The 1,153,433-nt window shown below is 39.0% G+C and overlaps 1 protein-coding gene, 3 long non-coding RNA genes and 3 pseudogenes across 5 annotated transcripts; 3 read left to right on the plus strand and 4 right to left on the minus strand.

Moving 5' to 3' along the window:
• The first annotated feature begins 11,315 nt into the window (after positions 1-11,315).
• Positions 11,316-893,010, plus strand: ADGRB3 (adhesion G protein-coupled receptor B3). Of its 2 annotated transcripts, XM_061427126.1 has the most exons (32): positions 11,316-11,850; positions 13,290-13,455; positions 14,532-15,303; positions 355,745-355,855; positions 361,659-361,820; positions 368,134-368,298; positions 387,115-387,279; positions 387,753-387,917; positions 404,490-404,591; positions 404,929-405,035; positions 434,858-435,052; positions 454,790-454,858; positions 460,063-460,171; positions 496,669-496,818; positions 497,622-497,697; positions 518,262-518,364; positions 531,092-531,135; positions 722,224-722,350; positions 723,966-724,069; positions 728,344-728,446; positions 826,943-827,093; positions 829,747-829,816; positions 832,704-832,770; positions 835,284-835,369; positions 842,754-842,852; positions 843,170-843,341; positions 856,655-856,750; positions 858,505-858,544; positions 863,616-864,259; positions 875,204-875,239; positions 885,261-885,365; positions 892,208-893,010. In XM_061427126.1, exons 3-32 carry the CDS (start codon positions 14,547-14,549, stop codon positions 892,394-892,396), a joined length of 4,569 nt encoding a protein of 1,522 aa, XP_061283110.1. In that variant the 5' UTR covers positions 11,316-11,850; positions 13,290-13,455; positions 14,532-14,546; the 3' UTR covers positions 892,397-893,010. The 2 variants fall into 2 exon arrangements, with proteins under 2 accessions (XP_061283110.1, XP_061283111.1); XM_061427127.1 differs by lacking the exon at positions 842,754-842,852 and having other exon boundaries at positions 11,538-11,850.
• LOC133253661 (uncharacterized) lies at positions 64,961-79,706 on the minus strand. The gene is made up of 3 exons (XR_009738367.1): positions 76,747-79,706; positions 66,905-76,286; positions 64,961-66,745 (listed from the first exon to the last, which is right to left on the minus strand). It is a non-coding gene; the product is annotated as an uncharacterized LOC133253661 (long non-coding RNA).
• LOC133253659 (uncharacterized) lies at positions 85,744-98,000 on the minus strand. The gene is made up of 2 exons (XR_009738365.1): positions 97,294-98,000; positions 85,744-88,254 (listed from the first exon to the last, which is right to left on the minus strand). It is a non-coding gene; the product is annotated as an uncharacterized LOC133253659 (long non-coding RNA).
• On the plus strand, positions 152,471-159,710 carry LOC133253657 (cAMP-dependent protein kinase type I-alpha regulatory subunit-like; annotated as a pseudogene).
• Positions 176,235-181,398, plus strand: LOC133253658 (large ribosomal subunit protein uL16-like; annotated as a pseudogene).
• LOC133253660 (uncharacterized) lies at positions 826,954-836,411 on the minus strand. Its single transcript, XR_009738366.1, has 3 exons — positions 836,162-836,411; positions 833,654-833,755; positions 826,954-827,039 (listed from the first exon to the last, which is right to left on the minus strand). It is a non-coding gene; the product is annotated as an uncharacterized LOC133253660 (long non-coding RNA).
• A 235,415-nt stretch (positions 893,011-1,128,425) lies between the features above and the next one.
• On the minus strand, positions 1,128,426-1,129,193 carry LOC133254405 (myosin regulatory light polypeptide 9-like; annotated as a pseudogene).
• Between the last annotated feature and the right edge of the window lie 24,240 nt (positions 1,129,194-1,153,433).

Here is a 1,153,433-nt window from a genome sequence, read left to right on the forward strand (position 1 = left end):
ACAGCTGTTAAAACAGAAAATACTCCAGTGGGCGCAGCTAATATCAACCTATGGGGTTTATCATGTTGCAAATTCCAACCAACTCATTTGCTTAATAAAGTAAGCCCCTACATATGAACAATTTTCATTCTAGGAGCATGTTTGTAAGTCCAATCTATTTTTAAGTCCAACAAAGTTAGCCTAGGTACCCAACTAACACAACTGGCTATATAGCACTGTACTGTAGTAGGTTTACAATACTTTTCCCACAAATAACACATAAAAGCAAGTAAAAAAAAATAAAGAAAACATTTTTAATTTGACAGTACAGTACCTTGAAAAGTGCAGTAGTACAGTACAACAGCTGTCATACAGGGACTGGCACCCAGTAAACAGGCAAGAAGAGATACCGACTAGAGTAGGGAGACAAGGAAGCTTTTGGAGCTGAAATATCCTCAGCACCAGAAGACGGAGAGCAAACTGCAAATTCACTCACGCCTGAGGTTGATGCACAGGTTCTGGTTCCTTGCTGGATTCAATTCTATCGACTCTCTTGGAGAAAAAAAAAAAAAGAGAGAGAGAGAGAATGATCCAGTAATGCCTGGGTTGTAGCTCCTTTTTTCTTATCATAGATAACACAGTAGGCCTGGATTGCATTCTGAATGGCTGCTGCAACCTTTCTGTATTGTTCTGTGTTCTGACCCTGTGCCTCAAAAACTAACAATACCCCATCAAATAAAGAAAACTATCTTGCCATTTCCTGCATCCTGAATCTCTTCAGTCACCTCTTCTTCCTCATGTCCCTCTTAATCCTTTCTCTGGGCCTCCAATTTCATGGGGTCTTCATCAGTAAGCACCTTGTGTGTACAGCAAGGAGTTCAATGAAGTCGTCCTCTTGCAGCTCTCACTGAGGCTGACTCTCACTTCTCGCTGAGGCTCACTGAGTTGCTGAAGACCTCTTTGGACTCCTCACCCACTTTCTCAAATCCATGAAAATCATGAATAACCTGTGGGCAAAGTTTCTTCCAAACCCCATTCACGGTGATGGCCATATCCTCACACCAAGCAATTTTTTTATGACCTTTATAGTTTTTCCAAAATTATCACAATGCTGTTCTTGATTTGTCGCTCACCTTTACTGCCTGACAAAGAGTGTGATGTGAATAGTATTTCTTGAAAGTTGCTGTAACTCCCTGGTCCATAGGTGGGATGAGTAACATAGTATTCGGTGGCAAATATACTACTTTGATTCTGGGATGAATATTGTCCATGAATGGAGGGTGGCCTGCAGCATTGTTAGGCAACAAAAGAATATTGAATGGGATGTCATTCTTCAAGAAATATTTCTCTACCTCCAGGATAAAGTGCTGGAAAAACAAGTCCTGGAAAATGGCCTGTGTAAACCTGACTTTGGGGTTACTCTTACACACAACAGGAAGAGAGCCCTTGGCTATGTTTTAAGGGCTCTTGGGTTCTCTGAATGATAAACTAAGAGAGGCTCTGGCTTCATATCACGGAAGCATTGCCACCAAGTGACAGAGTTAGCTTATCCTTTGCTGCTTCTAGCCTGGCATCAATGTTTCTTCCTTCTTGATATAACTTTGGTCTGGCATTCTCTTTCAGTATAGTCTGCCTCATCCACATTAAATGCTTGCTCATGTAAATATGTGCCTTCATTAATAATTTCAGGAAGCATTTCAGGAAATTCCTCTGCAGCTCCCGAATCTGCATTTACCACCTTGCCACTCATTAAACTAAGTGAGATTTCAGCTTCATATCACTGTAAGCATTGCCACCAAACAACAGATTTAGCCTACTCTTTGCTGCTTTATAGCCTGGCATTAACCTCTCCTCTTCCCATTTGGTCGTATCTCATCTATACTAAAAACCTGCTCAGGTAAATATCCACTTTCATCAATAATTTCTTGAAGCAGTTCAGGAAATTCTCAGGCAGCTGCCAAATCCGCACTTGATTCCTCACCCCTGACTTTTACATTGTGAAGGTTGGCTCTATGCTTGAACAGATGAAACCAGCCACAGCTGGCATTAAAAGATGAGCCCTCTGATTCTTTGCTGTGTTTCTTCTTCATGTCTTTGTAAAGTTTTCCGGCTTTCTCTTGAATTGTCATTCAGCTATGTGAGACTCAGTGCTGACGCTGATCCTGCACCTATACACAGAGAAACTTCTCCATCGCCTCCATCACTTTTCCACACTTTTTCAATATTATTGCTGACATCATCAGCACAATAGGCTTCATATGTTCCATAATCTTGTCCTTGTTTTTTAGAATCACTAAACAATTCATGTTATAAGGAGTGACAGCTACCATCTTCTTTGCCTCACCCCACTCTATTATTTTCATTTTTTATCCATTGTTATCATTTGGCAAGTTCTTAGCAGTACCAAGTACATACCACTGCTTTTACGCCTGCTTCCAGACATTCTGGGCATGAATTAAAGATGCTATACTACTGTACTTTATGTAGTACTATACAGTAAAATACACAAAATCACATGTGTATTGTCAATACATGACAATATACACCAGCCATGTGGATTCACTTATGTGATCTGACATGAGAAAGCATGCTCTTATCTTTGAAAGTTCAAAGTATCATATAGGGAATTCACTGTATCTAGCAATCACTTACTATGTGCCTTGTGCTGTGTTAGGGAAGAGTATACAATCATGGAGTTTGTAGGCTACTAAAAAATCAAAGAACAATTAAATAATTAAGAATTGCTGTTGTTGTTATTCAGTCACCCAGTGGTGTCTGACTCTTTGTGACCCCATGGACTGTAGCACACCAGGCCTCCCTGTCCCTCACCATCTCCCAGAGTTTGCCCAAGTTCATGTTCATTGCATTGGTGATACCATCCAGGCATCTCATCCTCTGACACCCTCTTCTCCTTCCTCTCAATCTTTCCCAGCATCAGGAACTTTTCCAATGAGTCATCTGTTCGCATCAGATGACAAAAATACTGAAGCTTCAGCTTCAACATCAGTCCTTCCAGTGAATATTCAGGGTTGATCTCCCTTAAGATTGACTGTTTTGATCTCCTTGATGCCCAAAGGACTTTCAGGAGTCTTCTCCAGCACCACAGTTCGAAGGCATCAATTCTTTGGCATTCTGCCTAAATTAGGAAATACTAAGAAACTGACAAATAAGTATCTTGGAAAGAATATAAAGTAAGAACCCATTGATTGGGTGGTTAAAAAAATAAAAAAAAGCTTCTCTAAAGAGATGATTTTCAGATGAAACCTGAAGGTTGAGAATAGGACAGGCTAATAACATTTTGCCATACATCAAGGGATGCGAAGTCCATTCCTTATGCGGGGAGGCTATAAGGAATGGAAAAGCTTGGTGTCTTTGAGACACTGAAAGATTAAGTAGTGTGGGCAGCATAAGTAAGCACGATGAAAGGGAAACAGGAGTCACATGATGTGAGGTCTGTAGGCTGTGATTAAGGGTTTGGACTTATTTAATATATGTACGATGGAAAGCAACTAGGGTTTAAACAAAAAGACTATTTTAAATTATGTTTTAAAAGAACACATTTTGCCTTGAGCATAATTGATTGAAAGTGGATTAATGAAGAATATTTGATACCAGGTAGAAGCTTACTACAGTCAACTGAGTAAAAACGACATGCTTTGGAAAATAAAAATGTAAGTGAAAGCAGAATTAGTTAGATTTGAGATACATGCCTTTAAAATGTTTTATGGGTTGAATATAGGCTTCCCAGATGGCACAAGGTAAAGAATCTGCCTGCCAATGGAGGAGACACAGATTCAATCCTGTATCAGGAAAATTCCCTGGAGTGGAATGGCAACTGACTCCAGTATTCTTACCTGGAAAATTCCATGGACTGTAGCCTGTCAGGCTCCTCTGCCCATGGGGTTAAACAGAATCTGACACAACTGAGTGACTGAGCATGCACACATGCATGGGTTAATTTCCCCTCAAAATTCATATGCTCTGTAAGATAAGGGAGCTCCCATCCAACCACATCTCTTTATCAATGAAGAATGCAGAAAGTTATCAGAGTTGATGTATTGAACTGAAGTTTTATGTTTTAACGATTAAGTAAAAAATGCAAAATATTCATCAGTTCAGTTCATTTCAGTCACTCAGTTGTGTCCGACTCTTTGCGACCCCATGAACCACAGCACACCAGGCCTCCCTGTCCATCACCAACTCCCGGAGTCCACCCAAACCTATGTCCACTGAGTCCGTGATGCCAGCCAACCATCTCATCCTCTGTCATCCCCTTCTCCTCCTGCCCTCAATCTTTCCCAGCAACACGGTCTTTTCAAATGAGTCAGCTCTTTGCATCAGGTAGCCAAACTATTGGAGTTTCAGCTTCAACATCAGTCCTTCCAATGAACACCTGGGACTGATTTCCTTTAGGATGGACTGGTTGGATCTCCTTGCAGTCCAAGGGACTCTCAAGAGTCTTTTCCAACACCACAGTTCAAGAGTCAATTCTTCAGTGCTCAGCTTTCTTTATAGTCCAACTCTCATATCCATACATGATCACAGGAAAAACCATAGCCTTGACTAGACGGACCTTTAATGACAAAGCAAAATATTCATATGGGGGTGTAATGGGAAAGTCAGCTTACAAGTCTTAAGTTATGATAGAGTAACAGCCCATAGGGTGAGGCCATGTGAACCCAGTGTATATACAGGGACATTAGGGTGCCCAAGGGTTTGGATTTCTTCACCAATGTTCTGCTGCATGGATGCTGGCTCAGGAAGGCAGTTTTACAGTACATTCAGCCAGGAAAATATAAGCAAGAGCTGAAGGTTTTAAATAAATTACTATAGTAATGGGTATGGAATCTATAGGGTTATGCATCAGTTATCTATTGTTACATAACAAGCTATCCCCAAACTTGAAAATGGAAGCAGCAGATACTTGGTGTCTTTTTTTTTAATAAATTAATTTATATATTTTAATTGAAGGCTAATTACTTTACAATATTGTAGTGGTTTTTGCCATACATTGACATGAATCAGCCACGGGCACACATGTGTTCCCCATCAAGAATCCCCCTTATACCTCCTTCCCCATCCCATACCTCAGGGTCATCCCAGTGCACCAGCCCTGAGCACCCTGTCTCATGCATCGAACCTAGACTGGCAATTCATTTCACATATGGTAATATACACGTTTCAACGCTACCCTCTCAAATCATCCCACCCTCGCCTTCTCCCATAGAGTCCAAAAGACTGTTATTTACATCTGTGTCTCTTTTGCTGTCTCACATATAAGATCATCATTCACATCTCTCTAAATTTCATGTATATGCGTTAGTATACTGTATTGGTGTTTTTCTTTCTGACTTTTTTCACTCTGTATAATAGGCTCCAGTTTCATCCACCTCATTAGAACTGATTCAAATACATTCTTTTTAATAGCTGCGTAATAATGCATTGTGTATATGTACCACAGTTTTCTTATCCATTCATCTGCCAATGGGCATCTAAGTTGCTTCCATGTCCTGGCTATTATAAATAGTGCTGTGATGAACATTGGGGTACCATGAGGTACCATCTCACACCAGTCAGGATGGCTGCTATCAAAAAGTCTACAAACAATAAATGCTGGAGAGGGTGTGGAGAAAAAGGAACCCTCTTACACTGTTGGTGGGACTGCAAACTAGTACAGCCACTATGGAGAACAGTGTGGAGATTCCTTCAAAACTTGGAAACAGAACTGCCATACGACCCAGCAATCCCACTGCTGGGTATACACACCGAGGAAACCAGAATTGAACAAGGTATGTGTACCCTGATGTTCATCACACCACTGTTTACAATAGCCAGGACATGGAAGAAACCTAGATGCCCATCAGCAAACAAATGGATAAGAAAGCTGTGGTACATATAGAAAACTATAAAACACTGATAAAAGAAATCAAAGATGACACAAATAGATGGAGAAATATACCATGTTCATGGATTGGAAGAATCAATATAGTGAAAATGAGTATACTACCCAAAGCACTCTATAGATTCGATGTAATCCCTATCAAGCTACCAACAGTATTTTTCACAGAACTAGAACAAATAATTTCACAGTTTGTATGGAAATACAAAAAACCTCAAATAGCCAAAGCAATCTTCAGAAAGAAGAATGGAACTCGAGGAATCAACCTGCAGGACTTCAGAGTGTTCTACAAAGCTACAGTCATCAAGACAGTATGGTACTGGCACAAAGACAGAAAAACAGATCAATGGAACAAAATAGAAAGCCCAGAGATAAATCCACACACCTATGGACACCTTATCTTTGACAAAGGAGGAAAGAATATACAATGGAGGAAAGACAATCTCTTTAACAAGTGCTGGAAAAACTGGTCAACCACTTGTAAAAGAATGAAACTAGAACACTTTCTAACACCATACACAAAAATAAACTCAAAATGGATTAAAGATCTAAATGTAACACTATAAACTCCTAGAGGAAAACAAGGGCAAAACACTCTCTGACATAAATCACAGCAGGATTCTCTATGACTCACCTCCCAGAGTAACGGAAATAAAAGCAAAAATAAACAAACCAGACCTAATTAAACTTAAAAGCTTTTGCACAATGAAGGAAACTATAAGCAAGGTGAAAAGACAGCCTTCAGAATGGGAGAAAATAATAGCAAAATAAGCAACTGACAAAGAATTAATCTCAAAAATATATAAGCAGCTCCTGCAGCTCAATTCCAGAAATATAAATGACCCAATCAAAAAATGGGCCAAAGAAATAAACAGAAATTTCTCCAAAGAAGACATACAGATGGCTAACAAACACATGAAAAGATGCTCAACATCACTCATTATCAGAGAAATGCAAATCAAAACCACAATGAGGTAGCATCTCATGCTGGTCAGAATGGCTGCCATCAAAAAGTCTACAAACAATAAACGCTGGAGAGGGTAAGGAGAAAAGGGAACCCTCTTACACTGTTGGTGGGAATGCAAACTAGTACAGCCACTATGGAGAACAGTGTGGAGATTCCTTCAAAAACTGGAAATAGAACTGCCATAGGACACAGCAATCCCACTGCTGGGCATATACATTGAAGAAACCAGAATTGAAAGAGATATGTGTACCCCAATATTCATAACAGCACTGTTTACAATAGCAAGGACATGGAAGCAACCTAGATGTCCACTGGTAGACAAACAGATAAGGAAGTTGTGGTACAGATACACGGTGGAGTATTACTCAGCTATAAAAAAGACCACATTTGAATCAGTTTTAATGAGGCAGATGAAACTGGAGCCTATTATACAGAGTGAAGTAAGCCAAAAAGAGAAACATCAAAACAGTATATTAATGTATATGTGGAATTTAGAAAGATGGCATTGATGACCCTATATGCAAGACAGCAAAAAAAAAAAAAAAACACAGATGTAAAGAACAGACTTTTGGACTCTGGGAGAAGGTGAGGGTGGGATGATATGAGAGAATAACATTGAAACATGTATATCACCATATGTAAAACAGATGACCAGTGCAAGTTCAAAGCATGAAGCAGGGCACCCAAAGCTGGTGCTCTGGGACAACCCAGAGGGATGGGATAGGGAGGAGGAGGGACGAGGCTCAGGATAGGGGACACATGTACACCCATGGCTGATTAATGATGATGTATGGCAAAAACCACCACAATATTGTAAAGTAATTAGCCTTCAATTAAAATAAATTATTTTTAAAAGGCTTTCTTAAATGAAAAATGCAAAGAAATAGAAGAAAATAATAGCATGGAAAAGACTAGAGATCTTTTCAAGAAAATTGGAAATACTAAGGGAAACTTTCATGCAAGGATGAGCACAATAAAGGATAGAAATGGTATGGTCAAAACAGAAGAGGAAGAGATTAAGAAGAGATGGCAAGAATACACCAAAGAACTATACAAAAAAGTTCTTAATGACCCAAATAACCATGATGGTGTGGTCATTCACCTGGAGTTGGACATCCTGGAGTGAAGTCAAGTGGGCTTAGAAAGCATTACTATAAACAAAGCTAGTGGAGGTGATGGAATTCCAGCTGAGCTATTTCAAATCCTACATATGATGCTGTTAATGTGCCCTACTCAATATGTCAGCAAATTTGAAGAACTCAGCAGTGGCCAAGGACGGGAAAAGGTCAGTTTTCATTTCAATCCCAAAGAACGGCAATGTCAAAGAATGTTCACACTGCTGTACAATTGCAGTCATTTCACATGCTAGCAAGATAATGCTCAAAATCCTTCAAGTTAGGCTTTAGATACCAACAATCCGGTGTTCATAGTAATTCTTCCTAAGCCCACTTGACTTCACACTCTAGAATGTCCGGGTATAGGTGAAAGGCCACATCATTGTGGTTATCTGGGTTACTTAAATGAAAATTACTTTATACATTAATCTGGCAGTTTGGAGGCAAGAGTACCATGAGTGCTTGCTCAGTCATGTCTGACTCTGTGACCCCATGCATGGACTGTAGCCCACTAGGCTCCTCTGTCCATGGAATTTTACAGGCAAGAATACTGGAGTGGGTTGCCATTTCCTTCTCCAGGGGATCTTCCCAACCCAGGGACTGAAACTGTGTCTCTTGTGAAAGGCCACAGGAAGGCTGATGATTATTCTTTGAAACGGTGAATTTAAATTGCATTAAAGTACGAAATAGTCCAGTCTCAAGAGGGAGACAGGATACAGAGTCTCAACTGCTGCGCTCCTTTTTTGGGGTGGGGGCTGGAGTCTGTGTATCAGCAGTGCCGTCGCCTGGTAGAACTCTGCAGACGGGAGCAGGGTGGTTCTCCCTCGGCTTCTCTTGGGACTGTGCTGTTGTCAGGGGCCAGAGACCAGATTTCTCCATGTACTGTTCTTTTTGTGATTCTGGATTCTGACTCCCTGAGCAAATCAGACTAGCCTAGGGTTACTGGAGCCCGCCACTTGCTTGGCATATTTATCATCCACAAATCATCTGCTATAAATATACCTCAGCAGGATGATCATCAGGCCGGCTCTGTAGCCTGCAATTTATGAAGGTTATGGGAAACGGTGTGAAGGGTGAAGTGCTTTATTAAGGGTGGCTTTCTCCCTAACCCAGCCCCGCATTGCTCTGGAATATAAATGACCCTGGGAGTGAGTGCTCCTTTCCCTTCAGGATTAAGCCTTTTTAAATTGTTCCTTTTGGCTGTTATTCTTTTGTCACTGTTGTGAGACCCACAAGATTTTGAAAGAAACGACTAAATCACTATTCAAGATAATGTGAGAAAATGTGAGAAACCTCTAGTTGCAAAGTATATTTAAACCTCACATTGGTTCCTTTTTATGTACAAATCATATGCAACATTCTCCTTTTCTCCATTTATTTTGCATGCCATTAGTCTCTTTATTTTTCGCTTCTGGCAAAATAACAGAATTGACCAAAATGTCTTGCAAGTATCATAATCACAATCTCTGTGGAAGTTGAAATAAATGAAATGTGTGCTGCTTCTTTGTATTGTTAAATGCATTTTTTTTTAATTTTAAAAAATGTGTTTGCTGAAGACACAATGTTTTGGATTATGCCCCGGACATAAACCTTATTTTCCTTTCACATTCTCTTAAATGAATAAAAAATATTGAAACGAACCCAAAACGACACAAAACCAAAACGCCACCCAAGCAGCTCTCAGCAGTGAATTTTCCTGGAACACGGTTAAAGTCGGCTGGATGGGGAATGATTAACTGTTTCCCTTACAGAGTGTTATTCTGAACATTTGTCCCAAAAGAAAAAGCCTTAAAGAGGGTCACCCTATTAATATATATTAAGCAGTAAAGGACCAGTTTTAACATTTCAGACAACTCCTGTGAACAGATCGTGGACACCTTTCTGTTTTCACTACAATCCTCTTTTAAAAAACGATGTTCCCGGCTATCCAATCGACCCAGGGGTGAGGAACAACATGAGGAAGAAAAAAAAAAAAAATGCAGAAGGACAGAAAATGATGGAAATGTGTTTTATTCAACTTCACCTGCCGCTCAAGCAACTCACCCAGAGGAAGACTCCACACGTTGTATGAATTACCCCAGCATGGTCTCTTCCCCTATATCAACGCACTATTTTATCACCTGTTTTGCAAAGCACCAACTGCGTTTACAAGTAGAGGCATACCCGGTAGGCAAATAACCTTTTGCTGCACGTACTGGAAGCTAGTTCATCAAATACTTGTCAGCCAACTGTCCAGGAGGCAAGAACACCAAGGTGGGGAGTGGCAGACATTTACCCCTCTTTCCCTGCTAAATCGAGAATCTGGTCGCTTCTCCTCCTCCAGTCCTTCCCTCCTTGTCACCCCCGTGCCCAAACTGTTACTAGGGAAACTCGAAAAAGAACTGGATGCATTACGAAAACAAAAGTTTCGACCCCATAGGCACGATCCCATCGCCATGCAGAAAGCAACGCAGACGCCCAACCTCGGTCGCCGTATCAGCCAGAACAAGTAAGATGTTAATTGCAGACTCGCAGAGGGAAAAAAAAAAAAAAACTAGTATTGTTCCTCCCGGGTACGCGCGCCGTTTGCGGGGAGCGAGACCTGCCCCCTCCGCGGTGGGAGATCCATCCCTCCGAGTCCAGGTGCGGAAAAGAAAAGCTGCGACAGGTCGGCGCTAGGGAAAAAAAAGGAGAGAGAAAAGCGACCTAGTGCGGCAGTTTCGCCCCTAGCCCCGGGGGTCGCCTTCCCGCGCTCCGCAGCCCCGGCCTGGCCTCCCTGGGGCGATCAGTCCCCGCCGGCAGCGGCGCTGGGAACTGCAGGTGCACAGACCTCCCAGGCGCAGACAGCCGCGCTCCCGTGAAGTGCGGGCTGGAAGCAGCGGTGACGTGAGGGGCACCGCGGCCCGGGGGTTGGAGCGCCGCCCGCCGTCTCCCCGCGCGCGCCCCTCCCGCCGCCCGCGCCCCACCAGGCCGAGCTCCGTGCGGGCCCCGGGCCGCCTCCGGGCGCACCGCGCTTCACGCGCGCGCCGCCGAGCACACGCGGGGGCCCGGCGCGCGCCCGGGGGGCGCGCGCTCTCTCCGTCGCCGCCGAGCACACGCGGGGCCCGGCGCGCGCCTGGGGGGCCGCGCGTTCCGGCCGCCGCGCGCCCGGGAGAGCGAGCGTCGCGCGCGCACGCCCGACACAGAGCTTTACTATCTGACTCCCCTCTCGCCTCCCTCCTCGCCCGGCATTCACACGGCTCTCCGACATCACCAGCATCCCCAGCCAAGGCTCTTTTTTTTTTTTTTTTCTTCCCCCCTCCTCTCCTCAGTACCTGCGGGCTGTGGGGCGGGAGGAGACGGAGGGGCGGGAGGAGAGCGGGGAGAGGGGAAGACAGGAGCCCCAGCCTCCCGAGGCGGCCGCGGGCGCCCGCGGAGTGAACCCGCCGCCCCGGCGCATCGGCCGCGCCGCCGCCTCTGCTCGGCGCGCTTCCTTGGCTTCCTGGCCGATTGCTTTGCTGGGGGGGCAGGTCTGGAAAAACAGCTCCAGTGGCTGTGAAGCCACTTCCTTTTTTTTTTTTTTTTTTTTTTAAATTCCTTAGCGTCTGTCTTCGGGGGCTCTCCCCGCTCCCGCCGGCGCCTCGGTGGGAGGTTGGATTCACTTGGCTACGGCGTAGGCTCCGGGTTCCTGGGGGGCTTTTATTCCCCCAGCCCTCCCCTCTTTGATTCTCTCTCCCCCCACCCCCGATCCCCGCGTTCTTTTACTTCTCTTATGTGCGCGTTAAAAAAAAAAAATCCATCCTGATTTTTTAAGCTTAGCCGGGGAAAGATGGGCTCCGGGGCTCGGGACCGAAGGGGCGTCTCTCCGTCACTGTTGCTGGGACGCGTGCCTGCGCTGCTGCCTTAGGCGCCCCGAGTGTTCCGAGAGGAAGGTAAGGACGGGGGTCCGGGGGTCACCTTCCCTCCGCCAGGGTCGCCAGCCACCAGCTTCCCCCCCCCCCCCGCCCCGGGGTGGGGGAGTTGCGGAGGAAGGATCGGGAAAGGCAAGGCTGTTGCTGGCGGATGGAGGGGCTGCGAGCAGACCTGACGGTCTCCATTGACTTAAACGCCGCAGTTGAAAAGTTAGGCAAGTCTCGTTTTCCAGAGATGTGCTCCGTCAGGAGGGATAGGCTGAGAGACCTGGAACATCTGGCGGTTGTGTGTGATCGGGGTCATTTTGTGGGGGGAAATGTTAGGTTAAAAGGAAGTTAAGATAAGGGGAGGCCGTGGGTCTTCTATTGGGGGAGAAAGAAAAAAAAAATCAGTGGAGTGATGGCGCCGTCTATGTTCGACTAAAGTGTCACCCAGAAAATCAGTTTTGAGGGGAGCTAAACTAAACGCCAGTTTGCCTCTCAGCAGGAGACAAATAAATAAATAAATGGCATCCTTGAATCCTCGGTGGCCGGGTCCCTTACACACCCGCAACCCGGTTCTTTCTTTCTTAAAGAGAAAGATATAATTGTTGGAAGTGGCCCTGCAGTCGGGGACTGGCGGGGGATGGGGGTGGTGGTGGGGGTGACAGAGTTCGGCGATCCATTTGTGATTATGTAGAATAAAAGAAGACTCCGTACACGAAGGAGTATACCAGTGATCGAAATAAAGAGCGTTATATTGAGGGGGCTTTCTTGAGCAGGCTCGAAGAGTGAAATCAGAGCCTTTTATCCACTGTTTCTCATCCTTGATGAGCACAGCAATGCAGACATGCACTGTCAAATAGATGGAAGCAAAAGTACCGGGTTTCATTAGGAAAAGAAATACGACCTCTTTTTGAGTTAGTGATTATAAAATGAAGCCCCCTTTCATGGATGGAATTCCTAATTTAGACACTCACTGTCACATTGGCTCTCAACGCCTACACTCTATCCTGAAGAACACTGCGCAGACCTGCATTGCCTGCAAAGTGCTACAGCAGGGGGAAAAAGGGGGGATTATTTCTAGAATTTCCTATAACTTTCCCTATTTTTTAACCTTTACATCCTCTTTGGCTTTATTTTCTCAAGAAGAAAATGCATTATTCATTGAGCTGTATGTTTGAATCCGAGAACACTGTTTTGATAGTCCCAGCAATTCTGATGTTATTTTAAACTGCTGCTATATGGAGATTTAGAATTGGAGTTGTTTTTGCTTATATGAAGACATAGAATTGGAATCATGATCTGGGGATTGCAGATCTGTCTTCAGGGACTTCAAAACTGGATTTTGTGTGCATGCATTGGTGTGTGTTATGCAATGGGGAGGAAGAGGATTTTATCCTTTGGTTCAGAGAGGACCCAGGCAAAGACATGAAAACTCTTAACTATCTATATGTCTGTATGTCTGTCTCTGTTTACAGAACAGTGGAAGAGACTGCAGCCTAAAGACTTTTAAAATTAACTTGGCATCACTTTTCTCAGCTCAAAGGCTAAGCAAAAAAGCAGTGTCATTTATTCTAAGAAATAACTTCTTAAAGGTTAAAGCTGAAAAATATTCAAGTTACTTTTGGATAACAACTTACAGAGGTAAATATAACCAAGAATTACCGTATTATGTAAGACCAGGTTAAAAAAATAGAGGGGGAAAGGAAAAGAGCTTTGGAGCTGTTATTGGAGAGGTAGCAACAATTCAGTAATTGAAATCTGCTAGAAGAGACAATGCTAATTAGTGTATCTACCATGTGTAAATGTTAAATTACAGTAGATAACTCTAGGTAAAATAGCCCTAATTAAAAAAAAAAAAAAAAGACTGAAACCAGTTCAGTTCCTGTGGTTCTGGGATTATTCACTAGTAACGCCTTTGGAAACAGATACTAATACAATGGTCTACTTTATGTATCCCAGGAGGCATGTCACATTGAAATGACTGCCTTAAATCGTGGTTCTCAATGATGATGTCCGAAAGCTAGTCTTCCTTCTGTATCTGCCCTTTCTCGGGTGATAGTTTACAAATTCTATTAATCTACATGAATGCCTGTAGTTTTGCATAGGAATTTCCCATCAGTTCACATAGTGGCCCCTGCAAAGACTAGTAGGAGCATTTGGGTGATGGTGTTTCAGCTGCAACAAATTATCATTTGTGCTTTTTAAATTGAGGCTATCATTTGTCATACTTGCTTTTCACATTTAAAAGAAAAGAAATAATATGACGACAGCTGTTCCTAGATTATCAGATTTTGTGTGATGTTGTTTACTGCAGGCAGAGAGCTGAGGGGGAGAAAAGGTTTGTCTAGGTTGCTTAAAAATATCTCAAATTAAAATTTAGGTTGTTATATTTAAAAAGCTGAGTTTTCCTCTTCTTTCACTAGAATCATAATGCACTTGAAGGAAATCTTGGTAGATAAGAGCATTCCTATTAGTAATCTATTGAATATTATTTTAAAATTGAATGTAGAGAATTTGGCCATTGCGAAGGGCCACGTGAGGGCGCTGTTCACACAGCAACAGATAGTTTTATGGCATAAAAAAATTACCTGCCCTTTTTAAAAAAGGCTTTTTTACTGAAATCTTGGAAACAGCTGGCTGTAATATTGGAAGGAGTTTCTTTTTATCAATGCGCATAGACTCCTACTTGCATTTTACTTTCATTGCCATTTTTACAGGCCAAATGACATAGGATGAAGGCTGTTCGTAACCTGCTGATTTATATATTTTCCACCTATCTCCTGGTTATGTTTGGATTTAATGCTGCCCAAGACTTCTGGTGTTCAACTTTGGTGAAGGGAGTCATTTATGGATCGTATTCTGTAAGTGAAATGTTTCCCAAAAACTTTACAAACTGCACTTGGACGCTGGAAAATCCAGATCCAACCAAATATAGCATTTACCTGAAATTTTCCAAAAAGGACCTTAGCTGCTCTAACTTTTCCCTCCTGGCTTATCAGTTTGATCATTTTTCCCATGAAAAAATCAAGGATCTTTTAAGAAAGAATCATTCTATAATGCAACTCTGCGAATCCAAGAATGCTTTCGTTTTTCTACAGTATGACAAAAATTTTATTCAAATACGTCGGGTCTTTCCAACCGATTTCCCAGGATTACAGAAAAAAGGGGAAGAAGATCAGAAATCTTTTTTTGAGTTTTTGGTGTTGAACAAGGTGAGCCCGAGCCAGTTTGGTTGCCATGTGTTATGCACTTGGTTGGAGAGCTGCTTAAAGTCAGAAAATGGGAGAACGGAGTCCTGCGGGATCATGTATACAAAGTGCACCTGCCCTCAGCACTTGGGAGAGTGGGGGCTCGACGACCAGGCGCTGGTTTTGTTAAATAACGTGGTGTTGCCCCTGAATGAGCAGACCGAGGGCTGCCTGACCCAAGAGCTGCAAACCACCCAGGTCTGCAATCTTACCAGGGAGGCCAAGCGACCGCCCAAAGAAGGTAAGGTCAGCCGAGAGGGGTGCCTGGGTGGGGGCGGGGGGCGACAGGGCGGAAATGTGCTGTGTCCCACGCCGGCTGGATCCTTGCCACATCCCTGGGTCACCTCTGGATTGATTTGTGGTCCTCACTGGTCTCTCAAGCTAGTTTTACTTTTCAAGGTTTTAGACGGGTGGCAGGGTGGGGTGGTGCTCAGCAACCTGCCCTTAGATGCCAGTGGGAGTGTTCAGGGGAAAATAGGTGCAAAAATGTGGAGTCAGTTTGAGATGGAGGTGGGTGGCTGGGGAGGTGATGCTTTATTGCTTTCTTAGGCTGCAGCCCCTGAGGGAGATGGAGACACTCAGAGACCTGGGAGTGGATCTGTAGGCTTCTCGCTGGGGCTTCAGCCCACTGTCTCATCTGTGGCCCCTTTCTGGGTTGGAACTTGGGGTGTAGCTGAGAGGTGACACAGATTCAATGGCATGTCGATGTGGACCAAATTACTCCCCTACATGGGATGGCAAGGGTGCCCCTCCCCCAGAGACCCATCATTGTGTAAAAGATGCTTTGCACAGTGAGTCCGACACTGGCTCTGTGGTCAACGGAAGCCCACTGGAAGTACCGACTGTAAGGTTACAAATGAACACAGGCAGGTCCTGCAAGACCTGGTACCCTGTTAGCATGACTTTTGGTTCTGTCTTCTTAGTCCCCTCTTGAGCTTGTCAGAGCCGAGCTAGATGGAAAGCCATGCAGCGGAAATGCAGAAGAAAAGGGAAAAGTACAGGAGTGATTTATAGCTTCACCCAGACTAGTGGGGAAGCTGCCCCAGGATCTGAGACTGTGGATTACGTTTAATAAGGCTGGAAAGCTGGCACATTTTGAGAAAACGGCCTTCCCCTTTGGAAGATTAGGGGATGCATTCTGTTCATTTGAGGGCACGGCTGGTATCTAGCCTCTCTTGCTCCCCAACCCTGTACCCAGAGTGCATGTTGAATTTTTATGCAGGAAATGTTTTCTGATTGCCACAAAGATCTCTGTCTGTGGAAAGGGACAGCCAAGCTCCAGTCCCTCCTTGCTCTCCTCCCCCAACAGAAGTTGTCTTTGTGGCCAACATAAAATTGACACGTTGTTGGAGAATTTTAAGAGTAGCCAAGGTTTTGTAAGGGGGTGGGGGGCAGTGGGGAAAGAGAGAGAAAACGGCTTAACCAGCAAAAAGCCTTGACTTTTCTGCTGAAAGCCTTTTGGGGGATGGGAATTATGGAAGAGGCATGGCACCCGGGGCAAAGAAGCCTTAGAAAATAAATTCAGACTAATGGCGCTGGGAGAAGGGTGAAGAAACCTTTAAGATTTCTACAGGTCAGTGTTTCCCTAACAGCTGTGACTGAAGAAAGCAAAGTGGTTTTAAATTACAGGAGTTCTTTTCTCTAGTAAAAATCCCAGAGAAGCACTTGCAACTGCAGGGATGGTATTTAACACCATTTAAAACCGATTAGTGTCCCTTAGAATAAGAAGCTATAGTACATGAGGAAAGTGTGATGTTATAAGCTGGCTAATAAGACAATTAACACCAGAATCCAGGTTTTGCTTGTCTGTTCTATTGCTGTTCTAAGAAAATGGAGAAAATTTGTATCTTCAGTGGTTAAAATTTTATCATCAAACTGACTGCTGATGACAGTGGAAAAAGAATCTTGGTATATATACAACCTTTTTGTGTGTGTGTGTGTGTGAATGGGAGCAAGTGACAAAAACAAAGTTGTTGTGTTCTCACGGAGTATGATTTTTAGAGATTTTGCTAGTCATGATCATGAGGTGTGGGTTAGGAAAGGGCTGAGATTTATAGAAGTTGGACTAGATGGCCATTCGTTTCAGTAAATGACTAAGAGTGATTTTAGACATTAGATGTTTGAATCCTGGGGGAGGCTGTACGCTTCTTTTGGCTAATTAGCTGGTGAAATGAGAAAGAAATGCCTCCATAGAGAAATCAGTGATTGTTTTAAAATTGTTAACATGTTAATAGAGCTGAAAAGGAAAAGTTTATATAATAGGGGAAGAATATGTGCTGTATCAGTAAAATTGCACAGCCTATATCCTTTGTCTTCTAAATTTGTACTCTTGAATTGCTTAGGTGTTCTGAGTCAGAAAGGTAAGGATAAGTCCTGATGACATAATTGTGGCTGATGCATTTGTAAGTAATTCCTATAAAATATGTATATAGTACTCCTTACTTCATTCAAAGAAGACCTTTCAGGCCATGTTACATTGTAGGAAAGGAATGTGAAAATCTGCAGATGCTTAATTTAGTCAAATTATGCAAAAAGTACATTAAATCTTAGTCAATACAAATGATATCTAAAATCTTACTGTTTCGAATAAACTACCACATAATGATATTCACAGGGCTTGAGGGCTATATGTAATAATTACATACGGTGGTGCTACTCATATCTAATTTAATTCCAAAATGTCTTCATTTTATTTGGTAACATGTAATCTCAACTTCTAAAATGGGGTTTTAAAAGTCCCACTTGTATATTACTTTATGATTTCTATTCTCTGTGAAAAGAGAATAAGGGGAATATTTACAAGTTCATCCTCCATGGTTTTTGCCTCCCATGTTATTTGCTGTTATCAGTACTGACTCAGAAGCCTTGAGTAGAAGTATTTTCCAGTGTACTATGTCACAGAGGTGGCACAGATTTGACAGAATGGTCTTTATGCTCAGTAGATACAGTTTCAGAATTTTTAATGTAATGCTGCTAGTGATGGTAAAGATATGCTGAATACTGAATATTTTGTATCTGTCCATTGGAGTTATCATATTTAGTCAGTATTTGAGAAAACTATGGGCTCTCAGCAATGGAATGTCAGTTTTGAGATAGGATTTCTACTAAGATATTTGTTAACAAACATTCATGTACTTAAGAATTTCATAACCAGAAAACAGTAAGAAGACTATTACTGTTTGAAATGACAACACTGACAATTACAGGTGTTATCTTGAATATATTATAAAAGGAAATTGTTAAATGATGCTTCATTAAAGTGTGAAATTTTATTATATTTAAATATTTTCTTATTTAAGATCATATTTCACATATTTGAGGGTGCCATGTGATTATAGAAACTTAGCTGTCATTTCCTAATTTTTATGTTTAATTTTGAAAGTCTAGTAAATTGGCAAAATGGACTCTCTTGATAATAATGTCATCTTATTTCAGGCAGTTATTAAATAACTTTTTATGTACAGTCTATATACCTGTTTTTAAAAGAAATCTAAAGTAACATTGCTGTTTACCTGGCTTTCAGATGTGAGTAGGGGCAAGACTGGTATTTATTCATGAGGTCTTTAATATTTTTTATAGCTTTCTTTTACCACAGATGATCCTGGACTATATAGCTAAAGTATAAAAGATCATATATGATCTTATTTCTTACTACTTCACTTAAATAATTAAAACAGTTAAGAGAGAGAAATTGCATACCAGAGTGTCTAAATCACATAATAAGCCTTAATGGAAGCTTTGTTTCCTACTTAACATCAATGGCGCTACTTATGTGCAGGGAGTTGGGATCCCTGTATAGATTCCAGGAAATCTGGACACACACACTTCCTTGTCTTTTCATTCTGCCCCTGCTAATCCTTGATAATCATCCACCCAAAGGAAGTCTCACCATGTGCCTGTATAAAGTCTAGCCTGTATGTGTGTGTGTGTTTGAACTTGTAGGCACAAATCCAGAGCAATTTGTGTGTCTCTTCATTTTCAGGTGTTTTCATTTCTTTCTACTTGTGGGGTTTTTTTGCCTCATCTCTCTTTTAGTCACTTTTCCCTTGCTTCTTTAGCCTCCTGGCTCTTACTTCCTTTGTGAATGCTGTGATCCCACACTGTATCAGGATGTACAGAGATCTCCTGAGTCAGTGGCATCTTGTCAGTTTGTCCTTCCCCTTGGTGGACCCATAGCCCTTTGCACACACTGTACTTCTGTTCCAGCATCTATCATATGGCATTGAAATTTCCATTTATTTTTCCGTCTTCCTCTGCTAGTCTTGTGAGGTCTTCAAGTGTACAGACTTGGTCTTCCAGTTGTCTAGCACAGTCTAAACAGAGCTTCAATAAAGATTGGTTGAAATGAATGTTAAATGAGCTAAACAAAATAAAAAATTTAAGGACTATACCAATAAATTGAGGTTAATACCATTTATAACATTTCCAGTACAATTAAGGTGTTATTTAGCCAGCTCCTTATCTCAAAGTACTGTTTAATAACATTTTTAAAAGCACAAGAAGAATGGAGTCATTGAGAAATAGTGTTAGTTCCATATGCATTTATTATAATAGATTAGTGATAAATATAGCTTTCTATATACAGCTGTCTACAAAAACAGTAGTAAGAAAATTTGCCAATTTTTACCTGTTTTTTTAATTTTCTTCATTTCTATCTACATTTTTTAGCAGTTCTTATCCAGAAATGACATTTTCCAAATCTTTTTTCCACAGTTTGAAGAGAAACATATGCAAAGTCTTTCCAAGAAAGAGGAATATTTGCATGTCGTTTAGAGCTTCTGTTACTTATTCCTGATTATGATCTATATGTATAGTAATAGTAGAATACTACTAAAATTTTAGGCCTGGCCAAGTAACAGGCCCTAATTTTTACTTTTGCCATTTTAGAATTTTGTCAAGCAATTTAGGGAGTGGCTCAGATATGTAGTATTAATGAAAACTCCATTATATGGCAACTGTTTTTGGAGGCAGTAAATTAAAAATATTAACAGAAAAATCTTGTGTACATATGTGTGTCATTCCGACTTCAGTGTTAGTTGCAGATAAACGTGCTACACATTAGTTTTCTTCAAAACCGAGATGGGAATTTCATTTACTTAGATTCCAACTTCATGTATTCCTATACTTCATTTCCTAATAGAAGTGATTTTCTTGTTAAACGAAATACTTTAATAAAATACAGGGTTCCTTAGAGTCAGTTTGACCTGTATTATCTACAAATACAGATCAAGTCATCTGGCCCTTGGATTTGAAATCACAGTTTCTTAAAAAATCAACATTTGTTACTTTTTCGAAATACCATCAGCTGGGTTTGAATCCACACCTTCACCTGAGAACCTGTTCTGTGTCCCCGCTTCCCTTCTTGGGTTGTTAGAAATGCTTATTCCCCAGGGTACCAGAGAACAGGATATGACATTATGTAGTTAAAAAAAAAAAATTATCCCAAAAAACTAATGAAATTAATGGCTTGGAATATTTTAGTTCGTGTCAGCTCTGTGGAAACTTTTACCAATTCAATTAACTAATACAGATCAGAGAGGTATTCAATTTTTCTAAGTGTGTCAGTTCATTGAAATGAAAGGTGTGTTTTGGTATGAGATGCCCTTGGGTCCTGAGAGTGACTCAGCCACCTCGTAGCATCCTTGACAAGGGACAGTGCTTCACTGAGCTTGATTGTACTGTAGTGAAGTGCTGAATTAGATGAGATTGCATATGGAAGACACTTGGTCTAATCCTCAAGTTTTGTTAGGCCCTCAATTCAGTTTTTGAAACCTCTATTTTATTCTTATCTTTTGGCTATAAATGATAGATGATTGATAATAACTAATGAAGTAGATTACCATATAATTATTTGAACTTGTTTAGGAATTTAGGGCATTTAACAAAGGGTCATTAGTTGACTGAATGTCTGTTTTGTATTATGTAAAGAAAAGGTCGCATCTGGATACCTTTGTGTTGATGGAGGCATGACTAATACATCAGATAGATCAAGCCAGTGAATGTGAGTCATCCCAGGGCTGGAAAGCTGTCCTCTGGATATCATTGCTGATCCTTTTTAAAGTCTGTAAAATCTAAATGTAAATCAAGGAGTTTCCAAGTGTTTTACTTTTTGCTGCATTATGCAAAGTTAAATTCATGTTTTGAGTTCTGTTTTGAAAAGGAATTATCCTGAAACAATTAAATCTATATTAAATCATTTGGAAAGAAGTAGAACATTTTTGGAATTTTTTTCACTGAATTGTGTTTAGTTGTTACAGACTAATGAACCCTCAGAGTCCTCCAAAGGCTTACATATTCAGATATTGAAAACAAATGTAAAAATTTGTTAGAACTCATTTGAAGATTCTAATGTTTTCTTAAAGTTGAATTACAGAATGCCAACTATAAGACTGCATAAAATGTTCTGTGTTCAATTAAATGCTAAATGCTCTATTTTCAATTATCTTTCAACTGTCATTCAGGAATTTTGCTCATATGCAGAGAATGACCTAGCTAATACTTATTTATTAAAGGTTAATATATTTCTTCTTATTATTAATAAGATATTCTTAATAAAGTAATATGTTTCTAGTTTGCACAGAAAGTGCCATGAGTAACAAATGCATAGTAAATACATTAGTGTGGAGCTATTTCTCTCAAAAATAATTACCTGAATAGGAATCTTTTCTGAAATTGGACATGTTTGCTGATATGCATTTTCCCCTTATGACACATCCGTTATGCTTAGAGCGTGTTATAAAATATGAAGGCAAAATGGTTACTGCTTAGTTTCTCCCATATTAAGTGAAATAATTTATCTGCTAACCTAATCTTGGATATTATATTCTCAAATTACTTCTAGACAACAAGATTCTTTAAAGACTGAGAATTATTTGGGAAAACAGAGCAAACATGTGCATGGAAAAGACATTGAAACACTGATGGAACCAGATTACAGTGTTGAGGATGCAATTTACATGCACTTAGATATAATCAAAAGCATTAAACCAATTGTGGACCTAACCAGAGTCTACCTTGGTGAATTACTTTTTAGCAATGAATGGGTTAAAAAGACAGAAATGGCACACAGAAATATTTGCTTTCCTGGGTCAATGATATAGAGTATCTATTTCATGACATTTCTACTGGTGTTCTTCCGTTTAAAAATAATTTTTAAAGTTTTGATTAAAAATTTATTAAAATTAATATCTATACCACATATATAAATAAAGATAATTGGTTCTCTAATAACTTTTTAAAGAGAAAACTTCAACTATGTATCACTTTTAAGAAAAGAAAGATGTGGAGTGTTTTGTTAAACATTTTATAAATTAAAAGAATGTAAGGAAACCCGACATTGAGAAATTGCTTTCCAGTTCACAGAGGTCTGTGGCACAGATTATTCTACTTGAGCAGTAACTGTGTGAGGCACCTATTATTTGCTCCATCAACATGGGCCGATTATACCTTAAAGACCATGGCTTTCCTTTCTCATCATTTTACTATAGACTGGTCCAAATGAAAAACTACAGAATTTTAGAGCTATGAGTTTCTTTCTGTTTCTGGAACACCTGAATCACAAATTCTCAGATTCATAAGGGCCTCTCAGCATCATCTCGTCCAAATCTTACCTGACTAAAAGAATTCCAATCTGCAGATGTATCACGGGAATATTATTTCAACTGAACATAAGTGTTCTTGGAGTTTATATTTAATGCCATTTCTATAATGTAAAAGAGACACGGTCATTTAGGATGGTTGGATAGATCTAATTATTAAAAAAAAAAATTACCTGGTATCCAGCCAGAACAATAATCAGAGTATATTGCACTACTACTGAATATAGACTCGTCTTTACAAATCAGAACTTTCATTCATTAGGTTTATTTTTTTTTCTATGTGGTATATATTATTTAAACAAATGTGATGTAAGTTTCAAAAATCTATTGATTTTCAGTCTAAGCACATTAAGTTTAAAGAGCAGTGTGTTTCAAGTGCAGAGCCTGTCTAGATTTAGAAAGATGATTTACCAAGGTCTATCTTGGATTTTCGTTTTATTATCATTCTCTAGGGCAATCTGTGTTTTAAAGAAAATAACATGTTCTATTTTTTAGTTACCCCATTGCACATTGAGAAATGCTATTACAGGGGGAAACAGACCAGAACCCACTCCTGTTTTGAAGGTCACAGCCCCTGTAGGTGGGCTTCCCTGGATTCTCTGGCAACCCCTCTCTTCTCTCACTCTTGAGGCCCATGCCCTGATTCTCACCCTAGGACTGTACTCTGTCTCCCAGATTTCTCCAAGCTTTATCCATGCCTTACTCTCTTCTCACATTACTTTACTACAAGACATCGTCTGTTTCTTATTGGGACGTTTACTGGTACAGGAGTATGTGATTTTGTTAACTCATTACATTGAGCTTGGTCTGAAATCGTTCCTTTTAATGTGCTAACAGTCTTATGTAATAATTAGCCATTTGCAGAGTTGCAGGTTGGCTAACCCTACTAATTGAAAGGATTGAGCTAGGCTTCCCTGGTGGCTCAGATGGGAAAGAATCCACCTGCAATGCAGGAGACCCGGGATTGTCACTGGTTCCAGAAGATCCCCTGCAGAGGGGAATGGCAACCCCCTCCAGTATTCTTCCCTGGAGAATTCCATGGACAGGGGAGCCTTGAAGGGCTACAATCCATGCGGTCGCAAAGAGTTGGGCATGAGTGAGCAACTTTCACTTCACTTCAAAGAGTTGAGCTAATCAAAGTAAAAACCAATTGGCCATTTTTTAAGAAGCTCAATTGACATGGTTTATTTTACACTTGATCCTAACTCAGGATCAGTATATGTTCATCTTCATAACTACATTGAGTTTAGGAACTCCTCCAATAGTCTTTCTATATGTACATGTTGACTTGTTGACTACTTAGCCTGTTTTAAAATCATGTAACGTGTACATTCATATACAATTTTTCAGTGATGATGTGACCACAGAACATTTGAACTGGCCTGGGTATTCGAGGAAAGTTTTGTGAGTTGGTAATTTCAAGGCTCACATATAAAATGTAAAAAGTCCTGGCAGGTTAATATTTAGTTTTCATTTTATATCATTATAATAGTGGAAATATAAAATGAAAAAACAATTTCGGTTGCTAATGTAAGTATCCTTTTGCCTGTTGATTTCATTATACATCTCAAGTACATGTGTCCGACTCTTGATGATTCCATAGACAACAGCCCACCAGGCTCCTCTGTCCATGGAATTTTCCAGGCAAGAATACTGTAGTGGCTTGCCATTTCCTACTCCAAGCAAAGACAAAAAAAAACAAAACAAGACTAATATAGAACTTTATTTTTTTTCTTTCATTTCATTGCAAAAAGAAACCAAGGCAGCTAAGTTTACTCTTATAATTTCATTAAGAAAATTACAGTTTTAACTCTTTCTGTGTTTAGGTTGCCTTTCACGTCACAGAAGAGTCCTGAGAAGGAAAAAGGAAAATAACTTCCAAAGAAACAAACGGACTAACCTTTATTTTTTTCTGACCTTCTGTTGATATACAGCTCTGATTTTTCTGAGTAGGTGATACATAACAAATATTTATTCTACAGTGAATGCTTTTGGAAGTATTTTTTTCTATGTTGGCTCCTCATACTAATTGTAATGTGGAAAAGAGGGCACCTTGAGAAGATAGAAATCTGTTTACTTTATATAATCTTTCCACATAAATCTGGCAAATTTTCAACGATCTGCTTCTGTATCTGGGCTGAGAGATTTCAGTTTATTTTGGCTTCCCAGAGAGGTCAGCTTCCTTTACAGAAATGTCAGCTTGTGGTCGGCTCTCTTTGGCTGGCCTTGGTTTTTGTAACTTAGAGGGCAAACTATGTATATTTTTAAAGTGGTGCCTGAGATATTAACCAAATGCAGCCTTTTCAATCGGCTTTACTTCCAACTACAATGAAGTAAATGGCCATGAAGCATGGTTGCTGGTTCCATTTGTACCACTGAGAGCATTTTAATTGCCTTCCTTAGCTTGTGATATATTAACAGTCTGTTCTCTTAAAAATGTATGGCTTCCCTTTGTCTAGTGGTTTTCCTGGAATTTTCTTATGACCATATTTTGGTGTCCAGTTGGTGATAAAGGGCATAAGTGAATTCTAGGCAGTAATAAATATTACATAAACTTGCCACTGGTCTCTGCATCCCGAGGGGAGAGAAACCACAGTGATATGGCTGACTAGAAGTTAATCCATTAAGTAACAAGAACTGATTAATGCAAAAGAAGTAAGTATGTATAGGATATGAATTAATACAGCTTTTTTCCCCCTTAGCAATGGAAATTTTTTTCCAAATAAAAAGTCAATATATGAAAAAGTTTATTAAAAATAGGACTTCTTTGGTGAACTGAGCAGGAAGCCCAGAGCTTGCCTTATCGACCTCCAGAGGTGAACCACCCCCTGTGTGTTTCACACCCCATCCCCTCCTGCCTGTCCTGTGAACACTTTCCTTGGGATCTCTCTTTCCTTGGGGTCAGTTTGTCCTGGGGCTGCATGTCGTGTTTCAGGACTAGTACCTGAATTGTCCATCTTTCTGTCTCATCATCTGGATTCTGAGCCTCTTCGCCTGAAGTTTCCGAACCTGCAAATTCGCTTATTGCAATCATACCTCTTGCTCATAGACTGGAGTTTACCCAGATAAATACGAATATTGTATTAGGATCCTTTTGGATCTTTATCTGATGAATAATTAGAAGCCCTCGTGTTAAATCGTTACAAATGTACTGTTTTTGGGTGTTACTCATTCTGATTCTCTTCCTGATTGTTTAGTTACTCCCCAAACTGTTCAGCTGCAGACTGTCAAACATCTTGAAGTAAACTAAAGTTATCAGGGCATAAAATTTTTTTGGAGGTCCTTTGTTCACCATGTTAGCATCTGTTCTATGGACATGAGTGGACACTGGAGTGTTATTAATGCTCTTCCAGTAGTGTCAGCCTTCCCTCTCTCTGGGCATGGGTCGTGACTGATTTCTGGACCAGCTGTGCCTGGATGGGATCATGTGACTGGTTCTGGCCAATGGGTGGTAAGCAGAAGTGTTACTGCTTGCTTCTGAGTTGGGTTATTTCATTGCTGGAGTAAGATCACCAGAGTGGTCTCTTTGCCTCTGGCAGGGGTACCTGTGCCAGAGAGAAGGGCCTCCCCAGGCAGCTTCTGTCCTTAAACATGTGAGCTGAGACGAGCCCCTTTCTGTGGCCTGAAGGCTGAGCCAGGAAGTTCTTTTTCTGTTTCGAGACACTGGGTATTCAGATTTGTCTTTGTTACTACAGCCTAACCTAGCATATTCTGGCTGATAACAAAATGTCCAGTTACGTAGGATTGGGGGACAGTGGCGTTAACTGATGGTTTTAAAAGGTGACGGGGCACACTGGTGACCTGTTGTGTAATTCAGGTGTGAAGATGTGGTGGCCAGACAGGTCTGTGATATTTTGTGGGGAGGATCTTGCCCATCTGAATATTGTACAGTGTACTCTGGTGTAGCTGAATTTCAATTTATTGTTAACGACACTCTGGACCTCATTTTAAGTATTAATTTATCAATATTTAATTGTCCTAGCCTAATTAAAAGTGTAAATTAATACAGGCATTGTATGTTTAGGCTTCCCTGGCGGCTCAGACGGTACAGTGTCTGCATACAATGCGGGAGACCAGGGTTCAGTCCCTGGGTCGGGAACATCTCCTGGAGAAGGAAATGGCAACCCATTGCAGTGCTCTTGCCTGGAAAATCCCATGGACGGAGGAGCCTGGTAGGCTACAGTCCATGGGGTCACAAAGAATCAGACACGACTGAGCGACTTCACTCACTGTTGTATGTTTAGATAACAAGAGACCATTCTTTTGACATACACTCAAAAGCTACTGGATTTTTATATATGTTCAAACTCACCCAGGTTAGCGAGGGTTCGTGGTCTTTTGCTGAGTCATGATTGTCAAAGAACTGAGTAGCAGACATTCCCTGTGGTCTGGTGGTTCTTACTGACAGGTGAAAACTTGGCCCGTTACCTGCCCTTCACCCTCCCTTCTTTATCTTCATTCCTCCTTCCCCCCTTCCTCTTTTTCTCCTTGGGTACTTCTTTTCCTTCCAGATACATAGGCCATGATATATATGTGTTCACCCAGATCTTGTACTGCAACAATTTGCACAGAATCTGTTATCAATATACATGTAGGTGTTTGTGGTAAACAAATATTTCTATGGGCGTTCAAGGGGAGCTTATAAACACTTAGTAAGCACTGCCTCATTAATCTTAACAATTTTCTTGTGAGGTTAATTATGTAGCGGTAATTAACCTCCCCTGTGAGTAGGTGGGCTTTTGCCATGTTGAGAAGTGTTTTTCCCTTCCAGGAGAGGTGGGAGGGAGCACTGGGCTGCTGTGAACTTTAAACGTGCCTCTGAATGCTACTTCGCAGGAGTGAATGTTGGTAGTACTCGGGAAAATCTTACTATACTGGCCTGAGCCTTGCATTATTTCCCTGACTCTCCTGTCCTCAAGTTTTCATTATAATATGCTCGTTACTTAGACACATTCCAAGACTCCGATGGGGGTATACAGAATACTAAGCAGCTGAGAAGTTTAAAAAAATTGAACACAAATATATTCTTTTTTCCATTTTATATTGTGTTCTGAAGAAAATTTAGGTATGCAGTGAATTATCAATTTTTTTCCCTTTCCCTGTATTTTATATCTGATCTTTGGGACACATACACATACATAGTCACTTATGTATGATCTGTGGCATTAAACACTCACAGGTATTATATGCAATGTGATTTGAAAAGATGAACATTTTTTCAATAGCTTGAGGATATATTCCCTGCTAAACTGTATTTACTAACTAAATATTTACTAGATATAAATCTAACTAGTCTCACTATTGAGAAGATCACAGGAATGGCAAAGAATAAAGATGCCTTTTGCAAGGTAAGCTTTAACATTTAAGTTGATATTTTGAAAATTCACTTGGAGCCTTTTTAATAAATACATTCAGATCAGTATTCTGTGGATCTTCTTAATTATCAGAAATTAATTTTTTTTTTACTTAGGATTTAAGAGTAAAAATCATTTGCCAAGCAGGTTTCTAAAAGTTGAAAACAAATGTCAATTCATAAACGTGTACACTTTTCCATTTCTGGGAAATTCACATGTATCATGTCATAACAAATTAACACTTTCAAATTCTCTTTAATCATTGATTATTTTCTTCCTTTGGAACTTGTTCCATATTAGATCCCACACATCTGATGGCCATTAATTTAGATATTTCCTTATAGAGCTTAATATAAAATGAAAATTGCTTCAAGTCAACATTTCATAGTGATTTAAGAGTCAGACTTCCTGGGTTCAAATCTCATTTTCTCAACTTCTAATGGAGAATATTACATATTTCTCTAAACCTCAGTTTCTTTGAGAGATTGAGGTAATTAACATAAAAAATTAACATGATTCCTGGACTGTTTAATAGAGGCTCAATACATACGAACTTCCATTAATTGGATGGTTTTAGAACCCTTTAGAAACCCTGCATAAGCTTTTTCTTTAGTGCAACAAATAAAACTTTGATTTGTAATAAAAAGTAATTCATTTAATTGACCTCCAAGAAACTAAAATGCCTTCTGGGTCATTCAGTCTGGAAAAACGCACTGTATCTTTAACCTTTCTTCCCTCTGAATCTTCACGTTCCTGAGAAAAGTAGTCTGAGTTAAGCTGCCATATCTCTTCTTTCTTCCTCATTTCAGAAATGAATCACTCTGTTCCCCACATCATTTTCCTCTTAAAACAGACTAGCCAGTGATATTCACAGATTGTTTGACAAATGGTTATTGCCCCCAGATGATTTTCTCTCAAAGGCCCGGGTCCACTCTAAATCAGAATCAGAAAGCGTTATGGACTGTATTTTGTCTGCCTAAGCAGCTTCAACTTCTGGGTATTTTCCTGAAAATATTTTTGTATCTTGGGTGAGTCCTTTCCTCATAACATTATGGTCTAAATGAATTCCCATTTTTTTGGTTAAGTCAAGTTAAAATCTGTATTCTGATTTCTTTCTCACGACTGGCATGCATGTTAAAAATGAAGCAAGCTGTAATTACCTCCTGGCCTGCATTGAATCCCTATTTTCTTCTGAGCAGAGTCAGATCTCCTAGAAAAATATCTTGCTTACTGCCTGCTTCTTAACATTTATTCTAAGGCTTACTGTAAGAAAATATCAATAAAATATAAATTCATACTATATTTTTCAAAAGATCATATCTTTTTACTTTCAGTTTTCTGAAACTTTTACTTTTGCCTTTATAAACAAGAGAATTAGCAATATGGCATTAGATACTAATATTTTTAACACTCTAGAATCCTTTGTATTTAGAAGAGCACTTAGAAGACTGAATAACTGCCTTTTGGATGAGATTTGCCATAACTTGAGGCAAGTCAGTCTGAGCTCCAGTTTACTCAGTTATAGAAAATAAAATTGGTTGAGTGAAACTCATAGGATTCTGTGGCAAGTAAAACTGTACCATATATGAAAGCCATTAAGAAAATGAATAGTGGCATCCAAAAATGTTATTGTTATTTATGGTATTAACTTGTAAATTTGATTAAATTCATTAGTTCATTGGCATATGTGCATATGAAATAACAGCCCTGTCCTGCAATAATAAATATCATAGATGGTTGGGTGGATTGTTGGACTTATTTGCAGATGAGACTGATTTGTCCTTGGGAAAACCCTGTTCCCTTGGCTCTTCTTTTTCTTTTCGATGTCAGTGGAAGCAGTGACAATTTGAGCTGCACGTTCAAACCTTTTAGTTTGATTCCCAGCCCTGCCTTCCGCCAGCTTGGTGACATTTGGCAATTTGCTTCATATATGTAAATCACATTTTCTGTATCTGTGAAAGAGAGATCATCTCTATGCCATTTCTTTTTAAAAAATGTATTCTGTACCAAAAAAAAAAAAAAAAAAAAAAACCCCACTGTTAAGATAAATGCATGAAAAATGCAGAAGTGGTCAGTTTCTCTTAATGCTGGTTTTTAGGTAATCAAGCTTTAAGTTTTCAGCTGTCCATTGTAAGTTTGAGTTCAATTGTGTTCAGGTCTGGCTTTCCTGTTCTGTAGATGAAGGTCAGAAGTACACTGAATCACTTCATAATAAGCTTTCCACTCCATGTTGGTCAAAGAAATAGTCTGAAAATAAACACATCCTTTCTTCCCTTTTGTGTCAAGAGTTAGCATTGGAGGAGAATGAGTAGATGAATGCTTGCCCAAAACCTTATGCCCAGTGCCAAAAATACTGTGGGAGAAATTGGAATTTTACAGAACTGCTTATTTTCTCAAGGGGAGAAGGCTATGTGTAAATAAGCAAAGATTTCTATGCCATAGAAGTAATTGAAATTAAATGTATTAATCTTTGAGGAATACAAATTAGGTAAATTTTGCATCAAGGTGGATTTTGAAACAGTAAAATATGGAAAGAAACATGCGGAGAGAGCTTCATAATTTCTTGAAGTATTTTTGTATCCGTCCTGAAAAGACGGCAGTTTGGAATCTGTTTTCTCTAGGTCACAGCTGGGAATATTTCCAAGGTCAAATGTGATCTGGTAGCCAGACATGCAATTGTTCTGATGGCATCAAATTTACTAGGTAAAATGCCGACTTACAATAATTTATCAACTTGTAAAGAGTTTGGGCAAACCTAATACTTGGTAAACAGTTTTTAAAAACATTCAGTTTTGTGCTTTTGAACAAGTATAGCAAACTGAATCAGTAAAACTATATTCAGATTTTTAAAATGAACCTTAATACAGGTTTAACAAAGTATTTATTTTGACTCAGAGTTTCCTACACCAGGCATAGCACAACCTAACCACTAAATGTAAATTTTTCAGTTAGCCTGACTTCAGTAGGGGGTGTATACTTTAGAAATCCATTAATAGAAAGGTACCGTGCATAATGGATATTTTGAAGAGAATCCAAATGGAACAAAATAGTCCACCAAGCTTATATAATTTTTAACTTTGTTTTTTGTAAATTTTTTAATCTATTTGTGTGTTTATTTTCTAATTATAGTAGTAATGAATACTGTGCGTCCAGTATAATTTTAGATCTCAACTCTTTCGAGGTTCTAAGACTCCTGTGAGATGTGTATTGTTATTACTGCCTCCAGTTTCCAGATGAGGTGTCTGGGACACAGCAGGGCTGACTGAGTGACCTGCCAGGATCACACTGAGAAGGGCAATAGCTGAAATAATCCCTCTTTTAATCCTTACAATATACCTTCACTCTGTGCAGACGAATACAATCTGACATTTTGAATAATTGCAAAGGTGCTTGACTCTTAGAATCCTTGAATTATAGGATGTTTTTAAAGAGTATAACATTTTATTTTAATTCCTCCAAAGTCCATTTCCTCCTGTGTTTGGGTAGCCTCTGATCTGCTAATGCTGCTAGCCCTCAGACTTTCCTAAGCTGTTGCCTGTGTCAGAGACTCCCTAGTAAAGGAGCTTTCTTCTCCAACCGAGTCCATTATTCACAGAACCCTTCAATCTCAACTCTCTCAGGAAACCTCAAGTGATGAAAATAGGAGTATTGATTTTGTCTTGCTCTGAGACATCCAATGCTTATGAAATCCTTTCTACTCATAAATATACAACTCTGAATGTTTATATTTGCAATCATCGACTCAGTGAACATGAGGTTGAGCGAACTCCAGGGAATAGTAAAGGCTTCCCCACAGGGAAGCCTGGTGGGCTGCAGTCCTTGGGGTTGCAGAGAGTCAGACACGATGAGGGACTGAGCAACAATAAAAATGTTCATTTAGATTTACGTATAATCTGTTTTAATAGTTTTCTATAAAATATGAATTTCTTAGGTTTCAAGTATATGGTTGGTAAAAACTACAGCTTAATTACCTTGAACTTTACTTAGTACCATATTAACACAATGAGGTGCTTAATCTTTTCTGTAATTATGATCATAGAAGATCAAAATAAAATTAGAATAACAATTATCTTTTTGTATAAGTTAATGATTTTAAGTTGGGAAAATGTCATTTATATTAGACAAAAATAGGTTATAGTTAGATTAAACGTCTCTAATACTAGAAAATACAGAATATTTATAAAAAAGAAACAAAGGTGAAAAGTTCAATTCCTTGCTCAGAGAATATTTGATCTTTGTCTTTAAATTAATTTTGATATGTTCTTTTGAAATTCTCAACTTTCATATGCTTGGGCATTGAAAATGAATACTATCCTACTGGGAAAAAGAATAAATCCTGATCCAGTCTGACTAAAATCATCCTCTGTGGAATTTTCTTAGCTGTGATAATATTCAAATACTGAAAATCAAGCTGATGCTAACTTTTCCTTCTGAATGGTAGTGATTCAGTGTCTTGGGGATTTACAAGTTTCTTGAGAGGAAGTAATCAAAATAAAATTATTTTTCTTCTTAAAAAGAACAGCTATTCCATTTATTCTAAAAAGAGGAATTCACAGAGTTTATGTAGGTAAATGTCAGTCACAAAACAAAAAGGAAAAGATAACTGCAAAATAATTCTCTGAAAAGTTCAGACACATCAGAAGATTTAAGGTTGATTTCCATTTTCTTTTCATTTACCTTTTACCATTTATATTTCCCTGAGTTTCTTTCACATTTGTATGTGCTAGGAAAACATATTCCCGCATAACTTTTTATTCTGTGTTTCTTATTGAATTTTATAATATTATAGTCTTATTACAATATTAATATATCTTAAATCCTGTCAGCTCCAATACTAATTATTTTTATACTACATTATTTCAAAAAATATATTTAAATTACTTCTGAATTCTTACATCATGCAAATTTTGTAGCAGGACTTTAGGTGCATAATTAAAAATATTCTGCTGCTGCTGCTGCTAAGTCGTTTCAGTCATGTCCAACTCTGTGCGACCCCATAGACGGCAGCCCACCAGGCTCCAACGTCCTGGGATTCTCCAGGGTAGAACACTGGAGTGGGTTGCCATTTCCTTCTCCATTGTATGAAAGTGAAAAGTGAAAGTGAAGTCGCTCAGTCATGTCTGACTCTTAGCGACGCCATGGACTGCAGCCCACCAGGCTCCTCCGTCCATGGGATTTTCCAGGCAAGGGTACTGGAGTGGGGTGCCATTGCCTTCTCTGCAGCATTTGGATAATTTAGCAGATTAAGAAAAAGAATTTAGAAAAACATTTCAGGACAATTTGCTTGTTTTGAGCATCTGGTTAACAGCTGGAGTAATGAGAGTTAACGCAGCAGTGACCGTCTTTTACACTGATCTCCCGTGCACTCACAAACACTAGGAAGTATTAAGTACTATTAATTCTTGCTTCCTTTTGCTATAGGGATTTGCTAAAAAAAAAAAAAAAAAAAAAAGGGAAAAGATCCTTGGAGTTTTCCTTCCCTAAAACAATTTTTCAAAAATAAGATTATATGTAGTTTTTATATCATAGTTCACAAATACATAATTATTGACATATATATAATATCTCAAGGTGGTCTGCTGAGTTGAATTATCTTACGTGCAAAATATCTGTTTTGAAACTTTACTTTCTAAGAAGTGTCTCTAGGTAAGGTTCCACATGTATTGATAAGGGTAAACAGGTACTTACTGCATATATCATGTTCTTGGCCTCGAAATCAGAGCCATGCAATAGAAGTAGGGAGTACACTTAGTATATCACAGATGAGAAGAGTATTTAAGATTTTGCCACTGTTGAGAAGAAGCAAACACTGTAGGAGGTCAGAAAGGAAGGAGCAACATGGCCTTTGGGGATTTTCCTGGCGATGCAGTGGTTGAGATTGTCTTTCCACTTCCGGGGGCACAGGTTCAGTCCCTGGATGGGGAGCTTGGGTCCTGCATGCTTGGAGTGGAGTGGGTTGCCATTTCCTTCTCCAGGGGATCTTCCTGACTCAGGGATCGAACCCAGGTCTCCTGCATTGCAGGCAGAGTCTTTACTGTCTGAGCCACCAGGGAAGCCCCAAGGCAAAGATGAATCAAAACCAAAAAACAAAAAAATGGTGAAGACTATATGATCAGTCTGAGAGATTTAAAATGGCATGAGGTGATACATTTTTCAAATAAAGTACCAGAGGGAAAGAAAAGGCTTGACTTTTGATGGTTGTGGCCCTGGGACAGGTTCATAATTTTCAAAGGGGACCTGGTTCAAGTTCAATCACAGTATGGTTCAAAAATGATGAGTCTGTGGTTTTGGCAGATAATTAAATTGGCCTTGTTCTGTGAAAAAGCAATTAGACTTTTATATTGTAGCTCAGTCACTTAATAGCTATGGTATTTACCACATAAATCAAGTAATCAGTTAATATAAGAAGCTTAGAATGGTTCTTTGCATGTAATTTCTGCTTAATAATTTTGGTGAAAACAGTAAATAATTGGAGAAAGTACTCTAATTTTCACAAGAATAATTTATTTCATATTATCAAAATTGGCAATAACTTAGAGAGCCAAGGTCAAGTCTAGAGTCTAGGGCAAGATCAGTGAAAGTCTTCAAGGGTGGCAAGGTGGTGAGAGGTAAAAAATGATGCTAAGGCATAGGTAAAAAGAATTTTTGGTGAGGATTTTGAAGTTGTTATCATGGGATATTCATTACAGAAATTATGTTTTTTCCCAAAGCATTTTAAAATCTAATGTTTAAAATCAAAATGGTGCTATGCAAGGCGAAAAGAACTGAGAATAGTCAAAATATATTTCTTTTGTCATTTTTTAAATTTGTTTTTTAATTGGTGGAAAATTACTTTAAAATGCTGCGTGGGTTTCTGCTGTACAACAGTTGGGCAGAAGACCTTAACAGACAGTTCTCCGAAGAAAATATTCAGATGGCCAATAAACACATGAAAAGATACTCAACATCACTAATTATTAGAGAAATGCAAATCAAAATTTCAGTATTTCTTAAACACCATGTTTTAAGGGTCACTGAATTAAGTTAAAGGTTTTATTCTTGTGACACTATATAGAAATTGCAAAAGTACTGTTCAAATAATGTTAGTATATAAAATCCATTCATTATAGAAAGTTTATCCTACAATGTGTCATATATAAAAATATCGTTTTTAGTCTTGTTAAAAGTATCTTATGCATAAACATTAATTTTATTACAAGGGAATCATGAAAATAGTGCTTGTTGCCTTTATTTATTAGCACTTTTTCATAAAGTAAAAAAATCACTATTTTAGATCTACTAGTCACTTTAAGGGGAAAAATGTAAAGAGAAAAAAGTTAACACCTGGGATTCTAAGAATTGGTGTTATTTATATCATGAAAGAAGATGTTACAAGTTTCTTCCCACATATGATATAATCCTGTTTGTCAAACAAGAAATTTTTATTTTGATCATTTTATCAGTTTTCAACAAGTTATTCAAAATAACAAAAAACTAAAATGGATAAGAAAAAATTTAAACAATTTATATTTTCTTTTAACTTACCTCTGTTATTCCAATTTTTCAGAGCTTCATAAATATGAAGTATACTACTTAGATTCTAGGAAATAATTTTAATGATGTTTTTTTATACAATATAGTTTGTATTCATTACATAATTTATACCTAGAACTCTACCATTTCCCCATCAGTTTTGTGTTTTGAAACTCTGTTGAAAGTAGTTCTTGATTTTGGAATCACAGTTTTTTTATTTTTAGAAATTAAAAACTTGATTTACCAAAAATTTGCACAGTAAATTATGCATACACGTATATCACATTTTCATATTTGAAGAAATCTTTATATTTTCGGAGTTTTCAATTTGAGGTTGGTAGAATTAAATTATCCAGCCAAACCTATGCAGCTACTCTTATGCTCCTTAAATTGCCTACGTTTGCTAAAATCTGCCATTAATATCTGTATGTGTTCTGCCTGAGAGTTATTTTTGAAAGACACATTTTGCCTTTAAAGAAGATAGGATTTAGTGTTGCCTGCTTGAAATGTTTTCCTTCTTTCTTTGGAAGTTGTTAAAGGCTTTTGAATAGAAATAATTTTAAAATAGAAATTTCCAGCTATCAATGAGTGCATTGCCTTGATTTCAACCAGAATTAAATATAAAGAGCTGAACTGAGTCCTTGGCCTTCTGCTGTGCCTTCTTCATTTAGAAACTTCAGTATTAAGTGAAAGCCAGATGATTCAAGTGTTGCATTTTAGCATAGCACAGATTGTGATCTTTAGAGTTACATTATCTATATATTACAAGTAATCCAACTAAAACATCTGCACTGTGGCAGTTTCTTTGAAATTTAATTTTCACTAAAAGCATGAGAGTCAATAGGAAAATCACCCTGTCAGCAGAATTTGAACATAGAAGTTCCATTCATGGGATAAAAGGATTATTTGTAAATGGAGCAAAATATGCTGAGTGATATTTGTCATTTTGTTAATGATCAGGGTTCTCATTTGCCCTAATTTATTTTAATTCTCTTAGTGTGTTCTACATTTGAAAAAAAGAATAATCTTAATTACATTTTTTATATTTTACAATATCATCAGTTCATAAAGCTGATGGACCATCATTCTCAAAACTGTATTTATTTGAGCAGTATGAAAATATGTAAGATGTGTTTGGTGTTCAGAATAATATATCTTGTCCTCTTAGTGTTTTCATGTTGTTGCTGCTGCTGCTGCTAAGTCGCTTCAGTCGTGTCCGACTCTGTGAGACCCCATAGACGGCAGCCAACCAGGCTCCCCCGTCCCTGGGATTCTCCAGGCAACAACACTGGAATGAGAAAGTTGAGGCCCAGGGGTTCTGTGTGATAATTAATGTCGGACTCATTGGGCAGAGCGCTGGTCTGCACCAGGGCAGTCCGTCTTCACCACTCCACACTTCACTGCCCCCAGATACTTGCTGAAAAGTTTCCTAGGAGGAGGACTAGTGATTGATTTTGGGGGTGGAGAGATTGTGGTTGCAAGCGAGTTATTGGAGCAGCATCAGAATTCACAGTCTTAGTAATTTTATTCTTAATGATTTTATTTAATCCTTAATAATTTTATTTAATTCCTTTTCAATGGTTGGTTGAGGGTCTGTCTTTCATTTTTTTGTGTTCAGATGCCTAGTGTGTGGATCAGATGAGATCATTTAAATCATTAGATCTCACACCAGGCCTCAGCTCAGCCCTCTGTCTCGGCCAGGACCCTCTAGGGAACTCTGTGTCCTGCTGGAGGGTGAGGAGTGAAGTATCACTCTGTCTCTACACTCCCCACTTCGTGGTATTTGTAGTAGGCTCTCTGTGACTGGTGTTTGGGGTTTATGATGGTTTCTTTGATGAAAATGGAGTCAGTCTTGCCCTGTATATGTGTTTCATTGTGCTCATTGGGTTTCAGGGATTGAGGAAAGGTTTGGAAAAATGCAGCTCTCCTGCAGCCTTTAACTGTAGTCCAAAATATTTTTCTCAGAAGAATTTTCCCCGAATTAAAATTATAATATCTTAGTACAACTTGTATACCTCTGGAGGGAAAAAACAAACGAAAAAACGTAACAGTAGCTATAGCCCAAAACTGCGTTGAGGCTTAGCCAAGAACCATATGCTATAATGGGTTTCCCAGGTGGCTCAGTGGTAAAGAATCTGCCTTCCAATTCAGGAGATGCAGGTTCGATCCCTGGGTCTGGAAGATCCCCTGGAGAAGGGAATGGCTACAGACTTCAGTATTCTTGCCTAGAGAATCCCATGGACAGAGAAAGCTGTTGGGCTGTAGTCCATGGGGTCACAAAGAGTCAGATGTGACCGAGCATGCACACACGTACTCTAATAAATGCACAATAATGTTTAGCTGTCACCATCATCGCCATCATTGTGATGATGGTTGGAACTTTTGGGGGCTAATATCATATGTCTGTTTTGTTTGAATTCACTTTAAATTCTGAATCAATTCAAATAAGTAACTGTAAATATTTTGAATGTAATACTTGATGAAATAATTCTAATAGTTCATCTTTAATCTTTGGCGTGGCAGTTAATGTCAATGGATAGATACATGAAGTATATTACATAAAGTGTAATTTGATATTATTATAAGCTGCAGCCATACTGATGTAAATTTATATCACAGAAGCATCAATATATTAGTGTCTAATTTCTGTATTCCCAAGTTTACTGGTTCAATATCTCTTGAAAGTTTATCTAACATTAACAGATGAATAGATGTATTCTAAGGTTTAATATCATTAATAATTATCATTTAATTATTGATAATTTATCTCACAATATATTTATAGGCTTTATTTATTCTCACCTTAAATGAGACACTTCTGTGAGTCTCATGTTCTTTGTTATTGACATGTTTCATAGATGAGTTCTAGAGTCATAGACTAACAGACCTGAATCTGCCTGGAGAAATGTTTTGATGTTTTAGCACAATGTTCAAAGCATTTTTTAGTTTAAATGCCTTCATCAGGGCATGGAGTCATGGTTCTTTTCACACTCAACAGCTTACCTACAGCTGTTTTATACATTTATGTTAGGTGTGTGACCACTGCCAAAATAGAGGTTTTGACTCCTACACCTATATTTTGGAGGTCACTTCCTACTTTAAAGATTTTGTGTATCTATGTGACTGTTCCTCTGTGGTAGAGAAGTGAACAAATAGGTCTTTATTTGTGCCCATCTGCCCTGTTTGTTACAATTTTTGGTGGATACCTGTACCTGTCACAATTCTCTTGGGAAGAAAAGCTGTTTCTCTTTTGGTCAGGGGCACCAGAAAGTGACATATTATGATTTTGTAAGTGCTCATTACCTTTCAGGCTATAAAGGTATTTCAAGGAAAAGAATGTGTTATTAATTTGCTATAAAAAAGTAACAACTGTAGATTTTATCTTAACATTATTAATTTTGCCATTAGTTATTTTCACTTTTCTTTTAATTTTTGAAGACTTGTGAATGTCAAAACTCTTTTTTGAAGTCCATAAGTATAATTACCCTAAGAAGAATGGTAAAATATCTTGATATAAAAGTCATGGAATTTTGTTAGGCTAAAGGTCAAAATAATGAGGTAATTTAAAAGGAAGTGTGGTTTATACTCTTTGGAAAAGAAGTTGTCATATGCAAATTAATGATCGATTATTTTTAGTATTCTGTAAATGTGAAGCTGACCCACTGCTGTTAGTAGTACTACCTGTAGAATTAAAGAGTGTTTATCTGGTTCTAGTGGATTATTTTATAGTCATTAATTACCTTGTAACAAATTACAGTATTCCATATAGATATGATTTTTTTTTTTTTACTTTGAGGGAAAGGTAATATAACTAAAACAGGAATATCAGACTTGGTTTTGTTAGCTGAGATCAAGTTATAGTTTGATTTATAATTCTAGAATGGCTTAAAAATTACTTAAATGGGGAATTTGCTAAGTTTTACAGTGATTATTTGCTCATTGTATGATGCAAACAAACATTTCATAGTACACATTTAAGGGGAATGTATCAAACTGCTTGGCGATTTCACACTGCTACTGAAATTGAATTTAAATGTGAAAATGCTAATTCATAGATCCTTATCTGCTCAAACAGCAGTGGTACCTCCTCTGTTTAACTCAAGGCAACAAACTCATAAAGCAAACTTTAGAAACTCTGACAATATGAATTTTGCATCTACCAACTGAGCTATGAGGGAAGCCCATGCAACCTTAGAGAATCAAACAATTCTTAGAATTAATATGTCTTCCAAATCAAATTTAAAAGAAATCAACTTGATAAAGAGTCCATTCACAATAGCAACAATAGCAAAATTTCATAACATAACTACAGACAACCTTAATAAAAGTTTATTAGGAAAATTTGAAGAAAAAGTATACCACTTTGGAGAAAATACAATATTTTAAATGTAAAACTATGCTGTTTTCTTAGGTGATATAACTAAGAATTATGAAAATGTAAATTTTTCCAAAGTCAAATTACTAATCTGGTGGATTTTAAAATGTAAACTTTGCAAATGTTATTCTAATAACATTCTTCTTATTGAAAGAGCTCTGAAGAGAATTTAATTATCAGGTAATTGTGAAGTTATAAGTAAAAAGTGTCTGTATTTACCCAACAATTTACATTTATCAGTGATATTTAATATAAAGCTCTAAAACCCTAATGTACTTAGAAATTTAACATTCAGTAAGAGAAGCACTGCCAACAAATACACATTCAATCAAAGATTCAACCTATAGTGTTGGAGGGCTAGGCTATTTGGAAAACTACAAATTTAAAATCTCCCCTCAAATCTTATGCTAATGGAAAAAAATGTATAGGTGGAGTAAATAAGTCACTGTGTTAAATGTAAAAAAATAACTTCAAACTTTGTAAGAAAATATTTATATTTAATCTCAGGATATTTAATATTAGAAAACACATAGTAAATGCAAAGAAAATTTTAATAAAATTGGCCACCAAAAACTGAAAAAAAAAGGAAAAGAAAACTAATACATATCAGAATACATTATAATCAAACTTAAAAGCCAAATTTCCAAATGGGAAAGATATTTTAAATCTATAGATTAATGTCCTTACTGCATAAGTAGCTCTCTTTTAAATCAAATTCTTGCTTTTCACTCTGCTTGGATAGCATTATTTTAAATTGATATAGACAAAAAATACTGTAATGACAGAATAAAGGATATGAATAGAAAATAAAAAACTAAATCCTAATGGGCAGTAAATATATAAGAATACTGAACATCACTAGTAATGAATATGACTGATACAGTAATTAGGATGCCATTTAGGGTACCAGTTTTATAATCTGTCAAAAAAATGTTAGAGAAGATAATACTGATAATAACAGTGAAGTCATAGGTGCCTTTTCTTAGACTACTATTAGTGGAAAATATATAAAAGGGATTTTGGCAGTATGTACCAATAGATTTAAACCAATAATTTGTCATTGTAAGAATTTAGCTGAATTTTCACAGAACTCTTTCTGTAATAGTCTTCTGTATTTTTTATACTTGTCAGTACCTGGAAAAATTCATATACCCAATAATAAATAGATGATTAATTCAGTTATATTTTATATGAATATGAATATTCAAATTCATGGTTTAGAAAATGTAATATGACCCATGATATAATGTTAAGTGAAAAAAGATAGAAAATTGTAACTATGATACCAGAGGTTGGTTTTAAATTATGGCTACATGTATAGACTATATAGAAACACACATAAATGTAATTGTCTTCTACTAGGATTATGGATCAGTTTCATTTGCTTCCATGTGTTTCGTTTTTTTTTTTTCTTATGAATACAAAGAGTATAGAAGAAAGTACTGTGTAGTAATGTTAAAATTTTCCAATCCCAGAAGACATACTTTGTTGCTGAAATACATATATATTATGATAAGAGTTGCAATAAGTTTAGTTAAATAACTAGCAATTTAAGCATAAATGGCTTGAGAAGTTTCGATGGTTACACAGCTAACCTAAGGGTACAACAGCTTTCTTCAGATGTCCCGACGGAGTTGGAGGAGGTAAGGTGACTTTCCTACATCAGCTGATTGACCGCACTTTGACTCTCCCCTGTGTGCCCTCAGTCTCTCGTAGACTGGATCGCATTTCATCACAGCATGATTCTCAAGGCCCCAAAAGAGCAATGGGGGAAGCTGAAGCCAAATGCGGCCTCTGTACCCTGCTGCTGCTGCTGCTGCTGCTAAGTCGCTTCAGTCATGTCTGACTCTGTGCGACCCTATAGACGGCAGCCCACGAAGCTACCCCGTCCCTGGGATTCTCCAGGCAAGAACACTGGAGTGGGTTGCCATTTCCTTCTCCAGTGCATGAAAGTGAAAAGTGAAAGTGAAGTCGCTCAGTCATGTCTGACTCTTAGCGACCCCATGGACTACAGCCCACCAGGTCCTCCGTCCATGGCATTTTCCAGGCAAGAGTATTGGAGTAGGGTGCCATTGCCTTCTCCTCTGTACCCTGACTCCACATTAAATCCCCAGGACACAGTTTTGGGTAATGAAGTAGAAAAGAGTAGCTTTATTGCTTTACCAGGCAAAGGGGGCCCCACGGGCTAATGCCCTAAAACTGTGGGTCCCCTCCTGGAGAGGGTATGGAGGAGTTTTATAGCAATGGTCCAAAGAGGAGGGAGTGATCAGCTTATGGACATGGTTCTGATTGGTTAGCAGTGAGGTAAGTTGGAGTCCTCATCCTCAACCTTCTGATTCCAATGGCTCGATGTCTGCATGCTTATGGGGAGCATACAGTTAGCTTCTCCCACCTGGTGGGGGCTTTAGTATCAGTGAAATTGATCAAAGACATCTTTACATGTAGCCCTTGAGGGGGAACCAGCACCCTGCCGTAGTTCAGTTCAGTCGCTCAGTGGTGTCCGACTCTTTGCGACCGCATGGACTGCAGCACGCCAGGCCTCCCTATCCATCACCAATTCCCAGAGCTTATTCAAACTCAAGTCCATTGCCTCAGTGATGCCGTCTCATCCTCTGTCGTCCCCTTCTCTTCCCACCTTCAATCTTTCCCAGCATCAGGGTCTTTTCCAGTGTGTCAGGTCTTACCATCAGGTGGCCAAAGTATTGGAGTTTCAGCTTCACCATCAGTCCTTCCATTGAATATTCAGAACTGATTTCCTTTAAGATGAACTTGTTTGGTCTTACAGTCCAAGGAACTCTCAAGGGTCTTCTCCAACATCACAGTTCAAAAGCATCAATTCTTAGGTGCTCGGCTTTCTTTATGGTCCAACTCTCACATCCATACATGACTACTGGAAAAACCATAACTTTGACTAGACTGACCTTTATTGGCAAAGTAATGTCTCTGATTTTAATATGCTGTCTAGGTTGGTCATAGCTTTTCTTCCAAGGAGCAAGCATCTTATAATTTCATGGCTGCAGTCACCATGTGCAGTGACTTTGCAGCCCATAAAAATCAAGTCTGCCACTGTTTTCTACTGTTTGCCCATCTATTTGCCATGAAGTGATGGGACCGGATGCCATGATCTTAGTTTTCTGAATGTTGAGTTTTAAGGCAACTTTTTCACTCTCCTCTTTTATTTTCATCAAGAGTCTCTTTAGTTTCTCCTCACTTTCTGCAATAAGGGTGGTGGTATCTGCATATCTGAGGTTATTGATATTTCTCCTGGCAATCTTGATTCCAGCTTGTGCTTTATCTAGCCCAGCATTTCGCATGATGTACTCTGCCTATAAGTTAAATAAGCAGGGTGACAATATACAGCCTTACGTACTCCTTTCCCAATTTGGAACCAGTCTGTTGTTTGATATCCAGTTCTATCTGCTGCTTCTTGACTTACATACAGATTTCTTAGGAGGCAGGTCAGGTAGTTTGGTATTCCCATCTCTTAATTTTGTTGTTATCCACACAGTCAAAGGCTTTGGTGTAGTCAGTAAAGCAGAAGTAGATGATTTTCTGGAACTCTCTCACTTTTTTGATGGATGTTGGCAATTTGATCTCTGGTTCTTCTGCCTTTTCTAACTCCAGCTTGAACATTTGGAATTCATGATTCATATACTGCTGAATTCTGGCTTGGAGAATTTTGAGCATTTCTTTGCTAGCTTGTGAGATGAGTGCAATTGTGCGGTAGTTTGAACATCCTTTGGCATTGTCTTTCTTTGGGATTGGAATGAAAACTGATCTTTTCCAGTCCTGTGGCCACTTCTGAGTTTTCCAAATTTGTTGGCATATTGAGTGCAGCACTTTCACAGCATCATCTGTTTGAAATAGCTCAACTGGAATTCCATCACCTCCACTAGCTTTGTTGATAGTGATGCTTCCTAAGGCCCACTTGACTTCACATTCCAGGATGTCTGACTCTAGGTGAGTGATCACACCATTATGGTTATCTGGGTCATGAAGATCTTTTTTCTATAGTTCTTCAGTTTATTCTTGTCACCTCTTCTTAATATCTTCTGCTTCTGCTAGGTCCATCCCATTTCTGTCCTTTATTTTGCCCATTTTTGCATGAAATATTCCCTTGGTATCTCTAATTTTCTTGAAGAGATCTTTAGTCTTTCCCATCCTGTTGTTTTCCTCTATTTCTTTGCATTAATCACTGAGGAAGGCTTTCTTATCTCTCCTTTCTATTCTTTGGAACTCTGCATTTAAATGAGTGTAATATTCCTTTTCTCCTTTGCCTTTCACTTGTCTTCTTTTCTCAATTATTTGTAAGGCCTCCTCTGACAACCATTTTGCCTTTTTGCGTTTCTTTTCCATGTGGATGGTCTTGATCACTGCCTCCTGTACAATGTCATGAACCTCCATTCATAGTTCATCAGCACTGTCTATCAGACCTAGTCCCTTAAATCTATTTCTCACTTCTACTGTGTAATTGTAAGGGATTTGATTTAGGTCATATCTGAATAGTCTAGTAGTTTTCCCTACTTTATTTAATTTGTCTGAATTTTGCAATAAGGAGTTCATGATCTGAGCCACAGTTAGCTCCCAGTCTTTTTTTTTTTTTTTTTTGCTGATTGTGTAGAGCTTCTTCATCATTGGCTGCAAAGAATAATGGCACCCCACTCCAGTACTCTTGCCTGGAAAATCCCATGGATGGAGGAGCCTGGTGGGCTACAGTCCATGAGGTCACTAAGAGTCGGACACGACTGAGCGACTTCACTTTCAGTCTTTGCTTTCATGCATTGGAGAAGGAAATGGCAACCCACTCCAGTGTTCTTGCCTTGAGAATCCCAGGGACAGGGAAGCCTGGATGGGCTGCTGTCTATGGGGTCTCACAGAGTCGGACACGACTGAAGCAACTTAGCAGCAGCAGCAGCAGCAATGAATATAATCAATCTGATTTCAGAATTAACCATCTGGTGATGTCCATGTGCAGAGAAGGCAATGGCACCCAACTCCAGTACTCTTGCCTGGAAAATCCCATGGACAGAGGAGCCTGGTAGGCTGCGGTCCATGGGGTCGCTAAGAGTCAGGCACGACTGAGTGACTTCACTTTCACTTTTCACTTTCATGCATTGGAGAAGGAAATGGCAACCCACTCCAGTGTTCTTGCCTGGAGAATCCCAGAGACAGAGGAGCCTGATGGGCTGCCGTCTATGGGGTCACACAGAGTCCAGCACAACTGAAGCGACTTAGCAGCAGCAGCAGCAGCAGCAGCAGCAGATGTCCATGTGTAGAGTCTTCTCTTGTGTTGTTGGAAGAGGGTGTTTGCTATGACCATTGTGTTTTCTTGGCAAAACTGTATTAGCCTTTGCCCTGCTTCATTCTGTACTCCAAGTCCAAATTTTCATGTTACATAAGGTACCTCTTGACTTCTTACTTTTGCATTCCAGTCTGCTATAATGAAAAGGACATCTTTTTTAGGTGTTAGTTCTAGAAGGTCTTGTAGGTATTCATAGAACCATTCAACTTCAGCTTCTTCAGCATTACTGGTCAGGGCATAGACTTGGATTACTGTGATATTGAATGGTTTGCCTTGGAAATGAACAGAGATCATTCTGTCGTTTCTGAGTTTGCATCCAAGGCTGCGCTATTGTTTCCTTACTGTTCCTCCTTTTGTTTGGCATCCCCTCTGTTCTGTGATTAACAAGTATCTGAGCCTGCCTCTCGGAACTCAGGGGAAGGTCAATAAGGCTGAATGAAGCATATTGCTTATAATCAATAAATTGGGAACACAGAAAGGCTTGTGTGCCCACGACATTTTTATGCCTAGGATTCCAAGAAGCATGTTATTTCTGCCATATTTTATTTGTCAGAATAAGCATCTCATCGTGGGCAGCCCAGATCCATGAGTTAGGGAAACAGATGCTAGATGGGAGAAGCTGCGAAATAGTGTTCCTGTGTTTTCATCACCTGTGCTGTGTGATTTGCTTTGGCCAGTGGGGCGTTGAAAATCCTTGTAATTAGATCTAGCCTCCTGCAAATTCGAGACCATAGGAGACAGGATCCAGCCACGCTGGTGATCCCTCCGGTATTGAGCCTTCCCGGCCATCCCCACCATGGGCTCAGGTGTGTGACCATCCAGCTTAAGCTGGAACTGCCTGAGGTTCAGAAGAATCACACAGATGATCCAAATAATTTTGAGAAATTATAAATGTTTGTGTTTTTAAGCTGATAAATACTGTAGAGCATAAGCTAACTCAAGATAATCCCTTTGGTATGAGTAAGAGAATAGGAATTTACTGAATCGGATATTGGCTCAAAACTGTGCAGCAATTGCTAAAGCCATAATATGAAGCTTGATGCTGTCTCTCAGCAACGATCATTGAGGGACAAGGGCCCTGAAAGCAGATGTTCTCATGGGCATCCTTATCGCAGAGAGCACCTCTCTTTCAAATACTGTATATAGCTGTCTAATAATGTGAAACTAAATCAAACCAAAAACTCTACACATAGAAAAGTCTGAGAAATGTAGATTTTAGTACTCCAGAATCATAGTGCAGGAATTCATATGAGGAAGGTGTGATATTATAATTTATAATAAGAAACGTTCATTTTTTCTTAGACCCAGTTCCTGACACAGAGCTCCTAGTTCAGTTCAGTCCCTCAGTCGTGTTCCAACTCTTTGTGACTCTGTGGACTGTAGCACACCAAGCTTCCCTGTCTATAACCAACTCCTGGAGCTTATTCAAAGTCCTGTCTGTCGACTTGGTGATGCCATCCAGTCATCTCATCCTCTGTCGTCCCCTTCTCCTCCCACCTTCAATCTTTCCCAGCATCAGGGTCTTTTTCAGTGAGTCAGTTCTTCATATCAGGCCAAAGTTTTGGAGTTTCAGTTTCAGCCTCAGTCCTTCCAGTGAATATTCAGGACTGATTTCCTTTAAGATGGACTGGTTGGATCTCCTTGCAGTCCAATGGACTCTCAAGAGTTTTCTCCAACACCATGGTTCAAAAGCATCAATTCTTCTGTGCTCAGCTTTCTTTATATCCCATTCATGCCTCATATCCATACATGACTACTGGAAAAACCATAGCTTTGATTAGATGGACTTTTGTCGGCAAAGTAATGTCTCTGCTTTTTAATGTGCTGTCTAGGTTGGTCATAGCTTTTCTTCCAAGGAGCAAGCATCTTATAATTTCATGGCTGCAGTCACCATGTGCAGTGATTTGGGATCCCTCCAAAATAAAGTCTGCCACTGTTTCCATTGTTTCCCCGTTGTATTTGCCATGAAATGATGGAATCGGATGCCATGATCTTAGTTTTCTGACTATTGAGTTTTAAGCCAACACTTTCACTCTCCTCTTTCACTTTTATCAAGAGGCTCTTTAGTTATTCTTCGCATTCTGCCATAAGGGTGGTATTATCTGCATATCTGAGGTTATTGATATTTCTCCCAGCAATCTTGATGTCAGCATGTGCTTCAACCAGCCTGGCATTTTACCTGATGTACTCTGCATATAAGTTAAATAAGCAGGGTGACAGTATACAGCCTTGATGTACTCCTTTCCCTATTTGGAACCAGTCTTTTGTTCCATGTCTAGTTCCCACTGTTGCTTCTTGACTTGCATACAGATTTCTCAGGAGGTAGGTCGGGTGGTCTCGTATTCCCATCTCTTTCAGAATTTTCCACAGGTTTTTGTGATCCACACAGTCAAAGGCTTTGGTGTAGTTGATAAAGCAGATGTTTTTCTCAAACTCTCTTGGTTTTGCAGTGATCCAACAGATGTTGGCAATTTGATTCTGGTTCCTCTGCCTTTGCTAAATCCACCTTGAACATCTGGAAGTTCACAGTTCACGTACTGTTGAAGCCTGGCTTGGAGAATTTTGAGCATTACTTTGCTAACATGTGAGATTATTGCAATTATGCATTAGTTTGAGCATTCTTTGGCATTGCCTTTCTTTGAGATTGGAATGAAAACTGACCTTTTTCCGGTCCTGTGGCCACTGCTGAGTTTTCCAAAATTGCTGGCATATTGAGTACAAAACTTTCACAGCATTATCTTTTAGGATTTGAAAATAACTCAAGTGGAATTTCATCACCTCCACTAGCTTTGTTTGTTGTGATGCTTCCTAAGGCCCACTGGACTTTGCGTTCCAGGATGCCTGGCTCTTTGTTAGTGATCATACCATTGTTATTATCTCGGTTGTGAAAATATTTTTTGTATAGTTCTTCTGTGTATTCTTGTCACCTCTTCTTAATATCTTCTGCTTCTGTTAAGTCCCTACCATTCCTGTCCTTTTATTGAGCCCATCTTTGCATGAAATGTTCCCTTGGTATCCCTAATTTTCTTGAAGAGATCTCTAGTCTTTCCCATTCTATTGTTTTCCTCTATTTCTTTGCACTGAGGAAGGCTTTTTTATCTCTACTTGCTATTCTTTGGAACTCTGCATTCTAGTGAGTATCTCTTTCCTTTTCTCCTTTGCCTTTAGCTTCTCTTCTTTTCTTAGCTTTTTATAGGCCTCATCTGACAACTATTTTGCCTTTTTGCATTTCTTTTTCTTGGGAATTGGTATGGCTGTGTAATCTCTTTGGTTCTCTCTCATTACAACAAAAATTTGAAGTGACGGATGTTAAAGCCCTCGGCGCGTCACAGCTCTCGGACAGTCTGTGTTATAGCTCTCGGACAGATCAGTTTTATTTAGAAAATAAAGGAAAATACATCCTAGAGGCGTGAGGGTATGCCAATCCAAAGGATATGAAGAGATGAGAGCGAGAGGGGGAGAGAGAGAGAGCACGAGCGAGCTAGCACGTGTGCTCACTGGAGAGAGATGCCCGGCCCTTTGGCTCTTCTTTTTATATGTCTTTCCCCCCTCTCTGGGCCTGCCTATGTAAATTGGGCTAGCTAGGAGTGCTGTTTGTTCTACCTGAGGTCTTCACTCAGGTCCTTGTAGTGAGGACCTCCTCACTCCTTCCTTTGTTCTATTTTTGTGGGCTTTTCCCTTCTTTGTCTGTTAGCCACTGCCATTCTGGACTCCTTTTTCCTATTCTAACTGCCCAACAGGGATGGTCTTGATCCCTGCCTCCTGTACAATGTCAGGAACCTCTATCCATAGTTCTTTAGGCGCTCTGTCTATCAGATCTATTCCCTTAAATCTATTTGTATAATCATAAGGGATTTGATTTAGGTCATACCTGAATGATCTAGTGGTTTTCCCTACTTTCTTCTATTTAAGTTGAATTTGGCAATAAGAAGTTCATGATCTGAGCCACAGTCAGCTCCCAGTCTTGTTTTTGCAGAGTTTATAGAGCTTTTCCTTGGGCGTGAAGAGATATGCAGAATACATCATGAGAAACGCTGGACTGGAAGAAACACAAGCTGGAATCAAGACTGCCGGGAGAAATATCAATAACCTCAGATATGCAGATGACACCACCCTTATGGCAGAAAGTGAAGAGGAACTAAAAAGCCTCTTGATGAAGGTGAAAGTGGAGAGTGAAAAAGTTGGCTTAAAGCTCAACATTCAGAAAACGAAGATCATGGCATCTGGTCCCATCACTTCATGGGAAATAGATGGGGAAACAATGGAAACAGTGTCAGACTTTATTTTTCTGGGCTCCAAAATCACTGCAGATGGTGACTGCAGCCATGAAATTAAAAGATGCTTACTCCTTGGAAGGAGAGTTATGACCAACCTAGATAGCATATTCAAAAGCAGAGACATTACTTTGCCAACAAAGGTCCGTCTAGTCAAGGCTATGGTTTTTCCAGTGGTCATGTATGGATGTGAGAGTTGGACTGTGAAGAAGGCTGAGCGCCGAAGGATTGATGCTTTTGAACTGTGGTGTTGGAGAAGACTCTTGAGAGTCCCTTGGACTGCAAGGAGATCCAACCAGTCCATTCTGAAGGAGATCAGCCCTGGGATTTCTTTGGAAGGGATGATGCTAAAGCTGAAACTCCAGTACTTTGGTCACCTCATGCGAAGAGTTGACTCATTGGAAAAGACTCTGATGCTGGGAGGGATTGGGGGCAGGAGGAGAAGGGGACGACAGAGGATGAGATGGCTGGATGGCATCACTGACTCGATGGACATGAGTCTGAGTGAACTCCGGGAGTTGGTGATGGACAGGGAGGCCTGGCATGCTGCGATTCATGGGGTCGCAAAGAGTCGGACATGACTGAGCGACTGATCTGATTTGATCTGATCTGATAGAGCTTTTCCACCTTTGGCTACAAAGAATATAATCAATCTGATATTGCTATTGACCAACTGGTGATGTTGCCCTGTAGAGTCTTCTGTTGTGTTGTTAGAGCTCCTAAAACCCTTAGAATTTCTGTGATTAGAGCAGGAAAAGATGTTTTTTTATGTTAATTAGATGACTCTTAGGTAACCTGAGGGGGCTGGTTGCCTGGAGAAAGTGTGATTGCAAGATTAGAAGTTTCTGTAGCCAACACCAGCCCCTTCCCCCAAACTCCCGCAGGGAAGATGAATCACTCCCTGAGGGCAAGAGATTAGTTAATCAGGACTCTGAAGCCTCTTGAGAGAGAACCCCTTGGACAGCAAGGAGATCAAACCAGTAAATGGTAAAGGATATCATTGTTTATAAATGTCCTGAATATTCATTTGAAGGACTGATGCTGAAGCTGAAACTCCAATACTTTGGCCACCTGATGCGAAGAACTGACTCATTTGCAAAGCCCCTGATGCTGGAAAAGATTGAAGGTGGGAGGAGAAGGGGATGACAGAGGATGAGATGGTTGGATGACATCACCAACTCAATGGACATGAGTTTGCGTAACCTCTGGGAGTTGGTGATGGACAGGGAGGCCTGGTGTGCTGCCGTCTATGGGGTTGCAAGGACACGACTGAGCAACTGAACTGAACTGAACTGCGGACTATAGCCCAGTAGAGAACCTCTCAGGTAGCTCTGAGGAATTGCTCCATAGAGGGGGTGGAGTTCCGGTGGAGGGGGCAGGGGTGGAAATCAGTGTTACATGTGATTTTGGTGAATAGGGTGCCTGCAGTCAACCACACATTTGGCAGAGGCTTGCTGCCAGTCACAAAGAGCCGATATCATCATTAATGATTTTAGTGCTTTTCTAGACATGAGAAGAGGCAAGAAGTTGGGCTCATAAAATATTCTGAAAATATCTAACTGTCTGAAGACCTTTTCTGCCAGTTTTTCCCAGAGCACAGAGTGCCTTACTCTGGACCTCCTCTCTCAAGTCCTTTCAGATGGTTTTGAAGGTCTGTGACTACAGTGGCCAGTGACTTCCTTCTTTAAGAATTAGATGGGGAGCAACAGTTTTTATTTGGCAGTTACAAACAGTTGGTATTGTCAGAGAAAATTTAACATTTTCTTCTGAAGCCATGATTGCAAAGCACGGGGTAGTGGGGAGTAAGATAAGCTCCATTGTCCTTTGTCTGATATGTTGACATTGCTTCATCTAAGCTTATGTCTTACTGGTAGTCAATTCAAAGAAGATGAGAAAGCAAAGGAGGTAAATAATAAATTATTGCTATGAAATTTAAATTCAGGCTTAAAGCCAGTAGCCAGAATAAAATGTAGTGAAAGAAACAGGTACACAGAAGATTTAAGATAGGCTTTCTAAAGGATCAAAAGCAAGGAAGGAAAAAAATAACTGCAACTGAGTTTAAAATCTAAAAATAGTAGTTAGAGCTGAGAAATAAAGTTGAGGGAAATAAATGTGATAATTCAAAGAAAAAATGAAACCAAACTGAAGAAGCTAAAATGTGCCTATAAGATGCAGATAGTAGAGGCCCTGGGTGATGGAGCCCCTTACCTAGCTGGGGGTCCCTCCTTCTCCCTGAAGGGAGCTTAGGAAAAGTCCTCTCTTTGTTATTTGGACCCTTTCTAATCACCCAATCCCCAGATATGTAGTAGTTGACAAACTCATTGTTTCTGAATGTCACTTCAGCTCTTTGATGATTTTCTTTAGTTTTATTTTTTTCTGGTTAGATTTATCCTCATTTAACATGTATATAAAATTATAGAAAGGTCCACTCTCTTATCCAACTCATCATTTTGTTTACCATTCACCCCCTCCCCAAAGTGCTTTACTTTCTTTGTCCCATTTTATCATTTATATATTTAAAGAAAACTTGTATTTGTTTATTCAAAATGTTTTGACCTACAGAGTACTTTCCTTTAAAATTATCTTCCAACATTTTGTTGTTTGTTTCCCAAAGGAAAGTGTGCCGTTTTTATGGATGGTATTGTCTTTCTGCAATGCTAATACAGTAGTGAAACTGTAATAAAGCTAACTCACAGCCGAAGAACTGCGCTTTAAGCACCTACCTATGTTGTGAATCTCTTTCAAGCTACATTATTAGGCACTTGTTTTATTTTCTAATATTTCTGTAGTATTCTGTTCCCACAGAACAGACTGTAGAATCTCCCAGGACAAGTTCAGTATCTTACTGCTTTTATGTTCTCCATAGCTCTTGGTATAGTGATGCGTACCATGTGCTTTTTAATGTATATTTGTTGAATTAATTATACATTTCTTCTGTGCATATAAGGAGTCAGGCAGCCAAGGATTTCCAGTCGAGTACTCCTGCGTTTAAATACAAATAGCTTTCTTAAAAGGATACTTTTTTAAAAATTCCGAGAGTCCCTAATTCAATTTGCAGAAAAAATGATGCAGTTACTCAGGACCCAACCATTTCAGAATATTGTTTGTTCTAAGTGAATTTTGCTGTTTGACTCCGGAAATATTAAATAAATCCTATTTAGTGCTCATCATTCCTTTTTTGGCAAAGAGCATACGTAAACAGGAAGTATGCCATACATTAATTTTTGGCAAGAATGTTTTCTTTATATGACAACATTCTGTCCTTACTTTTATTCAGACATTTGCATTTCTTAAGAGGTTCACAACAGATCAAAAACTGTAGATAAAACTGAAAGTCTATTTTTTATACTGCATATAGATTTCTTTTCTTAACTGGTGAAATATTTGCTGTCCTCAGTGCATTTCTACTGGCTTTTGGTTCAATACAAATCTTTGATAACGCTGAGTTTTCTGAAGAATTACTTTCTGAAGTTATTTTCTTCTTGTCACTGCAGACACTAGCTCAGAATTTTTTATGGGATGTCACTTCTTTTCCCTTTTGTGTGTTTTCCCCACCTGAATGTTTCAGTGGAACATTCAGAATTTATTGATATACATAGAGTCATAGGAATTTAAAATGTAATTTCAAGTCATAATAGAGGGGACTACACAAAAAGATGCATCCAAATTTTTTGCTCAGTTATGTGAAAAAAAAAAAAAAAGTGATGCCATCAGGTGTATAACACTGAAAAAGTTAACAGTAGTGATGTGTGTGCTCAGTAGCTCAGTCGTGTCTGACTCTTTGTGACCCCATGGACCACCAGGCTCCCCTGTTTGTGGATGATCTTTCATTAATAAAATCATCATGGAAAATGCCATCTTGTCTCTCTAGGTCATGTTGAATCAAAAGAGAGACCAAAGTATCTTTGCCCCTGAATGAGGAACAAAAGCATTGCTTTGCTTTTTCTTCAGCAATTAAAAATATACCCTCATTCATTCATAGGTAGTTAGAATCTTCAGAACACAGGTCAGGGCTGTGCTCACCATGTATTTTGGTTGCTTTGCAGTGTCTCAAAAGTTAGTTTCATGTGGAGCTCTGAATTGTTAATTTTTCTGGAAAAAAAATCAGAAGATTCAGAATCGCTAGACAGGCATTTCCACCAAGCATTGCTTGGAGCCTCATATCTGCTCCTTGTAGAAATGCCTCCCGCGTTTCATCACAGACTCACTGCTATCCTGGAAGTATAACCAGAAGTCCTGGGCAAGGCCACTACACACTGTAAGCTTTTGGATCTGTGAGCCCTGCTGTAGAACAGGTTAATAACAGGTGTATAGAATGAAAAATGGTGGTTAAAAAAACAGTTGCATTCATTTGGAATTTGGAATGTGGATGTGATCAGAAGAAAATTAGGTAGAGTGAAATGTATGACATTGGGGAGTACATCCAGGTTTGGATCATTATTTTCAGGGTTCTTCCCTATTGAGTCTAATAGCCAGTTTCTCATCTACCTTTGTTAGCATTTCTCATATGCTTGAACTTTAGTATGATTTTTTAATATTCAGGGTTGTCAGTAGGCTAACAATCTTAACACTCCATTAATTCCAGGATTCAGAAAATCAGAATATGTAAATTAAAACAATAATGCTAATAACAAATAAAACAAACATTATAATTATAATAAAAAACTTCAAAGGATGTTATTTTAAAGTCTCCAGTGACTTACCTGACAGATGTTTTAGTATTATGCGCATAAATACAAGTGAATGACTTTTATAACCTCCTTTTCTTTTAAATTTTATTCCAGTTTATTTATTGTTTAGATTTTCACCTTTTCTATGAATCATCTTGTGAATATTTATGCTGGGATTTCAGTATTCAAACTGTATAGAAGGCACTTGCATAAAATTAAATATTTGTTAGATTACTATGAATATGTTTAAGTCTAGACCAAAAAAGAGACTGATAGTATGTTAATTGGATAATGTTTACTGTTGTAATAAATTAAAAAAATAAAAAATAAATAAAAACTTTAAAAAAATAAAATGAACAAAGAAAAACAAACAAACAAACAAACAGACTCCAAAGTTTTAGTAGCTGAACACAATAAAAATTTATTTCTTATTCACAGAACAGTTCAGTGAAGGTGTTCCTGTTTTGTGGGTGGCTTCCTTAGGGCTTCCCTGATGGCTCAGAGGTTAAAGCTTCTGCCTGCAATTCGGGAGACCTGGGTTTGATCCCTGGGTTGGGAAGATCCCTTGGAGAAGGAAATGGCAACCCACTCCAGTATTCTTGCCTGGAGAATCCCATGGACAGAGGAGCCTGGTGGGCTACAGTCCACGGGGTCTCAAAGAGTCGGACACGACTGAGCGACTTCACTCACTCACTTCCTTCAGGAGGTGATATTAGGATTCAGATTCCTTTATTGTGGCTCTGCACCCCATAGGGACATGGAGATTCTTGTACCCAAGCAGAGGAAAGGGAAAGTTTGTAAGTTTGTTATAGACTAGGAGTATCACTTCTGCTTACATTTTTATTGGCAGAAATAGTTACTTCTACCTTTGACTGTTCCTGTAACCTTCTGTTTGAAATCTCATTCTATACTGATCCACAGTGGCTCTGATAAGCAAAGAGGTCAACATTATTGAGGAGAAACAAGTAAATAAAAAGCAACTTCAGGACACACTCAAAAGAAAGACATCATCAAAAGAAAAAAAAAAAACTGAATTCAGTTATTTGTCCTATAAGAAAATATTGAGAACGGTGAATGTTAACATTTAGTTTTCATAGGTGTTTTGTTGGTAGATATATTTAGGAGGAAAATATAATGCAAGAAAAGGAGAAATCTTTACATATTTGTCTATCTTTCTTTTAAAGTCTTTATTGAATTTGTTACAGTATTGTTTCCGCCTTTTTATTTTTTGTCTGTGAGACAGGTGGGGTGTTAGCTCCCTGACCAGGGATCAAACCTGCACCCACTGCATTGGAAGGTGAAATTTTTTTTTTTTAATTTTATTTTATTTTTAAACTTTACAATATTGTATTGGTTTTGCCAAATATCAAAATGCATCCACCACAGGTATACATGTGTTCCCCATCCTGAACCCTCCTCCCTCCTCCCTCCCTGGAAGGTGAAATTTTAACCACTAGACTGCCAGGGAAATTCCTTTTGATTTTCTTTTTAGAAAAGTCTATTCATGTCCAAAACCCATGGTTTTATATTGGGTTATTTATTTTTGCTTTTGAGTTGTTTGAGTTCCTTATATATTTTGCTTATTGAAACCTTATCAGACGTCTTAGTTTGCAGATATTTTCTTCTTTTCATTCTGTCAGTTTGCTTTGCGCTGCAGATTTTTAGGTTGGTGCAATCCCAGTTGCCTATTTTTGCTTTTGCTGCCTGTGTTTTTTAGTGTCATAGCTTAAAAAAAAAAAAAAAATCATTGCCCAGGCAAATGTCAAGAAGCTTTTTTCCTTGTATTTTTTTTCTGTGTTATAGTTTCAGGTCTTATATTTAAGACTATTTATGAGTTGAATTTCTATATAGTGGGAGATAAGAAGAAAATTTCATTTTTCGGCAGGTGGCTGTGCAGTTTTCCCAACACTAGTTATTGGAGAGACTATTCTTTCCCTATTTTTCGTTCTTGGCGCCTTGTCTAGGAACAGTTGACTGTAGATGTATGTTGTTATTTCTGGGCTCTATATCCTGGTCCATTGGTCTCTGTCTTTATGCCAGTACCATATTGATTGGATTACTATAGCTGTGTAATGTATTTTGTATCATGCCTCCAGCTCTGTTGTTCCTCAAGATTGCTCTGGCTATTCTGGGTCTTTTGTGGATCCACATGAAGTTGAAGATTGTTTTTTTCTGTTTCTGTAAAGACTGTCATTTAGATTTTGATAAGGATTGCATTGAACCTGTAGACCACCACGTGTAGTATGGACGTTTTAACAATACTAATTTTGTAATTCATGCAATGTTCAAACAGTTGAAAGACTAGTACACTGACAATTATAAAATACTAACGAAGGAGTTAAAGAAGACAGGGATAAATGTAAAGACATTAATTTGTTTGTTTCTTATTTAATTCCTTCAACTCTGGTTAAGTTTATTCCTAAATACTTTATGCTTATTGTTCACTACTATGAATGGAACTCGTTTTTAATTTCTTTTTAGATAGTTTGTTGGCAAGGATGTAGAGAAAAGGGAACCTTTTTGCACTGTTAGTAGGAATGTACATTAGTATAGCTATTATGGAAAACAGTATGGCAATTCTTCAGAAAATTAAAGATTAAACTTCCTATAATCCAGCATTCGCAATTCTGGATATCTATCTAAAGTAAATGAAATTAATATCTTGAAAAGATATCTGCATCATTATGTTAACTGCAGAAATATTTACAATATCCAGGATATGGAAACAGCCTAAATGTTTGTTGATAGATGAATATATAAGAAAATGTGAGATATATATATATATATATATATGTGTGTGTGTGTGTGTGTGTGTGTACTCAGTTGCTTCAGTCATGTCCGATTCTTTGTGACCCAGTGGACTGTAGCCTGCCAAGCTCCTCTGTCCATGGGATTCTACAGGCAAGAATATTGATGTGGGTTGCCATTTCCTTCTCTAGGGGATCTTCCTGACCCCCTGACCCAAGGATCAAACCTGCCTTTCCTGTGCCTCCTGTATTACAGATGAGTTCTTTACCTCTGAGCCACTGGGAAGCCCGCATATATGTATATTAGTTCAGTCGCTCAGTCGTGTCCGACTCTTAGCGACCCCATGAATTGCAGCATGCCAGGCCTCCCTGTCCATTACCAATTCCCAGAGTTCACTCAAATTCACATCCATTGAGTCGGTGATGCCATCCAGCCATCTCATCCTCTGTCATCCCCTTTTCCTCCTGCCCCCAATCCCTCCCAGCATCAGAGTCTTTTCCAATGAATCAACTCTTTGCATGAGGTGGCCAAAGTACTGGAGTTTCCGCTTTAGCATCATTCCTTCCAAAGAACACCCAGGGCTGATCTCCTTTGGAATGGATTGGTTGGATCTCCTTGCAGTCCAAGGGACTCTCAAGGGTCTTCTCCAACACCACAGTTCAAAAGCATCAATTCTTTGGTGCTTAGCTTTATTCACAGTCCAACTCTCACATCCATACATGTATATATTCAGCCTTAAAAAAGAAATAAATCTGCAATAACATGGATGGACTTGGATTTTGCTAAAGGAGATAGACCAAATAGAGACAAATATGTAAGATCTCACACATGAAATCCAAAAAAAAAAAAAAAAAAATATGGAGCATCTAAAAGCAGAGAGCAGAATGCTGGTTGCCAGATTCTAGGAGGTGGAAGTGGGGAGATTTTGGTCCCAGGGTACTATGTTTCGGTTATGTAATCTAAACATCTACTGTGCAGCATAGTAACTGCAGTTATTAATATGATTTTATTTATTTTCTGTGATTTGAAATTTTCTAAGGGGCTTGATCCTGTTTGTTCTCATCGCACACAAAGAATTTGTAACTATGTGAGGTGAAGGCTATGTTAACTATCTTGATGTGGCCATCATTTCACAAGGTATACATATGTGAAACAGTGATTCCCAAGCGGCTCAGTAGTAAAGATCTCACCTACAATGTAGGAGAGACAGGAGACACGGGTTCGATACCTGAAAGGTTTCCTGGAGGAAGAAATGGCAACTCATTCCAGTATTCTTGTTAAGAGAATCCATGAATAGAGGAGCCTGGCAGGTTGCAATCTGTGGGGTTGCAAAGAGCTGGACATGACTGAACACACATGTACACATATATGTACATACACATATATGTATCCATATATGAAAAAGGATATTCTATGCCTTGTGTGCCTGTGTGTTAGTTGCTCAGTCCTGTCTGACTCTGTGCAACCCGTGGACTGTAGCCCACCAGGCTTCTCTGTCCGTGGGATTCTCCAGGCAAGAATACTGGAGTGGGTTGCCATGCCCTCCTCCAGGGGATCTTCCCAACCCAGGGATCAAACCCAGGTCTCCTGTATTGGAGGTGGGCTCTTTAGCATCTGAGCCCATTCTATGGGAAGCCCACTCTGTGCCTTAAATATATACACTTTTTATTTTATGAATTATACCACAATAAAGCTGGAAAAATTGAACTGGGAAACAGGAAAGAGAGAACAAAGAAGGAAGGATAGAAGCAGTAAAAATAGACCTCCACAAACCAAGCAGAGAGGGGAATGAAAGGCTGACAGCGGACAGGGTATAGGAAGGGAAGTTCTGGATCGAGGGCCTGAGCACAGCCTCTGCTGTGTACCGTGGTAACAGGCTGTGGAGCATCCTGGACTGTGGAGATTCTATGTCTGAAACGCAGCCGAGTGCCTCATCTCCTTTCATCCTGAAGTCTTTAGGCCACTCTGAATGGAATCACAAGGCCACCCAACAGGGTAGAAATTAATTTCTAAGCCTGGGGATCTGGAGCCAGGAGGACTGAATGAAATCATTTAAAACTGGTCTCATAGTTAGTTTACCCTTCTCTTGAAGCATACATTCAGATACCTACTAACAGGTGAATACAAGTGAATAACATCAACAAAATATGAATATTTTATATACATATAACTTGTATATATCTTATGTGGATTTATAGAATTCATATTTATAAAAATATATATAAATAAATAAAACTTGGCAATTAAGCTAGATATTGCTAAATTTATTTTCTATTTCAAAGTTGTAGGGTTACCATCGAGAACTCAGAGCTTTTATCCCATAATTTAGATAGAATGTAAGGGATCAGTTTATCAGTAATATATGGACATAGCACACAGAGAAAGAGTGATTTCAATACAATGCTTTAAAATCAGCCAAAAAGGAAAGAGATTCTAGTTATGGAATAATGCTCCTGTTTTCTTGTTTATTACCTTTGCAACTTTTCTTGCCTACACGTGATAGTTAAATGAGTTACATAGCTGCCCTTGAAATCTCTAACCTATTCCATGAAGTAATGCTATTTCGATCTTTACTGCTTTCTTAACCTGTTATCTAAATAAAGTTAAATTCTGTTCAAATTCTGTGATGTTATTATTTTAACAGAAATTAAATATAAGTTGTCTGGGTGATAAAGTTGGAAACTTATTAGGACATTTTTAAAACTACTTTTTTGTTTTAATTTTTTCCCCTAAAACAAATTCTCTTTATGAATTGTGTCACTATTCTAAAACATAAAACTTTTCCAAAATCTTCTGAGATATAATAAGTTAGTATCTTTAATACATTAGTTAAAGTAAAATTAGTTAATAAAGTTAGGATCTTTTAATAAAGTTGAATTTCTAGCTATTCAGCCCTTTTGAAAGATACCTGGTTATTTGCATGAAGGGAAAAAAGTTTCTAATCGGGCTGAAATGATCATCATAATCGTTGCTACTAAAGATTCTTTATCAGAGGAGCTTTTAAAGCTGTTTTGATGATTGATTGATTGATTAACTTAATTTCTAAAAGTTCTAATAGTATTGGTCATCTGATTTTTCAGATTAGAGGTAATGGAAAACTGTGATGCTAATAATGTCATGTAATGTGAGACGTATTGTCTATATAGTATCTGAAATTTTCTAGTCACTCTACAGTTTAGGGCTAATGCTGTTTCCATAATTCTGAAGGGAAAATGAGCCATTCCAGAAGTAAGTGACTTCCTAAATCCCAGAGGTGGTATCTGGACTTACAACCAAGGATTGTCTGTACCCAGAATCTGAACTCTTGCAATGACACCAGTGTATTCCCTAGTCTGAGAACAATGCTCACGTTACAATACAGTTCATTAGTGCATGGGCAAAATGCTGACATGAAGTAAGAAATATCTATGGTATACTTGGTATGCATAGTTTTAAAAAGGAAAAAATGCATTTCCAAGGGACTTTTTGTAGAAAATATTTTAAGTTGAATGCAATCTGTTGGCACTTAAATGAGAAAATTCCAATTAATTGGGACATTTATACTGATAAAAAAAAAGCACATTTCATGACTACTACATGTATAAGCACACTCAAGAACTCTCTCATGGTAAAGAATCTACCTGCCTATGCCAGAGCCACAAGAGATCTGGGTTAGATCCCTGGATTGGAAAGATCCCCTGGAGGAAGAAATGGCAACCCACTCCAATATTCTTGCTGGGATAATCCCATGGGCAGAAGAGCCTGGCAGGCTACAGTCCTTAGGGCTGCAAGAGTTGGACCCAGCTGGGCAGCTGAGCCTGCATAAAAAATAATTACACATTTTATCTACTACTACTACTAATTCACTTCAGTCGTGTCCAACTCTGTGTGACCCCATAGATGGCAGCCCACCAGGCTCCCCCATCCCTGGGATTCTCTAGGCAAGAACACTGGAGTGGGTTGCCATTTCCTTCTCCAATGCATGAAAGTGAAAAATGAAAGTGAAGTCACTCATTCGTGTCCGACTCTTAGTGACCCCATGGACTGCAGCCCACCAGGTTCCTCCATCCATGGGATTTGCCAGGCAAGAGTACTGGAGTGGGGTGCCATTGCCTTCTCTGATCCATTTTATCTAAGTATTTTAAAAAAACTTTCATGTTGTTACTATTCACTCTGTGTTAGTGTGGGTTCTTCAGAGCAACAGCACCATTAGTGTTTGTTTGCTCCTTCTATTATATATACATGTATGTATAGAGAGATTTGTTCTTTTATATATTTTCATGTGTGTGTGTGTGTGCACGCGCGCATATGTATAAGGAATTGGTTCATATGGTTCAGAGGTTAAGTCCCAGGATGCATGGTCTACAAGCAGGAGAGCAGATGGTGTAAGTTCCAGTACCAGTCTGAGTCCTAGGGCAGGACAAGACTAGATAGTCAGGCAGAGTGAGATTTACTCTGCCTTTTCTTTCTATTCAGGCTTTCAGTGGATTGGGTGCAGCCCAACAACACTGAGGAGGACCATGGCTTTTTACTGAATCTGTGTATTCAAATGTTAATCTCACCCAGCTACACCCTCAGGGACACACCCAGAACAATGTTTTTTCAAATATTTGGTCACTCTGTGGTCTAGTCAAGGTTACACATAAAATTAACCATCAGAAACTTCTAGGAAAATTTGCATCAGGACTGACTTTTGAGTCATTATGGATCTAGTTATAGAACAGTATTAAACACTCAACATAGAAATATACTTAACTAGTTTTCAGAGTAAAGATGGTTACTATTCATCACGACTTTCAATTAAAAATGACTTTCTCAAGATGTGTTATTTCTCTTTTCTCCTTTTTCCCTTTTAAATGTGGTATCAGAGTATTCATTATAGAGCTGGACTAAATTCAGACTGGCCTTTAGGCAGGTTGTTTTGTTCTTGTTCAGTCACTAAGTTGTGTCCAACTCTTTGCGACCGCCATGGACTGCAGCAAGCCAGGCTTACATGTTTGCATTATCTCCTGGAGTTTGCTCAGACTCATGTCTTTTTAGTCTGTGATGCGGACTCAATAATTTCGTGATTGCAATCACTGTCCACAGTGATTTTGGAGCCCAAGAAAATAAAGTCTGTCACTGTTTCCATTTTTTTCCTCTTCTATTTGCAATGAAATGATAGGACCAGATGTCATGATCTTGGTTTTTTGAATGTTGAGCTATAAGCCAGCTTTTTCACTCTCCTCTTCACCTTCATCATGAGGCTCTTTATCCTCTTTGCTTTCTGCCATTAGGATGGTGTCATCTGCATATCTGAGATTATTGATATTTCCCCCAGCAGTCTTGACTCCAGCTTGAGATTCATCCAGCCTGGCATTTCCCATGATGTACTCTGCATATGGAGAAGGCGATGGCACCCCACTCCAGTACTCTTGCCTGAAAAGTCCCATGGACAGAGGAGCATAGTGAATGAAGCAGAAGTAGATACTTTGCTGGAATTCCCTTGCATTTTTCAATGGTTCAACAGATATTGGCAATTTGGTCTCCGATTCCTCTGCCTTTTTAAAATCAGCTTGAACATCTGAAGTTCTTGGTTCGTGTACTGTTGAAGCCTAGCTTGAAGGATTGCAGCATTACCTTGCTAGCTTGTGAAATGAGTTCAATTGTACAGTAGTTTGAGCATTCTTTAGCATTACCTGTTTTGGGATTGGAATGAAAACTGACCTTTTCCAGTCCTGTGGCCCTTGCTGAGTTTTCCAAATTTGCTGGCGTATTGAGCGCAGCACTTTAACAGCATCTTCTTTTATAATTTTAAATAACTCAGCTGGAAATCCATCACTTCCACTAGCTTTATTTGTAGTGATGATTCCTAAGGCCCACCTGACTTCACTCTCCAGAATGTCTGACTATTGATTAGTGACCACACCACTGTGGTTATCCAGGTCATTAACACTTTTTTTGTATAGTTCTTCTGTGAAATCTTGCCACCTTTGCTTAATCTCTTCTGCTTCTGTTAGGTTCTTGCTGTTTCTATCTTTATTGTGCCCATCCTTGCATGAAATGTTCCCTTGGTATCTCCAGTTTTCTTAAAGAGGTCTCTAGTCTTCCCCATTCTATTGTTTTCCTTGATTGCTTTGCATTGTTCACTTAAGAAGGCTTTCTTATCTCTCCTTGTTATTCTTTGGATCTGGACATTCAGTTGGATATATCTTTCCCTCTCTCCTTTGCCTTTTACTTCTCTTCTTTTCCCAGCTATTTCTAAGGCTTCCTCAGACAACCACTTTGCCTTCTTGCATTTCTTGTTCTTGGGGATGGTTTTGGTCATTGTCTTATGTATAGTGTTACGGACCTCCTTCCGTAGTTCTTTATGCATTCTGTCTACCGGATCTAATCCCTGAATCTATTTGCCATCTTCACTATATAATCATAAGGAATTTGATTTAGGTCATACATGACAGACCTAGTGATTCACTGTACTTTCTTCAATTTAAGCCTGAATTTTGCAATAAGTATCTCATGATCTGCCTTTGTAGAGTTTCTCCATCATCAGCTGCAAAGAATATAATCAGTCTGGTTGCGATATTGACCACTTGGTGATGTACATGTGTAGAGTCATCTCCTGTGGAGTTGGAAGATGGTGCTTGCTATGACCAGTGTGTTCTCTTGGCAAAACTCTGTTAGCCTTTGCCCTGCTTCATTTTGTACTCCAAGGCCAAACATGCCTGTTATTCAAGGTATCTCTTGATTTCCTACTGTTTCACTCCATTCGTCCATGATGAAAAGGACATCTTTTTTTTTTTTTTTTGGTGTTAATTCTAGAAGGTCTTGTAGGTCTTCATAGAACCATTCAACTTCAGCTTCTTTTTGTAGGTCTTCATAGAACCATTCAACTTCAGCTTCTTTTTGTAGGTCTTCATAGAACCATTCAACTTCAGCTTCTTTTTTAGTGTTTGGGCATAGGCTTGGATTACTGTGATGTTGAATGGTTTACCTTGGAAACAAATCGAGATCATTCTGTTGTGTTTGAGATTCCATCCAAGTACTGCATTTCAAACTCTTTTGTTGACTATGAGGGCTATGACTATCCATTTCTTCTAAGCGATTCTTGCCTACACAAGTGGATAGAATTATCATCTGAATCAAATTTACCCATTGCCATCCATCTTAGTTCACTTGTACCTAAAATGTTGATTTTCACTCTTGCCATCTCCTGCTTGACCATGTCCAATTTACCTTGATTCATAGACTCTAACAGTCCAGGTTCCTATGCAGTGTTGTTCTTTACAGCATCAGACACGCTTACACCACCAGACACATCCACAACTGAGTGTCATTTCTGCTTTGGCCCCTCCACTTCATTCTTTCTGGAGCTATTTCTCCATTCTTCCCCAGTAGCATATTGGCAGTAAGTAATAATAATTATAACAACAACCTTAGCAATCAGACTGCAGTTGGACTAGATACTAGGTTAGTGCACTGTAGAACTTTTTTCCATTTAATACAGGAGAGATTCTATAGCTATCCATTTCAGATTTAGATACTGTCAGATGTTTGCCCTAGTGTGACACGGTATTGAAGTGTTGGGTTCCAGGTAAAGAAGAAACAGGCATGAATAGTAAAGAAGGGCTTTTGGAGGCAGGCAGATCAAATACAAGCAGGTGTCTGGGAGATTTTGCTAGCCCAGCAAGGACAGTTCCTCTGTCAAGGCTTACCATGAAACCAAAGATCCAGGGATGAAACTGCTGGGCACTGTGCTTGGGGAACCAGGTATGGATGGGTGTCTTTCTATTCAGTGCATGACAGGTAAAGTTCTCTTTCCTGAACCCAGATGTGGTACATATACTGTACTGGCTTTTGACCATCTTTTACAAGAATCTCGTAACAGTGATATTTCAGACACTTGGATGATCAAAGAATACTTAAAGTGTTCAATTAATGCAGCCTGTTATACTCAACATAATCTTATTTTTTGTTTTACTCCAAATTGGGAATATCCTTAAACATAAAACCTATTACATAAATGAAGATAACAATAAGGGTAGCCTGATGATAGAAATTAAGCCTAAGAAAATAAATTCAGAATAATAAATTACTTTAATATTTTTATTTATATTGTTAACTTTCAGTTGTGCCATATACTCTAAATTTAATGTCCACAAACAAAAAGGTAGTATAGAAGCTTTCCATCATATACCAAATAAAGATTCAGAAGTATTAATAAATTTTTTCAAAAAAGAACAAATAGTTATAATTCTTCAACAAATTTATTGATTCTCTGGTTTTAGTGGCATTGGGACATTTTACCATAGAAAGCAGAGGAAGAAACCATTAACAAAATAAAATATATTTGACTCCTCAAGATAAAATATTTTCAGTTCAGTTCAGTCCAGTCACTCAGTCGTGTCCGACTCTTTGTGACCCCATGAATTCCAGCATGCCAGGCCTCCCTGTCCATCACCATCTCCCGGAGTTCACTGAAACTCACGTCTGTTGAATCGGTAATGCCATCCACCATCTCATCCTCTGTTGTCCCTCTTCCTCCTGCCCCCAATCCCTCCCAGCATCAGAGTCTTTTCCAGTGAGTCAACTCTTTGCATGAGGTGGCCAAAGTACTGGAGTTTCAGCTTCAGCATCATTCCTTCCAAAGAACACCCAGGGCTGATCTCCTTTAGAAGGGACTGGTTGGATCTCCTTGCAGTCCAAGGGACTCTCAAGAGTCTTCTCCAACACCACAGTTCAAAAGCATCAATTCTTCAGCACTCAGCTGTCTTCTCAGTCCGACTCTCACATTCATACATGACCACTGGAAAAACCATAGCCTTGACTAGACAGACTTTTGTTGGCAAAGTAATGTCTCTGCTTTTGAATATGCTATCTAGGTTGGTCATAACTTTTCTTCCAAGAAGTAAGCATCTTTTAATTTCATGGTTGCAGTCACCATCTGCAGTGATTTTGGAGCCCCCCCAAAAAAAGTCTGACACTGTTTCCACTGTTTCCCCATCTATTTCCCATGAAGTGATGAGACCGGATGCCATGATCTTTGTTTTCTGAATGTTGAGCTTTAAGCCAACTTTTTCACTTCCTTCTTTCACTTTCATCAAGAGGCTTTTGAGTTCCTCTTCACTTTCTGCCATAAGGGTGGTGTCATCTGCATATCTGAGGTTATTGATATTTCTCCCGGCAATCTTGATTCCAGCTTGTGCTTCTTCCAGCCCAGTGTTTCTCATGATGTACTCTGCATATAAGTTAAATAAACAGGGTGACAATATACAGCCTTGACGTACTCCTTTTCCTATTTGGAACCAGTCTGTTGTTCCATGTCTAGTTCTAACTGTTGCTTCCTGACCTGCATATAGGTTTCTCAAGAGGCAGGTCAGGTGGTCTGGTATTCCCATCTCTTTCAGAAATTTCCACAGTTTATTGTGATCCACACAAAGGCTTTGGCATAGTCAATAAAGCAGAAATAGATGTTTTTCTGGAACTCTCTTGCTTTTTCCATGATCCAGCGGATGTTGGCAATTTGATCTCTGGTTCCTCTGCCTTTTCTAAAACCAGCTTGAACATCTGGAAGTTCACGGTTCATGTATTGCTGAAGCCTGGCTTGGAGAATTTCGAGCATTACTTTACTAGCGTGTGAAATGAGTGCAATTGTGCGGTAGTTTGAGCATTCTTTGGCATTGCCTTTCTTTGGGATTGGAATGAAAAGTGACCTTTTCCAGTCCTGTGGCCACTGTTGAGTTTTCCAAATTTGCTGGTATAGTGAGTGCAGCACTTTCACAGCATCATCTTTCAGGATTTGAAAGAACTCTAACTGGAATCCCATCACCTCCACTAGCTTTGTTCATAGTGATGCTTTCTAAGGCCCACTTGACTTCACATTCCGTGTATACTAAATACCGTAAATAAAATAAATGACAGGTAACACATGAGTAGCTGATTCAGTGATTTTTGAAAGCCAAATAATTAAATATTTTAAAACAAAACTAATCAACGCTCGTCAGATTATGACTTAAGGTATACACGGCTAAAATTATGTAAGTTGGTTTACCTGTATAGTTTCAAACGAATTGGTTCGTTATTCTTTTTTCCATCATCTGTCTACAAAAATAATGTGAGATGCTAGTAAATATTTTTATGATGGCAATATTTATAATAAGCTGTATTAGAAACATAGTCCTCAAACCTTGGGCAATAAATTATGACACGATATGAGGTAATACAGTCATAGAAAAAAATTATTTCAAAAACTTTTACTGACATGGTAAATTCTGTTTGTATAATTGCTATTAAATTTTAGCAAGCAAGTTAACAAAAATACATGTGTATTAAAAACAAGCAGGATAGTGATTATTTTAGATTGTGAAATTATGAGTATTTTTCCTTTACACATTCTATATTTTTAACAATTTCTGCAGTGAGTGTGCATTTCTTTTTATTGAGTAAATATTCATATTAAAAATAATGACTTAATGGGACTTCTCTGGTGGTCCAGTGGTTTAGAATCCACCTTTCAATACAGAGGATGCAGGTTTGATCCCTGGTTGGAAATGGGACGAGTGTTGACTGATCTCATACTATCAAGAAGAGCTGAAAAAATCTAGATTTTTCTGTGATTTTAAAATTTTGCAATATGTGGTGACACAGATGTGGGAGAAATCTAGCTCTGGAATGTGGGTTTGCAGGCTTTGTCTTGTTCTTTTTCCTTGTGTTTTACAATAATTTGTATTCTTCCAGTAGTTCCCTGATAGCTCTCATGTCTGCCTCCAGTTTTCTCTGTCACTCTGGATTTAATGTACTTGGTTTGTCTACCAGTCTGTCTTAGTTATTAATCTGGCTTGTTCTTGAGCCTCTGCAATGACTTTTTGCTTTGCAAATCTTACTTTTAATTACACTGCATTGTTTATTTCAGTTCATTTGAAGTCAGTTAGAAAAAAAGACAAAACTCAATCTGATTTTTTAATAATAACCTTTTAGCTCAGGGAGAAAACAGGGACAAAAGATGTATATTTTAGACCTCCCAGCACTTAAAAAATGCAGAATATGGCCCTTTCTTAAGATTTAATTCTGCATTGTATAATGGGGTCATTGAAATCTGAATTGAGATGTCTGGCCTACTTTTAATGAGGGCTTACTCTTTTAATATAGCCTTTATTAAGAGGGACTTGATTCCATTGGGAGGAAAATGAGAGCAATATGGTATAAATTGCAATTATGAAAGATTGTAATATGAATAAAAGGGTAATTTTTCAGAAAAATTTTGAGGACATGTTTAAAATAGTAGACAATCACACGTAAATAGATTTTCTTTTGGAGTAGAACTGATGCTATATACCATATAATTTAATTTTATGTTAATTCTTGTCATTAAAATAATCATAAAATGTCCTTTTGGAAATAATCTTTCTTTTAAAATAGGAGCCTATACTTTTGTGTATTTTAAAAATAAACAAATATGGAACCAGGGAATGTTTGGATTTGGTCTCACAGTTATGGAGTGGGGTGGGGTAATGTGCTCTGCAAAACAGAGAATGAAAATTTGTCAACAAAGAGATGGTGCTTCAGTCTCCACAAGACTCCTGATTCTCACACTTGCACAGCCTTCTGGGAAACTGAGCAGGAACTGAACCAGCTCAGACAAAAGACCTTCACACACTTGAACATGGAGCTTCAACTCTGGTGGAAAAGCTCGAAGTGCATCTTGTGAACCCCGTTGATTGGACACAAGCTGCAGTGACAGACCACTCATTCAGTGCTTTACTCCTCAGTGAGTTAAGGGAAACCTCTAATGTTACAAATCCAAATAAAAAGGAAGGGAACACAGAAAATGAAGACTTTCAGAGAGCAAAAGAAAGCTTCAGAAAAGCTATAAATTATTATCCTGAGAGAATGGAAGAATATATTGTTTCTCTATAATAATAATTTAAAAAATTGACAAATCTGAAAGTCTCTCAGAAATTAAAGATATGAGAAGCAAAATAGAAGTTCAAATATAAGGTAGTATAAAAATAAGATAATAGAAAGTAGGAAAAGTACAAAGATGGATAGTGAGAACTGAAAGAATCAAAAAGGTATGGGGTCTATCTGTAAGAAACAATGGTTGATGGAAATTCCAAAAATAGAAAAATATCATGTGCAAAAAATACATAAATAGATAAGTATGTAATTGATTATTAGTTTTTTCAGAAATAAAGAGTACAGGACATGGTATCCAGATTTAGGCCCAATTTCCAAGGACAGTGATTTGAAGGATGTGGGTGATAAGTGCATCATTATTAACTTCCGAACATTGGGAATAAAAGCAAGATTTTAAAAGTTTCCAGGGGAAAAAAAAAGCATAACAGAGAAACAACTGGCATATAAACAGTAGAGACAATAGAAAATTCAAATGTTATTTCATTTTTAGTTAATAAACTATGGTCCACAATCCTGCTCTTCTGGCATATATCTGGAGAAATCTAAAATTCAAAAAGATACTTGCACCCCAGTGTTTATAGAAACACTGTTTACAGTAGCCAATAGACTGGAGCAACCTAGATGTCCACTGACAGATGAATGGATAAAGATGATGTGGTATTTAAATACAGTAGAATGTTACTCAGCCATGAAAAAAGGAATGAAATAATACCATTTGCAGCAACATGGGTGGACCAAAATATTATCACACTAAGCAAAATACGGTGAAAGGGGAGACTAGATAAAGCTGACTTACAACCCAACAGTCAAAAAACTCAGATCGTGGCATCTGGTCCCATCACTTCATGGCAAATAAATGGGGGAAAATGGAAATAGACTATTTTCTTGGGCAAAATCACTGCAGACAGTGACTGCAGCCATGAAATTAAAAGACTTGCTTGATCCTTGGAAGAAAATCTATGACAAACTTAGTCATCACTTTGCTGATAAAGGTGCCTATAGTCAAATCTATGGTTGTTCCAGTCATGCATGGATGTGAGAGTTGGAGCCTAAAGAAGGCTGAGTGCCGAAGATTTGATGCTTTTGAACTGTGATGTTGGAGAAGACTGTTGAGAGTCCCTTGGACTGCAAGGAGATCCAGCCAGTCAATCCTAAAGGAAGTCAACCCAGAATACTCATTGGAAGGACTGATGTTGAAGCTGAAACTCCAATACTTTGGCCACCTGATGTGAAGAACTGACTCATTGGAAAAGACCCCAGTGCTGGGAAAGATTGAGAGCAGGAAGAGAAGGGGTAGACAGAGGACAGGACGGATGGATGACGTCACTGACTCGATGGACATGAGTTTAAGTGAACTCCAGGAGATGGTGAAGGACAGGGAAAGCTGGTGTGCTGCAGTCCATGGGGTCGCAAAGACTCAGATACGACTGAGTAACTGAATAACAACAATAAAATAAGTCAGACAGAGAAAGATAAATATCACATGATGGTGCTTACATGTCGAATCTTAAAAATACAATGAATTTAGCAGAAACAAATCCAGAGACTTAGAAAACTAACTTATTGTTATCAAAGGGGATGGGTGTGTGTGTATGAGATAAATTAGGAATTTTGGATTAACAGATACACCTACTATGTACTAATAGATAACCAATAAAGATTCACTGTTTAGCACAGGTAACTCTACTTAATATTTTGTTTAAGAGAAAAGAATTTGAAAAAAATATGTATGTATAACTGAATCACTTTTCTGTACACCCTGAACTAACACAACATTGTAAATCAACTATACTTCAATAAAAATAAATTTCTAGAAAAGATTTAAAAAATACATTCAAATAAACAGACAAAGAATTCTTTGTTATCAAGTGAATAAAAGAAGAATGTCACTTCATGGAGACATTCTAAACTGTGTGTAAGATAAATTCCTTCAAAATTTTCAAGTGTAATGATTTTCCACTGAGAATTCTGTAGTCAACTAAGTGGTCAATCCCACATAATGCTTGCCTAAAGACACCCTAAGGCCAAGTATTTGAAAAAATTTGCCCTCCAGTATTCTTTCTCAGGAAGTTTCTAAGTGGTATACAGTGAAATGATATGTAAACCAAGAGAAAGGAAGATGTGGGATCCGTAAAATTGGAAATTTGTGGGGAGGTGGAGGGACTTCTGCAGAATTCAGATGTAACTAAAGATATAATTAGGATAGATGATGGTCTTCCTAGGTGGCACAGTGGTAAAGAATCTGCCTGCCAGTGTAGGAGATACAAGAGATGTGGGTTTGATCCCAGAGTTAGGAAGATCCCCTGGAGTAGGAAATGGCAACCTGCTCCAGTATTCTTGCCTGGAAAATTCTATGAACAGAGGAGCCTGGAGGGCTACAGTCCACAGAGCTGCATAGTCACACACAACTGGGCACACACACATACACACAAGCATAAAGCTGATTTTCAAATAGCTGAGAATCCTGTGTACAAGGTGGAAATCTAACATTTCTGTGCTGCAATTTGCAGAGATAAAAATTTTTTTAAAAATTTTGGATGAAATGGATTATTGTGGAAGATTGTTCTATTTCTCTTTCTGAAGGTCTTCAAATGTAACATATGTCTTCAACCATGTATGTTTGTAAAAACACATTGGATATTTATTATGTACCACTTTGGCCACCTAATGTGAAGATCTGACTCATTGGAAAAGACTCTGATGCTGGGAAAGATTGAAGGCGGGAGGAGAAGGGGATGACAGAGGATGAGATGGTTGGATGGCATCACTGACTCAATGGACATGAGTTTGAGTAAGCTCCAGGAGATGGTGAAGGACAGGGAGGCCTGGCGTGCTGCAGTCCATGGGCTTCCAAAGAGTAGGACACGATTGAGCGACTGAAGAACAACAAGGAACAACTGACTGTGTATCTTACCTTTCAGAGGAGAAGATGTTGAATACATATTAATAACTTAAACGTATATTATATAACTAGCAATTTGTTAAGTTCTGTGAGAGAGTGCTATGACTGCTAACAAATGTGCTTTAATATACTTTGATTTCACTTGTAAAATACCTGCAAATCCCCAAGCATATTTTTCCCCTAAAAACTAGCATTTGTAAAGTGACCTTCTGAGGTGCAGTATTCACCATGGCATGCTAAGTTTAGTGTGTTCTTTTAGTTTAAGAACAGTGTAATTTTTCACCATTCCTGTCAAATACATTAGAAGGAGAAAAAGATATTGTTATCTCTGTTTGGCCCTTGAGGAAGTTGAGTCAAGGGGAGATTGAGTAACTTGTCAAAGAAAATTAAGTCAGGAAAGCTGTGGCTCTTTAGATCCAGGCACCAGTCATAGGACCTTGTTGTCAGGCTTGGCTTTTGGATAGAGAAAGAACCTAAGAAATTCAACTGCAGCCCCATTATTTTGCAGATGATAACGTTTACATCAAGGAACTTGCCCGCTATCAGAAAAGTGCAGGAGCTGAATAGGTATGAAGGTGACTTGATCTTAAGGCTTTTGATCTCTTTTGTGACCTTATGCCACGATCAATAAGGTTAATTGTAGATTTCATCTAATTTTTGAAGATTTTACTTTCTCTTTAAATTAAAGTATTCCATTCTGTAAGAGAGAATGATTTTCTCTTCGTCCATCTATTGGGTGTAATTCTTGGTAGTCACCCAAGCCTGAAAAACTCAGTGGAGGTACAGCGCCTAAGATACCTACTCTGAGTCATGATGTTTATCTTTCTACTCCTGCTGGAATTTCTGTTAGAAGGAGGGCACCCACCTCACCCACTCCAGTTTGTTCTTCCCCAAATCCCAGGCTATTTCATATTCATTTAGGCTCACAGCTTAGCTTGTCCTTTGCACTGATTTTTGTTCAATCATAGGCTTCACAGTAAGATTGCAGAAATGCATCTTGTGTTTCTGTCTTGGTTTTCTTTGAGGGCCTGTCCTAAATATGTCTCTAATAACTCCCAACAAGTTATTCAAGTGGGTGTTGAATAGAGGGGTGCCCCAAATATAACATTCCGTGTTTAATTTCATGGAATTTTTTAACTTAATTTTTCTCTCCTGGGTATTATATATTCATTCTTAAATTTTTTTTTAAAATATAATCATTATTACTGATCTGAATTCTGTATTCCTTTATTAATGCACCATTGTGGATTAGACACTAATGCAAGGAAATATATACTTCCTCTTAACAAAAATACACATAATTTTTAATATTAAGAACAGGGACTTCCCTGGTGGTCCAGTGGCTAAGACTCTGAGCTCCCAATGCAGAGGGGCCTGGGTTCAATCCCTGGTCAGGAAACTAGATCCCACATGCTGTGACTAAGACCTGACACAGTCAAATAAATAAATATTAAAAAAAAATATTAAGAACAATTTAATGTAATTGGTAATCTTAGCTTTACCATGGCAGGGAGAAATAAGAAACAGAACAAAATGGGTTTTGTGGCATCTGCATCCTTAATTAATTTTGAAATCTCTTTAAAAGAAAGACTAAGAAGCTACAGATATGAATGTGAATATTTGAGACAAGGAAACAAATTCATAAGAAAATGCAAATTTGAAAACTGATAAATGCCACAAATGTCATGAAATTTAGAACAATACTTTAATCATTTCAGAAGTTAAATGACTGAGATAGATTTAACACTTTTTCCAAAATTTTTGACTGCATGCTTTTTAATCTCCTCTTCATAAGACACTGATTTTATATTTATCCCCCTGAGAAAAATAGAAACTTAATTCAATCTTCCCTCTAGCATGTATTTTATTATTGATAGCCAAGATGAATAAAACATGCAACTTTGCACAACGTCAGACGTGCTGTTTGTAGTACTGCTTCAGGTTTGTGCTCCGAAAACCCTGGGGTTATGATAAATTCTATTTCATACAATTCCCATATAAGAGAGTAAGTATGGTTGTTTATCAAGTTTATTGCTGATAGCAGAGAACTTCTGTTTTGACTAGGCATTGATGAGAACCAAATTCTCCACTTAGAGTTTTATAGGCCTGATGATTGGAATAATTTTCCACTGAAGTCATATCATGGTCTGTACAATTCCAAATCTTTTTTCTCCTCCACTACCCACGTCCTTCCATTGCTAGGCACAGTAGGAAATGCTTTTATTGTGATAAAACCTCTGTGTCACAATGCCTAGAAAGTAACCAGTAGGAGGATTCCAGGAATCCATTTCTACCTGAGGAAGGAAATGATAATATATTGATTATTCTGACTGCGTGCATAGATCCCAGAAGACCGACAGTAAATGAATCCTTTAATTACCTTCATCATAGCTGGATCTCAGATTGCCTGTGGTCATTATATTATCACACAGTATGATAGTGGCAAGACTGTCTTACCAAGAGACAGTGGTCTTAACTGATTGCCACTGAAGTATCTTATTTATGCAAATTTGACCCATTGGGATCCCATGGACTGTAGCCCTCCCGATTCCTCCATTCATGAAATTTCCCAGGCGAGAATATTGGAGTAGCTTGTCTTTTCCTACTCCAGAGATAGGCAGTAATGATTACATGTTAGTCACAAAATCCTAATTTACAATGGAGAGCTGCTGTATAGCATCAGGAACTATACTCAATGTCTTATGTTAATAATAACCTATAATGGAAAAGAATTTGAAGAAGAACTATACGTGCATAACTAATCACTGCTGCTGTATACTTGAAGCTAACACAATATTGTAAATTAACTAAACTTCAATTTAAAGATAATGGAAAAAAAAAAAAAAGAAGAAGATCCTGCAAAGAAAGGGACCCAAAAGCTGAAATTTTCTCTGACCTCTGAAAGTTTGAAATCAGATTTACAACCTACCTTTATAAATGGACTGTAGAACCTGATTGGAGTTTATTACTGAAGTCTAAGCTTTTTTCCAGTTTTCCTGGTGGCTCAGATGATAAAGAATATGCCTGCAATGTGGGAGACCTGGGTGTGATCCCTGGGTTGGGAAGATCCCCTGGAGAAAGGAATGATTACCCACTCTAGTATTCTTGCCTGGAAAATTCCATGGACAGAGGAGTCTGGTGGGCTAGAGTCCATGGGGTCACAAAGAGTCAGCCATGACTTAGCAGCTAACACAGAAACACAAGCTTTTTTCCACGATTATGTAATCCTTTTATTGATGATTTCCCATTGTCTTAATTGTTGCTTATTTTCTTCTATCACTTTGTGTGCAGACACAAAAGACACCCTCAGAGTTTTTTCCTGATGCAGTTTAAGGAAGGGAGGTATGGTCAGGGTTCAAGTTAAAGTGCCCAGTCTAGCACGGAGGGAAGTTGTCAATAACCACCCCAGGTCTGGTAGGGTCGATGACGGGAGTCCTAGCCCCAGAGCTTGGGAGGCAGAGGCCCCTAAGGGGGCAAAGGTGGATCACCTAGAACTGGAACCCGGACTTGCAGTCTCCTGTTGCTGCCCCCTGACTGGCTGCTGCAGTGGTCGGGGACCCTGTATGCTGCTGTTCACTGAGTACAAAGAGCAGAGAAGGGCAGGTAATGAAATGTTGGGGGGGACAAACCAGAATTAACCAGCATAGGTACCAAATACCCTACAATAAAGTAAGTCTCGAATAATGCACATTACTATTGGATTACCTGGGTACAAGGCTATGTGAATTTTTAATATTACCAATAACTAAGCTGTCTTTACCATAATCGAGGGGCTTCCCACGTGGCCCAGAGTTAAAAAATCAGCCTGTGTGAGTGCAGGAGTTCCATCCCTGAGTTGGGAAGATCCCCTAGTGTAGGAAATAGCAACCCAATCCCATATTCTTGCTGGAAAATTCCATGGACAGAGGAGCCATAGGGTCACACAAGAGTCCGACACAACTGAGCACACACACATGCACACCACTAACTGAAACTCCATGAAAAAGAAAGCAAACTGTTATAGTTTTTATTTGGTTTATTTTGTTGCCTATTCTTTTTTTTTTTTTTTGATGATGGGGGCTAAAAGAAAAACATATAAAAAATTCATAGGTGGTATTGTTACCCAACCAAATTGGGTCCACTTGCCAGAGTGCCCAGTAAAGCCAGTCTACTGACATGGGCTTGTGGTGAAGGAAAGGGCAGCGTTTATTATAGGGTACCTGAAAAGGAGCTTGGGGTACCTGCTGCTGCTGCTTAGTCGTTTCAGTCGTGTCCAACTCTGTGCGACCCCATAGACGGCAGCCCACCAGGCTCCCCCATCCCTGGGATTCTCCAGGCAAGAACACTGGAGTGGGTTGCCATTTCCTTCTCCAGTGCATGAAAGTGAAAAGTGAAAGTGAAGTCGCTCAGTCGTGTCCGACTCTTAGTGACCCCATGGACTGCAGCCCACCAGGCTCCTCCATCCATGGGATTTTCCAGGCAAGAGTACTGGAGTGGGGTGCTGTTGCCTTCTCCGTGGGGTACCTATTGCTCAAAAAATCCAAACTCTCTGATGGGGTTTCGCCAAAGCATGTTTACAGGCCAGTTGAAGGAGGCTGGTTGCAGGGTATGTGATCAGCTATGCACAGTTTTCTGACTGGTTGATGGTGAGGTAACAGGATGATGTCACAGGGGTTAACATCAGGCTCCAGTAAGTCTGGGGGCTACATGCTTATGGTCAAGTAGTTAACTTCTTCCACTGGGTGAGGTTTTAGCATCTATAAAACAACCAAGGAAATGTACATCATATACTGTTATCTGTGTACTTCATGGAGGAACCAAAGATCCTGTGACTGCATTTGGCTGATAGCCTGTTTGCATTGTTATTTATTCTCCTGATCTGACTGCTACTCTTGTTCACTACCTGTTCACATCCTTTCAGTCATTAAGTATGGAGGCAAGACTTTGTGACTCAGGTGGGGCCTGGGAGACTTCAGCTCTTCTGCAGGCAAGAGGACATGTGGGGAGACGCCTGTCCTGGGAAGGCCCATAGGGGCCTGCTCGGTTATAATATGAAGTCATACAATCATGCAATATTGAGGGATTTATTACTAAACATGTTTGTGAAGAATGCATATTTGTCAAAGGGCGGTGAATTATATTTTAAGCACACAATGAATCCTCGTGCAAACACAGACCCGTGACATCCTGGCCAGCCTTCGAACAGCATTTTGATGGCCTCTTCTCATGTCCTTTGACATTCCTGGTCCTTATACTTACAGCTCCTGCACCATCAGCTTTCCAGGTGGCGCAGTGGTAAAGAATCCTTTTGCCAATGCAGGAGATGCTAGAGATGCATGTTTGATCTCTGGGTGGGGAATATCCCTGGAGGAGGAAATGGCAATCCACTCCAGTATTCTTGCCTGGAAAATTCCATGGACAGAGGAACCTGGTGGGCTACAGTCCACAGCATTGCAAATGGTCGGACATGACTGAGGGTCTGACCTGTACCATCGACTTCCTAGAGATCACTCCTGAGTCCTTGTCCGGTGTGTTGATGAGGATGGGCTTTCGTGGGTGTGACAGAAACACCCTTCTCAGCCAGGGAGAGGCGGTCTTGCCTTTCCTCCCTGAGCTCCTGGATAGTGCAATCTGAGAAGTGAATAATTAGTGAGGGTGCACATCTTAGCCTTTACGTGCTACTGAGCTGCTGGGAGCAGTGTGTGGGGCTAACTGCAATTCTGGTGTGTGTGTGGGAGGTTTGTCCCCGAAAGGTTTGGAGATATTATAAATGCCCCTTTGTTTGTGTGTTTTTGAAGCATGGAAACATAGCTTAACATATATTTAGGGGCTACAAGTTTCCTCCTCTAAAAATTTAAATCTTGAAAGGACTCCTTTTTGGGTGACATAATAATAGGTTTGCTGCCATCAGAATGAATGTTTGTGCCCACTGCTATGCTTTCCATAAACAAAATAAAATTCCTTTGTGTTTTAAATATACAGAAAAACTTAGAAGAAAAGTTTGCATTTCTAACCCCTGAATAATGTTAAATCATCGGTTCACTTGGGGTTATGGATGATGTAGATCTTTGATTTAGAAAAGCTTCAATTTGATTCACTTGACTGGTTTTCGGACATTGAGTTTGACCCGCAAGCCTAAATTTAATATTATGCGCTTGGATAGGAACTCCCTTGTGTAGGAATAAATACCTTTACACAGATTAAACTATTGATAACTCTATTTGGTATGTAGCATACAATGGGCACCTCAAATATGACAGTTCCCTTCTTTAATATTTTCACCATGTTTGATTATTTTATGTCTGTTTTCCTATTCATTTCATAAAGAAGCCACTCTGTGTTATGCTTTATTTTACTTTTTTCTTTCATCCTACTTGGTTACGTGGTGATCTTTCTTGCAGAACTGATTGTATGAGATCTGCCAGCATTCAGTGGGTATTCTGTGAGAGTTGTTCCACACGTAGATGTATTTTTGAGTATTTTTGGGAGAAGATAACCTCCACGTCCTTCTGTTCCACCATCTTAATCTCCACCTCTGGGTTATACTTTTCTTAACGAAAGGAATAAATTATTCAAACAATTAAAAAGAGTAGCAATAATCCTTTCATGAAATGAAGAGAATATTTTTTTCTAGACAAGTAGGTACTTTAAAAATGCCACATTATTTTACATCTTTTAAGGTCTTGATAAATATTTGCCAAAAATTCTTTTCACTGATTTTCATTCATTTATCATTGCTGTAGACTTTAGGACAAAGTAGATTAAAATACTCATAGGTTTAGATGTAATCATGTGCCCATCTTAGTTGTAGGGGTATCTGTTGAATACTTGAATGGATCTTAAAATGTAATGTGTTGTATAGAGGACATGACTGTTTTTCTTAAATACTGCCTGAATCGTGGTAGTCGCTGTGGTGGTTTTCTCATCATGTTTGCTGTCTTCTCTCTGAAAATAGCTGCTGACTTTGCAGGCACCTAAGGCACAGCTGCAGGAACCTTCCAGAGCCTCGGAGCAAGGAACTTGAATTTGGTCAATTGATGGATGAATATTCAGTGTCTTGAGTTTTCTTCCTCTAGGGAAAATTTTAAAATTTATGTGTCTGTGACTCTCAGAAGCTTATATACACTGGTGGAAATTTCGTTACCTCCAACTATCTCAGTTAGTGGACTTCCCAGGCTGAAGACCGTATATTTAAATTTAATGTATTAAATATGCACCCACCCAAGTGTAACGGATTTGAAAAGCATCGATTCTTTGTTACTTTCATATTCAGCAGTCTTAGGTATGATGGCAGTCATTGGAAAGACATTAATATAATTTTCTTAAATTCATATTTCATGTCATTAATAAATTCATAAGTACATATTTTAAATTACAGATTATTTCAGCACATGGAGAGCTATAATAGGGTCTAATGTTAACAGGAAATAATAATAGCAAGCATTTAATAGCAAGCATTTATTAAAATGCCAATTTCTATGTCTGAGAGTGAGTACTATCCTAGGCCTTAATTAAAAGGACCAGAATTTATAAATATCTAAGTAAATTTCGCCCTCATTTAAAATACATATCTGGATTGCTTACAAATTTCAAATGCAGTATCTTTTTCTAACAGATACTAATGAATTCACTGAAAGAAGCTAGATCTTAATGCACAAATGATAGCATAAAGAGGATTGACAAAAAATTGCTATATGTACACAATTACACACCTATGTATGTACACACTCATATATACTAAATCTATCATGTATTCCAATATTTAGACCACACTATAATTATGAAAGAAAGAGGATTTTAATATTTATTCCTAGAATAATTTCAAATATATTCCCTAGGAAACTTAAAATAGGGTAAACATTTCCTAATGTTTCAAGTAACTATGCAAAATCTCTTGAAATCAGTTTTTTTTAGAGTCCATTAACTTTGATGTCATTTAAAATGCTGTTTACATATGGAATAACTACTTTGATTATTCCCTAGGATGTTAATTTTGTGTTTAGAGTAATGAAATCTGCTTTCTTCCACATTTAAAATTGCAGAGGGAAAAAAAAAACGCAAAGAAGAGTACTACTGAAAGCTTGGATATTGAAAAAATGTGATCCATGCTTCTCAAATGCTGTTTATGCTACTAAACTTCTCAAGTGCTTTTTTTTTTTTAAAGAAGTTAGGAACTACATTGAAATGTTCCAGATGTTATACCATTTCTGGTTAGAAAATACCTGAAATATGCCAGAGGTTAAAGTTGTGCTGTAGCTACCCAAAAGCCCATGAAATACACATTCATCAGCAATGATCCTTAACTAATGTTGAAATCAAACTAGCAAGGGAAACCTTAGGGATATTTTGCTATGGTTTTTTGAGACCAATATATCTCTTGGAATTTATCAGACATTTCATTGCTCTATGTGTTACTAGAATTTGAAATTGACAGAATTTTGAAACTCAATATCATTGTTTTAAAAAGTTTGCTTTTTCACTCTCATTCCTCCTTTGAGATTTTAGAAAATGATTTTCCTTACTGCAAAGGGGGCTGTAAAGCGAAATGAAAGTGGATGCTACTCGTGCAGAGAGCGTTCCCTCCCTAAAAATGTCAACAATGAAATAATGTTTTCAAAAGGGCTCTTGAGATGACATATCTAAAACCACATACAGAAAAAAAAAAAGCTGTTGGTTGGTTCTGTGACTGCTCAGCTTCATGGAATCAATTCAAGGAAATTTAGAAGCTGCAAACAGACAGCATGTTCAATTTTAAAGGTAACTGAGTTTAAGGAAGGAAATAATAGTGGGAAATTGCTGTAGATCAGATTTTTCTTAATAAAAATCTCCACTCTGTTGTGAGTTTAATGGGTGATATAGTTCATTGACCGCATTTTTCCTCATATGTCCCTATAATTTCAACTCTAGGGCTTCAGCTTATGAAAATGAATTGTGTAACAGAGAGAGTAAATGAAATGAATTACCAGGCTTGGGATTTGGCCATCTATTGAAACATACCCTGTATGTCATGAGTCTCATGAGAAGAACATTGCAGTATTTTACGGATAGTCTTCAACATTTAAGAAATTATTGAAAAGACAGTGCTAGAATCTTCCATATTTTATAATATTAATCAGTTAACTAGAACATAGCACAGTCACTCCTGATTCCTTAGGAACAGTTTTGGATTTGATTAAAATTAAGTAATTTATGATACCCTCTATTCTTTAGTGTTTTTTCCAATTATGTACATTGGTTTTTTTATTTTCATGTATATTTGTGCCTGTGAACTGCTAAAATAATTTTTTTTCCATCCTGAACTTATGATATCAGCAGGACTGGATGTTCTATACTAATCGACAAATTAGATGCACATTAATCACCAGGAACACATGGCACCTACCCCCAAATTTGGAAAGCATTCAAAAGTATCATTTGTGAATTTGGCACTGTTGACAAAATGGCCTTTTTTTTTTTTTTTGGACAAGGCATAATGCCAGGGCCCTGGTGAATTGACGTATTAAATCCTATTTGTAAGGAAGTATGAAGGGTATGAGTATCATTTCTCAACTTGGGTGGTAAGACATATAGACCCATTTGGAATCACCATCAATTAGAATGGCAGAAACCCAACTTCAGTGACTTTCTGATCCAACCCTTGCCTCTCAGCTCCCTGAGATTTATCCAAGTTTGAGGTAAATGGTGTTAAGATATTGTTATGGAAGTGGGGTGGAGGGAAGATGTGTGTGGGGGCTTATCTGTCTTGTTTTCGGTCCTCTGCCTGCGCACACAGAGGTCTGCTGAGATGACCGTCACGCCATATGGCCCTCGATTATGTTTCCCATAGATAACCTCAGGGACATGCTGTGTTTGTGTCAGATCAGCCTCTTCAGGTCTGGTGCCCTCTCCCTTTTCATAGTTGGCAGTCATTTGACTGCTCCCAAGCTACATCAAAGAAAGGAAGTACAGCCTTTGTGCTTTTCAAAATCCCGGCAATTGCCTACTTCCGCTGCATCCCTGGATCCCTGAATTGGAAACTTCTTCCTCTCCAGACCATGGTTTCTGCCTTTAGAGAATTGGATGCATGATGCTGGATGCTTGGGGCTGGTGCACTGGGACGGCCCAGAGGGATGGTATGGGGAGGGAGGAGGGAGGAGGGTTCGGGATGGGGAACACATGTATACCTGTGGCGGATTCATTTTGATATTTGGCAAAACTAATACAATTATGTAAAGTTTAAAAATAAAATAAAATTGGAAGAATAAAAAAAAAAAAAAAAGGAAAAAAAAAAAATATATAGTCTAGAGAATGCATCAGTCTTGTTAAGCTCTCTTCTCCTCAATGTTGTGGATACATCTGGGACTTCTATGTGCCCATGTGTTTAAACTTTCAAAAATTAAAATCAGGAATACTTCTTTTCTATGTTGGGTTATTTTCCATCTCCTGTTATCAGGCAGCAGGCATAGTATAGTCTGTTGTTCAGTTCAGTTCAGTCGCTCAGTCATGTCTGACTCTGCAACCTCGTGGATTGCAGGACTCCAGACCTCCCTGTCCATCACCAACTCCCAGAGTTTACCCAAACTCATGTCCCTTGAGTCGGTGATGCCATCCGACTCAACCGTCTCATCCTCTGTCATCCCCTCCTCCTCCCACCCTCAATCTTTCCCAGCATCAGGGTCTTTTCAAATGAGTCAGCTCTTCACATCAGGTGGCCAAAGTACTAGAGTTTCAGCTTCAGCATCAGTCCTTCCAAAGAACACCCAGGACTGATCTCCTTTAGGATGGACTGGTTGGATCTCCCTGCAGTCCAAGGGACTCTCAAGAGTCTTCTCCAACACCGTAGTTCAAAAGCATCAATTCTTCTGCACTCAGGTTTCTTTATAGTTCATACATGACCACTGGGAAAACCATAGCCTTGACTAGACAGACCTTTGTTGGCAAAGTAATGTCTCTGCTTTTTAATATGCCATCAAGGTTGGTCATAACTTTCCTTCCAAGGAGTAAGCGTCTTTTAATTTCATAGTCTGTCATGGTGCTGTCCATTCGATGTGCTCTGATGATCCTCTATCTGAGCCGTCCAGTATGGCAGCCCCTGGCTACGTGTGCCTGTTGGTCGCTTGAAGTGTGCCCAGTGTGACTCAGAAACTGAAGTTTTAATTCTGCTTGGTTTTAATTTACAGGTAAACTGCCACATGTGGCCAGTGTCTAGCACAGGTAACTGCTGGAATGTGGAGAAATGACAAAGCTTTTAAAGAAATGACTAGATTCCTAAATATCTTGCAGTCCTAAAATCATGTCTGGGACGTGCTATATGGTGTGTCAGATATGAATTTGACTCATTGCGGCTGAGACTGCTTTTGCAAGAAAACCTTGTCTCTGTTTCTCAGTAGATAGTCACTCCTTGTGCTCCTCTGTCACTGATGGGTGCAGGTGGCTGGGAAGGGGAGCAGATGGGAACAAACCTAAACTTTCAGGGAAAGATCTCTTCTGACTGAATGCCCCATCTTTCATGAGACTCCTTTCCTTTATTTTCCAAGAAGGTTTCAGGATGTGAAAGAAAGCCTACAGATAGGTGTCCTCGGGTTGGGAACGGGTCCCCTGGATTGCATGCAATCTCTGTGTCTCTTGGTCTCCTAGACACTGGGACTGGAGAGGTCTGGTGTCTGGGCACGGCTTACCCCCCACTGCCAAAGTCCACAGCAGCTGGGACTCCCAGTCTGTTCTTGGTGGCTCTCACTGTTGGTCACCTCTGCTAGTCTGAGGGGATCAGACTGCTGGTGTCTTGGTCGGCATCGGTGAAGATCTCTGAGAGTCCAAATAGTCTCTGCATCATTTCCCAGAGTTTTGGATCCTATAGAAGCAAAAAACAGCCTGTAGCACATTAAATGCGGTGGGAGAAGGAGCCGCTGGCTCAGGTGTTCTTGGCAGCTACACCTCTGGAATTCCTGTTGTGGCTTCTCTCAGCCCCTACGATATCTGGCTGAGGTCAAAGTGGTGGTCAGTTGATGGGGTCTGTTTATCTAAATCTCCTCTTCTCCTCTGGTGGCTTTCTCTTCATCTTCCTACCTGGGTAGAACTCTGAAATTCTGTTGTCAGTGGTTGATAGTAACCTTTCATGATCTGAATTAGCCAAGCTTGAGTCTTAATGTTGGGTTCTGCAACAATGTATGGAAAAACCTGAATGAACTTTTTGAGCAACCAATACTCAAAGGGAACTGCTAAAATTTATCATTTTCTCTTTAGGGAAAGCATGTTTTTTTTTTTTTTCTTTTTTCCACAAATTATTGTGTCACTGTGAAATAAGCTGTCTGTTTTTGAAATTAAAAGTAAATAGTTTTTCCTGCATTAGAAAAAGGACATATACAATGATATTAATAATGCAATCTCTGAATTTGCGGTTTGAAATATTTTATACTTTGCTATATTTTGAAGATTGACTTTTGTCACTTTTATATCCTAAAAAAAGAGAAAATCTAAAAGTGAAAGTTATGAAATTTTTTGCCACCTCATTTAAAAGTAAAGCACAAACCACAACTGAATTAATGAAACAGGATAAAGAAGCTCCTGGAATTTGATATCTTATTGTTGTGACAAAAAGCAGATCTGAGCTTCATTTTAAAATGTTTAAAATGTTGAGAGTCAAATGTTTCACATTACATGAAAAATTCTGAATCATAAACATGTAATTTTAGTCCTAATGATTATAAGTAATTAAGGGATAATTTCCAATCTGGCTCCAAAGAGTTGAACATTAAACAGTTTTAGAGATCATAAAGTGTATAGTCCCTTTGTTGAGAAAATTAGCCATTTATTTGTACATTATAGAAGATTCATATAAAGCACATTTAGCCAAAATGTAGTTAACTGTACTTGAGCTTTAAAGTAAGTCTAGAAAACCCCAGATTGTTTTGACTAATTAAAGGACAGCTCATTCTCCTGTAAATCGGTGCCATCATAGTATGGTGCTTCTTATTTTGGAGAATTATCACCTGTCAGCTTAGTCAGTGGGAGAATAATAAAAAGGCTTCAGATGATGTAAAGAATCCTATGAAGATACACTCTGAGGGACTGAGCATGGAATGGATCAAGCCTGAGATCAAAATGTCCAACCATGATTTTATGTTAAGAAGAATACAGCTTTCAGTACTTAAACCTAAAAATTAATACTATTATTTTTGGTGGGACATCATTTTTACATTTATGTTGACACAGGTAAATTTCATAAAATTGCTGTTTCTTTTTAATTAACCAGTTGTTTCATGGTTTATTTCAGAATGGACCTCTGAAAGTAAGGACTCTGTTATTTTTAAAGTTAAAAGATTTTACATAAAATCTGCTTTTTGTCATCTGCAATTGATATTCTTACTTATATTAATTCAGGTGTTAAATGACCAAGTTTTTCTCTTTAAGCATGCAAAATGGTGTTTAGTTACATTATTTGTGCTCTTAAAACACATGAAATGCCCTTCTATGCTGGTTTTCTTTTTTTTCTCTCATTTATCTTAATTTTAGGAGGCTCAGTCCCTCATAATAACATTCTTTGTTGTTGACCCATCTGTGGGTTTTTAAAATTATTATTGGCGCGGGGACGCCTAGCTCGCTCACAGTTCGGCAGGCGGCCTCCGGGTCCCGACCACTGCGCCCGCGGCCCTGGGCGAGAATAGAGGCTGGACTCGAGGTTCGGCGGCCGGCGCCGAATAAAAAAAAAATAAAATAAAAAAAAATAAAAAAATAAAATTATTATTATTTCTTAAGACTTTTATTTTTAGAGCAGTTTTAGATTTACAACAATTTGTAACAAATGTGCCCCTCTGGTGTGGGATATTCATAAAGGGGGTTATGCCTCTGAGAGAGAAACATGGAAATTTCCTACATTTCTACTGCCCTCAGGGGCATAACCCCCTTTATGAGTATCCCACACCAGAGGGGCACATTTGTTAAAACTGGTGAACCTACTTTGATGCATCATGTTCACCCAAAGTCCATAGTTTAGATTACAGTTCACTCATGGTGTCATACATTTTTTGCTTAGACAAATGTGTAATGACAATTATCCATTATTATTGTATCATGGCAATTATTTTTACTGCCCTAATAATCCTCTGTACTTCGTCTGTTCAAGTCTTCCCTGACCAGCCCTGGACATTGTTTTTTTTTTTTTTGGTACTGTCTTCATAGTTTTTCCCTTTCTAGGTGTCATATAATTGGGATTATAGAGCATATAGCCTTTTCTGATTAGCTTCCTTCTCTTAGTATGCATTTAAGTTTGTTTTATGTCTCATTTCTTTTTGTCATTGTTATTGTTTAGTTGCTAAGTCATGTCCGACTCTTTTGTGATCCCACTGACTATAGCCCGCCAGGAGCCTCTGTCCATGGGATTTCCCAGGCAGGAATACTGGAGTGGGTTGCCAGTTTCTTCTCAGGGGATCTTCCCGACTCAGGGATTGAATGCATGTCTCGTGCTCTGCAGGCGGATTCTTTACCGCTGAGCCACCAGTGCAACCCTCATTGCTTTTTAGCCCTGAATAATATCCCAGTGTCTGGATGGACCACACTTTGTTTATCTGTTTATCTACCGGAGGACATCTTGGGTGCTTCCAAGCTTTGGCAATTAAGAATGAATCTGCTATAAATATCTGTGTGCAGGTTTTTGGATTGGCTCAAAATTTCAGCTCCTTTGGGTAAACACCAAGGAGTAGGATTATTGGACAGTGTGGTGGGACTATATTTAGGTTTTTAAGGAGCTGCCAAAGTGCTCTTCACTGTGGCGATACCATTTGCAGTCCCACCAGTAATGAGTGAGAGTTCCTGTTGCTCCATTCCTCACTAGCATTTGGTGGCGTCACTGTTCTGCATTTTGGCCATTCTAATAAATGATACTGGTTATTTTATTAATAATTCCAATCATCCTAGTAGAATGACCTAGCTATTTGTTTAACAGACACTTTCATCATTTTCCATATTGCCCTGATTCCCAGACATGTTACTCTTCTTTGCTGTTGAATGTTTTCAAGTTCATGTAATGTGTAATCAGAGGAACTTGAGGTTGAATTGTGGCTACACCAATTAATATTCAGATAATATTGTGGATGTTGTTTGTAAAGTAAACTTGAGTCTCTTCATCTGTAAAATTGGAATAATACCTACTATTTAAGGTTATTGTAAAGGTCAAATGGGTATATAGATTCACACACACATACATATATATAGATTACTAAGTGCAAGCTGTTATAGCTATTACACTTAAATTATAGTATAATATTATAATGATGACATAATTATAATTGTGTTGTGTTTATAACTAACCAGTGGAAAACTAATTATATTTTAATTTTACTGAATTGCCTTCCAGTGTAGAACAGTTTTGAACTTAAAGCTTTTATGTGATTGGAGGTGAGAAATACTGGAGAGGTCAACAAAACAGAAAAACCTAGTCATATACAAAGTTGAAATGGGACATTAATCCTTTAAGAATGTGGTAGATTATAATACAAAGAATTGCTATTAATGAGAAAAGACCAATTATAAAAAAGTTCATTTATACCATGGTGACTTAAATTTTTCACAAGAAATAGAAAACTCTGATTCATAGATAAGATTGTCTTATTAATCATTCTATTTTGTTTAATCATCTTAGATCATTTGTTATTTTATTTTTTCAATCTTCCTGTTTATTTCAATGATATTGAACATCATAGCATGAGATAGACATAGCTCAACATTTTACCTTTCTGAGGGTTAGCGATGGCCACAGGGGCATTAAACCGGTAATATAGAGAGAATGTGGTTATTAATAATGGCATAAAAGTGTGCTGGAGAGAGAGGCTGGTAGGAAAGCAAATAGCATTGGTATTTATTCCAGTCTGTGGATTAGGGAAAGGTCCATGGAGGATACGATGATGTGATCAGCCTTCGTGACTCTGGTAAAACAAAGCAGCAAGACGGACACAGGCATAGGAGTATATCTGGGCACATATATAATTTGTGCTAAGCTTCCCAGGTGATTTTTATGCCTGTGTAGTGCAGTTCAACGTAGAAATCTCTAACTATTCTGTAGTTTTTTTCCCTCCAGAAGAACAAATGAATATTAACAATATTGTTTTAAAAGAAAAGATTTACCTATAATGAAATAATTTCCTTACACACTGTATTTTGGACCACAAATACTGAAGAATCGAGTTCCATAATATGAATGGACACAAGCTCTTCCCTATTTAATACAGCTGGGGAAACTTATTCTTTGAATTAATGCTGTACGATTTGCAGACACTTCAGGCTAATTTTAGACTGATGTATCTATTTATGTAAATTATGGCTTGGGAGGGGCTTCCCTTGTGGCTCCGCTAATCTGCCTGCAATGTGGCAGACCTGGGTTTGATCCCTGGGTTGGGAAGGTACCTTGGTGAAGGGAAAAGGCTACCCACTCCAGTTTTCTGTCCTGGAGAATGCCATGGACTGGAATTCCAGTACGGTCCATGGTGTTGCAAAGTGTCCGACATGACTGAGCGACTTTCACTTTCACTTTTCTCTCTCTTTTAACCACATCTTGGTTCTGAGTTCTTGATTGGCAACTCATTTTTTTCCTGTGCTGTAAAAGCCACTTAAATTGGCTGTTCATTATTGTTCTACCTCAAAAAAAAAAAAAAAAAAAGGGAAATCATAAGTTTCCCAGATCAAATGCCACAGACACATGACACCAGGAAAATTCACCTGTTCCACTTTCATCCGTTGTCCTAGTCACTCTTTAAAGATAGAGATGGTGTTCCTACACACTTGAGGTTTTTCGGTTCAGTTCAGTTGCTCAGTCGTGTCCGACTCTTTGCGACCCCATGAATTGCAGCACGCCAGGCCTCCCTGTCCATCACCAACTCCCAGAGTTCACCCAAACTCTTGTCCATTGAATGGGTGATGCCATCCAGCCCAGGTTTTTAGTTTGTGTTAATTTTGTTCCAAACTGGAAGAAATCAAAGAGGCTGGGGAGGATTGATTCTGGTTTGTAAGCAGCTGTAAGTTGTCTTTCAATCTGCACAGTGTACTTTATATATAAGTATTTGAGTACATTTACTTGATTCATCCAATTATTTTTAAACTCCTTAAAGAATTGCTTGTTGAGAGGCAGCCTGTTGTGGGGATACTCAGTCCTTCCACCACTGCCCCCCACAACCCAGCCTAGCACAGGAATGGGCTAGGGAGGGACCTGAGGGCCAAAAGGGAACACTGATGAGCTTCTTTAGAGTTCAGTGTTAAGAGTCCTTTAATATTTCCAACCCATTAATGTGTATGAAGCTGAGAGACTCTAGCTCATCAGCCAAGGTAAAAGTATTAATATCATAAATTTCTCATGTTAATATTTTCGTCTTTTGGAACCACTTAGAGTGGTTTCTGTTTTCCTAACAGTGTTTCTGTTTTGGAAATTGTCTGATGCACTTGGCTGAAATATAAAATATGTAAGAATTCTGGGTACATTTATGTGTAGTTAGAACTGGCATACCATTTGTGTCCTTTTGACCATTATTTCACAGAGTACTTAGAATAGATGATTTTTTAAAAATACGTAAAGTTGAACTTGTAGCAGTATTATTGAAAGTGCCTTATAGTAACACCTGGATTTTAAAAATAATTCAAAGAATTGAATAAATGTAAAAAAATCATTATTGGGGATTCCTAGGTGTTTCAGTGGTAAAGAACCCACCTGCCAATGCAGGAGATGCAGTTATAATCCCTGGGTAGGGAAGATCCCCTGGAGAAGGAAATGGCAACCCATTCCAGTATTCTTGCCTAGAAAATCCCATGGACAGAGGAGTCTGATAGGCTAGTTCCCGGGATGGCAAAGAGTCAGACACAACTAAGCATACATATACACACACAATAAACCATTATGTTTATAATTTGATATTTTCAGTTTATTTTAAAAGGCATAAAAATGATATGGTTTGGTGGGAAGATTTGGGAGAATGGCAGGTGGGAAGATTTGGGAGAATGGCATTGAAACATGTAAAATATCATGTATGAAACGAGATGCCAGTCCAGGTTCAATGCACAATACTGGATGCTTGGGGCTAGTGCACTGGGACGACCCAGAGGGATGGTATGGGGAGGGAGGAGGGAGGAGGGTTCAGGATGGGGAGCACATGTATACCTGTGATGGATTCATTTTGATATTTGGCAAAACTAATACAATTATGTAAAGTTTAAAAATAAAATAAAATTTAAAAAAATGATATGGTTTGATAGTTGTTGGGAAAGATTGATAGGGCATGATATTAATAAAACAAGTATAGTAATGGTAGAGTTAAGGTACAGCTGCAGCTGTTTACTGGAAAAATCTTTCAAATTTGCTGTATGTTTGAAAAGTTCATGATAAAATTCTAGAAAAAAGTCAAATTTTGTAGATTCCAAACAAGTTCAGTTTTGACACTCAGAATCAATGATTTATGGTTCATAATCAATATTTTGTTCTCCTGGAAGAAAAGCAAAAGTGTTAGTCACTTAGTCATGTCCAACTCTTTGCAACCCCATGGACTGTAGCCCACTAGGCTCCTCTGCTCATGGGACTCTCCAGGCAAGAATACTGGAGTGGGTCACCATTCCCTTCTCCAGGGAGTCTTCCCGACCCAGGGATTGAACCCAGGTGTCCTGCGTGGCAGGCGAATTCTGTACTAAGTCACCAGTAATGCCCCTAATTAGCTAAAAGTTAATAAGAAAAGCATGCTTAAATACAATTTAAACAGTCTTTTTTATACACTACCACTGTTTTGTAGGACTTCAAATAACTGTAACTTTGAAATTTTGGGAGCATCATCATATATTCATCAAGGCTAGATTCATAATTGAAATGTAAGAAATTAACATTATTATTCATTTCACATAATTTCTCAGAGCAGTTATGGCTATAACTGAGGACCTTTTTATCCATTCATCTACTGGTGGACACTTGGGTTGTTTCCATGTTTGACTGTTGTGAATGATGCTGCATGAACATGGAAGTACAAATATCTTTTCAATAACCTGTTTTCATCCCATTTGGTTATATACCCAGAAGTGGTATTGCTGGATCGTAAGGTAGCTTTGTTTTTTTTTTTTAAGTTTTAAAATATCAGTCTTCACTTTTCTAAATGAAATGTTTTATACTTGCTTGAATTCTTGAAATATTTTATAATATGCATGTGGTACATTTTACAATGTATTAGTTTTATAGTCAAAAAAATTAAGATATAAAAATGAAGGTGATGAGCACACACTACAGAGAGTTTAAAAATTAGAGGAAAATTGTAGTTCTGTTTAATTTTTTGAGGACTCGCCATACTGTTTTCTGTTTGTCTGCATTTAATTTACAGGTAGTCCCAATTTTTTTTTTAAATAAAATATAAGAAATATACCCCTGGAATACTGAGGTAAGTATGGCATCAAGTATCAAGGCTTATTAACCTCATGTATCATATATCTTTGTTGTTGTAAAAATTTTGCTCTGTTTTTAAATTTGGGGCATTTAGAGAATAATGTTAACCTGATTATCATTCTCAAGTGAGCTTTCAAGAGTTCATTAAAAGTTAAGATGAGAACAGCATGCTCTACGAAGCAGCTATTTTTAACAGAACCAAATTTGAATTCACCTACTTTAAAGCTTTTCACTCTTTTTAGAAAATATTTCCATCAATAATTTTTAGATTATATAAGTCTATTGAGGTCACAGTTTATAGACCCATCTCACAATGATCTGACATTTTTGCATCTTGGCTAAATTCATGAGAACCAAAATTCTTTCTCTTCAAGGGCAGTCCAAATAGAGAAGCAGAGTATATAGGTTTGCTTTAGATAACAAAGAAGCAAACAACCAAAGTCTCAGAATGTTCAGTTAATTGACAGTCCTCAACTGTATATATTTATGCTTTGATTTGGTAAAAATATTGTGCCATGTAGAAGCCTCCCTTTGTGGCAAAGGGCTCCTTTTAAAAGTGAAAGTTTTAAATTCCATTAAAAAATAAAATCCTATACTCGTAACAAGAAGTATACTTTTGTCTTGAATTTAAATGAAAAAAATAAAAACCAGTCACTGAAAGTTGTAACATCTTCTTAGTAATTTAGTGATATCACAGAATATCTTTTACATGTATTTATCAGTACTGGAAATTATTTTTGAGATCACAAATACATTTAAAAATAGTTACTGGGCTATATTTTTGAAATGTTATGGCTGGACCAGATCATGGGTCTCTGGCTCCCTTTATCTGGAATGTGCTTGCTTTGTTCTGTGGTACCAGCTTAGAGTCACTTTTTCTTGGTCTGTCTCCTTGTCCTTGAAGGAAACCGTGGCTCATTTATGTTTTTTTTTTTTTTTTCTCCCAAGTAAGCACCCTGTAGTGCTTACTACCATGTTGACTCCTGTATTTTCTGCACTAGAACCTAAGCCCGATTTGGGCAGGTATTGTTTTATGCATGGCTCATTGGTCACTGTTTCCAGCCCTCTGAACACAGTAAGTGCTCAGTGACTTGGAATGCCCTCTCGTGTTCCAGAGGGCTGACTTACCCTCTGAAGCCTCCCTCTTCTCCAGGGTCATTTTGATGTCAAGCAGCATTGCAGTGGTCTCGAAAGAGAGAAAACTAGTATCAGGGTCTTCCTCTTTCTTTCTCCATAACGTGTGTGTTTATTTGAAGAGCCATGGTGGAGTCTGGGTATATGACTCTACGTCTCTCTGAGTCTTCCAGGAAGCAGATGCATACGTGAAGTTTTCATGGAAGAAAGTTTAAGGAAGGGGTCATTTAGAGGTGGAAAGGGTTGAGTTGACCAACCTGAGATGGGAAGTGCTTACTCAGGGACTAACTAGTATTAAAAGGGAAAAAAAACTGGACAATACTTATGGCAGCAGAACCAGCTTTTATTCAGAAACTGTTGAAATAGAGGAAGAGGGTTCTCAGAACAAAGCTGGATTTAACTCTGAATGCAGCATGGACAATGGGGATTTATTGACCAGGGTGGGGTCAGTCGATGTAATATTACTAAGTGGAGGAAGGGGAATGTTTGGCTCAACTGACCCAACAAGATTTTTCCTGAAGGTGGGCTTGAGTGATCAGGTATCACCTAGGCAATCTAAGGATGAGGAACTTGGTCAGATATCGAGGTGATCAGATACTGAGGATGGGAAATTCTCCATAAAGTGACTTAGCAGAATCTTTGCTACAATGGACAACACAGACATGGACGTGGAAGTCTAAAAGTCGAGGTCTAGTTGAGGTTTTGGAGGCATCTGGCCGAAGGGAAGCTGTTACCACCTTCAGACCTGAGAGGCAGAGGGAAGGTCCTTGCAGGAAGCTGGGGCTTACAGGAGGCAACCACTGCCAGAATTCTGGCCCAGTAAGGATGGGAGATTGGGGAGTGGAGAGTAGATAACCCTAGTTGGCCAACCCAACAGGAGGCCAGGCAGCGAGGAAGCTCAGGCATAGAGGTCATTCTCTGGAGTGAAAGCCAAGGAGAGGAGGACACAGGAGACTGGAGAGGTTTGTGGTGACGGATCAGGCATACTCTGACTGGCTGATGCCTTTAGACAGATTGTTCATTGCCTTGAAAGCTATTTTCTTGTCAATAAAATGTGAACAGTAAGACCTAATTTGTAATTGCAAGGTTGAAAGAAAAAATATATAAGACACTTAGCATCAGTTCAGTTCAGTCTCTCAGTCGTGTCCGACTCTTTGCGACCCCATGGACTGCAGCACGCCAGGCCTCCCTGTCCATTACCAACTCCCGGAGTTCACTCAAACCCATGTCCATTGAGTCGGTGATGCTATCCAGCCATTTCATCCTCTGTCGTCCCTTTCTCCTCCTGCCTTCAGTCTTTACCAGCATCAGGGTCTTTTCAAATGAGTCAGCTCTTTGCATCAGGTAGCCAAAGTATTGGGGTTTCAGCTTCAACATCAGTCCTTCCAATGAACACCCAGGACTGATCTGCTTTAGGATGGACTGGTTGGATCTCCTTGCAGTCCAAGGGACTCTCAAGGGTCTTCTCCAACACCACAGTTCAAAAGCATCAATTCTCTGGTGCTCAGCTTTCTTTATAGTCCAACTCTCACTTAGCATAAGTCACTATAATTTCCTAGTTCTTGGTGTTCTGAGCATAGGCATATTTTGAATCTCTGAGCTTCTAAACTTTGAACTTTCCTCTGATTGGAGAGTTACCACATACTTCAAAAATATCAAGAATGGGCTGAAGTTAAAGATACGGCAGTGTGGTGAACGCAGAAAAACAATTTAATTTGGTGAATTTAAACTTTTGCTTTACCTAGCCCATGAGAAAGAGATGCTGATTGTGAACAAGGCAGGGGCTCTGTGTGTGTACAGAATAGATGTCTGTCTGTGTGGCTGGGGCTTTTGGATGGTGCTCTGAGCCAGGCTCGGGGTGTTCACATCCTGGATCTGCCACTTACTACCTCTGTGACCTTCAGCAAGTTACTTAACATCTCTGTGGGCTTATTTCCACATCTTTGAAAATACGGGTAACGATGTTGTTTGTCATGGAATAAGATAAGATATACAAGTTCTGAGGACAAGTCCTGGGATGTAATGAATATTTATTTGATATTATTATTATTCCACAGATATGTAATTATTTTAATGCATACATGTTGTTATAGATCCACCCATAAGTAATTCAGTTATAATTAAGCTTGTTTTGAATAAAGGATTTTGCTGACAATAACTGTAAACAAATAAAGGTCTCTTTTTGTTTCTATATAGGCTATTTGAACTGATCATCTGATGGATTATATTGACATTAGCCTTGAAACAAAGCTGAAATAGAGTTTAAATTACATCTTTTTGGATTAATTGTGCTCTGTAGATATTTTTCTTCCTAGCATTGCATCTGTATTGTATATCCAAATGCCTTAAGAAACTCCTTTGGTTAAATATTTTTCTGTTAATGTGAAGTAAAATCATTTGTGTATTTATGCATACGTGTATATGTATGTATATGTGTGTGTATGTTTATAAGGGATGATATTCAGGTATATATAATTTATTATTATAAAAAACTACACTCTGAAAATGAGTTTATATTTACCCTTATATCAGTTGTTTCTAGTTTACATGTTCAATTAATATAATCCAGTCAAATAGGCTAAAGATTAAAATATAATTTCATGTAAGTAATTATACTTATAAATTATTAAGAAATAACCTTTGTTCTTATTCAAAATAAATTTATCAAGTCATTATAATTGTATTAACTAATAAATGGGAGAATAAAGTTGGGTGAGTTGGTTTTAGGAGGAATTCTAGCAATATTACGATCTGTAAGAAATTATTCTGACCCCCACCCCAGCCCCACTTGCACCCTGGTCAGAGTGATCACACCCGGTCAGTAGAAGTTGCTAAGTGGCCAGACAAGAAATTCAGGCAAGCTTTTATTGGGACCCCCGCTGCAGCAGTGAGCGAAAGTCACTCAGTCGTGTCTGACTCTTTGCTGTCCCAAGGACTGTAGCCCCCTGGCTCCTCTGTCCATGGAATTCTCCAGGCAAGAATACTGGAGTGGGTAGCCATTCCATGTTCCAGGGTATCCTCCCAACCCAGGGATTGAACCCAGGCCTCCGGCATTGCAAGTGGATTCTTTACCATCTGAGCCACCCAGCAGAAGGGCAGTAAAAATGAGTAGCAGGTTCTCTTGCCTTCACCCCAGGGTGAGGTGAGTCGGTTCCTTATAGGGTGAGGGTAGGAGTGTTTCCAGGGGTCAGTGGTGAGTGCAGGGCCAAATGCATAGTACCCTGCTTTCGCTCCCAATACCCTGATTCTGTCCCCGCTTTTCAGAAGTGACGGATTTTTTTCTTTTTGGACTATTTTGTATCTTGTTGCCCATAATTTGCTGGGACTGCACAAGTGCACAGTTATTTTTAGTCCCTTTTAGTTTCTTTGTGTTCTGTGGACTCAGGAGACTTTGTCCAGGTAGAGCACTGCAGTATCCCCAGTCCCCGGTCCCAGCCTGCCTCAAGAGCACTAGCCTGTTGTGCACACCTAAGAGAAAAACATTCCACCAACATTTCTAAAGGGCTCCGTTCATGGACACGTACAGTCCGTAAAATTAGCAGAAGTCTGGAATATCTCCCAGTAAGTTTTTAAAATACAAAAACTAAAGATACTTCTAATGAAAGAGTTCTGCCTTTTGAAAGATCTTAACCACTGACACCTGTGCTGAATATTTTAAAAAATATTTTGAATTATTTCAAGAGTAACTAAAGAAAAGATAATGGCTGACTCTTGATAAATGTCAGATTTGAAGCTTCACTTGTTCTCATTTTTAAAATAGTTTTATCTTACAAAAAATTAAGCAAATGTTTCATAACTGGTGTGTTAACTTCTGAAAGTGAGCTTTTTTTTAAAAGATCTTGGCTCATATCAGTGCCTATTATCAATCTGTACCTAATTTTTTTACTTAATAGCAGCAAGAAAAAACTGTTCTGCCTCACTCAGGGGCACATACACTGCGGCTGGAATGAAAGGAAATGCATTTCTCAGGCACTCCTTGAGTGGGGATTTGTTTAAAATGTAGGTGGTTCTGCTTTAAAGCTCACTGCTCTGAACATTTTGAACCCTTTGCTTCATTAATCGCATTCATTCTGAAATACTTTTCAATTTAAAACAGGAGATAATTGTAATACCTTGAAGCAAATGAGATGTTATTTCAATAATTAAATCCAAAATGAGATGCCAACACATTAGCCCCGCTGCTGTGTCTGCCTGTTAATAGGGACTCGCATTCCCATTGGTCACACTGATTCCTTTCTTTTCCAGTTGAGGTAGAAGTACTGCATACTAATTGTATTCTAATGTCTTTTATAAGAGGCAAAATGTGTGTGAAGCCCTATCACACTGTTTTAAATTAATCTAACTTTGCAAAAATTATAATAATTATATGACATGTTGCTTTCATCCCATGCAAATATGCATCAGATTTAAGAAAATAATTTTACATAACAATCAGGTTACTTGAATACTAAGTGCATGCTTTCTCACTAATGAATTTGTTGGTAGAATCAGGAGGCTTTTTATTAGCTTTGTCAAGCTGCAGAAACTTTCAGTGTTTAAAATGGGTCTCAGCATTTCGGCTGAGAGTACACAGCCTATGGACTTGGAGGGTGTGTGGTTGGCTATGCCAAAAGGAGAAAGCATCTATTTTCTCAAAATAGTGTGGTATTTTGGAGAGGGTATATCATTTTCATCAGGGACACAGCTCCTATATTAAAATACTAAACTTGGATAACTTGTTTATATCAGACTACATAGGCAAACGGAAGTTTCTGTTTATAGAAGTGACCTAAATATATGATTTTTCTTAAAGAACTATTAATACTTCTGGTAAATCGGTTTTCCTTTCAGTGAAGATTATTATGCTCTTTGTTTTCTAAGAAGCTAAAAACCACTTAGTTCTTCCTGCCCCTTATTTTAATGCTTGTTTATGCCCTATTATCTCAAATCTTACCTTAATAATAATAAAAAACATAGTAAAAAATAACTGACACATTAACACTTACTGAATACTTCCTGAGTGATGGACTCTGTGCTTAATGCTTTGGAAGCTTACCGTCCCAGTCCTCACAAAAAAAAACACATAAAAGGGATATTCTTATTATCTGTATTTTCTAAGCAAAGAACCCAGGACCAGTGGTGGTGGAGTCACTTAGCTGATGTCCTGCAGCAAATGTGCACAGAGCTAGCCTGGCTCCAGGACTCCAGCTGTCAACTTCTCCATCTTCCTGAGCTGACAGGGGCGGGTGGATGCTGAGACAGCAGAATCAAAGATGGAGGTGGTGTTTTTTCAAAAGTGTTTCAAATGTAACCTTTAACCTACACTCTTGTCAGAAGAATCAGAGAACCCTCATCCCCTGCAAGCCCTTCTTCTCCCCGATTCTCTTCGTGGATTCCATTTTTTTGCCCCCTGGCTCACCGTGTCCTGCCTGTTCTGTCTGCAGCACCTTTTATCCTGAGTGCTTCTGAGTCTCTGCTCTTGTTACTCCCGTTTGTTTTGAGTGTAGCATCCTAGCGATTAGCGCCATCTGTTATTTGGGTTTATCGGGCTCTTCTCCTGGTGGTGGATGTGCTTTTCCTTTTGTTTAAAGAAGAGTGGAGCTTTTGTTTCCCACGTGTACACCACTGTTACGATGTTTCTAGTTCAAGGCAGAATCTTCTTTCTTGCTGCCACAAGAAATTTGAAGGGCTGGCCTGAGAAGAGTGCTGGTGCACCGCCCTAACCCCGAAGGTGCATCAGTAGAGATCTTCCCGGAGGCCAGCGGTGCCCATCCTTTTTGGCACCAGGGACTGGTTTCCTAGAAGGCAATTTTTCCAAGGACTGGGGGTGTGGGATGTTTTGGGGATGATTCAAGTACATTACAATATTGTGCTAATGATCTGTGTTTGCAGCCATTGCCTAGCACTAGCATCAACCCCCTCAGATCATCAGGGATTATAGTCTCATAAGGAGTGCACCACCTAGATCCCGCACATGCCTGTGTGGTTCACAGTAGGGGTTCACACTACTAGGAGAATCTAATGCCTCCGTTGATCTGACAGAAGGCGGACCTCAGGCGGTAATGCAAGAGATGGTGAGCAACTGTATGTGCAGGTGAAGCTTCTCACCCTCACACCTCCGCGGTGGCCCAGTTCCTGACAGGCCCCAGCAGGGGCTGGGGACTCCCGTTGTAGGCCATTGTTTTACAGGAGCTGCCAATGATCAGAGGGCATCCCTGGCTTCCACCTTCCTTTCAGAGCCTTAGATTAGGGGATGGCTCTGCCGGCAGGCTTCCCATCCCTCCCCTACCTTAGGTTCAGCTGGCTGCACTTTGTGGAAATTGAACTCCCAGATGTGTGCACTGATCATTTTAAATCTTCCTGAGGCCTCACCCCAGGAGAAGGCAATGACGCCTCACTCCAGTGCTCTTGCCTGGAAAATCCCATGGACGGAGGAGCCTGGTAGGCTGCAGTCCATGGGGTCGCTAAGAGTCAGACATGACTGAGCGACTTCACTTTCACTTTTCACTTTCATGCATTGGAGAAGGAAATGGCAACCCACTCCAGTGTTCTTGCCTGGAGAATCCCAGGGATGGGGGAGCCTGGTGGGCTGCTGTCCATGGGGTCACACAGAGTCGGACACGACTGAAGTGACTTAGCAGCAGCAGCAGAGGCCTCACCCCAGTCTCCTGCAGTAGTTTGCTTTCTGGGACCTCCTTGTCTTTCCTCCTTCCCTTCCATTTCTTGAAATAAACGAAAGACTTTGGTGAGAAAGTTCACTGTTGTCTTTCCTGCTCTCCATTCTGACCCCTCACACTGCTGTGAATTAACCCCAGGATTCTCCATCTGTAGCTGTATATTCTTTGTTTCCCACCCAGGCCAGGTCTCTTCATCTTTGTGAATGAAGACAGTTGATATGATCATTATCTTTCCAGATCCCAGATCCACAACTCAGGGCCTTGTTTCCTTCCTTCCACCAAGGCTGTGAACTGCTTGCATTTCTGTCTCCTTCTTTTACACCTATTCAAGCGTTTTCTTTGTCTTGGACTCCTTTCCCCTCCAGAAGATTGGTAAACTCTTTATAATTTCAAATCCCTCTTTCACCAGGCAGTTTTTTTTATAAACAACACAAGATGATTTCTATTTTACATGAGTTTTTATGGTTAGTTCATAGGAAAGCAAACAGAATTTACAAAATTAGTAAATAATGAGTATCATAGAGATGCATACCCTCTGAAGTCTTAATTCAAATTGAAATAAGAGCTAAGTGCGCTTTCTACTATTCCCCACGACTGACTTCCTGCACTGGTGCCTCTGCCAGCCTCTGGTTTTTATCTGGGGCTCAGCCAGCGTAGCAAAGCCAATGAGATTTTGGCTCCAGCAGAATGAGGCTGACCTGGCTGTTGGGTCAGCTGTTAACCCTTCCTGTCCAGAGTGCTTGTGGCCCACTGCTGCTTTCATTCTCTGCAGCCTTTCTGATTAGTTCACAACCATGGCCCTAGTCACCACCCAACTTATATCTGTGCAGTGACTCATCACATCACCCTAAGAAGCATGCTTCTTGTCCCTTATTAGCACGAATGTTCTTTTTTCGTGGTGAACTAAATGCTGGGAAAATACCTTACTTAATGAGATAGAGTTGGAAGGAGTGGCTTTTAAGGGAAATGTGATTTCTTGAGAAGGCATATTTTTTGTTTGTTTTGTTAATTTTTATTTTTCTTTATGTAAGTGTAGTTGTCTTACAATAATACATTAGTTTGGAAAGGTGTAGTTTTTTATAATTGAAATAGAATTGATTTGTACTGTTGTATTAGTTTCTGCTGTACAGCAAAGTGAGTCAGTTATACATATACATACATCCACTCTTTTTTTTACCTTCTTTTCCCATGTAGGCCATTACAGAGTATTGCATAGAGTTCCCTGTGCTATACAGGGGCTTCTTGTTTGTTATCTGTTTTATATATAGTAGTGTGTATATGTCTATCCCAGTCTTCCAATTTATTAATAACTTTAATATGACTATATCGTAAAGATTTTGTCTGTCCTTGGCATAACTATTATGCTATGGAAACAAAAAAAATAACTCCGGGGTAAATGTCCTTTAAAAGTATGAATTAGACTTTCAAAAATAATTGAGGCCAAAATATTTTTAATACATTCATTGACTTTCTAAGTGCACAAGATTTTTTATGAAATAGAAGTCGAACAGAGGCTTAATTTATATGTGGAGTATCATTATTTTGCAACTTGTCGAGTTCAGCAGAGGTTAAAAAAAAATTTTTTTTTTTAAAGGTTTTAGAGGTAGCAATTTCTGGTGACTAGTGTTACTGAATTAAACTTGGATCTGCTCATTGGCTGTGTGGCAAGGCATAACGTGGAGTTGTGGGGAAGGAAAGTACAGCATCTATTGAAGGGCACCAAGCAAGGAGAAGGACAGACACTGCTCAGTAGACCTGAACTCGCCAATGGGTTTCAGGGAAGGGTTTTTAATGGCAAGATTTGGGACAAGCGTTGCAGGTCTTAGACTTTCTTCAAAGTTATAATTTTTTAAATTGAATTATAGTTAATTCACAGTGTGTTGATTTCAGGTGTACAACAAAATGATTTAGTTATAAATACATATATATGGTATGTATACATATGATACATAAATATATATATATATAAAACCTTTTCCAGATTCTTTTCCATTATAGGTTATTATAAGATACTGAATATAGTTTCCTGTGCTCTACAGTAGATCCTTGTTGTTTACCTGTTTTATGTGTATTAATGTTACCTATTAATGCCAAACTCCTAATTTACCCCTCCCCCCACTGCTATACTCTTTGGTAATCATAAATTTGTCAGTTGGTGATGAGGTAACAGGGTGGTGTTTCTGGTTTCAAACAGTCTGGAGTCTTATCTGCTTAGTGTTAACGTGTAATCAGCAACCTCCACCTGGGCTAGGGTCTTCGTTTCTGCAAAGGGACTCAAAGATTTGTCATCGGCAAGGCCTCTTAGGGTCTTGCTCAGTTTCAAGGGCACAGCTATATTAGCAATTTTAGTCTTGATCTTCACCACAGGCATTTCAGTAGTTACTATTTAAAATTCATTTTTTAACTCGTACTTTTTTTGCATTTTAATAGCTCTACTTCTAACACTAGAATGCAAATGTGAATTTTTGCCTGGGGCGTATTCTATTTTACCAGTTCAAAATCACTAGGAATCTATATTCTTAATACTAGTACCGTGCATGACTCAGAATTTCAGGAGGAGAAGGAATATAGGGATAAAAATGAGAGGGCATGAAATAGAGTATTGTGAAAATGAGGATGGATAGAGACAAAGAGGTAGAAATATAGGAAGAAGGACTTGGGGAAAAGGAGAACTACAGAGACAAGAAGAAACAGAGAAAAACATGGAAGTTCAGTAAATTGTGATTTTGGTTGTTTAGACTAGTTGAATGGGTTTTGCTTTTTCCGATTTACATGGATAGTAATGAGTCTCAACTTTAATCACGTATTTGGAATAGTCAATAATAGTTAAAAATACCGCTTTCTTCCTTGGAAGCAGTTTGCCAGCTTTAACTTTCAGAGTTCAAAATTTTTATGTTTTTAAATTAAATGTTATTGAATACTGATGGGTTTTGCTGAAGAATGAGAAAAAAAATTTTATGAATTAGTTTTGGAACTTTATAGATTTTGGTTATTGTATGAACTTAAATACCTTTGGGTTTCAAACACTGACAGAATTTTTTTTTAAATTGTTCTTGTTTTTGGATTATTAAGGCTACCTTGTACCAAAAATAGCTGAAGGTTATATTTTGAATCAGCAGATACTTTGTACTTCTCAGCCTTTTCTTTCAAATCAAATTCAGTTTTACGGTCTAATTATAGATAACATGTGGTGTGAACAGCAATAACAAAACGACACCTTGATGGAAACAGAAAGGCTCAGAGGTAAATGGATTGGGCACTTTTCCACAGTTTTCAATTTTTGTGAACAAATCATTCAGAGAATGTTGTTCTGGGTCATAAAGCCAGATACTGTTCTACCTTCTCCCCCTGAAACACTGTGCCCTCATACCTGGGAGATTCCAGTTCCCTTTCCACTGGGTACCCTGGGAGTTCATGTTTTTTAATTATTAGGTATGTTTTATATGATAACCAGATCATTCCCAGATGGACTCCTGCATGCATTTTGTCCAGAGTGACTGCTCTGTTTCTGCCTTCCTGTCTTTCTATCTCTGCACCTTGTGTGTGTTTGTGTCTCTGTCTCTGACTATCTGTTGCTTTCTGGATCAAATAGAAACTTCTCATCTCTACTTTAGCATTTGCTTTGCCAACTTGACTTCTCCTTTCATTACCCGTTGTGAGTCTCCCATCGCCAGCCTTGTTGTTGAGAGATGGCCTGCTTTTGGCCCTTGTGCTATAAGCTACCAGCAGGCATCTACAGTTGGAACAGTCCTAGGCTAACAAAGGCAACTGCTTTCTGTCTAGGTATTCACGTATCTAACCTAAATTGAAGTTAAAGTTGGGTTTTTACATCTAGAAAGTTGAAATTCATGTCTCTAATCCCAATAAAATTTGTCTATATCCATTTAATGCATTAAAACTTTTATATTATTATTTGCAGATATATAATATATATTATACATTGAAAATATGAATAATATGTTTTCAGTGGAAGGAACATTATGGAATGATTTCTGCTCATTAGTAGGGCAGTAACTACTTGCTAAGTGATGTCTAAAAGAGTATTCTTTGGTTACATAGAGTCTAAACATTTTGTACTTTTGTTCTTATTTATATTCTGTAAGCAGTTGCTTGGGAACATCTGTAAAATACTTGAGTGCCTGTGTGGTTTTAATCTATACTTAAGGCTCTAATTTCTGATACAGTCCTTCGAATTTGAAAAAGTTATTGTTTATGGTATATTATTTTCTTTTTTTTTTTTTTTCTTCCAATTTTATTTTATTTTTAAACTTTACATAATTGTATTAGTTCTAATGAGGTGGATGAAACTGGAGCCTATTATACAGAGTGAAGTAAGCCAGAAGGAAAAACATAAATACAGTATACTAACGCATATATATGGAATTTAGAAAGATGGTAACAATAACCCAGTGTACGAGACAGCAAAAGAGACACTGATGTATAGAACAGTCTTATGGACTCTCAATGAAACATGTAAAATATCATGTAGGAAACGAGTTGCCAGTCAGGTTCGATGCATGATGCTGGCTGGGATGCCCAGAGGGATGTGTATACCTGTGGCGGATTCATTTTGATATTTGGTATATTATTTTCAAAAAAATTGAGCATTCATCAGTGCAGTCTAGGCAGCTTTTCTCTTTGATTCCAAAAGACAAGAAGATAGAAGAGAGGCTATATCCAAAACAATAAATAGAATTTCAATTATGGAAAGACCTTTTTGTCTAAAACTTATTAAACATGGTATTTTTCATTCTGTCCAAGTCATGTGGCACTGCTGTCAGTGTTTACACAAAAGTTTTATCACCAGTTGGTGGTTGTGGGATGTGATACACAGGTGTGCACTAACCACACTTAGGTTCCTTTGTTTATTTTCCCTCGTACACATTCTGGAAAGTAGCAATGAAAAATAATGATCAGATAGGAAAACCCAGCTTGATGGAATGTTCGGTGTACCACAATACAGTTGGCATGTTGAGATATTGTCTGGAGGGTGTTTCAATTTAAAATGTACATGCAATCAGGATAAAGGGGAAAATACTGAAAAGTCTGTAAAATGGCAGGCTTATGGGAGATATATTTTGTAGTTTGATGTATGGCATGTCTGAGGAATAGCAATAAGTTATTTCTAAGCCATGGGGAACTATAAAAACATTGGTTTTTTGAATTTTAAAATGCCTTCTATTATACTGTAGTCAGTGTTTGAAGATATATAGACTTGGGAGTTAGATCTGAATTCCTTTCTGTTTCTTTGACAGTTCCAGCTATGTAATCCTTGGAAAGTAAGTTCTCAGGAATTACAAAATAAGGTTAATATGTAAAATATTATCTGGTTATATTAATAAGCTTAATATGACTCATGTCACATTTGAAATTGTAAGGAATCAAATGAGTTAAAGCATACAAAGTGTATTAGCAAAGTGCACAAAATTTTTATCATTAAACTTATGCGTTAAATAAATGATATTTATTTATGAAAAAAATGCAAGACCTTGAGGCTATTTCTTTCATGGCAAAGAGCAGGTAGGAGGGCAAAGCTGTGAACTGATAAAATAATTGGATGTGCTTTAATATTAATAAACCTTACATCCTCTGCATAGAAATGCATCAGAGACTTGAATGAATTACCAGGAATTGTAAATGTCTCTATAAGCCTCTAGTTGGTAGCTCTGCAGAATTTTTTATCCCAAGTTTGCTTTTCACTGTTTTTTATTTCTGTGTGTGTTTAGTTATATATATGTGTGCAATTTCATTGATTCTTCTTTAAAAATCTTTTTTTAACCTTTCTATTATCTTTAATGGTTGTTTTCCGTTTGCAGTTATTACACAACACTGGCTATATTCTCAGTGTTGTACAGTACATCCTTGAGCCGACTGTATTTTTATCCAGCTTCTGTGCCCATCTATGTAGGGGCAGCCTTGAAGAAGTAAGTTTACTGATGTTTATCAAGCACCAACAATTTTGAAGACCTTTTCACTTGCTTTTTCTTGCTTAATTCTCACAATCATATTTTGCAGTCGATAATACTGGATTCTATTAAATAATTTAACAACTGAGGGGCTGGAGAAGGTCATGGGACTAATACGTGGTGTACCTGTGCTAGGGCCCTGCCTTTTCTCATGCATAGTCTTTCTGCCACTAATCCTTCCAGATGTATAAAGGAAGGACGGAAGTTTTTGGTAAATGTGTGGCACCTAGTATAACGTATTTTAGGCATTTCCCTCAGCACTTTACGTGTATAGTGATAAATCTCACCAGGATCCTATAAATCAGCCATTTTATTCCTATTGGTCTCTATTAGGACAGTATTGGCTACATCTGACAAAACAAATGAACTCAGGTGTTGTAAAAAAGAAGCTGTTTGACATATTAAGGCATCCAGAAGTAAAAGCAGAAATGACTAATGGTAGACAACGTGGAGATTAAGTACTCTTTCCTGGAATGTGTGTGTTGATGTGTGTGTTTTTTGGGGCTTGTTGACAGTTTAGGCATTAAACCTTTATGAGCTCTTAGTGCCAAGCATAATCCCATCAGAATTGGCATTATCTAGATTAAATACAGGAACTCATAGGTACAACTAGGTCAAATGAGTTCAGGGTTACACAAATCATGATTGATAATTAGGGCATTCCAATTTGTCTTTCTGATTTTAAAATCTGTGCTTCTTCCAGTGACTATACCACCATTCTTCTATAACAATGCCTTGGAAACACATGGAGTTAATCTAGTCATCTGCTTCCATTAAAGTGAAAAGTGAAGTTGCTCAGTTGAGTCAGACTTTTTGCAACCCCATGGACTGTAGCCTACCAGGCTCCTCTGTCCATGGAATTTTCCAGGCAAGAATACTGGAGTGGGTTGCCATTTCCTTCTCTAGGGGATTTTCCCGACCCAGGGATCAAGCCCAGGTCTCCTGCATTGCAGGCAGACGCTTTACCATCTGAGCCACCCCACCAGGGAAGCTTCATTAAGCTGTAGGGTAAATTTTCATTGTTTATTTTGTTTGAATATATAATATGTATTAATATACATGGAGAAGGAATTGGTAACCCACTCCAGTATTCTTGCCCTGAAAATCCCATGGACAGAGGATCCTGATAAGCTACAGTCCATGGGGTCACAAAAAGTTGGATATGACTTAGCAACTAAAACAAACAAACAAAAAAAAACTGAACAGTTCATACATGTACATATACACATAGGGCTTCCCTGATAGCTCAGTTGGTAAAGAATCTACCTGCCATGCAGGAGACCCTGGTTTGATTCCTGGGTCAGGAAGATCTCCTGGAGAAGGGATAGGCTACCCAGTCTAGTATTCTTAGGGTTCCCTTGTAGCTCAGCTGGTAAAGAATCCACCTGCAGTGCGGGAGATCTGGGTTTGATCCCTGGTTGGGAAGATTCCCCTAGAGAAGGGAAAGGCTACCCACTCCAGTATTCTGGCCTGGAGAATTCTATGGACTGTATAATCCATGGGGTCACAAAGAATCAGACACAACTGAGCGATTTTCACTTTCATACACACATACACGTATATGTGTGTGTGTATACATATATATATTCAAAAGTACTGTATATGTAAGTACAGTCTAGTAGATTTGAAATATTATTCTATTTGATCAACTGCTTGAGCGACTTAGTATGTTCATGCTCATGAAAGAATCCCGGAGATATTAAAAATCCCCTTCAATTGTGGACCTGTGTTTTACTGGTCTTATAATGCAGACTGCATTTTCCATATTCATTTGGACATGCTAAAATTAGTGTCACAGCTTAATCTTGGTTTCTTTTCTAGAGGTGTAGTGGAACCACTGTGTACCAGCTCACAGAGCTGGCATTTCTTCCTGACTCCACTTTCAGTGACCTCATACTGGTGGCTTGAAATCACCCACTAGGAATATTTATACCACAGAAATTGGCAGACATTGCAAATCCAAGCTTCCTACTTCCTCACTTCCCAGGAGAACCAGATGTTAAACTTTTTCAAGCTCATCCCTGCTTTTAACTCTTGCTGGGGAGTCCGCTAGACTATTTGGGATGTTTGTGAAGAGTCTGCATCTAAGCAAAACAATTTACCCTCCTGTTTCCTAGAGATAAGCTCTGACTTTTGGAAGTGATTTACTTTCTCTGAGCCTGTAAACTTAAGATTCAAATGTTTTTCTTTATTATAGGATTAATTTTCTCATGTTCTTTATTTCCATGAAGAGACCTGGTGATAGGCTTTATTCACATCTCACTTAGGTGCTTATCTCTCTATGTGGTATATTCAGCAGTTTTCAAGTTCTCCCCATGAATGTTTTGTTTGAAAGGACCTTCTTTTTTAAAAAGTGCCACTGTGTTTTAGAACATATTTATAAATGCTTCAATTTGCCTGAACAGCCTTTCAATAAAGGACCATCTTTAAGGAAAGTTCTTAATTCTGCTGTATCAACAGTTTTAAATGTTAAGTATGCATAGCTCCTAAGAAGGTCCTTATAGCAATAGATTTATACATAATTCACTGTATTTTATAATAATTTCAAATTTAGAGCCCCGGTTGCTGATGTTAGTTTCTCCAATTCAAATGAAAGCCTTTGCCTTAAAAATGGTAGATTTTAGAATGCTACACCATCATAACAAATTTTGGTCTATGAATGTCTTAAATGTTCAAAATGATTAAAATGAATTTATTTTATAGAAAGTTTTCCTGAGTGGGTAGGATAAAACGAGTTTGAATGTAGATAAGCAAGGTGATGCTTTTACGGAAAAGTGATTCTACTTGGAAGATACCAAGGTCCAAGAGAGCTTTTGTACCAAGAGACGGCCAGAAGAAGTTGTTCTTTTTTTAAAGGATTTGATGGATTTTTATTGATTAGAGAGGTCTTCACATCACTAGTTATCTTTAATGAAGCTATGGAGTTCAACTGTATTTTTCTTATGATTTTGTGAATTAATAAAAAGCATAGTGTATTTCTGCCATGTATGATAAACTCCAGTAATGTTGTGTCATGTACAATAAACTCCAAGAATGTTTTATGGAAAAATTCCGTTGGACAAATCAGTTGATCAAGAACATGTGAGTAAGGGATGCAAGTGAGAGTCATTTTAAGGAGTTATTTCAGTTCAGAAAACTGAAACCTGGAACAGGGAATAGCTAAACTATAAAAATTCATCTGTAGAGTGGAGTGATATAGTACACACAGGCTCATGCAGTGAATTGAATTGAGTTAGCTCGAGGAGAGACTTCTTGAAACTCCTTTAAACAGTGAAGAGTAAACTGACTTTCATTGAAGGGAGGATGAAGGCTGGAAACAAGCTCAATAATAATTCTAAGACTCTTCAGCTTGTTTTCAATGTTCAGCCCATGTAAAATGTTAAAATTGTTCAGCCTGTGTTAAATGATTTAGGAATTGCAGTTAAATATATTTTAACTAACCATGTATGTCAGTGGTTCTCACATGTAAAAAATGTGTCTCAGAATCAGCAGTGCTTGCTCAGAATAGAATTTTCTAAGCAGCACTACAAATCCACTAAATTGACATTTTGGGGGCTTGGGGCCACGACTATAAACTTTAATAAACAACAGAGATGATGCAGCTGAGCCATAGACCACTTAGAGAAATCCTGCTTCCTGTTGATACTAGGAAAGAACATCCTGGAATAGTCTTAGACAGCCTGATGGCCTCCTACTAGTATGTGTCCCAGTGCCTCTGTCAGCTCCAGTTACAGTGATCTGCCGCCAACTCATTGAGCAAGTCCTGTGCTGTTAAGCCTTTCTGCAAGTTGTTTCCTCCTCCTGAAATCCCCTTCTCTTCATATTTACTCACTGAGCTCATGTTCATCTTTCAAGACCATTTTGTATCTCCCCTCCTCTGGGAAATCTCCAGTTCATTCAATCAAAATTTGTCTCTCAACTCTAAGTTTCCTAAAGATACTGAACATGCAGTAGCATTTACCACAGTGTATCTTACATCTATATAGAATTGTATACCTATTATGTAAGTGCTTATCCATCAACTAGAGTCAGAGTTGGGAAAATGTGGTCTGTGGGCAATCTAGCCCATGCCTGGTTTATAAATTATATTTTATGAGAACATCAGTTGAGTTCAGTTCAGTCACTCAGTCGTGTCTGACTCTTTGTGACCCCATGAATTCCAGCATGCCAGGCCTCCCTGTCCATCACCAACTCCCGGATTTCATTCAAACTCATGTCCATCAAGTCGGTGATGCCATCCAGCCATCTCATCCTCTATTGTCCCCTTCTCCTCCTGCCCCCTATCCCTCCCAGCATCAGGGTCTTTTCCAGTGAGTCAACTCTTCGCATGAGGTGGCTAAAGTATTGGAGTTTCAGCTTCAGCATCAGTCCTTCCAATGAACACCCAGGACTGATCTCCTTTAGAATGGACTGGTTGGATCTCCTTGCAGTCCAAGGGACTCTCAAGAGTCTTCTCCAACACCACACTTCAAAAGCATCAATTCTTCGGTGCTCAGCTTTCTTCAGAGTCCAACTCTCACATCCATACATGACCACTGCAAAAACCATAGCCTTGACTAGACGTACCTTTGTTGGCAAAGTAATGTCTCTGCTTTTGAATATGCTATCTAGGTTGGTCATAACTTTCCTTCCAAGGAGTAAGCGTCTTTTAATTTCATGGCTGCAGTCACCATCTGCAGTGATTTTGGAACCCCAAAATTAAAGTCTGACACTGTTTCCACTGTTTCCCTATCTATTTGCCGTGAAGTGATGGGACCAGATGCCATGATCTTCGTTTTCTGAATGTTGAGCTTTAAGGCAATTTTTCACTCTCCTCTTTCACTTTCATCAAAAGGCTTTTTACTTCCTCTTCACTTTCTGCCAGAAGGGTAGTGTCATCTGCATATCTGAAGTTACTGATATTTCTCCCAGCAATCTTGATTCCAGCTTGTGCTTCCTCCAGCCCAGCGTTTCTCATGGTGTACTCTGCATATAAGTTAAATAAGCAATGTGACAATATACAGCCTTGACATTCTCCTTTTCCTAGTTGGAACCAGTCTGTTGTTCCATGTCCAGTTCTAACTGTTGCTTCCTGACCTGCATATAGGTTTCTCAAGAGGCAGGTCAGGTGGTCTGGTATTCCCATCTCTTTCAGAATTTTCCACAGTTTATTGTGATCCACACAGTCAACGGCTTTGGCATAGTCAATAAAGCAGAAATAGATGTTTTTCTGGAACTCTCTTGCTTTTTCCATGATCCAGCAGATGTTGGCAATTTGATCTCTGGTTCCTCTGCCTTTTCTAAAACCAGCTTGAACATCTGTAAGTTCACAGTTCACGTATTTCTGAAGCCTGGATTGGAGAATTTTAAGCATCTCTTTACTAGCGTGTGAGATGAGTGCAATTGTGCTGTAGTTTGAGCATTCTTGGGCATTGCCTTTCTTTGGGAACATAGCTGTGCCCATTTGATGGCATATCATTTAAGACAGTAGAGCTGAGTAGTATCAACAGGGGCCAGTGGTCCTCAAAGTCAGGTAGTTACTACATGGTTTCTTAGAGTTTGGCAAACCCAGAGCAAGAATATGTGCTGTATTTGTATATAATACAGAATACTAATTATGTATTAGTGTTTAAGAGAATGTTTTGTAGAAATTTGCTATCCTGTGAGCTGTATAAAGGGTTTCCCAGGTGATTTAATGGTAAAGAATCTTGCCTGCTAATGCAGGAGCCACAGGAGACGTGAGTTTGATCCCTGGGTTGCGAAGATCCCCTGGAGGAGGAAATGACAACCCACTCCAGTATTCTTATTGGGATAATCCATGGGCAGAGGAGGCTGGAGGGCTACAGTCCATGGGGAGTCAAAGAGTCAGACACGACTGAGCCACTGAGCATAGACACAGTCTGTATAAAATAATTGGTGAAAAGAATGAAGAAATAGTTGGAAAATAAATTTATTATGGCAGCAAAGATAACACAGACTTAACGCCTTTTCCCATTCCTGCCTTAGTTTGTGTCTGAGTCCCTGTCCTTGGTGTCATTCAGTGCTTCTGTCTCTCTGTGATGTTGGACAGTATTCTTTGTATGTGCTTCAAATTCATAGGCCCAAGTGGCTGTTGAGTACTTGCCATGTGATGTAACCTAATAACTGAATTTTGATTTAAGTTAATACACAGTTAATATATGATAGCTAGTTGAGTCATAGTGGACCGTGTAGGCAGAGGGAAAACATAGAGGTTTAAAAATAGTCCTGCCCAAAGACAAACTGCCTGCATAAGAGGGAGAGGGAGAGAAGAATTAACTGAAAATCGACAAGATAGCTCTTATGCCTCTGTTATGATCCCTAGATGTATTTTGGCTACGAATTCTATGATTTGGATATTAAACGAAGAAATTGATTTCAGAAGTTAGACCACCACTCTTACAGATAAAAAGTCTTTAAGTTAGCATTTTTTTTTTTCTAGGGTTCTTCAGCATTTCCAGAACTGGCATGTTTCAAAGATGAAATGTGCCAAGATAAACATGAAAGAAGGATATTAGAGACACCTAAAGATTCACACATAAACTATATGTGTGAGTTTGTGTGCTTGTGCTAAGATTGCACGCACAGTAACCATAAGGCAAAGTGAGAAGGAGGTGGAGAGGCTGGCCCAGGGCTTGTGTGCATTGTCACTGCTGGTGAAGAAAGGGGGGCTCTCACACGTGTAGTTATCGTCTCTGCACTTGTGTTCACTGAACTTGAATTAAACTTCCCTGTGCCATGAATGCATTTAATGAGAACTGTGTAGGTGTGGAAAAGTACAAATTAAAGGATTGATCAAGCATATGCACCTGTTTTAGAGCCCTGTCCAGCACATGAAGAGGAGAAGGGTGGAAGGGATGCTGTTCCTGATGTTACTTTGGAGAGTAAGCAGGGCAGTCAAACATCCACTGAATATTGTGTTTCACGGGGTTCTTAGAATTGTCATGTCAACCAGTGTAGACAAAGCTCACATTGGAAAAATGAGAATGATGTTTTCCTTTGTAGCAGTCATTTTCATGTCTTGATCATTATAATATGGCATTCAAGCTTTCTGAATGTTTTCTCTTCTTCAAATTAGGTGAGGCTTCTACCTGAATTTCCAACTCAATCTTAGTAGGTATCTACAGATGTAGATATACCTATATATAGATCTTTTACGTATTGTTGTTCAATTCCTCGGTCATATCTGACTCTTTGCCATGCCATGGACTGCAGCACACCAGGCTTCTCTGTCCTTCATTGTCTCCCAGAGTTTGCTCAGATTCGAGTTCATTGAGTTGATGATGCCATCCAACCACCTCATCCTCTGCCTCCCCTGTCTCCTCCTGCCCTTAATCTTTCCCAGCGTCAGGATCTTTTCCAATGAGTTGGCTCTTCGAATCAAAGTGTTGGAGCTTCAGCTTCAGCATCAGTCCTTCCAATAAATGTTTAGGGTTGATTTCCTTTAGGATTGTCTGGTTTGATCTCCTTGCTGTCCAAGGGACTTTCAACAGTCTTCTCCAGCACCACAATTTGAAAGTATCAAGTCTTAGGTGCTCAGCCTTCTTTATAGTTCAGCTCTCACATGTATACATGACTACTGGAAAAACCATAGCTTTGACTGAAACCTTGTAGGCAAAGTAATGCCTCTGCTTTTTAATATGCTGTCGAGGTTCATCATAGCTTTTCTTCCAAGGAGGAAGCGTTTTTTAATTTCATGGCTGCAGTCATTGTCTGAATTGTTTTTTGAACACATTTGTATTTATCTATAACTAAGATCATGGCATCTGGTCCCATCACTTCGTGGGAAATAGATGGGGAAACAGTGGCAGACTTTATTTTTGGGGGCTCCAAAATCACTGCAGATGGTGACTGCAACCATGAAATTAAAAGATGCTTGCTCCTTGGAAGAAAAGCTGTGACCAACCTAGACAGCATATTAAAAAGCAGAGATATTACTTTACCAAAAAAAGGTCCATCTAGTCAAGGCTATGGTTTTTCCAGTAGTCATGTGTGGATATGAGAGTTGGACTATAAAGAAAGCTAAGTGCTGAAGAATTGATGCTTTTGAACTGCGGTGCTGGAGAATATTCTTGAGAGTCCCTTGGACTGCAAGGAGACCCAACCAGTCCATCCTAAAGGAGATCAGTCCTTGGTGTTCATTGGAAGGACTACTGTTTAAGCTGAAACTCCAGTACTTTGGCTACCTGATGCAAAATGCTGACTCATTGGAAAAGACCCTGATTCTGGGAAAAATCGAAGGCGGGAGGAGAAGGGGACGACAGAGGATGAGATGGTTGGATGGCATCATCAACTCAATGGACATAAGTTTGGGTAAACTCCGGGAGTTGGTGATGGACAGGGAGGCCAGGCGTGCTGTGGTTCATGGGATCGCAAAGAGTAGGACACAGCTGAGTGACTGAACTGAACTGATAGGTATCTCTATCACTGGGGCTTCCCAGGTGGTAATAGTGGTAAAGAACATGACTGCCAGTGTAGGAGACATAAGAGACATGGGTTCAATCCCTGGTTTGGGAAGATTCCCTGAAGAGGGCATGGCAACCCACTCCAGTATTCTTGCCTGGATAATCCCATTAACAGAGGAGCCTGGCAGGCTACAGTCCATAGGGTCGCAGAGAGTCAGACACAACTAAAGCAACTTACCATGCAAGCATCTCTTGTCATTTAATATGTATATTTAAAATATATGTATGTATGTATGTAAAATAAAGTGCTCTGGTCTCCTCTAAGTCATCCAAGTAAATCAGAAGGGAAGGCCATACATAAATTGATCTATGAGCTCAAAGAGGTGCCATCCCCTAATATTAGGTAAATTCTCCCTTTCCACTGTGAAACTGTTTAAATCGGAAAGAGAAGGACACATTGAATAAACATTTAGAAATATAGATTAAGCATCTCTTTAACTCATCATATTTATTAATGTGACTGACTATGCAATAAAATTTTATTATAATTTCTCCACTCATATTTTATGAAATAGCAATTTTTATATGCATCTTGTGCAGAGCTGTGTGTTCGTTATCATCACCCAGGTTATTTTGTGAGTTATATAATGAGATTGACAATATGATTGCTTCCTACCAAATTATTTGAAATACAGCACTCTTTGGATCTATGTATAATTTCAGTGCAAACCACAGATATCAATTTGCATAGTGTAGGGATTTAAAAAATTGATCGTGAGATATATGTTCATAGGTACCCAGAATGTTATTACTATTCAAAGATGAAGTTACAGTGCCTTGAATAATGACTTGTGTTAAAAATTTTTCCCTTGTTTTATTTGCTTCTATCAGGTTCTTTCTGTGTTTCAAAGTCACTGCTTGACCTCATTTCAGGCTGGCGTGTGTTCCCAAACAGCTCTTTATTTTGAAAAAATAGTGATTAGAAATTGCCCCGTAATATGAGACAGTGTGTAATGTCTCAAATAGAAATCAATTCTTTCTTTCCTAAAAGACAATATAAGGAGTGACCCCACCTTGTCTATATTTAATTTTTGCATATGATGATGTTCATTCAGAAATGAGCCAAGAAAACAAGCAAGCAGTTTTAAAAAGCAAGGAAAAATATCTTAGAAGCCCCAAGAAAGAAATTACTTGCAGAAAAGGCCCGTAGGGCACCGTGCTTTTGGGGGGCAACCTGTGGTCTTTGGAGGGCTCTCTACGGTGACATTCATCTGGTAAATTTTTGCCTGTGGCCAAGGCTATACTCAAATAAGAGTGTTTGCAGATAGATATTAAGCTTTCTGTTGTATAAACAACTTCTTTTGTTCAGATTTTATGCTCAACAAGCAAATTTCTAATAATTTGCCTCCCCGTGTAGTTTACTTGTAAAACCATAATATGAAGATGTGACTGGCAGAGAGCTACACTACATGTAGTCGGTCTCTGGATTGCTCCGACCCCATGGTTACCTTCAAGATGTTTCCCCAGCTTCAGCAGCTCTCTCTTCCCTGGCATCTTCCATTGATGTTAATATATTCAGTGAAGTTACAGCCAAGGTCTGCCAGTCTTGGAGACATCTGACCCCTTTAAGATGACTTTCTATGACTTCTGTTGTATCTGCTCAGTGATGGTTTGACGGTTTAACTCTCAGAAGGCAATGTTATTTCCCAGTTGCACGAGGAGTCTGTAATCTCTGAAGAGGAATGATGGTAAGTGGTGGTCTCGCTCAGATAAAAAATTACACAGCATACAGGAAAGTGAAGTCGCTCAGTTGTGTCTGACTCTTTGCGACCCCATGGACTGTAACTACCAGGCTCCTCTGTCCAAGGGATTTTCCAGGCAATAGTACTGGAGTGGATTGCCATTTCCTTCTCCAGGGGATCTTCCCAACCCAGGGATCGAACCCAGGTCTTCCACATTGTAGACAGATGCTTTACTGTCTGAGCCACCAGGGAGGTCCTAGCGGTATACTTACACATAAGGAAGTCAAATGTTGTTGGTTTTTTAACTATTCCCAGGAGTGTGGGGCGGGGGTCGCTCACTTTTCATCAGTATATATGGACTGGATATTCCTTGAGCTAAGGTGAAGTGAAAGTGTGAGTCACTCAGTCATGTCCAACTCTTTATGACCCCATGGACTGTAGCCCACCGGGCTCTTCTGTCCATGGAATTTTCCAGTCTAGAATATTGGAGTGGGTTGCCATTCCCTTTTCCAGGGGATCTTTCCAACCCAGAGATTGATCGCAGATCTCTTGCATTGCAGGCAGATTTTTTCCCTCTGAGCCACTAGGGAGGCCATGGATACTCATTGGGGCTAAGACATATATAATTATAGGATTGCTGAGATAGAATATGACATAGTCTTAAGTGTAATTCACACTTACTAATTTATTCCAGGAACTATTTATTGAATACCTATTAAGTGCTAAATGAGGTGCTATATGGTGGATACCAAAAGAAGCCAATTTGCTCACTAGCTGAAGCAATGATTCTCAACTGGAGAGCATTTTGCCTCCTAGGAAACAATTGGCAACGTTTGGAGAAATCTTTGAGTGTCACACCTGGGAGAAGTACTGACATTTGTTGTCATCTAGTGCCACTTAAGGATGTGCTAACCATTGTACAATGCAGAGGACAGCCCTCTACATCAAAAAGATATCCAGCCCAGTAGTGCCAAGGTTGAGAAACCTTGACCTGAATGTTAAAATGTAGTTAAGCTTCTGCATGTGAAGTATTCAGGAAATAGTGTAAGTGGAAAGGTTGTTTTTATCAGGTTGATTATTTTATATTTTTCTTACTATGTTCTGGTCCAATAAACACTGAAGTCTTGAAAAATACTTTCAAGAACTGTACAGATGTCCTGGAATCACATTTAAGAAGTTCAGATTTCATATACTGATTCTTTTTAGTCAGCATGGATTCCAAATTTCTGACTAGAAACAGATTTTAACTGCAAAATTAGGACTATGAAATTAAATTAGAGGTTCAGTGGACTTTTATTGACTTTTAGGAATGGCCAAAATATCGGTCAACTGTAGGTCAGTTCTCTAAATCTCAATAGCTCATTGTCCTGGGAAAAACTGTCTAATTTAATAATTCTTGCTCATGGTGAAAACAAGCTTTTCTACTTCCTGGATACCAACACGTCTTTAAACACATACACACGCACAAAATTGTAAATAACTATAAAATTTTGATTTGAACTTTTACATGTCAAAAGAAGAGAACTGATTACTGACTTTGTGTGTCCTTTTGTTTTTTAGATTTATGATCATGGCAGATTCAGGCTAGAGCATATAACAAAGATGCACAGATTTTATTTAAAAGGTGATTTTTTTTTTAAGGTGTTTTTTTTTTAACTTGCAGTTTTAAAAACTCACAGTTCTTTATGAGTTCTTAGGAAGAGTCTTTCCAATTTATCTCTATTTTTAACTTTGGTCATTGGGAAGAAACTATCCAGGAACCATTTTCTTTAGTTTATGGAGAAGGTGCCTAGGCAGTTTGTTAGTCGAGGGAGCACACACCACAGTGAGACATGGCCTGTATGCTAGACAGAAATACAGTCATTACAAGTGCTGCCACACAGCCGTGTGCAGCTGCTATCCCAGCACTGATGGTGCTACCTTAATGTGTAATAATCTGACTTACTGTTCAGTCACTAAGCTGTATCCAGTTCTTTGCAACCCCATGGACTGCAGCATGCCAGGCTTCCCTGTCCTTCACTCTCTCCCGAGGTTTGCTCAAATTCATGTCCATTGATTCGCTGATGCCATCCAAACATCTCATATGCCGTCACTCCCTTCTCCTCTTTCCCTCAATCTTTAGTTTCCATGAATATATTTATATTTGTCAGATCTCCTGGTTGTGCTGCTGGAGTCAGAGAATCATGCCATCAATTGCTTTGGGGAGCTTAAGAAAGCTTCATAGATTAGGAAGGGGTTGGAGTATTCTAGGCAGAGGGATGTGACATTCAAGGAAAGTGTAATAGAATCATGCATCACAAATTTCAAGAAGAGTAAAGTTGTGCCCCTCTACCCACTGGAGAAGCAGGAGGAAGCAAAATGAGGGCTCAGTCTAGAATCTGAAGGATGATATAGGATGCATTATCTTTCCAGGTGGCAAAGTGATAAAGAATCTGCCTGCCAACACAGGAAATGCAAAGAGACACAGGTTCAATTCCTAGGTCCAGAAGATGCTCTGGATAGGAAATGGCAACCCACTCGAGTATTCTTGCCTGGAAAATTCCATGGACAGAGGAGCCTGGCAGGCTACAGTCCATGGGGCTGCAAAGAATTGGATGCAACTGAGCGACTGCGCACATACATAGGATGCAGTGAGAGTTTTAGGATTTACTTCATGGAGTTTAGAGTCCTAAATTTTTAAGGCAGTGGGAGTGGCATGATCAGATTTTTGTGTTAGAATGATAATTAAGGAGTTCAGTTGATGGGTTAGACAGGAGAAAAACTAGAATGATAGAAATTATTTAGGAGCTTATTGTAGCTATCCACATGCTGAAGATAAGTACAAAGTCAGGAGACAGTGCCCAGAAGGGGAGTTTTTCAACATTTTTGTCACAAATTGAAAAGAATTGGTGACCGACTAGATGTCAGAACTAAGAACAAGACAACTTGAGAATGATGCCGTAGATTTAGCTTGGGTGATGTGGAGGATGCGAACCAAAGACCTGTTTGCTAGATGGCAGGTTTTCAGTTGTTTGTGCAGCATTGTCTGTGTAGCATCCTAGAGGAGATCAGTCCTGGGTGTTCATTGGAAAGACTGATGTTGAAGCTGAAACTCCAATCCTTTGGACACCTGATGCGAAGGGCTGACTCATTTGAAATGACCCTGATGCTGGGAGAGATTGAGGGCAGGAGGAGAAGGGGATGACAGAGGATAAGATGGTTGGATGGCATCATCGACTCAATGGACATGAGTTTGGGTGAACTCCAGGAGTTGGTGATGGACAGGAAGGCCTGGCGTGCTGCGGTTCATGGGGTTGCAAGGAGTCGGACACGACTGAGCAACTGAACTGAACTGAACTGTGCAGCATTTAGGGGGCAGTTGGGAGGATCTCTTAGGAGAGAGGACAGAGTGAGGGGCTCGGATCTGAGAATCATTAGTATCTCCAGATAGCAGTGCTGATGCTGAGGAGGGGTGAGTCTGTCGCCAGCACAGGGTGAGAAGGGGAAGATTTGACAGAAGTTTAAGGGGAGGGCTGACAGAAAGGACCTGAGAGTCTGAAAGTAAATTAATTAAGGAAATAGATTCCAGGAGTATTGTCACAGACATCAAGATGGAAATAAAGGAAAACTAGAGGACGAATAGCAGTACTAAATTTTGCAGAAGTCTAAGAAAAATCAAGACTATGACAGAGGCCTATGGTTTTGGCAGCTAGAAGCTATTCATATTATTGACTATAAATATTTCCATAACATCTGTGGGTAAAAGGCAGATTGTTGAGTTAGTGTAAGTGTTAGAGGGATGCTGTCTAGATTAGATTTTCTCTAGTGAGGATCACTGGAGAGGGAAATGGCAACCCACTCCAGTGTTCTTGCCTGGAGAATCCTGTGGATGGAGGAGCCTGGTGGGCTGCTGTCCATGGGGTCGCACAGAGTCGCACACGACTGAAGCGACTTAGCATGCATGCATGCATTGGAGAAGGAAATGGCAACCCACTCCAGTGTTCTTGCCTGGAAAATCCTGTGGATGGAGGAGCCTGGTGGGCTGCCGTCTATGTGGTCGCACAGAGTCGAACACGACTGAAGCGACTTAGCAGCAACAGCAGCAATGAGGATTATTTGCTAGAAAGTTTTTTTTGTTGTTGTCATCTGTGCGAATATTTTTCACCCAAAGGTATGTACACCCACATAAAGACAAAAGAGGGATACAGAAAAAGACTTTATGGATTACCTTATCTACCTATTCAACTTAGAAGGAAATTAGAATGAAAAAGGTTAAGGGTCTTGTCCAGAATGTGCACAGTCAGTTGTAAAACCAATTCTGCAATCATCCTCTTGATTCCTGGTCTGGTATATTATCCATTACTCCGTGAACAGAAAGATAGAGGTCATTTCTATGCAGAGAAAAACAAATGAGCTGTGTCATTGCAGAAATGTTCTGCATGGTTTCCAGCCATCTGTTTTGAAGCTCAGTCTGGACTCCTAGGAATTGAGACTGCTGGGCTGAATTTAGACGGACCGTGTGGACAGGGCAAGGAAACTCTTGTACTTGAGGGGTTTGGCTATTTCAAGATACGAAATATGGAAGATACAAAATCTTTATGAGAAAATTCCTAGAGCTGTGGGATTTTTGAGGACTGCCTTTGACTTCTTGTTGTATATGATTCTGGACTTCTGTGTCTTCTCATTAGACCTGCTGTGCTTTTTATGTGTTAAAAACGGAGCAGAATGCATTGCTTTTAGCAGAAGAAACAGATCAAGCAGAGAGAGCATTGGGGTGGAATTCAGGAAAGCTGAATTCTGACCCCAGGTGTGGTACTTTGTGCCCGAGGACCCTTCACACTCTGTGGGCCTTAGTTATCTTGCTGCACTAGGTCAGCATTTGAAACTGAGATCTTTTGAAGTCCCTTGAAGACTTGTTTGGTACAACCCACATACCTGTTGGAGTTGTAATATCTTCAACCAGAAATGCTCCCCCTAGGTTACCTTAGGTCCCGTTGTCATGTATCCAGGTAACGGCCTCTGTAGGGCTTGAGCTTGTGAACCCTGATGTCCAGTCCCCTTTCAGCTTGGATTTTCCATGATTCCTTATTACAGCGTTCAGAGTCCTGGAACTGTTGTCCAGGCTTGCTATTTGTTGCCCAAAATGCCCATAATGACAGAGTTGCAAACTCCTAGCAAACTGATTTAAGACTAGAAATGAAAAATCTTGATAAAGAATATGTGCATGCATGCATACTCAGTAACTTCAGTTGTGTCTGACTCTTTGGGACCCCTTGGACTGTAGCCCTCCAGACTCTTCTGTCCATGGGATTCTCCAGGCAGGAATACTGGAATGGGTGTCCATTCCCTTCTCCAGGGGATCTTCCCGACCCAGGGCTCGAACCTGGTTCTCCTACACTGCAGATGGATTCTTTACCACTGAGCCACTGGGGAAACCCCTGAAAAAAGAACAGATACATGTATTTGAATAACTGAATCATGTTTTGGTACACCTGAAATTAACACAACATTGTAAGTCAACTATACGCCAATAAAATAAAAATTTTAAAAAATCCTTTAGGTTAAAGAAGCATATATCATTTAATGTAATTATCAAAGGTCATCAGAACGTTAAATTTGGACTTCCCTGGTTGTCCAGTGATTACGAATTGGCTTGCCAATTCAAGGGACACAGATTCATGCCCTCCTCTGGGAAGATTCCATATGCTGCTGCTGGGCAGCTAAGCCCACACTCCACAACTGCTGAAGCTACACACCCTAGATCCCTTGCTCCACAGCAAGGGGAAGCCACTAGAACAAGAAATACATGTTCTGTAGCTGCAGAGTAGTCCCTGCTCACCACAGCTAGAGAAAACCCACTCACAGCAATGAAGACCCGGTGCAGCCAAAGATAGATACATCATTTTTGAAAAAAAAAGAGCATTAAAGGTTATTAAAAAATGGTAACACAATGTAATCAGCAGGATGCTCTTTCCTAGTTGGATTGTTTTTAAAGAGACTTTCCAAATTATTTTCAATACTGTTCCATAAAATTAGGGAAAACAAACAAAAAAGAAGTACAGACAGAAATCTGTGGCGGTACATTGTAATTTAACCCTCTTTTCCCAAAACTCACTTTTTAGGCTAAGGAATGGTTTTTCATTGTAAGGAGTTACTACAATTCTGTATTTTCTATCATTGGGACTTTCTCAGTTTACTTTTGAAGGGTCATAAGATTTGTCTTACAAGGAACATTGGAGCTTTTAGTTCTCTAGACATTCCTTGGAAATAAAAAATCTAATGTGAAAAAGCTAGAAATTGATGCTAGGAATGGTTTCTGTGAATTCCCTTAAGTGTACTGCATCCAACTAGTTGACACATCTTTCTTGGTGATAAAATGGTTGTCATTTCAATCAGATGACAAAAAACAATTCTCCAAGTGAAGCTGAGCTCCTTCGCCAAGAGGACTGTTGAACTTTTAATAGTTTCTGAGAATGAAATAATCAGGCATGTATTTGTCAGAAGCTTAATATAAATTTTTTTCTTTTGATTTTATCTGGGCATTTTTATTGAATTTTACTTGATTTGATTTTTCCATCTCTTCTATGAGAATGGCTTTTTGCTTGTAAGTTTCACTCAAATTGACATTTTGATGGTTTAACACATTAATGAAATTTCTAGAAGATAGGCTGTGTTCTTTGAAAAATAAAATATTGACAGAGTACACCAAAGGGACATTTTAAAGTACATTTTGATTTCCTTTGCAGCTTGATAACATATTTGCTGCTGTCTGGTAGCTCCCAGAGCCGTACTTCCCACTCTGTGTCCAGATGATATTGGGTAATATTGTAGTACGTCTTTCTGTATCTGGATTTCTGTATGCAAATTGAGTGCTTGGCTGTCTATGAATACCACAAAGTCCTCCTCTCCCCGTCTAGCAATGTGGGACTGAAAAAAAAAAACCAAAAAAACCTTTCTGAAACCATGAAGTCATCTTTTTCGCAGCCACTGAATTTCTAGACAGTATAGAGTCTACTTTGCTTTTCAAAATATTTTGCTTTGCAAAAACACACAAATGCACAGAGATGAACACTTTCATAGCACTGTGTGCCAGGCATTCTTCTAAATTATGTATGTAATTCATGTCATTTGTTTTCGACAGCATCCCTAGGATATAGGGACTGTTGTTGCCCCATTTCTCGGGTGAGGAAACTGAAGCTCAAGTTGGCACAGTCAGCAGGAGACAGAGCAGGAGTCAACAGGATCACTCGACCCCAGGGCCCCTGAACCTAATCACTAAACAGTGCTGTGCAGCTCTGACTTAAATGAGCAAAATAGTGTGTAGCTCCCAGTGAGACAAAAGAACTATCAGAAGTTTTTACTGAAACCAGAATTCCACAGTGTACTATTTTTTTTTCTTTTTTCCGTTAATAGACGTTGATGAACCTTTCTCCTTTCCACTAGGGAGAAACATACTAAGCTAAGCCACTCTGAGGTAGGCCAAGAAGACATAGAGTAATTCAAACATTAAACTAGAAGTAAATTGAGAACATTTTTGCATTGTAATCAAGTTGTTTTTTTTTTTTTTTTTTAAAAGCATTAATGGGGATATTAGTCTCCCCACGGGAATTCTTGTCCATCCACTTGGTTGCCTTGCCCTGGCCACACCCTTGGATAGCAGAGCTGCCCTGGAAGCTCCCCTTGTTAGAAGCGTTGGTGTTGCTGATGCTCAGTCTAGAGGTCAGTCCCTGGAACCTCTTGGACGAGTCATCCAGAAAATATAATGTCTCTTTGGAAAGTGTCATCTTGAACTTAAAATCCTTTCTAAATGCTCAATTCACCCTAGGAATCAGTATCGAGGTATTGATGAATCCATGAGCTTTTGTTATTTATTGTTAGGACCCTGTTTCTCTTAGGAACCTTGGTCATTTTAAGGAAACATACACCATCGGATTTCTCAACCAAGTAATCTCCAATGCAGAGTGCCCTATCCAGTGCTCGAGATTGGGGTGGACGCTGCAGATGAAAGCTGCATGTGGGGGGGTCTGAGTGACCATCATGAAGCCGAGCCTGGAGGGATGTCTCTGACTTCTGGAGACCCAGGGGCTTCTGTGCTCTGGGGCAGGCAGTGAAGGGCCCTGAGCTAGCTTATGCAGGCATAAGAGTCCCTGAGAATCTATTTCCCACACTGTTTACAGAATCAGGGCCAAAGTTTCCATTATTGTTCAACTGTAGTTCTTGCAATTACTGTTGCTGATATGGTAGCACTTTTCAGAGCAGTTAACATCAGTGCCATGCTGAGGGAAGCATAGTCAGATAATGGCTTTTCTCCTTGCTTTATTGATTCTCCATTTACAAATACACATTTTTTTCCTCTTTATTCTTATAGTATGGATCCCACTTCTAGAAGCCAAAAATCTATTGTGCCAAGTTATGAACTGGTAAAAGCCGTCTCCTTGGCTCTGGGAATATAAAAATGAATAAGAAATTGCCTTTGCCTTAGAGAAGTTTATAGTCTGGTAGCAGAAGGATGCTTGAAGAATAAAGCAATTGGTATTTGGAAATAAGACTGTATCCTATTCTATTTGTTTACTTGTCTCCTTCTGTGATTAAACAGTAAAGTTTGGGGAAATAGGGCCATTGTCTTATTTATCTTTATAAATGACTGGCGCTTAAAATCTTTTCAAAGCTGAATCAGGTACATATCTAAATTCTTACATTCAATTAAATGTACAGTAGTAATGTTATACTTAAAAATTTTGTAGCTTTTTAACTGTAAACAATGAATCTTGATCTTGTACAAGTCATTCCCATTCCCTAAACTTCTGGAATGATCCATGATAAGAGGTTGATAACACATCAGGAAAGAGAATGAAATTAATCCCACAAGAGGAGTAGCATTTGGTTTCTATATATATGTCTGTGCTGCTGTATAGAATTTAAACACTCTAATGTCTCTTTCCTTTAGAAATTTGCATTTTAAGATGTTGGTGTTATGACACACATCTAGCACACATCCAATACAGAGGCACTGTGGAGCCAAAAGGAAGAAGGAAACATGGGCACATCATTGTTCGTCAGTGTTGAAATGCCACCTGCCACCCAGAGGAACGCTACACGCTGTTGCCTCTTGGCTGATGAAGGGCTGTGGCTATGCAGTCCTCTCTCGTTCTCCTGTTTTCTTCCTTTTGGTCCTTGTTGGGCTCTCACCTTTCTAGGAGGAGAGGTGGAAAGGAGGAGGTAATACTCAAGGGTAGATTCCATAATCTTCAACAGCTCAGTTACAAGGGGAAGTAGTAGTAGAAGATGCTAAAACTAATGGATTAAATGGGGCTTTTTAATTATATGTAGCTTTCCTTGATGCATGAGAGTCCTTGTTTTCATTAGTCATGAGGCCGAGTTAGTTTTTTCCCTATTTGTTAATCCACAGATTGAGACAGCATACTGCTTTGATGTCAATCACAGACCTGCAGGGTAATGTTCAGAAAGGAAGAAGAAAAATCTTAGTTAGTCACATAAACAAGGGGAAAACAAATCTTTAGGAAGAAATTAAGAAGGAATTAATGGTTTATCTGGATTACAGCCAAGTAAAAAGTAAGTCAGATGTGTTGTTTGAGCAAGTTTAAGAAAGTATCAGAAAGAAATACAAATGATGTAGATAGAAATCCTTCTTCCAAGTCTGCTAAAGATGAAAGAGACTTGATAATAATAGTGATGAAAGGATAGACATATAAATAAGTGAATATTTGATTAGTAATCTCATAACTAATCTTTCTTTTTTCTTAAAAGAGTGTTTTCCCATAGATATCTTAATTCTTATGGTACCGATTTACTATCAGTCAACTATTTAGTGATTAAAATCACATGGCTTCACTAGGGTTTACATTATTTCTGTTTGAGTCTTCTATAAGGATTTATGCATTATGCTTCAAGGCAATAGCATCAGCTATAACGTACTTATACTTTAATGCATAACTTAAGTTGCATTTCAAGATGTCAAGATGAGTATAGACCAGTCACACAAAAAGAACTTCTGAAAAAAACAAAAGCCTAAAATTTTAAACTATGACATTACAATGTTATCTACAGTACCAATTCTTTTATTAAGAAGCTTCAAGATCAAAACATAAATGTTTTGAAAAATGATATTCTTCAAGTAAATGTACTTTCTAATAATATGAAGTAACACTAATGATCAAACTCATGATATTTATGAACTTTTTGGCTTACTCATGTTTTAGTCAGAAGCATGTTTATCGCTTGCACTGACATATGCCTAAATTGTTTTCATTTATAGTAAAACAATGAATAATATAATTTTAGTCACTTCTACAATGTAAAATTAGATTTAATTCCAAGAATGAAAAAGAAAAGAGATATATTTGGATATTACCAACTTACAGATGTGTGGATCATATTATCACTATATGCAGATATTGATCACTGTTTATAAAAGTAATAGACTTGAATAAATTAAATAGTGTTCATTGACAACTTAAATGCATATCAATATACCTTGCCGTATGTGCATGCTGTTGCTGTTGCTGCTAAGTTGCATCAGTCATGTCTGACTCTGTGCGACCCCATAGACAGCAGCCCACCAGGCTCCCCCGTCCCTGGGATTCTCCAGGCAAGAACACGAGTGGGTTGCCATTTCCTTCTCCAGTGCATGAAAGTGAAAAGTGAAAGTGAAGTCTCTCAGTCGTGTCCAACTCTTAGTGACCCACCAGGCTCCTCCGTCCATGGGATTCTCCAGGCAAGAGTACTGGAGTGGGGTGCCATTGCCTTCACCGATATGTGCATATATACTCATATCTATTCTGTACTTTCAAGTTGTTTTCTAAGACTTTATTTTTTAATATTGTAAAAAAACATGAAGTACGAACTTCATGGTTATATTTAGCTTATCTCCTTATAGATGTATTTTGTAAATCAATTAATATGAGTATTAGGCCTTATAATAGTGAAATAATTCCTTATTACATAATTGATAATTTAAAAACAATTTACTAGTTTTAAAATTTTAATTGTTTTAAAGTATTTAAACACTGAACTATTTTTAAAGGAAGTTGTTTTGAGTTATAACAATTAAATGAAATACAGAGATGAATAAATACCATCTTATCACATGTGGTGTGGGACTGGAGAGACAATGTGTGACAAGCAGACGGAGAAGAGGTCTGCAGGTCTGGGGTCAGGGGGTCCAGGAGGATTCGCAGAGTGTGTCTCTGAGTGGACAGGGTTCAGGCTGGAGTGCAGGAGCTCTGTGGGGGACAGGGCTGAAGCAGAGGCGAGATTCCACCCTCGTATCAGAGTCTTGGGGAACCTGGGCTGCCACCATATTGGGCTTCGCATGGTCCGTGGTGAGTCCCAGGCAAAGGTCTTACTTGAAAGAGCCCGGGGGAGTTCCTTGGTGGTACAGTGGATGGAACTCTGCCTGCCAACGCAGCGGATGTGGGTTCGATCCTTGGTCCAGGAAGATTCTGCATGCAGAGCACCTAAAAGCCCTTGTGTCACAACTGCTAAGCCTGTGTGCCACAACCAGTGAGGCCCACCTGCCCTGGAGCCCTTGCTCCACAACAGAAGCCACCACAATGAGAAGCTCATGCACCGTGAGGAAGAGTAGCCTCTGCTCACTGCACCTAGAGAAAGCCTGTGGGTAGTGACGAAGACCCAGTGAAACCAAGAATAAATAAATAGCCCAGATGTTTTTAATGTGCCATCAGGGTTAAGGAAAAGAATTGATAGTTTTCCAACTTTGGAGAGCATCAAAATCAGCCGGAGTAAAAGTTACAGGACCCCACCCCAGTGTTTCTGATCGGACCTGGGACTGGACCAAATTTATGTTTCTGATATCATCTCAGAAATACATGACTTGCTGTTAGTCTGGGTCCATAGTCTGAGAACCACTACTCGCCACCCTTATGAGAATTTTGCTTTGAAGATGCGAGAGTGCTAATCAGTAAACAGAGAGGGAACTTTCTCAAATCCTTCGTGGAAGAAGTGTATGTGCGTGCACGCTCAGTTGCTAAGTCATGTTCGACTCTTTGGGACCCCTGCAGACTGCAGTCTACCAGGCTCTTCTACCAATGGGATTTTCATGGAAGAAGGGGAGATCACAAATAGATATATAAATATGAACTTGAAAATAAAACGAGGTTCATAGAAATATTTAGTACCAGAAAACTAATTAAATAAATTGTAGAGTGGGCAGAAGTTTCTCACAGGACTTGAGAAAGAAAGGACTATTAACGACAGCTTGTATCAGACGGATGTAGAATACAAATGGAGAGGACTAAAGAGGATGTCTTTAGTCCCTCTTCTTCCAGTGTGCTTCAGAGTGTTTCATTTTTAAACATTTCTTTCCCATTTTTGCTTTTTGAGCTCTGCGAACCTACAGATTATCTTCTGTCAAGTTCTTACTACCTATTCATAGCTAGGTATTCATATTGAAATTTAGCATCTTTCCCCTTTATCCTGACTGGAGTTTACTCATGCTGGGGATACCTTTGGAGAAAGTAATACTTAGCAAGGCTATAACTTATCAAGAATACCAAAGAAGTTAATGGTAATGGAGTTCTGAGGTTTTTGAAAATTCAGAGGGCAAAAGATCAAAATGCGTTGAGTGCTAGAGGTTCTGCCTGTTATCCAAAGATGTGGTTTCAGTCTTGTGAAAGGGAAATCACTCAGCCATGTCCAGCTCTTTGCGACCCTGTGGGCTGTAGCCTACCAGGCTACTCCGTCCACGGGATTCTCCAGGCAAGACTACTGGAGTGGGTTGCCATTTCCTTCTCCAGGGGATCTTCCCAACCCAGGGATCGAACCGAGGTCTTCTGCCTTGCAGGCAGATGCTTTACCCTCTGAGCCAACAGGGAAGCTTTGGGGATGTGCAAAAGGAGTAGATACAAGAAGACACTGAATTTGATATGAAATTTTGAAAGCACCATATGGATATTTAAATGCATATCAGGGTGATGGTAATGTAGAAGAAAAACGTGGATTCTATAAGAACATTCTGTAAGAACACTGAGGAGTGTCCCAGATACTGGAGGATGGTAATTAAAAATGGGAACAGGTGGATGTATACAGAGGACAAGGACATTCCGTGGAGAGGAGGCTCCTCAGCAGTCTACCCAGAGGCATGTTTATCACTGAAAGACCACCAGGGAAGACTGAGGAGGATGCTGGATTGCCCTTTTAACAAGACTTTTGGAAGAATAGTCAGCTTTTCAACTTGGAAATGTTTATAGGAATGATTTAGGAAGGAGAGTCCAGGATTTGGTTCAGATTAGGTCTGTTGATCAGGCCACATGAGAGGCCTCCTACTTCTTACCCTATTGATGGAGTTTAACCTGGGCTTCTTCTGGGACAGCTGATACTTGACTGAGTGAAATGAAGTGATAAAATACAGAACTCACACAAGGTCAATACTGCTATGAAAATGGTTAATGCTAATGCTAAAGCTCAAGAAAAATCTCAAAAACTGTGATGATTATCTCACTGCCCATGGTACTCCTAATTACTGTTCTTAGTTTCCCATTGCAGGTAAAAACTGAAAAAAAAAAAAATCTGTATATCTGCATCCTCAATCTTGTTGACTCCTCACCTCATTCACAATAATGTGCTTAAACCATCTGGGACTCATTTCAGGTACTAAAAATTCATGGAGATTTTTTCTGCCTCATGGTCTTTACTGTTCTCTTTGCTTTGGATACCGTCGACTTCACCTCTTGCCTGAGACTGATGTATCTACCTAGGGTCACTGGTTATGAGCTCCATAACCATCTCTATAACACACAACATACCTGGGAATATCTGCTCTGTTTTTTTTTTTCACTTCTAGCCTGATACTTTCAGGAAATAATCTCTTCTATCTAATTTACTGCTCTACATGTCATGTTTAGTACACACATAGCATGTGATACAAAGTTACTTAAAAGAATGAATAATCAAGTTCTAGAATTGAGGTTATTAATTAAACTATAAAATATATATAGTTAAATCTAAGATGTGTCTGACATGAAAAAAATAGGCTTACCCCAGTTTCTAAAAGCCTGCTGAGAATATCTAACACAATTTTGCTTTTCTATGACGGAGGGTACAATGACGATTTGTTAGCATCTGGGAAATTGATTAAATTGCCTTACAGTTATAGGTTGTGTAAAGGACAGGGAAGCCTGGCATGCTGCAGTGCATGGGATAGCAAAAAGTTGGATACGATTTGATGACTGAACAACAAATGTATATGATAGAGAAGAAAACAGGTAAACATAAGTTTACAAATTAAAAATAGAAATACATCTATTAATGTGGAAAGTACTGAGAAGGTTGTGATGGTTGAACAGTGTGATTTTGTCTATATTAAAATATATTGGAAAAAAATAAAGTACATTGGAAACTAAATTTTAGCTTAATTGAATTGATTATATAGAGTTTTTTCTTAGCATGTTAAGCTTTGAAATTATGTAACAAAATTGGGAAGGAAAAATTCCACCTTCAAATTTATTCTCTGGGAAGGTTTCTAGCCTGGATACTAAGGGTTATCCTATCACCATGCCTTGCTTGAAACAGCTATTCAATGGAGGCTTAAGGCATTAGACTGGATTTAATTTATGGAGAAAAAGAACTAGATATTGCATAATCCCATATTAGGGGCAAACTCTGGAAACCTGTTTTTTGTCCTTCTGTCTTAAAATAGATGAATGCTTCAGTTTTGATGAAAGCATTTAAGTGAAAAGATTTAAAAATTTTTATAATAAAATGGCTACTGAATTCTCCTTTTCCTCTAAAAATATTTTACTACAATTATTGGCATTGAAATTTTTATTATGGATGGAGAATGCTTTGACTTTAAATAGCTTATCAATGTTTTATAACAAAATGAAACTAATTATATTTGATATCATGATAATAATGATTGCAAGAGTGATTATTGTCCTTATTATCAGTAACAGGAAGTTGAAAAATAATTAATAAAATTTTATAATATAGATCACTTTGAATATCTCCATGAAAATAAAAACATATTAAACTATGTTCATTTGAAAAGTAGTCCCAGCACCCAAAATCACTTACTGCTAATAGTTGTTGTATTGTCTGTCAGTCTGTCTTTTTAAAAGTATACTTGAGTTAGTCATGTATAGCATTTTAATGTCTCATATCTTTATATAAGAATATTTCCCTCAATAAGACATAATGGGCTTTCTTCTATGTAATAGGAAATGCTACATGTGGTTATGATACTCTAGCCTGTGAATACATCATAATTTGTTTAACTTAAAAAAAAATTACTGATGTTTTCCAACATTTCTTTATAATGTAACAATGACTGTTTCTATGCCTAAATCTTTATGTAAGTCTCAAGTTATTATTGGGAGAAGGCAATGACACCCCACTCCAGTACTCTTGCCTGGAAAATCCCATGGACGGAGGAGCCTGATGGGCTGCAGTCCATGGGGTCACTAGGAGTTGGGGACGACTGAGTAACTTCACTTCCACTTTTCACTTTCATGCATTGGAGAAGGATATGGCAACCCACTCCAGTGTTCTTGCCTGGAGAATCCCAAGGACAGGAGAACCTGATGGGCTGCCGTCTATGGGGTTGCATACAGTCGGATACGACTAACGTGACTTAGCAGCAGCAGCAGCAAGTTATTATTCGGAGAAGGCAAAGGCACCCCACTCCAGTACTCTTGCCTGGAAAATCCCATGGACGGAGGAGCCTGGTAGGCTGCAGTCCATGGGATCACTAAGAGTCGGACACGACTGAGTGACTTCACTGTCTCTTTTCACTTTCATGTACTGGAGAAAGAAATGGTAACCCACTCTAGAGTTCTTGCCTGGAGAATCCCAGAGACGGGGGAGCCTGGTGGGCTGCCATCTATGTGGTCACACAGAGTCGGACACGACTGAAGCAACTTAGCAGCAGCAGCAGCAGCAGTTTATTATTGTTCATAACTGGAATTACTGTATTAGGAGTTATGAATAAAGTAGAAGAGTTGTTTCAAATAGGAACCAGCTCCCCCCATCCTTCATAGCACTGAGTATTTTGTAGCTTGTTTTTTAGTAGAAAAATACTATCAATACTATTTTTATCTATTTTATTATTAGTGATGTTGCATGTTTTCCCTATGTTTAAAAGTCAGTTGTATACTTTTTCACCAGGAAGAGAAAGTAAAAAAAAAAAAAAAGAATTAATAAACTTGTTTAAATTTGTATCCATCAAAACAAAAAGTACCTAGGAGTAAACTTAACTGAGGATTCCAGCTTGTGCTTCATCCAGCCCAGCCTTTCTCATGATGTCCTCTGCATATAAATTAAATAAGCAGGGTGATAATATACAGCTTTGACGTACTCCTTTCCCTATTTGGAACCAGTCTGTTGTTCCATGTCCAGTTCCAGCTATTGCTTCCTGACGTGCATACAGATTTATCAGGAGGCAGGTCAGGTGGTCTTGTGTTCCCATCTCTTTCAGAATTTTCCACTGGTTGTTGTGATCCACACAGTCAAAGGCTTTGCTGTAGTCAGTAAAGCAGAAATAGATGTTTTTCTGGAACTCTTTTGTTTTTTTGATGATCCAACTATTGTTGGGCAATTTGATCTCTGGTTCCTCTGCCTTATTTAAATCCATCTTGAACATCTGCAAGTTCACAGTTCAAGTACTCTTGAAGCCTGGCTTAGAGAATTTTGAGCATTACTTTGCTAGTGTGTGAGACGAGTGCAATTGTGTGGTAGTTTGAGCATTCTTTGGCATTGCCTTTCTTTGGGATTGGAATGAAAACTCACCTTTTCCAGTCCTATGGTCATTACTGAGTTTTCCAAATTTGCTGGCATACTCCATGCAGCACTTTCACAGCATCATCTTTCAGGATTTGAAATAGCTCATGTGGGGTTCCATCACCTCCACTAGCTTTCTTTGTTGTGAGGGTTCCTAAGACCCACTCAACTTCCCATTCTAGGATATTTGGCTCTAGGTGAGTGATCACACCATCGTGATTATCTGGGTCATGAAGATCTTTTTTGTACAGTTCTTCTGTGTATTCTTGCCACCTCTTCTTAGTATCTTCTGCTTCTGTTAGGCCCATACCATTTCAGTCCTTTATCGAGCCCATCTTTGCATGAAATATTTCCTTGGTATCTCTAATTTTCTTGAAGAGATCTCTAGTCTTTCCCGTTCTATTGTTTTCCTCTATTTCTTTGCACTGATCACTGAGAAAGGCTTTCTTGTGTCTCCTTGCTGTTCTTTGGATCTCTGCATTCAAATGGGTACATCTTTCCTTTTCTCCTTTGTCTTTAACTTCTCTTCTTTTCTCAGCTATTTGTAAGGCCTCCTCAGACAACCATTTTGCCTTCTTTTCTTGGGGATGGTCTTGATCACTGTGTCTTGTACAGTGTCATGAACCTCCATCCGTAGTTCTTCAGGCACTCTGTCTATCAGAGCTAATCTGGCGTAAGATGGCAGAGTAGAAGGACGTGTGCTCATCTTCTCCTGAAAGAACTCCAAACCTACAACTCACTGCTGAACAACCATCTCTGTAGAATGTTGGATCCCACCGAAAAAAGATACCCCACATCCAAGGGCAAAGGAGAAGCCCCAGCAAGATTGTAGGAGGGGCAAAATCGCATTTAGATTCAAACCCTTTACCTGCCACAGATGCTCAGAAGGCTCAAACCAACCTTGTGTGCATAAGGACCCAGAGGCCCCACAGAGACTGAGCCAGAACTGTGTCTGAGTGTCTCCTGTGGATTTACAGGTCAACAATGGCCTGCCACAGGGGCAGGGGCTCTGGGTGCAGTAGACCTGGGTATGACATAAGCCCTCTTGGCTGCCATTAACCCCACCATACAGCTGCCAGAACTTACACAGGATGGGGAAACAGACTCTTGGATGGCACAAACAAAACCTTGTGTGCACCAGGACCCAGGAGAAAGGAACAGTGACCCAACAAGAGATGGACCCAGACTTGCCTGTGCGTGTCCAGGAGTCTCTGGTGGAGGCATGGGTGGCTGGTGGCTTGCTGCAGGGTTGGGGACACCGAGTGCCCCAGTGCATGCATGAGACCTTTTCAAGGAGGTTATCTTCATTACCATTACCTTTACGAACTACCATTATCTTCCTTACCTCCACCATAGTTTGGCCTCAGGTCAAACAACAGGGAGGGAACACAGGCCCACCCATCAACAGAAAATTGGATTAAGACCCAGATTCCCCCTCAGTCTCTCCCATCAGGAAGCTTCCATAAGCCTCTTATCCTTATCCATTAGAGGCCAGAGAGAGTAAAAACCATAGTCACAGAAAACTAATGGATCTGATCACATGGACCACAGCCTTGTCTTAACTCAATGAAGCTATGATCATGCCCTTGTGTCTAGGGGCACCCAAGACAAACAGGTCATGGTGGAGAATTCTAAAAAAATGTGGTCCACTGGAGAAGGGAATGGCAAACCACTTCAGTATTCTTGCCTAGAGAACCCCATGAACAGTATAGAAATGTAAAAATATATAGCAGTGAAAGATGAGCCCCCCAGGTTGGTAGGTGCCCAATATGCTACTGGAGATCAGTGGAGAATTAACTCCAGAAAGAATGAAGAAACAGAGCCAAAGCAAAAACAACAGCCAGTTGTAGATGTAACTGATGATAGAAGTAAAGTCCAATGCTATAAAGAACAATATTGCATAGGAACCTGGAATGTGAGGTCCATGAGTCTAGGCAAATTGGAACTGGTCAAACAGGAGATGGCAAGAGTGAATGTTGGCATTTTAGGAATCAGTGAAGTAAAATGGACTGGAGTGGGTGAATTTAACTCAGATGACCATTATATCTACTACTGTGGGCAGGAATCCCTTAGAAGAAATGGAGTAGCCATCATAGTCAACAGAAGAGTCCGAATTGCAGTACTTGGATGCAATCTCAAAAACGACCGAAGGATCTCTGTTCGTTTCCAAGGCAAACCATTCAATATCCCAGTAATCCAAGCCTATGCCCCAACCAGTAATGCTGAAGAAGCTGAAGTTGAATGGTTCTATGAAGACCTACAAGGCCTTTTAGAACTAACACCCAAAAAAGATGTCCTTTTCAGTATAGGGGACTGGAATGCAAAAGTAGGAAGTCAAGAAACACCTGGTGTAACAGGCAAATCTGGCCTTGGGATACAGAATGAAGCAGGGCAAAGGCTAATAGCATTTTGCCAAGAGAATGCACTGGTCATAGCAAACACCCTCTTCCAACAACACAAGAGAAGACTCTACACATGAACATCACCAGATGGTCAATACCAAAATCAGATTGATTATATTCTTTGCAGCCAAAGATAGGGAAACTCTATACAGTCAGCAAAAACAAGACTGGGAGCTGACTGTGGCTTAGATCATGAAATCCTTATTGCCAAATTCAGACTGAAATTGAAGAAAGTAGGGAAAACCATGAGACCATTCAGGTATGACCTAAATCATATCCCTTAGGATTATACAGTAGATGTGACAGATGGTTATGAAATGGCAAGTGTAAAAACATAAAATAAGAGGATTGATGGTGATTTGAAGGGGAGTCAGCATGGCAATGGCACCCCACTCCAGTACTCTTGCCTGGAAAATTCTATGGGTGGAGGAGCCTGGTGTCTATGGGGTCGAGAAGAGTCGGACACGACTGAGCAACTTCACTTTCATTTTTCACTTTCATGCATTGGAGAAGGAAATGGCAAATCACTCCAGTGTTCTTGCCTGGAGAATCCCAGGGACGGGGGAGCCTGGTGGGCTGCCATCTATGGGGTCGCACAGAGTCGGACATGACTGAAGCAACTTAGCAGCAGCAGCAGCAGCAGCAGCAGCAGCAGCTGCATGGCGTGTATGACCTGAGTAGGGGAGGGAGTTGTCACAGGTGGAGTCTGAGTAATGAGTGGAGTCCAGGACTTGTATCATCTTGCAGGTCCCGGTAGTGGGCCACTAGAATGTGAATTCTCCAAGTATTTTGTGCAGAGAAGTGATGTAATCTGACAAACATTTTAATTGCATTGGCCCCTGAGCTAAGAACAGTTGAAGGACCACAGTGGAAGCCAAGAGACCAACTGGAAGACTATTCCCATAACCCAGGACAGAACATGGTGATGGACTGAATGAGAGCAATAACTGTGGTAATAAGACATGGTGGAGACAGTGGGACATTACGAGAGACTGACTATATTTAAAAGCAAAAGCCAGCAATTTCCTGAATGCTCAATATGGAATATAGAGGAAAGAGAGTAACCCATGAGGAAGGGCCTGAGGACTTTGGGATGAGCAGCTGTAAGAATGAAGTTGACCTTAATGAGATAAGGAAGCCCAGTCTTTGCAAGAAGATTCTATTTGGTTTGGGTCATAATAAATCTGGGAAACACATTTCACATTGTCTGTGTATAACAGAGGTCCCTGTGTACACTAGTCTGGAGTTTCACAAAGGTCCAAGTAGAGATGAAAATGTGGAAGTTGTCAGTGAATAAGTTCAGTCGCTCAGTCGTGTCCGACTCTTTGCAACCCCATGGACTACAGCACACCAGGCTTCCCTGACCATCACCAATTCCCAGAGTTTACTCAAACTCATGTCCATCGAGTCGGGAATGCCATCCAACCATCTCATCCTCTGTAATCCCCTTCTCCCACCTTCAATCTTTCCCAGCATCAGGGTCTTTTCAAATGAGTCAGTTCTTTGCATCCGGTGGCCAAAGTATTGGAGTTTCAGCTTTAGCATCAGTCCTTCCAATGAATACTCAGGACTGATTTCCTTTAGGATGCACTTGTTGGATCTCCTTGTAGTCCAAGGGACTCTCAATAGTCTTCTTCAACACCACAGTTTAAAAGCAGCAATTCTTTGGCACTCAGCTTTTTTTATAGTCCAACTCTCACATCTATACATGACTACTGGAAAAACCATAGCTTTGACTAGATGGACCTTTGTTGGCAAAGTAATGTCTCTGCTTTTTAATATGCTGTCTAGGTTGGTCATTCTTCCAAGGAGCAAGCATCTTTTAATTTCTTGGCTGCAGTCACCACCTGCAGTGATTTTGGAGCCCCAAAAATAAAGTCTCTCACTGTTTCCATTGTTTCCCCTTCTATTTGCCATGAAGTGATGGGACCAGATGCCATGATCTTAGTTTTCTGAATGTTGAGCTTTAAGCCAACTTTTTCACTGTCCTCATTCACTTTTATCAATAGGCTCTTTAGTTCCTCTTTGTTTCTGCCATAAGGGTGGTGTCATCTGCATATCTGAGGTTATTGATATTTCTCCCGGCAATCTTGATTCTAGCTTGTACTTCATCCAGCCCAGCATTTTGCACGATGTACTCTGTATATAAGTTAAGCAGGGTGACAGTATAGATGTACTCTGTATATAAGTTAAATAAGCAGGGTGACAGTGTACAGCCTTGACGTACTCCTTTTCCAATTTGGAACCAATCCATTTTTCCCTGTCCTATTCTAACGCTTACTTCTTGACCTGTATACAGGTTTCTCAGCAGGCAGGTAAGGTGGTCTGATACTCCTTCCCATCTCTTTAAGAATTTTCCACAGTTTGTTGTGATCCACACAGTCAAAGACTTTAGCATAGTCAGTGAAGCAGAAGTAGATGTTTTTCTGGAATTCTCTTGCTTTTACTGTGATTCAAGGGATGCTGGCAATTTGATCTCTGATTACTCTGCCTTTTCTAAATCCAGCTTGACTATCTGCATGTTCTCAGATCACATACTGTTGAAGCATAGCTTGGAGAATTTTGAACATTACTTTGCTAGCATGTGAGATGAGTGCAATTTTGCAGGAGTTTGAACATTCTTTGACATTACCATGGCAATGCTGTTGCCATTGTCAGTGCATAGTTAAGATTAAAATTTAAAATGTAATTGTGTGGTGTTAAGAAGAAAATGACTCTAAATAGAGAAGAGCTGTGAGAACTATGAGCTGGGTCTGTCCAACGTTAACATTTGGAGATATTGCGAGGATACAGCCAAGGAGACAGAAAGGAACTCTTCCTAAGATAGAAAACTAGGTGTGTAGTGTGCTGTACTCAATCAAGAAAGAGAAAGGAATACAATGTACACCATGATTAATATCATTAACACTGTTGTATGTTGTATGTGAAAGTTTTTAATAGAGTAAATCCTAAGAGACCACATGACAAGTAAAATATAATTTTTGTTTAATTTCATATCTTTATGAGATGATGGATGGTCACTAAACTTATTGGGATAATCATTTCATGATCTATTTAAGTCAAATCATTATGCAATACACCTTTACACAGTGTTATATATGTCAACTCTATCTCAGTAAAACCCAAAGAAAAAGTACTAAACATATTCCTTGAGCAGCATGAAGCCATTCATGGGTGCTTTAGGTTCCAAGAAAATGGTGATGAACAAGACATAAATTATTGGCAGTAAACAGGCTGTGCGCCTCCACGGGGAAAAGAAAGAGAAGACCAGGGAATGGATGTGAGGTAACATTTCACATTCTGCTGTTGGCCAGTAAAATGAGGACAGTGACCAATGACCTAGCGTTATGCTGGTCAGTGAGGACCTCACTAAGTGTTCTTCTCTACCATGCAATTTTTTTAACCAAAGTGATTATTTAATATGTAGATTTTGTAATAGATAAAGAGGAGATGTTTTAACAATTATTTGTTACTTCTTTCCTTTCAGGAAAAAATGAAATTTCTCTTTACAACCCAAGTATTACCTTACAATTAGGTGATTATCAATTCAGTTCAGTTGCTCAGTTATGGCCGACTCTTTGCAACCCCACAGACCACAGCATGCCAGGCCTCTCTGTCCATCACCAATTCCTGGAGTCTACCCAAACTCACGTCCATTGAGTCAGTGATGCCATCCAGCCATCTCATCCTCTGTCGTCCCCTTCTCCTCTTGCCCCCAATCCCTCCCAGCATCAGAGTCTTTTCCAATGAGTCAACTCTTCGCATGAGGTGGCCAAAGTACTGGAGTTTCAGCTTTAGCATCATTCCTTCCAAAGAAATCCCAGGGCTAATCTCCTTCAGAATGGACTGGTTGGATCTCCTTGCAGTCCAAGAGACTCTCAAGAGTCTTCTCCAACACCACCTTTCAAAAGCATCAGTTCTTCAGCGCTCAGCCTTCTTCACAGTCCAACTCTCACATCCATACATGACCACAGGAAAAACCATGGCCTTGACTAGATGGACCTTTGTTGGCAAAGTAATGTCTCTGCTTTTGAATATGCTGTCTGGGTTGGTCATAACTTTCCTTCCAAGGAGTAAGCATCTTTTAAATTTCACAGCTATAGTCACAATTTGCAGTGATTTTGGAGCCCTCAAAAATAAATCCAGCCACTGTTTCCCCATCTATTTGCCATGAAGTGATGGGACCAGTTGCCATGATATTAGTTTTCTGAATGTTAAGCTTTAAGCCAGCTTTTTCACTCTCCTCTTTCACTTTCATCAAGATGCTGTCTAGTTCTTCTTCACTTTCTGCCATAAGAGTGCTTATAGTATAGGTGATTATAGTAATGAAAAAAAAATTGATTCAACTTGTAAGTGAATCCCAAATATTGTTTCTCCTTTTCAAATGTTACATAGCCAGTATATGCAACAGGAAGCGCCTTTATGACGTCTGGGGTGACACCCCTGAAAATGTCCCTTTTTCCTTCTTTGTTGCATGTATTTTGAATGAGATGAATCATAGAAGGACAGAAATCTCCACTACCTGAGTGGATTAGCTTGAAGAATGAATAGGAAGAGAGTGATTGGAAGAACCAACTCCTTCTGTGCATTTTGTTGGGAAGGGACATTGAGCTAGATATTGGCAAAATATGTACCGTCATGCAGAAGTTTTGTTGTGATTTGTTTTTAAGGTGGGAGAAAGTTGAGCATGCTTTAGTATGCTGATCAGAATTTTCCTTAGAGAAGAGTTTGGTGATATAATGAGTCAAGAGGATAAAAGCTTATTTTTAAATAGATGAGAAGAGAATGTATCCTGGTGTACAACTTCTTCAGTTAGGAGCTTGCAGGAGATGAAAGAACCCGAGTCTGTAGGTATGTGTGCATGTCGATGGTAGATACACAGATAAGAGCCCTTGGACTCTTTTTTGCTTATTTATAATTTGTGATTATAAACTCAGCTGCAAGTGAGGCAGGGAGATGTTGAAGTTCTAGGGAAAAAAGACATGATATGGTTAGTTGTCTGGGGATGTGAATTGTCCTTAACTCTGACTTATTTTTAAAAAATCATAGGACTAAAATACATAACATATGTTAACATATTCAAATTGTAGGTTAATTATTAATATATCTCATGCCATACCTTGTTATTTGTTGGAGAGTTTAAAATATCAGTGGTCATTTTGTTTTGTTATATCCCCTGCTTGGTTTTAAATACAGTAATTCTCCTACATACGAAACTTCAAGTTCAGACTTTCAGAGATGAGAACATGCATTTGCATGTCTAATCATGTAAATTAGTTCACGTCTCTGGCATGCATTGTCACGTGTGTGCATCCTTTATAAGTGGCTGTGCTTTTGTGTACTTTATTGTGTGTTACTGTATAGAGTACAATAGTACAGTATCTTTATTTCAAGCCCAGGATGTATGCAAGCAAGTGTAAATGCAATGGTGATGTAGCTGGTACTGCTAAGAAGCTCTTGGAAACAAAAGTGAAAATGATTGAGAGAGTGTGAAACAAAAGATGGTAGTTGTTGTTTGTTCTTATAACATGAATCATTCAACCACTGGCAAGATTCTAAAGAACAAGGACACAATCATGGAACATGTGAAGTCTGCTGCGCCAATGATGTTCACAATAATATAAAAGAAGCTTGGAGAAGTGACGGAAGAGATGGAGAAACTTTTCAGTGCATAGATGCAGGGTCAGCATCAGTCTCTAGTCCTACTCAGCTTAATGCTGATTCAAGAGAAAGCTGAAAGCCTTCATGAAGACTTGAAGAAGAAACACGGTGAAGCATCAGAGCATCTTTTAATGCCAGCCATGGCTGGTTTCATCGGTTCAAGGCCAGAGCCAGCCTTCACAATGTAAAGGTAAATGGCAAGGCAGCGAGTGCAGATTTGGTAGCTGCCAGAGAGCGTCCTGAAACGCTTTGAGAAATTGCTGATGAAGGCACATATTTACCTGAGCAGGTTTCTAATGTGGTTAAGACAGGGCTGTACTGGAAGAAGATACCAGACCGTTTACATCAGTAAGGAGGTAAAGTTGACGCCAGGCTGAAAACAGCAAAGGGTATGCTGACTGTATAGTTTAGTGACAAGGCTTCCACAATGTGAATCTGAAGCCTTTTTTAGTTTATCATTCAGAGAATCCAGGAGCCCTGAAAACATAGCCAAGAGCTCTCTTGTTGTGGCAGAGTCACCCCAAAGCCAGGGTTACAAGAGCCATTTCCAGGATTTGTTTTTCTACCACTTTAAGGTAGAGAAGGACTGCTTGGAGAAGGACACCCTGTTCAACACCACTTTGCTGGTCAACGGTGCTCCGGGCTGTCCCCCATCCATGGATGACTCATGCAAACATCACAGCAGTGCGTCCGCCACAGGATACTATATTGCCTATCCAACCTGTGGTCCAGGGAGTTACAGTGACTTTGGAGATATATTATTCAGGTCATTCTTTTTGTCAGGCAGTAAAGGTGAGTGATGAATCAGGAGCAACTTTGCAACAGCTTTGGAAGGGCTATGGGCTTCCCTGTGGCTCAGATGGTAAAGCGTCTGCATGCAATGCAGGAGACGTGGGTTTGATCCCTGGGTCGGGAATATCCCGTGGAGAAGGCAGTGGCAACCCACTCCAGTACTCTTGTCTGGAAAATCCCATGGTCAGAGGAACCTGATGGGTTACAGTCCATGGGGTCGCAAAGAGTCAGACGTGACTAAGTGGCTTTCACTTTCACTTGGAAGGACTGTCACAACTACAAGGTGATAAAAACATTAACTTTGCTTGGCATCAGGTTATGGCCATCACCATGAATGGGGTTTGGGAGAATCTTTGTCTGCAGTTTGTGCACGATTTTTGTGGATTTGAGAAGGTGGGTGAGGAGGCCAAAGAGGTCTTGAGCAACTCATGGAGCCTCAGCGAGAAGCTGGAGCCAGAACTGCAAGAGGAAGACTTCCCTGATCTCCTTCCTGTGCACCCAAGGAGCTTACTGATGAAGACCTGATGGAATTGGAGGCCCAGAGGAAAAATGAAGGGAGACAGGAGGAAGAAAAAGTGACTGAAGAACTGAAGAGATTCAGGATGCAGGAAATGGCAGGGGGTGTTCTTTACTTGAAGAGGTGCTGTTAGTTTTTGAGGCAATGGACCTGAACACAGAACAGTACACGAAGGTCACAACAGCTGTGTCATCTCTGACAAGGACAAAAAGAGCTGCTACCCAGGCATCATTGGATCATTTTTGCCAAAGGTTAGATAGAATTGAATCCAGCAAGGAACCAGAACTTGTGCTATCAATGTCAGGCAGGAGTTGAATTGCAGCTTGCAATCGTAGTTGACAATCCTTCAGCTCTACCATCTCCCACTTCCTCTCCCTTCTTCAGTCGGTATTTCTTCCTGCCTGTTCACTCGATACCAGTCCCTGTATGCCAGCTGTTGTACTGTACTACTGTACTTTTCAAGGTGTGTACTGTAAGATTAAAAATATTTTATTTTTTTATTTATTTATTTTTTAATGTATTAATTGTGTGAAAAGTGTTACAAACCTATTACAGTACAGTACTATTTAGCTGGTTGTGCTAGTTGGATACCTAGTCTAACTTTGTTGGACATGGGAACCAATTGGGTCTAGAAATGTGCTCTCGGAATAAAACACTTTTGTATGTAGGAGACTTACTATAGTTTTCTTTACTTTTATTCAACTTTTTGGACTACTGATAGCCAAAGTTTGTAGCTTGTTAAGGGAGATGCTGATTTAACATTTTCAAGTGAACAACAATATTCATCTACACAAGTACAACCATAGGAGACCAATTCCAATATCCAGGAGTAGGAGATCCTCATGCAGCTTGCTAACATCTCCGTTTTATCAGATGTTGTACACTTGACGGGGCACGGATAATGGTTTCTGTTTCTACTGCTTTCTGCTGATCAATAAAGAATTCTTTTCAAAACAGATCTCAAGGTATATTGTAGTGAGTGGGAGTCTGTGCTACTTAAAATCATGTTGTTGTTTAGTCCCCAGGTTGTGCCTGACTGTTCACGACCCCACAGACTCTAGCACACCAGGTTTCCCTTTCCTCACCATCTCCTGGAGTTTTCCTAAGTTCGTGTCCATTGTATTGATGATGCCATCCAACCATCTTATCCTCTCTTGCCATCTTCTCCTTTTGCCTTGAATCTTCCCTAGCATCACAGTCTTCTCTAGTGAGGTGGCTGTTCGCATCATGTGGCCAAAGTATTGGAGCTTCAACATCAGTCCTTCAATGAATATTCAGGGTTATAGTTATATACAGTGTTAAATGTTTGGGCCAGCTTTTCACAGGGCTCTGGGTACACAAATCCATAAAGTGATAAACAGAAAACAAATAGCAACAACAAACAAACATAAGCATTCTTATAATAGTTAGATAATAAAGACACCTTAAAAATCAACTTGTGTATGTTAAACCCAAACTCCTAATATATACACACTACTGTAAATCAGATAACCAACAAGGACTTACTGTATAGCATAGAGAAATCTACTCAATATTTTGTAATAATCTATAATGGGAAAGAATCTGAAAAAATTTCTATATATGTATGTATAACTGAATCACTCTGCTGTACACTGAGATGGTAAAGAAACTGTCTGCGGTAAAGGAGACCCAGGTTTGATCTCTGGGTTGGGAAGAGTCCCTGGAGAAGCGAATGACTACCCACTCCAGTATTCTTGCCTGGGAAATCCCATGGACAGAGGAGCCTGGCAGGCTATAGTCTGGAGTCGCAAAAAGTCAGACACGACTGAGTGACTAACACATTATAAATCAAGTATACCTCAATAAAAACATAAACAAAAACAATCAGGAAAAAAGAGATAAACTATCTTTTGAAGAAAGATGAAGAAGATCAACTAATGATGACCTAAAATAAAATAATAAAATCTATAAAAAATCAACTTTTACCATTAACCTCAGGGAACCGTGGTCTTGTATGGACCCCAATGTTGGCATCCATTTTTACATGAGCTTTTGTTTTAAAACCATGTATGCGATAGTTGCAATGTTATCCTTTTACAAGATCATGTGTTATTAAAATGTACTAGTTACTTGTGTCTGTGTGTTTTGGAAAACTAGCTTCAGTGTATTTGTAGAAGAACAGAAGTAACTTTTTTTAATATATAAAATTTAATTTGAAACACAACCTTGTCTTCCGTTTCTCTTACACTCTTAACGAAGAGTGAGTTTGTAGAACCTGAAGCATAGTTGGAGAGGATGCTGGTTGTTTTTTAGCCTTCCCAATCCATCAGGCAGCAATGATCTGAAGTTTAGCTGAAGGAATTGGAGAGCTGAACTGAATTGTCAGCAAAAATGAACTATTTTGGTTTTCTGAGAAATACTATTTTTATCTACATGATGCAGATTATGAAACTGAGGCAGAGGAGATAAAGGCAGCTTCACAAGGTCACACAAGTCACACAGCTAGCATGGAGTGGTGCTGGCATTTGAACACAAGCAGCCTGGCCTTCCTACACAGCATGGCATGTCCCTTTTTTGAAACCAGATCAAAAGGGCTACTGCAGCAAATTGGCTTCTTGAGGGAGCATTGTGAATTCATGTTGCTAATTCCTCAGAGCCTAAATATATTTGCTTTTGTTGCTGCTGCTGCTAAGTCACTTCAGCTGTGTCTGACTCTGCGGCAGCCCATGAGGCTCCTCTGCCCCTGGGATTCTCCAGGCAAGAACACTGCAATGGGCTGCCATTTCCTTCTCCAATGCACACATGCACACCTAGTCACTTCAGTCGTGTCCGACTGTACGTGACCTGGTAGACAGCAGCCCACCAGGCTCCTCCGTCCACAGGATTCTCTTGGCAAGAATACTGGAGTGGGTTGCCATGTCCTTCTCCTTCTGATGAAATGCTCTTTAAAAATCTTTCCCATCTTCTTTCCATTCTTTTCCTTATGGTATTTTACCTAAGTGTGTAAACTCTCCCATCATCATTCATGGGTGATACTGCTTTGGTAAGCAGGGCAACATGAAAAAGTTCATAAAGATTTTAAACAGATTCCTTTGTTGAAAGTTTAGTGACAGGGCTGAATACACATATATCTTGTATGAAGAATTTCACCTAACATGTGAAGAAAATAACACAGTAACACTTTCTCTGAAATAGGAGTTAAAAGTCAGTGATTTCTTTCCCTACTGTTGGCTTGCAACAGGCTTTTGGAGAAATCCTAGAAAATAAATTACTTGGGTGTTTTTTTCCCAGTCTTAACACAGATCATTGCTAATGAGCAGCTTCTTCATGATGTAAAAGGGCTTCAGAGCCTTCCAATTGCAGGTGATAATACATGTAACAATGAATCTGATGGTTTTCCTGCCTCTTCTGGGACCTGACTCTGACAGAGGGAGAAGAGAAAAATAAAAATACTATCTGTACGCTTCCTTCTCAGAAATAGGGTTTCTTGTTTGAAAATTGAGTTGGTATAATGGAAAGAACATAGGAAGAGGGGAACTGTTGCTTACTGTTGGAATTAGCATTAAGCATAGAATTTCAGATTTGCAAGATGAAAAAGTTCTAGAGCAATTTCACAACCATGTGAATATACTTAACACTGCTGAACTGCATACTTGATAGAAGTTAAGATGGTCCATTCTGTGCTGTGTGTTTCTTAACCACATAAAAAATTGTACTCAATACTCTGTTATAACTTAAATGGGAAAAGAATTTGAAAAAGAATTGATACATATATATGTATAACTGAATCACTTTCTTGTATACCTGAAACTCACACAACATTGTGAATCAACTATACTCCAATATAAATTTTTAAAAAGATATCTTGGTTGCATCCAAGTTCTGATGATTATGAATAAAGCTGTTATAAACATCAAAAAATAGATAAAATATTTTTGTGAAGTTGAAAAAAATAAACTTTAAAAATCGGTAAGTATTTGTATCCTACAGGATTTTTGTAAATCATATACATATATATATGTCATTTTTTTTAAAATTTTTCAGCACTTTATTTATTTTTTTTTATTTGATTAATTTAACGCCTTTTATTGCCATACCTCATTTTACTGTGCTTTTGCTTTAGTGAACTTTATAGATACATGTTTTTTGTTTTTTTTTTCCTTGTTAATTTTCTGTTTAGTTGATCTATCCATAGGTGTGAGTGGGGTATTAAAGTCTCCCACTATTATTGTGTTATTGTTAATTTCTCCTTTCATACTTGTTAGCATTTGTCTTACATACTGCGGTGCTCCCATGTTGGGTGGATATATATTTATAATTGTTATATCTTCTTCTTGGATTGATCCTTTGATCATTATGTAGTGACCTTCTTTGTCTCTTTTCACAGCCTTTGTTTTAAAGTCTAATTTATCTGATACGAGTATTGTGACTCCTGCTTTCTTTTGGTCCCAATTTGCATGGAAAATCTTTTTCCAGCCCTTCACTTTCAGTCTGTATGTGTCCCCTGTTTTGAGGTGGGTCTCTTGTAGACAACATATGTAGGGGTCTTGTTTTTGTATCCATTCAGCCAGTCTTTGTCTTTTGGTTGGGGCATTCAACCCATTTACGTTTAAGGTAATTACTAATAAGTATGATCCCGTTGCCATTTACTTTATTGTTTTGGGTTCGAGTTTATACACCATTTTTGTGTTTCCTGTCTAGAGAATATCCTTTAGTATTTGTTGGAGAGCTGGTTTGGTGGTGCAGAATTCTCTCAGCTTTTGCTTGTCTGAAAAGCTTTTGATTTCTCCTTCATACTTGAATGAGATCCTTGCTGGGTACAATAATCTGGGCTGTAGGTTATTTTCTTTCATCATTTTAAGTATGTCTTGCCATTCCCTCCTGGCTTGAAGAGTTTCTATTGAAAGATCAGCTGTTATCCTTATGGGAATTCCCTTGTGTGTTATTTGTTGTTTTTCCCTTGCTGCTTTTAATATTTGTTCTTTGTGTTTGATCTTTGTTAATTTGATTAATATGTGTCTTGGGGTGTTTCTCCTTGGGTTTATCCTGTTTGGGACTCTCTGGGTTTCTTGGACTTGGGTGATTATTTCCTTCCCCATTTTAGGGAAGTTTTCAACTATTATCTCCTCAAGTATTTTCTCATGGTCTTTCTTTTTGTCTTCTTCTTCTGGAACCCCTATGATTCGAATGTTGTAGCGTTTAATATTGTCCTGGAGGTCTCTGAGATTGTCCTCATTTCTTTTAATTCGTTTTTCTTTTATCCTCTCTGATTCATTTATTTCTACCATTCTATCTTCTAATTCACTAATCCTATCTTCTGCATCTGTTATTCTACTATTTGTTGCCTCCAGAGTGTTTTTAATTTCATTTATTGCATTATTCATTATATGATGTCATTTTTATATATGTGTATAAATACTTGTACATTTATATATACACATACACACATATATGTATATATACACCTATATATCTTACATCATATACTTATATCTCTGTATATTTTGAAATGAATTTAGAAAATCCCTATATATTATGTAAATATATAATATGAATATGTATATATGCAAATATATACATGTGAATATATAAATACAAATATATACACATGTGAATATATATATATATACACAGATATATACACATGTGAATATATATATATACACAAATATATACATATACACACACATTTATCTAGTTAGTCTTTTCTTCCCAGTGAGAGTTTATTATTTCCTTGTGTTGCAGCTGGCCTTTTGCACTTGACAATATAATACAGCTCTCCTTCTATGTCTGTTTATTACAGTTTGTAAGAAAGATGATACTGATGATAGTGATGTCACAGTTACTGACAGCATAGCATTTGTCTATCATTCCTCTAGTGATGGGCATATTTATTGTAAAGTCTTATTGTAGTCAACAATTCAGTACAAATTTTCTTACTGATGCATTCCTGTAAGGTGATTCTCAATCACAGATATGTATATTTATAATTTTTTTCTTTTTTTTTTTTTTAAAAAAAAAGAAGTACTAAAAATTAACCTCCAAAAACCTGAGAATATTTGGTATAACCTTGCCAATATTGGATAATATCAATAAATGGTTAAATGAAACATAATGTAAATGTTTCCTAATGTAATTTTTAATGTATCATGATTTGTGTATTATCTGGATACCTCTTGTTCATTTCCAACTTATGCCTTTTTATTATGATTGTTCTGTTCAGTTCAGTTCAGTCGCTCAGTCCTGTCCGACCCTGTGACCCCATGGACTGCAGCACACCAGACCTCTCTGTCCAGCACCAACTCCTGGAGTTTACTCAATCTCATGTCCATTGAGTCGGTGATGCCATCCAACCATCTCATCCTCTGTCGTCCCCTTCTCCTCCCGCCTTCAATCTTTCCCAGCATCAGGGTCTTTTCCAGGGAGTCAGTTCTTCGCATCAGGTGGCCAAAGTATTGGAGTTTCAGCTTCAGCATCAGTCCTTCCAATGAACACCCAGGACTGATCTCCTTTAGGATGGACTGGTTGGGTCTCCTTGCAGTCCAAGGGACTCTCAAGGGTCTTCTCCAACACCACAGTTCAAAAGCATCAATTCTTCAGTGCTCAGCTTTCTTTATAGTCCAACTCTCATATCCATACATGACCACGGGAAAAACCGTAGCCTTGACTAGACAGAGCTTTGTTAGCAAAGTAATGTCTCTGCTTTTTAATATGCTCTCTAGGTTGGTCGTAACTTTTCTTCTAAGGAGTGTCTTTTAATTTCATGGCTTCAGTCACCATCTGTAGTGATTTTGGAGCCCCCCAAAATAGTCTCTCACTGTTTTCCATTGTTTCCCCATCTATTTCCCATGAAGTGATGGGACCAGATGCCATGATCTTAGTTTTCTGTACGTTGAGTTTTAAGCCAGCTTTTTCACTCTCCTCTTTCAGTTTCATCAAGATGCTCTTTAGTTCTTCTTTGCTTTTTGCCATAAGGGTGGTGTCATCTGAATATCTGAGGTTATTGATATTTCTCCCTGCAATCTTGATTCCAGTTTGTGCTTCATCCAGTCCAAGGGACTCTGAATTATGATTGTTACTGTCTCTTTATTAGTTTATAGGAACCCTTTATGTAAGTTTATCTAGAAATGTTTATGGAAATGCTTGTGATCTTTATATAATCAATGAAATAGGAGTTTGCTTAATGGGACATGTGATACTCAGTTGTAATTAGAATTCTATTTCTGGTATCTTAATATAGCTCACCCTACAGGGTCTTGGGACATGGATGTTTTCTCAGTGGCCCTCAGCCACTTTCTTTGCTGTGAAAATGTTCTCCTTTTTCATTCTTCTATTTCTAGTAGAGCATTTTATTATTTATCCCTGGGCTTTCTTCTATTTCCATTTGATTTCTTTAGTAATGTTTTTTTGACTTTCTCTAATCATTTTAAACACATTTTAATTTTATTTAATACCTTTGAAGATAATTTGACTTTCACATCCTCTAATATTCCACTCCATGCTGTTAGCCCAGTGGTCCAGTTGTTTTTCCCCGTGGATTACTGAGCTTGCTTTGTCATTGGGCTGTTGTGTCTATTGGCCAGAATATATGGGTCGTGAAAGCAGCAGGCTCCGAGTCATCTCACAGCTGCCATAAGTCACTGTCTTGTTACGGCAGCATGTACTAGGGTGGCTTACACAGGGCTCAGCTGGTCAGGACAGGAGGCAGGGAGGCCCATGGAAACAGGACATTAAATTACCTTCTGTGAATTAAATTATCCAGTCATATGTGATGCATGAATTTATATATTAATCTGTATTTTATATATGAAAAAATGCTTTTGGTGTAAAATAGCCTATCTAACTGAAGACTCTGGCCATGTGGACAGAAAATAGTCTTATGAGAATGTGAGCCTCTCCTTTGCTTCTCAGGGTAATGATTCATCCATACATGTGCAGTGAGCAGCAAAAGTAGTGAAGTCACTCAAAGGCAAGCATTTATATAACATGCATATTCAAGGTAGAGTTTGTGGTAATGGAGCAATTCATTAAGAATGTGTTGCTGCCTGATGACATGCTTTTTAATCAGTTATTCTTTTCATTCATTTGAACCTATGCATTTTCAAGTGACAGAAGGACTTTCCTAGAATCGACTCAGAAACTGATACACCATTTCCATATACTTTAGCATAATTCATCTAAGTACTATAAATGGAACCATTTTAGCCAATGGCATTTGCACATTTGGCAGTAGTCAGAGTAGGTAAGAATGTTAATTAAAAAAAATAAAAAACGTGTGTAATGAAAGAATCTGTGAATAGTTCATGGGAGATTGTGAAACCTAGAAATAAAATTATCTAGCTGAGCATTTTCTTGGCAATGAAATACCCACAGTATTCATATTATCATTTGGTAAAAATTGTCATTAGCAGTATTAGCATTTCGTTGGCAATACTGCATGCAAATTAGTCTAGTATTGTAATGTTGAATAAAATTGGTTGCAAATACGTGTATCATGATTAAGTTTTATGTCTGTGTGAATCTGTCCAGTAACACTGGACAGGCTGGCTGTCAGGAAAAAAAGAAATACTGCTAACATTTGCAGCAATAGTACTTGCAGAGTTGCAGAATATAAAGCATTCCAAGTCAAATTTTGTGACTACTGAAAAATAAGTCGGAATAGTCAACTTAGGGTAAAGCCTTTGATACCTGGTGTATGGTATTTCTAAACATCTGTAAGGATATTGATAAACATATATGATGGTATAGTAATATAAGCTCCTGAAGCACAATCATTTTCATAAACAATGAAACTTTATCAAAATTAAAGAATTGACTATAATAGTGTGCTCTAATTCTTGACTAATTGGTAACCCAATTAACAGACATAAAATATCTGTGGTAGCTAGAATATTTGATTGAATTTCCATTTTATGCCATGCTACTCACTGAAAAAAAATTACATTAAAATTTCAGCATATGTATTATGAAACTGGCTTTACTGAAATTCAGCAATTAACATTGCTGCCATAAACATCACTATCCACATGTTTTGTGGTAAGAGTAAAAACCATTGCTCTAAAAGGAAGTAGGGAGTTTCTGAATATTTTATATTGAAGTTCATATTAAACAAGGGTCTTTCATTAAATACAGAGGCTTGTGATCACTGAATTGCTATAAAAGGTTTTATATGTTTCTGAACTATACAATATTGAGTACACAGCTTCAGCATACGTGACTGAGGATCAGAGGAATTAGTGGAAGAAGGTCAATCAAAATAGGGCATATGTGTTATTTATTGCCACAAGAAGAATGCCTTTGCTTTCTTTGTTTTTTTTTCTTTTTGTTTTCTTTTCTTTGTTTGCTGCTGTTGTTGTTTAGCAGCTAAGTTGTGTCCCTCTCTTTTATAACCTGCCAGGCTTCTTTGTCCATGGCATTTCCCAGGCAAGAATGCTGGAGTGGGTTGCCATTTCCTTCTCCAGGGGATCTTCCCAACCCAGGGATCATACCCAAGTTTCCTGCATTGGCAGGCAGTTTCTTTACCACTGAGTCACCAGGAAAAACCCATTCCCATTGTTTACAGCCTATAAATAAATGAATGCATAGATTACATTAACCTTTATTTGTCTGTGTTATCAGATATAGTTCTTCTGTGTATTTGCACCGTAGCAGATATGTATGAACAGATACCTTGTCAATTAATTTTTAATTTTGTCTCTGCATAGAACTTTGGCCGTAGCATTTTTTTCCTCTCTGGCATTTAACAATTTTCTTTGTTCTGGGAGACTTCCATTCACCTCTGCCTTTCTTTTTATAACCTGTTTTGTTACTTTGGACCCATATTTAAAGAACCCTTGGAGTGTGTTTGCCTTGAAATATTTATAATGGATAATATAGGGATCTTGCAATCAGAATGCTGTATGGTATCTGTAAATAAATCATGAGGATGATTCATTCAGGCCTTCTTTCAGTGTATTTTCTTACCCACCATTGACAAAGGGAGAGACTGGTGGTGCAGGAGCTGACTAAAGGGAGGTATGGGTTGGTGGATGATGTGATAACATGGGCCAGAAAAATGTACAGTTTCAAAGCATGTAACTCAAGTTGTAGCCTTCAGCCTTTAATGCCCGAACAGCCACTGTCTAAATTGCAGCAGGCCTGGCTGCAGGAAGTGGGGCCTTTGCCAGGCTCCATTCCCCATGTATTTCTGGAAATTGGAGTTCTACCCTATCCCACCCATCTGCACTGGGTTACTGAGAGCTGACCCTTTCTTCTGGAAGCTTCTCGACCCTCATGTTCAGCCTCTCTCTCCCGGGTGGCTGTTTCTCTCCTGGACAGCTTTCTCACCAAGCCCATGACTCAGTGCATAGCTGAATCCAAGCTCTGCTGTCTCACGTGACTTCCAGAAAGTGCCACATGGGCAAGAATGACTCCAACTCCAGGCTACATATCGCTGCTCTCAGGCTGCGTAGGACAAGACTTGTCCCTTGCTGGGCACTCCTTGCTGAGTCTTCTTGTATTTCAGAGGCCAGTTCATCCTCTGTCGATAAGACTGTCCTTACCCAGGTTGCCCCCAGTTTGTGCACACCCCGACCCCATGCCCACCCCCTGCTGCATTGACCTTAATCTGCCAAGCCTAAGCAGAGGAAAATAAGTCCCCATCTCACTTCCCTTTTGCCCAGTCACAGCTCTGCCTCCAAGTTAAATAAAATAAAATGATAAAACGGCAGACATGTAAATTCATGGAGAAAGGAAGAAACTTATTTAAAACATATTATTATGCAAAATGCCTGTCTCCTAGGTATTATAACACATTTACATAACCAAAAGGCTTATTAAAATTTCCCCCATATCAAGGAAGCATTTTGCAGTGAAATCATTTAAAGTACAACCTGTAGAGAAGTAGGAAAAGCTGATAGTTTTAAAAAGAAAAATACATCCTATCCGTAGTCCCCCATCTGTTTGCACTATGTGTGTGCTGAGTCCTTCAGTCATGTCCAGCTGTTTGCGACTCTATAGACCGTGGTCCGCCAGGCTCCTCCCACCATTGGATTCTCCAGGCAAGAATACCAGAGTGGGTTGCCATTTCCTTCTCCTGCAGATCTTCCTGAAACAGGGATCGAACCCACCTCTCTTATGTCTCCTGCATTGGCAGGAGGATTCTTTACCACATCTGTTTGTAGCTATTGTCAAAATTGGAGCCCATTCACTGCTAGAAAAAAATCTGTTTCAAGTGCAGAGAGAATTTAAGGGAAAAGAGATATTGCAATTATTTTTTTAAGTAATATATATTCTATTATTGGGATTCCCTGGTGGCTCAGACTGTAAAGCGTCTGCCTGCAATGCGGGAGACCCGGGTTTGATCCCTGGGTTGGGAAGATCCCCTGGGGATGGAAATGGCAACCCACTCCAGTACTCTTGCCCAGAAAATTCCATGGATGGAGGAGCCTGGTGGGCTATAGTCCATGGGGTCACAGAGTTGGACATGACTGAGTGTCTTCACATTCTATTATTAAGTATTGCTAATAAGTATATAAGTATGTATTAAGTGTATATTTATTGAGTACAAACTTTGTGTATGACACCACTGTAAATCCTCTGTGTGTGTAACATAAAGGCCCTAAGGATGTGATGTAGCGACATGAATAACTGGGTGCTAATTATGTATTTCCTATAATTCTGTGTTAATTCAATTATCATTAGCTGACTATTCATCTCACATCAGCCTATGCCAGAGAGCATAGAAAATTAATATTTATAACAAAAGTTCTAGCTTTCAGGAACCTATGTAATTGGATAAAAATGTGTACATGAAAAATTAAGGTGATCTGTAGGTAATATATAAATAAATCATAAGCTATGCATTATAAGTATTATAAGAAATTAAAACTGGCATAGGGAATTAACTTAATTAGGAATTTTAAGAGTTGACTTAGCCCAAAAAGGTTTTTTTGGCTAAAAAGGTTTTTTGGAATTTTAAGAATTGACTTAGCCTAAAAAAGGCTTTTCAGTTATAGTAGATTATTCCTGATATAGGAAGGTATAGGGAGTCTCAGAATATACAGTCTAAATAAAGAGAAATATATGAAATGGGAAGATAGGTCCAGTTGTCTGGCGCTCTTGAGCCTTGCAGGTCAAGTTCAAGATGCACCTCTGATGTTTTTGCCCCAAGAGTCAAGCATATGCTATACATGTGTGATTTACTGGTCTTGACTGATTAAATTATAGTGCAATGAGTAAATCTGGTATATACCTGCAAAACCTTTTAGTGATGGGAGAAACAAGAAGCCAATTAATAAACAATATTCATGCACCATCCATGATTTATGGGGAGAACAGAATCCATACACACAAATATCAATGATGCTCACCAAGTGGAGACAGGACAAGAGAGGGTGCTCCGGTGGCCACCGCCAGGACGGAAGAGAGCCCTGGCTCCTGGTGGCACCTCTGCTGAGGAGGAGCACAGCTCCTGGGAACGTGAACTCTACGACCAGAAGCACACATCCAGGCCCTGTTCAAAGAGTCCATCATGTAGCTGTGCACTGCACGGCCCGAGAGGCCATGACATTCCTCAGGGAATACTTTGAGAGGTTGGAGAAGAAGGAGGCAAAACGGATCCAGAATCTGCAGAAAGCAAGCTCTTGTGCAGACTGAAGGAAGGATGAAGTCTCTCTCCCTCCAACCAACCCAGCGGTGAGGGGCTGGGGGCAACAAGGTGCCATCTACGCTGAGGTCTACACTAAGCAAGATGCCACATCCTATGTTAGGAAGGTTGGACCAGAAGGTTACAAGACAATGACTGCTTTAGCTAAAGCTGTTGAAAAGAATGTGCTGTTTGCACATCTTGATGATAGTGAGAGAAGGAATCATTTTGATGCCATGTTTCCAGTTTCCTTTATTGCTGGAGAGATTGTCATTCAGCAAGGTCATGAAAGGAATAACTTCTTTGTGATTGATCAAGGAGAAATGGAAGTCTGTGTCAACAGTGAATGGGCAACCAGTGTCGGGGAAGGAAGGAGTGTTGGGGAAATTGCTTCGATCATGGAGCACCTAGAGCAGCTACCTTCAAGGCCCAGACAGATGTGAAGTTGTGGGGCATCGCCCCAAGACAACTCTAGAAGGATCCTACCGGGAAGCGTGCCAAGAAAGCTGAAGATGTGTGAGGAGTCTTTTAGCAAGGGATCTATTTTAGCATTTCTGGACAAGTGGAAACATCTCAGGGTAGCTGATGCCATGGAACTGGTCCAGACTGAAGACAGCCAGAAGACTGGTGCAGGGAGAACCAGAGAAGTTCTTCTTTGTTTTAGAGGGTTCAGCTGCTATGCTGAGCCATCGGTCAGAAAATGGAGAATTTGTTGAAGTGGGAAGATTGTTTTGGCGAAATTGCTCTGCTGATGAGTTGTTCACCTGCTGCCACCCTGGATGCGCGTGGCTTGTTGAAGCGTGTCAGGCTGGACCTGCAGAGGTTGGAATGTGTTCTCAGCCTGAGTTCAGACGTGCTCAAGTGAAACCGCCAGCAGCACAGCAGTTTTGTGTCCCTGTCTGTCTGAAGTCTGCCTCCTGTGCCTCCCTGCCTGCCTCTCCCCATCCAGATTCTTAATGCAGATGGGCTCTGTCCCACTTTGCAGGGACAGGTGGCCTCTGGTATTGCAGCTTCTTGGTTTCCATTAAAGTTGGATTTACAGCACGGTTTTTATTTGGGAACATTAACTGAGTGTGCCTACAAAGTAAAATAAATAGGATGAGTTCTGTAGAGTCTTTGCTGTTCCTGCATCTCTGTGTGCAGTGTTAGTATGCACCCTGGGCCCTGCCGGTGACGCTTTCTGGTGAGATCAGACCCTGCACCACATGGGTTACCATAGACCCATGATGTAATAGTGCAGGATCTTTAAAGTGACTGAAGTTTCATATTATCCTAAGCATATTTTAGACTGTGGCCGTATATATGGCCATATTTGTACTTCTTTGTAGAATAAATGATGTCTCATTAAGCTCTGAGAATTAGGAAAAACACATGTAGAAAAATTTTAGCATAGTAGAAAGACATCTGCCTGTGTTTAATTTAAGGGCAGAAAAATGTGCAGTTTTTCTAATTATCAGATGGATATGACATGTTTGCTTTTTTTTTTAACAAGAATTTTTATTTGTCAAACTAATTTGCCTGGTTTTGTTTTTATCTTGTTCTTAATGTTTCCTCTCCAATTCTAAAAGCATTTAAGGTGTGGCTGTCTATTCCTGTCTTTTGCTTTTCACACCAGATCATAAGCTGCAAATATTGGGTTCTGATTTAACTACATATGACTCAGCTCATAAATTCTGATTACACCTGCATTTATCTAGTTAGTGCCAAATATCGATCATCAGATGCTGGACTCAGAATAAGAATTTGAGGTTTGCACTCTTGGTAGTTAACTTAGAGCTTTTGGTTAGTGTACATCCTTCAGTTGACTCTGGGATAATAATCTCATATGCTTTTTAAGCACTGATTCCAGGAGCCAGGGTTTGCTGGGGAGAAACAGACAAAATGTGATAACAGAGAAAGGGAGGTGGGATTGCTAAAGGGAAATACGACAGGTGGACAGAGATCAGTGTTGGGGACTTTGTCCCCTAAATTCACTGGGGCAGGAGATTGGGGGAGAAGTTTTTACTTTGCTTTAACCTCCCCCTATCTTTTTACATCAACTAGGATTTATGGTGGGTTGGGGGCTCAGCTGGTAAAGAATCTGCCTGCAATGCAGGAGACCTGGGTTCGATCCTTGGGTTGGGAAGATCACCTGGAGAAGTATACCGGAGTATCCACTCCAGTATTCTGGCCTGGAGAGTTCCATGGACTGTATTGTCCATGGGGTCCCAAAGAGTTGGATGTGACTGAGCGACTTTCACTTTCACTTTCAGAATATGTCTGTGTTTCAAATTGGTCTAAAAGGCCATCCTGCTGAAAAGTTCTGCTTTCTTATCTACCATTTTATTTCTCTGGAAAACTTTTTATTGGGTAAACTTGTGTTTTGAGTCTTAACTGTATTTCAGTATTTCCCAGCCTTATCAACATTACATTAGTCTTTATGCACCAATGATTTCCGTTTATTTTTATTAGTGTTATTTTTAGACGAATGTCACAGTTCCATAATTTAGGCACTTTTATTTGCATTGTGGGGGGCTGCCCAGGTGGCTCAGAGATTAAAGCATCTGCCCACAATGCAGGAGACCTGGGTTTGATCCTTGGGTCAGGAAGATCCCCTGGAGAAGGAAATGGCAACCCATTCTGGTATTCTTGCCTGGAGAATTCCAAAGAGAGAGGATACAGTCCACGGGGTCTCAAAGACTTGGACATGACTGAGCGACTGACACTAATGCTGTTGTATAATGTGTAGGGTTATATTTGGAAGTGACTGCAAGTGTTTTTTTCCATCTGTATGCAACTGACTCTGATTATTAATCTCCTCTCCTTACCCTTTCCCAGGTAACTTAAATCACAGATTTGAACAGATTTTTTTCATAGATTTGAACAATTTTTAGGTTATACTAAGTTTGGAGTTTTTTGCTCAGACACTCAGTCATGTCCAACTCTTTGCAACCCTGTGGACTGTAGCTCACCAGTCTCCTCTGTCATGGGATTTCTCAGGCAAGAATACTGGAGTGGGTTGCCATTTCCCAGGGACTGAATCTGCATTTCTTAGTCTCCTGTACTGAGCTTCCCTGATAGCTCACACAGCAAAGTGTCTGCCTGCAATGCGGGAGACCTGGGTTTGATCCCCAGATCGGGAAGATCCTCTGGAGAAGGAAATGACAACCTACTCCAGTACTCTTGCCTGGAAAATTCCATGGATGGTGGAGCTGGGTAGGCTACAGTCCATCAGATTGCAAAGAGTTGGACAGGATTGAGAAACTTCACTGACTATATTGGCAGCAAATAGTTTACTACTAGCACCACCTCAAACTACCACACAATTGCACTCATCTCACACGCTAGTAAAGTCGTGCTCAAAATTCTCCAAGCCAGGCTTCAGCAATATGTGAACCGTGAACTTCCTGATGTTCAAGCTGGTTTTAGAAAAGGCAGAGGAACCAGAGATCAAATTGCCAACATCCGCTGGATCATGGAAAAAGCAAGAGTTCCAGAAAAACATCTATTTCTGCTTTATTGACTATGCCAAAGCCTTTGACTGTGTGGATCACAATAAACTGTGGAAAATTCTGAAAGAGATGGGCATACCAGACCACCTGACCTGCCTCTTGAGAAACCTGTATGCAGGTCAGGAAGCAACAATTAGAACTGGACATGGAACAGACTGTTTCCAAATAGGAAAAGGAGTACGTCAAGGCTGTGTATGGTCACCCTGCTTATTTAACTTATATGCAGAGTACATCATGAGAAACGCTGGGCTGGAGGAAGCACAAGCTGGAATCAAGATTGCCAGGAGAAATATTAATAACCTCAGATATGCAGATAACACCACCCTTATGGCAGAAAGTGAATAGAAACTAAAGAGCCTCTTGATGAAAGTGAAAGAGGAGAGTTGAAAAGTTGGCTTAAAGCTCAATATTCAGAAAACGAAGATCATGGCATCTGGTCCCATCACTTCATGGGAAATAGATGGGGAAACAGTGCAAACAGTGTCAGACTTCATTTTTTTGGGCTCCAAAATCACGGCAGATGGTGACTGAAGCCATGAAATTAAAAGACACTTACTCCTTGGAAGGAAAGTTATGACAAACCTAGATAATAGCATATTCAAAAGCAGAGACATTACTTTGCCAACAAAGGTCCGTCTAGTCAAGGCTATGGTTTTTCCTGTGGTCATGTATGGATGTGAGAGTTGGACTGTGAAGAAAGGTGAGCGCCAAAAAATTGATGCTTTTAAACTGTGGAGTAGGAGAAGACTCTTGAGAGTCCCTTGGACTGCAAGGAGATCCAACCAGTCCATCCTAAAGGAGATCAGTCATGGGTGTTCATTGGAAGGAATGATGCTGAAGCTGAAACTCCAATACTTTGGCCACCTCATGCAAAGAGTTGACTCATTGGAAAAGACTCTGATGCTGGGAGGGATTGGAGGCAGGAGAAGGGGACGACAGAGGATGAGATGGCTGGATGGCATCACTGACTTGATGGATGTGAGTCTGAGTGAACTCCAGGAGTTGGTGATGGACAGGGAGGCCTGGCATGCTGCAATTCATGGGGTTGCAAAGAGTCGGACACAACTGAGTAACTGAACTGAACTGAGCACCACCTAGGAAGCCCAAGTTTGGAGTATAAATCTGGGGAAAATATTTTATTTACCTTTTGGTGTAGGGTAGAAAGCTACCTTATTACAAATTTTTTACTTTTCAAAATAATCTGTACTAAATGAGGATTTTGTGATCTGTGTTTTACTTTCATTACTTTTTATATTTAAAAAATTAAAAATAAAAATTATATTCTTATTAACTTAAAGTTTGATTTGATCTTTGCTTATATGGTAAAATTGTACTTAACTAAATTGTTTACAATGCCACCAACTTCCACAATTTGACATATTATGTTATCGTGATCATGATATTTAGATACATACAGTGCTGTTTAAACGAGTTTTGCTCTTAAGTTATTTGGCTTTGCCGTTTACTCCCTTGTAGTTTTAATCTAAGAAAATTTAGATATGAATTTAAAATGATCACATTTAAAGCTTTATCTTAGTGCAGTTTGAGTATGCATGAGAGATTACAATTGGCATCGTTTGTCTCAGTAGATATTTAAGGCTTTAGAAGTCATTATTTCTGGCCTGCTAAGTGAGTTTATGAGATCTACTTCTCTAGAAATTACAGTGGACAAAGGACCATTTTGTATTGTTTCCTGGCTACTCATCTGATTACACTGTGCGTGCTAATACACTCTCTTCTTTTTGTTATCGATTGTATTAACAGTAGGTCAAGTAATAAAAAAGATTAAATAAGCAGATATGTATATTTAAAATATAAATAAAGAAAAAAAATCAGTCTAAAAAATAATCTCAGTAACCAACTGAAAGTAGGAGAGTGAATGTGAAGTTGTTTTTTCCTAACTGGGTGTGTTTTTAAGGTAGTATGTCATGGACAAAAGCAAAGCTTCCTGGTGCTGATTGGAGGGGCTGGCGTATCCCTAAGGCAACATATCAAATTTGGTTGGAGGTCTTAGAAGAGTACCAAGTTGGAAATTTTGGTTAGACACTCAGAGAGGCAAGTTTTAAAAGCACAAGGTCATTTAAAAATGAGATTTAGAAATTAAATCACTTTAAATAGAAGGACTTTGGTATCCCGAGAAGGTATATTATTTGAGGTAACGGATGAAAATATGAAGTGAATATAAATCCAGAGGAGGCGTAAATTCTATAAAAGAGCAAGTCCCTGGGGGAAAGCTTAGTGTCACATTGAGGTTTGGGTCCGTGACTTAGGAAGCAAGCTTTACTTTTCTCTGAAAGTCAGAGATTAAAACCAGGGATAAAACATTACAAACTGCTTTCAGGTACAATTCATATTTGATCTTCATGTTAATCATGACTAAGGCAGAACAAACACTATTATCCCCGTGTTGGATTAGGAAATGCAGACATTTTTCATCTTTCCTGCCAGCCCTCTGCATAGCGGAAAAGAATCTTAAGGACCAAGAAGTCGGGGGTCAAGGGGCAGGGAATCTAAATTAAAGGTGATGACGGAGACCAGCTCTAACTGAGAAGGTAGGAGAAAGGGCTTGCCCTGCTGCTCCTTCTCACAGCAGGCTCTGCACAGGGCTGTACCTGCTGCTCCTTCTCACGGCAGGCTCTGCACAGGGCTGTACCTGCTGCTCCTTCTCACGGCAGGCTCTGCACAGGGCTGTACCTGCTGCTCCTTCTCACGGCAGGCTCTGCACAGGGCTGTACCATCCCCAGAGCTGCATCCATGCTTGTGCACTCACCACCCATGCTCCGTGTTTTGTCTTCTCTTCTTGGCACTTAACATAGTACTATTCAGATGGCTCACAAATTTTTATGAATATGCAGGATTTTTACCAAGTCCAAGCTCCTACTGCTTGCCACACAACAGGCCAATAAATCGAGAGAGGAGTTATTGGGCCAAGAAATAGTGACTTTATTCAGAAAGTCAGCAGACTGAGGAGACAGTGGACTAATGTCCCAAAGAACCGTCTTCCCTGGCTGTGGATGCTAGTTGTTGCTTTTGTTTTGTTTTGTTTCTAATAGAACAGAGAGGTGGGGGGTGAGGAGGCAAAGCAAAAACAAGGTGGTAAGTGGTGGCGAATGTTTCCTGATTCCTGCTGACTCCAGAGGGGAAGTGTTAATTTCTTTTCTGCAGCCATTCACAGGTGGGCCTGGTCAGAATGTTTGCTGTGAGCTAAACAAAGATATTTAGGTTAATGCTCATTGCATAGGAGGCAGGGTTCCTGGAGGTAGCCCATTATGTATGCTTTAAGCTATAGACAACCTGCCTTTAGTGATTAACTTATAGTGAAAACAACAGAACACAAAGGTTAAAATAAAAGAAACAGACCCAACATGGAGTCAGATTTGTTCTTCCTTATTACACAGTCTGCACAGGGGACCTGAGGAGTAAGAAGTGTATGAAATAGAAAATATGGGTCCTGAGCTCCAATAGCTCATAAGGAAATCTAGAGGACACCCTCATCTAGGAGGGAGTTTCCGTGTGGAATGTTATGTGCTGGGAATAGGAGGAGGGCAGTTACACAAACCAGCACTTGGGAAGTTTCATGACTGTAGACATGTAACACGTATGGGTGTTCACTGTGGGTGCAGAGCACTGATCTGTTTTCTTGATGGAAGGGCTGGGGGCCTGGATGAGAAATGAGGGCTGACCTCTCAGGCTGACATCACTAACGAGAACCTCCAGCTGCACAGATGAGGCTTTGAAGGTGTCACAGGACACGAGACAAGTCGGTGTGACAGCATCAAAGGTGCAGTCCTCAGAAGACAGGATGTGCATGCACTCAGGAGTTCATGTGTGCCGTGTGACTGCACATGCTTGTGGAACAGACCTACACGCTCCTTTGCATCTGGTACAAGGTGCAGAGCTGGCTTGTGGGCACTAATGAGAATGGATCTGAGGGCTGAGTGTCCTTAAGTGGACAAGTGAGTGGACAGCAGGTTCAAGCACATTGTGAGGATGGAGGGGGAGATTTCCTCGAGTTGTTCGCTGATATGATTATGTGTAAAGATGTACAAAATCACTGCAGATGGTGACTGCAGCCATGAAATTAAAAGACGCTTACTCCTTGGAAGGAAAGTTATGACCAACCTAGATAGCATATTGAAAAGCAGAGATACTACGTTGCCAACAAAGGTCTGTCTAGTCATGGCTGTGGTTTTTCCAGTGGTCATGTATGGATGTGAGAGCTGGACTGTGAAGAAAGCTGAGTGCTGAAGAATTGATGCTTTTGAACTGTGGTGTTGGAGAAGACTCTTGAGAATCCCTTGGACTGCAAGGAGATCCAACCAGTCCATTCTGAAGGAGATCAGTCCTGGGTGTTCATTGGAAGGGCTGATGCTGAAGTTGAAACTCCACTACTTTGGCCACCTCATGCGAAGAGTTGACTCATTGGAAAAGACTCTGATGCTGGGAGAGATTGGGGGCAGGAGGAGAAGGGGACGACAGAGGATGAGATGGCTGGATGGCATCACCAACTCGATGGACATGAGTCTGAGTGAACTCTGGGAGTTGGTGATGGACAGGGAGGCCTGGCATGCTGCAATTCACGGGGTCGCAAAGAGTCGGACACGACTGAGCGACTGAACTGAACTATGTACAAACACACTAACGGTTACAAAGGGGAAGTGAGGGGTAAATTAGGAGTTTGGGATTAACATATACACACTGTTATATATAAAATAGATAAATAATGAGGTCCTACTGATTAGAACAGGGAACCATATTCAATATCTTGTAATAACCTATAATGGAAAAGAATCTGAAAAAGAATAGATACATAGATATATATAACTGAATACCCCGGGTCTGGAAGATCCCCTGGAGGAGGAAATGGCAACCCAGTCCAGTATTCTTGCCTGGAAAATCCCGTGTGTAGAGGAGCCAGCCAGGCTACAGTCCATGGGGTCGCAAAGAGAGACTGAGAGACTGAGCACGCCTGTGCATAACCGAATCATGTTGCTGTGCACTGAAACTAGCAGGACACTGTAAATCAACTGTACTTCAATAAAATAAAATGAATTTAAAAATAATAAATAGATGCACATTATGGAAAAAAAAAAAAAAAACTGTGAAGGAAGGAGCAAGACAAATAAGACAGCGAATGTCCTGCCTTTGATGAGTTTCCCTGAAATGCGCCCTGGGGAGGGGGTTTGGCCAGTGTGTGGCAACTTGGGCCCCAGCAAACAGGAAGGATGTCTGTATTTTTTGACCTTGGAGAGAAGGGTGTGAGAAACCATAGGGTCACTGACTGAAATGGGGGGATTCTAGGAATGAGCTCATGATAGATGTGATGGTCCATCTCGGTCTCTCTTGGAGAATTAAATGGTGGGGTCCCCTGCCCTTGCCTGCCCAGGATGCACACACCTGAAAGGAGAAGGAAACGTCAGCAGGGAGCCCCGTGGGAGGTGGCCATTTGAAGATGAAAAAAGATGGCTGGAGTCTGAAGGGAACACAGAGCAGCCCAGATAAAGCTGAGCGCGCGGGAATTGAAGGAAGGAGGCAGAAACCACAAGAATAAGAGGAGATTCAAAATCTTTATGATAGAAGAGAGGAGAGCAGGGGCTGAGCGCTTTGCTTGTCTGGAAGTGGGAAGGTTGCAGCCACAGGGGAAGTGTTTTTTCTGAAGAATTAACTGAGGGCATTTGCTTTGGAACATTGCCTCTAAAGACGTCCTGTTTTCTGATAAATGGTGTTTTGTTGTTTGTGTCAACCTTCTGCTGTAGACATCGTCCCTTTATTTAAATTTCCACTAAAATAAAATGCTTTTCGTATATGAGCACATTCAAGGAAGGTAATTCTCAGGTAGGGTAAAAACCCCTCTACCTTTTCCCAGGCCCTGTTAGAAAGAGATTTTAGAAAACACTGATAGATGTGTCTTCCAAGTCTAGAGTTCTGGTTGATGGGCATGCTGGCTAACTCAGCTCTGGAAAATCTCTTCAGGTCAAATTAAGGGTAGGGGACAGAGTATTCCTGCTGAGGAGACAGCTGTATATAACTTTCATTTAAATGCCACCAATGAAAAAATTGCCCTGGTATAATTTAAAGCATTTGGTTAAGGGGAGAGTTACTTTATAATTAAATAACTCTGCTTCCTTCCTATCTACCCCATGGGTATGAGAGTTAAGAACTAAAACAATTTAATAGGATAATATTTCAAGCGCATACAGAGCACTTGCAGTCCAGGGGGAACAGTGGCCACAGAGGCAGCACCAAAAGCTGGGCTTGTGGAAGCAGGCGAATGCTCAGGTATGGACACAAAATGGGAACTCAGTGCTCAGGCTCATTGTTTAGGAAATCTGTTTGCTGGAGTGATGGTGGGTTGCATATTTACAAAACAGAAATAGACTCAGAGACATGGAAAGCAAACTTATGGTTCCTAAAAGGAAAAGGTGGGAGGGATTAATTAGGGGTTTGGGATTAATATATACACACTGCTATATATAAAATAGATAATCAACAAGGATCTGCTATATAGCATGGGAATGCCACTCAATATCTTGTAATAACCTATCACGGAAAATAATCTACAAAATAATATGTGTGTATATATATATATATATATATAGTTCAGTCTATGGATTCATTATTTTATACATATATATATATATATATATATATATATATGTATAAAATCTGGCTCAGATGGGAAAAAATATGCCTGCAGTGCAGAAGACCCAGATTCAATACTTGGGTTGGAAAGATCCCTTGGAGAAGGAAATGGCAACCCACTCCAGTATTCTTGCCTGGAGAACCCTATAGACAGAGGAACCTTGTGGGCTACAGTCTTTGAGGTTGCAAAGAGTTGGACACAACTGAGAGACTAAAACACACATACACACACACACATATATAAAGTGAAGTGAAAGTTGCTCAGTCGTGTCCGACTCGTTGTGACCCCATGGACTGTACAGTCCGTGGAATTCTCCAGGCCAGAATACTGGAGTGGGTAGCCTTTCCTTTCTCCAGGGGATCTTCCCAAACCAGGGATCAAACCCAGGTCTCCTGCATTGCAGGCAGATTCATTACTAGCTGAGCCACAAGGAAGCCTATATACACACACACACACACACACACACACATATATATATATATACACACACATATACACATATATATATTTATAAAACACATAAACTGAAATTTATTTTGCTATACACCTGAAACTAACACAACATTGTGAATCAACTATATTTCAATAAAAATAATTTAAAGTCTTTAAAAAAAAGGAAATCTGTTTGTTAGGATATCGTGAAGGTGCTTGCTTTCCGGCAGGCCATATTCAGTACCAGACAAACCTCTCCAGGTCTGCATGGGCTACCCACGCTGCCCAGAAACCAGATGGGAGCTCAGGACAGTCTTGTTTCTCACACGTTTGTATCTAATGGTGGAAGAAGTTGCTACAAGGAACACTGACTGTTTATTCCCAAACCCCAGTCTTCTAATAGTTGCACACACACTGCTTCTGCGCAGAGGACACTTTTACTTTCAGGAGTGATTATGATTGTTTGGGTACAGTGTTCCTTGCAGTGTGATAATGGACATTTAATTACAGAACATGTGCTTTCCGTTTTGAGCTCCATTTCTCACTCCTGGGGCTGTCATTCTGTCCCCAGGATGGCTGGGACACACCTCCTGGCTCTTCTCCCGTCTTCACGCCTTCTGCACACTCCCGGATCCCTGCTACCCTGTGCTTTTAGAAACAACAAAGTGTTGAGAATGCCGTCAGCGCCCCTCCAATTTGGTCAGAGATCTGTGTGTAGTCATCCTTCCCTGCCTTTCTGTTCTGTATCAGAAGGAGCACAACCTCTTCCAGAGCAGAATCTCAACCAGGACCCTGACCTGCCCAGATGTGTGAGCATCACCCGATTCCCCCATCATTGTGTTTTGTTCACCCTCTTCATCTTTGTATGGACTCTCTGTTTGTCTGTACTTTAAAAAAAAAAAAATCATTCTTGGGCACTCTCTATTTGCTAAGTGGAACCTCTAAAGTTAGTGTCTGAATCTTGATATTTCCTGATCTCCATCTATTGATCTGACTGATTCTTAATCTAAGATTCTTTATCTACCTGACCACTGATTTGAAAATAAAATACCTAGAGTTTCTAAATCCTTGGGTTTCACCAGCTTATCTACCAGTGCTTTTATTCACATGCAGTTTCATTTCTCTAATTCTGTGCCCCTTCATTTCCCTATATGCTCCTCAAGTTTCAGCCTCGCTTTTTACAGCTCTTTTTCTGCGAACTCTAAAGATGCTTGAGAATTTCCTATTATAATAAGCAAAACCAAAAAAAAAAAAAAAAAAGAAAGAACTTTCTTTTAGTCTTGCTTTCAAGTCCCTCAAAATAATACCACGTCTCCTTATCTCTTGGAACTACTTGGAATCTTACCACCATTTTAGTCACGTACAGTCTGGTTGCCATGGTTACCACTCATGGCTATGCTCTCTGGTATTACCACTGACCTCTAAAGTTACTGATTTTGTTATTCGTTTACAATATTTATGCTACTGGCTGCTTGATTTCACTTGCAGCTTTGATGAGAAACTCCTTATTATGTGTTCCTGGTAATGTGTCCCTCTCCTAGCACTAACAGAAAATATCCTGGTGAAAGATTACATATGTGGGCTGTGGAGCTTTGCAGACTCACCCTTCCATTCTGGCCTCTGATTATACATGAATGTGACCCAAGGAGAGCTATTTAATTATTCTAAGGCTCATTTGTTCACGTAGCAGAGAAAAATTGTCCTTGCAAAATTGCTATCAAGATTAGAGGTAATGGATATTAACTCTTAGCAAGTTCTTGATACACATGAAGCACTCAGTAACTAGTCAGTCCAGGCATCGCCAGCAGCAGCAGCATCCCAGCATCCCTGTCAAACCACTATCATCACCACTGGCATTTTCAGCACCTTAGTTATTGGAGCACCAGTTTTCTCTCTTTCACTCGTTATCCCTTGTTTGCTGACAGGTGTCCACTTACAGGAACACAACTGTAACAAAATCAGTACTGAGAACTAATTTCATTGTGTCACTTTTATTGTTAAAAAACTTTCAGTTGTAACTTATTTCCTCATAGTGAATGAATGATTAAGTGTTCCTTCCATTGTGTGTATTCAGAACTGTTTTGAGCTTTATGACATATATGTTAGTTTGCTTGTGGGATTATGAGTCACTTATTTGTCTGTTTGAACACCCCTCTGCTGCTGCTGCTGTGTCGCTCCAGTTGTGGCCGACTCTGTGAAACCCCATAGACGGCAGCCCACCAGACTCCCCTGTCCCTGGGATTCTCCAGGCAAGAACACTGGAGTGGGTTGCCATTTCCTTCTCCAGTGCATGAAAGTGAAAAGTGAAAGTGAAGTCGTTCAGTCGTGTCCGACTCTTCGCGAGTCCATGGACTGCAGCCTACCAGGCTCCTCCGCCCATGGGATTTTCCAGGCAAGAGTACTGGGGTGGGTTGCCATTGCCTTCTCCGGAACACCCCTCTACTAATCCTAAAAGCTGCTTAGGGTAACTACATTGATTCATTCATTTTGAGTTTCAACCAGTTTTTTTATCTCAAATGAGTGATTTCTGAGACTGACAGTTTTATATATACATACCTGCAAACATGCATAATTTCAAAGTTATTTAAATATACTAGGTACCCAGAATATGAAATCCTATGCTGTGAGCTGTTATGGCTTACAAAGCCAGAAAGATTATTCAGTTGAGAGAGGCTTCCCATGATAAAGTGTCAGCCTACCTTGACGTTTTCCTTACCAGCTGAGAAAATAACTAAATTACACACAATCTGGGTAATTTAAATATGTGTTTTTTTGATGGCTTGTGCCCTATTATTATTTAGAATTATATAGAGTACATATCTATTCAATAAAAGCATTTATTTTCCATATATCTGAGACAAAATGAAAATGTAATCAATATATTCCAAAATATTTAATTTTCTATTTATTTATGAGTAGAAAAGATTTATATTATTACTCTGAACTTTTTTAAGATATTCTATTCAGTTCTTAAAAGATAATTCACCTATTTTTGCCTAAAAAAACATGTGCTCCTCATTAACTAGCGTTCTTGGCAAATCCTTTTTCTCCATTGTCTGTATTAGTTGCAGTCTGGCCTCTTTTTACTTTTAGTGTAATGTGTGAAACATTTGGCCACTGCTTTCCTTATTCCAGATTACTTTTACATTTCACTTTTGACGTGGCCTAATGTTATGTAAGTGGTCCTTATAAAGTCTTTAAATCAAATTGATTCTTTTGTGTACAAGATATTTCCAAAATGCATATCCAGTATTTCTTAAACTCAAATACAGTTCAAACATAGATTATTGTATTAACAAAAATTTTCTCCATATGTAAAAACTTTTCTTTCCAGAAAAGTCAAAGAAATGAGGTCAATTGAGAGGTAAAAGACAAGGGTTATAGTTGAAGAAAATGAATGTTAATAGCACAAATTATTTCATTATATTACCATACATTATAAAATTTAGCCTAAGAAAATCCCATGAATGCTTGTTCATTAACTAAAGTAATGTCTTAATTTTTAAAAAAATTATTCCTTTACTACACTATGTGTACCATTGGTTTCCTTCTAGTCAATGTCTTTTTAAGTTGGAAAATTCAATTTAATTATGTAATTAGCTAGTTAGTTCCATTTTTTTTTATTAAATCTTGATTAAAAGCATAGGGCGTAAGCAGAAGCAAGCAATTCAGTATACCTGAATATCATAATTTTTGTTTTTCTCAGTGTTTCATAATGAAGTCATTCATTAGTTGTAAATGATCCTGGCTCCATATGCCATCAAAGTTGAAGGGAAAAAATTAGGTATTTTAGTTATTTCTGAGAATGACTCTCTTTCTGACTCTCTCTCTCACTCTCACACACACACACACACACACCTCAAGGACATTTTTCCCCTTGGGATGGTTGTCATATGCTTCAGTAATGGAGATTAAATTCCTAGTAGTTAGTTGGATAGATCTTTTCCTAACAGAGAAACTAAAATTCATTAAAAACTAATTAGGAATGTATAGGAGGTTAATTTTACATGTTCAGCCTTATTAGAATGAGATAAGTAATTCATAAAATATCAAAGGATTGCTTTCAAGAGAACTAAATAAAATGACACTACCAAGTATTGTTTCCTAAAAAAAAAAAACAATAGAAACTATAAAAGCAAGTCAAGGCAAACCTTCAGTCCAACTCATCTTACTTTTTGTCAGAAGGAAAACCACAAACATAACATACCCACAGCTCTATTAAATAGTGGCTTCTGGCAAAGAGTCTGTGAAGTAGCAGCTGCAGTGCAGGTGGGCTTGACTTTTTTATTGATTGCATTCCAGCGAGAGAAGACGGTGCCATTTGCTGTGATATTCCCCTCGTAAGACCTAACTGGGTATGAAATCTAACAGGATTTGGTGTCCGATTGGAGCCCGTGCGCTGACGCCGTAAGAGCAGCATATTCAGTTCCCTGAATACATTTGCCAGTTGCAGTTAGATGTATAATATAGAGGGGAAGCAAGGGAAACTATTCAAATGCTCTCATTTTTCTTTTTGCCAAACATAATTTTTAAAATATATCAGCTTTTTTTTTTCACCTTGACTTCTAGCTAAATAGCTTGGGCTATTTCCATGTTGGGAAAAAAGAAGTCAGTTCACCAGGTTTCCTTTCCAGCAACCTCCCCCAGCGTTCTGGCTCCTGCCCGGTGGTCCTGAGGTTGTTGCTCAGAGCAGCAAGTTCTGGGGAGGTTCCTGCAGCCAGCTCAGCTCCATGCCCTTCAGGGCAGGGCTCCCCTCCTCCCAGTTGGATTTGTGACTTTACACAGACACCCTAAACTTCCCTATTCGGTTCCATCTTTTGACTCAACCAGGACTTAGTTGGCACCTCCTGGGGGCAGGCTCTGTCTGCCCACAGTCTCTGGTGCTGGCTCCCTTGGGCCTGAATTGGACTCTGCATCCACTGATGTATCTTCTCCACATCTCCTGTGGTCTGGGCAGTCCTTCAGTATCCCTGGCAGCCCCTCTGAGTACCTGCAGGGGCGTTGCTTGGTTTTCTTTTCTTTTTTTTTAATTTTAGTTTTTATTTTATATTGAAGTATGGACAGAAGAGTACCTGGCAGGCTAGAGTCCAGGGGGTCGTCAAAGAGTTGGACACAACTTAGCGACTAAGTAACAACTGAGAAAGTGAAAGTCACTTAGTTGTGTCTGACTCTTAGTGACCCCCATGGACTGTAGCCCGCCAGGCTCCTCTGTCCATGGGATTCTCCAGGCCAGAATACTGGAGTGGGTAGCAAGTTCCCTTCTCCAGGGGATCTTCCCAACCCAGGATTGACCCCAGGTCTCCCACACTATCAGTGGTTTCCTTACCAGCTGAGCCACCAGGGAAGCCCAAGAATATTGGAGTGGGCAGCCTATCCCTTCTCCAGCAGATCTTCCCGACCCAGGAATTGAACCCGGGTCTCCTGCATTGCAGGCGGTTTCTTTACCAACTGAACTACCAGAGAAGCACAACAACAATAGCATAATGGGTTTACAATGTTGCCATTAGCTTCAGGGTTCAGCAAAGGGATTCAGTTATGCATATAAATATATCCATTCTTTTTCAGATTCTTTTCCCATATAGATTATTAGAGAATATTGAGTAGGTTTTTTTCAAGGCGTCCACAGCGTTACTATGCTTCTGTGATCACATTGTGTATGGTTCAGCCATACATTTTCTGTTTTAATTTTTGTATTAATTAATTAATTTTAATTGGAGGCTAATTACACTATTATACTGGTTTTTACCATACAGGGCACTCAAAGCTGGTGCACTGGGACAACCCTGAGGGATGGGATGGGGTGGGAGGTGGGAGAGTTCAGGATGGGGGACACATGTACACCCATGGCTGATTCATGTCAATGTATGGTCTGTTTTATTGTATAGACTGCAGTTGGTGTTAAGTAGCCTGTTTATTTTCTCCTTAATCTTCTTTTAGGTTCTGTTTTCTGGTGGGTGATCCAACTTGTCTTTCCTCAGATTAAGTCTTAAGTTTTTTAAATATGAAACTGCTAATCTATTTTACTGTCAGATTTTTCTCCTTATCATCATACTTGCCTGTCTTCCAAAATAGTAATGGAAAGATGGGAAATGTTTTTATGAGACCAGCTAGATAATATGTACGGAGAAGGCAATGGCACCCCACTCCAGTACTTTTGCCTAGAAAATCCCATGGATGGAGGAGCCTGGTGGGCTGCAGTCCATGGGGTCGCTAAGAGTTGGGGACGACTGAGTAACTTCACTTCCACTTTTCACTTTCATGCATTGGAGAAGGATATGGCAACCCACTACAGTGTTCTTGCCTGGAGAATCCCAAGGACAGGAGAACCTGATGGGCTGCCGTCTATGGGGTCACTAAGAGTCGGACATGACTGAGCCACTTCCTTTTCACTTTTCACTTTCATGCACTGGAGAAGGAAATGTCAACCCACTCCAGTGTTCTTGCCTGGAGAATCCCAGGGATGAGGAAGCCTGGTGGGCTGCCATCTATGGGGTCGCACAGAGTTGGACACGACTGAAGCGACTTAGCAGCAGCAGCAGCAGATAATATGTAAGTAAAGTTTGTGGTTACCTGAGAAGTACTGTATATGAACATTTTATTGCCTAATACTTTTGTATAAAAATGACCTATTTATTTCTTTGTTTTTCTGAAGTAGAGGTGATTTGCAGTTTTGTATAATTTCTACTATGCAGCAGAGTATTTGATTCAGGTATATGTACATATACACTCCTTTTCACGTTCTTTTTCATTTTGGTTTTTCACGGGATGTTGCAGATAGTTCCCTGTGCTATAGAGTAAAGCCTTGTTGTTTATCCATTCTGTATATACTAGTGTGCATCCACTAATCACAGACTCCCAATCCAGCTCACCCACTCCTCTCCCCGTGGCAACCACACGTCTGTTTTCTGTGCCTGTGAGCCTATTTCCCTTTCAAAGATGAGTTCATTTGTGTCATATTTTAGATTCCACATGTGAGTGATGTGCAATATATCAAGTGGTATTTAAAGGACAGATTTTTATTCTCATCATTCATCCAGTGATTTAAGCCATAGCACCACATTTAAAATCCACTTTAAGCTAAACTATGCAAATCTATTTAAATATCATAGAGAGATTTACCACGTCCCTTGCTGGTTAAACTGAGTGTTGTACGACTATCACTGCTCTCCAAACTACCCCCTGTTTTTGTGTGTGTGCTTAGTCGCTCCGTTGTGTCTGACTCTTTGTGACTCCATAGGCTGCATCCCACCAGGATTCTCTATCTACGGACTTTTCCAGGCAAGGATTCTGGAGGGGGTTGCCATTTCCTTCTCCAGGGGATCTTCCTGACCCAGGAAATCTGTGTGTCCCGAGTCTCCTGCACTGATGGTTGTATTTTTATCGCTGCGCCTCCTGGGAAGCCGAACCCTACATATTATTGCAGCATTTTTATCTTTGCCCTCTTTCCCATTCTCCTCTCCTTTTTCTTTTTAATAACCTTCTCTCTACTTTTTTGCCATTCTTCCTTTTCTCTGTTTTTTTTTTTAGATTTATTTTTTAAGAACTTGTAAAAGTAACCTTGAAGTTTATATGGAAGAACAAACAAGTGAGAAATACATCTATGTTTTGTTTTAAAAAAAAAGTAATAATAAGCAACTTGATCTCAGTGCTAAAACCTACTATGGCACAATGATTAAATTGGTATTATACAGATGAAGCCTAAGCTTCCGTCAAAATAAATCCACTGCATCATAAGCCCAAGTATGAGTACACATATAACAATAGACGTGGCCCCAAAATTGATGAATCAATGAATTGTTTAATAAGTAGGACTGGTAAATAACTATTTGAAAAATAAACAGAAGTAAAAAAAAGGTAAGAATGTATTTTAACCTTTCACCTAAACAAGAAAGCAATTAAATAAATTATAAACATATTTGCATATATTTAAAATGCAATATTATAAATGAAGTTAAATGATATTATCATATGATCACTGATACTTGGAATCCAAATAAAATCAAATAATTTGACTTACAGATATAAATAATAAAATAAGAATTATATTAACAATAATGATAGCACCTGTCCTTTTCTGAAACCTTATCAGAGTGTCAGAAACTCTAATAAGTGGTTTACTTGTAATATCACATTTAATCCTCTGTGACTCTCACATTACAGTCTCTGTGTTTTCCAGGAGAGGGACACAGATCTTAGATTTCAGGTAACTCACTAAATTCTGTCATAATTTAAACTTTAGCCTAACTTTTTATGTTCTATAAAACACTCCTATATGTAGCTATTTAGGTTGTTTTACTTTATTAATATTATGACACTGAGATGAACTTTTTGATACACACACACAAACACATGTTTAAGAGAGAAATCTGCATTTAACTGTTGTATTTTAATGATTCATAGAAATGAACTACTTATTTTACTCTTTTGTGTCATATTGGTAGACTTTTATATTGCTTTTTTATGTTCCTTATTACGAAGAAACATTTTCATGTACCCACCTGTTAAGGATTTCTTCCTTCTGCAAGAATTACTGGATGTTGGGGATGCACATTTTAAATGTTAATGAGATTTTATTAGCAGTGATAGCAAGTATTTATGTCATATTTTTGGTTTTAATAGAAATGCACCTGAGGATTGATTACTAAGGATCATTTCATGCTATTTACTTGTTTTGGAAAAAAAAAGTTATTTTTCCTTAGTTGTCTCTCTTCCTTTTTTAAAATAATATTTTTAGGTATGAGCAGAAATTGGGCTTTATAAAATTTATGTGTACAATTGTTCTCCCATACAATTCTTATAATCAATATTTAATGTTCTTGCAAAGGCTTGCCTGCAAAATATCTTTCAGTTTTATTGAATAAAGTTCTAGAGCAAGTAAAAGTTAAAACACGTCAGCGTTTTAGACAAAATCAAGATTCAGTTAGAAAAAAAGAAATACAAAATATGATAACTGAGCTGTAACATTGTAGGATGCCAAACAGATTAAGACCATTATTCAAAATGAAAGAAGAGTAAAGAAATATATATGACTCCTGAAAAACAAGAATCAGAAAGGAAGATGATTTTACTAAGAGCAGGCAAAGCAGCAGCACTGGAAAAGGTCGAAGTAATCGTGCATGCTTCCTCAAGGAAGATGTAAGAAGCAAGGTGCTAGAGATGGAGTCCGCTTAAAAACTTCCTTTAAAATTATGTTCCGAGACTTCCCTGGTTGTCCAGTGGTTAAGACTCTGTGCTTTCAATTCAGAAAGCACGGGTTATATCCCTGGTTGGGGAAGTAAGATGCCATATGCTGCACAGCATGGCCAAAACAATAAATAAAATTCTATTCCATTCTTTGCTTTAATAATGTTTTCCTGTATCAGAAAAAAAAAAAAAAGTTCTCTAAATAAATCCTGATGGGATTTTGATTAGAATAGAGTTCATTGATTAATTCATTTTTAAATATGTCAACATATTGCAATGCCTAATTTAATCATGTCTCCCTTTATTTTCTTAAATTTTCCTTTCCAAAATGTATCACAGTTTGGTAAACTTTATCCCATTTTATTTTACAAAATTTTACTCCTCAACATTTCTCTACTAAAATTTCTATTTGATGAATGCTGGTTTAATGGAACACTACTAAATTTCACATGCTGACCTGATATCCAGCAACTTTTGAACTTTCTTATTCATTCTAAGAGTTTTTAGATTCTCTGGGCTCATATAATGATCATCAGTTTAGTTCAGTTCAGTTGCTCAGCCGTGTCTGACTCTTTGTGACCCCATGAATCGCAGCATGCCAGGCCTCCCTGTCCATCACCAACTCCCGGAGTTCACTCAAACTCACATCCATTGAGTCAGTGATGCCATCCAGCCATCTCATCCTCTGTCGTCCCCTTGTCTTCCTGCCCCCAATCCCTCCCAGCATCAGAATCTTTTCCAATGAGTCAACTCTTCCCATGAGGTGGCCAAAGTATTGGAGTTTCAGCTTTAGCATCATTCCTTCCAAAGAACACCCAGGGCTGATCTCCTTTAGGATGGACTGGTTGGATCTCCTTGGAGTCCAAGGGACTCTCAAGAGTCTTCTCCAACACTACAGTTCAAAAGCATCAATTCTTAGGCGCTCAGCTTTCTTCACAGTCCAACTCTCACATCCTTACATGACCACTGGAAAAACCATAGTCTTGACTAGACGGACCTTTGTAGGGAAAGTAATGTCTCTGCTTTTGAATATGCTATCTAGGTTGGTCATAAATTTTCTTCCAAGGAGTAAGCGTCTTTTAAATTTCATGGTTGTAATCACCATCTGCAGTGATTTTGGAGCCCAAAAAATAAAGTCTGACACTATTTCCACTGTTTCCCATCTATTTGCCATGAAGTGATGGGACCAGATGCCATGATCTTCATTTTCTGAATGTTGCGCTTTAAGCCAACTTTTTAACTCTCCTCTTTCACTTTCATCAAGAGGCTTTTGAGTTCCTCTTCACTTTCTGCCATAAGGGTGGTATCATCTGCATATCTGAGGTTATTGATATTTTTCCTGGCAATCTTGATTCCAGCTAGTGCTTCTTTCAGCCCAGCGTTTCTCATGATGTACTCTGCGTATAAGTTAAATAAGCAGGGTGACAATATACAGCCTTGACATACTCCTTTTCCTATTTGGAACCAGTCTGTTGTTCCATGTCCAGTTCTAACTGTTGCTTCCTAACCTGCATACAGGTTTCTCAAGAGGCAGGTCAGGTGATCTGGTATTCCCATCTCTTTCAGAATTTTCTACAGTTTATTGTGATCCACACAGTCAAAGGCTTAATATATGTTTTCTGTAGAACATGTCAGTTTTGACTCTGCTCTGTGATTCTCATACCTTTTCTTTACTTTCGCCATAGTTTTGTCTTTCTGAGAAGGAGCTCTAGGACAGTGTTGAACAGCAGAAGTGATACCAGGCACTCATGCATTTATTCTTACTGAATACTAGTAAAGTTATACCAGTCAGAGATGATCTTTACTTTAGATTTGTCTTCTTGAGGAAGAGGGAGAACTATCTTTCATAGACTAAGGAAGTAACTTTCTACTCCTAGTTTTTTTTATGGTGCTTTTAGTCATGAATAGGCATTGCTGCTGCTGCTGCTGCTGCTAAGTCTCTTCAGTCGTGTCTGACTCTGTGAGACCCCATAGACGGCAGCCCATCAGGCTCTGCTGTCCCTGAGATTCTCCAGGCAAGAACACTGGCGTGGGTTACCATTTCCTTCTCCAGTGCATTAAAGTGAAAAGTGAAAGTGAAGTCACTCAGTCGTGTCCAACTGTTCGAGACCCCATGGCCTGCAGCCTACCAGGCTTCTCTGTCCATGGGATTTTCCAGGCAAGAGTACTGGAGTGGGGTGCCATTGCCTTCTCCAATGAATAGGCATTAAGGTTTATCAATTATATTTTCTTCATCTGTTTACTTTGATCATATCATTTATGTGATGAAATAACATTGGTAGATTTTCTAAATTTGGAGCATTATTGAAAAAAACTTTCTTGTCTATGATATATAAATATTTTAAATATATGACTGCAGTCGAAGGTTAGGTCAATCATGCTGCACAGTTCACAGTGTGTTATCAGTACCAACCCCTGCAAGGTTCTTGACCTTTTTAATTCATCTTTATTTATAAGTTTGACAAGCTTATAATTTTCTTTACATGAGATGCCTTATATCATCCTAAGATCAAGTTATAGTAGTTTCATACATTTTGATAATATTGGATTTTTTCTATATTATGGAACAATGTGTATAAGGATTATCTGTTGAAATTACAGAAAAATAATTTTTGCAAAATGATTCTGGATGAGACACCTATTTTTATTCTTTGGTCAATTTTGGTAATTCGTGTATTTCTAAATATTAAGAAATTTCTAGAAACATTGTTTCACTCATGTTTTCAAACATAGTGAATATTTTAATGATAACTTACATATTTTAAAATAAAAAGTTTATATAGAGACATATCTATTTTACACTTTTATATTATATGAGCTATTATGTTATTTTTGTTCAGTTTTGTTAGATATATTTTGGGTTCTACTTCAAAATACAGGAAATTATTTTTATTGACCATATCAATTGTGTATTTTTTTGTTTTGTTTTCAGGTTCTATTTCATTTAATTACTTTTTCCCTCAGTCGTTTCTCTTCCTTACATGTCTTGTATTCTTTTATATCTTATTCTATTGAATGCTCAGATTATTTATTTTCAGTTTTTTATGTTTTCTATTAAATGAGTTTTTGGCTAAACCTTTTCCTGGGGTTACTGTACTAGCTGCTTCCTATGTAGTATGAACTTTTCACAGGAGTATACACATATTGAGCACTGTTTTACAGAGTCTGCACCAGTTCATACACAGTAGCTCTACATATAGAAATGCATGGATTTTTGGTACTGCATTACTTCTAGACCTGGAATTATGGATTGGATAGACAATTTGCCACCTAATGAACAAAAATAACATTATTTTCCTTTGATGCAATTTCTAAGCCTTAGAAAAAGCTATTTTGAACATAATTGTATACTTACTTGATTTATGTTTTCTTGATTGTTTTAACGAACCATTTCCCTTAAAGACTACTGTTAACAAGTCCATGAAAGGATCCCAATCAGTAGTCATTTAAAAAATATTTTTATTATTTCTTGTCCAACTTCTCTTTAGATATTTCACTACTAGCTACAACCACTGATCCTACTTGAACAATCTCCAAAAGAGGTATATCAATAGAAAGTTGTCTATAGAAAAAAGTTATAGTTTATTCATGATGCAAATATGCAGTACTGTGAGTCATAAATACATAAATCAGCCACTGATGGAGAGATCAACTTGATGAAATCTGATTAAGGAACAATAATTCATTCATAATGCACTGGTTTATAATCCATGGTTCCCAACATAAATAGCTTCTCTAGGTTTCTCATGGACACTCTGACTACACATGGTCGTATTTTCCAATGCTGGATGAATTACATTCTCTCTAATAGTCTATATTTTCTGAAACTCTAGGCTTTCTTTAAAATAAATGCTTTATTAAAGGTTATTTATTTTTAGCTCCTTAATTGTATGTTTCTAGAAGCATAAATTATTTTACATCACTGATGTCAAAATAATCAATATGTTGGCCCATCTTTTAAGTTTTATGAATTAGAATAAATAACATTACAATACTGATTTAGCTACACTTTGGGAAGTTGCAGCTTAAAAGATTTTCAGGGGAAAAGTTGTGCATAATCTTTCCCTTTAAAATAATAGTGTAATAAAACTTTTTGTTGAAAAAATCTGCGGTTCTTTAAAAATTATTAAACTTAAAAATGTATACTATGCACCTGTATGATAAAAATCATGACTGTTACATTTTGTTTGTCAAGGTTATTTTCTAGGTTTTGACAATAAAGAAAAGGAACTGAAATTGTAAAGTGTTAGTAGATACAGCAGTTCCACTGTGAAGCTTAGGTTACGTTTTGAGGGAGGGGTGTTCCTATACCCTTCTGAGGTCTTTTGGCTAATCTAATAATCAGATTGACATAGATGGATTAAAGGGAGAAAAACGAATTGAATTTGTATCAATGTGGAGGCCCTATAGGTAAGGGAGCTAAGAAGTGAATGCATCAGGTTGTTAATGTACCTTTTTCGACGAAGAATCAAGTAGTTGTGAATATTTGATGAAACTAAGAGGTCTTCCTTGGGGTAGCAGATAAATGAAGAGGTAACACAGTTTGTTCAGACAGCTTTCGGGACCTTGAGTCCCCTCTCTCTGTCAATAAGGATGCCCTCCATCCACGGCCAAAGGTGGGGCACCTTCCCATGGGAGCTTTGTTTCCTGCTCTCATGGGGACAAAGGAGGGCCAGAGTGTTCTTTTTGTTCCAGCTGGCTCTCCTTTAATCTTGATTCAAAATAATCAATATGCCACTTTGGCACATTTGGGGGCAGCCTGTCCCGACCTGCAGCACATGTAACCTTGGACAAGAGAATCTGTATTAAAATATCATGCTTGGTGTATTTCAGAATCTCTGCCTCACACTAAAACTCCTTTTTCTAGAGATAAAGCTGAATTTATCCTATAATACAGACAAAGCCTGTTTTTATTATCTTTTAAAATAGTGTATTTTTTACATGTTGAAGAAACCTTCACAACCCCGCATTTAGCAAGTCTGTCAGCACCGGTTTTCCAATAGCATCGTCTCACTTTGCATCTTTGTTGCATATTGGTAATTCTCATATTTCCAACATTTTTATTATTGGTTATGGCGATCCGTGATCAGTGATTCTTGTTGTTACTATGGTAATTGTTTTAGGGCATAACAATCTGTACCCATGTAAGATGGTGAATTTAAATGATAAACATCATGCCTGTTGTGACTGCTCCACTGACTATTTCCTGTCTCTCTCCCTGTCCTTGGGATACAACAATATTGTATTAGGACAATTAATCACCCTACAAGTGTTTAGTTGAGAGCAAGAGTCGCATGTCTGTCACTTTAAATCAAAAGCTAGAAATGATTCAGCTTAGTGAGGAAGACATGTTGTAAGCCAAGACTGGCCAAGAGCTAGGCAGACCTCTTGTGCCAAACAGTTAGCCAAGTTTTGAATGTAAAGAAAAAGTCTTAAAGGAAATTAAAAGTGTAACCCTAATGGACACACAAAGGATAAGAAAGCAAATTACCTTATTGCCAATATGGAGAAAGGTTTAGTGGTCTGGTTAGAAGATCAAATCAGCTACAACATTCCCTTAAGCCTAATCCAGAGCAAACTCTTTTTAATTCTATGAAGTCTAAGAGAGCTGAGGAAGTTGCAAAAGAAAAGTCTGAAGGTAGCAGAGGTCAGTTCCTAAGGCTGAAGGAAGGAAGCCATCTCCATAACACAGAAGTGTAAGGTGAAACAGCAAGTCACCCAGGAGATCTAGCTAAGATCATAAATGGAGGTGGTGACCGCAAACAACAGATTTTCCATTTAGATGAAACAGTCTGATATTGGAAGGTGACACCATCTAAAACTTTCATAGCGGGAGAAGAGAAGACACTGCCTAGCTTCAAAGCTTCAAAGAATAGGCTGACTCTCTTGTCAGGAGCTAATGCAGCTGGTATTTTAAGTTGAAGCCAGTGTTCACTCACCAATTCTGAAAATTCTGGGGCCCTTGAGAACTATGCCAACTCTACTCTGCCTGAACTCTGTTAATGTAACAAGTCTTCATGACAACACATCTGTTTACAACGTGGATTACTGAATATTTTAAGGCCACTGCTGAGACCTACTGCCCAGGAAAAAGATTCCTTTCAAAATGTTGCTGCTCATTGACAATGTACCTGGTCCCCAGGAGCTCCAATGGAGATGGACGAGAGGAATGTTTTCATGCTTGGAAACACAACATCTATTCTATAGCCCATGGATCAAGGAGTCATTTTGACTTTCAGATTATGTTAAATAATGCATGTTTAAGGCTATAGCTACCTTAGACAGTGATTCCTCTAATATATTTGGGTAAAATCAATTGAAAACATTCTGGAAACGATTCACCATTCTAGGTGCCATTAAAAAACATTTGTGATTCACAGGAAGAGGTCCAAATATCAACATTAACAGGGACTTCAGATTGATTTCAATCCTCATGGATGACTCCCCTCATGGATGAGGGGTCCAAAGCTTCGTGGAGGAAGTCACTGAAGGTGTCATGGAAATGGAAAAAAAACTAGAGTTAGAAGTGGAGCCTGAGGTGTTGACTAAATTGCTGCAATTTCATGGTAAAACTTTAACATTTGAGCAGTTGCTTCTTATGGATGAGCACAGAAAATGATTCCTAGTGAAGATGCTGTAAAGATTGCTGAAATGACAGCAAAGAATTTAGAATATTGCATCAATTTAGTTGATAAAGCATTGCCAGGGTTTGAAAGGATTGACTTCAAGGAACTTCTCCTGTATGTAAAATGCTATCAAACAGCACTGCTTGCTACAGAGAAATCATTCCTGAAAGGAAAAGATGCCGCAAACTTCATCACTGTCTCAGTTTAAGGAATTGTTGCAGCCATCCCACCATTCAGCAGCCAGCCACCCTGATTGGTCAGCAGTCATCAACCTCAGGGCAAGACCCTGCACCAGCAACAAGATTGCAACTTGGTGAAGTCTCAGATGATGGTTAGCATTTTTTAGCAATAAAATACTTTAACATTTGTATGCACAAAATACTTTAACATTTGGTATGCACATTGTCTTTTAGACATAATGCACACTTAATAGACTATAGCATAATGTAAGCATAAGTTTTATATGTACTGGGAAACCAAAAATTCACTGTGATTCACATTATTGCAATATCCACCGTATTGCAGTAGTGAGGAGCCACTCCCCCAGTATCGCTGCTGCTGCTGCTGCTGCTGCTGCTAAGTCGCTTCAGTCCTGTCCGACTCTGTGCGACCCCATAGACGGCAGCCCACTAGGCTCCTCTGTCCCTGAGATTCTCCAGGCAAGAATACTGGAGTGGGGTGCCATTTCCTTCTCCAATGCATGAAAGTGAAAAGTGAAAGTGAAGTCTCTCAGTCGTGTCCGACTCTTAGGGACCCCATGGACTGCAGCCCACCAGCCTCCTCCGTTCATGGGATTTTCCAGGCAAAGAGTACTGGAGTGGGGTGCCATTGGCTAAGGTGTGCTTTTTCCCTTCCGCATGTTGCTGAAGATCTGGTGTCGCCATGGGCCGCTGCCCCGCCCGATGTTACTGGTATTGTAAGAACAAGTTATACCCAAAGTCCCGCTTCTGCCGAGGTGTCCCTGATGCTGAGATCCGCATCTTCGAATTGGGGCATAAGAAGGCCGAACTGGATGAGTTCCCACTCTGCGGCCCACGGCGTCCGATGTGCATGAGCAGCTCTCCTCTGAAGCCCTGGAGGTTGCCCATATCTGTGCCATCCGTACATGGCGAAAAGCGGTGGTAAAGACGGTTTTCACATCCAACTGTGGCTCCACCTCTTCCAGGTTATCTGCATCAACAGGATGTTGCCTTGTGCTAGAGTTGATAGACTCCAGACAGATACGCGCAGGGTCTTTGGAAAGTCCCTGGGCACAGTGGCCAGGGTCCACATTGGCCAAATGATAATGCCCGCCTGCACCAGGCTGCAGAACAAAGATCATGTGATCCAAGCCCTCCGCCAGGCCGAGTTCAAGTTCCCGGGGCGCCAGAAGATCCACATCTGAGGATTTACTCAGTTTAATACAGATTAGTTTGAAAACATGGTGACAGAAAAGCTGCTCCTCCTGGTTGGCTGTGGGGTCAGATACATCCCTAATCATGGTCCCCTGGACAGATGCCGGCCCTGCATGCAGGAGAGCATCAGCACTGTCCCCTCTGTAATCATGCTCACCAATAAATGCTGTTTTTGGACAGGAAATAGCATTTCAAACATTGTTATCAGAACTTCATTTCCTAAACACTGCAAGAAAAAAATACTGTTATGTGTTATTTGTTTTCATAAAATTTAGAACTTAATTTTGAATATTTAATACTTTCAAGAACAATAAACTGAGATTATACTAGATCAAAATTCATGTCAATATATTTCAAATGTATTGTGAACCTCCATGTTAGAGTACTTAATGTAGATTGAAATGTCTTTTATAAGTTTAATTATGCCATATATCAAGTGAATTTGTTTTGCAGCCACCCCACCCTTCAGCAGCCAACCACCCTGATTGGTCAGCAGTCATCAACCTCAGGGCAAGATCCTGCTCCAGCAATAAGATTGCAACTTGGTGAAGGCTCAGATGATGGTTAGCATTTTTTAGCAATAAAATGCTTTAACATTCATATGCACATCGTCTTTCAGACATAATGCACACTTAATAGACTACAGCATAATGTAGGGTTAGGGTTAGGGTTATATATATGTATATATATAAGGTGTGCTATATAGAAGAATGAGTAAAAATTTACCAAATAGACAAGAAAAGACAGATATTGCAAAAAGGCTGTCTTTATTATGATATTTGCTTTATTGTGGTGGTCAAGAACTGAGCCTGCACTAAATCTCTAAGGTATGCCTGTATTTCAGTTTATTTCTTAGCGACTGTGTGTAAATCTCCTTTAGGTTAGAGAAGATGAAGAAGAAAGATGTGTATTCATTGTCAAAACTTAAAAAGCATTTATTCAAATAAAATATCTACAAGCACAAATGTCAATTTTTTGTTCCTGTTCTGAATGCAACCCTTTGTTTATAAAACAAATTCACTTGATATGTGGCATAATTAAACTTATAAAAGACATTTCAATCTACATTAAGTACTCTAACATGGAGGTTCATAATATATTTGAAATATATTGATATGAATTTTGATCTAGTATAATCTCAGTTTATTGTTCTTGAAAGTATTAAATATTCAAAATTAAGTTCTAAATTTTATGAAAACAAATAACACATAACAGTATTTTTTTCTTGCTGTGTTTAGGAAATGAAGTTCTGATAACAATGTTTGAAATAGATTTTATTAAAGAAATATAAAAGTATAGCTATCCATCAGGTAAGAAGTAATTTCTGAACTCTATGTATTCTAAGTCTGGTTGCGGGAAGCCAAGAATTCACCCTTGAGAAAATGCCTAAAATTTTTAATGACTTCCTATTGAAATTAACTGAAGCTCATTCATTAAAAATATGGCATGGCATTTCTTTGTGCATTCAGTATTTTGAATTACTCTGGCTGTCTTCATTGTGAACAGACAACTACTGTCTTTATCATCCTAATAGAATGAGAAAAAGAAATCTGCATATTTTGTTTTCTGCTGTTTTATACACAAACCTCAGTAATTGGATTCTGAGACTTCATTCTCATTTTTATCCCAGGGCTCTTATTGATTCTTTGGCCAGTAAGATAGGCACTCTGGAAGGAATACATTAAGGGAACAGCAACACTCACTGTCTGATAAGTGGTTGCCAGAATCACTGATACTGTATCACTTTGGTGATGCATGTCTCTGTCTCAGGTTCTAAGGTTGGGAGTGTGTAGACCCTCCTCTAATCACTCTGTGCATTATCTTTTGCCTTTCTGCCTCTCATTAGCATCTGCAATCTAGAATGTGTGCCAGAAAAAAAAAAAAAAAAAGGAACTAAAATTTTGATAGAACAGTTGGCAAACTTTATATATATTTTTTTACTTGATTCATAACTGCTAATACCACACCCATAAGCAATCTAGATGGAATAAGTAATTGTTTTCTCAGTGAGAGAACCTGTTACTCAGATGGGCTGTTGGTAATTGACAAGGAAGATGTCATGTTTTGCTCTTCTGTTACTCAGACTTGCCCTCTTGTTTTTCAAAAAGAATTTTGTTTTGGTCATTATTCACCTTAGTTTCTCAGAATTAACATGTATTTGAAGATTATTCTAATGAAAATTCAGAAGACATTGGTTTATTTCTATGCATTGAACACATCAAATTTATATAAATAGCTCAGAATTTTTTTAAAAATGCAAAGAAATTTCTCTTCTATAAAATAAAAAAATAAATTCAAGTTTGAAAAATGCCATAATAACCTTGTGTAGACTATAATTCAAATAGTTTAAATTAGGGTTGAAGATGTTGAAGGAAACATGTAAATATGAAAGTATTAATTTTACCGTAAGAGTAAGTTAGGCAATGAAGTTGATAGGCTGAATTCTAAGAATCGAGTGACATAGACTGCCAAGCAGCTTTTTAAAAAAGGCCCTCAAAGGGAGCAGCTATTAATTCATTTCTGGTTGGTGAATATATGATATATATGGATATAATATGAGTATTTAGTTAAAATTGTTTTGAATTATAAATAGTCCTATCTTCATAAAATTATAGAACATCTTTAGAAAAAGAGTAAAATTTATTCACACCATTTTGAAACTATAATGTAACATTATTCTTTGGGTCTCATTTTATTATAACTACAAAAGTACTTACCAAATATCACCAACCTGTTAGTTGCTAATAAGAGAAAACTGAGTTCAGAGAAGTTGAGATGAGACGTGAGCCTACTGCTGGAACCTGCATACCGTGACCCCTGAGGACGGGTGTGGGGTGGGGGCCTCGGGGAGTCTTCCCTGGAGACAGAGACGCCCAGCTTCATATCCTTGACTCATTGCTTTTACACTGGGGACTTCATTCAGCAAACATTTTTGCACGACTTCCTTATTAGGCACCGAAAAGCTAAATTGCCCCTGTTGGTGGTCATCTTACCATTGCTCTGCATTTGGAGAGGTGATCGTGCGGTTCGGCTGGAACAGCACATTTCTTTCTCTTAGTCCACAGATGCCGAGTGAAAGCTCTTTTACACTGATCAAGTGAAGAACACGGCCATGAGCAGATTGTAATGAATTATCTTAAATATTTAACTTCTACTTTTGCTATGTAAACTTTTACTTTAATTATCGAACTGTTTCAGTTTCCACATGTCACATTTTGGTGACTTCAAAAACAGAATAAGCAGAGTGTGGAAAATATTTTCCCTTAAGGGATTGAAAAGTGAGCAGTCATAAAAATCAAATAACCAAGGTCTGTGTATGATTTGATTGAATTCACCATTTATTGAACATCTATAACATGCTAAGACCATGCTGAGTATTGACGGATATATAAGTAAGACATGTGCCTATGCTTATATGTAGATTACATTCTAAACATTTATTTAAATCATTGGAATTAATGATTTAAATAAATGATTCATTTAAAAAGATTTAACTCAGAAATGGTCCGTATAAAGGTCCATATAATCAAAGCTATGGTTTTTCCAGTGGTTATGTATGGATGTGAGAGTTGGACCATAAAGAAGGCTGAGTGCTGAAGAATTGACACTTTTGAACTATGGTGTTGGAGAAGACTCTTGAGAGTCCCTTGGACTGCAGGGAGATCCAATCAGTCCATTCTGAAGGAGATCAGCCCTGGGATTTCTTTGGAAGGAATGATGCTGAAGCTGAAGCTCCAATACTTTGGCTACCTGATCCAAAGTGCCAGCTCATTGGAAAAGATCCTGATGCTGGGGAAGATAGAAGGCAGGAGGAGAAAGGCATGATAGAGGATGAGATGGTTGGATGGCATTACTGATTCAACGGACATGAGTTTGAGCAAGCTTCGGGAGATGGTGAAGGACAGGGAAGCCTGGTGTGCTGCAGCCCATGAGGTTGCAAAGAGTCAGACATAACGGAGCGACTGAACAACAACTCAAAAAATACAGAGATTTGTCATATATTTAAAGAGATTTAAATCCAGCAGCTATTGTATTTTAATGCCTCTTGTGATAATAGCCATGTGCATCCATTCATCCAGAAAGTGTTGAGTGCCTACACTGGGTCTGAGTTCTGAGACTACAACAGTGAATGAAACAAAGTACAGGGACCTTACATTCTAACAAGGAGAGACAGATAAGGAGCAAGTAAACAGATTATTCATATCATGTAGTTTCCAGTGCCATGAAGAGAAATTTAATAGCAAAAGGAGATGGAGATGGTATGCTCTTGGTGTGCTTGGCTAGATAACATATGTAGGGAAGGGGTCTCCAAGCCCTTCAGCATCTGACTGGCAGGCAAAGGGAAGGTTGAAGCACAGACAAAAGTAAATGGAACTTGAAAGAGAAGAGGTTGTTTCGCAGGCACCGTGAATCAGATTGCCTGGGATCCTAAGTGCTTGGGTATGGAGTGTGGCCCTTCCAAGGGCCTGGAAAGTCTCTAACAGCTCTGCTTTTGCTCGCTTCTATTTATAAGTGGAGGGTTCCTGTGAGGAGAGCTCTACCAAGAAATGGAAAGTGTTCCATTTCACTTTGTGGGAGAAATCAGAGTTGTGAAAGCCCACTGAGGTGGATCAGTTAGGAGGGTGTAGTGGCTCCCCAGGCAGTTGAGTAGTAAGGCCGTCACGGAGAGGGCTGAAACTGAGAGTCTCGCAGCTGGATGTGTGCACAAGGGCACCGGAAGTGCGTCTGAGGTTTTGAGCCTGAACACAGGAAGGGGTTGTGAAACCATCAGGGGACTTTTGGAAAGTGGACACCGGAGCAGGTTTCTGGAAACGTGACAGATCATTTTCAGTGCAGATTTTTGAGGTAGTGATATGGCTCTTAACTTGAGGTACCCAGGAATCCCATGCAATTATGGGCTGGATTTTGTGAGAAAGTGTGGAATTCAGGATGCAAAATTGGAATGGAAGACGCTCAGCATAAAAAGAAATAGCTGGGACATGTGATTAAAAAAAAAAGGAACAAAAGGGCCAGTAATGATTTACCATACAAGCAATCAATTCTGAGAGAAGCTATTGTGTCAGTTACTCTAACGGGAAAAGTCAAGACATTTAAAATATTAGAATAAAACTAAGGCAGCTCAGGGTAGTGTAGGCAAAGATAGCCCTATATTAGTAATTGTAATTACAGGCAAGACATAAGTAGCTATTCGTAGTTTATTAAAATTTGCATAAATTGTCTCATTCTTTCCACAATAGCAAGCTGTGGGTTCAGTATGACTTCTCATTTACCCGAGAAGGAAATTGAGGTTTGAAGAAACAGACCAATTTTCCCAAAGTTTCTCAGTTCATATGTGGCGGAGTTAGGACTTGTCCTCACACAACTGATGTCATCCTAAACACTGCCAGCTTCCTGAATTAGAACATATCAGCTAAACCAATACCAACCTGTCCAGTTCACAAACCTTGATAGAAGCCAGTATTAGTGCATAGTGAGGTAGCTTATTTCATTGATGTGTTCATTCATTCAACAAGCATTTGTTGAATATCCATGCTTTGGGCAGTGTACTAACTCTAGAGGTTTGAAAGCGTGTAAGATAGAAATTAAGATAGAAAGATAGAAATTAATCCTTTCCTGGTCTGCTTGGTGTTCAGTGAAATGTTCCGAGGAGTAAACAGGCAGTTATAAGGACTGTGTGGTCAGTTCTTTCCTGGAAAGTCCATGGTGCTTGTGAGAACTCATGAATAACCTGGAGCCCAGATTCGGAGGGTCAGGGAAGATTTCTCAGGGAAGGGGATATTGTTATAGAGCCAAATTTGGGTCCACTCTCCCGTTCACAATAAAGCCAGTCTACTGACACTGGGTTGTAGTGAAGAAAGTGTGGCATTTATTGCAGGCACCCAGCAAGGAGAACAGACAGCTAGTTCTCCAAACACCTGGATTCCCAGTTGGGCTTCCAGGAAGCATTTTAAAGGCTAAGTGAGGGAAGGGGTTGTAGGATATATATGATCTGCTCATGCCCAGCTGATGGTTGGTTGATGGTGAGGTAACAGAGTGGGGTCACAGGGGTTAACATCATCAGTCCTCTGGCTCTAACAAGTAGGGGGGCTACATGCTCCTGGTCAAGAAATTAAGTTCTTCTGTTTGGTGGGGGTCTTTGCATTTGTAAAACTTCTCAGAGGTGTGCATCAGACACTTTTATCTGTTTATTTGATAGAGGAGCTAAAGCAGGAGTTATGGGGGAGGAATCTGTCCTGGGAAGGCTCTGTGGGGTCCTGCTGGGTTAGACAGTGTCTAACCAGTGTCTCGTGGGCTGCCGTCTGTGGGTTCGCACAGTCGGACGCGACTGAAGCGACTTAACAGCAGCAGCAGCAACCAGTGTCTTGGACAGCTGAGACCAGAAGTGTGATGTGACGAGTTGGGTTTATTAAAGAAGCAGCAAGACATAAAGATGGGAAGCCTAAGAGGGATTAGGAACCTAAAGGGTTGGATGGTGAGCTGTCCACATGTGAACTCAAAGAGATAAGAAGGGAAGACAAAGTGGTGCCTTGACACCTAAACTACAGGTAAGTTTATAAAACTGTATGTGATGGGTTCTCTCTAAAGAGAACTGAGTGGTGTCTAATACATTTCAGGTTTCTTTTTTTTCTTTTTTTTTTAAGTTTGTGAAGCCTATTGTTAAATTTTAACTTTTCTGGAAAATGACCTTGTATGAAATAAGGTATTCCTGAATAAGCGAGGTGTCCCTGTGATACCTTGTATTATCATCTGCTAAGTCATAGGTCATAAAAAAAGTAACCGAAGAAGGGTAGGGAACAGGACGAGAATTGGATTCAGAATTGTAATGATCTGCCTCTGTATTTTAATGCCTTTTTTCAGCAGACCAATATTGAACCTTCTGCTTTGTCACATTTCCTTTTTCTTGCGGGGTGGGGAGGCTGTAAAATCACTGAAGTTTTGATTAAACATCCTTGGTGTCAGTATTCTCAGGATCCCTTCCTGGAACAGGTGAATTTAGCTGTAACAACCTCAGATGGAATTAATTTCCCCCAATTTTGCTTTTGTAGTTATTTTGTAGCAGGTTTTCGGATGCTTTTAATTACAGGAAAAGGATTATGGAGACAGGACATGCAGTGGAATGTGGCCTTTTAACGTTGATTGCTATTTTCTTTTCCATTGATTATTCTGTTCAGAAAAAGGTCATGCTTCCAGGACACATTTGTTTCTCAGAAACGTTTCTGAAGATGTGAAATATAATAGGCATCCTGGGAATGTATCCCAATTGGCTCCCCAAATATGTTGTTTTGAAACATTTTTCACCCATGTGAAAGTTACGACAGCAACATTTTACGAACAAGTGTATTTATCATAGCAGTAAACACAATTCTAGCAGAAACCTGTTCAGGATTCAACAAATATATTCAGGCCCCTAAGCAAAATCGTGCTCTATAAATATGCCCTCCTCTTGTAAGGTTTTGGGAAGAGGAGTTCTGGAAAGGAGCATATTTTTTATTTTGTAGGCAAGAGACATTTCAGTTTTTTAAGAGAGTAATTGGGCAGGAGACAGGGAAGTCTAGGGGGTGGGAAAGAAAGGCTCATGACTAACACGGCCTTGCCTGTAAAGTAGGACTAAGAACCTTTCTTATGAGGATTAAATGAGATAAATCCCACAAACCCTTATCCATGCCTCTCACAAGCTAATTGCTCAGGGGGAAGAAAAAATGTTTTTTTTTTTTTTTTTGCCTTCCTTCATCCATTTAAGCTCCAGCCTGCATTTTCTAGTGGCTTCTGACGTGGGGTGGGGGAGGGGGGTGAGGGAAGAGCAATAGGAGCCGAAAAGAGTGGGGACCGGCGGGGCTTTCGCGCCTTTCTGCATGTGTGTGACCTAAGGGGACACTACCCCACTCCTGGGGCACAGACTGAGGCTGACCCTGCACCTCACAGGCCGTTTACGGGCCCCGGCCACCTCAGGCCCCTGGAGAGGGCCACGGGGCGTGCTGGCCGACAGTGCCTGCCTTCCAGAAGCAGCAGTGAGCGTAAGGCCGGGCCTGCGGTCCTCTGCACACAGTGGCAGGAAGCCCCTGAACCTCATCTTCATCCTCATCCTCGGGCCCGAGATTAAACGACTTACTGTGTGTAAAGTACTCAGGACAGTTGCTGCCATGATGTGGGAACCGTTTCAAATAAAATAACAGTCACTGATCAAGGCTTGTCCCTGATGTCATCCGTGATGGCAAGGATAGCAAGGCTCCTTTCTGTGCATCTCCTTGCTTTTTATCCACCCTGGTCACGGATTTCTCTCCTTAAGACACCGCTAATTATGACGTAAACTTGGGGAGCTTCCTCTTCTGTTAACCTTAGTTCATTTTGAGCTAAGGCACCCTGGCCACCAAAATATTTTTTTTTTCTTTTCTTATTTTCCTTAAAAGAAACATCTAGCTGATTTATTATAAAAATGTTTTATTTATGTAGCATTTATTTAATAATAGATTTAGGTTTTTTTTTTTTTTTTTTTTTTTTTAGTGGTGTGATAAATAAGAATTTGGAAATTAGGGTGGAATTGTAATGTCACTCCAGCATGACTGAGGCTCCCTTACATGCTTTAAGTACATGGTGAGCACAGGTTCAGTTAGGAGCCAGATGTTGGGCCAAACACAGACTCTGTTACCTTGATAGCTTATGCTTATCACACTACCTGCATTTATTGGCCATTTCACTGCTAATAGTCCCTCAATTTTAATTGGATACAAAAAATAAGGAGGTGAGGGACTAAGAAATGCCACTTTATTCCTGGCCATAAAATCTAATAAGAGCCTTAGTGCAAAAAGTCCTGGTATAAACAAAAAAATGCTTTGCAAAATTAAGTCAGTGCTGCTCTTCTTAACCCTCTACTACAAATAACTGAGAAGGGGTTAAATGTAATGATTTTTGAAAGTAGGCTATAGTTTCACCTGCCTGGAGTGGCTGACAAATAGATGACAGATGGGAACGCAAGCCATGGATGGAGTGGTTGACCTTTCTGGCTTCTTTTAAGCCCTTGATTCCAGAATTTGAATGCATAGATTCACATGCATTTATTCAGAAATATGTGCACCCAGACTACTTTCTGCTAAATGCAGACTCCCACTCTTAAACATTGGAGAGAGAATGAAGCCTGTTAACTGACATTTGCAATTTCAGGATGGCACCGTGTGGGAGAAGGAACTGCCAATCATTTCTGCCAACATCACTCTGGAGGGGAGTCTAAAGGAAGCTAGCTTGGTCCAATTAAAAGAAGCAGTTATGAGTAATGGAAAGTAAACAAATCTAAGGAGAATGATACTGCTGATTATAATGGCTCCTCACAATGAAAGGCTGGAGTCTGTTGGGTAGAACTTTTGTTTCTAAAGCTATTCATCTACTTTGATTTTATTGAAGATTTTTATAGGAAATAATCAAAAAGAAATCATTAAGCTTCATTTCATAACTAAGTAAAACTCACAGTAGTGGAAAAATTAAAAGCTCTCTACAGAGCCTTAATTAGGTCAATTTTCTACAGGGCCTTTGGGTTAGGAAAAATATATAAAATGTTACATTGTGACCCATTTAGCTACTTGATTATAGGTAATCTTTCCAAACAGCCAGCAGACCTACATTTTCCTTTGTTAAGATTGAATCTTTAGTATGTGAAATTTGCTTTTGTGATATGATGTAATTCAATTGTCGTAAATGTAGGCTTTGATAAGCTTTGTTTTAATGCCTTCTGTATGTGCAGGGCAGATTAAACCATGCACTGTAATGGTGCACAAAAGTGTGTGTTGTCTCCAAAAACATAGTGGTAGAGTACTTTTACCATTGCTCATAGAGTTTGTGTTAAATTAATTAGCTTTAGTTCACTTGTGCAATGATGCAAAGTACAAGTATCTGTAGAAATTAACATTTTGGTTGTTAATAACCTAAACAGAGAAATATGCCTGACTCAAAGTTCTGGGAGAAATATAAAAATACTTCTTTTTCCAAACAATTTCCCTCTCTAAATATCTCTACACTTGGATCCTACAAGATAAATGTATATTAGGAAACTAAAGTACAAACTTATATTACCTACCACTGATAAACAGAATAAATAAATAATCCATGATAAGAGGCATAAGATCAAGGGAAAAGTGTTTCTGGACACGTGAAAAAATGGTGGCAAATGGCTACAAAAAGGAAACACAAACTTCTTTAATACTGGAAAGCTGCTGGTGGGAACAAAAGGAATAGGGAACAATTAAATAATCTCTTCCGGAAGTAAGAAAATGACTAAAGATAAGCATGATATGTTAACACCGATCCACAGAAAAGATTTTGAACCATCTGTCACAGGGGTTTACAGCTGACTTCAAGCTAAGAGTAGATGAAGATGCAGAAGACTCATGCATAGAAATGGATAATAGTTTGCTTCAAAAATACCCAGTTGGAAGCTGAGGCTAAACATTGATTTAGCTGATGTCCATAGCATCCTGAAAAATGCTATCTTGATAAACAGGGTAATGCCAGACCACCTGGATCCAGTCAGCTTAGCATATCTTGAAGGCAACACACCCAGAGAGCCTGTCGGGTCCAGTGCCATGTTCAGTTTCTGCAGGTAGAAGCTGCAAGCGTGAGCCTGCCCATTCTTATCTGTGGAGCTGGCCCTTTAGCCCGTCATGGACATCACATCAGGCATTCTGAAGTAGATGCTATTTCATTAGCATCACTTACTGCCAGAGAGTGACACGGTCTTGGAGCAGAGCCAGGCTTCTGGCACGAGAGATGCGTTCGCTTCTGGACTGGATTCCCCAGGAATGGATGAGAACTGTCTTGTGCGGTCCTTGGTAAAGGTTGCTGTGAGAGACAAATGGAAAGGTTTCGTTCACCCATGTGGCTGGGTAAAACTAGATTTTTTTAAAGAATCCCTTTATCACCACAGAAAGATAATTCCTTGCTGCTTGCTCATACGTGTGCCGGCGTTCTAACTTAGCGCTATGCAATATGTCGTCATAACACTTTCCAAATGAAAAAGTTGAACCAGTTTGTAGCTATGAAGCAGAGGTATATTTAGGATACTAACCAAATCCAGATAGTGACTATTCTATGTTTCGTGGGTTTTGTTTTCAACTCTGTGTCATGTACCAGAAGTTTAGGTTAGTCATCAAAATATTTTTAATTCGGGGAATTCGCATGGTTTGCTTTTGTATTTTTACAGATCACTTGTGATGAGTTTGTACAAAACACCTACACTTCATTTTGTACTGAACCAACCTGTATACTTGTCAGTATTTCCCATCACAGAAAATACCAGAATTGCATACTTCTGTATCCAAAATACAACCACCACCACCATCACCCCCCCTTTTCCCTGATGCGGGACTGCCATCTGGTGGAACACAGAAGGCACTTCTGGTTTGGACTTTGTCAAAACTGTGTGATCATGATTGTTCAGTTTTCCAAAGAAAGAAAGAAAGAACCTGAAGTCACTCAGTGGTGTCTGACTCGTTGTGACCCCATGGACTGTAACCTACCAGGCTCCTCCATCCATGGGATTTTCCAGTCAAGAGTACTGGAGTGGGTTGCCATTTCCTTCTCCAGGGCATCTTCCCAACCCAGGGATCGAACCCTGGTCTCCCGCATTGTAGGCAGACGCTTTACCATCTGAACCACCAGGCAAGTCTTAAGGACTGGCATAAAAAATGGGAGCCTTCCAATGTAGATGAGCCTGCAGTGAAGAAAGGAGACAGTGGTACAGATGAGAGCAGCTGAAACTATCTCTGAGGGCCTCAGTGGCTATGGTGGGGGCATGGGGACTGGTGAGAAGAGATCACATGCTCAACTTTACTATCAAGATTTTTAAAAATTTTTCTATATTGATCCACACACAGCGCATGTGTAAATACATTATATATGTGTTTGTGTGTTCGACAAGGCAAAGGCAATCCCAGTAGAAGCAAAGCACGCTTAAAGCTAGATAGAGCAAAGTTACCTACTCCCTTTTCCCTTCCCACAAACATGCACCCCCCCCCCCCCCCCCGCCACCAAGGCCCACTCCCTGGAATCCCCACATTGGCCATGTGATGCTGCCTGAGCAACAGGGGGTCTCTGAAGCCGTGGAGGGTTCCCTTCTAGATGTGCATCCCACTGACTCTCAGGGATAATGTAGACATCGCACAAGAATTGCACTGACACATGGTGGAGGGCCAGGGGAGGGAATCCTCGACAGCACACGGCACACCCATCTTACACTAAAATCAGGATCTCTCATCAGGGCGGAGAAAGCGGAGACAGGGCCCAGGTATTTCTGAATAATAGGTCTACCTCCTACTGCCTAGTTTTCAGGAAGCAAACGGCATCTTGTGTGCCAAGCACTGTAACAAATACATCTGAGCTAATCACAGATACTAAACATAGAGTACTTGAGATAAAAACGTTCCCAGCCAGAAGGCAGCAACGATGCTGGATGTGGTGAACCCTCTGCAACTCTGTATCTGAGGAAGGGGATGAGAGGGAAACTGCTGGCTTCTCACTCTCCCTGCTTCTTGCCCAAGCTGTGCTGTGTGGGAAAGTAACATTTGGAAGGAGATAAAGCCCCAGGACGGACACTTTCATATCCTGTAGAGCAGTTTTCCCGAAGAGTATGGTTGTTTCTTTGAAAGTAATGTCTTTGAGGTTGAAGGGTTTCATTGTACAAAGAAAAGGATGCTGTAGCTTTTTCATCTGGAGGAAAGTCAGGATGGTTGTAAGAAATCACGTCACCATGTTTCCCATCGGAGCCGGACTCCAGGCATCCTTCCCAGTGACTGCGGGCATCTCTGGACCCAGGGCGGACCCTCCCTAAGAGTCTGTCCCCAAACATCCACATGGTTGAGAATGGAGCAGTGCTATTTGTCCAGATATTTTATTTTCCTAGGCTTCAAACAAATCTTCCGTATGAACCAAGAGGTAAATATCAGTGGGAAATGGTCAGAGCCTCACGTTTGACTGATAGGTTGGTGGTGTGTTTGACATTTTGAGAAGTGAGTTAGGGTATTTGGTGACAGGTTGTCCTTGGTTGTTCCTGGGGGAAGTGAGTAAACTTCAAACACAGGCGTTTAAATTACTTGAACCCCATGGCCAACTGAAGGATGGTTCATTAAAGAAGGTAGGACGTCTTCTGAATGATAAAAGACCTAAGGAGGAAAATGTGACAAAGTACCACGCTTAATGACTTGATCGTATGTGTTTGTGGAGTGATTCGAAAAATGCATAAGTAGCTTGGTTGTGTAGCAGAGTAAGAACTATATTTCTAATTTCATCCAGATAGTCCTTTTAATGCTGCAAACTTTGCACTTCAGATTTTAATGGATTTTTTCTTGTGTGATACATTCCCCTTGGCATACAAAGAAGCTTAAACACACACACACACACACAAACTTTTTATTTTGAATTAAATAGTTTTGGTTTTAAAAGAAGCTTTAAAAATAGTACAGAGTTCCAAGCTCCTTTAGTGATGACATCTTATATAATCAGAATATATTACCAAAACAAGGACAGTGACATTGGTACACTGCCATTAACTACAGACTTCATTTAGATTTCAGACTTATGCAGTTTAGAAAACATTATTTAGCATGTCTTAATGATTGTTTTTTAAATTATTTTATTGTGTTTCAGATAGCTGCTTAAACTAATATACCTTGGTTCAGAACTCAAAACTTTGCTTGAAAGCTGGACTTCCTGAGCAAATCTTTCCTATCTGCATTTATGTTTTGCCTTTGTTCTTGTGTTGTTCTCAAATAAGCAGATACTGTAACCTGACATTGCCTGAATTCTTGTGGAGTTTAATGAGATTGCTCATCTGCAAAATTAAGACTTGGAGCAAATCTCTAAGGTGGCTGTCTTCCAAATAATTCCTTGTCTTCCGCAAAACCATGGTTTTCACTGTTTCTATCAGTGTCTTCTGACTTATGAGCTCATAGGAGTTCTGCTATGCCAAACGCAGTTATCTCTTGGACTTCATCCTCCCCTTTATTCAACTGTGCAAATTATAAGCATGATGTCATTGGAAGCCATCAGTATCATTTGGAACATTGCCGCTATAGATCAGTGAAGCTAAGTTTTTCCTTTGCAACTGAAAACATCAAGAGCAAAATGTTACATTTGTGCAACGATTGATAGTTTCAGAATACTTTCATGGGCAGCCTTTTCCTGGATCCCACACAAGGACCTTGTGAAATAGGCTGAGTAAATATTTTATTATTTCCACTTAAGCTTTGTGGGCCCCTGAGACTAAATATCAGATCCATTCAGAAAAAAACAAAACAAAACAAAAAACTGGGTTCAGTTAGGAAGACATATATGTGCCACATAAATCAATAGAGGAAATTTAATATGGAGCATTTAAAATAGGATAGCTAAAATTAGATGGGAGAGCAACAAGAACACGAGGGGAAAGCGAAGCAAACAGGTTGGCAGGCACCAGAGACTGTCTGCCTTCCCTGCAGTGGCTAAAAGCCGAGATGGGGTGGCTGGTCCCAGGAAGCAGAGGTACTTTGTTAGACCATTGTCTCCCACCAGCCAAGATTGCTGCTGTGCTCAGTCGTTCCATTGTGTCTGAATCTTTGCAGATCCTATGGACCGTAGCCCACTAAGCTCCTCTGTTCATGGAATTCATGAGCAAGAATACTGGAGTAGGTTGCCATTTCCTACCCCAGGGGATCTTCCCGACCCAGGGATTGAACCCATAACTCCTGCCATTCTCAGGTGGATTCTTTCCCACTGCACCACCCGGGAAGCTCAAGCTCAGCCGAAGCCTAAAGGCTGGTGAGGAAGGGAAATGGAGTTTCACACCCACAGGAATTCTAAGTGGAAGAAAGGAAGTGTGGGGAGCTGATCTCAGAGCACATGGGCCAAATAGTATTGGGCAGGTGTACTCATTCGTAAACAGAAACACCACATGTTGGCATGTTGCTCAGCTTGAAGGTCAGCAGTGAAGTGCACGTTATCTCTGCAGGGAAGAAATGGTTCCGTTTTGTAAGGGAGGGGGCACCGTATAAACAACAACTATCCTTATTCCTGCTGCCAACTTGTATTTACTATCCAGTTGTATTTACTATCCAACTTGTATTTACTACCCACTGAGTACCACTTATGTGCCAGGAACGATAATTAACTATTGAAATGCAGTTCCTTGTTTAACCCTTTGGGTTGTACTTATTATTCCCATTTTACAGATGATAAGACTGAGGCTTCCAGAGGTCAGATGCATTACTGAGGGTCACAACACAGCATAGCCGACATTCTGACCCAAACCTTCTAAACCTAAAATCCATGCTCCTTGGCCTACGCTACATTGCCTCCCTAAGTGTGATAAAATCAACTTCTAGGATTTTGTCTATGTTCAAGGTATAGGGTAGGTGCCAAAGAATAAGTGACCAGTTTGTCCCAGGGGGCAGGGGAGACTTCATAGGAGGCAGTGCACTCAAGTTAAACTTGGAGGGTTTCTCCAGGGGGACCAAGAGGCAGGGGCAGTCAGAGGCAGGGAGGGATGTTAGCCCCTGGCCCACTTTGCTTTAGATCTCCCCTGCCTGCAGTTAGGTGGCTGTTATGACATGTTCATATAATGCGTAGTCATTGTTCTGGCACTGGGTGAATGTCAGAGGAAATCCTGGAAAGACAGACTTGAGCCTAAGTGTTAGGCTAGTCAAGTAGAAATGCCACCAGCTCCATCTGACCACTGACTGTTCATTCCTCTCAATCATTGGAAATAGATGTTCTTGATAAGGTGTTGGTGATATTTGAATAGGCTTCTGCTAAGTGCTAGGTTGTGCTCTTTATTAACTTTGTTCAAAACTGAATTATCCCTCATTATTCTGTTATAATTATGCCATGTATTTATTTAAAGAAATTAAATTTCCATATAACTCCTCCAATTTTTCTGGGTATTGATTTCCTTTTATATCCACATACACATTTATTACTTCTCAGTAATGGACTTTGTGATGGATTTAATTTTTTTCCTTTGGCAATTGTCTACATCTCAGAAATGTCACTTGTCAAGGATATCAATTTCTTCAGCAAATAGAAAGCTATTGAATACTTTTATATGAGCTTTAAACTTAGCTTCACCTGGTTTCCATTATGTTGCAAGGTGCTTTAGAGGTAGAAATGCATTTCTGGCCTGCTCACTACCACATGAGAAAAATGATTTTCCTAGCTTCTTTGATTTACTTCCTTGTAGGCACTCATTTGAGTTATACATCATCTATGTTATAATGTAGGCAGCTTCATATCAGCAAAGCAGAGAGAATTCTTAGTATTGAAATAGTGCATGTCCTTTTCTTGTTTTTTTTCCCACAGAATTTAATAGTGTCCATTTTATTTATTTGAATGTCAAAGTTCTCTAGATATTAATAGCTGCCACATATTGTGATTAAAGTTGTTTAGGTGAGCAGAGAATGGAAGTGGCTGGATTTAATTATGGTCAATAACCACAGTTCTGGGGAATGCAAGACATTCTGATTCTCTTATACCCTCATCAGCACTATTTATTTAGTGAAATAATTCAGTATTAATGAGCTTATATTGGAATTGACTTGGCTCAGATGGTAAAGAATCTGCCTGCAATGCCAAGGACCGGGGTTCAGTTTCTGGGTCTGGAAGATCTCCTACACAAGGGAATGGCTACCCCCTCCAGTATTCTTGCCTGGAGAAGTCCATGGACAGAGGAGCAACAGTCCATGGGGTTGCAAAGAGTGGGACATGTCTGAGCAGCTAAGTCTTTCACTTTCACTTTTCATGCCTGATAAAAGGGAAAAAAAGAAAAACCTTGGCTCCTTAAATGACAGCTTATATCTCTACTGTCCCAGTTTCCTTGGTAATAGCTTCATCAAATGTTCAGTAGGCTTTACTTAAAGGAAAGAGTTAAAATTGTCAGTGGTCATGATTCTAAAATGAACTTTCATTTCTGTCTTTTCCACACTGTGTTCATATGCATATATATTCACAGAGTGATTCATGACTGTGCAGGTAACAATTAGAAAGTGTTGATTTAAAAAGAGTGAAAATTCTGTGTACAAATTATAAATATATGCATATGAGTATGATGAATATTTACAATATAAAATATAAAGAAAGCTAGTTGATGCTCTGTATTCCTTTTTTCATTCCTTTGTTTGCTGCTGTTTCTATGGAAATTGCCTTAGAATTTAATTTCCTACTGGGAAAGACTGAATGCCGTATAGTATAGACAGAGCCTCTGAGTTAGAAGACGAGCTGGCTGACTTTAAATGAGGAAACTGTGCCTCATTTTCCACATAAGAGTGTAATCACATTTATGACCTAAAATGGTTTTTTGAAGGTAAATATATATATATATTTTTTTTATATTTAAAAAATGTGAGACTTTGATGAACAAAATATTCACGTTACATTTTGGATTTTTTTAATATAGTTTAAACCACGTCAATTAGAAGTCACTTAAATGTGATAATACAAGCCAAGGGTATTATAATAATGTTTGTCAGCAAATCCAAATTATGGTTTGGAAAGCCAGAAAGACAAGTTCTAGGAATGAAAATCAAGAGTCCAAAGTCTGAAAAGTCCATGCAAAAGGGCTAGAAAAGCGGTCCACTGGAGCAGGGCCAGCATAACCTGTAGCTTGGCCAGAGAAAGAACCTGTGTTAAGAAAGAATTTGGTCTCTAGGCCCATCAGGTCCCTGCAAATACTGTCGTACAGAGTGAAGTAAATCAGAAAGAGAAAAGCAAATGTCGTATATTAATGTGTATGTGTGAAATCTAGAGGAATGGTATAGGTGATCTCATTTACAAAGCAGAAATAGAGGCCATGCATATGAACACCAAAGAAGGAAGGGGGTGGCGTAAGCTGGGAGAGCAGGGCTGACACATATACACTGCTCGGTATGAAATAGAAAACTGGTAAGGACCTGCTGTAGAGCATGGGGGACTCTACTCAGTGCTCTGCGGTGACTTAGATGGGAAGAAAATCTAAAAATAGAAGGCATATATGTACACGTATAGCTGATTCTCTTTACTGTACAGTAGAAACTAACACAACCTTGGCTCAGACAGTAAAGCAACTATGCTCCAATTAAAAAAAAGAGAATTTGGTAGAAAGATGAACATTGTTTTCCTACTTTATCACCTCTAGACTTTAGAGTCTTGAGTAAAAGTGTTATATGGAGTATTCTGGAGTTTGAGTAAACATTATTTTACTAAAAAAGTTTTTTTAAGGTAAGCATATTTGTGAGAACCAGTGACTTTGTTCTACACTCTATAACACCTTGGCTATTGGTGTTTTTTTTAATTAATTTATTTTAATTGGAGGCTAATTACTTTACAATATTGTGTTGTTTTTGCCTTGCATTGACATGAATCAGCCATGGGTGTACATGTGTTCCCCATCCTGAACCCCTCTCCCACCTCCCTTCCCATCCCATCCCTCAGGGTCAGCCCAGAGCACTAGCTCTGAGCACCCTGTCTCATGCATCAAACCTGCACTGGCAATCTATTTCATATATGATAATATACATGTTTCAATGCTACTCTCTCAAATCATCCCACCCTTGCCTTCTCCCAGAGAGTCCAAAAGACTGTTCTTTACATCTGTCTTTTTAACTGTCTTGCATATTGGGTCATTGTTACCATCTTTCTAAATTCCATATATATGCGTTAGTATACTGTATTGGTGTTTTTCTTTCTGGCTTACTTCACTCTGTATAATAGGCTCCAGTTTCATCCACCTCATTAGAACTGATTCAAATGTATTCTTTTTAATGGCTGAGTAATACTCCATTGTGTATATGTACCACAGCTTTCTTATCCATTCATCTGCTGATGGACATCTAGGTTGCTTCCATGTCCTGGCTATTGTAAACAGTGCTGCAATGAATACTGGGGTATACGTGCCTCTTTCAATTCTGGTTTCCTCTGTGTGTATGCCCAGCAGTGGGATTGCTGGGTCATAAGGCAGTTCTATTTCCAGTTTTTTAAGGAATCTCCACACTGTTCTCCATAGTGTCTGTACTAGTTTGCATTCCCACCAACAGTGTAAGAGGGTTCCCTTTTCTCCGCACCCTCTCCAGCATTTATTGTTTGTAGACTTTTTGATGGCAGCCATTCTGACAGGCGTGAGATGGTACCTCATTGTGGTTTTGATTTTCATCTCTCTGATAATGAGTGATGCTGAGCTTGTTTTCATGTGCTTGTTAGCCATCTGTATGTCTTCTTGGAGAAATGTGCTAACTGGCTGTGACTCTGTCTGCCCCCTTCTCTTCCTCTCTTTCTGAGAAGAGGGTGGACTTTGGCTTTGCTCATGGTCCTTACAGTGGCCAGTGTGGCCCCTGTCCTGGGAGCTAGGGTGCCCGGGATTGCTTCGGGGCTCTCAGTGCTAAGTTACAGTAAGTGCCTAGTCTCTTGTTTAATGGTATAGAACCTGAGTAACCCTTGGTTTTCTTTCTCTGTGAGCTACACAGTGACGCTGTCCATAGTTCTGAAGCCCTCCACCCTCCCATATGAATTCTCCCATGTCTGTATCTGTGATGTCCTGGCAGCTTGGCTTCATTTGTTCTGCACAGTCAACATTTCCTCTCACTGTTTAAACCCCCTCAGCAGAAGCAGTTTACTGTAAACGTGTCTCACATTGAGCAGAAACAATGACACTTACATTCCGATGACACATTTTCTATCAACAATAAACAGCTCTTCCCTGTGCCCCTCCCCTCCCCCTGGTGATAGCTGAGATGTATCCCAGGTGGAGCATCTCTGCTCCCTGTTCAGCTATATGCCTCCTTGTTATTTAGGAGCTAAATGGGCCCCGTGAAGCTGCAAACCGGGATGAGGGAAGAAGGAGGAGATGCCATCATGTAATCCGTTGTGGGGCCCCGTTGGCCCTTACCCTGGTTGATGGCTGCAGTCCTGCTCCAGGTACACTCTCCCCTACCTTATTAAGAAGAGTACTTATCACCCAGAGTGCTCACATTCAGAGAGCTGAGCAAAGGCCTGGGCTCCCCGCTTCCTGACAAGGTCACTACCCACAGGCCGAGGAGACCCAGGAAAGAAACCCTCAGCAATGCAGTCATTTACTTCCAGGGAATGTATTTATTCCTGGTCATTTTAGGTAGTGACTGCTTTTCTTTTGTTTATTTTTCTGCCTCATTTTTCGTGATCAAGCATTTGAAATTATTTCTGGTAAATTTGTCCATGGAAAAAAAAATTGGCTTTATGATTCAATTCATTTTGGGATCCTTGTTAAACCTAAAAGAAGATCTCACGGGCACACAGCTGTGACAGAACAGAGGGAGGCAGTTGGAGCCTGCCTCGTGGGTCTTCCAGGCTCTTACTGCCCCTGCCGGCATCCCAGCCCCATAGGAGTTTAGGGTTTTGATCTTTAAAATTCGCTGTCTGTTGTTATAATCCTAGCAACCCACAGATCACACATCGTGTCTACATTCAGTGTTTTGCTAAGTAAAATTAGTCGGTATCTTTTGTATTCTGTGTGTGTGTGTGTGTGTCTATTTTTACATACTACAATTGACCCCTGAACAACATGGGTTTGGACTACATGGGTCCACTTCTAAGTGGATTTTTTTAAATAGCAAAGACGGCACTGCTACACAGGGTTGATTGAGTGCTGGGATGTGTAACCGTGGATACGGAGGAACCATGTATACAGAGGGCTGACTATATTTATATTCGGATTTTTGGCTACATGAAAGATGAGCACCACTAACCCCGGTGTTGTTCAAGGGTCAACTCTATTTACAACCATAGGTTGTTCCTTTATCTCCATAGTCCAGTGTGAATTGCTTTCTTAGCTCTATGCATGAATTTATTCTTAGGACAGTCATAATTTTCTTCAAGGTTATACTCTGTCCTTTAAAATTTAATTGGATACAAATATCACCCTTTTACCCACCAGTTTGTATTAGTTACAATCTCAGTCATCATTGAAAACAGTCTTTCATGTTTTAAATCTGGAAACTGTTTGCAGTTCGTGTGTTATTTACTACCTTTGCATTCAGGACAGAGTGAATTTTTCCACTGCTGCTTTCTCAAGATACGTGTAAACCTGTGTCATTCGGATTCTGTGTTAAAAAATCACAGTATGGGAATTGTATGTGAGAAGCAGTATTTCAGCTCAAATGTCCTGTTTTTTACTTTATCCAATATAACCAATCCAACATTGGAGGTCCTCCATGGTAAAAATCGCTTATGTATATTAGCAGATTTTATGTATCATTTAAATTTGGAAATGATTCAAAGCTCTAGCCAGAGTGAATAGGTGAATCAAAGTATAGTCCCTTAAGGGAGAGCTGTGTGATATTAACTCGTGTTTTGATACTATGTGTGTATTTATAGTAACATATAAACATAGATCAATGAAAAATAAGAATTATGAAAAGCTGTAGAGTCATTTTGAAATGCAAGCATTTATGTTTTACTCTTCTGCAGAATGAGATGCTACCTGGGAAAGAAACTGATGCTGTGGTAATAGCTCCAGCACATTGAGCTCAGAGCACATAGCAGTTTATATGCTCGTCTATTTAATGTTCACAACAACCCTGTAAAGCGAGTACTGTTCTTATTCCCACTTTACATATGAGGTAAGCCCTAAAGAAATTAAGTATTTGACCCAAGATACGGCAGTTAGCACATCCACCACCCAGTTGTCTATTTTAGTGGCTTTATTTCCGTTGTAGTTTTGAAGGCAGTGAGAGTTACAGTGAAGAACTATATGCCTGTTAGGAACGTAAGGAAGTTCAGGAAGACCCTGAATCAGGGATTGGAAGCCCTGTCCAATAGATGCTCCTCCCCAAGAGGTCTGTGTGCAGGAAGGATCACAGAGGTGTTGGAGACCCATCACTTAAATCCAGCTTGAGTGAATCCTGTATTTGAGTGTTAACTCTGCTCAGATAATTTAAACGTTTAATACCAGGCACTGTTGGAGTCCTTAGATGGCATAATATTATATATCTTCCTTCAATTTCCATATGTCAACAAGAGCATTCTCAATTGATTTTTCTGGGGAAGGTTATAAACTTTTCATAAAGTTTATGAAAAATATCATAAACTTTATTATTCTTGACCATCATTATTTTTGCCAACTTTGTAATTATGTAAAATATAGACTAAAGTCAAAAGTACCCAGGTGAAGCCAAGTGGCTAGGCCTTTCAGTAACATTTCCATGAACGTGAAAGTGAACATGTGTGTAGCATTGAGAACCTCAGTCCCTAAACCATCAGGTGAGCTCAGGGATGTTCACTGTTACCTGGGCTTCCACAGTCTTGACTTGTAACTGGTGTGGTGAGACTTACAACATCTTAAGACTTGTAACTGGTCTGTGGCATTTTGAAAAAAGAGAGATAAAAATAGAAAGTTAAAGTCTTCTTTTATAAACTAAAGGCAAATGAAATAGTCCTGAAGGAAAAAACATATGTATCTTGAGATAAAACACAGTATGTAGTATAGAAAGGCACAGAATGCTAAGGTAAATGAGATAGATTCCTTTAAAATACAGATCGATAAGACATTCTAGAAGCTAGAGGATGCTCTGAGAAACAGGAGCTGTTATATATTTCTTAAAATAATCAGCTGCAAGTGTACAGTGATAGAAATGCAAATCTTAAGGTGCTCTTAGCTAGCTAGAGGTTAAATCAATGTTTTTCTTCAAATCAAAACATCAGAATTTTTCCTCAGTCAATTTTAATTTTTAAAGGTTGAATATTTATGGGGAATCTAAAAGCTGAAATTGTCGTAAGTCCTTGGGAAAAGGTTAAGCTAAGGAATAAGTAAACAGAAGATGCTTGTGAGTGAGCTTGAAGGTGTCCAAGAACACCTTGAATTAAAATGCAAAGCGTCTGAAGAGAAAGTCTGTCTCTTTCTTTAGATTTCGAATAGAGTCCAAAAACTGTTAATAATTATTGCTTAAGAACAGTATTTTTTTCCCCTTTTTACCTGGCTGTGAACTAGACTGGCTTGAAGTCTTCATATTCAATGTGTGTTGATGATTTTATATAAAGTTGTAATCATGGGCTCCTAGAATTTCAGGTTCCATTTTTGTGAATCACTTCTGCTTTTGCTGCCAAGTGAAAATAAGCCTATGCTTAAGAATCATGCTTGTGAAAGGAGAAAAAAGCTTTTGAGCCAGGTAGATTTGTGTTCAGAACTTCCCCCTGCTACTTGGTTAGATTTCATAAGTTTTTGAATCTCATCATTCCTTACTTGTAATAATGATGATTATGTCGCCTAATAAAAACCAGAGACCATCACTTCGTTGATAAAGGTCTGTCCAGTCAAAGCTATGGTTTTTCCAGTAGTCGTGTATGGATGTAAGAGTTGGACCATAAATAAGGCTGAGCACTGAAGAACTGATAATTTCAAGTTGTGGTGTGGGAGAAGACTCTTGAGATTGGATTGCAAGGAGATCAAACCAGTCAATCCTAAAGGAAATCAACCCTGAATATTCATTGAAAGGAATGTTGCTGAAACTGAAGCTCCAATACTTTGACCACCTGATGTGGAGAGCTGACTCATTGCAAAGACCCTAATGCTGGGAAAGATTGAGAGCAAGAGGAGAAGAGGGCAGCTGAGGATGAGATGGTTGGATGGCATCACTGACTCAATAGACATGAATTTGAGCAAATTCTGGGAGACAGTGGAGGACCTAGGAGCTGGTGTGCTCCGTACAGTCCATGGAGTTGCAAAGAGTTGGACAAAACTTAGTGACTGAACATACATGTATTCCCAGGTGGCACAGTGGTAAAGAATCCATCTGCCAGTGCAGGAGATACAAGAGACACAGGTTCTATCCTTGGGTGGAGAAGATCCTCTGGAGTAGGAAATGGTATCCCACTCCAGTATTCTTGCCTGGGAAATTCCGTGGATAGAGGAACCTAACAGGCTGCAGTCCAGGGGGTTGCAAAAAGTCAGACAACGACTGAACGACTGAGCGTGCGTGCACACACACACACAAACACGTGTATTTGTTCAGTCACCAAATTGTGTCTGATTCTTCATGACCCCATGGACTGCAGCACGCCAGGCTTCCCTGTCCCTCACCATCTCCCAGAGTTTGCCCAAGTTCATGTCCATTGCATTGAAATATATATATATACACACATACACATACATATATATGCACACACACACACACATATATATGATACCATTTGGCATCCAGACAGAACTTCATTTCAGTCCAAGATATGCCATATTCCATTCTGTGTTTTACCATTTATCAGAATATTCTTTTTTTATACTCTATTGACTGGAGTCTGCAGAAATATCATTTGCCTCCAGTGTTGTTGTTGTTGAAGCACTGCATTCTTAGATTGCAAGTCTAAACCCTCTTCTGCCTGACAGCTGCTCTACTCTTTCCTCATATTCTGGGGTACAAGTGTTCCCATTTTCTTTCCTCTTCTTTCGAGGTGTCTAGATTTGTCCAGTGTCTTTAGTCATTTTGCCACCAGTCTTTCCAAGTGATTTCTGGGAATGCCCTGTTTTCTCCAAAAGCCTAGCTGAAGCACTTTCTGAATGTGGATCTTCTGGGAATATGCTTGGCCCGTCTTGGAGGTTCACTCCATCCGTCTCTGCTTTCTCGGTGACAGTCCTACTATTATGGCCCCGATTCAGAGAACCGTGAAATGAAATGTTTGCTTCTATATCTTCTGATACAGTCAGTCCAGGCAATACCTTTGCCCATTTATAACAACTTAGGCATAATTCTTTTTGGAAATAAAATAAAGTAGAATGAGTTTGCCAGACCACAGGGTGCAGTTTCTTAGATGCTTATAAACAGGTAGCCTCTGTGGAGAAAATTATTACAGGAGAACAAAACATACACATTTTATGTATGCTTGTGTCTCTGCTGTACATTCTTCTTTGTAAACTAAGAGAAAGGAATCTCACAGGTGATAAGAGCTACTTAAAAATATTTTCAGAGACACAGAGTATTTGTCTCCCTAATTTTCAAGGGTTTTTAGGGGATATATTCTATACCGAGAATGTCTGCCTGTCCTTATCTGAAGGCCTGTCTGGCAGCTGGAATGAGACATTCTTAGAAAGGAATGAGCCGTGATGATGGCCGCTTATATCTGTCATTCCTGATTCCATTCTCTCCACACACGTGGCTTGGCTGTCTAGCATCTTCAAACACTGAGATAGAAGCTTCTGGTTATGGGGAGGAGGAGACAGATGTACAAACAGGCACATTGGGGAAAACAAACCACATATAGAAGCATTCTGTCCTTCCTAGAGCTGCAAGGGGAAGCTTTCTGGGGCTGCTCTCCCTTCGAGTCTCAGAAGGTGGAGATTGGCGTCAGGATACCATTTTCAGCAGAAGGAAAAAAGGGCGTCCTGCTGCTTCCGAAACATGGAAGCCATCCATCCACTGGTGGGAGGGCACCGGGTCCAGCTGCAAAACCCCTAGGAATCACATTCCTTTTCGACAGGTGTGGGGGTAGAGGTTCTGAGTGGTGGGCTTGACTTCTGTTTGTGAAGTCACTGACCTTGAGCTCAAGACTTCCAGGTCCTGCACTCGTGATATGGTCATCTCACTGGGTGTTCCTACCACTGTGGCTTCTAGGGGCAGGTGGCCCTCCTTTGGCCAAAGATGTTCCTAACATGTGTATTTCTCTTCAGTCTTGTTCCTTTCATCTCCGTTGGACTGTAGGCCTTAAGCTGAGAGCTGAAACCATATAATAGCATTTGATTTATCAGTGAGCCACTTAAAAGCATTTCGGTTTGATGGGTTCTAACCTGTCACCAGTGGAGGTACCTCTGTGTTTTCTGTGCCCATCAGGCTTCCTTCCACCTACTCATCCTTTCTCAGTGTGACATTGCCATTGTTCCCTTTCTAGTTGTAAGCAGTTCTCTACAAGATGAACTTTTAAGATTAAAGAACATCTTTCCTGCTGCCCCTTCCTCAGCGACAGACTTGCTTTTCAAGTCAAGGCTGAACATTTTAAATAAAATTTAAAATAAACTCATTAAAATGGATGGTTTATTGAAAAACAGTGAACCTATACATGATATAAATTTTGCGGAAGTATATTTTCATTACATTTGGCAAATATGCATGCATTCACAAGCTTTCTATGCTTTGAGTCCGTTCTGTCTTCATGTAGAGGATTAAAAGATGAATAAAACATTGTCCCCACCCTCGAAGGACTCTGAGATGGGTGGGGAAACCAAATATTTAAGCTAGTGAATTGGAACCCTGAATGCAGAGTGCAGCAGTGGGAACACATTCAAAATGCAGAGAGGATGCTGATGAGACGGTGACTCAGCCTGGAGAGGAAGGAGAAGTTTCCTGGGGAAAGGAACTCAAAATTATGCTTTCAAAACTTTGAGCAAAGGAGTTTTTTTAGGAGGAGCAAATTATTCTGAATAGGATCTTCCCAGCAGAAAGACATCTTGTAAAGATGTTGATGAGTGATGACAGGAGTGGATAAAGAAGATGTGGTACCTATATACAATGGAGTATTACTCAGCCATAAAAAGGGGAAATGTGCCCCTTGCAGAAACATGGATGGACCTAGATATTATCATACTAAATGAAGTAAACCAGACAGAGAAAGACAGATACCATATGATATCACTTATATGTAGATGCTTATATGCAAACCTGTCAAAAATTAAAGAAATATATATTGAATATTTAAATTTTATAGACAATATTCTTAGGTATTGATCCAATACATAATATAAGCTTTTTTTAAAGGAGATAAATATAATAGGACTAATTAAGCAATTATCACCATGGATGGAGACAGAAAACATACTAAGTCAGAGAGGACGAGTATTATATGATATCACTTATACGTAAAATCTAAGAAATGGGGCAGCGATAGACTCACAGACACAGAAAACAAATCTACAGTTACTAAAGGGAAAAGGGATAAGAGAAAGGATAAATTAGGATATCCTAGCAGGAAGAATCCTGTGGACCGAGGAGCTTGGTGGGCTGCTGTCCATGGGGTTGCACAGAGTCGGACATGAATGAAGCGACTTAGCATGCATGCGTGCATTGGAGAAGGAAATGGCAACTCACTCCAGTGTTCTTGCCTGGAGAATCCCAGGGACGGGGGAGCCTGGTGGGCTGCCATCTATGGGGTTGCACAGAGTCGGACACGACTGAAGTGACTTAGCAGCAGCAGCAGCAGGAAATGGGATGAACAGATACAAACTACTATACATAAAACAAGTAAGTAACAAGAATTTACTGTGTGACACAGGAAATAATATTCAGTATCTTGTAATAACGTATAATGGAAAATAATCTGGAATTTTATTTGTGTGTGTAAATATATATATATGCTTCTCTGGTAGCTCAACTGGTAAAGAATCCACCTGTAATGCAGGAGACCCCAGTTCAATTCCTGGGTCAGGAAGTTCAGCTGGAGACGGGATAGACTACCCACTCCAATATTCTTGGACTTCCTTGGTGGCTCGGATGGTAAAGAATCTGCCTACAATGCAGGAAACCTGGTTTGATCCCTGGGTTGGGAAGATCCCCTGGAGAAGGGAATGGCTAGCCACTCCAGCATTCTGGCCTGGAGAAAGAAGTCCATGGACAGAGGAGCTTGGTGAGCTACTGTCTGTGGGGTTGCAAAGAGTTGGATGCAACTGAGCAGCTTTCACATGTGTGAAAGCTGCTCAGTTGCAACTATACACACACACACCCACACACCCACACATAACAATCACTTTACTATATGCCTGAAACTAACAATGCATTGTAAATATACTATACTTAAATAAAAAAAAATTACATTGATGGGTGAAATGCCATAAATTGGTCAGGAATGGTGAAGTGCATTAGCCTTAAACTCCAATTGTGGAAGGACAACAGGCAGAGGTAGGGTCCTAGCAAGGCTGAGTGAACATCTTATATACCCACCTGACTGCTTTAACCTTACCCTCTGGGCTGTGGGAAGACAGGAGGGTTTAAGGCAAGAAAGGTAATTGAACAAACTTACATAATAGGGGCTTCCCAGGTGGCGCAGTCATAAAGAATCCTCCTGCCAATGCAGGAGATGCAAGAGATGCAGGTTCGATCCCTGGGTCAGGAAGATCCCTGGAGTAGGAAATGGCAGCCCATGCCAGCATTCTTGCCTGGAAAATGCCATGGACAGAGGATCCTGGCAGGCTACAGTCCATGAGGTCTCAAAGAGTTGAACACGACTGAGTGATTAAGCACAGCACAAATGGAGGGGAAAGATGTGCCATTTTACATAAGGGAGACTAATTCAGACAGGGGTCCTCAACCCTGGGTTGTGGACCAGCAGTCGTCCTTGGTCTGTTAGGAACCAGGCCACATAGCGGGAGATAAGCCCTGGGCTAGCAAGAGAAGCTTTATCTGCTGCTCCCATTGTTGGCATTACTGTCTGAACCGCCACCCTGACCCCATCCTTGGAAAGACTGTCTTCCACAAAGCCAATCCCTGCTGCCAAAATGGGTGGGGATCACTGAGTTAGGGAATGGTTATAAAATCCCAAAGCAGATAATAAAATATAAAACTCAAATACACATAAACTTCCAGCATAGCCACCATTCCACTAAGGCAGTGCTGTGGAGAAGGGAGAAGAAAAGTATTTAGGAAGAAAAATCTCTAGAAACTAGTGGCTCTTTGGATTTGAATAGTGAGAAAGACAGAGCCCAAGATTACTTTCAGGTTTCTGGTTCTGGAGGAAGACTAGGAAGTGGTACCACTCACCAAGACAGGGGGTGCAGAGTGAAGCAGTTGTAGAGGGAATAATTACCCGTGAATAAAACAAATACATCAAGTGTTTACTAAATGCTAGCGTTGCTATGTGCTGTTCATATAAAAAAAAATAATAAAAAGGCAAATTTCCTATTCTTAGTTTACAATCTGTAGACAAAACAGGTAGTGTGCAAAAAGAGTGTATAATGTAATTCCAGGTGGTGGTTAGTGCCATAGAGAAATCTAAAGCAGGTGAGCCAATAGGAGCTGTAGGCTGGGAAGGCTGTTACAACAGTCTATGTGCAAGATGGTTAGAAAATCACTAAATACCTTCTCTCCATGGTGGTGATATTTAATTGGAGAAATGTAGGAAGCAGAAAACAGCATGAAGGTCTGGAAGAGAGCACAGTGACTCCAAGCCCTGGGGAGCAGGACTGATTTCATCAGACCGTGGAGACAGCCAGTGTGGGGAACGGGTAAGCAGGTTTCAGAGAGGAAGTGGTCTTGCTGTCGAGAACAGTTGGGATTTTATGTCATTTGAAATGAAACCCTGAAGAGTTTGGCCATCAGAGTGACAAGATCTGATTTATGTCTTCAAAATATCAAGCTGTTGAGCACAGAGAACGGATAGTCGGAAGGTAATGTAGACACAGAGAGAAAAGTTAGGAAGCGGTTTCAGCAGCTCAGGAGGATATCATGATGTCTTGGACTAGGGGGATGGTGAGCATTTGAGGAGTCTTTAGGTTCCGTATGTATTTCAGTGCATGGCTGTATGGATGGATAAGTTCCAATGTGAGGAAAAGGACCATTCGAGGAGGAATGCTAGATGGTTGAACTCAGCAGTTAAGGTGTGGGAAGAGTTTTGGCGGAATATGGAAGAGAGAAATGAGCAGTTCATTTTGGGGCCTGTGAAACCTGGGGTGCCTTTGGACATTCATGGAGAGATGTCGGGTCCATGGTTGGAACATGACACCAGGAGTGTTGAGCGAGTCCCAACTGTATGTGTGAACTTGTGAATCATCAGCCTGGATGTGAATGGAATCTTCTGGACTGGAGGACAGAGGGTGGAAGAGGGTGGGGGGAGTGAGCCTGGAAGCACACAGAAGTCAGAGAAGATGCTGGCAGTGGGGGGTGGGGAGAAACACAGAGAGGATTGAGGTGTCTTACTGTTGAATTTCAGTGATGAGAATATCACAGGAAAGAGGGTATGGATCAGTTATATCAATTGCTACTGACAGGTCAGATCATTAAATCTTGAGTTCCTGCAGAATTTTAAAAATTAGCTGAACTCTGCCTTTGAATGAGCTAGTTTAAAAATTTGTAATTATGATAGCATATATGCACTACTATATATAAACAGGTATATATCAAGACAGGGAACTATAGTCAATGTCTTGTAGTAACCTATAATAGAAAATAATCTGAAGAAGAATATGTGTGTGTGTATAAACATATATATATATATATCTCCTGACCCTGCTGTACACTTGAAACTAATATAACACTGTAAATTAACTATTACTTGATAACTTAATAATAAAATAAGAAGTCATTTGGCTCTTTGGAGAAGGCAATGGCACCCCACTCCAGTACTCTTGCCTGTAAAATTCCATGGATAGAGGAACCTGGTGGGCTGCAATCCATGGGGTCGCTAAGAGTCAGACACGAGTTCATTTTTACTTTTCACTTTCATGCATTGGAGAAGGAAATGGCAACCCACTCCAGTGTTCTTGCTTGGAGAATCCCAGGGACAGGGGAGCCTGGTGGGCTGCCGTCTATGGGGTCGCACAGAGTCGGACACGACTGAAGGGACTTAGCAGCAGTAGCAGCATTTGGCTCTTACCCAAGAATATTTGGGAGAGTATTCCCTTGCTTTCCTGTGTCCTTACCATAGCTGTTTTGTGTTTGGTTTTCATTTTTAAGTTTAGAATTTCTCTTAGAAAAAATTATCACAGAAGATGTTAAAAATGAAAAAAAAAAACCTACTTAAGAACAGTGCATGTAAAATTATTATACAAAAAGAAGAGTATCATTGCTCCAGATGTATACAAACCTCTGTGTTCGGAGCACAGGAAAGAGGGAAATGTGTCTAACAGGCAGCTGGTGGGTAAGAAGGAGCAAGCAGCCGACTTCAGAGCCCAGGGCTCCTGGGACCACGGAGACCTGCCTCCACTTCAGTAGCTGCCTGGTGCAAACACTTGATTCTGAGACAGAAGGACTCTCTGTGCTACTGAGATAATAGCCAGAGTTCCTTTTGCTTTTCTTCAGCTCCCGCATGTGCTAAGTTGGGCTTCCCAGGTGGCCCTAATGGTAAAGAACCTGCCTGCCAAATGCAGGAGACATAAATGACGTGGGTTCCATCCCTGGGTCGGGAAGATCCCCTGGAGGAGGGCATGGCAACCCACTCCAGTGTTCTTGCCTGAAGAATCCCATGAACAGAGGAGCCTGGCGGGCTGTGGTCCATATTTTACTTGCTGTTACCCATGTGCACGATGGTAAATCTCAGTCACCTTTGTCCTGTGTTATTTCTGGGCATTCAGAGAACATGAGTTCATCAGGTACTCTCTTCTTTACAGAAATGTTTCTCTCCCCTGCTTAGAGTCATGCTTTATCCCTGGAGGCTGTGTTAGCATCACTGTTCTTCAGTTTAGGACTTCAAACAGACTTCAGATTCAACAGAGTGTGTCTGTCCTGCCCTCCTCATGTTTGACCTCCCCAGTACCTCTCCGCCAAGAGCACAGTACTGGCGCCTTCCTTGTTAAGCCAAAGAAAGAGGTGCACATGGCATGGATAAATCCACTCTTCTCCAGTCCCCCTCGCCTGACAAATCTGTCCAGACATGTCTGAACTACAGCAGATAGAAAATGAAGCAGATAGGAAAAACAAACATGAATAGTATCTTCTCTTCTTAGGTAAGAAAAAGAAATAATCCAACTTATTTATCTTTCACTTGAAGAAATTGAAATCCAATAATGTTAACTGATGCATCTAAAGACACAAAGCCGAATTTTCTAGAACTCAGACATGTATCCAAGTTTCCAAACCTTGGGCTATTTCCTTTTCCAATAAAGCAAAAACACACAAATATACACAGAAATACCACAGTAATTGAATTTTGAATACGGTCTAACTGTTTCCATTGAGTAGATCGATTAATTTTACTGTACTCCTGGAAACAAGAGAACTATTTGGGAGACAAACATGGTGATAATTGGATGTATCATACTGCAGACTCAGAAAGAGAAGGACAATAATGCTTGGCTAATTTCTCTTTATGTTTCAAACTTCAAATTGTATCAACTTGTAATGGAGAAGCAATAGTTTTGAATAGATTTGCTTAGAGGATGGGAGACAATAAATATTGAAAAGGAGTATAAAATCTTGAATTTCTGAAGTTCATGAATCTTGTGTAGGGTAGCAGAGTATCACAATAATCATAGAGATGTGTATTTACAGAAACAACTGGTTAGGCGAAATATAAATCTAACTGAACTAATCATTTGGTTAAGGAATCAACTTTGTACAGATAATGTTAGAGATTTTCAAATTTATTTGTGTAAATAGCCGGGGACTAGATTTTGCTGCTAGGTGGTTATAAACTCGATCTCCACCAATCCTATCTGGGTTCCACATTCCTACTAGAGTTACCTTTTAAAAATCCTTTGTTTAACCAGTCCCTTTATGTAAAACTTTGTCCCTGTTTGCCGCAGAATGAATGTCAAACTTCTTTGTATGGCATTAAAGAAGTCAGGGTCCTCTCCGTCTAACTGGACTTACCTTTCTAATGGTGTCACTGGCCCCTGTTACTCAGGTTTTTTCCTAGCCAAATCCTTTTTTTCTTTCTTTATATTATTCTACTACCTACCTTTCATTCACAGGTATGCCTGTTAATAGCTGCCTCCAAGTTATTTCGCATGTGTACACCGCACGCTTGCCTCCCGCCTCTCTTTCTCTTTCTCTCTCCTGTTGGAATGCTCTTCTAATTCGTCTTGACCAGCTGAAAGCTTCTGACACCAAACACTCCTATCAGATGTCAACTTACCTGAGACTCCAATGACTCCTTCTGGCCCCCATTATAATTCGTCGACTCTTATTCACAGGACTTGCAGGTTATTCAGCTCTACCTTTCCCTGTCCAAGCTTGCATTCTGTTTTCATTCTCTAAAGCGGCTGTTTCACAGGTACCACCTTTTTCAGCCCTGCTGCCCTGATGGCTCGTTCAGTGGACGACTCACTGAGAAACCCGCTGTGAGACGCGAGCCCCACTAACCTGTACCTGCGCCCAGCAGGTCCACGCACGCCTTCGCGCCGGTTCCCTCCTGCACTTCGCGGTGTCCCCTTCCAGATCACTGGCCTGTGCTCCCCCCGCACCCCTTTCCTCGTCTGGGACGTGGCCCTTTACTCTCCCACACCTTTGTACCTTCTTACCATTGGCCTCTTCCTGTCAACCTGCACTATCCTGGTTTTTATTTTTGTTCATTTCAAACCACAGTGTTTCCGCCTGTTTCAGCTTCTTTCTCAAACAACTGCAGTGTTGCTTAGTATTTGCTTTTTATTTGATTACAAGTGTGTGGGAATACTAGTGGGTATCTATGAAAGTGAGAGTCACTCAGTCGTGTCCGAGTCTTTGCGACCCCACGGTCTACACAGTCCATTGAATTCTCCAGGCCAGGATACTGGAGTGGGCAGCCTTTCCCTCCTCCAGGGGATCTTCCCAACTCAGGGATCGAACCCAGGTCTCCCACACTGCAGGCAGATTCTTTACCAGCTGAGCCACAAGGGAAGCCCAAGAATCCTGGAGTGGGCATCTGTGACACCACATCAGTTCTATGTGTTCCTCCAGTCCACGCACTCGGATGTCAGTCACCCTGTACAGCTGCCATGCTTCTGAAGTCTAAACCCATGGCCTTTCTGACTTTGTTATCACTCTCTGCACATTTCGCCAACATTCTTTCATGAAATAGTACCCTCTTCCGGTTTGAAGAATATGGATTATCCACTATCCTCTCCTACTTTTCTGATTTTTTTTCCTGTTTGTTAGGAGCTGAAAATATAGTTGGACACGCCATTCCTGAACTATCAGGTCCCGATTACCTACATAATGAATATCCTGGACTTTCTTAATCTTAATACAATCTAACTTTTGCACAGCCTTTTAGAACCACACCAGAAGGCTTCCAAAATATCACACACACTCATACCTTCCGGCCTTGGATAATGCTGTTGCTCTCTGTCTAGAATGCTGTTTCACACTTTTCAACTTGAGAAAGTCATGCTTATCTTGCAAATTATCTCCCAAATGTCACTCCCACTGTACCACCTGCCTTCTCTAATTATTACGTGGAAAATTAGTAACTGCCTCTGTTGCTTTTACACTTTTTAATGTGCATTACAAAATCGATAGTAGTACATGTCTCATATTGAAAGTATTTTTAAAACTTTCTCTTTCCTATCATGCTATTTCCTCAGGTTAGGGTCTGTATTTACCTTTACATTCACAATGCTTAGCACACTGTAAGTGGTCACTAAATATTGATTTATTTAATGATAGTTTGTCTTCAATCAGAGCTCTTTGGTGAGGACAGTTTTGCCATATTCCTCCAATTACATATCTCTATAAAATAAATTGATGAAAGAGATTGGATAAAAAATAGTTTTTCTACAATTTAAGTGGTGAATTTGAAGTAATTAGGGACAAAGTGTTTGTTGTAATGACAACAACAGAATTAAATATTTTAAATTAGTATTTTAAAATATAATTTCTAAATTTTTAGTTTACAGTCCAATCATTCAAGTTCAGTTAATATTAACTGTAGCTCTTGTGTTTTGTTTTTTTTTTTCCATCTTTCATGATTTACCTCTGACTATTCTCTGGTTTGTCATGTTCTGTTAAAATGTGTAGACCATAGTTCTGAAAAATGCCAGCTTAAAATGAATTTATACTGACTGTGTACTCTACAGAACAGAATGTGAACATTTTAGAAACTCTTACTCTCTCCCAAATGTTGATCATTCACCTGATAGCTATTTCTTTTCTCAGTGTAATTTTATTGGATTTACTGAATTAAACTGTCTTGTAATGATGGGACTGAATGGTTAAGAAAGCCTAATATGGGGCAACTTCCATCTTATTTTACCTTAACCCATGAAAGGGAAACTCCCACATTCTGAAATTCTCGCCTACTGCATCCTAGAGACCAGAGATAAAAGTTCAGATTATCTGTAGCCACTGAGGAGGTGTTTGGAGCTTACCTTCACCAACCAGGTCACATCTCAACTGCAGAAACCAAGTCTTACGTGACTGCATAAGGCAGTTACGTGCCAGAGCTCAGCAGAGGGGCTGTGATTATAGATGTGAATGAATGAATGATGATCATGGTAATTATTTTACCCACTTACATTCATTACATTTCCTATGTAGTTTTAGAATGTTTGCAAAATCAGTGTTCATGATTTGCTGAAATTAAAGTATTAAAGTTAAGATGGATTATTTTTTAACTCCTGAGGATTTGTTTTTGTCTTTAAACAAAAAATGCAGACCTTGTGGCATTTCCTTTAAGCATAATATGAATAAAATGTCCTCATGATTACAGTTGTTAACTTTCATCTGAACGCTTTGACTTATGTAATCGCAGCCCATGTTCTTCTTCTTAGTCAGTAAGGACCTTACCTGTTTATCAGAGTTTCAGAATAATTAGGTTCTCAATGTCTGAACTTAAGGATAGACATTTCATATTATAGATTATGTCTGGATTTATGCATCTGAGTTCAGATTTTTTAAAAAACTATTATACTAGTAACATTTAAAATATTAAGAAAAAGCCCTTACAATTTCAGAACCTATAAATCATTGGTATTACCTTTCAATAACACTACATTGTAATCTTAGCATATATACGGATTAGTGTTCTGTGTATTAATATATTGCCAAACAGAATTGTCTGCATTGTCAGAATCTTTTATATTATTATTCTAGTGGTTACATAGTAGTAACTGCTGCTGCTGCTAAGTCGCTTCAGTTGTGTCCGACTCTGTACGACCACATAGACAGCAGCCCACTAGGCTCCTCTGTCCCTGGGATTCTCCAGGCAAGAATACTGGAGTGGGTTGCCATTTCCTTCTCCAATTTATGAAAGTGAAAAGTGAAAGTGAAGTCGCTCAGTCGTGCCCAACTCTTAGCGACCCCATGGACTGCAGCCTACCAGGCTCCTCCGTCCATGGGATTTTCCAGGCAAGAGTACTGGAGTGGGTTGCCATTGCCTTCTCCGACATAGTAGTCTAGAGATCTGATATTCTAAAATTTACATAATATTCTCATTACTGTTTACTTACAAAATATTCAGGTTTATTGTAGAATTATAAATCAGCAAGCAACCTGAATTAAGAAGAAAAAGTACTTAGAATTTCACTTCCTGCAGACAATCACAATTAATATATTAGAATATATTTTGAATATTATATTTATATATCTAGTTTATTAAATATTCATACAAACAGGCACATAAATTTATATTATCTGTGTATTTTTTAATGTGACTATATAATATATAATAAGAATATACAAGTTATAATCAGAAATCTTATTGATAGTATATTATGACCAATTTTGCACTTATAAATCACAGTTATCTGCATAGTATTTCCTTTTTGGAATATGTTATTATACACTTAGAATATACTTTGTTGCATTGCAGTGGTTAAGTATCCATATCATTATGCAGCTGTCTTATTAGTTATTTAAAATAAATTCTAATATAGTTAAAGGTATGCATATTTTAAGGGTTTACTATCTGCACCAGAAAGGATTAAGAAAAGGTTATGTGAAGTTATATTTCTGACATCAAAGATGTAACACAGCTTAGCCTTTTTGAACATTTTAAAAGAACTCTTCTAGCATGAACTGTTAAATTTGCTTACACATGTTACAAAATATCTCAAATAAAACCCAGTTTTAGTTGTATATAAGGTTAGATAATGGTTATATTGGACTTTTTCTTATCAAATTGAAATAAATATTAATTTCTCTTAACACAACAGTGATTAGTGATGTAGTCTCTGCCATTTGAGCATAAATTCCACAATAAAAATAAAGACATAGTAACCATGCCCAGGTAGTAGTATCTCAGTTATCCGTAAGCTGTAGACAGAGTTTTTCCAAATTAATTTTTAAACCTGTATTTCACTTAAGTAAGGACTCAGAAAACGTTTTAAAAAAGCAACTAGAGCTTTTTGTCTAGGACACTGTGCCACTTTATAAGTGGAACCACTTACACAGCTCGGTGAGTTAAATGTATCATTAATTAATAGTTGAAAGAATTTCCAGAACTGAGAGTGAAAAAAACATATAAGTATGTAAATTTCAGCTTGCATTTCCTTTAACACCTAGTCATGAAAACTTTGTTGTACCTTAAGAAAGCTCTAAAATATTTGTAAAATTATTTCAGTAAGAATATTTCAAGGTCAGTTGGATCTGATTTTCTTTTCATCTCTGAAAAAAATGAAGCCATTACAATTTTTTTAATTTAATAAAATTAAATCAGGCTTCCAGGGATTCCAGTATGGTAGTTTCTGACCTGACATTTAGAAGTGTCAAAAGTCCAGCCAGATCAATCAAAGGGAGCAGTGCTTGTTTTGGTGATGTCATCTGTCACCTTGTCAGCTGGACACAAAGTCGAAATTGGGCTTCTGTTTCAGATAATACCTCTGAAGCTGGTTTCAGTCCCCCAGCACTGTTATGTATATACGTCTGGCAAGAGAAAACCACCTTACTTCTCAAAACTTCTCGCTTGCTATCCCTAACTGTACATTGGCTACACTTAAGATTTTTTTAATCCATTTTCAATACTAGCAGATGGTTTCTTTCTTTTTTTTTCTTTTTCTTTCTCTGAACTGTTGCCCCAAAATACTGTATACTAGGAATGGATAAAATGGGATATATCAAGTTAGACTCCAGGTTCAATATTTGTATATTTCATAATTTCCCTCAGAATGCCTCACCATCCTTAAATACTCTACTAGGTAACTCACAAAAAGTGCATTTTGTATACATTCAATGTGGATATCACTGGAAGGAAGAGGGCAGAGGAAAGGGCAAAAAGGAGGAAAGAGAAAAGACAAGGGGAGAGAGGAATAGAATGAATGCATAATGAATAAAAGAAGGTTCTTGCATAGCAGTTGTAGAGAATCAGCTACAGCAGTTTTTTTTTTTTTTTTCCAAGTGTGGTTGGAGGACCACCTGCAACTGGGCTTGTTAGAAGCAGAGCTTCCTGAATGCTGGTCCATATCTGCAAAGTCAGCTCCCCTTGGGATGGGACTCAAGGACCTGTATTTTCCAGGAGCACCAAAGATGATCTTGTGCCCTCTAGAGTTTGAAATCTGTTGCACTAAAGTGTAAATAAAGTTAATTGAAAATTCTGACCCGTAACCTGATTTAGAAAGATGATATTGGCTTAGAAAAACTAGTCATATATTATGACTTGTTCTCAAGCATTAAGAACAGTGTAAATGCACAGAACCTGCTAAGAAAATAAATGTTCCATGGGGAATGCGTTGGAAAGCAGAAACTGATGAGCACTTATTCACCCTATATTGTTCACTCCTGTTGGAAGGCTCATCCTTGAAATGCAAGCAGGAGCATATTAGGGTAGAATGACTATTTACCTACAGAGTGTTTTTCTTTCAAGTGAACCTAAATGATAAATATAATTAATGTTTAAGTAACACAATAATTAAGGTGTAGGTATCTGAATTGCTGAAGCATACAAATTATTTGAAGAATTTGAATACCAAATGCTGTTTGCATGCCAACATGTTTACTATAAATCTATTGATGGTGAAATATAATTTGCCCAGGCAAATATTATAAATATCATCTAAATAACAGTTAGTGCTGATTGATCATTGCTAATATGGATTTTTAAATTACAATATATTTGAGGGAATATTTTAATTATAACTTCTGACAACATAAGCTTATTTCTTTATACACTTTAAAAGTTTTTTTTTTCTCATCTAAGAAAAAAATAGCATAAAAAAATGAGAAATGAATTCACAGCCCCAAAGGTCAAATGCTAATTTTGGGTTTCCTTCATTTAAAAAAAAGTATTCCCAATATCAGTGTCAAAACTATTGATTATTAGTGAAAAATCCATTTCCTATGGTGTTCTTTTTGAATTGTACATTTTAATCTCTGTTAAAAACATATTAGTCTCTGCTTCTTTTCCCTCCAATGTTTGAAGCTGAATCACAACACAAGGATATTATGCAAATCAAGACAATTCTTTCCACAGCTCTGAAAATTTAATGTCAAAAAATACATATTTTAGCATACATAATTTAGTGAAAAGTTCATTTTTATTTTTTATGCAAAAGTGCTCTAAGCTTTGGAGTAAGAGAATTTTGTGGGTTCCTGGTTTTACCACATTTTTTAGGAGTGTTTACTTCCTCATGGATGTCTAAAGATGTTAGCATCTGACATTTTTTTTTCCTGGAATTGTACCAGTTTCATTTTCATTCTGTTGTTATTGTTATTATTACCTCATGTTGGAGCATAAATGGAAAATTACTCAAAGGATCGGTGGTTGACATGCACCTAACTCCTGGCTGATAATGCAGACTGTGCTTCCTGGGAGGAGTGAGCCACGTCATGCCCTTAGGGTAGGATGGAGTAATGTTGTCTGTAACTCAGCTTGTCCCGTAAATGCTTCTGAAAACTATCACACTGTCAAAAACACCAGCCCATTTAGAATCACTGCCCTGAACACCACCAGCAATGACAAGACCTTTAGTTACTTACGGTGGACCCCTCCCGAACAAAACAGGCGCTCATCCCAAAATGACTGGGTTCTGCTTCGTGGGGCAGGTGGGGTTGTGATAGTGGGGAGACTCATTTCTGGGTCACACTGTCACTAATGTTTTGATTCTGAGAAACGGGACGGATCTTGCCAGGCCTCCGTTTCCTCATTTTAGGGAAAGTGGTTTGAGATAGGCAATTTTGAGAATTTTTCTTGGTTGCACAATACACCTGAGTTGATAAGAAAAGTGCAAAGTATGTGGTGGTAAGATAAACAATGATTAGATCATAATTAGGTTAAACGTGAATAAAAATTAAGAAAAGATAGAAAAATGTTATGAAAATCTAAATATGAAACATGTTGGGGTAGAAAGGAAAGAGATAAGAGTGAGAACAATAGGAAAATGTATCACCAGAGTGTCTTTAAAAGTATAAAATGATAGACAATGTTTGCTAGAGGGATCACGTTAAGAAAAAAGAATAGCAATGTGTTTCTCCAAGCTTGTATGCAAGTAGATAGAAGACTAATGGAATTATATTTTAAAGTGTGCTTTTCAACACATACGCTTTAGGAATTTTAACTGTGTTTTTTAAAGTTATTTAACAAAAATAGCAATGTGGATTCATTTTGTATTTTCTCACCCTTTCTTTTTTATGGAAGTTATATTCAATATTAAAAACAAATTTCCAAAATCAATTAAAAACAAACAACTCCACTTAACCTCACATGGTCAATAATTTTTTTGATGTCAGAATATTCTGCTATATCCAATCTTGATACAATTTAACATCTAATTCTACTTCCATTCTTTTGAACTACACTCATATCTGTAAGATAACAATGATAAGAAAATTTTAATTCCTAGGCACTTGCATATTCTGTGTGTTGGAAACCGTTTGAGTTTTCTACATCTGTGTGTAAACAAACCAAAGTACTAAGTTTATGTATGGCATAAATCATGTGGATCTGACTAAGGCTTGTATTTCATGTTTTTTTATTATAAAACTTATAAGTTTTTACTCTTATATCTCTCCATCATGCCAAATCAATTATTTTTTTTAGCAGTTACTTGTAAGCAGTTACTTACATCAGAATGGACCAGGTACTTTTCAAGATGTTGTGGGAGAAGTGTGATATGCTACAGATACAGAAATCGATGATGATGACAGACAGAATCACACATACACAAAGTAAAAAGAAAGGGAAAGTCACTCAGTCGTGTCCAACTCTTTGTGACCCCTGGGACTATGCAGTCCATGGAATTCTCCAGGCCAGAATCCTGGAGTGAGTAGTTGTTCCCTTCTCCAGGGGATCTTCCCAACCCAGGGAGTGAACCCAGGTCTCCCTCATTGCAGGTGGATTCTTTACCAGCTGAGCCACAAGGGGAGCCCATACACAAGACTGATCTGTTATTAAACATATAAATATTTTTGAGTGATTGAGTCAATAAATAAGAATTTAGTGAAGATGGAATCATTTTCAGTTGTAGTAAATAAAATATTTAATGGCAAAATTAGAAGTATTTGGCCAGTCAAACCTGGGATTTGAACAGGTGCCAAGAGCTGCAAAGGGAAAGGCATAATAAAAGTAGGAGTATGCAATGTGTAAAGTGGGTTGAGGGCAAGAGGGGAAATGGATGACAGAAGATGAGATGGTTAGATAGCATCACTGACTCAATGGACATGCGTTTGAGCAAACTCTGGGAGATAGTGGAGGACAGGGAAACATGGCATACTGCAGTTCATGTGGTCGCAAAGAGTCGGACACAGCAACTCAGAGTGGTTTGGGAGACACGGAGGAGATTAGCAAACGAACCTGGCTATTGCAGTGACCTCGTATGAGGGACGGTATATGTGTCTGGGACCGAGGTAGAAAAAGCCTTAAATGCCAGCTTAGTAGACTTGAAATTTATCCTGTGGGCAGAAGAAAGCCTTAGGGATAATAGAAATATTTACATTATTAAATATGATGAGGGTAGATTAGTCTGCCTGAATTCTTATTTCTGAATATCTATACAAGTCTGTGCCCTGTGTAGCACACGAAGGCTTATTCACATCACAAAGAGTCATTTGTTGGGTACTTAATGGTGAACCTTGCCTGCACCAAGGCACATACAACAATTGCTCCCCAGTGTTCTTTAAGAATTGAGCCTGCAGAATCTAAAGGTTCTTAGCGTCCTGAATACAGCACACAACATTTGTACACGCTGGGCTAAATTGTGCTATGTAGTGTCAGCTAAATATGTTAATCACAGTTATAATTAGGCTTCCAAAAATACCAGATAGTGGACCTAATATCACCTTGTAGCAGGTATATAGGCTCACATTAACCTAGCACATGAAGGAACCAGATGCTGGAAAGAATTTGACTTGCCATGAATTCAGTTCTGTTCAGTCGCTCAGTTGTGTCCGACTCTCTGTGACCCCATGGACTGCAGCATGCCAGGCCTCCCTGTCCATCACCAACTCCTGGAGTTCACTCAAACTCATTTCCTTCACGTCAGTGATGCCATCCAACCATCTCATCCTCTGTTGTCCCTTTCTCCTCCTGCCTTCAGTCTTTCCCAGCATCAGGGTCTTTTCAAATGAGTCAGCTCTTCACATCAGGTGGCCAAAGTATTGGCATTTCAGCTTCAACATCAGTCCTTCCAATGAACATTCAGGACTGATTTCCTTTAGGATGGACTGGTTGGATCTCCTTGCAGTCCAAGGGACTTTCAAGAGTCTTCTCTAGCACCACAGTTCAAAATCATCAATTCCTCTGTGCTCAGCTTTCTTTATGGTCCAACTCTCACGTCCATACACGACCACTGGAAAAACCAGGGATGCTTTGTTTTATACCCTTTAGCCAACCCTTCAGAGTGTTACTCAGATGCTTTAAGTGTTCAATACAGAATTTAAGTCAGGACTGAAATTTCGATTCTTACTTTCTGTCTTTATTGTCTTCACAAACTAGATACTGAATCTCAAAAGATGAACCTTATATAGTTTGAAGCTTTATATAAGCTAATTATAGCATTGGCATTATTAGCCAACAGGCTAAATTTGTCAGTCAACTGAAATAGTCTAATTTTTTTGAAAAAGTAAAACAGCATTCTGTCTAATTTAATTGAGTTAGGAGATGCTTCTTATCAACTTCCCAAAAGAAATATTTATTTTCTTAGTGTACTTTTTGTTAATCCACAAAAAATATTAGTGCTTTCCACTTTCAATTTTCATGATACCCACATGTAACTTATGTGAGAATATATGCGTGTGTCATCCTTGCTTAAGATAATGGTTCCTTGAACACTCTTCTTGCATTAGGAAACTCAGCCAAAGAAAATAATCACTGCCCTTAAACTTTTTTGCATATATAATTGCACAAAATAGACATATGTTAAAGATACACAGCCAAAAATCTTCCACAAAACTTTAATATTGCTTTACATATTTCCAAAAAATTGTAAGAATTTGGTTGATATATGTTATATCTGATGCTTTTTTAAAATATCATAATATTACACATAATTTATCACACTCACATTGATAGATTTATTTACCAGAGTCATAATTATTTTATGTAGTTTCTTTTAGTGCAGTATTAAGCTTTAAGCTTCAAATTATTCTCCTCAGAATAAAGAACTTCTAAAATCTTTTGCAGTTTCTCGGAAGTAGTAATGGTCCAATATGTCATAATTTTAAACTGTAAAAGTACTTTGGAACAAAATATTTTTAAAAAGAATATGATAATAAGAGGCAATTGCCTTTTGACATTACAATTTTTAAAAGTTAAGAAGCCTTTAAAATAGGATCTATTCATGGTATTTCAGCTTCCTTTCCTATTTTTTGGAGCATATGTGCTTTTGGTTTTAAACTAGTTGTGATAAAACTGTGTGTCTTGAAAGGAAACCCTCAACAGTGTAGGCAGACAGGGGGAGGTGTCTTCCAACATCTTTTCTTCTTATTTTAGCTTTGAAAGTTCCTGAAGAACAAGGATCCATCCCTGGAAGAAGGCAAAGATCAAGTAATATTAAATGCAGTGCACACAGCCTCTTCATGAAAATATAAAAATTAGTTGATACAGGAAAATAAATGCTATTAATTGATTTTAAATTAGCAAACAAAGTTAAATTGACTTGGAATAACTAATTTAAGCACTCTTGAATATACTGAGATATATTTAAATCTGAAATAAACCTAGAAATATTTAGTTTAAAATAAGTATCCAACACTTATTGGAATAAAAGTTATGATTATTTATTATTATGAAAATGATTAAGAATCTGCACTGAGTTACGACACTGTTAAATGGGGAGTTATTAGAAAACATAACAGTATTAATACCTAATTATATAAAATTGATTTGCAATTAGCTCTACAGGAGTGCAAAAGTAATTCCTGTAGTATTAATGACAACCAGATTAAAGAGGAAAGCTCTTTTTTTCTCCTAATTAGTTTGGTTTGCAAATTCTTATTGATGACACAAATACATTATTTATTTTCCTCTCAACGGGTATGGATTCCAAGCTACCTTTTCTATTGCAAGAAAGTTTCAGTTGTTTCTCCCTTGTTGGCCTTGAAGTTATTCATGAATTGCACAAAGGCTACAGTGAATGAGAAAACAAAAACAGACCCAAACCTAAATCCAGAAATGTTTGTAAGTTGGTTTTGACAGCGCTGACACTGCCTGTACCCGCTTTAGTCCTGTGTCCAATGCCCTTCCCTGTAGGCTGCCTTCCGGGGCTTGGGCATCAGCTCCAGCTCCCTGCAAGAGCACCCAGCCCACATCCCTCAGCCAGGCCTGCAGGCTTCTCACAATGCCCATGGCCCCGCCTAAACTGAAAGCTCTGTTGAATACCATCCTTCCATGTCCTTCTAGAGTTCTTGTTGGCAGCTCATTCCTCCACTGTGAATTCACCAAGTGCTATCCTCTCAAATATTATTCGAGAAATACACAGAGATGATTTCCTAACCCAAAGAGACTCGTTACGATAACTCCTGTAATTGTCACAACATACTTTTTATATCTTTTATAAAATATCCTTGTGTTCCATACATTCCTCCCTGCTAGACTAAACATTTCTGAACAGCAAAAACCTGTTTTCCTCATCTCTGTGTTCCTCGGAGGCTAACCCCACAGGAGCCCCAGGCTCTTGGCCACTGTGAACATTTTATATGTATTTGTTGAATAAATGAGTGGAAGAAAAGATTCAGTAACTATCTTGATATAAATGCCAAGGATCTGTTTATTTAATCAACCATGAGATAACAAATGGTGAAAAGGTATTTATTCTTTATACTTGCCCTTGTATGTGTAAGACCTGCGATGCTGTATTTCACCTTTGTTTCCTTTAAGGCATTACTTTTATTTTTCTAGCTAGTTTTTTCTCGCTATGCATCTCCAGCTGGTACCACTGTATAGTATAAAAAGAGTGTTGAATGTAGGCTGCTGCTGGAATGTGAAATGAAGACTGTTGAGTTAAAGCATACAAGTCTTGTGTGTAGAAAATATCTAGCAAAACACCTAGCAACACTCAAAATACCTCTGCAAAATGGGTCTTCTAATAATCCTTAAGATGGTTACAAGTTTCAGGTAAAATATTTATGCCAAGTTTCTGGGGTAGTGTCTAGCACCTGTGGGAAGCTTTCAGTGAACTAGCTGTGCACTGTACTCTAGGTCTCCTTGGTTATCCCTTTTATACACGTGCGTGCATACTCGGTCCTGCCTGCGTCTTTGCGACCCTGTGGACTGAAGCCTGCCAGCTCCTCTGTTCATGGGATTTTCCAGGCAAGGGTACTGGAGTGGTTTGCTCTTCCCTACTCCAGGAGATCTTCCCGACCCAGGGATCGAACCTGCGTCTCCTGCCTTGGTGGATTCTTTACCTACTGTGCCACCTGGGAAGCCCCATGTTATACATAGCAGTTTGTATACGTCAATTCCAATCTCCCAATTCATCCTGAATGGTTCCCACCCCACCTTGGTATCCACATGTTTGTTCTCTACATCTCTGCCTCTATTTCCACTTTGAAAATAGGTTCATCTGTACCATTTTTTAGATTCCACATATATGAATTAATATATATTTTATTTTCCCTTTCTGACTTACATCACTCTGTTTAACAGTCATTAAGTCCATCCATGTCTCTGCAAATGCAGCACAATTTGATTCCTTTTTATGGCTGCATAATAAAAGAGGGGTTATATGTATATATATATATATATATATATATAGTTGATTCACATTGTTATACAACAGGAACTAACACAACATTGTGAAGAAAAATATACTTAAATAAAAACTTTAAAAAATAAAATTGTAGCTATGATTGTATTTCAAGCCAAGTGCATTTGTGAGTAGCAGAGAGTCAATTAAAAAGAGCTTATGATAGAACTTTGAAAAAAAAAAAAAAGAATAATCTGGTTTCACCAGTTTTGTTGCCATCTATACACAGAAGAACTGTACAAAAAAGATCTTCACAACCTAGATAATCACGATGGTGTGATCACTGACCTAGAGCCAGACATCCTGGAATGTGAAGTCAAGTGGGCCTTAGAAAAAGCATCACTACAAACAAAGCTAGTGGAGGCAATGGAGTTCCAGTTGAGCTGTTTCAAATCCTGAAAGATAATGCTGTGAAAGTGCTGCACTCAATATGCCAGCAAATTTGGAAAACTCAGCAATGGCCACAGGACTGGAAAAGGTCAGTTTTCATTCCAATCCCAAAGAAAGGCAGTGCCAAAGAATGCTTAAACTACCGCACAATTGCACTCATCTCACACGCTAAAAAAGTAATGCTCAAAATTCTCCAAGCCAGGCTTCAGCAATACATGAACTGTGAACTTCCTGATGTTCAAGCTGGTTTTAGAAAAGGCAGAGGAACCAGAGATCAAATTGCCAACATCCACTGGATCATGGAAAAAGCAAGAGAGTTGCAAAAAAATATCTATTTCTGCTTTATTGACTATGCCAAAGCCTTTGAGTATGTGGATCACAATAAACTGTGGAAAATTCTGGAAGAGATGGGAATACCAGACCACCTGACCTGCCTCTTGAGAAATCTGTATGCAGGTCAGGAAGCAACAGTTAGAACTGGACATGGAACAACAGACTGGTTCCAAAGAGGAAAAGGAGTACGTCAAGTCTGTATATTATCACCCTGCTTATTTAACTTATATGCAGAGTACATCATGAGAAACGCTGGACTGGAAGAAACACAAGCTGGAATCAAGATTGCCGGGAGAAATATCAGTAACCTCAGATATGCAGATGACACCACCCTTATGGCAGAAAGTGAGGAGGAACTAAAAAGCCTCTTGATGAAAGTGGAGAGTGAAAAAGTTGGCTTAAAGCTCAACATTCAGAAAACGAAGATCATGGCATCCGGTCCCATCACTTTATGGGAAATAGATGAGGAAACAGTGGAAACAGTGTCAGACTTTATTTTTTTGGGCTGCAAAATCACTGCAGATGGTGACTGCAGCCATGAAATTAAAAGACGCTTACTCCTTGGAAGGAAAGTTATGACCAACCTAGACAGCATATTGAAAGGCAGAGACATTACTTTGCCAACAAAGGTTCGTCTAGTCAAGGCTATGGTTTTTCCAGTGGTCATGTATGGATGTCAGAGTTGGACTGTGAAAAAGGCTGAGTGCCGAAGAATTAATGCTTTTGAACTGTGGTGCTGGAGAAGACTCTTAAGAGTTCTTTGGACTGCAAGGAGATCCAACCAGTCCATTCTGAAGGAGATTAGCCCTGGGATTTCTTTGGAAGGAATGATGCTAAAGCTGAAACTCCAGTACTTTGGCCACCTCATGTGAAGAGTTGACTCATTGGAAAAGACTGTGATGCTGGGAGGGATTGGGGGCAGAAGGAAAAGGGGACGACAAAGGATGAGATGGCTGGATGGCATCACTGACTCGATGGATGGGGGTCTGGGTGAACTCTGGGAGTTGGTGATGGACAGGGAGGCCTGGTGTGCTGCAATTCATGGGGTCGAGAAGAGTCGGACGTGACTGAGCGACTGAACTGAACTGAACTGATGTGCTTATTTGGAGAAGGAAATGGCAACCTACTCCAGTGTCCTTTTGTGGAGAATCCACATGGATGGAGGAGCCTGGTGGGCTACCGTCTCTGGGGTTGCAAAAGAATTGGACACAACTGAGCGACTCAACAACAACAACAACCTGCTTATTACTGCAGAATAACTGTGGTGCTTGTCATTGAAATGTTTAGCATCATGATTTTATCTTTGGCTGGAGGTGAAAGGTGGTAGAAAAGAAAGTGAGTAACTGAGTTACTATTTTTTTGAGGAATCGAGTAGCTTTTCTACTAGCAACTGCGGCCCATTCCTCCTCCTTTGCTAAGTTTGGAGAGAAGGGCAAAGAATAGAACAAAGACTTTAGAGCGAGAAGAATGCAAATCTCAGGTCTGGTTCCCTGGGCCCTCAGCCTCTCCATCTGCACACCCTCGCTGCAGTGTGAGTGGAATTCCGCACAAACCGCTTACTGGTTCACACCTTTAATGTCACCACTGTTTTACGTAAAATCAGAAGCTGGTGCCCACCTCCCCGAATGAGAGGTGAAGGAGCGGGGGACACATAAACACCAAGACATACGCACCCAGCACCCAGCATGGCACGGGGCAGGCGCTCCAGTGTTTCTCCCTCCTCTTTCCTCTCCCTGACCCTCTGCCCAAGCTGCAGTGATCTATGAATACACTACTGGAGAAATGAAACAGCTTGCTTTGGTGGGGAAGACTAAGGAGGAGAATTTAGAATTTGTGTAACTAGCCTGAAACCTTTTTTGGGAGAAGAAAACAAGTTCAAGTCCTGGCTTTCTCCCCCTAGCTCTGTGACCTTGGACCCTCAGATTTTTTTGGACCTCATTTTCTTCCCATAAAATGTCAGTTTACTAGTTGCAACTCTCATCATCTACCATTCCAGAATAAACAAACTGCTAGTCTTTGTATCCCCAACTGATAGACCCAAAGAAATGTTACACTATTTTGCCAAAACAAAATTTTGAAAGATGGAAAATTCGAGGACGAGAAGGTCTCTCCATTCTTTATTTAATCTTCCAGACTTTCTCTCTTTCAGATTCTTAAAGAAAGCCAGCTCTGCTAGGAAAGATGTATTTCAAATAAATCAACAGTGTTTCTATAAAAGTTTGATAAGTACATGTTTCAGTATATAAAACATTTGACTTAAAAGGAACAAAGCGCGTGGCAGATGCTTCTTTATCCTGGAATTTCACAGCTGTCATCTGTTACAGTAATGATGGTTGAATGAGTAGAGTATTGTTTATTTCACTAAAGAAATTATCCAGCCTTCAGAATATAAAGACTTCTTTCATTTTTCTCACCTTGATGTCTGAAAGCAATGGGACATACCTTGCTTCATGTGTAACTAGCTGCTTATTGTCAATTACATGCGCATGTCCATGGCACTCACCCACCCCTTTAAATCTGGCTTTCACCAGCTTCACTCCATTAAAACCGATCATCCCCACTGCCACAGCCCTCTGGCTGCCTGAATGCTGCTTCTGCTTCTTCTCCTCCGTGTCTGCACTCCTGGCCTCCTTCCACTCAGCACACACAAACTTTCTCCTCTGCACACTGTGCACTTCCTCTCCACTCCTTGTCTCCGTTGTTACCCTGCCTTTCTCTTTCTTGCAATCAGATTGCATCCTCAGATGACTGCTCTCTCGATAACCTTCCTTCTTGGTATATTCACTCATGCCCATAAATTGAGTTTAGCCAGTCCCTCTAGGGCAATGTCTTCTGAATATCTACATGCAGTACTGACATCTCCCGTGTCTAAATAGCTGCTTCTGGGGATCTCTGCCAGGATGTACCACTGGACACCTCAACGCCCAAAGTCCCAATGCAAAACTCACTATATCCCCATAGAAATTGATTTCTCCTTCCTTTTTTTACTTTGGCAATAGATAACAGCTTTGAAGTTACAAAGCAAACCTTACTTTCTCGTTCCCTTTTGCTTCTTGTTTGCTTTGTGCTATGGAATTTTCCTCTTTGACTGGTTTTCAAAGTAATTACTTGTTTTTCCCCCCCTGCTATTGCCTTCCATCTTTTATTACGTTTAGCCTGAGCTGTTGTAATAAAAACCGTTATAATTGGTTCCACATCATCTCTTTTCCTATCCTGGGCCATTCTGCATCTCTGCTAGGCTAGAAGATTCAGATTGATTGTATAATTTTCCTTCAGAGTAGCTTCCATGACCTTCTGCTTTGACTAGCATTCAAGGCCCTACACAGAAAAGCTGATCTACCTTGTACCCACTACTTGCCTTCATGTTGACTTAATTTAACCCAGTTACTTTTATTGTAGCTCTATATATCTCGACTTGTATCATTTTTCTCTCTTATAAAACTTCAAATACCTTAAGAGGTTGTAGTGAATGCTCTATAAATATTAATTGAACAAATAAATAATTGACTCTTCTAGTTATTTTTTTTTACCCCATCTTATGGCATCTATGTTATAGTGCTTTCAGATCAGATCAGATCAGTTGCTCAGTCGTGTCCAACTCTTTGCGACCCCATGAATCGCAGCACGCCAGGCCTCCCTGTCCATCACCAAGTCCCAGAGTTCACTGAGACTCACGTCCAATGAGTCAGTGATGCCATCCAGCCATCTCATCCTCTGTCGTCCCCTTCTCCTCTTGCCCCCAATCCCTCCCAGCATCAGAGTCTTTTCCAATGAGTCAACTCTTCGCATGAGGTGGCCAAAGTACTGGAGTTTCAGCTTTAACATCATTCCTTCCAAAGAAATCCCAGGGCTAATCTCCTTCAGAATGGACTGGTTGGATCTCCTTGCAGTCCAAGGGACTCTCAAGAGTCTTCTCCAACACCACAGTTCAAAAGCATCGGTTCTTCGGTGCTCAGCCTTCTTCACAGTCCAACTCTCACATCCGTACATGACCACTGGAAAAACCATAGCCTTGACTAGACGAACCTTTGTTGGCAAAGGAATGTCTCTGCTTTTGAATATGCTATCTAGGTTTGTCATAACTTTCCTTCCAAGGAGTAAGAGTCTTTTAATTTCATGGCTGCAGTCACCATCTGTAGTGATTTTGGAGCCCCCCAAAATAAATTCTGACACTGTTTCCACTGTTTCCCCATCTATTTCCCATGAAGTGATGGGACCGGATGCCATGATCTTCGTTTTCTGAATGTTGAGCTTTAAGCCAACTCTTTCACTCTCCACTTTCACTTTCATCAAGAGGTTTTTTAGTTCCTCTTCACTTTCTGCCATAAGGGTGGTGTCATCTGCATATCTGAGGTTATTGATATTTCTCCCGGCAATCTTGATTCCAGCTTGTGTTTCTTCCAGTCTAGCGTTTCTCATGATGTACTCTGCGTATAAGTTAAATAAACAGGGTGACAACATACAGCCTTGACGAACTCCTTTTCCTATTTGGAACCAGTCTGTTGTTCCATGTCCAGTTCTAACTGTTGCTTCCTGACATGCATACAAATTTCTCAAGAGGCAGATCAAGTGGTCTGGTATTCCCATCTCTTCCAGAATTTTCCACAGTTTATTGTGATCCACACAGTCAAAGGCTTTATGCTGTGTTTATTTGTTTTTGTTTTTTTAAATTTTATTATTATTATTATTATTTTTACTTTACAATATTGTATTGGTTTTGCCATACATCAACATGAATCCACCATGGGTATACACGTGTTCCCCATCCTGAACCCCCCTCCTACCTCCCTCCCCATACCATCCCTCTGGGTCATCCCAGTGCACCAGCCCCAAGCTTCCTGTATCCTGCATCGAACCTGGACTGGCAATTCGTTTCTTATAAGATATTATACATGTTTTAATGCCATTCTCCCAAATCTGTGTTTATTTTTGTATTTATTTCATCCCCCCTTCAGTAGGTAAGCACCAAAAAGTCAGAGACTACATTTTACTTATTTTTCTAACCTTGCAATGGTTAGCCCAGTATAAAATGCTCTGAAATATTTATTAAATTGACTAAGCATTATTCATGCAAAACTTAGAATAAGGCTTAGAATAATAGATAAAATATTATTACTTACATAAAATATTAGTCAATACTGTTGTCATATATTGGAAGTGGCCTCATTTTGGAGCTTGATATACATTTTTGATGGCATGAGTTAATGACCTCATCTGTTTACTATTTGTCTCTATAAAAATTTATTGTGACTGTTGTTCTTCAGTCTCTCTTTGAGACTCCATGGCCTGCAGCATGCCAGGCTCCCCTTTCCTTCTCTATCTCCTGAAGTTTGCTCAGATTCATGTCCATTGAGTCAGTGATGCTATCTAACCATCTCATCCTCTGTCATCCCCTTCTCCTCCTGCTTTCAATCTTTCCCAACATCAGGATCTTTCCCAGTGAGTCACTTCTTCGCATCAGGTGAAGAAAATATTTGAGCTTCAGTATCAGCCCATCCAAAGATTATTCAGAGGTGATCTCCTTTAGGATGGACTGGTCTGAGCTCCTTGCAGTCCAAGGGACTCTCAAGAGTCTTCTCCAACACCACAGTTCAAAGGCATCAATTTTTCAGTGCTCAGCCTTCTTCATGGTCCAACTATCACATCCATACATGACTATTGGAAAATCCATAGCTTTGGCTCTGTGGATCTTTGTTAGCAAGTGATGTCTCTGCTTTTTAATACACTAAGTTTGTCATAACTTTTCTTCCAAGGAACAAGCATCTTTTAATTTCATGGTTGCAGTCACCATCAGCAGTGATTTTGGAGCCCAAGAAAATAAAGTTTGTCACTATTTCCACTTTTCCCCCTTTTTTTGCCATGAAGTGATGGGACCAGATGCCATGATCTTAGTTTTCTGAATGTTGAGCTTTAAGCCAACTTTTTCCTCTCTTCTATCACCTTCATCAACAGGCTCTTTAGTTCCTCTTGACTTGCTGCCGTTAGAGTGGTGTCATCTGCATATCTGAGGTAGTTGATTTTTCTCCCCTCAGTGTTGATTCCAGCTTGTGCTTCATCCAGCCCAGCATTCCACTGATGTACTCTGTATATAAGTTAAATAAGCAGGGTGACAGTATACAGCCTTGTCATACTTCTTTCCTGATTTTGAACCAGTCTGTTGTTCTATGTCGGTTCTAACTGTTGCTTCTTGACCTGCGTACAGGTTTCTCAGGAGACAGGTCAGGTGGTCTGGTATTCCCAGCTCTTTAAGAATTGTCTACAGTTTGTTGTGATCCACAAAGTCAAAGGCTTTGGCATAGTCAATGAAGCGGAAGTAGATGTTTTTCCTGGAATTTTCTTGCTTTCTCTGTGATCCAATGAATGTTGTCAATTTGATCTCTGGTTCCTTTGCCTTTTCTAAACCCAGCTTGTACATCTGGAAGTTCTTGGAAGCCCTTGTGTGGTTGATACGAACTATATATATATATATATATATATAATCTGCTTCTTATTTTTAAAATCTTGATAAAATCCACTATTGTATAAATTGAGAAATCTTAGGCTAAGATTGATAATTTTAGTAAACTCAATTGATGGCAAAGCTGCAGTGTTTTATCTAAACTTTTGTTGCATTCATGAAATTATTTATAAATTTGTGACATGTATGTTATTAAGAAGCAAAATAATTTAGTTCCATAATGCAATTGGGTAATTGGAAAGATATTGGTGTTACTAGTTAAAATGAAGATTGTACTCTGTATATGTGTCTTATTCTCTTAATACAAATATTAACCCATTTAATATTTTACCGCAATCCTAGATGCTTAGAACTATTATTGTTCATGTTAACAGATAGAGAACTCATAAGTACCAGGAGTTCATGTTAATTGTTCAACTTTAGAGAACTCGGGAATCTACCAAGTGTAACTTCAGATTCTGTGCTGTTAGGAAGTCGCTCACCTGGCTCTGCCTAGGGATGTATGTGCCTGTGAGATGAGGAAAAGCACCGCTGATGGCCATAAGGAAATGAAGAGATGAGAGGCTGATCTCAAGTGTGTTCCTAATATATTAGGCACAATTTAACAGACAGCTTTTTATGTAACCAATTTCATCATCCCCAAATCTATGAATAATAAAGTTAAGGAGAAGGATAAAAAGAGAAGTTAGGGGTAAAAGAAATAATTATTTATAATTTGATGTATACAATTCTAGAATTTGTCAGGACACAGTGGTCATCAGCAGCCTGGTGAGATCTTTCTGATATTAGAGGATCTGGCTCCTTTTTGAGTACTTCCTTCTTTTCTGACATTTTGTTCCATTTGAAATACCTACTGTTTGCTATATTTGAGGTGCATTGTCAAATAAGAATAGTTTAAGATCTGTCTTCAAATAGAGTTATTGTGTCCTCTGAAAAGTAATATTCCTATTGTTTAGCAGTTTTTTCTTGTTAAAATTCAAAAGCTGCCATGCAAGGTCCATTTGATCTCTATTTGAACCAGATCCCCAAGGATGTGCCAAAGGAATAGCTTGTCATAGATAAACACAATTTTAACAGGTTCTGTGTAAAGTTTCAGTTTTAGAGCCTTGGACTGTACCTTAAGAAGCTCTATAAGTGATTTTGAGAAATATAAATTGTCATCCAAGCATTTTATGAGGCATTTCATTTTAGACCCTGAATTAAATGACCTTCTGCTCACTGGAGTTAGTAATAATTCAAAGAGGCTATGTTTCCACTAAGTGAAGAGTCTTTGGAAGCATCATTTCCTTTTACATTGGACAGGAAAGCTGTATTGGTTTCCAAGCTAAAGAATAAGTCATTCCACTTCTAGGAATCTGACTGGAAGAAATAAACATTAAGCACAAAATGTTTTAGACGCCAAAATGATTGCTACTCTTAGATAATTCACGGCAACTAAAGAGGTTTCCTGAGGGGCAGAGGCAGGCAGGTTTCATTCGTCTGCTCGGTGGAATATCATGGAGCCACTAAAAAGCACTCTTAACGTTCATTGAAAGGTTTAGAGCACAAAATTCAATATGATCATGATTCTGAAAACCTGGGCATAGAGAAAAATGGAACAAGTCAAGAAGTACGGGTACTTTTCATACGTTTTTACACTTGGAAGTATTACTTTTATGCTGGAAAAGAAGATGGAAGAAGGATTTACCTCAAAAATATTACAGCAATTCTCCTGACTCTCTATTCCATGATTTATTTAAGCCGTCAGATGCTGAGGTAATATGGAAGGAAACATGTTTACCTTCTATGTTCCTGTTCTCTGTTTTTTTAAAGGCCTTCATTATGAATAATGATGGACATTTTTTTCTCTCATGGATATTATTTCCAGTTGTTTATGGGATGCTTTTTCTAAGAACTAGTCATATTTTGGTTAATAACCATGTCAGTGACTAGCAATCTTCATGTAAAACCATTCATGCTTGATGTTCTCTGTTTGATGATGTGAGGAAAAATTTGAAAAGATGTTTTCAATAAGGGGTCATGTCATAAAATAAGAAATGAATTTCTTAAACTGTTTAAGTCACCATTTCTTCTTTCTATCATTAGAAGTTCCAAATGAGTTTCTCTTACTGGTAAACTTTCTTGGGTTTTATATTTTAAAAAACTCATAATGATTCCCTCATTGTTATATGACAGTTTAGTGTGGTATTTGATTTTGTTATTTTCTCGGAAAAAAAGATTTTACTCCACTAACATTAGATTTCTGTTGTTTCTTTCTTATCTAATAGTTATTCCTTCATAGGATTTTTTTTTTACAGTTTTTTCCCTTTGTCCTATTGTGTCAAAGTTTTAGCATTGTGTGCCTAGATGTGGAATTCTTTATAATTGCCTGACTTGCTGTGGACTTGAGTCTTCCTACATTTGAGGTTTCATGTCTTTCATTGTTTATGAGACTTTCATCCATTTTCACTTTGAATATGTCCCATCTTTCTTTGTACCAACCTCTGTGAAAGTCATACTAGAGCTGGGCAGGATGTACCAGTTTTCCATGTCTCCTAACCTTTCTTTATATTTCCATTTCTTTTGGCCTCTTCGAAGAATTCTGAGTTGCATCTTTAACTTCATTTCTAATTCACTACTTTTCATATCATGATTAACCTACAGTTTAAACCGTTCTCTGCATCCATCTAGTCCATTCTAAAGGAGATCAGCCCTGGGTGTTCTTTGGAAGGAACGATGCTAAAGCTGAAACTCCAGTACTTTGGCCACCTCATGCAAAGAGTTGACCAGAGTCTGATGCTGGGAGGGATTGGAGGCAGGAGGAAAAGGGGATGACAGAGGATGAGATGGCTGGATGGCATCACTGACTCCATGGACGTGGGTTTGGGTCAACTCTGGGAGTTGGTGATGGACAGGGAGGCCTGGCGTGCTGTGATTCATGGAGTCGCAAAGAGTCGGACATGACTGAGCGACTGAACTGAACTGCATCTTTATTTCAATGGCAGTTTTTCCTTTCTATAACTTTCTTTAAAGTCACCTTTATTGAGATATAATTTATATCAAATAAACTTTACAGATTTCAAGTATACAGTTATATATATACATATATATTTATATATATATAAACATAATGGAAATCATTTTCATTGCTTATTTTTGTGTTTTTTTCTAACATTTTTCTGATGGCATCTTATTACCTTCACATATTTCATTCATTGTTTTGTGTGTTTTGCTTTTAAATGTGTTTTTTTAAGCAGTTTTTCCCCAATTAAAAATAAATTTTAAAATGTCCAGGTGATTGGTAAGTTAGTGCATATAACATATATTTAAGTTTATGTAACAGATATTTGAATAGTACTTCTGTATTAAGCCCTGGTCCAAGTATGTTACAAATATTAACTCACCCTCTTAATATTAGATGTATTTGTTTTGTGATGGACATCCAGTTGGTGCTATAGTCTGAACCTCTTGTGACCTAATTATGGTCAGATATTTATTTGGTTGTTTTTGATGAATTATCCTCATGGTGGCTTTACTGCTTGTGCACTGTGAGTATATAATTTTGCACATTTTCTCTGGTCAGTTGTCTGACATTTGCTGTGGAAGTGGTCTTTGAGGGATAGTTTACATTTTTTTTTTTCCCTAGGCACTCCACAGGTATCCAAGATCACTTTAGAGTTCACATTGTGTAATACTTCACATATCTATACAATATAGGATTTTCATATATATAATATAGGATTTTCAAATATATAAGGAAACACATACATATGTAATATATATTATAAGTAATAAAATAGAATAATGAAATTAATACATTTTTCACTCCCCATAGGTTAAGAAGCAGAATGACCACCACTTACAGTAACTTCTCAGCACTAACACTTCACACTGGTGGTGTTTCCTCCCTGTGTTTGTGCCAGCAGTTTTTCTCACACAAGGAAATCTTTCATCTGTTTACATGTTCAGCAGGTAGTTACTGAATGCCCACTGTGTTCCAGATATGATCCTATGTGTTCCAAGCTCAGAAATGAGCAAAACAGACAAAATCCTCTGTCCTTAGAGAGTTTGTATTCTAGTAGGGCCACGGCTGTACTTAGAGGGAGTAGGTAACACACAGACCTTGTCCGATGGGACAGATGTTACAGAAGAGAAAACAGCAGAATGGAGAGAGTGTTAGCCACAACAGGAATTATGCTTTGAAAACTATACTGAGAGAGGGAGGGCCTCTCTGAGAAGAGAGACTTGAAGGGAGTGAGGGACTGAGTAGGGAAGTTATGTGGGAGGACACCCGAGGCAGAGGGAACATTAGAGCAACAGCCCCAACGTGCTTTAGGACCAGGAAACAGAGAGCATGGCTGGAGGGGACTGAGCTTCAGGAGAAGGTGAGCTCAGAGCCAGGACAGGGCCAGGCTCCAGAGGCACTGGAAGGAGGTGGGCATCATCTCCTAGGGGGACGGGGAGCTTTGGGCGGGTTTTGAAAACAGAAATGGTGTCATCTGGTCTATTTTAAAGGGATTTACCTGCTTGCTAGGTCGAGATCTGCTGGAATTGAGCAAAGGCATAGTGAGAAGATCTGCTGGGGTCCTTATAGTGCCCACATGGCAGCGGTGGCTTTACTGGAGCAAGCGGTGGAGGTGGAGACGAGGGGCCAGCTTCTGGAGCTGTTTTTAAGGCACAGGGTACAGGATTGAAACTGAGCAGGCCCCGTGTTAGAAGGAAGCCCAGGAAGGCCCCGTGTTAGAAGGAAGCCCAGGAGACAGGTGTCCTGGAAGCAAGGGCAGTGGTGCATTGACAAGTGAACAAGCAGCTGAGGGTGTGGACCAGAGGGTGTGATCTGACCTTAGTGTTCGAGCTGGAGGGGTGTTCCAGGCTGATCGCTGTGAGTGCAAGAGAGGAGAAGAAAGATTCTTTTAACAGAGCAAAACATGGGACCATTAGCTAGAGAGGGAAGTGGGGGTGAAAAAGGCTATTGATTAGGTGGTGAAAATTCAGGTGGCATGTTTGTAGATGGAGAAAACTGGAGAGAGAGAAAAATCGATGGTGCAGGAGAGAGCAGACACTTCCAGGACTCTGATCAGGAGTATACAGGAAGGTGTGGATACAGCACAGCCTGAGTGGAGGAGCCTGTGCTCAGGACCCAGAGTTTACATGGATGTTTGTTCCAAGGCATTTCACGGATGGATATTTTGCTCATATAATCTATAATATTGTCAGAAACGGACATGTATTTTCACGAATGTAATGCGTCCTCTTCGGTAGTACAGCATGAAGCCCTCCGTGTACTCCAGCCTCCTTCTCTGTTGTCCAACCACAGTGACCTTTCAGTCCCTGAGAGCCTCCTACTCGCCATGAACCTTGGCATGTCAGTTACATCTGCCTGCAAGGGCACCCACTCCAAGGCTTCATTCAGATCTTCAGAGCACTTTACGCAGATATAACCTTCTATGCAGTCCTGGGCTCATTGATTAACAACAACCTTTACCATGAGGCTTTAATCCCATGAGGCTGGACCACATCTCTTAAAATGTTTAAAAAGCATAAGTGTATATTAAGTAGCAAACAGTGACATTTGTTATTTATTAGCAAGTATAGGATGAATGAAATACATTTTTGTTTTTTAAAAATGTACTTAATTTAGTCTGTTTTTTAACTTATACAAAGTACATGAGGCAGGTGCTTCCTGCTATTCAGTTTGGCTGCCTAGGAGGTATACAGATTAAGCTCATTATATTCATAATTGTACTTAGTTCTGAGCTTCCTGGATAACATATTTTAATGAGTAAAATGCAGTCTTAATAAGCCAGCAAGTTGTTTTACACTGGAAGAAGATGTTCCACCACTTTGTTCAAAGAAGAAAGAAAAGCATGCACCCTGCAAAAGTTATTTAGACATCCAAAAGTAAGCTTCAATTTAAGAACTTTTAATTGTGCTTCTGCAACTTAGAGATAGCCCTGCCTTAAATATGTAGAATATTTTCCAACTGAAATAAAGCATTCACTGGCCTGTAAAAGTACACCTTTAGTGGAGTATGTTGATTCTGAGCTTAAAGTGTGTGCTGGCCTGCGGGAGCAAGTGGTTGAAAACGTGTTTATATTTAAACAAAAATTAAATCAGTGGCTTCACATTGATTCAAATGATATACAAACAACAAAATGAGGAATAAAACAGTGTAGCTAAAAGATTTTACTGATACCCCAAAATCAGGAGAATTTCAACAATAACTAAAACCTTAAGTGTTAAGTGAAGTCGCTCAGTCGTGTCCGACTCTTTGCGACCCCATGGACTTTAGCCTGCCAGGCTCCTCCGTCCATAGGATTTTCGAGGCAAGATACTGGAGTGCTGTTTCCTTCTCCAGGGGATCTTCCCAACCCAGGAATCAAACCCAGGTCTCCTGCATTGTAGGCAGATGCTTTTACCGTCTGAGCCACCAGGGAAGTCAGGAATCAAATAATAGTGTGGGTTCCGAGGCTTGCTCCTTGTGTGGTTATCAACAGAGGGTTAGACAGTACTCTTGCCTGGAAAATCCCATGGACACAGAAGTCTGGTAGGCTGCAGTCCATGGGGTCGCTAAGGGTCGAACACAACTGAAGCGACTTCACTTTCACTTTTCACTTTCATGCATTGGAGAAGGGAATGGCAGCCCACTCCGGTGTTCTTGCCTGGAGAATCCCAGGGACGGGGGATCCTGGGGGTCTGCCGGGCTGCCGTCTCTGGGGTCGCACAGAGTTGGACACGACTGAAACGACTTAGCAGCAACAGCAGCAGACAGTCAGACCTAATTCTGCAGCTGAAGTGGGGGCTGCACTGGTCTTCTCCGTGAGCTCACTGTGTGACTGGAGTTTGAGTTTACAAGATAGAAAGGGAAATTAAAAGTATTGAGTTCCACAGAAAGAGATTGCCTACTAGCTTAGCTGTATAACTTTTTAAAAACGAAGGATACCATGAACAAAATGAAAAGGACAACCTACTGAATGGGAGAAGCTATTTGTAAATATGACTGATATTTGGGATTATGATGTAACATATATAGATAGCTCATACAACTCAACATAAAAAAGGAACTCACAGTTTATTTTAAAACGGGCAGAAGAACTGAATAGATCCTTTTCCAAGGAGGAATGTAGACGGTCAACAGGCAAATGAAAAGATTCTCAACATCACTAATCATCAGAGGAATGCAAATGAAAACCACAGTGAGCTATTAGCTCGCATCTGTCAACATGGCTGTTATCAAAAAAACCCACACGTGTTGGCTCTGTGGATCTGGAGAACATAGAACTCCTATATGCTGTTGGTGGTATTGGTGTATCTGCTATGGAAAACAGTATGGAGGTTTCTCAAAAAATGGAAAATATAATTACCATATGATCTATCAATCCCACGCCCGAGTATATATCTGAATAAAACAAATACACTAAGTTGTAAAGAATCAGACACCACAGTGTTTGTGGTAGCACTATGTACAACTGTCAAGGTATAGAAACAACCTAATTTCCATTAATAGGTGGGTGGATAAAGAAGATGCGGTATATATATGCAATAAAATACTCAGCCATAAAAGAGAATTAAACAACACAGATGAACTTGGAGGGCATTATGCCCAGTAAAATATTAATAAGTCACACAGAAAAAGGCAACTACTGTAGGATGCCATATATGTGTAGAATCAAAAAGACAGGGCAAACTAAAGTGAAAGTCATTCAGTCATGTCCAACTCTTTGGGACCTCATAGACTATACACACCATGGAACTGTCCAGGCCGGAATACTGGAGTGGGTTGCCATGTTCTCCTCCAGGAAATCTTCCCACCATGGGGATTGACCCAGGTCTCTCGCATTGCAGGCGGATTCTTTACCATCTGAGTCACCAGGGAAGCCCAGAAATGCTGGAGTGGGTAGCCAATCCCTTCTCTACTAGATCTTTTCAGCCCAGGAATCGAACCAGGGTCTCCTGCATTGCAGGCAGATTCTTTACCAGGTGAGCTACCAAGGAAGCAAAGCACTACAGAATTTAGACAGTCTTTCATTCAGTTAAAAAATGTTCCATCCCTAAATATGCAGCCCCAGGGTCCATGCTATCCCTTTCATTGATCCCTCACATAGCCTGCGTCTCAGGTAGAACAGAGAAGCTTTAATCCACGTTCCTTTTAAATAACTGCTCTAGTGTTGTTGTGGTGGTACCCAAGCAAAATTCAGTCCTGTCAGTTTCTGGCATATAAAATGAGTAGAGAAATGTATGACAAAAAGTCAAGAGAATGAAGGACTTGAGATAGGGTGAGGTGTTATATAAATTTAATACAAAATTCTATATTATTTTAGCATTAATAGAGGGAGGGGAGGAAAATTTGGTATTCTCCTTCAGTTCAGTTCAGTCGCTCAGTCATGTCCGATTCTTTGCAACCCCCTGGACTAGAGCACTATAGGCTTCCCTGTCCATCAACAACTCCGGAGTTTACTCAAACTCATGTCCATTGAGTCATTGATGCCATCCAACCATCTCATCCTCTGTCGTCCCCTTCTCCTCCTGCCTTCAATCTTTCCCAGCATTGGGGTCTTTCCAAATGAGTCAGCTCTTTGCATGAGGTGGCCAAAGTATTGGAGGTTCAGCTTCAGCATCAGTCCTTCCAATGAACACCCAGGACTGATCTCGTTTAGGATGGACTGGTTGGATCTCCTTGCAGCCCAAGGGACTCTCAAGAGTCTTCTCCAACACCACAGTTCAAAAGCATCAATTCTTTGGCACTCAGCTTTCTTTTTTTTTTTTAATTTTATTTTATTTTGAAACTTTACATAATTGTATTAGTTTTGCCAAATATCAAAATGAATCCACCACATTTATACATGTGTTCCCCATCCTGAACCCTCCTCCCTCCTCCCTCCCCATACCATCCCTCTGGGTCGTCCCAGTGCACTAGCCCCAAGCATCCAGTATCGTGTATCGAACCTGGACTGGCAACTCGTTTCTTACATGATATTTTACATGTTTCAATGTCATTCTCCCAAATCTTCCCACCCTCTCCCTCTCCCACAGAGTCCATAAGACTGATCTATACATCAGTGTCTCTTTTGCTGTCTCATAGCTTTCTTTATACTTCAACTCTCACATCCATACATGACTACTGGAAAAACTATAGCTTTGACTAGATGGACTTTATTGACAAAGTAATGTCTTTGCTTTTTAATAAGCTGTCTAGGTTGGTCATAACTTTCCTTCCAAGGAGTAAGCGTCTTTTAATTTCATGGCTACAGTCACCATCTGCAGTGATTTTGAAACCCCCCAAAATAAAGTCTGTCACTGTTTCCACTGTTTCCACATCTATTTGCCATGAAGTGATGGGACCAGTATTCTCCTTAATTTAGAACTAATTTAATATTTTAGAAAGAACATAAAAAAGACATGTCTACTTTCAAAAATGTATTAATTTTGTTCATTTGAGTGTTTTGGTGTGCCATGTGCTGGTTGCATTCTTTGACCTGTGTTGATTCAAAGTGAAGAATATCAACATGCCAAAATCATCATGCTTAGCAGTGCCTTCTTGTTAGAAGTTAATAAGTTGTGAGGAAGAGAAAATGCTAATTATTCAACGTGCATTTGTAGAACTGTATTAGTATCTAGTGTCCTGTGTTTGGGCTTCCCAGGTGGCACTAGTGGTAAATAACCTACCTGCCAATGCAGGAGACATAAGAGACAGGGCTTCAATCCCTGGGAAGATCCCCTTGAGCAGGAAATGGCAACCCCCTCCAGTATTCTTGCCTGGAGAGTCCCATGGACAGAGGAGCCTGGTGTGCTACAGTCCAAGTGTCCGAAAGAGTTGGATGTGACTGAATCAACTTAGCATGTCCTGTTTTTGATGAATATAAAACAGAAAGCATTTTTTATTGACAAATAAATACACTTAGTAACTTCAGGCACTTATTTTTTGGGGTCTGCTTTTGAATTGAAGTATAGTCAAAAGAGCTTACTTAGAAGTCAGATTTTTCAGGTTTTTATTAATTTTACCACATTCATATCTAAATGACTATCTCAAAACAGAAGTACTATTTTGCACATTGATTAGAGCAAGTTCTAAATGAAATTTGCTATTATTAGAAGATGAATTAATCTCATATGAAGTAGAACATAATGACAAGAATGAATATTTGAAATAGTTACATCTGCTCTTTAGATATACTGAGTTTACAAAATTATCCATAGTGAGTATAATTATACCTTGATTAAGAAGCACAATAAACTACTAAGATCTTACTATCACAGCAGATGTAGTAAGAGCTATCTGAACTTTCACCTTTGAACAGATTAGTGATATATGAGTCTGGTTTGAAGAAAAGTTTTGATTTCTTGTGAATCATAATTATGTCATAACCAGAGCCAGTTAACAGTCTCCGTTAACAAGTATTACTTTTGACGTTTTAAGATCTATGATGGTATCAGACCTGGAAATACCTTGCCTTTTACTTTCTAGTGGGCAATGCTAGATAAAGGGGGGAAAAGCAGAAATACTCAAAGTAAGAAAAGGTTCATATTCAGATTTGGAATTTATAATGGCAGCCAAATTTTTCTGTAACCTAGATCTTTCAATTCTATCCACAGAGGCAATGTCTGAAAGCAATCTATGTTAATAGAACTTGGACTTCCTGTTCCAGCTTTCACATCTAGATGTTACTTGCTATTAGAGACAACAGTGATGTCTTTTAGTTTGAATTAAAGCAACTGGTGTATAAAAATTTGGAAAAGCAAAGTGAATTCCATTCTTGAACTTTCTGTAATTTCATTGACAATTTTTATCCCTCAGTTCAGTTCAGTTCAGTTTTTTTTTTAATTAATTTTATTTTATTTTTAAACTTTACATAATTGTATTAGTTTTGCCAAATACCAAAATGAATCTGCCACAGGTATACATGTGTTCCCCATCCTGGTCCCTCCTCCCTCCTCCCTCCCCATACCATCCCTCTGGGTCGTCCCAGTGCACTAGCCCCAAGCATCCAGTATCGTGCATCGAACCTGGACTGGCATCTCGTTTCATACACGATATTTTACATGTTTCAATGCCATTCTCCCAAATCTTCCCACCCTCTCCCTCTCCCACAGAGTCCATAAGACTGTCCTATACATCAGTGTCTCTTTTGCTGTCTCGTACACAGGGTTATTGTTACCATCTTTCTAAATTCCATATATATGCGTTAGTATACTGTATTGGTGTTTTTTCTTCTGGCTTACTTCACTCTGTATAATAGGCTCCAGTTTCATCCACCTCATTAGAATTGATTCAAATGTATTCTTTTTAATGGCTGAGTAATACTCCATTGTGTATATGTACCATAGCTTTCTTATCCATTCATCTGCTGATGGACATCTAGGTTGCTTCCATGTCCTGGCTATTATAAACAGTGCTGCGATGAACATTGGGGTACACGTGTCTCTTTCCCTTCTGGTTTCCTCAGTGTGTATGCCCAGCAGTGGGATTGCTGGATCATAAGGCAGTTCTATTTCCAGTTTTTGAAGGAATCTCCACACTGTTCTCCATAGTGGCTGTACTAGTTTGCATTCCCACCAAGAGTGTAAGAGGATTCCCTTTTCTCCACACCCTCTCCAGCATTTATTATTTGTAGACTTTTGGATCGCAGCCATTCTGACTGGTGTGAAATGGTACCTCATAGTGGTTTTGATTTGCATTTCTCTGATAATGAGTGATGTTGAGCATCTTTTCATGTGTTTGTTAGCCATCTGTATGTCTTCTTTGGAGAAATGTCTATTTAGATCTTTGGCCCATTTTTTGATTGGGTCATTTATTTTTCTGGAGTTGAGCTGTAGGAGTTGCTTGTATATTTTTGAGATTAGTTGTTTGTCGGTTGCTTCATTTGCTATTATTTTCTCCCTTTCTGAAGGCTGTCTTTTCACCTTGCTAATAGTTTCCTTTGATGTGCAGAAGCTTTTAAGGTTAATTAGGTCCCATTTGTTTATTTTTGCTTTTATTTCCAATATTCTGGGAGGTGAGTCATAGAGGATCCTGCTGTGATGAATGTCAGAGAGTGTTTTGCCTATGTTCTCCTCTAGGAGTTTTATAGTTTCTGGTCTTACATTGAGATCTTTAATCCATTTTGAGTTTATTTTTGTGTATGGTGTTAGAAAGTGTTCTAGTTTCATTCTTTTACAAGTGGTTGACCAGATTTCCCAGCACCACTTGTTAAAGAGATTGTCTTTAATCCATTGTATATTCTTGCCTCCTTTGTCAAAGATAAGGTGTCCATATGTCCGTGGATTTATCTCTGGGTTTTCTATTTTGTTCCATTGATCAGTTCAGTTGCTCAGTCGTGTCCGACTCTTTGCGACCCCATGAGTTGCAGCATGCCAGGCCTCCCTGTCCATCACCAACTCCCGGAGTTCACTCAAACTCACGTCCATCGAGTTGGTGATGCCATCAAGCCATGTCATCCTCTGTCGTCCCCTTCTCCTCCTGCCCCCAATCCCTCCCAGCATCAGAGTCTTTTCCAGTGAGTCATCTCTTCTCGTGAGGTGGCCAAAGTACTGGAGTTTCAGCTTTAGCATCATTCCTTCCAAAGAACATCCAGGACCAATCTCCTTTAGAATGGACTGGTTGGATCTCCTTTTTGTGCCTAGGTGGCCAGTAATGATATACTTGAAAATACCATAGTCCTGAAAATGTCAGTAATGGACTGCCCAACCAAAAAAGGAGTATAGAGAAAGGACACACTTGGAAAAGTTGTAGAGACATGATAAGAACCACAGTGATGAACCAGCTGTGAGCATAGAGAGCAAAAATGGCACAGTGACCCCAAGGCTGCTTTCTCATTGAGGTGAATGATGAATGTTAAAATGGACAAGACAGAAGGAAAGCCTTGTTTCAGTGATTTTAGACGAGTTGACTTTGAAGCATTGCAAATTTGTGTGGAATATTTAGGTGAAAGGTCATTGAGCAGTTGAGAGCATGAGGGCAGAACCCAAGAGAGAAGACTGGGTTGTATTCATCAGATTACTCAAAACTATGATTTTCTGTCTATGGGACACAGCAGTCTGTCTTGTTAAGCTTTCAGAGTCCTTAAATAAGGTAATGAGTGAGATCTCCTGGAGACAGCCCATGGGGCTCTGGGGAGAAGATGGTCAAGTGTGCATCCCTGGGAAAGCTTTTAGTTGAGAAAGTCATCCAATGGTGGGAAGAGGACCAGGAGAGATGAAGTTGGTAAGTCAAGGGGGGATAGTGTTGAGAAGAGGGAAAAAGTCAAATGAAACGAAAATTTGTACTTCAAAAATTAGGAAAAAATAACCTATACTTAAACTAATTATGTTGTAAATTATGTCCCCTGCCCCAAAGGAACTAGAGAAGGCAATGGCACCCCATTCCAGTACTCTTGCCTGGAAAATCCCATGGACGGAGGAGCCTGGTAGGCTGCAGTCAATGGGGTCGCTAAAAGTCGGACACAACTGAGCAACTTCACTTTGACTTTTCACTTTCATGCATTGAAGGAGGAAATGGCAACCCACTGCAATGTTCTTGCCTGGAGAATCCCATGGACAGAAGAGCCTGGTGGGCTGCCGTCTATGGGGTCTCACAGAGTTGGACACGACTGAAGCGACTTAGCAGCAGCAGCAGCCCCAAAGGAATATTTCCAACCATCCATCATTAGAATGCCAAGGCCTCTTACAGATCACTTTTGACTGTTCCTACTGTGATCTAAGCCCAGATGGACTGGAGAGTCAGTGATGACATTGCTAACAGGATCATGGGCAGTGACTGAATATGAACTTTGTGGCTACCTTTTTCTTGTTGGTGGCCTAATATTAAGGAGTTTAAATCAGAGCCTTTCATTTTAGTAACTTGTGCATACTTTAAAGTGTATAGTCTAAATTGGACTTAGTATCCAATGCTTGCTCCTTGCAAGAAAAACTATGAAAAACCTAGGCAACATATTAAAAAGCAGAGATATCAGTTTGCCAACAAAGGTCCGTATAGGTAAAGCTTTGGTTTTTCCAGTAGTCATGTATGGATGTGACAGTTGGATCATAATGAAGGCTGAGCACCGAAGAATTGATGCTTTTCAACTGTGGTTCTGGAGAAGACTTTTGAGAGTCCCTTGGGTAGCAAGGAAGTCAAACCAGTCAGTCCTAAAGGAAATCTACCCTGAATGTTTCCCAGGTGATGCTGATGGTAAAGAACCTGCCTGCCAGTGCAGGAGACATAAGAGACCTAGGTTCAATCTCTGAGTTGGGAAGATCCCCTGGAAGACGTCATGGCAACCCACTCCAGTATTCTTGCTTGGAAAATTCTGTGGACAGAGGAGACTGGCGGGTTATGATCTATAATGTGGGAACTGGACATGGAACAACGGAAAGTTCAAAATTGGGAAAGGAGTATGTCAAGGCTGTATATTGTCACCCTGCTTATTTAACTTATATGCAGAGTACATCATGGGAAATGCTGGGCTGGAGGAAGCACAAGCTGGAATCAAGATTGCCTGGAGAAATATCAATAACCTCAGATATGCAGATGAAACCACCCTTATGGCAGAAAGTGGAGAGGAACTAAAGTAAAGAGCCTATTGATGAAGGTGAAAGAGGAGAGTGAAAAAGCGGGCTTAAAACCTAGCATTTAAAAAACAAAGATCATGGTATCTAGTCCCATCACTTCATGGCAAGTAGATGGGGAAACAGTGGAAACAGTGTCAATCTTTATTTTCTTGGGCTCCAAAATCAATGTGGATGGCGACTGCAGATGTGAAATTAAAAGATGCTGGCTCCTTGGAAGAAAAGTTAGGAACAACCTAGACAGCATATTAAAAAGAAGAGACATTACTTTGCTGACAAAGATCTGTCTAGTCAAAGTGTGGTTTTTCCAGTAGTCATGTATGGATGTGAGAATTGGGCCATAAAGAAGGTTGAGTGCCAAAGAATTGATGCTTTTGAACTGTGGTGTTGGAGAAGACTCTTGAAAGTCCCTTGGACAGCAAGGAGATCCAACCAGTCAGTACTACAGGAAACCACTCCTGAATATTCATTGGAAGGACTAATTATGAAGCTGAAACTCCAATACTTTGGCCACCTGATGCAAAGAGTTGACTCATTTAAAAAGACCCTGATGCTGGAAAGATAGAAGCCAGGAGGAGAAGGCGACGACAGAGGATGAGATAGTTGGATGGCATCACCGACTTAATGGACATGGGTTTGAGCAAACTCTGGGAGATGGTGAAGGACAGGGAGGCCTGGTGTGCTGTAGTCCATGGGGTCACAAAGAGTCAGACATGACTGAATGACTGAACAACAACAGAACCAATAGGATTGAATAGAATTAACATTAGAACCCTGAAAGTTATTTGTCCTAACAGTATTTGTAAAAAAAAAAAAAAAAGACTGAGGACATTCAGAAAGTATTTTATTTTATTTTTAAAATACTTATTTGTTTGGCTCTGCCAGGTCTTAGTTGAGGCATGTGGCATCTAGTTCCCTGACCAGGGATAGAACCCAGGCCCCCTACATTAGGAGTACAGAGTCTTAGACCACCAGGGAAGTCCCCAAAAAGCATTTTAAAATAATGGCGTTACATCTAAATCCAACTCAGTTATTAAAATAACTATTTATGATTCATGAATAAAGTATAAAAACATCAATAAAGTATAATTGATTAAGCTACCATTTATTTAAAAGTCACTATCATTACAGTGTTTAATAAATATGCATAATATTTATACTTTGTTTTGTAATCATTTAGGTATTTTACTTCTTCAGCCCATCTTTAATTTTCATGGTGAGAGGAGTCTTCTGACTCATCTCTGAGTTTCCCACATTGCTTTGCCTCCACACCCAAAGTCCAAAATTAGAGATACAGTAAAATATTTCTCAATGTATCATATCAACAAAATATCAGTACACATTAGTTACCTAATTGAATAAGATTAAGTTTTGCTCCTGAAACAGCAAATGAATTTAAAACAAAGCACAGTGAATGTTTTACAGTTTTAAAAATTAGCTTCTTCATTTTTCTTGTTACAACTTTGCCTAGTGATTCGATTGGTTAAAATGGTACTAATGCGACTAACCTAAGGTTTGAGTTCTGTGTGAAACTTTAACTCTTTGCTCAGAGACACAAATTAAGTCTTCCATGGTCATATTTGCATTATTGATTAAAAATAAAGGGGCAGTGCATGGATAGAAGTGGAGAGACTATTTACAAATCCATTTATATAGCTGGAAAATGAATTCAAAGAATGCTGTCTTTTTGGTCGGTAGCACATTTGTTCTGAGGAGCAGCACCTTATCTTTGTTCTGCCTGATATCTGGATTTCCTGTATTGACGATCCTCCAGTATTGACCTGCTAGCATCTGCTTGCCATGTACCTTCCTGGGTACGGTTTCCAGCAGAGTGCTCAAAATTCATTCAGCCCACACCTAAGGAATATAAAGATGTCTCCTTATATTCCTTAAAACTTATAAAAATGTAAGTTTTAAGACGTGACTTTAAAAAAAGCATGTTTATTTCAAAGGCTTTTAATTTTAAACCAAAATAGCCATCTCCATTATGTACAGGAAAAGGTATATAAACCAAAATAGCCATCTCCATTTTGTACAGGAAAGGGTATATGTAGGCAATATAAAAATCTAAGATACCGTAATGTTTCTTGATCCAGTTCTATGTAACATTTCATGATGAATTAGTTAAAAAAATTTCAATTATTTTATAAATGAAACAAGTTGATAGAATGCAAAACTTTTTATTAAAAATAATGTTAAGGAAGTGTACATAAACTAAAAAATTTAATGAATATGGGGACAAAAACTTGAAAATATTATAGTTATTAAGTTTATTTTATTGGTACTTTGAAGGCCTTTTACTGCCAAAGGAGTACAATATATCAAGTCATTCACAGTGTGGTTTTGATCAAGTTCAAAAGTTGAAATCTAAGCATTGGACTATTATTATATTTATATTTTCAAGTAGATAAAAGAAAAATATTCATTATTATTTTAGCTAGTTAAGCTAAATACTCCTTTTACTTAATAACTTTTAGTTATTTTACTTAATAACTTTTAGTTATTAAGTTTATTTTATTGGTACTTTGAAGGCCTTTTACTGCCAAAGGAGTACAATATATCAAGTCATTCACAGTGTGGTTTTGATCAAGTTCAAAAGTTGAAATCTAAGCATTGGACTATTATTATATTTATATTTTCAAGTAGATAAAAGAAAAATATTCATTATTATTTTAGCTAGTTAAGCATTTTTACATGAAAATGTATTTGAACTCAAAATTTTTATCATCTCTATTTTCCTGAAATCAGTATATCACTATGTAAATATTATTTAACTTACTAAAACAGACGTTTATTAATATTATTGCAAATTTATTAAAAACGAAAAAATAACTAGTTTTTTGACAATTACTCTGCTAAAAGATTCATAACTTACACATTTAATTCTGGTATAGTTGGAAGAAAAGATATAGTTATTACATCAAAAACTTAAAGCAATTTTTTTTCTGGAATTATAAATTATTTTTAAAAATGAGAAAAAATGTTAATTTATTTGGTATTATAAGCAGTCAAGAGGAAGACCTTTTCCTTTGCACCCGAGTGTAAGCTTCATGTGGGCACGATTTTTATCTTTTTTGATCTCTGCAGTACCCTCATCACCAAGGAAAGTGCTTATATACAAGCATTTAGTAAGAATCAATGAATAAATACAAACGACTCTGACAATCTGGGAACTGTCTCCTTTTTATAAATTAATATAATTGTGCCATACAAAGAAAAGTAACGGGTAAACAGAGACTAATAAATGCTATCATTCTGTGCAGCTCTGTCTAGCTCCCTTCTGTAGCATACCCAGTCACAGGCTCTCACAGCAGGCTCTGACGTCCCCGGGTTCTGCTGCCTTTCATTCATAATGTACAGGGGTCAGATTTCAACCAGGCCGAGGTGCAGATCAACACAAATAACCAACCCTGTATGAATAATCACGTGAACTTCAAAGTCTCTGGATTTGGGGCAAATAAATGGCACTGTGCTTAAGAGTTTGTGTTTGTCTATACATGAAATTTACTTTTAAAAATCAATAATACAAAGGTTTCAGGGTAGTCTGATGGTTCCATTCTGTAACTAGTGTATCTGATTTCAAAAGTTATAAAACACAGCACATTAAAAAAATAGCCACCTTGCGTGGAGGAACAGAAATCTAGAAGATTGCAGCCAAGTTGAACTCCTTCAGGAGAATACTTCAGCCAGTGTTTCTGTGGTCTTTTATTTTCTGAGTTAAGTTTGCTGAATTTATTCATGGATACTCCATCTGTTCAGTGCGGAGGGACCGTAGAAGGATATATTTATGGGTGGCCTCTTGCTTCAATCTGATGAGTCACTAAAGCAAGAAAGTACTAACATCACGTCCGGAATCAGAAGGGCTTGTGAAATACTGTTTATAAAATGAAGTTCAAGATTCTGTTTTGAAGATCTGGGTCAGACCTCAAGCCTTTAAGATTTGGAGAAATCGGGCATAAATGTTATTTTTTCCCCCAAACTAAGCATTACTGTATGGTTAGATTGAAAATATTTCAGTTGAAAAAACCAACATCTAGGCCATATAAGGTTTTAAAAATATATTTATTTATATAATTTCAACCCTCAGAATATTTAGCATACCTAAAAGAAACTTCAAAAATTTTTGTCAACACTAGTTACAGAATGATATCATCAGACTACCTTAAACCTTTTATATTTTTTATTTTTAAAAGTAAATTTTATATTTAGATATACATAAAATACTATGACCTTATACCAAGGGACTTCAAGATAAGATGCTTGCTGTTGGGTCTGCTAAAGTAAGGTGAGGTATGAGATGTTTTCCATGTACCTACGTGCTGCTTTCTGGGGACAGGGCTGGGTCTTGCCAGGCTTCACAGAGCAGGCAGAAACACTGACTTACTATCACTGTCTGACACTAATTTTCTGATTCATCTTGAATTGATATCACTGGAATCAACTTAGGATGTTGCTTGGTGATTTGAAGTGATTGATCTTCCCATGGAGCTTATTTTTAGATAAAATATATGCAAATGATGTGCAGTGCTTCTTTGTTCTCTTATTTTCATAAGAAAGAAATGTGTGTTGTGTTTCTTTTTCAATTATCATAGGAAAAAAATAACTATCCTAAATGTAAATGAAAATTGTCTAAATGAGCTATTAAGAAACCAAATTACACCCCACATAGCATGAGGTATAATCCTATTACCATTTTTTTCTTTTTACTCTGGCTCTTCCAGCTCAAATTTTGTCTCCTGTTCTTTTTTTCTTCTTTCCCATGTATTAGAGAGGTCATAAACTTCTGCGATTTCTTGGATTTCAAGGAGTCTTTTATAGTTTTTTTGTTTATTTTACAGCATAAGTTTCCTGCCATAGCTTCTTCATCTGTCTTTAGTTTTTCATGTCCTTTTCTTTGTTTTTCTTGTGGCATTTGTAAAATTTGATTTTGGTTGAGATCAATTTTCTTCTCAAATATTTCTCATCATTTGGTGGAGGTTTTTTCTTTTCTCCAGCCCAGCAATTTTGTAGTTATTGCCGTGGGGGAGGTGGGCTGGTGGGGTATTATTAGCTCCTTCCTGCCGGGGCTGCACCTCTCCAGCCGCCACTGTGCAGGGAGAGCTCTCTGCTCTTGGCTAGTGGCGCTGTGGGCAGGCTCCCAGTGAGTCATTACATATCGCCCGTCCTGGGCATCTCACCTTGCTTTTCGCTAATGCACCGAAACACAGGTGCAGAGGTGACTTTTCTCCTCCGCGTGACCAGTCGAAGGCCTTCCTTGTGTTGGAGTTGGCACAGATGAGTGTCTTCCCATCTGTGATGAGGGCTCAGGGATTTCTCTCCTATGTGCCTACCCACCTCTGTCTCCTCTCCAGATGAGGGATGCCGGGCTGGCCTGCGGGCTCTATGCTGTCTGAGAGCTGCAGGGGCAGGGACTCACTCTACCTCTTCCTTGGACCTGGACCGGTTTTTACTTCTCCAATTTGCTGCTCATCTTCCTAGATTGTGGTTCAGGACTGTGGCCATTTTCTAGCTTCACCAAGACACATTTTTCTTGCCTGTATTTGTGTTCTTGTTGGTTAGTTTCAGAAAGCAGAGCCTTACTTCTGCATCTTTAACTGGACGTTCCAGGTTACATTCACACATCGGGCCCTTGGCAATTCTTAGGAGTTATTGCTGTAGGTGCTGATAGCGGTTTAGCCTCCTGGGGAAGAATTATTTTTCTCAGTCTCTTTTAAAGAATAACAATTAACAATGCATAATCTCTTTCCTCATCTCCATAGACCTTATTTCAAGAGTAAAATGTCTGTGAAAGAGGATGTGTGGAGTGAGTGAACACACAGATTTGCTGTGTTTAATTTCAATGTTCGTTTTCATTTGATTGTGAACTCGGTGTGTTCAAAGTCCATGTGTCTTAGAAAAAGGAAGCTTCTTTGTGAGGACCCTAATGTAGAGAACTTGAAAAAGTGTTTAGCTTTCCTCTCTGCAACTCTGCACTCACCAATCTAGCCACTGACCCTGCCACCTCACCAGCTCTTTCCTGCTCAGACCTTTGGACAGGAAGGAAATGCATGACTTCCTAGAATCATACACACCAGAAAACAGGAATGAGATGATAAACAAAAAGAGCTTTGTTCTGTAACTAACTTGCTGGCTATGAAGCTTTCCTGGGGTGTGGGAATTAATTACCAGTCTTGATTCTTAGGACCACTCCTTTTGTCATGTGATGCACCATGAGATGTGTGAGCATTAAAGAATGAATAAAGATGCTAATAATTCAAACTATAATTTAAGCACCAAAGGTTGTAGAAGTCAGTAATAGTTGATATATTTTTGCCTTAAATTAACTTTTATATAATTAATCATTTTATATATAGCATGTGTATGCTATTTGTTGCAACTATTCGAATATTTTATGAAATAATATGGTAGAATTAATCTGTAATTTGTACAATGTAAGGTAGATAAGTACCAGAATTTCTTTGAAGTGCATGTCCTTTAAAGATAGAAGGGTAACAATAAAAAGTTTCATTTGCTCTTCTTGAAGACTTGAAATAGGCTAAAAACTGAGTCATATCATTCGGGGATCGCTTATGGTCCTAGCCCAGGAAATAAATATGAGCTCAAAGATAGCCTTCCACAGCGGGATTATGCTCTTTCTCATTCGAAAAATTGCTTCGGTGACCTGGAGTCTGTTGCATGGCTTCTGAAGGCCCAGCTTTGTCTGAGTGGATTTTTCATTTAGAGCCACTCTTGCACTAGGACTCCCACTCATGCTCTTTAAGGAGGATGCTGCTGTCTGAGGATTTAACCAGGTTTAATAGCTATTTGTTTGGAGAAGGAAATGGCAACCCACTCCAGTATTCTTGTCTGGAGAATCCCAGGGACAGAGGAGCCTGATGGGCTGCCGTCTATGGGGTCGCACAGGGTCGGACACACTGAAGTGACTTAACAGTAGCTATTTGTAGTAGCAACTACCAAACGGTATCTCAAGCTAACCTGTTGGATCTCCCGTCCATGTTAACCTCCAAGGCCATTCTGACAGTCATTGCTTTCATTCTGGATTTTGAATTTTCAAAACCTACATTTTCACTTTTATGTGAAAAAAAAAAATTAGAGGGAAAAAGAAGCAGTCAGAAAAAGATGCATATATACAGAGAAATGCCAGCCTGCATTATGAACTATGATAGGTAAAGGGATGCCAGGGTCTCTGCAGACTGTTACCCGTATGTCAGTCAGTCCGTCAGCCTGTCAGTCCGTAGATGCTGCAGTAAACCTGGTTTTCAAAACCTTCGTGTGTTTTCAGGCTCATTTCCCCCAGTCCCCTCAAAACAGAGAAAGTGACGCCAGCTCTGTTGTGACAATTTCTTGTCAGAACGAGCAGCCTGCTCCATTCCTGGTCCCGTCTCTCCTTGTAGCTCATCTGTTTACCACACAAGATGCAGAAATGTAGTTCTGGGGGGCATATGCAGCAATTGGAGAAGGAAATGGCAACCTACTCCAGGACCCTTGCCTAGAAAATTCCACGGACAGAGGATCCTGGTGGCTGTAGTCCATGGGGTTGCAAAGAGTCGGACACGACTGAGCGACTAACATAACACATAATGCATCAATTTGCCTCACTTTCTTTTTTGCTCTTAACAAAGTATTGAAGGAAACAAACATTAACAGCAACTTTAATTCCTGAACTCAACTGGATTTACTTCATTGTTCCCATTTCTCATTCCACCATTACCTCCTTTGGCAAATACTACCTATTCAGATTGGTTTTAACAGCAAACAACAATGTATTTATTTGATTTGGTAAACTGTTTTGTAAAGAAAATTAAAATTGTAGCATAGCCAAATGAGCTACTGAAATAGCTCATTCATTAAATAGGAATCAGGGTCCTAATTTTAGCATCCTAGATCTGTTACTTATATGCTGACTTTTATGTAATTAGTTTCACCTCTCTACATCTGTTATCTTTTTTTTATTTTATTTTTTAACTTTACAATATTGTGTTGGTTTTGCCATATATCAACATGAATCCGCCACAGGTATACACCTGTTCCCCATCCTGAACCCTCCTCCCTCTTCCCTCCCCGTACCATCCCTATGGGTCGTCCCAGTGCACCAGCCCCAAGCATCCAGTGTCCTGTGTCGAACCTGTTATCTTGATAAGCGAAGTGGAAAAGATGCTTCAACCATTTTTTTTTCTTTTTTTTTTTAATTTTATTTTATTTTTAAACTTTACATAATTGTATTAGTTTTGCCAAATATCAAAATGAATCCACCACAGGTATACATGTGTTCCCCATCCTGAACCTTCCTCCCTCCTCCCTCCCCATACCATCCCTCTGGGTCATCCCAGTGCACCAGCCCCAAGCATCCAGTATCGTGTGTCGAACCTGGACTGGCATCTCATTTCATACATGATATTTTACATGTTTCAATGCCATTCTCCCAAATCTTCCCACCCTCTCCCTCTCCCACAGAGTCCATAAGACTGTTCTATACATCAGTGTCTCTTTTGCTGTCTCGTACACCGCGTTATTGTTACCATCTTTCTAAATTCCATATATATGCGTTAGTATACTGTATTGGTGTTTTTCCTTTTGGCTTACTTCACTCTGTATAATAGGCTCCAATTTCATCCACCTCATTAGAACTGATTCAAATGTATTCTTTTTAATGGCTGAGTAATACTCCATTGTGTATATGTACCACAGCTTTCTTATCCATTCATCTGCTGATGGACATCTAGGTTGCTTCCATGTCCTGGCTATTATAAACAGTGCTGCGATGAATATTTGGGTACACGTGTCTCTTTCCCTTCTGGTTTCCTCAGTGTGTATGCCCAGCAGTGGGATTACTGGATCATAAGGCAGTTCTATTTCCAGTTTTTAAAGGAATCTCCACACTGTTCTCCATAGTGGCTGTACTAGTTTGCATTCCCACCAACAGTGTAAGAGGGTTCCCTTTTCTCCACACCCTCTCCAGCATTTATTATTTGTAGACTTTTGGATCGCAGGCATTCTGACTGGTGTGAAATGGTACCTCATAGTGGTTTTGATTTGCATTTCTCTGATAATGAGTGATGTTGAGCATCTTTTCATGTGTTTGTTAGCCATCTGTATGTCTTCTTTGGAGAAATGTCTATTTAGTTCTTTGGCCCATTTTTTGATTGGGTCAACCAATTTAAAGGGCTATTTGGTGACGATTTCACGGGTTTGTGTGTGCTTGCTTTTTTATCCATACTATATTCCGAAATCTGTTTGAAACAGCTTAGAGAGATGTATAGAATTTGAACAGATAATTGTAACATAAGTGTTAGTCACTCAGTTGTGTCCACCTCTTTGCGACCACATGGACTGTAGTCTGCCCGGTGCCTCTGTCCTTGGAATTCTCCAAACAAGAATATTGGAGTGGATTGCCATTTCCTTCTCCAGTGGATCTTCCCGACCCAGGGATTGAACCTGGTTCTCCAGCATTGCAAGCAGACTCTTTACCATCTGAGCCATGCCTACGGAACAAAAATAAGTCAAGGTAAAGACTAGCATAAAAGTGGGTCTAAACGTACTGTCGGTTCTGAGAAGTCAACAGAAAAGGAAAGGGTAAATGGACACATGATCTCAGAGTCTCTCTGTCCCTTGCTGTGACGAGTTTTGAACAGAGTGGTGCAAATTAGAAATATGATCTTTATATCCATCCTATGATAGAAATACAAGACCCTCTTATGTCATTTTCTCATATGAATTAGTCATCACCCTGCTTCTCAGGAACATCGGGTGAAGTTGTATATATTAATCTGCCATCATTCCACCTTAGTAGCACATTTGTTCCAAGTTTATCTGAAACCATGAACTTCAGAATGTACAGCTTCTTATATGGTAACTTGATTATGTAGCATGTCAGAGGCAGTGCCATCTAAAAGGTCAAATTTACCATTTATATGTGAACAGCAGTTACTGTCCTGAGGATGTTTGCTCTATCATTCTTCCCAGTACCCAGGGATATAACTTTTGATGAGCTAATTTTAGACAGATGCTTCTAGAAGAAAGTTCGAATCCTTGTAGAATAAAGTTCGAATTTCCCTGTTGGTGGTGTAGACTTTGTCTAGTTGTAGGCTTGCAATCCTGTTCCAAATTGGCCACTTTTAAAGCATGTGAAATCCAGAGGCATAACTGTAATGTAAAAGACAAGTTCAACAGGAACCAGAGGATGACATTTGCAAAAGAGAAGAAGAAAGAAGATAAGAAAAGAGGTATTAACAAAGTAAAAATTTAAGAACTTGAGTCAACTGAGAAATTAAGTCCAAAAAAGATCTCAAAATAAAATAGTTTTTAAAAATGAAAGAGCTAAAACTTGTTAACTGTATTGTAAAATTAAATGATTTTGAACAGAATTGAAAAACGTTTATACATTAAAAAGGACTAGGGCAATTAAAACATAAAACAACACAGTGATAACTATTTAAAAAAAACAACATTTTTAAAAAGCAATAAAGAGAGGTAAAAGAAAAAGCATAAATCTTCCAGGCTGGATATTCACTCCCCAGGGTCTCTTGACTTTATCTTGCTCTTTAGTAAATACTATATGAACAAAGGAATGTTATTATTCCCATTAACAGTGACAAATACTTTCATCTAAAAAAAGGATGGAAAATCCTGATTTTTACTCTTTAGAAGTACTAACTAGGAAGACAGGTAGAAAGTCAAGTTTAACTCTTAAGAGTAAAAGGTCATAGAAACAACATAATGGCTACTGTTTTGCATTAATCCAAGAAACTAGCTGCCAAAGATGCCATTTTTATTTTTAAAGGGTCTTTTCTTTCTGACTCAAAACATTTTTTCTACTATGTTTTACATAATTCTACTAAAATATGCTTGTTTTTGTGGTTTATAGACTCACAGTTTTGAAATCAACAGGGAAAAGGAAAATTCTGAGGAACAAAATAATGTTAAAATGCTTTCGTTTGTTTTGCTGAAATTTATTTCACCCTAATAGTTATTACTCTTTCCATGATCAATGCTACCAAAATTTAATAAAATATAACAATTATTACACATACAATAACATTAAAAAGCTTTTTCTGAGTGATATTAGCATCCTGTGCATTGTCTGTTGAATTTTGAACATTGATTCTTCAAAGGCTAACCCAATTCTTTATGTATTTTCCTGGTAAATAAAAAGGCCATAACCTGACTTAATCTTTTTAGATGTAAAACAGAAGATTGTTCTCTAAGGTTGATTAATTTCTTAAAATATTAATGCTCTGTCAGGCTTGTTGTGGTGAATGAAATGTTTGAGTTTTTATCAGGCAGTTTTTGAAAAGGAATGATATTTGCTTTCATGTTTTGTAGGTGAAAAATGGTTCTTGAATCATGAAAAAGGGCTTTTGGAAAACATCAGTGTCCTTAAATTAAATCTTTCCCAGTGGAGGTACTTTATGACATATTCTTGTTAATATCATTTTAGAATCTGTGTCTGGGGATTTTGCAGTAGAGTCTAAGGAATGACCAGAATACAGGCACTGGCAGCTAAATTGCACAGTTAAATTCAGACTTACAGTTTTTACAATGGTTTGATAAAATTTCAAATGATTTCTTCCTTAGAAGAGCAAATATCAAGGGATGAGTAGCTAAGCTGTAAACACATAGGGATTAAGCACCCACATTATCCAAGTCAAACCTGTCACTGATCTTCCATTAGGAGTCAGCTGCTGAAAATTAGCTGACACATTTGCTTCCAGTTTTTAAAGAAAAAAAAGTTTGTTTTTGGCCATAATTATACATGCTTAAAGAATACAACCAATACTGAAAATCAAAGATGAAAAATTAAATTCTACCACTCTAAAATAATCATTTTTAACATGAACTGACCACCAGCTCATCTTTCAATTCACCAGTTTCCTCTCTGTGCCAGAAATACAGCCAAACATCTGGGTGCATGGGTGGATGGATAGATGGATAAAAACATGGAAATATTTTTATAACATGGGAAGCCTAGTATAAATAGTTTTTTAAGTTAAAAACTCAACTTTAGTTTCATTTGAGTTTCATAGAAGAAAAATACACTGATATGATATTGAAGGAAAATTTTAGTGTTCAGTAGATGATTCTGTGAACACTAAAATTTTTCTTCAATTTCATATCAGTGTATTTTTCTTCTATGAAACTCAAATGAAACTAAAGTTGAGTTTTTAACTTAAAAAACTATTTATACTAGGCTTCCCATGTTATAAAAATATTTCCATGTTTTTATCCATCTATCCATCCACCCATGCACCCAGATTCTGTGGAGAAGGCAATGGCAACCCACTCCAGTGCTCTTGCCTGGAAAATCCCATGGACGGAGGAGCCTGGTGGGCTGTAGTTCATGGGGTCGCTAGGAGTTGGACACGACTGAGCGACTTCACTTTCACTTTTCACTTTCATGCATTGGAGAAGGCAATAGCAACCCACTCCAGTACTCTTGCCTGGAGAATCCCGGGGATGGGGGAGCCTGGTGGGCTGCTGTCTATGGGGTTGCACAGAGTCGGACACGACTGAAGCGCCTTAGCAGCAGCAGCAGCAGCAGATGATTCTGTTGCAGGAAGGGGGGACCCCCTTCCACGGCCCGAAATTGGGCTCTTGTCTAATACTTGAAATGAATTGTCTGAGGAGACACACGAGCTGACAAAGCAAAAGGCTTTATTGGGAAAGGACGCCTGGGTGGAGAGCAGGAGGGTAATCCAGGAGAATAGCTCTGCCATATGGCTTGCAGTCTTGGGTTTTATGGTGACAGGATTAGGCTCCTGGTTGTCTTTAGCCAGTCATTCTGACTCAGAGTCCTTCCTGGTGGTGCAGGCCTTGTTCAGCCAAGATGGACACCAGAGAGGAGGATTCTGGGAGGTGGTTGGACCTGTGGTGTCTCCTTTTGACCTTTCTTGAACTCTTCCGGTTGGCGGAGGCTTATTAGTTCCCTGTTCCTTACCAGGACTACCTGTCATAAAGCAACTCATGCAAATGGCTGTGGGGTCTATCCAGGGTGGGCAGTTTCAGTCAGTGTGCTTCCCTTAACAATTCTACACTACAGTGTAGTACCAGTTAAAATATGCCTGTAAGGTTAAAGAGAGGGGGCAGAGGAAGTGGAGAGGAGGTCAGGGAAGGAGGAAAAGGCAAAGGAGAAGACAGGAGAGAAGGCAAAAGGAAGTGTACCCTTTTTAAGGTAGAGTCATTGTTTCCAAACTGTTGGGTTGGCCAAAAAGTGTGTTTGGGATTTTGCGTGAGCTGTTAAGGAAAACCTGAACAAACTTTTTGGCCAATCCAATATCTACTTCCATTTTAACTTTCTCAATGCTGTATTAAAAGATCAATCTATTCCCACTTGTTTTAACAAGGCATATTAACATATATATATACATATGTTAACAAGCATATAGCAGGTCGTTTTTACCTTTTTCATCTTTCGTTCCATAACCTCAGATCCATGGAGTGATCTGTGCGTAACTGGATTCGTTTCCCTCACCAGTACTTTTCCCATAGGTTTCCAGTTCTTCGCTGTTAATTTTCATTTATCTCCTAATTGGAAAAATTAATGGTCTACCTTTTATTGTCTGTTTCTTTTTTGCTTTCTCAACAAGGGCTTCTGAGCATGGCATTATCTCAATGTTTTCCCGTTTAAGAATAGTGTCTGCCTACTGCCTATGTGATTTCCCTGGTGGCTCAGATGGTAAAGCATCTGTCTACAATGTGGGAGACCTGGGTTCGAGCCCTGGGTTGGGAAGATCTCCTGGAGAAGGAAATGGCAATCCACTCCAGTATTATTGCCTGGAAAATTCCATGGACAGAGGAGCCTGGTAGGCTACAGTCCATGGGGTCACAAAGAGTCACACAACTGAGTGACTTCACTTTCACTGCCTTTTTACATAAATAATATTGTTACTGGTTATAGAATTCTCAGGTTTCACTTTTGTTACCCTAGAACATTGTAGACATTGCTTTACTACCTCTTGCATTGAAAGTTGGAAATATTTGCTGCCAGCATGAGGTTTACTAAGAGATTATTTAAGGGTGAATACAGGACTGTAGAGTCAGTCAGTTGACTGGGCCATGCTTTGGCCTTGACTATTCTGTATTAAATTTGTTTGAAAGACAGTGTATTCTTTAATGTATAGATTCACTTCTTCATGGAGGGGACTATTTTATATTGCAGATTTGCTAAAATGCATGTTCTCTTTCATTGTGGGCATCTGGGCTTCCCTGGTGGTTCAAACGATAAAGAATCTGTCTGCAGTACAGGAGACCTAGGTTCTACCCCTGGGTTGGGAAGATCCCCTGGAGAAGGGAATGACAACCCACTATAGTATTCTTGCCTGGAGAATTCCATAGATAGAGGAGCCTGGTGGGCTACAGACCATGGGGTTGCAGAGTTGGACACCACTGAGCCATTAACACTTCCACTTTTTCACTACTGCACAAACATTATTGATCTTTATGTAAAATTCCCTTGCGAGTATAGTCTTGCTTCCGTATTTGTTTTACTTTAATCATTTTAATTCCTTGCATTAAAAAAAGTCAGCATTCGCTATATAAACCTCATTGTTTCCTAAATATCAATTATTTGATCTTTAATCAGTTTTGTTTCTACTGTTCTTAAGTTGTGTGTATTGTTATGTAGTGGTGGAATTGTGATTCTTGATTTGTATGATCAAGCTTTTTATAGACATTTAAATCTTATGTAGTCCATTCATCTCATCTTTGAGCTCATTTTTGCAGAATTCTCATTCTCAATGTTATTTTATATCATGAGATAATTATGAGGAATTTCATTTTGTTCCATGAGTTATTTTTCTTTGTTGTTACAAACTTGGTCCTTCTGTCTTTATTTGCCATATTGGGAATTCTACAGAGATGTTCTCTGCTCTGATAAAATATGTAGGACATGTTTACTCTCTTCCTGCTATATCTGACTTCAGTTAAGTTTTCTTTCAGAGCTGCAGATCAAGGGCTATACCTTTGGTTTTCTTATCCCCTTATTTTAGTTATATGTATTTTAAAATTTAAAAAATACATATTCAATTTTAAAGATTGCTTCTCATTTGCAGTTACAACAAAATATTAGGTATATTCCCCATGCTGTACAATATATCCTTAAGCTCGTCTTACACACAATAGCTTGTGACTCACACTCCCCCACTTCTGTATTGTGGTAACCACTGGTAATCCACTGATAAGCATCATTTTGTTCTCTGTGAGTCTGTCGTCTTTTGTTGTTGTTTTATTCACTAGATTACAGTATTATTCCATTGTATAAATATACAACTTCTTCCTTATGCATTCATCTGTTGATGGGTACTCAGGTTCTTTCCATACCTTCACAATTTTACGTAATGTTGCTTTGAACATAGGGGTGCATGTTTTTTGTTTTTGCTTTTTTTTTCTAATTAGTTCTTTTTTTAAGACTACATTCTCAGAAGTAAAATTGCTAAGTCATAAGGTAGTTTATTTTTAGTGTTTTGAGAAACCTACATGTTGTTTTTCACAATGGTTGTGCCAATTTACATTCCTACCAGTAATGTAGGAAATTCCCTTTTCTACTCATCCTTGCTGACATTTTTTGTGTGTGTGTGTGTTTTGTTTGTTTGTTTGATGACAGCCATTATGATAGGTGTGAGGTAATATTTCATTGTGGTTTTGATTTGCATTTCCCTGATAATTAGCATATGCCTATTGATTTCATATGCCTGGTAGCCATCTGCATTTCCGCTTTGGAAAAAATGTCTGTTCAGTTCTTCAGCCCATTTTTATTGGATTGTTTGGGTTTTTTGGATGCTGAATTATATGAGCTGTTCATATAGTTTGGATATCAACCCATTATCAGTCATATCATTTGCAAATATTTTCTCCCATTCAGTAGGTTGTCTTTCCATTGTTTCAATGCTTTCCTTTGGTGTACAAAAGCTTTCAAGTTTAATTGGTTTAATTAGTTTCAAGTTTAATTCCTGTTTTTCTTTTCTTTTTTTTGGAGTGAAAAGAATAACTTTATTTTTATTTTTTCATTAATTATTTTATTTTAATTGGATGGTAATTACTTTACATTATCATGATTTTTGCCATTCATCAACATGAATCAGCCACAGGCATACATGTGTCCCCCAGTCCTGAAGCCCACTCCCGCTTCCCTCCTCACTCTATCCCTCTGGGTTTACTTTAGGAGATGGATCCAAAAAATATTGCTGCTATTTATTGCAAAGGGTATTCTGCCTGTTTTTCTCTAGGAGTTTTATAGTCTTACATTTAGGTCTTTAATTCATTTTTAATTTATTGTTGTACATGCTGTTAGAGAGTGTTCTAATTTCATTTTTACATGTAACTCTGCAGCTTTTTCAGTACCACTTACTGAAGAAACTGTCGTTTCTTTATATGTATTCTTGCCTTCTTTAATCTATTGAAAAATAGGCTAATTTTTAAAACCTGAGGTAATGACAGAGTGAGTGGAAGTGGGAGGGTGAGATGAGGTGGCCCACAGTCTTTGTTAGATTTTCTCTCCATCTGAAATGTTGTCAGTTATTCAGTATGGACTCACTATATCTAACTATGAATGAGGGCATATATGATTTTCAAAAAGTTAATCCTTGGACTTAAATCATCCCTCCAATTATTTCATACCTTCCAGAATCTTCACTTCTACTCCACTTTTCTAACTGTTAGTCGCTCAGTTGTGTTCGACTCTGTGACCCTATGGACTGTAGCCCACCAGGCTCCTCCGACCATGGGATTCTCCAGACAAGAATACTGGAGTGGGTTGCCATTCCCTTCTCCACCGGTCTTTCCAACCCAGGGATAGAACCCTGGTCTCCTGCATGGCGGGCAGATTCTTTACCTTTTGAGCTACAGGGTAGTCCTGAAGGGATGGCAGTTCAAGTTTGCTTCTCTGCAGATTAAGCACGTTTAGATCAAGGGTGTGTGTGACTCAGTGGTGACTCAGAGGCAGAGGAAGGTACCAGTGCTGATATCAGAACCACACTCCAGAGGGCTTGTGCAGGGCTCATCTTACTCTTTCTCTCTCTCCCCACTGCCTTCTTCACCCCTTCCTTGTTTTCTTCATCTAAGCGTTCTCTCTCTCCCTGTTTTGCTTGCTAATTTTTGAAGATTATTATATTATGTTGGCCTAGTTTCTTGTCTGGGTATGTTGGTTATTTTTTTCTTTGTATGACCCTTTGTTGTTCAATATTTGGTTTTGGTGAAGGGAATTCTAAAACTGAAGTTATCTTAGTGCTCTTAACCTTGAGGTCCCTATTTAGTATTTAATGTTTTGCAATACATCGTCAAATGATTCTCCCAACACCACATGTGATTTTTAATGGTCATTATATTTCAGAGACAATTATGCTACACAGACTGTGGCATTTTAAAATACCTGCCAGCTTCTCTGGCGTCTCAGTGGTAAAGAATCCACCTGCCAATACAGGAGACATGGGTTTGAACCCTGGTCCAGGAAGATCCCACATGCCATGGAGCAGCTAAGGCTGTGTGTCCTAACTATTGATCCTGTGCTCTACAGCCAAGGAACCACGTGTCACAACTACAGAAGCCAGAGAAGTCTGCACACCGAATGAAGGGTAGCCCCTGCTCACCACAACTAGAGAAAAGCCCACACGCAGCTACAAAGACCCAGCACAGCCAAAAATAAACTAATAGATAATTTTAAATAATAAGTAAAACACCTTGCATTAAAAAAAATAGTCCTTCATTAATGACAGGTTTATCATAGCGTATGTGGGTGATCCTCAAATATATGTTTGAATTTTTTTCCTCTGATAGGCAGGTAAAATGACTTTGCAGAGTTTCAGCATAGTACATACAAGTTGTACGAAACATGACTTTCGTGGAGACAGTTTATACTCTTCTTAGTATTGTTGACTGATTCATAAAAACATAAGCTATTTATTTGCATTGTACAATGACCAAGTTTTCTTTTCTTACCTGAGCGAGGCAGAGCACATATATAAAATCTCTATTTATTATTCATTTTAACATTGATTATTATAATCTATTACAGTAGATTTTTAAGTCCTTTAGCATTAAGCCAGTGGTTACTATTCTACTTTTTAAATAAACTGATGGTTTGTATTTCTTGTTTTTTAAAAAAATGAAATTAAAAATCATATTCAAAGATCAGGGACTTACAAAAATGTTCCAATCACAAGTGTCTAGATTTATCAGCTATTTTGTTACAGCCTTAAACTCTATATTTGAAAAATCATATTTGTACTTCATGTGTATTATATTTAGTTAGTCAGGTCTCTACAGATAAAAGTACTTTGTACAGGGATCTAGGAGTCTTTTAAGTAGTTAAATTAGTATATGTTGAACACATTAAGTTAGCCTAATATAGAAAATGAGATGGCTGGATGGCATCACTGACTCGATGGACGTGAGTCTGAGTGAACTCCGGGAGTTGGTGATGGACAGGGAGGCCTGGCGTGCTGCGATTCATGGGGTCGCAAAGAGTCAGACATGACTGAGTGACTGAACTGAACTGAACTGAATATAGAAAAATAGAATTACGGTAATGGATCTCTGATTAAAATGCTCAAATTATTTTATATTATTGGTAGAAAACTCTGTCAGTGTATACCCAATAACTTGTGTGTCTTTAAAGAGTTGTTGACAAAATGAGTTGTTGATAAACATTTGAGTTGTTGACAAAAAACTCATTAAGGTCATCTGAAATTGTTTTCTTTCAGAGGTAAATAAATGCATTTTGACTTGATTGGACATGTTCATCTAAAAAAAGATCCACTTTTTAGGATTTATGTCAACATCATTAGTGGCATCTTTTTCATGGTCTCCCTCTGCAAAAAAATGCTACCGAAGCATGACCTCGTGTCTTTTAAGTGCTAATTTTTTCTTTAACTAAAGCCTTGTAGCTTTCACTGATGCACATGGTGACAATGCAGACTGTCAGAGATGGGAGAACTAATTTAGCTGGAAATGAATTAATACCATCCTCCTCTCCCGTTAATTTTGTTAAAATTGTGTCTCAAGTAGAAAATGTTGGCTCTGAGTATGGAATAATGAGTTGCTTCTTAGACTCAATTGAGTAAAATGCCAGGAATGGAAACCATGTTACCTTTGTGACTAGAATATTAAATGAGGCACTGTGTGTAATCACTCAGCAACAAAAACGTCCTCAGTGCAGATGGGATCAGTTTGACCAGGATCAGTATTTACGTTCATCCCTGAAATCATGTATCCTTTGCTTTCTCTACCTTCTAGAGCCCAGATATTTTTTTCTCCTGAAACTGTAATTCATTAGTGTATATAATTTATCTTTACCCATGGGTAAACTTTTAATCTTTGCTGCAATCATGACAAGCCAAAGTAGAACAAATTATGATATATCTTTGTACAGTAATTTCTGACAGAATCACCCAGAGTAAATAAAAAGAAAAATGCATTTGGGAAAAATGCAATTAACTTATGTTATAATTGAGTAGAGATTTCATAACCTGTATTGTTTTCAGGTTTTGAATACCAATATTTTGAATACCAATATTTAATATTGGTATTAAATTTGAAATAAATTAGGGGTTTCATTCAATTGTTGGCAAAACACTCTATAACATTTTTCATTCTGTAGTGATTTTTATCTTTGTAAGTAAAAATACAAGCTGGATTTTGTTATTGGAGAAACAAAGAAATCAAGATGTTATTACACAGAGAAACATGCGGGCAGTGGGGACACTAACTAAAATCTGAAATATTTCTGTTAATATTTTGAGTAAAGAAACGTAATTAATAGCTCTGTGAGAAGAACAGCACTGCTATATGCTATGTTTGGGAATGTGCTCAGTATTTGTGAACCTGGAATCTGTTTTATGTCTTTATTTAACACTAACTGAAGAGATTGTTCTAACTTGGATTTGCAAAATACAAGGTAAATGACGTGAGAATGACTGAAATTACACGTGGAACATAATGTGTACAGTTTATTAGAGAGTTCACTGAAACATGAATAAGAATAGCATAGATTACAGACAGTAAAGCTGTGATGTTTACTTTCAGTCTTGCTGAAATCCTTAACCACGCGTGTGCAGAGGGAATTTTCTTCAACCTCATCCTTTACAGACCTTTTATTAATCATCCTGATTCTTAATTCTGCACCATCTGCTCGTTTTTGCTGTGTTTGTTTTGTAGTGATCTATATAAGGACAGCTACTTCTTCCTATCAAGACGCATTCTAAAGGTTTTCTGTCCTGGTATGATGAAAGAGTCTATGGACACAACTCTGTCAACAGTCCCGCTATAGCACTTATTGTTTCTTTCTCTTGAGCGATCTCTGCAGACCTCTGCCCGTGGCTGCTAGTTTTCTGGAAATAGTTTTTTTCTCTATTTAGCTTTCATTTTTGCAAGTTCAAGAACTCAGTTTTTAGAGCTGGGCTGGGTGGTGCAGAGAGGATTCGCCCATCAGGAACTGTTTTCATCCTGGCAAAGGGTTTGGCTATGCAGAAAAGTAATGTACTGTCTGGGCTAGGCTTTTGCAGATTTAGAGTCTCAACTGCCACCTCTTATCTGCTGTATATTCAACTTCTTTCTCTCCAGCTTTGAAGCTGGGGCGCATTTCTCTCTCTGTTGGTTGCTTTGCCTTTCTGATCTGAGCGTGACCCAGTTTCTGCCCTCCACCATCACATTCCCACAGATGCAGACTCAGGCTCTCCCCAGCTGGATGCATTTCTCCTTCGGGGCAGGATATCCGAGGAGGGCATCCTGGCTCTTGCTGAACTTGCCCCGGGAACCACTCCCTGTACCCTCCACCTGCATATAGCTTCTCACTTCTCCTGTCTCTGCCTGGGGAGCTAGACCCAAGCAGGGCAGCTTGGGTATAGAAGTTACCTGCTTCCAAACTTATTTTGACATAAAAACTTCCCTTGAGTCCCATGTCTTTTGCTTTGTGTTTCATTATTATTTCCTTTAAGAAAGTTTAGGTCTTCTGTTTAACTCTTTAACTCCTGCCTTTTAGTAGATACAAACTCTGAACATTTTTAAATATCTATAATCAAGGTGATTGTGGACTAGGCTGTTTAAAGACAATAAGAACTCTAATTTTGAATACTTATAAGTAGCAGATATAGAATCTCTTAGGTCGCTCAGTGGTAAACAATCTGCCTTCTATGCAGGACACATGGGTTTGATCCCTGAGTTGGGAAGGTCTTCTGCAGGAGAAAATGGCAACCCACTCCAGTATTCTTACCTGGGAAATCCCATGGACAGAGGAGCCTGGTGGACTACAGTCCATGGGGTCACAAGAGTTGGACACGACTTAGAGACTAAGCCCCCACTGCCAAAGAGCAGATATAGCTTTATGTGTCTTCAAATAGCTTCATGGCTACTATATGAATGAGAGTCTGCCAGAACATAGGATGTGTGACCATAAAATTAAAATTTCAATACTTAAATATAAAAGAAAACCAAAAAATAAAAAAAAATCTGACAACTAAAAGCATTTATAATTTCTAGTTTAAAGCCTTTATATTATTAATGATTTCTTAAAATAAATATACTATGCTAAAAGTGTATTGCCTTTCTATATGAGATGATCAGACATTTTTATTCTCCAATATGCACCATTATTAAACAAAATAATTTTGTAAGAGGGTGTTACATGATGACAAAGTATTCTGCAAAGAGCAATGGAAAAATGATAACATTATAGGTTTCACTGTTTTACTAAATATTAAAAATGTACTTTATTAGTAACAAATATACAATGTTTCTTCAATATGGAGTATAGTTGATTGTTGATTAACAATGTTGTAGTTATTTCAGCTGGTCAGCAAAGGGACTCAGCCATACCTATACATGCATCTATTCTTCTCTAACCTTCCTTCCCATCCAGACTGCCTCATAACATTGAGCAGAGTTCCCTATGCAGAGCACTGTTATTTTTGAACATACCATAGCCCTGTAATTTTATTTCATTTTTTGAATGGCTAAAAAAGACTTCTTACTATAAGATAAGAGTTGGGTTCCCAGGGTATGTCTATGGCTGAGAAATAAAGCTCAGCATGTCAGTTGCTACTATTTCCTTTCCCCTGGTTTCTTTCAATGCCACCTCTTTAGATTTGGGAGTTTTACCTGATTTCTGTAGTTGGAACTTGACCTCTGGTAGCAAGGACTTAGCAAATGTAGAACCTAAGGAGCACTGATATTTCCTTCCATTGATGATAAGCCCATGGTCCATCTCTGTTGCCAGAGTTCAACACAAACCTAAATGCTGGGAGGCGGGAGCCTGTTTGTTTTGGAGAGCTCTGTCCACCAGGTGGTAAAACCTGTATGGGAATTTCAGGAAACAGAGCCTCGAATCAATCCAGTCAATGGACAGCCTCTGCCCGGAGCACAGCAAAGTGCTCCTCCACTGTGTAGCTTCACTCTGGACCAGAAATCACGGCAAGGAGCCACACCTACCCTGTGGCCCGGCCTGACTCTGCGGGTTAGGGTTCTGATTTATATCTCTGAGAAGATGTGGATTTTGGGTTTCAGAAGAAGACCAGTCCATCCTAAAGGAGATCAGCCCTGGGTGTTCATTGGAAGGACTGATGCTGAAGCTGAGACTCCAGTACTTTGGCCACCTGATGTGAAGAGCTGACTCATTTGAAAAGACCCTGACGCTGGGAGGGATTGAGGGCAGGAAGAGAAGGGGACGACAGAGGATGACATGGCTGGGTGGCATCAATGACTCAATGGACATGAGTTTGGATGGACTCTGGGAGTTGGTGATGGACAGGGAGGCCTGGCGTGCTGCACTTCTTGGGGTCACAAAGAGTTGGACATGACTGAGCGACTGAACTGAACTGAACTGAGAGCTTACTCTTCCATATCAAAAGCAAAACTCTCTGTTAATGCTCAAATATGACTTGATTTACAGGTTTGTAAGAAATTTCCACCTTTATATCAGGACAAAGTTTTACTACGGGTTTTAGAATGTTTGGCAAAAAAGTTACAGACAAACAAGCCTAATGGGAAATTATAAAATAAGAAAGACATTTAAAATGTTTCTGCTTGTCCAGTCAATGGATGCTTCCCAACATAGTTTGGAAGCTATTGTTCTATGCATTTCTCTCTTAAATCCCTATGAAGTGAAGAAGTGAAGTTGCTCAGTTGTCTCCGACTCTTTGTGACTCCATAGACTGCAGCCTACCAGGTGCCTCTGTCCATGGGATTTTTCAGGCAAGAATACTGGAGTGGGTTGCCATTTCCTTCTCCAGGAGATCTTCCCAACATAGGGATAAACCCAGGTCTCCCATGTTGTAGGCAGACGCTTTACTGTCTGAGACACCAGGGAAGTATAAATCCCCATAGGGGATGAATTTTTCCCTAGAAACCCACAGTAACCAGCCTCCTGCTAGTTACTCCCTGTGTGGCCCCCTCTTCAGTGAATCAGGACTGATTTGTGTGACCAATTAAATAAAGCAGAAATGACACTATATAATTGCCCAGGTGGTGCTAATGGTAAAGAGCCTTCCTGCCAATGCAGGAGACATAAGAGATCCGAGTTTGATCCCTGGGTCAGGAAGATTCCCTGCAGGAGGCATGGCAACTCACTCCAGTATTCTTGCCTGGAGAATCCCATGGACAGAGGAGCATGGCAGACTACAGTCCATAGGATCCCAAAGAATCAGACATAACTGAAGCCACTTAGCATACATGCTTGCATTTAGCCTGTTCAGTTCAGTTCAGTCCAGTCACTCAGTCATGTCCAACTCTTTGCGACCCCGTGAATCGGAGCACTCCAGGCCTCCTTGTCCATTGCCAACTCCCGGAGCTTACCCAAACTCATGTCCATCGAGTCGGTGATGCCATCCAGCCATCTCATCCTCTGTCGTCCCCTTCTCCTCCTGCCCCCAATCCCTTCCAGCATCAGGGTCTTTTCCAATGAGTCAACTCTTCACATGAGGTGGCCAAAGTATTGGAGTTACAGCTTCAGCATCAGTCCTTCCAAAGAACACCCAGGACTGATCTCCTTTAGGATGGACTGGTTGGATCTCCTTGCAGCCCAAGGGACTCTCAAGAGTCTTCTCCAATACCATAGTTCAAAAGAGTCAATTCTTCGGTGCTCAGCTTTCTTCACAGTCCAACTCTCAAATCCATACATGACTACTGGAAAAACCATAGCATTGACTAGACAGACCTTTGTTGGCAAAGTAATGTCTCTGTAGACACCATGAATGAAATGGGAACAGTCAGTGTTTCATCCTGGTATTCAATAATACTGTGTATTATCCTGTACCAATAATAACAACTCAGGAGAAAGCAGATGAAACTGAGCAAGACCCTGTGTATTTACTGGACAGCAAGCAGTGCTAACTCTTTAGCAACATAACCTCCTTTCATTTTTAGCATGATTCCATGAAGACAGTATTATCACAACTCACAGCAGGGGGGTGGGGGGAGTGGGACACCAATGATAGAGAGATTGAGTAACTTGCTGCACATCATGGAAAGCATCAACAGGTGCCCGTGTCTGCCCCAGCTACCTTAGCCAAGCTCACCTGGCTTCTATGTGTTAAATTTCCCTCCCCATATTTCATCTCATCAAAAGACTCTTGATGAAGGTGAAAGAGGAGAGTGAAAAAGCTGGTTTAGAACTCAATATTCAAAAAATTAAGATCACGGCATCCCATCCCATCACTTCATGGCAAATCAAAGGGAAGGGGGAAAAATAGAAGCAGTGACAGACTTCATTTTCTTGGGCTCCAAAATCACTGTGGACAGTGACTATAAACATGAAATTAAAAGACCCTTGCTCCTTGGAAGAAAAGCTATGCAAAGTAGACAGCATAATAAAAAGCAGAAGCATTACTTTGCTAACATAGGTGCATATAGTCAAAACTATGGTTTTTCCAGTAGTCATGTATGGATGTGAGAATTGGACCATTAGAAGGCTAAGTGCCGAAGAATTGATGCTTTTGAACTGTGGTATTGGAGAAGACTCTTGAGAATCCCTTGGACTACAAGGAGACCCAACAAGTCAATCTTAAAGGAAATCAACTCTGAATATTCATTGGAAGGACTGATGCTGAAACCGAAGCTCCAATAGTTTGGCCACTTGAGCTGAAGAGCTGACTCATTGGAAAAGACTTTGATCATGGGAAAGATTGAAGGCAGGAGGAGAAGGGGGCGACAGACAATGAGATTGTTGGATGGCATATTTGTCTCAGTGCACATGAGTTTGAGCAAACTCCTAGAAACAGTGGTGAACGGGGAAGCCTGGAGTACTACAGTCCATGGGGTCACAAAGAGTCAGACATGACTTGAGTGACTGAACAACAACCACTTTCCTTTATTTTTGCCTTTATTTTAAAGTGAAGTGAAAGTTTAAGTCACTCAGTCATGTCTGACTCTTTGCAACCCCATGGACTACATTTCATGGAATTCTCCAGGCCAGAATACTGGAGTGGGTAGCCTTTCCCTGCTCCGGGGATCTTCCCAACCCAAGGATCAAACCCAGGTCCCCTGAATCACAGGTGGATTCTTTACCGGCTGAGCCACAAAGGAAGTTTAAAAGACCTGTGGCAGATTCATTTTGATATATGGCAAAACCAATACAATATTGTAAAGTTAAATAAAATAAAATTTAAAAAAATTTAAAAAATAAATAAATAAAAGATAAAAAAAAGACAAACATTTAAAATAAGCTTGTTCAGACAATAAGCATCCTTCTCCCTTCCCTTACCATTAAGGCCACCACTTCTTGGATGATCCACTCAGTGTTTACCTTCAAGTCTTTGTAGGGCATATTTGCATTGCTTCCTCTTGATTTGCAGATTTAGAAATGATTTTGTAACTTTTCACTATAGAAGATTAGGATAGGTACCCTTTCCCTGCTTCGTCATGAATGTGCACCCTCCCAAAATTCTTTATAGGATGGGCCATAATTCTGGTGTAGGTTAGTGTCAAATGTATACATTATTATGAGTATGTAGAAGCTGTTTACAGTGTGATTACTTTTCCTTATATTCACTACTTTTTGCCTTCCCTGAAGTTAATAATTATATAATTTTCATTTTTATTGCAATTTTGAAATTGTAAGTTTGGTGCATATTTTCTACCATTTTAATCTCCAAGTGTCTCCCAGTTGTCTACATTTTCCCACAAGACATTCTATAACGGACGTGCAAATAAATTAGTCCTTTTCTTTTCATTAATTGACACACTGTATTTGCCACCTATTTGGATTTTCAGAGATATTTTAGATACTCATAAATCCAATTTTATCAGTTTGGATGAGAAGAAATGATCACATGTATTCACTGAAAAGAAATGCATTAATAGAAATTCTCTCTTAGGTTAATGTAAAAAGATGTTTACTATTAAAACTACCTTATATTTATAAAATAAGAATGGTCTGTAATGTTTCTCATTGCATATTGACAAGTGTAAGGTAAGTGAATATTTTAGCAATTAGAATAAGTTATAATGTCATTTTGGGGTAAAATGAATATATCTATTATAATGATTATGAATCCTAGTTACTGACATTCAATATAATTTTTAATCTTCCTTAAGTGTAATGCAATTAATTTACAATCTCAAGCATTTAAAAAAATCTCTATGTCCAAAAACATAAACATAAATGTGATGAACACATTTAAGAATGTACACAGGGACACATTAAGGTGAAATGCTCAGATGGAGAATGAACTTTTCTGAATAACTGAGTTTTTGAAATGCCTGATTATTGTTGTCTGTAAGCACAGAAATTAGCTTAACTGAGCCACTCCAAAACTGTATCATATTCAGCCCTGCCTTCTATAAAATAGCCCAGCCTTTTTTGAAAGTTCATAATGAACTTCATTAATCATTTTTCTTAATTACATTTACTTTCAGGCTACCAATGCTCATTATAATTCAGTAATTCTTCCTTTTTCATCTCCTGTTCTTTCTCACAATTGGTTGCTTCTCTTGAATTGTGGGCTTTATTCCATATCATCAAAATTATTTGGTCAGATTAAAAGCCAGTAGTATGGATATAAGGGCTCTAGTGTGAATAAAAGCTTAGTACCAGGGCTTGTAATACTTATTTGGACTGCCCAGAATTTATGGTTACTTAGTCCTTAAATACGATTTTATCTGTGTCTAGTTAACTTTGTTGTAAAAGTGGTGTATGTGTGTAGCAACTATCGGTTGCTACTTGGCCCCTAGACGCTGTCTCCTTCTACCGTAGTAGAACCTTCAGCTGAGCCCTGGCTACCAGGAAGGGACAGCCATGCACCTTAATTCTGGGCAAAGATGTGAAGGGAGAGGGTACTGTTTTCAGCCTTAAAGCAAGCTGTATGCTTTTCTGCCTCTGTCTGCCCAGCTGCTTGGAACTCACAACTCCCCCACTGACGAGGAGAGTATGAGAGTCACACCATCCCTAAGGATAGTGGAGCAGAAAGCTGACAAAGATACCCCAAACTAAGGGCAAAGTATATGTCGTCTTTTTTCTTTAAGCCACTATTAGTTGGAGTCTTTTTGTGCTTCTGTTCGTAATCCTAATTAGTGCAACTGAAGGGTTAAGTGTGTAAAGATGGCTTCTCTGCTCAAGCTACTGGCCGGTTCATCTGTTCTGAGTGAAAACGCAGGAGATTTTATTTCAGTCTCATCTGCTCAGGCCCTGAGGTTTGAAACATTAGTTTTCTGAAGATAGTTGGTTGTCATTAGCTTATTAATTCGCTAGATGATAAATAAAGCAGGCACTGCGTGAATGAAGTGCTGTTTAGAGCAAGACTATTTTTCTTAGTCTTCTTAGGCTCTGACTCCAGTTGAAAAAGTAAACCTATACCCTAAGTTCTTTTTGATATTTGGCCTGTTGAGTGATTCAAAGGACTGACAGATTGGCCTGCCTCCCATGAACCTTGGTCTGCAAAGTTACCTGTACCTCTGGTTTCAGCTGCCTCTTCAGATTTTGATTAAAAGACTAGAACACAACAGAATAGAGTAAAATAGAATGGAATAGAATAGAAGAGAGACCCAAAGTAACCTGACTCTTGCTGAAATCCCAGTTTCTAGAGACATTTAACCCAGCAGGAAATTAAAAATAAAATAAGTGGTTTTAAGTTCTTTAATCTTTTTAATTGCCCTCAGACCCTTTCCTGGCCCCTAACAACATTTTGGAGATGTTGCTAGCTTTTCCTGTGAATTTGGTAATTAAAAGCGTGGTTCAGTTCTCAAACTTAAGTTTCATTTCTTTTCTTTCCAAAGCACAAACTTGGGCCCGACTGAGGAGCCTGGAGTGTTGTGGAAGGGATGGGCCTGGCTTTTCTTAGCCCATCTCACTCTGAGAGTTCACCTGCTCCTTGATGGGAGGAAACAGTGCTGGTGTCTCGTGGGAAGGTCCTGCAGGGCCTTCCTGCAGCTCAATTCCCTGGTGAGGCAGGGCGAGAGCCTTCTGGAACGTGACCCCACACCCCTCGTGGGGCACTGTCGCCCTCCAGCCACACAGGTGCCTGCATCCAGGGGATGATGGCTCATCCTGAGCGGGCTGCCAGCCAAGGACCCCGGTCCTTGACCTTCTGCGTGTCCACACGGACCATGGGCACCTTCCTTTGCCAGATGCTGAGCGTGACAGTCCTGCGCGTCCTGCCCCCTCCACTCACCCTACCTGCTGTCTCCCTCTGGTTTTCTTTTGTCCAAAGGGTCTGAGTCAGACGAGTAAATCTGGCCAGATTTGCTGGTCAGACAACAGCTACCTCCTCTCCACCGTGACTCCTTAGCAATAGCACCAGCTTTTCACAGGACCTCCCCACAGGCACTCCACCTCCCTTCTTCCCCTCTGTTTCCAGAATTGGGACAGGCGGGGTCCTGTTATCTCCCCCAGCTCCAGGCCCTCTCTTCAGAGAGAGGAGTTCCTCCCAGGATTGGCACTGGTCGCCCTTCCCATGCTGTTGCTTCTAGGATGAGGTTCCTCTGTGGGGACCACATATCATTTTATGCAGAATATAATTTGTAAGCCAAAACCACAGAATTGGCTTCAGCAGTTATTCAGTAGCTTCACAACACACATTTAAAATACATGTTTATTTTCCCTTGCTCCCCAAATGCCTGCTTTGAAGGGAGCATAAAGTGCTGCTATGTTTAGGTTTATTTTAGAAAATCTAGTTAAGGAATTGTCATAACCTTGATAACTACTATTATCATTCTCTGAGATGTTTTGAATAAATATTATGATACACATTTGTGCAATATTTCTGTGTCGGCATATGCCAGATGTGAGATGACATGCAGCTTTGCAATCCAAAAATACAAACTCCTGGAAGGGCAGTAACCGCGAAGTGTTTTATATTCTGAATTTAACTATGGAGACAAGACTGGCAGATAGTGGGGGGTGTATGTGTGTGTGCGTGAGCACGCACGCATGCGTGCACATGCACACACATTTTAACTTCATCTCAGCATCCCATCCAGCTCTAAAACTCTTATGTTTTGGCTTTCCTGATGCCTCTCAAAGCAAAATGAATCATTTCCATAAGATTCCAATGTAATGAGTTTAACCTCAAAGATTTTATCCTTCTCAGCAGTCAACTGGAAGCTAAAGCACATCAGAGAGAAGCTAATCACAAGATGCTTGCATTTCAATTATTCTGCATTTATCATTGCAATTACTAATTCCATCTATCATTTCCTTGCTAAATATAGGAGTAGGAAAAACACCCTCACATTCATAGTCATTTCAGAAATGTGAGTAGCCTATAGTTGACATATAGAGTTCTTTATATATTTATCATTTTAACTATGATTAAAACTACAGTTAAAATTATTCAGAGAGATTTTCTGCAGTAGAAATTTTAAGGAGTACCCTTGGTTGCTTTTGAGTATGCCATATGCATACTTCAAATTTAGAGTGATAATTATATCTATAGAAGCTTAAATTTTCTAGACTGGAAACAAGGAGAGAAATCATGCAGGAAAATCAAAGATCAAATTGAGCATTTATGATGCACAGAGTAAAAGCTGATAGTAAAACCTAGTAAACAATGTTTGTATAGTCAAGTCAGCTAAATCATTCAATTTATGGATACAATATAAAAGCAAAAGTTACATTTCTAATATACAGAAAATAGGAAAAAACATCTATGTTTTCAATTTATTTAGAGTTCTGAAATCACTCTTGCATATGGAAAATCATAAAGAGCTATTTTAAAATCCAGTTTTATGTAAGAGACATATACAGAGCTTTGAAAAAAAAAAAACCAACAATATTCTTGTGCCGTATAAGGCAAGCCCATCTTCCTTGATGTAAGTACCCACAGGACTTTTACTGTATACATCCTGTGTCTGAAACCAGTGGTATCATTGCCTTGAGTTTCCCATGAGAAATAACCATTAAATATACCATCAAATGGGTATCGTAGAGGGGGTTTGGGGGACTGACTCTGTGAAAAACCAACGGGTGACTCATAGGCAGCTTTCAACAGTAGCTGTGCTTGAGGGAGGGGATACATGTATACTCATGGCTGAGTCACATTGCTGTATGGCAGAAACCAACACAACGCTGTAAAGCAGTTATCCTCCAATTAAAAATAAATTTTAAAACCTTTTAAATATTTGGGAATTTCACATAGAAATCTTGATTCTCAGCTTGTTTTGAAAAGTCAAAACCAGCATGAAAACACAATGGGCTTGTGTAGCCATCCGGTGAAGCTGAGTCCACAGCTGAGCCCTGTCGGGGGATGTGTTCCCGTCAGGTTTACACAGTCCCTGTTATCCCCCTAACCTTGCAAACAGTAAATTCCAATATTGGGTACGTGTGCAACCGTATCAGACTTATGTCATACTCAGTGGGACTCCACATTACCCTCTGGTCAGATTAGCTTTTATCACCCCGACATCTACCTGGAAGCAAGACGGAACATTTTTGTGGAGTAAATAGTACTTCGCTTGAGTTCATCTGTTTCTTCTTTTGACAAGGCCTGTGTCTTCCCGTGGAGAAGGAAATGGCAACCCACCCCAATATTCTTGCCTGGAGAATTCTTTGGACAGAGGAGCCCAGTGGGCTACATCCCATGGGGTCACAAAGAGTCAGACACAAATGAACGACTAAGCATGTGTCTTCCTAAGATCATCTCTGATGCCTAAATTTGCGCTAAGGTTTTATATAACAAATTATTTTCAATGATTATAAGTAATTTTTATAATTTTAATTACATTTGATAAATTCATTTTCTCTTCCTGTACTTTCCATATAAATAAAAGCTGTGTAAACCAAAGAGATAAATTAGGAATTTAGGATTAACATATATACACTACTATTTGTAAAACAGATTAAGAGTGACCTACTGTGTAGCACAGGGAACTGTATTCAGTCTACTACAACCTATACTGAAAAAGGATCTGAAAAGGAATTTATATATGTATATATATATAACTGAATCACTATGCTGTGTACCTGAAACTGACATGACATTGTAAATCAGCTGCAAAAAGTGGTTTAAAAAAGCTATAAATATCCTTACGTATGAGGCTCTGACACTTGGATAGTGGTTGGAAAGCTTACTATAATTCAGATAAGGCAATATGTATTGTATTTGTAGTAGTCAGTGCCTCCTGTCAGGTTGCAGGAAATGAGGGCCTCTTTGAAGCTAAGTGCGTGCCAGGCTTAGGTACCATTTGTTGCCTGTGGAAATACTGGGAGCTAACTTAGCCACCTGTTACATACTTTAAATGATGCAATAGCTAAGTTGAATTACTGACAGGAAAAAAAATGGGGAAGGTGAAAACAATTGTCAGAAAGGTACGATTTGAACAGAAGAAACAACTAGAAAAGGGATTTTTAAAAAAAAATAAGTATATGAGACGAGCAAGAAATAGAAGAGCAATCAATTCTTTGCATCAAAAGTCTGTCATAATTTTTAAGCTTCATTTTTTTTATTCACCTACATATAGCTTTCCAAGTGTCCAGATTAGGCTTTGTTAGTGTTTACTGTTTTGAATACATCAAAAGTTTTGGTCACATTGAGGATGGGTTCTTTATTAATTTGGTGGTTTAATTTTGTCATTGAATTAAGGATATACTTCTTGAAATTGAAAAAAAAAATAACTGTAGTCAAGCTGTGGTTTATGTGGCTATATTTGCTCTTAAGTGTAACCCAAAATATGACTTCCAATGGACTTTGTGATGCTTAGCTGCTCTGAACAAGAAAGACACATTGGTTCTGAACTGGTGACCCATTTGGAGACATTTTGCCAAGTTCCAGGACCACAGTTAGAATTTTAATGTATTTGATTCTTGACTGAGGAAGCTCAAATATTCTAGAATCAATTCACAACACACACAAACACAAGCACTACATATATATAATGAAAATTATATTGATATATGTATATATTCCTAAAGAAAGGGAATTAGGAGAGAAATGTATTGAGTATTTGGGTGTTTGGACTCATAAATGCACTTACCTAATGGCCACAGACTGATCCTTCTCTAGTTTCAACAAACCCACGACCACATGTTTCTCTGTGTCCTTAGCTCCTGGAAGACATGCAGGATTTTGGGAAATGGCATTGCTGGAAATCAAAAGAACTGAGTTAGCCCTTTACAAATGAAGAGTTTGCAGTGACTAAAATTATGAAAAATCCTTCAAGATGTCTTAAAATATATAGTATTAATATCTAGTATGATAAATGCATTAGCTTTGTTTAATTCTGAACCAGTCTCAGCAAAGAAAATGGATGCAAATCATTTCTGAAGAGCAGGTGAACACAGTCTGATTTAGGTTTGGCTACTCTGTGTAAGATTGTAGTTTGGATTACAGCTGTATTTCATGTATTTTTCTCCCGGAAAGCTAATGAAAATCCTGTGGATGTAATGCCATTAATCCCTGGAGAAGAAATAACTGGGGCAACATTTAGGATAACAGATGTGGGTGCTGTAAGTACCAGTGATAAGACAAGAGTCAGTTCATCAACAGGAAGGATTAAATAAGTGAAGCTGAGAAATGGGGGCAGACGGGTTCTGTCTGCCCTGAGGGCAATGTCATGATAACCCAGTGCTTTCAGTTGTTATTTTCAATAACATTGAAGTAATAATACGGAAGATTTGACCTTAAATCTTTAACTCTAAATCCCAGCAGTGAAAAGCCTAAGATCTTACAAGATCTAAGTTTTTTCACCAAAGAAGCAGCATTCATAAAATATTCACTCTTAGGAAGGGGAGTGTGAAGGAGTCATAACTTCATGATACTAGGAAATTTATTAAATATTCAAAGTGCTGTATTACATTTCTCTAAAAATTATTTTATAAAATTTAGCATGTATTCTTTCTTCATTCCAAGCTCATTAACATAACTCAGAAAATCCTAGATATTAAATGAAAGCTTAAATTATATTGGTTATTCAGCAGTATAAATATAATGATTCCAGACTGAAGATCTCTGGGTGCTAACATACCACTCATCACAGTAGGTGCAACTCTGAGGTTTCACTTTCAGAAATGCTGCCTGTGCATATGTTTTATGTCAGGTGACATTATTGTTAATGTCAGGGCTTTCTAATAGGATGGGATAATATTCTGTTTTATGTAGGTGCTTTTGACAAGAATGAAAATGTATGAATTCACATAAATATTACTACTGTAACTGTTTTCTTAAAACATAACCTTCTGGGAAATAACATGTTACAACCTTATGACATATTATTGCTCTTTCAGGTAGCACTCAAGTTTCTAAGCTTGACTCATGACTATAAATTTTTCAAATCTATGAGTTATGGATTATGGATTATTTCAATGTAGACTCTTAAATATGCTTTTTGAAATTCCTACCTCATGGAGCAGTTAGTCCGGATTACACCCAGCCTCTTAGAAAGTTAATAATAAATAAAAATTTGTCTGTGCCCTGAATTAGCTTTCTGTGCATTGGTATGTTAAGCTTCATATTTAGGCAAACTTGGAAATGTTCTTTATGTACCTAAGACAAAAACAACATGATTTTAGGAAGATTGAGAAGGCCAGTATTAATATTTTAGTCACATATATGTATACAGCCAGATCCTAGCAGAATTCCATACATGAGATTCAAATGAAGTCACAGTCCATTAATTATTAACATGATGACTATGTTATGTTACTAACATAACATTGATAAATATGTATTAAATAGCTTTTAGTGACTTTCATGGAATTTTTCCTTAAATTGTTCAATTAATCAGTCCATCCATGCAAATGTGTCATGGCTTGGTGATCATGATTCACAGAGTACATGGGCTCTTCAGAAATGTGAATTAAAGAGTCATGAATAAAGTATGTTGATGATTGAACATTATTTTTAGTGGAGCCAGGGTGTTCGCTGAGAACAGTCTTGGTCCCATGATGCCTCATGTTGCCAGTAAGAGCCTGGGTGTTAGAATGGCTGGTCCTGAGGCAGAGCAGTGCCCTGATGACAAGTATCAATGTGGATACAAATGTTTTTTCTTCTTTCTCCAAAGCAAAACTGTTACCAAAAAAAATGGGCCTTAGCTCTCTTTCTTATCAGTACTTGCCTAAATCAGGTGACACTTTTGTTAGAGTTCAATGGGAAGCTTGAAAATGAGCCATTGCTCTTAAAACAAGTGGTTTCCCCCAGCTGATGACATGTTTTAGGACCACATCTAGCATCAAGGGCACAGTCCACTTAGAACTATGAGAAAGAGCCCCAGTTTCCAGACATTCTTCTTCCTAATATATGCCTGTTATTTATTCAGATTTTATTTTGTTTCAGTCATTCTGCTGACACGACCTTCCTGTGGGTTACGGTATTATTATTGCTCTTTTAAGAATTAAGGAAATTGAGTATTTTGTTGGGATAACAGAAAAGAGGGATTTGAGTCTATGCCTTCTGGGTTTCAAAGGGTTAAAGTATTTTAGGTATTAGCTCTGTTGATACTATTTTAATCACGTTTAAGAAAAATTAGCTTATTTCAAGTAAATTATTTTGAGGTCAATAAGTGAAAATTTTTCTGAGACTATTTTATTAGGCAAGCAATTATAATTTTTAAAAGAATAAAAATAGGAAGGGGGGAAATAAGAAAGTTTGCTAATAATGTATGTCATGTTTGCCCAAGAAAAGTGCAAGCACTATTACTGTCCATATGCTGTATGTGGAAAGTAATTTATCAATGTTTTCCATTAATATTCAGTGCTAAAGCATAAGCTCAACTGAAGCTTAGTAAAAGTTATTTTGGATACAAATTTTATATTTGAAAATTATTTCCATCCATATATGATATAGTTAAAAACTTAATTATTAAATATAAACAGTATATTTATTTATCCAATCAATCAATAAATGTGTATGGAGTGTACCAGAGCTTAGAGATTGAATGAACCAAGTGGACAGTCTCTGCCTTCAAGGAGCTTCCTGTCTCACGATGGCTGTCACATTCACACAATGACTCACAGCTAAAAAGACATCCAACCGAAAGGTGACCTGCTCTTTGGTGTCTTATTCCCTTGGTGCAGTCTGCAGAGCATTCTTTATGAGTTCTGAAGCTGAACGTATTATTCTACCAGGAGATGATCAATCCTTGATAAATAAACTTGTCTTAACTGAACTCATAAGACAGAGATATAAAAGCCAAAACAATATTTTATTGATTTCTAAAGGTGACACTAAGTAATATCTTCATAGGTAGTGCCTGGGACTTGAAATTATTGGAGAAGATTTTGGTAAATAATCATAGCAAATGTTTTTGATGGTGTCAACAGTTGTATATTAATATCACCAATCTATTGCTAGAATACATTTTTGCTAGCCAAAATTTTCCAGATAATGTTAGTCCTTATGAGAAATCATGAATAAACACTGCAAAATGTTTATTTAGCTTTGTTGTTTATTTTCATGTTTGATATAATTTAATTGTAAGTTTACACAATTTATTTTTCCAGGTTTTATTGAGTTATAATTGACATATACCATTGTGTAAGAATACTGTGTTGTATTATCGTTCTTCTTGTGGGTTACCAAAAACACCATTATAAAAACATTCCATAGGTTAACAGTTAAATTTCAGTACTGTCTTTCTCTGGATGTCAGCTGGGTTTGACCTGGGCATTCGTATTCTGCAAAATGTTTTCAGAGTGTCCTCAATATTTTTGCATATGGCTAAGGTTGCTTTTTATTGGTGATTTTAACTAGTTTGCAAAAATGAATTTTTCTGACCTTTTCTGAAAATCTGAAATATCAATTTGTAACCGGCACCAGTAATGGGTCTCATTTATTTATAATGTAACCTTACATGTTTAATCAGAAAACATACTTCAAACTTTTTCATTTGTAAAATGACTTGCAAAGCATTAATTTTTAGTAGTAGTAGTAGTAGTAATACTGTTTTGGTACATATTTAAGTCATTCTTTAAAATATTTTTTTCCTTTTTTTGGTAAGGCCATTGATAAAATACTCAATTATTTAATATTTGACTTCTATATTTCTCTTCAGAAGCATTCATATAGATACATGTATGTGTAAGTTGGTACTTGGATATAATGAAGTGATTGGATTTCTGTGTATCTTAGGTAAAGAAAGATACTTTTTTGATTTCCAGACATTATTAGGCTGTGCCCAATTTTAACCTTTAGGTGGCAGCATTTGAGAACAGTTATATGTCTACATAGAAAGTTGCCACCACTGAGAAAAACATGTTGAAGCATAATACATAAATTCAAAAGAAAGGATTAGGGATTCATTTATTATTTAAATTTTATTATTACTTAAAATTTATTATTTATTTAGATTCAAGACAATCCCTAAACAAGCCATAGCATAATCTCATAATTTGGAGATAGATAAAAAAATATTTCCTGTCCACATAAGACTATTTTATCCCCATAAAAAGCCCTTCATCTTTTTTTTAACTGATATTTCTTCACTGATCATGATTTCATTGAAGGCAGCGGAGGGAAGGTGTTTCCAAATGGAGATTCCTAAGTGGCCTTTGTTCCCAGCATAGCCCCAGTTTTAATGAATTTTACCTCATTACATGTATCTGAATATTCCTTCTGAAGAATTGAAGATAAAATGATATTTCCTTCCTTGCAATTCATTGGTTGACAAGCATTTTACATTGATGTATAGTAAGAGAGGGAAGGGGAAAATATAGTTTACAACTAATTTATAACAGTTCTTGTCATAGACCATCTTAGTTGTTAACTAGAATTATCATCACAAAGATAAATTGTTTTGCAAGATTGATAACTCAGTTAATCTATCACTCTAAACTTCCTTCCTTTTTAAAAAATTTGGATCAAGTAATTTTATTTCACAATTCAAGTACCTGATCAAGATCAGAAGATCAAGATCAGAAGAAATGGCTATGATATTTAGTGGAATTTCAGTGTCTAATTCACATAGGATCATGTCAACTGTTCCACGATAGCTATAATTCTCATTGCTATAACTTCTCATTATATTAAAACTCGAATTTTCTTTTATTTTACTCCTTTTAGATTTTAATACATTCAAGAGAATTTTTTAGAGTAACTTTTTTTTTTAATTTAAATTTTTTTAACACCAAAAACATTTTGTATTGGGGTATAGCCAATTAACAGTGTTGTGGTAGTTTCAGGCAAACAGGGAAGGGACTCAACCATAGATACACATGTATCCAGTCTCCACCAAAGCCCCTTCCCACCCAGGCTGGCACATAACACTGAACAGAGTTCCATGTACTACACAGTAGGTCTTTGTTGATTATCCATTTTAAATACAGCAGTGTGGACATGACCTACCCCAAATCCCTAACTATCCTTTGCCCCCAGCACCATAAATTTATTTTGTAAGTCTGTGAGTCTTTTTCTGGATTTTAAGTAAGTTCATTTGTACTCTTTATTTTCAGATTCCACTCATAAAGCATGTCATATATTTCTCCTTCTCTGCCCGACTTACTTCACTCAGTATGACTCTCTCTAGGTTCATCCATGACACTGCAGATGCATTGTTTCATTCATTTTAATGCCTGAGTAGTATTTCACTATATGAATCTACCGTATTGTCTTTATCCATTCCTCTGTAGAGTAACTTTTTAAATAATAGTTTTATATTCTTTGATCCTTGTGCTTATTTGAAAATGTTTCAATATTTTTATCCTAATTTAAGTTCAGAGGATTTTAAGTGCCTATTCTATTATAAGAGAGAGATAAAATTTCAAGGAACTTAATTAAAACTGTGTTTATATACAGCTGCCTGGTACAGAAGATTAAATAATGTGTATCTGTTTATTTTGTCTGTCTAAAAAAATTAAGTAATTTTGCCGAGGGTGTAGTGTTTGCAGTGAATTTGATGGATTGTTGAAAATTGCAAAAAAAATAGTTACCTAGAATTATATAAAAATTTATAGACATAAGATAAACTATAGGAAGTCTTTCATGTTTTAGATTTTTTTTTTCTGTGCTATTTATATTAAAGAAACTTAGGAAGATAACTAAAGAAGCAGATGTAGGATAATGGATAATCCTTTAATTACTTTTATGAGATGTTTGTAGTCTTGATAAATCCAGGGTACAAAAGTGTATAAATGTATGTATTCTGTGACCACCTCAGTTTTAGTCAGAATTCTTTCATTTGCATGAGTTACTTAAAATGGCTTCAACAAGAGAGAGGATTTGTTTATTTACTGACTGGGGCCAGCGCTCAGAAATCGGACTCTCCCTTCTCTCTCCTCTGATTGCCATTTGATTGGCTTCATTCTTGTGAATCTCTTCCAGTTGGTGACAAAGCAGTTTTCCACCACTCTGGCTGGCATCCCTGGCAGAAAACACCCAAGCGTGCTTCTTCCCAGTGACCTCAGTGAAAGTTCCAGGGAGGGTTTCATTGTCTCAGCCTGAGATTCATTCCCATCCCTGAGCTTACCATTACCAGCAAGAAGTCTCTGATGGATGGGCCAGGATCCCAGGCCTCCATCCACTCCACAACCCGAGGAGGACAGTTAGCATCAGTGTTACCCAGACGACATGGACTAAAGCAGGAGTAAATTCGTTCCCCAGAGGAAATAGGAGAATTTTCACCTGGAGAATGGGTGTATAGGAGTATATTTTGTATATAGCAGAGAAGTAAAAAAGTAGGTGTCTACCACAGCACCTATAAAATGAAATAACAGACTCTTTTATACCATCAGAGAGACAGAGACAGAGATGAGAGAGAGCCCTTCATTATGATCACATAGCCAGTATAAAAATCAAATATTGATGACTAAAGCCAGCTCCAAAAGCAAGACAGTTAGCTGAAGTCAAGCATAATTAGAGTACAATGCATGTTTGTATATATCATGCTATATTACTATAATGCACAAATCTTAATAAAGTTCCACTATAATTACATTAAACTTATGATTAGCAGTTTGTGGCAATTTTAACTAAATTTAATTGTTTAATTAAATTTAACAATTTAATATCCATTGGCATGCTAAAAGTTATGGTTCAGAATACTATTTTAAAAAATGTATACTATGAGAATTCCATGCAAGTATTAATATAATTATTGTAAAAGGGGCATGATGGCAGAAGACCAGATCAGATCAGATCAGTCGCTCAGTCGTGTCCGACTCTTTGTAACCCCATAAATCGCAGCACGCCAGGCCTCCCTGTCCATCACCAACTCCCGGAGTTCACTCAGACTCACGTTCATCGAGTCAGTGATGCCATCCAGCCATCTCATCCTCTGTCATCCCTTTGTCTTCCTGCCCCCAATCCCTCCCAGCATCAGAGTCTTTTCCAATGAGTCAACTCTTTGCATGAGGTGGCCAAAGTACTGGAGTTTCAGCTTCAGCATCATTCCCTTCAAAGAAATCCCAGGGCTGATCTCCTTCAGAATGGACTGGTTGGATCTCCTTGCAGTCCAAGGAACTCTCAAGAGTCTTCTCCAACACCACAGTTCAAAAGCATCAATTCTTCGGCGCTCAGCCTTCTTCACAGTCCAACTCTCACATCCATACATGACCATTGGAAAAACCATAGCCTTGACTAGACGAACCTTTGTTGGCAAAGTAATGTCTCTGCTTTTGAATATGCTATCTAGGTTGGTCATAACTTTCCTTCCAAAGAATAAGTGTCTTTTAATTTCATGGCTGCAGTCACCATCTGTAGTGATTTTGGAGCCCAGAAAAATAAAGTCTGACACTGTTTCCACTGTTTCCCCATCTATTTCCCATGAAGTGGTGGGACTGGATGCCATGATCTTCGTTTTCTGAATGTTGAGCTTTAAGCCAACTTTTTCACTCTCCACCTTCACTTTCCTCAGAGGCTTTTTAGTTCCTCTTCACTTTCTGCCATAAGGGTGGTGTCATCTGCATATCTGAGGTTATTGATATTTCTCCCGGCAATGGCAGAAGATAATATCCTCTAAATTGGTGAGGCTTAAAGTACAGTATTCAAATTCACTTTCATCTCCTTTAACTGTAATTGCTATAGAGCTACATACAGTGTTTAGATTAAAACTCAGTTTCCTATTCAGCAAGATGGGATATAATAATGCAAGAATATATAGATAAAGATTAAATAAGATATGAGTTCAAAAAAACTTATACACTGAACATTTTCCTTAATGGTAGTGACAGAGTTAACAGTTTTGTGATAAAGTATATAAAAATTATTAGACTCACCTTTTAGAGTTTAAATCAGTTTAAAAAACAAAATTTTATATATGTATAATTAATATGTGTGTGTGCTAAGTCACTTCAGTTGTGTCTGACTCTGCGACCCTAATGGATTGAAGTCTACCAGGCTTCTCTGTCTATAGCATTCTCCAGGCAAGAATACTGGAGTGGATTGCCATTTCCTTCTCTAGGGGATCTTCCCAGGGATCGAACTCGTGTCTCTTATGTCTCCTGCATTGGCAGGTGGATTATTTACCACTAATGCCTAATTATACATATATAAAATTAAGGACAGTAAAATTAATACTTAATAACAGTAAAATTAAGATCCAGTATATTCTTGAAATGTAAACCTGTCAGAACCTTTTTGGACTCATCTAAATTAAACAGTTTCTTTTTTGTAGCTGACTTGTTTAAAGTCAAGATTAGAAAGCAGCAGGTAAATAGATAGCCAACGGGAATTTGCTGTGTGGCTCAGGAAACTCAAACAGGGGCTCTGTATCAACCTAGAGGGGTGGGATGGGAGGGAGAGGGGGAGGTTCAAAAGGGAGGGGATATATGTATACCTATGGCTGATTCATGTTGAGGTTTGATAGAAAATGACAGAATTTTCTGTAAAGCAATTATCCTTCAATTAAAAAATAAATAATTTTTTTTAAAAAAGAAAAGAAGAAGAGAGCAACAGGCAGAGTGGTGGAGAGAGGGGAAGAAGAGAAATTACATAGGGACACTACTGATGGGTGAACTTCTTACTCAGGGACCTCTGCATTCAGTCACTTGCTTCCTGTCATTATATTTCTGTCTCTATTTTCCAAATGTTAAAAAACCTTGTGTCAATAAGCCTTTGGTTTTCTGATGTACTTTAGAAATTTATGTGCTAAGAAATATCAGCAGGAAGATACTTCTTTCCTTAAAATGTGATCTGACTGGTAAAAATCTGTACTATACACTATGTAAATAGATAACAAGTCAATTGCAAACCAACTGAATGTGCAAATCTTAGTGCTGGTTCTGAAATCTCTTCAGACTAGTCATCATGATTTCAAAGTTTGTCTCAAAATTTGCAAGAGTCATGTGTTTATCAAAACTGACATATGAAACTCTAGTGAATGTTGAATTCTCATGCTTTAGGTATACTTCCTTTTTAGAGTTTTTGGTTCTTTACTGTTTCTAGCTTACTGTTTCATTTAAATTTCCTACATGCTAACTTTGGGTGATTGAAATAAAATTACAGTATATATAAAACAATTATTAGAAGAATAAATCAGAGAGTCAGTCTTTCAATGTGCATCTTTTCTGAATACAAACTGTGATCAGGCCTTGAAAAATTATAGCTCAGGCACCATCCGAGTCATCTTGGGATACTAGTTAATTCTTATGTTCAATAAAATTTAGGCCAATTGAGCCAAAGCAGACACTGAGGCTTTTCACACTTCCCACTGGCATGCTGACCAAGGCCAGTTGTATTCAAAGCATGTCTACATGACAGCATCACAGATTGTGAGATGCAAACTAGTTCCTATAAAATGGCCATGTACAGTTGTTGCACATTCATAACAGTAGTCAGCTATGATCAGACTGCTTGGAACTATATAAAGAGGAGAGATTTCTAAGTCATGGGATATTGTTATATAACCAAAAGGTTTAGTATGCCAGAGGTCCTGACTTTTGACCTCCAGATTTACATGGCCGCTCCCTGGGATTAAGAGGAGGATATGACTGGGTTCTGGCTGGGACATTGACTCAGAAGGATGGGCCACCCCCACTGATAACAACTCCTGCAACTGAATTGAGTCTTGGCCATAAGTTGTAGTGTTAAAGATGGCCTGCATCATCCCTTCTTGTTTCTTGTACTATTACATAATGTTATCACTTTAAAAAGAGGACATTGGAAGTCAGTTTTTTCCCTTAAATTTCTTAAAAAATTTATACAGTCAAAGCTTCCATTGCATTAAATTATCTTTGTTGCTACCCCATCCTCCAAAGCCACTCTTCCCACGCTATCTAACAACACTGTCGTTTCAGGCTTGCTAGATAGATACCCTATCATGAGGGAAACACACTCTGCTAATTCATACTAGCTACCAAATCAATGCTTTTTGAAGAGTGTGCATTGTATAAAGAAGAAATTTAAAGAAGGCACCAGAAGGGACTTTGCAATTCAGAGAGAAGGCAGGGCATTTTTTACAGTATATTTACAGGAAAATGAAAGTCAAAAGAGCCATCATCCTCTGGAAAAATCTAATATTAGTTCATGCATATATTTATTCAACAAATATTGGCTACCTGTAATATTCTAGGCATTGTTGTTGATCTTTTTATTTTTAATCATAAAAATTTAGATCTTACCTTAAAAGGTAAAAAGACAAATGACTATAAAGCTAATCAATAGTTCAATACTATCTTTGTCAAGTTTGTGAGACATTAACAAGAAGATGCATCAAAATACTAGTGGTGGTTATCTCTGAGGGGTTGATGATGAAAAGCAATTAATATTTTCTTACTTTATGCTTTTGTGTTCTTCCAGTTGTCTGCAATGAACATAGAATGTTTTGAAATTTCATTTAAATTAGAGAAAAATAAATGTAATTAATAATGAAAATAATTTTTTAAATAATGAAAAAAGACATCTTTGTTGTTTATTTTCCTAATTTTTATTGGTTAGAAAATATGAGGAGTATCTGATTTCCCATTTTCATCAGGAAGGGCACTGATAGGGCTTGTGAGCTGGCACCCTACTGCCTGGGGACTGAGTTGGGGGAAAGTTGCCCACACTACTGTGGCCTCAGCTTTTAAAAGTTCTTTAAAAGGAGTCCTAAAAAGTATGCATTGGATATTTTTACATATTCGTTGTCAAATCCACAGTTTTATGACTAAAAAATACAAATTCTACCTCCTTGCTCTCTTTTCTCTACATGGCAGGGTGATTTCTCTCAAAAACCAACCTGGTTATCATTATTAAAATTATTAGATTTACCTTCTAGTAAATATGACCTTTTAGGAAAGAATTACCTATGTTAATTGCCTAAATTACCTTCGTATTCATGAAGATGCCTTTATTTCAATGATACTACCCAATATTCATGATTTCTATTGTTTTTGTGAAGATACATCAGAAGACACATACATTTGGCTTTTAATATCGGCTCCTTGTTTGTAGAACAAGTGTGTGCTATAGTGTGTACTGCAAGGCCCGTCCTTGCAGCCTCAGCTGAGATCTTATCTCTCCACTCAAATCCTGTTCCTTTGCATTCTGTTAGTTCCACTAATACAGCATCCTATCATTTGCACTAAGCACCCCACCTTTACCTGTCAAGGTCTTTCACGTTCACCAGGGTTCAACTTGCCATGATGCCTGCCTTGAGAAACGTATCCCTGACATCCCACAGTTCATGTATCAGAGCACCTAACACATATTATTCCAATTTCTCTGTTACTTCTTGGCAACATTTAGCAGTAGCAGTTACCAAGTCCAAAATTGTTCTTTTTGCACACAACAGGCCAATAAATCTGGAGATCAGTTGTAGGGCCTAGGAATAACCAGAAGACCAAGGAGATGGTGGACTGGTGTCCCAAAGAACCAAATTACCCAGGTTAATTCACTCTTCTATTATACTACAAGGGGCTGGGAGTGGGTAGGCAGTAGCTGGTTATCGCAAACTTCTTGGTGTAGGAATCCTTTGTTCTTGCAATTGTCCCTGTTGGTCAGGCCACAATGTTCCTGTAAACAAACCTCCAAGACAAATATTATTCTCTGTTCTGAAACATTTTATCTTTATATGAATGGAAAAGTATTATACCTTGCTGGGGACCAGCCCCAGCTGATCCAGGGTATTCGAAGGAGAGACGGCCTAGGCGACTATTTATATGCTAATTAGAGATATAGAGAACAATAGAATGAGGATAGCTCAGTAGGAAAATTCAGTGGAGAAAAGAAGCTGAGTAGCTTGGTTTACGCGGGAGACCAATAAAACTTCAAGACAAGAAGTTTGCACCACTTACGTAGGCCGCAGGCGCCCTCTCGAATAGCGGAAGGTGCCTCACCCTAGACACCTTCTCGAGTGGGTCTTAGAAGCCCAGGCATAATTAGTAAGCGTGGTGGGTTCCGCGCTCCATATGGAGACTCAGCTGGAAGTTAAAGGGAAGAATGACATGGGGAGACCAAGCGCTGGTGAACAAGGCCCGTAGCTTTATTTTTAACAGGGGCTTTTATACCCTAAGTTACACACAGAGGATAATAGGGGATGCAAAGTCAGCAGTCTTTGACCCTTATCAAAAACCAGGGTTTCTTTCCTGCAAATTTATCGTATACAAACGGTTTAGGTGATTTACATCATCTTCTGGCCAGAAGGCCTACTAACATTTTATGACTCTTGACAAGGACTTATCAACAAAGACTTATTTTCTCTAAGAGTAATTATTTTAAGGTTTGGCACCATCTTCCAAAGATAAAATTGCATTCCTATAGGGCGGATGTGTAATGGGTTTACAACAAAGGAAAGAATTTGTTACCTTAAGGGTCTAAAGTTACTAACACCAAGGCCACTACTTATTTTTTTCTATATACCAACTATTAATTAATACATATTCAAGGATACAATTCAGGGGATGTGAAAACTTGGCAACAAGCATTGACTCATCAATGAAATCCTTTACTAGTTTATTCTGACAGTTTTTAACTCTCTGAGAGGCTGTAAGCTATTTGAATATCTTAAGCTTCCCGCGCCTCTGGAGGCTAGGAGACTGTAAACAATCGTATGCATAGCTGCAGGAGTCCGGGTAAACTTGTCAGGCGAGTTAGAGAGCCATCTGAGGGGTTTGGATTTAAACACTCCTAATTGCCCAGGAACTTTATTAATTGGAGCTGTAAGTTAACTCTTTGACAGAGAGAGAGAGATGGTGGTAGGGGACAGCCCCCAGTAAAGTCAGAGGTGAGAGCACAAAGCAATAAAGTAGGCAGACTCTGGTTTTTTGGGGGAAAATGCTCGAGAATATCCGGGCGGACTCCTGAGGCTCGATCCCGCCTTTGCGTATGCCGAGCCTCCTTCCTCATGACCTTTGTCATGAGCAGAATGCCTCACCGGCTCCCCACAATACCTTTAAAGGTCAGAGCCTTAAGAATGGGCTATCCTGTGTATTTCAGGCTATAGGCAACATTCTTTTACAAAAGGTGCAGCGGTCAGGCAATAGAGTGCAAGGGTTAAAGTAAAAGGAACAGATCGAATATGGAGTCAGATTTGTTCTTCCCTATAACAGCTCCTTGAGGGCAAGGACAATGTTTGTTTTGTTCAGTGATTTGCACATTTGGGCACCAAGTAAGTGGTTGGCTAGTATATGTTGAATGGTGAACAATGACTCCTTCAGGAAATACTTCCTAAGTGAGCCTGGGTCCATAAGGCTCTATTCTATGACACATTTCTTTTCTTCATGAAGTTTTCCAGTTAGTGTGCCTAAGTGTTTGGGGATAAGTCATGACATAAATCTTATTAAAAGGCAACACTGCAGTCTGAACAAAAGGCTAGAAGATTTTAGTCTCAAAGGTTAGAGGTCATGGAATCTCTTGGAGATTAGAGTTCATTGTGGAACATTCTGATTGGTTTTGGAAAGTAGCATTCTTTTTTGATAGATAGGTTTTAATTAGCAATTTTGATAAATGAATAAAACAAAGATTTGCTTCCTTTATCTTTGTGTTTCAGTTTAAAATGGTAAAAATGATTATCATCTTCATCTGCTCCATCCTGGAATAAACAAAATATTTGATGTATATTTTTAAGTGTTACTATAATTATGGTTTTTATTTCACTAGACAAGTTACATCCCGATTTTATGTATGCAGGTCTGTGATTATGATAATCCATTCATAATTGCTTGTGTGAAATCTATGAATCCTTTTCCGTACACTATTGTATCCTCTTAAGTGTTGATAAACTGGATCCATTAAAAATCTTTAATGTTCTCTTACAGGTTATTTGACTTTGACTTAGAAATGTTACATTCCCATTAATTTCATAAATATTCCTCTAATGCTGTTTCTAAACCTGGGACATAATATGGATCTTATTTCCCAGAAAATTATGGATATTATCAGTAATTGCTCCATTACCACAAGGGAAAAGTATATTTAGATTGTAGAGTCCTGAGGTGTTTCAGAAAAATCTTTTGAAGTAGTGATTCAATATAGGTAATGCATGTAGTTTGCATGCAAATAATAGTTATTATTCTTTCATGTGTAACATTTAAGCCACAGGATACTGAAGTCTCATTTCCTGTTGGGAGTTTTCCATGTAAATGCGGTGCTGTTCTTCCATCTGAACAGCTGTAGGTTTCCATTTTATTGTATAAAATGAGCAGTAGAATGCTAATGCTGTGTTGTGATTTAAAAAAAAAATAGATTATTTCCAGCCTTAAAAGAATGTTGCCCTTCTTTCACATTGCATCACCTTATTCTATTCTGTGATAATATCCTTTATGTTCTCTCTCTGAATTGAATTTTCTCTGTAGATGGGCTTACCCCCTCTTTTGAGTGATCTGTAGGCTTCTCCCTTATCCTGTGACATAAGGAACTTCAATTATGCTTTTTGTTGTTATTCAGTCACAAAGTTGTGTCTGACTCTCTGCGATCCCATGGACCTCATGGACTATGCTAGTTTGTACAAATTACATCAGATGTTTTCTGTGGCAATATAGATTTCCTCCTCTTCATTGCTTTTACTGTAAACGTGTTTAAACAACACCTAAAAAGACTTTTTGAAATAATGGAATACCAAAGAGGCCCCTAAAGTTTATTTCCTTGGAAGATTAATTTGGTAAGAAAGAATATAGTCCCATTAACTATTGCTTCTACTACTGGTTTTGTGAGTTAGGTGTGAAGAACCAGCCTTCAGAGCAGGAAAAATGTTCAGGATGGTAAATGTATCTTTCTGAGATGCTCCAAAACTGTTCATATAGAAAGGCATATGTGAGGAATCATTATCCTTAATTCTTACTTGACCATGTTATAATGTTTATCTTTCTTTCAGGCAAATGATTAAAAGAAAGATCAAAACCCTTCTTCTCCAAGTAATAAGGGATAAAGAAATTAGATACGCTATAACCTGTACTTCTGATAAGCTGTCCCCAAGCTGCTTTCTAGAAGAATCACCATAGTATACAGATGGAAATAACTGATATCCATGATATCTTTAAAGATATCTTTTAAAATGTAGACATTTCATTTTTAAAAAATTGTTTTTGATTGGAGGATAATTACTTTACAGTATTGTGCTGGTTTCTGCCATATACCAACATGACCCAGCCATTGATATATGTATGTCCCCTCTCTCTTGAATCTCTCTCCCACCCCTCTAGCTTATCACAGAGCACTGGATTTGAGTTCCCTGTGTCATACAGTAAATTTCCATTGGCTGTCTCATATTACCTATAGTAATGTGTGTTTCCGTAGCATAGACATTGCATTTATTTAATTGCATTAGAATTAATGAGGCTTGTATTCAAACAAGAAGTCAAGCAAACTGCTTCGATCGGTGTTCTGTCAATGGATATTTGTTCAGTGAGGTATTGTGAGAGTGGCAGAATTCAAAGAGGATTTGACTGGAACTCAAGTGCTGCATTTGAATCTCTTACTCAGTCTGGTTTTCATGGTCTCCAAAGTTCATCTAAGTCTAAGGCAGATGTAATTTTAGGAATCACACTAGCCTTTTCTATCCTCTGAGTACTTCCTTCCTGCCAGCGACCTTGCTGGGTGCAGGGATGAAGCAGTGGACAAGACAGACACAATTTCTGTGCTATGGGGCCCAGGATCCAGGAAGAGACACAGCACAGCATCACAGAAATGAGCCGCTGCATGGACATTGCGACCAGTGCCACAGGGATGTCCTGAGACAATAGTGGGGTGACCCGAACTTGAGTGAGAGTTGGCACTTTCTCTGACAGCATAGAAATCTGAGCAATGAGACACCGCAGAGGGTAGAGGGAAGCAGAACCAGGCTCCAGGCAGAGCGGTGAAATCGCCTAGAGATCCAGGACCTAGTCTGTGTCTAAGAAGACGAGTGTGTGGAGAGAGGACAGAGAGTATGTCATGGGATGGCTAAGGCCAGCTTAGGGCTTTCATTAAGTACAGGGGCAGCCCGAGAGGAACAGAGACGCTGGTGGTTTGCTTTGTGAAGATACGCCTTTTTGAAAAGGTGGGGTTCTCAAGGACATCCTTTCAGATGTGAAGAATGTAATCATCTGAAGATGTTTTTTCAAAGGCTTCCTTTCCCACCTGGGACTCCTCATACCCTATGTGAAGACCACTGTGCTGATCTCAGAGGGTTTGCAATCTCATTGAATAGAAAAGACTGGAACTTAGGGAATGGTAATTAATCATAACCAATTTAAAGCACAATTCAGGACAAGCATAGAGGAAGTATAATATGCAAGCCATGTACAATGCCTTAGTCAATTGAGCAGATAATGATGCCTCAGAGGCCTGCAGTGGTCAGGCATTTCTTTTGGGATCTTGAAAAACAGAATTTGAATGATATGAGTGGAGGACTTAGGACATCTCAGAGCTAATAGTAGTGGAGATTATAGAAGGGGGAATCAGAAGACGTTTTGAGATCACTGCAATTTGATGAAATAATCAGAAGTCAGGCAGTTTGACTGCAAATCATATCAAGTCATGACACAGATCACAGGACCCCTCGTGATCTGCCCCTTTGGAGCAGGAGATGCTAAAATCAAATTGGTCAAAAGGATTCAGTGAAAACCTTAACAAACGGATTGGAAGGAAGAAATTGTCATCACATTTAGAAGCCTGGAGTCAGAATCCTGGCCTGCGTCAATAAAGCTTGAAGTGATGAATATGAAAATGGAAAGTAAGGAGAATTTTTGACAGATCAAATGAAAGTAACAACACAAGATGAGACAGGACTGGATAATTGTTTGGATATGGAACTCAGGGGAAAGTGAGGAGTCCAAGAAAGCAAAAATCTGCACCTTGTAAATTTGGGGAATGGTTTTGTCACTGTTTAACCCACTGGAGTGTTGGACACAACATAGTTCAGTAAGTTAAGCAGAGCAGTGCTGTCCAATAAGATATAGAGCTTACCCATCACCTAGACACGTGGTCCAGTCCTAGCCTGCACCGCCACCCGATTGTGAGGATAGTAGGGAAGAGCCCTTGTACTGCTGCTGCTGTCAAATCCGGGTGTTCAGCCTCGCTAGTGTTAGTGGCTGGTGTCTACCTGCTTGGCGTCGTTCCCTGACAGTCTCTCTGCTTAACTAATGCTTTTCATAAACCAGAAGGACTGTGCTCATTGCTTAGTGGCTGTACTTGGTCCTCCATATGGTTTTCTTCCATTGGACATGGCTTAGGCCATGATAACCCTTAAGTGTGATAACCTTTCTCTTCCTGGAAAGTAAAATGGACCACTGGTCAGAAATATGGACTGTGTCACATATACACTGTCATTTCTCCTTTAGTAATAGCTTTCCAAAATCATAGTTGGAACTATCCACAGTTCCTTTCCAAACAATGAGTTTAACAGTTCATTGTTTAACATACTGTCTCCAACCAAAATATCTTGTTTATTTTTTAGGCAATTTTTCAAAGTGCCTTTAAATTTATTTTTTAAAAATTCATCCAGATTAAGCAAACTGAAACAGGAAAAAGAAATAGAATTGAAATCAGCTATCATCATACCATCCAGACATAACCACTGATTTGGGTTAGCTTATAGCTTCTGAATGCACATAAAATATCTTTTATTACAGAAATGTGATCATATTTTTTGTATTGAAAATGTAGTATTTGTATCTACTGTTGTGTGACCTGCTTTTCTCAAATCAAAATTAGCTGTTGAATGTCTTTTCAGTGAATAAATTGTAAGCATCATCATTCCTATAACCTGTGTTAAATTTTATTTCAGTACATTTCTAGTATGTTTTACATGGTTCTTAATATATTCTACTGTAAATGTTATCATAAAATGTTTACATACTCACATATAGAGAAAGGCACACGTATAGATACATATATATATATGTATATATATACACACAAGTGTGCATGTATTCACACACTTGTCTGATTATTTCTTTGGAGTAAATTTCTAAAGAATATGCTACTTCAAAGTTGTACAATTTTAAGTCTTATCATACATGTTTTCAAACTGTCTTACAGAAGTCATAATCCCCTGGGTAGAATATGTAAGTACTGATTTCCTCACTCTTTCAACAATAAAACCATAAGGAGTCTACTAGCTGAATAAATATATCTCAGGGTTTTAAGTTGCATTTGTAAGTTATTTGTAGGTGAGCATTATATTCTTCTGTTCATTGGTCATTAGTATTATTCCTTTTTGAACTGCCTGTTCTTATTCTTTGCCCATTTTCCACAAGAGTTAAAACCAATTTCTTAAATGTTTTTATGAGCATCAGCCAACACAACTAGCTTTAAAAGATTACTTAAATAATTAGATTTTTATTTCTATTCTTTTATTGCAAAAGAATGATTTTGTATTTTCCAGGTGTTAAGCACCTGGTATTGTTTAACATCAGTAGCTCTCATTTTCCTAAGCTCTTTATTCAATGTATGTTTTAATTAAAATGAAAAATGTGGTGATATTTCCAACATATCTTATGTAATTTATTTTACCATTCTCTTATGGGGATTGTCGTCACAAAAACACCTCAAACATATCAACAGAGATTTTTATGTAAAAGCCAAAATTTAAGTGGTAGCCCTGCACTGCCACTGAAGGTAGAACTTATATTTACCAGTATTTGAACAGCCAGCATAATGTGGAAAACTTCCAAGTTAGTTAGCGTGAGTAATCATAGAAATTGAAATCTTTGCTCCCCTACCTGGTGGGTGACAAGAACTAAGTTTTCCCTTTTCTCTCTGGCCCCCTTTCCAAGAGCTCTGCTTCCTGCAGGACAGAAGAGGGCCTTTCTGTCTCTTACACAGAACTGTAGTTTCTTAAAGAAAATGTGTCCTGGTTAAAACTGAAGCTGTAGGTGGAAATTTGGGGGTAGAGGAACAGTGTGAGATTGACAGTGGGAGATCAGAATTTGATGGTGTTCGGGAACCAGTGAGGTGCAAAAAGAGGAGACAGAATAAGGGGTAGGAAGACAATACTTTTGCAAAGCATGCATAACCACACTTCTCAAGTATGTGCAGGAGATTCGTGACAAAAGGAGGCTTGTTGTTGTTTACTCTCTCAGTTGTGTCTGACTCTTTGCGACCCCCATGGACTGCAGCATGCCAGGATTCCCTGTCCTTCACCATCTCCTAGAGTTTGTGCAAACTCATGTCCATTGAGTCGATGATGCCATCCAACCATCTCATCCTCTGTTGCCCTCTTCTCCTCCTTCTCTCAGTATTTCTTTTCTTTTTTTTTTTAGTTTCAGATTTCTTTTTTTTTTTATTTTATTTTATTTTTAAACCTTACAATATTGTATTAGTTTTGCCAGATATCGAAATGAATCCGCCACAGGTATTTCTAAGCATCAGTCTTTACCAATGAGTTAGCTCTTTGCATCATATGGACAAATTATTAGAACTTCAGCATCAGTCCTTCTAATGAATATCCAGGTTTGATTTCCTTTAGGATGGACTGGTTTGATCTTCTTGCAGTCCGAGGGACTCGAGTCTTCTCCAGCACCATAGTTTGAAAGCATCGGTTCTTCGGCGCTAAGCCTCATTTATGGTCCAGCTCTCACATCTGTACATGACCACTGGGAAAACCACAGCTTGGATTCTACAGACTTCTGTCGGCAAAGAGATGTTTCTTCTTTTTAATATGCTAAGTTTTTCATAGCTTTTCTTCTAGTTCTTTTACTTTCATGGCTGCAGTCACTGTCCACAGTGATTTTGGAGTCTAAGAAAATAAAGTCTGTCACTGTTTCCATTTTTCCTGCATCAATTTGCCATGAAGTGGTGGGACCAGATGCTATGATCTTAGCTTTTTGAGTGTTGAATTTTAAGCTAGCTTTTTCACTCTCCTCTTTCACCTTCATCAAAAAGCTCTTTACTTCCTCTTCACTTTGTGTCATTAGGGTGTTTGTCATCTGCGTATCTGAGGTTATTGATATTCCTCCTAGCACTCCTGATTTTAGCTTGTGTTTCATCCAGCCTGGCATTTCATATGATGTACTCTGAAGTGAAGTGAAAGTCTCTCAGTCATGTCCGATGCTTTGCAACCCCATAGACTATACAGTCCATGGAATTCTCCAGGCCAGAATACTGGAGTGTGTAGCCTGTCCCTTCTCCAGGGGATCTTCCAAACCCAGGGATCGAACCCAGGTCTCCTGCATTGCAGGTGGATTCCTTACCATCTGAGCCACAAGGTAAGCCCAAGAATACTGGAGTGGGTAGCCTATCCCTTCTCCAGCGGATCTTCCTGACCCAGGAATCGAACCGGGGTCTCTTGCATTACAGGTGGATTCTTTACCAACTGAGATATCAGGGATGTACTCTGAATGTAAGTTAAATAAGCAGGGTGACAATATACAGCCTTGACTTATTAATGCAGTTTAATAATTGTTTCCATGTGTTAATAAGAGATATGGTAATAGTATAAAATGATCCACTCCATAATTAACAGTTTAATCCATTCAGGAACATAGATTTCCTGATTCTGGAACAGGTAGAAATCATGTAGATTTGCACTGTCCAAAGATTAAATCATTTTGTTCTCCTTATTTATTCAGTTTGTGTTTGTCAGGTGTCAAACACACATTTTGGCTGTCAGATACATGATAAAGAATAAAGCTTCTGACCTCTACCTGCATTCTAAGTGGAAAGTCAGTAACAAGCAGACTGATAAATTGTTAAAAAAGATAATGAAGGGTGATGATAAGAGCTGTGAAGAAAAATTTACACAGTAAGGAGTTAGAGAGGAACTGAGGTTCTTAGTATTGTGTGGACGTCAGTGATGGTCACTTGGAGGAACTGGCAGTGGAGCTCGTCCTGGGAGGACTCTGCAGGTTTCTGGATTGAAGAGCATTGAAGTCTGAGTGAAGAGCACATGGGAGGTGTGGAAACAGGAGTGTGCATGTTCAGAGATTGGAAACTTTTTATTACTCCCTTAATTTCTTATCAAATTAATGTTTCACATTTAACTTGAAATCCATTAATGGGCCCAAATGAATAAACAGAAAGTAATAAACATAAAAATTATATTCAATAATGTATGTTCTTTTAGGTATATATTTTTTTTAATGTTAGAAATGACTAAAGGCAAGACTGGTAAGGTAGATATCAGGAGAAGATATGCTTAAATAGGATAGGTAAAATAGTGGGACAAAAGTAGGATTAGTGTATAAATTTTAACAAAAATGCTTTGGTGACATGACTAATGACCTGTAGTGACTAAATAAATCAACATTATTCTGCTTATCCAAATATTGAAATTGAGACTTTATTTCAACTCAGTATTTTGATTTCCATGCCTAATTTAACTTATAATAACAACAACAAAAAGTAGCATATTGGAACAATAAGTCTTATAAAGTTGTATCCACATTGGATTCCTGGATTTTGATGGACAGTTAATTGACCTGAGACTATGAGTTTATCCAGTAGTACCGAACAGAACCAGGTATATGATATCTGCCTTCGAGTCTATACTTTGGTGCTCCAGCTGTCAACAAATAAATATCCCTAGCATCTAAATGAGCAGTGCTGATGGCATTAATAGTATTTGCAAGATTAACCTAACATCATGGAGCAAACTTCCCATATTCTTTTGTATCTATCTGTCAGTCTGTCCATCTGTCTACATGTGTGTGCATGCATGCTCAGTCGTGGCGGACTCTTTGCTACCCCATGGACTCCTCTAGCTCCTCTGTCTATGGAATTTTCCAGGGAAGAATACCAGAGCAGGTTGCCATTTCCTACCAAGGGGATCTTCCTGACCCAGGGATTGAACCCGCGTCTCTGGCATCTCCTGCATTGGCAGGTGGATTCTTTACCACTAGCACCAGCTGGGAAGCTCATTTACACATGACCATCAGCTAATTATGAATTTCAAAATTGTCCAAGTGAATTCTTTGAAGGAATATGCAAATAATAAAACTTCAGTGATATTTTCTGTATGTGTTACGATGTAAATGATGAAGGTATTTGTTCTTTAAATCCTTTCTTTCAGTAAAGTCCTAAGGAAACAATAAGACACTTGGTTCATCAAGATGTCAGCATATCTTGATGCATATCAGTGCTGCTCATCTACACTATACTTGAGCAATTTTTACAAGGATGTTAGACTTTTTTGATACCTGTATAAATCAAGACAGAGTATTGCTTGAGAGCCACAATGAAATATGAATGTGGAGGTGTGTGTATATTCTACTTAATTCTGTGCAATGGGTGCTAGATGTTGCCTCAGATATGTCTACACTATTCTTGAGCTTAGAAATTATCAAACATAGTATATTAATAAACTCTGTAATGGTGAGTGAAAATTTTTAAATTCAAGAAAAGGACATTAAAATTTTACTGGAGATTAAACAGAGTAAATATCAGGTTTTTAATCTAAAGAATGAATTCAGAGAGCAAGTAGCATTTGTTATACAATGGATCTTAAAGGCGAGTTTGGATAGTCATAAGTGGAGGGGAGATGTTCAGTGGATGGAAAAGGGATTGAGTGAATGGAGTCTGAGGGTGGAATGCAGGGGACAAGTTTCTGCAACAGGAAACAAGCTGTTGAAAAGAGGTCAAAACAGTAGTAAAATTGGAAATCTAACATTATTTTCAAAGCTGTACTGGAAGAAGAGTATGTATCTTTGAGCGAGGAGTTCTTTTAATTCAAGAAGATTAATCTTCCAATGCTGATTTGTAATGAATTTTATTAGGGAAATTTTAAATTAGCCCAGGCAGCAATTAATTAGGCAATATTGGAAATGAGAAGTATGTAAGAGAAATCATGAAAGTAGATTATGTATGATTGAATGGCTGCCTGAGAAAGGGATGCAGAACACTTGCATCTGGTGACTAGGAAATTGGTAGTGCCATTAATAAAATAGATCAGGAGGAGTTATTAGTCATGGGGAAAAATATGATTATGGACATCTTTCCAAGTGGCTCAGTGGTAAAGAATCCACCTGCCAATATAGGAGACCCAGGTTCGATCCCTGGGTCAGGAAGATATCCTTTAGAAGGAAATGGCAACCCACTCCAATATTCTTGCCTAGAAGATCCCATGGACAGAGGAGCCTGCCAGACTACAGTCCACGGGGTGCCAAAGACTTGGACATGACTTAGCAACTAAACAACAACAAATGGACATCTTGAATTTACACTGCCATCATAGAAGCTCTAGGAAGCTCACAATAGGCTGTTGGAAAGCTGTGTCTGGAACAGAGAAGAGAAGAGGAAAGAGCTGATGAGGCAGGAGGCATAGGAAGGGGCATGGAAGTGGAAGAGTGGGGAAGTAGGGAGTGAGGTGGGGACTTCCAGAGGGATCTTACCACTGGCAGGTTCCATGGAAGGTGGAGAGCTGAGGATGGAGCCTGGGAAGACGTGGATGCAGTCCCCGAATGTCACTGCCTGCAGAAGGTCTTGCAGTCATGGGAGTGTTCTCCATCTGTGTTGTCCAGGTTGGTGGCCAGCATGTGACAAATGAGGACCTGAGCTTTAAATCTTAGTTTAGTTCAGTTCAGTCACTCAGTCGTGTCCAACTCTGCAACCCCATGGACTGCAGCACGCCAGGCTTCCCTGTCCATCACTAACTCCAAGGAGCTTACTCAAACACATGTCCATTGAGACGGTGATACCACCCAACCATCTCATCCTCTGTCTCCCCCTTCTCCTCCTGCCTTCAACCTTTACCAGCATCAGGGTCTTTTCCAATGAGTCAGTTCTTAGCATCAGGTGGCCAAAGTATTGGAATTTCAACTTCAGCATCAGTCCTTCCAATGAATATTCAGGACTGATTTCCTTTAGGATGGACTGGTTGGATCTCCTTGCAGTCCAAGGGACTCTCAAGAGTCTTCCCCAACACCACAGTTCAAAAGCATCAGTTCTTTGGTGCTCATCTTTCTTTATAGTCCAACTCTGACATCCATACATGACTACTGGAAAAACCATAGCTTTGATTAGACAGACCTTTGTTGGCAAAGAAGTCTCTGCTTTTTAATAAACTGTCTAGGTTGGTCATAACTTTTCTTACAAGGAGTAACTGACTTTTAATTTCATGGCTGCAGTCACCATCTGCAGTGATTTTGGAGCCCCCCAAAATAAAGTCTGACACTGTTTGCACTGTTTCCCCATCTATTTCCCATGAAGTGATGGGACTGGATCTCACGATCTTCGTTTTCTGAATGTTGAGCTTTAAGACAACTTTTTCACTCTCCTCTTTCACTTTCATCAAGAGGCTTTTTAGTTCTTCACTTTCTGCCATAAGGGTGGTGTCATCTGCATATCTGAGGTTATTGATATTTCTCCCAGCGATCTTGGTTTCAGCTTGTGCTTCATCCAGTCTGGCATTTCTCACGATATACTCTGCAGAGAAGTTAAATAAGCAGAGTGACAATATACAGCCTTGACGTACGCCTTTTCCTATTTGGAACTAGTCTGTTGTTCCATGTCCAGTTCTAACTGTTTCTTCTTGACCTGCATACAGATTTCTCAGGAGATGGGTCAGGTAGTCTGGTATTCCCATCTCTTGAAGAATTTTCCACAGTTTATTGTGATCCACAGTCAAAGGCTTTGGCATAGTCAATAAAGCAGTAGTATATGTTTTTCTGGAACTCTCTTGCTTTTTCGATGATCCAATGAATTTAGTTTCAGTTAGTTTAAACTTAACAGCCACATGTGGTTGATGGTTGCTGCATTGATAAGTATTTCTGAGGCTTCTCCCCCACTATTATCTCACTGCAATCACATTTCCACTCAGCCACCAAGTGACACTCCAAATATATAAAGTGTAATGTGTCCTTTCCCTGCTTAAAATTCCCCAAAGGCTCTTCAGTGTCTGGAGTAAGATCCAAGGTACTGCATCGTGGCTGCAAGGAGAAATCTATGATTTCGCCTTCCTCGCCAAAGCCCCAACCCCATCAGCTCTCTGGCGCAGATTGAAACTTTCCAGGCCTGGCCTGTGTTCTCATTTCTTGAATGCCTACCCCTTCCTCATCCTCCATTTCCTCCTGTCCTTTCTGGTGTCACTTCTTGGTATTTCAGGTCTCTACGTAGGTGTTACTTCCTTTATGCCACTGGTCAAAATTGGTATTCAATAATCTATATATTCTGAGAAGGCAATGGCACCCCACTCCAGTACTCTTGCCTGGAAAATCCCATGGACGAAGGAGCCTAGAAGGCTGCAGTCCATGGAGTCGCTGAGGGTCAGACACGACTGAGCGACTTCACTTTCACTTTTCACTTTGATGCATTGGAGAAGGGGATGGCAACCCACTCCAGTGTTCTTGCCTGGAGAATCCCAGGGACGGGGAGCCTGGTGGGCTGCCGTCGATGGGATCGCACAGAGTCGGACACGACTGAAGTGATTTAGCAGCAGTAGCAATCTATATATTTCCCTCACCCTCCTCACTGGACTATAAACTCTGAGGGCAGATGTTCTGTTTCTCAAACCTCTCAGAACACCTGGCACATAGTGTGTGTGCAACAAATATTGGGCCACTGTTGATCAAGTACCGACAAGGATTGCCTGACAAAGACTATGCAACTGCAAGCAAGTTTCCGTAAATAACTTCTTGTTGCTGTGGAATGAGCCCATCTCGGCAGACAAATGCTCAGAGCAACGTACACAGACAGTTTGTTAAATTGTGTACCTGTAAAGTCCATTAAAAAGAAGAAACTAAGATAATAATGTATTGAATGATACAATTTGAGTAGTACTTCATGTCGAATAAGATGGTATATTCATAAAAGCCTCAAGTCTGGAATTCCCAGCCTCTCAGTTTCTTCCTACCCCAGAGGAAGATCTTGTTTCTTAGCTACCCCTCCAATGCCTATTTCTGATCTATTCTTTAGACATCTACGATCCTTGAAAGCACTTCTACATTTTCTCAGGGTATTTTTTTTTAATTTGTCAGTAATAATGGAAGGTAGACATTGCTTTTATTACCAATTAGAAAACAAAATGAAATAAAACCTTTGGGTCCCAGATTGGCAGTTTGTTAGAGAAAGATCTGTTTTGGCTTGAAAATGCATGAGAAATAAGGACCAATTTATCGCTCAGAAAAGAGTTGTTTACCTTCATTGTATGAGTGAAATAAAGTGCTACCCTGTTGAACTGCTTCTACTACTTAAGTAACCAGAGAATGATACTGTTAATAAAATTTTATTTCACTAGGAATGAAATTGATGGTACATTTTTTCTGTTTTTAAAGGCCTTTGTCTAAGTCAAATGTAAAGAAATTATGTATATGAAAGCTAGTATTTTTCCTTAGTATTTAAAATGATGGTTCATATCTACGGATTTAAAAGAAGAAGAAATCCCCCTCCAGGGCAAGCAGCTCTTCCCTACCCCCCACCTGTTATGCTTCCTGTTTCATTGCTATGAATGTTTTAAAAATACAAAAGGAAAAGGACAGTGAAAGAAGAAGGAAATAAAGGAGAAAACAGAAGTTTAACTGAATATGCTAGTATTAACATTTTATCTCAAAAGAATATGTTTACTGAATTCTAATTTTATTTCCAAATCTAAGTTAAAAGTTAAATCCTGTGTATTTAATTTTTATGCTGATGTGTAGTGTTTATAAATAGGGAAGTCTCTGGGAAATAAAGTTGGATTTAAAAAACGCCTTCTAATTCTAACTTTGTGTGCATGCAAAGTTGATTAGGTGCTCAGTCATGTGCACCTCTTTGCGACCCTTTGAACTGTGACCTGCCAGTCTGTGTCCATGGGATTTTTCAGGCAAGAATACTGGAATGGGTTGCCATTTCCTTCTCCGGGGGATTTTCCCAACCCTGGAATGGAACCTGCGTCTCCTGTGTGTCCTGCAGTGTAGGTGGATTCCTTACTCACTGAGACATCAGAACTCTATTCAAAAACTTAAATATCTTCCTTCATCTGAAACTTAGACCCACACCCAAATAGGTAACTCCAGAAGTTTGAAAAGCATACAATTTTGTTTGAAAAGCATAAAATTTCCTTAGATTGGTATAAACAATATACCAAACTGAACTGACAGTTCAGTTCAGTCTGTCTGTTTGTGACCCCATGAACTGTAGCACGCCAGGCCTCCCTGTCCATTGCCAACTCCCAGAGTTTACCCAAACCCATGTCCATTGAATCGGTGATGCCATCCAACCATCTCATCCTCTGTCAACCCCTTCTCCTCCTGCCCACAATCTTTCTCAGCATCAGGGTCTTTTCAAATGAGTCAGTTCTTTGCATCAGGTATTGCGATGCGAAATACCAAAGTATTGGAGTTTCAGCCTCAGCATCATTCCTTCCAATGAACACCCAGGACTGGTCTCCTTTAGGATGGACTGGTTGGATCTCCTTGCAGTCCAAGGGACTCTCAAGAGTCTTTGCTAATACCACAGTTCAAAAGCATCAATTCTTTGGCACTTAGCTTTCTTCATAATCCAACTCTCACATCCATACATGACTACTGGAAAAACCATAGCTTTGACTAGATGGACCTTTGTTGGCAAAGTAATGTTTCTTTTTAATATGCTGTCTAGGTTGGTCATAAGTTTTCTTCCAAGGATCAAGTGTCTTTAAGTATAAATAAAATATGTGATTTTTAAATGACATATTTTAGTAATATAAAATTAAGCCTAAGTATAAAAAATATTCCAATAAACGTGTCCCCAAATTGAAGACAGTCTTATGAATAATATTGTAAAATAGCCTTTCATTTGAAATCTTTTTCTAATTCCTTCATTTTCCCCGTGGATTTAACATAGTTACTGCATGACCCATTACTTACCAGGTAGTGCCTATTAAATTAGATAATCATGAAACTTCCCCCCATAGGAATATGGTACGTTTTGTTAATGTCCTACATTAAAGAATGAAAGCAAAATGGGTCTCTGTTTTAGAATTCTGAATGATAACTTGGGACATAAAAATGGGACATATTTTATGAGCTTTGTAATATTTTTCTGATGTAACAGTTAACTTCTAGAATGTCTCTTCTGGGGAAGGATTCTCTGTGCTGCATGAGTTACAAATTTTGTATCATTATTTTCTTGCTACACTGTGCCTCCTTAGGTAGAGAATTTGAGTAAATAAAAGGCAGATGACTTTCAAGTGGTGAGAATTACAACATGAGCCCTCAAAAGACTCATGTGTTTCCTTTATCTTCCTCCCTTGCCCAAAGGGGCATGTCAGAAAGTAGATAATTACCTTGTGAACTCATGTTATATACACAGATGGATTGGTTAGTATGAAAAAATTGCATTAATAGCTTGTGAAATGCAGATGAGGTAATTATTTAGATCACTCCATCAAAATACTAACTCATTCTGATCTCAAAAATTTAAATGAGTCTGAGGAACATGTGGTGTACCCCAGTCATTTTGGCATAAACATTTCACTTCAAATCATAAGAGTTAAAATAGAAGCTTAATTTGTTACTTCAAATAGCAATTAATTCAACTGCTATGTGAATTAACATGCTTCTTATTTCAGTGTTTTATTGTGTAAATAATTAGACGGAAGTCCATCATCATTTGGTGAATCCTAACAGAGTTCATCTTTAGTTTATCAAAAAGGATCATTTTGGAAATAAACAACAACACTGTTGTCAAACCCTGGGTCTCATAGGTAAAGGGAGTTAGTGGGAAAAATAACTGAAGTGACATTAAACATAGTTTTTAAACACAGGAAACAAAAACTCTAGAAGATGTTCCCTTCTGAAACATACAATAATCATTAGCATAATAGTCCTTTCCCAGATGTAGCTGTACTTACATCCCCGTTTTCTTAATTCAGAAAATATTTCATTGACTTCACAAGCTGATTCTGCTGAGACTGATTTTCTTCCTAAGTTCAATATGTGCAGACTACACTTCCTGTTTAAATATTTGTAATTAGTCACACTGATTTGAAATATAATGTCTTTTGCATTTGAACTTTTCTTTGTTTTATTTTTGCAAGTTCTATGGAATGTGTATTTAGTGTCCAGGATTTTGCAAATTTTTGTGATGTTTAAGAAGGCATCTTTATTAGTCTGGGGTTCTAGAATGTACCAGAAGGATGAAATTGAACAAATCTGTCTGTGATCTACCCCATAGATCTGCCATGTGTTCTATAGGAGGGGAGGAGTGTTTGTTGCACTAGGTCATTTAAGAGGATTAAACTGAATTTCTCATATAGAAAATACTCCATTTCTCTAAACATTAATCAAGTCTTAAGATATTGGTAGAGAATGAATGTATTACACAGTATGCCAGATATTCAGATTACTGTTTCGCAGTATCTCCTGGTGAATAGAGTAACCAAGAAACTTGTTACAAACACAACATATCCAAGACCCACAGCAGGTAAGTGAGATCTGAACACATTGGGGGTGGAGTGGTAGCCAGGAATGTTGTGATGCCATTTTTTTGCTGAATGGTCATCGGTGTATATATTCTTGAAGAAACAGTTTATATTATAATAAAACTGTACTACACTAGCAGACAAAAAAAAAAAAAAGCTGTATAAAGAATCAAAATAATACCTTTAAAAACAAAATATGTCATCTGTTATTAAAGGGAATTTATGGAGTTGAGCCGGAGAAGGTGATGGCACCCCGCTCCAGGACTCTTGCCTGGAAAATCCCATGGATGGAGGAGCCTGGTAGGCTGCAGTCCATGGGGTCGCAAAGAGTTGGACACGACTGAGTGACTTCACTTTCACTTTTCACTTTCATGCATTAGAGAAGGAAATGGCAACCCACTCCCTTGTTCTTGCCTGGAGAATCCCAGGGATGGGGGAGCCTGATGGGCTGCTGTCTATGGGGTTGCACAGAGTTGGACACAACTGAAGCGACTTAGCAGCTTAGCATGGAGTTGAGCAAAATGAAAACAGCAGTAAATCTTTATATGAGCAGCAGTTTCATGGGGAACTTAAAGTTCTGGTATAAAGATACGAGTCAGAAATAAGATTAGGACAGCCTTTCTGTGGATTCAAAAGATTAATGGAACTGGAAGCTTCTTTTAAGGGGAACATAAAGTCCTAATGATGGGTAAGAGAAGGATAAGGATTCAGGTTCAAGTAACCCTTGAAAGCTATAATTCCCTTAGAAATGGTTGACCTGGCAGCTAATAATCACAAAGGGTTTTGAAAAATATATGAAAGAACTGGAGAATTTAAAATTGTTTTTTAAAGTACTTTATATCTTGATATGCACTTTATAGAAGGAAGACCAGATGAAAAATCCACATTACCCTGGGACCATGGTCAGAGATTACCATAGAATGATGTAGAAAATTCTCTTTTCAAAAATTCTTTATGTGTATGTATAAAATATTTACATATTTTATATTTTAATGGATAAAATATGCAAATTAATATAATATATAACAGTAAGCCGGTGGCATTAATAAAATAAATCCAGACAATTCATTGGCCTTTAAAGAAAAAGACTGTCCATAGAGATCAGAGAGAGAAAGAAACAAAGAAACTACTTTTTAAACAGTTGCAATTCTAAAGTTATGGAGCAAGCAGAAAATTATGACATGAATTTCCCTTTAGTCAAGAACCAATTCTTCTCTTTTTAATTGACTATAACTTCTCCCAGCTGTCATCTTGCCTTAATTAATCCTACTTGCAAAGGTAAAATCTTGTAGGTGTGAAGTTTTGCAGACACAAACCTATTTCTTGCGTGGAAAGCATAAAATATATGGGGAAAGGAGATAATCAGTAAAGGGAATGATAACGTATATGAAGATTGAATATCTGATGTTTTATTAAGAATTTTAAAGAAAAATGATGTTCTAAATTGTCACCTGATCCCATCTGATCATCAGAGATAAAAATACCTGTCTGCTGGGCTAGGCACCTTGGTTTTGTTGCTGCCCTCAACAATAAGGAAAATGGTTTCTAACACATGATTTGTGGAATCAGAGCCAATAGCTTTAAATAAACAAATGAACAAGGCAAAAAAAATGATTTAACTGAAAGTCAGTAAATCTCCTGGTCCCCTGGCCTCACCCAGCTTCTGCTACAGGTACCTCACCTAGATTCCCAGATCAACCTTTGACTTAAATTTTTCTCCCAGCTTCTTTGACATTTTAGATTTTAATCTCAGCTCTGCTTTTCCCAGGTTAGGACACATTTAGCAATAAGCCCACCAAGTGATCTCAACTGGTGTGTGTTGCTGGTGGAAGCATGGTTAAATACTGTAAAGAAAGGATTGCAGAGGAAAAGGAGTGAAGATAATGTCATTGGACACATTGGCACTTGATATTTAACATATCTACTACAAGAAATTTAGAGAAACACATTATAGCAAAGTCCCAGAGTATTTGTTTTGAGAGAAAAGTTACTTTGGGCTCTTACTTTAAAAAGAGTAACGATAACCCTGTATGAGATAGCAGAAGAAACACAGATGTACAGAACAGTCTTTTGGACTCTGTGGGAGAGGGAGAGGGTGGGATGATTTGGGAGAATGGCATTGAAACATGCATAATATCATATATGAAATGAATCGCCAGTCCAGATTCCATGCAGGATACAGGATGCTTGGGGCTGGTGCACTGGGATGACCCAGAGGGATGGTACGAGGAGGGAGGGGGGTTCAGGATGGGGAACACGTGTACACCTGTGGCGGATTCATGTTGATGTATGGCAAAACCAATACAATATTGTAAAGTAATAAAGCCTCCAATTAAAATAAATTTATTTAAAAAATAAAAATAAAAAGAGTAGAGCTAGAGTGTGACTCCCTACTCCTTAGGTGTGGATGGCACATAGTGATTTTCTTCCAGAGCACAGTATGAAAAGCAGAGGGGAATAACTTCGTGATGGAGATGAAGAACTAGTCAGCACTGCCCCAGACGGTGGCCACGGTCAGTTCCAGCAGTGACCAGGCACTTTCATGGCCTGGACCCTTGGTATGATGTTTTGAGAATGGCGCTTCACCTCCGACCTTCCTCCCCAAGTTCTGTAACTCCAGTCTAATTGTAAGAAAAATATCAGGCAAATGCTAATTGAGAAGCATTCTATAAAATACCTGACAAGAACTCTTCAGAGCTGTTAATGTCATCAACAACAAGGAAAGTCTGTGAAACTATCTTAACAACAGGACCCTTAGGAGATTTGACGTATAAAACAAATGTGGTGTCCTGGTTAGGATTTTGGGACAGATGTTAAAAAAGACGTTAAAAATCTAAGGCAATCTGAGAAACATGGACTTATTAATGATGTTATAGATAGACTAATAATGTTATAGATAATGTATTAATAACAACATCGGTTTACTAGTGGTCCCAGATGTACCATAGTAATGAAAGATTTTAATGGCAGAGCAAACTGGGTCTGTGGTGGTAAGAACCCTGTGTTCTGTCTCCCCAACTTTCCTGTAAAAATAAGACTACTCTAAAAATATTTATTTAAGAAATTAGTTGACAGTTACCTACAACTTAATATTAAAAGCCTTTTGGAAAAAAAAATTCTGTGCAGCAAAATTCCCTAGATAAATGCATCTGCCATTCTTATATCATTAGGAAGCAAACTGTAGGCCAAATGTAAAAAAAAAAAAAAGTAAAATGTAAATGTAAAAAAAATTAAATATAACAATAATAGGATCAAATATGTCTCAGAAAAATATTTTCCTAAGTTTAAATCTGTTACAAGGGCTTCCCTGGTGGCTCAGTTGGTAAAGAATGCACCTGCAATGCAAGAGCCCTGGGTTTGATCCCCTGGTTGGGAACATCCCTTGGAGAAGGGCATGGTAACCCACTCCAGTATTCTTGCCTGGAGAATCCCCATGACCAGAGGAGCCTGGCGGGCTACAGTCCAGGGGATTGCAAAGATTGGACAGGACTGAGCAACTAAGCACAGGGCAACACATGATCTTAGAAAGGAGAAGTTATAAATGATTCCCTTTTAAATGAATTGTATGTTTATATTTTATAATTATATAGTTGTAAGTATAATTTATATATTTGTAATTTAATTTTTGTGAAAAATTATATTTTTAAACCTTTGACTAAAAAATGTGAAACATTTGTAACACTATTTAAAATACACTGTTTAAAGACTCTAGTGAATTAATAATTTTAAATCAAGAGTTCAACAGATGACTAAGAAGACATGAACACTATGCTGAGGGTAAACAGCAAAAAATGAAACTTGATATTTTGTCTTGAAAGTAATAAAGGAAATTTAAAAGGTGAAACATTGAACACAGTGCCTGGCATACAATGGTTTGGTCAATTTTAAAAATGTATAATAATTACCAATAAGAAGGCAGTAAAATGAATATGCTCATGTATTGTTTGGTGGCAGTGAAAAAACTTGATGGTAGTGTGAAAATAATAACTCAAAGTCATTAGCTATTACCTTCAGCCCTGTAATCCCGTTTCTGAGGATGTTCTTAAGTGTATTTGATACTTAGTGCTATATAACCAGAAGTACAAGTCAAGTGAGATCCACAGATCATGGCTAAATTCTTGACTAGGTTATCAGGGACTTGGGAGAAATGTACCTGAAAAATTGATCACAACAACGTCTGGGGAAGAGGTACATGGATAGACCTCTCAAGATAGACGAGTCTGAAGATATGTGTTTCTCACTACAAGGCTCACTAAAGGGTGAACTCACAGGAGATGAATTTTAATGAAGAAGTGGATAGAATGGCTCATTCTGTGAACTTCAGTCTCCATCCCCAGCCATTCCTTTCCTTGCCAAAGTGCCTTATGACTAAAGTGGCCACGGTGACAAGGAAGGAGGTTGTGCGTGGGCTCAGCAACGTGGGCCTCCACACACTAACAGTGTGTGCACCTGGCTGCCAGCAGTAGAGACCAGCGCTGAGGCTACAGTGTGCCAGGATTCCTCAGAAGGATTACCAGTGGAAACACATCCATCGTGGAAGAGGCAGCACTTATTGTTCCTAGAACAGACACAAGGCTCCTGCCAACACTGTCATCTGTGGATTTATTTATTTGTTTATCCACTGTTACATGCAGAAGGAAATGACAGTATTCTAGACTGGAAAATCCCATGGACAGAGGAGTCTGGCGGGCTACAGTCCCTGATATGGCAAGAGTTGGGCTTGACTTAGCGACTAAACCACCACCACCACCATCCACTGCTATGACATTCCAAAGGACAAAACTTGGAAGGCAAGTCACAAAAGGCAATGCAATGTATTGAATTAGAATGATAGTATTATGGTTAAGTGCTTTTTTTTCTTCAAAAATATTTAACATTTTAAAAATATTTTAAGTATTTTATAAAATGAGAGAAGTGGTACCATATTGATAATGCATGCATGCTAAGTCATTTAAGTCTTGTCTGACCCTCTAAGACCCTATGGACTGCAGCCCGCCAGGCTCCTCTGTCCCCGGGGTTCCCTAGGCAAGAATACTGGAGTGGGTTGGCATGCTTTCCTCCAGGGGATCTTCCCGACCCAGGGGTTGAACCTGTGTCTCTTTGCCTCCTGCATTGGCAAGTGGGTTCTTTACCACTAGCCACCACCTGGGAAGCCCACTCTATTGATAATATTTAATATTAACTTGAAGGAAATGCCAGCCCACTCCAGTACTCTTGCCTGGAAAATACCATGGACGGAGGAGCCTGGTAGGCTACAGTCCATTGAGTTGCAAAGAGTCAAACATGACTGAGCAACTTCACTTTCCTTTATATGTCCTAAGGGTAAGAAACATATTATCCTTAATGCATGAGTTCAGCATAAGAACTGTCATAAAATGGACATGATGGAGTAAAGATGATTCTCAACACACCTTTTATCTCCCATGGTATCAGGATTTTAGTAACATTATCCTGGTGTATATAGAATCCATATTTTGTACCACATGTTTTCTATCTATATTGTGAAGCCAGTCTCCAAGTAATTAGGCGTTATTCATTTTGCCACCTCTGATTCAAAATGACAGGAAGAGCCACGTGTACTTTGGATATTTTATTTTATTCACTGAATAGTGTGTCTATTATTATACCAAAAACTGTACTGACAACAGAGAGTTTATTCCCTCAACCTCTGTAGAACACTAAATCAAACCATCTGTAGTAATTATTTTTCTGTCTAGAATATGATTGTTAACATATGGCAGTGTCAAATTATTTTAATTTATCTTTTGTTAAGCAAGAAATAAATAGCATGTCATGTCTTAAGTAGCCTGGAGACTCTTTGTTTTATTCACTGTGAAAAAGTCAAATAATTTTGCCCACTGTCCTTCTACATACTACACCAGAAAAAAATTCAGAAATGTCCCTAAACTTACATGTAGAATAAAATAAAGAAAAAGTTAGCAAATAAGATGCTGTTGATTGACTTTCAGCACCAAATTGTGATTTATATACTTGTTTGTATGATAATATTGAAAAAAAACAATGAAAAATCCTAGAATCTTGCTTAGATAAGGCATCAGATGGACTCACTATATTATTTGCTATAAATGTGAAAGAAATTCCAAATATAATTATATGCTTCTTTTCCCATATGGCTGATGAACTGAAGAAACGTTCCACCTAGTGATCTTGGTGCTGGAACTCTCAACCTCTGTGTGACTGAGTATAATGAAGGACTTAGACAACATGATTTCAGTCTCTCTGACCGCATTATTTTTTATTTCCTTGGGCTACAAAATCACTGCAGACAGTGACTGCAACCATTAAATTAAAAGACACAAACTCTTTGGAAGGAAAACTATGACGAACCTAGACAATGAATTAAAAAGCAGAGACATCACTTTGCCAACAAAGGTCCATCTAGTCAAAGCTATGGTTTTTCCAGTAGACATGTATGGATGTGAGAGTTGGACCATAAAGAAGACTGAGCACCAAATAAATGATGCTTTTGAATCGTGGTGTTGGAGAAGACTTGAGTCCTTTGGACTGCAAGGAGATCAAACCAGTCCATCCTAAAGGAAATCAATGTTGAATATTCATTGGAAGGACTGATGCTGAGGCTGAAGTTCCAATACTTTGGCCACCTGATGTGAAGAACTGACTAATTTGAAAAGACCCTGATGCTGAGAAAGATTGAGGGCAGGAGGAAAATAGGGTAAAAGAGGATGAAATGGTTGGATAGCATCACTGACAAATGGACGTGAGTTTGATCAAACTCCAGGAGATAATGAAGGACAGGGAAGCCTGGCATCCTGCAGTCCATGGGGTCACAAAGATTCAGACACGACTTAGCAACTGAACGACAACAACTGGCCTCGTGTAATATGCTTTCAGTGTACTTTTACATTGTTTAATATCAGGGAGTAGTCCTTTGCAAGATCTCTGCTGCCTGTGGAGGCTCTCTGAATATGGAACGTAGAAACAAGCATCAGTCCATATGGGGCTTCCCAGGTGGCATTAGTGGTAAAGAATCCGCCTGCCAATGCAGGAGATGTAAGAGACATGCATTTGGTCCCTGGGCTGGGAAGATCCCTGGAGGAGGGCATGGCAACCCACTGCAGTATTTTTGCCTGGAGAGTCCCATGGGCAGAGGAGCCTGGCAGGTTACAGTCCATAGGGTCTCAAAGAGTTGAACACGACTGAAGCAGCTTTTGTATAGCACATCAATCCATATGTTCTGATATGTATTTATGATTATACAGTTTTTAAATTTGGACTTCTTTATAAATTCAGGGCATATAATTTAATCTGGGATAAAGATTAAGAAAAACTAATTGGCCAATGATTTCCAATTCTGACCAGCTTCCTATAAATAGGCCCAGTGACCCAACATTAAAATGGTCTTTGTGGAAAGGAGATGAATTGTCTGGGGAAAGAACAACTTTCGAAGTAACAGTCAGTGGTAAAAGATAAAAGTCCATAACAGATCTAATATTCTGAAGTTAAACAGGTTACAATAGAATGATGATGACGTTTAAGAGTAATGTGTCTCTAAATATCTTATTATTTAAAATTGAGAAATAGCCAAGATGATCTATGTTGTAATGAACAGCTATCATAAAAGTACTGAACACATATGTCTTTTTATTAATTTTTAATTGGAGGATAATTTTATTAGAAATTTATAATATTTTCTTGGTTTATAATATTTTTATATTATTGTTTTAAAATACTTTATAATATTTTTTGGCTTTATAATATTTTGTTGGTTTTTGCCATACAACAGTGGGAACTGTCCATAAGTATACTTATATCCCGTCCCTCTTGAGCCTCCCTTCCACCCCACCCCATCCTACCCTTCTAGGTCATCACAGTGTACCAGGCTGAGCTCCTTGTGTTAGACAGCAGCTTCCTGCTAGCAATCTGTTTTACACATGGTAATGTATATATTTCAGTGCTACTCTCTCAATTTGTTCCATCCTCTCCTTCCCCTGCTGTGTCTGCAGATCCATTCTCTACATCTGCATCTCCATTCCTGCCCTGCAAGAAGTTTCATCAGTGCCATTTAAAAAGACTCCATATATATGCATTAACATACAATATTTGTTTTTCTCTATCTGACTTACTTCACTCTGCATAACAGGCTCTAGATTCATCCAGCTCAGTTCAACTGACTCAAATTCATTTCTTTTTATGGCTGAGTAATAGTCCACTGTATAAATGTACCACATCTTCTTTACCCATTTATCTGTTGATGGTTGCTTCCATGTCTTAGTAAATAGTGTTGCAATGAACATTGGGGTACATGTGCATTTTTAAATTACTGTTTTCTCAGAGTGTATGCCAAGTAGGGGGATTGCTGGGTCACATGGTAGTTTTATTCCTAGCTTTTTAAGGAATCTCCTTACTGTTTTTCATCATCAGTTCAGTTCAGTTCAGTCACTCAGTCACGTCCGACTCTTCGTGACCCCATGAATCGCAGCACGCCAGGCCTCCCTGTCCATCACCAACTCCCGGAGATCACTGAGACTCACGTCCATGGAGTCAGTGATGCCATCCAGCCATCTCATCCTCTGTCGTCCCCTTCTCCTCCTGCCCCCAATCCCTCCCAGCATCAGAGTCTTTTCCAGTGAGTCAACTCTTCGCATGAGGTGGCCAAAGTACTGGAGTTTTAGCTTCAGCATCATTCCCTCCAAAGAAATCCCAGGGCTGATCTCCTTCAGAATGGACTGGTTGGATCTCCTTGAAGTCCAAGGGACTCTCAAGAGTCTTCTCCAACACCACAGTTCAAAAGCATCAATTCTTTGGCGCTCAGCCTTCTTCACATGTCCAACTCTCACATCCATACATGACCACAGGAAAAACCATAGCCTTGACTAGACAGACCTTTGTTGGCAAAGTAATGTCTCTGCTTTTGAATATGCTATCTAGGTTGGTCATAACTTTCCTTCCAAGGAGTAAGTGTCTTTTAATTTCAAGGCTGCAGTCACCATCTGCGGTGATTTTGGAGCCCCCAAAAATACAGTCTGACACTGTTTCCACTGTTTCCCCGTCTATTTCCCATGAAGTGATGGGACCAGATGCCATGATCTTCGTTTGCTGAATGTTGAGTTTTAAGCCAATTTTTTCACTCTCCTTTTTCACTTTCATCAAGAGGCTTTTTAGTTACTCTTCACTTTATGCCATAAGGATGGTGTCATCTGCATATCTGAGGTTATTGATATTTCTCCCGGCAATCTTGATTCCAGCTTGTACTTCTTCCAGTCCACCGTTTCTCATGATGTACTCTGCATGTAAGTTAAATAAGCAGGGTGATAATCATGGTTGTATCAATTTACATTCCCACCAACAGTGCAAGAGGGTTCCCTTTTCTCCACATCCTCTCCAGCATTTATTTTTGTAGATTTTTTGATGATGGCTGTTCTGACCTGTGTAAAGTGATACCTCAATTGTAGTTTTGACTTGCATTTCTCTAATAATGAGTGATGAGCGTTTTTTCATGTTTTTGTTGGTTATCTGTATGTTTTCTTTGTATAATGAGTGGATCAGATCAGATCAGATCAGTTGCTCAGTCGTGTCCGACTCTTTGTGACCCCATGAATTGCAGCACGCCAGGCCTCCCTGTCCATCACCAACTCCCGGAGTTCACTCAGACTCACGTCCATCCAGTCAGTGATGCCATCCAGCCATCTCATCCTCTGTCATCCCCTTCTCCTCTTGCCCTCAATCCCTCCCAGCATCAGAGTCTTTTCCAATGAGTCAACTCTTCACATGAGGTGGCCAAAATACTGGAGTTTCAGCTTTAGCATCATTCCTTCCAAAGAAATCCCAGGGCTGATCTCTTCAGAATGGACTGGTTGGATCTCCTTGCAGTCCAAGGGACTCTCAAGAGTCTTCTCCAACACCACAGTTCAAAAGCATCAATTCTTTGGCGCTCAGCCTTCTTCACAGTCCAACTCCCACATCCATACATGACCACAGAAAAAACCATAGCCTTGACTAGACGGACCTTTGTTGGCAAAGTAATGTCTCTGCTTTTGAATATGTTATCTAGGTTGGTCATAACTTTCCTTCCAAGAAGTAAGTGTCTTTTAATTTCATGGCTGCAGTCACCATCTGCAGTGATTTTGGAGCCCAGAAAAACAAGAGGGCAAATTTGATCTTCATATTTAAAAACATTATAACCTATCCAACACATACTTATTTGCTTCATTACGTATTTATTATTCTAGAGATCAGACTTAATCATTATAAAAGAGCTAACCACCCAATGCCTACTAGTATTTTTTAATGGAAGTCCTACTTAATTAAGATACCTGCAAGTATAGGGCTTCTATCTGAAACCTGATAAAATGATAATACTGCCTATAATACTGATAATAATTACAATAATTATAACACCCTAGAAGCCATAACTAAATCTCACTCATTCAATCTGAAGAAATTCTAGTAATCTCCCAAGGCCCTTTTGATGAATCAAACCAAATAATTTAGTTACAGCTTTTAGCACAAGTTGGAATCAAGATTTCTGGGAGAAATATCAATAACCTCAGATATACAGATGACACCACCCTTATGGCAGAAAGTGAAGAAGAACTAAAGAGCCTCTTGATGAAAGTGAAAGAGGAGAGTGAAAAAGTTGGCTTAAAGCCATTCAGAAAACGAAGATCATGGCATCTGGTCCCATCATTTCATGGCAAATAGATGGGGAAACAGTGGAAACAGCGTTTGACTTTATTTTGGGGGGACTCCAGAATCACTGCAGATGGTGACTGCAGCCATGAAATTAAAAGACACTTACTCCTTGGAAGAGAAAGTTATGACCAACCTAGATAGCATATTAAAAAGCAGAGATATTACTTTATCAACAAACGTCTGTCTAATCAAGGCTATGGTTTTTCCAGTGGTCATGTATGGATGCGAGAGTTGGACTGTGAAGAAAGCTGAGCTCAGAAGAATGGATGCTTTTGGAGTGTGATGTTGGAGAAGACTCTTGAGAGTCCCTTGGACTGCAAGGAGATCTAACCAGTCCATCCTAAAGGAGATCAGTCCTGCGTGTTCATTGGAAGGACTGATGTTGAGGCTGAAACTCCAATACTTTGGCCACCTCGTGCGAAGAGTTGACTCATTGGAAAAGACCCTGATGCTGGGAAAGATTGAGGACAGGAGGAGAAGGGGACGACAGACGAGGAGATGGTCATATGGCATCACGGACTCAATGCACATGGTTTTGGGTGGACTCCGGGAGTTGGTGATGGACTGGGAGGCCTGGCATGCTGCAGTTCATGGAGTCGCAAAGAGTCGGACACAACTGAGCAACTGAACTGAACTGAACTACCAGGTTCAGTCTGAAAGGCAGGCATTAGGTTTGAGTTATAAAATGGAATAGCCACATCATATGTAGGTATGAGAAATTTCAAGTCTAGATGCTAACATGTTAAAAAAATAATTTTTTTATGTAAACTTGTTTTAAAATGTGTTAATTTCTGTGTATAGCAAAGTGATTCATATATTCTTATATATATATGAATTACTGACATGGGTGAGCGACTGAGTACATGCTCCTAGTAGCTACACTCATGTCCAACTCTTTGGGACTCTATGGACTAATAGCTCTCTAGGATCCTCTGTCCATGGGGATTCTCCAGGCAAGAATACTGGAATGAATTGCCCTGCCCTCCTCCAAGGGATCTTCCTGACCCAGGGGTCGAACCGCGTATCTTATGTCTCCTGCTACATTGTCAGGCGGGTTCTTTACCACTAGTGCCACATGGTGTATATATATATATATGGTTATGGTTGTTGTTTGGTCGCTAAGTCCTCTCTGATTCTTTGAGACCCCATGAACTGCCCTATGCCAGTCTTCCCTGTCCTTCGCTATCTCCCAGAATTTGCTGAAACTCGTATCCATTGAGTTAGTGACGCCATTCAACCATCTCATTCTCTATCGCCCCCTTCTCCTCTTGCCCTCAATATTTCCCAGCATCAGGGTGTTTTCCATTGAGTCAGCTCTTTGCATCAGTTAGCCAAAGGACTGGAGCTTCAGCATCAGTCCTTCCAATGAATATTCAGGGTTGATTTCCTTTAGAACTGACTGGTTTGATCTCCTTGCAGTCCAAGGACTCTCTCATCAGTTCTTCAGCTTGCAGCTTTATGGTTTAACTCTCACATCCATATGTGACTACTGGAAAAACCATAGCCTTGACTAGATGGACCTTTGTGGGCAAAGTGATGTCTCTGCTTTTTAATACACTGTCTAGGTTTTCTGTAGCTATTCTTCCAAGGAGCAAGCGTCTTTTAATTTCTTGGCTGCAGTTACTGTCCTCATTGATTTTGAGGACCACATAAATGAAATCTGACACTGTTTCCACTTTTTCCCCATCTGTTTGCCATGAAGTGATAGAACTGGATGTTGTGATCTTTGTTTCTTGAGTGTTGTGGTTTAATCCAGCTTTTTCACTTTCCTCTTTGATCTTCATCAACTTGATGAAGTTTCTGCCTCTTCACTTTCTGCCATTAAAGCTGTGTCATCTGCAAATTAGAGGTTGATATTTTTCCTGGCAATCCATTCCAGCTTGTGATTTATCTAGCCCAGTGTTTTGCACAATGTGTTCTGCATATAAGTTAAATAAGCAGAGTGACAATATACAGCCTTGACATACTCCTTTCCCAATTTTGAACCTGTCTATTATTCCATGTAAGGTTCTAACTGTTGTCCTGCATATAGGTTTCTCAGGAGGCAGGTAAGGTGATCTGGTATTCCCATCTCATTAAGAATATTCCACAGTTCTTTGTGATCCACATAGTCAAAGGCTTTAGCATGGTCAGTGAAACAGAAGCAGATGATTTTTTGAAATGCCTTTGCTTTTTCTGTGATCCAGCATATGTTGGCAATATGGTCTCTGGTTCCTCTACCTTTTCTAAATCAAGCTTATACATTTTTGAAGTTCTTGGTTCAAGTATTATTGAAGCCTAGCTTGAAGGATTTAGTGTATAATCTTGCTAGCATGTGAAATAAGTGCAGTTGTGTAGTAATTTAATATATATATAATATGTGTATATATATGCACATACATGTATTCTTTTTCATTGTGGCTTATAACAGGGTACTGAATATAGTTTCCTGTGCTATACAGTAAGACCTTGCTGTTTCCATTCTATACACTACTATGTACTACTCTGCATCTGCTAATCCCATACTCCCAATCCATCCTTCCCACAACCCCCTTCCCTTTGGCAATCACAAGTTCTAACAGGTAAAATTAATTAGTGAAACTGGTAAGAAAGAAGAAAGGCATTTAGGAACTGCTAGAGACACTAGGCTTAAAGCTCAACATTCAGAAAACTAAGATCATGGCATCTGGTCCCATCACTTCATGGGAAATAGATGTGGAAACAGTGAAAACAGTGTCAGACTTTATTTTGGGGGGCTCCAAAATCACTACACATGGTGATTGCAGCCATGAAGTTAAAAGACACTTACTCCTTGGAAGGAAAGTTATGACCAACCTAGATAGCATATTCAAAAGCAGAGACATTACTTTGCCCACAAAGGTCCGTCTAGTCAAGGCTATGGTTTTTCCAGTGGTCATGTATGGATGTGAGAGTTGGACTGTGAAGAAAGCTGAGCGCCAAAGAATTGATGCCTTTGAACTGTGGTGTTGGAGAAGACTCTTGAGGGTCCCTTGGACTGCAAGGAGATCCAACCAGTCCATTCTGAAGGAGATCAGTCCTGGGTGTTTTTGGAAGCAATGATGCTGAAGCTGAAACTCCAGTACTTTGGCCACCACATGTGAAGAGTTAACTCATTGGAAAAGACTCTGATGCTAGGAGGGATAGGGGGCAGGAGGAGAAGGGGACGACAGAGGATGAGATGGCTGGATGGCATGACCGACTCAATGGACATGAGTCTGAGTGAACTCTGGGGGTTGGTGATGGACAGGGAGGCCTGGCGTGCTGCGATTTACGGGGTCACAAAGTGTCGGACATGGCTGAGTCACTGAACTGAACTGAACTGAGAGACACTAGGGACTGGAAAAGGGTATATTTAGTCTAAAGATTTTCTTTTTTCATAGAACAAGGTTTAATTGCCAGATATCAGACGTATAGGTAGAAGTCAGAAATACAGATTTCATGTGAAATTGTTAAGGCATGTTTTAAACCAAACAAAATCATTTTGTAAACAGTGTGTGGTGCTGATAAATGATTTTCAGGAGCCAATGATTCTTTGGATGTAGAGATGGGCTGCAGAATCACCAGGCACTTGTTACAAATCCTTGTTCCTGGGGCTCCCCAACATAAATTCAATAGATTTGACTTAGGCACTGAGAGGCATTTAAAAAACTATAACAGATATTTCACTGGCAATGTAACCTTTTAAAAACATGGTGTAAGCTTATTTCTCCTAAACATTTGAAAATGAAAGGAGATAGAGCAAAATTTAAGTCGTAGGACGTTTTAGACAGATATGCTGGGAGTGTCACATTCTTCTATGTGAGCTCACGTTTCTGGTTTAGTGATTTCAGTATCACACAATCTCTGATAAAGCACATATCAGCCTAGTTTAATTAAACATTAAGAAAAGTACCCACAGGGAACTCTACTCAATATTTTATAAAAGAATCTAAAAAAGAGCGGATATATGTATATGTTTGATTCACTTTGCTGTAATTTGAAATTATCAGAATATTGTAGTCAACTGTACTCCAATAAAAATGTTTTAAAAGTGCCAAAATAGGCATGAAAATATTCATTTTGAAAATCATATTTTGCAAAGAACTGTGTGAGGATGTCCATATAAGTACACCTATGCTAGAAACAAAATAATGTGTGTAACCACGTCTGTGGAAGTGACAGAGGGCTCAGTGGAACCAGAATTTCTTTCTACTTTCACTGGAGAAATGAGTTGGTCTCACTGGAAAGAAATACCCACATCATTGGTGAAATGAGGGGAGTGATGTAGAAATGAAGAGTGAATCTGCACCATGGCCTCCTTGTCTGAGAACCTCCCTCTTCAGTTAAGTTCCCTAAAGCTCAGCTTTTAGATGTTTCCTGTATGTACCTGCAGTCCAGAGCCACCTCCAGCTTACAATTAATTGCCTGTGAGGTGCTCAATGTCCCATTCTTTTATGCAGATTTACAAAGATTAGAACCTTTCTGAGTTTTCCTGTACTTGACCTTTTTTTATGTAATCCATGGACTGTTTTTCAAAAGCTGTTCAGTGACAGTTTTTAAATGCTATTATCCTAGTGAATCATTGAATATTAGTATTTTTTTGTAAAATTTTTATTGTAACATTTATTGTAAAAACCCCAACAGTACAAGAATATATTGGTCACATACCTTGATATTTCTCCATCTGATCTCGATACAAAGAAGTCACCAATGTTAACAGTTGGTGTGATTCTTTAGAGACATTTATACATGCTCACAAGCACACACATGAGTGCACTCAGGTTTTAGTGAAGTTTTGAATAAATGGAATCAAGTGCAAATTATCTGACACTATTCACTTCACAGTGTACTTTGGAGGTCCTTCCAAGTCCATACACATGCATCTACTAAATGGTTCATGGCTTGCAGAATAGTCTGTATTTTAGCTGAATCCTAATTTCACCCTTGCTTATTGATGGACATTTAGGATGTTTTCATGGACATACTTCCAACCATGGGTGTCCAAAACCCCTCTGTTGTGATTTTCTGTTTTGTCCATTTCTCTCACAATTCTCTTTCAAATACTGAAAGTAGTCCTCAGAGTCATCTATTCTTCAAGCATACAACCTGATGAGATGTTGTGATTTCCATCGCTTCAGTGATGTTAGGACACTTAAGAACGTAGATCTTTCTTTTCTTCTAGTTTAAAGTAAGGCATGTTTATCACATTGTTGATGTTACATGAGAATTGAATTTTGCTCCATTTGTGAAGAGGGACATGACCACTGTGTGTAGCTGCCAACTTTAGCTCATACTGGTTGACATTGTAATGAAGAAGAATGTATGTTTAGGTTGTTGTTGCTGTTTCCTATATCTTAGTTATTAAAATTTGGCCAGTGTACTGCATCATTATACTTTATAATTATATCTTTAGTAATAGTCCCAAATAATAGGTCCATGCCATGTTGTGTTTTTAGAGCTCCATTCCTAAAAGTGAACAGCATATGCTTTAGGATACTAATAAGGGCCTCTCTTACTAGTCCTTGTGTGCTCAGTCGCTTCAGTTTTATCTGACTCTGTGACCCTGTGGACTGTACCTTGTGAGGCTCCTCTGTCTGTAAGATTTTCCTGGGAAGAACACTGAAGTGGGTTGCCTTGCCCTCCTCCAGGGGATCTTCCTGAACCAGCAATCGAACCTGTGTTTCCTGTGTCTCCTGCATTGCAGGCAGATTCTTTACTGCTGAACCACCAGGGAAACCCTTGTTAGTCCTTGCTGCTAAGTCACTTCAGTCATGTCTGACTCTGTGCGACCCCATAGACGGCAGCCCACCAGGCTCCCCTGTCCCTGGGATTCACCAGGCAAAAACACTGGAGTGGGTTGCCATTTCCTTCTCCAGTGCATGAAAGTGAAAAGTGAAAGTGAAGTCGCTCAGTCATTTCTGACTCTTAGCGACCCCATGGACTGCAGCCTACTAGGCTCCTCCGTCTGTGGGATTTTCCAGGCAAGAGTACTGGGGTGGATTGCCATCGCCTTCTCCGTTGTTAGTCCTTAAGCTTGTGTTATTAATGCTACTCTTACCCTTTCTGACAGCTAACCTAAACTCCACAAAGCCTCTTCCCAAGACTTTGACATTAAGAATAATGAATAAATTCATCCTGTTTCTTACTCCATGAGATCTCATAATTTACTGTCCATAAGGATTGAGCAAAAACACTTCCTTTATTATGGACTTAAGCTGTAAGGCTACTTGGGAATGGATACATTTGTAGAAAATATGCTGTGATCTCTTTTAATCACTAAGCAATGAGGCCTCCAGCAGGCTTCTTGTTCTGCTTGGCTGGTCAAGCAAATAATTACAGGTGTCCCACTTCAGAGACACCTGCTGCAGGCTGGTCCATGACCTCCATCCCCCACGTCATCACTGCTCAGCTCAGAGAGGGATGGAGAGCCTCCCCATGGCTCCTGGCTTCACAGCAGTTCTTTGATTGTCTTCAATCTGGAAATGAGTTTTATAAATTAGGTTAAAAAGTTTCCCAAATATTCAGACTCCATTCTTTCCTCTGGCTGTTGTCCCAATTTCCTCCTTTCTTTTCATGGTTATAGAAGGCACAAACTTGACCAGTCTCCATTTTCTCCCTACCTACCCTCCTTAAATACATGAATTTAGTTTTCCTCTGTATATTCTAGAGAAATTGTGCTGAAAGCAAACTTTTTTTAAATGCTCTCTTCCTGACTTTTAGAAATAACATATAATCATTGTGGATCACTTGGAAAAGACAGTTGATTATAAAGATACACAAAAATTGTTTATAATGTCACAGAGTAGATATAGGCATATTTTTGTCCTTGGGGTTTTTTGTTTAAGTTTTTTGTTTGTTTGTTTTTGTACTGTGCTTATAAATATAGCAAGATCATTTTCCTTTGCCACTAAAATTTCTTGGAAATAGTTTTTACTTGCTACATTAATTTCATTAATTACTAATTCCTTAGTTTCTAATTGCTCAGTTTTAGAAATTAACAAAAATTTGATCATAATGTTTGACAACATCTCCAATATTTTTAATCAGGTATATTCAGAAAAATGGAATTTCCCAGTCAATACACAATATTGACAGTATTACTGTTCCTGATAAAAATTGCCACATTGCTAAAGACAAAGTTGGAAATAATTTGGATTCCAATAGCATTCTTTGAGTGCTCATTTTGTGAAATGAGCTTTTAAAAGGATTGTCTAACATTTAATTTTTGCTAATCTAATACATTAAAATAACTTTTTGTTCTTACAGTTTATTGTATCTAGGTTGCTAATGGAGTCAGCATGTGTATTAGTTATTATCATTTTTTGTCTGTTAATTGTGTATTCATATAATAGCACCACAATTATGTTCACTGGTTTGTTGCCAAACCTTAGGTTATATTGATTATGTTTATGATAAACAAAATATTGTGTTCAGAAAGTCTTTTACAATAAAATCTATTATGTCCATGTATATTTGCCTTTGTAATCTCCACTTTATCTTTTTCCTCCCTTTTTCTTACCTCCATTCTCTTCATCCTTCCACTTAACTCTGAGATATTAGGCATGTCTATTCATCTTTATAAGCCTCTCAGGAATAATATACAGAGGGTAGTTGTAAGGAATAAATATGTCATATTATCATACTATGAAGCACTATGTCTAGCACACTCTATAATTCTGATTGACGTTTGTAGTTTTGTTTCAGATAGCCTCTGCATATTTATTGTTAAATTAACTACTTGTGTTATAATTTATTTTTAGTATATTTTAAAAAATATTTCTACTTTATTATTTTTATTGTAGTAAGGCTATTTATTATTTTGGATATTTTTATCACATATGCAGACATAATGAAATCTTATTAATTCTACTAGTTTTAAAATTGGTCTTTCTAGGTAAAGAATTTTGTCTGCAAATAAAGACAGGTTTTTTTTCCATTATTTTGTGGTGTATAAATGTTTTGAGTCTAGTTGTGCTGATTCTATTAATACTTCCAAACCAGTGCAAAAAAGCAGAGACGTTACTTGGCCAACAAAGGTCTGTCAAGTCAAGGCTATGGTTTTTCCTGTGGTCATGTATGGATGTGAGAGTTGGACTGTGAAGAAAGCTGAGTGCTGAAGAATTGATGCTTTTGAACTGTGGTGTTGGAGAAGACTCTTAGACCACAAGGAGATCCAACCAGTCCATCCTAAAGGAGATTAGTCCTGCGTGTTCATTGGAAGGACTGATGTTGAAGCTGGAACTCCAGCACTTTGGCCACCTGATACGAAGAGCTGACTCATTTGAAAAGACCCTGATGCTGGGAAAGATTGAGGGCAGGAGGAAAAGGGGACAACAGAGGATGAGATGGTTAGATGGCATCACCGACTCGATGGACATAGGTTTGGGTGAACTCTGGGAGTTGGTGATGGACAGGGAGGCCTGGCGTACTGCCTTTCATGGGGTCGGAAAGAGTCGGACACAACTGAGCGATTAAACTGAACTGAATGCAAAGTAGTCATTGTTATTATAAGCATCCTTGTTTTGTGCTTTTTACTTATGAGGGTGTCTCTAGAGTCTCATTTCTAAGTATGATGGAACAATTGACTTGATGTTTTTTTAGTTATTTTTCCTTATCTGAAGACTCTCAGTTTTGACTGAAGTAGCACAACAAAACAAAACCACACTATGTGAGAGCTGTGAGCTTTAGTTCTATTCAGGGACCTTACTGAGGACTATAGCCTGGGAGACAGCTGGTCAGTAACTTAGAGGAGCTGTTCTTCCAGAGCTAAGGGGAGAGACCAGTGTCTATATGATCTTGGAGAAGAGGGCACATGAAGCCAAGCATACATCACAGGGAAGGATTAGTGCTGGCCATGCTGCTGCTGCTGCTGCTGAGTTGCTTCAGTCGTGTCTGACTCTGTGAGACCCCCATAGACGGCAGCCCACCAGGCTCCCCAGTCCCTGGGATTTTCCAGGCAAGAACACTGGAGTGGGTTGCCATTTCCTTCTCCAATGCATAAAAGTGAAGAATGAAAGTGAAAAGCGAAAGTGAAGTCGCTCAGTCGTGTCTGACCCTTAGCGATCCCATGGACTGCAGCCCACCAGGCTCCTCTGTCCATGGGATTTTCCAGGCAAGAGGACTGGAGTGGGGTGCCATTGCCTTCTCCGACTGCTGGCCATGAGTAACAGGTATCTCAGTTAATAGTTTCAGTGCTCCGCTAGGTATCAGAAGATGCAAGCCTAGGGCTCACCTGATTTTTTTCCTGAGAAATACATCCTAACTATCTAGGGGTCTGTTTTTTCAAAGTACAGAGAACCTCATCTGTTTTTCATCCTGAATTCCTTTCCAGGTGGACTGTGTCACTGCCTTGGTGACATTAGCCAACTGCCTTGGCTAATGACTTGATCATTGGAGAACTGGAGGGTGGGCAACAGTCTTTGTTTTATACTAGTTTTAAAAGAATTTTAATTACAAGAAGTTGATGAATTTTAGGCTTTTCTAGATCTGTTTCAGTTATACGTTTTCTCAAATGTTTTCCAACATTGATGCATAATTAATTCTTCAAATGGACCCTACCCAGTTATGAGAGATTTTTCCACTCATGTACCATTAATTTCATCCTAGTGTTTTATTTAGGGTTTTCACATAAATTATTTTGCTTCACACTTTTTATTTTTAACCATATTTGTTATATGTTACTACCTTTGTTACCCTAACTTTATAAAACAAATTAGATAGTTTTAAATGTTTTGCAAGTTCTATAACATTTTGTCTATATTAGGAAATAATTTCGTTATAAAAATTTTAAAGCTACCTCTTCCCATTGTATATGAAGCTAGTCCTTATTGGCATATAGTCCTTTAACAACATTTTCTGTCCTCCTTGTTTATTGGACAATTAAATATTTTTCCTGCTTCTTGAATTAACATTGCTAAATTTTTCTGAAAATTATTAATTTCAATGAAATTGTAATGTTAATATTTACAAATATCATAGTCTCCTTAATATTAAAATCAATGTTAGTTATCTCTTCCCCTTTTAATTTATTCATATTTTATTTATTCACTGCATTCATTAGAATCACAAAAGAGATTGAGTTTCTATTATTGATCAGTATTCAATTCTAATATTTCTGTTTCTTATCAAGTTATTTTTCTTTTACCTTTTTTGGAAATTATTTGATTCTTAAAGATCACCAGTGATTATCTAATATTCAAATCCAGTAACCTTCTCAGCTCCCTTTCATTAATTGAAGGCTGGGCTTCCCTGGATGAAACACCCTCTTAAGTTCTGTCTCCTTTCGCTGTTTCTCATAATCTTATTTCAATGTTCCACTTTCCTCTTCCAAACCCCAATGTGGGTTCTCTCCAAAAGCAGCTTCTGGTCCTTCTTTGCTTTGTAGACCTCACCCAACCTTTATCACAGCAAAAAGTCAATAAACCTATATCCTCATATTGACTTCCTTAGTTCATCTGCTAGCATTTCCACTAAGAAGTTTCACTCTCACCTTAAGCTCAAAGTGAAGTCATAAAATTCTCAAAAGTACTTCCGTGTTGTGACTTCCTGATTGCTGACTGTACCATTTCCATTCCTTCTAAATCTTATCCTTAAACCCTGAGGTTATCCAGATCCTTATTCCCCTCCTTCAGCTGCAAAATCTAATACACTCTGCATTTGTGGTTGATGTGGTCTCACAGAAGTGTCTTCCACTGGTACTTCCTCCTCTTTATCTGAGAGCACCCAGCTGATAAGAGAGCCTGATGATTTAAGTGAATGTCCAATCAGGAGAGGTTTCAGTCACCCCTAAATTTATTAGTGACTCTCCAGAGGCCTCTTTTTCTCCTTTTGGAAAAGAAAATTGTCAATACTCTTACCTTGGGATGACTTTCAATTATAAATCTGTCTTGTGTCTGTGGGAGATATTGGAGATTTTAATTCAGTGAATGTATTCTCAACAGTGAAATCTTTGCACTGTTAATTTGCCTCTGGTACAAGTTCTCAAGAAAACCTCATAACATCTTATTACACATGCCTCTCCCCAAAAGAGCATTTAAAATTTGGAAATAATGGTGGTAAGAATTTTTTGGTGGTGGAATAGGGATAAACATAATATTTTTTCTGACATCTTTATCATGATGAACTTGAATTGCTTTTACTCAGGGGATGGATACTGTGCCCTCTGTTTTAGTTTAATACTTTAGAGAAAAAAACATAGGTTTTGAACATAGTCACACCTGATTTTGAATGACCACTCTGTATAGTGCAAGTGATACTATTACATTATCATTTGATTTCTCATCTCTACATGGGTGAGGGGGTCATAATTCTTAAATATAAAAGAGGTAACAAATTCCATCTTTCCACCAAAGGGTAGTGACATAGTAAATGCCAAAGAAATGTAGGTATCCTCATTTAAGCACCAGAGAAAGAAAACATTGACACATGTATGTGGACTCTGAAATTAATTTCATATAATCATTTTATGGTAACTGTGTTAATGTATTTATTGATATCACTTACTGGCTGGTCTTAGGGTAGGACCAAAATGCTTCTATCTACACTTTTCCAGACAATCTGCTCCAGGAAGCCTGGAGATTGCCTTTTATGGAAGCAGTAGGAGATTTTGACCTCAAAACCTGAGGTCAAGACAGTCAACCATGAAGCTACTTTAAATCTGTAAGGCAGTAAATTCACTGAGATTCTCTGGATACCAGCAAAACGTGTTCTCCATCTTCAGAGGAGGCTGCAAGAGAAGGTGGTTTATGTTCATTCAGTGAAGTTTCCAAACCTAATTCAGCAGTGTTACAAAAGTGGCATGAGAATTGATGGAGAATTTCTACTTAATCTGAGGATTTAACTTCACTAATTTCAATGGTGTTTGCAAAAAAAAAAAAAAGGGTTTATGGCTAGTAATTACTTTTTTAGCTGGTGATGTCTTTTCATTTGCAAATGTGTTTCTGGGAATGTTTGAACGTTGGCTTTTTGGAAAATGGCTTTATTTGCTGCACAAAGGTCATTCTTAAATGTCAAACATCATTTGGTAGTTGTTCATGTTTCATGTTTTTTAATGTCTGAAAGAATATTTTTTTCAGACTTGTTTTTGAGGTTAACCTAGTGTTTTGAGGTAGTGGGAAATTCTGGTTCTCTGAAACCATAGGGTATGAAAAGAACATAGAGCATTGTCACAAGTGAAAAATCAAGTTCTTGTGTGGCTCAGTCCTGACCTTTACAAGTGATTAACAGATTGCTTGTCTGGTAAAAGAGTTCAGTTCTTTCTCAGCCATTTACTAAGAAGAATTGAGTACTGTTGTGAGAATTTAATTCTTGTATTAAAAATGGAGTCAGAAAAACTTTACAGTCTGTAGAGGAACCAAAACTAAAGCCTTTCCACTCTCAGTAACTTAAAGATTGAATATATAAATTCCTCTCATTTTTTTATGTGCCTCTTCCAGAGTGAATCTAATGTGGCCTAGTACTCACACTTCTAAATTCTTCATTGAAAATATAAATGCATCTCTTTATTCATACTTAAAAAAGAAAATTTTGTTAGACACAAATTAAAATGACTAATATTGTGAAGGGTGAAAATTTTAGGAAAGGAGCAGTATGATATGTTACTTACTATTAAAATATTTCCATTATCCAAACTCATGTTAATGACACTATAAGATTACACTTTTGGGGAGGCATCTTAATATTAATTCACATAGTGAAACTGTTAATTTGACATATTTTCCTTCCCATGGTGTATCATGGAAAATCCACAAAGCAATTGGAAGGGATCTGCAGCTGAGATTATAAAAGCTCTGAGCAAACATTAGCCTGATTATGTATTCCACCGTGATTAACACCATGAAACCACATATTCCAACTTAGGAAAATAAGCCATTCAAAGTGCAAGGATATCAAATTAATTTTAAGTTAGAAAGGGTTTATATTAACTATATGGCCTTATACTTGAGAGCCTGCTGTGGTCATCGATTATATGTGACTTTTTTAATCCCAGACCCCAAACACCTTCAACTGTATAATGATGGACAAGTCAAGTAATCTCTTGAAACTTCATCATTTCAATATCTAAAAGGGAACTAGAACTTAACTCATGATAGCACTTAAATAGAGTAGCTAACTTGTTGGAAAGAATTTGAACAATATGGCAGAATGATCTGATGTGGATGGACCCCAGCCCTAATGAAAACTCATAGAAATGCTGAATAAATGTGGGATAACAAACATGAGCCATCCTGAAAAAAAAAAAAATATATATATATATATAGGTATCCATAAAATACAGCAGCAATAATAAAAAGACAAAAGTGAGGTATAGGGTCAGTTGGCGCTTTTGAGTGTTTTGGGTCATTATAAGCTCTAGATGGTTAAGAATTTATGACTTCAGTGTTGCTGCATGGAGAGGAGAGTATGCTCAGCCAGCATAGGCTCGGGGAAAAAAAAAAACAACTACGTAAAGCTGGAGGCCTCACTGAATTCCCTTTTCTATCAAAGGGAGTTTAGAGAAATTTTATTCAATAGCTGCAGGAAAGAGTGAGAAAGAAGCTTGCCTTCCTCAAGAGCCTTGGTGGGAAGAAAAAAGGTACCTCCACCCCAACAAAAGAAGCAAACACTAGCACAGGCCATGCAAGTATATGATGCACATTTATGGTTTTGTGATATATCAACCTACAGCCAAGAAATTTATGGCTGTGAAGGATATTTTTACAGTGAGGATTATATGAGTTTCATGGAGGGGGAAAGTGCTGTGCAAGATGAGCCCTCAGTAGAAATAACACAGAATCATACAAAATAAAATACAGGAGAAAGCAAAAACCATGCAGGAGAATCAGCAGATGTAATGCAAGGAGCACACTCTGAATGAGAAAACACACAAGCAAAATCTTTAAATAGGCCACAAAACAGATATGTTTAAAGTGATTTTTCTAAAAGAATAGAAATAATAAAGAAGAAATACAGAGCAACATAACAGAAAATAGATTTAGAGGGTGTCACCCAGAGCGCAGTAAGATTAAGATCATGATACTCAATAATAATAGCTTTCTCTCCTTTCTCTGTTTTTCCTCTCTCTCAACATTGCAACATACTTTGCAGTCACTTACAAGGCACATGATACAGTGATGGACAAGACAGAAAAGACTCCTAGTCTTATGAAGCTCACATTTTAGTGGATTGTTGGATACAGTTATTAAACAAAACAGAAACAAACACAATACAGATAATGATAAGTTCAGTGAAGAATTAAAATCAGGTCTTAGAGAATGACTGTATTTGTATTTGGTGATCAAGGAGAACCTCTTGGAAAATGGTGAGATTTTAACTAAGAATTACAAACTGGAAAAGGTCAGTTTTCATTCCAATCACAAACAAAGGCAGTGCCAAAGAATGTTCAAACATTCTACTATTCTGTATGACTCTACAGCACAATTGCACTCATCTCACACGCTAGCAAAGTGATGCTCAAAGTTTTCCAAGCCAGGCTTCAACAATGTGTGAACCATGAACTTCCAGATGTTAAGCTGGATTTGGAAAAGGTAGAGGAACCAGAGATCAGATTGCCAACATCAGTTGGATCATTGAAAAAGTGAGAGAATTTCAGAAAAACATCTACTACTGACTTACTGACTATGACAAAGCCTTTATTGTATGGATCATAACACACTGTGGAAAATTCTTCAAGAGACTGGAATATCAGACCACCTGACCTGCCTCCTGAGAAATCTGTATGCCAGTCAAGAAGCAACAATTAGAACTGGAGGTTAGAAAAAGAAGTTAGAACTGGACATGGAAAAACAGACTGGTTCCAAATCGGGAAAGGAGTATGTCAAGGCTGTATATTGTCACCCTGTTTATTTAACTTATATGCATAATATATCATGTGAAATGCTGGGCTGGATGAAGCACAAAATGGAATCAAGATTGCTGGAAGAAATATCAATAACCTCAGATATGCACAGGACGCCACTCTTATGGCAGAAAGCGAAGAACTAAAAAGCCTCTTAATGAAAATGAAAGAGGAGAGTGAAAAAGCTGACTTAAAAACTCAACATTCAAAAAATGAAGATCTTGACTTCCAGTCCTATCACTTCATGGTAAATAGATGGGGAAACTATGGTAACAGTGACAGACTTTGTTTTTTTTTGGTCTCCAAAATCACTGCAGATGAAATTAAGCCATGAAATTAAGAGATGCTTGCTCCTTGGAAGAAAAGCTATGATGAACCTAGACAGCATATTAAAAAGCAGAGACATTACTTTGCTGACAAAGGTCCATCTAGTTAAAGCTATGGTTTTCCAGTAGTCATGTATGGATGATGAGAATTGGACTATAAAGAAAACTGAGTGCCAAATAATTAACGCTTTTGAACTGTGGTGTTAGAGAAGACTCTTGAGAGTCCCTTGGACTGCAAGGAGATCCAACCAGTCCATTCTAAAGGAAATCAGTCCTGAATATTCATTGGAAGGACTGATGCTAAAGCTGAAACTCCAAAACTTTGGCCACCTGATGTGAAGAACTGACTCACTGAAAAAGATCCTGATGCTGGAAAAGGTTGAAGGCAGGAGGAGAAGAGGGTGACAGAGGATGAGATGGTTGAGTGGCATCATCGACTCCATGGACATGAGTTTGAACAAGCTCTCGGAGTTTGTGATGGACAGGGAAGCCTGGCATGCTGCAGTCCATGGGTTTGCAAAGAGTTGGACACGACTGAGTGACTGAACTGAACTGAAGAATGACAAGAATGAAACAACCATGAAAAGATCAGAAAAGTTTCCCAATTAAAGAAATCAGTATATGTTTTAGGCAATAAAAGGTCAATATGGCTGGAACATGGTTAATCATAGGGAGAAGAATGCGAGATGGTTTTTTGAGATGTAGGCTGGGCAGATTACACAGGCCTATTAGTAAGACCCAGAGTAAGGAGTTTAGATATTATTCTAAGAGTTGGAAAGATATGAAATGAATTTAGAGAGGAGGTTTACATTATCTGTTTTACCTTTTAAAAGGTCTGCCTTTCTGCCATGAGGAGACTGCATGGTGAGCAGAAGTGGCGGTGGAGAAGAGGCAGTTAGACAGTCATTGCAATGGTCCCAGTGCGAGAAGCTAGTCGGATGTGTACCTGTGTGGTGATGGTGGCACTCAAGAGACCTTGACAAGTTTGGAACATGGTTTGGATGGACACAGGACAGTTGAAAAATCGACAGAATACATGATGTTTCACATGTTTCAATGCCATTCTCCCAAATCTTCCCACCCTCTCCCTCTCCCACAGAGTCCATAAGACTGTTCTATACATTAGTGTCTCTTTTGCTGTCTCGTATACAGGGTTATCGTTACCATCTTTCTAAATTCCATATATATGCGTTAGTATACTGTATTGGTGTTTTTCCTTCTGGCTTACTTCACTCTGTATAAAGGCTCCAGTTTCATCCACCTCATTAGAACTGATTCAAATGTATTCTTTTTAATGGCTGAGTAATACTTCATTGTGTATATGTACCACAGCTTTCTTATCCATTCATCTGCTGATGGACATCTTGTTGCGGAATGGGGAGAATCATAGATTCTAGGAATCAGAGATACATCCCTGTGGAGAACTGACTAGTCACACCACTAGTTAAGCACCTCTGCTAGTCAACACTTTGGTACTTCATGTGGACACTCACTCCTTTTTATGGACTCTGAGTTGTCAGAAAATTCTTCCTATGGATTTGACCCTTTCCCCTGTATTCTTTCTTATTTGTTCACTTATTTTTAATCCTTCTGCACATGAATTTCCAAATATTCAAAGAAAATCACTGTTTCTTCCTGAATTTTTTCCCAAGTTAAGTATACACAGTTTTTTTTTTTTTTAATTATTATAAGAATCTATTTTTATCACATTTGGAGCCCTATAGTTCTATAGTGAAGTTAGATGGTTTCTCTTCTCTAAAGCACCTTATCCATTAGGCACTCAAAATTTATTTCCAAAATGAGACTATAATTTTTGAGAAAATTTTCACTGTTTTTTGACACTCTGAGCACTATTCTTTCCACATATTATACTTTACCAGTATTTCCCTTTTAAAAACACTAATGGCCACATCTGAATATAAAGTGGACCAAAAGTTCTGAATTCTATACTTTAAAAAATGCAACAAGAGTTTAAATTGAGATTTGGTACAGCTATTTTACAATGTTGACTCATCAGACTTTAGTCATCAAAACCCCCAGTATATTCACTTTAAAATAACTTGTTACGCCAGGTGTATGCCAGCCTAGAAGACATATCCTGATATAGACTTCTGGCAAAGGAATAATAATTTATATAATACATATATTTGAAGAGATATTATAATTAATTGGAAAACATTTAAAAACTTAAAGCTACAGCACTAAGATGACATTGTTTTTCCTTCTTAGAAGCAAAATTTTAATTACATCTCCCACTTAAGTCTTGCTGGAGCAGTTTGCAATAATTAGCTAATCAGAACTATTGTGCTCTGTGAAGGTTGGGGTCAGGGAAGAAGAAAAAGCCCAAAACCAAAGTCAGGAAGAATTTAGCACATAAGAGATGCCATCCTTAATTCCCTTTGCCAATCCTTGGCCACTTGGCCACTTAGCCACCAGTTCAGTAGAACCCAGCAATGACTAGTAAACAACTTTAGATTCCCTTCTATATCAGGGTGGTGTTTGCATTTGGTACAGAAAGTACAAAATCAGCTGAGAGACTGTGTATAATGGATATTATAGCATGAGCCATATATAAGAGCCCAATATAAGAACGTCAGGTTGTAATCCTAAAGTTACCATCAATATGTTTCCAAATTCTCCATCCTTTCAAATGTTAGCTTTAGTGTAATTTTTAAGCAAACACGTGGCTTGATCTTCTGCCTAATTTGCAGCTATAAATTTATTATACTCTCGATATCCCGAGGGATGTTTTGAGGGAGGGGTTATGTGTGTTCCTGCCTGTTCAATCTTAGATGTATTTAGGCCATTGCTTTGTATTTTGTAGGTGGGGCTGTTCTTTACTCTGCCCCTTGCCAACCTCAGTGTGAAATCAATCTTTAATTTCTGTAACACCTCTTTTTAAATATTACAAATATAAGGTATATGCTTTTAATAAAAGTTAGTTGTAGTGTAGAAGGATTTTATTTCACAGTATATACCTTTATACTTAAATATCACTGTTATTAAAATTGCTTCTGATATTATTTCCATGTGGAATCTCACAGTTTCCTCCTGCGGTCTCAGTTTTCAAGCATTTTCTGGATGGTTCTCCCCTTACTCCTTAATCCTCTTTTTAACCTCACCTCCTTCCTCTGTTTTACTCAGGAAGCCTCACCTTGTCTCCCTGGGAGCCTCAGTAAAGTTCAAATTATTACTTGTTATTATGCAAACTAATCTCTCTCTTTTATCACTGTCAGTTTTCCAGATTTCACCTTAGGGCTTATCTTTACGTAATCAAACTGGTTCATCAAGAAATTTTTGATAACTCTAAGAAAATTTTCTGCATTATTTCTAGTCAACTTTTATTTTATTTTGCTCTTTATTTATTCATGAATGATTTATCCTGAGCACCATACGTTTATTTAAAAATAAATTTGGAATGCATGTCTAGGACCAGCTCTCACCAAGGTGGTAATAAGCTTGTTTTCATATATCCTAACTGTATCACTATAACTAGGAGGCACTATAGTGTGGGTGGCCTCAAGATGTAGATCAGCCTACAGGAGTGGGAGACTGATGGTTGTTTTTCCAAAAGTGATACCAGAGTCTGTAGGAATGGGTGGAATTTCTCAAGGAGAGAATGTTGAGGGGAAGACTTAGCTTTAGAGAATGAAGATTCACTAAGGCAGTGAAGGAAACAAAGCAGTCAGGAGGAGGAATAAAATCAAATCGTCAGCTTTGCAAACCAAGGGGGATGAACATTTTAGGAAAAGTTGTGGGATGGGGCAGAGTGGGAGGGTGTCAAATGCTGGAGGAATCAAGATGAATGTGACAGTTTCTGAGGCAATTGCCTTTCCAGAAAGCGGTTTCATTCAGGGAAGGAGGCTTGAAGTCAGATTGCCTGACATTATTGGACGAGGGGAGAGTGGAGAATCAGAGGACACTCTTTTGAAAGGTTTATGTAAGTAGGAGAGAGAATTCTTCAGAGAATGACATGGAAAGTAATATGGTTTGCACTTAACTTTAATAGTCAGAAGTCAGGATTCAGTTTTCTCAGAGGATGCTCTTAAGGGATACAGAGAGGCTGGAATGCAAGCAAAGGGCAGCTTGCAGCACCTTCAAACCTCCACACCAGATATGGACAGAAACCAAGAAAAGGGGAAGTTGGCTTAAGAGAGAATTGCTGAGTATGCTCAGTTAAAGGGCTGGTCCTTGTATGGAAAGGGAACAGAGTTCCAAGTAAGCTGAGTGAGAAAGACCCATATCTAGACATGCACTGGTAAAATTTCAGAACTCCAATGATAAAAGGAAAAATCTCCAAAGAAACTTCCAGAAAGAAAAGCAGATGCTCTTGTATGTGTTACTGTCTTAGTCGTGTCCAACTCTTTGCGACCCCGTGGACTGTAGCCCACCAGGCTCCTCTGTCCATGGAATTCTCCAGGCGAGAGTACTGGAGTGGGGTGCCATTTTACCAGTAGACATCTCACAGGCGACAATGGATACCTGCATTCTGTGTACAAGTTATCGTCAGTGTTCACTGAGGAAAAGAGATACTCAACCTCAGGAATTCCTGGTGCTCCAGTGGTTAGGATTTGGTGCTTTTCACTTCCAGGGTCCGGGTTCAATCCCTGCCTCAGGAACTAAGATAAAAATCCTTGACCTTAAGTTTGTAGGTCTAGTAAAACCAGCATTCAAATGTGACAGCCAGATGGGTCAATGTTAGACCATTCTCTGTTAAAAGAGGTACTTGAACAGAATTAAGCAAATCTAAGAAAGGAGATCAACACAGAAACTGATACTGAGAGTTAGATTAAGTTGAGACTAATGAGAGTTAGATTAAGTTGAGACTAATAGTCAAGTCTAATTATTGAAGAATGATGTACAATAATTTGAAAATGAATATGGAAAATAATGATACATGAGTATCAAGACAGAGGAGCATGGATGACACATTAAAATTCTTGTCTTGGTTTGGGAAAGAGTACAAACACTAATTAACTATAGATATTGATAGATTTAAAGCTTTATTTAAGTACATGTGATAAAATTGGTGAACACCAATAATTTAAGGATATCTAAATAAAAACTATTACAGTGAAAATTGCTATCAATCCAAAAGAATTAAATAGGGGGAAAATGAAAAAACAAGAAAATATGCTAAGTAAAAAATTTAAGATATAAGAAATAAGTCCAGTATTATGATAAATATGATAAATTAAGATGATTTTATTTCCTACCAAAAGGAAGAGGATCAATGTGATTTTTAAAATACAGCTATACATGTTTTATGTAAGATATATGCTTAAAGCAAAATGATACTGAAGAGTAGAAAACATATGGAAAAAGACGTAGCAGACAAAGGTGTTAACAAAGCAGCAGTAACAGTATTAATATCAAGCAAAATTGGACAAGGAGAAGCACTACTCAGGTTGAAGAGAGATGTATGTTGAGAGATAGTAGACCAAAAAAAATCTAACATTTTCCCTCCCTGAACTATGAGTTGTGAAGTATTTTTGGGAGGGGAGGTGACATCAAAACTGTGTCTATGGCTCCTTCCTCTGAGAGCAACCCTTTGATGGCTGCATAAATGTAAATGTATGACCCCGTGAAAATAGAGAGGCATGCTATAATGAAGCTATATTTATGTCTTCTTGGGTAGTTTACAAAAATAAAAGCATTTAAGAGGTATAATATAACAACAGTGAATGGAATGAGGAAACAAGCATTTTCGCATAGTGCACATAAAGACTAGATCCATGTATAACAAAATCAATTAAAATTGAAAGGAAAGAAAGCTCTGGGATAATAGAAGAGAAGCCAATGAGACCACAGCATGATTTTGGACATGGTAACCTGGCTTTTGTGTCGAGTTTTCATCTCAGTGATCTCTTAATCATCCTCCATCAAATGATACGGATGAAATATTACTTAAATTCCCTTTATCTGCAGCAGTTTATGAATGAAACAATGATTTTAAAAGTTATGAATCTGACTAATGTATTTTTGACCACTTATAATGAAGCTGTCCAAGGACTGGCTAATAAATTTAATATTTATGTAAGACTTATAAGCCTTGTATATCATACTAGGAATAACTATAAAATTTTCTCTCACAAAAACAAATTCTTGTCTGTTCAGTTCATGTCTGTGTATCACCAGTGTCTAGAGTCCTGACTGGATTATAATAAGTGCAAATTTAATGTTTATTAAATGAATGAAATGTATTAGTGCTCAGAAGCCTTTGAAAACATATTGTCTTCTAAAGAAAAAAAAAAAAAATCCCTCTCCAATGAGGATGCTGGCTACAGCTTTCCAAACTGCATAATCTGAAGCCTCACATGCAAAGTAAACCTTGCTTTAGTGCTCAGACATTCATCCAGGGAGAAAGGAGAAGCCCCAACGAGACTGTGGGAGGGGTGAAATCAGGTATCCAGTCAAACCCCATACGCACCAGAGACACTTGGAGGGCTCAACAAAACCTTGTATGCACCAGGACCCAGGGACCCCATAAGAGACTGAGCCAGACCTGCCTTTGAGTGTCTCCTGTGGAGGCACAGGTCAGCAGTGGCCTGCCACAGGGACAGGGGCTCTGGCTGTAGCAGACCTGGGAGGTGTGGCGTGTGGCCTAAGTCCTCCTGGAGGAGGTTGCCATTAGCCCCACTTTAGAGTGACCAAGCAGATGACCCACAAACTGAAGAACAATTATACCAGAGAAGTTCTCACACTGTTGTGAAAGTTCTAGGGCCCACAACAGATTTCCCAACCTGGGGATCTGGCAAAGGGACTGAGAACCCCCAGGGAATTTGACTTTGAAGGCCAATGGGATTTGATTACAGAACTCCTACAGGACTGCTGCTGCTGCTGCTCAGTCGAGTCCGACTCTGTGCGACCCCATAGACGGCAGCCCAACAGGCTCCTCCATCCGTGGGGTTCTCCAGGCAAGAGTACTGGAGTGGGGTGCCATTGCCTTCTCCACGTGCAGGACTGGGGAAGCAGAATCTTGGAGGGCACAAACAAAACCTTGTGTGCACCAGGACCCAGGAGAAAGGAGCAGTGACCCCACAAGAGACTGAGCCAGACTTGCCTGTGAGCATCCAGGAGTCTGTGGCAGAGGTGTGGGTCAACAGTGGGATACTGTGGGGTCAGGGGTACTTAATACAACAGTCCTGGTCTAAGTCCTTTCGAAGGAGCTGCCATTACCACCATTACCTCTACCATAGTTTGGCCTGAGGCCAAACTACAGGAAGGGAACACAGCCCCACCCATCAACAGAAAATTGGATTAAAGATTTACTGAGCGTGGCCCTGCCCATCAGAGCAAGACCCAGATTCCCCCACAGCCAGTACCTCCTATCAGGAAGCTTCCACAAGTCTCTTATACTTATCCATCAAAGGGCAGATGAATGGAAACCACAGTTACAGAAAATTAACCAAACTGATCACTTGGATCACAGCCTTGTCTAACTCAATGAAACCATGAGCCTCACTGTATAAGGCCACCCAAGATGGATGGGTCATGGTGGAGAGTTCTGACAAAATGTGGTCCACTGGAGAAGGGAATGGCAAACCATTTAAGTATTCTTTCTTTAAGAACACTGTGGACAGTAGGAAAAGGCAAAAAGTTATCAAATGGAAAGATGAACTCCCCAGGACAGTAGGTGCCCAATATGCTACTGGAGAAGAGTGGAGAAATAGCTCCAGAAAGAAGGAAGGGGCTGAGTCAAAGCAAGAACAGAGCCCAGTTGTGGATGTGACTGAAGATGGAAGTAAAGTCTGATGCTGTAAAGAACAATATTGCATAGGAACCTGGAATGTTAGGTCCATGAGTCAAGGTAAGTTGGAGGTGGTCGAACAAGAGATGGCAAGAGTGAACATTGACACTTTAGGTATCAGTGAACTAAAACGGAGTGGAATGGGCGAATTTAATTCAGATGACCATTATATCTACTACTGTGGGCAAGAAGCCTTTAGAAGAAAAGGAGTAGCCATCATAGTCAGCAAAAGAGTCTGAAATGCAATACTTCGGTGCAATCTCCAAAACGACAGAATGATCTCTGTTTGATTCCAAGGCAACCATTCAGTATCACAGTAATCCAAGTCTATGCCCCAACTACTAATGCTGAAGAAACTGAAGGTGAAAGGTTCTATGAAGAACTAGAAGACCTTCTAGAACTAACACCAAAAAAGATGTCCTGTTCATCCTAGGGGACTGGAGTACAAAAGTAGGAAGTCAAGAGATACCTGGAAAAACTAGCAAGTTTGACCTTGGAGTACAGAATGAATCAGGGCAAAGGGTAACAGAGTTTTGCCAAGAGAACACACTGCACACAGCAAACACCTCTTCCAACAACACAAGAGATGACTCTACCATGGACATCATCAGATGGTCAATACCAAAATCAGGTTGATTATATCATTTGCAGCCAAAGATGGAGAAGCTGTACAGTCAGAAAAAACAAGACTGGAAGCCGACTTGGCTCAGATCATGAACTCCTTATTGCAAAATTCAGACTTAAATGAAGAAATTAGGGAAAACCACTGGACCAATTCAGGTATGACCTTAACCAAATCCCTTAATGATTATACAGTGGAAGTAGAAATAGATTCAAGGGATTAGATCTGATAAACAGAGTGTGCCTAAAGAACTATGGACAGAGGTTTGTGGCATTGTACAGGAGGCAGTGATCAAGACCATCCATAAGAAAAAGAAAGGCAAAAAAGCAAAACGGTTGTCTGAGGAGGCCTACAAATAGCTGTGAAAAGAAAAGAAGTGAAAGGCAAAGGACAAAAGGAACTATATACCCATTTGAATGCAGAGTTCCAAAAAATAGCAAGGAGAGAGAAGAGAGCCTTCCTCAGTGATCAATGCAAAGAAATAGAGGAAAACAATAGAATGGGAAAGACTAGAGATCACTTCAAGAAAATGAGAGATACCAAGGGAACATTTCATGTAAAGATGAGCACAAAAAAGTACAGAAATGGTATGGGGCTAACAGGAGCAGAAGATATTAAGAAGAGGTGCTAAGAATACACAGAAGAACTATAGAAAAAAGATCTTCACGACCCAGATAATCACGATGGTGTGATCACTCACCTAGAGCCAGACTTCTTTGCAAAGTCAAGTGGGCCTTAGGAAGCATCACTACGAACAAAGCTAGTGGACGTGATGGAATTCCAGTGGAGCTATTCCAAATCCTGAAAGATGATGCTATGAAAGTGCTGCACTCAATATGCCAGCAAATTTGGAAAATTCAACAGTGGTCACGGGACTGGAAAAGGTCAGTTTTCATTCCAATCACAAAGAAAGGCAATGCCAAAGAATGCTCAAACTACTGCACAATTGCACTCATCTCACAAGGTAGCAAAGTAATGCTCAAAATTCTCCAGGCCAGGCTTCAACAGTACATGAACCATGAACTTCCAGATGTTCAAGCTGGTTTTAGAAAAGGCAGAGGAACCAGAGACCAACAACCAGAGACCAGGAACCAAATTGCCAACATCTGCTGGATCATCGAAAAAGCAAGAGAGTTCCAAAGAAACATCTATTTCTGCTTTGTTGACTATGTCAAAGCCTTTGACTCTGTGGATCACAATAAACTGTGGAAAATTCTGAAAGAGATGGGAATACCAGACCACCTGACCTGCCTCTTGAGAAAACTGTATGCAGATCAAGAAGCAGCAGTTAGAACTGGACATGAAACAAAATACTGGTTCCAAATCAGGAAAGGAGTACATCAAGGCTATATATTGTCACCCTGCTTATTTAACTTATATACAGGGTACATCATGAGAAATGCTGGACTGGAAGAAGCACAAGCTGGAATCAAGATTGCTGGGAGAAATATCAATAACCTCGGATATGCAGATAATACCACCCTTATGGCATAAAGTGAAGAAGAACTAAACAGCCTCTTGATAAAAGTGAAAGGGGCAGGTGAAAAAGTTGGCTTAAAACTCAACATTCAGAAAACTAAGATCATGGCATCCAGTCCCATCCCCTCATGGCAAATAGATGAGAAACAATGGAAACAGTGACAGACTTTATCTTCTTGGGCTCCAAAATCACTGCAGATGGTGATTGCAGCCATGAAATTAAAAGATGCTTGCTTCTTGGAAGAAAATCTATGACCAACCTAGACAGCATATTAAAAAGCAGAGATACTACTTTGCCAACAATGGTCTGTCTAGTCAAGGCTATGGTTTTTCCAGTAGTCATGTATGGATGTGAGAGTTGGACCATAAAGAAAGCTGAGTGCCAAAGAATTGATGCTTTTGAACTGTGGTATTGGAGAAGACTCTTGAGAGTCCCTTGGACTGCAAGGAGATCCAACCAGTCCATCCTAAAGGAAATCAGTCCTGAATCTTCACTGGAAGAACTGATGCTGAAGCTGAAGCTTCAATACTTTGGTCACCTTATGCAAAGAACTGACTAATTAGAAAAGTCTTGCTTTTTCACAACGGGTTTGCTGCCAGGACACAGGTGTCATGAAAACCACCGTTAAACTTAAGCCAAAATGGGAAAGGAGAAGACCCACATCAACATCATTGTCATTGGGCACGTAGATTCAGGGAGGTCTACCACGACTGGCCATCATATCTACAAATGTGGCGGGATCGACAAGAGAACAATTGAAAAGTTCGAGAAGGAGGCTGCTGAGATGGGAAAGGGCTCCTTCAAATATGCCTGGGTCTTGGGCAAACTTAAAGCTGAACGTGAGCGTGGTATCACCATTGATATCTCCTGGTGGAAATTTGAGACCAGCAAGTACTATGTGACCATCATTGATGCCCCAGGACACAGAGACTTCATCAAAAACAGGATTACAGGCACATCCCAGGCTGACTGTGCTGTCCTGATTGTTGCTGCTGGTGTTGGTGAATTTGAAGCCGGTATCTCCAAGAACGGGCAGACCCATGAGCATGCCCTTCTGGCTTACACCCTGGGTGTGAAACAACTGATTGTTGGCGTTAACAAAATGGATTCCACTGAGCCACCCTATAGCCAGAAGAGATACGAGGAAATTGTTAAGGAAGTCAGCACCTACGTTAGGAAAATCGGCTACAACCCCGACACAGTAGCATCTGTGCCAGTTTCTGGCTGGAATGGTGACAACATGCTGGAGCCAAGTGCTAATATGCCATGGTTCAAGGGATGGAAAGTCACCCGTAAGGACTTACCTAATCTTTTAACTTTCAGTTGTAATGTTGAATGCACTAATTCTTTTCATGGAGTATCCTATTAAATTATTTCTTTCAGTAAATATGCATAGGGTGATATTTCTTTCAGTTAAACTATTCTGTGCTCTACTGTTACAGTGGGCTTCCCTGGTAGCTCAGCACTAAAGAACCCTCCCACAGTGCAGGAGACGCAGGAGACTTGGTGGTTGGATACCTCAGTTGGGAAGATCCCCTGGGGGAGGGAATGACAACCCACTCCAGTAACCTTCCCTGGAGAATCCTGTGGACAGACGAGCCTGGCAGGCTGTAGTCCATAGGGTGGCAAAGAGTCGGACACGACTGAAGCGACTGATCACACATGCACGTATATTGTCATAGTAAATGAGATTGAACTTCAGCAAGTTGATAAGTCCCAAATGGATATGAGCTTTAATTAAAAAATCATAAAAGGGAGGAGGGAGGAAGGTTCAGGATGGGAAACACATGTATACCTGTGGCAGATTCATTTTGATATATGGCAAAACCAATACAATATTGTAAAGTTAAATAAAATAAAATTTAAAAAAAAGAAAAACCATAAAAAAATCTTAAAGGAATTATTTTTCTTAAACATTTTAAACAAATACATAATATATAGATTATATAATATGTATAATATATAAGTATGTACATAAAGGTAGCATCTATCAAAAATATTATACTAAAATGTGTGACTTTTATAAACATAAACTTTTCTATAAAACACTTTTCCTGTAAGCTTTTGGAGCATTGAAATGCACTCTAATTGCCGATGATTTGGACCCCAAAGATGTACTCAGCCTGCAGTAAGCTGGGGCTGGCCAGCGTTCTGTGTGTCCTTCTGGTTCTTATCTAATGGGGGTACCCCATCTATCTGCTCCTCTACCCTTAGGAGCTGCCAGAAACCTGTCCGTCGAACCTGACCCTCTGCCCAATCACAGATGGTTGTATGTGGACAATTGCAGCCACTCTTCATAGTTTATGCTGCCTCTAATTCTTTTTCCCTACAGTCTGCTCTCCATTCTTCAGTTACCATAATCTACCTAAATGCAAATCAAACCATGATTTCTCACTCATTGCCTCTAAAATCCTACAAGAGTTTCTCATTTTATTAGATAGAGATACTTTCCAGGGTTCTTCATAAGGCCCGAAAAAGGCTTTCTGTGTGCCTGATTCCCTGTCATGTCAGAGAGGTTGGCAGAAAGCCAGTCAGCCCTGTTATTGTTAGGAAAATACAGAAATGGTTCATCCAGGGACAGCCCAGTTCACTTTCTTTTCATTCAGATTCCCTAAGATCTTATTGGGTCACATTAGCAATAAGATTCATTTTACAGTATGAGGGGTTTAGTTCCCTACAAAGGTGCTGGAACTCACAGCATAGCATCTTATTTTGCCACTGCTGTGCTAAAATGTTAAATTCTGATGCAGGTCAACAAGAAGAGATGAATACTACTAGTTTGATATTGGAAGTAGAATTGCTTTTATTATTTATGTGTTTCTATATTTATTTTAAGCCTTACTATGGCTCAGATGGTAAAGAGTCTCCCTGCAATGCGGGAGACCCGGGTTCTATCCCTGGATCGGGAAGATCCCACTGGAGAGGGAAATGGCAGTCCACTCCAGGATTCTTGCCTGGAAAACCCTGTGGATGGAGGAGCCTGGCAGGCTACAGTCAATGGAGTCACAAAGAGTCAAACAGCTGAGCAACTAACACAAACACTATATTTATTTTACTCATCTCCAACAAATAAAGTATTTTTCAAGCAAATCACTCCTGATAGTTTATAAAAATTCAACTTATCTTAGAAAGAGATGAGATCATAAAATGCAATTGGATAATATATACTAACTAAATATTAACAAATAATTCCGACATTGATGATTTCTTACATGGAATGGTGTACCCAATTTACTAACATTTCCCAGAAGTCAGAGTTAGTATAAAAATAATGATGCAAAGGTTTATACCCCAAATGTCCTGGACTCATTCTAGATAAGATGCTTTATAATATAATTTTTGAATACATGTTTGAGAAGAGATTTAAAAAATCTATTATTATATGTAATTATTTTTCAAAGCTTGTATTTGGAAATACAGTAAATTAAAATATATCATTGTTGTCTAAGAGTATCGATACTAAATATATTTGACAATTGTTTCTATAAAATAGTTTGGGTTTTGTAATTTAAAAACTTAAAACACCTGATCATTTTTAGTTTTTCTATGGACATACTAACAGCATACCCTTTGATTATACTATCTTTTGTCCAATTTAGAAGTGCTGTAAAATCACCCATTTACTTAACAGAGAAATGGCCAATGTTGAAAAGTATCATTTCTGTGGTAGTATTTTCAAAAGCAAGATTCTATTTTTATAATAAACAGCATCTTGGTTCCTATAACCAAGTATCTGATTATGGCAATGAAACCAAGAAGTAATTTGAAGGAAAGGATATCAAGTAATCTTTTAATTTTTAATAATGGATTGCTCAGATTTCTAGTGTTTCTTAATAGAAATTAATTTATTTTAGACATTAGCATTAATTTTGTGATCCTCTAAAAATGTATTTTACTTAAATATTTCCTGATATTTATTATGTAATGGTCATTCTTGAATTAATTCTTTGGAAATTGTCATTTATTCACTTAGTCTATTCCTGTTTAGTTCTTTGGGAAAATTAAAGTATTAGTATGTTTAAAATTGGGGCTTCCCTGATGACTCAGTGATGACTGAGTGATGACTCACTGACTCAGTGATGACTCCTGCAGTGTAGGAGAGGCAGGAGATATGGATTCAATCCTTGGGTCAGAAAGATCCCCTGGAGGAGGAAGTAGCAATCCACAGGAGTATTCTTACCTGAAAAATCCTATTGTCAGAGGACCCTGACGGGCTATGCAGTCCAAGGGTTGCACACAATAGGACTCGACTGAGTGACTGAACAACAACATTTATAACTAACAGTAAAAGGTTTTTCGTAACCAGTGTCCTTTAGAATTTCAACTAATGATGCCTAATCTTAAAATTCCTTGTTTCCAATGGTTCATGTAAGTTCTAGAAATGTCTTTGATGATACAGACTACAAAAGATAATAGTCTTTTCCTCAATCATCTATTTGTTTCCATAAATCACCTGTTTGTACAAGCACTCAACAAATACTTGGTGAGGGAGAGAATTCAATTTTTAAGTCTAATTACATTAAATGTTTTTAAAAAAAATCTCAGAAAAGAGAAGGATATTATAATGACTGATAATCTGGCTCCTTGTCACTACCTAGAGAACTCCAAGCAATCTTATGCACACAAAAGAATTTGCATGAAAAAGAACTGTTCCAACTCTATTTCCAATAAGTGTAAAAATAATAAATTTAATAACATGTAAGTGTAGCTAATGACTTCAATTAAGATAAGTAATTTATGTACTTGAAAGGCTCAGGCCATGTTTAGTGGCTTTTCTTGGGTGTGAAAGTATCAGAGACTATTTCTTACTTATCTTTGTAATTTTAATACTTAACATAGTAAATAATTGACAAAAATTAAGTGGTATTTTAAAACATTAAGCTTTGTTTTAGGACACTGAGATTTAAATCCTAAATAAAATAGTACTTTAATTATTTTCATAACTTGAGTATATTTATACATTAAAATATATAGTAAATGCTGTTGACAGAAGAAATGTTGACCGTCATAATCATGCATACCTAACATTTAAGTACTTTATAAGAATTTTATTTTTTACCCATTGAACTGTTCACCAAAGAATATTAGAGAAATGATTTTCAGCATCTAAAAATTTGCATTTTGAAGAAGCAATTCATAGAATAAAATTTATTTATAGAATAAATATTGAACCCTAGCTATGCAAAGCAGGAGGTGATTTTAAATCTCATAAGGTGTACTTCCTTCTCATAGAAGTTTATAATCTAGTTGGGGGAATAAGGCACCTAATCTAATAATTGAAAATCCATTATTGACATAAAACAGACAGAAGTTAAGGCATACGGAAGCTGATGCTGATTGGTTGGTTAGTTCATGGTGGTGGTGCCATTGGGGGTGGGACTTGCAGTGGCTTTGTTGCAGGCATGCCTGGAGAAAAAGATGTTTCAGGTGAGGAAATTAAGAGAAAGGGTGTATTGGCCTGACCATTTCCATGACCAAAAGTCGTGCAATGGAGCTGTAGCATAAAAGTACAGCATAACTTTGAGAGTTTCTTGAGAAGCAGTAGTGAGCTAGAATAGTTTCTGTGGAAAGGTGAGCGAAAGCTATCTGACAATGTGAAGTTAATATTTATATTGCAAGCTAGATGGCAGTAACAACTGTTATCAAATAATCCGATGTTCTACTTGTCCATACATTGAAGAATAAACACATGGTAAAATAATGAATTATGTGTGTGTGTTAACTTATTGATGATTTCACTTTATTATAACCCTTGATTTCCAGAAAAAAATTCATAACTGAAAATTGAACACCAAGAGTCAGTTTACAAGTGTATTTGTTTCTTAGTCATCTACTTATAAGTCCTGGGTGGGGGAATAAAAGACATAAAACTATATTTAAAGCAACAAATTTGTATCTAACTTCCAGAGGCTACTGCTTTTTTTTGAAGTGCAGCGAAAGAGTTTGTATGAGAAAATGTGCCTAAACATGGAAGCCATATGAGTTTTATACATGAACACAGTTGTTTATTGACCCCTTCATTGATAGTATCAGTATAAAGATATAGGAAATAACCCTGTATTTTCATAAGCCATATACCATATGTATATACACAATATTATGCTATACATGACTTCATCTGATTCCATAACTTGCTTTTCATTGCTTTCACCAAAGCAGATCATCTTTTTATTTGGCTATGCTATTTTCTCATGTAACTAATGTAGTATATGATCTTTGAATCATTTGAATATGGATCAACAATCATGAAGAACTTACTTATTCAGAAAGTATAACACTCTAAAGGTTTACCTTCTCTCATACTCACCAAGTAAGAGAATAATAGCAAACATAATAGTTTGTTATTTTTAAAGTTTGGATGATTTAATTGGCCTTTATTTTCATAAGAAGTCAAGAAGATAATATCATCTTGAAAGAGAATACCGATATTTGAAAGTATCCCATTGTGAGATATGGATGGAGCCATAACGTTTGTTGTTAAACCTCACCATTGATAATAACACTTAAACAAAGATGTTTATTTTTTTCCAAACACTTGGCACATAAACATTAGCAAGAGAAAGTCATTTAATTAGATAAGAGTTTACATATGTCACTTACAAATTGGGATTATTTTAGGTCTGAAACAGTCAGTCTAGAACATTAAAAAAAATACCACCATAGTGTTGCTTTTCCATCTGAGAAAAATAAATAAATGGCTAACATGTCATCTGTCTTATAAGGAATTTGGTTACATCAATACTTCTTAATAGTTTTAATTTTTAAAGTAATTTTAGATAAATTGTTTTGATGGCAATAATAAAAATTTCATTTAAAGTTTTGGTTGTATAAAAATTATGTAATAATGTCCATATATGATTGAAGACTTTTTTAAATACTATGACCCATGATAAGGCATCAGCACTAATATTTTATAACATTGGTGATTAATAAGTAGAAGTGACTAGATTGAAGAATATAGAAATCTAATTTGTAATATAAATATATTCAGGAGACTTCAATTACATTCCAGCTAATAATATGACATATTCACTGAAATAACTAATGCCTATTTTAAAAAAATAAGTAAACTCATGTTTAAACTTCAGAATTATTAAAAATTGAATATGATACTTTTAAAATGATCTCAGCAGTGTCAGCTTATATCCTCAGACTCCTAAATTTCAGCATCATTGTCCCTGTACAGTAAACTGTTTTTCCTTAGAAAACAAATTGCAGGCTATTATCATACTGCCACTGAGTTGAAGAATTGCCTTTTCTAAAGCAGGTAATAAAGTTACCTAGTAGTTAGGATGTTGTAGGCATGGGATAATTTCTTTCGCTGTCCTTCACTCTCCGGGTGCCCAAACTGCCTTAGTCTAGGTGTCCGAGCCTCCAGATTATTTTCGTGAGCCTGTACTCTGATTCAGATGCCCTAAGTGAAAGACACAGACACATACACAATTTAAATGATAAATTCAAGGGGACAGAAGGTAAAGCATACTGTTAATAAAAATTACGACTCCATTTCCTTTGCTATTTCAGATCCAGAGAAATTTCAGTTATATATAATATTTTAAAATATTGGGTAGTGCATGAATCTAGATATAAATTTTCAAAGTAGTCACTTTCCAAAATCATTAAATGATATGTGATTAGATGCTTCTTATTAGTAGAATGAAGCATGATTTAGGCAGAACCTACAGTGCACATAAACAAATGCACTGAAAGGTCGTTGGCAGCAATGGGAAACAGTGATGGATTTTACAAGATTAAACCAACTGACATTTTATGAAAATTTCAGTTTCCTGCCTTGGATTCTATCTAAACTGACAAAAACACACATTTAAATTTCCCAAATTTCTCATGGGATGTTCACTTGTGTAGAGTGTCTGGCAAGGATTTCTGATAAATCAATCTGTCAGGTGCCATACTTTTAATATTTATGAGGAAAGCTGCCAGGCTGGACAAAACACATGCTAATGTTTTCTCTTCACACAAAAGATCAGAGCTGTGCATACAAAAATGCACTGCTTAATTGCACAAAGTACACCGTAGTATTTTAGCAGAAGATTATTTAAAGATGGATGGGAAAAGCCAAAACAATAAGCTGGTGAAATTACCCATTCCTAAATGTTGAGATTATTAGTTCTAGCAATAGAGCTGCACAATCATTAGAACGTATTTTACCCAATCATCTGTGTCATGTAGAAAAGACCTGGTCTTAAAGGCCCAGCAATTTTCTTGTAACATTGAGCACCACTGACCTCTGGCCCTCAGCAATGCCCTCCCAACACCTGCACTCCGGTGAGCCAGAACAAAACATGCCATTCATGAGGCTTTGTTTTTATTAAAATTATTTTTAGTGGCTCAGCGGTAAAGAATCTGCCTGCCAGTGCAGGAGACGCCAGTTCAATCCCTGGGTCAGGAAGATCCCACGGTGGGGGGAAATAGCAACCCACTCCAGTATTCTTGACTGGGAATATCCCATGGACAGAGGAGCCTGGAAGGCTACAAAAATTATTTTATAGTAGCAGTGAAAAGTATGGAACTCTTACAGAGTTCTAAGCGTATAGATTAAAAATATATATTATGTGGAATCTATTCTTTTGTTCAGCTTATTTTTTTCTCTCCCCCATCTGTCTCTGAGTTATGCCCAGATTTTTCTTCCTTTCTTAGGAGGTATACATTGAAAGGATTAAATGAAAAAACCTGGAGTCATTCTCATTCTTAAACATAACATTTAAAAGTGCTTAGAAAAGAGATGAAGAATTATGTGGGGACAAGGCAGGAGAAGATGAGAATTATTTAAGCTACCATTTTCTATAAGCTTTGGAGGACACCAAGGTCAACTTCATCTTTGGAAAAACAGTTCATCAAGTGAATGTTTGCCGTAGGTGAGCTAGGTTACAGGATTACTCACTCCACAAGAAAGTGCTGAAAAAACCTGTGGGCGTGATCACTCTTCGGCAAAGCAGCAACCGCTTTGCAGTCAGGATTCTCTGAAGAACAAGTTAGCACTGTGGTTGTATTTTTTCTGATGCATTGCTTCAAAACATGATCAGACAAGAATACACTACTTCTGTTAATTAAGCTGACTTAAAACCCGGTGTTTCATTTCACTGACTGTTATTATTGTCTCTTGAAATCTTGCTCTTGTTTATAGATTTTTTTTGACTGGAGTTTAGAAATATTCCAAGCAGATGAGCCTAGAAAATTTAGAATCATGGAATGAATCAGTAACTTCTAGATCTGTGTAGGAACATATTGCATGAGACAGTGATGTGATTTGTGAGAAATGTCTACACACGAGCTTTCATATACCTTTATTCTGTCTTTAGAATTTGGAATGATGGGAGATCATACAATTAAAAGTCAGCGACCTCGATCTGTTCATGAAAAAAGGGTCCCTCAGGAACAAGCTGATGCTGCTAAATTTATGGCACAAACTGGTAATACGTTAGTTACATTTTTCTATTTATTGTTGTTAATTTAATGAAACCACTGCATGTTTTCATAATCTTTTGCTGCACATTTGTCAGTTTTTGGAGCTGATATTTTTTTTGAGCCATTTTTTTTTTTTTTGTCACCAGTTAAAGTCCATAAATGAAGTAGCTGTGAATTGAAAGTGCACAAAAATGTATAAGATTTATTTTGCTTTCAGCGTGAGACATTTAGGATTTACATATTATTACTTATGTTAATTAACTAATTAAAATGTATTATTAAACTTTTACAGAAAGTCAACAAAGTTATTTCATCAACAAATGATTATTTTGACTTTTCAGAATTAAAACTTGAAGTAGGACTTTAGATGATGAGATTTAATGTTTAATATGTTTAATATTTTTTTCAAATGTCTTGCATCATCTAACTATTAATTGATTGTTAAAATGTATAGCAATTAGAAATTTTTTTAGAATTTAATATTTTTAATTTGAAGAGTTTTCTTATATGAGCTAAATAATAAAAAGTTGACAGTCTTTATTGATAGCTGTAAAACACTCCTAGTAATTTAATATCAATAGAATAACTTTTTTGGTTTATAACATTTTAATTTTAAATAAATCAGATTATTCTTAAATACATCCCCTCCAAATATAGATACATTCCTCTTTTGGCTCATCATAATAAGTGGGCTATAGTTCCACCTCTTTGTACTGCATGTAGAATGTTCTTAGATGAAAATATGACTAAACTGTATTGTGACTATTTTCAGCCATCACTTTTATTTCAGGAAATTGCAAACTAACAGTTTTATCTATGTCTTCACAAAGTCTTATATGTCCCAATCTAGACGATGTGTTTTACTATTTTTACAGAAGTTTCAAGTACATGATCAACTTTTGACATAACATTCAGAGAAATTTTGATGAAATTCTCTTGAAAAATGAATATGTCCTTTAGTTCATATATTCTTCAGATAATATTTATTCAGAACACTGGATTTGTATCTACAGCTTAAAAACTGCAAATATTCTTAATGAATTGTGCTCTTAGTAATGAGTTAGTAGTCGTAGACTTGAATATATTAGTGGCAAATAGGTCAATGAATTCTCAGAACAGAAAGAACATTTAGAATAAATTCTACAATTAAGAACATATTTTTAGCTTTGTAAAACTACATGTTACAGCCAAATCCAGAAATGAAGAAAGCTTGCTTATCTGGATTGCTTTTTGTGCAGCTTCTTGTTTAAGAAGAGCTTATTTATGTTTTTACTGTTTGATTGTGCGAAAGCAAAAGTGCATGACTAGGTTTTGGCAAATTTTCAAATTTCTAAATGTATTTTTCTCCCTTACAGGGATCAAAAATTCAACTACTGACCAGAGATTAGGGAGTGTTTGTCTCTAAATAAAGCATAGAGCATGGGCTGACTACTCAGCCTTCTAAGATTAGAGGTGTCTTGACTTTTTGCAAAAGAAGTGGCAGACACTGGCTTACTAAAATTCCTAAAACTATGGTCACTTATTAATAAAATGAAGAACCATAGTTTTAATTTTCCAAGAATGTAGCACAAGTTTTTTATATAAACTTAATTTTTGGATTTGCCTGACACATACCAAGAGAATTCAGAGTTTTCAGCCAAAAACCTTTTTGCAAAGTCAAATCACAAGGAACATTATGTTTTCTTAGTGATTTATTACTAATTTCTGTTTTAATTTACTCATTATTTTCCAAGCATTGTTTTGTATCTACTATATAGTAACACATGATTTGGTAAAATAGATGAAATGCTTATTAAATAGATACATGAAGAGCTTTAAAACTGTTTCTCCATGCTGTGAACAATAAGTTGGACATGTCAATAAACTTCAGAATTAAACTTCTGAAAATATTGATGGAATGCTTGATTTGATAGCTAGTATATATTTCTAATTTCATTTTAATCCAAAGATAAGCAACTATAAATACAGGTATAAGACTGATTTTAAGTTTAAATTACTATAATACTGATAAAAGACTAGAAAACTGCATTATTAGTTTTTAAAATGCATAATTTGACACTCACAGTTGTAAAGCTAAATGGAGAGGGTTTTTTCCCCTTAAATATTTTTTGAGTTATACTTTCTCTAGATGTTTAGGTAGTTGGAATAAATACAGCTGAGTATCACACAATAAAATTTTATGAAAGTTAACTTTTATTTATAAAACATCTATTTCACCAAATAAAACTTTTCTATTTATAAAACAAAATAAATGAGTGTTACATATAAACAATGATAATCATTTGCTAACATTAATTTAAAAACAAAGAATAATAAAATAGATGTAAAGCTGAATAATAAAATACAATATATTTGTATATTAGTCCTGAGGGAAAACAAAGCAGCAGCTATCAGACCTTAAAATTTAAGAATTCCTTTCAAAATGAGTAACCTGGCCTCTTCAACCAGTCTGATCAGTCAACCCTTTTTATGAAATAATAATTAAGTGGCAATTTTTTTAGAAGAGTAATATTTAGTAAGGTTGTATTACTTTATCAAACTAACTCGATCATTTTAGTCAATTAGGTACTTGAGATAGGTTAGTTTGGGCATACATGTACAATGTTCGAATGAAATGAAATGCTGTGATAAGATATATAGACATCTAAATTAAATGCCAACAAAATGGCTTAAGCCATTTTAATTATACTCACTGATGCTTTTTTAACGTCATAGTTATAAAATGATGTTATAAAAATGTTTAGGAAACTAGTCTTTTATTCCAGTGGAGAAAATAGAATACATTAATACGTTGCATGTTATTTAAGACAGAAAAATAAAATTGTAAATATATTTCTAATTTCATAATTTTTACATACTAGCAACATTTTATATTAATCTTTTGTTTATAGCTTAAAATGCACTCATACATTATCTCATTTAACTCTCACAAATAGGTTTTGAGGTAGATATGTTACACATCTGACTGAGAGATTCAGAAAAATAAAGTAACTTTCTCCAGGTCTCAGAGCTAATATGCATTAGATTTCCATCAAACACAGGTCTTCTGACTCTACGTGCAGTGCTTTCTAGTTTCCTTTCATGTTTTATGTCAGAATAAAGGGCCTTAAAAGTTCCGTAGATACTGAATCCTTCTACACCATGTGTAATGTGCCTTCAGTTACAAGTTAAGGAACCAAATTATAGTAGTTTGTGCTCTCTCCAAAGACACATATATTAAAAAGAGTACACATTGTGTTATACTTTACTATTTTAATATCAGTGCATGTTTTATAAAATAATTTTGCTGGAAAGTGTTTCTCACAAAGCCCCAAGACTAGAACAGCCTTCATGCCCTTCTGGGATGAGGCCATGGGCAGAATGGAAAATGTAAGTACTGCATGGAAGTATTACTTGAAATTATAGATGGAGATATAACAAGGTCATTTTTATAGGCTGACCAATATTTTAATGGCAAGGTTTGATTAGTAATTTGAAAGCCCATATATATGTTATCCATTTATTTATTTTGGTTTCGATCAGCAAAAGGAACCATCAGTTTGAGAGAGTGAATTAGCCAATTCTGAAGAATAATTATCAGTCCCTCCAACCTAGGCATCACTGTCTAGCTTTTTCAACAACATTGTAGCTTCATACATACAGAAGCAACCTAAATTTTCAAATATTTGTACAAAAATGCACTTAAAAGTAGTTTGTGATCCTGATTCATTGCTCACTTAAATTAAAACATTTTTTCCTGCCATCATAACAATGCAATGCTTTTGTGGAAAAATAGAACTAATTGTATTCATAACTTTTATCATTTACTTATTATAGAATTCACAATGTTCAAAGTTTTCTGGCTTTTAATTAATAATATTCAACCATGATATTTCTACTTCACTTAGTCTTATCATAAACACCAGTTCAACTATCACAAGAAAAAAAAATTTCATTATATTTTCCCCAAATTTAAGTTTAAATTTTGATTACTATATACATATATATGCATGTATATATACATGTGTAGATATTTTTAACCATTGTTATATTATTTGGTTTCTAAAATAATGATTTTCAACCTTGATAGAGTATTATTTAATGTAAATGCATAAACTATTAGTCATAGCTTTAAATATTATTCAAATGTCATTCAATAACATTTTATGGACTAGAATATATAAATTGGTAGAGGCAAAAAATACTGGAATAATCAAGGGTGGTGATTAGAGTTTGACCAAGACAAACATTGATCACAACACTGAAAAGATGTCCTACTTAATATAAACTGTCATCCCAGTTACCACTGTACCCTATGACATACATCCAGTTATAAATGCATTCTATTATTTATACCTCGGGTGCATAATGCAGAGCAATATAAGAACAAATGTTTCTCCTACATACAAAGTGTGGGTGGTGGACCCATGCTTGTCTGTGACCTAATTGTCCTGGGCCTTGAGATAAGAAGCTTACAACAGAATGTAACTAGAACTACTTTATCAAATGCGCATTTTATTTCAGCTGATTCTCTTTTTCTTGGAAAAAATAACTTCTCAGTGAAGAAATCAGAACATTGAGTTACATTCTGATCCAATCTCCTTCTGTCCTAGAGTCCCCGCCTGTGGATCAGCTGCTTTGAGTTACACTGCAAATCATTTCTAAGTCATTTACTAACCTTTCCACAGAAGGTGGACACATGGATTATCACATTCTATCCTTTGAATTCTATTCCCAAGGCAAATTCTAAGTGAAACCTATAAAATATAAATTGCTCCTTGGTTTATATAATCAGTGATACAAAGCTTTCAGAAACACTTTGCCAAATGATGGAAAAGTACTGTTCAACAAAGTCTAAATTTAACTAGTATCTTCCAGTAGGTAAATGGCCTGACTTTGTATTTGGAGAAAAGCAACTACAACTTTTCCAACCAGTTTTCAAAAATCTATTCTGAACACCATGACCAGAATATAATTATCAATAGGAGCTCTTGGGATTGTCTTAGAAATTCTTGATTTTACATCTCCTTGGGACGTGACTTTGGATAATAATAGAAGGGAGACATAGTTTCAGGGTGATACCTACTCCAAGAAAATTAATGAATTCAGACATTCAATGACTTTTAAAACCCTAGTTTTTAGTAAAAACTAGTTCCAGGTTAAATTAACAGAAATCATAGAGAAATTTTCCTTTATTTCAATTAAAATTCATTTTGAGGAAAATTGTGAGCAGAACATTTTAAAACAAATTATCACAAATGAATAACTGTTATAGGATGAAAAACTAGGAATTGAACTAGGAATAAATTATAGATAAGTGTCAATGTTCAACACAATAAAAATTAGATACGCCCAAACTCCCAGGGCCCTACCTAATTCAGCATTAGAAAGGAGATTATGCAACAAAGAATTGGGGAAGGATGCATCAATATATGCCTGCTCATCAAAGCCAGAGTAAGTTTAGCGATGCATTTTGCTTTCTCTTCCAAGCAAGTACAGAGCCTTAGACTGGTTTGAAAAGAATCGCTCCAACAATCATTCATTCCTTGTTAAAAAATACTGACTGGTCCATTCATAGCATCCATGGCCCAGTGGATTTGTGAAGCAGAGTCTTGCTAACAAGGTTATAGCTAACGTGAACCTTGCATCAGTGTCATAGGATCTCTATTTACATTTCTTTTTCTCTGAAATGGTTTTGTATGGCTTTGATGTACTGTCATGTTTTTACATTGAAATTATCCTTGCATGTCATAATGTCACTGTGGTATAATGCTTACTAGATGAATATTCAAGACGGTATTTCATGTTTGTTTGTTGTCTTGCTCACAGGTGAATCTGGCGTGGAAGAGTGGTCCCAGTGGAGCACATGCTCAGTTACTTGTGGTCAGGGGTCGCAGGTGCGAACCAGAACTTGTGTATCACCTTACGGGACACACTGCAGCGGCCCATTAAGAGAATCAAGGGTTTGCAATAACACTGCCCTCTGTCCAGGTAGTGTTAGCAGCAACTACAACTGTGGATGTTATTGAATTGTGTCATGCTACGCATTTGGAACAATGTGTTATTTTCATATGAACTGGGTATAGACATTTTAATAAGAGTGAATAAGTGTAATTTGTTTTCAGCTGTGAAATTTTATTATGTATGTGCTGCTTTCTGCTTTCAGAGCAGTCAAGCAATTATATAAGTGACTCCCTACCCACTTGAAACTATAAGCTTGATATTTCTGTATCTGTTTCTCATGGTATTTAAGGTTCAAAGTCTTATTTTAAAAGGTGAAAAAGTCCAATTGAATGTTGGATGAACAGTGAAATTTGCCAGCATCCTGGAATGTGATCAGTAGGCACTGTTTAGGCAGTGGTTAATGCAGCAATACAATCTTTAAGGGAGTCAGCTATTTTCCTACCACTTATTTAACCCATCAGAAAAAAAGTGCCCCTGGCCAAAGGACTTTCTGTTAGTTTATTTCATTCAAGTGACTGCCCTCATCAAAGCCATCCTCTGCTTTGTAAACTTAAAGTCACTAATGGAAAAAGATGGTCTTCTTTATAGCATAATAGCTTACCCACTTAGGATCCGATTTTTCCATGTTGCTTAATTTTTTGGCAGGCAGTGCATATATGCATATTATGAGCATTTCTTCTTCTCAGAACTCTGACTTTCCTGTAAAATGAGTACCAACAGGATTCTTTCAAGAAGTCCATGTGAATCTCCAGGTTTATACTTATGCTCAGCCATCTGACGGATGGGTGATGCAAACTCATTATTCCCTGCAGTTGACAATGGACTTGCATTCACAGCCCATCTAGATCCTCTGGAGTGAGATGGGCACAAGGAAAGGGCTGGGCACTGCGCTGCCTTTCATCTGGTGAAGTGTGCTTAAGGCTTCTGGAGAGTTCCACTTCCAGAGAAGGCTGATTCTACAGTTGCTAAAAGCAAAAGTACAAAGTGGGTGGCCCAGGGCAGGGATAGTCCGGATTTCCCAGAAGGGGCAAGGGCAACCCATTCAAAAACAAGTTGGAGGAGGAGTTATTTAATAGGGACAGAGTTTTGATTTGCAGAATGAAAATTTTCTGGAGACTTGTTTCCCAACAATATGGATATACTTAATACTGCTGAATTGTATACTTAGAAAGGATCCGAAGATAAATTTTCCATTTGGTATATTTTTATCACAATAAAAAGAAAGACACACTGGTAAAAATAAAAAGGGAAGAAAGTGGTGAGCAGTCCTGAAGAAGGAATGCTTTGGTGAGCTGGGAGATCCCTTTGTCAGGGGCTTGGAAGGCACATAGCAGTAGAATTAAAAAATAAACAGTGGGACTTCCCTGGCGATCCAGTGGTTAAGACTCCACATTTCCATTGCAGGGGCCAGTGGATTTGATGCCTGGTCACCAAACTAAAATCCCACAGGCCCCACTATGCAGCCAAAATCAAAAAGTAAAAAATAACTAAATAAACAGAGCAGAACAACAGGAAAAAGAATAGATATATACATAACACACATATATAACTGAATCACTTTGCTGTACACCTGAAACACTGTAAATCAACTCTACTTCAATTAAAAAAAAAGATAAACAGGGCAGAAATCTATGAGGAATGGAAGGTAGAATTAGCAGGAAAAGAGCAATAAATCCACTAAAAACAAGAAAAGTCAATGAGCATCAGAGAGAATCAGACTAGATGAGAAGGAACATCAAATGAAAATTATAAAGTGAGGGAAAAATGCTTAAGGAAGTTGTGGATGGGGAAGACAAAAAAAAAAAAAAAAGACAAAAACAGGAGTCACAGAGCAAAGTGGACTCTAATACACATTAGGCAAGAGCAGAAAAGCAAATAGTAAGGAGATGGGCATTTTAGGAATTATAACATTTCTAAATTTTGTAGGTAAAAGGAGCTCATGAAAAATGCTAGTGGATTTCTGCTGAGTGTGTGTTAAGTGCACAGTGCACTGTCTGGACTAGTACTTAAATCCGGCCTCTACTTAACAGTGTTTACATTAAGGGCTCTGTACTGGACAAGGAGAGAACTGTCAAGAGAAATTTAGGTTGTACTTGACCTATACACTTACCTTGTCAGCATCCTTTTGAAGAGTCAAGATCCTTTCAATGTACAGGAATAAAATCTAATGGCTAACAGATCCCTAAGTGCAGGTCTGAGTGGGGCTGAGGAGTTCCCCACAGTTCTCTGTTCAGAGCTTACTTTCCAGATACTAGCCGTAAACACTCACCTGGTTGGCAAATGAAAACCTTCATCTTCCTACCAGACGGTGTTGATTCACCCCTCCCTGGGCATGGAGACCATCTGTTGTGGGACCAGCATGTTCTCCCTTTCACTCTGTGTCTCAGGTCCAGAAAACAATAATATTCTATGATGGTCAAGTTTGTCCTCATTTTCTTAAACCTCCTACCGTGATGCCTACTGAAGAAGTACATGCTAATTATTGGTTCCTCTTCACCTCCACATACATAGAGGTTTGTCTGTCTAAATAGTAAGGATGATAAGAAATCTGTATCTTTTAATCATCTAACCACTGTTATAGTTCTGATATTGAATCAAAGATCTTGACAAGAGTTTTGTTGATTTCCTTTTAATTTTCCAAACATGAAGAATAACTTAGCAACTTTATTATTTTTTGAATGTGCAATAATTATCCCACTACAGGAAACTGTGATACATTTCAGATGGTGATTGTGCTTGTTTGAAATATTTTGTGTTCAACATTTTGTTCACTTATTTGCCATGCTGGTAAATATGTATGTTGTTATACAACATACAATGAAAACACTAAAAAAAAAAAAAAAAGATGAATTTAAAATCTGAGATAGTACTTGGAATAGTGTAAATATTTTTTTTCTGAAATAATAGCTTATTCCCAAGAAGAAAGTTACCTCAGAAATAAATAACCTACTTGTCACACTGTGTATAAAGAAGTGCATTTGCCATTTAGTTAATGAAAATGACACAAGGAAAAATTGAATGTTAAATGTCACTTTTCACAAAATGTATGGAATGATAGAACTAGAGCTTATATTTATTTGTGCTATTAAAGGTTAATCAATAGTGTTATATATTAGTTACCATTCACCCATATTATTCACATTTAAAGAGTTTTTTAAAATTAAACTGCATAATAATATGTTATTTCTAATATGAATCCTAAAATATCCAGCCTTTTACAAAATTTTTGCCTTGACATCATAGTTTCTTAGAAACTTTTATTGCTTAGGGAAGAAAATGCTAGAGATAAACAGAAAGTAAATTGAGAAAATTAGAGAGCTGTGTGAGATTGTGTATTTACTGACCTGGTTTTGGCAACCCACTCCAATTTCTTGACTGGAAAATCCCAAGGATGGAGGAGCCTGGTCGGCTACAGTCCATGAGGTAGCAAAGAGTCAAATATGACTGGGCAACTTTCTTTCTTTTTTCTGACTTACAGTTTTATGATCTCTTCCAGGGTTTCTGAAACCTTGGTACTATCAACATTTTGATGTGGATAAATCTTTATTGTGGGGAGCTGGCCTGAAGGTGCAGGGATGTCTGGCAGCATCCCTGACGCCTACACTTCAGATGCCAGGAGACTTCCTTCTTCCCCTGAGGCTGTGACAACCAAATATGTCTCTGATGTTCCCAGATGTTCCCTGGGGAGGCAATGTTGCCGCTGGTTGAGAACTACTAATCTACTCTATATGTACTACAGTATTTTAGAATAAATGTTTATTTAGGCTAAGGAGTGGTTTTGAATTTTTTTTTAAGGTCATAGTTTTCATATCCATTTATTTTCTTAAGAAAAAAAAAGAAAACTTTCACTTAGCAGAGTTATCTTATACATCCCAATCTAAATTACAACATAATTTGTATACTTATTTCAAAATCTGGTAGTAATATAATTTGCATATTGTATATTCTTCATTTCATCTCTAGATAGAATAGAGATGAAATAGAAATATTACAGCTGGTATCTAAAGAGGAAACTATAAAAATAGATTGATTTGATTTGCATCTAGGCATATTTTTCAAATGCACTAGATCACTTTTCATACTTTTCTAAAAAGAAAAGTTTATATAATGAATTCCCATTAAAATTAAAATATTTAACCTTTATCCTAAATCTTATGAAGAGAATGTATAAAATTTATAAAAAAAATTGTGCCCTAATTTCCTAATTCAATAGTATCGTAAAAATTATTGATAATTTTATGTCCTTTTCAAATAAAAAGTATTTTTGCTTTTTAAAAATGATGTGGAGGAGTCACGGAATTTCACCATGAAACAATAAAGACTTAAAAAGTAGGAGGTAAGATTACTTTTCAGAGGATTCTAGCTTCATAATTTAACTAAGTCATCAAGATTAATTAACATTTCAGTAAGATTTTGGAGAAAAACCTGGCAGTTTAGCAGCTTTTTCTTCTGAGATTGTTCACTGCTTTTGGAACAATGCAGTTTGATAGAAGAGAAAACGAACAGAACGAGAAATAAAAATACTATATAACCTATTAACATCTTATACAGAAAATAAAGGAGAAATGGTGTTTTTTAAATGGAGAAACTTGATAACTAAACATAAATGCAAAAATTGTTTAAAGGTATGCATTTTACATAACTAAATGTTTGTATATGTTACTTTAAAATATTTTGCTATAATTAATCATATATTCCCATATGTAAATATAGGTATTTGTATATTTTTTTCCTTAGACTTTAAATATAAACTTACTATTTATTCTTATGCCAATATATACAAATTATTTTTGGTGTTCCTAAACTTAAATGGGAAAAATACATATTAATTTCTCTCACTCTCTCTTTTTCTATACAGTGTGTTTGAAATATATTTGCCAGCTAGTTTCACAGTATCTTAAAGAATATTTCATTGACTATTGCCTAAATTTGGCTAATTTTTCCAATAGTTGAACACATTTTCACAAGTTGGGGCAAATAAATAGTATAAATAGAACAGACTGCCTTATAATTAAGGGTATTGTATCTGTGTTTTTAAAATAACAACTTGGTCAGCAGATACGTGAAGAAGATTCTAGACGTACTATATTTACTTGAATAACCCTTCTGTTACTTCTACTTGCCCTGACCAATGTTGAAGAGAAAATGAGCATCTTTTTTGTTGTTGTTATTTAAGTATAAATTTCTACTCCCCCTACTCATGTCTATAGGTGTTATATCAAGCATTTGCTCATGGACTTCCAAGAGTAAGATAGAGTTTCAATATCAAGACAAGAACTTTTGACCTGAAGAGCACATTTTGCCTGGTTTATTTTGATTTGTATTATCCATGGGGTGGATATAATACATGTATTATCCATGGAGTGCTACTGCTTACTGCCCCAAATGTTAAAAACTGGGATGGAACTGGTGATTTGACAGTTCAAGAAAGGGACCTAAACTTTTAACCCTAATGGCCTTTTGGCAAAAGTTATCAATATTTATGTGAAGTGTTTATTATGGAGGAACACAAATTATGTTAGTATTTCCAGTCAAGTTTGAATTCATCATGATGGCATATTTGAAGTACTGATGTATTGATAGTTATATGAAGCATAATCTTAATTAAATCATTTGTTTTTTCAAGAACTTTTACTTAGTAGGAGAATTACCAGTGTCATTTAGTTATTGGAAGAGGAAAGGTGTCTTCTGGTTTCCTGGCTATTAGAAATAGGTCTTCATATTTGCCCCTCATGTTAAACCTAGGGAAAGAGGGGACTCTTAGCAAATAAATAGAAATTTGAAATTTACCTCTTATTCAAAAAACAGTGACTTTAAACACCCACAGATTTTAAATGGCAAAAATACATTTTATAAAATGTGAAGTCTGTTTAAAATATGTACCTTCAATGCTCTGACATCAAAAAATTTATTAATCAAATTTATTAATCCTGAAACTTTTTAAATGTTGAAAAAATTAAGTTGACCCTCTCTATTTAAACTCAGCTTTAACTCCAGAAGGTTACTCTAAGAAATTTAGTTAGTTTTACATAGATGTGAAGTAACTCATGACTGTTTTACCATGACATAGAGAGGTACATTTCCATTAAAAAAATAATAATAAACTATATGACATAAGTAATTGTTCAAATACAAAGGTACATGCAAGTTTATATTATTTTAATGATTTTTGAGTTAACTTACATCTTGTGGCAAATAAGAGTAATTCAAATGAATTTTTAAAATACCTTCATACTTGTCTATTTGATGAGTTTTTTTTTTCTTAGTTATGTATTTAAAAAAGTAATCTTTGACTTTGCGTCTCGGTTTCTGTTGTTGAAGCTTCTTTGCTTTATTGCAGTCCATGGAGTCTGGGAGGAGTGGTCTCCGTGGAGTCTGTGCTCATTCACCTGTGGTCGAGGCCAGAGAACCAGAACGCGGTCGTGCACTCCGCCCCAGTATGGGGGGAGGCCGTGCGAAGGGCCGGAGACACATCATAAGCCGTGTAATATCGCCCTCTGCCCAGGTGAGCCTGTTCTGCATTTGGTGAGCTTTGTGTTTCTGATCTTTGTATATGGTCCCCAGTATACCTAAGAGATTTTAAGAGTACAACCTTCATTTAGCCGCATTGGAAAATGAGCCTTTTCTTTATTGATTCTTGCTTAAATAAAGCCAGCTGCCTTCCTTGATTCTATTGTATGCAGTTGTATATATTAATATTTCATTAATTTTGAAGTATTAATAATTAATACTGTGTACCAGGGGATGCTTACCTTTATTGAAATTCTATAAATATGCATATTAATGATTCCCACTAAGACTTTTATCCTACACATGGATTTCTCTCCTGGAAAAATTATAAGACTTCCCAAAGACTTGAATGGACTGTTGCTTCCACATTGTAAATAGAGAGTCTGGTGTAGAGATGGTCCTTCAATAAGAGGATTATAGACATTTGCTAGAAAATCAGACTTTCTGCATTCACTGCTAGATATTCAAAATGGTTAGATCATAAGTGATATATAATCCTGATATGATTATGAGGACTGTAAAATCTGTTCTTCAAGTGTATTTACATTTTTTTCTTTTCTTTTAAAATGTTTCAATTCTGTTTTACCTTTTGATAATTTCCACCATTGCTCCAGAGAAAAGTCTTCTTAATGCTGTTATTTAGGATGCTGAAACATTCACACATAAAACAAATACCTACAAAATGAAAAAGACTGATCTCTAGCTTTAAGGGGTTTGCAATTTATGGGAGAAAATGAACACAAACAATGATAGAATCTCCCAGGAAAGCAAAGATACTTCTTAGAAGAAGACACAAGTATGAGTAGCAAATGGAAAAGCCTAACAAAAATGTGCAGACCAGTATTAATAAGCAGCATCTTCCGTTTGGGAGAGTTTCTCACTGACCCATGCACTCACATATTCTCCATGCAATAAACAGCTGGGATCCCAGTAGTGAACTCCAGACACATTACTTAACTCACATTGAGTCCCATTTGCCCTCTAAATTCCCCACATTAATATCTTATCTTATAATACAATGTTTTAAAGTTCTTCTGGAAATTTTAAGAATCTAAAATATCTGAGGACTATGAAAAACACTCAAAATGCAGAGAAGAAACAGTCATCTAACAAGCTTAATTGTACTCTTTTAATTCAGACGAAGACTAGGGTTCCTACACTTGGGAGTATACATGTAAATATGTAGCAGTTATACTGAGTAATATACTTTTTACTTTTAGAATTTTATGAATCCTATGAATTGCGAATATAACTGTATGATTCAGTATTCAGGTATTATGAATACTAAGGTGTCAAAATCATGATTCCTTATTTTCAAATCATTCCCAGAAAATCTATTTAAGTTCTTTTGTCTATCTCTATGTAAATATACAGATAGGCACACCAGACATATGCATGTATATTTATGCTCTGCCTTTTCCCCAAAGATTTAACTTATGCACATTTTAGAATTTTTTTCTAACAACTAAGCTGTGATATTTACAGGTAGTCAGAGTTCACTCATTTTTCTATGGAATGTGAAAAAAATAGACAACACTGGGAAGTAAAGAATAATAGCTAACTATGGAATATCTTTGGATATATTTGTTTTTAATTAATTCTTTACCTCAGTTGATCCCCATAAGTACAAAGATAAAATGGCACCGATCAATAAAATGTTGTCAGCCGGGTTTTTCATAGTCCATTTTCCATTAATTTATCTAGACATGAAAAGCTTAGATATGAGTACATAGAGATGCTAAGTTGTTAGAATTCAGATAAGAAAATGCATTTTTCTAAGCTGATCCAGTTATGACTTAGAGGTGTTCAGTCATAATTCCACAGATGGTAGCTTTGCCCCACTGGCTCTTCTGCAAGCACATACACCACGTATCACTCACGTAGTAACCATGTGTGTTTTCAAGCTACTAGTGTTTTACCTGTATTGTACTATCACTGAAATCACTCTAAGATCATTACAGTTGGATATCCAGACATATAAGGAGAAGTAGAACTAATTATGACTAATTTCAGGGATCTTCACTGAATATAAAGCATTATTAACTATCAACTAGATGTAAAACACTGCTGAGAATAATGTAGAATCCCTGATCTCTAGAAATTTGCAATCTCTTCTGAGAATTTAGAAACACGCATGTGAAAAATGAAAGTGAAAGTCACCCAGTCATGTCTGACTCTTTGCCACCCCACTATACAGTCCATGAAATTCTCCAGGCCAGAATACTGGAGTGGTAGCCTTTCCCTTCTCCAGGGGATCTTCCCAACCCAGGGATTGAACCAAGGTCTCCTGCATTACAGGCGGATTCTTTATCAACTGAGCCACAAGGGAAACCCAGGCATGTGAAAAATAGAATGCAATTCTGAAAAACACAAATAAATGCTCTAGTCTTAATAAAAGATAGCAATTTGAATATTAAGTGATTTCAACCTACATTTCTTATAGCCATCCTACCTGAGATTCCTAAGATATCCTCTTAAAGAAAAAAACCGTTATAAGAAATGTGACCGTGATGAAGAGTGTGGGTAAGACCCACACTTGGTTCTCCTTGGTTAGGCTGACATGGGCCACAGAGCAGAAGAAAGCAGGGGAAACATTCACAACAAAAAATTGCGTCTCTGGTCACCACTTCTGCAAGATTTGATCGTGCAAGTTCTGATCATGGGCAGTGATGTTTTAGTGTAGGGTCATGTGAGAACAGCCTCCCAGCTTTTATGAAACACATTTTGCTCTGTATATTTCTGGCCGACTGCCCCCAGCCAACACCAGTCACTGTTTAGATATAGTACACAAATCAGTTACTAATGACTCAAACTAGGAAATACCAGATCTAACTTTTCCTTCCTTCCTTCTCTCCTCGTATGGCAAGGAGGCAAGTGATTTACCTTTGCTCAAAAGGAATGGGAGAAAGTTGGACATTGACTAAGGAAAGTATCAGATAAGAATAGGATGTCATGTGTTATCAGTAGGGAATCAAGATTGCTGGGAGAAATATCAATAACCTCAGATATGCAGATGACACCACCCTATGACAGAAAGCAAAGAAGAACTAAAGAGCCTCTTGATGAAGCTGAAAGAGGAGAGTCAAAAGTTGGCTTACAACTCAACATTCAGAAAACTAAGATCATGGTACCCAGTCCCATCACTTTATGGCAAATAGATGGGGAAACAATGGAAACAGTGTCTGACTTTATTTTTGGGGCTCCAGAATCACTGTAGATGGTGACTGCAGCCATGAAATTGAAAGATGCTTGCTCTTTGGAAGAAAAATTATGACCAACCTAGACAGCATATTAAAAAGCTGAGATATTACTTTGCCAACAAAGGTCCATCTAGTCAAAGCTATGGTTTTTCTAGTAGTCATGTATGGATGTGAGAGGTGAACTATAAAGAAAGCTGAGCGCTGAAGAACTGATGCTTTTGAACTGTGGTGTTGGAGAAGACTCTTCAGAGTCCCTTGGACTGCAAGGAGACCCAACCAGTCCATCATAAAGGAAATCAATCTTGAATATTCATTGGAAAGACTGATGCTGAAGCTGAAACTCCTATACTTTGGCCACCTAATTTTGAAGAACTAACTCATTGGAAAAGACTCTGATGCTGTGAAAGATTGAAGGCAGGAGGAGAAGGGGATGACAGAGGATGAGATGATTGGATGGCATCACCGACCCTATGGACATGAGTTTGAGTAAGCTCCAGGAATTGCTGATGGCCAAGGAAGCCTGGCATACTGCAGTCCATGGGGTCACAAAGAATCAGACACGACTGAGTGACTGAACTGAACTGATCAGAATTTGCATAGATCAAACACATTTCATCATTTAGTGTGAACAACACTCTTCATTCCTACATAGCATCCACTTCATTATGGGGATGATATGTGTTTCTTCCTGGTGGAGGACACAGTAACCCACTCCAGTATTCTTGCCTGGAGAACATGGACAGAGGAGCCTGGTGGGCTACAATCCATAGGGTCGCAGAGTCAGACACAACTGAAGTGACTTAGCACAGCTAATGTGTTTCTTCGGGGCTTCCCAGGCGGTGCTAGTGGTAAAGAACCCACCTGCTAGTGCAGGAGACATAAGAAACATAGGTTTGATCCCTGGCTTGGGAAGATCCCCTGGATGAGGGCATGGCAACCCACTCCAGTTTCTGGCGTGGAGAATCCCCATAGACAGAGGAGCCTCTTTTCTCATCTACAGTACCAATCAAGTGTCATACTATGGAAGGATGTATGTATGTATCTGTGTGTCCAGTGGTCTTTGTGATCTGTTTCTATTACCTCACCATACCCAGAATTTCTGGAAGTCCAACCTGTGCTTTCTGTTTTCTCTGAATTTTCATTGCAGTCACTAATTGAGCATCAAGTTCACAATGATATTAGTTGATACATTTGACAACAAAGAAGTGCTCTTGTATTTCCTGTTTATCTCTCTGTGCAACTTTATTCCTGGTTGTATCCAATTATTAAGTGGATTCTTTCCACCTATACATATCCAAATTTCTAATGCTCATCCAGATGTTTTGTAGGGCATTTCTGTTCTTATTTAAAAATACATTAATGTGTTGTAGTGGAAAGATCTTTGGTTTTTGCAAGCGAAAACATATTTGAATTTAGATATCACATTTCACATCTGTGTTGCTCCTCTGGTCTTAGTTTCTTCAGCTGCACATTGAGGACAGAATAGTAACACCCTCTTCATGAGAAGGCCACATGAGATGCTTTAAAGGAGAGAACTTGGTAGTTAACAAACTCGCAAATGCTATTAATAAATATTAGTAGTATTATCATGTCAGTGCGCTCCAGTGAGAGTCCATCAGGATGACACTTGTCGTTGAACAAGTTGGGTTTGTCACTCTCCACAGTGAGGGGGAATTAACATAGGGAACTGCAGGGCATCTTAGTAAGAGGGTGTTGTTGTTGCAGTTTAGTCACCAAGTCCTGTCCAACCCTTTAGCGATCCCATAGACTGTAGCCCACCAGGCTCCTCTGTCCATGGGATTTCCTAGGCAAGATACTGGAGTGGGTTACCATTTCCTTCTCCAGGGGATCTTCCTGACCCAGGGATCAAACCCAAGTCTCCTGCATTGGCTGAGGGATTCTTTACCTCTGAGGTACCAGGGAAGCCCAAGAGGGTATTAGGAAAGACTTACCAATGGTTTGGGCTTGTGGTGGGTGATTTCACAGAAAGTTTATTAAAGTAGGACTTTGCTTCACATTTGATGGTGTCAGGGTGAGAGGGGCAACTCTAGGATTTAGTATCTTAGTAAATATCTAGGACAAGTGAAGACCAGCTGAGTTGGTGTGTCACTCAGCTGAGAGAGGAGAACGCAACTCCTCTCTCAGAATGTGTGTTCTGAGAATTGTGTGTTCCACTGGGACCTGTCTTTGTCCATGAAGTGGTTTTGGTTTACTTCATTTTGATCACAGTCTCCAAGTGACCTTGTCTGGTATTCATGTGCTGCGATGGTTTTAGGCCCAAAAAGAGATAACACATCATTATGACACTAGGGAGGCTGCCAATAGCACTGAAGTTTGGCTAAGTTCGTCAGGCCCCTGCCTGGGTGTCCCCTAGATGGTGACCCCTCCTCCATGGTGACTTCAGAGGTTTCTGTTGTTAGTGATTTTGATTAATATTCATCTGGAGAAAATTAACAGGCATTATGAAATGTTTGCATTTCCCAGGTAGGCCCTCCCTTAACATTATATAGATGTGTATCTGCAAAATAAAATCTACCTTATCTTTTCCAAAATTAAATTATTTGGGGAAAATAAATGTTTAAGGGTTTACTTCAAAGTCTCAAGGTTCATTATAATTTCTTTCATAGTATTTGGCTTTATATTAATAGTAATAATTATTTCCCATTGTCCAAAGTTGAAGACTGGAGGAACAAGTGATTCAAGTTTTGCCCTACTTGTTTCTGTTTTGACAATTCTCCTTCTGATATATATTTATGAAGTAGAGGACAAATAATATCGAAGATAGGCAGGGGTAAATAATATGTAAGTGACAGATGAGAGACTGAAATAAGGAATTATTGACAAGTTTTCATTTATCTATAAGAACTATGTCTGAATGAATGAATATGGTTCAGTAGTCTGGAATCCACAAGACATGGATGAAGGTTTCATCCCAGTCCTTAATTGTAAATATTTACTTTGGCAACTTCTTCCTCTTTTCTGTTCCCCACTTTCATTTGTAAAGTAGAGCCAGTATTCATTACCCTTCATATTTTAGGAATGTTCTATGAGTATAAAATAACAAAGTTGAGGGTATTTATCATGATTTAGATAGGACTGTCCATGGGGTCGCTAAGAGTCGGGAACGACTGAACGACTTCACTTTCACTTTTCACTTTCATGCATTGGAGAAGGAAATGGCAACCCACTCCAGTGTTCTTGCCTGGAGAATCCCAGGGACGGGGAAGCCTGGTGGGCTGCTGTCTCTGGGGTTGCACAGAGTCGGACACGACTGAAGCGACTTAGCAGCAGCAGCAGCATTACTTGAAAAGTGAGGGATTTGGTGAAATAAACTCAGGATATTATGATACTTTTTGAGCTTTGCTTCTTATGGACAGGCTTAACCAGATACTCAAAAGAGATTCTTTGGGCAGGATTTTTCTAAGGAGAAGTAGGTACGTAAGTGTCAGTCTATGGGACTGAGCAGTCCTGCATTTGAGAAATCCATTCCTTAGGATCCAGAACCTTTCTAGAGAGATCTGATTTGGTTGTACTTTCCAGATACATTTGCAGACTCTTATAAACTCCAAGAAGAAAGAAAGAACCACCCGATGGTAGGTCTTGAGCAACAGAGCTGGACCCAAATGTCTGTTACCATGAGCACGAGGCTTCAGTCTCCTGCGGTGCTAGTATTTTCATTCTTCAGCATCTGTGAGAGGGTGACCTCCCACTGTCCCTTTGCAGGGAGCTCCTGGGGAGACAGTGAGTGGAAAGGTGCGGAGACTTGGCCCTATCTGACTCAGGACCTGAGAGGTCCCTGATCTCCCAGCATGAGGACGTTATAATTTACAACACAAATGATACCTCATTAACCTGGTCTTTAATTAATTTGTAGTTTATAATCTTAACCTTCTGGTCTATTATGTGGTGATTGTATTCATTTTGTGTCATTTCAGATGTTTAAGCACTATTCTGGTGATGTTTCAGTGCTTAGCTTATGAAATTTTTTAAAAAAATCATTATGTCTGTGTTAATTCTGGATTGTTTTCATTTACTATTTAATATTTTTCTCATTTAAACTTTATCTTAACTTCATCTTACTTTTTTAAATCCTTACTCTTACCATGATAACTTGGTAAGACTATCCTTAATTCTATTTTTTTAAAGCATATTTCATTTTGATGTCTCCTCTCTTGTCATTTATATAAAAATGGCAGATAGGAAACATAAGTTTAAGCTCTTCAGCATATGGTTCTTCCATATTTCAGTCTTGTATTCCAAAGGAGTCTTTCCCATTTTCTGGGTAACTTTCAATTCAATAAAAATCAAGGCTCTCCCACTTTGCCATTCCTAAGTCAGATAGCCTAAAAGGCAGCTTTTGTCCCCCAACTCTTCCCTATCAGTAACTTAATCAGCCAGCAATAATCAACCCAGAACAGTTGTTGAAATGATGGTTTTCGTGTCCAAAATACTCATGACTTTAACTTGTGTTTATTGTTATCCAACCAGTTCTAGAATGTCACTAGTTATTCTCAAGATGAGAATATAGACTGAAGCATAGTATTTTCATTAACATGTATCATAGTCACTGGGAACTATATTCAATATCCTTGAATAAACCATAATGGAAAAGAATATAATAAAGTATGTATATCTGTGTATAACTGAATCACTTTGGTGTAAGAAGAAATTAGCACAACAGTTAAATCAATTGTGCTTCAATAAAATTTTAAAGTTATAAAGTAAAATAAAATATATCATAGGAACTAACTCCCTGCATATGGGAGACAAATTTTTCTTCCAAGTGAACACAACTGCAGAAGGAAGCTTATATAACAAAGTAAAACCCAGGAATCTAACAATTTAAACATGGTAATTTTAATTTTTCTGTGTCCAGAAAATGTCTCATGTGTCACATTACTGAAAAAAAAAAAACTTTGTGTCTGCAGAGTGGCTCTGTTTTATAAGGAAGTACTGCTGTGAAGGTAGGACTGGCTGATCTTAGCATCTTCCCAGATTTAAAATATGGCCTCCCATTCTCCATCCTTAGACGCCTCTGTGTGATGGTTCACAGGTGATAGGCATTTGGAGTTTTTAAATTGAAAAATGACAATGAAAAAGCCCAACTGCAAATGCTGATGATAGAAATGAAGAGAAAATGAAAAGCCCAAGAAAATGTTGGCTCTTCACAGAAGAAATTATGCCTTATAATGTGATGTCAAATGGTGTTCCATGAAAGAAAAAATAAGAAGAAAAGAGGGAGGGAGGAAATTTGGGAGAGACAACTTTAAACAAAGTTTATTCAATGCAGGATTCCCTGGGTTATGTCTATAATGGCACTGCAGGTTCAATATGTTCCAGATAAACATTTTTATTTCAGGGCTATATGCCTGCTGACCTGTTTGAAAGTTCCTCTAACCCAGTTCAGTAACAGGTCCCACCATTTACCCCTGTCTGGGCTGTAGTCTAGTCCACTAACATCTGCCACACCAATTCCTGCCCCTGTGCAACCCAGTCTGCACAAATCCACAAAATAGAAGGGCTCAAATATGAATGACGCCACGTCTCTTCACAACTATCAAGTCCTCTCGTGGCATTTCAGCTTATTGGTCCTGTACCTACTGGAACCCCCAAGATCTGTCTTCTGTTGCCCTCAGGACCCACCTCCTGCTGTGTCGCCCTCTTCATGAGCCCCAGACTCATCTCTTTCCTGAAATGCACAAAGCCTTCCTGCCCCCAAGCCCCCCTTGGGTGGAGCCCTCCACGGAGCTCAGGTCTCTGGCTCCTCCTAGTGATGGGAACTCAGCTCTTCTGTGGTCATTCTGCCTTCAGAACTCTTCCAGATGAGACTGTTGTTTCTCCTTTGTTTCCTTGTTTACCATCATCTGTCTCCACCACAGCCGCTCAGACTGTGGGTTACAGGAGGGCAGAGCATAGTGCGTCTTCATCAGCACAGTTGTCCATGAGTCTAGGAGAAGGAGGCCAGTCACAGTGTGGATTCTTTTTTTTTTTTTTTTGGTCCAGCTTTTTTTTTTTTTTTAATTTTATTTTTAAACTTTACATAATTGTATTAGTTTTGCCAAATATCGAAATGAATCCGCCACAGGTATACATGTGTTCCCCATCCTGAACCCTTCTCCCTCCTCCCTCCCCATACCATCCCTCTGGGTCGTCCCAGTGCACTAGCCCCAAGCATCCAGTATTGTGCACAGTGTGGATTCTCAGGAGGGCATCCACAGCCTGCAAGATCAGTTTTGGAATGTCTGCATGCATGCCTGCGTGCTAAGTCGCTTCAGGCATGTCTGACTCTATGCGACCCCGTGGACTGCAGTCCACCAGGCTCCTCTGTCCATAGGATTCTGCAGGCAAGAATACTAGAGTAGGTTCCCATTTCCTTCTCCAGGGGATCCGCCCCATCCAGGGATTGAACCCAGGCCACTGTGTCTCCTGCATTGGCAGGTGGATTTTGGACCATGAGTGCCACCTCGGAAGCCTGTTTTGGATTGTTTCAGTTCAGTTCAGTTGCTCAGTCGTGTCTGACTCTTTGCAACCCAATGAATCTCAGCACGCCAGGCCTTCCTGTCCATCACCAAGCCCGGAGTTCACCCAGACTCATGTGCATCGAGTTGGTGATACCATCCAGCCATCTCATCCTCTATTGTCCCCTTCTCCTCCTGCCCCCAATCCCTCCCAGCATCAGAGTCTTTTCCAATGAGTCAACTCTTCGCATGAGGTGGCCAAAGTATTGGAGTTTCAGCCTCAGCATCAGCCCTTCCAATGAACACCCAGGACTGGTCTCCTTTAGGGTGGACTGGGTGGATCTCCTTGCAGTCCAAGGGACTCGCAAGAATCTTCTCCAGCACCACAGTTCAAAAGCATCAATTCTTTGGTACTCAGCTTTCTTCACAGTCCAACTCTCACATCCATACATGACCACTGGAAAAACTATAGCCTTGACTAGACAGACCTTAGTGGGCAAAGTAATGTCTCTGCTTTTGAATATGCTATCTAGGTTGGTCATAACTTTCCTTCCAAGGAGTAAGTGTCTTTTAATTTCTTTGCTGCAATCACCATCTGCAGTGATTTTGGAGCCCCAAAAAATAAAGTCTGACTCTGTTTCCACTGTTTCCCCATCCATTTCCCATGAAGTGATGCGACCGGATGCCATGATCTTCGTTTTCTGAATGTTGAGCTTTAAGCCAACTTTTTCACTCTCCACTTTCACTTTCATCAAGAGGCTTTTTAGTTCCTCTTCACTTTCTGCCATAAGGGTGGTGTCATCTGCATATCTGAGGTTATTGATATTTCTCCCTGCAATCTTGATTCCAGCTTGTGTTTCTTCCAGCCCAGCATTTCTCATGATGTACTCTGCATATAAATTAAATAAGCAGGATGACAATATGCAGCCTTGATGTACTCCTTTTCCTGTTTGGAACCAGTCTGTTGGATTATTTACATTTCCCCAAATCATCAGGAAGACTTTTCTGACAGAACGACAAGATCCTAATTAGCTTGCAATAGGCAAGATTTTTGAGAAGGAAATGGCAACCCACTCCAGTGTTCTTGCCTGGAGAATCCTGTGGGCAGGGGAAAATGATGGGCTGCTGTCCATGGGGTCACACAGAGTCGGACATGACTGAAGCGACTTGCAGCAGCAGCAGCAAGCACAGATTTCTAGAAAGAAAGCTTTGAGGTGTTTTCACACTCATGGGTTTTCAGAGTCTGGGGTTCTCCCTGTAAGTGTGTAGGACAGTCCCACCTGAGTAGGTGGAGATGGGGTGGGGAGTGCTTTGATGGTCTCTGGTCTGAGCTCGCCCGGGTGAAGAGCAAACCTAAATGCAGCTGGGAGAGGCAGCATCAGCCCTGCTTCGGATTCTCCAGCAAGCATCAGATAAGAAGAAAAAAGTCTCTTCATGGCTTGTGTGGTACTTAGCTAAGTGGTTATGAAACAAAAACCTAAGGTGTATCATATGATAATTGGTTTTCAAGTATCTCACCATTTATCCCTGAAGTGTAATGTACAGGTCGGATTGGGAAATGCTTAAATGTCCAAAACAGAGCTCTTAATTTCCACCTCTCAGAAACCAACTTTTTTTTTTCATTTAGTGAAATAACACTACCATTTCAGAAAGACGTTTCTTTTTTTCTTCTTGGTTCAGATATTTTCATGATATTGTGATACTCTTTTCTTAAAAAAAGTTTTATTGGAGTATAGTTGATTTAGTTTACTTCAGGAGTACAGCAAGTGATTCAGTTATATGTACATATGTACCAGTGTTTTTTCAGATTCTTCCCTCTTGTCCGTTATTATTGTGATTGTTGTTTCCTCACTAAGTCATGCCCAACTCTTTTGTGACCCTGTGAACTGTAGCCTGCCAGGCTCCTCTGACCATGGGATTTCCCAGGCAAGAAAACTGAAGCAGGTTGCCATTTCCTACTCCAGGACATCTTCCTGACCCAGAGAACTAACCCACATTGTGTCTCGTGTCTCCTGCATTGGCAGACAGATTCATACCACTGAGCCACCAGGAAAGTATAGTTTCCTTTGCTATACAGTAGGAACTTCTTGCTTATCTGTTTTATATATAGCAGTTCAGTTCAGTCGCTCAGTCGTGTCTGACTCTTTGCGACCCCATGAATCCCAGCACGCCAGGCCTCCCTGTCCATCACCAACTCCCGGAGTTCACTCAGACTCACGTCCATTGAGTCAGTCATGCCATCCAGCCATCTCATCCTCTGTCGTCCCTTTCTCCTCCTGCCCCCAATCCCTCCCAGCATCAGAGTCTTTTCCAAGGAGTCAACTCTTCGCATGAGGTGGCCAAAGTAGTGGAGTTTCAGCTTTAGCATCGTTCCTTCCAAAGATATCTCAGGGCTAATCTCCTTCAGAATGGACTGGTTGGATCTCCTTGCAGTCCAAGGGACTCTCAAGAGTCTTCTCCAACACCACAGTTCAAAAGCATCAATTCTTCGGTGCTCAGCTTTCTTTACAGTCCAACTCTCACATCCATACATGACCACTGGAAAACCATAGCTTTGCCTATATGGACCTTTGTGGGCAAAGTCATGTCTCTGCTTTTTAACACACTGACTAGGTTTGCCATTGCTTTTCTTCCAAGGAGTTTGTGTCTTTAATGGCTGCAATCACCATCTGCAATGATTTTGGAGGACAAGAAAATAAATAAAGTCTGTCACTGTTTGCATTGTTTCCCCATCTATTTGCCATGAAGTGATAGGACTGGATTCCAGATTCCATGATCTTCATTTTTTGAATGCTGAGTTTTAAGCCAGCTTTTTCACTCTCTTCTTTTACCTTCATCAAGGGGTTCTTTAGTTCCTCTTCACTTTCTGCTATAAGGGTGGTGTCATCTGCATATGTGAGGTTGTTGATATTTCTCCTGCCAATCTTGATTCCAACTTGTGCTTCATCCATCCTGGCATTTTGCATGATGTACTCTACATATAAGTTAAATGAGCAGGGTGACAATATAAGCCTTGACATACTTCTTTCCCAATTTTGAACCAGTCCATTTTTCCATGTACAGTTGTAATTGTTGCTTCTTGACCTGCACACAGGAGACAGGTAAGGTGGTCTGGTATTCCTATCTCTAAGAATATTCCTCAGTTTGTTGTGATCTACACAGTCAAAGATTTTAGCATTGTGAATGAAGCAGATTTTTTTTTTTAATTCTCTAGCTTTTTCGGTGATCCAGCAGATATTTGCAATTTGATCTCTGGTTCCTCTTCCTTTTCTAAATCTAGCTTGTACATCTAGAAGTTCTCAATTCAAATACTGTTTAAGCCTAACTTGAAGGATTTTGAGCATTCCTTTGCTAGCCAGTGAAATGGGTGCAATTGTGCAGTAGTTTGAACATTCTTTGGCATTGCCCTTCTTTGGAATTGGAATGAAAAGTGACCTTTTCCGCCACCTTAGAACATAATCAATGATTTTTTTTTTTTTAATTCCAAGATGACAAAATAAATGTTCCACATTTGACACTAAAAGAAATTCTTTTGTATACAATTGGTCAATTATCTAATTCTTTAAATTAAATTCACATACCCCTCTCTTTCTAACTTCTTAATTTTCCATTTTCCCACTGGAAATGGGAATTTGACTTAACACACTATATAACACATTAAGGGAATATTGGTCTTTTCTTCTTTTTAAGAAAGTATATAATCAGTTACTTTGCCACAGCCATTCTGTCATAATGGACAGGGAATATTCACAAAAAGAGACTTCTAGTTCTCAGTGTAAAATAAAACATCGAAAAGTTACACTTGATACATTTTCATTATTATTTGTTTTCTGTAACTGACTTATAAACAAAACTTCCTGTAAAGTGTATGTTTTGCTGATGTTTATAGTGGTGTCAAAGTTCAAAATTCCCTCAAATATCTAATTTAACTCGTTCTTGAACTCCAGCCACAACATAAAATGTGTACTTTTACAGAAAGACTGAGATAATATTACAAATGTATGGATTAAAAATGTTTAAAAAAAATTTTACAATGATTATGCAGTCTTTCAAAAAAACTTCTCATGAGCAAAACACTTCGCAAATAATCTGTTTTTCTAATACGTCTAAGATGTCTTCAGCAAGATACTTTCTCTCCTCACCCATAATATAGCCCCCTGCTGAATTATCTACTCTTTGTCTATCTCACTCATTCCTAAATGTACATCTTCCTAGCTGTAGACACTTACCCTTTCTTCTTTGTAGTGAGTGTACAACTGTTACGTTCCTAAAAACTACTAAATTTTTTACTTTAAAGCAGAATTCTTAAGGATAGCAGATATTCCTTTATTCTAGTCACTTAGCACTAAACTGATTGGTATCACTTAATTCATCTTTGTTTCTGTGTTGCTTTCTGAATGTTCTCAGTAAGTTGAATACCTGTACATTTTTTGGCCAAATAGGTGGTATCTACAGTGCAGGTATGAATCTTATTTTTTAAAAACCTCTCTCCTCCGAATGCAGACTTAATAAGTGTTATCTTAGAAAAGCAAACTTCTGAAATGGAAAACACACTCATCTTCAAAGCCAACATCTAGAGGAAATGGATTCACTAGACTTCTTTTTTGTCTGGCAAATGGATTATATAGTCAATAAGACTGTGTCAGGTGCTAAAAGTGAGATGCTTAATGACATGAATGGGATGATTAAATTGGCCTTTTATGATTTTTTAAATCACACAGTACCACTAGATACATATTAAATAACTTTCTTTTAAATAGCTCCCTGCACAATCTGAAATTAGGTTGAAAGTACTCATTCCTATTCTGCCAGGGTGGGTCTTCACAGAAGCATTAGTTTATAACTTCGGATTTATGAAATAGATGAAAAGCAATGGAATTACATTGGAAAAAAGTGGACAGTAATATCCTGGTGCATTTTTAACACTTATATGCTAGTTATTGCCTTCAGGTAAATATTTTGCCTGGTTCCTTTGCTCACTTTTCATTTGTGGCCTATGGGATTATACCTTCATGAACGCTTCTCCTTTGTCTAAACCATCCAAATCTTACGATAGTAGTCTAACACAGTTACCCACTAGTAGATGTGATGAGTTTTCTGAGTGTTTTTATTGTTGTGTTAAATTGGTATTGCTTTTCATTATTTATTTACTTATTTGTGTGCATAGAGTAATTCCTTTGGTGAGTTCTAAAAGATTTTTGAGGGGTTGGAATTCAAATTCTAGTATTTCTTGTAACACCTATCAGTGTCTGGTGACTGAAAGATTCTCAGTAGTCATTTGAATTAGTGAATAAATAAATGCATCTCAATTTGAACTTCCAAAGAAAGGCTCAGCCATCTGTATTCTATCCCAGCCTGGACACCTGGGTAGTCCCCTTGGCCCCCTCTCTGCTCAGGGCCCTTCCCTTGTATCCCTCATCTCCCCAGGATGCCACCCTGGCAGGTTTCCTCCTCCAGCTCAGACCCTCCTCTGCTTTCCTGCGCCAGATACGATCCGAGTCCCGTTGAAATTCTCCAATGGCTGCTTAACGATCAGAGCAAAGAGCTAAAATCCTTAACATGGTTACAAAAAGTTTGAAATCTGGCCCCTATCTCTTCCCTGACCTCCCTGGTAGTTATTCACCTGGCTGTCTGGGTGATGCTCACAATGCCCCTTATTCAGTCCCGCCTAGCACCTCTGTATCTTCATGGAATAAGCGCTTTCTTAGGCACTTCCTATTATCCTTCAAGTGCACTTGAAAACTTGCTTTGTCAGGGAAGACTCCCAAGTCCCTGAAAACTCTTGTCTCACTCTGTCTTGAAATCATCCTTTGCAGCAATGCTATAGAATTAACTTATGTGGCATGTAACTAACTGTTCAACTTGTTCTGGGGAGTCCTTTTCTAAAATATGAGCTCTGTAATTATCATTATTTATTATATTCATTGCTACCTGTCCCCATCTCCAAAATCAAGGTCTTGTCTTTTTAAGTGGTCAATAAATATATTTGAAGAAATAAATCAATAAATGAAATAATAGACACATAAAAGTAAATAGAAATGAAGAATGAGGTAATAGTTGTTTGGAGGGTAGTAGCATCTAATTGGATTCATGTAGAGTGTCTTGGTTGGCCTTCATCTTCAAGGTTGGTTTACCCTTGTATAGGCACACCTCAGAAATATCACAGGTTCAGTTCGAGATCACCTCAATAAAGGGAATATCACAATCAAGTAAGTCATACCAATTTTTTGGTTCCCCAGTGCACATAAAAATTATGTTTACATTATACTGTATTCTCTTAAGTGTGTCATAATAACATTATGTCTTAAAAACAATGTACGTACCTTAATTTTAAAATACTTTATTGCTAAAAAATGCCAACCACCATCTGAGCCTTCAGGAAATTGTAATCTTTTTGTTGGTAGAGGGTCTTGCCCACATGTTGGTGGCTACTGACTGGTCAAGGTGGTTGTTGTTGAGGGCTCAGATGGAAGTGGATTTCTTAAAATGAGACAGAAAAGTTCCCACGTTGGCTGATTCTTCATTTCATGAAATATTTTTCTGTAGCATGTAATCCTGTTTGATAGCATTTTGCCTATAATAAAACTACGTTCAAGATTGATGTCAGTCCTCTCAAACTTTTATTCTGCTTTATCAACTTCGTTTATGTCATATTCTAAATCCTTTGTTGTCATTCAATAATCTTCACAGCATCTTCACCAGGAGTAGATTACACTTCAAGAAACTTTCTTTACTTATATATAACAACTAATTCCTCAACCCTGCAAATTTTATCATGAAATTGCAGTAATTCAGTCACATCTTGGGAGAAGGCAATAGAAACCCACTCCAGTATTCTTGCCTGGAAAATCCCATGGACAGAGGAGCCTGGTAGGCTGCAGTCCATGGGGTCGCTAAGAGTTGGACATGACTGAGCGACTTCCCTTTCACTTTTCACTTTCATGCATTGGAGAAGGAAATGGAAACCCGCTCCAGTGTTCTTGCCTGGAGAATCCCAGGGACAGGGGAGCCTAGTGGGCTGCCGTCTATGGGGTCGCACAGAGTCGGACACGGCTGAAGCAACTTAGCAGTAGCAGCAGCAGTCACATCTTAATGCTCCCCGTATAATTCCAATTCTCTTGCTGTTTCCACATCTGCAGTTACTTCCTCCACTTAAGTCTCGAACCCCTTCAAGTCAATGAAGATTGCAGTCAGTTTCCTGTAAACTTCTGTTAGTGTTTGGAGCACTTCCTGTGAATCATGAATATTCTTAATGGCATCTAGAATCGTGAATCCTTTCCAGAAGGTTTCTTCTTCACTGCCCAGATCCATCAGAGGAATCACTATATCTGGTGCCTATAGGCTTACAAAATGTGTTTCTTAAATAATAGGACTTAAAGGTCAAAATATCTCCTTGATCTCCATCCATAAGAATGGACATTATGTTAGCGGGCATGAAAAAGCAACATTAGTCTCATTGTCTCCATCAGAGTTCTTGGGTAACCAAGTGCATTGTCAATAAGCAGTAATGTTTTGAAAAAAAATCTTTTTTCTGAGCAGTAGGTCAACAGTGGGCTTAAAATATTCAGTAAACCATGTTGTAAACAGATGTCCTGTCATGCAGGCTTTGTTGTTCCATTAATAGAACACACAGAGAGAAGATTTAGCATACTTTAAGGGCCCTAGGATTTTCAGAATGGTGAATGAGAACTGGCTTCAAGTTTAAAGCTACATTAGCCCCTAACAAGAGTGTCAGCATGTCCTTTGAAGTATTGAATCTGGGCATTTACTTCTCCTCTCCAAATATGAAAGTCTTAGACAGCATCTTCTTCCAATCAAAGGCTATTTGTATACAGTGAAAATCTGTTGTTTAGGGTAGCCACCCTCATGAATTATCTGAGCCACATCTTCTGGATAACTAGCTTCAGCTTCTACATCAGCACTTGTTGCTGCACCTTGCACTTTGATGTTAGGGAGACAGCTTCTTTACTTCAACTTCATGAGCCCGTCTCTGCCGGCTTCAGACTTTTCATCTGCAGCTTCCTCACCTCTCTCAGCCCTCATAGAATGGAAGGGAGTTTGGGCTTCCCTGGTGGCTCAGAGGGTAAAGTGTCTGCCTGCAATGTGGGAGACCTGGGTTCAATCCCAGGATCGGGACGATCCCCTGGAGAAGGAAATGGCAACCCACTCCAGTACTCTCGCCTGGAAAACTCCATGGACAAAGGAGCCTGGTAGGCTGCAGTCCAAGGGGTCACAGAGAGTCAGACACGACTGGGCAACTTCACTTCAGGGCCCTGTTATGTCTGGATGAGACTTCTGCATATGGGAATGGTATGGTGGTGTGGATCTTCTCTCCAGACCGGTCAAACTTTCTCTGTATAAGCAGGAAGGCTTTGTTCATTCCAGTGTGCACAAGAGTAGCACATTTAATTTCCTTTAAGAGTTTCCTTTACATCCACAACTTGGCTGACTGTCACGAGGTCTGACTTTTGGCCTGCCTCAGCTTTCAACACACCTTCCTTACTGAGCTTATTAATTTCTGGGATTTGATTTCAAGTGAGAAATGTATGACTCTTCCTTTCACTTGAACGCTTAGAGGCCTTTGAAAGTGAAAGTGAAGTCACTCAGTCGTGTCCAAGTCTTTGCGACCCCGTGGACTGTAGCCTACCAGGCTCCTCCGTCCATGGGATCCTCCAGGCAAGAGTACTGGAGTGGGTTGCCATTTCCTTCTGCAAATTGGCCTGATTTCATTACTGTTGGGTCTCAGAGAATAGGGAGACTCAAAGAGAGGGAGAGAGATGAGGGATCAGCTGCCGGGTGGAGCAGTCAGAACACATTCAAAACACTTATCTGTTGAGTTCCCTGTCTTGTATGTGCCTGGTGCCCCAAGGCAGTGACAACATTCACATCAAAGATCACTGATCATAGACCACCATAACAAATATAATAATCATAAAAAGTTTGAATTATTGTCAGAGTTACTAAAAATGTGGCACAGGAAGCAAATGTCGTTGGAAAAAGGGCACTGATACACTTGCTGTACACAAGGTCACTAAAGAATTTAATTTGTCACAAGTGCAGCATCTGAAAAGTGCAGTAAAGACCTGTGTCTACTTTGTGTACAGCCTTGTCTCCTGGAAACCTCCTCATACCATCTCTGCTTCTGCCTTGCAGTCGATGGACAGTGGCAGGAGTGGAGCTCCTGGAGCCAGTGCTCGGCGACCTGCTCGAATGGGACCCAGCAGAGGAGCCGGCTGTGCACTGCAGCTGCACACGGGGGCTCGGAGTGCAGGGGGCCTTGGGCAGAGAGCAGAGAGTGTTACAACCCCGAGTGCACAGGTGAGGCCTGAGGATTGCATTTTAAGGATGCCTGCCATTAAGTTCTGTGACAGAGCCATGCAGGACAGTCATGGGATAAACCGATCATTATACATTTCTACTCAATGAAGCCAATTGTACCAAAACTCATTCTACTGTATGTTGTATTAAGAAGGCAACAAAATTCAGCAGCTTCTTAAATTAGATGAAATTAATTAGATTATACTAAATATTGATGTAAATCGATGAAGTCTAGAGCTGCACTTGTACTCTTTTAAAACTCAGTGTCCATTTGTCCAGATCCTGACAAACCTATAGAAGCTTCTGTTCATCACAGTGCTCTAAATTTGGCCAGAAAGTCAAATATTTGTGTATACGTTATTTGTGGTGGTAGACTAATGAAAACTGAACAATCGTGGTCCTCAGATTTTTGAATACCTAAAGCGGTTAGCACTGCACTTCTGCTGTTGACCATGGTGGTGTGTTTCTTTCAGCCAATGGGCAGTGGAATCAATGGGGTCATTGGAGTGGCTGCTCCAGGTCCTGTGACGGAGGCTGGGAGAGAAGGATGAGGACCTGCCAGGGCGCGGCCGTGACCGGGCAGCCTTGCGAAGGGACAGGCGAGGAAGTGCGAAGATGCAGTGAGCAGCGCTGTCCTGGTGAGTGCGCTCAGTGTCCCCGGGGACATACACTGGTCCCTCAAAAAAAAAAAAAAAAAAAAAGATGAAAAATATTGCCGTTGGTTAAAGATAATGTTTCCTCAGTTAAAGTATTGGTGTTGATAAATGGTGATTCCCTTCTTTCCCTAATGTATGAAGTTTCCTCTGTTTCTGTGTCATAGACTGTTTTCTGTATGTTTTTAAATTGTTTGCTGCAAAATGAGTAGGCATATTGAACAATAACATGGGTAGACATGTTTAAAATTACTAATAGTTTGGGGTATCATTTTTGTAACTATCTTTATGAAATATTGTTTACTGAGAGAACAAGTTGCCTTAGATTATTTAGTAGAAAATAGATACGTGAGAAAATACAAATATAAGACTGAAACTCAGAAACTTGTAAATTTCACTGTTAATCCATCCTGATGTGTGACCTTGGACACCTCGGTTTACCTGCCCCATTCTCACGGTGAAAGGAAATCCCTATGAGGAACTCACTTTAAAATGACAGCATCAGGTCTTAATTCATAGAGAAAACCTGGAAGTATTGCTACATTAGAGGATTTTACACATAAGCATAGCATACAGGAAAGGTCAGAAATTGACCATATTATCAATCACATATATCTGAAAGTTCATGTGGAACAGAGACTCTTTCCTATGAGTGTGTATATTTCATAAAACACTGTTAATACTCAAGACTCAATAAATAAGTGAAAATTAGGATTTTAGAATGATATCATTGGCAAAATTTTGTAAACATGACAGAAAAGCTAATAGCATGGAATTTTAAGATTTCATTGCTGTGTATAAAACTCTGAACTTAGAGATTCGAAGACCCAATTAGAGTTGATGTTGCCATTGTTAATTGTGGGCAAGCTCGCCAACTCTGGCTGTCTGGTCCTGCTGAGTGTGATGACTGCACCTGTTTGAGATTCCTTTTCAGACAACTATGGATTTCTGTCTCTTATCTAACATGACTACTTCAATTTAGAAAAAACTCAATGAATTCTAAGAGTTATCTGGGATCAAAACTTTCTTTTTCTCCATATTTAGAATTCTAAAGACTTTTCATGGTTCAGAGATAATAGCAACAGAAACTAGACTCTGAGGGCAACAATAAGTCAGTTGTGTTCTTTGTAGAGCTTTAAAAAATCTAAAATTAGTTTTGTTCATTCTTAAAGCCATATGAATCCTGAATGATAAGAAGTAACCAGCATGGAGGATTCTGTTGAGAAGGATATCTACACAAATTAGCACTGTGAAATTTCTCCTGTGCGTCATAAAAATTAAGAAGCATTAAACAAAGGCATTTATTTTGCCCTGGGAGAAATTTCACTGGAACAGTAAGCATAATTAAATAAGACCCTTTTTAATATTTGAAGTTATCTAAACTAGTCTGAGCATGCCAAGGTTCTTAACCAGTCCTTTAACACTGACTTTCATCTGCAAATACAGATAGAAGATGGTGCTGCTTGTAACCAGATTTATAAAGATTGCCACCTGCTGTTTGGAAAACATTTTACATACCTATTTACAAAAAAAGATATTACACCTTGTTTGCTAGGCTTATTTGCTGGCTTTCATGATTTCGGGGAGATTGAAAAATTATATAAAACTGTGAACACTTTTTAGATTATATAAATATATACTTTTGACATTAACCTTGATACTTTCATTTTTCTCTATTCAAAACTATGATTTAAATCATCTCCAAGTATGTAACTAACATTTTTTAATTAAAATGAATTATTGAGTTAGCTAAACAGTTCACAAATTAATGCTTGTACAGGGGTAAAAAGATAATCATATGGACCAAGCTTTTGAAAATATATCCTTATCTTTCACCTTCATACAAATCACACTGTCCATTAACATGGGACTATAATGTGACTAATTTCAACAATACTTCTGCCTCTGTATAGAAATTTTATCAAAATAAAAGTAGGTTTCTTTTATTATTTATCCTTTAACTTTTCCATGCACATCAATGTCATCTCCAGATTATTTTTTTCAAAAAGGCAGGGATAATAAATAACTTAGTTTTCCACAGTGGACTTTATTTATACGATATACTGGCTTTTCAACTCAGAGCAGTTGTTTCTGTATGGTCAGTATATATTCCTTTTATAATTAGGAGCCTAGGTTTTCTAATTTCTTCCACTAGATTGCTCCTAATTTGCACACTGGCAATATAAATTGAGAAAACTTTCAAATTATCTTAACAGTTGCTAAGTCATTTTTTCTCGTTTTGTCAAAGCTGAAGGTTTCTCTTGAAATAATTTGATTTTTCTAGTGCTATTTATAGTATTGTTCATTCTTAATTTTATTCATCTTGCTGGAAACAAATTAGTATTTATTTTTATGCTTAATTTAATTTGGATACAAAACAAATTAATCAAGTTTGCCAAGAGACCCTCTGTTGTCAAGAAAGTAAAGTATAATATATGCACATCTCTGGGTAATTAATGAAAATAACGATTAATTATCTGGATTTAATCAAAAGCTCTTATGACATCTACTAAAAATGGAAAATATGAAATATTTTCCTAACAAGATTAGGATATTTCTTTCCTGGTAAATAGATAAACAAAAAGTATTAAAAAGAGCATCATCAATGTCCCTGTCTTCATAAGAAAGAGAACGAGAAAACTATTATTATTTTAAAAACTACTGCTAGTTAAGAAATAAAAGAGCTACAGGGGAGATAATTAAGTTGCCCAAATTTTAAATTGATCAAACTCACCAAATAATGATTTTACTGATCTCAGTCTCGTTATATACCCAAGCTTTTTGGCTTAAACTAGTGGAATAATTTTGTTATATTGCTACAATGTGAAAACGTACTATTTTTAGTCTTTTGTTTGGTTGTTTTTTTCTCCCCCAATTTTCCCCTGGATTCACCTGTGTTAGCCTAGGCTTCACAAGGCCTCTCTGCTCTGTTCCAGGGAAGGGCTTGCTCTACCCAGAGCCCAGTTCTAGGATCCATGAATCTTTAGTCAGTGGTTGCTAAATTGGAACTTGGAACCTGCCATTCACAGGCAGATGTTACACTTAATTTATATATAAAATGTTCTTCTTGGAGTCACCATTGCTTTGTCTACAAATGATGAGCAAAGCTTGCAGGTGGAATGTGCTGAGAAAATCTTTGTAATAGCAACTTAAACAGAGATGGAGCAGTTATTGTGATTCTGAACTCTAGATATTCAGAGCCACTTATTTGGTTTCTGACTAACTTTCTTTTAGTAGGAAGAAAATATCACCATACTTGCATTTTTTGAGTTTTTATTTTCTCTGAGTGCCTCTCTGAATTGTCCAGAGCTGTGCTCCTCAAACTTTAGTTGACAAATGCCTTTTAAAATTGCATCAAGCATGATACAAGATGCTCGGGGCTGATGCACTGGGATGACCCAGAGGGATGGTATGGGGAGGGAGGTGGGAGGGGGGTTCAGGATGGGGAACACGTGTACACCTGTGGTGGATTCATGTCAATATATGGCAAAACCAATACAATATTGTAAAGTAATTAGACTCCAATTAAAATAAATAAATTTATATTAAAACAAAAAAAGAAAAACAGAAATTCTTAAAAAAAATTGCATCAAAAAACACTTAGTAATAAACCTGACCTAGGAGGTGAAAAAATATGCTAAGAACTATAAAATATTAATAAAGGAAATTGAAGATGATTCAAAGAAATGGAAAGATATCCCATGCTCTTAGACTGGAAGAATTAATATTGTTAAATGACCATACTACCCAAAGCAATCTATAGATTTAATGCATTCCTATCAAATTACCATGGCATTTTTTCACAGGACTAGAACAAATAATCCTAAAATGTATATGGGACTTTAAAAGACCCAGAATTGCCAAAACAATCCTGAGGAAAAATTTAAAAACAGGTGGCATAACCCTCCTAGAATTCAGATAATACTACAAGTCCACAGTAATCAAAACAACATGATATAGACACAAAAACAGACATATGGATCAATGGAACAGAATAGAGAGCCTGGAAATAAACCCATACACCTATGGACAATTAGTATTCAACAAAGGAGGCAAGGGCTTAATTTCAAAAATGTTCAAACAGCTTATACAACTCAATAACAAAAAAATACAACCCAATCAGAAAATGAGCAGAAGACTTAAATAGATGTTTCTTCAAAGAAGACATACAGATGGCCAGCAGGCATATGACAAGATGCTCAACATCACTAATTATTAAAGAAATGCAAATCAAAGCTACAGTGAGATACCACCTTACACCAAAATGGCCATAGTTAAAAATACTATTACTAAAAATAACAAATGGTGGAGAGGGTGTGAAGAAGAGAGAACCCTTCCACATTGTTGGTGGGAATGTAAATTGGTGCACCCACTGTGGAACACAGTACAGAGGTTCCTCAAAACAAATAAAAATAGAGCTACCACATGATCCAGCAATCCCACTCCTGTGCATATATCCAAACAAAGCTATAATTCAAAAAGATACATGCACCTCAAACTTTAGTGGACAGAATAATCACCCAGAGAGTTTGTTAAGATGGAGATTCATGGGCCGGTCCTGTCCCAAGGTTCTGATTCAGTAGGTCTGGTCTAGGCCTGGGAATCTGCATTTCTAACAAGCTCCCAGGTGTTGGTGGCAATGCTGCGGAGGACCCAGTAGGCTGCACTGGCCTTGAGTATAAGTAAGTAAATACAAGTGACAAAACTAGCAAAGAATGGAAAATGGTTCTCACCCTCAGCCACACTGTTGCAAGTTGCAATATCCCCTTAATAAGATTGCAGGATTTTATTGTATTCACACTTCATAAGTAAGGAGGGATTATTTCTGAAATCTGCTCATAACAAAAATACAGGTAATGCATTTCACATTCCCTTACCCAACTCTTGTTTCAACCAAAATAAAAGAGAAACATAGGGCAATTAGCCAGCTGTTGTGGACAAGGAAGAATGGTTTATGCAGAGCACATGGTTGTACAGTCCTGGTGCAGGAAGAACTGGGGTGTCACCGGAACCCGTTTGAGGTGAATTGTGTGCCTCAAGGACACATATCCTCTGTAGCAGAGGTGCTTTTTCACTGCCTGTCTCCATGCTCAGAGCTACTCTGTGCACACACATACAGCTGTGTAATATCTGGATCAGGGAAGTATCAGGAAGGAGGATGGAGTCTGGCCTCATATCGACTTACATTCTCCTCCATTCCCAGGGGGAGGACTGGGGATTAATTAATCACTATCAATACAAATATTGTGTCTTTGTTAGAGACAAGTTCAACAAGTTAAAAAGTCAGACTTCTAAGTGGTATAGGCTGAAAGAGCTGTTTGATGGACTGAGGTCTACTACCTCCTCACAGAGCGATTTCTCTCGGCCTTATTTTCCCCATGATCACAGAGACGAAATAACTGCAGCCACTTTGAAGGTTGTTATGAGAGTTAGTTGAATTAAAAATATTTAATGCACTTGGAAGACTGCCTGATTCATAGGGGTGTGTAAATATTGCTGTTGTGACGGTGTATCAGCTTGAGACTGATAATAGTCATTCTCCATATAAGGAAGGCTCTTAAGAAACATATTTGATAAATACCCCTCTTCTTCCCTCATACCTTAGCAGCACCATGAAGTCTTCATATGTGTTGGTTCCGCTGCTGAATTAGAGCAGTGTGAGCACAAAGGCAGAATCGATCTCATTTACCTCTGCACCCCCAGGATAGGGGGTTCCTGAAACATTAGAATTAGAGAGTTGGCAGCAAGTCAGATTTGAAATGTGGGGTCATGCATCATGCATATTTTTTCTTCTGTTTTCTGCATGCAGCTCTGCAGTGTAGAATCAATTTCTCTTTAATGCTGAAATTCTAGCATAAGTGGGGAAAACTAATTTTCCACATCAAATTGATTTAAGTCCTGTATAATTTTTGCTATTTTTAAGAGACAGAAAATCAGTTTGAATAGACAGATTAACAGCTAATCACTAGGTAATTGCTACCTTGTTTTAAGGGAGCATGCTAACTGTGTACTTGTGCCTTCAAGTACAGTTGTATCTTACAGATGGGTTTTTATATCTTTACACTAGTGAGAGTAAACAGTGGGATTTTTCAGCTGATAAAACGGAGTCGTGGTTCCATTTTGCTGAGGCATAAAAAAGCAAATGGTTCACATTGCTACACAATAATATGTTTTTTATTTTGAGCACAGAACCGTGGCCTGAACTAATTATATATTTCATAATTTACAAAATGCACCCAGGTAGCATTAAACAGAAAAAAAAAATAACACAAATCTCTATTTCCAGCTTTTCTTTCTCTCCTGCACTTTAGTTTAATGCACCAGCCAGCTTTTTGATGCCAGGATGTGCTTAGGTAACTCCACATCAAAACTATTTTCAGCATCTCTCCTAAGCCGCATCCTCCCTGTGTTCTGTAACTCAGGGCAGAGCACACCAGACATTCTTCCCGGAAACCCGAGTTCCATCTTTGCTCTCTCTCTCGTCCTCACCTCCCACATGAGCTGTGGAGCAGAGCCTGCCATCCTCCTAAGGGGGTTGGAATCCACCCACTTCCCTGGCCACTTCCTGTGATCCCCCAGCCCTACTTCCCTGGTTACCCCATTTCAATTGTCACAGGCCTGCCTGACTTCAGTGTCTCTCTCCCTTGACCCACTCTCCAAACTGCCTGGACGGCTTTCAAAACATGACAATATGTGTCCCTCCCCTTAAGTTCAAAGCCCTATTTTAGCTCTTCACCTCACCCTGTCCTCCTCCTGCAGTAACCCCTCTCTGACCATCCCCAGTTCTCCTTGCCATCCTGAAAGGTTTCCCAAGATTTGGATGGACCAGGCTCTTCCTTCCCCGCTGATCCTGCTGCACGGGGTTCCCAAGGCACACTTCCCCATCCTCACTGGCTGGCACTTCCTTGTCCTTCACACTTCCACTTGATCATCCTTCAGGAAGTCCTCCCCTGATGTGCTCCTAGAGCAGCCCAGACTCCCCAGTTGGTTGGTTTTGTGTGTGTGCAGTATTTATCAAGGAGACTGGGGCATGATAGAGGCTCAAATATTTATAGAATGAATGAGTTCCATACCTGCCACTGAGGCGACCCCAAAAAGATTCTCACTCCTGGGAACTTCATCAACCTAAGATGGAAGAAAATAAAATGTCATTTTACTGTCTACTCTGTTCTGCGTTAGGTATGAGCCGCAATAGAACTATTTTCTGAACTAATTTTTTTTAAAGATTTAATCTTCAAAGATGTCAAATAACTTTTGATGAAATATTTAAAACAGCTGAGGGATTCGACATTCCTTCTAAAAAGCTGAGAATCCTGGACCTATTTGCAACTTTGAATCTCTGATTCCCCTGGCATCTTCCTTTCTTATCACTTGTGTGCTGAGTAGAAACTCAGTACAAAAAGCATGATGAATGCTAAGCTTCATGAATTTGCAGGGCAGAGAACAAAGTTTGTTGACTTCTCTGGGTTTATAAAGTTACTGTGATTTTTTTTTGTTTTTGTTTTTGAATTGGCTGAAGTACCCCCTTGTGATTGTCATAGGCAAATGGGAATTAGTACTTACTTGAGTGGTGTGGTTGGAAAAATAGCTTTTTAATCAGCTTTTTCTTTAACCAGTTAGACTATATGCAGATCATATCAGAGGATTTTGAATAGGGTCCCCGGGACTCTTACCAAGTCAGGCACAGCCATACAAGATCAATTTTTGTAATTATCCAGTACCATGGAAACCCATTTTGGCTAATTTTTAGGAAAAGTGTAGTAACTAACTGCTCACTCTTATTGGTTCTAAATGAAATTTATTATTTACTACTGACCTATTTCACACACACACATACACAGAGTCCTCAGTACTTTGCAAAATCATCTGTATTCTCTGTCATCTTAGGCACTAGAGTAATGGGAAAATAGACCTTTTGAGCATATTTGGTAGCTTTGGGTTAAAAATACATGTGTGTGTAGTCGTGAAAGTGAAAGTCGATCAGTAGTTTCCAACTCTTTGTGACCCCATGGACTACAGAGTCCATGGAGTTCTCCAGGCCAGAATACTGGAGTGGGTAGCCTTTCCCTTCTCCAGGGGATCGTCCCAACCCAGGGATCGAACCCAGATCTCCCGCTTTGCAGGCAGATTGTTTACCAGCTGAGCCACAAGAGAAGCCCAAGAATACTGGAGTGGGTAGCCTATCCCTACTCCAGTGGATCTTCCAGACCCAGGAATCAAACTGGGGTCCCCTGCATTGCAGGCGGATTCTTTACCAACTGAGCTACCAGGGAGTAGTTTTCCACTATCTTTTAGCAGACCTGTAAATGCTATGTGTCCTAAGGATGAAACAAAAATCCTTTTCCTCATGGTGCTCACATTCTACCAGGAGGAGGCAAAAAATAATATATAAAGCAGAAAATCATGCAGATGTATGTGGTTAGGAGTGTCTTGGAGAACACAAGGGCAGAGGAAGGACTGGATATGTAGGGCAGGCAGGCAGGCTGTCTCTGAGAAGACAGGTTACAGAGGAGCTTGAAGGCAGTGGAGAGGAGCCAGGAGGAGGTTTAGGGAAGGAAGCTGGGCGGTGTTCTGGGCAGAAAGAAGAGGTGCACAGGCTCTAGAGTGGGGTCCTCCTGAAGCTGGAGAAGTCTCCAGGGGGCAGTGAGAGTGGAAGCGGAGGAGCTGAAGAAGGAGCAAGGCTGTAGAGCCTTGTAACTGATGCTCCTTAAATCGCTCAGCGTTGCACTTTTATGGAGAGAAGTTTCCCCCAAGTAATGTACCTTTTTAAAAAATTGAGCACTGATCCTAGCCCACCTTGATTTTGAACTTCATCAGTTCCAGGTGTGAGCTGGGTAACTGTTTCACCCTGTTGGCCCACTCTTGCCATCTAGTGGGGAAAGTGAAAGTCTTCAGGCAAGAATACTGGAGTGGGTAGCCTTTCCCTTCTCCAGGGGATCTTCCCAACCGAGGGATCGAACCCAGGTCTCCCACTTTGCAGGCAGATTCTTTACCATCTGAGCTATCGGTGGGTACTTGTAATTGCCAGATTTTCTTACTCCCAAGGTGGACTGGGGCAGGACGCTCTTGGGAATAACAATGGATGTGAGAAACTTTCAGAAACCTTACCTGGAAATGAAGAAATCAGGGTGCAGATGGCTCTATCATTGACTTATGTCAAGACTGAATCAGGAAAGAAAACTGAAAGCTATAGCAACAAGATTCATGAAATGTATTTCAAATTTCATCAATGGAACAGATGGAAATTTGGGTTTGAAAATAGTAAAAAGGTACAAGTGAAGTGAAAGATTACAAAGGAAGAGTTAATTAGGTGATGTTGAGCAGAAGCTGGGTATATAGATAAGCAAAAAGAATAGTCAAACGTCATGATAATGTTAGATTGATCACTGCTATAGCTTTCTTAAAATAGATGCATTCTGTGCATTTTAACACATAATTTTCCTTTTCATGTTCTATAGTAGTTTGGGTTGACATTTACAGAAACACAATTATCATCTGTTACTGTATTGTCCAGGAGGGTAGATATTAAAATTTTAACTTACATTAATAAAAATTAGATATATTTAAAACTCAGTTCTCAGTCTTACTTGCCAAACTCCAAGTGCTCAGTGGCCACATTGACTAGAAGCCACCATACTGGACAGTGAAATTCTCCTTTATCATTGCGGAAAGTTCTACTGTATGACATTAGTCTTATATTGTTTCCTCAGTAAAACTGATTTACTCAACAAACATATTTTGAATCTTTACTACATGCTAGACATCATAACAGTTCATTACAGCAGGTGAAAGATAAATAAAACATAATTAGTCTCCTAAAAGGCAAAATTTTGGAGTTGAGAAGGTTTACAAATGTAACCAGATGCTTTCCGTCCACTGTGAGAAGAGCTATAATACTTGCACATCCAGTGACTGAGGTACTGAGGAGGCTTCCCAGAGGATCCACAGTTTAAGATGTGTTTTAAAGATAAACAGGAATATTAACAAAAATCAAGGAGGGACGTGAGTATTTTAAGTGGAGGATATAGCTTCTGCAAAGTCAAGGAAATGTGAATTTGTATGGAGTATCTGGAGGATTACGATTCTGTGTGGCTGGCTGGTTCATGGGAGAATAAATAATGAATTGCAATTGGAGAGTGGGTTAGGGCTTGCTGGAAGGGCCTTTTCTGTCACAGCCAGAACAGTTATTTTTATCCTGTCAGATGACTGGAAAACCATGGGAAATTTCATGCAGCACGTTATGGGATTACTCTCTATTTTAGAGATAACTTTATTGATGTGGTATAAAAATTGGACTGAACATTCATGTCAATGTATGGCAAAAACTACTACAATATTATAAAGTAAATAGCCTCCAATTAAAATGAATTTAAAATAAAAGAAAAAAAATTGCATTGAAGAGGAAAGATGCTAAAGAATAGAAGCACTTTATATCCTGCATCTTACATGTAATAAATACATCTATATTTGGAATAAAAAATAAATTCACCTCTCTGAGCATGTTTTCCCATTTGATCAATGCAGCTAATAGTCTCTATCCTATAAAGTTGTTGAGGAAATTAAATGAGTCCGTTCATGTAAGACGGTTAGTAAGGGCTCAATAATGTTACTGTTATTAATAGTTTGAAATTGTCTAAGGAAAGCTTTTAACATAAGAAAAATGTAAGGGGTCGATGATTCTGCAAAAATGCAGTGAATGAGACAGGGAGAAAGAATGGTACAAATGCTTGAGAGAAAAGAGCCTTCTAAGATCTTAAAGAAAGTGTTTCCAGGTAGGAGGGAGATGTCAAAGGAACAAGTGCCATGCATAAGGTTCTGAGAGTGATGACCAAGGTAAGTGTGTTGGGTTTGGCTGTTAGGAGATCATTGGTGGGTGAGGACAGGGCATTTATGAATATGGGGCTGGTGAAGGTTGGATCAACGGCTAAACCACCCGCCAAACAAAGATTCCATGACTCAGAGACAGATGCCTGCGGGTTTTAATGAGAATCTAGATTATATATATATGTTATACACACACATATAAACTCAATATGAGGGAGATTATCAAGGTAGCAGAGAAGATGTGCATGAGTCAGAGTTCCAGAATCAGTCCTGCTGATACCTCTACCAGTCCCATCATTTAGACAAGCCTCTTCTTTGGGGACCTTGGTGCCCCAACCATAAAGAACAAGGAGATAGATTAGGTGCTCTTCAGTGTAACTCTCAGTTCTAAATGCCCACATTTAAACCACTCATCTCAGTGAATTATTATTTCAAGAAAGTATTATTTCAAGATGACAAATAAAGTGCATTCTTAATCTACTAACAACTCTAATAGGTCCTAACGATCTCCTAAACTCCGAAGTAGAATTAGTATCTAGATTCAGTTCAGTTCAGTCACTCAGTCGTGTCTGACTGTCTGCGACCCCATGAACCGCAGCATGTCAGACCTCCCTGTCCATCACCAACTCCCAGAGTCCACCCAAACCCATGTCCATCGAGTCAGTGATGCCATCCAACCGTCTTATCCTCTGTCGGCCCCTTCTCCTCCTACTCTCAATCTTTCCCAGCACCAAGGTCTTTTCAAATGAGTCAGCTGTTCACATTAGGTGGCCAAAGTATTGGAGTTTTAGCTTCAACATCAGTCCCACCAATGAACACCCAGGACTGATCTCCCTTAGGATGGACTGGTTGGATCTCCTTGCAGTCCAAGGGACTCTCAAGAGTCTTCTCCAACACCACAGTTCAAAAGCATCAATTCTTCAGTGCTGTTTTCTTTACAGTCCAACTCTCACATCTATACATGACAACTGGAAAAACCATAGCCTTGACTAGATGGACCTTTGTTACAAAGTAATGTCTCTGCTTTTTAATATGCTATCTAGGTTGGTCATAACTTTCCTTCCAGAGAGTAAGCGTCTTTTAATTTCATGGCTGCAATCACCATCTGCAGTGATTTTGGAGCCCCCAAAAATAAAGTCAGCCACTCTTTCCCCATCTATTTGCCATGAAGTGATGGGACCAGATGCCATGGATGGTCTTGGTTTCTGAATGTTGAGCTTTAAGCCAGATTTTTCACTCTCCACTTTGACTTTCATCAAGAGGCTTTTGAGTTCCTCTTCACTTTCTGCCATAAGGGTGGTGTCATCTGCATATCTGAGGTTATTGATATTTCTCCCAGCAATCTTGATTCCAGCTTGTGCTTCCTCCAGTCCAGCATTTCTCATGATGTACTCTGCATATAAGTTAAATAAGCAGGGTGATAATATACAGCCTTGACGAACTCCTTTTCCTGTTTGGAACCAGTCTGTTGTTCCATGTTCAGTTCTAACCGTTACTTCCTGACCTGCATACAGTTTTCTCAATAGTTTATTGTGAATGACTTATATAGTATATTGTCCCCAGAACAAGAAATTTCTCACAGGTATCGCACTCATATATAGGCATTCATGTATTCATTCAACATTGGACGCCATCTCTGTGCCAGACACACCTTTATGTGTAAGATAGAAAGGACGTAACATCCCAGGCAAGTTGTGAGGATAAATATATGAACATATAAATGTCAGTGCTGTGTGGGAGCAGAACAGTAGGTGTGTCTGGAAAAGTGGCAATTGCTCTTTCTAGGAGTAAGGTGTCAGGTTTAGTACAACATATGCTTTTTTTCTTTCACAGATTCTATCATTTCTAGTATGCATCTGTTATTCTTGAAATTCCCTTTATCTTTCTTGGCTTAGTAATCAAATTGAGCTTTTGAAGGAAAAGAAAATAATTCATTTATTTTTATATGATGTAGTGTGATTGCCATTATTGCTCTTATATGAAGAAAAACAAAGTTATATGTTTTGTCCTTTATGTTTATTTACTGTTGACACGTACAGTTAATAATTCTGATATGACTTTCAGTTTATTAGAAATCATTTTATTTTGTAACATCCCAGAACTTTATGAATAATGATGAGTATTGGAAAGACTATTTATACATCTGAATATGATATAATGTTCAGTTTTTAGGTGTATTGCGGATACTGTTCATGACAGTAATTGTCCCGCTGTTCACACCGTTCACTGAACTCACGGTAGGCAAGGCGCGAGCTAAGAGGCTGGAAGAAAATGCGAGGAACTGTAGGAACTGCAGACACATTTATTCTCTCCCAGCTGGAATAGCAGTCTTAGCAACAGACATAACATAATACAACATAACCGCACAGAACCCTTCCGGGCTTTTCTAGGTGAAGCATATACAGGTGAACATAAAGTAGCTCGTGACCAAGTGGTAACTCGTGATGCACATGCGCAGTGCTTTAAGCGAGCTCAGCTGTAGCCTAAACCTCCTGACGCACATGCGCACTGCTATAAAGGCGCTCAGCGGTTACAAATGCATCTCATTATTTATAAAACATGGGGCAAAAGAGCCTGACCACACCATCTTGGCTTATTTGCCCTCTCCCCACAGTCCACTTCTTCAAGCTCCCTCACCTTACATTCTACATGCAGTCCATCTGATGTGATATTCCCTTGGTGAGTGACACTGACCCTTGGATTTACCTCTTGCAGCAGCATTAGCTACAACAACAAACAGTTACATCCGCAATACATAGCAAAACCCAATGCCAGGTATCGCCTGGAACTCATGTTGCAGTCCTTGCCCTCATGGGGCTAGAAGAACCACCCACCATATGTGGAGTGCCTTTATCTTGCATGGCCAAGTCCAGTCCACCATCTGTCCTTGTGAAATTGCAGGAACGCCTCCAAAGGGGCAACTCTACCCCATGGGTTTTTTTTATTAAGGACTCAGAAAACCCCACAGGCGCCAGGCCTACCCCTTCGAGGAGGGCATTCACAGCTCACCCACAAGATTCCAAATGCTTTCACAGTGTTGTAAATCTGCAAGAGTGTCAGAGGTTAGTAGCACATCATGGACACAGCCTTTATACACTGTTGTGGGGAGAGACTTTCCAGCCTCTTAGCTCATGCCTTGCTTTCAGCAGTGTGAACAGAGAGACAGTTGGCGGCCCCAACAGGATTAGCAATAGAGCTGTTCTACTGAATCTACAGCATGGAACACACAGCCTAAATTTACATTATACACCATAGGACACAGCCCTTACGGTATGCCTCGGCACAAATCAGCCCACGTTGGCATCTGCATACCTGATGGAAGCCCTGCTAGCTCAGGCCCCCTTCAGGGTCTTCACACTTGCAAAATGGCGTCTGGCACGCCATCCCTCCACTGCTCCCAACCTAGCCACTATGGAGGTCACCTCGTAGATGGGACCCCCCACACAGGGTGCAGGAATAGCAGTCAGTGATCCAGAAGAGGTCAGCGGGCACTGTTCAAAATGGCATTTGGCACGCCATCCCTCTTCTCCCAAACTAGCCACCATAGAGTTCACCTCGTAGATGGGGCGCCCCACACAGGGTGCGGGAATAGAAGTCAGGGATCCAGAAGAGGTCAATGGGCACTGTTCAAATGGCGTCTGGAGTGCCGCCAGTAAAACGCTCATCATCTGGACCTCAGGCATCTGGGTTACATATCCACTGCCTCATGCCCAGGTTTCTCACCACTTGGGTCAACACGGCATAGTTACACCGTTTACTTCCGGTATGCTGGGGCTCTCCCACGTTCACCCACAAGGTGCAGATGGCAGTGTTAATCCATTCCATGAGGGTGTGCACTAGGTTAGGTGCCCCCTGCGTGAGCCGCGAGCCGCCTAGCATTCTGCTGTCTCGACGAGGGGTGAATGGTGATAGATGCCAGCTGTTCTGCCCCATCCCCAGAACACAGGATACTGTCCACCTGTGTCCCAACGTCTCAAGAGCCATACTGCCAAGGGTTCCCCTCGCCTTTGCCGAAATGGTGTACCAAGTCGACCAACTCCGCCTGAGTATATGGTCAGTATGTTGTGAACTCAGTCACATCTGGGGCCCCTTGAGGATGCCCACCCCGGGCCATAGGCTGCTCATGTTTCACCTTCTGCTGCACAACAGGCCTTGTTGCCAAGTGGGATCCATGGTCTCATAGCATTAATTATCACCATCACTTACCGCCTTGCTGTCAGAGATGCTGGGTTCTTCAGGGCCACCGGGTTCTTGCTCTAACGCCAATATATGTTGCTCTAGTTCTTCCAAGTGACTGCACATTGCACACTGATGCAGCCTCATGGGGAGTACTATCCATATTCACCTGCAGGGTAGTCAAGAAAATGTGTCCCACGGTGCCAGCAGCAGCCTTTGCTGCCTTGTTCACCTTTTCAGTGCTATCCGGTGAACCGTCCACTGCCTCCCAGTCTCCTACTGGAACCCATGCCGAAAGGATCGTGGCCACATGGTAGACATGCTAAGTGGGGGCCGCTGGCTCCCTCCACCCAGTGGAGTCTCCAGCTCTTCTACCTGCTGGATATCCTGCCGCCTCTTCTGTGGAGCCTCAGGCTCCTCTACCAGCTGGGTTTCCTGTTGACTACATCAATTGTATTGTTGATCCTGTTCATGTCATCATCTCACTGTTCACACTGTTCACTGAACCCATGGTAGGCAAGACGTGAGCTAAGAGGCTGGAAGAAAATGCGAGGATCCATAGGAACTGCAGACACGTTTATTCTCTCCTGACTGACACGACAGCCACAGCAGCAGACATACATAACACAGCATAACCACACACAACCCTTCTGGGCTTTTCCAGGTGAAGCATATACAGGCAAACCTCACAAAGTAGCCTGTGACTGAGCGGGTAACTCGTGACATGCATGGGCAGTGCTATAAAGGAGCTCAACTGTTACATAGTCATTATTTACAAAACGTGGAGTGAGAGAGCCTGAGCACGCCATCTTGGTTAGTTTGCTCTCTTCCCCACAATCAGATCAGATCAGATCAGATCAGTCGCTCAGTCGTGTCTGATTCTTTGCGACCCCATGAATCGCAGCACGCCAGGCCTCCCTGTCCATCACCAACTCCCGGAGTTCACTCAGACTCATGTCCATCAAGTCAGTGATCCCACCCAGCCATCTCATCCTCTGTCGTCCCCTTCTCCTCCTGCCCCCAATCCTTCCCAGCATCAGAGTCTTTTCCAATGAGTCAACTCTTTGCATGAGGTGGCCAAAGTACTGGAGTTTCAGCTTTACTATCATTCCTTCCAAAGAAATCCCAGGGCTGATCTCCTTTAGAATGGACTGGTTGGATCTCCTTGCAGTCTAAGGGACTCTCAAGAGTCTTCTCCAACACCACAGTTCAAAAGCATCAATTCTTCAGCGCTCAGCCTTCTTCACAGTCCAACTCTCACATCCATACATGACCACAGAAAAAACCATAGCCTTGACTAGTCAAATGACTTTTTTTTTTTTTTTTTAAGCCTAAGCTTTCTTTGGAAAGTGCTTTTTTCCTGTGAGGATTTTGTAGGGAATGAAATGAAGGCTAGTGGTGTTTTGTTTCTGAAGACATCTCTAACATTTCAATAAACACCACACTTAAATTAAGAGAGCTCTCTTCAGTCAGAGAGCTGCATTTCAGGATTGTTTATTGCCAGCATTTAAAAAATAAACACCATGGGTGTTAAAGTCCCTTTGTTTTAAATTGCAGCACCTTATGAAATATGCCCAGAGGATTATCTGATGTCGATGGTGTGGAAGAGGACTCCGGCAGGCGACTTTGCCTTCAATCAGTGCCCAATGAATGCCACAGGTAATATAGGATGACCCTCAAACCCAGACAATGACCACCCACCAACAGCAGCCTGCTGTGTTCTTCTGTTGTGTTTTGTCCTATATCTAAAACTAAGTCTGTCTAATAAGCAGTTAATAAAGCAATTTTAGTAAAGGATTTCCTAAGTGGAGCCTATGAAGAGATCTGGAAAATTTTGCTTATTCAATGGTTTCTCAGTGTGAGTAATATGCATTGTGAAAATAATCAAAGGGAACAATCTACTTGCATGTTTAGAGCGTGAAAATGTACAAACCCAGGTTTTCAGCCTGCCTCCAAGCCTCCCTGTCGTAAAGCTCTCTGTTTTTGTGACTCGCAGGCACCGCTAGCAGACGCTGCTCGCTCAGTCTTCACGGAGTGGCCTTCTGGGAACAGCCGAGCTTTGCAAGATGCATATCAAATGAGTACAGACACTTGCAGCATTCAGTAGGTGCAAAGCCAGCTTTAGTACTTGCTCTGTTTAATTCCTGTTAATGATCTCTGTGTGAGAGTTTAGTCTGCTGCTATATAGTCAAATTGATAAAATCTCTGAAAATAACACCTGAAGTAAAAAAGTCTGTGCTAAAAAGCTAACTTTTATAAATCAGTGCTAAACTGTTTTATTTCAAGGGTTTGGGATTTTATGGATCCTGCTTGGATCCTGCTATATTAATGAATAGATTCCTTGTCTATTGGGGAAAAAGTCCTGAATAAAATCTGTTACTTGGGTTTATCTATATGAGTTAAACTATATATCATGACTGGCACAAATCAGTTACCTAGTGCATAAGACTTATTTCAAAATACCATACATTTTAAAATTAAAATTAAATTCTTTAATATTTTAGTACTCAGGAAATAATAAAGCTGTGTCATATAGGTATCAAAAATTTCACTGCATTTTGACATTAAGACACCAAAAACAAAACAAAAAGACAGTGTTATTTTATCAGAGAAAATTAGTTGCTCACAAAAGATGACATGGGACAAATTTCCAGAAATAGCCCCTCTCCTCCCACACATCATTGAATTATTCAGAATATGCTGTATGAATATTTTGAGCACAGTTAAGTGTTGCTAGGTTTTTTACTAGTGCAAGTCATTGTCATTTTCGGAGACTGTTGTCATTCAGCCTGACAGTCGAGAAAGCTTCCTGTGTGAACACACATTACGGGGCTCAGAACCAAGTACAAGGTGGAGCCTTGGAGAACCCAACATTGGAGGGGTGCTGTGCAGTTAAGAGCCCTGAAGTTTTGTTGTGCTTATATTTTCTTTCATTTTCTTACTGTTGCTCACAAGTAAACATAATTTAAAAAAACCAAAAACTAAAGAACATTCTCATTCGTGGATGGAGAAATAGCTTGTAGAACCCTTGTTAATGAAGTGAATGTATTTGACTCATTATCAGAAAACCAAAAAAGCACATTTTTAAAATATCTGAAAACCAAATGCTGTTTAGTATGTTTACTTTCCAAATCAGTAATCAAACTGATGATTTATTTGGCTACCTAGAGCCTTATTTCTGTTGTTGTGTGTATATACATTTATGTATACACCTATTATGTATACACCTACATGGGCTTCCCTGGTGGCTTGGATGGTAAAGAATCTGCCTGCAATGTGGGAGACCTAGGTTCAGTTCCTGGGTTGGGAAGATCCCCTGGAGGAGGGCATGGCAACCCACTCCTGTATTCTTGCCTGGAGAATCCTCATGGATAGAGGAGCCAGGCGGGCTACAGTACATGGGGTTGTAAAGAGTCAAACATGACTGAGCCACTAAGCACAGCACACATATGTGTATATACCTACATGATATTATATATATACACATTAATACAATTATACACAAATACATATATTTAATAATATATACTTATGTGCATATAAGTATTTGGTGATATTCGACCTCACTGAGCTTTACTTGTGTCAAAATTAAAATGTTTCAGAATTAAGTATAACCAAGGACTTTCTTATGAATTTAATTTTTTTTAATTTTATTTTATTTTTAAACTTTATAATATTGTATTGGTTCTGCCATATATCTAAATGAATCCCCACAGGCATACATGTGTTCCCCATCCTGAGCCCTCCTCCATCCTCCCTCCCCATACCATCCCTCTGGGTCATCCCAGTGCACCAGGCCCAAGCATCCAGTATCGTGCATCGAATCTGGACTGGCGACTCGTTTCATATACGATATTATGCATATTTCAATGCCATTCTCCCAAATCATCCTACCCTCTCCCTCTCCCACAGAGTCCAAAAGACTCTTCTATACATCGGTGTCTCTTTTGCTGTCTCATGGGTTATCATTACCATCTTTTTAAATTCCATATATATATGTTAGTATACTATATTGGTGTTTTTCTTTCTGGCTTACTTCACTCTGTATAATAGGCTCCAGTTTCATCCACCTTATTAGAACTGATTCAAATGTATTCTTTTTAATGTCTGAATAATACTCCATTGTGTATATGTACCACAGCTTTCTTATCCATTCATCTGCTGATGGACATCTAGGGTGCTTCCATGTCCTGGCTATTATAAACAGTGCTGCAATGAACACTGGGGTACACGTGTCTCTTTCAATTCTGGTTTCCTCAGTGTGTATGCCCAGCAGTGGGATTGCTGGATCATAAGGCAGTTCTATTTCCAGTTTTTTAAGGAATCTCCACACTGTTCTCCATAGTGGCTGTACTAGTTTGCATTCCCACCAACAGTGTAAGAGGGTTCCCTTTTCTCCACATCCTCTCCCGCATTTATTGCTTGTAGACTTTTGGATCGCAGCCATTCTGACTGGCGTGAAATGGTACCTCATAGTGGTTTTGATTTGCATTTCTCTGATAATGAGTGATGTTGAGCATCTTTTCATGTGTTTGTTAGCCATCTGTATGTCTTCTTTGGAGAAATGTCTGTTTAGTTCTTTGGCCTATTTTTTGATTGGGTCATTTATTTTTCTGGAATTGAGCTGTAGGAGTTGCTTATATATTTTTGAGATTAGTTGTTTGTCGGTTGCTTCATTTGCTATTATTTTCTCCCATTCTGAAGGCTGTCTTTTCACCTTGCTTATAGTTTCCTTTGTTGTGCAGAAGCTTTTAAGTTTAATTAGGTCCCATTTGTTTATTTTTGCTTTTATTTCCAATATTCTGGGAGGTGGGTCATAGAGGATCCTGCTGTGATGAATGTCAGAGAGTGTTTTGCCTTTGTTCTCCTCTAGGAGTTTTATAGTTTCTGGTCTTACATTTAGATCTTCAATCCATTTTGAGTTTATTTTTGTGTATGGTGTTAGAAAGTGGTCTAGTTTCATTCTTTTACAAGCGGTTGACCAGTTTTCCCAGCACCACTTGTTAAAGAGATTGTCTTTAATCCATTGTATATTCTTGCCTCCTTTGTCAAAGATAAGGTGTCCATATGTGCATGGATTAATCTCCGGGCTTTCTATTTTGTTCCATTGATCTATATTTCTGTCTTTGTGCCAGTACCATATTGTCTTGATGACTATGGCTTTGTAGTAGAGCCTAAAGTCAGGCAGGTTGATTCCTCCAGTTCCATTCTTCTTTCTCAGGATAGCTTTGGCTATTCGAGGTTTTTTGTATTTCCATACAAATTGTGAATTTAATTTTAAATGAATTTTATTTTCTCATAATTTTAGACATGATACTTTGTCTACTTAATCTTAATATTCATGTTTAGTTCTTATTTATTCTTGGTAATAAATGAGAATAATTGTATTGATTAAGTAAATCGTAGATCAAGCCTTATAAATTTGTTAAGAATGAATAATATCACTTTGTGTAAAATGTTTGCTTTTTAAATTCATCATTTTATATAATAATACTTAAATGTACTTGCCTTCTGTGAGTGCAGGTCATCTGCTAATGGAGAGAAATAGAAACTCACTGTGAAATAGGAGAGATGGTCTCATGTTGTGAGTCACATAGAAATCATTCAGTTAGTGATTGGACAGCCCATGTGTCTGTGCCCCTGCTCACTTGCAGGCAGAAATCAAGTGCACGCTTTTGCAGGATAAGAAATAGCCTCAGGGCATTCAGCTCCCACAGACAACCAAAGCAAACTGCGCTGGGCACTTTCACAGATTAATTCCAGTCCCCACCACCGTCTGCAATATGGGCATCCCTGCCTTAGTCACATGGAAAGAAATTGAAGATCCTGGGAGCAGTCCAGCTAAGTGAGGCAAGAGTGAAAGCTGCATCCCAGGTGTAATTGTTCCAAAGCTTAACCTTCTTTCTGGAAGTCATGCTCCCTTCTGAGTCTTTGATTTGAAATCCTCTGCCCTAGAATCTGGTGCTATAGGCACCATTTTCTGATTGCATGTCCTTTGGAAAAGTCATGTGATCTCACTCAAGTCTTGGTTTGCTATGCAAGATGAAATTGATAGCATCGTCTTAGCATCTCTGGAGGTTTTGAGTAAGAGTAGATGAAATACTGTATGTGAGATGTTTGCAATGTGCTATGTAACTATGAGGTATTAATATCTACAGGTACAGAAAATGCGTTGAGTTAAAATTAAGAGTAAAATTTAGAGCTTAAGTTAACTTGAAATGTACATGTGAAAAAATTATGGACAAATACAGATGAATGGATAGATAGAAAGGCAGGCAGGTGGATAACTGAATGGATAGATAGGTGGATAGGATTGATGTCATATATATTTTTGCACATGAATTTGGTTTATATGCACATACAGAAACATACATACAGTTATACATGCATACAAACACTCATCTAGTACTTCCCTGGGGACCATGGTCTTCTCCTTTACAAATTCAGGGAAGTATAGCACTGAAGGATGCCTTAAAGAGTGTTTACCTAAAACATGGAGCTCATCATATGTACTCTCAAAGGTCAGTTGGAGATGGGAATTAAATCCTTTTCTTTGCATGCTTGTACGCTTATGGTTTCACATACTTTGAGTAGCAAAGCTAGGTAGTACTTCAATGTAGAATAGTTCTAATTCCCCAGACTTCTGAAATTGCTTTTGATGATTCTGCACCTTCTCTTCTAGTAGAGTTTGTTGGTTCACAATTTAATGTCCTATTTCTCTTGGGGTATTTAATTTCTTGCTGCTCTACATTTGTGAAACTCATTAAATGTTAATTGTCACCCACTGCAGAGACTTATTTAAAATAAGTAGACCTGTATTTTCCAACTTTTCACATATAGATCACAATATATGTACACATACATAGATTACAATATTTTATATACCCATTTTATAAAGTTATATGAAGACTAAGTTTGAAATGACATATTGTCAACAAACATTAGTTGAGTGCATTCTTTGACCTCTTATAAACCAGTTGAGGTAAAAAGGAATCATTAATTAGTTAAAAATAGGAACTTACTCATCTGTCATATTGAACGTTTATTGAATTCTTTGAGGACAGAAATCATTTCTATTAAGCTTTATTTCTCTAGTGTTCAACACAGTGCTAAATTGTTCTAGATATTCCATAAATGACTGCACCTTTTCTTATCAGAAAGGGGATGTGCCAGCTGGAGAGTTCTAAGAAGGTGATACACAAAATTTCATGTTTGTGAATTTTAACCACATGAAATTAATAGGATTATCCCTCACCTGCAATTTTCCTAGTCCAAAACCATCTAGAAATGTGGAGGGCTTTACAATTTTACTTTATGAAATAATTTGGTCATTGAAGAAGAATTTCAATAAGCTCAACTTCATGAAGTCTTTTTGGAAACTTTGTAAGATACAAAACTGAACACTGTGATCCAACTGCTGCTTATTAAAAAAGTGACAAATGAACACATTTTAAAAAGTGAGAATAAAGGAATAGAGTGTTTAATGTAGTGGGAGTTTTGTACAATTCAGGGTTTTTTTTTTCCATATTGTAATATTTAATTTCATACTCTGGGATATTTTTTGAATTTTTTGAATTTATACCCAGCAAGAAAGAAATAACTTCAGAACCTATTGAGAACTAGGTACAGGGGCCAGGGACATTAAGAATACATTAAGTTTTTTTTTAACTTATTAAATGATTTGGAGAAAATGGGTGATATTGTGGGCCAAGTGGGCCAGTTCCCCACCCCCCAAATTAAACAGATCGTTTAGTCTTTCTTACAACTGAACAATCAAGATGACTCTTTCTCTCTCTTCCTCTCTCTCTATTTCTCTCTCTCATTCTCTCCCTCTCACTCTGTTTTATTCACATTCGAGTTCATACTTACACACCTGAAACGGCAGATGACATAGAACTAGCAGCTCTAGAACAAAAGGAGTTGAATCAGACATGCCAATGCCATCTCATAAATTCATCAGGCAGAAAAGTCACTTCTTCCATGGAGAGGAGTGTGTGATGGGGGACTGAAAAAGCTCACAGATATTCTTCTATATTCACAGAAATGGAAAGAATTGGTATAAATGTTTCCTTTAAAGTCATTCTGCCTTATAACCTCTGCTTTCTATTTTTCAAGCTGTCATTTAACAGTGAATAAATACAGAGGCTGGAGCAATAATCTGTCTAGTCACGAAAAGGTTGACTTTGTGGGAAGGGATGTCAAGGAGCTTGATTTGTGGTTTAAGGACTTTGTTTATTCTGTTTTGCTCTACATTTATGACTGTTTATTAGGAGAGAGAGAATGATGGAGATGGATGGAATGGGAAGTCAGGGGAGATAGAGCACGACAGAGGCAGGGAGGCTGAGGGGGAGAATGGACTTGCTGGATCTCGAGGGCCCAGGGGAAGGAAGGTGGGAGATTCACCCAACAGTGCTGACACTCTGTTCACTAGTCCCTCAGTTTATTACACACGATAAGCACACAACACAGAGTTGTGAAAACAGAAGTTCAGTTCATTCGCTCAGTTGTGTCCAAATCTTTGTGAACCATGGACTGCGGCCTGCCAAGCTTCCCTGTGATCACCAACTCCTGGAGCTTGCACAGACTCATGTCCATTGAGTGGTTGAGGCCATCCAACCATCTCATCCTCTGTCGTTCCCTTCTCCTCCTGCCTTCAATCTTTCCCAGCATCAGGGTCTTTTCAGATGAGTCAGTTCTTCACATCAGGTGGCCAAAGTATTAGAGTTTCAGCATCGGTCCCACCAATGAACACCCAGGACTGATCTCCTTTAGGATGGACTGGTTGGATCTCCTTGCAGTCCGAGGTACTCTAAAAAGTCTTCTTCAACACCACAGTTCAAAAGCATCAATTCTTCGGCCCTCAGCTTTCCTGATAGTCCGACTCTCACATCCATACATGACTACTGGAAAAACGATAGCTTTGATTAGACAGACCTTTGTTGGCAAAGTAATGTCTCTGCTTTTTAATATGCTGTCATTTAACAGTGAGTAAATACAGGTTTGTCATAGCTTTTCTTCCAAGAAGCAAGTGTATTTTAATTTCATGGCTGCAGTCAGCATCTTCAGTGATTTTGGAGCCCAAGAAAATAAAGTCTGTCACCCTTTCCATTGTTTCCCCATCTATTTGCTATGAAGTGATGGGACCACATGCCATGATCTTCATTTTTTTTTTTTTCAATGTTCATCAAAGATCATTTATTTCATAAAGGGGTAATTTTTTAAGTACTGATCTTCATTTTTTGAATGTTGAGTTTTAAGTCAGCTTTTTCACTCTCTTCTTTCACTTTCATCAAGAGGCTCTTTACTTCCTCCTCACTTTCTGCCATAAGGGTGGTGTCATCTGCATATCTGAAATTATTTGTATTTCTCCCGGCAATCTTGATTCCAGCTTGTGCTTCATCCAGCTTGGCATTTCTCATGATGTATTCTGCATAGAAGTTAAATAAGCAGGGTGACGGTATACAGCCTTACGTACTCCTTTCCCAATTTGGAACCAGTCTGTTGTTCCATGTCTGGTTTTAACTGTTGCTTCTAGACCTGTATACATATTTCTCAGGACGGAGGTATGGTGGTCTGGTATTACCATCTCTTGAAGAATTTCCACAGTTTGTTGTGATCCACACAGTCAACAGCTTTAGCGTAGTCAGTGAAGTGGAAGTAGATGTTTTTCTGGAACTCTCTTGCTTTTTTGATGATCCAGCGGATGTTGGCAATTTGATCTCTGGTTCCTCTGCCTTTTCCAAATCTTGAACATCTGGAATTTCTCGGTTCACATACTGTTGAAGCCTGGCTTGGAGAATTTTGAGCATTACTTTGCTAGAATGTGAGACGAGTGCATTTGTGCAGGAGTTTGAACATTCTTTGGCATTGCCTTTCTTTGGGATTGGAATGAAAACTGACCTTTTCCAGTCCTGTGGCCACTGCTGAGTTTTCCAAATTTGCTGGCATATTGAGTGCAGCACCATCATCTTTTAGGATTTGAAATAGCTCACCTGGAGTTCCATCACCTCCACTGGCTTTGTTCGTAGTGATGCTTCCTAAGGCCCACTTGACTTCACGTTCCAGGATGTCTGGCTCTAGGTGAGTGATCACACCATCGTTTTTCTTGCCACTCTTCTTAATATCTTCTGCTTCTGTTAGGTCCATACCATTTCTGTCCTTTATTGAGCCCATTTCTTGAAGTGTCTTTAGTCTTTACCATTCTGTTGTTTTACTCTATTTCTTTGCATTGATCACTGAGGAAGGCTTTCTTATTTCTCCTTGCTACTCTTTGGAACTCTGCATTCAGGTGGATATATCTTTCCTTTTCTCTTTTGCCTTTAGTGTCTCCTCTTTTCTCATCTATTTGTAAGGCCTCCTCAGACAACCATTTTGCCTTTTGGCATTTCTCCTTTTGGGGATGGTTTTGGTCACTGCCTCCTGTACAATGTCACAAACTTCCGTGTCTGTCTATCAGATCTAATCCCTTGAATCTATTTGTTACTTCCACTTTATAATCGTAAGGGATTTGGTTTGGGTCATACCTGAATGGTCTCCCGGTTTACCCTATCTTCTTCAATTTAAGTCTGAATTTGGCAATAAGGAGTTCATTGTCTGGGCCATAGTCAGCTTCTGGTCTTGTTTTTGCTCATTTTTGGAGCTTCTCCATCTTCAGCTGCAAAGAATGTATTCAGTCTGATTTTGGTTTTTACCATCTGGTGATGTTCATTTTTAGAGTCTTGTGTTGTTGGGAGAGGGTGTTTGCTATGACCAGTGCATTATCTTGGCAAAACTCTGTTAGTCTTTGCCCTGCTTCATTTTGTACTTCAAGACCAAAAACTTGCCTGTTAGTCCAGAAATCTCTTGGGTTCCTGCTTTCACATCCAGTCCACTATGATGAAAAGGACATCCATTTTTTATGTTAGTTCTAGAAGGTCTTTTAGGTCTTCTTAGAACCATTCAGCTTCTTCAGCATTAGTGCTTGGGGTGTAGACTTGGATTACTGTGATATTGAATGGTTTGCCTTGGAAACAGACATCATTCTGTCGTTTTTGATAATGCACCCAAATAGTGCATTTTTGGCTGTTTTGTTGATTATGAGGGCTACTCCATTTCTTCTAAGAGATTCTTCCTCACAGTAGTAGATGTAATGGTCATCTGAATTAAATTGTGCCCATTCTGGTCCATTTTAGTCCACTAATTCCTCAAATGTGAAAATAGAAAGGGGGTAACAAATCTCTCCTGGAAAAGTCCACGAAGAAGGCAATGATCTCTGGTCTGGCACAGGTCTTGGACAGTGTGAATTGGGAGTCACTGTGAATTGGAAGTTGCCATCTGCCCAGCAGGAACATCTCTCAGGTCCTCGACGGAAGAGTGTTAATTCACATCACTCAACTTAGTGGACTCCTTTTTTTATTTTAATTTTTACCATGTTGTGTTGATTTCTGCCATACAGCTCAAAACAGCCATAATTATGCATCCATCCCCTCCCTCCAGAGCCTCCCTCCCCTCCCCTTCTTCCATCCCTTCAGCTCATCACAGAGTGCTAGTCTGGGCTCCCTGTGCTACACCGCAACTTCTCAGCAGCTATGCCTATTAAATCTGATAGTGTATGTATGTATGTGTGTTGATGCTACTCTCTCCATTCGTCCCACTCTTTCCCTCCGCACTGTGTTCAAAAGTCTGTTCTCTGCATCTGTGTCTCCATTCCTTCACTGAAAATAGGTTCATCAATACCATTTTTCTAGATTCCATATGTATGTGTTAATATATTATATTTGTTTTTAGTGGTCTCTTTTTAAGGAGTAGTGGTTACTCCAGGAAAAGGGGTCTTGCCAGTTGCTCCCTCTCTTCCAGTGAAGTACATTACGCATTAATCTTCTGATCTAAAGTAACAGTCTTTATCACTCCAAGATGATCACAGTCCTGTAGAGGATGTTTCAAAACTACTAGTGTAGAGGTTCACACTGGCCACTGATGCATTTTGAGTTTCTCATCATGTCTTTTTTGTTGTTGTTGTTATGGTTTATTTTATTAAACAATTAATCTACTGCATTTGCACAGTATTTGCATAAATTAGTAACTATTTATGATCATCTTTTGCTCCACTGAGTCTTTTTTTTTTTAATTTTATTTTATTTTTAAACTTTACAATATTGTATTGGTTTTGCCAAATATCGAAATGAATCCGCCACAGGTATACATGTGTTCCCCATCCTGAACTCTCCTCCCTCCTCCCTCCCCATACCATTCCTTGGTAGCTTGAATCCTTCCATTTCATAGAAGCTGAGTAGGAGTCATAATACAAAAGAAATCACATCATAACATTTGCTTTATATAAATATATTTTCCCTGCCTTCCAGGTGAATTTTGCTCCATTGCAACACAACTTCTTACATATCACACTTTGTTGGTTACCACCTCATTGCACAAATATCCATAACATTGCCTAAAAAAGAACAATACATTTTATGACTACAGCTTATTTACAGTAAAAGAAGAAAACAATAGGTACCATAGTTTTGTTTACATTTGCTTATTGTTTTTTTTTTTTTTTGAGTGAGTAATTTTGGGACAAATAACCTCATGCTATTATCTAGCCTGGAGAAGGCAATGGCAACCCACTCCAGTACTCTGTCCTGGAAAATTGGCTGCAGTCCATGGGGTTGTGAAGAGTCGGACATGACTGAGTGACTTCACTTTCACTTTTCAACTTCATGCATTGGAGAAGGAAATGGCAACCCACTCCAATGTTCTTGCCTGGAGAATCCCAGGGACGGGGGAGCCTGGTGGGCTGCCGTCTATGGGGTCACACAGAGTCGGACATGACTGAAGCGACTTAGCAGCAGCAGCAGCATGGTCTAGCCAACCAGGGGAACTAGCCTGATTTTAATATTTGAATATTCACTAATTAAATAAAGGTGAGTGAGCCTGAGAGAACAAGAATTTGTTCTGCCAGTGTTTTGTTTTGTTTTGTTTGCAGTATTATGTGGCTGGAACACGGCAAACAATGGGGGTAATTCTGGGGGAAGTTAGATCAATAGCTTTTTAATCCTGGCTGAACATTGCAACCATGTGGGAGTTCTTAAAAAAATACCAATGGGAAGTTCACTCAAGGCCAATAACATGGAGTTATTACCAGTCTACAGAATACACTCAGTAGCTGTATGTTATTATTATTACTAATTACATTAATTTGGCATTCATATAAATGTATTTCTATTTACATGTATAAAAAATGGATGTTCACATTATTTCTCTCCTTTTAAGTACTCAGGACATAGCATGTGACTGCCTTTCTATTTTTGATGCCAAGTTTCAAGAAGTTTCAAGTTTCTGCCAAGTTTGTCGGAGTCCTCACTTCCAGAGCTCAGATAATTATTGCATAATCCAACAATGCCAAGGAAAAGTTGAAAAACATTACTACCTTTAAAATGGACAGAAGGCTTTTAATTTTATTCAAGGCCACATGTTAAGGTTTTGTTATCTGACTTCAACTTCACAATCCCAAATTTTTAACATGAGATCTTGAATAAAATTATGAGTTTCCTGAGTGTTCATCAAATGATAATAGTTAACATTTATTGAATGGTATCTGCCCTGAGGGAGCTGACTGGGAAAAAAAAAAAAAAAATCAGAAGGAAGATGTTAATTAAATCTTGTTATTTTAAGCAATTCATATGTCAAAGTTTACAATGTATTTCAAGGACAAGATAGAGAATATTTTAGGCTTTGTATTCCATATGGTCTCTGTTCTAAATACTCAACTCTGGTTTTGTAGCATAAGAACAACCATAGACAATTAGTGAACGTGGCTAAGTTCCAGTAAAACTCTTACAAAAACAGGCAGTGTGCTGGCTTTGGCCCACAGGCTGTATGTAGTTCACTAACTCCTGGTCTGTAGTATACATTTTAAGTTTTTTTATTTTTCTTTTGTAACATTTCAATTCGATGAGAATTCTCCATCAAAGGATGGACAGATTTTATTTTTTCTTCTTTTATTCTCTATTTTTAAAAGATTTTAACCAATCATTTTACATTTCTTATTAGCAAAATCTATTATTTGAATAATCTGTGAAGGCCTTGTTTTATTTCATCAGTCATATAGTCTGTCATATCTAATCATTTTTTATTAAATCTCAGGCATTGTGTAAAACAAATGTAGGATTTGGGGACGATATTGAGGTCAACCAAAAAGCGTTCCTGTTTTCTTTGGTTATTCAAATATAATGAGGAACTGAAATTTTAATGCAGCCAAGGATTGATCTGGGTCAAGAAGTTTCTCAGTTTTCTTAAGACTATATCCCCTTAGTCTCCTTTCTCCGCTGTGTGTGTTATACACTTTAGACAGAGAGCTTATGTGTGGCCATCCCATCAGCCCTGAGAAACTGTAGAAGATTCAGCTCTACCCTTCAGAGGGTCCAAGCTTTCTGTCCAGGCAACTTCAAATGCATCAGATATCATGAGTGGAGACAACTGGTTGCTTAAAGCTGGACTCCTTCTTCAGATCTAGGGGAAAAAGGCATACTTAAGGATGGAGAAAACTACAGTCCACCTTTTAAAAGTGTTTATCCTTACTCCTCAGCTTCCTACACATTCCAAAGATACAGCAAATGTTTCATTGGGAAAAATCCCAGTTAGACTTTTTAGGGGCCCTCCAATTCCCATTATAGCGCTCCAGCCCTGAGCAACCAAAAAGCATTAGTTTCTTTTCTACCCTACAGAGCCTCTGCCTGGGCTGCACCTGCCCCTCATTTCTTGCCAAAATTTAGCAGAGATTCCAAAGCGGGGAGAAAACTGGCTGAAATTGTTTTCCTATCTCAAAAAGGATCTCTTCTTTCTGAAAAGTAACTTATCTCTTCCATAACTTTCTGAAGCTCTAAAGAAAATGATTTTTATAATCTATCAATATTTTTTTCTAGTTATAGTGGCAAATACATTGGCCGTACAGGAATATACACTCTGTATATATTCTGTACTCTACTAAAATAATAATTTGTCACTGTATTATATTAATAAAATATAAAAATATTTTAGGCACATATGATAGCGTTTCCTAGGAAATAGTAAGGGAGTGTATTAAATAGATGTATAATTAAATATATCTAAAGTTATACTTTATTTCCTCTTTTCTAAAAACTTATAACATATTACTGATCATATCTATAAATCCCAGGAGAATTTGAAGCTTCGCCCCAGTTATGAATTTAGTGGCTTGATGAAGAAATGTTAGAGTTAGTCTTTAGGGATTGAAATCTACTGACTTGAAATTTATCCACAGAATGATTTAGTAGAATAAACCTGTACAGAACAGCCTGTTTAGGCTGATGCCAAAGGAAAATATTGTAAAGGAAAGCCTACTCTATTATTTAATTGTCCATCCATCCATTCAACTACCCAATAAGTTATTCTACAAATACACATTGAACTTTATTGAGGTGCAGCACAGTGTAAGGATGCAACATGAGTGTGACACACACAACAAATACAAAATAAAGTAGACCAGAAAAGAGAGAAAATGATTCCAAACGACAAGATGTCAGGAACTGAACTTAACCAAGTGCCAACATAGGGAATAAAGTTTGGGGACTGACTGGGATAAGAAAGGCGTTATGTATCATTGAGAAAATGACATTACAACTGTGACTTGAAAGATGAGATAGATTCAGATATACTAAGAGTGCAGAGAATGAATTTTTCAGGGCATGAGCATATTCTACTGTGGAGAGTGTCCATGGAATTTTCTAGACAATACTGGAGTTCCAGTCTCCTATTCCAAGGCATCTTCCCGACCCAGGGATCGAACCTGTATCTCTTCCCTCTCCTGCATTGGCAGGTGGACTCTTTACCGTGTGCCACCTGGGCAGCCCTCTGTTGAGAATAGCACGTGGGAAAACCTTGAGGTCTTTAAGGAAGTGGAACTTGATCCAGTAGCTAGCGGTAGTGAGCAAGAAGAGAGTGCCATGAGATGAAGTTGGAGAACTAGGTAGGGAAAAAATTATTTTTTTCTATGCCTTAAAGACCTTTGCTGAGAGTATGGATTTTATTCTAAGGGCAGTGGAAGCCATTGACAGTAAGGAGGGATGTGATTCAATAATGAAAGAGGGTCGTAGGGCTCTTGAAGATAGGCTGAAGGAGCAGGACGGCAAGCTATGGAGCTCACTGCAAAATCCAGAAGAGTGAGGACGGTGCCCTTTATTAAGGCTGAGTGAGCACATGCAACTGACGCTGTGTCCTTTTCTGAAACGAGAAGGCAGGGTGATAAACCTTATGGATAGTTTGAAACAAGTAGGTTTAGGGGTTGCCACAGGTTACATGAAGAACTCAGGGTACAGCTGGCCAGAAGAGACGTGACTTTTCTCCAGCAAACTTGAGTTTCTGGGATTCAAGTGCAGTGAATGCTTGTGGTAGAACTAACATGTTTTCCCAAAACTGCAAGTAGAAGCAGCACCTGGGAGCTTGTTAGAAATACAGACTCTTAGACCCGCACTTTGTACCAGACCCGCACTTTGAAAATTTGCCTTTGTGATTCATATACACATTAAAATTTAAGATGCGCTGTAGTAGATTTTGCCTAGGGTTGCAGTTGTGGTAGATGAATTCAGAGAAGTGAGTTCTGGCTGGCTCTGTACCATCGCAAGACATGCTATGTGAAGTGATCCCTAGAAGCACATGGAAGGATCGTGCTTCTTCACTCCCTTGAAGTTAGGCATACACATGTGACTAGTTCCAGCCAACTGCTTGTATGTGGAGGTGCCTTTGTTATTCCAGGCCTGAGAATGTCCTTGCCAGTGCAAACTCCTTCATCCTCTGTCATGCCAAGCCCTGGAGTGACTAGGATAAACAGAGCCTCTCTGATGATCTGAGTTGAGTATGTAGTGTGACTGAGAAATAGATTGCTTTGCTTTTAGGCACTGAGGTTTTGGAGTTGTTGTCACAGCATAACCTGTCCCATTCTGACTCATGCAGTGTCTCTAGAACTAGGAAACTCCAGTAACAGAAACAGAATTGAAAAAGCCTCCAGGAAGGAAGATCAGTTACTGCCCTGCGTCCCACTGGGCAGGTCTCTGAAAGTCTAGGTCCCCGCCTGTGACCACTAAAGTGCTTTCAGCTCATGCACAGGCCCTAGTGCTAGCTCAGAATATAATAATCATTCTAGATTTGTTTGGTGTTAAGAAATTTCACCTACCAGTAGCCTTTGCCCAGGAATGGTGCTTCTTCATTTTCACTAGAAATTAAGACTATTAATTTTTTTTTTCACAAGTAGATAAGTTTATTGTACTCTTATTCTTACTTTGTAAATGTCCGGGTTTTATGGAGTAATAAAAGCCTCTTGATGAAAGTGAAAGAGGAGAGTGAAAAAGTTGGCTTAAAGCTCAACATCCAGAAAACGAAGATCATGGCATCTGGTCCCATCACTTCATGGGAAATAGATGGGGAAACAGTGGAAACAGTGTCAGACTGTATTTTTGGGGGCTCCAAAATCACTGCAGATGGTGATTGCAGCCATGAAATTAAAAGATGCTTACTCCTTGGAAGGAAAGTTATGACCAACCTAGATAGCATATTCAAAAGCAGAGACATTACTTTGCCCACAAAGGTCCATCTAGTCAAGGCTATGGTTTTTCCAGTGGTCATGTATGATGTGAGAGTTGGACTATGAAGAAAGCTGAGCACCGAAGAATTGATGCTTTTGAACTGTGGTGTTGGAGAAGACTCTTGAGAGTCCCTTGGACTGCAGGGAGATCTAACCAATCCATTCTAAAGGAGATCAGTCCTGGGTGTTCTTTGGAAGGAATGATGCTAAAGCTAAAACTCCAGTACTTTGGCCACCTCATGAGAAGAGTTGACTCATTGGAAAAGACTCTGATGCTGGGAGGGATTGGGGGCAGGAGAAGAAGGGGATGACAGAGGATGAGATGGCTGGATGGCATCACCGACTCTATGGACGTGAGTCTGAGTGAACTCCGGGAGTTGGTGCTGGACAGGGAGGCCTGGCTTGCTGCAATTCACGGGGTCACAAAGAGTCGGGCATGACTGAGTGACTGAACTGAACTGAACTGAGGCAGTGGATATATACCTGGCTCCGTTTTCAAGACTCAGTTTGTTCTCATAATAGTACCTTGCAATCTTCAAATTCATGGCATCTTCTCTCTCATTTCAGAAATTCCTGGGGCAAGAAATTGGGGTACTTGATGCATTGTGGTCAAATACTGTCCATCCTGAGTTCTGGGCAGTACATTTTTAATTTATGCAGGGAAATATTTAGCTAAATCTCCCCATCATGTTGTCATTAAACAATTTTCTCTTAAAATTTGAACTCCTAGGCCTAAGATGATTATGTGTTTTTGTATCAAATATAGAGCAACTTAAGAAGTATTCACATAACTAAAACAAAAGAGCTGCCCTCTTTTTTATGCAGGATGATCTCTATCTTTCCTGGAGACATCAGATAGATCTGTAAACCACTTAAGACCACCATCTAGGAAGTGATTTTTGTCTTAAAAGTGGGCAGTTATGAACTGAAGCAAAAAGTACATATTTAGACCGTTGCTTTAGGAAAAGAAGTTTCTTCTATAATTATCTTTTAATTGAAGCCACTTAGAGCTGCAAAAACCTTTAATATACCTTACAGATGGACTGTAGGAGTTGATGCTGAAAATAATATATAAATATATGATTTTAAAGTGTGTCGTTTGCACAGAGCAACTACGATAAACCTTTTTTTAGGATTCACACAATAGAGGCAACTGTGACTGCCAGAAGGAGGCATAAAGTGAAAAGAATAAGGTTATTTCAGGAACACAGCTACTCCTTAAACCATGACCCTCATCACATCTCTCTACATAAATAGCAAGGAGGCTTAATCCAGAACTATAAAAAGCTACCGTCTTTAGACTTCAGGTCTTTTGTTTGTATGTTTTCCCTTCACTGCTGCTCTTGTCAACACTATTAAATGTGAATGACACAGAAACTTTTAAGGATTGTCCTTTGGAGCAAAATTGTACACAAAGTACTGCAATGTGTGCAGATATAATCACTGATAATAGTAACTTTATAAGAAATGTTAAAATTATAACTATTTCTAAACTACTTCTGTGACTAAATGAAGAGAATTGAAAAATACAGGCCAAGGGAAATGAAGCCTTCATGTACCCATGTGGGCTCTTTCTCTCCACTTGAATAAAACTACAAACATCTTTCATGAGTTGAGTTGAGTTCGGTCACTCAGTCATGTCCGACTCTCTGCAACCCCAGGGACTTCAGCACGCCAGGCCTCCCTGTCCATCACCAACTCCCAGAGTTTATCCAAACTCATGTCTATTGATTCAGTCGGTGATGCCATCCAACCATCTCATCCTCTGTTGCCCCTTCTAATAACACCTTCAATCTTTCCCGGCATCAGTGTCTTTTCCAATGAGTCAGTTCTTCACATCAGGTGGCCAATTTATTGGAGTTTCAGCTTCAGCATCAGTCCTTCCAATGAATATTCAGGACTGATCTCCTTTAGCATGGACTGCTTGGATCTCCTTGCAGTCCAAGGGACTCTCAAGAGTCTTCTCCAACTCCACAGTTCAAGAGCATCAATTCTTCAGCGCTCAGCTTTCTTTATAGTCCAACGCTCACATCCATACATGACTACTGGAAAAACCATAGCCTTGACTAGATAGACCTTTGTTGTCAAAGCAATATCTCTACTTTTAAATATGCTGTCTAGGTTAGTCATAACTTTTCTTCCAAGGAGCAAGCATCTTTTAATTTCATGGCTGCAGTCAGCATCTGCAATGATTTTGGAGCCCCAAAAAATAAAGTCTGACATTGTTTCCATTGTTTCCCCATCTATTTGCCATGAAGTGATGGGACCAGATGCCATGATCTTAGTTTTCTGAATGTTGAGTTTTAAGCCAACTTTTTCACTCTCTACTTTCACTTTCATCAAGAGGCTCTTTAGTTCTTCACTTTCTGCCATAAGGGTGGTGTCATCTGCATATCTGAGATTATTGATATTTCTCCCAGTAACCTTGATTCCAGCTTGTGCTTCATCCAATCTGGCATTTCTCATGATGTACTGTGCATAGAAGTTAAATAAGCAGGGTGACAGTATACAGCCTTGACATACTCCTTTTCCTTTTTGGAACCAGTCTGTTCCATGTCCAGTTCTAACTGTTGCTTCTTGACCTGCATACAGATTTCTCAGGAGGCAAGTCAAGTGGTCTGGTAGTCCCATCTCTTGAAGAATTTTCTAGAGTTTTTGTGGTCCACACAGTCAAGGGCTTTGGCATAGCCAATAAAACAGAAGTTGATGTTTTTCTGGAATTCTATTGCTTGTTCGATGATCCAATGGATGTTTGCAATTTGTTCTCTGTTTCCCCTGCCGTTTCTAAATCCAGCTTGAACATCTGGAAGTTCACCATTCATGTACTGTTGAAGCCTGGCTTGGAGAATTTTGGGCATTACTTTACTAGCATGTGAGATTAGTGCAATGGTGTGGTAGTTTGAGCATTCTTTGGCATTGCCTTTCTTTGGGATTGGAATGAAAACTGACCTTTTCCAGTCCTAAGGCCACTGCTGAGTTTTCCAATTTTGCTGGCATATTGAGTGCAGCACTTTCACAGCATCATCTTTTAGGATTTGAAATAGCTCAACTGGAATTCCATCACCTCCACTAGCTTTGTTCATAGTGATGCTTCCTAAGGCCCACTTGACTTCTCATTCCTGGATGTCTGGCTCTAGGTGAGTAATCACACCAGTCACATACAATCACAATGACCCAATGATTATCTGGGTCATTAAGTTCTTTTTTGTATAGTTCTTCTGTGTATTCTTGCCACCTCTTCTTAATATCTTCTGCTTCTGGTAGGTCCATACCATTTCTGTCCTTTATTAAGCACATCTTTGCATGAAATGTTCCCGAGGTTCTCTAATTTTCTTAAAGAGATCTCTAGTCTTTCCTATTCTGTTGTTTTCCTCTACTTCTTCGCATTGATCACTGAGGAAGGCTTTGTCTCCCCTTGCTATTCTTTGGAACTCTGCATTCAAATGACTATATCTTTCCTTTTCTCCTTTGCCTTTCCTGTCTCTTCTTTTCTCAGCTGTTTGTAAGGCCTCCTCAGACAGCCACTTTGGCTTTATGAATTTCCTTTTCTTAGGGATGGTCTTAATCACTGCCTCCTGTACAATGTCACAAACCTCCGTCCATAGTTCTTCAGGCACTCTGTCTATCAGATCTAATCCCTTGAATCTATTTGCCACTTCCACTATATAATCTTAAGGGATTTGATTAAGGACATACCTGAATGGTCTAGTGGTTTTCCCTACTTTCTTCAGTTTAAGTCTGAATTTGGCAATAAGGAGTTCATGATCTGAGCCACAGTCAGCTCCCGGTCTTGTTTTTGCTGACTGTATAGAGCTTCTCCATCTTTGGCTGCAAAGAATATAATCAGTCTGATTTCAGTATTGACCATCTGGTGATGTATATGTGTAGAGTCTTCTCTTGTGTTGTTGGAAGAGGGTGTTTGCTATGACCAGTGCATTCTCTTGGCAAAACTCTCTTAGCCTTTGCCCTGCTTCATTCTGTATTCCAAGGCCAAATTTGCCTGTTACTCCAGGTATTTCTTGACTTCCTACTTTTGCATTCCAGTCCCCAATAATGAAAATGTCATCTTTTTTGGGTGTTAGTTCTAGAAGGCCTTTTAGGTTTTCGTAGGACTGTTCAAATTCAGCTTCTTCAGCATTACTTGTCGAGGCATAGACTTGCATTACTTTGATATTAAATGGTTTGCCTAGGAAAAGAACAGAGATCATTTTGTCATTTTTGAGATTGCATCCAAGTACTACCTTTCAGACTCTTGCTGACAATGATGGCTACTCCATTTCTTCTAAGGGATTCCTGCCTACAGTAGTAGATATAATGGTCATCTGAGTTAAATTCACCCATTCTAGTCCATCTTAGTTTGCTGATTCATAGAATGCCGACGTTCACTCTTGCCATCTCCTGTTTGCTGCTGCTGCTAAGTCACTTCAGTCGTGTCCGACTCTGTGCGACCCCATAGACGGCAGCCCACCAGACTCCCCCATCCCTGGGATTCTCCAGGCAAGAACACTGGAGTGGGTTGCCATTTCCTTCTCCAATGCATGAAAGTGAAAATTGAAAGTGAAGTCGCTCAGTCATGTACGACTGTTTGCGACCCCATGGACTGCAGCCTACCAGGCTCCTCTGTCCATGGGATTTTCCAGGCAAGAGTACTGGAGTGGGGTGCCATCACCTTCTCCGATCTCCTGTTTGACCACTTCCAATTTGCCTTGATTCATGGACCTAACATTCCAGGTTCCTATGCAAGATTGCTCTTTACAGCATCAGACCTTGCTTCCATCACCATTCCCAACCACAACTGGGTGTTGATTTTGCTTTGCCTCTGTCTCTTCATTCTTTCTGGAGTTGTTTCTCCACTGATCTCCAGTAGCATATTGGGCACCTACCAACCTGGGGAGTTCATCTTTCAGTGTCCTATCTCTTTGCCTTTTCATACTGTTCATGGGGTTCTCAAGGCAAGAGTACTGAAGTGGTTTGCCATTCCCTTCTCCAGTGGACCACATTTTGTCAGAACTCTCCACCATGACCTTTCAGTCTTGGGTGGCCCTACCTGGCATGGTTCACTGAGTTAGACAAGGCTGTGGTCTATGTGATCAGATTGGTTAGTTTTCTGTGATTGTGGTTTTCATTCTGTCTGCCCTCTGATGGAGAAGGATAAGAGACTTAGGGAAGCTTTTGATGGGAGGGACTGATTGAGGGGAAAATTGGGTCTTGTTCTAATGGGTGGGGCCAGGCTGAGAAAATCTTTAATCCAATTTTCTGTTAAAGGGTGGGGCTGTGTTCCCTCCCTGTTATTTGACCTAAGGCCAAACTATGGTGGAGATAATGAGGATAATGGTGACTTCATTCAGAAGGTCCCAGTCAGTGCCCCCAACCCTGCACCAGGCCACCACAGCCCATGCCTCCACTGGAGACTGCTGGATACTCACAGGCAAGTCTGGGTCAGTCTCTTGTGGGGTCACTGCTCCTTTCTCTGGATCCTGGTGCACAAAGGTCTGTTTGTGCCCTCCAAGAGTCTGTTTCCCAGTCCTGTGTAAGTTCTGGTGGCTCTATGGCAGGGTTAATGGTGACCTCCTCCATCAGGTGGCTTATGCCATACCCACGTCTGCAGCACCCAGATCCCCTGCCCCTGCAGCAGGCCACTGCTGACCTGTATCTCCTCAAAAGACACTCAGACATAGTCTGTCTCAGTCTCTGTGCGATCTCTGGGTCCTGGTGCACACAAGCTATGTTTGAGCCCTCTGAGTGTCTCTGGCAGGTGTGGGGTTTGATCCTAACGTGATTTCGCCCCTCCTACCATCTTGCTGGGGCTTCTCTTTTGCCCTTGGATGTGGGGTATCTCCTCAAAGTCACCCCAGTGCCATGCAGGTGCTGCTCCAGCACCATGCAGCTGCCACTCCAATATCTATAAAATCTTTTATAGAGATTGGTAAATGACTTTAGGAACACCTCCACACTGCATTTCAAATTAACGACCACTACTTAATAATTGACAGCATCTCAGCAGCCTGGAAAGTTGCTTGCCAAGCCTCTTTATTTTTATATTCTTTTTTCATATGAAAAAGATTTAGTGTCAAAACAAGCATGTTTGAGGATAACTTCTAAATATTAAAGCATTTTAACAGTTTCTAACAAAAGTGTTGTATAAAACCTGAGTTAAATGTGTAATGGTTAAGTGTATGGACCCTGGAATCCAACTGCCTGAGCTCAAATCTTGGGACAGTTTACGAGCTGTGTGTTCCTCAGGAAGGCATCTCACCACAGCATGTCTGTGTTAAATGTGGGTAATTACAGCACCTCCAATTGTTTTAAAACTCAAATGAGATAAATCAGGTAAAATGCTTAGTCCCATGTTTGCCATAAAATAGGCACTTAATAAATGCTATTATATTTTGTGGTAATTGTTGCTATTATTTTTCAAAAGGTTTCCAACTGTAGAAATTTAACAACTGTAGAAATTTAAAATTTGCCTACTTATATTAATTGAATAGCTCTTAAAAGGCAGTTCTGTCAGGAAATGTAAATGTTCCCTAATTATCACATACTTCTTTGTTTTGAATAATCATGGACAGCTATGTTTTTACATTGTCTACTTTTGAAGATCACAGTTACAGAAGGAAAAAAGAAAAATCTTCTATGGTTTTGGTTTCATTTAACAAGCACTTTGAGAAGATACCTTTGTGCCTCAGACAATGTGCTGGAAATTACAGGGTAAACAAATTGAAAAAGAAACTACAGGCCCTTTGGAGTTTACAGTCTAATAGAATGGATGAGATAAGAACACAAACACTATAATATTGTAAGATAGAGCAAGATCACTTCTATGAGGTTTGAAAGTACAGATCATATCATGATTGCAGTTATCTGAAAAGAATTCAGGAAGGAGAAAAGAAAGATAACAATTTAACAAAAGGATTTGGAGAAAACATTTAAAGTCATAGAAGCACATAATTCAGGGAGTAACAGCAGAATCCCTGGGCTTTCTTTGGGAATGGTGAGTAGTTTATTCTGTTTGGCATTAGGGACCCACGGCAGTAGAGGAACAGTGGGGTAGACCAACATAATACTTCACAGATCATGCTGAGGTTCTGCATAAAACTACATCAAGACTGTTTTTAAAAGGTGCATGATAACTGAGCTCAAAAGAAAGACAGAAATATTTAGGTATCAGGAGTGAAGGAAAAGAAGAAATGAATGCGAGAGTCATAGGGGGAAGTTAATACTTCCTGGGAGCAGCCTGGGAGGATTTCTGATTATGCATGAGTCCTGGGTACTGGAAGTTGAGTTTCTAAAGCTTTGTTAGATCTGGTGACAAGAGCACCTTCCACATGAGTCATGGCCTGCACAAGGCTAAGTTGTGGAACAAGCTGAACCAAGCTCCCTGCAACAAGCTGGCACTATCTTGACTGCTCTGGCTTCATGGATGAAACAAACTCTATAGGTCTATGATGGGTCTAAAAAAATTAAGTTTATACAAGATTTTAGGAAGAAGAGGGAAGAAATTACCTTTCAGAAACTGAAAGGCTAGCTGAACTATAAATAGAAGGAATTAACATGGAGATTAACATAAAGTGATACAGTATCATTGAATTGCCTGAGGCCCTCACCCTCAGGCTAGTCCCTAACAACTCTTTCACAAACCAACAAGCACGAAGGTCCCGAAAGATAAACACACCTCAATGAATATGAGTTGATAATATCAAATATCATGAGGGAGAGTTAGCAAACACAAGAATCAAGGGAATCAGTGATGCAAGTAGAAATATTAGAAAATATGAAAGAAATGATCATGTATTTGTTGAAAATAATTTGAGCAATAAAAGAACAGAAGGCACAGTTAAAAAATGCAACACTGTGAAAAAAATGATCTAGAACTTCTATAAGTGGAAAATAATGTCACTGAAACGAATGAGCAGAATAAAGAACCAGTTAGATATAGTTGAAGAAAGAATTAGTGATTGGAAGTTAGTTTGGAAAAAGATCATGCAGAAGCCAGAATAGATACAGAAATGAAAAGAGTGATAGAGAACTTAGAAAAATAAGAGTAAAATGAGACAGTTTAGTGTACATTTAATAGAAATGTATATAATGTAACGGAAATGTGATCCAGAAGTAGAGTACATAGAGATGCATTATGAATTAGTACTTAAGAATTTTCCAATGTGGAAGACAGATAATATATTCGGATTTAAAAGAATTGTGAATAAATATATGCAAGTCCATAGTAACTTAATCTGTATTGTGCTAAAAACAAAATGAAAAATACTAAAAACTACCATTAAGAAAAGACTGGTAATCTACAAAAGATCAACTGTGTAACTTGCAACGAGAGAGACACGGAATCACATTATAAAAATGCTAAAAGGGAAATAAAAACATTCTCACATAAAAGATCAATTGAAAATGAGTATAATTTTTATGTAAAGTACATCAGAGATTGAATGAGTTACCATTCATAGAACCTTACTAAATGATTAGAAAAAAGGAAAATATGCTCTGAAAGAAGAAGAGAATTAAAGAATCGGTGGTTGAGAAGCAGTAGTGAATAAATAGATTAAATATATTGCTGGTTTTAAAAGTCAACAATAATAAAAGTAAAGACTAGTATGAAGAGTTCAAAATTAAAGTGGATTGAATTATTAACAAGCAATAAAGATGTAAAGACTGAAACGATAACTCACTGGATAGAAGTAATAGAAGATTAGGGTTGGATGAATGAAATGAGACAGATAAAAGATTGGAATTGTTGGTTAGGATTATATTTGTTTGGCCTTGTAAGTTAAATAATAAAGGGCATATTTGATTTAATATGAAAATGGATGGATTTTTTTGGTGGACTTTTTTTTTTTTTCCCCCCAGAAGAGAAGCAACTTGTTCAGAGATGTGAAACGTAGGATAATTAGCTTGGGGAAAGACTCACTCAGTTAAACCAGTTAGGAGAGTATTGTTAAGAGTGTGATGATAGGCCTTGAAGCCTGTACCAGATTCCATCTTGCCCACAGGTAAGAAGGATGGATATGAGAAACATAACATAGCTAGTATTTAGAGAAGTTAGAAATTGAAGATAAGAAGGGAAAACAGTCGCTGTATCCATTTTTAATCTCTTTGTGTTAGCCCACCCTAGCAACTGAAGATATTTGGTTGTTTTAGCAGACAAATCAAATGATTCATTAATTTATTTGTTTTGGGCTCTGCTGGATCTTTCTTGCTGTACAGACTTTGCTCTCTAGTTAAGGCAAGTGGAGGCTGATCTCTAGTCATGGTGTGAGAGCCTCTCATCATGGCGGCTCCTCTTTGCTGTGGAGCAGGGATTCCAGGGCACATGGGCTTCAGTCGTTGGAGCAGGTGGGCTCAGTAGTTGTGGCTCCTGGATTCTAGCGCACAGACTTAGTGGTTGCTGTGAATCATGTGGGATCTTCCCGGATCAGGGACCTGACCCATGTCTCCCGCATTGGCAGGCAGATTCTTTACCACTGAGCCAACTGGGAAGCCCTTGGACGACATTTAAATCCAGGTTTGATGATTCCAACTGTTCTTTAAACCTAGTGTGCTCCTAAGATTTTCAGAGAGAATGCTTAGAAGGTAATTGTTGAGTTTAATTTTCAGCTTAAAGAATTGTGGGATTCAAGTCAAATTTCATACTTCTGATTTTGATTTTGAAGACAAACAAAGATTAGTTCAAAGGAAATAGCAAGATGAGGGGTGTGTGTGTGTGTGTTTCTCAGTTATGTTTGACTCTTGCGACCCTATGGACTGTAGCCCACCAAATTCCTCTGTCCATGGGATTCTCCAGGCAAAAATACTGGGGTAGGTTGCCATGCCTTTCTCCAAACAAGATAAGTTATTGGTATATAAATAAGGTACCAAAGTCAGGCTATATTTTGAGAGAAGGAAAGACTGGAAAAGAATGAAGACTGAAGAATGAGTGGGATTCAAAATCATTGAGGTTTAACCAAAGGATTATATCATGGAGATGAGAACAGAAGATGCAAATGAGGAACAGTATGAAACAAAGAAAGATGAGGTGAGCAAACCCACTTTGAACTCTATTTCTTCATGATCCAGAAAAGAGAAAAAAGTCCAGGAGATAAACATGGATTCATCACTCTGGAAAAAAGTGGTGAAAGGGTAGGCCCAAGGTAGGAACTCTTGAGTTATGGAAGGAAGGTCAAGAAACTGTAATTGTTTTTCACCTAAATACATTCTGAATGTGTCTTACCCAAATACCCTTTATATCCTTTAAAAACGCTACCAGTATCCTATGCTACTGTGTACCAATATTACAAGGTATTTGTTCTGAATGCCTTCCATATATAGACAATGCCAGGAAGGATGCTAATTAGTATCAGTTGTGAGAGCTGGTTTGTGGTCTGGTCATCTGTCTCAAAGATCAAGACTGAGAACAGCTCATTCTACATAAGCCTGCTAAGCAGCTGTCAGCTGGCAATGACTAATTTCTACTGACTGGGCCAAATTTGGTGCTGACCCAGACATGAAAGTCTGCCTTTCCTAGCTCTGATTAGTTGAGACATCCGAAGCTCTCTGTATTATTTTTATTGCAAACAGAAAACATGTCTGAATGGTGCATTCCCCAAGATTCAAGTCAATGTTGTGATGCTTTTGTCTGAGGGGAAGGATGCATTATGTCCATATGAATCACACTCTCACCAGTATAGGTGCTCATGCTCAGTTGCTCAGCCGTGTCTGACTCTTTGTGCCTCCATGGACCATAGTCCACCAGGCTCCTCCATGAATGTAGCTTTCTAGGCAAGAATACTGGGGTGGGTTGCCATTTCCTCCTCCAGGGCATAGGAGGGGATTGACAAAATAATAGATGGGCAGCTGAGTTGAATAGTCAGATGTTTACCTTGGCAATCATTGCTACCCCACGTTCCTAGTGGAGAACTGTCTAAGTGTTCCTTGGCTTTGAGCATCTCAGCTGTGATTTGTACTGCGAGCACCAAACTGAGAACTGAGGTCTGCAAAATTATTTAGGGTAGACTTTATTAACTTCATTTTGCTTTACCATCACACTGTACCTACTGAAGCAGATACTTTTGAGTCCAAGAGCTGCACTGTCTCTGCAGGTCAGGGAGTTTATTTATCTTATGCTCTCTGATACCAGTGTTTTCTATGGACTTGCTGTGGGACAGCTTAGGACAACTTTCCAAGTGTGCCTAACTTAATCCCATAGAAATTAAAACACACTTGGTGCTTGGAAGAAAAGCTATGACAAACCTAGATAGCATATTAAAAAACAGATATCCATTTGCCAAAGAAGGTTCATCTAGTCAAAGCTGTGGTTTTTCCAGTAGTCATATACAGACGTGAGAATTAAACCATGAAGAAGGCTGAGTACCAAAGAATTGATGCATTTGAATTGTGATGCTGGAGAGATTCTTGAGAGTTCCTGGGACTGTAAGGAGTTCAAACTAGTCAATCATAAAGGCAAACAACCCTGAATATTCATTAAAAGGACTGATGCTAAAACTGAAGCTCCAGGACTTTTGCCAACTCATTGGGAAAAATCAAAACCTGATGCTGGGGAAAATGAAGGTAAAAGGAGAAGGGGGCAGCAGAAGATGAGATGGTTAGACAGCATCCTGGACTCAATGGGCATGAATTTGAGGAAACTTCTGGAGATAGTAGAAGACAGAGAAGCCTGGCGTGCTACGGTCCATGGGGTCACAAAGAGTTAGACACGACTTAGCGGTTGAACAACAACTTAATCCCAAAAACTTAATGAGCTTAGGAGGAATCATTCAATAATTCATTTACTAATTTGTCCAACATATTAAGTCCACTAGGAACTGAGAGTATAACTGTAAACATAATACACAAGAATCTCTTCTTTCACATGGCTTCTGTTCTAATGTGAGAAGCAGAAAAATAAATGAGACATAAGATCTCAATGAGACATTAGATCTAGCACAATGGTAGGCTAAGGTTAAGCACAAAGAAGGTAAGATATTTTTTGAAAAGCTAAATTAATACCTAAGTAAAAAAAAAAAAGGTAAGATAATTGAGAATGATAAGGATGCCTTTTAGATAGGAAGTCAGGTAAGACTTCTGTGAGGAAATGACAAGAACACATGTGGATCTCTGTGGGAAGACTGTTCCAGACAAAAGGAAAAGCAGGGTAAAGACCCTGAGACAAGCATGTACTTAAAATTGAGGAAGATGAAAAAGACCAGAGTGACCAGAACACAGTGAATCAGAGGAAAAGTGTGAGTCTCCAGGAACTAGATCTCTTAGGCATGCAGATCACGATGAACTAGTTGCTTTTCTGTATGCTATAGCTGTGCTGACTATGGAGGCTTGTGTGGGTTTATTTTAATTAAAAATATATATGTTTTTAAAACTTGAAACCGTATAGGCATATTTTTCAAGGCTGAGAAGAGACATGACAAACTGAGTCTCCGATGACTTCAATTATATAAATAGTAAGTTGAAATGTTTAAATAAAAACCTAGGCAACCCTGGCTTTAAAGCCCATTCTATCGTATTCCATCATAAAGATATAGTCGGAATATCATACCTGAGTTCACTCTAGCATACTTTTATTGTTCTATATTCTAAGGCTATGAACAAGGCAGAAAGCCTACCCTTAAAGTTCAGAAAGACTACTGGGACAGAAGACATATAAGCAAATTATTATATTTAATTCAGTGTGATAGAGTAGCTGATGGATGTATGAGTTAAGACCACACAGAAGGAGCTGATTAACTCAGTTCAGATATTGAGAAGAACCAGGACTATCTGAGTGGTAAAAAAAAAAAAAAAAGAGAGAGAGAGGAATGGGTGGCATATCCAGTGCAAACAATATGACATTATGGCACATGTAACCTGAATAGAAAATTTCTGAGTTATCACTAGTTTAGAGGCAGGCCTGGAGTTCAGCCTGGTAGCACATATCTTCATAGTACCCCAGTCTGCTTCTACTGGGGGATCAGCGTTCTTTCTGATTGGCCAACACAGTGTCTGCATCTTAGATTAAGTATCACTCCATAGCGACAAGCATTGAGACCACAGAGAGAAGCAACCGCTGGATCATTGCTGGACCATCCATTCTCTGGGTCAGGTGTTGATGGCTGGCACTGAGGGGAGACCAGGAGAGGAATAAGAAAATGGGAAGAAATAAACTCCATTAACATGTTATGTTTTTAATGTAACACAAATAACAGAGCATGTCTCTGAAGATTTTTATTTTCCTAAAATATGTTTAGAGTTTTAGAGGCTAAGGAAAATTTAAATGTCTGAAGTGTCAAGGAAGCACCTAAAAATACATTTTAAAGAAAATTCCTAACTCCAAAATTAATTCAGATTGATTGCTGTACCTCAAAGGATTTGTTAACACTTTTCTTAATGGGAAATTGATGGTTATAGTATTATACTTGAACCTTTCTAGGCCAGTCTTTCTCTGCTGTGTTAGTTCCTAAGTATTTCATGATCTTTTGATAAGTTAACGTTATCACAAATTTAGCAATGGGATGATCAAGATTAACCTTCTATTAAATAAGTAAACATATAGTGTATCGTTGCTATGAGTGTATCCTTGCTAGTGTATCTATTAAATAAGTAAATTTATCCTTGCTATACTTTTACTGTAACATTCTTCCGTGTGATAAGATGCTTTTCTTCCCTTGGACTGGATGATAAGCAAATATGAAAACTGACAGTGTATTTCTCCGGTCATCAAACTAATTTAAGTCTTGCACCTCAATGATTCATTCTGCTGCTGAAAACCTAGCTGAGAGATTTTTATTTTGTTGTTGTTTATTCCTTTTTAAAATAAAGCTAAATTAATCTAGTGTTCAGTCATGTTCATCATAGTAGACTTCTAAAGTTTAACTAAATGTCTATCTTAAGCTAAATGTTATTGTGAAAACTTTTTTTGCTGCTACATAAAGATGTGTTTACTTTAAGAAGTAAGGCAAAAGTCATTAAACTCAGCTTCTTAAATACAAAAGGATATTTTGACGTGTTTATAGTCTCCCGTCTCTGCTCACACCTCACTGAACAACCTCCCATGTTTACCATGTGCAAAGCTATTTTTTGTTTTTATTTCAGTTAAAACCCTAAATTAATACATGCTTCCTGCGAAACGCTAAATTATGTTTTCTGAAAACTAGAAAAGGCAAGTCCATCAAGCCTGCCAAAATGTGGACACAGATTCTGGCAGTTTTTCCTTGCTAGGGTGGGAAACATTCAACTTAGTTTTGAAACCTTCCCAAGGTTTGCAGTGCTATTGGAAAGTCAGCTCTTTAGTTCTAAACACATTTGTCTGATGAAGCTATGTGGGGAAACAGTAATGAAGATTCTGATGTTTATTCTGTTCTGTTGACCATCACAGATCAAAGAACACCTTGCAAAGGGGCAAAGAATGCTGGCGGGTGATGGGATGTCCCAGGTCACCAAGACACTGCTGGATTTAACTCAGAGGAAAAACTTCTATGCAGGCGATCTTCTGATGTCGGTTGAAATCCTCAGGAATGTGACAGACACCTTTAAAAGGGCAAGTTACATCCCTGCATCTGATGGCGTCCAGGTAAGGGAGGCAATTCCATGAAGGAATACCAAGTGAGCTTGGGATCACTTATGGGCCTGAGAAGCTGGTACAGCCACCTTGGAGGATTCCTGGTCTGGAGCGGGGTGTGCTCCCTCCTGTTGGGGAAGAATCCAAGCTGTGTGCAGTATGAGCTGTGGAAGTGACCCCAATTCCTTAGTCATTCTACCCTTCAGTGTCCCCAACAAACATAATGCACCTCAAGGAGAGAGCGAGTAAGAATGTGTGTGAAGTGATTTGAGCCATCGGCTAAAAGACACTATAGTAAATTCAAGGTTGTAGCATGGATCTTTTATTCCCACACTTAATAACACCATCTTGCCATAGGAGACTATTAAAAGTACATTAAGCATAATGAAAGCACATTGACTATAGCATGCAAAGAAGACATGGTTTAAGTTTTGTTTGGAGTTTTGTTATTAGAAGGGGGAAGGCCATACTTAATTTTGTGGAATTATTGCCTGAAAATGCTGGGCGAGTAGAGAATTGTCCTGGATAGGAAAATAAGTTCAGTAACTCCTCAACAGCCTGTTTGTCTTGTTATGGCAAACTTCTAGAACGGCATGATTTTTTTCCCATAGTACAGCTTAAGTACTCATCCAATTTTAGAATTGTCTTTGCCATTAAGACCAAGCTTGTTGAATGGCAAACAAAGCATATTTGATGCAACACTAGTTTGGATTTCAGCTTAAGTTTTCTTGTGCTGTAGGCTAGATGTACTCCTGCCAAGAATACTGAGTTGGTTTTTGAGTTAGTTTTTGTGTTTCCAGCATAATGTTCTTCTGTATCTCTGCATGAAGTTCATTAACATAATAGTTTGGCAAAACTCCCACATCAGGTAATTTTCTTTCAGCCCACTCTTCTTTGGGAGTTTTATTTGCATTTCACTTAGAGAATGCAGAGGGTGGGCTTTTTCGGGGATTTTGTTTGTTTGTTTGTTGTTTTGCTTTGTTTTGACCAGAGATTGAAGGGAAAGAGGAATAGAATGCTTTTTGGTATCACGGAATTATTCATAAATAATACCTGTGCCCTAATTTGTATAGAGATTCATATAGTACTTAAATTATATAAATATTCTGTTCATAGTAGCTGCAATAAGAATTAGAGGGGCTGTGGTATATATAATATTATATTACCTGTGTCCAGGAATACATTTCTAACTGTAAAAATGCATTACAGGGAGGAAGAGTAGAAGATACTGTCATTTGAGCATTTCAATTCTTTTTTTTTTTTTGGCTGCACTGCAGTGCTTGCAGGAACTTAGTTCCACGACCAAAGATTAAACCCAGGCCCCTGCAGTGAAAGTACTTGGTTCCTAACACACTGGACTAACAGGGAACTCCCAAAACTTTTATTACTTTGTTGTTATTCGGTGGCTAAGTCATGGACTGGGGCACACCAGGCTTCCCTGTCCTTAACTGTCTCCCAGAGTTTGCTCAAACTCATGTCCATTGAGTCAGTGATGCCATCCAACCATCTCATCCTCTGTTGCCCCCTTCTTCTGCCCTCAATCTTTCCCAGCATCAGGGTCTTTTCCAATGAGATGCAGTTTGATCCCTGGGTCAGGAAGATCTGGAGAAAGCAATGGCTACCCATTCTACTATTGTTGCCTGGAGAATTCCATGGACAGAGGAGGCTGGCGGGCTACAGTTCATGGGGTTGCATAGAGTCAGACATGACTAATCAATTAACACTTTGCTGCTTTACAAAGAATGAAAGTTTTCCAGTTCTAATAATGTAATAAAGTAAGCCAAGTACAACTTTTCTCCTCAGTTCTGAAATACTTCTATCCATTAGCGTTTACATTGTAAAAATTACATGTGAACTCCTTCACGTAAGGTACAAATTGTAATTTCAAAACACGTCAGATTCTTGTATTTACAAAGGAAACATCAGGCAGAAAGCTGCACTCATTGAGCTCTTGGGTCTCTCTGTACCGTCAAGAATGTAGGACTTTAAGGTTTTAATCGTACTTAAGTTACAATTACCAGGTTGTGTTGGGGTCATGTTGTGAATGAACTTCTCATTGGAGGGCATGGACTCCGTGAACGATTAGTGTAACCAGAGGCTTTGTCATGGACATCAGCTGGTTTGACTTAAATAGAGCAATGTGATTGTGTTGTTTTATCTTGGTCAGAAACACCTTGCTGATTTTCTGTCCTACTCGGTAGTTAGTCCTCGGCATGCACACAAAATCTCAGCAGGTGCTGTTCTGGTCATTTCTCACATAAAGGAGCTGCATTTTTCTACTCTGCTGTCTTGACTGGTGTCTTTCCAGGCACCTGGAAGCCTTCTTCTTCTGGAAGTCCTTCTTCATCTCTGCCTGTCCCACTCCAGGTGAAGTTGCTGCAAGTCTTTCTGAAGGCCAGTCCTGCAAGCCCCAGACTTGATCTGAAAATGACCTTTCTCATCTCTAAAATCCCAGGGGACTTTGCACCTCTTTTATTCTACCTTCCACAAACCATTTTGCACAAACCTTTTGGATGTATTTGTTGTCTTTACTTGATGACAGCCTTACCCAGAACCTCTATGCCTTTACTCCCCAGGGCCTCTGGGCACTTGTGATTGGCTTGGCTCATCAGACTTCATATGACATAAACTAAATTCATCGTAAGTGCCATGTTCTCTTGCATTTTCACCTTGGTAGAATTACTGGTCCTTAGGCTGCTCCTGTAATATCATCTGGACTTTTCCCTTCTCTTCCTTTCCTTATGGGCAGCCGATCCTGTGCCTCTTCCATCTGTCTTTCCTGTTTTCCCACTGCTGTATCCTAACTTTGCCTTCTTTCAGTGACCCCAGCCTGCATTAGTTCCATGGCCTTTTTCCTTCCATACTCCCTCAGATCTCTCCCTACATCCCTACTCATCATGTCCGTTGTCCTGGTTGTTTAGTTGCTAGGTCAGGTCCGACTTTTGCCACCCCGTGGAATGTAGCCGGCTAGGCTCCTCTGTCCATAGAATTTCCCAGGCAAGAATACTGGAGTGGGTTGCCGTTTCCTTCTCCAGGGATCTTCTCAACCCACAGATTGAACCTGAATCTCCTGCATTGGCAGGCGGATTCTTTTACTGCAGATCCACCAGGGAAGCCCCATTGGCTATCCTAGGATGGCCATGATTATGTCATGATTAAGTCAGAACCCTTCACCTGGGCTCCAAGGTTGCCTGAAAGACAACCCAAAGCCTGTGTCTTGCCTTCTAGTGTATCCACGGTACCTGGATAACCTATCTCTCCAGCCATGAGCATGGACCACTGTCTCCCTTCACAGTTCAGTTCAGTTCAGTTCAGTCGCTCAGTCATGTCTGACTCTTTGCGACCCTATGAATTGCAGCACGCCAGGCCTCCCTGTCCATCACCAACTCCCGGAGTTCATTCAAACTCACGTCCATTGAGTCGGTGATGCCATCCAGCCATCTCATCCTCTGTCATCCCCTTCTCCTCCTGCCCCCAATCCCTCCCAGTATCAGAGTCTTTTCCAATGAGTCAACTCTTCACATGAGGTGGCCAAAGTACTGGAGTTTCAGCTTTAGCATTATTCCTTCCAAAGAACATCCAGGGCTGATCTCCTTCAGAATGGACTGGTTGGATCTCCTTGCAGTCCAAGGGACTCTCAAGAGTCTTCTCCAACACCACAGTTCAAAAGCATCAATTCTTCGGTGCTCAGCTTTCTTCACAGTCCAACTCTCACATCCATACATGACCACTGGAAAAACCATAGCCTTGACTAGATGGACCTGACCTAGAGCTAAATCAACCACTTCCTGCCTCCTGGATGTGCTGTGTTTCTTGGCTCCAGGCCTTAGCTTTCTGTTTGCTTTCAGACTGGCTTAGTCTCTCTCCATCTTCTAAATTAATCTCTCAGTACTCAGCCTCTGCATGCCAGAAAAACATTTCCTCCTGTATCTCTTTACATCCTGAGTTATTAGCAGTCATGTGTGAATCTTTGCAAAAGAAAAAATAGTCCTGATCAATCTTTGGATCCTAGCCTAGCTCCAAGTCCCCCTCATCCGAATAGGATTTAGCAGATTCTTTACTATACAAGGTGTGTAACAAATATTTGTTGAATTCACAGCAAAATTAATAATTATATAGACACCACTGAATTTTTATCCTTTTTTTTTTTTTAACTGGGGAAAGAGCGAAGACCAAAGAGATGTTAAGTAAAACTGTTTAGAGAGAATACGTTCTTTTAAGTGTAGTTCTGTGCAAGGCTTTTTATGTGTAATGCCTGCTGCTGCTGCTGCTGCTGCTAAGTCGCTTCAGTCGTGTCCAACTCTGTGCGACCCCATAGACGGCAGCCCACCAGGCTCCCCCGTCCCTGGGATTCTCCAGGCAAGAACACTGGAGTGGGTTGCCATTTCCTTCTCCAATGCATGAAAGTGAAAAGTGAAAGCGAAGTCGCTCAGTCGTGTCCGACCCTCGACCCTCAGCGACCCCATGGACTGCAGCCTTCCAGGCTCCTCCATCCATGGCATTTTCCAGGCAAGAGTACTGGAGTTGGGTGCCATTGCCTTCTCCGTGTAAAATGCCTAGTTAATGCTAGATTCAGTAAAAGAGTAATACATTGATCAATCTTCTATCTCCATTGATACATTGATGAAAGTGAGATAGAATAGCCACAGTCTGTTGAAATTAGGGGAAAAATAAGGTGTGCCTTTATTTCTTGGAAGTATAGAGCATAGTAGTAGTTTTATTTTGGGTATCTGGTTAGTATAAAATTATTCCAAAAACCTTTTCCCTTCAGGCATATGCTTTCCAAACCCTGGGGTTTGGCCTTATGTCCATATTTCCGCTCTTATTGGTTCTGTGCTGTAGTTTGGTCTTCCTGTTTCTAATCTGATGCAGATTCCTTCAAGATGCAGATCAAAAAGCATTTCTAGTCCAAAAATCTTCTCTTCAGATCTCAGGCAGAATTCAGTGTTTTCCTAATTGTCTTGCCTTTTGAAACCTTGTAAATACCCAATGGACAGAGAATCCTGGCAGGCTACAGTCCATTGGGTCACAAAGAATCTTTTTGTTGGTACTAAGATACAACTTAGTGCTGAAAAAACAACAAAAATACTCCTATTAGAGCAGGTGTTTCACATAACAGTGAAATTATTTGTTTCCAGGCCTCTTTTCAGCAGTAAATTTTAAACTTGTTGAGAAGACAATTAGGTCCCTGGGGCTTAATCTGGCACTGGGAGCATAGTAGACATGCAAATATTTGTTCAAGTAATTAGTGAATGTGAATAATATAGTAATATTTGAGGAATTTGCTTTACAAAAAAGAAAAGTACCCTAAGCCTGCAATTAAGAGAAAGAAAGAAAAAAAGAGAAGATTTATCCGTTTACTTGTTTTTTCACCCCTGGGATAATTCATACCGAGTTGCATAATCAGTGGAAGTTGAGTTTACACCACCCACGCCTGGAACTATGGAACTTACAAAGTTGAATCAGACATGCAAATTGAAATTTGCATCACATAACTATGTTGATGTTTTCAGACACATTGCTTAATCTTTATGTACCTTATTTCTTCATATCTAAAGAATAAATAGTAGTAGAGTCTATTCCATTAATCATGGCAGTTATATTCTATAAGTGAAAGAATACTGAATCATTTACTAGCCGGAAAAATACAGGATGGATTCCTACAAGAATCTGGTAGTATAATTTAATCAACCAATTAATACATGACTTTGTTTGACTTATTTATGTATATATAACAATATGTATGTTATTATCATATATTATTATATATTTGTTTATATAAAACATTATTATTGTTACATATCATGCCTGAACAAAGCTTACCTAATACATATATTTTCTCTCTAAGGCTTACCAGAGCTTTCTTGAATTTAGGAATGCTAGATAAGCCTCCAATGCTATGCTGGGAGCCAATTTCAACAGTGAAATTACCACCAAAAAGCACAAAATATATGGGGGGAAAAAACCTGGGCATTAAATCAACCATGAAACACACTTGTTTACAGTATGTGGGCTGCATGGTCCTGTGACCTGAGCGGGGTGCATGTACATGGGGTGACTCAAACTCACCACGCTATGCATGTTCTTGAAGCTATGAACTTTGATTTGTGAGTTAGAAATTAATTTTAGTGAGTAATTGAACTTGCAAATATGAAATCCATGAATAACGAAGCCCAGTGATATCTGTTTTTCAGGGTTGTTGAGAGGCTTAGAAAAAATGCAGATTATACATGTAACAACCCATTTGTGAATCATGTGGCAGACAGCAGGTTCTCTGTAATGCCATTAGTACTGGTGGTGTAGCTCTTAACGCCTTGCTCTCAGGCTGCTTACAATATTTCTAAAGGAAAAGATAATTTAGGAATGAGGCTAGGCCAGTAATGAGGAAGAGAGATTACAGTGTCTCCCTTCCAGGAGCTCTCAAAACATAGAGTCTGAACTGCAGCAATAAAAAAAGAACCTTAGGCTTTGAGATAGAATTTGGAGAAGAAAGCTAGGGCAGAAACAATCATCAAACTCCAGTAAAAGGTGTAAAAATTGGGACTCCCCTGGCAGTCCAGTGGTTAAGACTCAATGCTTCGAATGCAGATGACATGGGTTGAATCCCTCATATGGGCACCAAGATCCCACTAGCCACAGGCTGTGGCCAAAAAGTTTATTAAAAAAAAAGAAAAAAGAAAAGACATAGTAATGGTATGCATGTGACACATTCAAAAGACCAAGTTTTGTAAAAAATGAGATTCATACTGGAAAATGTCAGTCATGAAGGCAGGAGAACCAAGGCTAGAGAAGAGTTTGGATGTGATTCTCTATAAACAAAGTACTAAACCTGAGTGCTGTTTCTGAAAGGTGGTCTGGCTGAGGTAGAGAAGGGGGATCCGTGAGTCGAGGAAGACTTGGCCACATCACTGGTTTAGAGGTTCAGAGAAAAGAAGGCAAGCATGTTTCAGCAATAGTGGATCAGAAAAGGAGGCAAGATCCGCTTAATGGAATGAAAGGCAGGCCTCTGAGATGGTTTATCATTGGAAGTAAAGAAAGAAAAATTGGAAAAAATACGCACATGGAGTATCCACAGAGACTCCTCATGTACAATGGCCCTCAAACTTGATGAATATGAGGACTTGTCTCTTTTCAAGCATCTTTTAGTTTCCTGATGAAACTTCTATTGGCCCAACTCAGTGTTTTCCAAATGTTTTTTACTGTGACCGACTGTAAAACACACAGTTAACATCAATATATAACTGAAAAATAGACTTTTACAAAACATTAACTATTCTGTAGGTAATGCACTCTTGCATTTTTTGTTCTTGTCTATCATGTTATGAAACGTTGATCAGGACCCTCAAACAGGTTCCCCTCTCAATGTTTGAAAATCATTTGTTTGCCTGACATACTCCTGAGGCTTGAAAATTCATTTTTCCAATAACTTAGATTAAATAGGAGGCCGAAAACTTCCACTTCCAATTTGTTTCTTAAATGCAAACCATCTTCTTAGGAAAATTCTCAGAATTAGGAGGTCAAGAAACCACATCGAGGGCTTCCTTGATGACTCGGTGGTAAAGACGCTGCCTGTCAGTGCAGGGGACAGGGTTCATCCTTGGTCCAGAAGACACCACATACTGCAGAGCAACTAACCCATGCTCTAGAGCCTGAGAGCTGCAACTCCTGAGCCCAAGCACCAGAGAACAAGAAAAGAAATCTGTGCTTCACAGCAGGGGAAGCCGCCACAATGGAAAGCTGAAGTCCACACACCACAATGAAGAGTAGCCCCTCCTCACTGCACCTAGAAAAAGCCCCAGTGCGGCACGGAAGATCCAACACAACAAAAAGAAAGAAATTAAATTCTCAATAGAGCTGATGATTTTGGATAAGGTAAGCATCTTCTCTCCTAAAACACTTGATGAGAAAGAAGGTACGTTGGATCTTTCTCATGTACCCATCAAGAAGTAGGTGAGGATCCTTAAGTAGCATTTCTGTTCTGCTTTCATTTCCCTTTTGTTTTCTGTGTACGAAAGAGTGGATTGACAGATGGGGATGCATCTATGACTGTGATCATCCAAGGCCCTCATGTAATGATTAGCCTAATTTTCTTGACCAAATACAATCTAGTAAGTACTCTTTCAGAGAAGGCAACCAGGAGGGTTAATAATTTCCTGTAATTAATTAATAACTACAATATTTCCTATAGTTAATTATTTCCTATAATTATTAATAATAATAATTAGTATAAATTAATAATTTCCTGGGGATGTAGGGAAGTAGTAGAGGATGATGACTCAGAGAGCTTGCTCTGTAGGCAGAGTCCTGAGCTTCTGGTCATGGCTCTTCTACTTGTCCCCTGTCTGATGCTGGACAGGTGACTGGATGCTGGTACCCATGTATAGTGCTGATGTGAGGGTTAAATTACTATCTAAAAGTTACATAGCACCTCACTTCAGTTCAGTTCAGTCGCTCAGTCATGTCTGACTCTTTGTGACCCCATGGACTGCAGCACACCAGGCCTCCCTGTCCAACTCCCGGAGTTTACTCAAACTCGTGTCCATCCAGTTGGTGATAGCATCCAACCATCTCATCCTCTGTCGTCCCCTTCTTCTCCTGCCTTCAGTCTTTCCCAGCATCAGGGTCTTTTCAGATGAGTCAGTTCTTCACATTAGGTGGCCAAAGTATTGGAGTTTCAGCTTCAACATCAGTCCTTCCAGTGAATCTTCAGGACTGATTTCCTTTAGGATGGACTGGTTGGACCTCCTTGCAGTCCAAGGGACTCTAAAGAGTCTTCTCCAACACCACAGTTGAAAAGCATCAATGCTTCAGCACTCAGCTTTCTTTATAGTCCAACTCTCACATCCATACATGACTACTGGAAAAACCATAGCCTTGACTAGACAGACCTTGTTGGCAAAGTAACGTCTCTGCTTTTTAATATGCTGTCTAGATTGGTCATAACTTTTCTCCCAGAGTTAGCATCTTTTAATTTCGCACATGGCACACAGTAAAAGGTCAAGAAACCTGCCGACCCTTATGATTGGGGAAGGTGAGATTCTGACGGAGCAAACACCTGAAGCATCTCTGGACCACACGTGTCTGCTGCTGCTGCAGATGGATATTTTGCTGTCTCTCCTGGGAACAAAGGAAGGTCAGGTGTTCCTCACAGCACTACCTAAGCAAGAATGGGTTACTGGATTTTTTTCTTTTCTTTCCCTACTCTTAACACAGGAGAAAGGCAGGGAATATGTCAAGAAGCATGGGAGTCTGAAAAGAAGAATTAGTCCGAAAGGCTGACACCACAAGACCATTTCATAGTTAACCAGCAAGTGGATGAGAGGATGGCTTGAATCAGTAGCCAGGATTCCTGGCCCTGTGAGAGCCAGTTTGAGTCCAGCTGACAATCAGTCTGAGTCACAACAGATGCTGTTTTCAATGCTTGAAGCCTGAGAAGGTTCCCTATTCTTTCTCCAGGGTAGAGAGAAGTTATGCAACTCAAAGCTATCTCTAGATAGTGTTGAGGGTGTTTCCCTGTTATAAAGAAGGAAAGAAGAAATTCAGTGCTGAATACCTGCCTTCAGTGAGGGAGATATTAAGGAACGCATCTTGCTTCACCCATCAACACGAGTAAAACCTACTGTGCACAGAATTTGGGAGATGGCTGCAAGCTGAGAGGAACTCAGGAAAGTTGGGTGTTTGTGGAATGCCACTTATCAACTGGTACATGTCATGTGGTATACATGAACGGCTTTGGTGGAGCTCAAGAAAAAATGATGAGGCATCTGATAAGCAGTCTTGCCCTTTTGGAACCCCTCGTTATTTCCTTCAGATGCAAGAAAACATTGGCATTTGCACAAGCACAGTGTACGGATAGTCTTTTCTTGTGGTTTCATTTATTATCAAATTTTCCTCTTAAGAAATTATCAGGGAATGTGTCAGGTCACGGGGCTACCGTAATAAATACCATGAACTGGGTATTGCATCGCAGTTCTGCAGCAACAGAAGTGTGTTGCATCGCAGTTCTGCAGGCTGGAAGGCTAGGGTCAGGGTGTGGGCAGGTGTGCTTCCCCGAGGCCTCTCTCCTCAGCATGTAGTGGCTGCCTTTTCCCTGTGGCCTCCCAGGGCTCTCGTCCCTGCGTGCATCGCCCCTGATGTTGCTGTGTGTTCTCAGTGCCTCTTCTCACAAGCATGCCTGTCAGGCTGGGTCAGGACCCAACCTTATTTTCACTTAATCACCTGTTCAAAGGCCCTGTTTTCAAATACAGTTGCCTTCTGACGTTTGGAGGGTTGAAAGCTTCAGGGTAAGGATCAGGAGGCAGACCAGTTTGAGCCCACCACAGGGAATCTTGCAGGACTCGGAGAGTTCCCGTTTAGCCAAGAGAGGTGTGTGCCATGCACCCTCCCAGGTGACCAAGACTGCAGCCTGAAGTCTCTCTGGATGCTTGCCTTGCTGCAGGCTTGGCCTGTCTCATCTGGATCAGTTTCCCCAGGGAAGAGTCTTCTCTCCTTCCCCACCTCCTCTGTCACCTCCCTCACCTGGTCCTCTTCCTGTCTGCTTTATCTCCAGTGTTTGCACCCTGATTTTATCCCATTTGGCTCTATGCCTGGTAATTTTATTTTTCTGCGAAAGGCTCCAGATTTCCACTAAGGCTCAGGACACACAGATTCTGAGCTTCAGGCTTATGGGGCGGTGGAGGCTGGACACGTGCTCTCAGCTCCACCCCGGAGCCTGAGCTCCGCTGCAGCAGAGCTGCCAGCTGGCCCAGGCACGCCCCGCAGGGTCTGCCGTGTGCACGTGGGGCTGCCTGTCCTTGAGGGGCCTGAGCCTGGGCCTCGCATTGCTGCCGTCTGCCTCCTGGGCACCTCGCCCCCTGATTAAGAGGGTATCACCAGCATCGCCCCATTGCCTTGTCCCCCGATTAAGGGGGCATCACCAGCATCGCCACATCTCCTTGTCCCCCTAATGAAGCCACCGCCCCCGGCCTCCGCGGACGACACTGGCTCCTTCCGGGACCCCTCGTTTTCCTTCTCACTTTCCTGTCCCCTGTTTGCCACTGTTAGATTTTGTGTTTTCCTGAAACTTGTGTGACAAGACTCTGGTGGGATCTGGGCCCCTCTGAACTAACCCCTGCCTCTCTCGCATCCTGTATTAACAGTCTTCCTCCTCCACCCCTCAGCTCCTACTGAAGGTCGCACGGCTGCGTCTGCTTCCTCTCTGTCTCTTGAACACCTCAGGTTGCCCGCCTGCCTGTCGTTTCCCAGCACCATCCTGAGCCTGCCCCTGGTTGATGGCCCCTTCCTCACCCCGTTTTCAGCTCACACCTCATCTCCTCAGAAAGGTCTTTCCTACTGGCTCTTCAACCTAATGCAGACTTTCACATGCACACACATACAGACACTGTACACACACATCCAACCATGTGTACACATACACATTCATACACACAGACACACATATACACAAACACCCACACATGCACACTCATATACACACACAGACAACATATACACAAACATCCACACATACACACTCATATACACAGACACACATATACACACATATACACAAACACCCACACATACTCATACACACTCATGTACACATACTCATACACACACAGACACACATATACACAAATACCCACACATCCACATTCACAGACACACGTGCACACAAACACCCACACTTACACACTCCTATACACAAAGACACACATATACACAAACACCCACACATCCACATTCACAGACACACATATACACAAACACCCACACATACACACTCATACACATACTAATGCACACATACAGGCACACATATACACAAACACCCACACATACACACTCTTATATACATACACACAGACACACATATACACAAACACCCACACATACACACTTTTATACACAAACATCCACACATAAACACTCATACACAGAGACACACATATACACAAACACCACACATACACATTCATACACACACAGGTACACATATATACATTTATACACAAAAACCCACACATACACACCAGGTGGTGCTAGAGGTAAAGAACCCAGCTGCCAGTGCAGAAGACAGAAGAGACACGGGTTCAGTCCCTGAGTCAGGAAGATCCCCTGGAGGAGGAAATGGCAACCCACTCCAGCATTCTTGCCTGGAGACTCCCACGAACACAGGAGTCTGAGTGGTTACAGTCCACGGACTCACAAAAGAGTCAGAAACATGGAGGCGACTTAGCACAGCACACGCTCTCACCATCCACACACACATACACACATGTACGTAAGCATGCACACGCATACCCCTCCCCGGCCCAGTGACTCCCTGGCCCCATACACTACTTTATTTTTGTATCATCGCCTTAAGTCATGTTTTAGATGATTACTTACTCCTAAGTTTACTTTCCTTACACAGTACCGTGTAAGGTCCACGAGGGCAGGACCTGTGAGTGTCTTGCTCACTGTTGTTTTCCCAGCACTCAGAATTGGGACAAGTACATAGCAGGTATGCAGGAAGTATTCTGGAAAAAGCACATGCACTTCTGCTTCACAAGTGTCCCCTGCGTCTTTCCACACGCCCATCCCACGTCCATTGTCCCCTTACACCCTCATAGCCTCTCCCTTGGGCTATAAACTCTCCCAGGGACATTCCTCTCTCCAGCCTTCTTACTCCCCAAAGCCCCGGCTTTGCTACCTGCAGTGGATTTTTCTCTCTCTCCTGATGCCCTTCTGCTGCTAAACAAGGCAGCTCTCACTCCACCAGGGATGGGCAATGATGTAGTGTGGGGTGAGGCCTACAGTATTGGACAAAGAGCAAGCTGTGTGTGAGAGAGGTGGCTCCTTCCTGGGAAAGATCAGGGCCACACATCCTCTTCTGTATTCGCCAGGTGACTGGATCTCTGCATGCCACCATATTCTCTTCCATCATGTGGAATGCTGGTGCCCATGTATAGTGCTGATGTGAGGGTTAAATCACTGTCTAAAAGTTATATAGCACCTCAGTTCAGTTCAGTCGCTCAGTCGTGTCTGACTCTTTGTGACCCCATGGACTGCAGCACACCAGGCCTCCCTGTCCATCACCAACTCCGGGAGTTTACTCAAACTCATGTCCATCGAGTCGGTGATGGCATCCAACCATCTCATCCTCTGTCATCCCCTTCTTCTCCTGCCTTCAATCTTTCCCAGCATCAGGATCTTTTCAGATGAGCCAGTTCTTAGTATCAGGTAGCCAAAGTATTGGAGTTTCAGCTTCAACATCAGTCCTTCCAATGAATGTTCAGGACTGATTTCCTTTAGGATGGACTGGTTGGGTCTCCTTGCAGTCCAAGGGACTCTCAAGACTCTTCTCCAACACCACAGTCCAAAAGCATCAAGGCTTCAGCACTCAGCTTTCTTTATAGTCCAACTCTCACATCCATACATGACCACTGGAAAAACCAGAGCTTTGACTAGATGGACCTTTGTTGGCAAAGTAATGTCTCTGCTTATTAATATGCTGTCTAGGTTGGTCATAACTTTTCTTAAGTGTCTTTTAATTTCATGGCTGCAGTCACCATCTGCAGTGATTTTGGAGCCCAAAAGTGGGTGTCTGTGCTCATGATGGCCTTGAGACTTAAAATGACATTTTCAAAGAATTTGTATAGTTGATTTACAATATTGTGTTAGTTTCAGGTATACAGCAAAGTGATTCAGTTATACATACATACTTACTTATTTTTTTTTCAGATTCTTTTCCCTTGTAGATTATTACAGGATATTGACTAGAACTCCCTCTGCTATACAGTAGGTCCTTGTTGGTTATCCAGGGATTGAACCTGAGTCTCCTACATTGCAGGCAGATTCTTTACCCTCTGAGCCACAAGAGAAGCCCAGCTTATAAATAGTAGTGTGTAAATGTTTTTTTTGTTAATGCGTACATGTGAAATCTAGAAAAATGATATAGATGATCTCATTTGCAAAGGAGAAATAGAGATATAGCTGTAGAAAATAAACTTATGGATACCAAGTGGGAGGTGGGAAGAATTGGGAGATCGGGATTGACATATATATAATATTGATATTATGGATAAAATAAACTAATGAGAACAGACTGTATAGCACAGGGAGCTCTAGTCAGTGCTCTGTTGTAACTTAAATTGGAAGGGAATACAAGGAAGGGGGTATATATGTATATGTGTGGGTGATTCACTCTGTTGTACAGCAGAAATTACACAACATTTTAAAGCACCTATGTTCCAAGAAAAATTAATTTTAAAATGCCATTGAAATAGGAAGAGTCTGGTCCTATATTTAATCAGGAAAACCAGCTTCCTTACTTGCAAAACTAAGCACTCTTATCTCCTTCCCTGGACATACAAACATACAAGAGCCCTGTGTATAGAGCAGAGGACAGTGTTGAAAAGGAGGCAGCACATTGGGGAAGGGACCATTTATCCACGATCTTTATTCCCCCAGTGCTCATCCCAGGGTCTTCTACACAGTAGGAATGAAGCCAGTCAAGTTGAAATATTTGAGTATTTATATTTTCCTATGCCTTGTGCTGTATGCTAGGGGCATGAGAGTGAGCAAAATAGAAATAATCTGAACTAAATGATAGGCTGGTCAAGAAAAAGTCCTACACTGATCATCACATAAATGCATCATAATTAAGAAATGTGATAAACCACACAAAAAACCTACACAGTACAATTGCAGCTCATCATGTTTGCTGCCCTGTGTGTGGTGCTTACGACTGCTTGCTGCCTGCCTGACATTAGGGTGAAGGAGCTCTTACCTGTTTCTGGGTGAGCTCATGGTGGTTTTGCTGGGGTGCTCATGCCTGGCTGCAGAGACTGTCATACTGATTCTCCAGGTTTTGGGGAACACCAGCTCACAGAACAGAGAACAAGGAGCCCTTCTAGTAGATAGGACCCCTTCCTTCACATCACATTCTTGTAGGTGATTACTTCCATATACTGGCTATTTCCTTCTTCCATGAATTTTTTGCCAGTCATGAAGGATGACAGTACTGGTAAGTGAAAGATAAAAATGGTCACTAATCAGAAATAAATAAATAAATAAAGAGTCTATGCAGACCTCATGTGCTTTAGGGGGTGGTGGTCATCTGAAAGCCTTTTTGAGGAAATGGCATGTAAATCTATGTGTGGAGGGCAAGGGAAAAAAAAAAAAAAAAGAAAAAAACGGCTCTTTGAATAAACAAACAGAAAAATGGTTGAAGAAAGGGAGCCACATTGTTTGGATCCAGAAGCTGGGTAGAATCGTGTTTGAGATGCTCTGAGTAGTCTGCTGAGCCTGGAGTAGAGAGAGTTGGGGGCAGGATAGCTCAAGAGGGGGTGAAGAGGCAGGAAGGGGCTGGATCACACTTGACCTGCATCTGCTGTCTGGACTGGGGATAGACGACTGTCCTGAGGTGTTTATCTCAATCCTAGTGAAGTGTCCCTGTGTCCCTGCTTGTCTTTGAAGCTTTCCTTACAATCCCCTTATATTTCTAGTCGGATCACCACAATCCATGAAAGCATTCCATTCTGCTAACTAACTCTTACTCCTTGGGGCCCGTCTCTGCATCTTGGTGCCCAGGCATTTGCTGCTGGATTGAAGGGAGGAGAACATGCTTCCCGTGGCTCAGATATCTCAGATTAGGAGCCTCATCTACAGCTCTCTTTCTCTAACGAATTCAGTTAAAGGCATGTGCTGAGATGTGCCTCAGTATATTTATAGAAAATCATAGATTGTCCCTAAGAAATTTGTCAAGTGGAAGCCAGACAGGCACAGAGCAAAGAATTAGTTACTGCTTTCCATAAAAGTGAGTGTCCTTTTAGTCTCGTGTGGCTAAACCTAGGACTTGCACTTTGAATGTGGCAGGGACATTGGTGCTTCTCTTTGTGACGTGCATTCCTATTTTCAGAATACTTCCTGCCCAGGACAAGCAGAGTCCTGCCTCCTGAACTCAGTGTCCACGATGTTTGGCACAGGGCCTGCCACACAGCAGGTGTCTCACCATCACAACTCTGAAACCTGCTCCTCTCCCAGGGGAGAGCAGGAAGGAGAGTTTTCTGCTGAACAAATCACGGGCCATAATGTGGCTGTAAATACAAATCATGCAGCCAGTCATAAAAATGATAGCACCAAGGGAATAAAATCATAAAGCTTCCATATATCGAGTACTTAGCTTGTGTCCGATTACTGTGTGGAGAACGAGCTCTGAGCTTCACAAGTGCTCTCCGCAGCAGCTGTTGGCATCCCTGCCTTACAGAGAAGGCAAGCGGTGGTGGGCCACGTAAGCCCACAACCACACAAATAATATAAGTAATGGGGGAATTTTAAACTAGGTCAGCTAGTTCAAGCTCCAAACTCAGACTCTGCCAAGGACTCTCAATTTTCAAATTGGTGTAAGTCATAGAGATCAGAGCTTGATCAAAACCAAACAGAAACCCACTGTCAGACGAAGTTCCGGGGCTAAGGGACTTGATCCATAATTCATCAAATGAGTGATCTGACCACAGTTAGCAGCACTCCTAAAAAAACTACAAGGAGTGCATCTGCTGCTGTGGAAGTTTCTTTATATTTTTATCAAAAATTCAATTCAGTGACCTAAATGTTATGAGTCCCCTCTTCAGAATTCTGTTCTGTTTGGTTTTGCCTTGTTCTCTCACACTGGTCTTTAGCAGAGGTCAAGGTGAATTGATATATTGAAATACATTTTTCCATATTTATTTTTTTAATTAAGGTATACTTGATTTATAATGTTGTGTTGGTTTCTGCTGTACAACAACATGAATCAGCCGTAAATAATTAAGTAAGTGTTAGTCGCTTAGTCATGCCCAACTCTTTGTGACTCCATGGACTGCAGCCCACCAGCTCCTCTGTCCATGAGATTTTCCAGGCAAGGATGCTGGAGTGGGTTGCCATTTCCTTCTCCAGGGGATCTTCCCAACTCAGGGATCGAACCTGTGTCTCCTGCACTGCAGGCAGATTCTTTACCGACTGAGCTACGAGAATCCTCCATGTGTGTACATATATCCCCACCATTATGGACTTCCCTTCACTTCCCTTTCCCACCCATCTAGGTCATCACAGAGCTCAGAGTTGATTCCTGTATTAGACAGCAGGTTCCCACTTGCTGTTTTATATTTTACACCTGGTAGTGTATATATGTCAACACCACTCTCTCAACTCATTCTCCCTTTCCCTTCCTGCATTCACATATCCATTCTCTATGTCTGTCTCTCCCCAATTTTCCAGATTCCATACATATACCTCTTCCCCAGTGTCTGTGAGACAGATTAGAGCAGGGTCAACTCCAAGGAATGATGGTTGAGTCTTGGAGAAATGCAGGTATACTGACTTTATAACTCTGTTATTTCCTATTAACCACCTGCTGTGAAAAAGGCATTGCATGTGAGGAAGATACTCTAAGAAACAGGAAAAGTCCAGTATCCCCATAAATGCCTACCCACCCCCTCACCTGGGATGTTCTGACTTAGCCCCTGTGACCTTAGCTGCTGCTGCTGCTAAGTCGATTCAGTCGTGTTCGACTCTGTGCGACCACATAGACGGCAGCCCACCAGGCTCCTCCGTCCCTGGGATTCTCCAGGCAAGAACACTGGAGTGGGTTGCCATTTCCTTCTACAATGCATGAAAGTGGAAAGTCCTGTGACCTGCATGGCCCCACAACTGGCCATTTCCAAACCTAAGCCACAGGAAGATGGAATGAGAGCTTTATTCTGTGCTATTTCTCCTCGCCGATAGAGTCAAGTACTATTTACTGGCCTTGGAGAGTGGTCCAACAGCCTTTCATAGACTCTCTGCTTGCTTGAATGTATATTTTAAAAATCTGTGTTTTTTACATTATGCTCTCTGGTGATTTTGAAAAACCTAACTCTGGATGTATCATTTTGATCAAGAATCACGTGTGCTCGCACTGGCCTTGGCGTACAGCACGGAGTCGCTGACCCTCTGTTAGTAAAACACGCTCTGTGAAATGCTTTCCCAGAAATGGAGATGCATTTGCACAAATTGCTTCCCATTCGTGTGGCACCCTCATTAGGAGCGGCATGAATTTTGTGTGAGAGCTGGCAGGGGCTCGGTCGTGGACCTCAGCTCTGCTCACTGGTGTGAACAGGGATACAGTCTGCAACTTTTGTCTCATTAGCATCACATCCCCTGCTGAGTTCACCAGCCACAGGCAATCTGAGAACTCTGAAGGTTAATTCTTTCTGCTCCTATGTAGAGTTACAGCTCAATGGACAAAGCTCTTAAAATGTTATCACTCCAACCAGGACATTTTAAGTGGAAAAAATGGCTGGTAGTACAAAAACGTTAAATGAATTAGAAAACCAGTCTCACACAGCCTTGCCCGTTGTTTTTTTTTTTTTTTCTTTCCCCAGAGTTGCATAAAATATTCTGTAACTTTTATTGAGGCTGTGACTCAAAACATGTTTCAACCATGTGATTGCCAGGAACTATTAAAATAAATAGCACAAATAGGGCAATTAAATATAGATACTAACAGATTCAGAGCACAGGAGGAAATGGAGCAGCTTTGTTTTCCTTCTAAAAACACCCAGGTCAATTAATTTAGAATTCGAATAAAGGCCTGTTTTGAAAAGCCAGCTGGAGAGGGAGGAAGGCTAAGGAGGTAAAAAAGTTCTGGCTCTCACCCCCAACCCCCCAAAGGGAGACCTGCCCCAAGCGAATGTATTGAGTGGATCAGTGAGGCCGTGTTCCTGCTAACTCCAGGCGGACTAGTTGGAAGAGGTGGGCTCCAAGGACAGCAGCGGGGACCACCATCCGTGTCGCTTTACACAGACGTCGCAGGTTCACTGTACACTTCCTGGGCCTCCCGTGACCCTGTCACTGGCACCCTGGCTTTCCTCTCCTGGCCCCTGTGTTTTGAGGACAAAGAGAGGTGAGAGGACGGGGAGGTCCATCCTTGGTAACCACCCCTTGTGTAGGTGCCAGGCATTAACACCGCCCGTGTGGGTGTGTGACACAGAAAGTGAACCCTGCAAGGTGCCTGCCTGCCTGGAAAGGGGACGCTGAAACTGGTGGTGAGCACTCCCAGGACACAGTGCTGTCAGTGGGTTTCCAATGGGTCATCAGGGACGTGGGGAAGGGCAAAGATTTGGAACATCCCCAGGACCACGTGACCATTCCTTTCTTGGTTCTGACTTGCTGCAAGGGACAGGGGAATCAAAAGCAAGGATTTGAAAATAGCCAAGATTTATTGAGTGCTTGTTGAAAAGTTGCATGCCATCTTTACGATATGTAGTTGTAACCGTTAAAATAATATAGCCAGCAAAAAGGGCAGAGCCCGGGTCCGCGGAGGAAGGCTTCACTCATCAGCTGTGCCTTCACTGTCATGCCCTTCGACACAGCCATGTGAGAGGCGAACATGGGTCCCAGGGAAGTGGGCCACTTGAATAAGACACGCACGGGGCTGTCTTACAGGTGCTCGCAAAGAGGGCTTCTTTGTAAGGAATAATCATATGGTGGCATGAGACAGCAGAATCAGGGACAAATGACTGTGAGAGAAAAGAACTGTTGTACCTATTCTGCTATCTTCCGAGGTGGATATATACGTAGGAAAGTCACTGGAAATCCCAGGATCTTGAGGGATCCTCAGAGATCTTCCAGGATAGTATGTTGGTATCATCGAGGAATATGGCAGTGTTTAGACCTTCAGCGCATTATCAGTCCAAATAGATGTTGTCAGCAAGTATGCTCCCTCATGTAACATTAAATCTTTTTTTCTAATTTAATTTACAGAACTTCTTTCAAATAGTTAGCAACCTTCTCGATGAAGACAACAAGGAAAAATGGGAAGATGCACAGCAGGTAAGACCAGGTTATTTCAGAACTTAAAGTGAAAGTGGCTAAATCAAGCTTCTTAATCTGTGAAAAAAGGAACGGCTTGCTATTCCAAGAGCATAAAATGAAAAATTTAAGTCATTCTAGATTATTTCATACTAAATTTAGAGAAAAAAAATAAGCTCCTTTATCATGACAATCTATGGAATGAATGATATTTACAATGTGAAAAAAATGGTGTAGGTTTAATATCTAACTTTAAGGTATTAACAGATAATGACTATGCAGCTCAGCCATCATTTTCTTTCCTGTCTATAGACTATAGGGAAAACAACAAATCTAAAAGGAGATATTGCAAACTAAACTGTGGGGTACTAACTAGTTACATCATTTGTATTTACTGCAATGTTGCGTGTAATCTGAATTATGTATACAGATGTCTGTTTTGATTCAATGCCAAGAGTTGTAAAAATGAATTCTTAGTAAAAAAAAATGTATTCTGCTTTTTTCTCTTTCTGCTAAGCGTTAAACTGTAGCGAATAGCCTTACTGGTTTAGTTATTATTTTTAATATAAATTTATTTATTTTAATTGGAGGCTAATTACTTTACAATATTGTATTGGTTTTGCCATACATCAACATGAATTCATCACGGGTGTACATGTGTTCCTCATCCTGAACCACCCTCCCACCTTCCTCACCATAACATCCCTCTGGGTCATCCCAGTGCACCAGCCCCGAGCATCCTGTATCATGCATCAAACCTGGACTGGCGATTCATTTCACATATGATATTATACGTGTTTCGATGCCATTCTCCCAAATCATCCCACCCTCTCCCTCTCCCACAGAGTCGAAAAGACTGTTCTATACATATGTGTCTCTTTTGCTATCTCGCATACAGGGTTATCGTTACCATCTTTCTAGTTATTATTTGAAAAATGCCATTTGTGCCATACTGACTGACGCGTGGTTAATAATATTTTTTCTTAAGTACAAAAAAAGTGGGTTAGAAGTTAACAAAGGGAGAATAAGCATATTTTTATAAACCCTGTTGAAATTTAACTTAACTGAATGTTAAATGGCTTTAAGTTTTCTTCTGATACTTGATCCTTGTTAAAAAATCCAAGACAGCAGTGCAGTATTGAAACTGAGAGTATTTACTGAGGTTCAGGGAGCTCCTCTTCTCTCTGCTCTTCCTTTTGTGATCATGCTCTGGGCCTTCAGCAGTAAAGCTCACTATGTCTGTTATCATAGGAACTCTAAAAATAGTCCCGCATGGTCCACCTCATTATCAGGTACACGTGCTGTGCTTCTGGCTATAGCAAGAAAAAAATAAAAAAATCACTGCTTAGTCTAAGACCCTAAATCTATCTTTTCCTACTACTTTGAATTATATACTTGCCCTTGGCTTCCTTCTAGAGGAGAACCTCCTTCACTCACTGTGAGAAAACGGTGTCTCTCGGTAGAACACACTGCAAAGGCTGAGTGCATCAGAATTCTGGTCACTATTCACTATGGATATATTTAGATCAAATGAATACTACCCTATTTAAAACAAGACTATAATTCATCAGATGGTATTATTTACTATGAGATCCCAACTTGAACAATCAGTGAACATTGGCAGAACTTTTTGTCAATGGAAAATCCTACTTTCATAATCTCCCTATTTACTTGTGATTGTGAGTTAGCTATATTCTTATCTTTTAAATATATTTTCAGTAGTTATTATCTTTAATGCTTCTTTGAAACAACTATTTGAAATAAATCAACTATTTTGTAGCAGTGTTGTCATAAATGTACCCACGTAATAAAAGAATCTTCAGGTTTTTGACACTAAGGGTGAACTCTTTGAAAATAAGAGCTGTTTAAAATCTATAGAGAGAATCGTTTATCTATTTTAGAGGAATAGCTCAATAAAACATAGGTCTGGGTGCACCTGGAAAACTAGCAGCATAAAATGGTGAATATTGAAGTCAGAAGGGTTTTGCCATCAAGAATTCACACTTTTGGACAATAAACTGTCATTCCAGAATTTTTTTATGGCACATCAGCCCCAGTTATGAAGGACTAAATTATGTTTAGCTAAAGCATCCTACCAAAACCACAGTATATGTGTTAGTCACTCAGTCATGTCCAACTCTTTGCGCTGTAACCTGCAAGGCTCCTCTGTCTATGAATTCTCCAGACAAGAATATTGGAGTGGCTTGCTATTCCCTTCTCCAGGGGATCTTCACAACCAAGGGATCGAACCTACATCTCTTTCATGCAGGTGGATTCTTTACTATCTGAGCCACCAGGGAAGCCCAAAATCTCAGGATACTAAAGTAGGGGGAAAAGGCTGCATTTTACATAGCACTGTTTTATAGGCTAAGATCGTAGTTGGAATGGACGGGTCATTTTCAATCATAATATTGTGACTGGCATTTCTTAGTTATACTGAAAGCTCGTGTGTCTCTACAGGAGTGTGCAAACTGTGACCGTTGGTCCAAATCCAGCCTGACACCTATTTTGTAAATAGTTTGGGAGATAGTCACAGGATCTGTGGCTGCTCTGGTACAGCAAGGACACAGCTGGGTGTTGGAACAACAGACACCCCACGAGCCACAGAGCTATTCTCTGACCCTTTATGGAAAAAAAAAAAAAAATATATATATATATATATATATAAGCCCTTGTTCTATGATATTGGAAATCTGCTTGGAAAATATAAACAAAACAAAATCTGCTACAAACAAAATCTGCCTCCACCCTAGAAAACCTCTCCCCAAAGGTAGATGACAAAGAAAGCAGTTTTATTACTGAACAGGCATTAAGCCAGAATGTGGTGTGTATCACTGACAATTCGCTAAGAGATATAGAGTAACTTCACCCTTTCAAACATCCAAACAGGATTCAAGTCATTACACTCTGTCCTCAAGATAAACAGTAACTAGTTCTTGCTTAAGAGGACTTGATAACACCATTTGTCACAGGCAGTTCATCCTAAATTCACTTGATAATTGGGATTACCATCTTGTTACTTAATTGACTTAAAAAAAAAAAAATGCTTCCCTGGTGGCTCAGAGGTTAAAGCGTCTGCCTGCAATGTGGGAGACCTGGGTTCGATCCCTGGGTCGGGAAGATACCCTGGAGAAGGAAATGGCAACCCACTCCAGTATTCTTGCCTGGAGAATCCCATGGACGGAGGAGCCTGGTAGGCTACAGTCCACGGGATCACACAGAGTTGGACACGACTGAGCGACTTCACTTCACTTCTTCAAAGAAAAAATAAGCTCTTGTATCTTAATGCCTGCAGACAGTTTTGCAACTCTGAATTAGGATCCTCCCCACCCCCGACAGCAATGCAAGATAAAGTCCTACCTTCCTTGATGACCACTTTCCACTGAGAGACATCCCTGGTTCTTTAAGTTGGGAAGAAGCTATTTAGCTTTCAAAAATGTTTACATACATTTCAAAGAAGACATAGAGAGGATTTAACAGTTACTCATTTTCTAATAATCCAATGCTTTGGGCCATCTGAGGTAAAGAGCTGACCCACTGGAAAAGATCCTGATGCTGGGAAACACTGAAGGCAAAGAAGAGGGCAACAGAGGATGAGATGGTTAGATAGCAGCACGGATTCAATGGACATGAACTTGATCAAGCCCCGGGAAATAGTAAAGGACAGGGAAGCCTGGTGTGCTGCAGCCCATGGGGTTGCAAAGTGTCAGACACAATTTAGCAACTGAACAACAACATTTTATAAAGTAAATGCCCCTAAGAAAGGGGAGGGGAGCAAGGGGTTAATTACAGAGGGAGTCTCTTCTCTATTTTCAACAGGGAGAATTAAGCCTCTTCTATTTAATGTGTATTTACACATATTACACATACTCATAGACACATACACCTACACAAAAACAGAAGGAAAAATACAGTAGCAGGAGGAAGTTTGGAGTTGATGGAAATGTCCTGTACATTTTTGGAATGAACTTCAAAATTCATAGTTTATGACTAACTGTAGGAATGAAATAGCATTTCTCCCCAAATCTTTCCATAATTAAAAAAATTACAGCTATCTATGGCATACATTTTGAACTATCAGCCATTGTTCTTGTCCTCAGCTATATGTAAGTCTATGATGCATTTGAAGTGTCTGATTTTTGGATTGGTGCAGCCACAGCTCCTGTAAATATACATACGGTTCTACTGGCCACCCTGCCCAACGTGTCTTTCTGCTAATCAGAGTATGTCCTCCCCTTCTGCACAAGCTTTTGCAAATAGGAAGCCACTAAGACTCTCTAATCCACTTAACTTTTTTATGGCTAGAAGCTGCAGTGAAGCTGAATGACTAAAAGAAATGAACCTAACTTCAAAAGACTTTCTGCTTTAATATAGTTATATAATGAGGGCTGAATTCTTCAGCATGATGGGTTACACATGCTAAAATTCATGTGTCTTTTTAAATGGACCTCACATTCCACTCGTTATGAGCTATTGCCAGAATCAGGTCATCTGTTAGCAAACACACAACTGTTTCCAGTGTTGTGAAGTGTCTGGTGTTGGGTATCTTGTGTATGTACATGTAAGATACCTACACTAGAGCTGTTTTTATCTTCCAAGTATTGCCAACATTATTATTGATACAGTAGCTATTATAATTATTAGAAATGTGTCTCTCCCAAGATAGTTATTTTGCAGTGAACGTCACAGTATGTAAATATTTATGATGGTATTGATAATTCTTTTTTTTTTTTTTTTGTCTCAGTGTTCATCATGTAGATCCTAAGTAAAAAAAAAAAAAAAGAAAAGAAAAGAAAAGAAAATGTAAAAAGCCCTCAAATTTCAGTGGTTGTTCTATGTTGTAATTAAGTGAGGAAAGGAGCCCATCAAAAGTGAAGACATGCTACTTCTAAGTGTACAATGTGTTAGGTGTCTGAGTCTCTTAGATTTATGAAGTGTCAATCATGGTATCCTATCATCTCCAGAGTTCTTGCTGTGTGATGTTTGTTACTATTCTCAACTACTAGTGCAAGAAATACAAATATTAGATGGTTTAAAATATTAATAAATAAAATTAATAAACATAAATTTAAGAAGTAAACAAAAATTACAGCTTTGCTAGTTGTAGAAACATGTTCAAATAAATCAGAGCTGATTTATTATTTCATTGTGTCATTTTTTAACTCGTTATGTTTTCTGTTATGTAGATTTTTTTTATTCCATCTAACCTTTGCTTATTTTTGTAGATTTATCCAGGCTCGATAGAGTTAATGCAGGTGATTGAAGATTTTATACACATTGTTGGAATGGGGATGATGGACTTTCAGAATTCATACTTAATGACTGGAAATGTAGGTAAGAAATAGGATGTTTTCCCAAAATATTACTGAAATTTAAAAAAATCATTGCAGGTATCTGAGCCATATGTTTCTAATTGTCATACCCATTGCTCATATCTTTGAGTATTGTGGCTAATGTATTATGGATACTTCGTGTCTGGTTTTTCGATGGGCCAAACAACATGTGTGTTATACCCACATACACACACACACACTTGCACATGTATGTGTGTATGTATACATTTACATAGGCCTACTTGTATTTATCTGCACAGAAATATACCAAGCATTTATTACTGTCCAATCTCATGTTGAAAATATACAGTATATGCTATGTGATTATATAAAAAATAAACCTTCGTGGGCTTCTGAACAGTGTTCTCAAAGATGCGGAGCCACTTTCTTGCTAAGTGTCCCAAGGGAGTGCTCAGTCTCCATGGGGGTGGGACGACATTTGAGAGACCTTTAGGGGTCATTATCACGGTGCTGCTGCCGCTGAAGTTTTCTTGAGTGAGTCCTTGGACACCGTGTGTCTCTCGGATCCCTCTGTAGTAGATCCGTAACGTTAGCACAGGTAAAACGGAAGCATCTTTCCTTCTTTAGCCGCCTGTAACACTGTCTCTCATAAGGGGACATTACACAGAGAAGCAAAGCCACAGGTCCGTTGGCTGCTGTTGCCTCCAGCAGTTATGTTAACTGAATGGCATATTTCTCTTTGTGGTTAAAAGAAAAACTGCAAGAACAAAGAAATATTCTTCCTAAATAGTATATGCATTGAGCAAATACAGGTTTATAGTTCTGTTTCTTTTTTTTGTAATTGGAGACTAATTACTTTACAATATTGTAGTGGGTTTTTTTTTTTTTTTAACTTTAAAATATTGTATTGGTTTTGCCATATATCAACATGAATCTGCCACAGGTATACACATGTTCCCCATCCTGAACCCTCCTCCCTCCTCTCTCCCCATACCATCCCTCTGGGTCGTCCCAGTGCACCAGCCCCAAGCATCCAGTATCGTACATGGAACCTGGATTGGAGGGAGAGGGTGGGATGATTTGGGAGAATGGCATTTAAACATGAAGTGGTTTTTGCCATACACTGACATGAATCAGCCATGGGAGAACATGTGTTCCCCATCCTGAGCGCCCCACCCACCTTCCTCCCCATCCCATCCCTCTGGGTCATCCCAGTGCACCAGCCCTGGGCACCCTGTCTCATGCATCAAACCTGGACTGGCAGTCTGTTTCACATATGATAATTTACATGTTTCAGTGCTATTCTCTCAAATCATCCCACCCTCGCCTTCTCCCCCAGAGTCCGAAAGACTGTTCTATACATTTGTGTCTCCTTTGCTGTCTTGCATATAGGGTTATCATTACCATCTTTCTAAATTCCATATATATGCGTTAGTATACTGTATTGATGTTTTTCCTTCTGGCTTACTTCACTCTGTATAATCGGCTCCAGTTTCATCCACCTCATTAGAACTGATTCAAACGTATTCTTTTTAATGGCTGAGTAATATTCCATTGTGTATATGTACCACAGCTTTCTTATCCATTTGTCTACTGGTGGACATCTAAGTTGCTTCCCTGTCCTGGCTATTGTAAAGATTCCTTAAAAAACTGGAAATAGAACTGCCATATGACCCAGCAATCCCACTGCTGGGCATATACATAGAGGAAACCAGAATTGAAAGAGACACGTGTACCCAAGTGTTCATCGCAGCACTGTTTACAGTTTTGTTTCTTTAAAGATTCCTCTCATGATGTTACTGGGACTCTCGTTTTCTTTCATTTGTCATGTTTTGGCAGTCTTCACATAAAGACCCTTAACTGTAGGTAATGATGAGCTTAAATCCAGATATCTTACCTCACATTCGTATTTACAGGCTATGTAAGTTTTAGTTTGCAGATCAGAAAGAGGCCTAACTTGGTAGAGGGATTAACCAGGGGAGTTCAACTGTTATAGAACATAACTTCCTTATGGTTATGGTGTGGTGGTTCATTCTATACTTGAGTCCTTTAGAACTACAGGGACTCATTTGACTCTGAGATATCATCCAGCAGGGTAGCCTCAACTTGTAACAGGTAATGGATGGCTGACTACCGGGAGTATTCTTCAGTTGATAAGAACCTGTGTATTGGAGTACTCAAAGGTCTGGAGAGGGTTCCCTGCCCTTAGGCCATCTTTATGCAGCTCGAGGTCTTATGAGTTAGAAAGAAACTGAAAGTGTTAGTTGCTCAGTCGCGCCCGACTCTGCGATACCTTGGACTGTAGCCCACCAGGTTCCTCTGTCCATAGGATTTTCCAGGCAAGAGTACTGGAGTGGGTTGACATTTCCTCCTCCAGGGGATCCTCCCGACCCTGGAATCGAACCTGGGCTTAGATTTATGTCTTCTGAGTTAGACTTATGTCTTAGTCCACTTTCTGGAGGTGGTGGAGACCCCAGACTTCTCCCCAGTGTGCATGTCTAGCATCTTGTTCTGGTTCAGGGATGAAGGGAGCAGTCTTTGCTATGGGCAATGAGAAAAAAAAAATGACTGAAAATAGTATCTTTTCAGTAGGACGGATTCAGAAATCAGAGAAAATTCAAATTAAATATCCATTCAAATTTGTCTGGGCAAAGAGAGGAAAGGTAATGTCTCTGGGGAAAGGGGGTGCCATGTTGGGCTGTGAATTTGGGGCAAATGAAAGGAAAACCCTTGAGAGATTTTGGGGTTGCTGATCACTCAAGATGGAACCACTCATCTAAGGGACTATGAATTTTGAGGGGAGGAAGGAACCAGGAAGTGTGCTATGCAAAATTGGACAATTTGCAAAATAATTTACAAAGGAAAAAAAAAAAACTAAAGGGTAAAAGCAAAGAGCTATTGTTTTCTTGATTTTTGTAAATGTTAACATCTAATTCTAAAATGCATTACTGGCTAAAAGTATCGGATCAAAACATGGCACCGATTCAGAATGTGTTTGGAAGAAAACTTTAAAAAACAGAGCCAGTCTCAGAGTGTAGTAACTAGGCTGTTTGAATAGTAGCATGTCAAATTCCCTGTGTTACTTGTATTATTTACAACAAAAATTCCAAAAATAGCCATCAATTGCAGATGTTTATTCCTCTTTACCTTTCTTTTGACTTCCCAAATAGATTTTTGAAAACTTTGTGTATTTTTTGTATTAAAATTAAGCTTTACCTAGATCCATCTACTTCCTTTATCATTATTAAAGAAGTATATTAAGCATGGTAACTCAAAGCAGTTTAATGTTGCAAATAAAACCAATATCATCCTATATTGCCTTCAGCCTTGTGTAAGGACAGTGTGGTTGTCTGGCCTTCTGCTCGTTTATGCAGCACTGACTGTCCATATAAGAAAAGGTTATGTCCTGTGCATAAATATCCCCCAATTATTACACTAGCCAGAAGAGATTTTATTCATTGTTATTGTTCCAAATACTAGCACAGGAACTGACTTACTGTTGTTTGATGACCAGAAGAAGGTTAACCTCAATAATATTTAAGATTTTTCCAAAGAATATCCATATATTAGTGAGAATTCTCCAGAGAAACAGAATCAGTAGGATATATGTAGATACATGGAAATTGATTTATCTGGGGAGACTGGTTCATGCAATTTTAGAGGTTGAGAAGTTCTGAGATCTTCCTATGCAAGCTGGAGGCCAGGGAAGATGACGGTGTTGTTCTAGTCCAAACCTGAAGGCTTGAGAGCCAAGAAAGCCAATGGTGTAAGTCCCAGTTTGAATTTAGAGACCTGGGAATCAGGAGTGCTGGAGTCTTAAGGGTAAGAGATGATGAATGTCTCCGCTTAAACAGAAAGCACATTCTCCCTTCCTCTGCCTTTTTGTTCTATTCAGACCCTCAGTGGATGGTATGATGCCCACCTGCATTGGTAAGGGAGATCTATAGTCTGCTGATTCAAATACTAGTCTGTTTCAGAAATACACTCACAGACACACCTAGAAATGTTGTTTGACCAGCCACCTGGGCATCCCTTAGCCCAGTCAAGTTGACACATAAAATTAGCCATCACAACCCAGTTATATCAAGCTAGAGGATACCAATAATAATTACTTACTATTCATATTCTTCATGTTATCATATTTGATACTAGTATATATATAAAACATGACTATACTGTCTTGTCAGGTATGTCCAATGATTTAGGACAAGGACACCCAGAGAGAATAATTTGCAGTGACAAATTGTGAAATGTGTGAGTTAGCATTCATTTTATATCCTAAGTCCAAATATTAGTTATTCAACATGGAACTTACACATACATGCCTGCAGGCCTCCAAACACACACACAGCATGTTAGTGAAAAATAAAGTAGTAACTAATAAAGTTTGCTATTCCTTCTGGCTATTCTTGTTTAGTGTGTTAGAGTAAGACTCCACAAAGAATTTTAAAAGATCATCATGTTTTCAGAGATTACAATTTTTTTTAAAAATAAAGCCAGTATGCACAGCCTCCTCACTTTTCTGGGAATAGAGATAAACTCTTGAGGAAAAAAAAAAAAGAGTTGAATAACCACATATAAAAGAAAGACCATATGATTAAGAGTCTCAGAACCTTGCTGATAGCTTAGTTTATTTAAACTTTAAATATAGGTTCAGTATTTCTGTTTTTCCTGGTTCCTGGTTTAGGTAGAATGGTTTAGGAGCAGAGATGGTGGTGTTAGGATCACATACATAGCAAATGAAATAGCTGAGATGATGAAAAAGAAGCTCTGAAAGAAACTAGCAGGGTGGAGCCGATACTGCCTGTGGGAGCAACACTTGTTTATCAGGATAAAATTTCCTGCAATCGATTAAGATGGCAGGAAAATGACTGACATGTCTTAGAAAGATTAAGACTTTCTTCGGAAATAATTCACATGAAAACTTTTGAAGCTCCTTTTATCTGAAAGTGTCCCTACCTGTATCAATGTTTGATACCTGAGATGCTCTTACATGCTAAAAGTCTATGAACTTTTTCGTATAAATGTAGCATGTTCATTGTGGGAAGGAACAGGTCCATTGCCCTGATCACTTTCTCAAAAGACTTGTGACCTCAAGAAGTTTATTAACATAAGACTTGGGAAAAATATTCTATGAACAAAGGTGTTAAACAAGCCAATGAATTTATAAGATAATTGAATATTTTTTGTATGTTTTGTGTGAGTATGACATTCAAATAGACAAATGATAAGTTGTAGTGAATAAAATTTAGTGAGCACATAGTAAACACTATTAAATAGCTTATATAATTACTGAATAAATCAATGAATATGAAACATTGATGTCAACAGAGAGACTTAAATTTCAGTATGCCTTAGTTTATCAAACTGTTGTATTCTAAATATACTGTATATGTTCTAAATATACTGAATAGGAAGTGACTGACTTTTTTTGAGTAAAAGTCTGAATCTTTAAATATATTTTTAAAAATATTGTCAGTTACCTCAGTGTGGCTATATCTTACTATTATTTGCATTAAAGTTATTTTTGGTCAAGAAAAATATGCCTTGAAGAGTTTAAACTGACTTCTTACCCTTTCTCTTCAAACATTTTCTCCTCTCTTCCTTTCAGCCCCATGTTTCATCACTTTCCTGAAATGCCTCTCAGAAAACCTTCTGGAATCTCCCTATTGTCAAATCAAACCTCTTCTCATACTTCAGCATCAGGTCCCCTGTGCCTTGTTAACCATTCTCTCTTGAAACTGTCCATTCTTTTAGCATTTGCATATTTATTATAGTAGAAAATAGAATTTGGGGATGAAAGTCAAACTCATGACTCAAAACTATTTAGAATTCTTGGAGGCAGTAGCATAAAGCCAGTCACTGAGCAGGAGATGTGACGTTGTTTGCAGTCCCAGACAGAACAGGGCGTGTGCAGTCTCACCTGACCAGAGTGAGAGGGCAAGTGTATGCATTCCAGCTGCTCTCAGTTCAGTTCAGCCACTCAGTCACGTCCGACTCTTTGTGCCCCCATGAATCGCAGCACGCCAGGCCTCCCTGTCCACCACCAACTCCCAGAGTTCAGCCAAATCCATGTCCATCGAGTCAGTGATGCCATGCAGCCATCTCATCCTCTGTCGTCCGCTTCTCCTCCTGCCCCCAATCCCTCCCAGCATCAGATTCTTTTCCAATGAGTCAAGTCTTTGCATGAGGTGGCCCAAGTATTGGAGTTTCAGCTTCAGCATCAGTCCTTCCAGTGAACACCCAAGACTGATCTCCTTTAGGATAGACTGGTTGGATCTCCTTGCAGTCCAAGGGACTCTCAAGAGTCTTCTCCAACACCACAGTTCAAAAGCATCAATTCTTTGATGCTCAGCTTTCTTCACAGTCCAACTCTCACATCCATACGTGACCACTGGAAAAACCATAGCCTTGACTAGATGGACCTTTGTTGGCAAAGTAATATCTCTGCTTTTGAATATGCTATCTAGGTTGGTCATAACTTTCCTTCCAAGGAGTAAGCGTCTTTTAATTTCATGGCTGTAATCACCATCTGCAGTGATTTTGGAGCCCAGAAAAATAAAGTCTGACACTGTTTCCACTGTTTCCCCATCTATTTGCCATGAAGTGGTGGGACCGGATGCCATGATCTTCGTTTTCTGAATGTTGAGCTTTAAGCCAACGTTTTCATTCTCCTCTTTCACTTTCATCAAGAGGCTCTTTAGTTCCTCTTCCCTTTCTGCATGCTCTAGATTTGCATAAAGTCACTGCAGAATGTTTTATAGTTTTCTGTTATATTTTTAGTCATTTCCATAACCACTTCAAGGAACACCTTGTGTTTGCCTTATTTATTGGTAAGAATACCCTATTCTTTAGAAATTACTTGTTTTAATTTTGGACTTAAAACCTGAATTGTGGTCACCAAACTGAATTCAATAATCAGTGATGTGAGGCATGCTGCAGTCTACTGACTGTGTTCAATTAAAAACAATAAGAATTTATCTCTTAAGCAAAGCCTTTCCTCAGTGATTCACGTCATTAAAATGTATGAATGATCTTACAAGGATATTGCAGTCTAGTTGTGCACCTAAAAGGATTTCATAGATGAATAAAATACCACGTATACATTGGTATGTGGTGTCATGTAAACCAAACATTACAGAGATTCATTCCTGGAGATGCTGTTCCATGCAAAGAACTGGAAATTTTTCTTAAGAAAGAATCATTTAGAGTACACTGTGAAGGATGGCTGGATTGTTGACAGGGCAGCAGTCAGAGGGACAGTGAGTGGCAAGGAGGTGGTGACATTCCAGAATGTTCTTCTAGCAAAAACAGAATAGAGTTCTCAAAGTTGAGATAGCGTTTATAGGCTAAGTGGTCTATTTTGATAAAGACGCCCATTTACAGAAGTGAAAGAAATGACACTAAGTTGGAGAGGCATGCTGAGACCTGGTGTAAGACAGTTTCTGATTCTGAAGAGCATAGGGAGCTCCTTAGGCTTGGCCAGATGCGAGAGTTGTGCCCCGGAGAGACACCAGTTACATCAGCAATAGAATTTGTTGAAATTGAGAACGACTTGAAGACTAGAAGGTTTTTTATAATATATTTTAAAATAATATTTTATAATATCTCCATGCAGGAGATAATTAAGAGTTGGTGATAGAAAAGAACCCAAAACATGGTCACCAGTTTGAGACTCTGAAGGTAGAAACGATGGCATTCCATAACTGAACAAGGTGTCATAAAGAAGGAAGGAACTGGGATCTTATTCATTCAACAAGTATCTGAGAGTGTCTTTCACATATTAATGTTTAAATGCAAATGTACCTCTCCAGTGAAAAATAAAATGTGGTCTTGTTACCAGTTTTAGGAGGGTCAAAGAGGATCCTCCTTTGTGGATGTTAGCTCTTGGTAAGAACGCAAAGAATCTGAGGTCTTACATGTGGCAAAAACAAGTTTATTAAGGAAAGAAGAGAAAGAACACCTCAAGGGAGAGGTAGGCCAAGCCAAGAGAGGCACTGGCTTCAGAAGGATGAGGTATGGGGGTTTTCAAGAGAAGGCTTTTACATATTCATCTAGGCAGGTGTGGACTGACCGTTTGGATTGACAGTTGCAAGCTACATAACAACAGGCTCTATTGTGCATGCTTTTCCCATAATTCAGTCTGTTATATAAGGTATATGTATATATAGAATATTTATGAATGCTTAATAGGCTCCTGGCTGTCTAAGGTCACTGGAGAACACAGCAGTGATCAAGGGCACATGTCCAGATGTTGGAGAAGCCCCTGTGGTTAGATTGTATCCATTGTGTGCCTAGGGCGCCTGTGCCTGAGTTGGAACAGTCTCTGGTTATTTTGTAGCGTATCTGTGAGCTCTCCTGGGCTGCACTGGGACCTGTCTGAGATGGGGTTTAAAGATCAGCTTGAATCTGCGAGGCTACCCCTCCTTGCTCATGCCTAGCTTTCTACTTAACAGTCTTAGGCTTTGGTAGAGAAGTAATAGTTATGATATACGCTTGGTAGTCAACTGCAGAGAAGTGATAGTTGAGGCCAAAGAAGCTTTGTCAATTCTCAGAACAGGAAGAGGGTAAGAAGGAAGGTGATGCCTGTGTGTGCGCGTGTGTGCTGAGTTGCTTCAGCCATGTCCAACTCTTCGCGACCCTATGGAGAGTAGGACTCCAGGCTCCTTGGTCCATGGGATTCTCCAGAAAAAGAGTACTACTGACTATGTGTGGTGATGGATGTTAACTATACTTGTTGTGGTCATCATTTCACTAAATATAAAACTATTGAATCACTATGTTGTGCACTTGAAACTAATGTTATATTTCAATTATATCCAAATAAAAAAAAATATCTCTATGTATGACTATGGAGAGATCTCTAGAATATATTGTCACCTGGAAAAGTAGGTATAGTAATAAACCAGGTTAAGAAATATACTTTATGGTCAGATAAGATTTACACATTATACTGGAAGGAAATCATGTAAGTTATTGAACAGCAATCAATGTCGACAGGGAAAATAAAAAACCAAAGAATGGTTGCTGGTGTCAGAATAAGAATAGTCAGAGATAGTCAGTATAAAATGTTCCAGAATAAGACATAGAAAATCAATGTCATGTAATTAATAGGAGACAGAGAACATGTCAAAATGAATACTGTAGTTAATATGAATTGCTAATAAAGTTCAGAACAGTAGAGTTAACATCTTGCATGATAGCTGATGGTGTAACATAAAAGTTCTATAGGAAAAGTGCATGCCCAATGAACAAGATCTATATTTCCAAGCTCTTTAGCTTGGAAATGGATTCACCCTTAACATTCTGATACAGTTATCTCTAAGGATTTACTTTGCACAGATCAGTGTTGCTTACTGCTGTCTCACAGCTGTTCCTTCAAAACTATTCAAAGTTGGTAATATCAAATAAAAAAGGAATATTATTAGGCTAAAAAGTTTCAAAATATATGTTATAATTATTAGCTTTAATAAGGAATTTCAGAAGTCACTCCTATATACACCCTGCTGCTGCTGCTGCTGCTAAGTCGCTTCAGTCGTGTCTGACTCTGTGTGACCCAATAGACGGCAGCCCACCAGGGTCCCCCACCCCTGGGATTCTCCAGGCAAGAACACTGGAGTGGGTTGCCATTTCCTCCTCCAATGCATGAAAGTGAAAAGCGAAAGTGAAGTCGCTCAGTCATGTCCGACTCCTAGCGACCCCATGGACTGCAGCCCACCAGGCTCCTCCATCCATGGGATTTTCCAGGCAAGAGTACTGGAGTGGGGTGCCATCACCTTCTCCGATATACACCCTAAGACAGAATATTCTGGAAAGTATAGTTTCCATTTTCCCTTGTTAATCCAATAAGGCCAATGCCTTTAAAATATTAACGTTAAAACACTTTTCTTTGCTAAGCTAGATATTGCTGTCTGTTCTTGGTTTAGAAATATAAGACACTGGGCTTTTCATAATGAACATTCACACTTGATATTTTCTGAAATTGAATCCAAATTCAATCTCAAGAATGGCATAATACAATTTTGGCATCTCCTTTCTCTCCACAACGCTGTCTCATCAACATCACATCTATGTTCCTTCTTACACTCACAGGTAAGTTTAATCATTTCTTTAGTAGAATATCTTGTTCTTGCATTGAGAAACCCACCTTCAGTCTGATGATGTAATTATAAAAATAAAGTGGCTTCTCTTTCTAGGTTTATTTTCCTGTCCCTGCTTCCATTTGTTGTTTGTACATCTCCATCACTTGCTTAGCTTTCTTTCTTTGAAAAAACAGACACCTGTAGTCAGTTGACATCAAGCCTGAAAAATACATAATTTAACATCTTTTTGGTTGTTTATCTGTAGCACCTGATGTTGGTTAAGTCAGTGAGACTTGAGTCTGAAAGCATCAGATTCTACCTCATCTGCCTGGCTCACTATACTTTTTCCTGCTAGACATGTGAAGCATGTGGTATGTGTTTCTTTAGGTCAGAAAGAACAAACTAAAAATACTTGTCTTTTTTTTTTAAATGATACTAACACACCAGTTTCCTTGGGAAAACAGTTCAAACATTGTTTTAAAAACTACGGTTTGGAACGCTATGCAGCATTGAGTTCTTTGAATAATTTCTCATTTAATAGGAATTACCTTATTTCATTTTCTATGACCAATTATTCCAAATGGTTGGGGGTGAGTGTCTGGGGAGGCTGCTGAGAAAAGGTCATACCTGATGCTTCTAGTGGCAGGAAAGACCTGCTCCTCCTGGGGATATCATGCTCTCCTTTCAACCCAACTGAAACCCCTTCAGATGCTCTCTAGTGTCAGTATACTAGTGTGGTAATAACTCAAGGATGTAATTGGCATTAAGAGAGTGTCAGGTTCTGTTCTAGGTTCTGGCGATTTCTCAGTGAACAGACCAGATGAAGCTGTTGTTCTGTGGAACTTGTGTTTTATATCAGAGACAGAGGTCAATCAAGCACCGTCTGACATGCCCAGTGATACTAAGTGATATGAAGACAAGTAAAGGAATCCATCAGGAGGGGTCAGAAAGGGGAGAGCGGAGGGGGTGGATGATGGAGAAGTGCTAATTGAACAGAGATGCCCTGAGTGTGTGAGACATGGTAACCTGTGGTGACAGACTTTTCCAGCAGAAGGAATAAGTACAGACGCCCTGATGTGTCCTTGTGCTCGACATCTTAGAGGCCTGAAGGAGGCCAGTGATGGTGGGGTGGCTGACAGAGGGGCCGTGGAGGACCTGAAGTCAGAAAGGGGCTAAGGACCAGACCATTGGAGGGCTTTTGACCGTAAGTCTGAACTAGATGCAAAACCACTGAAGAATCTGAGCCGAAAAACCAGACCAGATTGATGCCTGTCCTGAAAGGACCCTTCTGACTTATGGAGACAGTTGAGGTTATGAATGGACATGTGGAGATGGGAGGGTAATTATTGTAATAGGCCAGGCAAGAGAGCTCTATGGTTTGGACCCAATGCCAGTGGAAATAACACAAGAAGTCAGATGCTGGAGGTATTTCAATGGTTGATCTAAATGTCCCGACAGTTAGGGTGTGAAAGAGACAGTCAAGGAAATGTCTCCATTATGTCTCCAAGAACCCAACAACAAAAATAAGACAAGTTGATTTCCAAATCTGTATACTATAAACAAACATCTAAAACTTACTTCAGTGACCATGTAAATGTCTCTACAGTTTAGGATCCAAAAAAAATTGTTTGGTTTATTTTTTCCTAAATCCTTTTCATTTTATAGTTGACATATAACATTGTATCAGTTGTAGGTATACAACATAATGATTTGATATATGTATTATGAAATGATTAAGATAATCATTTCAGTTAACATTCATGACCACAGTTGCAATTTGTGTGTGTGTGTGAGATGAGAACTTTTAGGATCCACTCTCTTAGCAAATTTACATATATAATAGAGGTTGTTTAGTCACCATGCTATTTCTTTTTTACGTACTCTTGCTTCCTGAGGCCGACACAAATACTTGTTCTTACAGCTTAAGCAGCTTTACCCGTTGAAGCCATCAGTATTCTGTCATTGTTACAACCTCTGAATCCTTGGTCAAAATCTAGAATGAAACTGTTCCTTAAGATGACTTTTTAAAGCTGTCAGATTGAGTTTCCAGTTAACATATTTAATAAATTCCACCTTTCCTACCATTTTTGTATTTTTCTCGTTATAAAGTCACGGGAGCTCAAGAATGAAAGAACACTTATGAATCAACTAAGTCCAGCCATTAACTTGTCAGTCCGTCTTCAAGTACTTTGTAATTTTTAAAAATTTTTTGGAATATAAAAAATAAGTAGGTTTATTATCTGAGTTGGAAAGGTCTTTGCAAGGCACTTTTTTTCTCTCCAATTAAAAAAATATTATTTTCTATTAGTAATACTGTCATAATTATAACCCTGGACCTTAACACCGAAAACTCTTATCATGTGATTGTGTTTCAAATTAACAGTAGATATATATTCTTTTATAAGTTAACTGGGGTTAAAATAGTTATCAGATCAGATCAGATCAGTCTCTCAGTCGTGTCTGATTCTTTGCGACCCCATGAATCGCAGCACGCCAGGCCTCCCTGTCCAGCACCAACTCCCAGAGTTTACTGAGACTCACATCCATCGAGTCAGTCATGCCATCCAGCCATCTCATCCTCTGTCGTACCCTTCTCCTCCTGCCCCTAATCCCTCCCAGCATCAGGGTGTTTTCCAGTGAGTCAACTCTTCACATGAGGTGGCCAAAGTACTGGAGTTTCAGCTTCAGCATCATTCCCTCCAAAGAAATCCCAGGGCTGATCTCCTTCAGAATGGACTGGTTGGATCTCCTTGCAGTCCAAGGGACTCTAAAGAATCTTCTCCAACACCACAGTTCAAAAGCATCAATTCTTCAGTGCTCAGCCTTCTTCACAGTCCAACTCTCATATCCATACATGACCACAAGAAAAACCATAGCCTTGACTAGATGGACCTTTGTTGGCAAAGTAATGTCTCTGCTTTTGAATATGCCATCTGGGTTGGTCATAACTTTCCTTCCAAGGAGTAAGCGTCTTTTAATTTCATGGCTGCAGTCACCATCTGTAGTGATTTTGGAGCCCAGAAAAATAAAGTCTGACACTGTTTCCACTGTTTCCCCATCTATTTCCCATGAAGTGGTGGGACCGGATGCCATGATCTTCGTTTTCTGAACATATAATAATAGTTACATAGTTGCAGGTTTATCTATCTGTTTATCTATGTTTTATACATCCATACTCATGAAGTCATTTTAAAATAATGCTTCTTGTCCCTGAAAAAACTCAAGCTAGAAAACCTTGTTAATAACTATTCTTTCTCATTTCAAGTAACCCAGATATCCTAACGTTTTCTCCAGTGTCCCTGTGCTGTGCCAGCTCTTCGCTCTAATCCTAACTACTGCTGCTAAGTCACTTCAGTCGTGTCCGACTCTGTGTGACCATACAGACGGCAGCCCACTAGGGTTACCCCCATCCCTGGGATTCTCCAGGCAAGAACACTGGAGTGGGTTGCCATTTCCTTCTCCAATGCATGAAAGGGAAAAGGGAAAGTGAAGTCGCTCAGTCATGTCCAACTCTTAGCGACCCCATGGACTGCAGCCTACCAGGCTCCTCCGTCCACGGGATTTTCCAGGCAAGAGTACTGGAGTGGGGTGCCATTGCCTTCTCAGGAATCCTAACTACTGCCATGCTATAAATCTCTCATGCGGGTCTCCTGATCTTAATAGCATTTGTTACTTAATAGCGTTTTTTACAAAAGTAACACTTGCTGTTCAGTGGCTAAGTCCTGTGCAGCTCTTTGCGACACCATGGACTGCAACACGAAAGGCTTCTCTGTCCTTCACTCTCTGACTTAGTTTGCTCAAACTCATGTCCATTGAGTCGGTGATGCCATCCAACCATCTCATCCTCTGTCACCCCTTCTCCTCCTGCCTTCAATCTTTCCCAGCATCAGGGTCTTTTCCAATGAGTCAGCTCTTCATATCAGGTGACCAAAGTATCGGAGCTTCCGCTTCAGCATCAGTCCTTCCAGTGTATATTTACGGTTGATTTCCTTTGATTGACTCCTTTCCTTTAAGATTGACTCTTTGATCTCTACATATTTTAATGAAAACTCCCTAGCCATAAAGCGACTGTTATTCTAAGGAACTCTTTTCAGTGGTGCCATTTGAGTACAATACATAGGAAAATGTTTTTGTTTGTTTGTTTCTACTTTTATTCCTCAGGCTTTCCAGGAAATGTTTTGGTAAAGCATCCTTAGTATTAGAGTGTTTCCCAAATTAACTCTTTCACAAATGCTCCCAATGCAACCTTGCTGCCAGAGCGTTAAGGGCACCCACGCAGTGTGATCTCATCAGTGCTTCCTGTTCAGAGTGGATGCATTTTTATCCCTTGGCATCTTAGTAATTGAAAGTTAAGGATTGGTTGGATTATGTTGCTCAGCCAACCACGTTCTAACCTTCTTCTCTTATATAAAGAACTTCACTGTAGCCTTTGATATGACTCTAGGGGAATCTTACTCATAGAGTCTCTATTACACATCAAAGTAAAATGAGCTCTAATGTTTGTATTCTTTTATTGTATCATTTTTCATATATTTCTATTTTATTAGAAAATTCAAAATTGTTTTTCTGACCAATTGCACATTTTAAAGGATGCTTGAATAATGCTTTTTTTCTGAATCTTTTATAACATATCTTGGCTGGAGAAAAATTCGTAAGCTTATTTGTCATTCATTCATTCTCCATCCCTTCAGTAACTGTCCAGGAGAGAATGCCCAGATAAAGACCAAATCTTTGGCCTAGTCCTGTCATTTCTTTTGGATTTTTGTATGTACTGGGAAAATGCTCATTGTCTGAAAAAATCTAATGAGGTCACACAAAGCTCAGTTGGAAATGTACAATGTATAGGATCACAGGGATGCTCAGCAATGTAGAAGCAGGAACAGGAAAAGCAGAGGACAAACTGGCTTCTAGCATCACTGTGTGTGTCTGTGAAAGAAGAGTTTAAAGCTTAAAGGATGGTTTGTGTTATATATTAGATTTCACATGTAAGTGACATCATGCAATATTTGTTTTGTCTGACTTTGCTTAGTGTGATCATCTCTAATAGAAAATATGAATATATAAGTGTAAATTTATGTATATACATATATATGCATACATATATATGTAGAACTGAGTCACTTTATTGTACAGAAGAAATTAATACAGCATTGTAAATCAACTACACTTCAATAAATTCTGTCTTAAAAAAGTTGAAAGTATGAAAGGCATGTTACAGGAATGATGAAGAAGTGTTTCCTAGGGCTACATCTTTGTCTATTAGACACGGATGGTAAAAGCTGCCCTGAGATAGAAAGCCACAGTTTCAGAAATTAAGCTATCTGGTGAGAACGAGACTGAGATTTCTTGGGTTTCACACATGTTGGCACATAGACCTAACCACAGACATTCTGGATTTGAATTTTAACTGTTCTTGGTAAAGAACATGAGTTTTAGCAAAAAAGTTGCTGTCCCTTTTGTGGCCTCTGGAAGCTGTGAAGAGCTTTGCCCAAAGGGATCAGTTCTTTGCTTCAGTCTATCAGCTGGACATCAGGGGGAAGATTCCAGTCAGGGAAAGGCTTTCAGATTAGCACAGGCCCATGCTGGAGACGGAATCGCTTCCTAGTGCCCTGAGACACTGCCTCTAAAAGAGGGACATGTGCACACTGCTGTATGTAAAATAGGTAACCAACAAGGACCTGCTGTAGAGCACAGGGAACTCTGCTCAACATTCGGCAATAACTAAATGGGAAAGAATTTGAAAAAGAATATATATAATGATGCTGGAATGATAGGTCTTCTCAGTCTGACTTCATTCTTCTGTTTGAAACAGTAACGTCAGAGTCTGATAGGCTCATTTATAGACTGGACTAGAAATAGAAAACCTAAAGCTAACTAAAAGCAACATTTGTGTATGTCTGGTCTCTATTGGTTTATGCAGTAAGGATTTGGAATCACTAAATTTGTCACACACAGGCCATCTTTCTTATTTTGCTGTTCAACTGAATTAGAAGGATGTTACTATGAGTTTGTGTGAATATGAAAAACAGTCCTATTTTAACTGTCTCTATGGAAATAATTGCTTATCTCTATGGCAATACTGGTTTGCCTCTACAACAATAACCAGTGAAAAGAAGTGCTAATTCCTTTTATCATTTAAATTTTTTTTTTCTTTTTATGGTTTCACCTTTGCAAATATTTTACTTGATCAGACCAAGAATTATTTACTAAATTGTTCCTCGTCTCCATTGTTTCCTTCACTGAATTCCAGAAATATAAGTAAAAATGTTGTCATCTGAGTCTGACAGAAAACTCTGACCCAAATTAAAGACTGATGCTCTTTATTTCAGTGAATGCTGGGATGCTATTTTGTACCTAGAAAGACTTGCTGGCTTTGGAGCCTGACCAGCTGCAAATTTTGGCTGTGTTACAATTAGCTGAACTTCTCTGTGCCATTTCTTCTCCAAACCCCTCAGGGTGCTCCTTTCAAAAGTAGAAGTAACGGTCTCTTTCCTGAAGAGTTACAGTAAAAATTAAAGACATATAGATATAGACACAGATACACACACATCTATATATATACATATATGTACACACACATATATACACATCATCTGGCTGATGGAATGTGGGACTTTGGTTAGGTCACTCCATTCCCATAGGCACAGTCTTCCCCTCTAGGGAGCTTCTAAAGTTCCTACCTACTCTCTTTTTTTTTTTTTTAATTTATTTTTATTTGAAGGATAATTGCTCTACAACCTATTTACTCATTAAGACTCTATGTTTTTGATTGTTGTTCTGTTTGCTTTATGAACACGTTTTGGAATATAATTGCTTTACAATGTTGTGTTAGTTCCTTTAAGAACTAAATCTGCCATATGACCCAGCAACCTCACTGCTTGGGCATATACCCTCAGAGAGCCACAGTACATAAGCACACATGTACCCCGGTGTTCATTGCATACTACTTACAATAGCCAGGACGCGAAAACAACCTAAATGTCCACTGAGAGATGAATGGTTGTAGTTGTTTTTAATCTCAAGAGTACATATACTGTTTATTTCACAAGGCAACCAGATCCTATATTTACAGGTTTATGCAATAACTAAATCTGGAAAGTCACTAGAGTTGTGTCTGTGTGTTTGGAAGTGTGTTAGTTCCAGGGCTGTCTTCTGTAGTAGGATGCCACTAATGATCCACAAACATTTCAGTGGTACTTGACTTCGCTATCTTAAGAAGCTCCTCTCTTCCATGTATTTATTTCTCATTAGTCAAATCCTAGCTCTTGTAAATGATTTAGAGAGGCAAATCTCTTCAGCTTTAATTTTATAATTTCTGTCCCTTAACATGTTATACGTCACCTGTTGTTTGCAAAAATGTATAAACCAACTCTGTAGATGCGTTAAATAATTCTGCAGTGTTAAATCCTCCTGCATTCATAAGTGAATTAGTTCTCATTTATTCTTAAATGATATCTTTGAATAGTCAAAAACTACTTTTTTGCATTAGTTATTCACTTAAATTTTTCATGTGAAGAACTTTAACTTTAGAAATGTAAGTAATGACATGTGGCTAGTTTAATGTGTTCCCTTTAATTTTATCTTCTGTTTTTGTGTGTGGCTTATGAATATGAGAGAGCAGATGTGAAGGAATGTGCTTGTGTGTATATGTTCTAAGATATTCTGAGCTTAGGAGAAAATTAGTGTTTTTTTCCTTTAAAGTTACATCAAACACTAAAGATACTTTTTAAAAAAAGTTACACTGACTTGAAAACGCAATAGTCACAGGCTTTGAAAACTTTTCTATGCTGAACAGTATTTTGTTCAAATTGTAGCTGATAACCACAAAGTAGGATGTTATAATAGGGACTTAACAATTCATAAAGGAATGATTTATAGTGGACAATAGCTTATATATCCAAATATATGTTCTAAAATGAAATAAAGTTGATACATAGAAATTATTAAAAGGGAAATATAGTTAAGATGAAGACACTTACACATTTTCTTTGCCACTACAAAACATTTTAATTATCAACTTTGATATCCATTTGAGCTACTTTATTATTTTTAGAATTATGAACCTTCCTCCTTTTGAAGCATCTGGTCTTCATTATTTGAGAACATTAATCTCTACCTCCTTTTTTTCTAGACAATCTCTGTTTGCGTTCCCCAGACTCATTGCCTAATTAATTCTCTTTTAAATTTCCCTAACTCCTTCATTTTTTTTTTCTTTTACATTCCCTAAAATACATTAGTGTTTATTAAAGAGGATAATCATCCTTAAAACTTATTCTAAGACTCCTTAATATTTCAAAAATATCATAGTGTATTAAAGTATATAATATTTACTTCTAAAATATGTATTAATTGCAAAGTAAATATATTATTGAGCAGTATAATTTAGACTGCATAGGTGAAGCAAAACTGTAATTGGTTTGTATGCTGTTTTTAATAACATAGATTATTGTAGTGAAATAGAGCACTCAGTCTCAGAGTGTACATTTTTAGTTGTGCATGCATGCAAATGGGAAATAAAAGTACATTGTTGTTTAGGGATTATTTATGGGTTTTTGATTTCACGATCCAAAAACCAAAATGTTTTTTTGGAGCTTGAAGAGAAAGAAATGATGTTCACAAATATAGAACTTATGTATTCATTTAAAAAGAAATAACTTTAATGGAGTATATTGGTGTACAACATTATATTAGTTTCAAATGTACATCAAAGTGATTCAGTTATACATATATATATAACACATAGATATGTTTTATATATATATATATATATATGCACACATTGTAAATATGTATATTCCCATCAACAGTGTAGGAGCGTTCCCTTTTCTCCACAGCCTTTCCAGCATTTATTGTAGTTTCTTTCTATATAAGAGTTATTTTCTTCTAAAATTTTGGATCTTCCACAGTATTTTACACAAGGTACAGAATGGTTGAAGTGAAGGATAGAAGGAAATTGGCATATGTCATGTCCTACCGTGTATAAAAAATGAGCTGTCTTTGGCTTCGCTTGATCTTAGCCAAAAGGTTGCTACGTGATAACTCTCTTTGGCTTAATCCTCATGAAAGGTTATTTATTTTTTACAGATGGTCAAAAGCAAGAGCAATTAAATGACTTGCCAAAGATCACAAAGTAATTGGAAAACCATGTGTATTTGTCTTCACAGCCCAAAGATATCACATTAAACTCCAGTGCATGCTAGTGAGCCTTTGGAACACCTCATTCATTAAAAACATGGAGAGTTGTGTCAAAACTACTAGATGTTATGATCCTGGTACACAGCAGTAAAATGGAAACTTCCTTTCCTTTTGGAGCGTATAGTCTACTGTGGGAGGCAGATAATATATGAATCAATGTAAAACTGAATAGTATTTACCTGTTAATGTGCTGCGTGTTCAGTTTTGTCCAACTCTTTGCCATCCCATGGACCGTAGCCGACCAGGCTCCCCTGTCCATGGAATTCCCCAGGCAAGAATACTGGAGTGGGTTGCTGTTTCCTTCTCCAGGTTACCTATTAATAGAGCCATAAAAAATAAATAAGTTATATTGCCGGGAGCCATTTCCCGGCATATTGCATATTGAGTTCATATTGCATATTGCATATTGAGTGCAGCACTTTCACAGCATCATCTTTCAGGACCTGGAATAGGTCAACTGGAAGTCTATCACTGCAGGGAGCCAGCGTGAGGAACTCCGCCCATGACAAAGGTCATGAGGAAGGAGGCTCGGCATACACAAAGGCGGGATCGAGCCTCAGGAGTCCCCCTGGAAATTCTCGAGCATCTACCCCCAAAACCAGAGTCTGCCTACTTTCCGCTTTTTGCTCTCACCTACACCTCTGACTTTACAGGGGGCTGTCCCCCACTACCTCTCTCTGAAAAAAAGAGTTAACTTACAGCTCCAGTTAATAAATTTCCTGGGTGTGATAGTGTCTCAACCTACAGACTCCTTTGGAAGTCCTCTAGCCTGCCTGAATAGGTTTTTCCGGCCACATGTGATTACTCAGAGCCTCCTAACTGTGAGAGGCATGAGATGTTCTAAACTGCCTAAATACAGATTCCTTTGAGCAGTTAAAAGATTGATTAGAAATTGTATTGGTGAAGGGTTTTTCACTTGTTGGGCCAATGTTTGCTGCTAAGTCTCCATATCCCTTACCTGCTGTGTCCCTGGCAGTGTATTGATTAATATAATTGGTGTAAGTAGTAGCTTTAATGTTTGTAACCTGGGACCCTTGAGTTAACTCTTCTTCTTGTTATAGCCACCACACCTTTGGCCTATAGGAATGCAACTTTAATGCTTTTGGAGGGTGGCGCTTGACTAATCACCTTTAGAGAAAAATAAGTTTTCTGAAGAAAGAGTCTTAAAATGTTAACAGGTCTCCAGGCCAGAATATGATGCAAATCACCTAAACTTTTGCATATGATAAGTTTGCAGGAAGAAAGCCTGACTTACTGCATGACTCTACCCCTTTCCCCATTATCCTCTATGCATAACTTAAGGTATAAAAACTACTTTGGAAAATAAAGTGCGGGCCTTGTTCATGGAAACTTGGTCTCCCCATGTCGTTCTTTCTCTCACCTTCTGGCTGAATTATTCAGCCTCTTTTCTCCCCTGAATTTCCTCACTGATCTATCCTTTTTTCAGTCTCTTTTCTCCACTGAATTTCCTCACTGAGCTATCCTTATTTCAGCCTCTTTTCTCCACTGAATTTCCTCACTGAGCTATCCTTATTTAACCACTCTTTATATCCTTAATTAACGTTTAATTAAGTAGTTGTTTCCTGATCCTCGCCAACGCCATCCCCTCTTCGAATTCCCTGGATCCACCGGGGCTGGACCCCGGCATTATATGATAGAGAGGAAATGGGGGAGTTGAACCTCTTTAGATGGGGTGGTTCAGGTAGACTGAGCTAAGGAAAGCACAATTTAGCAGAGATTCAAGGATAAGAGTAGAAAGAATCTTCTAGGTGGAGAGGAAGAGCCCTGTGGTGGAGAGGAAAAACAGTGTGCAGCCAACCGGGGGGAGCAGTGGATGGTGCTTTAGTCATGACTCACAAACAGGCAGGCACCAGCTACATGAAGACCTTCGGGTAGGTGTGGGTTTACTCTAAAAGCACTGGTGAGCCACTGAATTACTCCCAGTATGAGAACAACACGGTCTCATTTACATTTTTCTTTCTTTTAAAAAAATTCTATTTATTTTAGTTGGAGGCTAAATATGTTAAAATATTACAATTTTTAGTGGGTTTTGCCATACACTGACATGAATCAGCCACGGGTGCATATGTGTCCTCCATCCTGAACCCCGTCCCTCTGGGTTGTCCCAGTGCATCGGCTTTGAGTGCCCTGCTTCATGTATCAAACTTGGACTGGTCATGTGTTTCACATATAATATACATGTTTCAATGCTATTCTCTCAAATCATCCCACCCTCACCTTCTCCCACAGAGTCCAAAAGACTTCTATACATCAGTGTCTCTTTTGCTGTCTCGCATATAGGGTTATCGTTACCATCTTTCTAAATTCCATGTATATGCATTAGTATACTGTATTGGTGTTTTTCTTTCTGAGTTACTTAACTCTGTTTAATAGGCTCCAGTTTCATCCACCTCATTAGAACAGATTCAAATGCATTCTTTTTAACAGCTGAGTAATATTCCATTGTGTATATGTACCACAGCTTTCTTATCCATTCATCTGCTGATGGACATCTAAGTTGCTTCCATGTCCGGGCTATTATAAACAGTGCTGCAATGAACATTGGGATACATGTGTCTCTTTCATTTCTGGTTTCCTCAGTATGTATGCCCAGCATTGGGATTGCTGTCTCCTATGGCAGTTCTAATTCCAGTTTTTGAAGGAATCTCCACACTGTTCTCCAAAGTAGCTGTACTAGTTTGCATTCCCACCAACATTGCAAGATGGCTCCCTTTTCTCTGCACCCTCTCCAGCATTTATTCTTTGTAGACTTTTTTTTTCTTTCTTTCTTTTTTTTTAATTTTATTTTATTTTTAAACTTTACATAATAGAAGTCATTCTGTCCTGCGTGAGATGGTACCTTATTGTGGTTTTGATTTGCATTTCTCTGATAATGAGTGATGTTGAGCATCTTTTCATGTGTTTGTTAGCCATCTGTTTGTCTTCTTTGGAGAAATGTCTGTTTAGTTCTTTGGCCCATTTTTTGATTCAGTTCAGTTCAGTTCAGTTCAGTCACTCAGTCGCGTCTGACTCCTTGTGACCCCATGAATTGCAGCACGCCAAGCCTCCCTGTCCATCACCAACTCCCAGAGTTCCCTCAGACTCATGTCCATCGAGTCAGTGATGCCATCCAGCCATCTCATCCTCTGTCATCCCCTTCTCCTCCTGCCCCCAATCCCTCCCAGATCAAAGTCTTTTCCAATGAGTCAACTCTTCACATGAGGTGGCCAAAGTACTGGAGTTTCAGCTTCAGCATCATTCCCTCCAAAGAAATCCCAGGGCTAATCTCCTTCAGAATGGACTGGTTGGATCTCCTTGCAGTCCAAGGGACTCTCAAGAGACCTCTCCAACACCACAGTTCAAAAGCATCAATTCTTCAGTGCTTAGCTTTCTTCACAGTCCAACTCTCACATCCTTACATGACCACTGGAAAAACCATAGCCTTGACTAGACGGATCTTTGTTGGCAAAGTAATGTCTCTGCTTTTTAATATGCTATCTAGGTTGGTCATAACTTTCCTTCCAAGGAGTAAGCGTCTTTTAATTTCATGGCTGCAGTCACCATCTGCAGTGATTTTGGAGCCCCAAAAAATAAAGTCTGACACTGTTTCCACTGTTTCCCCATCTATTTCCCATGAAGTGGTGGGACCGGATGCCATGATCTTCGTTTTCTGAATGTTGAGCTTTAAGCCTACTTTTTCACTCTCCACTTTCACTTTCATCAAGAGGCTCTTTAGTTCCTCTTCACTTTCTGCCATAAGGGTGGTGTCATCTGCATATCTGAGGATATCTTATTGATATTGATATAAGAAATATCTTATTAATATTTCTCCCGGCAATCCTGATTCCAGCTTTTGATTGGGTCTTTCATTTTTCTAGTATTGAGCTGCATGAGCTGCTTGTATATTTTTGAGATGAATTCTTTGTCAGTTGCTTTGTTTCCTATTACTTTCTCCCATTTCAAAGGCTGTCTTCTCATCTTGCTTATAGTTTCCTTCATTGTGCAAAAGCTTTTAAATTTAATTAGGTCCCATTTGTTTATTATTATTTTTTTTAGTTCTATTTTTGTTGTTGTTGTTTATTTTTATTTTTTTATTATTTAACTTTACAATATTGTATTGGTTTTGCCATATATCAACATGAATCCACCACAGGAGAGGGTGGGATGATTTGGGAGAATGGCATTGATACATATATAATACCATTTGTTTATTTTTTATTTCCATTACTCTGAGAGGTGGGTCATAGAGGATCTTGCTGTGATTTATGTCAGAGTGTTTTGCCTCTGTTTTCCTCTAGGAGTTTTATACTTTTTGGTCTATCTTTAATCCATTTTGAGTTTATTTTTGTGCATGGTGTTAGAAAGTGTTCTAGTTTCATTCTTTTACAGGTGGTTGACCAGTTTTCCCAGCACTGCTTGTTAAAGAGATTGTCTTTTCTCCATTGTATATTTTTGCTTCCTTTGTTAAAGATAAGGTGTCCATATGAGCATGGATTTATCTCTGGGTTTTCTATTTTGTTCCATTGATCTATATTTCTGTCTTTGGTCCAGTACCATACTGTCTTGATGACTGTAGCTTTGTAGTATAGTCTGAAGTCAGGCACCTTGATTCCTCCAGTTCCATTCTTCTTTCTCAAGATTGCTTTGACTAGTCGAAGTTTTTTTCCTTACAAATTATGAATTTATTTTTTCTAGTTGTGTGAAAAATTACCATTGGTAGCTTGATAGGGATTGCATTGAATCTATAGATTGCTTTGGTTAGTATACTCATTTTCACTATATTGATTCTTCCAATCCATGAACATGGTATATTTCTCCATCTGTGTCATCTTTGATTTCTTCTGTCAGTGTTTTATGGTTTTCTATATATACATTTTTTGTTTCTTTAGATAGATTTATTCCTAAGTATTTTATTCCCTTATCACAATGGTTATTGGGATAGTTTCCTTAATTTCTCTATTTTCTCATGATTAGTTTATAGGAATGCAAGGGATTCCTGTGTGTTAATTTTATATCCTGCAACTTTACTTTATTCATTGATTAGCTCTAGTAATTTTCTGGTGGTATCTTTAGGCTTTTCTATGTAGATGATCATGTCATCTGCAAACAGTGAGAGTTTTACAGGTGACATTCTGGAGGCTTCAAGAGGGATCTGGAATGGAAACAGAGGGAAGAGAGGTGATAAGACACTTGTTAGAGATAATATTGAGAGGAGGTGTTGCTTTATGGTTTTAGGAAGTGAAGGAAAACTGGAACAACCCTTAGGTTTTTATTTGAATATCTGAGTACCTGGCAGCACCTTCTGTGGAGACGAAATGCTTGGTGGCAGAAAATCTAGAGTTTTGATCCAAAACACTGTTTACTAAATGAAAGAGCCACTATGTTAGTCACATCAGATATTTTTTCTTCTATAGTTAAATACAGTGTTTTCTTACATGACCATTCATTTATGAATTGTCTGTGGCACCTTCCACATCTTACTAGAAGAGTTGGGTAGTTGCAACGTAAGTTTGCTGGCCCTCAAAGCTGAAAATATTTACTTATTTGGCCCTGTCTAAAAAACTGATTAGCTCTGCAGTAGAGCATGGCTGGAACCTAATTTTAGAGTATGGTTCTCATTTTTCTAAACCAGTGGTGCTTTTCAATAATCTTTATAAAGGCTTTATCTCCTTATAAAGCCAGTCTGTCATTGTTAAGGGTTTCCCAGGTAGCACTCGTTCTGAAGAACCCACCTGCCAATGTAGGAGACATAAGAGATGCAGGTTCGATCCCTGGGTTGGGAAGATCCCCTCAAGGAAGGCAAGGCAACACACTCCAGTATTCTTGCCTGGAGAATTCCATGGACAGAGGAACCTGGAAGGCTATAGTCCATGGGGTTGCACAGAGTCAGACACGACTGAAGCAACTTATCACACGTCATTATTATTCACAGCTACTTTACTATTGTGGTTTGTTTATTTTTTCTTTTTTTGCTCTCCATTTATTTTTGGTATCTTTCCTTGTTTGCTTCTCTTTACCCTCTAAGAGTGAATCTTTCCTATACACATTGCAGCCTCTTTTCTGCCATCTCCTTGATGTCTGCAGAGAAGCCACCTGACCACCGAAGCTTCCTGTACTTAGGAAAGGTCCCTACCCACTCACCATTCTCCCGAAGATCACTTACTGTTACTGACATTTGGTCTGGTTTTGGTTGTCTGTACCCTGTCTGTCTCTCCTCTGATACCATGCTGGTCACATGAGGGCAGGGGCTTGGATTGTTTTGTTCACTGGTGTATTTCCTTTGCCCAGAACTGTGCTTGGCATGTGATAGATATTCAGTTAATATCTGTTGAATGAATTAATCTGTTCATTGTATTCTCTCTTTGGGGGAACTTATCCATGTTTACATTATCAACTATTACTTCTTACTAGAAGACATCCAGTTCATATCTCCAAGTACTAAATTTGATCATGCTGTAGATCTCAGGTCACTTAGTCCAAAATTTCATTTTCAACCTTTTCTTTGATTACTTGTCTACTTAAACCTTTATACTCTATTAAAAATGTTACTCTTTTTCAAGGGCATTGTAGTTTCCCCACCTTATACCCAGACACTGCTGTTCTGATGCTCCTGGACATCTTGGCTCTCTTCCAGGCTTTGAGTCTGCACTGGCTCTTTCTTCTTCCTCTCACTTATGCTCATCCATCAGATCTCAGCTCACTTTCTACCTCTTCAAAGAGGCCATCTTTGGCAAACTGACCACATGCCACCTCATCGGTTCTTTCTTTCATACCACCTGTCACACCTCAAATCATCCGAATTGTTTCTTCACTTACCAAATGTGTGTTTCCCACTAGACTGCAAGCTTGTTAAAGGCAAAGACTCGGCATCTCTTGCTCACTTGCTAGTTCCTCAGTGGTGGGACAGTTCCTGGAATATTCTCAGGGCTCAAAAGAAGTTTGCTAGAGGAATGAATTTCCAGAGAGAACTCCAGTCCACAATGATCATTCACTTGTCAAGTCTTGGCACTTGGCAATGCTGTTACTGTTCTGGGGATGGATGATTCACTATCTTGGGAAGCCCTGGGATTCTGGACTTCAGTTGCTGTTTCCTGCGTATATGGGTGCCTGATTCTTACTCCTCTAGTAAGGTTTAAATACCCATAGATCTCAAAACAATACATCACACAGGCATACACACACAATGATGCATACACAAGCACGCCTATTTCTCTGCTCTTGGTTTATTATCATCTGAAGGTCTTTCCTCTGCAAGAATACTGCTCTTCATTTCACAGGTTCAGAGAAGAGAGAAAATTTATTTCATAAAGCATTTTCTTTATCGATTTGGCTTTAAAATTCAGGTATACATGCAAAAATTTTCTGCATATCATATTTTATTTTCTATTTATGTTAGGAATGAAATAATGAACTACTTGTGTAGAGAAGATTACCATTTATAAGTGCCTCTTTATAAAAGTACACAAAACATACCCTTTTTAAAAACTGAAATAGAACTGATATAATCAGCTTAAAATTTCCCTCATTAAATTTTGCATAGCATAGAAAGAAAACAGCAGTCAGAACATGCAGTAGTTAACAGAAAAAGTACAGAAATTAAAATGCTTTTACAATATATTTCTCTTTAAAGAAAGATTATAATATTTAATAATAGCTTCTCCAACATTTGTCTGTAACAGGGGTAGGCGAACCTTCTCTGTATAGGGCCACGTACTAAATATTTAAGGTTTTGTGGACAGTACAGTCTCTGCTATAACTGTCCAAGTGTATTACTGTGGCCTAAGAGCAGTCGTAGGCTTCACGTGGATGAATGGTGTGGCTGTATCCCAATAAAGCTTAATTTGCGAACACTGAGATTTGAATTTTATTTAATTTTCATGTGCCAAGAAATACAATTCTTCTTTTGATTATTTCAACTACTTAAATGTCTGAAAACCATTTTTAGCTCACAGATCATACACAAATAGCTGCGAGGTCAGATCTAGCCTATGGGCTGTAGTCTGCCAGCCCCTAGTTAAGAGAGTTCAGCTTGAACAAGGTGATGTGTTTGTCTGGCTGGTGGTGACCATGTGTATCAGCAGGAATACATGCCGAGTAGTAGTATCTGAGAGGAAGCTGAGGGGAGCCTCTGCAGAGATCGCTGAAGTTCGGCCAGAAGTTCAAAAGCAGAAATCAGAAAAGTGCCCTGCAGTGCAGAGACTCCCAGGCTTTGAAATGGCTAAGGATTAAAAAATAGAATCTGAAGCTGATAATCCACAATTAATTTACAAACTTTTTGATTTTAATGCCACAAAGGAATATACAAAACGGTTAAAGTTTCAATATATATACAGCAGGTATTTAGAAAGTAGCATGTTGAATACGATCTTTGACTTGCCACTTTCTCAGCTGCCTCTTGAGTTTGTCTATTTCTAAATATCAGAGGGTCCTGCAATCTCTCGTCAAACAAGTCAGTGAACTCTCTAATAGGAAGGATGTTTCTCACCTAAATCTCTGTGTGCTGCTCTGGGATGTGGGGTTGTTACTCCCTGTAGCAGGGATGGTGGAGGCCGAACTGATCGATGCTCTCAGTGCTCAGCACCCTCTCCTTGCAGACGCCCCGCCCACCAGCTCTGTTTCCCAGGAAACGGAAGCTGCAGTCTGCTCCAGGGTTGCCTGTTCTTTCCCCAAGACCCTTAACGCTCCAGTCCCAGCCTTTGGAAAGGAGACAGCATAAATGAGGGAAGTTGGATGGGGAGAAGGGAAACCAAAAAATCTGTCCGTTTGAATGTCTGTTTCCTATAAACACTGTTGAAGAAACCTGAAATGTGATTGTTCATAAAGATATTAGAACATGAAGATTATGATGGATGAATTAAACTATGTGTGTGTATAGTTTATGCTTTTTTGCTAACCACGGTTCTTGCATCCCCTTTTGCTAACCACGGTTCTTCAGTGATATCTAGTTTTGATCTTCTGTTGGGCAAATAAGATTGTTTTATTTCCTCTAATTGAATCATTATGTCTGTCTTTTGTATTTAGCACAAAAATATTAGAGTAAGGCAAAGTAAATTTGCTGTTATGCGTTAGGTACAAACTGCACCACACAGCGCAAAATCCTGTGCTTCTGAGTAGGCAAGCGGAGATTTGAATCACAATGTGACCACTTAGAGCCCTCTTCCTCATTTAAACTGAAAGCACAGATAATAACAATACGGATACTGATAACACCAGTACCTCTTAGGGTTGTTTTAAATATTAAGTAGTGTATCATGTTTAAGGCATCTGAGCCAAGTACTATACTAGGAACAGGGCCTAACACAGAGGAACTACATAATAAATATTAATGCATGCTGTATCAGTTAAGGAACAGTGGCAAGTGCCAAGACCATGGCAAGCATGCAATAAAAGTCAGCTGTCCTTCCCTTCTCTCCCAAATACCCTCAGTGTTTTGCAAGCTACTCAGCATTGCCAAAGAAGTATAAAAGCAATGGCTTCTTAAGCTGCTAAGTGCCACAGAAGTCACATTACATATAGGCTCTGCTCAGCTCCCATGTGCTTGCTATGGGCTCCTGAGCAAAACTGAGTCACGTTCTTTTTTCTTAATTTATTTTATTGAAGTACCATTGATTTTTCAGTCTTGTATTAATTTCTGCCATATAAAAGGTGATCCAGTTATACATATATACATATATATATATATATATACATTTTCTTTTCATATTTTTTCCATTATGGTTACTATATACATTTTCTTTTCATATTTTTTCCATTATGGTTGCTACTGATGCTAAGTCACTTCAGTCGTGTCCAACTCTGTGCGACCCCACAGACAGCAGCCCACCAGGCTCCCCCGTCCCTGGGATTCTCCAGGCAAGAACGCTGGAGTGGGTTGCCATTTCCTTCTCCAATGCATGAAAGGGAAAAGTGAAAGTGAAGTCGCTCAGTCGTGTCCGATTTTTAGCAACCCCGTGGACTGCAGCCTACCAGGCTCCTCCATCCATGGGATTTTCCAGGCAAGAATACTGGAGTGGGGTGCCATTGTTGAGTTGCTTTCTAACACACTTAGGCAATGCACCATTCCCTCCATCCCAAGTATTATGTATGCGACTTTGAAACTGTGCGGGTAACCATCCAGTAATGTTGAGTGATGTTTTCCACAAGCACTTTCATTTGGATAACTGGCCAGTTTTCTAATACTAGTGAGTCAGGATCCAGTTTGTAAGTTGTCCTGTCTTAATTGACATGAAATACAGTGTGAATTTTAAATATATTAGAAGCATCAGTAGTAGAAGGCAGTGAGAAAGACAGCTTTTAGGGCATCCCGTAAAGAGGTTCTGTATGCCCCTCCGCTTGTGTTTATGATTATGACGTGCCTTCCCTGGGGAGTTTCCTCTACTCATTACAGGACCTGGGTCATTGAATTTAGCACTTAGGTCACTGCCTAAAAGTAGTGCTTTTGAAGTTCTTTGTGCAGGCAATGGCCATGACTGCAACAGAAATACTGAATTTGTCATCCACAACATAGTCATTTCCCTTCTCAATGGAGGAGATAGATTTTTAATGTGACTGACCTTGTGTAACCAAATAACCAGAGAAGGCAGTGCCTTGCCTCTGTCAGAAGCTATTAGAATAAAGGAAAGAAGGAAGGGAGACAGAAAGGGATGAGTGGAGGAGGGAAGGAAGGGAAAGGATGAATTTAAAGGGAACTGTTAGTCACTCCTGAGGTGGTACATTAAAGTTGATGCATTAAAGTACTGAAGAATGACCTGTATTTATTTTAAGTGCACTTCCTGCCTTTGGTCTGAATATATTCGACATTAAGTTTTGACTATGTAATTTCATGCCTAAGGTCACTGAAGGACAACCAAAAAGGAATGTTTAATGCAAAATTCAAATGCTTTATCATCCTATGGATGTACGATGAGGTGGTTCCCTAGTTCCCTTGGAAGTAATTATGAGGAAACCTACTAGAATAGCCAACAGTTCCCTAGGACCACTCGTGCTTCAGGTACTGATTCAGCCCCCAGCTCTCACTGCTTGACATATAGTTAGTTATTTCATCCTCCAACATTCCAATGAGATAGATAATATTATTATTCCCATGGTACAGAAGAGGAAATGGAGGCACAGAGGGGTTAGACAATTTGCCCTGGGTCACACAGCATGTAAAATGAACTTGAAATTTATCTTCTAAAATGAGACTTTTGAGATAGGTGGTGTTAGGTGATAGGTGGTGTTAATCATAATCGTATAAAATAACAGAAATGAACTGGGACTGGCCCTAAAAGTTCAGGACATCATAGTTAGCCTAAAATACCCAGAATTTGAATCCAGGCCCAGATCCAGAGTCTACACTTACCTGACTCTAGTAAACTGCCCCTTTCCTCCGCTGGCTCTCATTTGCCCATTCTGTTCATTCCTGCAGCCTTTATCTGTGCATTTCAGTCCCTAGCATTTTCTTTCCAGGGGCCTTATTTTTTCTCATTGTGTATTTTTTTCAATTGAAGTATAGTTGATTTATAATGTTGTGTTAGTGTCAGGTATACAACCAAGTAATTCATATATGTGTGTGTGTATATATGTATATAATTTTTCAGATTCTTTACCCTTATAGGTCTTTGCTGTTTATCTAGTTCATATATATGTATTTGTGATCCCATGAACTGTTGCCCACCAGACTCTTCTGTCCATGGTATTTTCCTGGCAAGAAACTGGAGTGGGTTGCCATTTCCTCTTCCTAGGGATCCTCCCCCCACCAGGGATCAAACTCATGTCTCCTGTGTCTTCTGTATTGGCAGGCAGATTCTTTACCATTGAGCCATCTAGGCAGACCCCTGTTTTATATGTTCAGTTCAGTTCAGTCACTCAGTCGTGTCTGACTCTTTGCAACGCCATGAATTGCAGCAAGCCAAGCCTCCCTGTCCATCACCAACTCCCAGAGTTCACTCAAACTCACGTCCATCGAGTCGGTGATGCCACCCAGCCATCTCATCCTCTATCATCCCCTTCTCCTGCCCCCAATCCCTCCCAGCATCAGAGTCTTTTCCAATGAGTCAACTCTTCACATGAGGTGGCCAAAGTACTGCAGTTTGAGCTTCAGCGTCATTCCTTCCAAAAAACACCCAGGACCGATCTCCTTTAGGATGGACTGGTTGGATATCCTTGCAGTCCAAGGGACTCTCAAGAGTCTTCTCCAACACCACAGTTCAAAAGCATAAATTCTTTAGTGCTCAGCTTTCTTCACAGTCCAACTTTCACATCAATACATGACCACTGGAAAAACCATAGCCTTGACTAGACGTACCTTTGTTGGTAAATGCTATCTAGGTTGGTCAAAACTTTCCTTCCAAGGAGTAAGCGTCTTTTAATTTCATGGCTGTAATCACCATCTGCAGTGATTTTGGAGCCCAGAAAAATAAAGTCTGACACTGTTTCCACTGTTTCCCCATCTATTTCCCATGAAGTGATGGGACTGGATGCCATGATCTTAGTTTTCTAAATGTTGAGCTTTAAGCCAAATTTTCATTCTCCTCTTTCACTTTCATCAAGAGGCTCTTTAGTTCCTCTTCACTTTCTGCCATAAGGGTGGTGGTCATCTGTATCTCTGAGGTTATTGATATTTCTCCCGGCAATCTTGATTCCAGCTTGTGCTTCCTCCAGCCCAGTGTTTCTTATGATGTACTCTGCATATAAGTTAAAGAAGCAGGGTGACAATATACAGCCTTGACATACTGCTTTTCCTATTTGGAACCAGTCTGTTGTTCCGTGTCCAGTTCTAACTGTTGCTTCCTGACGTGCATATAGGTTTCTCAAGAGGCAGGTCAGGTGGTCTGGTATTCCCATGTCTTTCAGAATTTTCCACAGTTTATTGTGATCCACACAGTCAAAGGCTTTGGCATAGTCAATAAAGCAGAAATAGATGTTTTTCTGGAACTCTCTTGCTTTTTCGAGGATCCAGCGGATGTTGGCAATTTGATCTCTGGTTCCTCTGCCTTTTCTAAAACCAGCTTGAACATCTGGAAGTTCACGGTTCACGTATTGCTAAAGCCTGGCTTGGAGAATTTTGAGCGTTACTTTACTGGCGTGTGAGATGAGTGCAATTGTGTGGTAGTTTGAGCATTTTTTGGCATTGCCTTTCTTTGGGATTGGAATGAAAACTGACCTTTTCCAGTCCTGTGGCCACTGCTGAGTTTTCCAAATTTGGTGGCATATTGATGTGTATATGTTAAGCCCAAGCTCCTAATTTATTCCTTATTTTTTTTCTTATTCATAATGCAGCTGATTCAACTTGTAGTGGACCATACACATTACAAGGATGAATCAGACAGAATCCCCATTGTCCAGGACCTCAGTCAATAAGGACAAAGGGCTAAAACATCATGATTTTTCTCAGGAACAAGTTAGAGGCACCCTATCTGCTTTGATGAAGCAAAGGAGAACTCAGTGGTTACAAAAAACAAAAACAAAAACAGAAGAATGACTCATGTGCTTTTAGATCCTTTGTATAAATTACCTTATGCTTTCTGATGAGCAAAAATCTATACCAAACTCGAACCCTCTGAGAGCTTGGCCAGTAACAGACATGGTGCTCCCAGAGGGTTTTATGCTGTATTCCAAATGCAGAATGAAAGCAGTGAACATGCAGAATGAAAGGCAGCTGGGTTTGCTCCAAGGCTTATCCATGGTGAGTCACCTATTTTTATTGCATGAGAAATAAGTTCTAGTGTTGTAATGAAGACACGATACAGTAAATTTAGGCTAATTCTTGGAGCATTCAAGACTCGCCTATGTGTTCAGGGACATTATGTCCTTTGAGATTTTTTTCTAACTACTTTAATCTTCTGTAAGAAAGATATTTTCTCAGTTTTTGAGGAAAGACACTATATTATTTGAATCCTCACGACTGGATTTTATGCAGCAACTTATGGAAGCAAAGCATGCAGGTTGTGCCCTCATGCTCTGCACTGATGCTCTTTGGCAGCACTAGACACGTATATACTCTAGACATGTCTTAAGACATCATGAACTATAGTTGATTCACAATGTCATGTTAATTTCAGGTCTACAACACTGTGAGTCAAATATATATTAGTATATACATATATATATATATCTTTTTCAGATTATTTTCCTTGTCAGTTATTATAAAATATTGAATATAGCTCCCTGTGCTATACAGTAGGTCCTTGTAGAGTATCTATTAGTATTTTATGCCTGTTAATCCCAACTGCCTAGTTTATCCTTCCCCCAACTCTCTCCCCTTTGATAACTGTCACTTTGTTTTCTATGTCGGTGAATCTATTTCTGGTTTGTAAAAGTAAGTTAATTTGTGTTATTTTTTAGAGTCTACATTTAGGTGGTACCATGCAGTATTTGTCTTTGTCTGACTTAGTATGATGATCTTCAGGTCCATCCATGTTGCTGCAATGGCATTATTTTATCCTTTTCTATAGCTGAGTAATATTGCCTTGTACAAATGTACCACGCTTTCTTTATCCATGGGCATATAAGATGTTTCCGAGTCTTGACTGTTGTGAATAGTGCGGCTGTGAACACTGGGGTGCATGTATCTTTTCAAACTATGGTTTTCTCTAGATATATATAAGGCATTTGTTTTTAATCTTACCTCTTTTGAGCTCCCTAGTTCCCTAAAGACTAATTGCATTTAAATTTTACATGAAGGTTTTAGAGAAACTGAGTGAAAAAGGGAAGGAATTGAGGACTGGGTTGGTCCAAGTGTCTGTTACAGGGACTGAAAGAAGGAAAAAATAAAAGCCGTCTTTAAATCATTTTTGTTGTATGGAAATAGGCTTTCTTGTTAATCACGGCACCATCATAAAGAACGACAGTGTCACCTTAAGCATTTTCCTACGTAGGTTTAAGGTAAAAATGTGCACATTTAAATACTGCCTATTTTAAAGAACTTGTATACTGGTAATTGAGGTTGTATTTGAATCTTGTTAGTCTATGAAGTCATATCTCTTTTTATCATGTATTTATTTAAAATGCCATCTTACTTTATGAACTGCATTTCTATAAAATTAATGCATACATGTTTGTTTTTATACACTTCCTATGCGCAATACTGCACAATTTAAAGGACTTCCTACAGAAGTTAGATAAGTGATTCTAAGTGGTTTTTGTATTCCTTTAGTCTAGAATCAGTAGTCAATTAAATCTATATGGTTGTCATTTAACACCCAGTGTACCTCCAACTGAAGAATGAATGCACTTCATAAAGTGAGATGCATGCATGTATAATTATCTCATTTTTATATATTTAAGAGTAATGTATTGAACCCGCATTTGTTTAGGATAAAGTGATATACAATTGATACAGAATAAGCTTCTTCCATATGACATCTATTTCTCTTTGATTGTTTATTTTTTCTGTTTTATTTTCTTTTCAATGTATATAGAAACCATAGGAATTAATAGACTTCAGAATCCAACAGTTTATCTCTTGTTTTCCTTTAAAATAGAAACCAGAAATCAGAAAAGGCTTTATTATTTTTCATCAGTTTTTAGACCAACAAAGTGAAATAAATTTCCTCTCAACACCAAGACAACCAAAGTTAGAATCAAGGAATTTGGAAGTAGATGCACTTAGCTTTGCATGTTGAATGAGGCCTGGAAGACCCTTAAGAAAGAGCATGCTGCCAGTGTGCTGGTCTGTCCATCTACATGCACTGGAGTCTTTGGACCCTTTAGGACAGATAAACTGGGTTGACTTCTGGAGCATAAAGACTATGTTGTTTGAATTATTAAAGAGACTAAAATAATTAGAGATGCTATCCCAAAACAGCATTTCACATCCATAACAATTTATGTTACCCGGCATCCTTTTCCTTCAACATTTAGTTACAAAATCCTTTTTTAACATTATTATGTCAAATTACAGGCCAAATGAAATTCTATTCTGTTCTGATAATGGATGTGTATAATAGTCTGAAAGAGCTTTCATAAAGTATAGTAATATATAACCAATTTAATTTGCAACTAAGCCAGTGGTGAAGTAATATGTTTATACAACTAATATTGTTAAATTCATAATTTTCATTCTCTCTTGTTTAAATTACAAGTTTCTTTCAAATGAAATACATTTATGAGGAGCCTAATGGTTTCTTACTACGGCTTTTCTGTTGTGATAGCTTTTAGGGTTTCCCCACTATCTTTCCATTTAAATCATACATAGGACATCTGAAACTTTAATGTTAAGTCAAGTATGGACCTAAGTAAAATTTACAAATTAAGTAATCATTGAAAATATATATAATCAATAAGTGCTTGAGTATTTACTATCATAGTTTTATTACATATAGTTGTATATTGATGTATATATATATATATATATGTATAATAAAATATATATTAAGTCATAGCTCAGTTGGTAAAGAATCTGCCTACCATACAGAAGACCTGGGTTCAATTCCTTGGTTGGGAAGATCCCCTGGAGAAGGAAATGGCAACCCACTCCAGTATTCTTGCCTGAAGAATCCTATGGACAGAGGAGCCTGGCAGGGTCACAAGAGTCAGACACAACTTAGCGACTAAACCACCACCACCAACCAACCAAGGCATTACCAAACATATTATTCATTGAGTAAACACAGAATTCTTTTTTCACATATTTATTACATTTATTACCTTCAATTATGGGTGTACATTTTAAGAACTGTTTGTTATTGCTCTTCTACTTGTTAAATAATTCTGCATATTATATTGTCTCTGTGGTTTTGGCATTGGTGCTTGGTTATTTGAATCTGACAGTTCTGTCTCCCAGAGCAATATGCTTGTTTTTCATGTTCATGATACCCAATCCAATCCGTGAAATAATTGTTCCAATGGCAATGTTCAGAGGTGAGCACAGAAAACTTGTTCTGAAGACAAAGTACAGATTTAAATGAAAATGTCAGTCTGTGAGTTTAGTGTGTTAATCAAAATATTTAACAAAAAATACGGCATCGGCTTCTAACCATTAGAATGGAGGCCCATCCTAAACAACCAGTATGTCTGCACGTTTTGTGCTCTGAATGTGCACCACTGAAGATCATTGTATGATCTCCGCTGAGAGCAACAGAAACCAAATTAATAAGAAAAACAGTCACAGCCTTAATGAGTATCATCTAATATGGAGGAATAAGTATGTATGTTTTATAGCTCTGATAAACATAATTTGGACTATAAATTTTCTTTTGACTATACTGAAAGGTTTAATTTGGTCAATTTTGATAACACTGAAAGATTTTAGTTAACATCATTACTTCTTTTTTAACAGTGGCTAGCATTCAGAAGCTTCCTGCAGCCTCTGTTCTAACAGACATCAACTTCCCAATGAAAGGAAGGAAGGGGATGGTTGACTGGGCAAGAAACTCAGAAGACAGGGTGGTCATTCCAAAAAGCATCTTCACTCCTGTGTCATCAAAAGGTATATATGAAGCGAGTTAGGCCTTGAGCAAAAAATATACGAGTTCAATACTACACTAGCAATTTAGTTTGTAATCATGACCTTAAAGTCATTTTGTTACTATAGAAAACTCAATTTGGTGTCACCTAAAATCTTAATTTACTTGAGTAAAAGATCTGTTAAAATGTAAAAAAAAAAAAAAATACAAGTGCAAATTGTAGACCTGCTGATGACATGGTCAGATTTTCAGTGTTGACAGTCTCACCCCAGTGTAAAGCATGTGGCACACTATTTTAAGTTTAGGTATTGAAATAGGTTGTGTTTTCTATTCCATGAAAAATAAATTATTTCTGCCTCACTTAAAAAAATTGATATATAAAAGCAAATCTAAGAAAAGAATTGAGTTTTAAGAACATCTTAGGTAGCCTCTTAAACTGAATGACCCTTTTCAGTAGTGGCACTGGGGTCTCAATCCTTACCTTGGAGGTCTGACGTTTTAACTGAGAGCTCCAAAGAGCATAGGCTGTCTCCCCACATCACCTGGAATTTAAGCTCTTTTGCTATAACTACAGTCACTTCTTGTCTCAGCTTGAAGGAAGGTTACTTCATGACACAAAACCCACTGAAAACATGTCTTCTGGGTCATGATTAACACATACAGTGTGTGGGCTCAATTGCCCGGCGTGGTTAAGAAGGCATTTCTTATTCCTGACTTTGCATCGGAAAATACTGGAATCCCCTCGTAATTAGGAGATTAAAAGTTTTATAGGACATAGTATTTTTCTTGCTGTTTTGCTAATATGTTTAAATTTTATTCTTTCTAGAATTAGATGAATCATCGGTCTTTGTTCTTGGAGCAGTCCTGTACAAAAACTTAGATCTAATTTTGCCCACTCTGAGGTAAGCTACAAAGTAATAAGCTGTTGTAATCTCTGTAAATTATTCCAGAAATGTGATTATAGCTCATTCTATGAAAATAGTCAAACAAGCTTTGGTAATACAAAGGGCTTTTCTTAAATGAAATAGAAAATACCAATTTAATGAACAGCTTATTAGCATATCATGGCATTGCAAAACAAGTAGGAAAGACAATTTTGGTTCCTGATTATAGCCCTGTAATTCTGACTTGCCTTGACTGAGGGAAAAAACGTAAGAAAAAGAAAACCTCAAGGCTCTATAATAGAATGGGTCATTTTAAAATTAATCTGTCTTCTTGCTTTATTTGTACTTAATGTTACTGTTCACCAGCATGACATGAAATTAAAGCAGTGTCATGATGGCTGAGAACACACGTTTTGTTCACTGGCACAAGATCTCAATTTGCTTCTAAATAAATATCCAATTACAGTTACATTAAGAAAGAATGCTGTTGTTCAATTAGAGGAGTAATTTTGGAAGAAATCCGTTGATTTCTTTCCTCCCAGACATTAAAAAGAAACAATTACAAATAGTAATTCTACCAACATTAATTTATTTGTTCTGCTGTCTTAACTGGTTTATCAGATCGGTAAAGAATCCACCTGCAATGCAGGAGACCCCGTTTTGATTCCTGGGTCTGGAAGATCCGCTGGCGAAGGGATAGGCTACCCACTCCAGTATTCTTGGGCTGCTCTTGTGGCTCAGCTGGTAAAGAATCCACCAGCAATGTGGGAGACCTGGGTTCAATCCCTGGGTTGGGAATATCCTGGAGAAGGGAAAGGCTACCCACTCTAGTATTCAAGCCTGGAGAATCCCATGGACTGAGTCGCAAAGAGTTGGACACAACTGAACGAATTTCACTTTCACTTCACTTTCACAGAAAAAAAAGAAAGAAAAACATGGGCTTCCCAGGTGGTGCAGTGGTAAAGAATTCGCCTGCTATGTAGGAGATGCAAGAGACGCGGGCTCAGTCCCTGGGTCAGGAAGATCCCCTGGAGGAGGGCACGGCAACCCACTCCAGTAATCTTGCCTGGACAATCCCCATGGACAGAGGAGCCTGGTGGGCTACAGTCCATGGGGTCGCAAAGAGTCTGACAGGACTCAACTACTGAGCACTTACGCACACGGAAAGCAAGGTGTCCATCTGTCTGGATGATGCTGTCCTCACTCTTGATGATCTGTTTCCTCCAGCAGAGCTCGCAGTGGAGAACTGAGACAAAACTGTATTTTAGTTAAATACAGCCCCAGGGCTGTGAGCATTTCCTCACTCCCATCTGAGTAAAGCACTAAGTTTTTCGAGGGGAGAGACTGCAAATTGATGTGTACATTATACCAGGGGTATAACAAATGGGCTAATAAATAAAAACAATTAGAGTTCAGTCCAGTAGGAAAATACCTCCCAAGAAAGAAACAACAGTTGCAGTGACTGCAAGATTATTTGGAGAAAATCTATGTGGAGCAAATTGATGGAGTCGGTGTGTCATCCAAGGGGAGGTTTCAACCACAGAGACAACTCAGAAATCTAGCTTTCTTTAACTCTGTTCCTCTCTGGATGGAAATTGGGCTTCCTGAATTTAAATAGGTTTGTGGTTTGTTTGGTTCTGCTAATACTTTCTCAAAGCTAATTCTTTCACTTTCAGTTTTTCCACGGGTTTTATTAAAACACATTGGTCTGCACAGTTACTCACAGCTAAAATTAATTTGGAGTTACACTGCGTCTATCTCTGTGTATGATATTTATTTGAGGAGAAAGTTAAAAGATACTCAAAGTTAGCCCCTTATTTCCATTGGCAGTTTGTTTGTGTAAACCTAATCTTGCAAGAATTCTAGATTAGGCACTAACTCAAAATCAGATGATCTGGGTTTTAATTTCAATTGAACATAACAAGAAATTTATAAGCTTTTCAGTCACTCAGTCATCATCTGCTTCAGTTCAACTTTAAAATAGAAGCACCTTTATGTGCAACATTCATTCTGTTTGCTGCAGAGGGACATAGTGAATGCAAATGAAATACTCAGTGTGTAATGCTTTAGACTGTGAATTAGTTTCACTGCTACATGTCAAACAGAGCTGCATTATGGTTGATCTTATTTTGAATAACACCATAGAACTCGCTTACCTACACAAAGTCAGATTAGTCTTAATTCACTTCAGTTCAGTCACTCAGTTGTGTCCTACTCTTTGCGACCCCATAAATCACAGCACTCCATGCCTCCCTGTCCATCACCAACTCCAGGAGTTCACTCAGACTCAACGTCCATCGAGTCAGTGATGCCATCCAGCCATCTCATCCTCTGTCGTCCCCTTCTCCTCCTGCCCCCAATCCCTCCCAGCATCAAAGTCTTTTCCAATGAGTCAAGTCTTCGCATGAGGTGGCCAAAGTAATGGAGTTTCAACTTCAGCATCATTCCCTCCAAAGAAATCCCAGGGCTGATCACCTTCAGAATGGACTGGTTGGATCTCCTTGCAGTCCAAGGACTCTCAAGAGTCTTCTCCAGCACCACACTTCAAAAGCATCAATTCTTTGGCGCTCAGCTTTCTTCACAGTCCAACTCTCACATCTAAGTTTTAGTCTAAGTTTCATAAATTCACAGAGTGAAGAGAATTGGAAATTTATCTAGGGATATGAGTTTGAGTGAACTCCAGGAGTTGGTGATGGACAGGGAGGCCTGGGGTGCTGTGATTCATGGGGTCGCAAAGAGTCAGATACGACTGAGCGACTGAACTGAACTGAACTGAACTGAATGGGCCTTTTTGTAAAAAAAAAAAAAAAAAAAAAACTTTCAACATTTTTTACATCATGGCAGAAGCAGTGATCACTTGTGGGAGGATTAATGGCTACATTGTGGGCAGTTTAATGCATAAACTGAAAAAGTCCAGAACTGTACTCCACTGGTACGACCTGTGACAGAGATTCAGATTAGCCTCTGGGCAAGTCACTGACTGTGTGTAAATCGTTCAGTTGAACTCAAAGGTTCTTTTTAACTTCAAAAATTCCTTGTCTTTATTTCAGTAAAATTGTAGAATTTTAGCATTCTGGCACATTTATTTGAAGTTCTTAATAACCTTTATATAAGAATTGTGACTATGTACACCCACTTACTGCTGCTGCTGCTAAGTCGCTTCAGTTGTGTCCGACTCTGTGCGACCCCATAAACAGCAGCCCACCAGGCTCCGCCATCCCTGGGATTCTCCAGGCAAGAACACTGGAGTGGGTTGCCATTTCCTTCTCCAACACCCACTTACACTTCCTAAGGATAAAGTAACTAGGTAAACGACTATAGGAAGACAATATTCACCTTTAGCTTCATTAGAAATAATGACCATAGAATGCTTAGGATAAAAAGTTTGTTTAAGCACTGTTTGAAAGGTGAAATATTAGCATTTCCTCCTCATTTTCTTTCATTTCACACTGTACAATGATGAACCACTAAGTTTTGTTTGTTTTTTTCTTTCCAAAAAATTGTTTCAGAAAGTCTAGTGAGTAGAAGAAGCCTTTCAGAAGACAAGAGTGATGCCTTTGTTACATAGTCACTCGACAAATATTCACTATGCAACATCCCTCCTCACCCAACTGTCTTAATTCTTTTAAGTCTCCTCTATTCTCAGAACTCCCAGAACAGTGCATTATATTTATTATTATAAATAATAAATGCATAAGAAATGTTTACTGGAATAATTGTCTTTGATAAAATATTCTATATAAAAAGCCAGTTTTTTAAAAATTGAGGTACAAAGAAGTTTAGTGTTTATGCTGCTGTTCAGTCACCCAGTTGTGTCCAAGTCTTTGTGACCCCATGGACTGCAGCACCCAGGCCCCCCGTCCCTCACCATCTCCCAGTCGTGTCCAAGTCTTTGTGACCCCATGGACTGCAGCACCCAGGCCCCCCGTCCCTCACCATCTCCCAGTCGTGTCCAAGTCTCTGTAACCCTATGGACTGCAGCACCCAGGCCCCCCGTCCCTCACCATCTTCCAGTTGTGTCCAAGTCTCTGTAACCCTATGGACTGCAGCACCCAGGCCCCAGGCCCCCCGCACCTCACCATCTCCCAGTCATGTCCAAGTCTTTGTGACCCCATGGACTGCAGCACCCAGGCCCCCTGGCCCTCACCATCTCCCAGAGTTTGCCCCAGTTCATGTCCATTGCATCAGTGATGCCATCCAGCCGTCTCATCCTCTGATGCCTGCTTCTCCTTCTACCCTCAACCTTTTCCAACAGCAGGGTCTTTTCCAATGAGTCAGCTGTTTGCATCCAATGAGTCGGCTGTTTACACGAAAATATTGGAGCTTCAGTTTCAGCATGAGTCCTTCCAAAGAGTATTCAGGGTTGATCTCCCTTAAGATTGACTCCCTTAAGTTCAAGGGACTTTCAGGAGTCTTTTCCCACACCACAGTTTGAAGGCATCAATTCTTTGGCTTTTTGCCTTCTTTTTATACTATTAAAATATTTTAGGAACAAAGGAATAAAATACATATATTTTGTTGCTTCACTGTAAAATTTGACTATGCGATCTGAATCCAAGAGAAAAAGACATACCTTCTTATTCAACATGAAAATACACAAATTTACTCTATATGTTTAGTTATTATTTATCAGATATTCATGACACATTTTCTTCTGTGATCATTTTACTAATAATTATCTGTTGAATATTTTGAAGCCAATTTTCCCATACACAGAATAATGTCAGGCTTGCTGTTAAATCTCCAGGAGTTTTGTATTTTAATACAGTATTTTTAAAACAATACTTTGCATAATTGCCCTGGTGCAGACCAAGAAGAACTTGATAATGTTTCGACTAGATATCATTTAGAATTTTGCCTTAATATAAAGATAGCAATAACTTTGCATGTTGACTCTTTCATTTAGATATTTGTTTTTCCTCTCTTGCCCTAATATACCTTCAACTCTTCTTCAAACTGCAACCTCAATTTTACTGTTGGATTGTTTTTCCTTTTACAATTAAGTGGATTCAGATTGTGACTTTATCTGAAGGAAATGTGCTCTACTCAAGTCCAAACTAAGTGAGGGCTATTCTCAGCCTCCCAGTTGTATTCTTCAGAATAATATCTCACAGTAAAAAGCATAGAGCCAGTGCCACAGGCCCTTTAAAAGTTAGTTCTGTCCACAATCTGATTCTGCCAATAGAGGAACTGAGCCCAAGATGTTGTGTCCCGAAGGTGGGTGGATTCTAATCCATCTCAAGTCTTTGGTTTTCCAAAACCATTATCTTTCACTCTCTTGCTGCCTCTGGATGCTCACATATCTATTTCTTTGAGTAGTACAGATTTCTACATTCCTTTGGATACATGTGTATCTTCTGCAGAAAAACTTGAAAGGCCCAGGGGGAGGTAGCCATGCATGGGTACCTCAAAGTGCTAGGGGTCAATTTGGTGGCCCCAGCCAAGGCTATTAACACCAAGGGCTGGACTCTTCCTACCCCTCATGACCACTTTTGAGACTGATCGCTAAAAGCTGACCAGCAAAGGTCAGGGATCCTTTGAGGGTGCTGAGAGCATCCACACAGGCTCTATGCACATTAGGGAACTAATAACCACCCACAGTTCTTACCCTGTTGAGGGTTTAACTGTAGTACATTTTAGTAGGACAATTTGGTAAATCCAGGAGCCTGTAAAAATGCATGATTATCTAATAGAAATTATCTCTAAGGAAGAAAAGTATATCCAAGCATGCATTCAAGCTAAAGAGTTCAAGAAACAGTTGTAATCAACCCATTTTCTAATTCATCTAATAAAGCCAAGTTCCAGCTATATAGGAAAATTACAGTACTTTTGAGTATGGGAGTAATGTGTACTTTTCCTCATAGGATGTATAGATGTGCTGTGCTGTGGTTAGTCGCTCAGTCATGTCTGACTCTTTGTGACCCCATAGACTATAGCCCATCAGGCTCCTCTATCCATGGGATTCTCCAGGCGAGAATACTGGAGTGGGTTGCCATGTCCTCCTCCAGATGGAAGACGTAGTCCTGCTTTAAAAAAAAGAAAAAATGTGCATAAATGAAGCTATTAATATTCATTATAAAGGACCTAATTAAAATTATATGCAAATTACACTATAGTATTAACGTGCTAGGAAAAATATGGATAAACCAAACTAACTAACATTTTCATTAGCCAGTAACATGAGAACTATTTTTTCAAAAAGGAAAAAAACATTTCAATAATGCAAAATCACATAAATTTGCTGTCAAGTACACCAACATAAAAGATAAATGATGCTAACTTTTTTCATATTTAGGAAATAGAGCCCATTTAACTGAACCGAACTGCACTGAGTTCCTAATATTATAGGAATTAAAAGCAAACAAGAATAGCAATGAACCAGAAAATAGTGTAAATAATAGAAAAACAAAAACATAATCACATTTATACCAATACATCTTGAACGTAATCGATCTGAAATACTGAGTTGCACCAAGAACATGTTTTCTTCAGTTTGAGGACCAGATTTTGAACTTTGCCTCTTCATTCTGAGTTTGCAATGAAATATTGTAGTTTGTAGTAGTCTGTATCTTTTAATAATGTCCTATGGTAAGGACATTAGAAATTAAAATTATCCATGGGGTAACAAATTTATATGACTAATGCTATAAATTATTGTAATATTACAAAGTCAGTATATTATTTTTTTTTAATGAGTTTAATTTGGGCACACTGTTTTAAAGTTAATTTAAACCTCTGATCCCTTAGCTTCGTTGTGGATCTAGGTGTTACCTAATTTGAAATTGTCATTTGTTTTCCAAGTTCTAAGTTAGCCCAACTACTTTTAGCAGCCATCAGCTGATTTTAGTATTAAGCATAAGTGAGACTATCACACTAAGTAAAATAAGTCAGAGACAAACATCATATGATATCACTTATATTTGGAATATAAAAAAGTGATAGGGATGAACTTATTTAGAAAACAGAAACAGACTTACAGGCATAGAAAACAAATATATAGTAACCAAAGAGGAAAGGGGAAGAGAAATAAATTAGGAGTTTGGGATTAAGACATACACACTACGTCATATAAAGTAAATAATCAGCAAGGACCTACTATATAACACAGGGAGATATACAATGTACTCTGTACTAATCTATATGGGAAAAGAATCTGAAAATTAATTGGTGTATTTATATGTATAACTGAATCACTGTGCTGTATACCTGACCTAACACAACATTGTAAATCAGCTATACTTCAACATAAAACTATTTTTTTTAAAGTAAATGTATTTAGCTTAATGATTTCGATGCAGTCTCCATTTCCTGGAATATATGAAATCACCTATTTTATTTTGGTTTTATTTTAATTGAAAAGCTCATTTAAAACAATTATGAAAGCTTTCAGGTTAGAAGCTGCACGAACTATACTTTTAAAAATAGAAAGAGGCTACAGTAATTTTAATATGTTTACTGCCGGGGTCCAGCCCCAGTGGATCCAGGGAATTCGAAGCGGGGAAAGCCTCGGCGAGGATCAGGAAACACTTGCTTAATTAAACGTTAATTAAGGATATAAACAGTGGTTGAATAAGGATAGCTCAGTGAGGAAATGCAGTGGAGAAAAGAGGCTGAATAATTCAGCCAGAAGGTGAGAGAAAGAACAACATGGGGAGACCAAGCTTCAGTGAACAAGGCCTGCACTTTATTTTCCAAAGTAGTTTTTATACCTTAAGTTGCGCATAGGGGATAATGGGGGAAGGGGTAGAGTCAGCAATAAGCTAGGCTTTCTTCATTTTGCAAAGGTTTAGGTGATTTACATCATCTTCTGGCCCGGAGGCCGGTTAACATTTTAAGACCCTTTCTTCAGAAAACTTATTTTTCTCTAAAGGTGATTAGTCAGGGCCACACTCCAAAAGCATTAGATAAAGTTGCATTCCTATAGGGCAAAGGTGTGGTGGGCTATAACAAGAAAAAGAATTAACTCAAGGGTCCAAGGTTACAAACATTATACACCAATTATATTAATCAATACACTGCCAGGGACACAGTAGGTAAGGGAAACTTAGCAGCAAACATTGGCCCAACAAGTGAAAAACCCTTCACCAATACAATTTCTAATCAATCTTTTAACTGCTCAAAGGAATCTGTATTTAGACAGTTTAGAACATCTCATGCCTCTCACGGTTGGGAGGCTGTGAACAATCACATGTGGCCAGAAGAACCTATTCAGGAGAGAGATGGTGGTGGGGGACAGCCCCCGTAAAGTCAGAGGTGTAGGTGAGAGCACAAAGCAGTAAAGTAGGCAGACTCTGGTTTTGGGGGTAGATGCTCGAGAATTCCCAGGGGGACTCCTGAGGCTCGATCCCACCTTTGCATATGCCGAGCCTCCTTCCTCATGACCTTTGCCACGGGCGGAGTTCCTCATTAACTCCTTTTTACTGTACCTTATCTGGCTATATGTTATTTGCACGATTAGTTCCACAATCCCTTCTACTGATACTTGTTTTGTAACACTGCGTTACATTGTTTTAGTGCTAAGTCACTTCAGTCGTGTCTGACTCTTTGTGACCCCTTAGGCTGTAGCCCACCAGGTTCCTCTGTCCATAGGATGCTCCAGGCCAGAATACTGGAGTAGCTTGCCATTCCCTCCTCCAGGGGATCTTCCCGACCCAGGATCAAATCTACCTCTCTTATATATCCTGCATTGGCAGGGGAGTTCTTTACCACTAGTGTCACCTGGAAAGCCCAAAATGTAGCAAAAAACACACAACATTTACCATCTTAACCACTGTAAAGTGTACAGAATAGTAGTGTTGACTCTATGATGCGTACTGTGCAACAGATTTCTAGAATTTTTTCACTTTGCATATTTCTTAAATAGCAACTCCCCTTTGACTTCCTCCTCCTAACCCCTAAAACCACAATTCTACTTTCTGCTTCTGAAAATTTGACTATTTTAGATAACCTTGTATAAGTGAAATCGTACAGTATCTGTCTTTTTGTTACTGGCTTATTTCACTTGGCATGATGTCCTCAAAGCTTATCCATGTTGTAAAATAGGACAGAATTTCCTTCTTTTTTAAGACTGGATAATGTTCCATCATTTGTATTAACTTACTTTCTTTATCCATTCATCTGTCAATAGACATTTGGGTTGCCTCCACCTCGTGGCTACTGTGAATAGTAATGCAGTGAACATGGGTGTGTCAATACCTATTCAGGATCCTGTTTTCAGTTTTTTAGGATATATAACTAGGAGTGGGAGTTCTAGATCATATGGTAATTAAACTTTTGAATTTTGAAGAATCTGTGTACTGTTTTGCACAGCAGCTACACCATTTCACGTTCTCACCAACAGTGCAGAAGGCTTCCAGTTTCTCCACAACCTATTCACCACTTATGATTTTCTGTTTTGTTGACAGTGGCCATCCTAATGGATGTGAAGTGATATTTCCTTGTGATTTTGATTTGCCTTTCCATGATAATTAGTGATGGATGAGTACCTTTGCATATACTTATTGGCCTTTCACATATAACCTTCATAGAGATAATTAAGTCTCTTGTCCATTTCTCAGTCTTATTCTTTGTTTTCACTTTAGAATTTATTTAAATATTCTCAATAATAATCATTTATCATATATATAGCTTCTAAATATTCTGTCTTATTACATACTTGACTTTTCACTCTGACAGTTATTTCCTTTACGATACTATTTTTAAGTCTGGTGTAGAATCATATGTCTATTTTAACTTTTACTGCCTGTACTTTTGGTGTCATATCAGAAATCACTGCTAAATTCAATGTCATAAAGCTCTTCTATGTTTTAATCTAGGAGTTTATTGTTTCAAATTTTATGGTCAGCCTTGTCAAGAATAATTAGTCCATATATGTGAGGGTTTATTTCTAGGCTCTCTATTCTATTCAACTGATGTTTATATGTTCTATCTTCTGTCTTTATGCCAGTGCCATACTGTTTTGACTTACTATAACCTTGTAACATGTTTTGAAATCAAGAAGTATAGTACCTCCAGCTTTCATATTCTTTCTAAAGATTGTTTTGACTATTCAGAATCTTTTCAGATTCCATATGAATTTTAGAATTTTTTTTCTATTTCTACAAAAAGGTCATTAGGATTTTGATATGGGTTGCATTGATCTGTGGATTGCTTTGGGCATTATGGAAATTTTAACAATATTATGTCTTTCTGTTCATAAACACAGGATGTCTTTCCATTTTCTCCTATCGTCTTTGATTTCTTTCAACAATGATTTTTGGTTTTCAGCATACAATTCTTCACTTCCTTGGTTAAGTTTATTCCTAAGTATTTTATTCTCTTTGATGCTGTTTCAAATGTGATTGCTTTCCTAATTTCCTTTTAGGATTATTCATTGTGGGTATTGTTGTTTAGTTTGCTAATTCGTGTCCAACTCTTTTGTGACCCCATAAACTGTAGCCTGCCAGGCTCCTCTGTCCATGGGATTTCCCAGGGAAAAATACTAGAGTGGGTTGCAATTTCCTTCTGCAGGGGATCTTCCCAACCCAGGGATCCTGAATTGGCAGGTGGATTCTTTACCACTAAGACACCAGGAAACCCCCATTGTTAGTGTACATAACTGCTACTGATTTTTGTGTGTTAATTTTACATCTTATACCTTGCTCATGTGTTTATTAGTTGTAAGAGGGTTTTTGTGGAATCTTTAGGGTATTCTACATGTTAAGATCATTTCATATGCAAAGTGAAATAAATTTGTTTCTTCCTTTCCAATTTGGTTGCTTTTTGTTTCTTTTACTTGCCTGATTGTTAGGCTATTACAGAACCCCTACCTGTTAACAATTCTAGGTTTAGCTTGAATAGAAGTGACAATATATTGCATGTTTGCTTTCTTCATCAACTTACAGTGAACAATTTTAGTTTTTCACCACTGGGAATGATGTTAGCTGAGGGCTTTTCAAATAGCCTTTATTATGTTGAGGTACATTCCTTCTAAACCATAATTGGGTGAACTTTTTTTTTTTTAAGGTTTACATTGATTTTCCTTTTTATTTTTTTTTTAATTTTAAAATTTTTTTATTAAATTAATTCATTTACTTTAATTGGAGGCTAATTACTTTACAATACTGTAGTGATTTTGCCATGCATTGACATGAATCAGCCCTGGGAGTACATGTGTTCCCCATCCTGAACCCCCCTCCCACCTCCCACCCCATCTCATCCCTCTGGGTCATCCCAGTGCACCAGCCCCGAGCACCCTGTATCATGCATCAAACCTGGACTGGTGATCTGTTTCACATATGATAATATACATGTTTCAATGCTATTCTCTCAAAACATCTCACCCTCACCTTCTCTCACAGAGTCCAAAAGACTGTTCTATACATCTGTGTCTCTTTTGCTGTCTCACATATAGGGTCATCATTACCATCTTTCTAAATTCCATATATATGCATTAGTATACTGTATTGGTGTTTTTCTTTCTAACTAACTTCATTCTGTATAATAGGCTCCAGTTTCATCCACCTCATTAGAACTGATTCAAATGCATTATTTTTAATGGCTGAGTAATATTCCATTGTGTATATGTACCAGAGCTTTCTTATCCATTTGTCTGCCAATAAACATCAAGATTGCTTCCATGTCCTGGCTATTATAAACAGTGCTCTGATGAACATTGGGGTACACGTGTCTCTTTCAATTCTGGTTTCCTTGGTGTGTATGCCCAGCATTGGGATTGCTGGGTCATATGGCAGTTCTATTTCCAGTTTTTTATCATGATACAGTATTGAAATTTTCAACTGAATTTTCTGCATCAGTTGAGATGATCATGTAGTTTTTGTTCTTTCAATTATTGTTGTTGTACGGTCACTCAGTCATGTCCTACTCTGCAATCCCATGGACTGCAGCACACCAGGCTTCCTTTTCCTTCACCATCTCAGAACTTGCTCAAACTCATGTCCATTGAGTTGGTGATGCCATACAACTATCTCTTCCTCTGTCGTCCTTCTCCAGCTGCCCTCTTTCTTTCTGTCAATCTTTCCCAGCATCAGGGTGTTTTCTAATCAGTCAACTCTTTGCATCAGGTGGCTAAAGTATTGGAGCTTCAGTTTCAGCATCAGTCCTTCCAATGAATATTTAGGACTGGAATATTCCAATGAATATTTCCTTTAGGATGGACTGGTTTGATCTCCTGTTTTCCAAGGGACTCTCAAGAGTCTTCTCCAGCACCATAGTTGGAAGGCATCAGTTCTTTGCTCAGCCTTTTTTATTGTCCTGCTCTTACATCCATACATGACTACTGGAAAATCATAGCTTTGACTGTATGGACTTTTGTGGGCCAAATAATGTCTCTGCTTTTTAATATCCTGTCTAGGTTTGTCATAACTTTTCTTCCAAGGAGCAAGCATCTTTTAATTTCACAGCTGCAGTCACCATCCACTTGATTTTGAAACCAAAGAAAATAAATTCTGTCATTGTTTCCATTGTTTCCCCATCTATTTTCCATGAAGTGATGGGACCAGATGCCATGATCCTAGTTTTCTGAATGTTGAGTTTTGAGCCAACTTTTTCACCCTCTTCTTTCACTTTCATCAAGAGGCTCATTAATTCCTCTTCACTTTCTGCCGTAAGGGTGGTGTCATCTGCATATCTGAGGTTATGATATTTCTCCTGGAAATCTTGATTCTAGCTTGTGATTCATCCAGCCTGACATTGCTCATGATGTACTCTGCATATAAGTTAAATAAGCAGGGTGATAATATACAGACTTGACATACTCCTTTTGCAATTTTGAACCAGTCCATTGTTCCATATCTGGTTCTAACTGTTGCTTCTTGACCTGCATAAAGATTTCTCAGGAGGTGGGTAAGGTGGGCTGGTGTTCGCATCTGTTTAAGAATTTTCCACAGTTTGTTGTGATCCACACAGTCAAAGGCTTTGGTGTAGTCAGTAGAACAGAAGTTGATATTTTTCTGGAATTCTCTTGTTTTTTTTCTTTGATACAATGGATGTTGGCAATTTGATCTCTGGTTCCTCTGCCTTTTGTAAATCTAGCTTGAACATCTGGAAGTTCTTGGTTCACGTACTGTTGAAGCCTGGCTTGGAGAATTTTGAGCATTACTTTGCTAGCATGTGAGATGAGTGCAATTGTGCGGGAGTTTGAACATTCTTTGGCATTGCCTTTCTTTGGAATTGGAATGAAAACCGCCTTTTTCAAGTTCTGTGGCAACTGCTGAGTTTTCCAGATTTGCTGGCATATTGAGTACAGCACTTTCACAGCATCATCTTTTAGAATTTCAAATAGCTCAGCTGTAATTCTATCATCTCCACTAGCTTTGTTTGTAGTGATGCTTTCTAAGGCCCACTTAATTCACATTCCAGTATGTGTGGCTCTAGGTGTGATTACACCATCATGGAAATCTGGGTCATTAAGGTCTTTTTTGTATAGTTCTTCTATGTATTCTTGCTACCTCTTAATATCTTCTGCTTCTGTTAGGTCCATACCATTTCTGTGCTTTATTGTGTCCATCTTTGCATGAAATGTTCCCTTAGTATCTCTAATCTCTTTGAAGGGCTCTCTAGTCTTTCCCATTCTATTGTTTTTCTCTATTTCTTTGCATTGATTATGGAGGAAGACTTTCTTACCTCTCCTGCTGTTCTGTGGAACTCTGCATTCAGATGGGTATATATTTCCTTTTCTCCTTTGCCTTTTGCCCTTCTTCTTTACTCAGCACTTTGTAAGACCTCCTCAAACAACCGTTTTGCCTTTTTTCATTTGTTTTTCTTGGGAATGGTTTTGATCACAGCCTCTTGTACAGTGTTATTAACATCCATCCATAGTTCTGTCTATCAGATCTAATCCTTTGAATCTATTTGTCACTTTCACTGTATAATCATAAGGGATTTGATTTAGGTCATGCCTGAATGGTCTAGTTGTTTTCCCCACTTTCTTCAACTGAAGTCTGAATTTTGTAATAAGGAGTTCGTGATCTGAGCCACAGTCAGCTCCCAGTCTTATTTTTGCTGACTGTATAGAGCTTCTCCATCCTCAGCTGCAAAGAATATAATCAATCTGATTTCAGTATTGACCATCTGGTGATGTCCATGTGTAGAGTTTTGTCTTGTGTTGTTGGAAGAGGGTGTTTTCTATGACCAGTGCATTCTCTTGGCAAAACTCTGTTAGCCTTTGGCCTGCTTCGTTTCATACTCCCAACACCAAAGTTACCTGTTACTCCATGTGTCTCTTGACTTTCCTACTTTTGCATTCCAATCCCCTATGATGAAAAGGACATCTTCTTTTGGTGTTAGTTGTAGAAGGTCTTGTAGGTCTTCATAGAACTATTGAACTTCATCTTCTTTGACTTTATTGGTTTGGGCATAACCTTGTATCACTGTGATGTTGAATGGTTTGCCTTGGAAACAGAGATCATTCTGTCATTTTTGAGACTGCACCCAAGTACTGCATTTCGGACTCTTGTTGACTACAAGCGCCACTCCATTTCTTCTAAGGGCTTCTTGCCCACAGTAGTAGATTTAATTTTCATCTGAATTAAATTCACCCATTCTGGTCCATTTTAGTTCACTGATTCCTAAAATGTCGATGTTCACATTTGTCATCTCCTGTTTGACCACTTCCAATTTACCCTGATTCATGGACCTAACATTCCACGTTCCTATGCAATATTGTTCTTTACGGCATCAGACTTTACTTCCATCACCAGTCACATCCACAACTGGGTGTTGTTTTGCTTTGGCTCTGTTTCTTCATTCTTTCTGGTGTTATTTCTCCACTCTTCTCCAGTAGCATATTAGGCACCTACTGACCTGGGGAGTTCCTCTTTCAGTGTCATATCCTTTTACCTTTTCATATTGTTGGGTGAGTGGTTTAATTTCCTCGATTCTGTTGGACTGCAACAAAGATTTGAAATGGTGGACCACTGTTACAGCTTTTTTATGGCTCAGAGCTTTATTCGGCAAACAAAGGATAGTACGTCTCCAAGGCTTGAGGGCGGGTCAACCCCAAAGGAGAGGCCTCAACCTGACTTGGCTCCCTCTGTTATAAGTTTGTTTTTCCTTCCCCTTCTCTTGCTCTATGCAAATTAGGGTTAGCCAGGAAGGGGGTGTGTTTGTTTCATCTGAGTTTTTAATTCCATTTCATGGATTTTCTTTTGTTCCCTTTTCACATGCTTTTCCCTGTGTCTTTTAGCTACCGCCATTTTGGATTCATTTTTCCTATTCTAACTACCTACCAATACTGTTCATGGGGTTCTCAAGGGAAGAATACTGAAGTGGTTTGGCATTCCATTCTCTAGTGGACCATGCTTTGTCAGAACTCTCCAGCATGACCTGTTCATTTTGGGTGGCCCCACATAGCATGGCTCATAGTTGCTTTGAGTTAGACATGCCATGATCAATGTGGTCAGTTTGGTTACTTTTCTGTGACTGTGGTTTTCATTCTGTCTGCCCTTTGAAGGATAAGGATAAGAGGCTTGTGGAAACTTCCTGATGGGAGGGACTGGCTATTGGGTAATCTGGGTCTTGCTCTGATCTGGGGTGGGGGAGGCAGGTGGGGAGTGGGGGTGGGGGGCACGGGGGAGTCATGCTCAGTAAATCTTTAGTCCAATTTTCTGTTGATGGGCAGGGTTGTGTTCCCTCCTGGGAGTTAGGCCTGAGACCAAACTATGATAGGTGACCTCCTTCAAAAGGATTTATGCCAGCACTCCCCACAACCCCCAGGACTGTTGTATTCAGTGCCCCTGACCCTATGGCAGGCCACTGTCAGCCCACGCCTCCACCAGAGACTCCTGGATGCTCACAGGCAAGTCTGGCTCAGTCTCTTGTGGGGTCACTGCTCCTTTCTCCTTGGTCCTGGTGCACAGGTTTTGTTTGTGCTCTCCAAGAGTCTGTTTCCCCCGTCCTGTGGGAGTTCTATAATCAAATTCCACTGGTCTCCAAAGTCAAATTCCCTGGGGGTTCTCAGTCAGTCCCTTTGCCAGATCCCCAGGTTTATCATTAACTAATGTTCTTCTTTGTCTCTTATTATAGTTTTTGCTTAAAGTCTGTTTTGTGAATAGAAATATATCCATTCTTGCTCTCTGTTGGTTACCATCTCTAAGGAGTATCATTTTGCATCTTTAACTTTCAGCCTGTCTATGACCTTATACCTAAAGTGAGTCTCTTGTAAAGAGCTGCACTGCATTTTGTTCTCACTTTTTACTCTCTTTAAGATATGTTTCATGTACCATCTGCACTTTAAGCCTTTTTAATAATGTGAAGAATAACTTGAGCCTTCTTTGAATAAAGAACTCTACACATTTTAAAATGTTTCAGGTTCTGACTAGCACAAATCTCAAGGACAAGAAAGAACTTTATTACTTTAGTCATGAAATCCATTTAGCGGTAAGATCTGCTTTTCCAGCAGTGAATACAAATGTGAACCCAGCCAGGAGGCATTAGTAGATCACAAAGTCTGACATGACACACGAGGAGCCAGCTATTCACTTATGCAAACTAGAATAAGTTGATGGAATAAATTAATTTTGTACACTGCATATTTTTTAGAAGCAACTATTGAATAATGTGTATTTGCTTGCTTTTCCTTCACTAAATATTTGGATACTGTGATACTGACATTAGTTTTTAAAACTTGGTCAAAAGTTTAATATTTTTTTGGTATATTATCAGTGTCATTCAAATATGTGTTATCACTAAAATGTGCCAAACATAATGTACTCAGGATACATAAATGCTGGATACTAATATTGTCCTCCTTGAACTAAAATCTTATGGGAGGAGACATGCATAGTATCAGTGGATGCTGTGATAGAGCTAGTACATATTAATGACGCAAAGTGAAGGGGGTGCTCACATAAGTGTGATGAGACCATCCAACTGCATAAATACATTAATGCATATCCCTTCCCAAATGTATTCTAAATAAAGTTATTATACATATGAACACATAGTTTCTCTCCCTGCTACACATACACTGTTTAGTTCAGTCGCTCAGTTCTGTCCGACTCTTTGTGACCCCATGAACCGCAGCACGCCAGGCCTCCCTGTCCATCACTAACTCCCAGAGTTTACTCAAACTCATGTCCATTGAGTTGGTGATGTCATCCAACGATCTCAGCCCCTGTTGTCCCCTTCTCCTCCTGCCCTCAATCTTTCCCAGCATCAGAGTCTTTTCAAATGAGTCAGCTCTTCACATCAGGTGGCCAAAGTATTGGAGTTTCAGCTTCAGCATCAGTCCTTCCAATGAACACCCAGGACTGATCTCCTTTAGGATGGACTGGTTGGATCTCCTTGCGGTCCAAGGGACTCACAAGAGTCTTCTTCAACACCACAGTTCAAAAGCATCAATTCTTCGGTGCTCAGCTTTCTTTATAGTCCAACTCTCACATCCATACATGACCACTGGAAAAATCATAGCCTTGACTAGACAGACCTTTGTTGGCAAAGTAATGTCTCTGCTTTTTAATATGCTGTCTAGGTTGGTCATAACTTCCCTTCCAAGGAGCAAGTGGTTTTTAATTTCATGATTGCAGTCAACATCTGCAGTGATTTTGGAGCCCAAGAAAGTCAAGTCAGCCACTGTTTCTACTGTTTCCCCATCTGTTTGCTATGAAGTGATGGGACCAGATGCCACGATCTTAGTTTTCTGAATGTTGAGGTCTAATCCAACTTTTCACTCTCTTCTTTCACTTTCATCAAGAGGCTTTTTAGTTCTTCTTCACTTTCTGACATAAGGGTAGTGTCATTTGCATATCTGAGATTATTGATATTTCTCCTGGCAATCTTGAGTCCAGTTTGTGCTTCATCCAGCCCAGCGTTTCTCATGATGTACTCTGCATACAAGTTAACCCTAACACATACACACATACTTACCAAAAACCATAGGTGGAATTAATCTTCTAGGAACCTTCTCTACCAGGCTGATTGAGCAACAGACTAAATACCCTACAGAAGGTAGCTTCTCTAAGCCACTTGGTTCTCTACAGCTCAGTTTCCTGAGGCTAAAATCTCCACAAGCCGAAAGACAAAGAGAACTTCATAAATATCTTGACATTATTTGGAATCCTCACATCTGTATATTCCAATAAATTATTCACTTATACATCTTCTAAAATAATATAGTTTCTGTATAATATCATTTTAACAGTTGTTAAAATTAACATTTTATAATCTTTTGGTTTTATTTATAGCAGGAATACAGGATTATAAACAAGACCAGAATAAAGCAGTAGACTGAATTTGAGTAATGTGTAAAAATTTTATTTCAGGTAAACTCCCTGAACTGAAATATATTCATTCCTGAGAAGGAAACTTGTGTCTGTGTCCTAGGACTGTCCTGTGGGAGAAATCTCCATATTTTATTTTATTTTTGTTCTTATTGGTGGTGACACCCGAGTATTTTCCCCAAGTGTTTTATACACACACACACATGCACACACAGACACACACACAAATATGTATGATGAGATATATATGTATATATTGTTTCTGGGAATCCTGTCAGATCTTCTAATATAATTAATCACCTAGCATCAACTCACAATTAATTCCATCTACTCTCATTTGGTCCCCTGATCACTTCTGCTCATGAAAAAACAGGAAAAAGTCAGTTTGCAAAGGAAGTTTGGCATTTAGAGCTTGCTTTTATATCCTTCTCAATATATCTTATCTTCAGTTGGCTCATTAATATTAAATGAAATAAATAACAGTGAACCAGCCTTCTTTGTTTGCAAACACACTCCTCTAAAGAATATTAAAAACAAATTTTTTTTTTTTTACTATTTGTTGTTAGACTGGATACAATGAAACTTCCTGAGTGTTTAAGAATTTTCTTATTTGACATTGCTAAATACATGAGAGATGGGTTAAAATGTTATCCCATTCAGAATTTGTTTATAGTCTCTCTGCTACTAAATATTCTACTAAATATTCCTCCAAGTGTAGTATACTTGGTTTTTTTTTTTCTGGTGAAATCTTGTGGCAAAGATTATCTCATTAGAGAAATGATTTTCACAAAGAATGTGAGGTTGAACATGATTCTACAATATTGGAATTATATGACTTTGATGATACAGACATTTTAGAAAACCATATGGCAGTAACTTAAAAAATTAAACATGCTTTTACCACATGAGCAAGCAATTCTAATCATACTCAAGAATGTGAAAATATGTGTCATCCAGAATGTATGCATACCAGTTATTCATAATAGGCAAATATGGAATAGCTACTCAAAATCATAAAAGCTAAAAATCAGAAGCATCCTAAATGTTGCTCATTGAAATGATGAGTAGATCAGAAATTGCATGTCATGAAATGCTACTTAGCTATAAAGAGAAACAGGATGGATGCATCTCAGAATCATTATGGTATGTGAATTAAATCAAACACACATGTGTATGTACTGTATGATTTTATTTAAATGAAATTCTCAAAAGGCATAATTATAATGACAACCTGTCTGTGGTTTCCTGGAACCATGGAGATGGGAAAGGATCAAGTATAAAGAGTCTTAAGGAAACTGGAGGGTTGTCTGGATTTGCTGGTACAGTTACCAAAAGCTTTTGACTACTGACTTAAAACTGATGAATTTTATTAACTATAAATATTGCCTTAAACAACAAAAAAAGATGGAAAAATTAAGTGAGTTTGTCTTGATACCTGTTATGAGTTCCCCAGAATAGTAAATGATCTATGGAAGAGCAGGTGCTTTATTTCAAATCAAGAAGGAAGGAATATATACATCTTCAAATAGCTCAAATATAATAAAATCTTTAAATTTCTATGTAATAGAAGGTGTAAAACACTTTATACCTGTTGGATAAAAACATGTGCAAGAAACATCTGGTTTGGTTTTATAGGTTTATACTTATAGGTATTTTTTTGTAGCTTATAAATATAATTGTTTTGAAAACTTCTTTGTGAGTGAACTATATTGGTGAGATATTTCAAAATGCAAATGTGTTCCTTATATCTAGCATATTGAGATAAAGAAGTGGCCTGAAAATATCTTTTATTGAAATAAATGATGGTCAGTAATTAACAACATTTATTGATATTTAAATTCTACTTGTTTTCATTCTACACTACTTACCAGTCATTCATCTTAATGAATTTTGAAAAAGTTTAAAAAAATGCAAAGACAGCACTTTGCAAGAAAAGTATCTGGTCTCCTGGATAGCAAAACTGTTAAGTCCACCTTGAGATAAATGGATTATATTCGTTTAAAGATCGCCTGAAGGTTTGAATTCACAATTCATCTATCTCAAAGGTGAATCAGATTTAAGTAATCGAAAGCTTGTCGGTACTATTGCTTTTCTATCTTTCCTGCATTTAAAATGGTAACAGTCAGCAATAGCTTTTTCCCTCTAAAGCTTTCTAGTTCCAGGTAGGGTATATTTATAACAAGAAATCAACTATATCTTTCCATGAATACTACTTCAAGGATCATGTTTTAAATCTGTTCGTGTAGTTTCTATGTCTTTGCATAGATACATTTATTAAAAGTGTCATCACAACATGTACTGAGCATATGAATTAATATTCCTTTTCAATCCTTTCTCCTTTTAATCATAATTATTCTGTTTCAGAAATTATACTGTCGTCAATTCCAAAATCATCGTGGTCACCATAAGGCCTGAACCCAAAACAACGGATTCATTCCTGGAGATAGAGCTAGCTCATTTGGCTAATGTAAGTATCATTCATTTAGCTTTGAGTTTCTTATAGAATTGACCTTTTAAAGAAGTTAATAGTCATTCTGTGGACTAATAAGACCAGAACACATTTTCTAAACTCTTCAGAGTTGCAAATGAATTTCTCTCTTATGAAGATATGTGTTATATAGAAACAAGATGACATATTATCCTATGTTTTTGTTCATAATAGAACTCTCAGTTTCTCCAATATAGTACTTAATAGTTTGTCAGTGCCTACATCTTTATTGGGCTCTAAGCTAGGCAATGGGGGATGTCAAGATGAGAACCAGTCTTGCCACCTGGTGAGGAAGACTACGATGTAAGATGCATGCAGCAGCAGAAGCTACAGACATAATACAAAGGGGAGTGCTGTCCTGCAGGGTACCCCAGGGTTGGAGAGTGGGTGGAGTGGCTTTTTAATGTTCTACACTCAGGATCAGAGGAGGCTCCTTGTAACAAGAATTCATCCAAATGCAAATGAAATTCTTCAGACCTTGTTTAGGCCATAGACGGAAATTTAAACCATATACTTATCCTTTATACATTCACCTCAGATACCTAACTCATTGATTTAAGGGGCAAAGAAGGTGATTCCTATTAAGGCTTTCTTAATTATGCTTTTACAATACTTGTGTTCAAGTAAGACAATCTCCTATGTTGCACATACATAGTTCTTTTTTTTTTATTACTCCTTGCAAATTTTCTATGAACTTGGCTTTTAAGTACAGTTAATGAAAGCACAGAGTGATTGTCATTTTCCCAAAGTGAATGACATAATGGAATTTATTCCCACATCCTTTAGTTATAAAACCTGTACTTTTCCTAGTATTTTATAATTTCTGATATTAAAGAACTCAGATACATTTTATTAAAAAATGACAATCATCTTTCCTATAAACCAGTTTTTAAAAAGCTGTTCTGGCTTCTTAGATTGTTTAATGTAAACCTCACATCTCTCAGCACTGATTTTTAAACATTATGATTAATATTTTAACTATCAGGTCTTTTCACACTTTTGCCAAAATGTGTCCATACTGGTTCTAACTTTGACAGTGTGTCTTATTTCTATTATATGTACTTCTTCATAACTTATAATGGCTCTAATATCACTACTGAACTGAAAACTAAGAGATACTTTCAACATTACTTTTGAATAAGGAAATTGTTCCTTTGCTTGTTCCACATGTATTTTAAAATATTTGTTTACATATTTGTTTGTATATATATTTTTATCATGGTAATGTCTATTGAGTTATAAGCATCGGTGAAGAATATTAAGAGATATTAATTGCCTACATTGCTCCCTTTTTCTTAGGGAGAAAACACTTCTCTAAATGAGCATTCACAAAACTTTCCAAAATAAAGGTTAAATCACTATTGAGAATTCAAAGAACATGTTAATTAAATGGTATTTTTCTCATAAATTGAAGAAAGATTAACTGTAAAATAGTGTTGATAAAACAGTCTCATTATTTCAATTGAATAGAACTGTTTGAAATGAACATATTTAAACTTTTTTGAGTCACACTTTTCTGGCAGTATATTTTGTCAATTCAATTTCAAAGAGATACAGCACATCTAAAAAGTTATTTTCTATGTATGGAAACTAGAGTATATGGTCAATACGTTTTATGAAGCCCTAGCTAGATTCTGGAGTGGCACTGAGTCAGAGTATAAGCAGGATGAGCTGATTACCAAGTGACTTCGAATTGGTTCTTTCAGTGTTTTGACTGAGTTGACCAGATTCCCAAAACAATACTATCCCACCGCCAAAGGCCTGGATCTGAGATAATATAGACAAATCTGTTACACAGAAGGGCTGAGGGAGAAGAAGAGACCTTTACTCTGGAGAAGAAATGCCTCGAGGCATTCCTGGGTCAGAGCGGCACCCACCTATGCGTGTCCTTGAAGGCCACCTGACTCCAGGCCACGCAGTGGAGGTGCTCTTGCTGCTTCATCGCTTGTCTTTCCTCCACTTCATAAATCCCTCCCTCACACACCTCTTCACGCTCTGCTGCTTGAAGTCTCCGTGCCTGTTGTATTTATACTCACCGTGCAGATGAGACTGTCTCAAAGACTTTATTGTTCCCTGAGGGAAGGAATATATGACTGGTTTATTGAATGTCTTATAAAGTATCTTCTGACTTTGTTATATTTTCATTGAAGAGGTAGTCAGAAGAGCCTACGCTAGCATAAAGTATTCTTCACTAAAATGTGAAGAAAAGATGTATCTCAAACATGAAGTTAAAGTGGATTACAACAAACACAAATTTCATTATAACTATATTGACACAGATACATTATCACTGGTGTTGCCTTCAAAGTTGACCTGTTTCAAATATGACATCTTGCTAATATCAACACTGTCTACTTTCACCTGTTTTCTTATAGCAAATATATCTGCTGCACTTTACTAAGCTCAGAAGAGAATAATGACTAACAAATTGTATCTGTTCCATATACCATGTGCAGAAAAAGGAAGAATGAAAATTAATAGTTCTAATGAGTCTAGGGAAAAGCCTGTTAGTGTTTGTTTAAAAAAAAATGTGTTTTTTTTTTTTAAACAGGCTTTTTAACAAATAGCATTTAAAGCATGTTATGTATAATGAGACCCTTGGGAACTGGTAGGACTAGGTAAAAGAACATAGAATCTTGAAATTGCATACTGTATTCAGCAAAGCCATTTGCAGTTTTAACCAGCTCATAAGTCATTAAAGAGTAAGATACTATTTTTAGTTCAGTTTTTCTAGGCTCATGACTTTATTATTATAATTTGCAGAGTCCAGTTTTGTGGTCTTTAGCGCTTGAACACAGAAATTGCTTCATTATTAGAAATACCAAATTTGCTTTCCTGAGAAAAGTAATTTTGTTTTCCATGTTATATTACTTAAGTATTATTAGACTCCATAATGTGCAAGGAAAGTTAATACATTTATTGAAAGTAATTATTGGGACCTAAATAAGGGGAGTTGAGCGGGTCTGTAAGTACACACATAAGGAAACACACACACACACACACACATACACCCACCAATAGGATTCCTTGGTCCTGACTGATCTGGGCCTGCTGACTGTCCAAGATATATAACATCCTTATCTTTAAAGATGAGTTTGAAGAACTTTAGTTATCTTGTGCTCTATCAGCTTTGGGAGCCTGTAGTCCCCTTTTTCCAAACAAAATGTCTTAATAGAGTTCCATTTCTGTAGATGGGTAGATTGGCCCACACTAGCCTGCAGTCTCTGCAGTCAGTTTTTCTCTTTCCTTTTCTTTCTTTCCCTGAGTAACAGCTTTCATAGTCTAGGTAGGGTGAACCTGCTATCTTTCAGTATTAAGAAAAATCTACTGGGTTTATTTGTAGTTCTCAAATTGATCATATTTACAAATGATCTCATGGGAATCAGGCTTGTAGGTTTTATTCTCTTTGCCATATTGCTTGAATACTAATAGGATCTACCTAACAAATTAAGGAGTTTGTTTTATGTTTATAAACTAAAATTAGTCATGAGTCATGGCTTTGTAAATCATAGTGGAAAACACAATGGAAAACTAATGAATATGCTTTTTCTATTAAGAAGCATGAGAAACAATAAAGAGAAATCCCCACGTTCGTTAGTGGATATTTTCATGAATAGCACAGGCCAATAACAATCCAAGGAATTAAAAATCACTTGGCAAAGCTTAAAGAATAAGTTCAGTCTATGCGATTGTAATTTCCACAGAAGGATATTTGTATCCCTTTACTTTTTAAGTTACTTTCTACCCTAGCTTGTGTCCAGTTGGAAGAGATTTCTGATGTTTTGCCTGATCAAAACTCTTGGTAGTTTTAATGGGAGAGTCTTGAAATGCTAACTAGACAAGCAGATTGATGGTTCTGCCAGCGGCTAAAATTGAGATAGAAATTATTCTCTAGCTACAGTTTTTTTGGTTATATCCTAAATTCCTAAACTTGAGTAAGCATGCTTCCCACTTACATCTCAAATTCAGTTTATTTTTATTCATAATACAACATTGTTATTCTTCAAAAAGTTTTAGACTAATTATGGTATTGTTGGAGCAGTTGCAGTTGAGTCAGGCATTTGGGGCGTATGAGTTATAATGGTCCTTGTCGTATCTACTCAGTTATGCTATTGTGGTGTGACAGCAATCGTACACAGTATGTAAAAATGGATGTGGTTCTGTTACAACAATATATGATTTACCAAAGTAGGTAGCAAGCCAGATTCAGTCCCTGGCCTGCATATATTATCACCCCCTGTATGGTAAAGAGAGTGTGCCCCCACCAGGATGCCCACATCCTAGCCCTCATAACTTGAATATATTATAGGTCAGAAGGGAATTTGCAGATGTGATTAAGGGTAAGAACACTGAGATGGGGCAAATATCCTAAATTATGTGAGTCGGTCCCATTCACATTAACCATTAAAACTGGAAAGCCTTTCCCAGCTATGGTCAGAGAGATGCAAGGTAATAAGGACTCAACCTGCCATCGCTGACTTTGAAGATGAAGGAGTAGGACCGAAAGCCAAGGAATATGGGCAGACTCTAAAAGCTAAAAACAACCCCTGGTTGTCAACAAAGAAGAAAGCACGGACCTCAGTCCTACAACTACAGGAGCTCAATTATGCTGAGACTTGGATGAAGCTAGATGCAGATTCATCCTCATATCCAGAAAGGACTCCAATCCTGTTAGCATTCCAGCCTTGTGAATCTCTTGAGCAGAAATCCAGCTAAGTTCACAAAGACTCCTGACACAGAAAAACTGTGAGATAATAAATTTGTGTTGTTCTATGCTGCTAAGAGTGTTAATTTGTAGTAGCAGCAATAGAAAACTAATAACCTGTATTTGCATTGGAACATTGCAAAATCAAGTTTTTGTTATGAAAATAATATATGTGTGTACCTTAACAGATAAACTACAATAATAATCATATATTTCTCAGTGAAAGTCAGTCAGCAACTACAGATTACATTTCGGCTTGCTGATTATCATGCCAGACAATGAGAATGGCCACTGTAAGCTGGGAGTGGGATGTTAGGGAAAATTGGAGGATGTCAGGAGCAACTCTGACATTTGTAGATGTATTGTGCTCTTAAAGCAGCTGAAGAAATTTCTCTGCTGGCAGCTGATACATTGAAACTGTCCAAAACAGTCCATCCAGCTCTTGTCTCTGCCAGGACCCCATGAAAATACTACTGGGACACATTGTTACATCGTTTTGGATTTAAAGGAAGAAGAAAAAGCTGTATACTATATCTATACGGAATCTAGTTCGCAGTCACATATGAAGAAGACTAACACATAGATGTGGAGACAGTGGTTTTCTTTGAAAGATATACATGTAAATAATTTCTGATACTGGTTCTACTTTTACTACTTCCTCTATTTCAATAAAAAAAAATGTGTCAGGAAATAATGTACATTCTGTGATTGGTGATATAGCTAAGGAATCAGAGAAGCAAGCTGTTATCACATCCACAAAATCAGTGTCATCTGGGTAATGTGGATTCCTGAGTACCTAGATAGCAGAAGCATGCCCTCCCCATGTACTAACTGAACAGCTGCCAGCTTCTGGAGGACATGACTTGTCCTGATAGAACCATATTCTGCATTTCTCACTTCACTGCCCTATATACCATTCTGCTTTACCTAAAGACAGCTCTTTTCCTTCTTCTTGATTTAGCTAATATTCTCAATGCTTTGCTTTCTATAAAACTCATGCAAATAAATGGAAAAATTCTATGTCTCCATGTCCTTTTAAGCAATAACACAGTGCTGCATTCTCAGTGAAGTTCTTTGGGCTCCAGGTGTATCTCAGCCACCCTATCAAAAAAGGAGAGTTAGACCCAGATATAGATGTTTTTAAGTATCATTTAAAAATACTAAAATATTCTTGAAAACCTTAAGAAGTGTGGAGAACATGCAACAAACGATTTCCTGTTATTAAGCTGCATATTATTTTCAATGGCATCATCCCCTTAGGTGGTGTATTATACTTTCAGGGATTATAAAGATGTTTACTTGTTAAAAGATATACAGAAAGGGCTCCAGAAAGGGCTTCCGCTCACTGATCTGTTTTAGTGACCTGTCAGAGATATGAGTGTGGAAAGATTTACCTCTACTAGAATTCTGCTTCCCTTAGAATGCATTCCTGAGCATTTTAAGATGTCGCTTTTCTCAAGAAGTATTTGAATTATAGGCAAGATATAAACTAGTCTTTGGTGGGTCAGATCAGGTGTTTTGGGAATGTTCTTAGGAATTCCCAAACTTTGTTTGTGCAGTTATTTAACAATTACAATTAAAAGTGGGATGGAAGTGGAAGATAAGCTTAGCAAAATCCAGGTCTTTTTAATGTAATGCCTTTACATATAAAATTTCAGAAATAGAGGCTTTGTAATGTCAGTTGAACAGTCTATCTCCTCTCCATATATACAAGAACTCAACACGCTCAATCATGGGAAGACGCGACAGAAGAACTTGCCCTGGAATGTATGACCCAGGGCCCTGGAAATGTTGGAACAGTGACAAGAAGGTCACTGCCCTTCTCCACGTCCTTAGAAGCGTTGTCTACAAGCTTGCTTTTCCTCTACAGATGAGAGGACATTTTTGTTTCAAGAGGGCTATGAAAGGTACAGGAAAGTTAAAAGGTTTCCAGATTAGGAATTTACTGTGAAATATGAGATCTAAACATTTCAACACTTCAAAGAAAAGCAGAGTGAAGTAGCCATGTTATTTCTGGTGTGTGTCTGTGTGTGCGTGCATGCATGCATGCTCAGTCATCACTTCAGTCATGTCCGGCTCTTTTGCAGCCCCCAGTGGACTGTAGCCCATCAGGCTGCTCTGTCCATGAGATTATCCCAGCAAGGATACTGGAGTGGGTTGCTTTTTCCTTTCCAGGGGCTCTTCCTGACCCAGGAATTGAACTGAACCTGTATCTCCTGTGGCTCCTGCATTGGCAGGCAGATTCTTTACCACTTGAGCTAGCTGGGAAGCCCCTCTTTTGTGTCCATGATTCTACAAATGTAATGTGGATTAAAAATTATGAGGAGTGGAAGAAGTAGTTGTAAGAATGCCTCCTCCTAGGTTAAGCCCCAATCTCAAAGTTCCTGAAGCCAAAGAACCTACCATTTTAATCAGCATCCCAGGTGATTCTAGAGTAAGTCCAGAGAAAACACCTTGAAAACATTAAGGTAACAAGAACATAATTAAGATTTCATGTGAATTGAATTTATTAAGAACTTAAAAACTCCAAGGAAAACTTGAAGTAACTTGGTCAAAATTCATGTTTATTATGACTATTATCTTTTCTGTAAACAAGCTCCTTCAGGTATTTATTCAAATATCATCTTATTGGTTCAGTTCAGTTCAGTTCAGTCGCTCAGTCATGTCTGACTCTTTGGAACCCCATGGACTGCAGCACGCCAGGCCTCCCTGTCCATCACCAACTCCCGGAGCTTACTCAAAACTCGTCCATTGAGTCAGTGATGCCATCCAACCATCTCATCCTCTGTTGTCCCCTTCTCCTCCCGCCTTCATTCTTTCCCAGCATCAGGGTCTTTTCAAATGAGTCAACTCTTCGCATCAGGTGGCCAAAGTATTGGAGTTTCAGCTTCAACATTAGTCCTTCCAATGAATATTCAGGACTGATTTCCTTTAGGATGGAGTGGTTGGGTCTCCTTGCAGTTCAAGGGACTCCCAAGAGTCTTCTCCAACACCACAGTTCAAAAGCACCAATTCTTTGGCTCTCAGCTTTCTTTATAGTCCAATTCTCACATCCATACATGACTACTGGAAAAACCATAGCCTTGAGTAGATGGACCTTTGTTGGCAAGCCTTATTGGTTAAGCCTTCTCAATATACAAAATTGCAATCCATTCACTTCCCAGTCTTTCCTACTCAGTGTAATCTACTTTTCAACACAGCACATATTGCCCCCTAGCATATTATGTATTTCCTTGGGTTTTTCTTTGTCTCTCTCCCTGCCCCCTTCATTATAGCTAAGTCTGTGAGGCAAAGGCTTTGTTTTGTTCAATGCTGTGTCCCCAGTGCCTCCAAGATATCTGGAATGTAACAGATATTTGCTAAGCGATTTTTGCATGAGTCGATGAACTTGTTCATCATCTAAGCTCTCTCCTGACTTATTTTTGTGAGACTGATTTACCATTGTGAGATGTACTGAAAATATTACATAGGTGAAAAAAAAAAAAGACTTGGATGAGAGTTTTCAAAAAGAAAAGGAAGTCATTAATAAATGTCATTCTAGGGTAATTCTACGGGGTAGTGCTAGAAAAGATGTCTAAATTCCCCTTTTTACAAACAAGAAACTAGGGAAGTTACGTAAGACCAAAGGAAAAGAGGACCATGTATGGAAACACATAGACAAAGCCAGTGATGTATTATACTGTTAAATAGATATACAGATAGCCCCTCATTCATGATTTTTCACCTTTTGATGGTGGGATGTGATACGCATTCAGTAGGAACCACACTTAGGATTTTGAATTTCAATCTTTTTCTGGGCTAGAGAAATGCAGTTACTCCCTTGTGATGCTGGGCAGTGGTGCACAGCTCCCAACCAGCCACGCAATCGTGAGGGGGGGCAATTGTGATACAGCCATTCTGTACCCATAAAACCATCTTGATTTTACTTTCAGTACAGCAGGCTTTGCATTAGATGATTTTGCCCAAATTTTAGCTAATGTGTTGTGAGCACATTTAAGGTAGACTAGGTTAAGCAATGATGTTCGATAGGTTAGTTGTATGAAATACGTTGTCAATTTACAGTATTTTCAACTTGCAATGGGTTTATCAGAATGTAACCTGCTCATCATCAGTCAAGGATGCTCTGTATTGATTTGCTTGATGTTGAGACAGAGGAAAGAAGTAAAATAAAATATCAAAGACTATTAAAGATAGTACAAATGATATGTTTAGAACATCTATGGTAACTAGAAAATGTGACCCTTGGTACACTTTTCAAATGCTTGAAACTGGGTGAGTGGTAATGTTTAACTCAACTGTACTGTTCAACTTTACAGTTTTGAATGGAGTCAGGAGACACTTTTTTGGCCAAAAACTTATTTTTAAAGAACAGCATATTCTTTCTAAAAAGTTTTCAAACATATTCAGTCTTAATATTTTAAGTATCAATTATATTGACTGCTCTATAGATTAATTTCTAGTCCATTTAGCTCATTTACCAGACAATCTTTGTTTTTTTAGTTTCATGAATTTCTTAAATCCCCTTCTGTGAGTTAGTTCACAGCCTGTTTTCCCCTTGCTTCTGCCATTATATTATGTTCCTCCGTTCTGTCAAGCTCACCATTTCCTGTTATTGATTTTCCATAAATTCCTCATAACAGATCTTACAGCAGAGTGCCTTTGAGAAAAGTATCTTAAAATTATAACAAATATTTTACAAGTGGTTTCTTGTAGCCAGTTTTTTTTTCCATGTATAGAATTCATTCATCATTGATTTTGCTTTGTTTACCATCTCACATTCTTTTTTTTTTTTTTTTGGTCTTCATGTTCATAACTTTAATAACCAAATATGCATTCCAATATTTATTCTCTTTTTCTTCCATAGTAATAGCCTCCAATTAAAATAAATAAATTTAAATTTAAAAAAAATTGGGGTACTATAACCATCTCACATTCTTATTCCTTAAGTTACTGGTCTATCGAGGTACTAAGATCCTCTAATCTGCTTGTTCTGCATATTTCTGTAAACTTCAGATGTTTATGTAATTGACCTCAGCCCACGGCCCCACAGGGTGACTGTTCTGGAATGAACATTCACAGAGGTGTATCTGTCTTTTGTGTAGGTCCCAGAATGTACAGTAAAAAGCAAGACGGAGCGGTGCATATCAGAACCTATAATATTTCTCATGTGGATTGTTTCTAAATTTTCAAAAGGACAGAGAGAGAGAAAAGCATGAGCTCTAAGCAGTTAGAGTGAGGAAGGTAGGGATGAAACTAAGATTTGACAGAGGTATGGGTAAGAGTAGAAAAGGCATTTCTCACCTTCATACTTTCATCCTAAGTGAAAATTAGTTTTCTTAGAGGGGTAAAGGAGAAAGAAATATCTAAACAATTAAGCTTATATTCTATTTCTTTTCTAACTTTCTTGTAACCTGTTATGAATTATAATTATGAAATATTAATCCTATCATCAGTATCCTATGCTGTTTTATATAGAGATTGACCTTAATCTCACTTGTCCATTCCTAAAGAAACAAGCTCAATATAGAGGACCTGTAATTTCAAGGTTTTATGCTTATTGCCTATATCCAGTGTACACACGCCCATGCCCTTCATTGTCATATTCCAAGGATAATTTTTCTATAAATTGCCTTGAGTTCTTTTGAATAGAACTCTAGATATATATAAAATAACTTTATGATACAATATTGTATTTCTGCTGAGGACTTGTTAGGAAGTCAGAAGCTGTGTCAGAATTTCAGGTAAAACTAGAAAGGGTCTCATAGGACAGAGAAAGAAAAAATTTGAGATGCCATCACCTCTTCATTTCATGAACATCTACATATCTCTGCCTCACATAGTGACTAGATAAGGACCCACTTCTTCCATGGAACTTGCTGTAACACAGGCCATGATGCTCTGTCCATCATTTGTCCCCTAAAAAATAAATTATGACTAGCTATATTTCTTTTGAGCATGTCTCTATTGTTATATGAACATTCCACATGTTCCTCATCAATCTCTATAAGACTATACCCCATTTCAAGGAAGGGAATGTTTTTATGCTCTGAGAGCATGGTTTATAGGTATGAGTGTCTTATTAGAAGAAAGATATCTTAGAGATCTGGTCTATGAGGGATTCTGAAGAATGGTAACAGTGCTAACATATGGGAGTTAGTCAAATCCCAATTAAAATGCTAATAAAATTGGAATCAGTTCAGTTTGGTCACTCAGTCATGTCCGACTCTTTGCGACCCCATGGACTGCAGCACGCCAGGCTTCCCTGTCCATCACCAACTCCTAGAGGTTACTCAAACTCATGTCCATTGAGTTGGTGATGCCATCCAACCAGCTCATCCTCTGTCATCCCCTTCTCCTCCCACCTTCAGTCTTTCACAGCATCAGGGTCTTTTCCATTGAGTCAGTTCTTCACATCAGGAGGCCAAAGTATTGGAGTTTCAGCTTCAGCATCAGTCCTCTCAAGGAATATTCAGGACTGATTTCCTTTAGGATGGACTGGTTGGATTCCTTGCAGTCCAAGGGATAGATTTCACCAACTTTAGAATAATGAGCCAAAGTTTGTTTTTTTTTTTCTTTTTCTAATATAATTCTAGAATGAACATAGTGAATAGTACTTAGAGAGGCAATGTTTCCCAAAGAACTTGCCTAGATTTTGAAGATATTGCTTTGCCAGATCTACCCCAGTAATTATCTATTTGAAAACAAACTGAGGGCAAGTTCATAGCTGGCAATCACTGAAGGAGCTTGTCCACCTGCGGGAAGGTGCCTGTAGTCTGTTTCAGGACTGGAACTTTCACCTGTCTTGGCTTATTCATCATTTTGATATCAGTGACTTGTTGGATGAGCCCATAGATGTGATGCATCTTCATCCTGCAGTGACCCAAAGTTTAGAAGAAGTAGTGAGTGTGTGGGATGTCAATATCAGGATTTAGAAATCTTTCCTGAGAGAATACAATGTGTCAAGCTCAGGAGAAAACTACCAAAATATCCCATACACTGTTGGTGTGGGTTATTAGGATTAGGCCACCTATACTGGAGAGGCAAAGTTCCGCTTTGTTTTGTGCATGCAGCTCAGATGGATGTTTTCCTAGGCACACTGTAAAGTAAGCACTCCAGAAGATGAGTGTCATGGAGAATGAGAGAACTTGAAAGCAGCAGAGTATGTTTAATAGAAAAGACAAGAGGATCTGTGGATAGCTAAAGATATCACAGAGAAGAATTACTAGGCTAGTTTCAAAGGGAACGATAAGGCCCCATGAATGTGACAGAAAAACCAAAAGTAAAACATTCCATCAATCAGAGCTCTTCAAAACTGTGTGCCCGGTGGATTATCCAATGTGGAAAACTCATTGTGTCATCCTGAAGGTCATCGTGGCTACTCAGTACATAATTATTAAACTAAATAAAAATTTAGCATGTTTCCCCCATAGCTTTATTAGATGTGGTTCTATAGAACTATGCTCTGTTGGTTAAGAAAATATTGCAAGTCCACAGACTCTCTGGAAATGCTCTTGTCTTTTAGAAGCTACACCCCTGGAAACGGAATAGGACATGGCAAGGAGGGTGCCTAATACAGAATGTTTTACTGTGATTTAACTACTACAAGTATTTCTTAAAGGAAATAATCCAGCAGTTAGTATTTTAGAGAAAAAAATCAAATAGAAATCATAAAAGTATAAACCATGTTGTATATGAAAATAAAGTATAAATATAAAAGTATAGACTGTGTTGTAAATTAAACTTTCATTTATAATTTTAAAAAATGAAATATGGGTTATGATATTTGGAATAGATGTAAGTTTTCTTGAGTAGAATTTCATTAAATGAGCCATTAAAACTATGAGGAAGGACATGCAAATTTTTATGCAAAACAGAGGTGGAATCTTTAAAGTATCTTACTGCGAGATAAGAAATGTGCCATTCTGTTTGCATTTCACGGAATACTTCAGTTTTTTAATACACCTACTCAAGATAATTTATTCTTTTTCTTCTTACTTCTAGGGTACTTTGAATCCCTATTGTGTGTTATGGGATGACTCAAAAACGTAAGTGACAGATGTTTCCTTACATTACTTTGGACTAAATATTCAAAGCACGTTAAGTTATTTCAGCTGCCTTCTAGTCCACAGGAATATGATAAGTTAGTGGGATAGAGTTACACTCATTGAGAAGAGTCTCCTTTTTGAAGGTGCAAGACAGCATGATGAATGTGTTTGTGTGTGTGATGATGCCATCAGGTTATATCCCAAGATAGGACTGCATTACCTCATGTGTAAGGCACATTGCAATGTGAATTCCATGAGGTTTTGAAAAAAGCTCTACTGTTTTAAAATTATAGTAGCTCAAATGCTATTTCAACATTTTGCCCTAGTGATTCTGCTTAGCATTGCAGAATGAAATAGCAATCTCTATGGTCATTTAGCCAATACATTACTTGCATAACCTTGAATCTATTATCAGAGTAATGCAATATTTATATGGCCCTTCAAAGTGTTTTCTTATGAAAATGTTGAGTGACATTTAATTTTCTTTTTCTATATTTTATGAATTCAGGAAGACAAAAGAAAATAATTTCAATAAATAAGGATGAATCATTCTTCCATGTATTGCTTTGTTTGTACAAGTACTTGCAATATATCTGGTCAAAATCATCTTAATCTCATTGGTAATAATATGAGATTTTAAGGTCTCAAAGAGCAGAAAAATCCATGATTAAGGCTTAATTAGACTCCCATACTTTAAGTACTTGTGTGCATTTTTTTCAGTGTAGTAGCCAGATTATACAATCTTCTTTTTCTTTGTTTTGCATGGAGGAGAAATTAATGTCAATCAATCTCAAAAAGTAGTACCACGTGTATGCTGTCAGTTAACACACCACATTCTATGTATTCTAAGAATTTTCCCAGTGTTCTCCCTGCTTAATTGGATGTGTATTCAGGGTTTTATGATGTTGCTTGTCTCCTATTTGTAGTTATTGGAGAGTTTAGAAGAGGGATGTTCTTAGATTTCTAGGTAAAAAACAAACCTATTGGAAATGTGCTAATTCTTAGGAGAGTGATATAGGTTAAAATAGTATTTATGTGGGTGAAAAATCAATGATATGAATCATGTTTTTTCTTTCCTTTTTTCTTTTCAGTGGTATGAATCATGTTTGTTTGTTTTTTTTCTTTAGAGTCAGATATTCTAGGATCCTCTTTTCCTAGGAACCTTAGTACATAAAGAGAGTCTCAACTTGCCCTGGTAATAACATGAGTTGGATGCTCTCATTGATGTGATTTTTTTTTTTTTTTTGCTTTTTAAAACCACATGAAGAAATCCACTGTAGTAAAATTTCTGCAAGATTTCCTCTTTACCAGTAGCCAGAGAAGATGTTCATAGTATATTCTAAGTCACTGTTTAGTATGTTGTATAGCCAAGGGGAATATAAAAGTCTACCAAAAAAAAAAAACTAATTATTTTCTACTCAAGAAAAGCATGCCATCTTACACACATGATTATACGCATTTGCATATCTCCATGAATAATAACCAACTTTTGTTTAGTTTCATTATCTTTTTAGTGGATAGAATATGTTTCTATATTGATCCAAGTAGGAGAATGCATTGGTTATTCCAAAAGATCTTTGGGACTTACAGGAATATTATAGAAAACGTGGCATTCCCTTATTTTTTGTTTCTCTTGGTTTGTTTTCTCAGTTTTTCTAAGGTGTTAAGTTTAATTTATGGAACTATTGGTGCTTGAGGTCAGCACTGAGTTTACAAATCAATCACATTTTACTTTCTCTAACATCTGCTGACTCTTATCCATCACAAAGAACATGTCTTGGTTTTACAAACCTCAACTTTGTAGTTGTCCTTGAAGAAAACTATTCAGTGAGAGGTGTGTTTAGCTGCCTTTCAAATCATCTTATCTCCAGAGATCAGTGCAGTTCATATTTCCTTGATGTATCTGAAGAATGATCAAAAATCTTTCCTCTGTGACAGAAATTCCATCCTGTCAAACTTTTTAACAGACTGCTTCATCATTAAATTGTTTTTCTGGGTGAATTTGAAACAATGAAGGTTAAGACAAATTTTTGTTTGTTTTTTCACATCTGTTCTTCTATTTTGATAATGTTCACATACACAATAGTTTTATCGATGCAGTTATGTTAATTTTGAGTATAAGACACCAAGCATAGTTAATAATGAAGAGATATGGCTCATTTTTTTAATCAGAAAAGCATTGATCTAAATGATGCTTTCAAGACTGCAGTAGCACAGTTGAAATTAGAATTCATTTTTTAAATTTTGGTGTAGTAATCAGATTACCTTAAATTTTTATTAAGAAGTATTTGACATGTAACGTTATGGTAGTATCAGGTATGAAACGTAATGATGCCATATTTGTTTACATTGCTAAGTGACCACCATCAAAAGTCTAGTTACTATCTGTCACCAATGTTGTTTTGTTTTTTAGTCACTAAGTAATGTGTGACTCTTTTGTGACCCCATAGAAGGTAGCCCACCAGGCTCCTCTGTCCATGGAATTTCCCAAGCAAGAATACTGGAGTGGGTTGCAATTTCTTTCTCCAGGGGATCTTCCATGCCCAGGAATCGAACCCATGTCTCCTGCTTAGAAATATATTCTTTATCTCCAAGCCATCTGGGAAGCCATCTGTCACCATTATATAGTTGCAAACTTTTTTTTCTTATGATGAGAAAGTGGGATGAAGAAAGTAGGGAAAACCACTAGACCACTCAGGTATGACCTAAATCAAAATCCTTATGATTATACAATGGAAGTGAGAAATAGATTCAAGGGATTAGATCTGATAGACAGAGTGCCTGAAGAACTATGGATGGAGGTTTGTGACATTGTATAGGAGGCAGTTATCAACAACATCCCTAAGAAAAAGAAATGCAAAAAGGCAAAATGGTTTTCTGAGGAGGCCTTACAAATAGCTGAGAAAAGGAGAAGCTAAAGGCAAAGGAGAAAAGGAAAGATACACCCATTTGAATGCAGAGTTCCAAGGAATAGCAAGGAGAGGTAAGAAAGCCTTCCTCAGTGATCAATGCAAAGAAATACAGGAAAACAATAGAATGGGAAAGACCAGAGATCTCTTCAAGAAAATTAGAGACACCAAGGGAACATTTTATGCAAAGATGAGCACAATAAAGGATAGAAATGGTATGGACCTAACAGAAGCAGAAGATATTAAGAAGAGATGGCAAGACTACACAGAAGAACTATACAAAAAATATCTTTATGACCCAGATAACCATGATGCTGTGATCATTCACCTAGATAGAGGCAGACATCCTGGAATGGAAGTCAAGTGGGCCTTAGGAAGCATCACTATGAACAAAGCTAGTGAAGGTGATGGAATTCCATTGAGCTCTTTCAAATTCTAAAAGATGATGCTGTGAAAGTGCTGCACTCAATATGCCAGCAAATTTGGAAAACTCAGCAGTGGCCACAGGACTGGAAAAGGTCAGTTTTCATTCAAATCCCTAAGAAAGGCAATGCCAAAGAATGTTGAAACTACCACTCAATTGCACTCATCCCACACACTAGCAAAGTAATTCTCAAAATCCTCCAAGCCAGGCTTCAACAGTACATGAACCATGAACTTCCAGATGTTCGAGCTGGATTTAGAAAAGGCAGAGGAACCAGAGATCAAATTGCCAACATATGCTGATTCATCGAAAAAGCAAAAGAGTTCCAAAAAGCATTTACTTTTGCCTTATTGGCTATGCTAAAGCCTTTGACTGTGTGGATCACAACAGACTGGAAAATTCTTAAAGAGATGGGAATACCAGTCCACCTTACCTGCCTCCTGAGAAATCTGTTTTCAGGTCAAGATGCCACAGTTAGAATAGGACGTGAAAAAACAGACTGGTTCCAAATAGGAAAATGAATACGTCAGTGCTGTATAACTCTGCTTATCTAACTTATATGCAGAGTACATCATGCAAAATGCCAGGCTGGATGAAGCACAAGCTGGAATCAAGATTGCTTGGAGAAATATCAATAACCTCAGTTACGCAGATGACAACCCCCTTATGGCAGAAAGTAAAGAAGAACTAAAGAGCCTCTTGATGAAAGTGAAAGAGGAGAGTGAAAAAGTTGGCTTAAAACTCATCATTCAGAAAACTAAGATCACAGCATCCGGTCGCATCACTTCATGGCAAATAGATGGGGAAACAATGTAAACAGTGACAGACTGTTTTCTGGGGCTCCAAAATCACTGAAGATGGTGACTACAGCCATGAAATTAAAAGGCACTTGCTTCTTTGTGGCTGACCCAAGGAATAACTTGAAAATACTTTGCTCACATCACAAAAAGGCTTATTTTAGTTACAAAAACGTTTGTTTTTACACTTGTGTGATTAATAATTTGCACATTTTTGGTACTACTCCAAATTTGGATTTTTGGGTATTGAATCTTGTGTTGATGACATTCCCTAGAAAATCCATAAGTCTTCCTTTCATCTGAAGCTATAATATTTATCCTGTTCTCAGCAACACCATTTGTTGCTAACAGGTCTGTGAAATATTATGTTTGTTCTCAGAAAATGTTTTAGAGATTCGTTTTTTTCTTTATTTTATTTCAGTTGATTTATAGTATATTAGTTTCAGTAGTACAGCATAGTGATACAACATTTTGTGACTGTACTCAATTAAAATTGATTCCCTGGTGGCTCAGAGGTTAAAGTGTCTGCCTGGAATGTAGGAGACCCGGGTTCAATCCCTGGGTTGGGAAGATCCCCTAGAGAAGGAAATGGCAACCCACTCCAGTACTATTGCTTGGAGAATCCCATGGAGGGAGGAGCCTGGTCAGCTACAGTCCATGGGGTCAGGAACAGTCGGACACAACTGAGCGACTTCACTTTCACTTTCAATTAAAATTTATTATAAAATAATGGCAGTATTTCCCTGTACTGTATAAAATGTTCTTGTTACTTATTATTTTGTACACAATAGTTTGTATCTCTTAATCTTGTACCCCAATTTTGTAGTCTTCTCATCCCTCTTCTCACTGGTAACTACTAGTTCTCTGTATCTGTGAGTCTCAGTCATATGCATATAATTGGATTTTTTTTTATATTTCATATATAAATGAAAACAGAGTTGTTTGACTAATTTCACTAAGCATAATGCCTTCTAAGTTCCACTCACATTGTTGCAAATGGCAAATGTCCTTTTTCATGGCTGAGTAATATTTCAGTATTTCGTTGTTCACATCTTTATCCGTTCATCTGTCAATGAACTTGTTGCAGTTGTTTAGTTGCTAAGTCATGTCCAATTCTTTGCAACCCAATGGACTGTATCCCACCAGGATCCTCTGTCCATGCAATTTCCCAGGCAAGAATACTGGGGTGGGTTTCCATTTTCTTCTCCAGGGGATCTTCCCAACCCAGGAATCAAACCTGTGTCTCCTACACTGGCAGGCAGACTCTTTACCACTGAACCATCAGGGAGGCCCTTGATGTGTATGTATGTTGCTTCTATGTCTCAGCTATTATTTATATTGTTGCTATGAACATTTGTGGTGCATGTATCTTCAAATTAGTAATTGGGGCTTTTTTTTTTTTTTATATATACCTAGGAGTGAAATTGTGGGATCATGTGGTAGTCTTATTTTTAGATTTTGGAGGAACTTCCATACTGTTTTCCATAGTTTCTATACCACCTTACATTTCTACAACAGTGTGCTAGGATTCCCTTTTCTTTACATTCTTACCAGTATTTGTTATTTGTAGACTTTTTGATGATAACCATTTTGAGAGGTGTGAGGTAATGATACCATATTGTAGTTTTTATTTTCATTTTTCTAATAAATAGTGATGTTATGTGCCTGTTGGCCATCTATTTTTTTTTTTTTTAGAAAAATGTCTATCCAGGTCTTCTACTCATTTTTAAATTGTTAGCTTTTAAAAATAGAATTGTGTGAGTTATTTATATACTTTAGAAATGGACACCTTATCGGTCACATCACTTGCAAATATGTTCTCCCGTTCCATAGGTTGTCATTTTGTTTTGTCAGTGGTTTCCTTTCCTGTGCAAACACATTTAAGGTTGATTATTAATAGATTACATTTATTTATTTTCCTTTTTGTTTCTTTTTCCTTAGTAGACAGATCAAAAAAAATATTGCTATAATTTATGTCAGAGTGTTATACCTGTGTTCTTTTCCAGGAGTTCTATGGCTTCAGACCTTATAGTTGGGTCTTAATGCATTGTGAGATTATTTTTGTACATAGTATGATAAAATGTTCTAGTTTCATATTTTTACACTTAGCTGTCAGGCTTTCAAAGGAGCAGTTATTGAAGCAACTGTCTTTCCTCCACTGTATATTTTTCATTCCTTTGTTGTGTATTAATTGACCATATGTTCCTGAGTTTGTTTCTTCTGTTCCATTAATCTGCGTGTTTATTTTTGTGTCAGTATCAGGCTGTTTTGACTACTGTAGGTTTGTATTATTATCTGAATTCAGGGACCATGATAACTTTAGCTTTGTTGTTTTCTCTCAAGATTCCTTTGGCAATTCAGGATTTTTTTGTTGTTGTTTAATATGAATTTTAGGATTATTTCTTCTAGTTCTGTGAAAAATTTGATTTCGGTAGGTATGACATTTAATCTGTAGATTTCATTGGATACTGTGGCAATTTTAACAATACTTCCAACCCAAGAACATGAAGTATACTTCCATTTCTTTGTATCATCTTTATTTTCTTTAATCAGTATATTGTAGTTTTCAGAGTCTAGGTGCTAAATTTATTTCTTTTTGAGGATAATTTAAATGAAATTATTTTACTGCTTCCTCTTTTAAATAGTTCACTATAGCCTTCTATCCTGCAGCTTTACTGAATTTGTTTATTAATGCTTATAGATTTTTTGGTGGAAACATTAGGGCTTTCTATGTATATCATCATAACATCAACAAATAGTTGACAGCTTTACCTCTTTTCCTCCAATTTACATGTGTCTTATTTCCTTTTCTTGTCTCATGCAGTAATTAGGATTTCTGGTACTGTGTTAAATAGATATTGTAAGAGTAGGCATCCTTCTCTTATTCCTAATTTTAGGGGAAAGGCTTTTCATCACTGAGTGTTACCTGTGGGTTTACCGTAACTTGCCCTTATTATGTTGAGATATGTTCCCTCTATATCCACTCTGAGTTTTTATCATGAATGGATTCTGAAGTTTGTCAAATGATTTTTCTGTGTCCATTGAAATAATCATGTAATTTTTACCCTTCTTTTTGTTGATGTTGTCTATAACATGGGTTGATTTGTGAATATTCAACTGTCCTATGATCCTTGAATAAATCCAAAATTGATCATGGTGTGCCATACTTTTTATATATTGTTGAATTTGGCTTACTAATATTTTGCTTTTACATCTATATTCATTGCAGGTATTACTCTTTAAGTTTCTGCTTTTGTAGTATCTTTGCCTGGTTTTGATATGAAGTGGACGGAGAAGCCTGGTAGGCTGCAGTCCATGGGGTCGCTAAGAGTTGGGCACGACTGAGTGACTTCACTTTCCCTGTTCACTTTCATGCATTGGAGAAGGAAATGGCAACCCACTCCAGTATTCTTGCCTGGAGAATCCCAGGGACAGAGGAGCCTAGTGGGCTGCCGTCTATGGGGTCGCACAGAGTTGGACACAACTGAAGCGACTTACCAGCAGCAGCAGCAGCATAGAATGAATTGGAGAGTGTTCTGTGCTCTTCAGTTTTTCTGGAATACTTTAAGCAGGATAAGTATTAGTTCTTCTTTATATGTGTGGTAGAATTCACCTGTGAAGATGTCCAGATCTAGATTTTTGTTTGCTGGGAATGTTTTTTTAACTGCAAATTTAATTTCATTATTGGTAATTGGTCTGTGCAAATTGTCTGTTTCTTCTTGTTTCATTCTTGGTAAGTGTTTGTCTCTGGAAATTTGTTCATCCCTTCTATGTTGTCCAATTTGTTGGTGTATGTTCTCATAATTTTTGTATTTTTGTAATATTGGTTACTCTTCCTCTTTTATATCTTACTTTGTTTGATTCCTTTCTCATTTCTTCTTGGTGAGATAGCTAAAAATTTCTCATTTTTTTAATCCTTTTAAGAAACCAACTCTTGGATTCGTTTATTTTTATTTCTTCTTTCTTCTTTTTTGTCTCTATTTTTTTAAATTCTTCTCTGATTCTTAAATTTTTTTTCTTTTCTGCTGACTTTGGGCTTTATTTGTTCTTATTTTTCTACTTCTTTTAAGTGGTAGGTTAGGTTATTTATTTGAGGGATTTTTGTTTGTTTCTTGAGGTAGGTGTTTTTGTTATTTAGTAGCTAAGACATATCTGACTCTTTTGTGACCCTCTGAACTGAAGCCTGCCAGGCTTCTCTATCCATGGGATTTTCCAGACAAGAATACTAGCGTGGATTACCATTTCCTTCTGCATTGGCAGGCAGATTCTTTAGTGCTGAGCTACCAAATAAGCCCCTGAGGAAGGCCAACTATGAAGTTCCCTCTTAGAATTGCTTTTGGGCATGCCATAGTTTTGGGAAACCATGTTTCCATTTTCATTTGTCTCTGCATGTTTTCTGATTTCACCTTTGATTTCTTCATTGAACCACTGCTTTTTTAGTAGCATGTTGTTTGATCTCCGTATTTTCATTCTTTCCTACTTTTCTTTCTGTAGTCAAATTCTAGTTTTGTATTATTTTCTTTGGGGAAAAGACACTTAATGTAATTTCTATACACTCCAATTTTTTTGTATAATTATTTTTTATTGAAGGATAATTGCTTTATAGAACTTTGCTGCTTCCTGTCAAACCTCAACATGAATCAGACATAGGTATACCTATATCCCCTCCCTTTTGAACCTCCCCCCATCTCCCTACCCATCCCACCCCTCTAGGTTGATACAGAGCCCCTGTTTGAGTTTCCTGAGCCATACAACAAATTCCCGTTGGCTATCTATTTTACATATGGTAATATGTACTCTTTCCATACATCTCACCCTCCCCTCCCCTCTGCCCATGTCCATAAGTCTATTCTCTGTCTTTTTCTCCACTGTTGCCCTGTAAATAAATTCTTCAGCACCATCTTTCTAGATTCTGTATATATGTGTTAGAATATGGTATTTATCTTTCTCTTTCTGACTCACTTCACTCTGTATAATTTTTTGAGACTTGTTTCATGGTCTAACATGGTCTGTTTTGGAGAATATTCCATGTACACTTGAGAAGAATGTGTATGCTGCTGGTTCTGGTTGTAAAGTCCTATACATATCTATTAAGTTCAATTGGTCTGTTGTGTCATTTAAGACCGTTGTTACCTTATTGATTTTCTACCTGGATGACCTGTCTGTCCATTGATGGCACTGGGGTGCTAAAGTCCCCTATTTTTATTGTACTATTGTAAATTTCTCTCTTTAAGTCTATTAATATTTGCTTTTTATATTTAGCTGTGCCTGTGTTGTGTGCATATATGCTAATGAATATAACCTTGTCTTTTATTGATCACTTTATTCTTATATAATGCTCTTCTTTGTCTGTTTTGAGTTTCTAAAAGTATTTTATCTTTATAAGATATGAGTACAGCTATTCTTATTTAAATCATTTCCATTTGCATGAAATACATTTTTCCATCTTCTCACTTTCATCCTGTATATTTCTTCAGATTTCAGGTGAGTCTCTTGTAAGCAGCATATAGATGGGTCTTGTCTTTTTAACCCAATCAACCACCTTATGTATTCTGATTAGAGCAATGTCTGTTGAAATTTATGTAATTATTGGTAACTATTTACTTATTGCCATGTATTACGTGTTTCTGACTATTTTTCTTTTTTCACTGCTCTTTTATTAATTTTAATTTCTTCCTTTATGGATTAATGATTTTCTGTTGTGGTATGCTTTTTTTTTTTTTTTCTCCTATAGTTCCTGTATATCTATTGTACATTTTTTGATTTGTGGTTACCATGAAGTTCATATATGTTGTCTTATAACTGTATCTACTTGTTTTAAACAGGTAGTCCTTACCTGTCCTTCGAGTTCAAACACATTCTAAAAGGTCTACATTTTTAACTCCCTTCCCTCACATTTTGTCTACATGTTTTACTTCTTCATGTTTATCCCTATACTGATTATTATTGTTATAGTTGCTTTTATTCTTTGTTTCTATACATCTTTGTACTAGCTTATTTAAGTGGTTGAACCTCAGCCTTTATCATATACTTACTTTTACAGCAGGATTTTTCCTCTCTTATATATATGTATATATATATTTACTTTGTGCTATAACCTTTTCTTTAGCACTTATAAAAGACCCTTTAACATTTCTTTGAGGTAGGTTTACTATTGATAACAACTTTTAAGTTGTGCTTGAATGAGAGGTATTTTTTTAACACTCCAATTCTAAATGATAATCTTCTGGGTAAATTATCCTAGGTTACAAGTATTTCCCTTTAAGCAACGCTTTGTGGGTTGCAACATTTTTGAAAAATCAGCTTGTGGCCTTATGGGGGTTACCTTCTGTATGGTTCTTTGTTTTACTCTTCCTGCCTCTATAATTCTCTGTAACTTTTGCCATTTTAATTATGATATGTCTTGATCTGGGCCTGTTGCAGTTTATGCTCTTTGAGACCCTCTGTGATTTCTATGCCTGGATATCTGTTTGATTCCTCAGCTCTGGAAAATTTTTACCCATAATTTCATGGAATACATTTTTGGCAGTCACACCCCCACAACCCCACCCCCCCCCCCCGCCCCGCCTGCTGGTCGATCCTCTCCTTCTGGGGCTCCTATAATACAAATATTGGTATGCTTAGTGTTGCCCTCGGTTCAGTCCAGTCGCTCAGTCGTGTCCAACTCTTTGTGACCCCATGAATCATAGCATACCAGGCCTCCCTGTCCAACACCAACTCCCGGAGTTCACGCAAACACACGTCCATTGAGTCGGTGATGCCATCCAGCCATCTCATCCTCTGTTGTCCCCTTTTTCTCCTGCCCCCAATCCCTCCCAGCATCAGAGTCTTTTCCAGTGAGCCAACTCTTCGCATGAAATGGTCAAAGTACTGGAGTTTCAGCTTCAGCATCATTCCTTCCAAACAATGCCCAGGACCGATCTCCTTTAGAATGGACTGGTTGGATCTCCTTGCAGTCCAAGGGACTCTCAAGAGTCTTCTCCAACACCACAGTTCAAAAGCATAAATTCTTCAGCACTCAGCTTACTTCACAGTCCAACTCTCACATCCATACATGACCACTGGAAAAACCATAGCCTTGACTAGATGGACCTTTGTTGGCAAAGTAATATCTCTGCTTTTCAATATGCTATCTAGGTTGGTCATAACTTTTCTTCTAAAGAGTAAGCATCTTTTAATTTCATGGCTGCAATCACCATCTGCAGTGATTTTGGAGCCCAAAAAATAAAGTCTGACACTGTTTCCACTGTTTCCCCATCTATTTCCCATGAAGTGATGGGACCAGATGCCATGATCTTCGATTTTCTGAATGTTGAGCTGTAAGCCAACTTTTTCATTCTCCTCTTTCACTTTCATCAAGAGGCTTTTGAGTTCCTCTTCACTTTCTGCCATAAAGGCGGTGTCATCTGCATATCTGAGGTTATTGATATTTCTCCCGGCAAACTTGATTCCAGCTTGTGCTTCTTCCAGCCCAGCGTTTCTCATGATGTACTCTGCATATATGTTAAATAAGCTGAGTGACAGTATACAGCCTTGAAGTAATCCTTTTCCTATTTGGAACCAGTCTGTTGTTCCATGTCCAGTTCTAACTGTTGCTTCCTGACCTGCATATAGGTTTCTCAAGAGGCAGGTCAGGTGGTCTGGTATTCCCATCTCTTTCAGAATTTTCCACAGGTTATTGTGATCCACACAGTCAAAGGCTTTGGCATAGTCAATAAAGGAGAAATAGATGTTTTTCTGGAACTCTCTTGCTTTTTCCATGATCCAGTGGATGTTGGCAATTTGATCTCTGGTTCCCTCTGCCTTTTCTAAATTCAGCTTGAACATCTGGAAGTTCAAGGTTCATGTATTGCTGAAGCCTGGCTTGGAGAATTTTGAGCATTACTTTACTAGTGTGTGAGATGAGTGCAATTGTGCGGTAGTTTGAGCATTCTTTGGCATTGCCTTTCTTTGGGATTGGAATGAAAACTGACCTTTTCCAGTCTTCTGGCCACTGCTGAGTTTTCCACATTTGCTGGCAGATTGAGTGCAGCACTTTCACAGCATCATCTTTCAGGATTTGAACTAGCTCAACTGGAATTCCATCACCTCCACTAGCTTTGTTCATAGTGATGCTTTCTAAGGCCCACTTGACTTCACATTCCAGGATGTCTGGCTCTAGGTGAGTGATCATACCATTATGATTATCTGGGTCATGAAGATCTTTTTTGTACAGTTCTTCTATGTATTCTTGCCACCTCTTGTTAATATCTTCTGCTTCCGTTAGGTCCATAGCATTTCTGTCCTTATCGAGCCCATCTTTGCATGAAATGTTCCCTTGGTATCTCTAATTTTCTTGAAGAGATCTCTAGTCTTTCCCATTCTATTGTTTTCCTCTATTTCTTTATATTGATCGCTAAGGAAGGCTTTCTTAACTCTACTTGCTATTCTTTGGAACTCTGCATTCAGATGCTTATATCTTTCCTTTTCTCCTTTGCTTTTCACTTCTCTTCTTTTTACAGCTATTTGTAAGGCCTCCCCAGACAGCCATTGTGCTTTTTTGCATTTCTTTTCCATGGGGATGGTCTTGATCCCTGTCTCCTGTACAATGTCACAAACTTCAGTCCATAGTTCATCAGGCACTCTATCTATCAGATCTAGTCCCTTAAATCTATTTCTCACTTCCACTGTATGATCTTAAGGGATTTGATTTAGGTCATACCTGGATGGTCTAGTGATTTTCCCTACTTTCTTCAATTTAAGTCTGAATTTGGCAATAAGGAGTTCATGATCTGAGCCACAGTCAGCTCCCAGTCTTGTTTTTGCTGACTGTATAGAGCTTCTCCATCTTTGGCTACAAAGAATATAATCAATTTGATTTCAGTGTTGACCACCTGGTGATGTCCATGTGCAGAGTCTTCTCTTGTGTTGTTGGAAGAGGGTGTTTGCTATGACCAGTGTATTCTCTTGGAAAAACTCTATTAGCCTTTGGCCTGCTTCATTCCATTTTTCAAGGCCAAATTTGCCTGTTACTCCAGGTGTTTCTTGACTTCCTATTTTTGCATTCCAGTCCCCTATAAAGAAAAGGACATCTTTTTGGGGAGTTAGTTGTAAAAGGTCTTGTAGGTCTTCATAGAACTGTTCAACTTCAGTTTCTTCAGCATTACTGGTTGGGGCATAGACTTGGATTACTCTGATATTGAATGGTTTGCTTTGGAAATGAACAGAGATCTTTCTGTCGTTTTTGAGATTGCATTCAAGTGCTGCATTTCAGACTCTTCTGTTGACTGTGATGGCTACTCCATTTCTTCTAAGGGATTCCTGCCCACAGTCGTAGATATAATAGTCATCTAAGTTAAATTCACCCATTCCAGTCCATTTTAGTTCGCTGATTCCTAGAATGTCGACATTCACTCTTGCCATCTCCTGTTTGACTACTTCCAATTTGCCTTGATTCATGAACCTGACATTCCAGGTTCCTATGCAATATTGCTCTTTACAGCATCGGACCTTGCTTCTATCACCTGTCACATCCACAACTGGGTATTGTTTTTGCTTTGGCTCCATCCCTTCATTCTTTCTGGAGTTATTTCTCCACTGATCTCCAGTAGCATATTGGGCCCCTACTGACCTGGGGAGTTCCTCTTTCAGTATCCTATCATTTTGCCTTTTCATACTGTTCATGGGGTTCTCAAGGCAAGAATACTAAAGTGGTTTGCCATTCCCTTCTCCAGTGGACCACATTCTGTCAGCCCTCTCCACCATGACCCGCCCGTCTTGGGTGGCCCCACAGGGCATGGATTAGTTTCATTGAGTTAGACAAGGCTGTGTTCCTAGTGTGATTAGATTGACTAGTTTTCTATGATTATGATTTCAGTGGACATGGGGTATCTCTTTATGGCTGCTCCAGCAAAGCGCAGCTGTTGCTCCTTACCTTGGACGAGGGGTATCTCCTCACCGCTACCCCTCCTAACCTTGAATGTGGAGTCTTAGAGGTCCCTTAAATTGTTGTCAGTTATCTTTTCTCTTATTTGGTTCTTATTTGGTGATTCACATCATTATGTCTTCCAGTTCATGTAAGTGTGTTTCTATATTACTTAGTCTGCTAATACTGTCTAATGTGTTTTTCATTTTAGTTATCATATTCTTAAGTTCTGATTAGTTCTTGTTCATATTTTCTAGTTCCTTGTTATAATTTCACTGTGTTAATCTATTATTTTCCCTAATTCAGCTATCATTCCTAATGCTTTGAACTCTTCATCTGATAAATTTTTAACTTCTGTGTTCCCTGCCCCCCGCCACCCACTCTCTTCTGTCCCCATCCTACCTAATTATATAGGAATCTTTCTTACAGCCTTGGTGGTGCAGGAGCCTTTCTGCTAGTTTCAGTAAGAATCGCTCCACATGTAGATGTCTTTTTGATGTGTTCCTGGAAGGTGAGTTCCACACTTTTCCTAGTCGCCAATCTTGATCTCCCTCTCCAGAATTTTAATTGCATGACTTTTCATTGTAACTTATTAATGATTGATAAACAAGTTCATAAATCAATTTATAACTTATTTTCTTGCCTCATAGTTGAAGCCAAAAGCTTTTGTAGACTAGACTTTTACTTCTCTACATTTCAAATTGATTTATTGGAGTTGCAAGCTGCAATAGTCACATCTTGACTGAGACTGACACTGGCTTGTTTTATCTCAAAATCATGTAATTGAAGTGTTCTTCTGTTTTACTTTTGCTGTCCTTATTTCTTAATACCCATGAAATCTTTCTCTCTTATTCATATTGTAAGCCATCATTTCATTGATCTCACAGTATGATTCCTAGAAAATATAAAACTAACACTTTAGCCAAATCCCATCATTCCAGGGAGCTTGTTATCCCTGTTCTTGATCTTCAGGTGACAAACATACCTGTGTTGTTAGGGAAACATATACTGTCAGGAAATATACTTTAATAAAGATATGCTAGCTCTTAGAAGTTCAAAGCAATTATATAAAACATTGCTACTATTGGATAACCAACCCTTGTTGTTGTTGTTCAGTCTCCAAGTCATGACCAACTCCATGACCCAGTGGACTGCAGCATGCCAGGCTTCTGTGTCCCTCATCATCTCCCAGAGTTTGCCCAAGTTCATGTCCATCCAATTTGTGATACCATTGAACCATCACATCCTCTATCACACTCTTCCTCCTGCCTTCTCAGCATCAGAGTCTTTTCCATTGAGTCAGCGATTCACATCAGGTGGCCAAAGTATTGGAGCTTCAGCTTCAGCATCAGTCCTTCCAAAGTGTATTCAGGGTTGATTCCTTTAAGATTGACTGGTTTGATCTTGTTTCCAAGGGATACTCAAGAGTCTTCTCCAACACCACAAATTAAAAGCGTCAATTCTTCAGTGCTCTACCTTGTTTATTGTCCAACTTTCACGTCTGTACGTCACTACTGGAAAGACCATAGCCTCGACTGTACAGACCTTTGTCAGCAAAGTGATGTCTTTGCTTTTTAGCACATTGTCTAGGTTTGTCGTAGCTTTCCTGCCAAGAAGTAATTGTCTTCTAATTTCATGGCTGCAGTAACCATCTGCAGTGATTTTACAGCCCAAGAAGAGGAAATCTGTTACTGCTTCCACTTTATCCCTTTCTATTTGCCACGAAGAGATGGGACAGGATGCCATGATCTTAGCTTTTTAAATAGAGTGTTAAACCAGCTTTTTCACTCTCTTCCTTAACCCTCATCAAGAGACTCTTTAGTTCCTCTTCATTTTCTGCCATTAGAATGATATCATCCACATATCTGAGGCTGTTGATATTTCTCCCGGCAATCTTGATTCCAGCTTGTAACTCATCCAGCCCAGCATTTCACAGGATGTATTCTGTATATAAGTTAAATACACTGGATGACCATAAACAGCCTTGTCATACTTCTTAGTTGTTGTTCCATGTAAGGTTCTAACTATTGCTTCTTGACCTGCATGCAGGTTTCTCAAGAGACAAGTAAAATGGTCTGGTATTCCCATCTCTTTAAGAGTTTTCCACAGTTTATTATGATCCACAAAGTCAAAGGCTTTAGCATAGTCCTTGAAACAGAGATAGATGTTTACCTAGAATTCCCTTGCTTTTTCTATGATCCAGCGAATGTTGACAATTTGATCTCTGGTTCCTCTGCCTTTTCTAAATCCAGCTTGAACATCTAGAAGTTCTCAGTTCAAGTAATGCTGAAGCCTAGCTTGGAGGATTTTGCATAATCTTACTAACATGGTAGATAAATGCAATTATCTGGTGGCGTGAACATTGGTTAGTACTGCCCTTCCTGGGAACTGTGATGAGGGTTGACCTTTACTAGTCCTGTGGTCACTGCTGGGTTTTCCAAATTTGCTGACATATTGTTTGCAACACTTTAATAGCATCATCTTTTAAGACTTTAAATAGCTCTGCTGGAATTCTGTCACCTCCACTAGCTTAATTGGCATCAGTGCTTCCTAAGCTCCACTTGACTTCACACTCCAGAATGTCTGGCTCTAAATGAGAGACTATTTTTGTGCAGTTCTTCTGTGAATTCTTTCCATCTTTTCTTGATCTCATCTGATTCTAGTAGGTCTTTATTATTTCTGTCCTTTATTGTGCCCATCTTCAGATGAAATGATCCTTTGATATTTCTAATTTTCTTGAAGAGATCTCTAGTCTTTCTGATTGTCTAAGGAGGCTTTAAAAATAACAGTGGAAAGAAGAGAAGTGAAAAGTAAGGGAGGAAAGGAATAGTATGCCAAACTAAATGCAGAGTTCCAGAAAATAGCAGGAGAGACAAGAAGGCCTTCTTCAACCAACCTTTATCCTCTGAATAATAACTGAATGATAAGGCATAGTTTATGTGCTCTACTCAAATTGCTGTCTTTGAACTGACAGATAGACTTGGGAAAAACTGATAAAGGCAGAACTTAATAATAGCAATGGCTTACAATTATTATAAGGGAACCAAAGGAAGAACGAAGAGATCTTATTGGAGAAAATTTATAAAATAGTTAAGAAAGAAAAGAGATCAATTATACTTCAAAATCCAACCAACAGACAAACAAAATTATACAAGAAAGGCATCAGATTTGTGGTTACCAAAGGCGGGAGTGAAGAGAAGGTGAATTGAATGAAGGCAGTCAAAAGATACAACATTGCCAGTTATAAGGTAAATAAATTCCAGGGATATAATGTAGAATGTGATCAATGTAATTAACATTGCTAGATGTTATTATGAAAGTTGCTAAGAGTTCAAATCCTAAGAGTTCTCATCACAAGGGAAAAATTATTTTCTATTTATTTAGTTTTGTACCTGTATGAGATGATGGGTGTTCACCAGACTTACTGTGATAATTATTTCATGATGTATGAAAGCTAAATGATTATGCTGTACACCTTAAACTTATATAGTGCTGCATGTCAATTGTATGTCAGTAAAACTGGAAGAAAAAAAGAACAAGAACTGCTATGTAAAATAGTAAATGTATGCTCTTCTTGTTATGGTAAAAGGGAAGCATCTTTTACAGACTTGCAGCTATCTAACTGAAACATTTTCTTCAGAAGCAATGAAAAAAAGAAAATATATTTTCAAAATATTCTGCATACTTACAGTCATGATTCCAGTATATCAGTACTTCTAGAATTTCTTTTACAATTAACCAGAGACAGGATTTTAAAACTATTTAGCTTCAAGAAGCATTTTTACTCTTTTGAATAGATTTATCTTTGAAAACTAGTTAAAATTTAACTGAGTACCTCATAAAGTCAGTACTTGGGAAAGAAATTACATGAGTATAAAATAAATGTCTGACATTCAGTATTCCAAATTGACTTTGTTATTCACAATTTCTAATATGTCCAATGTAAGTCCTAGGTGTCAGTTTGTTAAATTTTATTGGACAGTGTCTGAGTACATGTCTGCTCTGCAGTTAGAATTGGAAGAAATAGCTAGTTCTGAATGGTGCTTGATGTAATTCTGCCTCAGTTGATATATTCAGGGCCCATATGGATCACCTATAGAAGCAGTTATATTACCAGTGTTTGTGTCTTAAGATGTCCAGATTTCATGGAATTTACCATTTTCTGTTCAGATTCAACGATCAGTTCTCTAGTAAAATAAAACCAATGTGCTTTTTCCCCTTAAATATTCACATGGTAACATAAATAAGATTATTAGATGCTTACATTATCAAAATATGAGTTTTATAAATTAAAATTTAACCAATCTCTAAAAAACTAAATATATTACTGTGGTCAATAACAAACATGCCCAAAGTCATAATAGTTACTGGTGTTCAGATTTATAATTGATAAAGTTTTTGCCTCTGTTCACAAAACACAAATACTATTCTAAAAGCACTGCAAAAAGCAATAGAAAAAGCTTATTTTCTGAGAAACTACCAATATAATTAAAGATTCATTGGTATGAAATTAAGTGATGCTTTCTTTACTTTTGCTTTTCTTAGACTGTACATTACTTTTTGAAGTTCCATGTATCCACAGATGTGTGTTTTTTTTATAAACCCATTATAATTTAAAATTATATTTTTCACCTTTATTTAGGGTTTTTTTCCTGTTTCATCCTTTATAATAAAAAAAAATTAGAAGGTTTTAAATTACATCATAAGCTCTAAGCAATTTAATCTAGTTTCCTAAAGCATATTTTTGGATTTGTTAGTGTATAAAGTATCATTTTTAACTGATAAAATTTACATGTGTATCTAATACTATTAACAACCCATTGTGTCCATTATTGTGAGATGTAAAGTTCAAGATACATTGCATTTGCCTTTAATATGCATTCTGAGGACTAATAAGTTCAGTTCAGTTACTCAGTCATGTCCGAATCTTTGCGACCCCATGGACTGTGGCACACCAGGCTTCCCTGTCCATCACAAACTGCCAAAGCATGCTCAAACTTGTGTCTGTCAGATCAGTGATGCCACCTAACCATCTAATACTCTGTCATCCCCTTCTCCTCATGCCTTCAGTCTTTCCCAGCATCAGGGTCTTTTCGAAGGAGTCAGTTCTTCACTCAGGTGGCCAAAGTATCAGCTTCAGCATCAGTTCCTCCAATGACTATTCAGAATAATTTCCTTTAGGACTGACCGGTCTGATATCCTTCCAGACCAACAGACTCTCAAGAGTCCTCCAACACCAAAGTTCAAAACAATCAATTCTTCAATGCTCAGCCTTCATTATGGTCCAACTCTCACATCCATATATGACTACTAGAAAAACCACAGCTTTGATCTTTGGATCTTTGTCAGCAAAGTAATGTCTCTGCTTTTTAATATGCTGTCTAGGTTTGTCATAACTTTTCTTCCAAGAAGCAAACATCTTTTAATTTCATAGCTGCAATCACTATCTGCAGTGATTTTGGAGCCCAAGAAAATAAAGTCTGTCACTGTTTCTGTTGTTTCCCCATCTATTTGCCATGAAGTGATGGGACTGGATACCATGATCTTAGTTTTCTGAATGTTGAGTTTTAAGCCAACTTTTTCACTCTCCTCTTTCACTTTCATCAAGAGGCTCTTTAGTTCCTCTTTGCTTTCTGCCAAAAGGGCGGTGTCATCTGCATATCTGAGGTTATTGATATTTCTCCTGGCAATATTGATTCCAGCTTGTGCTTCATCCAGCCCAGCATTTTGCATGATGTACTCTGCATATAAATTAAATAAGCAGGGTGACAGTATACAACCTTGACATAATCCTTTTACTATTTGGAACCAATCCATTGTTCTATGTCTGGCTTTTACTGTTTCTCTTTGACCTACATACAGATTTCTCAGGAGGTTGCTAAGGTGGTATGGTATTCTCGTCTCTTGAAGAATTTTCCACAGTTTGTTGAGATCCACGCAGTCAAAGGCTTTAGTATGGTCAATGAAGCAGAAGTAGATGCTTTCCTGGAATTCTCTTGATTTTTCTATGATCCAACAGATGATGTCCATATGATCTCTGGTTCCCCTGCCTTTTCTAAATGCAGTTTGAACATCTAGAAGTTCTCAGTTCACATAATTTTGAAGCCTAGCTTGAAGAATTTTTTAAAAAATTAATTTATTTTAATTGGAGGCCTATTACTTTATAATATTGTGGTGCTTTTTGCCATACATTCACATGAATCAGCCATGGGTGTACATGTGTCCCCCATCCCAAACCCCTCTCCCACCTCCCTCCCTATCCCATCCCTCTGAGTTTTCCCAGTGCATTGGCTTTTAGTGTCCTGTTTCATGCATAGAACTTGGACTGGTCATCTATTTCACATATGGTAATATACATGTTTCAATGCTATTCTCTCAAATCATCCCACCCTCACCTTCTTCCACAGAGTCCAAAAGTCTGTTCATTATATGTGTCTCTTTAGCTGTCTCACATACAGAGTCATTGTTACCATCTTTATAAATTCCATATACATGCATTAGTATACTGTATTGATGTTTCTCTTTCTGATTTACTTCACTCTGTACAATAGGCTCCAGTTTCGTCCACCTCATTAGAATTAACTCAAACGTGTTATTTTTTTATAGCTGAGTAATATTCCATTCTGTATATATACCACAACTTTCTTATCCATTTGTCTGCCAATGGACATCTAGATTGCTTCCATGGCCTGGCTACTGTAAACAGTGCTGCAATGAAGATTAGGGTACATGTGTCTCTTTCAATTCTGGTTTTCTCAGTGTGTATGCCCAGCAGTGGTATTGCTGGTTCGTATGGCAGTTCTACTTCCAGTTTTTTAAGAAATCTCCACACTGTTCTCCATAGTGACTATACTAGTTTGCATTCCCACAGACAGTATAAGAGGGTTACCTTTTCTACACACCCTTTCCAGTGTTTATTGCTTGTAGACTTTTGGATAGCAGTCATTTGACCAGTGTGAGATGGTACCTCATTGGAGTTTTGATTTGGATTTCTCTGATAATGAGTGATGTTGAGCATCTTTTCATGTGTTTATTAGACATCTGTCTGTCTTCTTCAGAGAAAGGTCTGTTTAGTTCTTTGGCCCATTTTTTTATTGGGTATTTCATTTTTCTAGTATTGAGCTGCATGAGCTGCTTGTATATTTTTGAGATGAATTATTTGTCAGTTGCTTTGTTTGCTATTATTTTCTCCCATTTCAAAGGCTGTCTTTTCACCTTGCTTATAGTTTCCTTCATTGTGTAAAAGCTTTTAAGGTTAATTGGTTCCCATTTGTTTATTTTTGCTTTTATTTCCATTACTCTGGGAGGTGGGTCATAGAGGATCTTGCTGTGATTTATGTCAGAGGGTGTTTTGCCTCTGTTTTCCTCTAGGAGTTTTATAGTTTCTGGTCCTACATTTAGATCTTTAATCCATTTTAAGTTTATTTTTGTGTATGGAGATATAAAGTGTTCTAATTTCATTCTTTTACAGGTGGTTGACCAGTTTTCCCAGCACCACTTGTTAAAGAGATTGTCTTTTCTCCATTGTATATTTTTGCCTCCTTTGTCAAAGATAAGGTGTCCATAAGTGTGTGGATTTATCTCTGGGTTTTCTGTTTTGTTCCATTGATCTATATTTCTGTCTTTGTGCCAGTACCATACTGTCTTGTTGACCGTTGCTTTTTAGTGTAATCTGAAGTCAGGCAGCTTGATTCCTCCAGTTCCATTCTTATTTCTCAAGATTGCTTTGGCTATTTGAGGTTTTTTGTGTTTCCATACAAATTGTGAAATTATATGTTCTAGTTCTGTGAAAAATTACCGTTGGTAGCTGGATAGGGATTGCATTGAATCTGTAGATTGCTTTGGGTTGTATACTCATTTTCACTATATTGATTCTTCTGATCCATGAACATGGTATATTTCTCCATCTATTTGTGTCATCTTTGAATTCTTCTATCAGTGTTTTACAGTTTTCTATCTTTAGGTCTTTTGGTTCTTCAGGTAGATTTATTCCTAAGTATTTTATTCTTTTCATCACAATGGTGAATGAGATTGTTTCCTTTATTGCTTTCTGTTTTCTCATTACTAGTGTATAGGAATGCACGGGATTTCCCTGTGTTAATTTTATATCCTGCAACTCTATTATTTTCATTGATTAGTAATTTTCTGGTAGAGTCTTTATGGTTTTCTATGTAGAGAATCATGTCATCTACAAACAGTGCGAGTTTTACTTCTTCTTTCCAATCTGGGTTACTTTTATTTCTTTTTCTTCTCTGACTGCTGTGGCTAAAACTTCCAACACTATGTTGAATAGTAGTGGTGAGAGTGGGCACCCTTGTCTTGTTCCTGACTTGAGGGGAAATGCTTTCAATTTTTCACCATTGAGGATAATGTTTGCTGTGGGTTTATCATATATGGCTTTTATTATGTTGAGATATATCTGTTTTCTGGTGAGTTTTTATCATAAATGGGATTTTGAATTTTGTCAAAGGCTTTCTCTGCATCTATCGAAATAATTATATGGTTTTTATCTTTCAATTTGTTAATGTGCTGTATCACATTGATTTGCCAATATTGAAGAATTGTTGTATCCCTGGGATAAAGCCCATTTGGTCATGATGTATGATCTTTTTAATATGTTGTTGGATTCTGTTTGATAGAATTTTGTTGAGGATTTTTGTATCTATGTTCATCAGTGATATTGGCCTGTAGTTTTATTTTCTGGGGGCGTCTTTGTCAGGTTTTGGTATTAGGGTGATGGTGGCCTCATAGAATGAGTGTGGGAGTTTACCTTCCTCTGCAATTTTCTGGAAGAGTTTGAGTAGGATAGGTGTTAGCTCTTCTCTAAATTTTTGGTAGAATTCACCTGTGAAACCATCTGTTCCTGGGCTTTTGTTTGTTGGAAGATTTTTTATTACAGTTTCAATTTCCATGCTTGTGACAGGTCTGTTAAGATTTTCTGTTCTTCCTAGTTCTATTTTGGAAGGTTATACCTTTCTAAGAATTTGTCCATTTCTTCCAAGTTGTCCATTTTATTGGCATATAGTTGATGATAGTAGTCTCTTATGATTCTTTGCATTTCTGTGTTGTCTGTTGTGATTTTTCCATTTTTATTTCTAATTATGTTCATTTGATTCTTCTCCCTTTTTTTCTTGATGAGTCTGGCTATTGGTTTGTCTATTTTATTTATATTCTCAAAGAACCAGCTTTTAGTTTTTTTTTTTATTTTTGCTATAGTCTCCTTTCTTTCTTTTTTTATTTATCCCTGCTCTAATTTTTATGATTTCTTTCCTTCTACTAACCCTTGGGTTCTTCATTTCTTCTTTTTCTAGTTGCTTTAGGTGTAAATTTAGACTATTTATTTGATTTTTCTCTTGTTTCTTGAGGTAAGCTTGTATTGCTATGAACCTTCCCCTTAGCACTGCTTTTACTGAATCCCATAGGTTTTGGGTTGTCCTGTTTTCATTTTCATTTGTTTCTACACATATTTTTATTTCCTTTTTTATTTCTTCCAAGATTTGTTGGTTATTCAGAAGCGTGTTGTTTAGCCTCCATATGTTTTTATCTTTAATAGTTTTTTTTCCTGTAGTTGACATCTAATCTTACCACATTGTGATCAGCAAAGATGCTTGAAATGATTTTGTTTTTTTTGTATTTACCAAGGCTAGATTTAAAGCCCAAGATGTGATCTATCCTGGAGAATGTTCTCTGTGCACTTGAGAAAAAGGTGAAATTCATTGTTTGGGGGTGAAATGTCTTATAGATATCAATTAGGTCTAACTGGTCCATTGTATCTTTTAAAGTTTGTGTTTCCTTGCTAATTTCCTGTTTGGTTGATCTATCTATAGCTGTGAGTAGGGTATTAAAGTCTCCCACTATTATTGTGTTATTGTTAATTTCCCCTTTCATACTTGTTAGCATTTGCCTTATGTCCGAGGTACTCCTATGTTGGGTACATATATATGTATAATTGTTATATCTTCTTATATTGATCCTTTGATCATTATGTAATGCCCTTCTTTGTCTCTTTTCTCAGCCTTTATTTAAAAGTCTAGTTTATCTGATATGAGTATTGTTACTTCTGCTTTCTTTGGGTCTCCATTTGCATGAAATATCTTTTTCCAGTCCTTCACTTTCAGTCTGTATATGTCCCTTGGTTTGAGGTGAGTCTCTTGTAGATAGCATATATAGGGGTCTTGTTTTTGTATCCATTCAGCCAGTCTTTGTCTTTTGGTTGGATCCTGTTGCCATTTACTTTGTTGTTTTGGATTCAGGTTTATAAATCTTTCCTGTGTTTCCTGTCTAGAGAAGATCCTTTAGCATATGTTAAAGAGCTGATTTGATGGTGCTGAATTCTCTCAGCTTCTGCTTGTCTGTAAAGCTTTTTATTTCTCCTTTATATTTGAATGAGATCCTTGCTTGGTATAGTAATCTGGTTTTTCTCTTTCATCATTTAAGTATGTCCTGCCATTCCCTTCTGGTTGAAGACATTTTATTGAAAGGAGATCCCCTTGTGTGTTATTTGTTGCTTTTCTCTTGCTGCTTTTAATATTTGCTCTTTGTGTTTTATCTTCGTTAGTTTGATTAATTTGTGTACTAGTGTGTTTCACCTTGTAAATGTCCTAAACATTTATCCTGTTTGGGACTCTCTGAGCATTTTGTACTTGGGTGGCTATCTCCTTTCCCGTTTTAGGGATGTTTTCAACTATTATTGCCTAAAGTATTTTCTCATGCCCTTTCTTTTTGTCTTTTTCTTCTGGGACTCCTATGATTCAAATGTTGAGGTATTTAACATTGTCTCAGAGGTCTCTGAGGTTGTCCTTATTTCTTTTAATTCTTTTTTCTTTTTCCTCTCTGCTTCATTTATTTCTAGCATTCCATCTTTTACCTCACTTATCCTATCTTCTGCCTCAGTTATTCTTCTGTTGGTTCCCTCCAGAGTGCTTTTGTTCTCACTTACTGCATTATTCATTATTGATTGACTCTTCTTTATTTCTTCTAGGTCCTTGTTAAATATTTCTTGCATCTTCTCAGTCCTTGTCTCTAGTCTATTTATCTGTAACTCCATTTTGTTTTCAGGATTTTGGATCATCTGTACTATCATTATTCTGAATTCTTTTTCAGGTAGACTCCCTATCTCCTCCTCTTTTGTATGGTTTGCTGGGCATTTATCGTGTTCCTTTACCTGATGAATGTTTCTCTGCCTTTTCATTTTGTTTAGATTGCTGTGTTTAGGGTGCCCTTTCTGTAGGCTGGAAGTTCGTAAGCTTGAGGTTCCTCTTTATTGTGGAGCCTTCTCCCTGTGGGTGGGGTTGGACGAGTGACTTGTCAAGGTTTCCTGTTTAGAGGAGCTTGCATCTATGTTCTGGTGGGTGGAACTGGATCTCTTCCTCTGAAGTACAATGAACTGTCCAGTAGTGAGTTTTGGGGTATCTATGGGTTTGGCATGGCTTTGGGCAGCCAGTCTTTTTAATGCTCAATTCTGTGTTCCTGCTTTGGTGGAGAATTAGCATGGTATGTCTTACTCTGCAACTTGTTGGCTCTTGGGTGGAGCTTGGTTTCAGTGTAAGTTTGGAGTTTTTTGAGTGAGCTCTTGACTATTAATGTTCCCTGGAATCAGGAGTTCTCTGATGTTCCCAGACCTGCATCTGGCTTTCAGCCTTATTCTTAAAATAGCCTCAAGACTTCTCCATCTGTACAGCACAGATGTTAAAACATCTAGGTTAATGGTGAAACAATTCTCCACAGCCAGGGATACGCAGAGAGGTTCACAGAGTTATATGAAGAAGAGAAGAGGAAGGTGGGAGATAGAGGTGAACAGGAGGAGAAGCTATGCTAAGTCACTTCAGTCGTTTCCAACTCTGTGCGACCCCATAGACAGCAGCCCACCAGGCTCCCCCGTCCCTGGGATTCTCCAGGCAAGAACACTGGAGTGGGCTGCCATTTCCTTCTCCAATGCATGAAAGTGAAAAGTGAAAGTGAAGTCATTCAGTCGTGTCTGACTCTTAGCGACCCCATGCATTGCAGCCTAACAGGCTCCTCTGTCCATGGGATTTTCCAAGCAAGAGGTACTGGAGTGGGGTGCCATTGCCTTCTCTGAGGAGGAGAAGAGGGGGAATCAAAAGAGGAGAGAGCGATTTAGCCAGTAATCAATTCCCTATGTGTTCTCAACAACCCAGAACATGCAGAAAGGTTCACAGAGTTAAGTAGAGAAGAGAAGGGGGAGGGAGGAAATAGAGGTAACCTGGGGGAAGAAGGGAGAGTTAAAAGGCAAGAGAGCAATCAAGCCAGTAATATCACCCCTAAGTGAAAATGGATATTGAGGATTAGATTCTTAAAGGTACAAAATTGATAACAAATACCAAAAAGCAAAGATTAAAAATCTAGAGTAGAGGTTAGACTCTCAAAAAAAAAAAAAAAAAAAACTATTAAAAATACAAAACAAAATCGCAAAAATTATAAAATATATATGAATATATAAAATATATATGAAAATATAGATGAAATTTTCCTTAAAAATAGGGTCTTTTTTTTTCAAGGTAATAGTAGGTTATAAAAATGAAAATTAAAGGAGTAATAAAGAACTTAAAGTTAAAAATCATTAAAAAGTTTGTTAATAGTAAAAATAAACCTAGGAATTTCTCTGGAGCTGTTGTGGGCAGTGTGGGGTCAGTTCGGTTTCAGATAGTTCCTTGTTCTAGCTTGTACTTGTTCTCAAGGTCTATAGTGAAAGTGACTCAGTCGTGTCTGACTCTTTGTGACCCCATGGACTATACAGTCCATGGAATTCTCCAGGTCAGAATACTGGAGTGGGTACTGTTCCCTTCTCCAGGGGATCTTCAAGGTCTATAGGCCCCTTTCAGTGCTTAGTCAATGTTAACTACAGGGTTTTAATCTGTTGCAGCTGTCACTTGCAGAGTGTTTCCCTCTGTTTATTTTGGCTTCCTCTGTTTGCAGGTCTCTTCAGTGTCTAACTTCCACCCTGACACAAGGGGGTGAAGGTGGTCATTTATTTAGGCTCACTTGTTCAGTTGTGTTGTGGGGAGGGAGGAACACTGCAAACAAATATGACTGGCATGTGTGGAGAGTGCTTGCAATTTGTGGACCACCCTGGGTTTGCCCCAGCTCACAGCCATGTATGCTTTCCGGGGTCTACACTGCTCAGGCTCCAGGGTGCTCTACAGGGCACTGTTGAAAGCAGGCCCTGTGTTTCATGCACTTCCCAGGTCTAAGCTGCTCAGGTTCAGATTCTCAGGTACTCTGCAAGGGCAGAGACGGTTGGGTGTGCATTTTGTGCCCTTCACAGGTCTGAGCAGCTCAGGTGACTAGGTGCTTGGCAAGTGCACTGTCCCTGGTGGACAGTGTGTCTTAATCACCTCCCTGGTCCTGGCCGCTCGATTTCCTGGGTGCGCCGCTAGAGCACCATCTCAAGTGTGCCAGGTGCCTCCTCTGGGGAGCTAATCTCAGGCTGTGACCCTCCTGGCAGATGTCAGCTGTCCAGGATATCAGGAAGACGTGGTTAGCAACTGGGAGCCTGCTCACAGTTTGGTGGAGGATGCTGGTCTCTGGGGCGAGATTGCCCGCTGCCTTCCACTCTGGCTGTTGCATGCCAGTTCATGATCTGAGCCACAATCAGCTTGTTTTTGCTGACTGTATAGAGCTTCTCCATCTTTGTCTGCAACGAATATAATCAGTCTGATTTTGGTATTGACCATCTGGTGGTGTTCACATGTAGAGTCGTGTCTCGTGTTGTTGGTAGAGGGTGTTTGCTATGTGCAGTGCATTCTCTTGGCAAAACTCTGTTAGCCTTTGCCCTGGTTCACTTTGTTCTCCAAGACCAAACCTGCCTGTTACTTCCAGGTATCTCTTGACTTCCTACTTTTGCATTCCAGTCACCTGTGATAAAAAGGACATCCATTTTTTTTTTTTTTTTGGTCTTAGTTCTAGAAGGTCTTTTAGGTCTTCATAGAACCATTCATGGAGAAGGAAATGGCAACCCACTCCAGTACTCTTCCTGGAAAATCCCATGGATGGAGGAGCCTGGTAGGCTGCAGTCCATGGGGTCACGAAGAGTAGGACATGACTGAGTGACTTCACTTTCACTTTTCACTTTCATGCATTGGAGAAGGAAATGGCAACCTACTCCAGTGTTCTTGCCTGGAGACTCCCAGAGAGGGAGGAGCCTGGTGGGCTGCCGTCTATGGGGTAGCAGAGTTGGACACAACTGAAGCGACTTAGCAGCAGCAGCAGAACCGTTCAACTTCAGCTTCTTCAGCATTAGTGGTTGTGGCATTGACTTGGATTACTGTGATATTGAATGGTTTGTCTTGGAAACAAACAGATCATTCCATTGTTTTTGAAATTGCATCCAAGTACTGCATTTTGGAATCTTTTGACTATGAGGGCTATTCCATTTCTTCTAAGGGGTTCTTGCCCATAGTAGTAGATATAATGGTCATCTGAATTAAATTTGTCCATTTTGGCGAATTAGAAGAGATCTCTAATCTTTCCCATTCCATTGTTTTTCTCTATTTCTTTGCATTGATTACATAGGAAGTCTTTCTTATTTCTCCTTGGTATCCTTTGTAACTCTGCATCCAGATGAGTATGTCTTTCCTTTTCTCCTTTGCCTTTTGCCCTTCTTTACTCAGGTATTTGTAAGGCCTCTTCAGACAACCATTTTGTCTTTTTGCATTTCTTCTCCTTAAGGATACCTTTCATCACTACCTCCTGTACAATGTTATGAACCTCTGTCCACAGTTCTTCAGGTATTCTGTCTATCAGGACTGATATTGGGAGTGAAATCACACCACATACTCTTCATTGTAATCCTTGATGCTCTAAAGTGCGGGTTGGCAAAGTATACTGGGGCCTCTCAGGTGGTGCTGGTGGTAAAGAATCCATTTGCCAATTCAGGAGACAAAACAGACTTGGGCTGGATCCCTGAGTTAGGAACATCCTCTCCAGTAGGAAATGGCATCCTTCTCCAGTATTCCTTCCTGGAAAATTCCATGGACAGAGGAGCCAGGTGGACTCAGTCCATTCGGTCACAAAGAGTCAGACACGCAACTGAACACGCACAGGACAAGTTCAAGCAAGTATGGCCTGCAGCGTGTGGGATCAACCCAGACTGATAGCCGTTTCAGTATAGTTTTATTGGAACACAGCCACGTCTGTTTGTTTATATATTGTTTATGGCTGTTTTTGTCCTGCATCTGTTGCCTTGAGTCATTGCAATGGAAATCATGTGGCCCACAAGTCCTAAAATATTTACTATCTAATCCTTTAAAAAAAAAAAATTGCCAACTCCTGCCCCCAAAAATGTTCTCCAGCATTTTTCATGTCTTGGCACACATAAAAAATAATTACTCAACACATTGGGACAAACAAATGAAATGTTTGCGAGCTGAGTCAGGTTAAGGTGCCCAAGGGTGAGGGGACCATTACTCTATTAATCCTGGAGAATTCTCCATCATTGTTGATTTCAAATACATATTCACCTATAATGTTTCATTGTATCTAGAGCTTTTGAAAATGTTTTTTCCTGTTTTTCTTGTATCATAAACTCTCTTCCTGATCTTCTGCTCTGGTTTCTTTTTTCTCTCAGTAATGTATTTTGGGGAAAAAATTATCTTAACAATTTAGTTTACTATCTCTATCTTCACTTCTGTCTAATTTGTTATTTGTTTATCCACAGAGTTTTGATTTTAAGTTATTGCCATTTTTCATTTCTAGAATTTCCATTTTTATCTTTTAGATTACTTTTTAGATTTTCCTAGCTTATTCAGTTATTTTTAAACTTATGTTTTATTTATTTTAACTTAGTAAGTACAGTCTCATAATTGGTGATTAGTGATTTCTGTATTTGAATTTTCGTGGGTCTATTCTGTTTTTTTTTTTTTCTCTCTCTTAATTTTTACTCATAGGACCTTATTTCCAAATGTGCTAGGTTATATTATGCTATCTGTTCTTAAAATATTATTTGTGAGGATTGATGCCTATTATTAAGGTATCATCTTCCAAGGATGATTTGTTTTTGCCTCTTCTGAGCACTTGGTGATAATACTAACCAGGATTTCAATTCAGTCTTGAGGTTACCTGATTTATCCAGGTAATGTCAACACAAGCTCTGATTCTACACGAGGGCTGGATCATTGTCACATTTTTTCCTCATGTATCCCAGCATTTCTATTAGTATTCACATGGAAGGACTGATCTGAAAAAGAACTTATTGCTGGAAATTGGAACTCTAAATCAATGCCTTATCACACCTATAATCCCTGAACAGCTCACCTTATCCCCTTGTACGTTTGTTGGGAAGCACTGCCTGAAGTATTTTCTGTCTGCTCTTGATAACTCTATATTTTCTGCCTCATTGTAGCAATTTAATATTTCCTTAGAGTTGAGTATCTAGAGGACTGGAAGTGTGACTTATTCACCTTTTTAAATTTTATGCATAGCAAAAAGATTTGCAAATAGTGCTGAGTAAATTCATTAATTAATATGATAAATCTTTCTTGAGACCCTATTATTTGTTCTGATGCTCAAGGTGCCTGACACATGTATTAGTGAACAGACAAAAATACCTGAATCATGGAACTTAAATGGGAGGATGGGTGAAGTAGGGGGTGATAAGAACATAATCTATAAATAAATTATATAGTGTGTTAAAAGGTAAAAATGTCATGGTGGCTTTTATCAAGATAAGAGAATAGAGCATGTCATTTAATTCAGTTGATTTGTTTATATTCCTTTGACTTATTCCAAGATGCCACCATTTGTTATATAATATTTATTTAACAAGTTTCCAAGGTAGCACTTCAGCATCTATCCCTGGGTCTTCAGGTTTGACCAGATGCTTTTCTAGGTTACCTGAATAGCTGTGATATCGATGAATGTCCTTTCTTCATCTACACTCTGTCTTTGGTCTGAATGTCTGTCCCTCTGGCCCCACCACAGTCGTTATCCCAACTATACATTGTGTCATGCCTTAGAAGCAGTAGACATAAGCTATTAAATTTAAATATTTTCTGAAATTGAAACAGTTGAAAATTTTTCAAAAATTACTAAAGGGGCAGAATCAATTCATTTTATACTTTCCACTAAAATTTAGAAGTGAAAAACTCCTTGACTTTATCCATAGGCATTCTGGATCCAAAATATTGCAAATGATTTCTAGATTTACAATTTTCTACAGTCAATTATTTATTATATGAATAATGATCTCAAAAGACTGCAATTGTGTGTGTGTGTGTGTGTGTGTGTGCGCAGCAGTTTTATTACAGTACGAAAAGGAACACAGAAAGCTTCTGACACAGACATCAGAAGGGGGTGGAAAGTGCCCCCCCTCGCTAGTCTTTTCAAGGGCTCATATATGCTTTTTTCAGACCCACTCGAAAGACTATAATTTTTGAAGGAAGAATATTGCACAATGCATGTGTGCTCAGTTGCGTCTGACTCTGCGACCCCATGGACTGTAGCCCTCTAGGTTCCTCTGTCCAAGGAATTTTCCAGGCAAGAATACTGAAGTGGGTTGCCATTGCCTACTCCAAATATTGTGCAATATTCCTCTTTAAAGTTCATTGAAAGTATTATAGCCATGAGGGGCTCTCAGTTTATCTGGAAAGCTGTCTACCTATTTGAGGATATGAAACTGAAAATTAACTTCAACTTTTTAATCAATAATTTAGGAAAAATATGATAATAAAATTAAATATTTCTAAAACCCAGATGATTAAAAAGTTAAAATGAGCATAATGTTGATTATTGCATAGGATCATGAGAATCAACAGAAAAACTGCCCTAACATGCTTGGTTCGGTAACTTAAATGTGGCAGAAGCTCAGTAAAGTTTTGTGGAGGGGTGGGTGAGCTGTTTGGTCTACTGGTTAGTTAGTGGGCTATTCTGGCAGGGAAGGATAACTATGCATACTCCCATGTCTCAACATTGGGCCTCATGTATCTGGAAAAATAGTCTTTTAAGATGTCAAGATACCTTGGGTAGGATTATAGGACAGAAAGTGAAAAAAAAAAAAAAAAATAGCCTGAATGAAGTAAAACCAAGCAATGCTGCCCAGAGACTTGTCTGTACCATGGAAACTCTCGTTGGTGTTTGTACCTGCTCTGCCCCTTCCCCATAGCTCCTTCTTTTCCCAGCCATCCTCACAGTCACTGAAGTCAGTTTTCAAAGTATTTACTTAAACTAAATGTTTTAAAAATCAATAATAGCAAAATTGGTAATTCATCCAACATTTCTCTCCAATTTATACTGCTATTACAGGCCCTGGGATGATTCCAGGAATTACTTTTGACAGGATTTTAAAAATTAGGTTTAAGTATTATGTTTAAATTAGGTTAAAATATTCCTGGGATTAACAGTGTGCTGGCTGGTAAGGACAGACCACTACTGAACCTCTCTTAATTCACCAATGTCGGTGGTTCTGTTTCTGAAAAGGTCCAGGTTTAAATTACCAGTTATCTGTATTAGATAATTTTAGAACCCCACTTTTTTCCCAGCTGTTTGCATGACGTAAGCAAAATTTTCCCCAACTTATATATCCTATAAACAACAGGCTGGACATTTCTTAATTTGCTATTTAATTAAAAAAATTTAAGTCTCAGAACTGTTCAATTGTACCATAGTTATTAATTGTTTGCCAACTTCTGTGTTAAAGACATTCAGTAATTAAAGATAGGTAATGTCATCTCTCCTTAGACCCCATTAACCAAGACACTCAGTATATATCTGTTAATATCTTTAAAATTTTAAAATAATATTCTCTTCCAAATTATCTGAAATATAGGTGTGAGTGAACATTAGGGAATGTGAGATCAAGGTATGGAAAATAATTTTCAGATTTGATAATAAATACACAGTTGTTGATTGAACTGTGGGGAACACTGAGGAGAAACAACAGGATAAGAACATGTGTAGTAGTTATGATTTTCATTAAAAAGTTAAACCTACTCTAATCATTTTTATTTGTTTGATATAATGGATATAAGTATACTTAAGAGGTATAAATCAAGGAACAACTATGACCACAATAGTTTAAAATTTTTATTTGGAGTCAAATTGGAGTTTTTATTGAAGTTGCCTTACCTTGAAAAGACGGAAAACAAAAGAACTCATTTAAAACTATGTGTAAATGTGGCCTATAGAAAGGAAAGCAATTTGGAAATATATAATGGACAAGGTTAATATCTTAAATATAAGATTAAACACTTTATTAGGAATATAAAATACACAGAAGATTTTCTGGACGCTCTGTGCTTTCTACAAAGCAGCTGTTTTTGTATGTCTTGTTGTTATGTGATCGCTTTTTAACACTGTTTATACTACTGGGCTTTGGCAAGAACTGGACGAGTTTCACTGCCCTGCATTGTCATAAGTGTTATAAGAGCACGCTTCTAAGGGGGCTTACTCAGAAGGCTAAGTCAAAGTGGGTGGTATTGTTCTGTCTCACTAGTCGGAGTGGTTGTAGTCTTTAAAAGTGTGGTTTAGGTTACTAGGTTTTATGAAACCATATTTGAGAATCTAGTTAGGTTTTGAAACCCGGTGGTGGGCTTTTTTGGGGTGTAATGGAGAGTGGGAAGAGAAGAATAACAGTAGCATTGAAGGAAGTCTTCCAATAGCGTACATTTTAAACTATTTCCAGGATCATAGTGGTGGTCACTTAGAGAATCACTGTGTGTGGATTCCTGTGTGTTTGAAACATGCAACTAAGCAGATTTTAAAGTTTTATTAATTCAGCGGGCACCCACCCAACACACACACACACACAAGTGTTCTAGTAGCAAGGAAAATTTTGCACACTGCTGAGCTATTTTACTGGAGACATAATTGTAATGTAACTTGTAGTCTCAATAAAATAATACTTACCAAATTCTACAACCAGTAAGCTCCTTTTGGGGAATCATACACATATATGGGCCCTTTAAAACTTGAAACTTGAGCCTGGACTAAAACTGAAGTCAGAGAACAGGCCTAGACTTCCTCCATATCTGCTGCCTACAGAGGGAACCTGATTTAGGTTCTTCAATTTTTGTCAACTTAAAAGTCTCAGAATAAGACAGCTGAGGTAGAATTCTACAAGGTAGAATTTAACGTGACTGTTCTAAATCCATTACCATACACGGTCTCACCTTAGAAACACGTGGAAAATAGACTATCTGGTTTCTAAATAGCTGTTACATACTGAACTGATGCTGGGAAAATAAAACAAACTATGTAAACTGTATAGATAGAGTTGGAAAGCAACTTATGGACAATTAGCCTATGTTGCAGCTAAAGAAATATAACACCTCTGAAATGACCTCAGACCATGCATGAGTGTAGGTCACAGCTGAGCAGCTCTCCTTTGAGTAATCACTGTAATTAAAAGGCATTTATGCCTCGGCTAAATGTAGGTCTGATCCTGACAGATCTTTTCAACCTGCTCTGTGTACAGATGACAAATTCCTGAAAGGTAAGATACCTTTCAAAAACTAAGGACAAGAAAGTACATTTTCTACAGTTTCATTCACTTTCTTAGGAGACCTCGCCTCATCCCTGGTTTCTGAGAATCCCATTATCATACCATTGCAGCTTTTTCAGCACCTAGAACAGTTCCTAGACAGAGAAGGCATTTAACTGAAGTGTTCAATTTTATAGTAAATTTGTGCAGGTTATTCCTTTGTCTAAATAGATATGTTAAACAATGTAAGTTTTATGACATATAAATAATAAAATATTATTTCAGTGTTGATAGATCATCTAGCTCAATATAGCAGTCTTATCTATTCCTAAAAGTTAAAATGTTCTCATTCTTTTTTCCCTTCAAGAGAGAAATGCATTCTCTTTTGCCACAGAAAATACAACACTTTGTATTCAGTGTTCATGGGAAGAATTCATAATTCAGACTCTTATTTTCACACTGCCTTTCAACAACACCTATGCCACCCAGAATAATAATGTGCTAAGCTGCTGCGGCTGCAAAGCATTTCAATAAAAGAAGGAAATTATTTTCATAATTACTGATAAGTTCTTAATTTGTTCTGCTAAATGGTAAATCAACCACAGTTGGTGAAAGAAATGATTCTTATGTTTTGATATTACAGGTTTAGAAAAGGAGGCTTACAGTTGTCTTGAAATGCCAGGGAGTGATATGTTCACTTTATGGAGACAAAGGGTTAATTAATGGAAACTGTCTCAAGTCCTAAATATCAAGCATTGTATTGCTCTCTGAAGTTTACAATGCTCAGTTAAGTCATCTGCAGATTTCTATTTGAAATTTCATACTTTCTGTTGAAAGTAAGGGATAAAAAAAAAAAAAAAAAAAAAAACAAATAGCACTATAAGATGCTAACAGGACAGAAATCAGTTAAAACTGTCATTAAACGTATCAAAAATTATTAACACAGGGTATTTATTGAGATGCACCCTGAACTTAAGCACAATCATTAACTTTATAAAGAAAGTGGAATATTACAGTTTTTTCTGATATATGTCAATTAGGTACTCAATAAATGGACATCAAAAGGAATTTTTGTTGAAAGAATCAATGAATGAACAGTTAGATCATTTTTGTCTGAACCCGTATCTCCCATGCAGTATACCTGGGAATATCGGAAACTTTTCTGAGCCTCTATTGTGAGCATTAATTAAATTAATGATTTACTGACACCTCATTTGTCCTGGTTAAAGATTTATGGTTACTTGAAGAGGCACTTTGCAGTCGTGTTCATTTAAGCTACATCTTTCTAGAATGCACCTCACTTCCTCCTATCTGCTCAGGGATGTGATCCAGGCTGTGATAGTGCTGAGCCCCTAGAGCACTCTCTCTCCCAACATACAGCTTCTCTCCATCTGGACTATGGGATGTGTAGTGGTGTCTCAGACTCTACCCATGAGACACTGGGAGCCCTCCCCGCCCCCCGACCCTGAAGTCACTCAGTCATGTCCAACTCTTTGCAACTCCATGGACTGTAGCCTACGAGGCTCCTCTGTCCATGGGATTTTCCAGGCAAGAGTACTGGAGTGGATTGCCATTTCCTTCTCCAGGGGATCTTCCCAACCCAGGGATCGAACCCAGGTTTCCAGCATTGGAGGCAGACGCTTTAACCTCTGAGCCACAAGGGGAGCCCTCCACTCCTCATTAATTGTGATAAACAAAAATATCTCCAATTCAGTTCAGTCTCTCAGTTGTTTCCGACTCTTTGCGACCCCATGGACTGCAGCATGCCAGGCTTCCCTGTCCATCACCAACTCCCAGAGTTTGCTCAAACTCATGTCCATTGAGTCAGTGATGCCATCCAAACATCTCATCCTCTGTCATCCCCTTCTTCTCCCGCCTTCAATCTTTCCCAGCATCAGGGTCTTTACAATGAGTCAGTTTTTTGCATCAATATCCAAAGTATAGGAGTTTCTGCTTTAGCATCAGTCCTTCCAATGAATATTCAGGACTGATTTCCTTTAGAGTGGACCAGTTGGATCTCCTTGCAGTCCAAGGGACTCTCAAGAGTCTTCTCCAATACCACAGTTCAAAAGCATCAATTCTTTGACAGTCAGCTTTCTTTATAATCCAACTCTCACATCCAGACGTGACTACTGGAAAAACCATAACTTTGACCAGACAGACATTTGTTGGCAAATCAATGTCTCTGCTTTTAAATATGCTGTCTAGGTTGATCATAGCTTTTCTTCCTAGGAGCAAGTGTCTTTTAAATTCATGGCTGCAGTCACTATCTGCAGTGATTTTGGAGCCCCCAAAATAAAGTCTCTCACTGTTTCCCTTGTTTCCCCATCTATTTGCCATGAAGTGATGGGACCAGATGCCATGGTCTTAGTTTTCTGAATGTTGAGTTTTAAGCCAGCTTTTTCACTGTCCTCTTTCACCTTCATCCAGAGATTCTTTTAATTCCTCTCTGTTTTCTGCCATAAGGGTGGTGTCATCTGCATATCTGAGGTTATTGAGATTTATCTTGGCAATCTTTGTCTCAGCTTTTATTTCATCCAGGCCAGCATTTCTCATGATGTACTCTGCATATAAGTTAAATAAGCAGGGTGACAATATACAGCCTTGACGTACTCCTTTCCCAACTGGAACCAGTCTGTTGTTCCATGTCCAGTTCTAACTCTTGCTTCTTGACCTGCATACAGATTTCTCAGGAGGCAGGTCAGGTGGTCTCGCATTCCCATATCTTTAAGAATTTTCCACTGTTTGTTGTGATCCAGACAGTCAAAGCCTTTGGTGTAGTCAACAAAGCAAAAGTAGATGTTTTTATGGAACTCTTTTGCTTTTTTGATGATCCAGTGGATGTTGGCAATTTGATCTCTGGTTCCTCTGCCTTTTCCTAAATCCAGCTTGAACATCTGGAAGTTCACAGTTTACATACTGTTGATGCCTGGCTTGGAGAATTTTGAGCATTACTTTTCTAGCTTGTGAGATGAGTGCAATTGTGCCGTAGTTTGAGTATTCTTTGGCATTGCCTTTCTTTGGGATTGGAATGAAAACAGAACTTTTCCAGTCCTGTGGCCATTGCTGAGTTTTCTAAATTTCCTGGCATATTGAGTGCAGCACTTTCAGAGCATCATCTTTTAGGATTTGAAATAACTCAACTAGAATCCCATCACCTCCACTGGCTTTGTTTGTAGGGCTGCTTCCTAAGGCCCACTTGACTTCACATGTTGCCAAGTGCTCCCAAGGATGGGGAGGTGCAGAATCATTTCTGATTGAGAACCATTGATATTAGAGAACTTTTGTTAAAAACACGGATTTTGCCCCAACTCATATCTACTGAATCATGTACCCTTCCTTCAGGAAGTTATCATTAGTGATGAAAACAGAAAAGTGAACACATGGATACATTTTTAAGCAGAATTGTGCATACAGAACCTGTAGGATTCTGAGATCCAGGGATGATCTCTCAGAGGGTGTGATGCCTGAATTGTTTCCTGAATTAAGTAGGGAAGTGTTGAGTGAGGAGCAGAGGAAGGAAGTTTACAACACAGAGTCAGCAACATGTATAAGGGTGTGGATGGTGATGTTGGAGCATCCAGCCTCTCAGGGATGCTTGGAGCCTAAGTACAGGAGATAAACAGATCAAGAATTAAGGGTGGTCAGAAAAAGAGAGGGGAGAGCTGTGTTTGCCTTGTGACAGAGTTAGGACTTTTTCTTGAAAGGTACAGAAAATCACACGCAAAAAAATGTTTAAACCAGAGAAATATACAAAGAAACCTTCTTTTTTTTTTAAAGTTAGATAGTGATGGAGAAAGAGCCTGGACCAGAGGAACCAAGATAGCAGGCAGGAAACTTTTTCAGAGCCCCATAGAACTCCAGGTGAGACAGGAAGGAGTTTGGACAGCAGAAGGGGATGAGGAGGTGTGGACAGGTAGGAAGAGTGCCTGTGACTGAAAACCAACAGGACCTGGTGACCACCTGGACACAGGGCAGAGGGACGGAGAACAGTGGAGGATGCTTCTAAGCTCCACAGCAGAGGGTCTATGCCTCACCTTCTCTCTGAGGACCATTGTTTTCTCGTGGAGGGAAGTGTAATTGATATGTTTTACTTTGACATCCAAATTGATGATTCTGTCATACTCTAATAATTATTTAAATGATTGTTAAATCATATTATTAAATGATTTAATAAATCATTAAATATAATTAAATGATTTAATAAATAAATCATATTGCTAAATATTAAATTATTTAAATGACCTAATAATTATTTAAATGATTAAAGATGAAGATTTTTCTTTTCAAAACTCTTTTTATTAGTTGTTACTGTGTTTGCTAACAAAGGTGCTAGTACTGGTGTTTATTAGTCTAGACTATGTTCTGATTGAGCATAAACCCCAAATTAGTTAGTAGACTAACTCACAGATGCTAATGTTGAGCATTTGGATGTATAAACCCAAGTTAAGTTGGTACCCAGAAGAGAAAAGATTGAAATACTCAGCAGATACTGAAAGCAATGTACTCTTCTGTGTTTTTAACATGGTTATCAGATGTTGGCTTTCACTATTCCTTCAAATACACTTTCTTTCTGATATATCAATCAGATATTCATGGTTGACTATATAGCACATAAGATCATAGTTTATTTTTTAAGTAAATGGCTTATGTACATTGAAAAATATAAATTTCTAGTCAGATAATGTGGCTTAGGGGCTCTGTTTGGATACCTGCCCATTTGCAGAGAAGTCACCAAAGCCTGGATCTCTCCTGTGTGAGGCAGAAAACTAGAGAATTTCAAGATGCAGGTATCAACACACTTTTAGGAGGGCTAACAATGATGCAGATCCCAAGCTGCCTCTGACATGAGTGAGCTACATGAAGCAAACCAAAGCTGCGGGTGTCTCAGAAGGCATCAGCCCAGCCTTATATTCAGGCTTTTGTTAAGCACAGGGATGTTTCATTACTCACTCCCTCTTTAGTGTGTATGCCTTTGTTCTAATTATCCAAGTCAGAATTAATAAACTCTGTGTTTTTGAATGACCTGTGGTTTTCTGCAGGTTACTTTTCAAATATGGCACTCACTCTGTTCTAACAATCAAGAAAATCTGGATTAAATGCCAAGAATAAGCAGAACAGTAGATGTACTGAATTGGTTTTGCAATTTCTAATTAAAAAAAAAAGGCAGTAAGAGGGGGTTCAGGATGGGGAACACATGTTCACTCATGGCAGATTCAAGTCAATGTATGGCAAAACCAGTACAATATTGTAAAGTAAAATTTAAAAAAAAAAAAAAAGGCAGTAAGAGTGCAAAGTTTGGTCATGGAAGGCTTTCAGCAAAGAGTTCTGAATTAAATTTTATGAAGGTTGAGTGTTGCCCTGCAGAAGCACAGGGGCGAGGTCCTTGGGAGGCATGGTTGACAATAGCTTATATGTGACATTGGGGGTTGGGTAGTCATTAAGTTTGCTCAGAGTCACAGCCAACATATTGAGCTAGTGAAAACGATGATAGTTAAGATGATCAGTCAGAGAAGACTGATTAATGAGTAAATTTAAAGTCCAGGCTAACAAAATAGGTTTTAGCAGTAAGATTTTTTGTTTACCAAAATGTTTTAATAGCTTTGACTGTCTGGAAAAAAAGTGTCATACTTTAGTATTGTTTTCACTTTTTAGTTAATGAATTCTGGGCTGATGAAAGAAAAAGTGGTTCCCCAAACCTGGCAAACAGATGCCCACTGCAATTTATTACTTTAATATTTCAATAACCTGGGATGGTACACCCTCCACACCCCCGTCTCCCCACAAACTTTCCCTTGTTTGTACTGTTATATTGAGTATTTTTTTTTTCCTTTTCTATATGTCCCATATGACACTAGTTGAGACAATTTATTTTTTAATATTGTGTAGACATAGAACCGGAGAAGGCAGTGGCACCCCACTCCAGTACTTTGGCCTAGAAAATCCCATGGACGGAGGAGCCTGCTAGGCCGAAGTCCATGGGGTCGCTAGAGTCAGACATGACTGCGCGACTTCACTTTTACTTTTCACTTTCATGCATTGGAGAAGGAAATGGCAACCCACTCCAGTGTTCTTGCCTGGAGAATCCCAGGGACGGGGGAGCCTGGTGGGCTGCCATCTATGGGGTCGCACAGAGTCAGATACGACTGAAGCGACTTAGCAGCAGCAGCAGCAGCAGACATAGAACAGATATAAATAATGAACAATAGTATACAATAAAGATCAGGATACCTAGAACACCTCTAAAGATTATTTTTAAAAAAATCAACATTTGTATTCATTGTTTTGTCTGACTTTTCTGTGACTGACTGCACCTTTTAGTGGAATTTTCCATTTCTTTCTGGAAATTTACATTTTTATTTATTTTTTAAAATTACTTTTTTATTGAAATATAGATGATTTACAATGGTTAGTTTCTGTTGTACAGCAGGGAGAATTAGATATTCACCCTTTTTTTAAGATTTCCTTCCCATTAGGTTACCATAAAGCATTGAATAGAGTTCCCTGTGCTATACACTGCTGCTGCTGCTAAGTCGCGTCAGTCCTTCTGTGTGACCCCATAGACGGCAGCCCACCAGGCTCCCCCGTCCCTGGGATTCTCCAGGCAAGAACACTGGAGTGGGTTGCCATTTCCTTCTCCAATGCATGAAAGTGAAAAGTGAAAGTGAAGTCGCTCAGTCGTGTCCAACTCTTTGCAACCCCATGGACTGCAGCCCACCAGGCTCCTCTGTCCATGGGATTTTCCAGGCAAGCATACTGGGGTGGGGTGCCACACAGCTCCTGTCTATTAGTTATCTATTTTAAACATAGTATCAATAGTGTATATATGTTAATCCCAATCTTTTAATTCATTGCACACCCCTTCCCCAACTTGGTAACTTTTGTTTTCTATGTCTGTAACTCTATTTCTGTTTTGCAAATAACTTCATTTGTACCCTTTTTCTAGATTCCACATATAAGCGATATTATATATTATATATAAGCGATATTATATATTTGTCTTCCTTTGTATGACTTACTTCACTTTATATGATAATCTCTAACTCCATCCATACTGCTTTGAGTGACATTATTTCATTCCTTTTAATGGCTGAATAATATTTCATTGTTACACGTACCACATCTTCATTGTCTCTGGAACTTTCTAAAGACCTCATTTGAAGTATTTCTAATGTGACAAAGTCTAGAAAGTCTCTCTAGGTCATAAGTTAACATCTTAGGCTTCCTAACTTTTCACTGTAAACTGCTATAGTCAGATGTTTATTTATTTATTTATTTTTTTAATGTGACAATGCCTCACATCAGGACATAAAACCAACACAAATCCTGGAGCTCTGTGAGCTTGCTTTAATTTCTGATGATGGTCTTCTGCTCAGAAAAGAGGAGAACTTCTACTTCTGTGGTCATCACCTATTATATCTATTCTATGCATCTCTACACACACACAGACTTCCCCTAGACTAAGAGGAGCATTAGCTATTATGGTAACTATTTGATGCCACTAAAATGCTTATAATTTATTAAAACCCTAAATATTAGCTTTCCCATTGCCTTAAATACTTAAACTCTCAGCTTTTTGACTTAAAATCTGATACTTTCCTAAGCTCAAGCCATGTAACTTTGCTTATTGTTTGTGCTTAACTTTCTCCTTTGTAAAAATCTTTCTCTGGTCATTTCTATTCATATGACTTTGTTGTCATAGCTCCTACCCAGTTTTGAAAGTCACTGGTACACTCTGTTCAAACATATTAAATCTCATCTTTGCCATAGAAGAGGGTAATACCTTTCTGATCTCTGTAAGAGCCTCATTTAATCTGAAGGAACCATTCAGAGACCCAGAGGTTCTGTTCTGTGTTTTAACCACACTGTATTTCAAATGACATGTTTAGTGAAATGCAAGATCTCTCAGGAATCCAAATGGAATTTGCATTGAGTCAAAGAAACTCACAAGCTCTCTCTGTGAGCCGTTTGAATTTTTGCAGTATATAAATAATGATGTCCTCAAGTATTAGATTAAAAGAGGACACTAAGAATGCAATTTCACTTTAAAAGCTTTAACTAGTAATAAGAGGTAAATATTACATTCTATTTCCTTTTATCTTTGAGAATGTTGAATAATTTTTAAAGATAGGTCATATGGGTATCACCACATCATGATATTAGAATATCTATGATGCGGGTTAAGCTCTATAGAATGGTCAAATTAATAAGAATAATATAAATGATTCTGTGGATTTAAACATTGCAAATGAACAACAATATTACTCAATGAACAGCTTTAGGTCAAATGATTTTACTTAAAGAATGCATTTTTTTTAAATAATTGCTAGATCATGAATGAAATAACTAATTTTTTGCTGAAAACATTTTGCATTTTTTTCGTGATCCCTAGAATTGTTCAATAAGAAGCATTTCCTATGGAAATCAATGTAATATACCTAACCCATCCTGTCTATGTGCTTGAAACAGTTTGTCCCTGAGATGTAAGTATGTATCTCATAGGCTGCTACATATACTATGAAGTATTTTGAAACTGTTTCCCAGAATTATTTTAATACACAATTATATTCACTGTAGGTAAAAATTATAGTCTTCCCTCCAAAGAACCTAGAAAACAGATTTAAACATTTATGAGTTATTTTGAATGAAGTAGTTATAATAATCCATATAAAAATAAAAAGCATAATTATGTTAGCAAATGAAACATATTTTGTGGCCTCATTTACACAGCTGGTTCATTTAGGTAGAACAGGTTATTTTCTTGAACTGCCAAATGAATGAATTCTGACTTGAATAAACTACTTCTACTTTCTCAGTTATTTTCCCCCAGCCTTTTATTTTATTCTGTGTTGTTCACACACATGAACCTACAAGTCAAACTTTAATTAAATTAGGAATACAGCTTTACCTGAGTTTTACTACTTTAAGTACCAGAATCATGACTAAAATGAACCACCAAGTTCAAGTGTTATTCACTTGGGACTCTAGGAAAACTGCACAAGAATTTTTTTAAGAGTGAGTGAAGCGCATCATGAGATAACCTTCCCATCATGAGATACATAATCATACTTATGAGGTATTAGCTTGGGATATTACTGGCTCCCAACAAATAACTATTAGTTTCTTATTTTACTAGATTAAAATCCAAATAAAATTGTACATTATTATGATAAGAACATTAAAGAAAGGATAATTTTCATATAAAATGATAACTTTAAATTGTTAATGAAAAAAGTGAAGTACGTTTATTTAGGACAGAAGGTTACTATGCTGTCTTATATTTTTCTCATTTAATCTCATTTCAGTGAAAACTTCATTGGTGCACTTCATTAGGGCACTTCACCAGTGCCCTCGCTAAGAACCAGTTTTGGGGAATCTGTAACTAACTTAATTTTAAATTCCTATATCTATAAAAATATTGTGTGCAGTTTCGATATTAGCATCAATTCCGGAGGTTCACAGCTGAGGGTGTGAAGGTCCACCCAGTGGACCTCTGACAATGTCACACAGGAGTAGGGTGCACTGGCATCTACTTACTGGGTAGAGGACAGAGATGCTGCTGAATACCCTGCAATCCACAAGAGAGTCCCCGATGGGGAAGAATTATCTAGTCTAAAAGGCAATAGTGACAGGATTCTGAACCCTTGTTATAGTTTAACTCAAGGTGCTGGTGATACCATAGAGTCAAACTGCCAAAGAGAGTGACAGCTTCTATTCTGGCAGAACCTAAATTTCTTTGCTTTCAGATTCTACTAAAACTTACATCTAGTTCTGATTTCCTTATATCAGTATATGGCAAGTATAGACCCTTAGCAGAAAGTCTCAAGTTTCAGTAAAACTTTCATCCTTAGTTTCCAAGGGCGGCCCTGCTTCTTTCCAACATGTTCCCCAAAAGGGTGACCTTCTTCATTTTTCATTTTGCTGCACTTCCTACCACTTGGTGCTCATTCATTCAGTTCAGTTCAGTTCAGTTCAGTCGCTCAGTCGTGTCTGACTCTTTGCGACCCCATGAATCGCAGCACACCAGGCCTCCCTGTCCATCACCAGCTCCCAGAGTTCACCCAGACTCACGTCCATTGAGTCAGTGATGCCATCCAGCCATCTCATCCTCTGTTGTCCCCTTCTCCTCCTGCCCCCAATCCCTCCCAGAGTCTTTTCCAATGAGTCAACTCTTTGCATGAGGTGGCCAAAGTACTGGAGTTTCAGCTTTAGCATCAGTCCTTGCAAAGAAATCCCAGGGCTGATCTCTTTCAGAATGGACTGGATCTCCTTGCAGTCCAAGGGACTCTCAAGAGTCTTCTCCAACACCACAGTTCAAAAGCATCAATTCTTCAGCACTCAGCCTTCTTCACAGTCCAACTCTCACATCCATACATGACCACAGGAAAAACCATAGCCTTGACTAGATGGACCTTTGTTGGCAAAGTAATGTCTCTGCTTTTGAATATGCTATCTAGGTTGGTCATAACTTTCCTTCCAAGGAGTAAGCATCTTTTAATTTCATGGCTGCAATCACCATCTGCAGTGATTTTCGAGCCCCAAAAATAAAGTCTGACACTGTTTCCACTGTTTCCCCATGCACTCTGAACACATTTGTGCTTCCAATGGGGATTTGAGATAAAAATACATTTCCTTCATTCCCCCAAGGCAGAAATGCAGTCTTCATAACCATTAGATGCAAGGCCATACTCTGAGTGAGACCATCCAAGGGCTGGTCTGCTTAACTAGTCCTTGCCCAGTATCATGTAAGCTGAACTAAGTAAATCATCAACCACAGAGATCTACACATGACATATGGAATATCTTAGTCCTTTGTTTCCTTATGTGAATATTTGTGGCTCTTGAATTAATATCCATAAAGAACAAGGAAGGAAAAAATGCAGTCATTCCAAATGAAGATAATTCTTCTAAAGTCAATTTTATCAACTTTGTTATTGGATTTAGACACATAACTCATTTACCTGAATAAATTAAGAAAGAGTATCTCCTATAAAAAAAATAAACAACTACTGATCTCCCTCTAGATATCATTTTAACTTTTATTAGAAATAATCATTTGCAGAGGAATATGTGTGGATGAGTTTCGCTCCACTGTGGTGCAGAATTCCCTGTAAATCATTCTTTTTACATCTATAATTCTTAAATGTATCTCATATGTTAATGTTTTCCTTCAATCTTTCTTATTTTGGGTGTCGATTGCTTTTGTCCTTTATATTCTGTGAAAAAAACACATATTCATTATTCACTGGAAGGGCTGTAACTGGATGTAGAATAGCTAGAAAATAAAAACAAACAACAAATTTGTTTCAGTCCATAAAGTGTTCACTGAAAAAATAATGTCTTCATAATAAATCTCAAAAAGTTATTTGTATACTGAGGCACGGATAACCTCCAACAAATAACTGTGTATTTTATGCTTCCGCTTATTCTGTTGTACAGTTAAGAGGTATATCCAATTTACTGCAGTGTATATTATGTCCTTTGTACGTGGAGTGATAACCAGAGAAACAGTGATATTCACAGCTATGAATGTCAGCATCTAACATGAATGAAGAAAAATGCCTGCTTTTCTAAACTAATATTGTGTGTGTGTGACTTAGATTCCTAAGTAAAGTTGCTTTCATTTTAAGGAAGGAAGGAAGAGGAAAGAAAGGCAAAAGCTAAATTATCCAATTTTTTAATAACTGGGGAGCTTTTACTCAAATAAAACGGTTGCCTTTCTCCTAAAATAAATGCTTTGTGGTGTATGGGCCAGGGGAACATAAACAGATGTCTCCTTGATTACACTGGTTTCTAATTTCAAGTAACATAAGGCCTTGATACTATTCCAATTGCTTGAACTTTTTCAGAAGATATCTTAAAAATTGGTATCATAATTTCAGAGATAAATACTGTTAAATATCAGAAGACTTTAAGATCAATTTCCTTCTTATAAAAAGTGTATATTTAATGGAAGGAAAAAAAAAGAGAGAGAGAAGGAAGGAGGGAGGAAGAGAGAAGGAGGCTTGTGAAGTCCCAGCTGCAGACCTGGGCGAGCACCCACAAAGTGTAGAAACCACTGATATGCTCTCAAAGTTGGCGAAGAAGACAGAGTAGTTTCTAAATTCAAAATGAGATTTCATCTCCTACTTTGTTTGGGTAGATTAAGGACAGCTTGGATATGATCACTTTTAACAGTGCCCTTCAAGAAATCTAAAATGCTTACAGCGTGAAAAATTTTACTTGAATAATTTGGTTCACTGAGGGTTATACATATAGGCGTATGGATTATAGCTCTTTACAGCAAAATTAATTTTTGTGTATTTTTTTCTTAAAACAACTTTATCCACTTGTTTTGAAGTGCAAATGTTGGATACCGTCAGTATCACAAAGGTATGCTACAGAAAAATGGGCTAGAGAGGGAAACACAGGAGTTGGAGGTGAACTGAGCCTTGGGTCTTCATGCTGTTTATAGCTTTCTTTCAACAGATTATGAAAGAATAGACTCAAACTTCTATTTACCATACTTCCAAGAAACATTTATATGGTACTTCCTAGGTGCAGGATACTTTTATAAATGTTTCTTGTATATAAATATGTTTAATCTCATAAAGCCTGATAAAGTAGTACCATCTCCATTTTATACAATAGAAAATGAAGCACAGAGAATTAAAAAGCCTTTACAATATCACTAAGCTAGTGAGGATAGAATGGGATTTGAACCCAAACAACCTACTCCAGCACGAATATTATATTTTCTCCTGATATACCATATTAAGACTCTCCATCTTGAAAACACTTAAGTACAAAATTTTCCCAGTCAGTCAACTTGAAGCCTTCCCATTAGAATCATTTAATTTGCTGGAGTGAACTATATAAAGTGATCCCAAACATAAGAGATGCACCTGTCCTGAAATTTTTACAAATAAGGTTAAATAAGTCAGTATAGTGAGCACCTTAGAATAAACCTCCAAAGATATTACAAATAATGTGTGTTTTTGTATATGTTTCATATTTTACATGTACATCTGAATTTCCCTGCAAGAAATCCAAACTTGTGTCTATGATGTGTTTTAGGTTTTAAGAAATAGCCATCTGAATACATGGTGTTAGGGATCAGAGGTCTCCGGCTCCATGACTGAGGCCGAGTTCCTGGGCTAACAGGAGCGGAGGGGCTCACCTAAGTATAAGGTGGTATTAAGTTACGGATCACTGAACAGTGGGACGAATAAGGTAGCCTGGTGGAGCCCAAAGGGAAAAGAGAGCTTCTATAATTTTGCACTGATTACTTGGTAGAAAAGACGCTACCTGGTGCCACATCTGATTTACGGAACAGATTGGACTGGTAATGAGAGTCCAGATATAGCTGACCTCTTTCAAAGAAACTTGTAACCTTTTTTGATATACTTTGTGTCGGTTCATGAATAAATTATCACTATGCAGTTTTTCATTTTATACTGAAGCTTATTCTTATGTTTAAATGTATTCAAATTTCTCCATAAGAATAGACAACCCATAGAACCCAAAGTGTAATTCATTTCATTCTTCTATTGTTCTTTTCCTCTTGTATTTTTTACTTTAAAAAAAAGCATTATTTATATTGTATATTTGTTCTCATGACAAAAATTCCAACAGGGAAAATATGCTCAGACTGAATTCATTTCCATGGTATTCTCAAAATGGAAATTACAAAGTGCTCAGAGATTGTCTTCAAAACAACTAACAAATAAAAAAGCTGCTGACCTCTGTAAGGAAAATGGCCCAATTCATTTTTGAGCATAAAATATGAAATTCAGGTAAACTGATCTTTAGAAGAGTTCAAGTATTTCTGGTATACTAAAATTATATTTCATTCAGTTGAAATAAATAAGTCATAACTATGAAAGTGTTACATTATTTATTGAAATGGAATTTAGATCATGCCAGTATGTCAAGGGAACTTCCCAGTGGCTAAGCAGTAAAGAATCCAACTGCAATGCAGGAGACATGAGTCCGATCCCTGGGTCAGGAAGATCCCCTGGAGGAGGAAGTGGCTCCAGTATTCTTACAGGGAAAATCCCATGGACATAGGAGCCTGGTGGGCTACATTCCATAGGGTTGCAAAGAGTCAGACACGACAGAGAGACTGAACACACACACACACAGAGTATGTCAAGAGAAGCTAATTTTTGTTAAACAAAGTAGGCATCAAGAAAACTTTTATATAGCTCTGCTTAGATGACTACATTAAACGGGTTATTTTTATAGATTTAATTATACACAACATAACTAGAGTGTGCCCCTTGTCAATCAAGTAAAAAAGCCCTTACCTTCTGTCTCCATAATCACATTTTCTTAATACATGGTTAAGAAAAAAAAAATCTCATTTAGCAATGAACCCTTGGATATTTACTAATTATGACAAATCTATGGCATTTCTCCAACTTTTAAAAGTGTTTTCTGAGCTCCTAAAATGGATTAAAGATTTTAAAGTCTTTCCTATAGCTGCCATCCTTAGTTCCACCCTATAATGAACTGTGAAAATCATGAAGAAGAAAATTGCATGGATCTTCTTACATTTGCACTCAGAAAAGCTCTTTGTCATCTATAGTTCCAAGTGAACTTCTGCAAAATGTATTTATAATTACAAAGAAGTGTATATTAAGGCAGAAGTATTTGTGTTTAACAATCGCCAAGTGGTAACAGGGGGAGAACTTGTGGGCAAACTAATTAACAATTAGGACCTATCTCTCAAGGTGTTCGTGGGTCCTGTTATTAATATTTAACTTACACCTGAAAATGCATGCACTAGATAATAATGTTATGAAATTGAAATTTTTATTTGTATCTGATATTCCCTGAAACTTTATATTTTGTTAAAGGTCTAAGACAGAACATAAATTTTGCCTGTTGTTAAATTTTAGTTTGAGATTCTTTTGGTTTGTTTTTATTTGATTTCTTGAAGCCTTTGATATAAAAATCTATGAACATAATAAAATTATTGTGTGAAGAATATTCTTCCCTTTTCTATAATATAATAAAGAAAATACATGGCAACTCCTAACCAAACACATTTGTAATAAGGTACCAAAAGGTAACACTAAAAACATAATATTTATTTCAGTACAACTTCCCTAGTAACTCAATAAGTCAATATATTTTTTTAATCTACCCATTTTCTGGTAATTTACTTTCCTGGAAATTTCTACAAAAATTTATATTTAAACAAGTTATTTATTGCCTGCTCAAAGAATTTTATGCAAATATGTATATTCTGTTTTATTATCCATCCATTTTTATCTAAAAGATATTTTTCTTTTAAAATACCTTCTTCACAGTCTCCTAATTCCTCCCACCCTTCCCCTATCCCCCTTGGTATCCATAATTTGTTCCCTATGTCTGTGTCTCTATTTCTGCTTCGCAAATAGGATCATCTGTACCATTTAGATTCCATATATATACATTAATAATACAATATGGGATTGACATATGTACACTATTGATGCTAGATATAAAGTACATAACTAATGAGAACATACTGTCTAGCACAGGGAAGTCTATTTAATGCTCTGTGGTGACCTGAATGAGAAAGAAATCTGCCAAAAAGGAGAAATATGTATATGTATGATGGACTCACTTTGCTGTACAGTAGGAACTAACACAACATTGTAAAGCAACTATACTCCAATACAATTAATTTTAAAAAATGAAAATAAAGTACCTTCTTATTGGGAGAAGCAGAATATCACAACAGATGAGTTTTCTATGGTTCTGATAACATTTGGAAGGTGAATATGCTTTAATGCTATGGTTTATAGCAAATGGCTTAAGAACTGATCCTTAAATAAGTGAAGTAGGAAGCCAGTTGATACTAATAGCAGTGATAAATGGAATGGCTGTATGCTGCTGCTGCTAAGTCGCTTCAGTCGTGTCCGACTCTGTGCGACCCCAGAGACGGCAGCCCACCAGGCTCCCCCGTCCCTGGGGTTCTCCAGGCAAGAACACTGGAGTGGGTCGCCATTTCCTTCTCCAATGCATGAAAGTGAAAAGTGAAAGTGAAGTCGCTCAGTCGTGTCGGACTCCTAGCGACCCCATGGACTGCAGCCCACCAGGCTCCTCTGTCCATGGGAGTTTCCAGGCAAGAGCACTGGGAATGGCTGTATAGTTGGTATAATTTCTACACTCTGGATTGCAAGAAATGTCTCACCTAAAGCTCACATCTCCATATATGTGCCTCAGCACAGTAGCTAAAATAATCTAAGGTTGATTTTACCATCCGTCAGCCTCTTGCCATGCACTAGTTTTCCTTCCCACATGGCAGATCAGTTTGCAGAAAATCACACACTTTTAATATATGTTTTTTCTTCACTATTTTTTTCCTCAGTTGTTAAAATACTATGAAATCAATAAATACAGAATGAAGCAAACTTCACTAGAGAACATGGAAATAGTCTTGTTTAAGTAAAACACAGGTACCTGTGATTCTAAGAAGGTTTTTTCTTAACCAGGCTATGAGAACCAAACACATCTGTAAAAGTTAAGTTTTGTGTCAAAAATAGCAATAAGCTGAAGGACATTATTTCATAGCAGTATTATCAAATCTGATAATGATTTTGTTTCATTTTTACATATGTTGACATTGTTTACATTTCACATTTTGGCATTTGCCGTGGTCCTCATCACCTGGCTGAGGTGTGCCCATCTAGCCGTGCAGTTTCAGTCATACGGTTGTAAAAAGGTGTAAATTACATTTAATTGGATGGTGGTATGCAGAGCCTGACAGGCGGAGGTAGAGTCATAGTTCTGCCACCTGTTACTTTTATTGGGCCTTATTTTTCCTGTCCCAGCAGCACCAAAAATGTGAGAAAACGCATTTGTATTTCCCTCTCCCTCCCAAGAGAAAGTCAGTCACTGCTTGAAGAGTATCTAAGTCAGTGAAAGCTTTTGTTCCTCAGTCAGCTTTTTTCAGTTATCGTGGCTGGTCAGATCTATTTGTTCCCTAGGAGAATTCAATGGATTCAGCTGTTTTCCAAGGCTTTAGTGGTATTCTATATTGGAAAGCCAGAAAAGGGACTTTCCTCGAGGGACTCTGTTGTGAGCTTCCCGGGTGGTGCTAGTGCGAAAGAATCTGCCTGCCCGTGCAGGAGATACAAGAGACGTGGGTTTGGTCCCTCGGTCAGAAAGATCCTCTGGAGCAGGAAAGGCCAATTCTCTCCAACATTTCTTGCTTGGAAAATTCCATAGACAGAGGAGTCTTGTGGGCTATATAGTCCATGGGGTTGCGAAGAGTCGGACACAACTGAGCACACACCAGCGTGACTGGAAAACGTTCATCATGAATTATCTGTTCACACTGAACTGTGCAGTAGTATAAGAATGACTGGCATGCCAACGGCCACGGAAAAGAGGAACTGAGTGGTCTGCAGAGCCGAAGGAGGTCACGTCAGGATTTCAGTGTGCTTTGGCAACCCACTCCAGCGTTCTTGCCTGGAGAATCCCAGGGACGGAGGAGGGCTGCCGTCTACGGGGTCGCACAGAGTCGGACACGACTGAGGTGACATAGCAGCAGCAGCAGAGTGCCCCAAGAAGGATCCTTACCCTGTATCTGTGGCCTCTGCGTGTGGCCAGGATAAAAACTTCCTATTAGAAAGAAACAAGTGGAAGCAGTTTAGATGCAATCATGTGAACTCATGTGAACATAAATCTGGCCCGATTCTCCAGTCTCTCAAAACTTGTATTACTTCCTCGAGGATCTTCACGCTACTATTATTCATGAATCTGTTCAATAATTACCTTCATCAAAGAATGTCTAAATAAATCTTTGATGCTCTTCATAAATAGCAAAGCAATAGAATATGACTAATCTTTGTTAACCTTCTACAGGAAAATTACATGGTGTCTTGAAGTGTTTTTTTCTTATTAACTAGGCTCTTTAAAATAGTAAAAACCTTAAATACATTTCTGCTTAGGTATGAGTTTTTTAAAAAGCAAGAGTTTTTAAAATCCAGCTTTCTTAAAATTGATGTTTCTTTTTAAAGTACACTGAATGTGTATAAAAAGATCACATTCAAACCTACATTATTGTAGTCTATCACATTAAATATATATTAGAATCCTTGAAAATTATTCACTTAACCAATATTCATTGTATCTAATGTGTGCAAAGCATTATGCAGGAGTAAAAGAGTTTTCCTTCTTACTTACGCCCATCTTAGATTATATTAGCTTTGTCATTGTGAGAAGTGAACCAAGAGTGTGTGGATTATTAGCAGTTACAAAATATATACTTTTTTTTTTTTTTTAATATCATAGAGCTAAAAAGCATTAGCCAAGGAAGAAGACACTGGCTTGATTGTGTAGACTAAGGTGCAAAAAGTTGGCTTAAAGCTCAGCATTCAGAAAACTAAGATCATGGCATCTGGTCCCATCACTTCATGGCAAATAGATGGAGAAACAGTGGAAACAGTGACAGGCTTTATATTGGGGGGCTCCAAAATCACTGCAGATGGTGACTGCAGCCATGAAATTAAAAGACACTTACTCCTTGGAGGAAAAGTTATGACCAACCTAGACAGTGTATTAAAAAGCAGAGACACTACTTTGCCAAAAGAGGTCCGTATATTCAAGGCTGTGGTTTTTCTAGTAGTCATGTATGGATGTGAGAGTTGGAGAATAAAGAAAGCTGAGCACCGAAGAACTGAATCTTTTGAACTGTGGTGCTGGAGAAGTCTCTTGAGAGTCCCTTGGACTGCAAGGAGATCCATCCAGTCCATCCTAAAGGAATTCAGTCCTGAATATTCATTGAAAGGACTGATGCTGAAGCTGAAACTCCAATACTTTGGCCACCTGATGCAAAGAACTGACCCATTTGAAAACACCCTGATGCTGGTAAAGATTAAGGGCAGGAGGAGAAGGGGACGACAGAACATCAGATGGTTGGGTGGCATCACTGACTCAATGGACATGAGTTTGAGTAAACTCCAGGAGTTGGTGATGGACAGAGAGGCCTGGCATGCTGCAGTCCCTGGGATCACAAAGAGTCAGACACGACTGAGCAACTGAACTGAACTGAAATGAACTGAACTTAACTGAAGGAGTAAATCAGTGGAAAAGACTAGGAATCTTAGCTCCAGATCACAGAGGCTGTTATATCTCCTTCTTTTAGGAAGGACTGTAAATGCCAAACCTGGCCAAGAGATTCCCTGACCTTGTGATTCTTATACACCTGAGATTGGGTACAGTGAGTGTAGGAAAACTGAACATGTACCTAGAGTATCAGATCAGCATGTTAGCATGTATGGCAGGGACATGAAGTCAAATGAACTTGAGTTCTAATGTGAGCTCCATCTGTAGCTGGTGAACTTCTCATTTTTTTTGAGTCTTGTATTTGAAATGAGGATATGAAGGTCTCTGCAATGGATTTGAAGAGATGGAAATCAAATAGCATATGCAAAACATATTTTGAGAATACAGCATATAAATGAGAAAGACATGCCCTCAACGTCTGATGTGTGTGTATGAGAGAGAGACTGATGGACAGACAGAGGTGGGAGATTGTGTTAAGGGCAGGGACAGTAAAGACAAGATGAGAGGGGAGAAGAGAATGCAGTGCAGGTCACAATTTAGTTTGGGGAAATCCAAGGGTCTTTTTGAGGACATAAAGTCAAACTGAGGCCTGATGATAGGTAAGAGTTATCCTGGGAGGGATTTGGTAGAGTGCAGGTAGGCCTTCAGGCAGGAAAGGGTTTGTTAACCTCAGCAATCAGAGATGCTAGCTGTGTGTGTGGTGGGGATGGGGTGTGGTGGGGAAGAAATTGGGCCTCATTTGGAGCTGATTGCATAATATATGTTCTGAGCTGGGAAACTCAGTAAAGAGTAAATGTTGTGGTAGAGGTGCTGTGGGTCATTATGAAGCCACAGGAAACATCTTGGGCACACAGGCTGCACAGCACCTCCTGGTTGGCAGTGTCCAAGGGTGATGGAAGGCCGCTGGAGGGCATTCACTTAGAGGGTGACACATTGGATCTGTGCTTTAATAAAACGACCCACCATAGACGCCTGTGTATAAGATTCTGGGATTTTATTTCTCTTTGCATAAACAAAGTAAGAGCCAGTTTAAAGACATGATTTAGCCAAGGATGGATTTCTTCTATTTCATTAATGAAACAGTCAAGAAGAAGAAGTGTCTTTTGTGTTTTAGAGGGGTGGAGAAGTCATTTTCTGCTGACAACTGTTTGGGTATGCTGACAACTGTTTGGGTATGCTTCCAAAATCAGTGGCCGAAGGCCAGTGAGAATCAATATTGTCTCCAGCCCTACCCATCCCAGCCCCTCAGTTTCCTTTGTATTTCAGTATGTGACTGTGCTAGACATGAGATAACTCAATAAAGTGAATAATAAAGTAGTTACAGCTAATGTTGATTACCAAAAAGCATACTATTGGGTGTCATATTCATTATCTAATTCTCGAATTGTGAGGTAAGTATTATTAGCCTTATTTAATAGAAGAGAATATTGAGCTTTCTCAGGATTAGGTGACTTGCCCAACCAGCAAGGGAAGAGTTGAGCTTCATTCCAGATTGTCTGATGGCAAATTCCCTGCTCCAGTTCCCTGAATTGGGGATGGCAGGTGAGTGACTTTCAGAGCTCTGTTTTGGTGATCTAGTAGGGGAAAGAAGGTGATAAGATTAACTAGTATTTGCTAGGCTTAGTGTACCTGCTGCTGCTGCTGCTGCTAAGTCGCTTCAGTCGTGTCCGACTCTGTGCGACCCCATAGACGGCAGCCCACCAGGCTTCCCCATCCCTGGGATTCTCCAAGCAAGAACACTGGGGTGGGTTGCCATTTCCTTCTCCAGTGCATGAAAGTGAAAAGTGAAAGTGAAAACTTGTACACAGAATCGACCTTAGAAACTAAACTAGATTGGTGTACCTAGTCTAGTTTCTAAGGGCGATTCTGTGTGCAAGTTCGCTGTCTTAAGGTGTTATTGTTACTGTTGTTTAGAATAGCCATGGTACGTTCAAAATGGAAATGGCACAGTGATACTATGATGGCCTTCTTTTTCAAAAAATCATATGAACTGTTGCTACTTATTTTAGGCTATGGTATGCACTCTAGAATAGCTCCCATGCTAAACAATGAGATTAAAACATTCCACATATTGAGCTGAAGATGGAATATGCCCATATTTTGGATATATATCCCTAGTAGCAGTGAATAATTTATAATGGCCAAGTCAGTCTGTGTTGAAAATGGAAAAAAAGTGATTATAATTTTTTTTAAACTTTATTGATTTACGGGCTTTGAAAGGTTGTTGCTGAACCACGGAAAGACGCCGGGATTCTTGGCCTTCAGAGGAGAAGAATTCAATCTGGAGCCAGAGACAAGGCTTGATCGCTCAGGGCTTTTGTGTAATAAAGCTTTATTAAATTATAAAGGAGATAGAGAAAGCTTCTGACATAGACATCAGAAGAGGGTAGAAAGAGTACCCCCTTGCTAGTGTTAGCAATGGAGTTATATGCTTTCCAATGAATCCAAAGAATGTCTGGAGGTTGTAAAGACCTCACCAGACTTACTCCCATAATTTACATTTTAAGATAACAGGGTTAGCCAGAAGGTTTAATCCAGAGACTGTCCTCAGGCAGGATGCATTATTGTTATATAATCCTAAGGAATGTAGAGGGAAAAAAGTTTGTCCTTTTTTCCTCCTTGAGAGTTCCAGACCCCTCTCCCCTTGGGGACCCCTAGACTTCTTATCAGCCTGCCTAGGAAATGACTCTCTCAGCTTCCCAGGTGGCTCAGTAGTAAAGAATCTGTCTTCCAATGCTGGAGACACAGGTTTGATCCCTGGGTCGAGAAGAAGGATCCCCTGGAGAAGGAAATGGCAACCCACTCCAGTATTCTTGCCTGGGAATCCCTTGGACAGAGAAGCTTCGCAGGCTATAGTCCATGAGGTCACAAAAGAGTCGACACAACTTAGCAACTAAACAACAATATAGTTGATTTACAATGTCTTATTTATAGCAAAGTGACTCAGTCATATATGCTGCTGCTGCTTCAGGACTTCAGTCATGTCTGACTCTGTGCGACCCCATAGACAGCAGCCCACTAGGCTCCTCTGTCCCTGGGATTCTCCAGGCAAGGATACTGGAGTGGGTTGCCATTTCCTTCTCCAATGCATGAAAGTAAAAAATGAAAGGGAAGTCGCTCAGTCATGTCCGACTCTTAGCAACCCTATGGACTGCAGCCTACCAGGCACCTTGTCCATGGGATTTTCCAGGCAAGAGTACTGGGGTGAAGTGCCATTGCCTTCTCCACAGTCATATATATATATATACACCCACACCCACACACACATTATTTTTATTTTCTTTTTCATTATGGTTTGTCACAGAATATTGAACATAGTACCCTGTGCTGTGACTTAGTTAAGTCACCATAATTTACATAGGAAATTGCTATAGAACTTACAATAAAGAAGTTTAAAAATACCTTGTGTTGATGAAATCTTATTATCATAGAATTTATTTTGATACCAAGTATGTAATCATGTCCAGAGAAGGCAATGGCACCCCATTCCAATACACTTGCCTGGAAAATCCCATGGACGGAGGAGCCTGGTGGGCTGCAGTTCATGGGGTCGCTAGGAGTCGGACATGACTGAGCGACTTCCCTTTCACTTTTCACTTTCATGCATTGGAGAAGGAAATGGCAACCCACTCCAGTATCCTTGCCTGGAGAATCCCAGGGACGGGGGAGCCTGGGGGGCTGCTATCTCTGGCGTCACACAGAGTCGGACACGACTGAAGTGACTTAGCATAGCATAGCATGTAATCATGTCATTAACACTTTTCTTTAAACAACTCTTTCATCCTTATCATTTCCCTTCTTCTTATTAAAATGGTAGAAGATAAGTTTTTAAAGTTACAGTAATTTTAAAACCCCATTTATTTTGTATAATAATACAAAAGCCATCAAAAGTGGTAAACAATAAACATTTACTACCCAATTTTCAGGCCGTTGATAGCACCAGGGGTATACAAAGAAAGCAGAAAAATTAACAACCTTCCTAATGTTGATACTTGTTATCTTCAGTGTACATATGATGAACATTTTGAAATCTTGCTCTTAAGCTTCTCTGTGGAATATGCATCATTAAACTTTCCATTTGTGGGACATTCAACCTCACAGAAATTGAATATATTTAGCAAAATTTTCTTGAAAATACATTATGTTTTTTATCATTATTCAGGGTATCAAATGGATTTGGTTTCTCTTTGATGATTTAATATCTTTATAAAATAATATTATTTTTAGGAAATAATATTGTAGTATAAAGAGACTCTCTTTTATCAACAAATAGGATGTTCTCCACACAGAAGCATTATTAGAATCATATCTCACTTAGGCACATTACAGTCACTTAGGGACCTTCCAGATACACATGCTGGGGCTGAAATACATTAAGTGCTGCTTTGCTGCCCAGCATGTGCTCTCACTCTTTCTGGGACGAATATCGCACTGTCCTTAGGAAAACCACTCATTCCACCAGATAAAGCCACAGGTTTTGTGTCAGTTTGACCTCATTCCTGACCAAGGCAATGGTATATGCTGACTAGCCTGAATCAAAGCTAACTGACTGATGGGGTGTGGGTACTGGATTGAGCGTTGTTTGTAAAACTGTACCTCGTGGCTTTTTCTGCAACAATGTGCCTCCCTTTTCTGTGACCTGAATAAGATGGAATGGAGCCCAGGTTGCTGCCTGCAACCGTCCTGTGACCTCGGGGAGCCAGCATTGGGATAAAACTGCCATGTAGGAAACAGTATGGAGAAAAGGGAAGAATGTGAGTATATCCTTGGTAACATCGTGAGTGTCTGCCTCAGGCCACCCCTGCACTTTCCATTAACAGTGGATTCTTCAGCTAAATAGCTCAACGTGCTTGACCCTTTGTTTACTCAGTTTGGGTTGAGTTTTCTGTGACATGAAACCAAGATAATTGTAGCTGATGCAGTGAAGAGTTTTTAATGAAAATGGCATTTCACTTCCGGCTTGTGAACAAAAGAAGAAACAGAACCACTGAGCACATAAGAAGCATCAGTTTCAAAACCTGTCTGTGACAGCTTCGATGACAGAGTCACCTTCCACCTGGGTGACCTCTTGGTTTGCACTGGGGAGCGGGTCCCTTGCAGTGGCCACAGAGTAACCAGTTCTAGATCCCAGGGGCTTGGGACTCTCTCAGAATCACCAGTGATCTCATCGTTTGGCTTGGGTGTCTCCTGATTATAGATGGGCTCTGTGATGTTTAGGAAATAGAGTAAGGTACCAGAACCAACACAATAAAAAGTGCAGGGGTTCAAGCAAGGAAGAAGTTACCTTGTCTGTTCCTAAGAGTCTGTGAATGGGCAGGCAGGCCAGAGCGAGTAGCTGCCTCAGTCCAGGAGTTCACCTGAGGACCACTCCCAAACTGGGGGTACCACTTTGTCGTCCTTGGCTTGCCTTCCGTCTCTGCACCAAAGACCGAAACTCCATTTAACCCAGCAGAATAGCAGAAAGGGAAAGAAAAGAGGTAGATGGTAAACACTTTCCTCTACGGAATGTGATGGAGCTGTTGGTCTGATTGCTTCCTCTCTGACCATCGCATCCCACTGACCAGACCAAAACTCACTCAAAACCACATGTCCCACCAGGTAGCCATAAGGCTGAGAACTGTAGTCTCTGGCTAAAACCTTCTAGGACTCTAATACTAAAGAAATGAGAGCGCTGGTAACAATTTAAGTATGGAGCTCCTTCATATTTTTCCATGTTTCCATAACATTAATACCATAAAATATTCGTCTTATTCATGTACATATCTGTATATCCATATCTATGTGTATATTACATGTATCATGCATTTAGCATTCACATACATATATGCATGCTTCCAGTTACTTCCCAGAGAAATGTTTTTCTAATACTTATGTGATTTTACAAACTAACAAAAATTCAAGTTCTAAAAAAGCTAAGATAAGTAAAAGTTATAATTAATAACCGCAATAGAATGCATAACTCCAGTTTCTTTATAATTCTGAGTAAATTAAACGAGAAAGCAAGTTTTCACTTCAATAGATTGTAAATATTTATACAAAATGACTAAATATGTTTACATATTACCTAGTTCTGAAGTTTATATTAACTGTTGCAACATTTCCTGGCATGAAAATGAGAGGGTAAACTTACATGATTAAGGCCATTAGTCAATTATTTTGTTCTGCTAAGTGATGTATTCAAAGTCTTTTTCTGAGCGACAGTGAACTTAGTTTTTATCTGTACAGCTTTTCCTAATATTGTTTTGCAGTCTCAAATAATTCAATGACTGTTACTTTAGATCTGATTTAGATAGTCATTAATCATGTCACCTGAGTCAGCCTGGGTATTGGAATTTATGGAGCAAGGAAGCTCTTTCAAGTGCATCTTAAAACAGATGGTTGCATTACTTGGTCTCATAGGCCCCTAGTATAACACTAGCATATAAATCCTGCGGATTTCTGGTGCCTAGGAGAGTGACGGGCCCAAACAGTGACATTGTGGAAGGAAAAATGGAGCCTCCCAATAACACCTCAACATGGCTTTCTTTTTTTCTTTTTGAATCACTACTCCTTGGGTTCAAGGGATTGTCTCCTGTCCCAGGCTTTGTCCTAAGTATTTCACTTTAATCCTTATGACAGGCTTTGCATGCTTAGTCATGTCTGATGCTTTGCGACCCCATAGTCTGTAGCCTGTGAGGCTCCTCTGTCCATGGAATTCTCCAGGCAAGAATACTGGAGTGGGTTGCCATTTCCTTCTCCAGGATCAACAACCCTTAGGTGAGGACTACTAGCATCGTTTCACAGGTAGAGACCCTGAGGCTTGGAAAAGTGATGAGCTCGTTCAAGACCATGGTTTTGCTCTCCTCTGGCTCCAAAATCCTTGAATATTACCCAGCTCTTACTACATCTAAGTCAAGGTGGGTGTGGATATGTCAGTCAGGGTTCTCCAGAAGAACAGAACCGATAGGATGTTGACAGATACACTGGAACAGAGAAAGAGACTTCAGGTGTGCGGGGTTTCCTTCAGAAACCGCAAGTCCTGTAGAGGGCGGGAGAGGCCCCAGTGGGTGGGGCTGATTGCTTCTGTGATGAGACCAAACAAGCTATAGGAGGGAACAGGAGAAAACGGGGATTGTGAATCATGGTTTCACTGATTGCGGTAAAAGCTAGAGACAGTTTTTTGTCCCAGGTAGTATGAGGAAGGGGGGGTTTCTGAGAGCTATAGTATTCCTTAGGGGTAACATCTCTAGAGTGAGATAAAGGTATAATGCCATTTGCAATAACATGGATGAACCTAGGGACTGTCATAATGAGTGAAGTAGTTCAACAGGGAAATATCACATGATATTGCTTTCCATCCAGATTCTATCATATGATATGTGTAATCTGAAACTATGGACCTCTGCTCAATACTCTGTAATGACCTATATGAGAAAGGAATGTAAAAAAAGAGGGGGTATAGGTATGACTGATTCACTCTGCTGTACGCCTGAAACTAACACAACATTATAAATCAACTAGACCCCAACAAAATGTAATTTGAAAATAAATGGACAATTAAAGAAACAAACTTTGTTGCCAGGGCAAATAAGCAAACAAATAAGGGAATATGGTTTTCAGAAGACAGCTTTCATTAACAGACAGACGGTTGTTGGGCAGGCGGCAGAACTCCTTGGGCGCATTACAGCAGCAGGCAGGCCAGTTGCTCTAACGTGCCTGGCTGATGTGCAGCCGCATTACTGCTTCAAGGGGCACTGAGGGCCTGGACCTCGACTGATACGCTCCTGGCCAGCTGGCCCTGCACTCCAGCTGGGCTGTGCTGACCTCATAAGTCAAAGCCATTGGTCAAAGCCTCCTCCGCCTCCAACTATTGTTGTTGTTCAGTCACTAAATCGTGTCCTACTCTTTGCAACCCCATGAACTACAGCACACCAGGCTTCCCTGTCCTTCACCATCTCCCAGAGTTTGCTCAAACTCATGTCCATTGTGGCAGTGATACCATCCAACCATCTCATCCTCTGTTTCCTCCTTCTCCTTTTGCCCTCCATCTTTCCGAGCATCAGGGGCTTTTTCAATGAGTTACCTCTTTCCATCAGGTGGCCAAAGTACTGGAGCTTTAGCTTCAGCATCAATGCTTCTAATGATATCAGGGTGATTTCCTTTAGGATTGATTTCTTTGATCTCCTTGCTGTCCAAGGGATTCTCAAGAGTCTTCTCCAACACCACAATTTGAAGCATCAGTTCTTCAGCACTCAATCTTTATGATTCAGCTCTCACATCCATAAACGACTCCTGGAGAAGCCATAGCTTTGAATACTTGGACCTCTGTTGGCAAAGTTATATCTCTGCTTTTTAAGGCACTGTCTAGGTTTGTCATAGCTTTTCTTCCTAAGAGCAAATGTCTTCATTTCATGGCTGCAGTCACCAAACACAGTGATTTTGGAGCCCAGGAAAATAAAATCAGTCAGTTTCCACCTTTTCACCATCTATTTGCTATGAAGTGATGGGACCAGATGCCATGATCTTAGGTTTTTGAATGTTGAGTTTTAAGCCAGCTTTTTCACTCTCCTCCACCCTCATCAAGAGGTTCTTTAATTCCTCTTTGCTTTCTACCATTAAAGTGGGTATCATCTACATATCTGAGTTTGTTGGTATTTTTCCTAGCAATCTTGATTCCAGCTTGTGCTTCATGCTGCCCGGCATTTAGTATGAGGTACTCTGCATCTAAGTTAAATAAGCAGGGTGACAATATACAGCCTTGACATCCTCTTCCCATTTTTGAACAAGTCCATTGTTCTGTGTCCAGTTCTGACTGTTGTTTCTTGTCCTGCATACAGGTTTCTAAGGAGACAAGTAAGGTGGTCTAGCATTGCCACGTCTTGAAGAATTTTCCACAGTTTGTTGTGATCCACACAGTGAAACTCTTTAGTGTAGATGAAAAAGTAGATTTTTTAAAAAATTCCCTTGCCTTTTCTGTGATCTAACAGATTGGCACTTTGATCTCTGATTCCTCTGCCTTTTCTAAATCTCCTTCCTCATTTCCAACTATTATTTGTTTCTTATTCCAAAAGCAATATATATTGTCTGAAAGAACCTGGAAAAAATCCAGACAAAAAATTGCCTGTAGTCCCATCACCTATGCTGATGCACAGTCTCAAAACTTCTAAATTTAGCCAGAATGTTACTATAGATCTGGCTATGGATACAAGGAGAATATAGTTACAAAAATGGATTTGTGCTTTATATACAGTTTTATGCCCTGCTTTCTCAATTATTTGTACCATTAATATAGTTCCATGACAATAGATATATTTCTACAACTGTTGGTAGGGGTGTGTAGAATTCCATTATATTTGTAGTCTCCAGTACTGTTGAACTGTATAATCCCTTGATAAAGTGCAGATATGTTATTCCTCCAGAGCATACATTCCTGATGTTTTTCTGATTCCCAGACCATCAGGCATAGATTAATTTCTCTTTCTGTCTTTAGAAAGCAGGAAAGAGAAAAGATACACCTCTGTCATCTAAATCATCATCTCTAATAAATAATATATCACAGCCATATTACAGTAAGCCAAACTCTCACTGGCAATATAGGTAATACTTCAGGAATAAACATTAGTTTAAAATTTAATTATCTCAACCAGTTCCAAAATAAGAGTGATAAATCAAGAACAACTTGCTTTTCAGATTTTTTTTTTTATTATTATCTCGAGCTTTACGGCAGCAGGCTTCAAACCCAAGACAAGTTTTCAGTGCCCTGTAACAGTTGTCTTCCTGTGTCCGAGTATGATGTGTTTCATTGAATTGTATGAAAATTAAGTTCAGGAACTTATGATGTAGTTGTCATGAAAGAGTGCACCGTCCCGTCACGCAGGCCCCTTCACTACTGCCTATTTCAGGAATTACTGATGTCGTCAGTGCAAAGCTGAATCATTCATTTCCAGAATACCTCTCTTGACATGTAAAGATAACAGCATTGCAACATCCAGATTTTCCTTTCCTATTTTTCTGACTCTTCTACCAATATATGCATTTTACAAAGTCACAGAGTAGCAGTATAATGAATAATCTGGGCCCAAGTCTATGTGATTATAGCAAGAATTACTTTGAACAGGTAGTCAGGGGCACCTGACATCTAGCTGTGGCTTGGTCATCAATCACACTGAGAAAGCAGTTGGCTCCCACTTTCATTATGTGTAAAATGAAACAGTTGAACTAAACGAGCATTGAGAACCTTCCAGGTAGTATGATTCACCCATTTGGAGGCCAGAAGCTTCTTCTACCTCAAGCACTGGTGACTGAATACTGGACCTGGGATTCTTTTCTGGTCAGAGCCAAACTACCAGGAAACTGTTCACTTTCCCAAGGTTAGCATGTGATATTAAATGGCTTACTGAATCCACCGGCTGAGTTCCTAGAAGAGATCGTCAAAGACTCAGCACAGAACTTAGCCAGCCATCTGGGTTAAGTGATGCTTCTAATGTGATTGAGAAGCTGCCTGCAGGAAAGTCAGACACCAGTCTGTACCACAGACTGCATGCCTGGCACCTGGTGCACTTCTTCCCCTCACTTCTAAATTCAGCCCTCATGTGAGGGCGAGTGACTGATGAAACCTGAGTGACTCTCAGCTCTGCCTGCAGGCCTCTCCGACATGTTTCATTTCAGGTCTCCAGCCGCTGCAGGAGAAGGTATCACCCCAGACTGAAGGATGGATTCGTTGTTTAGGGAGTCAGACTACAGTCCCAGATGTTCTCAATACCTGATTGGTACCAGAAACCCATAGACCACTGTTTTATCAAAAAATATGCCTGAATATGTGGATATACTTATTTTACATGTGAATATATTACCATACAAAGTTTTCAAAGTGATTATGTAATAATCAAGTTTATATTTGGTCTGTCTATAATAAAACTGTTTTTTGGTGACAATATTTTAATGTTGTTTTTGCCTTGAAATGAAGAGCATATGATAAATAGGCCCTAAAGTAATATGAATTGAGCTTTAATTTGCTCATATTTTATTCTGCTCAAAAAGAATTAGAGCTGCTGCTGTATGGACATATTCTGATACTTTAGATTATAGACTTCTCAAAACTGGCATTTGTTATTAATAGTAGTTTGAGTCTACATACCCCTATACAGATGCCTTTTTGCCAGTTAATCACTGTCACAGGAAAACTCTGATTTACGTAGAAGTCACAATTATTGATAATTTTATTTTCTCTGTCTAGCTGAGCTAAAAAACTTATTTCAGAGAGAATATTGATGAGGGCTGATTCTAGAGCAGATTGTTGGCATGGAATTTATCAATATGATGACATGTTAGGTGAATAGGAATTCCTTCCTATTGTGTATAGGAATGTATACACATAGGAATTCCTTCTGAAATTCATTCATTTCATTAAACAATATTTATTTATGCCTGATTCGTGTGAGACCCTAGTCAGGATTTGGAACATAGGGGTAAGCAAGACAGACAGACAAAGATTTCAGTCCTCCCTGAGCACCAACTCTAACACAGGTAGAGAGGCGATAAGAAACCTCACGCACAAGCAGACTGGGTTACAGAAGGCAACACACGATGTGGAGAAGCTAAAAGGGTGGGGGGCAAAGGAGCAGTGGGACACGGTTGGGGATCATGGGGCAGTGCGGTCAGCATAGCCCTCACGGAGATGGCCGAGTGGAGCAGACGCAAAGGCAGTGAGGAAATGTATTCCTGTGGTCATCTGGAGCAGAGCGTTTCAGCCAGGGGGGCCCTGGGGTAAAAGGTATTAAGTATGAATGCAGCAGGCTTGCCCAAGCAGAGCAAGGAGCCCCGGGCGGCAGGAGTGCACCTCGGGGAGACCAACCGGAGGCGGGGTTCAGGGACTCTGAAGGCCACGTCATGCAGGGCCTCCCAGGCCATCACAGGGGCTCAGGGCTTGGCTCTGGGAAAATGTCATGGCCTAGAGCACAAGAGTGATATAGACTTCCATTTTAAATGCATCTTGCTGGAGCTACTGTGTTTACAACAGGCTGTGGGTGGTATCAGCAGAGAGGCCAAATGTGAAGCTGTCTCAGTGACCTGGGTGTCCCTATCTGGACGGTAGCAGCAGAAACCATAGGACGTTTGAAAGACTGGATTCACAGTACGTGGGCTGAAGGGGATTCCAGAATGACCTCAGAGGCTGGGGTCAGAAATATGAACCAAAGGCATTGCCATTAAGCAGGATGGAGAAAGTGACACATGGACTGGGTTTGTGGGATGGGAACAGGACCTTGAATCCAGAAGGTGGGAGGTTATGTTTTGTCTACTGCAGTGCTTCTCAAAGTGTGGTCCCTGGACTGGCAGCAGAAGCGTCACCTAGGAACCTGTTAGAGACTCATAGTCTTGAACTCCAGCTTAAACCTTCTCAATGGGAGACTCGAGCCGTGGCACTCAGTGGTCTGTGTGATATCCAGCCCTCCAGGAGATTCTGATGCTTTCTCAAGTTTGAGAAACACTGTGTGTTGTTGACAAGGACCCTGCGCCACTGTCACAGAATGGGAACACCATGGGTTCTGAAGTTAGAAGACCTGGGTTAAAATCCCACCTGACTTGGGCAAGATGGTCTCTCCACCTGAGTCTTAATTTCTCTATCGCTAAACGGTAGATCGGAGAAGGCAATGGCACCCCACTCGAGTACTTTTGCCTAGAAAATCCCATGGACAGAAGGAGCCTGGTGGGCTGCAGGCCATGGGGTCGCTAGAGTCAGACACGACTGAGCGACTTCACTTTAACTTTTCACTTTCATGCATTGGAGAAGGAAATAGCAACCCACTCCAGTGTTCTTGCCTGGAGAATCCCAGGGATGGGGAAGCCTGTGGGCTGCCATCTGTGGGGTCGCACAGAGTCTGACACGACTGAAGAAACTTAGCAGCAGTAACAGTAAAGGGTAGATGGGCTTCCCTTGTGGCTCAGCTGGTAAACGATCTGTCTGCAAGGCAGGAGACCTGGGTTTGGTCCCTGGGTTGAAAAGATCCCCTGCAGAAGGGCAAGGCTACCCACTCTAGTATTCTGGCCTGGAGAATTCCATGGGGTTGCAAAGAGTCAGACACGACTGAGCGACTTTCACTTCACTTCATTCAAGGGTAGATACTGATATCTGCACCACTGGATTGCTATCAGAAACCTAATAAAACAAGGTAGGCTAACAACCCTATGCATCTTCAAAGAATTAGGAAGGGAGACAAGAGGCTGGGAATGGGGAGGTATAATTCAGTTCAGTTCAGTTCAGTTCAGTCACTCAGTCGTGTCCGACTCTTTGCAATCCCATGAATCGCAGCACGCCAGGCCTCCCTGTCCATCACCAACTCCCAGAGTTCACTCAAACTCATGTCCATCGAATCAGTGATGCCATCCAGCCATCTTGTCCTCTGTCGTCCCCTTCTCCTCCTGCCCCCATCCCTCCCAGCATCATAGTCTTTTCCAATGAGTCAACTCTTCACATGAGGTGGCCAAAGTACTGGAGTTTCAGCTTTAGCATCATTCCTTCCAAAGAAATCCCAGGGCTGATCTCCTTCAGAATGGACTGGTTGGATCTCCTTGCAGTCCAAGGGACTCTCAAGAGTCTTCTCCAACACCACACTTCAAAAGCATCAATTCTTCGGTGCTCAGCCTTCTTCACAGTCCAACTCTCACATCCATACATGACCACAGGAAAAACCATAGCCTTAACTAGAAGGACCTTTGTTGGCAAAGTAATGCCTCTGCTTTTTAATATGCTATCTAGGTTGGTCGTAACTGGTATAGTACTTTTCACTAATATCCTCTTGCTTTCAAGAAGAAATAGTAATGATTACATGGAAGATCAGAATTTTTCTTGAAACTTTGCTAGATTTTAACACTCAGTTCAGTGACTGAACTGAACTGAACATATTCTTGCCATGGCAGCTGACCAGACTGATTACCGGACAGAAGTGTCACCTCATAGTTGGTTATGCTAACCTTAATTAATCTAGGGTTTTTATTGATGAGCTGTTATGGTCTGCATAGAAATGAATAAATTTTCAGAACATAGACTAACATCACTAGTCTGGGAAATTAAGAATTAACTACCACTTTTTATTTTTATATATTCAGTAGACAGTGAAGGTAATAGATATTAGATAATAGTGTTAAAAAGTTTTGTTTTACACAAGTATAATTTAAGTCAATACTTACCTGCCTGGTTTGGAAACTTGTATTTCCTGCCTCTGGAATTCTCTAATAATATGCTTGCAATGTGTTCAACATTCATTCAGAAAAAGAATGTTGAACATCTCATGTATCTCTGTTACTGCTCTGGATACCTGGGAGCCCAGCAATGAACTAAACTGGGAACTAAATAGACACACGTCTGGAAGTTATATTCCAGTGTATGCAGGCAGACGATAAGTAAGATCAGTAGGTTTTATAATAGGCTGTATGTGCTGTGTAATACATCCTATGAAGGAAAATTAAACAAGGAGAAGAATATTAATAATAGAGAGGTAAGGCAAAGGTAATTCTACATACAGAGCCTGGGGAAGGAATCTCTGAGAAGGTGACATTTGAGTCTAGACCTCACGGGTGTGAAGGAGTGAGCCTGGTACATATTTGAAGAAGAGACTTCTCAGAGGAGGGACTGCAAAGTCCTGGAATCGGAGCAGATCTCGGAGCAGCAAGTTGGCCAGTATGATCAGAGAGGGGGATTGAGATTTCAGAGATGGGGACAAGATGCAAAATATAAAGAGCCCTGTGGGCCTTTGTCAGGTCTGAAATACCTGGTGTGAAATAGGAACTCGAGAGTTTTGGCAGAGGGCTTACACGACCTGGCTTCCATCCAAGGATCTCTTTCTTTTGTATTTTCGTTTGACCGAGAACTTGCCTGGAAATAAGCTTCTGGGGTTAAGTCATTCTCCCATAAACTCTGAAGTCACAGTTGCTCCAAACCATGTATCATCACGTGGGAGCTCTGGTTTGTTGTCTTTAGTGGATGAGACTTCCATCTCCCTGTCATGTTTAGCGTTTCTCAGTATCTTTATATTTTACATAGAGTTTGTGCCCAGGTAGGGGTTTTAGTTCTTTTTTTTTCTTTTGGCCTCCAAAAGTTGTTCTCATGTAGCTAAAGATTCTAATCTTTCAATTCTATGAAAATTTCTTGGATTATTTTCTCTTCATTATCTCATCCTTTCTAACATTCCTAAAAAAAAGGATGATGGATTTTCTAGCTCTTCCTATGTCTGCTAACTTTTCTTTGCTATAATTTCCACATATTTTTCTGTTTCTACACCACAGACTGCCAGTTAGAATTTTCGTCTTTGTCACTTACTCGCTCTATGACCTTGGGCTAGTTACTTAATCTCCGTGTTGTCTGTGACTCTCCATCTATAACACGAGAATAATAACCATGATACTTGCCTTGTAGGAATGTTGTTTGGTATGAATTAATTCATAGAAAATGATAAATTAATGTTAGATCTTTATCTTCAGTGTTCAGTAACTTCATTCTATCATTGAGAAGTTCCTGTTATTTTTTTTGAAAAATTCAAGCAATTATGATTTCAATTTGCAAGGATATTTTCTCTCTTTTTGACTCATTCTTTCTACATAGAAGCCTATCCTTTTTCTCTGTATGCAATATGCTATCAAATCCCCCTGGGGAAAACAATTAGAAAAATGGGAAGTTATTTTCTTCCCCAGATTGTTTCTATTTCCTCAAGAGTCTGCCAATCTATGTGTATTCCTTAGTATTTTTTTTTTTTCATTTTGCCATGAGTTTTCTTCACATGCCTTGAAGTGCTCAGTTGTCAGTCCATATTAATGGAAGTACTCAGTTGTCAGTCCATATTAATGGAAGAAAGACAAAGGTTTATCTTGTATACAGATATCTGACACAGGGGAGTCCTCTGGATAGTCTCCCTTGGCTGGGAAGACTCCTTTCAGGGTCTCCATTACCAGCGGACTGTAGCAGGAAGGCAGGCTTCCTCCAAGGGCCGGGGGAGGACAAGCAGGCAGACCAAGCGAGCAGCTGCCCTCTGACGTCCCTCTTGCAGGGGCTCCCTTTCCCTGTTTGAGCCCTCCATCTGCACCACTTGTGGGAACCCAGATTCCCCTTTGCCTCCACTCTGTTCTTGCTCCAGCTTTCAAACCCCGTCTCGGAGCCCTCCCCAGGCAGATCAATCAGTTTCCTTGGGGACTTCTCAGAGGGTAACTAGATCATTCCATGTGTATCTAAATAGGAAGAGGGACCTGACCAGCCCCTCTTGATTTAATTTCTCCTGTGACTCTGAGAGCTGCCCAGAGCATCTCTGAAAACAACAAGGCTCACCTCTCACCTTGAAGGCAGCTGGTTCTGCTGGTTCCCCTTCCAGTCTCATCCCATCTGCACCCGTGGTGTCAGAACTCCTACCTGGACTTCAGGACCTGTGCTCAGAGTATATCTGATGTCATTTCAGTGAATGGGGGAGACCGCACAATGATGAAAAGCTTGCACTGTATCCCACAGTTGGGTACACAAGGCAAGTACACATCTTTTAACCTGCACTCCGCAGCCTGGGTTTCAGAATCGGGACCGTGAGTGGCAGAGGTCTGTGGCTAACATAGTAGTTTGTAGCACAAGGGGGTCAGATCATCAAGAGCTTCCCTTCCTCCTCTTCCCATACAGTTTGACCTTTCACCTCTAAGATGAGCTTCCCTGATTACACAGTGGGATCTCCAAGCTGAGAACAATAGCGGTTACTTCTTCAGCTCCAAAATCAGAGAACCTTAATCCCCTCAGACCAGACTCCCTTCTTCCACAGGTGAAGTAAGGCAGGGTGGTTTCACTGGAGTTTGTTGCTGTTGCTGCTAAGTCGCTTCAGTCGTATCTGACTCTGTGCGACCGCATGGACGGCAGCCCACCAGGCTTACCCATCCCTGGGATTCTCCAGGCAAGAACACTGGAGTGGGTTGCCATTTCCTTCTCCAGTGCGTGAAAGTGAAGTCACTCAGTCGTGTCCGACTCTTCGCGACCCCATGGACTGCAGCCTACCAGGCTCCTCCACCCATGGGATTTCCCAGGCAAGAGTACTGGAGTGGGGTGCCATCTCCTTCTTCTGGAGTTTGCTGCTAGGAAGATATTAATCCTAGGATAGAGCACAGGGAAGTGAGATAGTGTCAGAGGCTGGAGAGAGGAGAAGAAATTTTGAAAACAGTGTGTGAAGAGAAGTGAGACATTTAGTCTTCCCCGTTCCCACCTGTGGATGTGAAATCCTGAAAGCGAATTTCAGGATTTCAACTCAAAGGAAGTTTAGCCACCTATTCCCTGGCTAGAATGGACCTCGCCTGTTAATCCACTCTCCTAACACCACCAGCAGGCTGTAGAGAGATGGGAGATACATGAGATCAGGAGACTGTAGATGGTCACTTAGCTGGGTGCCCCAAAGCCATCAAATGAGCCACCCTGGAGTCAGAAGCTGGATGCACTCACAGGGCCAACGAAATGAGGACTGGCCAACAGAGAAGTGGCCCAAACCAGACTCACAGCCTGTCACCAATTTGTTTATAGGCTCCTTTTGTGAAAACATTCCTTGGACTTTTCTGATACATATTTACATCAAGCTTGAGTAGGAGGAAAGGGAATTTGGGGAGAGACTTGAATGAGAAAGAGATCCTGGAAATGTTTGAATATGACTGTATTCACCCGAAGGACACTGTTTTAATGTGTAAGTGACTGAGGAAACTGTAGGGCTGGAGAAAAGACAGGGCCCATGTTAGAGAAAACCAAGAACAATTCTAACATAAACACATAAAGGGTTTCATGTTTACCCATAGCTTAATGTTAACTATATAACTTTTGAGCTCTTCATACCTAGTAATGTACATTATAGTAGGGTGCTTTACAAATATTATCTGATAAAATGCCTAATTTATCACTAAGTAAACAGTAATTGTGCTTCAGTGCTAAGAGGTAAAATATTCCACGTGTCTCCCTCTGAGACTGGGTTTAGGTACCACCATGGCGGTTCATCAATGTCCCAGCAACCTCTGAGGCCCAAACGTGGTTATCACACGGACTCATCAAAAGTCGCTCACAGCATGCCCAAAGTCATCTGCTTCAGACCTTTACAAACTGAAGAGTAGGTTAGAAACAGATTTCTTCCCATTCTCAATCCTAAATTCCAAAGCTTAGAAGTAGTGTTAAAACATTCACTTCAGACTCACTAAGACACATTTTGTTTATTATTATTTCTGTTTAGACTTCGAATCAGGTTCTGCATTAACGTATTTTAGGCAAATCAGTAAATATGAATTGATTCAGCACTAGAGGGAAAATGATAACACAGTGCTGCTGGCATCATTTCCTGCTTGACATCTTCATATTAACGATTAATCCATGTATTGGCTGACATGAATTTGAAACAAAGCAAATTTTACGACTCTTGCCTTTGAATTGAGTTATTTGTCATTGAAGATGGTATTCCTAAATTGCAATTTTCAAACTGGATTCTTTGCCATCTGTTGTATGAAGAGTGCATGGCGGTCTGCAAATCTCTGATTCAAAATTAGGTGTTTCTATCATGACAGTTCCTAAGCTGTGTTCTATCTCTTTATGAGTCTATTTCTGATCTCTGACTCCTGTTAAAATTGATCCTGTACAAGTCAGTCTGACCCATACACTACATAAAATTGTTTTTGAGGTCTGAAGCCTCAATACCAGATAATGTCTAAATCTGCCATTAAATTTTGCTTTGTGCTATCTGTCAGTAATTACTACCACCTTCATCATCATATTCAAGTCTTGATAGGCAGTGATGCTTTGAAAATGCTAAGAGAAAATGTGTTTTATAAATCACATAGTGTATTTCTTTTGGAAATTAACTACTGATTAGTTCAGTTCAGTCGCTCAGTTGTGTCCAACTCTTTGCCACCCCATGGATTGCAGCCCGCCAGGCCTCCCTGTCGATCACCAACTCCTGGAGTTTACTCAAACTCATGTCCATCGAGTCAGTGATGCCATCCAACCATCTCATCCTCTGTCGTCCCCTTTTCCTCCCACTTTCAGTCTAACTACTGATACTTACACCTAAATGGAAACTTCTATAATTTTTGTTTTCTTCTTTATCCTAAAAGAAAAAAACTATGCTCTTTTATATTTATGTCACTTATGTGTGGCTTCCTAGTTTCTCATTCTCGAACGTGAGTAAACTCTGAGTCTTAGACAATTTCCCAGGTATCTTCAAATACATGAAGTCAGTTATTGTGATCCTTTCTTATTGTGATGGTTATTATGATGGTCTAGTTATTTCTAGGTTTGAAACTACAAATGTAGCTTCTAATCTGGTTTCTATTTAATCACTGTGTGATTTGTGACATATCACTTAGCCTTCTGTGTCTCCGTTCGCTCTGTTATAAAATGGAGGGTATAATATCAACCAATTAATGTGTATTTATATTTTAAAAAGCAACCTTTTTTCCTTTATTTGTTTGCATTACAGATCATATTTTATTCCAGAATATATTAACCTCATATTTAGGTGTGATTTCTTATTCCAAAATTTTTTGATACTGTGAACACCTTGGTTTCAGCTTCTACCAACAGAAAAATGTTAAAATTTTGCTCCAGATGTGTTCCAGTGCCTGGGAATTGGCCTGAGGTGAGGGCAAGATTACAGCCAAGGTAACAGTGTTTCTTCTGGCATGGTTTTTCAACACAGGTGCCTTTGAGTGTCTCCTTCATACTCACACCTAAAGAGGCACTAGAGCTGTCTCCCCACAGAAAAAAGAAATCAAATGCTAAGCATCAGCATAATGTGTTCACATATGGACAGATTCTCCATTAGCAAAAAACCCAGGTATTCTGTTTCCAGTGAGACATTGTAGCTAGGCTGCACCCAATCTGTGAAAAGCACAAGCTGCCTGTGAACACTTTGTGTGCTTATTATCAGTATTTAAGACACATCTGCTTATCCTCACTGTCACCTGTCTGCTCCTAAGAAAAAGTATCTGAGGGCTACCCTTTATTTGAAAGTCAAATGTATTTCTGTATCTTTGCTACATCAATTTTACTTAAAAGACTTAATTCTCCAAAGCCAAAATGACAAAATCCACAGCTTAGAGTCATTTATTAAAATTTAAACCCTCGATTTAAATGAAGAAAGCTGTTAGGGGATCCTGTAGTCCGTGATTTGAAGACAATTATTTATTCTGCAGGGATAATACTGATAATTTAAAATGTTCCCTCTTTGCCTTTAATAGATAGTAACTATAATCATAGAATTTCTTCTAAAGTCTTTTTCTGCTTTTTGGCAAACTACATAGCAGATATAAACCTACCTTTCCCCAAAGGAAAAGAGAAAAAAAAAAAAAGCTCCAAGAATCATTGATCCAGGCTTGAAGCCAAGCAATCTATTTTTAGTACTTTCTCAACAAGCCACACAATAAAAATGTAAATGGAATGGAGCTACTTGCTTCTCTCACCTTTTTTCAGTGTGCAAGTTTGATGCTGTTTAAATTGTTTATTTTCAGACTATCTTCAAAGAATGTAGTTCCTCCAGTTTGGGGGCCTTACTGCCCCAGTTTGACATTAATCATAATTCCACAATTCTTACTGCTTTACAATACTCAACTTTCATCAAAAGGAGAAAGGGGCAGCAGAGGATTAGGTGGTTAGATAGCATCACTGACTGACTCAGTGGACATAATTTGAGCAAATTCCAGGTGATAATGACGGACAGGGAAGCCAGGCATACTGCAGTTCATGCGGTCGCAGAGTCAGATGCTACTTAGCAACTCAACAACAACACAACTTGACATTCATAAAATCTAAGGATAAACTTGAGGTATCTTCCTACTCTGGGTTGCTGTCAATTGGGTCACTTCTAAGTCTCCCCCTACCCCAGTATATTGAAATATACCTGATACATAAGGTCATGTAATTTGAAGATATACAGAGTGTTGATTTGATACAGATATACTGCAATACAATTACCACTGTAGTGTTAGCTAACACCTCCATCACATTGTATAATTACCTTTTTATTGTTATAAGAACATTTTAGATCTAATCTCTCAGCAACTTTCTAGTATATAGTACAGTATTATCTTTAATCGTAATGCTGTGCATAGATCCCCCAGAACTAATTAGTCTTCTAATCAGAAATTTGTACTGTTTGACTAGTATCACCCCATTTCTCTCACCTCCCATCATGGTAACCACCAATCTACTCTCCGTTTATATGAGCTCATCTCTCTTAGATACCAAATGTAAGTGATCTCATATAGTATTTCTCTTTCTGTGATTTATTTCACTTAGCATTATGCACTCAAGGGCCATCCATGTTGTCACAAGTGACAGAATTTTGTTATTTCTCATGACTGAATAATACTTTATATCATCTTTATCCATTCTCCTTTTGATGGACACTTAAGTTGCTTCCCTCTCTTGAATAATGATGCAATGAACTTAGAAGACCAGTTCTTTTCTCCATGTAGTGCTTGTTTCAGCCAGCCTCCTCCTAGGCTAGATAATTTAGCTTTCTGGGACATCAGTAGATTATAAATTCCCCATGACATGAACTACATTTGAATCCTGTGTGGTGTACCAAGAGACTGAAACAGTACACAGAGTATGTGAGGAAAGATAGCGTGTATATGCTGACTGTATGTCAGGTACTGTTCTGCTCTGTTTTCATGCATTAATTTACTTAATCTTCACAACTTAATGAAATAGGTGTTATTATTATTATCATTACAGTTGAGTTAATCTGAAATGTTGTTGTTTAGTCACTAAGTTGAGTCTGACTCTTTGTGACCCCATGGTCTGTAGCCCACCAGGCTCCTCCATCCATGGGATTTCCCAGGCAAGCATACTGGAGTGGGTTGCCATTTCCTTCCCCAGGGGATTTTCCCGGCCCAGGGATCGAACCTGAATCTCCTGCATTGACAGACAGATTCTTTACCGCTGAGCCACAAGGGAAGCCCTGATCTGAAATACACTAGGTGATTTGGCCAAAGCCACACAGCTAGTATGTAAGGTAACAAAAATTTGAAACTAGGCAACTCTTGAGTTCTACCTTCTACCTTCTACCTTCTAACTTATACTTCCACTACTTCAACTAGTGGAAGTAGGAATTCAGAGTATATGTGTGCAATTAAATAAACTCCTCTGGAACCTAATAGAACTTTTAATGAAAGTCAAACACTTATGTCCAACTCTTTGTGAGTTTATGGACTGTAGCCTGCCCGGTTCCTCTGTCCATGGAATATCCAGGCAAGAATACTGGCATGAGTTGCTATTCCCTTCTCCAGGGGATCTTCCTGGCCCAGGGATGAAACCCAGGTCTCCTGCATTGCAGGCAGATTCTTTACCAGCTGGGCCACTAGACTGTAGATGATGCAGACGGGCTAAAAACAAAAGTGAAAGAGAAAAAGGTAATGTATGGAAGTTGGAGGGTAGCACTGCAAAAAGAATAAGGAGTACTGGGGGACAGGGGAAAGGAATATTGGAAGAAGAGAAAACTAAACAGAAAAAGTGAGAAATCAGTGTTGGTGGGACTGGAACGTCAATTTATTCTTAAACAGCTACACACTTGTTACATTATTGCTACCTGAGTTACACCCACCATAATGGCTCAGACTCCCCATCTTGGTCCCATGTCAGTCAATATCAGACAACAGTTCATGTGAGATGCTAGGAAAATTGTCTCACTGAACAATGGCCTTTTATTATTCACTGAGTCTTTATATTCTATAAAATCAGAAAAAGAAATGTTTGCTAAGGATCCTTTTCAGTGCAGAAATGCAGTCTATCCTCAACTTGAATACCTTTTCCAGACTCTGTCTAAATACAGGTTTCCCTTCCCAGTAAGTGAAGTGAAAGTGAAGTTGCTCAGTCGTGTCCGACTCTTTGCAACCCCATAGACTGTAGCCTACAGGCTTCTCCATCCATGGGATTTTTCAGGCAAGAGTACCAGAGTGGGTTCCCATTTCCCTTTCCAGGGATTGAACCCGGGTCTCCTGCATTGCAGGCAGACGCTTTACCCTCTGAGCCACCAGGGAAGCCCAGTAAGTAATCTACTCTAATTATGTAACCAGTTTTTGTAGAGATCAGTTGGCCTGAAAGATGATGAGAAATCCCTGGTTATCATTCTTGCTGTGTGTCATCTTGACTACCTGGGCCTGCGGGGTTCACAACTCAAATTTATTCAACGCTCATGTGCCCTCTGACATGCTCACATCACCCACTGACACCAACACCCTGCCAAAGAAGCAGAGGGTGCTTCCTGAATGGATTTAGTAGATTTAGAAGTGTCCTATACCCTTGACTTCTTTTCCTCCTTCTTTTTATTTCTTTTAGATAATTTGAACCTTTGTAATCCCTTTTTGCCCTACCTCTGGTTTTAGTAATTGTACATTCTTTTCATTTAATGGTTGCCCATTATTTGTAAATTACAAACTTGATTTAATAGAATCTATTGTGTTCAGTATCTCAGCCCTTTTCCAGAACATTACAAAGACTTGTAATGTTAACTCCTGCCACACGATCCTGACTTACTCATTATTTTTTTCTAGACTTTTATATCTACCTTATGTTTATATGTTCCAAATATAGCCATTGATATTTTTCTTTTAAAAGTCATGCTTAGTAAAATTACTTACATCTGATTAACAAATTCTTTACTCATTATTTCCTTCTAAATTTACTCCTTCCTTCTGTATCATTTTCTTCTTGAGATACATTCTTCACTAGATATTCCACCAAGAAGACTGAGAGACCTCTCTCCGTCTATTTCTGGAACATGTTTTTATTCTTTGTTCAATAGCAAAAGATACAAGATATAGTTTTTTGCTAATTTTCCCTCAATATATAATTATATTTTTATGAAAATCTCCAGATGAGAATTAAGAATCATTAAAATAGGAGATATTCTGAGAAGAAGCCATGCATTTCAAGTGTTGGAAGATAGCCGTTAATTATTTCAAAGTTAAAACCTAATGTAAATTAGCTCAAAATCAGAAAAAAGAAGAGTGTTTAACTCAATAGCCTTTCAGCATAAGACATTTAATTAAAAATCATGGCATTATCATGGAGGTCAAACAGTAGAGTACTGAAAGTTAATACTGGAAATTATATTTAAAATAGAGTAGAGAGACGACACTGAATATTCTCATTATGTCTAGCACCAAATGGTATTGAAAAAAGTAGCTTTAAATTTGAATACAAGTTCATAGTGTGTGTAATAGCAGTAAGTATTGTGCCATGTGGGTCTTTGCAGTTGAAGCACAAAAATTTTAAATGGGACTATTTGAAAAGTCATTCACACATATGCTTTATTTTTTATTTTATCTTTGAGTGTAGTTGATTTGCAATGTTATGTTAGTTTCAGGTGTACATCAAAGTGATTCACTTATCCATATACATGTATCTATCCTTTTTCATAGTCTTTTCCCATATAGATTATTACAGAATATTGAATAGAATTCCCTGTGCTATACAGTAGGCCCTTGTTGTTTATCTATTTTATATATATAGTAGTATATATATCAGAGAAGGCAATGGCACCCCACTCGGGTACTCTTGCCTAGAAAATCCTATGGACGGAGGAGCCTGGTAGGCTACAGTCCATGGGGTCGCTAGGAGTTGGACACGACTGAGTGACTTCACTTTCATGCATTGGAGAAGGAAATGGCAACCCACTCCAGTGTTCTTGCCTGGAGAATCCCAGGGACAGGGGATCCTGGTGGGCTGCCGTCTATGGGGTTGCACAGAGTCAGACACGACTGAAGCGACTTAGCAGCAGCAGCAGTGTATATATGCTAATGCCAAACTCCTAATTTAACCCCCGGCACAGCACCTTTCTCCTTTGATAACCATAGAAACCAAATTTGTTTTCTATGTCTGTGAGTCATTTCTGTTTTGTATATAAGTTCATTCTATGTTTTTAAAGATTCTGCATACAGGTGATATCATAGGGTATTTCTCTTTCTCTGTTTGACTTCATAAATTATGATAAGCTCAAGGTCTATCCATGTTGCTACAGATGGCATTGTTTTATTCTTTTTGTGGCTGAGTAATATTCCATTGTATATACGTACTACGCCTTCTTTATCCATTCATTTATCGATGGACAGTTATGTTGTTTCCATGTCTTAGCTGTTGTTAATGGTGCTGCAATGATCATTGGGGTGTATGTATCTTTTAATTATATAGCCACTTTTGTCTGGATATACGCCCAGGAGTGTGATTGCTGGATCATGTGACAGGTCTATTTTTAGTTTTCAAGGAAGCTCCATACTGTTGTCCATAGGGGTTGGACAAGTTTATAGCTCCACTAGCAGTATAGGATCCGGAGAAGGCAATGGCACCCCACTCCAGTACTCTTGCCTGGAAAATCCCATGGACGGAGGAGCCTGGTGGGCTGCAGTCCATGGGGTCACTAAGAGTCGGACGTGACTGAGCAACTTCACTTTCACTTTTCCATTTCATACATTGGAGAAGGAAATGGCAACCCACTCCAGTGTTCTTGCCTGGAGAATCCCAGGGACGGGGGAGCCTTGTGGGCTGCTGTCTGTGGGGTTGAACAGAGTCGGACACGACTGAAGCGACTTAGCAGCAGCAGCAGCAGCAGTATAGGAGGGTTCTCTTTCCTCCACACCTTCTTCAGCGTTTTTTGTTTGTAGGCTTCTTGGTTATGGTCATTCTGACCAGAATGAGGTGAGACCTCATTGTACATTGACTTTGATTTCTGTAGTGATCAGCAGTGTAAGCATTTTTTTATGTGCTTTCTAGCCGTCTGTATGTCTTCCTTGTAGAAATATCTATTTATAAAATAATCTTCTGCCCATTTTTGATTGGGTTGTTTGTTTTTTCAATATTGAGATATATGAACTTCTTTTTATATTTTGGAGGTTAATTCCTTGTCAGTCCCATTATTTGCAAATATTTTCTCCCATTCTGTAAGTTGCTTTTTTGTTTTGTTTATGGTTTTCTTTGCTGTGCAAAGGCTTCCCTGATAGCTCAGGTGCTGTGCAAAAGCTTTTGAGTTTAATTAGGTTCCATTTGTTTATGTTTTTATTTTCATTACTCTAGAAATTGGATCAAAAAAGATCGTGTTGTGATTTATGTCAAACAGTGTTCTGCCTGTATTTTCCTCTAAGAGTCTGATAGCATCCAGCATTATGCTTAGATCTTTAATTCATTTTGAGTTTAGTTCTGTGTTTAGAGTTAGAGAATGTTCTAATGTCATTTTTTACATGTAGCTGTGCATTTTCCTAGCACCATTTATTGAAGAGGCTGTCTTTTTTCCAATGCATATTTTTGGCTCCTTTGTCATAGATTAATTGACCATAATTGCATGGCCTTATTTCTAAGCTTTATATTCCTATTCCTTTGCTCAGTAAGTCTCTCTTTGTGCCAGTGCCACACTTTTTTGATTATTGTAGCTTTATAGGGTAGTTTAAAGTCAAGGAGTTTGATTCTTCCAGCTCTATTTTGCTTGCTCAAAATTGCTTTGGATGTTTGGGGTCTTTTGTATTTCCATACAAATTCTAATATTTTTTTCTAAATCTGCCAAAAAACTGGCACTGGTAACCTGATAGGGATTGCATTGAATTAGTAGATTGCCTTGGGTAGTATAGTCATTTTCACAATATTAATTCTTCCAATCCAAGAACATAGTGTATCATCCCATCTGTTTGTGTCATCTTTGATTTCTCTCATTAGAATCTTATAGTTTGTGAAGTACAGGTCTTTTGCCTCCTTTTAGGTAGGTTTATTCCTAGGCGTCAGAGAAGGCAATGGCACCCCACTCCAGTACTCTTACCTGGAAAATCCCATGGACGGAGGAGCCTGGTAGGCTGCAGTCCATGGGGTCGCTAAGAGTCAGACACGACTGAGCGACTTCCTTTTCACTTTTCACTTTCATGCATTGGAGAAGGAAATGGCAACCCACTCCACTGTTCTCGCCTGGAGAATCCCAGGGATGGGGGAGCCTGGTAGGCTGCCGTCTATGTGATCGCACAGGGTCGGACACAACTGAAGCGACTTAGCAACAGCAGCAGCATTCCAAGGCATAGTTACTTTTGATGTGATGATAAGTGGGATTGTTTCCTAATTTCTCTTTCTGATCTTTCATTGTTAGTGTAGAGAAATGCAACAGATTTGTATCTATTAATTTTGTATCCTACAACTTTACCAGATTCATTGATGAGCTCTAGTAGGTTTCTGGTAGCATCTTTAGAATTTTTATCTATAATATCATGTCATCGAAAACAGTAACAGTTTGTTTTCCAATTGGATTTCATTTATTTCTTTTTCTTCTCTGACTGTTGTGGCTAGGACTTTAAAAAGTATCTTGAATAAAAGTGGTAAGAGTACACATCTTTGTCTTTTTAGTGATCTTAGAGGAAATGATTTCAACATTTCACCATTGAATATGATGTTAGCTGTGGGTTTGTCATATAGGGCCTTTATTATGTTGAGGTATGCTCCCCCTATACCCACTTTCTGGAGAGTTTTATTCATAAATGGGTGTTGAATTTTGTCAAAGGCTTTTCTGCATTTACTAAGATGATCATATGATTTTTATTCTTCAGTTTGTTAGTGAGGTGTCCTCAAATTTATTGATTTGCATATATTGAAGACTCTTTGTATCCCTGGAATAAATCCCACTTGATCAGGGTGTATGATCCTTTTAATGTATTGTTAGATTAGTTTGCTAGTATCATGTTGAGAATTTTTGTGTTTATGTTCATGAATGATATTGGCCTGTAATTTTGTTTATGTGTGTGTGTGTGGTGATATTGTTTGGTTTTGGTATCAGGGTGATGGTCATCTCATGGATTGAGTTTGAGAGTGTTTTTTCAACTGCAATGTTTTGGAATTTTTTGAAATTGAGGATAGGTGTTTTGGAACAGAAGGATAGGTGTTAACTCTTCTCTAAATATTTGATAGAATTCAACAGTGAAGCCATCAGGCCCTGAACGTTTGTTTGTTGGGAGTTTTAAAATTACAGATTCAAGAGAAAAAGGAACCCTCTTATACTGTTGGTGGGAATGCAAACTAGTACAGCCATTATGGAGAACAGTGTGGAGATTTCTTTAAAAACTGGAAATAGAGCTGCCATATGACCCAGCAATCCCACTGCTGGGCATACACACCAAGGAATCAGAATTGAAAGAGACATGTGTACCCCAGTGTTCATCACTGCACTGTTTACAATAGGTAGGACATGGAAGCAACCTAGATGCCCATCGGCAGCCGAATGGATAAGAAAGCTGTGGTACATATACACAATGGAATATTACTCAGCCATTAAAGAGAATACATTTGAATCAGTTCTAATGAGGTGGATGAAACTGGAGCCTATTATACAGAGTGAAGTAAGTCAGAAAGAAAAACACCAATACAGTATATTAATGCATATATATGAAATTTAGAAAGATGATAATGATGACCCTATATGTAAGACAGCAAAAGAGACACAGATATAAATAACAGACTTTTGGACTCTCTAGGAGAAAGCAAGGGAGGGATGATGTGAGAGAATAACATTGAAACATGTATATTACCATAGGTGAAATAGATGACCAGTCCAAGTTTGATGCATGAAACAGGGCACTCAAAGCCGGTGCACTGGGACAACCGTGAGGGATGGGGTGGGGAGGGAGTGGGGAGGGGGTTTCAGGGTGGGGGACACATGTGCACCCGTGGCTGATTCATGTCAATGTATGTCAAAACCACTACAATATTGTAAAGTAACCACCCTCCAATTAAAATAAATTAATTACTTAAAAAAATAAAATCACAGATTCAACTTCAGTACTTGTATTTGGTCTGTTCATATTTTCTATTTCTTTCTGATTCAGTCTTGGGAGATTGTACCTTCAAAAATGTGTTTCTTCTAGTTTGTCCATTTTGTTGGCATATAGTTGCTTTTAGTATCTTTTATGATCCTTTGTATTTCTGTGGTGTCAGATGTAACTTCTCCTTTTTCATATCTGATTTTATTGATTTGAGTCTTCTCACTTTTTGTCTTGATGAATCTCACTAAAGGTCTATCAATTTTATTTCTTTTCAAAGAATCAGCTTTTAGTTTCATTGGTCCTTTCTATTTTCTTTATCTCTATTTATTTCTGCTCTGATCTTTATTATTTCTCTCCTTCTACTAACCTTGGGTTTGCTAGTTCCTTCTCTCCTTTCTTTAAGTGTAAATTTAGGTTGTTTATCTGTGATTTTTCTTAGTTCTTGAGTTAAGACTGTATTGCTAAATATTTCCCTCTGTATCCCATAGGTTTGAGATTGTCATGCTTTCATTTTCATTTGTCTCTAGATACTTTTTAAATTTCTTCTTTTATTTCTTAGATCTCATCAGCTGTTTAGTAGCATATTGTTTAACCTCCACATTTGTGTTTTTTAGTTGTTTTTTTTTTTTTTTTCCCTTGTAGTTGATTTCTAATCTCATACACAGTGTTGTGTTCAAAAAAGAATTTACCAAGGCTTGCTTTGTGTCCCAGAAAATGGTGAATCCTGGAGAATGTTCCATGTGCACTTGAGAAGAATGTGTATTTTATTGCTTTTGGATGGAATGCTCTATAAATATCAATTAAGTCCATCTGCTGTAATGCGTCATTTAATGCCTGTGTTCCCTGATTGATTTTCTGTCTGAATGATCTGTCCATTGATGAAAGTCCCTCAATATTACTCTGTTACTGATTTTTTCCCTTGTATTGTTATTAGCATTTTCCTTAAATATTAAGGTGATTGTATATTGGGTACATATATAATTGTTATAGCTCTTTTTTGGATTAATTCTTTGATCATTATGTACTGCCCTTTGTTTCACAAAAGTCTTTACTTTAAAGTCTATTTTGTCTGATATAAGTATTACTACTTCAGCTTTCTTTTGATTTCTCTTTCCATGGAATATCTTTCTCCATGCCCTCACTTTCAGTCTGTATGTGTTTCTAGGTCTGAAGTGGGTCTCTGGTAGACAGCACACGTATGGGTTTGTTTTTGTATCCATCCAACAAGTGCATATCTTTTGGGTGGAGCATTTAAGCCATTTACATTTAAGGAAAATATTGATATGTATGTTCCTATTGCCATTTTATTGATTTTGGGGCTTTGTTTTTGAAGGTCTTTTTTCTTCCCTTCCTCTTTTTTTTTTTTTTGTTATTTTCTCCTGTGATAGGATGGCTATCTTTAATGTTGAGTTTGTAATCCTGTTTCTTTTTTTGTATATATCTTTTGTAGATTTTTGGTTTTCAGTTACCATGAAGTTTTGATATAGTATAGTAGTGACTATATATATATATATATATATATATATATATATATATGTATATATATATATACATACACACAAGATTGTTTTAAATTGCTGGTCTGTCTATAGTAACTATACTACACACACACACACACACACACAAGATTGCTTTAACTTGCTGCTCTTAATTTTGGATGTATCCTGCATTTATGCTCTCCTCATGATTGCCAGTTTTGATATCATATTTCCATGTGGAGGATTTCATACCTTTGCTGTATATTTTGACTTTACTTTTAAGATTACAAATTTCCCATTTGTAATCTTATAGTTTCTAGTCACAGCTTTTTATTTTCTACCTAGAGACATTCATTTAGCATTTGTAGTGAAGCTAGTTTGGTGGTGCTGAATTCTCTTAGCTTATGCTTGTCTATAAAGCCTCTGGTTTCTCCATTGAATCTGAATGAGAGCTTTTCTGAGTAGAGTATTCTTGATGATAGGTTTTTGCCTTTCATCCCTTTGAATATACTGTGCCACTCCCTTCTGGCCTGCAGAGTTTCTGCTGAAAAATCAGTTGATAATGTTATGTGGATTCCCTTTGTGTTATTTGTGGTTTTCCCCTTTTTATTTTTAATATTTCTTCTTTGTCTTTAACTTTTGTCGATTCAGTTACCTTAGGTCTCAGTGTATGCCTCATTGTGTTTATCCTGTTTGGCAGGAGTCTCTGACCCCCAGGCCATGGACCAGTATTGGTCTATGCATTTCTACCTGAACCATCCCCCGTCCCCATCTTTGGAAAAATTGTCTTCCACAAAACTGGTGCCAAAAAGGTTGGGGAGCTTGTGAGTCTTTATGGGACTTTCTGCACTTCCTGGGCTTAGGTGGCTGTTTCATTTCCATGCTAGGGAAGTTTCCGGCTATTATCTCTTGAAATATTTTCTCAAGTCCTTTCTCTCAACTCCTTATAAGAGGCCTCTAAAATGTGAATGTTGGTGCTTTTAATGTTTTCCCAGAGGTCTCTTATACTCTCCTCATTTTTTTTTTTTTCATTCTTTTTTCTTTTTCTGTTCTGCAGCAATGGTTTCCACCCTTATGTCTTCCAGCTCACTTATTCATTCTTCAGCCTCATTTATTCTGCTAGTCCTTCTAGAGTATTTTTCATTTCAGTTACTGTATTATTCAGTTTTGTTTGTTCTTTAAATCTTCTCTTGGTCAAATATTTCTTGTATCTTCTCAGTCTGTGGCTCCATTCTTTTTCTGAGATCTTGGATCATCTTTAGTACTACTACTTTGAATTATTTTTTCAGGAAAATTGCCTATCTCCACTTCACTTGGTTTCTTATTCTTGAGTTTTATCTTGTTCTTTTTTTGGGAACATGTTTCTCTGCCATCTCATTTTGTCTAACATCTGTGTTTGCAAGCTGTGTTCTGCAGGCTGTAGGACTGTAGTTCTTCTTGCTTATGCTGTCTGCCCTCAAGTGAGTGAGTCTGGTCCAGAGGCTTGTGCAGTATTCCTGGTGGAGAGACTGGTGCCTTCCCAGTGGTGGGTAGAACCGGGTTTTGTCCTTCAGTTGGGCAGGGCTATGTAAAGGGGTATGTCTGGATGTAGCTGTGGGCTCAGGAATACTTTGGCAACAATACTCAGCCCTGAGTTGTTGACAGGTTGGGCTGTGCTCCTCCCTCTTAGTTGTTTGGCCTGAGGCATCACAGCCTTAGAGCCTTCAGGCTGTTGGGTTGGGCCAGATCTAGTTGTCAAGAGGGTGGCTTCTAGGAGGGCTCATACTAAAGAGTACTCCCAGTACCTCGCCACAAGTGTCCTTGTCCCCACCAGTGAGCCGCAGTTGCCTACCCCACCCCCTCCCCAGGAGACCCTCCAGGACCAACAGGTAGGTCTAGCCCAGGTTTCTATAAAATCACTGCCTTTTTCCCCTGGACTTTATTGTGCATAAGACCTTGTGTGTGTGTCCTCCAAGGGTGGAGTTTTTATTTCCTCCAGTATTGTGGAATTCCTGTGATCAAACCCTACCAGCCTTCCATGCCAAGTACTCTGAGGGGCTCCTCTTCCTGGTGCCAGAGCCCCAGCCTGGGGAGCCTGACGTGGAGCATGGATCTCTAACTCCTTTGGGAGAACCTCTGTAATGTCATTATTTTCCAGCTTCGGGAATGCACACCAGGGGATGTGCAGTTTGGTTATATTGCATATGCCTCTTCTGCTGTCTTCTCGTGGCTTCTTCCTTGTCTTCGGATGTAGAATATCTTTTTGGGTAGGTCCTAGTCTTTTTTTGTCAATGGTTCTTCAGGAGTTAGTTGTGATTTTGGTGTTTTCATGAGAGGAAAGAAAAAGTTGGTTCTCAGTTGTGTCCAAGTGTTTGCTACTCCATGGACTATAGCCCACCAGGCTCCTCTTTCATGAGAAGAGGTGAGCTCAATCCTTCTACTCCACTATTTTATCTCCAACTCATGCATATCCTTCAAATAAACATTCTCCCTACAGACCGTCTTCTCCCTTCACATACTGGTATCACTATTTATGTTCTCTACTCTTCCCTGTATATTCAAGTCCTACTTTCCATTGAGGGGTCAGGCTTAGTCCCACTTGTTCTGAAAACTTTTCCTCATCACCATAAAATTCTATATCTTTTAGAGCACTTGTGGTTTATTCTGGTCACCAGACACTACATTCTTGACAGATAGCTTTGTGAGTCTTAATTGCCAACTGAATTGTGAGAACACAATTGAAATTCAAGACCGTTTTGCTTCTCTTTAACTATCGTGTCTCTTCCTGTGTCATGTCCCACATATGATTTCTATTGCATTTTTTAAAGTATAGTAGTAAACATTAACAACTTTGAAAAGAGAGGACAGGAGGATACAGGTTGATAAAAACATTTTCTGCCCTAATGAACATAGTAAAGTGGCTTCTCTTATTGAGGGGGCATCTCTATATACATAACTAATATAATGGGAGAATAATTAACTTAAGAGCATATATGAACAGATGGACAATAAGGAAATACAAGCTAGTATCAAAAGAATTTTAAGAGTAGCATTTCCATAGAATACATTCAGTCAGACAAGGTGGATTACATGTATTTTAATGTGTATGTTTCTAAATGTAAACTGCACCTTTGGCATACAAACAATCCTGTTGACAATGTTGTTTTTGGTTTTCTCGAAAGATCATCTTTTTTTTACAGTGTATTCTGAGGGGTATAAAGTTCAACACATTGAGAACTTTATGTAAGAGGAGACTTAAAGTACTTAGCCAATTAAAGGGTTATCAACAGATGTCAAAATAGGAACTGCTGCTACTGCTGCTAAGTTGCTTCAGTCGTGTCCGACTCTCTGCAACCCCATAGACGGAAGCCCACCAGGCTCCCCGTCCCTGGGATTCTCCAGGCAAGCAAAATAGGAAGGAGCTTTGTAAATTCCAAATAAGTAGCAAAACTGGTTATGCTAAGTTAGAGATTTTTTTTGTCCATTATGGGCTTATCTTCTGGTTTCTTCCAGAAGTAGCCTAAGTTATGTAAGTACTATTAAGCAAAAATAACAGCTACATTTTATGTGGAAAGGATTTGATAAATTATATCAGACCTTTTTAAGTGAAGTATATTCAGATTTTTACCTTCTGACATCGATTTCAATAAGGCCCATAAAAATGTTCTTTATCAGCTAATTTAATGCCAGTAAAAGTGTAGTTATTTTTCCAACAATTCTCTTCATTCAACCTAATAAATGTTCTGTCATATTAAGCAAGGAGAAAGAATTAGTTTCTACATATAAATTTTGTAAGTACAGATTACATGGTATTTATGTTTCTATGTCATTAAAAAAAAAAAAAATATGTCCTTGCACAGAAAAATCCAGGAAGTTAAAGCATCTTAATTACTAGGAATTTGCAGTATCTTGTGTCTAAATGATACCAAAGGACCAATTTCGAGTCTGACTTGGAAAATTCAGCAACTTGTAGTTTTTGACTTATGGTTATCAAAATCTGCCTCAGGATAAAAAGGCCCATAATAACCAAGAAAAGAGGTGATAGGGACAATTAAGACAAGAAAAATATGCCAAATGTTGAATTTGGTAAAGTCATAACAGGTTAGTATGCAGCAATAAACCGAATGTAAAACAGAAAACTTTCCCTCTACAAGAAATTCCCTGTGTAATTGAGATGAAATACAAGGAAATATACCAAGACATAACTTTGATTTAGTCTTCACTGAAGAAGGAAGAAAATCACAGGGAGCAAAACTGAATAATAACTGTGATATGCCTTTCCTAGCATATTCTTTAATGAAAAGAAACAATTTCAGAAATATGCTCTTAGTTAGTATAGTATACATATATGTATATGTATGCATATATGGAGGCTTCCCTGGTGGCTCAGTGGTAAAGAATCCACCTGCCAAGCTGGAGACACAGGTTTGATCCCTGAGATGGGGAGATCCCTGGAGAAGGAAATGGCACCCCACTACAGTACAATGGCACCCCACTCCAGTACTCTTGCATAGAAAATCCCATGGATGGAGGAGCCTGGTGGGCTGCAGTCCATGGGGTCGCTAAAGAGTCAGACACGACTGAGCAACTTCACTTTCACTTTTCACTTTCATCCATTGAAGGACATGGCAACCCACTCCAGTGTTCTTGCCTGGAGAATCCCAGGGACAGGGGAGCCTGGTGGGCTGCCGTCTATGGGGTCACACAGAGTCGGACACGACTGAAGTGACTTAGCAGCAGCAGCAGTATTCTTGCCTGGGGAATCCCATGGACAGAGGAGCCTAGAGGTGTTGCAAAGAATCAGACATAACTGAGCATACACAAGGGTTACATATATATTTAAATGTTTGTGTATTGTATCCACATGTGTGCATGTGTGTCTGTATACAAGTGTGTGAATGCATATAAAAATATATCTGCATTATTGTAAATATGATGTAAACTACTGTTGCTATAAAAAAATGACAGTAAGCGCCCTGTGTATGAACAAGTTCAGTTCCAAGAATCCATTTGTAAGCCAATTTGTTCATAAGTCCAATGAAGTTAGCCTAGGTGCCCAATTAACACAATCAGCTATATAGTACCATGTTATAATAGGTTTATGATACTTTTCACACAAATAATATAGTAAAAAACAAACAGAAAACAAATAAACATTTTAAACTTACAGTTCAGCACATCTAGAGCTCAGTTGGTAAAGAATCTGCCTGCAGTGCAGGACACTGGGTTCGATCCCTGGGTTGGGAATACCCCTGGAGAAAGGAAGCAGCGATCCAGTCTAGTGTTCTTGCCTGGAAAATCCCATGGACGGAAGAGCCTGGTGGGCTACTACAGTCCATGGGGTCGCAAGAATGGGACATGACTTAGCAACTAAACCAGCACCACAGTACCTTAAAAAGTACAGCAGTGCCTTACAACAGCTGACATACAAGGGGACGTTCACATTTTTGGAAGTTCACAATTGAAAGTTCATATGAGGGAGACTTACTGTAGAACATAAGAAAAATCATCATGAGTCAAGAATTGTATTTTTCCCCATTCCCATATTCTGTAAGTAACAATCATCATAAAATAATTTCTGGGGAAAAAGACTTATAACCCACGATTGTTGTTGTTCAGTTGCTAAGTTGTGTCCGACTTTTTGCAACCCCATGAACTGGATTATATATCTATAGTTGCCCTCAAATTAGGAATATGTATCTAACATCTAGTTTTCTCTATGAGTGTATCACTTACAATTGCAAATAAGTCCTTCTTTATGTAGTGGCCGGTCCACAGGAAATACTTACAATGCTTTTCACTACAGAATATGCATCCTACTCTTTTGAAAGTAATTGCCTTCTTTTATTTAATATTTAATATTAAACTTTTTGTAGACTTCTATAGGTCAATAAATTTGGAATTCCACAAGCACATCTACTTTCTTTTAAAAATTCCCTTCATAACTGTATTCCTTTTGGTTTTACCCTACCTACTATCCTTTTCTATCTTCATAATGAAGAATTCTTCAGTCTTTAACTTTTTTGTTTGATTATTTTGGTTCCTCTTTGAATTGTCTTTATTTATTTTAATACCCAGACTACATTTAGAACCTTTAGATTTAGAACCTTTCATTTAGAACTACATTTAGAACTTCAAGTAACAGCCTATTTTGTTTTTATGTAAACCTAGAGGAAATTATTTATCTCTCTACTTTGAATAATGCCCAACTCTTTGTGGTGTTTTATGGTTGTATAATAAACATACTATCTAATATGAAAAGATAATATCTTCTGTAGGGCCAGTGATTCCAATTCCTCACAGAACAGGTTTCAATTCCTCACTATTAGTTTCCTTCTATTTATATATATATATATATATATATATATATATATATATATGTATGTATGTATATGTATATTTTACACATATATATGGAATCTATAAAAGTGGTACTGAAGAATTTATTTACAGGGCAGCAGTGGAAAAACAGACGTAGAGAATAGACTTATGGACAAGCAGAGAAGGGAGGAGAAGGTGAGATGTATGAAAGAGTAACATGGGAATTTTCATTACTTTATGTAAAATAGATAGCCAATGGGAATTTGCTGTATGTCTCAGGAAACTCAAACAGGGGCTCTGTATCAACCTAGAGGGGTGCAATGGGGAGGGAGAGGGGCTGCTGCTGCTGCTAAGTCGCTTCAGTCGTGTCCGACTCTGTGCAACCCCACAGATGGCAGCCCACCAGGCTCCCCTGTCCCTGGGATTCTCCAGGCAAGAATACTGGAGTGGGTTGCCATTTCCTTCTCCAGTGCATGAAAGTGAAAAGTGAAAGTGAAGTCACTCAGTCGTGCCTGACTCTTATCGACCCCATGGACTGGAGCCTACCAGGCTCCTCCGTCCATGGGATTTTCCAGGCAAGAGTACTGGAGTTGGGTGAGGGGAGGGAAGTTCAAAAGGGATGGGATATATGTGTACCTATGGTCGATTCATGTTGAGGTTTGACAGAAAACAACAAAATTCTGTAAAGCAATTCATTTCAGTTCAGTGGCTCAGTAGTGTTGACAAATGTCTGAATACTTTTCCTTTGTCTCTATACAGACTTGTTTTTCTCTCAGTTATGTTACTCTTTGCCCAGTAAGTTCTATGTAGTAGTTTTATCCTTTTCTAAGACACCATCATTTCATAAAATGCTAAAGTGAATCAATGAACATATATTTCCTCTGGTTAGTTATCTAGTTTATATGATCAGTTATGCTATGGTAAGTTAAAACAAACACACAAATAAATATCAGAGACTTAAAAGAACAGCTTCTCAAATAATAGTATTCTCCATATTAGGTTCAGTATGCTAGTTGCTATAGGAAAGAATCCCTTAATTTACCATGGCTCAAACCCAGTAGGGAGAAGGCAATGGCAACTCACTCCAGTACTCTTGCCTGGAAAATCCCATGGGCAGAGGAGCCTGGTAGGCTGCAGTCCATGGGGTCACAAAGGGTTGGACACAACTGAGTGACTTGACTTTCACTTTTCACTTTTATGCATTGGAGAAGGAAATGGCAACCCACTCCAGTGTTCTTGCCTGGAGAATCCCAGGGACGGGGAGCCTGGTTGGCTGCCGTCTATGGGGTCCCACAGAGTCAGACATGACTGAAGTGACTTAGCAGCAGCAGCAGACCCAATAGATCCCTTTCCCCTTCTGTTGAAAGTTCATGTGGTGAAGACAAATGAAGAGGCTAACAGGATGACTGTCCTCCAGCCAGTCATGCAGCAACGCAGGGGAGGATGTTTTTCCACCGGCAACGTATCTGCAGAAGTTGCTTTGGTGCAAGAGAAAGTGGAGAATAACAGGGAAGAACAAGCATGGGAGGTTTTAATGACCCAGGCCTGAAAGTGGTACCCACCACTTCTAGGTACATTTTATTGGTGAAAACTGTATCAAACCTAAATAAAGTACACAAACATACAATATACATACAAGTGCACAAACAAAAACAATGATAAATATAATATAAAGTAACATCATAGCATGATGTATGAGAGATAATGACAAAATAATGACCATACCCAGCTACAAGGAAGAAGCTAGAAATTTATGGTATACTATGTTCCTTTTACTGAACCAAAGTTGGATTCATTTGCCAGCATGCTCGGTGAAGCCAATCTAGTGATACCAGGTCTTGGTGAAGTAAAGCACAGCATTTTCTGTGGGCACCAGGGACGGAGTGCAGGTAGCTAGTGCTTAGAAGGCCCAAACTCCCCAAAGGCTTTCAAGGAAAGGTTTTTAAAGACAAGGTGAGGGAAACTGTTGTGAGATGTGTGGTCAGCTTTTGGACGTTCTTCTGATTGGTTGGTGGTGAGGTAATCAGGAGTCAACATCATCAACCTTCTATTTCTGGACAGTCTGGGGGCAGTATTCAGTTCATTTCTCCCACCTGATGGAGGTTTCACAATCTGCAAAGCAACTCAAGGACATGGCTCAGAATATCTGTAGCCCTGGAGGAGAAACTAAAGGTCCTTAACTTTGTTCAGTGGCTGAAGCTATTATGATTCTGTCTTAATCTGACTGTTTTCCTTTCTGCACGTCTCACTTCTCTGATTAAATTGATTCTTTGACTAAAGCTTTTCTACAGACAGAAGGCTGGCAGAGGACATGTGGGTGGGAAAGGGGGTCTGTCCTGGGAAGTCCCTATAGGGTCCTAATTGGTTCCATCCCCACGAAGGTGAAAGAAAGAAAGAAAAGCTTTTTGGAAGCTAGCTGGCAGTCTGTGTCACATCTGCTTTGTTCAGCGACACTGTCTCAGCATCAGGAAAGGCGCAGTTGGAAGACACTAGCTGTGGGCACTTTGTGTATAACTACTTCAGGGTTCTCCTTGTGTCTCCATGTGTCTGTGTGTATTCAGCTGCCAACTCCAGAGCTGTTTAGGGCTCAGGTGTAGCTCTCTAATTGTCCTTACCTGGTGCCATAATGGCATCATCATGGCTTACTGAAAAACTTATTCAGTGGCAGCCAGTGTTCACACATAAATGTGCCCAAGTGAGAGTGAGATTTAAAGTTTGCCTTAATGACCCCCGACTTCCACACACTCTTCTACAACTTACTTGATTATTTCATACGTCCTTTCCTTGGAGAAAAGAGGCTGGCTCTCTGGTGGTTAAAGTGAATTACAGTATACTATGAATTCTTTTTTAACTGATGGTTGCTATTTTTTTTCTTCCTTGAATTCCAAATTAATGAGATTTATTAAAATTAAGTTTATAAAATGCTAAGCTAATGAATTATAATGAGGAATAAGAATATTCTTTTGTAAAGTTGCCATTAAGACTGAAAGAGAGAGCTCTGTGATTAAGTTCACATTGTAATTCAAGTGACTAAGGAAAGCAAAGGTTATAAGAGGCAAAATGTTCACGGAGAAAAATTGCTTTACGCCCATCAGAAGACTCTAGAGGAAAATATTACTTTAATTTAAAATTAACCAGTGCATGGCGCTGTGCAGAACAAGCAGACCTTGATTTGTGAGTTTACAAGTCCAGGAATTTCTACTTGAAAACCGAGCAGTACTGAGAAAGATGACTCATCATGGGACAAGGGCCCCTCGTGTCTCGTGTGGTCATGAAAGCAGGTACCTTACCAGGTTCAGCCTCTCAGAATATCGTGACTGTCATGATTTTGGAACTGTTCAACCCCTTTTTCATGCCTCTTTCACCTCAGCCTCTCCCCACAGCAGATGCTTGGTTTCCCGGGCAGCTGGGCTTCCCCAAGGAGTGTCCTGCAAGCTTCCTCCACTCACCCATGCCCCCTGGCCCCTCGGTCATTGCCCCTCTGCCCGGTGGCAGCACCACAAAGACTTGTTTCTGCGGCAGGTCCAATGCCCAAAATGACAGTGCCATCCACTGACATTAGGCCTGGTCCTTCTGTGCCCTGTTCTTTACTATGTCAAGAGTACCTGCTGACTCGGAATTTCAGGGCATTCTGCTTTCACTGAGGCATTTTATTGTGGGTGTATCTTCATTGTAACTCAGCTATGACCCATCTGTTAGATACGGTCGTCTTGAAGAACTGTTTTGATTTGTAACTTACTTAATGATGAAATGATTTATATTCATAAACTGTATGTGGAAATATGTGAGCAAAGATCATTATAGCTACCATTGTTTACTTTTATGTTCCATTCAATTATTGAAGTATGTTACCTAAGTTAATCCTCTCAAAAATGGTTTCTGCATTTTTATATTTGTATACTTGTTTTACAGATGAGAAGACAAGTTTTCAAAGTTGTGTAAGTTGCACAAGCTCACCCAGTACTAAGAGACAAGCCTAGATCACCGGATTGTCTAGGGCCAATGCCCATTGTGTTAATAATGAGTAGTATATCTTGACTTCAATTACATATTTTTCACTTTACTCTCAATATGAAGTGAACAAACTAGAAATATTTTATATCTTGAAGGAAACAGAGATCACTTCATCTAAAGCAGTTTTTTAACTGAGACCCACAGAAGTGAATGGAGAAGGCAATGGCACCCCACTACAGTACTCTTGCCTGGAAAATCCCATGGATGGAGGACCCTGGTAGGCTGCAGTCCATGGGGTCACTAAGAGTCGGACACGACTTAGCGATTTCACTTTAACTTTTCACTTTCATGCACTGGAGAAGGAAATGGCAACCCACTCCAGTGTTCTTGCCTGGAGATCCCAGGGACGGGGGAGCCTGGTGGGCTGCTGTCTATGGGGTCGCACAGAGTCGGAAACAACTGAAGCGACTTAGCAGTAGCAGTAAGCACAGAAATAAAATGTCCCCCTTTTACCATAAGTCAGCCACACAGCACAGACGAGAACTAGAATGAATATTCTTGCTGCTATAACATGTTACCTCCTGTACTATAACCTAGATGACTCAGTGAATATGCCATTTTAGAATCTGATCTCTTTCAAACCTTGTCCTTTCGGATTCTTAGTGGAAATATTCTTAAGCTTCATAGCAACATACTAATTGGTAATATTATATCATTAATTTTATACTCAATTCAAGAGCCTCATAAATAAGATTAAATAGGATAATTCATGAAAATAGTAACTGGGCTCAGACTTTTAAGTAGAGCATCGAGGAAAACGAATATGCAATCCTACTTGACCACATCCCAGATTAGAGCATGTACATACTCCAACAGAAAGAGACCCACTGAGAAAGACACTCTCAGCAGAGGCCCCCACAGGAGGGGATGCACCCACACCAAGAACCAGTGCTGTTGCTCGTCTGCCTTTGTTGTCATGAGCTAGGAAAGTCTCCAGCTTCCTCCAAGTCAAGACTGATCACTGTGAGCTTTACGAGAATGCTGCTTGTCACTATCAGCAGTGTGCTGAGCAATCTTTTTTTCATCCACAGTGATTGACTTGTGTGATTCTGTCCTTCTGATCAAGGACATGCATTTTCAAGACAGCTGGCCAGGGTTTGGGATGCATTCTACAGCTGTGACGGGGCCAAGGTACATGCCCACATGGGATGGAACTCACGCTCTCAACTTAATTAGCTTTAAGCCTCACACACTGAGCCAAACGGCCATGGAGCATTCCCCAGAAAGCTCTGCACATCTACGCATGCCACTCATTCTTAACTGTAGACAAGACAAATGCACTCTGCACATGCAAACCACTGTCAAAAGTCCTGTAAACAGTTTTTGAGACCAGTCTGAGTTAAGTCCAGGAGAGAAAATGTAGGGATAGATCAATCTAACTTAGATCAATCTAAGTATTTGAAATCTCCTCATGGGACATGATCTGATTAAAAACTTTCAATAAGTTAGGAAGTACTTGCCAAAAGCAAGATCAAAGCATAATGTTAGAGAATTCCTTCTCCCCTCAATACTTTGTTACTGTGATTGTTCAGCTTAGGTTGCTGATTCTAAATTCATCGATACTGACCTTCAAATCTTGAGGCTCCTTGAAGCTAAGACACACACCTTGCTGAACCTCTCTCAGACGCTCAGACAGCATATGTGGTCTAATTAGAATTTAGCTTTTGACTGATAACATGTGGGTAAATCTCACCTGCTCTGAGTTTTTATTTCTTCGTCTTAAAGGACTCAGGTTTGCTCACAGCTCAGATACCCCAATTTCTCAATTTCTAAAGCTTTACAACTACATTTTCCTTCATCCTGTTTTGAGTTGACAAAGTATCTCGCAGACTATTCACTGAAATATTAAGTCTAGTCTGTGCTGTGACCCTCAAGGCTGTACATGAACCCCTCTCCGTTATGTCCTCTTCTTCCTGGTTTCCTACTTACTTCTCTCTTCCTTGTTCTCCATGTCTCTCTGGCCTCCTTGGTTCTGCCCTGCACACTGGCGCCTTCCAGAGCAACCTTCTCACTGACTGGACGGTTTTCCCTCTGGATGCTGTAGGACCTGCTCTCCCATTTCTGTTAGCAGTTTCTCACACATCACCTTCTCAGGGAGACGTTCTCTGCCACCCTTCGGAAATATGAATCTCTGCCCCAACACCGGCTCCTTATCTCCCTTCTTTCACTTTCTCTATTCTTCTTACCATTTACTGTCCAAATACTGGATTATTTTTCTTAATTATTTTGTTTTTTGCTTGTTCCTGCCCTCATGCAAGCTCTATTAGGGGAGGAATTTGTGTCTGTCTTATTAATATTTATAGCTACATTTAAACCAGTGCCTGGTATGGAGCAGGTACGCATTAAGTGTTTGCTGAATGAATGAATGCAGCTAATCTCTGTCTAGGGGCCCTTGTTCATATATTTCTGATACTGTGAATGGTTTGGCTAGTTGTTTACATTATGTATTTGGAAGGGCCCAACCAAAGTGAGCAAATTTTCTTTTTCATTTTTAAAGCTGGCCTTTTGGGGTGAGGAGAGAGTAATTGTACTTCTTTTCAAGCTCTAAATCTTATTTTTATGTGTCAAAAATACAGGCATTATTCCACATTTAATTCTTCAAAATGGATTTATCTGGTGGAGCCATTACTTTTTGTAGCTTCCACAGCTACCACCAGAGAGAAATCTTGGAAACATAGAGTTTAAATTCATGTCCCAAATGTGACTCTCCTGAATGCAAATTGAGTGTGAATTTATTAGAAACCATTAGTGGGATAAATGTCCTCCTATTATGTAAATCTGTATCTTTAATCTGAAATGTAGAAAGTGAATTGCTTTCCAGAATACCTGATCTGTGATTCTGTAATTAGGTGAACAGGTGGTTCATTACAGGTGCAGTTAGTGACTTGCTCCTGATCATAAAAACGAATAGCTAATTCTGTATGTCCCAAGTCACTCAGAGAGGAAGTTGTATTGGCTACACAGTTTTTCAAGCTACAAGTGTTAAGTGCCTGAATTCAAAAGCAGAATTCAGTATTCGTTTTGTTTTATAGATATCAAAGTTGACCCTTCACAACTGAGACACAGTTATTTTCAGTGACACATTTACATTTATTTTATATAGTATTCTACAATAGTATCTACTTTAATATCTAGACAGGTTGTGAGCAAGTAGAGAAATTGAGTTTATGTGTTTAATTTTATACTGTAATAACATATGTAAAGTCTTAGTAAATTTTAAAGGGGATCATTTATGTATCTCTGGCTGAACCAAGGGTCCTGGAGTTGCACTGAGACAATTTATGATCACACTTATTTTCTAATATATATTTTAGCTGTAGTTTTGAGGAAAAGACAATAAAACAAATTCAGGTGCTGAGTTTAGAGTCATAATCAACAATATGTAGCCCTAGAAGTGAAATCTGCATACAGAGTCCTCCCAGATACTGAAAGAAGTATGTCTAAAAAATAAAAAACCAAGAAACCCAGCACAGAATTGGATCTTCAATTATAAGCTCTATGAAAAGGTAAAAACTTTACAAAAGCCAGAAAGGGTAGCATAGAGACAGAGATCCACCTGTGGTGGGAGACAGTTGTCCTTCAAGACTCTACCTTCCTCCTGCTTCTATACACAAAACATTGTGGTTCAGGAAATCATATAGGGTATTTTGTCAAGGTTGACAGCAGATGGAATAATATGGAGAAGGGGAAGTTGAGGATTTTTTTTAAAGCCTGAGAAGGAATATAGAAAAGCAGGCTGAAAGGTAAATGGAGGGAACAATCAAGAAGAGAGGAGGTGGACTTTGCACCCAAAAGTTGTGATTGTCTTTCACAGAAATGGAAAGCTATTTCAGTGGTGTAGAACACAGTATCTTTGTCCTCAAGAAGGATTAGTCAAGTCATGCCTCTATGAAAATAGGGAAATTTCAAATGGACTCTAACAGACAAATGTCATTTGACTTATCTCAGACCCCCACCCCAAGAAAAGTCCAACGTTGGAGTTTGGTAAGAAGACACATGCACCCCAGTGCTCACAGCCACACCACTCACAACAGCCGAGACATGGAAGCACCCTGTGTCCATCCACAGAAGAGCGGACAGAGAAGGTGTGGTGCATACACACAATGGAGAATTACTCAGGTTTGAAAAGGGACAGAGAAGCCGTGGTGCCTACACACAGTGGAGAATTACTCAGGCATGAAAAGGGACAGAAAAGCTGTGGTGCATACACACAGTGGAGAATTACTCAGGCATGAAAAGGAATGAAATTGAGTCATTTGTAGAGACATAGATGTCATATAGAATGAAATAACTCAAAGCAAAACAGGTATCATGTAATAACGCATATATGTGAAATCTAGAAATATTATATAAATGAACCTATTTGCAGGGCAGTAATGGAGATGCAGATATGAGAAAAGGCATGTAGACACAGCAGAGGAAGAAGAGAGTGGGATGAATTGAGAGAGCAACATTGACGTATGTCCAGTACCATGTGCAAAATAGATAGCTGGTGGAACCTGGTGTAACGCACAGGAAGCTCAGCTCAGTGCTCTGTGATGACCAAGATGGGTGGGATGGGGGGCTGAATGGGAGGGAGGCTCAAGGGATAAGGGCTATATGTGTTCATAGAGCTGATTCACTCTGTTGTCCAACCAGAACTGACACAGTATTGTAAAGCAGCTATGCTTCAATAAAATAATAATAATAAGCTGCAATACAGACATAGTGAAAGTAGGCCTTGCCAAATGTTAGTAAAGCAAATTGAGCTGTAATGACCTACTGACGACCCTCACTACTGCATCCACACATCAAAACTGGACTCTTTGTTTATTCGTTGTCTGCCTAATAGATCAATGTTGGGGTTTAAGGACAGTTCCTACTCTCTCTGTGATGGTGAGAGACCTGCATTTATAATCCACAGGCGCAGTAAGACACGTGATTTGACCCGTGGTCTTTGGATTTTGAATCTTTCTTCCATTTCTCCACCATACTATTTTCTCTCTCTCTGGTTCCCCTCTTGCTCCTTAAATAATAAGCAGGCTCCTCAGTGTGGTTTAGGATGCCTTTGTAGTCCAACATCAGCTCCATCCTCCTCTCTCTTCCTGCTGCACCTGCCTCGGCCTCCCAGCAGTCAACTAGCTGTTATTTCCACAACAGTCATGCTGACTCACACTTTTCTCCCTGCTGTTCTGTCTGCTGTCAGTGGCTCTCTCCATATACTTTATCTGTTCTTGGCAAATTCAGGTCACACCTTCAGTCTGTCCCTCTGCTTGCTCAGAGCAACCTACATTGTTTTTGTTGTTGTTTAGTCGCTGAGTCATGTCTGACTCTTTTGTGACCCCATGGGCTGTAGCCCACTAGGCTCTGTCCATGGGATTTCCCAGGCAAAATAATGGAGTGGGTTGTCATTTCCTTCTCCAGGGGATCTTTGTGACCCAGGGACCGAACCCACATCACCTGTTTGGCAGGTGGATTCTTTACCACTGAGCCACCTGGGAAGGTTCCAGAGCTTATACCGACCACTAATTTAGCTCACAGCAAGTGGTAAGGAGCTTCTGTGTTATCAGCAGTCTCCAACCTAGAGGGCAGGTCTAAATGTCAAAAGACCCTTCAACTCAATTTCCTGAGGACTCACTTTAGATGCTCATTGTCTGCTAAGCTGGAGTGAACGGTGCACGTGAGCTGACCAACAGTCTCCATCCATCCATCCATTTATCCACTCATTCCGACAACAGGTATTGAATTTCATCGTGTTTATCAAGGCCCTTGCTCCTTGCTGAGATGGCATATTCTTATAAGTAAAGAACGCCTAGTGTAAAGGTTTTAAAATTGTAGTAGCTTTGACAATTTCAAAGTGATAAAGAGAACAGAGAACATTGAAAGTGCATTTCGCTGGCATCTGGTTACTTAAGTAGTTCTGAAACTCTTAATAGTCTTTACAAGTGTTCTAAATCTAGAGCTAATTTATTAAGTTGGATTTGAGAGCTAATTCTCATGTAGCTAATACCCTAATGTGACAAACTGTCTCCTATGGAAGGATGTGTCCAATATATTTAAGAAGAAGGAAGAAAGAAAGCAACTGAATACCTCACTCCTTGGCAGCATTCCCCTTGCAGACACATTCCCCCAAATCCTACCTCCATTAACTTTAAGGCAATAGAAACCTCTACATTTTGGTGCTGGCCACCAGATAGGTGGTGTGGGCTCTTTCTATCTGACAAAATAAAAATAACAGTTCACTATGTTTTGAGTTCAAGAAATCAAATTCCAAAAAAATATAAATTTGACATTAAGCCATCATGTATTAATATCTCAGTGTACATACTTTTTGCCCTGTACCAAGGTACATTATAAATTCTATATTATTATAAAATTGAAGCCAATAGTATCTTTAAAGGATTGTTCGATGCAGGAGTAAATTGAGTCATCACTAGTAGGGAGTTGAGAGCAGCCATCAGTCCCAATCAGTATAATGCTGGCATTTCATAAGGGAGCCGTTTCTGAAGCACGAAGAGAAGTGAAAGTGTGTCGCTCAGTCGTGTCTGACTCTTTGCGACCCCATGGACCGTAGCCCGCCAGTCTCCTCTGTCCATGGGATTCTCCAGGCAAGAATACTGGAGTGGGTTGCCATGACCACCTCCGGGGGATCTTCCTGATCCAGGGATCGAACCCTGGTCGCCTGTGTTACAGGCAGATTCTTTACCAGATTCTGAGCCATGGTAGCTAAGTACAAATAATCACGATGAGTTAAAAATTTTTCATAAACCAATCTGTATCTAAAAACTGAAAAACTTTCAACTGCTCTGAGAAGAGAAAGACATAATTAAGATGGAGAATAGTTTTTTCTTCATTCAGAAGCTGCAAATGAGAGAAATGGCATGATAGTAGTTATTTGAATACTGAAATAGGACCAAAACCTTAAGGTAAATTCGTCCTTTTCACTAATTTGGCAATATGACACTATCTATGTCCTTGGGTTTTTTATTAATATTTAATGAAAGTAAAAAATAAACAAAAATATAAAGATAATTTGGGGATACATTCATATTTTTATGTATGTTGATTGATTTAATTTAAAAATATGTAATTGAGAACTTATTCTCAATTAAGTCTCCAAATATTGTAATTATCTTTCACAGTAATGAGAAGCTCCTTTTCAACAAGGTATTATTATTCAAGGTGTTGGTTTAAAAATGGACACTGTCTGTGTCCTCAAGTTAATGAACAAGATGATTTGGGAAAGCTTCTGTGAAGGAAGAGGCAGGATAGCGTGATGCAGAATGGCTGAGTTAGCAGAGAGGCTGGGGGAGAGGGCAGGGCTGAGACAGCAGGTCAGAACAAGCCACTGTGGGGAGTGACACATTAGGTAAGAGAATGGTTTTCTCTGGCATCAGATCATGCGTCTCTAGGACATTGCAAGGGTTTTGGATATTTTCTACAAGCAATGAGAAGTCACATGGGCCCTTTAGCTAAAGGAACAACACGATCAGTTGTTTTTTTTCCTTCTGTGAAGATACTTGTGCGTGTGTGTACTGTGTGCATGTGTGCATTTTTATTATTATTGAAGTATGCTGACTTACGTGTTTCAGGTAGACAACATCGAGGTTCACCATTTTTTAATGTTATACTCCATTTATCGTTACTATAAAATATTGGTGACATTTCTCTATTGAACAATATGTTCCTGTCTCTTATTTATTTTACACACAGTACTTTGTACCTCTTAATTCCCCACCTCTTTACTGCCCTCCCCCATCCTTCCCTACACTGGTAACCACTAGTTTGTGCTCTATGAGTCTATTTCTTTGTTATATTCATAAGTTTGTTTTCCTAGGTTCTATATATAAGTGATATCATACAGTATTTGTATTTCTCTCTCTGACTTGTTTCACTTAGAAAAATGCCTTCCAAGTCTATCCACGTTGGCCAAATGGCAAAATTGCATACTTTTTTATAGTTGAGTAATGCTGCATTAGCACATCGTCTTTATCCATTCGTCTGTTGATAGACACTTAGATTGCTTTGGTATTTTGGCTATTGCAAATAGTGCTGCTATGAACATAGGGGTGCATGTATCTTTTCGAATTATAATTCTGTTTGGATACATGCCCTGGAGTGGGACTGCTGGATCACGTGGTGGTTCTGGTTTTAGATTTCTGAAACTACTGTTCTCTGTAGTGGCTGTACCAATTTATGTTCCCACCAACAGTGTAGGAGGGTTTCCTGTTCTCCACATCATCACCAGCAGGAACTCTTCAGCTAAAGATGCAACATGATAGGTTTAATTTCAAAAGATCCCTTAGGTTGCTGTGTGGACAACAGAGAGACAGAAGTGGAAATATCAGAAAGACCAGTGTTGCTAAGAAACTAAAGGCTGATTTTCAACTTTTGTCAAACTTACTCCTGTTAATAATTGTCAATTCTATTGCTGAATATTTAATAAGGAAGTGATCTTAGAGGTCACGTTTCTTTCCTCACTTTACAAATGAATAAATAAAGCCCAAGGATGTTAGGTGGCACAACTTACTTCCTGATCAAGCTGTGTCATCATCATGTCTATTAGTTATCACTAGATAACCAACGGAGAAGACAGTGGCACCCCACTCCAGTACTCTTGCCTGGAAAATCCCATGGACGGAGGAGCCTGGTGGGCTGCAGTCCATAGAGTCGTGAAGAGTTGGACATGACTGAGCGACTTCACTTTCACTTTTCACCTTCATGCATTGGAGAAGGAAATGGAAACCCACTCCAGTGTTCTTGCCTGGAGATCCCAGGGACGGGGGAGCCTGGTGGGCTGCTGTCTATGGGGTCGCACAGAGTCGAACACGACTGAAGCGACTTATCAACAGGTAACCAACCTGTCTTCCAGGAGGCCTCAGCTTCAGATCAGAGCAGATACCAGGTCTCCTCCAGCCACTGAGGAAGTAGCCCAACATAGTGGTCAAGTTGCCCACTCTGGGTCCATTCTATTCTTCACATCCTGCCTTGCACTTTTATTAGCTATGTAAGAGGGGGAAGGTTACTTAACTTTACTGGGCCTCTGTTTCCTTGTCTATAAGCAGAGAAGATAGAAGCAAAACTCTACTTAATAGAGTTGGTGTGAAAATTGCATGAGTTGAAATTTGTAAAATGCTAAGAACAGTACTTGATATACACTGTTAAATGGTCACAAAAAATATTAAAAGGTAGGCCACAGAAGTACAGATGTGTGAAATATTGCAAGCACCAGGCACCAAGGCCCTGGGGTGCATGGATGTGTAGGAGCTTGTATACTCCCTGAGGGAGTTTGGGAGGGGGTGGGCAGCAAGGAGAGGAAGGGATATTGTACATTGCTCAAAGCAACTACTGTACTTTATGATGCCATTTCTGAGAGAATCCCCTATTGGCTTCCTACCCAGCAGCAATTTCCTTTTTTTTTTTTTTTGGTGGAGCTCATGTCTAACAACAAAAGCTCAAATGCCATACATGTTCTTTCTCCGATTTCATTTCTGGGTTTGACCATCTGATTCTGGTAAGGGATTGCAGGGAAGAGTGTGTGTGTGTGTAGCTGAGGAGGAGGAGGCTCAAGCTTCTGTTAACAAATTTTCTCTCTGATAAAAAAAGAGACACTGATGTATAGAACAGTCTTTTGGACTCTGGGAGTGGGAGAGGGTTTGTTGATTTGGGAGAATGGCATTGAAACATGTATAATATATATGAAATGAGTCGCCAGTCCAGGTTCGATGCACGATACTGGATGCTTGGGGCTGGTGCACTGGGATGACCCCAAGGGATGGTATGGGGAGGGAGGAGGGAGGAAGGTTCAGGATGGGGAACACGTGTATACCTGTGGTGGATTCATGTTGATATTTGGCAAAACCAATACAATATTGTAAAGTTAAAAAATAAAATATATTAAAAAAATTTAAAAAAGAGAGAAAGATAAATCCTCCTGATAAGATTCTCTTTTCCCATCCATGCATGGTTTATGCATGTTTATGAATTAGGGATCAATGGTTGGAGTGGTGGCAGCCACCTTGTGACCATGAGGAAAGCCCATGTATATCAAAGAATAACTGAAGTCCTGCAATCACTGAACTGCTGAATTCTTCAACCAGAGAACTACCTATATCTGAAGTTATTTCTAAGTGCAATTTATTAACAAATTTCTCTTGTCTGGACCTCTTTCGACTAGTTTTTTTTTTTTTTTTTTACTTGGAGTAGAATCATCCTGTCTGAAATACTCTCCAAAAGCATTCATTTTTTTCAGCAAATAGTAATTGAACCTCTTTAATGCCATCTTATACTTAATTTTATCATACAAGTAAAATAGGTATGAAAATTTATGATGCTTTTCTTATTCACTATTTAAGTCTATGATTCCTCTGTATTATATTGTAAATAATTTGAAGACATGGGTTGTTTTCTTCATTTCTTCCTCCCCTTTCCCTCCATAACACCTAATAAAATTCCTTGGGTACTAAATGATATTGATTAATGTTTATTGAATTGTTTGAATAGCTTTGGATAATTGAATCTGCTTTCTCCCATCTCTAATTCCATATAACCGAAGATGATTAAACCTAGATTGAAAAACACACATTACATTAAGTATTAATTTTCTCACCCTCAGCTAAAGTTCAGTCAAAGAAAGCAATAATAAACAAGGCTTGAGCAGTTTCAGGAAGAGTGTAAATAGATGAGTATTGTTCTAATTGAAAGACATTACAACTAAGAATTATGCTTCACTTATAAATAAAGTTTTATAAAAGTAGGGAAAGAAAAAGAAAATTTATTTTGAGTTTACCTTACTAATAAGCTTTTCTTATTAATACCACTCATTGGAGGATCTTATGAGGAAAGAAATATTCCTATCTATAGGTTTTTCAACATTACTAAACTGTCAGGACAGCTTTCTCTGAAAACTGCTTGAAGACATCATTTTTTTTCATTTGCTTCCACTCAGCTTTTTCTCATCTGCTTCAAAGTGAACATAAGAGCACTTTCCAGAGTGAGCTGGTTTTCTCCCAACACCAAAGTAAATAATACAGTAATACAGACTATAATATCATTTGATTATCACAATTTTTCAGTCTTTTCGAAGATCTGAATAAGTCAGAACCAAACTCCTAATTCCAGTTTTCTTACAACATTATTCATCTCCTCTTATTTCTCTCATGCTCCAAGCCCCCTCATCTTGTGAAATTATTCCCTGTTTGCAAGTGAAGGAAACTGAGGAAATATGGCTTTAGTCTAAAGTCTAGAGTTCCAAAATATCCTTTAGTCTTCGACAGAGAATTTGAAATGTAGATGCCCATAAGTAACTATAAATCAACTCCCTCTGATGTATCTCTTTCACTGTTCCTGAAATTCTTTCCATAACTTTTTGACCCACTTTTGTTTCATGTCCTAATAAAAGCCTTCCATCATTTAGTAGAACTTAGAGGTTCTAAAGTAAAAATGAATGGCCTTCCTTTACATGCCACCAGCATTTTAACCATGGTCATAATCTTATGTACAGACTATAACTGATTTTTTTAAGTTTTTGTGTTTTATTTTCTTACCTTAAGTCTTAGTAATGTTGATTATATTTAACAACATGTTCAAAAAAACATGGAATAAAGGCTTATTATATGCCAATTCGGAGAAGGCAATGGCACCCCACTCCAGTACTTTTGCCTGGAAGATCCCGTGGAAGGAGAAGCCCGGTAGGCTGCAGTCCATGGGGTCACTAGAGTTGGACACAACTGAGCGACCTCACTTTCACTTTTCACTTTCATGCATTGGAGAAGGAAATGGCAACCCACTCCAGTGTTCTTGCCTGGAGAATCCCAGGGATGGGTGAGCCTGGTGGGCTGCCGTCTATGGGGTCACACAGAGTCGGACACGACTAAAGTGACTTAGCAGCAGCAGCATATGCCAGTTACCTGGAATAGAAAGGTGGATATAAATGAACTCCAGCTCGATGGGCTCTTGGTATATTTGGGGAGAGAAATGAACAAGCAGGACCAAGCAGGTCCAGCTGGTTGCCAAGCAGATAGTAGATGTTTGCTATGTAGATGTTTAGGAAGGACAGGAGGCAGGGAGAAAGGGCTGTATTTGAGTAGACATGTTTGTTTTCAGAGTCCCAAGGATATCATCTGTATTCATTCTCTTAATAACCTCAGCCACTCTTGTGGTTTTAAATACTGTATATTATTTAGTAACAGATGACTACTGGATTTATATCTGCATCATCAATTGTTCCTCTGAATGTCTCTGTATATCTGATTTCTACTCGGACATTTCTTTGGTAGCTACTGTGCTTCACAAATTTCACATTACAAACCCATAGCTTTGAACTTTTCCCTCAAACCTACAATTTACACATTCTCCTCTATGTCAGTAAAAGCCAATTCTATTGTTCAAGTTGCTCAAACCAGAAAAGTTGACCCTTTTTCTTTCCCACTCCATATCAAATCATTTAGTAATTACTATCAGCTGTCTTTAAAATGTATCCAGAATTTGATGATTTCTTATGAATCCCACTGCTGTCATCATGACCCAAGCTTCCATGATCTTTGAAGGACCCAAGCTTCCTTGATCCAGATTACTAAAATAGGTTTCTACCTACTCTGACTGTGCTTCTCGCTTTTGCCCTTATCCGTTAAGTCTCAACACGTCAGCCTAAGTGATCTACTGAACTGTACGTTAAACTGAGCCATCTCCTCTGCTCAACACCCTTCCACAGCCTCCCATCCCAAGCAGAGAAAACCCAGAATTCCTTACAATATGTTATGTGACCCTTCTTGGCATCTGTCTTTCTCTCTATGTCCTTCTCTCCTGCTATCTGTTCCTTAAGTCCAGTTGCTCAGGTCTCCTTTGTGTTTTCCCAACGTGGCAGGCATCTCTACCTCAGGACTTTTGCACATGACTTGCTTATTTCTAACCATGGAAATCCTTTACCTACCCAAGCCAGAAAATGCCTCCCTTGCCTACATCAGGAATCTGCTCCAATGTTATATTTTAGTGTCAGCCTTCCAAGTTATTATTTTTAACACCCTCCCTCCACCACCACCACCAGATCATTTATATACTTTCGCTGATTTACTGTATGCTATTTTAAAATAATCATCCAGAATAACTATTTGTTTTTCACATATTTTCTTTCAGGCTGTCTCCCCCAATACCCAACTAGAATGTAAGCTTTAAAGGAATAATTTTTGTTTGTTGGTTTGTGTACTTTTCTTCCCGTGCTAAATTTATAATGTCTGGAATGTCTCCAGGCATATAATAAGCTTTCAATAAATATAAATGAATGAGCACATATCTTTGCCGTCAAGAGGGAAGGGGCCTCAGGACTTGAGAGAATACAGGGAGCTCACAGAACGGTCAGTGCATGTTCTGGGAGGCTCCATGTGCAAAGGCTACGGTCAGACTCCTGCCGGGTCATCACTCTAAGTTATCCTCATGATCTTAGGGACGTTACTTTTCTCTATGAAATGTATTTTGCCCATAGAAAGGGTCCTGTGGGCTTCGATAAGGATTTTAGGCTTTCTCCTGTAATGCAGTGGTTCCACATTGAAAGCACATTAGAATCACTTGGAGGACTTGTGAAAACACTGATTGCTGAGCTCTGCCCCCATAACTTTTGGTTCAGTAGGTGTGCAGTAGATCCTTGAATTTGCATATATAACAAGTGTCAGGATATATTCATTAACTATGGCTGCATGACAAACCATCTCAAAACTGACTGGCTGAAAACAGCAAACATATATTATCTCAGATTTGTGGATGAAGAATTCAGTGAGGATTGCAATCAAGTGTCAGCTAGTGCTGTGGTCTTATTGGAAAGGAAAGCTTGACTGGGTGACTTGCTTCTTTTCTTTCAAGACTTCCTTCTCATTTTGCTTTTTTTTTGCAGTTGGACTAAAGTTGCTTTACAATGTTATATTAGCTTCAGGTGTACAATGCAGTGATGCAGTATTTTTGCAGATTGTTATAGGTTATCACAAGGTTCCCAGGTAGTACTAGTGGTGAACAGCCTGCCTGCCAATACAGGAGACTTGAGAAACGCAGGTTCAATCCCTGGGTGGGGAAGATCCCCTGGAGGAAGGCAGAGCAAACCACTCCAGTATTCTTGCCAGGAGAATCCGAAGGACAGAGAAGCCTGGCAGGCTATGGTACATAGTGTTGCAGAAAGTCAGACATGATTAAATTCTGACTTGGCACACACACATAAGTTATTAGAAGATAACATGTGCTGGATGGTGTAACCTTGTTGCTTACCTATTTTATACATAGTAGTTTATATCTGTTTGGAAGTGACAAATAGATTCAAGGGATTAGATCTGATAGACAGAGTGCCTGAAGAACTATGGACAGAGGTTCATGACATTATACAGGAGGCAGTGATCCAGACCATCCCAAAGAAAAAGAAATGCAAAAAGGCAAAATGGTTGTCTGAGGAGGCCTTACAAATAGCTGAGAAAAGAAGAGAAATGAAAGGCTAAGGAGAAAAAGGAAAGGTATATTCATTTGAATGAGAGTTCCAAAGAATAGCAAGGAGAGATAAGAAAGTCTTCTGCAGTAATCATTGTAAAGAAATAGAGAAAAACAATGGAATGGGAAAGACTAGAAATCTCTTCAAGAAAATCAGAGATACCAAGGGAACATTTCATGCAAAGATGGGCACAATAAAGGACAGAAATGGTATGGACTTAACAGAAGCAAAAGATATTAAGAAGAGATGGCAAGAATACACAGAAGAACTGTACAAAAAAGAACTTTATGACCCAGATAATCATGAAGGTGCGATCATTCACCTAGAGCCAGACATCCTGGAATGCGAAGTCAAGTGGGCCTTAGGAAGCATAACTATGAACAAAGCTAGTGGAGGTGATGGAATTCCAGTTGAGCTATTTCAAATCCTGAAAGATGATGCTGTGAAAGTGCTACACTCAATATGTCAGCAAATTTGGAAAATTCAGCAGTGGCCACAGGACTGGAAAAGGTCAGTTTTCATTCCAGTCCCAAAGAAAGGCAATGCCAAAAAATGCTCAAACTACCTCACAATTGCACTCATCTCACACACTAACAAAGTAATGCTCAAAATTCTCCAAGCCAGGCTTCAACCGGAGAAGACAATGGCACCCCACTCCAGTACTCTTGACTGGAAAATCCCATGGACAGAGGAGCCTGGTAGGCTGCAGTCCGTGGGGTCGCTAAGAGTCGGACACAACTGAGCGACTTCACTTTCACTTTTCACTTTCATGCATTGGGGAAGGAAATGGCAACCCACTCCAGTGTTCTTGCCTGGAGAATCCCAGGGGTGGGAGAGCCTGGTGGGCTGCCGTCTATGAGGTCGCACAGAGTCAGACACGACTGAAGCGACTTAGCAGCAGCAGGCTTCAACAGTATGTGAACTGTGAATTTCCAGATGTTCAAGCTGGATTTAGAAAAGGCAGAGGAACCAGAAATCAAATTGCCAACATCTGCTGGATCATAGAAAAAGCAAGTTCATTTCAGCTCAGTTGCTCAGTCATGTCCGACTCTTTGCAACCCCATGAATCGCAGCACACCCCGTTGTCCATCACCAACCCCTGGAGTTCACCCAAACTCATGTCCATTGAGTCGGTGATGCCATCCAACCGTCTCATCCTCTGTCGTCCCCTTCTCCGCCTGCCCTCAATCTTTCGCAGCATCAGGGTGTTTTCAGTTGAGTCAGCTCTTCGCATCAGGTGGCCAAAGTATTGGAGTTTCAGCTTCAACATCAGTCCTTCCAATGAACACCCAGGACTGATCTCCTTTAGGATGGACTGGTTGGATCTCCTTGTAGTCCAAGGGACTCTCAAGAGTCTTCTTCAATACCACAGTTCAAAAGCATCAATTCTTTGGCACTCAGCTTTCGTTAGAGTCCAGCTCTCACATCTATACATGACTGCTGGAAAAACAGTAGCCTTGACTAGACAGACTTTTGTTGGCAAAGTAATGTCTCTGCTTTTTAATATGCTGTCTAGGTTGGTCATAACTTTCCTTTCAAGGAGTAAGCTTCTTTTAATTTCATGGCTGTAGTCACCATCTGAAGTGATTTTGGAGAGTTCCAGAAGAACATCTTCTTCTGTTTTATTGACTATACCAAAGCCTTTGACTGTGGATCACAATAAACTGTGGAAAATTCTTAAAGAGATGGGAATACCAGACCACCTGACCTTCCTCCTAAGAAATCTGTATGCAGGTCAAGAAGCAACAGTTAGAACTTGACGTGGAACAACAGACGGGTTCCAAATCAGGAAAGGAGTACATCAAGGCTGTATATTGTCACCGTGCTTATTTAAATTATATGCAGAGTACATCATGAGAAATGCTGGGCTGGAAGAAGCACAGGCTGGAATCAAGATTGCTGGGATAAATATCAATAACCTCAGATATGCAGATGACACCACCCTTATGGCATAAAGTGAAGAAGAACTAAAGAGCCTCTTGATGAAAGTGAAAGAGGAGGGTGAACAAGTTGGCTTAAAACTCTGCATTCAGAAAACTAAGATCATGGCATCTGTTCCCATCATTTCGTGGAAAATAGATGGGGAAACAGTAGAAACAGTGACTTTATATTTTGGGACTCCAAAATCACTGCAGATGGTGACTGCAGCCATGAAATGAAAAGTTAATACCAACCTAGCCACCATAATAAAAATCAGAGACATTACTTTGCCAACAAAGGTTCATCTAGTCAAAGGTATGGTTTTTCCAGTAGTCATGTATGGATTTGAGAGTTGGACTATAAAGAATGCTGAGCCCTGAAGAATTGATGCTTTTGAAGTGTGGTGTTGGAGAAGACTCTTGAGAGTCCCTTGGATTCCAAGGAGATCCATTCAGACCATCCTAAAGGAAATCAGTCCTGAATATTCATTGGAAGGACTGATGCTGAAGCTGAAACTCTCCAATACTTTGGCCACCTGATGCAAAAAGCTGACTCATTTGAAAAGATCCTGATGCTGGGAATGATTGAAGGCAGGAAGAGAAGGGGATAACAGAGGATGAGATGGTTGGGTGGCCTCACCAACTCTATGGACATAAATTTGAGTAAGCTCCGGAAATTTGTGATCAACAGGGAGGCCTGGCATGCTGCAGTCCATGGGGTCGAAAAGAGTCAGACACAACTGAGCTACTGAACTGAACTCAACTGAGTTTGTACCTGTTAACCCTACCCCTAATTTGTCCCTGCTTCTTTCACTCTTCCTTTTGTAACAACAAATTTGTTTTCTCTTTCTGTGAATCTGTTTGTTTTGCTTATACATTATGTATTGTTTATATCTCCCACTTATAAGTGATATCCAGTATTTGTCTGAGTTATTTCACTAAGCATAATACATTATAGGTCTATCTACATTGTTGCAAATAGCAGAATTTCATCCTTTTCATGGTCACGTAACATTCCATTGTTCATTTCTTAACCCATTCACCTGCTGATGGGCAATTAGGTAGCTTCCATGTCTTATCTGCTATAAATAATGCTGGTGTGAACATTGGCGTGCATGTATCTTTTAAAATCAGTGCTTTAATATTTTTGGATATATACTCATGAGTCAAATTGCTGGATCATGTGGTGTTCTGTTTTTGGTTTTGTTTTGTTTTTTTTTTTTTTTGAGGAAACTTTCTATTGTTTTCCATAATGGATGCACCAATTTACATCCTCACCAAGAGTATACAGAGATTCCCCTTTCTCCATGTCTTCTCCAACATTTGTTATTTGTAGACTTTTTGATGATAGCAATTCTGACAGGTATGAGATCATATCTTATTGTTATTTTCATTTGCATTTCTCTAATAATGAGCAGTGTTGGCCATCTGTATGTCTCCTTTGGAAAAATATCTTTTCTGGGTCTTAGGCCAATTATTTGATTGCATTGTTTGTTATTTAGATTTCCTTTCATTCTTCATCATGTAGACTCTCCACAGAACACCTCACAGTATGGCAACTGGCTTTCTTCAGAGCCAGCAAACGGGAGAGCAGCCCCAAGGTAAAAGCCACTGTGTTTTCTAACCTAATCTTGGAAGTGGCATCCCGTTATATCCGCCATATTCTGTTTGCTAGAAATAAGTCACTCGATCCAGCCATAGTCCGTGGAAGGCTGTGAACACCAGGAGGTGGGAGATTTTGGTGGCCAAGGTGATTATGGTTGTGCTGGTCTAGAGGCAATATTCTAAGAACCATTGCTGTAAATAATTTTAAGCTAGTGAGTGACAGGGAAGCATGCCACGTGACGAAGAGGTGAAGGAAGAGGTGAGACTTCTGAAAGCTATTTCAATAATTTACATGATGAGTTTTATTTGTGTATAATTAACCTTCTTTTTTGTTTTGAAAATTAGCTCTTTTTAATCAACATATTTAATAATTATGCCTCCAAGTTTTGGTCTAAACTTCCTCTATAAATGAGATATTTGAAAACAACTTTCAAGATTATATAAAAAGACTTGTGTGGAGTTATATTCCATTAAGGGTTTCAGTACACTTTTGTCCCCTTATTTACCATTAAGCATGTATTTAAATCTAGAGAGGCTTCAACCTAGACTATCAGAAAAGGTACTTTAAGTTTGACCACTAACAGCATTCCAAGATAAAGGCAATTGATGGTTTTAAATACATAAGTACAGACATTCAACACATCTCTGTCTCTCTGAAAGCTTAGAGTAGGGTGTGAATTAGGAATATATTCAAGGACACAATGACTGTTAAATTTGCTAAGAAAATGGACATAAAAAAATGGAACAACATTTCATAAAATAAAGGGAAAGTGATTTTAATTTACAAGTAGAAATAAGTGGCTTTCAAAGTGTGAGAAATTCATAAGTAGACTTGAATGTTATTTTAATAACATTATTTTTGCATGGGAATACATGATGTTCTAATTTTTTTTTTTTTTGAAAGCTCAGCAGTTTGATGAGACTCTGCACCAAGAAACTATCCTATAAGCTGAGGTGAGCAGCCTGCCTCATCCCATCAGTAATGCCCAATGTTGAGACATTCAGTAGTTTCACGGCAGCAGGGGGCAGGTTAGCCCCTCTGGCTGAGGATTCAGTTTCTTTGGCTTGCTTATTTGCTTCAGTCTGTTCTCACCTCCTAGACATTGATTTTGGCTGACATTTAGTTCACCGTGTTCTCAATTTTTTTTTTTTTAAACCATCTCCAAAAGAGAGACAGGAGCAGAGACGCCCTAACCATTACCCATCATGTCAGCACAAGACAGGTTCAGGTAATCTGTTCTGCAGACAGCGGCCCGAGTGTAAGGGAGCGTTTTCTTTAGCATTACTTCAGACTTAGCAAAAATAAATAGAAGAGTTAGCTCTTGTCAGAAAATATTTCAAAGACCCGATTTTTTTTTAACTAAGCAACGTTTCTTACCTCCCCTGAAACCAAGTACTCCCCATGTTGCCATGAGATGGATAATTAATGCTCAATAAAGTACAAATAGACATAAGTTTGAAAAGGTCAAGTGTTATTCAGAAAATCACCAAGTGAAACCATGCAAACCGTACGAAAAAAATTAAAAGAGGGAGAGACAAGATGCATTTTTTAGTTTGGCCTTATAGATGCTAATCAACTCACTTAGGAAATAGTAGAACCACTCCTGTAAAGCAACCCTAAGCCCAGGTAAGATAGATTCCCATCACCTGAGGGTAGATTAAGGGGCTGGTTGAATTGTAAATATTGCATAACCCTTTCAATAAAAGTGAGAGAGTATTCCATTATTTGAGTAAGTAAGTCAGCTTAAGAGCAAATATTGCATTATTTGAGCCATTTCTAGTTTCACCCCTGATTTCTTCTAATGTTTCCTAAAGTCTAGACCAGTATTTCTAAGTGCTTAATGAGACAACTGACAGGTATGAACGTGTTCCTTCTTCAGTATTACCTGTCTCACTTAAAGGCAGAATCATCCACATGTGGTTGTGAGATCTTTGAGGGTAGAAGTTATGTCTAATTCAGTTCTATATCTCTTATATTTTTTTCCCCAAAGTAGAAAGGAGGCATGCAGATGTAATCACATATCCAGCCATTGAAATGATTTCATGATATACCTGAAGAAATGAATTCATTATTTTTTTATAACTTGCAATTTTTAGGTTAGGGAAAGATATTTTTCTCAAAGCAAAACACTGCCCCGAAAGGATAGGAAGGCAAGTATGGGCACCAGCTAGGAAGCTTGTGTTGTTGTTGTTGTTGTTCAGTCACTAAATGTCTGATTCTTTGTGACCTCCTGGATTTCAGCACACCAGTCTCCCCTGTCCTTCCCCAACTCCTGGAGTTTGCTCAGAATCATGTCCATTGAGTCAGTGATGCTATTTAACCATCTCATCCTCTGTCCAGAGAAGGCAATGGCACCCCACTCCAGTACTCTTGCCTGGAAAATCCCATGGACAGAGGAGCCTGGTGGGCTGCAGTCCATGGGGTTGCTGAGGGTCGGACAGGACTGAGTGACTTCACTTTTCACTTTTCACTTTCATGCATTGGAGAAGGAAATGGCAACCCACTCCAGTGTTCTTGCCTGGAGAATCTCAGGGACGGGGAGCCTGGTGGGCTGCCATCTATGGGGTCGCACAGAGTTGGACATGACTGAAGCGACTTAGCAGCAGCAGCAGCAGCATCCTCTGTCATCCCCTTCTTCTCTTGCCTTCAATCTTTGCCAGTATCAAGGTCTTTTCAAATAAGTCAGCTCTTTGCATCAGGTAGCTAAAGTATTGGAGCTTCAGATTCAGCATCAGTCCTTCCAATGAATATTCCATGTTGATATCGTTTAGGACTGATTGGTTTGATCAGTCAAACCAAGGGACTCTCAAGAGTCCTCTCCAGCACCACAGTTCAAAAGCATCAATTCTTCAGTTCTGTCTTCTTTATGGTCCAACTTTCACATCTGTACATGATTACTGGAAAAACTATGGTTTTGACTATACAAATCTTCATCAGCAAAGTAATGTCTCTACTTTTTTATATGCTTTCTAGGTTTGCCATAGCTTTCCTTCCAAGGAACAAGTATCTTTTTATTTCATGGCTGAAGCTTCAGTTTGCAGTGACCTTGGAGCCCAAGAAAAGAAAATCTGTGACTGTTTCCACTTTTCTCCCTTCTATGGGCCATAGCTTCATTGAGATTCAAGCCCCATCACCACGATAAGGCTATAATCCATGAAGGGGGGATGTATTTATTGTTGGGAAAGATGGCCCTCAGAACAGGTCACCACACAGGGATAAATTGAGATATTTATTCCATGAAACAGGCATTAATCAAGCATTTCCTGTGGGCAAGTCATTGTTAGAAAACAGAGGATTAAGACATAGTCCCTGAACTCTGGAAATGTCTATCTAAGGGTTAGGCATAGCACCTATCACAGTAATAATTAGGTGATTTTCTGTTGTCTGTTTCTTCTTTTAGTTTCAAAGCTCTGTGAGGACTAGGATCTTCTATTGTGGCAGCTAGCACAGTGACTGGACTATCTAAGGCATTCATAAGTTCTTACAGAATGGATGCATCCTTCTAAAACCAAGGGAACTTGGCCATCTTCTCTGGGGCATGCCCACTGTCTCCTCCCGCAGGCCCTCATCTCTGCCTGGACCCTTCAGAGGCTCTCACTCATCCCTCAAATCTCTAACCAGACTTCTTCCTCGCTGCCAGTAGAGGGGCCTTTCTAAAACCATGTGTGATCCTGCTTAAAAATCTTAATTTTATCTTCAGCAGGTAACAGTGGTCCTTCACTTTGGTCATGCAAACCCTTTTGAATGCTGATGAAAGCCAAGTATCATTTTCCCACTTAAATGCATTTACAACACAAGACATTATACCTAATTTCTAGGTGGCTGTGATCTTCCTGAAACCCATCTCCTATGCCTGACAGAGGTCTAGGAATTTTACCTTAAGAATTCCAAGATAAAATGCAAACTGTTTAGTAGGATACAAGCTGTTTAGATGTCACTTCGATGCCATCAGGCACGACCCTCTGCCCCAGCAGTCATACCCCCAAGCTCACCTCGCACACAGCCTTACCATGGTCTCCTAGACTCCACGTGTCTTCCTTGGATTGGTGTTGTCATCTTGGAATCCCTTCACTTATCTGCTAGGCGAACCTTAATCACCCTTCACAAACAAGCTTGCATTTCACCTCTTCCAGGAAGTCTCCTTCAATGGGCCCTAATAAAAGTCATCTCTTGTTTCTTTGAGTTACCTCTGGTCCTTTCACATAGCTCTGCAGTTCCCTGTCTTACTATTATAACTGTCATATTCATAATTATCTCTACTCACATGCCAGTTCTCTAAACTTTAGAAGTATTGCTAATAGTACTCATAATAATGGCTAATATTTATTCCAGGCTTGTAATTGCATAAGGCTCTGTTCTAACAGATTCTTTACTATTTGAGCCACCAGGGAAGCCCTATATATAAATATATAGATGCATACATACATGTAACAATTTAAACCTCACAAAAATGTATGAGGTAGGTATTATTTGTATGTATATGTTATAGTTGAAAAAAAAAAACAGGCACAGAGAAGTTAAATTTTAATTCCTTGAGTCAAGAAGTTTATCTGAAAAGCTTATTAGAATGAACTGAATTAAAAAGCAGTATTAGGGATACCAGCAAATTGCTGAAATGATACTTATAATAGCTGCCATTTGCTGAGTACCAAATACTTTCAGTGCACTTGGAAGTTTACCTTATGTCATCAGTAATATTAATCATCTTTCAGCAAGGCACACTTTAGTTTCTGCCTGTAGCAGTGTGGGGAGAACACCCTCTGTTAACTCTTTGACAGAGTGTTTCCTATGTGATCTGAATATGGAAGAAGTGAACCTTGGGAAGACTAGGAGAGCCTGGTCTGTGGACAAATAATGATGAAAATGGAAGGTTCTATAGCTTGGAGCTTCACTTGTGTCTGACTCTTTGCAACTCTGTGGACTGTAGCCCGCCAGGCTCCTCTGTCCACGGGATTCTCCAGGCAAGAATACTGGAGTGGGTTGCCATGCCCTCCTCCAGGGGATCTCCCCAGATCAGGGATCCAACCCATGTCTGGTGCATTAGCAGGCAGATGCTTTACCACTGAGTTACCTGGAAAGCCCCTGTGTGTGTGTATACTTGTTATTAAATATTTAATGGAATTATTCATCCACTTCCTTCTTTATGTGCTGTGCTAGGTAGCTTCAGTCATATTGGACTACGAGACCCTGTGGACTCTAGCCTGCCAGGTTCCTCTCTCTATGGGATTCTCCAGGCGAGAAGACTGGAGTGGGTTGCCATTCCCTCCTCCAGGGGATCTTCCTGACCCAGGGATAGAATCCGCCCCTCTTAGGTTTCCTGCATAGGCGAGGGAGTTCTTTAGCACTCTCACCACCTGGTAGCTTGGAGAAGGGATGTTGAATAGGGAAGATCAATTGACCTCTCAGATTCCCACAGTAAAGAGGACCTCGGTGTGGGCACATGGTCTTACTCTGAGCTTTATAGGTTCACAAACTTGAATATTAATACTTCTAGGGGTCATCAGTTTTTAGAAGATTTGTTCAACTTAAAATTCATCACAAACCAATATATTAATACATAAATTAAAGTGATACTTTATTAATTCATCATTCATTCCCTGATGTATACATTCACAAGAAGTTACATCATAACTAAAAAATTACCAGGAGCACATAATTTCCCGACAAATGTTGAGTCCCTCTGTGTGCCACTCACCGCACTGAGGACTACAACAGTGATCAAAAGAGGCAAAGATCTGCGCTCACAGATACTAAATCCTGGGGTTGCATTACATGCTGTATACCTGTTCTTCCATCTGCATTATAGGGACATCCCCATCTTGTGCTGGTGTGATGACAGGGAACCGTCTGGTGAACAGTACAGTCAGCTCTCAGTCAGCGTTTGCTCCTGACTGCCTGCTTGATCGAGGCTCTGTCACTGATCACAGATTCACGTGAGATTTAAAAAATTCTTTCTTGTCAGTTTACCTATGACAAAGGAGGCAAGAATATACAATGGAAAGGAGACAGTCTTTTCAATAAGTGGTGCTGGGAAAACTGGACAGCTGTGTGTAAGAGAATGAGATTATAGCATTCTCTAACACCATACACAAAAAATGAACTCAAAATGGATTAAAGACCTAAATGTAAGACTGGAAATCATAAAACTCCTAGAGGAAAACATAGGCAGTACACTCTTTGACATAAATCAAAGCAGTTTTTTTTTTTTTTTTTTTGATCAGCCTCCTAAAGTAAAGATAAAAGCAAGAGTAAACAAATGGGACCTAATTAAACTTAAAAGCTTTTGCACAGCAAAGGAAACAATCTACAAAATGAAAAGGTAATCTACACTCAGGGAGAAAATATTTTCAAACAATTTGACCAATAAAGGATTAATATCTAAAGTGGCTCAGACGTTAAAGAATCTGCCTGTAACGTCGGATACCCAGATTTGATCCCTGGGTCGGGAAGATCCCCTGGAGAAGGGAATGGCAACCCACTCCAGTATTCTTGCCTGGAAGATTCCATAGACAGAGGAGCCTGGTGGACTAATAGAACATGGGGTCACAAAGAGGCAGACATGACTGAGCGACTAACTTTCACTTCACCTTCATACATTTCAATATCAGAAAACAACCTAATTAGAAAATTGCAGAAGAGCTGAATAGACATTTATCCAAAGAGGAAATGCAGACAGCCAATAGGCATGTGAAAGGATGCTCAACATTACTAACCATCAGGGAAATGCAGATCAAAACTACAGTGAGACATTACAAGTTGCTGTAAAACAAAGCAAGCTCAACCTGATGCTCTGTGACCCCTAGAGGCGGGGTGTGAGGGGGCGGGAGAGAAGTTCAAGAGGGAGGAGATGTGTGCATACTTACGGCTGATTCATGTTGTTGTACTGCAGAAACCAACACAACATTGTAAACCAATTATCCTCCAATTAAAAATAAATTTTGTACCACAGCTTTCTTATCCATTCATCTGCTGATGGACATCTAGGTTGCTTCCATGTCCTGGTTATTATAAACAGTGCTGCGATTAACATTGGGATACACGTGTCTCTTTCCTTTCTGGTTTCCTCAGTGTGTATGCCCAGCAGTGGGATTGCTGGGTCGTATGGCAGTTCTATTTCCAGTTTTTTAAGGGATCTCCACACTGTTCTCCATAGTGGCTGTACTAGTTTGCATTCCCACCAACAGTATAAGAGGGTTCCTTTTTCTCCACATCCTCTCCAGCATTTATTGCTTGTAGACTTTTGGATCGCAGCCATTCTGACTGGCGTGAAATGGTACCTCAGTGTGGTTTTGATTTGCATTTCTCTGATAATGAGTGATGTTGAGCATCTTTTCATGTGTTTGTTAGCCATCTGTATCTCTTCTTTGGAGAAACGTCTATTTAGTTCTTTGGCTCATTTTTTTGGTTGGGTCATTTATTTTTCTGGAATTGAGCTGTAGGAGTTGCTTGTATATTTTTGAGATTAGTTGTTTGTCAGTTGCTTCATTTGCTATTATTTTCTCCCATTCTGAAGGCTGTCTTTTCACCTTGCTTATAGTTTCTTTTGTTGTGCAGAAGCTTTTTAATTTTAATTAGATCCCATTTGTTTATTTTTGCTTTTATTTCCAGTATTCTGGGAGGTGGGTCATAGAGGATCCTGCTGTGATGTATGTTGAAGACGGTTTTGCCTGTGTTCTCCTCTAAGATTTTTATAGTTTCTGGTCTTATGTTTAGATCTTTAATCCATTTTGAGTTTATTTTTGTGTAAGGTGTTAGAAAGTGTTCTAGTTTCATTCTTTTACAAGTGGTTGACCAGTTTTCCCAGCACCACTTGTTAAAGAGATTGTCTTTTCTCCACTGTATATTCTTGCCTCCTTTGTCAAAGATAAGGTGTCCATAGGTGCGTGGGTTTATCTCTGGGCTTTCTATTTTGTTCCATTGATCTATATTTCTGTCTTTGTGCCAGTACCATACTGTCTTGATGAAAGCTGTGGTACATATACACAATGGAGTATTACTCAGCCATTAAAAAGAACACATTTGAATCAGTTCTAATGAGGTGAATGAAACTGGAGCCGATTATACAGAGTGAAGTAAGCCAGAAAGAAAAACACCAGTACGGTATACTAATGCACATACATGGAATTTAGAAAGATGGTAATGACAACCCTGTATCCAAGACAGCAAAAGAGACACAGATGTATAGAACAGTATTTTGGACTCTGTGGGAGAGGGAAGGGGGGATGATTTGGGAGAATGGCATTAAAACATGTGTAATATCATATAATAAACAAATCGCCAGTCCAGGTTCGATGCAGGATACAGGAAGCTTGGGGCTGGTGCACTGGGATGACCCAGGGGGATGGTATGGGGAGGGAGGTGGAAGGGGGGTTCAGGATGGGGAACACGTGTACACCCGTGGCGGATTCATGCTGATGTATGGCAAAACCAATACAATATTGTAAAGTAAAAATATAAAATAATATAATAAATCTTTTTAACTTAAAAAAATAAATTTTAAAAAGAACAGAAATAACAAACGTTGACACAAATGTGGAAAAATGGGAATCCTAGTACACTATTGGTGGGAATGTAAATTTATGCAGCCACTGTGGAAAACACTATGGAGATTTCTCAAAAAACTAAAAATAGAACTGCCATACAATCCAGCAATTCTACTCTAGGGAATATATCCAAAAACACAAATCCAAAACAAACACAGTAATTCAGAAAGATTTGTATACCCCCAATGTAGCATTATTTATTATAGCCAAGATATGGATGCAAACTAGGTGTCCAAGTGTGTGTATGTGTGTGTGTATATATATATACACACACACACACACACACACACACACACACAATGGATATTACCCAGCCACACAAAGAATAAAATTTTGCCATTTGCAACAACGTGGATAGATTTGGAGGCTATTTTGCTAAGTGAAATAAGTTAAAGAAAGACAAATAATGCATAACATCTCTTACATGTGGAATCTAAAAAATACAACAAACTAGTGAATAAAATACAAAAAAGTAGCAAACTTACAAATACAGAAAACAAACTAGTAGTTATCAGTGGGGAGAGCAGAAGAAGAGAAGGGAATTAAGAGATATAAAGTACTATGTATGAAATAAGCTATAAGGATATTATAGGGCACAATATGGGGAGTACACTAATATTTTATAATAACTATCAATGAGTAAAACCTTTAAAAATTGTGAATAAGTCCATTGCATACTGAAGGCAATGGCACCCCACTCCAATACTCTTGCGTGGAAAATCCCATGGATGGAGGGGCCTGGTGGGCTGCGGTCCATGGGGTTGCTAGGAGTCCGACACAACTGAGCGACTTCACTTTCACTTTTCACTTTCATGCATTGGAGAAGGAAATGGCAACCCACTCCAGTGTTCTTGCCTGGAGAATCCAAGGGATGGGGGAGCCTGGTGGGCTGCCGTCTATGGGGTCGCACAGAGTCAGACACGACTGAAGCGACTTAGCAGCAGCAGCAGCAGCAAGAGTACCGACAAATTGATGCTTTTCAACTGTGGTGTTGGAGAAGACTCTTGAGAGTCCCTTGGACTGCAAGGAGATACAACCAGTCCATCCTAAAGAATATCAGTCCTGAATATTCATTGGAAGGACTGATGCTAAAGTTGAAATTCCAATACTTTGTCCACCTGATGCGAAGAACTGACTCATTGAAAAAGACCCTGATGCTGGGAAAGGTTGAAGGCAGGAGGAGATGGTGAGGACAAAAGATGAGATGGTTGGATGGCATCACCGACTCGATGGACATGAGTTTCAGTAAACTCTGGGAGTTGGTGATGGACAAGGAGGCCTGGCGTGCTGCAGTCCATGGGGCCACAAAGAGTCAGACATGACTGAGCGACTGAACTGAACTGAATACCTGTAACTTGTATAGTATTACACATCTTGTACATATTGTATAGCTGCATGTCAATAAAATATATATACTAAAAAAAGAAATTCTTTCTTGAGGGATGCTTATTTTAACAATTAGTTTATACTCAAGTCTTGATCTGATGACATTCTCTTTTTTTTTTTTTTTTGGCATACCTTCTCTGTTCTGTTACATATTTGTTTAGAGTTTAACTGTCAGAGAGGCGGAAACCTTACTTCCTTCTTTCCAAGTTTTTCATACTTTGTTGCTGGGGCTATGCATTACCTACAGAGCAGCTCGAGTACAACTGTGCTCTGTACATGTTTGCAAATTGGCAAATAGATAATTGTGTTTCTAGCTTATAATCAGAGAGAATGGATTGGAAGTGTAGCTTTGGGCCAAGTCAGGAGGATCTGAGGACCAGTATGAGTAGGAACTTCAGTCTGTATTTGGTAGAAAGTCATTGCTGGTTTTAGAAAACAAATGACACAACGCGATACGAATTTTTAGAAGGTACCGATTTCAGGACAAAAACTCAGATATACAAGACATACGTTTTCTTTTTCTAAAGCTAATTGTCCTTTCTGTTTCATGCCTCCATCTTTCCAGTGTGTAAAACTCAATCCCAGTTTGTTTAGGATTGTTGACTGTTTTTTTCCCTGGATTTCTTTCCAAACATCTAGATTTAGTAATTTGGGCTTTTCTGGTTTCCTCTGATTTTAAATAAGCTCTTCCAAGCTAGGAGGAGAATACATCTCCTCAGATTTGTTTGTGAACAGAAGGGACATGGGCCATATTCCTGAAGAAAGTCCAATGCAGTAACCAGAGCCCAGGGTTCTTCTGTCCCCCAGGAGGTCCAAAGGCTGCACCATGGATATGCTGGGCAGCCCGGACAGGAGCTGGGCAGAGGGTCTAAGGCGGTCTCCAGAGTTCTTAGTTGCCAGTGCAAGGGGTTGGGGTGCCTAGTACTGACAGGGTTCAAGTTTGAAGCCAACCTCAATGAGGTCCTCACAGCAGCAGAGTTTTTGTTGTGTGCCCAAGAAGGGTCAGAGAAATAACTGGTAGGGAGTTGGATTGGAATCACCTTGCAGTCCAGAGTGCAGGACAATGCATGATCTGCTTGCATTAAAGATTACTTTTATCCCTGGAGCAGGGATGCAAAATCAAGACTCATATTACAAGTCAATTCTTAGAAAATTCCGGAAGTTTGACATTGTCTGTACCTCACTATGTGGCCTGAAACTCTGACTTGATGCACACTTTAGAATCAAATAAACTAAAACCAAGTGACCATCAAGGAAAGATGTTTAATCAATGGAATGTTATAGCACAGTACCAACTAGGAAAGAACAGGGCAAAAGCCAAGTTTGATTTCACCAATTAAAATGCAGTGTCAGACTAAGATGACTATAGTTATCAGAATAATTAAATGTGGAAGTAAAAGCAGAATTCTAGCATGGATGAGCCAAATCTATGGAGATGCAACAAATGAAGTTAAATGATGTTGGGGCATACTAATTACCCAAATTTTCACCATCTGAATACCCAAGTTATGGTGATGATGATAGCGAACCATGGGTTGCTTAAAGGAAAATGTTCCTCAATAAAGTCATGTTCTATGAAATTGGTCCCCATTGAAACAACCTGCCCACTTCACAGCAGCATCTATCTGCACCAGGACAGTCAGATCCTTTTAATAAGTCAGTCTCTCATTGGTTATTACATATTAAATATCTAACTTAAAATTTAATTTTGATGCAAATCAATCACAAACTGAAATTTCAAATTTTGCAAGAACTGATTTCATGTAGTTTTTGTGAGCAAAGTTGCAGAATTGCTTATATCATACCAGAATTATTAACAGAATGTCTTTTGCTCTATCTTAATTTTATGTTTGAAAAATCAGTCTACAGTGGTTATAAGAAGTGATACATTGATTATAAATTAAATTTATTTAAAAAGCATATTACTAATTATTTTACTGTAAGATAATATCTCAACTTGATGTTTTTGTTTTGTGATATTTAGCATGAAAATTTGATATGTTTCAAAGGAATTCAGTTTCACTGGCTTTTTCTAATATTGTAATGTATACCTACAGTAGTGAATAAACTTCCATCTAAGTTTATGCAGGAAAAAAGACAGTTCTTTTGTAGACATTCTATCCAGGGTACAAATATACCTTAAAAGGAAGGAAATACTATTGTAGGAGAAACAAGATCAGATGGATGGACTGGTAAAAATTGTTCACTTACCATAAATCTTCATTATACAGTTTTACAGCTGACTACTAGAAATGCAGATTCTTTTGAGATGTCACCCACATTTAGCAACTATCTAGGTTTCTTAGGGGCTTCCCTGGTAGCTCAGCTGGTAAAGAATCTGCCTGCAATGCAGGAGACCCCGGTTCAATTCTTGGGTTGGGAAGATCCCCTGAAGAAGAGAGAGGCTACTCACTCTAGTATTCTGGCCAGGAGAATCCCAGGGACTGCATAGTCTACGGGGTCGCAAAGAGTCAGACTGGACTGAGTGACTTTTGCTTTCAGGTTTCTTGGCATGTACAGTGTGCTCAATGTGTCTACTATAGTTTACCTACCCTTATTTTCTTTGCCTGTTTCTCTTATTTATTTTAAATTTATGTTGTACAATGCTGTAAGCTATCTCAAAACATGTGTGCTATAAATGAAAAAAAAAATCAAATACAATAGGTATTAAGGACCTTACCAGTTGTATCTGCTACAAATGATAGTTTTGAACTTAAATATAAAGATTTGGGGAAAATACAATGAGGATAATATTTTAGAACTATTGGTTTCCAATTTAAAGCTCTGGGAGGTTCAACCTTGTCTAATGCAGTGTGGCTCATGAACTTTTTCCTGGCAGCTATGGCCTGCTTAGATGATAGTTTACAGCCTGACCTTGGGCTGCATCCTTCTCACGGCTTCTATTCTGTCTTAGCAGCCTTGGGGTCCCTGACTGACTAAGTGCAGAAAAATTTAGAATTGGTTAGAAGGCTCTCTGGTGCACTTCTGAAACCTGATAATTCTACGAGAAAGTCAGTTCAAGAAGACCATTCAGACTTCAGGGAACACAGCAATTTCTAAGTATCATTGATGAGCAAAAGTTGACCCAAAGGAGAAGCTTTGGATGGATTTTCTTTACCTTGCTCTTAAGGGGCCCAGAACGTTTTTACTAGTATTTTAGACTGAATTGCTTTGAGACACTCAAAAGTAATTTTCCAAATTTTTATAACAAGGCCAAGTATATGATTTCTTTCCCTTGAACCATTTTCAGTCTAAGTGTATGTGAAAAATAGGGCATTTGGCTGAAAATCTGAATCTGTATGCTCCATATAATGTGGATTCTTAACTGCATACTTTTAGCTTTCATAGCAAGTGCTTTTCCTTTAAGCCACATAACTAGTACTTTATCACTTTCAAATCCCTCGAGGCCCTTGCTTTTCGTTAGCATCACTCTCGCCTTTCTTCAAGTGCGGGCTTCCCTCCTGGCTCAGACGGTAAAGAATCTTCCTGTAATGCAGGAGAGCCGGGTTTGATCCCTGGATCGGGGAGATCCCCTAGAGAAGGGAATGGCTACCCACTCCAGTATTAATCCCATGGACAGAGGAGCCTGGCAGGCTACAGTCCACGGGGTCACCAAAAGTCAGCCATGACTGAGCCACTAACACTTTCACTGCTTTTCTTCAAGAGTAGGACTCTCAGTAGCTTCCCTGGTGATTCAGTGGTTAAGAATCCACTTGCCAGTGCAGGGTACATAGATTTGATCCCTGCATACCCCACATGCCGTGGGGCGGCTAAGCGCATGCGTCACAGCTGCCGAGCCCAACCTCTGGAGTTCATGAGCGCAAGTGCGGCAGCCCGTGTGCCTAAGGAAGGGATTAAAGGGGCGATACAAAGGAGCATCCCAGGGACGGGGGAGCCTGGTGGGCTGCCGTCTGTGGGGCCGCACAGACTCGGACACGACTAAAGTGACTTAGCAGCAGCAGCAGCAGCAACAAATGTTTAGAAGCCAAACTTTTGCCCAGAAAAGAAAACATGATGTCTATATAGGTGCTGAACCATGTAAACAATCCACTGTAATAGATAGTAAGTGGTATTCCCTGCCATAACCTGCACAGGTAAATTGGATGGTAGTCAGAGAAAGGGAAGAAAGTTGGAAAGGTATCACAGTACCACTTTCTGGAAGACATGGCCTTGGCGCAAAGAGCTTGAAAAGGGAGTAGGGAGTGGGTTTTAGGTATGGAATTAGAGCCTGTCAGCTGCAAGTAGCTCACGTTTGCTTGAAGATAGAGGAAGTCCAGGTGGAAAGCTCAAGTAAGACAGGGTCTTAGAAGACAATTGAAAACCTTTTTGATTAATGCTAATTGAAATATAATATGAGCCACCATCACCTGCTCCGTGGACCAGAATCTGAGCGAACTCTGGGAGATATTAAAGGACAGGGGAGCCTGGTGCCCTGCAGCCCATGGAGTTGCAAAGAGTTGGACACGACTGAGCAACACAACATGAGCCCCCTATGTAACTTAACATTTTCTAGTAACTACATTCGAAAGTAAACTTAATTTTAATTATAACTTTCATTTAACCTAATAGATCTAAACTTGTAATAGTTAACACACAATCAATGTAAAATTTATTGAGGAGATATTTAGTTACATTGTTTTTCACCCTAAGTCTTTGAAAGCCAGTATGTAGCTTACACTCAAAACACATATCAATTCCTGCAATCACATGTGGCTGGTGGCTCGCATATTAAACAATGTAGTTCTTGAGAGGATTTTAATTAATGAGGACAAGAAATAAATATATAAATCGAATAAAAATAAAAGATAACACACATTTTTGCTCATCATGTATATATTGTGTGATATGTTGAGAAATACATGCAGCTTCCAAAATGGCCTGCTCACCGTCTTGTCCTGCTCTGGGTAACTGTTCTCATTGTTCAGCTGCCAGCCACAGTCCATTTGCTTACAGCCTTGGTAATTCAACATCTGGTTCTATAGAAAAGTGCAGAAGACTTAGTCCCATGCTAACGCGTTCAGTCGTTTCCCCTGGATATAGTTGTTGGTTGTGACTGCTGAGGTTGGAGGAGATATTTCCTGGGATGGAGAAGAAAGGCGCTTCCTGTGTCTGTTGAGAAAGCAGCCCGGGTGCATGCCTCGCTCTCTCCCCCCACTCTGTTTCTCTCTCAATGTGAACAACAGGATTTTAAGCAGCTGTGGATAAAACGTAGAGAGAAGCCTTGCTTGCCTCAAGAAGCCTGGTCTAACTCTGTATCCCATGTGAGAGATTGCAACCCTGGATCCAGTTTCTTCTTTGTCATTAGTTATGGACAAGTTTTTTTTTTTGTTTGTTTTTGTTTTTTTCCAGAAGGGAGTGAATTTATTAAGGGCAAAGAGCAGAGATAAAATGGGCCCTGAAAATACAGTCGGCCAACCTCCTGACAGACCAGGGGAAGCTGACCATTTTCATGGGTTAATAGCCAATTTTTATAGTGTCAAGACAAAGAAAATTCAAGCTGGAAGTTTGGTTTTAAGTGACTGGTTGGGACACTATAGGGTATTTACTGCAGTGGTCATCTTACTTGGGAGTCAGGAAGGTTGTTAGTGATGATTAGGGGGCTTTTAGCAAGGTTACAAAGACAAGTTGATGTTTGATTCTGGCACATGGCCACACAGAATTAACACTACATTTCCGGGTCCTCTTTGAAGAGACGTGACCATGTGACTCAGTTTGGCCAGTGAGCTGCAAGAACGTCCCCTGTGACTTCTTGGAGGTCTCGTACTTCATAGCTTGATTATAGCTGCCTTCTGGACTGTGATGTGCCCTTGAGGTTGGAGGCTGTATGCTGAGGATAGCAGAGCAGAAAGCATGGAGCTTGGGCTCCTGATGCGATCATGGGACCTCCAAATCACTCTTAACCGCCTAAGCCTCCGTATCACTTTTAACCACATTCCTTTTACAGGAGAGGGGATATACATCCATTTTCCTTTAACCACTGATATTTCGAGTCTTTTCCATTATAGGACAGCTCCACCTCTGTTTAGCCATGCCCTTCCTCTGGCGGGCAGCAGTGGCCCACACAAACGTGATCCACTTTGGGGGAAAGAAAGATAATAAGTGAACAAGCTCAAGAGGGACTTAACAGCAGAGAAAGGCTGCTCAGTACAGTTAGGGAGATCTCCATGGGAGCAGTGGTTTGCAGGGCGATGGGGAGCCCACCACAGGAGAGAGAAGACAGCGTAAGAGTGTGCCTGGAATGCATGGACCATATCGAGCCCTCCAGGTCAGGAAAGCTATTCAGATTCTTTCCTAAGGAAACCAGGAAGCCACTGAGTAATCTTTTAAACAGGAGAATAAGTGATCTAGTTTTTAAATTAACTTTTTATTTACTTATAATTTATACTTTGATGGATCATTTAGTGGATAAGACAGGAGTAAGAAAACTATGTGTAGGAGAAAGTGAAGAATAGCTACATCTTGGACTAAGATGGAAATGGCAGAGATGAAGATGAATACATGTATCTTCTTTTTTTGAGTCTTATTTAATTTTTTTAATGTTTATTTATCTATTTGGCTGTGCCAGGTCTTAACTGAGGCGCATGAGATCTTTGATCTTAGTTATGGCACACGGATCTTCAGTTGCAACATGTGAACTCATAGTGGCTATGTGTGGGATCTAGTTCCCTGACCAAGGACTGAACCTGGGCCCTCTGATTTGGGAGTATGGAGTCTTAGGCATTGGGTTACCAAGGAAAACCCTATTTACTTATTTTTATATTTTTTTCTTTTATTTTTTTATTGAAATTTAGCTTATTTACAATATTGTGTTAGTTTCAGATGAAAAGGAATGTGATCCAATTATATATATGTAACTATTCTTTTTAGATTTTTTTCCCTTAGAGGTTATTACAAGCTATTGAGTTATAGTTTGAGATATTGTAGTTCCCTTATAAACTACAGGTTACTACAGATACAGTTCCCTGTGCTATCCAGTAGGTCCTTATAGGTTTTCATTTTATATATGGTTTTTTGTCTATATGGGCTTCCCTGGTAGCTCAGCTGGTGAAGAGCCTGCCTGTAGTGCATGAGACCCTGGTTTGATTCCCAGGTGGGGAAGATCCCCTGGAGAAGGAATAGGCTACCCACTCCAGTATTATTGGTTTTCCCTGGTGGCTCAGATGGTAAAGAATCCACCTGCAATGCGGGAGACCTGGGCCAATCCCTGGGTTGGGAAGATCCCCTGGAGGAGGGCATGGCAATCCACTCCAGTGTTCTTGCCTGGAGAATCCCCGTGGACAGAGGAGCCTGGTGGGCTACAGTCCATGGGGTCGCAAAGACTTGGACATGACTGACTGACTATCACAGCACAGCACAGCATAGTTTGCCTATATAGTAGTGTGCCTATGCTAATCCCACACTCTAATTTATCCACCACCCCTTTGGTAACCATAAGTTTATGGACACATATATTTTCATACAATGAAAGTATTGGGTAAATGGAAGAGATATTCCAATAGTTCATTAATCTTATAGGATTGATCTTTTTTTCTAAGTCATTACTATTCATTATTACCTAACAGAGAGTAGGACCTGGAAGGAGCAGCAGAAATACTGAAAAAATAATTGGAAGTAGATTAAAAAAAAGGTCATAGAGTGAAACAGTGTGTGAATCCTCACTACTAGGAGAAAACCTCAGGATGGGGGGCAAATGAAACAATGCTGGGAGCACCCCTGAGGGTTTTGTGGCCAGGAGGAGAAAAGAGGATAAAGCAGAAAGTGCGGGTGGATTGTGGTGTTGGAGAAGACTCTTGAGAGTCCCTTGGACTGCAAGGAGATCCAACCAGTCCATCCTAAAGGAGATCAGTCCTGGGTGTTCATTGGAAGGACCGATGCTGAAGCTGAAACTCCAATACTTTGGCCACCTGATGCGAAGAGCTGACTCATTGGAAAAACCCTGATGCTGGGAAAGGTTGAAGACAGGAGGAGAAGGGGACGACAGAGGATAAGATGATTGGGTGGCATCACCGACTCAATGGACGTGGGTTTGGGTGGACTCCGGGAGTTGGTGATGGACAGGGAGGCCTGGTGTGCTGCAGCTCATGGGGTCACAAAGAGTCGGACACAACTGAGCGACTGAACTGACTGAACTGAGGGTGGACACGGGAGAAGGGGCATTTGTTCACTTCCATGTTTTATCTAAGCCCTTCTCACAGAAAATACTTTAGCTGGTAGGCTGCAGAATCCAGACAACTGAAGAAAAGGATTTTCTGTCATTTACTGGAAAATAAATAATATGTAAAACTCTCATTATTTTAAATGAAATGGTTCATTTAGGTTTATTGATGTTTTATTTATGATGTATATCCTCCTTCGTTACTCTTCCTTTATAATATATCTCTTTAACAGATAAGACTACATTTTGACAGTCACACAGGTTGAATTCGTAAACTCAGTTTTTGGTTTAAATAACTTTAAGCTTTTAAAGGTATTGAAAATACATTATAAAAATATCTAAGATGCAAAGATGTGTAGAGTTGAAAATACTCTTAATTTCATTATCTAGAGGCTAAATTCCCTCAGAAGTTTTTGAAGAGTTTTATACAATTGAGGGACTTCTCTGGTAGCTCAGCTGGTAAAGAATCTGCCTCCAATTCAGGAGGCCTCAGTTAGATTCCTGGGTCAGGAATATCCCCTGGAGAAGGGATTGGCTACCCACTCCAGTATTCATGGGCTTCCCTGATGACTCAGACAGTAAAGAATCCACCTGCAGTGTGAGAGACCTGGGTTCAATCCCTGGATTGGGAAGATCCCCTGGAGGAGGGAAAGGCTACCCACTCCAGTATTCTTGCCTGGAGACTCCCCACGGACAGAGTAGCCTGGCAGGCTACAGTCCATGGGGTCACAAAGAGTCAGGCATGACTGAGCGACTAAGCACACAGCATATACAAGATCATACCATTTTTTCCTTTATTTCTATTATTATCAAATAAATATACTTTTAATATTTAAATAGTTTACATGTAAATATGGTTTTAAATATTTCATTAAGGAAATATATTTCACAAAATATTTTAGTTTGAATATTTTAGTAAATATTTTAGTTGAATGGTTATGGCATAATTCTCTTATCACTTCCTAAAACTTGAATATTTAAATTATTTTCAGTCTTTCTCTGTAATAAATAATATTGAGGTACTAACTTTCTGTATAAACCTCTATCTTCAAGATTATTTCCTTAGGTTTGATTCGCAAAAGAAGAATTACTGCAAACATGTGGGCTCTGTTAAGCCTCTCCTGGGATTGACTCTGTGTTCTTCCTTCCTTTTTAAGTCTGGCCAATAGAGAATGAATTCTTGTAAACCCTGCTTCTGCCCTGAGCCTCAAGTCAAAGCCACCTCTTTATTTACCTTGCCACAGGTCCAGTAGAGATCTGAAAGACAAGGGTGTCATCATTGTTTAGCTGTCTCTTTTCTCTCCTCCCTAATTCTTCCTTGTCTCACTCAAATCAGTCCTATATGTACACTGATCTCAGACTAACCTTTCTCAGGTATGTCTCTGAAACCATTTATCTCTCAAAAAACTCTCCGTGGCTCAGCACCAACTATTTAACTGAATGCAAACACCTCATCCTGACAGTCAAAGGCAGAGGGGCTCCTGGTGGATTTTCCAGTGTTTCTTTCCAGTCTCCTGTATACATAGCAGGTTCCGGTCTGTACGTGGAACATGGCCTATACATCATGCTTCTGTCAAGAACTGTAATGAATCCAAGATTCCCTCCCAGTTGCAGCCAAGTAAGGTGGCCTACTATAGCTTCATAAGTGCTGATGGGCTCCATGAGACTTTGGAAGAGAAACAAAGGAAACCTGACTTTTCAGTGCAGAAAAATTGTGGAGTGTCAGCATTTTGGGGGCTAACTCCTCAAGCCCCACTTCATACAGGTCGGCATAGAGAGTGGGACAGTAAAGGTGGGTTGTGTTCCAGGAGAGGCACCAACCCTGAGCTTAGGAAGCTTCAGTAGTTTACACTGAAGAGGGGGAATCCCCACCCCTTGCTCCAAAGTGGGATTCTGTCTCTATCTTGGAACAGATTCCAGAAAAAATTGCCATCAGTGATTTGCTCCCAATGTATGCAGAAATGTGACAGACATATGGAGAATTGCACTCACCCCCAAAATTTACAGATTCCTCCTTCTGCCTAGGATGCCATCTTCTGACTCATTGTTTTATTAATAATTGTCCATCTATGTGTGTGCTCACTCATGTCTGACTGTGACCCCAGAGACCATAGCCCACCAGGCTTCTCTGTCCATGGAATTTACCAGGCAAGAATACTGGAGTGGATTGCCATTTCCTACTCCAAATTATCCATCTGCAAATATCATTTAAACTATTTCCTTTAAAACTGCCTTCATGTATTCAGAAATATATTTTCCCTCTTTTGAATGTCCAGAGCACTATCTTTGCATCTCTTCTATTTTATTACATGTACATTTTACTATAGTTCTTTAGCCAAGTAGATTTTTATAGTCAAAAATATTGATGATTTCTCTTGTTTAAGGGTATTCTTAGTGGGCATTGTGTTTCCATTAATACCTAGAGAAGATATACAATAAACAATTCAATTCTACAAAATTCCATGATTCCAGTAAGAGGATATTCATGGCAGAAATTGGCTCACAGATTTCCAAACTCAGTAATTTTGACTTGGAAATACAGAAATAATTGTGTTTGGTAGGAAGCAATCCCAGGGGCAGGAGAGCCTGGTGGGCTGACGTCTATGGGGCCACACAGAGTCGGACACAACTGAAGTGACTTAGCAGCAGCAGCAGCAGCAGCAGGGACATAAGATGAAAAGATAGACCCACATGGACACACACATAAGATAAGAGGGGTCTTGAGGCATGTAAGATGGAAATGTGAGCAATTCAAAACCATGAGTAAGCATAAATTATGACATAGAGAAAAACTGCAAAGTAGCATCTGAAGAAACCAGGTATGGAGGGGAGATGAGCATGGAGTTGCATGCAGAAACAGAAATCTAGCCGAGGAAAGCTAAGCTAAGACGCACCTGCTGAGGCTCCTAGGCTACCCTGGATTCTTAGCTATGGACCTTTCGCTTATTTGTGTGATGTTCTTGATTCTTCACTATTTGGGTCACTTTGTCCCAGTTGGCCTGGGACTCTTCAGTTGGCTGAGAGCCATTTCCCCCTTGTTCTTCGCATAAGCACCATTATCCTTTCCATTATCTGAGGCAATCTGCATGGGTCCCTGCTCCTGTCACTTGAAAGAGCCTAACATAGAAATGAATTGGATATAATGCACCAGTGGTGTGTTGATACATGTCCAACAACTAACTCTTCAGAGAAAAAGGAACTCATTGGTAGCCTTTATCAATTTCCATGGTATAAATACTGCTACCATGACTTCTTTCAAGCTACCAACATAATGTTATGTAACAGCCCAGAATGAGGAAGAGGTGTGCATGATCAGTTCTCGTGAGCCTGAAGGAGCTGATCCCAGCGCAGCACTGGATCAAACGTTCAATCTTGGCATGTAGATTTTGTTCTTCTAATCCTTCATCATAAAATTCAGTAGCTGCCTCTGAGTTATCACTTTAAAACATGACATTTCTGTTACATGAATGTTGCCCTCCCAAATTCCCACTATTTTATACCAATTAATTTATAAGGCAGTTTAAGTTTCCTTTGTATTTCAGGGGATACACGATATGTATATATTTTTCCATAACCTTGTGCACTCTATTTTTTGCCATAGATTTTGTTTCAGTTTGAAATCACTGAGTGTATTTTGCATTGTTCCATTGTAAAAACTGCTTGACTTACTTTCAAATTGAAAGTCTTCAAATGAAACAGGAAAACCTGTAAGTACTTCAGTCTTAAAATTGTCCTACACCATACATGGTGATTTGAAATTATTGTGGTACTTTCCTTTTCATTATAAGTGCCTCTTTATAAGCAGTAGGGACTCTGAACTTATGAAATAGAAAATAATTTAAAATTATTGGAGTGCTTTGGAGTTTTAGAAGACCTTCATTCTTTCAAATTGGAATTCCAATTTGTGAAGTGCTCCAGTAAGTTTAAATTGCTGAATGCTGTAGACTCAAAATTCTGGTACAGAGCTCCTTACCAAAGAAGTATTATACATTAAAAATCCTTCAGCTACTTCTCAGAGGACATCGTCACATTACTAATTTCTTTTCTTCCTCAATCTGCAATTAAGAACTTACACGATATGTGTGAAAAATAAACATAGATCCAAATTTTAATCTTAAATGTTAACTCACATCCTTAAATTCTGATCCTTTGAGATATAGAGGTTTGTATTTCTGAAATACTACAGGCTTCCCAGGCAGCTCAGAATCTGCTTGCCAATGCAGGAGACGTGGGTTCGTTCCCTGGGTTGGGAAGTTTGCCTGCAGGAGGAAATGGCAAACCCCCCAGTATTCTTGCCTGGGAAACGACAGAGGAGCCTGACGGGCTATCGTCCATGGGGGCCCAAAGGAACTGAACACGACTGAGCACTTGCTGGAGGAGGATGAAATACTATAGATTTGAAGAGATAGGAATGAAAACAAACTTCACAGGTCTGAACAAACTCATTTTATGGAAGTAAACATCCTCATATTATTTCTTACGCCTTATGAATATAGATAATGTAAAAAATTGTGCCTTCCACCCTCCATGCTGCTATGATAAAATTGTTATGAAAATTAATTAACATGGCCATCTTGTTCCCGTTGAAATAAAAATAAATTCAATAAAAGCTGGTGCAATAACTCTAGAAAATGTTAGGGTATGTAGACAAAAGGGAGTAATACTATTTTACTCTTCATAAATCAAATAACAATTGAGGCTGCTGGCCGTGACAGTTTGTCCATAAAGAAATGGATGCAGCAGTTTCAAGGCACTCTTGAATCCTAATAACCTTAACAAACCATGATTGAAACCAGTGACTCTGTGTAGGTCCATCCATTACAAAGAAACGGGTCCCTATCCGCCAGCTTTCAGTGTCATGTTCATCATTTGTTTGTATCTGTCCTACGTGCTCTAAGAAACAGGAAAATGAATGTGGCAGTTTGACTTTTCTCATATGACTTGGAAAAATGCAAATGTAATCTTTCTTTCCTCCATCCCAAATAAAAATGACTGTTGCCATCGTAGCTTCCACCACCATCAAGAAAAATTGTAACAAATTAAAAATAATGTACAAGAAAAAAAAAAAACCTATACCAAATACATCATTAATCCAGTGTACCTTAGTTATACATGGAGTTTTGTAATTTTCTGTCACATATAGAATTTACCATCCTAAAATATTCATCAAGTTCAAAGAAGCATTATTTTTATGTTTAACGTTATAAACTGGCCTGACATTGTTGCCTTACTGGAAGAATTTGACCTTTCAAGATATATTTCTATCTTATTGATTTCTTTTAAAAAAATGCATACATGGATCTGTAGAAAGGATAAAAAATGCTTTCATATGAACCCAGAAGAACAATTGCTGATGGGAGAGAAAACAATGTAAATGAAAATGTTTTGAGAAATACCCTTGTCATTCTAAATCAACAATTTACATGGGGTGTATTTTTTGGGGTACTTGAAGAATCAGTCAGTCAGTTCAGTTGCTCAGTCGTGTCCAACTCTTTGCGACCCCAGGGACTACAGCACACCAGGCCTCCCTGTCCATTACCAACTCCCGGAGCTTACTCAAATTCATGTCCATTGAGTCGGGGATGCCATCCAACCATCTCATCCTCTGCCTTCCCTTTCTCCTCCTACCTTCAATCTTTCCCAGCATCAGGCTTTTTTCAAATGAGTTAGCTCTTCTCATCAGATAGCCAAAGTATTGGAGTTTCAGCGTCAGCATCAGTCCTTCCAATGAATAGTCAGGACTGATTTCCTTTAGGATGGACTGGTTGGATCTCCTTGAAGTCCAAGGGATTCTCAAGAGTCTTCTCCAACACCACAGTTCAAAAGCATCAATTCTTCAATGCTCAGCTTTCTTTATAGTCCAACTCTCACATCCATACATGACTACTGGAAACACCATAGCTTTGACTAGATGGACCTTTGTGGGCAAAGTAATGTCTCTGCTTGTTAATAAACTGTCTAGGTTGGTCATAACTTTTCTTCCAAGGAGCAAGCATCTTTTAATTTCATGGCTACAATCACCATCTGCAATGATTTTGGAGCCCAAGAAAATAAAGTCTGTCACTGTTTCCAGTTTCCCCATCTATTTACCATGAAGTGATGGGACCAGATGCCATTGAAGAATACTTGAGATTTAATTTTTAAATGTATGATTTGGAAGTTTTAAATTATTTTCTTCATACACAGTCTAGCAAAAAGATTGTTTTCTGAATCACAGTCATTCTTTTAAATTAAGCACAGGAGCCATTCACACACTACACACTCATAGACTTGAAGCACTCACATTCTCACTTCATTGTTTTATTTTTTAATATTACATAAATTCTCTTATTTTTTCTAAATTGGATTTAGCCCCCAAATGCTTCTTTAGAGGAAAACAACATATATGGGAAAACAGGGCAAAAAATATATTGTATAGCCATTTTGGAAGTTGGGTGTAATGAAAATTCAAGAATCTATGATTATACTATACATGTAACCTGCCTCATCTAACTCTAGTATTAACAAAATGCAGAACATAGAAGAATACAGCATGAAAACTCTTCTTATAGATTCACAGATTTTTATTCACTGATGTATTGTTTGAAAGTTTGGACTGTACCTCTCCTTGGCCACAGGACTGGTAGGAGAGTGTATAAACCCTCCCACATCATTCATGAAAGAAAAACTGCTATGTAGCTAAGGCATCAGGTTAAACTGATCCAGGAACATTTTCAGCACAGTGCAGAACAGAACATGGCATAATGATACAAGCACCAGAGCCTTCTCTCTCAGAATTTCTCCTTGCGTTTTATCTCCCTCTGTTCTGTCTATACCCCCTGAATAGTGAAGAGTTTCCTGAACTCTTAACTCATTCTTATCGTTTCTTTTACAAGAAGCATATGTTGATCTTATTTCATGAGGCTCTATTTAGGGCTCTATTCCTGTAACTGAAAGAAATAAAATATGTCTGTGCCTTATCTTTCAAAGGCAGAACCTACTTACCATTGACTCTTAGGATGCAAAGAATACAGATGAGTTCTGTATGATCTGAGAAGCAATTAGCATATTGTGAACTCCCAAATGTTAAATGACAGCCCTACACAAGAATCTGGCAGCTGATGCCTTTTGGACTTATATTTCCAAAAATATATATATATACATCTTTGTGTAAGAAATGCCTTTATTAGTAACAAACACATCAAGTCATAATAGCCCAGAAGGACCAAAGTGATCAAACAGAGAAAGGAAATCAGAATACTAGATTTTAAAATACGCAGAGTAAATCTCTCTGTGTGTGTGAATGTGCATGCATGTGTGTTGATAAGGGGAGAAGGTAATCACTTAGCCTTGTCAGAGGTTTCTTCTACAGAGGGAGTTGGGGAAAGCCTGTTCAGAAGGATAAAGGAAGCTGGGTGTGATGCTCCATTGGGCATTCAAGTCATTCTTCAAATGAGTGACCTAATAAAACAGCAACAAAACGATTGTCAACTGAAATTACATGACTCATGTAGTATCAACGTTTAGGCAGTCATGTGCCATCAATAACATTTTCATATTGCGACTTCACGTCCCCTTTGAAGCTGATACCTGATGAGTTTGGTTTCCTGGAACTTAGCCAGTTTCAAAGCAGAATGAAAATCACTTTTCACACAAATCAAAGAAGAGCATTGTCTAGGGAGATGTTCTGCGTATAGGCATTCCCACAAGCCCACCTGTCTATGAAGCTTGCACAGCTTTGCAGAACAGGCTCTTGAGAGGAGAGCACAGCAGATGTGAAAGGGAAAAGCTGTGAGAGACCTGGAATGAGCCAGCCTGGCCGCTCACCAAGCTCCTTGTGCCAGAACAGTGTTGACATCAGCAAAAAGCAAGGAGGCTGGAGGCTGTGGACTCCCTTTAGTTTGGGGTCATTCAGAAAATGAATTGTTCTATGGCTTGTCCAAGTGATGACCAAAGTGCTGGTAAACCAAAGGAACTCAGACTGGTTCTTTTCAACAGTCCTGTTGAGAAGTGATTTCTTTTGTAAGACTCCCGTCTTTCTCTGCGTCTGTTCTCAGGAAGGCTAAGTGATCAATATTGCCTTGTTCTGGCTGTGGCTGCAGAAGGGAGTGAGGTCCAGATTCAGTGAATTATTATTTTCATAAAACTGTAAGGTTTTTTTTTTTTTTTCTTGTTTTTTGCTTTCTACCCTGATAGAACAAGGAGCATTCTCCATGAAATGCCTTCTACTATAGATCTCCCTGGTGGTCCAGTGGGTCAGACTCTGCACTTCCACTACAGGGGGCCCAAGTTCAATCCCTGGCTGGGGAACTAAGACTGCATGCTTTAAGGAGTAGCCAAAAAAAAAAAAATGCCTTCTACTCTGGGGATTACTATCCATGAAATATTTGAAGGCCATTTTCATTATGTCTCCCTCCCAGAGTCTCTTTTTATGATTCATGATGTTTCACAACAGGTACATTTTGGGGTGCCATTGTATGTCCAAATCATATTAAAAACAAAAATCGTAAAACTCATTTAAAATTATCTATGTGGTCAAGATTAAGCATTTTTAATTTTTAAAAAAATATATAACAAAGTTTATTTGAAAGGTGGTCTTCTGAATAAACCATTTGCCTCCATTTATCTTTACTGAACTTCACAAATAAGTGAAATTTAATTTTAAATGCTTCTTCATACATAATATAATTAAGTACATATAGTAAGATAAAAATAATATCACAAATGTTCTGTGGTTTTTTATGGTAAAAGGTAAATTGTTGAATTTAATGGGACAGGAATAATGTCTGTATTTTTCCTCACGGTCACTCATGAAATGATGCCCATTGAAGTTAATAGCATTTGTTCTGGAGAACTGTGTGTACTTTATTTTTTTTTTTATTTTCAATTAGAGGATAATTGCTTTATAATGTTGTGTTTATTTTTGCCCTGTGTGTACTTTAGAAACACATAGAAATAGAAGAATAACTATAGTTCCACAATGGGGGATAATACAGGAATGCCAGAAACTGTCAAATTTATCAAGAACATCTTTTCTCTCATGAAGTCACAAGACTTGGATGGTTCATTATTGACCACCAGAGGGTCAGTCCCTTTGGGAAATATTCACCTAAAAATTATTGGTCCAACTATGTTTTAATGCTTGCCTTTATACCAGCACTTTTTATGTATAGAATTCTCTCTACTGTTTGTCCACAATGGAGTTGTTTCATATTAAAGATTTTTCATCAGCAATGAAAGATTTCAGGATTTATCTTGACTTAGCACAAGAAAAGTCATAAACATCTATTATTATTGCTTTGTTAGAAATGTTGTGGAATTATTAAAGTGACTAGCACCAGAGTAGCTCATATTAATATTCACATTAATTTCTGTGGAAAAGAATTCTGTCTGGTAAAAATACCATTTTATTCAATATGAGTCTCCCTAGGGAATCTCTCAGAATTATAAATAGACACATCTATTATAATTTAGGCCAATTTCTGCTAAAGTGAGTCAGCAGTTGACCTTAGACTGCTCATCAATAAAATTCTGGTCTCTTTACTTTGTAAGATACATACAACTTATTTAATCTTATTTACTAATGGCATCTAATCCTATTTTAAGATAGAGAGGTCCTTTGCAGAATATAATCATAATAGTGTTTTATATTTGTATGGTGCTTTTTGCATTTACAGAATGTTTTCATATACTTGATTGCATGTAATTCTCTCAACAAATATTGCTACTCCCTTGAAATGAAATACTACTGGCCTCCAAATATTAAGAATTTTATATCTATTTATATAGTCAGTAGTGGTGAAACTAAGACAAGAATCTAGGCTTCCTGCTGCTGCTGCTGCTGCTGCTGCTGCTGCTAAGTCACTTCAGTCGTGTCCGACTCTGTGCGACCCCGTAGATGGCAGCCCACCAGGCTCCCCCGTCCCTGGGATTCTCCAGGCAAGAACACTGGAGTGGGTTGCTATTTCCTAGGCTTCCTACTCCTAGTTAAATGTTTTTTCCACCCCACCTTGTTGCCTGGAAAGTAAGCTCCATGCACTCTTGGGACCACTGTGAGTGAATATTTCCTTATCTAAGTCTATAGTTGGAAACTTAAAACTAGGTTGTGAGGATCAGGGAAGGGCAACTTGACAGGCATGGTCCTGGCATCCTAATAATCCTCAGCTTTCATCTGAGCCTCAGGAATTCTGACCTGCAAGTCCTCTCTCATCTATAGTAGGAAACAGTGAAATGATTCTAAAACTTGAAGTCTTTCAATGATTGGTTTTTCTTATTTCAAAGAAGACCAAGCTGGGTTATCCATTTCTTTGTGTCTGTAGTGCTGATTCTCACTTATGAGATCTTGCTTATATTTTGAAATTTTTTTCTGTTTCCTTCATAGTCATTTATTCATTTTTATTAAAGAGAGATTTTCAAGAGCTTGTTATATTCTGCACTAATGTTGGTAGGACTGAAGCAACTATGAACAAGACAGACATGTTCCCAACCCACTGAGAGCTTTTGTCTACAGATGCTTATAACTTTTCACTGCCAACTGCAAGGTTTTTCTTGCAAATTCATTATTTTGGGGAGGAAACATCCTTGGCTAAGCTATTATTTCCCTGGAACTTAAATGGGGAATTGATGCTAATGATCATCCTTTTTGTTATGTTTCAATATCATGAGTTCAAGCAAACCATGAAGTTAAGCTACCTTAAACTAGATTTCTTCTCACTTTTAAATCAAGACTTGAATTGACTCTTCAAGGTTATTGTGAGACCCATTCTGCCTGCTCCTACCTTCTGCATTCCTTGAATAGGCCATTTGCTCCCCCTGACTCAGCAACCCCACTTCTGTGGCTCCCTCTTCTCCCAGAGTAGGCCAGAGTGTGATGAAGCAGCTTGATGGCAAGATGGGAGGTACATACCAGCAAGAAGAAAAAAAAAAAAAACCTGAAATGAATTAAGTATTCTCTTACTTCATGACCCTTAAACTTTGTTGTCCTGAAAAGGAGAACTTTATGAAGGAATAGCTCAGATGGTGGATGCAGGTGCACTTCGGTATATGTACTTTTTTCTCAGTTCTGTCTTCTCAGCTCAATCACATACAGCATCAGGAGAGACAGAGACAATTGGAAACAGTGAGATGCTGGTTACCTTTCCTGCCACTGTGAGACCACATGGAAGAGCACCACCCCAAGGGAGCATCCTTTGGAAAAGAGAACCCGAGCTTGGTGGAATATTGGACTGTGGGATACCTGAGCTGGTCCGCAGACCAGCTGTGTGACCTTTGTAAAACTATTTGACCCTTTGGATCTTGCTTTTCTACCCTGGAAATCAAATAATGACCTACTTTGAGCATGTCATAGATTTGTTCTGTAAATTAAGGAATGAGAAGGTCTATGTGAACTACGAAATATAGCATAAATTAAGATGACACTATTTCAGAACTTGACCCATGGGAAACCTGGGTGAAGTCTGGTTGGGAAAAATAAAGCCAGTGAATGAGATCAATCTGTAGTGTGTTCTGGTCCTTGACCCCTGGTGCTCACTGTCCTTCCAGCTCCCAGTACCTCCCTTATCCGTCTCCTCCATCCACTGTATTCATTGCATTTTCAGAATGTTTTCTTCTCCCTGTCTTTCTCTTCCTTCTCACTCTCTCTGTAAATCTTCAAGCCAACAAATTCCACTTTAGAATTTCTCTCCTTCTTGCTTCTCCATTTACCTGAGGACTCGCTATGTGAGTGAAGTCGCTCAGTCATGTCTGACTGTTTGCAACCCCATGGACTGTAGCCCACCAGGCTCCTCCGTCCATGGAATTTTCCAGGCAAGAACACTGGAGTGGGATGCCATTTCCTCCTCCAGGGGATCTTCCTGACCCAGCGATTGAACTCAGGTCTCCTGCTTTGCAGACAGAGACTTTATTGTCTGAGCCCCCAGGGAAGCCCCGAGGATTTGCTGTAAATGTCTACAAGAGAAGAAATGCGGATTCCCTTTTAATTCTTTGACATATAAGGCATATGACTGATGGTTAAGAAAAGGGAAGGAAGCTTCATCCAAACCCAAGTTTGGTGGGAACGAGCATCTCCATGCAGACCTGCATTGAGAGCGTGGGGCTGCACGTGACCCCATGGGGACCCAGGGCGATGGGGATGCTGGCTGGGTTGGACCACTGCTGAGGAGGCCTTTCTCTCTGGGCCCGGATGCTGTCACTACATCCTCTCCAGGTGTTCCAGAATGAAGATAGGCAGGCTTTCTTAATACCTATCTGGTTCCTTCTTAGTAAGGGCATGGTTTGGCAGCTTAAGGCAAAGACATGAAGTAGCATTGAGTTCCACCCTCTTGCCCCAAATAGATTTTGGTTGTGTGAGAAGGAGTGTGAGTGTGAGAGGTATTAGCTTCTAGATTTGGTTCTACTTTTTAAGAGCCGGTTTCAGTTCAGTTCAGTCTCTCAGTCATGTCCGACTCTTTGCGACCCCATGAATCGCAGCACGCCAGGCCTCCCTGTCCATCACCAGCTCCTGGAGTTCACTCACACTCACGTCCATCGAGTTGGTGATGCCATCCAGCCATCTCATCCTCTGTCATCCCCTTCTCCTCTTGCCCCCAATCCCTCCCAGCATCAGAGTCTTTTCCAATGAGTCAACTCTTCACATGAGGTGGCCAAAGTACTGGAGTTTCAGCTTTAGCATCATTCCTTCCGAAGAACACCCAGGACTGATCTCCTTCAGAATGATCTGGTTGGATCTCCTTGCAGTCCAAGGGACTCTCAAGAGTCTTCTCCAACACCACAGTTCAAAAGCATCAATTCTTCGGCACTTGGCTTTCTTCACAGTCCATCTCTTGCATCCATACATGACCACTGGAAAAACCATAGCCTTGACTAGATGAACCTTTGTTGGCAAAGTAATGTCTCTGCTTTTGAATATGCTATCTAGGTTGGTCATAACTCTTCTTTCAAAGAGGAAGCATCTTTTAATTTCATGGCTTCAGTAATGGTGATCAACTCTCTTAATCCCTAGGTAGGGTAACCCCTCAACCATACGAGAGGTATTTGGGTGCTCATAAATAGAACTTCACTATTCTTAGAGTCTGCATGCATGTTGAGTCATTTCAGTCGTGTCCAACTCTTTGTGACCCCATAAACTGTAGCCCTCCAGGCTCCTCTGTCCATGGGATTCTCCAGACAAGAACATTGGAGTGGGTTGCCATTTCCTCCTCCAGGGGATCTTCCAGACCCAGGGATCAAACCTACATCTCTTTACCTCTCTTGCATTGGCAGGCGTATTGTTTATCACTTGTGCCACCTGGGTAGCCCCTCTTAGAGTCTATAGAGCTTGATATTTAAGAGCAGAGCCTCTGGGGCTACACTGCCTGGTTCTGGGACCAACTTGGTGCTTATTTTCTGTGTGACCTTAGGCATTTAGTTTCTCTCATCTCTGAACAGGGAGTTGTAATAATAATACATAATAGCAATCATATAATGAGTAATCGTAATAATGCACTAACAAGATTATGAGACTTTAACATGCTTTTATGTGTAAAGTGCTGGGACCACCACCTGTTAATGTTAAATGTTAGCTGTTAATGTTTCTCATTCATCCGGTGGACAAACGCTTGGATTCCATTGCAGAGATGGGTGCTTCTTTATAGGGAGAACTTGGTGCTGGCAGGCACCTTGGCCCCACTCTGCTTGAGTGGTGGAGAGAGAGACATCTCGATGTCCTAGGAATCAAGGGGCAAGCCTCCCCTCTTATACCTGCTTTTCACTGCATCCTTGGAAACATCCACTGGATCATCAAAAAAATAAGAAAATTCCAGAAAAACATCTATTCCTGCTTTACTGACTATGCCAAAGCCTTTGACTATGTGGATCACAATAAACTGTGGAAAATTCTGAAAGAGATGGGAATACCAGACCACCTCACCGGCCTCTTGAGAAATCTGTATGCAGGTCAGGAAGCAACAGTTAGAACTGGACATGGAACAACTGACTGGTTCCAAATAGGAAAAGGAGTACATCAAGGCTGTATATTGTCACCCTGCTTATTTAACTTCTATGCAGTGTACATCATAAGAAACACTGGACTGGAGGAAGCACAAGCTGGAATCAAGATTGCTGGGAGAAATATCAATAACCTCACATGTGCAGATGACACCACCCTTATGGCAGAAAGTGAAGAAGAACTAAAGAGCCTCTTGATGAAAGTGAAAGAGGAGGGTGAACATGTTGGCTTAAAGCTCAACATTCAGAAAACTAAGATCATGGCATCTGGTCCCATCACTTCATGGCAAATAAATGGGGAAACAGTGGAAACAGTGGCTGACTTTATTTTTCTGGGCTCCAAAATCACTGCAGATAGTGACTGCAGCCATGAAATTAAAAGACACTTACTCTTTGGAAGGAAAGTTATGACCAACCTAGATAGCATATTCAAAAGCAGAGACATTACTTTGCCAACAAAGGTCCGTCTAATTAAGGCTATGGTTTTTCCAGTGGTCATGTATGGATGTGAGAGTTGGACTATAAAGAAAGCTAAATGCTGAAGAATTGATGCTTTTGAACTGTGGTGTTGAAGAAGACTCTTGAGAGTCCCTTGGACTGCAAGGAGATCCAACCAGTCCATCCTAAAGGAGATCAGTCCTGGATGTTCATTGGAAGGGGTGATGCTGAAGCTGAAACTCCAATACTTTGGCCACCTCATGCAAAGAGCTGGCTCATTTGAAAAGACCCTGATGCTGGGAAAGACTGAGGACAGGAGGAGAAGGGGACAACAGAGGATGAGATGGTTTGAGGCATTACTGACTCAATGGACATGGGTTTGGGTGGACTCTGGGAGTTGGTGATGGACAGGGAGGCCTAGCATGCTGCAGTTCATGGGGTCGCAAAGAGTCGGACATGACTGAACGACTGAACTGAACTGAACTTGGAAACATCAGACTTTTTCAGTTTTCAGTTTTGTTAGTGGAACCGTTTCAAAACTGTACAAATGGCAAACTGTACTCCTCAAAATTTAAGAGACTGGCTGCTCTTCATACAGCGTGAAGCAGCTGAAAGCCCAGATCTTACCTATCTTTCTCTCATTCTTCTTTCCACCCCTTCTTCATGCTTCTTGGACCCAGGGAAGTCAGATTTGCACCAATTGGTTTCTGTTTGGAGCAATTAGTGCACAAAGAGATTTTCCATACACAAGGCCAGACAAGGCTGCACTGTGCCAATGCTGGCTGAACATACAGTCCCTGTCTTTCTCCCCGGCCTTGACCATTTTTCTAAACACCAGTCTAAACGACTCCCTTTTTTAAATGCTTCGTGAAAGTATAAACATGTCACAGGGTCTTATTTATCTTGAGAAATTTGGAGTTTAGGAAACAGCTATTGATTTCAAAGGAGAAATGAATATTCTTCTGATAAAAGTTGCACACTGCCCAGAGAATCTCAAGTCACTGCTAAACAGAAGTTTCCCTTTTTAGGACACATATAGTGTAAGCACCAGCATGTAAACTCCTAATTGCATAGCAAAGATCTTCTCCGTTGCTAATGTTGTGGGAACTAAAGTCCTAACTCTCATTCCAGGTAATAATAGATCCATCATGTCAATCTTCATAAAATGTCACACAGCTTAAGTCTGTTGCTGGTGTTTGTTAGATCCGCCCTCACAGAACGACGCGAGCTGGGTGGCTCAAACATGCGGACACTTGTTTTCTGAGTTCCAGGTGCTGCAAGCCTGAGATCCAGGTGTAAGCAGATTTGGTTCCTCCTCCAGTAGACAGTCCCATCTCTCACTGTCTCTTCTTGTGGCCTTTTCAGTGTGTCCTTCACTCCTCCTGTAAGGCCTCTGCTTCTGTTGGATCAGGGACTCACCATAAGGGCTTCGTTTTCACTTAGTCACCTATTGAAAGTCTTTCTTTCCAAATAAAACTCTGAGACACTTGGGTTTGGGACTTCAACATATGAATTTGGAGAGTAAAAGATTCAGTCCATAACATTTTCATGATGGACGAGCAGAGCAAATGAGGTTTCTGTAGTTCCCCTTTTTTTGTTTAAAAAGATACTCTAGATTTACTGTGAGGGTCATTTTGCAATATATACAAATATTGCCATTGCATTGTATCCCTGAGAAAAATATGATATCATAGGTCAATGATACATCAATAAAAACAAATTAACACATGATTAACTAATTAAAGTTTAGGTGGGCATACTATTTTATATTTAGCTGGATAGATTTCCTAGAGGAAAAAAGTGACATGCATAAGAGAGTTCCTCTAGTGAATAGTTAAAACAGAAGATTAAGGATTTGTTTGTTTAATTCTTACACAGCTTTAGGTGCCAAGTTCTGTTCTGAGTACCTCACAAACACTAACTCCTGCGAACTATCCCCGATACAGACATGTGAGGTGGTGCCACTGATCAATGACAACCCTCTACATGTAGTAAAACCCAAACATTTTATTTTGGCATATAAGATTCTCATTGTCTGCACCCTAGTCATGGGGAAGGTTTTGCCACAAGCGAAATTCTTCATACATATTTGCTATCCCTTCTGCCTTTTCTCTTTAAAAAAGAGAAATCCTTGGTTTTTCACAAATGGTTATTTTTTATCTAATGAAAGGCAGTAAGGGAGAATGAAAGAGGCACAGACTCTAGGATCAGACGGACCTGCACTTGAATGCAGGCAAATATTTTATCTCTCAGAGTTCCAGTATTTCAGCTGCAACAGAGAGACTACTACTGTCCTGCTGGGTTGCTATGAGAACTTGAAATAATTGCTCTTTACCCTCGCTCTTTTGTCATACTGTTAATATTAATACTGTATACACTGGGGTCCTTTGAATGCAAGACAGAAGATAAAAGATGACAATTATGATAGTTGGTCTTGGTGTAAATTGAACTTTTGCTGGTCAACTTAATATTAATTCTCTATTTTCATATTCAATGATGCTATTATTCAACTAGTTTATTTGCTACTTTTTCATATTAGCATTTTTATTTTTAAATGTGTATATTTTCAGTTCAGTCACTCAGTCATGTCCAACTCTTTGCGACCCCATGGACTGCAGCATGCCAGGCTTCCCTGTCCATCACCAATTCCAGTATTGGTTGTTACATACCAACTCATGTATTTTACAAATGGTAATTGCTTATAATGTTGCATATATATGCATATTACATTGAGTAACTAGATTTAAGTTTGGTCTAAATTTTGAAAGCAATGTGCTTTATTTTTTTAAACTACTTTATTGAGGTATGATTGACATAGACAAAAAACTGCACATATTGAATGTAGACAACTTGATGATTTTGGAGATAAGTATAAACCTTTAAAACCATCACCGTAATCCATGCCATAAAAATATCCATCACCTCCAAAAGTTCTTACCAACATCTTATTTATTATTCTTGTGTGTAGAATAAGAGTAGTTAACAGAAGTTCTTTCTTCTTAAGATCATTATTCTAAGGATTTTTTTTACACTTGGATTTTTCAGTTACCCACTTATACACTTAAATGAAAAACTTGAATTCTGGGCTTTAGGATAAGAAAATATGCATAAACACATGTATCCTTGGACATGCTATTTCATGGAAAAAGAATAACTGTGGTATATTAGATGCTCAGTGTAAATCTCCACTGATTTTTACAAATTTACATTTCCACTCACCTGCTCTAAATGTAGGACTCCTGATCCTCTTCTCTCATCTAATTGAGGATCTTTAGTTGAGGCACCAAAAAAGTTTGGAGTTAGGTATAAATTAAACCTTCATATTATAATGGCATCAAGTGTGGGTGTTCTATTGACTTGGGCATAATGCCAACCAAAGGTGGGAGGCTAGGCAGTTGAAAGGCTGGGAGGAAATAAGATAATCCAAAATAAAGAAGGATTCACACAGTATTTTGGAAAGAAATTAATCTCATGTGCACAAAGCCTTTCCTCCCTTTGCTCACATCCACCCACCCCATCTTCCATTGCCTAATTCAAAACTTTCCCCTTCTGATTCCCTAACATTCTTACTCTTCCCTAATCACTGTTTTGTCTTTTCATAGTCTTTTATTCTTATATATTTGTATGAATAGTTGTAAATTTGTCACATAGGATGCTATTTTCTGCTTCCATGTTTCTGAACCTCTTAACGGTGGCATGTACTATAGGTATGCAGTTTATTAATTCATTGCTATCTGACATAACAAATCATTAATTTTAATCAGTCTTCCCCACCAGAGTATAAGCTCTGTAAGAGCAAGGCTTTATCAGTATTGTTCATTGCTATGTCCAGAATCTAGAGAAATGCCTGGAAAAACTGGTTCTCAAGCACCTTCAGGGAACCAGTTACTGTTTAGGGTGCTGGTAACTACAGAGATCAATAAGCTGACAGGGCCCCTACTCCCCTGAGTTTGTATTCTAGTGTAGAAAAATGAGAGTGAACACACACTGTTATTACTTAGTGGTATACAGGAAAAGCGCTTGTAATGGGGTGTGACTTTGTAATGTCGTGATAGGTGGAGTGGTGTTTAGATAAGGCAATGAGGTAGGACTCTGGACTCTGGGAAGAAGTGACTTCTGAGCAGATGCTTGAATGAAGTGAGCACCTGCAGACTGGGGAGTTTACTTCAGCTCTGACAAAGGCACAAGCAACTAACTAGAAAGGCTCTGAAACCGGAATAGATTTGGCTTAAAAGAAAAAATTCAAATAAGAGAGCACCAGGGAAAGTTGTGAGACAAGTCTGGAGTGATTAACAGGGTAGGATTACATAGGGCCTGTTGTCTAGAAGGAGTTTAGATTTTGAGAGTACTTTGAATCCACTGAATGAATGAATAAATACAGTGTGATCCAAGTACATTTACTTCAGAGCAGTTACCAAAATACCACTTTATGCATGCTAATCATACCCTAAAAATGAAAGAAGTCTGATCATTTTATAAGAATCTGGACTCAAGATCTGGACTCATTGGAGCAAATGATGAGAACCCTCAAGCAACTAAGTATGTAACTGAAGACAGGTCCAGTGTTGGTTCTGCCAGAATACTAAGGCTACCCGTGGATGTGAAGCAGAAATACCCCAGCAGCAATGAGTATGTCAGTAAATATCTCTGCAGGGGAGAGACTTGCACCAAAAACTTTTTTCCTCTCACTTTTTTTTCCATTGATTAGTCCGTCTCTTCCAGTGCTTACTTAGGTGCTACATTACTATTCTAGAGAAGAAGATTTCTTAGTAGAGAAACTGCATTCCAAGTATTTTAGCTAAAAGGGAATATATACAGAAGTTAACCACACAGACTCTGGAATCAGCCTGTTTATTAAGTCAGCTGAATGGTCTTGGGCAAATTAAATTGTCAATGCCACACTTTCTGCATTGGTGAAAGTTAAAGTGTTGCTCACTCAGCCTTTTCCACCTCTTTGAGACTCCATGGAGTGTAGCCTGCCAGGCTTCTCTGTCCATGAGATTTCCCAGGCAAGAATAACGGAGTGGATTGCCATTTCCTTCTCCAGGGATCTTCCCGAGCGAGATATCAAACTCAGGTCACCTGCATTGCAGGCGAATTCTTTACCATCTGAACCACCAGCTGGGGATAATAATAGCAAAATATTATTGTGCTGATTAAATAATTCATGTAAAGCCCTTAATAGTGTTCCTGGTATGAGGTTATTGTTCTATAAACATTAACCTTTCTTATTAAAACCAGGAAAAGATAATGTTTTTCCTGATGTTCAGCCTTACCAAGGTAACTCCTCTGATATTCTAAAAGCTAAGTTTGGATCCGAGTCTTTGTAGGAGAGGAAGGATCAGCCTGTTCTCAGGTTCAGTGGTTCGGGACAAAGCATTACCATGATAGAAGCCATGACCATTCTCAGAAACTGTACAGATGACTTGCAGAGTATGTGAAATTATAAAAGCAACTCAAGCTTGGAACCCGAAAATACTGGACTTGGTCCTTATCAGTGACCTGCTTTATTGTTGATCTTGTAAAGGTTATCTGACCTTTCTATTCTCCTTGTTCTTGGCTGTAAAGTGAGGGCAAAAATAACATCTCTCTTGCAAGGTTTTTATATGAAGTCAAAGTGAGCGTTTTCATCAGTGTCCTTGGAAATCTTTATAACCTTATTCAAATGTTAGTTATTTTGTTATTAAAGTGTTTGACCATTTCTATATTGATCAAAAGACAGTTTAAGATGAAAAGGTATATAGCCAATCAGTCCTGGCATTTGCTTTCTTTATTTTCATTGAAATATAATAGACTTACAAACGTGTACTAGTTTCAGGCATCCAACATAGTGATTCAATATTTTCATACTTTACAAATGAATATCACAGTAAGTCTAGCTACTGTTTGTCATTGTACAAGTTACTACAGTATTACTGACAATATTCCTATGTTTTGACTTATTTGTTTTATAACTGGAAGTTTGTGCCTCTTAATTCATAGCCCACACTCCCTTCCCTTCTGGCAACTATCTGTGTGTTCTCTGTATTTATAAGTTGGTCTCTCTTTTGTTTGTTCGTTGGTTTTGTTCTTTGGGTTTTTTGTTTGTTTGTTTTTTGTTTTTTTTTTTTTTACATTCAACATAGAAGTGAAATTGTGAAGTAATTGTCGCTCTCTGTCTGACTTACTCTACTTAATGTAAGTCCAAACATGTTATCACAACTGGCTAGATTTTATTCTTTTCTACGGCTGAATAATATTATATTGTATATAGGTCACCACGTCTTCATGTTGTCAGAACTGGCAAGATTTTATCCTTTTCTATGGCTGAATAATTTCTATTGCATATAATTTACCACATCTTCATTATCTACTCATCCATCGATGGGCACAATTTTATCTTTTCAAAGAGCCAGCTCTTGGTTTTGTTGATCATCTCTTTTGTTATCTTATGTCTATTTCATTTATTCTCACTCTGATCTTTATTTGTCTCCTTCTATTTTGTTCTCTGTCTGGTTCCATTAGATGGAAGGTGAGGTTATTACTTTTTTTTTTTTGAGACTTTTCTCATTCCCTGAGGTAAGCTTAAATCACTGTAAACTTCCTTCTTAACAAGTGCTTTTGCCTTGTCCAATAGATTTTTGATCGTGTTTTCATTTTCATTTGTATTATTTAATTTCTACTTTGATTTCTTCAGTGGCCTCTTGGTTATTTAGCAGCATATTGTTTGGTCTTCGAATGTTTGTTATTTGCACTTTTTTTTTTCCTTAAGGTGATTTCTAGTCTCATGTGGTCAGAAAAGATCCCTGATATGATTTCAGTCTTATAGATGTACTGAGCCTTGTATTCTGGTCTAGAATGTGATGTATCCTGGAGAATGTTCTTGGTGCACTTAAGGAGAATGTGTGCTCTCCTGCTTCAGGATAGAATGTTATATATATATCCATTAAGTTCATGGAGTCTAATGTGTCCTTTAAGGCCAAAGTTTGGTTATTTTCTGTCTGGATGGTCTGTCCATTGATGTAAGTAGGGTGTTAAAATCCAATACTATCATTGTGTTGCTGTCAGTTTCTCCCCTTATGTCTGTTAACATTTGCTTTATGCATTTAGGTGTTCCTGTGTTGGCTGCATATACATTTATAGTTGTTAAACCTTCTTGTTGGATTGATCCCTTCATCGTTATGCACTGGTCTCTGTTTTCTGTTAGTGTTTGTTTCTTATTATAGTCTTTGTTTTAAAGTCTGTTTTGTCTGATGTAGAAACTATTGCTACCCCACTTTTCTCTTCATTTTCATTTACATAGAATACCTTTTTCCATTTATCCGTTTGTTCACTTTCAGTCTATGTGTGTCTTTAGATGTGAAGTAAGTGTCCTGTAAACAGCATATGTGAGTCTTGTTTCTTTATTTATATAGCAACGCTGTGTATTTGGATTGGAACATTTAGTCCAGTTATATTTAAAGTAATTATCGATAGGTACATACTTACTGTCTTTTTATTCACTTTTTTCTGATGGTTATTATAGTTTCCTTTGTTCTTTTTTCTTCTCTTTCCTCTTGTGATTTGATTACTATCTTTGTTGTTAATGTTTTGCATCTTTATGTTTTGTGAATCCCTTTACTACTTATTGAGGGATTGGGGGCAGGAGGAGAAGGGGAGGACAGAGGATGAGATGGCTTGATGGCATCACTGACTCGATGGACGTGAGTCTGAGTGAACTTCGGGAGTTGGTGATGGACAGGGAGGTCTGGCATGCTGCGATTCATGGGGTCGCAAAGAGTCGGACATGACTGAGCAACTGATCTGATCTTACTACTTACTGTGTGTATAGATGATTTTATTACTTTTGTCTTTCTTGCTTTCCTACCAGTTTTGTAAGTGCATGATCTACCACCTTTACTGTACATTTGCTTTTAGCAAATGAAAAATCCTTTCATAATTTTTATATTTCTAGTTGTTATTATCTATTTTCTACTTTGATAAACCCCTTTATAATTTTTTGGTAATGCTGGTTTAGTCGTACTGAATTCTTTTAGCTTCTGTTTTTCTTTCCTTCAAATATGACTGATAGCCTTGCCAGGTAGGGTATTCATGGCTGTGTTTCCTGTTCATCGCTTTAAATATATCATGCCACCCTCTTCTGTCCCTTGGACTGCAAGGAGATCCAACCAGTCCATCCTAAAGGAAATGAGTCCTGAATATTCACTGGAAGGACTAACACCGAAGCTGAAGCTCCAGTACTTCAGCCACCTGATGCAAAGAGCTGACTCACTGGAAAAGGCCCTGATGCTGGGGAAGATTGAAAGCAGGAGGAGAAGGGGACGACAGAGGATGAGATGGTTGGGTGGCATCACCGACTCAATGGACATGAGTTTGAGTAAACTCCGGAAGTTGGTGATGGGCAGGGAAGCCTCATGTACTGCAGTCCATGGGGTTGCAAAGAGTTGAACATGACTGAGCAACTGAACTGAACTGCACTCTTCTGTCCTATAAAGTTTCTGCTGAAATGTCAGCTGATAGCATTATGGGAGTAGCCTTGTATGTATTAATAACTAGTTACTTTTATCTTTCTGCATTTAATATTCTCCTTTAATCTTTATTTTTCATTTTTAATTAATTATAATTAACATTCATAATTAATTGTAGTGTTTATTCATGTGGACCTGTTTGGGTTTATCTTATTTGGGATATTCTTTTCTTCATGTGAGTGGTATTTGTTTCTTTTTCCATGTTAGGATATTTATCAGCTATTATGTTATTAAATAAATTACCTTCTCCTTTCTCTCTTCTTCTTCTGGGATCCCTATAATGCAAATGTTAGTGTGCTTGAAATGGTCCCAGTGGTCTCTTAAACTATTTTCATTTTTTTCATTCTTTTTTCTTTACTCAATTTATCTTAGATGATTTCCATTACCCTGTCTTCCAGTTAATCTTCCACTCCTTTGTGTCATCTAATCAACTGTTGATTCCTTCTAGTATATTTTTTATTTCAGTTATTGTATTTTTCAGTCTCTGTTTGGTTCTTCTTTATATTTTCTAACTCTCTGTTAAAAATTCTCACTGTATTCATTCATTCTTCTGAGTTTGTTGGGCATCTTTATGATCATTACTTGAACTCTTTATCATGCAGATTACTTATCTCCACTTCACTACGTCTTCTGGAGTTTTGTCTTGTTTTTTCCTTCAGAACATGTTACTCTTTCTCCTCATTTTGCCTGATTTTCTGGGTCTATTTCTATGTATGAGGTAGCTTGGTTACATTTCTCAACCTAGAGAAGTGGCCCTTTGGAGGAGACATCTGATGGGGCCCAGAAGCACCCTCCCCTCTGGTTACCAGATCTGTGCTCTAGGAATGCCCCTCATGTTGGCTGCCAGGGCCCTTCTGTTGGTGGTACTGACTACTGTGGGTGCACTGGGAGCCTGGATCTTCCCCTGGCCCAGTTGGTTGCCAGAGCGTCTTGTGCAGTACCTGCCAGCTCACTGATTAATGGGGCTGAGTCTCACTGACTGTAGGGCCAGTGGGGCATGGGCTGGTTCTGGCCTGCTGGAAGGAGTACTATAGACTGATGAGAGGTCTCCAGAATGGTCTTTTCCAGTATCAGTGTCCTCATGCTCCCAGAAAAAGCTCCCAGAAATGACTGCCACTAGGATCGTTGTTTCCAGAAGGAGTCTCTCTTGCCTCCTGGCTTTCAGGAAGGCTCTCCAATGCCAGAGAATGCGTCTGATCCAGGCTTCTTTCAAGCAGTGGAACTTGGGGTATGTGAAATTTTCCTTTTGCCCTTTAAGAGCAGAGTCACAGTTTCCCACCGCCTTCTGGCTCTCCTGAATGCATGCTTCACTGGCCTTCAAAGCCTAATGTCCTGGGGCTCCCCTTCCTGGTGCTGGAACTCTGAGCTGGGGAGCCCAGTAGAAGCCTTGAGTCCCTCACTCCTCCGGGCTCTTCACTGTGATTCCCCTCCCACTGGCCAGTCATCTGCTGCCAGGAGCATGAGTCTTGACTACACCATGCATCCCTCTGCTCCTCCTGCCCGTCTTGTGTTCTTCCTCCTTTATGTCTTTCAGTTCAGTTCAATTCAGCCGCTCAGTCATGTCCGACTCTTTGCGACCCCATGAATCAAGCACGCCAGGCCTCCCTGTCCATCACCAACTCCTGGAGTTCATTCAAACTCATGTCCATCAAGTCGGTGATGCCATCCAGCCATCTCATCCTCTGTCATCCCCTTCTCCTCCTGCCCCCAGTCCCTCCCAGCATAAGTCTTTTCCAATGAGTCAACTCTTCACATGAGGTGGCCAAAGTACTGGAGTTTCAGCTTTAGCATCATTCCTTCCAAAGAAATCCCAAGGCTGATCTCCTTCAGAATGGACTGGTTGGATCTCCTTGCAGTCCATGGGACTCTCAAGAGTCTTCTCCAACACCACAGTTCAAAAGCATCAATTCTTCGGTGCTCAGCTTTCTTCACAGACCAACTCTCACATCCATACATGACCACTGGAAAAACCATAGCCTTGACTAGACGTACCTTTGTTGGCAAAGTAATGTCTCTGCTTTTGAATATGCTATCTAGGTTGGTCATAACTTTTCTTCCAAAGAGTAAGCGTCTTTTAATTTCAAGGCTGCAGTCACCATCTGCAGTGATTTTGGAGCCCCCAGAAATAAAGTCTGACACGGTTTCCACTGTTTCCCCATCTATTTCCCATGAAGTGATGGGACCAGATGCCATGATCTTAGTTTTCTGAATGTTGAGCTTTAAGCCAGCTTTTTCACTCTCCACTTTCACACTCATCAAGAGGCTTTTTAGTTCCTCTTTGCTTTCTGCCATAAGGGTGGTGTCATCTGCACATGTGAGGTTATTGAGATTTCTCCCAGCAATCTTGATTCCAGTTTGTGCTTCCTCCAGCCCAGCATTTCTCATGATGTACTCTGCATAGAAGTTAAATAAGCAGAGTGACAATATACAGCCTTGACGTACTCCTTTTCCTATTTGGAACCAGTCTGTTGTTCCATGTCCAGTTCTAACTGTTGCTTCCTGATCTGCATAGAGATTTCTCAAGAGGCAGGTCAGGTGGTCTGGTATTCCCATCTCTTGAAGAATTTTCCACAGTTTATTGTGATCCACACAGTCAAAGGCTTTGGCATAGTCAATAAAGCAGAAATAGATGTTTTTCTGAAACTCTCTTGCTTTTTCGAGGATCCAGCGGATGCTGGCAATTTGATCTCTGGTTCCTCTGCCTTTTCTTAAACCAGCTTGAACATCTGGAAGTTCATGGTTCACGTATTGCTGAAGCCTGGCTTGGAGAATTTTTAGCATTACTTTCCCAGTGTGTGAGATGAATGCAATTGTGCAGTAGTTTGAGCATTCTTTGGCATTGCCTTTCTTTGGGATTGGAATGAAAACTGACCTTTTCCAGTCCTGTAGCCATGGGAAATATTTCCTGGTAGTCTTCAGAACCTCCTCATAGAGAATTGTTCTGCAAATAGTTGTAATTTTGGTGTGCTTTTGGGAGGAGATGAGCTTAGGGCCTACTCTGCCATCTTGGCTTTACTCCCTGGTATTTGCTTTCTGAAATATAAATAAAGTGTTGTTTTTATATTTAAATTGCTAAAACTTGATGTCACCAGTTTTCTGCTCTATGCATACTGCTTTTTTTTTCTTTTTTAAACCAGAAATTAATTTTTAATTAGAAAAATTAAAAGAGAAAACTCAATTGGGCCTGGTATTCTCGTGTTCAAAGTGTTGGTTTACAGTATGAAGTTTGAAGAAACTGGGAAGGAGAAACCAAGGAATAAGAATGTGCCTGCATTTCATGAAAACAACTATTTTTGTAGTGATCAGTTGAAGACAATCTCTAGATACCCTATCCTTGACATTAGTTTGGCAAGCATGTAGCACAGATGTGGCAGAGAGAACATTAAGGCTAATTTTATAACATCAATCTGTTGTCATCAGTATACAAATGAAGTTAAACCCACGTTGACAGACCAAATTACTAAAGAGAGACATGTGTGGAGTAGAAAGGAGCAGAGGTCTGAGAACAGAAACTCTGATGACACCTGAAAAAAAAAAAAAAGTTGTGTCAGAGTCTAAGCTCCCAAAAAGATGCTAAATGCAATTTTTATCCAGTGGAAAATTCTGATTCAAGATAGAATGTTTCTGTTCAAAATGGAAACCTAAGCATCTGTAGAAAAGCAAGTGGCCATTGTGATCTAAGAAGAGCAGCTGAAGGTGGATCTATGGCAGCCTCTGAAAGACTGCTTCGCTGCATCTCCTGGGAGATCTCCCAAATCTGCAAGCAGGTGGCTTTGGGAAAACTAGAAGAAGCCAGTTCCTATATGCCCAAAGTGAAATTTTTAAAGTGGTTGGAGATGAAGAAATGGAAGAGAAGTTTTGCTAAGCCAAAGCTAGAACCCAGTACCTGTGTAGTTTCCAAAGGACTGAGAGCATGCTTTCCTATAGTTATTGATTTGTTGAAGAAATGAGAAATATATACATTTGTTTACATGATGTAAGATGACAAAAATGCTTCACAGAGCATGCCTCTTTGTAGCTTTAACACAGAGATCACTGCTTTGCCTCCACTGAGTCTTTCCTTACAGGACTTTGCCCCATAAATCACTCTATTTCTTCACACACTTCCACATTCTTTCCCTCTGAAGAAATACATGAACAATAAATAGCACCTTCATTGTTTCTCAGTTATCTTAAAACATTTCCCTGGCTCCTCGTGAACTAACACCCCATTTCTGAAAGGGCTTTACTGAGCAGTGTTCCCAAGATGGTCTTATGCCTGCTGCCTTCCCACTGTCCCCACACTGGCTGGATCTCACTTCCTCCTCTGACTCCTTAGAGTGCCCAGCTCCCGGGACCTGGTCTCAGCTGTTTCTTTCTGAACCCTCCTCTGGGACATGTAAGAACTGTTGACTACTGGGCCTTGAAATTCTCTGCTGCCTTTTCCCAGCCTCCTTTGTGTCTGTATCTATGTGTGTGTCTCTTGCCCCATTCGTAGTATTTTGTCTCTGATCTTTCCTCCTCCTTATTTTCTCTGATTGCTGCAATTTTTGTTTTGTTTTGTTTTCTAACTCCTTTAAGTGTCTGTGTTCTGGAGTTCTGTTCTTGGCTTCGTTCTCTTCTATACATCTTTCCTTTATTGATTTAGACTATCAAAAGTAGACCGTTTTACCTTCTTTATATGCTGTGTTCTTAACTCCATCACTGTCAGCATTACCATACTCTTGTCCACTCTGGATTATAGCTACACAGATAACATCAGCTTCAGGTCCCCCTATTCTGTATCTCTCTTTCCATGAGATTCCTTACATACCAGAATTCCTGCTTGGAGCCTATTCTTTCCCCAAACAGACTATTTCAACCACCTCATAATATTCCCACCTCTCTCAAATCCAGTGACTCTATTTCTGTTTTGTAAAGTGGTTCATTTGTATCCTTTTTTGGATTTCATGTATAAGCATTATCATGTGATATTTATCCTTCTTTATCTGGCTTACTTTACTCATGACAACCTCTTGGTTCATCCATGTTGCTGCAAATGGCATAAATTTGTTCTTTTTATGGTTGACTAGTTATGACCAACCTAGATAGCATATTAAAAAGCAGAGACATTAATTTGCCAACAAAGGTCTGTCTGTTCAAGGCTATGGTTTTTCCAGTGGTTATGTATGGATGTGAGAGTTGGACTGTGAAGAAAGCTTGAGTGTTGAAGAATTTATATTTTTGAACTGTGGTGTTGGAGAAGACTCTTGAGAGTTCCTTGGACTGCAAGGAGATCCAACCAGTCCATCCTAAAGGAGATCAGTCCTGGGTGTTCATTGGAGGGACTGATGCTGAAGCTGAAACTCCAATACTTGGGCCACCTGATGTGAAGAGCTGACTCATTTGAAAAGACCCAGATGCTGGGAAAGATTGAGGGCAGGAGGAGAAGGGGATGACAGAGAATGAGATGGCTGGATGGCATCACTGACTCAATGGATGTGAGTTTGGGTAAACTCCAGGAGTTGGTGATGGACAGGAAGGCCTCGCATGCTGCACTTTATGGGGTCGCAAAGAGTCGGATACGACTGAGTGACTGAACTGAACTGAATTGATATTCCAATGTATATATGTATCATATTTTTTCTATCCATTACTCTACTGATGAACATTTAGGTTGCTTCCATGCCTTGGCTATTGTAAATAGTTCTGCAATGAACATTGGGGTGCATGTATTTTTTCATATTATGGTTTTCTCCAGGTATGCCCAGGACCAATATGTCTTCTATTGTCTTCTTTTAATTTAAAATTACACAAGTGAAGTATCCAGAAATATGACACTACCATCATAATCAAATATCTTTTCCATGTAAAAGGCTGAATTCTATTATATGTTTGTATGTTGTATGTTGTTTTGAATACAAACATATTCTTTGTGTGTTGAACTCTGTTCAGAGTATGCCAGCAGGACATGACTCTGACATTCCAGCTTGGTTTACCAGGATGAGGCCAGGTTCATGAGGGTTCTCTATTCAGAAGTTAAATTTGGGCTTGTTTTGAGGATATATTGCTTATGTTAACTCACATGTTTCATCTAGTGAGGCCATGTTTTATTTATAAATATCCTAATATTTATGGGAAAGCTATCTCATGAAATTGATGCTTTTGAGTCATCTGCTTTTCAATATTAGAAATTCTGAGACTGAACTAATGTCTAATTGCAAAGTTTTCTATAGTTTCTATGACATATCCCAAGAACTTCCATACTTTTTCCATCTCCTGAAGTGGATTCTGATTTTGTTTTTGTCTTTTGCATCTAGAACAATAACACTTAACCAGTTGCATTATTTCACTTAAGTTCTACAACATTCCAATCCATACTTTCCATTCCATTTATTTATATAGGTAGATAGATAAATCCTTTCTCTGCTTGTCTCAAAATCCTATAAGCCAAAATTTATACTTGCAATATCAATAGACTTTTTATCAGGCAGAGTTGAAAGCATTCTACGTACTGAAATAATAAAGTGAATTTTACTAGTTGAGATTTCATATAATATTTAAAACTAAGGTAGTCTCCAACTGATAGGTAAAGGTTGAGGGCATAGATAGCTGAATTTTTATAAACCCCATTTCTTACAACTAATTGAATTAAGAAAAAGCTACATATGAGAGCAGAGGCATTTGAGAAATCAGATACTTTATTGACAGCCACCAGAAGTACTTACTTGTTTAACTTTGCTGGTTGAAAAAATTATACATTCCACAGAAACCTGAGGTGTTGTAGAAGAAAACCTTTCTCTGGCAGAGCCTGCAGAATGTGATAAAATGCTTTGACGGTATGTTGGAGTTACATGACCTTCAATGAAAATAGCCAAGTAATAAATTAGTCTTCCCAGCTGCTAGTGAATAATCATAACAGCCAATAGTATGTGAAAACTAACACCATGACAGATAGTAATCATGTAATGTAACATATTGATCCCAAGTGCTGAAGGATATGAGTGCAGAGGCCTGAAAGGAGCTCAGTTACGAAAACATGTATTTCATCAAAAATTTCTTGTGAAATTACCACTGTGTTATGCAAAGACATTGTGGAAACCGTTTTAAGTCATGCTGTAATCTGGGAGGATACAAGGGCGTTGTCTGGTGCCGTGGTTTTACTGTTACTATCTTTGAGTAGATTTTGAACAACTGTAACTTTGCTCAACATCATTTATCAGCAAAAGGAGGCATTGTTAGGACTGAGTGGAGACCTTGACTTTAGGGTCAAAACAATGACAGAGCCCTTTCTCTTGTCTTTGCTTTTAGTTTTTTCAATGTTCTGTCTTCATCCTTCCCTTTATTCTACCCATGATTAAGTATACTAGGATTGCACACATGTTGGGAGTTATAGGAGTTACTGGAGTTGGTGGAAGTCATGTCCTTCTCCTTTGAAACCTCTCAGTGCTGACCAGTCATCTAAAAGGTGGCCAGTCTTAGAAATGTGGCCTTTAAATTCCTTCAGCAACTAGCCCCTGATCACTTCTCCAGGGACAGTGCTTTCTACTTCCAGTGCTTGCACTGTTCTCTAAGACCCCTACCTCCTCATGTCTCACACATCTTTCTTCTAACCAACAGTCATATCAGTATTGTTACACACAACTCTGCGTAAACTGAACATTATGCCTCCTTCTGAAGACCTGGAAATCTCTTTTGGTGAGATGTATCCATTTCAATCTCATGGTTTAATTGTCTTCACTTCACTGCCAAAATTTTGTATATGAGAAATTCCAGTGATCCCTCTGGTCTTAGGTACAGAGGCTAAGAGGATTGCTACTAATTTTATATATATGTTGCCTCTGGTGGTTTTCATTTGAGAAATTTCTCAGTTACCTTTACAATGATTAACGGTTCTGATCGAAGAAACAGAACTCTCATATTTTTTAACATTCCAAAGCTGTGCCCCAAACATATTCAGTTTAAATAAATGGTGTTGGACCAACTGGCTGGCTGACCAGCAGTGCACTAAGAACGAGCCTGTCCTTTATCTTGGATACATTAACTTAAACTTCCAAAGCCTCTCTGCATCTTATCTTGGCTCTCAAGCCTGAATATTCTGTGTGCAATACAAAAGCCCAGAGCCCTCAAAATATTTTCCCTTTCCCATGAGGCAAAAATATTTTCACTGGACATTATATTTTTTAGTTGGCACTTAAATCATATTTTTTTCCTGTAATACTAATGAAAATGGTTAAATTCTTATTTATGAAAAGCTCAAAATATTTAAAGATCTCAACAATGTATTCATAAGAAATTGAGCTATATATATGCATGTATATGTGTATATGTATGATAAATGGATGTCTAGTCAAGGCTATGGTTTTTCCTGTGGTCATGTATGGATGTGAGAGTTGGACTGTGAAGAAGGCTGAGCGCCGAAGAATTGATGCTTTTGAACTGTGGTGATGGAGTAGACTCTTTAGAGTCCCTTGGACTGCAAGGAGATCCAACCAGTCCATTCTGAAGGAGATCAGCCTTGGGATTTCTTTGGAAGGAATGATGCTAAAGCTGAAACTCCAGTACTTTGGCCACCTCATGCGAAGAGTTGACTCATCGGAAAAGACTCTGATGCTGGGAGGGATTGGGGGCAGGAGGAGAAGGGGACGACAGAGGATGAGATGGCTGGATGGCATCACCGACTCAATGGACGTGAGTCTGAGTGAACTCCGGGAGTTGGTGATGGACAGGGAGGCCTGGCGTGCTGCGATTCATGGGGTCGCAAAGAGTCGGACACGACTGAGCGACTGATCTGATCTGATCTGTGTGCTCTCTGCTGTTGAATTAAGTGTTCTAAGGAAACTGATAAGAACTGGGTTCATGAAATTCATCTGCTTGGTCTATTTTTTTCTCTAGTTTATGTCTATTATTTTTGCAAAACAACTAAAAAATCAGAAGACTTACCCTCCAGTTGCCACCGTTAGTTGTTTTTTCCTTGAGCAAGACTTTTAACCTCCCTGACCCCTAGTTTCTAAGACTGTAAAATTATGGGATTGTTGTAAATTACCACCAGTTTCTTTTACAGTTCTGGTACTAATGGACAAAGTTAAGAACATCTAAAAGTAGACAGTAAATGTCATGTACTTTATAGAATTTTCAATTTCTAAAAATTATGATGTGCTTGTTAACATGTACCTAATATAATATTCAGCAAAATCTAGTATAATAAAGCTGAATTCATTTTATTTTATGTTTTCATATCATATGTTCAAATATTTTCTTCATTTAAAACATCCCTCAAGTTAACGGAAATAATTTGTGTAATTGTTACAGCAAACCCAGCTAGAAATAGGCCTTAATGAAACATCATTGTATAATGGGTGATTGCTTAGTGCACTTACTATAAAAACACTGAATCAAATAGTTAGCTAATGTCCACTCCATGCAAGAAAGCTTTATTTAACTCACACCATCTGGGGTCCTCATTGTTACAACATTTCTCTTCTCTCTAAGATTTTAGGAGGTTCTCAGATGCTCCAGAGGCTCTTCTTGCCTGGGTTCTTATGTAAAATATTTTCAGTAATACAGTTTACCCGTATTTGATATTTTAACTGTTACCCTTGTTCTCCCCTTTTTCTGTGATAAATAGCCAATTTCCTTTTGCGCTGGAACACAATATTAAGGCTTAAAAACAAACAACAACAAAAAGTCTACATGTCCCAGCCTCACTTTCACCTAAATATGAACACATTCTAGTCAAGAAGACACAAGCAGAAGTGATGTATGTGACTCTGAGGAAATATCCTTCAGGAAAGAGAGAAAATTCTGATTCCACTTATTTTTTCATGCTGACTGCAACAGAGATGGTCTGCTTGGGGCTGGATCAGGCACCTTTGTGTTGAACCAGAGGTCACACATGATGAAGTAATGAAAAAGAAGGGATTGGGGTCCCTGACATAGCCCTGGGTAACCTTCCATCAGTTTGTAAGTGAAAAGGAATATTATCTGGGGTTTTCTGCCAAACCTAATCCTGTAAGTTTATAATATATGTATACATTTTTCGTTCATCTAAGTGCTAGGTACTGCCAAAACATTTTCCTGGATTATGTTATTTAATGTGTAACAACAACCCTGCGAGGTAGGCATATCGTAAACAATGTGAAGACTGTGTTAAAGAGGCCAGTCTCACCCACATAGAAGCCTGGACCCTCTCTGTCAGTGACTGGGTCCCTACCCTGCTCTTGTTGTTGTTAATCGCTCAGTTCAGTTCAGTTCAGTCTCTCAGTCGTGTCCGACTCTTAGCGACCCCATGAGTCGCAGCACGCCAGGCCTCCCTGTCCATCACCAACTCCCAGAGTTCACTCAGACTCACGTTCATCGAGTCGGTGATGCCATCCAGCCATCTCATCCTCTGTCGTCCCCTTCTCCTCCTGCCCCCAATCCCTCCCAGCATCAGAGTCTTTTCCAGTGAGTCAACTCTTCACGTGAGTGGCCAAAGTATTAGAGTTTCAGCTTTAGCATCATTCCTTCCAAAGAAATCCCAAGGCTGATCTCCTTCAGAATGGACTGGTTGGATCTCCTTGCAGTCCAAGGGACTCTCAAGAGTCTTCTCCAACACCACAGTTCAAAAGCATCAATTCTTCGGCGCTCAGCTTTCTTCACAGTCCAACTCTCATATCCATACATGACCGCTGGAAAAATCATAGCCTTGACTAGACGGACCTTTGTTGGCAAAGTAATGTCTCTGCTTTTGAATATGCTATCTAGGTTGGTCATAACTTTTCTTCCAAGGAGTAAGCATCTTTTAATTTCATGGCTGCAGTCACCATTTGCAGTGATTTTGGAGCCCAGAAAAATAAAGTCTGACAATGTTTCCACTGTTTCCCCATCTATTTCCCATGAAGTGATGGGACTGGATGCCATGATCTTCGTTTTCTGAATGTTGAGCTTTAAGCCAACTTTTTCACTCTCCACTTTCACTTTCATCAAGAGACTTTTGAGTTCCTCTTCACTTTCTGCCATAAGGGTGGTGTCATCTGCATATCTGAGGTTATTGATATTTCTCCTGACAATCTTGATTCCAGCTTGTGTTTCTTCCAGTCCAGCGTTTCTCATGATGTACTCTGCATAGAAGTTAAATAAGCAGGGTGACAATATACAGCCTTGATATACTCCTTTTCCTATTTGGTGTCCAACCTCTTGCAACCCCATGGACTCCAGCACGCCAGGCTTCCCTGTCCTTCACTATCTCCCAGAGCTTTCTCAAACTCATGTCCATTGAGTCAGTGATGCCATCCAACCCTCTCACCCTCTGTCGTCCCTGTCTCCTCCGGCCTCCAATCTTTCCCAGCATCAGGGTCTTTTCAAATGAGTTGGCACTTTGCATCCGGTGGCCAAAATATTGGAGCTCCTGCTTCAGCATCAGTCCTTCCAATGAATGTTTAGGGTTGATTCCCTTTAGGATTGACTGGTTTGATCTCCTTGCTGTCCAAGGCACTCTCAAAGAGTCTTCTCCAACACCACAATTTGAAAGCATCAATTCTTTGGCACTCAGCCTTCTTTATGGTCCAACTCTCACATCCATACATGACTATGAAAAACCCATAGATTTGACTAGATGGACCTTTGTCAGCAAAGTGATTTCTCTGCTTTTTAACATGCTCTCTAGGTTTGCCATAGCTTTTCCAAAGAGCACGTGTCTTTTAATTTAATACCCGGCTCTGTATGTATCATTTTAATTTCATACCCGGCTCTGTATGTATCATTATACTAAATATTTATCAATTTATAGTATCATCTTCTTCCTACTCAAATGTATGGTCAGGAATGTTTCTTTGTTCATTACCATATCCTCAGAATCTACAGCTGAGCCTGGAGCAATATTTGTTGCTTATACGAGTACATGACTTTAAAAGCCAAATACTTAGCCACCAAATTATATCACATTCCATCTTGTGATTTTGTGAGACCAATTCTCTATGCATTACAACTTGGCTGCACATGTTACATATCTCAGCATTTTTTGATTTGGGGATACATGTTCAGAAATTACATAATCTAGAGAGATGTATCAAGAGAAGTAGAGAGAAACCCAAGACCATCATTTATTATTCTATTTAGTGGAGTTATTTTTATTCTTAGATATAAGAGAAGTTTAATATTTTTGACTTGTATAAATTCTGATGTAGGAGAACAATTAATTTCCAATATTAACATAGTAAACTTGCATAAAATCAAATAAATTCGAAGTAACCACACTGAGAACAATAAAACATCTTAAAAAGAAAATTAAAACTCATCCTACTTGTTGCTTATTTGCCTGTGAAATGTGCTTGATGTTGGCCTTTTTCAGTATTGCCCTCCAGTTATTTTGCTGAATAGGTGAAAGCATAAATCACATGTAGCTACATTTAAAAATTTAAGTCAATGCATTGAATTCCTCAGCCTGAAATGGAAGAAATGCTAGAGTTTGTATTTAGGAGTAATTCAGACCACACTATTCTGAATTCTCACTTTATGTGGAGCAATGAATTTTTCAAAAAGTGGCCTAACAAGAGAGGGCTAATTTACGACTGTTTCCATAAAAGTTTTATTTGAAGAAGGGGAAAAAGGAAGACTCCCCAGTAGAAATTGAAGCCCTTTTATTCCTCCAAACTAATGAACATTTGTAAAATTACACTCCTTGACTGTACTTCTCCTTGATTTGTTAGGCAGAATATTTGAAATATTTAATTGGCTAGTTATCCATATTTCAGATCCCATTGCAGACAATGAAAGTACTAGTTTGATAAGAAAACTTAATGATTGGAAAAGAAGAATGGGCAGTGTTTGATTGAGGGTCTTTGCAAGTAACCTTTATCTGCAAGACTGAACCAGTGTTTCATCTTGCTGGTTTTAGAAATATCTCATTGACCTGTGGCCCTGAGATGCCTCTTTGGAGCAATAGATCGGTGGTAGGAGGTAGCAGACATTATTTTAGTTTTAAATTTATAAAGGAGAGGAAAAAATTATATTATCTTGTGTAACAGAGTTGACATATAACTTGACAAAAATGTACCTTAGTGTGATGAAATAATGTTCCACTTTAATCCAGGAATCTAATGAGATACCTGAGTAGCTACAAGTTATAGGTAAGCATTGATTTCATAGAGAAATCACTTTATATTGTGATGAATGTGAATATTTAGCACAAGATTAAAATGAACATATGTAAATAAATTAGGCTGTTTGTTCATATCTCCCATTCTCTTTTTAAAAAGCTCTCAAATGCTTACAATTTTCTTCCCTATATACTCATTCTAGGAATGAGAACAGTCCAACAAACCAGAGAGTTATTTTGCTTTTAACTCTCATATTGCATTTACTTATGGGTAACACTGGAGAAGGCAATGGCAACCCTCTCCAGTTCTCTTGCCTGGAAAATCCCATGGATGGAGGAGCCTGGTAGGCTGCAGTCCATGGGGTCGCTAAGAGTCAGACACGACTGAGTGACTTCACTTTCTCTTTTCACTTTCATGCATTGGAGAAGGAAATGGCAACCCACTCCAGTGATCCTGCCTGGAGAATCCCAGGGACGGGGAAGCCTGGTGGGCTGTGGTCTCTGGGGTCGCACAGAGTCGGACACGACTAAAGTGACTTAGCAGCAGCAGCAGCATGGGGGACATTCCTCTGTCTGGTTTCCAGGAAGCCTTGTTCCAAATTCATCGTTGTGAATGGGAGGCAGGTGTGTGCATTGTTTCACCAACCTTGACTGGCAATCTCTAAACACCTTTACACAAATACAGGATTATTTTTGTGTTTGTTTTTAAAAGTTAACATTTACCATATATTGACTTTGGGATAAAGACACTGTTTACCTAAAATAAATAGACTGCCAAATATTTCTCCAACAAAGATGAATTTATTCAGGATCAGCAGCATATTGCAATTCAGGGTGTGCCACCACGGTGAGACATATGCAAGTTCCCTCTTGACAAGAGAAAGAAACCCTTTTATAGAGGGAAAAGGAAGGTCGGAGGGCTGGAATGAACAAATCGTCCATGGCTTTGCATTGGCTGAGTCCTTGCCAGGAAAGAAAAGATTTTCTCTTTCCTGTGGGACTCTCATATCATCACAAAGAATGAGAGTTCCTCTTCTAGTCTACCCCCTCTATTTAAGTCAGGTTTCAGTTTGTTAATTTTTTATAACATCGTCAAACAGAACATTCTGTAGCTGCCCAGCATGGTTCCTTACGTTTCATGGCATTTTTTGAACAAAAAGTAGTTCATATTGAAAAAAAAGTATTTCATATTTATCATAAGGCTTAATTTAGACCCCATTCCTAGCAAAAGTATAAGATTTGTTGTTTCAGTGGTTTTGAAGTATGTAGTTAATTTCTCAGTATTTACCACTTGATATGTTCCAAGCTATTTATTGTGGCTCCAAGTAGAATGATACAGTTTCTGATACTAAGGACCTGAAAGCTGAGTAGGGGTGAAACAGGCTTCAGTAAACAACGACTGTACAGCATGTGATTTGCTATAAATGCTCTCCAGACGTGGAGGGTCCCAGCATCCTTGAAGTGAGAGGTCAAGGAAGGTTCCCAGAGGAGATGTCATCTGACCAACGCAGAGGGGAGAAGGAAGGACAGCATTAGCAAAGACATAGAGACGTGCATGCTCACAGTGGATGTGAAAATCTTCAGTTCCCTTTTTCGTGCCAGTTGTCAGTTGGGGCTAGTATTGCACTGGATTGTTAGCTTGATAATAAATGACCATGTCTTGTACCTGATCTGGGTACAAGATCAGGTACCGTTCTCAGCAGCCCTTGAACACTGTCGACAGACTGCTTGACTAGATACTGAGTTCCTCCTGATTCAGATCTATTTTATTTTCATGCTAGGCCAAAGAGACTACCTTTATATTGTTGAGCCATGGATTCTATTCCAGAGCTCCACCCTATTTGTGGAAGGAATTTCTGGCAAAGATCAACCTAAAAAGTGACTGAAACGACAGCCAGATTGGTGACTTGACTTCCAAATCTGTTGAGGTTTAAAATTAAGACAAGACAAATACTCTCCGGTGAGCATTTAAGGATGACTGTGGGGCATGCTAGGTGTTAAGAAGGAAATAAGCTTCCTTTCCCTATAAATGTTGCCCTGGAATAACCCATGTTTTAATTTCAAAAAGAGAAGCATACATGTCTCAAAAGAAAGTATATCACCTCAACGATGTTTCTTAATTACAAATGGAAAAAGTGGAGAAATCTGGTAGATGCAACCTGAACCAAGTGATTGGAGTTAACTTCACCAGTAATAAGACCTATATACGTCATGTACTTTTCTGAAGCGGTGTACCAAGTTAGACAAAACATCACTTCTGTGACATTCCTGTCAAAAATGCACAGCCTCAACCTACTGTTTAGAAAATGCACACACATCTAAATTGAGGGACATTCTGAAAAGTCAGTGGGCAGTACTCTCCACAGTGGTCAGGATCACAAAGACAAAGGGTGAGAACGGACACAGCCCAAAGACGAGGGAGACAGGATAACTAAATGCAGGGCTGAACCCTGGACGGGATGGCCCATCCCAGGAAGGACACTGGGGTACAAGTGCTGAGTGTTGAATAAGCTTTGCAGACCAGTATGTTCTGGTAGCATAGAAATAGTGCGTTCTAATGTTAATTTCATGATTCAGGTTAATTTCATGTGGTTGTGTCAGATGAACCTGTTAGGCAAAGCTGGGTGAAGGATAAACAGGAATTCTATGGGAAAAAAAGAAGTCTGTGTACTGTTTTGCAACTTTTTATGTCTAAAATTGTTTCAAAATAAAATGCTAAAGAGAGAGAACAAATAAACTATGATCCTTCCTATTTCTTGTTATTCTTAGTCCTGGCTTCGAGGGTTTCCTAGGCGGTTCAGTGGTAAAGAATCTACCTGCCAGTGCAGCAGACACAGGTTCGATCCCTGGGTCAGGAAGATTCCCTGGAGGAGGAAATGGCATGTGTGTGTATGCATGCATGTGCGTGTGTGTGTGTGTGTGTGTGTGTGGGCACATATATATATGTATATATTTTGTTCAAATTTTAACCTTATAAAATGTGCATTGCTTTCCAAAGTTGGGCATTTTCTTTTCAGGAAAATACTGACTAAACTCAAGCTTATTTTGCTTGAACAAAGGATTATAAAACCTACAAGAGACCTAATATATTCTCTCATTAAACATTTTAAAGACTTATGGAAAAAGTACAAAAAAGCAAAAAATCATAATAGGATTTATTAGTGGTGGTTTTTATTACTGATTTAAAGACCTCCTCCCACAATTAAAACAAAATTTTTGTCATTTCTTATTAGAGGAGACGTGTGGGTAGCTATCTTTTATAACACACTGAAATAAATTTCTTAGATCCCAATAATATTCAAGCAGAATGTTGCCTACACATTAATTCTTTTTCACAGTTGACCTAGATTGTTAAAATAAATTTAAATCTCCTGAACTGATTTATCTGTCTTGACTTTCTAGAATACAAAGATTATATGCAAAATATTCTACTGGCAAAGGAGATTATATTAGAAATAAATGTATATTCTGCCCATCATATTTTTAAGCTGTTGCTAAATATTGACCTTCAGTTCAGTTCAGTTCAGTCACTCAGTCATGTCTGACTCTTTGCGACCCCATGAATTGCAGCATGCCAGGCCTCCCTGTCCATCACCAACTCCCGGAGTTCACTCAGACTCACATCCATCGAGTCAGTGATGCCATCCAGCCATCTCATTCTCTGTCATCCCCTTCTCCTCCTGCCCCCAATCCCTCCCAGCATCAGAGTATTTTCCAGTGAGTCAACTCTTCGCATGAGGTGGCCAAAGTACTGGAGTTTCAGCCTTAGCATCATTCCTTCCAAAGAACACCCAAGACTGATCTCCTTTAGAATGGACTGGTTGGATCTCCTTGCAGTCCATGGGACTCTCAACAGTCTTCTCCAACACCACAGTTCAAAAGCATCAATTCTTCGGTGCTCAGCTTTCTTCACAGTCCAACTCTCACATCCATACCTGACTACTGGAAAAACCATAGCCTTGACTAGACGGACCTTTGTTGGCAAAGTAATGTCTCTGCTTTTGAATATGCTATCTAGGTTGGTCATAACTTTCCTTCCAAGGAGTAAGCGTCTTTTAATTCCATGGCTGCAATCATCATCTGCAGTGATTTTGGAGCCCCCAAAATAAAGTCTGACACTGTTTCCACTGTTTCCCCATCTATTTCCCATGAAGTGGTGGGACCGGATGCCGTGATCTTAGTTTTCTGAATGTTGAGCTTTAAGCCAACTTTTTCACTCTCCTTAAGGTATTATAGTGATTTTGGTGACAGAGTATCTTTCTCATCTTCCCCAAAGTCTTGTAAATGCCTGACAATAGTGGACACTTCATTTAAGTGGATGGATGGATGGGAGGCCTTAGGCCAAAGAATCGGCTTGATTGAGAGGCGCTAATGGGTCTAAACAGAACTACTTGACATCCTCAAAGACTACTGCCTGGGTCATTTGCATTTGAATACCCAGAAGTAGTGAGAAAATTTGCTTCCTCTGTTTCAAGATCAATGTTCCAATCACAAGGCTAAGTGATTTGAAGGGATTTTAACACCTTGTTGAGGGAAGAGCAGGGTTTGTTGGGGTTAAGGCGGTGCAGTTCCCCTCCATCATGCAAGCCTGCTGCAGCGGTCCAGAGAGAGGCACAGAGATGAGTGAGCTTTGCCAACACTGTGTGCGATGCCTGGTGAGCCCAGGGCTGCGTGAATGTCTACCATGAAAGACCAGAGGACAGGAAAACCTTGGGATATGGAGTACTCTGAGCAAAGGAATTACAAGCACATATAAACGGAGACTCCTGTGGGTGCCAGTTCTGTGTCAATAGAAAAATAACCTAGAAAGCCCTAGAAGGGTTCCACGGAATCCCAAGGTATAAAGAATCTGTGTGGACAGAATAACTAGGAAGAGTCCACCTGAAAGTCCTAAAAGTGACTGTGTTTAGATTTCGGGCCCGGGGGATCACAGGGGCTTTGATGTTTAGTGGTCTTCAGTGGGATGATGGAATCAGCTGTCAGTCAACAGAGAAACTGCAGGTCATCAGGTTTACAGTTGGGACAGCAAAGGACAGCCAGCCTCACAAAGAAGCCGCAGCCTGTTTTGTCCTGGAACCAGGAAGGGCCTCATGAAAAGGCCAAAGCATCAGGGAGCACAGTCCTTCCTGGAACAAGAGGGATATGTAAATCTTCATACCTCCTTGCAGCCACTCTGGATCCAGTCCAGCCAGCCCTCAGCTTCTCTGAGTCCCAAGTGGCTGTAGATACTGTGTCTAGAAGGGTCTTTCCAAAGACTTGGCCCTCATCAGCACAGACAAAGCCTCTGAGACTCTGCATGATTTCTGGAGGCAGCCTGCAAAGGCTTGTCAGCAAGGTGTCCAAGGCCAGTCTGACAGTGGCTGGTCTCCTCACCCCTACTGTCTTAGAGACATCTGTTCAGTGATTGCAGTTAAAACTTAGGGGAAAAAGTTTCTATGAAGCAATAGAGCGCACACAGAATAAAACTGGGAAAACCCAGCCTTGAGCATCTCTTTTTTTCCTGTCGCTTACTCCTGAATGTGACAGTCATAGATTACCTCCAGCCAGTAACATGGGCTGGTGAGGAAGGCTGTGTGATGCAGCAGGAAGGCAGTGGTTTGTTCACGGTGGCCTGGCAGAAAGACAAAGGAGTCAGGGTGTCACGCAGCATCCGTGAGCTGCAGGAATGGATCTCAGCATCGGCCCCGCAGGGCCTTCGATTAGGCTGAAAGAGGCCTGGCAACGTGGGCAATTTGGCTTTAGCATGTTTCCTCCTTTGTGCTGCTGGGTTGATTCAAAAACCAATTTGCTTCTCGTCACAGCTCCCTTGGCCATCGGGTGGGAGAGAGTTCTCTGTCCTTGAGTCTTCCCTGAGGAGTATCTGAAAGTGAGATTTGAATCTGGGAGAATTAAGAGTAATTAATTTTAAAAATTCAAAGGCTAAGCCCTTTTCCCCATGTGCCCCTTTGCAGCTACATAGCTTAGTTAGTTAGTGATAGTCGCTCAGTCGTGTCTGACTCTTTGCGACCCCATGGACTGTAGCCCACCAGGCTCCTCTGTCCATGGGATTCTCCAGGCAAGAATACCGGAGTGGTGGCCATTCCCTTCTCCACAGGATCTTCCTGACCCAGGGATCGAACCCTCATTTCCTGCATACAGGCAGATTCTTTGCCAACTGAGCCACCAGGGAAGCCCTGGAGTACATAGGTATTTAGTTTCAAATAGGGATTCAAGGCCTCTGATAACTAGGAGATGGTCTGAGACACTTCTTTTTGCACTTAACTTTAATATCTTTTGGTGTGCTTATAAAAACCTTATCTCCTTCTAAAAAAAAAATCTAGGTCTTTCAAATATTATGTTGCAAAAGAAGCAGCCATTGTTAAATTAATATGAACTCTTCTGTCCAAAATGGTCCATAAGTACTTGTCCTTGAATGTTTGAACCCATTAACATCAAGACTGAGTCTTGTACAAATGGGGGTCGCTCTTATTTTAAATAACAGTCCATTCTCAGAATCCATTAGTAATATTTTACCATCTCTAAAGCCCCATTTGTGCCAACATTCTGTTTACACCGCAGCCCTGGGTAGTTGGCTTCCCGGTGTAGATGGATGAACAAGACTCTATTTAATCTGTATTTTGGCTCTGAGTAGCAGTGAACAGTTCTTATAAGATATGGAAGAAAGTGAACTCACAAGGATATGAATAAATAAGTTACCATAAGATGTCTGTACTCAGAACCTGAAAGAAATTATACTGAACTCCTGGGATATAGACATGGGATTCCAAAAGCAAGTTCTCCCTCTCCTTCCTCTTCTTCTGGGCTTGACTTTCCATAGAGAATCTGTTGCCTTCAGAGGAGGCTTTGTTTGGCAAGACTGGTAGCAAAAGTAGCCTAATTAAGTGAAGACAACTCTGGAAGGGGAGGAGGTAGCCCTCAGCAGGTACAGTTGGAGTCTACAGAAATTTGCAAGGTCACCCAAAACAGATTTTCTGTACATTTACTGGGTCCTTAAATATTTTCCCAAACCGATTCATGGAATACCATTACTCTTACTTGGAAGTGACAGTATTTCTATCAGCATTTGTCTCATGTGTCCAGAAACCACCTTACTAATGTAAAACTACTGTTCCAGACTGTGTTTATTATACTGTCTAGAGCTGTGTTTGAACCTGTGTCTGTCCCTCTGCGTGACCACAGTTAAACCCTAGAACATGAAGATACATATAATGGCCTGAGTTAGAGAAGTTTTAATATAGGTAATTTCTTTGTTTTAGAATTGCAGTGTTGGAAATTGTACAAAGTGAATTTTATGTGCCATTCTGAGAATGAGCAGTCTTCATACCAGTCTTCCCAACTGCATCCTCAATAGGAACAATTCTGCTTTCCTGGAATCTCCTATGTATCCTAGATAGTTGGCTACAAAAATTGGTAGTTTGTCTTGTGGAGCATTATGTTGAAGTTCTCTTTGGAGAACTTGGAATCTTCTTCTCCAGATGATATTTCTTCAGTGGCAGATACCATGTGACAACTATTCTTCATAAAATCAGTCAACTAAATATGGCAGACGTTTCTATACTTTAAGTTTTTATTTATTTATTTAATTTTTAATATCCTTGACTGTGGTTTAAAGGAAAACAGGAAAGCTAAAGGGTACAATGAACACACCTGGAGTCTGCAACTTGGCTAAAAGATTATGTAACTCATGGGTAAAATGTGCACAGTGTCCTTGGTTTTATGCCTGAATCAGGAAGCAAAATTTAAAGCGGTGGTTGAACTGCTTCGATATCTATGTGCATTATTAATGTTCACATCTTTAGAGATAACTAGAGCTATGCTTTCTTGTCACTAAGAAATAAATGTTAAAATTCCCTGAGATTCTGCAGCCTTTATCTAATAAGAATAATAATATAACAAATATTGTGCTATACGTGTAACATGCATTATAGTTATGGGTCTGCAGTAGTCAGAAATGAGACAGGAAGACAGGAGATGCAACCCGAATTTTATATTAGTGATGTTGTATTAATTATGACAGAGAAGGCTTTCCTGTTATAGGCTTCATTTTTCAGATGCTTGAAACTTTCCCACAGGAATTTTTCTCATGACATTTTTTTGCATAGTAATGAAAACAGGAGATTGGTTTTTAATGTTTTTGAAAGATTTTATCTAGGAGTAAAAGTGTTTTTTTAGAACATTTTTAAGTTACTTTGTATTCTGAAACCTCAAACCAAATAGATTTTTAGTGACCTTCAAACTTATCTCCAATGAAGAATTTTATTGCCTTTCATGTGTGAGGCAAAGTTTGATTTACAAATAATTAAATTACAAGCATCACCCAATGCTTCCTCTTCAAGTTGCCGGGTTTCCAAATAGCAGTTGCCCAGTACACTTTGCAAATGAAGGGAACTGCATTTAGTTGGTCAGTAACTGAAAATTAGCCACTTCTAAAATGTGTGTGGTAGATACAGTTTTTGTACCTATTAAAAAAGAAGCTAAGCTGAAGACTAGTTGTTGGATTCTGACATGGCCCCTTTGAATATAAGTGAGCTCTGCTGACAAAGGAGAGAGCAGTATCAAGCTAAAACAGTGGCCTGTGTGATCTACTTTTGTTTAAAAATCTCACAAAGATAGAATCACTGCACGCTCTGAGCTCAACAGATTGAGTTCCACTCAGGGGACAAATGGTTGAGATCCAAAACACGAAAGGTCTCAACTGCTCATTAAAATGTTAATTATGCAATGGAGGGTTCAGGGCTTGTCCTTCAACCATGAATTTTCACATCTCAACCTATTAATGTTAAAGAAACCATAGTACCAGCAGAATCACAGCATAAGAGAAAGATAGTACACACTTATTAAACTATGTGCATTTAAGTATGTATACATTTAAGTATATTTCTTTAAATGCCAATCTTTGGAGAAGTGAATTCATGCACTTCTTCCCCTTTATCACCAGTTCACTCACCACACCATTACAGACTCTAACTGGGTTACAGAGTTTTGAAATTTTCTTAACTGGGGGTGCGAGTGGACAGGCTACATGTTTGTCTTCACTTTATACAATGTGTACCTTTCAGTCTCTGCAATCTCTATAACCTATACTGTGCAGAGCACAAAAAAGGCATTAAAACATTTTATATAAATTTACAAATGAGTGAGGTTAAAGAAGAATTTCATATTCTCTAAATTACAAAAGTCAGTATTTTATGGTGTTTAAATCAGCACTGAAAAAGCCTTAATCTCACCTACCCATGAATTCATAAAATACCATTCTTTCACATTTTATGTCAGAATTTAAAAATCAACTTACATATTAAGCATCATTAAGCACTGAACTTTAAAAAGCCACATTACATGATTCATACAAAGCCACTCCTGCCTCTTTACTGTCCTTTTCGCTTGTGCTATGACCGAGAAATTAAGCACGGGCTTCCATCGCTTCTCTCTGGTCACGTTGACACACAGTCAGGAGTGGTCAGCTTGGCAAATGCCTGGCCAGGTGGGTGATCCAGGATGTTTTGGGAACAACGCTTTCCCTGCGAACTGTGGTCAGAAGTAGAAGTCTTCTATCCTAGCACCCTTTTGTTTTGTGAGGGGTGGGTAATCTATGGCCTTGCACAAAAGAGATCTATCTTCAAATTCCCATAAAGCCAGAATTTTGTAGATATTACTACATTTTTGTAATTTTACACATTCTTCTTCTTGACCATACTTATGAGGGCATTTGTTTTAAATATTCATAATTTCCAGAGAGACTAGTTTCAGTAGGAGGTTTCCATTAATAATTTCTTGGCAGTGTTTAGGAGATAGAAAGATCACATCCTTTGCATTTCATTTAAGGATTTGACATGGCTTCTTTCCCTGGTTGTACATACATATTTTGTCTTGATGTTTCATTAGCCACCCGAGACTTAAAAACAATATGCAATTTAGCTATTGGCTGTGTGATTCTGTAATCACAAAGAGATTTGCTAATTCAGGGTTCTGTTTTCTTAAGGTCTTTACAGTATCAAAAAATTCATGAAAAATCAGATCATATCATCTCTTTTCTTCTTCATAGAGGACGTTAATGACTTTACTTCTTTTAACTTTTGGTCTTCCAAACCAGGACTCTGAAGCCTGGAAATGTTATGACGCCATGACAAGAACAATAATCCTTAATCAATAATCTTGTTCATCTCACGTGACTCCTCTGATATGGTTTTCTTGTTGGTAAAATGATACATGTCCTCATTGTGATGATACAACATTTATATAAAGCGTTTAGCTTTCAGAAAAGTATTTTTGTTCCCATTAATAATGCTTGGGCAATATAACCACTAAATAAATGGCTCAGTGGTAAAGAATCTACCTGCAGTACAGGAGATGCAGGAGACATGGGTTCAATCCCTGGGTCAAGAAGATCCCCTGGAGGAGGGCACAGCAACCCACTCTAGTATTCTTGCTGGGAAAACCCCGAGGACAAAGGAGTCTAGCAAGCTATGGCCCCTGGGGTCACAAAGAGCTGGACACAACTGAAGAGACTGAGGACAAGAATGTCTGTTATCTTCTTTGTTTTCAGCAGCAATCCCCAAAAGATAGATAGAACATACAATTGTTTAACTTTATCAGTGAGGATCAGTTCAGTTCAGTCGCTCAGTCGTGTCCTACTCTTTGCGACCCCGTGAATCGCAGCACGCCAGGCCTCCCTGTCCATCACCAACTCCCTGAGTACTGAGTCCCAATTTAGGCTAAGAATTTCCTCCAGATAATAAGACTATGGTGGTGCTGAAATCAGAAACCATGATTCCTGTTGCCACATCTGTGACTTTAAAAAACAATGCAACTATGAAGGACAAGGACATTGATTTTCCCATTAAGTCTATAAATGATACAGAAGGGAGGAAAACTGGCAAGCTCTTTTGAAACTGGTCATAAGTAAATTCTAAGTGTAATCTTAATTAGAAGGGGAAAAGAACGGATGAAAAGAGTATTTACTGAAGCCATTATTACAAAGTTTGGTTTGGTATAAGAACTCATCTCTGTCATCAAGTAGGCATAAAACGTTTGCAGCTTGGTTTTCATTGAGTGAGATTTTTCACTTTAAACACTGCAATGCTGAGATATTGATTTGTTTGTAAAGAATTCAATAGTTGCAAATGAGTGGAATTGGGGGCTGATGCAAAATTAGTGTGTTGGTTGAATAAATGTATGACCAGAAACCAATGGCAACCCACTGTAGTATTCTTGCCTGGAAAATCCCACGGACAGAGGAACCGGGTAGACTACAGTCCATGGGGTCACAAAAAATCGGACACTACTGAGCAACTTCACTTTCACTTTTCAGGAACCACTTGGTTGAGGTTAACCAATTATTTTCTTAGTTTATATTTTAATCGAATTCAGTTTTTTCAGAGACTAGGTAATTTCATGGACACATGTTTGTACATATTAATAATTTGTTCTGCCACTCCAGTAATTTCTATTTCCTCTCTACTAATATCCAGGTTCCCTAATTGCACATAATACCATGGGGAAGAAAGCAGAGAAACAGTCCGCCAATATGCAGGGCTCCCTTTCTCAGAGTTCTGAGAATATTGTACCACCCAGATAGTCACTTTGACTATATATATATATATATGTTCAGTGAATTCTCATTTTTTTTTTCATTTTTTGTGTAGGCAGTCAATGATGAATCATAATTTTTGATGTATGATTAACCTAATAATTAAAATTTCGGTTTCTTAGAAATGATAATTCTAGTGTTAAAAAAAAGATTTCTAGCTTTGTCCCAGAATTAATGCATCAGAATTTTGAATGAATTAAGCTCCCACTCATAAGTGGTGCTTCAGTTTCATGTCTCAACTGTAAATTTTTGAGAACTGCTCTTCCAATTTGGATTAACATTGCAGGCATGTGCTCCAGTTTTTAACTTGGAAACCAGCTGACCTGTGACCCAGTGCCAAAAGCATGACTAGAGCAGGTTACAGCCAAACCATGTCATAATTATAATCTCAAATAGAATATGATAAAAAATTTATGTAATATAAATAGCTGCCTTAGATGCTTACTCAGTGATTCTGCTGTGGATTTTTTTTTTTTTTAAACCGGGATTTCCACATATAGAAGACTATTGTACCTTTCACAGTGTTTTATGAACTGTTTTTGGTTGATAATTTGTTAACAGTATGGTGATTTGACTTCAAGGTGCTAGGAACTCTAAGAATTCACTGCACTTATCATCTCATCCCAAATATGTAGCATAAGTTTCCAGGATAAACAGCAGACCTTCACTTGCAAGCGTAGGACTGCATGCTCTCTTATATGTTGTCTCTTTTTTACTGCATGTTCTGCAAAATAGTAATAACTGGATGTTCTGGCTAAAGCTTCAAAATGACCATTGTAAGTCAGTGGTTAAATATCAATTTGCAAACTCTGCTTTATCACTATAAATCTGGATAGACTATTTATCTAACTTTAGCAAAAGTTTACATAATATTACACCTCCTTGGTAAATAGTGAAAAGTAATAAAACTAAATATTGGTTTATGAGCCCAGTCATTATTAATTCAATTCATTGTGCCATAATGCTACTTTAGTTTAAGAGAAAATATTTATATACTACAAAATGACTTGAGAATAAAAGACTTAGATAATCCATTTAATATTGAAACTCTTGTATTCCTGAGTCACACATTAATATGTGTACATATTGAAAGCTATATATATTTTTTTTTCTTAAAGTTGTCCTTTTAGCTTTCTGGTAAGGGGACTATTTTGGTTCAAATTATAAAAGTACTTACAAATAAATATTCATTTTTTACAAGTAAAGACTATGAAAGAATTAATCTTATGGTAATAATATATTAGCTTCCTCTTATTTCAGATAATTTTTTGAATTACAAAAGAATTTTTTATTATAGAGGTAATATAGTAATGGGAGAAATACAAAGGTACAAAAAATATAAAGAAGCAATAAATAATACTTATAATTCAATATCCTGAAGCAACTACTGTAATTAATTTGTCAAATATACATTTAGTCTTTTTTATATGTGTATTTTACATATTTGGAATTAATCCTCTGCAAAAAGAAACAAAAGCCATTAGAATCAGGAAAAGAGCAATTTAGATGGATACACAGGACTGCTTTGTGTCCAGATTATCTGAGAACTAGTGGGTAAAGGAACTTATGTTTAAATCTGCTCTATTTTATTTCAGTTATACTCCTGTTTCACGGTTGTACACTCAGTTGTTGTAGATTATATCAGACTAAAAACTGGTTACTAGCCTAGGTAAACAGTTTTGTTTTTTGAGGGAGGACAATATCCAAATACAATGAATTGTTTTGTGATTTTGAGATTAACTCACCCTCAGTGGTTCAGGAAATGTTTATTTTAGAAAGAAATGCAGAGAAAAATCATTTCTAGGAGCTTTCTTTACCCACACCCTAGAATGACTTTGGAAACCTTTTTTAAATTAGTTATAGATAGAACTAAATTGTCTTTTTGCTATTTTAGTAGACGTACCATACATAATTTATCAATAAACTAAAATATATTAAAGCAAGCCCCTTTAAGTTCCATTCAAAATTAGAACTCCGTATCCCGCAAATGGCCTCACGCTCTCACTTTTTTCTTCTGTCCATTGCTTCTACTCTCGACTCTTTTTTTTTTCTTTTAAATTTGTCTAAACAAATTTTGGGGAAATTTCTGAGGACAAAAAAGGCTTAAAATGATATCAATGAGATTTTATTCTTGAATGTTCTTTCATTTTATTGACAGGAATAATACTTTTCCCTGTGGAGGTTCAGTAGTTTTTTTTTTTTTTTTCTTCTTCCTTTCTAATCCCAACACTGAATCAAATTATGGAACCTCTATTTCAACAAATTGTGGAACGTCTCTTGGTTCCTGGTGGCTCAAACAGTAAAGAATCCGCCTATAATGTAGGAGACCTGGGTTCAAGTCCCCAGTTGGGAAAATCCCTTGGAGAAGAGAATGACCCACTCCAGTATTCTTTCCTGGAGAATTCCATGGACAGAGGAACCTGGCGGGCTACAGTTCATGGGTTCTCAAATAGTTGGACACGACTGAACGACTATTTCACCATTGCTACATCCTATCAGAATCATCTCTCAACTGTTAAGGTCTGTGTTGGAAGACATTAGGAGATTTAGTCCTACCTCAAAGTAAAAACATAATTGATAAAATTTTATGTTTATATGTTGACTCGCATGCAATCGTTTTTCTTCTATTGCTAAACTCTTTGATATCACAGGCTTCCTTTTTTAACTTCCAGAAATCTAGTCTCCATATGAGCCCTCTGCTAAAATCATTCTCTAAAATGTTCTTAATGGCCTCTGTGCCCACAGTGACCATTCTCAACACAATTCTTTTTATTCTCTTAAGTATTTGCCCTTTCCAGGCCCTTTTCATGAAACCCTTCTCACATGTTTTCTGTGAGATTTTTAAAAATTAATTTAATTAAATTAATTCAAAAGTACAGACATACAGATGATACCACTCTAATGGCAGAAAGAGGAACTAAAGAACCTCTTGATGAGGGTGAAAAAGGAGAGTGAAAAAGCTGGCCTAAAACTCAACATTCAATAAACTAAGATGATGGCATCTGGTCCCATCACTTCATGGCAAATAGATGGGGGAAAAGTGGAAACAGTGAGAGATTTTATTTTCTTGGGCTCCAAAATCACTGCAGACAGTAACTGCAGCCACGAAATTAAAAGACATTTACTCTTTGGAAGAAAAGCTATGATAAACCTAGACAGCATATTACAAAGCAGAGGTATCACTTTCTGACAAAAGGTCCATCTAGTCAAAGTTATGGTTTTTCCAGTAGGCATGGTAAGATGTGAGAGCAGGACCTTAAAGAAGACTGAGTGCCGAAGAATTCATGCTTTTGAACTGTGGTGCTGGAGAAGATTCGTGAGGGACCCTTAGTCAGCAAGGAGCTCAAATGGGTCAATCCTAACAGAAATCAGTCCTGAATATTCATTGAAAGGACTGATGTTGAAGCTGAAGCTCCAGTACTTTGTCCACCTGATGCGAAGAGCCGACTCATTGAGAAAGATTTAATGCTTGGAAAAAATTGAGGGCAGGAGAAGAAGGGGGCAACAGAGGATGAGATGGTTGGATGGCATCACTGACACAATGGACATGAGTTTGAGCATACTCCAGGAGATTGTGAAATTCAAGGAAGCCTGGCATGCTGCAGTCCATGGGGTCACGACAAATTTGACACAACTTAGTGACTGAACAACAGCAAGGAGTACCATTGCTTTACAGTGTGGTATTAATTTCTGCTGTACAGCAAAGTGAATGAGTTAGACATATACATATGTCCACTCTTTTTAAGATTATTTTCTCATATAGGCCCCTTCAGAGTCTTAAGGAACGAGTTCCCTGTGCTATACAGTAGGTCTTTGTTATCTGTTTCATATACTGTAGTGTGTAAATGTCAACCTGAAATTCCCAATATATTCCTCCCTTCCTTCCCCCTTGATAATCTTGTTTGCTTTCTACATCTGTGACTCTATTTCTGTTTTGTAAGTAAGTTTATTTGTACCATTAATATTCCACATACAAGCAATACAGTATGATATTTCTCTTTCTCCATCTGAATCACTTCACTAGTATGATGATCTGAGACTTCAGTTCCCAAAACGGTGCCCTTTCTGAGTATCCCCTTGAATGTTCCTAGCTCAAGCTGTGCACTCCCCTGTCTTCCCCTCGCTGAGAGAACTGAGGGTTGGGAATCTGCTCTGAAGGTATACAGGCTCAGGCTTAGCTCCTGGTGTACCTCTGCACCAGCTGGATGGCGTTAAGAATGTCACCGTCTCTTGGTGACATTTATTTATTTTAAACATATGTAATAAGGACAAAGGTAGGCCTCCATGGTTACATGGCTCCTAGGCAGATGGAGATATCCAGGTACCTTCCAACTGTAGGCTTTTTTCTGTCTCCAGGGTCCTCATGGTCCTGAACGGAGGCACTAAGTCTCTTTGTCAATATTATCAACCTTGATATTTCATTTTAGGTTTTTTTGTAAATGTGTTTAAAGTATCCACCACAGCACCTAACATTGAATAGACACTCAATAAATGTTAGCTGTTATTTTCATTAGCATGATTATTTTTATTTGCCTATTGACTAATTAATGATGACATCTTGCATATTTTAACCTTTCGTTATTAATACATCATGGTGAAGATGTTTATACATATTTATAAGACAGTAGATTGATTCCCTTAATGGTGTTACTTCCCATACTCCTTTCTATTCTCAGTGCTTCCAGTTTACAAAACAACAAAAAAGATACTACTATACCTTTTTTAATTGTTTTTCTTTTTGCTCTGGATTTGTAAGAGTTCCTTATATATTTTACATATTAACTCCTTATCATTATGTGGCTCAAGAGTATTTTTTCCCATTCTGTTGGCTGCCACTTCACTCTCTTGCTTCCTTTGTTAAGTAGAATTTTTTTTTTTTTTTTGGTTTATATCATCTACTTGTCATTTTTTTTGCTTTTGTTGCTTATACTTTGGAAATGGTGGTTGCCAGCAGCTGGGAGAGGAGGAAATGGAGAGTTTCTGTTCTGTGGGGTAAAGTTTCAGTTATCCAAGATAATTATGTTCCAGAGATCTGTGAACGACATTCTGGCTATTGTCAGCTGTGTATTCTGTGCCTCGCATGTCGACTGTTCTTACCACAGTTTTAAAATTAAGTAGGTAAATGAACAGATGCCATTACTGGAAATAAAACTGGTGCTACCATTCTTGCAAATGATATTCAGTCACCCTCAAGAGCAACATATTCTTGATTTTAGTGTGTATTTTATGACAAAATGGCAATGACACTACACCTGCAAAATAATTACCACTGAAGCTCTCAAGCTCCAGAAGGCAAAGTGGAAATCTGTATGGCCATAAAATAATCTAGCACAGTGTTTGAATGTCTCTGAAGATTAATAATATTTGTTGAGAAATGAAGTGATGAGGTCAGAAAGTCCAGCTTCTCTAGGTCAAAATCTACACCAGGTATTCATTCAACAAATATTTATTGAGCACTTGCTATGTGTCAAGCTCTGTTTAGGATCTAAGAAGACAAATGAATGTATAGATATCACTATTCTCTGGAACTTTGCATTCTAGTAAGCAAAGACAGGAAAAAGTGAATTAAAAAGTGCATACATAAATGTGTTAGATGTAGTAAGTGCTACAGGCAAGAGTAGATCAATAATAAGGTCAAGAGCAGGGCATGTAGGAAAGTATTGGGTAACACATCATTTCCTGTATAACAAACCACCTCAAATCTTAGTGGCTTTGTTTCATGTCGTTCGTAATTCCATGATTCAGCTCTTTGACTGAGTTAAGCTGGTTGGTTCTTCTGCAGTTTCATCTGGTGTCACTCACGAGGCTACAGTAGACTAACAGCTCTACTTAGGGGTGGATGACCTAACATGGGCTCACTCGCATACCTGGTGGTTGGTGCTGCTTCACCCTCAGTGGAGCTAGCCTGTGCCACCCCACAGGAAAGCAGACTTTCAGGATGATGAGGCTGGAAACCGTAAGACCTTTTGAGCCCTCAGCTCAAACAGATCACTTTCACTGCATTTTTTCTGACCAATTCAAGCCACAGGCTTACCACGATTCACAGCAAGAGGAAGGAAAACCTCCATCTCTTGATGAGAAGAACTGTATAGGAGTTGAGCTAGTTTTAGCCTACTACAAAGGAGGAGTTACTATGTTAAATTAGATAGTCAGTGACATCTCTGGAAGGATGACATAAAGGCAGAGACCTCTGGGATGTGAGAGAACATCAGCAACATGACTGTCTTTGAGGAATGCATTGTGAGCCCTGAGAATTCACAGCACAAAAATGCCATGGTGAGGAAACAACAAGCTTACAGGCTTTGTCTTTCACTCCATGTGAGGTGAGAAGAACCATTGAGAGGGTCTTGAACAGAGCAACAAAAGTTCACATATGTGTCAATAGGATCTCTGGTTGCTGTGTTGAAATTGAACTTGAGGGTTCAATAAGGTTCAGCAAGGAAGGAACAGGGAGCCCAATAATAATATTTATCTGGAGAGAAAATGATAGTGCCTTAAATTAGAAGGGCAGTACTGGAAGAATTTTCTGGAACAATTTGTAAAACTAATCAGATAGAAAACATTCTTGGATTGTATAGTCTTCCCAACCAGAAGGTCGACTTTCCTAGGAAAGAAAATGTTAGATTTTTTTTTTTGTATGTGTCTTCCACTTTGGTATTTGAAAAACACTCACTGGCTAGTGAAGACTTAGGCCTTACTGCTGGATTGAGCATAATCATTGCAGGATGCCAAATCTTTCAGAATTTATCAACAGATGATGTTTAACGACCTTAAGCAAATAGATAAGCCTATTAAGATTCATTGATACTCTTCAGATTGCATTTCTATGATACACTGAAGGACAGCAGATGATTTAGAGCTAAGACATTCTGTCTGGGTCCAAAAGTATTAAAAATCCATCCCTTGAAATATAAATGATTGTTAAATTAACTGAACAAAAAATTGTCATTAAGTCCTTACTAAGTGAAAAGTGGTAGTTCAGTGATTCAAATTCATACAGGATACAGTTCTCAAAAGCACTAACATTTTATTGTGGCATGGAGAGTGTTAATTTTATAAATAAAGTAAGGTGAATTTATCAACTAATGTTCTAGTGTTGGACAGAAAGCATGAATAGGCACAGAGAAGTGCTGGGAAGATCTAAGTGTAGGGTGTTCCTGGAACTAGTTCATATCTAGGTGGAACATTCTTCAAGAGATGGGAATATCAGACCACCTGACCTGCTTCCTAAGAAATCTGTGTGCAGATCAAGAAGCAACAGTTAGAACTGGACGTGGAACAACAGACTGGTTCCAAATCGGGAAAGGAGTATGTCAAGGCTGTATATTGTCACCCTGCTTATTTAACTTATATGCAGAGTACATCACGAGAGATGCTGGACTGGATGAAGCAAGCACAAACTGGAATCAAGATTGCCGGGAGAAATATCAATAACCTCAGATATGCAGACGACACCACACTTATGGCAGAAAGTGAAGAAGAACTAAAGAGCCTCTTGAAAGTGAAAGAGGAGAGTGAAAAAGTTGGCTTAAAGCTCAACATTCAGAAAACTAAGATCATGGCATCTGATCCCATCACTTCATGGCAAATAGATGGGGAAACAATGGAAACAGTGAGAGACTTTATTTTAGGGGGCTCCAAAATCACTGCAGATGGTGACTGCGGCCATGAAATTAAAAGATGATTACTCCTTGGAAGAAAAGTTATGACCAACCTAGACAGCATATTCAAAAGCAGAGACATTGCTTTGCCAACAAAGGTCTGTCTAGTCAAAGCTATGGTTTTTCCAGTAGTCATGTACGGATGTGAGAGTTGGACTATAAAGCTGAGTGCCGAAGAATTGATGCTTTTGAACTATGGTGTTGGAGAAGACTCTTGAGAGTCCCTTGGACTGCAAGAAGATCAAACCAGTCAATCCTAAAGGAAATCATTCCTGAGTATTCATTGGAAGGAGTGATGCTGAAGCTGAAACTCCAATACTTTGGCCACTTGATGCAAAGAACTGACTCCTTGGAAAAGACCCTGATGCTGGGAAAGAGTGAATGCAGGAGGAGAAGGGGACAACAGGGGATGAAATGGTTGGATGTCATCACCGACTCAATGGACATGAGTTTGAGTAAGCTCCAGGAGTTGGTGGACAGGGAAGCCTGGCGTACTGCAGTCCATGGTGTTGAAAAGAGTCAGACATGACTGAGCTATTGAACTGAACTGAGGTGAAACATTGGGATTCTGGTGATATTTAAGGTGTAGAGGAGTCACTACTAATTTCAGGTTCCTTAGTTGATGATAAGTGCTCTTCCTTCTTGTTGCAAAGTACTCACTCCTAAATTTCATGACAGTGAATGAAATATTAATGTTTTTTGTTGTTTTTATTCATTTTGCAGTAAAAATGATTTATATATGTATGTGTATACTAGTATATAATACTGTATGCAGCCATTATGATAATTTATGAAATCTTAAATCATCTCCTACTGAACCTAAATACAGAAGATATTACTTTTAGAAAGAAAAGGAGCTTATTACTTTTACTTAGTATCATGTTTTCAGTATTTTGAATTTCAACTTTTATATCATCCAAAACTATAAATGACCTCACTAGAGATGAAAGATGCTTTATGTCATGAAAAACTGGTATAAAATAGTGTTTGTGACACATCATAGTATATTTCGCTTAAAAAACAAGATGAACACAACAGTTTTATAATCTGTGTTTAGCTAAATTCATCCACTGATAAATCATACTTGGTAAAAACCACTACACAAGGGCCATGTTATTTGCAAGTGTAGATAACATGACATGCAGACCTTATACTTCATAGGACTGTTCATTAATTCTGTTTTAAAACAGATTACATCTAAAATTTAGTATTGAGAAAAATCTCTAGGAATGAGAAAGACAGCCTTGTGTCTCACTCAGTGCCTTCCACAAGCTTCCTAGATTCACTGCGCTTCACTTTCCTCATCTGTAAAATCTCTAGGAATGAGAAAGACAGCCTTGTGTCTCACTCTGTGCCTTCCACAAGCTTCCTAGATTCACTGCGCTTCACTTTCCTCATCTGTAAAAGTAAGTGTTTGGTGAAAGATCAGGGCTTCTCAACCCTGACTGCACACTAGAATCATCTGGGGAAAATAAATAATTCCAGGCCCCACCTCAGACTTTAATTTTTAAAGGTCTCCAGATGGCTTTAATATACAATAAGTGGTGAAAACCAATGGGCTAGGTGATCACTAAGGTTACTTCTCACAAAACTTCCTAATTTTATGATTCATTGTATTCTGGCATAGTAATGGTTGCTAGAGATAACAAATCTCTCAGTATTTCCAATGTCCTGGAAACTAGATTGCCCTTAAAGACTGTTTCTGCTCAAAATTGAGAACATTTCCTTATCTGTACTCCAAAATTTCTGTATTATGAGAATAATTTATACAAAGAGACATATATATATTATTCATTTGAGTGTAGCATATACATTAAAAGTGATACAGATTCACCTAATTCTTAGACATTAATGACCATTCTGATCGGGAAGCACGTTCCTTCAGTGCACATACATTTTAAGGACAGTGTACTCAGAAGCTATGTATTAATTTTTTCAGTTTAGTTCAGTTCAGTTACTCAGTTGTGTCTGACTCTTTGCGACCCCATAAATTGAAGCATGCCAGTTGAAGTGATATTGTAGCTATTTTGATTTTGAATAAACTGACTGTCAACATCCTGAGATTTTATAATAAATCTCCTAAAGTGTGTCACTTATTCATGATAAACACTTTACATATTGATGTACCATGAAGCAGTATAAACAGTTTATAAAAGACTGATCTGAGAGGAATATTTAGCTGTATTGGTATTTCAAAAGATACAAGTTTGTTTTCTTGACACAGTTTTGAAATGTGTCACTGTGAGTTATTGCTGTCAAGTTTTTTACTAACAACTTTTCATTGGAGTGAATGGATAATCTTTTTCTTTAATTGTAAATGCTAAATAATATAATTGTTTGCTATATTACTTAGTTCTCCCATGAAATCAAGAACCCAACAATGAATTCAGAGCCAAAGAAATATCATATAAACTCTTAGCAAATTGGGAAAGGCCTCAAATAAATAGTAAGCTGGGAAGTAATAGATTTGGGGTCTTGTATTTTCACAGAATTCTGTGCTTGTGAGTATGTATTTTCGAGTACTTGTGACAGGCAGACTCTGTTCTTCTTTTATCCAGCCTAATAATAGGAAGAAGGAAAATAGGTATAGATGACAGCTAATGGCTAACATGGGTGAATGTAGGTGTAGCCAACAAAGAATGTGCTGGTTATATGAAATTTCTGCAGGCCTAGTTATTTTTGAAAACTATTTGAAAAAAAATTAGTGTCCAGAAAAGACACTATGAAAAAAAAAAGATGTGATTTTTCAGTATCACAATTTTGTGTTTGTTTCTGACGTCCTCAGTCTGTTAGTCTTATTATATCTTTAATGTTCATACATATTTCATTGTATTTGCTTGCCCCATTGATTACAAGGTACACTTAATAACTAAAAATAATTCACAGTTATACCATTAATCATGGCATGCAAATCTCTGAAATTAGAAGAATAATGTGACTGCTGGAATAGTCCACGTGTTTTAAAACCTTGTTCTGTGCAGACTAAGGAAGCCGTTTTGCTTCACATTATCTCTACCACCATAACAGTTTGTTTTATAAGGTCTCCCTGAAATCAATCAGATACATGTGCCATGCTTTCAAAGAATTTTGTACAGTTGGAATAGCTATGAACTGTTTGGAAATACGGTGACATATATGGTTTTTGTAATAATAGTAATGTGTATGCTAGTGATTTTATAATATCAAGAGGTTTTATGAAACAATATAAAATTTAACATCTGATGGCATCACACTTATTATTACTCAACTCTTGGAAGTGACCAAGTATAGAAGTTGCTAGTTACCCCTCACCTATCAAAATTTTTCACTCCTACCCATCATCATATTCTGGTGTTCTGCCATCAGATGCATTATTTGTGTTTTATGACTTGTGTTAAACTGAAGAGAACACATCAAACTGTACTCAGTCACTTTTATTATCTTAGTTTAATCAGATAAAGTCAACAAAGGGATAATAATTCCAAAGAAAACTAAGGACAGAGGTTATGTAACCTTAAGAGGGGACCCATCAAAAGGGGCCCAGTGAGATTAGAAACATTTCATGCTTGGGGGGAATGAAAGATTAAAAAATGGAAACCAGTGTCACTTACTTCCCAGTTTTGCCTGGGGCTGGATCAGGTCAGCACTACATCATTGTACAGAGCAAAGTAAATTGACCTACTTTTCTAAAGATGTCATATAAAATTTACATGATCTTCAGAGTATGGCAACATTGTATTGAACATAGACTATATCTGACAGTCAAAGGTTAGTGATAGCTAACATTTTTTGAGTAAACAAGCTTTTGCTACCTAAATATAAACATGCCACTTTGTCTCTTATGAGGCCTTATTTGCAGTAGTTTTTTTCCTGGTTAAGACTTTGTTTTGGTTTATTGGTCATAGCTACATAATGTGAAAAGTGTAAGTATTGGACTGCATCTTGAGAGTAGAAATACTGCTTTCCAGGATGAATAAGCTGCTATCCAGGATGAATAATGCAATGTTATGCTTTAAAAATTGTCAGATTCTCTTAAATGTATCATTCTTCTTTAAACTTTAATCTACTGAGATAAACATTTTTTATTTGGCCTTAACTGTTTGTCACAAGAAGATAGACATAAGAGACAGACAGTCAATTATATATATATATGGTTCTATGACATCATGAGAAAGAAAAGAGACCTACCAAATTTTTAACTGACTCATATTAGCTGGCTAATACTTAGAAGTACTCGGGTAAACTTAGTTATAATTTTTATGTGCCTCTTCCCAAATATAGTCTATACTTTCTCTTTAAAAAAAGTTGTAACTAACAGTATTTTGAGTCATGAATATTAATGATATCAAGTCAATATTAAAATAAAATTAATGAATGTTAAACAGATATTGCATCTAAATACCAAAATAGGGATAGTGTGAATTATATTCTACAACTCAACCTGGAGGTCCAGCTATCACAGTGAAACCTCTGTCATTGAAATAGACTGCATTCGTATTTAGCCCAATAGCTTTAGGCATTCATAGATATAGAGTAGGTGAAATAAAAAGTACCTTATCAAAATTAACATCAAGCCATGTGTTCTGCTTCTGGAGTTTTAGAGTCATTTTTAACATAGATAGTAACTTGGTTTGAAATTTAAGCACACATATACACACAGGTTTGCTAATCGGAGAGTTTCCATGCCTAAGGGAGGGGAGGTGACAATTGGTGCATTCAGTATATAACACGTGTAATGATAATCAAGTTGATTGGTTGAACTCCATAGCTTTTTTTTTTTTTTTCCTTCCTCTTCTTGTGGAGTAGTTCAGTCGGGGGTGGATTCTCCCCCATCTTTAACCCCCTCAAGAAGGCGTAGGTTGATACCATTTTTATTGTTCTGCTGGGGTGGGAAATAAACCATATGCTTTAGAATTTTGAATGGCTACACCAAAGGGAACATTGAAGCAGGCCCTCTTTCCCCTTTCCTACCAGACTTTGAGGTGGAGTTATTCTGCTATATGTTGTAGCAGACTCCAGGTTAGCTTAACGCTTAATGCCCCACCCCGGGAAGAGAGGTGGGTGGGGATGGGGGGAGCAATGTCAAGGGCTTCAGAGGAGCTCGGGCTGAGTGAAGTGTGGAGTGGGAAGCTTCTGTCTGAGACCCACCCCTCCCCTGGATACCAGGCAAAGGCAATGAGAGTCGGAACCAGCTGATGCCGCTGCTGCTGCTGCTGCTGCTTCCCATTTCCAGGGTGAAATTTTCACAGCAGCTAATTCTAAGGGGAGGGGGAAAAAAAAATCCCTAACCAACAGCGGAGAAGATTCTATCACCCAACACGAGCTATCTAACCTTTTAGGCAGGCTTTTCAGAGAAATCCTCGTTTTAAAAGCCAACATTCACGATCCAAAAATACGGGACGGGAATCAGAGCTGGTATGAAATGTGAAAAGCCTCTTTACACTCTGAGTGTTTGAAACGATCCGATGAGCATAGGAAGTGGCTGCCAACGCTCTGGCGGCTGCTCGTGCCGCCGCCGCTGCCGCCGTTCCTCGCAGAGGGCTGGACAGAGTCAGTCCCGGTTTCAGCACCTCCGGCGCTGGACAGCTCTCTGCACGCTGCACCGCCGCCCGCCTGCTTCCTCCAAACACTCTCGCTTTGCCTTACTGGAGATGCATCTAAATTACGTCCTATTCAACAACAAGTAGATTTTTTTTTCCCTTTTTCCTGTACGGGAATTACAGTAGACGATTCTCTCAATTAAACTGCATTTGCTTCTTTACGGAATTGGCCGTCAGGCGTATTTATCCCGATCTTCCCCCCACACTTTGCAGGAACGATTCTTTGGGAACGTGGTCCACCCAGGGATGTAAAACTGTGCTTACCGATGCATCCCATACGAAATGCTTATGTGATCGTCTCTCTACCTTCGCCATTTTGGCTCAGCAACCTAGAGAAATAGTAAGTAACAAAGGGAAAACACGGCTTTAATGCAAAGGCAGGGACGTTGTGGAGAGTGTTTCTCCAGGGAACTGCATTTTAAATGGGGAAATGGAAAATGTTGCAGGGTGGCAAAATTGGGTTCATCTCCTCCTTAGCTACAGTGGCTTGGTGAAATGAATTCTAGTTGGTGTGCTATAACTAAATTCTACTCAATTTTATGTCTTCTAACTTGAAATTTCTGCAGTATAGTTTTAAGTATGTAGTCCAATCATATTGCTAATATGCTGCAAACTTTCAAATAAAAATAATTGTCAGCTTAACCTTTATTTTAGAACTCGAAATCTGTTCTGGGGGATTTGTAAGGATACTGTTAGTAGTAGAATGAAGACCCCAGACACTATAGCCAAACACATTGCATATCTGCATTGGATATTTTCAGTACAGGTTTTCTGGGATGTCCTTGGGTATTTATTTTTAAAACATTAAATGAAGTTTTTGTGAAAGTATGGACTATCAGAAACTGTAAAATCATTCCTTAGAAGTATATAGGTTTGCAAAACTAGTTTCTGAAACAGGCAGCTATATAAACTGTCTGAAAGAAAAACAATATCCTCATCAAAGGTATTTTGAAAAATTATTTCAGAAATTGAAATGGTAAGATATAATTATTAAGATAAATGTGACTTTCTGTCTAAATCTGGCCTAAATATGCATCACTCTTACTTATTTTGATAACCAAAAATATCTATAAAATTCATTGTACATATCTAAGATTTGGAACACACTTGATCTTAAAGTATATTTCTTTAAACTTCTAATACTAAAAATATGAAAAAACAGTAGATTTTACTAGTTAGTACCATGTTAGTGTCTGAAGAAAGAAATCTCTCAAATCAGTGACTGCTTGTGATCTTTATACATTTTTTAAAAAACATAAGGTTTTACTTTTCAAGGTCATATATTTAGAGAATGATATTGACTGTGAAAATTAACTCTATATTTTGTTCACAGAAAAAAGAATCACAAAATATATTCTAGGTCTTATATCTGAAATTTGATTTTCCTCTATATTCTAGGAGGCCAAGCTACTGAAATTAAATGAGAGGATACTTGACTTAAAGCAAAGTTGTCAAAAGTCAGAAAGTTTGAACATTTTTAAATATCTAGTTACCAGATTTGTATAACATAATGGATTGTAAATAGGAGGATCAAGGTACATTTCGCTAAAAGCACATATTGTAAAATAACTGAAATGTTGTAAGTTGAAGAAAAATGAATACTGCTTCAAATATCAGCTAGAGAAAATTTAACATGTTAATGCTGACCAAGTTGTAACTTCAGTGATTTATTTTAGAAAGCAATAAGTGGGTATATGCCATAATCAAGCACTGAAAACTCTTAAGGCCTTCATTACTTCACAGTGGGAGAGAGGGAGTAGCTAGAATTAGTCATTTTAGGGGTTGAGAATATGTGAACAGAGTGGTTACTGGATAATTATCTGGTTACTATAACAACTATATTGGCTATTTTTGAGTGTTAGGATAGTTTGGTTGAGTTTAGAAGTTATTTTAATTTATTTTAAAAATCCTCTTTCTCTCTCTCTTTTTTGTGTGCTTCTTTTGTTAATCTGCAGATCATGGAATCCTCCAGTACACCTTCAGTTACCCTAATCGTAGGCAGTGGCCTTTCTTGCTTGGCCTTGGTCACCCTAGCAGTTGTCTATGCAGCGTTATGGAGGTATGTAATCAGTTAACACACTTCAAATGGAATGCTGTTATTCAGAGTTAAATCAGAGAATATGATAACTGCTATATGTCTCATGTTTTCTTGATTTACTGAAAAAAGTACCTTTAAAACAGCTATAATTGCTTTGCTTGAACTATAATAAATGAACTCAAAAGTGCTAAGTAAGTGTTTACTTAATTTTCTTCTCTATATTTTCCTATGATAAGAAAATAAGCGAAGCATACACACACACACACTCAATTCAAATGATGGTAGTCTTCAACAAGTTGCTTATCCCCAAGTATTCTTAATACCCAAAATTCAGTCAATGTGTGGTTTATACTTATCCCAACTGCTATTGAGTTTGAGAGTTTAATTGATACAGTCAAATTAATTTCTCTGTTATAGAAATATGGTCTACAAATTCTTGTTTTAAACACATAAAGTCAATGTGTCCCAGACAATGAGTAAAATCTTCTATAATATTAATATATTAACATAATAAATACCATAAAGCTTTAGAAAAGGTTTCTTGGTTGAATGTTTCCAAAAAGTCAGATTTTGACAAACTGATTAAAAGAAGTCAGAAAAAATACATAGACAAGAGGAAGTGATTGAAAAATACTGTTCCATAATATATGAAACTGCATCTGCTTGATATTATGTGAAAATATAGTATTTTCCTAAGATTTTTCTTATTCTATTAATGAGAATATTAGACTTGTAAGGCTTATTATGTCTACTGACATATTGTTAGCTAGTATGTAACAAAACTTCCCGATAAATTTTTAAATGTTAAACATTTTTATTAGTTAAAAATATTGTAAAAACAGTTGCTATATTAATAACTAGATAATTGTATATTATTGTTTGAATACTTGAAATATTAAAATTGCAAAGATTGCCAGCCCTAGTATTTTACTTATCTTTCACTTAATACAAAAAAAAATTCTATCCAAAAATTAATTATAATTTATTAAAGAAAAGTCATTTGATTGACATCTATTTTTCGAAAAAAAGTTTTTTGTTACATTTTTTACTCTTTTGAAGACAAAAGTTAATTGTCCAGGATAGTATATTGTCAAAGATATTAAAATTTTTATGCTTCATACAAAACTAAAGTATGTATACATTCTTGGTCTGTTGGTGTAGATAGGTAACAGAAGTTCTGCCTTCCCATGAAGGGTAGTGAAATGCTAAGAAAGACAATCTAATAATCTATGATCAGTCTTATGAAACGAAAGAGATGCTTGGTCTAGGCATAGCATAGTAGACAGTAGAATCCTGGGTTCAGGGCTCAGTCAATCAGGCATTGTCCTGATAATATAAGAGCAAGACAGGCAAAGACTGGAAAGAAGCCTTTCTCTCCCATAGTTGCCTAAAAGGTTCTTCTAAGGAAATGAGGCAGTGTTTACAGGCCAGGATACTAGGTAATGGTATCACAGTTCATCAATAGCATCATAATTCATATTCACTGAGATATTCAGGACTAAGTTCCATTTGTCATTACATGGAGTTCAGTCACCAGTTTCACCTTTTCTTCACACCTCAACACATATGGCTAATGCTAGCACAAACACTGCTGGTGTAAATGATATAAAAAGTTTATCCAAGAAGTATGGAATTAATTAGTCCCTAGTAAAGTTTTCTGTAGTACAGAAAATCCAGGAAAATCACCTATTGTAAGAGTTTTCCAGGAATTACCAGCTGAAAGTATCTACCCAATTTTGACATGACACTTAGAAGTATAAAAGACAGTACCCAGAAACAACATAAATTTGAATTCCTAACAGTTAGTGGCCATCAGCTCATTGTCTACAGGTAGAAGAATTGAAGTAATATTAATAATTTGATAGAAGTTTCAAGATTCAAAAACTATTGATATTAAGTGGCTCTTATAGCATGAATGCTCAGGATCCAGCTGCCTTTTTTTTAATTAAGAGATTTATAATTTTTGCTTTCCTAATATATAAAATGTGTGAACATCAGAATTATTTTATATATAATTACTACTTTGAAATGTGTTGATGTCTCGCATAGCTTATTAGAAATGTTCATCAAAAAATGAATCCACTGTGACGTTCTCTCCACCTATAAATATATTCTGTGGAGTTATGTTATTACATCAAAGAGCAACTGAGCATGTCTTTCAGCCCATATATTGAAATGATTCATTCACAAATTTTGTTTAAAACATAAAACATTTTTATAAAAAGTTTTCAAAGTTGAGATAACTAATAAAATTTTAAGGCAACAATACTACAAAGGAAATGAAAATGGAAAAACTCTGCAGGTTGGTCAGTCTAGGTCCTTATTACCCTGATTCTTCTATTTACTGACTAAATAATATCAATGAAAACTTTTAAATAACATCTATGTACTTGTGGTGTCATGGAAGCCTTTCATATCACATCAAGGGTCAGTTTGTGCAGTCCTTAAACTTTTTGTGATACATATCCCACCCACAAAATAAGAAGCAACTTAACATTTGATGATGTTTTCAGTATCCCAGTGTGTGGTTTATTATATTTTTATATATTGATAATGCAGGGACAAGATTAAGCTACTCTTGAGCCCATTTTTATTTTTTAATTGAGAGTCAACTTAGGCTCCTTCTATGTTCTGTGAAGAAAGGAAGTTTCTCTTATGTTAAAAATTGCTTTTTATATTTTATTGTTACTCTTGTTTCTGTTCTGCACTCTTTTCTGAACTATGTGGTGGAATGTAGGGCCTCTGCCTTCATATTCCTCACAGCAGAGAGAAAGAACTTTGATAGATTTTACTTTCTAAAGTGTCTCCTGCTCTCTCGCACCCGCATGTAACCTGCACAGGGAAGCCCATGCCTGCTGTGGACAGTGATTTCATGTTCTAATACAAATCGAACAGTCTCAAATACACAGCAAGAACAAATACATCTTTTTTTTTTTTTTTTAACTGGCACTCAGTGATTTGCCACTGGGTACAGGAAAGCGAAATAGCTACTACCCTGTTAGGGTAAACAGCTGGTAGAATATTTGATTCTGAGCAGTTTTCTCCATGAATTACATTCTTGATGCACTTAAAAATTATGTGACAGACCGTATATAAACTCTTCTTCATAAGGGTAAAATATGGCTGCTGCTAAGTCGCTTCAGTCATGTCAGACTCTGTGCAACCCCATAGACAGCAGCCCACCAGGCTCCCCCATCCCTGGGATTCTCCAGGCAAGAACACTGGAGTGGGTTGCCATTTCCTTCTCCAATGCATGAAAGTGAAAAGTCAAAGTGAAGTCTCTCAGTCGTGTCCGACTCTTCGCAACCCCGTGGACTGCAGCCCACGAGGCTCCTCCGTCCATGGGATTTTCCAGGCAAGAGTACTGGAGTGGGGTGCCAGACGCCAAGTAATTTTCTAGCCTAATGATGAATAATTTGTGGACGGGGTTAGTTTTTAGCAATAAAGATTCCTTTTCTTTTTTCTTGGTTTGGAACAATTACTCAGGAAAAGAAAAATGTTAAGAGTAACAACCTAAGTACTTAAAAAAACTTGAGACAGTGACGTAGTGGATGAAAATGTGGTTTCATGAAAGTGAAAGGGATCTTTAGCAATAAAGATTCCTTTTCTTTTTTCTTGATTTCTGGAACAATTACTCAGGAAAAGAAAAATGTAAAGAGTAACAACCTAAGTACTTAAAAAACTTGAGATAATAACGTAGTGGATGCAAATGTGGTTTCATGAAAATAATGGCATCTTTCTAGTAAATGGTGTGGGGCTGGGGGGATATTTCAGAATTTGTGTGGATTTTTTTTCTTTTTGGTTCTAGAGTTTCACCCATTGATGAGTCTGCTGACAATTAGCATATTATATATACATATATAGTAAAAGTTCTTATACTAATTTACATAGTTCAAAGAAATTTTTTATTTCTAGTAAAAAAATTGTATGGTGATAACAGAGGTACAACTTAGCCTCTGTCAGAAATGCCATGTTGTCTACAGTAAGGTCTAAAGAAAAGAAAATTTAAAGGTCTTTTGGATATCACATGTCACTATAAAATTGAGTTTCAAAGAATAATCTTTCTTTTTTTTAATTAATTTATTTATATTAATTGGAGCCTAATCGTTTTACAATATTGTGGTGGGTTTTGCCATAGTCTTTCTTAAAAATGATTGGTTTTTATATGTTTTCTCATGTAAAGCCTGCAGCTTAGTGTATCTTTTTCTGGATGAGTTCCGCCAATTTGTGTAATAGAGAATTTTTCATCTTTCCTTTGAACTTTAAAGTCGGGCACTCTTTCTCTCTCTGGTTAGGTACATCCGCTCTGAGAGGTCCATAATTCTAATTAACTTCTGCCTGTCTATCATCTCATCCAACATCCTCATCCTGGTTGGACAAACTCAGACACATAATAAGGTATGGTTGGTGATGATTTTGATTCTCTTTCTGTGTTTATGTTGTGACCTAAAGTTGCGTATTGATAATCTAAATGTTTTTTCTTAATAAAATGGGGAATTTCTGACAAAATTATTTTTAAAAGTAAAAATATCTTGTTCTGAATAAAAGTATTATGTATTCCAGTGTAGAAATACATGCTTTTGACTTAATTTCTTGGGGATTGAGAGGCTGTTTATAATAGTAGAAATATGTGTTTATTAAACATTATATCAAAGCTCTATGAGTTCAAAACTTTGAAACATCAAAAGCACGAATTTTTAATTCATTATCCTAATTGTAATAAGATTTCCTGTGTTTTGGCCTAATTGATTAACATTTTGATTCCTAAATTCAGATGTAAATTGCTAACAAGTGTAACATAGCTCTCGAAAATCCACTAAAAAGCTTTTTTAGACAATAATCGAAGAGAACATTAGGTGAAAATGACTCTACATGTTATGCCCTTCAAAAAAATTTAACCAAAAAGTAGTTTTACACTTAAACAGTATTGTAGTTCTTTAACTGAATAATCATTTTCAGCAGAATGTAAAAATGTATGACTTGAGTTAAATAACTGTGTGTTTTGAGGAATGATTGTCAGTCTTTTTACAATATGACTTTGAAATACATTCCAAGAAACCACTAATAGAAATCTTAAATTAAATGGCCATAATCTCAAAGAAATTATGTTGAAAAATGCTTTGATAATATTTGTCAATTTGGGCCTGTTCTTAATTTTTTTCAAATACTAAGGTCAATAATTGAATTTTTTCCCTATACCCTGTTATTCTTGGAACATCCAATATACTTTTCAATTGGTTCTTTTAATATATTAGGTATTTGTAGGACAGATATCAACATCAGAAAATTATAGATAGTTTTATTATTTTACTAAACTTGCACTCCTCAGAATCTGATTCCCACCCAAAGGATCTGATTTTGGGTCTTGAGAGTCCTGGAAAACTACTTAGATGATTCTGATGAAGATTTGTTTTGACCTGTATTCTGTCTGGGCTGCAGGAAGACTGGAAGACAGTGAAGGGTCAGACAAACAAAACAGGGAACAGCAGTAAGCGTCCAGAAAGGGGCCCTGCAGAAGTAAAAGGCGCATCCACCTTTCATGTATCTGAGTGCCTAGGGTTTATTCCCCCTGCCCCATTTCTTTCCTTTGATGAGATAAGAAAATGCAAAGTTTATTAAAATATATTTCAGGTCTCCCTTCTGACTGTTAAACATAAGTTTGCAAAGAAAGGCACCGGAAAAGGAAAGTCAGACAGAAAGGCCAGAGTGAGGAAGGTGCAGTTGAAACTGAGAGGAGAAAGAAGTGTGAGTCCCAGCCAAGGGGACGCTGGGCGCCACAGGGCAGTGGGGTGGGCTCAAACTAGCTGGGGAGGAAAGGAGAGAGGGGCAGTGAGGGGGAAGGGTGCGGGTGTAGCGTGGGAGACACCCGCCCCCCAGGGGCCTGGAAGTCAAGTAGGGTGAAAGTCCTCAGTCGTGCCCGACTCTGCGAATCCATGGAATTCTCCAGGCCAGAATGCTGGAGTGGGTAGCCTTTCCCTTTTCCAGGGGATCCTCCCAACCCAGGGATTGAACCCAGGTCTCCCACATTCTGGGCGGATTCTTTACCAGCTGAGCCACCAGGGAAGCCCAAGAATACTGAGCAGGCAGTCATCGCCCACATCACCCCTGTTCTTACTGTTCCCTGAGCAGGATCTTAGAAGAACTCCTGTACTTGTTCTCACCTGGTCATAATTCTTTTAACTCTTCATCTTTGACCCTCCCTGCAAAAGGAGAGTTTCCCTCTGAAGCAGAAGTCACCTACTGGATCTGGGCACCAGAAAAAGTTGAGCTAGAGTTAGCTTTAGCTGGTGGTTGAAGTTGGTTTTTTTTCCCCACCAAAGCCTCCCTTTCTGTCATGTTTTACCCTCCAAACACTCTTATTTCCCAACATCATGGTCTTCCTTAGGAAATATGCTGTAAAAACTTTTATACTATGTGCCAAAGTTTTTACAAGTTCTGAGCCAAATGGTTTGACTAGTAGAATTTCCCACGAGGTTTTCTACATGTTGTAATGGCTATTGTCTATGTCTTTTGGATCATTGCTGTACAATACAAAGACAATGTTGGCCACACATGCCTGCTACCTATCTGATAGTGATATGTTAGTGGCCACTTTAAAGTCAGTAAAAATAAATAAGCCAAATCAATTTTAATAATGTGTTTAACTCAGTATATCCAAAAGATGACCATTTTAACATATAAGTAACATTTTTAGATGTTAATACAATATTTTAAAACATTTTTTAATGAAGTGTTCAGAATCTGATTTGTATTTTATACTTATAGTACATCTCAGTTTGAACCCGGTGAATTTCAAGTGCTCAGTGGCTACATGTAGCAAGTGAGTCCTATGTTGAATAGGTCTAAATCATAGTAATACTTAGAAACTAGAGTAGTCTTGAGAAATTCCATTCTACTTGCCCATTTGGGCTTTTCCAGTTTCTCAATGTCCTGTTTTTTGGTTTTTAGTTAGAATGTCTTTTGGATATCTGTGATTATTATAACATCAAAGGCAAAATAAGACAAGTCTAATTTTACTTTTCATTTCTGATTATGCAGCATGACTGACATTGGGCTTGGTTTTAAAAAAAAAAAGTCAGCATAGTTTTGTTTTTGCAGAATAGGTTCTATGTGGTTTTGGGATCCTGGTGGTTCTGTTCCAGACAGACTGTGCTGATTTCTGTTCCTACAGTTGTTTATGCTTGTGGGGAGGAGCGGGTGGTAAGTGGTGGTGGTGATGAAGAAAATGAAAAATTATGGGTTTTTTTCTCATGCTATGTTAATTTTGCTTTATTAAGTCTGAGTAAATGATCTTCTTAGCTTAGGATAATCCACTATGGAGTGACGTTGAAAGAAAAATGTAACCCACTAGGATTTTATTCGTAATCACTCTCAACAAAATCAGGTTTCCAGGGGAAATAATTGTATATTTGATTATGATACACGTGCTGAATTCAATTTAATCGACCTCACTTTATTTTTTATGTGAAATAGCAGTTTGTGAAAAGCTATACCTGCTTCACTGTTATGAGATCAATGATTAAAAAAAAAGAAAACTTGCAAAATGAAATATCTGTATGAACTTATGATCTGTATAAACTTCAAAAGAATATTTTTAAAAAGTAATATATGATCAGTGAGTACAGTGTATTTTTTAGGTTGTGTGTAGGATCCCATCACTGCCCTGGGCATTTTGTAATTGATCAAATTCCTATCTTTTATTTCCCTGATAAGCTCTGACTAATGCTTTACCATTCCATACTTGGAAACATCTGAGAGGATTTCTTGATGAACAGGTTCTTTGGTATTGCCTCTGAGAGGTATCATGGGTAGTTTGTGTTGAAACTGGTATTTGATGCTGAGGTCCAGAATAGTTTTGAAGTGTCAGACTGTGATTTTTCTCTAAATTGCTTTCCGAATTATAATTGATTCAATTATCTCACTACTGAGTATCTCTGCCTTCTTTTGAGTTGGGATAGAAACAAGCTGAAATGATCCATTGTTTAAAATATGATGTATTCAAATCTTTGAACTATAGATTCAATTGCTGGCAGCAGAGAGAGGAATCAAATGCAATTTCTTATATCTCTTCTTAAAATGCAGTGATAAAATGTAATTATAACTGACTTCGTTGTATTTCAGGTTATCTCATAAAATGTCACTGCCCTTTGATTTCTTTGTGCATTTTAAATTTCAACCAGGATGTTCTTTTATCACTCAAATGTTGTTTATTTTTAGAATTTCCTTTGTACTTTAAAGTATGCAAATGTTTTCTGTTGAGCCATGTAGATTATTTTGGACCTAGTATTTTGGAAACATATTTTCAGAGAATAGTTTTTTTATCACAAAAATGTATACCTATCTTTTTCTAGAACACTTTGAGATGATTTATCTTATTAACCATTTCATAGCATTCTTTTCGGAGAAGGCAGTGGCACCCCACTCCAGTACTTTTGCCTGGAGAATCCCATGAACGGAGGAGCCTGGTAGGCTGCAGTCCATGGGGTCGCTAAGAGTCGGACTCGACTGAGTGACTTCACTTTCACTTTTCACTTTTCACTCTCATGCACTGGAGAAGGAAATGGCAACTCACTCCAGTGTTCTTGCCTGGAGAATCCCAGGGACGGGGGAGCCTGGTGGGCTGCCGTCTACGGGGTCACACAGAGTCAGACACGACTGAAGTGACTTAGCAGCAGCAGCAGCATTCTTTTTACTGATGGAAGCCAAAATTAGCAAAATTGTTATTTTGGTTAGATAGTAGTGAACACCCAAGAAGATTCTGAGAGAGCTTCTCCCCACAACCAAAAACTCAGTACCAGGTTATAATGAAAGCAAGCCAAGTCTAATTTCAATCAGACAGTCAGGTATTTATTAGATAAACATTTATTAGCAAATCAAGAGCAAAACCTGTTCTGTAAACATAGTTAAATTGTGGGTCTCTGTCATTTTAGATACTTTGATCACATCTTATAAGCACACTCCCTTGAGGTGGACAGAGCAACACTCTAGAAGCAGGCATCTGTGCCTTTAGTCAGCATCTTTCAATCAGGAATCCTCCTAACCCATTGTCTGGACTCAGTACACCTGGGGATAAAACTATGGGCCTCGTCTCTAAAAGGTACAGGATATAGGCACCAATGGAATCTTCCATTCAGTCCATTTAGATTAAGACATGTTTAGCTATAATATCTCATCTGCATATGTCGACTACCTTTATGTTCACCAAAGGGAAGCCACTGATACATCCACCATAATAATTGCCTAGACACTAGTTCATCAGTAAAAATCAGTCTTTTGTATTTAGCTCATAATTGAAGTGTTGACTGTGGATAGATCTACCCAAATCAAAAGGTCTTTCAGCTGACTCTGCTAGACTCTGGAGTATGACCCTTTCAAATACAAGGTCAGCTGAACACCTTGTTCTGTGCATTCCTAGACAGCTCCTAGAATTAAAGATTAAAATAACAGGCACCAATATAGTATCATACCAAGAACACCAATGCGTTATAAAATAAATTACAGACATCCTGAATAGACATCCTTATTCTAAAAAATAATAGTTAAATGTAAGAGGGTGAAGATACATACTAACTTTAATCCCAGGAGATCTAGGAGACTTAGCAAAAGTTCTCATTGACAGGTCAAGGGAAACTTCACAAATTATTTCAGATATGCAGACACATCTTTATCACTCTTTGGAAGGAATTTCTCTCATAGTTCTTTATGTTTGGGCCACTGAATTACATAATAAGCCGTGTCTTTTAATTCAGTCTTGAGAAAAATACAAAAACTGTGTTGGAGCAGTTTTTAAAAGTCACAAACTGTACACAGTTTTCTTCCTACATTTGGTGCTTACTGCACCTTTATCAATGTTGTCATATTTTTGTTATATAGTTTGTGTAGAGATAATCAGTAAAACTGAGCCAAACTAGAAGGCTGTGATTATTTTAATGGAAGATGTCTTTGAATTGTCAGAATTGTGTTCTTCTAAAATAAAGTCTTGAATTTTAATACTTTCATTGGTTGACGCGCTCCCTAATTCAGCCATTTCTCCCATGGCCGCCTTTTGCCAGAGACCCACATTCTTCACGCGTTTACTTCCGTGCTTGCCCTCTGAATGTATACGTGTTCAGCTTCTGGGGAGGAATATTGACTGTGTGTTTTCATCCACCAATCTGTCTCTCCTGCTACCCTCTGAAACAGTCTGCCCATCCTTAGGTCAGAGCTCTCCAGGTTTCCCTGGAGACATCCATCTCTTTGGGGTAAAAGTAAAGATCAGGCATTTTAAGCCAGAGGGACCCAAGCACGCTACCTCTCCTGCTTTCTATTTCTGTGATCTTGGGCTCGATACACCTTAGCTTCTTCTCAGTATCTCCCTTATGGTATTTCTGTCAAGGTTACATGACTGTATATATGAGGCACTTTGTAAGACTCCTTAAACAGTTGCTGTGATCATAGTGATGGTGACGATGATGACTCATGGACATACATTGGAGCTTCATATAGCCTTGTGTCAAATTTTCTGTTCACCACTGAATTCCCCCGTTTTGTCTCCACCCCACACTCAAACACATTATATAGAAATGTATGTGTTTTATACAATATAAACTGTATGTGTTTTCTGTCCTCTCCAACCCAGCTACATGTGTTGGAACTCTTGAGAGTTATCTCCTTCTCCCTCACTTGGTAAATCGAATAAACCAGGCCTGGGCCAGGTGTACCCTCACCTATTTCTCAAATCCAGATGTTTGCCTCCATCAGCTACGAATCACTTTCACTAGTCTACTGCTTCCAGCATCATTAACCCCACTCTTTACCTTGTAACACAGGTCATGGAGCTAAAAGTGAAATCTGACCACTCCACTGCCTTGGACAAATATTTGTTATTGTCTCACTTACTACAGAAGTGATTTTCAAACTCTGCTCAGACACAAGAAATGAGCATGTTTTATTTATCTATGAAGGTTTCTAGTCACTGATTTTCTTGCATTAATATGTTGGGGCTCAGGAATAAATTGTATTCAGAAATAGCTCTGCAGTTTATCAAACTTGAGAAATGCTAAACATGACCTAGGCTGACCTTTCCATTTTTGCTCTACTTTATTGACTTTTGTTTTATCACAGTAGCAGTACCAATCTACTTATAGTTCATCAGAATCATGGAGGTAGCTTATTTCTTGCTTTCCCCCCTACTTGGAACACTGTTACTCCCCTGCACCCCATCCGATTTCCAAAACATCTTCCTCTGACTCGTACTCATCCTTTGATACTCTTCCTCCTGTGGGAAGTCCTTCACTGTCCTTCACAGTTAGGTTCACCAGCTCTGAGACTCTGTAATTCCTGGTGCAAGACTGCTATCTTGTACTCTATTACCTGTTTCCAGCCAGGTTATCCACTTCTTAGGGCAAGGCTGGGTTATATTCATTCTTAAATTCACTGACAACATAGGACCTAAGTACAGCAAATATCTAATAGACCTTTATTGAATGAATGAGTAAATGCATTTATTTGAATTCATCAGTTAGGCTTGTATCTATGGAGCTAATAGCTGTGGTTAGTTTTACGAGGATCAGGGTCCCTGACTCTAGACAGAATCTAGGCCAACATGGTGAACAAGACTATTTTCTTAAGGCCCGATTTAAGCTCCAAGTGATTGATGACTTACTTTAAAGGCAATCTGGTTTCTGGGTTTTAGTTAAAGAAACTCTGAAAGCCCACAAATGTGAATATTCTCACTTGAGAAGTCATGTAAAATAATGTTTTCATCCTTCAAAAGAAATGTGCTTTTTCATAATTTCACTCATAGAAGTCACTTCCTGCCAAGAATGTCCCAAATGCCAGTCTATTTTGTCTCAAATTTGTTTGTGATCTCTGTGGCTGAGGTCAAAGCTTCTTATTTAGATTTTTTTAAATACCATTTATTGACTTGCTATGATGTTTGTAAAAGGATTTGGATGTAGTAAGCTTACATGTGATTCATTTGAGTCCATTTTGAGATATCTTACTCACTCTACCAGGATTCTCCTGGGCTCCTGAAAACCATTAGACCGCGGAACTGAAGAGTAGGTTAGTTTCCTGATTTCCTCTGGCTCCTGGCAGTCAGGTTTATTGTATCCTGTTGGTGTGGGGTTCACAGAGTGGAGGCAGTGGGATTAGAGAGACTCTCTTGACCCACTTCAACCTTCTTATCCCATGACTCTATGGTTCCAGTTTTGTGTGTTATGAGCCAAGGATCACATTGGCGAAGTCAACTTCAACACAGAGCAAAAGATCAATGTGAAGAATGGGTTTGGAACAAGCACCGGAGATGAAAGAGGAATAATTTGACAATAAGGAGTGACTCAAATGGTTGCAGTATCAGAAAGCAGATTATCTTGAAGGACAAGGAAGCCAGTTTGGACATTCAATTTGTGTTCTTGGGTCAGTCTCCAGAGCTGGACAAAACTCCCCAAGAAATAATCAGGGAGACTTGTGTGCTGGCAGGGCTTTGGAGAGTGTCAAACATACTCCAGCTATTTCTGCTCATTTATTCTTAGGCAGTTGTACAGAAATATTTTCCAGATAACCTAGAAACTCCTCAAATTGGCCAATCACTGGTGTCTATCCCAGCCATCCCACCTTAGACCTGGCTTTCATGATTTCTAGTTCTAGAATGCTAGAACATTCTTCTTGCTTTGGTCTGCTCACTTAGCCTTTGTTTGTATTAACATATTACTATGCAAAAGTTCCTAAATGTAAAGGAAAAGCAAGCACCCACCCGATTAAGTCTTTCTCCTAACTCTACAGTGGGTCTGTAGGACTCATGAGGTTAACCCCACATTCTGAACATTACACACATTCAGAGCTGCTTCTAGTATGTAAACTGGATTTGTAGGACATAAAAAAGGGCACTCTTTCTGGGCTGATGAGTTATGAAAGCACTCATGTCTCTCCAGGCTGAGATGGCCTCCAGCAGAGCATCTGGCCTCCTACATCTGCTCTCTGGCCCGCTCTGCAGGCCCATTTCTGTGCTTCCCGGAGCACCCTAGCCCATGTGCACTGGACCCATCCTTGCCTCTGTGCTTACTCTTCACTTTGCCTGATAAAACTCCTACTGCCCTCTGGAAGTTGGTAAATCATCCTTGTGTAGCCCTGCAACACCTCCATAGCATGTGGCGGAAAGTCAGTGAACATATTAGTCACTCAGTCATGCCTATCTCTTTGTGCCCAGCTCCTCTGTCCATAGCGTTCTCCAGGCAAAAATACTGGAGTAGTATCCCTTCTCCAGGGCATCTTCCTGACCTGCGGATTGAACCCAGGTCTCCTGCACTGCAGGCATATTCTTTACCTTCTGAGTCACCAGGGAAGCCCTAGCATGTGGTATATACATACCTCTGTATTTAGCACCAACAACATTATTCTATAACTTTAATTTACTGATCGACTTTGCCCACTCACCGTGAGACCACTAGTATTAGTACTTGTTTAAACGTGGTATGGAATCAATAAATGTTGAATGAATGAAGCTGTGGCTCTATCTATGAAATGAGGGGTCACATAACAGCAGTAAAGTCACTTGTACATTGGGGGAGTTATTTGGAATAATTTCAGCCTAGATCAGTTTTTATGTTTTTGTTGTTTTATGATGAGAGAAAGAGCTTGAGAAAAATACTAAAGGCTTGTTCTGAGACCTTTCTTTGATAAGAGATGATTAGTTGAATCATATTTTAAGGACCTTGTGGCTCAACAGTAGGGCATCTGACTCCAGGTGCCCTGGAGTCATCTGTTTTCTATTCAATTTTTAATTTGTTTTTGATAAATTTGGGTTTTTTGTTTTTGTTTGTTTGTTTGTTTTTGGAGGGGGAGACATATCATGGCTGATAATACTGGGTTGTATATTCTTTTGATATACTAGCCTTGCATACATGGAAAATAAATAATTTGGGAGTTCCCTGACATTCTGAATCTCATCTACTTTTTGGTTTAAAGGTCATATGATTTACAATAAGCAATGCCAAGTTCTCCAGTGATTAGAGAATGGCAAGGCAGTAGGAAACAGATTGTGATTAAGTCTCAAATAATCTTAGAAATGACTTGGTTCCACATTCCTACAGTGTCCTCTCTCCAAAGAGAGCTAAAATATTTTGCAAAATATTGGGGCAGCTTATAGTACTATGGTTTGCTGTCAATGTTTTTTTTTTTTTTTTTTTTTGGTGCTTACTTGGAAATTTTTTTTATTTAAGTATGGTTGATATACACCATTAGGAAAGTTTCAAGCATTCAACATACTGACTCACAATTTTTGAAGATTATTCTCCATTTACAGTTATTATAAAATATTGGCTATATTCCCCGTGTGGTATAATGTATCCTTGTAGTTAAGTTTATACATTGCAGTTTGTACCTTCAAGTGCTCTACCCTTTTTTTGCCCCCCGTTCATTCCTTCTCTCTAGTAGTAACCTCTAGTTTGTTTTCTACATCTGTGACTCTGCTTCTATTTTGTTATAGTCATTGGTTTATTTTATTCTTTAGATTCCACATATAAGTGATATCATATAGTATTTGTCTTTCTCTGTGTAACATTTCACTTAGCATAATATGCTAAGTCCATCCATGTTATTGCAAATGGTATTATTTCATTCTTTTTATGGCTTTTTCATTATTTCATTCTTTTGTAATTCTGTGTGTGTAATTATGTGTGTGTGTATATATATACACACACATATACACATATACATATATATACATATATATATACACACATGCACTGCATCTTCCTAGGTTAGTCGTCTGTTGACGAGCACTGGGGTTGCTTCCATATCTTGGCTATTAGAAATAGTGCTGCTCTGAACATTGTGGTACTTGTATCTTTTCTCCAGATATGCCCATTGAGTGGAATTGCTGGATCATATGGTAACTCTATTTTTAGTTTTCTGAGGGACCTGTATACTGCTCTGCATAGTGGCTGCAGCAATTTGCATTCCCACCAACCATGTACAAGGATTCCTTTCCTCCCATCCTTGGCAACATTTGTTATTTATGGTTTTTAAATGATGACCGTAAGTCAGATTTTAACTTGACGCTGAGTTATCTAAGAGAGAATTTGAGATGTTGAATGATTTTCCAAAAGTACGACAAAAGGTTAAAGATTGTCTGTTTTTATCTCCTAGAATCAAACCAGCAGATGAATAACAAGTTTATCCCAATGTATGATTTTTTCACTTTCCCTCTTCTTGGTACATAACGTGAAATGGTCAGAAATTTGTCTAATGTCAACACGAGAACTGTGTTGTATCTTTATGACTGATAATGTTTATGAGAATTCTGAATACATCCCAAAGTACTAAAAAAATGACCCCTTAAAATGAACCATTTTAAATCACATTCTCACAAAAGTGAAAGTCCCTTGAGATAAGATGATAACAAATTTTTCAGTATTCTGTTATGCTAACTCTGTGTCCAAAGAGAACTTCTTTCATAAATAATTCAGAATCTAATTCAAAGGTTTGTAAGTCTGGAAGGTAAAGGGCCATGTGATAAATATTTGGGACTTTGTGAGCCATGTACCCTCCACCACAACTCTTAGCATAGCTGTTGTAGCTCAAAAACTACATCAACATGTGCATTAGGACATGGATGTGGTGGATTCGGCATGAAGTCATCGTTTGCTGACTGTGGGCAATTTGGGTTTTCTAGAAGCATCTACCGTACAAGTGAATGGAAGAACTACAATGTCAGCTGAGGCTAATCCATTTTTAGGCTGATACTTTTATGTAAAAATGACCTTCAGTTCTGAATCTCCACCTGCAGAACTAGAACAGGAGAGTTTTGACAGTTTTTGAAAAGGCTTCTGCAGAGATAAAGGAGGGGAAAGCACTTTGAATTCCTTCTTTGGAGCAATGACTAAACCCAGAGTTTCTTCACATATGGTGACTATTGGTTACCAGTATATACAAAATTAGAATGAAATGTGAATCAAATCACTCTCAACCAACCAGGACCTTTTATGAATTGAAGAAGCTGAAAGCAGCTAACAGTCGCCTGTGCATCAGGCAACAAAGCTAGCTTTTTGTAAAAGAAAGCTTCTTACAGTACAGCAATAAGTAGTAAAGCCCCTTTTAAAGAGTGTCTCTTATCTGACAGTCTTGGGCATAAAGGTAACAGCTGACACAGGAAGGAGGGATGGCAGAGTCCAGCTAATCCCACTGAATTCAACCATAAATGGCCTTTTTCACCTCCCAGCCTCTGGTCCTCACTCTAGCCTAAAAATTGAATAATTATTATGTATATTAGATCATAAGCATTACTATAGCAAAACTTAGAACTAAAGCACAAGCACTAATGCCTCTTACCAGAAAAACATGAATGCATTTGAAGATTAAACTTCTTTTGTGATGCTAGTTGGCTCATTTAAAATCTTAAGCCTTAAAAAAATGAATTAGGCATATGACTGAGTTGCATTTAGGTTCTAACTATGAAATTTAAGATTTATGACATTCAAAATGCATAAATTAAAATATTTATAGTTATCTAGGCTGCTAGCAAACTAAAAAATTAAAGTTTCAACTATAATGTAAAGAAGAAATCATTAGCTTAAGCAGTAGAACTGTATGATAAAATGATCATTTTAATAACATATAATATTAAATTATATGTGAAATTAAATTTCAATTCGCAAATATTCATGATGAGGACCTGGATATATGTTCTATGTCAAACTATAATACACGTAGTTCTTGCATATCTCTATAGATGTGTCTGTGGTAGATGACCCATAGGACTATAAAGAATTTTGAATGAATCTTATCGGTGTCTATTTTACATTCTTATTGTTAATTAAATTCTATTTGTATTTTAAAATGATTTTTCCTAATAGAAAAGAATGACGTATATTACTTTAACAACATCTAAATTGGTTCTGGTTTTCTGCTTTTTTTACTGAAACAGATACTTACTTTTGTTTCTTTTTATTAAAAATAAAAGCATCTGTTTCTCTGTTTAGAAACTTTTATTATGTATTTTCATAATTTCTGAAAGAAAGCTACAAAATGAATCCTGTATACCAAAGGAAGAGCACCTTTTGTAAGATGAAATTGCTGTGAAACAAATTCCCTCCAATTTAATGGCCCTACAACAAAGAATTATTTGCCATCCTCCCAGTTTCTGAGTAACAAATTTGGGCATGACGTAAGTGGGCCGGCTTTCCCTGATAGCTCAGTTGGTAAAGAATCTGCCTGCAATGCAGGAGACCCAGTTCAATTCCTGGGTCGGGAATATCCCCTGGAGAAGAGACAGGCCACTCCAGTATTCTGGCCTGGAGAATTCCATCGACTGTATAGCCCATGGGGTCCCAAAGAGTCAGACACGACTAAGTGACTTTCACTTTCACTCAGTGGGCCACTGTGCTCAGCCTCTGTCCTGGGGCTGCAGTCAGACATGAGAGCCTCGGTCATCTGGAGGCTGCCTGGCTGGAGGACATGCTGTGAGTTGGCTCGTCCCTGCAGGTGGAGTGGAAGCTTCCTTCATCCTCAGTCTTCAAGCTCTGTCACACACTGGCTCTGTGTCCTTTGTCCAGTTGCTTAACCGTTCTCCACACACCAGCCTCATGATGTTATAAAGTTGTAGATCAGACTGTGACACTTGTCTGCTTTAAATGCTTTGGCTAAGAAGTGACGCTTCTCTTCCAGTCCTGGCCCAGTGGCCCGCAGGCCACTCACACGCCTTCACCTCTGTCTGCGGGGCCTGCCCTTGCTCTCTTGCTGTCTCGGGGCTGGGTCCCTACCCTTCTCTCGGCCTCTCACTCCTGGACCAGCTGAGCAAACCGACAGAGGGCTACAGCTCACATCTAACCTGTTCAGAGACCTTCCCTAGAATGCCAGTCCTCAACCCAGAACACTCTCACGTTTTCTTCTTGCTCATTTATTTTTTTCCTTCACTGTAGTACAGTTGCTCAGTGCTCTTTTGAAGGAGCTCATTATTTTTCTTCATCATAATCACTATGACTGGTCATCTTATCTTTCCGTAAGAAGGGAGGGGACATCGTTTACTGTGTAATCAGTGCCAGTATAGCACCCGCGACACAATAGCAGACACTTCTCGAATGTTCCTCAATGGATGGAAAGGAGGTCTAGCACTCCCTTCTAGAGTTGGGGATGGGACGTTATAGGGATCAAATAAAATGACACCTGAGACAATGTCTGGCAAACAGCGAGCTTTTACTTGAGGTGCCGTGTACATACAGTGAATGATGGAATGGGCGTTACTACCGACATGCATCAAGTAAGCAACACCACAGTCAGGACTGGAAACATTCCCCCCACCTGGAATGCTCTCTGCCTGCCTCCAACCACCTCTGCCAGAGGCCGCCATTGGTCTGGTTTCTGTCATCACACCTCAGTTTTGTCTGTTTTGAAAGTTCATGTAAATGGAATCTAAGAATGAGTGCCTTCCATTCAGCCCTTTTCCACTCATCTCAGTGTCTCTGAGCTGCATGTTGTGTGTATGAGGAGTTAGTTCTTTTATGTTGCTGAGTGTTATTCCATTGTGTGACTGAACCATGATTTTTTAACCCATTCTCCAATTAAGAGACATTTGGATTATTTCCAGCTTTAGTTTTTTTTTTTTTTTTTTAATAAAGCTGCTTTACATTTCCTATAAAAGCTTATGGACAGACAAGAATTTTCATTTCTCTTGGTTAAATACCTAGGAGTAGAATTGCTGGGTTAAAAAGAAGTAAAGTATTTTTTATTTCAATTTTATTGAAGTATATTTTATTTACAAGGCTGTGTTAATTTCAGGTGTGCAGCAAAGTTAATACATCTATCCATTTTTTCAGATTATTTTCTCATATATTTTACCACAGAATATTGATAAATTAGAGTTTTCTTTTTTAACAAAACAAAACTGCAGAACAGTTTTTAAAAATTGTTGTACCATTTCACACTGCACCAGCAGTCACGATAGTTCGTATTCACCCTTGTGAACATTTAAATTTACATCTTAATAAGTAGTAGCTTATTAAGAGCTTTTAGCTCTTTTTCATGTGCTTTTATGCCATTTTAGAGCCACTTCTGTGAAGTCTCTGAGTATTTCCTTCCTTTTAAAAATTGGATTGTGTTTTTATTATTGCTTTGTATGGAGAAGGCAATGGCACCCTATTCCAGTACTCTTGCCTGGAAAATCCCATGGATGGAGGAGCCTGGTAGGCTGCAGTCCATGGGGTCACAAAGAGTCGGACACAACTGCATGACTTCACTTTCACTTTTCACTTTCATGCATTGGAGAAGAAAATGGCAACCCACTCCAGTGTTCTTGCCTGGAGAATCCCAGGGACAGGGGAGCCTGGGGTCCCAAGAGTCGGATATAACTGAGCGACTAACATTTTCACTTTGGCGCTTTCCTGATGGTTCAGGCAGTAAAGAATCTGCCTGCAATGCAGGAGACCTGGGTATATTTTTTCACATATATGATATATATATAGATGCATATTATTTTATCTCAGTCTGTGGCTTGCCTTTGTATTTTACTAATGGCATCTTTTGCGAAGTTAAGTAGCTTTTAATGTTGTAAAGTCTAGTTTATCACATTTTTCTTTCATAGTTATTATTTTGTGAGTATTCTGTAAGAGATCCTTGTTTACTTCTCTAGGTCATAAAGATATTCTTCTAAATTATCTTCTGTGAACTTTATAGTCATAGCTTTTATATAGGTCTTTGGTACAACAAAATAATGTTTTTATATTATTTTGTACATATAGGGGTTGGAGTCCAGTTTTATTCTGTATGGATACCCAACTGTCTGGCACCGTCTGTTGAAAGGACTTTTCTTTTCCCTTTGAATTACTTTGGTACCTTTGTAGAAAATAAAATTATAGTAGGTCTGGAAATCAAAGTTTGAGTTCCCGAATTTCATTCCTTTTCAAGATTGTTTGTCTAATCTAGATCCTTTCCTAGATTTGCCTAATCCAGAAACTTTAAATATCCAAATACACTTTAGAATCAACATGTCAATTTCAACAACATGTCAATTTCAACAACAACAAAAAAGCTTGTCGTTTTGCTGGCATTGCACTGATGCTACTGGTTAATGTAGGAAAGAACCGGTATCTGCTTTCAGTGACTGTTATTAAATTAGTAGCAGTGGGTATGGATTGACTTCATGAGGCAGAATCATTGGGATTTTTTGACCAGTTGGATAGGATGTTGAGAAAGAAATTAGAGTTATAAACTGCAGTTTTGTTTTGGCTCTGATGTAATGTTCCTGTTTCAACGGGAGAAACATTTGAGAGGAACATAGGTCCATCGGGGGATCTGTGTCCTGCTCTAGGGAAAATATTCTTCTCCAACCAATTTTCCCCTTGCTTTTGTTCTTTAATCCTTCACTCTTTGGGGACTTTTCACTTGATTACTTCCTACATATGTTTTCTTTAAAATGTGGAGCATTTTCCTTCCAAGATGGCATCTGTTTTCATCAAAACATATGCAATTACAGACTGAATTTATCTTCTTTACATTTCCTGAGCTTGTTAATTACCAGCTGAGGCAAAATTGTGTCTAAGATCAAAAGTTCACAGACCACTTTGTCTTTAGGCATGAAGGCCTGTCTCTTGATGCCTTTTATGACTAGGCACAAAAAGTCTTTGCAGAGAATTAGAGAGTGAGCGTCTGTGTTCCCCTCCAGTGAGTGAGAGGCACAGTTTTGCACGGGAGCAAAGCAGTTCTCAGATTGAGGGGAAGAAAAGAGCATAATAAACAGAATCGGTGCCAAGCAGACCACCACCTTTCACTTCATTTCCAATGAATGAGAATAAGCTTAAAAATCCAGTAAGTGACTGTTCTGTCTGGAGACCATTGATGTTTTAAATTTCACTGACTGGGTTTTTTATTTGAAGTGTAGGTAATATTTTGCTATCTGACTTCCTTTAAATTGCCCAGCATCCGCATATTTGAAAATAGCCACTCTTTGTCTATTAATGCAAACATAATTAATGTTGTTATTCAAAAGGTAAAATAAGACAGTTACCCATGTATCATTAATAGGGCTTGCTCCTTCTTTCCTAATAAAGTGCAACCATGAGTGTGCCTGTTTTTTCCCAAATACTAGAAAGGACCTTGTGGAGTATAAATTGTGTTTTACAATGAGAAAGCCTTTTCTATTTTCCCCTCAGAGGCTGTTTCAGAGATACAGAAATAGGAATATGTAGCATAGCTATTTCTATGTTATCATTTTTCCTTTTGCTTTCTATATGGTCAAGAAAAAGTGATGCATTTTCTTTGATCATTAAATCCTACAGCTAAAAAACTCATAGTTATTTCCCAGATTTTCTTTGTTGAATATTTTTTGTTATTCAATAAGGGCATATGTTTTTTTTCCCCTGAAATGTGCGAAGATTCCATCTTGCACTCATTTGCATCAATGGCAGTCCTGCATCCAGCAGTCCTCTCATTTGGGGGTTTATTAACTATTGGTTGTAAGTAAAAAAGAAATGCCATCTGAAGTAAACAAAATACTGTTTACTTATTTTCACGACTTGCAAGCAGTGATAAACTCGATTGAAAACAAATGACAAAAATGCATTCCAAAGATGGGGGAAAAGTTAATTATTTTCCATTTTTGTCTGCTGATTATATTCAAGATTGAGTTGACTGGTCTGCTTTTGTGTCTCCAAAGGAGATGGTGTGATTTTTGTGAGCAAAGTGCATTTTCAGCATGCATTCTCCCCTGGATACCCACGTGTAATTTCTTGTGGTGATAATAGAGCTCAGCTATGCACATCAATTGTAGAAGGAAATGGCAACCCTCTCTAGTGTTCTTGCCTGGAGAATCCCAGGGACCGGGGAGCCTGGTGAGCTGCTGTCTATGGGGTCACACAGAGTCAGACACAACTGAAGTGACTTAGCAGTAGCAGCATGCACATCAAGGGAAAATGAGATTCTTTGGGGATTCACGCAATGCAACTCAAACAGTATCCTTAACGCCTGTTGGCAAATCTATCCATTTGTAGAGATGTGGTGATTAGCTTACAGTGGAGATTGCTGGAGTGTGTTTATGCCTCTTCCCCAGCCTCCAGTCAAGTCCAGCCATGAAGAGTATCCGAGCTGAGCCTCCAGGGCCCATTTGTTGGAAAAGAGGAGAATTTGAATGAAATCTCCATAGCTAGCAACATAAAGAAAATGCTCAGACTCCATTTTCAGAAATGGAATTGTATTCACAAGGAAGGAGAGAAAAGAGACAACTACTTCTGCTGGTAGAGAGAATTCTAAGATCAGTAAAGAACTTCTTGAGGATTACAGAACAACTACCAAGTTTCAGAGTTGAAAATATTGTTAATAGAGAAGAGTTTCTTTTTTATATTTTTAAATATAAAGAGTAATCCCACCCAGCCATGCTTATTTCTTATTCTTGGAACTTTAAGGGAACATGAATAAGATATAATTTTGGAGTCCTTTTCATAGAATGCCAGTTAAAGGAACAGGCTTCCCAGGTGGCACTAGTGGTAAAGAATCCACCTGCCAATGAAGGAGAAGCAAGAGGCATGAGTTCGATCCCTGGATCTGGAAGATCCTCTGAAGGAGGAAATGGCAACCCACTCCAGTGTTTTTGCTGAGAGAATCCCATGGATAGAGGAGCTGGTGGGCTGTGGTCCATGGGATCGTAAAAGAATCAGACACAACTGAGTCAGAAAAAAAATCAGACACAACTGAGGCTGAGCCACATAAGGGACAACTTGTCGACATACGGAATGTCTGCATGTTCAATCCACAGGTATATAGAAATGAAAAAAGTTGAGAATTATGCTGTGCTAAGTCATTTCAGTCATGTCCGACTCTGTGTGACCCCATAGACGGCAGCCCACCAGGCTCCCCCGTCCCTGGGATTCTCCAGGCAAGAACACTGGAGTGGGTTGCTATTTCCTTCTCCAATGCATGAAAGTGAAAAGTGAAAGTGAAGTCGCTCAGTCGTGTCCGACTCTTAGCGACCCCATGGACTGCAGCCTAACAGGCTCCTCCGTCCATGGGATTTCCAAGCAAGAGTACTGGAGTGGGGTGCCATTGCCTTCTCCATGAGAATTATGCAGAGTATGAAAATATTAAAGTAAATGCATTCAATAAAGTGAATATTATAAAGTCAATAAAAATAGGTTACCTTTATATGTCAAAAATATTAGATTTCACAACCATTTTTCAAAGACTAAACAGTATATAGTCCAGGGTCCCAATGTAGAAATTATTAAATTGTCATAATGGGATAAGCATTTAAAAGATGATTTATAAAGGGAAATATGTTTTTTAAACTTTTATATTGAAGTATAGTTGATTAACAGTTATGTTAGTTTCAGATATACAGCAAAGAGATTCGGTTTTATATATCTACACGTATCTATTACTTTCTCAAATTCTTTTCCTTTTTCGGCTATCACAGAATTTTGAGCAGAGTTTCCTATGCTATGCAGTAAGTCTTCTTCGTTGATTATCCATTTAAAATATACTAGAATGTACATGTCAGTCGCAAAGAACCGAAGTGCGTATATTAGGGAACTACCGAGACAGCAGTGGCGGTCAACTCCGGTGAAGGAGCTCAGGCACTTAGAACCACATGGAGGGTCTTCACTGTCCCTGAATCCTCCCCAGACTTTGCCCTCAAGAATGTCATGAATAGACTGAAAATACCCTGCAGGTGGTTCTGATGAGCATCCTGGTTCAGAATTACTAGTCTCAAGAGCTTGTATAAGAAAGGGGAAAAGTGGGTAAGAAATGCAAAGCTGAAGTTCTGCTGTTAGTACTTCTCCAGTGTTGGTCAATTCTGTGTAATCTTCTACTGACCTCAGCTTTACCATGTGTCAGATAAGGATAAGAATATGTCACAGCAGTGTCATGAAGATTAATATTAACTTTTTGACCTTCCTGGAGAAAACACTAGGTATTAAGACAAAGGAATTTGGCAAAGCCAAAAATATCATAGCATTTCAAATTTGCTTAATAAGAAAGTGAGTCAGTACTTTCACAGAAAATTAATGCAAATTCTAAGCTCCAAGCAAATGAGACTCTACAATAGCTGGGCCTACATGGAGAATAATTTTAAGTAAAAGATAAACGTCTTCAATGACTAACCTTGTTGCAGCCAACTTTGGCAGCCCTCTGACTACATTTATTAATATTTCTCCTGTGCCTGTGTTCAGGGAAATATGTTTAGTTTCACCTTGAAAAGTTTAACAAGAATATATTGGTAGATTTTTCTTCCTACTTATCTGTTTTCAATAATGTCCAAATATGTAAATATTATATACACATATAAATATTATATATGCTTCTGAAATCAGATGTAAGAAGGCATTGAATATAGCAGAGAATAAAAATAAGTTCTAGAATTTTTTAAGCTGGGTAATCTTTCGCTTTTAGGTTATGATAATCCATATTTTCCTGACTATAAAATTATAGTTGGCAATTGGAGAAAAGTTAACTAGAAGTTAAAAAAACTTAATCTTTCTAAACTCAAATTCTTGAGAACAGAAAACATCTCTTCCTTGGGATACCTTGTATAAAGTCTATTTTTAAATATAATATTCATGAATGTATGTGTGTTTGTGTGCTGTACTTTGTGCTGAGTTATAGGATTTTTTTTTTCTTCTTGGTAATTATATTACAGAGGGAGAGAGGATGTGAGGGAGGAACATATGAAAAGTTAAACTTAAAAATAAACTTTAAAGTATCTTTTTCTTTTAATACATAGCAAACCAGACTGGATTAGTGCAGATTTGAGGGGAATTGTTTGGTGTTTAAGGGGCTTCCCAGGTGGCTCAGTGATGAAGAATCTGGCTGCCAATGCAGGAGACACAGGTTTGATCCCTGAGTTGGGAAGATTCCTTGGAATAGTAAATGGCAACCCATTCCAGTATTCTTGCCTGGAAAATTCCATAGACAGAGAAGTCTGGTGGGCTATAGTCCATCATGTCTGTGTTTTTATATAGTGAGGCCATTTACCTCCGTATGTTTCACCAGGCTTTCTCTAAGGAGTGACCTGACTCATTGGGAGCAGAAAAAAGTCTTTTAGCTTTGTCTTACTTAGTATTAGACCTCCTTCCAGACGTCCTTTCACAGTAAGCTTGGCACAGCAAAAAGGGGTCCCAGTCCCAAATCTTAACCCTGTCACTCCTCAAGAGATGATCTTAGGCAAGTCTAGCTCATCTCAACAGCAGTTTGCCTAACAGCAAAATGGAAATGTGTGGGCATATGTTTGGTGAAGGTTGGATGGCCAGGATGAAAGCAGGGTTGGACTCTGCTTGGAGGGGTTAAATGGAACCTGCCTTTCATTTCCTTATGGCTCTAAGAGTCTAGGATTCCTGCCTAGAAGCAAAAATGATTTTTTGTCTAACGTTTTTATTGTGATTTCTATAAACTCCATCTTAGCATGTTTTATCCATATATTCTAATTTCCCTGTGTCCTGGTATTAAAATGTGGACATTAGTAGTTGCTATTTCATTTTCCTAACAACTTGGTCATGATATATCAGCATATTAGAGATGCAAATTATTTTATTTCTTATACATCTGAATCAGTTCCTAAATCTAAAATTTATTTAGGAATATTGTCTACCTACATATGGACCAAATCTTCCCTATTCTCTTAAACAAAAATCTTTCCTAATGGTATTTGTCAGTAAATACAGTGAAGGACAAAATTGTATCTTAAAGTCATAGCAGTTCACTTGATTTTGGTGATTTTGCATTATCTTCACATTCTTCTACAACAGACGTTTGTATTTGAATAATAATATGCAGATGCAGTACTGAATAGAAAATTGTCTATTTCTAAAGGAAAATAGTAGCAGCAAAGCTAATCTATAGCTGTGGCCTTTCCTAATGAGTGTTGCTGGGAAACTTTTCAAAACCCTGCAGGGAAATGCATGTTTTTGTAACGCAAAGGTCTCAAGCTGTTAGAACAGATAGAATTTCAGAAATTCCATAAGTTCAGCTTGCATTAGATTTTTTGGTTTTATTCAGTTCATTTCAGTTCAGTCGCTCAGTTGTGTCCAACTCTTTGTGACCCCATGGACTGCAGCACGCCAGGCTTCCCTGTACATCACCAACACCCAGAGTCTACTCAAACTTATGTCCATAGAGTCGGTGATGCCATCCAACCATCTCATCCTCTGTCGTCCCCTTCTCCTCCCATATTCAATCTTTCCCAGCATCAGGGTCTTTTCAAGTGAGTCAGTTCTTCCCATCAGGTAGCCAAAGTAATTGGAGTTTGAGCTTCAGCATGAATCCTTCCAAGGATATTCAGGACTGATTTCCTTTAGTATGAACTGGTTGTATCTCCTTGCAGTCCAAGGGACTCTCAAGAGTCTTCTCCAACACTACAGTTCAAGAGCATCAATTCTTTGTTGCTCAGCTTTCTTTATAGTCCAACTCTCAAATCCATACATGACTACTGGAAAAACCAAAGCTTTGACTAGACGGACCTTTTTTGGCAAAGTAATGTCTCTGCTTTTTAATATGCTGTCTAGTTTGGTCAAAATTTTACTTCCAAGGAGCAAGTGTCTTTTAATTTCATGGCTGTAGTCAACATCTGCAGTGATTTTGGAGCCCAAAAAAATAAAGTCTCTCACTGTTTCCATTGTTTCCTCATCTATTTGCCATGACGTGATGGGACCAGATGCCATGGTCTTAGTTTTCTGAATGTTGAGTTTTAAGCCAGGCTTTTCACTCTCCTCTTTCACTTTCATCAAAAGGCTCTTTAGTTCTTTTTCTCTCTCTGCCATAAGTGTGGTTTTGTCTGCATACCTGAGGTTATTGATATTTCTCCCAGAAATCTTGATCCCAGATTGTGCTTCATACAGTCCAACATTTCTCATGATGTACTCTGCATATTAGTTAAATAAGCAGGATGACAGTATACAGCCTTAATGTACTCCTTTCTCAATTTGAAACCAGTTGGTTGTTCCATGTCCAATTGTAACTGTTGCTTCTTGACCTGCATAAAATTTCTCAGGAGGCAGATTAGGTGGTCTGGTATTCCCATCTCTTTAAGAATTTTCCACAGTTTCTTGAGATCCACACATTCAAAGGCTTTGGCATAGTCAGTAAAGCAGAAGTAGATGTTTTTCTGAAGTTTCTGTTGCTTTTTCAATGATCCAACAGATGTTGGCAATTTGATCTCTGGTTCCTCTGCCTTTCTGAATCCAGCTTGAACATCTGGAAGTTCACAGTTCACATAATGTTGATGCATGGCTTGGAGAATTTTGAACATTACTTGCTAGCATGTGAGATGAGTGCAATTTTGCAGTAGTTTGAACATTCTTTGTCATTGCCTTTCTTTGGGATTGAAATGAAAACTGACCTTTTCCAGTCCCTTGGCCACTGCTGAGTTTCCAAATTTGCTGGCATACTGAGTGCAGCACATCCCTTATGATTTGAAATAACTCAACTGGAATTCCATCCCCTCCACTAGCTTTGTTTGTAGTGATGCTTCCTAAGGCCCACTTGTCTTCACATTCCAGGATGTCTGGCTCTAGGTGAGCGTGAGTGATCACACCATCGTGATTTTCTCAGTCATGAAGATCTTTTTTGTCTAGTTCTTCTGTGTATTCTTGCCACTCTTCTTAATATCTTCTGCTTCTGTTAGGTCCGTACCATTTCTCTCCTTTATTGAGCCCATCTTTGCATGAAATGTTCCCTTGGTATCTCTTATTTTCTTAAAGAGATCTCTAGTTTTTCCCATTCTATTGTTTTCCTCTATTTCTTTGCATTGATCACTGAGGAAGGCTTTCTTATCTCTCCTTGCTATTCTTGGGAACTCTGCATTCAAATGGGTATATCTTTCCATTTCTCCTTTGCCTTTCACTTCCCTTCTTTTCACAGCTATTTGTAGGCCTCCTCAGACAGTCATTTTGCCTTTTTTGCATTTCTTTTTCTTGGGGATGGTCTTGATCACTGCCTCCTGTCCAATTCCATGAACCTCCATCCATAATTTTTCAGGTGCTCTATCAGATCTAATCTTTTGAATCTATTTGTCACTTCCACTGTATAATCGTAAGGGATTTGATTTAGGTCATGCCTGAATGGTCTAGTGGTTTTCCCTACTTTCTTCTATTTAAGTCTGAATTTGGCAATAAGGAGTTCATGATCTGAGCCACAGTCAGCTGCTGGTCTTGTTTTGCTGACTGTATAGAGCTTCTCAATCTTTGGCTGCAAGAATATAATCAATCTGATTTTGGTATTGACCATCTGGTGATGTCCATGTGTAGAGTCTTCTCTTGTGTTTTTGGAAGAGGGTGTTTACTATGACCAGTGCATTCTCTTGACAAAACTATTAGCATTTGCCCTGCTTCATTCTGTACTCCAAGGCCAAATTTGCCTGTTACTCCAGGTGTTTCTTGACTTCCTACTTTTGCATCCCAGTCCCCTATAATGAAAAGGACATCTTTTTTGAGGTGTTAGTTCTAGAAGATCTTTCGGTCTTCATAGAACTGTTCAACTACAGCTTCTTCAGCATTACTGGTCAAGGCATAGATTTGGATTACTGTGATATTGATTGGTTTGCCTTGGAAACAAACAGAGATCATTCTGTTGTTTTTGAGATTGCATCCAAGTACTGCATTTTGGACTCTTTTTTTTAGGTTATATTAGCAGAAATGAAAAACTTTTAATATATTCCTTTGGAATCAAAGTTCATCTAGAATGAAGAACTATCAGTTGTATGGATCTGAAAATAACTTTGACCTCAAAATATAGATTCAGTGCCTGCTGAATCCATCCATGGACTTCTCTAGGCAAGAATACTGGAGTGGGCTGCCATTCCCTTCTCTAGGGGATCTTCCTGACCCTGGGATTGAACCTGCAATGAGGGTCTCCCTCATTGCAGGCAGATTCTTTATTGTCTGAGCTGCCAGGATAACTCCAACTATTATATAAATAGGCCAATTTCTATATGTTTATTTCATCTTTTAGAAAATTGTGGAGTCTCAGTTAAATCATTCAAGTGTTTTATTCAAGAACCTTTTTATACTTCTGTTCAGATGTCATGTAAAATGACAAAACCCTGAAAGAATAAACACATGCATATGTGTGAATCCATGTTTCATGCCATGGAATGATTTTCCAAGTCATTATATATAATGATGTTTTATACTGGTCGTTAATGATAGGTTTATATGTCATGCAAGCATGCTAAGTCTGTTCAGTCCTGTCCAACTGTTTGAGACCCTGTGGACTGTAACCTGCCGAGTTCCTCTATCCTGGATTCTCCAGGCAGGAATACTGGAGTGGGTTGCCATGCCTTCCTCCAGGGGATCTTCCTGACTTTGGGACTGAGCCCATGTTTTTTACATCTCTGGCATGGCAAATAGGTTCTTTACCACTAGCACCACCTGGAAAGCCCAGGTTTAGATTATGTAGAATTTATTTGAATCACTCATATTGAAAATTGCCAATGAAGGCCAAAGCATTCTAATAGTTTTTTGAAATTTAATATATTTAAACTGGAGGATTGCTTTCTAATATTGCATTGGTTTCGAATAAAGGAAGATTTTATAGTATACAGTCAAACATGACCAGAATTGAAAGAACCCAAGATTAACTGAGAATTCCTTACGTACATTGGCATTTATTTGTTAGTGTTAGAAAAATATAGTGTCAATGAATGTTTATCACACAATTGAGATTAGAGGGTCTGTATTAATAGATTATAAGCATTTATAGTCAGTGTTAGCATGCCTTGTCTTCAAAGGCATTCCGTATCTCCTAGGAATACATAGGGGGAAAAGTAACTTGTAGGAGGAAAGGTAACACAATTTGTTATAGAGGATCAGACATAACCAGTCCTTTCTGGTCTGTAATCATCACACTTTGGATGGGGTCCAAGATACATGAATTCTGGTGAATAGAAGAGAGTGCTCTTCTTTAGAATTTCATTGTGGGTCATAGAACTACCTTAAAGAAACATGGATAATTTCATTATTGTATTAATTCTTGAATCTTCATTTTATTTCATTTTTTCCCTAGACATATATAAATTTTTGGTACCTTAGAAACCAGAAGTCTTCAGTAGAAAAGATAAGCAGACTTAAAAGCATATGAATGATGAGCTTTGTTTTTTATTTCAAGGAGGAGAACTTTTATATATTTTTTTTCATTTTTGTTCTTATTAATACCAGTTCTTTCCTTACACAAATGATATTCTCTGTGGGTGATCAGGATGTTTTCATGACATGTTCTTTGTAATTGCTTCTAACTATCTTTCCAAAAAAAATTATCACTTATTGGCAGGTCATCAGTTTTTCTCATCAGTCTCACATGAAAATTCCAACAATTGTTTTAAGTAAATCTGAGGCTGTTTTAAGTGTATCTGAGACTTTGCACGTAGCATTTTCTAAATACACATGTCAAATTTCCCCCAAAGGGAGCCATTTGGTTGACTGAAAAGGTTTCAAGAAGTATAATGAATCTATTTATTAAAAAGTAGAGTCTAAAGTTAGAGTTAATTGCAAGTATCATTTATCTTCAGTGGAAAGTAGCTCTTGGGAAGCTATGGACATCACTTTTCTGGGACTTTCTTCAGTTCACTATAAGACAAGGGAAGGAAGCGGCTCTGTCTTTACACAGTAATGTGTCACTGATTCAGTGAATATTCTTTATGCTACTATTGATGCCTGTAGGTGACACAAATCCTCATTCTCATGCATCTGCTGAATTTAAGACTGATGTTATTTAGTTGCTAAGTCATGCCTTGCTCTTGGGAACCACATGGACCCCGGTAGCCTGCCAGGCTTCTCTGTCCATGTGATTTCCCAGGCAAGAATACTGGAGTGGGTTACTATTTCCTTCTCCAGGTGATTTTCCCAACCCTAGGATCAAAACCTGTGTCTCCTGCATTGGCAGACAGAGTCTTTACAACTGAGCCACCAGGGAATTTAAGATATTTAAGATAGATATTTAAGGTAGGTATTTAAGATAGATGTGGGCTTCCCTGGTAGCTCAGATGGTAAAGAATCTGCTTGCAATGCGGGAGACCCAGGTTTGAACCCTGGGTCAGGAAGATCCCCTGGAGAAGGGAATGGCAACCCACTCCAGTATTCTTGCCTGGAGAATTCCATGAACAGAGGCTACAGCCCATGGGGTCGCAAAGAGTTGGACACAACTGAGTGACTAACACTTAAGATTGATAATTATGTTTCCAAAAAACTTCAAGTTTTTCTTTCCAAGATCATGATGACGAGAAGGGAGACTTTTGCACAGTGGCCCCTAAAGGACTTTTGCATTTTGACACAGGGTGATCGCATGAGTCCTGGGTTGAGCCAGTTTCTCTTAAGCAGCATTCTCAGGTCCTCTCAGTGCAGCCCGTTCTGGACCCCACACGATCCGGCGGAGATACTTGCTTTGTGGTCGCCTATATGTCAGTCTTGTGTACGTTACCTTTATGTTTAGCTGCTGCTGCTGCTGCTAAGTCGCTTCAGTCGTGTCCAACTCTGTGCGACCCCATAGACGGCAGCGCACCAGGCTCCCCCGTCCCTGGGCTTCTCCAGGCAAGAACACAGTTAAGGCTAAATTCAAGAACTGCAGCCCTCAAAGTTCCAAGTTCATGTTAAAATGTGGACAGGTCACTTGTCTGCTTTTTAATTAATTTGAAGCTTCATGGGAAAGTGAGGTTCCGGGCATATTGAATGGTAAAGGAAGTAGATGTGATGTCTCACAGGAATTTACATACAGTTGCCCGTTGAACAATATGGGTTGAACTGCCTGAGTCCACTTATAAAGCAATTTTTTTCAGTAGTAAATAGTGTAGTACTACTCCATGCACAGTCAGATGAACTTGCAGATGAAGAATCCCCAGTATGGAGGAACTGTGCATTCAGAGGGCTGACTGTAAGTTGTATGGAGGTTTGGGGCAGTGAGGAAGCTTAGTACCCCACACTCCCACATCATCAAGGGTTAACTGTAATGTCTTAATAATTTACTTTGCTCAAATCACCTCACTTTACAAATGAGTAAGCAGAGAGGTAGATAGTTGATCAAAGCAAATAATCAGCAACAGAAACAGAAAAAAAAAAAAAACCTCCTCTTCCTCCATTTGCATGCGGACCAGGTGAACCTCACTTAGATATCTGCTGTGTAAATAAAATATTCCTCCCACTCCATTGATGTCCTTATGTTTCATAGCAGCCAGTTTAACTCTGAAGTCAAAACTGAAGGCTCAGGAACAACATCCTTGGACACAGAAATGTGCTCATCAGGAATGGACATATCATTATTCACTGCTATCGTTCTTCGCTGCTTCTCCCCATTTTCTAAATCAAGTCTAAGACAGATATTATGCAAAAACTATATCCAATTAAAATTTCTTGGAAAAACCAATTTACAAAGTGAGGAGGAAATCTCTCTAGGGAAATTTATTTTACTTGTAGTACAAAAGTTAAATTACAAGTAGTACATCTGTGATCCATAGACTAAGGAAATTTAGACCTGGAAACCGCCATGGCTATTTCAAGCCCAGCGGGGCTTTGCTTTCGTGCATTAAAAACTCTCAGTGTGATCAGTCTTAACGTGAACTGTCAGTCTGAAAAATATGTTCTTTCTCACTTCTGTTTTTATTACTGTATCTTCTTAGTATATCTTTCACCTTTTTAATTTTCTGTTCTTTGTTCTAAGACCATCTTTCTCCCTAGACAGGAGTGTCTTCCCTCTTCCCTTTCTTTGGGATTTATATAATAACTTGAATATTTTGCTACAAAACCCATTTGGTGCTACATTCTCTATCGCAGATTGCTGCATGAACTCTTACTAGCATCTTTTCTCTAGATCTTCTCTCAAAAGTGCCTGTTAATGGCAGGCATCACAGCTCGCCTCATACACTCACCAAGCTATCCTGTAGGATATAAAATAACAACAATGGACTGAGATGAGAGTTCTTTCCAACATGAAAACGAAACATCGTTTCCTAGTTGCCAGAAAAATATCCACTTGTTTGTAACCTAGAGGTCCAAAGGCATTCTCAACTTTTTATTCATTTTTTGTGTTCTATTGATGCACTAAATTTCTGGAAATTCAATCGTGAGTTTCAAGAAACATGGTTCCTTTGGTTTCTCTCTTTGTAAGATCACTATCCAAAATATAATTAGCCTTCTTACTCCCTCATTCTCCCTCTTTCTATTTCTTGCTGAAGTCCAAATAATAGCCTTTCAGCAGGAACAAATAAACTGAAACATTGCCTTCCACAGTGGTTCTCAGCTCTGGTTACTCCTTGGAGTTAACTCACTGAGCTTTCTAAAGCTGGGAGTCCTGGGACTGATCCATGAAGTTGTCTAAATTAGAGCCTGTGGGGCTGAGATCAGGGAATGAGGGCCATACAAAGCATCACAAGTGTTGCTGCTCTGCAGCCAGGGGGGCACATAGTTTATTAACAGACCCTATAAGGTTACACGCATGATTGACACGGATGGGATAGTCAGTTATCTATAGAGCAGAGAGCCACACATAGCATCCCTCACCACCTACCCAGCCTCCACAAGGAAAATCTTCATTAGCATGACTGAAAATTCTCTCACATTTCATTCCTCCAACAACCCCCATTTTCCAGGTGGAAAAAACTGCCTAACATGATGTATTTCTTTAAAAGAAAATCTGTAAATTTTATTATTAAAATTTAACCTACTTATGAAAACATCTCTACATTTAACCCCGATTTAGATGAATATTACCAAATTACTCGTTCCAAAAATAAATAATTTTGACCAAATGTTTTTAAAACTCCCAAATATGATTTCTCTAGTCCAAGATCTCAAAAAACCTGAGCTTAATGGTTAATTTTAAAAATAGAAATTGCTCCTGGTCACTTCCTTTCTTTCTGTTTTCTGCAAATGCTATCTCCACATGTGTCCTGAAGCACATTTTCAATTAGCTTAACCCAAATCTGTGATGGACTGAAGTAAACAGATTGCCCTCCCTTTTGGAAATAACCTGCTTTTCTACAGAAGACAAATGACTCCTTCAAGGCAAATACAGCTTGTTTACCCCAGTCCCTGCTTCATTCCATGGCCTATTATTTACATGCTTAGTAACTGAAAAAAAATTACATTTAAAAAAAATGTACATAAAAAAATATTTCAAGTTGCTTGAATTTTTCAAAAAATATATTAAGAAAAAGAGAGTTTACAGAAACAGTTTTTTGAAAGAGTAGTACTTTTATGTCAATAAGTTTTATGTTTATATTTTTCTGCCTGATAATTTCAAAAAGAGAGGAAATTGAAAAGGAAAATATGGTTCAGAGCTACTGACTGACTTGAAATATTTACTGGATAGATAAAGAATATAATTAGATATTTGTGTGTGTCAAAGGGCTGTGAATGGTGTTCCTTGTTTTGTGTTGACTGTAATGGTAAAAAAAAGAAAGCAGAATCTGAGTGTGTTTGCATGTTTGCTTGTTTTTAATTCAAGGGTACTTATTTTCGTTCTTCAGTTCTATGTACTCTTTGCAACAGTGGGGGAATAGCCCAGAGTCTCTGGGAGCATTACTGAGATATAGATGGAACATCCCTCCTTGAGGGCCAGGGCACATTATTTTCTCTGGAGATCTTGGCACAATAGGCTAATCTCTGTCTACAAAAGATTTATTGTGACAGACAGAACGTAAGAGTCATTTGTACTTGTCCAGGTATTAATCTGTTCACCAGTTTCAATGTCACATTTTATTCAACAGCAAGCTAGTCAATAATCTTTTCCCATTAAACTATTTGTAAGAGCCACATTTTATTTATATATGTATACATGCATAAATTATATATAATCATATAACCTGAAATATCAAATAAAATGCTTATTTTATGTAGAAGCCACTGGACACTTAAAAACTATTGCTGTAATAAAATCAATGTTGTTTAACACAATTGAAAACTTGATTTTAGTTCCATTTACTATTCAGTGAGATTTAGGTTAAGCAATTTGCACTAGGTCTGGAACTCAGGTCATCCTGCACTAAGCACTGATGCTCACCGCCTGGCCACCGAGCAGTGAATCTGTCTGCCAGCAGGGTTGGCAGTGTTGCCGTCACCTTTTGATGACTGTAAAATCTTGAGAGTAGCTCTGAGAATTATGGCCTGAGGATAATAATGTTACTTTTGTGTAATGGTTGATTCATCAGTAAATAAATCCTGATTCACTATTGTTGTCTGTTTCTGATTTGTATTAAAATACTCAGGAATGTAGAGTATTTATTTACAAAGCAAAAAGCATAATCAAGTCTCTCAATTTGTAAAATATGAAGATGTGAAGATTCCCTTTTTTGAAAATAACTGACCCTGGAAAGCATTTAGAATGTTTTTAGATCGATGTATGGTTGTGTTATTTTTTTCAACTTTTTGAGTCTTATTAAAAATCAGACAACAAGAATTTGAATAGTCCAGTGATAGCATTTGGATAAGTAGCTGAAGATTTGTTATATAATTTTCATGTTTTTAAATGTGAGAGTCTATTTTTATATTTTCCTAATGTCCAATTGTAATATTTAAATCCAAGTTCTGAATAGAATTATTTGAAAGCCAAAGTAATGAACGTATCTTAGTTTCTTGAGTGTTGAACTAAGCACCGACAGTCCGCAACTACAGTTTTGAATTTCTATTTGTCCGCTTTAAGATGATGTGAAAGCCATGTGCAATCAGTAGAAACTGTACTTTGCATTTTGATCTTTTCGTGGGCTGGTGCTGTGCAGTCCTGTCATCTCTTACAATGCTGGGCAGCTCCCAGTCAGTCCCAAGATCATGAGGGTGAACAGTTGATTCGCTGACAACCATTATGTACTCAGACAGCTGTTCTGTTTTTCACTTTCAGTACAGTATTCAAAAATCACACAAGATATTTCACACTTTATTATACAATAGGCTTCATGTTAGATGATTTTGCACAGCTATAGGCTGATGTAAGTATCTGAACACAGTGCAAGGTAGGCTAGGCTAAGCTATAATGGCTGGTAGGTGAGGTGGATTAGATGCATTTTGACTTACGATATTTTCAACTTATGATGGGTTTCTCAGGAGGTAACGCCATCATAAACTGAAGAAGAGCTATACTCTCAAAGAGCCTGCTTCCTTTTGGTTAAGTAGGAAGTCCAAGTCAGGCCCAGTGTATTACATTAAATGGTTATGACATTATATCCAGTTGAATTTATTACTGTTCCTATTAGACTTCTCTCTAAGCCATCACCATTTTGACAAGATGACCCCACAGTTCAGAGCAGCCAGAGGACGGGTTTGCTCTCAGACACCCAGGGCATCATGGGCGTCCATGCCAACTGCTGACATGTCCTGTCCTGGAGGTGCTGTGCTCTTTATTACTCAGTCTTTGCGACCTCTTTTTCTGAGCTCTAAACCAGCTCTTTAGATAGAAACTCTCTGTTGATTTTCTGAGCAATCTATGGAATGATTTAACTTTGCTCTTCCGTCATACGTGATCTCTCTTTGTTCATTAGAGTAAAACCTATTGTTACCTTAACATTAGCGCTGATTTCCCTGCATTGGTGATGGTTTAGTTGCTAAGTCATGTCCCACTCTCATGACCCCATAGCCTGTAGCCTGCCAGGCTCCTTCATGTATCTCATAGGCAAGAATACTGGAGTGGGTTGCCATTTCCTTCTCCAGGGGATCTTCCAGGCCCAGGGATCAAACCCAGGTCTCCTGCATTGTAGGTAGTCTCCTGCATTGCAGGCAGATTTCTTTACCAACTGAGCCACCAGAGAAACCCTTGGACTGGCAGAGGGTCGGCTGGTTAGTTAACAGAGCGCTCTACAGAGCACACAAGGGCTGACATGGTGGGGTTGTCACTGAAGCTCTCTGAGTCTTGATGTTTTCATTTCTAAAAGGAGATGAACAGATGGTCAAAAGGTTCTTTTGGTTCAAATATTTCAAATGTGCAGTTGGTCTGCTACTCCTGCTACTTATAATCATCATCACCATAAGCATTGTTATTACACCCAATATGTATTCAGCATTTACTTTCTGTGACATATGATGCTAAGCATTTTCATAAATCATCACATTCTGTCCTCCAACTATCCATTCAAATAGGTTCTTTCACCACCCCCCTTTTATAAATAAACATGCTGAAACATACAAATGTTAACAATCTTTCCCAAGGTCATACAGCTGTTCAGACAGAACCAAGTGTTAAGCTTAAGTTTGTGGAACTCCAGAAACAGCTGAACAGTTGTCTAGCTACAGCAGAACACCAAGGTGCTGGTTAGATTATACAGAGAAAAATGCAGTATTGAAAATTGTCTTCATCAAATGCAGGTATTCCTTGAGATTTCATTTGAAGAGGATTAAAAAAAAATATTAAAAAGATCCATCATGTAAAAATGTCTTTAAATGTAAAAAAATTCATCTTAAAAGTGATAGTTGTTCCTGTAATTTGAAATAAGCTGATGTGTACATTTTGACAAAGTAGTTTACACTTATAATCATTCATTCAACATTAGTTATATTTCAAGTGGTTCTCCTTTATCAGAATTTGAATTGCATAAATGCACAGCTATCAAATAGGTTTATATTTCTTTAGCTTGCATTAGCTTTGACATTTCTAAAATAGCCAATACTAGCATTAAATCATTTATATCTCCAAACAAATCCAGAATTTTCATTATTGCTGTGCTTACAGGAATAATCATTTTGTAGTATTGTGTGATTTTTATGGGAAAGGACTAAGAAATGGTCCAAGAAGTAAAATTTATATCACTAAAATGTTTCATTTAGTTACTATATCATATCCTTGGTACTTTACATTTATTAAATAGGATTCTCTATATAATAACTTCCTTCTGAAATTTACAAAGAACTGATGTGTTTTAGAAGCTACATCACACTTCAATGTCCTATAGAATCCTTTCTCTAAATACTAGAAGTAGCATGTAAAATTAAAGGTTTGAGAGCAATTTTGTTAATTAAGGGACAGTATTTTAGAATGCAAAGGTATAAAAGACACTGTTTCTTTTCTATACACCTCGGTTCATCAGAGTTGTATGCTTGATTGTGGCAGCTTTTGGAGTCTGTGATGGGCCTGCTACTCTTAATGAGCACGGTTCCTCCACTGTGGCTGACGTTTTGATATTAGACTTCCAGCAGTGAATTCTTGTCAAAGTTGGGTTTTAGATCACCAGGCTTTTCAGGTTAGAATTTCAGGTACATAATGTCAAATACATTCACCAGTTAAATGAATTAATGGTAAAGGAGCACTCTGTTGGCTACACAGCGACAAGAAGAAAGGCTGACACAGAGAAAAGTCTCTTTCTTGGCTTTAGATCAGTTGACAGCAATCTCCTTCAAATGCTAAGTGATCATAAAGGCATGCGTAATTTGCCTTAAATCAGAAAAGCTACAAATTGTGTCATTAATGGAAGAATTCTTCAGTATTGTCGTAAAAACTGAAAGAGCATCCTTTACCCATAAGAGAGGTATTAAATGTGAGAAAGTATTAATATGAAATAAAATTGAATAATAAGGAAAGGGTGATCACAGTAAACATGTGTTTAGATTTGGTTACCATAGGGTAAGAATCAAGGGGGTCAGTTGGTAGACGACCAGATGGCTGTATAAAAAGTATTTTAAAGGTTCTGTCTTTTGTGTTGGGTGGCTCGGTCATGAGTACATGCTACATTACTAATACATTCATGAATGAATGGATCAATGAATGAAAAGAGAGAACCACACAGTGATGAGACTGTTTTGTAGACCACAGATTAAGATTAAGCCAAGAGGTCCAAAAAGTTAAGTAAATTTTTTTAATGTATTCATCCAGATTCTTTTTCTGTTTATAAATAATATTTGGGGTAGAATATAAGTCAACAAGATAGCATCAGCTTTCCCTTAATTCTGTAGCAGTATGGCATTTTATTCTGAAATTTAGTTTTCTATTTAAAGCCAAAGCATCATGTAAAATATATTATCTAACTTATTTCAGATCAGAAAGGATGTAAATGAATTCATCTCTCTCCCCCACCATGCCTCTCCCACCCTGTGTCTCTCTCTTCCCCACCCTTCACCCCTTCTCCTTACTATGGCTGAATATCTCTGCTCTGTTTGAAAGCTCAGGTAAATCCACATCCTTCAAATATAGGGATAAAATATTATAATTAGGGTTTCAGATTCATAAGAAAGCCTTTTTGTTTCAGCCTTGTTATTTGGTCTCGCTTTCTTAAATATGAATTCATTCCCCACTTAGCACAGCATAGTAAGAAAATCTGAATCTTTCCTTGTTTATTAGCAAAATTGCAGCATTTCTTATTGTTGCAGATACCACACATGTCTTTTTATCTGAAAGGTGAAAAGTGACTCACAAAAATATTTCTGAACAAATTAAGAATAAAAAGAAGTAAAGAAAAATCGATATAAACCAAAAGCAATCATGCCCATGTGTGTGCACACATGCGTGGGCACACATGCACACACACACACACACACACACACACACACACACACATACTGGCCAGTAGATAGGTACAGGAAAATCTTTTCCAAATAGTTGTAGAAATTTCCATCTGAATTTGGAACATGTGCTGAGAATTATTGTTTTAGCTCTCCTTTCTCTCAGGTGCTAAGTGTGCACAAACAAGTGGATTTACTCCCTGCCCTGGAGGAGACAGGCTGGTCAGCAGATAATTAGGACACAGTATGGCTGTTTTCTAGCTCAAAAGAGAAGATAGGAAGTCAGTCTGCACAGCACAAGTGGGAGTGGGGAGGAGATAGATGTTAGGGAACACTCCACGCAGGGCATGGTATCTGGCAAAGGACTTGGCATATCAAAGGGGCTTCACTGGTGGCTCAGGCTGTAAAGAATTTGCCTGCAATACAGGAGACCTGGGTTCAATCCCCAAGTCAGAAGGATCTCCTGAAGAAAGGAATGGGCTACCCACTCCAGTATTCTTGCCTGGAGAATTTCATAGACAAAGGAGCCTAGAGGGCTACAGTTGATGGGGTGGCAAAGAGTCGGACACAATGGAACGACTAACACTTTCACCCGGTATATATCCATGGCAATTTGCCTGACAAGAAAGAAAGGCAGGGTGGATAAACAGTAAACACTCCCCAGCATCAAAGTGCAGTCAGGACCCAGAGCATGTGTTGGAGGGAAGGAGGGGAGCCAGGTTTACATGATCCCTGTGTCGTGGTACAGATGTAGGGGGGAAGTGAACTCGAGAGAAACCAAGCTCGCTGCAGTATGTGGCAGGAACTTGAGTCAAGAGAGAGCAGAGACGGGTAAGGAAAGGGCGGCCTGTGCCACGGAAGGTGAGAGATGAGCCCCAGGCTGAGTGGCTAGAGGGATGGGTACCTGGGGAGCAGAGGAGTGGACGGAAAGATTCACCATCAGCCTGGACCCTCACCTGTTCCCCTGCATCTGGTATGATCTGGGCACAGAACAAATAATTTTCAGTCGTTTCATAAGTCAGGTTTCCCCTTTATTATATTCCTGATAATTATTTGCTTTATTACCATTAAAAAAAATTTTTTTTCCGTCAAAACCCACTTCTGTGCCTCACATGCATAGTCGCTCAGTTGTGTCCAACTCTTTGCGACCCCATGGACTCTAGCCCGCCAGGCTCCTCTGTCCACAGAATCTTGCAGGCAAGAATACTGGAGTGGGTTGCCATGCCCTTCTCCAGGGGATCTTCCCAACCCAGGGATTGAACCCAGGTCTCCTGGATTGCAGGCAGATTCTTTTCCGTCTGAGCCACCAGGGTTCTGCTAATTCAAGTTTCAGTTTACCTATGGGAACATGTATAAAACCCATTTACCACATTCAGTTCTCTCTAAAAGAAAAGGAGGCCACTTAGAATTGCAGTTTGATTGACCACATCCAGCATGATGAGAAAGGTAAATGCTTGCAGTTTAGAAAAATGGAAAATTTAGTTTCATGTGGGTTTTATTATACACCTGGAAATCCTTCATCTGGGCCGTTTGTGTTACCCAAGAATCTGAAGACTCAGGCCAGCAGCTGGGGTCAGTGTGTAGAAGACAGAATTGGGCAGTGAGTGGGTGTAGGGGCAAACAGCCTCAGAAGCCGTTTCTTCCCTTGGTTTTGGTCATTATCTTTGGTGCCCCATTTTGGAAATGTTGCATGTTAAACACTTAAAAATAATACGATGACTTTCAAGGGTTTTTTGTGTCACTCTGTGCAATCACTAATGCTGAGGAAAATCAAGACAGCCTTGGGTAGTTGTGGAAGGTTTTACAGAGACTTCAGATATGACACGGTTCTGTTTCTGGTGAAGGACAGGGTCATGGTCCATGGACCTTTATCTCCATATGGACTGTGATTATGGAAAACCATGTCTTCCTGGGGTAAATTCACATCACTCACCTACTACCCAGTGACACAGATGATGATGCATTAAATTAGAATAGGAAGGACAGCTCTGGATTCTAAGCTGTGTCTGTGGGAGTCAGCTAGGAGGAGTGATGCTGGTGGGTCTCTTTAGACATTGGAGTAAAATTGTGAATAGAGACATCCCAGGTTCTCAAATTTCTATTTAAACCTAAAGGGAGCTGAAATGGGCATTTTGAGCAAAACAAGGTGAAGGAGATGAAAACATTATCCGTACCCTGAAATGTTCACAGTTCCAAGTTGCATTTTAAAATGTCTTCGAAGAAAGAAACAAAAATCAATGTTTGTGATGCTGGAACACAAACCTTTTACCTCTGGGAAAACTCTCTGGGTTCTAAGCCAAACCAATTTTGTGAGATTTTACCCTTCCATCCCCAGGTCATGCGCAGCTAAATGTTTTTACCTGACTTGCAATGTTCATTCCAAGAAGCAAAGAACTGTGGAGCTAAATCCAACTGGACAGATGAGGTGGCGCTCTGAAAGAAGTCAATCAGGCAAAAGAAAGGGGAATGCTTTTTGCATCATCTTACTGAGCAGGGTTCCCAGGTGGTGCTAGTGGTAAAGAATCTGCCTGCCAATGCAAGTAGATGTAAGAGACCCAGGTTTAATCCCTGGGTCAGGAAGATCCCCTGGAAAAGGAAATGGCAGCCCATTCCAGTATTCTGGATAATCCCATGGACAGAGTAGACTGCAGTCCATAGGGTTGCACAGTCAGACATGACTGAAGCCACTTAGCACTCACTGAGGAGGGTCTGGAAAGAGCCACAGTAAAACATCAGTGGAACCCTTCACTGAGGAATGAAACCAGTTCTTAGAAATGTATCACTGTGCTACTCCTCCCCACTTAGATTCTGCATTCAGTGGACTCCCTAATTAGATCTCACACAGTCCTCTTTGATTTGGAGGAGAGTTCTTCTTCTTGACAGAGAAGGTGAATACTGTGGGCTGTCATGGGCTTATAGAGACTAACCATCCTATGCTTCTAGTAGGCAAGCCAGTGCTGCAGTGTACACCTGGCATGCCAAGAACGTTGAGATCTGACCAATATTGCCTCTTTCCAGAATCCTACTGACCGCTACATGGAATAGATCAAATTCAAAATCCTTGTTCAAAATCTCAAATGTTTCAGATCTTGAGTTGTCGCTACTTTATAGCTTTCTCATCCGTCTTTACTTCAACTGCAATTCTTTAGGAAAAAAATGCTCAGGAGACTTAAATTTGCATGATAAATAAAAAGGGAGAAGGGGAGGAAGCCATATTATTATATAAGTAATGATAATTCCTCGTTGGTCCAGAAATCCCAACAGTAGCCTCTGTGTAGCGTGCTTTTTAAACTTCAGTTTCTTAGGGTTGGGGGAAGGAGGGGAAGGATCTGAGTTTGTGGTCTGTATGATCTAGATACCACTGTGAAACACAGTCAGAAAATCTCTTCCTATAAAATATATGCCATGATACATCCCTTCATTTATCTTTGATATATTGTGGTTAAAGAAGACCTTAAAGATAAAAAAATGATAATTGTAAGTCAAATAGTGTCCAGGGCTGGATGAAACTCTACAAAATTCAGCAGATGTGCAGACATTTTATCGGCACATGCGATTATATTAAAATACTTATTTATAGTGACCTCTGAGTGTTTTGAGGTTAATGGAATAATTTCTCCTGAGTTTCAGTGGTCAATGCTTGATGGAGGAAAGAAGAATACAAAAAAAATGAGATAAGCATATTCAATACATATGCTATAAAATTTCTTTTAGTATCATTTCACCAAGTCCAAGTAAATAAGTCCTAGCCATTCTTTCTTCCTTTTTACTCGAACTGCAACATCTTCGTGGTAATCAAGTATTAGTTATGGCCTTTTGCATGGCCCTGAATTGTATTACATTATAAAATATCCCTTCATTCAAATTTTATATCCCACTGAACATTCTCGTAAAGTAAAAATTGCAGACAGAACATAGAAAAAGATAATGGTGATTTGGAAAAGGATTCCCCTAGATTTCTATCACATCTGGTATTCACCTTATTTCCATAAAATGTCTTCATTTATACTTAGGAGGGAGAGTGGACACCATCAGGAAAACTAGAATCATTTTAAGTACGTCCACAAATGACATGAAAAGCTAGAAATTAGCAAAGGGCCAAATGGAGGAGAAGAAAAGAAATAAGCTGTCTTATTAAATCAGGGTTGTGATTAGGTGGCATTCAAAGAAGTTTAAAAAAGAAGCTAGTAAACAACCTCTCAGGCATATATTAGTTCACATTTGAGTTAATCCAAAATAAAAATACTCCAAGCCAGGTGGAGAGAAAGGGAGTATCTGTTAAAGAGGAAGATGGTTGAATTATTGTCAAAGCTTTGTTTTTTTGAATTTTATTGAAGTAGGGTTGATTTACAATGTTGTGTTAACTTCTTCTGTACAGCAAAGTGACTCAGTTATATGACTCAATATATGAATATTATTTTTCATATTTTTCCATATGGTTTATTGCAGGATATGGAATACAGCTCTCCATGCTATACAGTAGGACCTTGTTACTTATCCATCCTATGTATATAGTAGTCTGCGTCTGCTAATCCCCAGCTCCCAGTCCCTCCCTCCCTCACCTTCCTCCCTTGGCAACCACAGGTTTCTGTGGGTTCATTTCTGTTTTGTTGTTGACCATTGTTGCTGTATTTTAGAATCCATATATAAGTGATGCGATATGGTATTTGTCTTTCTCCTCTGACTTACCTCACTTAGTATGACAGTCTCTAGGTCTATCTATGTTACTGCAAATGGCATTATTTCCTTCTTTTTGATGGCTGAGTTATCGTCCATAGTATATCTTCAATAGTATATATATCACAGCTTCTTTATCCACTCATCTGTCAGTGGACATTTAGGTTGCTTCCATGTCTTTGATACTGTGAATAGTGCTTATGAACATAAGGGTGCATGTATCTTTTCAAAGCATAGTTTTGTCTGGATGTATGCCCAGAAGTGGGATTTCTGGATCATATGGCAACTTCATTTTTAGTGTCTTAAGGAACCTCCATAGTGGCTTCACAAATTTATATTTCCACAAACAGTATAGGAGAGTTCCTTTTCTCCACAACTGCCAGTATTTGTTATTTGTAGACATTTTAATAATGACCAAAGTTTTTTTTTTTTCCTGTAAATACATGGCTTGAATTTTTTTTATTTTATTTTATTTTTAATTTTTTTTAACATACATCATATTATGTGACCGATTCTATGAAGACCTACAATACCTTCTAGAACTAGCACCAAAAGAAGATGTCCTTTTCATCATAGGAGATTGGAATGCAAAAGTAGGAAGTCAAAAGATACCCAAATGACAGTCAAGTTTTGCCTTGGAGTACAAAATGAAGCAGGGCAACATTTAACAGAACTTTGTAAAGAGATTACACTGGTCATAGCAAACACCCTTTCGCAACAACAGAAGAGACAACTCTACAAATGGACATCCCCAAATGGTGAGCACTAAAATGAGACAGATTATATAATATTCTTGCACATGAAAGTGGAGAAGCTCCACACTCACTGTGGCTCATCATGATTTCCTTTTTGAAATATTCAGGTTTAAATTGAAGAAAATAGGGAAAATTACTAGGACGTTTAGGTATGACCTAAAATAAATTCCTTATGATTATACAGTGGAGGTGACAAATAGATGATTCCAGTAGGCAGAGTGCCTGAAGAACTATGGATGGAGGTTAATAACATTGTATCAGTATCAGTTCAGTAACTCAGTCATGTCTGAATCTTTGTGACTGCATGGACTGCAACATGCCAGGCTTCCCTGTATATCACCAAGTCATGGAGCTTACCCAAACTCATGTCCATTGAGTCAGTGATGTCATGCAACCATCTCATCTGTTGTCCCCTTCTCCTCCTGGCTTCAATCTTTCCCAGCATCAGGATCTTTTCCAAAGAGTTGGCACTTGGCGTCAGGTGGCCAAAGTTTTGGAGCTTCAGCTTCAGCATTGGTCCTTCCAGTGAATATTCAGGACTGATTTCTTTTACGATTGACTGGTTTGAACTCCTTGCAGTCCAAGAGACTCTCAAAAGTCTTCTCCAACACCACAGTTCAAAAACATTAATTCTTCGGTGCTCAGCTTTCTTTATGGTTCAATTCTCACATCCACACATGACTACCGGACACACCTTTGTTGGCAAAGTAATGTCTCTGCTTTTTAATATGCTTTCTAGGTTTGCATTAGCTTTTCTTCTAAGAAGCAAGCTTCTTTTAATTTCATGGCTGAAGTCACCATCTGCAGTGATTTTGGAGCCCAAGAAAATAAAGTCTGTCACTGTTTCCATTGTTTCCCCTTCTATTTGCCATGAAGTGATGGAACTGGATGCCATGATCTTAGTTTTTTGAATGCTGAGTTTTAAGCCAGCTTTTTCACTCTCCTTTCATCAAAAGATTCTTTAGTTCCTCTCCGCTTTCTACCATAAGGGTGGTGTCATCTGCATATCTGAGGTTATTGCTATTTCTCCCGGCAATCTTGATTCCATCTTATGCCTCATCCAACCTGGCATCTCACATGACGTACTCTTCATATAAGTTAAATAAGCAGTCTGTTGTTCCATGTCCAATTCTAACTGTTGTTTCTTGGCGTCCATACAGATTTCCCAGGAGGCAGTTCAGGTGGTCTGGTATTCCCATCTCTTTAAGAATTTTCCACAGTTTGTTGTGATCCACACAGTCAAAGTTGTTGGTGTAGACAATAAAGTAGAAGTAAATGTTTTTCTGGAACTCTCTTGCTTTTTTGATGATCCAGTGGATGTTGGCCATTGATCTTTTGTTACTCTGCCATTTCTAATTCCAACTTGAACTTCTGGAAGTTCTCAGTTCCCATACTGTTGAAGCTTAGCTTGGATAATTTTGAGCATTACTTTGCTATCATGTGAGATGAGTGCAATTGTGCAGTAATTTGAACATTCTTTGGCATTGCCTTTCTTTGGGATTGGAATGACAACTGACCTTTTCCAGTCCCGTGGTCACTGCTGAGTTTTCCAAATTTGCTGATATATTGAGTACAGTGTTTGAAGAGCATCATCTTTTAGATTTAAAATAGCTCAGCTGGAATTAGATCACCACCACTAGCTTTGTTTGTAGTGATGCCTCCTAAGGCCCACTTGACTTTGCATTCCAGTATGTCTGGCTCTTGGTGAGTGACCACACTATCGTGGTTATCTGGGTCATCAGTATCTTTTTTATATGGTTCTTCTGTGTTTTCTTGCCACCTCTTCTTAATATCTTCTGCTTCCGTTAGGTCCATACCATTTCTGTCCTTTATTGAGCCCATCTTTGCATGAAATGTTCCCTTGGTATCTCTAATTGTCTTGAAGGGATCTCTAGTCTTTCCCATTCTATTGTTTTCCTTTATTTCTTTGCACTGATCACTGAGGAACGCTTTCTTATCTCTCCTTGCTATTCTTTGGAACTCTGCATTCAAGTGGGTATATTTTTCCTTTTCTACTTTGCCTTTTGCATCTCTTCTTTTGTCATCTATTTGTAAGGCCTCCTCAGACAACCATTTTGCCTTTTTGCATTTCTTTTTCTTGGGGATGGTCTTGATCCCTGCCTCCTGTACATTGTTGTAAACCTCTGCCCATAGTTCTTCAGGCACTAAGAAGTTCCTCAGTGAGTTCTGATGAACACACAGTTCTTCAGACCTAATCTTTTGAATCTATTTGTCACTTCTACTGTATAATCGTAAGGGATTTGATTTAGGTCATACTTGAAAGGTCTAGTGGTTTTCCCTACTTTCTTCAACTAAAGTCTGAATTTTGCAATAGAGTTCATGATCTGAGCAACAGTTAGCTCCCAGTCTTGTTTTTGCTTACTGTATAGAGCTTCATAACATTGTATAGGAGGCAAAACATCCCAAAGAAAATCATTCCAAATAAATAGAAATGCAAGAAGGCAGAGTAATTGTCCATGGTTTCCCAGGTGGCTCAGTGGTAAAGAATTCAGCTTTCAATGAGGAATACACAGGAGACACAGGCTCAATCCCTAGGTCGAGAATATCCCCTGGAGGAGGAATTAGCAACTCACTCCAGTATTCTTTCCTGTAGAATCCCACAGAGGGAAGAGCCTTGCAGGCTACAGTCCTTAGGGTCCCAAAGAATTAGACATGACTAGGACTCACACACTGCTAAAGTGGTTGAGGAGGCTTTACAAATAGCTGAGAAAAGAAGAGAAGCAAAAGATGAGGGAGAAAGGGAAAGATATACTTAACTGAATGCAGAGTTCCAGAAAATAGCAAGGAGAAATAATAGTCTTAAGTGAACAGTGCAAAGAAATTGAGGGAAAAATAGAGTGGAAAAAACTATAGATCTCTTCAGAAAAATTCAAGATATCAAGGGACCATTTCATGCAAATATGGGCACAATAAAGGACAGATACTGTAAGGGCTTAACAGAAGCAGAAGATATTAAGAAGAGGTGGCAAGAAAACACAGAAGAACCATACAAAAAATATGTGAATGACCTAGATAACCACGATGGTGTGATCACTCACCTAGAGCCAGACATCCTGGAGTGCAAAGTCAAATGGGCCTTAAGAAGCATCACTACAAACGAAGCTAGTGTCGGTGATGGAATTCTACCTGAGCTATATCAAATCCTAAAAGATGATGCTGTTCAAGTGCTGCACTCAATATATCAGCAAATTTGAACAACTCAGCAGTGGTCTCACAACTGGAAAAGGTCAGTTATCATTCCAATCCCAAAGAAGGACAATGCCACAGATTGTTCAAATTATCATACAACTGTGTTCACTTTACATGCTAGCAAGATTTTGCTCAAAATCCTTCAAGCTAGGCTTCAGTAGTACCTGAACCTAGAGCTTTTAGATGTACAAGCTGGGTTTAGAAAAGGCAAAGGAACCAGAGACTGAATTGCCAAACATTCATTGGATCATGGAGAAAGCAAGGGAGTTCCAGGAAAATTTCTATGTCTTCTTCATTGATTATGCTGGGGCCTTTGACTGTGTGGATCACAACAAACTGTGGAATATTCTTAAAGGAATGGGGACAGCAGAGCACCTTACCTGTCTCATGAGAAACCTGTATGCAGGTCAAGAAGCAACAGTAAGAGCCTTACATTGAAGAACTGACTGGTCCAAAATTGGAAAAGGAGTACAACAAGGCCGTATAGATGCAGAGTCCATCGTGTGAGATGCTGCACTGGATGAGTCACAGGCCAGAATCAAGATTGCCGGAGAAATATCAACAAGCTCAGATATGCAGATGGTATCACCCTAATGGCAGAAAGTGAAGAGGAACTTAAGAGCCCCTTGAGGAGGATGAAAGAGGAGAGTGAAAAAGCTGACTTGAAACTCAACATTAAATGAAAACTAAGATCATGGCATCTGGTCCCATCCCTTCATGACAAATAGAAGGGGAAAGAGTGGAAGCTGTGACAGATTTTCTTTTCTTGGGCTCTAAAATCACTATGGACTGTGACTGCAGCCATGAAATTAAAAGATGCTTGCTCCTTGGAATGAAAGCTATGACACACCTAGACAGCATTTGTCATAAAAAGAAGAGACATTAAAAACCAGAGACATGACTTTGCTGATGAAGATCCCTGTAGTCAAAGCTATAGTTTTTCAAGTAGTCTTTTCAAGTATGAATGTGAGAATTGGATCATAAAGAAGGCTGAATGCCAAAGAACTGATGGTTTCGAATTGCGGTGTTGGAGAAGACTCTTGAGAGTCCCTTGGACTGCTAGGAGATCAAACCAGTCAATCCTAAAGGAGATCAACCCTGAATATTCATTGGAAGGACTGTTGTTGGAGCTAAGCTCCAATATTTTGGCCATCTAATGCAAAGGGAGGACTTATTGGAAAAACTCTGATGCTGGGAAAGATGAAAGCCAAAGGAGAAGGCAGCAGAGGATGAAATGGTTAGATAGCATCACTGACTCAGTGGACATGAGTTTGAACAAACTCCAGGAAATAGTGGAGGGCAGAGGAGCCTGGCGTGCTACAATCTATGTATGCGGTGGCAAAGCATTGAACATGAGTTAGTGACTGAACAGCAACCACAGATTATATTTAACCTTTCTTCTTCTGGAGCCCATAGAAGACTTTCCAGGATCTTTTTATCAGCCACTAGTGGGGAATCAATAGGGCTCTTCTGAGGATGAATTCATTGCTCATATGCAGATGATGTGAATTAGTTCACCTCACTGCTTTCCCCTCATCATCTATCCGCCTAAGGACCTTCTGGCCTTCTGGCGTCTTCTTATTTACAGGATACTTTAGGAACACAAAATCATTACTATAGTCTTAAACCTCTGCTCCATCTGTGCACCCAGAATGGATTTTGGAACACTGTTCTTAACTGGTCGCACTGTTCCTCTCGTGAGCTGAATGGATCATTGTCCTTCATGTCCAGTATCAGCATAAACACATTTTATGCACTTATGGAGAGAGAACATCAGATTGTATGGCCTGTCATGGAGCTGGCTCAGTTCAAGTGGGACTGTGGATTTGGAGTGTAAGCTTTTCCAAAGGACTTCATAGGGGTTTGTCACTGTCATCTCAGAAACTGCCACAGTATGAGTTTTGGGTAGGACGGTAGTCGTGCTTTAGACTTGTGGTCTGCTAATGATGACTTCCAGGGGGCTAATGCGCCTCTCACCCATGATCGCCACCATCATCATCCCCATCATTATCATTAGGAAACAGAAGAAATGATGATTAAGAACAAAGCCAGCGGTCTGGCTCACTGGCTGCACCAGTGAGACCTGGGGCAACTTATTGGTCAGCCTTTCTGTAGTTTCAGGAGCTGTAAAAAGGTGATTATAGAACTCACCTGTAGTAGTGTTAAGTACTAAATGAAATAATTCAATGAAGTGCTTAAATCATATCTGGAATGTGGCAGGAATTTATTTGATGGATGTTAATGATTACTGTTATGGCTGTTTATCATGTAACATGAATAATGTTCTATCCTTGGAGACATTCATGCTACATTTTACTAGTATCCTGCTCTGCACACACTATGTCATTTTTTCTTATTAAGGGTTGACAAAGCTGTTTTTGAGGGAAAATAAGATGTTTCTTCAAATAATTGGGTTTTGCAATACGAAATTCGTAACCACTTTCACAGAATTCCAATGTCAATGCACCATGCAGACACTGTGGAAAAATGGCTGATGTTTAACATTTTCCAACCCTGTGGAATTCTGGAAAGGCAGTTTTATATATTCATGCATTAAATTTATTCATACCTTATGATCAGTTGCATTTATGATAAAGCAAGTAACTTCACTGTAACTTCTTCATTTCAAGGTCTTAGAAAAGAGTTAACCATCACACATTTGAATTAGTAAACTTTGATAAATTCTTCATGATGCAAAACAGTAGAATATTGGTGATGAATTAATTTGTTTTGACAATTGGTGTATTACACTTCCTGTGTTATCTCATGAATTATGTTCCTCTCATTGTTTGATACCTTGTATTGCTCTTTGGGCTTCCCTGGTGGCTCAGCAGTAAAGAATCTGCCTGCAATACAGGAGGTTCAGGAGATGTGGGTTAGATCCCTGGGTCAGGAAGAGCCCCTGGAGGAAGTCATGTAAAACCCACTCCAGTATTCTTTCCTGGAGAGCCCAAGGACAGAGGAGCCCAGTGGGCTACAGACCATATGGTCGCAGAGCTGGACAGGACCAGGACTGAAATGACTCAGCATGCACACATGCATGCACTGTTCTGTACCTCATCCAATCTTTTTTTTTGCGGAATAGTACTTAGCTAATCATAAGCATAAATTTAATAAATCCTGTGTCAACCTTCTTGCATCTATAATTCTTTTGGACTTAAGATATGACAACCAGATTTACAAAAATTAGTAAACATGTGTTCATAGTCAGCTATGAGAGCTAACTCAGCATTCTAGTGAAGAGTGTGGGTTCCAGGTTCAAACTCCTGTATCTTTGCTTTCCTACTCTGATTTGGTCTCAATTTCCTCATCTGTAAAGTAGGGGTACTACTACTGTCTGTCTTAGAGAGTTATTGGAGGATTACAGATAATCAAAGAGATATATAAAATACCTAGCAGTCCCTGGCATGGAGAAAAGTACTCACTGTATTTAAACTCTCACTAATAGCACATTTAGATATGATCCCAAAGTAAGGAACTTCATGGAATTCTTAGGAAAGAAAATGAAAGCATTTTATTTCAGTGTTCTGATTTTCACAGTCCTATAACAAGAATTCTATTCCAAGAATTCACTTCTCACTTCCCTTCCTTGATTCCTCGATACCTCACATGCCATTTAAAATATATGTGTATATTTATCTAGCTGTTTCTCAAATAATGTCCCCTTGCCTACATTTAAAATTTGACTCTGATTCTGATCTTTTGGTGTGTGTGTATGTATGTGTATATATATATATATATATATATATATATATATATATATATATATTTATTTATTTATTTCTGTACTTCCAAGGGCAACTGATTTTGAAATTTGTGATAAAAGGGCTTCATCCTGACATTACCAATGTCAATGTTAGTACCTGCTAACATAACCAATTCAGTTGGAATATGAACCCCTTTGACCACATAGTAAAATTGCAATGCCTATAGAATGCAGCCCTCTTAAAGGAAAGATGCTAAGTTTTTCCTGTGCCCAGAATTAAAGGGCAGCATGTGAGGTTGAGAAGGATCTGTTCACTTGCATTAAACTGAAACCACCTTTGTGTCTCATCTTCTTACACTTGGCAGCCAGTACTCCCACTTTGTATCTTGTCCTTCCACAAAACCTCCAAGGAGGAAAAAATATATTAGAGAAAAGCCCCTTGCTGCTTGAGTCACCAGCCTCCCATGGTTGTGGGGTGTCTGTGCCCCTGGTTCCTGGCCAGACCCCCTGGAGATGAGCAGGAGATGCCTTCTTTGGGGGCCAGCTGATGGCCAGAGAAGGAGCAGGGGCAAGATATGGGACTTTTAAAAGTAAGCATTCCTGGTTTTCACTTTGGCTCTCTATTCTGCTTCTGCAGAGCAATAGTCTTCCTTATAATAGGAGGCCGAGGCCAGATCACCTATGGATCTCAATGGGCAAAGCCACAAAACACTTCACATTTGTAGCTCACAAATCTTAAAGCCTTTCCTGACCTCGCCAGGTAGAACTGACCCTTCAGCTCTCATTTGGGGTCCCATCCCACTGAGGAACCAAAATCAGTGCTGTACAGATGTTCGTTTCTCTGTGTCTTCCTGAGAGGCAGTATTGTGTTACAAAATTGAGGACTCTGGCCTCAGAATGCCTGGTTTTGGATCCCCGGCTCCGTCACCCCTGGCTATGTGACCTTGGGCATGTGTTTTCACCTCTCTAGGCCCAATTACCTTGTCTGTCTATCTATCCATCTGTCTGTCTGTCCGTCCATCCGTTTACCTATCTACCTATCCATCTACCTATCTCTAATGGGAATAATATCTATCTAATATTAATGTGAAGATGAAATGACTTAATATGTGACAAGCACTTAGAAGAGTGCCTGGCACACAGTAAGTGCCAGCCAAGGATCTGTGTTACTTTCTTGGAAAGCAGCAGATTTTAATCAATCTCTCTCATCCCAAGAAACCAGCATGATGACTGGCACACAATGAGTATCAGAGTTGGTTCTCAAAGACAAAGCTATCCACAAACTCCAAACAGCAAACGCCCCAGCAGGCTTCAACGGCAAAATAAAATTGCATGTTTCTGTGACTACCAGAAAAAAAGCCCAAAATCTATAAGAAAGAAAATGGGGAAAAAACAAAGGGTGGGGGGAGAAAAAGAATTCTCTGTAAAAAGAAACAGAATCTCAGTGGGATCTCCTTTCTATCAAACTAAAATGTCCTAGTAACTGGCGTATCTGAATCCCCTCCTGAAATACAGCAGCAGGCCAATTAATTAATATGAAGCTCAGTGGAAAGGACAATGCTACCTGGAGAACTAAGCAATTCAGGCAGCCTTGCAGCATTTAATTAAGCTACAGACCAAGGAAGAGCATTGACAGTAATTTAGAGCATCCTCGGCCAGTGAAGCGTGGGCTCCAAGGCAGGCCTTCTCCGGTCTGCTTTTCACTTGTCTGGCGCTCTCTGCTCACCCATAGGGACCAACAGCATCTACTACCAGGCTCTGGTACCCACTTACAAAGGGATATGGGCTTCCCCGGTGGCTCAGAGGTAAAGTATCTGCCTGCCAATGCAGGAAACATGGGTTGGATGCCTGGGATGGGATAATCCCCTGGAGGAGGAAATGGCAACCCACTCCAGTATTCTTGCCTGAGAAATCCCATGGACAGAAGAGCCTAGCAGGCTAATCCATAGGGTCCCAAAGAGTCAGGCATGACTTAGCAATTAAACAACAGTGAACCCACTTTCAGACACATATACTGATTCTCAGAGCGTGAGTGCTTTGACTCGCTTTCCAAGAAACAGGTAATAGAGCATGTGGGGACTAAGGAAGGAAACTGGTAAAAGAGTGTCTTGAAAGTGTGGCACCCACAGTGAATGTGTTGTGGCTGTGAGCACTTCACATAGAAGAGCTGTCACCAGCGTGGAGGTGTCTCCCCTCTGCAGACCCCAGAGGCCCAACTCAGGCTGGGAAGCATTCATGCCCCTGTAGCCTTCCTTGGTGGCTCAGTGGTAAAAATCCAGCCTGCCAACGCAGGAGACACAGGAGACGCAGGTTTGATCCCTGGGTCGGGAAAATCCGCTTGAGAAGGAAATGGCAACCCACTCCAGTATACTTTCCTGGAGAATCCCATGGCCAGAGAAGCCTGGTGGGCTACAGTCCAAGGGGTCACAAGAAGTCAGACATGGCTTAGCAACAACAAGCCCCTGTAGCACCTTCTTAGAGTACCTGTGCTGCTCAGCTCCAAGCTCCACTAAACGGGAACCACCCGTGGCCCTCCAGAATTGCTTTGGATGAGAGAGCAGGTCCAGGGAAGACCAGATAAAGGGGGCCACAGAGAAAGGCTCATTTTAGGAGAATCCACTCCTTTTTTATTAAAGTGTACAGCAAGCGTTCAGTTACACACACACACACACATATACATACGTATATATATTCTTTTTCAGTTTCTTTCCCATTATAGATTACTACAAGATGTTGAGTATAGGTCCCTGTGCTATATAGTAGGTCCTGTTGTTTTCCTCTTTTACATATAGTAGTGTTTATCTGTTAATCCCAAACTCCTAATTTATCTCCATTCTCTCCTACCATTCCCTTTGGTGACCATAAGTTTGCTTTTGAAATCTGTTTTGATTTCAAAAATGAGTTTCTGTTTTGCAACTATTTTCATTTTTATCATTTTTTAGATTCCACATATAAGAGAGATCGTATGGTATTTGTCTTCCTCTGTCTGATTTACTTCACTTACTAGAATAATCTCTAGGTCCATCCACGTTGCTACAAATGGCATCATTTCACTCTTTTCATGGCTGAGTAATAGTTGATATGTGCCACATCTTCCTTATCCATTCATCTGTCGATGAACACTTAGGTTGTTTCCATGACTTGGTTCTTGTAAATAGTGCTACTGTGAAAAATCGAGGTGCATGTATCTTTTCAAATTATGCTTTTCTCTGGATATATGCCCAGGAATGTGATTGCTAGATCATGTGGTAGCTCTATTTTTAGTTTTTTAAAGAACCTCCATGCTGTCTCCATAGTGGCTGCACCAATTTACATTCCCACCCACAGTGTGGGAGGGTTCCTTTTGGGAGAATCCACTCTTAGACAAATACAAAAGCCTTGCCCTGTGTTGGATGCCAAATAAAGCTACATGATGGAAAGCTATGACCAAGGGTGAAATGTGTTGTGTTCTGCATGGCAGATCATATCCCTGAAACAAAACATAAATTCCCTGATGGTGAGGATAAGCTAGCCTCCTTGTGAATTTATTCAGGTCCCTATCCAGATGTGTTCTTGGGAAAGGGAACAAGTAGAGCTCAATAGGGGCTCACTGAGGGGACTTGCCTTCAGCAAGCAGGGCTCACAAGGCGTCAAGGGCAGTTCACAGCATGGATCCACCAAGACCCTGCCTGAGTACCAGGAACTCGGAGACTTAGGATGGCGATCCATCTCTCCCAGCCCCCCAGCAGGGTCCTGCTTCCACTTCCCCTTCAGTTTTCCCAAAAAAAGGGCACCAGATGAGAATCACTTGGAAAAGGGGACAGATGTCAGTATCTGACTTAAAAAGTGGTTTAAACATAGAAATACACCCACTGTTTTAGGAAGCTGTGAGATGCTTGATACTTATTCCCAGAACCAAATAAAGAGATGGTCTTTGTGAGAATAAAAGGATAATAGACATGAGATTCTAGAGCAATGAAAGAGTCCCAGCCTACATAAAGCCTCACATAATATGTAAAAGGATTAACAATGGGAAAATATGTAAAAGAATTAATAATGGGATTATTGAGGTTTAAACTGCCCAGTATTTATCAGATGACCATAAGCTGCATAAACTAAATCTGACTTTATGAGGTGGAAGCTTTAGTAAGTAATTATGTTAATATTTCCCAACCACTAGATTAGAACCATATAAGAGAGAGAAAATTGAACACAGCACAGTATCTGCCCTTAAGTAGCTTAAAATACAGAACCAAAGTGATATTGCAATTCAAAGCATCTTAAGATACATGGAAGCTGGGTGGTTCAGGTAAAATTCCGTGAGCCAGCAAAGAAAGGGTAGACAAAAAATGAATATATTGAGGTAGATGAATGAGGAAAATGTGCAAAGGAGAAAAACAAGGCAGGAAGAGAGCTATGGTTAGCAGTCTGGTGGCTGTTTCAGACACAGGGTGTCAGAAACGGGACAAAGGGAGATGCACCTGGAAAAATTATTGGAACTTTACTCTCTAGAAGATTGCCAAAGGGACTGGGAGACATATTAAAAGATATATCTTTTTTGCTTTTGCCTGGTAACAGGGTAGTGACACAATTAGAAAATGCTTTGAGCAAGAGATGAGACTGTAATGAAAATCAAGATTGATCTGCCAATGATATCAGTGAAGAGCTGGCAAGTCCTGGTGCTTAGACAATGCACGCTTCAGCCTTCTCTTCAGGGGTCAGAGCATGAATATCATGCCACCCAGCCACTTGTGTAACAACTGCCGTGTCTGTGCAGACAGACAAGGTGCAGCAGGAAGCAGGGCTTCTCCAGCCCACAAGGGAAGACCCGCCAGAGAAGCTGGACCTTGTATTGGTTTCTTATGGTGGAGCCTATATTCAGACAGAGCATGACTGTTTGAATTTGGGCAGGTTACAGAGCTCTTCACACCTCAGTTTCCTTCTGTTCAGAAAGTTTTGCACATTGGTTGGCATATGGAGAAAAGTCAGTAGCTAGCAGCTATGTAGTTCCTACTTGTAGCAGCTATGACTACAAGTAGGAACTATAGACAGTAAATTTACATTGGGTCCATGAATATCCTTTTCAGTAAACCAGTGTTTACTGAACTCTCAGTGTTTACTGCACTCTCCTTAATTTGATACAGATTCCAAGAAATTCTCAGATATCCCAAAGACGTCTCAATCCAAGTGGGTAAGGCCTTCACGTTTTGAACTGTGACATTAGTAGACCAAGCAAGCATATTCAGGCAGAGTGGTGTCAAGCAACAGCTGAACTTCACATATATTCCCCTACTAAAATCCAGAGCAGGATACACTTCCTAGAATCTGTAATCTCTTCCCTGAAAAGGAAAATAACAGTGACTCATCAGCTACTGGTTTATTCCACAAAAAGGGGCTCTGGAATGATGCTTCTTCTACCCAAGACTACTTTTGCTTCTATTATCCGTAGGTGACAAAGAAGCTCTAATCCCCTTTGTTCTTAAGATTTCTCTTTGGAGCCTGTCCAGCAGAGCAGAACTGAAGGTCCATCTGCCCTCTCCTGAGCTGGCAGTGCTGGCCTGACATAGAGTCCCGAGATCTCCTTGGCTGCCCCCATTCTGCTTCCACTTTCCACCTCTTTTCTCTGGCCACTGCCTTTAGGCATATAATTTATGCAAAGTCATCATATTTTTCCACTACGTGTGTAGTCCAGCTTTTCTTTGCACTCTATTGGGTAATGAAAATAATTGATCCTTGTTGTATTCTTGGTAAAGGTCAGAGAATAGAATCATATCAGCTGACTTGAACTGCTTAACTAGCAGCATCATGATTCCCACCCGGGCAACTTGAGAGGGCTGCAGACTGTCAGAATGAAGACAGCTTACCCAGCTAAGACCCGAGTCGGCATCATATGAAATTGGGCAAAGAGTCCTGGTTATGGCTTTTCAACATCTGTCCCTTTCTCTGAATCTTTCTAAAGGAGAAGAAATGCAAACTGAAGTGGAACTTTCTCTTGGCATTGTGTATCTTGCTTTCAAAAGTAACGTGGGTTTATTTAGATTTATTTGAACTTTGCCACTTAACCTGACTAAAGGGGCTTCCTGAAATGTCTAGTCATGGGTATGTACCAATATTTAGTGTGACTTAGGTTACCCTTAATCATTAAAAACATGGAGAAAAGAAAAAAAAGATTAGTATTAAGGCTTTGTGATAGGTGTGTAAAACCAATGGAGAGAATGGAGAATTATAAGAAAAACACTAAGGAAATAAAAAGTTGGATTTGATAAATGAAATTGGCAAGAAATTGCAGAGAAAAAAGCATTAAGAATATAGTTACTCACTGAAAATGAAAAAAAAATGATTAAAATTGACAACAAAAAAATTAACACCTTGGGGAATAATAAAATACTCACAGAAAGTTTTACAATTTATGGGTTCTTCATTTAGGTCTGTTTGCTCAAGAGGCATAAATGTTAAAATATTCCATGGAGATTGAGAGAGTGGTACCATTTTCCAGTATTAAGAAGCCTAAAGAGAAATTCTGCCAAAGGAAACAGAAGTGACTTTGCTTCTAGAGAGTGAGTGGTGAGGGAAGAGAACGTGAACCTCCTCTCATAAGTTCATTTGTGGCCTGGCTCCTTCACCTGCATCCCCACAGACCCGTCTTCCTGCAACAGCCTCAACACAGCCCTGCTTCCACACGTCCTCCACCCCACTCACTCCCCAATCTTTTTTTTTTTTTCAATTGAAATGTAGTTGATTTACAATGCTGTGTTAGTTTAAAGTGTTCAGCAAAGTGATTCAGTTTATATATATGAACTGAATATATAAATTTTTCAGGTTCTATTCTCTTATAGATTATTTAAAAATACTGAGACTAGTCCCCTGTGCTATACAGTAAGTCCTTGTTGGTTTTATTTATAGTAGTGTATATATTGTTAATCCCAAATGCCTAGTTTAGCCCTCTCCCATTTTTCTCCCTTTTTAACCATAAGTTGTTTTTTTTTTTTAATGTGTATGAGTCTTTTTCTGTTTTGTAAATAAGTTCATTTGTATCACTTTTTAGATTGCACATATAAGTGATATCATATTGTCTTTTTCTGACCAACTTACTTCGCTCAATACGATAATTTCTAGGTCCATGTCGTCACAGATACCAAGGTTTCATTCTTTTTTGTGTTGAGTTCGATTGTATATATGTTCCACATCTTCTTTATCGACTCCCTTGTCAGCGAGCACTTGGGTTATTAAAGTGGGACTTCGATGTGATGGTCTCCTCCCCAGAAGCACCGGTGACGGCACCTTCCAGCCTCTCTCTGTGCTTTGAGACTCTGCATCACCGTCCACACCTCCCCTATCCAGCCTTGCCTCTTACCTCTTCTTTACATGAACCTTCTCCTGGACTTGGGCCTGTTTGCCTGCCTGTTATCTTGAGGCAGACACCAGCTTAGTTCTACCACCAACACTGGCCTCCCCAAGCAAATCAAGAGCTTTACATTGATTAAATTCTTCCCTGATGAAAGGAGGCAAAGGAATCATGCTTCTGCTTCCTTATACAGCTTCTGCCCAAACTTGGTTTCTCACCTCTGAATCATGGGCCTCCCTGTTACCCTGGCCCACTCTTGTTCCACTGATGCTTCTACAAGACAGGCTGCTAAAAAAAAAGGAGGGGGATAGATAAATAAACAAACAAAAAAAGGTTTCCAAGGAAAGGCTGACATTGGCTAGCTTTTCCTGACAGTCCTCATTCTTAATCATGATTTTTTCCTTCTGGTTCTAGACACCTTTCAGAAATATACTCTTCATTTATAAACCTTATATTTTCCCATCTCTCTTTAACATTTGCCTGATCTCACTGTCCCTCATACACTTTACATCTTTTTTCCTTTCTCTTAATCCTTTGCTTTAATATCTCCTCACCTACTTGTTTATCCTAATTCCTCCACGATTAATGCTGGGCATCTTCCTTCCTCCTTGTCACAAGGGCTCATTTCTGATGGCACTGTGGGAACCCCAAGCTGAAAAGGAGATGCTGCTGACCTGTGCCTTTTTAGCTGCTGTCACCACGGCCGTGTGTGCCAGACACCCCCAGTGCAGGGGACTGGGCTGTCAGGTGAGGTAGAATGATCCAGAGAAGGGGTTGCCAGAGAGCACCCTTGGATCCAAGTGGAGGAGGCAGTTGTTGTCCCTACAAGCATTAAACCAGGAGAAATTGTGTTGGAGCCTTTTCAAAACTGAAATGTGTATAAATGCTTTGTTTTCAAAGCCCTAGTATTTAAATCCACCATGGAATCCATTTTACTGTTCGTTTGGGAGTAACTTATTATAAGCAAAAGGAATCAATCAGAAATATAACTCAAAAAAGGGAGGTAGAATTGAGCTCCTGTAAAATCTTCACAGTCTTCTCTGGAATTAAATGACCATATAATACCTGTTCTATTACATACATAGTGTTAGTGGCCAACTCTGTTAACCTCTCTGATGAGGTTAAAGTTGGCATGACTAACATTCTGCTCATTTTTCTTTAACTTACTGTTTATCAAGCCCATGTAACACACAGGTTCTGTGAAATCTGTTCAATCATTACACATGAGCAACCATTTCAAAGTCTGCAGCTTTAGATCCTATACCCACATCACAGAATGTTTTGTTCATAATATATGAACATTAGGTGCGCTCAAAGAAAAATTAAAATGCTTTGAAGGCTGTAGTTTTTGAGTATGTGGGTGTGTACAGTACATGTGTTGGTGAGAGGTGTATATGGTATGTGTGTGTGTGTGTGTGTGTGTGTGTGTGATACGGGGTGTGGGGGAGTTGTGTGGTGTGTGAGTGTACGGGCATGTGTTGGTTTGTGTGGTTTGAGGTGTGTGTGATACTTGTGGGATGTGTGGGATGTGGAGGTTGTGTGGTATGTGAGGTGTGTGTGTGGTGTGTACTGTGTGTGATATGAGCTATGTGGGTGGTATGAGATTATGTATGTGGGGAGATTTTGTGGTGTGTGTGGTGTGTGGGGGATGTGTGTGGTATGCGTGGTTTGAGGTGTGTGTGGGATTTGTGGGGTTTTCAGTGTGTGTGGTATGAGACTTTGTGTGGTGTGTGTGGTATGAGTGGTATGTGTGGGAGGGGTGTGTATATGGTGTGTGTGGAGTGTGTGTGGTATGTGGTGTGTGGTATGAAGCACATATGTGGGGGTGTGGTGTGTATGTAGTTTGACATGTGCATGGTATGTGTAGTATGAGGCATGTGGGGGGCTGTGGTGTGTCTGTGGTGTGTGTGTTTTGACGTGTGTGTGGTGTGTGTGGTATGAGGCATGTGTGTGGGAGGGTGAGTGGTGTGTCTGTGGTATGTGTGTGTGGGGTGTGTGATATGAGGCATGTGTGTGGAGGTGTAGTGTATATGTGTGGTGTGTCTGTAGTGTGTGTGGGGGGTAGTGTGTGTGTGGTGTGGGGGAGTGTGGTGTGTGTGGTATGAGGCACGTGTGTGGGGGTATGGTGTGTGTGGTTTGACGTGTGTGTGGTGTCTGTGGTATGAGGCATGTGTGGGGGTGGTGAGTAGTGTGTGTGGTATGAGGCATGTGTGGGGGGGTGTGGTGTGTGTATGTGGTGTGTCTGTGGTGTGTGTGCTGTGTCTGTGGTGTGTGGCATGAGGCATGTGTGTGAGGGGTGTGGTGTGTGGTGTGGGGTGTGTGTGTGGTGTGTCTGTGATGAGTGTGGTTTGACGTGTGTGTGGTGTGTCTGTGGTGTGTGTGGTATGAGGCATGTGTGTGTGCTATGTGGTGTGTGTGCTATGTGGTGTGTGTGGTATGAGGCATGTGTGTGTGTGGGGGGCTCTGCAAGGGTGTGCTGTGTCCTGTGACTGTGAGCGTGCCGTGTCTGCCCCTGGACACTTGCCCCAGAGTAGAGAGGACACTGGGTGAGGAGGGGCCACAAGCTCTCCAGTCTCCAAGTGGATTAAAGTTTCCTCTGAGCAGAGGCGATAATGGGAACATTTTCACATGTGGATTCTGTTTAAAAAATGAAATAAGTTGTGTCAGCACTCACCACCATTTCTTGTGGAAGAAACTATTGCAGTAGGAAAGAAAAATGAGGCGATTATGTGGTGGGCATCGAGCCAAGTACCTTCACAAATGTTGATTTATTGAAACTCCACAACAACCCAGTGTCAGTGTAATTGCCCCATTTTTTCCCTCCTGAGGAGACTAAGGCTCATAAAGGCCAAGGTCACAGAGGGAATACATGTGAGAGTCAAGACTTAATCCTATCACCTGGACCCCAACCCCACACTCTCTTCTACTGTACACTCCTCTCTGAATATAAACTTGCCTCAGTCTGTCTTCCAATAAACCAAATTGTGGTCTTGTGGATCAAAGTAAATTGTATGATTGCCTGAATTTCTGTGTGAATCTGTAATTGCGAAACCCAAAAGTCTATCTCCAAAAGTCTCAGTGCAATCATTTTGTTTTCTAATGTCTAGGGTAAGTTATTTTAAAACACATGGCAACTTTCAGAAACAGCATTTAAAAAAAAAAAAAAAAGGTGAATATTTGAATTCTCCATGTGCAGCAATCCAACGTGGTTTCTGACCGTACCTTTTACATTGCAACTGAAAACATTTGCTTTCCTTCAGGTTCACTGTGACCATTCTCTACAGGCTGAAATGAAGTTTCCCTCAAATCTTCTTCCATTATTACATCTTGATGGATCGGCTTAAGGTTCAACAGTCTAATGACAATTCTTGCCGATCTATCTTCCCGAGGGAGTCATTAGCTTAAACACTGGTGTACTTTCTGGGCAACTTTGTGGTTTTCCCTTTCCCACTGTGGTTGTTCATTTATTTGTTTGAAATTAAAGACCTGCTTCACAATTTTTGTTGATAATGATGGCACCCCTGTACATGGGATGTTAGAAAAAAATGTCTTCTACCGAGTTACTTTTCTTATTGTGTCGAGGCACCATGGTTGGTACAAGCAGAGCCATCTCTCCTGCAGTCGAACCCACTCTGTTTGACCTCCTCCTCATCTCCATGGCCCCCGTCCCTATGCACACCCCTACTCCCAAAGCAAACCGCCTCCAGCATACCTTCATTCCCTTTGTAGTCTGTTTGCAGCCTCCCCAAACAACAACCAAAGGAAAAAGCAAGTAGCTAATGAAATACTAAAATAGCTTGAGAGAACTGTCTGTCCTATGGCCCCCAAGTAAGACGAGGACACTCCACCACTGACTTCCCTCCCAAGACAGAGCCCAGTTTTCTCCCCAAGAGTGTGACATCAATTGTGTGAATTTTAAACCAATCACTGAGGAAGGAGGGAATCAGATCCTGCCAGCTGTTAGAGCCTCAGCTGCCACAAGCATCACAGCCTAAGTCACCTGAATATACCTCCAGGCACCAGAGCCCCCACAGAGCTGCCACTCCTTAGACAAGGGTGGGCTTCAGTCAAGGCCCAAGTTGTCAAAACCGCTAAAATTCCATCTTAGCACTTTTATATTGCTTTGACCAAAAGGAAAAAGAAAAGGGTGGGGGGGATGTTTTTCACTGCCTGTTCCCCTTCATAATTCCATAAGAATAGATTTGTTTCAAGCTTTGTAGCTCTGCCTCAGACTTCTTTGCAGCTGTATCTCCCAGCCACCCGTTTGCACAGCCTGTTGTGACTCACTGATACTTACATGCACATGGCACCAAATAGAGTTTCTGCCAGGTGTGCATGGTCTTGACGCCCCTTCCCCCAGGCCTCAGCATAGGATCTGCGACAAATGCAGGTGTGCCTTTCTATGCCATAACCTCCCCCATCACTCCCAGCCATGCACTGTTGGCTACACTGCAAATAGGGCTTTGCAGCCCAAGCCCAGAGCAAGGTCTGGCCTTCAGGTATGCTTCTGTCTGTAACGAATTGCCCTGCATCTTGTGCACCTCGTTTACAGAAGGTCAGCAGCTGCGTGATGCATGGTTGTGCAAGACACGGCCATTGCAGAATGACTTCATCTTCTTGGTTAACAGGAAAGAAGCCTGTTAAAACCCCACGGAAACACTGAATTTTCTTAGTAGGCACTTTAATTGCCACCAGTTATTAATGCTCACACACCTCAGAACCAGAGTTGTGGCTGCAAGTCAACGACTCAGTTCCAGTTGCTAAATTCAGAGGATGAATTGTGTGGAAGATTATCAGAGTGAAAAGTGTGTGATGGGGCAAAATCATTAATATAACTGAGTGATTACAGATCCTTTCCCAGGAGAAAATCAGACAGGAACAGGCCATTGAAATAGAAAATAGAATCCTGGAGGAGCCTGGCACGAGATTTGAGCTTTGTGGCTAAAAATAGCAAGGTTAATTACAGAAGGGAGTGACAGAAACAGGAAAGCAGCAATCACACCCAGCAGAAGTGCTGCAGCGGTGGTTCTAAAATACTTAGTAACAAGGTTGGTGGTGGAGCTGTTAAAACATTAACCCTTGAAGGCAGGAGATGCAGAGGAAAAACCCCGGGAGACAGGTAGGACACCTCAAGCATAGGTCACTAGTGGCTTCAATTCACGTTTTGCTTGTCCTACAGATACAGATAACTACTTCCTGACTTGAGTAAGTTTTTAATTCTATTCATCGGTATACAACTAACGCTCCTTAAATTCAAAAGTATGTGATGTTCAAATACACTTATGTAGCTCTATCTCCTTTTTACTCTCTGGCAAGCATTAGTGTTGTAATAAAAACAGAGTCTTTATTTCAAACAAATAAGTAAATACATTTCATAGCAAAATCTAAAACCCTAGCTAAGGAATTTTCTAGCCATTATGTGTTTACCATATATAACAGTGCCACAGGCAAAATCCTGTGACACTCATTAAGGAAGTAATATAATTTTGTCAAAGATATGGTAAAGTTAACGTTAACATGAAAATATCTAAAGCAAGCTCCTAAAAAGGCTGACCTTTACTCAAAATACATTTTCTAAACATCTAGTATTCTAAGCCAAAGTTTATGACCTTTACTGGAATGATAGCAGATATTCCATTTATGTTAAGCTTTCACTTTAGTCAAAACTGATTGTACAGACAGAAAAAGCTTTGACTGAAACATTAAGATTAGCAATGAGAAATAAAATATTGAACACTGGAAATGGATTTCTAAGGAAACTTGGTCATCCTGTTCTTAACGTTTCTCACATTTTTGTGAGAATGTCTTCATTTACTTTTCTAGAAAATAGAAATGAAGGCTATTTTAGCCTGTGGGTATGTGTCTTCCTTGTGATAAACCTCAGAATTCTATCAATGATCTCTATTATGAATGTGATTCTTACCATCATACATATTAGTAACCATCATTTGAGTGTGTCTGCTACATAGCAGATGTGTGCTTACATGCATGGATTATAACTTGTCACTAAATAGGTGGATGTTATTAACCCTATTTGAAGGAGTAGAGAACAATGGCTAAAGGAGTTTTAGTATTTCATTGAAAGATATATAATGCCCACTATTAAGCAGCAGAACTAGGATTCAAACATAGAAATACATAGTTTTCCCCCAAAGACTCTGCTGCTGCTTATTTCACATTTCCTTTATTATTATTATGAATTCAGCTTCCTTAGTACCATCAGAATTAAGTAACTGCATTTATTTTTTAATATTCAGAATGGAGTGACTCACAATATTTTCCATATTTTTCTAACATGAAGCCCAGTTTACAGAATTCCCCAATTTTGTATAGATTGTGGTTTCTTCAATGAGGTAAGCCTATAGCAATCCCTAACCTAATGGCAAACATTTCCTAGAGATAGTGGAAATAGAATGAAAGCTTCTTATTAAGAGAGGTTGCAGATTGTTCCCGAGGTCACCCCAGCTCTCTCCCTTGTTTAGAAAACAATATAGAAGACATAGTATATGTATATGTGTATATGTGTGTCTGAGTGTGTGTGTGTATATATATATATATATATGTATATGTACAGTTCTTTTTGTCTATTGAAGCATAGTTGATTTATAATATTACATTAATTTCAGGTACACAGCATAGTAGTTCAGTATTTTTACAGGTTATACTCCATTAAATTATTATTATAAGATTATGGCTATAATTTCCTGTGTTGTATTAATATAATATATCCTTCTTGCTTATCTATTTTATACACAGTAGTTTATATCTCTTAATCTTGTACTCCTATCTTGCCCTTTCCTGCTTTCTCCACTGCTAGTAACCAGTAGTTTTTTTTCTCTGACTTTGTTTCTGTTTTGCTATATACAGTTTATTTTTTAGATACCCCGTATAAGTGATTTCTTCTCTGATTTTGCCCTTGACCTATTGTTTTTTAGTGGCATGTTTAGTCTGCAGATGTTTGCTCTTCTCCTCTTTTTTTCTGTAATTGAGTTCGAGTTTCCTACCATTGTAGCCAGAGAAAAAATGCTTGATTAAATTTCTCGAATTTGTTGAGATTTGTTTTGTGGCCTAGCATGTGATCTCTCCTGGAGACTGCTCCAATGTAGACTTGAAAAGAGTGTGTACATAGTATCCATTTTGGTCTCAGAAGGTTTCTGAAGCAGATCAAGGAGTCTTGAACAGAATGCATTAGTTTATTTGCTTGGTTTGTGGGATATCCTTTGTCAGCTCTTACTTCCATTCCTCCACCCTGGTTCCACTCTATTCTGCTCCAGATCCCAGGGAACTGCACTTGTCACATTCCACTGCCTCCTGCCTCCTGGGCAGGCTGGCTCGTGGGACACTCTGGAGGAGGATTAGAGAGAGGAGGTGGTGAGAAGACAGTCTTTCTCTGCTTACAGTGGCTGCACTGCCTCTGGGATTCTGGTTCGCATTGGGCTGTCCCATTTCCCACCCAGCAGCCCTCACATGTGTTCAGCTCCCACTGGAAGGCTCCAGCACTGGTCTTTGGCCAGCCTCTCCCAACATTTGCAGGACCCACGGTGAGGCTGCAAAAGGATGCCCCCAAATATGTAAAATAATCAAAAGTTATATGAAGCAAATACAAGCTCAAAGCATTTCCCACTTTCCTGTTTGACAAATACACCTGAATGATGACAGATTTAAAAATAAAATCATTTTCTTGGGAATCCACAGGATAAATACCTTTTTTCCTTGCTCCTTAGGGTGGGGCATTTACTTCCCACACACTGCAGCTTATGTCTGTCATTCCTCTTCTCCACATCTAGAATCTCTGAGAATCCCATTAAGTGGAGATTTTGCCTTACTCTAGCCAATCCAATCCAAGAATTATCTGCCCACAGGTGTCCACTAATCCCCTAATCACATTGACACTGACGCTTTATGTTCCTCAGAGGAACCTAGAGCTGGAAGGCCAGGTTCAGGTTCAGAACTCTCAGGCCACGAGCTTGCGACCCACCCCCTCTCCTGCCTCTCTTGGTTCCTGTCCACACGGTGAGGAGCTTCAAGTGCACTTACATGGATACTGCAGACCCCATGCTCACCCTGCCAAACACTACCAGCAACTTGTCTCCTGAGAATAACCGCATGCTCTTGGCTCCAGGTATCTGTGCCATCTGAGAGACAACAGACCCAGGAAAAAGACCCCTTCCAGCCCTAGAGGAAAGCTTTGTCCATTCAGATGAGAAGGCCAAGACCTAGGACATGGTCTAGGAAGGGGCAGAGCTTGTTCTCTGGGAAGGTATGTCTTCTTGACTCAGAGGTATTTTTTTTTCTCTCTCTCTGGAAGGTAGGAAACTTCCCTCCAGCTAGGAAGAAATATCACTGGGGAGGAGCAGAGAGAGGCGTTCTAACGTGAAGAGCCCAGAGCAGCTTTCACTTTGCCCAGGTCTAAGGGTTTGAGGAGTCCCCTGAGTATGGTGATGATGGAAGCTTCCCACACATGTCCCATCTGGGTCACATCACTGTCCTCTGCTGGTCTCCTCAGCTCGTCTCACCCATGTTTGACTAGTCCCCTGTATTGAATTACTTCTATTTGCAACACCTAGAAAGTTTTCTGTTTTCCTGACTGTACTATCATTGATATAGCTCATTGAAAAGCTTTTTAAAAAGTATAGATTGCAGTGATCTTTCCTGTGCACAGTTGGTCATTCTGTGCATGCATCTGAACTAAAGAGAACAGGCCCCCTGATAGAGTCAGAGATATAAAATGTTTTCTGACAATTGAAATCTTTTACCAACACATGCACATTTCATAATTCATATTTCAGAAGGCGTTATATATTTAGATGTACCTAAATTTGTTGTGCAGTTACAAGGTAAATAGGACAGATGGAGAAAAATAGAAGTGGGATATTTCAGCATGCCAGGCAGAGGGATGGGGAAGTGGTAGTGATTCAACTAAATGCTGCCTCTTACCTAATATAGAGCCTTTGATGGTGAGCAGCAGCCTTTGGGTTCTCTGCAACTCGCTCTGACACTTCCCACATTGGCCCTCTTTCACGTGTCATTCTACTGGGGCAGTGCACTGCTAGTTCTTAAAATAAGACCTACACATATGGTACTTATATAATGGAAATAAAACCTGTGCAGTGGGGCCTGGAAATGTTCACATTTGTTCTCTTGATAACGCTTCAGGAGATATGCTGCCTGAGTTACATAATGATTTAGTTCCTAGATTTGTTGTTCTTTGTTTTTTCCTGGAAGGCACAAGAATTTGACATATATCTGACTTCTGATCTTTTTTTTTTTTACTAAAGAATAAGATTTTATATTTTAAAAAATCCTAATTTGAGTGCCAAAACTTCTATTCTGTATTCTATGTCACCATATCCACATCATCACTGGGAACATAGTTACTGATAAAAATCACGATCTGTTTTTCCTGTACTGTTTCTCCTCTTCTGTGCCTTTGCTCATAACCCTTTCTCACTGCATCATGCATGCTCTGGCTGACCCGGCAGACACTGCCAAGACTTGACAATAGAGGTAAAAGGAAAGTAATCAGCTTGACTGCTGGATGATACTAAAAACTGCAGCCAATTTTCAATTATCCATGTTAGGAGATGAAAAGATCTTTGAAATCAAGACCTAATCTATAAATAACAAACAACAATAGAAACAAAACAACTAGAGCTGCATGTGATCAATAGTCACAGACCTTTCCTGTTCTTTTTAGTCAGGATTTCTGAAGTAGTCATCAGAGCCTTGTGGTTGAGAAACAGATCGAGCCGTAGGTCAGGACTGAGGCAGGTAAAACTGGCCTGAGGAAATTGGCCTTAATTTTTAGGTGACTAGTAATCCTGCTCCCCCCACCGTCTCCAAACTGAACTTCCTCTCCTGGACACACAGGCAGATCAGAGAGAGGGCCTGCGTTTTCTCACCAGAGGGCTGAGCGATCTGAGAGTGGGCAACCTGCCCCCAAGGCTGAGAGAAGGCATACCATATGGGAACAATAGTGTTTAACCCTTTAAACCACTCAGCAGAGAGAGAAGAGAGGTGATTGCAATCATCACCACGGTTACTCTTCCGTCCTGGGAGAAGACGCTTCCTCATGCAAACACCAGGGCAGGGAGCAGAGCTCCGTAACACTTGTATCTGAACTGTTAAGCATGTGATAGTCGCTCAGTCATGCCCGACTCGTTGTGACCCCATGGACAGCAGGGATTTCCCAGGCAAAGACACTGGAATGGGTTGCCATTTCCTTCTCCCTGAACTGTTAAAGATATGCAATATTCTACCTTTACTGTTGACAGTACTAGACCGTTCTTCAAAGAGTCAAAGAAGGAAAATCAATAATTTATAAGCTATATAATCAACTGCAAAATCATGAAGAGTTGTGTGCTTGTATTTATTTTCTCCAGTTGTTTGTCCTATTCCAAATGTTGGCCAGAAGTCATGTTGACATCTTGGTGGGGGATCAGAGAATGTGTTTCCTATTGGACGGAATAGTAGCATCATGTTTGCATGTATAGAGTGTTAATGATATCTTCCAGCTAGTCTGAGTTGCTGTGTTACCCTCACTACTTCTGTTGAAATTTAAGCCAACTGATAAATTGTGCTTTGTTGGTGACTCCCACCAAACATGGAACCGCCTGTCATAATATCCATGTTAACTAAGTTGAATTGTCAAAGTGAGATGGGGTTATTATTGTTAATAGCTGTAATAAGTACAATCGACAGAATTGCACTACACATTTCAAGAAATTAAATGAACTCATGAAGATTAATCATGTTAAATAACCAGCATAGATGTTTATTTCGTATAATAATGTTACAAACAAGAGACTCAGCATTATTTCCAGTCTCATCATTATTTTCTTACTTATTTTATTTCTTCTTGCTAACCCCACTTCTCCCAAATGCACATTTTGGGACATGGCAATATTTTTCAAGCTTTAATAGGAATTTATGTCTTTCTTAAAAATAATTAGATCCCTCAACATGTCAGAGAAATATGAGACAGAGTATCTTTTAGCTCAAGTAACATTCCAGCACAGAAGGTGATGAAAATTTATTATCTGAAAATTACTCCGTGTCAAGTGAATGGTCATATTCTCACTTGAATTCCTCAAAAACAGATGGCCACTCTCAAAGTAATAAAAATAACTCCCCTTACTTACCAAGCTTAAAAAAAAAACAAAAAAAAAACTTGAATTGTGTTTTCCTCATACCTGTCCTATCCTCCTTCTTCATAAGGAAGAGGAGACCAAGATATGATACTTGATGGTACCCTCAAGAGAATAGTCTGAAGCCACCTTGCAACTTGTCCTCAATTTCATGGGACCTCATGGCTCATTAGACCCCATACTAGTATTATAATTGACCCATTCATATACACTCTTCATTGTGAAAATTTGTGACCTTTTAAAAAGTTGTTTTGAGGATATCAAGTGCATGTCCACAGAGTGAAATCAGAGTTTGGTTATATAATGCATGTGTGCATGCTACATCACTTTAGTCATGTCTGACTTTTTGCAACCCTGTGGACTGTAGCTGGCCAGGCACCTCCCTCTGTGGGATTCTCTATGCAAGTATATTGGAGTGGACTGCCATGACCTCTTCCAGGGGATCTTCCCAACCAGAGGATTGAACCCACGTCTCTTACGTCTCCTGCATTGGCAGGCAGGTTCTTTACCACTAGCACCACCTGGGAAACCTGGTTATCACAGGCTTAGATTATTGTCTTGCCACATTGAAACAACATTTGGCACAACTCCCATCTCTTTTGTGTCTTTACTCGGATCAACCTGATTGATGCACATCTGAATCAACCATAGAAACTACAAATTTGGTCAACAACACTTGGTACTTTTAGTTTTGTGGTGATGATAGTGGAGATCATGGCTGTCCCCAGTAGAGATTATGGAGATTATTTGTCAATATGTTCAGTTCAGTTCAGTCACTCAGTCATGTCCCATTCTTTGCAACCCTGTGAACTGCAGCATGCCAGGCCTCCGTGTCCATCACCAACTTCTGGAGTTTACCCAAACTCATGTCCATTGAGTTGTGATGCCATCCATCCGTCTCATCCTCTGTCATCCCCTTCTCTTCCTGCCCTCAGTCTTTCCCAGCATCAGGGTCTTTTCAAAAGAGTCAGCTCTTTGCATCAGGTGGCCAAAGTATTGGAGTTTCAGCTTCAACATCAGTCCTTCTGATGAACACCCAGGACTGATTTCCTTTAGGATGAACTGGTTGGATCTCCTTGTAGTCCAAGGGACTCTCAAGAGTCTTCTCCAACACCACAGTTCAAAAGCATCAATTCTTCACTGCTCAAATTTCTTTATAGTCCAACTCTCACATCCATACATGACTACTGGAAAAACCTTGACTCCATGGACCTTTGTTGACAAAGTAATGTCTCTGCTTTTTAATATGCTGTCTAGGTTGGTCGTAACTTTCCTTCCAAGGAGTAAGTGTCTTTTAATTTCATGGTTGCAGTCACCACCTGCAGTATTTTTTGAGCCCAAAAAAATAAAGTCTGACACTGTTCCCACTGTTTCCCCATGTTTCATGTTGCAATGAAGTGATGGGACCAGATGCCATGATCTTCGTTTTCTGAATGTTGAGCTTTAAGCCAACTTTCTCACTCTCCTCTTTCACTTTCATCAAGAGGCTCTTTAGTTCTTCACTTTCTGCCATAAGTGTGGTGTCATCTGCATATCTGAGGTTATTGATATTTCTCCCAGCAATCTTGATTCCAGCCTGTGCTTCATCCAGTCCAGCGTTTTTCATTATGTGACATTGACAGAACCAATATAATCCAGCACAATAAATACTAAGGAAATTTGACTCTGTAAATTCCTGCCTGCTTTTTATTAATAAAATACTATAGATCACTTTTTAAAGTTTTTGGAAAACTCTACCTCACGAAAACTCTATTTGAGGATACTTTTTAAGGTTAAGTTACTTAAAGTTCATTCATTTCCTATCACTAGGGTGTGAGGAAGGCAAAGAAGAGCTCTGACATCTCCCCTCACCCACAGCAATCAGGTGGCTAAAGCTGGTACAGAGAGAGGGACGATGGATGTTGGGTTTGGCCTTAAATGAGAGGAGAACTGCACGTTTGCAAGAGGTTCATGTATCCTATAAGATGGACTCGGAAGGGCACCGGCTGGTGTTCAGGAGAAAGAGCCAAGCAAATGAACAGGAGGGGTCCTTTCTGAGTTGCACTTGAAATAGGCATTTTAGTTTTGCTTATTTATGACACTGTTTTTAACAGGAAAGATACATTCCAAGTAAATTTCTGTCACTTTACTTTTTTTTTTTAATGTGTATCCTTCCTGCCATTAGTTTTGGCCTTCCATAGAGAGAGCTCATGGTTTAAACCCTGTTCCTCCACTTATTAAGTATGTTTAGTTTTGTTCCTTGGTCTCGGGAAGTTTCTGTGAGTTGAGGCCACTCAGGAGTTACTGTGAGTCATATGAAACCATATACAAGGCAGTCCATGGCACTAAGTCTCTTCCTCTTGTAAATTAAAATAAATAAATTAAAAAAAAAAAAAGAAAGAAATGCACTGGACAATCATTAAAAATGTCAAGGAAGACTTTTTGTGGAAATAGAGGAAAAAGACACTTGCAACGGGACAAAGAGATTGACTCAACTCTGCTGAATCAAAAAGTGAGAGGATTATTGAACACTGGGGTTAGTGACTGGAGAAGCCCTGGGGGATGGTGGGGAAGGTTAATTGTTCTTCGCACAGAGACTGGGAGCAAGTGCTGCCTTCCTGACATGGCTCCCTGGTCCTTGAGAAAGACATCCTGAGTGGCAGAAAAGATTTACATCTCCAGGGGTCAGAGAAACAGTTGCAATTCCAAGTTTCTTAAAGTGAATGCTCTAAGGAAAGGGAAATGGGCCTCCTGCAGTGAGAGAAAGTCTGTCTGACATTGAGTCGAGGATGGGGTGGGAAGACCTTGGTGATCCTTCTCACCATGGGTATCCTGGGTACCTCACACTCAGCGTTTTTCCATCTCACAAAGTTGTGGCTTTTATTCACTTCCTTTCACATCATCTGATTCTTTTGGAGTGCATTTTTTCTTCAGCTTTTCCTGGTTGTTTTGTTTTGTTGACTTTCATTCTAGGTCTTCTACGCAATAAAAAGTATTATTTTTAAAATGATCTGTAAAACTGACCTATCTCTAGATGACCTTTGTTTCGTGGGAGGCCTAGGAATAACAGCTTTTATTTTCGAGACTTTGGTGTTTGCTTTAGTCATAAACTGGAACCACATCATTAGCTTAATTATAATCTATGAATTGTGCTTCTTCTCTGAAGGACATTGTCCTTGACCTCAACACACTTTTCTTCACACTGTGATTGTTCTCAAGGTTCAAATGCTGCTATAGCTCCACTGTAGACTTTTAATTTTTTATGATTTTGACTTTTCTATTTTTTTTTTCCATTCAATAATATTCTTCTAATTAAAACATTTTAGACAAATCATAAGTTTAAAGAAAAGGGGTTTATACACTTCTAATTTCCAAGTTTAACCACATTTTTACCACTTTCATAACTGAATAGCAAAGCAACTCAAACTTTTAATCCTTGGGTTATTAGTGTTGTAGGTTTTCTTCTCAAAATTTTATTTAGTGCATTATTAAATCTTTGTAGAAAACCTCCTTTGTTTTCTCCAGACTTTGAGTCAAAACAAAAATATATCATCCATGTGGCTTGAACATATTAAGTAAATTTAATCCTCTGATATTAGGATTTCAAAGAATTTTTTTTTTTTAATCAAATGTTCTGTCTTCTCCCTGGGACAGTCTGTTTCTGAGACTCTTTTCCTACTCACATGGGAGTGTAAGTACAGCTCCTTGAGCTTAAAATGAAATTATTAATAGATATCTTAGATGCTGCAACTGTCTTTTTTCTGTTTTAACTGCAGGTCTTCCTTGACTTAAAATGGGCTTATGTCCTGAAAAGCCCATCATACATTGAAAATATTGTAACTGGAGGTGCATTTAATACACCGAAACTACCGACCATCGTCGTTTAGCCCAGCCGAATTTACACATGCTCAGACATTTATAACAGCTGAGCAAAACCATGTAAAGAAAAGTCTGTTTTATAATAAAGTGCTGAGAATCTCATGTAATTTCTGGAATACTGTACTGAAATGAAAAGCAGAATGGCTGTCTGGGTACAGAATAGTTGTCAATGTATCAGTTGTTCACCTTCGTGACCTTGGGTCTCACTGGGAGCTGTGGATCTCTGCCCCTGCCCAGCATCATGGAAGAGGATCAGACCACATGCCCCTAGCCCAGAAAAAGATCAAAACCAAACTTTGAAGTAAGGTTCAAAGTGAAGTGAATACTGTCATTTTCACGCCATCATAAAGTTTAAAAATTGTAAATTGAACCATAAGTCTGGAACCAGCTGGCTATTGATTTGAAATCTTAGCTACTATAAACTCAAGTGAAAGTTAATTTTTTTCTTCTTTCAGTCTTTGTATGTCGAAACAGTTGTTTCTTATACTATTCCATTTTTTGCCATACTGAATGCTACAGTTGACTATTCAGAAGTTGGTAATGAATTATACTCCTATTTTAGCTTGCTGCATATTTGGAGGTATAGTATTTCTTTGTTTTTCTCAGCTTATCTGCCTCTAGAGTAAGGGTAGCTCTTTCTATCAGCATTGTCAGTTTTGAAGGCATGTACTAGTCTATTTTCTAAAATGGTTTTCAAATGAAGTATTCTAGCTAATAGCATGTTCTGGTGTCTAAGCCTGTTGTGTACCATACATTAATCATAATTTTCAAATACTTCAGAGGAAGTATAGTCATATAAGAGCATGGCCTAAGGAGTTCTGTGCGTCTGGATTTGAATCTCAACATGGATCATTACATTTACTGGACTTTGAGCATGTTGATTAACCTGTCTGACCTCACTTATCCCCATCTGTATATGATAATAGTAATAACAAGTGGTAATACTTCCTTGAAGGACCATTGTAAAGTCTAAGCCCAGAGTAGCCATTCAAAATGAAATAAAATAAAACTAAAACAAAGACATTTAATGAATATACAATATTCCTAAATTATACCTATTCCAAATATATCTGATCCTAAGAGAAAGTAACATCCTTTATTCCATCATGACTGAGTGACTGAACTGAACTGAACTGATTATTAACTACAAGATGTTCAAATTGTGACCACTCCAGAGTCTGCTTTTTTCCTGGTTGATAGAGATGACTGGCTGATAGAAGATGAGTTACTTTTCTGTTTGAATGATGAAGTCATCTTTTATTTCTCTTCGCTTGTAGCCCTTCTGCTGAAAAGGAGAGGCTCCCAGGTCATTTTAATCTTTCTTCTAGAATTCAGGTTAGATTTACACTTTTCTACACATAAGTTCCATCATAGTTACTCTGGGCCCATCAAGTTTGCATGTATCAGAGTGTGTGAAGCGGTGGGAGAGTAAAACAGAGTCAACCAGCCCACACAGGGACCAGACGTAGGGTTGTGGTCACATTTGTGGAGCTGCAGGTGAACAGTCCACCTGACCTCAGAGTAATCTCTATCAGGCTTTTTCTTTGACCACAGAGCTTTTTCCTGCTCTTCAATTCCTCATATAGTCTGTTTTCATTGATTCTAAATATTTTTTGCTGTTTGAATGGGGATTGGTAAATCACCATGAATTTTCTTTTATTCCATAGAAATCAGGAGTGTGTCAGTAATCACCCAGCACCATCATAATATTATCTCCATAAGCTCAGTGATGTCTTGATATATTGTCATCCAGCATATAGTTTCTTTGTAAAAGCAAGACCAATAACACTTCTCTTTCATTTTGCCTTTATCCAAAGTCACCAGTCTTTGTCAAACATAGAACATAAAATGCTGCCTCTTCTCAGTTATGAGAAAGCTAAGAATATCTTCTCATCATGAATTCATCAACTGAGAACCCGTATGCTAGACTCAGGAACATATAGAGAAGGGAACTAGAGATAGAGCTGCTTCAGGAGGTTTGCGTCCAGGGAGAAAAGCCAGGCACCTTAGCAGCTAGAAACAGAGAAGCATGAAGAGAGAAGGGGCTCATTCATTCAGTGATTCACTCACTCACTCATTCATTCAGCAACTGGGGGTCTTTATTTCTTAACACAGGTTAGGCTTGATTCTACGCTAATCATGATGAACAGCAATAAAGTTACAGCAAACATAAGCTCCCTCTTTGGTCCTGTCATCTTAATGTGTTTGTGGCTAGGGGTGGACAGAAAATTAAACAAGCTGTGATAACACAGTGGTGCTTATCCTGGAGGACGGGGCCTGGGAACATAGAAAGACAGGTGGTAGACTTGGGAGAGCCAGCGAGGTTTCCCAGTTTCCCATCTCATTCATTCCTACTCACTGTGAGATTGTAGCTTCTTGCTATAGCCCTGTCACGTTGTAGGGCAGTGCTGCCCATCCTTCTGCTTACTCTGTGCTTTGTTCTCAAGGTGTTGTATAGGTTATATTTGTAAATATACCTCTTTTATGCCACTGACAACTTTCTTGCTTTCCTAGTTGTGCTCTTGCTCTAGTTTCAAGCTGGAGTTCTAAGCCCAGTCTCATTGCATTCTCAGCAATCGCTCCTTTTCATTGATGTGTATTTGATTCCAAAAATCTCTTAATGTCATTATCTTCTGTAAACTTATCATATTGAAGAACCAATTACATGGAAACTGATTAAAAATGTAGTTAAATTTCTTATGGATTTCAGAGTCACACTTGTGCTAACTGCTACATTTTAAGCAAAGCTAAGAGATGTCTTCATGCTTGAGTAATCCACATTAAAAATAAATCAGGTTAAAAAAGTATCAAGTATCATAATCTCGGTTTTTGAATAATCTGAACACTGATACATTTTGAGTTCCTGAAGCATCCTATTTAAACTAATAGCTTAAGGGGGCTTGCATTGTAACCACATCTTCTGGATGGCTCTTCTTCACCCTTCCCTGACCCTTTTGGAAATTCTCTACTTGTCCTACTTCTGCCTTGATATGCTAAAGCAAGTAAGAACTTTTTTCCTTATGAACCTACCAAGTTCTGGGTTGGAGATCTGTAATAAAGATCACATACCCAGCTGCTCTAATCTATTACAATAGTCCAACCCAACTGGTCACCCCACCGGAAGAACTCGGGTCACTGGTCCTGCAGATGGGGGAATAGTTGGGGTATGTGGCTGCACAAATGTTATTCTCCTTGCTGCAGAGAACCCAGTCTCAAATATGTTGGTAAAATATTCATCCCAAGTTATGAACTAAATTTGAAACTACGTGTAAATTCTGGTGGCAGTATCACACTAGGAAAAATATGAAGCCCAGGAATCTTGACTTCCATCTGCTAGAAAGGCAGGGAGTAACAAGGTGAGAATTTTGCTTAGCAAGAAGTTTTAGATGTCTAGGATCTGCTCCAGTGTATAAATGTTAGATGATATTGGTCATTTCCAACTGAAACAAATCCAGGAAAACAAATGAGATCTGGAATAAATCAAAAACCATGGCTTTGGATCCTCACTTAGCCCCTACTGTGTGACTTTGGAAAAGTCACTCAGTTTCACTGGGCATGTTTTATTTTTTAACAAAAATAAAAATTATAGTAATTATATCTTCTTTTTCTATGAAGTGAAAGAATCAAAGGAGATGTTGTTGTTCAGTTGCTAAGTCGTGTCCAACTCTTTGCGTTTCTATGGACTGGAGCAAGCCAGGATTCCCTGTCCTTCCCCATCGCCCAGAGTTTGGTCAAATTCATGTCCATTGAGTCAGTGATACTTTCCAAACACCTCATCCTCTGTTGCTCCCTTCTCCTCCTGCCCTCAATCTATCCCAGCATCAGGGTCTTCTGCAATGAGTTAGCTCTTTGCACCAGGTGGTCAAAGTGTTAGACCTTCAGCTTCAGCATCAGTCCTTCCAATGAATATTCAGGGTTGATTTCCTTTAGGATTGATTGATTTGATATCCTTGCTTTCCAAGTGGCTTTCAAGAGTCTTCTCCAATACTACAATTCAAAAGCACCAAATTCTTCAGTGCTCAACCTTCTTTATGGACCAACTCTTACATCTGTACATGATGGGTACTGGGTTTTAATGTACTATGTAAAGCCTACCAAACTTCACAAATATAATTTATTGCTAAGTAAAGAGATTTATTGGAGTCAAGAATGATATGATTCAGAGTACATTAAATGGGGTGCAAATATTTGGATTTACTTCAGTGCTTGGCAAGTTTGTGAAATTCATTCTAACTGGTTCACAGAGTGCATTAAATGCAATATATAGTATTTTATAAATTAAGAGCATGGTAATATAAGTCTTTCTTTTACATATTGATACCACATATCATTAAAAGATGCTTGCTACTTGGAAGAAAATCTATGACAGACCTAGACAGTGTTTTAAAAAGCAGAGACGTTACTTTGCCAACAAAAGTCTTCGTAGTTAAAGCTGTGGTTTTTCCACTAGTCAGGAGTGGATGTGAGACGATAAAGAAAGCTGAAGTCAAAGAATTTATGCTTTTGAACTGTGGTGTTGGAGAAGACTCTTGAGACCCCCTTGGACCTCTAGGAGATCAAACCAGGCAATCCTAAAGGAAATCAGTCCTGAATATTCATTAGAAGGACTGATGCTGAAGCTGAAGCTCCAGTACTTTGGCCACCTGATGCAAAGGGACGACTCATTGGAAAAGACCCTGAAGCTGGGAAAGATTGAAGGCAGGAGGAGAAGGGGATGACAGAGGGTGGATGGTTGGATGGCATCACCGACTCAATGGACATTAGTTTGAGCAAGCTTTGGGTGTTGGTAAAGGACAGAGAAGCCTGGAGTGCTGCAGTGCATGGGATCACAAAGAGTCAGACTTGACTGAGCAACTGAACAGTGACAACCAAATGTAATATTGAGACTTAAATTTGGCTCTAAGTTATGGGAAAACCCAAAACAAGAGTGATTTAAAAGATATAAAAGTTTATTCCATATTTAATATAAGTATAGGCAGCTCCTTGTCATTAGGAACCAAATTCCTTCAGACTATTTTCTGTCATACCAACTATTTTCTGTCATTGCAACTTCCTTCCAATGCCTAAGCTGGCTGCTCCAACTCTAGCCATGATGTAAACCTTCCATCTTACAACAAAAAGGAAAAGGGAAAAAAAAAGACATTTTCCACACTTTCCATACTATTTTCCCACAGTACTTTTATGTATCTTCCATTGGCAAGAATCATAACCTTATGATTATAAGATTAATCATATAACCTTAAAACAAAGGATTGAAAAATTCAGTCTTTATTCTGGAGCCCCACTTGCCCACATGTGTTGTTGTTGTTTTGTTTTGTTTTTGAGATTTTGTTATGAAAGCAAGGAATGAACAAGTATCAAAGGAAGCTTATCATCCCCACAAAGTAATGATAGGTAACTCCTCACACTTAATCACCACCAAGGAACAGATTAAATATTCAGACCAATAATTTTAAAATTATTGATAACAGAGCTATTTTCTTAACTTTTTAATATTGCAAATAATTAGTAGATAAAATCTATGGGTCAGATATTCCACTGAACATTTAAAAAAATGAAAAATCCCTGATCCTTAGAAGCTGCTGCTGCTGCTGCTGCTAAGTCACTTCAGTCATGTTCGACTCTGTGCAACCCCATAGACGGCAGCCCACTAGGCTCCTCTGTCCCTGGGATTCTCCAGGCAAGAGTACTGGAGTGGGTTGCCATTTCCTTCTCCAATGCATGAAAGTGAAAAGTGAGAGTGAAGTCGCTCAGTCGTGCCTGACTCTAAGCAACCCCATGTACTGCAGCCTACCAGGCTCCTCCATCCATGGGATTTTCCAGGCAAGAGTACTGGAGTGGGGTGCCATTGCCTTCTCCCCTTATAAGCTATAATCTATGAAATTGCCATAAAAATATGTTTCCAGAAGATCATGCAATAATAAACAAGACAAAATTATTTTCAATTCATATGTGTTATGTTATTCTGAGATACAATCATTATTTGCTATAGTCATGGATTAAATGGGATCCTAGAAACCTGAAAGAATGTGTATTCCTCTGAAAATGCTTCATTTACTACAAGAGAATATTTCAAGCACTGAGAGCCTGTAATTCAGAACTGAATATGAATCATAATCTGATTTCTCTTAGAAACATACACTTGGCGACTCATTTTGAATTGAATAAGATAAATAAGTAGGTACTTAGAAAAGACAGATATTATTTATGTAATATTAGCTGGATTTGAAATGATACCATTATTTATATATTTGGTTTCTTGGAGTTGAGTTGATTCTGCAGCAAAGCTCTCTTCTTGAGGAATCCTGGCATTAAGACATTGTAGTCAAAGGAGGAGGACAGGTTGCCGGATGTAACTGCGTTTTCTTTCTTCTCTCTTTCTTCCTCCAATACTAACTTTGCTGCCACGCCTCTCCTCAGAAGGCAAAAATGCATGCAGCAGAATAGGAGGCGGCAAGGTCGGAGGTGGGGTGAGAGGAGCAGTTTTCACCCTCTCAGAATGAGGGGAATGAAATTATAGCTCTCCAGAGGAGACTGGGAACACATTTCAACTCCTCCTCCCCTCCTCACACTCTCCCCCTCAGCCTTGAGCCTGTATCTCGCTCATTTGTGTTCTTGCTTGCCAGTAAAAACACAGGGAGTTTCTCAGCTCATCCACATTACTTTAAACTGTGTAATTTAAAGTCATGATATAAGAATAAAGGACTATACTTAAAATATTTAGTGAGACCTATTTTTGACTTAATGGCCTTTTGAATTTTGCTTCTCTTCCTGTTGACACTTTTTTGCTTTTCTGGTTTTACCTAAAAAATTTAAATATGATAAAAAGCAAATGGTATAGGTATGACACGTCATATTAAAACCAAAGGAGCTTAATAACAAAACTTTGGCCAACCCAGAAACATTGTGATTCAGCTGTCACCATTTCTAAACAAAGTGTGAGGCTATTATGTAATATGCTGCTAATTTTTAATGCCCAGAAAATAAAGCAAAATAATGTTTTTACTTCCTTTTTTTTCAATCAACTTTTTGCTAGTATCATTTGAGCTCCAGATTTAAAAGTGAATTGTCCTCATAAAATTTAGCTATTATTCTGTATTGGCAAAAGAAATTAAGTGATTTTAAGAATGTGTTTTATTCACACAAAAAAAACCCCAACAACTTAAATTCAGTACTTGAAGTGTCCTTACCCTCTTGATCTTGCTCCTTTTAGAAATCCTTCTAAATACACACATATGTAATAACTACTTGCAGGTATATGTTATACTTAAATAATTTATATGTTTATGTTCTTCTATAAAATGCTTGTAATTTGCCTAATACAAGATTTTGCATACACTGGATCCTCAAGAAATATTTGACCCTAAATTCATCAACAGCAAAGCCTATTAAGACATGCTAAAGAAAAAGAAAAGATTACCTTGGTTTTGTCTGGGCTAAACTATTCTTTCCTAATATATGAGTGTGTTCCGTAAATACTAGTCATTTCTTGTAAAAGTAATGGTACTAGAAATAGTTTGTTCTGCCAGCTGTTATTTTTGTCCAGTCTGGACTATAGCACTCTGACCATAGTTGTCTGTCCCACATGCTGAGAAGCTGAGAACCGAGCCTGGTAGGGTTCCGAACTTTCAAAAGTAATTGTTTGTTAAAAGATAAGAAGCAGCTTGAGACACATCTTCGTCCTGCTTCAGAATGAGGGGTTTGATACAGTGTGATTTCAGAATACCCCAGCCCGTGGACTGAAATCTCTATTTGCTCCTGGCAGTAGTGTGAGTTGTTTCCATGGAGCTGGGTTCAGTCTTCTGAGGGCACGGCAGCAAGGGGAGGGGAATGAGAAGTTCAAGGGGGAGGAAACGGAAGCTTGTGTGTACTGGGTGGTCCATGGAAGATGGAACGCAATAAAATACCCAGAAAGAAGCCTTTGCAGGGGGCTGGAATTCTTGTTTCATAGTTGGACAGGGGTCTACGCTCTAGGTCTTTGGTTTTCTGGTGGTGATGAGCAGATAAATGCATGGTCATTCAGCTGGATAGAGGCTTCAGAGCTGTCTAGCAATTCCATGTTATCTCACTCTCCAGTTTTCAATAGAGAGAATTAGACTCTTTGAATGTACTCAAACCTCTGACCTCCTTCCTACTTCTGTAACTTCAGCAACTGTTTCAACCCCTCCTCCAGAAAGAACCCACCAGCCATCACAGAGAGGAATGATCTTACCTTCCCACCACAAATATGCCACCTTATCTACATTTCACTCAGTCTTTCTCTTCCCTGTTTTAAACCAGGACCTTCTCAAAGGTTTGTTCTCGTGTGCTTCAGATTGCATTTCTGTCAAATTTTTTCCCAAACTTGATGTAATCAGTTTTCTGTCACTCCAGATTCACAATTGCTCTCTCTATTGGATTCTTCACATAACATTCACACATAATTTAGTATTTCTGATTGTGAAAATAAATCTTGTCTTCATACTCCCTTTGAACAAATATGAAAGTACTGAGAACTACACCTCATCTTTCCTCTTTGTACCTGCCCGGGATATCCTAAGACCTTTCCTTGATTAATTTGTTGAGGGGAGGGGACAGGGACATCTTGCTGACGTTACTCTGGAGCTGCTGAAGGAGCTGGAGGTGCAGCCAGCAGAAGGGTGCTCTCTCCAGGGAGAGCTCACTCCATCACTAGGAGTTCAGGAGAGAGTGCATAGTGGCCCTAGCTAAGGTTGGAGAAAGAAGTCAGTGGAGTCATGTTATTTCATGTATTCAAATTTTTGTTGTTGTTCCATCACTAGCTTGTGTCTGACTGTCTGTGGCCCCATGGATGGTAGCATACCAGTCTCTTCTTTTCTGCACTGTTTCCTGGAGTTCACTCAAATTCATGTCCATTGAATCAGCAATGCTATCTCACCATCTCACCCTCTGCTGCTGCCTTCTCCTCCTGCCTTCAATCTTTCCCAGCATCAGGGTCTTTTCCAATGAGTTGGCTCTTTGCATCAGGTGACCAAAGTGTTAGAGCTCCAGCTTCAGAATCAGTCCTTCCAGTGAGTATTCAGGGTTGATTTCCTTTAGGGTTGACTGGTTTGATCTCCTTGCTGCCCAAGGGACTCAAGAGTCTTCTCTAGCACCACAGTTCAAAGGTATCAATTCTGTACTCATACTTCTTTATGGTCCAACTCTCACATTGGTACATGACTTCTGGAAAAACCATAGCTTTGATTATATGGGCCTTTGTTAGCAAAGTGATGTCTCTGCTTTTTAATATACTGTCTGGTTTTGTCATAGCTTTTTTTCCTAAGAAGCAAGTGTCTTTTAATCTTATGGCTGGAGTCACCATCCACAGTGATTTCAGGATCCCAAGAAAATAAAATCTGTCACTTTCTCAGCTTCTATTTGCCGTGAAGTGATGGGACTGGATGACATGATCTTTGTCTTTTTTTTATTAATATTGAGTTTTAAATCCACTTTTTCACTTTCCTCTTTCACCCTCATAAAGAGCTTCTTTAGTTCCTCTTCAATTTCTGCCATCATAATGATACTATCTGCATATCTGAGGTTGTTGATATTTCTCCCGTCAATCTTGATTCCAGCTTGATTCATCCAGCTTGGCAGTTTGCATGATATACTCTGCATAGAAGTTAAATAAGCAGGGTGATAATATATATTCTTGTTGTGTTCCTTTCCCAATTATGAAACAGTCAGCTGTTCTAACTATTGCTTTTTGACCTGCATACACGTTTCTCAGATGGTCTGATGTTGCCATCTCTTTAAGAATTTTCCAGTTTCTTTTAATCCGCACAATTAAAGGCTTTAGCTTAATCGATGAAGCAGAAGTAGATGTTTTTCTGGAATTCTCTTGCTTGATCTATGATCCAAACCATGTTACAATTTGATCTCTGGTTCCTCTGCCTTTTCTAAATCCATCTTGTACATCTGGAAGTTCTCCGTTCATGTACTGTTGAAACCCAGTTTGAAAAATATTGAGCATAAATTCACTAGCATGTGAAATGACCACAATGACACAGTAGTTGAACATTCTTTGTCATTGCCCCTCTTTGAGATTGGAATGAAAACACCTTTTCCAGTCCTGTGACTTCTGCTGAGTTTTCTAAATATGCTGACATATTGATTGCAGCACTTGAACAGCATCATCTTTTAGGATTTAAATAGTTCAGCCAGAATTCCATCACCCCCACTAGCTTTTTTTTTTTTTTTTTTGTAGCAACATGTCCTAAGGCCCACTTAACTTTGCACTCCAGGATATCTGGCTCTAGGTGAGTAACCACACCATCATGGATATCTGGGTCATTAAGACCTTTTTTGTATAGTTCTGTGTATTCTTGCCACCTCTTCTTAATCTCTTCTGCTTCTGTTAGGTCCATACCATTTCTGTCCTTTATTGTGCCCATCCTTGCATGAAGTGCTACCTTGATATCTTTCTTGAAGAGATCTCTAGTCTTTCCCATTCTATTGGTTTCCTCTATTTTTTAGCATTGTATGTTGAAGAAGGCCTTGTTATCTCTCCTTGCTATTCCCTGGACCTCCTAAATCAAATCCCTTTGGATTATACTATGGAGGTGACAAATAGATTCAAGGGATTAGATCTGGTAGACAGAGTGCCTGAAGAACTATGGATGGAGGTTCATGACATTGTACAGGAGACAGGGAGAAAGACCATCCCCAAGAAAAAGAAATGTAAGAAGGCAAAGTGGTTGTATGAGGATGCTTTAAAAATAGCTGAGGAGAAAAAAAAAAAGGCAAGCAAGAAAGGGAAAGATATTCCCAATTGAATGTATTCAAAGAGGAATGGGTAATTGGTTGGATGTGGTGGTATTATGAGGATGATACCTAGATTTCTACCTGAGCATGAGGGTGTTGTTTCACTGATAGCAAACACAGAAAGAGAAGCTAACTAGAGAGGAAGGGTAAAAGGGTTTGTTTTTAGACATACTGGACTTGCAATATCTGGAGCTGGATGGCTCAGAGATAAGGAAATAGATATCTAAAAGGCGAGCACAAATGGAGCCATGCAATCAATCTCAAGGTCAAAACTGGTCCTGTGGAGAATTGGGATTTCTGTAACTCATCATTCCCAGAGTCCCATAACTGGCTGAGTGAACTGTGCAACTTACCTGTGGGGGCTGTTGTTCAGCATCAGGCCTCTTCCCTTAGGTATTTGCAGAGTGTGGCTTCCTCCTCAGTGCCACGAAGGATGGCGTTACTCTGCTTGTTTTTGTTTTTTTTTTCCACACTGTTCATTGTTAGGTGCTTGATTCTCTTTTCATAAGAGGTTCTATAAAGAAGTATATCAGTTCTAATGGCATTATAAATTAAAACATGAATGCATAGCAGAGGGGTCCATTTTTGTTAGTCTTTCTAGAATTTTAGGGACCAACTAAGACTAGATAAGTTACTGTAATGGGTTGCGAATTCTCATGGATAGTCATTGTCACTAATCCTTTTTAGAACCCACAAAGAGCTAAGCACTTTGCATCTATTATATGTAATTTTATGAACCTATGTACTGGATATTTCACCTCTATCTGACAGATGAAAGATTGAAGCTATGAGAGGTTGAGTAATTGGTGCAAGGTCACATGTTTGGAGCCATTGACTATATTGGAGGCACATTGGAATCATAAGGGGGGCCTTAGCAATTCTAAAATGGAGAGGTTACACCCCAGACTGATTACATCAGAGTCTTAGGGAATAGCACTAATAGATGCATATTTTTTTCAGAGCTCCCTAGGAGATAACTCTGTCCACTCAAGGTTGATAAATACTAGCCTGCTTACAAAATCTGGGACCCTTTCACATCATGGTGTCTCTGGATCAAAAATTGTTTTCAGTCCACATTGAAATAGTCTCATAACACAAAATAGACTGTTGACTAAACTTGATAAACAGTAAATAAATAAATGTCTTCTTGATATTAAAAATATTTTCTTGTCATTGTCCTCTGCCTTCCAAGTCATCGAAGAAATGTCTTCAAAACATAGAAACCTTAGCAACAAGGCTATAGGGTTTTATTTGCTCTGCTATTATACACTGAAGGCAACTTTACACTCGAGTTACTATAACCCCTTTTTGAGCAACTGTATATGGTGCTTGCTTACACCAGAGGATGCAAACTCACTGATGAATGATTTCCTCTACAGATACAGAATATAATGTGAGTTATTTTTAAGAGATTGTAATAGAGATTTTAACACATTTTGAAGATTTCAAGTTATTAGTAAGGCTTTAGATGAACTCTTGGCCTTATATAGTAAGTGGCCTAATTAAATTTTATTTTGAATACAATTTTTATTTCCTAAGCCTGGAGATAACAGTATATAATGAAGCATCTGCTGTGTGTGATGTACAAATGTTTGGATTCCCAACAGACATGTTTCAAAGAACCAGATTTCCGTGTTATTTGTGACAAACTTTCCAAGGTCTGCAAATTATGAGCATATTTTTTGCAAGATCCATATTTTTGACATCTGTGGAATACACTTGTGTCTCTGACATCTATCTAGCATTTATTTTCTTTTTAATAGTACTGCTTTATTTTAAAATGAAATTATATAAATCTAGGAAATAAGAGTTACCATTGTTTTGGGTATTCATGTTTAGCAAATGTTGATATGGTTCCTTTACTCATTAACTGGAGAAGGAAATGGCAACCCACTTTAGTATTCTTGCCTGGAGAATCCCAGGGATGGAGGAGCCTGGTGGGCTGCCATCTATAGGGTCACATGCATGCATTGGAGAAGGAAGTGGTAACCCACTCCAGTATTCTTGCCTGGAGAATCCCATGGATGGAGGAGCCTGGTGGGCTGCCGTCTGTGGGGTCACATGCATGCACTGGAGGAGGAAATGGCAACCCACTCCAGTATTCTTGCCTGGAGAATCCCAAGGACGGAGGAGCCTGGAGGGCTGCTGTCTATGGGGTCACACAGAGTTGGACACGACTGAAGCGACTTAGCAGCAGCAGCAGTAGTCATCAACTATTGCATATCATACATGTCTATTTAGCAATTTCTTCTGTTAGCAATGTCTTCTGTTCTTCAATGTTTTGTCAGAGAAGATGAATCAGAGAGATAATAATATAATGTTTCCTCATAGTTTTGTGCCACTGGTTTTGAGTGAGTATTACAACTTTTAATGGTGAGCCAAGAGTTTCCAAGAGAGAACTGAAGTCCATCACATCTCTTCTTCTGATATTTTCCATTGCCTCCAAGGAGAACAATGCATAATCTAAGTATTTGGGCCTATGAGAGACATTCTTCTGTTATTTACAAGTGACACTGCTGTTGATGTAGCACATCAAGGCAACTGTAGAGTGAGGGAGGTCAAATAAAGTGACATTAACAGAAAGTTTCTGCTTGAATCCTTAATACAATAAAATTTTCATTTAACTGTGTGAAATGATGATGTTTAAGGCCATAGTGCTTACTGGTTTTATTGATTCATCCCATTCAATATTTGCATATGTGTCAGTGAAATCTGTATAAGAAGAATTATGCTTTTATAAAATAGCTTTATTGAGATCTAATTGATAAATAAAGCACTGTACATAATGTGCACAATATGATGAGTTTAAAGATACACAAATACTCATGATACCATCAGCACCATCAGGGTAGTGGATACACCCTACGCTTTCGAAAGTTGCCCGTGTCCCTTTGTTGTTGTTTTCTTTAATAGAGGACTTAATATGAAATCTACTCTCTCAGCAATTTTTTTCTTTTTATTAAAATATAGCTGATTTACATTACTATATTAGTTTCAGGTGTACAATATGCTGATGCAATCTTTTTATAGATGACACTCCACTTAAAAATACTGGCTGGATTCTCAGTGCTGTACAATATGTCCTTGTAGTTTGACTAAGTTTGTAGCTTGCCAAACTCTTAATCCCCAGCTTCTGCCCCAACACTATCCCCACTTTTAATCACAAGATTGTTCTCTATATATGTGAATCTGTTTGTGTTTTGTTTTATATATTCTTTATTTTTTAGATTCCACACATAAGTAGTAATATACATTATTTGTCTTTACCTATCTGACATTTCACTAAGCATGATACCCCAGGTCCATCCATATTATAGCAAGTGGCAACATTTCATATGCTTTTATGGGTGAGTAGTATTTATCCATTCATCTGTTGATGGACACTTAGATTGCTTCCATATCTTGGCTATTGTAGATAATGCTGCAGTGAATATTGGGGTGCATGTATCTTTCAGAATTAGTGTTTTCATCTTCTTTGACATATACTCAGGAGTGGAATTGGTGAATCATAGGGCAGCTCTACTTTAGGTTTTTGAGAGACTGCCATATTATTTTCCACAATGGCTGCACCAATTTACATTCCCACCAACAGTATCCTAGGGTTCCCTCTTCTACATCCTCACCAAAGTTTGTTACTGAAAAGTTATACTTTTAAATGGTGCATTTTTCTGTTTGAGTTGATAGTGATTTGAACAGTGAGGGCAAATCATATAATATCATCTTGTTAGTTTCTAGTAACATCTGTTTATTTAAAACCTATACACTTATTTCAAAAAGAATTTTTGGTGGCTTGAAATGATATGGTAACACCATATTTATATTTATAAATATTAGTGAAATCAGGTTCTTTGCAACACAAGGCAGTGTATTGCATGAAAAGATGCCATGCTTCTTCACCTGCTACCTGTGCAGCTACAGACACCACCTCCTGGGGCTTCATGTACTCATCATAAATATTGACCTGGTCCCGTCTCTGGGATCGCATGGAGTTGGACATGACTGAAGTGACTTAGCAGCAGCAGCATTGTTGTAAAATTAATGTTTAAGATTGAGGAGATTCTTGACGAGTTAGTTTTCTCTTCATCTTTTACAATGTAGTAAAACATCTTTAAATAAGTCTGTTTTGCCAATTAGCACCTAGAATTTTATTGTGTACTTACTGTATGTGTGGTTATTTATTTCCTTTTGTAAATCCCTTTTTATTCATAATCTTATTTCACCCTGACAATAATTCATTTTAGCCTAAGAACTACCACTTTCTGAATACCATAAATAGGAAATTATTAGTGTCGCCTCTAAAGAACTGTCTTTGAAAATCATGATGGTAATGAGCTGTAGCAATATTCATATGGAAAGAGTTATAGGTGCATCCAAAAATTATATTGTATGTGTCTCGTACATGTTTTATTGCATGGTAATAACAAAATATACTGGAGAAGGCGATGGCATCCCACTCCAGTACTCTTGCCTGGAAAATCCCATGGATGGAGGAGCCTGGTAGGCTGCAGTCCATGGGGTCACGAAGAGTCGGACAAGACTGAGCAACTTCACTTTCACTTTTCACTTTCATACACTGGAGAAGGAAATGGCAGCCCACTCCAGTGTTCTTGCCTGGAGAATCCCAGGGACGGGGAGCCTGGTGGGCTGCCGTCTATGGGGTCTCACAGAGTCAGACATGACTAAAGTGACTTAGCAGCAGCAACAGCAGCAAAATATACATATTTATAATTCATTTATTATGGACAATTCCGTATGTGAATACAGGAAAGTTAAAACAATTCAAACAAGAATTTGTTTATATTAAGGATTATTTCACTTTGTCTAAGATTGCTAAAGTATTGTGATAACTGCAATAATTCTTGATTTTTCCATAAATACTGCAATTGAAGTATACAGATATTGATAGTGTTTGAGAGTTTATAAGTATTTTACTGGAATGCTTCATCTTAATATTCTGTTTTTCATGTTTGTAACAAAATCAGGTTTATCTGCATTCTCTATTCCATGGGTGTTTTATTATATCATGTATCTCTCATCAAAAGCATTTTCTCTTTAGCTTTTTGAAGCATTTATAAAATAATTTTCTAAAATTACTTTTCAGAGTTAACACCCTTCTCTCTGATTTATTTGAATGCTGAAAATAAGGTAAACACAGTATTTTGTGCTTAGAATTTTTGAAGATCTGCCAAATGAAGAGAGTAAATAATTATATTTCACACTTTGAAAAATTCATCACTGTAATAATGTAAAATATTTCTCAAGTTGGAATTAAAGAATCATTAAGGTTTGAAATAAATTAGTAAAACAGACATCTTTGATAAACCTAGTAAGAAGTAACAAACAGATATGCAATCTTAGAAATAAACAAATGGTATTTCTTAAAACTTATGAGAACTTTATATACAATCAGATAGTAAGACATTGGAAAATATGTATGAAATGGATAATTTGTTGTTTAGTCACTAAGTCGTGTCCAACTTTTTAGTGACCCCATGGACTGAAGCCTGCCAGGCTCCTCTGTCCATAGGATTTCACAAGCAAGAATACTGGAGTGAATTGATGTTTCTTACTCCAAGGAAACTTCTTGACCGAGGGATCAAACCTACATCTTTTGTGCCTCCTGCATTCTCAGGTGGATTCTTTACTACTGAGCCACCGGGGAAGTCCCAATAATTTACTGGGAAAACATAAATGTCCAAAGTTAATTAAGAACTAAATTAGTTCAAGAAAAAGTATCCTGATAAAATCTTTCATTAGAGAGTATTCATAGTTCTGTAGAATTTTAGAGCTAGGGAAGCCTTTAAGGGTCATATAGTAAAGACATTCTTACAAGTGAGAATGTTGAGGTCCAGAGTTTTTGTGGCAAACTAAAAAGAAATTTCATTCATGAGCTTTGGAAATTAGGAAGTTGTGGGTGATTCTTGTGGAAGGGCAATTCAGGGCTGATGCTGGATGATAGGAAGAAAATGCGTGAGCTGGTCATAAATTGATAAACAGATTAACCTTTCAAGAAATTTGACAGTTGGAAAGAGAGAAAACAACCCAATGAGAACCAGTGCAAAAAAAGTCAATAAAAAGAAGGCTGATTGATTAGTTTGTTGGTTGAAGATAAATATTTTAACAGATTTGTAGGCTAAGAGATTATGTTTATAAGCATATAGGAGCTAATTAAAGGGAAAGAGTATAGAGTTGACCAAATGTAAGTTCCAGAGTGGTTACTGTATATCAAGCTCTTCACATAGATCATATTAATTTAATCTTTGCAACAATCCTACAGTGTAGGTGCTGTCAGTATCCTCGTTTTTACAGTCAACAAAGCAGTGTGTGAACCTTTGTCTTAGCTCTATTATGTCAGCTCTGGAAAGGAGGAGAGTGTAGAGGAAGTTAAGGGTCCCATGGAATATGAAGAGTGTCAGTACTATTTGTGGTCTGTACCTCATCAGCAATGTTGAAGGCAAACTCATCTGATATAAGAGTTAGGAGGGAAATTGAGGCCTGAAAAGAATGAAAAAACTGAGGATTAGGCTATTAATGAGCAAAAATACCATCTAAAAGCAGTGCAGTTATGGTAGTTGAGGAAGTGCACAAACTCTGGGGGCTTCCCTGCAGGCTCACATGGTAAAGAATCTGCCTACAATGCAAGAGACTGGGGTTTGATCCCTGGGTCGGGAAGGACCCCTGGAGAAGGGTGCCAGGGTCCAGCCCTAGTCGATCCAGGGAATTCAAAGGGGAGACAGCTTCAGCGATCAGGATACGATAGAATTAAAGATATAAAGAGTGGCTAAATAGGGATAGCTCATTGAAGAAATTCAGTGAAGAAAAGAGGCTGAATAACTTGGTTTACATGGAAAGCCAATAAAACTCCAAGACAAGGAGTTTGCTGAGCCTCCTTCCTCATGACCTTTGCCACGGGCAGAGTTCCTCACGCTGGCTCCCAACAGAAGGGAATGGCTATCCATTCCAGTATTCTTGCTTGGAGTATTCCATGGACAGAGGAGCCTGGCAGGTTACAGCTCATGGGTCCACAAAGAGTCAGACACAACTGAGCGATTTTCACAAGCTCTGGAGTCAGTGTTAACCCCTCCTCCTTATTTAGTAACCATGAGACATTGGCCAAGTTATTTAGTGTCTCTAAAGCATCATATGCTTGGTGGGGGTAGTGATCATCTGACTACATGTTACTCTGTTTTATGCGTTTAGGAAAACCTCTATCCTGCTTTATTCTTCATTTTAGACTTCTAGACAATTCTCTGTATCTGGTTTTCTCCATGACTTAAAAGTGACTTGCCAACTTAAAAAAATTTTGATGGGAATTGCACTGAGCATATTTATCAATTTGGAGAAGATTGACATTTACATGACATTGAAGCTCCCAATTCATGTACATATTTTCCATCTACTTATGTCTTGTTTCACTTCAGTTCAGTCACTCTGTCATGTCCAACCCTTTGCGACCCCATGAATTGCAGCACACGTGATCTCCCTGTCTGTCACCAACTCCTGGAGTACACTCAACTCATGTCCATCGAGTCAGTAATGCCACCCAGCCATCTCATCCTCTGTCATCCCCTTCTCCTCCTGCCCCCAGTCCCTCCCAGCATCAGGGTCTTTTCCAGTGAGTCAACTCTTCGCATGAGGTGGCCAAAGTATTACAGTTTCACCTTTAGCATCAGTCCTGCCAATGAACACCCAGGACTGATCTCCTTTAGAATTGACTGGTTGGATCTCCATGCAGTTCAAGGGACTCTCAGGAGTCTTCTCCAACACCACAGTTCAAAAGCATCAATTCTTCAGCGCTCAGCTTTCTTTATAGTCCAACTCTCACATCCATACAAGATCACTGGAAAAACCATAGCCTTGACTAGATGGACCTTTGTTGGCAAAGTAATGTCTCTGCTTTTGAATATGCTATCTAGGTTGGTCATAACTTTCCTTCCAAGGAGTAGGTGTCTTTTAATTTCATGGCTGCAATCACCATCTGCAGTGATTTTGGAGCCCAAGAAAATAAAGTCTGGCACTGTTTCCCCACCTATTTCCCATGAAGTAATGGGACCAGATGCCATGATCTACGTTTTCTGAATGTTGAGCTTTAAGCCAACTTTTTCACTCTCCACTTTCACTTTCATCAAGAGGCTTTTGAGTTCCTCTTCACTTTCTGCCATAAGGGTGGTGTCATCTGCATATCTGAGGTTATTGATATTTCTCCCGGCAATCTTGATTCCAGCTTGTGCTTCTTCCAGCCCAGCGTTTCTCATGATGTACTCTGCATAGAAGTTAAATAAACAGGGTGACAATATACAGCCTTGATGTACTCCTTTCCCTATTTGGAACCAGTCTGTTGTTCCATGCCCACTTCTTATTGTTGCTTACTGACCTGCATATAGGTTTCTCAAGAGGCAGGTCAGGTGGTCTGGTATTCCCACTCTCAGAATTTTCCACAGTTCATTGTGGTCCACACAGTCAAAGGCTTTGGCATAGTCAATAAAGCAGAAATAGATGTTTTTCTGGAACTGTCTTGCTTTTTCGAGGATTCAGTGGATGTTGGTAATTTGATCTCTGGTTCCTCTGCCTTTTCTAAAACCAGCTTGAACATCTGGAAGTTCATGGTTCACGTATTGCTGAAGCCTGGCTTGGAGAATTTTGAGCATTTCTTACTAGCCTCTGAGATGAGTGCAATTGTGCAGTAGTTTGAGCATTCTTTGATCTCTGTTTGTTTCCAAGGCAAACCATTCAGTATCACAGTAATCCAAGCCTATGCCCCAACCAGTAACACAGAAGAAGTTGAAGTTGAACGGTTCTATGAAGACTTACAAGACCTTTTAGAACTAACACCCAAAAAAGATGTCCTTTTCATTAAAGGGGACAGGAATGCAAAAGTAGGAAGTCAAGAAACACCTGGGGTAACAGACAAATTTGGCCTTGGAGTATGGAAAGAAGCAGGGCAAAGGCTAATAGAGTTTTGCTAGGAAAATGCACTGGTTATAGCAAACACCCTCCTTCAACAACATAAGAGAAGACTCTACACATGGATATCACCAGATGGTCAACCCCAAAATCAGATTGATTATATTCTTTGCACCCAAAAATGGAGAAGCTCTATACAGTCAGCAAAAACAAGACCAGGAGCAGACTGTGGCTCAGATCATGAACTCCTTATTGCCAAATTCAGACTGAAATTGAAGAAAGTAGGGAAAACCACTAGACCATTCTGGTATGACCTAAATCAAATCTCTTATGATTATTCAGTGGAAGTGAGAAATAGATTTAAGGGACTAGATCTGATATAGAGAGTGCCTGATGAACTATGGATGGAGGTTCAGGACATTGTACAGGAGACAGGGATCAAGACCGTCCCCATGGAAAAGAAATGCAGAAAAGCAAAATGGCTGTCTGGGGAGGCCTTACAAATAGCTGTGAAAAGAAGAAAAGTGAAAAGCAAAGGAGAAAAGGAAAGATATAAGCATCTGAATGCAGAGTTCCAAAGAATAGCAAGGAGAGATAAGAAAGCCTTCCTCAGCGATCAATGCAAAGAAATAGAGGAAAACAATAGAATGGGAAAGACCAGAGATCTCTTCAAGAAAATTAGAGATACCAAGGGAACATTTCTTGCAAAGATGGGCTCAATAAAGGACAGAAATGGTATGGACCTAACAGAAGCAGAAGATATTAAGAAGAGGTGGCTAGAATGCACAGGAGAACTGTACAAAAAGATCTTCACGACCAAGATAATCACAATGGTGTGATCACTGACCTAGAGCCAGACATCCTGGAATGTGAAGTCAAGTGGGCCTTAGGAAGTATCACTACAAACAAAGCTAGCAGAAGTGATGGAATTACAGTTGAGCTATTTCAAATCCTAAAAGATGATGCTATGAAAGTGCTGCACTCAATATGCCAGCAAATTTGGAAAACTCAGCAGTGGCCACAGGACTGGCAAAGGTCAGTTTTCATTCCAATCCCAAAGAAAGGCAATGCCAAAGAATGCTCAAACTACCGCACAATTGCCCTCATCTCACACACTAGTAATGTCTTGTTTTATGTTCTTCTATTAAATTTTATAATTTTCTATAAACCTCTTGTACATTTTGTTAAATAGTTGTTAATATGAATAAGGAATTTTTCTTTCATCTGATAATCTTTCCCTAGTGATTTTAGTTTTTGGTGCAATATCTTTTCTCAGCTTCTGAATGACTTAATCTGTTTTAGAAGTTTTTATTTTTTGGTTGCCCCTATTATCTCTCCTCACTCCTCACTTTTTTTTTTTTCTTTGCTGGCTTTGTTTTTCTTTCTCTCATGTTGGAAGATAACCTCAGCTATCTGATTCTTCTTCTCTGTTATATTTATATATATAAAAGCAAGGTCCTCAAAAGTGACCTGAAGCTCTGTACTAGGGTAGATAGACTTTTTGAAAGGTTGTGTAGTATGTTAATCAAGGATGAGCCAGAGTATGAAGACTTTTCCCCTTTGGGGGAGAAATTTAACCTCTGACCTGCTGGCAATTTGAGAGTAGAAATGAAGGAAAATTAGAGTGAGGAGCCAATAGTTAATGCATACATTTGTATCTGCCTTGTACCCCTAATGAAACTGGTGTCTGAGTTCAGAACCCAGCCACTGAATTTTCCAGAAACTAAACCTCATTGTGACTATACTAGGCTGCCCTGAGCTGGAAGGAAACAGTTTCAGCTCTTCTGTATGTAGAGTTTTCAGCCAACCTGGCTCTTTTTCAGTCCCATGCAAAACTAGGTCCTCCTTCTGCTTCTGGAGGAGTAAAGTGTTATCTAAAAGCATTAAACCCACAGAAGGTCTTCAGAGTGAATTGGCTCCATTACAATCCTAATTTCCACCCCCACTGTCTACCCCTAAGCACTTAGGATGTAACTCTCTCTGCCACTCTAAGTCAGTCACCCCTTCTTCTCTCAGCATCTTCTGAATGTCAGCACTCCTATCTACAGCCTATTCTCTTTTTTCCTGGGGCTTGAAACTTTGTCATTTCAACATGGCTTGGGAAGGAGAAGAGATATGAATCTTTCATGATTCATTATAAATTTTATATTACATTTTCCTGTAGACATTGTTGGTGCATTAGGAAGTTAGTTTTGTGTATTGATCTCACTGTACAATACAATTTTTGTATGCTGATCTTATTTCCAGCCACATTCTTGATTCTCCTTATTGTTTCCATTACTTAAAAAAAAATGGATCTTCTTGTGTTTTCTAGTAAGGAGATATATTTATAGAATAATGACAATATTATTTCTTCCTTTCATATTGCTTTCTCTTGTATTGTTTTGGTGAGGACCTCGTATAACAATTTAGAATAGTTGAGGTGATGTTGGCCATACTGCTTTTATTTGTGATGGGAATGCTTCTGATATTTCACTGTTAAATACAATTTTAATCATAAGTTTTGGAGAGATAACATTTATGAAGTACGAATGTTCTCCTTTATTTCTAATATATAATGAAGATATTTTAAGTGATAACTGGAATTTTATCAAATTCTTTCACATTTCTTGATATGATCACTTGTCTTCATTAATGTTAATATAATAACTTATATTGAGGTCATTTTTAATATTGAAATCGTCCTGTTTTAGTAAACACACTTTTACTTGATAGTGATTTATTATCTTTTTTCTGTATTTGTAGATTTTATCTTTTATTTAATACTTTCACATTTATGTAGAAAAATGAAAGAATCAAAGCTTATAGTTTTCTTGTTCATTTTGGTGTCATTGTTATACCAGCCTTGTCAAATGAGTCAGGTACATCTAATCTTTTTATTTTTTTTGACCTGGTAATATTTTATAAAATGGGGCTTATCTATACATTTGTTAGAATTTGCCTGTAAAATTTTCTGCAATTTTTATCATTTTTGAAGATTTCTTTTATTACTTTTTATTAACTTTCCATTTTATCTAAGATTAATTTTTTATCTCAGTCCTATTTAGATCATTTATGTTTTCCTTGAAGAATGTCCATCTTACATAGGTTTTCAATTTTATATATACAGTGCCTGCTGTTTTTATGATAATTTTAAAAAGTTTTTATATTTTCAATGTTACTTATTTTTCATTCTCCTCTACCCTCAAAAAAAATCACAATAGTCAAAGATTTAGCTGCTTTATCAGCCTCTCAAATCAGCTTAGATTTTATGGATCAATTTTACTGTCTTTAAGAGTTTTCGTTTGTAATTTCTGCTTTTGCCTTTGTTAAATTTCTTCTGATTTAAGTGGCCTATTTATTTTCATTTTGTATTGTTTTCTATCTAAGGCTTTTATAACCCTGAGTACTGTCATACCAAAATTGCACAAGTTTTTCTTTTGTTTTTCAGTTCTAAATAGTTTGTAATTTGGATATTAATTTCTCTTTAAATCATTAGTTATTAAAAGTTTCCCCCTGAAGATGTACAGAATTTTAATGTTGATTTCTAAATTAATTGTACTATAGTTTGTGAAAATGTTCTATGTGTTATCAAACTTCTTAAGCTTATCTTATTCTCCTTTCTGTCCTAGGACTAGTTAACTTCTGTAAATATTCTATTTGTATTTTAAAGAATTGTACATGCTCTGTTTCTTATCTACAATATTTAAAAAAGATTAATCACTTTTATGATCATCATAGAATTCCATATTACTATTTTTCTCCACATTTTCCATGACTTTCTGAGAGCTATAGGTTGTCTTTCATTTTAAACTTAGTTTGACATTTATCCTTGCAGTTTTCTAAGTATTTTTGTAAATTTGTTCCCATATACTTTGGAAAATTTTTATGAGTTTCATAGAAATATGTTACTTTGGAAACTTCTTTATGGCTTGCTCCTTTTGTCAGTATGAAAACTCCTTCATCTCTTTTAATGCTCTTTTCAATATTAACATTGTGACATCTGATTTTTGCATATTAGCATTTGCTTAATTTAGCTCTTTCATCTCTTTATTCTCAGTCTTCCTATGTCATTGCATTTGAGGTCTCTTATAAATTCATTACTGGATTTTTTTTATCTGGGATAAAAATTCTTAACTTTTAACTAGTGAATTTAAAGCATTCCCACTTATTGTGATTTCTGTAATTGGAAATTTCTGTATCATCATTTGATTTTTCTGTTTATTGTATTTTCTAGTTGTCCTTTTGCTTGCATTTAATTGGACTGATAAATTTTTCTTAGTTCTATTTTTCTACTCTTTTGCAAATATATTATTTGTTTCTGCTTTTTGTGGTAACCTTAACATTATTAACATAGATGTTCAAACATCCTTTTCTAATCTAGAGTTAATCAGTATCTGAAATATTCCTGCAAATAAAAGAAGACTGAGTTTATTTTTGGATATAAATTGAGTTTTATATCCAAGTGGCTATGTTATCAATATATATTTTATTTTTTAATAAGCATTTGTTTAGACTTAATATATTTTAATATTGATATTCATGAGACTAGCTTTTGTCTCATTCTGCACTTCTGGATTTCTTATTATTATTGGTTTATGTTCTCTAGCAATTCTTAAGGTAATAACTTCAAAGTTCCTTACCATTCTAAAGATGTCTTTATTTCTACCTCTCCTTGAATAATAGTTTTGCTATGTGTTGAATTCAACAGTTATTTTCCCATAAAATATTGAAGATAGTCTTTTGTCTTCTTGTATCCTGGGTGGCTCACAAAGAGTCCAATGTCAGTTTGATTCTTATTCTTTTGTAAGTGATCTTTCTTTTGATTCTGACAGCTTTTAAGATTTTCTCTTTATTCTTAATGTTCACAAATTTCATTGCAATATATCTTAGGGTGTGTGTACGTGTGTGTGTGTTAGCTATCTTTCAGCTAAAAAATCTTTAATGTTATTGAGAAATTTCCCCATAAGATTTCTTTAAATGCTCCATTTTCCCAGAATTCCCTTTTTCTTCCCTCTGAAAATACTTTTAAACAGATGTTGAACTTCTGTGCCATCCATATATCTTAAATCTCCTACTTTCCATGTCTTAATCTCTGCTCCAATGGGTAGCTTTAACCCTGGTATTCATCCTACTTTCATTGGCTTTCTGTTTTTCAGGCACTCCTTGTAGTAGCTAGTCTACCACTGTTTACATATTTTTTTTTCCAGTTATTTTATGAAACATTTTCTATCATTCCTATGGACTTGGGATGAAGAGTGTATGTGAAGTCTATAGGTATAAACCACCATCAGTTTGCCAATTTAAGTACCTTTTCAAGTTTTCTAGTATTTGTCAGCAACACTCGTCATTTGTAGAAGGGGACCACACTGAGGTTTGGCGAGGAGTCGAAGAATTGACTGAAGAGCTGGAGGAGCTAGTGAGTCTTGTGTTCGGAGTGGTGAGCTGTGAACTCCCAGCTGTGGTGGAGCTTAGAGCAGACACGCAGGCTGAATAAGAAGACAATGTGAGAGCAGAGGTCACCTTAGTGTGTCTGGGTAGGAAGAGGTGAGCAGATGGCATGATATCAACACTTACATAAAAGGAACATCAACGTTTGACTTAAAAAGTGAAAAAATCCCAGTACTGCAGGATCCAAAGGATGGTTGATCTCTGTGGGTTACCGAGATGGGACTTAGGTTCTACCAGAGAAGAAATTAAAAAATCCTGAACACCAAACTTAGAATAGCCACTTTGTGGAAACTGATGTAACAAATGTGCAAATAACAGACTTTACTTGAAGACTGCTGTTTGTAAAAGTTGTACTTTAAAAGACAACTTAGCGAATGTATCAGTAGAAAGATCAATGTGTGTTTCCTGAAGTGCAGTATCTGACTTTATACTGACCCTTCATATGATAATGAAGCAGAATGTAGCTCCTTCTCTCTCCGGGCATCATAGGTTTTTGCTGCACGCTTGACTTTAGACCTCTCAGTTCACATATACACTTTGCTTAGATTGAGACAGCTTAACTCCATACTTGGAGCACTTTCCAGTCATTTATGAATATTCACCTGACCTGACTATAGTAGAATACATCCACCCATAGGGTCTTACTTCTCCTGTTACCATTTATTCCCCCTACATGTTGTGGCCATATCTTTGTCCAGAGAGACATGAATTATTAAAATATGAATGTCAATAGCCCCAAATTATTTTTATTAGTAGTATGTCAATTTGTACCAGAATTAAAGGAAGTCCCAAAGTAATAAACATAATATAGAGATAGTAAATTAAAAGTCTCTATATTGAGATATTGAGCATTTTATTATTTCTTACAAAATTTCCATGCATCTAGCACTTAGCCTTTAAATAATTCAGCATTTTACATTGTTTTAGATAACCCTGTATTGATAGTTTATAAATCAATAAACACAAGCTACTGATGTGACACAAAAGGCTGGAAAGAAATGACAGGTGAATTAGAACATGTAACTAGTTCAGGAATTGAATAGAAAAGTTATCTTTGAAGTTCAAATCTGCAAGAGACTGCAGATCAGGAATGAGCAAAGTAATCAGCCTGCAGATGTTTAAACTTCAACTTGGAAAAAGTCTCAGTGTCTCAAGTACAGAAGGAATCAGAGTTGGGTAAATCTCCTACTCCTGTTTCTGGCTGAAACAGGAGTAAACTGATGAGGAAGAGGATGCTGGAAATCCATGACTTTCTCAGACTGAAAATTATTAGTTTTATAAGAATAAACTTAAGCACCAAGTATATTTAAGTACCATGTGAGATAAGGAACCCCATGCTGAAAACTGATAACACCCTTTTTATGTTCTACTTAAAATAATGACTATGGTTATAATCGGTTAAGCACTTGCTGAGTGCCTACTATAGTCCTACTCAGCATCTGTATATTATCCCTTCTCATTAAAACAACCTGATGAGATAAACATGATCTTTCTGTAGGATAAGAAGGACTGAACATCTGGTGAATTTTGAAAGAATTAAAAATATGAATAATTTGGGCTAAGGTATTAAAGACAGTGGATCAGAGTGGAGGGAGAAGGGTAGGATTGTATTAATACTTTTAATTCTTTGTTAGGAGTTTTTAGTGATCTTTTTTGTAGCTCCATGTTTTCCTTTTTTCTTTTTTTTTTTTTTATACTGTTGGTAGCTTGATAGGGATTGCATTGAATCTATAAATTGCTTTGGGTAGTATACTCATTTTCACTATATTGATTCTTCCAATCCGTGAACATGGTATATTTCTCCATCTATTAGTGTCCTCTTTGATTTCTTTCACCAGTGTTTTATAGTTTTCTATATATAGGTCTTTAGTTTCTTTAGGTAGATATATTCCTAAGTATTTTATTCTTTCCATTGCAATGGTGAATGGAATTGTTTCCTTAATTTCTCTTTCTGTTTTCTCATTATTAGTGTAGAGGAATGCAAGGGATTTCTGTGTGTTGATTTTATATCCTGCAACTTTACTATAGTCATTGATTATTTCTAGTAATTTTCTGGTGGAATCTGGTGGAAAAAAGGAAAAATTCCTTTTTTCAATTTTTGGAAATAACCAAGACAAAGGAAGGTTTACAAAGACTTGCATTTTAGCAAGATTTACACAAAGAAATTATACCAGTAATGAAGTAAGTAGCAGCCTTTACCCAAATGAAGCTGCTCGTCTTTGCAGATGAATCATAAGTAACTAATGGTGACACATTTAATTGATTAAGTTACACAAAGAAATATATCCGTGAAATCACGGCTGTGTACTGCCAGTGGCTAGTTTTTCAAAATGATCTGATTATGACACACCTTATAATATAATAACACAGAGTGATGTATAATAACACAGAGCAATGTGTTAAGTAAGTATCTTCCCAGGTGATGCAATGGTAGAATCCACCTGCCAAGGCAGGAGACACAAAGAGACAGAGGTTTGATCCCTGGCTCGGGAAGATCCCCTAGAGAAGGAAATGGCAACCCAGTCCAGTATTCTTGTCTGGAAAATTTCATGGATAGAGGAGCCTAGTGGGCTTCCTATATATATCTCAGTAACCCTCCACCCCTTTGGAGAAGGCAATGGCACCCCACTCCAGTACTCTTGCCTGGAAAATCCCATGGACAGAGGAGCCTGGTGGGCTGCAGTCCACGGGGTTGCGAAGAGTCGGACACGACTGAGTGACTTCACTTTCACTTTTCACTTTCATGCATTGGAGAAGGAAATGGCAACCTACTCCAGTGTTCTTGCCTAGAGAATCCCAGGACAGCGGAGCCTGGTGGGCTGCTGTCTATGGGGTCGCACAGAGTCGGACACGACTGAAGTGACTTAGCAGCAGTGGGCTACAGTCCATGGCAATGCAAAGAGTTGGATGTGACTGACGACTGTGTACACACACACAATGTATTAAGTACTTTAAAATACGTATGTTATTTTTGTTTTAGGCTATTAGCCAAACCTCCTTTTGTACTTTGCTCTTATACTTTGAATATCACATTGTATAAAAGCAAAGTAATTTTTTTCTTTTGAGAGTCTGTGGTGATATAATCTGAACATCAGCAGATAAACCAGCAAAGCATTATTGGTTTAAAAGGAGGGATGAACAGTGTAGCCAAAAGAATTATGCAAGATGTCTGTAACTTATATTAAACCAGAGAAAGGACCATTCCCATAATTATGATTCAAGAAAAAAAATCAAGGAAAGTAGTAACTTGAATCTCCCTTGAGTTTAAATTTACATTCAGGCTTCTTCTCATAAAAAATTGAGCACACAAATGACATTAGAACTTTTATTCTGTAAGATAGTGTACAGCTGAAAGACTCCAGGGTTTCTAATTTCTGTAAACAATTACTCTGTCACAAAGAAGAAGTAGATATTTGAAGTAAAAGCAATGAGTTGGAGATTAACAACCCTCTGAAAGACACATGACCCCCCCGTGTTGCGTTGAGTCTTTTCTGTTCCCACAGAGCATCTGTGCGACCACCACAAAGAAGAAGTAGATATTTGAAGTAAAAGCAATGAGTTGGAGATTAACAACCCTCTGAAAGACACATGACCCCCCCGTGTTGAGTTGAGTCTTTTCTGTTCCCACAGAGCATCTGTGCGACCACCACAAAGAAGAAGTAGATATTTGAAGTAAAAGCAATGAGTTGGAGATTAACAACCCTCTGAAAGACACATGACGCCCCCGTGTTGAGTTGAGTCTTTTCTGTCCCCACAGAGCATCTGTGCGACCACCACAGCATTTCTGCACTTTTTCTTCCTGGCTTCGTTCTGTTGGGTTTTGACTGAAGCGTGGCAATCATATATGGCTGTAACTGGAAAAATTAGAACACGGCTTATCAGGAAACGCTTTTTGTGCCTTGGATGGGGTAAGCGTATTGTGATTCTCTTTTATGCTCTTGTTAAAATGACTTTGAACACTGCTGGAATGAATGAAGTTGGAAACTGTGATTATCCCCAGGCTACTTTGCTTTGTGTCTAATTCAGTGTGTCGAAGTGGAAATATAGGATGTTAGTCATATTGGAACATTCTTTGAGGTTGTGGAACTTTAAAAAGAGTGAATACTGGATGGCCACATAGCTGGTCAGTTGGTAATCAATAGTGCCCACATGGTAGCAAATGAGATGTAAGGTATCTACAGGCAAGAAATCAAAAGTATTCTCTACTATAGGTTCTGAAAACGCAAAATGTCTTAAGAAGTTCAGTTCAGTGCAAAGTTCAGAAAGCTTTAAAGTGTCTATTTCAAGAGAGCTATTCACGACACAAGAGAAAGTCATCTAGATCATGATTGAAACCACATGGCTAGTCCATGGAGTTCTCAAAGGAAGCACAAAAATTGCTGACAGGCTGAGGATGAATTAATTTTTCATTAATAAAAGTTCCTCTCACAGTGCCGTATGAAATGGGAATCTGGAGGACCTATACATTTCAGGGGGCCAATTCTAAAGTTTGGACTTATACATTTCAAAGGGCCAATTCTAAAGTTTAACTGAAATTAATGAATTCATTTAGTTTAATTAGAATTAATTAATTAAAGAACTAGTTTTAGAAAAAGCTCAGGATTTTTTCACGTTTGCCTTTGAGTTTCAAAAGACTTGCACTAAAAATAAATGAGGAAATTTGGACCAAAGATATAACAAATGAATGCTAGAGGTAGCCTAAAGAATCACAAATAAGTGGACTTATTACCATGTCAGAATAATCCATGCTAGAAAAACACAAGACCAGGAGCACCAAGGTTATCCATCAGATTTCAGCCAAGGGCTGTTGTGTCTGCACAGGCAAGTGGGAAAGCCATTAAGAAGAGACTGGAGAATGCAATATTCTTACACTGTGTTACAATTTTTGTCTGAATTTCATGATAAAGACCATCTAAAGCTGGAATGGTATTGAATCAGGCTTTGACTAGATCCAAGAACTACCGTATGTAGGGAAATGAAGACTTCCCTTGAAGTATAAAGAATAGCAATTTACAGGAACCTTAGCTAAATTATTTAACATAATTACCAAAGGTGATCTTGAGGAGAAGGGTGTACAGCTTTACAGGGTCTCCAGGTTTACAGCTAATATTAAACTATTCTGGGTAGTGAAAAAGCTAAACCAATGGTTCTAGACTGTGAGGAAGTCTGAGAGTGGGCAGAAGAGTGGCATATGAGTTTCATGATGGCAAAGTGCAACATAATAATTTAGAAAAAAGTTAATCTAAATTACATGGAATGAAGACTGTTAGCTTTTCAGCTTAGGACCCAGAAGAGGATATTTTTTCTGACAAACTTGGTCTAGTCAATCAAAAAAGTCAACTATATTGAAAAGAAGAAGGACAAGAAGGAAGAAAAGAAAAAGGGAAGAAGAGATATTTTACATATGTGTGTGTGCACATGCATGCACATGTGTATATATACACATGTATAAATATACATACACACATATATACTTTATATATTATATATCACATATATATATATATATATATATATATGCACACACACAGACCAGTATTTGTTTAAAAAAAATTTTGTGTCCCTTGGAGTTCCCATAATTTAAACCTCGTGAAGGGGTATGGTATCATGTGAAAATTTCCAGAAGAAAATAGCCATAATAAGGAAAAATGATAAGAGGGAAAATGATGAGTGGAGGGGACACAGGTAGATGATCAGAAGATGAACTTTTCAATCGGAAAAAAACAAGCATGGGCTTCCTGAAAAAAAAGCATGGTCTTCTAGAACTTAAAAAAAAGTTAGCAACTTAGGTCAGACTGAATCCCACTCACCAAACACAGGGAGTTTCTGTTGAACTTGAGCAAGGTAAGCATGATTCGTAGAAGCATAAAGTAAAAGATGTCGGGTCAGAGTTGCTGCAGGGATGCTGGCACTTGAATGCCAAGAGGGACTAAGGCATGGAGTGTTACCTACCTAGAGGTTCATGAAGAAAAATTGGCGTAAATCTCTGACCTTCATTCAGGATTGTGAAAAGAGGATGAGTGGGAAGCCTAAAGATCCTCAGGGCCTTTAACCTTGTTCCTACATTCTTGTTAGTATAAGTAAATCATAAAGAGTTAAATGATGAGAGATATTTTTTCTGTCTTATTATAAGTACAGCTTGATGTGGATCAATATGAGGTCAACTGTACATTCCACTTCTGTGATATTCCATCACCCCAGAACATCCTTTTTTTTTTTTTGCCTTTCTGATTTTATAACTATAAATTCCTTTATAGGAATGTAAACCCCTAGGGAAAAAATAACTTAAAAAGATATACTAAATCTCTGTTATGAGTTTCTTTTAAACCTGTGTCAAATGCAGTGGTAACCTAGCAACATCAGAGAAATGCACTGACTTAAAAACCCAGCTATCACGCTCATATTTTTGTACTTGGAAAAAATTTTATAATATTTTATGAAGTGATCCATCCATAGATAGTTCCTCCAGTTTCAGTGTTCCGGGTCTATCCTGGCTTTGCTTGAGCCCATGTGCACAGTGGCGGAAGCTGAATGTGAAATGTGACAATGCTTTTCTTGCAGGTTTACCAGCGTTAGTGGTGGCCACATCCGTAGGCTTCACCAGGACAAAAGGATATGGCACTGATCACTAGTAAGTCCGTCCACGGTGATAAATCTTATTTATAATTAAGTAAACTGTCAAATATGCTTCATTAGTCTTGGCTGGCACTGCTGATGGCTTGTACTCTGTCACTGAGTCATTAACGGTGGTTGAAGTCACATTACGAGAAATGATATAAGGTTTCTTAAATGCACAAAAGTTCGGCATTAAATGCTGCAGGGCTGTTCAGAATTCTTTTAATTTCCCATTTCTTTGGAACACCAGAGTCTTAATTTCTTTCTTTCTTTGAAATTAATTTTTGTTGGAGTATAGCTGATTTACAATGTTCTGTTAGTTTCTGCTGTACAGCAAGTTATATATATATATATATATATATATATATATATATATATATTTATATATATATATATATACATTTCCACTCTTTTTTTAGATTGTATTCCCATATAGGTCATTCCAGTATTAATGGTTAAGTAGAATCATAATTTGTAAAATATTTCTATATTTACATTGCATGTTCCATCTCAGATGCATTTTTAAAGACCTGGATAAATCTTGACACGTTTACACTTTAAAATAGGACTCTGATCTGAGCTTCTGATTTCACAGATGATAATATATACTGGCAGCAACCATATTTTGTCATATTAATTCAAGTTTTGTTGCTGTATTAGGGAGATATGTATTCAAATTCAAAGCCCAGGGGATCAGTAGACCACATTATAGAATGCCTGGGCTACAGAAGAAACTAGAAGGGAGTAAAAGGGGGATGTGGTACCAGCCTACCCTAATCAGACCTGTAAAACTGAGAACATTCTGTGGGAGAATTTGTCAAGTTTATATTTAATATTTCAAATATAAAGCAGTACAGTCTCATATTTTGCTTCATCTGCTCTTTAAAGTAGAGGAGACAGCTGAGAAATGGGGAGAAGGATGGCATCTTGTTAGAAGTAAAAGTCTTAAAAGGAGGTGTCCTGTTTAATTGTCTTCAGGTTTGAGACAGGAATTGGGGCTTATTAGGCCCTTGGTGGGTTCATCTAAGTGGGAAGTGTGCCAAGAGACACCACTGGACTTGACATCCCAAGGAAACTTCCAAAGAATTGCAAGAACTCACATCATCAGAGCGCTTGTTTCTCTCATACAACCTACAGGATGAGCTGAGAGTGTATACTGTAGAGCTGTCTTCCTATAGCACCGTTGCCTTTAATCTGTTATTTTTCAAAATAGCATGACTCTTTTTGAAAGCCACTGTGGTGGGGATATGGAAAGAAGTAGGATCATAGATGGCACAGTTCCAGCTCTCAAGGAGTGTATTTGAAAATGAATGCAGTACAAGCAGGAGAGTACCAATTTGAAGATGAATTTACACAAAACTGCAGGAGAAGTTTAGTGGCAGTCTTGGAGACGCCAAACTGAAGTGTTCTATCATACCTAAGGGCTTTTCCTCCAGGTGATTTTTGGTTTTTTTTTTTTTTTAATAGACATTACATTGTTGATCTCAAAGTGGGAAAGTAGAATTTTATCAATTGCTGTTATGACCAAGGAGCAATAACTAGATGCAGACTTTGAAAACACACACACACACACACACACACACACACTGATTTACATGGTAGCATGCACTATTAAATGTATATAATCCTGTGAGTTATCAAATGCATGAATCATGGAACCACCACCACAGCCAATATAAAAAAGTTCTTAGAAGAGGAGAGAAGAGTATTGTTAAGTGTTCTTTTTAATAAGATTGTTTATTTTGTCTGTGCTGGGTCTTTGTTGCTGCACGGGTTTTTCTCCGGTGGCGGTGAGCATGGGCTCATCTCGAGTTGTGATGCTTCTCACTGAGAGGCTTCTCTTGTTCTGTAATGTGGGCTCTAGGGAGCAATGGCTTCAGTAGTTTCAGCATGTGGGGTCAACAGTTGCAGTGCCTGGACTCTTGAGCACAGGCTTGATAGTGTTGGCCCACAGACTTGGTGGCACTGTGGCCTGTGCGATCTTCCTGGGTCAGGGATCAAACCTGTGTCTCCTGCATTGGCAGGTGGACTCTTTACCACTGAGCCATCAAGGAAGCCCCAGATATTGTTTTTTATTGTTGATTGTTGTTCATTTTGGAGGCAGCATGCTGATTCAGGGGACTGAGAACTAGTATGAAAGGGTAAGAGGTCAAGGAGAGGTGCATGAAGTGGTAGACACGACTCTGCATCCAGAAGACCTCTTGTCAGTCCTTTGATGTGACAGAATGAGCATTTGTACCTAAATGGTTACTGTCTTTGTCCATGAAAACCTGCAACTCTTGGGGAATCTATTAATTGAAACAAACACAGCTATACTTATTTTCATTCAAAAGCTTATCTTTAGTGATTTTTTAGCAGTCTGGGAAAAAGTAAAATTGGAAGAAAGAAAAAAAAAAACATACAAAATGTAGATTATCTGTTCCCTGCAATGATGGCTTTTAAACCAATATCTTCCACTATCTCAATGGCCTCAAGGAAGAACAGGTAAATGGCACATATAAGTCTCTAAAAACACACTGTTCCTGCTTCAGAGTATACTTGAAAAATTCCATAATGGATATACAGCAGCATTTTGCATAACTTAATAGTTACATTTGTACTGAAAGTCACTGTAAAAATCTCACTGCAACAGTAATTTGTCTAAAATGTTTTAACTGCCTGACAGTAAAGCCTCATAATCAAAGTTTCTTGTTTGTGAGAGGTATGTGGTATTTGCTACTCACGAAGTGCGCTAATTTTAGCTTTTTTCCATATCTTCCTTGTATTTTTTTAAAAAACTATGAACCTTTGAAATATGCCAGAATTGCAAGACTAAGCACATAGTCCAAACTGTTTGTGTCACACGTTAGTGATGTAATACGTGTCACTAATTGGTGTTAGTTTTTATCTGATGTTCTTTCCAGTTGCTGGCTCTCTCTTGAAGGAGGTCTGCTCTACGCCTTTGTGGGACCTGCAGCCGCTGTTGTCCTGGTAAACACCAAAATCAGCTTAATTGTTTTTCTTAACAAAGAAAGTCTACTTTGCTTCCATTAGAGTGACACTTCCGTATTGATTGTGCAGAAATTTTAAAGTTTGATGAATCGTTACTTAAATTTTAATGTTGATGTCTACCCAGCACTTTATCACACTAAAATATTCTTATTTTGAAGCCTGAAGAATATTAAGCATGAGAGTATGGGATTTCTCTTTCAGGAATTTCACATTTGTGAAGAAGTTTGAGTAAGTTTTGGTAAATTCTTCCTTGTTAACATATAGAATTTCCTCATTTATTATTATTTCACCTTTACACTATTACACCTTTATACTTTTGTAATATGATCTACATAATTATTCAGATCTCTTAATTTGGTGTCTGGGGCTGACACCAAATATCAACAAGAAAATGTATGTTCATGTGTCAAAGTTTCTCCTCCTCACTGCTGCAGATGTTTTGAACTGGACATTTCTTTGCTGTGGGGCTGTCCTGTGTATTTATCAGCACCACTGGCATCTACCTGCTAAATAGCAATGGTACCCTTCAAGTTGTAATAATCAGAAAATGTCTCCAGAGATTTTGCAATGTTCACTGAGGGTACAAATCACCCCCCTCTAGTTGAGAACCCCTACCATATTTATGCATGAAGTTTTACAAATTTTTCTTTTTTGAATCACAAAATAATTCCTTTGCATGTTTATTTATAGGAACATGAAAATTTTCCACAAACTTGCCTTTCCTCTGTGTCTCTGAATTTATTGATTACAGATCTTTCTTATGTAATAAATCTTTGAAAAATGTCAGAGAAAAAAGAAACAATCTGAATTAAATACAAAGATGCATTTCACTGTACAATCAGATTTCTAACTGAAAAGTTACCTTTTCGATTCTTGAACGAATCATTCAATAAGTTGGAAGCTGGAGATATCTTTCTTAATAGTTCTATGTGGTTTTCTTTCTTTAAAGTTTGTTCTTCCTCCTCTACATTATAAAAGGGAGCAGAAATTGTTGGTGATTTACAAGAAAATCTAGGCATGAGTGTTAGAAGAGCATAGGAAAACTAAAACTATCAGACATAGTTCTATCCACTGCATTGAATTTTTATTTAATCAACTGAATTATTTCCCTAGGCATCTAGATTACTATACATATAACCCTAAAGTGAAGAAACAATGAGTATGTGTGTAATTGAAAGACAAAAGGTCTTTGGAGTGGTGATGAATTCTCTCATGTTTAAATTGTAGATTAATAGAATCCACAGAATACAGTTTTTTAGTTCAAATATAGATATATGAAGATGAGTCAGTCTTTCGCTTGATCAAATGGTATCTTGTTAAGAAGCTGTGAAGAGTAGCCCCTTCTAAGTCTTTACCTAACAGTTTCTTTGGATCTTCTTTACACCAGTAATTAAGCAGACTCTAGCTTTATATTCCATCTGCTCGAAGTATATTGGAAAAGTAGAAGTTTCTTTTTTATGAACCAGTCATCCTGCTTCATTTAAAACAGATTTTTCGCAAGCTACTAGTTGCAATGTACAGGCTTCACCATTTGCAATGGGTGTCACACCAAGATTCTTTTGACTGTGGAGGGTAAGGAACAGGAAGGCAAAAAGGAGAAAATATTTTTCCTTGATTATCTTGGTTTCAGCATTGTACTGGATTCCTTTATCAGGAAGTGCCAGTAGGTTAGAGAACCCAGCGCACTTATAATAAAGCCGCTACAACTAGACTGCAGCTCTCTCTGCAGCATTTTACAATTTGACTTGAGAAAGATGAATATGTCTGATTTCGTCTCAGCTGTGTTATGCAAGAGACCTTTTAAATGGATAGAAGAGTCTTAGAGATGCTGAGACTGGTTCAATAGAGCACAGTATAAAAATTAGTGTAAGTGTCCATCTGAAAGGTTGCTGGTGAATTGAATAGGCTTTCCCCTTTGTCCAGAAAAGCAAGGTGCATTAAAATGCCCCCAGTCTCATGGGAGAAAATAGTTGCACAGCATGAAGGATAGAGTCATTCTGTTCTCCCAGTTCCGGGCAATGACAAACCTTAGCACCTCTGCCTGGCAGGACTTACCCTGGCTGCACGTTGCAAGACATAATCTTCTGATACCCAGACACAGTGTAAAGCTCATTAGTCCATTTGTTTTATTCAAGGATGAGTCAGAGAAAAGAATGCTAGATTGGCATAATATGGCAATTTAAAAGTTAGCCTGTGCAATATTAATTTCCTCAGTGTTAACTGCAAAGCATGGACAGTAAATGGGCTGAATGTACTTTAGAACATTAAAGTAACCCACCTAGCCAACTCACGAGAATCCTTTAAGAGATGGACACTAACACTACTGGTAAAGTGCCCTATTTTCCTGTATGCACTTATGAAATGTTTGAGAAGGGCTTCCTGTCACTACCATTGTGAGTACATAATTCTGCCAAGGTTGTGAATGGATAAAAGTGGGTTCTTGAGAAAAATCAGGGACCTGATTCCCTTCAACCTTTGTTTCTGTCTGACAGGTCAACATGGTGATTGGCATTTTGGTATTTAATAAACTTGTTTCAAGAGATGGGATCCTAGATAAAAAGCTCAAACACAGAGCCGGGTAAGCTGCAATTGGTGGATTTTGAAGGGTCTTTACAGCACGTCCCACACACCAGTCCCAGATCACCGCCTGCATTTAACTGGGCCTTGGATTTTGTTCTTGAAAAACCGGTGTGTATGGTGGACTATGCCATTCGAGCTTCCAATGGGCTATTCTTAAGAGGTGTCAGCAAAATCTGAAAATAATTAAAAAGTCCATTAAGAAAATCTGGATTTGTTTGTGTGTATTGCCTGTTTGTAAGATAAGGTTAAATATTAAGGCTAGACTTGAATAATTGTTCTTGGGTGAGAGTTTCAAAGACCTCCTAGTTTTGGTCACAAAGGAGGGTAGATTGAACCTAATTTCAGCATGGGACACAACAGAGTAAGGACAAGCAAACCTTAGTAGGGCAAAAATATTGCCTTTTATTTGTTCATTGTATATATCAGAAAAATTCTTCACTCGAAATAGTCAGGAAACACTAGTTTTATCATACATTCATTTTTATGACATTTTCAGTATAACTTGCTAGAAAGTTACTCATAATTTTCACTTGTACATTTTAACCACTTATAAAATTTTGCAAAGTATCTCCTTTAATTTTACTGTTATTATAATATCACCATATCTAATGACTTAATAACATTTCATAAGCAGGTTGATAGCAGCTTTTAAAAGTTATATCATTAACTCATAAATTTGTAAAACCTTGAATTAAATAGTAATGTCTTTGAATTTCCCTTTGTATCTTTTCTTATAAAATGTTTATAGGTTTCTCCTTTCTGTTTAACTGTACCCCCATTCAAAGCTTACCCCAGATGTTCTCATTTCTTTAATAATCTGTGGTATCCTTAATGGTCATAGTATTTTATCACTGGCTGGTGGGAATTTTAAGTCATTTGTGTGTTTATAATCTATGTAATAATAGACAAGATAGGCTGGGCATTTTTCCCCTATTAAAAGATTAGGTTTAATGGCTTTCAGTGTGAAGTTGGATATCATTCAAATCAAACATTAGAACTGCAATGATGTAATAAACACATAATTGGTGGTTCCTTTCTGAGAGGGAATCACTTCCCATCTGGAGACCTCTTTCACTTCAGATAAGTCTCTTAAAGCAACTTTAAACAGGCAGACTTGAGCTTGGATAGACACTGAGCTTCCTATGCCATTTAAATTTGAAACTTTCACAGTATTAATCGATAGTCTGATGTATGGTTAGAATTGGAGCAACAGCTACTTTAGTTATTTCTGCCTAGGTTAATCATGTTAGAATAAATTGTTCATACTGGGTACTGGATATAGAAACTCATTTCTGCCACTAGTGATGTAAAGTTGTATAATTACTTGCTGAAATTGAGGGTGGAGTGGGTTAGTGGTTAAGATAAAGCTTGGAGGTAAAAGAGAAAATCATGCTCAGTATTTAGCTCTGCAATTTCTTAGCTTTGTGTGTCTTTAGGCATGTTATTTCATCTTTCTGAAGCTCAATCTTCTTACCTATAAAATGGGGGTAATAATTCTTGCCTTATGATAAAACTATATGGGGAAAAAAAAGTGTGTAAAGCATTCACTAGAGTATCTAGCAAATAGCAAGCAAGCATTCACTCAAGTATCTAGCAAGTAGCAAGCAAGCACTCACTCAGCATTGGTGACTCTTGTTATGATGGGTGACATGAAGAAGCCAAGCTGGACAGTTTGTTTGCAAAGGACCCTGAACTTCTGTCAAGCAAGCACCCATGATTCCACCATTCATGACACTGAGGTCAGAAAAAGAGATGAGAGTATCAGAATAAGCATAATGCTAGGGATTTATTAAAGTCAGTCAGTATTGTTTTTCTCATTTGATTGTTTTATATGTAATATGCAGTTTGATTCATGTAACTCTTTGTAAGGCATAACATAGGTTTAGGAGAAATGACATTATCCTTATGAATATAGAAAGTATCCATTTCAGTCTACATATTAATTTTAAAATAACCTGTTTCTAAAAATGTCAAAGAAGTTGCATCTGTTTTACTGGGAAAACTGAGTCAAACAGTTTTTTTTTTCCTTGTTCAAAGGCCACTACTGGAGAAATACAAATAAAGTTAATACAAGTTAAGGCAGCAGAATGTTGGTTACTGTCCACAGCAGGAAAAGACTATTAATAAATTAATGATTCTAGGCTTAATTTTTTTTTTATAATAGAAAATGCTATTTTAGCTTAAAGATTGAAATTTGCTCTCTATTCCAATGTGTGACTGAATGAATTTTTCATACCTGAACATTTGCAGCTAATTTTTAGTTCCCAGAGAAGCAGTGAGACCAATAACACAGACTTCAGTGAAGAACATAATCAGAATTATCTAAAGAAACATTAGTAAAGAAGCTAACTGATTAATTTAATTGATACTCTAATTGTAAATATAGACCATTTCAGGTTATTAGAATATATATACATATGCATATGTTTCCTTTGAAACATTATAATTTGGAATCAAATATAGTACCAACATATTCTATTATATCAACATATTCCTCCTCCCATTTTACCTACTTCTTAATCTCCTTTCTTCTTTTCATCATCAATTATTAGAAACTGACAAGCAAATAGTTTATGCTCAATAAAGATTAATAAAAGAATGGGTGAATGCATATTAAAACAATAATACAATAATTTGACAAGTTTTGTAATACCCAAACTAGAATAACGTTTTCTAATACATAAAGGATAGTTAGTTACCAAGGGGGAATTTATTGCAAATATCAACATATCATATATAAAGTGATATTTGGAAAAGAGTGAAAATAAGATAAAATGACGTGTCTTTTTAGAGCATCTCAAATAAGATATTTCATTTTCTTCTTTTTTCCTGAATGGAACTTTCTTATCTACTATTATGAAGTATATAATGTGAAGAATATTGGTATAGGCATTCTTCTGGGAGCAGATGCAAACACACTGGCCACTGAAGCATTCATGAGCCAAACTGGGTAGACTGTTATTAGTTATTATGTGGAAAAGTCTGGATACTTGTGGCTAGTACCTTTGCCCTAAGTTGAATCAGTAAAGTGAATAGTTTAGAATCATATTCTCTACCCACACATCTAACTCAGAGTTTTGATCTTTCTCATGGGGTCTACTGATTAATCTGCTTACTTAATAAATTTCAGATTTATCACATGTATACCTGTGGCGGATTCATTTTGATATTTGGCAAAACTAATACAATTATGTAAAGTTTAAAAATAAAATAAAATTAAAAAAAAAAAGTTCAATTCACCAATGAAGGCACCTCTTTAAAAGAAACCAGACATTCTAAATTATGAGGCCCTTGTCACTTTCTCTGTTCTACCATTTTTAGTTTAAGTATGGTCCACCACAATATTAGTTTTTTAAAAAACTACTGGGAAAACCTGATCAGTTCAGTTCAGTCCAACTCTTTGTGACCCCATGGACTGCAGCATACCAGGCCTCCCTGTCCATCACCAACTTCTGGAATTTACTCAAACTCATGTCCATTGAGTCGGTGATGCCATCCAACCATCTCATCCTCTGTCGTCCCCTTCTCCTCCTGTCTTCAATCTTTCCCAGCATCACGGTCTTTTCAAATGAGTCAGTTCTTCACATCAGGTGGCCAACATATTAGACTTACAGCTTCTACATCAGTCCTTCTAATGAATATTCAGGACTGATTTCCTTTAGGATGGACTGGTTGCTGTCCTTGCAGTCCAAGGGACTCTCAAGAGTCTTCTCCAGCACCACAGTTCAAAAACATCAATTCTTTGGTGCTCAGCTTTCTTTATAGTGCAACTCTCATATCCATACATGACTACTGGAAAAACCAAAACTTTGACTAGATGGACCTTTGTTGGCAAAGTAACGTCTCTGCTTTTTAATATGCTGTCTGCTGCTGCTGCTAAGTCGCTTCAGTCGTGTCCGATTCTGTGAGACCCCATAGACAGCAGCCCATCAGGCTCCTCCGTCCTTGGGATTCTCCAGGCAAGAACACTGGAGTGGGATGCCATTTCCTTCTCCAATGCATGAAAGTGAAAAGTGAAAGTGAAGTCACTCAGTCATGCCCAACTCTTAACGACCCCATGGATTGCAGCCCACCAGCCTCCTCCGATCATGGGATTTTCCAGGCAAAAGTGCTAGAGTAGGGTGCCATTGCCTTCTCCAGATATGCTGTCTAGGTTGGTCCTAACTTTTCTTCCAAGGAGCAAGCGTCTTTTAATTTCATGGTGGCAGTCACCATCTGCAGTGATTTTGGAGCCCCCAAAAAATATCTGTCACTGTTTCCACTGTTTCCCCATATATTTGCCATGAAGTGATGGGACCAGATGCCATGATCTCAATTTTCTGAATGTGAGTTTTAAGCTAACATTTTCACTCTCCTCTTTAGCTTTCATCAAGAGGCTCTTTAGTTCTTCTCTTTCGGCCATAATTTTGGTGTCATCTGCATATCTGAGGTTACTGATATTTCTCCCAGCAATCTTGATTCCAGCTTGTGCTTCATTCAGTCCAGCTTTTCTCATGATGTACTCTGCATATAAGTTAAATAAGCTGGGTGACAATATACAGCCTTGACATACCCCTTCCCCAATTTGGAACTAGTCCATAGTTCCATGTCCAGTTCTAATTGTTGCTTCTTGACCTGCATACAGATTCCTCAGGAGGCATGTCAGGTGGTCTGGTATTCCCATCTCTTGAAGAATTTTCCACAGTGTGCTGTGATCCACATAGTCAAAGGCTTTGGCATAGTCAATAAAGTAGAAGTAGATGTTCTTATGGAACTCTCTCACTTTTTTATGATACAACAGATGTTGGCAATTTGATCTCTGGTTCCTCTGCCTTTTCTGAATCCAGCTTAAATATCTGTGTAAGTTCTTGGTTCACATACTATTGAAACTTCACTGGGAGAATTTTGAGCATTACTTTGCTATCGTGTGAGATGAGTGCAATTGTGTGGTAGTTTGAACATTCTTTGGCATTGCCTTTCTTTGGAATTGGAATGAAAACTGACCTTTTTCAGTTCTTTGGCCACTGCTAAGTTTTCCAAATTTGCTGGCATATTGAGTGCAGCACTTTCACAGCATCACCTTTTAGGATTTGATATAGTTCAACTGGCATTCCATCACCTCCACTAGCTGTGTTCATAGTGATGCTTCCTAAGGCCCACTTGACCGCCCTCCAGGATGTCTGGCTCTAGGTGAGTAATCACACCATCATAGTTATCTGGGTCATGAAAATCTTCTGTGTTTTCTTGCCACCTCTTCTTGATATCTTCTGCTTCTGTTAGGTCCATACCATTTCTGTCTTTTATTCTGCCCATCTTTGCATGAAATGTTCCCTTGGTATCTCTAATTTCCTTGAAGAAATCTCTAGTCTTTCCCATTATATTGTTTTCCTCTACTTCTTTGTATTGATCACTTAGAAAGGCTTTCTTATCTCTCCTGCTATTCTTTGGAACTCTGCATTAAATGGGTATATCTTTCCTTTTCTCCTTTGCCTTTCACTTCTCTTCTTTTCTCAGCTATTTGTAAGGCCTCCTCAGACAACCATTTTGCCTTTTTGCATTTCTTTTTCTTGGGGATGGTCTAGATCACTGCCTCCTATACCATGTCATGATTTCCTCTGTCCATCATTCTTCAGGCACTCTGTCTATCATATGTAGTCCCTTGATTCTATTTGTCACTTCCACTGTATAATCATAAAGGATTTGATTTAGATCATACCTGAATGGTTTAGTGGTTTTCCCTACTTTCTTCAATTGAAGTCTGAATTTGGCAATAAGGAGTTCATGATCTGAGCCACAGTCAGCTCCAAGTCTTGTTTTTGCTGACTGTATGGAGCTTCTCCATCTTCAGCTGCAGAGAATGTAATAAGTCTGATTTCAGTGTTGACCACCCAGTGATGTCCATGTTTAGAGTCATCTCTTGTGTTATTGGAAGAGGGTGTTTGCTATGACCAGTGTGTTCTCTTGGCAAAACTCTGTTAGCTTTTGCCCTGCTTCATTCTGTACTCCAAGGCCAAATTTGCCTGTTACTCCAGGTATCTGTTGACTTCGTACTTTTGTGTTCCAGTCCCCTATGATGAAAAGGACATCTTCTTTTGCTGTTAGGTTTAGAAGGTCTTGTAGATCTTCATAGGACCATTCAACTTCAGCTTCTTTGGCATTACTGGTCAGGGTATAGACTTGGATTACTGTGATATTGAATGGTTTGCCTTGGAAATGAACAGAGATCATTCTGTCATTTTTGAGAATGCACCCAAGTACAGAATTTCGGACTCTTTTGTTGACTGTGAGAGCCATTCCATTTCTTCTAAGGGATTCTTGCCCACAGTAGTAGATAAAATGGTCATCTGAATTAAATTCACCCATTCCAATACATTTTAGTTCACTGATTCCTAAAATGTCAAAGTATAGGGAAAGCCTGTATTTTACACATAAACATCACATGGTAATGGATGAGAGACCACAGAAAATTATTTCAAGGTGTTTTGAAGTTTGATTCAAATAATTCCATTTTGGTTTCTCCTAAGAGGGTAAGGTTCTGTTAAACCTTTCATTTAAAAAATACTCTTTTCTAAAGAAATATATGTCAAGTTTTTCTACATCATGTGACTTGCTTCTATGAGATAGTAGATTGAATCTGAATTTGCCTGCAGAATCCTCTAGACTTGAATATACCATTTAAAAACTATTAGGTTTATGTCTGTGACAAAATGTTCAGAAAGAACATTTTGAACTTAGTGACTATATTAAATGTGTCTTATTAAAGCTAAGCTACCACTCTATTTATTAGCAACTAATACTTCATCAAATTTATCAATCTCTCTATTCAGATCATCCTAAAATATAGGCAGTACATTGATGCTAAATGAAATTTCAAAATGTAAATATGTTGGGTTAAAGGCTACATCTTCCTCATAGGACTAAAAGCTTATAATATGTATCTCCTTATGTTGGAGTTCTGAGATACCTGTGTGTATTTCAGAAGGTTTTAGTTGATATTATGTTCCTCCTGTAAATGACATTGAAAATCTTTGAAACTAGTAATCCTTACCTGTTTGATTATCAAGGTTCTGAATAAAGGGTTTTCACTGTATGTCCACACAAATATATGCTTATGTTTAACTCAGTGTATTGGGCAACTTTGACCTGTAGATACAAGGGCCATTTATGGTATAAATGATCGAAATATGATTTACATGTAACAAAGGCCCATATTATTAAGAGGTAAATGTTACAAAAATACTGTGTAGTATAAATGCATCTTTAAACACGACCAAAAGAATTCCTCTTTGATAAATATGCTTTTCTGCATGAAATCATATTTAAAAGCTAACTTATAGCAGCAACTTTTTTTTGGTGCCAATTCAATATTTTGTTCTTTTTGTGGGTGTTCTGTTTGTTTGCAGTCAGATGAGTGAGCCTCATAGCGGTTTGACGCTCAAATGTGCCAAGTGTGGAGTAGTTTCAACAACAGCTTTATCAGCCACCACCGCCAGTAACGCCATGTTAGTCCCAATCATTTACATCTTCTTGTTACAAATCTTTTACCATGCATGTGAGAAAATGCTATGATGGAAAATAAATCATATTCACTAATATTAGAACTAAGATCATACTTAAATGTTTGTAATTTGCAACTGTTTTTATAACTATTGTGGGATTGCTTATCAAAAAATAAGTAAAACTGTGGAATCTTATATGCTTTGTGGCCTCCAAGTTAATATATTGGTGCCACATACAAGAATGCTTTGTTGAACGGGGATTAGGTTATGGCCTGAGGTGGACGTGCAGCTACATAACGTCCCTTCTTCTCTTCCAACAGGGCATCTCTCTGGAGCTCCTGTGTGGTGTTGCCCCTTCTGGCTCTGACGTGGATGTCTGCAGTTCTGGCCATGACAGACAAACGCTCCATCCTGTTTCAGATACTTTTTGCCGTGTTTGATTCATTACAAGGCTTTGTGATAGTCATGGTCCACTGCATTCTTCGAAGAGAGGTGAGAAAGATCATTCTTGCAGGAATGAAGAATGATACTTAGAAGAGTATTTTCCGTGTTAATAAATAGGATCTTTTCTTTTAATAACTGGATCTTGAGATTAAAGCTGGTCTCCTCTAAAGACAATTGTTGGAGAGTCAATGTTAAAGGAAAAGGTTAAGGGAAAGGGGACTCTTTGGACTCTGAAAATGACAGATTAAAACAAATGGGATGAAGCAAGGGAAAACATCAGCAGAGGTGCCAAGAGAGGCTATGATGCAATCACAGGTATAGATAAGAGGGTGGGCAGCCTATCTGTAAAAAATAATACGATGTTGTTTCTTAAAGCTGTTCCCTAACTTGTGCTTCTACACACAGCGTAACCCCATTCCTCATACTTAACTAATTTTGTTTTAGGTAGAAAATGTTGAAGATGAATGAGCAATTCTTTTGTCTCTGTACTAAGGTGTGGTTAAGGTTACTCAAAAGGGATGCTTTTGATATGGATTTGATGCTTAGAAAACACACACACACCACCCCCCCCAAAAAAAAATGGCCACAGTGGAGCATGATAGACAGTCCCCAAGGACTGTAGGTCTATAATCACAGCATTTTTCCAGGTTCTGGTGAGGTTTGCTGATAGCACTGACAGAAGGAAGTCATCCTTCATGAACTGAGACTGACATGCACCAAATCTATCCAGATGAGTGATGGAGTTCACACTTAAATTATTTAGGGATAAAATATTGTTTTCCAACTGGTGCAAAAATTATTCTGAGTGCTTGCAAGCACCGACAGTGTTTACAAGGTTTCTGAGTCATTTTAGCATTTACTCTGGGGATGGTGGTGACTAAAACACAGAGTGACACAGTGCCATGCTAGTAATTTTGAGAAGGTGGTATCCGCTGTCATTTTGTATTATCTAGCTTGCATGAGAACTTTATTATGATGTGCATATTGCAGAATGACACATGTGCATCTGACTACACGTCCCATAGCTTCTTCAGTGATGTGTGAAGGTAAGCAAAGGTTTTAACCTCATTTACCAGATGAGGAGAACAACGTTTCTGAGTTCCTTTAGTATAATACAGATGTCAGCCATAAACCCACAAGTGTATTCCAAGAACACTGTATGATGAAAAACAAGGAAAACAGAAGAATGACTTCACATTGCAAGGGGAAATGGAATTTCATCATTTAAAAGATCTGATCTAGCTCACCGTTGCCAGGACATCACAAATTACTACCTAGAATATCAGCATTAAAAACCTTTTAAGTGTTGAATTTTTCATAGGCCAAAGTTGCATAAAAATGTTCTTCTCCGACCATAACTATTGAAAGGTTGTTGCTGAACCACGAAAAGATGCCGGGATTCTTGGCCTCCAGAGGAGAAGAATTCAATCCGGGGCCAGAGACAAGGCTTGATCACTCAGAGCTTTTGTGTAATAAAGTTTTATTAAAGTATAAAGAAGATAGAGAAAGCTTCTGACATAGGCATCAGAAGGGGGCAGAAAGAGTACCCCCTTGCTAGTGTTAGCAATGGAGTTATATACCTTTTAATTTGTTATTACAATGAATCAAAAGAATGTCTCAAGTTTGTGAAAATTTTACCAGACCCACTCCCACAATTTACATTTTAGGATAACAAGATTAGAATTTAACAATACAAAGATCCTGGCAGACCCACTCCCATAATACATTCTAAGATATCAGGATTAGTCAGGTTTTCAGGAAGGAGAAACTGTCGTCCAGCCCAATACATTGTTGTTCTATAATCCCTAGTACAGTTTGGATTTCCCTGGTGGCTCAGGCAGTAAAGCATCTGCCTACAATGCGGGAGACCCGGGTTCAATCCCTGGGTTGGGAAGATCTCCTGGAGAAGGGAATTCCAGTATTCTTGCCTGGAAAATTCCATGGACAGAGAAGCCTGGTAGTCTACAGTCCATGGGGTCACAAAGAGTCGGACATGACTGAACCTTCCTCAGTACAGTTTAAACTGAGTTGTGTAATTGACTAAGACTAAGGAATATAGAGGGGAAAAAACATTTGTCCTTTTCTCCTCCTTGAGAATTCCAGATCCCTATTTCCACTTCACGTAGAAGGCAATGGCACCCCACTCCAGTACTCTTGCCTGGAAAATCCCATGGATGGAGGAGCCTGGTAGGCTGCAGTCCATGGGGTCGCTAAGAGTCGGACATGACTGAGTGACTTCGCTTTCACTTTTCACTTTCATGCATTGGAGAAGGAAATGACAACCCACTCCAGTGTTCTTGCCTGGAGAATCCCAGGGACAGGGGAGCCTGGTGGCTGCCGTCTATGGGGTCACACAGAGTCGGACACGACTGAAGTGACTTAGCATAGCATAGCATAGCATTTCCACTTCAAGAGCCCCAGACCCCTTTCTCCTCCTTGGGGACCCTGGACTTCTTCTCAATCTGCCTAGGAATTGACTCACTCACTATCCTGAGAGTCTTCTGTGTTAATATTATCTCTAAAATGTTTATGTAACAAAATTGTTCTAAGTGTGTGGACACGATACTTTTTTGATTGATGATTCAGGATGAACAATGTGGGCTGTAAGGAAGATACATGATTTATCTGCATAAGATTTTCAGAAGATATTAATACTTTAGGTGTTAAAGAGGAGAAAATGTCCCATCTCTAAATTAAGTCTTTATTTTTCTTCAAAAATAAGCTCTCTAAAAAGCCTTAGGCTATGATCAAAATATTCAGGTTTTAAAGTGACAGATATTTTGTTGGCTGATTATCAAATTTGTGCTGCTTACATGAAGAAAAATACTTGGCACAAAAATTCAGTTCCACCAGAACTTTTCCATACTTGCTAATTGGATTAAAAATTATCAAAAACATGAATTAAGAGTTCAGTTTCAGTCACTCAATCATGTCTGACTCTTTGCGACCCCATGGACTGCAGCATGCTAGGCATCCCTGTCCATCACCAACTCCCAGAGTTTACTCAAACTCATGTCTATGGAGTCAGTGATGCCATCCAAGCATCTCATCCTCTGTCATCCCCTTCTCTTCCCACCTTCAGTCTTTCCCAACATCAGGGTCTTTTCCAAGGAGTCAGTTCTTCACATCAGGTGGCCAAAGTACTGGAGTTTCAGCTTCAGCATCAGTCCTTCCAAAGAATACTCAGGACTGATTTCCTTTAGGATGAACTGGTTGGATCTCTTAAGAGGGACTCTCTTAAGAGTAATTAAATTAAATCATATAGAAATACTTCTGTTAAATACGTGTCTGTAAATATATATTTTCTGTATTAATAGGAAGCAAAATATGGATTTTTGGCCCTGTTGTTCCATTTTCAATGATTAGTTCAAATTGAATAATTTTATTGTTGATAAATTAATAACAGAGTGTCATGTCTCTCATTTTAACACTGAAATCATAAATTGCATATTCAGTAGTTTTGCATTAACCCTTAAAAATACCCTGTAACATTGCTAAAATACACAGAGAAGAAATACAAGTCTCTTTCAGAATTCTTCAGTGGAAATTGTTACTGAAAAACCAAGAGCCTCTTAAATTTTGCAAATTCCAAAGAATGCATCATAAGGATATCTTACTGAATTCATAGAAGGTTTTTTTTCTTTTGACCTTCTAAATGTAAACTGCCAGACACTAGCGATGGGTCTATCTGGCTGTGTGTGGACACACAGCCCTAGCATTAACCACAGTCCAGGAGAACAAGGCACGTTTCCATGTCCTTAGTGTCTCCTGCGAACAAACATTTCATAAAAACACACCAGAGCAGATGAACTCAATAGCTACCTGTAAAATATTGGGTAATGACTCAGATCTATCACTCTACTTGATAATCTGATAGGAGTTTTTTATCTACTGATTTTTTTCACTTTAAAACATTTCCTTCACAACAATTCAAAATAATTTGTATGTACTCTTTGTTTTTTTATTTCTTTAAAATTTATGGTGTCCTTGCTATGTGCCAGCATCTATGCTAGATGTTTATATTTTATTTTTTAATTAATTTGTTTGTTTGACTGTGTCACATGGCTTATAAGGTCTTAGTTCCCCAACTAGCCATCAAACCTGGACCCTTAGCAGTGAAAGCACAGAGTCCTAACCACTGGACAGCCAGGGAATTCCCTGGACTTCTTTTGTAAAAGTATATAGTAAGAAAGGACAACAGTAATTGCCTAGAGCTGGGGTGGGAGTTGGTAGAAAATAAGGGATGACTGTCAGTGGGTATTGGGTTTATTTTGGGGGTGATGAAAAGATTTTCAAATTGGATTCTAGGTTAGTTTCTAAAAGCCTTTATACACCTTACATGGGTGACCTTTATGATATGTAAATCCCATCCCAATAAAGCTGTTTTAAAAAACAAACAAGAAAAGTATATGAGCAAACTAAGGAATATTTCCTTCAATTTAGAGAGAGGCTGGATACAAATAAACATATTACTGTTTCTGTGTATTTTGGTACATGCTAACATAATTTGGTTGTCTTTAGTCTTTAATGTTTCATCCAATATGATTCAAAAGGCTTTCCCCGTGTTTATTTCTGCAGTCTTCTCTGAAGCAGGTGGGTGTGCATAGGGGAGGAAGGGAGCTTTGCAGGTTAAGAAGGAGAAAAGAAATAAAATACTGTAAAACACTGGCATTTTAAATGTTAAGGGGGGGGGTTCTCTTCATTCATTTTTAAAGCACCACTGCTTTCAATGGATCAAATTTTTCTAAACTATTACAAGTCAAGAAAGAAAGGAGAAAGGATCATTCTGGTATGATCTCAACTTAATTATATTTCACTTTTCTAAAAAAATAAATCAGATTGATTATTTGCTTAGTAAATTGGTTGTGACTCCAGACTGAGATCTTAATGTTTAAATTTCATAACATGTATATTCTTGAAGTATGGTTTCTTCTTCTGAAGCCCCTTTCTCTTTTAAATTGCTTTAGCAGATGTCTCTGACAAAAGAGAAAATGCAAAGAGGAAATGAGAATTTTTAAAAAATTAAACCATCTGATCACAACACATGACTTTCAGAAACCTACATCTTGAAAGCTAATGTGTCATACCTAATAAGGATAAGGATCTAATAGAAAATAATGATATACTAGAAAATAGAAAATGTAGGTGTTTCCTTCATTTACCTGTCATTTTTTTCCATCTTAAGTGTTTTTTATTAATCTCTATTGGAGTAGAGCTGTTTTACAATGTTGTGTTAGTTTTTGATGTACAACAAAGTGAATCAGCTGTATGTTTACATGTATGCCCTCTTTTTTGGATTCCCTTCCCATTTAGGTTGCCACAGAGCACGGAGGAGAGTTCCGTGTGCTTTCTTGATTAGAATTCATTTGCATTAAGCACATAACGACATACCCACTGTTTACTATTCTCTGCATTGCTATGGAAAGCCTAACTACACCAGAGCCATGAACGCTTTGAAATAGTTCCGGTTGCTAGGAAACCGCTTCCCTGGTGCTGCACATTCTTCTCATGGCTGCTGTCTCTGGCTGTGCCTGGATCTGAGACAGTCGTACAGCTTGATGGCAGAGGGGGAAAATAACAAGACTGTGGTACGAAATAAGCTACAATAAAACCCTCTGGCTGAAAGGAAGGGGGAACAGAGAGTGCCTAAATGGATCGTTTTGTCGTGTCGGTGTATGAGGATGCTGGGGCGGCTCCGAAGCTTCAGTGGCAGGGCCAAGCTCGTCTCTCTTCTTTCCCTGCTGCTGGCAGGAGGGCTGGGCTGCACCAGATGAGGTCCCAGAAGCTTCATCCAAACCTGGGAAGGGATTTTGTAGCAAATGCTTAAAATAAACATGAACAGGGTTTTCTTTCTTTCTGAATCTCCCACTCCCTTCCAGTCCCCTCCTTTTTTTTGTCAAATTCCCATTTTGACTTATTATTTTCATAAAAATACACATGAGCAAAGTTATTTACAAGCATATAACAGTGAATATACAAGGCAGACAAGCCACCTTAACTATCTCAGTTAAAACAAATATTCTCTCCCAAATATATTATTTTTTAAAAAAATGAAACCAGTAATGGTACTTGATGGCAATTTGAAAAGAGGTGTATTGCACATAATATAGTTCAGATGGAGAGTTGCATGACTCTCCCAGATTGATTTGCAGGGAAATTTGGTAGGACCCATGTACCACAGAAGAAGGTACATCTTAGTCCTCAGTGGAAAGAGGGCTTTCCATATGTTAGTCTTATCTTTCCTTCCAAGTTCAGCTTTTCTGATTGGAGCATCAGTGGTCTTGGAAGATGAGGGGGTGGGTGATAGAAGACTTCAGAACCTGTAGGGGTCCTGAGGAAGAAAGTGAAAGTTTCACGTGGAGGAAAATGGAGAGAGGGCCATGGGCATATGGCTTCTTAGAAATGAAGCTTGTGGTGAGTTGCAGAGAGTTGCTTCTCCTCTGAGACCTGGGGCCCATGGAGGCATAAAGCAAGTGATGGCATGATCCTGGAAAACAGGATGATTTTTTTTTTTTTTTTTTGATGGCTCTGACCGTGGCACCTAGAGAAAAAACAGAACCGTTGACATTTAAGGGTGCAGCACTAAGTGGTGTTTTAGAGCTTTCTCTTGATGGTGAGCAGAGGCCTTGAAAAGAGGCCACTGTATGTCACAAGGAAGAGATTTCAGAAAATGAGTGAGTAGCCCAGGGTGGGGAGGGTCAGGGTTCTTGCTTGGAGGGGAGTTGGGTTAAAGAGAGTGAGGTGAGTTGCTAAGAGCTTCATCTTTGTCAGGTTGAATTGAAGCTTCCAAAAAAAAAATTTCATTTAAAGATTTATTTTGTTTGTCTAGTTTTTAATAAGACAGAATGTGTGTCTGGAAATGGGAGAATGGCTAAAGGTACCACAATAAAGCTGGATTTTAGTTGGAACAAAGGGTAGGAAACACAGAGATGCCTTTAAATAGGCACGTGTACAGGAGCAGGCAAGGACCACGTATAGCCCTATATGCTTCTCCCAGATATCACCAGCCTCCCTGCACTCAGGAGTCATGCCGTTTCTTAGTCAATAGACTGTTAGTCTTATCTTTCCTTCCAAGTTCAGCTTTTCTGATTGGAGCATAATTTCAGTTCTGTCATGAATATTTCTGTCCATCTTGATCCACATTGTGGTTCTCCAACTCCATACAGGGAGCTTCGCAAGAGGGTGAAACCAGGTTGACTCATAGGATATAGCATCAGTGAACAAGTTAAGACGCAGAGAGGTCATGGCAGAGATTGGCAAACTCTGGCGTGTCTGCCAGGTAGCATCCAGCCACGGCTTTCTAGCTCCCTTCTCTCTCCTTTCAGACCGCAGAGCCCCAGCTTGCAACAGTGTTAAACTGGTGAGGAGAAGTTGAGTACATCTGGAATAAAGGTTTAAGATAAATGTAAGAAGAGGTCAGGAATAAAGCTTTTGTTTTCTGCCTTGACATGGACAGCAGGGGGCTCAAAGTATCTTCCGGGAAGGCGTGGGTGGAGGTGTCTGGTGTGTGACTCCCTTTCCTTCTTTTCTCATCCTGTGCTAAAGAAATGCTGTTACACTTTTTCAGATCACACATGTGAAATGTTATCGAGGGCAGCTTCTGTGACCCTTAAATCTGATACAAGGAAATGTAAAACTCTGCAACAATTTTGAGACTAAGTGACAATCCCTTGAGTGTTAGAGAATTCCAATAGAAAGTCATTAGGACTGAAATCTGGGACCAAAGTCCATATTTTTCCTTCAACATATAGGAAATGATTAACCATGTTTGTTCATTTCCTTTCCTATCAGAGAGGTCAAATAATACTTTAATTATGTGTAGTTATTCATGGTGCTTCTGTGAACTGGTATAATACACATGAAACTGACAACACTCATTCATTTACTGGTGAAATGATATGAAATTTAATGTAATTTAAAAGCCATTTGTTCAACTATGAATCAATAGAAACAATAGTTGATAATAGATTCAGAAAGAAAAAAAAAAAGTTAAGCTCTTCTCCTAGTCTAACAATCTCAAATAAACAATCCTCGGAAATTAGAAAGTAAGGGAGACAACCCGGAGGTAAAGCTGTCTTCTTAAAAGGTGAAGATTTGGGGCCTGTAGCTAAATACAGAGCCAGTCTCCAGCAGTGCAGCTCTCTCCCGGAGCTCCCTCTAAATTGCAGCTCCGCCAAGCATTGCTCCGTGTTCTTCCCCAGCAGACTCTAAATCTGGCACTGACTTTCATCGTGGCATTGCCCGCTGTCTTCAGAGCAAGACCCAGCAGAAATGCTCTTGCTAGCTGCTGCTGAGATGAACTGAGTCAGTGTCCCCAGGGGAGGGGCAGGAGCGAGATACACCCTGCAGACCTCCGAACGCTGTTCTTTCCCAGGAACCCATACACAGGAAAAGGGGGGATAGCTTTCTCAGGAGATCTTAGAGCCGCCCCCAGAAAGATTTGGCCAAGGTAACTTTGGTTGTGCCTGACGGGTCGTCTCAGAAGACACCTGATAGCTTGCTGTGGTCACCTCACTATATATTTGAAGATGTTTCTTGACACTTCTTTTTTTATTTCACAACATGATGTCAGCTTTCTGTAAAGTCTCCTAAATATTCCAAGGCTATTCACATATCTCTTCTTTGCTACACCACTGATGCTTTTTAACCCTCTGTCTGGATGTCAATTAAGGTGAAATATCTGTGGCAGAGTATTATAAAAATAAGACGTTTTGAAATCTAGATATTAACTGTGCCACAATTCGTGTTAAATAATTATTCTAGACAGTTTTGTTTAAGAATTATATTTACTGGTCCTACATAAGTTTAAAAATTGATTGATATTGGAAGAACTCAGAGGTATAATGATTTTAGTATCTAAAAAGAACCTTTAAATTGGTACCTAAAGTAAGTGACTTGTTTTCCACAGATAGTCAACTTAAGGAGTGAAGTGAAGTTAAAGTCATTCAGTCATGTCAGACTCTGTGCGACCCCATGGACTGAAGCCCACTCTGTCCATGGGATTCTCCAGGCAAGAATACTGGAGTGGGTTGCCATTCCCTTCTTCAGGGGATCTTTCCGACCCAGGGATCAAACCTGGGTCTCCTGCATTGGCAGGTGGATTCTCTACCATCTGAGCCACGAGGGAGGACTCTGCTTAAATAGTGAATATGAATCTTCTAACAATTCTTTTTCTTCCATCTTAATCATGAGGCAGGAAAAGCTTAAGGACTATTGTTGTCCAGTCTTGTAAATATGACTTTTGACACAAAACTTTAATTTCAGCATGCAGTAGTCATATCTGAATTCTGTCTTATGTTTGTTTTTATGCTTTCTCCTTGTTTGGAATTAAAGTCCTCAGAGACTTGTTTTTGTTTTTTTTTTAACTTTTAGTTGTTCTTCACAAAAACAATTTAAATTAACTCACCAAAGATAAAAGTCTCTTTGCTTCCTTGATAGAATATTCATTTAATTATCAAAATGTTTCCAAATAACTACAGATGCATCTTCCAAGTACTGTCTTGCTTGAAACATCCTTTTCTGTGATAAAAGTATGTGGTGTGAGATCTAGTCTAATAATTCTTCCCTGTCAGTATTCAATAAATATTTAAGGTTAGCTCATCTAGCTTGCCTGAATGCAATCTTAAGATTTTTTTTTTTTAATCAGAGGAATTTCTGCTACCGATCTTTCTGAATTAAAAGGAATAGAGGCACTAAAAGTGTCAGAGAATTCAACACTTAAATCATGGCATTTATTGATATATGACCATTAAAATAACCTTGAATTTACTGCAGAATTCTTATGCTTTTCTGTTCTATATTTCTTGTGACTAGCATTGACTGACTCATGCAGCTGACATCATTCTCCAGGATAGACATACCCTTAATCCATTGTCATATTTGAAAGTTTGGTGGTTTAAGGTATCAAGTTTTTGTATGTGTGTTATGAAAAAGAGATTTCTGTTATATTTCCTTCAAGCAATCAGAGGGTGGATTTTGAAGAGAAATTTAGAGGAGTTGCTTTTCCATATTTCATTGTCAGACAAAAATATCTTTGACAGCTGCACTTCAAAGACCTAAGAGTAGCTGGTGAAGAAGAGTTAAATTAACGTTTTTGTTTTACCAGGGGCCACTTTCATATTTTATATATGCTGGTGTTTAGAAGCAGACTTGAAAAACATTTGTGTGACCAGCCCCTGGAAGGCAACATTTCTAACATACTGCTTATCTTCCTTTATAAACTGTTCTTCTTTAACAGTTGCCTTGGGGCACAAACAAAAAATTAGCAAGTACCTATTTTTCTGACATTAGTACTTAGAATTTTTCTTCTACAAACATATGCTTTCTTAGTGCTCTCCCCCAAATGCAAATTTTTGTGAAACAGAAACACAGATCGTCTAACAGTAGACTCATTACTCTAGTGTATAATGATCTTTTTTGATTATTAATTGTGTCTTTTTGTGACCTACAGCTACGACTTCTTAATCTAAGAAGTATTTGCTTCGAAAGAGTCTAGTTTGTCCACATGATGTCTCCTTCAAAGGAGAAGCTGGATGATTTATTTCCCAATGTTTATCCAGATCTTCAGGAAAACACATTCAGGCTAAATCTCACTGAGCCTAAACTTCTGTTGATGTGTCTGAAAGAGACTCTGGGAAATTGCCTCACCTGGTTGTGTGAGGCAATTCCCTGTTCTTTTTTTTCCAGAAAATTCCAGATTTAGAAATATTAGAATATGTGTGCATGCTAAGCCGCTGCAGTCGTGTCTGACTCTGTGCGATCCTATGGACTGTAGCCCGCCAGGCTCCCCTGTCCATAGGATTCCCCAGGCAAGAATACTGGAGTGTGTTGACATTCCCTCCTCCAGGGGATCTTCCCAACGCAGGGACCAAACCAGTGTCTCTTATGTCTCCTGCATTGGCAGGTCAGTTCTTTACCGCTAGGGCCACCTAAAAAACCTCTCAGAATATACACACTACTATATATAAAATATTAATAGATGAACAAGGACCTACTGTATAGCACAGAGAACTATACTCAATATCTTGTAATAATCTATAATGGAAAAGAACCTGAAAAAGTATGTATAAATATGGGCTTCCCTGGTGGTTCAGACAGTAAAGAATCTGCCTGCAATACTGGAGACCCAGGTTCAATTCCTGGATTAGGAGTATCCCCTGGAGAAGGAAATGTCAACCCACTCCAGTATTCTTGCCTGCAGAATTCCTTGGGCAGAGAATCCTTTCAGGCTACTATCCATGGGGTCGCAAAGACTCGGACACAACTGAGTGACTAACACACACGTATACACATATGTATGTATAACTGAATCACCCCACAATACACCTGAAACTAACCCAGCATTGTAAATGAACTGTACTTCAATTTAAAATGGTTGAAAAAAGAAAAGTTAGAATCAGAGAGTGAAAGAGAGGTCAGAGGATGTGGAGCCCATCCCCACCTCTCTTAATTCATAGCTATAGTGGTTACATTGGCTTCCCAGATAGGGCAGTGGTAAAGAATCTACCTGCCAATGCAGCAGATGTAAGTTTGAAACATATCTATGAAATCATAGCTGGTACTGCCAGTGACTCAGATTGCTTTTCAAAATGATTTGATTAGCACACACCTTAGAATATAATCACTAAGTCGTGTCTGACTCTTGCAACCCCATGGACTGTAAACTGCCAGGCTTCTCTGTCCATGGGATTCTCCCAGTGAGAATACTGGAGTGGGTTGCCATGCCTTCCTCCAGGGGATCTTACTGACCCAGGAATCAAACCCAGGTTTCCTGCATTGCAGGCAGAGTCTTTACTAACTGAACTATTAGGGAAGCCTTATAACATAATAACACAGAGCAATGTATTAAGTAAGCATGTATTAAGTAAGCAGTGTATTAAGTACAACCTGGGAAGAACAGGTTGTACAGTGGTAAAGAATCAGCCTGGCAATGCAGGAGACACAAAGAGACGGGCTTGATCCCTGGGTCGGGAAGATCCCTTGGAGGAAGAAATGGCAACCCACTCCGGTATTCTTGCCTGGACAATTCCATGGATAGAGGAGCCTAGTGGGCCACAGTCCATGGGGGTCACAGAGAACTGGACACGATTGAGTGACTGAGCACACCACAGTGGTTGCATCACCAGGATCAGAACCTGAGGGGCGAAATCCATGTGGGTGGAGCTCTCATGATGGAGCTCAGCCAGGGCTCAGTGGTGACTAAGCTTCATATCACTTTCCAAGTCTTGCCATTTGGGAAGGAGGCTGCTAACATTTATGAAATGGATGAGAGAAGCTGAAAACAACTTAATAGGCTTAGAGTTTTTCATGGCCAATAGATAAGTTCTGCACATCTCAAAAAACAAAACCATGATAGGATATTTTCTTCCAGTGCTTCTCAAAACTGGACATCATTATGTGTTTCCCTGGGTGGTCTCTACCATGTGCTTTGGGAAAGTAGAATGCCACATCATCTGTGCTTTGTTTTGTAACCCCAAAAGACAGATCATAATAAACAAGGAGGAAATATTAATGGTATGAGGTTGGAAAAGCCAGATGTTCATAAAATGACCTTGCCCTTGACTCAGCCTATGCTCATGCCCACCCATCGTTAGGGACCTGGTGAGTCACAGGAGCTAGAGGACTGGCTGGCCAGGGGGCGCCAGGGGATCAGAGTAGCTGTCGGTTGATTTGTGGGTTTGCTTTCATCTATTCAGGTTTACCCACATGGTGTTTAATGACAGCTTTAACGATCTTCATTTCCTGTCGATGTGTTTGCTCTTTGCTCAGAATCCAGTTGTAAATAAGTCTGGTCTTGCTAAAGTGCTTTTTCTTTTCTTCTTCTTTTTTTTTTTTATGACGCTCAACCAGAAACAGTCATTTTTGTTATCTTTTTGTGTCGTTGTTTATATGTTTGTTTGTTTTGGACATCAGGGCATATAGTACTTGAAGGGAGACAAGAAAGGTTCTCCCCAGTATGTCTTACATAAGGCAAAAAAAGGAAACTCCCAAATCAATTTTGGCCAACAGATCATCTCGTTTTTCACAGTGTTTAAAGCCATTATGAAGATGATGCCATACCAAATAGTAAATCCCCCCTTGAAAGATAGGCATATTGTTTGTAGCAATGGAAATAAGCCTGCCCTCTGGCAAGAATGATTAGTATTGAGCGAGACACAGCCATAGGCACAGCTCAGGAGTCCCCAGCACCTCCGTCTATGATGATGGCAAGTGATGAATTCTCTGGTCATAGAAAACAGCAAACAAAATGTGTGTGAGATCATGAAAATAGCAATAACGGTTTTCTCAGTCAATTGCCAATATAGACAGTGTTTGGTAATTACCAAGAGAGATGAAAATGAACGTTTGTCCTTTTTTCACAGGTTCAGGATGCATTTAGATGTCGATTGAGAAACTGTCAGGACCCAATCAATGCTGATTCTTCCAGTTCATTTCCCAACGGGCATGCTCAAATCATGGTGAGCTTTAACTTCCCCTCTGAGTGTTGATTCAGTCATGGTTTCTCAAGGGAATAAACAATTGTTCTTACTAGTAAAATAGTGTCAGATTTCTCTTGAGTTGGACTGTAGTTCAGTCACAGACTTGGAGCTTCAATACCAGATGATGGTTGCGTCCGGACTGGGTGGGAGTCCTGGATGTGTTACTGGCAGACTGGTGTGTTGAGTGTGGGGTTTCTGGGCAACACCGGGGGGGTATGTTCATCCCCACACAGAATTAGGGTTAGCAGTGTATCTGTAGGATCATGTTTGTTTACAGATCAAAACATGCTGCACCTGCAGTTCTGGCCTGAAAGCCAGACCTGCCGTGGTCCTCACCTTGCCTGCCCTTCAAACTCCTCAGAGGAGCTGCACTCCAGACCAAGGAAACAAGGATCCCTGGGGTGGGACCTGGCCTGGGGGGAGACCCACGACAAAGACCACCACCCTAAAAGCAGGAAGGGCAAACATGCTCCCAGCAGAACGGTCAACCACTGTGCATGAGTTCTGACTGCTGTTCGGATAAGGGATACTTTACACATACTCACTTCCATATATTTTAGAAATGAAGTGAGCTTTAAGCTATGTCATTAACAGCAAGGCTTAATAGAGTTTTCTTCATAATATACCTGATTTATTATCAATGTGTTTGTATTAAGCAACACAAAAATAGCCTAAATGATATGCTAGTAACTAAAACAGGAGAAAGAGTAATTTCTTTTTAAAAATAAAGAGATAAATACTGATATCTTGAGTCTAAATATTGATTAAAACAGGCTAATATAATTTCAGCATTAAATAGTGACAGTCAATCCTAAAGGAAATCAACCCTGATTATTCATTGGAAGGACTAATGCTGAAGATGAAGCCCCAATATTTTGGCCACCTGATGTGAAGCGCTGACTCATTGGAAAAGACCCTGATGCTGGGAATGATTAAGGGCAGAAGGAAAAGAGGGTGACAGAGGATGAGATGGTTGGGTGGCATCACTGACTCAATGGACATGAGTTTGAGCAAACTCCAGGAGATAGTGAAGCAGGGAAGCCTGGCATGCTGAAGTTTATGGGGTTGCAAAGAATTGTACACAACTTAGTGACTGAACAGCAACAACTATTTGTTTACAATAAAAGTTTGGAGAAAATATGAGGATGGAGCTAAACTCTAGCAGGCTCTGGGCCAGATTAGTATTGTTTAATCTTCAACTTTAATCTGTAAACCCTAAGGCTTTTGTCAGATTTGCATAAAAGGGGATCATCAGAAAACCCTAGTTTGATTTTAAGGGTTTGACAAAGCTATATTATAAGATATTACATTATTAACAATATATTCAAAGTGAATTTTTTTAAATGTAAATAACAAGGACATTTATTTACATATCTTCACAATATTTCACATTCTAGTATTTTCATTGTGGAATTGAAATTCCTTAATTAATTTCATTAAGGAATTGCCTTAAAATTCTGTTCTTTCATATCTGGTGTTAGAGGACCATAGGTACAATATTGCCTTATTAAAACTGTACAACATATTTCCAACTGATTTTATCCAACATATGGTTGCTAGAAAATACTCTTGAAAGCATTTGATTATTCCTTGAGAAACTTCCTTTGCACAAAGTATTAACAATATCCTGGTACTGCCTAGTCAGATATTTGTTAACTTCAGATACTCTGGTCAGTATAAGCTTGAGGTCTTCATTAAATGATGATTCTATGTCTTATTATTTCTTGTTACAGACAGACTTTGAAAAGGATGTAGACATTGCTTGTCGATCAGGTAAGAATATTTGAATTTTGAAAATGCAATCATTAGATGTTGAATCATTTTTATGGTTTTTTTTTTTTGGTTTTAAAGAAAGTGTTGTAGTTTACACATCATATATTCCTATAGATGAGCAAATTGAGTCACCTGGAAGCATTGTAATAGCAAATGTGGGAGAGGAGGAGGGAATGAGAGAGAGAGAATATGAATGGGGAATGGGAGGAGGTGAAAATGGTTGACTGGGAGCACAGATCACAGGAAAGCACTGACTTGGAGATGGAAGCCTTCCATCCACCTCTCACTGGTTGTCAGGTGCAAGTCCAGTCAGTTTGATGTCTCTCTGTGCCTCAGGTTCATCATCCATGTAGGAAGGATGAAACACCACTGTGTGTGTGTGTGTGTGTGTGTGTACTATAGGTTTATTGCTGTATTTGCAGAGGGGACCACGACAGAGCATGCACACGCCCTGCTTAGAGACCTGGGTCCTGTGACCATGTCCCCAGTAGCTGTCCTCCAGCCTGTCAGTTCAGTTCAGTCGCTCAGTCGTGTCAGACTCTTTGCCACCCCATGGACTGCAGCACACCAGGCCTCTCTGTCCATCACCAATTCCCGGAGCCTACTCAAACCCATGTCCTTTAAGTCAGTGATGCATGCCATCCAACCATCTCATCCTTTGTTGTCCCCTTCTTCTGCTTTCAATCTTTCCCAGCATCAAGGTCCTTTCCAGTGAGTCAGTTCTTCGCATCAGGTGGGCAAAGTACTGGAGTTTCAGCTTCATCAGTCCTTCCAATGAACATTCAGGACTGATCTCCTTTAGAATGGACTTGTTGGATCTCCTTGCTGTCCAAGGGACTCTCAAGAGTCTTCTGCAACACCACAGTTCAAAAGCATCAAATCTTCACTCCTCAGCTTTCTATATAGTCCAACTCTCACATCCATACATGACTACTGGAAAAACCATAGCTTTGACTAGATGGACCTTTGTTTGCAAAGTAATGTCTTTGCTTTTTAACATGCTGTCTAGGTCAGTCATAAATTTCCTTCCAAGGAGTAAGCATCTTTCTAGTTCATGGCTGCAGTCACCATCTGCAGTGATTTTGGAGCCCAAAAAAATAAAGTCTGACACTGTTTGCACTGTTTCTCCATCTGTTTCCCATGAAGTGATGGGACCAGATGCCATGATCTTAGTTTTCTGAATGTTGAGCTTTAAGCCAACTTTTTCACTTTCCTCTTTCACTTTCACCAAGAGGCTCTTTAATTCTTCACTTTCTGCCATAAAGGGGGCATCATCTGCATATCTGAGGTTATTGATATTTCTCCCAGCAATCTTGATTCCAGCTTGTGCTTCATCCAGCCCAGCATTTCTCATGATGTACTCTGCATAGAAGTTAAATAAGCAGGGTGGAAATATACAGCCTGTGAATACCACCAAAAGCAGATGAATAATGCCTCTTTATACTGGGAAAAAATATACTTTCTTTTATTTTTTGTTCATTTGTTCTAATGGCACCTTTGAGAATAACAGTGAATATCCACATAACCTTCATCCAGATATTTGAAAGCAAATACTATTTAGCCCAATCCCGGTCTTTTTTTTTTTTTTTTTTTTTAAGATTAAGCAAACTGTGTTCCTTCACTCATTGCTCAGCATCCTCCCAGGCAGACATCGTGCCCCCTGGGGTCAGTCATTTAAAATTATGGTACCCAAATTTTAAGTATGGTGCCCATTTTAGCCAGCACTTATCACAGTTGGCTCTTTTCCTTATATTAATGTTGTGTACATTCACATCTGATTTCATAGCAGCTGGTAAAATAATAATCCCAAGACTTTTTGTAGTAGCTGTCAGGGATTTCCTAGGCTATGATTATGTAAAGGTTCTGCTTTTTTTCTTTTTCCCTTAAAGAAAAACTAGCCTTTGCATTTATCTCTATTTGCTATTATCTTACTAGTTATAAGTTACCATTCTATCCATTTGAAATTTTTTGGCCATTGAAACTTTGATAAGAATGCCTTCTAAATAAGTCTTCTTCCAAACTTTACAAATAAAGGAATGATACTCATCTTGTTCTCTTTTGTTAAAATATGCATTTCCCCAGATTCATTGCATCCAGAGATTTAGTATTCTTAATATTAGGCCAGTACCATTATTTTATTAGAAAAAAAATCTTTTAATGTTTTCACTTTCGGTCTGTGCCCTTTTTTAGCTGAGCTTATCAAGAACTTGCTCTTGTGCTTTTCTGAAGATTTCCTTCCACGTTGTATATTCAGTGTCAAAGCCTCAATTCCTGGTCTCTGAGTAATCTTTCTCCAAGTTTTGTTGAAATTTCCTTTCCCAGAGAGTGGCGCATATCTGATTATGCAAAATATTCAAGTGCTTTTTGCTTTGTTTTGGTTTTGTTTGCATTTTGCCTTTCACTACTTGATTTATTTCTCTCAAAAGTCTCATCACTTCAACATCGTGTCTGTATGTGTAGGTGGTGTCGATTTGTTTATGTTGTGTGTTCAAAATTTGGATATCTACATTTTGAGCATGTCAAAGGAATAGTTACATTTCTCATATAGAGTCAACACTGCTTCATAAGATGAATTGTATTTCCCCAAATATTTGATATACAAATTTTCAGTAAAGATGGCTGTATCACTGCACTGATAAAAGTGTGCTACTACAACTACAAATTATATTTATACAAACTAAATATATGTTATACAAATGCAGATTGAAATTGAAAGTGTTAGTCACTCAGTTGTGTCCAACTCTTTGTGACCCCATGGAGTGTAGCCCACCTGGCTCCTCTGTCCATGGGATTTCCTAGGCAGGAATACTGGAGTGGATTGCCATTTCCTTTTCCAGGAGATCTTCCTGACCCAGGGATTGAACCTGGGTATCCTTGACTGCAGGCAGATTCTTTACTGAGACACCAGGGAAATGCAGATTATGCAATCAATATCCAGTACCAAGATTTAATTGTAGTTTATGATATATCACAGAAGTAAAAACTTATCTATATGTACTTAATAAAATATAATAGGTCCCCATAACTAGCCTTTAAATTATATTGCTATAAATTTTGGATTAATATTTGCTTACAGTTTAAGATTTAAAGATTCTTGCCAGAATTTGGAATTATTTTAAGGGCTACTTTTTGGAATATTACTAAATGCATTAATTTAACATAGTTTATCTCTGAATATTTTTATGTAAATTGCTCCTGACAATCCCAATTCCTTACATTAAGATGTTTGGAAATAATTTTTTAATGGAATTATTCTAATTCTTAAATAGAATAGTTAAATATAAAAAGTCACACCAAATTATGGATTAATAAAAATATGCGATGTAGAGTAGATTTAATATCTTTGTTTGTTTTGTTTTTTGCTTTTTTTCTGCTCTTTTAAAAAAACTTTTATTGGACTATAATTGAATAACATCTTTAATATATTAAAAGAGAGAGAAACCTAGTGCAAAATTAAATACAGTAACTCTAAGATAAGAGATATTACGTGAATGATACCTGTCTTGAAATAATTTGAAAGCGTCTCTTCTTTGTGATAGGGAAAGACATTCAGAATTTTCTATTTTCAACCCTTGCTTTAATGCATAACAATTAAGATGCTATTTGAAAACTTGATAATGATGGGTAACCCTGAATATGTCTGAGACTTCTCACAAGGAGACAATAAACCAAATACTTTAGTTGCTGCTAAGTCGCTTCAGTCGTGTCCGACTCTGTGTGACCCCATAGACGGCAGCCCACCAGGCTCCTCTGTCCCTGGGATTCTCCAGGCAAGAACACTGGAGTGGGTTGCCATTTCCTTCTCCAATGCATGAAAGTGAAAAGTCAAAGTGAAGTCGCTCAGTCGTGTCTGACTCCTAGCGACCCCATGGACTGCAGCCCACCAGGCTCCTCTGTCCATGGGATTTTCCAGGCAAGAGCACTGGAGTGGGGTGCCACTGCCTTCTCCATGCCTAACAAAGCAATCAGTGAAAAGGGCTCTGCCTGTTGATAAGGCAGCGCTGGGAGCCCCTGTTGTACCAATGAGCACACAGAGCTGGTCTGTCTGTTTTCAACACGACCATCACCAAGAATATTTCTTCAGAATGTCATTCTCTTAGACTTTGAAACTGACAGCTGTTCACAACTAAGCAGGCTTCAAGTCATTCTGCCTCCACGACACATAAAGTATGGCTTCCTTCTTTATAGAGAGGCAGAAATGAGAAACTAAAATATATTTTAATAAATAATTCTGAACTATTCTGTTGATGGTTTTTTCTTTGATGTGGTTTATGTTTTCATTTTGTTCTCTTTCTTGCTACAAGCTATTGTGCATTTTTAACTTTTCAAAGCCAGTATTTCACAGTCTTAAACTGGAAGTTTTAGAGACTCATACAGTTTTTTCTGCTTAAAGTCAGTTGGCACTTTTAATACCCACTCATGAGCATTGGAGCATATGGATGAATTGATCTTGTAAAAAGAAAAGACCTTGCTTTTCATGGGACTGAAAATGATAAATACATTTGAACCCTGTATCTACTTGACCATACGGACTTCATAGATAAATACTCCTTAGTTTTCAACATGCATAAATTTTGAAGGTATTTCTGACAACGTGGGATGAAATTCTCATTGATTACCTCTTTCAAGAAGTATTTTAATGAGTAGAACTTGTAGAATACTGCAGAGGGGAACCCTTTAAGAAAAAGTCAAACTCTTGTGAATATATCCATAATTTTATAAAGCCCTTTGCAGTACACTGATGGAGAAAATTTCTCAGGGAACCTTCCTTTCCTGTGAAAGTAAGGCAGAGTTATTTAAGGTTAGGGCACTGAGATTTTTGCAAATCTTTTTATCAGTTTTCAGATATGCTTTAGCCACCTGAGATCTATCATATCAGAATCAGAGCATATCAGAATCAATATAGAAAGATTCAGTTATCTGGACCAGGTACAAAAAATAGAAATGTAATTTTTGATAATTTTTATTTTATTAAGGAAAATGTTTAGTAAAACAAGGAACAACAGAATATAATAATAAACGATAAGCATGCATTAACTTTCTTTTATTGCTTTTATGTTCTGATTCACAGTTCTTCATAAGGATATTGGTCCCTGCCGAGCAGCAACAATAACAGGCACCCTTTCCAGGATTTCTCTGAATGATGATGAAGAAGAAAAAGGAACAAACACTGAAGCACTTAGCTATTCAACATTGCCTGGAAACGTCATTTCCAAAGTCATTATTCAGCAGCCCACAGGTCTACACATGCCCATGGGTATGAATGAGCTAGGCAATCAATGTTTGAAAAAAGAGAACAGTGAATTGCGGAGAACTGTGTACTTATGTACGGATGATAATTTGAGAGGGGCGGATATGGACATCGTCCATCCTCAAGAGAGAATGATGGAGAGTGACTATATTGTGATGCCCAGAAGTTCTGTAAATACCCAGCCATCAATGAAAGAAGAAAGCAAAATGAATATCGGCATGGAAACCCTGCCCCACGAAAGGTTATTGCACTACAAAGTGAATCCTGAATTCAACATGAATCCTCCTGTCATGGACCAGTTCAATATGAACTTAGAGCAACATCTCGCACCCCAGGAACATATGCAGAATTTGCCCTTTGAGCCTCGCACAGCTGTGAAGAACTTCATGGCCTCTGAGTTGGATGAAAATGCAGGATTATCAAGAAGTGAAACTGGATCAACGATATCGATGAGTTCTTTAGAAGTAAGCAATGGACCAAGTCTTCCCTTAATATTTGAAAGACAGATAGACTAATAGACAGTCTGACTGATAGATTCATAGACTGATAGATAAATAAGTAGACAGATCAATAAATAGATTGATAGAGCAATAGAGAGACTGGTAGATAGACTGACTGATAGATGAGAGATATAGATAGCTAGATAAACTGAGTCACGGGGCACTGCACTGGGGAGAAGTGCAGCACCCTTAGCTTTAGCTTTTGCGCGTTTATATTGCTATGTTGGGATTAAAATTCTGTTTTTTTCCAGTAGAGCATCAGAATCCCCTTTCTCAAGACTATATTTTTTAAAGAAACCCTCTTTATTTTAAAAAAGATACTTACATGTAATAATTTTGTCATAATGGGAACCAATAAGAGCATTCCTGAACAAACAGAAGATCCTCCTGATGTTTCTCAGGTACCAGAGGTTTTTGATGGTTAAAGTAGTTTCTGGATGACATTGAAGACTTTAACCAAGGTCTGGACTTTTTGTGTGAGGGCAGCTCTTGAAATAACAAAATTGGAATGTCTCAATGAGGTCTACCATTACACCGATTATTATAAACGTATGATTACCATAGATTGATATCTTTCAGAATAAGTATATTGCTTTTAGCTCTTGAAGAATTATGACCACTAAATGTTTTGGTCTTAAATTGTGAACTCTTGGGAGGCATATAAATTAAGCAGGCCAAGAGACAGGACCCTGAGGTCCAACCACATGACTTTTGCAATAAAGCAAGCTCCCCTCAGCTTCTTTCTTACCCACAAAGTGTTGCAAAGAGTAGTCAACAGGTATCAATATTGCTCATATTTTATAACAATTAATCAAGTAATATCTAAGTCAAATAAGACAACTCATGTATAATAGTCTTTGATAGACACCCTGTTGCTATTTTGTATGTGACTTTTATATTCTTTACCTTGAAATTTTTCTATAAACCCACTATTGATATGGGCTTCCCTGGTGGCTCAGTGGTAAAGAATACACCTGCAGTGCAGGAGACATAAGTTTATTCCTTGGGTCAGAAAGATCTCCTGGAGAAGGAAATGGCGACCCACTCCTGTATTCTTGCCACGAACAGAGGAGTCTGGTGGGCTGCAGTCCACAGTGTCACAAAGGAGTTGGTTATGACTTAGCAACTAAACAACAACAACAACATTACTGATATATTGCGTATGTTCAATATACAGTGCAATACATGCCTTATTTTATATGCATTTCCAATTGTTTTAACATAACAGATTATCTCACAATACGTTATAATTGGTTGCCTGCTCTTTCTATCAGATGTTTGCTGATAATCTTAGGTTCTAGTGTTCAAAAGTGCCCAGAGCAAATTACCCCTCCCTTCTCCCCACAAAGCTGTGCCTTGTACTATGTCAAGATGAAGAGAGATCCTGAAAGTTTATAGTAACTTGTGTGGTATAATTTTGAGGTTCTTCCCAACTGAGTTGAGGGAATTCTAGACCAAAATAGGCATGCAGACAAGATCTAGGATAAATCCCTAAATTCTAAATCAGTGTTAAACAAAAGACAGTTTCTGAGGAAAATCATTCCTTGGAACCATAGGCATAGGGGCAGTGAGTCCAAGTTGAGTCCTGAGTGGCTGGAGCTCCCTCAAGACAAAAACAGGCCATCATTCTGAACTAGCAGAAGGGCTACTGTGTCTGTCTCTAACTTGCATATCCCCGACAGTCGCAGGTCTATGACAATAATGACCACGTAAACACAAACTACATAACATTTATTCAAAGTCAGAAAAGTTTCTCAAAGAATTTCAGTGATTATGAATATAAGAACATAACACCATAAATAATCATAATGACCATATGAGGTTTTTCTACATAGAATGACTCTTTAAAATGTGCTAGAGGGATTAGAATGGAAACATTAAAATATTTTGCTTGTTCTAAAAATGTTTTATGTCTAAAAACCTTTCTGGGTTTGATATTGTATAGATTGTGTATGCTTGAACAATAGACTGGATTTCCAAGTGCTGCTTTGTTCCATGGTAATTTTTCCAAATCTCTGTATTAAATATAAGCATCATGTATAAGTATGATTCAGCCAAAAGCTCTGCATTTAAATGACTTAGAAATCACAAGGCTCACATCTTGAAAAGGAAGAAAATTCAGGATTCAGAACGAAAATTCAGTTTTTCATTTTCATTCTTTCAAAGAGTTTAATAGTGAGTAATTGCTTAGGGTGACCATTTTAGGAGGCAGCTGAATATATAGATGTGGGAATGAATAATAAAATTAGCATTTATATAGCATCTTTCATTAGCTGATCATCAAATCACCTTAAAATACGAATTAGTTAATCTTCACAACACCTCTGTACAATGCATAAGTTTTTCTAATCCTTGAAGTAAAGTCATTTGTTCAAGGTTACCATGCAAGTGCACAGAGAGTTTAGGACCTGAATCTTTCTATCCTCACCAATTTTACACTGACTCAAAGAGACAGTCATGTGCCTGAATGTTAACATGAGAATCACTTTATAAAGTTCATTTAACCCAGGTCAGACACTTGGTCATATGGAATAATGACATGGAATGGATGAAGCGTAGATGTGTACAGCTAGCCAAGTCTGGGAGCAGGACTATGGCCTTGAAGGTCCAGTCTGGTGTGACTTCCTCTGTGGGCAGAGTGAGTGGTTAACTGCCACAATGTCTGTAGCCAACCATCAGGGAAGATGATATTCTGACACTACAGGAGAAGCAGAAAGATGCCTAGAGCATCAACATGGAGCGTGGGGAGCAGCAGTAGCCAGGAGGTGTCTTGAGACCTGGAAGAGCGTAGGAAGACAGAAGGGAGTGGCCCTCTGGCTGACATGAGGCCCTGGCGCAGTCTGAGTCTTCCTGGAGTGAGAAAGGAGGGCCCAGCCGCAGGGGCCTCTTGCCCAGGAAGCTGGGGCAGCAGAGGACAGCCAGATGCCACTTGAGCTTCTCAAGGGTGTCATGAAAAGATGTTCACAGTGATTCAGAAAGTCGCCTCCAGAGGAGTGGGTGTTCGCAATTTGCCGAGGTGGGAAGTGGTGGGGGGAAGAAAGAAGAGGGTGAAAGCTGCCAGTGCTGCACAGAATACAGTGTTGCTGAGGAAAAGTGCAGGCGAGGAACAGCAAGAGGCAAAGGAGAGAAAACAAAGCCAAAGAGTGGGTGGAAGTGTTTATTCAAGTAAGCAGGAGGCACCAAAGCGAGAGGGCGGCTCCCCAACCCCAAGACTGTGCCCGCAGAACAGGCTCCGACCTCCGGGGGAGCCTGTGCAGCTAACCCCCAATTATTCCGTGTAGAAAGTTTCATAAATGCATCAAGTTGTGTTTTTCGTTCTCTTTTGTTTTTGGCATAAAAGTACATCCAACTTCTCTCCCCTCTTAATACTCTCTGGTTTCTTTCTTTCACGAAATATGTTTGCTGCCATTTTCCAAACTGTATCCATTCCCAGAATGGACTTGTTAAGCAAGTCTGAAAATTTTTAGATTTCCACAATTATGGATTCATTGCAATATGCCCATGGTAGAATTTCTCATGATGGCTTCAGGCCTGGATATCATCTAGTTGCTTTCCTTAAAGCTAAGAAAGATGAGGTTGTTATTAGGATTTAAGTCCTTTCCTTTCAGTTAAGGAACAAAATGTGTCGAGTGAATGGTGTGTATATAGACAACTACAAGACCCTGTGAAGCAAGTGAGGGAAAAGGAGGATCTGTATTCTCAAGCCACTGAGGACTGTGAGATATAGTTTAAACCTTGGGCTGTGGTTCCACTTACTTATTTTTTTTAATTATAGATATATCAGTATAAGAAGATAGGTCAGTATTTGTCTGGACTCATGGCCACACCACTCTTTACTCTGTGTCTGGTAGCTGGTATATCTAAATAGGACATATTTCCTCACTCAAAAGTCTTCTCAACTTGGATGTGGCTCCAAGTCAAGAGACCCCCGTGCCCCTGGGTCTCTTGGGGGTTGATGCAGGCTTCTGGCTAGGTGAGAGGGCTGGCCACGAGGAAACACTGTGAGGCTGGGGGCTGGTCAGAACAGGGAAGCCAAGGTGTTTCTCCTCGCTCTGCTTTGGGCAGCACCTGCGTCTTTATCTGCAGTTCTGTGGTGCCTCCAGCCTTGGCTAGATGCCGCAGCCCCCGGGGTCAGGTCGCTGTGCCATCTCCCTTGTCTGTCCCTGTGGGAGGGGAGCACTAGCTTCTTCTCCTGTGAATCCCTGCGTTCCTCTGTGGCCCCTTATGTGGCTTCTCGGCTCCTCCATCACTTGGATTCCTGTGAAACGCTTTGCTCCAGTGTCAGCACTTAAGTGGTTTCTCTTATTCTCCTGACATATCTAGCCTAAGCTTTTCTTGTAACTAAACAGAATTAGATAGTCAATCGCACAATTGCTGTTTTAAACAAAGTTTTGCTGCTCCAGGTTTTCTGAGTATTCAGGTATAAATTTAACGATGTATCTCAAAACACGCTCAGCCAAATCTCTCTCTGTTTCTAAGTGCATAAAAAGGGACAGCATTCTGTGCTAACTTTTTATATGCCAATTTTCCTCTGGACATGAATTCTGGAGATCTCAATATAATGGCTTTGAAAGGTAAAACATTTTAGCTATAATGTCACATCACAGGTGCCTCCCTTATGGCTGCGGTGAACATCAAATTGGATAATGTGTGTGAAAAATCCTTTGAAAATTGTAAAGAGCACTTTAGATGTAAGGTGGTGTGATTATTATTTGATTACCATTATACCTTGAATATTGCTGCAGAAACTTGATTGCTATAATTAAGTCAATATTCAAGATATTAGACAAAGTATTATGGCCATGCTTGGGAACTAGAGACTCCGTCACTAACAGAAACAATTATAGAACTGACCATTGGGCAGAAGCATCTTTTTATTATGTAAACTTTTTTCCCTCATGTAGCTGTGGTGAAAGAAAGCCTTTTCCTTCTTCAGTGTTTTGTTTTTGCTGCTGGGTTAGGGGATTTTGTCTTTTATGCAGGCACACAAAGTTAGGCAAGCAAAGTTAGCTCTAATAAGTCATTTTTCAAAATGAATGATTCTCAAGTTTCATTTACTCAGATATTTTGAATGGATATGACATCAAAGCTTTCTCACTTGAGTGAGTTCATTGCTCAGTTTGTAATGGAAACTTTTAATGGCACTCATATTGGCATTTATTAGTCCATGGAATTTATTCCTCACTGTGAATCTTCTAGGATCTTGTCCAGCTTAATCTGCAAAGACACAGACAATGAAGTATTCCCTTTGAGAAATTATTTATCATTCTACAAGACTTCACTGTGCAGAGACACCTCTGTGCACATCCTATTCCCCTGAGTAGCCCCATATTGGTGGGCATTTTCTTACTCAGAGTTCATCCTAAAGAATGTTTCCTTCTATTAGTGATAGGCCTGCATTCCTCTAAATGGTCTTGATCCACTTGGCTGTCAGCTGATCTATTCAAAATGGTTTTCTTTGTGTATATAGTCCACCAGCTTATACAAATTCTCCTGGAGTCTTCCTGGGAAAAATAAAACCAGAAAAACAAGTCACATTGTTTTGAATTTGTTTGGCTTCCATAGTGTAGCTCCTTCAATCTTTCAGCTAATTTTGTGAATGTCTACTACTGTGCCAGGCTCTAGGCTAAGGTGCTTGAGATATAAAAGTGGTCAAAACAGATGTGGATCCTGCCCCTTTGGTGAATAAACCCTATGGAAGAGATAGAAGGTGAACTGTTAACAAATGAATAATCTGAAAGTGTGTTGTGCTGGGCAATAACTGTGGAATATGTGAGAGAGAGGCTTCTTTAGATGAGGAGACCTGAGAAGACTTCCAAACCTCCATTGAAAAGTGAAGTTAAGAAGGAACATGGTTTGTGAGGTGCTAAGGGATCAGGTGATGTTTCAAGAAAAAGAAACTGCAAGTGAAGAGGCTCTGAGGTAGGAAAGAGCTTGGAATGTTCTCATAGGGTTAAGTTCAGTTCAGTCGCTCAGTCGTGTCTGACTCTTTGCGACCCCATGAGTCGCAGCACACCAGGCCTCCCTGTCCATCACCAACTCCCGGAGTTCACTCAGACTCACGTCCATCGAGTCAGTGATGCCATCTCATCCTCTGTCATCCCCTTCTCTGCCTGCCCCCAATCCCTCCCAGCATCAGAGTCTTTTCCAATGAGTCAACTCTTTGCATGAGGTGGCCAAAGTACTGGAGTTTCAGCTTCAGCATAATTCCCTCCAAAGAAATCCCATAGGGTTAGAAGACTTGTGAAGTGAGGGGCAAGCTTCTTATAGAGTTGGAGTAGGAAGAAGGGACGAGACTTTTTAGAGCCTTGTAAAAGAAGAGAAGCAAATGAGACAGATAAGCATTTGTCATGGTCATTTCTCCATCCATTCATCTATCACTTTGATAGTGTGGAAGAGAGGATTAGGATCCAGTGGCAATGGCAGAAGGTGTAGAACAGAAAATTGGAGGACAGTTAGAAGACCACTGAGGTCATCCAGATGAGAGATAAGGATGCCTTTGACTATGGAGGAGAAGCAGAGGTGGAGAAGATTGGGCAGATCAAGATGTGTTTTGTGTTCACATGATGAACAGATGGCACTGCTGGTGGATGAACAGTGATGCCAAAGAGCGTCACTCAACGAACTAGATACGCAACATTTCCTGTGATGGGAAGACATGGGAATAAAGGTGTTTGCAACTTAAGAGATGGTATTTAAAACCATGGGAGTGGATGAGTTCATCCAAAAGAGAATATGTGAAAAAAAGACAACTATGCAACTCAACATTTAAAAGCAGGGTGATGAGAAAGAGCCAGCGATGGAGACTTGGCTGAGCTGCAGTACATAAGAGGGAGGAAAAGAAAATAAATGGAAAAGCTGAGACAAATGAGTGCTTTAATGAGGAAGTGATTAACTCAAAAGCTTCTGAGAGTCCAGTAAGATGAGAGAAAAATAACCTTGGAAATTGACCAGATGGATCTCTTCTGAGACCTCAATAAGAAGAATGTTAATGGAATATTGAGGACAGAATACAAGTTGGGATGAGTTCTAAGTGGGAAATTAAGAAAAGGAAAGAGCATAGAAGAAACATCATCTACTATGGCAAAAAGGATAAATTATATCAAGTTATTTGGGAACTTGGGGCCATAGAGAGAGGGGTATTTTTATCTTCATAAAATATGTTGGCACCATCCTGACTTTTCAATCTCTGGGTCGGGAAGATTCCCTGGAGTAAGAAATAGGAACCCACTCCAGTGTTCTTTCCTGGAAAATCCCATGGACAGAGGAGTTTGGCAGGCTACAGGCCATCTTGTTGCAAAGAATCAAGACATGACTGAGTATGCATGCAGCCACATCCTGACTTATTTTAAATTATATGTAGCATTTCTTCAATTATCAACTTATCAGAAAAGTTGTTTTGACTTGATCACTTTTCTTTATTGATTCTCATCTTTTAAACATGTAACGGTTATTTCTAACCACTTTCCTACCTTATAGTAGCACTCAGAGAGCTCAGAGGTATGTTTGAATAAGCATGTAAGGCAGTCACAGTTTCCACAGACTTCAGTGCTTTGAAAGATTCTTCCACGCACTGCAAAACAGACTGAGAGATGGTGAGTGTTATCATGAGGAAGTGAAGAACAGAAGTTAACATTCTGGTCCTTCCATTCCATCACAGATTTTCCAATGCAAATACTTCCTTAGGATAAAATTGATTTTGCAGCGGGAGACCCATTGTGGAGTGAAGTCTGCCACTGTGTTGTTGCATCTTGGCTCATAAACTAGCCCATGTTAGAATCACTTTATCACTTTTTTCTCTTTTAAAATATAATTGACATGTAGCAGTTCATATGCTTGATTCTGCTTCAGGCTTGCAAAGCATTTCAGGCTCCTGCTGTCATCCTGGGGTTGACTGGATCCTACAATGTTATTCTTGCTGAGTTCCAGGTAAAGTCAGCAAACTATCACATGAATCTTGGTTATGAACCATCTTGGCTGTGAACCTTGCACCATGGGATAGTCACTGGGCAACAGTGGAGGAAAAAACACAGGATTTTGCGGTCAGAGAGCTGAGTGGGAATCCTAGCTCACACGATTACTACCCTGGTGAAGCAGGCGGGTTATTTGAACTCCTCCGGTCCTCAGTTTTCCTCATTCATAAACCGGGAAAATGCATAATTCTTTCCTAACCAACCTGCAGGCCAGCTAGCATGTTCTAATGTGAAAGCACTTTATAAAAGGTTGAAACACTTGGTCAATATTACACATATTTTATTACCCTTGGACTCTAAAAATCTGCCATATTTTTTCAACTCTTTAATTTCAAGTCTTCACTGCTGGATTTTCCAGCCTACCTACCCCCGTCCACCCAACTATCTTTTGAGAAGTCTGCTTCATGTGCTCATTTCTTAGCCTAATCCCTTACATTATAATGTGATATTAATGAAATGAAACAGAGAGAAACTTATTTATGGGCGTATATCCATTTTATTTTCCATATTTCACAGCCACATAACCGGCACCTGCTCTCACAGGGACAACCCCTCTCTGCTGCTCCTCTGGGTTCCCATCTTGGGATGGTTCCCATCTTGGGCCTGAAATCTAAGGTCTACAGCAATATGTATCCATCCGCATTTCCGGTTCTTAGGCAACACATCGTTGCATTCAGAAACAAGAGAGCAGCATATGGCTGTTAGGATCTTTGCAACAGAGAAGCCCTCAGCCCACGCAGTGGACAGGCCTCTTTGCTGGATAACTGAACCTTTTCCATCAGGTCTCATTATTTAATTTTCAAATGAAACCCAAAGCGCGTGACTAATGTTCTGTAGTAATTGCTTAACACTAAGTGTTTCCATGCTTGAATTTTGCTGTATTAGTAAAGAAATTTGCTTAATGTACAGTTGCAAAAGTGTCCTGGTGAGTCACAGTGCCGAGAAGGCAAAGCGCCCAAGAACAGGAGGGATGCCCTGACCTTTGGTCTAACATCTCAGAGCAAAGCAGGATGCAGGGCGCTGCGGCATGGCTCATACATCATGGGCAGCTGATAACAGCGGCAGGGGGTGGCCAAGGAAGCCTGGGTTACACGGCTTTCCCCACACACCTCTCCTTCCAGGATGCCCCCAGAACTGGGACATGAAGCAGAGTGGGGTCAGCAGGGTGACTTTCCTTTGAATAAAGCAGTTCCTTCTCTGCCTCTCTTTGACCGTACTGAAGGATTTGATTCTCAAGTCTTAAGCAGCTCCACCAAAATCAAATTATTTCAGAACTTGTAAACCTTTTTTTTGTTTGTTTTAAACATAATCTTTCTTTGGGTGTATCACCTTCTGTTTACTGCAACATGCTTTGGAAAGTTGATTAGGGAAGGTTCAGGGTCTATAGGGACAATTTTAACTCTGGCTGCAGAAATTTAGTCATATTTTCCAATGAACTGCATTAGTTCCTTTCTTTCTCTCCTAATATTCAACAGTTACAAGAATCTCTCCATTATCTTGGACATGACTCCCTCAGGTTATTGAACTTCACACTATAGCTATTTGGATAGGAGAAGAGGAAAGAAAGAAAAAAAAAAAAACAGAAGAAGTTTTATATATCTTCCCTACTGCCTGTATAGTTCATCTTTTTAATATTTATTAATTTCCTCTGTTTTTCATTCCTACTTTCTCAAACAAACAAACAAAAAAAAGCCTGTATTGGAAACTTTTGAGCGCCAATAATTTCGTGGACATTGTCTATATTTATCAGATAGCTCCTTCTATACCTAATAATTCTACGAATTCAGTGAATGATTTAGAGAAGATGTTAAGAATACCTGCCCTATACTAATATTAAATAATCACATTAATTTCATTTTAACCGTTTCCTGATTTTATCAAGACATTTATCTGTAACTAGATTCAGGAAGTGTTTAACAGATTCTGAGGCTGCTGCTGCTAAGTCACTTCAGTCGCGTCCGACTCTGTGCGACCCCATAGACGCAGCCCACCAGGCTCCCCCGTCCCTGGGATTCTCCAGGCAAGAACACCGGAGTGGGTTGCCATTTCCTTCTCCAATGCATGAAAGTGAAAAGTGAAAGTGAAGTCGCTCAGTTGTGTCTAACTCTTAGCAACCCCATGGACTGCAGCCTACCAGGCTCCTCTGTCCATGGGACTCTCCAGGCAAGGGTACCGGAGTGGGGTGCCACTGCCTTCTCCGGATTCTGAGGCATAGTGAGGTATTACATCTACATCTGTGTTCTACTGGGGTGCAGACTGCTACTTGTTTTATTGTGCTGTGCTTAGTTGCTCAGTTGTGTACAGCTCTTTGCAACCCCATGGACTGCATCCTGTCAGGCTCCTCTGTCTGTGGGGAATCTGCAGGCAAGAAAAATAAGAGCAAATACTTTCATGCCTAGCTCTGAGAAAGATTGTGCTGTCAAGGAAGATTACCAAGCACAGAGAAATTTGTGGATGAGACCCATAGAGAATTTTGGCATGTAGACAGAAGGTTAGGTAGAATTTGGTAGAAATGAAGGTTGAGGGGGTGATGGCTGGAAAGTGTTGAGATGACTGGATGCCTTTCCTCCACAGCTTTGAATCCTTTGTGTCTGTAAAGTAGTTTTGCTGTAGCAGGCCTAAAGTCTCCTTCAAGATTGAACTTTTTAAGTGAATTTCCCCTTAAAAATTTCTCTGTATTGAAAAAAAAAAAAGACTTGAGGTCAAGATAAGGAATATATTATAAATTTATATTCTCCAATTTTAAAGGAAATCCAAAGTGAAAATGGAATAATGTGGATGGCATAGTTTGAGATCATAAAAATGTTGAGATTCTTTTGTGAAGGAAGTGTTTATATCACAAAAAAACAGGATTATCTTATTGAAAATAATCATTTTTATTTTAATACTAAATATAACTTTTTTGGTTTTTCTCTTTTTAAAAAATATCTAACAGAGAAGAAAATCACGATATTCAGACCTTGATTTTGAGGTAAGTGTCTAAGAATTATTTTTGTTTTAACTTTAATTATTTGAATTTGAAATTGGTGTATAATTACTTAAGCATATTACTCTGTGCAGCTATGTAAGAGTTCTACGTTTTTTAATTAAAACGAGGAGTCATGTTTTTCATTAAAATCCATAATGTATAACTAGTTTTAGAGAAAAAAATGTAAGTTCTGATTGCTTTAAATGTGTGCTGAGTCTGAGATATTACATACAATTAAAGATTCCATTTCATAATGCTAAGACATGTGGGCTGTTTATGGTGAGAGTTGAATCTGGTCAATTTGTTTAAATCCCTCAGTTTGTTGGAAAGTAGGAATTTTGGTTTCTTGATATTCTAAATATTTTTCATATTTAAAATGGTCATGTTTGTTCTACTTCAGTGATGATGTGAAGAGCACCTGTGAGGGGTCTTTGGCTGGGTAGCTAGGTTTCCTTGGGACTGACTTGCCAGACTCAGGCTCCCTGTGGTACATTCCAGACTCGTTTTTCCAATAGCAAGTGTTGTTTCAACGTGCTCCTCTGTTTGGTAAATGCTTTTTCACAGATATAAACAAGATGAAGATGTTCATTTTCCAATTTGCATTGAATTTATATTGATGCTGTAATATTGATGCTAGAAATTACTGAAATCATACCATTTGAGCAGCTTGTGCTAAGCACAAAATTAATGATGTTTGAGCATCACATAAAATGCACTTATGCATCTTGATAATTGGATATGATTCATAGCCTGCTGACATAATTGGATATAAAGCATTATCAATTTTTCCAGCATATTTGTACTGTTGTGATGCCTACATAGAACTTAATACTCTTAGCTGATATCCTAAAATTTTAGAAGCCTCCCAGAACATGGAAATTCATAATTCCATCATTTCATTTATGTAGATGAATATTGTAACCCAGCAATGCATATCAAGTGTCAAAAGGGAGATGGAAGTTTCTGTTTACTACAGTGGTGAGCAAGCCCAGAGTTTACCTTGAATAGAGTCTAAGGAGAATTAGATTTTTTAAAGACATATTTTAGTAGAATTTGTACAAGATACAAAATAGTGATGATGAGTCTGACCTCAATGATGATATGGCACATTTTAGTAATGATGTGGCTCAATTGCATCAATATTAAACTGGCACAGGACAGATACTTCATTATAGCCTAAATTTTAAGATATAAGTATCAAGATTGTAAATTCAAAGAGAAAATAAGCAAAACTCTTCACTTTTAGATTCTTTAGTACCTTTTAAGGAACAGATATTTTAGGGTTTTTTCCTATTAATTCTTCAGGTAGCCAAAAGAGAGGATCATCCTGTATATGTATATGTTCCTGATATATGTATACGTGTGTATATATTTATACATATATGTGTGTGTGTGTGTGTATATACACATATTCCTGAAAGCAGTTAGTTAGTAGTAGGGGGAAGGGAAGAAGTGAGATTAACCCACTAGGCATCACTGATAAAATACAGTAAAAATCTAGATCTAAAATTAAGCCTCAGTGCAACCAACTAAAGTTATGTAATTGCCGGCACTGAAAAGAAATCTGTGTCCTTTGGAAAATTAGAAAAACTGTTCTTTTTAAAAATTTTCTCTGTGGCAACTGGTAACAGACTCCTTAAGCTGATCTTTCTTCCTGTGCTTTGGATTCCAACATATAACCAGGGTATTATGAAAACATCTGCTGATAACAAAAAGATAACAAAAAGTTGCAACACTGCAACTCTGGATATTTTCTTGTGCTCTTTAATTACTTTGGTTCTTGCATGACTTCTATTGGTGTCAGGTTTTGCCAGAAAATGTCTTTGATTCATGATTTGAATGGTTTAATACTACTCCCCTTAGTATATGTGCAACTATAATTATATAACAGATGTTTCATGGACTGTGTTCAGAGAAATTGTTGCTGCATTTAAATGATGACAAATTTTAATACAATCTATCTGTTCTCTATGGATAGTCCTTGAGGATGAGTCCAAGTTGTCTCCTCCCTGTTTTAATTCAGGCTGGATAAATTAAACAATGTTGATGTCAAACTTTCTGATAACACCCACCTGAGCCTGCTAGTTTTACCACACAATGGCCAACTCAGACATTTAAACCACTGCCAGACAAACTTTGCCTCCTGGATACCTAAAAGCATCTTCCCTTCAGGTGAAGGCCTCTCTCACTCCCCAGAATCCACACGTGATAACAACATTCTTTTAACTCACATATCCAAAAACCCTGTGGGTAAGTGTCGTACATGGGAGGAGCCGTTTCATAGTGCCGATCTCCAAGACAGCATTGAGCAAAGAACACGGCAAGTAAACTGGTCATAAAATTGTGGAATATAGATTCTTACTTTCTAGAAAGTATACAGAAATTACTCTAGTATTGACCCTATGTTTTGTGACCAAACTGTCTATTGAGTTTGTATTCCCAATTCTAAGCAGAGAGGTGGTACAGTGCATACGTAACCCTCCAGTGTTTGTCGAGTGAGTGATGAAAATTTGAATTTTTAATCTGATCCACTTTAATAAAACATGGTCAAACACTATATCTGAGTTGGAGCAGAGAGCAATATAGAAAATGGACCACAGTGGAGGCAACACCTCAAAGATGATAGCCACATTAGACTTCGAAGATACCATGTTATGTATAATTCAAGGAGCTAGTAATGTCAGATAGAAATCCCCAGAGGGGGAAAAGGCGTGGAGGTTGCCCTTGCATGTTTAATGAGCAAGAAGCACGTCAAAATTCACTGTAACCTGGGTCGTATGGAAGACAAGAACAGACCGAGGAGGCGGTTTATAAACCATCTAGTGAAGGGCTTGTATACCTTAGGAACAATTTTTACCTAATTCATTGCTAAAAGTCCCTGAGTTTTTTCTGTTGTATTTTGTTTTGTTTACTTTTAATGAGGAATTTTTTTAGTTCTGATTTGGGCTATGGAAAGATGAATGTGGCAGTAATAGGAAGGAGAGATGGTAGTGTGGTAAGGGAGGAAGCTGAAATATAAACTAGGGAGTGACTAGACTAGGAAAGAAGAAATGAGCATCCACCTCCTAGAGGTGTTGGAAAGCAGAAGTGAATCTGCTTGGTCATGTGCGACTCTTTGTGATTCCATGGACTGTATCCCACCAGGCTCCTCCATCCATGGGATTTTCCAAGCAAGGGTACTGGAGTGGACTGCCATTTCCTTCTCCAGGGGATCTTCCTGACCTGGGGATCGAACCCGAGTCTCCCACATTGCAGGCAGATGCTTTACCCTCTGAGCCACCAGGGAAGCCCAGGAGGGCAGAGGTGGTAGGCTAAAAGGACACTGAAGAGTCAAGGTCAAAGGGCAAGGAAGCCAAAGAAAGACAGCTCTGCAGGTCTGAGCCTGAGCTTCTGCTAGTACCACAAACACATCCAGGGAAGCCAAGGAGACATTTAGCTAGGATGAATTGTATTTTAATACTTGGGGGATAAAGGTGCCTCTTATTATGTGAAATTAAAAATATTTGGCAGGTGGTTTAAACTGTCTGTCTTGGATTGAGGACAAAGCTCAAAGAATTCTTAGGAATACAAACTTCCTTCCTGAAACTGTAATATATATATTTATCATTTCCATGTTAAAAATACATAGAGAGAGGTGTCTTTTGTGTATCTTCTCTTGCAAAAATGTGGGGATAAACCTTGTCACATTCTTCCATGGGAACCATGCAGCCTCTTAAACTCACCTTAGAATGTTCCTTTGAAGTTCCTGGTGAGCCCCCACACCCAGTCAATCCACGCTTCTCCCACTTGGCAGAGGGGACAAGGCAGCACAGACCCAGGGTAATTGTGACCTGTCTTGGTGGGCACTTGATTTTATTGGACGATTTGGGGGAACATAGTCAAGTAAGATAAAATATTATTTTATACTAATTTTATATCATTTATGAACACAGCTAAGCTGTGATATAAAAGAAAATATTTATATTAATTTGTAAATTGAAAGCATGATTTCTTACAAATGTCTTATTCACAAAAGACCCCTTCGTGCTTTGACCCAACCCCTAGCCGTGTGTGCCTTTTGTTATGCAATCAGTATATTTTGGGGGGAAAAGTTTGTGCACTGAAAACTTGGCTATATCCTTCTCTTCTAGCTTACTAAATTTAAACTACTGTTGCAAAATTATTTATCTGTAGCTAGTATACTCTGAGTGACAGCAATTGTCACTCAGATATATTTGTATGTATGTATATATATATACACACACGTATGCATGTATGTATATATATGTGTGTGTGTATATATATACACACCTCTTCCATTTTTTTGTCTGGTTTCTTTTAAGCCCTGGGTACATATTTATTCAGATAGAAACATATTTGACACTGTAATGCCAGGCATTTCAAGGGTCAACAGATTCTGTCTTATGGGTACACTGGGACTCTGACCAAAGAAAGGTACTTAAATCATCCCCTTCCCACAATATGACTTTGAGAATCAAGTTTAATACCTGTAGTATGTGTTGTTACCTTCACACGAGTTTTAACACCACTGCAGACTAGTATTCAACAGCCCACGCTGAATTAATGGCAACCCACTCCAGTACTCTTGCCTGGAGAATCCTGTGGACAGAGGAGCCTGGAGAGCAGCTGTCCATGGGGTTGCACAGAGTCAGACACAACTGAAGCGACTTGGCATGCATGCATGCATTGGAGAGGGAAATGGCAACCCACTCCAGTGTTCTTGCCTGGAGAATCCCAGGGACGGGGGAGCCTGGTGGGCGGCCGTCTAGGGGTCACAGAGTCGGACATGACTGAAGCAACTTAGCAGCAGCAGCAAGAGCTGAATTAAAGACTCACATTCAAAGCAACAAGAAGAAGAAAAATAACCCTAATTTTATACTAATTATATGGACAATGGCAGAAGAGCTCTATAAGGCCAAGCGGTGTCTAATTCCTAACAGCACACGATTTCCCAGCCCCATAGTCTAAAGTTTATAGTTGGGAGATTCTCCAACTTTTTCTAACCACTTCCTTCCATTTCTAAAAAATTAATATATGCAGTGGTAATACCTATCTTATCTGTAATTCAAACTTAAAGAGATTCCAACTCTATAATTCTAGACTCTGAATTTGGAAGAGAAAACCTTCAAACAGAAGGAGAGAAGGCGAGGTTGGTGATGGCCTTCTGTGTCTGTCTACCTATGTGTCTATGACACCTCATTCATTTAATTTATTCCGTACCTGTCTGTGGAGCACCAGCTGAATGCCAAGCACTGTGCTGGGTGTCAGGGATTCAAAGTCACTGCCCACAAGATGTTCAGAGAACAAGATGAGCAGAATAGCCTTCAAGCCAAAATTGCAGTGCTTGCTATGAGACCATTGCAGGGTGATTGATATCCACAGAGTTCATGAGCTCTCAACAGAAGCCCTCTCATCCACCCTCAATGTTTTAATCTCCTTTTCATCTGAAAAATGAGATGGCATCATCACAAACTTGGATAGTCTGATAAAGGATGCTCCCTGAATCCATGGGGTCCACCTAAAACAGCAGCATGCAGAGAGAATTCACTTGGATTCGGTATTCAGCTTCCCACCACCTGTGTGAGCTGCAAGCTTTACTGACCTCTCAAGTTAAATCTCCTAATCAGTCAAGTGAGGTAATGACCACTACCTCCCAGTGTTATTGTGAGGATTAGGAAAGATAATACAGCCACATTTTCTTAAGTGGCTCTTACCTGTGTGCTCCAGTGATAAGTGATTTAGAACCCTTTTTAAATCTTCAAAGCAATCTTACAAGGTTATTCTGACAACTGAAACTCTGGCTTAAGGAGATTTGAGTTTTTTGTCTTTTACCATACAACTGGAAAGCCATGGAACTAAGATCCAAATCCAAGCTTGTCCAGATCTAAAACTACTAGCTTTGACAAGCATTTAATCAAGGAGACTGCCTGGAATATAGTAGGACCTCAAGACATGAAGTTTATTTACATCCTAATTTTTCTCAAATATCTGAAATTTCACGAAAGTGCTTGACAGCATATCAATTCCCCCCTAATTTCAACAATTAAAAGGCCACAAAGACTACCTTCCTTGAGTTACAAAGATATAAATGAAGGATAAAAGTCCTATTAAAAAAGCTATTTGGGAGACACTACATTTGTGCAGTTAGGTGGCTGGTCCTTTTAGAATGGGATAGCAGCACAGCTTTGAAAAAAGGCTGAGTGATAATAATCTAAGTGAAAGTGAGCTTTGTCTAGTATTTGTCTTTATTGCAAAAGATGCCTGTAATATTTGACAGGCATTATAACTGAAGGAACTGATTTTTATGTGGTGTTGCCAATTAGAATCTATTTGACTATTTAAATACTCCACTTATTTAAGTTGCAGTTTTGTCACTGAAATCAATTTCTTTGCAAAAGAAATGAAAAAGAATGAAAAATGGATAAACCCTAAGGTCAGTAAAAGTCCAGAAAGAAAAAAAAAAACAAAAAACCCCAAGAAAAACAGCAAAAAAGCAAAATTCGGAAAGAGCCATCAAAATGGATCAGTAAGATTTATAAGTATGAAACTCCATTTAGGTAATGAAAATCATCAAAGGTGTAATTGCTTCAAATAATTAAATATTTAAGCAAATAGGTGAATCTCATATCACCTGTGACAACTAAAACTTCAGCTTAAGTTTTTATCCCAGAACATCACTGGGTTAGAAACCACCCACTATTCACTGTGATGCTGGCTGTCCAATGGATCTTTCCCCACTAAAAAAGCGGAAAGACATACTTGAATCTTTGAACAAGATGATCATGCCTGGAAGGTCACACTGAGACTCACGCGCTGTCCCTTGGCAACCATAATGTGATACTCTTCTCGGAACCAGTAGGCCATCACTGCTATGGTGATTTCAGGCCATGACAAGGTGGCAGTTTCAAACTAGGCTGATGATCTGGTTTGAGGATGTTTTTGCAGTTATCTTTCTAGGTAGGAAGGGGCCCAGATTTCAGCATCTAAATTTTTCATTTGATTTTATATTCATTTCAGGGTCCTTGAGCTTTATTGTTCAGAGTAGTTTTATGAGCTTCTGGAGAACATCATAAACTACTCTTTGGTTACATCAGATTGGTGCCCACCATGTACACAAGAATGTCATAACCATCCAACTCTTCAAAATCCACCCGGTTCAGAAAAAGGTGCTCCTCATTCCATCAGAGCATATGATTTAAAAACTCCTCTCAGTATCCTCCTTTCCATGGAATATATTTGAGACTTGGCTTTATTAAACATGATTTATCTGTTAGAGATATCTGGTTGCAAGACACAGAGTGACTTTGACTGATAGACAAAAGAGAACTTTGTTGGAAGGATAGGTAAAAATTCACCTCTCAGGAGGGGATGGTCAGGACCTTGATTGGCAGTTTCCCAATACAAAGTCAGACCCCTCTCATGAGATAAAACATGAGTGGAAAGAGACAGCCCAGACCAACTCAGCACAGAGCCACCTCAGAGCGGGCAAGTGATACCAATAACATCAACCATCTTAGAAGAGAATGAGTCCTCTTCAGAAAGGAATGATCTCCCTGAGGAAAGGGGATTGGGGCATAAGATTAAAAATTGCAGTAGGAATTCTCTTTTATAAAACAGAAGAAAGAAAACAAACAAAATGCAGGAATAACTGATTTGAGAATTTAACCTAAAAATGAATATGTAGGACTTCCCTGGCCATCCAGTGGTTAAGACTCCATGCTTCCAGTGCAGGGGATGTGGCTTCAATCCCTGGTCAGGAAACTAAGATACCACGTGCCATGTAGCATGGCCAAATTAAAAAAAAAAAATTAAATATGTAAATATTTTGGAATCTGAGTCACTTGGATTTCTCTTAGCAAATTCCCCAATCACTTACTCCTATAACAGCATGTCTTGTTTTTCCTCACCATAGTCTAATTAAACTATGTGATTGAAGTGTGTCCCCCATTATAGTGCAAGCTATAAAAGGGCAGCGACTCTACCAGATTTTGCACAGTATTGTTACTCCAGTGTCTAGCTCAGTATGTGATGTCATGAATATGTATTAGCTGACAGAATGAATCTCTTTAGAGAAATGTCATTACTATGACATCACTCCTACTGCACCCTAACACAAAATAACTGTGTGATAAGATTCATTATCAGGAAAAGCACTATATGGTAGTTCAAGCCGAAGTCAATATACTGACAACTATAGTTTTTTTGTTTTGTTTTGTTTTAAAGCACTCATTGTGACTCAGACCCATAATTTAGACAGTGTCTTAGGACCAGCTGCTGCCTGGGAATATTTGTGTCCCTCAGGATAGAATGTACGGTGTTGTTTGCCAGCTACTTGGTCCTCAGAATCCCTCCATTGCGTTGCTTTTGCAAATCCTCGCCTCACAGCAATCTGCATCAGCCATCACTAGTCAAGTGGTGTATGCCCAGTGTTTCTCTGTAAATCCTACAGATCTGTTTCTTGTATTCTCCCCAGAACTGAAGAGAAGTTAATCACCCTGCAGCTTCATGCTGTGTTTATGCTCCTTTCATGAGTGATGATGCCATGTTCCCATCCTCCCCACCTGATTCATCAACAGCAAACTCCTAGAACTCAGAGGAGCCGAGGTGGAAATAATCCAGTAGAGCAACACTTAAAACAGCCGAATTTCTCTCGTATTAAAGTCGGCTAGTGAAAAAAGAAAAATTAGCTAAACAAAGCATTGCCTAAACACAGATTCATTAAATATAAGAAATTAAAGTTGGCGTAAGAGAGAACAAGCCTTTTTCAAATGTTAAAGATACCATTTGCATTTTTCTTTTGCCTTTTTTTGTTCTCCAGGAGATAAAGTTTTCTACACATGTGTCTTTTGAGAACAAAATTGGGCATTATAAATCTTTCCCCAAAGTTGCATTTCTTTTTCAAAACAAATTCTTAGTTTTGAAAATATTTGGTAATTAAAACAATAGACCAAATGTTCAAATCATAGCTCAGACATGAATATGGTATACCTACGCAGTCTGCAAGAGCAAATGGTGAGTTATGAAGCCCGTGCTTAAAAAGACTATAAAATCTTACATAAACATGAAGGCATAATCTTGGAGAACCACCAAAACTTTGATATTTTAAACTTTCAAATATCACAATTGAGGAAGGTATTTTCTCCTTTAAAATAACACTTTTAAATACAGGGGAACTTTTACCCATCCCTCCTTTGTTAGTGCTCTTTTAAATGCTCTGTAATAGAAAATGATTCAGCTCATGATACTTCCCCCAAGGTCGTTTTTATTTCGGACTCTATTTGTTGAGTTGTGATGAAGTTGGAAGAAAGGATATAATTGGGGATGACGAGTATTAATGTATTTGTATCTATGGTTTTAGAAGCTCATCAACCACACAATTTATGCTCTGAATTCTAATTCTTAAGATTCTGTACCATTTTGTAAACAAATATATGAAACCTATGGGTCAGATTTTCCTTCTGTGAAGCTCAATCATTATTCACAGGGAAAGTGTAAGATTTTTAGTTCAGCATTATATTTCAGACACTTTATTGCTTTGAGTTAGCCTTAATTGGCATAGCCTGGGACTTTGCTCCCTCTTTAGTAGAGCCAGCCAAGATTTTAGTGTTCATAGAAATGAAACATAAAAAGTAATATTTCCCATGACAAACACTGAGAGACTCTGGTGCTTTACAGTCTGAAATTTTTAAACATTCTTTATATTGTAGCAATTTTTGTAAAACAGCTTTAACTTTAAATGATGAAAATCTTACACAGAAATGACTGCTACATTTTTATTCACCCACAAGAGAAAACTATTTTTTGCTAATCTTGTAAGTGGAAGAAAAAGCCAATTCTTCATGTCCTGGAAGTGCTGACTATAAGACAAGGGCTTGGTGCAGCTCATTTGCCTTTGTGGCATCTTCTGGGACCTCCTAGTACCTGCAAAACTTGATTTCCCTTATTAGTGTAATAAAATATTAAATCTCTTTTTTTAATGCATAAATCAGATTAGAAATGTGAGCCATCATACTTTCTTTTGCAGAAGGTTATGCATACAAGGAAGAGGCACATGGAGCTGTTTCAGGAACTCAATCAGAAATTTCAAACTTTGGACAGATTTCGGGATATACCAAATACAAGCAGTCTGGTGAGTGTACATCACTTCATTGGTGCTGATGCTGTCTTGGGAATACAAGAATGGAAAATAGAAAAAAAAAAAAAATCCCCCAGTGGTGCTTTGAATTGTACTCAGAGGCAAATTAGGAATAGCAGAATTTTAAAGTTTTTTGTTCATAGTTCAAATGTTCTCAAGTATAAGCTAATTAGAATGAGTTATATATATATATATAAATGTGCTGGATTCACCTGGCCTTTTTATTATCAGAGCTAAAAGCCAGTTAATTCAAATTTCCAAAGAGTTGATTAAATATTTTCATTTGAATGCCTGGCATTTTAAAGTCATAACATGTAATGTATATAACCTATATAATATAAATAAGATGTATTATAAATATATAACATATAGATAATAAGCACACCTATCTGTAGAGAGAGAGTTATTACCTGAAACTCGAGAGGTAGGTTTTCCCCCAGAGTTTCAGGATACGCATCAGTGCTGGGGGCTTTGATCGTTAGTTTTGACCACTCTCTTCACTTGGTCCTTCTAACTATAATCCTAGCATAGGACTTAATCATATACAATGATATTTGGCAACTACTGTGTGCATGGCACGGTCAGAGCTCCAGAGAAGGCTATGCCATTATTTGTGAGAGCACTGGATCATGGGTCTAGAAATCAGTATGATAGCTCAACAAGATATTTCAGTTTTATGATAGTGCAAAAGCAATGTGCATTCAGAAGAAGTCACACTTTACATTTTGAGTGTCGGTGTGTTCCTTGGCTAGTGATGTGTGGTCCAGTATTCTTCCATGGTGCTGGGCAGGGACAGAGATCCACAGCTCCCAGTCAGCCCTGAGACCACAAGGATGAACAGCCACACGTTGACAACCGTTCTGTACCCAGACAGCCACCCTGTTTTCCACTTTCAGTGCAGTGTTCCATAAATTACACGAGATGGTGAAGGACAGGGAAGCCTAGCGTGCCGCAGTCCCTGGGCTCGCAAAGAGTTGGATGACTTCGTGACCGAACAACAACAAAGCCTGGCTAAGCTATGGTGGTCAGTAGATTAGGTGTACTGAATGCACTTTGAGCGTATGTTATTTTCAACTATGATGAGATTCATGGGAATGAACTTACCATTCATCCATGGTAAGTTGCGGAAGACCTGTAGTAGAAAGCTCAGCCAAGAACTATCTGAGCTTCAGCAAGTTACCCAGCTCAATTTCTGAAGCTCAGTTTTCTCCTAAACTGAGCATAGAAAGTAGTCTGATAATGTGCCCCTTGAATCTTCACACTTGCCAAAGCAGGAGGGGCCTTACCAGCCACTAGCTAACTCTCTGACTCAGCTCTGAGAATTAGAGCTGGGATGGCCCACGCTCTGACCCTCTTCTCTCCAAGTGTGGCACTTTTTCTCAGCTTCACCCTGGCTGGCTGTCCTCCTCCCAGCCTCTGGTGTTCTGAAATACACATCCTCTGAGGTGTTTCTGGTCACCTTCTCATGCTAGTAATTCTTTCATACATGTATGAGTGTTAGTCCTGGCTTTCTAATTAATGCTATTCACTTATCAAGAGGAAGCATTTATGTGTCTCTGTGTTTTGCTTGTATTCCTCTTAGTACTAAAAAGCATGATGGCCATACACAGTAAGTTATCAATAAATGGCCACTCTTGATTTCTTACATGTCAAATAGTTTAATCTGCATTTGTTAAATGAAATATTGTAGACTTTAACTCGTCACTGGTCTCTAAACAGTTTGTGTATATCAATCTGTTTTCCTCCATACAGCAAGAATCATGCATTATGTGGAATCATCAACACGAAGCATACAGAGAACACTATATGTAGTGTTCTTTCTCATCTACCCACCCCCCAACACCACCAAATATTAAACTGTCAATTTTTAGTTAGCAGGAAAATGAAAATTGCACCATTGAAATTAGCTCTAAACTCATTAGCTATTCATTTTGAAATCCTGAAAGCTAACATTGAAATGAATTGAAGAAAGTTCTTGTTTTCTTTTTAAAAGGAGAAGGTTATGCTTACAAATTTGAAAGACTTATGCAACAGATACAGCTGGCTGACTGCTATAATATGATTGTAATTTCCCCTTGTATGGTCTGGGTATTAAATCATTAATGGCACAAATATCTGTATCTCAGTTTCCTGACAACCAAAATAGCATCCTAATTACAGCACATCTCTGCAGCAGCCTGCCTCTTCTAGAAAAGATTTATAAATATTTATCATTTGGGAGGTTAGGAGTGGGGAGGATAGTTGTCATTGCTGCTTCACTATTGTCCTAAATACATGTGAACAGAGGGAAAAAAACATCCTTATTCCGTTTTGATTAATAAGGAACATGTGAGTGAATTTATTATCCTATAATTCATAGTGGCATGTTGCTAATGAAACAGTGCCTAATTGGGTGGAGAAAGAGATTTTCAAAACACAAACCTCAATAAAGTCTGTTTCCTTTTTTTTTTTTTCTGGCTACTAACTCACAACACCTGCCTTTCAATGCAAATGACTGTAATTATGTAGAATCTGGGGAATAAAAGGGAAACCAGAAGACCTCTCTATCTATCTCCCTACCTCTAGGCAGGACAGCACCTGAATCTCCTCCAAGGAATAGGTGTGGTTAACAGCCCCATCAACGTACAAAATAGGCATAGGGGTCTTTCGCTTTCCCCCCAGAAAAAAAGGTTGGAAGAAGGAAAGAAAGAAGAGAGGGAGGGAAGAAAAGATCAGTGAAGGGGGAAAAGAAGGATGGATGGAGGCGGGGAGGGACTTACCCACCTGTCTTACTTATCTGTCTGCCCTGGCGAGGAAATTTGGGGAAACAAACAGGCATGTTTCAGGTGGCTCTGAATTCTCCTATTCTATGAATGTTCTCTTTCTATTTATACAGCCTAAGACCACATTAGCATTTTTGGAAGCCTTATGCATGTTGGCTTATATTGAGTTTATCGTTTATTAGTCCTTTATCACACGTGCTTCAGTTTAAGTACATCTCCATTCTACACTTGAGCGCAAAAACAAACAAACAAATGAATGTAATACAACTGCATCAATTCAGGAACTTATTCTAACTGAATTTTGTATCAAGATTCAGGCCTCCGTTGAAAGCTTTCCTGGTCCAGGTGGCTCTCCCTGTTGAATTCAGTAACCCCCATAGGCTGTTCCAGGGGTGATCGTTCCTTGGACCATTGAACAGGTCACAGTCTCTCCATGACAGTCCATCACCCTCCGACCACAGAGGAAGATGGGTGGCCCCCATCCCCCGCTTCCCGCTTCCTGCCCTGCTTGCTGGCTGTGGTGGTCTTCTCCACACAAGGGTATCCACACGCTTTTGAGCCGTGGTGGGAACCGCAGCTCCGCAGGGAGTGCTGTAGGATGCCAGAGGAGATGAACCTCATTCATTAATGTATTCCTAACTCAGAAATTCAATCAGCTGTGTATAGGCAACAATACTCTTTGAAATTAGAAACAAGACATCCTGACAAAGTTTAAAATTAGCCTTTTTATTTCCTGTATCTGCAGTACTGGATCTTTAAAATATAAAAGGAAAATCACACTTATTCTAAACATGAAGAAACATTTAATTATATTTATTATAGTTGCTTTACAATGTTGTTAGTTTCTGCTGTACAGAAAAGTGAATCAGCTATGCACACACACACACACATATCTATCCCCTCTTTTTCAGATTTCCTTCCCACGTAGGTCACCACAGAACACTGAGTGGAGTCCCCTTTCCTATACAGTAGGCTCTCACTGGTTATTTTATACATAATATCAATAGTGTATGTATGTCACTTCTAATCTCCCAGTTCTTTCTACCCTCCCTTCCGCTGTGGCATCCATATTTTTCTTCTCTACATTTGTGTCTCTTTTTCTGTTTTGCAAATAAGATCATATATACCATTTTTCTAGATTCTACACATATGCATTAATATACAATATTTGTGGAAGTCATGTTTAAAGCAAATGAACTAGCACTTTACATATTTTGACTTCTTTTATGATTGAACTAATTAGCTCTCTGTCAAACTTAGGATTCCCTTAAAGCTCCTTGAGACAACCCTCCTCCAAGATGGATAAATCCACTCCATGGCTTGATTCAGCAGAATTTCTGCCCTTGAACCCTTCCATTGATGACTGATTGTTCTGATCCCTATAGTGCCCCCGAAGGCCCAACCATTCCTCATTGCCTACAAAATAAATTCCAAATTGAGAAGTAGCCTGGCAGACAAAGCCTCTTATGATCTGACTTTCATCTTTGCTTGATTTTTTTTTCTAATATTCTTTTTCACTACAACTGAAATAAATTGGTCTGTGTTCTGAGAGGCCCCATTTCTACGCTGTCTGGATTTGAACTTAGTACATATACTTTTCCAGCCACCTGACCTCCAGCCACTCATATGTCTTCCTGACAAAGCGCATTCTTCTCTGCCAGGCCTAAAGTCATTTTCCTCAAAAAGGTCTCTGTGCTCTCCACAAAAGGAAGCTGTATTTCCACCCTCCTCCAAACTCCCACAGTACTTTTTCTGGATTGTAGGTGTGTTTATATCTATATATTTTATACCTCCACTTAACTATTGACACCTTTATAACAAGTATAATTACTATCTAGTGAGTATTTATTGAAATCAAATATTATGCTCAGCTTCTCCACATTTTTTTTTTAATCTTTGCAACCCTTAAAGTAGGTGATGAGCTGCACCTTTTGCTAAATCCTTTGGCCCAAAAGACAAAGCATACCTGTTTTGCAGATGTTAAAGTTGAGGTTCAGAGAAATGGAGTCAGTTGTTCCAGGTCACATTCATATGGAATGGAGCAACTGGAATCTGGACCTGTGTGTACCGAGCTCTAAATCTGTGTTCCCTCATGGACCATGTGCTTTTCTATATTGGATGTATCACCTTTCTCTCCCAAGTGCCTAATATGATGCCAGCATAGAGCAGTTGATAAATAAACACGGATTGAAAGGAAGCAAAGAGGGAGAAAGGGAAAGAAAAGAGAGAGAGAAGGGTAGAGTTCTAGGACTATAATTCATGAGATATTAGGGTATTTGACTAAATCAGAATCAGCCCTGTGTACATGCCTTAAAGTTATACATTTTATTAAATCTTCACTATTAGCTATTTTTTTTCTTGTATGTCCTCATGATTAAGGCTAACAAGTGCTGAAAATAGCTAACATATTGAGAATTTTAATAATGTAATTTCTACTTATACGCATATATATGGAATCTAGAAAGATGGGACTGATGAACCTATTTGCTGGGCAGCAGTGGAGATGCAAATATAGAGAACATACTTGTGGACACAGTGGGGGAAGGAGAAGGTGAGGTGAATCGAGAGAATACAATGGAAATATACGCATTACCATATATAAAACAGATAACCAGTGGGAATTTGCTGTATGATGCAAGGAGCTCAGACCGGTGCTCCATGATGACCTAGAGGGGTGGGATGGGGTGGGAGGTTCTAGAGGGAGGTTTAAGAGGAAGGGGACATACGTATACCTATGGCTGATTCATGCCGATGTATGGCAGAAACCAACACAATATTGTAAAGCAATTATCCTCCAGTTAAAAATAAATCAATTTTTTAAAAAAGAAAAATAATCTAGTTATAAATATTTCTATAAGCTGTGTCTTTTGACTATACTGGAGAATGATGTTTAATCTACTGAGTGGAATCCAAACAATTATTCAGTTACATGTTTTCTATTCCCCCTGCTAATTGATTGTAGTTAGTAGAAGGCCAGAATTCGTGTGTGGAGGGGTAAGGAACGGATTCAACAACCATGAACTGTTTTCTTCTTCCTAAGGAGATTTCAGTCATGATTGTCTTCTTGTCTTTGATATTACTCAGTGTAGTAAATCCTGTTCAAAGCCCCTCACTTTATAGAAATCTTTAAAGGACTTTTTTTTTGTAGTATTTATTTATTTAATATAAACCTATTTATTTTAATTAGAGGCTAATTACTTTACAATATATTGGCTACTACAGTAAAGCAATTTTACTGCTAACTTCTAGCCAATATCAGGATATAAAAACCACAAATGATGTCTGTTCATACATTTCTCAAGCACCTACAACATCGAAGTTCTTGGCAGAGTTATAATTAGGCAGATCTTAAATCTTAGGTAATTAGAGGGAGTGGACTATGAAACTTCAGAAGAAATAGCTTATAGACATTTCTTTTTAAACCCTTATATTGCCGGATATGTCTTCCAAAAAGCTGTGCTCTTTGAAAGGATTTTTGGTAGTGTGTCATGCAAGTGTATAGGAAATTGTGAAGAATATACAGCAGAAAAAAATAGATCGCACGTAGCATTTTCATATTCTAAAACGGGTAATTTCTTGAAGAAAAACTAAGCAAAGATTGAGATCTAAAATTTTATTTTATAAAATAAGGCTAGTTTGGGTTATAGTTTTTAATATTACACAACATTCCTTATGACATAGCCTCAATTTGCTTTAATCTCACCAAAGATTCTGCCAAAATATGTAAGTGTTCTACATTTTGTGTAAATGCTCCTTCCTACTTGAACCTATAGCCATCCTGACACTTTACAAGATGCTCCCAAACAAAACATTATCTACATTGCCTGTTATATTACTATTCACTTCCTTTGATTGCTGGAACATTTTAGGGTAACTCAAAGAAGGTGTTCATCAGTTTGTTCAATGAAAGAAAACTGAAATCAAAACCATTTCCTGCAGCTGGCCACAATTTCCAATCATCTCTGAATCACATAAACTGGATTAAGCTCAAAACAGGCTCTCTTCCTGGAGATTTCAACTAGCGGCCATCCAAGTCATCAAATAAATGATTCCCTTCCCCTCTCTTCTTGACAGGAAAACCCAGCACCAAACAAGAATCCATGGGACACTTTCAAAAACCCCAGTGAATACCAACATTACACCACAATCAATGTCTTAGACACAGAGGCAAAAGATGCTTTGGAACTGAGACCAGCAGAGTGGGAGAAATGTCTGAGTTTGCCTCTGGATGTGCAGGAGGGGGACTTTCAAACAGAAGTTTAACAGAATCAAAATGGACTGCGCTGGAGACAAAATGTATTTGCACTGACGCTTAAGACTTGGGAAGCCTGACATTTCTCTCCAGACAATGCGACTCTCCTACGTCAGCATCTCCACGTGCCAAATGTCAGTGATGTTTGCTTTGGTAACTTCTCCCTGGTCAGGCAAGTGGAGAGAGGCCCAGGTGTACAGTCCTGACTGCCCTGTGTTGTGAGTACCCGTGGAATGGATTTGTAAGGTAATCTTTATAGATAAACCTCAAGCAACGATTCATGTTGTAACCGCTTCATATGGTTTAGTTTTCAAAAAACTTCACCATGAAGCACAATGTACATATTTATGCAGTTTTTAAAGTTTATAACAGTCTGTTTGGCCATTACTACACTTTTTACTTTATAATATAAAAGCAAAGTTTTTGTCATTAAATGAATGTTTGTTGAGCTACATTCTTCATTGCTTTAAATGCAATAAAGTAATAATCTCACTTTTATATGAATAATATATTTCACATCTTTATTATTGCAGTTTTCTCTAGAAAGCTCTGAGTAGCTTTCTCTGCTGCAGCTGTGTATAAAATATTTAAAATGTTGTATGGTGTAAATAAACTTTTGTCTACATATCAGTTTTTTAGTGCATTTTATTTTGGATTTGTTGAACAGAAATTTACATATTTATAAAGTTTTTTTTTCATTACAGATATTGAAAATGTATTCATGGTTTTAATAGCATACCGTTATTACTCCTTTGAGGCTAATGATTTCTCCAATGTAATAGTAGGTTTGTATAGTGCTTCTGTATTTTCTACTCAAACACCCTGTGGAACAATGTACCATGTAAATGGGGCTTGTCAGAAATCTGCTGGCATCATATTCTTACATAAATATCATGTTTTTTCTATCTCGTGGCAAAAAAAAAAAAAAAGAAAAGCTAGTAGAAAATAGTAAGTTACCGTACAAAAAAAATAATACAGAGACAGTGTTTGCTATAAGTAATGAAGCTCACTGCATGTTCCACAAAAGAAACTACTTGTACTACTGTTCTTCACAGCATATGGGAAGATGAACTTGGGATTTAAAAAGAACTCGTATCTGTACATCCTCTAGCAGAAGGAAAAGGGAGTGGATGTACTTGGCAGATGCTTTATCTGATGTGAAGAGTCTGAGATGAGCCAACTGCAGAAGCCTCCCTGAGGTTCTGTCTGGCTTTGGAGCTGCACAGCAATGCCCCCCACCCTGCAAAGCGGCACCAGAGGAACCTGGGAGCCCTGGGGTGGGGAGGATTCGGGCAATTTCCTCATCCTTTCAGGAGATGAGGAGATTGTGCGTTATAGTCTGAGGGAAAAATAAAGGGAGTGGGGAGGATATTGGGGGCTTCAAAACTTCTCGGATGTTTATTTAGATTAGCTTGCTGGTTAAGCCTGCACTCCGTGGTCTTCTGTGGTGGGCTCCTTCTACCAGTGACCAGGGGACCCCAGCCCACGGGCCACGAGGCAGACGCCAAGGTGCTTCAATCTCAGGCGCGCCTCTGAGCCGAGCCTTAAAACCCAACTCCTGTCAGACACCCTTCCTGTACTCCAGGTGTGAGAAGTATATTTTTAATCAGATTTTAAAAATAAAATGACATCATTATGCTAAAAAGCATATAATATAACAAAGGACTGTTTTTTTAATAAAATAAACGATGCTAATTACAATGTAACTGTAATATTTAATGCTTATTAAATTTATCAGGTGACTTTATGGTGACAAGAATAATATTTAGTAATTTCTCTCACTTTCTCTATTATGTATAAACACACATATGCATGTGTGCATATATACATGTATATATATACACCTATACATAGGTGTATAATACACCTGTATATATACATATATATACATGTATGTATATAAAATCCATAACACTCTGCTCCATCTTAGTACCCTCTAGAGGGAATGAAATTCATATACACAGTTCTCAATTCCAAACTGCGAAATCTTGATGGAAAATAAAAAACCACAAGTATAGGTTTGAAAATTCTATATGTTTAAAACATAAATTCAATATATTAGACTAATATTTCTTCTAAAATCATAATATTCAAGGGCATAAAACAAAAACTTACTTTTTTTCACCATTTTCCCCTAGTTCTGATAACTCTAAATACTAGAGTAATACATGAAACCTAACCAAAAATTGCATACTTAAAAATGTTAGGGTAAATGTTTTGGTTACTCTAAGAAGGATGTGAAGTCTTGGGGTGCTTTTGTTTGTTTTTTAATCTGTAAGAAGAAAATCCAAATCAGTCAGTATCACGGAATCATGATTTTAAGGCCGCCCTCTTGCAGTCCGTGCCTTCTGAGTGTGCACTGTACTTACATACATGGACTCAGGCACAGTGCTGAGTACAGCGGTCCCCTGACAATCTGAACACGTCCCTCAAAGCTCACTCAGCACCTGCCAGGGTCCTGGTGCCCTTGGGCCGGACAGTCCCTGCCTCATGACCAGATTTGACTTATGGGGCTTCCCTGGTGACTCAGATGGTATAGATTCTGCCTGCAATGCAGGAGACCAGGGTTTGATCGCTGGGTGGGGAAGATCCCCTGGAGAAGGAAATGCCTACCCACTCCAGCATTCTTGCCTGGAAGATTCCTGGACAGAGGAGCCTGGCAGGCTACAGACCATATGGTCACAAAGAGTTGGACACGGCTGAGCGACTAACACTTTCAAGTTACACCTTATATTTCATCCTCATAAACTTTTTCATGATTTACCAAACTAGAAAATAATTTCTCCTGTGAACTCTTATGGCATTGCTTCTGTACCTCTCCTAGGACTTTTAAGATCTAGATCTTCTACCTTGTTACTTATACACATTTCTGATATTCTCTGATGGACTGTAAGTGCCTGGAGGGCAGGATTCATGTCTGATGCATTTTTGTACCTCATAAGGGATCTACCACAATAATGTGCACACAATAAACATGTGTTGAATTATTTGTGGAATTTATTTTAGTATTGCTTACAGTTATACATATCAAGTCACATGTCCCCAAAAGTTTACTGAACAATCACTATGTGTGTATTTCTGTAAGTCTATACTCTGTTTAGGGTTCTGTCCCTGGCCCAGGAAGATTCCACATGCTGCGGAGGAACTGAGCCCATGTTAACTACTGAGCCCGCTCTCCAGAGCCCACAGCCGCAACTACTGAACCTGTGTGCCACAACTACTGAAGTCCTTGCACCTAGAGCATGCACTCTGCAACAAGAGAAGCCACCACAATGAGAAGCCCTCCCATCACAATGAAGAGGAGTCCCCGTTCGCTGCAACTAGAGAAAGCCCGCAGGCAGCAGTGCAGACCTAGTGCAACCAAAAATAAAGAAATAAAAATAAATATGAGATCGCGTGTGAAACAAGTATTTATATTATTTAAATATTAATAAGCTCCTATAACCCCCATGTTATCATTTTGTCCTTCAGATTACCACATGGGAAAGAATTACTTATCCAAGATGCAGCTCAGAAGCAGCTGACCACCTTAGCAGGTGACATAAGATCACCATAAATATATACAACCCAATATTAGGGCCCAGGACTTCTGACTTCTGCTCTGGGACCTCTCCTATGATGCCATAATGTTTCCAGTTTTTTTCTTCTAGATTACTAAGTTCCCAAATCAAATAATGATAAGTGGAGATATTTTTCAGGCGAGTCACAGAGGCAGAGAACTGAAAACATGCGTTAGGTGCCCTGGGATGCTGAGACTGGGAGCTTCTGGGAGTAGAAAAGCATGGCTGATCCAAAATAACAGGTGGTCTTAAAAGATTTGGATCTAAAATCCATTGTGTGGTTCTACTTGCACCTGCTTGACTTCTCAAACCCACTTGAAATGTATTTAGTTTTCCTCGCATTGTGTTATTACCTGAACACATGCAACAGAGTTAGAAGAGAGAATCCAACCTGAGTTTTCAGACTGGATTCAGACATTTGGTAAAAATACACAGTCACAAGAACTTTTTTTTTAAAAGGTGCAGTCAATAAGCCATTGTTTCAGAAAATTCAGCTTGTAAATTTTGAATCATTCTCAGCTTCTTAGAAAACTTCATTAGTTTTAAATTTTCCAGAGATATCTATGTCAAAATTAATTCATGAAATTCTATCATGTTGGAGCACTTCATTGAAGAATGTAGGACAGACATGTCTCTAGCGTGTCAATCTACACAGAGTTTTAAGTGATGAAAAAATCACTTTGCCCTCCTGAGATACTTCTGTAGTTACCTGTAACTGGTGTGGTACAACAGAAAAGAGGTTTAATAAGAGAACCAGAAGAACATGGAGACTGAAGAACTTTTGGCAACTGATGAAAATGGCAGTCATATTATCGGTGTCATAAAACAAGTCCAGATGTAGGTACGGAGTACCTCTGTTTATAAAAACTATTGCAGTAGGGCCGAGAACTGCTGACATAGGGAGAACACTCCACCTGTGAGACTCAGAGCATCCCAAACATCATGCAGGAGGGAAGACTGAGCAAGACAAGAAAGAACTGGGTCAGAGAGTGGGATGAGCGGATGGGGGGACCAGGCAACTGAACAGGGGGTGTCTTTCTTGGTGGCCAGACAATTCTGGGACAGACAGACAGGTAGGGGAGGTTGTTCCATCTTCCACGTTTAATCTCCTGCACATGCTCATGCTCATGGTCAGTCGTGTCCGACTCTGCGACCCCACGGACTGTAGCCCACCAGGCTCCTTTGCCCATGGAATTTCCCAGGCAAAAATGCAGGAGTGAAGTGACATTTCCTACTCTGGGGGATCTTTTCGACCTAGGTATCAAACCCATGTCTCTTGCATCTCCTGCTTTGGTAGGCAGATTCTTTACCACTAGAACCACCTGTTAATCTCATAGTTGTTTAAACTCAAGGATGGGCTAAAGTTCAGCTTGACTCCTTGTATCTTTCCACCATACAGCTTGCTGGTCTTGAGGTGTTGGTTTAGAAATACTAAACTTTCTAAAATGCAAAAAAAAAAAAAAAAAAGGCACTTTGGTTTGTAAATCAGATAGAGCTGGGATATGGGTACAGATGAGGAGGTACCTTTTCCCTTGACACAGGCTCCTGGTGATGCTAGGTTCCTGAACCCCCTCCCTCCAGACTGGGAGATGGAGGGGTCACCTTCCTGCACTTTCATAGACTTGGTGCAGGTGCTTGAGAAATATATTCCTGACCTGTAAAACCTGCAAGAAGCTTTTTAAAATACCTACATCTCACAGAGGCAGAGAATTTACAATTCCAGTTCAGTACAATAGCTCAGTCATGTCCAACTCTTTGTGACCCCATGAACCGCAGCATACCAAGCCTCCCAGAGTCCACCCAAACCCATGTCCATTGAGTCGGTGATGCCATCCAACCATCTTGTCCTCCATCATCCCCTTCTCCTCTTGCCCTCAATCTTTCCCAGCATCAGGGAGTCAAATGAGTCAGCTCTGCACAGGTGGAATTCCAAGTTCTCTCTAATAAGAGACAAGGCAGGTCAAGGACCTAGAGTCCAGGAGAATTCTGTCTGAAGTTTGGTCAAGTGAGGGGAAGGTTAAGATCTTCCTGGTCACAGGTAAACTCATTGACACCTGAAAACTAACTAAACTGTTAAGATATCCGCAAGCTTAATCCACTAGTGTTCATCACCTCAAAGCATCAAGCACTTCTCATCCCTCCCAAAGACAGCAATTCATCTTGAAAATGACTCTTCTGGCGGCAACCACCAATGTCAGAGGCCTCAAGCCCTCTTGAGGAGAGTCTGCTTAGAGCTTCCTCCTCACCAAAGCCACTAAACTCCAGGAAGAGGAGCCAGCTCACTTTTAATAATCAATTCTCCATGAAAGAGTCAAAAAGATTATTGTGTCAACTTCTGAAATGAATGCCTGGCGTCACCCAGTAGCTCTCTTTTTCTCCCTGTCAAATCTAGAATTTCAGTCCTCAAATGCATAGAGAATTTTACATAGAGACTAAAAGGTAATTTCATGTAGTAATTGTATTGTGCTTTATTCTGAAGTGAATTTGGGATAGTTTATAAAGTATATATACATTAATATATTTATTCAACAAATAGTTGAGTCCATTGCAGACTAGATACTAACATAGCATCTAAGAAGTGGTGATTCAACAGTGAACAAAACATGATCCCTATTTTCAGGGACTTAGTATCTTTGAGAACAGACAGACCAAGAAAGAGAATTACAATTATTTGATGGATTTATGCTATCAAACTCTTGGGAAAGACACTGATACATAAGTAAAAAAACATGAGGAAAGACAATCAAGGTGATACAGAGGCTAACTTAACACTTAAAATATATGCCTCAAGGTTCTAGACTCTTCTCTGGGACTACAAACAAGTGACAGCTCTGAGCTCCCTAGCAACCTGTGCAAATATAGAAACTGCAATTCCTTCTGTAGTTCACAGTGCCCCTAAGATAAAAGCCAACATCTCCTCTGTAAACAGAAAAGGCCAAGAGGTGTTTCTCATGAACCCTCATGCTGCAGGTGAATTCTATATAAATAACACCCTTATATATTTCCTGAACATTATAGACATAATTCTCACATCCCCTCACCTTTTGTCTTTATGCAAACCCTGTTTTATTTTAAATGTACACATATGTATATGCATGCATGCTCAGTTGTGTCCAACTCTTTGTGACCCTGTGAACTGTAGCCTACCAGGCTTCCCTGTCCATGGGATTCTCCAGGCAAGAATATTGGAATCGGTTGCCATTTCCTTCTCCAGGGGAATCATCCCCACCCAAGAATCAAACCCATGTCTCCTCTGTCTCCTGCTTTGGTAGGAAGATTCTTTACCCGTGTGCCACCTGGAAAGCCCAATATACATATATAGGAGATCATGAAAATATTTTTTATTTTTTACAAAAGTTTTAAATATTATGCTCCATTGACAGTTATTACAAAATATCAGCTATCTTCCCCTTGTTGTACAGTACATCCTTGAGCCTGTCTTAACCCCAATAGTTTGTGCCTCCCACTCCCCTACCCCTATACTGCTGTCCCCGCTTCCCTCTCCCTACTGGTAACCACTGGTTTGTTCTCTATATCTATAGGTTTGCTTCTTTTTTGTTATATCACTAGTTTGTTGTACTTTTTAGATTCTACACATAAGCAATATCATCGAGTATTTGTCTTTCTGTGTCTGACATGTCTCTTCTTAAAGGATAATGTGATCATTAATTTATTTCTCAATTTGACTAGACCATGATATTTGGCCAAACACCAGTCATGATGAAGGTATATTTTGGAAAAGATCAACATTCCAACCAATAAGACTTTGATTAAAGCAGATTATCCTCCATAATGTGGGTGGGCCTTATGAAATCAGGGGAAGCCTTCAGAGATCAAGACTGAGGCTCCCCAACACAGGGAATATTCTTCCCTTAGATGGCTTCAGAACTAGAGCTGTAACACCAGCTCTTCCACAAGTCTCCAGCTGCTGCCTGCTCTGCAGATTCAGACTCACTAGCCCTCTCCATCACCTGAATCAATTTCTCAAATCTCTCTTTAAAAAAAAATTATACCCACAGACACATACACACATCCTATTGGTTCTCTTCCTTTAGAGAATCCTAATACACGTAAATAGTTAAGACTTAAGTACAATCACTAAAACCAGTTTCTCACAGTCAGAACATTGTTCTGCAAGCACAAAGCTTCCCCATTATCTGGTTGAATAAAAAAAAAAAAATGGAGAACATTATTCTACTTTCAAAAATCACCCATGAAGATGACTTTCCAAAAACCAAGATTTTGGTAATAATCTTAAGTTCTTTCTGAATGCTTGTGAATACTTTATGCATAAATATTCATTTAATCCTCAAGCCTAAGAGGCATGTTCTATCATTATTCCCATTTGGGATCTGTAACTCCTCCAACACCACACAGGGCAGCAAATGGCAGAGCCGGGACACGTCCTCAGAGTTTGACCCCAGAGACTAAGCTCCCAATTATTCTGCTGAAAACCCCAGAGACTAAGCTCCCAATTATTCTGCTGAAAACCCCAGAGACTAAGCTCCCAATTATTCTGCTGAAAACTCACTGGCAAGTGTTTGGAATGAATGAAGGACAGACCTGCAGAATCAAGCAGAGACATGGGCATCCAGAGGACCTCTCCTCTTCTACGCAGAAAATGCTAAGGAAGAACCACCAGAAATCTCCCCAGCACACAAAACTGGGTCTGGTTCTGCACAAGCTGAGAGAGCGAGTCCCCAGGGTTTACCTCAAAATGAGCTTCGCTTAGAGAGTGTTATCAAGTTACTAAAGCAGATCATATCTATTTATCCATCTATCTATATATATAGACATATATATATATATACACACACATATACTCATGGGGCTTCCCAGGTGGCACGAGTGGTAAATAACCTGCTTGCCAATGCAGGAGACATAAGAGACATGGGTTTGATCCCTGAGTTGGGACAATCCCCTGGAGCAGGAAATGGCAACCCACTCCAGTATTCTAGCCTGGAGAATTCCATAGACAGAGGAGCCTGCTGGGCTATAGTCCATGGGGTCAGAAAGAGTCGGACATGACTTAGTGACTAAACAACAACATATATATTCTTTTGCTGCCTAAACTTCCTAGGGACCTAAGGATCAGGAAAGCAGAGTAAAGAGCAAAGGGAGAGATTTCCCTGGTGGTCCAGTGTCGAGACTCTGCACTGCCTCTGTAGGGGGCTCAGGTTGATCCTTGGTCAGAGAAACTAAAATCCCACAGACAACACAGCAAGACCAAAAGATAAAAGTTCAGGAAAACAAGAAAGAACAAAGTGAACTCCTGGCAAGGCCTCTTCATCTCTGAGTCCAGCCATCTCATCATCTCAACAGACGGACTCCCTTTAAAAAGAGAGATGATCCCACAGAACACTCTGAGCAAACGCCCTCCCCGCTGAAGCCATCACGAAGATGATTTTTATTACCTCTTAGTTTTGGATCTTGGAGTATAGCCACCTTTTGGGTACCTTTCCCTTTCCTCTTCACTTCCAGGGTTCCTTAGACTCAAGCTCCAGGCAGATCAGCCGTATCAAATGGCCCAGCCCATGGAAGATTTTGGATCAAGCCCTTTCTTTGCACAATTTCACTCTTGGTCATTTATCAGACAGGTGAAAAGTGGATTCACTTTTTTTCCCAGGGCCTGGTGCAAATATAAAGCACACCCTTTCACGCTGTGAACTGAGGCTCTCCCATCCAAATCATGGTTCCCCAGTTTCCCTAGCTGCGTCCTCAGTGGCTGGGAAGCCCACTTGCCAGGTGCTTCTGAAACTGTCCAGAACTGAGTGACAGAGTCCAACTGAGCCAGGGTGAGGCAGCAGCCTCAATGTGGGTCAGGTTCTCTCCTCTGGCCATGGAAAAGCCTCAGGGAAGAGACCACCTCTGTCCCTGATAAGTGTGGTAGCAAATTAGAGACGACTTCACAGAAAACCATCCTGGGGGCCTCCTGAGCAGGCCTCAGGCATTTGTCCTCAGCATGGTTCCTGGGACTGAGCTGATCATTTACCCTGTAAAAAAACTGTATCAGACTCTTCAAAATATTAATACTTGAATTGTAAGGAATGTAGCTTTTAAAAATAATTTTTATGTTATCAAAAGGCCATCATATTCTAGAGATTATTTTGTATCTTGATTTTTAAAGGTAATTGTGTATGTGCTATTTTGGAGCAGCCAAGAAATGGTAAGTAAGCACATAGCATCCAGATTTTTCAGGAGCCCAAGCAGAGACCCTTTCTAAGTGTTTACCTGATGTGTTTCCTGAGAGGCAGCAGACCACATCTTCCTGTCGCCATCAACATCACAAAGACCATGTGATTGTATAGCCAGATGCTAGCCCTTGTCCATAATTTCCAATGCTTCACTTCATTGCAGCTGTGCAGAGACCTTTCTGACCCCATCTGAATTAGTGTAATTAACTTCCAATGTTATAATTCTAGCATGGTAGGTTTTGTTTCCCCCTCCGCCCCCCCAAAAAAAATTTATTATTTGACATTCAAAGAGAAAACTCTCTAAAAATGACTTCATCATTAAAAGAAATCATCTTGCTTCTTTTAAATATGCATCCAAGAAAAGCCAGTAGGCATTCACAGGCATCTATCTAGTCACAGATCAAAATCTTGCAAAATTGCGTAGTCTGACCAGAGCCTCCTCAAAAATGGTGAAGAAGCTTAAACAAGCCAGTCTACTTCCTGTTCACAACCACAAATGCAGGAATACAGGTCATGTAGAAATGACTCCTTTTTCTTCTAAGTTTCAAGTTATATAAGCCTGTTGGAAGGGAGGAAAGTGTTAGTTGCTCAGTCGTATCTGACTCTTTGCAACCCCATAGACTGCAGCCCACCAGGCTCCACTGTGCATGGAATCCTCCAGGCAAGAATACTGGAGTGGGTTGCCATTCCCTTCTCCAAGAGATGTTTCCGACCCAGGGATGGAATCAAGGTCTCCTGCATTGCCAACAAATTCTTTACCATCTGAGCCACCAGTGAAGCCCCTAGATAAGCCTAGATGTTTTGAATTTTTGTATATCAAAGTTTTCCTGCTATTCAAAAATGTATAAAAAGCTTTTTTCAGAAGGCCTCAAAAATGTAAATTAGAGACTGAATATTGCTTTGCCACTTTGCCTGGTGACCTGTGTTTTCTAGCAACACATGGATTCAAAACACGACCGTTAACTTTAGGGGCTGGTGGAGGAAGATGGGGGAAATGGAAGAGGCAGAGGGAGGTAGGAAAACAGGGAGAGAGATGAGAACTGAGAGCTAAGCTGGGAGAAATAGAAGAGGCAAATGTAGAAAGCATTTTGGGATGAGCAAACAAACATGATTTTCTCTGCTAGCCCAGAGCATGAAGACTCACAGGAATCAAAAAGAATCTAGTCCTTGTGAAACGCTGCACAAAAAGAAAGGCAAGAAGCACTGTTAGTGTCCTGAAGGCAAAGGGCAGGGGAGGAAGGGACAAAACAAGGAGGTAACGGAATGCGGAGGACACACCGAGACACTGAACGGGATAGTCAGCGACAGATCCTTTGTAAGGACTGGTGTCCAGGGAACTTCCAGCTGTGGGCGAGCTGTGGCTGGGAACAAGAAATAAAGCATCTTAATTGCTTTTCCAATACAGATATTTTACCTCCGTGTCTAGAGAAAATTGGTTCTCTAGTAAAGGGTATAAACTCACTGGGGAAACGTACTTATGGCACCACAGAAATATTGTATCTAGAAACTAATGCTTGAATGTCTTCCATCTGCTTGAAGTCCATTTTTATATTTTTCCAAAGTACCAATCAAGATTAAGAATAAAGTTTCTTACCTTCAAGAGTTCATTCAGTCTAAACTCTTGACTGGGTTACAAAAGTAAACACCAGTATTCCCTGTGGCCCAGAGGAACAAATGTTCTGATTTCTTGTGTGTAAGAGATGAAAAGAGTCCATTGGACAGGAAAATATGTGGCCGAGGAGAAACAGAATAGGAACAGGAAAACAGGAGGGGCCATGTGTACATGGACATGATCGCTTTCTATTCATGTAAAAAATGGGATGGCAAATTAGATCTACTAATAATTATACTACCCAAGGGAGGGTGTGCTGAATCTGAGGATGTTTCAGAATCTGTTCTCCAAAGAAGGATTTGACACATTCAATTTATAAACACTGCTGCTGCTGCTATTCAGTCATTAAGTCATGTCCGACTCTTTATGACCCCATGCACGGCAGCACACCAGTCTTCCCCGTCCGTCACTGTATCCCGGAATTTTCTCAAACTCATGCCCATTGAGTCAGTGATGCCATCCAGCCATCTCATCCTCTGTCTTCCTCTTCTCCTCCTACCTTCAACCTTCCTGAGCATCAGAGTCTTTTCCAATGAGTCGACTCTTCATATCAGGTGGCCAAAGTATCGGAGTTTCGGCATCAGTTGTTCCAATGAATATTCAGGGTTGATTTCCTTTAAATTGATGCTTTGATCTCTTTGCAGTCCAAGGGCTTCTCAAGAGTCTTCTAGAGTGCTGGAATTTGAAAGCATCAATTCTTCAGTGCTCAGCCTTCTTTCTGGTCCAACTCTCACATCCATACATTACTACTGCAGTTTGGTTCAGTTGCTCAGTCAGGTCCAATGCTTTGCGACTCCATGGACTGCACCACAACAGGCTTCCCTGTCCTTCACCAACTCCTGGATCTTGCTCAAACTCATGTCTATCCAGTCGGTAATGCCATCCAACCATCTCACCCTCTGTTGTCCCCTTTTCCTTCTGCCTTCAATCTTTCCCAGAATTAGGTCTTTTCCAAGGGGTCAGTTCTTCCCATTAGATGGCCAAAGTATTGGAGCTTCAGCATCAGTCCTTCCAATGAATATTCAGGAATGATTTCCTTGAAGACTGACTGGCTGGATCACCTTGCAGTCCAAGGGACTCTCAAGAGTCTTCTCCAACACCACAGTTCAAAAGCATCAGTTCTTTGGCACTCAGCTTTCTTTATGGTCCAACTCTCACATCTATACATGACTACTGGGAAAAAATATAGCTTTGACTAGACAGACCTTTGCTGGCAAAGTAATGACTCTTCTTTTTAACATGCTGTCTATGTTGGTCATAGCGTTTCTTCCAAGGAGTGAGTGTCTTTTAATTTCATTACTGCAGTCACCATCTGCAGTGATTTTGGAGCCCCCCCAAAATAGTCTCACTGTTTCCATTGTTTCAATACCTATTCACCATGAAGTAATGGGACCAGATGCCATGATCTTCATTTTCTGAATGTTGAGTTTTAAATCAACATTTTCACTCTCCTCTTTCAGTTTCATCAAGAGGCTCTTTATTTCTTCTCCACTTTCTGCCATAAGGGTTGTGTCATCTGTGTATCTCAGGTTATTGATATTTCTCCTGGCAATCTTGATGCCAAATTGTGCTTCATCCAGCCTAGTATGTCACATGATATACTCTGCATATAAGTTAAATAAGCAGTGTGACAATATACAGCCTTGTCATACTCCTTTCCCAATTTGGAACCAGTCCATTGTTCCATGTCTGCTTCTAACTCTTGCTTCTTGACCTGCATACAGATTTCTCAGGAGGCAGGTAAAGTGTTCTGGTATACCCATTTCTTTAAGAATTTTCCACAGTTTGTTATGTCCACACAGTCAAAGGCTTTGGCATAGTCAATAAAGCAGAAGTAGATGTTTTTCTGGAACTCTCTTGCTTTTTCTGTGATCCAGTGGATGTTGGCAATTTGATCTCTGGTTACTCTGCCTTTCCTAAATCCAGTTTGAACATCTGGAAGTTCACAGTTCATGTACTATTGAAGTCTGGCTTGGAGAATTTTGAGCATTACTTTGCTAGTGTGTGAGATAAGTGCAATTGTGTGGTATAGTTTGAGCATTCTTTATTATTACTTTTCTCTGGGATGGGAATGAAAACTTACCTTTTCTAGTCCTGTGGCCACTGCTGAGTTTTCCATATTTGCTGGCATATTGAGTGCAGCACTTCCACAGCATCTTCTTTTAGGATTTGAAATAGCTTAACTGTAATTCCATCACCTCCACTAGCTTTTATTTTAGTGATGCTTCCTAAGGCCCACGTGACTTTGCATTCCAGGATATCTTGCTCTAGGTGAGTGATCACACCATCGTGGTGATCTGCATCATGAAAATCTTTTCTGTATAGTTCTGTGTATTCTTGCTACCCCTGATTAATATGCTCTGCTTCTGTTAAGTCCATACCATTTCTGTCCTTTATTGAGCTCATCTTTGCATGAAATGTTCCCTTGGTATCTCTAATTTTCTTAAAGAGATCTCTAGTCTTTCCCATTCTATTGTTTTCCTTTATTTCTTTGCATTGATCACTGAGGAAGGCTTTCTTTTTGTTTTAATAATCTAGTTTTTTTTTATTTTATTTTATTTTTTAACTTCACAATATTGTATTGGTTCTTATCTCTCCTGCTATTCTTTGGAACTCTGCAGTCAAATGTGTATATCTTTCCTTTTCTCCTTTGCCTTTTGCTTCTCTTCTTTTCTCAGCTATTTGTAAGGCTTCCTCAGACAACCATTTTTTCTTTTTCTATTTCTTTTTCTTGGGGATGGTCTTGATCACTGCCTCCTGTAGAATATCATGAACCTCTGTCCATAGTTCTTCAGGCACACTGTCTATTAGATCTAATCCCTTGAATCTGTCTGTCACTTTCACTGTTTAATTGTAAGGAATTTGATTTAGGTCATACTTGAATGGTCTGGTGGTTTTCTATACTTTCTTCAATTTAAGTCTGAATTTGGCAATAAGGAGTTCATGATCTGAGCCACAGTCAGCTCCTGGTCTTGTTTTTGCTGACTGTATACAGCTTCTTCATCTTTGCCTGCAAAGAATATAATCAATCTGATTTCAGTATTTCAGTATTGACCATCTGGTGATGTCCATGTGTAGAGTCTTCTCTTGTATTGTTGGAAGATGGTGTTTGCTTTGACCAGTGTGTTCTCTTGGCAAAACTCTATTAGCCTTTGTCCTGCTTCATTCTGTACACCAAGGCCAAATTTGCCTGTTACTCCAGGTATCTGTTGACTTTCTACTTTTGCATTCCAGTCCCCTATGATGAAACGATGTATTTTTTAGGTGTTAGTTCTAAAAGGTCTTGTAGGTCTTCATAGAACCATTCAACTTCAGCTTCTTTGGCATTACTGGATTGGGCATAGACTTGAATTACTGAATGGTTTGCCTTGGAAATGAACAGAGATCATTCTGTTGTTTTTGAGGTTGTACCCAAGCACTGCATTTCAGACTCCTTTTTTTACTATGATGGCTACTCTATTTCTTCTAAGGAATTCTTGCCCACAGGAGTAGATATAATGGTAATCTGAATTAAATCAGCCCATTCTATTCATATATGGATCATTTTGAACAAAGTGATATCTCTACTTTTTCATATGCTGTCTAGATTTGTCATAGTTTTTCTTCCAAGGAACAAGAGTCTTTTAATTTCATGGCTGCAGGCACTGTTGACAGGGGTTTTAGAACTCAAGAAAATAAACACTCTAATGAATCATTTTATCAAAACACATAGAGATTATATTGAGGAAATTCATGTCATTAAAGAAGCCATGTGATTTTTTATTCCATTGCAGAAGTTTCTGGAATATAAATTTTCTTCATGGACTATGCCATCTCATTACCAGCCCATGGCTTATAAGTAGTATAAAAATACCCCTTGTTTTTGCCTTGGGAGAGAAGTTCATAGTACATGCCTCAGTTTACTATTTGATAAGGCCCTTGGAAGTTTATACATTTTTTTCCTTTACTGAATTTTTGTTTTTAATGAAAGTGAAACTATGAATGCTCCCAAACTGGACTGCAAACACTTTAAGAGCATCACACACTAGCACATTACAGGAAACAACACTGAGCCCATTGCTGTTTTGTAACATAATCTGGTTACATAATCTTACTGGAGAAGTGATGTGGAAATGTTGTGTTTCTTTGGAGAGAGTAAAAGCCTGTTGAAAATACAAGATAAGACTGTGCACATACCCACTAGCAGCAATGATTTACTCCTTTTCCTGAGAATAAAGAAATCTTTTTCTTTTCTGACGAGGATAACAAATGCATTTAGGAACTAAGTTATTAAAAAGCAGATTATCAGGTAGCCAACTCATTTCCTGATGTGATCAGCAAGCTGAAAGGGTGCTTGGGGACATCGGCTGGGAAGGATTGGAAGTGACAGAATGCCACGACTCACCAGTACTGCTTGGTGACAGGGAGCACAGACCCTGTGAGGTGTGCTTGTTTATTTCCTCTGCCTTATCTCTAAAAGGCCTGTTCTCCATTTGATTACAAGTTGAATCTGGCTTCTCAAATCAATTCTTCTAACACAAAGTGATCGTGTTCACTTAAGTAATTGCTTTCTACCTAGTCTGTTCCTGATGAGTTGAGCCCTGCATAACCTGTCTTGCCAAGCTCTGAGGCTCAAAGGCAGCCATCATCAACTTCTCCCCAAAACTGAATCTCACCTTGTCCACCACACCACGTCCAGGAACATTCTAGAAAAGCTCCTCCACCTCAGTGACTGACTCCAGGCTCTCCGGACATAATGGAATATTTGCAAATAGCACAGCAATCATGTTTTGTTGACCTTTGAGCTTGATGGACAAGGAAGCCTGGCGTGCTGCGATTCATGAGGTCACAAAGAGTCGGACATGACTGAGCGACTGAGCTGAACTCAACTGAACTGAGCTTGATCTGTTATTTCTAAAAACAAACACAAGGATTTCTTAGAAAAAGAACATTGTACAGAAAGAAAAAAGTTCTGCCAGTGTTGATTTGAAATTCCACCCATGGGCAGGCTTCCTGGACCTTGATCTGCTCAAGGAATGCAGAGAATTCCCTTCAGCCACTTAATGCCCAACAATGAGAGCTAGTGCTGCCCTTAAAAATGTTATCGAACTACAGATTTTTCTAAAAGACTTTTTAGAACAGGATTGAAAAATCTTTTCACAGATTTTTCTGTTGGCAAATTGCTTCCAATCAAATGATTAAAATTAGTTTCACAGAGATGGTTTTACCACCATTTGATGATCAGCGTAACCTCCAATTGAATTCTTCAATTTCCAGAAGAAAAAAAAAAGGTTTCATTAAAATCCCCAAACACTGATTGCACAACTTACTGTAGAACAAAAATTTGCCATAGCAAGTACCTCACTCTCCCCCTGATCATCGCCCAAGTATTTCAAGTAAAATAAGAAGGAAAACACACTGACCAGCAAACTGTTTCTGAAGCATCACCTACTACAGAAAGGGAGATGTTTAAGAAAATTTAAAGGTTAAAAAAAGATTCTGATCTCTGCTTTGCTTTAGCCGTGGAGCTGACCCTCACCTGTGTTCTGGGAGTTTGACCCACCTGGAACCATACAAACCCCGGAGCTGTGGCTGCCAGAGTGATGAGGCTTGTATCATGATTCTGCCACATACAGAAATCTTCAGGTTTCTTAAAATTAAAACAATTCCTCTTATACTTAAACCATCTCAAAGTACCTGTTCCTTAGTGCATCACCAGAGGAGAGCTGGCATGTCAAGTTCTCGGGGTACTAGGACAGGCTGCAGGGGTGTGAGGAGTGGACACCCAGTCCTGGGTCCTTCATACACACTGGCTCCCAATTCTTCTTGTTCTCAGGACCTCTTAAAAATTCTTGACCATTCCCCAAATCGTTTCTTTATTAAAATATCTGAACTATGCAGATTAGAAATCTAATGTGATCACTTCAAATGATATTTATTTATTTAAAAATAACAATAATATTTTATTATTGGCCCAATGGTTAAAACTCTGTGCTTCTAATGTAGGGGGCACAGGTTTGATCCCTGGTCAGGGAACTAAGATTCTGCATATCTTGTGGCAAAAAGTAAAATTAAAAAAAAATAATAAATCCATAACCTGTTAGCATGTCACATATTTTAGAAATAATCTATTTTCCAAAACTGAATAAAATTTAATGAGAAGAATAGCAGTATTTCAGATATTTTGCAGATATCTTGAATGCCTGGATGAAGAGAAGACTGCTGGATTCTAAGATCTGTTCTGTATTCCTTCAGTGCACCCATTCAGTGTGTTCTGACACATGGCTTTTGTTGAAGTAGATGAAAAACATCAAGGCCACAAAGGTGTGTGATTGGAAAAGGAAAGAGTCTTTTCCGATTATTCTGGATATTCTCCTTTGATACTATACCAAAACTCAGCAGCAAGAGTATCTTAAAAATTAGTTTAATGTGGAATCTGAAATCATAGCTGTAAATCTTTCATATTCTCTTACATTAAATGCCTTGGTCTGTCTTGTACTTTGAATGTATCTTGCACACTGAATGGTTTTGTAATATCATACTCTGATCATTTAGAAAATATTGGACAAGTTATGAAGTTCTTCCTAATGTTAAAACACTTCATTTGGAGGGAGGAGCTAAGATGGCGGAGGAGTAAGATGGGGAGAACACTTTCTCCCCCACAAATTCATCAAAAGAACATTTAAACGCCGAGGAAATTCCACAAAACAACTTCTGAATGCCGGCAGAGGACATCAGGCACCCAGAAAAGCAACCCAAGTCTTCGAAAGGAGGTAGGAAAAAATATAAAAGACAAAAAAAGAGACAAAAGAGGGAGGGACAGAGTTCGAAATTCCACAAAACAACTTCTGAATGCCGGCAGAGGACATCAGGCACCCAGAAAAGCAACCCAAGTCTTCGAAAGGAGGTAGGAAAAAATATAAAAGACAAAAAAAGAGACAAAAGAGGGAGGGACAGAGTTCCGTCCTGGGAAGGGAGTCTTATAAAGAGAGAAGTTTCCAAACACCAGGAAACCTTCTCACTGCCGAATCTGTGCCGAGCCTTGGAAGCACAGAGGGCAACATAACAGGGAGGAAAAATAAATAAACAATTAAAACCCGCAGATTGCAAGTCCTATGGTAACTCCCCCAGCGGAGAAGCAGTGCAGACGCCTGCACACGCCACTAGCAAGCGGGGGCTGGGCAAAGAGATGCGGTGCGGGCTGCATCGCTTAGAGTAAGGATCTGGCCTGAATACCCTGAGCGCTATCTGAGCGAAATAATTTGGGCTGGCAAACCAGACTGTGGGATATCTACCACATGAAAAGCCAGCCCTAACCTAAGACACCGCCAGACTGTGCAGGGAACAAAGGACTGAACAGAGATAGCCGGCTGCAGACCATCCCCCTCCAGTGACAGGCAGCCAGAGCCGGAAGGGGGCAATTGCAGCTCCAGACATTATCTATAAAACTGTAAGCAGGCTTCTTTGCTAACCAAAACTTCTTGGGGGTCTGGACGGTCAACATCTGCCTGAAAAGGTGCACCGGTTTTACACCCAGATAACCAAGTGGCGGGGAGGCGATAAGTCGCAGCAATCGCACTCACCAAACACCTCATCACCTGAGCTGCTCGGACCTGGGAAGGGCACAAAACGCAGGCCCAACCAAGTCTGGGCCTCTGAGGACTACCCGAGTGCCTGAACATGAGCGGCTTGGACCTGGGAGGTGCAGGCAGCCCAGGGCCGGCCACGGATGGTTCCTGGCGGAGCAACCTAGAGGCGGAGCAACCTAGAGCCGGAGCAGTGTGGACAGGGAGGCTATACACGCCGTGAGTGGGGGCAGACCCAGTGTGGCTGAGGCACTGCGAGCACACGCCAGTGTTATTTGTTTGCAGCATCCCTCCCTACCTCCCCACAGCGCGACTGAACAAGTGAGCCTTAAAAAAAAAAAAAAAAGTGTCCTCCACCATCCCCTTTGTGTCAGGGCGGAAACCAGACACTGAAGAGACCAGCAAACAGAAGAAGCTATAACAGAGGGAACCGCCTTGGAAGCTACAGGCAATAGATTAAAACCCTGTGGTTAGTACGGACTACATAGGAAGGGGCCTATAGATCCTGAGAAATATAAGTCAGACCAAGAAACTAGCCAAAAATGAACTGAACCCACAATACTCACAACAAAACCAGAGAAAGTCCTAGATATATTTTTACGATCATTCTTTCTTTTTTTTTTAATTAAAAAAATTTTTTTAATCCTCTATTATTCCTTTAATTTTCACTTTTATAACCTATTACTTTGCAAAAAAAAAAAAAAACCTATTTTTTTAAGCAAACTTCATATATATATTTTTTATAATTTTTTGACCTTGTTCTTTTTTTTTCTTCTTTTCTTTAACATTGTATTTTTTTAAATTTTATTTTATTTTTAAACTTTACATAATTGTATTAGTTTTGCCAAATATCAAAATGAATCTGCCACAGGTATACATGTATTTTTGAAATTCCAAACTCTACTCTAGATTTTTAATTTTAGCTTTTTGGTATTTGTTATCAATTTTGTACCTATAGTTTTTTTTATAATTTCTGTAACTTTTCTTTTTTCTCTGTTTCTTTCTCTTCTTCTTTTATATAATATTGTATATCTGAAATTCCAAACTCTACTCTAGATTTTTAATTTATGCTTTTTGGTATTTGTTATCAATTTTGTACCTGTATTTTCTTTATAATTTTTGCAACTTTGTTTTTCTTTGTTTGTTTTTTTCTCTTTCTTTTTCTTCTTCTTTTTTTTTTAACATTGTATTTTTGAAATTCCAAACTCTGCTCTAGATTTTTAACTTTTGCTTCTTGGTATTAGTTATCAATTTTGTACCTATATTTTCTTTATAATTTCCGCGACCTTGTTTGTTTTTGTTTGTTCATTTTTTTCTCTTTCTTTTCCTTCTTCTTTTCTTTAACATCATATTTTTGAAATTCCAAACTCTGCTCTAGATTTTTAATTTTTGCTTTTATGTATTTGTTACCAATTTTGTACCTTTAAGAACCCAATCTTCAGTACCTATTTTCACTAGGGAGCGAGATTACTGGCTTGACTGCTCTCTCTCCCTTTGGACTCTCCTTTTTCTCCACCAGGTCGCCTGTGTCTCCTCCCTAACCCCTCTCTACTCTACCCAACTCTGTGAGTTTCTGTGTGTTCCAGATGGTGAAGAACACTTAGGGAACTGATTACAGGCTGGATCTGTCTCCCTCCTTTTCATTCCCCCTTTTATCCTCCTGGCCACCTCTGTCTCCTTCCTCCTTCTTCTCTTCTCTGTATAATTCCATGAACATCTCTGAGTGGTCCAGTTGTGGAGTGCACATAAGGAAGTGATTACTTGCTAGCCCACTCTGTCCTCTATTGATTCCACCTCATCTCATTCAGGTCACCTCTAACTCCCTCCTCCCTCTTCTCTTCTCCATGTAATGCTGTGAACCTCTCTGGGTGACCCTCATGGTAGAGAAACTTTTCATCTTTAACGTAGATGTTTTATCAATGGTGCTGTATAGAAGGAGAAGTTTTGAAACTACTGTAAAAATAAGACCGGTTACTGGAAGCAGGAGGCTTAAGTCCAAACCCTGACTCCAGGGAACTCCTGACTCCAAGGAACATTAATTGACAGGAGCTCATCAAATGCCTCCATACTGACACTGAAACCAAGCACCACACAAGGGCCAACAAGTTCCAGGGCAAGACATACCAAGCAAATTCTCCAGCAACAAAGGAACACAGCCCTGAGCTCCAAGATAAAGGCTGCCCAAAGTCACCCCAAAACCATAGACATCTCATAACTCATTACTGGACACTTCATTGCACTCCAGAGAGAAGAAATACAGCTCCACCCACCAGAACACCGACACAAGCTTCCCTAACCAAGAAACCTTGACAAGCCACCTGTACAAACCCACACAGAGCGAGGAAACGCCACAATAAAGAGAACCCCACAAACTGCCAGAATACAGAAAGGACACTCCAAACTCAGCAATTTAAACAAGATGAAGAGACAGAGGAATACCCAGCAGGTAAAGGAACAGGATAAATGCCCACCAAACCAAACAAAAGAGGAAGAGATAGGGAATCTACCTGATAAAGAATTCCGAATAATGATAGTGAAATTGATCCAAAATCTTGAAATCAAAATGGAATCAGAGATAAAGAGCCTGGAGACAAGGATTGAGAAGATGCAAGAAAGGTTTAACAAGGACCTAGAAGAAATAAAAAAGAGTCAATATATAATGAATAATGCAATAAATGAAATTAAAAACACTCTGGAGGCAACAAATAGTAGAATAACAGAGGCAGAAGATAGGATTAGTGAATTAGAAGATAGAATGGTAGAAATAAATGAATCAGAGAGGATAAAAGAAAAACGAATTAAAATAAATGAGGACAATCTCAGAGACCTCCAGGACAATATTAAATGCTACAACATTCGAATCATAGGGGTCCCAGAAGAAGAAGACAAAAAGAAAGACCATGAGAAAATACTTGAGGAGATAATAGTGGAAAACTTCCCTAAAACGGGGAAGGAAATAATCACCCAAGTCCAAGAAACCCAGAGAGTCCCAAACAGGATAAACCCAAGGCAAAACACCCCAAGACACATATTAATCAAATTAACAAAGATCAAACACAAAGAACAAATATTAAAAGCAGCAAGGGAAAAACAACAAATAACACACAAGGGAATTCCCATAAGGATAACAGCTGATCTTTCAATAGAAACTCTTCAAGCCAGGAGGGAATGGCAAGACATACTTAAAATGATGAAAGAAAATAACCTACAGCCCAGATTATTGTACCCAGCAAGGATCTCATTCAAGTATGAAGGAGAAATCAAAAGCTTTTCAGACAAGCAAAAGCTGAGAGAATTCTGCACCACCAAACCAGCTCTCCAACAAATACTAAAGGATATTCTCTAGACAGGAAACACAAAAACGGTGTATAAACTCGAACCCAAAACAATAAAGTAAATGGCAACGGGATCATACTTATCAGTAATTACCTTAAACGTAAATGGGTTGAATGCCCCAACCAAAAGACAAAGACTGGCTGAATGGATACAAAAACAAGACCCCTACATATGTTGTCTACAAGAGACCCACCTCAAAACAGGGGACACATACAGACTGAAAGTGAAGGGCTGGAAAAAGATTTTCCATGCAAATAGGGACCAAAAGAAAGCAGGAGTAGCAATACTCATATCAGATAAAATAGACTTTAAAACAAAGGCTGTGAAAAGAGACAAAGAAGGTCACTACATAATGATCAAAGGATCAATCCAAGAAGAAGATATAACAATTATAAATATATATGCACCCAACATGGGAGCACCGCAATATGTAAGACAAATGCTAACAAGTATGAAAGGAGAAATTAACAATAACACAATAAAAGTGGGAGACTTTAATACCCCACTCACACCTATGGATAGATCAACTAAACAGAAAATTAACAAGGAAACACAAACTTTAAAAGATACAATAGACCAGTTAGACCTAGTTGATATCTATAGGACATTTCATCCCAAAACAATGAATTTCACCTTTTTCTCAAGTGCACATGGAACCTTCTCCAGGATAGATCACATCCTGGGCCATAAATCTAGCCTTGGTAAATTCAAAAAAATACAAATCATTCCAAGAATCTTTTCTGACCACAATGCAGTAAGATTAGATCTCAATTACAGGAGAAAAACTATTAAAAATTCCAACATATGGAGGCTGAACAACACGCTGCTGAATAACCAACGAATCACAGAAGAAATCAAAAAAGAAATCAAAATTTGCATAGAAACCAACAAAAATGAAAACACAACAACCCAAAACCTGTGGGACACTGTAAAAGCAGTCCTAAGGGGAAAGTTCATAGCAATACAGGCACAGCTCAAGAAACAAGAAAAAAGTCAAATAAATAACCTAACTCTACACCTAAAGCAACTAGAAAAGGAAGAAATGAAGAACCCCAGGGTTAGTAGAAGGAAAGAAATCTTAAAAATTAGGGCAGAAATAAATGCAAAAGAAACAAAAGAGACCAGAGCAAAAATCAACAAAGCCAAAAGCTGGTTCTTTGAAAGGATAAATAAAATTGACAAACCATTAGCCAGACTCATCAAGAAACAAAGGGAGAAAAATCAAATCAACAAAATTAGAAATGAAAATGGAGAGATCACAACAGACAACACAGAAATACAAAGGATCATAAGAGACTACTATCAACAATTATATGCCATAAAATGGACAACGTGGAAGAAATGGACAAATTCTTAGAAAAGTACAACTTTCCAAAACTGGACCAGGAAGAAATAGAAAATCTTAACAGACCCTTCACAAGCACGGAAATTGAAACTGTAATCAAAAATCTTCCAGCAAACAAAAGCCCAGGTCCAGACAGCTTCACAGCTGAATTATACCAAAAATTTAGAGAAGAGCTGACACCTATCCTGCTCAAACTCTTCCAGAAAATTGCAGAGGAAGGTAAACTTCCAAACTCATTCTATGAGGCCACCATCACCCTAATACCAAAACCTGACAAAGATCCCACAAAAAAAGAAAACTACAGGCCAATATCACTGATGAACATAGATGCAAAAATCCTTAACAAAATTCTAGCAATCAGAATCCAACAACACATTAAAAAGATTATACACCAGGACCAAGTGGGCTTTATTCCAGGGATGCAAGGATTCTTCAATATCTGCAAATCAATCAATGTAATACACCACATTAACAAATTGAAAAATAAAAACCATATGATTATCTCAATAGATGCAGAGAAAGCCTTTGACAAAATTCAACATCCATTTATGATAAAAAAAATTCTCCAGAAAGCAGGAATAGAAGGAACATACCTCAACATAATAAAAGCTATATATGACAAACCCACAGCAAACATTATCCTCAATGGAGAAAAATTGAAAGCATTTCCTCTAAAGTCAGGAACAAGACAAGGGTGCCCACTTTCACCATTACTATTCAACATAGTTTTGGACGTTATGGCCACAGCAATCAGAGCAGAAAAAGAAATAAAAGGAATCCAAATTGGAAAAGAAGAAGTAAAACTCTTACTGTTTGCAGATGACATGATCCTCTACATAGAAAACCCTAAAGACTTCACCAGAAACTTACTAGAACTAATCAATGACTATAGTAAAGTTGCAGGATATAAAATCAACACACAGAAATCCCTTGCATTCCTATACACTAATAATGAGAAAACAGAAAGAGAAATTAAGGAAACAATTCCATTCACCATTGCAATGGAGAGAATAAAATACTTAGGAATATATCTACCTAAAGAAACTAAAGACCTATATATAGAAAACTATAAAACACTGGTGAAAGAAATCAAATAGGACACTAATAGATGGAGAAATATACCATGTTCATGGATTGGAAGAATCAATATAGTGAAAATAAGTATACTACCCAAAACAATTTATAGATTCAATGCAATCCCTATCAAGCTACCAATGGTATTCTTCACAGAGCTAGAACAAATTATTTCACAATTTGTATGGAAATACAAAAAACCTCGAATAGCCAAAGCTATCTTGAGAAAGAAGAATGGAACTGGAGGAATCAACCTGCCTGACTTCAGGCTCTATTACAAAGCCACAGTTATCAAGACAGTATGGTACTGGCACAAAGACAGAAATATAGATCAATGGAACAAAATAGAAAGCCCAGAGATAAATCCACGCACATATGGACACCTTATCTTTGACAAAGGAGGCAAGAATATACAATGGATTAAAGACAATCTCTTTAACAAGTGGTGCTGGGAAAACTGGTCAACCACTTGTAAAAGAATGAAACTGGAACACTTTCTAACACCATACACAAAATAAAAATAAAAAAAATAAACTCAAAATGGATTAAAGATCTCAACGTAAGACCAGAAACTATAAAACTCCTAGAGGAGAACATAGGCAAAACACTCTCAGACATACATCACAGCAGGAACCTCTATGACCCACCTCCCAGAATATTGGAAATAAAAGCAAAAATAAATGAATGGGACCTAATTAAACTTAAAAGCTTCTACACAACAAAGGAAACTATTAGCAAGGTGAAAAGGCAGCCTTCAGAATGGGAGAAAATAATAGCAAATGAAGCAACTGACAAACACCTAATCTCAAAAATATACAAGCAACTCCTACAGCTCAATTCCAGAAAAATAAACGACTCGATCAAAAAATGGGCTAAAGAACTAAATAGACATTTCTCCAAAGAAGACATACAGATGGCTAACAAACACATGAAAAGATGCTCAACATCACTCATGATCAGAGAAATGCAAATCAAAACCACTTTGAGGTACCATTTCACCCCAGTCAGAATGGCTGTGATCCAAAAGTCAACAAGCAATAAATGCTGGAGACGGTGTGGAGAAAAGGGAACCCTCTTACACTGTTGGTGGGAATGCAAACTAGTACAGCCACTATGGAGAACAGTGTGGAGATTCCTTAAAAAACTGGAAATAGAACTGCCTTATGATCCAGCAATCCCACTGCTGGGAATACACACTGAGGAAACCAGAAGGGAAAGAGACATGTGTACCCCAATGTTCATCGCAGCACTGTTTATAATAGCCAGGACATGGAAGCAACCTAGATGTCCATCAGCAGATGAATGGATAAGAAAGCAGTGGTACATATACATAATGGAGTATTACTTAGCCATTAAAAAGAATACATTTGAATCAGTTCTAATGAGGTGGACCAAACTGGAACCTATTATACAGAGTGAAGTAAGCCAGAAAGAAAAACACCAATACAGTATACTAACGCATATCTATTGAATTTAGAAAGATGGTAACAATAACCCTGTGTATGAGACAGCAAAAGAGACACTGATGTGTAGATCAGTCTTATGGACTCTGTGGGAGAGGGAGAGGGGGAGAAGATTTTGGAGAATAGCCTTGAAACATGTGTAATATCATGTATGAAACGAGTTGCCAGTCCAGGTACAATGCACGATACTGGATGCTTGGGGCTGGTGCTCTGGGACGACCCAGAGGGATGGTATGGGGAGGGAGGAGGGAGGAGTGAGGAGGGTTCAGGATGGGGAACATATGTACCCTGTGGTGGATTCATTTCAATATTTGGCCAAACTAATACAATATTGTAAAGTTTAAAAATAAAATTTATTAAAAAATAAAACACTTCATTTATATACTATCAAAAAATCACATTTATTCATATCACCGTCAGTCTTTAAGTTTGGGGAAGCTATAAAGTTTGTCGTGGCAGACTTGAGTTTTTCAGAATTCTAGTTTTCACTTGAACACTAAAATTTTACCATTGGCAACAAATACTGTCAGTCGGTTTCCTTGAAGTGGCAGGCTCATTTTGTTCAGTTTCAAGAAAATGTCTCCCAAATGCCCAAGGGTAGCTATTTGTAATTCATTCTTTCAGGTAAACATGTTACTTTCCAAATCAAGTAGATCATTCAGTTTATATCGCAGTTGCAAGTGAGTTACAGGTTAGTACTTCGGGATTCTGTCCTACACAACAGTAAAAGAACATGTGCTGAGGGTCAAGATTTAACACAGTTAATTTTTACAGATTCACGAATGCCATTCTCATGTGAATTTGGCTTTGTGGACTTTTTGCTTTTACTTATTTTTGTTTTGTTTTTCTACTAAGAATGCCTTGCAGGTTAGAAAAACAGAATTAAGCTAAAAATCACTAGAATTTTTATTGCTGTTGCATTTACATCTTCAATATACAAATATCAACCTAGTGGGAAAGGCAAATAACATCTTGGTGTTAGAGCAGTTTTGTCTCTTGGACATCCTGAAAGGATCTTGGGGACCCTCAGGGTATAGGAACCACGCAAAGAGAAACCACTGAAGTAGCAAACCCTCCACAGAAATAAAATGATAAAATGTACCACATAGTTCAACTGTGAAGAGCACTTTCATGGTTTTAATAATGAAGTCATTGATATAGATCTAAATAAATTACAACATAACTATATTTGGAAAGGGGAGGGGGTGAAATGTATGTTGGTGGTGGGTATGGGTAGGTGAGTTAAAAAAAGTGTAAGTATTAGTCCTGTCTGACTCTGTGACCCCATGGACTGTAGCCTGCCAGGCTCCTCTGTCCATGGGATTTTCCAGGCAAGAGTACTGGAGTGGGTTGCCATTCCCTTCTCTAAGGGATCTTCCTGACCCAAGGATTGAACCCTGGTTTCCTGCATTGCAGGCAGATTCTTTACCATCTGAGTCACTGGGGAAGCCCCTGAAAGAGTTAAACTCTGGCATCTAAAATGGAGGGTAAAGAAATAGCCATTTAAAACCTAAAAATCAAAATTAACCAGATTATTATTTTACAGTACCTGCTCAATAACCAAGGAAACTGCTCCAAAAGTTGTAAGTTGCTGTTCCAACTTGGACTGCTCTCCGAGGTTTCGCCTCCCTCGCATGTCTGTTCTCATCCCTTCCTCTGCCTTCTGCTGGTTTGGTTCCAGCTGCACTGCCTTCCTAGTTTCCCTTGTTCGCACCAGCTCTGCTGCCTGATTTGTTTTGCTGCCTTGTCTGGTCTGCATGGGCCACACCTCGCCCATATATCTACCTGCAGGCTAACCTCTCACTTTGGCCACCTGATGGGAAGAACTCACTCACTGAAAAAGCCCCTGATGCTGGGAGGGATTGGGGGCAGGAGGAGAAGGGGACGGAAGAGGATGAGATGGCTGGATGGCATCACCAACTCGATGGGCATGAGTCTGAGTGAACTCCGGGAATTGGTGATGGACAGGGAGGCCTGGCGTGCTGCAATTCATGGGGTCGCAGAGTCAGACACGACTGAGCGACTGAGCTGAACTGATCCTCTCACCCCCTCAACTCTTCCTCAGTGAGGCTTGTCTTGGAGTTCTAGCCTCACCTCCCCCCCCCCATACTCAGAGTCCCCTCTGCTTGCTGTTTTCTCCCCCACAGCTCTGCCCACCACGGCACATCCTATATAATTTGCTTGCTTGCCACTGGTATTATTTTTCATCTGTGCCTTCCCTGTCTGAAAGAATAGAAGTCCCATGCTGGCAGGGGGGTTCAACTCTTGCATACTAATGTATCTGGAGAAAGTTCAAACTCTGCCTCGGGAAGATCCCCTGGAGGAGGAAATGACAACCTCCTCTAGTATTCTCACCTGGGAAATTCGATGGACAGAGGAGCCTGGTGGGCTATAGCTCACAGGGTTGCAAAGAATCAGACACAGCTGAATAACTGACCTCTATGACTGATGTATCCAGAGCACCTGGAGTGTTACATGGCTTGCAGGAAGTGCTCACACATAGTGCTTGAATGGGGAGCAGAAGAGTGAGGTATACAGGGAAGAGTCTACAGGTTCTCACAAGAAGATTACAGAACCGTTTGGCATTTGAGTGTGTGTCGGTATGACTTTTTAAAAAGTGCTTATTGAAACATAGATGATTTCTAATGTGCTAGTTTCAGATAAGCAACAAAATGATTTGTATATATATTAGATTGTTTTCCTTTATAGATTATTACAAGATATTGAGTCTATGCATCACAGTAGGTCCTAGTTGTTTATCTAATATACAGTAGTGTGTTTCTGTTAATCCTAAACTCCTTTTTTTTTAATTTATTTATTTTTTATTTTTTTAAATTTTATTTTATTTTTAAACTTTACATAATTGTATTAGTTTTGCCAAATATCAAAATGAATCTGCCACAGCTATACATGTGTTCCAATTTAGCCTTTCCTCTTGGTAACCATCAGTTTATTTTCTATGTCTGTGAGTCTATTTCTGTTTATAAATAAGTTGTTTGTATCACTTTTAATTTTTTTAAAGTTTTTTAATTGCAGAAACATCGTTTTACAATGTTGTGCTAGTTTCTGCTGTACCACAGTGTGGATCAGCTGTAAGTACACATACATCCCCTCCCTCTCAGGTCTCGCTCTGGGTCATCACAGAGCACTGAGCTAAGCTCCCTGTGCTACCGAGCAGCCTCTTACTAGCTGTCTTGCACATGGTAGTGTACACACATCAAATCTACTCCCTCGATTCAGCCTTCTCTTTCCTTCCCCCACTGTGCCCACAAGTCCATTCTCCACATCTGTGTCTCTATTCCTGCCCTGCAAACAGCACTAATTTTCTAGATTCTATACATACATGTTAATATACAATATTTGTTGTTCTCTTTTTGACTTACTTCACTCTGTATGACAGACCCACATGACTACATATGACCCAATTTCATTCCTTTTTATGGCTGAATAATTGTATGTATGTACCACATCTTCTTTATCCATTCATCTGTTATATCTGATACATCCATTCATGTATCATGTTTTAGATTCCACATATAAGTGATATCATATGATATGTGTCTTTCTCTGTATGGCTTACTTCACTTAGTATAATAATCCCTAGGTCTATGCATGCTGCTGCAGATGATGCTATTCCATTCCTTTTATGGCTTAGTAGTATTCCACTGTGCATATATATGTATATATTATACATCTATAAAATATATAAAACCTAAGCTTCATTTGTAGTCCATTGTATTCCACTGTATACAGCATTCATTGTATATACACACACACACACACACATACATATACACACACATATATATACCACATCTTCTTTATCCATCAATCAATGGACACTTAGGTTGTTTCCATGTCTTGCCTACTGTAAATAATTCCACTATTGAGCATGGAGTACATGTATTTTTTTGAATTATATTTTTTTCTGGACATATGTCTGGGAGGGGGATTGCTGAATCATATGGTAATTCTATTTGTAGTTTTTCAATGAACATCTGTGCTGTTCTCCATAGTGGATACCCCAATTTACATTCCCACCAACAGTGTAGGAAGGTTTCCTTCTCTCCACACCTTCTCCAAAATTTATTGTTTATAGCCGTTTTGATGTTGGCCAAACTGACCAGTGTGAGATAATATCTCATTGCTGCTTTGATTTGCACTTCTCTAATAATTAGCAATATGAAGCATTTTTCATGTGCCTGTTGGCCATATGTATGTCTTCTTTGGAGAAATGTGTACATATGAGTTTAATAAAAGCTAAGAGGCAAATTTATAGGAAGAAATAGAAAATAAAATTACATCAGAAGTGGGAAAAAAACATAGAGCATGGATGTGGGAGCTGTGGGTGAAAGAATGAGAAAGGACAGGAGAGGAGCTGAAGAGAGGAATCTGGAGGCTGGAGAAAGACAGAGAGGACTGGGCTGGAGCAGCCCGAAGGTTGCAGCTGGAGGGAGCCTGGCTGGGAACTCCCCCTGGGATCAGAGCAGAGGCCACGGCAGGGCCTGTGGCTCTCACAGTGACCCCCCTTCCTGGGTGATGGCTCCCACACACACAAGGTATGCACTGAATTTCATGCTCCCACGTGGCCAAATGTTCTTGTAGGGAAAATCCTGCACCAACCATCCTCAGCTGCTTCAAAAGGCAGAGTCCTGGAGGAGTCTGTAATAGGGGACCCATCCTTTTCATCACCCAGTATTCTTGCCTGGAGAATTCCATGGACAGAGAAAAGCCTGGTGGGTTACAGTCCATGGGGGTCACAAAAAGCTGGACACGATGCAGCAACTATCACTTTCACTTCTCATCATTCACACGCCCCCGGAATGAGTGTCCAGTAGCTCTGGCCCATGAAGGGCCCGGCTCCCATCTAGAACAAAACTTAGGAAAGGGGAGGGCAAGGAAGGATGACATGACCCCACTCAGAACCATACTTGTTTTAACAGAAGACAGATCCTGAAAACAGGGCCTGAAATTGAGGAGGTACAGGATCAATACCAATGGGCAAAAATGGCACAGAAAGCAGAGATTGGTGATGAAGATAAGTGAAGTGTCTGGTGTCAGGTGCATTCCAGTTTTAACAGAAAGCAAGGAATCTGAGAACAGGAAGCAAAAGGGACAGAAAGAGAGGCAGAAAAGGGGCACAGAAGGAGACCAAAATCATCTCAATCTGGCTTAGAGTCAGCTGTGTTTACCATCAGACTCCTGTGGACAAGTATGAACCACAGGTAGACACCCAGCCCCATCTAAACCTCCACTCCCAGTGCTGCCCACTGGCTTGGAGATTGCCTTAAACTGCATATCAGCCAAAAGCAGCATAGGTCTTACAGAGTGTGTTCTCATCATTATGAAGGATTTACTAGAGCAGTCCATGCATCCAACAAGCAGGTATTGAATGCCCACTATGAGCTGGGAGCTGTTCTGAGGACTGATGACACAATGGAGAAAACAAATATGGTGCCAGACCTTGGGGAGCTTGCAGTCTCATGTTGGAGACTGCTGTTGAAAAGGAATTCCTAAAACAAGCTTCATGAAAAAGGGAAAGGCTAGTATCAGTGCCCTGAGAGCAAAGAAAAGCAGGATTCGACCTTGTTGCAGACTCCAAGAGCATGTTCGTAGTGATGATGGAGCAGTGATGTGACGCTGAAGAGCTGGTTCCTGTGACTTGGGTGGAGGCCGAAGACAGAGAGAGCAGTGTGTGCAAAGTTTCTGTGGTCAAGGGTAAACCAGAATGAAATATCCAGAGGAGGACATGTGCTGAAGAATACATAAGCATTCACTTTTTTTTGAGCTGCCACTAAATGGAGTGTGGTAAGTGATGCTGTGGAACTGTGTCTTTAAACCCAAGAGAAAATGGGGAAAGCTTTGGAGTATTTTAAACATGAGAGTGATTGTCTTCTGATTTGTCTTTTGAAGGCATTACTCTGGACATGACATAGAGACAAGCTAGGTAGGGGTAGATGTGAAAAACACATTAGGAAGTGGCAGAGTAAGTGAAAGGTGACTGTCACGTGGCTGCAAAGACAGAGAAGAGTGATTGGATTTAAGGGAGTAAGATCAACAGAACTTAGGGTTGGGAGGAAAATGAAGGTGCAGAGATGCTTCCTTACATCTAGATTCTTCAGCCACATGGATGGTGGTGGCAGTCACTGGATAGATGACACCTGAAGAAGGTCGTAAAGTAGAGTGATGAGTGAGGGTCTGGAGAGTTTAATTGGCAGCTTAGTTAATTTTAGATGTCTCTGGGGACTGTCAACAGAAGAGGGGTCCTCAGTCTGCAATACAGCAGAAAGACTTGCACTGCAGGGACACTGTGTGAAAATTCAGCCATGGAGGTCCTGAACCTGTGAACTAGATGTCAGCCCCAGAGTTGAGGGACATGAGAACTCAGGAACTGTGACCTCTAACTCAATGAGGAAGGAAAGGGAGAAACGCTGAGTGTCAGAGACAGAACAGCTGAAGTGAGCTGAGGAAACATTCATATGTGCGCTGTGCTTCCCACATGGCAACTTCATGCGACAGAAGAAACGCCAGCATAGGTTTCCATGTTTCTGTGTTTCTACATAGGGAAGGTCTGGAGTTCCCTAGCGACACAGGAGAACCCCGAGGTGAGAGTTAAAGTTGCTCTTCTCTAATGACTTGCTCTCCAGTGTTTACCAAATCCAAACAGGAGCTTACCCATCACATACAGTCCATCATGAGAATCTTAATATAAATATCAAGGGACTGTCACTCACCCTTAACATTCCTGACTCCCATGAGGGGCTGTGAGAAAAGCTGAGAATGACACATCCAATGATGAGCTAAGATGCATCCTTGAAGCTGCATGTCTTATGGAAAGGAGAATAAGACTACAAAAAAAAAAAAAAAAAATGCACTCAAGAGGGGCTTCCCTGGTGGCTCAGATGGTAAAGAGTCTGCCTGCAATGAGGGCCTGGAGAATTCCATGGACTCTATAGTCCATGGGGTCGCAAAGAGTCGGACACGACTGGGCGACTTTCACTTTACTTCATTTGACAAGGATAAGGTGACTTTAGGAACAACAATATAGCAAAGACAGCTGGTTGCCTGCCAGGAATTCCCTTTCCTTTTCTTTCTTAAATAAAATCTAGATTTTTAAATGGTTACAGTATTATCTGGTCAAAGGGTTATGTGTCCCAAACCTCTTCGCAGCTGTGTGGCCATGTGATGTGAGGAGAAGTTACTATATTACCTGAGGCTCCTAGAAAGCCCCAGGAAAAGGACAGGTTGCCCATGGCTCCTTTCTGCTGATTGTAATACAAGTGTGAACCTGCATCAGGGGCTGTGAAACCAAATCCAAATAGTAAAAGGAGCAGCTGGAGATGCTGCAGGGACCCAGGTCCCTGACAACTTGAACACCCAGAAGAGTTGTTGCTGCTACTGGACTTCTCTGACTTGTAAGGAAGACAAAGGTCCAGGTAGTTTAAGCGTTGTTTTGATGGGCTTTGAGTGTATGCATTTACACTTGCTAGTAACGGTCTTAAGAAGATCCTGAGAAAAAATTACAGCAGAGGTAAAATCCAGGTGAGACTTTAAGGGTGAGGAGAAGTGGTGGAACTTGATAGTTTGACAAAATAATGTTCTAAAAGAACATTAAGTAAAACAGATTTAGAGAAGGACTCTATGCTCTAAAATACAATGTTAGAGTATTAGATTTAACATAAGTGGATCAAATAACTTTCCCACTGTTGTTGTTGTTGTTCAGTGGCTCAGTTGTGTCCAACTCTTTACTACCCCATGGACTGCAGCACGCCAGGCTTCCCTGTCCCTCACCACCTCCTGAAATTTGTACAAGTTCATGTCCATTGCATCAGTGATGCCATCCAGCCATCTCATCCTCTGGTGCCCTCTTCTCCTTCTGCCCTCAGTCTTTCCCAGCATCAGGGACTTTTCCAATGAGTCGTCTGTTCACATCAGATGACCAAAATACTGGAGCTTCATCACCAGTCCTTCCAACAAGTATTCAGGGTTGATTTCCCTTAAGATTGACTGGTTTGATCTCCTTGCTGTCCAAGGGACTTTCAGAAGTCTTTTCCAGCACCACATTTTGAAGGCATCAATTCTCTGGCATTCTGCATTCTTCTTTGTTTAAGCTTTCACAACAGCATGTGACCATTGGGAAAACCATAACTTTGACTATACAGACCATTACATGTAACTTTTGCATTATATGTTTTTCATAGAGTTTAAGGTCATCTCATTTCTCCCCAACATTTTCTAGCATAGAGTTAAAAGGTAACTTCTAAGATTAATATGAAGTTTCAGGATGTAGATTTCATAAGAGAGGCAAGAGGGCTTCCCTGATAGCTCAGTTGATAAAGAATCTGCCTGCAATGCAGAGACCCCAGTTTGGTTCCTGAGTCTGGAAGATCTGCTGGAGAAGGGATAGGCTATCCACTCCAGTATTCTTGGGCTTCCCTTGTGGTTCAGTTGGTAAAGAATCCACCTGCAATGTGGAAGACCTGGGTTGGGAAGATCCCCTGGAGAAGGGAAAGCCTACCCCCTCCAGTATTCTGGCCTGGAGAATTCCACGGACTGTATAGTCCATGGGGTTGCAAAGAGGACTGAGTGAGTTTCACTTTCACTTTTCATTTTTAGAAGAGGCAAGAAGATGGTGATAGAGCACCAACCCTCTGCATGGACACAAGCCTCAGGGAACAGATGGATGGTGCAGAGAAATGCTGAACTCAGTGCTTCTGAGTGTATTCAGGATGTGGCTGGCAAGATGAGCAAGAGTCGCAGGAGTTCCAAAAACCATACATCAGTGTGCTTAGTATCTGTCTCCACAGAATTCTGGAACAGGTTATTAAGTGAATGGCTTTATGATAATTTCAGAGAAAAAGAAGTGGAACTGACGATTCTCAAGAACCAGAGTAAAAAACTGCACGCTCCTCTTTAGGTGTGTGTGATTGTTTACCAGGGCCCCTCAGACCTCTACAGTCTGCTCAGCAGGATGTCCATGCACACTTCTGCCTTTATCTATCACTCGAGGGTAGCAAAGAAAATGGTGAAACCCCACAAGTACAGAAGAGAGTAAAACATTTTAATAAATCATGCAGGGATTTATGTCAGGCCATATATGGCAAATGTCAGGCCAGTGGGGGTAACACAATTTGATTACAATTGGGAATTCATCAGTTTCTGGAAAAAGGGAAGAGGAATACTTTCTTTATTCTCTATTCAGTATTCCTTAGCTCCTTGTTACTCCCCTAGGGAATGAACACCAAGCTCCCAAGGGCAAAATAAAAAGGAAGTAGTCAAGACAGAGGGGTGAGGAGAGACCAGTCATGCGGGAAAGCAAGCCCAGGAGTGAGTAACAGCTGAAAGCATGTCTCTAGCATAAGGCATGTGACATAAAGAACCTCTGAATGCAATACTGGCTCTGTTCTGATTGAAATCTGAGCAATTACAGACCAATTGCTCAATGCTGGTGTTGAGCACTTTCTGGTGTGGGACAAAGACAGCAGGGAATATAGAATAGGATCAGTAGAACCCGGAGGAAAATAAATAATTACCTTTGCCCCATTTGACTGAAGACTTTCACCAGTTTCATAACAAAAAAAAACATCTAGTCTTGGATGTAGCTGAGTGCCAAGCTTTGCTATTTAGAGATTTCCCATCACTGGGTTGAACTTCACCGTGTTTAGTTCTCCTTTCCTAGCGTGGGGGCTGCTATTTTCAACTCCTCCTTCTAGTCTCCTCTTAACATCCTAAAGAAAGACCCCCTGTAGGTGATGTTATAGGCGCTCACATCTGTATAAGCTGTACGAGTCTGCTGTCCGGACTGAGCAGGACAGGTAATGGGGGGAGACGTCCAGGCACTGATTTTCTAGGCTCGTCCGGTCCACGCTGGGCCCTCTGAGCCCATGGGTAGTCACCTCCTCCCCGTCCTGAACGCCTGACTGCTGTCTGTCTGCCTTTGCTGACACAGACTCCCAAGACAACAGGACTGAAGCCCCTGTGTTTCCCAGCCCCGGCCGCTGCCTTGGTCTGTGGTCGCTCACCTTCACCGATCCCACCCACCCTCACTGAGGCCCGCGGGGTCCGCACCACTCTGCCCCGCACCACTCTCTGCCTGCATTCCCCACCCCGCTTCCGTGGGCCACCAGGCCCTGTGGATTTCACCTGCAAAACCCTCTTGCATCAGTCAGCTCCATCATCTCCTCTCCCTTTGCCACTGCCCCGGTTCGGTCCTCTACCCATTCCTGTCTGCAGTTACCTTTCTAAACCAATGCCTGATTATTCCACAGCCATGCTTTAGAAAACCTTCCGCGGCGCCACTCTGCCCACTGGAGGGAGCCCAGCTCTTCAGCAAAGCTCTAAGGCAGGAGGAGAAGGGGACGACAGAGGATGAGATGGCTGGATGGCATCACCGACTCAGTGGACATGAGTTTGAGTAAACTCCGGGAGTTGGTGATGGACAGGGAGGCCTGGCGTGCTGCAGTCCGTGGGGTCGCAAAAAGTTGGACACGACTGAGCGACTGAACTGAACTGAACTAAAGCCCTGAAAAATCGAGTTCTGCTTTTCCAGCCTCATCTCCTACCCTCTCCTTCCCTCCCTGCTTCTCTCTCTCCCTCCTTTCACACAGACGCGCGCGCACACACACACACACACACACACTCCTTCCATCGACTCTAATCACCTAGGGCTAAGTTTTCTGAATATAAGTAACAAGCCTTTACCCTCAGAGCCCCAGCAGAGGACTGTCCCTGTGGGTTTGAAGTTACTGTACTCTTGTCTATAAACAGCACCAGCATCAGGAACAATTCTCCTGATTCCCTGGCCCAGCTCTAACATCACCACCACCAAGAAGTCCTCCCTGACTCCTGAAGGCTATATTCATAGATGTCTCATTCACATGTCCACAGCACTTTTAAAAATCTGATTTCTATTGGAGTCTAGTTGATTGATAATATTGTGTTAGTTTCAGGTGTACAGCAAAGTGAATCCATTATACATATACACACATGCATTCCTTTTTAGATTTTATTCCCATATAGGTCATTGCAGAGTATTGAGTAGAGTAGGGAACTCTACTTTGATTGCAGTGATGGCTTGGTTCTTTTCTCAGTGCCTGCAGTGGACCAGGGCTGTTCAGAGCCTCAGGGATGCAGACTTAGAAGGAATAATACAGTTGAGGTTGTTGGGTGCCGGTATTGGTGGTTAGACAGGACACTCCAGGAGGGTCACTCACAGCGTGAGGAGGGCTTTGCGGGTGAGGGGGTGGGAGAAAGAGAGAAGGGTTTGCAGTGGCTTGGTTCTTTGACCTAATGTCCCGGCACATTTAATATTTTATCAGTGGCTTTGACAAAGACAGAGAAGACACAGCAAAGAAGTCAGCAGATGATACAAAACAGAGGAAATGCCTAAGACACAGAACACAGAACAAGAATAAAATATACGCCAGTTGGTTTGATGTCCAAGCTAACATAATGGAATATACAGGGATAATTTGAAGGTATGTCTCTGTGTGCTCAGCTGTGTCTGACTCTTTGCAACCCCATGGGCTAAGCGTGTCAGGCTCCTCTGTCCATGGACTTTTCCAGGCAAGAATACTGGAGCAGGTTGCCATTTCCTACTCCAGAGGATCTTCTCAACCCAGGGATTGAACCTATGCCTCTCGTGTCTCCTGCATTGGCAGGCAGATTCCTTACCACTGACCCACCTGGTCACTTCATATTCAAAACCCTGCACAACGCAGGTGTTCTGGGAGGACTGGGGGCTGGCTTAATAGCAATTTATGTAAATTAGACTTGGTTGAATAGCTGATATCTACAGATTATAGATTTTGTTCCAAGCACAGCACTAAATACTTTATATGCAGTGTCACAGCCATAGTACTACCATCTTAATTTTACAGATGAGGAGGCTGAGGTGCAAAATGTTTAGTCTAAGGTCATATAGGTAGAAAAAATGAACCTAAGATTTCAAATCAAGCTTCTCACTCGGGGGCTGTACAAGCAATGACTGGGCAGAGCTGTCTGGCATGAGTGATGCTAAGCCAGTTGTAGGATGTGGCTAATTTAAATAGCAAATGCAAAATTGGGTTGTATTCATAGAAATATACTGTCCAGATCAAAGGAGGTGATTTTCAGCTGTAGCTGATTTCTCACTGATCAATTCAAATGTGATTGCTGTTTAGTATTGGAACTGCATTTTAGAAAGAACATGGACAAAGCAGAAAGCACTCAGAGGAAGTTGATTCAGAACATACATGTCCTGAAATTCAGATATTTGACTAAAAGCTCAAAGCTCTGAAGATAGTTAGCTTGGAGAAAAGAAAAGAAAAGTCACAGCAAATACATCAGTTTTCTCAATTGTTTAAGAAGAACCAATCACACAGGAGAGGGCTGTACTTATTGGTATTGCTGTAATAGGCAAAATCAGGACCAAAGATGAAAATGAAGGTGCATTTCAATGTAACGAAAACAGTCACAGTATTTATAGTGGTAGAGCAGTTCTCGTAAATGCATGCACTCCCCATGGCAGGGAGATTCAAGGGAAATTTAATTGAGGACAGGGAGGGCCGTGCAGACAGGGTTTCTGTATTACATGGAAGGTTACACAAAACGGCTCCCTAAATTCCAGTCTAGTCTACCCACTCTAAGGTTTGTTTTTCAGAGTCCAATTTGAAAATGCTGCAGTTAAGTAGAGGTGTTACATAGCAGGTTTTTCACACAGGGCTGGCAAAGAGCAGATGCTCCATAATTATGCCTTCAGAGGTCTGGTTGTGGATGATATTTGTTTGTGTTCAGAAACTTTCCATGGCCAACAAAACATGTCACTATGTTTCTATAAATGAGAATGTGGTAATTTAAAACACAATCTTAAAACCCCATGCTATTCCTCCAACCCAGAGGCAGAGTCTGCATCTCTAGCCTGGAAATCTGTGCAGGCTGGTGGCTGCCTCGGCCAACAGTGCTCAGTAGGGGTGATACCATGTGACACTCGGGGCAGGACCATAAAGGGACTGCGAGCCTCAGCTGTGTGCTTGGAGGCCTGTGTTTAGAATCTCGAGTGCCCATGTGAGCTGGAGTGCCCTGCAGCCCCCATGCCTTGAGGAAACAAGCCACGTGGAGAGGCCACATCGTGGGCACACCAGGCCTGGTGTGGGTCTTTGACCCCCAGCATAGTCATGCGAGTGAAAGAGCCTTGAAACAAGTTGCCGCCCCAGACGAGGAGCAGGGACACACCACCCTTGCTGTGCCCTTTCCAAGTCCTGACCCACAGAATCTCTGACCACCATCCACGGTAATGGATTCAAACCACTGCGTTTTGAGTTGTTTGTTACACAGCAGTGATGACTGGGACAGAGCAACACTTGATTTTATAAGCAAAATTTCTGGGCCTGTGTGGGAGGAAAAGTCAATTACTACAGTAAGCATGCCATGAATACAGTAGTCAGGAAGTGCTGATGGCGTATGGGAGGGGACAGTCCACTGTGGCATCTGGCTTAATACAGACCTCTCCATACGCAAGAAAACCTGCTTAGAAGTAATCCCCATTACTGGGATAAATAAGCTATATTCTTCATTCATTCATTTCACACTGGGTGACTCTGATTTTCCACGGGGTAACCTGGATATTACAAAGAAACTGGAGTTAATTTGTGCAAATTCTTAAATAGCTCACGCTTTTCTCCTTTAGCCTGCCACTGACTGGCTACCACATACCTTTAGGAGCTTCTGTACTTAAACATTCCCTCTGGAAAACCTTTGGTAATCAGAAGCTAGATGCTCTGGCAGTAATAAAAAAAACCAAACTGATGGTATTTGAAACATCTCATTTTAGATCAGGGTTAGGAAACCACCAAAAAAAATCAGACCTTTCTCGTAAGCAGTCAAAATTCCAGCACCAAAGTCGTCCATGGCTTTTCTCTAATAGATGCATTGAGCTCTGTTTCCATAGGAGCAGTCAGTGGGGAGACACCATCCAAGGCGGACACAGGGTTTCCTCCCAATTAGAATATTGACTCTGCAGATCCCTGAATAATCGCTCTTTGCACAAGAGATCATCAAGGCTCCAGGGCCACTTCATTGCTGCTTGCTTCATTATTTTACTGGGGAATGAAATAGACTCAATAGAAGGTAATTATATTACTGGCTTTGGTGCTCCAAAGAAAGAGATCAGTATTACATGTGTTCCTTCCTAATCCCCTAACTCTTCTCAAGACTTTTTAAAAGATAATTGCCTGTAATTCAGAAAGTTCATGAGTTAATTTACTTAAGACCCCAGAAACACACATAAGACCCAAGGAAGACCTTGAGACATTCTCTACGATCTTTTCCCTAATAGGATTATTGAGGACAAGATGATTGTAAAGATGCTGTGCTGAAATGATATGAAAAAATTTTTTTCAGTTTGCATATGTCTGCACAAAGCAGGAATGAAACAATGTATTGGTACTAAGCAATGCATGTTTTAGCATTTTTTATTATAAAAGGTTTACATGTTTGTGATTCTTTTTTAAAAGGCATAAATGTTTATGGTAAACAGCAAAACACAGCCCCCTACTCACCTTTCAGTGCACCCTAAAAAATTTCTCCAAAAATAACTGCTGTAAAGGCATATAAACATTTTATGTATTCTGTTTCTCTTTATATTGTCTTCTTCAAATTTTGTCTTAACAATGCATTTTGAATATATTTCCTGCAAAAATGTATATTTTTAGGTTGTAGGTATGTGTATGTATATTAATATATAGATACATAGTGAATAATACTGAAAGTCACTCAGTCATGTCTGACTCTTTGCGACCCCATGGGCTGTATAGTCCATGGAATTCTCTAGGCCAGAATACTGGAGTGGGTAGCCTTTCCCTTCTCCAGGGGATCTTGCCAACCAAGGATCGAACCCAGGTCTCCTGCATGGCAGGTGGATTCTTTACCAGCTGAGCCACAAGGGGAAGCCCATATATACACATACATACATGTAATACACACAAACACATATACACACATATGTACATGCAACACACACATATACACTTATACATATATATGTATATGTAAAATAGATTCTTTGTACTTCATTTTATGGTTATACAATAATTATGTCACTGCTGCTGCTGCTGCTAAGTCGCTTCAGTCGTGTCTGACTCTGTGCGACCCCACAGATGGCAGCTCACCAGGCACCCCCGTCCCTGGGATTCTCTAGGCAAGAACACTGGAGTGGGTTGCCATTTCCTTCTCCAATGCATGAAAGTGAAAGTGAAGTTGCTCAGTCGTGTCTGACTCTTAGCGACCCCATGGACTGCAGCCTACCAGGCTCCTCCGTCCATGGGATTTTCCAGGTAAGAGTACTGGAGTGGGGTGCCATCGCTAGTACCCTATTAATAGACAATTAAGTTATCAAATTTTTGTTCTTATTATCAGTACTTTATTGAGGATCTTTGAACTTATATGTTTTTAAGAATCAGAAACACATTCTAAGATAAATTCCAGTTAGGCCAGAAGGTATATGTATTTTTAAAATACTCTAGTTGTGTTATGTGTGTTATATCCATGAGGTTAAAAATATTAACTTCAAGAGAGCAAAACATGAATTTAATTTTATTTGTTGTAAGACAGAATTTATAATCAATGATTTACTTCCAAAATATGGGGCATCTTAAGGTGAATTTTTCTTTTCCCCTAAAACAAAAGAGGTTTTAATTCCCTGCTTGAACGTTTTACAAAAGGATTGTCATGCACAATAAACTCTATATTTATTTCAAAGAAATACATTTTAAATGATGCTTCATGTTTACATGTTTCACAAACTTCAGAGAATGAACGCCATTTGTGAAACAGTTTAGAAAAGAAACCCTTCATAGTAATTATTTGGACGATAAGAAAACATAAAATCTCATCCCCATTGGATGAAAATGTGCACTGCTAAGTCAGATGGCTGATACTGCTGGACAATTGGGGCAGACACGTCATAGCTATGATTGCATATAAAGCAGCACACGGAACACAGAATTCCACCTGCTCAGATATTCAACAGTCATTTCATGGTTGCTGTAGTCAAAGATAAATTTTCCTGGACATGCCTAGTCATGCATGCATCAGATAAGGCTCACGGCCAAAATAAACTGCACTTCAGTGTAAGATGGACAGCCAAAGGCCGTGGTAGGTCCCTGTTCCATCTTGATCTTTTTCAAATCCTAATCTACTTCCTTCATCTCCAGGCTTTCTCTCTCTCACTCCCGCTCTCTCTCAATTAATATAGGGTTTCCTTAAGAAAAGTTTCTAACTGTATTATAGATGGTGCATTTTGTATATACATGATATATACATATATATTTCTTTCTTTAAATGTGAATATTTAATCACTCCCTTTCGCTTCAGGGGCTTTGGTCTCACTGTCAGAATTGCTAAACAGGAAGGTACAGACAGCCTGCGATGACTCCCTTGTCAATCTCAGTGGGCATGAGCAGTCGCTGGAGCCTGCAGTATCAGTTGCTAGGCAACATGTTCATCTGCTGAACCTGATATTTCAATTCAGCAGCAGTAAACGTCTGTTATGTTACGGTCTTTCAGAACCACCTTCATTACATAATATCTACCGTTCTAATAAAGGAGCTTCAAATGCTGAGGGGTGTGAGGGTAGCAAGGAAAATCAGTGCAGCTGTGGCACTGAGATAAAGTCAGATGAGACTTTCTGGGTATAAAAAGTATAAAATGATGACATATTTAACACTCAGTCTTTCCTGGCAGAGCGTTAAGGAACCATCATTCTGGGGCCATTTCCTTGATGATATCAAATCAACTTGTTATCAATCTACAAAAGTTTCTAACTTCACTCTCATGAAGGCCAAACAGCACAGGCCTAGAAAAATAAGAATATTAATGTTCCGTATATAATAAATGATGCTAGTATATCTAGCCAAGTATTTGTCCAAAGGAAAATTCTTAGGAACAGACTTTATGGATTTATATTGAAGCCTGCAAAGAAGCAGCCATGCAAGCATTTCAAGTTACCAATCTTGCTGGAACATTTTCCTAAATAGATGTCTGAGATTCTATGACCCTCACTGGAATGATTTCAAATTGTAGACTTTATCCTTGAGTTTTACAGGAAACAAATAATTATTATAATAAGATAGTTCAAAGCAGTTTTGTTAGCCACTCTGTGTCCAAGTTTTCCTTATTTATAAAATAGAAGGGTACTAATTAGAATATGTTTGGATATGGTAGCAAGAACAACAATGAAATCCCCAAGTAACAGTATCTTGAAGAAGACAGAAAGTTATTTTTCTCCCACATTACAATTTCCTAAGAGTCCCAAGCTGAGATAGTGTCTTCTGTTTTTTGGCTTCCCAGCTTCAGCTTCCAACTTCCGTCTCCTGGTCTGAAATGCATCTGGCCAGTAGGGAGGCTGAAGGAGCCGTACATGCCTTCCCTCAAGACACTCTTGGGCACTCCTCCTGTCTACACCCCATGGGACTGAACCTGGTCACACCCAACTGCAAGGAAAACTGGGAAACCTGGTTGTCAATTGAGAAGATATGTGCCTGTCCAGCTACAATGCAGGGTAGCTTTTATTAAGCAAAAGCAGAAACATGGATATTAGGAGACAACCAGCTCTCTCTGCCACATGAAGAACCAAATGCAACCCTCAGCAGTGCTGTAAAATAGAACTAATGAAGTCTTAAACTAAGATCATAGCATCTGATCCCATCACTTCATGGCAAAGAGAAGGGGAAAAAGTGGAAGCAGTAACAGATTTTATTTTCTTGGGCTCCAAAATCACTGCTGATGGTGAATGCAGCCATGAAATTAAAGGACACTTCTCCTTGGAAGGACTGCTATGACAAACCTAGTTCAGTTCAGTTCAGTCACTGAGTTGTGTCCGACTCTTTGTCACCCCATGGACAGCAGCACGCCAGGGCCCCTGTCATCATCAACTCCCAGAGCTTGTCAAACTCATGTCCATTGAGTTGGTGATGCCATCCAAACATCTCATCCTCTGTCATCGCCTTCTCCTCCTACCTTCAATCCTATTAAACATATTAAAAGATCCATATAGGAAAGTTATGTCCAACCTAGATAGCATATTCAAAAGCAGAGACATCACTTTGCCAACAAAGGTCTGTCTAGTTAAGGCTATGGTTTTTCCAGTGGTCATGTATGGAGTGAGAGTTGGACTGTGAAGAAGGCTGAGCACCGAAGAATTGATACTTTTGAACTGTGGTGTTGGAGAAGACTTTTGAGAGTCCCTTGGACTGCAAGGAGATCCAACCAGTCCATTCTGAAGGAGATCAGCCCTGGGATTTCTTTGGAAGGAATGATGCTAAAGCTGAAACTCCAGTACTTTGGCCACCTCATGTGAAGAGTTGACTCATTGGAAAAGACTCTGATGCTGGGAGGGATTGAGGGCAGGAGGAGAAGGGGACAACAGAGGATGAGATGGCTGGATGGCATCACTGACTCGATGGACATGAGTTTGAGTGAACTCCGGGAGTTGGTGATGGACAGGGAGGCCTGGCATGCTGTGATTCATGGGGTCGCAAAGAGTCGGACACGACTGAGCGACTGAACTGAACTGATAGTCAAGGCTATGGTTTTTCCAGTTGTCATGTATGGATATGAGAATTGGACCATAAATAAGGCTGAATCCTGAAGAATTGATGCTTTTGAATTGTGGTGCTGGAAAAAAAAACTTTTGAGAATCCCTTGGACTGCAGGGAGAATCAAACCAGTCTGTCTTAAAGGAAATCAACTCTGAATATTCATTGGAAGGACTGATGCAGAAGTTACAATAATTTGGTTGCTTGATGAGAAGAGCCAGCACACTGGAAAAGACTCTGATGCTGGGAGGATTGAAGGCGGGAGGAGAAGGGGACGACGGGATGAGATGGTTGGATGGCATCACCGACTCAATGGACATGGGTATGAACCAACTTCGGGAGACTGTGAAGGGCAGGGAAGCCTGGTGTGCTGCAGTCCATGGGGTCTCAAAGAGTTGGACACTGCTTAGTAACTAGATGACAACAACAAACTGTAAAAACAACGTGTTTCTCATGAGTTTTACTTATACCCCAGGAATGGAATAGGACAGAGACAATAACTTTTAAAAAATGGATCCACTCTCTTACCTCACTTCTTTCAAAAATGATCCAAGACCCTGAAGATACTGGGCTTGGATAGCAAACGGCAATTTGGGGTGACAAGTATGCTAATTCTCTTGAGTATGGTTGCCTCACTTGTGAATGTATACACCAAACCTTAACCAACTATACACCTTAAATATGTGCAGTTTGTTATATGCCAGTTATCCTACAATGAAGTTTTTTTTTAAGAAATCATAAAATATGAGCAAAAATATAGTTAACTAAATGTCATGGCTTTTCTTAGTGAAATAATTGCAAAGATGGTTAACTCAAAGAAGTCAAGGTGGTGTTCTCATCAATAAAGTTCCCCAGTGATGAATAAAAACCAGATACATGACCCCTTGCTAAACAAGTATATGGAAAAAAACAGGAAGAAGATTTTAGCTGGAAATGGATCGCTGAGAACCCTGAGCAAAACTAGGTTTATTCAGTAATTCAGTGTGTGTGTGTGTGTGTGTGTGTGTGTGTGTGTGTGTGTGTGTGTTCATGATCTCTCCTGAGTCTCCAACATGAGAACCTGCCACATTCAGATGGGGATCAAGGTAATTGTGATTCCCCCATTGCTCAGTGGTAGAGAATCCGCCTGCAATGCAGAAGACACATGAGACCCGGGTTCGATCTCTGGGTGGGGAAGATCCCCTGGAGAAGGGCATGGAGACCCACTACAGTGTTCTTGCCTGGAGAATTCCATGGACAGAGGATCTTGGCAGAATACAGTCCACAAGGCTGCAATGAGTCAGACACGACTGAAGCAACTGCGCATCAGTAGGAAGCACAGACCTTTTACCAAAAAAAGCAAAACCAGGAGAATGCACTTTCTTTTGGAACAGGAGTCAGAACCTTCAGGCAGCAGACAATTGGCAAAAACAGGAGTGAATAGCAAATGTGCTTTATTTTTCTATGATGATAAATGGGAGAAGGAGAAAGAGAGGGAACCCAGACCTTCCTGTTCACCATACCTCCAGTAAAAACGTGTATCTGTAAAGGATGGCAAACTGACTGGTCCCTTTGCCCGTCTCAGTTTTTCTTATTAATTCTCATCTCTACATATTTTATATTCATCCATTCAAACATATTTGAGCACCAATTTTTCACGTGCCAAACATTTTGTTAAGTGCTGGGGATAAAATTAAATAAATAAATGCAACCCTGAAGAAGCTCACAACGTGGGAAAAGAGAGGCAGGCATAAAATCTCTCCAGCTCAGCTTATCCATGTATTTCTGAATCTTTGCGGTGCCTTTGTAAAAATATGTATTTACTATATATTTTAAGCAAGCCCAGAGAAATAAGTGGTAGAGAAGCAGCTGAAGATTGTTTTCTGCCCCATAACCAGGAATCCTCTCATCTGCACATCATTGGGAGTTATTTTAGAATATCAAATTGGGTGGACTTGGCCTCTGCATATCTTTGGCATCTTTCTTTCCATAATATGATAATATAAATGGAAGAAGACAGATTGAAGGGCATTGAGTCATGCATACATTTCAAAAGTAAAAGAAAATAAAAACTAGAAATTTTATATTAGAGTCAGGAAAATACTGAGATTTTATGTTAAGGAATGATCCTTAGCAATACAAGTGTTTTATTTTACACTTCACATTATTGTTTTCTGTGTTGCTTTATCCTTCATCTTATGTTAATAAAGAGATATGAAATCAGATTTACTGTATGAAATGACCTGTCCATAATACTATCACATCTTTTCAAATATAAACCTATCTTTTTTTCAGAGGGGCTAAGAAATCTCAGAAGGGGATGAGCTCAGGATGGACATTCTCTGTGTCTTAGTTGAGCAGCATGTCTTGGATCTGTTACATTTGGATGAGAGATGAACATGTGGGTTTATGAAGTGTGGTGGAGGCCAACTGATCTCTAGGAGAATGTTTAAATCACAATGGTAACAACACTCTAGGTGAAGATAGTCTTGCTTTGCAGCCAATGTATAGCCAGCCCAACATTACATAATGTTAATTGGCTAAAGTGACTTATATAGAAAGGGTGATTCATAATTTGAATTTTGTATATCTCCTTACCCTTTTGTTCCATGTCATAGACATTTTTCTAAACTTTTTGTAAGCCATCATTCAGTTGGTGCTTTGCAATGCCTTTATAACCTGTTGGGTGAACATTTCATTTTCATTTTAAAACTTCCTTGACTTATCACGGTGTATTTTAAATACTTTGTCTTTGCAAAACATTCAACATAGGCTGGAGGAGGTTCTTCAACACATCACACTTTTCTGATTGAGGAAGGCAATTGATTGTTGGTAATTACTGAATGGTTACCCCCCACCCCCGACCCCAGATAAGGCAAGTGTGAAAGTGAAAGTGTTAGTCACTCAGTCATGTCCAACTCTTTGCAACCCCATGGTCTGTCCATGGAATTCTCTAGGCAAGAATACTGGGGTGGATTGCTATTTCCTTCTCCAGGGTATCTTCCCCACCCAGGGATCAAACCCAGGTCTCCCACATTGCAGAGAGAGTCTTTATCTCTGAGCTACCAGGGAAGCCCCCCACCTCCAGATAAGGCAAGCTTCCCCCTAAATCTCTCCCACCCTTTCCCCACCCCCAGATTTTCACATATGCGTATGAGTTTAAATAACATAATAGATCTTTCTTAAAGTACAAAGAATGTCTTACTGAATGGCAATACTAGTGGAGCATGTGCGTGCATGCTAAGTCACCTTAGTCATGTCTGACTCTTTGTGACCCCATGGACTGTAGCCCTCCAGGCTCCTCTGTCCATGGGATTCTCCAGGTGAGAATACTGGAGTGGGTCTCCATGCCCTCCTCCAGGGGAACTTCCCTACCCAGGATCAAATCCTAGTCACTTATGTTTCCTGCATTGCCAGGCAGATTCTTTCTTTGCCCCTAACACTACCGGGGAAGTCCCTCAGTTCAATTCAGTTGCTCAGTCGTGTCCTACTCTTTGCGGCCCATGGACTGCAACACGCCAGGCCTCCCTGTCCATCACCAAGTCCCGGAGCCTACTAAAACTCATGTCCATTGAGTTGGTAATGCCATCCAACCATCTCATCCACTGTTGTCCCCTTCTCCTCCTGCCTTCAATCTTTCCCAGCATCAGGGTCTTTTCCAATGTTCTTCATATCAGGTGGCCAAAGTATTGGAGTTTCAGCTTCAGCATCAGTCCTTCCAATGAATATTCAGGACTGAATTCCTTTAGGATCTCCTTGCAGTCCAAGGGACTCTCAAGACTCCAAAGATTCTTCTCCAATACCAAAAATAATGGATCAAAAGCATCAATTCTCCAGCACTCGGCTTTCTTTATAGTCCAACTCTCACATCCATACATGACTACTGGAAAAACAAAAGCTTTGACTAGACAGACTTTGTTGGTAAAGTAATGCCTCTTCTTTTTAATATGCTGTCTAGGTTGGTCATAGCTTTTCTTCCAGCGAGCAAGGGTCTTTTAATTTCATGGCTGCAATCACCATCTGCAGTGATTTTGGAGCCCCCAAAAATAAAGTCTATCACTGTTTCCATTGTTTCCCCATGTATTTGCCATGAAGTGATGGGACTGGATGCCATGATCTTAGTTTTCTGACTGTTGAGTTTTATGCCAACTTTTTCACTCTCCTCTTACACTTTCATCAAGAAGCTCTTTAATTCTTCTTTGCTTTCTGCCATAATTGTGTCATCTGCATATCTGAGGTTGTTGATATTTCTCTTAGCAATCTTGATTCCAGCTTGTGCGTTATCCACCAGCATTTCATAGGCTGTGCTCTGCATATAATTTAAATAAGCAGAGTGACAATATACAGTCATGATATACTCCTTTCCCGATTTGGAACCAGTCTATTTGTTGGAGATATGTCTCTGGGACTTGGAAATGGTGAGCCTGAAAGAACAACACTTGGACAGTCTCTGCAAGGACTGACAAGTTTATTTCTGCAGTCAAGCCTTTTTATAGGAGCAAGGAACAAAGAGCCTAGAGCATAGAGTCAGCAGAACACGTACAAGGCTAGGATATAATCAGTAAAAGATACTTCAAGGAACAGCGCATTCTTAATGACCCATGTATTTATCTATGACCCATTTTCTCAAGCAACGTCTTTAATGTTTAATTGTTAAATCTAGGCGCCGAGCATAGCCAAAGGCAGGAAATGTTCTTCAGCAATCAGTACACAATGCCTGGGTACTTCTGGCCCTTCACCATTTTCCCCATGGACTTTCTCCTTCAAGGCTATTTTGCACTGTGCCTCCCAACACTGTTGTTCCATGTCCAGTTCTAACTCTTGCTTCTTGACCTGCATACAGATTTCTCAGGAGGCAGGCTTACCTGGTATTCCTATCTGGTATTTCCACAGTTTGTTGTGATCCACACAGTCAAAGGCTTTGGCGTAGTCAATAAAACAAAAGTAGATGTTTTCTGGAATTGTCTTGCATTTTCGATAATCCAACAGATGTTGGCAATTTGATCTCTGGTTCCTCTGCCTTTTCTAAATCGAGCTTGAACATCTGGAAGTTCACAGTTCACGTACTGTTGAAGTCTGGCTTGGAGAATTTTGAGCATTACTTTGCTAGTGTGTGGGATGAGTACAATTGTGTGGTAGTTTGAACATTCTTTGGCATTGCCTTTCCTTGGGATTGGCTTGAAAATGGACCTTTTCCAGCCCTGTGGCCACAGCTGAGATTTTCATATTTGCTGGTACATTGAGTGCAGCAGTTTAACAGCATCATTTTTAAGAATTTGAAATAGCTCAAGTGGAATTCTAACACCTCCACTAGCTTTGTTCATAGTGATGCTTCCTAAGGCCCACTTGACTTCACATTCCAGGATGTCTGGCTCTAGGTGAGTGATCACACCATCATGGTTATCTGGATCATGAAGATCTTTTTTGTATAGTTCTTCTGTGTATTCTTACCACCTCTTTTTAATATCTTTTGCTTCTGTTTGTCCATACCATTTCTGTCCTTTATTTTGTGCTTATCTTTACATGAAATGTTCCCTTGGTATCTCTAATTTTTTTGAAGAGATCTCTAGCCTTTCCCATTCTACTGTTTTCCTCTATTTCTTTGCGTTGATCACTGAGGAAGCCTTTCTTATATTTCCTTGCTATTCTGTGGAACTCTGCATTCAAATGTATACCTTTCCTTTTCTCCTTTGTCTTTTGCTCCTCTTCTTTTCTCAGCTATTTGTAAGGTCTCATCAGACAACCATTTTGCCTTTTTTCATTTCTTTTTCTTGGGAAGCCCCTAGTGGAATGCTATCAAGGTTAAATCATAATAAATAATAACAATCTATTCAGAGCTGTTAATCTCCTGCACTAACATGTGTCAAGCAAAATGATTGCATGTTTTATTACCTGGATTAGTGCAAGTGTAACCTTTATGGAGCATTATATATTATATCATAAATATTAGAAACTGAATGGCTGTTGTAAGTCATACCTTCTTGTCCCACTCCTCTGGTGTGGTAGCCTAAGGAAGTTTGTTATGTGCTCCATTACCCAGCAGGGGCGCTGTAGGGAGCTCTCACACAATTCACTCATCATTTTCAGGCTCCCAGGGACTCAAAATTCAAACTTCTACTTTAGCCCTTTTGGAAGCTGATAAAGCAAGAAAGATTGGTCTTTTTTTGGAGAGAACGTCATCCCCCTTGTAGAACTGGGGACAAGGCTGTCAAAATATCGAGGGCTCCTTGCTGACAGTTTGTCTAGCTCTACAAACCAAGGAAGTTAAAATTGGAGTCTCATATGTATCTCCACAGTCAGCCAGCTTTTTTGGAAGCTCCAGCGTCTTGCCAGGTAGCCCAGGATGGCTGTCTAAAGTCTCAGACCTCACCAGCAGAGGGAGTGCATGGGAATAAGGGGTCTTCAGAAGGCTGCCAGGACATAATTATTATTAGTGCCTCCTTTTACTTTCTAATGTTTCCTAGTTTGGAACATGAATTATATCATTCCCTTATAAATAGAAGAAAGAAAGCTGTTGACCTCACCCATGTGACCAAGCCTCAGTATGTTGGCAAAACAGGTATTCAGGTGCAAGAGCATATCCAAAGGGTCCTGCTTCCTGTAAAATTTGCTGAGTGACACCTGCTTTTGCACTTCCATCTGAATGGTGTAACTTTCTCATGTGTGTAGAAAGATGGTGATCATTTTCACACGGACTGTCTAGAAATATGAACACCAATCATATTGTGGATTCTTGATAGATTGCTGTTCACCTGAGAATGTAATCTCCTTGAGGACAGGGCACTATACTGTGAATACCTAGAATAGCCCATGGAATAGGGCAAGTGCTCAATAAAAACTTCCTGAATAAATGATTCCTGAAATCAGTGCTACCTTTCAGGACTCTCTAGTGGACCATGTTACATATGAATATAATATAAAAAAAAACACATTTCTTTCACCTAATTATTACTCCTTAATTGAAATGCCACATCGACTATGTTCAAGAAATCAAGCGTCTTTTTTTCTAGTCTTCTTTTTCACTCTTTCTGGTAAGTCTTTGTCTATAAATAATGAGATTTTGAAAGAACCAATTGATTGGAGCAACACCGTTTTTCATCACAGAGATTGCCTAGAATTAAATATGAAGACTTGTCCCTTTCCCTGCATTGACTCACTTGTTAGAACTAACACCAATGATCTTTTTCCAGATGATGAGGGAAAATTCTGGTAACAAAATAAGAAACCTGTTAGTGATCTCATTCATTTTTATTTACTAAGATTTCAGTTTACTATCTTTGCAAAGTGCAGTGCTGTAACCTAAATGTACATGTGTTTCTTTAGAAAAAAGTGGAAATTCAAATCAGAATGTAATTTATCTAGCTAGATGTTGATGTCTTCTTTTCCTTTCCAGAAGTTTATGTACCATTTACTTTCCCATCATGTTCATCTTATGTAAATCTTCTAAGGGTAATACATATCACAAAAAGTAATTTTTCACTTAGAATATCTTTCCAGAATTAAAAATGTCTGGAGGATCATAGAAAGATCTAGTATAGGTCTTATCTATGCATGACGATGATAATCACCCAAACTACACATCAGGGTCAAAGTCAGTGGGGTCTGTCTTCGAAGTACATCCTCCTCTATAATTCTCAGCCAGGAACATGGGTCATCTTCTTTATAAAGGTCTGGTCGCAAAGACCAAGGGGCAGCCCAGCAGAAGAATGTGAATAACTATATCAGTCTGGAATTTTTCTATTCCATGGGACAGAAACCCAGCTGGAGCTTAGGAAATAAGACAAACAAATGAATCCTCAGAATCCGAGGAACAGCTGAACACACAAACTCCTGCAAAGGCAGAGATGCATGAAGCCTCAGGAACTTTTGGGGCCAGGAATCCCGATGGAAGCCTCAGGACACACTCCATTTCTAACCCTAGTTTTCTGCTTATCAGCTTCATTCTTCTTTCTCACTATCAGGGGTTTTTCTCCATGTGGAGAGGAAATGTGACATCTTTGTCAGGAAATGGGTTACAGTGACTTGATCCAGGAAATTCACACACACACACACACCCCCTCATAGAGTATCTCAATGACTGTTATCCATAAGGAAGGCAAACTAGAATGTAGTTCTCCATATAGATAACTTTCTATAAACAAAAATGTAGTTGGTAAAGAAGTTGTAGTCATTCATATTAGTTAAGGAGGGATGTTTGGTATTTTGTATGCTTTTTTTTATCCCATTTATGACGGTCTTAGAATGACGTTTTCTGATGTTGATGTTCTTTGACATGGTTTGTGTTCAACAAGAGACCAGCATGGCCTTGCTGTGAGAGTCAGACTAGCTTATATGCAAAGCCCTGTTGTGGAGTGTTTTTGGATCTTAGGGGCTACTCTTTTTTTTCTTTCTCAAGACTTGTAAACTAGATATCAATGGAGATGTTGACAGTCACTGATGGTTGGGAAATAGCCAAACTGCAGAGGACAGAGTTTTTGCATAAACAGTGAGTAAACAGACATATGCAAATTTATTAAAAAAGGCCTTAAAGGAAAAAAAATGACCTTGAAGTAAAAGGTGAAAAAAAATAATGGCTTGACAATATCCATAGGCAGATGGACAGGAGCCAGTGAAAAAAGATTTAATATGTACAAGGTGCCTGAGGGAGTGAGGGAATGGAATAAAGAATTCACTTGTTCTGGGGTGAAGGTGAAGAATATGATGAACAGATGCAGAAAGCTTGAGATAAAGAAAATCTGTAAATAAGTCATGTCATGAATCTCAGTCTTGATATGCAATCAGTTATAAAGAGCAAAGAGAATAAGAGTGAAGTTGAAGATGGAAGAGACCAGAAAAGCACCATGCTCAGGATGCCATAAGAGATGCATCCAGTGGTCATTTAAAGAGTTACTGAACGCAAGTGTGGGTCCCACTGAGATCAGGTCATAGGAACTGGTGGTGGGACTGGCTATGTCTTGACTCTAAGTGGTGATGATGTTGACATCGTGGTTCCACACTGGGTAACAATAATTTATCTAGCACAGGGTGGGGGAGGGGGAGGGTGGCAGACGGTACAATCTGTTTGTAGGACATACATTAAGTTAACCTTTAAAATGCATTCCAATATACAGTGTTCAATTCAGTTCAGTTCAGTTCAGTCTCTCTGTCATGTCCGACTCTTTGTGGCCCCATGAATCACAGCACACCAGGCCTCCCTGTCCATCACCAGCTCCCAGAGTTCACTCAAACTCATATCCATCGAGTCAGTGATGCCATCCAGCCATCTCATCCTCTGTCGTCTCTTTCTCCTCCTGCCCCCAATCCCTCCCAGCATTAGGGTCTTTTCCAATGAGTCAACTCTTCACATGAGGTGGCCAAAGTACTGGAGTTTCAGCTTTAGCATCAGTCCTTCCAATGAACACCCAGGACTGATCTCCTTTAGAATGGACTGGTTGGATCTCCTTGCAGTCCAAGGGACTCTCAAGAGTCTTCTCCAATACCACAGTTCAAAAGCATCAATTCTTCGGTGCTCAGCTTTCATCACAGTCCAACTTTCACATCCATGTGTGACCACTGGAAAAACCATAGCCTTGACTAGACGGACGTTTGTTGGCAAAGTAATGTCTCTGTTTTTGAATATGCTAGGTTGGTCATAACTTTCCTTCCAAGGAGTAAGTGTCTTTTAATTTCATGGCTGAAATCACCATTTGCAGTGATTTTGGAGCCCTCCAAAATAAAACCTGCCACTGTTTCCACTGTTTTCCTATCTATTTGCCATGAAGTGATGGGACCAGATGCCATGATCTTAGTTTTCTGAATGTTGAGCTTTAGGCCAGTGTAGCTGCAGACAAATACTGTTTGATTCCACTTATACAAGGTACATAAAACAGTCTAATCCATAGAGTCAGAAAGTACATTGGTAGATGCCAGGGACTGGGAAGTGGGGTATGGGGATGGGGACCTAGTGTTTAATCGGGATAGAGTTTCAGTTCAGGAAAGTGAAAAATTTGGGATATGGATGGTGGTGAGAGTTGCACAGCAATGTGTGTGTACTCAGTGCCACTGAACTGTACAGTTAAATATGGCTAAGATTATACATTCTATATTATTTGACTTTTACCACAATTAAAAAATTTTTTAAAGACTGATAGTATTGATATTCTAATAACTGAAATATCTTGACAAAGTTGATTCCTCCTATTATTCTTTTGAAATGGTACCTGAATTACATTTGAGGAGCAAATTCTGTTCCTTCTTGGTCCTAGTGTGCTCAAAATCCTATGATGCTAAAACTTCCATGTTTTAATCTGCAAGATATTTATCTGATACAAGTTTAATGAGATTCAGTAAATTGTAGAAATGTTTAAATATATAAGTACCCTAATAACAAGAATTTCATATTAACCCATCATATCAGCTTTCATGATTAAGTGTTATTATTCAGTGTCTTCAAACATAGGCTAGGAAAGAAGAAATAGGTTGTTGTTCTGTCACTCAGTCATGTCTGACTCTGTGACTGAATGAACTGCAGCATGTCAGTCTTCCCTGTCATTCACCATCTCCTGGAGTTTGCTCAAACTCAGGTCTGTTGAGTCGGTGATGCCTTCCAACCACCTCATCCTCTGTTGTTCCCTTCTCCACCTGCCTTCAATCTTTCCCAGCATCAGGGTCTTTTCCAGTGAGTTAGCTCTTCCCATCAGATGGCTAAAGTATTGGAGCTTCAGCATTAGTGCTTCCATTGAATATTCAGGGTTGGTTTCCTTTAGGATTGACTGGTTTGATCTCCTTGCAGTCCAAGGGACTCTCAAGAGTCTTCTCCAACACCACAGTTTGGAAACATTATTTCTTTGGCACTCAGCCTTCTCTATGGACCAACTCTCACATTCATACATGAATAATAGAAAAACCATAGCTTTGACTATATAGACCTTCTCTGGCAAAGTAATATCTCTGCTTTTTAATATGTTGTCTAGGTTTGTCACAGCTTTTCTTCCAAGGATCATGGCTGCAGTTACCATCAACAGTGGAACCCAAATAAAGTCTGTCACTGTTTCCATTGCTTCCCCACCTATTTGCCATGAAGTGATGGGACTGGATGCCATGATCTTAGTTTTTTGAACGCTGGGTTTCTTTTTTTTTTTAATTTCCTGCATTTAAATTTATTTTTTTATTTTTAAAACTTATTTATTTATTTTAATAGGAGGCTAATTACTTTACAATATTGTGGTGGCTTTCACCATACATTGGCAGGAATCAGCCACAAGTGTACATGTGTCTCCCCATCCTGAGCCCTCCACCCACCTCCGTCCCCATCCAACCCTTTTTGGTGTCCCAGAGCACCTGCATTGAGTACCCTGTTTCACGCATCGAATTTTCTCTGGTTATCTATTTTCAATGTGGTAATATACATATTTCAATGCTATTCTCTCATATCGTCCCACCCTTGCCTTCTCCCGCAAAGTCAAAAGTCTGTTCTTTATATCTGTGTCTCTTTTGCTGCCTTGCATATAGGATCACTGTCATCATCTTTCTAAATTCCATATATATGCAGTAGTATACTGTACTGGTGTTTCTCTTTCTGAAACACTTCACTCTGTATAATAGGTTCGAGTTTCATCCACCTCATTAGAACTGACTCAAATGGGTTCCTTTTTTAATAGCTGAGTAATATTCCATTGTGTATATGTATCACAACTTCCTTATCCATTCGTCTGTCAATGGACATTTAGGCTGCTTTCATGTCCTAGCTATTGTAAACAGTGCTGCAATGGACACTGGGGTACATGTGTCTCTTTCAATTCTGGTTTCCTCAGTTTGTATGTTCAACAGTGGGATTGATGGGTCGGTCATATGGCAGTTCTATTTCCAGTTTTTTAAGGAATCTCCACAATGTTCTCCATAGTGGCTGTACTAGTTTGCATTCCCACCAACAGTGTAAGAGGGTTTGCTTTTCTCCACACCTGTTTCTTACAAGTCATCCATTTTATTGGCATATAATTGCTCATAGTAGTCTCTTATGATCTTTTGTCTTTCTCTGTTGTCTTTTGTGATTTCTCCATTTTAATTTCTAATTTTATTGATTTGATTTTTCTCCCTTTGTTTCTTGATGAGTCTGGCTAATGGTTTGTCTATTTTATTTATCTTCTCAAAGAACCAGCTTTTAGTTTTGTTGATTTTTGCTTTGGTCTCCTTTGTTTCTTTTTTATTTCTGCTCTGATTTTTATGATTTCTTTCATTCTACTAACTTTGGGGTTCCTCATTACTTCCTTTTCTAGTTGCTTTAGGAGTAAGGTTAGGTTCTTTGATGTTTCTCTTGTTTCTTGAGGTAGGCCTGTATTACTACAAACCTCCCTCTTAGTGCTGTTTTTACTGGATACCATATGTTTTGGGTTGTGTTTTCATTTTCATTTGTTTCCATGAATATATTGATTTCCTGTTTGCTTTCTTCTGTGACCTGTTGTTTATTCAGAAGCTTGTTGTTTAGCTTCCATATGTTTGTATTTTTAATAGTTCTTTTTTTTTTTTTTTTGTAGTTGGCATCTAATCTTACCGCATTGTGATCAGAAAAGATGCTTGAAATGATTTCAATTTTTAAAAATTTACCAAGGCTAGATTTATGGTCCAGGATGTAATCTATCCTGGGGAATGTTCCATGTGCACTTGAGAAAAAGATGAATTACATTGTTTTGGGGTAAAATGCCCTATATCAATTAGTTCTAAATGGCCTATTGTATCATTTAGAGCTTGTGTTTTCTTGCTAATTTTCTGTTTGGTTGATCTATCTATAGGTGTGAGTTGAGTATTAAAGTCCCCCACTATTATTGTGTTACTATTAATTTCCCCTTTCATACTTGTTTGCATTTGCCTTACATATTGATGTCCTCCTATGTTGGGTGCATATATATTTATAATTTTTATATCTTTTTTGATAGATCCTTTGATCATTATGTAGTGTCCTTCTTTGTCCCCTATCACAGTCTTTATTTCAAAGTCTATTTTATCTGATATGAATGTTGCTACTCCTGCTTTCTTTTGGTCCACTTTACATGAAATATCTTTTTTCCAGCCCTTCACTTTCAGTCTGTATGTGTCTCTTGATTTGAGGTGGGTCTCTTGTAGATAGCGTATAAAGGGGTCTTGTTTTTGCACCCATTTAGCCAGTCTTTATCTTTTGGTTGGAGCATTTAACCCATTTACATCTAAGGTAATTATTGATAAATATGATCCCATTACCATTTACTTTGTTGTTTTTGGTTCATTTTTTATAAACCTTTACTTTGTTTCCTGTCTAGAGAAGATCCTTTAGCATTTGCTGAAGAATTGGTTTGGTGGTGCTGAATTCTCTCAGCTTTTGTTTGTCTGTAAAGCTTTTGATTTCTCCTTAATATCTGAATGAGATCCTTGCTGGTTAGAGTAATCATGGTTGTAGGTTTTTCTCTCTCATCATTTTAAGTATGTCCTGCAATTCCCTTCTGGCCTGAAGAGTTTCTATTGAAAGATCAGCTGTTATCCTTATGGGGATCCCCTTGTGTGTTATTTGTTGCTTTTCTCTTGCTACTTTGAATATTTGCTCTTTGTGTTAGATCTTTGTTAGTTTGATTAATATGTGTCTTGGGGTGTTTCACCTTGGGTTTATCCTCTTTGGGACTTTCTGGGTTTCTTGGGCTTGGGTGGCTATCTCCTTCCCCATATTAAGGAAATTTTAATTTATTTATATTTATTTATTTCCTCAAGTATTTTCCCAAGCCCTTTCTTTTTGTCTTCTTCTTTTGGGACTCCTATGATTCTAGTGTTGCGGTGTTTAACGTTGTCTCAGAAGTCTCTGAGGTTGTCTTCATTTATTTAAATTCTCTTTTTTTCCCTCTCTGCTTCATTTATTTCCACTATTCTCTCTTCCACTCCACTTATCCTCTCTTTTGCCTCAGTTATTCTACTGTTGGTTCCCTCCAGAGTGCTTTTGATCTCAGTTATTGTATCATTCATTATTCATTGATTCTTCTTTATTTCTTATAGATCCTTGTTAAACATTTCTTGCACCTTCTCAATCCTTATCTCTAGTCTATTTATCTGTAACTCCATTTTGTTTTGAAGATTTTGGATCATCTTCACTATCATTATTCTGAATTCCTTTTCAGGTAGACTTTCCATCTCTTGTTTGGTTTGGTGTTTTTTTTTGTTTTTTTTTTTGTTTGTTTGTTTTTATATCATGTTCCTTTACCTGCATTTTGTTTAGGTTGCTGTCTTTGGGGTGTCCTTTCTGCAGGATGGAAGTTTGTGGTTCCCCTTAATTGTGGAGTCTGCTCCCTGTGGATGGGGTTGGACTAATGGCTTGTCAAGGTTCCCCAGTTTGTATTCTGTTGGTTAGAGCTGGATCTCTTCTCTCTGGAGTGCAAAAAAGTGCCCAGTGGTGAATTTGGGCATGTCTATGGGTTTGGTATGGCTTTGGGCAGTCCGTCTTTTAATGGTCAGGGTTGTGCTCCTGTTTTGCTGGAGAATTAGTGTGGTGTGTCTTGCACTGGATCTTGTTCGCTCTTGGGTGGAGCTTGGTTTCAGTGTAGGTGTGGAGACTTTGGGGTGAACTCGTGTCTATTAATGTTCCCTGGAGTCAGGAGTTCTCTGATGTTTTGGAGTTAACTCTCTTGCTTCTGGCTTTTGGTCCTTCTCTTACAGTAGCTTCAAGACTTCTCCATCTATATAGCATAGAAGATAAAACCCCTAGGTTATTGGTGAAACAATTCTCCACAGCCAGGAACACCAAGAGAGATTCACAGTTACACAGAGAAGAGAAGAGGGAAGAGGGAGATAGATGTAACCTGGAGGAGAAAGTGAAATGAAGTGAAGTCACTCAGTCGTGTCTGACTCTTTGCGACCCCATGTACCAGACCCCAGCCTACCAGGTTCCTCCATCCATGGGATTTTCAAGACAAGAATACTGGAACGGTTTGCCATTTCCTTCTCCAGGCGATCTTCCTGACCCAGGGACTGAACCCGGGTCTCCCACATTGTAGGCAGACGTGTTACCATCTGTGCCACCAGGGAAGTCTGGAGGAGAAAAGGGAGAGTCAAAAGGGAAGAGAGCAATCTAGCCAGTAATCAAATCCTTAAGTTAAAATGGATACTGAAGATTAGATTCTTAGAGGTACAAAATTTATAGCAAATATTGAAAAACAAAGATTAAAAACCTAGAATAGAGTTTAGACTCTCAAAAATACAATATAAAAATATAAAAGATAATCACAAAAGTTTTAAAAAATATGTATGGAATTTGTTTTTTTAAAGTAGGTTTTTTGAAAAGCTTAAAAATGAAAGTTAAAGGAGTTATAAATAACTAAAATGTTTTTAAAAAAATTAAAAAGTGATCATAGGCTGGATGTGAGTTTGAGTGAACTCAGGGAGTTGGTGATGGACAGGGAGGCCTGGCGTGCTGTGATTCATGGGGTCGCAAAGAGTCGGACACGACTGAGCAACTGAACTGAACTGAACTGAATAATAAAAATATATCTAGGGATTTCTCTGGAGCTGTTGTGGGCAGTGTGGGGTCAGGTCAGTGTCAGATAGTCCCTTGTTCTGGCTTGTACTTGTTCTCAAGGTCTATAGGTGCCCATCAAATACACAGTCTCCAGTATTAAATGCAGGGTTTTAATCTGTTGCACTTGTAACTTCTACAGCAGTCCCCTCTTTGTTTATTTTGGCTTCCTCTGTTTGCAAGTCTCTTCAGTGTCTAATTTCTGCCCTGAGACAAGAGGGCAAAGGTGGCCACTCATTTAGTCTTACTTGTTCAGTTGTGTTGTGGGGCAGGAGGGACAGTGCAAACAAATAATGCTGGCATGTGTGGGGAGTGCTCACAGTGGAAGGACCATGCCACACCCCAAGGCAACGTGTGCTTCCCGGGTCTACACTGCTTAGGCTCCAGGGTGCACTGCAAGGGCACTGTTCCAAGTGGTCCCTGCATTTCATGTACTTCCCAGGTCTAAGCTGCTCAGGGTCTCAGGTGCTCTGCAAGGGCATAGACCTGGATGTGCTGTGTGTTTTGTGCCCTTCCCAGGTCTGAGCAGCTCAGGCGTCCAGGTGCTTGGAGAGTGCACTGTCCCAGGTGAGACGTGTGTCGTAATCACCTCCCCAGTCTGGGTCACTCGAATTCCCGGGGTGTGTCCTGAGAGCACAGTTCTAGATGTGTCTCCTCTGGAGAGCTGGTCTCAGCCTGTGACACTCCTGGCAAGGGTCAACCGTCCAGCATCCCGGGAAGACATGATTAGCAACTGGGAGCCTGCTCACAGTTTGTGGAAGATGAGGTCTCTGAGGCTGAGACTGCAGCAGCCCCTTGCCTTCTGGCTCTGGCTGTCACTCACCTGCCTTTCTGCCTCCAGGGAGGGAGGGCCCTGTATGCAACTGGCTTGCTCTCCTTTGGTATTTGCTCTATCCTTTGTTCTGTGAGTGTGCCAGGGGTCACTGTGCATCATTAGAGCCTTTCGCAGGAAAGCTTTTTTTCTTTTTTTGTCTTTCTGGCAATCTCATCATTTTGGTTGCTATCTCACATTAGTTCCCTCAGATTGTCCTCAGGGCAATCAGGCCTGATCCTTACCCTAAGGACCGATGATGCAGCCCACGCCTGCCTGCCCACCCCCAACTCACTGATATTTGACGTGAGCATCTGGGCCACTTCTCCTTCTCTGCTTGTATTTGCAGTTAGGTGTGTATTCTGTGGGTTTTCTTTTTTTTTTTCTCTCCTGGTTATGTTGCCCTCTGAGACTCCAAAACTCCCCACAGACAAGCCTGTGAGAGGGTTTCATACTGTGAGGAAACTTCTCCTCCTTCACAACTCCCTCCCTAGGATGAGTCTCCATCCCTAAATCTTTTGTCACTGTTTTTCTCTTTTATATTTTGTCCTGCCTCCTTTTGAAGAGATTGGGCTGCCTTTCTGGGCTCCCAGTGTCCTCTGCCAGGGTTCAGAATTTGTTTTGTGAAAGTTGGTCAGCATTTGAATGATCTTTTGATGAATTTGTGGGGGAGAAACCGGTCTTCCCATCCTATTCCTCTGCCATCTTGAATGCTGAGTTTTAAACCAGCTTTTTCATTCTCCTCTTTCACCTTCACTGAGATGCTTTTTTAGTTCCTCTTCATTTTCTGCCATAAGGGTTGTGTCATCTGCATATCTGAGATTATTTATATTTCTCCCAACAATAGTAATTCCATCTTGCGGTTCATCCAGTCCAGCATTCTGTATGATGTACTCTGCATATAAGTTAAATAAGCAGGGTGACAATATACAGGCTTGATGTACTCCTTTCCTGATTTGGAACCAGTCTGTTGTTCTGTGTCCAGTTCTACCTGTTGCTTCTTGACCTGCATACAGGTTTCTCAGGAGGCAGGTAAGGTTGTCTGATATTCTCATTTCTTTAAGAATTTTCCACAGTTTGTTGTGATCCACACATTCAAAAGCTTTATAATAGTCAATGAAGCAAAAATAGATGTTTTTCTGAAATTCTCTTGCTTTTTTATGATCCAAAGGATGTTGGTAATTTGATCTCTGGTTCCTCTGCTTTTCCACATAAAGACTAATATTGCTTATGAACTTGGAATGTTAGGTCCTTGAACAAAGCTATATTGTAAGTGGTCAAACAGGAGATGGCAGGTATGAACATCAACATTTTAGGAATCAGTGAACCAAAATGGACAGGAATGAGTGAATTTAATTCAGATGACCATTGTATCTACTACTGTGGACAAGAATCCATTAGAAGAAATGCAGTAACCCTCATAGTCAACAAAAGAGTGCAAAATGCAGTATTTTATTTCAATTCTTTTCCAAGGCAAACCATTCAGTGTCACAGTAATCCAAGTCTATGTCCCAACCACTAATGCTGAAGAAGCAGAAGTTGAACAGTTATATGAAGACCCACAAGATCTTCTAGAACTAACACTAAAAAAGTGTGTCCTTTTCATCATAGGGGACTGGAATGCAAAAGTAGGAACTCAAAAGATATCTGGAGTAACAGGCAAATTTAGCCTTGGAGTACAAAATGAAGCAGGGCAGAGGCTAACAGAGTTAGGTGAAAAAAACGCACTGGTCATAGCAAACATCTCTTACAACAACACAAGAGAGACAGTACACATACACATCACCAGATGGTAAGTACAGAGACCAGATTGATTCTATTCTTTGCAGCCAAAGATGGAGAAGTTCTATACAGTCAGCAAAAACAAGACTGGCAGCTGACTGTGGCTCAGATCATGAACTCCTTATTGCCAAATTCAGACATAAATTGAAGAAAGTAGGGAAAACCGATAAGCCATTATGTATCAGCTCAGTTCAGTTGCTTAGTCATGTCTGACTCTTTGTGACACCAGGCCTCCCCATCCATCACCAACTCCCGGAGCTTGCTCCAACTCATTTCCATTGAGTTAGTGATGCTATCCAACCATTACATCCTCTGTCATCCCCTTCTCTTCCTGCCTTCAATGTTTCTCAGCATCAGGGTCTTTTCCAAAGAGTCAGTCCCTCGCATCAGGTGGCCAAAGTATTGGAGCTTCAGCTTTAGCATCAGTCCTTCCAATGAATATTCAGGACTGATTTCCTTTAGGATGGACTGGTTTGATCATCTTACAGTCCAAGGGACTCTCAAGAGTCTTCTCCAATACCAAAATCAATTGATCAAAAGCATCAATTCTTCAATGCTCAGCTTTCTTTAGAGTTCAACTTTCATATCCATACATGACTACTGGAAAAACCATAGTTTTGACTAGATGGACATTTATTGGGAAAGTAATGTCTCTGCTTTTTAATATGCTGCCTAGGTTTTTCATAACTTTTCTTCCAAGGAGCAAGTGTCTTTTAATTTCATGGCTGCAGTCTCCCTCTGCAGTGATTTGGAGCCCCAAAAATAAAGTCTGTCACTGTTTCCATTGCTTCCCTATCTATCTATTTGCCATGAATTGATGTGATCAGATATCATGATCTTAGTTTTCTGAATGTTGAGTTCTAAGCTGGCTTTTTCACTCTCGTCTTTCACTTTCATCAAGAGGCTTTTTAGTTCCTCTTTGCTTTCTGCCAAAAGGGTGGTGTCATCTGCATATCTGAGGTTATTGATATTTCTCCTGACAATCTGGATCCCAGCTTGTGCTTCATACCATTCAGGTATGACCTAAATCAAATCCCTTAAGAATTGTACAGTGGAAGTGACAAATAGATTCAAGGGGTTAGGTCTGATAGACAGAGTGCCTGAATGACTATGGACAGAGGTATGTAACATTGTTCAGGAGGCAGTGATCAAAAGTATCCCCAGTTAAAAAGAAATACAAAAAACCAAAATGCTTGTCTGAGGAAGCCTTGCAAATAGCTGAGGAAAGAAGAGAAGAGAAAGGCAAAGGAGAAAAGGAAAGATATACCCATCTGAATGCAGTGTTACAAAGAATAGCAAGGAGAGATAAGAAAGCCTTCCTATGTGAACAAGAAATAGGTGGAGATTATGATGACAGGACTTGACATGGGCCCACTTAATTCTCGTTAAGTCAGTCTTTTAATATCCTTTATCCTTTAATATCCTTTATACCACATTGCTTATGCTAACGTACAAAACTGTTAGTGTTAGTAGCTCAGTCCTGTCCGACTCTTTTTGACCCCATGGACTGAAACCTGCCAGGCTTCTCCACCCATGGGATTTTCCAGGCAAGAATGGACCTTCTCAACCCAGGGATCAAATCTGTGCCTGCATTGCAGGCAGACTCTTTATGGTCTGAGCCCTGAGGGAAGCTAACAAAGAAAAAGAGATGTTAAATCAAGCAGATTTTCTGTTTTGCTAGTGGTTAGAGAAATATATCAGGTCTTAGATCACACATGCATTAAATTGGTTTGTTTTTCTTTCTTTTCCATTTATAAACTATGTTGTATGATAGATGTTGAATGGCAAATGACATTATTCAAGTCTAAAAATCTAATGTTTATTACTGAGAATTCAGCCCAGGAGAGATTTTAAAACTTGCCTATCTCCATACATTTTAAGCTTTGAGTTCTATTTTGCTTTTCAAATCTCTTAATCTGAAAAGTGAACTCTCCTGGGTAGAAATGAGGCTTTCAAAATTTGAAACGAATACTTAAACTTTGACAGAGAAGGTCCAAATTTCCTCAATAATCCAAAGAGCTTTCTTAACCCAAGTTTTGAAAACCTGGACCTACCTAACATCAAAGAATAAGTTTGTCCTTGTGAATGTAACTGACATCTTTTATTTGTGTCTCATAGTAGATTTGATTATTAAAGTAATAATGGTTAACTACTATGCTTTATGAAAAATATTAAAACCCAGTTATAACTTGAAATTGTCCTCATCAGAACTCTAAAAAGCTCCAAATGAAGGTGTAGCGGTTTTAATAGTTTCTGGATAGGCTATGAGGTCTTGTTATTTTATGGATGCCAGGGCACAAGTGAGTAAGAGGGGTAGGATAACTTCTATCTTATCTCAGCCTCTAAGTAAAAATAGTCTTCCCACACTGCCAACATCTATGGCAATCTCATACATTTAAAACTGTTCTGACCTTTCCTTGAAGTTTTTTTCCTTGAAATTCTTACTTACTTTCAGTTGTGTTAATTTTAGCTGGCAAGATTAAATTCACTGGAGTCTGAGAGGGGTGATTTTTAATTAACTGCTCCAAGGAAAGGGACTATGACTCCATGGAGATTTCTGTGGGACCCATTTGGACCATTGTCTCAGTGCACAGCAGCTGAGATGGAGGATTAATTGTCCTGCTCTCAGAGCAATGGCTTAAAAAATTGCATTAGTTGAGTAGAATATTCCTTTGAAAGGCACAGATGTATGTTAAAATAAAAATAACCCCACACACCAGCATTTCATTTAAGGAGAGACTTTATTCAGAAGGATTATTGCAAGAGAGAAGACTAAGAGCTACTGTGGTAGGGAGGATGTCCCCACTGTCAGATCTGCTAACCAGAGGGGGCCTGCTCCAGGAAAGTGGATGGATGTCAAGATGGGCTGGACACGGCAGTGAGAGGACAGTAGGTCGGAGGAGGCGTTACTGGGGGTGGGCCTACTCTTGGGGAGGACCTGATGCAGGCTGTTGTTACTGTTTAGTCTCTAAGTCATGTCCGACTCCTTGCAACCCCATACACTGCAGTATGCCAGGCTTCCTTGTCCTTCACTATCTCCCAGAGTTTTCTCAAACTCATGTCCAGTGAGTTGGTGATGCCATCCAACCATCTCATCCTCTATTGCTTCCTTCTCCTCCTGCCCACAATCTTTCCCAGCATCGGGGTCTTTTCTAATAAGTTGGCTCTTCGCATCAGGTGGCCAAAGAACTGGGGCTTCAGCTTTAGCAACAGTCCTTCCAATGAATATTCAGGGTTGATTTCCTTTTAGGATTGACTGGTTTGATCTCCTTGCAATCCAAGGGACTCTCAAGAGTCTTCTCCAGCATCACAATGCAAAAGTATCAGTTCTTCAGTGCTCAGCCTTCTTTATCCATACATGACTACTGGAAAAACCATAGCTGTGACTGTATGGACTTTTGTCGGCAAAGTAATGTCTCTGCTTTTTAATATGCTGTCTAGGTTTGTCATAGCTTTCCTTCCAAGGAACAAGGGTGTTTTAATTTCATGGCTGCAGTCACTGCCAGCTGATGGTGAACCAAAGTTCAAGGGCCTGGGGGAAGGAGAGAAACCTAACCAAATTTGATCAAATCAGATTCATGGGCATTTTGCTTCAATTAGTAGAGACAAAGCAGGTTAGCCAATCATTTACGAGGCAGAGTGAGAATTTGGAAGGTCTTTGTCTGTCTAATCATAGGTAAACAAAGGCAGTATCCCTGAACTATATACTGAAGTCATACAGGGAAGAGTGAGTCTTTTCACTTAGTTTCCCAAACACAAAAAGCTGGAGGTTAAGCTATCTTGACCACAGCTGTTTCCCAGGATCTTTTGGGGAAAGTTCAACATTGTCAACAGATACATGTCATAATCAGTGGGTTTTTTTTCCCTCTATTGTACGTAGCCAGAACAAACTTCACAGGAGCTTCTCTTACTCTGTGGTAACCAGAATCCTAACCTGGCCTCCCAAGATCCCGGCTTGTCTGTGCAAGCACTGTGTGTATCCCCTCCCCTTGTGAATGGATAAGACTGAATGTGGGAGATCTCATTCCCAGGGTTATGTTACTTTATTTGGCAAAAAAGATTCTTACAGTGGTCATGAAGGTCCATAATCAATTTGCGTCTTCCCTCCATCAGAAAGAATGCAAGAAATCTTCCTGTCAATCAGATTTTAGCGTATCAGTCAGTTCAGCCGCTCAGTCGTGTCTAACTCTTTGCAACCCCATCAACTGTAGCACACCAGGCCTCCCTATCTGTCACCAACACCCGGAGCTTGGTCAAACTCATGTCCATTGAGTCAGTGATGCCATCCAACCATCTCATCCTCTGTCATCCCCTTCTCCTCCTGCCTTCAATCTTTCTCAGCATCAGGGTCTTTTCCAATGAGTCAGCTCTTCGCATGTCTCCCCACTAAGTTTCTGTATCTTTTTCTTGCTCTGCAGAGTATGGGCAGCTCAACATAAACACTCATCTTGTGCTGTACGAGATTAAATTGGAACTAAAAAGTTGAAAACAGAGCAAACACTTTGCTTCACCCAGCAGTGAGAAGTTCCACTCTGCACTGCCATTGAGTCTTTTGCATCACTGAGCCTCACGTTAAAAATGAGTGAGATATGTTTCTTAAGTTCTTAAGTATGGAGTTACCAAAAATGGGAAATAAAAGGCACTCGCTGAGTGGGAACAGCTGGTTGATTGTGGGTCCTTCAACACCTTCTTTTCAGGCTCTGTGTTTCTGGGCAAGTTCTAAACTTCTCTGTGTCTCCTTTCTTGTCTGCAAAGTAGGAACAATGATACTGTACTCTTGTGAGGTTATAAGGATTGATAAAATAATCTGTTTCTTTGTATAATATCTATATGGCTTAACTAGCAGAATAACTGCTTGTTGTAATTACACAAAAAAAGGCATTCATAAATAAGCAATAAAAGATTTTAGTTTTGTGGTTTGTGTTAATTTCCCCCCTTGATTTGAATGCACTCTTAGTGTAAAATTCCTGATGTTTTGCTATTGTTTTCTCTATTGTTGCCATTGGTTGTTTGTATTGGTTACCTTGGGATTTTATTTTGTTTTACTTCATTGCTTTCATTCTGTTTTTTTATTTCCAGTAGAGATGTAAAGGTAAAGATTTTAGAGAGTTAGACGTTTACTTTCATACCATTTTCACTCACAAAATGATTTTATTCAAGAGAAAGAACGGCATGGTGTGTTTAGAGGCAACAATGATAAACAAAAGAATCTGTCAGGCTGAGTGGACTTTAGTCTGAGGTTAAAAAATAGAACAAGTGTTACAGTAGGGCAGAATGGATTTGAGTGGCTTTGAATGCCTTGGCCGTTGGGGCAAAGTTGTCAGAATCGTTCTTGTAACTGCGATTTCGACTGACTTGAGAGCAGAAAGGCAAAAAATGAAATAAAATTTGAAGAAACAATTTTCCTTAAAGACCAGAAAAACATTCACCCTTAATTCAGCTTGCTGATAATGCTTCTCTTTTTCCCTAGGGGGGCTGTAACCTAGGAAGCCTTCTCAAGTGAATTTATGAGTTCCAATTTGGTTTCCACTGGCTACATTAGATTTGCTGCTCAATTAAAAACATTGTCTGCCCATTCCACTATCAAAATGAACACAAGAGCAACTGTATAAATGTTAAATGTTAGAAAAATGTTTGGAATTTGTATTTGGTATTAAATAAGAGCTACTACAAGCTGGCTCATGCCTGGACAACCAAGAGCTTCAGAAAACACTCTTTTAGAAAGATAGATCTACGGTCTTAAAGTGTAGACACTGAAATCCCTTTGTCATTGAAGGTTCTCAATCAGAGAATTGAAACTGTATCGCAAAAGGGAGTTTGGATATTAAAAAAAGCCAGCATCATGTTTTCTTTGGATATCCAGATGTATGAGGGGGAAACAAAAAGACTGTCAGAGGTACACAGAGGAGGAAGGCATGGAGCTATTCCTCAGGGGCTTGTCTGCTGTCACCCCTCTAATAAAGGACTTCTCCTTCAGGGCCCAACCCAGGGCCGTGCTCAGGACAGACCCTCTATTTGCCTTCACTCACTCACTCACTGTAAGTCACTTCAGTCGTGTGCGACTCTGTGCGACGCTATGATTATTTGCTACATCTGTGATTACATTAATAAAAGGAGTCCAGTGTTAGCTCATAATCAATGGGGATATTTATGAGATTTGTTGTCAAATCCCATTTGGATGTGTGTGTGTGTGACAATACATATGAAGTTCTGGCTACAGAGGCTCCAATCCAGGCATTTCATCCCAGCCTTTCCTCAGCACAGATGAGATACGGGTGTAGGCGGGCAGAATAATTAATTCACTGCAGATGACAAAACCCTGACCGCAATGTATGCTCAAGTTTATTGTCTATGCAGGTAACTTTAGTTATTATTATGCATTTTCAGAGCACTTTATAATTAAGCTTCAGATGAAACTCTCTATGGAAATGACTCATCTTACAGAACTAGATTTCTATTTGTTTTTTTTCTTTTCTTTTTCTCATGATATTTTAGTTTCCCCTACCTGTATTTTATGACATTCCCCACTGCTATAAACTATGCTCCTACTTCATTTTTCAGCCTTTCCATTAATTTGACTCCTCATTCAGATTCCTTAATAAAAATGCTAATTATGATCATATCTAATAGTGACTGGGAAGGCACTCCACCACCTCCTTCCTCCCTCCAGCTGGACCCACTCACATCCATCATAAGGGTTTGGTTTGTCAGCCAGATTGCAGTATTCCCAGCTGCCCTTTCTCCAAGCCCGCTAAACCCATTTTGGGAAATAAATCCAATTCACAAGACACTCTATCAATTATTCCAGAAAACCTCAGATGCAGAGGCACATTGTGTGTATTTTCTAATGCAATATCTTTGGGAGAGAACCAAAGCTGAAGATGAAACCGAATTTATTCTTACCTGTTCTCACAGTATTTTACTTATTGCTCCTACATGTACAATTCGAGCTTCTTTGGTCACTCAGCCATATCCGACTCTTTGTGATGCTATGGGCTGTAGCCCTCCAGGCAAGAGTACTGGAATGGGTTGCCATGCCTTCCTCCAGGGGATCTTCCCGACCCACAGATGGAACCCACGTGGCTTATGTCTCATGCATTGGTAGGCAGGTTCTTTACCACTAGCACCATTTTTCTATAATCATCTCACCTAATGTTAACTTCATGTGTTTACCTTTCTTTCAGTTCAGTGCAGTCACTCAGTCGTGTCTGACTCTCTGCAACCCCATAGACTGCAGCACGCCAGGCTTCCCTGTCCATCACCAACTTCAGGAGCTTACTCAAACTCATGTCCATCAAGTCAGTGATGTCATCCAACCATCTCATCCTCTGTCATCCCCTCTCCTCCTGCCTTCAACCTTTGCCAGCATAAGTGTCTTTTCCAATGAGTCAGGTGGCCAAAGTATTGGAGCTGCAGCTTCAGCATCAGTCCTTCCAATGAATATTCAATGATTTCCTTTAGGTTTGACTGGATTGATCTCCTTGCAGTCCAAGGGACTCTCAAGAGTCTTCTTCAACACAGAAGCATCAATTTTTCAGGACTCAACTTTCTTTACAGTCCAACTCTCACATCCATACATGACTACTCGAAAAACCATAGCTTTGACTAGATGGACCTTTGTTGGCAAAGTAATGTCTCTGCTTTTTATTATGCTGTCTAGTTTTGTCAAAGCTTTTCTTCCAAGGCACAGTAGTAGTGTTAGTCACTCAGTCGTGTCCAACTCTTTGCGACCCCATGGACTGTGGCCCACCAGGCTCCTCTGTCCATGGGGTTCTTTAGGCAAGAATATTGGAGTGGATTGCCATTCCCTTCTCCAGAGGCTCTTTCTGACCCAGGGATTGAACTCGGGTCTTCTTCATTGCAGGCAGATTCTTTACCTTCTGAACTATAGTCAGTGCCTTTTAATTTCATGGCTGCAGTCACCATCTTCAGTGATTTTGAAACCCAAGAAAATAAAGTTTCCTCTGTCTTTTCTAAATCCAGCTTGAACATCTAGAAGTTCTCAGTTCATGTACTGTTGAAGCCTAGCTTGGAGAGTTTTGAGCATTACTTTGCTGTCATGTGAGATGAGTGCAATTGTGTGGTAGTTTGAAAATTCTTTGGCATTGCCTTTCTTTGGAACTAGAATGAAAACTGACCTTTTCCAGTCCTGTGGCCACTGTTGAGTTTTCCATATTTGCTGGCATATTGAGCACAGCACTTTAGTAGCATTAGTAGATTTGAAATAGCTCAGCTGAAATTCCATCACCCCAACTAACTTTGTTCATAGTGATGCTTCCTAAGGCCCACTTGACTTCACATTCCACAATATCTGGCTGTGGGTGAGTGATCACACCATCATGGTTATCTGGGTCATTAAGATCTTCTTTTTATAGCTCTCTGTGTATTCCCGCCACCTCTTCTTAATATCTTCTACTTCTGTTAAGTCCATACTATTTCTGTACTTTATTTTGCCTGCCTTTCATGAAGCTGCAAATAATTGTATGCTTCATGGAATTCTTGCATTTTATCATCTCCAAAACTGATTCACAAAATGCATCAAAATCAGGATCTGGTATCTTGAGTGTTAAATATTCTTGAGTATACTCATTACTTTCCTGAAAGCTATTTTGACAAATTCTTTCCTATTCTAAAATAAGTTTTAAATGTTTTTGCTAATTGACTTAATGACCACAAGTCATTTTTAAAAAGTCTTCTTGTTTGAATCAGAGAGGATAAAAGAAAAACGAATTAAAAGAAATGAGGACAATCTCAGAGACCTCCAGGACAATATTAAACGCTACAACATTCAAATCATAGGGGTTCCAGAAGAAGAAGACAAAAAGAAAGACCATGAGAAAATACTTGAGGAGGTAATAGTTGAAAACTTCCCTAAAATGGGGAAGGAAATAATCACCCAAGTCCAAGAAACCCAGAGAGTCCCAAACAGGATAAACCCAAGGAGAAACACCCCAAGACACATATTAATCAAATTAACAAAGATCAAACACAAAGAACAAATATTAAAAGCAGCAAGGGAAAAACAACAAATAACACACAAGGGAATTCCCATAAGGATAACAGCTGATCTTTCAATAGAAACTCTTCAAGCCAGGAGGGAATGGCAAGACATACTTAAAATGATGAAAGAAAATAACCTACAGCCCAGATTATTGTACCCAGCAAGGATTTCATTCAAGTATGAAGGAGAAATCAAAAGCTTCTCAGACAAGCAAAAGCTGAGAGAATTCTGCACCACCAAACCAGCTCTCCAACAAATACTAAAGGATATTCTCTAGACAGGAAACACAAAAACGGTGTATAAACTCGAACCCAAAACAATAAAGTAAATGGCAACGGGATCATACTTATCAGTAATTACCTTAAACGTAAATGGGTTGAATGCCCCAACCAAAAGACAAAGACTGGCTGAATGGATACAAAAACAAGACCCCTACAAATGTTGTCTACAAGAGACCCACCTCAAAACAGGGGACACATACAGACTGAAAGTGAAGGGCTGGAAAAAGATTTTCCATGCAAATAGGGACCAAAAGAAAGCAGGAGTCACAATACTCGTATCAGATAAATTAGACTTTAAAACAAAGGCTGTGAAAAGAGACAAAGAAGGTCACTACATAATGATCAAAGGATCAATCCAAGAAGAAGATATAACAATTATAAATATATATGCACCCAACATGGGAGCACTGCAGTATGTAAGACAAATGCTAACAAGTATGAAAGGAGAAATTAACAATAACACAATAAAAGTGGGAGACTTTAATACCCCACTCACACCTATGGATAGATCAACTAAACAGAAAATTAACAAGGAAACAGAAACTTTAAACGATACAATAGACCAGTTAGACCTAATTGATAGCTATAGGACATTTCATCCCAAAACAATGAATTTCACCTTTTTCTCAAGCGCACATGGAAGAAAAAAAAAAAAAAACAGCTTACTTGAAAAAAAAAAGCATTTCAATGAAATAGCAGTAAATAGAAATTATGATTCCTCTTTCTATGAAATGTCAAACATTAGGAGAAATAATATTAAAATTCCCAAATACCTCCATGATAGCAATATTCAGGAAATAGTTTATGGTAAACAGTTTTAATAAACAGCAGCATAAAAAAAAAAAAAAGTTTAATCACTGAAGTTACAACCATTTCCTAAACTCAAATCAATAAATCATTCAGTCATTAATTTAAAAAAAAAAAAGTCTTCTTGTTCACTACACAATATTTGCCTTATTTATTAGAAATTATTCTTCTTTCAAATTTTATTTTAATTATTCAGATAGTATGTTAGCCATTTAATTTTTTTTTAATGTTCTATTTTGGTATAATATAAAGACCCCAGAAAAAGCATTCACTGTACTACAAAGGAAAAGACAAGAAGAAAATGTTAGTGTAATCCACTTCCTTCAATACCAGGGGGCCCTGTGGGAAACTCCTGTCTTGTTGAAATAAGAGCAAAGATGGGCACAATAAAGGACAGAAATGGTATGGACCTAACAGAAGCAGAAGATACTAAGAAGAGGTGGCAAGAATACACAGAAGAACTGTACATAAAAGATCTTCATGACCCAGATAATCACGATGATGTGATCACTCACCTAGAGCCAGACATCTTGGAATGTGACGTCAAGTGTGCTTTAGGAAGCATCGCTACAAACAGAGGTAGTGGAGGTGATAGAATTCCAGCTGAGCTATTTAAAATCCTAAAAGTTGATGCTGTTATAGTGCTGTATTCAATATGCCAGCAAATATGGAAAGCTCATCAGTGGCAATTTCAAAGAAGGGCAATACCAATGAATGTTCAAACTATTGCACAATTCCACTCATTTCACACACTAGCAAAGTAATGTTCAAAATTCTCCAAGCCAGGCTTCAACAGTGAACTGTGAACTTCCAGATGTTCAAGCTGGATTTAGAAAATGCAGAGGAACCAGAGATCAAACTGCAAACATCCATTGGATCATAGAATAAGCAAGAGAATTCCAGAAAAAAACAGCTACTTCTGCTTTATTGACTACATCCAAAACTTTTGACTATGTGGATCACAACAAGCTGTGGAACATTCTTAAAGAGATGAGAATACCAGCCCATCTTATCTGTCTCTTGAGAAACCTGTATGAATTTCAGGAAGATACAGTTAGAACTGGATTTGGAATAATGGACTGGTCCTATATTGGGAAAGGAGTACGTCAAGGCTGTATATTGTCATCTGTTTATTTAACTGATATTCAGAGTACATTATGCAAAATGCCAGGCTGGATGAAGCAGAAGCTGTCATCAAGATTCCAGGAGAAATACCAATAACCTCAGATATGCAGATGACACTACCCTAATGGCAAAAAACAAAGAAGAAATAAAGAGCCTCTTGATGAAGGTGAAAAAGGAGAGTGAAAAAGCTGGCTTTAATCTCATCATTCAAAAAATGAAGATCACTGCAGCTGGTCCCATAACTTCCTGGCAAATAGATGGGAAAACAATGAAAACAGTGACAGACTTTATTTTCTTGGGCTCCAAAATCACTTTAGATTGTGACTGCAGCCATGAAATTAAAAGACGCTTGTGCCTTGGAAGGAAAGGTATGACTAACTTAGCATATTAAAAAGCAGAGACTTTACTTTGCCAATGAAAAGCCATCTAGTCAAAACTATGGTTTTTCCAGTAGTCATGTATGGATGTGAGAATTGGACCAAAAATGAAGCTGAGTGCAGACAAACTGATGCTTTTGAACTGTGGTGTTGATGAAGACTCCTGAGAGTCCATTGGACTGCAAGGAGATCAAACCAGTTAATCATAAAAAAAAAATCATTCCTGAATATTTATTAGATCTGATGCTGAAGCTGAAGCTCCAATACTTTGGCCACCTGATACAATCAACCGACTCATTAGAAAAGGCGCTTATGCTGGGAAAGATTGAAGGCAGGAGAAGAAGTGGACGAAAGAGGATGAGGGGGTTGAATGGTGTCACTGACTCAATGGACATGAGTTTGAGCAAGCTCCAGGAGATGGTGAAAGACAGGGAAGCTCGTTGTGCTGCCATTGGATTGCAAAGAGTTGGACACAACTGAGCTACTGTACAACAACCAGTTTACTTATGATGTTCAGAACCACTCCACATTTTTTCCAATTTTCCTCATTTCCTTCTGATTACACAGAGATGAGCAACTCTTTTCCCTTTCTACACTTCTGCCAACACTTACTAAGTCACTTCAGTTGTGTCTGACTCTGTGACCTATGGACTGTAGCCTGCTAGGCTCCCCTGGAGTGCATTACGGTGCCCTCCTCCTGGGGATCTTCCCAACTCAGAGACCAAATCCACTTCTCTTATGTCTCCTTCATTGGCATGCAGGCTCTTTACCACTAGCACCACATTGGAAGCCCACAGTTCTGCCAACAGGCTCACTCTGTGTCAGTTTTGGTTCATATCAGCTGTACTCCATGATTTCTGTTGTTTAGTCACTCAGTTGTGTCTGACTCTTTGCAACCCCATGGGCTGCAGCACACCAGGCTTCCCTGTCCATCACCATCTTCCAGAGGTTGCACAAACTCATGTTCATCGAGTTGGTGATGCCATCCAACCATCTCATCCTCTGTCATCTGTTTCTCCTACTGCCTTCAGTCTTTCCCAGCATCAGGATCTTTTCCAATGAGTCAGCTCTTCACATCAGGCGGCCAAAGTATTGGAGCTTCAGCTTCAGCAGTAGTCTTTCCAAAGAATATTCAGGACTGATTTCCTTTAGGATAGATTAGTTGGTTCTCCTTGCAGTCCAAGGGACTCTCAAGAGTCTTCTCCATCATCACATTTCAAAAGTTTCACATATGTGACAGCTCTTTCACACAACTGAGTCTTTAGGATTACCAAAGTGATTTGTTAGTGAATTCACAACTTTAGATTCGACAGTTCAGAGAGTCCTATCCCTAGAAATACAGAAGTGGCTCTAGTTTTCCACACAGAGCTGTGTCTTCTCTCACCTAAGTTTTGAGGATGTAACTCTGATCCAGGACTTGCCATTCTCACTTTGTAAGAACTTTAGTCACCACAGTTTCGTTTAAAAAGCAGCAGACCCCAACCACACAGTTCAAGTTCCAGTTACCTTGTTGTCATCACTGTGAGCAAATGCATGAAGCACTCACTTGGCTGCCAGCTGCCATCCACAAATCACCTAGTAAATAAGAGACCACAGGTGTGCTTCATGATCATGACCAGTCATGTCGCTTCTTTCAAAGCCTGCCATTGTAGAGCCCATTCAGTTCACAAGTAGGAAAGCACATGCTTGTGTTGCCTCCTCGTCTCCCATTCTAGGTTATTAGTAGTAGGTTCTACTACTAAAATTTCTCATTAGTAGAGGAGTTTTCATGTAAATGGTTCTCAAATTATGAAAATTATTGACTTTACTGCTGTTAATGAGGTGAATGAGCCTATAGATGACATGATATTTTGGGCTATATATGCATCAGGGTTGGAGAAGGAAATGGCAACCTGCTCCAGCATTCTTGCCTTGGAAATCCCATGGACAGAGGAGTGTGGTGGGCTACAGTCCATAGAATCATAGAGAGTTGGACATGACTGAGCATACATGCATGCATACACGCATCACGGTAGTTGCAGTAACATCATGCCATCCCTTTTGTTCCTGCAGTGGTGTCTCCAGGTGAATCCATAAGACATCCAGCTCCTTTCATGTGACTTCTTCCAAAAATGGATCCTCAAAGAGGGAACTGATCAGCACAAATGGAGGAGCAGGAAAGAAACCAGAAGTGATTACGTGGGGAGAGATATTTGACTGGAACTCACATGGCGTCTCACTGACTGTGGGGATGTTGGCACAGCTACCACTGAGGAGGCTCCAGACCTGCAGCCAGAAAGCCTGGTGGAGGTGAGGCTATTGATAGACAGGAGGAAATGGTGGTGAGGCAAAGAAGGATGATGTCTCAGAGGAAGTGATGCTGGCAAAATGTCTTACCAAAAGAATCCTTGGAGATATTTCACAGCATTGAAAGAATACAAATGGGAAGTTGATCCAGACCTAAAAAGGAATGTGATAATTGGCCAGGGCAGGTGTGCAACAAGAGTAACGGCATCACTGTTTAAGCTACCCTTGAAAAGTTTTTTTTTTATATATAAATAAAGAAACAGTTTCTAACATTTTAAATAGCAATATATTAAGCAAATATTAGTTTTAGTCTTTAAAAACAGCTCCTTCTGCACTTAAGACCAAAAGTAACAAATTTTAATGACAATTTCTAATAGTCACATAGAACAATCATAAGTTTTCTAATGACAATTTCTAATAGTCACATAGAGCAATCATGTTTTCTCAGCTGTGATTAAGATTTCCATGCGTGGTGTCAGCTTGCACAGCCATTTAATATTCTTGCACAGCAGTGCAAAGTAAGAATGACTTGTAATAACAGTTTTAAAAAAATCAACACCAATAGCTAAAAGGGGCCTGTAGTTTTCCAAACTGGGGAGAGAAGAAAGAGGTTTATTCACTCACTGTGCTTTAACTATATTGTTCCTATGGACATTTGTTTTAATATTTCAGTGCAAAATGCCATATTCCAAGTTTAATTCCCCACATTTTTTCCACAAAGCTTAATCTAAATGCAGTGCAGGTTCTGATTTTCTTCCTTCCTGTACAGAACTCAAGCAGCTCACACTCCTGGTAACAAAGTTGTGTATTGTTCTCACATGAGTGCAGTTGCCTCCATCACCCAGGAAACCAAAGATGTGATTCTAAAAGGAGCTCTTGACAGCTTAGGACTGAGTTCCATGGGATGCTGGCACTGAATTGTGCCAAAAGAGCTCTGTGTACACAAGTTTGAGCCCCACTGTGGCTGTGGAAAGTTGGAAGAATTTTAGCTGACTTGAGCAGAAAAGAAAGCTCAGAGAGAGTGGATGGGATCTTTTTCTTAAATTTTCAGATTGTCTGAATTAAACTTGCCACTCAAAGTATGAACACAGATTGTCTCTTGTTTATTCAGGGACTCATAATGGCCCAAAGAGCAAATGGTTGCCAAAGGGACAGAGTGACTAGAACAGATTGAGAAGTTCTTGTCCTGCAATGCTTTTTATCCCTGAGAATGTTATTGGAACCCTGACGCATTTTCCCCTACCGACAGCATTATATGCAATAAGCACACCAACCCACTGAAACCTATTCAACCCAAAGTGCCCCTCAAATGTGATGCTAATTGCTATGTGGCAGTAACCTTCATTTTTCTAAAGGTTATTTTACTCAATATGCTCACAACAAGGCATATAGCCAGAACCTAAGAAGCGCCTAAAAAGTCTACAGAAACCATCTTTAAATTCTATTTTGCTTAGCAAACCTGAAAAGTAAAAGTGAAAAAGTCACTCAGTCATTAAATAATAAGGTTCAAAATATTAAACATGGTAATCTGTGGGTGTTCAAATCACAAAAGTTTTTTTTTATTGTATATCTAGCAAACCTGAGACTTATTTCTGTACTCATCTGTATGAATGTGTGTAATGTTAATTATTAACACAATATGATCATACTATGCATTTTGCTTTGAAACCTGATTTTCCTCACTTAACATATGAGAGATATCATAGCAAGAAGCATGTATCTATGTTATAATCACTAATGGTTTTATTCATTGTGTCAATGAAGCACAACTTGGCAAGGATCAGTCTCATTAACTGTAGCCTAGGTGGCACAGAACACATACATGACCTGGAAGACAGAATAATGGAAATCACCCAATCAGAACAGAAGAAAGAAAAATTTTCAGAATTGAAAGCAGTTTCAGGGACCTCTGAGACAACATTAGTCATACCAACATTTGGATTATAAGATCCCCAAAGAACATAAAAGGGACCAAAGAGCATTTGATGAAATTATGGCTGAAACCCTCTGAACCTGAAGAAGGAAACTGATATCCAGGTACAGGAAGCACAGATGATTCCAAACAGGATGAACCCAAACAGATCCACACCAAGCCTTTTCATAATTAAAGTGGCAAAATTGAAAAATAAAGAGAGAATGTTAAAGGCAGAAAGAGAAAAAAAAAATTAAAAACAAGAGTCAGTTACAAGGGAACCCACGACCATAATACTAAGACTTTTCTGCAGAAATGTTGCAGGTCAGAAGGCAGCAGCCTAATACATTCACACCTGAAAGAGAAAGACTACAAACTAGGATACCTTACCCAGCATAATTATCATTTAAAATAGGAGGAGAGAGAAGGAAATTCTCAGACAAGCGGAAGCCAAAATAATTCATCAATACTAAACCTATCCTGAAAGAAACATTAAAGGGTCTTCTTGAGATAGAAAACAAAAGGTTACTACAAAAAGGAAGAAGTTATAGGAGAGGAAAAATCCACTAGGAAAAGCAAATGTATAGTAAAGGCTGTGGATCATTCATTTAAATAAGCCATGACAAGGTTAAAAAACAAAAACTGTAAAATCAGCTACAATTGTATAACTACAATATAGTGAAGGGATAAGCATGAATATATAAAATATAACATTAAGATACAAAAATATGTGAAAGGAGAGTAAAAAATGATCTTTATAATATGCTTTTTCTTCTTTTTTTAATTCATTTTATTTATTTTTTTACTTTTTTCATTGAAGGATAATTGCTTTACAGAATTTTGTGATTTTCTGTCATACATCAACAAGAATTAGCCATAGGTACACCCATGTCCCCTCCCTCCCGAACATCCTTCCCATCTCCCTCCAATCCCACCCTTCTAGATTAACACAGAGCCCCTGCTTGAGTTCCCTGAGTCACACAGCAAATACCCATTGGCTATCTGTTTTACAAATGGTATTGTAAGTTTCCATGTTATGTTAAATGACAGTTTAAAAGGAGTAGACATTCTGGCTGACTTGACTCTGTATAATAGGCTCCAGTTTCATCCATCTCATTAGAACTGATTCAAATGTATTGTTTTTAATGGCTGAGTAATACTCCATTTGGGCTTCCCTTGTGGCTCAGCTGGTAAAGAATCCACCTGCAATGAGGGAGACCTGGGTTCAAAGCATGGGTTGGGAAGATCCCCTGGAGAAGGGAAAGGCTACCCACTCCAGTATTCTGGCCTGGAGAATTCCATGGACTCTGTAGTCCATGGGGTCGCAAAGAGTCGGACATGACTGAGCAACTCTCATCTCATTCAGTACTCCATTTTGTATATGTACCATACAAGCTTTCTTATCCATTCATCTGCTGATGGACATCTAGGTTGCTTCCATGTCCTGGCTATTATAAACAGTGCTGTGATGAACATTGGGATACACGTGTCTCTTTCAATTCTGGTTTCCTCAGTGTGTATGCCCAGCAGTGGGATTGCTGGATTATAAGGCAGTTCTATTGCCAGTTTTTTAAGGAATCTCCACACTGTTCTCCATAGTGGCTGTACTAGTTTGCATTCCCACCAACAATGTTAGAGGGTTCCCTTTTCTCCACATCCTCTCCAGCATTTATTGCTTGTAGACTTTTGGATCGCAGCCATTCTGACTGGCGTGAAATGGTACCTCATAGTGGTTTTGATTTGCATTTCTCTGATAATGAGTGATATTGAGCATCTTTTCATGTGTTTGTTAGCCATCTATATGTCTTCTTTGGAGAAATGTCTATTTAGTTCTTTGGCCCACTTTTTGATTGGGTCATTTATTTTTCTGGAATTGAGCTGTAGGAGTTGTTTGTATATTTTTGAGATTAGTTGTTTGTCAGTTGCTTCATTTGCATGAAGTGAAGTAAGCCAGAAAGAAAAACACCAATACAGTATACTAACGCATATATATAGAATTTAGAAAGATGGTAACAATAATCCTGAATATGAGACAGCAAAAGAGACACTGATGTATAGAACAGTCTTTTGGACTCTGTGGGAGAGGGAGAGGGTGGGATGATTTGGGAGAATGGCATTGAAACACGTATACTATCATATATGAAACGAGTCACCAGTCCAGGTTCGATGCACAATACTGGATGCTTGGGGCTGGTGCACTGGGACGACCCAGAGGCATGGTATGGGGAGGGAGGAGGGAGGAGGGTTCAGGATGGGGAACACATGTATACCTGTGGCGGATTCATTTTGATAAATGGCAAAACCAATACAATATTGTAAAGTTTAAAAATAAAATAAAATAAAAAAATTAGAAAAAAAATAAAAAAATAAAAGTAGACACAGTTAGATAGCACATATGAAGCCCATGCTAACCACAAATCAAAAACTGCAAATACAAATAGATACACAAAAACTAGAGAGAAAGAAATGCAATCAAACTAGAAAAAATCATCAAACCACAAGGAAAGAAACAAAAAGAAGAAAAGGACAGAAAAGAACTACAAAAACAAGTAGCAACATGGCAATAAGTATATACTTAACAATAACCACTTTAAATGTTAATGGACTAGTGTTTTTCTTTTTGTACTATAAATATGCACATTTGTATATCATTGAATATCTATCTTGACATATTTCTTTCCTTTGCATAAATTTTTAGAATTATTGATAAAATATTAAGTCTAAGAATGCTGTAGTTATAGTGATATTCATGTGCAGCTTCACAAATGACTTCTAGAAAGGTTGTACTATCCTACATTTCAACACAATGTGTGTTTGCCCGGTCTCCACACTGCTGTCAACCAACCTTGTAAACATTATAAACTTGCTAACCTGACAGTTATGTAATGGCAACTCCTGTGTTTTCAGCGGCATCTTTCACTATTGTTGAGATGGGACATTTCCCACATGCTTCTAATCCATTTATACTTATCCATTTATACTTCTTCATTTACCAAGTTTTCCCCTGCTTTTTGCCTCCTTTTCTGTTTGAAATGTGACTTTTTAATTGATACTTTTATAATATTGGGTTGGCCAAAAAGTTTGTTCAAGTTTTTTCAAAAGCCTGAACGAAATTTTTGGTCAGTCCAATAAAACCAGTAACATATATATGCTACCAATACGTTTCCTTTTTCTATACTTTGTATTTACACTTGAGGGGTTATTAATTTTATAATAAAAACATTTTTATCCATGAAATCTTTCACTTTTTAAAGACTTGCTTGTATGTTTAGTGCCATGTTGAGAATAGCCTTCCCCACCTTGAAATAATATAAATATTACCTACATTTTGTGTAATCTTCCATGATTTACTTTAAATATTTTATAATAATATTTTATAATTTTATACAAACATTACATATTTTTTCCTTTACATATTTTTACCTGATACAAGGTGTCAGGTAGAAATCTACAGTCTTTTGGACTCTGTGGGAGAGAGAGAGGGTGGGATGATTAGGGAGAATGACAATGAAACATGTATCAGATCAGATCAGATCAGTCGCTCAGTCATGTCCGACTCTTTGCGACCCCATGAATTGCAGCACACCAGGCCTCCCTGTCCATCACCAACTCCCGGAGTTCACTGAGACTCACGTCCATCAAGTCAGTGATGCCATCCAGCCATCTCATCCTCTGTTGTCCCCTTCTCCTCCTGCCCCCAATCCCTCCATCAGAGTCTTTTCCAATGAGTCAACTCTTTGCATGAGGTGGCCAAAGTACTGGAGTTTCAGCTTTAGCATCATTCCTTCCAAAGAAATCCTAGGGCTGATCTCCTTCAGAATGGACTGGTTGGATCTCCTTGAAGTCCAAGGGACTCTCAAGAGTCTTCTTCAACACCACAGTTCAAAAGCATCAATTCTTTGGCACTCAGCCTTCTTCACAGTCCAACTCTCACATGCATACATGACCACAGGAAAAACCATAGCCTTGACTAGACGAACCTTTTTTGGCAAAGTGATGTCTCTGCTTTTGAATATGCTATCTAGGTTGGTCATAACTTTCCTTCCAAGGAGTAAGCATCTTTTAATTTCATGGCTGCAGTCACCGTCTGCAGTGATTTTGGAGCCCAGAAAAATAAAGTCTGACACTGTTTCCACTGTTTCCCCATCTATTTCCCATGAAGTGGTGGGACCAGATGCCATGATCTTCATTTTCTGAATGTTGAGCTTTATAATATCATATAATTTTTTTTTTGCCAAACAGTGGTTTGTATACAATCTATTAATATCATACTATTAAATTTTTATTCAGAGATTGTAATTTTTTAGTTCTAGGATTTCCATTTGGTTCTTTTTCCTGAAATTTCTTAATTCCTTCTCATTACTTCCATATTTTTCATGTAGATTTTCTAACAGTTTAATCATGCTAATTTTATCGTCTGGGTGATCTGTTGTTCTGTTTCTGTTAACCATATTTTCCTCTTGACTATGAATTACAATTTCTGTTTTATCATAGGCCTAGAGATTTTTTTTATTGTATGAAATCAGAAGATGTTTGCTTCTTGGCAGGAACGCTGACAAACCTAGGCAGTGTGCTGAAAAGCAGAGGCATTACTCTGCCGACAAAGGTCCATCTAGTCAAAGCTATGGTTCCCAGTGGTCGTGTACAGTTGTGACAGCTGGACCATAAAGAAGGCAGAGCGCTGAAGAATTGATGCCTTTGAACTATGGTGCTGGAGAATAGCTTTGAGAGTCCCTTGGACAGCAAGGAGATTAAATCATTCAATCTTAAGGGAAATCAACCCTGAACACTCAATGGAAGGACTGATGCTGAAGTTGAAACTTCAATATTTTGTTCATCTGATGAGAACAGCTGACTCATCAGGAAAGTCCCTGATGCTGGGAAAGACTGAGGACAGAAGGAGATTAAGGTGTTAGAGGATGAGATGGCTGGATGACATCACCTATGCAATGGACATGAACTTGAGACGGTGGGGAACAGAGAGTCCTGGCGTGCTACAGTCCATGGGGTTGCAAAGAGTTGGACATGACTGGGTGACTGGACAACAACAACAAAGACTGATAGGTGGTAAACTGCGGAACTTTTAAGCAGCAATTATCTTGAGGAGTTTTAATTTGTTTTGTTTCTTTTTCCAGTTAAACGCAATCAAACCTAGTATTACCTAATACATTATGCTTATTTGGGTTTATTTCTGAGCTGTTCCCTCCTACTGATTTATTTGTGCACTTGGCTTCCAGTAAAAAACTGTTATCTTCCTCTGAAGAGTATTGAGGCTTTTTTCCCCCGCTGAAAACAATTAAATTGATCAGGCTTTGCTAAATAAAGCAGGTCCATTCGATTTCTGCCCTTACTCCTGAGACATGGGTCTCATTCCTAAACATTGCTTTCTGGATTCCATGGAAAACCTGGGATGTTTCCCAAACACCATTAAACTGATGGGAATCAAACTTCAAACTCTATCTCTCCAGCATCAGGGTAGCTGTGAAAATTTCTGAACTGCTTGTTTTTGTTTTTTTCAGCCTTCCAACTGCTGTTTTTCCCCTGGGGCATGCTGGCATCTTCCAAACATGTGCAGTTCTGGAGCTCAGCAAGAATTTGAGAAATTAGTCCACAAATTTGGAGGCTCATCCTTGTGTCTCTTTCTCTTCTGGGATTTCCTCCCATTCATTCCTGGTGCCATGGCCACACCTACTTGCCCAGAGACATGGGAAATGTAGTCTTCATTTCAGGTGCTGTGCATCCAGCTAACCCATATCACCTTCAAATTTTAATTACATTTTAACATGTACTGTCTATCAAGGTAAAAAGTAAGCCATGTTTATTGACAACCACATGTAAAGTGAAAGGTTAGTATATTTTTACCTCCTTTCTTCCCATCTCCAAGATTTTGTTGAAATAATCTGTCCTTAAAAGAAAAAAAAAATAATGAGAAGAATACAGCATCATTTCTCTATTATTTCAGCAAATAAAATCATAACATGCTTATAATCAAGAGGAAATATCAAACAGAAATTTGGAAAGCTTATACAAAATAGTTTACCTTCAAAAATATCAAAGTCATGAAAATAAGGTAGACTAGGATTTCTTCTAGACTGAAGGAAGCTAGAGAGATGTCACAACTGAATACAATCTGTGGTCCTGAATGGAACCTTTTGCTATAAGAACATTGTTAGAACAATCGCAAAACTTGAATTTGGGAGAAGGGTATTCCAGAATTCGTGATGCTATTCAGGCAACTCTTCTGAGAGTTGGAAATTATTTAAAATGTTTAAAAAAATAAACTAAGTGAAAAATTCTAGATTTTCATTATTATTATTTTCTTTTTGGATATTACTTATATTCTAATTCAGTACATTTTATGTTTGGCTTTTTAAGCTATGTTAACAATTTTAGGCTTACATTTTTCCCATTTCTAATTTATAATTAATGTTCCCCTATGTGCAATAACTTCAGAAGAGGTGAGCAGTTAAAATACTTCTTGAGCCATTGTTTGTCTGCTACTGCAGTGAAGAGTGGCTTTCCAGGGAGTAAAGCTTTTTTGCCACAATTGCTGACATTTCTTCTTCCTCTTCTAGTGTTTAGTGTCAGAAAAGAAATATGACAAAACTGATATTTTTGCCTTGTATAAGATTTTTTGACTGGATATTTGAAGACTTTCCCTTTTATGTTTGAAATTCAATTTACTAGACTATGTCTCGTCATTAATTTTGCTTGGTATTTTATGACCCCTTTAATATGAAGACCGTCTTTTTAAAACCTCTGGAAATAATATCATATATATTTACATATATAAATGATATACATAGGTTAATACATATGTATACATTATTTGTGGCAGTGTTTCCCTGAATTTTTATATCATTAAAATCACTCCATGTTCTTATTTTGAAAGACAGATATCAGATCAGATCAGATCAGTCACTCAGTCGTGTCCGACTCTTTGCGACCCCATGAATCGCAGCACGCCAGGCCTCCCTGTCCATCACCAACTCCCGGAGTTCACTGAGACTCACGTCCACCGAGTCGGTGATGCCATCCAGCCATCACATCCCCTGTCATCCCCTTCTCCTCCTGCCCCCAATCCCCTCCAGCATCAGAGTCTTTTCCAATAAGTCAACTCTTCGCATGAGGTGGCCAAAGTACTGGAGTTTCAGCTTTAGCATCATTCCTTCCAAAGATATCCCAAGGCTGATCTCCTTCAGAATGGACTGGTTGGATCTCCTTGCAGTCCAAGGGACTCTCAAGAGTCTTCTCCAACACCACAGTTCAAAAGCATCAATTCTTCGGCACTCAGTCCAACTCTCACATCCATACATGACCACAGGAAAAACCATAGCCTTGACCTCAGTCCAATCCCCAACATATTCAACTAGCATGTCTGAAGACAGGGCTCAGGACACAGCATTTTAAATGTGTCCAGATGGCCATCACACTCATTTACATTAGGGAAATGTTTTTATATTTTTCATTATGCCTATATTTGATTTTCTGTATCTATCCTCCACATTCTTTGTACCCTAGTCCTTTATTTATTAATTTATTTTCTTTATCTTCTCTGAGATCTTCCTGTGCTGCTTTTCTAGTTCACTGATCCAGGTTTTGATGGTCTCTAATCTGCTGTTCGGGCTTCCCTGGTGGCTCAGAGGGTAAAGCGTCTGCCTGCAATGCAGGGGACCTGGGTTCGATCCCTGGGTCAGGAAGATCCCCTGGAGAAGGAAATGGCAACCCACTACAGTACACTTGCCTGGAAAATCACATGGACAGAGAAGCCTGGTAGACTACAGTCCATGGGATCGCAAAGAGTTGGACACCCTGTTCAGTGACTGCTTTTTCAAATTCAGTAATCAAAAGTCATCTGAAATAAAGCTGTCCCACTTTCTAATTCTTCTGTTTATATGAACGCAAGACCACCTTGAGTCCTGTTGAAGAGACACATTAGATTTATTTAAAACTTGGTCATTTTTATTGAAGAGGTCAGTTCTGCAGGGGCTGTTTTGTCTGACTTGATTTCTTCCTTTGAACAACTGAATCCCTTCCTATGTACCAGTATATACTGTGATTTTATTGTGCTTAAAATCCATGGAGTGATGGACTCATCCATTGTTAGAGAGGATATGCCTATGTGTTTATGCAGACCAAGAGGGAAAGAGAAACACATATGCTTTCTATAGCTTTTGTTTGCATAGTGTTTGTTGTAATTACTCAATGAAACAACAAACAAGAACACACCTCACTTGGCTTCACTTGGAATGGATCTTCCTTTGAAAAGGATGGCTACCTTCCCAGAGAGCATAGAGATTCTTAACAAAAAGTATCAAGGAAATAATAGTTTGCAACTATTCCTTATTGGAGATGGAAGAAAACAGAGATAGTAGCAAAGCTTCTCTGTGTATATCTTTTTAAAAACCTTTTTATTTTATATTGGAGTATAGCTGATTAACAGTGTTGTGATGGTTTCAGGTGGACTGTGGAGGGACTCAGCCATACCACATACAGGTATTCAATCTTCCCTTGGACTGCAAGGAGATCAAACCAGTTGATCCTAATGGAAATCAGTCCTGAATATTCACTGGAAGGACTGTTGCTGAAGCTGAAACTCCAATACTTTGGCCACCTGATGCAAAGAGCCGACTCACTGGAAAAGACCCTAATGCTGGCAAAGTTTGAGGGCAGGAGGAGAAGGAGATGACAGAGGATGAGATGGTTGGATGGCATCACCGACTTAGTAGACATGAGTTAGAGCAAACTCTGGGAGATAGTGAAGGACAGAGAAGCCTGCCTGGTGTGTTGCAGTTTATGGAGGTGCAAAGAGATGGACACAACTTAGTGACTGAACCACAGCACTCTCCCCCACACTCCCCTCCCATCCAGGCTGCCAAATAACCTTGAGCAGAGTTCCCTATGTTTCTATGTATATATTTATATTAGTTTTAATTTTTTGAAATATATGAAAGCATTATTCATTCAAAATCTAAATAAAAATGGTACAAAAATGTAAAGGAAGGTGGTATGCAATCACTCAATTCTAGTTTGTTTAGATTTTTTAAAAGGAAAACCGATTTTTAAATATGAGTTTCTGAAAATTCCAATGGGATTTTTCTAATGTGTTAGCTCTTTATTAAAGTAATTATGCCCATTGGTATTTGCACTACTCTATTAAGAAGCTCAGTTTCAGATAAGCAACATGGTTAGGCAGAGGAAAATCAGAAAACGTGATCAATAAACTTAGAGCATAACAAGTGTACCAATTCCTGGCACCATGTTTCCTAAAGAAAGACTTTTAATATAAATGTTTTATTATCACACATACCAAGTCTCACACATGATGGAATTTTCAAATAGCCACATATATTCTTAAAGAAAAACCTCCATGGATGGTAGAGTGAAATACTGAGACATAAAGTCCTATCCTGGCTCCAAACTGTATATATTAAAGGAATATTGATCTTAAAACACTAGTACAGTAAATAATTGAAGCTTTAGCCTGCACTGCCTCTGGCATTGTTCAAAGTTTTGTCTTCATAACGCTCTCCACGTAGGCAGTTAAAGAGTCAAACCCATTAGCTCTTTATAGAGATCAACTTTGTCAACGTAGACAGTTTTCTTTAAGCACAGATCTCTTTCTTAAGTCTGATTACTTGCTCTGACATAGTTATGACAAAATGCACCGTATTATCTGAACACCCATATATAGTAGCTATAAACACCTGCCTCCAAGATGAATGCAGGTGCAGAAGTGGCACAGTTCTCTTATTGCCTCTGGTTTTTCTGTTATGCACGTTAGTCTAAAGTCAAGAACAGAGTATTCATTGGAGGAATGGCAGGACATGAATTCACTGCTATTAATTGCCTTACCACTAAAAACACCAACACTTTTCTCCTTTGAAAGACAAATCAAAAATAGTCTCCATTTTATAAAAGACTTCTTCAGAAGATGATATTTAAAAAAATCGGAACATAGGCAATTACAATTCTGCAGAAGAAATAGTTATAGCTTCTCCTTTGAAAATATTTGCAGATATAATTTGAAATCACTTAGAGTGAAAATAATGGGAGTATATTGGTCAACAGAAGGCATGAGCAATGTTTCACATTATTTAGCATAAAACAAAAATAGTCCTTTTGGTGATGGAGCTTTCTTGAGATGATCTTTTTTTGGAATGAGTAGCAGGCTGGAGATAGAGAGGCTGAAACAAGACACCCATCGGGGTATCTGGCCCATAGCAATGTAACATGCGTTCATTGAATCAGAATCAGGGTCTGGATCCGTCATCAATCATCTCTTTGTGATCTTGGATGTTAAACTCTCTAACACACAGCATTCTCAGCTACCATGGTGCATGCCTCCCAGAATAACATGTTATAGTGTATACAAACATTTGAGTTGTTTAGAGGCAACATATTATCACAACAGTTTACTATCTGCTTTACTAAGAAATTATTGTCTTATTTTGAGATAACAGAGGCCATATTGCAATAAGCCCAGTGTTCAGTTATTTGCTTAAATTTACATGCTTGTGTGTAAAAACATTAAAATAATTGATAGGATTCCACTATTATGTAGATAGATGAAAAATAAATTGAATTCTGCAGTTTTCCCTTTGTTTCAACAGGATTCTCAAGCTCCAGGTAACAAAGGGCTTCCAGGAGTCAGTTTAGCCCTGCTAGCACCTAAGCAGACAGAAGCAGAATGGGAGCGAGGGTCTCTGCTGGGATCTAGCTGTTCCTGGGATGGGGTCTCTGGATCCTAAACACACACACAAAGCTGAGCCCCTTCTCTTTATCCAACACCACCCCACACTTTGCTTTGATTTTCATAGTTTCCCAGATCCTACCCATGGCTGCCATCCACACCTCTTCTGAGCCCCAGTTTTCCTGAATCAGGCCCTGGTGCTCGGCCCTACTCCCTGCCAAATGTCCTCCTAGCAAAATTCAGACTCTATTCTCTTGCTCACCCTCCCCGCTCTCCATCCATCCATGCCCAGACAGTGGGCAAAGATGTGACTCAGCCTAAACTAACTTGAGAACGATACATCCCTGCTTGTCTAACTTCTCATTAATTGACCCAATAATCATCTCAAACTCACTCAAACTCAAAGGCCCTTGAATCCATCCATTGACAAAATTGAAGCAACCAGAAGAGAGCTTCCAGCCCCTTTCTGCATCTGCACCCATGGGTTCTGCCTTCTCATTTAGGAACAAGCTATCTCTGCCTCCATCCAAAGCCAGGACATCCACCTGAACTCCATCTCCTCTTTCCTCCTTAAGGGCATGGTTTTAGAAATTCTCTTCTGTGTGTCCTGCATCAGTACATTTTCTCTGCTTGTCTGGTAGCACTAAAATGCACTATTATTCCTCCCATACTGAAAAATTAAGGATTTTCTTTGTCTACCTGTTGCCAGATAACACCATACTACTCTGCTCTCCTAGAGCAAAATTCCTTGACAGCACCATCCACACTGCCTCCAACTGCCCTCCGATTATCTCTCAATGTATTCCAGTGTGTCTTTTATGCCCAAACCACTCTTATCTTGCTCACTTGTAACATCCACATTGCCAGTTTCTCATCCACCCCCTCCTCAGCTGGTGGGCATTTGACATGGGTGTGTACCCTCTCCTGGATACACTCGGCAACTCTCCAGTGGAATGTCATCTGTCATCTAGGATGAGAAAACCCAGAAACCCTTCCGCATTCTTTCAAAATATAATCAAGCTTTGACTATTCTCTCCATTCCACTTCTCCTGCTGCTGCTGCTGCTAAGTCACTTCAGTCATGTCTGACTCTGTGTGACCCCATAGACGGCAGCCCACCAGGCTCCTCTGTCCCTGGGATTCTCCAGGCAAGAATACTGGAGTGGGTTGCTGTTTCCTTCTCCAATGCATGCATGAATGCATGCTAAGTTGCTTCAGTCGTGTCTGACTCTGTGCGACCCTATGGACAGCAGCCCAGCAGGCTCTCCATCCACAGGATTCTCCAGGCAATACTGGAGTGGGTTGCCATTTCCTTCTCCACCCCACTCCACTGCTGACATCCAACTCGAGCCATCATCACCTCCCTCTTGGATTTTTGTGATGACCTCCTAAAAGGGTCATACCACCCTGCCACATTACAATCTGTTTTCAATGTCAGCTTAAGCAATTCCTCTAAAATGAAGTCAGATGATGTCTCTATTCAAAATCTTCTGTGGTTTCCAGTCTTACTCAATGTAAAACCAAAGGGTTTAAAGTCATTTGCAAGTGCCTACAGGATGTGATTGCCAATTTTACCACCTAAGACACCCCGACATCTGTTCTACTCCAACATATGAACTGCATAGTTTTTCTCAAACATATTGCCCAGCAGAAATCCTCTCCCTTTATGGTGCCCCTTTCTTCTGATAGCTCACTTCCACCTCCAGTTTTCTGTGGGTTTATCTGCTTGGAGGAACCCACAAACATGCAGAACCCCAGCTTCAAGTGAATCTCCAGGTGTGATTCAAGCCACTAGTTTCTGTGGTGTAGCAGGGGATGGAATGGTGCTCAGTAGGCCAATCTGGTTAATATGCCACAGGAATGGAAAATCGACTAGAGGTTAGTGGAGAGAAAATGTGGAAATTAGTCATAATGTAGTCTACATCAATGCAAGAAAATATAGAGGCTGCCTTTGGGCACAAAAATCAATAAAGTAGCGTATTTACATTAAAATCAATAACATTAATTACACATGATAATTTGAATAGTATTGTACATAAATCTTACATGAATCATACAAACAGAATACTAGATGTAGTAGATCCTTTATACAATATATATGCTGCCTCACCACTTACCGAAGTGAAACATAAAATTGCCATTTCAAAATCTCACACAATTTTAATAACTTTTTCTGGTGAGATCTTTTAATGTGGTTACTTCTGGGTGTGAAAAAAGAATTCCTAATGACTGACTCCATGCTATGTGCCCAGCGAGAAAGAAATTCCAAGAACTTGGTGTCTCTATTCATAAGACTATTCTTGATTCTGCTTTAAATGAAGAGCTTTTGGTTGTTCAAAATAAAGCACAATAAGAGTATATTAAATGAAAGTGGGCAATAGATATTACCCTTTTCTTCATGGCAAGCGTAATAGTTCAATAATTCTAGGATCCAAGAGTAGCACTGAAGTCCTGACTCTGCTATGAAGTCCTTATGTTCTGCTGTGGCTGCATTTCTTCTCCACCATCACACTGGTCCTTTCAGATTCCAGTCCATCACTGAGGGAACTGCCAACCCAGCTCAGAAATGCTTCATTACTGGATTATTCCCAGGATTTTCACAGCACTTTCCTTGGAAATCGGTTTGCTGCTCTGTTCAAGATTTTCTATACATTCCAGACAAGCATCATTCACAATGCTCTATCTCAAATTTATTTCATGCATTCTTTTCCCTGGAACCAGTAGAAATAATTTAAGTAAATTTCTCCGTTATTTTCTATGGGATAGGATGGCAGCCCCTTTGGCTGTACTTTCATCCTAAAAGCTATTTTATTTTTCTAATATTTGTAGTGTCTTAAACATAGTTGAATGAATACATGTTGATGTTAATAATGGGGGAAATTGAAGAAACTTGCTTTGGTGGCTTCACTGAAGAAAATAAATAAAAATGACAAATTCTCAGTTTAACAAGTAATGCTCCCAGGAGCTTTTGCTACCTTTTTGCCTGTTAATTACAGCTGCTGATGAATGTTAAAGAAAATAATTGATAAACATTTATTATGCATACTCTAAATAAGGACATTTTGGACAAGGAAATGCAGATAGTAGGGATTATATTTGTTGCTAATTAGCAATGAAGGGAGAGAAATAAACCCTGGTGGGGGTAGTGATTTAGGAGATAAGAAACATTTCTGCTTTTGAAGGCTCTGAAAGGTACGTATCTGGAAGAAGAGGATTCTAAGCCCAAGGAATGTAGTGACCGGAGAGTTGTCTAGAAGTTAGGGTGAAAGTTGTTCAGGAGGTGATAATCAGAGAGGCGATTTTTGACTGAAACTGTGATTGATGTATCAGTTTAGCAGATTAGAACTGGAAATTCAATTTAAATTCTCATCTGAGTCCTGAGTATAAAGCTGAGGGATTTAGACATCATATTTAGACATTTATAAATCGAGGTCATAAACTGGTGGTCTGAAGGTTTTAACGGCAGCAAATGTTTTCCACTTGACCTCACTTGATGGTTTCTGAGTTTGTAAATCCTTCTCTGAATCCTGGAGAGCCATTTAAAGCATTTTCATAAAAGAGTAACACATGGATTATTGTAGTTTCAGAAGAGGAGTCTGATTGTGGTGTTCAATAAGAACTAGAAAGTAGATAAATTGGAATGAAGGAAATTTACTAGGAGGTGTCAATGGCAATTTAAGGAAGAAATGATAAAAGCCTGAACCCACATCAGAGTGTTGACAGAAAGAACAGGGGAATTCCTGATAGCAGTCCCTTTAGTCTCTTACAAATAGTGATAGAACATCTAATACAGTGGTCAAAAGTCTATGCCCTAAGAGAGCATATAATTTACTGTGGGAGACAGGCTGTAATCAAATAATACAAATAATTACAAAATTGTCAATATTGTAAGTACTTCAAAGTGTAGAACATGCTTATAGTTGGGAGATTTAACCAAGTAAGATTAGTGAGGCAAATTTCAATTAACACCTGAAGTTAGATCTGAAGGATCAGCTGGAATCAGATACACAGAGCTGTTAAAAGGGTAGAAGATAGAGCCAATGAAATATCCCGCAGTGGGAAAAGCATAGCAAGCAATAAACACCGAGGGAAGGTCAGTGTGACCCAGTGAAGACAGGGGCACACCCACTCATGGAGGGGCCAGACCATGCAAGTGCTCATGAAGGATACTGGACTTAACCATAAGAAAAACTGGAATTTGATTTGAATTTTTGGATGCAGTTGGGGGATAGCTGCATTTTAAAAGAATATGCTGGCTGTGGCAAGGGGAAATGAATTACAGGAAGGCATGCAAAAGGATTTAAGCCCAAATACTGCTTTAAACAGAGAGAGAACACATGGGTGAAATAAGATATTTAAGCATTTCATAGAATGTATTTCACAAAACACCAATGCAAAATGTCCTAAGGGGAAACTGTCCCATGGTCCTGTAACTTTGAAAAATGGTCCATATTATATTCCCTTTGTAGAAATCTGCAGTGAATGTAGCATATTAAAGATTAGTGCTGTGAAAGAATCCAGCTAGAAAATAAAACAAAGTCTGTTTACATTTGCAAGACCCAAAATATCACAATTGTATCTAACTTTGAAACTTGTTGCACACAGAATAACCTCTTAGGAAATATAGATGTGGACTGTTTTCCTATAGACACAGAACCGGATTTTAGTCAATGGATCTGACAAGTTTTTCATATTGATATTATAAAGAAATATTTTTATACTTCTATTTTTAAGAATATATATAATATTGATGAGAGAAAAATGAGAATAAAATTTAGTCCATTAGGCTGCTGTGCTGTGCTCAGTCACTCAGTCTGTCCAACTCTTTGCGACCCCATGGACTCTAGCTCACCAGGCTCCTCTGTCCATGGGAATCTCCAGGCAAGAACACTGAAGTGGGTTGCCATGCCCTCCTCCAGGGGATCTTCCCAACCCAGGGATCTAATCCAGGTCTCCTGCATTGCAGGCGGATTCTTTACCTTCAGAGCCACCAGGAAAGACCAAGAATACTGGAGTGGGTAATCTATCCCTTCTTCAGGGGAACTTCCCCAGCCAGGAATCTAACTGGAATCTCCTGCTTTGCAGGCAAATTCTTTACCAGTTAAGCTACTAAGGAAACCCCCTCCACTATGCTGTTGCTGCTGCTGCTGCTGCTAAGTCGCTTCAGTTGTGTCTGACTCTGAGCAACCCCATAAATGGCAGCCCACCAGGCTGCCCCATCCCTGGGATTCTCCAACCAAGAACACTGGAGTGGGTTGCCATTTCCTTCTCCAATGCATGAAAGTGAAAAGTGAAAGTGAAGTCGCTCAGTCATGTCTGACTCTTAGCAACCCCATGGACTGCAGCCTACCAGGCTCCTCCATCCATGGGACTTTCTGGGCAAGAGTACTGGAGTTGGTTGTCATTTCCTTCTCCAATGCATACTGAGCTATATAAAAATGAAATAATTGCAGAAGTATAAGAAAATTGAATAATAGTGATGGGTTTACTTCTAAGGAATGATTGTGTGTGGGGGAAGTAATTTTAAATAACACATTTAAGAAATAAATTATTACAAAAATAAATAAAAATTTAAAACTCAATTATTGCACGCTCATAAAAACAAGCAATGGAAGTTCAGGCAACGTCGAGCCATGCCTCCTTCAATTTATGCCCTGCTCAGCACCCTCCTGTGCTGAATCACACTACTGGTGACCAACAGCACACAGTGGGAGTTGCTATAAATTTCAAGGTGAAGTTATAACAGGCACTGCAACTTCCACCTTAGGCATTTGGGTTCTAAGACGGTTGCTTACTCTGGGGGGAAGCCAGTGACTGTGCCATGAGGACACTCAAGCTGCCTGCTGAAGAAACCTGCATGGAAGGAGCCAGCATTAAAGTGCCAGCTGAGTGAGCCCCGACCCTATGCATGCTTTGATAATACTGCAGCTCCTGCTGGCATCTGATCGCCACTTCCTGCAATCCTCAAGACAGAACTTACCCTATAGAGCCCTTTTCAAATCCCTGACCTACAAAAACCATGAAAGATAAAAGATTATGTAATATAGAAGAAGATTTGTGTTCTAGTATGAGTTTATCACTAAAGGGAGATTGCCTATAGCCTTAAAATGGCCCATCTCTGCAAACCCTTCCTCCTCGGTAATAAGCATGAGCTAGAATACCTTGTTAAGTTCACAGGAAACATCCTGACCAGGCCCACCTGTCAATGGCTGCTGGAAGGATGCAATAAACACATTTCTTCCAGAGATTGACTGGAATCAGAAAATGTTTGACTTTACTCCCTCCTCTTTTAGTATAAAAGGAGCTTGCATTCTAACTCAGGCAAGATGGCTCTTTGGGACATGAGTCCACCATCTTCTTGGTCTGCTGACTTTCCAAATAAAGTCTCTATTCCTTGACCCAGTAACTCATCTGTTGTTTTACTGGCCTGTGGTGTGGGGAGTAGAACAAACTTGAATTCAGTAAAAATTATTATCATTTTATACCTACTAAACTTTGGGGTGTTTTGAAAGCAGTAACAATAATTTAATATCTGAATTGCTTTAAATGATACTTTCTTGTAAATGCAAATCACAGAGCTATACTTTGCCAAATAAGTGTTAATTCTTATAGAAGCATTTTATTTGCCTTCCAACTTAGCTTATACTATGCTCTTCAGAAACAAAGCTCCATAGATTCACCTGATCATCTGCAGGAAAATAATTTAAGACCTCATTATATAGCTCATAGGGACTGAGAGATAACACCCAAAATGCTAATGTATAACCCTTCCTCTTTAGTGGAGGCATATTGTCACAGAAGTGCGTTTTTAGAAGACTGTTAAATCTTGAATAGGATAACCTTTTCTGATGATGAAAATGATTTAAAGTCTTTGAAAACTCTGCTAGCCATTGTGAATGGAGTGAAAATTTTCACAAGGTGAAGAGACTGAATCTCATACTTTGCAAGGTCTTTCCCTTAATAACATTCACCAAACTGTTTCCAGTCCCAAATTCTATATCCCTTACTCAATTAATGATAATAACAAGTCTAGGGTAGAGTCTAACTCATTTCCACAATCTCGACACTTCACTTTATTAGTTTCTATTTTCTTCTTCACTTCTTACCTGATGCTTCTAACAGAGAAAAAAGGGTTTGGGTTTTTTTTTTTTTTCCTTCTTCTTTTTTCCCCACTCCCAACCACTTTAGGAAGTCTTATTTGAGTAAGAACACTGACCCAAATCAGACACTCCAGCAAAATATGAGAAAGCATAGCTACTGACAATCTATAAGTAAAACCAGCCTTTGAATAATTGAAATTTGACTACCCTAAAGTATGTGGTTTAATAAATTATGTACATTTTACAATTACATGGTGAATGTGAAAAAAATTGGTAATATGATATACTGTCTCCCCACCTCACTCCCCTAAAAAACAACCCCCAAAGGTAGAAAGCTTGGTTTATTTTAAAGATAAGCATAATTACTTCTAAACCCTAACATTTTGTTGGTAGTTACATTATGATCTCCAAGCCAGGCTTCAATAGTACCTGAACGAAGACTTCCAGATATTCAAGCTGGATTTAGAAAAGCCAGAGGAACCAGAGATCAAATTGCCAACATCCATGGGATCATAGAAAAAGCAAGAAAATTCCAGAAAAACATCTGCTTCATTGACTATGCTAAAGCCTTTGACTGTGTGGATCACAACAAACTGTGGAAAATTCTTGAAGAGATGGAAATACCACCACCTTACCTGCCTCCTAAGAATGACCTCCTATTCAGATCAAGAACCAACGATTAGAACTGGACATGGAACAACGGACAGGTTCAAAATTGGGAAGGGGATATATCAAGGCTGTATATTGTCACCCGGCTTATTTAACTTATATGCAGACATCATGTGAAATGCCAGGCTGGATGAAGCACAAGCTGGAATCATGATTGCTGGGAGAAGTATCAATAAACTCAGATATACAGATGACACCACCGTTATGGCAGAAAATGAAGAGGAATTAAAGAACCTCTTGAAAGTGAAAAAGGAGAGTGAAAAAGCTGGCTTAACACTCAACATTCAAAAAACTAAAATCGTAGCATCCAGGCACCTCATAGCAAATAGATGGGGAAACAATGGAAACAGTGACAAACTTTATTTTCTTGGGCTCCAAAATCCCTGCAGATGGTGAAATTAAAAGATACTTGTGCCTTGGAAGAAAAGCTATGACCAATCTAGACAGCATATTAAAAAGCAGAGACATTACTTTGCCGACAAAGGTCTGTCTAGCCAAAACTATGGTTTTTCTAGTATGTATGGATGTGAGAGTTGGACTATAAAGAAAGCTGAGTGCAGAAGAACTAATGCTTCTGAACTGTGGTTTTGGAGAAGACTCTTGAGAGTCCCTTGGACAGCAAGGAGATCAAACAAGTCAATCCTAAAGAAAATCAGTCCTGACTAGTCATTGGAAGGACTGATGCTGAAGCTGAAGCTCCAATACTTTGGTCACTTAATGCAAAGAGCTGACTCATTGGAAAAGACCCTGATGCTGGGAAAGGTTGAAGGCAGGAGGAGCAGGGGATGGCAGAGGATGAAATGGTTGGATGTCACCACTGTCTCCATGGACATAAGTTTGAGCAAGCTCTGGGAGTTGGTGATGGACAGGAAAGCCTGGAGTGCTGCAGTTCATGGGATCACAAGGAGTTGGACATGACTGAGGGACTGAATTGAACGGAAAAGTAGGTTCAGTTTTATGCATCTTAAAATCATCTTAACTAAGCAACTCTGTGAAAATTTTATATTGGGCCTAAGGTTGAAAAAACAGAGTTTTGTATATTTTTAATTATAAAAAAGATATTCTACTTGGTCCTAAGTTTGAAAAAATACAAAATTTGATATAATTTTTAATTATAAAAAATATATTGAACTTCCAGTGTCAGCTCTGACATGTGAAGAGCTTGGAAGTAGTTGCTCTGATTCTTACAACAAGAAAAAAGCCAAACAACCTGAAAATTAGTAACTTCTCCTGGACCCATTACGGGTTTGAGGTCACAGAGCAAACCACCACCTCAAGATCTGGAGAAATAAGGTGAATATAGAAAATCACAGAAGAGACCAATTCACTTGGAGCAGAAGCAGCTGAAACCATAAATTGGTAGAAGCAGTTAAATGGTAATTCTGGTGAGTTGCTGGAGGCTGAGTGTGGACTAACTTGAAGAGAAGAATACCTGACACAAGTCTACAAATTTTACTTCCAGGAACCCCAGCAGGTTCTCACAGGGAAGATTCAAAGAAAACACTCTTACATTTCTGAGAAAGGAGGAGGAAAGTAACCATTCTGAAATACATTCTGAGTTTTCCCCCATAACAAAGGGCTGCTCCTTAAGGAAAAAGACTTTATAAGCTCCTTATCCTACTTGGAAGAAGGGCACGCCCCAACTCCAGTCTCCTCTACCCTTCCTGTCTTACCTGAGGGGAGAGAAAAGAGTCAGGGACACTTGTGAAGGACACATGTCCACTGGAAGCCTGAGGTTTAATCACAACATTATAGACCTTCTCCCCTCCCTCAAACCTACCACCTCAGCAAAGCTCCAGTGAATAAAACAGTGGTTCACAAGCAAAGGAGCTACAAACAACAGAGTCTTTTTAGGAGAAGTTCTTAAGGAAACAAACAAAAGAGGAAGGGGATGGGACAAAACCAAGGATATTAGAGGAAACTGAAGACTTTGGAGCCTGCAACTACAGCAAAAGTTAAAGCCCAACACCTGACCTGCTTAACATAAAACCATAGTAAATTACCTGATACATTATGTTTGACTGTCAACAAAAAATTATAAGCTATACTAAGAAACAAAAAACAGAATAAAGAGACAAAAATTAGAACCAAACTCAAATACGACAGATTTTGTAATTATCAGATAACTTATTCAATGTTAGGATAATTACTATGCTGAAGACTAACTAGGAAAAAACTAGAAAATATGCAAGAACACATGGGCAAGGTAAGCAGAGAGATAGAAACTCTAAGAACTTATCAAAAGTAAATACCAAAAATCAGAAGCACTGTAACAAAAATGCAGAATGCTTTTGATGGGCTTATCAGTAGATTGAACATGGCAGGGGAAAGAATCTTTGAGCTTAAAAATATGTCAATAGAAACTTCCAAAACAGAAATGCAAAGATAAAAAAAGAATGAAAGAACAGAACATTCAAGAACTGTGGGTCACTTTAAAAAGGTATAGCATACACTATTATCATAAGGAAATATCAGAATATCAGAAGGAAAAGAAAGAAAGAAGCAGAGGAAAAATAAGAAAGACTTGTGTTGTCCTTCAGTTTTGTTTGATTCTTTGCGACCCCATGGACTTTAGCCTACCAGGCTCCCCTGCCCATGGAATTCTCCAGGCAAGCATGCTGGAGTGGCTAGCCATTCCCTTTTCCAGGGAATCCTTCCCAGTCAGGGATTGAACCTGGGTATCCTGCAGTGCAATCAGATTATTTACTGTCTGAGCAATGAGAATTTTCCAGCATTAGTAATACCAAACCACTGATGCAGGAATCTCAGAGAACACGAAGCAAGGTAAAATAAACAAACCTAGATTTTTCATATTCAAATGGCAGGAAACCAAAGACAAAGAGAAAATCTTAAAACAAGTCAAAAGTCAAGATGTCGGGAGAAATAATTATAGTGAAACAATGATATGAACTATCTTGAACTTCTTGTCAGAAAATATGTATCAAGGGGAGAGTAGAATGCAAAATCTACTGTTTTGAAAGGAAGACATAAAGCCTTTCTGAAACAAATAAAAACTGCCTATGAAAAATGTTAAAGGAAGTTCTTCCTGAAGGAAGAAAATAATATAGGTCAGGAAATATGGATCTACATAAAGAAAGGAAGAGCATAAAAGAAGGTAAAAATCTTTTAGATTTTTAATTTTTATTATTATTAATTTATCTAATCAATAACTGTTCAAAATAATAGTATAGAGTGATAATAGTCTATGGATAAGTGAAATGGGCAGCAATGTAGTATGGGATAGGAGGGAGAAGTTGGGGATATTCTACTATAAGTTACCTGTGCTAACCTGAAGTGTTAAAACTGTATTTGAAAGTTGACTTAGATGAGTTGTATATATACACTGAAAATTGTAAGGCAGCCACTGAATTTTTTTAATATAATTGATGTGGTAAGACAGGAGAAAAATGGACTCATATATAAAACGCTCAATCCAAACTAGATACGGCAGAAAATAAGGAGAAGGAAATGGAATCCACTCCAGTATTCTTGCCCGGAGAATCCCATGGACAGAGGAGTGTGGCAGGCTATAGTCCATGGGGTTGCAAGAGTTGGACATGACTTAGTGACTAAACCACCACAAGGAAAGAAAGAAAACTAATATAACAAAGAGACAACAGTTACAAGTGTGGTAAATAATAATTCTATTATATCCATAATCAAATTATACTTTGTCTAAATACAAAATGTGAGTAGTCTAAATACACCAATTTAAAGACAGAGACTGGCAGAGTAGACTTTAAAAAAAATGATCCAACTATCTGTTGTCTACAAGAAACCCACTTATGTTAAGCAATATGTTGAAAGTAAAAATAAACTATGCTAACACTAATCAAAAGAAAGCTTGAGTAGCTATATTAATTTCAGACTAAGCCAACCTCAGAACAAAGAAAATAACCAGGGATATAAAGAGACATTAACATAAAGACAATAACATAAAGAAAACCTAATGGTCCTAAATGCAGATAAACCTAACAGCAGAGCATCAAAATACATGAGAAAATGTCTGCTAGAACTTCAAGGAAAAATAGAAAAATCCACTATTACAATTGGAGATTTCAACATCCTTCTTTCAGTAATCAACAGATGAGCAGGCAAAAAATCAGTAAGAATATAGTTGAACTTAATAGCAGTTTCTATCTCTAGATGTGTTCATAATTGACATTTATAGAATAGTCCATCAAAGAAGAGAAGAATATATATTCTTCTCAAACTGATATGAAATATGGCTAAAGACAAGCAATGTTCTGGGCCATAATTATACCAAAAGAAATTTAAGAGAATAGAAATCATTCAAATATGTTCTAGAACCTCAATGCAATTAAATTAGAAATCAATAACATAAGCTTTTTCTATGATCCAATGGATGTTGGCAATTTGACCTCTGGTTCCTCTGGCTTTTCTAAATTCAGCTTGAATATCTGGAATTTCACAGTTCATGTACTGCTGAAGCCTGGCTTGGAGAATTGTGAGCATTACTTTGCTAGAGTGTGAGATGAGTGCAATTGTGTGGTAGTTTGAACATTTTTGGGGATTATCCTTCTTTGGGATTGGAATGAAAACTGATGTTTTCCAGTCCTGTGGTCACTGCTGAGTTTTCCTGATTTGCTGGCATTTGAGTGCAGCACTTTCACAGCATCATCTTTTAGGATTTGAAATAGCTCATCTGGTATTCCATCACCTCCACTAGCTTTGTTCATGGTGATGCTTCCTAAGGCCCACTTGACTTCGCATTCTAGGATGTTTGGCTCTAGGTAATGATCACACCATTGTGATTATCTGGGTCATGAAGAATTGTTTGTACAGTTCTTCTATATATTCTTGCCACCTCTTCTTTATATCTTCTGCTTCTGTTAGGTCCATGCCATTTCTGTTCTTTATTGTGCCCTTATTTGCATGAAATATTCCCTTGGTATCTCTAATTTTCTTGAAGCGATGTCTAGTCTTTCCCATTCTATTGTTTTCCTCTATTTCTTTGCATTGATCACTGAAGAAGGCTTTCTTATCTCTCCTTGCTATTCTTTGAAACTCTGCATGCAAATGGGTATAATCTTTCCTCTTCTTTCCTTTCCCTTCTTTTCCCTTCTCTTCTTTTCTCAGCTATTGTAAGGCCTCTTCAGACAACCATTTTGCCTTTTTGCATTTCTTTTTCTTGGGGATGGTCTTGATCACTGCCTCCTGTACAATGTCTTGAACCTCTGTTCATAGTTCTTCAGGCACTCTGTCAATCAGATCTAACCCCTTGAATCTAGTTGTCACTTCCACTGTTTAATTGTAAGGAATTTGATTTAGGTCATATCTGAATGGTCTAGTGGTTTTCCCTACTTTCTTCAATTTAAGTCTGAATTTGGCAATAAGGAGTTCATGATCTGAGCCACAGTCCACTCCAGGTCTTGTTTTTGCTGACTGTATAGAGCTTCTCCATCTTTGGGTGCAAAGAATATAATCAATCTGATTTCAATGTTGACCATCTGGTGATGTCCATGTGTAGAGCCTTCTCTTGTGTTGTTGGAAAGAGGGTGTTTGCACTTGCCAGCGATCTCTTGGCAAAACTCTGTTATCCTGTGCCCTGTTTCATTTTGTACTCCAAGGCCAAATTTGCCTACTACTCCAAATATCTCTTGACTTCCTATTTCTGCATTCCAGTCCCATATAATGAAAAGGGCATCTTTTGTGGGTGTTGGTTCTAGAAGGTCTTGTAAGTCTTCATAGCACCGTCCAATTTCAGCTTCTTCAGCATTAGTGGTTGGGGCATAGGCTTGGGTTACTGTGTGGAAAATTCTTCAAGATGGGAATACCAGACCACCTTACCTGCCTCATGAGAAATCTGTATGCAGGTCAGAAAGCAACAGTTAGAACAGGACATGGAACAACAGACTGGTTCCAAATTGGGAAAGGAGTATATCAAGGCTGTATATTGTCACCCTGCTTATTTAACTTATATGCAGAGTACATCATGAGAAATGCCAGGCTGGATGAAGCACAAGCTGGATCAAGATTGTGGGGAGAAATATCAATAACCTCAGATATGCAGATGACACCACCCATATGGCAGAAAGTGAAGAGGAAATAAAGAGTATCTTGATGAAAACGAAAGAGGAGAGTGAAAAAGCTGGCTTAAAACTCAACATTCAAAAAACTAAGATCATGGCATCAGTCCCATCACTCCGTGGCTAATAGATAGAGAAACAATGGAAACTTACAGACTTTATTTTCTTAGGCTTCAAAATCACTGCAAATGGTGACTGCAGCTTTGAAATTAAAAGACGCTTGTGCTTTGCAAGAAAAGTTATGACCAACCCAGACAGCGTATTAAAAAGCAGAGAGATTACTTTGCCAACAAAAGTCTGTCTAGTCAAAGCTACGGTTTTTCCAATAGTCATGTATGGATGTGAGAGTTGGACTATAAAGAAAGCTGAGCACCAAAGAATTGAAGCTTTTGAACTGTGGTGTTAGAGAAGACTCTTGAGAGTCCCTTGGACTGCAAGGAGAACAAACCAATGAGTGCTAAAGGAAATCAGTGCTGAATATTCATTGGAAGGACTGATGCTGAATCTCCAAAACTTTGGCCAGCTGATGCGAAGAACTGACTCATTGGAAAAGACACTGATGCTGGGAAATATCGAAGTCAGGAGGAGAAGGGGATGACATTGGATGAGATGGTTGGTTGGCATCACTGACTCAATGGACATGAGTGTGAAGAAGCTCTGGGAGTTGGTGATGTACAGGGAAGTCTGGTATGCTGTAGTCTATGGGGTGGACAGGGAGGCCTGGCGTGCTGCGATTCATGGGGTCGCAAAGAGTCAGACACGACTGAGTGACCAAACTGAACTGAACTGAACTGATTTGGTTGCAAAGAATGGGACACGACTAAATGACTGAACTGACTGAACATAAAGCTTGAAAATCCAAAAATGTTTGTAAACTAAATAACACACTAATAAGTAACACGTAGGTCAAAGAAATGTCTCAAAAGAAATTTTTACAACATTTTGAATTTAAGTGACAAAATAGAACATCAAAATTTGTGAAATACAGAAAATCAGTGCTTAGAAGAAAATGTATAGCGTTAAATGTAAGTATTAAAAAAGAAGAATGATCTAAACATTTATAATCTTTCGAAACTTGTATGAGAGGGAAGAATAATTTAAACTAAAAACAAACAGAAGAGAAGAAATAATTAGCAGAGAAATTTGTAAAACTGAAAGCTGAAAATTATTTTAAAAATCAACAAAATCAAAAGCTGGTTCTTTGAAGTGCTCAATAAAATTCATAAATCTCTAGCCAGACTAGCCAAGAAAATAAAAGAGAAAAGATGTAAATTACTAATAATAAAAATATAAAATATTAATCACTTCTGAGCCCATGGACATTCAAGGGAAGTAAAATATTATAAACAGCATCATGCCCCTGAATTTGATAACTCAGATTAAATAGGCCAATTCTATTAAAGATAAAAATTACCATCCCTCTAAGTCGTCCCAGTGCACCAGCCCCAAGCATCCAGTATCATGCATCGAACCTGGACTGGTGACTCATTTCATATATGATATTATACATGTTTCATTGCCATTCTCCCAAATCATCCCACCCTCTCCCTCTCCCACAGAGTCCAAAAGACTGTTCTATACATCAGTGTCTCTTTTGCTGTCTCGTATACAGGGTTATCGTTACCATCTTTCTAAATTCCATATATATATGCGTTAGTATACTGTATTGGTGTTTTTCTTTCTGGCTTACTTCACTCTGTATAATAGGCTCCAGTTTCATCCACCTCATTAGAACTGATTCAAATATATTCTTTTTAATGGATGGTACGGGGAGGGAGGAGGGAGGAGGGTTCAGGATGGGAAACACGTGTATATCTGTGGCAGATTCATGTTGATATATGGCAAAACCAATACAATATTGTAAAGTTAAAAAAATAATAATAATCTAAATAAATAAATAAAAGCATAAAAAAATTACCAGAAAACACATAAGGAAAAAGAAAAACTTCAATTGTTTCATATCTATTTAAGAAGTTGAATCAAATGCCAGGACCAGATGGTTTCACTGATAAATTTTATAAACATTTAAGGAAGTGATGTCTTTCAGGCTCTTCTAGAAAATAGAAGCAAAAGAAATGCTTCCTAACTATTCTGTAAGAGTAGCATTACTCTAATAGAAAAAAAGGAAAAGAAAGAAAGAAAAAAGAAAACTGAAACCCATAACTTGTATGAAGAAGTGAAGTTGCTCAGTAGTGTATGACTCTTTGCAACCCATGGACTGTAGCTTACCAGGCTCCTCCGTCCATGGAATACAGGCAAGAGTGTTGGTGTGGTTTGCCATTTCCTTCTCCAGGGGAACTTCCTGACCCAGGGATCAAACCTGGGTCTCCCACATGGCAGGCAGATGCTATACTCATTGAGCCACCATATGCAAAAATCCTCAAAAAATATTACCAAATAATATTCAACAATGTATATAAAAATTATACAACAAAGACCAAGTGAGATTTATTCCAGCCAGACATGAGTGTTTCAGCATTCAAACATCAATCAATGTAATTTAACATATTACCAGGATAAAGTAGAAAAAAACATAAGATAATATCAACTGATACAAAAATGTATTTGACAACATATCACTTCTGGTCACAATAAAAACTCTCAGCTAGCTAAGAATAGAGGGGAATTTCTTCAACCCAAACTAAAGACATCTACAAAAAAGCCCTACAGGTAACATCATACTTACAATGAGAAATCGGATGTTATCTCCTTAAAATGGGGAGAAGGAATGGTCTCTCAACATTTCTATTCAAACTGTGCTGAAAGTCCTAGCCATTGCAAAGAGACAAAAAAAGGAAATACAGTATATACTGATCAGGAACACAGAAAAACACTGCACCCCCCCCCCTTTTTTAATGACATGATTGTCTATGTAGAAAATCCCAAGAATTGACAACAAAACCCTTGTAATGCAGATGACACCACCCTTATGGCAGAAAGTGAAGAGGAACTCAAAAGCCTCTTGATGAAAGTGAAAGAGGAGAGTGAAAAATTGCCTTAAAGCTGAACATTCAGAAAACTAAGATCATGGCATCTGGTCCCATCACTTCATGGGAAATAGATGGGGAAACGGTGGAAACAGTGTCACACTTTATTTTTTGGGCTCCAAAAACACTGCAGATGGTGATTGCAGCCATGAAATTAAAAAGACGCTTACTCCTTGGAAGGAAAGTTATGACCAACCTAGATAGCGTATTCAAAAGCAGAGACATTACTTTGCCAGCAAAAGTCCGTCTAGTCAAGGCTATGGTTTTTCCAGTGGTCATGTATGGACATGAGAGTTGGACTTTGAAGAAGGCTGAGCCCCAAAGAATTGATTCTTTTGAACTGTGGTGTTGGAGAAGACTCTTGAGAGTCCCTTGGACTGCAAGGAGATCCAACCAGTCCATTCTAAAGATCAGTCCTGGGTGTTCTTTGGAAGGACAGATTCTAAAGCTGAAACTCCAGTACTTTGGCCACCTCATGCGAAGAGTTGACTCATTGGAAAAGACTGTTGCTGGGAGGGACTGTGGGCAGGAGAAGAAGGGGACGACAGAGGATGAGATGGCTGGATGGCATCACTGACTCGATGGACATGAGTTTGAGTGAAACTATGGGAGTTGGTGATGGACAGGGAAGCCTGGTGTGCTGCAATTCATGGAGTTGCAGAGTCAGACACAACTGAGTGACTAAACTGAACTGAACTGAATTATAGAAATGTTGTTGGAGTTAGAAAGTGTTCTAGTTTCATTCTTTTATAAGTGGTTGACCAGTTTTCCCAGCACCACTTGTTAAAGAGATTGTCTTTAATTCATTGTATATTCTTGCCTCCTTTGTCAAAGATAAGGTGTCCATATGTGCGTGGATTTATCTTTGGGCTTTCTATTTTGTTCCATTGATCAATATTTCTGTCTTTGTGCCAGTACCATACTGTCTTGATAACTGTGGCTTTGTAATAGAGCCTGAAGTCAGGCAGGTTGATTCCTCCAGTTCTATTCTTCTTTTTCAAGATAGCTTTGGCTATTCAAGGTTTTTTGTATTTCCATACAAATTGTGAAATTATTTGTTCTAGCTCTGTGAAGAATACTTTCTAACACTTTCTAACTCCATACACAAAAATAAACTCTAAATGGATTAAAGATCTCAACGTAAGACCAGAAACTATAAAACTCCTAGAGGAGAACATAGGCAAAACACTCTCCGACATACATCACAGCAGGATCCTCTATGATCCACCTCCCAGAATATTGGAAATAAAAGCAAAAATAAACAAATGGGACCTAATTAAACTTAAAAGCTTCTGCACAACAAAGGAAACTATTAGCAAGGTGAAAAGGCAGCCTTCAGAATGGGAGAAAATAATAGCAAATGAAGCAACTGACAAACAACTAATCTCAAAAATATACAAGCAATTCCTACAGCTCAACTCCAGAAAAATAAATGACCCAATCAAAAAAATGGGCCAAAGGACTAAATAGACATTTCTCCAAAGAAGACATACAGATGGCTAACAAACACATGAAAAGATGCTCAACATCACTCATGATCAGAGAAATGCAAATCAAAACCACTAAGAGGTACCATTTCACGCCAGTCAGAATGGCTGCGATCCAAAAGTGTACAAGCAATAAATGCTGGAGAGGGTGTGGAGAAAAGGGAACCCTCTTACACTGTTGGTGGGAATGCAAACTAGTACAGCCACTATGGAGAACAGTGTGGAGATTCCTTAAAAAACTGGAAATAGAACTGCCTTATGACCCAGCAATCCCACTGCTGGGCATACACACTGAGGAAACCAGAATTGAAAGAGACACGTGTACCCCAATGTTCATCACAGCACTGTTTATAATAGCCAGGACATGGGAGCAACCTAGATGTCCATCAGCAGATGAATGGATAAAGAAAGCTGTGGTACATATACACAATGGAGTATTACTCAGCCATTAAAAAGAATACATTTGAATCAGTTCTAATGAGGTGGACGAAACTGGAACCTATTATACAGAGTGAAGTAAGCCAGAAAGAAAAACACCAATACAGTATACTAACGCATATATATGGAATTTAGAAAGATGGTAACAATAACCCTGTGTACGAGACAGCAAAAGAGACACTGATGTATGGAACAGTCTTATGGACTCTGTGGGAGAGGGAGAGGGTGGGGAGATTTGGGAGAATGGCATTGAAACATGTATAATATCATGTATGAAACGAGTCGCCAGTCCAGGTTCGATGCACGATACTGGATGCTTGAGGCTGGTGCACTGGGATGATCCAGAGGGAGGGTATGGGGAGGGAGGAGGGAGGAGGGTTCAGGATGGGGAACACAGGTATACCTGTGGCGGATTCATTTCAATATTTGGCAAAACTAATACAATATTGTAAAGTTTAAAAATAAAATAAAATAAATGTTGTTGGATACAAGGCTTACCTACCAAAGTTGGTTGCTTTCCTGTATATTAGAAATGAAAAATTGGAATTTAAAATAATACTACCATTCACATTAATAACCCAAAATGAAGTACATAAGACTAAATCTAACAAAACTTACAAGATTTGTATACTTGTATAAAGCTGCAAAAGTTCCATGAGAGACAGAAAAGAAAATCTAAAAATGGGCAGGAGATCTACATAGACATTTCTCTGAAGAAGACATACAGATGGTTAATAAACACATGAAAATATGCTCAACATTGCTCATTACTAGATAAATACAAACCAAAACTACAATGAAGTATCATCTTACACTGGTCAGAATGGCCATCATTAAAGAATCTACAAGTAATAAATGCTGAAGAGGGTGTGAAGAAAAGGGAACTCTCTTGCATTGTTGGTGGGAATGTAAATTGATACAGCCACTGTGGAGAACAGTAAGGAATCTCCATACTAGGAACAGAACTTCCATGTGACCCAACAATCTAATTACTGGGCATATACCCTGAGAAAACCATAACTTAAAGAGACACATATACCCCAATTTTCATTGCAGCATTATTTACAATAGCTAGGGCATGGAAGCAACATAGATGTCAATGAACAGTTGAAGGGATAAAGAAGCTATGGTATACATACAATGGAATATTACTCAGCCATAAAAAAGAAGGAATTTGAGTCAGTCCTAATGAGATGGATGAACCTAGAGCCTATTACACAGAGTGAAGTAAGTCAGAAAGGGGAAAACAAATATCATATATGAACACATATATGGAATCTATAAAGATGGTACTGCAAATAGGTTTATTTGCATAACAGAATTCTGGATACAGTGGGGGAAGGAGAGGGTGGGATGAACTGAGAGCGTAGCATGGAAACATACATTACATTATGTAAAATAGATAGCCAGTGGGAATTTGCTATATGACATAGGGAGATCAACCCAGTGATCTGTGACAACCTAGATGGGTGGGGTTGGGTGGGAGATGGGAGGGAGGTTCAAGAATTAAGGTTGATGTTCTGTCCCTAAGTCCTGCCTGACTCTTGGCAACCCCATGGACAGCAGTGTGCCAGGCTTTCCTGTCCCTCACTATCTCCGGGAGTTTGCTCAAACCCATGTTTATTGAGTCAGTGATACTATCCAACCATCTCATCCTCTGTAGCCTGATCATTCTGCCTTTAATCTTCCCTAGCATCAGGGTCTTTTCCAATGAGTTGTCTCATCTCATCAGATGGCCAAAATACTGAAGCTTCAGCTTCAGCCTCAGTCCTACCAATGAATATTCAGTGTTTATTTCCTTTTGGTGCTCAGGCTTCTTTATGGTCCAACTTTCACATCCTTACGTGACTAATGAAAAAAACATAGCTTTGACTATATGGACCTTTGTTGACAAAATGATGTCTCTTCTTTTTGACATGTTCTCTAGGTTTGTGATAGATTTTCTTCCAAGGAGCAAGTATCTTTTAATTCCATGACCACAGTCACCATCTACAGTGATTTTGGAGCCCAAGAAAATAAAATCTATCACTGTTTCCACTTTTTACCCTTCTCTTTGCTATGAAGTGATGGGACCAGATGCCATGATCTTAGGTTTTTGAGTTTTAAGCCAGTTTTTTCACTCTCCTCTTTGATCCTTATCAAGAGGTTCATTAGTTCCTCTTCACTTCCTGCCATTAAAGTGGTATTATTTGTATATCTGAAGAAATATTTGTTGATATTTCTCCCAGCTTGTGATTGCAGCTTGTGATTCACCCAGCCCAGCATTTTGTGTGATGTACTCTGCATATAAGTTAAGTAAGTAAGGTGAAAAACATACAGCCTTCTTGTACTCCGTTTCCATTTTGGAACCAGTCTGTTGCTCCATGTCTGGTTCTAACTGTTCCTTCTTGACCTGCATAAAAGTTTCTTGGGAGACAGGTAAGATTGTCTGGTATCCAATCTCTTTAAGAAATGTCCACAATTTGTTGTGATCCACAAAGTCAAAGAGGGAGGGAATATGTATATACCTCTGGCAGATTCATGTTGATGTATGGCAGAAGCCAACACAATATTGGAAAGCAATTATCCTCCAATTAAAAATAAGTAAACTATTCAAAAAAGAAAATGGGAAGAGATTCCTGAACTTTTTACAAAAGTGAATATCCAAATTGCCAGTGAATATATGAAAAGATGTTCAATTTTATCAGTCATCACAGAAATGAAAACTTCAGGTGTGTGGAGATTTAATCACATACCTACCATGATGGTGAAAAGGAAAATAAACTAGCAAAGAATAATGCAATGTAGTTGTTGGTGGGAATGTAGAGCAATCAGAATATTCACACAGTACTGTTGTGGAGTAAATTAGTACTGCTGCTGCTGCTGCTGCGTCACTTCAGTCGTGTCTGACTCTGTGTGACCCCATAGACGGCAGCCCACCAGGCTCCCCGTCCCTGGGATTCTCCAGGCAAGAACACTGGAGTGGGTTGCCATTTCCTTCTCCAATGCATGAAAGTGAAAAGTGAAAAGTGAAAGTGAAGCCGCTCAGTCGTGTCCGACTCATTGCGATCTCATGGACTGCAGCCCACCAGGCTCCTCCGTCTATGGGATTTTCCAGGCAAGAGTACTAGAGTGGGTTGCCATTGCATAAATTAGTACAACCACTTTTAAATTTCACTGACTGAATTTCACTGACTATTAAAGCTGCCCGTGCTGAGAGGAGGGAGGTAAAGCAACTGGGTTTCAATCCATTCACTGCCCCTTACCAAGGAGAACTCTTGGGAGAAAGGCTCTTGAGGTCATCCAGTCTAATCTCCTTTATAATAAGACCTCCATATAAATAGGCTAATGATATCTGGGAGAAGAGATCTTAAATCTGATATGCCCTTGGTAGGATACCCTAGTTAAGGGTTACCTATAGAAAAAGAACCCAAGATACACGAGCCATGGCCCTCTGGAGAATCTCACCTAAGCAACATAGCTCTGTGGCTTCACAGTTTAAATGCTCCCAACATTTGAGGCGACCCTGCAAATGTAATGGAGTTCTCATCTGTTATTCTGGGCCAGTGGGATGTGTTGGGCAAGGGAAGACAGGTCCTAAGAAGCAATCCTTGATGCTCTGACCTCTCTCTCCTCTTTTGGAAATTGTCAGTCATCTTCCAATGAAAATTATTTAGTAAAGTTTGCTTTAGGGATAAGATCTCTGTCATTTATGTGACCTTCACTTAATAGTTCCTTCCTGTGTGCTAGCTTATACAATCAGACACAATAATTCCACTCACAGGTAAATGCCAAACAGAAATCACTCAGACATTCAGCTAAGGCCCAGGAGTTTACATTCATAGCATCATTCTTAATCCAAAATGCCTATAAAATATCCAAATGCTTATAAAGAAGAATGGACAAAATATGATATGTTGACAGAATGAAATGCTATTCAGCAACTAATAACTTTACATAAATTAGTGTGAGTGAATCTCAGAAACATGATGTTGACTAAATTAAACTAGACTCCAGAGTTCTGTGTGTTTCTAACAGCACAACAAACAAAATTAATCTAAGATGTAAAAAGTCAGCTCTTGTTACCTTCTTGGTGGCCAGCAGAACTGAAGAGCATGAGGGGACTTCAGGTAATGTTTTATTTCTTAATCAAAGTGCTTGTAACTTCAATTTCTTAAGAATTTATTGAGCTGTATGCTTATGACTTGTGAACCACAGGAAGAAAGGATCTACTGGTGGGAGTAATACCCATAAATGGGTTAAGGGTTAAGAGATGATTAGGAAAAATTTAGGAATTTTTACTGGATATTGCCATAGAATTCTCCCACTGCTGCCTCTTTGAGAAGCTTCTGAAGAGATTTATATAACTTTCAATTGTTTACAAAGTCAAATCATTTACCTATTTATTTTATTTTTTTCTAAGTGACTCAATTTTATTTTATTAGTTTTTTCTTTTTTTTTTCATTTATTTATTTATTTTTTGTTGTTGTTCAAGTTTTATATTTTCATATTTATTTATTTTTTTAATAATTTTTAACATTTTTAAATTTTTTTTCTCAGTGGCTCTATTTTATTTTTTTATTATTATTTTTAAATATTTTAAATATATTTTAATTGGAGGCTAATTACTTTACAATATTGTATTGGTTTTGCCACAAATTGACATGAATCCCCCACGGGTGTACATGTGTTCCCCGTCCTGAACCCCCCTCCCACCCGCCTCCCCATCCCATCCCTCTGGGTCATCCCAGAGCACCAGCCCCGAGCATCCTGTATCATGCATCGAACCTGGATCACTGATTAGTTTCACATATGCTAATATATATGTTTCAATGCCACTCTCCCAAATCATCCCACCCTCACCCTCTCCCACAGAGTCCAAAAGACTGTTCTATACATCTGTGTCTCTTTTGCTGTCTCGCATACAGGGTTATTGTTACCATCTTTCTAAATTCCATATATATGCATTAGTACACTGTATTGGTGTTTTTCTTTCTGGCTTACTTCATTCTGTATAATAGGTTCCAGTTTCATCCACCTCATTAGAACTGATTCAAATGTATTCTTTTTAATGGCTGAGTAATACTCCATTGTCTATATGTACCACTGCTTTCTTATCCGTTCATCTGATGATGGACATCTAGGTTGCTTCCATGTCCTGGCTATTATAAACAGTGCTGCGATGAACATTGGGGTACACATGTCTCTTTCAATTCTGGTTTCCTCGGTGTGTATGCCCAGCAGGGGGATTGTTGGGTCATATGGCAGTTCTATTTCCAGTTTTTTAAGGAATCTCCACACTGTTCTCCATAGTGGCTGTACTAGCTTGAATTCCCACCAACAGTGTAAGAGGGTTCTTTCTCCACACCCTCTCCAGCATTTATTGCTTGTAGACTTTTGGATCGCAGGCATTCTGACTGGTGTGAAATGGTACCTCGTTGTGATTTTAATTTGCATTTCTCTAATAATGAGTGATATTGAGCATCTTTTCATGTGTTTGTTAGCCATCTGTATGTCTTCTTTAGAGAAATGTCTGTTTAGTTCTTTGGCCCATTTTTTGATTGGGTCATTTATTTTTCTGGAATTGAGCTGCAGGAGTTGCTTGTTTATTTTTGAGATTAATTCTTTGTCAGCTGCTTCATTTGCTATTATTTTCTCCCATTCTGAAGGCTGTCTTTTCACCTTGCTTATAGTTTTCTTTGTTGTGCAGAAGCTTTTAATTAGGTCCCATTTGTTATTTTAAAGTGACAAAATGTGGAAATAAGTAATGAGATGGGAATAACATACTAGTTTATAATTGAAAAGAAAGAAAACTTTTCCCAAGATATAAATGAAAAAAGCTTTTGAGATTGCAAGTCATGTAATTGTTATTTCTAAAATCTTTTATGTTTTGACTTAAAGAAAATATCCAAATTGATACTGTCATTTTTCATTCTGTATCATTAGTGAATATTCAACTTTTTAACTATTTTCAGTATCTGCTAAGAACCTTCAAACATTATTGCTATATTAATAATTCAAAATATATGTTCCTGCCTTCTGAAATGATGACAGCGGTGGCAATGATGATGATGATAATAATTGTGAGAACAATAGATGTATCTTAAGCCACTAACCTATAAGATATTGTGTTAAAACCTTCTAATACAAAGGTTTTAAATAGTAATCCAATATAATTCAGGGATATATAAATTTGAATGGAAAAAATACATCTTTATTTTCACTAGCCTTTAACATAAACTTGGAATTTCTTTCAACAGAAGTTTAGCAATTATTTCAATAGAAATTGCAAATATTTTCATCACACTTACAACAGATACTTTGAAATATTTACACTCATTACTACATTGAAATTATGAATTATTATACTTGTCATCAGGTCTCTATTTAATGTGTAAAGAATCATGAATATTACTATGGCACACAATCTTTCATATTTGCTAACTATTTCAAAATTATTTATTTTAATTCTATATGTATTATGTTATGAATTGAAAAATCTTATCTTCAATTGCACCAAAGGGTTCCATGGCACCTAAAAAGGTTAAGAACACTTAAAATGTCTCATTTAATTTTACTACCTTATGACATTGATAATATTATCATCTTCATTTCTGAAGTAAGGAAAATGACACATGGAAAGTTCAATAACTTTCCATGAGTTCACAAGATTAATAAATCTTAGGAGATAAAATTAGAACCTAAATTCATTTATCTTCAGGACCTGTCCTCTTGACCACTGGTCTATGTAGCCTGTTAGGAATTTAAATCTTAGTACAGTGACTTTCAAACTGTTGGGTCTACAAACCCCTGGGGCAAAGCAGTAGAGACAAAATATCAGGCAGAACAATGCTTTGCTGATATTTTGAAGTTTCATTTAAATGTTTGGTTTTGAAACTTATGCTCTGTACTATTAAAAAAAAGTCTTAAATCATCGCCTTAAAAATAACATAAAAATACATAAATATTAGTCACAAGTGAAGATTTTTAAAAATCACATACAAGACAGATATTTTTGTTATCAGCCAATTCACTCATCCAAGGCCCCAAATAAATCATTTGATCCCTCAAAATCTTAATCTGAGAACCAGCTGGGTTTTTACAGTTTTGATGGAACATCTCCAGTCTTGATCTCTCAAAGTCAATGATAGAACAAGAGAAGAATCCTGTACTTCCCAAGGTTGCATCCACCCCATCCAATCCCAAACCCAAGACCCTAAGTTTACTACATTTTTTCAAATAAAACTTTCAGTGAATTGGCAGACTTATCCATGCTGAAAATATCTGATGATTGACAACAGGCTAGTCTTGGTTGTGTTTATATATATAAATGTATATATTTATTTAACACATATATACTTATATGTGTTATATACATAAATATATATATTTAATATACAGTCATTCAACCTCATTTTTATTTTATTTTTGTTGTTAAATTAAGCTTCTTGGCTTGATTACTTCCTGTGAGATTTCTGTGAGTTCTCTGGAATGATTTCAAGATTATACATAAGGCAGATTAACTTCATGAAGACCTATTGTACATTTGAAAATGGTACCATATTCAGTTGGATGTTCCAGGTGGTAAAGAATCTGCCCTCCAGTGCAAGAATTGCATTTGATGTGGGTTCAAGCCCTGGGTTGAAAAGATCAACCTGGATTGGGAAGATCTCCTGGAGTAGAAAATATCAACCCACTCCAGTATTCTTGCCTGGAGAATTACATGGAGAGAGGAGCCTGGTGGGCTACAGTCCATGGCATCACAAAGAGTTGGACAGGACTAAGCATGCATGCATGCACCATGTTCAATTATGAGGGCTTGTAATGAGGTAAGAAAAATGAGTATATGTTAAAAGCACTGAAACTTTCCTTTCAGGATATTATTCCAGTTCAGAAGGAGTAGATAGGTAAAGATAAAAAAAGATTTATCCCTTGTGTGATGGGTATAAATACAGGGGCTGACTAGGTCAAACTTGAGGGGGAAAAAAACAAAAAACCACCAACCCAGCATTACTGTTTTTGCCATTAAACATATCCAAGTGACCAACAGGGATGCCATTCAGCACTATTAACTCTCTCAGTAAGTATTAAGCTGCTCTTTGAACATGATATCCCAATACCCCAGGATATAAAGAAATGAATTAAAAATAACTTGGGAAACAGAAACTGCTGGATGACAGAATAAATATGATAAGATTGGAGGAAGATAGGCCATAGTTTACCCAAAAGTCTTGTGAGTGAAGCAGAGCATTTCTATCTCACCTCATACCAGTCAGAATGGCTATCACATACAATTCCACAAATAAAAGCTGGAGAAGGTGTGGAGAGAAGGGAACCCTCCTACACTGTTGATGGGAATGTAAATTGGTACAGCAACTATGAATAACAGTATAGAGTTTCCTTAAAAAACTAAAAATAGAGCTACCATATAACCCTGCAAACACACTTCTGGGCATATATCTGGAGAAAAACATGATTTAAAAAGATAAAATTTAGTAAAATTGCAGGATATAAAATTAATACACAGGAATCTCTTGCATTTATATACACTAACAATGAAAAAAGAAAACAGGAAAATAAATTAAGGAAACAATCCCATTCACCACTGCAATGAAAAGAATAGAATTCTCAGAAATAAATTTACCTAAAGAAACAAAAGACCTATATATAGAAAACTATAAAACACTGATGAAATAATCAAAGAGGACACAAATAGATGGAGAAATATATCATGTCTATGGATTAGAAGAATTAATATAGTGAAAATGAGTATACTACCCAAAACAATCTATAGATGCAATGCAATCCCTATCAAGCTACCGACAGTATTTTTCACAAAACTAGAACAAATAATTTCACAATTTGTATGGAAATACAAAAAACCTTCAATAGCCAAAGCAATCTTGTAAAAGAAAATTGGAACTGGAGGAATCAAGCTGCCTGACTTCAGACTATACTACAAAGCTACAGTCATCAAGACAGTATGGTACTGACACAAAGACAGAAATATAGACCAATGGAACAAAATAGAAAGCCCAGAGATAAATCCTCACACTTATGGACACCTTATCTTTGACAAAGGAGGCAAGAATATACAATGGAGAAAAGACAATCTCTTTAACAAGTGGTGCTGGGGAAACTGGTCAAATGGAAAAGAATGAAACTAGAACACTTTCTAATGCCATACACAAAAATAAATTCAAAATGGGTTAAAGATCTAAATGTAAGACCAGAAACTATAAAACTCTTAGAGGGAAACATAGGCAGGACATTCTCTATTATAAATCACAGGAAGATCCTCTATGACCCACCTCACAGAGTAATGGAAATAAGAACAAAAATAAATAAATGGGACCTAATTAAACTTAAAAGTTTTTGCACAATAAAGGAAACTATAAGCAAGGTGAAAAGACAGCCTTCAGAATGGGAGAAAATAATAGCAAATGAAACAATTGACAAAGAATTAGTCTCCAAAATATACAAGCAGACCATGCAGCTCAATACCAGAAAAACAAACAACCCAATCAAAAAGTGGGCCAAAGAACTAAACAGACATTTCTCCAAAGAAGACATACAAATAGCTAATAAACACATGAAAAGATGCTCAACATCACTCATTATTAGAGAAATGTAAATAAAAACCAAAATGAGGTATCATCTCACACTAGTCACAATGGTTGCCATCAAAAAGTCTACAAACAATAAATACTGGAGAGGGTGTGGAAAAAAGGGAACCCACTTACACTGTTGGTGGGATTGGAAACTGGTACAGCCACTAAGGAGAATAGTGTGGAGATTCCCAAAGGAAAAAAAAAAACCAACAACAACTGGAAATAAAACTGCCATATGACCCAGCAATCCCACTATTGGGCATATACACTAAGGAAACCAGAATTGAAAGAGACATGTGTACGCCAATGTTCATTGCAGCATTGTTTACAATAGCTAGGACATGGAAGCAACCTAAATGTCCATTGGCAGATGAATGGATAAGAAAGCTGTGGTACATATATACAATGGAATATTATTAAGCTATTTAAAAAAGCACATTTGAGTCAGTTTTAATGAGGTGGATGAAACTGGAGCCTATTATTCGGAGTGAAGTAAGTCAGTAAGAGAAACACCAATACAATATGTCCTGGTTGTTCATTGAAAGGGCTGATGTTGAAGCTGAAACTCCAATACTTTGGCCACCTGATGCGAAGAGCTTACTCATTTGAAAAGATCCTGGTCCTGGGAAAGATTGAGGGCAGGAGGAGAAGGGGACGACAGAGGATGACATGGTTGGATGGCATCACCGACTCAAAGGACATGGGTTTGGATAGACTCCAGGAGTTGGTGATGGACAGGGAGGCCTGGTATCCTGCAGTTCATGGGTCGCAAAGAGTCAGACACAACTGAGCAACTGAAATGAACTGAACTGAAAATCACTGCAGATGGTGACTGCAGCCATAAAATTAAAAGACATTTGCTTCTTGGAAGAAAAGTTATGACCAACATATACAACATATTAAAAAGCAGAGACATTACCTTGCCAACAAAGGTCCATCTAGTCACAGCTATGATTTTTCCAGTAGTCATGCATGGATGTGAGAGTTGAACTATAAAGAAAGCTGAGCGCCAAAGAATTGATGCTTTTCATAATTGCTTTTTGTGTTGAAGAATACTCTTGAGAGTTCCCTGGACTGCAAAGTGATGCAACCAGTCTATCCTAAAGGAAGTAAGTCCTGAATATTCATTGGAAAGACTGATGCTGAAGCTGAAACTCCAATACTTTGGCCACCTGATAGGAAGAACTGACTCATTTGATAAAACCCTGAGGTTGGGAAAGATTGAAAGCGGGAGGAGAAGGGGATGACAGAGGATGAGCTGGTTGGATGGCATCACCAGCTCAATGAACATGAGTTTGAGCAAACTCCAGGAGTTGGTGATGAACAGGGAAGCCTGGCATGTTTTAGTCCATGGGTTTGCAAAGTGTCGGACACGACTGAGTGACTGAACTGAACTGATGATACACCAAACTTCCTTCTTTGAAATAGACCCCCTTTCTGTGCTGTGGTGGCCCCAGAACCTACAAGTGTGTTAATAGGCTAATTCTCAATATGTATGTTAAAAGAACGAATAATATATAAGTCACTCAAAATGACTTATCTCCTGAGCATTCATACAGGATATGCACACTGCTGTCAATCAGATGCAAATATTACATAGAGCTATATGTGGGGCAGTCTATGCACATGGCAACATTAGCAGGAAGTCTTCTGTGCAGAGACTTAGACCGCTGTTAGGGAAAGGGCACTTCTATAACAAGATAAGCTTCGCATTTGCTATTTGCTGAAATAAATGATATATATTTTTTTCTTTATAGGAGGAAACCATCACAGATAAATAAATGCAAGAAGGAAAGATAAGAATAACAATAGCAATCGTTATTGAGTTTTTAAGCAAGTGTTTTGTGTATATTATCTAATCCAAATTATTTCTCACTACCATATAAAGTCTGTGTTCTTATTGGCTCCATTATACAGGTGAGGGTGCCAAGTATCAGGTAGTGAAGGTTTTCTGGGTCACAGAAAATGTGGACCCTGCTCTGGAGCCCAGACTTTTAACTACTGTGTTGCATATAAAAGAATGAAGTCACATATTTATTGTTAATAATGTTATTCATTAATATAATTATTATTATTAATGATGATGCATGCTAAGTGGCTTCAGTTGTGTCCAACTCTGTGTGACCCTGTGGACTGTTGCCTGCCAGGCTCCTCTGTCCATGGATTTCTTCAGGCAAGAATAATGGAGTGGGTTGCCATGCCCTCCTCCAGGGGATCTTCCCAACATAGGGATCAAACCCACGTCTCTTAAGTCTCCTGCATTGGCAGGAGGGTTCTCTTACCACTAGTGCCTCCTGGGAAACCCATTAATGATTATAGCTTCTTGTATATTTTGAGTGCTTCCTATGTATTAGGCACTGCACTAAATGCTTTACATATTTTATTTAATCCATACGATTTTATGAGGTTGGTTCAGTCATGTTTCCCACTTCACAGAGGAACACACTGAGACTTAGGTTCTGCAATCCACACGCATTTCCCAGACAGTGAAGAAGCAGGCACAGGATGAGCCAGGCTAACTCAAGAGCCCGCTCACTTAATTACTACGACAGAGACCAATCCCTCCCAGAAAGTGGCTTTACAGATCAAACTACATAGTGATAGAGAGAAAGGCACCATGTGAGCATTTAAACCCAACTGTGTTTTCCAACCCATCTAAAGCAATGTGAACTCTCTGAAACTTCCATCTGAATGGAGACTTTCCCCTGCAATTGAAAGAAGGTGATTTGCGGCTGTTAAATAGAGTTCTAGCTGATATGGAATTCACTGTTGCACAGAGACTGTTGTTGCTGAGGTCTGAAATCTAGATTAGAACAGTAACCACAAGTCCCTTCAAGGAGCAGTATGGATGGCCTTGGACAGGTACCTGTCAACAGAAGACATAGGTGTTCTTCTCACAGCATGTATCCATGCAGTCATGTCAAAAGATATTGAAGTGAGGAGACCAAATGACACCATCCACACCGCATGAAAAGATGTTTTTCTTATGTTGTGTTCTGTGTCTATTATTGTTTCTAAATAACTAAATTTTAAAAAGCTTCTCTGTGCCTTAATTGCCTCATCATCAGGGAGATAATAGTAACTACCCCTCAGGGATGATGTAAGGATTTAAATGAGATAATGAGATAGTGGGCTTCCCAGATGTCACAGTGGAAAAGATCCACCTGTAATTCAGGAGACATGGGTTCAATCCATGGGTCTGGAAGATCCCTGGAGGAGGGCATGGCAACCCACTCCAGTATTCTTGCCTGGAAAAAATCCCATGAACAGAAGAGCCTGGTTGGCTACAGTCCATGGGGTTGCAAAGAGTCAGACACAGCTGAACAAACACACATGCACACATGGAGGCACACAATGAATGAGGATTTTTTTAGGTGCCTTTATAGGACCAGACACAGAGTGAACACCTAGTAAATCATTTTTACAAATATGGACACTTACCATAATCCAGCCCAATAATTATAATAATTATACCACTGATTATCATATGCACTACAAAACCATGAGGTCCTGCCCATTGAGGAAAGGAAACCAGGAAGAAAATGATTCTGTGGAGGGGAGAGAACCACAGGCAGTGTAAAGAAGTTAGAGAGGAAAAGAATGCGATTCGGAAGAAAAGAAACAATCTCAAGTTAAAAGCGACTGTGAGTTTTGGTATGCAGAGGGTAAGGATGCATCTTCTGAAAAATTATGAGGAAACAATATTTAATGAAACACCTTGGCACTAGCTGTAGCGTCTCATTACCACCCCTGGGAGGAAAAGCTAAATCAAGGTGGTTAAAACTCTCTTGAGGGCTGACTATGAAGCGTGCCATCTTCCTGGAGTATTGTCTTGGAGGAAGCAAAGTGATCCCTGTTCACCTCAAATGGCTGTGTATGGACTGATGTCTCGACACCTCCCAGGTCACTCAGTCATGTCCGACTCTTTGCGACCCCATGGACTGTAGCCTACCACGCTCCTCTGTCCATGGGATTTTCCAGGCAAGAGTACTGGAGTGGGTTGCCATTTCCTTCTCCAGAGGATCTTCCCAACCCAGGGATTGAACCTGGGTCTTCCACATTGTAGGCAGACGCTTTACCGTCTGAGCTACCAGGGAAGTCCAACATTGATGAAAGGAGGAGCTAATTGCAGTGGTTTTAAACCATCCCCTTGATGCCCAACAACTGTTATAGATGGTAGTCTCCTTCACAGTATTGAGAAGATTCATCTGGATAATTGCAGACTCAAAGTTCAGGGGAAAGCTTATCTGGCAGAGAGCAGAAGACGGCAGTGAGGAGGCACCCAGTGACCATCCCTGAGGAGCCTCACTGCCCACAAGGTTGGCTGTCTTACTTTCCTTGAAAAGTACCATGATTTCATGGGGACTGTTGATGGGGGAGGCTTTGCATTTGTGGAGTCAGTAGATAAATATACTGTGTGCTAAATTTTTCTGTGAATTTAAGACTACTCTAAAAAATAAAGTTTACTTTTTAAAGGGTATGTGGAAATTATAGCAAAGGTATTCAGATGTTATACAAAATTTATTGGAGGATACACAGAGATTTTTTGAAAAATCAAATGGCCAGAAGTTTCCATAAAATTTGAGGTGGAGAACAAAACATGAGTTAAAATCTTCATCTTGTGCCTCTTCTACCCACCATGTGTGTGTGCTAAGTCACTTCAGTTGTGTCCAACTCTTTGGGATGTTATAGACTGTAGCCCGCCAGGCTCCTCTGTCCATGGGGTTCTCCAGGCAAGAATACTGGAGTGGGTTGTCATGCCCTCCTCCAGGGGATCTTCCCAACCCAGGGATCAAACCTGTGTGTCTTACATCTCTGCATTGGCAGGCAAGTTCTTTTTTTTTTTTTACCACTAGCACCATCTCCTATCCACCATGTGCATTTGTGCTAAATCACTTCAGTCATATCTGACTCTGCAACCCTATGGACCAACTGTAGCCTGCCAGGCTCCTCTGTCCATGGGATTCTCTAGGCAAAAATACTGGAGTGGGTTGCCATACCTTTCTCCAGAGGATCTTCCTGAGCCAGGGATAGAACCAGTATCTCTTAGTCTCCTGCATTGGCAGGTAGGTTCTTTACCACTATCATCACCTGGGAAGCCCCCCTACCCACTGTAGAGTAAAAAAAAATTTTTTTTATATTATATTAATCCACGTGTTTCTACAGAACCTTATGCCTTTCAGACTTTGCAAGGGTTCTTTTGAAGACTGTTTTTACATGCCTTCCCACCCACCTTGGTGACTCTACGCAATGAGGCTTCAATTTCTCAAAACAATATGGACAAAGGATTGTAAGTTATACGACAATAGTCTCAGCTGTCAGAGTCTCTCCTACTACTTACATGGTTTTCTATGTAGGGTGGTTGGGCGTGTGCATGCTTAGTTGCTCAGTTGTGTCCAACTCTTCATGACAACCTGGACTGTAGCCCACCATCTACTCTGTCCATGGTATTTTCCAGACTGGAGTGGAAAATTTCCTCTTCCAGGGAAGCAACTGGAGTCACAAATAAGGTTTTTCATGTCTTCTTCCAGCTGATGGTCATGGTGGTAAATGAGGTGGTTAATTTTATATCAGCTTGTCTGGACCATGGTGTTTTAATATTTGATCAAACATTATACTGGATGTTTCTGTGAGGGTGTATTTTAGGTAAGATTAACATTTAAGTTGGTGGATTAATTTTGACTAAAACAGATGGCTTTCCATAATGTGAGTGAAATTTATCCAATCAGTTAAGGCCTGAATACAACAAAAACTGGCCTCCCCTGAGCAAAGAATTCTGCAAGCAAATGGCCTTTGGACTTGGACTGCAACAATGACGCTTCCTTAGATCTTTAACCTGCCAGCCTACCTTGGAGGTTTTGGACTTGTCAGGCTTTCTAATCCTGTGAGCCAATTTCTTAAAAAAAAAAAAAAGCTCTTTATATTAATATATTTGCATCCTATTTATTCTGTTCCTCTGGAGAAAGCCCCGACACAGTAAAAAAACAAATTATATTATATGAAGTAAAAATATAATACATCTGACCCCCAAACACTTCATACCCTTCTGATGTCTATGCCAGAAGATTTGTCTGTGGAATTCCATCACCTCCACTAGCTTTGTTCATAGTGATGCTTTCTAAGGCCCACTTGACTTCACATTCCAGGGTGTCTGGCTCTAGGTCAGTGATGCTTTCGAACTGTGGTGTTGGAGAAGATTCTTGAGAGTCCTTTGGACTGCAAAGAGATCCAACCAGTCCATTCTGAAGGAGATCAGCCCTGGGATTTCTTTGGAAGGAATGATGCTAAAGCTGAAACTCCAGTACTTGGCCACCTCATGCAAAGAGTTGACTCATTGGAAAAGACTCTGATGCTGGGAGGGATTGGGGGCAGGCAGAGAAGGGGACGACAGAGGATGAGATGGCTAGATGGCATCACTGAGTCGATGGACGTGAGTCTGAGTGAACTCCAGGAGTTGGTGATGGACAGGGAGGCCTGGCGTGCTGCGATTCATGGGGTCGCAAAGAGTCGGACACGACTGAGCGACTGAACTGAACTGAACTGAAGTGAACTACATATAAAATAGATAAATAACAAAGACTTACTGTATAGCACAGATAACTATATTTAATATCTTATAATAAGCTATAATGAAAAAGCATCCAAAAATTATATATATTCATTATATAATATATATAACTAAATTACAATTCTGTACACCTAAAACTAGTACAATATTGTAAATCAACTACTGTTGTTGATGTGCAGTTGCTAAGTCGTGTCTGACTCTTTGCAACCCCATGGACTTCAGGCTTCCTTGTCCTTCACTATCTCCTGGAGTTTGCTCAAACTCATGTCCATTGAGTCAGTGATGCCATCCAACCATCTCATCCTCTGTCTCCCTCTTCTCTTCCGGCCCTCAATCTTTCCCAGAAGGAGAAGTTCCTCATCCTGTGGCAAATCATGAAATGTTCATTGTCATGTGAGTCTAGATTTTAGATAAGTATCACAGTTATGAGGTTGACATAGTGACTATGGGACTTTACTGGTCCCAAGAGGCTTAGAAACAATTGCATTGAGTAAACATGAAAATGGCCTGAACAGAGGAAAGCACGTGATCCTCAAGGAAGCCTAAAAGGATACTACCCACATTCAGCTCTTGTATACAAGCTGAGAGACACACTCAAGAGATTACGACTTTGGCAACATGGAGGAAGAGGTGCTGCCAAACTCATAGCTAAACCATTGGATTAATGTTGCTTTATCTTAATTAAATGTTGTGTTTTTTTATGTATTTTTTAAATTTTATTTTATTTTTAAACTTTACATAATTGTATTAGTTTTGCCAAACAACAAAATGAATCCATCACAGGTATACATGTGCTCCCCATCCTGAACCCTCCTCCCTCCCCCCTCCCCATACCATCCCTCTGGGTCGTCCCAGTGCACCAGCCCCAAGCATCCAGCATCGTGCAATTTGACTTATTATTATAACCCTGCACTAAGTGTTGCTGCCCTGTCTGTCCAGTATTTCCAGTAGTAGTAGAAAAGGAAACATGCCAGCCCGGCAATATTCCATGAAATTAATTACAAGGGGAAATTTGCTAAATTGTGTTCTAAATGTGAATGATTTTCCTATACTTGCTGGTTGGATTTTATGGTTAGTTTTTAAGTTGGTTGGAGCAATTGTAATACCTTTTTAAGAAAACAAATTCCTGAATGAAGCCTCTAAACAGAATCTACTGATTTAATAAAAATATATTAATGAACAATTGATCTTGTTCATGACCACTAATAAGTGATCACTTTGTCAGTCTTGACAATGGGATGTCCCAGTTACAACCAAAAATGTATGGTTAATATTTCCTTTGTTCCATATTACTAATTCTGGATTTTGCAACATATCAGTTACATATCTGGCTAATAATCTTGCTGAGGGATTATTGTCCATATATCATAGAACCTGAAAACAATTACCCCTTCATCTTGAAATATAATGATATGAATTTTTAAATGCTCTAAAAGACCTTATCTTTCAAGTGTTTGTGTAAATGGTTAAACTTCCTCATGCACAATGATTTTCACTTTACTGTGAACATAACCGTACATGTACTCTTAATGAGCAATTCATTTACATCGGTAGATGTAATCACCTGTTTCATCACCCAAAACAAATGTCAAATTCCTGGAGTAGGTTTCTCCCCCAAGGCTAAAGATGTTTCTCATATATCATGTAATAAACTGAGAATGCCTGTGAGTACTTAGCAGTAACTCTACTCAGGGAAATCAAACCTGGAGGGCTAGGACAGTGGTGATTAAAGCAGAGTAGGACCTGTATCATTATGTAAGTGCCGTAGTTAGATCTAGACTTCATTGTCTTTTTATTTGTTTGTCTGTCTCCTTGGTTATTAGCACTCAGAGACTTAGCTGTACAGGAGCTTCTCAAGGGAAGAGGAATGAGAATCTTGAGTTTTCTATGCATCCCTGGTAATGACTCATCGTTTGACTTTGAACTAAGGTTCACACTAATACAGTCTTCTACTCTGTCAAGATTACCACACTATAGGAAAAATTATTTTTATTTACTTCTCTAGAGGGCTACAATTTTTAATTAATGCTTCTGAAGAGCATTTAACCTCCTTGAACATGTGCTAGCTTCTGCATAATGATCTCTATTTTTGGCTTGGTCATATTTTTAAAATTGCGTTTAAAATTGCTTTCCTGGCAGATAATACAATGATATTAGGTAAGTTACAATTAAAAGAAGACACTCATTTTTAATGTTAAACTACATTACGCTGCACATAAGTTAAGGATGTACTGTGACCTTCAGCAAAAATGAAACAGAAACCTAAGAACGCCAACCATTTGACAAGGAACTATGACTATCTCCTTGGCATTTCTGCAAAGCATGGATCTCTGTGACCTGAATTTTATTATTACCAAACCAATAACAAACAACTGGATTCCAAAATAGTTTTAAATGCAAATAACTACCACTGTTAAATAAAATCTGTCATGACTTTTACTCTATAAGTCAAGTATTAGTGCTTCTCCATAAGGATTTGAGAACAGAAATAACTTTCTTATCCCCCAATGCATGATATGGGCATTGTTTATGAAGATAATGCCTCCATTTAAACCCATCCTTTTAAATGGTTGCTTTCTCTGTTATTATGCCTTCTCTATCTTTTTTCATCACAAGGGCTCTATCTGTCTCAAATAATTTTCTCTTTTATCTCTAGACCTCACTTTTATCTTCTTCACATTTTGTTTTCTTAAGTAGTTTTTCCCTTATCACTTCTTACATATTATGGGAAACAACTACAAACATATTAAAAATGAGACATACTTTCAGTTTTAATTCTAATAGTTATATAAATAATAAAAAAATTAATAGAAAAATACTTTTCAATTGCCTATTTCAACTAGATTATACCTGCAATATACTAGTCCCACTCTGTTAGTTAAGTATGCGAATGGTTTTCTTTATAGTTTTTTCAGGTTATGTTCAATTATGAAATATATACTAAATATATAGAAAATACAGATACAAAATAAGGGAGAAATATCATGCACTTGCTTCCCCAGACTAGAAAATATTAATATTCTACCATAACCTACAAATCCAATAATATTGCTCCCTTCTGAGAAGTAGCCACAATTGTAAAGTTGTTATGTAGCCTTCTCACATACCTATGTATGTAGCTTTCCCATTGTAGGGGGAGAGCAAATTAGTCAAAATGGCGTGTTCAGGCCCTCTTACTCCATGTTTTGTAAATAATGACTACGTAACAGCTGAAATCACTTATAGCACTGTGCGTGCACATCAGGAGGTTCTTGCTTGGTCACGAGGTACTTGCTCGGTCACGAGCTGCTTTGTGTGGTATGCCTGTAAGAGCTTCATCAAAGGGCCCTGGCTGCTACAGCATTAGGGCCACATTAGAGTGGTATCATGGTTATGTTATATGAGGCTATGTCATGGCTATTTTACTGCTACATTATGGTTATGTTGTGGCTACTGCTATGGCTGCTGCATCAGCCAGGAGAGAGGCTGTGTTTTGGCTGCCATGCCGGCCAGAAGAGAATAAACAAGCCTGCAGTTCCCATGGCTCCTCAAATCTCCTTCCAGCCTCCTAGCTCGTGTCTTGCCTACCCTGGGTTCAGTGAACAGTATGGACAGTGTGAACAACTGTGGGACAATTGGTGTCACAAACAGGATGGCTAGCAATACACACATGCATGCATTTCCATAAACAAAACAGAGAAGAGGTATACAAAATATATCTGTGTATCAAATCCAGCCATGGCCTGTTACGTATGCCCATGAGTTAGAATAGTTTTTATATTTTTAAAGGGTTGAAAACGATTAGCATACATGCAACAAAGACTATATATATTCACTAAAATATTTACTGTTTGGCCCTTTACAGAAAAGTTTATTGATCTCTGATATAGAGGACTAATTTGCATCTTTAAAATATATATATACATGATGTCATATTAAAGATGGCCTCTGTGACTTCTGTTTTTTAAACTCACATTGTTTTTAAAAATTATCAATATGGATATCTGTAGACATTTTATACTTTCAAATTATTGCATAAATACTGAAAAAGCCACAATTTATTGTGTAATGCCCCTGTGTACATTTTTTTCTGCCCAATTTTTCATCATCAAAGATACATCTGGAACTATATACCATCATACACATCTTCTTGTATATATGTGGGAGGTTTTCTGCATTGTGTGTTCCTGAAAGTGGAATTACAGGTGATGAGAACTGCACATCTTCAGCTTTGCTTAACTGACAATTACTATTCAAAGTTACTTCATTGAAAGGAACAATTCCATTTACCATTGCATCAAAAAGGATAAAATACCTAGGCAGAAACCTACCTAGGAAAGTATTATACCCATGGTCAGAAAACTATCAGATGCTGATGAAAGAAACTGAAGACAATTTCCTGACAGTCCAGCAATTAAGACTCCACAATTCCTCTGCCAGGGGCATAGGTTCAGTGTCTGGTTGGGGAACTCATATCCTGCCAGCCATACGGTGGACCAAAAACAAAACAAAAACAAAAAAAATTGAAGATGACACAAACAGATGGTAAGGTGCACTGTTTTAGGGTTCAAAGAGTCAATATTGTTGAAATGACTGTACTGTACAAGGGATCTACAATTTCAATGCAAATCACCAATGGCATTTTCCACAGAACTAGAATACAAAATTTTTAAATGTTTATGGAAACACAAAAGAACCTGAACCACCAAAACAATCTTGAGAAAGAAGAATCAAGTTAGAGGAATCATGTTATCTGACTTCAGACGATACTACAAAGCTACAGTGATCAAAATGGATGGTACTGGCACAAAAACAGACATATAGATCATTGAACAGGATAGAAAGTTCAGAAATAAACCCACACCTGTGACCAACTAGTCTAAAACAAAGGAGGAAAGAACAGACAGTATCTCCAATAAATGGTGCTGGGAAACCATGGCAATACATGTTAAAGAATGAGAGTTAAGAATGAAATTAGAACATTCTCTAACACCATATGTAAAAATAAACAATATGCCTTAAAGACCTGAATACTATAAAATTCCTAGAGAAAAACATTGCCAGAATACTCTTTGACACTGCACCAATATTTTTTTTTTGATCCATCTCCTAAAACAAAGGAAACAAAAGCAAACGTAAACAAATGGCACCTAATTAAATGTAAAAGCTTTTTCACACCAAAAGAAACCATTGACAAATGAAAATACAGTCTGTTGAAAGGGAGAAGATATTAGCAAATGGTATGATTGATAAACAGTTAACATCAAACATACATAAACAAACAACTCAGCAACAAGCAAACAAACAACCTGGGTATTTGAAAATGGGCAGAAAAACTGAGTAGATATTTTTCCAACAAGCATATGCAGATGGCCAATAGGCACATTAAAAGATGTTCAATATCACTAATCATCAGATAAATGAAAATCAAAACCACAGTGAGACACCACCTCACATCTGTCAGAATGACTATCATCAAAAAGAAGACAAACAACAAATACTGACAAGGATGTGGAGAACAAGGAACCCTCCAACACTGTTGGTAGGAATGCAAATTGGTTCAGCCACTGTGGAAAAAAATGTGGAGGCTTCTCAAAAAACTAAAAATAGAACTGCCATATGACCCAGTAATCCCACTAGGGTATTTATCTGAAAAAAACAAGAACACCTATTCAAAAAGATACATGTACCTCAGTGTTTATAGCAGCAATATTTAGAATTGTAAACATATGGAAGCAACCTAGATTGCTTCATCAACAGATGAATGGATAAAAAAGATAGAATATATTATTAAAATATTAGAATAGACTATAATAGAATATATTATATATTCTATTATATAGAATATAATATTATATATTAATATATATTAGAATATAATATTCTAATAGAATATACTACTACATATCATATTATATATATTATATTATATATTCAATATATATTATATATAATATAATTTTATATTGTCAAATATATTATCTATAATATAATGTATACATTATACATATAATATATTAATATATATTAATAATATGATATTTATAATATACATTATAATATTATGATATAATGTTATGTGTTATTTTCTATTATAATATTATTATATATATTAAAATATTATATTATAATATTATGCTATGCTATGTTAAGTCACTTCAGTCATGTCCAACTCTGTGCGACCCCATAGATGGCAGCCCACCAGGCTCCCCGGTCCCTGGCATTCTCCAGGCAAGAACACTGGAGTGGGTTGCCATTACTTCTCTAATGCGTGAAAGTGAAAAGTGAAAGTGAAGTCGCTCAGTCGTGTCCGATTCCTAGAGACACCATGGACTGCAGCCTACCAGGCTCCTCAATCATTGGGATTTCCCAGGCATATATATTATATATTAATATATATGTTTATATATTTATGTATATATTGTATAATATATATGAATAGAAAAACATCTATTTCTGCTTTATTGACTATGCCAAAGCCTTTGACTGTGTGGATCACAATGAACTGTGGAAAATTCTGAAAGAGATGGGAATACCAGACCACCTGATCTGCCTCTTGAGAAATTTGTATACAGGTCAGGAAGCAACAGTTAGAACTGGACATGGAACAACAGACTGGTTCCAAATAGGAATAGGAGTACGTCAGGGCTGTATATTGTCACCTTGCTTATTTAACTTATATGCAGAGTACATCATGAGAAACGCTGGACTGGAAGAAACACAAGCTGGAATCAAGATTACCAGGAGAAATATCAATAATCTCAGATATGTGGATGACACCACCCTTATGGCAGAAAGTGAAGAGGAACTCAAAAGCCTCTTGATGAAAGTGAAAGTGGAGAGTGAAAAAGTTGGCTTAAAGCTCAACATTCAGAAAATGAAGATCATGGCATCCGGTCCCACCACTTCATGGGAAATAGATGGGGAAACAGTGTCAGACTTTATTTTTCTGGGCTCCAAAATCACTACAGATGGTGACTGCAGCCATGAAATTAAAAGACGCTTACTCCTTGGAAGGAAAGTTATGACCAACCAAGATTGCATATTCAAAAGCAGAGACATTACTTTGCCAACAAAGGTTCATCTAGTCAAGGCTATGGTTTTTCCAGTGGTCATGTATGGATGTGAGAGTTGGACTGTAAAGTAGGCTGAGGGCCGAAGAATTGACGCTTTTGAACTGTGGTGTTGGAGAAGACTCTTGAGAGTCCCTTGGACTGCAAGGAGATCCAACCAGTCCATTCTGAAGGAGATCAGCCCTGGGATTTCCTTGGAAGGAATGATGCTAAAGCTGAAACTCCAGTACTTTGGCCACCTCATGCGAAGAGTTGACTCATTGGAAAACTCTGATGCTGGGAGGGATTGGGGGCAGGAGGAGAAGGGGACGACAGAGGATGAGATGGCTGGATGGCATCACTGACTCGATGGACGTGAGTCTTAGTGAACTCTGGGAGTTGGTGATGGACAGGGAGGCCTGGCCTGCTGCAATTCATGGGGTCACAAAGAGTCAGACACGACTGAGCGACTGATCTGATCTGATCTGATATATAATATATATTTAATATATATGTATTATATATAAAAAAACTATAAATAACATATATATTGTGTATATATTAATATAAATATATAATATGAATATATTATATAAATATATATAATTATATATTTTATATAACATATTTAGTTTATATCTATATGAAATATTTATATAATATACAATATAATATATAATATATAATATTATATATGTGTATATACACATATATAAAAATAAATTTTTATATATTCAATATATATAAATATATAAATATGAATATATATAATATATTATAATATTATAATATATATTTTACATTAATATATATTTATATATTTATATTAATATAAATATATAATATTTACATATACATATTATATTATATATATAATATACATATTATAAAAATATATAATATATTTATATTATAATGATATATATTAATATATATTATATATTATATTATTTATATATTATATGTCTTATATCTTATATATCTATTATATATAATTATATATTGTATGTTAATATATTAATATATATTATATAGGATATATAATATTTATACTATATATATGCTATGTATAATATATATGTTATATACATTTATATGTTATATATATACAATAGACCAGTTAGACCTAATTGATATCTATAGGTCATTTCATCCCAAAACAATGAATTTCACCTTTTTCTCAAGCGCACATGGAACCTTCTCCAGGATAGATCACATCCTGGGCCATAAAGCTAGCCTTGGTAAATTCAAAAAATAGAAATCATTCCAAGCATTTTTTCTGACCACAATGCAGTAAGATTAGATCTCAATTACAGGAGAAAAACTATTAAAAATTCCAACATATGGAGGCTGAACAACACGCTGCTGAATAACCAACAAATCACAGAAGAAATCAAAAAAGAAATCAAAATTTGCATAGAAACGAATGAAAATGAAAACACAACAACCCAAAACCTGTGGGACACGGTAAAAGCAGTCCTAAGGGGAAAGTTCATAGCAATACAGGCACACCTCAAGAAACAAGAAAAAAGTCAAATAAATAACCTAACTCTACACCTAAAGCAACTAGAAAAGGAAGAAATGAAGAACCCCAGGGTTAGTAGAAGGAAAGAAATCTTAAAAATTAGAGCAGAAATAAATGCAAAAGAAACAAAAGAGACCATAGCAAAAATCAACAAAACCAAAAGCTGGTTCTTTGAAAGGATAAATAAAATTGACAAACCATTAGCCAGACTCATCAAGAAACAAAGGGAGAAAAATCAAATCAACAAAATTAGAAACGAAAATGGAGAGATCACAACAGACAACACAGAAATACAAAGGATCATAAGAGACTACTATCAACAATTATATGCCAATAAAATGGACAACGTGGAAGAAATGGACAAATTCTTAGAAAAGTACAACTTTCCAAAACTGGACCAGGAAGAAATAGAAAATCTTAACAGACCCATCACAAGCATGGAAATTGAAACTGTAATCAAAAATCTTCCAGCAAACAAAAGCCCCGGTCCAGACGGCTTCACAGCTGAATTCTACCAAAAATTTAGAGAAGAGCTAACACCTATCCTGCTCAAACTCTTCCAGAAAATTGCAGAGGAAGGTAAACTTCCAAACTCATTCTATGAGGCCACCATCACCCTAATACCAAAACCTGACAAAGATCCCACAAAAAAAGAAAACTACAGGCCAATATCACTGATGAACATAGATGCAAAAATCCTTAACAAAATTCTAGCAATCAGAATCCAACAACACATTAAAAAGATCATACACCATGACCAAGTGGGCTTTATCCCAGGGATGCAAGGATTCTTCAATATCCGCAAATCAATCAATGTAATACACCACATTAACAAATTGAAAAATAAAAACCATATGATTATCTCAATAGATGCAGAGAAAGCCTTTGACAAAATTCAACATCCATTTATGATAAAAACTCTCCAGAAAGCAGGAATAGAAGGAACATACCTCAACATAATAAAAGCTATATATGACAAACCCACTGCAAACATTATCTTCAATGGTGAAAAATTGAAAGCATTTCCTCTAAAGTCAGGAACAAGACAAGGGTGCCCACTTTCACCATTACTATTCAACATAGTTTTGGAAGTTTTGGCCACAGCAATCAGAGCAGAAAAAGAAATAAAAGGAATCCAAATTGGAAAAGAAGAAGTAAAACTCTCACTATTTGCAGATGACATGATCCTCTACATAGAAAACCCTAAAGAGTCCACCAGAAAATTACTAGAAATAATCAATGACTACAGTAAAGTTGCAGGATATAAAATCAACACACAGAAATCCCTTGCATTCCTATATACTAATAATGAGAAAACAGAAAGAGAAATTAAGGAAACAATTCCATTCACCATTGCAACGGAAAGAATAAAATACTTAGGAATATATCTACCTAAAGAAACTAAAGACCTATATATAGAAAACTATAAAACACTGGTGAAAGAAATCAAAGAGGACACTAATAGATGGAGAAATATACCATGTTCATGGATTGGAAGAATCAATATAGTGAAAATGAGTATACTACCCAAAGCAATTTATAGATTCAACGCAATCCCTATCAAGCTACCAACAGTATTCTTCACAGAGCTAGAACAAATAATTTCACAATTTGTATGGAAATACAAAAAACCTTGAATAGCCAAAGCGATCCTGAGAAAGAAGAATGGAACTGGAGGAATCAACTTACCTGACTTCAGGCTCTACTACAAAGCCACAGTTATCAAGACAGTATGGTACTGGCACAAAGACAGAAATATTGATCAATGGAATAAAATAGAAAGCCCAGAGATAAATCCACGCACATATGGACACCTTATCTTCGACAAAGGAGGCAAGAATATACAATGGATTAAAGACAATCTCTTTAACAAGTGGTGCTGGGAAATCTGGTCAACCACTTGTAAAAGAATGAAACTGGACCACTTTCTAACACCATACACAAAAATAAACTCAAAATGGATTAAAGATCTAAACGTAAGACCAGAAACTATAAAACTCCTAGAGGAGAACATAGGCAAAACACTCTCCGACATACATCACAGCAGGATCCTCTATGACCCACCTCCCAGAATATTGGAAATAAAAGCAAAAATGAGCAAATGGGACCTAATTAACCTTAAAAGCTTCTGCACATCAAAGGAAACTATTAGCAAGGTGAAAAGACAGCCTTCAGAATGGGAGAAAATAATAGCAAATGAAGCAACCGACAAACAACTAATCTCAAAAATATACAAGCAACTCCTACAGCTCAACTCCAGAAAAATAAACGACCCAATCAAAAAATGGGCCAAAGAACTAAATAGACATTTCTCCAAAAAAGACATACAGATGGCTAACAAACACATGAAAAGATGCTCAACATCACTCATTATCAGAGAAATGCAAATCAAAACCACTATGAGGTACCATTTCACACCAGTCAGAATGGCTGCGATCCAAAAGTCTACAAATAGTAAATGCTGGAGAGGGTGTGGAGAAAAGGGAACCCTCTTACACTGTTGGTGGGAATGCAAACTAGTACAGCCACTATGGAGAACAGTGTGGAGATTCCTTAAAAAACTGGAAATAGAACTGCCTTATGATCCAGCAACCCCACTGCTGGGCATACACACTGAGGAAACCAGAAGGGAAAGAGACACGTGTACCCCAATGTTCATCGCAGCACTGTTTATAATAGCCAAGACGTGGAAGCAACCTAGATGTCCATCAGCAGATGAATGGATAAGAAAGCTGTGGTACATATACACAATGGAGTATTACTCAGCCATTAAAAAGAATACATTTGAATCAGTTCTAATGAGGTGGATGAAACTGGAGCCTATTATACAGAGTGAAGTAAGCCAGAAGGAAAAACATAAATACAGTATACTAACGCATATATATGGAATTTAGAAAGATGGTAACAATAACCCGGTGTACGAGACAGCAAAAGAGACACTGATGTATAGAACAGTCTTATGGACTCTGTGGGAGAGGGAGAGGGTGGGAAGATGTGGGAGAATGGCAATGAAACATGTAAAATATCATGTAGGAAACGAGTTGCCAGTCCAGGTTCGATGCATGATGCTGGATGCTTGGGGCTGGTGCACTGGGACGGCCCAGAGGGATGGTATGGGGAGGGAGGAGGGAGGAGGGTTTGGGATGGGGAACACATGTATACCTGTGGCGGATTCATTTTGATATTTGGCAAAACTAATACAATTATGTAAAGTTTAAAAATAAAATAAAATTGGAAGAATTAAAAAAAAAAAAAAAAAAAAGAAGTAGACCAGAAGTGAATAAAAAAAAAAAAAAAAAAAAAAGAAAGTAACTGCCTGTCGGTGATGAAAACCAAAGCAGTACTAACTCGTAATAGAAAACAAATCCTGGTGCCTCTTCAAAAAAAAAAAAAAAAAAAAAATGTATTGTAATTATTATGTATATTCTATAATATATATTATAACGTATATTATATATAATATATAATATTTTATTATATTATTATAATTATAATATATTATAATATATAAATAATATATAGACAATATATATAATACATATTAATGTCGATTATTATAATATTTAATGTATATATAATATAGGATATATATAATTTATATTTATGTTTTATTTATTTATATATTATTTATTTTATATATTATTTATATATTTTTTAATATATATAAAATGTATAAAATATATATTAAATATACTAGATATATAATATGTAATATTAATATAACAATAATGTATATTATATACATTATATGATAATATTAATATATTATGTATTAATAATATGTTATTTATATTAATTAATTATAATTAATATATAATTGATGTATAATATATTAATATTATCAATATATTTTATTAATAATTTTAATAATATTTTTTAAAATATTATATTTATAATATTGTATATCATATTATATTCTATTATATAATATATAATATATAATATTATATATTTTATATAGATATAATATTATATGTTCCATTATGTGTATTTTTATTCCATTGTGTGTATATATATGTATACATATACACACTACATCTTCTTCATTCCATTGTTTATGTGTGTGTGTGTGTGTGTGTATGGAATATCATGGAATATAGCTTAGCCATAAAAAGCAATGACATTTTGTTTGTAGCCACATGGATGGAGTTGCAGGGTATTATGAAGAGAAAGACAAATATTGAATGTGGAATCTAGAAAGTACAACAAAAGTAGTAAACCAAACAAAAATGAAACAGACCCATAGATACAGAGAACAAATAAGTGCTTACCTTAGGGAGAGGAGAGGGGAGTGGGCAAGCACAGTAGGAGTTTCTTTTAAGATTATCATGGGATTATATGAAATCATGTATGTGAACCTTTTGAAAATTGTAAAGCACTACAGAATTTAAGGAATTTGTCATTCAATAAGAAATACATTAAAAAAAAATCTTGGATTTCCCTGGTGGTGCAGTGAATAAGAATTCATCTGCCAGTGCAAGCGACATGGGTTTGATCCCTGGTCTCGGAAGATTCCACATGTCACAGGGCAACTAAGTCCACGCACCATAACTACTAAGCCTGTGAGCCACCACTACTGAGTCTGTGTGCAGCAACTGCTGAAGAACATATGCCTAAGCCCACCGCAATAAAGGATACACCCGCTCACCACCACAAGGGAAAGCCCACAAAGAAACAAAGGCCCAGCACAGCCAAAATAAATCAGTGACAGTTTTTTGAGTTCTAAAGCATCTTCATTGATTACATTCTCATCAGCAATGCATGATTGCTATCCTTACCATACCTTTGTGGTAACCACTTGAAGTTTTGTTAGTGGTAACCACGTGTTTTATGTACATTTTCCTGATTACCAGTGCACCAATTTTACTGATTCTCAGCTCCAAGTCCACCCTTTTTATCCTACTCTATGGGACTGGAGCAACACCCCCTAAATTTTCATCCTTTTATGGCTCTATCTGTAGAGGCCCCTGGAAGGAGTGTAAAGCCACAGCAAGAGGAAGGGATGTCCCTCCCTCAGGGCAGTGTGCTTTTCTTATCTACCACAGCAGCCAGCACACTGGTGTGAAAGAGTCCTGATGGTGTGTACTCACTTCAGTGGCCTGTGTGGCCTGACGCCAGACTACTCTTCCCCTTAGGCAAGTGTCTCAGCTGCCTGGCTGGACACTCTTATAGGCCAGTTCTAGTCCAGAAAATGTCTTCCTGTTGGCAACTTTACAGAGAAGGGAGACAGAGTAGCCTAAGTTCCTTTCTTGTTCATTTTCCCTCAGCCTGGAGGTGGTAGCTGCTTTCTTCATTAGTAACTTCTATGCCCTTAGAGTCCTTTCTAACTTCTGTTATCAGTTAACCACTTTAAGAGTTAAATTTTTGTTTTAAAATCTCTGTATTCAAATGTTTGGTATAAATAATGTCTCCTGACTGTACAATGACTGATGTTGAACTTATTTTCAACCCTCAGTTACTGGTTTTTCAGTATTCTTCTCTGAATCATAGGTATGTAGCTAGCTAACTAGCTAGATAACAGATGTATGTGTTCCTATTCTTAAGGGAAGGTAGATGTTCCTTATATATTTGGGAAACTTATCTTTCATTAGATCTATAGTTTACAAATATCTTCACCAAAGCTATAACTTATTTTCATATTCAATGATGTCTTTTGACATAGAGAAATTGATAAATATTTTCATTTATGATTTGTGCACGTTGTATTTTATTTAAGAAGCTCTTCATTATTTGTATGTCACAAAAAATTGTCAAACAAAAGTTTTAGAATTTATTTTTTTATATTTGATGCTTTATTATGCCTGCAATTTTGAGATAAAGAGAGTATAAGTTGAAAATGAAATCCTATCATTTTTCATATGTAGTGATTTTTTTCCAGCACCATATATTAGTTTCTCAGTTAATTTATAATGAAAACTCAGCATTTAACAAGTTTTTATAAACATAAGTCTCAAGTCTTATATGCATAAGACTTCACTGGTGGCTCAGACAGTAAAGCATCTGTCTACAATGCGGGAGACCTGGGTTCCATCCCTGGGTCAGGAAGATCCGCTGGAGGAGGAAATGGCAATCCACTCCAGTACTGTTGCCTGGAAAATCCCATGGACAGAGGAGCCTGGTAGGCTACAGTCCATGGGGTCGCAAAGAGTCGGACACGACTGAGTGACTTCACTTTCCTTTCCTTATGTTTTCTTTAATCTGAAAGAAATAAACAATCCTCATCCTTCTTCTCTTTTAAAATTGTCTTGGCCAAAGATGTAGAATCCTAAAAGATGATGTTGTTAAGATGCTGTACTCAATATGTCAGCAAATTTAGAAAACTCAGCAGTGGCCACAAGACTGGAAAAGGTCAGTTTTCATTCCAGTCCCACATAAGGGCAATGCCAAAGAATGTTCAAACTACTGCACAATTTCACTCATTTCACATGCTAGCAAGGTAATGTTCAAAATCCTTCAAGTTAGGCTTCAGCAGTTCATGAACCAAGAGCCTCCAATGTACAGGCTGGATTTAGAAAAGGCAGAGTAACAACAGGTCAAATTGCCACATCTGCTAGATCATAGAAAAAGAAAGAGAATTCCAGAAAAATATCTATTTCTTCTTTATTGACTATGCTAAACGTTTGATTATATGGGTCACAACAAACTGGAAAATTCTTAGAGTTGGGAATACAAGTCCACCTTACCTGCCTCCTGCAAAACCTGTATCCAGATCAAGAAGCAACAGTTAGAGTCAGACATGGAACAACAAACTGGTTTAAAATTGGGAAAGGAGTACGTCAAGGCTGGCTGTATATTAACACCCTGCTTATTTAACTTATATACAGAGTACATCATGCAAAATACCAGGCTGGATGAAGCTCAAGCTGGAATCAAGATTGACAGGATATATATCAATATCCCTAGATACGCAGATGACCCTACCCTAATGGCAGAAAGTGAAGAGGAACTAAAGAACCTCTTGATGAAGGTGAAAGAGAAGAGTGAAAAAGCTGATTTGAAACTCAACATTCAAAATACTAAGATCATGGCATCTGGTCCCATCACTTCATGGCAAATAGAAGGGAAAAAGTGGAAGCAGTGACAGATTTTATTTTCTTGGGCTCCAAAATCACTGTGGACAGTGACCACAGCCATCAAATTACAAGATGCTTGCTTCTTGGAAAGAAAGCAAGAAAGAAAGCTATGACAAACATAGTGTATCAAAAAGGCAGAGGCATCACTTGGCAAACAAAGATACACACAGTCAAAGCTATCATTTTTTCCAGTAGTCATGTACAGATATGAGAGCTGGACAATAAAGAAGGCTGAGCACCAAAGAATCGATGCTTTTGAAATGTGGTGCTGGGAAGACTCATGAGAGTCCCTTGGATTGCAAGGAGATCAAATCAGTCAATCCTAAAGGAAATCAACCCTGAATGTCAATGGAAGGACTGATGCTGAAGCTGAAGTTCAAACACTTCGGCCACCTGATATGAAGAGCTGACTCATTGGAAAGACCCTGATATTGGGAAAGATTGAAAGCAAAAGGAAAAGGGGGTGGCATAGGATGAGATAGTTAGATAGCATCACTGACTCAGTGGGCATGAATTTGAGCAAACTCTTGGAGATAGTGGAGGACACAGGAGCCTGGTGTGCAAGAGTCAGAAATGCTTAGTGACTGAACAACAACAACAAAAAGTGAAACCAGGGGGAACATGGTATTTCTCTCTATTTATTAAGGTCTATCATCAGTAAAGGTTTAAGATTTTCTCTATAATAGATCCAAATGACTTGCTATATTTACCCCTAGATACTGTGACCGTAATTAAAGAAGGAGGCTGTAAAACTGAGGCAGCCCCAATACCTTGGTAGCCACATAAGCAATCAAAACCTCAGATTCAGCACACTGGAGTCTGAGAAAATCAAACAATAAAAACCAATCACAGTCAACTGCTGCTGCTGCTAAGTCACTTCAGTAGTGTCCAACTCTGTGCAACCCCATAGACAGCAGCCCACCAGGCTCCCCTGTCCCTGGGATTCTCCAGGTAAGAACACTGGAGTGGGTTGCCATTTCCTTCTCCAATGCATGAAAGTGAAAAGTGAAAGTGAAGTCGTTCAGTCGTGTCTGACTCTTAGCGACCCCATGGACTGTAGCCTACCAGGCTCCTCCATCCATGGGATTTTCCAGGCAAGAGTACTGGAGTGGGGTGCCATTGCCCTCTCCGACAGCCAACTAGACTTTCCCAAATAAGGTAACTGCTTAAGCTACAGTCAGTCAAACAATTTTCTGGCTTGACTTCCATATTTTCTCTGTAAAAATCTCTTCCCTAGCTCCTGGTGTTAGAACATTCTTAACCACTTCTGGTTTGGTGCTGGTGGTGGTTGCTGGTTTAGTCACCAAGTCAGGTCCAGCTCTTGTGACACCCTGGACTATAGCCCACCAGGTTCCTCTGTCCATGGGATTTTCTAGGCAAGAATACTGAAGTGGGTAGCCATTTCCTTCTTGAGGGGATATTCCTGACCCAGGAATTGGAACCTGTGTCTCTTGCATTGGCAGGTGGATTCTTTACCAACTGTGCCACCAGGGAAAGCCAAGCTTCCTAGCTCAAACTGATGTATGCTGAAATAACTCTTGAAAAGTTTAATGTGCTTCAGTTTATATTTTAATTTTACTACCTAGGGCTTTTTCGTATATCAAAATAACTTCTAACATTACACATTCTAACTGGTTTTGATGGTATATAGAAATGCATTTGATTTCTTGTGGTGATTTCTGTCCCTAGTAATAAGGAGGCTGCCTGCCAATGCAGGCGAGGTAAGAGATGCTGGTTCAGTCCCTGGGTCGGGAAGTTCCCCTGGAGAAGTAAATGGCAACCTACTCCTGTATTCTTGCCTGGATAATCCCATGGACAAAGGAACCTGGTGTGCTACAGTCCATGGGGTTGCAAAGAGTCCGACACAACTGAAGCGATTTAGCGTGAATGCACACAGTTTCTGTATTCAGCCAACTTGTCGCACTCATTTCCCAGTTGTAATAGTTTGTATATTCTCTTGGATTTTCTAGGCAGTTAATCACATCATCTATAACATTTTTCTTTACATTTTATTTCACATAGAATAGTGGAACATTCCTAAAGACCAAGGTATTTAATCATCAAATGAGATTTACTATTAAGCATCTTCTCTAAAAAGAAAAGTTTCCTCCAGAAGTGACGTTTAACAGCAATGAGAGCCCTCGTGTGGACACAAGTCAAGTAAATCTCACTTATAGTTTGGTTTTTAAAACAGATCAGTAAAGACATTAGCTGATTTAATAAACTTTGTCAGTTGTTAGTTAAGCTGAAATTTTAAATTAAATTTTAAGTTAACTTAAAGCTAACTTTAAGTTAAAATTTAAGCTAAATTTTCAGTTAAGCTGAAATTAACTTAAACTTAATTTACCTGTGTTTTAACAGAGTAGCAGTTTGCTGTGGCATTGGCTGTGTGCCCTTAATCAAAGATATAGAAAAGAATTACTTTTTTTTTCCTTATCAGTGTCTCTAAACTTGTATCTAAAGCAACTAAATAAAGCTTTCTAAGGTAACTATTCAGACCAAAACAACAATAATAAATAGAAATAAGCAATAAAGACAAAAATCAGCTTCCCTAGTAACAAAAAATGGAAATTAAAATATCATTTTTATCCACTTAAAATTGATACAAGTTTCTGGGTTTGGAGATTGTGTGGATTTTTAAGGAGTTAGAAGAGTAAGAGGGATTTTTTTTTTTTTTTTTTTTTTTGTAGTATCATTTGGATTTGGGGAAAAGGAAGTCTCAAAGATTTCCTATGGGAGTATAGGTTCGTGAGTAACTGGACGATATTTACAAAGAGTCTTTAAAATCATAAATACCATTGGATTAAATAATTTCCCCTCTTCTATGGCTGATTCATGTTGATGTTTGGTAGAAACCAACACATACTATAAAGCAGTTATCCTTCAATTAAAAATAAATACATTTTAAGAAAGCATTTCCTCTATTTTAAAGAAAGAGTCAGATCTGTGGTAAATATGGAGTAAAAAGAGGAGTGGGTGTTATTTATAATGACAAAATGACATCTCTAACAAAAAGGTATTTGTTAAATAAATTATGATCCATTCATCTGACAAAATACTATCTAGCCATTTTAAATCATATCCTAAAAGGCTATTTCATGAACTAGAAGTAATTTTCCTAACATAATTCTAATGCTTTAAAAATCATGTGTAGAACATATCAATTTGAATCAAAATCTATGTACATAAGAAAATAGCTTTTATTTGTGTATAAATTTAATCTTCACAACAATCTTATGAAAATCCTGTTGTTATCATTTTATAGGTAGAGAAGCCAAAGCTCAGGGAGATTAGGTTATTCACTTAAAACTGGACAGTAAGAGGCAAAACTGGACACACATACACACATTTATGCCAGAAAATAACATGTAGTTCTAAGCAGTGGGAGTGTGCATCATTTTTGTTTCATATTTGTGCATATTTTTTGTTCTCCAAATATCCCCAAATGAGCAGTTATTAGTAAATCCCATAAAGTGTATAACTATAAAGATGAATATTAATGTTTCTTGTAAGAGTTGAAGGAAAAGAGCCTACTTAATCATTGGTATTGCAAAAGCATATCCCTCTTCACATAAATTTTTTTACCAAATTCCAGACACTTAGCACAGACTCTCTGTATTGATTTACATTTTCCTGTCCAAATTGTTTCTGTGAAAACAAAAATCAAAAGTTGTAAGCCATTCCAAAGCAGCAGCTTTATTCCCACTGTCAGTTACAGGTGATGCTGGGAGCAATTTTCCACCCCTTACAACCTGAAAATAACCATCAGGCTGAAGCTCTGCCTGTGTTCACTCCTTACCCTTAGTCAGAAAGCAGTAAGTTCTATAAGGAAAAATATTGCCCCATTAAACAAATTGTCATCATTGAAAAGCAATCATTCTTTTTTAATTTTTCCCATGAGGTTATCTTAATAACTCATTCATAACAGGTATTTCCCAGGAACATCTAGTTCATAGACTAAAACTGTTAAACAATATGAATCTGGTACAAATAGCACAGGATGAATGTTTCTAATCCATAAAGGGGTCCATATTTCTTAAAAAGATGCACACAACAAAGATCACTGCAAGCTACTGTCAACTGTTGGTGGAAAAGTAACTTACTCCTGCCTTTTCAGGGCTTCCCACTCCTCCATAAGCAACTTTTCATATTACAAGCTATCTTTCATCACACCAAAGGAAGCAAAGTAAGCCTGACAAACTCAAATTTGATTTGTGAGACCAAAGTTTTGAGAGAAATAATGACTAATTGGCATTTTATACAATCATCATTTTAACATCACTTGACAATTATTTCTTAATGAAGGAAATGAATTCATTTAACTGCTTTTCCTTCAACATGGGCTTGGCAGGAGGATTTCCAAAGAGATTTGCAATTAACTTTATGCTAAATATAAATTCTTGTTGCTACGGGGACTCTACAATCCTACACATTACTTTGGTGCCCACAGGATGGCTCATTTGCTCGAGTGACCTAAACCCCAAACCACCTCAGTTCTTGTTCTTACATTTATTGCTTTCTAGTCAACCAGCATTTGTTTATGATATAGACTTACTGACAGAATTATCATTGAGGTCAAACATAAATTTGTATCATTAAGAAAATGCTACTGAAAACATTTACCAAAACTCAGCACCTGAAGAAAATTGAAATAATTTACACCGGCAACCAGTGCTTTTAAACTTAGTATATTTTGTCTTTTCACTCCAATACCAGTCTTTTCATTAATGAACCATTTCAAGAAGAGAATAACAGTCATGAAAAAGAAAATAAATATATAGTTGCATATCAATAACTTGATTTGGGGTAGTTATATTTTCCAAAACACAGTTGCATTTCATTTTCTTATAGAAGTTAGGATTAAGATTTGCTATAGTCATCACAGTGTATTCATTAACTTTTTTAGCTATTTCCATGTTATAACTAATTACTCCAAAATTTAGTGGCTTCAAGTGACAAAATTCATTCTCTCTCTGTTCCTGAAGGTCAGAAAACTAGATGAAACTTAGCTACTTTTCCTACTTTAGGGTCTCTCACAGGCTCTAATCAAGGTGTTGGCCAGGCTGCCCACCTGGAGAAGAATCTACTTCCAAGCTTATTTGTGAGTTTGACAAAAGGAATTAATTCCTTCTGGGTTTTGCACTGAGAGTCTTCCTTCCTGGTTGTTGGCAGACACATTTGGCTTCTTGGCATGAACTCTTTAATGCAGTAACTTGTTTTATCAAAATGAGAAATCCAAGAATGCAAGAGAGAACTTTCTAGCAGGAGATAACATCTCACCATGATATCCAGCAGAGTCTTTGGTGATAAAATCATGGAAGTGACATCCTTTCACTTTAATACATTCTGCTTTTTTAGGCCCAAGTCACTAGGTTCCGTCCATACTCAAAAGAGGGGATTAAGCAAAGGCATGAACACTATCTTAGAAATCTGCCCACCATGAAGTTGTGAATTAAAAAATGCTCAGATTGAGATGTATTATGAAGATGAGCAGAAAAAGTGACCCTAAAATATGCCTTTCAGGAAAAGATTTCTGGTTTTGGTTTTTGGTTTTTTTTTTTTTTTTTAGCCTCCTCTTTAACTGCCTAAAAAAGTTTACACAGGGAGCCTAGACCAGGAACTATTACCAGAGCTATTACCAAAGATAACTTTTTATGTAAGAAAGACATCTGTCTTGCTGATCTGCTCATGATGCCATTGCTGTTCACACTGTTCATTGAACCCAGGGAAGGCAAGGGGCGAGCTAAGAGGCTGGAAGAAGACTCAAGGACCCGTAGGAACTGCAGACATGTTTATTCTCTCAGGACAACAGCCATGGCATAAACAAACACAGCACAACCTCTGGCCTGGCTAGCACAGTGGCCATAACAGTCTTCTTTCCTGGCTGACGCAGCAGTCATAGCAGCAGACACGCTATATTCTCTCCTCTCGCGGCTGACCAATGGACACAGTCGTGGGGCAGCAGTAATGACACCACTTTTTGGGGTGGAGCTCATATAACAAAGGAGCAGGCAATGGCACCCCAGTCCAGTACTCTTTCCCAGAGAATCCCAGGGACGGCGGAACCTGGTGGGCTGCCGTCTACGGGGGTTGCACAGAGTCGGACACGACTGAAGTGACTTAGCAGCAGCAGCATATAACAAAAGTAACTTTGTTGTAAAAATTACTTTTGTTATAAAAGTAATTTTGCCTGATTCCACGTGAGTACCTCCTGATGCACATGCGCAGTGCTATAAATGATCTCAGCTGTTACATAGTCCTTATTTACAAAACGTGAGGCGTGAAAGCCTGACCAAGCCATCTTGGCTAATTTTCTCTCTCCCCACAACACCTGATGAGAAACATCTGTTTAGTGATCGTTTCACCTTCCACTTCCTGTGAATTGTCTTTCTCCCTTTTGAACACCCAGACACCTACCCCTTGTCTGTAGCTCATGATGGTATGTGTACATATGGTAAGTTGCTTTAGTCGTGTCTGAGTCTTTGCGACCCTATAGATTGTAGCCCACCAAGATCCTCTGTCGGTGGATTTTCCAGGGAAGAATACTGGAGGGGGTTGCCATGACCTCCTCCAGAGGATCTTCCTGATCCAGGTATTGAACCTGTGTCTCCTGTAATTCCTGCATGGCTGGTGGATTCTTTACCACTGAGACACCGGGGAAGCCCCAGGATGATATATAAACCACGATTAATTGTCTGAGAGTCTCCTATCTTTCGAGTTCCCACATTTACAAAATTAAATTTACTTCTCCCCTCCCCACCCCCCGTTAATGTGTCTTGTTACTTTTATTCAATTACTAAGTCATGTCTGACTCTTTGTGACCCCATGAACCACAGCATGCCAGGCTTTCCTATCCTCCACTATCTCCTGGAGTTTGCTCAGATTCATGTCCACTGAGTCGGTGTTGCCATCCAACCGTCTCATCCTCTGTCGTTCCCTTCTCTCCTGCCCTCAATCTTTTCCAGGGTCTTTTCCAATGAGTCTTATGTCAATTTAATCATTCAGTTCAGTTCAGTCACTCAGTCGTGTCCGACTCTTTGCAACCCCATGAATCGCAGCATACGAGGCCTCCCTGTCCATCACCAACTCCTGGAGTTCACCCAGACTCACGTGTATTGAGTTGGTGATGCCATCCAGCCATCTCATTGTCTGTCGTCCCCTTCTCCTCCTGCCCCCAATCCCTCCCAGCATCAGGGTCTTTTCCAATGAGTCAACTCTTCCCATGAGGTGGCCAAAGTATTGCTGCTAAGTCACTTCAGTCATGTCCGACTCTGTGCGACCCCAGATAGCAGCCCACCAGGCTCACCCGTCCCTAGGCAAGAACACTGGAGTGGGTTGCCATTTCCTTCTCCAATGCATGAAAGTGAAAAGTGAAAGTGAAGTCACTCAATCGTGTCCGACTCCTAGCGACCCCATGGACTGCAGCCCACCAGGCTCCTCCGTCCATGGGATTTTCCAGGCAAGAGTACTGGAGTGGGTTGCCATTGCCTTCTCTGGGGCCAAAGTATTAGACCAACCAAATAATCTAGAAAGGAAGAAGGGAAAAATTTTCTTCACCTACAATTATAGACACATCTCATTTTATTGCACTTCACTTTATGGTGCTTTACAGATACTGTGCTTTTCACAAACTGAAAGTTTGCAGCAAATCTTCATGGAGCAATTCTATCGGCACCAGCTTTCCAGCAGCATTTGCTCACTTTGTATTTCTGGTAATGTAGACAATATCTCAAACTTTCTTATTATTATTATATTTATCATGGTGATATGTGATCAGTGATCTTTGATGTTACTACTGCAATTGTTTGTGGTTCCATGAACAGTGCCCATGTGAGATGGCAAATTTAATCAGTAAATGTTGCCTGTGTTCTGGCTGCTCTAATCCCAAGTTAGCCCTCCCACCCAGCTCATTTTTCCTTGGAGCTCCCTGTTCCCTTGTTCAGTATTGAGACAACAATACTGAAATTAGGCCAATTAATAACCCTATACTTGAAAACCCCATGTTTTTCAAGTGAAAGGAAAAGGAACACATCTCTTACTTTAAATCAAAGCCAGAAATGATTAATTTTAGTGAAGAAGGCAGGTCAAAAGCCAAAACAGAATGCTAGGTCTCTTGTGCCAAACAACCAAGGAATGAATGCAGAGGAAAGGTTCTGGAAAAAAGGTAAAGGTGCTACTCCAGTGAACACATGAATGATAAGACAGGGAAATAGCCATATTGCTGAGATACAGAAAATTTTAGTGTCTGGATGGAAGACCAGAACAGCTAAAGTAGTCCTGTAAGCCAAAGCCTGATCCAAAGCCAGGCCCTAACTCCCTTTCTCTAAAGGCTGAGAAAGATGAGGAAATGATGGAAGAAAATTTTGGAGCTAGCAGATGTTGGTTCAGCTCAATTCAGTTCAGTTGCTCAGTCATGTCCAGCTCTTTGAGACCCCATGGACTGTAGCACGCTAGGCTCCCCTGTCCATCGCCAACTCCCAGAGCTTGCTCAAATTCATGTCCATTGAGTTGGTGATGCCAACCAACCATCTTATCCTCTGTCGTCCGCTTCTCCTCCTGCCTTCAGTCTTTCCCAGCATCAGGTTCTTTTCCAAGGAGTCAGTTCTTCTCATTAGGTGGCCAAAGTATTGGAGTTTCAGCTTCAGCATAAGTCCTTCCAATGAATATTTAGGACTGATTTCCTTTCAGATTGACTGATTTCATCTCCTGGTGGTCCATGGCACTCTCAAAAACCTTCTCCAAAACCACAGTTCAAAAGCATCAATTCTTAGGCATTCAGCTTTCTTTATAGTCCAGCTCTCACATCCATACATGAGTACTGGAAAAACCATAGTCTTTGACTATGATGGACCTTTGTCTAGATGGACTAGATGACCTTTTTCGGTGAAGTAATGCCTATGCTTTTTAATATGCCATCTAGGTTGGTCATACCTTTCCTTCTAAGTAGCAAGTGTCTTTTAATTTCATGACTGAAGTCACCATCTGCAGTGATTTTGGAGCCCAAGAAAATAAAGTTTGTCACTGTTTCCATTGTTTCCCATCTATTTGCCATGAAGTGATTATCCTGGATGCCATGATCTTAATTTTTTGAATGTTGAGTTTTAAGCCAGCTTTTTCATTCTCCTCTGTCACTTTCATCAAAAGGGTCTTCAGTTCTTCACTCTCTGCCATAAGGGTGATATCATCTGCATTTCTGAGGTTATTGATTTTCTCCTGGAAATCTTGATTCCAGCTTGTGCTTCATCCAGCCCAGCATTTCACATGATGCATTCTGCATATAATTTAAATAAATAAGATGACAATATACAGCCTTGAGGTACTCCTTTCCCTATTTGGAGCCAGTCTGTTGTTCCATGTCTGGTTCTACCTGTTGTTTTTTGACCTGCATATGGATTTCTCAGTAGGCAGATAAAGAGGTCTGGTATTCCCATCTCTTGAAGAATTTTCCAGTTTGTTGTGATCCACAAGGTCAAAGGCTTTGGCATAGTCAATAAAGCAAAAGTAGTTATTTTTCTGGAACTCTGTTGCTTTTTCAATGATACAACAGATGTTGGCAATATGATCTCTGATTCCTCTGCCTTTTCTAAATCCAGCCTGAACATCTGGAAGTTCATGGTTCACATACTGTTGAAGCCTGGCTTGGAGAATTTTGAGCATTACTTTGCTCACGTGTGAGATGAGTGCAATTGTGTGGTAGTTTCAGCATTCTTTGGCATTGCCATTATTTGGTATTGGAACGAAAACTGACCTTTTCCAGTCTTGTGGCCACTTCTGAGTTTCCCAAATTTGCTGGCATATTGAGTGCAGCACTTTCACAGCATCATCTTTTAGGATTTGAAATAGCTCAACTGGAATTCCATCACCTTCACTACATTTGTTCCTAGTGATGTTTGGTAAGGCCCACTTGACTCCACATTCATGTGTGGCTCTAGATGAGTGATCACACCATCATGGTCATCTGGGTCATGAAAATTCTTTTTTTTATAGTTCTTCTGTGTATTCTTGCCACCCCTTCTTAATATCTTCTGCTTCTGTTAGGTCCATACAATTTCTTTCCTTTTTGTGCCCATCTTTGCATGAAATGTTCTCTTGGTATCTCTGATTTTCTTGAAGAGATCTCTATTCTTTCCCATCTAGTTGTTTTCCTGTATTTCTTTGCATTGATCACTGAGGAAGGCTTTCTTATCTCTCCTTGCTATTGTTTGGAGCTCTGTATTCAAATGGATATATCTTTCCTTTTCTCCTTTGCCTTTCCCTTCTCTTCTTTTCCCAGCTATTTGTAAGGCCTCCTCAGACAACCATTTTGCCTTTTTGCATTTCTTTTCCTTGGGGATGGCCATGATCACTGCCTCCTGTACAATGTCATGAATCTGTCCATAGTTCTTCAGGCACTCTATCAGATCTAATCCCTTGAATCTATTTGTCACTTTCACTATTTTTTTAATAAAGGATTTGATTTAGGTCATTCCTGAATGATCTAGTGGTTTTCCCTACTTTCTTCAGTTTAAGTCTGAAATGTATAATAAAGGAGTTTGTGATCTGAGCCACAGTCAGCTCCCAGTCTTGTTTTTGCTTACTGTATAGAGCTTCTCCATCTTTGGCTGCAAAAAATGTAATTAATCTGCTTTCAGTATTGATCATCTGGTGATGTCCATATGTAGAGTCATCTCTTGTGTTGTTAGAAGAGGATGTTTGTTATGACCAGTGTGTTCTCTTGGAAAAACTCTGTTAGCCTTTTCCCTGCTTCATTTTGTATTCCAATCCCATATTTGCCTGTTATGCCAGGTACCTCTTGACTTTCTACTTTTGCATTTCTGGTCCCTATGATGAAAAGGGCATCTTTTTTGGGTACTAGTTCTAGAAAGTTTTGTAGGTCTTCACAGAACCATTCAACTTCAGCTTCTTCAGCATTAGTGGTTGGGATATAGACTTGGATTACTGTGATACTGTATGTTTGTCTTGGAAGTGAACAGAGGTCATTCTGTCATTTTTGAGATTGCACCCTAGTGCTACATTTTGGACTCGTTTTTTGAATCAAGATAGAGTAGAAGGATGTGCACTCATCTTCTCTGTGAGAACTCCAAAATTACAACTCACTGCTGAACAACCACTGACAGGAGAATGTTGTATCCCACACACAAAAAAGATATCCCAAGTCCAGGGGCAAAGGAGAAGCTCCAGAAAGATGGTAGGAGGGGAAAAATCCTGTTTAGAATCAAATCCCATACCTGCCAGAGATGTTCAGAGGGCTCAAACAAAACTTTGTGCTCACCAGGACCCAGAGACCCTACAGAGACAAAGCCGGACCTGCCTTTGAAGGTTTGAGTGTCTCTTGCAGAGATGCCGGTCAGCTGTGGCCTGCCACAGGGACAGAGGCTCTAGGTGTAGTAGACCTAGGTCACACAGAGTGTGGTGTAAGCCCTCTTGGAGGAGGTTGCCATTAACCCCACCATAGAGTTGCTGAACAGATGACCCACAAACTGCAGAACAATTATACCAAATAAATTCTCCCACTGTTAATAAACTTTTAAGACCCACAACAAATTTCCCAATTTGGAGATCTGGAAAAGAGACAGAACTCCCAGGGAATTTTACTTTGGAGGCCAGTGGGATTTGATTACAGAACTTTCACAGGACTGGGGAAACAGGCTCTTGGAGAGCAAAAACAAAACTATGTGCACCAGGACCCAGGAGAAAGGAGCAGTGACCCCACAAGAGGCTAATCTAGACTTGCCAGTCAGTGTCCAGGAGTCTCCAGCAGAGGCATAGATTGGCAGTGGCCTGCTGCAGGGTTGGGGCACTAAGTATGGCAGTGCATGCATGGGACCTTTTGAAGGAGGTCTCCATTATCTTCACTGCCTCCACAATAGTTTGGTCTCAGGTCAAACAACAGGGAGGGAACACAGCCCCAACCATCAACAGAAAGTTGGATTAAAATTTACTGAGCATGGCCCCACCCAGTAGAACAAGACCCAGTTTCCGCCTCAGTCTCTCCCATCAGGAAGCTTCCATAAGCCTCTTATCCTTCTCCATCAGAGGGCAGACAGAATGAAAACCACAATCACAGAGAACTAGCCAAACTGATCACATGGACCACAGCCTGTCTAACCCAATGAAACTATGAGCCATGCCGTGTAGGGCCACCCAAGATGGATGGGTCATGGTAGAGAGTTCTGACAAAACATGGTCCACTGGTGAACGGAATGACAAACCACTTCAGTTTTCTTGCCTTAAGAACCCCAGGAACAGTATGAAAAAGCAAAAAGATGTTGGTTAATGAAGTTTAAAGAAAGTGCAAGGTGAATTAGCAAGTTCCAATGTAGAGACTTCAGCAAGTCATCCAGAAGATGTAGCTAAGAGAATTAACAAAGGTAACTACACGGACAACAGATTTTCAATGTTGTAGATGAAACTGCTTTCCACTAGAAGAAAATGTCATCAAGGACTTGTAGCTATGAAGAAGGAGTTGATGATTGGCTGTAAAGCTTCAAAGCACCGGCTGACTGTCCTGTTAGGTGCTAATGTAACTGGTGACTTTAACTTGGAGCCAGTGCTCATTTATCATACGAAAATTCTACAGCCCTTAAGAATTATGCTAAGTCCACTCTGCCCATGCTCTATTTATGGAGCAACAAAGCCAAGATGATGGCACATCCATCTATAATATGGTTTACTGAATATTTTAAGTCTACTGCTTCTCAGAAAAGATTTATTTTAAAATATTCCTGCTCGTTGATAATGCACCTGTTCACCCAAGAGCTCTGATGGAGATGGACAATGAGAATCTTTTTTTATATATATTTAGAGTTGTTTTCCTTTTTTAATTACTTTACAATATTGTATTGGTTTTGCCATACATCAACATGAGTCTGCCACAGGTATACACGTGTTCCCCATCATGAACCCCCCTCCCTCCTCCCACCCTGTACCATCCCTCTGGGTCATCTCAGTGCACCAGCCCCAAGCATCCCGTATAATGCATCGAACCTGGACTGGCAATTCGTTTTTATGCCAGCTAGCACACCATCCGATTGGCAGCCCATGGATCAAGGAGTCATTTTGAATTTCAAGTCTTATGATTTAAGATATGCATTTCATGAAGCTATAACTGTCACATATAATGATTCCTCTGATGGATCTGGGAAAAATAAATTTAAAACCTTCTGGAAAGGATTCACCATTCTAGATGCCATCAAGAACATTCATGGTCAAAGTATCAACTTTAACAAAAGTTGGAAAAAATTCATTTCAACCTTTGAAGGAGTTTAAGACCTCAGTGGAGGAAGTAACTGCAGATGTGGTGGAAAGAGTAAGAGAACTTAGAAATGGAGTCTGAAGATGCTACTGAATTGCTGCAATCTCATTACAAAACTTTAATGGATAAAGAGTTGCTTCTTATGGATGAGAAAAGAAAGTGGTTCCTTGAGAGGGAATCTACTCCTGGTGGAGATGCTGTGAAGATTATTAAATGATGACAAAGGATTTAGATTACCATATAAACTTAGTTGATAAGACACTAGCAGGGTTTGAGAGGATTGACTCCAATTTTGAAAGATGTTCTACTGTAGGTAAAATGTTATCTAACTATTGCATACTACAGAGAAATTGCTCATAAAAGACAGAATCAACCAATGTGACAACCTCACTGTTGTCTTATTTTAAGAAATTGCTGCAACTACCCTAAATTTCTAAGGGATTCCTGCCCACAGTAGTAGATATAATGGTAATCTGAGTTAAATTCACCCATTCCAGTCCATTTTAGTTTGCTGATTCCTAGAATGTCGACATTCACTCTTGCCATCTCCTGTTTGACTACTTCCAATTTGCCTTGGTTCATGGATCTAACATTCCAGGTTCCTATGCAATATTGCTCTTTACAGCATCAGACCTTGCTTCTATCACCAGTCACATCCACAGCTGGGTATTGTTTTTGCTTTGGTTCCATCCCTTCATTCTTTCTGGAGTTATTTCTCCACTGATTTCCAGCAACATATTGGGCACCTACTGACTTGGGGAGTTCCTCTTTCAGTATCCTATCATTTTGCCTTTTCATACTGTTCATGGGGTTCTAAAGGCAAGAATTCTCAAGTGATTTGCCATTCCCTTCTCCAGTGGACCACATTCTGTCAGACCTCTCCACCATGACCTGCCCATCTTGGGGGGGGGCCCATGCAGCATGGCTTAGTTTCATTGAGTTAGACAAGGCTGTGGTCCATGTGATTAGACTGACTAGTTTTCTTTGATTATGGTTTGTGTGTCTGCCCTCTGATGCCTCTCGCAACACCTACCATCTTATTTGGGTTTCACTTACATTGGATGTAGGGTATTTCTTCAGGGCTGTGCCAGCAAAGCGCAGATGCTGCTCCTCACCTTGGACGAGGGGTATCTCCTGACAGCTGTCCCTCCTGACCTTGAACATGGAGTAGCTCCTCTTGGCCCTCCTGTGCCCACACAGCCACTGCTCCTTGGACGTGGGGTAGCTCCTCCTGGCCACCACTCCAGACCTCAGACATGGGGTAACTCCTCTAGGCCACCACCCCGACCTCGGACGTGGGGTAGCTCCTCTTGGCCACGCTTCTGTGTGGTTTGTTGCCCTTCTGCTGCACAGTTCTTCGCAGCCAGCACGCTTCTGCCACACACTACTGTGGGCAGGAATCCCTTAGAAGAAATGGAGTGACCATCATGGTCAACAAAAGAGTCTGAAATGGAGTGCTTGGATGCAATCTCAAAAACTACAGAATGATCTCTGTTCATTTCCAAGGCAAACCATTCAATATCACAGTAATCCAAGTCTATGCCCCCACCAATAACACTGAAGAAGCTGAAGTTGAATGGTTCTATGAAGACCTACAAGACCTTTTAGAACTAACACACAAAAAAGATGTCCTTTTCATTATAGGGGACTGGAATGCAAAAGTAGGAAGTCAAGAAACACCTGGAGTAACAAGCAAATTTGGCCTTTGAGTACGGAATGAAGCAGGGCAAAGGCTAATAGAGTTTTGCCAAGAGAACGCACTGGTCATAGCACATACCCTCTTCCAACAACACAAGAGAAGACTCTACACATGGATATCACCAGATGGTCAACACCAAAATCAGATTGATTATATTCTTTGCACCAAAGATAGAGAAGCTCTATACAGTCAGCAAAAACAAAAACCGGGAGCTGACTGGGGCTCAGATCATGAACACCTTATTGCCAAATTCAGACTTAAATTGAAGAAAGTAGGGAAAATCACTAGACCATTCAGGTATAACCTAAATCAAGTCCCTTATGATTATACAGTGGAAGTGAGAAATAGATTTAAGGGACTAGATCTGATAGATAGAGTACCTGATAAACTATGGATGGAGGTTTGTGACATTGTACAGGAGACAGGGATCAAGACCATCTCCATGGAAAAGAAATGCAAAAAAGCAAAATGGCTGTCTGGGGAGGCCTTACAAATAGCTGTGAAAAGAAGAGAAGAGAAAATCAAATAAGAAAAGGAAAGACATAAGCATCTGAATGCAGAGTTCCAAAGAATAGCAAGGAGAGATAAGAAAGCCTTCCTCGGCAATCAATGCAAAGAAATAAAGGAAAACAACAGAATGGGAAAGACTACAGATCTCTTCAAGAAAATTAGAGATATCAAGGGAACATTTCATGCAAGGATGGGCTCGATAAAGGACAGAAATGGTATGGACCTAACAGAAGCAGAAGATAATAAGAAGAGGTGGCAAGAATACACAGAAGAACTGTACAAAAAAGATCTTCACAACCAAGATAATCACGATGGTGTGATCACTGACCTAGAGCCAGACACCCTGGAATGTGAAGTCAAGTGGTCCTTAGAAAGCATCACTATGAACAAAGCTAGTGGAAGTGATGGAATTCCAGTTGAGCTATTTCAAATCTTGGAAGATGATGCTATGAAAGTGGTGCACTCAATATGCCAGCGAATTTGGAAAACTCAGCAGTGGCCACAGGACTGGAAAAACTCAGTTTTCATTCCAATCCCAAAGAAAGGCAATGCCAAAGAATGCTCAAACTACCATACAATTGCACTCTTTTCACAGGCTAGTAAAGTAATGCTCAAAATTTTCCAAGCCAGGCTTCAGCAATACGTGAACCGTGAACTTCCAGATGTTCAAGCTGGTTTTAGAAAAGGCAGAGGAACCAGAGATCAAATTGCCAACATCTGCTGGATCATGGAAAAAGCAAGACAGTTCCAGAAAAACATCTATTTCTGCTTTATTGACTATGCCAAATCCTTTGACTGTGTGGATCACAATAAAGTGTGGAAAATTCTGAAAGAGATGGGAATACCAGACCACCTGACCTGCCTCTTGAGAAACCTGTATGCAGGTCAGGAAGCAACAGTTAGAAGTGGACATGGAACAACAGACTGGTTCCAAATAGGAAAAGGAGTACGTGAAGGCTGTATATTGTCACCCTGCTTATTTAACTTCTATGCAGAATACGTCATGAGAAACGCTGGGCTGGAAGAAGCACAAGCTGGAATCAAGATTCCCGGAAGAAATATAAAAAACCTCAGATATGCAGATGACACCACCCTTATGGCAGAAAGTGAAGAGGAACTAAAAAGCCTCTTGATCAAAGTGAAAGAAGAGAGTGAAAAAGTTGGCTTATAGCTCAACATTCAGAAAACTAAGATCGTGGCATCCGGTCCCATCTCTTCATGGGAAATAGATGGGGAAGCAGTGGAAACAGTGTCAGACTTTATTTTTGGGGGGCTCCAAAATCACTGCAGATGGTGATTGCAGCCAGAAATTAAAAGACATTTACTCCTGGAAGAAAAGTTATGACCAACCTAGATAGCATATTGAAAAACAGAGACATTACTTTGCCAACAAAGGTCCATCTAGTCAAGGGTATGGTTTTTCCAGTGGTCATGTATGGATGTGAGAGTTGGAATGTGAAGGAAGCTGAACACCGAAGAATTGATGCTTTTGAACTGTGGTGCTGGAGAAGACTCTTGAGAGTCCCTTGGACTGCAAGGAGATCCAGCCAGTTCATTCTAAAGGAGATCAGTCCTGGGTGTTCTTTGGAAGGACTGATGCTAAAGCTGAAACTCCAATACTTTGGCCACCTGATGCAAAGAGTTGACTCATTGGAAAAGACTCTGATGCTGGGAGAGATTGTGGGCAGGAGGAGAAGGGGACGACGGAGAATGAGTTTGCTGGATGTCATCACCAACTCGATGGACAAGAGGTTGGGTGAACTCTGGGTGTTGGTGATGGACAGGGAGGCCTGGCGTGCTGCGATTCATGGGATCGCAAAGAGTCGGACATAACTGAGCAAATGAACTGAACTGAACCCTAAATTTCAGCAACCACAACCCTGATCAATCAGCAACCACCAACATCAAAGCATGACCCTCCATCAACAAAAAGATTCTTACTCTCTAAAAGCTTAGATGATGGTTACTGTTCTTTCACAATAAAATATTTTTTAATCAAGGTATGTAAATTGTTTTTTTAGACATAATGTTAAAATCTTAGAGGATGGTTAGTATTTTTGCAAAATAAAGTAGTTTTAAGATATGTATATTGTTTTTAAACATAAAGCTACTACACACTTAATAGACTAGAGTGTAAACATAACTTTTATATACCCCCCAAAATTTGTGTGGATAATTTTACTGCAATATTTGCTTTATTCTGGTGGTCTGGAACTAAGCCTGCAATAACGCAAAGATATTTGTACATACTTTGTACAAGTCAATTCCAGTTCAGTCGCTCAGTTATGTCTGACCCTTTGCAACTCCATGAACCGCAGCACGCCAGGCCTCCCTGTCCATCACCAACTCCCGGAGTCTACCCAAACCCATTTCCATTGAGCTGGTGATGCCATCCAATCATCTCATCCTCTTCTCCTCCTGCCCTCAATCTTTCCCAGCGTCAGGGTCTTTTCCAAGAAGTCAGCTCTTCGCATCAGGTGGCCAAAGTATTAGAGTTTCAGCTTTAGCATCAGTCCTTCCAATGAACACCCAGGACTGATCTCCTTTAGGATGGACTCTTTGGATCTCCTTACAGTTCAAAGGACTCTTAAGAGTCTGCTCCAACATCACAGTTCAAAAGCATCAATTCTTCAGCGCTCAGCTTTCTTTATAGTCCAACTCTCACATCCATACATGAGCACTGGAAAAACCATAGCCTTGACTAGATGGACCTTTGTTGACAAAATAATGTCTCTGCTTTTTAATATGCTGTCTATGTTGGTCATAACTTTCCTTCCAAGGAGTAAGCGTCTTTTAATTTCATGGCTGCAATCATCATCTGCAGTGATTTTGGAGCCCAAAAAATAAAGTTAGCCACTATTTCTACTGTTTCCCCATCTATTTGCCATGAAGTGATGGGACTGGATCCATGATCTTAGTTTTCTGAACGTTGAGTGTTAAGCCAGTTTTTTCACTCTCCTCTTTCACTTTCATCATGAGGCTTTTTTAAGTTTTTTCATCCTTTTTATTTTTTAAATTGTGAAAGTATGATAACACATTTACAGGAGATTTGAAAAATATGGAAAAAATTTACATATAATTTCACCTATATATTACAACTACTTTAAAGTAGATAAATTAAGATTTTTAGTTGGAGTTCCAGCATCAAACTCTCAAAAATTAATGGAATGAATAGGCAAAAATGTAGAAGAATATAGTAGACCTGAAAAACACTATGAACCAATTCAAAATAATTAAGTGTGAAAGTGAAAGTAACTCAGTTGTGTCTGACTCTTTGCGACCCCATGGACTATACAGTCCGTGGAATTCTCCAGGCCAGAATACTGGAGTGGGTAGCCTTTCCCTCCTCCAGGGGATCTTCCCAACCCAAGGATTGAACCCAGGCCTCCAGTATTGCAGGCGGATTCTTTACCAGCTGAACCACTAGGTAAGCCCAAGAATACTGGAGTGGATAGCCTATTGCTTCTCCAGTGGATCTTCCTGACCCAGGACTCGAACCAGGGTCTCCTGCATTGCAAGCAAATTCTTTACCAGCTGAGTTTCGGAGGTTTAGTCAGTAAGTCCTGTCTGCCGCTTGTGACCTCATGGACTGTAGCCTGCCAGGCTCCAATGTCCATGAGATTTTCCAGGCAAGAATACTGGAGTGGGTTGCCATTTCCTTCCCCAGGGGATCTTCCCAACTCAGTGGTCGAAACCTGGTCTCCTGCATTGCAGGCAGATTCTTTACCAGCTGAGATATCAGGGAAGTCTCAAAATAATTAACATTTATACAATTTTTACACAACTGCAGGAGACAAATTCTATTCGTTTCCACAGACTATGAGCCAGAAGACACTGGAATACATCCAGGGACATAAAACAAGGTGCAAAAATGTCATGGTCTAAACATATTGAAATCATGGAGTCTGTTCTCTTATCACTGTGGAATTATGTTAGAAATCAGTATGAAGAGATTTTTGAGAATAACCCACCAACTTTCAAGTGCAAGTGACCTTTACCAAGAAAGATCTTTGATTTAGCCATTGAAAGTCTCAATAAAGTTAAAAGGCTGAAAAGATATAGAGTGTGATCGCCAAGAAGAAAGCATTTAAATGAGAAATTAATATCAAAGTGAGAACTTAACATCAAAGATACTTAACAAACCCCATATATTTGGAAATTAAATGTCCACTTTTAAATGAAAAATGTATCAAAGACCTTAACAAGGAAAATTAGAACATATTTGTAACAGAATAAAAATAAAAAGAACAGTTATCAGATTTTATTGCATGCACCTGCAGCTGCTCCAATTACTATGTGGAATCTTGAATAAGGTATGAGAACAAATAATGGCACTAGCATTCAATTTTGTGAAATTTGAAAAAATCTCTAGTTAATAATACTGTATCACATGTTAATATCCTGTTTTTTTTTTTTCTTTTTTTTTTTCACAGCAGAGTATTCTTTATATTCTCAGAACTGGATTACAAGTTTCAAGTCTTGTTCAATTAAAAAAATGACTAAGGTAATAAGCTTTCTAGAATTTTGGCAGTAATAGTAGATGCCAGAATAAATGGAAATATATCAAAGTTTTGAGTGAATATAAATTAGAGATATAACATTTTATTCATACTTAGTCAAACACATGAAATAAAAATATTATAATTTAACTAGGCAAAAATTCACAAGTCTTCTAAAATATATATTTTATATATTATATACAAAAGACTTTTTACTATATTAGATAAAGACTTGAGGAAGAACAACAAGAAAAAAGAGACAGAGAAATTGGAAAATGTAAGCTAAATGAAATGAGAGAACTGAATATACCAGAAATAGTGAAACAAACTAAATAGAAGTAAAAGATCATCATCCAGTCCAGTTATTTTTAGACATGGCAGCTCATTAGAATCACATCTGAAGCTTTGGAGAAAAAAAATACCTGGACATTTGCATTTTTCAAACAATTCCAAGGTAATTCTAATATACATCTAGATTTTAAAAGGTGATTACACATTTTTTTTTCAAATTAAATGATATTTTTAGTGATATAAAACTCTATTTTTTTAATTTTATTTTTAAACTTTACAATATTGTATTGGTTTTGCCAAATATCGAAATGAATCAGCCACAGGTATACCTGTATTCCCTATCCTGAACCCACCTCCCTCCTCCCTCCCCATACCATCCCTCTGGGTCGTCCCAGTGCACCAGCCCCAAGCATCCAGTGTCGTGCATCGAACCTGGACTGGTGACTCATTCCATATATGATATTATATGTATTTCAATGCCATTCTCCCAAACCATCCCACCCTCTCCCTCTCCCACAGAGTCCAAAAGACTGTTCTATACATCAGTGTCTCTTTTGCTATCTCGTATACAGGGTTATTGTTACCATCTTTCTAAATTCCATATATATGCATTAGTATACTGTATTGGTGTTTTTCTTTCTGGCTTACTTCACTCTGTATAATAGGCTCCAGTTGTGTCCACCTCATTAGAACTGATTCTAATGTATTCTTTTTAATGGCTGAGTAATACTCCATTGTGTATATGTACTACAGCTTTCTTATCCATTCATCTGCTGATGGGTATCTAGGTTGCTTCCATGTCCTGGCTATTATAAACAGTGCTGCGATGAACATTGGGGTACACATGTCTCTTTCCCTTCTGGTTTCCTCAGTGTGTATGCCCAGCAGTGGGGTTGCTGGATCATAAGGCAGTTCTATTTCCAGTTTTTGAAGGAATCACCACACTGTTCTTCATAGTGGCAGTACTAGTTTGCATTCCCACCAACAGTGTAAGAGGGTTCCCTTTTCTCCACACCCTCTCCAGCATTTATTGCTTGTAGACTTTTGGATTGCAGCCATTCTGACTGGGGTGAAATGGTACCTCATAGTGGTTTTGATGTGCATTTCTATGATAATGAGTGATGTTGACCATCTTTTCATGTGTTTGTTAGCCATCTGTATGTCATCTTTGGAGAAATGTCTATTTAGTTCTTTGGCCCATTTTTTGATTGGGTCATTTATTTTTCTGGAGTTGAGCTGGAGGAGTTGCTTGTATATTTTTGAGATTAGTTGTTTGTCAGTTGCTTCATTTGCTATTATTTTCTCCCGTTCTGAAGGCTGTCTTTTAACCTTGCTTATAGTTTCCTTTGTTGTGCAGAAGCTTTTAAGGTTAATTAAGTCCCATTTGTTTATTTTTGCTTTTATTTCCAATATTCTGGGAGTTGGGTCATAGAGGATCCTGCTGTGATGTATGTCGGAGAGTGTTTTGCCTATGTTCTCCTCTAGGAGTTTTATAGTATCTGGTCTTATGTTTAGATCTTTAATCCATTTTGAGTTTATTTTTGTGTATGGTGTTAGAAGGTGCTCTAGTTTCATTCTTTTACAACTGGTTGACCAGTTTTCCTAGCACCAATTGTTAAAGAGATTGTCTTTAATCCATTGTATATTCTTGCCTCCTTTGTCAAAGATAAGGTGTCCATATGTGCGTGGATTTATCTCTGGGCTTTCTATTTTGTTCCATTGATCTGTATTTCTGTCTTTGTGCCAGTACCATACTGTTGATAACTGTGGCTTTGTAGTAGAGCCTGAAGTCAGGTAGGTTGATTCCTCCAGTTCCATTCCTCTTTCTCAAGATAGCTTTGACTGTTTTAGGTTTTTTGTATTTCCATACAAATTGTGAAATTATTTGTTCTAGCTCTGTGAAGAATACCATTGGTAGCTTGATAGGGATTGCATTGAATCTATAAATTGTTTTGGGTAGTATACTTATTTTCACTATATTGATTCTTCCAATCCATTAACATGGTATATTTCTCCATCTATTAGTGTCCTCTTTGATTTCTTTCACCAGTGTTTTATAGTTTTCTATATATAGGTCTTTAGTTTCTTTAGGTAGATATATTCCTAAGTATTTTATTCTTTCCGTTGCAATGGTGAATGGAATTGTTTCCTTAATTTCTCTTTCTGTTTTCTCATTATTAGTGTATAGGAATGCAAGGGATTTCTGTGTGTTGATTTTATATCCTTCAACTTTACTATAATCATTGATTAGTTCTAGTAAGTTTATGGTGGAGTCTTCAGGGTTTTCTATGTAGAGGATCATGTCATCTGCAAACAGTAAGAATTTTACTTCTTCTTTTCCAATTTGGATTCCTTTTATTTCTTTTTCTGCTCTGATTGCTGTGGCCAAAACTTCCAAAACTATGTTGAATAGTAATGGTGAAAGTGGGCACCCTTGTCGTGTTCCTGACTTTAGAGGAAATGCTTTCAATTTTTCACCATTGAGCATAATTTTTGCTGTGGGTTTGTCATATATAGCTTTTATTATGTTGAGGTATGTTCCTTCTATTCCTGCTTTCTGGAGAGTTTTTATCATAAATGGATGTTGAACTTTGTCAAAGGCTTTCTCTGCATCTACTGAGATAATCATATGGTTTTTATTTTTCAATTTGTTAAAGTGGTGTATTACATTGATTGATTTGCGGACATTGAAGAATCCTTGCATCCCTGGGATAAAGCCCACTTGGTCATGGTGTATGATCTTTTTAATGTGTTGTTGGATTCTGATTGCTAGAAGTTTGTTAAGGATTTTTGCATCTATGTTCATCAGTGATATTGGTCTGTAGTTTTCTTTTTTTGTGGGATCTTTGTCAGGTTTTGGTATTAGGGTGATGGTGGCCTCATAGAATGAGTTTGGAAGTTTACCTTCCTCAGCAATTTTCTGGAAGAGTTTGAGCAGGATAGGTGTCAGCTCTTCTCTCAATTTTTGGTATAATTCAGCTGTGAAGCCGTCTGGACCTGGGCTTTTGTTTGCTGGAAGATTTTTTGTTACAGTTTCAATCTGCGTGCTTGTGATGGGTCTGTTAAGATTTTCTATTTCTTCCTGGTCCAGTTTTGCAAAGTTGTACTTTACTAAGAATTCGTCCATTTCTTCCACGTTGTCCATTATATCGGCATATAATTGTTGATAGTAGTCTCTTATGATCCTTTGTATTTCTGTGTTGTCTGTTGTGATCTCTCCATTTTCATTTCTGATTTTACTGATTTGATTTTTCTCCCTTTGTTTCTTGATGAGTCTGGCTAGTGGTGTGTCAATTTTATTTATCCTTTCAAAGAACCAGCTTTTGGCTTTGTTGATTTTTGCTATGATCTCTTTTGTTTCTTTTGCATTTATTTCTGCCCTAATTTTTAAGATTTCTTTCGTTCCACTGACCCTGGGGTTCTTCATTTCTTCCTTTTCTAGTTGCTTTAGGTGTAGAGTTAGATTATTTATTTGAATTTTTTCTTGTTTCTTGAGGTATGCCTGTATTGCTAAGAACTTTCCCCTTAGCACTGCTTTTATAGTGTCTCACAGGTTTTGGGTTGTTGTGTTTTCATTTTCATTCGTTTCTATGCAAATTTTGATTTCTTTTTTGATTTCTTCTGTGATTCGTTGGTTATTCAGCAGCGTGTTGTTCAGCCTCCATATGTTGGGATTTTTAATAGTTTTTCTCCTGTAATTGAGATCTAATCTTACTGCATTGTGGTCAGAAAAGATGCTTGGAATGATTTCTATTTTTTTGAATATACCAAGGCTAGATTTATGGCCCAGGATGTGATCTATCCTGGAGAAGGTTCCATGTGCATTTGAGAAAAAGGTGAAATTCATTGTTTTGGGATGAAATGTCCTATAGGTATCAATTAGGTCTAACTGGTCTATTGTATTGTCTAAAGTTTGTGTTTCCTTGTTAATTTTCTGTTTAGTTGATCTATCCATAGGTGTGAGTGGGGTATTAAAGTCTCGCACTATTATTGTATTATTGCTAATTTCTCCTTTCATACTTGTCAGCATTTGTCTTACATATTGCGGTGCTCCCGTGTTGGGTACATATATATTTATAATTGTTATGTCTTCCTCTTGGATTGATCCTTTGATCATTATGTAGTGACTGTCTTTGTTTGACCAATAATGACACAATGGCGCCATCTCTGTTTCCCCCAGTCCTGTGGAAGTCCTGCAGTCAAATCCCACTGGCCTTCAAAGTCAGATTGCCTGAGGATTCCCAGTCCCTTTGCAAGCTCCCCAGGCTGGGGGTCAGGTGTGACATGGGGATCAGCACCTTCACAACAGTGGGAGAACTTCTTGGTATTACTGTTCTCTAGTTTGTGGGTCACCTGCCAGGTGGGGTTAGGATTTGATTTTACCATGATTGTCCCCTCTTGCCATCTCACTGTGGCTTCTCCTTTGTCTTTGGATGTGGGGTGCCTATTTTTTGATGGGTTCCAGCATCCTCCTGTCAATGGTTGTTCAACAGCTAGTTGTGATTTTGGTGCGCTCACAGGAAGAAATGAGCATATGTCTTTATAGTCCATCATCTTGAACCAAATTTTTTTCTTTTTCTTTTTTTTAACCAAGGCCTTATGAATTTTTAATCTCCATTTTAAAAGTAATTTTTGGTGCTTCCCTCATGGTCCAGTGGGTAAGCCTCTGTGCTCCCAATTCAGGGGGCCCAGATCTGTTCCTTGATCAGGGAACTAAGATCCCACATGCCACATCTAAGCCCACACACTGCAACTGCTGAGACCACTGCAACTAGCAAAGCCTACACAACAAAGGGCCCGAGCTCTGCAACAAAGACCCTGCTCAGATGAAATAAATAATGAATTTTAAAAAGTAACTTTCCTCAAAGGTATATAATCATTCCAAGGTATTAAACGTACACACAGATGACAGAGAGATTTAAAATATAGAAGTTCCAAGACAGGAGCAGAATATTGTATGGCATTTCTTTAAATTTTTTTAAAAAGTGATGCTTAGGACAGAGATAGAAACCATCTGATTTTCATAACTGCTTCCCTCTGCCCAACTTTCTGGATTTATCAAATGGTTCAAGATGTGTAGTCACACTGGGCTTTATCCCCACCATTGCTCCATCATAATTGCTTCCTGAATTCTGCACCATTTTATACTCCTGAGTGTAAGTGTGTGATGTGAGTGAGGTGAGGGAGAGGCTGTAGGAGAGTCTTTTTTATTTTTTTAACCACTTCTTCAGATTTTGCTTAAAGCACCAGTTCTTTATTTAGACAAAATTTATGACACAAAACTCTGCTTATCTTTCAATCAGTACTTTTGAATTGCCTAGGTGTCCAGCATCCCAGCAAGCCTAGTGAGCAGTTAAAAACTATAGATGTGGTCCTTGCTCTTTAAACTGGTTTTGGGGAATAAGCCACATACAGCTGAGACCAGCAGAAAATAATTTAAGGCCAATATAAAATTAAATGTAGAACACTGGGTTATAAACCAGCAAAAGTGTGGTTAAAATACTAGGGGGTTGAAATCCGTTCATTCAAAATAAACACATTGTGACAGGGTATACATGCCGAAGAAAACTGTAGCAATACCTCCTATAACACATCTTATTCTAGAATATTGCTACTCCCTATCAAGAGGCCACATTTCTGCTCCCTCCCCTTGGACCCGAGTAGGCTTCTGAGACTGCCTCAACCAATGGAGAAGGGACTCATGTGACTTCTGAGGCAAGGTCATAAAAGTCCCCGGTGCCCTCGCCTTCTTTTCTTGGGATGTTTGCTCTTGGAAATCAGTTATTCCCTGTGAGAAACCCAAGCAGCACGTGGAGAGACCCTCATAGAAGGAAGCGAGGCTTTCCCCTCCTTGCTCAGTCTACTCTTCCGACCAGTTGCCCCCAACAGCTTGCCATCAGTGTTCCATCCATGAGCTTGGTTGCAGACCCTTCAGCCCTGCGCTGAGCCACCCCTAGTGACACAAAGTGGACCCATCCCAACAGCTATGCCGACATTGCAGATTTGTGAGCAAAATCAATATTGTTGTTTGAAGCTACAAAATTTGGACTGGTTTCTTTCTCAGCAGTAGATACATGAAATACCACATAATACCAAACTTCACTCATATTCAGCTAGGCTTCCATCAATAGAAAAAGGGATGGAGTTACATCAAAACCCTGAAGAACGAACATGAGTCACAACCTGTCTTAATTAGGCACAATCACACAAATAGTAACGGTTAACAGTATGCCATTTATAGTTACTCATATGTTAAGTGATTTTATAAATACTGTGCAACAGAATAAGTTTGCACATTCAGAAAATATTGCCCTCTAGATTTGTCAAGATTCATGTTTGCCAAATGGGGGTAGGTCTTGAATGTTCTTTCTGGAGTTATTTCTCCACTGATCTCCAGAAGCATATTGGGCACCTACCCAGTTGTGGATGTGACTAGTGATTGAGGCAATGTCTGATGCTGTAAAGAGCAATATTGCATAGGAACCTAGAATGTTAGGTCCATGAATCAAGACAAATTGGAAGTGGTCAAACAAGATGGCAAGTGAATGTCGACATTCTAGGAATCAGCGAACTAAAATGGACTGGAATGGGTGAATTTAACTCAGATGATCATTATATCTACTACTGTGGGCAGGAATCCCTTAGAAGAAATGGAGTGACCATCATGGTCAACAAGAGTCCAAAATGCAGTACTTGGATGCAATCTCAAAAACAACAGAATGATCTCTGTTCATTTCCAAGGCAAACCATTCAATATCACAGTTATCCAAGTCTATGCCCCAACCAGTAACACTGAAGAAGCTGAAGTTGAACGGTTCTATGAAAACCTGCAAGACCTTTGAGAACTAACACCCAAAAAAGATGTCCCTTTCATTATAGGGGACTGGAATGCAAAAGTAGGAAGTCAAGAAACACCTGGAGTAACAGGCAAATTTGGCCCTGGAGTACGGAATGAAGCAGGGCAAAGGCTAATAGAGTTTTGCCAAGAGAACACACTGCTCATAGCAAACACACTCTTCCAACAACACAAGAGAAGACTCTACACATGGACATCACCAGATGGTCAACACCAAAATCAAATTGATTATATTCTTTGCAGCCAAAGATGGAGAAGCTCTATACAGTCAGCAAAAACATGACCAGGAGATGACTGTGGCTCAGATCATGAACTCCGTATTGCCAAATTCAGACTGAAATTGAAGAAAGTAGGGAAAACCACTAGACCATTCAGGGATGACCTAAATCAAATCCCTTATGACTATACAGTGGAAGTGAGAAATATATTTAAGGGACTAGATCTGACAGACAGAGTGCCTGATGAACTATGGATGGAGGTTTGGGACATGGTACAGGAGACAGAGATCAAGACCATTTCCATGGAAAAGAAATGTGAAAAAGCAAAATGGCTGTCTGGGGAGGCCTTACAAATAGCTGTGAAAAGAAGAGAAGAGAAAATCAAATAAGAAAAGGAAAGATATAAGCATCTGAATGCAGAGTTCCAAAGAATAGCAAGAAGAGATAAGAAAGCCTTCCTCAGGATTCAATGCAAAGAAATAAAGGAAAACAACAGAATGGGAAAGACTAGAGATCTCTTCAAGAAAATTAGAGATATCAAGGGAATATTTCATGCAAGGATGGGCTCCATAAAGGACAGAATGGTATGGACCCAGCAGAAGCAGAAGATATTAAGAAGAGGTGGCAAGAATACACAGAAGAACTGTACAAAAAGATCTTCATGACCAAGATAATCATGATAGTGTGATCACTCACCCAGAGCCAGACATCCTGGAATGTGAAGTCAAGTGGGCCTTAGAAAGCATCACTATGAACAAAGCTAGTGGAGGTGATGGAATTCCAGTTGAGCTACTTTAAACCCTGGAAGATGATGCTATGAAAGTGCTGCACTCAATATGCCAGCGATTTGGAAAACTCAGCAGTGGCCACAGGACTGGAAAAACTCAGTTTTCATTCCAATTCCAAAGAAAGGCAATGCCAAAGAATGCTCAAACTACCGCACAATTGCACTCATCTCACATGCTAGTAAAGTAATGCTCAAAATTCTCCAAGCCAGGCTTCAGCAATACGTGAACTGTGAACTTTCAGGTGTTCCAGCTGGTTTTAGAAAAGGCAGAGGAACCAGAGATCAAATTGCCAACATCCGTTGGATTATGGAAAAAGCAAGAGAGTTCCAGAAAAGCATCTATTTCTGCTTTATTGACTATGCCAAAGCCTTTGACTGTGTGGATCACAAGAAACTGTGGAAAATTCTGAAAGAGATGGGAATACCAGACCACCTGACCTGCTTCTTGAGAAATCTGTAGGCAGGTCAGGAAGCAACAGTTAGGACTGGACATGGAACAACAGACTGGTTCCAAATAGGAAAAGGAGTATGTCAAGTCTGTATATTGTCACCCTGCTTATTTAACTTATATGCAAAGTACATCATGAGAAATGCTGGGCTGGAAGAAGCACAAGGTGGAATCAAGGTGCCAGAAGAAATATCAATAACCTCAAATATGCAGATGACACCACCCTTATGGCAGAAAGTGAAGAACTAAAAAGCCTCTTGATGAAAGTGAAAGAGGAGAGTGAAAATGTTGGCGTAAAGCTGAATATTCATAAAACTAAGATCATGGCATTTGGTCCCATCACTTCATGGGAAATAGATGGGGAAACAGTGGAAACAATGTCACTTTTTTTTTTAGTTGGGGGGGGCGCTCCAAAATCACTGCAGATGGTGAGTGCAGCCATGAAATTAAAAGACGCTTACTCCTTGGAAGGAAAGTTATGACCAGTCTAGACAGCATATTAAAAAGCAGAGATATGACTTTGCCAACATAGGTCCGTCTAGTCAAGGCTATGATTTTTCCAGTAGTCATGTATGGATGTGAGAGTTGGACTACGAAGAAAGCTGAGCCCTGAATAATTGATGCTTTTGAAGTGTGGTGTTGGAGAAGACTCTTGAGAGTCCCTTGGACTGCAAGGAGATCCAACCAGTCCATCCTAAAGGAGATCAGTCCTGGACGTTCATTGGAAGGACTGGTTCTAAAGCTGAAATTCCAATACTTTGGCCACCTCATGGGGAGAGTTGATTCATTGGAAAAGACCCTGATGCTCGGAGGGATTGGGGGCAGGAGGAGAAGGGGATGACAGAGGATGAGATGGCTGGATGGCATCACTGATTCAATGGACGTGAGTCTGAGTGAACTCCGGGAGTTGGTGGTGGACAGGGAGGCCTGGTGCTGCGATTCATTGGGTTGCAAAGAGCCGGACACGACTCAGTGACTGAACTTGAATGTTCACAACATCCATCTTGCTTAACAAAAGTAATAGATTTTTTGAGCTCTAAGTGTTTAGAGAAGGGAGACATGAATGCCAGTTGGGTAGTCAATGAATGCATCCTAAGGAGGTGAAACTTGGACTTTGTGTTAAAGAGAGGGCTGCACTTGGACCAGCCGTGTGAAGTATGTACCAAGTAAGGGGAACACCATGCACAGTTGCATGGAGTGAGACACGGGCCCCCAGTCTTTTCCAGAACAGCTTCTCTAGAAGAGCAAGAAAACCTGAAGAAAAGGTGAATGAAAACAAGAGACGAGATTGCTTACAAAACTAAAATGCAGGCTCATTTAGCACTGGTTTTAAATCTGCATAAGAGTTCCAATAATTGCTGTCAATTTGCCTGTTGTATTTATACACATTACTTAAGAATTTAAATAAATCTCTTTTAATGAATTTTCTCCCTCTGTCCTTCTGAGGGCTTCCCTGTGGCTCAGTTGGTAAATAATCCACCTGCAATGTGTGAGACCTGGGTTCAATCCCTCTGTTGGGAAGATCTCCTGGATAAGGGAAAGGTTACCCACTCCAATATTCTGGCATGGAGAATTCCATGGACTCTATAATCCATGGGGTTGCAAAGAGTTGGACATGACTGAGCAATTTTCACTCCTGTGAGATGTACAAAAATGTGCTTTTTAGTAAAAGGGAGTTAACGATTTTTTTTCTCAAACAGCTCCTCAAAATTAAAAATATATATATTGATTATGTTCATGTCTCTAAAGTCAAATCCGTGTTTCTGTAACAGGAAGATCCTAATGATTTCCATTAAGTTCTTAATTGTCCCAGTCTTCCTTGTTCATCCTGATGGCTTGAGTCAAAATCATTGATTATTCTGTGCATCAGTTTATGGGTAGCTTTGGAGCTGAAGGAGGATAGCCCGTTTTTTCTTTTCTTTTCTTTTTTACAGTCAACCTACCTCTGTCCCCTACCCCCATTTCAGAATCCTATTTCTAGTATCAAGATGGACATTCCCACACTTCTGTATTCACATATTCAGTCATTTACCCAGTAACTCCTAAGTCCTAGGCACTTGTCCAGTCACTACTGTCTGGGACCAAGTCTCTGAAACAAAGACTTATTGTCCTCTAGGAACATGTGTCCACTTCCAAATTCTTTGAGGTTGCCTGATAAATAGCTCTCCTCTTACGGTTCAAATTCTGGATCCAATAAGATCAATTTGTTGCAGGTCAGAAAGCAAGCAGGTAAATCTGGGTCAGAGGATGCGTTTTACATCTGAAGGCAAATGAAATAAATAAAATTACCTTGTCTTAACCAGAATAGTTTGCTTTATTATGTGCTGATTACATCCCCAGTTTGGTGGGAGCAAACTGGAGTGTACCGCTAGCTTCTAAGAGCAAAGAGAATAGAAGAGATAGAGCTACACATGCCCAATTTCTCTTTCCAGAGCTCCAAACCAAGACTGTTGAGAAAGATCAGAAATCTAGAGAATTGCTTTCTAGAGAATTGCTTACACATAGACTGAGTCAGCAAATTATGGTCCACAGACCAAATTTGTCCCATCACATGTTTTTCTACAGCCTACAAACTAAAAATACGTTGTCTATTTTTTAATGATTGAAAAAAATTAATATAAAAGTAATATCTTGTGGGGGAGTTGGTTCATGATGGCAGAGTGGAAGGGCATGGGCTCATCTCCTGCAAGGACACTAAAATTGCAACTAATTGTTTACAAGCATTGACAGGAGGATGCTAGAACACACCAAAAAAAGATACATTGTGTCCAAAGACAAAAGATAAGCTGCAATGAGATGATAGGAGGTGCATAATCATGATAAAATCAAATCCCATACTCACTGGGTGGGCAACACACAAACTGGAGAACAATAAAACCAAAGAAATTCTCCCACTGTTGTGAAGGTTCTGATCCCTGTGTCAGATTTCCCTGCCTGGGAACCTGGCAAAGGGAATAGGAATCCTCGTGGACTCTGTCTTTTAAGACCAGCAAGATTTGATTGCAGGACTTCCACAAGACTTTTCACAGGGGAAACAGAGACTCTACTTTTGGAGGGCACAAACAAAATCTTGCACACATCAGAGCCCAGGGGAAAGGAGCAGTGACCCCACAGGAGACTAAACCAGATCGATCTGCTAGTGTTGGAGGGTCTCCTGTGTAGGTGTGGGTTAGCAGGGGCTCACTGCCAATGGCAGCAGTAGTCCTGGGAGGCATTCTTCTGCATAAGCCTTCTCGGTGTTCACCATTAACCCCACCATAGAGCCTGCAGATTCTGGGGCTGGGTTGCCTCAGGCCAAATCAAGAGACAATTGGATTAAAGTTTTAGTGAACTCAGCCTTGCCCACCAGAGCAAGACCTAGTTTTTCACACCACCAGTCCCTCCTATCAGAAAGTTTACAGAAGCCACTTAGCCTCATCCACCAGAGGGCAAACAGGAGAAGCAAGGAAAATGACAATACACAAGGGAACTCCCGCAAGGTTATCAGATGATTTCTCAACAGAAACTCTACAAACCAGAAGAGAATGGCACAAAATATTTAAAGTGATGAAAGGGAAGGACCTACAACCAAGAATACCCAGCAAGACTCTCATTCAGATTTGACAGAAAAATCAAAAGCTTTACAGACAAGCAAAAGTTTAGAGATTTCAGCACCATAAAACCAGTTTTACAACAAATGCTAAAGCTAATTCTCTAGGCAGGAAACACCAGAGAAGGAAAAGACTTACAAAAAAATAAACCTAAAACAATTAAGAAAATGGTAATAGAATCATAAATATTGATAATTACTTTAAATATAAATGGATTAAATGCACCAACCAAAAGATATAGACTGGCTGTGTGGGTGAAAACATGTGCATGTGAGCACTTCTACTTATCACATCACTCTATTTAAGTCCCCAAATTATAAGTAGTTATTTTACACTGTTAGGTTAATCAGGTCTCCATTATGACTTGCAATTGTAATTATCTTCTATATTTTGTCTGGCTATTGATTGTGAAAACTGATTAAGTATTATTTACTATTGTGATTATGTAACTTGTATTTTTAGTACTACTGTTGTATGATGATTGGTCAAGAGAAAATAATAGAATTCTTTATCACTAAAACTACCATTTAATAGAAAAGCTTGTAATCAGTTTTTAAAATCCAGATGCACAATAGAATTATCTTGGAATTTTTTGAAAAACACAAATGCCCAGATATTGTTTTTTCCTGCAAAGCTCCAGATATGATTCTGGTGAATAGCTATGTTTAATAACAACTGAACCATATGATGATCTTTTACTTCTGTCTAGTTTGTCTCACTTTTTATATTTCATATTCAGTGGTCCCATTTCATTTAGTTTATGCTTGCCAGTTTTCTGTCTCTTTTTTTGTTGTTCTTTCTCAGGCCTTTATTAAGGATAGTAATAAAGCTTTTGTGTGTATATACATATAAAATATGCATAATATATATTCTAGAAAATGTATGAATTTTTCCTAGCTAAAGAATTATGATATGTTGATTCCACTGTTTGACTAAATATGAATAGAATGCTGTATCTCTAATATATATTCACATAAAACTTTGATATAGTTCCATTTATTCTAGCAATACTATTACTGCTAAAAGTCTAGAAAGTTTATTATTTTAGAGACTTTTTAAAAAAATTGAATGAGGCTTGAAACTTCTAACTCAATTCTGAGAATATAAAGAAATACTCTGCTGTTAAAAAGAAATTAACCTGTAATGCAGTGTTATTAACTAAAGTACAGATTTTGTTCAAATTTCACAAACTTTTATGTGTGTCCATTATTTGTTTTCGTATCTTATTCAAAATTCTACACTGTATTTAGTTGCATTGAGCAGTTTCAGTTGCATGCAATAAATTCTGATAAATTCTCCTTTCATTTTTATTTCATTACAAATATTTTCTAATTTTCCTTGTTAAGGGTTCTTACAAACACCCATCATTTAGAAGTGAAGATTTAATTTCCAAAAATATGGGATTTTAAAGTATGTTTGACATTAATTTCTCACTCTGATATTAATTTTCCATTTAAATGCTTTTTTCTCTGTGATCACCCCCTGTGTCTTTTCAGTCTTCTAACTTTATTGAGGCTTTCAATGATTAAGTCAAAGATCTCTCTTGGTAAAGGTCACATTGCCCTTGAAAATATGTAGGTTATTCTAAGATATCTTTTGATATCAATTTCTAACATAATTCCACAGTGATAAGAGAACAAATTCTGTATGATTTCAAGACGTTTAGATCATGACAACTTTTCCCCTTGTTTTATGTTCTTGGATGTGTTTCAGTGTCTCTTGGTTTAAAGTCTATGGGAACTTGAATAGAATTTGTATCTTCCAGTTGTGTGGAAATTATATAAAATCTTAATTATGTTAAATTGCTTCATAGTGCTTTTCAGTTCTACTCTATCCTACTTTTTTTGGACTATTTATTCTATAAATTTTTGAGAGTTTGATATTGAAACTTCAACTAAAATCTTAATTCATCTCCTTAAAAATAATTGTAATATATAGTCAAGCTTTCTGTTTTCCAAGTCTCCTGTAAATGTGTTATCGTACTTTCTTAATTTAAAAACTAAAAAAGAAACTAAATAAAAAATAATATTCTGTGACCCTTGAACACTATAGAATGCTTAAATTTCAGAGTTTATATACACAGTTTTATTGTAACACAACCACGCCCATTTGTCTACATCTACTGTCACTGCAAGGGGGCAGAGTTGACTGTGACAGAGACTATATGGCACAGAAAGCCTAAAACATTTTCTATTTGGCACTTTGCAGAAGAAGTTTGCTGACCCTTGACAAAGAGGGGAAAAATCTGAGTAGGGAAGAATCATTCTTCCTGACATTTTTACTGAAGGTGGAATCTCCCTCTGTTTCTGTCTTTGATGTGGGACCAAACTCTCAGCCCCACTGCTGAAAATCTGGTAGGCATTTCATGATTTTCCTTAATCACCTTATCTAACTCATCATCAGTTTTTTTTTTTTTTTCCCCGTTTCTTCCACTTTTCCTGCAAGATTCATATCTTCACAATTAGACAAACTGCTGCAGGGGCAGCACTTTTCCAATTAGACATCTTAATTCCACTATATCCTTCATCTTTTGGAATTGAAAATAACTTTAGAGACTTTCTATTCAATCTCTTCATTTGAAAAATGAGGACACTGTTACTCTCTAAGGCAAAACTTGTTATTCAGCCACTCTGTTTTGTCTGGCTGTTTGTGACCCCATGGACTGTAGCACCCTAGACTTCTCTGTCCACTATATCCAAGAGTTTGCTCAAACTCATGTCCATTGAGTTCAGTGATGCCTCCCAACCATCTCATCCTCTGTTGCCCCCTTCTCCTCCTGCCCTAATCCTTTCCAAGTATCAGGATCTCTTCCAAGAAGCTGAGGCTCTTCAAATCAGGTGGCCAAAGTATTGGAACTTCAGCTCCAGCACCAGTCGTTCCAGTGACTATTCAGGGTTCATTTCCTTTAGGATTGACTATTCTGATCTCCTTGTTGTCCAAGGGGCTCTCAAGAGTCTTCAGTACCACAGTTCAAAAGCATCAATTGTTCAGCACTCAGCCTTCTTTATGGTCCAACTCGCACATCTGTACATGAATATTGGAAAAACCATAGCCTTCCCTATATGGACTTTTGTCAGCAGAGTGATGTCTCTACTTTTTAATACACTGTCTAGGTTTGTCATACTTTTTCTCCCCAGGAGTAAGCGTCTTTTAACTTCATGGCTGCAGTCACCATCCACAGTGATTTTGGAGCCCCAAAATAAAGTCTGTCACTTTTTCCATTTTCCCCCATCTATTTTTGCCATGAGGTATAGGCCTAGGTGACATGATCTTAGTTTTTTGAATATTGAGTTCCAAATCAGCTTTTTCACTCCCCTCTTTCATTTTCATCAAGAGACTCTTTAGTTCCTCTTTGCTTTCTGCCATTAGGGTGGTGCCATCTGCATATCTGAAGTTATTGATATTTATCCTGGAAATCCTGATTCCATCTTGTGCTTCATTCATCCCAGCATTTCATATGATGTACTCTGCATATAATTTAAACAAACAGAGTGTCAATATACAGCCTTGATGTACTCCTTTACCAATTTGGAGCCAGTTTGCTATTTCATGTCTGGTTTTAACTGTTGCTTCTTGACCTGAATACAGGTTTTTCAGAAGGCTGGTAAGGTGGTCTGGGTATTCCTATCTCTTAAAGAGTTGTCAAAAGTTTGTTGTGACCCACACAGTCAAAGGCTTTAGCATATTCAGTGAAGCAGAGGTAGATTTTTTTTTTTTCTGGAATTCCCTTGATTTTTATATGAGCCATCAGATGTTGGCAATTTGATTTATAGTTCCTCTGCTTGAACATCTGGAAGTTCTCAGATCAGGTACTGTTGAAGCCTAGCAAAAAGGATTTTGAGCACTTCCTTGCTGGCATGTGAAATAAGTGTAGTTGTGTGGTAGTTTGAACATTCTTTGGCATTGCCCTTCTTTGGGATTGGAATGAAGACTGACATTTTCCAATCCTGTGGACACTGCTAAGTTTTCCAAATTTGCTGACATATTGAGTGCGGCACTTTAACAGCATCATCCTTTCAGATTTGAAATAGCTCACCTGGAATTTATCACCTCCGCTAGCTCTGTTTGTAGTAATACTTCTTATGGTCCACTTGACTGTTACACTCCTGGATGTCTGGCTCTATGTGAGTGATCACCTCAGTGTGATTATCCAGGCTGTTAAGACCATTTTTTTGGGTACAGTTCTGTGTATTTTTGCCACTCTTCTTAGTATTTTCTTCTTCTGTTAAGTCCATACTGGCAAAATAACTTCCTTAAATTTGCACATCTAAACCGATAGACTAGGACTGGACTCCAGGTCTCCAAATAATATCCAAATTATTATTGGATATTATTGGATACTCCAAATCTCTCCAGAGATCCTTCCACCATGGCGAGTTCTTTGTTCATATTGTCCTGTACACAGCGTTTCCAAGAAAAGTTTATAATCTAGACCAGGAATAAAATTAAAAAAAAAAAAAAACATATAGTACATTGGCCAAATTTTGCTCTCCTTCTGCTTTTTGGAAACTGAGCTTTTTGAGACCTCAGCCACAGTGATTTTCTTACCTATTGTCTATGGCTGCTTTTGCATTACTGTCTGTGGCAGAGTTGAGAAGTTACATCAGAAACTCACAAAGCCTGAAATATTTGCTCTCTAGTCCTTGAGAGAAGACATTTGCAGAGTCCTGATCCAGAATCACTCTAAATACTCCACTTTACTCCACATTATTCCCTGTGGCACTGATGTCTAGTTTATTCTTATTGATGCCTATATTTATTTCTACTTTTAACAGAAAGAAAATTTTCTTTTCTTTTTTTTTCATGTGCTTGTCATGCTAAGCACATGCTAGCCTGAAATGAAGACCACATTTTTTAGTTTCCCTGGTGTCCCAATGAAATCTATGAGAATCCAGTGGACTTCTGTGTGCAATTTCCAGCAATTGTCCTCAAAGGAAGAAAGTGTCTTTAAAAATGAAAGTCTCTTTTTTGTTTCTTTACCTCCTGCCTTCCAGCTAGAATGATGCAAATATGACTGGAAAATCTAGCTTGCACAACCAGAGCCACAAGATAGAAAGATTCTGGGTTTTGGTGTCAGAGTGTTTCCACCACCCTCATATCGCATAGCTCTGGGATTTTACGTGAGAGACACATGCAATTCTATTTTAAACAAAGCCCTCCAACAATTAGGATTTCTCCACACTTATAACTCATCCCAAGTGATACACTTTGCAAGAGGAAATTTCTCTTGCAGACGAGCCAGTGATTTTAGAACTTGCTGAATCAGCCATGCCCACTCCCACATCTCCATATTTTTGCTCATGCTGGACTGGTCCTTCACTCCTGTCCATCTGACCACATTGTATGAACTAGTCAAAGCAGTTGATTTTCTAGCCACATCCTGAGGTATTTTTCTTCTCTTTTCCTGTTTAAGAGTAAGTACAATGAATTTGGGCAACTGAGATTATACACTGCATTACATTCTTTGAGTAAAGTGTTTTGAACTTTTGTGCTCAATGATGACATAGCCTTATGAAAGATTGGGATTATTTTTGTTGTTGTTGTTTAATCTTTATTTCCAGGGTCCCCATACATAACCTCAGGTTGTTTGGTGGATTTGTTTGAATAAATATTGGCAAAAGTAGTCATACATACTCATGAGCTCACAAGCTCTCATTCTTTAAACACTGGATGTCTCCCAACACCTGAATCATAATGTACAAACTATCCAAATGAAAATCTGTCCCAGGATAAGTCATTTGAAAATGTATGTGATGGACATTTAGGCAGAGTTGTATGCTGTCTAGTAGCAGCATCATGAGAAAATGAACATCACCTTGAGGGATAATAAACTGGCCAGATGTGCCACGTTCTCACTGAAGTGAGTAAGTCAATTCTATGTTCAAGTTCTTCCCTTTATTTATGAGATGCTCTGAAGCCCTGGAAGCTATACAGCCATACCTTCTGCCAAGGTGATTGCACATGAAACAGATATATTTAAATGCTGGAACAAAAATCTACTCAGGTACTGTTTATATTTGTCCCAGCTCATGAAGAAAATAGAAAGTACTGACTTGTGAAGGACTTGAATAGCAGAGCTCAAATGTTTCCTGAGCCAAGACACGGGCAGCTTGTTCCCTGTGGAACTACGGAAGGTAGGTTAAAGCTTGTTTATCTACAAGGAATAGGGCCGTTCATGAAAAACCCAGCCTGCAGTTCTTAAATGGTGATGTGTAGTCTGTCTCTTCATATTAATTGACAGCAGAGCCCTTAGAACATTCTTACAAATGAATTGATTTCAGTGCCAGACAAAAGCCTACCTACATATAAGTGCCAGGAGCTGCTGAAGGTAGAAGTGAGTGAAAACCACATGAACCCTGATTTCTGCATACATGAAAGCTGCTTGCTCCCAATTCTCTTCATTCACCATTTAGGGTAGCCCAAAGGCCAGCCTCCTGGGGAGACAGACAGTCGCCTATCTGTAGAGGGAGTGAAATTATGGAAGAAGCAGCAGTTTGTCAGATGGCTCAGGAACAGAACAGCTCTCTAGTCTTTTGTTTATTGTAGTGAAAGTGTTCCTGTCCAGATCCCCAAAGCCTTCTTCTCCAGGTTGAACTGAACGTTTTGTTCAAATTGTCTTGATTTCTTCATTAGTTGTTGCTTTCTTGAAGTTCTTGTCAGAAGTTCTCTTTTTCTTAAAGAGAATATGTCATTAAGTTGTGACTTAATGTCAAGTCATTAAGTTATGACCTAATGACATATGTCATTAAGTTATGCCATTAAGTTATGACTGTTTGCACTGTTTCTGCCAACTTTGAGACAGAAATCATACTCCTTTATCTGGCTTCTCACTTTCAGCCCAGATCTGCCTACTTTAGAAAATTAGAAAAGCCAGAAGCCCACAGAGCATTCTGAGACCTCAGCACCAATGGAACAGGAACAAAAGTTACACACTGCCTTTTATTTTTAAGGTAGCAGTTCTTCTTGGGTGCCTTAAGTCACGTGTACACTTCAGCTCCCATCCATTCCTCAATACCCTATTATAGACCACTCTCCATATTTCCACTCCCACCTTTGTCAGGGACTTCTCCAGCTGTAAAACTTATCTTATTCACTGTAAATATTCTTCCTTACTTCATGAGTCCTCCCTTCACTGATTGTGTTAGGAAAATATAATTAAAAACCAAATCTTTTCCCAACCCAGAAAACCTTCCCACAGAGGAAGAGGAGAAAAGAAACAGCCTCCTTATGGAATAAGCATTAAACCAGAGTGTGATGTGCATCACAGGCAGTCCACAAACAGTTACAAAGACAGAAATCTCACCCTTTATACCTCAGTGCAGATACAGCATGCTCCATGTGTGTGCAGGATGAACAGTGACTAGTGCTTAAGTAAGAGGGCTTGACAGCACCGTCTGTTACACAAACTTCATCCTGGCTCAACTGATTATTGGGGTGACCATTTGTATTAGCTAATTGGCTTTATCCAGGGGAAAAATAATCTCCTCATCTCTTTGTGACAGGAGGCAATTTTGCAGCTTGGAGGCAGGCACCCTCAAAATTAGTCTCCAGCCTTCCCACAGAGATGGAGAGCCTGGGCATATGACTCTTGATGTTTACATTTCAAAGGATGGGTCTTGAGAAAGTCATTCCTGTGTCATAAAGCTGACCAAAAGCCTATCTAGCACTCAAAAGGATTTACAAAATCTTACAGAATGGAGAAAGAGCTTACTAAAGTAAGTGCTCTAAATAAATTAGAGAGGGGATGTCTCTTTTCTTATTTTCTGCAGAGAGAATTGGGCTTCTTATTTTAAATTTGTCATGACAATTATACCTTAACATTAATCTCCTTGTTCTAACTAATGCAGTCATGGGTAATGAGGGAGGAGAAGTATGAAGGCCACTTATGGAAAAGCTCCAAAAAGGAGACTGTAGAGAGGAAACCCCTTCATGGATCACATCCTTGTCATGGCAAAGAGGCTGGCTTGACTCAATGAAGCTATGAGTCATGCCATGCAGGGCCACTTGAGATGGGCAGGTCAAATAAAGTCCTTTATGATTACACAGTAGAAGTGACCAATAGATTCAAGGGATAAGATCTGGTAGACAGAGTGCCTGAAAAAATATGGGCAGAGATTCATAACACTGTGCAGGAGGCAGTGACCAAAAGCATCCCAAAGAAATGCAAGAGGGCAAAGTGTTTGTCTGAGGAGGCCTTGAGAATAACTGAGAAGAAGAGAAGCAAAAGGCAAGGGAGAAAGGTAAAGATATACACAATTGAATGCAGAGTTCCAGTGAATAGCAAGGAGAAATAAATAAGCTTTCTTTAATTAACAATGCAAGAAATAGAGGAAAACAATAGAATGGGTAAGACTAAAGCTGTCTTCAAGAAAATTGGAGATATCAAGGGAACATTTCACTCAGTGATGGGCATACTAAAGGGAAAAATGGTAAATACCTAACAAAGGCAAAAGAGATTAAGAAAAAGTAGCAAAAATACACAGAAGAACTATACAAAAAAGGTCTTAATGACCTGGATAATCATGATGATGTGATCATAGAGTCTGAAGTCAAGTGGAAACATTATTATGAACAAAGATAGTGGAGGTGACAGAATTCCAGCTGAGCTATTTAAAATCCTAAAAGATGATGCTGTTAGAGTGTTGCACTCAATATGTCAGCAAATTTGGAAAACTCAGCAGTGGCCACAGGACTGGAAAAGATCAGTTTTCATTCCAATCCCAAAGAAGGACAATGTCAAAGAATTTTCAAACTACCATGCAATTGAACACATTTCACATGCTAGCAAGGTTATGCTCAAAATCCTTCAAGCTAGGCTTCAGCAATATGTGAACTGAGAACTCCAGGATGTATAAGCTATATTCAGAAAAAAACAAAGGAACCATAGATCAAATTGCTCACATTTATTAGATCATGGAGAAAGCAAGGGAGTTCCAGAAATACACCTACTTCTGCTTCATTGACTACACTAAAGCCTTTGACTGTGTGAATCACAAGAAATAGTGGGAAATTCTTAGAGATGGGAGTACCAGGCCATCTTACCTGTCTCCTGAGAAACCTGCATGCAGGTCAGGAAAAAACAACTATACCAGACATGGAAAAATGGACTGGTTTAAAATTGGGAAAGGAGTACAAAAAGACTGTATATAGTCACCCTGTTTATTTACCTTCTATGCAGAGTACATCCTGCAAAATGCCAGGCTGGATGAATCACAAGGTGGAATCAAGATTGCCAGGAGAAATATCAACAACCTCAGATATGCAGATGATACCAATCTAATGGTAGAAAATGAAGAGAAACTAAAGAACCTATTCATGAGGATGAGTGAAGAGAAGAGTGAAACATCTGGTTTGAAAATCAACATTAAAAAAAAAAAAAAACTAAGATCATGGCATCCAGTCCCATCACAGCATAGCAAATAGAAAGGGAAAAAGTGGAAGCAGTGACAGGTTTTTATTTTCTTGGGCTCCAAAATAACTGCAGACAGTGACTGCTGCCATGAAATTACAAGATGCTTACTCCTTAGAAGGAAAGCTATGACAAACTCTGACAGCATATCAAGAAGCAGAGTTATCACTTTGCAGACAAAGGTCCATCTAATCAAAGCTATGGTTTTTCCAGTAGTCATGTCCTGATGTGAGAGTTGTATCATAAAGAAGGTTGAGCTCTAAAGAATTAATACTTTAGAATTTTGATGCTGGAGAAGCCTTTTGAGAATCCCTTGGACTGCAAAGAGATCAAAATAGTCAATTCTAAAAGAAATCAACCCTGAATATTCATTGGAAAGACTGATGCTGATGCTGGAGCTCCAAGAGTTTGGCCACATGATGCAAAAAGCTGACTCATTGGTAAAGATCCTGATGCTCAGAAAGATTGAAGGCAAAAGAAGAGGGTGGCTTAGGATGAGGCTATTAGATAGCATCACTGACTCAGTGGACATGAATTTAAGCAAACTCTGGGAGACAGTGGAGGACACAGGAACCTGGTATGCTACAATCCATGAGACTGCAAGGAGTCAGATACAACTTAGCAATTAAACAACAACAACAACAAAGAGAGGTACCAAGGAGAAAAGAAGCATAGACCTTGCTCTTGGGCAGGAGGAAAACATGGTTCTTGAATGCAGTTCAGAAACACTATTGTCACTGATGGATGAAGTATCAGGTGGGCTCTTGGGACCCACCACAGACATTTGCATTCAGTAAGTTTCAGGAACTTAAATTTAGGGTTCAAAACATACAATTAAAGAAAAATTTCTTGAAGAGATCAATATGGCAGTGTAGGAGGATGGCAAGCTCATCTCCCTCAACAAACATATCAGAAATACATCTCCATCTAGAGATGGAGCAATGCTCAATGATAGCAAACTGGAGACTGGGAGAAAGATTCCTGTACAATCAAGGCTGTAAGAAAGATTCAAACAGATCCAGGTAAGGAGGGAGAAGTGACAAGGTCAGGACCCATGGCTCTGGGAGCACAGGAAGGAGCTCAGAGGGAAAGGGTTATCACACACCTGAGGACCACCTGGAGAGTGAGTGGTTGGAGCCACGTGTTGGAAACCAAGTCCTGGGATCCAATACCAGGGAAGAGGAGTCCACTCAGCTGGTTAAAATCCAATGGGACTGATATAGACCTGTAAGAAATCTGTATTACCCTTGTGAAGAAAACACAAAGGTCCATCTAGTCAAAGCTATGGCTTTTCCAGTAGTCACGTATGGATGTGAGAGTTGGACTATGAAGAAAGCTGAACACTGAAGAATTGATGCTTTCGAACTGTGGTGTTGAAGACTCTTGAGAGCCCCTTGGACTGCAAGGAGATCCAACCAGTCCATCCTAAAGGACATCAGTCCTGAATGTTCATTGGAAGGACTGAAGCTGAAGCTGAAACTCCAATACTTTGGCCACCTGATGCGAAGAACTGACTCATTTGAAAAGACCCTGATGCTGGGAAAGACTGAAGGTGGGAGGAGAAGCAGATGACAGAGGATAAGATGGCTGGATGACATCACCGACTCAATGGACATGAGTTTGAGTAAACTCTGGCAGTTGGTGATGGACAGGGAGGCCTGGCATGCTGCATCCATGGTGTTGCAAAGAGTCTGACACGACTGAGCAACTGAAGTGAACAAAATAGCAAGAAGTACATGCCTATCAATATCACTTTAAATGTCAGTTGAGTAAATGCTCCAAACAAAAGACATAGGGTGGATGATTTATTTAAAAACTCTATATGGTGCTTACAAGAGACTCACTTCAGAGCTAAAGACACACACAGACTAAAAGTGAATGAAAGGAAAGTTATTCCATGCAAATGGAAAATACAACAAAAACATGGATAGTTATACTAATATCCAATGAAGTAGACTTTAAAAGAAAGCCTATAACAAAGAAGGGTATTTATTATATATGGATAAAGACATCAAAAGAAGAAGATATTATACTTATCAACATATAGGCACCCAATACTGGAGGTCCTAAATATATAAAGCAAGCAGTAGCAGATGTTAAGAGAGAAATGTACAATAAAACAATTATAGTCTGGAACTTTAATGTACCACTGACATCAATGACAGATCACCCAGAAAGAAAATCAATAAGGAAATATTGGTCTAAAATGACACAATAGGCAAGTTGCACTTAGATGTCTACAGGATTCCACCTAAAAACAGCAGAATACACATTTTTTTTTCTCAGCATGTTCTCTGAGATAGATCACATGTTAAGCCACAAAACAAGTCTCAACAAATTTAAGAGGATATAAATTATATTAGCATTTTTTCTGAACACAGAAGCACTAAAATAGAAATTATTAAAAATTATAGGGAAAGACATATAACACATGGAGACTAAACAACATTGTACCAAAAAACCAAATGGTCAAAGAAGAATTCAAAGAGGAAAATTTAAAAAATACCTTGAGAGAAATGAAAATGGAAACACCACTGTCCAAAATGTATGAAGTGAAGCAAAAGCTTCTAAGAGAGAAGTTTACAACAATACATCAAGAAATAAGAAAAATATCATAAAGCAACCTAACCTACTATTTAAAGGGATTAGAAAAAATGAAGAATAACCAAAACCCAAAGTAAACAGAAGGAAGGAATTAATAAAAATTAGAAAACAATTAAAATAGAGACAAAATTAGAAATGATCACTGAAACTGAAAAACAGTTTTTTTGCAAAGATAAACAAAATTGATCAACCTTTATCCAGGGTCACCAAGAAGAAAATAGAGATGTCCCAAATAAACAAAATAAGTGAAAGAGGAGAAATAACAATTGATACCATAGAGGTATCCAAAACCATAAGAGAATACTGCTAGTTTGCTTCAGTCGTGTCTGACTCTGTGTGACTCATAGACGGCAGCCCACCAGGCTCCCCTGTCCCTGGGATTCTCCAGGCAAGAACACTGGACTGGGTTGCCATTTCCTTCTCCAATGCATGAAAGTGAAAAGTGAAAGTGAAGTCACTCAGTTGAGTCTGATTCTCAGCAACCCCATGGACTGCAGCCCACCAGGCTCCTCCATCCATGGGGTTTTCCAGGCAAGAGTACTGGAGTGGGGTGCCATTGCCTTCTCCAAAGAGAATACTATAAACAGTTATATGTAAACAAATTAAATAATACAGAGGACATGGACACATTTCTAGAAACATACAACCTTGCAAGATGGAATCAAGAAGGAAATAGACAGTCTGAACAGATCTGTCACTAGTGATGATATTGAAGTTGTGACCAAAAAAAATCCCAGCAAACAAAAGTACAAGACTGGACTGCTTCACAAGGGAATGCTACCAAATATTTAAGAAGAACTAATATCTATTCCAATAAAATAAAGAGTATGGAAGACTCCTTAATTCACTTAATATTAGAAAACTGATATAAAATGGGCAGAAGACCTTTAATAGATATCCCCCCCCAAAAAAAAACTATGTAGGTGACTGACAGGCACATGAAAAAATGCACAACATTGCTAATCATCAAGGAAATACACAGTGAGATATGACCTCACATCTGTTAAAATGGCTGTCATCAAAAAGTCTAGAAATAACAAACATTGATGAGGATGTGGTACAAAGGGATCTTTAGTACATTGACATGAATCCCAGTGTTCATGGCAGCATTATTTACAATAGCTGAGCTATGGAAACAACTTAAGTGTTCATCAACAGAGGAATTAATAAAATAGGTGCATTATATATTTGTATGCTGTAATAATACTCAGGATAAAAAGAAATAAAATTTTGCCGTTTGCAACAACATGAATGGACGTAGAGGGTGTTATGCTTAGTGAAATGTCAGACATAGAAAAAAAAACAAAACGCTGTATGTTTTCACTTACATGTAGAATCTAAGAAATGAAACGAATGAATATAACAAAATAGAAATGGACTCAGATGTAGAGAACAAATTAGTAATTACCAGTTGGGAGAGGTAAGGTGGTGGGGGCGGGGCAAGACTGGTATAGGAAATTGAGAGATACAAACTACTATGGATAAAATAAGTAACAAAGATATATTGTACAGCACAGGGATATATAACCATTAATTTATAATAACTTTATATGGAGTATAATCAATAAAATATTGAATCATTAAATTGTATACCTGAAACTAATACTGTAAGTCAATGATACTTCAATAAAATTTACTTATTGCTTAATCAATTAGCAGCAGAAGAGATGAAAACCTTTTCCAAATGATATTTATATGCAGCCAGGTATAAGAACAATTGCCTTGGGGGTAAAACAGCATGAGCGTTTCTCTCATCTTTCCCTTGAGTCTATCCTACAGAGTTTGTCCTAAGATCTTGGAGAAACCAAGATATAAATAAATAAAATATGTAATACTAGTAGCATATTAAAAAGATAAATAAGCAAAGGCCATTCCGAAATTTGAACATTTTAAAAACAGAATTTAAAAATATTTTTCCTACCATAGAATATAGAGCATTTTTAGATTCCACGTATGAGGGATACCATACTGTATTTGCAGAGACACAATAGAATGGTGGTTACCAGGGACTGGGAGTGGAGGAACTGGGGAAATATTGGTCAAAGGGTATAAACTTGCAGTTAGAAGATAAATATGTTCTGAAGATCTAGCGCACAGCGCTGTGATTGTATCTAACAACTTGAAAGTTTCTAAGAAACTAGACCTAAATGTTTTCATCACACACAAAAAAGACAGGACAATGATGGGATATGATGTGGTGTTAGCCGGTGCTACAGTGGTTGCTGCATCATGATATGTAAATGTATTGATTCCACACATCATCATATACTGTAAACTTACATGACATTCTACATCAATTATTACTGGGGTCCAGCCCCAGCAGGATTCAGGGGTTTCAAAGGGGAGACGGCTTCGGCGATCAGGGTACGATAGAATTAAAGATATAAAGAGTGATTAAATAAGGATAGCTCAGCAAAGAAATTTAGTGAAGAAAAGAGGCTGAATAACTTGGTTTACGTGGAAAGCCAATAAAATTCCAAGACAAGGAATTTGTGTCACCTACGTAGGCCGCAGGCGTCCTCCAGTTCTCCTGAAGGAATGGAGACACTAAGGCCTCCCTGGTCAGATCTTAGAAGCCCAGGCAAAATTAGAAGGCTTGACGAGCCTCCATGCTCCAGATGGGAATTCAGCCAGAAGGTGAGAGAAAGAACGACATGGAGAGACCAAGCTTCGGTGAACAAGGCCCTCACTTTATTTTCCAAAGTAGTTTTTATACCTTAAGTTGTGCATAGAGGATAATGGGGGAAGGGGTAGAGTCAGCAGTAAGCCAGGCTTTCTTCCTGCAAACTAATCATATGCAAAAGTTTAGGTGATTTACATCATCTTCTGGCCAGGAGGCCTATTAACATTTTATGATCCTTTCTTCAGAAAACTTATTTTTATCTAAAGGTGATTATTCTAAAGTCAGGCGCCACCCTCCGAAAGCATTAGATAAAGTTGCATTCCTATAGGGCAAAGTTGTGGTGGGCTATAACAAGAAAAGAATTAACTCAAAGGTCCAAGGTTACAAACATTAAAGCTATTACTTACATTTCTATACACCAATTATATTAATCAATACACTCCCAGGGACACAGTAGGTAAGGGATATGGAGACTTAGCAGCAAACATTGGCCCAACAAGTGAAAAACCCTTCACCAATACAATTTCTAATCAATCTTTTAACTGCTCAAAGGAATCTGTATTTAGAAAGTTTAGAACATCTCATGCCTCTCACGGTTGGGAGGCTGTGAACAATCACATGTGGCTAGAAGAACCTGTTCAGGCAGGCTAGAGGACTTCCAAAGGAGTTTGTAGGTTGAAACATTCTTGTCACGCCTAGGAACTTTATTAACTGAAGCTGTAAGTTAACTCTTTTTCAGAGAGAGGTGGTGGGGGACAGCCCCCCATAAAGTCAGAGGTGTAGGTGAGAGCACAAAGTAGTAAAGTAGGCAGACTCTGGTTTTGGGGGAAGATGCTCAAGAATTTCCAGGGGAACTCCTGAGGCTCGATCCCACCTTTGCATATGCTGAGCCTCCTTCCTCATGACCTTTGCCACGGGCGGAGGGAGTTCCTCACGCTGGCTCCCGGCAAATTATATTTCAATAAAAAACAATAGAGAGCTCTTCCCACAGGTGATTTCTGCTCCCCTTCTGTATGTCATGGGGTCTGAGGTGTGGATGTCAGCCAAGGCCCTGGGGCTTCAGAGGAGGCAGACAGAGATACCAACCACAGAGGTCTCTAAGAGTCACAAGAAAAGGATGCTTCCAGGAGGTGGGAAAGACTTGAGGGAAGGAGACATGGGTGGAAACTCAGATCAGCTTCCATTACCCTCAACCTCATTCTCTTGATTGCCTTCATCCAGACTTTCATTTGTTCAAGTGCAGATTTTTTGAATTTTATTTTTTATGTGTTTATTATTTTTTGGCCTCACTGTACAGCTTGTGGGATCTTAGTTCCCCAACCAGGGATTGAACCCACACCCCCTGTTGTGGAAGCATGGGCCACTAGGGAACCACTGAACCACCAGGGAAGTCCCCAGACCTTTAGATGTATGATGAAAAGCCAAAGGTGAAGGCATCGTTTCTTCTGACAGTTAACTGACAGCAATAATTAAGGACAAAGATCGGTTGAAGGCTGCGTTTTCTGAGTACCATTTGGACCTTTGGAGGCTGATAAAATATCAATTTCTCAGCCCCTGTATTTAGACTAGAAAGCCTACAAAAGATGTTTTCGAGAGTTCCTGGTAGGGAAGCAGCACTGTTCAGTAACAGTGTTCTGTCTCAGAAACAGATGGTCTACAAGTAGGATCTTGAGCACAGTGGGATGGGTGGAGAGACGCAGCAGTGAGATAAGAGTGCACAGGGATGCTTTTATAAAGCAATATGATTTAATAAACATCACAGGGAAAAGCAAAAGGACCTAATAAAAGGATTTAAATTCAAGATGGACTGGGATCAGAGATGACATTAAACATAAGTGCTTTTTGAAGCCCACTATAGGTAATATGAGCCTTGTATAATCTTATCCACCAACCAGAACCATATCCATCCAAAAACCTCAAAACTGGAGTAAATACCAATTCATATCGCTGGAGTCATGAAAACAAAAAAAAATGGGAGTGACTCCTATTCTCAAAAGAAATTCAGCCTTTTCTGATAATCAGTAGATATCCAATTTCTCCAACAACATCACATTGAGCAAATAGGCTACTGAAAATGTACTTGTAAAGATGCCGTGAGAAATACTGCTATGGTTGAGCACCGCCAGTGTGCCAGGCGAGAGGCGAAGTATCCTGCACAGGTTGTCTCAGAAATGCTCAGAGTAATTATAAGAATTAGGTATCATTTACATTTTACGAATACAGAGTCTAAATTTCTGAGGAATTCATTGCTCAGACTTATGCAATGAGAGATGGTGGGGGCAAAACTGAATGTGGGGAGATCTTTTCACCCTGGTTTCTAGTATCAATTCTGTGGACTGTGTGTCCTCTAGGCTTCTACTCTAGAAACTGATTCTAAATGGTCATGAGACAGAGGAGCTCTTATTAATCCTTTTCTTGTCTGACATGCTGACCCTGATGACTTTAATCACCCAATTATCTTCAAAAGGGCAGTCTCACATTCTTATTGCCAGTGGTCTCCTGAATCAGTGGTCTCTGAGCTTAATGTTCCTGTACGTCCATAATTTTTTGACAAAGCAATACCAATACATGTATATTTATTGATCATTTTATACTAATATATTAACTGTTACATACATTGTGACAGTTGTCCAAATATACAATATTTTACCTTGAGATTAAATTAAAATTTTCAAGGTAATAATTTTCAGTACTTTTAAATTTTATTTACCAAAACTGCCCAACTATATTGAGTACAATATGATTAAATATAATGCCTTATTTTTTAAACTCTCGGCTTAGTATCTTGTTATGATTAATTAGATTCCAGGTCAGTTTCTAAGTTCAGTTTATTTTGATATCTACATGAGGCATTTTCCATTAGGCCCTGGCTATCATTAAAAGCAAATACTCAACTGTTAAATATGTTTTTCCTTGATCTCATCTGACTGTGATCGAAACTCATTAGACAGTATAGCTTGTTTTTAACAAGGGGTTTCAAATACCAAATAAAAGGAAATATTTTTATAAAATTTCAGTTCGGTTCAGTTCAGTCACTCAGTCATGTCTGACTCTTTGTGACCCCTTGAATCACAGCATGCCAGGCCTCCCTGTCCATCACCAACTCCCGGAGTTCACTCAAACTCATGTCCATTGAGTAGGTGATGCCATCCAACCATCTGATCCTCTGTCGTCCCCTTCTCCTCCTGCCCCCAATCCCTCCCAGCATCAAGGTCTTTTCCAATGAGTCAGCTCTTTGCATGAGGTGCCCAAAGTATTGGAGTTTCAGCTTCAACACTAGTCCTTCCAATGAATACCCAGGACTGATCTATCTCCTTCAGGATGGACTAGTTGGATCTCCTTGCAGTCCAAGGGACTCTCAAGAGTCTTCTCCAACAGCACACTTCAAAAGCATCAATTCTTTGGTGCTCAGCTTTATTTGCAGTCCAACTTTCACATCCATACATGACCACTGGAGAAACCATAGCTTTGACTAGACAGACCTTTGTTGACAGAATAATGTCTCTGCTTTTTAATATGCTGTCTAGGTTGGTCATAACTTTCCTTCCAAGGAGTAAGCGTCTTTTAATTTCATGGCTGCAGTCACCATCTGCAGTGATTTTGGAGCCCAAGAAAATAAAGTCAGGCACTGTTTCCACTGTTTCCCCATCTATTTCCCATGAAGTGATGGGACCAGATGCCATGATCTTCATTTTCTGAATGTTGAGCTTTAAGCCAACTTTTTCAGTCTCCTCTTTCACTTTCATCAAAAGGCTCTTTAGTTCTTCTTCACTTTCTGCCATAAGGGTGGTGTCATCTGCATATCTGAGGTTATTGATATTTCTCCCGGCAATCTTGATTCCAGCTTGTGCTTCATCCAGCCCGGGGTTTCTCATGATGTACTCTGCATAGAAGTTAAATAAGCAGAGTGACAATACACAGCCTTGACGTCCTCCTTTTCCTATTTGGAACCAGTCTGTTGTTCCATGTCCAGTTCTAACTGTTGCTTCCTGACCTGCATATAGGTTTCTCAAGAGGCAGGTCAGGTGGTCTGGTATTCCCATCTCTTTCAGAATTTTCCACAGTTTCTTGTGATCCACACAGTCAAAGGATTTGGCATAGTCAATAAAGCAGAAATAGATGTTTTTCTGGAACTGTCTTGCTTTTTCCATGATCCAGTGGATGTTGGCAATTTGATCTCTGGTTCCTCTGTCTTTTCTAAAACCAGCTTGAACATCTGCAAGTTCACAGTTCACATATTGCTGAAGCCTGGCTTGGAGAATTTTGAGCATTACACTACTAGCATGTGAGATGAGTGCAATGGTGCGGTAGTTTGAGCATTCTTTGGCATTGCCTTTCTTTGGGATTGGAATGAAAACTGACCTTTTCCAGTCCTGTGGCCACTGCTGAGTTTTCCAAATTTGCTGACATATTGAGTGCAGCACTTTCACAGCATCATCTTCAAGGATTTGAAATAGCTCAACTGTAATTCCATCGCTTCCACTAGCTTTGTTCATAGTGATGGTTCCTAAGGCCAACTTGACTTCACATTCCAGGATGTCTGGCTCTAGGTGAGTGATCACACCATCGTGATTATCTGGGTCATGAAGATCTTTTCTGTATTTAGAATATTCTCTTCCAAATTTCTTAGATGTGTATGGGGAAAAGAAAAATGGGTGTGGGGTACATGTGAGTGTATAAGTGTATGTATATATGTGTATGTCAATGGCACAGGGTGCTCAATGATTGAAAGACATCCAGATGTTCACTTTGAATATACTTTCTCTATAGTTCAAAAGGCAGTTATTTTCTCACTTAATGTTATTACAAAACTTCATGTATATACCTATATGGAATCTAGAAAGACAATACTAATGATCCTATGTCCAGTAAAAAAGACACAAACATAAAGAACAGAATTTTGGACACAGTGGGAAAAGGAGAGAGTGGGATGATTTGAGAGAATAATACTGAAACATGTACATTACCAGATGTAAAATAGACAGCCACGGGAGTTTGATGTATGCTGTAGGGAACCCAAAGCCGGGGCTCTGTGACAACCTGAAGAGGTAGGGGGGGAGGGGGAGGGGGTTCAGGAGGGTGTGGACACAGGTATGCCTACGGCTGATTCATGTTGATGTATGGCAGAGGCCATCACAAAGTTGTGAGGCAATTATACTCCAATTAAAAAAAAAAGAAAACTTAATGTGGATAATGTGAATGCGTTTGGTAGACTCTATTAGATCTGAGCAGACTGTCACTGTTTCTAACCACGGAGTGTGGCTGACACAGAGCTCCAGCCACAAGTGTTACTCTGACAGTTTCTTGTGTGCATGGGTGCTTATGTTATAGATATCATTTTCAAACTGTAATCTCCATACTAATATTTTAAGCCTCTTTTCTGTTCCCTGAGGTATATTTATTAAACTCCATAATAGGCTTGGTAAATCCATTTATCCAATAATGTTACTGTGTGGCAAGGCCCTGATTAGACTGTGAGGGGCCACTGTCAGCCCAGTCTCAGTGCAAAATTAAACTCTACATGCAGGGAATCTTACTTACTATGTATAATCAATCCTATTGAAAAAAAAAAAAAAACAGAAGGACAACCCAGGAACCCCAGTGCCCATCCATGATGACATTTAGTAAATTTTAATTCTTTTCATAAAAAAATTAAAAATAAATTTAATCAGAGATTCTTATATTTTCTCCATACACCATAAGTGGTTCCCAACCCCTTCCTGGAGATTGCTGAGTGGACAACTCTAACTTAGATGCCCTACTGACACTCTAAACAGTTTACCCAAAACAGAATTTCTCTTTTTTATATTCTGCCACAAACTAAAACGTTCCCCTTTCCTGTGTTCCTATCTTTAAATATTAAAAGAAAATGCTCCAAATCACAGATGGAGAGAACAAATGTATGGATACCAAAGGGAAAAGTGGGTGGGATGAGTTGGGAGACTGAGATTGGCATATATACACTACCAATCCTGTGTATAAAATAGATCATTAATGAGAACTTATTGCATAGAACAGGGAACTCTACTCAATGCTCTGTGGTGACATAAATGGGAAAGAAATCCCCCCAAAATAGAGGATATGTATATGCATGTGTGTGTCCTCAGCGGCTTCAGTTCAACTCTGTGCGACCCCATGACCTGTCCATGGGATTCTCCAGGCAAGAATGCTGGAGTGGATTGCCATGCCCTCCTCCAGGGCAATATTTGTATGTGTATAGCTCGTTAATTTTGCTGTACAGTAGAAACTAACACAACATTGTGAAGTAACTAGATGCTAAATCACTTCAGTCATGGCCTCCTTTTTGCGACCCTATGGACCACCAGGCTTCTCTGTCCAAGGGGTTCTCCAGGCAAGAATACTGAAGAGGGTTGCCATGCCCTCCTCCACGGGATCTTCCCAACCCAGGGATTGAACCTGCATCTCTTATGTCTCCTGCATTGGCAGGTGGGTTCTTTATCATCATTGCTACCTGGGAAGCCCCCAAAAGTAACAACATTCTGAAAAAAGAAGAAGTTGTGCAGTTTCCTAAGTCTCATATATTCATTAATAAGTAATTATGGTTATGTAAGAATAAAATTTCAAAGAACAGTTTTCTCTCCAAAGGAAAAAAAAAGGAAACATCTGTTAGTACTTACGAGGTGCCAGTATTGTGTCAGAAAATACAATGCAAATCCAACCCAAAATGTCAAAATTCTTAATCTACAATGCACTTTTATAAACTGATAATAAAAAGTGATGATTTTTTAGAAATTAATGAAATGAGATTTGACTTCATTAGTAATCACATAAGCACAACTTAAAAAAGAGAGGTCACTTTTTATCAGTCAAGTTACACAAGGTATTTTAAATGGCTGTACTCTGTACTAGTGGTGAAGAGAATGCTCTTTATAGAAGACCATTTGACAGAATTTGTCAAGGACTTTAGAAATGTTTGTACTGCTTTAAAATATGATTAACTATGTCATTTTCATAAATTTATTCTAAAGAAATAATCATAAATGTACAGAAAGATTGATTTAAAATTAGCCTAGTAAAAAGTGGGAGACAATTATATATTCAACAGTTGGAGATTAGGTAAATGAATCACAGTGACTCTAAATGACAGACAACTGTGTGATTATTAAAATTAGATTTTGGAACAAAATTTAATGATATAACTGTAAGTGAAAAAAAGACAGGATATAAAAAGATATAGAGTAAATAAAGTTTTGTAAAAAATTTTCTTAAAAAATAAGAATGGAGAGAAAAATTTTTAACAATGTAGGTCTCTTTGTGATGGAGTTATTAGTGGTTTCTACATAAATTTTTTATGCTCTTTCATATTCTGACAAATTTCTACAATGAATATATGTATTACACAGGTATATGTTATGCACACACCATACACACATACAAATTCTATTCAATATAGACATTTCTAAAACTTGAGATATATTTGCATATTCTCTTATGCAGCCAAATCAAATCCTGTATACATGTATACTTATGCATATACAGGATTTGATTTGGCAGCTCACCATAGAAAATCCTAATACATTGCCTAAGCAAGACAAAGGTTTTTCTCTCACTTGACTGAGGTCTGAAGGTAGGGAGTCTGGAGTCTGGCAGGTCCAGGCTACCGGTGGCCAGGGCTCTTCATATGTTTTTGTTCTACAAGTAGAACATGCGCTCCTTGCTTGGGGTCACCTTACCGTCCATTCCATCTGTTTTCCTGGCAGGAAGAGGGATGAAAGAAGGTGGGCAAAGGGCCCGCCTCATAGCAAGGTAAGCCCTGTGAGGAGCCTGCTGGGAGTCCTGCCCAGTAACACTCATGGCCACTGGGTCTGCAGGCTGTGACCAGGAGCCTTTACCTAATACACATCACAGCTTGGAGGAAATGCAGGGTTATTCCCTAAGGAAGTAGGAAAGATGGCATTTGAATAGGCAATTAGTGGACTGTACTACACTGATAAAAAAAAAACAAAAAAACTTCCTTTTAAATCTTTCTGTAAAGTATGATGATGGCAGAACAACAAAAAGAACCTACATGAGAAAAAAATGGAGGTGAAAAGAGGAGATGCAGATAAAACTAAAGGATCACCGAGATGAAAGATTACTTTGACTCTTTAGAGGGGAAAGAGAGGACTCAGCAATGCATTCAAATATCAGCAAGGCTAAATTTCTAACATACCTGTACCACTTTCCAAAAATAAATTCAAAGGAAAATAAACTGAAAAGGAGAGAGAAATCTGAAGGTCTATGACATTCTCTCTTGCTTATCTCTTTCCGGGATTCCTAGGAATTGAAATCAATCTTGGGAAGAGAGTACATACACAAAAATTAGGATGGGGAGGGAGGTGGGAGGGGGGTTCAGGATGGGGAACACGCGTACACCCGTGGCAGATTCATGTTGATGTATGGCAAAACCAATACAATATTTTAAAGTAATTAGCCGCCAATTAAAATAAATAAATTTATATTAAAAACAAAAATTAGAGTCTGGTTTCTTCATTTCTCCCTGTGTAAAATAGAGAAGGCCAGAATTCCTATAATGTATAATTTGTATCTTAAAAATATCAGTGCAATTAGTCTCCTACCCCATGGAGTTAACATTTCTATACAATGCTTGCTATTAAACACATTTCTTGCTTTTCATATGAATTTGCTGATAAATATGCTGCTGCTGCTGCTGCTAAGTCATTTCAGTCATGTCTGACTCTGTGTGACCACATAGATGGCAGCCCACCAGGCTCCCCCATCCCTGGGATTCTCCAGGCAAGAACACTGGAGTGGGTTGCCATTTCCTTCTCCAGTGCATGAAAGTGAAAAGTGAAAGTGAAGTCACTCAGTCGTGATCGACTCTTAGTGACCCCATGGACTGCAGCCCACCAGGCTCCTCCGTCCATGGGATTTTCCAGGCAAGAATACTGGAGTCGGGTGCCATCGCCTTCTCCCTGATAAATATGAATAATACATATATCTTTATATGTAATTTTCAATATTTATATGTAAATAATAGATATGTAATTTTCTGTATTTGGGCTTCCCTGGTGGCTCAGACGGTAAAGCATCTGCATGCAATGCAGGAGACCAGGGTTCGATCCCTGGGTCAGGAAGATCCCCTGGAGAAGGAAATGGCAACACATTCCAGTACTCTTGCCTGGAAAATTCCATGGACTGAGGAGCCTGGTAGGCTACAGTCCATGGGGTCGCAAAAGTCGGACATGACTGAGTGACTTCACTTTCTGTATTTACATATAAATATAGAAAATTACATATAAAAATATATGTATTATAGATATATATATATAATTTTTCTAGCCATAATGAGCTATTTTCACAATGACATATTATGAAATTATCAAAGGAAAGGATTTTGACTTTATCTTGAAGTTAAAAGTTGAACTTTATATCAGGCACATGATGCTAGAAAAGTTGGTGCACAGAGAGTAACAGAAAGCCTTAAAACTAAATAAACACAAAGGATCATCCCAGTTTATCAGTTATGTAGCTGAAAAGGTCACAAGAAAAAAAATTCCTACATAAATTGTAGATTAGCTAACAGAAAGATATTAGCATTTCTGAGTTAACAGAATGGTCAAAACTCCAGAGAGAATTTGATGACTGGGTCTAAAATGGAACTACAATGCTTATTCTGGAGAGAACCATTAGAAGACGCTCAACATTGAAACATGGAGGTCTTCTATCTCTTCCGAGATGAAATTGAGTATATGACAGTGACATTGCCTTCCATGCCACCCCAGTGGTCTGTATTTTCACTTCGTTTTCTTTTTTTTAATTTGATAAATGTGAGATTGTGTGTCTATTGGCATAGAGCTTGTCTTGCAAAAAAAACAGTAATATCTATAAATACCTACTGACACTTCCACAATCAATAGACATTTCCATGATGCTTCCCTAAAAGTGATGGCCCTTCCTGTTCTAAGGCCTAAGGTCTATGATAACACCCAATCCCACCAGAAAGCTGCTTTTTTGATTCTAAGCAATAGGATGTTGATAATCACAAGAATTTAATTTCCCCACTTAATGTCAGTAGTAAATTTGGTTAAGGCAGGACAACACCATTATCAATGAACAGCTAGCAGATCATTGAACGGGTACTAAATTATGCCATGGGATCTTCCAATTTATTATCACTGCATTCTACTGACTCATTTATCTGTGGCACCAGAAAGCTCCTAAATTCTGAATCCTTCTTACTTGATCATTCAGAATCAAGAAGCTAAACAGCATTTATCAGAAGTCTCCTGGGATGCTTTCCAGTATTGGGAATTTTACCAAGAGAATATAACCTCTGATGTCTAGAAACTTTCCTTATGAAAACAAAGCCTTGTTAAAATGTTAAAAAGAAGTTTAACAGCTGCTTGTTGTATATTGTTCTTTGTCACACATTGTCCTAAATGTGTCATAACAACCCAGCATAGCTGGCACAATTATCTTCATTAGATAAGGCAGTGGGCCCAGTAATACAAAACTAATCATACGTGATACCAGTTTCAAATATAACTCAAATAACAACAGTGGCCTGGACCCACATAGAGCAGAAAGGGCCAAATTTTCTAAGCACAGCACAACTACAGTACGTTAATTTTAAAATATGATACTTAAATATATTTGCAACATAAGTATGAATATATTTTATAAATATATGCAAAAACCAAATGAAAGCACAAATACCTTAAACTGAAAAAAGTCCACATTGGCTTCATTTAATCAACTAGGTTAGGACAAAATTTTCCTAGTCAAGGCTCAATAAATAATAACTTCTATTAATATTATTATTATTAAAGTAGTGAGCTTTGTGAGGGGTGGGGTGGCTTCTTCAGGGTCTCAGCAGTAATCTGCCTGCAATGAAGAAGCCACAGGAGATGTTGGTTTGATCTCTGGGTCAAGAAGATCCCCTGGAGGAGGGCATGGCAACCCACTCTAGTATTCTTGCCTGGAGAATCCCATGGACAGAGGATCCTGGTGGGTTATAGTCCATGGGGTCATAAAGAGTCAGACACGACTCAGCACACGTGGACAGTGAACTTTAGGATAATTGAATAATATGAGGAGTGTGGGTTCTCTGATTGGTTATCACCCCAAATCTCAGATCCATAATAAATGCCCTTTCCTTCCCAGCTGATACTAGACATCTAGAAGTAATCCAACCAGAATACCACTCCAAAATGGGTAAAAAATTAAAATCAATTCTTTCTTTACTGTGATACAGGCAGATACTACAACACCAGCTGTTAATGCACGAAGATCCTTGCTTCCTTCAGTCTAATGCTGGACTAATTTTCCCAAACCTGGGAATATATCCCCAGCCTAGCTAACTCTGGCCTGCACGTCTCCCTGGATGAGTCTTTGCTGTCTTTTCTGTAATGTAGCAACTCTGCATGGTTGAAGAGTTAACACTAATCATAAATGGTCAGGGAGGAAATAGAAGAGCATAGATGTCAGCTCACGTGGGATTAGCTCTATTCTTTCCGGATCTGAGAGCAGCTTTACTCAACACAAAAATCTTCAGGATACAAAATAAAGCAACTATTGATGCTTTTGAACTGTGGTGTTGGAGAAGACTCTTGAGAGTCCCTTAGACTGCAAGGACATCCAACCAGTCCATTCTGAAGGAGATCAGCCCTGGGATTTCTTTGGAAGGAATGATGCTAAAGCTGAAACTCCAGTACTTTGGCCATCTCATGTGAAGAGTTGACTCACTGGAAAAGACTCTGATGCTGGGAGGGATTGGGGTCAGGAGGAGAAGGGGACGACAGAGGATGAGATGGCTGGATGGCATCACTGACGCGATGGACATGAGCCTGAGTGAACTCCTGGAGTTGGTGATGGACAGGGAGGCCTGGCGTGCTGCGATTCATGGGGTCGCAAAGAGTCAGACAAGACTGAGCGACTGAACTGAACTGAACTGAACTGAAGCTATACTTTGTCTTCAAGTCAAAAAATCCATCACTTAATGTAAAAAACTTAACTTAAATATTGTCAATAAATCACTCTCAATAACAGTTTCCAAAACAAAACAAAAGGTAAAATATAGCATATTGCCCAAATTTATGGCTTGTCTGCATAAGACAAAAATGTATCCTGGTGAATTTTCTGAATGGTAAGCTTATTATACTGCCGAGCCTATCAAGTGATTCATTTACTGGCTAAAAGGCCAATGTTTCCATCTTGACTCATTTTTATAGCTACATTTACTAGATTGTTATGACCTAGAGTTTAGCATTCTGGTATACAAACAATAAACTCTTAGAATCTTATAAACATTTTATTTATATTTCTTTGCAATAACTGAAAGGTGCAAACCCCACAAACTTTCTTTGTAGATTTGTAGAATGTCAGAGTAGATGAAACATTTTGGGACACAGATATCAGAAAAATGCAAAATACTGTATTGGTCATGTTTACAAAATTTGTTCATTGTATTATTAGTTTCTTTCATGGGGAAAGTTAATATTTATGTTTAAACAAGTACAATTAAAAAGTCAACCTGTACTTTTCAACCTGCACCAAAAGACAATGAGGTTTTTAGCTTAGGTTTAAGATTTAAAAAAAACTAATTTTATAATGGTCAGATTCAATTATTTCAGTTTTAAAATATTTCATGGCTATGTCTCATTAATATTTGAAAAAACTAATTGTGAATATAAATTTGAATATAAAACTGAATATAAATTCACTTTTCTAGATTTAATAACAAATGTACAACTTTCTAATCTACGTTTACTAATTCTTTCACAAAAATCTAACTTTAAATACTTCAATACCAACAGTATGGATATTGAAATAGTTTCCCTAATTTTTTAATGATTTCTGGAAGCAGTTTATTGAAACAAAGGAATAAGACATGGATTTTAGATTTAAACAGACCTTGAAGAATGGAGGGAGAGAGAAAGATGATACACAGATACATACAAACAACATACTTACAAACATACATACATAAAATATTTTGTCTTGTTTCATGGATTCTATTTCTTGGTTATTCTCTCTGAAAAACCCTTGATTTACCCTTTTGATTTTAAACATAGTTATTTTAACCTTTGTTTCATATTGCTGTGCAGTTTCCTGTTCTTGGGAATAAGTCCTTTCTCTCCTGGTCATGGACTTTGTTGCATACCTTGCAATTTCTTTCTTTGATCTCCTCTCTGATGGAATGTACCTTCAGATAAAAGGCTTCCCAATGACTTATTTTATTTTTAAATGGTGAGAATGGACATCTTTGTCTTATTTCTAACCTCAGGATGAAGCCCTCAATATTTCACTATTAAGTATGTTTTCTGTAGAGTTTTTAATAGCTAACCTTTGTAAGATTTTGTCCTTTATTCCTAGTTTTCTAGATGTGTTGAATTTCAGATATTTATAGGTATCTGTTGAGATAATAAAATTATTTTCATCCTTTTATCTATTAATGTGGATGTTGGTGTTCAGTCACTAAGTTGTGTCTGACTCTTGGCAACCCCATGATCTGCAGTGTGCCAGGCTTCACTGTCCTCCCAGAGTTTCCACAACTTCATGTCCATTGAGTCACTGATGCCATCCAACCATCTCATATTCTATTACCCTCTTCTCCTCTCGCCCTCAATCTTTCCCAGCATCAGGGTCTTTTCCAATGAGTTGGCTCTTTGCATCAGGTAGCCAAAGTATTGGAGCTTCAGCTTTAGCATCAGTCCTTCCAAGAAATAGTCAAGATTGATTCCATTAGGATTGACTGGTTTGAGCTCCTTGCAGTCCAAGGGACTCTCAAGAGTCTTCTCCAGCATCAAAATTTGAAAGCATCACTTCTTTGGTGCTCAGTCTTCTTTATGGACCAACTCTCACATCTGTACATGACCATAGCTTTGACTATTTGAACTTTGTCAGCAAAGAGATGTCTCTGCTTTTTAATATGTTGCCTAGGTTTGTTGGAGAAGACAATGGCACCCCACTCCAGTACTCTTGCCTGGAAAATCCCATGGATGGAGGAGCCTGGTGGGCTGCAGTCCATGGGGTCGCTAGAGTTGCACACGACTGAGCGACTTCATTTTCACTTTTCACTTTCATGCATTGGAGAAGGAAGTGGCAACCCACTCCAGTGTTCTTGCCTGGAGAAACCCAGGGACGGGGAAGCCTGGTGGGCTGCCGTCCATGGGGTCACACAGAGTCGGACACGACTGAAGCGACTTAGCAGCAGCAGCAGGTTTGTCGTAACTTTCCTTTCAAGGAGGAGGTGTCTTTTAATTTCATGGCTGCACTCACCATCTCAGTGATTTTGGAGCCCAAGAAAATAAAGTCTGTTACTCTTTCCATTGTTTCCCCATCTATTTGCCATTATGTGATGAGACTGGATTCCATTTTCTTCATTTTTTGAATGTTGAGTTTTAAGCTAGCTTTTTTACTCTCTTTCACCCTCATCAAGGAGTTCATTAGTTTCTTTTCACTTTCTGCCATTAAACTGGTATCATCTGTATATCTGAAGTTGTTGTTATTTCTCTTGGCAATCTTGATTCCAGATTGTGAGTCACCCAGCCTGGTATTTTATACAATGTATTCTGTATATAAGTTAAATAAGCAGAGTGATAATATATAGCCTTGACTGTACTCCTTTCCCAATTTGGAACCAGTCTGTTGTTTCATGTCCAGTTCTAACTATTGCTTCTTGTCCCGCATACAGGTTTCTCAGGAGACAGGTAAAGTGGTCTGGTGTAAATTCTATCTATTAATATTTTTTAAATTAACTTATTTTAGTTGGAGGCTAATTACTTTACAATATTGTGGTGGTTTTAGCCATACATTGATATGAATCAGCCACGGGTGCACATGTGTCCCACCATCCTAAACCCCATCCCTCCTGCTCCCCACCCCATCCCCCTGGGTTGTCCCAGAGCACCAGCTTTGAGTGCCCTGCTTCATACATCAAGCTTGCACTGGTCATATATTTTACATATGGTAATATACATGTTTCAGTGTTATTCTCTCATATCTTCCTACCCTCACCTTCTCCCACATAGTCCAAAAGTCTGTTTACATTTGTGTCTCTTTTCCTGTCTTGCATGTAGGGTCATAATTACCAGCTTTCTAAATTCCATATATATGTGTTAATCTACTGTATTGGTGTTTCCCTTTCTGGCTTACTTCACTCTGTATAATACACTCCAGTTTCATCTACCTCATTAGAATTAATTCAAATCTGTTCTTTTTTATAGCTGAGTAATATTCCATTGTGTATGTGTACCACAACATCGGCATTTGTCTGCCGATGGACATTTAGGTTGCTTGCATATCCTAGCTATTGTAAACAGTGCTGCAGTATTTATCAATTTTTTAAAAGTTATTAAATCATACATACCTGAAACAAATCCATACTGCAAAAATTTTGACTTTTTATTTTAGATTGGAGTATAGTTGGTAAGGGCTTCCCTGGTGGCTCAGATGGTAGAGCATCTGTCTGCAATGCAGGAGACCTGGGTTTGATCCCTGGGTTGGAAAGATCCCCTGGAGAAGGAAATGGCAGCCACTCCAGTATTCTTGCCTGGAAAATCCCATGGATGGCGGAACCTGGCAGGCTACTGTCCATGGGTCACAAAGAGTTGGACACGACTGAGCGACTTCACTTTCATTTTCTTTCCTAGTTGGTAAACAATGTTGTAAGAGTTTCAAGTGTACAGCAAAGTAATTCAGTTACACATGTATTTACTCTTTTTCAAATTCTGCTCTAGTTTAGGTTGTTACATAACACTGAACAGAGTTCCCTGTGCTAAACAGTAGGAACTTATTGGTTATCCATTTTAAATATAGCAGTGTGTACATGTCAGTCCCAAATTCCCTAACTGTATCTCCCCCAACTATTTCCTACTGGTAACCATAAGTTTGTTCTCTAAGTCTGTGAGCCTGTTTCTGGTTTGCAAATAAGTTCATTTGTATCAGATTTTTTTTTTTTTAGATTCTGCATATAAGCGATATTATATGATATTTCTCTACCTCTGTCTGACTTACTTCACTCAGTATGGTGATCTCTAGGTATATCCATGTTGTTTGCAACCAAAATGTTAAATTAGTTCATGGCTCTATGGAGCTCACTATTTCCAGGCAGTTATTATGTTACCATCTTAGCTTGGGGTTATGGTACCAGGAGGATAATCCAAATGGCCATCTGAATTTAATAATCTAGAATCATTTTTTGTGGATATATGATACATTCCTCATGCATGTATGCATATAAATACAGTGGATTTCTATTATTCTGATTATAGCTCACTTTTCCAACAAAGCTAAGGAACTTAATAAAAAATGAATATTTAAATGTAGAAAAAAGTTTACATTTTCCTAAAATTTACTGATTTTTACCCAATAGCGTTCCTTGGGCATTGGCTTGAGCATGAGACTGATGAGAAATAACTAAAAGAAGGAGAATTTAGGAAAATAGTTACAGGCAGGATCATGGAGCAAAGTGCCAAAAGCTGATGAAGGCAAGAGTCCTCCCCTTCTTTGTCTTCTTGTGGGCAAACCAGAAGGAAATCTACAGCTCCTGGGACGTGGGCCTCATAGTGTAGGGCAGTGCGACAACGAATGTTTATAATGATGATCCTGTCATCTAGAAAACATTAAATTATGTTTATTATGTTATTATTTTGTTCTGATTAAGAATACATAAAGGTTTATTCCAGGTATTTTATGTGAAATGGTTGACATTCCAAGACTCATAAAGAGGCAAACTTTTAATTATATTTATATATAGTTGTATATAAAGTTATACTTTATATATCATATATTAAGGTATGTGCATGTTAAGTCACTTCAGTCGTGTCTGACCCTTTGTGACCCTGTGGACTGCAGCCCACCAGGCTCCTCAGGCCATGGGATTCTCCAGGCAAGAATTCTGCAGTGGTCTGCAATATCCTCCTCCAGGGGATCTTCCCAACCCAGTGATCAAATCCGCATCTCTTATGTCTCCACCACTGTCAGGCAGATTCTTTACCACTAGTGCCACCTGGGAAGCCCATATAAAGGTACAGTTAAATATAATAAAAATAGCATTATAAAGCTTTAAGTGAATATGTAGTTATATGTAATTTTATCCATATAATTATGTATTTAAGATTCAGTTTTAGTTCTCAGAATAACTGAAATATAACTTTTCTATGGCCATGAATTCATTATTTGTCATTCTTTTAAAAGTAAATGCATTGTACTTATCAGCTAAGAAATTTCACCCAGCAATTTCAGTGCTGGTTTGAATAAACAACATCTGTCAAAACAGTATCGATTTACCTGCTCTCCCATCTTTACATCCATAAACTCTGTTACACAAGAATGTACTGAGGAATAATTAGTTCATGTTTTTAAAAACAATTTGAAGCTATAAAAGATCACTCCAAAAGCTAATTTTGATTATTATCATAATAGCTAAAAGGCAAGAAGAATAATATAATGCAGTGATTCTAACTGGTGACTTAATGCAGATGCCCTCAACCATCTGTGAAAGGGATAAAGAAAAAATCTTTGGGGCCCAACAGCAGAAGCAAGGTAACAAACTCAGAACTGAAGACGGATGGGGTTTCTTGTTAGACAGTCCTAACTGGATTCTTCACCTTCTGCCTGGCAGAGCGTAGTCTTCAAAACAAAGTAATCCTTCCATCTTTAAATGTATCCTGACGTTTCCACAAAATCCCGTTAGGCACTAAAACCCATTCTAGAGTAAAATCCAAAGTTTATGGGACCTGGGATAGCAAAGATGGCAAATTTAACTTTATAGTAAGACATACCCATTTACGTGCCCTGGGTGTTTCGCATCCACAGAACAGGTGTATGTCCATACGAATGTCTCCTCTATCGCATACACGTTGGTAACTTCCACCTGTGTATCTGTAACTCGGACATCTCCCCTGAGCTCCAGACGCAGATGTTCATTGTGATATCAGATGTCTGTTTGATAGCTCCAGCTGAATGTCTTACAGGCACCTCAAACTTCATATATATCTCAAATATAGTGCCTACAATACTCAGTCCCCAGGTTTTTTGCTGTATATATTCCACAATTTTCCCTGTGTGGCACCACCACTCCCCTGGGGCTGTTTCTGATCCCTCTTTCTTTCTCAGCACTTATGTATAATCGATCTTCAAGTCTTATCCACTCAACAACAAACCTGTCTCGATTCTCTTAGCGGCCACTGCTTAATGACTCTTGCCTAAGTTATTATAAAGTCTATGTATAATCCTTCCTACTTTACTACAGCTATTTTTGCTACAGTAACCAGAGCAGTCTTTTAAAAATATAAGTCTGAACATGTCACACTCCTGTTAAAACACTCTAATGATTCCCATTTCACTTAGAACAAAATAAAGTAGTTTGTTAAGGCCTACAGGACTGTGATCAGGCCAGCTTCGTCTCTCGTGTTCCTTTTCTTGAGTTCCTGACCCAGCCACACTGGCCTGCTTTAGGTTATCAAGCACACTGAGCTCTTCCCTTCCTCAAGGTCATCACAAAGGCTGTTCCTTCTACCGGAAACACTCTTTCTTCTGATGGCAGACTTCTCAGGTCTCATGACTAATTTCAAATGTCTCCTCCCCAGGGCACCTTCTATTAATACGATGCTGTCCAAAACAGTTTTATCACCCCCCACAACATTTCTCAATAGTCTCTCTTACTGCATGCTTTATCTCCTTTTCACACCATCCATTAATAGTGTAATTGATTAGATATTTGCTTGCTTGCTTACTTATTTTCTTGTCTCTACCCAGGCTACAAGTTCTGTAGGACTGGGGCCAGCATTTCCTGTTCAGCAGTGTGAGTACAGCACGGTGGACTTGAAGCATGCCTGCGTGGGGGAAAGTTTACGGAAAGTAGAGTCTTCATTTAAACTGGCTTCTCATTGCACTCAGTTCAGAGGCTGATGCTTAGATGATAATGGGAAGTTAGAGAGGGCTGCTGCAGTGCTTTCTAGGGGGTTGAATGTTCACCATATGCTAAGTCTCCTTTTTTCACTTTCTGTATTCTATCTCTTCTCCTTTAGAAAATAGCTAGTCCTTCATTTGCTGGGCAAAAGAATGATCTTCCTCCTTTACAGCTCTCGATGGTACTCTATCCTGAACTGCCAGTCAGTCTGGATGTCCACATCAGTCTCCGCAGCCCACCTACCTGTATCACCATGATCGCTTCCCCCACCTGTTTCCAGTGCACTAGTCAAGAAACAACACTCCCTTCCCCTTCTGTCTCTCTTTCTATAGATACTTTATAGGACAGTTTATGCTATTTCAAAAACCTAGAACAAGTTCCCATCTGCCATCTGTTAAAACATCATTCCTCCTTCATTAAAAAATCTTTTTAAAATTCAAGCTCATTTCAGAAAAAGTATGAGTCTGGGAAGCAGTGAGTCTCAAATTTTGATTCATGTGTCTGGTACTGTACTGTGTATCTACCTGGGTCTGCTTAATAAGAGTGGGGCTTCCCTGGTGGCTCAGTGATAAAGAATCTGCCTACCAGGGTTCAATCCCTGCATTGGGAAAATCCCCTGGAGAAGTAAATGGCAACCCACTTGAGTATTCTTGCCTGGGAAATCCCATGAGCAGAGGAGACTGGCAGGCTACAGTCTACTGGTCGCAAAAGAGTCGGACACAACTGAGCAACTAAACAAAAACAACTTAATAAGAAAAAAAAAAAATTTAAGTGCCAAAATAGAAAAGTAGAATTGTAGCATTTATATATTTTAAACACATGTGACCATATTTATACAGAGGCATATTATGTTTGTGACATGCTACAATTTTGCGAAGCCTTTTTTTCCCCAAAATCTTGCAAAGACTAGAACCATGCTTCCTTTATACACACTGCCTAGCACACTGAAGATACGCAATAAACATACATGTATGTTATAAATGTGATAAAGTACAAATTGCAGGTAATTGCATATGAAATTTGAAGAGAATTTCAGATTGGCAGTTTTTGTTAAACATAACCACAGGTCTATTTCTACTGACTGAGGAGGTGTCTCTACACAACAGTGTCAAGCTAGCTGACATATATATAGCTCTCCTCTTCCGGAAGTATTTACACATTTTGTGTTCTTAATGAGGCTATACTCACCAATGTAGGATAAAGAAATTTGACACTTCCACAAGGTGGGTACAGTACATCATTAATATCAGGCTAGAAATAAAGGAAGCTTTGGTTAAACTTTGTCCCAAACCAAACACTATTGTAATTCTGTAAATCACTGACTAGCTAAGCATCAGGACCACAGTTTAAAAATGGTGCAACTGATAACAGACCTTGAGTTCATTGTGAGTCAGCAATGGGTTATTAAAGGACTCCTACTTAGAGGAGTCAGCCAGGTGAGAGGAAGCACTGCTTTCCCTATACTTGCATGCTCTTAATGTTGATCTCTGTATTTTAAGTTTGGATAATTTGAAAAAGATGCTGGAAAAAGAAGATCAAAATTATGGGTAGGTAGAGTTCTCTGTGTTACACAGTGGTGATCTAAATAGCAAGGAAGTGCAAAAGGGAGGAGATATGTATATACGTGGCTGATTCACTTTGCTGTACAGTAGAAACTAACACATGCTTTTATTTTTTTTTTTTTTTTTTGCTCTGTTGCTGCATTTATTTATTTATTTTTTTATTCTTCCAATTTTATTTTATTTTTAAACTTTACATAATTGTATTAGTTTTGCCAAATATCAAAATGAATCCGCCACAGGTATACATGTGTTCCCCATCCCGAACCCTCCTCCCTCCTCCCTCCCCATACCATCCCTCTGGGCCGTCCCAGTGCACCAGCCCCAAGCATCCAGCATCATGCATCGAACCTGGACTGGCAACTCGTTTCCTACATGATATTTTACATGTTTCATTGCCATTCTCCCACATCTTCCCACCCTCTCCCTCTCCCACAGAGTCCATAAGACTGATCTATACATCAGTGTCTCTTTTGCTGTCTCGTACACCGGGTTATTGTTACCATCTTTCTAAATTCCATATATATGCGTTAGTATACTGTATTTATGTTTTTCCTTCTGGCTTACTTCACTCTGTATAATAGGCTCCAGTTTCATCCACCTCATTAGAACTGATTCAAATGTATTCTTTTTAATGGCTGAGTAATACTCCATTGTGTATATGTACCACAGCTTTCTTATCCATTCATCTGCTGATGGACATCTAGGTTGCTTCCACGTCTTGGCTATTATAAACAGTGCTGCGATGAACATTGGGGTACACGTGTCTCTTTCCTTCTGGTTTCCTCAGTGTGTATGCCCAGCAGTGGGGTTGCTGGATCATAAGGCAGTTCTATTTCCAGTTTTTTAAGGAATCTCCACACTGTTCTCCATAGTGGCTGTACTAGTTTGCATTCCCACCAACAGTGTAAGAGGGTTCCCTTTTCTCCACACCCTCTCCAGAAGGAACTAGCCGAAACTAACACATGCTTTTAAAGCAACCATACTCCAATAAAAATTAATTTAAAAATTATGAGTAGGATGATAAAGCTTATTAGGAAATAATGAAGCATTTGGATTGTTTAATCTTCATGCTACAATTTTGCGAAGCCTTTTTTTCCCCAAAATCTTGCAAAGACTAGAACCATGCTTCCTTTATACACACTGCCTAGCACACTGAAGATACGCAATAAACATACATGTATGTTATAAATGTGAAGAATGTAATGGGATGACAACTACTTTAAAAAGTAGGAAATTTTTATATAAGGGGCACTTCCTAGGTTTGCCCCTACCATGAGAGCTATATAAGGTGGAAAGTAGATTCATATTGTGATTAAGAAGAGACTTAGAGATTAGAATGATTTGTTGATAGAGATAACATTCAAAAAGAGGCTTCTGCAATAAACACTGGAGTATGTCATGCATTGTCTTTTTTAATTATAGTTTTCTCGGGGTATATGCCCAGTAGTGGGATTGCTGAGTCATATCACTTCATGGCAAATAGATGGGGAAAAAGTGGAAACAATGACAGATTTTATTTTCTTGGACTCCAAAATCACTGTGGATGGTGACTGCAGCCACGAAATTAAAAGATGCTTGCTCCTTGGAAGGAAAGCTATCACAAACCTAGACAGCATATTAAAAGTCAGAGGCATCACTTTGCAGACGAAGGTCGGAATAGTCAAAGTTATGGTTTTTCCAGTAGTCATGTATGGATGTGAGAGTTGGACCATAAAGAAGGCTGAGCACCAAAACTTGATGCTTTTGAACTGTGGTCGTAGAGAAGACTCTTGAGAGTCCCTTGGACTGCAAGGAGATCAAACCAGTCCATCATAAAGGAAATCAACCCTGAATATTCCTTGGAAGGATTGATGCTAAAGCTTAAGCTCTAATACTTTGGCCACCTGATGGCCAATTCATTGGAAAAGACCCTGATACTGGGAAAGATTAAGGGCAAGAAGAGATGGGGGTGACAAAGGATGAAATGGTTGGATGGCATCATCAACTCAGTGGACATGAGTTTGAGCAAACTCAGGGAAATAGTGGAAGACAGAGAAACCTGCAGTCCATGGGATCGCAGAGAGTCTGATACGAATTAATGACTGAACAACAGTAACTACAATGGTGGTTTTATTAATAGTTTTTAAAAAAAATCTGCTTACTGTTTTCCATCATCGTTGTATCAATTTACATTCCCACCAACAGTGCAAGAAGGTTCCCTTTTCTCCACATCCTCTCCAGCATTTACAGCTTGTAGATTTTTGATGATGGCCATTCTGACTGGCCATTTTTAATGTTGAGGTGATACCGCATCATACTTTTGATATGGATTTATCTAATAATGAGCAATGTTGAGCATCTTTTCATGTGTTTGTTGGCTATCTGTATGTCTTCTTTGTCAGGACATGGATGCAACCTAGATGTCCATCAACAGATGAAAGGATAAAGAAGTTTTTGTACATGTATACAGTGGAATATTACTCAGCCATGAAAAGAAATGAATTTGAGGCAGTTAAAATGAGGTGGATGAATCTAGAACTTGTTATACAGAGTGAAGTAAGCCAGAAAGAGAAAAACAAATATCGCATGTCAGTGCATATGTATGGAATCTAGAAAAATGGTATTGATGAACCTATTTGCAGACCAGGAATAGACACACAGACATAGAGCGTGGTCTTGTGGACACAGCAGGGAAAGGAAAGTTTGGGACAAGTTGAGACTGTATCACTGACATAAGAACAGCACCATGTGTATAATGGATAATGGGAAGCTGCTATGTAACACAAGCCTAGCCTGGTGCTCTGTGATGACCTAGAGGGGTGGGAGGTGGAGGTAGGAGAGAGGCTTAAGAGGCAGGGGACATATGTAAATGCTTATGGCTGATTCACATTGTAGTATGGCAGAAATCAACAGAACACTGTAAAGCAATTCAGTTCAGTTCAGTTGCTCAGTTGTGTCCGACTCTTTGCGACCCCATGAATCGCAGCACGCCAGGCCTCCCTGTGCATCACCAACTCCTGGAGTTCACTCAGACTCACATCCATCGAGTCAGTGATGGCATCCAGCCGTTTCATCCTCTGTCATCCCCTTCTCCTCCTGCCGCCAATCCCTCCAGCATCAGAGTCTTTTCCAATGAGTCAACTCTTCGCATGAGGTGGCCAAAGTACTAGAGTTTCAGCTTTAGCATCATTCCTTCCAAAGAAATCCCAGGGCTGATCTCCTTCAGAATGGACTGGTTGGATCTCCTTGTAGTCCAAGGGACTCTCAAGAGTCTTCTCCAACACCACAGTTCAAAAGCATCAATCCTCCAGTAAAAGAAAGAGGCTTCTATAGACCTTAGTACAGTCTCCATACTCAGAGAGCCTTGGAGAAGGATGCATCATAATCTATCTCAGGTTGCTTTGGTATCAGAGAAAAGTATCCTAGCAGTTTGCACTTAATAATTGATATTCTGTGATCTTCTTTCAGTGACTCTGGGAAATATTTTCCTTAAAAATAACAATTTTTTATTTCAATAGTACATGGGCTACTGTTTTATTTTATTTTATTTTTAAACTTTACAATATTGTATTAGTTTTGCCAAATATCGAAATGAATCCACCACGGGTATACCTGCGTTCCCCATCCTGAACCCTCCTCCCTCCTCCCTCCCCTACCCTCCCTCTGGGTCGTCCCAGTGGGCTACTGTTTTAAAACACTAATGCTGATTATTAGAAATCTCTATGATGCAAAGAAAGAGCAAGATGTCAAAATGAGGCAGTGAAGAAGGGGGGAGGATAACTTTCCTATGCTCATAGGTTAATTGTAAAGAAAGCATATCTTTTATTCTTCTTTCTCTCATACTTCTGAAGGTCAATTCTGATGCAGCATGAATCCTAAAAGTGAGGAGTTAGGAGCAGTTAGCACTAAATTTAAACTCTGGAAAAGTTTAAACATGGAAAGCTTCATAATTGAACTTGTCACAAATATTGCATGCTGAAGAATTGGCATTAATTACACACAGAGATGTCCTCATTGCCAATTTGCAGAACCATTCAAGAGTGATGGGGTCACCCCTACATCATGGATATAAATTCCGCTGTCCTCCATCTGGTTCTGACATATCCTTCCACATAACATGTGTGCTGGCTCAGTTCCAGGTCGACCTTTATCTTTCCTGTAATGAAGGCTCCACAGTAGTATCTGCAACTGCAACAGGAAGTTCCTGAGCTTTACCTTCACCTGGCACAGGAAGGAGGTTGTGTGACAACGGTACTCTGCAAAAATGCTATACTTGTGAATAGAAAGCTACTCATTCACAAAGAAAATGTTGTTTCAGGCTAAGTCACTGAGAATTTAAAGAGTTCATAAAATCTAAATAAAGACTCCATCAGCAGTAAATATGTACAATTGTGCCAAGTTACCAAAAATTTCACCCTACTTATGGCAGATATTTTATGATTATAATCAAGGTGTGCAAAATAAACACAAATGCATTTATCTAGTTAAGTGCACTTTCAGTTTTGCTGATCTTCAGTTTTTCCATTTGATAATTTATATTACAGCTGATTTCTGAGAACTTTCCAATTAAAAATTTTTAAGAGGCTCAATTCAGTGACTGCCTTTTGATTAACAGGATGAGTCCAGAGATCACAAAGTGCCTTATATATTAATGCTCCTTTAACTACAGTTTCTGCTAGCTTTTTAGCAAGAAAAGTTCATTCAGAAAAGCGATCTGTACAAACATTGTACCAATCCAAAGAAAACATCTCACACATGCCTTGTCACCAAGGCCAGCTCAGAGTCAAGGTACTCACCCTGGAGAAAGAGGAGGTGGAGAAAAAGTGTGAAACAACAAATTATCTCCAGTTGGCTTAAAATTTCTAGCAAAGATAGGACGATAGGAGGCATGAAAAAATGATCAAGGAGAGAAATATTTGAAAAGTATGGTTACATATATACGTGGCATGTGTCTGAATTTTGAAAAGAAAAAATCAATTATTTGACTATCTACACATTTTAAACATATGGTTTCGTTTCTAAAAAGATGCAAATAACTGACTGAAATAAGTTCTTTAATTCAACCACAAGGTCAGTGACTTTTAACAGTAGCCTCAGCTTTTGCTAACATTTCAGTTCAGTCAATCAGTTCAGTCGCTCAGTCATGTCCGACCCCATGAATCGCAGCACGCCAGGCCTCCCTGTCCACCACCAACTCCTGGAGTTCACTCAAACTCACGTCCATTGAGTCAGTGATGCCATCCAGCCATCTCATCCTCTGTCATCCCCTTCTCCTTCTGCCCCCAATCCCTCCCAGCATCAGAGTCTTTTCCAATGACTCAATTCCTTGCATGAGGTGGCCAAAGTAAGGGAATTTCAGCTTTAGCATCATTCCTTCCAAAGAACACCCAGGACTCATCTCTTTTAGAATGGACTGGTTGGATAACAACCAGAAAAGATGTCCTTTTCATTATAGGGGACTGGAATGCAAAAGTAGGAAGTCAAGAAACACCTGGAGTAACAGGCAAATTTGGCCTTGGAATATGGAATGAAGCAGGGTAAAGGCTAATAGAGTTTTGCCAAGAGAACATACTGGTCATAGCAAACACCCTCTTCCAACAACACAAGAGAAGACTCTACACATGGACACCACCAGATGGTCGACACTGCAATCAGATTGATTATATTCTTTGCAGCCAAAGATGGAACAAGACTGGGAGCTGACTGTGGCTCAGATCATGAACTCCTTATTGCCAAATTCAGACTTAAATTGAAGAAAGTAGGGGAAACCACTAGACCATTCAGGTATGACCTAAATCAAATCCCTATGATTATACAGTGGAAGTGAGAAATAGATTTAAGGGATTAGATCTGATACATAGAGTGCCTGATGAGCTATGGACTGAGGTTCATGACATTGTACAGGAGACAGGGATCCAGACCATCCCCATGGAAAAGAAATGCAAAAAGGTAAAATGGCTGTCTGGGGAGGCCTTACAAATAGCTGTGAAAAGAAGAGAAGTGAAAAGCAAAGGAGAAAAGGAAAGATATAAGCATTTGAATGCAGAGTTCCAAAGAATAGCAAGGAGAGATAAGAAAGTCTTCCTCAGCGATTAATGCAAAGAAATAGAGGAAAACAACAGAATAGGAAAGACTAGAGATCTCTTCAAGAAAATTAGAGATACCAAAGGAACATTTCATGCAACGATGGGCTTGATGAAGGACAAAAATGGTATAGACCTAACAGAAGCAGAAGATATTAAGAAAAGGTGGCAAGAATACACAGAAGAACTGCACAAAAAAAGATCTTCACGACCCAGATAATCATGATCGTATGATCACTCACCTAGAGCCAGACATCCTGGAATGTGAAGTCAAGGATGTGGGCCTTAGAAAGCATCACTACGAACAAAGCTAGTGGAGGTGATGGAATTCCAGTGGAGCTATTTCAAATCCTGGAAGATGATGCTGTAAAAGTGCTGCACTCAATATGCCAGCAAATTTGGAAAACTCAGCAGTGGCCACAAGACTGGAAAAGGTCAGTTTTCATTCCAATCCCAAAGAAAGGCAATGCCAAAGAATGCTCAAACCAGAGATCAAATTGCCAACATCTGCTGGATCCTCGAAAAAGCAAGAGAGTTCCAGGAAAACATTTATTTCTGCTTTATTGACTATGCCAAAGCCTTTGACTGTGTGGATCACAAGAAACTGTGGAAAATTCTGAAAGAGATGGGAATACCAGACCACCTGACCTGCCTCTTGAGAAATTTGTATGCAGGTCAGGAAGCAACAGTTAGAACTGGACATGGAACAACAGACTGGTTCCAAATAGGAAAAGGAGTACATCAAGGCTATATATTGTCACCCTGCTTATTTAACTTATATGCAGAGTACAACATTTCAGGTTGTTTGCAAGAATTAAAGCATACTTCTTTCTTTATGTTTTATGAAGCTTAACTAATTATCACCTAGATTGCCAGACAGTGAACATATCCTAAGGATGGAAAAAAGGAGAGTGTTGGTGAGGATGTGGAGAAAGGGAACTCATGGATGCTATTGGTGGGAATGCAAACTGGTGCAGCTGCAATGGAGAACAGTACATGGTTTCTTTAAAAACTAAAAATATAGCTGTACTTTAATTCACCAATACCTCTGCTGGCTTTATAGTTAAAGGAAATTAAATCAGTATCTTGAAAAATATCTGCACTCTTAGGTTCTTTTCAGCAGTACTCATAATAGACAAGACATGGAAATAACCTACATGTTCATCAGTGGATGGTTGGAGAAATTGTGGTATTATATACCACAGTTCAATGGACAAATTTCATTCCTTCCACCCTTGGATATACTCTAAGAGAAATAAGCCAGACATAGAAAGAAAAAAAACTGCATGACCTCACTTATATGTGGAATCTGAAAAAGTCAGATACATAGAAACAGTAGAACAGAGATTACCAGGGGGGTGAGGAAAATGGGAGAGATTGGTCAAAGGGCACAAAGTTGCATTTTTGAAGGATGAAAGAGTCTAGAGATCTAGTGTACAGCAAGCTGTGGTTAGTAAGAGTGGATTTAAGGTGGAAATTTACTAAGAGGATAGATTTCAGGTGCTCTCACTACACACACACACGAATGGTATGGAGGAAGATATGCTGATTAACTTGACTGTAGTAAACATCCCACTATGTATGTGTGCATCAAACTATTAAATCATCACTGTAAATATACAAAAATTTTTAAGAAAATATAAATGAATAATAAAGCAGGGGAAGGGTGAGTTAGGAATATGAGATTAATATTTATGCAGTACTAATTCAGAAGATCAGCCCCGGGATTTCTTTGGAAGGCATGATGCTAAAGATGAAACTCCAGTACTTTGGCCACCTCATGCGAAGAGTTGACTCATTGGAAAAGACTCTAATGCTGGGAGGGATTGGAGGCAAGAGGAGAAGGGGACGACAGAGGATGAGATGGCTGGATGGCATCACTGACTCGATGGACGTGAGTTTGAGTGAACTCCAGGAGTTGGTGATGGACAGGGAGGCCTGGCGTGCTGCAGTTCATGGGGTCGAACTGAACTGAACTGAACTGATATGTAAAATAGATAACCGGGGCTTCCCTAGTGCCTCAGTGGTGAAAAACCCACCAGCCAATGTGGAAGATCCCTGGTCTGGGAAGATCCCACTTACTTTAGAGCAACTAAGCCATGCACCACAGCTATTGAGCCTGTGCTCTCGGGCCTAGGAGCTGCAACTACTGAGCCCACGAGCCGCAGCTCCCGAAGTCTGCACATCCCAGAGCCCGTGCTCTGAAACAAGAGAAGCCACCGTGATGGGAAGCCCAGGCACCAGAACTAGACAGCAGCCCCGCTTTCCACAACTACAGAAAAGCCCACAGTGAGGAAAGACCCAGAACTGTCAGACATGGATAAATTATTTAAAAAATAGACAACCAACAAGGACCACTGTACAGCACAGGGATCTAACTGAATGCTTTGTAATAACCTATAAGGGAAATTAATCTTAAACAATATGTATATATCTATATATGAATCACTTTGCTGTATACCTGAAACTAATATTATTGTAAATTAACTATACTTTAGGAAATAAATATCATAAATAGATTAAATATCCTAAAAAATTAAAATATAAAGACACCAGAATATTCACCTACATTTCATGCCATATCAACATCCAGATACCTCCAAATAAGATAGTATGTTAATTTGCTTTCAAAACTAGGTTTATGAAGATTTTTTGAATGTGGATTTTCACAAAAGAGAATTCTGGATGCCTGAAGTTGGTGATGTGAACAAGCCAGGGACAAAGGAGAAGGGGATGGAGAATGGGGCTAAGGTTCCCTGCTGCTGAGAACGCTGGGTGGCAGAGGGCAGAAGCCAGATCAAACTAGCCAAAGCACAAAAGAGATACATTGGCAGAGGTAACTAAGGGACTCTTGACATAGTTCAAGCATGATAAAATCTAGGTACAATATCATCCCGTATCTGAGACTGTCTATTTCTACCCTCCGGTTTCCCTTACATCTGCTGTATTCCGGGAAGATTCAGTCACATGACAGCAAAGATGATCCCCAGCAACCCCAGGTTGCTGCTGCTGCTGCTAAGTCGCTTCAGTCGTGTCCGACTCTGTGCGACCCCATAGACGGAAGCCCGCCAGGTTAGAGCTAAGAAAACCAGAGGAAAAAGAGGCACACTGCCTCCCCCAGCATCCATATCAATCTGTATCAATGATGTGTCCATCCCTGAACCAATCGCTTTGCACAGAAGCACGAGCTAGTCCTAATCAGCCTCGGTGGTGTGCTCCCGTGTCAATGGAAGTGAGGCTGGGTGTTCAATTCTCACCGTAAGGACAAAGAGGTGGAGATTTCAGCTCCTAAGAGGAAAAGCTCACCCCTTCGTCTCTACCCCAGCATCCTCTAACACATACGAGTAGTTGATATATTCTGCGGCGGGTGAAGGTCTTAATCATTCCATTATATGCTGTGATTGCGCTGCCTCGTCTTTTTTCCATGTCTTTTGTCGATATTCTTTTGTTGGAGTTTTAGGTCTTTTATACATTTCTTACTGATTTATAGGGTCTGCCCCCTCGGAACTCTTCTTTCTTCCTTTCATTCCCTCCGTCACTCTCTCTTTTCTTCTCCCTTTCTTCCTCTTTCTCTCTCTCACCTACTCCTGCCCTCCTGCTTCATCCCTCTCTCCCTTCCTCCCTCCCTTCTTCCTTCCTTCCTTCCTTTTTCCCTTCCCTCATTGTTTGTTCGAAATAACACACCGGTGGCTCAGACAGTAAAGAATCTGCCTCCAGTGTGGGAGACTCGGGTTCGATCCCTGGGGTTAGAAGATCCCCTGGAGAAGGGAATGGCAACCCACTCCAGTATTTTTGCCTGGAAAACCCCAGGGATAGAGGAGCCTGGAGGGCTACTGTCCATGGGGTTGCATAGAGTAGGACAGGACTGAGCAACTAACACTTTCACTTTCATATGTTTTAGAGGGCTTCCCAGGTGGCTCAATGGTAAAGACTCTGCCTGCCAATGCAGGAGATGTGAATTCGATCACTGGGTCAGGGAGATCCCCTGGAGAAAGAAATGGCAACCCACTACAGTATTCTTGCCTGGGAAATCCTGTGGACAGAGGAGCCTGGCGGGCTACAGTCCATAGGAGTCACAAACAGGTGGACACCACTAAGCGACTAAACAAGAACATACATTTTAGAAGTGAAATACAATTGCAAGGCTTACAACAAAAAATATCAGTATCTTGCCTCGTCTTTTCTTACTGGTTATTTCCACTACCAACGGGTCATCATTTTAAGCTATATTATCTCTTTATTCTGGGCTTCCCTGGTGGCTTAGCTGTGAAGAATCCGCCTGCCAATGCAACAGATACAGGAGACATGGGTTCAATCCCTGGGTCAGGAAGATCCCCTGGAGGAAGAAATGGCAACCCACTGCAGTTTTCTTGCTTGGAAAATCCCATGGACACAGGAACCTGGAGGGCTACAGTCCATAGGGTTGCAAAGAGTCAGACATGACTGAGCGTCTGAGCACCTCTCTTTTTTTTTTCCTTCCCATTTCTAAATAGCAGACTTATAAATAGTATATCATTTTTTAGATACTATCAATTGGCATCCTACACAGAAGCACATTTTTTAAATCTCTTAAACCACATGTTTTAAAAATGTGTTTTAAATCTCTTAAACCACATCTCTTAAACATATATACATCTTACCTCATTCTCACAATATGGTTATATCACAGTTTTTTATTGTCAATATTTACTTAAAAAAATTGTGATTATATATACATTGTTACAGTTCATTCACATAGTACATATGCAATTATATTTTCTTTCTTTGTAATATTTAATTTTCATTTACTTTTCCTAGAGTTTATATTTGACTGGGATGTTTTTGTTTGTTACTGTTGCTTATTTATTTACTTCATCTGGTTTGCTTGCTTACCTTCTGTGCATTCATCACTAATAAATCAAACCAATATTGTAGAGGAATTATCCTTCAATGGAAAATAAACAATTAAAAAAAATCTCCTAGCTCTCAGATTCATCTCAGTACAAACACATCAGGTATCTCACCAGTTCACTGTGCTCTTTTGGGGGAGACTTCCAAGGGGTGGCCCCCAGTTCCTCTGCTCTCACCAGGATTACCCAGCTGAAGGCCTGGCACCTCCCTCTACCAGAAGGCTTGGAATTCCCTTCGCCCATTTCCTTTGTTAAGACCCTCTGTCCGCTGACCCTGCGCCTTCTCTTTTATTGTTTACTCTCTAGTTTTGATGAAGCACTTTCTCAATCTGTTTCTTAAGAAAATATAAAGAAGATAAAGTTTTGAGACCCTGCATGTATAAAAAGTATTTCTTCTGTCCTCACATTCAGCTGGTGATTTGAGTGTGAAATTGGGTGGATTCTTCAACAGGAAGGCTGCTGTATGATAGATCTGTTGATGATCTCTTCTGTCCCATTGACTTTTTCGCTGCCCAGAGCCCTGATCTGTCAAATATTAGGACTCCTGGATTGAGCCTCTGCTTTTTAAATATATATTCTCCTATTTTCCATCACTTTTGTTCCTATTTTATCCTTTGTTCCTACTTTCTGAAAATGTCTTCAATGTTTTATGTCTATTAGCTGTGCTCGATTTCTGCTACTGTATTTTATATTTCTGAGACTTCTTTCCATTTTACAGAATAATATACCCGCTTTTATAGCTACTTGGGTATTGTTATTATTATCATTATTACAAAAGCAGCATCTTCTAGGATTCTTCTATGAATAGTGTAGAATTTGTTGATATATCCCTCTGTTCCTGTATTGTCTCTGGAGTTTATTTCACAAATTCTGCTTTCCTGATATTTACCTTTGGGTCTCCATATTCATGTTACAGGTTTTTCTCAAATGTCTGATGTATGTTCCATGCCTCTTTCTTAGGTTTTGGTGCTTTGCTGGCCATCTTTGGGTTATTTTGATTTGTAGAGGCACCACCCAATTTCTTCCTGCATCTTCACACTGTGCTGTCTCTGTGATTCACCTCTGTGTCTAAATTTCTCCAATTTATAAGGCCACTGTCATGTTGGACTAGGGCCCACCCTGATGATCTTATCTTAACCTGATAATCTGCAAACACTTTGCAAACTTATTTCCAAACAAGGTCACATTCTTAGGTACTAGGGTTAGGACTTCAACATGTGAATTGAGGGTAAGGGGGAGATATTCAGGCCATAAAACCCAGTGCTACATCATGATGACAGAGAAGAAAATCTGGGGATCTTGATAAGAAAAGAAAGTAGACTGGGTCTGAAGCAGCCTGTGAAAGGCAGGTCTGAGGTAACATCTCATGAAGGTGTCCCACTTCTCAGGCCGCAGAAGAAGGGCATCTCCCCAGGAATGAGCGAGGGAGAAAACCAAGAGGTGGAAACGGTTGATTGATATCTATCCCTGAATACGGGAGGATTTTACATGGAAGGATCTCACTTTTATTTATAGCTGTACTATAGTCTGTAGGGTAGCAAAGAGTCGAGCATGTCTGAAGCTACTTAGCATGCACGCATGCCCTCTTATTTCAGGCTTGAATGTTTCATTATTTCTTTATTCTGCAGTTGACTAAATCACATTGTCTTCTTCCCAAACAGAAGGGATTGAATTCTCTGTTTCACAGAGTGAAAGATATGGAACTCAGATGTTACCTGATCGATCCTTTTGACTACTTCCTGACTCCAGGGCTAAAAAGCAGTGTTCTCCAGCAAAGGAGCTGTCACACCCACTAAATTTCTAGTCCCCGATCTGCATCAGGGTAGAAGCATCAATTTCAGCTAAGAATAGTCACCCTTTTCTTCCCCAAAGCAATCATTAGATATAACAATTACCTTCCTTGGATGGACAGGTAATAGATCATCATCATCATGATCCCAGCACAGAATCGATGCTAAGAGCAACAACCTTCTTGGAACATTGGATGTTTTTGTCACATCCAACTTATTACTTTTTCCCAGTGTATCAAAGAGCCCCATAATCTTTAATCTTTATTTGAAATTTTATTTCATCAGAATTCTGGTATTCATCTAAGTGGTTCAACACTAACCACTTTCGCTAGTGTTGTGGATTAGTAGTACATATTTGCAAATAAAAATAACACAAACAATAATAATAGCAATACTTACGACCAAAGATAAATAAGTATTTTGAGATTAAATGAGTAAATTTTCAGGGATGTAGCAAGAGTATTACTTACTCGTTACTGTTAATAAGGAAGAAAATAAGATTTTTTTTCTTTTTTTTAAGTAGTAAGGATTGAGAATGTCTGTAAGCTACATTATTAAAATCCATTTTGTTTATGTGACACCTTTCATTGCCTCTCCAGACCTCTTTTTTTCCTTTTTTCAAGTCAATCTTCTACTTTTCCTGAGAAGGATGAAATGATCCAATGTGACTTCTCTTTCACCTTCCTTTTGACCTCTAAGCTGGAGTGTTGTAGCGTGGTAATCTTCCTGGAAGGGAAGACAAAGGATCAAATCTTGATACTGCATTTGTGAGCAAGTACACTGGTTTTAATGATATCATATTGTTTGGCACCAATGAACAAAAATTATTCCAAAGATCACTTATTTACATTTTAAATAATGTTAAGAAAAAGCCATTCCTCACTTTAAAGATGATGGTGATGATGGTGATTCTTTTTTTTTTTTTTAATTTATTTTTTATTGAAGGATAATTGCTTTACAGAATTTTTCTGTTTTTTGTCAAACTTCAACATGAATCTGCTTTGTTGTAGCTTTGATGATAATTCTAGATGTAAGAGACAGGGAAAAACTTCTCCAATCAACACGATCCTTACATTTTGACAGACTCCCCATTTTTCATATTTGTTTCTCTCTGCCAAAGACCTATGTTCTGCTTCCTCTTTGAAGTTGTGTTCTAAACATCCCAACCTGTCTCTATAAAAATTTGACCCATGGGGATTTACCTGGTGGTCTAGTGGTTAAGATTCCATGCTTCCACTGCCCGGACACAGGTTCAATCCCTGGTTGGGGAACTACGATCCTGTGTACCACATGACCTGGCCAAAAAATGAGAAATTGATGCATGAATTATCCACTCTTTCATAGTTTAAATATTTACCTTTAAATACATTCTACCACCTTCTCTGGAAAGTCTACAGATAATAGATTTTTTATTGAGATATAATTGACATATGATATTATATTAGTTTCAGGTATGCAGCATAATGATTTGATATTTGTATATTTTGCAAAATGAACACCACAATCCATCTATTTAACACCCATCACCATATATAATTACAGAATTTCTTTTCCTGCAATGAGAACTTTCAAGACCTACTCTCTTAGCAACTTCCTAATATACAGTGTAATTGTATTAACTACAGTCACCATGCTGTGTATTACATCACTACTTCTTCAGGGACAAAGGCAGCCAGTGAGTTGTCAGGGGGAGATTGAGAGGCTAGTGCTCTGTCTATTCACCACCTACAGCAGCAGAAAAGCTTTTACACATTTTGGATTTGAGGTTTCAGGTACTTCTTTTTTTTTTCTTCTGAAATGAAATTTTCACAGCTAGAAGTCTGACCCAGCACACAGATATATCTTCTCTGCATTCTTCCCTCTTTAACAAGATTTAACCCCACTAGAAATCATTCATTAGCTTGCTTCACCTCCAAATTATCTACAAACTTTGCTGATCTCTATTATTATTGTTATTTTTCTTTCTTCACCATCTTCTCTCTTCCTCCTCCTTTTTTCCTCTTCCTTCCTCTTTTTCTTCTTTACATTCTTTGTCTGATTCCTCCCATGAGAATATAAGCTCCATGAGAACAGGGATTTTGTTCTGTTTTTTCCTCCATATATTACCTAATGCTTAGAATGTGTGTGTATGCATGCTAAGTTGCTTCAGTCATGTCCAACTCTGTGACTCTATGGACTCTAGACCTCCAAGCTCCTCTGCCCATGGATTCTAGAGATAAAAATACTGGAGTGGGTTGCCATGCCTTCCTCCAGGAGATTTTCCCAAGGGATAGAATCGTCATCTCCTGGGGCTCTTGACTTGCAGGCAGATTCTCTACTGCTGAGCCATTGGGGAAGCCCATGCCTAGAACAATAACTGACAAAAAGCCAATAAACACTTGTCAAGGAAAACAAAAGACAAAGTATTAGAAAGAATAGTTTCTTTCTGCAGTCCGGGGGTCTGCAGTACACGGGATTGCAAAGAGTCGAACACGACTGAGTGACTGAACTGAACTGATTAGAAAGAATAAAAAATTTTAAGAAACAGAAACAAAAATAACTTATTTTCAAATATCACAAATAATCTATGCAAAGCTAACATTTGAGTGAGGTACTTTTCTTTGCAGATATATACCATATATTCTTCCAGAAGCTCATAGTCCTGAGAAGACAGAAATATATATTAGGATACAATACAAAGCTAGTGGAGGTGATTGAATTCCAGTTGAGCTAGTTCAAATCCTGAAAAATGATGCTGTGAAAGTGCTGCACTCAATATGCCAGCAAATTTGGAAAACTCAGCAGTGGCCACAGGACTGGAAAAGGACAGTTTTCGTTTCAATCCCAAAGAAAGGCAATGCCAAAGAATGCTCAAACTACTGCACAGTTGCACTCATCTCACATGCTAGTAAGGTAATGCTCAAAATACTGCAAGCCAGGCTTCAGCAATACATGAATCATGAACTTCCAGATGTTCAAGCTGGTTTTAGAAAAGGCAGAGGAACCAGAGACCAAATTGCCAACATCTGCTGGATCATTGCAAAAGCAAGAGAGTTCCAGGAAAACATCTATTTCTGCTTTATTGACTATGCCAAATCCTTTGACTGTGTGGATCACAATAAACTGTGGAAAATTCTGAAAGAGATGGGAATACCAGACCACCTGATCTGCCTCTTGAGAAAGCTATATGCAGGTCAGGAAGCAACAGTTTGAAATGGACATGGACAAGAGATTGGTTCCAAATAGGAAAAGGAGTATGTCAAGGCTGTATATTGTCACCCTGCTTATTTAACTTATATGCAGAGTACATCATAAGAAACCCTGGGCTGGATGAGGCACAAGCTGAAATCAAGATTGCTGAGAGAAATATTAATAACCTCAGATATGCAGATGACACCACCCGTATGGCAGAAAGTGAAGAAGAACTAAAAAGCCTCTTGATGAAAGTGAAAGAGGAGACTGAAAAAGTTGGCTTAAAGCTCAACATTCAGAAAACTAAGATCATGGCATCCGATCCCATCACTTCATGGGAAATAGATGGGGAAACAGTGGAAACAGTGTCAGACTTTATTTTGGGGGGCTCCAAAATCACTGCAGATAGTGATTGCAGCCATGAAATTAAAAGACGCTTACTCCTTGGAAGGAAACTTATGACCAACCTAGATAGCATATTCAAAAGCAGAGACATTCCTTTGCCAACAAAGGTCCATCTAGTCAAGGCTATGGTTTTTCCAGTGGTCATGCATGGATATGAGAGTTGGACTGTGAAGAAAGCTGAGTGCCAAAGAATTGATGCTTTTGAACTGTGGTGTTGGAGAAGACTCTTGAGAGTCCCTTGAATTGCAGGGAGATCCAACCAGTCCATTGAAAAGGAGACCAGTCCTGGGTGTTCATTGGAAGGACTGATGCTGAAGCTGAAACTCCAATGCTTTGGCTACCTGATGTGAAGAGTTGACTCATTGGAAAAGACCGTGATGCTGGGAGGGATTGGGGGCAGGAGGAGAAGGGGATGACAGAGGATTAGATGGCTGGATGGCATGAGTTTGGGTAAACTCTGGGAGTTGGTGATGTACAGGGAGGCCTGTCATGCTGTGATTCATGGGTTGCAAAGAGTTGGACACGACTGAGCGACTGAACTGAACTGAACTGAACAATACACTAACTACTATTACTAACAAAACATTGTGAAGCAGAAAAGATAAGTAACTAATTCTGCCTGGCAGAGTTAGAAGGTATAATAAAAACTGAACTTAAAAGTAGAACTTGAAGTTTTCTATGGGATGTTTTTGTTTTTGTTTGTTTGTTTTTTAACTTTTTATTTTATTTTAGTTTTTTAATTTTTTTTAGTTTTATTTTATTTTTAAACTTTACAATATTGCTTGGTTTTGCCAAATATTGAAATGAATCCACCACAGGTATACATGTGTTCCCCATCCTGAACCCTCCTCCCTCCTCCCTCCCCATACCATCCCTCTGGGTCATCCCAGTGTGGGATGTTTTAAAGAAAATCCAGAACTTGCTATCACCCTGAGATATAATTATTTTACTATTGTAATAAATAATATTAATCAAAATATGACCATTGTTCCGAAACAAGGCATGTCAAAGATCACTGCAGCCATTTCTTTTCTGTGACACATTTGCATGTTTTCACTAAAAAAGGGAGACTATAATAAGATACAAAAGGTTCTTCCATAATATAAACATAGCTATGAGATTGAGTTGGAGGTATTAACAATGCCTTAAAATATGCCAGATTTTTAGGTAATTAAGTTGGTTGAAATTAAAAGATGCTTACTCCTTGGAAGGAAAGTTATGACCAACCTAGATAGCATATTCAAAAGCAGAGACATTACTTTGCCAACAAAGGTCCATCTAGTCAAGGCTATGGTTTTTCCAGTGGTCATGTATGGATGTGAGAGTTGGACTGTGAAGAAGGCTGAACGCCAAAGAATTGATGCTTTTGAACTGTGGTGTTGGAGAAGCCTCTTGAGAGTCCCATGGACTGCAAGGAGATCCAACCAGTCCATTCTGAAGATCAGTCCTGGGATTTCTTTGGAAGGAATGATGCTAAAGCTGAAACTCTAGTACTTTGGCCACCTCATGTGAAGAGTTGACTCCTTGGAAAAGACTCTGATGCTGGGAGGGATTGGGGGCAAGAAGAGAAGGGGATGACAGAGGATGAGATGGCTGGATGGCATCACCGACTTGATGGACATGAGTTTTAGTGAACTCTGGGAGTTGGTGATGGACAGGGAAGCCTGGCGTACTGCAATTCATGGGGTCACAAAGAGTCAGACACGACTGAGCAACTGAACTGAACTGAACTGAAGTTGTTTGGCTCATGAGGTAACCTGCCAGGATTATATGTTATAGGTATTACTCATACTTTGAACCACTGTGAAATCAGATAACTTTTAAATGATGTATCAGAAAGTCACAGGCAAAGAATGATTGTGAGTAGGGAAGCCCAGGTTTTATATCCTGAATCTTATAGTAAATGTGGAGTTGTTTCCACTCTTGTCTATAAGATGGGGCTAACGGGGACTTCCATGGTGGTCCAGTGGTTAAGACTTTGCACTTCCAATGCAGGGCATGCAAGTCTGATCCCTGATCATGAAACTGGGATCCCATGTGACTTGTAGAGTGGCCAAAAAATGAAAAATATGATACAGCAATCCCACTGCTGGGCATACACACTGAGGAAACCAGAAGGGAAAGAGACACGTGTACCCCAGTGTTCATTGCAGCACTGTTTATAATAGCCAGGACATGGAAGCAACCTAGATGCCCATCAGCAGATGAATGGATAACAAAGCTGTGGTACATATACACAATGGAGTATTACTCAGCCATTAAAAAGAATACATTTGAATCAGTTCTAATGAGGCGGATGAAACTGGAGCCTATTATACAGAGTGAAGTAAGCCAGAAAGAAAAATACCAATACAGTATACTAATGCATACATATGGAATTTAGAAAGATGGTAACAATAACCCTGTATACGAGACAGCAAAAGAGACACTGATGTATATAACAGTCTTTTGGACTCTGTGGGAGAAGGAGAGGGTGGGATGATTTGGGAGAATGGCATTGAAACATGTATAATATCATGTATGAAACGAGTCGCCAGTCCAGGTTTGATGCATGATACTGGATGCTTGGGGCTGGTGCACTGGGACAACCCAGAGGGATGGTATGGGGAGGGATGAGGGAGGAGGGTTCAGGATGGGGAGCACATGTATACCTGTGGTGGATTCATTTTGATATATGGCAAAACCAATACAATATTGTAAAGTTAAAAATAAAATAAATTAAAAAAAATAAACAAAACGGAGCAACTACAACAAAAATTGAGATAAAAGCAGAAATCAAATAATCAGGAAACAAAAAAAAATTAAAAATAAAGCAAACAAAAATGCAGGACTGCTAATAAGTCCAAATTTCCCTCTTAAAGTTCCATTTTCCAGGCTAATCCCTTCTATTAGTTTAAGGATTCCTTTGAAACTTTGCCTTCTGTTAAGAATTAATGGGATTAACACTCAAGGAGGATGTGAATAGTCTCATCAGAAACCACAACTTCTGCCCTTTTATCCCCTAAAAATAGACATCATCTCCAGTAGCTGAGGTTGGGAGCCTGCAATTCTCTGTATTTTATATATATTTTTATTCCATGAATCAAACATAAACAAAACCAGAATGGCACCTAATATTGTTCCGTTTTCTACCCCTAAATCTAAGACCAATAATATAAAGGTCATAGCTAAGCAACTTGGGCATTTATCTAATGAGGAATAAGTGGACAAGAGATAGTAATACCAGACCACCTTACCTGCCTCTTGAGAAATCTGTATGCAGGTCAAGAAGCAACAGTTAGAAATGGACATAGAACAACAGATGCCTTTTCCAAACTGGGAAAGGAGTACATCGAGGCTGTGTATGTCACCCTGCTTATTTAACTTATATGCAGAGTACATCATGTGAAATGCCAGGATGAATGAAGCATAGCTGGAATCAAGATTCCTGGGAGAAATATCAATAACCTCAGATATGCAGATGACACCACCCTTATGACAGAAAGTGAAGAGGAACTGAAGAGCCTCCTGATGAAAGTGAAAGAGGAGAGTGAAAGAGATGGCTTAAAGCTCAGCATTCAGAAAACTAAGATCATGATATCTGGTCCCATCACTTCATGGCAAATAGTTGGGGAAACAATGACAGGATTAATTTTCTTGGGCTCCAAAATCACTGTAGATGGTGATGCAGCCATGAAATTAAAAGATACTTGCTCCTTGGAAGAAAAGCCATGACCAACCTAGACAGCATATTACAAAGCAGAGACATTACTTTGCCAACAACCATCCTTCTTGTCAAAGCTATGGTTTTTCCAGTAGTCATGTATGGATGTGAGAGTTGGACTATAAAGAAAGCTGAGTGCTGAAGAATTGATGCTTTTGACTGTGGTGTTGGAGAAGACCCTTGAGAGTCCCTTGGACTGCAAGGAGATCCAACCAGTCCATCCTAAAGGAAATCACTCCTGATATTCATTGGAAGGACTGATGCTGAAGCTGAAACTCCAAAACTTTGGCCATCTGATGTGAAGAACTGACTCATTGGGAAAGACCCTGATGCTGGGAAAGATTGAAGGCGGGAGGAGAAGGGGATGACAGAGAATGAGATGGTTGGATGGCATCACTGACTCAATGGACATGAGTTTGAGTAAACTCTGGGAGTTGGTGATGGACAAGATAGCCTGGCGTGCTGCAGTCCATGGGGCTTAAAGAGTCAGACATGACTGAACAGCTGAACAGAACTGAACTAGATCAGATCAGATCAGTCGCTCAGTCGTATCCGACTCTTTGCGACCCCATGAATCACAGCACACCAGGCCTCCCTGTCCATCACCAACTCCCGGAGTTCACTCAGACTCACGTCCATCGAGTCAGTGATGCCATCCAGCCATCTCATCCTCTGTCGTCCCCTTCTCCTCTTGCCCCCAATCCCTCCCAGCATCAGAGTCTTTTCCAAGGAGTTAACTCTTCACATGAGGTGGCCAAAGTACTGGAGTTTCAGCTTTAGCATCATTCCTTCCAAAGAAATCCCAGGGCTGATGATCTCCTTCAGAATGGACTGGTTGGATCTCCTTGCAGTCCAAGGGACTCTCAAGAGGCTTCTCCAACACCACAGTTCAAAAGCATCAATTCTTCGGCGCTCAGCCTCTTCACAGTCCAACTCTCACATCCATACATGACCACAGGAAAAACCATAGCCTTGACTAGACAAACCTTTGTTGGCAAAGTAATGCCTCTGCTTTTGAATATGCTATCTAGGTTGGTCATAACTTTCCTGCCAAGGAGTATGCATCTTTTAATATCATGGCTGCAGTCACCATTTGCAGTGACCTTGGAGCCCAGAAAAATAAAGTCTGACACTGTTTCCCCATCTATTTCCCATTAAGTGATGGGACCGGATGCCATGATCTTCGTTTTCTGAATGTTGAGCTTTAAGCCAACTCTTTCACTCTCCACTTTCACTTTCATCAAGAGGCTTTTGAGTTCCTCTTCACTTTCTGCCATAAGGATGGTGTCATCTGCATATCTGAGGTTATTGATATTTCTCCCAGCAATCTTCATTCCAGCTTGTGTTTCTTCCAGTCCAGTGTTTCTCATGATGTACTCTGCATAGAAGTTAAATAAACAGGGTGACAATATACAGCCTTGACGAACTCCTTTTCCTATTTGGAACCAGTCTGCTGTTCCATGTCCAGTTCTAACTGTTGCTTCCTGACCTGCATATAGGTTTCTCAAGAGGCAGATCAGGTGGTCTGGTATTCCCATCTCTTTCAGAATTTTCCACAGTTTCTTGTGATCCACACAGTCAAAGGCTTTGGCATAGTCAATAAAGCAGAAATAGATGCTTTTCTGGAACTCTCTTGCTTTTTCCATAATCCAACGGATGTTGGCAATTTGATCTCTGGTTCCTCTGCCTTTTCTAAAACCAGCTTGAACATCAGAAAGTTCACGGTTCACGTACTGCTGAAGCCTTGCCTTGGAGAATTTTGAGCATTACTTTACTAGCGTGTGAGATGAGTGCAATTGTGCAGTAGTTTGAGCATTCTTTGGCATTGCCTTTCTTTGGAATTGGAATGAAAACTGACCTTTTCCAGTCCTGTGGCCACTGCTGAGAACTAAGTGGACATGAAAACTTCAACCAGTTTCTGATCTTGAAGACGTGAAATTTTCATACCATTGAAATGAAATGAATCAAGATGATATATGATCTGAACCATAGAGTGATGGCATCTCAAATTTTGAGTAGATTAAAAAACAGAAATAACAATGATGAGCAGGAGGTCCGGTTGTTGTTGTTCAGTCATTCAGTTGTGTCCAACTCTTTGTGACCCCAGTGACTGCAGCACAGCTGGCTTCCCTGTCTTCCACCACCTCCCAGAGCTGGCCCAAACTCAAGTCGATTGAGTCAGTGGAAAGGCAAAAGTCATATGGGGAGGAATGAGAGGCTTGTGAAGTGAAGTGAAGAGAAGTGAAGATAAGTGAAGGATATGGAAGACAAGACAAGAAGAATAGGTTGTAGCAGGCATTGAATGCCAGTATAATGAGTGTGGAATTTGCATTACACATCACCTTATGTGCTGTTTATTATTGCTGGGCAGCAAGCTGGCAGTTTAAATTACTTCCATCAAGAGCTGTGGAGGTTCAATAAAAGAGAGTATTGAGGCACACTGCGAGTATTTCCCAAGACCAATCTCACTTCTGTCTCTTCCTCCCCATTTTGCCATAGTCTGGGTGCAGCCTCAAGATGTTTTTTGCACAAACAGAGACAGAAATAGGGATAAAGAGTTTGCTTTAAGACTGAAAATACTTTTGCAGAGCACATACATGTAAATGAATGATCTGGGATGCAAAAACTTGTAGCTGGACTAGAAGAGAATGAGTTGGCAATCCATCGAATACACTGATTTTTATAAATTAAGAATAAAATATTATAGCAAAAAAAGTTACTCTGGGTTAGGGATCAGCAGGGTTTTTGGAAATGGTCAGATGATCAATATTTTAGACTTTGAGAGCTACATGGTCACTTTTGCAATTACTGAACTCAGTTGTTGTAACTTGAAAGTAACCATCAACTACACACAAATCCAGTACAACATGATAGACACTGCAATTGGAATTTTATATAATTTCTACATGTCACAAAATTTATTCTCCCTTTGATTTTGTTCAACCATCTAAAAACGTAAAAATCATTCTTAGCTCCTGGGCAGTTTCTCATCGAGTTGCTTGCAAAATCCTGATGCAGGAAGGCTCCTTCAAGAGCTTCCTTTCTGCTTTGCCTCCAGCATTTTTCTTTGGCCTTAAAAGTCTTTTTCCTCCCTCTAAGTATGAAACAACTATATGTAGAATATTGGGAACATACAGATAAAATATGACATATTATTCTATGTATTTGGTTAGCTAACATTATTGGAAAAGAATAAAAAGGGATCATTCACAAAAAATGAGGGGGAATGTTTCAACTACAAAAAAGAAGTCAATAATGATCTCTTTGAAAAAAATTATAATGTAGCATCAGTTATACATTTAGAGGAATTCCAGAAATATATATACTTTAAATCCTGCAATCATTTAGATTGTATTCCCTGAAATTATTTAGCTCTTATCACAAAGCCCTCAAACAGCAGACTACAAATGGGGTCACCTGGATAGATTCTATTTTAGTGCAGCAAGAAGAGGCAGAGATGTCCCAGTTTAGTCAATCCTGTTTTTGGTTTTGCAGGTCACACACCAGCCCTTCAGTTCATGAATATGCTCTCTATTTCTGGACTAAAAGTCTACCTTTCCCGTAGAGCACTTCAACCATGACAACTCAGAAAGGAAAGAACTGATGGGACTGATTTCTCTGCTGGATGTTGTGAGCAAGACAGCATAAAACTGACAAGCCTAAAGATTCAAATGAAACAGCCCAATTAAAGTGCAGATGAAATGTGAAGACTAGCACCACTAGCAATATATATGCAAGAAAAAAAAAAAAAAGAAAGGAAGAAAAGAGCGTAAATGTGGCCAATGTCACACAAGAAAGAGCATGGGGAAGGACTTCAAATGAGGGGTTTTCAAGCTCTAACAGGAGGTTATAGACAACAGGATGGAGATGAGAGACAACATAAGCCTGCAATAAACAATGTACCCCACTAATGAGACAGCACTGCAGTAATTCATCCCAAAAAACCTTTTAGAGGGTAAGAGGCAAGGAACAGCTTCTTTATAAGATTGCCTGATTCATCTCAGAATATTATTTTCATTTTCCTTAAGTCGTCTTCATAAATTTATTTCAGTGTACAGTTCACCCTTGAATATGTGCATGGGTCTACTTATATGTGAATTTTTTTGATAAATAAATGTATTTCCATTGCCCACAGTCTCCCTCCTTCAATTGCACTTATTTGTCCTTTTAAATTACAGAAATGTAAGAAGAAACACATGAACAAACTCAATTTAATAATGTAGATATCAGAGTATGATAAATGGCTCATAGAAAGATGAAGAAGAGGCAGCAGTGATAAGCAAAAACAGAAGTACTTGGAAGATGTAAGTGAGCAAAAAATCCTAAAAGTCTTAAGTCAAAAAACTGAACGCATACCGCATACTGCATTCAGTGGGCAGATATATTGGCTTTTGCCGGGATTTTGTTCACACAATATTTAAAATTTATAAGTTAGTTACCAACGTTAACAAACCTGAAGATTTTACATAAAGTTAGAGCTTTCTAATTCACTTGAAGTTCTGTAGATCTAACCCTGACTTCTCTGAATGATTTGTGCAGTTATCCTCACTGTGCCTGAAATTCCTCATCTACTAAACAGAAACAACAATATACCTCATTGTATAAGACTTTTGTTGAAGATTAATCAACAATGTACTGAAAGTACTTGGAACAGTACTTAGCACAGTGTATGTAACACATATTTAGTATTAGTAGTAACATGTTTTATTAGGGCTTCCCTGATGGCTTAGCAGTAAATAATCCACCTGTCAATACAGGAGACATGGGTTCGATCCCTGGGTCAGGAAGATCCCCAGGAGAAGGAAATGGCAACCCACTCCAGTATCTTGCCTGGGAAAGCCCAGGGACAGAGGAGCCTGGTGGGGTACAGTTCATGGGGTCTCATAGAGTAGGACACAACTTAGCAACTAAAACAACAGCATTAGTAGAAATAGTACTTGCTGCTGCATTTGACAAACTGAGGCTTGGAATTCTTGGGGTGAGCATTGAAAAGGACACAGGAAAATGATGTACACTGATCAGCAAGACATACATTGTGAAATACAGAAACAATTGAGTTATGCAGACTTCCAACCTAATGACTTCCTTTAAGAAATCATTGCACGTGCTCAACGAAGTGTAAAAGCCCTTTAGAAGCATCTTCAGTTTCAAAATTCTGTGCACACTGAAGTAACTAATCACAAGGAGGCATAAAATTCACCTTGAAAGTCACTAAAAAAGCATGCTTCAAAATATGTCAGTAGTATTCAAGTGAATCTTTTTTTTTTTTTTTAAATTGAGGTACTGCTGGATTTTCATACTGTTTACGGTCAAAAGTGAGAGTTGGACCAAAAAGAAGGCTGAGTGCTGAAGAATTGATGCTTTTGCACTATGGTGTTGGAGAAGACTCTTGAGAGTCCCTTGGATTGCAAGGAGATCAAACCAGTCAATCCTAAAGGAAATCAGCCCTGAATATTTATTGAAAAGATTGATGCTGAAACTGAAGCTCCAATACTTTGGCCACCTGATGCGAAGAACTAACTCATTGGAAAAGACCCTGATGCTGGGAAAGATTGAGAGCAGGAGGAGAAGGGGATGACAGAGGATGAGATGGTTGGATGGCATCACCAGCTCATACATAAGTATGAGCAAACTCCAGGAGACAGTGAAGGACAGGGAAGCCTGCTGTGCTGTAGTCCACAGGTTCACAGAGTCGAACGCTACTTAGTGACCGCACAACAGCAACACTGGCTTATAACAGTCCATGATTCATGTGTAAAACACTATACTTCTCCTTACACTGCAGGGCGCTCACCACCTGGTTTGGTGTCCATCCATTCAGTTCAGTTCAGTTCAGTCGCTCAGTCATGTCCGACTCTTTGCAACCCCACAAATTGCAGCACGCGAGGCCTCCCTGTCCATTACCATACGGTTAACCCCTTTTACCACTACACCTCCTTCCCTCTCCCCTTTCCCTTTGGTGACCACTATTCTGCTCCCTGGGTTTTGTTTGTTCATTTTATTTATTTTTTTAAATTCCACATACAAGTCAGGTCATACAGTATTTTTCTTTCCCTGTCTGACTTACATCATTAGTATAATACCCTCAAGGCCCATCTATATTGTCACAAATGGCATGATTTCATCTTTTTATGGCTGAGTAGTATTCCAGTGTGGAATCTGTTCATCCATAGATGGACAGTGAGGTTGTTTCCATATCTTGCCTATTGTAAACAATGTTGCACTGAACATAGAGGTGCAGGTATAGTTTTGAATTAGGGTTTTCATATCCTCAGATAAATACCCAGAAGTGAAACAGCTAGATCACACAGAAGTTCTATTCTTAATATTTTGAGGACTCTCCATATTGTTATCCACACTGGCTGCACCAATATACATTTGCATCAACAATTTGTGAAGGTTCCTTTTCCTCCACATGCTGTCCAACACTTGCTATTTCTAATCTTTTTGATAACAGTTATTCTTATGGATGTGAGGTGATATCTCATTGTGGTTTTGACTTGCATTCCTCTAATAATTAGTGATGTCAAGCATCTTTTCAAATGTCTTTGAGTCATTTTTCTTCTTGGAAAAATTATTATTTAGATCCTTTGCCCATTTTTAACTAGCTTTGGTTTTGTTATTTCTGATGTTCTTGAGTTGTGTGAGTTCTTTATGTATTTTTTATATTAATCCTTCATTGATTATATGGTTTTTGAGTAATCTCCCATTTGGTAGGCTGTCTTTTCATCTTGTTGATGGTTTCTTTTTCTGTGTGGAAGCTTTTTAGTCTGGTGCAGTTCCATTTGTTTATTTTTGCTTGCTTCCCTTGTCTGAAAAGACAAATCCATAAAGATTGCTAAGACCAATATCAGACAATGTATTGCTTATGTTTTCTTCTAAGAGTTGTATGGTTTCAGGTCTTATATTCAAGTCTTTAATCCATTTTGAGTTACTTTTTGTCTATGGTGTAAGATATTGCTTCAGTTTCTTTTTTTTTTGTTTGTGGCAGTCCCATTTTCCCAATATCATTTACTGAAGAGACTGTCTCCATGTTATATTCTTTGCTCCTTTGTTATAAATTAGTTGTCAGTATCTGTATGCACTTATTTCTGGGCTTTCTACTATATTTCATTGATCCATGTGTCTGTTTTCTGCCAAAACCATGCTAGTTCTAGTTCTAGTTCTAGTTCTAGTTCAGTCACTCAGTCATGTCCGACTCTTTGCGACCCCATGAATCGCAGCACGTCAGGCCTCTCTGTGCATCACCAACTCCCGGAGTTCACTCAGACTCACGTCCATCGAGTCAGTGATGCCATCCAGCCATCTCATCCTCTGTCGTCCCCTTCTCCTCTTGCCCCCAATCCCTCCCAGCATCAGAGTCTTTTCCAATGAGTCAACTCTTCACGTGAGGTGGCCAAAGTACTGGAGTTTCAGCTTTAGCATCATTCCTTCCAAAGAAATCCCAGGGCTGATCTCCTTCAGAATGGACTGGTTGGATCTCCTTGCAGTCCAAGGGACTCTCAAGAGGCTTCTCCAACACCACATTTCAAAAGCATCAATTTTTCGGTGCTCAGCCTTCTTCACAGTCCAACTCTCACATCCATACATGACCACAGGAAAAACCATAGCCTTGACTAGAGGAAACTTGGTTGGCAAAGTAATGTCTTTGCTTTTCAATATACTATCTGGGTTGGTCATAACTTTTCTTCCAAGGAGTGTCTTTTAATTTCATGGCTGCAGTCACCATCTGCAGTGATTTTGGAGCCCCCAAAAATAAAGTCTGACACTGTTTCCACTGTTTCCCCATCTATTTCCCATGAAGTGATGGGACCAAATGCCATGATCTTCGTTTTCTGAATGTTGAGTTTAAAGCCAACTTTTTCACTCTCCACTTTCACTTTCATCAAGGGGCTTTTTAGTTCCTCTTCACTTTCTGCCATAAGGGTGGTGTCATCTGCATATCTGTAGTGGGCTTCCCAGGTGGCACTAGCAGTAAAGAACCTGCCTGCCAATGCAGGAGATGCAAGAGACACAGGTTTGATTCTTGTATTGGGAAGATCCCCTGGAGGAGGGCATGGCAACCCCCTCCAATATTCTTGACTGGAGAATCCCATGGACAGAGGAACCTGGTGGACTACAGTCCATAGGTTTGCAGAGAGTTAGACATGACTGAAGTGACTTAGCACTCACTCAGCTTTGTATTATAATTTAAAAGCAGAGTGTATGATGTCTCTAGCTTTGTTCTTTTTTTCTCAGAATCACTTTGGCTATTTGCAGTCTTTTATGGTTGTAAATAAATTAAAATTTTTCTGTTCTATTTCTGTGAAAAATGTCATTGGGTTTTTAATAGGGATTGCATTGAATCTATAAACTATTATAGGAAAAAATGGACATTTTTAACAGTTTAATCCTTCTAATCCATGAGCACAGAATATTTTCCCATTTTTTGTGTCTTATTTTTCAACAATATCTTATCATTTCTCGTGTTGTTTTTAGTGTTTAAATTTATTCTTGATATTTTTTTTTATTTTTTGAGATTGTAAGTGAGTTTTTTCTTGTTTTATTGAAATATAGTTGATCTACAGTGTTGTGCTAGTTTCAGGTATACAACAAAGTGATTTATGTGTGTGTGTGTGTACACACACGCGTATTCTTTTTCAAATGCTTTTTTATCATAACATTTGATTATGGTTCAGAAAACATTGAGTGACTAACGTTCTCTGAAAAAATATATTGACTCTGTGTGTGTGTGGGTTGTCCAATCATGTCTGATTCTTTATGACCCCATGGACTGTAGCCTGCCAGGCTCTTCTGTCCATGGGATTCTCCAGGCAAGAGTACTGGAGTGGGTTGTCATTCCCTTCTCCAGGTGATCTTTCCCACCCAAGGATCAAACCTGGTTCTCCCACTTTGAAGGCAGATTCTTTACCACTGAGTCACAGCAAAGCCTCTGTAGACTGCAGTTATTGGGGGCAGGGAGGGTAAGGGGCAGCTGGTAAGTTAAATTTACTCTATTTTCTATTCTGAAGATGACAGAAAGTTCCACATCCAGTCTGATTATAGATATGAATGTTCCCCAAATGGCTGAGAATAAATACAACAAGAAAGGCAGAGCTGTAAAGCTAAGGGCATGTAATAGGCTCTGGGAAAATGTCTCAGAAATACTCAGAGTGGCAAAAAGAAACGTTTGACTGGAATCTGAAGTTCTAGGTCATCTTGGTCTTTAGCTCCGTGCTTAAGGATGTGCATGAAAGCAATATAATGGAAACTCCCCTTTTTGTCAATAGGTGCTTCTCTGTACAGCTCCTCCACTTCCTCCTCTGTAAACCAGTTTCCCATTGCAGCCAGCAGCTCTCTCAAATAATCCTCCTGAATGGTGCCAGTTGCTTCATCAAAGTAAGTAAAAGCGTTTCTGATGACATCTTCCAGATCTGTACCATTTAACTTTTCACCAAACATCGTGAGAAACATGGCAAAGTTCGTGGAACCCTGAGCCTCATTCATCATGGCATCCAGATCCTCATGAGTTGGATTTTTCCCCAGGGAGGCAAGCATGCCACCCAAGTCTTCATTGTTAATGAAGCCATCTCTGTTCTAAAACATCATATTGAAGGCCTCCCTGAACTCCTGAATCTGTGACTGATTGAACATGGACACCACATTGGAGGTTGTGCACTGGGGGTGCTTCTTGGTGGTCTTGGTCTTTGCTCTTTTGCTCGACATGGTGGCAGTTAAATCCCTGCTCAGCTGCGACAATCCGAAAGCTTCAGGGATCCCCTTGCTGCCCTTTCTGCCACTACCAAATTGCTTCCCTGAATGCTTTTTCATTATAGATTATTATGAAATATTGAATACAGTTTCCCATGGTATACAGTGGGTCCTTGTTGTTTATCTATTTTACATATAATAATGTGTATCTGTTAATCCCAAGTTCCTAATTTATTCTCCCCACCCTGATCGCCTTTGGTGACCATATATTTGTCTTCTATGTCTGCGAGTCTGCTTCTATCTTGTAAATAAGTACATTTGTACCATTTTTTTAGGTTCCACATATAATATTTGCCTTCCTCTGTCTTACTTACTTCACTTGATTATCTCTAGGTCCATCCATGTTTCTGAAAGTGGCATTATTTCACTTGTTTGTCTGAGTAATATTTCACTATATATATAGACCACGTCTTCTTCATCCATGTATCTGTTAATGGACACTTAGATTGTTTCCATGTCTCAGCTATTATAAATAGTGCTTCTGTGTATATTGGGGTGCATGTCTCTTTTAGAATTAAAGGTTTGTCTGAGTATATGCCCAGAAGTGGGAGCGCTGGATCACATAGTAGCTCTATTTTTAGTTTGTAAGGAATTTCCATACTATTTTCCATGGAATAGGAGGCTTCTCTTTTCTCCACATCCTCTCTTCAGTTCAGTTCAGTTACTCAGTTGTGTCTGACTCTTTGTGACCCCGTGGACTGCAGCATGCCAGGCTTCCCTGTCCATCACCAACTCCTGGAGCTTGCTCAAACTCATGTCCACTAAGTCTGTGATGCCATCCAACCATCTCATCCTCTGTCGTCCCCTTCTCCTCTTGCCTTCATTCTTTGCCAGCATCAGGGTCTTTTCCAAGGAGTCAGTCCTTCATATCAGGTGGCAAAAGTATTGGTGCTTCAGCTTCAGCATCAGTCCTTCCAATGAACATTCAGGACTGATTTCCTTTAGGATTGACTGGTTTGATCATTTTTTAGTCCAAGGGACTCTCATGAGTCTTCTCCAACACCACAGTTCAAAAGCAGCAATTCTTTGGCACTCAGCCTTCTTTACGGTCCAACTCTCACATCCATACATGACTACCAGAAAAACCTTAGCTTTGACTAGATGGACCTTTGTCGGCAAAGTAATGTCTCTGCTTTTTAATATACTGTCTAAGTTTATCATAACTTTTCTTCCAAAGAGTAAGATTCTTTTAATTTCATGGCTGCAGTCACCGTCTGCAGTGATTCTGGAGCCCAAGAAAATAAAGTGTGTCACTGTTTCCATTGTTTCCCCATCTATTTGCCATGAAGTAATGGGACCACATGCCATGATTTTTGAATGTTGATTTAAGCCAACTTTTTCTCTCTCCTCTTTCACTTTCATCAAGAGGCTCTTTAGTTTCTCTTCACTTTCTGCTATAAGGGTGGTGTCATCTGCATATCTGAGGTTACTGATATTTCTCCCGGCAATCATGATTGCAGCTTGTGCTTCATCCAGCCTGGCATTTCACATGATGTACTCTGCATATAAGTTAAATAATCCGGGTGGCAATATACAGCACTGACATACTCCTTCCCCAATTTGGAACCCGTCCACTGTTCCATGTCCGGTTCTAACTGTTGTCTCTTGACCTGCATACAGACTTCTCAGGAGTCAGGTAAGGTGTTCTCGTACTCCCATCTCTTGAAGAATTTTCCACAGTTTGTTGTGATCCACATAGGCAAAGGCTTTGGTGTAGTCAATAAAGCAGAAGTAGATGTTTTTCTGGAATTCACTTGCATTTTCAATGATTCAACAGATGTTGCCAATTTGATCTCTGACTCCTCTGCCTTTTCTAAATCCAGCTAGAACATCTGGAATTTCTCAGTTCAAGTACTGTTGAAGCCTCACTTGGAAAATTTTGAGCATTACTTCGCTAGCATGTGAGATGAGTGCAATTGTGTGGTAGTTTGAACACCCTCTCTAGCGTTTATTATTTGCAGACCTTTTGGTAATGGAAATTCTGACTGGTGTGAGGTGATACCTCATTGCAGTTTTGATTTACATTTCTTTAATAATTAGTGATGGTGAGCATCTTTCCATGTGACTGTTGGTCATCTGTATGCCAAAGCAAGCCTGAGAAAAAAGAACACAAACTGAAGGCATAACCTTACCAGACTTTAGACACTACTACAGTTCAGTTCAGTTCAGTCACTTGGTCGTGTCCGACTCTTTGCGACCCCATGAATCGCAACACACCAGGCCTCCCTGTCCATCACCAACTCCCGGAGTTCACTCAGACTCATGTCCATGAGACACTACTACAAAGCTACACTAATCAAAACAACAGGGTATTGGCCAAAAAAAGCACACATATTCATCAATGGAACAGAATAGAGCCCAGAAATAAATCCACACACCTAAGATCATTTAATCTTCAACAAAGGAGGCAAGAATATACAATGGAGAAAAGATAGTCCTTTCAGCAAGTATTGTTTGGAAAGCTGAATGGCTTCATGTAAATCAATGAAGTTAGAACACATCCTCACACCATATACAAAAATAAACTCAAAATGGCTTAAAGACTTAAATATAACACAGCACATAAAATTCCTAGAAGAGAAGAGGGGCAAAACATTCTGTGTGATAAATCATATCAATGCTTTCTTAGATCAGTCTTCCGAGGCAAAGGAAATAAAAGCCAAAATAAATAAATGGAACCTAGTCAAACTCACATGCTTGCCAGAAAAGGAAACCATAAAGAAAATGAAAAGACAATGTATGGAATGGGAGAAAATATTTGCAAATAATGCAGCCAAGTGCTTAATTTCCAAAATATACAACAGCTCATAGAGCTCAATTAAAAAAAAAAAAAAAAACTGGACATAACACCGAAATAGACATTTTTCCAAAGAAGATACAGAGATTGCTTTCTTAATTTTTCATTCTACTAGTTTGTTGTTAGTGTATAGAAATTAAACAGATTTTTATATTGATTTTGTACCCTGCAATTTTACTGTATTCTTTTATCATTTCTATCAGTTTTTGGTGGAGACTTTATGGTTATACATGTGTGTGTGTGTGTGTGTGTGTGTGTATGTACATGTTAAGTCACTTCAGTCATATCCAACTCTGTGTGACCCTATGGGCTGTAACCTGCCAGGCTCCTCTGTCCATGGGAGTCTCCAGGCAAGAATACTGGTTTGGATTGCCATGCTCTCCTTCAGGGGATCTTCCCAACCCAGGGATCAAACCCTCTTCTCTCATATCTCCTCCATTCCATTCCTTCTCTAATATCTTCTCCATTTACAAATAGGTTCTTTACCACAAGCAACACCTGGGAAGCCATTATATGTATATATTATATATATATATATATATATATATATATATATATATATATATTCATGTTATCTGCAAATGATGACAGTTTTACTTCTTCATCCAAGTTTGGATGCTTTTCTTTTCCCTTGCCTAAACACTGTGGTTAAGACTATGTTGAATAAGAGTGGCAAGAGTTAGCATCTTCGTCTTGCTCTAGATCTTAGAGGGATAGCTTTCAGTTTTTCACCATTGAGTATGAAGTTAGCTGTGGATTTCTCATAAATGAGCTTTAGTATGTGGGATACATTCCTTATGTACTGTTTGTTGAGAGTTTTAACATGAATGAGTATTGAATCTTATTAAAAGCTTTTTCTGTACCTATTGAGATGATAAGTTGATTTTTATATTTCGTGTTGTTAATCTGATTATCATGCTAGGTGCTTTGCACATTTGAACCATCCTACATCCCTGGAATAAATCCCTCTTGATCACGGTCTATGATACTATAATATATTGTCGTAGTTTTCTAATATTATGTTGAGGTATTTCCATCTCTGTTCATTAGAGATATTGACCTGTAATTTTGTATGTGTGTGCTGTACTGGTCTGGTATTGGTATCAAGATGGTGCTAGCCTTGCAAAATGACTTAGGAAACATTCCCTTCTCTTCAATTTTTTGGAAGAATTTGAGAAAGATCGGTATTAAATCTTCTTAAAATGTTTGGTAAAGCTATTGAGTCCTGGGGTTTTGCTTTCTGAGAAACTTTTTTAAATTACTGTCTCAATCTCCTTATTGGTGATGAGTCTAATTGGATTTTGTATTTCTTTATGATTCAGTCTTGAAAGGTTGTATGATTCTAAGAATTTATCCATTTCTTCTATGTTGACCAATTTGTTGGTGGATAGCTGATCATAGTATTCTCTTATAATCTTTTGTATTCTGTTTTATCTATTGAAATTTCTTCTTTCATTTCTGATGTTATTTATCTGAGCCTTCTCTCTTTTTATTTTCTTGAGTCTAGATAAATGTTTGTCAATTTCATTTCTCTTTCCAAAGGATCAGCTCTTAGTTTCATTGATCTTTGGTGTGTTTTTAGTCTCCACTTGTTTATTTCTGTTATGATCTTTATTTCCTTCCTTATACTGACTTTGGGCTCTGTTTCTTCTTCTTTTCCTACTTCCTTTAGATGTAAGTTTAGACTACTTACTTGAGTTTTGAATTGCTGAATTGCTATAAAATTCCCTCTCAACACTGCATTTGTTAAATTCTCATGCACCAGCAAAGTAATGCTAAAAATTCTCCAAGCGAGGCTTCAAAAGTATGTGAACTGAGAACTTCCAGATGTTCTAGCTGGATTTAGAAAAGGCAGAAGAACCAACTGCCAGCATCCTTTAGATCACAGAAAAAAGCAAAAGAGTTCCAGAACAAAACATCTACTTTTGCTTTATTGACTACACCAAAGCCTTTGATAGCAACACACTGTGGGAAATTCTTCAAGAGATGGGAATACCAGACCACCTTACCTGCCTCCTGAAAAATCTGTATGCAGGTCAAAAAGCAACAGTTAGAACCGGACATGGAACAATTGACTGGTTCCAAATCAAGGTAGGAGTATGTCAATCCTGTATATTGTCACCCTACTTATTTAACTTATATGCAGAGCACGTCATGTGAAACGCCAGACTGGAGGAAGCACAAGCTGGAATCAAGATTTCTGGGAGAGATATCAATAACCTTAGATATGCAGATGATACCACCCTTATAGCAGAAAGTGAAGAGGAACTAAAGAGCCTCTTGATGCAAGTGCAAGAGGAGAGAGAAAAAGTTGGCTTAAAACTCAACATTCAAAAAACAAAGATCATGGCATCTGGTACCATTGAAAGTGAAAATGAAAGTGAAAGTCGCTCAGTGGTGTCTGACTCTTTGCAACCCCATGCCAGGCTCTTCTGTCCATGGGATTCTCCAGGTAAAAATACTGGAGTGGATTGCCATGCCCTGCTCCAGAGGATCTTCCCAACCCAAGAATCAAACCTGCATCTCTTCTCTCCTGGATTGGCAGGCGGGTTCTTTACCACTAGCGCCACCTGGGAAGCCCATTACTTCATGACAAATAGATGGGGAAACAATGGAAACAGTGACAGACTTTATTTTCTTGGGCTCCAAAATCACTGTAGATGGTGACTGCAGCCATAAAATTAAAAGAGGTTTGCTCCTTGGAAGAAAAGTTATGACCAACCCAGATAGCATATATAAAAAGCAGAGACATTACTTTGCCAACAAAGGTCCGTCTAGTCAAAGCTATGGTTTTTCCAGTGGTCATGTATAGACGTGAGAGTTAGACTATAAAGAAAGCTGAATGCCAAAGATGCTTTTGAACTGTGGTGTTGGAGAAGGCACTTGAGAGTCCCTTGCACTTTAAGGAGATCCAACCAGTCAATCCTAAAGGAAATCAACTCTGAATATTCATAGGAAGGACTGATACTGAAGCCGAAGCTCCAATACTTTGGCCACTTGATGTGAAGAACTGACTCCTTGGAAACTGACTCCTGATGCTGGGAAGGATTGAGGGGGGAGGAGAAGGGGATGACAGAGGATAAGATGGATGGATGGCATCACAGACTCAATGGACGTTGGTTTAGGTAAACTCTGGGAGTTGGTGATGGACAGGAAGGCCTGGCGTGCTGCGGTTCATGGGGTCACAAAGAGTTGGACACGACTGAGTGACTGAACTGAACTGATTCTATTTTCTTAAAAATTACCCCCTTTATCATAAAATGTCTATCTTTGCCTCTTGTTACCTCTCTCGTGGCATGAAGTCTATTTTGATTGACATGAATATGGCTACACCCTCTTTATTTTGCCTGCCCTCTGCTTGGAGTATCACCTTCAATCGCCTCTCTTTGAGCCTATGTTTGTTTTTAAAGCTGAGGTGTTTCTCCTAGAGTCAGCATATAATTGGATCTTACTGTTTAACCCATGCAGCTGCTCTGCTTTTGACTGGTGAATGAAATGCATTTATATTAGGATGATTATTGACAGATGATGACTTAGTCGTGCCACTTTATCTTTTGTTTTCCAATTGTCCTATATCTCCATTGTTTCTTTGTCCTTGTGTTTCTGTCTGCCATTTTAGTTTGGCTGTTTTCTATATTTTTTTTTTCAGATTCCCCTCTTTTTAAATGTTTCCTGTCTCTGCTACATTTATGTTTTGTGGTTGCCACGATGTTTTCTAAAATAATCATTTTATACAAAAAAACACTCCTGTGCCAAAAAAAAAAAAAATCTTCATAGTTAAAATAGTCCTTTCTCTGCTGATAAGAATTTGTCTTTATTTGCCTATACAGATTCCATTCATTTTCTCTTCCTCTTTTATGTTTTTATGTCTCACATATCCCTTTTTATGTTGCAAGTTTGTTACCAAACTGAAATAGCTATTGTTATTTTTACTGTTTTTTCTCCTTTTAATCTTTATGCTATAATTAAGTGTTTAACAACCTCTTCTGATACAGAGTTGTGGTTTTCTGATCCAGTCTATTTATCACCTTACTTAAGATTTTCTGCACTTTTGCCCTTTCTTTTCCTTTTTAAGGGTGAATAGCTCCTTTCAAAATATCCTGTGAGGCAGATCTAATGGTGATGAACTCCCTCAGCTTACATTTGTCCAGGAAAGCTTTTATTTCTCCATATCCAAAGGGGTAGCTTCCCTGGATAGGGTACTCTTGGTTGACAGATTTTGCGTTCAATACTTTGAGACTGTCATTCCACTCTCCCCTAGCCTGTAGAGTTTCTGCTGAGACAGCCATCCTTTGTTCCTTGGCTGCTTTGAAATTCTTTCTTTTTCATCGATTTTTTGACGTTTTAATATAATGGGTCTTAGAAACAGTCTTTGTGCATGGAGGTAACTAGGCACTCTCTTAGCTTTCTATACTTGCGTACCCTGTTCCTTCCCAGATTTGTAGTGCTCTCAGCTATGATTTAACAAACTCCTACTCCTTTCTCCCTCTGGGATACCCATTATCTTCATGCTGTACTTCCTCATGAAGTTTGATAGTTCTTATAGAATTTTTAAGATCTTCGTTCTCCCTCTTCTTCTACCTGTACCATTTCTATCACTGAGCTCACTTATTCTCTCTTTCTTATAATCTGCTCTGTTTCCAGGGCTTTCTAATGCATTCTTTATCTCATTTATTCAGTTCCTCAGCTCCAAATTTTTTGCTTGGTTCTTTTTAGAGTTTCCATTTCTTTGGTAAATATTCCTTCTGTTCATTAATTTTATTCCTGAGCTCAATGAACTTTCTTTACGAATTTTCTAATACTGCATAGAGTTGTTTCCTGACAGCTATTTTGAATTCTCTATCAGATCACAATATTCTGTGAATTTATCAATTTCTTTGTAGGATACTGTGATACTATGCTTGTTCATGTACTTAATAAGTTGTTTCTCTTTTGGTGCACTTGAAATACTGAACACCTTTCTTCCTTAGACAAAGAGGATTTGTTTTTGTTTTTTCACTTGATTAAGATAATAGTTGTTTGCTCATGTCTAACTTTTTGAGACCGCATGGACGCCCAGGGTAAGAGAAACCCAAGTAAGATGGTAGGTGTTGCAAGAGGGCATCAGAGGGCAGACACACTGAAACCATACTCACAGGAAACAAGTCAATCTAATCACACTAGGACCACAGCCTTGTCTAACCCAATGAAACTAAGCCATGCCTGTGGGGCAACCCAAGACGGGCAGGTCACATGACAGAATGTGGTCCACTGGAGAAGGGAATGGCAAACCACTTCAGTATTCTTGCCTTGAGAACCCCATGAACACTATGAAAAGGAAAAATGATAGGATACTGAAAGAGGAACTCCCCAGGTCAGTAGGTGCCCAATATGCTACTGGACATCAGTGGAGAAATAACTCCAGAAAGAATGAAGGGATGGAGCCAAAGCAAAAACAATACCCAGCTGTGGATGTGACTGGTGATAGAAGCAAGGTCCAATGCTATAAAGAGCAATATTGCATAGGAACCTGGAATGTCAGGTCCATGAATCAAGGCAAATTGGAAGTGATCAAACAAGAGATGGCAAGAGTGAATGTCGACATTCTAGGAATCAGCGAACTCAAATGGACTGGAATGGTGAATTTAACTCAGATGACCATTATATCTACTACTGCAGACAGGAATCCCTCAGAAGAAATAGAGTAGCCATCATAGTCAACAAAAGAGTCCATAATGCATTACTAGGATGCAATCTCAAAAAAGACAGAATGATCTCTGTTTGTTTCCAAGGCAAACCATTCAATATCACAGTAATCCAAGTCTATGCCCCAACCAGTAATGCTGAAGAAGCTGAAGTTGAACAGTTCTATGAAGACCTACAAGACCTTTTAGAACTAACACCCAAAAAAGATGTCCTTTTCATTATAGGGGACTGGAATGCAAAAGTAGGAAGTCGAGAAACACCTGGAGTAACAGGCAAATTTGGCCTTGGAATATGGAATGGAGCAGGGCAAAGACTAATAGAGTTTTGCCAAGAAAATGCACTGGTCATAGCAAACACCCTCTTCCAACAACACAAGAGAAGATGCTACACATGGACATCACCTGATGGTCAACACCAAAATCAGATTGATCATGTTCTTTGCAGCCAAAGATAGAGAAGCTCTATACAGTCAACAAAAACAAGACCGGGAGCTGACTGTGGCTCAGATCATGAACTCCTTATTACCAAATTCAGATTTAAATTGAAGAAAGTAGGGGAAACCACTAGACCATTCAGGTATGACCTAAATCAAATTCCTTATGATTATACAGTAGAAGTGAGAAATAGATTTTAGGGCCTAGATCTGATAGATAGACTGCCTGATGAATTTTGGAATGAGGTTCGTGACATTGTACAGGAAACAGGGATCAAGACCATCCCCATGGAAAAGAAATGCAAAAAAGCAAAATGGCTGTCTGGGGAAGCCTTACAAATAGCTGTGAGAAGAAGAGAAGCAAAAAACAAAGGAGAAAAGGAAAGATATAAGCATCTGAATGCAGAGTTCCAAAGAATAGCAAGAAGAGATAAGAAAGCCTTCCTCAGCGATCAATGCAAAGAAATAGAGGAAAACAACAGAATGGGAAAGACTAGGGATCTCTTCAAGAAGATTAGAGATACCAAGGAAACATTTCATGCAAAGATGGGCTCGATAAAGGACAGAAATGGTATGGACCTAATAGAAGCAGAAGATATTAAGAAGAAGTGGCAAGAATACACAGAAGAACTGTACAAAAAAAAAACTTCATGACCAAGATAATCACAATGATGTGATCACTGACCAAGAGCCAGACATCCTGGAATGTGAAGTCAAGTGGGCCTTAGAAAGCATCACTACGAACAAAGCTAGTGGAAGTGATGGAATTCCAGTGGAGCTATTTCAAATCCTGAAAGATGATGCTGTGAAAGTGCTGCACTCAATATGCCAGCAAATTTGGAAAACTCAGCAGTGGCCACAAGACTGGAAAAGGTCAGTTTTCATTCCAGTCCCAAAGAAAGGCAATGCCAAAGAATGCCCAAACTACCGCACAATTGCACTCATCTCACATGCTATTAAAGTAATGCTCAAAATTGTCCAAGCCAGGCTTCAGCAATACGTGAACCGTGAACTTCCTGATGTTCAAGCTGGTTTTAGAAAAGGCAGAGGAACCAGAGACCAAATTGCCAACATCTGCTGAATCACGGAAAAAGCAAGAGAGTTCCAGAAAAACATCTATTTCTGCTTTATTGACTATGCCAAAGCCTTTGACTGTGTGGATCACAATAAACTGTGGACAATTCTGAAAGAGATGGGAATACCAGAGCACCTGACCTGCCTCTTGAGAAATCTGTATGCAGGTCAGGAAGCAACAGTTAGAACTGGACATGGAACAACAGACTGGTTCCAAATAGGAAAAGGATTACCTCAAGGCTGTATATTGTCACCCTGCTTATTTAACTTCTATGCAGAGTACATCATGAGAAACCCTGGGCTGGAAGAAGCACAAGCTGGAATCAAGATTGCCGGGAGAAATACCAATAACCTCAGATATGCAGATGACACCACCCTTATGGCAAAAAGTGAAGAGGAACTCAAAAGCCTCTTGATGAAAGTGAAAGTGGAGAGTGAAAAAGTTGGCTTAAAGCTCAACATTCAGAAAACTGAGATCATGGCATCTGGTCCCATCACTTCATGGGAAATAGATGGGGAAACAGTGGAAACAGTGTCAGACTTTATTTTTTGGGCTCCAAAATCACTGTAGATGGTGACTGCAGCCATGAAATTAAAAGACGCTTACTCCTTGGAAGAAACGTTATGTCCAACCTATATAGCATATTCAAAAGCAGAGACATTACTTTGCCAACAAAGGTCCGTCTAGTCAAGGCTATGGTTTTTCCAGTGGTCATGTATGGATGTGAGAGTTGGACTGTGAAGAAGGCTGAGTGCAGAAGAATTGATGCTTTTGAACTGTGGTGTTGGAAAAGACTCTTGAGAGTCCCTTGGACTGCAAGGAGATCCAACCAGTCCATTCTGAAGGAGATCAGCCCTGGGATTTCTTTGGTAGGAATGATGCTAAAGCTGAAACTCCAGTACTTTGGCCATCTCATATGAAGAGTTGACTCCTTGGAAAAGACTCTGATGCTGGGAGGGATTGGGGTCAGGAGGAGAAGGGAACGACAGAGGATGAGATGGCTGGATGGCATCACTGACTCGATGGACGTGAGTCTGAGTGAACTCTGGGAGTTGGTGATGGACAGGGAGGCCTGGCATGCTGCGATTCATGGGGTCGCAAAGAGTCGGACACGACTGAGCAACTGAACTGAACTGAACTGGACTGGACTTTAGCTCACCAGGCTCCTCTGTCCATGGAAATCTCCCGGCAAAAACACTGGAGTGGGTAGCCATTCTCTTCTCCAGAGAGTCTTCCCGACCCAGGTATTGAACCCAGGTATCCTGCATTGCAGGCAGATACTTTACCAGATCAAAGAATCTGCTTTCAATGTAGGAGACACCAGTTTCATTCCTGGGTAGGGAAGATTCCCCCGGAGAAAAGACAAGCTACTCACTCCAGCATTCTTGGGCTTCCGTGGTGCTTCAGCTGGTAAAGAATCTGCCTGCAATGTGGGAGACCGGGGTTCAGAAGATCCGGGTTGGGAAGATCCCTTGGAGAAGGGAAAGGCTACGCACTCCATTATTCTGGCCTGGAGAATTCCATAGACTGTATAGTCCATGGGGTCGCAAAGAGTCGGACGCTTCTTTCACTTTCTTTACCATCTGAGCCAGCAGAGAAGCCCCCTAACGATTCCATGACTTGATAATTAGTTATTCTTCGGTAGATGGCGCTATAGCACCAGAGTTTGGCTTCTCTTTCTAGGCTGCCTCTGGCTGTATTTGAAAATCTGCACTTTTTAGGACCTCCATTGGCTCTGCTAGAAATGTCACCTGGTGCCCCCGTGCCTCCAGGGTTGCTGGCTCTTTGTTGTTTCCAGGGGGACTGCTGTCACTTCTGTCGCCATCTGGAGCACAAGGACAGTGGTGCCTCTGCTGTGTCTAGGATTACCTGGGTTGTGAGTTCTGCCTCAGTTATTCCAACAGCTTCGCTTCTTCTGCCTGCTCCAATCCACCCACCTTCCGGAGTACGGATGAGTGGAATTCTCCGGTGCCTTGGTGTGTTGGATAGAGGAGTCTTCGTTGACTTATCAATGCTTTACTGTTTTTAAATTGAAGGTGATATAAACAGTGTCTCACACCACCCTGATGCTGATGTCACTCCTTCTATAAGTGATTACTTCGTAAAAGAAAGCATCTCAGGCAACATAGCAGAGGCAAAATGTCCTTAGCCCTCAATGCAAGAAGGATAGAACTTCTAAAACTGACATTAAAATTTTAACGAAGAGACTTATAATTATAGTATTTTTAAAACAAATTTCAAAACAATATGCTGTAGTAAATTAATGTCCTTTATAATCATGTTGTTATCTAAAATCTAATAAAATGCATATTTATGGGCATTTATTTATATTTACATTTATATTTATATAAGGGGCTATATTTATATATGCACTTACATATAAGAGAGAAGATGGTAAAATGATATGTAAAAATTAAGTGTAAGTATGTTATATACATATATATTAACAAGACGAGAAGTTTTGGATTGTTGAATAATCAGTGCACTGGATGACAGTTAAAGGATTAATAACTTTAATATATAATGAGAACTTATAAGTCAACAATAAAAAGTCAAACACCAAAAATTTTTGAAATTAAGTACATAATATTTTTGAAAAAACATAAAAACAGCAAGAAAAATAATTTTAGCCTTACTAGCAATCAAAAAAAAAAACCAAATTACAATTAATGGGATTTCATATTTTGCCTACAGACTGGAAGAGACGTTAAAAAATTAACAAGGGCTCTAGGAAAGGGAACTCTCATCCGCTGTTGGCAGCAATTTCCACAAATTATGGGAGAGAGTATACGAATGGGTGCAAAAACCTTAAGAATATCCCTACTTGGTGGTCTAAAATTCCGCTTATAGTAACTTGCCCAAAGAAAGGGAGTTACCAATTTGGAGAAAATGATATTCTATCTAGCGGTCTGTGGGTTGGCAAGGAGTCCTTGTCTGGAGAGGAAGACACCAGATTCATTCTCATGACAGGTGAGCATGACGGTGATTGCCTTGCTCTGACTTCATGACTTTTAGTCTTCTGGCGGCACATCTTCAGACCTACTGAATTGAGCTAAGTCACCGTCAGAACACCAGCGTCTCATTCCTAATCCTAATTCTCTTGAGCTCATTCCTGAATAGCACCCAGAAGATACAGAGAATGACAGATGTTACCTACGACCAAGCCCAGGATTCAAAAGAAAAGTCAGAACCCAGAAGTCACAGGAAGGTATATTAACTTGACAGAGCAACTTTAGATGTCCACACCTCAAAAAACTCATAAACTATTAGAGACAAGTAAAGAGGTGGACAAAATATATTTGCCACATGTATGTCAAAGACCAAATATTCTTAATTTCCCAAAGCTCTTACAGATCAATATATAAGGATGAAGCTAGAACCTATTATGCAGAGTGAAGTGAGTCAGAAAGAGAAAGATAAATACCATATTCTAATGCACATACACGGAATCTAGAAAAATGGTACTGAAGAATTTATTTACAGGGCAGCAATGGAGAAACGGACATAGAGAATAGATTTATGGACATGGGGAGAGGGGAAGAGAGGGTGAGATGTATGGAAAGAGTAACATGGAAACTTACATTAACACACGTAAAATATGTTAGCCAAGATAGCCAAGGGAAATTTGCTGTAGGGCTCAGAAAACACAAACAGGGACTCTGTATCAACCTAGAGGGGTGGGATGGGGTGGGAGAGGGGAGGGAGTTTCAAAAGGGAGGGGATATATGTATACCTATGGCTGATTCATGTTGAGGTTTGACAGAAAACAACAATATTCTGTAAAGCAATTGTCCCTCAATAAAAAAATAAATTAAAAAAAAGACCAAACTCTAATTTTTAAAATGGACAAAAGACATTTATTGGCTGTTCAGATAAAAATAAATATAATTTTTAATCACATCAGAGGAAATCAACCTTAATAATAGTTAAACAAACGCAAATTAAAAACACTGAGACATCACTTTTTACCTCTTTGACTAACAAAGACCAAGATTGGTAATCTTTTGTGTTAGTAATAGAGTATTGACATAGAATCCATCATACATAACTGATGTCTGTAACAAGTTGATATAATATATATGGAGGTCAAGTTAAAAAGATTTATTACTATTTAATATGAAAATATGCTTAGATCCACAATTATACCTATAGAAATTGATCAACACATATACTTATAAATGTGCAAAAAGCTGAAGTCATCCATTGCCACACTGTTTACAGTAGCAAAAGGCAGGAAACAATCTAAATATTCATTAGCAACATACTTTTAAAGTAAATATATACAATAATCTATTATGAAGCAATTAAAAAATACATATGTATTTATATTTATATACCACACACACATACACATACACACACACACACACACACACTTATGGAGAATGACTTCCATTTGCTGTTTAATATTTTAAAAAAGAACTGCAGAAGAATGTGCACATTTTGCTTCCATTTTTTGAATAAAACATTAAAGTACATGCGTTTCATCAGCTTAGTCTATCTCTAGAAGAATTTATAAGAACATTTGCTACTTGATAGCAACAGCCACAGAGAAGGCAATGGCAACCCACTCCAGTACTCTTGCCTGGAAAATCCCATGGACGGAGGGGCCTGGTAGGCTGCAGTCCATGGGGTCGCTAGGAGTCGGACACAACTGAGTGACTTCACTTTCACTTTTCACTTTCATGCATTGGAGAAGGAAATGGCAACCCACTCCAGTGTTCTTGCCTGGAGAATCCCAGGGATGCGGGAGCCTGGTGGGCTGCTGTCTATAGGGTCGCACAGAGTCAGACACAACTGAAGCAACTTAGCAGCAGCAGCAGTCTGTCTCCAGAACCAGTGTTCAGCTCAGTTCAGTTCAGTCACTTAGTTGTGTCCGACTCTTTGCGACCCCATGAATCGCAGCACACCAGGCCTCCCTGTCCATCACCAATTCGCGGAGTTCACTCAGACTCACGTCCATTGAGTCAGTGATACCATCCAGCCATCTCATCCTCTGTCATTCCCTTCTCCTCCTTCCCCCAATCCCTCCCAGCATCAGAGTTGTTTCCAATGAGTCAACTCTTCACATGAGGTGGCCAAAGTACTGGAGTTTCAGCTTTAGCATCATTCCTTCCAAAGAAATCCCAGGGCTGATCTCCTTCAAAATGGACTGGTTGGATCTCCTTGCAGTCCAAGGGACTCTCAACAGTCTTCTCCAACACCACAGTTCAAAGGCATCAGTTCTTCGGCGCTCAGCCTTCTTCACAGTCCAACTCTCACATCCATACATAACCACAGGAAAAACCATAGCCTTGACTAGACGGACCTTTGTTGGCAAAGTAATGTCTCTGCTTTTGAATATGCTATCTAGGTTGGTCATAACTTTCCTTCCAAGGAGTAAGCGTCTTTTAATTTCATGGCTGCACTCATTATCTGCAGTGATTTTTGGAGCCCCAAAAGATAAAGTCTGACACTGTTTCCACTGTTTCCCCATATATTTCCCATGAAGTGATGGGACCAGATGCCATGATCTTAGTTTTCTGAATGTTGAGCTTTAAGCCAACTCTCCTTTCACTTTCATCAAGAGGCTTTTTAGTTCCTCTTCACTTTCTGCCATAAGGGTGGTGTCATCTGCATATCTGAGGTTATTGATATTTCTCCCGGCAATCTTGATTCCAGCTTGTGCTTCATCCAGCCCAGGGTTTCTCATGATGTACTCTGCATAGAAGTTAAATAAGCAGGGTGACAATATACAGCCTTGACGTACTCCTTTTCCTATTTGGAACCAGTCTGTTGTTCCATGTCCAGTCCTAACTGTTGCTTCCTGACCTGCCTACAGATTTCTCAAGAGGCAGGTCAGGTGCTCTGGTATTCCCATCTCTTTCAGAATTGTCCACAGTTTATTGTGATCCACACAGTCAAAGGCTTTGGCATAGTCAATAAAGCAAAAATAGATGTTTTTATGGAACTCTGTTGCTTTTTCCGTGATTCAGCAGATGTTGGCAATTTGGTCTCTGGTTCCTCTGCCTTTTCTAAAACCAGCTTGAACATCAGGAAGTTCACGGTTCACGTATTGCTGAAGCCTGGCTTGGAGAATTTTGAGCATTACTTTACTAGCATGTGAGATGAGTGCGATTGTGAACCAGTGTTAATAAACACTAAATAATTTGCCTCAGAGAAGAAAACCTGGGAGTCAAGGTTAATAGGAATATTTCCTGTGCACTATATTGCTTGTGAAGCTACTATTTTAAAAAACGTAAAATTAAAATTATAAAAACACTACACAAAGTCTAAAGCACTTCTGGAAAACTAGGAGGAAAAAAGACTGCTATGTTCTGATGGAGTCTAATGAAGGAAGGCTGGCCCTGACATATGGCAATGCCTGCTATAAACATAGAAAGGTTTTAAACAGTAAAGAACTGACAGAAGAATGAACACAGAGACCAATGTAATAGAAAAAATAGCTTCAAGTCAATGCTAACAAAATAAGAACTTAATGTATTGTTTTTTAAAAACTTGAAAATGTGGGAAGCTTTTTGCCTTTGGGTAAATTGTCTAATTATTTGGAAGAACATTCATTTAAGTTGTCCTCTGACATTATACACTAAATATATAATAAATGAATTGAATAAATAAATGTAAAAAGAAGCATAAAAATCATGAAATACATATACAGTCAGTCCTCCTTACCTGTGGATGCAGAATCAGCAGATAAGGTAACTTTGGGACTTGAACATTCATGGATTTTGGTACCCATGGGCAGGTCCTGACATCCCCTATGGATACTGAGGGACAACTGTGTGTGTAGGGGGCGGTGCGGGGTGTGTGTGAACTCCACAGGTCCACTTACACACAGATTTCCTCGATAAATGTGCACTATAGTACTGCACGATATGAAGTAGGTTGATGCTTCTTATTCTGGCATTGTTCAAAGGTCAACCGTATATATATCTGAGAGGACCTGATCTCTAGACAAGGAAAGCCTTTCTTAAGATAAAACACAGTGAAAGAAACAATCTACAGAGGACAAAGCAATTTTGCCAATATGAAAATTCTAAAATGCACCTTTAAAATATCATAAACAAAATGCAAGGCTATGTATGAACTGGGAAAGGTTGTTCACAACAAAGAAGTTATTGGCATTAAATCCAAAACAAGATTATCAACAAGTAAAACATTAAAATGTCAGACCAAAAAAAAAAAAAAAAAGAGGAAAGGAAATTAACCAACCAGAGAAGAAAAATACACATCACCCACAACGCATTTAATTCTATCACTGACGCAGCTGTAATTACTTTCCTCATTTTGCAAATGAAAACTGACATTCAGATTAAATAGTTCACCCAAAGTCATAGAGCCAATAACAGGTGAGCTGAGATCTGACCTCAAAACTAATTTTACAGCAAAGTTTGTGCTTTTAATCCCAAAGGCCCGCTCTCTAGCCCTCTTTGTGTGTCTCTGTGTAGATACACAATACAGCAGGAAGAGTGTGCCACTACCAAAAGCAAAACTGGAAACACTGCTTCCTGTATATAATTGATAAATGGATATTGATAGTGTTTCTCTATGTCTAGTCTCAAAATACTCTTGCCTAGAAAATCCCATTGATTGAGGAGCCTAGAAGGCTGCAGTCCATGGGGTTGCTAAGAGTCAGATACGACTGAGCGACTTCACTTTCACTTTTCACTTTCATGCATTGGAGAAGGAAATGGCAACCCACTCCAGTGTTCTTGCCTGGAGAATCCCAGGGACCGGGGAGCCTGGTGGGCTGCCATCTATGGGGTCGCACAGGGTTGGACACGACTGAAGCGAATTAGCAGCAGCAGCAACAGTCTCAAAATAAGGTCAGTATTCCTAATCAGGGCAAGAATGTATACTTGCCATGTTTCCTGATGAAGTACTTCAATAGAATAATCCATTTGAGAGTTTATGTTTTGGAAGCAAAAATGGGAAAACAAATGCAGATACCTCTATCTAAATGGACTAAATGTATTTCTGGTTGAATATTGCTCTGTATGTAGCACAGTTTTTCCCGAATCCAGAGGCCAAGTAGCAAAAGCACCACTCAATTCAGTTCAGATCAGTCGCTCAGTGGTGTCCGACTCTGTGACCCCATGAACCTCAGCTCGCCAGGCCTCCCTGTCCATCACCAACTCCTGGAGTTCACCCACACTCCTGTCCATTGAGTCGGTGATGCCATCCAACTATCTCATCCTGTTGTCCCCTTCTCCTCCTGCCCTTAATCCCTCCCAGCATCAGGGTCTTTTCAAATGAGTCAGCTCTTCACATCAGATGGCCAAAGTATTGGAGTTTTAGCTTCAGCATCAGTCCTTCCAAAGAACACCCAGGACTGATCTCCTTTAGGATGGACTCGTTGAATCACCTTGCAGTCCAAGGGACTCTCAAGAGTCTTTTCCAACACCACAGTTCAAAAGTATCAATTCAACAGTATGAAAAGGCAAAGCACCACTAGGCATGTATTATTATCAGGAACTAATTGAAATTATTATAACATTTTCAGTATCTAATTTAAATTTTTCATTTGTTTGCATTATTTAAAATAATTTTATAACCAGATAAAACCTAAGGGCATTTCTGTTTAAAAGTTAATATCTTTATTTCAAGTTGAAAGAGTGTCCTTGCCAAGTTGTTGGCCCAAAATGTCAGTATTGCTGAAGTTAACCAATTGCTAGATAAAGAAAGATGATGTCAACTTTGGTAGCAGAGGTTATCTCTGAAGCTTTTATGAATTCTTGCCAAACCTAAGATCTATTTTGGTTTTAAGACATCTGTTACCCTGCAAATGGACTCTCTTCCCCTTCCTCCTCATCTTTTCCAGAGTTGTCAGTGTCCTTCAGCCTAGCATTCTCGTTGTTCCTGATACTGCTTCTTTATACTTTCTATTGCTGTTTTCTGGAGCTCACTCCATAGTGAGAAACCTTAATCTATGTGTACATATAAACCTAGAGATAGTGATATAGATAGGTAAATAATTAGATAAAACATTCTCTTTTCCAAAATTCATAGGCAGCAATGGAAGTAGTAATCATCTTTACTGCAAATTCTACCAAGATCCTTTTGTGTTTGACAGAAAGAAAAACCGTGTGGATGGATGGCTGAATTGTTTAAATCCATCAGCTTAGCTTAGGTACATTTATTCATGGATGAATGGATAAGTGTTAGGGGTACAAAGGAGGGTATTAAGTGCCAAATTGAAGCTTCAACAATACCTATTGCTGCCAATTGGCAGGACTCCAAATATCCCCTCACCAAACAGATGGTATGAAAGTTGCAGCAGTGGAAAATATGACAGGTTTTAAAATGCATGCAATGAATTAAACATTATGGAGTTGAACCTGAAAGTTTAAACTTTTATCTTAAAATTATACCTCTACTAATAAAACTTCATAGAACCTTTGAATATTATTAATGCACCCACATTATTAATGCACCCACACAAATCCAATATGTGTCAAGAAGTTTAGGTCAAGTTCTTAAAATATACTATGAATATGATAGCATATTTTTTTTTATTGATCAAGTATGCTAATATCATCTAAATGAAGGCTCAAAGGGAAAAATACAGAGCCATGTTGGATTTATTTCATTCTGGATACTAGAAAAATTCAAAGAACATGGAAAAATAGAGATTATAGGAAGCATAAGTGTTTAAATTATTAAGCAAATGCACAAATAAGTATCTTATTATCTAATTATTTTCCTTTCTCTTGGGTTCTTTAGAAGATTACAGTCGAAGTATTGTTCTTGATGCTGTAGGATTCAGTGCCTTTTTAAATACCAGCATATTCATCAGACTTTTTCACCTGCTTTATAAATATAAAATACATTTTTGGTTATCATGTATATTCATAGTGATGCCTTGATAAGAAGTAGATAGTACCAAGGGTCTGTCTTAGCAAATGATAATCCTGGGTGTCACAAAATGGTCAGTTTCAGAAGCACTGATGAGTTATGATAGCAACTGAGTCCTCATCACCGGGGAAATTTTTATTTGTGCACGTTTGGTGTTATGTTTAAACATCTGCCATTTGTAGAAACATGTACAAGTGATCAAACTGTATATAAAATAATGAAACAGATGCTGCTGCTCACACAAACATGCCAAAACACACATGGTCCAAGGGACAAGGGCCAAACTTTATCTTGGAAGGTCACGTGCTGCAGGGTCCCTGGTATCTCAGGATTCATCAAGGCTAATTATTATTCTCAATTCCATGTTCTCCCAAATGGGAATTCTGAAAGTCTAATTTTCATCATACCAAGGCTAGGGTAAAAAGAGAAAAGGAAGCTCTAAAAAAGTCCCAGAATAGCCAGGGTCAAAGATTAGCACATAAAAAAAATGTTTTGAATTTTAAATTTGCTGACTTTTTAAATGCAAAATTCAAAATGTTCGTAAGACATAGGAAAGTAGCCTTCCTTGTCTTCCAATCTCTTTTGCCAATGGCAGCAGTTTCTTATGGCCCCTTCCATAGGTGTTTCTATGTCTAACTAAACAAATATGTAATATTCTCATTTTTTTAACCAAATGGGGCTTACTATACGCATCATGCTACACTTTGCTTTTTTCAGTTAATTTTTTTCATTGCATTATATTCAATTATATAAATACCCAATTAATTGTTAAAATTCCCTATTGATGAATACTTAGATCTCATCTTGTACGATTAGGAACAAAGGAAGCGCTCTCTCTCTCTCTCTCTATATATATATATATATACACACACACACATGTATTTTACTTATAGCCTAGGACTCTGCTTAGATCCTAAACCCTGTAAGTATTTAATATTTGGTTGAATTATTAGCACAGAAACAAATTTTCATACTTCAAACCATTTCATCTGGTGATTTTTCCCTTTCCAATCCTTTCCAAGTCTAACTGCCAAGTATAACAGTAGGTTCTCAGTAAACATTAATTAAGAGTGATGTGGCATATTAAACTTCATTAAAATTTTAAATGACATCACCAATAATCAGAATATTGCTTCACTGGAGAATCTGTTTGACCCTAATTGTTAGTGAATTCAGCTTGGCTTTTCCTGGTGGGAAAAAAAAAAAGGGAAAGGAAGTAAGCCACCTTAATTTTGGATTTGTGACACCAGTTACACCTGTCCTTGCCCATTTGAGAACTCTTGTAACATCAGTATCAGGTAGGTTAACATTTAACTCTTCTATATAAAGGCATAATTCAGAGACTCTTCCAAGCTACTATGGTTCAACTCTGGTTCATTTAGGCTGCAAGATAATGTACCAGAAGGATGGTGGGATCTTACAAAACTATCTAAAGGACAAGTCTTGGAAAACAGAAACTAATGCAACTCCAAGAGGCTCAGAAGACAGAAGAACAGTGTCTGAACAAGATGCCACCTCAAGTAATCCAAATAGTATGTCTGTGGGCTGCTGTGGCCACATTCCTGGGGCCCCTACCATCCCTCCCCACCAATGATCCTCACCATCCCTCAGCAGGGAGTTTCAGTCTTACTTATCTGCGTCCCACATCTAGGGGTGTGTTTTATATAACATTTTAGTACAGCCAAGTGTTTGCATGCTCAGTCTCTCAGTCATGTCTGACTCTTTGCGATCCCATGGACTATAACCTGCCAGGCTCGTCTGTTCTTGGGATTTTCCAGGCAAGAATACTGGAGTGGGTTGCCATTTCCTCCTCCAGGGGATATTCCTGACCCAGGGATCAAACCCATGTCTCCTGTGGCTCCTGCATTGGCAGGCAGATTCTTTACCACAGAGCCTCCTGGGAAGCCCACAGTATAGCCATATACAGATAATTAAACCCATTTCATTGAAACAAGTATTGCACTTTGGAATGTGCATCCTAATTTCACATATTCCCTTCTTCATTTATTTAAATGCTGGTTGCTCCTGCTGCTGCTGCTAAGTCGCTTCAGTCGTGTACGACTCTGTGTGACCCCATAGACGGCAGCCCACCAGGCTCCCCTGTCCCTGGGATTCTCCAGGCAAGAACACTGGAGTGGGTTGTCATTTCCTTCTCCAAAGCGTGAAAGTGAAAAGTGAAAGTGAAGTCGCTCAGTCGTTTGCGACTCTTAGCCACCCCATGGACTGCAGCCTACCAGGCTCCTCTGTCCATGGGATTTTCCAGGCAAGAGTCCTGGAGTGGGGTGCCATTGCAATTAATTTCAAGACCCAGTATCGGTCAGTTTGAAAAACACTGCTCTAGAGAGATTGATTTAGACAACAGCATCATTGAAGATAATGAAATGAACAAGCTTGTGAGGGAGGTGAGAAATAAAGAAAATCAAAGACCATTCTGCATCTGGAAGAGGAGAGGATAGAAAGAATGGGGAGTAGACTTACACTCATATCTTTTATCAGCAAAATGAAACCTGCCTGATCCCAGTTTAATACTATACCAAGGCTTAACCCGCACACATCACCATATGGCACTAACACAATACAAATCATGACTTATCTGACAAGTAAAAGAAGAAAAAAAAAAAAAAGAAAGGAAAGTAGGAAGGAGGAAAGGGCGAGTGAAAGAGAGAGAGAAAGGAAGGAAGGAAGGAAAAGGGGAGAGAGGGAGGTGTGGAGGGAGGAAGGCTAATGTTTTAAGTGTTATTTGTATGAGTAAGGCAGCAGCTCAAATTCAGTATAACTGTCCTGAAAAGTCCTCATTTATTTCAGAGGTAATGCTTGCTCTCCTCACCCCTTTCCACCTCCCCTTCAGTAGGTCCTTCCCCACCATTACTTAGACTGGGGTCTGCTTGTCTGACCCGAACTGTCAACATAATCAGAGAATTAAAAACCATAGTCTTGTAGGATCCAGCTCTTCCAAACACATCCACCTAGATCCTAGACAGACTTCTTGCCACACAGAACATGAAGTGAAGTGTCAGCTACTCAGTCGTGTCTGACTCTTTGCGACCCCATGTACTATGTAGCCTGCCAGGCTCCTCTGTCCATGGGATTCTCCAGGCAAGAATACTGGAGTGGGTTGCATTCCCTTCTCCAGGGGATCTTCCCAACCCAGGGATCAAACCTGGATCTCCTGCACTGCAGGCAGATTTTTTACCATCTGAGCCACCAGCGAAGCCCTCTTGCCACACTGCATGCAAGAAACAAATCTAAACTCAAGGTAGATGTCACGTGCTGAGACCCATGATGTACCTAACCTCAGGCTCAAGTCCTTGCCCTGTCTTTGGTAGATGATGTTTTCCTCAGTCCCTCCCTCTTGTTCTCATCAAGTGGTAACCACCCTTCTGCTGGGAACAGCCAGCCTTCCTTCACGGTTTCAGCCTTGGCATTTATCTCCTCCACAGTTCTAAAGTTAGCAGAGAAATGAAAATATTTCATTTCCTTGCTTATGCATCCACTTTTTCAAATTACTCCCAGGAAATGTCAATCCCAGGAGAAATATTGTGGAGATGGTGACTGCATTAAAACCATGCAGAAGAGTGGCCTGTCCCAGTGAAAATTTCCAGGACACCTACATTGACCCTGAGTCCTCTTTGCTCAAGGAAAACAGTTTCACAGACCTTCCTGCTCAGAGAAGGAAGGGTGGGTGCCTTCAGCAGTCCAAGAAGGGCTAGCTGACATCACCAAGCTGGCCGTCACATTGGTGTGTGGCATGTGTTGCTCAGGGTGATTTTTTTTAATTAAACTTTGGAACAAAACCCTTGTTTTCTATTTTTAGTTTCATTTGTAATAATGGAATGAAAAATAAGTGATCCTTGAACTCCTGTTTCACATCAGTCACAGAGAGCAAATATAGCTCCTCTGACAGCCACTAAGTTAGGGCTAAGGAATTTCTAAGCAATTCAGGGGTGTGAATTTGCACATTCTTTAAGCTGTTTTTTTTTTTTTTTTTCTGGGCAGTCTGTCTCTGGAGATAAAATGTGAAACACGATATGGGAGCATAGTTGGCATTCACAGGTGACAATCAGACTTATAGGAGTAAGTCTAATTATAGCATAAAGGATTATCAGCAAAGGGCTGGGCTCCTATATTTGGTGGGTGGTGAAACTACGTCTTTACCATGACACCTTCCTCTCACTTGTTCTTGGCCCCAACGACATAACCTCAGCCCACAATGCAGGCTAGAGGGGCAGAATGTTACCAAATACAAAAAATATCAGACTCTGGGATCAGAAAGTGTGAGACATAGAACAAGTGTGTTTTCCTTATGGAAAAAAAGAGAAAAAAAAAGCAAAGTGAATAAGTGCACATTGCTTCTAAAAGTTAATTCTGATTCTTCTTCAAATCCATAAATAAAATGTTAAACCTA

This window comes from Bos javanicus, chromosome 9 (genome assembly GCF_032452875.1).
Source record: "Bos javanicus breed banteng chromosome 9, ARS-OSU_banteng_1.0, whole genome shotgun sequence".
Classification (NCBI taxonomy): Eukaryota; Metazoa; Chordata; class Mammalia; order Artiodactyla; family Bovidae; genus Bos; species Bos javanicus.

Coding starts and splice junctions, on each gene's coding strand:
- ADGRB3 (XM_061427126.1), top strand. CDS start 14,547: ATGAAGGCTGTTCGTAACCTGCTGATTTATATATTTTCCACCTATCTC. Junction 829,817..832,703: donor GGATATGGCACTGATCACTA/GTAAGTCCGTCC, acceptor TGTTCTTTCCAG/TTGCTGGCTCTCTCTTGAAG. Junction 875,240..885,260: donor ATTCAGACCTTGATTTTGAG/GTAAGTGTCTAA, acceptor TTTCTTTTGCAG/AAGGTTATGCATACAAGGAA.